Raw genomic sequence first — 976,121 nt, 5'->3', positions numbered from 1 at the left:
AGTGAAATAATTTAAAATATGACTTGGAAATAAAATTCCTAGTTATAGCCGTGAATTCACTGCGTAGAGTGAAAAAATTAAAAATATGACTTTGAAATGAAATTTCTTTTTATTTACGCCAATTCACTGCGAAGAGATAAATAATTTAAAATATGACTTCGAAATAAAATTCCTTGTTATAAACCTGAATTCACAGAGGTGAGTGAAAAAATTTATAATATGATTTGGAAGTGAAAATATTATTAAATCGCAATGAAAATCATTTTAATTAAGACTGTTTCAGTGAGAAAAGAGAAAAAATCCAAATGTTTCCCTGGAAATGAAAATCTATCATACAATCGCATTTTAACTTCCCAGAGACTGAAATTGAAATTGATGATTAAGCAACTAAAATCCTTGATATTGTTTCAATTTCAGTTGGAAGAGGGGATAAATTCAAAATGTTTCTTTTGTGATGAAAATCTATGTTACATTCGCGATTTTACTGCCCATAAATAAAAATAGTAAATGATGATTAAGAAGTGAATTCCTTGTTTTTAACTCGATTACAATAAGTGTAGAGAAAAAATTCAAAACGTTTCTATGTATGTGAAAATCAATGATCCAATCACGATTTTACTGCTCGGACACAAAAATAGTAATTAGTAATAAAAAAATGAATAACCTTGTTATAAACTACATTTCAGGGAGAAGAGAAAAAAAATTGAAAATGTTTCTTTGGTAATGAAAATCAAGGACACAACTGTATATTACTACCCAGGGAAAAGAAAGTAATTGATTACAAAGAAAGGATAATCCACTTTATAAAGTTGATTTCAGTGAGAAGAGAGAAAAATCAAAATGTTTCTTTTGAAATGAATATCAAAGATATAATCGTGATTTTGTTGCCCAATGAAAAATACAGTATTTGTTTATAAAGAAATGAAAACCCTTGAATCGAAGTCGATTTCAGACAGAAAAGAGAAATAATCAAAAAACTTCTCTGGAAATGAAAATCTATCGTGCAATCGCGATTTTACTGACCAGAGAAAAAATAGTAATTGATGATTAAGAAATGAATTTGTTGTTACAAACTCGATTTCAATGAGAAGGGAGAAAAAATTAAAAATGTTTCTCTGGAAGTGAAAATCAATTAAACAAACGGAATTTTACTGCCCAGAGACAAAAATAGTAATTCATGATTAAGAAATGAAAATCCTTATTATAATCTCGATTTCAGTGATGAGAGAGAAAAAATTCAAAATGTTGCTTTGAAAATGAAAACAAGGATACAATCGCGATTTTATTGGGCAGAGACAAAAATAGAAATTGATGATCAAGAAATAAATTCCTTGTTATAAACACGATTACAATGAGAATATAGAAAAAATTGAGAATGTTGCTTTGAAAATGAAAACAAGGATACCATCAAGATTTTTACTTCCTGGAGACAAAAATAGTAATCGATGATTAAGTGTTATAAACTGCATTTCAGTGATAACAGAGAAAAAATTCAAAATGTTTCTTTGGGAATGAAAATCAATGATACGATCGTGATTTTACTGCCCAGAAATAAAAATTGTAATCGATGATTTAGAAATGAAAATCCTAGTTATTCACTCGATTTCAGTGAGAAGAGGGCAAAAATTCACAATGTTGCTTTGGGAAGGAAACTCAATTATGTTTATCTAATTATGATAAGCACCTAGGCCAGTTTTCCAGAGTTTAAAGAGAATCAATTTGGATGGAAATTATAAAGAAAAATGAAGCACAATGAAATTAATCGATCAGATTTTTATACATTATGAAGAAAGGTCAAGGGTTTTAGAAATTGATTTCAAATGTAAGAGATTGTAATACTTATCTAGAATGACAAATTATCGCCTGATGCCCATTTCAAAACAAAGAACAGGGTTATTTTTATTTTTCTAGAAACATTTTTTCAATAGCACAAACAAATGAAATGCTTGAGTTTATGTTAAAGAATTTCTTATCAAATACAAATTAATTATTTTAAAATTTTTATAAAAAAAAATTTATAAAAATTAAAGGTATTAATAGAAGTCAATTGCATTTCCAAAAAAATACAAGATTAATTCAGAGAATGCTATCTTCATTGGGTGGTTTTATGTGGGCATTGTAGGAGTTTAATACGTAAATAGCCAATTGAAATCAAATTGTTTAAAAAGCATTTATTGGCAAAACATTAATGTCAAAAAATACAATAACACATGATAAAAATGAAACCATACAAAATTATTTATTTTTAATCTTCAAAACTTTCAACAGTTCATAAAACAGAATGATGTTCATGAGAATATTTTTAAAATGGATATTCAGGATGACTGGGCACCCTGGAAAAAAAGAAACCTCGGTAAATATATCAGGCTTAAAGTACATATATGTAATAATTTTTGGGTAACTCATTGCCCCACAGAAGCAAAACAACAAGCCATGCACGCAAAAATTACGTAGGGATCACATAGGCCACAAACTTTCGCTTCTGATTACACAGGCCAACAAAAAAATTTTGTTTGAAAACTTTTTTTATTTAAATAGCTGATCTTTATACATTTTGATGTGCCAAATCCAAATCTGGCCTTAGTTTTTTTTCATCACCCATAGTTTCCTATCAATATGTATTTAATATTTAGTCTAATACCCCTATACTGTATATAGGGAAATCAATGAAACACTTATATAATGAATCATAATATAATTGTTTGTATTTACTATTCACTACATCGTGATAAAATTGTTTGTATTTACTACAGCGTGATATTACAGGGTTAACTTAAAATTTTTCAAGTCATTTGCATAGTTACAGTTTTTCACTAAAATAGTCAATATTTTCAATAGATTTTTTTGCAAATAACTTGAAAAATGTGCATTTTTCAAAACTACATTATGAAATTTTAGCTTATAAAACAAAAAAGAAAATTATTTTTTTATGTTCCTTTGACAAGCAATGTGAAACAAGATAGCTTTCCTAATAGATAGCTTTTGTTTCTGAAATTTATTAATTGAATCTCTATCAATATTCAATGACATATAGCGGAAAAACTGTGCATTTTTAAAGCTAAACTTGGGTATCATTTTTAATTTGTTTTCAATCCTTTATTAAGAAACATAAAAATTGTCTTTAGAAAGAGAATTGAGCAAGTTATGATAAAAATAAGTTCAGTCCCTACTTTTTGTTAAGAAAAAATCAGTGATAACAACAATGTTATTATATACCAACCTAACTAAAATTTTTCTTTAACATTTCTCTTTATTAAGGTACTATTAACCAATCATAAAAGTTTTATTAATTTAAAATCCTTAATTTTGAAACAATTGGAGCTAAAAGTGAAAACCTATTTTCTACATTTTCGTAAAAAATGCACTTATTTTCAAATAACTCCAGAAATACTGGAAATACGAAAAAAAATGTCAGTCTAATGAATGGTAGCATCTGTAATTTCACAGATTTTGCTTTGTGCAAATTGTTAGTACGATAAATATTTATTGAGATGTGGCCGTTTAAAGTCTCTATTTACAAGTGAGCACCACCACCACCTTATTTAAGCCCTTTAAACTTCAAACTTATCGAATTAAAAGGATCGTAAAAAAAAACAACTCGCAGCCCTTAAAAAATCTAAGAAATTATTTTAAAATAAACTTTTTATCATAACAAACGAAGGAGATATGTTTGAAAATTCAATTAGTTTTTTTCAAAAAATTCTAAAAGTGCAATTCAGAGCATCATAATCTACAATATGCTGCACATTCAGCCCTGACATATACACTCAAATTTACTCCAAAATAGGTAAACAGGCATACCCATAAGATTTGTATGTACCTATACAAATGTGTGTACGTAAAAAATTCACTACTTGATTGATCGCAATTTTGACTTGCAGTAACTGTGTGTAACCCTTGTATAAATTAAACCATTTCGTACGGGCAGGATATAAGGTCAAATTCCCCTTTCAATTCTTTCATATCCCAACTTTTTATGACACATGAGGTGAAATGAGGGTAACCTGTAGCTTAAAAAGTTGATGTAATAGATAAAACCTGAGGTTGTTTTCTTATACGGAAGGCAATAGTCAAATGATCTGAGACTTGTTAACTAGATTAATGGCTGTTCCCCAGTGTACATAATCAATTCTAAATAATAAGAGTGAAAGATTAGTATGTATGTCCTCGCTTACCCTTTGAAGAAGGAGAAATCCAGAATACGACCTGCTTTGCCTTGATCCTGGCCATTAAGTTTTTCCATATCTTCACTGCTCAGTTCAAAATCAAAGATCTGGAATAAAAAGAGATAAAATCCACCTCATAAGCAAGAAGGAAAGTAAAATTCAAATAATAGAACATGGACATCATGGGGTAGTTCAGTGTATCAGAATGACAAGGAGAATGCAACTCATATATCCCATACAAAAGAATGCATTGCTTACATAAACCACTTGCAAACATTGAGCACATTTTTCAGTCAAATTATGACACATGATGATGAATAGCAGTCCGAGTCGAGCACATGGCGCCACAGCCGAAGAGCAAGGCCTGAACTTTGAACACGAAGAGGTGTTCACTCTAGACTTGTTACTTTGACTCGAGGAATGAGGAGATATGAAGAATAATAAGAGAAGAATGAGCACAATGGATCACTGTACTACGCCAAAGAAGAAGAACACGCAATGAGACAAAATGGTTAGGTGGGAAACATTAATGGCCGGACAAATTGATGGAAAATTTCCCAGAAGAGGACCAAGGGACACAGTAGCACCAAAGATAGAGAAAGATACGGGAAGAAGAGAATCGGGGAGGTAATAGAACTAACATGGGCCAGATAGGAAGAAATGGAAGGCAGCGGAAAAACCAACCTTGGGATTGCAATACTATGCATGCATGAGTTTCTGACATTGTTTCTCACCTTTGCTTACGTGCTCATAGGGTACTTAGTATTTTTTTCTTTCACCTCAGTTAAATAGAATAAGTACTAATGAATGAAGTGCTATGAGATATGAAGTAAAACACTTTGCACTTTCCACATAATAATTTTTTAAACTACAGTCGACATGTTTCGCTGCACTGCAGCATTATCAAGACTAAACCAAGAAATTAACTATGACAATATATTTTAAAAATGCACATGAAAACATGTCGATTGTAGTTTAATAAATTATTATGTGGAAAGTGCAAAGTGTTTTACTTCATATCTCATAATGGATCTCCACAAAGTATCTGCCTCATCCATCCAATTCATCGAATGGAGCTATAGTGAGCTTGCAACCTTGTGAGGTGATTGCCAGGAGCTACCAATATTCATTAAAGAAAAATGGTGGGCTTATTCTCCCAGCGACAAGAGTAATTGTAAGAGCTGCCAAGTCTAAGAGCATCACACAATAGCAGTCTGACTACATTTCCATTGCAGGCAGACTGTATTTCCATGGCCTTAAGCAATGCCGGCCTCGGTGGCGCCGGGGTAAAGTCCCCGACTGCCAACCTAGAGGTCGCGGGTTCGAATCCCTCCTGGGTGGCTTGACTACCATCCAGGGCATGGATGTTTGTGAATGTCTAACAAGTTAATTGTAAGAGAGGACAACTCTGTCCTAAATTCGCTTGTATAATAAAGACAAATTATTATTAAATTATACCTACTGCCATATGATTGGTTTAGGCAGTGTCATATATTCCATAAGCCCATCATAATAATTAGCTAGCATAATTAACAAAACCTAAGTCACAAAAATAAAAATCAAATTTCTATGATTGAAAACTTCCTCTGATGAAGTTTTTAATTAACACATGAATATGAAGAGCACATTTCCACTGGACACTGGACATAGGCAATGAAAGCCTCTACATACCTGCAAGTTCTGCAAAATTCTTTGCGGATTTGTACTCTTAGGAATGGCAGCAATGCCACGTTGAATGATGTGCCTGAGGAGGATCTGTGCTGGAGTTTTTCCATGTTTTTTGGCAATAGATTTCACAACTTCATTGTTCAAAACATCTGGTATCTCCTTTCTGGAATGCAAAAAAAAATGCATGGAAAAATGTACAGCAAAGAAGAACACGGTGCATTGCCCATGTAACAACACACAGCATCTACATGGGAAACATAATGCAAGGACAAATTGAATGTAAAGTCTCACTATATCTACAGCAGATTATCTACACCAGGTATATCCGTGCATGATTTTCTCTCTCGCACAATATTTTCTGTGATCTTTATAAAGAAATAGATAAGATCAGATGCAAAATCATCGGAATTACTGCATTAATGCAGTATTTAATATAAAATATATACCGGACAAGGTGCAATGGACTGCTGAGCATATTATGCGAATAGCAGTCCAAGTTGAGCACACGGCGCCACAGCCAGAGAGCAAGGCACGGGGCTTACACGGGTCTTATTATTTCCGTTAGAATCCCATTCATAAAACGGAAGCGATCGCGTGCTAGCTGTATTCACAGGAGCACCATGTTCTTGTTTTCCAAGCCTCGCAGCGTGCGTCTGCGCTCCATGATCACAGATACACGCCCCTCAGCAGTTGCAACCCGACAACTTGTGCGAGACGCGATTACATGGCATGGTGCCAGACAGTATAGTTTCCGACATTTTTTGGTACTACTTTTCCGTATCCGTGATCACACAGCCACGGAAGTGTGGTTTTCGAAACTAGGCCTTACATTGAGCATTAATAATAATAGTACAACCATGTTATCGCCGCTAAAAAGATCGTGAACTGGCGAAGAAAGTTCTCATTGAGTCCGTGAAGGACTCTAAAACAACAGAATAATGGCATGAATAATATTATATTGCTTGTTTCACGTAAATTATGAACATTAGAAGATATTTAAGTGAAAGTTTGGGTTATCCGTGTTTTCTGATTATTCGTGCCGTCTTCTCTCCCCATCATTAGCCATTAGGATAATCGGGAGTGTGCTGTATATGTATGTGTATACTAAGGAGGAAAGGGTATCCTCACAAAGTTCATGCTGGCACTAATAGATAGTGAGAATATTTGTTTGCATGCTGTTCTCGGGCAAAATTAGGACTATATTTGCCTTCTAATAAGGCATCTTAGTCCAACAATTTAGTTAGAGTCCATCGACTACTACTGCCTTGGACTAAGCAATGGATATTCTGTATTTGACCTCTACAGAGAAATAAAGATGATTTGTTTGAATTTCACACATTGATTTTTGGCCAAAGACTAGCATGCCATCAGAGAGGAAACAGACTATTTCAGACTGACAGTGCCAACATTAACTTTATCGCCCTCATAATGTTACCTCAGAAAACCTCAACAGACGGAGGCAGCAGCAATCATTTACATAACTAAACATAAATAAACTTAATGATTATGGGGTGCATACGTAATGTGATTTCAATTTGGCCTGGCAATTATTTAAGCCTTTTATGAAAGCAGGTGGAGCATTCCATATATTTAGGCAGTGTGCAAGAGGAAAACAAAAACATTAGTAAGGACATTGTAAACTGGAAGAACAAAGGAGAGGTTCATGAATCGGAGATTGGCCTAATGAGAGATTAGTTATGTGAGAGGTTAAAATAAAAGCGACTGAAGAATCTGATCTGGAGAGAAGCACTTCACTGTATGCTAAAGAGAGCACTTAGGAAGGGGGATGAGAGATGAATAGAGAGAGGCCGTGGAGTTTTGGGCGTGGAGGAAAATGCAGAGGGAGAAGTGGATGGGTAAGAAGATAAATGATGCAGTATTGGACAACATGGTGGGCGCGGTGAGGAAGCTTCATTATACGAAATAGAAGGGACAGAGAATATGAAAGGAGTGAGTTCTTTAAATGGAGGGGATTTTAAAATCCAGTTTAGATGGAATAACTTTATGCATGGGAGTGAGGAAAAGGAAGAGAATAGAATTTATAGACAGAATAAAGAAGAGTGTGCCTTAAACCTTAACCGGTGACGTGCGGTCTGAGAGATCGCTGCGTTTCTAAAATTATGAATATTTTCAAAATCAATATTTTAAAATATCTTTAATTCTCATTAGCTTCATATTTTTGCATAACAAGGACATCCCACTCTTAAAATTTAATGTTCCTTTTATTGCTTTCTATAAATTTGCAATTGAATTCGATTAGCGGTCAGTGAGACCAAGTGTTTTTGGCATCAGTTTTTTGATTTTGAAAGTTTCAAATAAGAATTTTTACTGACAAATTTGTTCATATTGGGAATTCAAAAATTTTAATGCAAGTTTTAGAATAGTTAAGCATAAAAATAAAAATTAAACAAAACAATAAAAATGGCATTGCAACATTTTATGAATTTTCGATTTATTGCGGTCTTCCAGACCTCACGTCACTGGTAGTGTAACAAGAATTGCACGTCACTGGTTAAGGGCTAATATGAATTCAAGTGGGAGTTCCAATCTCATTAAAATGGAGCCTGTTTCTCAATGGGACCGTGGCATGACAGAGAGTATGAGGGTTCAAAGGGAACCCTTCAGGGATACAACACACCGGGGCTGGGAACCAAGCCCGTGGCTTATAAGCCCGATCACCCGGGGAGGGGCTGGAGAGGAAGGGAAAAGAAAAGAGGCGCCGCTGCGATACGAGCCTGTTGACACCTCTGGGGTAGGGATAGGTCCGGAAGGGATGGGACGGGGAAAAACACCTCAACGCTAAAGAAGCGAAGAAGGCCCACTAAATAGTGAAATTAAGCAAAGCTATTAATGCTCTAACAATTTTGGAGGAAGAATAATCCAATGATCAAATCATTAGAACCGTGGTATAGACAGCACAGAAAAGTCAAGAGTGTAAACATATGAAATGTGGTGAATGATGAAGGTAATGTGGATATATAAAATGCCAAGAAGGGTACTAGAGAAGAGAAGCCTTCTAAAAACCCTAAGAAGAAGATGGGACAAATTACACAGGCCAACAAAGAAAAAACTTTTTTACTGAAAATACCTTATTCTTATGTTTTTAAAGTTGCTGAATCCAAATGTGATGGTTTTAAAGTTTTATCACCCACCATTTATTCACATTTTACAGTTAAATTTATGAAATCAAGCAATATTTTTTAGAATTTAACTTTTTTTTAAATTAAATTAAATTAAAAAAATTAAAAAAAAATTTAATTTTATAGTTATAATAAAATTGAAAAAGCAGGTCCAATGAACGAAGATAATGGGAATTACTGTTGGTACTTCGCCGAGAAGTTCAGCAAGCGATTCATCGCAGAAATAGCTACACAAGAAGCTTCAAGGAAAAAAGGGAAAGAAAATGTAGACCAATTCCACTTGACAAGTGAACCCTGTATTATCACACTGTAGTAAATACGAACAATTTTATGATGTAACACAGTGTTTCATTGATTTCCCTGTATACCGTATAGAGGTATTAGACTAAATATGAAATACATATTGCTTGGAAACTATGGGTGATACAAAAAAACTAAGGCCAGATTTGGATTTGGCACATCGAAATCTATAAAGATCAGCTATAAAAATAAAAAAAGTTTTCAAAAAAAATTTTTTGTTGGCCTGTGTTATTCAGTGAAATAATCAGACATGTTGGCCTAGAGAAGACAATCCTCCAATGCAAATGCAACTATGGGAGGGAATGATGGGCCCCACAAAGCCATAAAAAAAAAAGAATTATTTAAAGCTATTTCCTAGTTTTAACATACACACAATAACTGCATCTCTTAAAGTCAAAGATAACTTATTAATATCATGGCAGTGAGACAAAGCACTGAATACAGACCAGTGACTAAGGAGTCAGGGAGGGTGCGCATGAGGGGCGGTCATCAAACAAATTTTTTCGAAACTCAAAGTTCAACATATGTCAAAATGTAGCCCGAGGTACCAAATGAACAGAGAAAAAATTTTGTTCCTGTAGGTTGACATCCTACAGTGGCGCCAGGGCCATTTATGTTTAGCGTGGGCAACCCACAACTCATACCCTCTTTTTACGCTATTTCGGCGATAAATCTCATGATTTAAATGGTTTTTTCAGCCAATTCTACACCAGTCATGTCTGAAATTGTCGAGGTAAGCAACATAGATCGAATTCTCACGTTTTTTATACAATCACTGGCATTAAATTGCAAAGAAACGTAAAAAAACTTTGATAATTTCTTAACCCTCATATGGATTCACAAATTTAGTTACGTCGTTGGATTTTCGGCGCCGCCGCGGCGCCGAATAATGATTCTTAGCTAAAAGAAAAAGCACAATTGGTATTGTAATATTTTCCTTTTGTTAAACAATTTCACTTGGTTTATAAGTTTTAAATAATAAATAACAGGATTACAAATATATTATAGCATTTCATACGAAGCATAATTGCTTTGACAATAGCGTTCCGAGTGCAGTCCCTGACGTAGCGACGAGGAAATAATCGGCCCTAGGAAAACTAAGTCGGAGGCCCAGGAAATAAACAACTTTAGCCATGAGTTTCTGTGAATAATTCTTGTAAAAAGATAAAGTTTTGCCAATGAACATTATATCGAGGGACATGACGATTCTTAGCGAAAATAGAAAGCAAAATTAGTATAGTAATATTTTCCTTTTGTTTAACAATTACATTTTGTTTATAAAGTATAGAAAATTAAATAATATGATTATAAATAGATTATAGCATTTCATACGAAACATAAATGCTCTTACATTAACATTGAGAGTGCAATCCCCGATGTAGCGACGAGGAAATACTGAGCGCCGCAGCGGCGCCATAAATCCAACGACGTAACTTTTTTCATTAGAGGCCAATAAAATGTAAACTATCGACACAATACAAACAAAATTTTAGACCTAGACGAAGAAAGCAAAAAAATAGACTACTGAAAATTTCAAAATGATCTATTGGAATGGAAACTTTTTACACCACTTTAAAAACCACGAGCGCCGCTAAGGCACAGCAAATCCATATGAGGGTTAATTATTGGCATATATGTATTTTGATTTGGTGTACTCGTATGGGCATGATCGCACTAATATGACCCTACCAGCTTATATACAATATGACCACCCCTAGTGCACATGCCCTGTGACGGCGCGACATTCACCCCCAGTCCCCTCCATCTCCCCCCCAAAGAATATATTTCTCCGAATATAGTCCCCCCCTGAATTTAATCCCCCCCCTTAATTTTGAGGCTTCAGTTTTGGGAAAAGTTAAAAAAATGCGTTTGAATATAGTCCCCCCCTTTACTTTTGCCACGGGCATTTTTGGAAAAAAAAGGGGGGACTATATTCAGACATATACAGTATTCCTAATAGGGCGTTTTCCTATTATTTTTTTATTGCCTAAATCGATAGATTATTACTCCTGCAGCGCGTATTTCATGCTCTTAGATTTCCGAATAACGATATCTATTTTTCGCGATTAAACGAAAAGTGAAAAATTTCAAGCGTGCGAACACGTGACGGCTAAGTAGGAATGATGGGAAAAGTCCGTGTGACGTCATTCTAGTTCCAGCTCTCATGTGGGGTGACCTTGGGGCGAGGCTTGAGCGCTGATACAACGCAGGCTGTTAGCAAGTAGCAGAGTACCCTGCTAGCAGGTAGTGCTTGGCTTAAATAATGATTATTAATCCCCTATCAAACGAAGGAAACTTTCCGAACTTAGGTATTTATAATGGGTGATTATTAAGAGATGTTTCCCTGAGCTCTGCACCTCATGCATGCACTGGTAATCTCAGACAATGTTAAACTCCTATCTACTCGTATGGAAACTAGGTCCCTTTGACGTCACGTGGAGTGGCATCGCATGGGTGCCAATCTGGCCTTTTTCCGGCCAATCTGGCCGGAAACTTTCCGAACTTAGGTATTTATAATGGGTGATTATTAAGAGATGTTTCCCTGAGCTCTGCGCCTCATGCATGCATTGGTAATCTCAGACAATGTTAAACTCCTATCTACTCGTATGGAAACTAGGTCCCTTTGACGTCACGTGGAGTGGCATCGCATGGGTGCCAATCTGGCCTTTTTCAAATGAGGTTAAAATTGACTGTTGCCATTCGTCTAAACTGGGATTTCTAAAACCAAATAATTTGTACATTAAGAATACCCTAATGGTGGATAAGGAATCGCAATCAATGCCTTTCGTTTTCTTTGATGAAGGAAACTACCCTATTATGCCACTGCTCAAAGGACAAGTGGACGGGAAGTAAGGCAGAAGACAGCCTGTAATAAGTTTCATAGAGGCTGGTCATAGAGTTGCATCAAACTGGATTGTAGCTCTATAACATTGTAAATATAAGTGACTGGTACAATAGCTGAATAATGATAGCCATAATATTGATTGAATTTTTAGGAATTTAGTCACTTACCCCAAGAGCTGAGAGGACCCGCGTGAACCAAGAGGGGAGTAAGCGCACACTTTGATGTTCTTTGAGTGGCAGTAGTTGACGAGATCCTTTTGCTGGAAGTAAAGGTGCAGCTCCACCTGCAGCATGGATGGCTTGATGCGCTCCGCACAATTCCACAGCCGCTCAATCTGTTTCTCATTGAAGTTTGATATTCCAATCGAGCGTGCCTTTCCTGCTATGACCTGATCTTCCATAGCCTGTTCAAAATGAGAAGAAAACAAGCAACATGTATAATCAGGGAATCGAACTATAAACCCTTGGTTTTCCAAGATATTGAGCAATGCTAAATAGCATACAAATTTAAAAATATCATCAACAATACAAAAATATTTTATCAATTGTCTAAAAGTTGGTAACATCGATTTGTTTCACGTTGACGATATGCCAAAAATTTGCCTCAACACGCATTATTTTTTACCTTCTACCGTCTACTGATTTTTTTAATCACAGATGAGCACCCTCCTAGCCAGGGGCACAGCTAGGAATTAAGGCTAGGGGGGGTTTTAGGCGCAACTAATACTTCCGGGCGTGGGGGTATTGCATACCCACCAGGGTAAGCAGGAGTTGTTGGGGCCCTCCTCCAGAAAAATTTTAAGAATAATGGTTCAAAATGGCGAGTTTCAGGTCTTTCTGAGGGATATTTGATTAATCCTAACACTATTCTACAAGTAATACTGATCCAAATAAGTAAAATGGATTAAACTTGAAAATTTTTCTCAGAGCTCTGGGGGGGGGGGATAAAAAAAAATTGGGATTTCCCCCAAAACCCAAGATTTTTGCCCTTTAGAAAACGGTTGTGACAATCTCTATAGGGAATGACCATAAAATATTAAGTCCTTCGACTCGAGCGAGGGTCAGGGGTTCACTTCGAGGTCTCAAATATTTTAGGCCTTATTTTTGACCACTCCTAAAATTTTTTTTTTTCATTGGGAAGCTGGTGTTACTATTGTTTGTAATTGTGCTTGTTATCTAGCGTGCACATGTGAAACTCTGGTGTCTTCCATGATAATATGATAGGCTAAAAGAATAGTTTGTCATTTTCATTTCTCTAATTGTCATTTTCTCCAAGACTCAGTATCTGTCATTCATTAATTAATACACACCAAAGAACAAATTTTAAATTTCTCCTGAGAATGAATGTGCTAGGTTAATGGTCAAAGCCATTGTGATATCACTGGTCCTTTCCAAGATCCCAACACCTCTGACTCGAGTGTATGAGTATGTTATGGGCAAGTGTTACATATAAATAAACATTCACAAGTAGTTAATTGAGGCTAAAATCAGGTAACCTTACACCAACAGAAAATATATTTTAATAGCCAAATATTTTCCATTGGAAAGTACCTATTTTTTCACTCAGTAATCAATGCATTCAGGTGTTCCGTAATTCATTAGAAAGCAAATGATATTTTAAACCACCAATGCACTTCTTACCATTAGCTTACCCATGTGCACGAAACTAAATATCATTCCAAATCTTACTTCAAATTTATGAACCCGATCAGTATACAGGTGATTTCCAAGATGTGTTAAAACATTAACCCCTCATCGTAGCATCCTATGCTATGGTGCAGTTATTTTGAGTTTAATTCCTGCTATTTTTTCATAATTTTTCATATTTATGTTTAGTCATTTTTGTGAATTTTCAGATAAACAGTTATGCAAGAGATTGATTGTGTGCAATTGACATTTTTACAGTGTATGATGAACATAAAATTGGCAGCATATTGCATTACAGTGGACCTATAATTTTACGCATACTGTTTGCCCAGCACATCTGTTTACATGAATGGCTTTAAGCAAAATCACCCTCTCTCCTAAAAGAGGACATGTGGCAATGATTTTTTAAATGTCCAATCTTGGACAAGCAGCAATAGTCTTCACATAGAAGGATTTGATTACACAGGCCAACAATGAAAAAACTTTTTTACTGAAAATACCTTATTCTTATGTTTTTAAAGTTGCTGAATCCAAATCAGATGGTTTTAAAGTTGTATCACCCACCATTTATTCACATTTTACAGTTAAATTTGTGAAATCAAGCAATATTTTTAGAATTTAATAGCTTTTTTATAGTTATTTAATTTTTTATATTTATTTTTTTAGTTAAATTGAAAACGTAATTCTAATGAACGAAGATGATGGGGATTACTGTTGGTACTTCACCGAGAAGTTCAACAAGCGATTCATCACAGAAAAAGCTACACAAGAAGCTTCAAGGAAAAAGGGAAAAAAAATGTAGACCAATTCCAGTTGACAGGTGAACCCTGTATTATCACGCTGTAGTAAATACAAACAATTTTATGATGTAACACAGTGTTTCATTGATTTCCCTGTATACCGTATAGAGGTATTAGACTAAATATTAAATACATACCGCTTGGAAATTATGGGTGATACAAAAAACTAAGGCCAGGTTTGGATTCGGCACATCAAAATCTATAAAGATCAGCTATTAAAATAAAAAAAGTTTTCAAACAAAATTTTTTTATTGGCCTGTGTTACGTGCATTTAAAACAAAATCTGAGAGAACAACTGTTCATTTATGCTGGCTGGGATGCGACAAAGATAAGTAGAGGCAACCAGTGGCGCAGCGAGGGAGGGTTTCAGGGGATAAAACCCCTCCCCCCAGAGCTCAGAGGAATTTTTAAGTTTAATCCACCTTACTTATTTGGATCAGCATTACTTATAGAAAGTGGTAGGATTTATCAAATATCCCTTATAAAGCCGTAAAACTCGCCATTTTGAACCATTATTCTTCACATTTATTTGGAGGAGGGCAACCGCAACTCCTGCTTACCCTGGTGGGTATGCAATACCTCCACACTCGTAAGCATTAGTTGTGCCTAAAACCCCCCCTAGCCTTAATTCCTAGCTGTGCCCCTGGAGGCAACTACATATGTACTAGGTTTTTCAAGAATGTGAAGTGCATCCCCCAAAGTGGCTGCACTCAGGTGGTCAGTGCAGTGGCCCAGGAATGCCAAAGGCATGGGTGCAGAGTGTCAATAGGGTGGTTTCCTATTATTTTTTTATTGCCTAAATCGAAAGATTATTACTAGGGATGGGTCGAATAGTAGATTTCTCGAATTCGAATATCGAATTCGAATATTAAATCATTGCTCGAATATTCGAATACCTCGAATTTCGAATACCTCGAATACTAAACGATGAATGTGAAAATGCTTGACTAGGTCGCCTATGCAGCAGGAAACCCAAGATTTTGGCGAGTAATTGTGATTGCCTTTAAAGGATTCAAACAGGAATTTAGCTGATTAATGGAATATTTTAATTTTATGTAAACAATAGGGTAGTTTCCTTCATTAAAGAAAACGAAAGGTATTGATTGTGATTCGTTACCCACCATTAGTGTATTCATAATATACAAATTATTTCGTTCTAGAAATACCGGTTTAGACTAATGACAATGTTCAATTTTACCTCATTTGAAAAAGGCCAGATTGGCGCCTATGCGATGCCACTCCACGTGACATCACAGGGACCTAGTTTCTACACGAGAGGATCGGAGTTTTACATCGTCTGAGGTTACCAATGCATGCATGAGGCACAGAGCTCAGGGAAACATGTCTTAATAATCACACAGTCTGTTTGATAAGGTATTAATAATCCTTATTTAAGCCAAGCGCTACCAGCTAGCATGGTACTCGGCTACCTGCTAGCATCCTGCGTCGTAATATCGCTCAGAGCCTCGCCCCAAGGTCACCTCACTTGCGGCAGCGGGAACCAGAACGACGTCACGCGGAGTTTTTCCCGGCATTCATACTTACCCGTCGCGTTTTCGCGCGCTTGAAAATTTTCACTTTTAATTTAATCGCGAAAATAGATATCGTCTTATAAAACTCTAAAAGCGTTAAATACGTACTTCAGGAGTATTAATATTTCGATTTAGGCAATAAAAAATAATAGGAAACCACCCTATTTGAGCATTACGCCTCCGTCGTATTTCTTCTTCTTCCCGGTATTTATTTTCCTGCGCAAAATGCTTAAATAAAGTCAGAAATATGTCGTGTTTGGTCTTATTCTTTTTTAAATTACGCGCACATTACTAATATTTCAATCCAATAAATGTGTAATAACAATTGCCGAAAGTCATTGTTAGACACCTTTCGGGCTAGTAGATTACTCATGCAGCAGTTGACCTCGAGAAAGGGGGAAATTCGAAGCAGGTAGGTAGAAAAAGGTCAGTGGGTGAGAAAAGGGGGTGGGTGCGAGACACGTTTTTATTTTTCTCGCGTAACTTGATATTTTTTGAAGCTAAAGTTTTTGTAATACAATCCCTGCGCGAGCTGGGATCTTTTGTTTGATTTCGGAGAAGAGGAAATCTTCAAGAGTGGGTGAGGCGAATGCTGAATGGAGGGGGATAGCAGATCGTGGGAAATGCGCCAATGTCACTATCCCACGGCACTGAGCTCCTCCCTATGGTAGTTTCATCTCCTGGGGAAGATTCAAAATAAGTGCCTGTCATTATTAGCCACAAAAGACACACGGCAAACTCCTCCTCTCATTTTATCAAAAGATGGATGCGGTCAGTGGGGAGAAAGAGGGAAGGGTGAAACACGATTCTATTATTTTCCGGTAACTTGATATTTTTTTCAAAGCTGAGGTCTTCGTAATACGATCCCTGCACGAGCCGGGACCTTTTTTTTGTTTTCGGGGAAGAGGAAATCGTCTGAGGGGGTGGGGCGAACGCTGAATGGATGGGGATAGCGGATCGTGGGAAATGCGCCAATGTTGCTATCCCACGGAACTGAGGTTCTCCTGATGGGGGACACCTGGGATTTTCGGATTTTTTTCATCCGATCAATTTCGGTTCCCCACGTCGAACTCTTTTCACCGCTCGAACCCGTGAATTTGATGTATTTCGTCAGCTTGCCTAAAACGGCGCTGCATGCACTAAACGACTTGAGTTCTCATTTTTCCGAGTCAACTACCAACGACGTGCGAGCGACAGTGTATGACGCGAAATTCAAAGTATTCGAGGTATTCGAGACGGTACCTTTAGCATAACTATTCGAGATCTCGAATATCGAATACTTTCTATTATTCGAGGTATTCGAGTATTCGCGGATACTATTCGCACATCTCTAATTATTACTCCTGGAGTACGCATTTCACGCTCTTAGATTTTCGAATGGCGATACCTATTTTTCGTAATTGAACCAAAATTGAAAATTTTCAAGCGCGCGAAAACGCGACGGCTAAGTATGAATGCTGGGAAAAGCCCGTGTGACGTCATTCTGGTTCCCGCGTTCGCCGAGTAAGGTGACCTTGTGGCGAGGCTTCAGTGCTGATACGACGCAGGCTGCTAGCAGGTAGTGCTTGACTTAAATAAGGATTATTAATACCTTATCAAACGAAGGAAACTTTCCGACTTTAGACAATTTTAATAAGTGAGAGAGAGAGAGAGATGTTTCCCTGAGCTCTGTGCCTCATGCATGCATTGGTAATCTCAGATGATGTAAAACTCCTATCCTCTTGTGTAGAAACTAGGTCCCTGTGACGTCACGTGGGGTGGCATCGCATGGGCGCCAATCTGGCCTTTTTCAAAAGAGGTTAAAATTGACCATTGCCATTCGTCTAAACTGGGATTTTTAAAACCAAATAATTTGTATATTATAAAAACCCAAATGGTGGGTAACGAATAGCAATCAATGCACTGAATTGTTGAGGCCTTTACTTTGTAGAATTCCATATTTAATGTTTGGAAGGAAATTTCTTAGCTTTTCTACAAAAACACACACTTTATTGCCGACTCAATGCATTTCGTTTTCTTTGATGAAGGAAACTACCCTATTTGATTTTTCTCTCTTGATGCTAGCTAGGAGAATCATTGTATTATTATTAAACTAAAAAAAAGTATTTTTTTCAGTGGTTACTTTTTGGTGGTTGGAAATCTGTGCACCTGCAATCTGACCACTACTCTTTCCTCAATAGGCTTCATTACAATTTTTCAATTGTTCTTTTACTATGATAACTGCACTTCACTGATTAACACTGTGATGCTGTGTTTTGAGTGTTATCATTTGATGCCTCTCAAATTCCCTTGCAAAATTTCATGCCATAACTGTGCAGTTCATAATAATTGTGACTTCACTTGTCGAACAACTGCTGTCTGCATTTCACTGAAAGCTGGGATAAGTGATTTTTTACATCTACACTGAAAATATGGCTATTGAAGGGAAGGATATTCTTCAACAAATTAAGTTTTCATGGCCACGCTAAATGGGAAGAGATGAAAGAGAATGTAGTTGAATTCTGAGTGAAGATACAATGGTTTGGCAGAATAGGTGACAAAACTATGTATATTTTTTTGAACAGAAAGGGATAAGTTTAAGGATGATAGAAAGTAAACAGTCACTGGAACAGATCTGTGCAGAGCGGATCACTTCGAAGTGCAAAATCAGGTTTTATTTCTTATTTTTAGGTGAATTTATGTGGGTTAGTTACAGTGGCGAGCTTCCAGTAAAGATATTTTCTTAGCCCTAAGAGTTGCTAATACACTGAAACATATAGAAATCCTATTTCTGTGAAAACTAAATTTTTCAAGCAGTCAACTGAGTAAACCCCCGGAAAATACAATGATACCAGAGGTTCCTGCAAATATGTTCCTTCGCACATTACTTTCCAGAACCCTAACACTAATTGCGCTAGATAGAAAAAAAGCCTAACTTTTTTAAAAGACTGAAAAATAATACCAAGAAAACTATTTAAATAAATAAAAGATCATAGCACTTTTCCACAATTTTTTTTTCTGCGTACAACGTGTTTCGGCTCACTGAGCCATCATCTGGTAAAAGACACTGCAAAACATTTGAAAATAACTTGAGAAAGGATATAAAGGTAATTTTCAAGTATAAAGGTAAGGGTAAGGGGGGAAGGGCCTCTCTTTTTACCCCTTTTTTACTCTCCTCAACCCCCCCTCCCATTTTCTGTGGTTCTCCCCACATGTAGATTTTACAGTTATGGCTAGAGTCCTCCTTCCAACGTGGGTTCCCCACATCATGTAGTTGTATCTTTTCCCACTATCTCTACTCTGTACGCCTGTTCTCACCCCCTTCTTCAAAGATGCCAAATCCTCCCCCAACCCCCTTTCTCAAGGGTAAAAAGGTGATTTTAAAATGTTTTGCAGTGTCTTGTACCAGATGATGACTCAGTGAGCTGAAACGCATTGCACACAGTAAAAAAATTGTGGAAAAGTGCTACAATCTTTTATTTATTTAAATATGTCTAACTTCCACCAATTAAAGCCTGAATCTGTTGAACTTACCAAGAAAACTATTCAGTACACATAAAATGATGATATGAATTTCCATTTAATAAATACATGTACATAATGGAAACTTCTATTTTCCACAAGGTGGGCAAAAATTAAGGTTTAAAATGTAAAAAAAAGGTATTTTGCTAAAAAGAAAAATTGACTCCCTAATTTTCGTGGGCACAACTCCTCTTCTTTCTGCTCCTACCAATTTGATAAAGATGGCTTGCACCCATTAAAAATAAGGGACATAACTTTTTTTTGCATAAGTGACTTTGTATTTAAAAAAATAGTTCTAGATCCCAATTTTTCCCCACTATGAGGGAAAATGACTGTGCATCATGGCTTGAACTTACCTTCCAAATGGCGGCATGATCAGTGGATAAATCAATGTCGATCATTCCCTTGTCAGTCATTGGGTGGAGGTCATCCCCTCTTTCATGGTAGCCAAAAGGAGTGTGGACCAAGTACAGGTCAACATATGGCAGCCCAAGGTTGTCCAGAGATCGCTGTAAATACTTCACCACTCCAGATGGACGATTTCCCACTTCGGGCAACTAAGTGTGCAAGAAAAAACACCAAAATATATCACCTGATCAGATAGTCTTTTTTCATCATTAAATTTACAGCAGATGATGTAACTTCATCATCTATCTGCCAATGCCTTATCCATTGGGCTGCTACGTTCCTTTCCAACATATTCAACAAGTATTTCGAAGAAACTGTTGTCTTCAAAGGCAGAGTAATCACTTACTAATTGATTAGTGTCAGATGAACAAATAGTCTTGATGAGCACCATCTTTATTCAACAGGAAATGCACTGACACGCTCAATACGGGGGATACAGGGCCCCCAAACAAATGAACATCGAAAATAAAAACAAAACCTGTAGGAGGCCCTAACTTAAAACTGGCACTCACCAACAAGACAACAATTGATCACCCAATTGAATTGGAATCACAAAGAAAGAACAAATATGACCAACAGAAATGAGCGACAGCTAATGTCATTTTTCCACGAGGGAAGGATAAAGAAGAAAGGGTGGAGAGAAGTCCCAATCTTAGCGAAAGGTGCCAAGCGATAGCTTAGCGTCCCATCAGACAGATGGAGTGTTGAGCTTGAAGCACCCACCACACAACAATCAAGCTCTGATCAGGTAGTCTCTGAAAATTCTCAGCCATCAGCAAGACTTGAGCACATGCTAAGCCTCCACACCAACCTGATCTATCATAGGAATTGAGCCACAGAATAAGCATAAATATAGACATTACTCAATGGATTTCTTTAGGTCCAGTGCTGCAAAACAATTATGTAGCATCATTTCGAAGCATTCTTTCATGGTAATGATAAATTCCCCTAAAAACTTTTACTACGATACTTTATGTACTTCAGTAGCTTTCACTCGTAAGTATGGATAATTGGATGCCCCACTGGTGATGACCACCTTATGCTTATGGAACATAAAATATTCTCATATTAGGTAGATTCTTACTTTCAGTTGATAAGGATAAAAACCTGAGAGGTCGTTTATCCTCTGTCACTGAATATAGAAAGAGCCCATACATTTACCAATAAATCTAATGAAATCAAAAAAATCAAAGCAAAAGTTAAGCACTTTTCCTCTTTTAGGAATCCAAGTTTGAACACAAAGCGTTGTATGTTGTTTTTTCAAGTGAGTTTCTTAAATCCTCCAAGAAAGATAAGTTAACCTTATAAAATTTTTTTTACAGCAAGGATTTAAAAATTTGTTAAAATTAATTTTAATATGCACTATGAATATGTTTTGTGGAAATTCCATTGACTTTGAAGCAGAAAAAAACAGAATTTTAAATTATATTAAAGAAATAAAAGAAAATTAAATTAAATTTTAAAAGAAATTTAAAGATATTCCCCACATTAATATGACAAACATCATAATTGAAGATCCTTTTCTTGAGCCTGGTTTCCATGTTTAGATAATGTCTTTAATGGATTAGGAGCAATCTTGATTTAGGTTAAAAGTATGCAATAAAAAAATGTTATTCTGATAATTTCAAGTGCACCTACTTTAGTGACAATAAATAAATCCTCTCTCTTGATTTTCCCAGAGTCAATCCACTTCCTCAGGACACGACCAAGTACTTTCTCATTTTCATAAGCATATGCAGTATCAATGTGGCGATAACCAGCTTCCAGTGCACAGTCTACAGCCTTTTCCAGTTCTTCATCAGATGCCTGTACGAAGGAAAAGAGAAATATTTAACAGCAATGTATAAATCAGTGGCGGCTTGCCCGTAAGGACTCTCGGACACCGCCCCTCACAAATATTTGAAAAAGGAATAAAAATTAAATACCCATTCAATTGTAATTATATATCTATTAACGAAGGTGTATTTTCAATCGCATACATCGAAAATGTAGGAAAAACACTCAAAAATAGCGCGAGAAGTTTGCATTTGTAGCCGCAGGGCACTGGCCAGAACATCCCAAACCATCACCATGCAGTTATATGGAAAGTGGTAGTGGTGGGGGCTGCTGGTGCTATGACGTGTCTAACAAAAGCTTGTGTCTTATGGAAGTCTTGGGACGCTGCCCGAGCATGCGCGGAAGGAGTGAGTTGACATCACCGCGCCGGCTGCGGCTGTATAATCTTGGTGTTGCAGTGTTGCATAATACCTTGTTTTGGTGACCAGTTGACTTATGATGTGTGAACTGTTTTAATGTAAATAGGCATAGTTGTAGTTGAGTTAATAGAGTTAGTGATTGTTAGTGTTTTGGTGTTAGTGATCGTTTTGTGTATTAGTGGTCTCTAGATTGCCTTAAAAACTCACTAAAATACGTAAAATATTCTCAAATTTTGACCCCCCCCCCCCATCCCCCGGTGGAGTGTGCCCCTCCCAGCATTTGACTCACGAGCCACCACTGGTATAAATACGGTATAGCGCAAATATTCCTGACCTCAATCACAACAAGCTAGTTTGTGTACAGTAGGGTGGGCTGAAAAAATGACTATTTTTGGGAATCAAATTTTAATTAAACAGAAAAAGTTGTGGACTGATTATACACTCCCAGATAGAAAGAGTAATTTTCACCGATGCTGCCAGACAGTACCTAAATGCTCTTTTCAGGTGAGTTTCAAAGGGTCTGGCCTCATCCCTTACATTCACGCTGATGGGACAACGATTAAGAGTTCTGAAAATTAGTTTGGCCCCAATGCAGATTAAGCTAAGAGAGTAACTCATCAGGACAATTCAAGAATATTAATCTCAATCAGCTAGGCAATTTTGGCACTTAGTGTTTGCCTCTCTATCCCACCAATAGTGCTCAGTCATACCTCAACCAATGAATAGGGAACTGCCGGAGGGAACGTTTTTATACGTTTTGCACTCTGAATGTGGGAAAAACATGTGTAAAACACCTAGTACCATGAGCCTCCTGCATAATTGCCATGAGAATTAAAGAACCTGGATAGCGTAGTGGACTGTGCTGTGGCCCGAAAGGCAAATGTCCGTGGTTTGATTCCTGGTCCAGGGGAATTTTTTCTCACGGCAATTCTTGTATATTTCACTGCCATTCACGTGGCAGGGTTTGAAATATTACACATACCGCTTTGCATGGCTTTAGTGCAGGTTTGAGGCTCTCAACCGGTTGTGGCCTCTTGGAAGTCCTTTCTCCCTCTCGTTGCCATCCTTGATGAACAACGAGGGCCTAACACCTAGTACCAATAGGCTCGGCATAATTGCCATGAGAATTAAAGAACCTGGATAGCATAGTGGTCTGCCCAGTGGCCCGGAAAGGCAAAGGTCCATGGTTCGATTTCCGGTCCAGGGGAATTTTTTCTAATGGCAATTCTTGTATGTGGGAAAAACATCTTTAAATGTTTGTCCATTGCTCGACTAACTGCAGCAGTTTCCCAATATTTTTATTGCTATCCGAATAGTTATACCCACTCGGGCACTTTACCACAATGTAAGAATCACTGTGGGGCTTAACTTTCCAGGGTCTTTAACATTTCGTATCGTTTCCAACCCACTCAATGCTGTTAATGTGCTTACGACAAGTACTCAGACGCTGTCGATTCCTCGGTAAGAAAGAAGGAAGGATCACCCCAGATTATTACCAGGTACCAGTAGTCACTTCCGGTTTCCCATTACAGTAAAGTGATAATGTGTATCGATGTGTATGACCTATCAAAAAATTACATAGCCATCCAGTGCTGGATAGCTCATTTAATCCGCATCACCCTTCTGGACCAAAAATACAACAAGTTTTTCTGGTGGTAGATCACGTCGCCTTTATGAAATTCACCCATCACTATCCTTATCCCCAAGGCGTCACCAGGCTCTCATTGCAGCAGCACCTCCTGACCCTATTCCCATCCCCTGTCATCCCCCTCTAAAGGTACATCGAGCATTCAAGTCTCTTGCTTGGCTCTTGGACCACAGAAGAGTACCTACTCAAGAAACATACCCATTTTCAATGCCACGACCACCATCTCAAGAAAAATCTCTGGATTATTCCTCTCATAGGATTGACTTACATTTCTCAAAGAACAGACATTTCAGTTTTGCTAGTAATATCCCACGTTGCATTAATGATGGCATTGGAATTTTCCATCGCTTCTTTCACGGTGGCACTACCTTCCTTTTCACTTACATATCTTCGTCCTCCATGCCCCCAGGAGTTTGGGACAGGGAGGAAAAATGGGTCAGGTTTCTCTGTTTGCCAGCACCATGCCTCATTAAACTAATTCACACAGCAGAACTTAAATTTTTCTTCATTTTCCTCACTATTAGGAAGGGGGTCTGGGCCCCCTCAGCCTTCAATTCCCCCTCCACTCTCTCCCTTCCTCTCTACATCTGAGCATTGAAGTTTAGGACTTTACAAAAATTCAGCCAGTAAAGCACAAGCACTCAATCAAGTCAAGTAAATAAGTAATTTTAAAGAAGGCAAATTTGGTGATAACCAATGATGACCATCACTTTCGGAATTATATCAATTAGGTACATCTTTATAGTTGTTTGTTTCCAAATTTTGCTCAAAAATTTTCAAAATTAAAACTTATGGATCTGGAGGCTCTGCTTAATACATAATATCTTATTTGAATATCCTATTTTCACGTTTGAGACCCTAATGTCCACAACTTTTCACAGAAAATTTCCAGGAAAAGAGTCAAGTTTTCAGCCTACCCCAGTGAAAGGGGACCTGCATTAAAAAAGTGAACTAAAAAAATTTGGCTCCCCTGCCCCGGGGACCAAATTTTTCAGAAATATGTTCATATACCAGACACCATATGGTCGTTCACTCAGACTTATTATTTGATTTAATTAAAAGAATTCCATATAGATGGAAGGGAAACATCATTTACGAAGAAAACAAATCTTCCTAACTATACTATCCTCTCATATGATTTAAATGAAGAACACAGGAAAGTTGCTCCCCACTTTTAAGGAGTTGGTGACGTTATAAAGAACTCGTTTGGGGAGCACAGCTCACTGAAGGAAAAAATTGTTCACAAGAGTGAAAATAACAGAGTAGTACTCGAGAGCAATGTACGTGGCCGAGGATTAGCGGAAAGGCGATGACGAGCTCGGCAGGAATTTGCAACGCCATCAACTCATCTGCGAAAGGGTTAAGGCCATCCATTTCTCACTGTGACACAGGCGAATGTAGGGCTTATCTTTGTGTGTAACTGGATCAGATTGGATAAAACACTGCAGTAATGACCAGGCAAAGCGAATCGTGGGTGTATTAATTCAAGAAACCCGTTAGAACTCGTTAATTATGAAAATAAACTACAAATTTGAATAAATTAGAGTACTAATCGAAATTTAACCATTTAACTACAATATTTCAAACAAGTAGGATTACTGCGAATATTTTTTATGAGCAAAGATACGGCTTCCAATGGACATAAGAATAACACAAATATTTATATATTTTATGGGTTCAGGAAGGAGAGGGGGATTCGATCGCACTCATAGCTACGCCACTGGCTCGAGAAGAAAGCGACGGATGAAGAGGTGGAAAAATAAGTCGTATATCTAATAATTATTTTGAAAATCTATCACCATGCGTGGACAATGGCGCCGACTCCACGGGGCCTGAGGGAGTCCCTTCAAAAATTCGTTATGGGGTTGAGGAAAACATGTGTCAGGCTTGTTTATTTTCCCCGGAGTGTCCAGTTATCGAGAGTCGAGTTTTCAGGGTTCTAATACCGATTCATTAAAACTTGAAAGAGAGGTATTTCTGAAGTGAAATCATTCGCGATCATGGTAAATAATATTTCGATAAAATTCGTCATACTAGCCCCAATTCATGCTAAGGAACTCCCGTCTGGCGCATTTGCACTAGATATTGATATTCAGTTCCTACGTAATTCTATTGTGTGTACCATCTCTCTCTAAACCTTAAGAAGGGAAACATATGTCACATCTTATTCATATATCAAGAATTTGGTTGAGTCACGTGAAAAATAATTAATAAACTTGTTTTTCATCTTAATACGTAAAGTCGTTATGTTATAATATTACGTATGAATTGGGTGTTTCAGTGGAACATGGTCTCAACATTTTTTGTATTTGAATTGAATGATTTAGAGACTCTGTCAGACTCGTGGAAATTTATTGTACTTTTTTAGCCCCTCAGAAAAACGTTTCTCTTCTATAAATATTTATTTTCATATTGTAACCTACGTACCATGCGCTCGTTTTACGTGAAAGTGGAAATATTGCTTATGCCTAAGCTAGCCAGCTTAAAAGTAAACGATCCTTGAGTAACAAGTGGCAAAAAAAAGTGTAAGACCTCACACAGTGACTATAACAGGCCGCAGGCCTTTTTCGGGGGGGCCTAGGGGGGACAGAGCCCCCCCAGCGAGCAAAGCGAGTGTTGATCATGTAACTCTTCTAAAATGCTATAAAAAACTTTAAAACTCACTAATTATTAAATTTCTGGGGGTAAGACCCCCGGTATGGGCCACCCAATATTTTTTATAAGTCGTCACCCCTGACCATGGACATTGGCAATAAAAAATGCTGAGAGATTGCATTATCAATGCCGCCGAACCACATCCTAGCAACGGAGAACAAAGATACACTGAATGCATTTTCATCCATATGGTCCCCTATAGGGATTTCGTAACACGGGCAGCTTTTACGAGCGGCTGCCTTCTATCCTTGGGCGATATTGGAAGTTCAGAACCGAAATAAAATTTTTTAAATATTATCTCTAAAAAACACGATTTTTCCAAAGTCAACATAAAATACAATAAAAGAAGAGAAGAAGATTTCATCACTCGGAAAATAAAGCTTTGGTGCTGATTATACGTTTATTAGAAGAGAGAGAAGAAGAGCCGGATAAGTAGGTTTAGGCAAGAAATATTAATATCTAAAATTAATCACCGCGCACTCTTTATTCTCCGAGTAAAGAAAAGTTTTTTCTTTACTTTTCAATGCATTTTAGGCTGTTTTCGAAAATGCATCTTTTTTTTAATCTATTTCATTTTTATATCCTACGCTGTAGTAGTGAATCATGTAATTAATTGAACTCCAGCTGTTAAAGAAATTTCGGTAAAAAATTCATAACTAACACCATTTGCTGAGAAAATTTAAAATTATAATTCCAAATGAAACTTTATTTCATTAAATTTGAGCACGATGAAACCAAGTTTCAAACTTCTGATTATTGATTATTGTACAGTTGCCAGTCGCAACCAAGTGATCAAAATTTCAATCCGATCCGACAATAGTGAGCGGGTTAAAAATATTGCATTGGAATATCGATATATATCACCCGATAAAAAATGGCCTTCCGATAAAATATTCGATGAACCGTTTTTCATCGGGGTGCGATGTTTTTATTGCATAATATTTAACAATATTTCATCGCTTAACTATACCGAAATATTTTGATTTTTGTTGGGCCAAGTATGGTGATTTTTGCTAACTTCATGTTCGTAGTCGTCTATTTATTTACGTTGTAATTCCCAAGATATTGCGATATTATCCGATATTTCGAAACACCTTCAAGGCCCATTGTCGCCTGCTGAGGAAGTACCCGAACTCCGCCTTGCAGTCCAAAGAAGACCTTGCACAGCGAGGGAAATGGACCGGAAAGTAAGGAGGCAAGCAGTATGCTCAAGGACAGACCTACTGCATCCTAGTTCAGTTAAGATCTCGTCAGAAAAGGCCTTCGGAGGAAAGTTTTGGGGTAGTTTTTATTTTTCCGTCTCATCTGTCTTTTGGGCTGCTGAGTCCAAACTGAGAAATGTTTTCAAAATTTCATGACGCAACAATGTATCTGTATTCGAAGGAATAAATGGTATCCGATCACAATTACCTGTTTATAGATATTAAAACCCACTGATACTTGAAACCTTAAGGTTTTTAAGTGTCAGTGGAGGTGTTTTTTCAAGAAAGTTATTCGGAACTCAAACAAATTGATTTCCTTCCAAGCAAGAGTTTAGAAGAAGATTATTCCATTTACTTCGCATCTCCGTGGTAATATGTGAGTTCATCGTTAACTAAAATAAGCTGTCCAATTTTAAAAATACAATAGACGCTTACACCCGTTGTCCGTCAAACTTTGGTACCAAGAATGGTTCTGAATGTCAACGAGTCCTTCGACTATTTTGGACAAGAAGAAAGTCGTCGTCCACTTGCCGTTAAAATGCGAGCATAAAGCTTCTAGCGGCACTGACCAAATTTAGCGGAGAACGGTCCTAGACGACTGAAATTTGCAGAAGCAAATTCCGACTTCCGACGGCAACACCATTATCCCATCAAAGTCTACCTCAGCGAGACTATATATATATATAAAACAACCACAGACACTCCTGCAAAACCCCCCCCTTTCATGAACCCGTCCCCATTCACACCGCCTCACACAATAGTTCCTTCCATAAATGTTTTTCCCTAACCATCATTGAAATTCTGCCAGAAAACGCAACCATCATCGAGGTGAGAACGAGGGAAATGGCACATATTTGGGTTGAAAAGGCGTTTGAAACGCCCGGGCTAAACATTGCCCACTAATAGTCAAAGCAAACCCTACCCCCCCTTCCCCCCTTCTCCCCTTCCCCTTCTTCCACCCCCACTACTCCACCAAGGAGAGCTTCTGGAGGATCCGCCTGCAGCAGTTCACCTTCAGCACTGACGATAGCGGGTCAACCCGCTGAAACGTTTGCAAGCTTCTTTGTGAGTGTCCTTTTCTATGTGCTCCTATGTTTTTTATTAGTGTTTATTTTGTTCGTTATTTATACTATCGCGTAGTGCGCTTTCCTCAAGACTTATAAATATATATATATATATAGGTAAGGAAAGAAAGGGAAAGGAACATGGAATAGAAAAAGGATATAAATAATGTAAAGGAACTTCTTCTTGCCCTGGGGTGGGCACACAAAAAAACTTAGAAATTGACAGAAAAACGAAAAATAAAATAAAAGTGAGGAACCTACGGGGAAAGGTTGTTTTTACAAATTTTCGATGGGACGCAGCCCATCTTTCTCAAGTGAGAAGAGGAGGGAAAGTGAGGAAAGGGCATAAGGAAGGGTTCAAGGGAGAGGGCTAAGATGGAGGGAGGAAAAACGGTGGACGGGGATTGGTTGTTCTTTCTAATGGGCGCGGTTGATTCCTGGACCAGAAAACGCACGGAAAGCCCATATGCATGCCTGTTCCAAGTCCTTCAGCTCTAGGGGGGTGGTAGATGGGGGGAGGGAGGCTAATATTCCCACTTTATAGCATTGGTCAAACATAGCTTTGTGGGAGGAAGCATGAACGGCGACTGGAAGGGAAGCAGAAACAGAAGAAACGCTATTGCATGAAGAGCGATGCCCGTTCATTCGGATGCAAAGGGGAGTGGTGGATAAGCCGATATAAAAAGCGGGGCATTTCTGGCACAACAGTATATACACAATGTTTTTTGTTGTGCAAGAAATGTCCGACACAGAGGGGAGAGGGAAGGCAAGGAATTGATCGGGAAGGGGTTCGGTGATGAGGATGTGACAAGTTTTGCATCTTGCACGGTTGCAGGGCGAGGGCTGTGGTTTAATATAGGTACTTTGTTTGGGCAGTGGTTTGGTTGTTTTTAAGATGCTGGCCAGATTTGGTGGTCTTTTAAAAACGAGTGAAGGGCATCGCGGGAAAAATCTGGAAGTGGTTGTGTTGTCTGAGAGGACGGGGAAAAGGTCTTTTATGGTCCTACGCAATACGTCCACGCCCGGAAAAAAGGTCGTACAGAGAGAAAGAAACTGCGACGAATTGTCCCCGCCTAGTTTTTTCGGGACATATGATTTTTTTCGGATCTTATTCCGGAGGAGGGGTTCCGGGTAACCCCTTCTCCTGAGAGCATGGTGTAAATTTGAAAGGAATCTATTAAGGGAGTCTGGATTGTTACATATTCTGTGACCACGGATGGAAAGAGAAAAAGGGAGGGAGCGTTTTGTATGTGTCGGATGACAGCTATTGTAGTGTAGATATTGCTGTTTGTTTGTGTTTTTAATGTGTACAGATGTGTGAAATTTATTTTTTGTGAGAAAGATGTCTACATCAAGGAATGTGACATGAGTGGAGGAGGAATATGAAGTAAAATTTACAGATGAAAATGAATTGAGGCAGGAGATGAAAGTGATTAGGGATTCCATGCCATGTGGCCACAAAAGAAAGATATCATCTATATATCGGACCCAAAGGGTGGGTGTGAGTGGGTATTGGGAGAGAAAAGACTGTTCTAGACGGCCAAGAAAAAGGTTGGCATAGGACGGACTGAACCGGCTCCCCATAGCGCACCCCTTAGACTGTGTGTAGTGATTGTTATTGAACGAGAATGAATTGTGTTTCAATATTATCTCGGAGAGGTCGACGAGAAACTTTGTGCTCGGAATCTGTGGAGTGGAGCGCTGCTCAAGGAAGTGTTCGAGAGCGGAGAGACCTTCTGTGTGTGGTATGGAGGTGTAAAGAGATGTGACGTCGATGGTCGCCATTATGACGTCTTTGTCTCCAGGAAGGGTGGTCGAGTGAAGGCGTTGGAGGAAGTGATACGTGTCTTTAATGTATGAGGGAAGAGAGTGCACTATGGGTTGGAGGTAATGGTCAACAAAAGCGGAAATTCGTTCTGTGGGAGATTGAATGGAAGAAACTATCGGACGGCCGGGATTATTAGCTTTGTGTATTTTAGGTAGTATGTAAAAATGAGGGCTTCGGGGGTTGGAAGGTGATAGTAATGCGATGTCTTGGGTTGTTAGTCCTTCATGTGGTCCGTTTTCCTCGAGGAAAGAAAGAATCTTCTCTCGGTATTGGGGATTGGGATCAGCAGGGATGGGTTGGTACGCCGAAGCGTCGGACAATTGCCTAAGCGCCTCGTTGTTGTAGTCAGCCGCATTCATCACGACCACCGTAGACCCTTTGTCTGACGGAGTGATGACGATGTCCGGGTTACGGATGAGGGAATTTAATGCCAACTTTTCTGTTCGCGAAAGATTGTCCCTAGGTTTAATTGATTTAATGAAATCTCCTCCTCTCTAAATTTTCGGACAAATCTTTCATTAAATCAATTAAACCTAGGGACAATCTTTCGCGAACAGAAAAGTTGGCATTAAATTCCCTCATCCGTAACCCGGACATCGTCATCACTCCGTCAGACAAAGGGTCTACGGTGGTCGTGATGAATGCGGCTGACTACAACAACGAGGCGCTTAGGCAATTGTCCGACGCTTCGGCGTACCAACCCATCCCTGCTGATCCCAATCCCCAATACCGAGAGAAGATTCTTTCTTTCCTCGAGGAAAACGGACCACATGAAGGACTAACAACCCAAGACATCGCATTACTATCACCTTCCAACCCCCGAAGCCCTCATTTTTACATACTACCTAAAATACACTAAGCTAATAATCCCGGCCGTCCGATAGTTTCTTCCATTCAATCTCCCACAGAACGAATTTCCGCTTTTGTTGACCATTACCTCCAACCCATAGTGCACTCTCTTCCCTCATACATTAAAGACACGTATCACTTCCTCCAACGCCTTCACTCGACCACCCTTCCTGGAGACAAAGACGTCATAATGGCGACCATCGACGTCACATCTCTTTACACCTCCATACCACACACAGAGGGCCTCTCCGCTCTCGAACACTTCCTTGAGCAGCGCTCCACTCCACAGATTCCGAGCACAAAGTTTCTCGTCGACCTCTCCGAGATAATATTGAAACACAATTCATTCTCGTTCAATAACAATCACTACACACAGTCTAAGGGGTGCGCTATGGGGAGCCGGTTCAGTCCGTCCTATGCCAACCTTTTTCTTGGCCGTCTAGAACAGTCTTTTCTCTCCCAATACCCACTCACACCCACCCTTTGGGTCCGATATATAGATGATATCTTTCTTTTGTGGCCACATGGCATGGAATCCCTAATCACTTTCATCTCCTGCCTCAATTCATTTTCATCTGTAAATTTTACTTCATATTCCTCCTCCACTCATGTCACATTCCTTGATGTAGACATCTTTCTCACAAAAAATAAATTTCACACATCTGTACACATTAAAAACACAAACAAACAGCAATATCTACACTACAATAGCTGTCATCCGACACATACAAAACGCTCCCTCCCTTTTTCTCTTTCCATCCGTGGTCACAGAATATGTAACAATCCAGACTCCCTTAATAGATTCCTTTCAAATTTACACCATGCTCTCAGGAGAAGGGGTTACCCGGAACCCCTCCTCCGGAATAAGATCCGAAAAAAATCATATGTCCCGAAAAAACTAGGCGGGGACAATTCGTCGCAGTTTCTTTCTCTCTGTACGACCTTTTTTCCGGGCGTGGACGTATTGCGTAGGACCATAAAAGACCTTTTCCCCGTCCTCTCAGACAACACAACCACTTCCAGATTTTTCCCGCGATGCCCTTCACTCGTTTTTAAAAGACCACCAAATCTGGCCAGCATCTTAAAAACAACCAAACCACTGCCCAAACAAAGTACCTATATTAAACCACAGCCCTCGCCCTGCAACCGTGCAAGATGCAAAACTTGTCACATCCTCATCACCGAACCCCTTCCCGATCAATTCCTTGCCTTCCCTCTCCCCTCTGTGTCGGACATTTCTTGCACAACAAAAAACATTGTGTATATACTGTTGTGCCAGAAATGCCCCGCTTTTTATATCGGCTTATCCACCACTCCCCTTTGCATCCGAATGAACGGGCATCGCTCTTCATGCAATAGCGTTTCTTCTGTTTCTGCTTCCCTTCCAGTCGCCGTTCATGCTTCCTCCCACAAAGCTATGTTTGACCAATGCTATAAAGTGGGAATATTAGCCTCCCTCCCCCCATCTACCACCCCCCTAGAGCTGAAGGACTTGGAACAGGCATGCATATGGGCTTTCCGTGCGTTTTCTGGTCCAGGAATCAACCGCGCCCATTAGAAAGAACAACCAATCCCCGTCCACCGTTTTTCCTCCCTCCATCTTAGCCCTCTCCCTTGAACCCTTCCTTATGCCCTTTCCTCACTTTCCCTCCTCTTCTCACTTGAGAAAGATGGGCTGCGTCCCATCGAAAATTTGTAAAAACAACCTTTCCCCGTAGGTTCCTCACTTTTATTTTATTTTTCGTTTTTCTGTCAATTTCTAAGTTTTTTTGTGTGCCCACCCCAGGGCAAGAAGAAGTTCCTTTACATTATTTATAATGCTCGTGTGAGTTTATTTCAAACGTGTGTATATATATATATATATATATATATATAAATAAATGCCATGATAGGCCACAAAAACACAGACACAAATAATTTCTTCCCGACAAAATTCCTTCCTGACGAAGACCCAACGTGTGAGTCCTCTTTTATTTGTGTCTGTGTTTTTGTGGCCTATCATGGCATTTATTTATATTCATATCACCTGTGGTGTTTTTCATAAGTAACATATATATATATATATATAACGTTTGTAGCAAGGGTCGCATGACAAGATGCACGCTTTCGAAAATATATCGCATAGTTTGCGTTCGACGCAGAATTTCTGCACTCACATTTTCGACTTTGTCCCAGCGCTGCAGCTCGACATTGCGTAAATTTGCGAGTAAAAAAAAACATGCAAAAACCAGTGGCGGCTGGCCCATAAGGATTCTCGGACGCCGCCCATACCAAAGATTTGGAAAAGGAAAAAAAAATTAAATACCCATTCAATTGTAATTATACATCTATCAACCAAGCTGTTTTTTCAATCGCATACATCGAGAGTGTAGGAAAAACACTCAAAAATAGCGCGAGAAGTTCGCATTTGTAGCCACGGGGCCCTGACCAGAACGTCCCAATCCATCACCATGCAGTTATATGGAAAGTGGTAGTGGTGGGGGCTGCTGGTGCTATGACGCGTCTTAACAAAAGCTTGTGTCTTATGGAAGTCTTGGGACGCCGGCCGAGCATGCGCAGAAGGAGTGAGTTGACATCACCGCAGGGGCCGGCAGCCGTATAATCTTGGTGTTGCAGTGTTGCAGAATACCTTGTTTTGGTGACCAGTTGACTAATTACGTGTAAATAGTTTTAATGTAAATAGGCCGAGTTGTAGTTGAGTTAATCGAGTTAGTGACTGCTAGTGTTTTGGTGTTAGTGACCGTCTTGTGTATTAGTGGTCTCTAGATTGCCTGAAAAACTCAATAAAATAAGCAAAATATTCTTTAAAAAATTACCCCACCCTTCCCCCGGTGGAGTTTTCCCCTCCCAGCATTTGTCTCACGAGCCGCCACTGGCAAAAACGGATCAAAAACAGCCTTCCCACCAAACGGAAGAAAGAAAAGCAAGCCACAATTAATTCCTCTCTCCCTACAACACTGTGGTTCCCATTCGCAAAACTCTCGCAAAGGAAAGCCCAGACACTGGCATGCCGCAATAATCCCACGTCCCCCAAATCCCCTGAGACCATTTCTCGCATTTGGACTATGATTATCACGCGAATGAGCCATGATTCTCATGATTGGGTCATGACAAGCAGCAACATCACAACCGGTGGCCCAGCAAGGTCAACCTGGCTGCAGAGAACGTACCATTAGTGCGAACTATTTTTAAACCATTGCTGCTCTCAAGAACCCTACATGTAGGGTTCTTGAGAGCTGGTTCTTGAGAACCCTACTTGTAGGGTTCTTGAGTGCTTTCTTGATAATACGGCCATCTCTCACATGCATTACAACCACTCAATAAAAAGCAGTAAAATGGAGCTTACGCCGCGCACGGAATAAGCTGAAGTTTGTCGTCTGGGTTAATATACAAAAAAAGAACACTCAAGAATATTCGGTAACAAAATATTGATTTCCATATTGGAAAATATAATTAAAATAATTAGATTATCATGATAAATGGAAAAAGAGTAGTGACTGAAATAATTATTAATATAGTTTATAAAAGTCTGTTTTTGAGTAAATGACACTTCTTCTCCTTTTTGAGCATTCAACGTCATGCAAATGACATTTGCATCTAACAAGTAAACAAATTGAAAGCAGACCATGTGTCGTGATCAGCCAATAGGGTAGTTTCCTTCATCAAAGAAAACGAAATGCATTGATTGCGATTCGTTACCCACCATTAGTGTATTCATAACACACAAATTATTTGGTTTTAGAAATACCGGTTTAGACGAATGGCAATGGTCAATTTTATCCTCATTTGAAAAAGGTCAGATTGGCGCCCATGCGATTCCACTCCACGTGACGTCACAGGGACCTAGTTTCTACACGAGAAGATAGGAGTTTTACATCGTCTGAGATTACCAATGCATACATGAGGCACAGACTTCAGGGAAACATCCCATAATAATCACCTATTAAAATAACCTATGGTCGGAGGGTTTCCTTCGTTTGATAAAGTAGAAATAATCCATATTTAAGCCAAGCGCTACCTGCTAGCTGGGTACTCAGCTACCTGCTAGCAGCCTGCGTCGTATCAGCGCTCAAGCCTCTCCTCAAGGTCACCTCACAAGGCGGCAGCGGGAACCATAAATACGTCACACGGACTTTTTCCCATCATTCCTACTTAGCCGTCGCGTTTTCGAGCGTTTGAAATTTTTCACTTTTAGTTTAATTGCGAAAAATAGATATCGTCATTAGAAAAGCTAAGAGCGTGAAATTCCTACTCCAGGAGTAATACTCTTTCGATTTAGGCAATAAAAAAATACCAGGAAACCACCCTATGATACCCACCAGACCATTCAAATAACTACGGATTTTCCTATCTAACACTTGGTATCATGCGCTGAAGCCAACAACTGATGGTGCAAACAACGCAGCCACATTGAGATCTCTTGTATAAATGTAACCTATTTTATAATTTTCTGAATTTATAATTTTAAAATTTGAGATGAAGTATGATCATTCAAAATCGTTATTTTATTGATTCCCGTCAATGGAATTTTTCACCATTCCAAGGACAAATGGCCAACAGACAGACAATAAATCTCGGAGAACAATACGAATAGCCAATTTACTGAGCAGAAAAGACATAATAATTATTAGATCATACAACCTGCACCACCTTTGGTTCTCATTAATTTATTAACGTGTATAGAAATTATTGATAGTGTATCTGCTAATTTCTATGGAGGTTCAACAGGATCTATATCCACCCTGATCATTCGCCCTGAGTTGCACTACCAAATAAGCACGGCTATTTCAGTTAGAAGCAAGAAAAAGAGTTTCCAAGTTCAAGGGTCGGAGACCCAACGCTCTGCATCGATCCCATGAATCGCTCTCCAGTCGATATTTTCTCTCCAGAATAACAAAACCCGCTCCTGCATAGTAACCACCCGCCCCCGCGCCCTTTCCGAGAATTTCAGAGAATGAATACAAGCGATAACTCTGAAACGGCTACACGATAGGCTTGGGCTCCCACTCTTAAAATCCCTTTCCTGAAGGCAAACGCGGAACAATTCTTACTCTATGGGTGGAACAACAAGTGACTAAGCCTTCGGATCGCTATCAGCTGTGGCGCTTTCTAATTAATGAATTCCAGCCGAGAAAAGTTTCTGCCGGATGTGTTCGTCGCGTAATCTTTGTCGCCTGTTGCGGTCGTGTGTGTGTGTTTCGTAACAACTTATATAAACCTGAGTAGTCTGAATTATTCTACAACATACCATTTCACCTATCAAGTGTTAACACATAAAAACAAAATTATTTTAGAGTAACACACGGATGTATGCCGCGTGGTACATCGGATTTTGCCCCGACGCACAGTGGGGTAGAATCGAAAAAAAGCTGGCCAAAACCTCAAAATCGATTTATTTGAGCTAAGAAATTGAAACTTCCCATAAAACATTCTCTAATAAATTGTACACAATTTTCCCAATTTATTATTTCCTGTGCCCTAACGTTAAAAATATATACGAGGTCAAAGTTGAAGAAATTTAGAGTAAATCCACCACCCCAGTGACGTAGCCAGGGGGTCCGGACTAAAGGTCCGGAACCCCTCCCCCGAAATATAAAAACACAATTATTATCCTTCATAAAAGAAAACAAAATATTGAAAAATGAGGAATTTACAAAATGTTTCTTTAACAAATGAAGGTTTTTTGATCATGAAAAGTGTTAAAATTAATTAAAAACCCATTACTTAGTGCCCGGTTTTCCAAAAATTTTCCCCCCTGGTTTTGGACCCCCCGAACGAAATTCCTGGCTACGCAACTGGACCACCCTCGATGTATTCTGAAAATTGCCAACTTTATCCTCGAGCAGTGGTTTTACGGATTGCTTTATTAACTAAAATGTTATACCATGTTAATGTACGCTTATTTTTATTCCAATCGCAGGGTTTTCAAAGATTTTATGTCATTATTAACCTTAGATGGCGGAGCCTGTTTTCAGCAAATATTTTACATAAACGTAGAGAAGTAGATAGTTCCGCCGAGTGGCTTATACCACGTCATTCTATGAAGCTCCTACATTGTGAATCTAAATTAAAATCCTGCTCCAACTTGCAACCTCGAATTTGAATTGTTGTTTTCCAGCGTGCCGCCGGAAAGTACGTTGACGCGGCAAGCGTGTGGATGCGATATGACCAAAATTTTAAATTAATTTATTTAAGATCAAGAGCGAATGATGCAAAATATCTTTGGAAGAAAAAAATCAATAAATGAGCAAATTTGATTAACAATGACTGATAATTATCAATGAATGTCCGTATCACATGCACAAAGGTTAAGAAAAGACTTCGCTGTTTCACAAAATAAAATATATTTGCGACCGGTTTCGATACAGCGTATCGTCATCTCGCAGTTCTTTTCTGGCATTCTCCACCTCCACTCTACCGCCCCTCTAACGCCTTCAAGGGTATAAATTCTATGTAGGTACTGATACTTGTAACTGCCAGATGACAATACGCTGTATCGAAACCGGTCGCAAATATATTTTATTTTGTGAAACAGCGAAGTCTTTTCTTAACCTTTGTGCATCATGAAGGAGTTTCACCATGTTACGCCAACCACCATCGCATTTGTCCGTATCACATGATCATTTTTTTTCAATGAGCCTGGAGAACACTTGAGCAACGATTTTCAATGATAAGAAAACTTCTTTACTTTTAATTTATTACTAAAACGTATCATTAGGCTTATTAATAAGATGAAATACAATGCATATTTTTGTCTGTGTGAGTAGTAGGGAATTATAGTGAGTGCAGAGGTACGGAAAATGCGACGGTCACAAAAGATGGAGCAAGAAATTCCTAAAATACCCGCCCTACCATGAATTTGTTCGTGAAAATGACCATGCATTTCAGGTTTATTCAACAGACTCGCCCCAGATGCAAGAATTAATCAAGAAGCAAACTCCGCAAAAAAAAAGTCGATAGGATCAATTTATTCGCCGTAACAATCATATCCAAGGCCACTTTCATAAGTCCTTGACGTTACTTAAGCCGGTGAAATGAAATCCAATGCGGAGAGTTTACGTCCAGCAGTTAAAATTTCCGTATTAACTTCAGAAGCCTAAACACGGAATTGTAAGGCTTCGGAGGTGATAGCATATGGGTGGGTGAGGAGCCAAGGGGGGGTAAGAGTGATTTCTGTTTTCTACACAGAATTAGGTACAGAAATTAGGTATAGAAAACAAATGAGATCAATTAGACGTTTCGTAGTGCATTTCATTTTCCACTCGATGTCAATACAGAACAGAGACTCACTCGTTTCCTTTAGCAACCAGGTTTTTGTGTGTTTCTTTTAACAATTAACTGTACTTAACTCTGTTGAGAAAAAAATCACTTGTACCCCTTAGCTTCTCACCCCCCTCATTTACAAGGACAAGGGTTCCGATTGCAAAGGAAGGGTCCATCGTTATCAGAAGCTATGACACGTAGAAATACCTGACTCCGTAAAACCCAAAGGGGCAAAAACTGTGTTCAGCAAAAAGGTGGAATCTCTGAAAAGTTAATAATAAGCCAACCAGAAAGCATGGCCACCAACAGTAACTGTAACGCCACGCTTGGCTTAAGGCCGTTTTACACGGTACACGGAATTGCGCAGGTTAGAGCTGCATTAATTTCTAAAATGGCGTGGAATTGCGCGAATGCATGAACGAAATTAGAACAGGGGCTATTTTGCCGTCTCGCATCCACGCATTCTCGCATGTGTTTTAGCAATTCACCGCTTTACACGACGCAATTTTGATTGCGCCTTCACACGTACGTCAGACTGCGCAATTCCGTGTACCGTGTAAAACGGCCTTTAGAAAAGGAGGCTTTCATGAGGAGCTTCTGAGGGGATCGCTACGTAAGAGTTCAAAGAAAAGGATAGTGAAGAGTTTGATCTGGAGTGTAGAGCTATACGGTGCGGAAACGTGGACACTAATAATGATGACGAGAAGGTACTGGAGGCATTCAAAATCTGGGTTTTGAGAAAAATGGAGAAGGTGAAAGGTGAAGCTTCTTGTTCGGAAGTTGGGTGGAAGGATTAACACCGGTAGACCTCGAAATTTGTTGTATGACTTCAATCGGTTGCGTACCTAGAACTTGGCTTTATGGTGGGGATATCCCACAACAACTATTGCCCACTACTCCTGCAGGAGTAGTGGGCAATAGTTTTATAGGCATGCCAATAAAAATCGTCTACTTCGATACGATCTGTTTCTGCTTTGACTGGGGTTCTCTATTCAGCCACTTGTAGCGGGAACCTTCTCTTTTGTACAAGTCCATCGCAAGGATTTTACGTTAAAACTCAACATTAACTTCACTTTTGCAACCCGCTAAAATATTGCACGACGAACCTTTTTCCATGCCGCATATAGCGCTATTAACACGCATGTGCACCAAGGGATAGTGTCCTCAAGGGTAGTAGAGAGAGGATAGCTGAGAGATACGTTCGTCCCGTAGAAGAATGAGTTTTGTTGCCACTTATCGGGATCATTTTAATCGGTTTTCAAATACGTCCGCATGAGGGCGATGAGGTGAGAGCGATCCATTCATTCTCAATATTTGTAAACTAAATAATACTTAAAATCGTGAGGAAAGCATTGCAAAGTCATAAATTGTGTAAATCACGAATATGAACTTCGGTTTACAGCCCTAATTAGAGATTATTTTTCTACGCGCTCTTTCCATGACAGACGCAAGTGGCGACTTCTGTAAGTTTTATGCGAGGTCGCTGATATCACATCCAGAGGCCAACTGGTAGCACAGAGCGGAGGTTTTTCGGAGCGATTGTTGGCCACGCTTTCAATCGAAGCTACCCATAAAAACTTATGACTGACGAGGGATTTTCGAAGCGTCTTCTTCCCTTACCGTGTCACCAGATAACCATACCATTCATGATAAGCGTCATTCTCTTCTGAACAGTCATATAAAATAGGCTAAAATTCAGCGATTCTTAATATACGGGAGATATTAGAAGTGGTAATAACATTATGTGACATAGGTGATGATTGCCATGTGCCAGCTTGTTTGGTTTGGAGTTTTCCTTCGCCTGTGTAGATTGATATAGATTGGAATGTAATTGTAATAGGTGCAAATACTTTGTGGAAACTCTGAAAAACTAAACAATGAGAGTTGAATTTTGGTGTAAGTCTCAATCTATACACGGTGAAATTTGGAAATATGTCTCTCGAGTCAATATTTATTAATGTTTTTCTAAATACTAACGAAGATAAATATAAGTATTTTTAGTCCATTTAAAACACGGTCCATCAATATAATAGCGCAATCTTGGGACTCGCCTCACGCAGTAATGTTTGACTTGCCGCCTCGATAACCTTCGAATCCTTTGAAAACCTCTGTTTTCTGCGATTATTGGCGCCCATGCGATGCCACTCCATGTGACGTCACAGGGACCTAGTTTCTTTAGGAGTAGATAGGAGTTATAAATCGTCTGAGGTTACCAATGCATGCATGAGGCACAGAGCTCAGAGAAACATGTCTTAATAATCACCTATTAAAACTGGCTAAGGTCGGAAAGTTTTCTTCGTTTGATAAGGTATTAATAATCCTTATTTAAGCCAAGCGCTACCAGCTAGCATGGTACTCCGCTACCTGCTAGCATCCTGCGTCGTATCAGCGCTCAAAGCCTCGCCCCAAGGTCACCTCACTTGCGGCAGCGGGAACCAGAACGACGTCACGCGGAGTTTTCCCAGCATTCATACTTACCCGTCGCGTTTTCGCGCGCTTGAAATTTTTCACTTTTCATTTAATCGCGAAAAATAGATATCGTCATTTAAAAATCTAAAAGCGTGATATACGTACTCCAGGGGTAATAATATTTCGATTTAGGCAATAAAAAAATAATAGGAAACCACCCTATTGACATTCGGCCTCCGCCAGTAATAGCACTGGAGGCATACGGAGAAAGTGCACAAAGAGATGGCATTCAACGACTTAATCGCAAGAGAAGTGCCTCCGATTCGCAGCACTACCGGCTGGAGAATCCTCAAATGTAAAATTCGAGAGTGACACTTTCTAAAGACTTAAATACTTCCAAGGCTGGAAATTCGGTTTCGGGCGAAGGAAAGCGAAGCAAAGCACGAATATCCTGTTTCCCCCCCGTCTTGCAGTTTCAACACCCAAATAACCGTAAGAGAACGAATCATTACTGCTCGACCGGTCTATTTTCGTGACGAAGGACTTCTTTCGAACTGCTATCGTCTTGAAAATTTCAGGATAGACCCTAGTAAACATTTTCCTGTACCTCGTATTCACGAATTTAACCTCTATTATTTTGAATGCGATGGTGGTTGGCGTAACATGGTGAAACTCCTTCATGATGCACAAAGGTTAAGAAAACACTTAGCTGTTTCACAAAATAAAATATATTGCGACCGGTTTCGATACAGCGTATCATCATCTGGCCAGATGATGATACGCTGTATCGAAACCGGTCGCAATATATTTTATTTTGTGAAACAGCTAAGTGTTTTCTTAACCTTTGTGCCTCTATTATTTTTTTACTTACAACATATTGCTAAAAGTAGGAAATCTGATGGTGGCTAGACAAATAAAATAAATGAATCAAAATATTACCAACCTAAGAGCAAAGTGAAGGAACAGAAAATATACCTATAGGAATCAAAAATACCATTATACTAGTACCATACTATTGACAAATGAAATTTGAACAAAAAAATTTTCCTGGACCCGAAGCACTTAGCTTTGGCTTTCAGGGCCATCGAATAGAGTGGTGGTCTTCGCATTGGCCCGGTCGGTGGTTCGAATCCCGGTCCAGGGGAATTTATTTCTTAAGTCCATTCATCTAATTTCACCGCCGTCCACGCGGCGGGCTCAAAATATTGCACAAAAACACGTACATACATATTCAAATTTCGTTTTCTATCACACAGCTAAGTTTGAACGCTATCGGGTGGTGAACATTGGGTACTTTATACCTAGTCAGAGATTCCAGGAGCTGTGTAGGCTCCTAGTTACGCCTCAGAGCTTGAGTAGGCATTTAGAGGATTATACTAAGTTCCGCAGCACCAACGAACCGACGCGAGACGCTAATGTGCATCACAGCGTGTCTGGCATTGCCTCAATTACAACTGCACCCAGTGAAGCATGAGAGGCATTTGGCCTTCAGTTGAGCGCAATTCTGAAAGTCGCCGATGCAACGGATGGTTGAAGAATCCAAGGTCGAACAAAGACTGTCCGATGCAGAGGAAAAGATCGACTTTTCGAAATACTTCCTCGTTTCAGACAGTTCTGCCACACTCACACATTGAGTACATTGTTTCTCGTATAGGAATGAAATTGAAAAGCGTGTTCAATGACCATTGGCAAGTACGATAGAAATAGAAATTGTATAAGTATGCATAAGTAAAAAAAAGAGCGGAATAAAATTGCAAGGTGGCTTTTTAGCATGGGCGGATCCGCGATATTTTTCTGGGGGGCACAAGGATCTGACAGGTAAACGATCTTCTCACACTTGAGATTAAAGACAAGATAAAACAATTACTGTACGATATATTCTCTTTTTTTTTAAATGAAAGTTATTAATATGAAATTAAATTATTGGGGCTCCGTAATACACAAAACATAACGAACTTAATGATAACGGTACAAAAAAATTTGTCTATTTTTTAAGCGTCAGGGTGGGGGGGGGGGCACGTGCCCCCGTACTCCCTTGAATCCGCCTATGGCTGTTTACATACTCATTCTAAAAAATATTGTCAAAAACGGCTCTGACTAAAACAAATGCCGATAGATCTTTCTCGCAGTGAACGGATACGAGGACTGAACGGCAAATTATCGCAGACATTAACATTCCCAGTGCAGAGCAAAACCTGAGGAGAATTGGCATTCTCTATTGACAAAAAAAATGGGCAGGTGACTGTTTGTACTTTAATTTTAATGCACAATACGGCTCTTACTTTAAAAAAAAACACCGATATATTTTTCTCGTGTTGAACGGAAATGAAAGGACGAGCTTGTTCCGTAGCATACGCACCGGATCTAACCGGATCTATCTAGATACACCACATTCGAGGGGCTTTGAAAGAACCCGTAGTAAGGTCTTCAATTAGACAATCATTTCCTAAAATGTATTTACAGTAGGACCACCACACTAATTATGAGCCAATAATAGGTAACCCAATAGGGTGATTTCCTTCATCAAAGAAAACGAAAGGCATTGATTGCGAATCGCTACCCACCATTAGTGTATTCATAATATACAAATTATTTGGTTTTAGAAATCCCAGTTTAGACGAATTGCAACAATCAATTTTAACCGTATTTGAAAAAGGCCAGATTGGCGCCCATGCGATGCCACTCCAAGTGACGTCACAGGGACCTAGTTTCTGTACGAGTATGGCTGTTTACACACTCATTCTTTAAGTCATCTGAGATTACCAATGCATGCATGAGGTACAGAGCTCAGGGAAACATCTCTTAATAATCGCCTATTAAAATTGCCTATTGTCGGAAAGTTTCCTTCGTTTTATAAGGTATTAATAATCCTTTTTTAAGCCAAGTGCTACCTGCTAGCAGGGTACTCTGATACCTGCTAGCAACCTGCATCGCAGCGGCGCATTCATCGTCGCCCCATGGTCAGCTCACACGGCGAAGCCGGGAACCAGAATGACGTCACACGGGCTTTTCCCAGCATTCATACTTAGCCGTCGCGTTTTCGCGCGCTTGAAATTTTTCACTTTTCATTTAATTGCGAAAAATAGATATCGTCATTTAAAAATCTAAAAGCGTGAAATGCGTCCTCCAGGAGTAATAATCTTTCGATTTAGGCAATAAAAAAATAATAGGAAACCACCCTATTGCAATGTCCAAGTATTAAGTGTTGAACTTGATGTGTACAATGTAAGTGGATTTTTTCAGAGCTTATTATCCTTTTAAGGCCTTGTGTGAATTGGGCTGTTTCTATTTTTCCCAATTCCTTATCACTAACTCAGTGCTATCACTCATTCATGGCGGGTTGTATTGAGTACGTGAGGAGTAAGCCACATTCAGAGCTAAAGGGGGCAGTTCCTTCTCTTGCGACCACCCCGCACTTTGATTACTTTGGACCTAATACGTCCGAAATTTCACCCGGATTTGAACCCTCCCGTCAGAAGTCAACCCGGGACCCTCCCGTCAGAAGCAACGCGCTCGACTCTCTAGGCCAATGGCGTAACTATGCAGAGAAAAACTACCAATCTGAAGACATTAGATTGGAAAAATTAAATATACTGTATTTAAAATGAGTAGGATTGTTGTGATACTAATATTTTATTTTCAGGGTTCTGGGAGGAGAGGGGTTCTATCCCCTACACCTCCCCCTATAGTAATCGTCACAGCACTAGGATACCATGTAACAAGATTGGCTACAACATATCAAACTAAAGAACGCCAAGATGTCATCAAAAAGTCACTACTGTGAGAACTTAACTTCATATCCTGTCTGAGATTTAGCAATGAATTTTGTCCTGGAGGGGTGGGTCCAAAACCAGAGGGGAAAATAAAAAAGAGGGTACCAAGTAGTCTTTTTTACTAATTTTTTTTACTAATTTTTTTTACTAATTTTTTAACGCTTTTCATTATCTAAATAACTTCATTTTTCAAAGAAATCAGTTGAGGAATTATAATGTTTCAATATTTTTTTTCTTTTGTGATGCAAAGTAATTGTGATTTCATTATTCGGGAGGGAGTGGGGGGGGGGGTCCGGACCCCTTGGATCCCCTCTAGCTTCGCCACTGTCTCCTGCTACCCACCACCAACCAATCGCCTACTGGTCCACGAGACGTTTTGCCGGTTTCTTTCATTACTCGGGTGAACTTGATCATAAAGCTATTCTACGTAAATACCCACTCCTATAGAAGGGTCCTTGCCGATTACTTGCCGATGAAAACTATCACATCTACGTGAATATTCATACGCCCAATGAGCACACGAAATAATAAAAAATTGACGTCATAATGAATTTTGACGTCATAATGAATTTTGGCGTCACAAAAATAGAACAAAATTCTAGAATATATTGTTTTCCAACAATCGCTAGGCCATGCTCAAAAACTACGAGATCCCATTTATTAGTTTTTCACCCACTATATTAACGTAACAAACTTCGAAGAGGAAATCATTCCGGGGATTTTGCTGTTGTGTTAACACAACAGCAAAATCCCCGGAATGATAATTATGAATTAGATATACATCTATTCATAGATGAAAATAGAGAATATATAGATATCTATTTTCCGTGTGGGTTGTATTTGTAGAAACTTCGCAAATCGAAATGTTTGTAAAAATTATGATGAAAATATCTATGAACACTGTCAGCTTAGGAAATAAACCAATGTCGGCTCTAAATTTTGGCATTAGAGTAATTGAAATATTATTTAACCATTCGCTACTCTATGCTAATAACCGATTAATGCAATCCGAAGAAATATGCCGACAAACCCTGAAGATGAAATCACCCCTACAGAGGATTCTTTGCCAAATAAATGCATGAAAATCGCATCAAAACTATGCAAACATACACGTACACAGTCAACATAGGAAACACGCATTTTTTGCACCCGAATTTTGGCCTCAGAAGAGTTCATTGACTGGGTGCACCAAGTGCGCAGGGCGAACTGACCTGCCAAGTTCCAAAACCAAGAGCCGGGATCTTCACTCCCTCCGCAAGATCGAGGTAAACTTCCTTTCCAACAGCCATTGCGATCGCGTCTTTCTCCGTCTCCCGGTTCAACACGAGTGACTTAACTGAGCGAGCGAGGAATGTCGGGATGTCGGCTTGTTCGGATGAACGGGGAACTGTTCCACCGAATTTCCCCACCCTTTCCAGCCCACAGCTATAATTCAGTCATTCCCTCACACCACCTAACTCCTCCGAAGCAAGGCCACACAGTTCTTGACCTTGCCCCTAGTAGTACACGAATATGCCGCAGAAGAAATGATGGCGTCGAGGAAGTATCACGCTGCCAGCGCTGAGTGGTGAACAGAAGAGCTAACTGCGTAAACAAGCCCTGAGCGCTAATGTCAAAGCTGTTTCTCGAAGCGATTTTCGGGCGTGTTTTCTCCGATCGAGGCATGAAATATGTTGGGACCACGAGATATCCAACTCTTCACATTGAGAAAAAAAAAATAAGGATAGAAAATATTAATGTTGAGACACAGCCAAATTGGGCGGAGTAATTGGGTATTATACAGCATTTCAAAGTAATGAGGATTATTACATTAGATCGATTATTACATCGAATTATCGAGGTAATATTCGGGGTAAAGCTCTGATTTAAGCTCTATCCGCGCCTAACCGAACCAGTCTTTGCGTTGGTCACTGAATATATCACAAATCTATGAAAAACGAAAGTTTTTCACAGTAGAAGAGTAGCTGAGAATACATAATATAGAATAAAATAATCGGTAACTAAGTTTGTGCACAAAAGGTAAGGTTTGGTTCATGAGCATACACAAAGGGATGCCCTCCGCCCCCCACCCCTAGAAGAAAATAATATTAAGTGGTTGTATAGTTTAGAACAACTTTTCTTCACCCAAGAAATATGATATTATTGTAAGACATGTAACTCGAATAAAAGTAATTCTTCAAGAAACTATTTGTATAAACTTATCAAACGCTGCCATAGCTATGTATCATTTTCTTAAAATACTAGCTTAATTTGCCTTTTCATTGCCGACATATCACATCCTGAACGACCGTGGTGTGATCCCCCACACCCTAGTTTTGATCCTCGATGCTCCCTTACAAGGGTTAATTATTAGGTGAATTTTACCATTGCAGTGGGAATAAAATTCGAAGTTATACATGCTCAAGGGAAATCGGTTAGTTATGAAAAACATCAAAAAGTAACATCAGGTTTTTCATTGGCATCCGAGTTCGAATCCCGATCATCTCAGGTAATTTGTTGGCGAGTTTTTTCTCATTTTGGTGTTGATAAAATAAAAATAAGTGGTTAAATATGTATTATCAAAGAAAAAATTCTTTTCAAGAGCTTGTACTGATTTGTATTACACCGTATAATTATTCGTTGGCTTACGGTCATGGCGAGTTCACAATTAGACAAACCAAAACAGGTTCCTCTTATTTGAACGTGTTTTGAGGAAAAGTTAGGATAAATATTTATATCTTGCTGGTCAAGTCGCTTTAAATTGCATTTTTAATGTGATGAAATGATAGAATGATGCAAATGCGTAATCATTTCAAATTTACTTATAAAATTTATGCAAAAAATTAATTACGGTAAGATTTCAATAACACAAACATTATGAGTAAGGATTTCAGCGGACAAAAAACTTGGAAAGTAATATTATTGTCACATTTTTACGATCAATCCGTCCTGGAAGTCCGTCGAGATAAATCGAAAGCATGATATTCCTCAAGTAAAAGTACGGATAAAGTGGATATAACCAAAATCTAGCGCAGAGGTAAACATTCTTGAATTTTAAAAGATTTAGCGTATGTTCAGCAAGCATTGGAGATTATACTCCGCTTTGCCAATTCCACACTCATTGATTCCTACCGACCATAGTGTTGACAGTAATTGCCATTATCACGATCTATTTCGATACTTCCACTGCATAAACGCTCAACAATCGCCCACCGAATTAAATCCGCTCATCTAAGTACTATAGTACTAATAGTACTATAAGGGTGGGGACTCGAACTTAATCTGAGCAAATGCATGACGGTACATTTCTTGTGGAATTCGTCCAACTCTAACCATGTTTATGCAGTGGATGGTATTGACATAAAGGCAACAGACGAAGTGAAGTACCTGGGAGTTACGATAACCTCGAACCTCACGTGGGGAACACATATAAAGAATATTTGCGGCATAGCCCTGAAGAAATTAGGATTCGTCAAGCGTACTGTGGGAAGTTTTTCGGATGAGAAAATAAAAGAAAGATGCTATTTCCCTCTCGCCCGACCGCACCTTGAATATGCAGCGAGCGTATGGGATCCGGTGCAGAAAGACTTAATCCGCGAATTGAACAAAATACAAAGGAAGGCTGCGCGTTTCGTCAAAAACCGCTGCGGGCGTACAGACAGTGTTACACAAATGTTGAGCGAATTAGGCTGGGAGCCGCTGGCGACTCGGAGGCTGCGCGCTAGGCTTAGATTGCTTGAACAATTGAGAATGAATATCTTTAACAGCGACACGGAGAGCATAATATTAGAGCAAAAATATATTTCCAGGTCCGATAGAAGCGATAAATTAAGAGATGTTCTGCCGAACGGATAGATATGGGAATTCGTTTTTCCCCCGAATCACAAAGGACTTTAATAAACGCTAGTCCCAACTTCGTTCGAGCACTTCATTTTTTTAGCTGTAAACGGCCGGTGTCCTAACACCCCCTGCCACACGCCTTTTAGGTGGCTTGCGGGGTATTGTGTAGATATTTAGATGTAGTTGAAGGGCTATCTAGATGAGCGGATTAGATTCCGTGGGCGATTGTTGAGCGTTTATGCAGTGGACGTATCGATTTGTAATACTCGCACATTTTGCAGTTATCCTTAAAAATAGCTATTATTCTCGATGCCAATGTCGCGTCGGTCCAAGTGTGGTACGTTACAAAACGACGGTTATTTTCCAGCCATGTGGCTCCATGATGTTAACCTTTTACTCAAGAACACTGAGTATTATGATCCTCTTCATCTAAACTTCATCTTCCTCAACTACCACTGAGTAGACCAGAAAAACCCAACAGGAAATCGATTCTGGAACTTAACTGTCTCCGACCTTCCTTAGGGTCAACACTCGCTAAGATAACAAACCAGACCGGATAATGAAATGGGCGGAGGTCAAGCTGTGATAGTGATTACAGAAGGAGAGTTCGAATTTCGGCTACGCTACGCCCGCTTCATTTGTGAGCTATTCTAAACGACGAGAATGCTCTGGGCACGCTCCATTTCCACAGCGAAAGCGCTACAAAAAGATTTCACTGCAAGGCGATTAAGGGTATCGTCGAAAATTCATGTCACAGCAACGGGAGCCGATGGAGACTCGGAGGCTGCGCGCTAGACTTAGAATGCTCGAACAGTAGGGTAGTTTCCTTCATCAAAGAAAACGAAAGGCATTGACTGCGATTCCTTGCCCACCATTGGTGTATTCATAATATACAAATTATTTGGTTTTAGAAATCCCAGTTTAGACGAATGGCAATGGTCAATTTTAACTGCATTTGAAAAAGGCCAGATTGGCGCCCATGAGATGCCACTCCACGTGACGTCACAGGGACCCAGTTTCTATACGAGTAGTTTTACATCGTCTGATATTACCAATGCATGCATGAGGCACGACTGACTATTGTCGGAAAGTTTTCTTCGTTTGTTAGGGTATTAATAATCCTTATTTACAAATCCTTATTTTTGTACATAATCCTTATTTTTGTAGGCCCAGCGCTACCTGCTAGCGGGGTACTCTGCTACCTGCTAGCAGCGTGCATCTCAGCGACGCACATATCCTCGCCCCAAGGTCACCTCTCTCGGCGACAGCGGGAACCGGAATGACGTCACGCAGCTTTTCCCAGCATTTATACTTAGCCGTCGCGTTTTCGCGCGCTTGAAAATTTTCACTTTTCATTTAATCGCGAAAAATACATATCGTCATTCAAAAATCTTAAAGCGTAAAATGCGTACTCCAGGAGTAATAATCTTTCGATTTAGGCAATAAAAAAATAATAGGAAACCACCCTATTGGCTATCGAAATGTTCGGAAAATTTGCATCGACTTACTCGGGAGGATATTTGAGAAATCTTCCGTCTGAAACATCTAATTCTGTTCACAGAGAAGCATTGTTCCTACAGCTTTGCTTTGGCCTCTCCACTAACGGCAAAGTTCTCCCACCACGATCCAGCAAATACTACCAACACAGGACCGGATGACTCCTTGTGGTAGATAATCCTTCCCCTCGCCAAGGTTCCGTAGTTCCGGCGAAGCAAATCCCACAAGGCCTACACAAACCCGCACGAGTCCTTGTTTTCAATTTTTGACAGTAAATTTCAGCGGAGCGGAACTTGAACGAAGGTATCTACATAATGAAAACCATCTATTTTTTCCATACTTTCGTAGAAATCTATTAGAAGAATACACTATTTATTAACCTTTAGCATAAAATTGTACATCACCGAATAAACCAATGGCAAAATTAGAAGGCAAATTGCTTTTTCAAAAAATAATTAATCGATCTTCTGGTTTAAACTTCATACATCTCTTAGATGTTAACACATTCGAAGAAACAGTACTACAATGCTCTTTATCATATGACTGAAAATTGTTATTTGTAATGTCTTAAAACACAAAATATCTGATGATGGAAAACTTTCCAAGCCAGCAATATTCATTTTAACATTATTAGGTATCCTTGCAAAGCAAGCAGTAACCCAATAACTACCTTGGGCATTATGATCATTGGCAAGACAAAAGAAATATTTAAATCCAAACATTTTTTGCCAATGGTCCCATGGTAAACTTTCCCGTTCATTCATTCTGGTATAACCTTATAGATTAAAAATAAATATATAACTATCATCAGCATTAACGTACTAAAGTTATAAGCACCATTGTTTCGACATTATCATCGTACTCCCATAGATCAGAGACATCTGAGGGATTTCAGGCCGGATCATTTAATTTATTTTATGAAATGCCTATTTCGTTAACACACAAAAAAGACAAAAATAGCCAGAGAGACTCATTTCCTCACGACGAATTAGCAAAGCCACTATAAGTTTTCCTTTAGTGAGCTCTAACATCACCTAACCAAACTAACCTTTGGGTTTAATCAATCAGTGGTGGAAGGTGAGTACAATAGAGTGGTTTGAAAGCGAAGGGGTACAAGTGATTTTTTTCTCAACAGAGTTAGGTGAAGATAATTGTTAGAAGTGATGGAAGAAGTTATTAAACTTACAATTGGCAGTTTTCATAATGTACTATTGTGGTTGGCATGTGAATGTTTACATGGAGACATATTTTGGTTTCAGTAAATTAATATAGGGTTGATTGTTGTTCCGTGCTAACACATTGAAATAAGGTGTCTTTATTTTCTCTCAAATAATAATAATAATAATAATAATAATAATAACCATAATTAACTAAGAATTCAACAAGAAGAAATACACAAAAATCGGTTGCCATGGGATACGAGTGAATCTCATTTCGGTGCTGACATCGAGTGGAAAATCAAGTGCACTATATAAAATATCTAATTCATTTCGTTTGTTTTCTATACCTAATTTCTGTACCTAACTGTGTGCAGAAAAAAGAAATCACTTGTACCCCTTGGTTTCCAAACCACTCAAGTACAAGAGAGTATATGTAGGCATTTTAATGTAAATGATATTGCCTTTATTTCTCGGAAAAGATGCATTCCACCTTTCCATTTCCCTATCTTTTCCTGATTACCAGTCTGAATTTTTTTAAATTTCCCCGAATGTATTTAAATGGCAAAGCAGCCAGTAGTACCTACATATGCCGCGGGCGAAATGGCGTCGGGGAAGTTTCACGCTGCCAGCGCCGAGTGGTCGCCAGAAGAACTAACTTAACCTACAAGCGCCTGGCGGGTCAAAGCTATTTCTCGAAGCGACTATTGGGCATATTTTCCACGACATATAATCCAATATGAAATATGTTGGGACCACAAGGTAACCATCTCTTCACAGTGAGAAAATTTAAAATACAAAATAATTAATCGTTTTTCTTCTTATCTTGACCTCGATTAATTCATGGTAAAATAGTGCTCGGAGTAAAGGTCAATGTATGTTATGCAAAAAAGTTATAGCCAACGTTTTAGTTTATTTTAAACTATCATGAGGGCTTCAATATGTCCTAAGGTTCCTCTTGTATTTCTTCTTAAATTTACCATTTTCGAAGCCCAAAAAATGGGTTAAGGATTATGGGTTTTCTTTCTTTTTTGCATCACATACATTGACCTATACTCCGAGAACTATTTTACCATGAATTAAACGAGGTCAAGACAAGAAGAAAAAAATTAATTATCTAATCAACGAAGGAGGAAAGTTATTAATCACTTTCATGTCACCGTCATCTTATGCTACAATATAGAAGTAAAAGGAGAAGAATCTGAAGAAGTAGCTTCATAATAACATCAAACCTTAACCCATTTTTTGGACTTCGAATATGGAAAATTTAAGAAAAAATATGAGAGGAACCTTAGGACATATTGAAGCCCTGATGTTTAAAGCAAACTGAAACGTTGGCCAAAACTTTTTTGCATCACATACATTTGACCTACACTCCGAGAACTATTTTACCATGAAAACAAAATATTAATACTGAGGGCACGGCCAAATTAGGCGGAGGAATTGGGAATTTCTTATCATTTCAAATTAATTGGGATCTGAAGTATCGGGCCGGTGTCCATGTTAAAAATTGTTCTTCTCCTCCTTTGTGATATCAATAATTGCTTCTCTGAGGAGTCTATATTTCGCGAATATTACAACAGAGGATGCTCAAGTCGGCCTGTAAATGTGTTGTCGCCCACCGCGCATTGAAATGAGTTTACAAAAGTCGCCACTCGCGTCGCTGACGGACAAAGTGATTCGAGTTTCACGAAAATTTGAGGTATAAATAGCAGTTTTCACCGAAATTTACATACATGATGATGTGATCCATCAAGTTCATTACTTTTCAATGCTATTCCAACCAAGTAAAAACATTATACCGTAATATATTGGGAAAAAGTGGATCGCATTGAACTCATAACGAGGCCGCGGACATTTTTTAAAACCGATTAAATGTGACCGAAGTGACAACAGAAATCAGCCTTCAATGGGATATAATTGGGCCTCCTCCAGACAGTCCCCATGCCTTTCAATTTGGCAATAATTTTTGTTTCTCTAAAGTCGATTGCGTGCATGGCACAGCGCTGCGTGTTCGGCTACCGCGGACTTCGTCACTCCCCAGTCGAATAGGATAGATTCCTTCATCAAACAAACGCAAGGCATTGATTGCGATTCGTTACCCACCCTTAGTGTATTCATAATGTACTAATTATTTGGTTTTAGAATTCCCAGTTTAGACGAATGGCAATCGTCAATTTTAACCTCATTTGAAAAAGGCCAGATTTGCGCCCATGCGATTCCACTCCACGTGACGTCACAGGGACCTAGTTTCTATACAAGTAGATAGGAGTTTTACATTATCTGAGATTACCAATGCATGCATGAGGCACAGAGATCAGGGAAACCTATCTTAATAATCACCCATTAAAATTGCCTATGTTCGGAAAGTTTCCTTCGTTTGATAAGGTATTAATAATCCTTATTTAAGCCAAGCGCTACCTGCTAGCAGGGTACTCCGCTACCTGCTAGCATCCTGCGTCGTATCAGCGATCAAAGCCTCGCCCCGAAGTCACCTCACTTGGCGGCAGCGGGAACCAGAACGACGTCACACGGAGTTTTCCCATCATTCCTACTTAGCCGTTGTGTTTTCGCGCACTTGAAAATTTTCACTTTTCATTTTATCGCTAAAAATATATATCGCCATTTAAAAATCTAAAAGAGAGAATTACGTACTCCAGGAGTAATAATCTTTCGATTTAGACGATAAAAAAATAATAGGAAACCACCCTATTTGCTCTCTGGTGTTGCTCTAATTGTAAGCGTGTTTTCGCTAATCTGCCTGTTTCGCCGATGTATTAGTTCTTTCCACAGGTTTGGCATGGAATGCAGACCCCTTCGACTTGTAATGGAGTTCTATCCTTGACGGTTTTTAAGAGATGTTATATCTGCGCGTGAGGTCAGAAGACTGCCCTTATCCGAAAATTTCGTAGGATATTTCCTATTCTGCCATTCGCCCCCTTTATATACGGCATGAAGGCTACTTTTCGACTGCATTTGTCATTTGTTGAGGAGTAAGCTGCTTCTGCGGTGGTGTTTATTTGTCTTCCTCATTCTTTTCCGGGACCTTATTCATGCTCGGGAGATAATTCTGTCATCGAAACCATTTCCACGCAGGATGGCCTCTCATTTCTGCCTTTCTTCGGGAAGGTTGTTTTGGTCGCTTATTGTGCACTGAACGCAATCAATGACTCTTCTACACAGTTCACTAGCAGCCAACTGCCACACACTGCATTATAATAGGGTGATTTCCTTCATCAAAGAAAACGATAGGCATTGATTACGAATCGTTACCCACAATTAGTGTATTCATAATATAAAAAATTATTTGGTTTTAGAAATCCCAGTTCAAACGAATGTTTATGGTTAATTTTGACCGCATTTGAAAAGTACAGATTGGCGCCCATGCGATGCCACTCCACGTGACGTCACAGGGACCTAATTTCTATACGATTAGATGGGAGTTTTACAACGCCTGAGATTACCAATGCATGCATGAGGCACAGAGCTCAGGGAAACATGTCTTAATAATCACCTATTAAAACTGCCTATGGTCGGAAAGTTTCCTTCTTTCTATAAGGCATTAATAATCCTTTTTTACGCCAAGCGAAACCTGCTAACAGTATACTCTGCTACCTGCTAGCAGCCTGCATCGCAGCAGCGCACATATCCTCGCCCCAAGTTCACCTCACTCGGCGACAGCAGGAACCAGAATGACGTCACACGGGCTTTTCCCAGCATTTATACTTAGCCGTCGCCTTTTCGCGCGCTCGAAAATTTTCACTTTTCATTTCATCGCGAAAAATAGGTATTGTCATTTAAAAATCTAAAAGCGTGAAATACGTACTCCAGCAGTAGTAATCTTTCTATTTAGGAAATTTAAAAAAGAGGAAACCACCCTATTGAGATGTCTTTAACGCAACCTTGATTCTCCGCCATTAGTGTATTCTCCTATTCCATTATTAATAGCAATGTCATTTTTCATATCCCATAATTAACGGTTTGAGTTATCAATATAATAAGAAAAACGGGACTTAAAAACAGTGGCTATCAAGAAATCTGAAGCTGATACAAAATCGTGCAATACCTCTCGCTAATTTTCCGTTAGTTTACCTCCGTCTGAGAGGAGGAGGAACGACGAAGTGCTGGGTATGGTGGGTGAGGAGAGGCAGCTTTTAGATGAGATACGGAGGAGACAGAAGGTATGGATGGAGCGAGTACTTAGCGGGTAGGGGATGTTGAAAACAGTGTTAGAGGGTAGAATGTTAGGTAAACGAGGGAGGGGAAGGAATAGAATAGGATTTTTAGATGTAATGAAAGGGAGTAGGCCTTACAGTGGATTGAAGAAGGTAGTGCTGGATGGAAGGGGAGGTTCCCAGAATACTTCTTTAGTTCTCCGTGGATACCTACATTAACCGGAATAATACAATAATAGTAATGGCGTACCCAGGATCATAACTAGGGGGGGGGGGGCGGGAAACCAAGATGTGACATTATTTGATAAGATTATTTCCTTTAACAAATAGTTTTATTTTAGTTACATATCTTATGCTAATACATGTCATTTTTCGTGGGTTTAAAAATATTTTTTGAATGCTTTCGTTTCAATTCAGTACTATTTTGCTTTTGCGATTTTTGCTTCTAGGGGTGGGGCAGCTGCCCCTCGCTGGGTACACCCATGAAACCTATTGCAATTTTTTTCTATCATCGCCCTACTATTATCAAGCTTCGACCACGATCAGACACAGTACATATATTCCTGTGATAAAAAAACATCGCTTCCAAAAATAATCTCATATCGAGATATCTTCTGATTAACTTCGGTTGTTTTCGATCAGGATATTGAATCCGGAACAGACCCGGCAGAACCAATATCGTCAAGATTTCGAGATAATATTTTCATTTCGAGGGGAAACAAACACTGAAAATCTTGCGAGACTGATATGTGAAACCATGGATACGGATGACGAGCAAACAGCAAACAATGCAATAAACGATTTCCGTACACCACGCATGGGATCAACTTCCACCACGCTTCACAACATTGATTGTAATGTCCCAAGAAGCAGATAATATCCATACAATATCCATTTAATGTTATAAATAACCTCCATAATATCCATAAGATGTCCAGCATAGTTGTATAACCTTGTATGGATATCCAGAGAATATCCAAAGTTCCCACTTTAAGATGTTCAATAAATATCCATTGCTAGCATCCATATAACACTATTGTACAACGTTACATGGATATCTATAAAATATCATGGAGCACCAAAAACTGCTGCTTCACAAATTCTAACTTCGCTTCTTAACTATGTCCTTATTAGTAAAATAAGGTTAAACTGTTTTTGTGACTGATGTATTTGTTGTAGGGTTCTGAATTTGGATATAATATGCAAAACGACATGTGTCTATAACAGAAGGGATTTTCTACTCGATTCCTCCAGGACAATACTCACAAGACACTCTAATCAAACGTTTAACGTGTTCAACAAACTTCCGTTGCCAGGCAACCAGGCCGTCACCGCTGGTCTTTACGTCTCGCACTTCCGTTTCGAGAATGCCACTAGTACCATTAGCACCATAATCACCATTCGGTGAAAATATTATGGATGAATATTTCCTAGATTTCTTTCTATGGATATTATTGCTGAATATCCATAAAATATCCAGGGAATGTCACAGGTTTGATGTAACGACATTTGGATATTTTAAATCTTTTTTGGATATCCATGCAACATTTTCTGCTACTTGGGGTGCATCCATAAGTGGACCAAAAACGTCGTGTGAACCCAGCAAAAAGGTTGGCACCAAGACGATTAACATTTCGGTGTAGAATCCTTCGAGTTATTTTTCCTTTTGATCGTGTTTTGATGCGTGCCCACCCCGCAGAAGTTGTGTGACGTAACAAACGGTAATGAGAAAACGACGCAAAGGCCGCGTCAAATACAACCGGAAGTAGCATTATAGCCTTTGGGAGCATCAAATACACCTACGTACTAATTTTGGTTGCAATCGTTGCATCCGTATGGAAATGCGTAGCGGACAAACAAACAGACATCCCCTTTTATACGTATAATAGATAGACAATAGATAAAGATAGGCCATCGGGCGCTGTTCTCGAATCACCTCCCTATGGGGTGTACAAATCTACAACAAAAGGCTTCCGAGAAGCAATAGGGTGGTTTCCATCATCAAAGAAAACGAAATGCATTGATTGCTATTCGTTACCCACCATTTGGGTTTTTATAATTACAAATTATTTGGTTTATAAATCCCAGTTTAGACGAATGGCAATGGTCAATTTTAACCGCATTTGAAAAAGGCCAGATTGGCGCCCATGCGATGCCACTCAAAGTAACGTCACAGAGACCAAGTTTCTATACGAGTAAATAGGAGTTTTACTTCGTCTGATATTACCAATGCATGCATGAGGCACAGAGCTCTGGGAAACATCTCTCAATAATCACCTATTAAAACTGCTTAAGGTCGTAAAGTTTCCTTCGTTTGATAAGGTATTAATAATCCTTATTTAAGCCAAGCGCTATCTGCTAGCAGGGTACTCTGCTACCTGCTAGCAGCCAGCATCAGATCAACGCTCAAAGCCTCGCCCCAAGGTCACCTCACAATGCAGCAGCGGGAACCAGACTGATGTCACACGGGCTTTTCCCATAATTCATACTTAGCCGTCGCGTTTTCGCGCCCTTGAAAATTTTCACTTTTCATTTAATTGCGAAAAATAGATATCGTCATTTAAAAATCTAAAAGCGTGAAATACGTACTCCAGGAGTAATAATCTTTCGATTTAGGGAATAAAAAAATAATAGGAAACCACCCTATTGCAATGTCCAAGTATTTAGTGTTGACCTTGATGTGTACAATGTAAGTGGATTTTTTCAGAGCTCATTATCCTTTTAAGGCCTTGTGTGAATTGGGCTCTTTCTATTTTTCCCAATTCCTTATCACTAACTCAGTGCTATCACTCATTCATGGCGGGTTGTATTGAGTACGTGAGGAGTAAGCCACATTCAAAGTTAAAGGGGGCAGTTCCTTCTCTTGCGACCACCCCGCACTTCGACTACTTTGGACCTAACACGTCCGAAATTTCACTCGGATTTGAACCCGCGACCCTCCCGTCAGAAGCAACGCCTAATAGGAAACCACCCTATTGCTGGTAAATTTTGCTTTTACGTCTCCCAGCACGAGAACTATCGATTCTTTCGGGGAGCTTTCCAATTATGTGCTTCCTTTCCAACTCCGCGAAATGCGGAAATTTCAACAAATATAGCAATCGGATTCGAAAAAAATAGGCAAAAATTGTAAGAATGAGAATCCACAATATCTTATTGCAACATAAACCGGAACCAACAACATATCGTGATAATCATTCATGCTGCGACACGGACAAAAACATAATTAAAAGGAGTCTCCTGAGTGAAAACAAGGGAAAACATAAGACGCTTCCCTTGTGAGTGAGGGTTTGATATTGTGAGTAATTATTTCGCGCCACAAGTTCCGAATAGTACGACCACGACATTGCACCAACCTGCCATGTTCCCAAACCAAATATGGGAATATAGACGTCTTTCGTGAGCTGAATATCTGCCATGTCCACACCTCTCTCCTTTTGGGAACGGAGTAACGTTAATTCAGCTATGACAACCCGTTCGTCAATATCGTTTACTCTCTTATGATCAGTATGATATATATGGATTCTTGATCAATATGTTCGAAGTGTCATTGAACCCGTGAGATACAAAACAGGGCGATATGCGGTGAATAGGTCAAGTGATGAGGAATCAGATAAGACCAGCATTCGAATCACATGAAAGATTACGTTTTCGATACGAAGATAATGGAGAAAGCATGCCTTGTCTACTGTTATCAGAAATCACAGAGCCTACCAATTGGGTGGTTTCTTATTATCTTCTTATTGCCTAAATCGAAATATTATTACTCCTGGATTACGTATTTCACGCTTTTAGATTTTTTAATGACGATTTCTATTTTTAGCGATTAAATGAAAAGTGAAAACAAGCAAGCGAAAACGCGACGGCTAAGTATGAATGCTGGGAAAAACTCCGTGTGACGTATTTCTGGTTCCAGCTGTCGCCTTGTGAGGTGACCTTGGGGCGAGGCTTTGAGCGCTGATACGACGCAGGCTGCTATCAGGTAGCAGAGTACCCTGCTAGCACGTAGCGCTTGGCTTAAATAAGTATTATTAATACCTTATCAAACGTTGGAAACTTTCCGAACTTAGGTAATTTTAATGGGTGATTATTAAGACATGTTTCCCTGAGCTCTGTGCCTCATGCATGTATTGGTAATCTCAGACGACATGAAACTCCTGACTACTCGTATAGCATCTGGGTCCCAGTGACGTGGAGTGGCATCGCATGGGCGCCAATCAGGCCTTTTTCAAATGAGGTTAAAATTGACCGTTGCCATTCGTCTAAACTGGGATTTTTAAAACGAAATAATTAGTATATTATGAATACACTAATGGTGGGTAGCGAATCGCCATCAATGACTTTGTTTTCTTTGATGAAGGAAACTACCTTTTTTTTAAAACTATAAACGAAATTATCATCAACATGGACCACAAAATAAAATGGGTTAGAGTAAAATTAATCTGCCGTTACAACAACTTCTCGGATAGACAAGGAGGACATTCAGATCCGGATTAATAAAACCTTTAATCGAGACAAGGGGTAAAAGTTAGCAATGTGTGGAATCCCGTTTCAAAGAAAATATACAATGATCGAACTCTTGCTTTCCATCCGAATCACATGCATATTTCCGTCAGATCAGGAGTAACGTGATTGTTGTAATTGTTTATAGTTATATCTCAAAGTATTTTGTTCAGTTCACACTTATTCATTCTCCCTGATAACGATGGACGAGTCGTCTGTCGAAATGTCGATGATGTTACAATGATTTTAACCAGTAAACATCTCGAAAAGACTTCACGCAAGTTATAAATTCATTTTATTATTATTTGCAAATCCAAATGAAGAGTGTAACACCAACCAACAAGAGTCAACAATAGAGGCTCTGGATTGGTGATCGCGTCAATGAAATTGTTTTAGCGCAGGTGGTTTTCGAGATTCTTTTACAATGTACGTAAGGATTGCGATTAATGATATTATTATTTTATGAGATGGCTTCTAAGGTAGATGCTCCCATAAATTAATTTTGGCTGAACTAAATTTTGATCGACTATATTGTGACCTCTCGTCACGGGTCAAGGGGAGAAGAGGAGGGATTGGGGTGGACAAGAAAAGGGGAAGGGATTTTTTTTCTTTGGGAGGGAAAGGGGGCGGGGTGCGCGAGAAGGGAAAGGAACGTATGAGTGACCTCTTGGTGATCGGTACGCTTGAAAGAACGAGAGCCTTCTACAAATCCTTCGTTTAACACAAATTTAATGAAAATAGCAAATGATCGTAAGTACATAATCATACATCAGATTGCCGCTTCCTTGCGGGCATATGAGAGAATCGACTGAATATAACATTAAATGAAAATTGAACAAACAAGGGAAACAACTAATTCTCGCCCGATTGATTTCATCAGTTCATCTTGCACCATCTGATCAAAATGTTAAATGACAGTATAATCACAAGAAAAACGTACCCTGTCCTTACAAACTAATGCACACATACACACTCGCACACGCGGGAGGGGGGGGGGATTAGGGGGAATCGGAACACAGTAAAGATCGGGGGGTGGGGGGGACGGCTCTTCTGCACTGAATGGGGGGAAACAATTTTGGGGTTCAGTTTGGGGTTCGTAGACGACACTGGCCCGGAATCTTCTTAAATCTTGGGGGAGGGGAAATGTCTTATTTCGTGGTTTGGGGCAGGGGCAGTTGTACTTATCAGATCCGTGTCGCGTCAACGCTGAGAGCTGAGTTTCTGCTTTTCTTTGCGGCTCCTGGTGAGGGCTGTTGCCTTCCGCCGTGTCTCCTTGATGGGGTAGCGCGGGACGGCTTTCCTTTGGCGACGGAAAATTACCGATCAATCTCCTTTCTCCTGTCGCGCTTCAATTTAGCCTGTCCACCCACGCCACATCCCGATAAACCTCCTCCGGCTGCGTATTTCGCCAGCAACACTTAAAAAAACAGGCTGACTTCTTCCTTTAGTTTGGCAATCTTACGCCCAGCGTGACCGCGTGACCCGACTCGTTCTCCTCCCGGCGGCCAATGTCGCAGGGTTTTTATCCCCAAAAGTCGGGGTCGGGTCGGGGTGGTGTACCTGGGGTAGGGGCAGTGGGAGGGTCCGTAAATGGATGCTCTCTCGAGTCATATCACCATGGGGGTGAGGGGGGGGGGTGTCTTCGTTCGTTTCACCACACGGGGACTCGGGAAAGCGGGAATTGAAGGTGGGGGGAAATGAATCACGCTAACACCGCTCACTCGCACACAGGAACAATCCACGCACACACACGTATACAAAAAAAACTTCTGCTTGACCATGAGGTAAAGCTCTCCCTCTCTCAAAGCGTCCATTCAACCCATAATGTCACCGGCCAAACGGCGACGGTTACAATATATAGTTGCGTCAAAATATCATTCGATACCCAAGCACTTTCTTGTGCGCACCCAGCGTGGAGTAAGAGGTGGTAAACTGCCCCCCTAGAAGTGAAAATAAATAATTCCAAACAAAAGTTATGAACAAATTTTCCCTTTGAAGAAAAATGACAGAAATATAAGACATGGAAATCAATTTTAAATCATTATATTTTCAAGCAGATGATTATAAAAACTAATAAATTGCTGTCATAGTTTCCTTAACATTTTGGTTTCATCAACATTTTATGTGCAAAAAATGTTACAACTTGAACGACCACAGCTAGTTTCCCCTCCCCCCTCCCTAGTTTTCATTTTGGGTAAGCCCATTCTTTCAGGGACATCAACAACACACTTGAGTGGGCTGTAAGCCAAGGGGTGCAAGTGATTTTCTTTTTCAAAACAGAGTTAGGTACAGAAATTACGTACAGAAAACAAACGGGATCATTAATTAAATGTTTAGTAGTGCATTTGATTTTCCACTCGAAGTCAGCACAGAACAGAGACTCACTCGTACCCCTTGGCAACCAATTTTTGTGTGTATTTCTTCTAACAATTAACTTAACTCTGTTGAGAAAAAAATCACTTGTACCCTTTGGCTTCTAACCCACTCATTTAAGCCTTCCCGAATCGGACGAACTATAGAGAAAATCTGTTTCAACAAGAAAATTAGCCTCACCCAATACAGTTTTGGGTATTGAGAATAAAAAAATTGTTCAGGTGGCTATGCAGAGAAGATGTACTTTAAACAATTTAGCCATGGATTAGTAACAGACCACACATTTTCTCCAGAATGGCGACCAACATAGGAGACTTTAGGATACATTTCAAAATACATATATGTTCTTCAATACTACGATGTTATGGATTTTTTGTCAGTTTTGATAACCATATCATTCAGGGTCTTCCTCAGTCTCCTGCATTTTACCACATGCATCCTAGGTCAAATGCCATTGTTGTTAAAATATTACGTGTCAGATGTTCACAGAAATTTCTCAGACAAAAGCGCATTTTCCGCAGGCAAATATGCAATCAAGGTGCAGCGAATATTTAGAGCAAATGAAGTTCGAGAAATTACACCAATATTACTCCTGACCATAAACTAATTACATCCATCCAAAAACCAATTTGTTTCTCTTATAATTTCCCAAAAATAAATGGTATTTATTTTACTATAAAAACAGCCTCTTAATGCAAAGCCTCCTGCAATTAGGTCAGATTTTATATAAAGCTATAATTTCCAGAGAAAGTAGACAAGAGAACCATGCTTTTACGCTTAGTGAAATAAATACTGATTCTTGTAACGAAATAAGTCTGTATTTTGATAGTAATTACATATGAGTTCCTTATCCATGAGAGAACAGTGCAGGTGAACATATTTTTCAACTTTCAAATATCGAGCCAATACGCGGTTAAAAATGGTTGGTTGTTTCACCACGAGATGAATTGTTAGTGGATAAAGGGCCACTCAGATGACGCTGGTGAATGAGACGCAAGCTCCCCTTACGGCTACTTTAGAAACTTCCACTGAACTACAGAAAACGCTAGCCCGTGTGCCCTACCGGGCTTACGTAAGAAAAGGACTCGCGCTAGATAAGAAAGGCTTGCAGGCCTGTGAACCAGTCTGAATCACTTCGAGGCTATTAGAGACACACAACGCCATGGCTAACAAGCAGCAAATTTATCTTGAACTTTCACCTGGTGTCAAAATCCCCGCACTTGGCTTGGGGACATGGCAGGTAAGTTCTTGTAATGACCACTTTCCTACATACACCTCCACGGGTGGAAATGTAAATATTCCGGGAGAAATAGTGAAATATGTATCTATTCCCCTTTTTGCAGCTGTGATACTTTCAATTTTTCCTCTGAAACTTCGTCACGGGCACAGCCCGTCTGGCATGGTCTGGCATTTACGTGTGAGATATGTTTGAGTACGTTTCTTCATAATGTAGTTTTAAACTCTCCGCCTCACAAAGCTTCGGCCGACCGCCAGAATTGAACCATAGGCTCGGAGGTTACGATTGCACGAACTAACTAGTTGAAAAATATTTTTACCGTCATGAATCTTTTTCGCATCTCCTGTACACTTCAGATGAAGAGGATTTTTAACTCAGTTAACTCTAAAAAATAGATTAGCATTTTTGAACACTGAATCCATTCATATATCCTTGAGGAGAGCTACCTTAATGTAAAAACAAGTGAATTTTATTCGCAGGGTGATGCAAAAATTCGCTTAATTTTGCCGATAGTTTAGATAGATAGATATTCCTGTTTGAACTAAAACTACAACAACTAAGTTGGGGAGTAAATGTTTTGCTAGTGTAATATTGTATCCAATTCTTTATTTTAATTATCATATATTTATTTAAGATATTCAGGAAATGTGTCGGTTTTTAGTTGCGCTTGCGCCTCATTAAAATAAGTATAATTTTTTTGGTAGCACAACTGGCAAAACCTATTCGAAACTTTTCTGTAGACATTGTTATTATGGAGGCATAAGGCTGGTAAATTTTTACTGTTCTCATTGGTCCAATAATATGGTTTTCAGTGGTCCTTATCTTGTAGTCAATAGTTCCTTGAATGCCCATTGCCCTCACAACATAAGTCTGCAATAAAGATAATGAACGGTACAAAAGGAAGAACTTTACACTATAGCAATTGGAAAACGTAATTAGAGGGAATCACTACCAAAGCCCAGTATAGAATAATGTGTCAATTCTAAAATATTATATTTCACTTTATATGGTATCCTCTTCACGGTTTTAGCTTAAGAGTGTACAAGCAACGTAATTTGATTGATATACAGCAAAGCCTCCATTATTCCATTTTTTGTTTACATTTGAATTGATTATCAATCTATCAATTTCTGACCAAGTCTCCACATTCGCACTCATCAAGTTCCCCTTTCTTGCCTATGTATTCTCCATTTCTTACTCTTCTACCATTTTACTCCCTAAAATAACTTACTTTTTAATGGTAGAACCCAAAAGATGAATGAAACAGATATACTAGTTAAAATTTATACGGAAAGGATTATGAATGGATTCTCCGTTCCTCCTTCTAACATAGGTTTGGGCTCTACCCCTCGCCTAATTAAAGCACTGCTGCAATCGTATAGCCTGAGAGGGCACACGGGGCAATGGCCCTCCCAAAGCAATTAATTTTAGCAGAAAAATATTAACATGTAACACAGAGTTATTCTACTCAACCAATATTCTTTCGTAAAACAACTCCCAGACGACCCATCAATTGTGTAATTTTAAGTGCCAAAATATCATAAAATGTGATTTATAGAGAGAAATGTGCCTCATGCATGCATTAGTAATCCCAGACAATGTAAAACTCCCATCCTCTCGTGTAGAAATTAGGTCCCTGTGATGTCACGTGGAGTGGAATCGCATGGGCGCCAATCTGGCCTTTTTCAAATGAGGTTAAAATTGACTGTTGCCATTCGTCTCAACTGGGATTTCTAAAACCAAATAATTTGTATTTTATGAATACAGTAATGGTGGCTAACGAATAGCAATCCATGCATTTCGTTTTCTTTGACGAAGGAAACTACCCTATTGTTTGGGCTCTCCCCTCCGTTATGGTGGATAATCAACACTCTGCTGTAATTTCTTGAAGAAATCTTAACTATAAAACCTCAAACACACTTCATTCCATTCGCAGTTTACTACGTTGACACTCCTGTTCTTGTTTAAGGGTAACTACACAGGAGGTTTCTTGTTAGCGCCTCCAAGAGACACATCTGCTGCACCACTTTGTGGTATCAACACTGTTTCCAGGGGTATGTGCTTGACACTGATCAGATAATTCCCTTTTTTCAGATTCATTACAAACTGTTGATGCCAAGTAGTTAGCGAGACGACTGGAAATTTGAGTTTGATTGCCTTGTTTCTGCATCTGGCTGGTGCAAACAATGCTTCGGTATAAGTAGCAAGACTCGGAAGCCCTCTTGAGTGGTCTCATGAGTAGTGACCCTTACAAAATTATAACCCCCGCAATTGTACTTCCAAGTGTTTTATATATTATTGATAGTGATATTAATTTTATCTTTGTCAAAAGGCATTAGATGATGACGGCGAGAAGGCAATAGACTGTGCATTGGAAGCCGGTTATAGGCATATTGACACAGCTTATGTTTACCAAAATGAAAAAGCAGTTGGAAACATCATAAAAAAGTGGCTCGAATCAGGAAGAATCAAACGTGAAGACCTATTTGTGGTAACAAAGGTGAGTGGGAAACTAATATTTTTTTATAGTAAATCTGGCGCACAAGACAAATTGCATTGTTGTACCTATGTATGTATTATGCATTCGTACTCTACTTCACCATGCAAACACTGATCATTATGGCACATATTCCCTCTTTAAACAATATACATATTTTTAAAACAAGACCTGAAGTAACAGCTTACAAAAAATATTTAAGGTCTCTCCTTTTCTTTTGAATTGGAACATTCAACGCTCTGACAAAACACGCCTACTATCCATGATTAGAAATTAGTAAAAGAATCCTAAAGCAAATTAATCCTGTGCATTAACTATCGTGGCACTATTGGTAATGGGGAAATTTTTCTTATTATTGATAAAGAAGACATTAAAAAAATGAAAGCACCCATAATTTTTTTTGGGTCTGTTACTGACTTTTTGAATTATTCACAACAAAAGTCATCGGCCTTATTAACCCTTAGGCAGATGAGCTGATCAACAGCATACTTAATGGGGTCACCAAACCATGAAAAAGGGCAGTTATTTTTTATTTCTTATTTTAACCTTACCAGAGAATGACTGAATTGTGATGATTAATTTTCAATATACTTTTTCTTTTTCTCCTGTCTACCAAATTCTTTGGCTTAACTCCCCTTTTTGGTCTCGGTGAACCACTCCACTGTATACGTACATGCTGACTTTATAACTAGCTGTGACCGAAAAATTGGTGATTGATGCATGTGATTAAACAAGGCATACTGATTAAATACCTACATCTTTAATTAACTCTCTTTCTATTTTAGCTGCCAAAACATGGGAATCGTCCATCTGGAGTACCAAAATATTTGCAAGAATCCTTGGACAGCCTTGGCTTATCTTACGTAGACCTTTACTTGATACACTCGCCATTTGGATTTCAAGATAAAAACCCCAGCGACCCAAATTCAGAGGAGATTGTAGATGTGACTACAGATCATATCGCCATCTGGAAGGTGAGTAGGCCAAAACCTTGGAACTAAAACAGCACTGATCATCAGTGCTCAATGATTAGCAATAAACCATCTGGTGAAAGTTGCAAAGTGGCAACTTAAAAGAAGTTGCCTCCTCTTTCATGAGTGTTTCTCCAATTGGATTGGTAGGGATATTTCCCAGATTCCATTTATGTTTCCTAAGATATAATATAATTATTGATATAAACTGAGATATATGTAAAATTAATTAATGAGTACACTCATACATGACCCTTGATGTAACTACTTTGGAGTCCTAACGACCGAACTGGTTTTTAACTGCTTGCACTGAACTAACTAACGTAATGAGACTAGGCAATAATTCAGCCCCCTCATTTTATATTTGTTTAGCCCTGAGTAGCTTAACTCCCCTGTAATCCGACATAAATGTTAAGTGATGTTGACTTACTAATGGCTACTGTAAGTACATCATTCATATAGATGAACTCTAATGTCCTTGCAAACAATCGCTATGCCCCATTTTGAAGTGTTGTATCTTGATAACTACTCATTCAGTTGTAATGAAATTAATTGGAAATAATAGGTTGTTTATTTCTACTTATTCTCAATATCATCAGAAACTCATCCTTACATTCATAATTTTTTTAATCTGGCTACGTTTGAAAAAAAGGCATGATTTTTTATGCTCGGAAAATGCTCCACTTCGGCAACTTTTTTCAAGAATTTCGGTATCACATACATGCACTACACAATGACTTACAACACCTTTCCCATAGCTCTTTGAAAGTGTGATTAGTTCACCTTGAGAGTACATATTTGCCTAGAACTTTCTATTTCAACAACAACTGACTTAGTTCATTGAAGTGCTGATCGAGGAGCCTAGGTTTGAATAGAAATTACGCAAGAGCCTCTGCTCACCTCAGTGTCATAAAATATGATGATTCGGTTAAGCCAGAATAACACTATTATTGGGTGGTAAAAATAATGGAAATTAATCTTTGAGCAGGCAATGGAAGACCAGGTGATTAATGGGAAAGCTCGTGCCATTGGGCTCTCCAACTTCAACGAAAGACAAATTGAACGTGTATGGAGTACAGCGGAACGGATAAAGCCATCTATGCTGCAAGTGGAATTACACCTCTATTTCCAGCAGAAAGAGCTAGTTGAATTCTGCAATTCTAAGAATATTAAAGTTTGTGCCTATTCGCCATTAGGCTCTCCTAGTTCATCAAAAGTATTGGGGTTAGTTGGCTGCTTTTTCATTTCCTTCCCATCCCCGTTCATGCTAACATTACAATCATTGGTATGGTATTACCCTAGTAGAAAATCACCCCTAGAAAAATAATGTTACATACTGTATATATCTGAATATAGGCCCCCTTTTCTTCCAAAAATGCCCATGGTAAAAGTAAAGGGTTGACTTTATTCAAACCCATTTTTTTTACTTTTTCCCAAAATTGAAGCCTCAAAATTATGGGGGGGGCTATATTCGTAGACTTACTTAAATTCATGGATATAATTACCGTACGTGTCTGAATGTAGTCCCTCCTTTTTTTCCAAAAATGCCCGTGGCAAAAGTAAAGGGGGGGACTATATTCAAACGCATTTTTTTAACTTTTCCCAAAACTGAAGCCTCAAAATTAAGGGGGGGGGGATTATATTCAGAGGGGGACTATATTCGGAGAAATACGGTATAACTTAATTACTCTCAATCTAGTTGAATTAAAGCTCACTAAGATTAAATCTTATTATTTATTAATGTTATAAATTAAATGCTAGTATGTACTATGATTCTTTGCCACCATAAGGCTATTCACACTATGGTGTATTTGCAGAATCTAATACCAAATCTCAAACTAAATTTCAGGAAGGAAGTACCAGATATTTTGAATAATGAGACTGTTACAGATATAGCCAAGAAATATGGCAAAACCACTGCTCAAATCCTGTTGAGGCACATAATTCAACAGGGTATTGCAGCCATACCCAAGAGCTCAAATCCAAAGAGGATCAAGGAAAATATGGAGGTGAGACTAATATATATGTATGTACATAGTGACCGTACAAGATAAAAGTAAGCTAGCACTGATAAGGCTCAATTTAATATTAGCAAATAAAAAGGACTTATGAGACAGTGAAGATGATACACAGTTTCTACTCATAGCAAAAAAGTCAGTCATCATTGTTTCATCAAGGAAGACAGCCACGATTTTTACTTAAATGCAATTTACCCAGCTAGGAAACAATGAGGGTAATTTCCTTCTATCCACCCAGGGCTAAAAGGCAAAAAAATAATGAGATGAGGAGTAACGGATCTATGGGTAACAATTAATTTCATTTACTCTGCACTTGTACTCATTGGATTAAAAATTAACCACTATTTATAATTTACACATGGCTCTCTGAAAATAGTCGTTACTTTCTGAAAGCTATAGGGCAGTGTTTCCCAAACTTTTTCGAGCCACCGCCCCCTTGGATCCATAAACCTATACTCAACGCCCCCCTAATCGGTATCTTTACAATAATAATCAGAATCATATACTAATTAACCAAATGAATAATTAAAAATTGTAATAATTAAATTAAAAACAATGGCTAATTAAATGACTAATAAATAATTAAGTTCTCTGTGTCGTGAAGTTGTACCAACGATAGACCAAATGAAAATAAACCCCTTCAAACGTTTCCCTTGTGCAAGAAAGGCTTGGAAATATTTTTCAACAGTTCTTACTTTACAATGTAAGAAAACACATGGTTTAAATTACTTCCACAAGCGGGAAACAAAGTAAACTTTAGAAGCGAAGCTTGAAAACGAAGACAAAAGGAAGGTTACGGAACCTTTGCATTTGTCACATTCTCAGGACCCTCCGGCGCCCCCTTGGTACTTTTCGCCCCCATTGACTACAGCAACGCCCCCCAGGGGGCGGTAGTGCCCACTTTAGGAACCACTGTTATAGGGCATGTAGTATTTCCAATAGCCAACATACCAGTTTATACCCATGCGCACGAATTGGCCGAGTTACAGTAATGAGTGCTAGAGTCGCAGTTCAGATGGCAAGAGGTAATACGAAAAATTGATGAATATTAATTATGTAATAATATATTCTTAAACGGCCAATTTGTGAATATAAGTAATAGCAAAGAAGGTTATCCTATCTTCCCACCTGTAACCATGATGAGATGGCCCTAAGATGAATTCCTATTTTGTGGCTCTTTTCAGATTTTTGACTTTGAGTTGAGCAGTGAGGACATTAATAAACTCAATGCTCTTGATCAAGGAAAAGATGGACGTCTCTTTGATTTTTCTATCTTTAAAGGGTAAGGACTTTTAATTGAATTTACCACATTGGAGGAACAATGTTACAAGTTGCTAGTAACTAACTCTTCTTTGTCAGACAAATGATTGCTTTCTTTTGTTTCAGAGCAACTACTCATCCTGAGTATCCATTCTAAACTTATCCCATGTGGTAATCTAAATAAACGAGAGAAAATTATAACAAGTTGAGTTTGAAGCAACCAAGGAATAATGATAAAGTACACGCGTATGTACTTGCATATTGATTTTCAATATAAATAAATTTATGAAGAAAAAAGTACTAAAATTATATATTATTTTCAAAAATCGAAGAGTGGCTGGTTTCTTCTTCAGCTTTGTATACCTTTAAACCCATTACTCAACTGCTGAGACAATGGAACCTGCTATTGATTTGAAACTTCATTGGCCATCAAAGGAAGACAAGGATACGTTAATAATTGAAAGCTTCCCAAGAACTCCCAATAGAGTAGTTTCCTATTTCTTTTTTATTGCCTAAATCGAAAAATTATTACTCCTGGAGTACGTATTTCATGCTTTTAGATTTTTAAATGACGATATCCATTTTTGGCGAATAAATAAATGAAAATTTTTAAGTGCACGAAAATGCAACGGCTAAGTATGAATGCTGGGAATAGCCCGTGTGATGTCATTCTGGTTCCAGCTGCCACCGTGTGAGGTCACCTTGATGCGATGCTACGATGCAGGCTGCTAGCAGGTAGCGCTTGGCTTAAATAAGGATTATTATTGCCTTATCAAATGAAGGAAACTTTCCGACAATAGGCAGTTTTAATAAGTGATTATTAAGAGATGCTTCCCTGAGCTATGTGCCACATGCATGCATTGGTTATCTCATACGATGTAAAACTTCTGACAACTCATATAGCATCTGTGACGTCACGTGGAGTGTCACATGGCTGCTAATCTGGCATTTTTCAAATGAGGTTACAATTGACTATTAACATTTGTCTAAACTGGGATTTCTAAAACAAAATAATTTGTATATTATGAATATACTAATGGTGGGAAAGAAAATTGCAATCGATGCCTTTCATTTTCTTAGATGAAGGAAACTACCCTATATCTGAAAATCACCATAATTGGTGCTGAAAATGTGAGGATGAGCTCGACCACACGAGGTTATGAATACATCTCCGCTTTTATACAATTTTCTTAATAAAGGTACCAATATAATATGAAGCATAAAAAAAAACATTTCCTTTACATCAGGGTAGTATCCAATATGTATCTGATTTCATTCAATAAATAGGCCTCTTTTGAGACTGATATTTTTTTCATTACAAGGGTATCTTAGGATATCCAAAACTTCAAAAATAAAGTTAGAAAATTTCATTGCACATTTTGGGGATTCTAAAGCAAACTCATAGTAGCGAACAGATATGACTCAATATAATCAATACACGAGCAAATTAAATGGTAAACGAAATGAAGTTCTTGATGGAGGAAGTAATCAGGCACTAGTTAGGACGTCTACGTCTAATCTACGTCACATCATGACACCTATTAAAGAATGTGAACAGGACAGTGTTGAGCCTACCAGCCTTTTTATATTATGTAAATTATTTTATGAAATATTAGGAATAACTCATGTAAGTATCACTCATTACACATAACTATAAATCTCACTATGGCATTCCCCGAGGGAAAATCTGGTTAAAATGGGGAGGAATATTTTTAAATAGCCTTGAGTCTGGGACTCAGAGCATTAATTCCACCTGCTCATTTAGCCCATCAAAACTGAAAAATATGGGACCAAAATAGGAACACAGTATCTGCAGTATTAACTCAGAAATCCTTCAGTTCCACATTATGCTTCATAAACAGTATCCTGAAATTCCATGGATGTAAGCAAACTAACGCTGAAATGGTGAAAGAATACATTGAAACAAACATTGAAATGTCTAGTATCACCAACAATTAAGCAAATTTATTGTTAAGTGGTTAAGAAGAGCGGGAAATTCAATGATTGTCACCGCTGTGAAACATCAACATACAAAAATTCAAGGATCATCAGGTGAAAACACTTTGGACATTGAGGAAGTTGTATCATACAACTATACATATAAAAATGTGTAATATTTGTAACAGGTCAGTTATAACTAAATAAAAATTTCATTCAGTAACTATCAAGCGTGGATTTCTGGAGGAAACTTCATCCTCCAGGATAAAATAATAGGTGCAAAATATAGCTACTAAATTAATTAGAAGGATTCATCTTCATATTAAAAAAATATGGCAAGATTTCATCATAAAGGAAAATACTGTTTCATCACATTTTAACATTACATACAACTCTGAGAAATCACCGTCTTCTTTATAGTTTGCACATTAACAAAAAATTGCACATAAATCTTACATAAGCTAATTTTAAATTACTTCCTGATGAACAATGAGGTCTAATATTAATGAAATGTATAAACTGATGGATATTTGAATGCAAGAATAACTTATAAAATGGTATACTGATGGCAAGCACAACTGTACACATGAAAATTGATAGAAAATGACATGAACATCAAATTACCAGTTCAAGAACTTACACAAAGGCACAAGAGGGCTGTATGAGTTGATGTTATCAATAGGAACTGGTTATACATCAGAAACCATTAGATACCGACACATTTTTTATCAATGGAAGGTTTGCACGAATTTACAAGAGCAAGTCATCAAATACATAATCCAAAAATACATTCTTCAACTCTGTTCGATATTCCAGGGAGGTTTTAGCTACCAGACAGGTTATAAAATATGTTAAATAGTATTAGGTGGTCCGAAACGTCATGAAACAGTACTTTGGTGCTGATTCTTGTAATCAGAAGCTGAAATCACGGAAGCAGAACTGAAGAGGCAGCAAGAGAAAAAATATTGAAGCTCTAAGAAGAAAGGAAGAATTTTTAAAGAAGAAAATTGAAGCAGCTGAGAAGAAAAGGGAAGAAAAAATGACTAAAGTTAAAAGAACAGGAAAGGAGAAAGAAAGTTTTGGAAGCAGAAAAGAATGAAGGCTGCAAAGGTGCCAAAGAAGAAAAAGAAGAAGAAAGAGGAGGAAGGTGAAGTTGCATTGAAAAGACACACCCATTAAGTTTGCCAAGCTCAAGGAGAAAAATGAGCTTAATACCACATTTACAAAGTCTAAGGATGGGGAGAATGATGTGTATAAAGTTTTGTGCATGTGAATAATAATATGAAAATGATAACTTTTCAGTTTGCCAAACTCAAGGAGATAAATGAGCATAACTCTACATTTACAAAGTGTAAAGAAGAGGAGAGTGATCAGTATAACATGACAACCCATTGGGCCAATGTGTCCCTTAAGCAGCCTGCCAATCCCAATGACTATTTTGTTTCTGACGAGTCAGACTGCTCAAGAGATGAGGAAAACGACCCACACAAATTAACAGCTAATGAGCATACACAAAGGCACAAGAGGGCTGTATGAGTTGATGTCATCAATAGGAACTGGTTACACATCAGAAACCATTAGATACCGACACATTTTTTATCAATGGAAGGTTTGCACAAATTTACAAGAGCAAGTCATCAAATACATAATCCAAAAATACATTCTTCAACTCTGTTCGATATTCCATGGAGGTTTTAGCTACCAGACAGGTTATAAAATATGTTAAATAGTATTAGGTGGTCCGAAACGTCATGAAACAGTACTTTGGTGCTGATTCTTGTAATCAGAAGCTGAAATCACGGAAGCAGAACTGAAGAGGCAGCAAGAGAAAAAATATTGAAGCTCTCAGAAGAAAGGAAGAATTTTTAAAGAAGAAAATTGAAGCAGCTGAGAAGAAAGGGGAAGAAAAAATGACTAAAGTTAAAAGAACAGGAAAGGAAAAAGAAAGTTTTGGAAGCAGAAAAGAACCAAGGCTGCAAAGGTGCCAAAGAAGAAAAAGAAGAAGAAAGAGGAGGAAGGTGAAGTTGCATTGAAAAGACACACCCATTAAGTTTGCCAAGCTCAAGGAGAAAAATGAGCTTAATACCACATTTACAAAGTCTAAGGATGGGGAGAATGATGTGTATAAAGTTTTGTGCATGTGAATAATAATATGAAAATGATAATTTTTCAGTTTGCCAAACTCAAGGAGATAAATGAGCATAACTCTACATTTACAAAGTGTAAAGAAGAGGAGAGTGATCAGAATAACATGACAACCCATTGGGCCAATGTGTCCCTTAAGCAGCCTGCCAATCCCAATGACTATTTTGTTTCTGACGAGTCAGACTGCTCAAGAGATGAGGAAAACGACCCACACAAATTAACAGCTAATGAGCATACACAAAGGCACAAGAGGGCTGTATGAGTTGATGTCATAAATATGAACTGGTTACACATCGGAAACCATTCGATACACCCACATTTTTCACCAATGGAAAGCTTGCTTGAATTTACATGAGCAAGCCATCAACCACATATTCCAAAAAGAATAAATTCTTCAACTTTTTTAGATATTCCATTGTGGTTTTAGCTACCAGACAGGTCCTAAAATATGTTAAATACTGTTAAGCCTTTTATCTCCAGAGTAACATTAGAAATATACATATCAATAGCTTAAAATCATTCCACAAGTATCATATTAAAGATCCACAAAAATACAATTTGCTTGTCTTGGACGGTTTTCAATATAAAACTATCTCTTGCACCCTTATAAAAATGTGCGATGCCATACTTAAGCAATAATATGTTATTTTATCCATAGAAAACTGGTGGCTTTGGCATATTTTAAACTTTAGTAAAGCCATTACATATCAAAAACCTCACTGGGTAAATTACGTACCACAAAGGTACAAAGCCAAGGATAAAAAAATACGTACCACAAAGGTACAAAGCCAAGGATAAAAAAAATTGAACTCAATCACAGGGTTGGTAATTGACTTAAAACAATAGTGTCGTACAGTTACAGCATAATAAAAGAAATTGGACACAACCAAGGTAAAAGGCTAAGGTATAGGTTCATGATAAGTTAACATTTTAATATAATGAATTGTTCAATCACATGCATTATGTGATTGTTACTACCTTGGCCATATTTTAGTTGATCACACTGAAGTCCACTCAGGAAACCCTCACAATAATATTCAACATGGATCATTTGAGGATAACATGATTTTCTAAAGAAAAAATTCAACAGAGAAGTGAAGTATGGACGTTAATTCAAACTTCTTTACAAAGACTTTCACGAGACCAGCATTTTTCATTCCAGCAGAGAGGTTAGCTTCAATGAGAATCATCATGTTGGTATTCAAAAACAAGACACATATTTTGGGGCAGGGCTAGTACTTTTTCTTCAAGGGAAAATACTGTTTCATAGAGTATCACAATAGAGAAGTTTGACTGTATTTCAGCAAGAGATACGAGGCTGATTTCTCCAGGTCATTCATGCTCACTCTTCCTGAGGCCTTAATGGAAACGAGAAAGGAATAGGCGTGGAGCCAGCAGAAAGCGGAGAGGGGGTTACAATGTGTGCTTGCACTAGAGCGGCTAGTGCCCTCCTAGCTCTTCCCTCCTCATCGAGACGATCGCCCAGCATGTTCACTCGGGATGTCAATTCCCGGACGTCCTCCTTCAAGGCATAAACTGTGTCCACCAGGCTCCTTAAACAGCCACAAAAGAAACAAAGATAGCCATGTTTAATTATAGGTACGTAGGCCAATGTGGTGGAACTGTTCCACCATCAATGTATAAATAAACTACCACAAGACATTTTGCTGATTATTTTTAAAACTATTGAACAGCACCACTGGATATGACAGACTGTATGATTTTCCAAATGAAAGTCCAACAAATATTTCTGTCGAAACTGATACGTAGTCAACACAAGAAACAAACTTTCTAGGTAGAGTTTCAACAAGTTTTGAATAATCAATTCATTTAAGTGTTCAGCAGGAGATGTGTTAGAGCCAATAAATCACTTAGAAGATGCTCAACTCCCTCTCAACTATGAATAATTTTAATAGGAAAAGTTTGAATACCACTCCATCTTTCAGTCCACTCCTATGTGCTTTAAAGTAAACTGTGGTGCTGCTAAAGGAATTTTGATGATGACATGAATCAGTTCTGATTTTTTTAGGGCTATGCCACTGATTGACCATTCTGATAAATTTGAAGGACACAGCGGCACACTAAAGTGAAAATAATAGCTTTTTCAAGTGATTGAAGGAGGGTTGTTTTGAGATATCCACAACCAAAGTTGTCAGTCTGGAAGGGGTGTTGGGTGTCTGGAAGGGGATGTCCAGATTGAAAATTCGAACAAACAGGCTAGACTGCATTACAGTTCAAAGCTGACTATTATATCCGCTTCATAAATGATTAAATACTGCATCTATATAACAAATAAAGTCATGGACTGGCCTGCTCTGGTGTGCAAGTCAGTACACAGCAGTGATGCCAATTTTGAAAAGAATCATAAGAGGGTCCAGCTGAAAGTGTCAGCTTCTCCTATTGAATTTTCATGGAATTAATTACCTTGTAGAGGGGCTACTAAAATATCAAGGTGATTTTCCCCCTACTATTCCAAACTGTATTTGCAATTTTCCTATCTGACGGTATTTTTGGAATATGTACTCATTTTTATGGGTGATAAAAATGTTACTAAGCACAGCAGAATAATAATCTCGGAACAAATTACGCTTATTTTTGATGCTGAAATGAATTTTAACAGTCAAATAGCACCACCTGCAAGGCATACTATTGCAAATGGGTTGATCAAATATCCAAGATTTCTGACCCTAGCACTTATTTCACAGATTCGTGAGATAAAGGAAAAATCACTGCTTGAATTGTACAGCAATTACTAATTTGTTTACTTTTCTGACATTACATGATTTTCTAGACAGTGAAATACCCTAGCATTGTCATGTGAGAAGCAAGAAAGAAATTATCAGCAGAATAGCCCACGCAAAGAGAGCATTCCACCAAAAGAGAGACCTGCTTACAGTGGGAAACTTAAACATGGAAGTAAAGAAACAATTTAGAAGAACCTACATATTGAGTATGCTTCTCTACGGAAGTGAGGCATGGACAATGACAGCAGCGGAGAAAGCAAGGATAGAGGCCTTCGAAATGTGGTGCTACAGAAGAATGATAATAATAATAATATATTTATTTCACCGTTGGCATATACATGCATGGTTTCGTCAAAAGCATACAGATGGTACAAAGACATAAGTTACAATGTTTCAGGTACATATACAACGATATGCCACATTATTCCTTAATTATGTAGTTTGAATTTCAATTTTAAAAGCAATACACAAAGATACACCATAATTATTTAACAAAAGTATAATCATTTAAAAAGTCTTTTATATCATAATAACATTTATTAATCAGTAACTCTTTGACTCTTTTGAACGCATCAGGAGAGTTAATAGCTAGAATGCTGTTAGGTAGTTTATTGTAAAGTTTTGAGGCCGAGTAGTGAGCTCCTTTTGCAAATAGGGAATGTGAATGCTGACTAGTGTGCATGTCATTTTTGGAGCGGGTGAAGTGTTCATGGAATACGGAGTTAAGATGGATGAAGAATACGGATGAAGATCAAATGGATCGACCGAGTCAATAATGAGGAAGTCCTAAGAAGAGATGGAGAGAAGAGAAGCCTCATGAAAACCTTAACAAGAAGACGGAACAACCTAATAGGCCACATCTTGAGACAAGATGGCCTGATGAAGACAATCGTCGAGGGACAAGTGGATGGCAAGAACGGAATAGGAAGACCTCAAACAATTTATACGGAACAAGTAAAGAAGGATATGAAAGAGAAGAAATACGTAGGTGTGAAAATATGAGTTGATAGGAAAACTGAGTGGAGAGCCGCGTCAAACCTATCTTAGGATTGTTGACCAGTGACGATGATTGCACAAGTGGCCGTGCCACAATGCCATACATATTTAACCCTATACCGTTTGACTCACCTTTCTTCGATGATGCCAATGCCACTGGGACCCTCGATGATCATCTTCTCCTCCTCTGCAATCAGAACTTGGGGACAGTCCAGGAGCACTGTAAGGTAAGCGTAAGAAGTGGAGGGGGGTGCCAAGCATACGTCATCATCAGCAGTCATCAGTCATACTTTCACAGTCTATGTTACACTCTCAGAGGTCATTAAAAAGAAATCAAGTTACGGCCTATTCTAAGGCAAAAAAAATCCACACAAATGGGAAAGCAGCCACAAGGCAAAAAAAATATGTATCACTCAACGAAAAAGTTTACAAAAACTAAAATGATTACTGGGTAAAATACACAAATAATGCAAACAAAACCAGAACACTAAGTTGAGAGGATGAAGTTAACAACAGCAATTAAAATTTAATGGTATGAGGTTAAGGAATAAAAGGGTGAATGAAATTAATTTATGTTTACCATGAGTTAATAATTTAATAAACTTCCAAAAAAGAGAAAGCATGTAAATAATTGAAAAACAAGTGCCAGGCAGCTAGATCAAATAAAATTAAGTACAAAATTGAGTAATAAGTATGATTAGCAATCACTATGATGATCATTATTGGTATGAAATATTAGTAGTAGTATCACTGAGATGAAATCGTTGACGAAGCTTGTATGCACTCCAACAACAAAACATGACTTCCACACAAGATATTATTTAAATACAATAAACTCCTGATTATTATGGTTTATGCTGAGGAGAGAACAGATATTTGGTAAACACATGTAATCCATGCTTTCATTTTTTCTTTTAGGCTCACATTTTTTAAATCAAGCAATGCACTATGATTTGGCTCATAGACCTTCATTTCAAATAGCCTAAAAGACTTGTTAAAAGCTTTCTTCACCAGACCAAAGATCTATTTTCTCTCCCTATCAGTGTAGTATCAATGAACAATGGAGACATAATTATCCACTAAATTAAACGTCCATTGGATAATCCATCTATCAAACCATCTATACATCTATCTACAAATTCAAACCAACCTTGAGGCTAAATCACAAAGTGCAGCATCCATTAAAAACTTATCAATTCAATCAAAAAGCTTTTCCATCACTCATTGTCTTGTGAAGTACCAGAGCAGACGGAAAAGTACCATTGACACATTTCTTCCCATGCAAAATTTTAAGTTACCATGGGAACAAAAGTGACTACAAATTGAATTAAAATACGAAAATCCTAGCATTGTGACAGCAAATTCTTTTAAAAAGAACCATACAAAATGTTGACAACCGGTGAAGAATCATTCATATTTTATCATCACCACAAATACAACTTGAAAATTTCAACAATTACACCCCAGGTTTCAGCAAATTATTAATAATATTGTAGGAAAAAGTAAGGCTGTACTGGTGATTACGTATGTCATCCATTTCCAGGAGATACCGCCTAAAACTTCAAAATCCTTAAATAATTCAAAATATGGATAATCCACCCACATTTAATAATCAGGAGTTTACTGTGATACACGGGAAACAAATTGTCTTGTTGATAGCTATTTTTATAAGTGAAGATTTCATTTATTAATACCACAGAACTTAAAAGGAAATTGAAAATGATCACTAGCCGATGCAGAATAAATATAAATCAAATGAGGGAAATAACTTTCGGGAGGAAGGGCCTTTAGGGGCACTAAAACTTCTGCCAACATATTGATCAGATTTCACAGTTAGCACATTAATGAAGCAAAGATTAAAAATAATAACACTGGCTACATTTAGTTGCAAGGGATATTTCGTAAAAGGGAATTTGGACAGCATGCAAACGCATATTAAACAACCTGCTCCATTTGAAATAACAGTTTTATTTCACTTTGAGGAATAACATTTTGAGTATGAAAATTGAATCACCATAAGATACCAGTATTACAGGAACCATAAGAGGGATAAAGTCAGTTACGTTAATAACAGTTCATAGAGCAAAATTATAATGACAAAGGTGCTTCAGTAGGAAATAGACACTGGCAATATAGGAAATAACAATTGAAGAAGGAACTTTCTAATATATTATTACAGGCTTAGTAGCTTACAGAAGAACTAGACAAAAGAAAGGTGAAAAACCAGAAAAGGCAGCTATAAAAGTTTTGAATTTTCTGATTCTGTTAAATACATTTACCGCACGTTCTGTCTACACAGACTGTCCCAGTTGAGATATGATACTTTATTCAAATTTTAACCCAGACTATCAAAGATCCAGTTTTTTCAATAGTTCCACAGAAAGCTTTCAAACAGTTAAAAAAGGTAAGAAGACAATTTCTGAATCTAGGTCAGCATAAAAACTTTGAAATTAAGCAGAAAAAAATAAAATCATGGGAAAAGAATGAGCAAACTTACTTACTACACAGAGATGTTAAAATCTCAAATGGAAAATAATATCTTTCACGTTTATGAACAATAAAATCACCACGGAGGTTAGGTTTTCATACGAATTTTCAACAAGCCTCATGTAACTATTCCTATAACAACATATGTATTGAGAAAATATTCTGCAAGTTCTCTCACACAAGTTTTAAAGGTCAGAGGCTGCAATAAATGAGTGTACTTCGAATTTTTTTCTAGCTGCCTTTTCAAAACCCTTTCTTTGGGAGAAACACATGTTTAATTTTGACAAAGGTTAGCAATGCTAATTAGCTAATGGTCACTCAAGCACAAACATTATGATATTTCAATCAAATCACAATTAACTCTTAGAGTTAAATATTCTCCATAACACAAAATTTTTCTTTGCCAAAAGAACAATGCAATGTCAAATAGCACCTAAAAAACTGTTTGATTCCAACCAATTTTTGACAAGCCTAAGGACAAGACAAAACTTTCACTTACACGTAAAGCACAAACATTGGAGAAACCATGCCGTTGCAGCAAGTGGTAGACAAACATAACAATCTAGTCGAATAAACTAGTCTAGACTATTAAAATCAATGGTATTGTTTAACATACTTTTTGGAATTCCTATATAATTGGCCCTAGATAAAAAAAATATTTTCCATTAAATGAACAGCACACATCTTTCACAAAGATGAATAAATGGTAAGTCATACACAGACTAGAGATTCCTTTCAGAAATATACCACATCAGTCAAAAGGTATTACTCTTTTAGAAATGAACAAATATATAGTTATGCAAATACCTACACATCAAAATATTGGAGATTCAATTTTTGAAAATTTCATATGGGTATATCACATGCTCATAAATATCACTCGTTTATCTCATCAGCCATCTGTGAGAAGACTGTCACCTTCTCTACATACTTTTGTTAAATTCCAATAAAAACTTTGTGCATTTCGACATTCGCCATAAAATATTTTTTTCACTCGTACTGATCACATAATTAAGCTTGTTCACAGAATGCTGATAGGAGGGATAACCATCCCACTCCATAATGATCGTAAAAGAAAACTCGGGATACCGTAAAACTTCATAGGAGTGAAATTACAATTAATTATGATGGAAACATTTTTTCGACACCTATGAAGTACTTAATGAGTATGCAAGGTAACATTTTGTACTTCATTCTAATTTATTTTGTTATTCTTATGTTTGACTAATCAGAAAACTCGAAAAAAATATTTATTTAGCATATTGAACTCACATTAAACAATGATAAATTACTTCAGCAAGCTCACTATCGCACCTACAAGATAAAAAATATCATCCTGCAAACAAGTACATACTTACACACTTGTCTAAGTGCCAAGAGAAAAAAAATAATGCAAACCATTAAAAAAAGTGAACATAAAGTAATTCTGATGATTGGAAAACTTCAAGACAAATAACTTCCTTGTGCAGTTGGACTTGAGCATGTAAGTGTGCATATCTTAATGCATTCACAAATTACAATTACATAAGTGGGTAAACTGTTCTCGCGATGCCCACCAGGTTAATTATTTCATAGCGGCCAACATTTCAAGCTCCTTCTTGGCCAATCATTCAGCCCTGATGATGAGTGCTGAGACAGAGCTTGAAATGTTGGCCATTATGAAAGAATTAACCCCGTGGGCATCCCGATAACAGTTTACCCACATAATTCACCGGGAAAGAATCAAATCATATTTTACAATAAGGTCGTTTGCTAATGCCAAATATAAGAATACACGTAAAGCATTCAGTAGATGGAAGGGAAAGATTAGTTATGGCGAAAGAAAAATCTTTCTCATTTATCCATTCTTTCATGCTTTTAAAAATAAAAGAAGTGAAAGCTGTTGCCCACTTTTCATAAGTTGGTGATGTATTTAGATTTTCAGCACATCAATTCGCTCAGAGAGATATGCTCATCGAAGGAGGGAAATCGCTCAAAAGAGTGTAAACAACAACATGAGGCCAATGCACTGGGCCGAGGAGTAGCCGAGGAGCAACAACCAGCTTGGCAGGAGTGTGTGACATCACCAACTTATCTCAAAAAGGGTTAGGGCCGTCGATATTTGGCCACAAAGCTGAGGAGCGACAACCAGCTTGGCAGGTGTGTGTGACATCATCAACTCATCTCAAAAAGGGTTAGGGCCGTCGATATTTGGCCACAAAGAGCTTAAAAAACAGAAAATTACCGGTCATTTTATTTTTCAAACTGTACCACAGATAAATGATCGTAGTTTTTCCCGGCGAATCGAATGAATAAAATCTTCTCGGGTTAAGCACCGGGTCAGGCATAGCATAGCCTCATATGAACATAGCCTTCAGAACATAGCCTCGATATGGCGCACTCCATAAATTTTGACGGCACCAAAATCCTTTGCCGTTCTGATGGGTACTGGGATCGAATTGTGAAGGAGGGAATTGAAATACGTCTCAAAGACAAAAGGCTTAACCGAGACTATGGGCAGAACATCAGCCAAATATGGAGACCGCTGATTAATCAAATACAACGGTCGCGGTCACAATTCAGACTCCAAAACCCTTGAGCCAAATTTGAATCGGCTGGTCAACAATGGGCCTCAACCGTCCGTTGGCTAGCTCGCTATAAATATCCGGCGTAGACCAAGCTCGGCATTCAGTCTCAGCCCTGAAGACGATGAGTGAGGTACTCATTGAAACGTTGGCCTCAAAAAGCCTGACCCGGTGCTTAACCCGAGAAGATTTTATTCATTGTACCACAGATGACATTTTTTTTAAAGTGCGGAGTCTGACATAACTGATAAGAGCACAGAAGAAACAATTAAAAGACAATTTGAAGCAGGAATAGCGAGGAATATTCATCATCACTATACATATTAAGAAAAGCCGCCTCATAGTAGAATGGACTGATGCTAGCCCTGGTTCACAAGGATAAGTTCTGGCATATGGACAAGTAAAACATAGATAACTTCGTACAAATAATAGCACTTTGCAGGTAACTAAAATGGTGCTGTTCCCTCAGACCTGCAATCACAATTCATTTCAAGAATTCAGCGGATGGGAGGGAAAGCAGAGCTACAACAGTTTAAAATATGAAAATGCAAAAGTCACCCCTCACTTCCCACGTTCAAGTCTTGTCATTAGAGTGGTGGTCATTCACTCATTCAGGGAGAGCCACTCTTTTGAGGGTAGTCACGGCGCACAAGATTACACAAAATTACGGACAGCGTGAGGTTGATTCGCAAGGCCTAAGAGTAGCTGAGAAGCGGATACCAATTCAGAAAGACCCCTGATGACTTCAAGTTATCTGCAAAAGTGTTACGACTGATGATTCTCCAACACAAATAGATTGAGTAGATGATGAATTGAGAAATGAAAAAATACATGGGTCTCTCAATTTTTCTAACTCTATCATAATCGATTATAATAAAAAAAAACTGATGTACGAGCCATTGCTCGACTATCCATTTCCAATAAAAAATATTCTCTACTTAAGACAGTGTCTACCTTTCCTACTTCAGACATTTCTTTTCCATGGCTTTAGTAATTAGTAATGCAGTAGCAACTGAGAGTATGGAAATGTAAAATTTACCACAAAAAGTTATGCATAAGATGTACTCCACTATTTTCATTATGAAATTCTGACCATATCTACCATTGTTTTAGGTGTCTGGCTTAACTTGATGGAACCGTGAAGAAGGGAAATAAAATTCAATTTGTACGTTTCACATAATATTTTTTAACACTGACCATGGTTTTGATACTGTTATATCATTATTATAATGTATACATTCACGTGCTAATAGAGGAAATCCAGAAAAATTACTAGGCAAGATTATCTGAACAAATTTAACTACTCTTTTATCATCATCATCAATGATATGACACATTCATACGCAATAATAATGATATAACTGTAATTAATTTAATTGGGTAATTACATTTGTCCATATAAGTTTGATGTGTAATTTTTTTTTAAACTCCTCCATTAGTACCTCACTTAAATTCTGATTCAACACAAAGATCCTTAGCCAACCTGATTAGTATGGTACTAAAATCCATAGAGATCTTATGACTGAAGGTATTCTTTAACTTGTTTGGATTAAAATGAAAACAATGAAATTGATGGAATGGCTGAAAACAAGAAAGCTAACAGGTGGAAAACAAAAGAAACCAAGCGCCTACATTGAATCTAATGGTGCTTGTACAGTAAAAAAAAAAAGGTATTCCCCTTATGTTAGAGATTTAGAAGAGCTACAACTTCAGGATTCTTATGAAAAAGTGACAGGGCATGTAAATTGAGATAATGGTATGGACATGGTTCCACAAATTTTATGAAAGAAGTAAAGGGTTTTAGCAGGTTTTTGAAAATATAACCAAGATTTTTGCTTTGAAATTTCAAGCTTCATTTCATCATCAATAAAGAGGCATGAGTGTAATTGAATTGCTCATCAGAAAAAAACCTAAGGGCATAAAATTGTACACCTCAACTCAGCCACAGCCTCAAAGTGAAAGAACTAAGGCGAATCAGAAAGGATGTGAAAGCAAAGAAAATTGTTTTGGCCCCATTGTAATGGCGTGGTTTTCAATTATAACCAATACAATCATTGAAACAAATTATTTCATATTGCATTATTACTTAAGCAGTTTCATGCCAGATGTAGTACGGTTTCAAATAATACTCGAATTTCCCTGAATGAATAAAGTGCTAATGGAGAGGTCATGCACACAAAAAGGTATCCTACAGATGAAGGCATGCCAATCAAATAAATATCAAACTGAAATTACCAAATGGTTCCACGCATTCCACATTATTATAACAATTTTTTTGGCTGCTTGAAAATAGAATCTAATTTACCAAATATTCATCTCACAGGGTTCCCACTCTAACTTAATTATAAAATTCACAGTTTTTTCCAGGTTTTCACGGTCTAAATTGCATCAAATTCACGGTCTGTTGATAAGCCATTTTAGGATGAAATATTGATCACATAAAAATCACTGGCAGCAAGCTTACTAAAAACGTAGCAAATGCGATAAATGCCGGGAATGCAAAACGCAGCAATGAAAGTGCTCTTATGACGTCGCCTATCGTTAGCAAAATTTAGGGCCGGCTAAAGGTTGTGAGTGGGAAAATGGAGGGTGACAGGGAAGTGAAGAGGTGACTGATTTCTCGCCAGAGTTAATGATCGCTTTGGTTAAAGGTCGTCCAATCACAGCCTTAAGGTCTGTGTGTCGTCATGACACACGGACCAATATTTGCGCTTCGAATATACGTGTGCAGATAAATGCATGGACAATATCTGCGAGTGACTGGCCTATTTTTCCTTTTGATCCGTCAATTGTAGATCTAAAATAAAAATTGAGAAGTTTTTAAGGTATTACGACAAATTTCACGGCTATTTCCAGGTTTTTTCACGGTCGATGAAATTCACGGCTTATTCACGGTTTTAAGGTTTTCACGGTTGAGTGGGAACCCTGTCTCAACAGGAGATAATTATATCTTTAATTTCAGCAAAATATTATCTATACAGAAATGAGTTAAATAATTATACGATAATGAATTTCATAAGCGAAATCTTCAGAATGTAGCATTCAAACATTTAAGGTGTGTAGGTGGGTGAGGAGATATCAACGTTATTATAATATTACAGAAATAATGACTTTTTTCCTGATTTTTCATAGTTTTTCCTTAACGTTCCACATCTTGCCAGGCTAAATGATATTTGAAGACATTCTCAGATGTGTGGCAAGCCCGATAAAGTGAAATTTATGGATTTTCCTAGGCCCAATGGAATTTTCGGCAGGAAGAAGGAAGAATGACGATGCCTACCAGACATGTAAACAAAATTGCAATTACAGTCTGCAGGTTAAGGCCATTTCACTAGGTAACAAAGGTATAACAGCTAACCGAGAAACGAACAAGTCCATAATAATTACTCCCCAAAAGAAAATTACCATGCAGCTGTGCATGTGGGAATTTAACAACCTTCAATAGCACTGACTCCAAAATTTAACATGATAAAATTACCAGAGCGGGTACATATTCACAGCTAATTTAAAATTCACCAAGTCCAGAGTAATTTGAATGATGATTGTAAGAAATACCTGTAGAGCAACAACTCTCATGAACAAAGCAGTAAAAAAAATTATATAGAACTAGAAAAATATGAAGAAGTGATAGATGGTAGCAACGCAAATGCAGCAAAGTTAAGCGTATTTGATGATTATTTTCAATTCAAGTATTGCCATCAAATAACTTAAGTAGCAACTGACTAAAAAGCTAATTTGTCTGCCACTCGCTCAACAAGATTAACGTAATTTAGAATCCTCAAAATTCCAAATCTTCCATCTAAAATAGTTTGACTTGTTTTATACAGAGGCCATGAGTATTTTTACAATTCATTCATAAATATGATATGTCTATGATAACTCTGCACATTTCTACATTTACAAGTTGAAAACAACTCGCAATAATGAGTGTAGCTGTTGGGGACAGACTTAAGAATTCATATACAGTACACTCCCGACTATCGACTATCCCGACTGGATAATGATGGGGAGAGACGGCACGGATAATCGGAAAACACGGAAAATCCAAACTTTCTCTTAACTGCTTTACAACGTTCATAATTTACGTAAAACAAAAAAATGTGTTATTATTTATGCACTTATTATGTTATTTTAGACTGCTTCCCAGACTTATTGAGAGCTTTCTTCGCCAGACTGCGACCTTTTTAGCTCCTAACAAGGTTTAACTCCTAGTATTACAGCTCCGTATAAGAACTGGTTACGAAAACCACGCATCCACAGCTGCGTGATCACGGACACAGAAAAGTGGTATGCACGAATGTCTCAAAACCACTACGCGACATCCAAAAAAAACACTTTCAGGCACCACGCCACGTTGTCGCGTCTCGCACAAGTTGCCCAGGTTGCAACTGCGGCGGGACGTGTATCTGTGATTGCGCACTGTGAGGCTTGGAAAACAGAGAATGTAGCTAGTGCACGATCGCTTTCGTTTTACAATGGAATGCGTCTCTAATGGAAATAATGAGCGCGGTGTATCATAGCATTCAATGCAGTAATTCCGGTGATTTTGCGTCAGATTAATTTTTTCATAAAGATCGCAGAAAATATTGATCGAGAGAGAAAATCATGCACGGATAATCCGCAACACGGATATACTGCAGCAGCCGGATAATAGGGAGTCTGCTGTATATTACTATTGAGGGACAAGAAGTAAGAAAAGAATTACAATGTCATAATATTGCTTAGTGATAGGTACGGAGATTAGGCATTCAATTTCAACATTAAAACTACATCAAGGTCAGGATATTATAGAATTTTTAATAATTATTCACCAATTGGATGATGATCCAGGGCTCAATATATTAAAAAACCGCCAATTCCATCCCATTCATGCAAACCAACACTTTTGAATGCTCTCAGCTGAATGCTTGAAAATAAGGCTATCCAACAAATAATTGACAATATCAACAGATAACGGCAAACTGCAGAGTACCTCTGGACGGACTCTGGAAATATGCACACAAAAAATAAGTTCCCCTTTTTGTGTCAAGGTACTTTAAAAACATCCACTCGTTTGGCAACATTCAAAAGTGATTACTTCTTTAATGAGAAGAAATTATAAAACAAAATGTTACTTGGCTCAGGGATAAAGCATTAATTGCAAAGGATACATTTCGAACAGATTGTACTGAGCAGTAACACCACTAAATCTACAAGCAAACAGACTAGTATAATTACAGAGGAAATCCAAATGTCTCCATTATAAAAAATACCCTTACTTGATACCTACGAATTAATAAATATTTCAAAACCACAATTAAAATAAGGCTGCATAATGCACAGCAGATCATAAAATACAGATCTGTACGGCACTTAAACACTGATAATATTCATCTAAATCATGAAATCCTAAGGAATGAATTACAAAATAATAATCAAACAAGGAAGTACATGATTACTGTACTAACAAATATTAATAAAACAGAAATATCAACATGATGTTTATAATTGTTTTCATTTAATTTACTACAACACCTGATAATTACTAAGAGTTCATTGAGCAAAGAATATTGGAAAAGTCCAATAGTTCATTTTATTAAAAAAGTATTATGCAGAGCCCAATTGATATGCTATCATATCAATTAACTGATAATCGTCTCGCCTAATTTTTCAATCAGCTGTATAGGTAACTTCCACATATCCAAAACTGGGCAATAGCTGCCTAAAATAATGCAACTGACATCATACAATGCACAGAGAAATTCAATAACAAAAAAGAACAATTAAAAACTCCCGTTAGACCCTCAACGGTGCGTGTAATCTCACAAAAATATCTTCAAAACACACTTGAGAGCAAAAGCAGACAAAAAAAGAGATTCATCTTGAGGTGGACAAATATATTTCTCTTTCAAAATGTTCAACTAGAAAATTAGAGATGGAAGGGTAAAAACTCATCCTTGGTTCTGTCACGGCATCCCCTTCCTGGAAGAGAGAGGCCACCCACGCACGCTACGTGAACTGGAGGGATTGCACTGGGTCAGCAGACTACTCAAAATGCGTTTTCTTGAGCGTTCGGACAACGAAGCTGCCGCAACACCAGGTGAGCGGTGTCGAAGCGTGCGGCCGGCCCCTCATCCCCGGAGATCGGGTCACGGCACCACCAGAGTGACTAGCCGCGGCCCACTGTGACTGCCACGACTGGGGACAGGCCGGGAGAGGCGTGGGCAGCAACTGAGGCAGGGAACAACCGGGTTCTACGCCAAGACGGCAGCCTCCTTGCGGCGACGAGTAGATGGGCGAGACCACTGAAGTATTCCAGGGGTGGTGAGAAGGGGGAGGGGAGGAGGGGGTGGGGCGACAGAGGGCGTGAAGATCACGGGAGGAGAAAGGAGAGAGGTCAGGGAGGAGGGGGGACAAATACATGGTATAATTGACCGAGCCAGCCATGGCGTAGGGGTCATTTTGATGGGAAACGGGGCGAGAGGGTGACGGTAGTGGATAACTTGGTTAAAAAACCATTGGGGTTAATATCTGACTCTGGCCACTGCCAACGACCACCCCACCAAAAAAAAATTAAACAGCAAATGGGCAGGGAAAATAGGGATTATCGAGAGGAAAGAATACAGCTTGTGGGATTATTTCCTTCCCAATCATTGGAATAGGCGTTGGCTGCGATTTGGTCTGAGGTGATGGTCACGGAGTGAACGGAGGTCAATGTTACCTGAGTTGACTGTGTTTCTCATCTTCGAACCAGTGCAGTACGCCTCGATGACCCTCAGGATCTGTGTTCCCTCTTCGCACTGCTCGTCTGAAAATTCCAAGGCATCGTGTAAGACAATGAGGTATTGCATAACAAAAGGAAAAATTAGAAGTGAAGTGGATTAAGAAATGCATTAAAACTATTTTCAGGATTAAATTTGATGGTGGATCCTTCTAAGAATCCTAACAACATTTGCAAAGCGATAATAACAGTTGAAATAATACCTTATTCACTCTAAATTCTGCTTCTTTAAGGCAAAATGTGAAGTGATGCCACACACAGCCAGATACAGTAGAATCCTGATTTAAGGTTTTTCAGGGGGGACAAAATTTAAAACACTAAATGAGGACCTGCCATTTTTTTCAGGTTTTAGGGCCTGTAATGTTTGGAATGGCTTTTCATGAATAAAAAATATTATTTTAAGTAACTAAAAGGAGTCATGTGCAACAATAAACATTTTTCATCTATTCAATGTGCTTAAGAAGGTTGGAAGAAACTTTTCAGAAAACGGCAAAAAATGGGATGTAAAATTAAATATGATGAGCGATTTGTGGATATTTTAAGAATAAAGAAAAAGTTTTATTATAACAATTATCTTAAAAACATTACAGAACTAGGAGCCGACCAATAGCAAATGTAAAAAAGAATTGCACATGAGGAATATGATGAATTTGGTAATCTAATGGGCAATCTTTTCAATTTTCATTAGGCATTTATTCAGTAACAAAACAAAAAAATATATACCAGAAATTAAAATAATCCCAAACAAAATATACAATGCATTTGCTTTATGCCTATTCATGAATGCAGTACATATTAATATAAACACTTTTAAGAGTGGCTAAAGAGTTATTTTTTTTTAATCTGAGATTTTACTTTGCTTGTTTTTTTTTTGCCATAACTAAGAAGCAGTTCATTTTCTAGTTTTGATATTGTCAATAAAATCGATTGATTCTTCTCTATAGATGAAAAGTAGGATCTTAATTTATCTAACCCAACCACAGCCTCTGAAAACGTAGCCACTGCCGGAATTTCCTCAATCTCGTCCTCACTGCAGTTAGAATCTGTTTCATTTATTTCACCACAAATTTCACCAATTGGGACAATCCCACTGGTCTGCACTTCATTATTACATTCAACAAAATCATCAAACGATACATTAGAATTAAAAGTTTGCCATTCATTATCATCCACTAAAGTTTGTAAATCACAATCTATTTCAGTGGTATTCAGGAACCCCGCTTTTGTGAAACAGTTTGTGATGGTTGCACTATTCACACTCTCCCATGCACTTGCAATAAAATGGATGGCCTGTAACACATTAATTTTGGCTTGTTGTTGCCCACAATTTATTGAGACTATTGCCTTTCTTACCAATGCACTTCTGTAAAGTTGTTTGAAAACTTTTATAACTCCCAAATCCAATGGTTGTAGAACACTTGTGCAATTGGCTGGAAAGAATTCTACCCTTGCATTTCTCAAGAAATGTGTATTAGGAGAATGTGCAGCATAACGGTCAATAAAAAGGATTATTTTTCGGTTGGCCGATCCCATTTTGGCATCAAGGGATTTTAAAAAGTCCTGAAATAAATCTCTGGTGATCCAAGCCTTTTTGCTATTAAAGTACCTGCATGGTAATGATCGTACATGCTTGAAGCATCTTGGCTTGAACTCAAGCAAAAGAGCTCATTAACTCAAGTATCAATTCTATTTTCAAAATAATAAAAAAATTGTCGATGCGGAGTTTTAGTTACGATTGGCCAAAAGTCATTTTTCATATATGTATCCCAAAATATTTTTCGAATTCTTATTAAGTGCTTACTACCAACCAAATTCGCACTTCGCGTGCATTATAACTTTTGACTTTTTCTCCATGCGATCATTATTTCTAGTTATATTGCAGTATAAGAAATATATTAATGGCGTTTAGCTTATAACTTCAGCTTTTTAAAATTTTATTGTCTTTGTCACCACGGCACCTAGCAGAGGTTGGACATTTTCCGAAGAAAAATGGAGTTGCGGCAAAATCCCACTGGGAATGTTAGTGTGGATGGTTATCAGCATAAATAATTCCATCAATACACATTTATCAGCGGTTTCGAAACATTTTGACAATGTTATTCAGCATAAGTGAGGTGTAAGCGGCAATGTACTCGAAAAATCGTCATCATTGCATCATTATAAAAGACGAGTGAAATAATGATGTTTCATTCATAAAAATAGTGACTATTTCCGAATATGAGGACATTAGCGACGCAAGAAATAATGAAAATGCATATTTAGCAATCAATTGTGCTAATCTGCATTTCCAGGAAATTCAACTCCTGTTGCGCACGTAAATTTCTTAAGTGGCGCGTTGTTCTACGTTCATTTTTTTCTCCACGACCCTACTCTCCCGCGAAAATTTCAACAATTTCACGCGTTACTTGCCATATCATCATCGTCTTGTAAAGAAATTGAGAAAATGCAGTCGCATAGTTATGTATGTATTACCAAAAGCAAACCCTATTTTAATATCATATGCTAAATACCTATGCTACAAATATAAAGTACCTTCATATGAAACCTTAGTGACTCTCGTCCTATTCAAAACTAATGCCGGTGACAATCATCATTGACGTTTGAATAATCATTTGCATAAACCGTCATGAAAAAACGTTAAATCGGGCAAAACAATCTTGTGCGGGAAAAATTTTTACAACCATAAATGTGGAAAAATGCAAAATGCGGAAACACTAAATACGGATAATTTTTACATTGTCCTAATAGGGAATGAATCGGGACCCAAAAAAATAAACGCTAAATGCGGAAAAACGTTAAATGCAAAGACGTTAAATTCGGATCCGACTGTACGTATAAAATGAGGTACACAGGCTGCCTACACTATCATCATTCTCACTCATTGCAAAAGCATACAACATTACACAACATGCATTAAACATTAAGTATTGTAAATATGATGTTGCAATGTATACCCAACATTGTTTATTACCGAAATAGGCTTAGTTACAGGGATCATTGCAATTCCATTTAATGTGAACGCAATGGGAAAGGGGAGCGAATCACGGCACGCACCTCTCCTCTTGGCTTGAGCAGTGGCGGTTGCAGCGTCTGGCCGTCCGAGAGCAAGGCATGGCCTCATGGGAGGGGATGGCCGGAGGCAGGAGAGCCTCCAGCATCCCTTGCTAGCTGGACGGGGCAGCGGGGCCTCCGGGGGAAGATGGGGCCCCGGACCTCCCATTCCCACTGCCGCTGGTGTCGATACCTGCAAACAACGACAGATGATATCAGTCACAGACATACCATAGACATGTCTAAGGTGGGTGCTGCAGGTGCCATGGCACCCAACATGCAATACCCGAGGAGTGCAAGAGCAGTCTTGAAAACCAAAGGGTATATTCAAAGATTACATACGCACTTCTTGGCGAGGGGAGGGTAACAAGTTTGCTTGCTTATTCTGGTAAGAGGGAGGGATCGTGTCGAGACATGTCTTACCCATGACAGAAAGGTAAAACTCATACAAAAGAAAGAAGTGGTGAATATACAAGTAAAGCTTATACATCATATTATGCTCAAAGTAAATAATTTCTACACGGTACAGAGAAGTTACGCAATGAATACAACCAAAATGCATTAATGATATGAAAAAGGCAAAAGTTAAAACTTAAAAATATCAAATAGTTAACTCTCACACCCTTAATACCTCCACATCTACAATTAGTAAAGGCTATATGTAATACATATCTACTAAATTTAAAGGGGTGGAAGGTACTCTTAAAACCCACATGAAAAAATCCTTAGTACGCCTAAGCAGGTACTCCCATGTTTTCTCCACTTGCTCAGTGATACTACCCAAAGAAAACAGGTTGAGTTCATTAAAAAAATATGGGAAAACAGTGTTTTATTCAGTACCAAAAGGATTTCCTCTAAATTAAATCCCATATGATCAAGGCTAAACCTTAACATTCCTACCCTTTAATAATTTTCCTGAAGTGGTTACCCTAATAATGCACATCACATATGCAGTTGCTTAATAACTACATCTGCAATACCTGTTTTTGATCAAATTGTTGTACAAGTAAACCCTCATCACTAAATATAGAACTGAATAGAACCAAATTTTTCCTGATATCTTCACTTTCAACACATATGGCATTTTAACAGTCAAATTAATTTTGTGTACATTTACTTTGTAACCTAAGCAACATTTTCAGAAGTGCAGGATGTCACAATTCAGGCCTTCTTAAATTCATGGACTGCTGGGTAATAATTATAACTATGGTTGGGTAGGTTCTTCATTTATGTTGGTTGCAATCCTGTTTCAGTTTCTGGCATCGGTTCTCTATCCAAGTTCTCAGAACAGGTTCCTAGCTTCCTATCTTTATCATATTCTTTGCTCAACTTTCAAAAGCTATTAATTATTTGCTTTATGGCATTTTGATAACCACTTGAAATAATATATCAAGAAATCTAATATGCGATATGTTTTGAAACATCACTCAATATAAGGAATGTATGTAAATCATGCTTAAGAAAAGGGACTCAATATGGGATTGGGGCAAATTATTTCATAACTGATTTTTGTGGCTTCTGTAAAAATTCTGGTTTTAAGTTCAAGACGTGCTGGAACCGAGAACTGAACTGGCTCATCTTGAATTATAACAATCGCTATTAAATTCATTTCACTTGCTCCCTTTCAGTTTCCATCCAAAGGCTTGTTGAGATAGGTTAGAGTAGAGCTCACCTTAGATTAAACCTCAGACTAATGAACTGAGACACACTGAGCAATGAGGCCAGTTCCTTCCCCTGAGCTACAGTACCTGCTGACAATTTATCTAGGGGATGTCCTCATGATTTACCTGATACTCAAGAGTTCAGACCCTCTGATCAAACTCTATCCAGTCAATGAAAAGAGGCATTCTACCCATCTTAATATGTAGAACAACTTATTTGTAAAAAAACACACTTTATTATGGAATATTAAACCACATAATAACATTTAAAAGGGGGAGATGAAGCAAAAAATTACTTCGTCACATGAAGACACTCAATTATTAATACTGCATTCAGCAACAATTTCAAACATGCATAAAAGATATATATGTACCTCTATTTTTAATTTCATATTAATAACCAATGACCAACAGTATTAGACAGTTGTTAATGACCTTGGAGTCTCATAAGGCCTAATTAAGATGTTTATGCGAATACATAATCCATTCACAACAAAATATTTATTGTCATTAATCATTTGCATAATTATTAATTATAAAAAATGATATCCACAGCAGAAAGTTAACAAACTTATGGTATTAAGGATAGAATTTCACAGTTAAAAATGAAAAAAGAACACACTTTTTCTATTTCATAATATGAGCACAGTAACAAAAAAGGATGGGGCCTTGCACATGACTTGTAGAGAGAATATGTACACATCATTTCCTATGCTGAAAATAAGACAAGGCATACAAGGGGGGAAGTGCCCAGTCATTCCATCTATGTATATTGCTGATGATATACTATCACAACACATGCAAAAATGGAATTGCTTCACTCTTCATTTAGTAGGATGGGCCACTTGACATCAGATGCAAAGAGTTATTTATGGCATAGTCAAATTTTCTTATAATTGCAGATAAGTGATGCTAAAGGCACGCTTATAGAAAAAAATTGCAAAACATAAAATTAACCCTTTCGCTGCTGTTCAATCTCCGAAAACCTTCTCCTCACATGCGGCGGAAAGGTTAAAATGCGTTTTGTGGGCCCATGGAGCAGGTACGGAAGGGTCGCTAATCCGGGACCCTATCCTCGACAAGCTCACCCATGCAGGACCATCTCATCGACCCTACCAGTGGGGGGCCTCCCTCCCGAAAAGTGACTGCTCTGACTTGCTGAAAACGAATTTGCTAAAAACGTGGCTGTGGACCACCGAAAAATGGCATTTTCAGCAAAGTTAACAAAATCGTTGTTTCTCATCGCAGAAACACGGTTCGAAGACGTACTTGATTGGCAGGAGTGCGATGCAAACAATCATTTTTTGATGATCAGATTGATTGGTTGATTTTCAAATTGCGGTCAGAGTGGTCACTTTCCGGGAGGGAGGCCCCCGGCTGGTAGGGTCGATGAGACGGTCCTACGAGGGTGAGCTCGTCGAGGAAAGGGTCCCGGATAAGCGACCCTTCGAAGTGCTTGTGCGAAAGTGCCTGGCAGGGAGGAAGAAAAAGTACGTCCACAGCAGTCTGCCATGCGAACGTACGTTCACAGCCTCAGTGAAAGGGTTAAGTACTTTAAGAAAGATAAGCTTCATGGCTCTGAGGCATTTAAACTAAAAAATAACACGAACTTGAGGCCATCTATCATTCTTCTGAAGAATAACTCTACGATGCCCGCAAACACAATGTCTAAAAACTGACTTTTTCTATAGCTGCCTTATGTTTTATCCATAACTTACTTCTCAATTCCATTTTCATATCTGTTTGACATGAAAGAAGAAATTCCTTTCCTGAGATGTATTCAATTCTGTGGGTTATATATCTTTCACTTAAGATTTCACGCCAATTCATGAATTGATCAAATCCCACGATAAGTTTTGTGTAAATTTACCCTTTTCCCTGCTAAAGATGAAAATACGCACCTGGCCGTTTCTTGACCCGGGAGACAAAAGCAGCAAATTTTCATCGGAGATTTTCATACACATGTGAACGAATGCCAAATATATACGTTTCCTAGCTCTCCCCCTTTTATGATAGTCGCGGGTGTGCAATGTCTTTGTTTCGGGACCCAACACTGTGGGGCTTAGGCTTCACCTGCGAAATTCGGGAGCAGGTACCCAGACCCCTCGTCTTAGTGATGAGGAACCCCAGTCATACAATTGTTGATCCAGTCATTTGGCGAAATAAATATTTGTTCCTTTCTCAAAAAATATAAACTAAGAATTGAATTATTTGTCTTTAGAACAGCGTTTACAATTTTTAAACGAAATTCTATGATAAATATTAACTTAAATCTTGATTTCAGTATAAAAAATCAACATGGAAATTGTTGCTGCATAAAATGCGTTAATACTGACCGTAGAGCTTTGTTCATAAGTTGACAACTCTCAAAAAAAAAATGAGCGATCCAAAGTCTGCAATTTAAGTTCAAGCAACAATTATCCACAGAGCTAATTCATATAAACAAAGCATGATTGACCGCGAACCAATAATAATAATAATAATAATGCCGCAGGTAGGGTGGTATAAACCCCGAAAGGAGGGCGCCCAACTACCCTTGGAGTCCGAGATAATGCGGAGTCCCCTCTAGGAAGGGTCGAAAAAGGTTGTTGCTTAGAGTGTGTGATTATCCGTGACACCCTTCTTCACGAATGTCCAGCAAAAATGCTCCATATGGAGGGGAGGGAAGAATCTCTCAGGGCTCAGTACAGCAGTCACACCAAGGCGAGAACTCCACCATCTCTAAAGGAGTTAAAGAAGTTCACAACAACTTTCTCTAAGAGCACCGAAATTGACCAATGGGTTACATAATCTCACGCTAAGTGTTCCACAGCCAACAGTGATGCAGAGCTAATTTTTCTATCGACCAGCCTCAAATATCAACAAAAACTGCTTTGCTTATCTTCATTGACAACCAGAATGTGGCCACAAGTTTTTTTGAAAGGATATGGCACCCCTGATAATGAGTGTCGCCAGGATATAGCATAGGGATTTTTTAAATTATAAATACCTTTACTGATTAAGAATAAATTAATCCCTATGCACTAGGATCTCATCAGTTTGCTAAGGAGTGGTAAAATTGAAAAGGCAGAGTTATTACACAATATCTTAAACATGGATATTGAAGAATTAGCCTCAACTTAACAGAAACCATGGGCTCCTGCCATGATTGAAGATGAAGTATATTGCCCCTGTGTTTCTCCCACAGCACATTTGCTTGTACTTCAAACAAATTAAGATTGTAGGTAACCATTCATTTCCCATTTTTTAATATCCTGATTGAACCCAAGGCAGCAAAAAAGGACACCTCAACAAAATTAAGGAAGCGCAAATGATGTTATCTTAGAGAATCTAACATTAGACAATAGGGTGGTTTCCTATTATTTTTTATTGCCTAATTTGAAAGATTATCACTCCTGGAGTATGTACTTCATGCTTTTAGATTTTTAAATGACGATATCCATTTTTGCGATTAAATGAAAAGTGAAAATTTTCAAGCACGCAAGACCACGATGGCTAAGTATGAATGCTGGGAAAATCCTGTGTGACATCATTCTGGTTCCAGCTGTGTGAGGCCACCTTGGTGGAAGGTTATGAGCGCCGATACACTACAGGCTGCTAGCAGGTAACACTTGGCTTAAATAAGGATTATAAATACCCTATCAAATTAAGGAAACTTTCTGAACTTAGGTAATTTTAATGGGTAATTATTAAGAGATGTTTCCCTGAGCTCTGTGCCTCATGCATGCATTTGTAATCTCAGACGATGTAAAACTCCTGACTACTCCTATAGCATCTAGGTCCCTCTGACGTCACGTGGAGTGGCATCGCAAGGGCGCCAATCTGGCCTTTTTCAAATGAGGTTAAAATTGACCATTAATATTCATCTAAACTGAGATTCACCCAAACTATCCCATAAATAACTCATGTAACACTGATGCGGAGACAACAGATGCAATTGTTAATTCAAGGATGCAAATTAAAGCAGACGTGGACATGACTGGTGTTAACAAGACGGAATTGGGCACACAGCCACCCCTTGCCTGCCACTTTGCGACCAGCGGCCCCCTGGTCTCCAAGGAACCCCATCGCTTCTGCAGACACCTTCAGCGCCTGCGCAGACAACTTCAGAGCCTCGGCTGACACGCCCAAGGCTTGGGCCGTCAGCCGCACCTTCTCCCACCAAGGGGCTGCCTCCTCGTCCCCTGCTATGCCATCATCCTCGGTCGGGAGGGGAGACACAAGAGGAGACAAGGGGGAGGTCGACGCCGAAACCGTCCTCTCCTCACAGTCGTGGCACCCATCATCCCCCCTTTGCGAAGGCGGCGTCTGCTGACGCTCCTTCTTCCTCCGATCCCTCTCACCTTGGGCACCTGTGCAACACACATCTGCAAGGCCCGAGTCGGAAGAGCGACGGCTGGGGAAATCCACCCAGTGACAAGTACACTGAACTTCCCCCAAGCCCTCGGCAGCAGCTATTTTACAGCTAGGGTTGTGCATTCCACCTGTGCAGGATATACCGTAGTCCATCCCCGACCTCTCCCCAACGAGTCCTCGCTCACCGCAGACGAGACCATCATTACCTCTAAGTGGTCCACTTGGTCCAGTCAAGCATTCTCTGCACCCCTGCAAGGGTATATCTTCCACAAAATGCAACAACCTCCCATCATCCTGTTTTGAACTCAGCCCAGCCTGCGTGGGAAAGAAACTGGATTCGTCTCCCAGACATTCTGGTTCAAGAAATGCACTCACACATTCATCCTTCAACTCCTTCTGCTTTTTCTCTTTCCTTCTCGAATGACCCCCTTTACCTGTTCCATCACCACCCTCAGTCTCCACGGTATTCGAGCCCTTCTTACACTTTTTGCCTTTCTTCTTGCCTTTGATGTTAGACTTCTTTGTGGCACCTTGGTGATTAACACCGGAGCCTGGTCCTGAATCCTCCAATCCCACCTCAGAATCGATTTCTGTCAAACCTCTATTCAATTGAGGAGATTTACCACTGTCCACAACTGGTTTGGCACAATCTAAGGGTCGACTACCAGCCTCTCTGCCACGACCATCGGCTTCATCCAATGACCCACCATGCATTCTCTCTCCACCAGTTTCTCTTGAAAGGCAAGGAAGCAGTGCAGTTGGTATGCTGTGTCTCTTTTCTTCTTCTGCAAGCCGTCTCTTCTTCCCAGTGGCAAATCTTTTGCTGCTGGAGTGGTGTGTTTCACGCACTGTGCTGACTCCAGCTTCCCTTAGATCCAGAAGAGGAGATGATAAACCAGCCATGCTACATGCTGGGATGACTTTTGGTTTTTCCTCATTGCCATGATAATCCTTATAGGTCCAGCCATCGGAATTGGTACCTGAGGAATCACGACATACCATGTCACTATAATTTTCATCCCTGACTTCAATTTCCTGACTGCCATAAACCTCGCCATGGACCTCATTTTCCTCTCCCTCAAACTGTTCTCCATACTCTTCTTCTTCCTCCTCTAAATCATCGAGATAGGTTGAGAAGTACGAGGGGTTTGTTTGGGTCCCAATGGTCCTCCAGCATTCGTCTTCATCCTCAATCCATACCTCAACAAAACTCCCATCGTCTGAGTCGGAGTCATCACCCGACTCCAAATATACTTCCTCAACATCACTCCCTTCAAAGTACCTGACAAACTCATCCCCACTGTACACCGATCCTTTTGGGTCCTCGCTAGCTCGGTCAATTGCATCCTGTCGAGGAAGGAATGCTTTCTTCACCACATCCTCTTCAACAACCTTATTCTCCACATCCTTCCCATCATCACCTTCTTCACAGGGTTGTATTTCAGATGGTCTGACTCTAAGCGCTACCATTTCTAACCCTCCAACTGATCCATATTCTTTGTAAAGCAATTCTTTGAGCATCTGTGAGGTAATTACGTGTCTTTGAAGGAGATCAGCAAAGTGAGCCGCTAGCTGAGAGTACGGACGAGGTGGACGATAAACAGGTTCTAATACTGCATTAGCTTCTTTTGGAGCACTTGCATCAGCTGCTGAAGCAATCCCTGACGCATCAGCAGGAGAAACTGGTGAGGTTTTGGTATCTGCTGACATTTTGGAAGGCAAAGTCCTAGAGACTCTTTCTCCTGCTGATGCGTCTAACTCATCAGCAGGCATACAAAGGGATGTGCTGGATGATGTGTCTGGAAAATCTATAAGAGAAGGAAGCTCGCTGGAAGAAAGGGAGGACATAGATCGAGAGAGAACCCCTGATGCACTGGCGATCCCACCGTCAGTTTGACAACGGTCTTTGAACTTGGCCAGATCATCCCCAGAGGATAGTGCATCAGGAGAGGAAACAACGGGCAGATTGGCCTCTTCACTTGCGCCACATGATGCATTGCCTTGGGGACAACACGCCACACTCTTTAGGTTCTCAAACTCGGAAAGCGAGGTGTGGGACACACATGAACTGCTACTGGCATCCGAAATCTGACTCACAGCCCTGAAGCCAGGCAGTTGGGGGTCACTGTGGTGGTTTGGCTTCAAACGAACGACTGGGGGGGATCTCATCAGGGAAAGGTTGACAGATATTGTTGGTTTAGGTGGGAGTGGGGGTCTGGGAGGCCTCGTGCCATCAGGAAGCTTCCCCTGCTTGGGTGGGGGGAAGGGTCGAGGAGGAACGGGAGGCTTGTAAGAACTCACATGCTTGGCAGCTTGGGTGGAATTGGACATCCCAAGAGAAGAGGACGAGACCTTCTGGGACTTGGTGCTGCTGGTTGGCGATGTGGTTGCGGATGGCAATGGTGGGGATGAAGGCAACGCTGGAGCCGAGGATGGACTAGACACTCCAGAGCCGGATGTCGTGCTGATTTTGCGGATGTTGTTGATGTGATGATTGAGCAATGACACCCATTTCGCCTGGTCTTCCTTGCTCTGGCATTGGGCTACTATGTGCTCAATCATTGGACCTATATGGGGAATATGATAAAATTTCATGAAAGAATACAATGCAATTTATGTATTTTGTGGGCATTATAATCACTCTATGCATGGAAACTAGTGTTAGCTTAGATAAGTGAGGTTAGAACTCACTCTTGATGCAGGCACAGTAGTGTAAAATCCATAAATTCAAGGTAAACCTTTCCTTTGGCCACCACATACAACAAGGATTTTTACTCAAGAAGAGATACCCACCCAAGAGGGATACAACCTTTGATCAGCAGCCCAATGTTCACCCCAATGGACAACTATTCCCTCAAGTTAGATTCTAAGATGTACAATAGAACTGCCATCAATTACACTAATAATATGAAAACAATATTGTTGCAAGACTTAAGGTATTGCTTTGTCCTATACCCCAGAAAACTAAATTTTTGTGGCTAAACACCAACTCATAGGAAATTTGAATAATATAAAATTTCTGTAATTTGAATCATGTTGAATTATGAGAACTGAGTCACCATACCATGGCAAGTTAGACATGCTTTTGTACGAAGTAAGAAATTACAATAGCGTCACTAATGAAAGTTTAAAGTGAATGTTGTGGATGGTGGGTTGACCTCCAGTTATAGAGATTAGCTTGGATGTAAGCAAGTTAAATTTCCGAATAAGGAGTTGAGGACAAAAATAATGGCATTACAATGTGGATTGGGTCCATCCCTGGGTAAGATATGGCATCCAAATGACACATTTAGCCAGCGAAGAAGCCACAACTTGATGAAGAGAGGCCACAAAAATTTATATTTCCCATCGCCTGGGGGAGAGAGCAGCAGCTCTTCTTGATGTGAGTGATGGTGGAGTCTACAGCACTCAGTGCAACAGTACCCACTTCACTGCAGGTGTGGAAACATTTACTTTAACAGCTGCAATACAATGATGTGAAATGCTAAGGGAACCAACCACATTGTTATCCTGAGGAATAGCAGCATTTCCTCCAATTATTTTAAAACACGATGGTATTTTCTTGAGACAGATATAATGAGATCTCTGGGTTGGGACTACTTGAGAGGGTACATCAGTCAAAAGGACAATATTAAGGGAAGGGCAAAATAATTAGGTTATGAACATGGAATGTCAGTTGGCTTAGGACCTGTGGAAGGCTATAGAACTTGAAGGTGGAAATGCAGAACCTTGACGTGCTAGGAATAAGCAATATGAAGCCACCGGAAAAAAGCTTTCGGATTGGAAGTTTTAAAATTGCTCACACAAACGTTAATGCTGGAGTTAGGATAATGCTGAGGAAGAGGGAAGGAATGTGGGTGAAAAGCTTTCTGCTATAAATGAATGGATAATCATAGAAAAGATCAAGACCAAAGCTTTTGATACTGTAGCAGTACAAGTTTACATGCCAATAACAGACTATGAAGACAAAAAGATAAGAGGACATACACATAGATAATGCAGAGGCAACCTAACACCTTAAAAGGGGAGAGAATTTAATTATTTTAGGAGTTTGGAACTCTGATGTCAGAGAAGAGAAAGACAGAAAAATAATTGAGGCATAAGGATAAGTTAAACAAAATAAAAGAGGGGAAATATTACTTGAATTATGCATTGAACACAGGCTAGTCGTAGTAGTAGTCGCAGTAGTAGTCACTAAAACTTCATTAAAAATCATAACAAGAAGATACATGTAGAAAATGCAAGGAGACACAAGATGAAATAGTCTACATTTTAGTGGATTAGCTGCAAGAAAATAATGAACGAAATACCGTATAAGCGCGTGTAAGAGGCGCACCTTTTTTCCCAGACATTGCAGCCGAAAATGGGGGTGCGCCTCTTACACAAACTTCTTATCTTCCCCCCCTCCCCTTCACCGGTTGCAAGTTCAAGGGGAACTGAGTGGCCTTGGTTTTCAGCGTGAGTCAGTCATCTGAAACCCTGGGTCAAAATCAAGCGGCAGGCAGGGGAGTTTCTCCCTTAGTGACGTATTTTTAAAATGCTCCTGTTTGAATTTCTTGCAAGCATCGCGCCGTCACGTCGGTACCCCAGAGGTGAACATTGAAAAGATCGTGCGGGGTGATTCGCTCCGGAGCGCGCGCTAAATTTGCTGCCACGAGTGGGAATCCCGCGGCATTTATACTGCAGAGTGTAATCGCTTATCAAACGGATAGAAACGCGTCGTTTTGAAGGACATACCTAGTTAATAGTCAACATCTGTCTTGCCGAGCAATTTCCATAACGTTAAGCACCTGATTTTTCAAAAATCATCTTCAGACGCTAATATGAGGATTTTTGCAACTGAAAATTATATTGGTGTCAAAACCTGCGGTTTAAAATATTCGAACGAGTGTGTTCATTGTTGGACTAAATGGTGGATAGAAGAAATCGGAAATGCTTATAAGTGAAGAGCACTGAAGGCGAGGTCGAGGGGAAGGAGCACGCTCCCTCCCCTCCGTATTTCAAGCTACGAGGCTATGAACGAAGGAACAAGGGAAGAACACGTCCGATCTTGCATGTGACGTCGTTGCCTTTAATGCGAAGGGGCGAAGGCGCAGCAATGTGATATACGCAGTTTGCGTTGCCTGAAGTTTCCAGTCCGTCTCGTCTTGTTTGAATGCGCTTATGCTACGCTTGTTTCTTCCGAAATTGTGCTGTTTGGACTATGTTGAATATTAGTAGCCTTGTTTTAGCTATAAATCTTTGTGTCAATCAATTAGAGCTCAAAAAACTTAAATGCTGTCAGATATACATCGCGTTCGGTCAAATTCTTTTTAGAACCTCGTGCGTGTCTTACGATTGCTGAAAGATATTGAGATATCTCCGAGCTCAGAAGGTGACTCACCTAGCATTTGACCTCCAGAAACTCGGAAAATTGAACCTGGTTGACCGAAAAAGGTCAGTTGGTGAGATGGGGTAGGGATGAAACACGTTTCAATTGTTCCCCTGTAACTTGAAATTTTCCTGTGGAGTCTCGGAAAGGAAAAAACCGGCAGAGGCATTGGCTGATGGAGGGCCGAGTGTAGTTCCGTTAGGCCCCTTGCACGCACACCGATTTTCGACCGATATTTTACCGGCGAAGCGATGCTTGCACACACGCCAGATTTTTACCGGTCAAACGATAAGTTGCTATGTTTTTTAGCCGGCGCCGGCGATCCACAGTGACAATGGCCGGCAGCTAACCGGCATTTTGCCAGTGCCGGCGCGTGGTCGGTACGTGTGCAAGCTCCAATGCTCTCCCATTGTTCACGATTGGAATGTGGACGGCCGATATTTTACCCGCCGTCCAAAATCGGTGTTGTGCAAGGGGCCTTAAATCTACGACGTGGTTATTATCCTACGGCGCTGAGATTGCCCCGATTGTTGTCCAATCTCTTGGGAAGGTTCATGCTATGTGCCTGTCGTGTTGCCTTAAAATTTTCCACGGCTGCAATTCTATTGCAATACTTCTGCGAGAGCTTTTAAACAAAATTGTTCGTGAGTAGGACAAGCAACGTAGAGCGATGGCGTATGCGAAGAGAGGATCGGAACTCTTTCTACTCCCTCTTATGCCGCTATTACCGCCGCAGTTATCAAAATTTCCTCTTTCAAATAGTACCAAAAGAGGAAATTTTGATTACTGTCGAAATTCCAGGCATACATCTGCAACACCGCATGATAGGATAAAAAAAATGCCGCAAAATTTTTTCTTTATAGCTTCGATCCTCAAAATAGGGGTGCGCCTCTTACACGTGTGCTCCTCTTACACAAGCTTATACGGTAAGTTGCAGAGCAAGGAAAGCTAGCAAAATGTGGTTGAAGAATATCTGCAGGGATGTGCAGGACAACCTCTCAAGTGGAAAAGTAGAAGCTGCCAGTAGAATAGTGATTAACCACTTCAAGAAGCATAGCACAAGATGCAATGCCATTTAGAGCAAGAATGGAGATCTCCTAATTGAAAATGAAGAAAAATTGAAGAGATGGAAGGAGTGCCAGTAAGAGTTATAAAATGGAAAGACTCTTGCAATGCCATTGAAGAGGAAAATGAAGTTGAAACAGATGATTAAGAGCTTCAATCTTAAGATCCGAATTAGATGCTGGAATGAAAGACTTAAGGATGAATAAATCATTTGGAAACGGCGATATTCCTACAGAGCTTATCAAAAATGGAGGTGAAAATATATTTTCTTAACTCTACAAAACCATCGGCGACATATGCACGATACAAAACATACCGAAGGTCTTTGAGAAGAACATCATCATACCTAATAAATAAAGAGCAGAGAGAGCAGAAAAATGCAAGCGTTTTAGCACCACTAACCAAACAAATCGTGCATCCAACATACTTTCAAGAATTATCTACATGCAAATTTAAAAAAATGAAGAATTCAGGCATTAGACTAATTTTGCTTTAGGAAAAACAAGGGCACAAGGGAAGATTTGCCATTAGGCAGCTTGCAAACAAGAGAATGGGCATATAAAAGGCTTTTAATAACAAGGATTGAAATGCTATATTGAAAGCATGCATGCTTTGCATGCAATATTGAAAGAAATTGGAGTGTTTCATAATGACTGGAGAATTATCTAGTATCTATACATAAATTGTGGCCTCAGTAATGGTGGGGTGAAGTCATCGCATGGCAAACAAGAGGTAGCGTGTTCGGGTCCCACCTGGGTAGGTTGCCCCTGTCCATGCCCCTATAGTAGTTTGTGCATGTGTAATTGTTAAAGGGTCTAGCAGGTTAAGATGGTGAAAAGTGCCCCCAGAGATTTTGAAAAATTAAAAAATATACACTTGAAGTGCATCCAAAATAATATGTTTCCCCAAAGTTTCAGGCCTCGACAATGGAAAATAACCCCAAAAAAAATTGAAACACGCTTTTTTACTTTTTTAACCATATCTCCAGTTTTTATTTTTGTAAAATCGTTATCTTGATTTTAAAATGTAAATACAAATACGTTTTACCATCCTGATTTTTTTCAAAATTTTTTGACCGAAAACTCAACTTTTACATAAGTTTGAAATTTTCAAAATTAAATTAAAAAATTTAGGAAACAATAGACAGCCGAAAAGATATATGTTATTACCCGTACTCGGAAGTATGATCTAAATTTTTTTCAGATTTTTTAAACTGGTGGAACACAGTCAAAAACACGAATAGCTGCTTTGCGCCATTTGCATCTATGTATTCCAGGAGGATATTTGATTTGATTGTTGAGAGCAACTATTGTTGATCAGTTTATAATAATATTGATCAAGAATGAACATTAACATAAACAATGCCTATCACACTTGGATTGATCGTAATTATTGTTTTTAACCATACTGTTAAACTTTAACCTTCCGAAGTGAGCGATGGATCTGGCACACTCAGCGCTTTTCTTGCCAATAGCTGTCATAGACCCTTTATACTCATAGTATCTGTTTACTTCGTAACCCTATTTGCAGACTTTCGTTTTTTGCATTTATGTCAACAGATCAATTGCAAATTATTTAGCATAATTAAGCAAAATAATGGTAAAATAAAGCGAAATAAAAGCATTATCGGACACATAATATAGCCTTAATATATGCATAGCAAATAATAATTAATTTATGTGTTAGAATACACTAATAATGGTGCTTATGATTTTAAGGTGTACTACTGAGCCATTTTAAGAGTTATTTATGTTATTTTACATCTTTGCCCGCTGGGAAAATTGCGCCTGAATTCAACAATTCCAATATTGCGCCTGACGAAAGGTTAAGTTAGCCCCCAAGCTTCTAGAAATACGTCTGCCGAAAATGATTTTTTCCATATTCCTGATTCTAATTATCTATGCATTTATCATCTAAATTTAAGCCAACTTCCGAAATTTGAGATATTCAAATATTTGAGCCAGGATTTAATATTAGAATTCGATATTCGAGTTCGAGAAATCTGCTATTCGACCTATCTCTAATGGCTAAAACAAAAGAGTGAAATAATATGAAGCCATCACCCATTAAATGCAAGAGGCACATATGTATATGGTAGAATCCTGTTTCTGCATTTGCAGATGTTGCCAAACATTATCTTAGAATTAGACGGACATATAAGACACAAAGTACCAGGAAATTGAGGGACACCATTTATTTATTATGCACCACAAAATAGGACTGTTACTACACAAACGTACAAAGGGAATACTAATACATACTTTATTTTCTATTCAAAACCAAAGTTGCTAACTCTATTTCGAGGAAACTCTACTTACCAGATATTTCAAAAGCATTCTTGCATATTTCAGTATCCTCAAGCTTAGTTACACTTATTCCTGACAGAGGTAATTTCCCCTAGAACGTAAGAAAAGGAAGTAAGCATGAGTAACACCCAATAACTAAAGGCATTAATTGCTATTTTCAAACAATTTTTTGTTAGAACTTGACACATTTTTGTCCATATAAATGCTCTGTAAGCAGCAAATAATCACTTTGCATATAAAATTTTATTATTTATTGCATATAAAATTATATTTGCAAAAAAGGTGGTCCTTGACTTTTGTACTATTCACACTTTCAATTCACAATTAACACCTTTTACTAGACTTTCGTACACTAAATTTGGACTTTTGAATGTTTGTCTGTCATTTTTTGAAATTCCCCCTATGTTTACTGCACATCCTAACATTCAACTGTTTCAAATAGCAGTATACGAGGACAATACGAACGCATGCGACTGAGGGCAGCGTTGATTTTGATCAAGGTGATTTTTTTGAGAGAGACACTGCCTACTAAAGGCTCCTTTATCAACGGTAGAAGAAAGCTGTACTTCAGTTTTCATTGGAGAGATTTTTCAATAAAGTTGACTGGACACCTTCAAATGGCTTGCAATAAAATTAGTAAATAAAAGTGCTTCTTTCTAATTGTGTTTATCTGTTTGAGTGCTGTTAAATTCATTTATGACATGTATACCTTCAGCAATGATATTGCAGGAAAAATTATCCGAATTTCATATGTCTTTTGTCTATTTTGAATAAAATGCTTAAGATACGCGATTACAAGATATACTGTGACGGGATGTCACATGCTGAGGAATTTCGACATAAAAATTTAAAGGCAACAAGATTGAGGGTTCAACAATTGCATTTTGTTATGCTTCTTGATATGTCTTTTTATCCACAGTGGCGTCGACTCCATTGGGGCCCAAGCCCCCTCAAAATTCGTTATGGGTGTGAGGAAAAAATGTGTCAGGCTTGTCGATTCTTCCCGAAGGGTCCAGATATTGAGATTCGAGTTATCAGGGTTCTAATATTGATCCTATGACTCTTCTAATATGCTTAATAAACTTAAAACTCACTACTTATAAAATTTCCCCCAGTTTGGGCCCCCCCAATATTTTTTGTAAGGCGGCATACCTGTTAATCTATAAGTGGAAGGTCAACTTAAACACTGAGATTAAGTTTCACTCGGTACCCAACGGAATTCTTGTTTTTAACTTTTATTTACATTTTCAGTGTAATTTCAAAAGAAAATACATAATGTAAGGAATTTTATTATTAAACCTCAGTTAACTCATTCAACGCGGAGGACGTCAACTGACGTAGTCTCGTCCAAGTCCAAGTTGACGTAGTCTCGTCAATTGACGTGCTCTGCCGGTCGGACGGGGGCCTTTCTCCGCCTCCGTACGTAACTAATATCCACTTCCGAGTCTTCCGATTGTGTGCATGGCCTTTGGCAAGCTTCCCTCTTTCGACCCGTGTGCGCCCCTTGTAAAAAGCAGCATTTGAACGGAAGTTATGGCACGAAAACCTCTCTATTTTTCTTTCTTATTTTATCGGCCTATTCTGACGCCGTTCATGAAAATCGGGCCCCCATTGAATGTGTTTATGAAAATAAAATCTCAAAAAATACGGTTTCAGCATAAGTGTTTCGCTCTTTTGGAACATATCCCCTAATTAGTAAAGAAACCAATGGATTGACTTTTGTGCACTCCACTTTCGCACACGTTTTCAGGAACGCATTGCATACAAAAGTCAGGGACCGCCTATAATCCAAACACTCATTTTTGTTGATAAGCAAGAGTTGGGAGCAACATCCTCATTCAGAGACCTAAAAAGTCTTATGTTTATATGATCGTAATTTCAAAAAACAAACATCAAAACTCTGACTGGATAGGAATGTCTCCCATCTGCCCATAGCTTATAGACATTAGCAAAATAAAGAATGAGTGACAGGAATTGAAGATTAAACTCATTTTCTGTCTCTTACTCCAAAGAATTAAAACAAAACTAGTTGCAATTTTGGTTGCAGATACATACCCTATAAGTATGTAACAATAGAACCTCATTCTTGTATTCCAATATTTAATTATATCCTATTAAATAATTATATGAGATAATTTGTGCATAATTTATCATGCAATATTGTTTGTAAAAAATTTGATGGCACATTACTCTTGAAGATAAATTGAGAAATTCTTGACCATGACAAAATAAACTGATAACAATGTCTAATGTACCATCTCTATAGGCCTTTTATTTTTAAGTATCTCTTTGAAAGGTCTTATATATGTACTAACATATCTTCACGACAAATGAAACTACTAATATTAGGGAAGGGTCAGCTCGATTCTTTGGTTCTTAGTTACACTGGTATTGGGATGAGAATCGGAACCTAAACAAAGTCCAAAAAAAATCGGTACTAAATTAATTTTCACAAAATCACATTTGAAAACTTTTCTTAAGCATAATTTACATTACATACAGAAATTGGGCGATTTTATGGAAGCAGGTACTAGTGAGAACTTATTTTATGATATAGGCAGTTTTTTTTATGACAATGTAGGAATATCATTGTAACAATTCCATTCAATTTCATTCTGACCTTGAAGAAAAGTGAGGGGTCACCAGCAAGGATATTTCTCAATAAATGCATGTCATAGACCAGTGAGAGTTGACAGAATTTGGAAATTCTAAATCAATTGTGAAATTTATATTACTCTTCCTGATGGATTTAAAACTTTGTTCTAACCAATCAGAGAACATAGAAAGCAATGGCTTCCAGAAGAAATTTACAAGAAACTAGCCTTGAAATTAGAAATTATTGATCAAGTTACAGACATGAAAATTGAATATCCTTCAGCTCACCAGAAAAGCTATTTTTGTTATTTTTCAAATGGCAGCAACTTTATGAAAAATTAACTTAACAAAATTAAAAGTGGCCAATTTGTAAATCATTCATAAATGTCTATAATCCATATTTCATTGTGAAACTTATCCACCACACCTGATACATGAATTTCAATGGAATTGCCCATTAATGCCTTTTGAAAATCAAGTGATGAATATGAAACACTTGATTTAGAACATGACCAAATGCCAGGAATGGAACCAGAATTGGAACCGACCCATATTAATTAATGCTGTTGTTATTCTACCTCATATATAAAGGCACTCATTCGTTGGCTGGCACTGAGGATGAGGAGGGTTGATTGGAAGAGGAGCAAATGTCGATCACGGTGGTCAGGGCCCACAGCCACAGATCCCATGTGAAGAATTTCACCGAGAGTATGCAGATCCTCCCCCTCCCAACCCCGTATGCCTCCCCTCAGCACTTCCAGCTCCAATTCTTTCTGACGACGGAGGGCACAGCAGCCAGACTGTAGGAAAACAAATGCCGTCCAATAAATGACATACACTCATAATTTCATTCAGGAGAATTGTTTTGCTCTGCAAATGAATACTTACACAAATCATTATCCTGAGTATTTACATTTTAAGTGCTTCTTGAGAACAGAAATGGAATTTTCAGTCTATTGTGTTTGCTATTGGTAGAGGTCCGTGAAAGTGGTTTTATTTTTTGCTAAAATTCGTTTTAAAACCATATGATTTCGGTGTTATAGAAAATCTTGGTGGTGTTATTATAATGTTACATTTTTCCCGGTATATAGGCGTTTTATTATTTTATGGTACACGTTTCATTAATACCTATACTTTTATTAAACATTTTACTTAACATTTAACACAATTTCGATAGCACAAAATTTCTGATAAAACAACATGAAAGAAGTGGTTCAATTTATATTGGTTCAAGGTATATGAATGGTTCAAGTATGCAGTCTTGGCTAATACGATCAGCAAACGGCAAAATCCCCACTACCTTATATGTGTATACTTCGAGAGCCATTCCGGGATTTTTGCATTGTCAAGTTTCTCTACACTAAATCAAGCCTTTAAAAATACTTCTGTAGTAGCAACAACAAGCTCCTCCTTTCTTTTCTTTGAGTGACTGACTGTGTGTTCAAAGGATAGCTGTCGTTTTGTGGGTCCCCTTTCTTTCGCACGTTTATGTGTATCGCTACTGATGTGCTTTAACAAAGTGTCACATCTTTTGAATTAAAATCTTTTATCGCAAACTTTGCACAGTAATACTCTGTCTTTCACGTAAAATCCTTCTCAACCCTGCAGAGTAAGTGAATTTAGTTGGGAAGGTGTGAAGAGTATCACTAGCTTTTGGCATTTTAAAATTCCTATCCTTCGTTCACTATTTAAAGCTAGAACTACGATAAAAAAACAGTCTAACCCCAAAACACAACCTATCACGGTGGTGTTTTCAAACTGAGTGCTGGGTAGCTGCAGTACCGTATAACTTACAAATTGTCTGAAATGTTTCATGACGTGGGTTCCCTTTCGATACCCCTCACCCAGGTGCTGAGGGAAGGTGGGACAGCAGCTAGATACAACAAAGTCGCTTAGTTTTGATTACAGCTGTTGCCAATCGGTCAGGAAAGGCAGGGAAAGAGGCGCACATAACAAAACATAATCGGATTCAAAGAAACTTGAGAAATTATTTCCCATTTATCGATCCTGAAGCATCTAGAATGATACGCTTTCTCACCTGAAGAATTAGGTGTTAGATTTGGCCAATGTCAAAATGATTTTTTTGCATTGTAGCTCAGTGGAGAGCTGAATATTCGATGATCCGTCTGCAAATAAGGAGAATCCTCTATCCTCTTATCCTTTCTGTTCCTTCCTTACCTTCTCCCAACTGCTAGCGCTTCGTGCTTTCAAATAACCTTACGTGTCTATGGATGTCTTAAAACGAATCGAATCGCGCAGTTGACGCACGGTTCCGTTGACGGCCGCCGTGGTCACCACGGCGCCCATTTCAATCCGGTCCGACGGTGCGCCGTGTACGGCGTGAAATAAGGCAGTGCTACATTGAGGCCGCTTTCTGACGAAACGACTTTTTGCCGGCCGCCGCTCACGTCACGACGCCGTGAAATTCAGGCCGTTTTCAGACGAGACGACTCTCTGCCACGCTGTGGGCCGTGCCGGCCAGCGGCCGTGTTTAAGTCAACGAAATTGTTACATTAGACCCATACTCAAGATATTCCTGCAACAAGTTATCCAATAACGCAGTCTAATGCGCCGCGGTGAGTCGCCGGAATTACTGCTCGGCATTGATGCGTATCGGGCGCGTGAGCTTGTATTTCCGCTCCTCCGCGGCCGCGCTAAATTTCTTTCCGCGCATTTTTAATTCATAATATCTAATTCTTCAGATAAGAAAGAGGCAGTGATAAATTTAACGGCAAATTCTGGCGGATAAATCACCACAGTGCGTGATATTACGCGGATGCGTTATGCGCGAGACTAAACGAGCCTATTGACCTGGGAATCGTAATGAGATAGAGCAAATGAATGCCGGCAGCGTTAAACAATGAAGGCTTATGTTTTAATTAGTGATGGGTCGATTCCAAAATTTTATCGATTCCGATCCCGATTCCGATTCTGACATTTCGATTCCGATTCTACCGATACCGATTCCATCGATTCTGATGCCATAGGCTCCAAGAAAAATATCAATTAATTCCAGGCAACAAGAAAACTACTTTTTTAAATATTACTCTGTGAAAGAGTCAGTTGACAAAAGAATCTTTCATATCATTGCTATGTAATTAAAATATAATAGCTAAATTTCAAAACAGAACATACCTGAAAAGTGGTGTTACATGATAGGTATTACTTAAGAGTATTGGCACTCATATATGTCGACAACATATATATATATACAGTAAACTCTCGATTTTACGAAGCAGGATTTTACGAAGTTTTCGATTATACGAAGTGATAGTGCGGTCCCGGCGAAAAGCCTATGGTAAATACATGGTGCTATTCGATTATACGAAGTTTCGATTATACGAAATGTCTCGAATTTACGAACCTCGGATCGGTCCCCAGGAGCAGAAGGCATTCGTTTATACGAACTATGGCGAAATATTTGTCAACAAAACTAGTTACGCCGGCGTAAGTAGCTAAAAAAAATCAGCGCCTCCAACTATGGTTCATCAAAAGTGTGAAATCGTAAATGACAGTGCAACGTTGGAGAGAAAGGGTTCGCCTAAAACCTCACGGTGGGAATTTAGGGGAAGTAGGACTTAATTAAAATATCGCGACTGATATAATGCCCCTATTTACGTGCCTATTCGTAAACATCGCATCGACAATATTTCGTAGTTTAACATGTCAGGAAGGTCGAGCGGGGTATTTTGTACACTCCTAATTAACCCTTTGCACTGCTGTGAACGTACCTGGTACATTTGCAAGGCAGGCTGCTGTGAACGTCCTTCGAAGACTACTTGACTACTTTTCGCCGAAGCACTTTGAAGGGTCCCTAATCCGGGACCCTTTCCTCGACGAGCTAACCCTCGCTGGCCCCTCTCTTCGACCCTCCGAGCGTGGGGCCTTTTCTCCCCAAAAGTGACCGCTCTGACTGCATTTTGAAAACCTATCAATCAATGCCATCATCAAAAATAATTGTTTGCATCGCACTCCTGCCTATCAGGCATTCAAGTACGTCTCTGAACCATGTTTCTGCGATGAGGAATAACGACTTTGTTAACTTTGCTAAAATGGCCAAGTTAATAAAATTGTCATTTTTCATCGCAGAAACACGGTTCAAAGACGTACTTTATTTCCTCCACTACAATCGCAAATTGCTGGATATCGGCCGGATTCCCTTTGATAGCGCATCATGAGGATGTTCTCGAGGTTGGTAATTGATACAACTAGCCTACTAGTAATTCTACTGCTATAATATCACGGCTATGGTTGATTCGTTACGTTATACATTCAGGAAGCAGCAGCGGATAAAATCGCGGAGGATATTAGAGGCTTAAAAGATGATTTTGAAAAATTCTTGGAAAAAGCAGGAAGAGCACAGCGCGCAACATCAAACGATTATATTGCCCTTGACGATGATCTCAGGGCTTGCGACAATGGGACGCCGGTACATGCGTCGGAAGAAGCAGCGGCCGGGACTAGTCATAATAGCAGTGACGACGAAGATGAAAGTGAAGCAATTTCACCAAATAAAAAAGAAGTACCCGCTGCCCTCCAAACATTAAGATATATTGATCTGGCTAACGAGTTAGGTCCCCAATTTTATTCCCATTTATGCAAGTGAGAAACCATGGTGGAAGCGGCGATGGAGAAGGGCGAAAAGGAAAAAAATAATTGATATTTTAGTAGTATCTTGTTGTGTATATAATAGCCTTCCTGAATAAACAACTTAAATATCTTAAGTATTGGGCTCTATTAACCACCAACTTATTTTTCAGTCTACTCGTAATGAAGACGCACTTCTAACCGTGAACTTTCTTCTCGCGCGTCTCCCCGTTTTCCCATGCCGAGAGATCTTTCTTTCCAAAGTCTTTGTTTACTTCCTCCCGCGACCTTCTGCTGCTCTTGCTGACACCCATCTTACGCATCCCAAACCCCTCCTTCCCCAGCATTTCCCATTCACTCCCTCCCCCCTAAGGTGACAGAGGTCGAGTGCGTCGCAAAAAATACGGCCCCCAAACGTAGACTGAGGCAGAGCTGAAGGCCATTTCCCCACCCTTCTTTCTCCTGCCCCCTTCACCACTGTTCACCACTCCTTTGTGCTGACCACACTTCTTTCCTCAGGCAATCCCCATCCCACTCTTATTCACCCCACCCACTGGGAACGTTCCCCGATTGTGGAGAAGGGCATGGTTCATCTTTACCTGCAACGGGGGTAAGTTATTAACCGGAGAGAGGCTGAAGAAGTATCTTCCACTATCAGGGAAATGGTGCCGCGCTTATAATTCCCTCTCTTCTTTTCTGCTGACGTTTCAATTGAAATTATTTTCTTTGCTCTTTCCTCACTATATTTATTTACGATTATTGCGCGACTATTTTTAGTGCTAAAGCTAAGAAAATCTTTTCTCTACGTCAATGATTCTTTGCATAACTTTCAATACGGAGGAGAAAGGGACACAAAAAGTAAATGAGGTGAATGTACAGGTTTTTGCGTGTCATTTTTGGAAATTCACGCAAGTGAACCAATACTTCACACATGTTGAGAAATGATGAAACATCTCTTGTAGAAAAACAATCAATGCGGATAATAACGTTTCCCTTTTTATATCTCCGATAATGGAAGATGTTTCTCCTGTCGTTTTCCGGTTGGAACCTTGCTCCAGTCGGCATAAAAGAAGAGAGAGAAATACTGTATGAACATAGCACTTCACACCAGGTATGAAGAATATGGTCCGGATGAAGAATAAAGTCTTTCGTAGCAACGTCTGCGAAGATGATGGAGCGCAGTATCCGGACGGAGAGCTCAAACAGAATTTACTTCAAATATTCGCCAGAAGATAATCATATCCTACGAAATTTAGAATCGTAACTGAATCTCAACAAAAATAACCAATGGAAAAGATAGCACATTCAACTGAATATACAGAGTAACTCGAAATATTAACTTACGAAGGTTATTTAGGAAACGGGTGGAGGCCCTCGTTTTTCTTTTTTTTTCTCGTCACTGAGCGATAGAGGGCGACATAAATGGCGGTTAGGCCGGCTGCCGCTAACATTCCGTGGGTGCTGGAAACAAATATCTATCTTACGCGAACTTAATAGTTGTTATTCGCTCCTAACCATAAATTTATAACATTAAATTCTTATAATAAACTTTGCAATTCATTATTTGATTACGTTTTCTAAACTGGTCGGGAATTTCTTAAGCGATCGTTGATGTTGAAGTATGAACAAGAAATGGGAATTTTATGGTGGTATAATTATTTAACGATTTTTCACATCATAAATCGATAACAAAAAGCCTTTTCTATGAATTATACAGAGAATAACCACCAAAAACATTTAAATAAGACCACTAAAGACAAAAAACGGCGGAAGAAACAAAAGCGAACATTTTTTTCGTGACTTATGAAAAAAGTTTGAATTTACGAAACTCGATTTTACGAAGTGCCGATTTTCCGGTCCCACTGACTTCGTAAAATCAAGAGTTTACTGTATATCCAAACTACAAGGGAGAGCCCTGAGTACAGGAATTTTCATAGCTGTAATAAAGATTACATACTACGTATATGAATCATGTAATATTTGGCCCTTTCAAATTCTCAAGCAGAAAATCCAATTATTCTACATGCTCAGCCAAATCTTTTGCAAGTTTTGACTTCTCCATGTTACAGTATTAATTCCTGCAGAAAATTGCCTTTTCCTACACAGGTGTGTTATTGGGCAAGTACTTTCCCACCAAAATTGCAAGATTTTGGAGACTTTGGAATTTTTATTAAAAATTATATCAACGATTTGTTGGATCTTGAATCTTAATGGAATTCAAGTGGACGAAGCGAACAACTATAGAACTAAACTTTAGTTTTGTAGAGCCAAAAAAAATGCTATACTTCTCACGTCATTCAATCAACCTTAAAATCTCTTGCTTTTTTAAGTTCAAGAAAGAAACTAAACGCTGCAAATGAATATTACATCGGACGGACGCAGTAATAAAAAAGGCTAAAAGAGCCTTGTGGGGTGAAAACTCCCCCTACCGTGCGACTCTCCTCGGCGAGGGTGGAAAGGGAAAAAGGGTATCGCTTTGTTGCCTTTCACGGAAACAGTTCATTTTTCTCTCTCTTAAGCATGCTGACTTAATCTCTTCACTTTACTTCAATACCCGAGGCATATTTCTTACGCGCGGGATGGTTCCGAAAAATATCCAATCCTTAGTATTTTCACTCGAGTAATGCGCTAAATGGTCTAGTCGATCTATACATATTCCTTTTTAACATCCTCAGTTTATTGTTTTAAGTCAATGAAGACGATTATCCATGCTTTAAATGACGATTTGCAGGACTAATGTTTTAAAAAACTTAAAAATCGGCCCCAGTTACCGAGCCTCAGAGGTCCGCGGCGTGTAGGTCAGCCTTGACGCGCGATTGAAAAATCGTTCTTATTTCCTTCGTCGCAAACTTTTTTTCAAGATTTCTACTTAGTACTCTTTAAAAATCTCTACTTTATATTGTGGTTCAAATTTTCCGAGTTATATTTTTCGTAAACGAAAGATAATGTCTACTTAATGTCAAATTCCACGTGAAAAACGGGTCGGCCATTTTGCGTTGTAAAACCAGACAGATGAGAGCCAAAATCTTCAAAAGTCATTGAAAGTATAGGCAAAGCACCAGATCAAAGGGATATTGCGTTTTTTATTCCACAAAACTCATATCAACGGAAAACCACTTGGACAAATTCAAAGGATTTTGAGGAAAAACGATATCTCGTGTGGCATTGAAAAATTGGTCATGTTTGGGCCTCTGTATCTCACTAAAGGTTCGCAATTATGTAAAATGGCATATAAATCAATATTTGCTGATGATTTATGAGTATTTACGCTGAGTTTCCAGTCTTTATCCCCAAAAAGGTCATTTTGGACTTTATTCAAGCTTTTTCCGATTTCGGACCAGTTAGCGCGGGGTAGGAACTAGGAAGACGATCGGCCGCCGCGGCTGGCGTAAAGGTATTCGGCGCCTACATCGACAACAACAATAGTGTATTCGGCAGACTGAAACTACCAGGCCAAGGCATTAGAATGACTTATCGGCTTTAAAAACTGCATTAATACACGAGTTTCATGATAGCGCTTCCTGTCGGCAGATTGCTGGACCTACTAGCCTCGAAAGCTCTGTAGCCTTAACTACTCGACTCGACATCCGTAATGCTACTCGAAACGCTCGAGTCGAGTACCAACTACTCGATCGACTTGAATTTTCGAGTACTCGCACATCCCAAGAAGATATGTGTTTTGTTATTACGATTACGTGGCGCGAAAATTCAAATGACTGTTGGAAATGCGGTCGTATATTTTGTTGTTTGAAGTACTGCTGGAATCGGAATCGATTTTTCGCCTTGGCAAGTACTCGTTTTCGATTCCGGTTCTTGGCCGAGAATTGAGGAATCGAAGAATCGAGGAATCGATCCGACCCATCACTAGTTTTAATAGATTACGACTCATTAGATATGATTTTTTCGCTAATCCAGCTAAAATCGCAAATAACGCGAAATTTCGTTTTAACTTACCGATTTCGCGTTATTTCGCGATATCGCGTCCCGCGAAATTCACGGACCTCTAGCTATTGGTTTTACAGTCAGAGTAATTTAATTTTACACATCTTGACTTGTGTTATACAGTAGACTCTTGTTATTACAAAATTCTCTTGACTGAAAAACTAGAGTTTCGTAATAACGAAGTTCATGTGAACGTTTCTTTTGGGGAATCGTTGAAAGAAAAAAAAACATACTTTGTCAAAATTTCTTCTCTCTCCAATCTCCCGCACTTATGATCTTCAGAGTCAAGAGTATAATATAAACGATCCATCATGAAGAATATGTGTTCTGAGACCTTGCTCGTAAATTGATAAACCTATACAAGGCATCGAGGAGAGTGGTTATCCTGCAGAAGGCAACACTGCATCACCATCGCACGTTAACTTACAATTGTAACGTACTGATCTAGCTTGCAATGTAGCTGGAGCTGAAAAAATTCTCTTTCCACGGGAAGAAAGAATGGGCGAAACGCTGAACAGTTCCTAACTTCACACCGGATTAAATGATACTTTGTTCAGATTATGTCCAAAGTTTGAGTTTCTATACGCCACATGATGCCACGTCAGCATACCCAAAGGTGCCAAATTTGAAATTTTGGGCGTGCTTGAATTTTTCGAATGTTCGTATCTCTGAGAGTTCATAAACCCAATGTGCTTAGGAAGAGGACCAACTGTACGTCCAATTTACGAGTGTTAATGAGTGGGTCACCATAATTCCTCAGGAATGAAGCTTATTATATGATGTTGCGTGCAATTGGAGTATCTCCTACTGAAGAAAGAACCAAAATTGATGCCCTTGGGCACAGTACAAGAAGAGAACTTGAAAATAGATCAATGATGATAACGTAGCATTGTGTATATCCACCTAAATGCCATTGCTTTTTCAAGGAATTTCGTAATAAAGTTCATTTTTAAATTGCCGTGACCAGGACTGAGGTTTGCAATTTCGTAATAACGAAAATTTTGTAATAACGTTTCTTTAGTATAGATTGGATAGGCCTTTTCGTTGGGACCAACGAATCGCTTCTTAATAACGAGAACTTCGTAATAACGTTGTTCATGTTAATGAGGGTCTACTGTACCAAGTACCAATAGTTTTTGGACAAATAAAATATTAATATATTATTATTAATTTGATTAAAACTTTTCCTAAGAATCAAATTTGTAACAATGTTTTTGAAGGGTACTGTTTCACTTTTAAGGCCAGATGTGCAAGTATTGGACATTTTTACTCTGCATACTCAGAAGCCGATGGTTTTGGGGTAGAACAATAAGAATGAGTATCTCCCTTTGATAGGCACAATGAATTCTGCAAGGGTTGGGATTGGTTCAGAAGGTTTTGGGAGGTTTGACGAATAAAGGCAAAGTGCCCGACACCTGGCAGCCAAAAATCGAAGGTTTGGAAGGGTGATTGCACGAATAAAGCTGTTTGAGCTTGTGCTGCGTTCATGATTTATTCACAGCATCTGGGAAGATTTGTATTAATGTCATCAATCTTTAATGAGATGCCTTCAAATAAAAGTGCTCCAATAAATTAACTTGGGCTGAAATCAATTTTTATGAACAAATTTCTGAATAGTATTCCAACTGCTTGCACTTTCAGGGACGTTCCTGACATGTTTACACCTTTCCAAACTAGACTTTATTATTATCTTATTAACTTAATAGAGTTGCACTTACAAGGAACATTCACGAAGTGTACTCCGCCGATTTCGTTCAAATTTGGTAGGATGGTAGTGTTCTATAATTAATGGAAATTTGCAAAATTTCCCGTGCCCTTAAGCCCTATGGCCCGAGATATCTGCATCCAAAGTTGCGCGCCGGCCACCCTTTTTGAGGCGAGGGGCCCCTCACTCACGGGCCGGCAGCGAGGCGTCCCTGCCGGCAAGCGCTAGGGGGAAGGCCTGCGGGCGGTCCGGGCGTCAGCGGTCTACTTACTATCTTCCCACAGACGAAAGAAGCGGTGGGTGATCCGAGGACTAAACGATGGCCAATGTTTTCGAGGAATTTTTGAAAAGCTTAAATTTGTACACATACCCTTGCGGCTCCTGCTTCTAGTCAAGATTTTCAGAAGGGTTTGAGAGGAGTCATAAAACCCACTTCTTCCACCCTCAACTATTGTTGGCTGAATGGGAAAACCAAAAGGGCTTCTCCATCAGGCGAATGACGCTAGGGTCTTCGGTACCTCTGTTTAAATCAGCAAAAATGCTTTTTCTACCCATTTGCAAAGTGAACTCCGAACGAGGACGAACAAGCAAGAGATTTTGTAGACGAGTGAGCTGCAAAGCCGTTCCTTTTATTTTCATCGAAATGGTGATCAATCCTAGGAATGTAATAAAAATATTGGACAGCAAGTTTACTGCATGGATTTCCACAGAACAACCTACTGATTACGAAATCGAGTTGGCGGAAATTTTAGCTGGTAAGTTTCATTATTTTTTCATTTTTTTGTAACTACGGTGAAGTTAATCGCATCCCATCCATTCTTTATTTTTCCCTGTTGAATAAAATTTTCCCATTTTCAGATTCCTTGAAGTCCTGTGTGGAAAGCGAAGAATCATCCTGTGTGGTAGAGGAGGATCTAATTTTTGACTTCGACGGGAGGACGGAAGAGGAGGAAGTAGTAAGCGAAGATGAATGCGACAGTGCAGATGGAAATGGAGACGATGTTTCTCCTTCTTCTTCAACATCGTACGAGCCGTCTCCATTGAAAAGGAAGAAAGAGGGTGATATTAGTATGTCACAGAAGAAGATGGCAGTGGAATACTGGCAGTCCGGAAAAACTGGGCCACTGAAGATAGATACTGTCAGGCACCGTTTTAGGTTCGTGACCTCAAGAACACAGCTTGTCCGGTTTGAGGAGCAAATTAATCAAGCTGGCTCTCGGAGGGAGAAATTGAACGCAATTTCTTCATGTTTAATAGAGAGATTTAGAAGAGCGAAAGAAGATTTCCTGATAGTGCACGATAGTGACTTACGAAGGTGGGCGTATGAAGATAATGGCAAAATGACAAATCCTCTAGAAAATTTTTCTGCTTCAACAGGATGGTTGTGGAAGTTTAAAAAATCGCATAACATAGTGTCTAGGAAAGTTACCAAAGTTGTTTCTCGGAAACAGAACTTTGACTGGCAAAAGACATCCGAAAAGGCACATTCTTTTGTAAACGATGTCCGGCTATTATTGGCCCAGAAGCCAAATTACTTTCTCTTAAATACTGACCAGAGTGGGTTTAAGAAAGAATTACACTCGGGACGAACCCTGCATTTCCGAGGAGTGAAAACGGTGGAGTCAACGGTACAGTCCCTCGGAGCGACGACCCATTCGTATACGATACAGCCGACGATCTCGATGGATGGTGAACTTCTCTCTCCTTTATTTATTTGCCTGCAGGAGAAAGGTGGAATTTTTCCAAAAAATGTTTCTGTGTTCAAAGCTCCAAATCTTCACGTCGTGGCTTCTAATTCCGGTTTGTTGACGAAAACCATTTTGCTAGAAGAGTATTTTGGTAAAGTGCTGTTTCCAAATTTAAAAAAGGACACAATTCTCTTGGTCGACTCGTGGAGTGCATTTAATGACGGAGAAGGAATTCTTTCCATGAAGACAGGATCATTTCAATTTTAAATACAGCAAATACCGCCCAAAACTACAGGCATCATACAGCCGTTGGATGTGTATTTTTTCCGAATGTGGAAGAATTTTGTGAGAAAATTCTCCGACCGTGTGTTGCTGGACCAAATAGACTTAAATTTATTTCAAAGAAATAATATTTTGAAACTTCAATCTCTGACTCACTCACAATTCTCCGCTCCTTTGTTCAAAAATTTCATTCGCTATTCCTGGTTTCGAGCGGGATACACGAATGAAAGACCAGAAGTGCATATTATGCCTGTTGATTATTGCTTCGATAGTAATATTATGAAGGATAGATGTGATATTATAGTTGAAGAACAAGGGTGCAACTTTTTGACATTCATCAGATGCGCTATCTGTGCAAAAAAATGCTGTTTTCACCATTTTTTCAATGAACATCACAACTGTGAAAAATAAAACACTATAGAGCGCCATTTTTTGTTATTATTTTATCTATAGAATAGATGATTGATTCATAATTATTTTGAGTATCAATGTTTTCACCATTTTTCGCTGAAAAAAATTAGAAAAATTTGTGCCCTATTCCACTTCTGAATGGGATTTCATTGTTTAATGTGAATTTTTGCCTTGCATGGTAGGTATTTAAAATTAGAGCGGAAAACTTAAGGATTTTTGATGGTTGGGGTTCATTTAAGAGTTGTGCAAGGGAGAGACTTCCACGAGGTTCATAGTTCAGGACTCCATAAACAGAGATGAAGACGGAGGGGGACGGAATACATTATTTGAAAGTGATCGGAAGTCTTTGAATCAGATCACTCATGGGAAATTCGGGTATCTTCACTTTATTTGGTTAATGGCACCTTTAAAATAACGGAATGTTGGTAAATCCTCCCAGAAAGAGAAAAAAAAGAGTGGCCTGTGCTAAATGTAGGGTTTTGTGTCTATTCCTTCACGGGGTGAGGGTAAACGATTGGGTTTTTCCTCAAGCTAAAAGGAATATTATCTATAGGCTCGGGGATATTCGAAGGTCAAGACATTATTTGTGGGAGTCTTTGAGGGTGGGGTAAACTGTGAACGTGAGGGAAACATTTGAAAGGAAGCGGGCGCCTTCTCATTGTGCATTTTTATGTTTCCCGTCCCAAACTGCAAACAAAGACCGAAGGGAGAGCCCCCGCGGCGTTGGGTCAGTCGCTACTGGTCGGACCCAAGCTAATGAGTGTCGAAGGTCTTCGACTGTTCGGCATTGTCACAGTCACGAAAACGGATTTCAATCCACCTAGAGTGTAAAATCTGGCACATGAGTATGTAGTTCCTCGCCATTGTGCGTAAATAAGTTCAATGGACTCAAAAGAGAATGAGAAAAAAGTTTAGACATTTCTTAATCCACTGGCATTCACTGCAGGGTTAGAGGAAATTAATATGTCGTAGACGACCTTTGGTGTCGGTTCACAGCAAAAGGAGGCGTTACCCTCTCAAAGACTTCAATTTACCCTGGTTTTTCCGGTCTTCAAGCGGTGAAGGTACTATTTGCCTGATGTTAAATACGTGAAGGAATATAGGATGCGGTAATCTAATTATTTGTTACTCCGATAATTCTTGGAGGCGCCTTCCCCCAAAATTCATGTTGAATGTCTCTTTTTTCCTACAATACTAATTGATTAAGTTTATCATCTACTTAATACGCAAATCTGCATGCAGCTAAAATGCTGTAGCGTTAAATTCGCTATGAGTAACATTAATTTTGCCCTTTACGACATTACGAGTAGATAAACATCGTAATTTGCTGGCAGGGGTAAATTCCCCGCAGACGTATACAGAGTAAGCATCTTTTGAACTACATTTATTATTTTTTATGGAAATTTGTCAATCGGTCACGGGAAAATAATCTGCATTTATCATTTATAAATTATAGGGAAACTGGGCTAAGGTGATTGTCATTCTTGGATGCCTACAAATCCATAATTTCTATCTTTCCTCCGCTTCTTGTCAGCGTAAGGATGGTAGACCGCTGACGCCCGGACCGCCCGCAGGCCTTCCCCCTAGCGCTTGCCGGCAGGGACGCCTCGCTGCCGGCCCGTGAGTGAGGGGCCCCTCGCCTCAAAAAGGGTGGCCGGCGCGCAACTTTGAATGCAGATATCTCGGGCCACAGGGCTTAAGGGCATGGGAAATTTTGCAAATTTCCATTAATTATGGAACACTACCATCCTACCAAATTTGAACGAAATCGGCGGAGTACACTTCGTGAATGTTCCTTGTTAGTGTTTCATCAGCTAAACAGGGGACCCACTCATAACAAAACCACTTAAAATGAACTGAAAGCCATTCCACGTCGAAAAAGGCCTTAACCCCTTGCACAATATCTCGCTTTCAACCAATGCATACTGAAATGAGTTCAGCTTATAATTAAATTTGTCTCACATCAAGACATAAATTATATTTTCAACCTTTTTCTGAGATTCGAACAATAAGGAAATGTGCTCTTCTTTTAAAGCTGCTGAGAGCTCTAACAATATTTAATTATTTTTGCCCATGAATTTCTACCCCTACCACCAAAACTCCTCCTCTCAGACAGGGTGAACACACAAAATCCCACGCCTCCCATGCAATGAGCAAAGCCTATCCTTGTTTAGACCCTCTCCCTAGCCAGGTGAATAAGACCAATGTCGCACAAAGCACGAGTTTTCACAGAGTGTTTTATCTAATAGACTAAAAATTGGAAGAAAAATTGTAAAATCAAGCGAGCAATTAAACATATGGAGCTCATCCCAGAAAAACCCCTGCTCTAAACATGCGGATATTGATATCCTGTGTTTAAGTCACCCCTACTAAAATGAAAATAAAACTCAATTTTTGCCATGCACAACTGGCTCGAGGGTTTCCATTTGCAAAAATGTTTTCACAAAATATTATTACCATCGACTTTATATAAATTATATCATAATAGACTTTTTCAATTTTTTAACATTGAAATCTCAAAAGGCAAAATCAGATTTTGTGTTAGAACCCACATTATGGGGTCGAAAGGTCTTATAAACTTAAAAACTTATAAAATCTGGTTTACACTCAATTACCTTCCACCTTCTCGGATGCATGAGTCAAATTTAATCAAAATTGGACAAGTGTAAGTAACTGATTAGAGATCAATTATAAACCACACTCACAGTCTGAATTTTTTAAACTTCAAGAGTTAAAATACTCACAGCGACTTCCCCATAAATGGAGACGGAACGCTGAGTGTCTCCACTGTCCGGATGTCCTTCTCCAAGATGCCGCTCCAGTTCCTGCAGCATTCCCGCATACTTATCCAGACGTCGGAATGGTCGGCTCAGACCAGTGGTCAGCACTAGGAGGCCTGGAAGAGCCGCGCCACGGCTTTCCATGTACGCACCAAGCTCATCTCTGCACAGAAGGAGAGACGATGCAAAATATGGAATCAATCCATAACAGCATGAGCTTTGCCAGACTTTGACATTACTTTTTTACACAGGATAAATACTTTTTTTGGCAAAAAGAGGCATGGAAGGATGCGGAAAAAGTGGAAAGATTGATGATTCAAACAACCCATGCTAAACCATGCTGCAACCTTTAGGGAATGAGAAATTAAAAAACATTTCAGCAAAAACATAATAAATTAACAAAACATAAACTTAAAATATAGCTAATAACCTTTGGTCACAATCCCTTCTTAAAGTAGTATGAACATGCAGTGGCAGATCCAAGATGGGGAAAAGAGGGTGGGGGGGGGTGGCTAAGTAAGGGGTAACCTCACAGCAGTAGTGGGGGTCCGAACAAAATTACCTTTCTATTCAGTGTAAATTGGCTATAACCCCCTTATCCTTCCCCAAAACATCCACCACTGTGAACATGGATAAATATCACTAACTTGGAAAATAGAAACATTTGCCTCTGCTCATAGAAATCATATACAGGCGGAGATATGCAATCACAAGATATACCGTGACGAGATGCTGAGGAATTTTGACGTAAAAATTTAAAGGTATCAAGATTGAGGGTTCAACAATTGCATTTTGTTATGCTTCTTGGTATGTCTTTTCATCTATACGTGGACATTATAAGTGGAATGTCAACTTAAACACCAAGAGGAAGTTTCACTCTGGACCCAACCGAATTCTTTTTTTTCTTAACTTTTATTTACAATTTCTGCATATCTTCAAAAGAAATTACATAATGTGTAGAATTTTATTAATTTATGATTAAAGATTGGTTAATAAAAATAAAATCTGTGAAATAAAAGGTTTTAGTCGTCATTTCGCTCTGCTGTAACACAACCCCTAATTAGTACGACTTTCGCACACGCTTTCAGGAATGCATTATGTGCGAAAGTCCCGGACTGCCTATGCATAAAAAGTATGATTACAACCCATCCATACAAGTGAGCCATGACAAACTAATACAGTTGCTATTATTTCTAACACTTTCATTTTTTAAATATTTGTTTCTGTTTCCATACCACAGAAAACAGCATATATTGACCTCTTACATTCGTGTTTCACAAGTTTGCAAAATTCACTAACTTTTGGTTTACTTTGTGGTATTCCATTATAATTTTTTCCTGGATATACACAATTACTTATACCACTTATTTTTTATCAGAGCGTGACCCGGGTTTCAACGAATTATCATCATCTTAGCGCCATCATAATTAGCGCCTGAAGATGATGATAATTCATTGAAACCCGGATCGCGCTCTAATAAAAAATAAGTGGTGTCAGTAATTGTGTATATCCAGGAAAAATAACAAGTTTGCAATTTCCCTACATACATGAACAACTATATTCTGGATAGGGGCAACCTACCCAGGTGAGACTCAAACCCACGACCTGTAGTTTGGCAGGCAAGGACTTCACCCCGCCCCCACCTAAGCCAGCACATTTTAATTCAACACATTTTCCATGGAAAGTGATACGCAAATGAAGTACCTTGCAAAGTAAATACAGTGGAACTTGGTTAGTACGTTTCTGAAGGGACCACGAAAAATGAACGTACTAACCAGGAAAACGTACTAACGAGGAAAGTAAATAATAGCAGTCGGGGTTATTGCAATCAGTGAAAAAGTCGTCATAATTACAATTACCGTATATCTCCGAATATAGTCCCCCCCCGAATATAGTCCCCCCCCCCAATTTTGAGACCTCAGTTTTGGGAAAAATTTTAAAATGTAAAGGAAGGCAATTTTTCTGTGGTTAGCAAGTTAACATTCTAGATTCGATAAAAACTATTATTTTCTGTGAAGATTAAGAACAAATCTGTTCACATATTTTCCATCACAACAAAATAACTATACCTAAAACATGTTGTGATCCATTGCATGTATCAGTAATTTATAGTTCCTTAACCAGATGTAATGAAGAAATGAGAAATTTTTTTAAGTATCCAAGGCTATTGTATTTTTTAAACCTTCACAAATTATTAATATTTTTGATTTCCAAATGACTACAGACAATGTCAATATATAAGCTTTAACTTAAAGCCCATAAACAGTATTGCATTTGGCCCTGAAACTTCCTTAGATCCAGTGTAACACACCCATCAAGTCATCACAAATCCAAGTGACCTAAAGAATTTAGGAAATCTAAATAAAATTGTGTTAAATAAATTATAAATATTATAAAAATATTGCTATCAAATGCCTGCTAAGCAAAACAATTAAACTACAGGACTTACAAATATCAAAGTAATAAAATTAAGAAATAAACTTTTTCCAACAAACATTAAAACTGAAAAAAAATTATATCAATTTTCAATGCCTCGTCGCGAATCATTGCATAAGTTACACAAAGAGCTTCTGCTCTGCATTTGCGCACAAATTCGACGATATTTTCCTCTAATTCTTTGAATCTGCCGCATCGAGACCCCCGAAATGACTTCCGCGATGTATTAGCGCTTTGCTAGCGCTGTAAATACTATGATTTACGGCGTATTCTGCAACGGCTATTTTTAAATTGGCATCGAAACTCCGTCTTTGAAGGCCTCTAATCCGCGGCAGGATTGATCCTCATCTTTCTACTTGATCCATCACCTCACTGTTGAACGTAAAATTATTTTTAATAAAGAAAATATCGCGGAAATAATTGCGAAACGTTATGCGACGTAATTTATCGATCCTATTTACCCTGACGAATTGAAGATATTCCTCAATAAATTGATTACACTTTCGATGCTGAGTCGCTGTATTTCGATCAAATGCAGTAATGCCGGCGCTTCTGGTTTAAAGTCGTCGATTATTGCGCCTTTTCAGAAACAAATGCATCACCTATTGCGCATTCTTGTTCTGTGAAAGGCAGTGGTTGTAAACACGAACCGCACGGACGTATAGTAGCTACGGACGCAATGAAATGCTAAATCGTCACGAAAGGTTCACTTTATCTGTTTATTTTTCGCAATTATTTAAATCGTGTAGTTATTAAATGAGCGACGGGTACATATACTATTGATTCAATTCTAGTGTTCGATTAATGTAATGATAGTGTGTGTTTAGTTTTCATTTTAATTATTTACTGTTTTGCGTCATTAAGTGATCAGTGTGGATTGAATTATTCTAACAATACTTTTCCAAGAAAAATTAGCGGCTACCCGATGGATTCCGTGAAAACGCATATTCGATATGCTATTTGAATCGGAATAATCGTATCTGTACAACATTTGTGGTAAAAATTGTCTTAATTTCCGGTAAAACGTGGCAGTATTTACTAATATCTCCGATTATAATCCTTATAAATATACTCAAATAGAAAGACTACGAGAACATTAGCCATTATGCCGTTATTTATTACTTTATGGTCACCTTTAGTATGCTAAATTGGATTACACTCGATTATAGTCCCCCCCCCTTACTTTTCCGCGGCCATTTTTGGAAAAAAAGGGGGGACTATATTCGGAGAAATACGGTACTATCGGTAGTTCTCATAGGATCGCCTCCCTGAACTCTTTTCACATTTAAAATCAAGAAAATGAGCGCTACATTGAAAAACAATACCATGTGAATAAAAATCGCAATTTTTCATGGACATCCCTAGACGATTTCATGATTACGGCGTCTATCTCCCGTGATTTATCCTATATATATTTACAGAACGAGGACGAGTGAAGCTCAGACAAGTCATTTTTCTTTCTCACAGCGTACTCGGAGAATATAACAACAACCCGGAGTAAGTCAACTGGTTTTTTTAAACATCATAAAAATTGGGCAAAATTATATTGACTTTCAAATTACGACAACAGCCGTAGACATTCGCTTCTGGAATGATACCATTTCGATTGTAAAATCGATCGATATATCGACTGATGACACGCAAGATTATTAGATTACGACGTAATAACAAGAAAATTTTATATTAAACAGTTGAAATTTACTTTCTAAATTTGTCTAATGTCGTCTGCTTTCGTTCCGAGATCAAGTATTTTTAAGCTAAGCTTCGCGTGGAGATCCAGAGGATCGTCTGCTCCCGCAACAGTAGTCAAGTAAATACGCACGACGTCGAGTTTATGGAGCAGTACTGCTTTAGATAATGTGGGAATTGTCTAATATCGTTAAGACTCATTTCTTCATCATGATAACCAATGATAACTCGTGCAATAGCAACAATTGCCCACTCACGAACTTTGTGCGCAGCAGTGGGCACTCCCAAGCGCTTCAAAGGCAACAGAAGGTGAGGAGCTCGGAGTGGGGAAAATTGGGGCTTTTTATTGGCTGTAGTTTTTCATAGTCAGACATTCCCGAAAAATGGCCGTATTTTATTATTCAGCGCGTCACAAGAATTCAGAAATGCATTTGGATCAATTACGGTAGAAGAAAGAGATGTGGAATGAATGGAAGAATGTTAATGGCTAATAATAATAAATTAAATCATGAATTCAGACGTTTGCGAACCTTAAGAAGACACTAGAGAACGCATTGCGGGTTGCGTCACGGCAAGCAATTGAGCGTACTAACCAGGAAAGCGCAATTTTTTCAAACGTACTAACCAAATTCTTTTACCTGTATTTTGTTCGGATGGTACCGGGACCGAGGGAAATCGCCGTACTAAGGAGGAAAACGTACTAAGGAGGAACGTACTAACCAAGTTTCACTGTACTCTTTTATTCCTTAAAAAAATTGACAACTCATTACCAAGGCCAAGAAGTTTCAATCCGAGAGGGAGAGTTTAAGGGATTTAAACCCAAAAGAAATGCTTGGCAGATTGTCTTAGGTGCACCCCATTGAAATACATTCCTCTCCCACTTAAACTTACAACAAAAATACATATGGCCATGCTAGTTCTCAAAACATCAACATTTGATTAATTTTCCTAGCTCTGAAAAATTATGCAGAGAAACTGACAAACCATGGAAAGAACTAGTTACAAGGAGATATCCTTAAGGGTCTGTGAGACCACGTGTGGCTTGGGATTTAATTTTGCCCATCTAGTTCATAGAAGGTTAACTTTTAAAAGGAAAAAATATGCATGCAGAACTTGCCTATATTTTTCCAGGAGGCACACAGCCCTTGGGTGGCCAGCACAGTAATTGGTATGGACGGTCTTGAGCACCTGGGCAGATGAAAGGAAGAGGCGACCAACTCGGCAAGGGCTTCCGGGCTCCTGCCTCTCCTCCAAATTCAGCTCGGCTTCCAGGCCTCGGAGAAGCTGCTCGTGAGCATCCAACACAACGGGAAGGTTGCCAACGAGGTGGGAATATTCTTCGGCAGTCAGCCTGAGAATAGAGGTAAGAAAAAGAAATCAGTGAGAAGTGCCTATAGCATGGTAGTTACCAATACAGTTAAATAAAGACAGTAATGGATTTTTTTTATTCTCTAGAAAATAATTTTAAATTCAAGAATAGAATAGAAAAACAGCACCACCTCAAAATTTATACACCACTACACGCGTTTCAACTCACAATTAATGTGCAATGCGTGGCAAATATATTTTATGGAAAGGTACCACAGTTTTTCTGTTATGGATACCTTCCACTACATGAAGCCTGAATCTGTCAAATATATCAAGAAGTTGAAGGTTTTTTTTTTTAATTTTCCTGGCCCATTTAAATCACCTGTAGAATTCTAATGTGGTGAAAAAAGGAGATAAGGAAAAGACTGATTAAATAAGAAAGTAAAACTATGATAAGGTTATCAAACATTGGTATTAGTGATGGCTCGATTTGAAAATTTTAACGATTCCGATCCCGATTCTGACATTTCGATTTCGATTCTACCGATACAGATTCCATCGATTCTGACACCATAGGCTCCAAGAAAAATATTAGTTTGATTCCAGGCAACAAGACAACCACTTAAAAAATTATTACTCAGTGAAAGAATCAGTTGGGAAAAGCATCTTTCATATCATCACTATGTAATTAAAATATAATAGCTAACTTTCAAAACAGAACATACCCAAAAAGTGATGTTACCTCAACGGTATTACTTTAGAATATTAGCACTCATGTTTATATTTAAAATAAAAGTATCTCCTTTAATATCTATCTTTTATTGTAAATATATCATCATTATCAATGATGTCTCACAAATTTAATCTCCTTTTACAGATTTTAAATTGATTGTTTGAGGCGTAACTGGGTGAAAGCGATTTTAAATTTTAGATTTTTTTAGTTTTTAAATTTTTGCTCAGAAAGCAAAGCATCTTCACTCTGTCCGGATCAAGCCTGTTGCGTTTTAACAGAGCTATAGCAGAAGAAAAACCTTTTGAGTCCACCTTTGCAGAGGGGTCCAAATTGCTTAAAGGCACTTAGGTAAAAACGATGTCTCAGACAACTTAAGCTCCTACATTGCTTTAATTATATCCACTGAACCCTGGGAATTTTGCTTTTGTAGTAATTTCTGTAATTCTCTCAACCCCAACATCAACTTCTCTGTCTCCATTGACGCAAGGCAATGAATTTTTTGTCTTTACCTCAGGGTTCACTTTTGTCGTGGGAACTTCTTGGGGATCAAAAACTGAGATCTTTTCAAATACCTATCTTTATGCTTAGGTCTTCTACCATAAGAGAACTAAGTTTGGTTGATGCCTTTTTAGCCATCTGCATAGGTATTGTCTTTACAGCAGCTGCTTTAGAGGTTATCATGTTTTGCAAAAGTAATAAGTGGTTTTATTGAAAAAAAAGCACTCATATAAATATTCTGGAGACTCACTTATAACTTCCTTAAATCTTTCGAGACGGTGGAATTATCTCCTTAGCATGAATTGAGGACTGAGCTCCATGAGACTCTTTGGTTCCCTCTGTATGGAGCATTTATGTTGGACATTTATTAAGAAAGGTCTTGCGGATAATCACACACTCTCAACACCATTCTTTTTCGATCCTTCCTAGTGGGGACTTCGCATTATCTTGGACTCCGAGGGCAGTTGGTCTCCCTCCTTTAGCGGTTTATAACCCTACCAGCGGCATTGGTTCGCTGTAAACTCATGCTTTGTTTACATGAATTAGCTATATGGATGATTGTTGCTTGCACGTTAATTGCAGACTTCCAATTGAATTCCTAGTTTAGTTCTAAGAATTTTCAAATTTTGAACGAAGCTCTATCATCAGTATTATCTGATTTAATGCATTAACAATTTGCATGTTGCATATTATCAGATTTAATGCATTAACAATTTGCATGTTGATTTTTATACTGAAATAAAGATATTAGTAAATAGTTATGGTAGAATTTTGTTTGAATATTTTAACCCTGCTCATAAGATAGAGAATTCAATTCTTAGTCTATATTTTTTGAGAAAGGAACATACATTTATTTAGCAAACTAACCGAATGAACAATTTTATGTCTGCGGTCCCTTACCACAAAGAGGGGTAATATAAGACGAGGGGTCCGGGTATCTGCTCCCAGATTTCGAGAGTATGGCCTAAGTCCTGCTAGTTACGTCCCGAAACTAAGACTTCGTTAATGAGCGACCATCATAAAAGGGGGAGAGAAAGGAAATGTATATTTTCAGCATTCGTTCTCCTGTGTAGAAAAATCTCCGTCGAAAATTTTCGGCTTTCGTCTCACGGATCAAGAAACGTCCTGCCGCATATTTTCGTTGTTAGTAGGGAAAGGGTAAACTCTCTATAGAATGTGTGTGCATTAGGATAGTTTGCAGCCTCCAGTAATTTGAGTGAGTCAACCAGCAGATTCCCATGGCATTTTGGCTACTTTTTAGACATTGTGTGAACACGGTTTGGACGTCCTGCTGACAAACAAGTCACCTTATTTCCTCGAATGTGTTTCTTTGTGGAAATAATGAATTGTTTTCCCTGCATGGGCTGCTTTCCGATGCGACAAATTTCCGTGGGCCGCTGTTTACGGCACAGCACAGTGAAATCCAGAATGTCTCTGAAATCTGCCTCAATGTAGCTCCGTGTGTATTTCACAGAATAGACGGCGCACAGCCACTTTTTGCCGCTTTCAGACGAGCTGGCTTTGCTCCAGCCGTCATCAACGGCACGGCACATTGCTTTCAAATAACCATTGGTCTCAATGGATGTCCTCAAACGAGTCGAATCATGCAGTTGACGGCACGGCATTGCTGACGGTCAGCAAGGCACCCATTTCAATACGGCCCGGCGGTGTGTCTATGGCATGAAATACACACAGTGCTACCTTGAGGCTACTTTCAGACGCAACGACTTTTCGCTGGCCACCGTTCTTGGCACGGCACCATGAAATGCAGGCCGCTTTCAAACGAGACATCTCTCTGGATTTCACGGTGCTGTACATAAACGGCGGCCCGCGGAAATTCCTTGCGTCGGAAAGCGGCCAATGCAGTGAAAAATTTACGGCCTAAATACACACCTCGAAAAACAATTTCATGGGAGAAGCATGAGCAGAAGAAAAAAATGATGAAAATCACGTCTGAGTAGGTGAATATCGCCCATGAATTGGAGAAAATCGGTACTAACACGAAATTCACGTATTCACGGGAAAACCCCGGAATTTGCACTAAAATTCGCATTATCCCATATTTGCGACTTTTGCATGTCCCTAGTCATGATACATCACGAGATATTATCAACTTGGTGTCATCAGATGATACCTTAATACACTAAATTATGACATTTCCCAAGGAGAGGTCAACATTTTTTGTAAAAAAAACATATAAAACACACATTTTCGACTAACCAGTAAATTTGATGTATTCCATGGGTTATAGTGGCTTATAAAAATTCTACCAATCATGATCTAATACTCACAACTGGGATTTCTGCAAGGGATTGAGATATGTATTTAGGAGGGTGTTCAGCTCAGTGACATGGACTCGCTCAGACTCCACCATGTCGGTGAGCACAACAAGGCGATACGCCCTCTGGGCTGCCACTCCCTGCATTGGCGATGCCGGGGAAATGGGTGATGCCCCTCCTCCTTTTGAACCAGCCAAAAGACCATCGCCTGCAACCAAGGAATAAGGAATAAAAATGACAATATTTCAAGTTTTGGTACATTTGGTGCAAAGGCTAAGTATTCGGTGGGAACTTCTAGTGAAATTAAAAAAAAAAAACATCGTATGCATTTTACAGAGAGAGTAAGTGCCCACAATTAATGCTACAGCATTTATTTCACTATTAACAGTAACATTATGAATTCAGAAAGTTATAAACTTAAAAAAAAAAAAAAAAAAATATGCCTGCTCACGATAACCCTCATTGCTGGTGATATCATTTCATGCTATTATTTCTAACTTTTTGTAATTTTGGGAAGAATTACGACTTCTAAGGCAGAAATTCAGAAGAAAACTGAATTATAACATTTTGCAGTTGTAACTTTCGGACACAGTCAAGTGTGATTCAGCAGTTACTAGGTGTATTTAAGTATACCGGGACTATCCACGGTGATAACTTTTACGGAGTCACCCGCAATGCACAAATAGTGCAAAAAATCCACAGAGGAAAAATCATTCGCCTTGACCGGGATTCGAACCCTGATCCCTCGATTTCCGGCCGAGTGCTTTACCCAGTTAAGCTACCGAGGCGTCATTCTCCCCTGTGGAAATTTGTAGACTATAGCGGACAAGGTGGTATGGACTGCCGAGCATATTATGCGGCTAGCAGTCCAGGTCGTGCGCATGGCGCCACAGCCCGAGAGAAAAGTTACTAGGTGATATACTAGGTGACTATAATAGTTACTAGGCGATTGTTGTAATTATGGGGACTGGTGGATATGTAAGAGGTTACGTACAGTATGGAAAGAAAAAAACCCTCACCTTGTGGAACTGGAACTTGTTTGTACTCCTGGACATAATTTGCTGGGAACCAGCCAGTCTTTCCTTCAAGCGTCCCCTCCCACCATCCTCCTTCCTCCTTTTGTGTGATGGTGATGATATCTCCTTTCCGAAAACATAACTGAAAGGACAGTCAACTTAATGTAACGCACACTTTTACAGTATATTGCATTAAAATATGAGACAGGAATAAAAAGATCAAGAGAAATGTGTGGTATGAAGGTGAAATGAGGGGAGCAGTCAAAATTTGGGTGAAATGGTTGACTCTTCATCAAAGGGTCCCAGCACAAATGTTAAAAACGGAGGAATTCAATTTATAAGAGCATCAGCGATGCACCAGACAATGTATGGAAGTGGATGTAATTTTATTCATAGAGATATTTTTCAAAATTAGCATTCATAAACCACAAGAATTTATCATTGATATGATATGCAAATCATATCACTGCCCCATGCTGTTTTCTATCCCGCAACACTTGAATATTGATTGAGCTTCAGCAATGACAGGGATAGTCAAATAAAAGAAAATTCATTATTAACTGAATTCGGCAAATTTTACACAACCTCTTGAGACAATCAAGGTGCCTTTCTCATCCTCAGTTATGTAAGAAGAGACTTCAGGTTGCGATGCAAAAGATAGCTCAAAATTATAAAAGGTAAATAAATCTATGAAATATTTTTATTATTCTGTTATTGTGAGTCCTCTGTAATTGGCCTCGTGCTGTTTTTGGACTGGATCAAATAAATAAATAAATATTTTTTTTGCTTTCTTCAAAGTGTGAGGTGGCCCAGCCCTACCTGGAACGTCTGAAATTCACAAACCTACGTTTAAGTTATATGTAATAGTAATTTGACCATTTGTATAGGTAGAGTCTTGTATTAGCTCTTGCGTTAAGATGATCATTAGTTGTAAATTTTTATGACATTGGGCAGTTATACTCCAGATCCATTGGAGTTTCTCTCTACCTAGAATGGGCATGGGTCATTTTGCATCTTAATACTTTTTATCCTCTATTGCCTCAAATAATAGTAAAGTAAATAATGTAAATAATAATAATAAAAGTAAAATAGCCTCTAATAACAATAAAGTAAGATATAATCTCACCAATCCAAACCAACTGAGGAGTTGAAGCACTGAGCATCGACAATTAACAAATTAAAACTACTTTTCTTCCTCCAAAAATACACAAATAAAGCCTTTTAGCGGCTATGTGCAGAAGACAATCGAGATACAGGGAGAAAAATTAGCCATTAGAGGGTAAAAAGTATTAAGGAGCAAAATGACCTATGCCCATTCCAGGTAGAGAGAAACTCCAATGGTTCTGGAGTATAACTGCCCAATGTCGTAAAAATATACAACTAATGATGTAAAAATATATGATGATAATCTTAACTCAAGTAACTTAAAAAATAATGATCATCTTAACTAAAGACCTAATACAAGACTCTACCTATACAATTGGTCAAATGAAACCTATTCCAGAGAGTAATACTTCTTTCATGAAGATTTTAATTCATAGAAAGTTCCCAGATTAAAAAAATAATAAATTTAACGCAAAGTCATGCCTAATGCAGAAGTTGAACAACCACACTTCAAAAAGGCAAAAAATACCTCTCCAAAATTATTCACAAAGTAGGCAGTATAAATCTGGTAGATGTAGAACAGGTTCAAAACTGGCCAAGGTCAAATTCACTACAAAAGTTACTTCAGCAAAGCATGTATACACCCAAGGTAATGATTAACTTAGAAGAGAAATGGACAGGCAATGCACTTGAACGAGAGCACAATTCTTTATTGACTTAGTTATTTTGATTATTATGCTAATTAAAATGTGATTACCGTTACACTATACTTTAAAGCTACTTATAGACTATGGCTGCTATTCTGGATCAGTCTCAGCGGGTCACAATTTATTGCCTGATGGCCTTTCAGAATGGTGACCAAGCTACTGAAAATCTTGAGAACTATGACTTATGACTCCTCAAGAATTATGACAATCGACTATGTATCGACTTCTTATTGAATTCAGAATAAAAAATTTTGGTTGTTCATAATAACCCTAAAGACTACAAGTTTTTCGCTATCTCTTTCTGAATAGCAGTCTAAGACAGCATGATACAAAAATTATCCATCACTATGATAATAATAAACAAATGTTTATCTACCTCAATTCACTAAACATACAGAGAAAAGTTGATGAATATGAGGTTACTCACATCCGATTTCTACTATTTATCTAGAATGAAATATGCAACCACCATTGCCGTTACAGGATTGGTACACCCTTTGTTACTAAAGCAGATATTCCCAAGTGACCAATTAATTTCAAGACATTTGAAATGAATATCAACAAAAACTTAGGATAACAATGAATGGAGGTGAGGAATGTAACCCATTGGCCATTGATCATCTGAAGAGATAGGAATTACTAAGGATTCATGAATGGCATTTTTCAGAGTAAACAGCCACCATGCATTTAAGCAAAAATATAAAACATAAAAGAGAATCAATGGATTGAAAGTCACTTTTTAAGTTCAAACTCATAGGTAGTGGAAAATTGCATCTGTTACTGCCAGGAGTAAATGTTAATTATGATTGAAACACTTTCCAGATTCGCAGGGGGAAATCATGCAATTCCCTATTTGAATAAAGAAGGCATATATTTTGAGATGGGTTTCTATTTTCATTAGCACTAAATTTAACATATTTTCACAGCACTTGTGGCCTTATAGATCGGGATTTTTAACTTAACAATCAATCGCACATGAACATCCATACCCTGGATAGGTGCAACCTACCCAGGCGGGACTCGAACCCGCGACCTCTAGGGTGGCAGGCATGGGCCCCGCCGTCACCGAGGCCGGCAACGAATCCCCAGTCCACACGAAGCCGGACAAAATGGTCCCAATAAGTGACAATTCAAGGTCAACTACATATAGCTCGAAGAAATTTCGAGTCAGTGCAGTAGGAGACTTAAATTCATACGATGAATATCAATATTGACCGCTTTCCAAAAATTTGGTGAACCAATTGGGCTCTCTAACCATACAATACTAACCTCGTCATTATTTTTTCCTTTAAAAGAATATATTGCCTGGACAAGGTACGGGCCTCCTTCCATTGTCATTTTACCTACAAAAAGTTACAAATAATGAGGATAACTTAAAAATTTGAGGAAATACCTTATTAATAGGAGTGAATGTCAATCGAGTCATTAATATAAAATCAAACTGCGAAAAATAAATTACATACAAAAATGGGGCTACACAAACAAATAAGTGGATAAATAAGTTTAACTCTTATATTAATTAATCCCTAGACAATTTGATTACTATAAACACCATGATATTGGGTAGACGGGCACATGGAGTATTGTGAACTAAAACAACTACGGAAGCTAACACACAACAAGCATGATTTCCAGTTGTTCGAGGTTAGTTAAGATGTGAAGCTAATCATAGGAGGAGAGCAATAGCTGAGATGATGACGGAATACTTTGAAGCAACAGGAACATGTTGCTTCACGACAGCATTGTCATCAAGATGTCAATTCCATGGCTAAACAGCATAAGCTTTAATTAAAGTATAGACGGCAAATAACAAACATGTTGCGTAAAAAACAATTTGAATTCAGTTGAAACAGCGATAACAAGATACAAAAAAAACTGAACGAAAGCCATACCAAATAAATTTCAAAATTAATATTAGTCGTGGGGTCTATTAATAAATCTCTTACAAGTTACTAAATAAAAACTACACAGACTTCAAAATGTGAAGATTTAGAACAATTTAGTATGATTTGCCACTTACATTTCAATCCGTGGACAGAGGGGAATTTGAGCGTTCCATAACACAGTCAATATGCATAGCAGAACCGTGACCCTACCAATATAGAACTAGGATGAAAACTTTTGCGCTTAATTTAGTCGACCCCATTTTGGACTTGGGCGATTTCTGAGTAGGCGATCGCGATAGCGCGATAATAGCGATAGCAATCGCGAGGAATCGATATTAGAATTCAATCGTCTCGTTCCATGGCTTGGAAAAATGTCCTGAATTATTTGTGATTATTTATGTTATTGGGCATGGTTATTGGTTCAGTGTTTTTTGCGATAATTTTGGGATGGTGTGATTAATGTACTTCGTTGAAAGAGGCGGCAACCATGAGGGGGATTAGCTTTCAAAACATGAGAATTCTGAAGGGGTATGTGACTTCTAAAGATAATAATGCATGAGATTCTAAGAGCGAAGGACTCGCTTGTTATCCCGAGGAGGGAAACTGTGTACAGGCTCCCCAATTAGCCTCATACTCAATTCTCCTGTCAGATAATCTTTTCATATACGTGTTTGTTCTTTTTCACGTCCTTATTCATCTAACCTATGTATTTATATTTCTTTCTTGCTGCCACTTTCCCCTTGATGATTGTCTTCATCAGGCTCCAGAGCCGATTAGGTTTCTTTTTCTCCTTACCAAGGTTTGCACGGAGCTTCCTCTTCTTCTCTTCTGAGGACTTCCTCTTTATTCTTCTGTAGTACCACTTGTCGAAAGTCTCTGCCCCTGATTTCTCCCCACTACTGTCATTGCCCTTGTCTTATTCCTAAGAGAAGCATACTCCAAATTAAGTTCTGATAAATTGTTTACTTACTTCTTTGCTTAAATTTCCCGCTGTAAGTAGATCTTTATTTTGGTGCAATGCTCTCTCCGCTTGGGCTGTTCTGCTGATATTTGTTTTTGCTTCTCCCATCGCCTGCTATCCTGCTTCCCACATAACAGAATTCATCAACCTCTACCAGTTTTTGTTTCCCTATTTTAATGAAAGCCTTAGCAACTTAGTTTTCTTGGTGCTTTTTTTCTGCTGATATCTACCTTTTACTCATATTTATCTAGAAACCTTCTTCAAATCCTTCTATGAATGCTTTGTCATCGACAGATCATAACATGCAAATTTTTCACCATAGAAATTCACTCTTGACACATTTTCTTTTATTTCATTCATGGCTTTCCCGATGTAAAAATTGAAAATTACGGGTGACAAAGAACTTGTCTCACTCCTTTACTAATTCCTGCGTCTTCACAGATGGGTCCTGGTTCTATCTTTGCTACTTTGTTTTTTGTATTAATTGTGGATTCTTCTGTCATTGTAAAGAGATCATATTTCTTTCAGGATTCTAAGCATTGAATTCCAATCCATGTTGTCAAACGCTTTCCCTAAGTCCACAAATGCAACCAACTTGGACCTGTTCTTTTTCATGCTCTTTTCTAGAGCAGCCTAAAAGGCAATATTGCTTCTCTTGTGCCTTTGCTTTTATTGAATCCGAATTTGTTCTCCCCCAAGTACTCTTCTGTATACGATCTTTGTCAATATCTTGAATGCATATTTTGTCTGGCTTATGATCATAAAATTTTCCCAGATTTCCACTCTTTTTCCCATAGGTACTGGGATTCTGATCTTCCTCACAAAATCCTGGTATTTCACTGTTTGAATACATTTCATTTATGCAGGGACGCCGACTAACGAAAAATATTGGGGGGGGGGGCCCAACCAGGGATCTAGGCCCGGGAAATTTTATAAGTGGTGAATTTTAAGTTTTTTAAGCATTTTAGAAGAGTCATATGATCAACATTAGAACCCTGATAACTCGAATCTCGATATCTGGACACTCCGGGGAAAATCGACAAGCCTGACACATAATTTCCTCGCACTCATAACGAATTTTTGAGGGGGCTCGGGCCCCCTCAAGCCCCATGGAGTCGGCGCCACTGCATTTATGATATTGTGCTCCTGGTTTCAGGTCTTTCCTCCTGCATTTTTGATCAGTTCTGCTGCAGTATCGTCCGTGTGTATCTTCTTTGGATGAGATTTTTTCACAATATGTTTGCAACCTCTTGCCTGTGATAGGTGCAGAATTCAATTTACCTTTCTCTTTTATTTTGGTTACCTAATCCATATCTTTCAGTTATTTTTCTGTCTTGATCTTCCAATCAATCAGAATTACAAGATTTTCCTCTCCTCTTACCTGATTGGTTACTTCCATGCTATCTTAATAAATGTCCTCTACATCTTAATCTTGTTAATTTTATGCAGGTGTGTAGAACTGCACTATTACCGTAGCTACGGGTTTGGTTTCCATCTTCAACAATACATACTATCCTTTCATTTAACTTCAGGAAGTTTTTCACACGCATCCTGACGCTCCTTCTAAGCATCATCTCTACTTCAGCAAAATCATTTAGCGATCCTGTGTGTAGCATTGTATAGCTTCCACTCCAAAAGTCTCCTTGAGGCATTTCATTTCACTGATTCCTAATATTGACAGGTTCATTGTATGCATTTCCACCTTCAAGTTCTTTAGCCTCCTGCAGATGCAAAGCAATATAACATTCCATGTCCCTATCCGTAACATTCTATCACATCTTACTGATGCACCATCAAGAGTAGTTCCTGCCCGGAGATCTGAATGGGGGACTACTTTCTGTAAAAAAAAGCAAGACATCCGAGTTTGAGGAGCTCTAGGGTACAAACGAAGCAATCAATTTCAATGCAATAAGTAGTAAATGATGGAGAATTTATTTCTATGCTTGATCATTTACTACAAACATTTTTGGCTCCAAAGTATTTTATGTACTTACGTTTTTCTAAAGAAAGTAGCCATTTTTTTGCACGTAAAATCAAGTTGCCCAACTTTGCACACTTGGTATTCCCAAAGATTTCATTCCAATAACCTGAAATTTTTTATATAAGAAAGCCATATCTATTATAAAAAGTTTGTAGAAAACATTGTTTATGCCACTAAAATTGATGGATTTGTTATAAACAATGCAAATCTTTGCTAACTTTGAAACCAATGGGTGAATAGGAAATGGATTGGTACTGTTGGGGCTGAAAATTTTTTGTAGTTAATGATCCAATGTGGAAATAATTTCTCTATCGTTCGCCTTTTGTTGAATAGAAGTTGATTGCTTAGTTTAGACCCTAGAGCTCCTCAAATTCAGGTGTCTTGCTTTCTTTACAGACTGTAGTTCACCTTGGGAATATTTTACTTGAGAGAATTCCATCATGTATACATAAATGAGTGGAGTAGCTGTAACTCCTTGGAATATTAATGTAATAATGTCTTTTATTTGCCCAATGATTTGCTAAAAGCAAATTTGGTGTTTTATCGTTGCCTTCCACATTGCAGTTTCAGTATACATATAATGTGTCTGAGGTCTAATACATATGCTTTTATGTACTTGTGGCTTTTCGATATTTTCTAATTATGTATTTTTAAACATAGCTTTTTCAACTGGTGAAATAAAAACTCTCATTAAATTGCCACCTAAACGTTTGTCATCTTTTCAAATTTTCCAAAAATTATGGAGGGTGGCCCCACTCCCCCCTCATCTGCTGCTGGCTAGTTTTAATATTTTACACTGGCTGAAGACTGATATCAGGCATGCCAGCATTTCCGTCAGTGGTTGGTAGGTGTGTAGTAGGAGTGTAATACCCAAGGTGATTGACAAGAGAAGTGAGCCAGTAACTCTCATCCCCCTCTTCCTTTTTGGGGTTATGGCCTCCATATTTCGCTATTTACCTATAACTGAAAATTAGGCAATCATTCAGGAAATGGAAAAATTTCTTGGTGTTCTTGTTTTTAGACTCTGTTGGAATTGGAAATAAAAATAAACCATTGAATGAGGCTATACCTGGTTATCAGGCAAGTTAAAACGAAAGAAGATTTGTATCTTCATCTTCTTAATTTCTCTTCATTGCCCCGAAAACAGCTCATTTAAGGCCTTTTACATCGGGGGCAATAATGTTTAACAACGACTATCACACACAACCATGCCCTGAGTAGGGACAGAGAGAATGAAGGCCCAAAGGGGGTTCTTAGAAGGTTACAACGCACCGGGGCCGGGACCCAATAAGACAACTGATACGCCCGTGCACCCGGGGAGGGGAGTGGAATGGGAAGGAACAAGGATAGAGGTGCCGCCGTGATAGGAGCCTGACGACGTCTCCAGGGTGAGGATAGGAATGGAAGGGTGGGATAGGGAATACCCTCGCCACTATGAAAGCAACCAGGGCCCACTATTAGCGAAACCATAATTTATTGTGCCAACGATTTTGAAAGATTTTTCTATAAGAGAGAAAAATCCAAAGATCAAATCGTTGGATCCTGAGTAGGGACAACCTACCCAGGTGTGACTCAAACCCGCTACTTTTGGTTTGGCAGGTGAGGACTTTACTGTGCCATCACCGAGGGTGGCAAATAAGGCCGGAATTTGTATGATTTAACTCTTTCCTGGTGAATAGAATGAATGAACTTCTCTCACGTTTGTATGCGGGTAATAAAATCTTAGGCAGCCAACATTTCAGGTTCTGTGTAATATTTCTAACCCTGCCAGATGAACGGCGGTGAAATATACAAGAATTGCCATGAGAAAAAGATTCCCCTGGACCGGGAATCAAACCACGGACCTTTGGCTTTCCGGGCCAATGTGCAGACCACTACGCTATCCAGGTTCTTTAATTCTCATGGCAATTATACCGAGGCTCATGGTACTAGGTGTTAGGCCCTCGCAGTCCACCAATGATGGCAACGTGAGGGAGAAAGGACTTCCAAGAAGCCACAACGGGTTGAGAGCCTCAAACCTGTGCTAAAGCTGCGCAAAGTGGTATGTGTTATATTTCTAACCCTGCCACGTGAAGGGCGGTGAAATATACAAGAATTGCCAATAGAAAAAATTCCCCTGGACCGGGAATCAAACTGCGGACCTTTGGCTTTCCGGGCCAATGTGCAGACCACTACGCTATCCAGGTTCTTTAATTTCCATGGCATTTTCCCATGGCCATAGAATTTTTTCTCATGGCAATTCATGTATATTTTGGGTTCTGTCTCGCTACCCATTCTCAAGGCTACTTCTGGTAACGAGACGAACCCCGAAACATCAGCTACCTTAGATTTTATTACCCGTGCACAAACCCGAGAGAAGTCTATTCAATGGAAGATTTTTATCATTTTCAGAAACATATAATACTATCATTTTAGAAACCCTTTGGTGCCATCAGACCATTTTCCCTTTGAAGCCAACAAAACTCCACAGAGAGAGAAGGTGCCTTTGTAGTTTAAGTGGTAGAATGCATGGGGCAAATTTAGGAGACCCGGATTTTAATTCCAACCAAGGCAAGAGTGCTTCATTGAATGTTTGCATTTCGACGAGCAATAGGGTAATTTCCTTCATCAAAGAAAACGAAATGCATTGATTGCGATTCCTTACCCACCATTAGTGTATTCATGATATACAAATTATTTGGTTTTAGAAAGCCCATTTTAGAGGAATGGCATTGGTCAATTTTATTCTCATTTGAAAAAGGCCAGATTGGCGCCCATGCGATGCCACTTCACGTGACGTCACAAGGACCTAGTTTCTATACGAGGAGATAGGAGTTTTACATTGTCTGAGATTACAAATGCATACATGAGGCACAGAGCTCTAGGAAACATGTCTTAATAATCACCCATTAAAATTACCTAAGTTCGGAAAGTTTCCTTCGTTTGGTAGGGTATTAATAATCCTTATTTAAGCCAAGCGCTACGTGCTAGCAGGGTACTCTGCTACCTGCTATCCGCCTGCATCATATCAGCACTCAAAGCCTCGCCCCAAGGTCATCTCACACGGCGGCAGTGGAAACCAGAAATACATCGCACAGAATTTTCCCAGCATTCCCACTTAGCCGTCGCATTTTCGCGTGCTTGAAAATTTTCACTTTTCGTTTAATTGCAAAAAATAAATATCTTCATTTAAAAATCTAAGGGGGTGAAATGCATACTTCGATTTAGGCCAGAAATATGTAATAGGAAACCACCCTATTATGGGTGAATCCTTAGGGAAATGATGCTGTCTGGTTCACGGTCATTCCATGAATAATGTCTATGTCCTATAGCATTCTCCCAATTTTATGCCATGTTTTACCACTTGAACTGCTATGGTATGATATGTAAAGAATAGCTGTAGATGATTACATATCTTCAGTGGATTTTTGACTCTTCATCGTGTACTTGTTGGTGACTCTGTGAGGGTATGCCTCTGGCTAGTCTCTGGTATTTTCATGAAAAACCTTTTGGTTGTTTCCACACACCTAAAAAACTGATGCTCGATGCAATGTCATGAAACTTTGGCTCAACATCAGGCCAACACTGGTGCTGGTCTCTCCACCTAAATCAGTCAGTGAAGCCTTCTATTTGATGAACTCAACTAATCCAATGCCCATGGTGGCTCTTTTTGTTAGTTGTTTTAAAATCATACTTTCACACACATACCAATGTTTTCAGTGCTGGTGGAGAGGATTTTTGAAATGAAATTGATTCTTCGTGTTATGGAGATAATATGAATTACCATTACTTTATGATTGCTTTGAGTGAATCTTCAAGCGCATTTTAAGAGTGCATTAGAAATTCAACATAGTGATATTTTAGGGTTTACCTTCAAGGAAGAAGTGGAAAGTATATCATTAACACCATAATAAGGTATTGGTAACTCTTAGGGACTTAATAATTCTCTAATTATACAAATTTTGTACCAGTGCAATCACAGTTTTCAGTGTAACCCTTGTCGCCGTCTTTTCTTTGTTGGCTATGTATTATATAGTTCGTGGTATGAATAAATTTACAAACATGATTGTATCCATACACTGCTGTGTACATTTATTTTATGTGCAAAGTTTTACATTAAACATTAAGTGTCTACAAAAGTTAAGAAAACATTCCTTAAGAACAAGTGATCTTAATTTTTTTCCTATTAGGGAACATAAGCAAATAATATTACCTGTTTCAATATAACTAAACTGCAAGAATAGAAATACCTGAAACATCTCTCCTGGAATTAATAAAAAAAAGCAAGTAGATACATTTCTGTGCAAAAATACTTGAATATTTTCCCATATCATTCAGTCAAACAATCAGCAGACAATACAGGAAGGCATTCAGATAGCATCAGAGTAGTGCATATTATTTTATTCTTGAGATAAACAAGGCACTGCCTAAAGAGCAGCAAGAGGAAGGCTTAGTGCTTAGTAATCACTAAGAGTGATATATATGTGCTTGTTACTGTAATGATTGTGCTTAGACACTGTATGCATGCAGTTTTTAGAAAACTCATGATTTTTATTAAGTCCATTCACTTTAAAAACACACATTCAGGTTTTTCAACATTGTGCTTGTGTATCTGCAACTTCACAATATGCAATTGTTGAGGGATAAATGATTTCACACTTTCTTAAATACTATTTAATGTTATGTACATAGAGGGAGAATCCTAAAAATGTTTTTATCAATTTTTAATAGGCTCATACAAATGAAATCAAATAAACAAATCCTTAGTGCAACTGAAGTTTTTAGATAAAGTTCTCTTAAGGTAGCAAAAAAATTAAAGAAGTTAATGAAAACACTGAGTATTAATTGTTTATTTCAAATCTCAATACTGTCCATATATGATATACCTATATGTAGGTTTACTACAAAGAAAATATTTAAAAACTAGACTCTTCTTTTTAATGGCACATAGAAGATCATTGCTACCCCTTTTCTAATTGACTAGATGGAAGTTACCTAATTGGTGAAATGGATATGAATAATAAGAGATTGGCTTTTGGTTCCAATCTTAATTTTTAGAAACTTTAGAAATGAACGAAATATTAATGATGGCTTTGAAATCAATGGAAATGATAGCCTGGTTTCTCAGATAAGCTCTGTAAGATGAATATTATTGCACATATGTCACATGTTTCACCAATCCACACTCAGTTAGGTACATACATTTATGAAGATGAAGTTTCCATGCATATAATATATGATAAAAATCACAGCAATAAAAATTATTTCACTTGGTAAGAAAAATCTTACTCAACCTGGAATGTTTTTCATTTACATTGATTGCATTTCCGTTTCACTTGGAACTTCCATAATAAACTCTTTCAGTAACAGAAAGTGGTGGCATTTGAAAGGAGAAATCATACATTTATATGTTCTGAATGTTGAAAAAGTTTATTGGTGTATAGGTAACTTAATGTGTAATGACTCAAATGAAATGCCAGTGATGATTACTATTGAGATTATGACGGCTATGAAATTTACTGGTATCAACATTTAAAGTAACCCATCAAAGGTAATTCCTTATTGGGATATAATTTTACAATCTAGAAGCATATCTGTCAACGTTAAAATTATCCAACTACTGCGTAACGTCTCACAATTTCAGCACAGCATAAAGGAAAAGCTATCATTACTCTCTACCATTTAAAGTTTGTCACTCGCCAAAGGTGATTCCACCAACTTGAATGTGATGCACTCACAATTTTTTTGGAAATGATGGATGAGTACAAGTCTAAAAGTTTTCAGTGATCCGTTTTCTTTCAGTGGCCTCAATACAGTTTTTGCTTTGGGCCACTGACAGTTATTGTCTATTTTTTTAGTAGCAAATAAAATGTAATCCAAAAATGCTGAAGTGAAGACACTGTAACCCTAGTAGCGCCTACCAACCTGTAAGGATCTGTTACCTAAGACAATAAATTTTTCTTAATTTAGTATCTAAAATTTTGTAATTGATGATGAAAGATCGGCGTTGTATCTTAAAAATACTATACATTCGGCTCATGATAACAAAAATGGATAATTTACTAGCAGCTAACTTAAAGATGAAGGAATTTTGATCAATTACTGGAGTTCTAATGTGTTTGTTTTGCTAGCAACATCACTGGTAATTGCTCCAAAGATGGAGTTGCAGGGGATAGAGCAAAAAGAGAAACGCAAAAAGAACTTGAAGCTTTTTTTATTGGAGAGTTAACCTGCTTGGAGGAGTGACGAATCTGGGAAACCATTTTTAAACTCTCTTGGGTATTTCAAATTTTTCCTTTACAACGGTGGCTGAGCCTGATTTCCTGCCTTTTGAAAGAATGATATTTAAAAAATAAATTCATATCTCACATATAATGAATAACTGAATTCTGACTTTGTATGTCATTGCATGAGGTGATTTTGAATATATGTAACACACTGTCCATCATTTGGACAATTAAAGGTCTTGTGATTTATAAGGTAAGTCAATCCTTCCTGTCATTTTTCTACTCCGGTTTTCATGTCCAGGTATTCCACAATATATGCCATTCGTGAATGATCTCAGCAATCACACGTGAATGATCTCAGCAATCACATTTGTATTCTTAGAATGAATATCCCTAAATTCAGCTTTCTAAGACAATTAAAAAAAAACTACTAACAGCCACTTGCAAAGAACTCATATGATAAGAAAACAGTACCATTTTGGAACACGAAGGTCTCCGTGCAATTTGATGCCTAAAAACTTTGCTTTATTTGTTCAGAAAATTAAGTTCAGAGAGTGGGCATTGCCCATGTATGGACATTGCACTGTAGTGGTTCATTCTGATTGTGGTGGTGGCTAAACAATAATTTTTGATTAACAGGAATTGATAATGTATAAACTTTTGATATAAAGCATATTGTTGTAGGAACGAAACAATCAAGAAAGGCAAATTATTGAGGCACATGAGCTACTGTAGTTGCTGCATCAAAGATGCAACTAAGCAAAAATTCAATGAATATTGGACACTCGAGGCTTAGGTTAGTGATTAAAATTTATGCCCATTAGATAAAATAACTCATCATGAATTACTACTATCTAACAGTCATGAAAAAAATTAGGGGAAATCGAGGAATATTTTCAATGAGCTATCTTGCTTGTCTCGGTGAATTAATTTCGAGATTCGAGACACAACAATATGAAAGCATTAAAAACATTAGGGAATATAAAAATATCCAACATTTGAATTTTGCAAAAGAGAATTTTCAAAATATATGCATGGAAATGTTATTTTAAATCAAAATACTGCACCTATTCTAGCCCAACTGAGTACATACTCAAATATAGTTACCAATGAAATAGAACATTAGATCTTCACGAATCCTCTAATGATCATGAGAAAGGTTTGCTAATTTTACTTTCTGTTTAAAGCCAAATTCAAAACATAAATCAGAGAAATTATAATACTCCCATCAGGAAACCATAGAGATTCTTTCCAACTTCCTATCTTTTTAGTGGCATTATCTTGTGGGTTCTCATTGGGTAACAACCATCCACTTTTCTCATTAATTTTGTAAGGTAAAATCATACCTAATGCTGTAATCAATTGATTTGCACTTGGGTCACGATGGCCATTTCTTAAAGTAGAAAAAGGGATTCCTCCTCCTCACACTCTTCTTGGTTTTTGCGTTTAGTAGAAACAACATTTTTTTTTACATATAAGAGGTGCAAAAAAGTTCTCAAAATTTATCTCTTTCTCTTATCTCCCACTTGTCAAAGTGTGGCCATCCACCCTTTCAAAAAAACCAAGTGGCAACTGCAGCTCAACCGAGGACTCGGCTGAGGAAGTAAGTGTAGAAAGAGCGACCTTGTGGCCTCGTCAATTTTCTGCTTCGGTTCGGCCTCGGAGGCGGTGAGGAGAGGTCACTGTCAACTTCATCCCGCTCTTCGAGAAATCTCTCGGACACGGGATCCAAGGTGCCCACTTCGGTCCACTCTCCGTCCAATTCCACGTGCCCCGTTCGAGCATCATTTTTGCTTGCGCTCGTGGCACTGCTTGTACTCTTCTGGTCCACAGTGGTGCCATCTGGCATGGGGACCAGCGTGAGAGTGGATTCTTCCTTGTCCTGGACCTCGGTTGACTGGATCACTTTCTCTTGGCTGCTTTGATATGATACGTCCTTATCCGATCCAATCTTGATCCACTGGAAACCGCTATCATCATCTTGCTTCAAAATTTCATTCTCTGTTTTGTCCTGGGCGTCTTTGAGTGAATCCTTATCATCTGGGTTCTGTATTGTGGGTTCTACCTGATTTGCCAACTCGTCACCAGCCACTGCTGTTATCCTAATATCTCTGGGTGGGGAATTCTTCATGCCGGAAGATGTGTACTCTTTTAAAACCTCCACCCTTGTGTCTGGGATGTAAGGGACTGAGGAAGATTCGGTGGTGAATGTTGGAGATTCTGTTGACTGGGACAGAGCCTCCGTGGAGGGGGACTGACTGGTTGTCGTCTCCGAAGTGGTAGGCGAAGGCAAGAGGGACATGTGTTGCGACTCTGGATTGGAGGATGCAGTCTGTGGAGCTTTGGAAGTCTCTGGAAGGTCCTTCAAAGGTAACATTGAGGCAGTGGTAGGCGATGGAGAGTCGGTCTGCAAAATGGGAGACACTGTCGTTCTCTCTGTGCCTGTAACATGCTGCAAAGTGGAGGCTTGGAAAGTCTCTGGATTCAAGGACTGTGTAGTGGTTGAAGCAGACATCGATGTTGAAGTAGCGTCTTCTAGGTTTGGAGGTGATTTGGGTGTGAAGGAGACAGAGGATGATTTGGTTGGCAAATTTGTTGAGGTTGGGTCTGCTGGTGGGTTTGTGGCCGTGGGCTCAATGTATAGCACGTCAATGCTAATTGACTGTGAGCCTGATTTGGATTGCGGGTCCAAAGACTCGATCTTGACGGGATTATTGGGGGAAACATTCGAGATAGAAAATACTTCATCACCCACAGACTGGGAGTTAGAGGTCTTGGAAAGTTCCTGCCCGATTACTTCCATTGTATCATTCTCCTCTGAGGATGCTGGAGATATCACCACAGTCAGGGAAACAGTCAAGTTGTGCGTAGGAGTTGGTCTTGATGTGGGAAGATGCAGTTCTGGTGACTGTGATGTTGCATTTGCCATTGAAGTGACAAAAGCGGACGAAGACATACTACTGCTTGGTGGTGAAGAAGAGGGGTAGGACACCTCTGATGAAGAAAGAGGGGTTGAGGATATTTCCATGGTGCCGTTGCCAGAGTCGTGATGTTCCGTGGAGGAGGGGGCCGAGTCCACAGGTGATGGAGGTAGGGTTGTCCCGTGTGGATTTGTGGGGACTGGTGAGGGCAGGGGGGCAGATTGCGCCTCCAGAGGCATCACGGAGGGTGAGGAGGCTTGCGTAGTTGTCATGGATGTTCCTGTGAGGTCCCTCCTGTGCCTCGTGGGTGGTGCATGGGTCTGAGGTCTGCCACGCCTCTGCCTCATCCCATGGTCATCCAGGTGCAGCCTCAGATCTTCAGTGCAGGATAATCTCCATCCAAGCTCCTCACCGGTCTAGAAATGAAAGAAGTGCGAAAAGATCACATTTGGCACTGGTTTCCAAGAACCGTGTAACTTTGGCTGTGAGACACACGATTATGGTTTGATTCTTGATCTGGGGCAATTTTTTCCTATGACAATTGAAGCGTTCACATGGGAAAGGCAGCAACAAAAAAAATCGAAATTTCATATTTTAAAGAGAAGGTAGTACATGCACATGCCAATGGCATTGACAGGGTTGAAAGTCAATTGGTACAATATATATCAGTCGCTACAATTGACGAAATTTGTACACTAATATATACTTCACACTGTTGGGAAACCTCTTTCTTTCGTCTCCTGTAACATTCCCATTTAGTGACTTACTACCTTCCCTATGTCAATGCTTCAATTAATGTGGACTATAGTCTGTTCATTTTATCTTTGTGGGTGAGCTGGTGTGGCTGAAGCAAGTGGGGGGAGGGGCAGGAAAGTTTCTCGACACATGACTTTCCCTTGGCCAATCAGCAAACAGCAGGCGTGGCCTCAGTCAGTTACTCTCACACCTCCGTCAAGTTAAAGTCGTGGATCTGCTCATGGTGCAGTGTTGCCAAATGTAACACGTTACCCTTGTATGTCTTTAAGTATGCCTTTCACTAACGGTACCTCTTTCCAGTGGCGCAGCGAGGAGGGGTTTTGGGGATAAAACCTCCCCCAGAGCTCAGAAAAATTTTTAATGCGAAAAATCCACAGAGGAAAAATCATTCGCCTTGACCGGGATTAAAACCCGGATCCCTCGATTTCCGGCCGAGTGCTTTAGCCAGTTAAGCTACCGAGGCGTCATTCTCCCCTGTGGAAATTTGTGGACTATACCGGACAAGGTGGTATGGACTGCTGAGCATATGATGCGACTAGCAGTCCAGGTCGTGCGCATGGCGCCACAGCCAGAGAGCAAAGCCCGAACTTTGAACACTAGAGGTGTTCGCTCTGGACTTATGAAAGTATACCGGGACTAGCCACGGTGATAACTTAACGGTAACGGCTGTGGCGCCATGCGCACGACCTGGACTGCTAGTCGCATCATATGCTCAGCAGTCCATACCACCTTGTCCGGTATAGTCCACAAATTTCCACAGGGGAGAATGACGCCTCGGTAGCTTAACTGGCTAAAGCACTCGGCCGGAAATCGAGGGATCCGGGTTCGAATCCCGGTCAAGGCGAATGATTTTTCCTCTGTGGATTTTTCGCAATATCTGTGCATTGCGGGTGACTCCGTAAAAAGTTATCACCGTGGCTAGTCCCGGTATACTTTCAAAAAATTTTAAGTTTAATCCATTTAACTTAATGATTTAGTATTACTTACAGAATAGTGTTAGGATTAATCAAATACCTCTCCTAAAGTGGTAAAACTAGTCATTTTGAAACATTAATCTTAAAATTTTCTGGAGGAGGGCCCCCGCAACTCCCATTTACCCTGGCGGGTATGCAATACCCCTCACACCCCAAAGTATTAGTTGCACTTAAAACCCCCCTAGCCTTAATTCTTAGCTGTGCCCCTGCCTCTTTCAGGATGGTAGCTGTCAATGTCATGGACTTCTATGAAAGGATTATCGTCAACACCCTCCAAATGAGTTGGTGTATTGTTTCGGCACTGACGTGTTCATTGACAAACAAGGGCGGCTATGTAGATTTGGCAACATTTAATTGGCTCCTCCACTCTCTCGGTACCTCCCCTCCCCCATTAGCAAAACCTTCCAAGAGTGCCCGGGCTCTTACAAAAGCTCACCCGCAAGCATAAAAGGAATAGATAATAATATTTGCCTGCTATAATTAAGGTGTTTGAAAAATAATTTATATTTTTCAACACATTTTCAAGAGCCTTTTGCTCACCATTAATAAACAGAAATGTAACAATGTAATAATTGCTGGCCTTGGTGGCGGCGGGGTTAAGTTCTTGCCTGCCAAACCGTTGGTCGCAGATTTGAGTCCCACCTGGGCATGGGTGATTTTAAATGTGCTGTCCAAATATATTAAAATTATCATAATTGGGGTACTTGTGACAATTACAGACATTATTATTATTATACTTTAATCATTACTGTTCACCATGGAAGCTTCTCATGGGCTTGGCTGCTATAGTGAAAATAAAGTAACTGAAGATAGATTTAGCTTCTGTTGCTAAGGGGAAATCAAACACAGTAAGAGTCTGAGTTCATACCGTGGTTCCTTTCTTGCAGGCTAGTTGCCTTTGTCCCTTGGGTCCACAGTCTGCTGTCAAGTCCAGAGCTCCTTGTTCTGGCAGATACATGATGGTGAGCCATGACATAGGCGGTGCTGAGGATGGAGGTAAAGATGGAAGACAACCACCTTCCCCTCTCCCAACCCAGAGTGGAACTAAACAAAAGAGAAGATAACAGTCATTATAAAATGAAAAACTGTAAATTTATCATAGGTAACCCAACCAGTTTTATGGTTGCACCATATCATCTGTTTCAAATACAGGAAATTTAGGACAAATATCCACTGGGTCATTGGGAAAGTTTTCAGGGAAGAGGAAGGTTTGGAGGAAATTCCCCAATGACTGCATAAATAGTCTTAAATTTCCCATGTTTGTACCAGATGATGTCGCTCGGCAACTAAACTGGTCAATTTAAGAAGATCAAAACTGGCTTGTTGGGATGAATAAAAAAAAACTGTCGCGACTCTTTTCTTTATAGTCAATAAATCCATTTGCATCAAGTGTTGTATCTGTGAGACAGCTATTTACCAAGAAATGTGGCTATGATACACCTCTAGTAATCAAAAGTTATGAACTACCTGGAGCAGTAAAAATTTCTCTAAACATAAATGCACTAATTGACCTTGTCCAGCGACAGTCACACATTTGTAATGGAGAGAACATGCGATTTACAATGCAGCCATGAACGATGAACAAAATGACAAAAGTGTTTACATCCAAGGTATAAGCTTGAGACTAGTAAAATATGTAGAAAGAAAATTTTTTAATGTAAAATTTTGAAAATAAATGGGCATATTTTCAAGCTATGAGATACCATAGTTACTATGCAGAAACACCCTCAAAATTGGGGTTTATTTTTATACTACTACCATGATAAAATGATGTAAAAATACGGTTATCAAATACCATTTATCTTGAGAAAAGATATAATTGAAATATAATCGTGAGATCATTTTTCCTTCGTTCTTTGGTGCTATTTCGTAATTCACACTCCAACTCGAGTGCACGCCATTTCTGGACCGACTGATATGAGCTATGTTTTCCCCTGTTTTATAGACCACTCACCACGACACCAGTGTGTTTCGGGTTGTCTAGTAATTGACTATACCCACCTGGCAGTTGGCAGAGGAAGGTGGCGGTGGACTCCGGGCCGCAGCCCTTTGCTCTCCAGCGGAAGTCGGCCGAAGGATCGAGAGCCACGCACAGCGGCGGCGAAGAGTGGGAGGGGGGACTCTCCAGCCAATAGCCGCCCTCCATTCCCATCGGGTGCGAGTTGCTACGAGGAGGAATGGAAAAATAACAATAGAAATACGAAAAATGAAATGATACAGAGCGCAGTGAAAATATGTAACAAGGGGCGTAGTCCAGTACAAGCTCCCAGTGCTCCGAAGCACTGGAAGCGAGTCTTTTCGTGGTCCAGTAGAAGCTACAAAAGCTCCCGTGGCGCTCTCGTACGTCACGCATGACGTCACTATATTCGCTTCTCTCTCGCTACAAACGCTCCCAAGAAATGGCTGGAGCGAACCGGTTTTCAGCGCGAATTTGAACGGGAAGGAAGGCTAAAGAAAATGGTGTTCATAACAATTGTGGACCTGGCCGGCAATAATATGACCATTTGGAGTTGATGGAAGAAGTCGCTAAGATAGCCTGGATAGTAAATGCTAAAACCAAATGGTTAAAGAACTATTCGGGGCCCCAGCAGCAGAGAAGGTTGTCTCAACGTTGTAGCAACGTTACAATGAGGAAACATACAAGTTGTCACAACGTTTCTTAAAATTCCCAGCCAGCACAGATTTGAACTTATCCTTGGAGAAATCAGATATTGTGGGGATAAGCTTATCCTCCATGTGTAATATCCCTTTTTTCCACGATTTCAAGCGTTTGGGGAGGGGATGTCATGGTACCATATTGCCAAAATTGGCCGCATAGTAGCGCTGAAGTCCTCCATTACCGTTAAAGCCATTATAGTGGCTTCGTGTTTACATTTTTGGTATTGTGTATAGTGGTGTTTGTGAGTAAAAATCGTTGATTATTTTGTGTATACAATAATAGTTAAAGTGATAATGCGACCTAAGCATTGTTTTTGTGTGCCTGAGTTCGATGTGGGCTACGCCGGTACGTACAGTTGTTGCGACACATCAAAACATCCCGGATTGTCGTGGATATTAATGAAGGAATCATCGACAGTGCTGTGATTTGTTAACAAATGCGAGGTATTAGTGATTGCAATTGCCAAATTCTAGGGTATAACGGTAATGGATTTCGAATTTGTGCTTTTAGAAACCATACGTAAGGTAATTCACCAGTCTCCTCTATAATGTGATGTAAGGAATTGAACAGTAATTACTGTAATCTTAAGATTTATGGTTTACCGATGAAGGTATAAAGACTGCTCCGTGTTCTAGTGTATTGTATATCGTTTCAAGATGAATCATTCATTAAATATATCGTTTTTAGAGCAATAATTTTGTTTATTTTCCACCTTCTTCTAACGGATTTTTTTGTATGTTCCTAAACTTGCGTGAATGTGTAACATAGTGAAAAAAAACCTCATTGTGGAGACTAGTGCGGTATTGGCTTTCGATGGTGAATGATTCAGTGCATTATATTTCATCGTGTATGTTATTATACAGTATTGTATTGCAGTATCCCATGTAGCATCAAATATCTCAGAGGAATCTCACGAGATATGATCTCATAGGCATACAGACCTCATAGACAGAATGGTCATATATGCCTCGTGAGATGTCTCTGGCATATTTGATGCTATATGGGATACCATAATATAATAAAATACAATGATGAAAAATAATGCATTGAATCTTTCCTCATCGAAAGCCAATTTATGTTATTACGGTTATTACATTATTTTCACGTAGTTCTCATGAATCTCGCGTGGCAGCGCAGCGATCGTACGCGAAACAGCTGCCACCTAGCGGCAATTATACGGCGTAAGGATAGGCATATCTCCAAAAATGCGGAAGTGCATCTCCGATTTATCCCAAAAAACGGCGTGGATTATTCATACTTTATCTCTGCTTTCAGATAGGTTTCGTCACGGCATATATGTATAATATCCTCGTATTTAGGGATAAGGCAAAATCTGTGCTAGTTGGGTTGTCACAACGTTGCACAACGTTGTTTCAACGTTGTCTCAACGTTGAAGTTCCCAGGAAACAACGTTGTGACAACATTGTCTCAACGTTGTCACAACGTTCTGACAATATTGTCTTACCGTTGTCACAACGTTGTCACAACGTTCTGACAATATTGTCTTATCGTTGTCACAACGTTGTCACAACGTTCTGACAATATTGTCTTACCGTTGTCACAACGTTGTTTCCTGGGAACTTCAACGTTGAGACAACGTTGAAACAACGTTGTGCAACGTTGTGACAATTTTAAGAAACGTTGTGACAACTTGTATGTTTCCTCATTGTAACGTTGCTACAACGTTGAGACAACCTTTCTGCTGCTGGGGGGGATATTACGGTGAGGCAAATGGCTGTAACTCAATGGTTTCACAATTCAGAGTCGCCACGGGCCAGATCGGGGAAGAAATTGAGCGGCAAGACCAAGATATCTTATAAAATTTGTTGTGATAATTAATTATATATAATATTATTTAATTATTAGTGGTTTAAGCTTGAGCTAGCGAGAAGGGGAGATAGAAAATGGCTATTCGAAATTAATAAGACATGTAGTGAGTGAACTTTCCGGTCGAAGCATTCCGTCCGTTACATAAGAATTATGTTAATTTTGTAAGTTATATTGATTTATTTGTTATTTAGATCAATTATTTGTTATTTGAACTTGATATTGCGTGAAATTGAGATAGAATATGACTTCTTAGGTTAGGGTACGTGAACTTCTAGTTAAAGCATTCCGTTTGTTGCTTTTTGGCGGCCAACCTAGGTTTTCTTCAAGCTTTCCCCATGAAGATTGTATTCTCTGTTAAATGATGATATCTTCCTCTAATCTTCAACTGAAGTTTAATCAATTATTGATGTTCGGTTGTATTTTACTTATGTAATTTTCTTAAGGTCAGGTTGATACGCATTGCATTTATGCTTAAGGCTCGTTGTTGACGAGATTGGTTCAAGTGTAGGACTGCTTTTGAGACTGTCATACAATGTCATGAGTGCAATTGATAAATCGCATAAAGGACACTCCACTTAAGGCCTTTTTACACCTACATAAATCCGCACAAGTCTAAATGTATGAACGCGAGAAAGAACACGAAATGTACCGTACGGTTGCGTTGTTGCACGTTAAGTGGTTACACGTGTAACCACTCAACTTGTGCAAATGCATGATCGGCAAATTTAACCTATTTTAGCTAGGTTCAAACATTCGTACATGTTCCGTTTCGGTCCACAAAAATAATTCACGCAAACAGGCATTAACTTGTACGTGTATCGTTTAAACGCAGGCTTTTAGGTGAGTTAAGTTAATTAGGCTTATTTTTGGTTTCATTGAAATTTCTATAATAAGGTATTTAATCGGTCTTATCTTCTTTTATATGTATCATATGATCTGCTCTTTATAGTTTAAGTTTATCACCTTGTTGTTAGAGGATTTGCAAACCAGTGGGTAAAATCTTCAGGACAAGCATCGGTCTGCTGTGGTGCCCGATCATGGTATCCAATGAAGATCTAATATTAAATAGGTTTCTTGTGGTGTACCCCATGGTCATATTCTTTTTGTCATTTATATTACTGACCTCTCTAACACGCTAAGTAAAGTACAAGGGGCTATAACAATCCCTAATTCAGACGATCTAATATCCGAGCAGACGATACTAGTAAAACAAACGACTAACAAATGCTACAATCGCTCCAGCCGTGATCCAGTAGGGTAGCACTGGGAGCGATAGGAGCGAAAGTGGACCACGAATCTGTAGCGTCTGAAGCGGGAGCACTCGGGAGCATTGGGAGCGTGTACTGGATTACGCCCAAGAGCGCGCGTGACGGTTGCGTAGCAACCAAAAGCCGAGCCCAACGTGGCGCAACGCTAGAATTCAAACTTCCTTATTATAATGGGAAACAGTTAACAAATTAATACTTATAAATGGATCACTCAAATTGGGCTCGGTGATTTTAGAAATGTTAAAGTAATTTGTAACGAATCCAACGGTTTAAAAGACGTTGTAATGTTGTAAAACTGACGTTTAAATAAAGAGTCTTCGCATTTGATACATATCCCCGGAAATAAGTTATATATAAAATCATGCAAAGCTATTGAATTGACAAGATTATAAATGCATTACTCACGATGCTGTAAGAAAATATTAAAATTTGTACCAGATTAAAATTTTCAAATCGATTTTAGACAGTGTAGCTACTACCTCTTCGATTTTCGTCTCTTTTTAAAAACATGCTGCAGATGCAATCCTCCTCGGGCTAAAAAAGTTGGTAGGGGTAGTATTTTATTTTAGAAAGAAAATAAGTGCGCACTTATGCAATCAATTAGAATACTGATACTCTTTATTCTACCTGCGTACTAACACATTAAATGGAAATAAAATTTTCAATCGCAATCCACAGTCTGAAACAAACATCGTTGTATTCACCCTATCAGATCCATCACGCGATATAGGTTTTTGCGATTTTAACCTCTATACCTTGTGCTGAATCTGTTTATATCATCTCTGAGATGCAGAAGAAAAATGCTCGGAAGCTCGCACCGAAAGAAAGTTTTATTTCCAAGTTAAAAATATATTTCGTCGGAAAAAAATAGTTCTTATTTGATTTAAAAAGTATATTTACAGTGAATTCACATTGGTTTTCCTTTTACCATGAGATTTACTATGAGAATTGGCTATGTTTTTGGACAAAATTATAAAAATAACAACAACACTGCTTTAATATTACAAATCTTACTAATGGTAGGGTAAATTATAAAGGAAAAAAAGGAAGATGCACGATAACATGAAAATATTGTTGGATAAAATAAAATAGCAGATACGAGAGTTGGGTGTGGAGATTGAGATAACTGTTACTTGGAAAAACATGAATTTAGGTGTGGTACATGAAGTTAAAAATTCATGGAAAACTAGAATTCCATGCATTAAGACAGACAATAAAGAAGTTAATTTATAAGTAAGGTAAATATTTGATTGCGTGATGAAAAACAGGTAAGATCGGTGAAACGCATTATTTGAAGAAGTAATATGGTTGCAGTTGGCACTGTATTGATCCAACTGAGCGAATTGTTGACCATATATTATATTATTTCAGTGCAGCATAGGTATACTAGTAATGCAAAGTATTTTAAAAATATTCCTAACTAATTTTATATATACTTGTCAGCACCATTTTGCTAATAATACTCCAAATATTTCTACAATTCACGGTTAAAAATTTCAACATATGCTGGTGAAATTTTAAAAGTAGAGTATTAAAATATTTTTCACTAACATGTATAGAAATTGTATGAATGAAAATATAGAACTAAAATTACCAAGTTTAACACCACAAAACACATCGTAAAATGTAAAAACGTATATATGTAAAATATTTACATGTTTTATGTCAACAATATCTACAAATTCCATCATATCGAATGTGATACGAATCTTAAAATTTAAAATATTTTCTCATTAAAAATTTTCACCATAATTGGTTGGGAATATTGTTATTATGAATTGCGTAGCTCCTTAGCTCTAACTTGTGAGGATGAAGGGAATTGTCACTCACATCCACACGAAATCTCCGCCTGGCCTCGCCCTTCGAAGTCCAATCCACACGCTACCAGAAGCTCCAGCTCCTTCCCTCAGCAAATAAGAGCGCGTGGCGTCGAAGTCCCGGCTACCCTCGACTGTAAAGAACGTAAAGATAAAACAACGCTTTAGGAACGAATCAATAAAAATTGAATAAAAAAGTCATAATGCAATCGCTAATTCATTTCCTTAAACCTCACAAAAAAGTTCACATTATTCTCATTTCTCTGTGCATATCTGGGTTGCGTTTTGTCAACCGTATTGTGGAAATATTTTCAGATGAAAAAGTAAAATAAAGGTGCTCTTTCGAACTCGTTCGACTACACCTGGAACATGCAGCGAGCATATGGGATCCGGCGCAGAAAGCCTTAATCCGTGAACTTATTATATACAAAGGAAAGCTGCACGATTCGTCAAAACTGCTCGGGTAGGCTGTCCCAAAAAAACATTATTTTTTTACCTCTCTCACCAGGAGGGTTAAGGTGAAGGAGAAGGTCACCGGAAAGGAGCGACTGACAATACGGGCCTAAGAGTTACACGGAGAACATGATCCTATAGGCCCCACTATATTTCCAGGTCCAAAAGAAGCGATAGATATTTTTTCCAGGTCCGATAGATATTTTTATATATAAAGAGAGATATTTCGCCGTACGGATTGACGGAACGGGGACTTAAATAAATGCTAGTCGTAATTTTTTGAGCAAATTATTTTCATGTAAACGGTTGGTGTTTTAACACCCCTTGCCACACGCCCATTCAGGCGGCTTGTGGGGTAGTATGGAGATATAGACGTTTGACCAAGATAAGTACTAGAGAGCATGACTGAAAAACACATTTTGATGGATTTCTAGATTTTAGCTTTTGCGGCTCATGGTGACGGGTTTATGCCGCGTGATGCACAAGAGATCTACATCAACATGATACCCAGCGAGCCACCTCCAGGGTGTTTGGCAGGGTGTGACAAATCACAAACACGTAGCAATAAGTTTTTAGTAGATTGAAAAATAGACTAAACCTTTCAGAAAAATTCAAGAAGAAATTCAATTCAATTCAAAATTCAATTCATGTCTTCTCTGCATTGCTGTAGTTGGGCCGGAACGGCGTACCCCCTAAAATCCACACTCGTTATAAGAGTACCGGTTGAACTACCTTTTTAAATCTGTAAAAAATAGCCCTACTGTAAATTGTCCAATGGACTTCAGAAAGAGAAATCGGAAATGATTATTTATTTGTTCATAGTTATCTCGCGGCATAACTTGGAACTAATAAGATTTGTCCTGACGAGGAGAAATGGCCCGACGTTCTGTGATCCACTCATTCATAGGAAATGATTATATATCAACACTTTGCGACGCTAGATTTTACTTATTTCAAGCGGGAGCAGGGGCGGCCTGGTTATCCAAGGGCCCCGGTGGCAACCAGGTCAAAGGGCCCCAACGGTCAAATTCCCGCCTCAAAAAATTTAAAGGAAAAGTTCATGCACATTTTTACGGAGAGGAAACAAAGTAAACAAGATAAAATACGTAAAATTTAAAAATTACAAATAATTTCATTGGAAGTATTTTTGAAATAAACTTCACGAAAATTTGCGCATTCTGTTTCCACAAAATTTTCAAATAAATGTACCTACGTAAGTATTTCAATTTATAAAGTTCTCCGTGGGGAAAACTTGCCTTCTTCGCAATTCAGCAAAAATAACCATAATTATATATAATTTACGTTGGAGACAATAAAAATTTGCATAAGTACTTTTTTATAAATCGGACATTAAAAATATTTTTATACAAATGAACAATTTAAACTTTACCATAAACACATATTGCGTGACATAATATAATTTTTTGGTTTAACGTACGTAACTTTTTATGCATGCATGCATGTGAAAATAAGATGCTAAACTTTTCATGCCGAATGATAAAAATGATTTTTTACTCCTCCCCGATGTACTATTATGTCCTATCTACATAGTCAATCTACACGCTAGGCACAAAAGATGCTCACTCAAGGAAAGAAACCACGAAGCAGGGGAACCAAATGCTGTTAACCGGGACATGATGGAAGCCGTCTGGCGATAACAACCGTATTCAAAATCGCTGACTTGAATTGGTGAGATTTCACGTCTCCACGTGCGATTCCGCTTGCTGAGCTCACATAATGCATCGGTTTTCCGCTCAAAGGCGTAAATAGCGCTCACCATATCGCTCCGCATCAGCAATACATGCCTCCAATTTTTTTATTCCAGAGCCACAAATCAAAATAAAACGGTCGATTGGTTTTCACCCGATAATTCTCCTGAAAATAGCTTACTTGGAATATGTGATGCGTCTACTACAGTTGTCAATTCGCATGCACAGAAGATTTCCGCCTTGGATTATTCACGAGAAAAATTGAACATAGTTAATTAAAAATTAGATTCAACTGCATCATTAGAAAGGTTGGTGTAACCTCTACAAAATGAAACACATTTTGTTATCAATCTATAAAACTAAATCATTAATTTCGGAGTTCAAAGTGCTTAAACAAACAGGAAAATTAAAGAAACAGAATTAATATCCGAACTAGCACAATGAATATTAAATAGAAGGGTTTTCACATGAACATAATTAAGGTGATTTAGAAATTCGATATGGCAACGCCAGCTGTTTTGAAATTAAAATGTAATTTTTGGAATGGAAATGACTAATAGCAGTATCGGGGCATAGTAAAATGGCGTAAAAAACTAATGTAAATATTTTGCCTATTTTATGCGGTTTACTTCTCCTATTTACTTACCTAACCCTACAAGTTAAGTTGTCAGCAAAAAAATTCATTGCATTCTGGAAATTATTCACTTTCCTTCAAAAAATTTTCATTTTGACATGCTTTCGAGGTTCATATCAAATGAATTTTTTTGATTTTCATTCCATTGTTCATAGTACAAAATTGTATAACATTTAAATTTGTAAAATGAAAGTAAAAAAATAGCATTGTATGTGAGCTACTTAAGTTTTCTTAAAAGAGATCACTTAGAATAAATAGATATTATTGACGTAATAAGAGACGAATATGAATGATTATTACATAATAGGATAAATAGGTAAATAAGGAAATAATGGATTAAATAGACAGTAGGAGTAAGTAGTAATAAAATCGTAGATAGGATTCTTATTAAAATTCTTAAAAGACGAAATCAAAGCACACCCAACTGTAGGCAACAATAATACCCTCTTTTTTTTCCTCCCGCTACGAATGAAAACTTGCCTTTCAATGCATGTTATTTCCTTCCTACACTCCCCCTGTCTCCTCTCTGGTGCTTCAAATACCTATTTTTCTCATCTATTCCAAATACATCCCTCCCTATAACAGCCAATGACATTCCATTAATATTTCACAATACACCCTCCATCCATTTTCCCTACATTCCTATCTAGTCCATTTTTCTCCCCCCTTAAATAACCAATATTCCCCGACATTCCCCGAGAAAAAAAACTATACATTTCGAAACTCCCACACCCAGTTTTTTTTCGGAGTCACCCTTTTGTAGTAAATAATAGCTCTTCGGAAGCGCGGTGCGCATTCGTCTGCTCTTCTGTTCTTTATTCAGACCCACACTCGCTATATATGCCTGCAACGCCGCGTATACCCAGAGCTTTGCGATTCTACGCGAAAATTGAAAATTTATCTTGTCCCTCGATGGCACGAGAGCGATTTTTTCTCGGCCAATATGAGGGTGCGCGCTCAAGGGAGGGACACGCACGGAGAGAAAGGAGAAAGAGTTATGGGATGAGAAAACGGAGGAATTCCTCCAGGAGAGAGAGAGAGAGAAAGAAAGAAATGGAGAGGAGAAACATTTTTCGAAGACATTCTCACTGTCTGCTCAACCGTAACGTATAACTCAGTAAATTCATATTAATGGGAGTAATAACGACTTATTCTATACAGGGTTGGGTTATTTCATGTTGACAGTGGCGCAGCGAGGGGGGGGTTTGGGGATAAACCCCCCCCCCCCCCCCAGAGCTTAGAGAAATTTTTAAGTTGAATCCATTTTACTTAATTAGATTGATATTACTAATAAAATAGCGCAAGGATTAATAAAGTATTCCTCAGAAAGCCTTAAAACTCACCACTTTGAATCTTTTATATTATAACGAGCGTGCTGCGCCCGCTCCTAGCGGGCTTCCCCCGCTCTTTTCAATGCAGGTCCACAGAGGGATAGGCCCGTTTCTAATTTTAAAATATAGAAAAAAAGGCAGGGTCTTATGTACAAATTTAATTGGAATGTTCATGTACAAATTGAGGGCAGAGGACCTCTTTAAACACAACATTGGAAGTAATTACACTATCCTCTGTTAAACGCACATAATGACTCATACTTACGTATCAACAGGAGACTTGAATGTGGTATCAGCCGCATTTTGATAAAAGTTATTTAAAGAATGCGAGATATTGTTGCAAATGAACAAATTTATCAGTTTGTGCGCCGTTAACGCCAGGAATATTTACTGGTTTTTGATTTTTTTAGTTTTTTTTTAAAATCATTTAAAAACCAATTTTAGAAAACAATAGCAATATTTAGGAAGTAAGATATGCCGTCGCATGTTCTCTGATAAATTCTCTGCATTTTGGTACCTCATTTGTAGAGTTTGGTTGCGTAGAAGTTGAGAAAAAGGTATCTATACAGTAGAAATAATATAGAAGATTCCGCAATTTACTGATCTCGCACCTACCGCTCATCCTGGTAGGTATTCCATACCCCCACACACCCCGGTATTAGTTGCACCCATACCTCCCCCAGCCTTAATTCCTGGCTGCGCCCCTGCATGTTGATGGGAGAAAAAGCGACTTATTCCACACAGCGTTGTGCGGAAAATAAGGAATTCGTCATTACTCACATTGACACACGACGTAATTCCAAGGATTTGAGTCAGCAACGATTAAATCATTAAGTAAACGTATGTTAAATTGAGTTTTTTATTTCTCTTTACCTCAATTTTCAACTTTGATTAGTGTAACAATAAAATAAAATCACTTTTTACTTTTTTTCACAATTTTAATATTTAGCGACCGCTTTAGACGATTTCTACGTCATTTTCAAGCTCGAAACCGATCGCTAAATATTAAAATTGTGTGGAAAGTACAGAGAGATTTTATTTTATCATGTATAACTTCCACAACGTTAATGCATCTACCATCAACTTCATTTGATCAGTATGTTGGAATGTAGGTATTTAAGAATGAAGTGCAAATTTTTTCTAACGTCACGGTAAATTTTTATGCGTCATCAGTTTTTTTTTGCAATGAATATGATTTTTCCATGACCAACAAATCGTGTTAATTGCAAAAAATCCCTGATGAAGGTAAAAAAAAATTTGTTTTGAATTCTTACAGACATTACTCCAATACGTTAATGAACGCAATGCATGTTATACAAATTCTTGGATCTGATTTAGGATACGTTTTAATGGCGAAGTGTCTGGTGTGGCGTAAGTTTCCTCACGTGTAACGTGAAACAAAGGTGAGCGGCAAAATGAAGAAACGGTATTAGAGTATGGAGTAAAGAATCAAATGTTCATGTGTCAGAGTAAGGCAAGTTCGCAATTGACAACAAGATTATGTAGCGATAGAATTAATTATCTTATCACTACTTACAGTGGGGAGATGATTGACGTGTATGTTATAAATGTAATAGAAAATCCTCAATAACTCCACTTATAAATTTGTCATGGAGAAAACCAATAATGGATTGTTGTTTATTTTGGGAACGAAAAGAGGGAGAACACGCAAGTTTATATATTTTTTGTACTTAAAAAGATAAAGAGGAAGATAAAGGAAGTAAATAATACTGCAAGTAGTGATATGATAAATAATTCTATCGCTACAATGCGATAATTATCCTCAGTATTAGAGCACACGCCTTAGCAATGCATAGGTGTGAAACTAAAAATCTCATCAATTCAAAATAGAAATTAATAATATATAACTGTGTTAGGTGGAGTTTGGAATAAATATTTTTTACGCAAAGAATGAAATCAGCCGATAGTTTTATGACAAAATGCACTTTCTCATATAGGAATATTGAAAATTAACATTTTTAACTCAAAACAATGAAATTCTCCTGAATTGAGCACGCCTACTCAATTAGTTGCATGCATAATTCTAATTTGAAACATTTCAGCGGTTTCTCGAAAGCTTTAAACTAAAGCCTCTTAAGTTTTGTAATATTAATTAGACTAGTTTCTATTTCCAAGACATTACAGTTGAGAGCGGGGTTCTTATTTAACGATTTGGTGAAGTTACTGTGAGAGGGACCAACCACATCCCTGGCAACCACAACCTCAAACCACATTTGCGATATAAGCTTATTTTTCGTACTAATTTAAGATGGGAGAGGCAATAATTTTCAACTAAATTTGTAAAAAAAAGAACTTAAGGACCTTATGCCTCATATCATTAAGCTCATTAAGAGCTGGACAGAGGTTGAAGAGCAAACAACAGGAGTTCAGTGCGGTACATTAATAACTTGCGTAATGAACTACATTTCCGAGAATCGTGGCTGGGGTGGGGAGGAATTTCAAAATGAAGGCTCATGAGGTTTCCCGAGAAACCTCAGTCAAGTGTGCAGTCTTCTTACTACACCCACAAAGCGGCGCAACGCGCAAGACGTAGTCCTCAAACCGTCGTCAGAAATCCAAGATTGGCCGGCTCAGGAAAGGACGATTTTGTCATTTTCAAGAAAATACTAAATGCTATTCTAAAATATTTCATTGACAGAAAGGCGACGAGCCAGAAATTTTCTTCAGGAACTTTGAGTTTTGCGAACACTGATACAGGGTGCTTATAAATGAATATCGGGGTTGTAACGCTTTATAATATTTATTACATTATAATTATAGCTATAAATTATATGTCAAATGAAAGAGCAACTCAAACATTTTTGTTTTATATCAACAATGCGTATGTGCGTGAAATATTTCCGCCGCGATCCGCTAGAAAGCGGTGGTAGCAAAGAAGGCGACTAGTGAACAGAAAGCGTTTTGTATTCTACAGTTTACAAAGACAGAATCTGTAGTTATTGTGCAATATGTGTTGCACTGTAACCCCAGATCCGCACTTTATGAGTGTTTACATGTGTACTGAGGTGAAAGGTCATTTCATCACTGAAGACAACATGATCCAGAAAATCATCATCGTCATGAAACAGCATTTCCATTGTGAAGTTGGCAGGTAATCCGTGGTCTGTAGGCTTTAGAGCCTGTAATAACTGTAAACAGTAAGGGCGTAGTGGTAAGCGTTTCCTTAAAACTTTCCAAGCAGTCGACACAGGAATTTCTAATTCACGACCTGCCTTTCGGACTGATTTCTTTGGGCTACGAGGGAACGACTCTCTCACTCGCTCAACAGTCTCTTCGCTAACTCTTGGTCGTCCCGTGCCCTTCCGTTTACTGAGGCAGCCTGTATCTTCAAACTGATGATGCCATCTACGGATGTTATTGTCACTTGGAGGGTAACGAACGAATTTAATGCAGAACGCACGTTGCACAGATTGCGAACACTGATATTTTGTTGTTAATTCCAAATTTAGAACGCATCGGAAAAGATTTCATTTGATTGAAGCAGCCAGAATATATATCTTTCATAAAGTGATGAAAGTTAATTTCACCGTTGGTTATTGGCAGGCAATATGAAATGTAAGTACATCGAGAAATGAAAGGTCAGGGGATGGTTGCTTATCTGGGCTAGAGGCCTCCTCGGCTGATGTATCGCTGGTAGTTGCTACAAGGGAAAATATTTGAAGAGTGGGGGGAGCTGATAACCTCAAATCTATCCCCTCTGCTACGCACCTTTGAGTATCACCATAAAATTCAGTTTTCACCGGAAATTCGCAATATTTTGTTCGGCATAGAGTAGGCATTTCAAATACGTATGATCGAGAAATCATTTGTCATCAAATATGTAACTAATATCTGAAAAAAATTTGAAATTTAAGTGATCATGATACTCCATACATTAGTTACGATGATTGGTAAGTAAATTATTTTAATTTTGGAGACTCTAATATTTAACGCCTTTTTTATGCGGTTTTGGGCCACGCCTGAGTACATTATTACGCGATGTTTAAGCATAAAATTTTACATGGCAGACTTTTGAACACTCGGAAATCAACAGAATTGTTTAGCCAAGTGTTTTTATTTTGATAACTCTAAGGTATGAGACGGAGCAGTAGTTTTAGTAGAATAGGTACCTCATGCTTGTATTCATGCCTGAATGCATTATTCCGAGACGTAAAAGCATGAAATTTAGGATGGCAGACTTTTGACCACACACAGAAATCTTGTAAGCAGCGCCTCAAGTGTATCCCAAGAAGCAAGCCCCCTTTATGTAGAGAGGCACACTAGAAGCGGGTCACAGGAAGGAAGGAGGAAAAATTCAAGGAGGCATGCACGACAGGGGAATTTTCTTTATTTCTTAGAAAACCTTTTTCCCCCTCCCACCCGCGTACCCTACGGCTGTCGTACCCGTCCGCTAGCTCGGGAGTTGACGCTTTAGTTCCACTTTCAGCCGCTGGGGAAATAGTACGTAAGAGTGTATTACTATAAAGGAATTACCCGGGAGGGCACCCCCAGCGGCGAACGAAAGAAGTTGGTAGCGCGCGGCTGCGAAGTTGGAAGTTGACGCTGTCCCCATCGGGAATACGGGGCGGGCTGGGGATACGCGGAATAAATAAAAATAATAGGAGGGGTTTAGGGGGGGGGGGGGGTTGGGCCCGAGGGTGAAGCAGGTTGTGTGGGAAGAAGAGTTGAAGGATTGGGGTCAGATCGATGGAGAAAGCAATCATCTCTAATTCAAGACACGCTCCTCCATTGTCTCTTGTTTTTCGTGTTACGATGCAAGAGATTCCGGATGACTGATGATCCCCGAAAGCAAAACTACGCAGGGCTAGTACAAAATACGAGTGGAACAGGATAGGGAACGTGCTCATCGCGAGGGGGTCTATATCTAAATACTACCCCTCAAGCTGCCTAAATAGGTGAGTGGCGGGGGGTGTTAGGACACAAGTCGTCAACATAAAAAAGAGAAGAAAAGTGAAAAGGAAATGAACGCAATGAGTCCCGCCTAGATTTTATTTGTTGTTGCAGCCTTGATCAAGAAAAACGTGCATAACGAAATAAGGAACGGATTTTTTCTAGGGATGGACGGATCCAGGATTTTTTTCGGATCCGGATTCGGATCGGATCCTCGATTTTCGGAGCCGGATCTTTCGGATCGAATATTTTCGGATCCGAATGCATTTTCATATTTATGCTATTAAACGAAGTAATTATTCAAGTACTTTTCTTCATAAAAGGAAACAAAATATTGAAAAATCATGAATTTACAATAGATTTATTTGAAAAATGAAGTTTTTTTCGATTATGAAGGGTATTAAAATTAGTTTGAAACCCTCTACTTTGTACCCTGTTGTTCAAAAATTCCCCCCCTGGTTTTGTATCCCCCTAACGAAGACAATGATTTATGGTCCGTGTGATTTTGAAAAAAAAACAACAGAGGCACGGGCTGATGGACGGCCGAGGGTGGTTTTCTGAAATCTTCGACGTAGTTACTTTTGACGTAGTTATTATCCTACGACGCTGAGATTCCCCCGATGATTGTTCAATCTCTTGGGAAGAGTCACACTATGTGCCAGTCGTATTTTGCCTTTATTATTTTCCACGGCTTAAATTCTGCTACGCAACTTCGGATCCAGATCCGATATCTTCCGTGACTTTTGATCCGATGTATCCGATGAAGGGCAATATCCGCGGATATTTGGATCCGAGGTATCCGATCCGACCATCCCTAATTTTTTCCTAATTGATCTACATCCTGCCCGGCAAGCCGCCTTAATAGGCGTGTGGCGGGGGATGTTATGACTCCAGCCATTAACAGAAGAAAGCAAATGCGCTAACAAAGTTCCGCCTAGCATTTATAATAGTCCTTTATGGTTCGGGGGAAAAACGAATTCCTGTGCCGATTCGTTCCTTAAAACATCTCTCTTAATCTTATCGTATCTTGCGGGCCTAAAAATATAGTGACATTCTGAGACGTTCCCCGTATCCGTTTGAAAGATATCTGTTATTATATCTTGAGAATTCTTAGCCTAGCACGAATTCTCCTAGTCTCCAGCGGCTCTTTGCCCGATACGTGTAAGGGCTGTGTAACTAGGGTGTCGAAGAAGAAACAACAAGCCATACTATAGTCTGTTCACTTTATGTCTTCGGGTGAGCTTTCGTGAGAGTCCGGACATTCTCGGATGGCTTCGCTGGTAGGGAAGGGGTAGTACCGAGAGAGAGAGGAGGAGCGAACTTAATGTTGCCAAATGTACATAGCCGCCCTACTTCGTCATTGAAAACGTGTGAATCATGGGTGGCCACAGGTAATTTGGCCCCGGCGCCGAGACAATATACCTACTCATTTGGAAGGCATTGGGGATTATCCTTTCACAGAAGCCAATGACATTGTCAGCTACCGTGCTGAATGAGGCACCGTTGGTGGAAGACATACTTACTTAGTCACATACAGGGAGAACGCGTGAGGTATGGCAACACTACTCCACTAGTAGATTCAAGATGTTCACTCGGCGGAGGTCTGAGAGCGACTGACTGCGGCCACGCCTACTGTTTGCTGATTGGCCAAGGGAAAGTCACGTGTCGAGAAACTTTCCCTCCCCTCATCTCCACTTGCTTTGGCCTCACCAGCTCACCCGCAGAGATAAAATGAACAGAGTAAAATGAACTCTGATGAAATATTAATATTTGAGCATAAAAAAAACTCAGAATTCCTATGATATTCCTATATGATTTGCCTAGATATGAAAGGCCCATCAGAATTGCAGTATATTCATTTGTTTTCAGGGGAAAAAGCAAAATTTAGGTTCATTTACGTAATTCTTTCGATTCTGTCCAACAAATAATGTGACTTTAATTACGCAGTTAAATATGAAAAACTACTCTGTAGTTTCAAAATCGCACCAAAGCCATGCCATTGATTTTCTGCCGGAAAAGTAATCAGTTTTCGCTTCAGTAGTATTGGCTGAACGCCCACAAGGGCCCTACGCCAAATAAAACAGCCATTGCGAGGTATTCGCTTTGGCAAACAGAGATTGGTGCGACACCATCTGGTTAGACTTTGATAGCTAGATGGGCCCATTTTGGCTGAATCACACGCTCCATCATTGGATCACGCCAAATGCTTCATGAGCATCAACAATAAATTTTTTATCTGAAAATTTCCAAATGTAGATCGCAGCGACCTCAGGAATTCTGGATCTTCTTTCTTTCTTCCAATAAAATTACAAAAGTTTCTTACTTCTTTCGAATGTTTTCTATTCTTCCGTCCATACTGTCTTTGTCTCTTGTTTTAGATGCTCCTCAGTTAACCTTATGTCATATTTTCATTTAAATGTTTTCGGTGACTGAAGAAATTCAGTCGCCTTTTTCTGAATGCGGTTTTCCTGATAGAGAAGAGAAATAGGTACTTTAGGTACCTCCTTTCAGGGCCGCAACTAGGAATAAAGGCTAGGGGGGTTTCAGACGCAACTAATACTGGGGTGCTTAGGGCATTGCATACCCTACAGGGTAATCGGGCGGTGCGGAGGCCTTCCGCCGGAAAAAAAATTAAGATAAATGGTTCAAAATGGTGATTTTTACGGCCTTCTGGGGTTTATTTTATTAATCCTCACACTTTCTATAAGTAATATTAATCCAATTAAGTAAAATATATTTAACTTAAAAATTTCTGTGAGCTCTGGGGGGAGGGGGGGTTTATCCCCCAAAACCACCCCCTCGCTGCGACACTGCCTCCTTTCTCTTTCTCTCAGTATTTTCAAACTTCTGACAGATTTGAAGGCCTAAAACGTTTCTCATAATTTGCCACTAAAATTTTCCCCGTGCGCACGGATCTTGGTCGTTCCAATCCTGAAGTAGCTTCGTGCTCAATGACTTTGCCGTACTGTTTTATTCATGTCAAGATTGAAATTGAAGTGAACTATTTTACTGAAATGATTTTATGTATCTCAGCTCGCATTTGTGCTCCAATATTTGGTAAACTTCTGCCACATCAAATTGCTTCCCATAAAGCTATTCCTTACAGGGGAAAATAAATGACTGTTTTCAATTAACTACATTGAAGATTATTTTTACTTTGTTCAGCCACAAAGCGCTCTGCATAGTCGTAAATTAATTAGTTGATCGACCATTTCTTATCCCAACGGTATAAAGATTTCATATTTCTTTCGTTTTCTTCCCCAAAAGATATAGTACATTCTATAGAAATTTAATACTGATTCGCGAGTTATGAAAATCCTCATCACTTAGTTTCTTTGGAATTACGGGAAAATATGATTAGAAAAACATTCAAATAAATTGCTTACTTAAAATAAAAAAGACGGTGAAATCCTAACAAAATTGCAAAAATACTGCGATTCATACGCCAAATTTCGGCATCACGATGGTAATTTATTTAAGTATTAAAAATTTATTCGTTAGAATTATAACTTTCCTCAGGAGGCAGTTGCTCCTCTTAAATCATTTCAAACTTAGAATGCTGACGATTTGAAATGGTTTACAGGTGAAAAAAATTGGTCGCTGAAAATTATTTAAAAAATACATAATATGTAATACAATGCTAATAATTTTACACTTATCGTAATATCTTGCATAAAATGGTTTCAGTAGTGGAAGAAGTACGTACCTACTTGGCGAAATAAAGTGCGTTTATGAAATGCACACCTTTCTTACGGGTAGCTTCATTTGAGAGCAGTTCATAGCTCATCATGAAGTTACTTAACTGAGAGGAGTAAGTAAGACGATGGCTTCCTCTTTAACGGACTCATAGCGGCCTGGGGTAGTTTGGCGTGGATTTAGTTGAATGGGCGAGAGATGCGCGCAATAATTCAGGCTCTGAGTTGGTCCTAGGCTCTAAGCACCGGGGGAAAAGTTTTCCCGGCGTGGGAAAATAAATTACCTCGATCACAGGGAGAGACTCTATGCCGGCGCCAGGAATATTTGGACCGGCCCTAGATGGGTGGTGCCTATCGAAGGGAGGGAATTTGCTATACCATCCTATCATTGGCAAATGAAGCCAAGAGGTCCGCCATATTGTTCTACCTCGGGTGAAGCAGAAATATACAGGCTCCAAAAAAATATGGCTATGAAAACTCGAAAATTTCTCCAATAACAGCGCGACAATCCTTTTTCAACACACATTCAAAGAAAGTCGGAAACATAATATAAAAACACACCAATAAAAAATATTTAGTCAAAGGTAATATTTATCCATTATGTAAATGAAACTTATAATAATAACGCACTTTATAAATGCCTCGTCAACCTGAGAGCAAACTTTACGATTTATTTAACACGCTCTCTTATGGGAAATGACAAGCACGGTCACTATAGCGATCGAATTCGTAAACAGGCATATGGCGGCTTCGCTTTTATAAACTAAAGCCCGTATTATTTGTCGGATATCCTCCTCCATCTCAAACTCCAAACGTGTCATAGGCACCCGCATCGCATAATCTCGTTGCTAAGTTTTTCCCCGTGCCATTGTTTTTTCCCGTGATCCAAGTTGTGTTGCGTAAATGTTACAGCTTAGAGTAAGTATTCCAAAAAAGTCTCTTCTCGCTAAATAATTGCAGCTGATAAAATACTATTTCGTGTATGCATTATTTACTCTCCCGATTTTCTTTATGTAGGAATGTAAGATGAGTGTAGGGTCAATTCAATGGGCATCAATAAATCTAGAACTGGTTTCATTTCAAATTACATAGTTTTTACAGTTCTTGATGAGAATATTACAGAATACTATTAGTATTTAATTAAAGGTCCAGCTTCAGTGAAGTGATTTGCTTTCTCCCAAACCCCTTTTATTAATATTTCTAGCGATTTGTACTGCTTGCACGACACGCTTACTTTTTCTCATTGCTAATAATTTTGAATACATCGCTTCCTACAGTGCGAATTATATTGTGGCAAAAACATGTTCATTGTTATCATGGTTGTAATATGGTAATTTTTAACGTTTTACCAATGTGTTTCAATACTTTATCAATAAGTAACGCTTCCTCCCTACATAGCACAAAATATTTACTAGATATCTACAAAATATCTAGAACTTCGTCAGCTAATGTCAAAAAAATCTTGCAATATCTTCTAGACATTTTGTAGATATCTGAATGTCCACTTTTCTGATATCTGCAATATATCTTGGGAAGGTATTTTCTAGACATTCGTATTCATATTGGATCGATTGCGAAAATTCAGGATAAATGACTAAAAATAATATGCTTCGGTATAACAAGAGTTTATTTTCAACTGACAGCCTTCTGGTGGAGCAGGAGGTGATGGTAGGGTGCCTTCTAGGGATTCTTCCTGAATATTTGAACCTCTCCGGCTTTCGCTTCTTTCTAATGGGGACTTCCTCCTCCGATTCCGAATTTGAAGTTTCCAAAGCAGTTAGCAATATCCTTTTAGATTCCTCAAAGGAGTCTGCAACATTATCAATGAATGTAGATTCAGTCTGCGTCGGCATCCTGATTGGTCCTTGCGAGGCAATTTCGCCTTCACTTTCACAGATAACGTCTCCATTCGTATGAGAAATTTCTTCGAACGCCGTGACGACTGGAAGAGGTGACCTCCATCTGAAGCTTCAAGGAGATCGCCTCCTCCGACGACTCTGCAACACGATGGAGGCGCCATCTCTTGATCGCTCTTTCCACGAGGAAGAGATTGAGTTGGAGATGAAGGTCCGACTATACATACTGGCTTAATATGCTTATTTTTAGGCTACGCATAAACCTAACCTTGATAACGTAAGTGCTGAGGGATTTTCGTATTGCCATCAGAGAGAATATTTAGTTTGTGCGGCTATATTTACCATAAGAGCCTATGTAATTCTTCACCTAATGTAGAACAATTTGAAGGACCCCTGGCTTCATCTACGAATGGCAGGCTGTGCTGAAGATAAAAAAATAGTCAACCTGGTATAGCGATACACATGCGAGATTTTTGATTTCCTCTACTGCTGCATGCTATTCCATGGCTAAACTCAGGGAGAGAGAAATTCTAATATCTTAATGATAATTTACGTGGTTACTGACGCCCACCGCTTAAGGAAAAGAAAGTTAAAATCAAATTTAAGTAAAAGTTAATAAAAGCAATCCCACTACCACATAATTTAAGTAAAAATTAAACAAATAATTTTGTCACTATGTAATAATCTAATAAAAAACCCATTGTGGAACCATTTGAGTGAGCTGGAGAGAGCAATTCGGTGGAAAAGAAAATGTAAATAAAAAAGATCTTTGACGAGTTTTGGCAAATTAATTGTAGATTAACTGGACTACATAAGCCTACTGGCATACATTCACGCGCGTTACTTCGTTCTGTTGTTGCGACGAGACCTCGAAATAACCGACTACGAGGGATGAAGTTGAAATTTCAACTGAATCGTTTGGGGCGCCACTCCATTTATTTGGAAAATGTTTTGCACCACAGTACCGATAGCTTAATGGCCTTTACAAATACTTCTATAGTACTTACAATTCCTCGCGGGAGATGACGCAGAAACCTCACTGATAAGCGCAATAGGATGAGCCCATCAATAGTTCCGCCGTTCACGTTTTGAATCGCACCAATGAGATCAATAATTTGTACATCAAGCCACGACGGTTCGTGAGCGAAATTGATGGGACGGTTCGATATTTCTTCCACTCGAGGCCATCGAAGTGAATAAAAGATATATGTGTGTATAAAGGGAACGACGTTTCCTCTCCACAGCATAGTTCTCGTCACGCTATCCTCGTTCTTCACCAAAAAAATGCCTTCTCACTTTCATCCTCTGTGATATGGGTTTCTACTTTTAGTTTTCCAGTATACTTAAATCTCACTATTACCATTTTGTCTGGTCTCAGTAAGTCAGAGTAAGCGTGATCAATATCCTGGGTATATCCCTCTTCTGTATGTTATGATGAACTTAAGCGAATAAAGAGTTTCAAAATGGAAAATAATGACATTAAAAAGTAGCTATAAATAACAAATAAGATTTTATAGAAATCCATACCAATTTTACAGGTTCCCTCTTCTTTGAGTAGATATTCTCTCCGGAGTACATAAATGGAAGGTAAGAGCAGAAAATAATCTCAAAACGACGTATTAACGACCAGAAAGCTTGACTCACAGGCTTTACACGTACATTACAGGAAAAACGTGGCCTGTATTCAGGTAATCCATGTCATTAAGAGTAATTTTGCTTTCGCTAAGAGATAGGGGTAGTATCTATCGAACACCAAGTATTAATTTCATAATCGTCAATGTGCACCACATTTTTCGATTTCGATATCTGAAACGCTCTTCTTAAAACTTACTGGAACTTTCTAATGAAACATACTCGAAATTTAAAATAATTTAAGAGGCCATAAATTTATTTTCTTTTTTAATAAAACGCGGTTTTTATGGGTATGATATTTTTTATATCGTAATATTATTTCTAATTACTCCACCGTCCCTCGAGTCCAGGCGTCTCTACTCGCATCCCATGAGGGCGTCATTGTACTCTGTGGATGACGGATAGGCAGCGGACATTTCTCCTTCGAGAAGAGAACAGCAGCGAAACGGTATGGAGTTGAATTGGAGTGGCTCTTACTGCTTCTTTTTTCCTCGGTGAGGGTGGAGGCGATAGAAAACCCTGGTGAGGGGGTATAAGGGTGGGGATATTAGGGTGGGCTGGGAGGATTTATGAGGAGGGTAAAGGAGCTGGAGGAATAGTAAGACGAGGAAAAAAAAGATTTTTTTTCGTGGGGAAGATTTATCACCAATAAAGAGGAATTGTGGCGATCGAGTGTTGGGAGGGGGCGTGGTCGAGGATGGGAAGTAATAAAATGATATTGGGAAGAAGGAAAGTTGGGACCCCTGCGAAGAGTGAAGTGTTTTCGGGGAAGCAAAAGGATTGGTAGTGATTGAAAGGTAGGAAACATTTTCACGCATTCTGTTTTCTCTCGGCTGGGAAGAAAGGGTGGATTTGCGGAGGGATTTCGTGGGCATTCATCTGCGTCGTTCTTAATGAAAGCGGTTACTGTTTCCCTTCCTTCCAGAAAGGGACGACTTTTGCTTTCCACACAATTGAGTTTACTCTATAGCCATATTCCAGTTTTTTTTCTATATATCATCCCGCAAATCAGTGCTGAAGCTAACTAATTTTTCTCAGATGCAAGTTTACTATGTTCTAAGCGGTAGTAAGAGACGATTTCGTATCCATTAGAAGCAATGATCAATCATATTGATAATAATTTTCATGATATGAATGATTAGCTGTTCATTCACATTCCCATTTATTATTAGTTTTCGTTTCCTTCCATTAATATCCGCTTGCCATTAGACGCGATGGTGATCAAAAAGCGAAAAAGTGAAGGTCGACATCGTGTTTTAAGAAACGAAACAGAGGAAAATATTATATTATTTCACATTTCTGGAATCACTCTGGTTTCAACTCATCTTTTCATAGTAAAACAGACGCCTATAATAGATACTTTTCGAAACTTCAACATTGAACGTATTGAGGAGATGAAAAGTGCCAATCAACGGTCGGGTTCCTTAAGCGTGACAAATGATCCCCGTTTTGTCATGCTCAAGATAACTAATTTCTTCAAGAAAAACTGAATAATTTTTCCAATATTTTGGGAAATAAAAGATGTGACAGTTGGTAATTTCATACAATCTCTCCTTAAACAAAATGTATTCGGCCATCTTAGGAGACTCATGCGCTCCATTTTATGTCTGCTTTTCATACGAAATTCCCTCAGTCAAACCTTTTTTCTTCCTTTATTTCAGCGTTACCATATCCAAGGACGAATTTGCAATAAATCACACATTTAAGGTAGATTCTTAATGCCTGGAAAATCATTATGATTGTAGATAAGTGCTAAAAAAACTAATTTTTGTAAATTGCAACAAGTTATCCACTAGTTTCTTTGCTGCCCAAGTTTTTCACTACGTTGTCACGTATGTGATGTTGTTTTTAAATATATTTCGATGCTTTAAAATACGGTCGCTGGAGTATCAATGAAATAAAATACTGAAATTTGACTGTCGAATTCACAGAAAATTTCATCGCATCAACGGGAGTAAAACCTTTAAAATAGAGATAGAGCTGAGTTTGGAGGACATCGTGAAGGGAGCTTTTAAATTCACGGGCGCGAATCCATTTGGGTTCATTTGCGGGCGATGGGACATTAGCGTAACGCGACAGAAAGAAAGCAGAGGACGGGGGAAGAAACGCGCAAATCCCTGGGGAAACCCTTTTGTTTTCAAAAGGACTCTATCAACGTCTCCCGGAAATGGAAATTGATGGGGAAAGGGGGGAGGGTGGGAAGGGGCAGGGGGTGCTAGGGGAGGGAGGAGATAAATAAATGGGTGATAAGAGTATAGCGGAGTGCGCGAAAAAAATAGGACATCGCGGTGACTGACTGTAGGGGGCGACTTTTTTTGGGGGTTATTCTGTATTTCCGAATAAAAATGATCACATTTGGGAGAGCTGTCGGATCTTCAAATGAATCGGCTAACGAGTCATTCGTATTTCGAAGAATTAACAATGACATCATGGAATTAAAAAAATTCCTAAGGATCTGAATCCTTGTAATGAGCTATTATTACCTACACGCCGTAGGCAGTAGACGGCTATGAGCAACTTTGATCCATAGCCTCAGCCTATATTGAACTTCAACTGAATAGATACTTATTTGCGGCACCTAAATACACAATCGAGTTTTTACATTTTTACATTTGGGGTCTTTATGTTTCACATGAATGCTATTCTTCGTTGGTGGAGTTGCCTTGCTCCGCAGGCTGCATATATTTAGAAAAAATCAATTATTTTAACGTCGACTGAAAATAAATGGGCAGGGTAAATATCAGGCCATTCTGATTTTTACCCGTCCGACACCATTAAACTAGAGATAACAAGGGGAAAAATTGTACCTAGCATATTTTCAGCAGCATTTGTTTCATGCCCAGAACTGATTTATTTATTACCAAATAAAAGACTGCTGTAGTATGTTCACTTTATGTCTGCGGGTGAGCTTTCGTTAGAGCCCGGGCACTCTCGGATGGCTTCGCTGACTGGAGAGGGGCAGTACCGAAATTGAGACAGGAGGACCAAAATTAACGTTGCCAAATATACATAGCCGCCCTACTTTGTCACTGAAAATATGTGAGTCATAGGTGGCCACAGGTATTTTGGCTCTGGCGCCGAGACAATATACATACTCATTTGGAAGGCATGGGGGATAATCCTTACATGGATGCCAATGACGTTGTCAGCTACCGCGCTGAATGAGGCACCCTTGGTGGAAGGTATACTTAGTCACATGCAAGGAGAACTCGTGAGGTTTGGCAACACTGCTCCACGAGCAGATTCACGATGTTCACTCGGCGGAGGTCTGAGAGCGACTCACTAGGCCACGCCTACTGTCTGCCAATCGGCCAAGGGAAAGTCACATGTCGAGAAACTTTGCCTCCCCTCATCTCCACTTGCTTTGGCCACACCAGCTCACCCGCAGAGATAAAATGAACGGAGTATAATGGCAGTGCATAAGTAGACAATACAATGCAATGACAATCAGGTAGCATGTTCATATTCTCTTGGTCGGAAGTGATGTATTGTTTGATGAAAAGTGAGGAAAATTGTTGAGCTTACTATGATTTAAAATATAAACCGCAAATGTACTAAAAATACCCACTAGGGTCAAGAATTCTGGACTACCACCCGAAAATTCAGTTCAACATTCAATTGGACCTCAACTAAGTAATCATTATGCCACGTTTTCAGTAATTTTTCTTGATGCTTTAAGCGGTGAGTGTCGGCGGGGCATTTAAACTGCGCTCGGCACAAAATGTACGAATTTTGCCGTGGAAAAGGCAAATTTACGTAAAAATATCATAAAAGTCCATTCATCGCATCTATGTCGCATTTATTTGCGCACATCGCATCTATATCGCATTTATTGCATTTGCAATTTTCACGCATCTCTAATCATGATACATTTGCAACGGGCTGCACGTAAGCAGGACCTGAACGAATTCTGAGACCCAGATAAGTGACATTTAAGTACTTAATTATGTTATTAAAAATTAATAAACACTAGTTCACTACTTTGTGAGTACTAGGTCAAGCTGCAGGTACTTTTATTATAATGCTAAATGTTTGAAGAGTTTTTTGCTAAAATAATATATTATTTAGCCTCATATATGGGGTGATTCATGATCCTTCGCAGCGAAATGTACGCCTCCAGAGTTTGAATGAATTCCAAGACACGTATACTTGACGTTTCCCCTGTGACAGGAAGATCGAGAAAATGTTGACGACCCGAAATGTGCATTAGCCACTTATTCACAACCACTTCATTATAATCACGACACATTGAAAATATTTTTAATACATTTTTTATTAGTGCCTCATGATTAATAAATTACTGATTAATGTTTAAAGAGATTTTTGCTTAAAAAAATTGGTTCATTTAACCTCACGCATGGTGTGATTTATGATCTAATGTACATCTGCAGAGTTAGAGAATTCCGAGGCCCCGTTTACCAGACATTGCAAGAGGAAAAGGTTGAAAAATTTGGCGACCTGAAATGTGCATTAGTCGAACCCCTTGCGAGATTTTTTCCCTACAATTACGTCCCCCTTTCGTCCGTCCCCGGGGGTAAAAGGGTTCTCGCCGTGACCGCAACAGCGGTGTTTCACGGGTCGAAAGAGGTCCTCTTTCGGGTGAAAGTTTTCTCAGCGGTGGCGGCGGTCTGGTCCGAACGAGAGCGATACATTTCGGTGGGGAAAGGGGGGGGGGGGGCATTTAGAGGGGGACTTGTGTTGTGGTTCGACTCACGCGCCACCTATTCGGGACGAGGTGAACTGGGGACACAAAGAGAAGGAAAAAAAAGAAAGACGCCCCCAATATAGGAAGCCATTGGCATTAGCAACAATCCCTTTATTTTTTATCGTCCATTCTGCAGGAGGAACATTAAGAGGGTGCGAAGGGGCCGAAACAACGTGCGATTTTCGCTTCAAGGATTAAATTCTGCGCTTGGAAAGGCGTTTGCAGACCGATGGGACTCCATTCCTTGTTCTATTCGAGCCAAAAACCCCAGGAATGGTTTCTGGATTGCCTCCATTTTTCTCAATTTATAGCTACTCTCTGTACTCCTTTTCTCTTGCCTATTTCTTAAAATAGCCTATTTATAAAAAAAAAACGAATGTAGGTACCCTTAATGAGCAAAAGAGAATGAGAAATTTATAAAATAAGTAGCTGACACGCAAAAAGCTAATTTTTCTCATTAATTAATTTAAATTCTGCTATTTTCGCTGCTCGTTTTTTCTCACAGTGTGGTATTGAGAGCAAACATGGGAATGCTGACAATACAAGCAAGATTAAAGTTAGAATTCAATAAAAAAGACTTTACATACAGTAGCTAGGAAATCAAATGAAGCAGCTAGAATACAATTCATTATAACCTACATCGTGACATAAATAATAAAGTTCTCTACAGCAGAGAGGTATGGATTATAAAAGAAGAAGTCATACGATTCGAAATATGGTGTTCTGAAGAATGATGAAGACCAAATGGATCGACAGAGTGAGTAATGATTAAGTGTTAGGAATTGTGGAAGAACGAAGAAGTCTTCTGAAATAGATGAGAAATCACGGCAACACACAATCTGTCAAGTCATGAGACAGATCCCAGTGAGAAATGGATCATCGAATATACCTCGAATCTACGACGATTCGACGTCTATTGATCGTTTTGTGGTCGACGTCGATTTTATTTGTTCAATCAATGATTTTTCGACGCGTTGTTCTGATAAATCAGGGTGTTGATTGGTGGAGGGGGGCATAGCGACGTAGTGGTGAAGTCTTAAAATTAACTGAGAGCCGATATTAAAACATATCAGAAAAAAATAAGAAAGCTAAAATTAAAAAAATATATTAAAAAATATATTTAAAAAAATATTTTTTTAATTTTCGTACATTAGCTTCAATCTCGGAGAACAATCGTTGATTCTTTTTCATGCAGTAACTTGACAGGAAGCGCGTGACGTTCAAGCTTGAAGGCAGTTACTGTAGAAGACAGAGTCGAAAAGCCGATCGTAACGAGTGTCGGTCGTTGTTGGTGCTGTGTTCGCAATTTGTGGTAGAGATTTGTGCAGATTTCCACACTCAAACATTTGCCTCAGATACACCGGACCTTCTACTTGTGCAACAGTTCTTAGTATTTCCTGCGTGATTTGTGACATTATGCTTAAGCTTGGCGTTGTAACTACGTCTGATTAATTTTAATACCTTTGCACTCGCGCCACGGATGTCAACATGATCTTTCATTTTTTCTGAAAGAGGTCTGCGTATTATTGAAGATAAATATGCAGGACTTGAGATTAATTAAATTTCGCGAATATAAAATTTAAACCGCCTAATTATTTCAGCCTTCATCTGTTTACACATTGCATGCTCGATCAAAATCCGTCGTTGTGGCCGCAATAGATGGTCATTATTAGTCGAAAAGATTGTAATTTCCATAATTGTTATTCATTTAATTCTATTATTATTATTAAACATTATTTTCTATTGCATCATTATCAACCGAAATTCGCTATATAAAAAAGGCAGGTAAGTAGTCGATATCACGTCGATGATGTCGACATCGAAAACACATCGATTTTTTGGCCATATAGGCATCGATCGATGTGTTACCATCGAAATTTTATCGAAGACTACTTCGACGTCGAATCGACGGAGATTCGATAACTCATTTCTCACTGGGTCATCCGTTGGAAAGCACCGATAACGTGATGATGAAGCATCCATATATTGGGCCAAAGGCACGCTCATTGCGAACTAAGCGCAGCCATGCGGATGAAGTCGGAATCACTTTCGCGAAAATTTTACATCAGTTAACATCCGAAGATTCAAACGTGAGGAAGTGGAATTCTTCCATATTGAAATAAATACTGCCCATTATCCAAGATGAAATTTATCACGACCTAGGTTTTTAATGTTACTTTGTTTTATGTAATATGTTTTAATGTTACATCATCTCCAAGGCACTTCATCATCTTCAATGTTATGCAGTGCGTTGAATTTACGCAATTTTTAAATGGAATTTATCTTCCCCCTCTCCAGTTAAAAATTGTATAAAGTGAATGAACTACACACCATTTGCACTTGGAGATAATGAAGTAACATTTGAGACCTAGGTCAAAATAATTTTTATAATCGTTAAAAAATTCAAGAATTTACTTTAATATTTTAAAATGGTCTCGTCCACCTTTTTTATTCGAAATGAGTTATCGAACCAATGACGATTCGAATACTCATTTCTCACTGGGGATTAAGGCAATCATATTCGGACAAGTGCAAGAGCAGAACGGCAAAGGTAGGCCGCGTAGAACATACGAAAAATAAATGATAAAAAATGCAAAGACATGAAATATATAAAGAGGAATACATGGAATAGGGTATATAGCTGCAAAGTGACAGGAATGGAGAGCTATGCCTAACGATTTCAAGGATTGTTTTACTAATGATTATGAGCTGCCTAGAATTCCAGAATTTTTAAACTTCCATCAAACTTTAAGGGTATGAGTTTTGAAAGACGTCAAGTTTCATTGATGAATGCTATATATTTTCGGAGCCAGAGATAATTTTTTACATTATCGTGAGTAAACAGAAGTTTGACGGAAGATAATTGATTCTCATAGTGGACTGCTTTACATTACTCACCGTAGAAATTATTTTTGGTCGTTTTAATAGCTGAATTATTTTTCTGACACAACATAAAAAAATTAGCTTTCAGTTATTGAGCTAACAAGCGCTGTAGGAATCTTATACGGTGCTTCCATGAACATTTCTTTAAAATAATTTAACTGCAGAAAATCTGTGAATTAACTCAATGAGGAAAAGTTTTTGGAATTCATTAATTTTGTAGTGATTGCAAATGAGATGCTAATTTGAATTATAATTAGGAAAAAGTGGAACTATTGGAAAAATCTACACGAAAGAATTTTGATCATTCATTTTTATTTACAGTAGTGGTGGTGTAAATATTGAAAGTATTTTATTTAATTTATCAATTTCTCCAAAAATATTCCTTGCCAGGCGTCACATGATACCTGCGACAGTGAAAAAGTACCATCGGTAAAACCATATCCTAACTATTTGGTAAAAACCTATCATTGCATGTCTAAGAAAGCGTTAGCGTAGCCTGTAGAAACAGGTCATAGAATAATTGATGCGACGTAAATTGTTTCAATTTACAGTAGAGGTGGTGTAAATATTGAAAGTGTTTTATTTAATTTATCAATTTCTCAAAAAATATTCTTTGCCAGGCGTCACATCAAACCTGTGACAGTGAAAAAATACCATCGGTAAAACCATATTCTAACTATATGGTAAAACCTATCACTGCATTTATAAGAAAGCGTTAACGTAACCTGTAGAAACAGGTCATAGAATAATTGATGCGACGTAAATTGTTTCAATGAGAGGACGTAGGTCATAGTAATCTAGAAACGTAATTGCAAATGCATAAAAATGAATTTCTATAAGAAATATTTGAAAAACGTGTTTCAGACCTGATTATCGTGAACAATTTAAAGAAACTTTTCGAGAAATGAATTTTCAAAGAATATATATCAAATGCAAACTCTGAAACCACGCATTGAAATACCTAAAACCTATATAACTTCTTAGAAATTCTTTATCACTGCCTCAGTGTTTGGTGGGCTGGATTTACTTGTGCTGCTCCTGTGATCTATTATGGAGCTGGTAGTTGATGGGAACTGCCATACTGAGCCCAGGGCGATTTGGTTAACTGAGAGGTTAACTGGGACAGGCCTATTTCCTTCAAAGTCTCCCATGACGGGGTCGGAGCGTCAAATTCAGCGCTGCGTTTCACTGCAGGACCCGAATCACAGGCTGTCTGCGTCGCATCTGCGAAGGCACAGGGGTTTAACATACGACCCGCATGGAGCACCAGATGGCGTCAATCACATCCGTCAGGAACCTCGCCCTGTGCCCGAGATAACCTAACCAACTAGGTACCTCCAGCACCATCTTGGAGAAAGGGAAACTATGCCAGAATAGGGTGGTTTCCTATTATTTTTTTATTGCCTAAATTGCAAGATTATTACTCCTGGAGTGTTCATTTCACGCTCTTAGATTTTCGAATGACGATATCTATTTTTCGCGATTAAACGAAAAGTGAAAAATTTCAAGCGCGCGAAAACGCGACGGCTAAGTAGGAATGATGGGAAAAGTCCGTGTGACGTATTTCTGGTTCCAGCTGTCGGCGTTTGAGGTGACCTTGGGGTGAGGCTTGAGCGCTGATATGACGCAGGCTGCTAGCAGGTAGCTGAGTACCCTGCTAGCAGGTAGCGTTTGGCTTAAATATGTATTATTACTACCTTATCAAACGAAGGAACCTTTCCGACCTCAAACAATTTATTTAGAGATTTTTTCATGAGCTCTGTGCCTCATGCATGCATTGGTTATCTCAGACGATGTAAAACTCCAATCCTCTCGTGTAGAAACTAGGTCCCTGTGACGTCCCGTGGAGTGGAATCACATGAGCGCCAATCTGGCCTTTTTCAAATGAGGTTAAAATTGACCATTGCCATTCGTTTAAACCGGGATTTCTAAAACCACATAATTTGTATATTATGAAAACCCAAATGGTGGGTGACGAATCGCAATCAATGCCTTTCGTTTTCTTTGATGAAGGAAACTACCCTATAGGTACTATGAGCCAAGAAAATTGTCAGAGTAGAGAAAAAAATTTGCATTGAAAATTAACCGAAATGTTATACGCAAATGTTATAATAAAAATAAAAATATTGTTAAATATTATAATTATATAAATTATAAATATATTATTATAAATATTATATATATTATTTCATAATATATTTATTAAATTATTTAGTTATCGAAGTGCTTTCTAAGAGATCCATTTCAGCCTTATGCAAAAATATTCGGTGGCGGCGGGGTTAAGTCCTCTCCTGCCAAACCAAAGGTCGCGGGTTCGAGTCCCGCCTGGGTAGGTTGCCCCTACCCAGGGAATGGTTGTGTGTGATATTGTCGCTGATATTTGTTATTTCCCCCGATGTAAAAGGCCTTAAATGAGCTGTTTTCGGGGAGATGTAAATTAATAAATAAATAAACGCAAAGGAGGAGATATCTTTCTAAAGTTATGCGTGCTAAGCGGTAAAATGAATATACTTCACATTTTCCAATTTTTCATCGATCTCACCAGAAACTAAGTTGTTATCGGTACAATTACATCTCTCAAAAACTGTTAATATTCGGGTTTCCTATTGGGTAAGTTCTGTCACAACTGCCGTCGCTTTGGGTCTTGAGCCGAGATGAATCTCAAATCTTATGACGGAACTGGACTCGGGACCCAAATCGTCGCACAGTGGTTCCAAATCCAATGAAAGCTGGCCAAAAGCATTTTCTTCGGCTTTGTGTAAGGAAGTTTTGAGTCGTATAGCCTGGCCAAGGTACCACATGAACTTTGAAGTGTCTGAAAGAAAGTTTTTTTTTTCAAGTGAGGACGTGGTTGAATATTCTCGTCGTTTTGAAAAAGAGTAGGATCGAAGAATTCCTCGACTGAAAGTAGCTATCACAGCAATAAATTTGGCATTAAATTTGGAGTAAAATAGAATGTATGAAATAATATTTTACAACATTTTGATTCTTGTAAACCCTAATATATTGCCACGATTTAAAATTATGAAAGTTTCTGAAATAAATTATGAAAATTATGAAAGGCATTGAATTGAATTGAATTGAATTTAATACTCCAAGCTTGAATGTACACTTTTTTTATTTAACAGGACAACACAAATGGAGCTTTAGGTAGCTCCAATGGTTAAAAAACAGCATGCGAGTTACCATCTTAAAAATTAATTTCACGGCAGAACAGAAACAAAAAGAAAGTACATATAATTTTTTTTTGAAACATTATCACTATGAAACATATATGTGATACAATAACTTACAATAAGCAAGAATAAAGTATAATATGTAGACAGAACACAATTAATTTCTTTTTCCTCCTTTCACAACAATATAAAAATAATATATAATAATATGTATATTATTCACAAACATCAAAAAGATCATCCATATCACCATGGGACAACGACCAATCTTTGGCCTTTTTACAAAAATTATTTATACTCTTTAATTCTTTGATCAAACAAGGTAATTTATTAAAAATCTTCGGCCCCAAATAAAGAAATGATCTTTTAAATAAAGAAAGATTAGGCTTAGGAACTAGAAAATTTACATTCCTACGTAAGTTATAACCATGCTCGGATCCAGAAATTGCTGGAAAACTACCACTTCGCAAAAAAAATAACTTTAAAGTTTTATAAACAAACATGTACCTTAATGGCAATAACTTAAGACTAACAAATAGGGGGTAAGAAGGCTCAAAACGATTTTTGTTGGCAATTATTCTAATTAACTTTTTTTGAAGTACCACTGCAGGGTTCAATGCCGTTTTGTGGGCACCACCCCAACATATCAAACCGTAACTTAACTAAGTGCCAGCCAAAGCGTTGTACAATATTACTTGAAAATAGTAAGGACACTTATGTCGAATAAAAAACAGCTTCGTTACATAAATCGTAAGACTCTTACTAAATCATTTATATGGTGATACCATTTCAAGTATTTATCAAATGTTACTCCTAAATATTCTATACTGCTGACCTGCTCAATTATTAGACAACTACAGTTCTGCTTAAGGCAGCTATTCCTATGTATCTGCCATATTAAAAATATCGCTGCCCTTCTCCTTTGAAATACATATTTTTATGGGAAATCTATTCTTGGTGGTTATTTCCCTTAGTTATATTGTGTAGCCATTGGTGCAAATGAAGTTAACTTATGTTCATGATTTGGATTTTGCCGTAGTCATCCTTTTATGTGTGTTATCGGCGTATATTTTGGTAGAAATAGCTTAAAAAAATTACATTCAAATACATTTCCCATTCCAACGATTTCTAAAATTAGCTGCGTCCACCTTATTGGAATCAGTTAAAATGTACCTTTTTGAAACAATTGACTCAGGGCAGTGATGTTAATAATAGCCAACAATTACTAACTTCGAAATAAGATTGCTTCAGTATCAAACACGATCAAACATAATCGAGATTGAAATATTTTCTCTTGGCTCACTCACAATTATAATAAAAATATTGCCCAAATGTAAATGAAAGAGTACTTGAAAATATTAATTCAGTTTAAATTTTCAGAGCATACACTGAAAATGAAAAAATATTATTACTTATCCTAGAGGAATCGCTGAATCTTTCTTTAACATTACTCAAATAGAGTAGGCACCGATTTTTCCTATGGCAACGATTAAATTTAATTAAGGATGTATTAACTGTTGAAAGGAAGAGATTAATGAAGTGGATTCTTTAATTTGCACGCTTATAGTGGTGCACTAAAGTAGTAGTGGAAATAATCAAAAGCCTAATGGAGAAAAATATCAAAATATATAATAATTACCTATTTCATTTTTAATACAAGAAAAATTATTTGAAAATTTTCAGGTCACTGTGATAATAATATCTTCGTTAAGGATTTTACCCCGGTGAAGCTGTCAAACTATAGAAAAAAGTAATAAAAAATAGTCTTTGAGGTAGATTTTGATCCACCTTATTTTATAATAACGCAAATTTGGAAATAATTATATCAGCATCATTGAAGCAGGCATATTACCAGAGATTGAAAAAAATGGGGGAGAATGATTAAACGGCAATTCAATTGAATAAGCAGAAGTATCGATTTTGAGGGGAAAAGAGGGGCATATATATTTATTTATCAACTAACGCTGTGTAGTAATAGCTGGAATGAATAAAAAAATATTCGCTATTCAGTCATCCTCAGGGTATATGTGATTTATTGTAAGAATGCTCGGGAACAAGAACAACTACCTAAACATTTAGATATTATTAACGCCAAAAATACCTAAAAGATTTTAATTTTTCCTGGTGAATACTTGTGACGAATATTTCTCGGGTTCTCAGCCAGGTTAACGCTTTTATGTAAGCCGGCGTCAATCGTTACCTACAGCCAATCGGACGACACCTGAGCCGCATTGTTGTCGTCGGTCAACGGTCGATCCAGTTCAGCGTGAAATTGGACTTTCATAAAGTAACACGGCCTTGAAGATGGGAGACAAGTCGTCTCCCGAAACGTCGGCTTATATAAAAGCATCAACCTAGCTGAGAACCTGAGAAATATTCGCCTAAAATGACTTGGATTTAAGAGTTAATGCCCTCGGCGTACATACACAGAAAAACAAAAGCAATAAAAATTGTTGAATAACCCGATAATTAAAGTAAAACGAGTCTTCATTTCAAAGTTTGATCAACCTTATACGCAAGGATAAAGAAATAGGAATAAAAATCCACTGCAGGGAGGTGAATGGTTGCCTATCCACCATTAAGGAAGAGTAATTCAAGCCGAGAAATTAGGAGGATAAACGGCCTTGGGGGAAGTGGTGAAAGCTTTGAGGGACACACTGCATGTAAATTGAGAGGGACCATTAGTGGAACAAGGGAGATATTTTTGAAAGCTACTTCGAAAGCTTTAATCGAAGGCGGGGTGGGCGTGACCCAACTAACTTCCCGGCGCGGCCACCAGGGGCGAAGACGGCGCCTCTGCTCTCTCGACCGTTAATTTTCGCCCTGCCCCACTCCACCATCAGTTCTTTGCCGGAAAGTTCGTGCGCGAAAATTGGGACGAGTTCGACGGGCCCTGTCAAAAGCGTACCCCGTTTTCCCGCTCGGAATGAATTGTAATGCTGGGAGAAAGTTGTCGAGTGCTGTTGTTGCATCGGTGCTGATACGGAAGTCATTTTTTCCCCGAGCCACAAACCTCTTTGCGGATATTACCATGGTGACATGGGGATTTTTGTCTCTTTCAACCAAAGAATGCAATTTCATTAATTCTGTTCAAGGTAACATAATTATTGCATCCATTTACTAAGCATCATCTCAAATTCGAGTGCATTATGTACTAAATAAACTTCGACGTGAGCCCTAGATAGATCAGACTTAAAGATGAACTGCTATCATTGGTAAGGGAAGATGGCATTTAAAACTCAAATATTTGTCATACGCCCATTTTTTACTGGATAAGATGACTTCTAAGGTGTTCTCGAAGTAATAATTAATTTCACAATAAGAAGCCAACCTGCAATACAAGATATCTACCTTTTCCTCCCTCTCAGTGGAAAATCTTTGAATGAAGGATCTTCCCACCTATGGTAACGATACATGAATAATTGCAAGGAGGAGGCATTGTTATTTGTAGTGTTTTCGATTATCACAATAAAAAATGCTGGGCAGCATTTTTTTCCAAAACTTTTCTTAATTTCGTAAGAGGGTTGGCTGTACAACTGTGAAAAAACCTCTTCAATTCATTTCTTGGCAATGATTATTGTTAGTTTTAACTCTCACTGTAATACAAAAAAGAGGACGAATCAGTGTTGTAAGTTGCCTACTATGGCTATTACCAATAAAATCATATAATCTAGTGGCACCCAAAAAAATATCAAATCGATGGAAAATGGTAATCTATTTGGCATATTACTTCTAAACCCAAAGAATTGGAAGATGATAAAAAAGCAGTAAAACGTACATCGTAAGGAGTTGATAATAAAAATTATCATTCGCATTGGCTTGGAATTTATTTTTTCCTTTTGTGAAATGACTGTATTTTTTAATTTTGAACAATTTTGTTGCTAAAGATAAAATTTTTCTACTCAAAACTAAACTTACGGGCTAAAAGTGTTCATGGATTAGAAAAAAACCTCATTTTTAATATCGACACGGGCTGTCAACATCTGCTTGCACGCAACGATTGGATGGGAGAGAAAAAAATGACAAAATGAGAGGCACCCTACATCGCAGACCCTGCTGGTCGTTTAAATGTTGACACGACCTTAGAGCGCATTTTTTCACATCCGCCACTCACCCGGAAACAAAAAGAAAGGGTGGGAGTGTTCTCATTTCCTCCCGCTAGGTGGCCGAAAATAAATCATTCGTAGCGGCACGCCCATCGACGAAGCCAACAAAAATATTCCACAGGAAGCGTTCCCCTTCCTTATAGCATATACGTTCGAAAGGAACATCCATGGACATACAGTCTCACTGAGACAAAAACGAAATGAGAAATTTGATGAGCACTACGACAGCAGCTGACAACAAATCGACTAGGTTTTAAACAAATCGAAGATAATCTTCTCAGACAATATATAGAATCATGGAATAGGGTAGTTTCGTATTATTTTTTAATTGCCCAAATCGCAAGATTATTACACCTGAAGTACGCATTATACGCTTTTAAATTTTTAAATGGCGATATATATTTTTCTCCATTACATGAAATGTGAAAATTATCAAGCGCGCGAAAACGCGACGGCTGCTAGCAGGTAGCAGAGTACCCTGCTAGCAGGTGGAGCTCGGCTTAAATAAGGATTATTAATACCTTATCAAACGAAGGAAACTTTCCGACCTTAGCCAGTTTTAATAGGTGATTATTAAGAGATCCTTCTCTGAGCTCTGTGCCTCATGCATGCATTAGTAATCTCAGACGATGTAAAACTCCTATCTACTCGTATAGAAACTAGGTCCCTGTGACGTCACGTGGAGTGGCATCGCATGGGCGCCCATCTGGCCTTTTTCAAATGCGGTTAAAATTGACCATTGCCATTCGTCTAAACTGGGATTTCTAGAACCAAATAATTTGTAGGTAAACTTTTCTCGGGATTCCCACCGGGTTGATGTTTTTATAACGGCCAACGTTTCAAGTACCGTCTCGGCACTCATCATCAGGGCTGAATGATGAGTGCCGAGACGGTACTTGAAACGTTGGCCGTTATAAAAACATTAACCCGGTGGGAATCCCGAGAAAAATTTACCTACATTATTCGCCGGGAAAGCATAAAATCATATTTCACAAAAAATTTGTATATTTTGAAAACTTTGATGGTGGGCAACGAATCGCAATCAATGCCTTTCGTTTTCTTTGGTGATGAATACTACACTATTATTGCTCAAACGTGTGGTATGACCATGATTGCATTTATTTACAAAATTCATTATTCTTCCTCGCAGCTGACGTTTGTTTTTTGATATTTATCCGATACAATATTTACTCAATGGCGTTCCCACTATTTTTCCATCGCCAACAATCAAACATTTGTTACTTTAAGCATGTAATGATGACCCATTCTGTAAGTTGATGATCGTTTATCGTTGGTCGACGACATGAACTTTTTTCTTGCTCGCACATTGCGCATGGTAACGGCTCGTGCACTATTTTTGCGATCAATTTTATGAAAAGTTTCTCAACTGGAAAACAATCTGCCTTCAATGACTATTCAACGCTGTTCTAAAGGCCTATCAGTACCCATTTCCACAAGAAAATAAAAATAAACCCTTGGTGTCACTTGCATTCACAGTATTTTTTATTTATATATTTACTCGCTTTTCCCTGTCTTTTGAGCCATGATTAATATTCTAACATCAAAAATAAAAGGGGATTAATGCCTAGTACAAAGTACATAGAGTGCATACGATGGACTTGGAAGTTTTATAATAGTCGCTGAGACCACAAAATAAATAAATGAAAAGAATAACTAAGGGGAGAAATTCGGTGTAAGATAAATGGAAATCAATAAGATGAACTTTTACTGACAGTTGGATACATTAACAGAATAAACTGGAAACGGTAAAATTTATGATTGAAATAATATGAACGATACACTGGAAAGAATGAGCATCTCCTTTGGAAAATAAATATTTGAAGCAAATACCAAAAACATACCAGAGTATTTTATTTAATCAAAAAATATTCAGATACGTCAATGAGTGAATAACTTTTGAATGACCTCTAAATTATTTGATGTTATTTATTAAGAAACATATTTTCTTCTGTCTGGTAACTCAAGATTAAATAAGCAGAAAATGTAATTAATATAAAATATAAATTATAAAATCCAAAATTAAGAGCTAATTATGTACAAATATGTAAGTAACGAGCTTGTTTTTTCTGAGCACCAACGTATTGGGAATTTTCGTTCATTAATGAGGTCGCATCGCGCCCGTTCAAAAGGTCGATCTGTGTTTTTTTTAAGTGACGTATTTGATTTTGAGGCTGAAGTTATCATCATGAAATTCTCCGGGAGATAATTAAGGCAGCTGTGAACGTTTGCCTGTAACTCATTATAAAACTTTTACCTCCCAGGAAGCACTGAAGAAATCTATACAGCTTTCAGAGTTTGAGAGGAAAATTTTGGCATTTATTTACCTGCTCTTACACCCTGAAAATTTCAAGAGGCAGCTGAAGATGAAAAATTTCTAGATAAAGCTGAAGTTTAAAACAAGTAATAGGTTACTAAGAAAGGCTGCTTACTTAAAAAAAATTAGAGTAATTGAGCGACTTTTGAAACACATGTGGTTTAAAAAAAATGCCTTCCAATGAACCATTAATTTGCGACAGATATTTGCTGTGAAATCAAGTAGCTTAATAATATCACAGAATGTATATGAGGACTTGTCTATCATGTTATGGGAAGGATTATATCACCAGTATAACTTTTGAGATTATTTTGAAGTTCAAGCGCTATTTCCATGAAATTATATTGGTGAAGTTCAACTTTAACGAAAAAATCCGTTAATATAAAAAATGAGAGTTCAATGTAAATTATCAATCAATGCGATTGAAGGATTTGACGTGGTAACAAGTGGTAATGAATGCCAAAATTCCGATCAATGGGCGGGACATCGTCGCGTGAGAGCTTCTCTCTCGGTTTTCTCCGCGGGAGCAAATGGGAATTAATCAAAGACATTTCCGACGCGATATCCCGATCAGGCCACTTTCGGATGCGACGTCGTCATCACTCCCTCATGTCGCCAAGCGGAGATAAAATTTCCTCCATTATGCCTCATTTGATCGGATATTCAATTCTCCCCAACCTCCGCGCACCTCTCCGAAGCTAATTCCATCTCTCAATCGCTCGCGTCTGAGAATCCGACCGCTCCACCCAAAGAGTAAATATGAACGAGAGCGATTTTAAGCTTCCACGCGTGAGAAAAAGACTGAAATGGCAATATCTCAGATCACGTGATCTATCAAAGTTCTGATTGGCTGTTTCTAAAGACAGCGTTTGTTTACGCAGGGAAATAAAATTCAATTTGTACGTGACATACAAAGAATAACATGCTCAGAATGCACTCGGTATCCTAAAAATGAATTATTAATCGAAATAAATATACATAATCACGTTTTTTTTAAATAATGGCTGACATTGATGAACGCTGCGGCACAACACTATATCATAATCAAGGCGAAAAATGTGGTTCGAAACCATATTCAGTGTTAATAAATATTTAGTACGGAGCGTAAAAAGCGATTTTTATTTCTCTATATCTTGATTCCACGAAGTTGGGCCGAAAACCTCATATAGTTTGTTTACAAATTGTTCATTATAATTGAAAACTCATTACTATAACGACAAATACGAATGAGGAGAAGAATCAGGATATTAATACAAACATTTTTCATAATCTAAGTTTAAAGAATAAAAAAATAAAATGCTACAAATGCACTCGGTATTCTAAAAACGAATTATTAATCAAAATAAATCTACATTATCACATAGTTTTGAAATACTGACTACCTACGATGAAACTGGAAGCACTTTTTTCATTTTTCCGGGGAAAGAATATTTATGGTAGCGATACTGGATTTTATTGATACAGCTTTTAAAATTCAAATAAAATGAAATCAGGAAAACAAGAAAAACTTACTTCATTCCTGTGCTGAGGATCACTTAGTCCACATTTACCATTGAAATCGCACCTAAGCGTGTACTATGTATTAAACTGGAAATATGTTCCTGGCACAGTTTCTTCAATCTTAGTCCTAAAATTAGGAGCATCCTCGCGAAACATGTGTACATTAATGTCGATAACGGAAAAATAAATTTTTAATTGCAGAGTAATTTTAGATGCATGCATACCTAAAGCATTGAAGAAAATGGAGATATATTTGCAGGATATTATGATGAATGCATAATGATATCGAAAAACTTTCAATAAAAGAAAATAATGTCACGCGCTGGCAATAATTGAGTTTTTGGTAAAATACCAACGCTAAGGATCTAAAATACTGTTACTAAAGATCTAAAGGGTTAGACGCCATTTTCCATCCATATTTTTCCTTCTCCAGGATGTTTGTTCATTTCCTCTTATTTGCATCGCTTACAATCATACTTTCCAAAAGATATATAGGTGTTATTTAGGTTCTAATTCTTTACATGAAATTATTAAAAAATCTATCATGAAATGTAAATAAAATTAATGATTTGTCGAGAACTTTAAAACTGCGTAGAAGTATGGAGAAAATAACTGCACGCCGGCGCTGATAAAAATATATTTTCGGGTATTTACATGCTAAAAAAAGTCAAGAAGAAGGTGAATTTGTAGCTGAAATGTTCTCATTTTATGTAATTACTATACAAAATTCCATTACGAGAATACCATAGCAGCTACCAAAATGAATTGTCTTTCAGCAAAAAACGATAGAAAGTAATAGAATGTGAAGTGTTAATCAAAAGTGATAGAAAAAAAAACCTCATAACGATATGTACAAACAGGAGCAATTTCTACATGAATAAATTCAAATAACTACTGTGGCATTAAAGAATATTTCAACTTTGAACTATTTCCATTGTATAAATTAATTAGTGGGAGTTGAATTATAGTTTAAAGATTTGTTGTCCTGGTCCATTTCAACATTTTTTTGGTTTCCAATCGAAGTTCGTTTCGTTGAAGACATGACATTTCTCCACCTATGTAGGTATTTCACGTAGGAGAAATGAATTTGCATAGCAAATACGGGAAGGTCGGGCATGTGGCATAAAAATATGAACGCCATTTTAACGTCCCTCAAAACTTGGCAATATATTCGGCCAATACTTGGGTATCATCACTTCCCAAAGGGTTCCTGAATAGCTAAGTGTGACACTCTATCCTAATTAATAACGGAGAGAAAACTTTTCGGCGTTCAATTTGAAGCAATTAAGTGACTCCCTTCCGGGAAAGTTTAAATTTCGAAATCACTAGAATAATGAAAATTCATGAGCTCAACCAGAGGCGACTCAAATTTTCATTACCTATTCTATTTTTACCCGAGCGCGTATGGCGCTTACAACTTTCTAGAATTTATGAATTGGAAACGGATTCATGAATTTTCATCCCTAGGCAAAGAATGGATAGCTCAGCTCAGGAATAGATCGTCTGCAACATTAATTAACCAATTGCTACTTCTTAGCAGTTATTTCTTAGAGTTTAGATCCCAAACATTTGTCTAAAATATACTTTTTCAAGACGAAGGAAATTTTTTTTTTAAGTTCACAAATGGATTTCAATTCCACTGCAATTCTTCCTCTATATAGGGGAGAGTTGCATTAATCGCACCGCTTCCCAAATCGCACCACAATCCTAAAAACCAATGTAATTAGATATATTTGTAATGTAATGGCTGCATTTGGAACTTCCTGCATCACTTAGCACATCACACTTCAATATGGCCACCAGTGTAGCGACAAGTCAGGTGCGTAGGTATTAAGAAGAGAAGGGTCTCTTTTGCTATTTCTTTCGTCTTTTTGCAAGAATATTGAAAACAAATAAGTAGTATTTACATAATTTCAGCTGCATATCATATTTTTGAAGCCTACTTTGTTTCATTTGCTGCTGTTAACAGTGTGGTATGATCACGTGTTTAGGCAGTGGAAATGATTTCATATAAAATGGCGGTCACTCCCAAATCGCTCTATACCTCAGCGATATATGAATTCTCAAAAACGCTGCCGTAAACAGACTATTAATTCAATTATTGCATACTTTTTATCATGCAAAAAACTACATCTATAATTAACGTCAAAGATATGACTTATTTAACTTTTTTCGTTCCTAATGTTAATGGTATTTTGATGTACATGTTTGCTTTGTTAAGGGATCTAAAAATAACCTTGAATAACTTGCCTCTCTGCCTCTCATTGTCGTTGAGACACCATTTCCTAATTTTGGCCTCCAGTGGTGCGATTTGGGAAACCGGTTGCTTAAATTGTACCGTTTGCAGAGGATTGAAAAAGAATTTTTATACATGTGTTCAACTTGGAATTGATTGCCCCCAATAATTGTGAGAGAAATAGGCATTCCTCCTCATATTATACAGAATTAAAAACTTTTATTGCGTCACTTATTCTTGAGTTAACTCGTTTTTTCCAAAATTGGTGCGATTTAGGCAACCTTTTCTACAATTGTCAACTATCAGACTATTGGATTGACTGAGAATATTTATGATGTACAACTGACCTCCAAATGCGAATCATACTGCAGGCGAGCATTTTTAGTGGCCAGAGACCGACTTTCAGCAGAATTTTAAGACGCGATAACAAAGCCACCGTTGTTCAATTAATCACATGAATATAACATAGATTTAAAAAAAAATATCCCTCCATATGTATCCGCTTCCCATTTTTCCGTAACAGTTTTTCCTTCCTTTTTTTCTTTACTTTTCCCACTAATTTTACCTATATGAATTTGGAGAACATTTAGCTTTGGAGATTTAGCTTAGACTGCCCGTTATTTTTAACCATTTTTCAGACGAAGGGAATTTTGATTTGAAGATAAACGAAGATATATGGCTTTCCTTGGGTGATTTACCAAAATTCTGTTGATTGACCGAAAGATAGATTCATTATAAAGAGTTGAAGTAGGATAAAACGGGCCGAATAATGCATGCAGTCCTCAATACATAGATTTAACCATGAGAACTGCCAAGTATTGGTTATGATCGTAAAATATTTAAGCTGTAAACCAAGTCTCATTACTTCATTTCTTTCTTCAAGAGTTTTCCTTCTTACCAAAGTTCTTGATTTCTCCCACGCTAACATTTTCGGTGCATTATTTCATACCATCCTTAATTTAAAAATAACCATAATTAGGATTAGTTGTGACTAAAAAGTTATATGAAGCGAAGTTTCACGGTTTTTCTAGTAATTTTGAAAATAAACTGGCTTTAAGTATTTTGAATCGATGATTTTACGTGACAAAAACGCAAGAGTGGAAAATTGTTCCCGCTGAGCAGATTTTTTGAAAAGCTTCTACATTTGTTTCCAACCCGACTTCAGTCTTCATTTCTTTCACCAATATCTATGGGAATGGATCTATTGTGCTTTCAAACCCGTCGAAACATCAAAAACATCATCCATTTCACCGGGTCATGCAGCCCATTGAGTTGGAAGGAATATCAAGTAGGCAGACCACGGAGACTTAGTTCCGATGCGAGGCCGAGAGATCGCTGTATCTTATGCAGGCAAAATCTTGTCGAGCAGAGTAGAAAATCGATAAAAAATATGTATATAAATGAACAACTACTACAGCCTATACGAAGGAAAGAAAGTAAGCAATGAAAAAGACGCTATGTTAACTATGATCAAAAATGATAATTTTCATCTATTTGTAACGGTAGCCATAATTTTCAAGAAAGGTACAAGTATAATTGACATGAGTAGGAAGTAAAAAGTTTATTTTTTAAAATTTTGAGATACATACTTTGACCACTTTTTTGATATCCTCCATAAATGGATATTAAATAGAATTCATGAATTGGAAAATTGACCGAACATAAAATCGATGGCAAGTGAATTGACGTCATATATTGAAGATATTGAAGGTAAATTGATATTTCTAGGGTAAATTTATCAAAGCAATGGAGCCATTACAGTTAATAATTTAGTAATTAAAGAAACACAGCGGATATGAAGCGTTGTATAGCCCATGTTAAGACGGAATTGTTGGTAAACGGTCGCTACTCTCCTTTAAGGGAGTTTGAACGGAAACACAGTGTGGAAACTTTCATTTGTGCAGTGATACTCTACGGATGTGCGGCTTGGATATTCGGAAAAGCTGAAAAGAAAAGACTTAAAGCATTGGAGACTTGCTGCTGGCGGCGAGTGATAAAGATAAAATGGATGGATAGGTTTAAAAGCAAGGAGGTGCTTCGAAGAATAGCAGAGAAATGGAACTTTTGTTTCCCGTATCATAGAACCATGGTTCTCCATATCATTAGACTGCAATTACGTGAGGAATATAATGTGGTGAATATATGAAGGAAAAATCTCCCGAGGAAGAATTAGAGATAAGTGCTACCTTGGGACAAAGATGAAGAAGGACAAAGGGAAGAATAAATTCAAGGGACTGGAGGAAGTAGCTTGAGCAAGATGGAAGGATGAAGTATGGAAATCCAAGGATTCAAGCACTAAGAATGAATCTATTCATGAGGAAATGTTTCAACATTTCTCCAAGAATATATTCATTCTTAGTAGGTACTTGAATAATTTCTGTCTGAATCAATTCATGGAGAAATATTGAAACATTTCCTCATGAAAAGATCCATTTTTATTACTTCCATCCCTGAAATTACAAAGTATATAATTCACATCTCAAATTCAGAAATCCTCTTCTATTTCGCATCTAGGAAGCTTTCAACAAAAGGACAAAATCCATTCAATTTTTCGACAAAGCCATCGAAAGAGATGACCCGCGTTTGCTTAAAGAAACCCAATTTTCCCAATATCACATTCAAATTGATTTTCATGGGCTGAGTCACTTAATAAAAATGCCACTTTGGCAGATTTTAAAACGTACAGACAAACACGGTTTTACTATCCTAAAATCGTTCTGAATGGCCTTGTGTTGTCTTACGGCTTCAATGCAAAAACTGGCAGAGAAATTGTAACACTTATTTAAGAGAGGAGGTTTATGTAATTCAATCCCTGAAATTTTAAACGATATCACGGAAATCTCAAATTCAGAAATCCCCTCAATTCGCATCAAGGAAACTTTAAACTAAAAGGACTAAATCCACTCAACTCTTCGACTAGGCCATCGAAATTACTCGCGTTTTGTCAAAGAAACCCAATGTTCCCAAAATCACATTCAAATTTATTTGCATGGGATAAGTCATTGAATAAAACTGCCACCATGGCAGATTTGAAAATATAAAGACTAACCAAAAAATGATCTGTCTAAAATCTTGTTGAACGGTGTTACCTTTGAAATCACGGCTTCAATGCAATAACTGGTGGAGAAGTTGTTGAAATTATTCTAGGGAAGAGTTTTATATACTTCCATTCTTGAATTTATAAACCATACCAAACCTATCTCAGTTTCAGAAATCCTTTCCATTTGTATGAAGGGAGCTTTCAAAAAAAAGGGCAAAACCCAACCAATTTTCGACTAAGCTATACCAAGATGACCCGCGTATGCTCAAAGAAAATGCCGATTTCATTAAATGACTCAGCCTGCCTCTGCAAATCAATTTGAATTTGAAATAAGGAATATTTGGATTCCGAGAGAATCCTTCATCAACGGGTCCGCCTCGAGAAAGAGGCGTTTGCTTTTAATATAAATAGGTGGCGATCATTTTGACCGGAGAATGAAATTTCGGAGAAAGGCGAAATGAAACGCCTCCTCGTTCTTTTCCTCCTTCGTTCCCTCTTCGCGTCTTCCTCATTTATTAACCAACTGAGGAAATTTCCCTCCAGTCGTCGATTTGAACTCTCTCCTGCCTCCGCTTCCCCAGAGGGAAGCCCGACCCCTCTCATTACGGCGGGAATTACAGAGAAGGGAAGATGCGATGGCGTTTCAAAGGAGAACAAAGCGGCCGTTAACGAAAAGGTGCGATGGTTTCCCAGGGAGGCAGGCGTTATGGGAAAGTCCGCTTGGGCCGAGACCAAATACGTGCCCTTAATGCTTGAAGATGCATGGCGCGGGAGGAAGGAGAAGAATAAAGAGGAGGACAGTCGAATAGGTGGAGCTACAGAAGGAGAAGAAGGAAGAGAAGGAAAATGGAGCAATGGAAGTGGAAGAAGAGGAAAGAAGGTCGAGGTGGAAAGAATGCCTAGAGAGAACAAAGCCTAGGATGAAGTGGCTTCTTAGCTTTCTCGCTGCTATAATGGTGTATAGTTTTCAACTCTGATTAAATGTGAAATACAACACAATAAACAAGAGCTGAGGCTAACATCGCAACCCCCAAATAAAATATTGCAACGAAAATTTAATAATAAAAAAGTAAGTACATAAAAAAAAGTTTCTATCAAAATCCAGATACTTATCATCCATCGTGAGAATAAAATATGATGGGTAGAAACTTTTAAAATATAAATAAGCAAACATGTAAAGAAACGCTATCGTAGCAATTGTCCAATGTACGTACCTAATTAACCACAGATCATGTGACCTAGGATTTTGGTATGTGCAAACGCCGAAAAGCACTCTTGATTACACCTTTTCACTGAGGTTTTCGTCTTACGAGCTAATTGTGATACCCGACAACTTTGCCGATCGATTTCGATATTTTAGAATCGAAGCCTCGAATCAGGATAAATACCATATTTGAATTATTAATAGGGTTAGAGAATTTCCTTGATATTGCAGTTTACTCCGAGAAAAAGGGAGAAAACAATGCTTCCTCTAGTAATGAAGCGGTATTTTTGATGAGCTATTTGATCATAAAAGAGTGCATGTATATCTTAGACAAAGTCTGGTCCCAAAATCAACAAATAATATGAAGATGAAGGAGAAAATCATAAACCTTACACCTTTAATTATTCGAAAGACTTCTGCGAGTTCATAACTTTGGCGAGCAAATACGGGAAAGTCGAGGAGGAATAGGGATCGCTGTGATCCCCGCTTCTGCGAGGGTAATCAAACGTATTAATTATGGAAGGAGCACTTAACGTGTCTACTCAGTAGACGGAGGCTAAGTACAGCATTTAAATGTATCAACCTCGTAAATTCATAAAAAAATATCAGGAAATGTTATCATGAAAACAGGTTAATTTTAATGTATACAATTGATTCCTTGCAAATTCTGAAAAATCTCCTATTTGAATGACGGGTATGATGGACATAAAATATTTACTCTAAATAAGCAAGCAAAAAAAAAAACATTTCAACCAAGTCAAAGCTTAGCCAGTTAGCCGAATTTCCTGTCGCTTAACGATCGGAGGTAGGGAGTAAAGTGGGGGTTACAGTGGTTAAGAGATTTTATTTTCAGATTTGGATCATATGGGCAGAAGCATAATGTCGCTTTTTCCCATCCTTATTCTGAAGTATATCCGTCTTAGAAGGGTAATATACGGGTAGAACACAGCGTGCGACTCAGTCAAATATTGTTCCCAAATAATGGGATAGAAGGCTAAGCAAATAATGGGGGTTTACCACTATTTTTGGAAATAATGGTATGACATGAGAGGAGAATATCTAAAATGTATATTTATAAAAAAACTCATTTGAGCTACAAAAATCATCAGATATAATGCAGCATACAGTTTGAAAACGGCTTGTGTTAAGAGGCAATATCAGTGGTGGTAAGGAGACTATAACACCCAAGGTTTTGGATCAAAAATACTCATACTGGACGAAATCGAAAGTTTTGGAAGGTAACACAAAAATTCCTCAGTTAAATGGTCCGGTAAATAAAAAAATCGAAACAAGTCCAAGTAAAAATTAATTTCAAGGCCCAATAGATACGCTTTTGATCCGCTAAAATCGGAAGAGACAGATACTTCCGAAAATAGAAGAATATTACCAAAACGCGAAAACCGTTGCCTTTTAAATAAATCTATATCAAAGAATTACCTATCCTTAATTCACTTGTTTGATTATTTTCTTCCTGAAATAGGGTGGTCTCACATTATTTTTTTATTGCCTAAATCGAAAGATTATTACTCCTGGAGTGCGCATTTCACGCTTTTAGATTTTTAATTGACGATCTCGAAATCGATCGAAGAAATCTATTTTTCGCGATTAAATGAAAAGTGAAAAATTTCAAGCGCGCGAAAATGCGACGGGCTAGGTATGAATGCTGGGAAAAGCCCGTGTGACGTCATTCTGGTCACGGCTGCCGCCGTTTGAGGCCACCTTGGTGCGAGGCTACGAGCGCGCCGCTGCGACGCAGACTGCTAGCAGGTAGCGCTTGGCTTAAATAAGGATTATTAATACCTTATCAAGCGAAGGAATTCAAAATTCACTAAATCTTATGTAACCAAGGTTACCACGAGGCCAAGACATCAGGGTTTTATGATATCCAGGAAAACTCAGTATGTTTCTTTTATTAGCTCATATTTTCATGTTCATGCATTTTTATCATTCCACATCGTTGGCAACTAAAAATCTCATTCGAGGAATCCGTATCCGTGTCCTTAGACAACTGTTTTCTTCAAGTCATCATGATGTGGCCTATTAAGTTATCCCGTCTTTTTCCTGGCCCATATAGAAACCTTTTTTCTCTTTTCTCCCACTCTCCTTAGAACATCCTAATAGAGTAGTTTCCTATAATTTTTTTGTTGCCTGAATCTAACAATTAGTACTCCTGGAGTACGCATTTCACGCTCTTAGATTTTCGAATGACGATATCTATTTTACGCGATTAAACGAAAAGTGAAAATTTTCAAGCACGCGAAAACGCGACGGCTAAGTAGGAATGATGGGAAAAGTCCGTGTGACGTATTTCTGGTTCCCGATGCCGCCCTGTGAGGTGACCCTGAGGTAAGGCTTGAGCGCTGATACCACGCAGGTTGCTAGCAGGTAGCGCTTGGCTTAAATAAGTATTAATAATACCCTATCAAACGAAGGAAACTTTCCGAACTTAGGTATTTTTAATGTGTGATTATTAAGAGATGTTTCCCTGGGCTCTGTGCCTCATGCATGAATTGGTAATCTCAGACGATGTAAAACTCCTATCTACTCGTATAGAAACTAGGTCCCTGTGACGTCACGTGGAGTGGCATCGCATGGGCGCCAATCTGGCCTTTTTCAAATGAGGTTAAAATTGACCATTGCCATTCATTTAAACTCGAATTTCTAAAACCAAATAATTTGTATATTATGAAAACCCTAATGGTGGGTAACTAATAGCAATCAATGCACTTCGTTTTCTTTGATGAAGGAAACTACCCTATTACTCACTCGGTTGTTCCATGTGATCTTGACCATCCGTAGAATAAAATTTTGAATGCCTCCGCTCTCGAATTTTGGCAAAGTCAATGTCTCGGGGATATAAGGAAAAAATAATCCACAAGTGGAATTTGATAAGTTGTGTCCTCACATATAGGTATGCTTTACGGCGGTAATTACATTCTTATTTTTGCATAGTGTCCTCTTCACATGGGCAATTCCAACGACAGTTTCTGTCTCGCTGCTTAAAAATATCATTACTGGGATATCGAAGTAATAAAACTCTCCCCCCTCCATAGACTTTTGTTTTTATAGTGTAGCAGATCATATTTTAAGGAATTTTCAGTGGGAATAAGTGAAACTGCTTGAACCTCCTCCACAAACCAAACCTCAAAAATAACACCAAACAATTTTTTCTGCCTCCTCTGTTTATTTGCTAAATTTTTGGAATTACCAATCACCCGTCTACTGAAATCATAGTACTCATAGCTCGGAGTTTAACGCTTCAGTTTAAATCGCATAGTTTTTTTCCTACCATTTTTGCCGGCATTAAGTACTGTAATTAGGGGACACAATCTTGGTACTTTGCCAATTCATATAGTCTTTTTTGTATGTTATTACATGCACTGTAGTGCAGTGTTTTTTTTTTACATCCTCACTTCGTGCGCATGTCAATATTGTTCTATAGAATGAACTCGTGGTATTAACAAAAATATTTTCATATTATTACTTTTTGTGGTGGGTCCTGAGCTTAGGGCTCCTTCCCCTGTTGTGGGTCTGGCGGTTTCCGAGAAAGAAGAAAAAGGAATAAAAAAATAAAAATGTCGCGAAGGAAAAGGGTAGGTGGAGAGGAGAAGAAGGGGGGCAGATGAAGAGATGGAGCAGGAGTGGAAAGAGGAGGGAAGGCGGTTAAATGAAAATGAGGAAACTCGCGAAGTGTGTAAGTCGAGGCCTCGGGGAAAAGAGAATTCTGAGGGAATAAAACCGCGGGAAAAGGGTAGTTAAAAGGGACGGCGAAGGATAAGAGGGAAAGCGATTGGGGCGCAGTCTTACGGCGAACGAGAGAAGCTCACTGAGGGCGCTCGCGACTACTTGGCAAAACTTTTTAATGCTCGCCACCCCCACGTTGCTAATTTGGCGAAGGGCATATGCGTCACTCATTTTCCCTTTAAAAACTCCCTCGAGGCATGGAAAATAGTACTAATAACAACACAATGGAAGAGAAGCAAATATATGCTGAAAATAACCACAACGAAACTTTTCTCGCTGTATTTTTTTGTTTAGAAGCCATGAAAAAGCCATCATGGGAAAGCCATACATTTGGGAGGAGTTCGGCTCTGGAATTTATGGCAGCTGAAAAAAGTTTTGATGGCTCTTTGAGTCTTCGGAGAGAAAAAGTGACATTGATGTCTTTGGGATACGAAAAGTCTTTCGAATTGGTCGAGTATTTCATGATAAATGAGGCAGTCGGTAAAACTATATTATCAGCCCTCCGTAGTTATTCATAGGAAGGTCATAAAAACATCCTTTACGCTGCACTAGTTAATCCTTCAGACTGGTGTATCATGTTAGTAGCTGCAGCATGCATGAAGGAAGGGGCGATACATAAGAAAGAGCATATAGATTGAGTTGATTATGCAATTGCTAGGAATCTTTATACCTAATTCACTCAATTAGCAAACTGATATTATTTTTAGTTTTGCTAAAAAGTAGTTAGGCTGTATCGAATTTGTCAGAGATTGTTATTTTAAATTCGTACACAATCGTATAGTTCCAGAAACAGCATAATTTTCATGCGCACTAAGACTTAAGTTGTAGCATGTTATGTTTTGATGCACACATATTAAAATTTACAGCATTCCTCTTGTGATATATTTTTACGACACCTAAACCAGATTGTGACATGAATATTCGGAGATTCCACAGGTTGTAACGAAGAAAGATGAATGCTTGTGTACTAAAGAGAGCTTATAAAGCACAGTTTGATAATGTAATTAAATACTTTTCATGAGGATGGTATTTAATACATTTTTGAAATGAAATTTCCAGAAACTACGCCAAGGGATATAATTTTGTAGATTAATAAAATGAAAAAATAATTTCGAATAATTATTGCTAAAAGAAGGAAAGAGGGCATAAGAATGCTAAAAATAAACAGAGCATGATTTTTTCCTTTTTTTGTCGGAATAATATTTCGTGCATTTCACATTTTTAAGGAGTTTGAAGCATAAATAAATGACAGCTCAAAGATGTTTTGATGGCTCTTTCTGTCTTCCAAGAGAAACTACTTACCTTAGACTCTAATGGATGGGGTACTCTAAGATTGACATAGTCTCCCATGACGAGGGATTTGATAGCTCGAAAGATATGTTTTTTAACAAATGGAAACATAAAATACGTTAAAATATCATTACAAGCAGAGTAGCGTCATTCATCACAATGATTAGTTCACACGAATGATATTATCAGAGCAACCTCTTCAGATGCAAGCAAATTTATTAATTCAAGAGTGTTTGACCGATCGAACGCAAGTCAAAACAAAAATGAACTTACACCATGTACCTGCACACGTAAATTAAAAAAAATACCGATTTCCTAAGCGCATCAGTGTTTAATTTAAATCCGGAAAAAATTCAGAAATTTATAAAATTATTGGCAAAATTATCTGATAAATGATTTTTTGGCAATAATATTCAAAATTATGGGCAATATTCGTATCCTCTTAATACATGTATAGACTGTATTTTGGAGTAAGTTTCTCATTTTCTTTTTTGCATCAAAAATATGCAAGACCACCTTTTCGGAGCGTAATTGTTACAATGTGAAGGCTTGAATGAAAATTTGCAAACAATTTGTTAATATTAAAGTATTAAAAGATTGCCATCATCTTTTAGCATAATTTATAGGGAAAAATAGCTTAAAAATAAAATAAAAAACTAATTCAACAAAAAAATACTAGTAACTTAATCTTACTTTAAATTATTGGCAGCTAATTCTAATTTTTCATAGCTCTAAGCTCTTTTCAGGTGAATTACTGTAACCCTACGGTTGGTATAGATCGGCGAGGTTAGAGTTCATGTCCAAATAAACCACAGGCGCGTAAATTTGCCACTTAAGAGTGAGGTGATATCTCGATACTTCTCACTGATATTTTAAAAGGCGTCATCGACGAAGCTCAAGCTACAGGTCCTAGCTATACTCTTTTATACTTATTTATCTTTTTAATTTATTTATTATCCATTATAATACCTAAATAATTAATTATTATAATAAGCTGAAGCTATTCTCTTTTATCATGATTTGTATAATTGCAATATTATGCAGAATTTAAATTAATTGAGAGTCACTATTAGTCCTTATTGAGCATAGCGCTCTCCATCATGGTGGTTTGGCCCCTTAATAGATTTAAATCAGTCCATTGATGCCTCAATCTGTCAAAGCATTTCAGCAAGCTATAGCTCGAAGAAAAATTAGGACACCAATTGCCCTCACCGCGGCGATTTGACTTTCCCCAATTTGAGAATTCTCCCTTATTCAAATTCTAAACTCCTCAGAAAGTGCTGCCATCCCTAGAATTACAAAATAGTTGGTTCCAATGGGAACTCTTGCATACGCTCATTCCATCATCAATCCCATTCAGAGAAGGGGTTTCCACTTCTTCCAACGCACATCTGAGAGCCATTTCTTAAGACTAAGTCCAATGGAAAATAATTCTACTTCTCGGCTTGTTACAAATATTGAACTCTGCCATTCGAGTTACAATACATAACATGACATTGTGGAAAAAATATTTAGGCACAATTTCAAGCACTTATTTTCCCCATTGCTGCCATATCCTTGAGCAATTGAATTTTCAAAATATTTTTTATTTTAGAGGCAATAGCAATTTCGGATACTGTTCAGCTGCAGCAAAAGTCGAAACATCTGCAGATTGTGAGATTGTTACTTATTATTTAATAATCCCAAGGAAACAACGACGACTTAGGGAGACCACCGAAAGAAAATTTAAGAAAACTAACCTCAAAGCCTGGTAATAATAATACCTAAGTACAAAATAAAATATGCATAATTATTTTCGCTTGAATCTTAGAGTTTTAATACATTTATGAGTGAAGATAAAAGACAGGTTAAAGGGGAGTGATGTTTTTTAATAATGCTGGTTGAATGTTATTCTTGCAATAAGCGAGAGACATGAACGTTAAGAGTTAAAGAAAGTGACAGCAGAAAAAGATTAGCAAAAAGAACGAAGATTACATACAAACAAATTTATGGGGTAAATGCGCCCCCCGAAATGGTAGAAAATGAGAGAGAAACAACGTTTGTTGAATTTGAGCTGTCGCGGGATGAAAAATAAATGACTAGAGAAATACAATGCACTTTTGAACATTCAAAAACGAGACGAAAAATATTAAAATTGCAGTTGTTCAACAATTTCTATGGTGTTATGGGAAACTAGCTTCCAAAAATTTGTGAATACATATCACTTTTCCTCTGATGAGTTTGGGAGGTACAATGAATTTCAATGGTGTCAGGTTAAAAAAAATACAGTGACATTTGACAAAAAATCAGTGTAAAACCTACCGGTACATTGAATATAAAGGAAAAATAGAAAGGCTTCAAATGGATTTGATAGTCTGGGTCAAAATGACCCATCCGGGCATGGCAGATATAAGTGATGAGAAAAAATAGAGAAAAATAATAATAATATCAGTCCTAACTTTTGCACAGTGGTAAATAAACTAAATGATGAAAAGTCATGAAAAATGTCTAAAATTTTCTTCCTTTAAAAATAATCAGCATAAATATTCTTTTTTGGGTCAAATTTACTAAACCGGGCATTCTAGAGTTAACAGTATCATGACAATAGTGAATAATAATAGGGGAAGTTTCACTTATCAGACAGTAAGCCTCCTTGCCTGCTGTTCCGCGGAAACTTGAGCACCCTTGGGGGGCGGGGTAGGGGCTGGGGCAGCTGAAGCACCACGCATTCTCACCATGAGTTCCGCACAAATCTGACTTGCAGATTGACGACGACTCGTCGCACGCACACACAAAAAATGGGGAACATGCATGAAATTTGTTCATCATGCTAGTGAGTCTCATTGAATGGACAATTTTCTCACGAATCCAAATATGGAAGTCAAAACTCTCCTGGCCCTCCACAAACGTCATTAAATGCTTATTAAAAGTGCTCGAATATCGCTTGATGTCACGTGACCTGAAACGCCCTCTGACGTCATCGCACGGTACACTATTTACTTCACTAAGAGAGTAGGCAGAGTCTTGATTTGTAAGATATCGAAGTAAAAATCATCAACAAGCTTTGTAGAAGTTTCTCAATGGACAAATTGACTTAAGAGGGATATAAGAAAGCACAATAAGACAGTTTACTTTTGGTCGACTCCTTTATGGCGGCTGATTTTCTGAAAAATAGTGATTGCTTCCAAATCTCACCAAACTCAGAGTCCTCTATATTGCCATATATTAACTACGAGAGAGTAGTGTTGAGAGAGCAATCTAGAGGACTCTGATCAAACTATCCCCTTCATTTGTTTCAATACCACCTTAGCAACAATCTGCTATTTGACGTTGAAACAGCAATTATTTTCGCCAAATTTGCGTTTGAGCATCTGCATAGACCGATTTTCTATCCACTTCCTCAGTTTGCCATCAGTGGATACCGTGCCGTGACGTCACGCTCCGATGACGTCGTGTTTTCAAGCAGCCGATGAAGATTAATTTTCAAAGACTCATAACTCAGCTAAAAACATTATTCATCCGCGAAAATTTCGGCGAGTATATTTGAGGTATGGACCTTCTTATTCTAGTACTTTGAAAAAATTGTGTATGTTCCCCATTGAATATCGGAATAAAACTATGTCCTCCGGTGGCAGTTACGACAACTAAAACATACTTCTGCTTATGGAACAGGAGCTGTGCAATCAAGTTGAGGCTAACGCATCAAGATTTGAAGAGAACGATCCCCGAACAGGTCGAGAGGACGAGAAACCAATTCACGCAAGTGCACGCAGGTATATGGGAGAATGGAATTAGCGGTCTTGGCGAGTGACCTCGGGAGGCGAAGGCAATTTCGGAAACCGAAAGTCGCGGATTGCGTCGCCGCGCGGTCGGCGTAAATTACCTTGGGATTTGCGTTTCGTCTCACCTTAAAAGGGAGGGCCCACCGCGAAAGCCTGAGTAACGCCCCAAATTCTGGGTCCTTCGGGGGCATCCTCAATCATTTACTTTCACGGTTCCTCCCGGCGGCGGCGGGCCTAACGAGCATGACCCAGGGATTACGGAAACTTGAATTTATCGCGCTTGGGAAAGGGAAACCATACGTGGGCGGTGCCAGGCTCAATCTTCATTCCCACGGCATTACGTTCGTTAGCAAGATGAATGTACCAGCCAAGGAGTTAACTACTAAATTGCGGTCGTTATGATTTAAATGATGAAGTACAATTTCATTCACTAGAAATTCGCGAACGCCTCTTAGTATTGTATTTCCCAAACCACTGGTCTCGGAATGAAGATGGAATAAGATATCGGATAGCAAGATTATATAATTATCTCCTTAATAAATAATGAAGTACGCAAATATGAGATAACATTAAACTATCTATATTAAACATCTAACTATCACGCTTCAGGGTTAAAAACTTGAAAAGCTAAGATTGGAATTCAGATTTTATAATCCGATGCACTGTAAAAATGGAAAAAAATGTAAAACCTATGCATATTGTATATTTTGTAAAATAATTACATTAAAAATATGCCACCTCGATGGTATTTTAATGGAGAGCAATAGGTAATGAGTTTTTAAGTAATTTTTGACCCAATCATTAAATATTTACTTATTCCGAGTGAATCTTTCGGACACCCAAAACCAAATCCTCGAAATGCGAGTGGACCCAGGGAAAGGAACGTTCCCCATTTTACGGAATAAATTTTGTTTACACGCCTGTGACTTAATCTCGGGTGACCTCTACCCTCACCTATCAAAACCAACCTTCCATCCGATTCACTGAGTAAGTGAAATATTTTTCGGAAGTACAGAAAACCATATTCATACCGTTATTTTAAACACCAATTCATATTTAAGAACAACGTTTATCTATCAAACTTTTTGAAAGGGATTTTTGTGAAAACATAACATATAATTTATTTTAGTCTAAGCTTACTAGAAAATCGTAGCCTTTAAAACACTGCAGTCAAGGGCGGAGTAGTTGTTGAAATGAAAACTTAGTGAAACCAAATAAGTTTCCACACGTTTTAATTTCACGCTAACCGATTTTGATACAAAAAATGAATTGATTATCATCAGAGCCAAAATTTCAATGTATTGGTCGAAAAATCACGTGCTATGAACAAAGAAAACAGTCAATAAAAATAAAATGTGGCAAATTATGAAGTAATTATTTAATTCTTTTGGTACTGAACCAATTAAAATTCTGCCATAAAGTTGAATCGTTCGCCGATTGGCGAAAAGGAATTACAATCCTTTTGAAGAACCATTTATTTCTCCCCAAAAACACCTTTGTCTCCAGAATAAATATCTTACTTAAATCGAAAGTTCATCTTTGCACTAGATATGGGGTGAAGAAGTATGCACAGTGAAAGTTGTACATGGTAATTAAAAAGTCTCCATTTATTTACTTAATTAAAATTACATCTAATTATAGCACACATTCTTGCTCAGCCCTATAATTTACTTCTGTACCAAAATGTTACAGATTTCTTTGTTTACCTAAACTTACTCGATTCTTTTGGTGAGCATGAAACTATTGGTTGGTACCATCACCATGTTCTTTAATCCCCTTATTTTTATCCCCTCTATTTATGTCTATGAAAATAGTTTTCTTCCATTCTGCGTTCCATATTCCTCATTGCTTATCACTAAACTTTTCGGCTCAGAACACAGAATATCAAAACTTTCCTTTAAAGTGAATCCATAATTTCTCTTGAGCGCTGATGAGGCTTGCTTTCCGTATTCAAGCAATTTGTTTTGGTCTCAGCAGGGCGAATAATCACCATTGAGATGGGAAATATGAGAAAATTCGAGAGTTTTGAGACACCAAATTTGACGGGAAACACCTCGACAAAGAAACTCGAACAGTTTGTTTCCCTATTCCGGGTTTGAAGAAAAAAAATGACGACGGAAGAGCGGCGGGAGGACAAATGAACTCATTTTAGCGTCGCGCGTCGCACAAAAGAGGCCGCGGAGGGCGGGGGAGTGTGGCGGGTGAACGGATGCAGGTCAAACTCAAAGCCGCGTGATTAGAAGCCGGCGCACGGCCTTCCGCCAGCCGAGGAAATTTTGCGAACTTTGCGCGACTTGCTAATACACTTTCACCAGGCGCCTCCGTAATGATTGCTAACTTTCTACGGGGAAGGGGGGTATTTTAATAAAACAGGGTGGCCACTTTATTAGTACGAAAAAATTGGTTGCCTTACTTGTACAAAGTATTTTCGATTTCTACGGGTAAGGGGTATTTTGATTATGCCGATGTTGCCTTTCAAGACATATCTCAGGTGCTGTCGAATAAACTTCACCGCTCCTTCAACGCCTGCATTAGGTTCATATTTATTTATAAATATCAGATCATACCACCAATCATATTAACGATCTCAAATGGTTAAAGCCTAGTTCTCGACGCCGGATGCATATCCTTTGTCTTCTCTATCAAATCTTACAGACAAATACACCAGCGTACCTCAGAGACGAATTTCAAACACTTAGTAGAATACACGACTCAAATACGAGGGGAAATGAAAAACTCGTTATACCTCACCACCGGGCAGTCAGATTCAATAAATCATTCATTGTTACTGCATGCCGCGAATGGAACAACATTGACCTACCACTAGGTAAATCATCATCACTCGCCTCCTTCAAAAAGACACTACACGTAAAACTTCTTCGAGAACAACAGCGAGACATGTAACATCACGGGAACAGTACGAAAGATTCATCAATTATCTCATCCGGCTTCATCTAATTTTCCTTTTCTCTACAGGTACTGGGTGACATTTTCCATGTAATTCATTGTATTTGTATACTCAGGTTTACATTAGCTTTCTCAGTAGGTTTTCGCAGGTTTTTCACGCCCCCCTTCTTGTGTGGGCATTTTCCTGCAATGGGTTTTTTCCTATAAGGACGACAGTCAATATCCTTAGGTTTTTCCCACGTTCACTAACATCTTTTTACACTTGGTCAATAGTAACTTTGTTAAACTATAATGCTAATTGTTGATTGAAAATGGAAATTCTACTTATTTTTATGTAATTTCTCTGCATGTAATTTCATGAGCAACTTGACAATGTATTTAACTGCATATATTTAATGTTTGACGAGGGGTTAGATGGAAGATGGGACTTTCTAGTCCCAATCTCGCCCAATAAAGACGTATTATTATTATTATTATTTTACTAAAACAGGGTAGCCACTTTATTTGTACGAAAAAATTGGTTCCCTTACTTTTACAAAGTATTTTCGTTACTTTTGTCTTCCGTTTGTTATTTGAAGGTCAGATTAGGAGAAAGTTACGACCTTTCGAAACCGGAGGAGGAAATTTTGCGAACATTGCGCGACTTTCTAACTCACTTTCACTCTTCGCATCCGTAATGATTGCTTACATTCTTCGGGAGGGGATATTTCAATAAAACAGGTTAGCCACTTTATTTGCACCAAAAAATTGATTCTCCAACTTTCCGACACAATTTTTCTCTCCAGTAAGATCTTCATAGGCCTAACGAGAAGGAATTACAGGGTATAAAAATGCGATAAGAGGTTAAAATTACAAAAAAACAAGCTGAGTAACATTACTACATAAAAATAAATTTAAACCAGTGAATCTATTTGCATCAAATTAACGTGTTCATAATGAAATCTGAAATAGGTTTTCCTCCACTCTTCCCTTCCCTACCCTTAACAAGCAACTAACTGAAGTTGTTGATGGCGTCCTCTATGTGCAAAGAGAATTTTATTATAATTAGGGAAAAATCAGTTTGACTTTTACTGCTTGGACGAATTGTACTTTTGTTTTTGGCAAATATTAGCTGACACTTGGACTGCATAAATTTAAAAGTGATTACATTTCAAAGTTGCTTCGGTGATTTTGATTGTCGCGCGTTTTCAGAAGTTACAGCTGGCACATTAAAATCCATTTCTCGCTTTATAACTACTTATAGCGAATGTACGGAGTAATGGTCTTTAGATTATTCATTTTAAAAATTCTCTTTTATTTTAACATTCTCAGGACTTAAGTTATCGGTTCAAGAGTTAACTGAAATAAACATAAGATTTGAGGTAAGCTGGCTCCAATGAAAGAACAAAACGATGGTGATAAAAGTAAACGAATAAAGAAAAAAGAGGTAAAAAAACTACGACTTATTGTTTTAATTGATATTTCACGACTTTAGAATCACTATTAAATTCCCTGATTTTCCAGTTTTTTCAGAAGATGGAATTCCCTGTCAAGCTCAAAAGGGTGATTGGAACCAGGCGCACGCCCTCTCAGCACCGCCGGGGGAAATTTAGAGAACTTTGCGACACTTGTTATACACTTTCACCTGGCGCCTCCGCACTGATTGCACCGTCTGTGAGGCGGGGGGTGTTTTAATTAAAGCAGGTACGACGAGATGAGTAAACGTGGTGGGCAAAGAGAGGACGCGGCGAATCAAAACAATAATTTTTGTGCATAAAACTATATTGAGTACCATCGCAGGAGTCCCATATTAATGGTAAAAGCAGTACTTAAAATAAACAGCATGTGGACAATACAACGCTTTCATTATGAAACTATCCTAGAGAAGGAGATAGGTGAAGGATTATAATCTTTCAAGTAACTTGTTTTAGATACAGTTACTTTTCAATATGTGAAACTGGATGAGAGTATCAATCACAATCTTAAATAAGAAAAGCAGGCACAGTCTCAAATACTTTTCATAACACATGTATTCAATATCCGGTGGGGTTCATGAACAAATGGTTAATGAATGTTTCGTGATGCCTTATGTTCTGCAACTGTAACATATTACGAGTATAATTATATTTCGCAAATGATACATTTCACTTACCCAGATTCGGGAAGTAAAAGCATTGTTATTGCAGCTTATGTCACTGAATATGAATTGACTGAAAGTAAAAATCACATTCGTCTACTAAACATTTAGCACTATTAAAATCGGTAATACTCTGTTTTGATCGATTCAGCTCTTCCTACCGCACTCCGATCAGCTAGCCTTTTCATACACAATTCAATATTAGATATTAGTGCTCATATTAATTACATTTGCTCCAGGTTTGACAACTTGAGCCACAGTTCCAAGATGGGCGTGACATTAATTGCTTCCATTTCCAGATTCACAACTTACATCAAGTACTATTCCATCCTTTTTACGTAAACTGGTATTTTGGTACTAAAACTGAACACTGATGCTACTCGATATATCAATGACTATGGCAACTATTAGAAATAAGGAACGCTAAGCCAAAATTATATGAAATGCAAAGGTTTTTTTTGAATTTATACGAAAATCAAATTTCCTTCATTTCTCAGTAGAACCAACTTAATTAACAAAAGCAGCGAGGATGTTAGGAAGGGCACGGGTATTATGAGGCCCTCGCAAATGGCACGCATTGTTTAGGCAAAGTTATGTAGAATTATGAGAAGAGGAAGTTTTCGCTGCGTAGGGGTAGTCGCCCCAGGTAGAACGGAAGGAGGATATTCGAGGAGCAACTTATAGATGGATGGGGAGCATATTGCTGCTGGGGAAAGCTTTGCAAAGGCTGTTTGCGATGCGTTCCCATCGCTCTCAAGATGTCCCCAGAACGTGCCCAACCTGATTACGCTCTCAAAATGTATTCAGCCGAAACTTTTTTCACTTTCACGCCTAAAAAAAAACCCGCAATTCAAATGAGTCCCAGTATGCAAATCATGTTTTTTTTTTTTTTAAAGCTTTCCTTAAAAATCAATCAACCATTTTCCAACGTGAGGGGCCATCAAGTTATACGGAAAATAGGATTGATTGCTAAGTTCGTGGCCTAAATTCAGAAAAGTTGTCATCCACTTCAATCTGTCCACTCATCAACAAAATAGCTATGAACATCAGATGGCACGAATTCAAATGTAGGAGGAGTGGTTTAAAAATTGCATCTATTGTAAATTTTTAATATTTTATATACATCATTCTCACATTATTGCCGTCGTGTAAAATTAATTTACAGGAAAATTTAACAAGATGAAAAGAATTCACGACGAAAACTAAGAACGCTAATAAATTAATGACTGAAAAGTATCTACTTTATCTACACGAACTGAAAAACCGATAGGAATAGCCTAAAAATCACTATATCAACTTTTTAAGTAATCCTTAAATATTTTTCCCATTCTCAAAACAAATTGTAAAGGAAAACTGTTGAAATCAAATCAAAATAGACGAATTTAATATAGTGGAGCCTTTGCTCTTCTTCTGAGTGGCTATGATTAATTTAATGGCTTGTAGATACCGTAGATACTCATCTTTTAAAAGATCCAACTGACCTCTTCTCAGAATTCCAGAAAATTCCAATAATTCATTTTCTAACGTTTGCTTAACTAAATAAGGGAAAACACTTATAAATTGAATGTCAACCTAATGCATTCTTCGCACGATGTATGAAAAAAGAAATGCATCACCCATGCAATTAGGTCGTGTATTAAATATTTTTTATGCCAGTTTTATACAATTAAGCCACAGCTCATAGATGGGCATGAAAAAAATGGTTATCATTTTCAGATACTTAGCTTGCGCCGAGTAACTATTCCATCATTCTAGCTCAAACAAGGATTTTGGTATTAAAACTGAATACTGATGCCTTCAAAAGAAATTTCGATACAGAGACTATCACGAGCGTGAAACAGTAAGCAAAACTAATATAAAACGTAAATGTGTTCATGAAAAATTTATTCTTTCTTTACTCCTCCAAAATATGCGATTCATAAGAAATTCAGAATGCAAGCCATGCTTCCCTCGCACCCTTGAAACATCTAGACGCGATTCCCTTGAGAAAGGATATATGCCTTATACTTTTTGAAGAAATAAAGATGAATGACTTTTGGAGTTCAAGGCATTTACAATTTTACTCATTCATCACCATCACAGGCTCAAAAACAGCAAGGATAGGGATTTTCCGAATGGCATAGCATGAATACTGCTGCCATTATCGAAAAGAAGAGGAAATAATTATGAAATATTACAGTCTGATAGCTACCGCAATATTACCAACAAAAATTTTCCTCTTTCTCTTGCATCAGCACCCACGGCTCAAAAGACATTTCGTGTGTAAATAGTGTTTTTTTGAGAATCCATTAAAATCCCTCAATGTAATTTTCATAAGCGCAAGACGATACCTTGAAGTTTTTTCTGGGTCATTTAAGCATTAGTATCCCGCAAAATGCAAGTTTTCTCATTAACCACCAGCAAATGACGCAAGATAACGACACAGGAAAGAATACCTAAAGAAAAGGTTAGGCTTGTAGCGGCTAAGCACCAAAACTTGATAGCAAGCATATTTCCGGATTAATTAACTGTCATGATTGAAAACAGAAGGATTGTGTCAAAATTTTACATTCTATCTCCTTAATAGCAGCCTATAATATATTTACTGGTTATAAAATCTACTTACAATTTCTTTAAGACACATGTTTTGTATTATTCATTTCTTCCTCTCCGTTTTCGCCATCACTTAAAATGTTACTTACAAAATGAAATCCTACAAAGGATTTCTATTTTAAACCCTGGAATGCACTGATGCAAGACACCCGATTGGTCACAACAGAGGATGTACAGAGAGCGAGGGACATCTGATAATAAAATTGTAAAATAAACGTAATTTAATAGGTTCATGGATTTTTTCGTGTATTGAATGATTATCAAGCAAAAAATCTTTTATCTGATAAACAATTAAAAATGTGAGGGTACTTTATCACACAATTTATTTAAGACGACCGGTTTCGTCGCAGAGGCGACATCTTCAGGTACAGAAATCGTCATTGATCGTTATTTTTTAATTGTTTACAATGGATTTTCACAAACTTAAGCCTGAAACCATCGAGTATATCTGACAGTTTATTGGCTAAAGCAGTATTAAAATCGCCATTTTAGTGTCCCTCAGTCTCCCAATTCCTCTCCTTCCTCCGCAAAAATTCTGAAAATTTGACCAATTAATGCTATCTATATGCCAAACACTTTAACAACCATTGTCTCTTATTCGTATTTCATACTTCATTCGTAATGCCTATTTGAGCTTGTAAGTCGAGGGATGAAATTGTTTTTCAGGCAAGAATGTCTCACCAGATGGGATGGTTGCATCAGAATTTACGATCGCAAATGGCAGAGGGTTTGTTATCATTAATTTTGGATTTGAAAATACAATGATATATTTTGTGTTACCGTCCTTGATAATGTACTTCTCTTTAACATTATCAAAGAAGAATCAAGAAATTGTAATTTCAGGTCATATTCAATGCCCACGGAAGAAGTTTTAGCGACATTCCGCACTGAATATCACGCTGTAAAAGATGATGACTCTTTCTTCCAGTGCTCAAGAACTATTTCAGCCATTATAAACCGACTGCTTTATACGGCTACCAGGAAATATACAAAATCAAATAAAAAAGTCAGCACTTTTAGGGCAAGAACGGGAAGCACTTTTTTATCGGTTTAAGGTTTGTATATTTTCTTCCGATACCTCGACACCTTTTAGTACATTTTATGAGGCGGTATACCGATGTTTTACTCAAAATACACGTCCACAGTATATTGATCATGTTGAAATTTGAAGACCGAAGTTCGAAGTAAGGTTATTAAGGTCAAAACAGAGGTATGTACAGATAGCGAGGGACGTCTGCTAGTAAGCTTGTAAAATAAACGTAATTTCATTGGTTCATGGATTTTTTCATGTATTGAATGATCATAATAATGATTATAATTTTATTATTATTATTAAATGATTTAAGGTTCTTATTTTTTTTATTAATGGAAAGAGTAAGTCTGACGAAACTCCCGACAGAAAATAAAGAGCTTTCATGGTTTATACCGCTTTCATCAATTTAAAAAAATGTGAACAACATCCTTCAATATTACCAACTTCCTCTCAATTCCTATGTTAGTACATTTAAGTTCGGTTTTTGATGCTTTTGGAGGAACTTTAAATCAGCGAAAGGTAGCCAAAAGTCAGTAGAGGTACCAAAATATCGTAAAAAGTGGAATGAATACATATAAAATAAGTACCTACGATTCTACCGGTGCACCAGCATATTTTCTAATGCTATTTTAACCCGCTAAACATTAAACTTATATTATTATTATACTTACCTTTTTGAGTTTATTGAGTCTCCTGCCTAACTCTGAGGAGGGTGGATGTGTGCCACCGAAAATTTAGTGCTGTGAGTGTTTTTTACATTTTTTTGTGTCCTGTGCTTCTGCCCAACCTGGGGTATTTTTATGTTATTTACATCGTCGAGGAACATTTCGAAGTATCTAATTATTATACTTATTATATATGCTATAAGAAAAGAATACCTTTCGCGAAAGCAAAGTTAAACGTGTGTGATGGTGAAATTCCATGGAAATTAGTGGATGGACTGAAAATGAGCCTCGGCACAACTAAAGGCATTGTTCATAGAGAACCGAAGGAGGCAAAGGAATGATGATACACAGCGACAGCTGGAGGAATGAGAAGCGGATGATTAGATAAGGAGGCCGTGGGAGAGGGGAAGAAAGGAGGACGCGCATTGTTGTCACAATTCCTCGGCGAGGAAGAAGTCTCTTGAATGTTGTTACCGGAAGGAGTGCATTGTGGGAAGGAAGACGTGCTGGGACGTTGAAGGATTTAAGAAGATAAGGAAGAAGGGTATATATGGCGAAGAAAGGAGGTCGAAAAGAGGAATTTCTCCAAGAAAAAGAGAAGGAGTTAAAGATATTCAGGAAAACAAATCTACTTGAGGATTTATTAGGTGGAAGTTCGAACGGAGAAAAAGGAATTATGCAAAAAAGGACAGCGACGAATGAGATTCCGGAATTGAAGAGAAGCGGGGGTGTCAAGGATAGGGTGGGGGAGTGGAGGGGTTGAGCTTAAGGAAAGAGAGACGAGAGAGAAATACAGAGACAAAGAATGGGAAGAACGCAGAGAAGAAGCACTTCCGTTTCCATCCACCGCCTTTGTGGTGGCGCCCTCGTCGCTCTACTCAGATGAGGAGGGTGGGGTTTTTAAGAATGAGGCTCAGCGCGTAAGAAAGAGTTACTGCCCTCTATAATTCATTTTATGACCGTATTTTTGTTTTCTCGGAAAATTTATTTTTAAAAAATTTGAAAACTTTCCAAGACGCAGTTTTCTCGCCTCACTTTTCACCGATTCGGCGTTTTGTTCTTTTTTCATTTGCACTCCCACGTAATTTTTCCGAATGGCCTGGATAAAACGTTTAAGTTCAGGCTATCTTCTTGTCTTTTCCCACCAATGGATGGGATATATCCACTAAAAGAATGTTCGCCATCGGTCCAGGGTTATTAATCACATAGGATTCCCTGTATGCTTGCGAGAGATAAAGGGATCGGCAAAAAAAAACTTTCCACGCCTTAACAAATAAAAAAGGCGTGGAAAACTTTGCAGCGTTTTTACGACCCATTTAAATGATTTGGAAGCCGAAGCAAATACCCAGAGAATTCTTTTTGACACATGCTCATAAAGTTAACGGAGATGAATGGAAAATAAACACAAAATATACCACATCGAAAAGATTGCACGCTAAGGGTTAACGTTGGCTTTATAACAGCACCCTCCATTATATTCGCATGAAAAATAAGGAAAAATATGAATAAACTGAAAGAAATTTTAAACTACAATGGTGGACATGCCTAAGTTTAGAATATGATCCTCTATATTCATTGATAGTGGCTGATACAATAAAACACTACTTCATCAAAATCAAAATATAATCGAACGAGCGTGCTGCGCCCGCTCCCAGCGGGCTTCCCCCGCTCTTTTCAATGCAGGTCCACAGAGGGAAAGGCGCGTTTCTAATTTTAAAATGTAGAAAAAAGGCAGTCTTATGTACAAATTTAATTGGAATGTTCATGTACAAAGTGAGGTCAGAGAACCTCTTTAAACACAACATTGGAAGTAATTACACTATCCTCTGTTAAACGCACAATACTCATACTTATGTATCAACAGGATACTTGAATGTGGAATCAGCCGCATTTTGATAAAAGTTATTTAAAGAATGCGAGATATTGTTACAAATGAACAAATGTATCAGTTTGTGCGCCGCTAACGTCAGGAATATTTATCGGTTTTTGTTTTTTTTTTATTATTTAAAAACCAATTTTAGGAAACAACAGCAATATTTAGGAAGTAAGATATGCCGTCGCATGTTCTCTGATAAATTCAGTGCATTTTGGTGCCTCATTTGTTGAGTTTGGTGCGTTTAAGTTGAGAAAAAGGTATCTATACAGTAGGAGTAATATAGAAGATGGGAAGAGTAAAGAAAAAAAAAGAGTTTTCAAAGGAAAATAGAAAATGCCATATTTTTATATATTAGGGGAATGAATTAAAAGAAATATAACTCAATACTCATGTTTTAGAAGTCAAACCTACACGTGAAAGATAAAAATGACATGTAATTGTTGAGACAAATCAGTATGAAATCGTGATATTTCTTTGCCATTCATTAAGAATTTACTATAGATGTGAGCCAGCATTTTTTAAACCGTGACTACCAAAATAAGACAAAATGAATGGGCAAATACTCGTGAAATAAAAAAAATTGAAAAATGGGGATAAAATGCATTTGAGATCCAATTAACGGAGAAAACAGGCCTAACTGACTGTTCATGGAGATGAATGTCACTTTATCGAAGGAAAAATAGACGTCTGGAAGAATAACCTCAAAAAGACATACAGACTAAAAGCACTGTGAAAGTGGACTCAGGAATATTGAAGAATTACGGAGAATATGCAAAATTAAGATGTGAGTAATTCTTTAAAGTCCATGTGTGGGAACAGTAACAACGCCAATTATTACGCAAAAACTATGTTTTAAGGCCTGGTTACACGGTACATGAGAATGTACAAGAAAATGTGAGAATGTCTGAATCTCAGAATGAACGCGAAAATGCACCGTGTAACCACGCAAAATGTAAGAATGTATGAATTTCTGAACGCCTGCTCTAATTTCGTTCAGACAATCATACAATTTGAACTCAGAGTCACCTGGTGGCAGACTACGAAAACGACACATTCATTTCATCTGGCTTGTATAGGCGACTTTTTTGTTTACGTACGGCCCCGATAGTTATTTCGATTTGACATGATCTTGCTTGACTTGGATATCTCACTGATTGGATATGGGTAGCGAAAGAATGGAACACAAGAACAGGGGATGGGTAAAAGGAAGGATCAGATGGAAAGGCGCTGAATGTATGAACCGCGAGAATTGTCCAAGATTGAGATCCAAATGATCGTTAAAAGGTCATAAAAAAGCATGTGATAGGCAAAGAAATAAGATTCAAGTACTATTTACGCTGTATTTACTCAAGTTCCTGTTTTTGAATCGAGACCGACTGCAAAACGAGTCGAAATTTTAGGTGTTGCGTTGACATGCAGCGAACATTATGGGCATCGCAGTAATAAATATTGAATTTACCTTGCCAAAAGCCTCATATTTCTCGTATGTTCCTGTAGCGTGCGCCGATACACAGGAGAAGGATGGAGAGAAATCACGACACACTAGCTTTCAAGTCTAAAATTCAACTGCCTTTATTATGTCCTGTTTATTATATCACAAGGCTTAAGGGCACGAGAAATTTTGAAAATATGCTTTTATTATGGAACACTAGGTACTATCCAACAAAATTTTAACGATATCGGCGAAAGACACTTCGTGAATATTCCTTGTTAAGGGCTCCTTATGACGAGAGGCCGGCCGCCCATTACATTCCTTATTTTTCACCGTGGTTTAATCGTAATCAGTATTTATTCTCGTAAACAGCCAATTTCCTTATAATTTGATCCTACAATGGGTAGAATGATAGGTACATTTATAGAGTTGTTTACAAAGTGAAATAAGTAACTTGATAAAATCCTGCGGTAACCCTGATTTAAGAGTGTACTTACGTTGAGGATATCCCGTTGACAATATAGATAATGTATTTGACTACATTCTGTGGATCATCAACCACTTGTTCCTCTTATTTTTGTCCCTTCGAACACAAGCAAAAAACTTCTCCGGCGAGTAAATAGAGGTACTAGACGTCGGGGCACTTTATATGGTTTTATGAGATACACGATTTATATGGTTTTCACACGTTTTTCTATTGAATGTCCATGCTGCAATATACTTACTGCATTAAGCAAATGATGTAGGTGTGTAACGTAGATCACAATCTTCAAACAACTTATTTTAATTTAATCTTTCCAAAGCCCCCCAAACAATCGCCTTTATTTATTTCAACAACGCCTTGGCAACCCAATATATTCACAATCCGAAGTTTGACGTTAAAGCAGCAATTATATTCGCCAAATTTTCGTTTGATTCCCTACATAGACAGTTTTTCTATCCACTTCCTCAGTCTGTCAACAGTGGATTCCAGGGGCGGAATTCTGTACACCGTACCGACGATTGTCGGTGTCGGTAAGCCGGTCCTACCGATAAGTCTCGGTACGAGCGATTCAGGAGACACGTTTTACCGACGATTGTCGTTATCCCACCGACAGTTGTCGGTAAACCCGTCGGTACATACCGACGATTTCAAAACGCTCGGTAGGACCTACCGACAAATTTTTAGCAACATGGCGGACTTTTGTTTACACTATTCGGCCTAAGCTGACGATTTTAAATCATAATCTACGACGCTAGATCCGTGGAAGCGCTCTAATTGTATGTTATTTATAATAAAAATGATTGATTAAACACTTGAAACGTAAAATTTACATAGTGGGAGCAGTATTTAACTTTACCAATGTTACACGTATATTACATTATGCGTTCCAATAGCGTAAGGTATTTTACATTATAAATATTCCGTAATTTTAAGTATGTAACGTATTGCTTTGCTTTTGAATTACTCACAACAAGACACGATAGGTATCTATTGTTGATTCGTAAAGTTTGGATCCGAAATTAATTTATATTTTCAATAAAAACGAATGCCTATTGATGCACTTCCAATGAAATATATATACGTGGACATTTCGTTCACTTTTATATTAACTTCAATACCCTATGTGAGCGTCTGAGAATGGGGTTTATAATGAAAATAACTCTCCTACCTTCGTAAGTACTCTTGAGAGCATCAGACAGCAACGACGAAATAGAAAAAGCATATTGCTACTATATTTTAGAAGAATATAAATGGCATCACTTAACTCCTCTCACTCTTTGACGTCGTTACCGGTGCACAAAACTTCCCGTAAAATCAATGCTGAATTTACTTCACCATACTAACCAAACACCGTACGGGACTTCAAGATAGATTTTCATTATTACTATAAGAGCACTGAGTAGGTACGTACCGTATATTCCATCGGTAGAAAGGGGCAAATAAAAAGAATGATTGCACGAAACAAGGAAACATTTAATGAATTATTCATCATAAAACTACAAAAATTTAATTTCAACACGAGAAAACCTTTATACTTCCAACGGTATATCACAAATTAACACTGATCAAGCATATTTAGTCAAAGTCATGTCAACGCAAAGTTGTTTGAAATAACACACAAATGGTATCAAAATGCAAAAGTTAACACTTCCAAATAGATAGCCTAAAGTATGTCACTCAAGTTCACAATCACAACACTTGACGCGATGATACTGATGATACCTTCCGTGACATCCGCGGAATCTCGGTGTTTTTCTCAACGAATGTATATTCAAGCGACAAAAATGTTTTCTAATTAAATAATTACCCTCGTGGAAGTATCGGACTTACGGCGAACAATGAGGCCAGCGATGTAAACAAGCCGTGGCTCAAGATGAAGGTACATTGTTACAATACTAATAAAAATAATTTCGTCACTGCTAATCGCAAGAATACGATTATAATAAGCGTAGGTGAACAATTATGTAGCAGACAAAGTCCTCTTCAAGACAATAGGGTTGTTCACCATATTTTTTTTATTTAAGAAATTGAAAGATCGTGCTTCAGAAGGAGCAATGACAATTATATTACGCTATTTTCTTCATTGTACATGTTTAGAGAAGGCTTTAAACAGTGACAAATTTTACGTTACGCCAAAAAGACCTACTTCCATCTTGAATTGATGTGTGACGTCACAAGCCTGTAGATGCCCTGCTGCAGTGTTGTTTAAGTGGCTCAGCAGGGTTATTCCCCTTTTTTTAAGATCTCCAGCGTCTGCCGCCAGATCAGTGTTTAAAGCAAATCCAAATTTCTCCTTTAATAAGAGTAATAATAAGCAAAATTACCCTTACTTGTACATATTTATTGATCATCATATCACAAATAGCACTACAACGCACACATTTCACGAGCTGTCTTTTTGATACGTATAATAAGTATATTCCAAATCAACTGATTCAATAAAAAACTTGGCTCACAATAAATATAAAACACTATTATGTAACACTAATAAAACATGACAATCGGTTTTCCAGTCACTCTGCACACACAAAAGAATTTGCACTCCTTGAAGTTAGAAAGGATTCTACACACCTCACTTACCACTCATCACTAACGACTAAGAATCGGTTTACGTTATTTTACATTGACATTACGAAGACAATGAAATGAATAGGCTGAAACAAATTATTAAACTAGTTAAACCAGTTATTGTAACATCAAAAAACTTCGAATTTCACTTTCACTATTACCGTAACCAAATATGACCAAAACAAACAACAGCGCAACGAAATTCGTGAAATGTAAACACTGACGAATGCTCCAACTGAATTGACAATAGGTAATAAAATCAAACAGAACTTAGAAGCGAACAAACGAATGAAAATTAATATACGTTCGATGTATCCTCTAAGTACAACTAGCTCAAATATGAAACATATCCTTCGCAATAGTTAGATACCTTAGATCGAAATGTATAGGGTTGATTGAACCAGCATGGAAGAAATAAATAATTTCGTCGAAGATGTTACATTTACAACTCACTTCACTTGTCGCTTCACTCTTTACTTCATCGTCTATATGCAATCAATTCACTCAGGGGTACATTAAGGGCACAAATTTTGTTCACTTGCACTAGCGGCAAAATGAAAGTTCACTGCACGTAGGTAGTTTCCTTGCAAATGCAGCTATACAAAACTTTCAATCCCTGTCAACAATTACACTACATACGTTGCCTGCCTAACTTGAAGAATGGATTTTATGTCGCCTTGATCCATCCGGAAGCTTCATGCACAACATAGGCCATTTCAAAATAAGGAATAACCTTGGCAAATGTCCAGTCGGCATGCAGAGTGCTCAGCTTGGCATCGAGCGATCGAGAGTACAGGCCAGCCGTACAGGCTTGTTTCGTCATCACCTCTATTTCAAGATGGCCGACCGTTTTTGGCGGCGTTTAAAATTGTTCGAATTTTGATTGCTAATAATTCCATCATTACTTTTTCAGCGCATCTGTCATTCATCGCAATCAAAATAAAATTACATCAGAAGTGATATATATTCGTTTTTTTAGACCGTTTTGATAGGCTTGAACAACCCTATTATACTTGAAAATTCCAATACATTGAGCACCATATGTTGCCGGTGTTCTTCTATCAACGACCGTTGAATCCTTGAATATAAAGGCTTTTTTACTTGGGCTAGAAAAAATCCGATGGTAAATACAGCAAAATCTCGGAATACAAGCCACATCGCACCAACGGGAGTAAGAAATTGTGTTCGCAGAGTGATTAAACATCGTAAATACCTCACAAAGCAGTGATCAACTCTTTTTAACTTCTTCGCGGGCTGACGAATAACAAATGGCGTTTTCGGAGCCTCATTTGTTTAATGCAAATAAAGGAGAAATATCATTGGTCGAGGCGCCTAGCCTCGCGTGCGGGTGCCACTTTCGTACCGACAAAAGCATTACGTCACGAATTTGTCGGTTGCACCGACAATCTGTCGGTAGCGGCGCTTTGTGAATCACATTTCTATCGGTGCTACCGACGATCGTCGGTAGCTACCGACACCGACGATCGTCGGTATCCGTGTACAGAATTCCGCCCCAGGCCGTGATGTAACGCGCGCACGCTCCGTCACGTGTTTTCAAACAGTCGATGAATATTATTTTTAAAGACTCATATCTCAGCTATAAAACATTATTCATCCGCGAAATTTTCGGCAAGTACATTTGAGGTAAGGATCTTATTATTCTAGTACTTTTAAAAAAGTTTGCATGTTCCCCATTGGTTTATATTTGAAGTTAAAATAATTTGTTGCGCATTAAAAAATGTACGAAAAAATGTCCGAAAAAATGTACCGTGTAACCACCTACTCGTGGATCTTGTCCATGAGAATGTACAAGAATCTGTTCAGAAAAACATTCAGAAAAATGTACAGATTCTTGTACATTCTAATGTACCGTGTAACCAGGCCTTTAGAACTGGAGATAAGTAAACTTAATAAGTAATGGCAGTAATGAAGAAAGGGAGTAAGGAGAACTAATTGAAATGAAAGTTGGAAAAGCTAAGATGCAATGAACAATAAAAAACCAAACTGAACGTCACATGAAATAATGGAAATATGACGGAAATTCATTTCCTTATGAATTACGGTCGATATAAATAAAGAGTAAGAGTTAAAAAATCTGTATGTTGATCGGATAATGGGATCATCCATTTCTTACAATATTGTATGAAAATATGTCTCTAACACAAAATTCAATTGAAAATGGCGACTGCTACTAATTAATCATAGGGAAAAGGGGATGGTGCAAGTTCATGACCTATTTACGCTAAAATACACAGATAAACTATTATGTTTTCAACAGTAGGAGGAAATAAATTTTATAACGCAGTAACGTAAATTGGCGATATCAGATGAGTCAACATATTCTAATCTATATATATAAAAGAAAGTCGAAAATCGTGTTAGTTAGAACACTTATAACTCGAGAACGGCAGCACCGATTTTAGTGACATTAGGCTCTTTGGATTCACCTCAGCCCGGGATAACATATAGGACATTAAAAAATAGGAAAAGTTCACAAAAAAAATTCAACTTTATCGTAGAGATATGTTTTTAGGAGTTGATTGTTGAGACGGCCAAAAGAATAAGATTTTTTTTCGTTTTTACTTATGTATTGACTGATCTTTTTAACAATATTAAAAAAATTTAAATGTCCAAACATGTTAAAAATATTAATGTTATAGTAAAATAGTATTAAAATAATTGAATCAAATATAAGCTCAGCTCGAATTGAGCTGTCAACAAACACATAACTACCGTGTGTGTAAACAAATCTCCAAGCAATTGTTGATTATCATTAATGTCCGTGTACTCTGCATGAATTCAAGTCTTTTAACTTTGTAATAAACGATGACGAAGTATCCAACTATCTATCTGCATATTTAAAGCTCTTGGACGCACCTGGATTACCACGGCACGATTTACAGCTAAAGGTAGGCTCCGTGTTCATGATCTTTCGAAACCTAAACCAACCAAAATTATCCAACGGAACGTGTTTGGTTATTAAAAGAACTGATAATGAAAGTGATTCACGCCACTATACTCAAAGGAAAATTCAAAGATGAGGAAGTTCTCAATCCGAAGATTCCATGATCCCAACTTATATGCTCTTTTGGGCTTAAACGTATTCAATTTCCGATTCGTGTTGCATTCGTGATAACGATTAACCAATCGCACGGTCAGTCTTTCAGTTTTTGTGATGTTTGTTCTCATGTGTCAGTGAAAACCCATGATTTTCTCATGGTAAATAATATATGGTATGATTACGAGTCGGTAAACCATCCGCTGTATTTCTTCCTGCGCTTCAAGGGCGCAGCTAGGAATTAAGGATAGGCGCAGCTAATACTGGCGGGTCTGTAGGGTATAGAAAACTCGCCAAGGTAAGCGAGAGGTGTGGGGGCCCTCCCCAGACATTTTTTAGGATAAAAGGTTCAAAATGGTAGGTTTTGCGGCTGTGTGAACAGTTAAATAATTTGTGACTCATCCGTCCCCCTAATATTAATAACCAAATGTTTTATAAAAAGATTCTGTGAGACTTTGGGGGGTTTTAACCCCCAAAAACCCCCCTCGCTGCGTCCCTGCTTCGCTTCGCTATTTTTATTTAGCTTCATTCTCTTTATCTTGCGCCTGATAACAAAACAAAAACTGTTGTTTATCAGAAGGCGCTTGACGCAAGACATTAAACCCGAATTTGTAGGGCACACCGTGGTGCGTTTACGCATGCAGCACGTTTACGCAGTGCATTTTTTCCAAACAGAGATACTATAACTGGCGCGCCTAAAGTCATTTGATACGAATGCTGCTTAATAGGGGCTTTTCTTACACTATTTTGAGCATCAGTCTAGCGTCGGTCTAGCGTTGCGTTAACCTGCCCCGTGAACGAGCCAAGTTTACGCTACGGACTTAGACCTAAAAACATTTTTTTAACGGTTTATAACACAAATAGCCAACAACTGAATGCGTATAATTTTCATTTCATCAATATTTTCTCATTTAATTTATAATAAATCAAATATGATTAAAACGATACAGCCGCTCTTTATTTATAAATGGTGCAACTTAACTATAAGTTCGTTGAATGTTAGGCGGTACGAAGTTCGCCGGGTCAGCTAGTTACTTATAAAATATCGTCGTTGTTTAAGAAATAATAATTTAGAGACTCCCGCAGCGAGCTATTTCAAGTTCATTCTTGTACAATGCAAATGAGATGAGAATTGGATACAAGCGTATTAAATGCGTGATGGCCGATTGCATAAAAAGCAAGGAAATTTCAGACATAGATATTCAGAAATGGAAGATGATGACGAAGATGGATACGAATAATGAGGGCCATGATAATTATTCCACCCAAAAACTGTACTAATGCACCACAAATCGGGTCGGTTGACGATACATGTAATTTGAATATTCTTTTCAATGGATAAAAAACGTTAAAAATAACCCAAAAGGATAAAATAAGCTGTGATGTGAATAAATAAAGAGCCGCAGCTATTTTGGAATGACTTTGAAAGATCAGAATACAATGATATTCCTTTTTTTGAGCATACTAATAAGGGGATTTATACTACAAAAAAACTACTCTCATCATTTCCGTCTTTCACAATGTGAAAAGATGGAGCCAAAAGCCAGAACGAATGCTTTTGTGAGTTCTCCACCCTTATCGCGCAGAGACGAAATCCTTTCAAAATTCCGCGGAATGCTAATAAAACAGCAGGAGGACATAGAAAGGGCGATGGAGAATTCCTTAACGCTCCAACATCCTATTTTCATCCGAGTATCTCTCGTAATTCATTAGAAATTCGCCCTTTTCCTTGATCTTCCATAAATTCCGTATTTTCACAGGGAGATAGGATCTCGTGCTAAGGGTATCGCCAATCTGTAAAGGTTGAGAGGATGGGAAGTATATATATCTGTTGCTGAACTCCACTGCAAGCATAATAATGATACGAGTTTGAAGTCTACTGTCGTCTGAGTAACAAATGAACTACCTGCACGTAATTACTATGATGGGCTATTTTGGAAATTTAGAAGCTTTTTTTTCAATGAATACATTATAAATTAACGCCAACAGTTGATTAGAGGTACAAAATGTTTCAAAAACTCTTTTCTCTAAAACATGAAATAATCGAATCACGTAGTTTAAGCTCAGGTACTTACCAGCAACTTATTTCCATCTAATATTCTAATTATAAGCACAACTTACTTGGGCTAAATTATATTGAAACTATAAAATGATACTGCAGGCAGTAATAATAATAGAAAAAATTGGTTGCAGACAATAATAATGTCAACTGCTATAGTGGCAATGCAGTAAAAAACTCTAGCAATGAAAATGAACCAAGAAAAGGTAAGCAGTTCAAGGAAAGTATTGGAAGGAAGGATAAATGTTTACTGACAGAAGGATGTTCATATGGCTGAAATTCAAGGTTATCTAACTTTAAATCCAAAATAAAGGATGAAATTTCTTGAGCTCACTTATCAGTTACTTCTCATTATCACTAACCTATCACTACCCCTTCCTATGAAAAAAATGATGGAAAAAATCTCACTGATCGCCGTTATCCTACACGTTTCTCCAAAGACTGCTTTTCTAGTTCACTTGATCGCTCGAAAAAATTTTAGGTAAGTACAGGAGTTTCAAAAATATTGCGAAAATTAATCTCTTTTTTCGATAAAAGAAGATTGTAAGGAATCGTGTCGTTGAAAAAAGAGAGGAGAGCTTTTGAAGTGTTTTTCTGGCGTAATCTGCAATTGACTGAGGAAAACAGCTCAAAAACCATATCTGCATATTTTTTGAATATTCATTTCTCTTTTAAGACCCAACGCAAAGATCGTATCGTTCTGTTTTCCGTGAATAATTTTCGATTAAGCCGAGACCTGCGGAAGAAGTACGACATCTACCTCCTGGAGCGGATGAGGCAATTGAAAACCGATTTGTCTCGTCGAAGACTAAGAATCAATCGGCTCCAGCCGAATTCTAATGAAGTTAATTCATTTACAAGATATCGCCTTAAAAATCAAGCATTCAGAGCCGATTAACCTGATCTGGTAGAACAGAACAAGACGCAAAAACCAACCTTCTTCAAGAATTCCAGCAAAGCTTTAGCTCAAGAGAGAGATGGGAAATTCTGTATAACGCTGTCAAAATACAGATAATCTTCTGAATGGGATGATAAATTGAGATTAAATCTCATTAACTCTCTCAACAACGGGAACAATGCCGTGAATAAACTTCAAAGAAACAGAGCCACCCTAATTCGGGAGGGAATTATGGATGAAGCCTCAGGAGCGAAGCATGAAGGGAAAATTCGTCTCGGATAAATTGTACCTGAGTGTGATGACTCAGCTTAAGCTCAGATATTTGATTCCGATATTTCATTTTATGCTGACTGCATAACGTTTTTGAGCAGCTGGTAGCAAATTGAGTTTATTTCTAAAGCTCAACAAACACCAAAACGAGGGACATAGTCATTTTGGCTCTTTTCATTACTCGTTTTGTGGATATACTCATGTTTTCTTCCTCATTTCAATCTTATTTTGAAACAATGACGCCCCTTCATAGGAATTACCATGGCTTATTCAAGCCGCTATGTAATACAAGCACAAAACTGTTAATAATTAGTACTTTCTAATTTTTTAAAGTCTCATATCATGGTAGCGGGCGTTACCTGGTGGAATTCCTTGATCGTAGGAGTTGAGGGAATAAAAAAATATGCTCTTTCCATATGGTGATTTATTTTGTAACTTTATCAACACCTTGAAAGTGGTGCGTTGTAACGAAACCATGGTCGAAAAAAATAAGTCACCATGTGGACAAAGCAAATTATTCATTTCTTCAACTCCTACACGTTAAAAGAGTGCTTCCATTGAATGAGGCCATGTTTTGGAAGCCATAAATATATTTGGATTATTGACTGCGATATACATGAAGACTACGAATGAAATTCAAATTTACTTGGCAATTTTCAGTAAGCACATAATTATAAATTAATTATAGCAATGTTTGAAATGAATTATAAATAGCAAAGAAATATGTCGAACGTGTTGGCCGTAAAATATTATTCGCAACATGAGTTTGAAATGGGAAGTTATTTGGTCTGTACCAAAATGCTGATAAGTACATAGGTGCTAATTTATCTTAGAATTAAATTAGAAATTAGAATAACCAAAAGATAAAATTAAAATTATACTTTAATGCTAGCAACGGATACATTTGAAATCATAATGGCACACACATGGCAAAACAACTATCGAAACAAGTTTTATTGACTTAGCGTGCGTGTGAGAACGTCGTGGAGTGAACAAGATCGTGTGTTGGCTGCGGAATACCTTCGCAGAATCCTTTTATCTCAAAATTGCAACGAAAAATCACCAAAGAGCACGTACCACTGACAGCGAAGATGTGAGGAGTAAGAAGTAAAGCGCTTATATATTTTTATAGAGATAAAAGAAAGTTTGTTGGGCGTAGGGAAACTTTCGACGGGTCAAAGTTTGCCCAGAGACCGCATTTATAGAAAACTTTAGCGGACTACATACAGCACCAGATAAAGCCAGACCTAAAAATTGGGCAGTGTTCTCCTTTTAGCAGAACTCTACACCAAAATTTTATCCCTCTTTAGAAAATTCGGCCTGCAAATTTAACCATTTTAATGGGATGAATGTTAGATAATTATTGCTTAGGAAAGGATAAATCAGTTTTCTTTCATAAAATATTTTATACAATAATTATTCATGAAATGGTTATAACAATTTTACAAGTACCTTTCTGAACCCCTCTAGTCCTATTCAAGCCAAATTCAATTTTATGCAAATATATATTCGAAACTAAACGCAAACTAAAAATTCGAAAATGACAGGTTAGGGTGTAAATCCATAAGTTATGAAGAAAAATAAACTTCATCTTCAGTAAGAAACTATTCCCTATTCAAGGCGAAAAGGCCACTGTTATTCTAGATAACAAAATGTCAAGTCAATCTCCTTTTTAAATATTGAGAAAATCTTCCAGGCTGGATGAAGAATAATATGAAATTATGAAAAATATTGTAAGAAGTTTTATACTTGAGTTGTCAAACAAGCAAAAATGTAAAAAAAATAACATTGAAATAAAAAAGAGAAGTATGGCGAGTCAGGAAGTCAGCGAGGAAAGAAGAATTAGAAAATTGACGTCACCGAAGAATGAAGAAAATAAAATGAATCAATAGTAAGAGAGGTGCGGGAGCCCTAATGGCAATGGGAGAAACAAAATGCCTTTTGATATATGTGTATATAAGAAGAGAACTTAGTCGACAGGATGGCTTAACTAATTATATAAAACCATAAATATTGACCCGATGATAAATTATCAAAATACAAGTGGACGTCCACAACGGCAGATTTTTCACCATTGGTGCACGTTCTGATTTTTTTTTACTTTGGAGCCTCTGAAATTAGAGGAACAGCAAATGTATGAACATTTCAAGTGTCTGCTAACGTTTTAATTGAGCGAATAAAGTTTATCAATCCGTATGGTTAAATGTGTCTTTTACGATAGTCTCATTTTTTCGAAAAAATCTTTCAAATTTCTTCACAAGGACACCATTAAAAATAAACCGATTGATATTAATTGGGCCATGCCGGGACACACATAACAAAGAGTGGAGGAAGAGAATATTTTTCTAACTCTTCGTATTGTTTTTTGGTCCGGTTAGGGGCCGATATTGCCATTTTATGTTACAAGACCTCTTCGATATACACGGAAAAGACACATGATTGTTGCCGATAATTGGTTCAATATAAGTTTTCCCTGGATATACACAATTATTTATACCACTTAATTTTTTATCAGAGCGCGACCCGGGTTTCAATGAATTATCATCATCTTCAGGCGATAATTATGATTAATTATGACTAAGATGATGGTAATTCATTAAAACCCGGGTCGCGCTCTGATAAAAAAAATTAAGTGGTATAAATAATTGTGTATATCCAGGGAAAACTTATGATGGAACACCACAAAGTAAACGAAGAGTTAGTGATTTTTGGTTCAATATATTCAATATTTCCGCTAAAATCTACCAAACCGAAAACTGAGCTTAAATTCTTTTCCTCGCGGCAGCCACAATACATATTCGTTCACATTTAGCATAAAGTGTGTCCTCCTCCACCTCGTCGGAAGCCATTTCCTCCTTACATTCATTTCTGCCCCCCGTTCACTTCCCACCTCCTGTCTCCAGAGCTTGAAATATACAAGGGGAAGCAGATGGCTTCTTAGGTCCTCCCTTAATGAACCACACTATCTGGCCTCAGAATAGCTATCCAACCCTCATCCTCCACTCTCTATTCCATATCCTCATTCTCTACTGCCCCCTCACTTTCCTCATCTACTCCAAACGCTACGACGCAATGCGGGCCCAATCGAGAAAAGTCGACCAAATTACGGATATTCTTTCAATAGTCATGGAAATAGTCGCGCTATGACGTATTACTTTACCAAGACCTAACCTTACGCTGTATAAACGTTGTTTCTTGCTTATAGGCCCAAAAGTGTGTAACTTATTACCTGATTCATGTCTGAAAGCAAAAATTAATAACGCAATTATGAAAATATACAGTCTTGGTTGCTTAGAATTATGGAGGATATTTTTCTTTGATATAATGCCATGTAATACATGTACGTACTTACTTCAATTCAAATGCTGTGCCTAAAATGTTTCTATGTCAGCATGACCCTATGTAAATGATGGTAGCCATAAAACAGGTTGTCCTTAATGGCTACCTAAAGTTAATCCTTTTTATGTAATTAATTCTATTCTGTACTTTTTATTTTTTGGAGTAATAAAACAATTTATTTATTTTTATTATTTATTATTGACTTGTGGAAGCTATATTAAAATCAATGGTTTATCATAAAAGAATAGGACCCCAATCTATTGCTTAAAATTCATAATTACGAGTCTCCTCTGAGGTAAGTAATGGAGGCTATGAAAAGATTGTGAATGAAATTGGCAAAATTGAATAATTGCATACGCATCAAATCAAATATTTACAAACACACACACAAATATAATTAGGAACGCATTTTGGCAATTTATTTGGCAACACAAAAAAAATCCAAAAAGAGAGGTATTGATAGCAATTTCTCTTTGCTATGAGAGTTGATAGAACGTTAAGTGAAATATTCTAAACCCCGTGTCCTCACCACTTTCGGTCACGACGTGAAATACGAGTATTTAAATTGGTTTAAGGAGCGCAGTAGACATCCCATCTAATTTGGAAAAAAACATTGAATGTATATATTTTCAATATCATTATTCATTTTATTCAGATGCGCAGAACCAGTATCATAAAAAATAAACAAACGGAATTTATTATTTTGATTTACAAAAAAGAAAATAAGTTTAACTGCGATTTCTGACGCAAAAAATTAAAATCTAAGAATATGTTTAGCCCATTTTCAACATTCATATCCGTAAAAAAAATAAAAAATGGACATTTTAGATTGCTTTCTCACAATATGGACTATTCTCATCACCTCCTACCCTTATTACCTTCATCTATAGGTACACACCATCCATCCATAATCATATTTTATTATTATTACTTTTTAAAATTAAAAGTATCAAAAATTATTTGAAATTATACTCAAATACTCATCCGTTTATGTGTTGCGATTGTAGATCAAATTCCACAAGCAGACGAAAAATAAGGCTGTTGATTAATAATGCCATAAAACGAAAGAACGACAGTTGGAAATACCATGTCGAAAATGACCATTTAGATCATTAGTAAATGTTAACCTAAATTAAACTAACAATAAGCCATAAATTTTGCCTTTCATCTGAGTAATGACCTCCAATTAACAACACGGCAAAATTAAACAAATACATTTTTGTAGAATTCGTATATATTTTCCGCGATCTGTCTCCTTTCAATCCCATAAGCTCTTAATTCCTCTCCAAAATACATTCCCCTCTCATCTATCCTCACCAAGGCTATTCCTTTGGTTCTGAAGGCGCTGCTACTTTCCAAGCCCATTCGTCGTGGAGGGACCGCGCCAGCCTGCGCTGCGGCCAGAACGCCCGGATGCTGAGGAAAGGGACGACTCGCATTCAAATCAAGAAGATGCTTGCATTCATCCCCGAGTGGAACCTCTCTGCGCTATTTTCCACGTCCTCAGTCGTTCCTTCTGGGAAACCGCAGACAAGACACGAAGCAGAGTAAGTCTGCTACGTTTCCACATGGGAATTTAATTCACATCCCACTACACGCAGGCCTAAAAAAAAAGGATTTACAGGAGCGATGGGCGCAGTAAAAAGCAAGTAGAGTATGTTAATATTGGTAGAGTGACTTTAATTAGGAAGTCCGAGTGTTTCAAAACAGAAATTTAGGGTTCAATTAGTGTGTGAAATGGAGTTAGAATTTTTCAACAAAACGTTCTGTATACTTCATGGTATAATTGACTCCATAGTGCTCTTCCTCACGTTTTGGCGTTAATTACTCGCAGTTCCCTGAAAATTGGTCATCAATGCGGTTGATACGTCGAAACGAATGACTCATATCTCGTTGCTGACCTGGGAACTAAATGATTAATCCTGTATAACCCAATGTTGCATCCAAGATACATAAAAAATTTATACATTTTCAGCTCTATAATGGAAAGATCTACACTACCTGTTTCTTTGTGCTGTAAAGTTTAATGGCGAAATGTATATCTGCCACAATAATTAGGATTGAGTAAAATATTATCACAATTTAAAGTAAGGACTCTTGTAATTAAAAATCTCCTAAAAGCAGCTGTGGGATAGAAAGGTTTCAAAAGCACATTTTGCGATAACGGACTGGTACTTTTACTACTAAGGAAAAAGTCAGGTTTTTAACAATTAAGTGATACTGAAAGTAACGGTACGTATCCTAAGATCGTGAGTAGAATGAAAACACACGGAACAAGAGAATATAAATAGCTCAGTACTAATTGGATGTGTGAATAAAACGCAAAAATGAAGGAAAAGCCAAATTGCACCTAAAAGAAAATTTAAAAGGAAAAAATAGAAGAAGAACTGGCAAAATAAGACAAAAATAAATCAGGAAGACCTTTTTTAAGAAGAGCACAGAAGATATATTTCGTGCAATTCATTTCAACTTAAGTCTGGGATATATGTTTTCACGAAAGTGTGGAAATTAACTCTCAGAGAACGCCTTTTTCATTACATCATAAAATAAATTATGAAGGTACCCGAGTTCGCCTTCTGATAAAATCTCTCTTTGCTATTTTCCATGTCCCTGACTAGTTCCAACTCTAAAACCGCAGAGAAGACGTGAAGCAGAATAGGCTTACCTATTTACCTCAATGGAATTAAATGCACGCCCTTCTAAAAAATATTGAAGTGGTACAGAGCAAGGACAGCGACAAGCACCATTTTGAAATGTTAAGACGCAGCATTAGCAGCATTAGACACAGTAGCAGTAGGATCATCTATGTTCTTCCTTGTTTTGGTGATAAAACGCAGGAAATACATGAAGCAGAGCACGTCTGTCTAGTTTCTGCTTGGAATTCATAAAATCATACATACGGGCTACAAAGAGAATTACTAGCCAAAACGCGTAATTATACTACTGGAGGTATGACGGTAGAATGATTGAAAAAGGGATAATTTTTGGACCAGAATGTATGTTTGTTCAATATCCAGTTTTTCATTTTGTAGTATAGGTTTGCTTCCCTTGAGACATCTTTTTATTTACAAGGTTTTACGTCGATTTTTCATGAGAAGTGGAAATACGGGGTTATTATTATACAACCGTCCTTCCTTCACCCTGCGAAGATCACGTATTACTTTACCAAGACCTAACCTTACGCTGTATAAACGTTGTTTCTTGTTCATAGGCCCAAAAGTGTATAATTTATTACCTGATTCATGTCTGAAAGGAAAAATTAACAACGCAATTATGAAAATATACAGTATTGGTTGATTAGAATGCAAAGTATGGAGGATGTTTTTCTTTGATATAATGCCATGTACTACATGTACGTACTTACTTCAATTCAAATACTGTGTCTAAATGTTTCTATGTCAGCATGACCCTTTGTAAACGATGGTAGCCATAAAACTGGTTGTCCTTAATGGCTACCTAAAGTTACTCCTTTTTATGTAATTAATTCTATTCTGTAATTTTTATTTTTTTGGAGTAAACAATTTATTTATATATTATTATTAATTTATTTAGTGCACTCCTGAAAATATTACGCTTAAGCTGCGGTACGAACGTCTTAACACTCGCTTTAATCAAGAATGGCGAAGCGATTTTCTCAACTGTCCGCACAATATCCCTTGATTTCAATTTGGGTGTGTCGTTTCAACTTCCTCAACTTATTTATGTTTTCGGGAAATTTGTGTCAAATTGTCACTAGCATCACGGCTTCTACGTACTCAATTTTTCCAAGCACCAGCGTATACATTTCACCAGATTAAATATCATCCTTTTAAGAGGGAATATTTTTGTGTGTCCGGCCTTTAATTAATTCTGCTAATTGAATTGATAAACTTACATAAGATTCTAGCTGTTTTATACTTGCACTCTGAGGAAAGAGAAATCATTCGGAAAAAACTTGATGTACGCTTGATGATTACAGTGAGAAACTAAGTATATTGAAGGATATAAAATGTTTTATCATACCATATCAATGCATAGAGCTCTTTATATTGACAAGCACCTACTTCCAAATTTATTATGAAATGGTAATAGGGTGGTTTACTTTTATTTTTTTATTGCCTAAATCGAAATATTATTACTCCTGGAGTGCGCATTTCACGAATAGATTTTCGAATGACGAAATCTATTTTTCGCGATTAAACGAAAAGTGAAAAATTTCAAGCTTGGCTTAAATAAGTATTATTAATACCTTATCAAACGAAGGAAACTTTCCGACCATAGGCAGTTTTAATAGGTGAGTATTGAGACATGTTTCCCTGAGCTCTGTGCCTCATGCATGCATTGGTAATCTCATACGATGTAAAATTCCTATCTACTCGTATAGAAACGAGGTCCCTGTTACGTCACGTGGAGTGGCATCGCATGGCCGCCAATCTGGCCTTTTTTAAATGCGGTTAAAATTGACCATTGCTATACGTCTAAGCTGGGATTTATAAAACCAAATAATTAGTATATTATGAATACATTAATGGTGGGAAACGAATCGCAATCAATGCCTTTCGTTTTCTCTGATGAAGGAAAGTACCCTATTAATTGTAGGCCGATATCCAGTATAGTATTATTATTATAGTATTAGATTAATGAGTTAAAAAAAATATATATTTAAAGCATTCATAACGACCAATATTTTCCATTGCTTCTTCAAATGTGTAAAAAAATACGTATGATTCTCCACTCAAGCATTTTAAATAAAATTAAACTGAAGATGAAATAAGGGCGGTGTTAATATGGCACCGAGACATCATTAGCATCATTAGCGTGCATGCCTAGTCCATCGCAAAATAACTGAGCCGATAAGTAAACTTTGGTATTGATTGAAAAAAGCATCATTATACAATGAAATGGATGTCTCTAATAAAGCTGTATTTTTTTCTGCATGCATTATATAATTTTTTCTTATTGTTAACATAATTATGATATCACAGCAATTATCACGGTTGCTTCAGCTGCGAATAGACATGAAAGTCATTTCGTAAGATGAATTCAAGAAGCAACGACATATGATTTTCTAGCGATTACTACCAAAACCAGAAGGAAAGCCGGTCGTATAGACTTAGCACTAGTAATTATTGTCAGCAAACTGATTGAATCAGATCGGCATTTATGAGGTCTGCATTTCAATCTTGTTCAAGTCAAATAATGTTTTTGACATTGGTATTTCACCTTGGTCTTCGTGTATAACATCTAAACCGAGTGCGACACTGACAAAAAAGCCAGGTCTTTACAATCATGCCATGTTCGGAAGCAATTTTTTTAGAAAAAATTAAAAGATGATCTCAATGATCTTTTCATGGCAATTATATTTAAGTATGTAATTACTTTTAAAATGGAAGAAAAGGGTTTTGTATTAATCTTCTCCTGAAACATCATTAGCATGCGCGACTGCCCAGCTCATTACAATACAATTACGACGTGGGGAGATGAGAGAGTAAGGGGGCGTGTCTACTGAGGCCCCCATAAAAACCCCTCCCCTCATTTCAACCCTCTTCCCATTAAACATTCCTCCCCACCCCAAGGCCTCCCTCCCTTTTTTCCACCTATACCACCCCTCCCTTCTACCTCAATAATCATCCCCTTGTCTTATATCCATACCCTCACCACTTTATGAAGGGTGGAGAAAATTTGTGTCACGAAAGTTATCCCTGGATAGCCTATTTTAATCTTAGCTGATGCCAGCGTATGAGGGCTTAGGGGCTCCCTTCGAGGATACAACGCACCGGGGCCGGGAACCAAGCCCGTGGCTTATACGTCCGATCACCCGGGGAGGGGCTGGAGAGGAAGGGAAAAGGAAAGAGGCGCCGCCGCGATAGGAGCCCGACGACGCCCCTGGGGTAGGATGGGGAAGGAAGGGAGGGGACGGGGAAAACACCTCAACGCTATGGAAGCGAAGAGGGCCCTACTATAAGCGAAACCAAGCAAAGCCATTAATATTCTAATGATCTTGGAGGATAATTCTATGAGGAAGAATGATCCAACGATCAAATCGTTAGATCTTAGCTGATGCCAGTGTGAACCAAAATTACTAAATATGCCTCGGTCACAAATTACCATTATTTAATTACACATACTTTCAGCCGAGTGCTGCAATTGGCCGCGAGTTTGCCCTGTTGCCGGATGGTCTCGACTACTCATGACTTCGATTGCTTTGTCTGCTGGAGATCGCGATGTATCCAAGGCATCTGGCAACAGGGCATACTCGCGGCCAATTGGAGCGCTTTGCTCATAGGTTCTGTAATTTAAAAACGGTGCATTCTCGGCCAAAACATCATTGGTAATTTTGGTTGCTGCTGGCATCAGCTATCTAGGGTTAAAATTTTGTCACACAATTTTTCTCCACCCTGTTTAAACGTGATTATCTGATACATCGGATGCATAACTTTTGAATGTAGAACCTATATACATTTCCACTTAGCTTATTAGAAGGACCGAGGTGAAAAGTTTTTATGGGAATCTCATTGCTGAATCTCATTGCATCTCATCTGTCACATCGGATCGAATAAAAAAATAGTGAATGCTTAAACCTTTTAACAACTCTATTGCTGTTTTGCCGATTTTTCGCCGGAATTAGTATAAAATTTGGCACCGCTTTCAAAGTACAGTCCAATGGGAGACTATCGCTATCCCTATTAGCCGATTATTTTTGGGTTCATATAATGTCCATTGATTTCGAAAGTGAAAATGATGAAGTGATTATATACGGCGAAAACAGTGCAAAATATTCGGAAAAGAATGCTGTAATATAAGATTATTACCTAAATATTTGAAAGTAAAAAGTAATCACGACAAATAAAACGTTACGCCATAGTTTTAAACATTATTTATCATAAGGTAAAATGTTATTAGGTAGTATTATAAAGCAAAATAATTCATTTAACTTGCTTTTTTGTTGACCATGATACGTGATGAATAAACCTTGGATTACTCAAATTCTAATTGCTTCAATAAAGCGTCAAAATGTGAGTAAGTAGGCGAGGATCCAGATCCAACCGAAATAACAAAATAACACAGATGCTTTGGCAAAGAGGAATCGTTTTTCCATCGAGAAATAAAGGAATTAAAGAAATGGTAGGTCGCACCTCAGACTGAGATCCCCACAAAGCACACCTATTATTTTTTGTATTCTCTTTCAGGTGAACACCCGATGACCTGACACTCTCTTGCCGCACCCTTTCCCGTCGCAAATCTTATACAAATTCATAAAGTTCATGTTTTTTTATTTCAATAGCCCAATTTCTGTAAAATGCATGCAAGACTCACAAAATTGGACAAGAAATGGCTCTGTATTGATTATTTCAACTTTCCTTACTCCAAAAATATGCTCACCCTGAAGATTCATCTTTTTATCAAGGTTACTCGTAGAAATGAAACAAAAAAATTCTGACCTCGCTACCACCCACTTTAGCAATATGGCTACCGGTCATTCTTGAGAAACAACTTGATGTATCACCAAAATGTTTCACAGGATTCCTAAAGACAACCATAGGAGATCGAGTCTAAAAAGATAGAATCTAAATATTTTGCCAATATCAAGGGGATAGTTTTCGAAAATGAGTTAAATATTATTGACCACCAATCACCCAGGTCCTGGAGTTGAAGACAATTTTCCATGCTGCGTTGGCAAGACAACGTCACAGGTTAAGTTTGAAAACTGAGAATCCGTGGAGAATAAGGTCTCGCGAGAGATTCTCTAGCTTATTCCGTCATCCATCTCCCTCTTTATCACCTCTCCGTCCCCTCCCATCCGTGAAATGCTCTCCTAACCGACTCCACCCTTGAGGAAATCCCCCAAGAGACTCCATCCCTTTCGAAGGCCTTTCTCTAACCCCACCACCCTCCTCCCCCGCTCTATTCTGCCATCGCCGAGGAAAGGGTGAAAACTTTTCGGTGGAAATAAGGAGGACGATCCCCTGCCGCGAATGCTTGAATAAATGGAGATTAATTGGATATTATAGCGGGGCGGGGGTGGGAGGGGGAATAATGGAGACGGGGTGGGATGAAAATGGGAAGAGAGCGGGGGATGATTTTCCCACGGGTTAATAGAAGGGGGAGACTCGATATGGGGGTGGGATAGGAAGGTGAGTGTAAGCAGCGTAGCGTAGGCTGCCCTTGAATTGGGCAGAGGTAAAAAAAAAAAATACAGGGTCATCAGAAAAGAAAGGATGCGGTTTTTGAAAGAAAAGATTTTGAACATGAAACATCTGAGTTTTCCCGTTGAATGATTTGAATGAAGTCTTCTCGGGTTTCTCACCGAGTCAGGGTCTGCGTATTTTAGCCCGAAGTTTAGTTGAATTGGGCAGAGGTAAAAAATACAGGGTCATCAGAAAAGAAAGGATGCGGTTTTGAACATGAAATATTTGAGTTTTCCCGCTGAATGATTTGAGTGAAGTCTTCTCGGGTTTCCCACCGAGTCAGGGTCTGCGTATTTTAGCCCAAAGTTTAGTTGAATTGGGCAGGAGTAAAAAAATACAGGGTCATCAGAAAGGAAAGGGTGCGGTTTTGAGCATGAAATATTTGAGTTTTCCCTCTGAATGATTTGAATGAAATCTTCTCGGGTTTCCCACCGGGTCGGGTTCTGCGTATTTTAGGCCGAAGTTTCGTTGGGAGACTCTTCTGACATCTTAATCATCATCCCCAAGGATGTTGGGTAAGTCTCCCAACGATACGTCGGCCTAAAATAAGTGGCGCCGACTCTATGGGGCCTGAGGGGACCCGAGCCCCCTCAAAAATTTGTTATGAGTGTGAGGAAAAAATGTGTCAGACTTGTGGACTTTCAGCCTCGTGTTGTAAGTGCATTTGTTTCTTCCTTCAGCACGCTGAAGAGGGCTACTTTGCAGCCGAAATACGTATACTTGTGTTTTCTCGTCCCCTTGCATATCCCCTACGACGCTCTCTTGGAGCAATATTTTTTCTTCCGGAAAATTGAAGCCATCTTGTGAATGTGTAAGTGACTGCTAAATAGTGAATGTGTGAGTGACTGCTTATTGAGTGCCTGTGTTTCCACAAATCATTGGCTATCCCTAACAGGCCCATCCTGTGAAGATTCCCGGTTTTTGTGGAGCAAGAGTCCTTAGTGGAGGTCCCTACAGCCCCCACAAAGGATCTTGTTGTGTATGTTTGTTGTGAGTGAATGTGTGTGTGTGTTTTGGGCTTTCCAGATGAGAAGATTGGTGTTTGGTCCCGGCGGGGAATTTCTCCCCCTTCCCGCACACCAACGCAGTGATTTCTGACTTGCAAGGTGGACGAGGAGGGAGAATTATACGGCCAATTGAGTATTTCTTTTCTATAATTTCCGAGGCCGTAGAAGCTCAACCCCCATTTTTGCATTGTGTCAGACTTGTCGATTTTCCCCGTAGTGTTCAGATATCGAGATTCGAGTTATCGAGGTTATAATGTTGATTATATGACTCTTCTAAAATGATTGAAAAACTTAAAACTCACTACTTATAAAATTTCCCGGGGAAAGATCCCTGGTTTGCGCCCCCCCAATATTTTTTGTAAGTCGGCATCCCTACTTACAATATGCAGACCCCGATCCAGTTATAAGCCATAAGAAGAATTCATTCATTTTGAACATGGTTAAAAGGAAAAATATTTAATTACAGTTTTTATTTTTCGAATTTGTCGTTTGAAACAGTTTTTTATATAATTAATACATTTCAATACGCGCTGCATAAGTCGCTCGACAAATGCCCAAATAATACTCTACATCCGTCAAAAATTTAACATTACTTAACATTTCTTCATTAAGTGTTGTCATTGCTTCATTTATACTGTTCAGTAAGTGGTTGTAGTTTCGATTTTTTTTCTATAATCAACGCTTTTGAAGTTCCCTCGCAGGAAAACGATACATCTAGAAGTTTCCTAACTATCCAGCTATTGATTACTGAAACTGCACCATTATTTTCTTATAACCATGTATATAAATATTGTATCAGGCGGATTATTCGGAATATTCAGAAACATGAATCCGAAAGTTCCATTTAAAGATTCATACTCAACTTATACAAGTACTTAGTAATTTGTGTAAGTGATGGTAGAGCTCATCCTGGATTACGCCAGAGGTGAGTGAATTTCAAGCTCTAAGGGTAAGTTCATTTCCCTACACCACGTCGAAGTTTTTGAGTGGTGTGTCCAACGGCAATTGAATGGTTTACGTAAAAAAATATACAGGCATGCATGAATTGATTTTTATCAAGTTCTTTTTTTCAACACCTTTAGAATGACTAAATAACACTTCAGCGGCCAACACTGCGTGGCTATCAATGGTGGCAAATAGGAATTGATTTTAAAATAAAAACACCCCAGATGTGAACCCGAGACGCTCACATAAACTTCCGAGTCCACCCTGAGGATTCTGGCAGTGTTGACTCTAGGTCGGAGATGAAACGCTACCCGATCTCCATTTGGGTGCTGTAGCTATGGAGGGCATTTCAAGAGAAGCAAAACGTCTGCCGCTCAGGACGTTAATCTGTGGTCTTTAAAGCGCCTTAGGTTTAGAATAGGATAGTTTTGATGCCGGGTTTCCCTCCACCCTTCCTTCCCATCCATCTCTATGTAAGATATTGGTTTCTTCCTCCAAATACCTATCAACTTGAGAGGAAATTAGGGATTGGGTAGAGTTGATGGTAGAGAGTATCCAATCCAAACCAAAAACAATCTATCAAACCTAAGAAATCATAAAATGGTTACAGAAAGGTTATCATTGTCATTTAGTAGAGAATGGATTAACGGGCCAGAAAATGTGCTTTCTTCGTTCAAATCCTATAAAAACACAATATCTATCTCCAACACATCCATCCAAAACACATTCTCCATAGACAATATTGAAGAGTACTTGTAGATATTTTTTTGACATTGTATGTTATTAGTCTGATTTCTGTACAGTGTATGGAATATTTATATGTATAATGGTAATTAATGTATTTGCTTTCATTTGTTTTTATGTTTTAATCCTGCACAATATTCTCACAGGAACACACATTACAGAAAAGCGTACTTTGACTCATTATTTATGGCATATTCTTTTGTTTTGGCCGCACCAGCCACCTGTCAGCTTGTTAATTTAAGAGATGGCAACCCCAACATTGGTCCTTACCACAGGGGTGCCTATATTCCACCTTGTAAAAACTCATGCTTAAGTAAGCTGTCAAAATTTCATGTACCATAATGTGGAATAAAATATATTATTATTATTATTATATTCTACAACTTAATTTGGTACGTGAAAAAATGCTGCAGAAATTAATAATATTTAATTGAAGTAGAGTAAACGATTTCTGTGAAAAATTATGCCTGTATGTACACATTGTTTTAAAGTCTATATCTTGGACATCTCTTTAATGACTAAGTAACACTTCGCCGACTATAGCGTCCTTGTTAACACTAGTTGGAGATAATAAACGAATGAAGTTTACCTATGCTCTGAGTGTAAGAGCAAGTACCAATACATAGAATAATTTCTGATCAAATAACAAAAATATACCTAATACAATGCTCTTGCCACTAAGAAGAAAACTTATTCCACCGAAGTAAAATGACTTCAATTACATAATGATAACTTACAGTTATGTTAAGGAGGAAGATAAAAATTATAAAAAATTCCCAGATAATTTCTAATACCTCATCATAAATATAAATTTAATGTTTTGACGTAAGCGCTCACTAATATTAATAAATAGGTAATAATTAATAAATTTTCTTAAAAAATAGACGCAGAAGAAATATTTGAACAGACGATGACAGAGAATTTCAGACATTACAACCTGAGATAAGAAAATATTTAAGATAAGTACTAGTCCGGGGTATGAGAACAAGGTGGTTGGAGTGATCACTCCTTCTAATTCTTGAATAAAGGCTGATTTTGAACATGGAAAAAATATATGCTGTGTATTTAACCTTAAAGTCGCAATGATTGGATTCTAAATATTAAAAAAATCATAATTCTAAAGAATAGGATAAATTATCTAGCACGATACTTTGAAGTTTTAGTTCTCATTCTATGTTAGCACAAGTGATGAACGCAGCGGTATTAAATGTAAACGGGAAGGCTTTAGCTGAATCCCCGCAGGAAAGGGATAAGTCCACCGGATTTGAAGCCAAATGATGCCGAATGTCAGGGAAAAACGCTGGGCGTGGTAACTGAGATACGACGTTTCCAACCACCTCTTGGGATCTAGGGGGATTGTGAGCTTTTTTTACGCCCCGCGGAGCCGTTTAACCCAGATTCCCATCTATATCCGGATACAATGGAGATTTTTAATTCATTACTTTCCCGTCTCGGCACGAAGGATGTCCGATTGGAATAATCGTGCAACTGCATGTATTAAAAAGCTGAGATCGATATCATTCGATCAATCGCGCGATTCCCGAGCGCGGAGGAATTCGTTCCCAGGAAGTGGAATGCACGCAACCGTTTATGCTGGAAAAAAATCTTACCATGCTCCACTCCGAATGCAATGCAGAATCTTCATCCCTTTGAAAATATCTACACCCGATCGCGGCATGATACTTGCAGGAGGATAATGCGGATGATAGGATTTTGTGTGGCACACGAATTCTCGCCTGACGTCTCTTACCGTCTCACCCTTACGCGCGAGGAATATCTCTTTCCATGACAACGAGTTCATGTCCTCTCCTGACAACCCATATGTCGGGTATACCATTCAATAAGTACGATGCTCATTTTTTGACTGCTTTCGCCTTGGTTGAAAGAACCTAACGATTGGCTATTTCAGGAGGAAATGCGCTGTACATGAGAATATACCTAACAGAACAATTGAGTGTCACGAGAGACATATCAATATTGTGTCAAAAATCTGAGAATCACTGATTGTGAGAGTTAAGACATTATTCTAGATACTTATCAGCATTTTTTTCGATTGTTCACTATAGGACAACCTTTCCCTTGCTCCTGGGTAAAATATTGGAGGGAAGCTAAAAAAGGCAAGAATTTGTAATCCGGCAAGTTAAACCAAAAGTTAGAATTAGAGATTACATAGAAATGTGTCATCACTCATAACTAAGCCTGAAAGATAGCAAAATGTTTTGGTCACATGGTACAAATTATGTCTCCAATTAAATATTTTCCCTGAGCCACAAACAGGTTGATATAATAATATTTATCCTCCGCTCAAACGCAATAAAGAACCTGTATTTTTATGAAAATTTTATGTAACATTAACGGCATGATGAGGACAGGACAACCATAGGGTTGAGCGGATTAGACGTTGTGTACAGTCCTTGCCAAATACCTTAAACCATCTCACCATAACGTGAGATAGATATCTTTTTCTATTTCATCGGGTTAATGCCCTTCACATCCAATCTAAATATCGCAGGTTCCAATGAATGTTAGATAGATAAATGTTAGAACTACTGATTAGAAGAGTTTACAAATTATTAAACACGGCGAATGGTCGATGGTCCAGCATAAGTAACTCTGTATAAAGGAAATGAGTATAAGATTACATGGAAAGTGTCCAGTTACAAGAGTTTCCACCACGAAAACATTTACAGCACCACATTAGTCCTAACATACTACAAAGAGATAATATGGGATGCTTTAACACAAAAAAATGTCACGGAAGGATGTAAATTACAATGGAATGAATGAATACTTAATTACAGTTAATAACGTTTTTTTAAAACCGTGGAAAATCCTTAATATACGGTTAACAGGAGGAATCCGTAATTCCGCCTTCGCAGAAAAAAAGGAAATAACGAATACCTTTCACGGGGTGTTCATCAACCGAGTGATTACTCACACGAAAAGCAGTGATTTCTCTTCAAGATCTCCATCGGATCTTCATCTCCCTTCGACAAATTATAAAACGCTTGCTAAAAAACGTGACACACAGCATTGTATCCAAGATCCAATAGTAACGCAGGTGCTATCACATCGACGCGTAGAAGAAGGAATTTACGCGATACACTGTCGCTTTTGCGAATGGCACTGAATTCCCTATAAACATACGAATTTCAATACGCCTGTATCGCCTCTCGGAAAATTTTACGGTCAACGAAAATCGTGCAAACGCCATCAAACGAATGTAAATTGCTCACGACGTGACAGCTAAACTCGGCAAAGACAGTGTAGTTACCGACTCCGTGCCATGGATTTAAGCACTCTTGCAAACCACTTTCCCGGGTCTGAGATTACGCCATCTGGAAATGCAGAAATTGAGGCATGGTTCTTGGAAAACATTGCATGAACCAATATTACCGATGCCTTAAGGATTTCACGAGAATAAATAATCGATCTAATTCAATCTATAAACAAGGTAGGCAAATAAATTCAGGATAATATAATAATTCGGCCGCTACATCTCTAGCTGAAAAAACTTCTAGTAAAATGGTAAGTGACGCTATTTCAGGGTTCCCCAGTGCAAATGAGGTAAAATTAGAAATGTACGACTCGAATTAAGTCGTTTACATTTACAGTTCACAGAACAGCCTCATCTAATATAGCGGCATAATCATAGGCATACATATAAGTGTACTAATAATTAATTATTAACGCATAATACTAAATTACTTGAATTCTAGGCTTTTTTGTAACTTTCATATGAAATTTCCAAAGAAAAATTTCAAAAACAGTACATAATATTTAGTTTTCTTATTGGGTAAGCAAAGTGACAGCGGAGGAGAAGGAAAAGCCTGGTATGGACTGTAAAAATTTATGGGACGGAAACGTGGACATAAAGGGAGGAGGATTAGAAGGGACCAAACGTGTTCAGATGCGTCTGTGAGGGGAGAATGAAGAAGATATGTAGAGAGGAGGAGGAACGAAGAGGCAATGCACAAGGTAAGGGGAGATACATCTTCTGGATGGGGTTTGGAAGAGAAAGTGGCTGTAAACTGAGCTAGCGCTGACCAGTATTTTCCCAAAAAATATATATTCTGTTCTATTCTATTCCCCCTTTTTTTGCGCGGCCGCTTGCAGCGATGAGAAGAAAAGAGAAGCATAGCATTGCATCCAATGTAGTGGTGACCTTTTTTCCATCACTAGCCGCTCCAACACTACCCTGTGCACGCCATTTACGAGAAAAGACAGAATTCGTCTTCATTTACTTCAACAAATTGCTCCTTAGAGACACATTTTTTTAGAACAATTTCGGAATAATTTACTCAGTTTTCGTTTGTACAAAAATGTCTTAATGAAGGCGAGTGAGAAGGAGCACCATTTTCATTAAAGTACAGTTATGATACGAGTTATAACTCTAAGATATAGTTATATATGCGGTTGATAGGACATCATTGAAATGACCGAACTGGGCCACCAGTGCTGTTAAAACGCAGCGCAGATAAGGACAAACATTAAGAGGACGACGAGGCGACGGACCAAGAATTGGAGTCCTATTTTTTATTCGGCAATTCAACGGACGATGGTTGACTGAATGACTGGTGCGCATTTTATAATGTTTTCATTTGTTCACTGTCAACGTCTGCAAGTGGAGTAGTTCCAATACCCGCGTACCTGCACAAAGAGCTAGTGAGTCAGTCATTTTCATAACACTGTGTTTACGTTAACGGTCCACTCTGCTACATTTTTGAATAAGTATTTAAGAGAGGAAGTGAACTACCGAATAAAAAATATAGGATGCCATTTGAAAAAGACATACCGCTGTTCATATCTTTGTAAATAACAAAGCTACAAGGAAGGCAATCATGCTAATTAATGCCCCCCTGACGGCTAATGAACATTTGCTTGACACATTTTTGAATTTACATCTGGACAAAAAGTTATTTCGGGTGGACTAGATAAATGGGACACTCTGTATACTTCCATTGAGCCCCATTCACAGCAATTTAACTTTTAGGCTTATGACGAACTACAACAATCTTTATATATTTTTTCAATTTCAGCACAATCCACGCACTGACAGCGACATCGATTTAACACTAGAACTACCGATGGAGTCTTTTTGACTCCATCGGTAGTTCTAGTGTCTTATCTTAGTTTTTATTTCCCTGATCTGATTAATATTTTACGAATTTCGCCCTGACATTCAGTGACTTTTATCCATTTTTGACATTTAATAAGGCTTTGCGATAAAAATAGTTTAATAAAAAAAATAGTACACATTTTTCAAATTTTACCATTAACTACCAAAGAGAGGAGGTAATAACTGTGATAAAAAATATTTATTATTATATGAAATTATCTCCCCACTCTCTATTTTGCCTACGTAATATTTTTATCATGTAAACAAGATAATAAAATATAGTGAAAAGTTTATGTTTACTGAAATATATCCAATTCCTCAGTGATAATGCCATTTAAACAATATAGCATACAAGAAAAAAGAATTTCAAAGCAGTACTGCCGAACATCGCATTTTAAAAAAATATCATTTTTTGTTAAAACCACGACTGAAATATTGAAATTATAAACAAAAATGGTAAATTAAAGCAACGATTCAATAAAAGCAAATATTGAACTGCAAAAATAAACGATTACAAGGTAGAAGCCCGAATTATTCCATTCGGTAGTTATGGGAGGGGGTGTCAACACCGGTATTCCTAGTGCTAAAACCGAATCAGAGAGAAGAATGGTTGGTGGGGAGGGGGAAGTGTGTAAGAGTTATAATCAGAATGAAAACGAGTGGGTCTAATTGTGAATTGAAGATGTCCATGATGGGAGAGGAGACTGCAGGAATAATAGGGCGGTTTCCTATTATTTTTTTATTGCCTAAATCGAAAGATTATTGCTCCTGGAGTACGTATTTCACGCTTTTAGATTTTTAAATGACGATGTATATTTTTCGCGATTAAACTAAAATTGAAAACCTTTAAGCGCGCGAAAACGCGACGGTTTAGTAGGGATGATGGGAAGAGTCCGTGTGACGTATTTATGGTTCCCGCTGCCACCCTGTGAGGTGACCTTGAGGTGAGGCTAGAGCGCTGATACGACGCAGGCTGCTAGCAGGTAGCAGATTAACCAGCTCGTTGGTAGAGCTTGGTTTAAATAAGTATTAATAATACCCTATCAAACGAAGGAAACTTTCCGAACTTAGGTATTTTTAATGTGTGATTATTAAGAGATATTTCCCTGAGCTCTGTGCCTCATGCATGCATTGGTAATCTCATACGATGTAAAATTCCTATCTACTCGTATAGAAACGAGGTCCCTGTGACGTCACGTGGAGTGAAATCGCATGGGTGCCAATCTGGCCTTTTTCAAATGAGGTTAAAATTGACCGTTGCCATTCGCCTAAACTGGGATGTCTAAAACCAAATAATTTGTAGGTAAACTTTTCTCTAAAATAATTAGTATATTATGAATACATTAATGGTGGGAAACGAATCGAAATCAATGCCTTTCGTTTTCTCTGATGAAGGAAACTACCCTATTCCTAAATACTCCATGAAAGCCTACTTTAACTTTTAAAATGCATATACGTATTTAGTGTAGTGTGCAAGAAGCAACCATATAAAATTGGATATTTATGTAAAAAAGTGGGGGATGGCGAGGAATTAAGCAAATAATTGCATTTGTTTAAATGATTATGATGTTGGGGCCATATGTAGCAGAAAATGTACTCACAGAATACTCAAATGCTCTATGCAATGCTCTATCATGGACATCTTCAATTCACAATTAGACCCACTCGTTTTCATTCTGAGTATAACTCTTACACACTTCCCCCTCCCCACCAACCATTCTTCTCTCTGATTCGGTTTTAGCACTAGGAATACCGGTGTTGACACCCCCTCCCATAACTACCGAATGGAATAATTCGGGCTTCTACCTTGTAATCGTTTATTTTTGCAGTTCAATATTTGCTTATGCCTAGAGAAAACTCACAAAATCCAACTGGAGTGATATCTTTCTTGCATAAGATTTTTCTAGTCTTTCTTCTTTCTTTCGAGAAATCAAGGATTAGGAGAGACAACATAACAAAATTACTTTCTCCCTTGCCTGTGTCTAATTTATTGTGGGCAAATGTGGAGTCACTAAGCGATTGATTCATCTATCTTTTTATTGGTGAGGATAGGGCTCATATCGCACTAGGCCGTCAGTACTTCAATTTTAAAAATCCAGGGCAGCCAGGAAAATTACCGTCTGTGATTTATCTCAATTAGACTTCGATATAGTAATTTGTTATCCCAGTAGTGTCGATTGATATTTCAAAACCTGCCCTTAAATTCATGCCAACAAATATCGCTTGTTATATTGTGTCCACAGTGGAGTTTAAAAATCACACAATTCCTTTAAGTGCAAGCGTACGATGTAATTCATAATTATACTTCATTTGAACAGGATTCATAGCAAAATCACCAATTAAATCACATATTTTTAGACTTCGATTCTTTCTCAAGTCGACTGCATTAAAAAGTCCCACTTGATTTTAATTAATACGCCTATATTTTAGCACTACGTTTTCGTTTATAACTTCCTATGTTCTATGGATAAATAAAGTGGGTTCTTATTGTGCCCGAAGAAAGATCTAGTCCGAGCCATCTGAAGCGCTTTCAAAATAGAGAGGCAAAAATACGACCTTCAAGGCGGGACTAGGACGAGTCGGGAAAGCAATAAAAAGGGATAAAGGAGGATCTTAGGGAGGATCAAGGATAAAAAGAGACGAAATAAGAGCATTACAAGTGACCTAAGTCATTTGTATTCATCCACATTCTCACTCGGTCATTTTGCCAACCATCATGGTAAGGATAGGACTCATCTCGAATAATAAAAAAATAAAGTCAGTAGTTAAATAAGAATACTCTTAATACTATTCGCTCTTGATGAAATAAAAATTACTGATAAAAAAGAGCAGAACTTTTATAAACTTATAGTTTATTCTATCAGGAAAATCAATCCACTTTTCATTACTTAATAAAGGCTCAAAAGTTATAACCCACTAGGAAAAGGACACCAAGCAGTGACCAAATTTCTTGTTTTACTCTGTCAAATCATATGAACTTAATAGCACATTTTTCTATTTATTTTATTTAGAAAGCAACCTTGTAATTTATATCGGCCTTCAGAGTCAAAAATTCCAAGAACTGCCCCTAGAGAAATGACAAGAAATCTTTCATGATATTCAACCGCGGAAATAAATAATTTTTTCCAATAATACTGGTCCCATAAAATTGAAAAGCGAAAAATCAGCCTGGTTTTAAGTTAAGGCAAAGAAATAGTTTAATTATTACTTCCGTAGAAAAAAATTTCATTGAAAAATCTAATTCATTACTCGTTAGCGCTCGAAAACGTAGATTATGTTAACTTTACAATTACATGATCTTGATTTAAATTAATTTTGTCATCTTTATCCTCACGTTTATAGTTTAAAAATTCTGTGACTTCTTTAGCTGTTTCTATTGCAGTGGAATGAATTTTTAAAGGTTGGTATGCCAAGTTCAATGCACTTAAAGGAAACTAATTCCTTATTTTCGTGTAAATATCGGAGTCCATTTTTGATTCAGCAACGTTCACCAGCGTAACAACAATTCACGTGACTTAAATGTACCTGTGTACATTTTTTAATCAATTTGTTTTAAACAGTTTTAATTTCCTTCGCTATAGTTACGTTACCAAATTCCTCTACAATAAGGTTCATCAAAAGACGAAAACCCAAATATTCATATCCGAGGCTTATTCATGGTAATGCTTATCGTTATGAAGATATATATAGAATATATATAGAAAGGTGTATAGACTAATTTAACTTTCTCTTATGTTATTGAACGTACTGGCACGATTGTTTTTCATTTGTATATCCAACGACGTGTGGGTTTTACCAGTAGTGATGTAGTTCCTTTAAATACCAAAAGAAAACTATCTCAATCCATCGTAAGTGCTTTCAAAATAGCAAGGGAAAGCGCTGAAGACGTCCTACAAGACGGGATCAGGATGAGTGGGCAAGGCAATAAAGAGGGGCAAAGAGGGGGCCTTTCGAGGGATGAGACGGGGCGAAATAACAACAGAGCTGCGAAATGGAGAAAGGAGGCGTAGGGTGCTGGCCGAAGGATTGAGAAGGAACCAGAGAGAGGGAGAGAGATCAAAAGTCACTCCGAAAGACATGGCATCTCCATTGTCTGGGAACGCAATTGGATTTATCGATCCGACGTCTCACTCGCTGAATTATTCCCAAGGGTCGTCAAAAACCCCTGAAACATGCATAGAATGAAGAGAGCAAGCGGATGGATCATCCCTTTTGCCACCCCGTGCTCATGCTGCAAAAGAGAAGTTCGGCAGACGTCAACCTTCGAATGGGCAATGCTAAATTCAATTGTAACGGAGGAGCTGTTACGGAGCAATATTTCCTGTGAGGAATAAAAGTGAATGTTTACGTATATGCTTGAAATATTACTAGCATTTCATGAGATAAAAATTTTCCCGAAAATAGTTTAATACTTTCGTCAGAAAATAGTGCACGGCATGAGGAAAAACAATATGCATTTCATTGATTACACGGGCCAACAAAAAACTTTTGTTTGAATTTTTTTATTTTTATAGCTGATCTTTATAGATTTTGATGTGCCGAATCCAAACCTGGCCTTAGTTTTTTTGTATCACCCATAGTTTCCAAGCAACATGTATTTAATATTTAGTCTAATACCCCTATACTGTATATAGGGAAATCAATGAAACACTGTGTTATATCATAAAATTGTTTGCATTTACTGTTCAATACAGAGTGATAAAATTGTTTGTGTTTACTACACCGTGATTGTCAACTGGAATTGGTCTACATTTTCTTTCCCTTTTTTCCTTGAAGCTTCTTGTGTAATTTCTCGGTGAAGTACCAACAGTAATCCCCATTATCTTTGTTCATTAGACCTACTTTTTCAATTTTATTATAACTATTAAAAGCTGTTAAATTCTAAAAATATTGCTTGATTTCATAAATTTAACTGTAAAATGTGAATAAATGGTGAGTGATACAACTTTAAAACCATCATATTTGGATTCAGCAGCTTTAAAAACATAAGAATAAGGTAATTTCAGTAAGAAGGTTTTTTCCTTTTGTTGGCCTATTTTATTAAAGGCCTCTATTTCATTGTTGTCCGTTTCTTGCTAAATTCATGATCAATCGAGGAAAATTATGTAGATAAGTGGCCAAATTCCTTGTTTTACTCTTCTAACTTAAGTATACTTCGTAAAAGAGAGGTCTTGAAGAATAGATTGATGACATTTACAGTGATTAATGATGATAATCGCAAGTTATTGATTTAGGAAGTATCTGCGCTATTACTTTCCAAATATAGAAAATTTACTTATTGTTTCCGTGAAAACTACTAAAGATTACGGCATTTTTCAATCAGTTTGTTTGCATACGTTTTATGTTAACTGAATGTAAAAATTGACATGAATAACCTTTTACTCATCACGTGTAAAATCCTTTAGCCCTACGAGAGCCCTAAATCTCTGCGACCCACATCACTTTGAGCATTGCGTGCTGCCGGTACGATAGGATACACACAAAGTGATGCATGCTACAGTCAGTCATTAGTTTTATGGCACATCCTCACATATTTGACTTTAATCACACAATTTCATGCCCATTAATGTTATACCGTGATAGTTAGAGGGATTAATAAATTTCAGATCGAAAGGAAGCTATACTATGGGGAAGGTTTTTATTACATGAATCCATATCGACGAACAACTGGTATGTAAGATGAAAATGAATGTGGTTAATAATACAGCGGTTATTGTCCTTGAAAGGGAAAGGGCTATCTATTTCTCGGACGCAGAGATCACTGGAAAATTTGATCAGATAGCCTTAGAACCTTGGTCTACGATAGGAACGTTGAAGATAAAATGAAAGGTTGTTGTTAGTTCCACACGGAAAAGTAGATTAAGATGTATTGGCTACGTTATTTGCGTTTAACATAGTTGCGGATCGCGTTGCAAATAAAATAGAGATAGAAATAGAAGAAGATGCTTCCCGAGGCGGATTAAAAAAGAAATACTTAAAGGCAAGTCGTGCAGAAAAATAGAAAGAAGAATTACTGGCAATGAAAAACAAGAAAACAGACGATACTCTATTCGATAAGGGTATATTAATAATTGGTGAGAAACATTTATTAAAATATAAATATATTTATCAAATACAACGACATGAACCTCAATATCAACCCAGAATCGATACCTGCATAAAAATTCCTTTTTAAGAACAAATAGGGCAAGATACTAGGAGCCATGTGTACCAAAGAAGACAAGGAGAAAGGAGTATAGGAATCGAAGTAAGTGGAGAAAGTACGTCTGACTGAAATCTATTTAGTGAAATTATACAGGATATTCAAAATCTTGTTTATATAACTACCGGGAGATAAGAAAAACAGCTTAAATGTACCACCTGAGAATTCAATAATATACTTTTCTTCCGGTGGACTAACAATGAGCAATGATGTGCCAAATTTGAGAGAAGACTATGTTTTAGATAGTTTAGCCGACTTAGGAAGGTTTCCCCCCTCCTAAGTTGGGCTCGAGAAACAACAATGTATTCAGTGGATGCGAAAGGGATATAAATGGGGCTTTCGTATATACTTCTCATATGGCTCAGAAAAGGCTACGCAGCCGTCTCCCTTCTGAAAAGAGTTCAAAAACCCATTAATATTTCATCGCTTTTAGCCAACTCGCCGTCAAGGAAGATGTCCATGCTTGAAGTGCTCAGTCGCATTATGCAGGCGGGACACTATCATCCCATAAAGCTCAGCAATACTGGGCGTCAGCGGTACGCAACAATGGTGAGCAATAAAAACATTAACATAAAAACAATGATGGGAACCATTCCAAAAGTTATGCTCCCTCCCAGGAATCATTTGAAGTGACACATAAATAAATATTGCTGCGTTTTCCTCATAAAAGTCCATAACAGAAACCAAAGAAACAATAAATCGTATCACTCAAGGTAAACAAAAGAACTTCATGCCCATAGGCCTAAGAGACAATTTATATCATGCTGAAAATAAATTATATCGGTTAAAACATAAACAAGGGTCAAAAAATGAAAAATATATTCCACGAGAGGATATTTGAATTAACACGATACAACAAATAATAAGGAATTTAAATGACATTTTTAGTCTGTAAGACCCCAAGTGAATTGATGAAATAAAGGGGCTCCGGAAGAGACCAACGCAAATGTGCTCCTAATGCGACAGAAATATGGCCAATAATGAATTTTTTCTTAGTTTGAACAAACGCGTCTCAACTGACTTTGGTCCGACCGTTTTTCCAAAAAAATACCGTGGCGTTAAATTATTAGGTAATCAACAATATCAAAGTAAAAATATGATGACTGTAAAAAGTTAATCGTATCTTCAATAATTCGTAATCCATCAAAAAATCCATACTCTTGCTTTGGTATAGACTGTAACTTGTTTTAGTTGACCTATTTTTTACTGATTTAACCTAACTAAAATCAACCTCCTTAAATCATTATTACAACTAAGAATTATAACATTTCAAAAAGACAAAGAGGAAAACATGGTAAAACTGCACTATAGGTACAGCTCAAGCAGAAGGAGAATAGGTCCGTGTAATTTTTTCTTCCCAAAAAATGTAAAACAACAATGACTAAGGCTACAATTCAAGCACGCTAATTTTTATTTTCTCCCATTCGAAGTTAATGGCTGGTGCCGCAGTACCATGATTACATGCTCATGAAGGCGGCTTGCGGGATGGCGTGCAGATGCCGTTATTCTCTTATATCGAATTATTTTCCATAAAGAAGTTTGATGAACGAATTTCAGGTGGACTCATTTCTTTTGAATAGTATCTATTTGAATCGAGTATAATATGCGGCGTTAAATCTAATAATACGCTTCCATTACCCATTCAGATTTCAATCGACCAAAATCCCCTTTATTGAATATCTCCCAACGGCCTGCACATTCAACCGAGCTCCGGAAATGACCATTCCTGGACCATTTACGAAAAACTCTCGAGACTACCTTTTGTTGTGCCTTTTCTTCTCACGCAACAATACCATTCTCTTCTCTTTACTATCTCTTGAGGTGAATTTCAAAGCAGATTCACCGATAAACTCAGTTGCACGGTACAGGACAAAAGGATGTAGAATTGGAATGGACATATTTCAAGTGCCATCAATAAGATAAGGAAAAGTTTGTATCAATAAAAAATACAAATTTATATCCGATCCTATTCTGATAATCCTGTAATGGTGACTAGCGGGGTAGCTTATAATCATACTGAATCATTCTCTATAAAGATGCTTTTTCACTTTAATTTTATTTGAATAAGCGTTGGTTATTATTATTTGCGATTATTATTTCGTGCATATTTTTGGTTTTGCTTTATTATATGTTCGATATTATTATTGCTGCAAATGAGGTTATCCTGTTGCTATTTGATGAGCCCTGTTCATCTTAGAATCAATTTTTTATTTAAAATGCATTTATAAATATTTATGAATACAGCTAGGTTTATGGATGCGTCTACCCACCACAACATAACTAATTGCCATCTCACTGGTTCTGATAAAAATCGCTTCGCCTATTTATGGAACTGGAAACTATGGTCGAACTTGTGCAAGTCAGATATGGTGTGGTTCAAGCCTTGGGACGTGCCTCTTCACGCAACTTGCTCATTCCATTCTATTCTTCCCTTCCTCCCTGTATCTCAGAGTACCCAGGAGGTTTGCCCATTTCTTTACCCTGGTTGAAAACTCCCAGGGGAGCGATAGGGCAGATAAGGAGGGGAGGAAGAGGGAGGCAAGACGATAAACACACACCGCGAGTGAGGAAGCCATTGGTGCTGCGCGAGAAAAAGAGAGAGAGCGAGAGGCGTTCCGGATGAAAGGAAATTTTACGGCCACCAGAGGGCTATAGTCCACGCAATAATGCGAGGAAAAATTGCCGCCACGGATATTGTGCTAGTTTTTATTGCAAAGATAACGAGATACGCGCAGATAACGCACCGCTGCGCGAGGATAAAATCAAGTTTGAGACCCCCCCCCCCCAGCTCCCATTTGCATGAGTTTTACTTAAATTATACACATAACCGGCAACGCTGAACGAGAATAATTTCGTTTTTGTGGGCTTGTGCCAGTGAAAAATGATTGATGTGGGAAATTGGCGAAAGAGAAAATTGGTTCAACTAGGTTGTAATTTTGATATAAAGAAACGCCATGACTAAAGAAAAATAACCGAACTAAATTCATAATCCTGGAGAGTGTCTTTACTGACGATGAGATCCGCATCACATGTATTTCTTATTAATGAACGCAGTAAAAAAACAAAAAGATAGTTATTTCTTTGAAACTAAAATACGTAAGCGTGACGTAAGCTTAAATAAGATATTGTACTTTCCTGACGAATTGATTCAATGAAGATATCTCGCGTTGTGCGCCATGCTAATACGTTTATTACTATCAAAGCTTTTGTGGCTAAGTTAGTTATAGTCTTCAGGGAACAAACTGAAATGTCTGTTTAAGAATGACAGTGTCTTGGAGACAGCGGCTGCCTCAACTACAGAAACGTCTGTGGTTAACAGAAATTCAAACCTTGTGTTCTACCCGAAAGAAATGATTTTCAAGAAAGCTTGTCTGGAAGGAAAAATAAAAGGGTAACTGCAAACATTTGTCGTGCCAATACATTTCCGGGCATGAATGAGGCATAATTAAAACATTACGAATGAGGGTGGGAATCAGATAAACGGTCCAAGTGAAAAAACAAAGATTTTACGACTCAACAGATGGACCAGAATAATTCCATAGCTATAATGATTAGTATTAACTTCGGTGTTTGAACTAATACGTTGATTTCTTCAAACAGATAAACAACATCATAGTAACTATAACGTTTGACAGCTACATTAGCAGATAACAGGAAAAGAATAGGAATGTCGAGAACTAATTATCTTCACGTGAAAATTTCCCTTCGAAAGTTGAATTTAAAATTTAAATTTCCTGTATCGGATAGCAATTATTTCAAACTCCTTTCCAAGCCTCGAAAAATTAATGCAAATTTTTTGCACATGCATACAATACTCTCCGATCAGTAATTATAATAATTTCAACAACGCCAGATATATACGTTTAGGGCCCTCGGCTTGCACCTTCCTTTGATGTGGTGACGAGCTGCTTTATAAAGTGGGGGGTCATCAGTGAACTTCTTTAAAACTGTAGATACTTTGCCTTAGTACAATGCACCCCCACAGTTCTATCTCATCAATAAAATATAGGCTATCAAGGAGCACTTAGATTAAAAGAAAAGGTTCGCCAAATGTGAGGGATTATTTTGACTTAAAATGACGAAATAATATGAGGCAAAATTGGGAATTTTTCAAAATCCCTACGTTTTTGAATTTTTACGCCGAAAGATTAGCTAATTCATGCGTTTTTATCCGCCAAAAGTAACAATAATATGTCAGCAAAAGAATTTTACTACACTTATGCTAAAAATTACATGATAATGACGGGAAAAAATGAAGACCAAATACGACCGGGTAAAAGGAATGATGGTTGCTCAAAAGGTGCAGAAATATTTCGAGTAAAGAAGATAGGAAGGTAACGTATGCGAGGATATTCATGTAGAATTCAAAAATTCCATAAGGAATCAAATCAGTTTTTAATGCAAGCGGAAATAAGTGCTTCTACAAAGGAATGCGTGCGCAGAGAACAGCACTTTTGCGGACAAGTTTTGACAAGCGCTGCAATGAGCACGAATCGTACATTTTAACTGCACGCCGTTTCCATTGAACAAGCTTCCTTCTCTCTAACTATTATTCTCTTTTTTCTTTAAAAGCGTACAAACTTGGCAGGGCTCAGATATCTGATTGTCGTTTTGCCTGTCAGAAAGCAATGGAGAGTGCCTATACATTGGATTTATTTAAGAATGACGAGTAAAAAAAAGAAGTGAGATGAATCTTCATCCCCAGAATCGAGAGAAATATGTCATTTTCCACATTGCCGCAATATCTTTGCTTCTGGTACGCCATATTTTTTTATAATTTACAAAAATATAAGCTGAAAGTGTTTAAAAGACATGAAATCCAACGATACCTGAATTAATCTTTCTGACGCTTCAGCGTATTTTATTCAAAGGAAGAGGAAATATTCTTTTCCCAGCGAATGTCTTATTTTATCTAGATCCTGAAAAATATTTTCATGGCAGGATTTGCGGTAATCTCTCATCCAATGGATAACTGTTTGCACTCACAGATCTCAGATGCTATTCCAAGAGAGAAGGGCTCCAATCACTGCAGAAGAGCTATAGATTGCACTCACCTGAAAATAGAAACATTTTAATTAATTTCGAGCAATTAATAGACAGACATAATACATACAATTCATTATATTGATTTGTAAAATAAAGGTATTATAAGCAAGGAAAAGAGATATTTTCAAATGCTCTTCTACAAAGATTTTCACTGACACGAAGTGGCCGTAGGATTCGTATGATATTCACTTATTTTTTTTCTACTAGCAAATTCTGAAACTGGTTTTGGCTGGAGCGGAATCAAGACTAAAATCCTCGAGTAAGGAACATATTAAAAATTCACCTTTTAAATCAATGTATAAGTAAAGTTACGCATAATGCACTATCCATATTTGCGATGGAGAATAAGGAAGTGTAGAGAGCTTTGTGCACTACTTTAGCCACCGTAACAATATTGTTCGATAAAAGTACCATTGTCTCTATATCAGCTAGAAATAATGAGCTTTTTCGACAACAACTCAAAAGGCAGAATGAATTTAATTTATCTTTTTTAATTAGCCTTTGCGAAAAAATATTAAAGTCGTGTCAAATTCAATAATTAAATATATTTTAATAATTTCCACAAAACTATAAATGACATTTAATTCCTATTCGTGATAATTATTTCACTGTAATGAATTTAAATAATATTTGTATTTCGGAACATAAAAATAAAAAAAAACTTTTAATATGCTAAATATTTCGCCGGACCTAAATCTGACTGATGAAAATATTTCTATGGAAAGGAAATAGTACTCTAATGGAAAGCATTTAGAAGAGAGAGCTTAAAGAAATTTTGGAAGAATATTTCTAGAAATTTTTAGGAATATTTTAATCAGTTAAAGAAGATACAAGGAATATCTTCGGAAGAGTATTCGGCCGAGTAACAATATCCGAATCTCCCAAAAAATGCATAGTAAATATGATATTTTTGACGCCATGGATTCAAGACTGAAAAAATCGATTAAGAGAAACTAAAACGGAAACTTTTAAATAAAGTTAGCAGTGATGACACAAAGCCCAATGGAAAGGAAATAGTACTCTAATGGAAAGCATTTAGAAGAGAGAGCTTAAAGAAATTTTGGAAGAATATTTCTAGAAATTTTTAGGAATATTTTAATCAGTTAAAGAAGATACAAGGAATATCTTCGGAAGAGTATTCGGCCGAGTAACAATATCCGAATCTCCCAAAAAATGCATAGTAAATATGATATTTTTGACGCCATGGATTCAAGACTGAAAAAATCGATTAAGAGAAACTAAAACGGAAACTTTTAAATAAATATGGCGTAATGGCGTAGGCCGACATTAGAAATGGAGGAAAAAGTTGAGCCGCCAGCCCATAACCATTTCGCTTAATACATGTTCCATTTTACTCTCTACCTGCTGGAACAAATGGGCTTCCTTGTGACCGACTCAGGAGGAAGAGAGAATTTAATTTGAAATATCTTCACTGTTAATATTTTAGCCACAAAAAATTTTATATTAAATATAGGTTCATTTATTTTCCACCATCAAGTCAAAAAAATTAATTTTTGATAGAGCTTAAATTTGTCATCATTATATTTTTAATTTTTGTTCAAATTTTGTAGCGTTAATTGAAAAATCCTGAAGAAAATGATCTGACACCAAGGAAGACAGTTCGCAATAAAAATAACTATGTTAGCTTCACCGCAATTCGAACCCGGATCTCCTTTATACCGGTCACTCAAGCTACCAGGTAAGCTACCCCTCAAGCCTGCCATTTTTCATGCAGTACTTTTAGTATGAATCGAATTTTAAGAAAAATCTTCAGGGATAAAAATGGGATGACGGCAAAACATGCTTGAATCAAACACAAAAAATATCTGAAATACCTGCCGTATGGGGACTGGGGAATAAAATCTTAAAAAAAAGAGAAAATAATAAAACTCGGCTCATGTCTTGCTAGAAGTGAAGTTACAAAGTGCACCATATCCACCACTCTCGCGACGAAGATGTGGCACGGGGGGAAAAAGCCTCAAGCATTACCGACGTCGTTACCATTCCTTTCAATCCAAGATCCTTTTTCCCTCCTACCTGCTGGAAAAAATGATCCTCTTTTTTTGCAAACGACTCACGGGGTAGAGCAGTGGAGAGAAGGGAGGAGGGAGGGGGGAAGGGGGTTGCAGAAAGAAAGAGGGGGAACGGAAGTGGGAGGGAGGCAAATGTGGAGAGGAGGAAATGGATTGGCCAAAGGATGTGGGCCGGAAAAGCGAAAAACGCTGTATTGAGGGAAGTGGAGGAGAGAAAAGGTAAAAAAGAAGATAGAGGAGTAATTTTCATTCTCGGAGTCCGCAACGAACACTCTCAGCCACGACTACTCTCTCGACATCTCTGGACTTATTTTTTTTTGGTTGGCAGACGAGAACCACACGGCTTACCTCTTTCCGCCAAAAGTGCGAATAGGCATGGCATTAAATTAATGACCACTTTTGTCGGAATTACAGAGAGGGAAATCCCTATCACGACGTTGATGCGATTCTATATAGAGAGCCCTTTTCCAACATAGAAATCGATGCTAAGCTTGAGCCCGGGTAAAACACTTGACCATACTCAAGTACGAGATGTTGGCAACATCAGCATTTCTATGACCAAGCCGCGTGAAATCGAAGCCCACAAAGTACCACGAAACATACGATATTGGAAAGCTGTAGCAGACCGAAACGCAACGTACGAATTCAATAACTGTGGAAAAGTGCAACTAACTTTTTTATTAATACGTCGAACTTTCACTACATCACGCCTGAATCGGTTGAACATAACTGAATTCACTAATTCTTGATTTACTTTGTGGTATTCCATTATAAGCTTTCCTGGATATCAGACAATTACTTATACCACTTATTTTTTATCAGAGCGCGACCCGGGTTTCAATAAATTATCATCATCTTCAGGCGCTAATTATGATTTGTTTATCTAATTGTTACCTAGTTACTCGATGAATTTTAAAACGGACGCCAGAATAGGGGAAAAGGATGGGTAAAGATATATTCATTTATAAGAGTACTGTCCTGACTTTCAATAGTTTTTAAAATTTCTAACTGCTCCCTAGGGTTCAGTTCACGGCGGTCATTGCAAAATTTTAAAATATTCACTTACAATAACGATAAGATAAAGAAATCATAATTAGCACCTGAAGATGATGATAATTCATTGAAACCCGGGTCGCCTTCTGATTAAAAATAAGTGGTATAAGTAGTTGTCTGATGTCCAGGAAAACTGAATTAAACTGACCTTAAAGTAACATGACAATATTATGACCCTCACCGATGGCAGTTATATTCCACCAATCACACCTTCGATCGCGAATCAATTGTGAAAACGATGGAATAGGAATTTCAATAGATTCAGAAGAATCAATGTAGCCCTACATACCTTACTAGCTAGAGATCAATCTCAAGAAAAATGAGCTTTTCGTAGCTAATGACTATGACTAGTGGAGTCACGCCGTATTAAGCTATCGTGGACCAGTAGACGCTCATCCTCATTGTTCAACTAAATTGCCACGGTAAGTCAAGACAATTTTCTCAATAGAAAGCTTTACCTGGTTGCAGATATTTTTGGACTCATGTTTATACGCACGGTCAGATAACGGAATTTAGAGGTCAATGTCATGGGATGGCATAAAAAATTTATCCACTTTGAGATCACAATGCAACTTTAATAAGAGCAGAATTGATTGGCCGTCTATTAATACGTCCCAAATAGAGGGATCTTAAAAAATTAAAATGGAGCTGAATGATGTGAAAAGCCATACTAGCTAGATCAGAATCACAAGACACTGTGGATAGTATCTTGTGGATCACTATATAGTATTCTTGGGCTTGAGCGAGGATAATGCGACATGCATATATAATGCGATACCAAATTGATACTCAGTGTCGTGTTATTCGTTGCTCGGCTCCATAAATTTTGTTAATGGCAGTTTTAGATCGTCTTGCCCCGTAAAAATTAGCACTGATGACCTTGATTATGATGGCGTCGACCTAATTCTTAGGTTTGAAATAGAACTCAGTTAATCCCTTATAAAGTATAACATAACTATGCTGAAATTATTTCTTGGACGATGGCAGCAGTTCAATTACTTTCAGGAAAATATGTTTTACCATGGCACATAAAATATCTTACATCTCCATTAGGCGTACTCTTTAATGCACGTATTTTTCAGGCGTTGCCGCTGCTTTTGACGCTTAATTTATAAAGAAATTGTAACAGTTTAATTATATTTTTTAGAGACTTCACCCGGAAATGTCTTGCTATTGGTTCAAATACATTTTTATAACTTCATTTTTCAATGACCTGAAATATTTTTGCATCCCTATTGATCTATTTCCAGGCTCATAAGTTCAGTGATAAAACCTCCAAGTATGTTTGGCATTAATATATTTCATGATTTAGGATCTATCAATAACTAAATGGTGATCTACGAGATAATTACTAATTGTTTAGCTTACTCCGATCAGCAATTTCCCATTAACTCCAGAGTAACATTTTCCCTGACATACAAGTAGAGATCATTTTATCCAACATAATTAACGAATTAATTGAAATTATTTGATAATAATTAAGAGGAAATTGGAGAGAAGAGGGTAAAATGTGTTAAAGGAAATTCCTGGCCATGACATGGCTTCATATACACGATTAACAGCACAAACAAAATTGATTACATTAGCCTGAAAACAGTGTGAGTCTTAGATTTTCAAACTTATTTAAATCAATGGCTGTTTTTGGCATGGTACATTCATTATTTTTCAAAATTTTCGAAAACCACATATAAATTTGTCTTTTAAATGGAACACAGAAAATAAATTTTTTGCATTTTGGAATAATCCACTCATTACACTGAGAGAAGGATGCACCGAGCTTCTCATGTGACGTTACGTACTAAAAAATCTCATATAGCCTTAAAACAGTGTTTCGGCTAACAATGAATTTTCTCAAAATATAACAGCGTAATGTTGTTTTTAACGCAAAAAAATCGTCGACTGAGATGCCGAATTAAAAATGAATATTCATTTTATTAATTTTTCCACCAAAATCATTACAATATCAGTATTCCTCAACAAATAGGAAAAGTTGCAAAATAAATTTGTGCTGTTTACTTGAGGAAGAAATCAACAGCTTCAATTCGACCGCCGTAAGTTATTAGAAATGCACATCATTTTACTTGTTTAAAAGGAATTGTTAATATAGACTCATGGCTATTTTTTTACAGAAATCATGCCTATTTTCCTTGTATTACATACCGATATCTTTTTTAATAAAAATGTAAGCACGTCGGTCTATATTGACTTTTATTTGTTTGCGAAGCACTGCAATATGGGAAAACTAATACACGTCCGAAGCCTTTGGCCGACATTTGAAGTTTGTCGGGGCATGCAGAAAGAAAATTGGCCCCAACTACCATGAATGTGTTTTTCACGAGCCCGTGGCTTACTCAGAGTTGAACACTACCGTGAACTATCAGAACCAACTTTGGGGTTGAATAACTAGGTGAATGAGTTCCTTAAAGGTCTAACTAATTTAAAAAACTGAGCAGTGAGTATGGTCCATGAATTCTTTACATGGAATACCGTGTAAATGGAGTTAATTCATGCTTAATGCTCTAACTTTTCCAATTCTACAACCCCCATTGCAATTATGCTACCTTTGCCCAGACCTAATTTTTTCTCTATCTCAGAATAGCCGACTCTTTCCATCGTCTCGACAGATGAGAAGTGCTCCCCCTTCAACGCTTGCCTAATTAACGCCGACGCCAAAGCCTCACACAGAAAACATCCATTAGCTCGGAGCACTAGTCCCATAAAATTCGAATTAATGAATAAGCCATTATCCGACATCCTTTCATCTCATCGCGAGAAAAAAATCCCATGCGGGCTCCTTTCTACAAAATTAAGGCACGGCCTCTTTCTTTTCATCCATTTTGAGGCAGGAGTGTATCAGAAGAGACGGAAAAGACCGTGGGAAGGAATTAAACCGTGAAATGTATGTCCACGCAATAAGGGAAGACATCTCAAGGAAATAGCTGCGAACGCACTGATGCAAGGAGGAAGACATTGCAATTAATTCAATTACGCTGAAATGCTGGTCGCGTTGGCTAAAATAGTGGCTTATTTTACGAATATGCATTAACAAATTTATTATTATCAATACCGCAAGATATGCATCTAATAAGGGCCATCTCGAGTGCCATCTCGATAAAGTGCTATCTCGATTTTCTTTTAATACTTGCACTCTAACTTATTAACACAGATCATATATGTACTGAATGTCAGAATGAAATTCATTAGAATTAGGTGCCTGTTCAAGACGAAGAAAAAACAATATAAAAATATAGAAATCGGTAACTGCTTGTGATTGTATTACTTACAAATTAAATTATTTTACGTAAATTACACGTATTTTTATATCTTTTACTCAGGCTGGAGGATCTTCATAGTAGCTTTCAAAAATTGGGTAACCGCATAGATGCAATGCTTTTTGGCGTTACTTGATCGAAATCCTTCATTACTTTCAGGAAAGAACAAAACTTTTCTAGATCCACAGTTATTCTGGTCGTGAGTGAATAAATTATTGTGAAACAAGCAAAGTTTTATTCTTTCCTGTAAGTCAATTAACCGTTGAATAAGCGTCCAGATCGTGAGAAGAAACGACAGTGAAAATAATAAAAATAGGTGACATTTACCCAAGAAGAAGTAAAGTTGTAATAGAGAAATCTCTGCCCTTAGCATTAATAGGCCAGGCCGTTGCTAAGTGTGCCTGTCAGTGTCGTAGTGTCTTTTTTCTGAAAATTTAAATCGAAAGGAACATAAATTTACGTCCAAATTTGTATTCAGCTTACGTAATATGATCATATTACTGCTTATTTCAAGCAAATGAGGTGTTAAAATTTACAAAAAAGGAAATATCCCTTGGGAGTGGTTCTGTATAATTTATTTGAAAACATAAATCTTCATTGCTTGCATAAATTTTTAAACCTGATGCCTTTCAGAATCTTTTTATAGCCAAGCCAGTATCTTTTTTACTTTACAAGACATCGCATCGCAACACCTTTTATACCTCATTCCAAATAACTTAAATAGAATTTTGGAAATCCCTCTCTTTACTCACGAAACAAGGTTAATCAGCTATCTCTTTAAAGTAAAGTAATTTTTATTATTTTATGAAAAATATTATCTATTAGGATCTACTTGGCGTGTCATTAAACTTTTGTCAAATAAAAATTTATGTATTTCTTTGGTTTTCTGAATTGGAATATTTTGCCATGTACTCAAAATATATGAAAAATATCGTAGAATTAAGCTAGTACTTCGACAAAATGCACTTGGTATTCCTATATTTCTTAAACTATGACACTACATTGCTTCACACCTTCCATAAATCAATAGCACTGTACACACATGCATCAATATTAAATATCGTGCATTATTAGTCTATTATATCGCTGAGTGTATAATTTAACAGTCGTAGCTACATTGTTTTTAGCTATTTCAATCGTATCGAGGAAAGCTTCTTTAGAGCTATTTCAATTGGAGTATTAATGAGAATTATCCACCAATTAGTGATGAGAAACAAGCACTGCAAATTAGGAATAAAATAGAACTCGTTCTAAAATCGGTATCATGATTAGCAACCTTACCAAAGGGAAATAATGGCCATGTGTTTACAGCCTCATTTGCAGCCATAATGACTCCTAACAAGCTACATTTGATGAGGATTCAGTTCTCTGTGATGATCCAGCTATTGACTCTTTCCCGCAGAGCTTATCGCCCTTTTCAGGTCGGTCCGTAAGTAGCACCTTTGCATTTGAGGTGGTGCATTCCCTCCGTGCGGAGAATTTCATTCATCTCCATATTCGGATTAAGGACTTGGAATGAAAGGAATGAACCCGATGACCTCGTCGTGATCCCAAAGAACCTCCATTTACTTCTGCACTTCTTTCCTCGGAGATGAATAGCCGCAAAACTTACCTTTGATTAGACATGCGGGAAGTGAAAAAATGCGGGAGATAGGTTCTATGGCAAACCTCATAGGTAGACGCAATGTAATCTAATTGGCTGGATTTTGGTCACATAAACCACAATTTTCCGGGAGTTGAGGAATTCATAGCATTGATTAACGGAAGAATGCTCGAGGCTGGTAGCCATGGTAAACTGTACAGATGATTCAAATGAAGCTCAAACAGCACTACGCAAATCAGAAAAAAAATTTGAAACAAACCAATTTTTCCCAAAATCTTCACAACTACCCCTTGATCACTTAAATATTTCCTGAGAATAGGTAGGATAGTCAATGTACTCTTCATTTCTGAAAAAAAAACAGAAACAGCAGCAGCTGTAACAGCTCTAAATCTCTTCATCCCAACTTAATTCTCAGTGTTCCAATGCTGTATTAGAAATTATGACTTCGAATGAATTCACTATCTCCTTGTATTTTAGTGCCAGTTTTAAGCAATATTCCATTAATGCAACTGACTCATAATTATCGGAACCATTAATCATGAAGAAGTATAAAAACCGTCTAAAATATTGATACAGGCTTTGAAGTAAAGACAAGTCTCATTCAGAGAAAAACATCACAAACTGATCAGGTTGGTCAATTGATTTCATCTCAAAAATAAGTGTCATTCATGATTCAACAAGATACAAAACTGTCCCATGGTTTAGAGAAATTTATCAGATTTAAATGTTTTTTTATTAAAAAAATTCAATGAAAATAAGCAATTAATTGAGTCCAATATCATATTTTTGGGACTGTATAGTATTTTTTTTACCATGCATCAAATTCTGAAAAATATATTTGGGAAAAAATATCATAAGGGAAGGTTAAAACCGTATAATATTTGGCTGAGGTAAATACTGGTTTTATTCAGTTGAAAACATGCTTTTGTAGTTGCTTTTACATAAACTGAAAATAAGTTTTCATTCAAAAGAAATCATTTAAGTTTATTTTTTGGTATCTAATTCCTATTTTGATGAGGGCACTTCAAAGAAAAAAACCCCAATCCATTACTTTCTGGCACAATGGGGAAATACTCCAGATTAGATCTCAAAGTAATAAGTGCTCCACTGAACAATGTCGGATATTGGCTGTCTACGCACGTATTCACGTATCTCAATTGCACTTAAAACACAAATTAATACCCTTATCACCTATCGTCATACAGTAACTGTGATCAAACTGGATGAATTTTGGGAAAAGAACTCTAAACTCGGCGAGATATGAGGATTTCATGGGTGTGACTGATGGTGGTGTAGTGTTCGAGGCAGCGGGAGAGACAGCGGCCTTGCTGAAGGCACTGCAACGTGAATTAATTATTTCGCGAGTAGCGGCAGGAGTTGTTGCCGGAATGATGAGGCCATGAATTATTCGTCGGGCGCCCGGATAACTGCTAACCGAACCGCCGCCTCTCGCACCTGCACGGAAAAGCTCATAAAATTTATGAGGCGGGATTTTTGCATTATGCACAGCAGAGGCGCGGAATGCGATAGGTAGCTTCGCTGACTAGCGATTAATATGCCTAGAATAGCGAGCTTTGGATTTAGAAACACTCATTTAATGTCTCACAAAGTCTGTTAAGTTCAGTCCACTAAAAACTAAGTTCTAAGATATATGGCCATGTAGAATGTCTTTCACAAAGAAATAACTTCATGATCTGTAAATACGTCCTATTTTGAAAGCATAAATACCATGAGGACCATAAAAAAGGGTGAAGCTAACTAATACGAGAATGTTTTCAGTGGATACATGTAATATTCATGAGGAAGTGAAAGGGTTATTGGAAGAGCAGAGAAAACTGCTGGAGGAGATTAGAAGAAATAAAAAAGGATGTAGCAGAAATGAAAGTAGTAAAGGATGTGCATAAATTGTGTACTGAGGCGAGAAGCGATACTGGAAGCTGAATACTATACTAAGATAGTATTCAGCTTCTAATACTGAATACTATATAAAGAAGGATACTAGCAATGCTGGAAACTGTAAATACTGAGTAAACCGTTGGAAAAGCGAGAAAGCGAGGAGACAAATGCATTTATCCATGAAGATTTTAGGACTGTGTTCATGTATAGATGAGAGGTTATGCTATCGGCTCGAAAATTATTTTACTCGAGTTTAGATACAAATAAATAAATAATAAAAAGGCACACGAAATTTCTTGAGAAATTTCTTTTCCCATTCCGTTTATTAGCTAATTCTATCAAAAATCCGAGTGAAAATAATTTCCATGTCGATAATATTCTGTATTTAGTTAGGATATTTAACTAAGGAAGGGGACAGGCCATTGGCCGCGATGATAAACAATATGCAGGGGAAGAATGACTTGGGCGGAGGAATACCCGTCAGGCCCCCCAAGGCCGAAGGCCCATTTCGGCGACGTGGTACGGTCTATCTTCGTTCACACACTCGTCAACGCTAAACTATTTTAATAACTAAGATGCACTGGGATTGGGGTAGTCCCAATTGAGGGACCCAACCGCTCCCATAAGTTAGAGCACTTGAAACCACCGAATCTGCTTATTCTGATCTGTGCCATGAATTTGTTTTGACTGTCCCGTGTATCAAAGCCTTTTCTCTGAGAGTTTTATCAAACGTCCAAATAATTAAGTCAAAGTTTTCCACCAGAATATTTTGAGCCGTTAGTACTTATGAATTCTGTGAGAATTTCATTGAGGAAGAAAAGAGAAAAAACCATTGAATATTTGCTCATACGCCAGAAGAACCGGAAAATTCAGCTACTTTGACTTGTAAATTGAATTTCTTTGCTCTGGTTAATTTTTATAACCACGTTGCTAACTTTGGGGCCCATGGGTACCCAGTTCGCCATTGACAGCTTGCATGTCGTAATCAAACCATTAAAAAATGGTATAGACTAATAGCAAAATGAATCTGTCCCACAAACTTTAAAACGAGCCATGCTAGAAAAAATATGTCTCATACCTGGTTATATTAGAATTAATGTATTTAATGGATTGTTGAAATTGGTTTATTGGGACAATGTTAAACTCTTAGTAGTATAACATTGGAATTAGTGTTTTATTTTTACCATGGGTGTCTTTTCTGTTTCTAAACTTTGTATTAGATAGATAAAAACTTTGTAGTAGTAGTAGAGATGCGTTTTTAGGGGTGCGTCGACAGCAGGGTCATTTGCACCGCTCATAGTTCCTTTACATTAAGGAAGCTTATTGAGTTCTATCAAGCGCTTTTATTCTATTGAGTTCAATAAAAAGGGTAGAAACTTTGTATGTATACATTTGTTATTCATGTGCATACATCTAATGCTGCCACCAGGCTATAGTCTACTTGCACCAATGTGTAATAATAATTATAATAATAATAAAACTAGAAAATATTTTTCCTTTGAGGATAGTTCAAACATATGATGAAACTTTTACAGATAGATAAATACAAGTTAACTAATTACCCATTCATAGTTAGATCTATGAGTTCTAAAGTAGCAATCGAAAATTTACTCACAAAGAAAACCATAAAATTATTCAAACACAGCCGCCTAAGGTCTGACACCAAACTCAGACAGTTTTTTCAACTTTCGAAGGCATAAATGAACAACTAAAATGCACAAAAGTGAAAAATATTATACAAATGACCGCTAAAGTTTGCAGACCTTAGCCTTCTATGATGATGAATTATTTTGTTTTTATTAAAGAAAATATTTAATTTTTAAATTCTAATTAATTTAATTTTATTTTAATTTTTATTTTAATTTTTAATTTGATTTTAAAGAAAATATTTAATTTTTAACCAATTTGTATGGAAAAATTTTATTAGAATTATTGTCGAAGGAATTAAAATTTTCCTTTTTCCCTTTGAGTATATCGTAAATTCGGCATCACTTACGATAAATAGGAATTAATTTAATACTTGAACGTATTTCAGTTACTTCTCTCTAAATTACGTAGCCGTTGCTAAAGGGAATACCATAATATGGCTATTTGTTTTTTCAAATGCTAGATAATCGACAGGTGATGATATAAAACGAAAAGGCTGAGTCTCATCACAAAAATTAAGTATATTTTGATTAAATGGAGTTCATAAGACCTATTGATGAGCTAGCAAAACTGAGATAGTCGGTAATATTTATTTAATGGAAGATTTTTTCACCCCCTTCTAAAATATATTTTCAAGTACGCATTAATATTTATCGAAAATAAAACGAAAAGTATTAACTAATGCAAAATATCTGATGGGAAATATGAAGTGCCTCACAGCCACGCATAAATGTTAGACCTACAATCAAGTAATTAAATTGCCTTTAAATATTATGTAAAAAAATGCATCCAAATGCGTGAAAAAATAATGAATTACCATTATTGATTAATTCTAAATCAATATTGAAATTTATACTGACATTGGTTCATAAATTTTTCCCGATATTATTAATTCCTGCTGAGAGAGAGTTTCATGGGCATTAAAACATTAGCGAACCGGACGGTAATGACATATGATCCGCTGTTATATTAGGAGGCTTATGAAGGCGAGGATATTTTTAATTCCGCTGAGCGCGTTTTTCTAAAAGGCACAGCTTTATTTGTACCAATTAAATGCCGAAAAAGATGCATGTATTTACGGTTGACTAAATTCAATGCGAATCAGTTAAAAGACTGGTTAGTAAAATTGAATTGAATCCAGTGGAAAAATATATCTGCGTAAATCAGCCGATACTAGAAGCGTTGCTAATTGTAAGTAAAGAAGCGTATTAGATAAATGAGACATTGCATTATTTCCAGAGGAATGCAGTGCTGTATTCGACTAATATTAAGAACCAAATCCCGCCGCAAATAATTAAAAATAAACCCATTTGTCCAACTCTAGATCCCCTTTAACATCTCGTATCCAATAGCATTCACGCATGGCATAAAAAGCTTTTTCTTCAACTTCCTCTTTTCTCTTCCACTACCTACCCTTCTCTTTCATCTTATTTAAAAGGAGCCTTTTGAAAACGCAGAGGGAAATAATCATTGCAAATGGAATTCTGTGAATGACCAAAGGTTGAAAAAGGGAGAAAATTTGAGGAGGGGTTTGGAGGCTAATGCGTGCCAACTGCAAGGTATCGGAAGAAGCATGTAACGCCAGAAAACAAATCTTCCAAAGGTGAATACTGGTTATGTAGTTTCATCCCGTTTCCAGTCGAGTAAAGCTGTTTACGAGAGCAAAATCTGCATTTCTATTAAGATGAATTGAGTGTAGTTTCATTAAAATATTATTCAGTGTAAAAAGTGGAAAACTAAGGAAACGATAAAAATTAAGAAAACACCCAATTAATTTGAATAAAGAGTTTTGAACAACTGAAAGATGTTTTTTCTCATTTACAATGTCTGAAAAATCACCAAACCCCTATTTCTAAAAATACCCTTCCAAATAAATATATACTCATATCTTTGTAAAAGATGGCATGTATCATTGTTTTGTAAACAATTCTAAAAGTATAAACGAAATAATTTTAGAATTAATTATGACCACGATGTAAGTACAGTATACTATGAGAATATTAGGAAGCATTATTCGCTCTTAACTTAAAATAAGCATATATCTGCTGTGTTCAGTCAGGTAGAAAGATGGCAAAGATCACTAACCTTTGCTTTAATTTGTGGCATTCCATTATAAGTTTCCTGGATATCAGACAATTACTTATACCACTTATTTTTTATCGGAGCGCGACCCGGGTTTCAAAGAATTTTCATCATCTTCCTGCTCAATTTATGATTTTTTTATCTTATTATTGTTACCTAGTTACTTGATGAATTTTAAAACGGACGCCAGAATAGGGGAAAAAGATGGGTAGAGATATTCATTTATAAGAGTACTGTCCTGACTTTCAATAATTTTTAAAATTTCTTACTGCTCCCTAGAGTCCAGTACACGGCGGTCATTGCAATATTTTAAAATATTAACTTTTAAAATCGCTCCAATAGCAGCTGCATATTAATCATTTTCATAATGTTTTTCATTTTTGTTATGTTTGTAAGCATTTAAATGTTCTTTCTTCCTGATTTCAAAACTTCTTCTTGTCCGTCACAATTTACACCATTGCAATCGTTGCATTTCAATGAATATACTCCACACCTATCCAATTGGTCTTTCTGATCCTTACATTTAACGATCAGTCTCCTTAGAGTGGCATAAGGTTTAAAAACCATGCGGAATTTCTCCTTCGGTAAATGTTGAGCCATTTTCAGAGAAGGTGCATCGAGGTACGTCACTGTGCACCGCTGCTTCTTTTTAACCTCGTCCGCCGAAAACATTTGGTCGACAGCCAATCTTCTCTGTTTAAAAAAAATCAGTTTGTCAATTAAATTTTGAGAATAACCGTTGGCTGAAGCAATTTGTTTAAAAATGCTGATTTCTTTTCGTGTCGCGCTCTGATAAAAATAAGTGGCATAAGTAATTTTCTGACATCCAGGAAACTTAGAAAGAAGGCAATAAAATACAATATATGGTGCAATAGTTAGGAAAAAAAGAGTAGCAAGGGTAAAAATGCAGCTGCAGCCACCAATACATTAAAAAAAAAAAATAATGACCGACGATGGTAATGGGTTGGTAATGCGGATACGGTGCTAATTGTGGCTCAATTTTCAGAAATGGAGAAAGAAAAAAGTAGCGTTGACATTATTTTCTCTATCGATAGCGGGAAAATGTTCTGAAAAAGAAACCTAGAATGAAAGCGGATCAAGTATTGATCAGGAAGTGAGTGTACATGATGTAAAACTCATGAACAAAATCTAGCGTTTTGGTATTATTTCATAATCTTTCGAACAATATCCGATTCCGATTTTAATTCTCGGGATTTCATAATGAATTTCACATCTCAGCGGCTTTAGGGGATTTCGTAGAATTTGCATTGATGGTTAACCACCTGGTACTCATCGACCGAGGCCGAACCGGCAGCATTTCATCAAATTTACATTTTCATCCGCAAAATTCTTCAAAATCTATAGATATGACAAATTTCAAATTCAATACACATCTAATAATACTTTAAACATAAAATATATAAGGAATTTTTAAAAATATCCACAGAAATAGCAAAATTGGGAATGAAATAACATCTGTGAGTTTGTTTTACAAATAGTTAACTCCATCCGCGCACAGAATTTCTGTAAAAATTTAAATGAAATGTGATTTTTTTTCAAATGATGTATCTTTCAATTTTTGTTTTGATGCACCATTATTAATTTTCATTGGAAACTTAAATTGAAGGTTAACCCAATGCATCTCTGACAATCACCGGGTACGGAATAAGAGATACTGGAAGAGTAACTGATAGAAACGACCACATGTTCCTAATTAGTAGTATTCTCGTCGATGTAAAAAGATCGTCAAATCAAATGTAGTTTTGATGTTGAACAAATGTACTTCAATGGCTGCATGAAAATGTTCAGTATCAATCTTTGGGAAATAACGGACGTTCAACTTCAAAATAAAGTTAAAAATACTACGTATCAATCGCATTCATCCGCTAGGTTCAACAGTTCCTATTGTGCTCATTTTCAAAGAATTTGTTTTGTGAAATTAAACCTGGATAAAGTAACACTTGAAAAATTGTAAATTCTTTACAAGGGTTAAAAATGGTAATTGAAATTGAATGCGAAGAATGAATGCAAGGGTTGGTTTGGGTCTGCCGAAAAAAATTCTCTCAAATCTCAGGAGCAATTCCATCTACATGAAAATTAACTTCCAGGTGGTCCACGATTTCGGGCTTCGAGGTAGCAAAGCAATCTAGTATGCACTCTTCCCCTTTTCCCGTTTTCTAGGGGTTGGAAGTTGTTAGCAACTTATCGTACGAGTCAATATTCCATTTCCTTACACCAAAATGGATTTATCTTGCATTTGAAATATGCCAAAACAAAAATGAAAAATATTCCATTTCTCTCCGCCATTTTCTTCATGGTAATATTAATTTTTTTCTTTTCTATGACGTAGATTCATCAGGAGATGTTGCTATATACGTATTATTGCTAGTTTTTGCGGTTTTATTAAAATATGGCATTTAGAAAATGCACCGTGTTTCAGTCAAACATTTTCGCACTTAATTTTTTATGTTAATGGGAGGCTATTAATTACATTTTATTGATAATTGATGGATTAAAGGGGAAGATAATAGATAAAAATAAAGTACACGGAATACATGCTAATCTTCAAGGTCAATTGATTGCTTATAACTTTAAATTCCGATAGGAATGAAATCATTATTAATGTTACTGTTAACTGAAGCCATATATGACAAACAAGTATTCCCTATTCCATAGGAAGCCTTGAGATTCACCATGAGCAAGCATCTGCCTTGTTTTGGCGTTGTCTGCCGACCATAAAGGCATTAAATATTATATCCCGTGGTCCCTTGCTATCCGGTCGCGCCGACACAAGAACTAATTCATGCCGGCTCACAACACATCCTTGACTTCCTCGCCCACCTCACTCCCGCCGCTAAACACCCACCGCCTCTCTCGTAAAGCCACCATCCTCCTTCACTTCTTCCTTCCCCTTTCAAATCCACTTGCTTCCTCCTACATATTCATCCCCACGCCACACCAATGCATCGCGTAAAACCTTGACATTCTCACAGCACACGCATTTCTACGTCTCTTTTCCGAAATTTTACGCGCGTTAATGCAATATATAAAGGCTCCCGGTAATTTCTATCTTCATGAAAGTTATAATGTTCATACAACTCAAGAGGATACATCACTTACGATCAACCAGTCGTCGTTTACCTTTTTTCCAACGAATAACTCTTCTCAACTTGAAATATGAACCCTTGAAATTTTAGGGCACATAAAATAAATACCACTTTAAATTAAGCTGAATTTCAATCATGAAACTTTTAACTCAGGGATAAAATTTTGGGACTATTATATGTACCAATCCTATCTTATGTACATTTATTCTAGCATATATTTAATTAAAATACGCTCTCTTTATGAACTCCAATGCTATCGTGTAAAATTAAATTTTAAACGCTAATTGAAACATTTCATATTTAAATAAATTTTGCTCAATAGTATAAATTCAGGAGCAAGGCTCACCAGCCATCGGTTTTGAAAAGCAATTTTTGAGCCGTTGGAATAGACGACGACTAGACCGTATCAACTCAACACCTCGTATCCTATAAAATCCAATCGTCAAAATTGTGAATATTACTTAAGCTGCCCTCGGAATTTTGTAATAACTGCCATATTTACAATACAATTTCTATTTACGTGAACGCTGCAACAATTCGTTGGAATGAAGGCGTCATAAAACGCTTCTGCGAAAATGGGATTGAATATTTATTCGATCCCGGTGATTTCGTGTGAAGTAAATAGATATGGAGAACCGAATTAAATTGTTTTAAGCCCATATACATCCAAAGTAATTCGTGATTGAACCTCGCGGCTGAGCGGAATAAGGTCTATATCAGTGCCATAGACCAAACAACCCTCTATCACGTAACATAAATCTGTGTTCAACGAGTGCAGCAATTTCCTCTCGCATTTCGAGGAGAAATTCACACATCAATATGCCTCTATCGTGTCCTCATTGTTCTAAGCATAAAAATAGAGATTGACGCTCATAATGAAATACTGCTCACTGCCTAATAAAAGCGTAAAATATACTAATTTTTCCCTTCCAAATTTCGACATATAATTAAATTCCAGCTTAGGCTACTAGACATGACGTACTGAATTCAATCAATTCGAATAGAATATAATCAGCGATTTTCCCAAGTAAAGTTTCACAATCACTTCGATATGAATACAATCGGCTAATGTACCCAATAAAGTGCCCATTTCATTGTAAATTTCACGCATAAATCTATATATTTCGACCACTTCTCCCAAATTGCCCGCAGTGTGGAAATAAAGGGTGACACCATTGTAATCTGGGTCGCTGCATAAAATTATTCCTAAAAAATATTCAAACCCGTTTAATATTTCTACGACAGTTAATTCTGATCGTCATTACAAGATATAAGAAGAACTGAGTTAAACCTTATCAAGTTCTCAATCCAAAATAATTTTTAATGGAACCAGTATTGGCTATTTATCAGCATGTCGATCGAAATATTTCTCTATAATGACTAGGTCAGAGTACCCGCTAACATGTAAGTACCAGTGGCGCCAACTGCATGGGGCCTGAGGGGGCCCGAGCCCCCTCAAAAAATTAGTCATGGGGGTAGGGAAAAATGTGTCAGACTTGTCAATGTTCCCCGGAGTGTCCAGTTATCGAGAGTCGAGTTTTCAGGGTTCTGATGTTGATCATATGACTTCTAAAATGCTTTAAAAACTTTAAAACTCACTATTTATAAAACTTCCCAGAGCAAGACCCCCGGTATGGGCCCCCCAATATTTTTTATAAGTTGGCACCCCTGGTAAGTACAGTAGTACGATTGTACGTGTGATCGGCAGGGGTAACTATCCCCACGCCCAGTTCTCTGCAAATTACAAACATTAATATGTCTACCTACTTAGGACGACCTCTTCGGGCAGGTCGTTCTCTTCGTAATAATAGAGATTGACATCCGCTCTATAATAGACCACTGTACATCAATATCCCTTCAAATATTTCGGTAATAGGCAATTCCGACCGAGATAACTAAACATAAACGGTGGAATCCAATCGGTCCAAAGTTGTGCCGTGACGAGGATAACGCTTTGGATGGGATAGATCAGATCTAATATCAGAATAACAGCACAACGGGGAATGGTATGTGAAATATTTCTCTATATTGGGTGTCTCAATCAAAGAAACCTGTTAGGGTTTGTTCATCATTAATAAATAAAGTGTTTTGAATAAATTATAAAGGCGAAATTGAAATTAATAAACACTTAATGACTATACTTTTATCGAGAAAAATTACTTACTTAGTATTTTTTATTTTATGGGTTCCGCAGAAGGGTGCGCTTCTATCACCAAGAAGTTACGCCACTGGTTTAAGCGCTTCTATGTACTAAAAATGCGTGACAAACAGTGTAATATCATGTGAAACCGAATCTGATGGTTGAAAACACCCACTAATATGCATATGTGTGATCAGCGAGAATAACCGTCTTCCTACGGATTTCAATTGAAATTTCTCACATCCATTCATCTCCTCTGCAACCTTTACTTGCTATTTCATGGCTATGAATAGATTGGCACCAATTGTAACTAAGCCACTAGATGAAATTAAAATTTTCACCAAAACTTTCAACGAAATAAATCCTAATGAAGTAACTGGGTATGAAGTACCGAATCCAAATGTTCTGAGAGATTGTGAATCCACAATCGTTCGTGATTGACCAACGTGACCGTTTAGTACCGAGTCTATATGAATTAAATAGGCTATAACATACACCACTATGTACAAACAATTCAAATTTCATGCATTAATATGCCTAGTGCTTTATCTTCTCTGGCTTAATGCTCTCAGCCTTGAAGTAACCATTAAAATTAATTTTAATATGAGCCATTCCATCACAAAATGCGTAAAAAACACAATACTCGCTTCACAAATTTCAACGAGAGATAATTTTAAGAGGAGTCAATGAAGGGTAAATGAGTAGCAGTAATATTGTTCAAGGGCTTATAGGTTCAAAATAATTGGTGATAGATAAATGCTCCTTAATAAAAAATACAGGTTTATAAGAATGTGGTCGGCGAGAACACTTACAACCAACTACATTTCGATGGTAATTTCACAATATAATAATGCCCTCTACACGACTACTTACAGCTTATGGCTCTCAAACAAGAAATAAAAGTTAAAAATTACTATAATATAGACCAATACATGTAAGAAGACTTAAAAAAATAAATGTATCTCCTTCATAATGTCGCAATGACTGTGTAGTACAAAGGTGATCGGAGAAAGCACTCAAAACCAGGTACATATATTTAAATGCAAACTTCTGCGCTTAAACGAGTGTATGACCTAGCTTATTGCCTTGCTCTAAATTAGATTGATTATCAGAATTACATACGCCGCAGCATACAAAATGCGTGAAAAATTCATATTTCCTCTTCATTAATTTCAACAAAGGGATTTGCATCATTATTTCAGATGAAGCAACAAGACATGAAAAACAAAATCCAACAGTTTTAAAGTATTGCAAAGCGCATTAATTTCACACATTCAAGCGTATACTATATAAACGTTATGGCTCATCCTAGATTTACGGAGTGAAAAACATTGTGGCATTGGAAAAATTTTAAAATACTGACTAAATATAGACGAAATACTACTTAAAGAATTATGGCAAGAGGTTGTTAAAATGAAGTAAAGCCCGTGTGACACTTTCCAATTTATTGACCAATAAATCGGTGTGCAATATTGTTTCAAAATTTGGGCGTCACTTACCGTACAACACGTATCAATATTTGCACCAATACTGGCCGAAATAGTGTTCTAATTTCCCGCTAGAGAACGCCATTGTATTGTGATGGTTTTACGCTGCATAAGCATTCGTGTGATTTGTACGCTTCAATCAATAGTGAAACAACATCTTTCGTCCACATTTTATAAACTTCAAGCGAATTTTCGGAAAAAAAATGCTTTACAGCCAAACCTGATTTTTTGCAAAGAGCTTCTTGTTTTGACCACTAGGAGTCAACAAAACTGACTTCTGATTGGAGATTGGCCGCAAGAAAATAGAACCTGCTCTAAATTCCAAATTGGGCGAGAAATTGTGTCCAATATTGTGAAAAGGATATTGGAGTAGAAATTTTTGCGTGTCAATTGGACCGCAATCCAATATCCACAGACAGAAATCTTTTTTCCTCAAAATTTTCACATACAATTGTTCATATTTTAGAGATTTCACAAATATTGAATATTGTATACCCTTTGTATTGTAAACGTTTGTCTATTATTTTTTAATATGTTTTCATTGACGCTATGAAGGGGTTAGGTGGAAGAGGGGACTTCTTAGTCTCAACCTCGCCCGAATGAAGGCATTTTATTTTTATTATTATTATTAATATCCAATGGATTGGCCAATAAATTGGGAAGTGTCATACAGGCTTAACTTAATCTTAAGGATTCATCCAATTGTTTAGTTATAATCAGCCACAGCATAAAAGCAACGATTGAAAAAGTACAACTTCCCTTCAAAAGCCTCGACAAGAGATATTATTACGAATGAGCTTACTATACTTATATGAACGGCTGAAATAAATACTTTGAATCGCAAAATCCAAAATAATTCTCGTCAGAATGATTAGTGCCAGTTTGAATATTAGCATGGACTTTATAGACTAGAACTGTCACCACAAAGTACATTTCAATGTTCATTTCATACTTAAACATGTATAAACTTATTATACATCATCAGTCTCAACCTAGAAGCGTAGATTGACAGCTACGGTAAAAGAAGCCACCTTAATATCTGTATGAAATACAAATGCTTCCCCTGAAATAATTTGGACAAAAGATTTGGGAGAATAGATAATTTCGGGTGAGTTAACTGATATGAAGGAATAATTCTGATGATATCAAGCGTTTTTTAATAAAAAAATATTTCCTGATTGGCTCAAGTGCATGGTTTATTACCTGTAATATGAATGCAATTGGCTAAAATCAGCATTGAAATTTGCTTATTGTACATTTCAATGCATATTTCACACATTAATGTGTTAGCTCGGTGACCTTTGGCTCTTTTTTCTCGGTCTGAAATTGGGGATTGATATCCAATGCCAAATAGGCCAATGCATAGAGAAATAATAAAAGTTAAATGAATTACTATAAAATAAAGGTTTTCCTTTCAAATTTCCGGATAATAAAATAATGAAAATGGTGGGGGAGTCTTCGATGCAAAAATGGATTTGAATGAATTACTATAAAATAAAGGTTTTCCTTTCAAATTTCCGGATAATAAAATAATGAAAATGGTGGGGGAGTCTTCGATGCAAAAATGGATTTGGTTAAAACAATCAACATTGAAGTCTGTCCAGAATATTTTCCCCTGCATACTTCTTTTCTCCTTTGCGGTGCAAAAGTTTGAAAACAAAAGTCCTGTGGAGAGAGTTTTTTTAATGAAAACTATTAATGTATGCATGACTATGACAACAGAGTTAAAAGATTCATTGGCATCCGTTTTTGACATTCGTGATTACAAATGAGCGGAAAATCAGAAGTTAAATGCCCAAAAAATTCTTCTCGAGGGTTAAAATGAAATCGATCAATTATTAACAAATTAGAAATACCAAAGAATGAGAACATATCACGTGGTTAGGAATTATTTTTATTTGTTATTCCGATTCCGTGGGTATTCCGATTTAATTATATAGAAAACTATTCCGACTATCAGACACATACATTTTGTGAGGTAATGACAGTAAAACACCAAAACTAACGCCACTTAGTGCGCAGACACCATACTTTTCATTAGAAATATTAATAGATGTTTGAAATCAATAAAAACAAATAAAAAACGCTGAATGAAAAGTTTGAAAAAGGGAGGACAATCTGTGCTTAAAAAATTTCCATATATTTTATAAGATTTCCCAAAAGACAAAATAACTTCATATTACAGCGTTGCCTACTCTATAATAATCCCTACATCACATTGATGTTTGAGCCTCCCAAGAATTTTCGTGATCTCAAAGTTCGCACATTAATACTAAATCACTTAATTCACCATAATCTCAAAATATCCAAGTTTATACAGTCTTTTGAGAAGGAATAGCATGTTACACATTTAGTACCTGGTAGATTGCGGGTGTTACTGGCTCTGATTCTAATCTTCGAAATGTTCTTTACATCTTTGAGATGCGACAAATAAGCCTCTCCCGGCGGATTTGATTAAATCCCTCAGAATTGCCTCAACAGATACTTCTACTACAAGACCAATTACGAAGCGCCAATGAAAATGCTAATTAGCATCGTAAAAACAAAGCGAAGGCAAAATGTAATCTTAGACGCTGAAGGGGTCTGTTCTGAAAAGTGGGAGTGGAGCGACATAAAAAATTGCGAAACAGCATGTAACTTCTGTAGCATAGGAAGTGGTTCTCGCAGATCAATTAACTACAAACAACTAGGTGAAGGTTAGCGTTCTTAAACATCAACCTATTAAATGGCAAAACTTTGATTGTGGGTTAAAAAAGGCATTCATTTCGTATAAATCCCAAATCCATCAATATAACCAATATGAATAGAAAATCATCGGAATTTTTGGCGAAACGTATTCATATAAAATGGAGGGTTTTCACTAGATTTCTTATACGGCTATTTATACGCAAAACATAATATCACGACGAATTAATAAATATGAACACGGTATGACATTGTAGAAAACAATCTTCTTTTCGACAGCTAAAATATTAAAATTTTCAGGACACCCTTTGTTTGATCCTTACTGGTACAGTGTCAATGTTTGACAATTTGTTTTAGCTTTCAAGCGATTAAAAATTAAAATGATTTTTTTTTGTTTTTAATATTGGGGAAAAAGTTTTTGGTTGTTTCTTTTTTTTGATTCTGTGTATTATATTGCGCATTATTCAATGTCGGTTTTATGGCAATGCTTATACATGCTAGAAAGATGTCGATCACAATTAAAATATTAAAGCAATTCAATGAAAACATTCGAACTAACAATTATTAAATTGATCGAGTAATCATTTTAGAATCATTGTAGCAATCATTTCATAGGAAAGTAATTATATGTATTACGTTTTAAGCATTTAATGCTGTCATAAAGTAGAATAGGTAATGACTTATAATGCTGATGAAAGCGTAAAATCATTGAACATTCATCATTCATTCATTTTATTAGGGATACTGAGAAATATTATCTACTAATGGTATGGTATTTGGAGGAGGCGACCGACAGCTGAGGTCATTTGCGCCATGAGGGAAGGGTATAGAAAGAAGGGTAGAGAGACACCCGGCGTCGGCATTAGCCTGCTCTTAACGTAAGGCGCCAAGGGGACCACGGTTTAACGTCCCATCCGACGGACGGAGTGTTGCGCTTGAAATGTCCTCCACACAACATTCAAGCAGGGATCGGGCAGTCTCTGAAAATTCTCTGCCACTGCCGGGATTTGAACCCGGGCCCACGGGATGGGAAGCCAACACTCTAGCCACCACACCAACCCGATCCCCGATCCACTAATGAAGCTTAATTCATGAATGCTAATTCTTTTTTGAGTCCCCGATTATTCTCATTCCAGATACAAACGTCCATAAGAGTCAGTTAACCTTCATTAAGGAGATCGTAAGTTTGACAAACAGTTCCAAAAAAAATTACTTATCTCGGTTCCCGACGAAAAGACCCTTTGACGCACTTGAAGCAGAATCGGTTTCGAAGGATCCTGGTATTCGGTATCAGTCAAAGTGAATAATACACGTTCTGATGAATTTTCACGTTTTAATGTGCTTTTGGATACGTAAATACAGTAAAAATCCCATATATATAGAAAGGTCTGTAATTCCGTGCATGCTTCTATTCCACCTTCAATGATAAATGAGGTATCATTTCAAACATTAAATCACCGGAATCTGACGAAAAATGCAATATCAATCTCGGTTTTTATTTATTTGCCATTAAAGTTTCGAATTTTCCATGTCATTTACTCGCTCAAAGTATATTGAATCAACACATTTTTTTATTATAAACTTCAAAAAAAGGTTTTAAAACCCTTTAAATCCATAAATAAACCAAAGAAAGGTAACGTAAATAGGAAAATATTTTAAAAATAAAATGTGAGAAGTATGAAGAATGTTAAACGTTCTGTAAAAGAGACATCGCGTGTAAGGAACCGCAAAGATAACGTGTTTAAAAAACAGTAACATGTTATTCAGTAATAGACGTCATGACTGTTCTCACTGATACAAAACTCATTTACCTGTATTGTATCCATGAGTTTTTGTATATTTTTGCAAGAAAACAAGCATGAAGAAGGTACTTCATGACACACCTTCTCTATGTAAAACCTAATTACACCGTTTCCTTAGCATACTTATTCCCTTTTGAAGTGAATATGCGAAATTTACGCAAGGGTTACCTAGTGCCGTCTTGCACGTATTTTGAGAACATTCCCTACATTGAAAAAAGTTTTTTTTTGGAACGCACATAACTTCCAAAGGTGACGTATATAAATTCACTTAGCAGAAGAAAATGCACAATGATTTCCCACGCCAAACTTCAGAATATGTTTATTTCGAAAATTTTCCCCTTCGGCTTCGGAACGTCTTTATTCACCGAGAGCAGTATCACACACGTGGCTTGGAGTTTTGATCATACAAAAGGTCTGCGCTTGAATGGCGGGCGTTGCTGTTTCCTGAAGTCACAAAGAAGAATCGTTGGTACGTACCGAGACGTCGCAGTGCTGAGGAACTTACGTTCGAGCGAGTAAAGGCGTCCTTCGGGGAACCGAGAAGACAGCTAAAGACAGCAAGGTACCTTTCCCTCATCCAAGGAAAATTCGAAGATGTGACGGATAGTGTGAAGCGGGAGGGTTGCGTTGTATCAAGAGGTAGAGATAAAATAAAAATGGGGGATGAGGGGAGAAAATCATGGTCTATAGGACTCAAACTCCATATTTCAAGAAAGATAAACGTACCTATATCTAGGCAGTGCTCCGCAAGTCGCCTCAATAAGCGTCAAGGCGTAAAGGGGCCGTTTGGACACCACTATTAACCCTTTAAGTGCCGCGGACCGATACAACGGCTTTTGCATTTCAGCCGAAATGTGCCACGAGCCGAAATATTGGCATTGGGATAGTTTATTGTTCAAATTAATAATTATACAGCAAATAAACTGTTGAATACAAAATCAGGAGAATAACTTTACAGTTAAAAATTAATATAATAAGGGTAAAATTAAAAAACAGCATGCTGATATACCAAAAAATAAACTTGCAGAATTTTTTTCTCGAGCATTTTACATTATACCAAAATACCTTTGGCATTTCTTGCCAGCACCATTTTAAAGCAGGCAGTGCCACTAAGAGGGTTAAGAAACTTGCCGCTAATGAAGGAAAAGAAAATGCTCAAACATTAAAATTCTTTAAGTTCCACCTAGAATTTTTTAATCTTTTATTTTCAGGGGGAAAATGAATCCCTTTACGTATCCAATCAATTGAGTGATATATGAGTGAGAATATACTAAGGTGTTTTATTTATTGCCGTCTTTAAATTAATAGGCCTCGCAAAGGAGTAGAAGATAAGCAGAATTCCAGATCTACACCTAAATACTACCTCCTCTGTGAGGTTGTGGCTGGAGACGTTGTGTCGCCAGGATTTCCAGGATTACCAACCGTAAAATGTTCAAAACCGTCATTGGCTCAACCACACAATACATTTTGGACCTGTGAAAAGCTTTGTTTCCGTTTTCTGTCATATATCCTGGGGTAGCTTTCTTTTTATATAGTGGAATAAAAATGAAGACAACAAATATTCGAAAGACATTAATTGAAAACACGCGGTAAGATGCGCGAAAAATTGGTTCACATATTATAAACAGCTGACTGGCGATCCAAATAAAAATAATGCTAAGAGATAACCGGGTAGATCACAACGCATAGAGTTGAAATTGAAACGTTAAGATTGAAACAAGCATATCAACTAATATACTAGCGGCGATGTAGGATTTCCATAATGCTCTGAAAGCATGGAAATCGATAATAAGTACATAGAAGTTTCAGACTTGAGCAATGCCAAGTATGATATGAATCAGTCATAAGACTGCCCTCAGCTCACTGAGGGGTGATACGGAGTATCTCGGGATGCATAGCCGTAAATGAAAGTATGAATATAGGAAAGGAAATATGTACTTGCGGAAGTGGCGCCACGGATGGCGTTTCGAGGAAACGTTCGAGAGGAAAAAGGGAATGGTTGAGGGTTTCAAGTATTATGGGAAAGGATAAGAAAAATGGATGTGGAAAGGGAAAAGAAGGTAAAAGACTGCGTCACTCAAGAGAAAATCGAAGTTCTCCTCTTGCGTAAAAACATGAAAGTGATGGAAAGGCGGAGAAATATCTTGGTTGACGTTCTAACTTGAGATTTCCGCCTCGGCGAGTGAAAAATGTATCGAATAGACATGATATTTATAGCTATCATAATAACATGCATTAATGTGGATAATATGAGAGAACAGGTAATCAGCTTCTAAGTATCCATTGCTAAAACATCTATCATACATTTGTGATTGAGCCTTGACTAAGTTAGCAACCTCAAGTATATATAAAATAAAAATTGAGTACGAGTAAGTAGTTCCATTTTTTCAATTAAGGTGACTGAAACTAACAAAATGCGGTTATTACTAGTTGTTGTTTGAATTGAAAAATTAAAAGTGAGCATGTAAAGAAATAAAAAATATAAGAAGCTGTCAATGATATTAAAATAAGACGTGTGAAGCGTTTTCTGGTGAATTCTTCCAAATTTACTTTCGAAAAACAAATTTGAGCCGCTGCTTATGTCTGTGCTTCCAGAGATATCAGGAGGACCTCTATGTACATTAGGTATTAGAAGAAGGCAGAACTCTAAGTTATATCGTTAAAGATATGTCATCTTAATTTTCTGTAAGTTATTGAGCACATTTCACGTCAAATGGACATGGTGTAACAAAGGAATTGAGCAATTGAAAAGACCGACTACTAACGCACAACAGATTAAAAGACTTAATAGACTAGGACTACATTATGTGGCAAAACATGGTATATCTTTTAAAATCGGCCAATAAGTAGGAAAACAAACATACCTACATACAGTATTAACTATTCAAAGTTCTCCTCAATCGATTCCACGATTGATACGCGGTCTGAGCTGCTTCTGGAATAATTTTTGGCGACTTTAATGACACTGGGTGACATCGATTCAAGTTACGCCAAGATAAGCTGTTTTGTTTTTAGCGTTAGATTGATGCCAATAATAATTCCTAGAGTAGCCTATATTCCCGCGCTGTTTTACTTCGTTTCGCCGACTTCGGAATTATTTTTTTCCTGATATCTCTCTTGTCAGCCACTTGCATTAATTAACACGTTGCGTAACGGGGTATTTAAATTCCTAGGAACGCCGATTCTGGAAATATGTGCCTATTAGGGCGTAATGCCTTTGGTTTAAACATGGTTAAAAAGCTAATGTTTAGAATATAACTTTACCCAATCAAACGTTATGATGCATCAATTCATTATGAATAACGAATAACAACTGAAAACGTACTAACGAATACGTATTGTACTACAATTCTGCTGCGCGCTCTCGCAGTGAACGGACGCGTTTCCCCGGCCTTGGTCGTGCCTCTAAGTCTCGAATATTTGCCTGAGTGTAAGGTGGTGCTAGCCGACGGTATTAAGGTGGTGTTGTGGGTGATCTTCATCTGGTGGTTTTGGTGGCATTCTTTGGTGATCTTCATCATGCCTGCCTGTTCGCAATGCAGCCAAGTTCTTAAGCGCACGCAGAAAACTGTAACGTGCCGCACTTGTGAAAAAGTGTTCCACCCTGCTTGCGCCTCGCTCAACGACGCGGATTTGCAGCTGCTGGAGGACACAAGTCGTGCCTGGAACTGCGCCACCTGCATAGCGAAGTGTCGCTCCACCCGCGGTGATGACACCCCGATCAAAGCCCTGGACCCTGGATCTCTCGAAGACAAGAGTCAACGTGAGGTTTCCAATCCCATATTGAAGGAGTTATTGGATCGTGTCAAGGTAATCCAAGAAAACCAAAGTGAGTTTGTGAATTCTATAAAAAACGACATAAGTGAACTAAAGAAAGTTATATCAACCTGGGAAAGCTTAATCAACGAACATAGCAAAACTATTTCTCTAATTAGCGAGTCACTATCAAATATAAGTGGTAAATTCGACGGTATGGTGGCTGAAAATGAAGTTTTGTTGAAGCGAGTCGCTAACCTTGAAGCTCAGTTGAACACATGGGAGCAGGACTCTCTACGGAATGTCGTAGAAATTCACGGGATCCCATTTAAGCCTGGTGAGGTAGTGGAGACCCTTGTCTGTCAAGTTGGGCTGGGCCTTGGGGTCAAGTTAGAGGCCAGTGATGTCGATTATGCATATAGACTGAAGGCCCGTTCAAACTTACCTAACAACAGACCCCCTTCCATCCGGGTTCGGTTCATGAGATCGAATTTAGCACGAGAAATACTGGAAGCTCGAAAAGCAAAAAGGAGTTTCTCAACAAGAGATATTGGATTGAGTGATTCCCCTAACTACCCCATCTATGTCAATGAATCACTCAGTGCTTTGAATCGTAAAGTGTATGCTAAGGCGAGAGAGCTTAAAAAGAACGGTAAACTTAAATACTTATGGATAAGAGGGGGGAAAATATTTGCAAGGGAATGCGATGGGAGTGAGCGACTTCTTTTACGCACCGAAGGCGATCTCCATGCCCTTCAATGACATAAAATTGAAGGTTCAGGAGGTAGAGCGCCCGCATGCAATAATGTTGACAATTCCAACTCGACTCCTGTATCCTCGAATACTCATGGTAGTATCGTATACCAAACCCTGAATATATGTCATGTCAACGCACAGTCTTTACCAGCTCATATTGATGAATTTCGTAACCACTTTGTTTGTGGTGATTATCATGTGATAGCAATTTCTGAATCCTGGTTGAAACCATCTGTGCCCACTGAATATGTTAATTTGGATAATTATATATTGTTACGAAACGACAGGTTGGAACGAAGTGGTGGAGGTGTGTGTGTATACATCAAAGAGAATCTCAGTGGAAAGATACTGTCCTGTGTCAATGAAAACTTCAAGCCTGAATTTATGTTTGTTGAAATAACATGTCCTCTTGGAAAGATTTTACTTGGTGTTGTATACAGACCTCCTAAGGTTGGTTACTTGAGTGAATGTTTTGAATGTACGCTGGCAGGCTTCCTTCCATCATATAGTAACATACTTATATGTGGTGACTTTAACTCGGATCTTTTAAAGATTACGCATGACAGTAACTACATAAGAAACCTATGTTTCAGGTTCAATCTGTCTTTAGTACCATCTCATCCCACTCATTATCGGCTCACATCAAGTACTCTATTAGATATATTTATTATAGATGACCTTTCTAAAATAAAGGAACATGGCCAATATCCAGTTCCTTTCTTATCTGACCATGATTTAATATACATAAAATTTAATCTTAAGGTGCCAAAAATGAAAGAGAAGGTAATTTGCTACCGCGATTTCAGTAAATTTGTTCTCCGTAATTTTCAAGAAGAATTTGATAATATGCCATGGGCAGACTTCATGTCCACCAATTCTGTAGATACCAAGGTATCAACCCTTATGATTAATTTAAATCAATTATTAGATATTCATGCCCCACTAAAAAGTTTTACTCCGAAACGAAACCAACTTCCATGGATTACCCCGGAAATAAAAAATATTATCAATAAAAGGGACATAATTCGCCGCAGTTACACAAGGAGTAAATCTAAAAAACTTTTTCTGGAGTATAAAAAACTGAGAAATGAGGCCCAAAGTATTATGAAAAAGGTTAAGGAAGACTATTATAACCAATGTTTTATGGACAAGTGGGATTCTAAAACAATATGGAACGAAATTCGAAGACTTGGACTGATTAAGTCTCGAAATCAGGGTACAACACTCGATGTTCCAATTGACACATTAAAAGATTATTTTATCAGTTTATCAGCCAATATCACCCCCGGGACAACAGTAAGTCCAGCCACAGGTCGTAATAGTGCATTAGGAGTCAACCTGCACAAAGTCAATGAATTTGGAAATGATACGTTTTACTTTCCGAATCTAACTCCCGAGATCATGCTAAAATGTTTCCAATGCATCAAGTCTAATGCTGCTGGAAATGATGGGATTAATAATAAAACACTGCAAGTGGTTATGAGTGTGATATTTTCGACATTGCTTGATATTTATAATTGCTCACTGAACTACTCTGTTTTCCCCGTTGCTTGGAAGAGAGCCATTGTAAAGCCTATTAAGAAAATCCAAAACCCTACACAACTATCTGATTATCGCCCTATTTCACTGCTGCCTATCGCCTCTAAACCACTTGAGAGATTCGTCTACAACTCTGTGTTAGATTTCCTATCCGTTAATAATTTGCTGGATAACTATCAGTCAGGTTTTCGTAAGGGACATAGTACACAAACGACCCTCATTAGAGTTACCGAAGACATTCGCTTCTCAATAGATCAAAAGAGAGTTACCATTCTTGTACTTTTTGATTTTTCGAAGGCTTTTGATTGTGTTAATCACGATTTGTTGCTGGATAAAATGAACCAATTAGGATTTTCCACCCCAGTGATTAATTGGTTCCGTTCTTACTTGTTCCAGAGAACTCAAGCAGTAAAAGGAGATGACGGAGTACTGTCTAGCTTCTCGGTAGTATCATGTGGTGTGCCCCAGGGTTCAATATTAGGTCCCCTCTTATTCTCAATTTTCATAAAAGATCTACCACTTTCAATTACCCATTCGAAATATCACCTCTACGCAGATGATTTACAAATTTATCTAGACTGTCACCCAACAAACATTGATAATGCCATTGAAAAATTAAATGAAGATGTTAATCACGTTTGTGATTGGGCCAGAATGAATTTACTAAAACTTAATCCCCATAAAACTCAAGCTATTATTATTGGTACTCCAATGTATGTCAGGAAACTCAACTATGACAGATTACCGAAAATAAAAGTTGAAGGCGTTGATATTGGCTATTCAAGCACGGTAAAAAACTTAGGGGTCATTATGAACAATACGCTAACGTGGAACGAACATGTATCCACTATTTCTAACAAGGTACATAAAATATTGGCACAGATCAAACATTTCAAACGCCTAATCCCAATAGAAGTACGAAAAAAATTGGCGAATACCTTGCTGGTTCCACATATGGACTATTGTTCCCTTGTTTTTTCCGACCTAACTGGTGAATTATATCAGAAGTTACAAACACTTTTAAATTCTGCGATTAGATATATATATGATATAAATATCCGGGAGCATGTCACTCCTTACTACATAAAGCTGCAGTGGTTGAAACCCCAACAGAAAACTAAATTCCTGCTATCTGTTTTTGTTTACAAAATATTGTCATCCAAAACACCTGACTATCTTTACAATATGATTATATGTAACCAGAGTGAAACCAGTAGAACTGTAAGAGCTAGAAGGCGTTTTAAAATACCAAATTGCCGAACTACGGTGTTTCAATTGTCCACTTTAAACTCTGCTATAAGATTTTGGAATGAAATACCGGATGATATTATTAATTGTAAAACTGTTAATCAATTCAAAATGAAAATGTTTGTTTATTTACTCGAAAAATATGATTGTAATTAAAATACTGTAATATATTTGTTATTAATACTGTTAAATTGTATTTCCACTTTTTTATGTTGTTCACTGCTGAGACTTAACTGTAAAATTTGATATGTTCCATAGGACAAGGTCCTAGAACAATAAATTTATTATTATTATTATTATTGTACGCTTTAAAATTGTTTAGGTTGACGCGCCTAAATGACGAGAATCTTCATCATCCATCCGGAACGTTCGGGGAAAAAATGACAAGAGTTCTCGCCATCCGTACGCAACGTGTAAAGAAATGTTAAGCATTAATTAGCATTCGACTACCCTAAACCAACACGTACTCATAATGCATGAACTTTGCTATATGAACGTTATTACATCAGAATATATATGAAACTCCTGAATAATGATTGCATACCTCACTTTTATATCTACATTACTTCAACCTGAGCACGGAGATTTACGGCTGAATATCTGCAAAGCGTCAGAATGTATCCGGCACACGGAAGGAAGTTAAGGAAAAGGTACGAAAGGCATTAAGGAGGAGAGAGAGGCGTGAGTGAGTAAAAGGAAAGAAGCGAACTCTCGCGGGGGAAGAAAAAAGGAAACGTTCGGAATAGGAACGGGAAAAAGACAAAGAAAATATTGGGATTGAGATACTATCGTTGAAGTTTCTTCATTCTTGCCGCGTGTATGTAGGTAGTATTTCTAGTACTAAACCATTTCCAGCCACCGCGCCGTGGCATATGCCTACATCCTACCATTCTGAGCGTATGAGGCTCTTGAATAAAACCTGCTCTCTTTTTTTGCCATACCATAGAGTAAGTATATTCTTTAATACACATAACGCACATAAAATCGGTAATATGTTCCCGGCGGACATCTTGTATCGTTGGTAATCGATTTTCGACGAAATCAAACTGATTGTTGATTGATTGTAGTCGATAGATCGATATTTGTAAATCACGGGCGGTAGTTCCAAAATCGGAAAACTCGGGGCTGATGACTTGAGAGATATCTACTACTGGGAGAAATAATCAGCCCCTGCACCATTAAGAAATTGTAAATTCATATAACTTATATTATTTACGATCTATTTTACATCATGTCCACTGAATGTCATTATAAGTCTTCCATATGGATGTCCCAGTGTGACCTCAATTGGAATGACATCCAATAGACATCCAAAGGATGTCCATAAGAGACTTCTGGATGCCTGATTGTCAATTGGACGTCCATTGGAAACCTCTCTATATACTTACTCTATGGTCATACTTATTGTAATAAATATGTATCTGTAGCTTGCAATAACCTAATCCAATTACTACTGTATTTTTTAGCTCGGTCGAAATAAGCCCACTGTCGAAAAGAAAGGGCTGCGAAACGAAAATTGAATACGGACGACCACTGTCGGTAAATGTCTCTATTTATTTATCGCTCTGAAAAATATCAATTTCATGCAATATAAGCCCATCGCGCAGCCTCCGAATTCCTAGCGGCTCTCGGCCTCCCAACCGTTAGCCAAATACTTTGATTACGGAAGGAACATTGTAAATTATTAGGTGCGCAACTAAGTTCCCGCTGTTTGTTATCAGATGGCTCTAGCAGTGACTACTGGTAAATTTTGACGCATCGGAAACGTCACGAATCAAGCTTAGACATTTGGTAAACAAACCGCTCGACAACACTGGCGAGTTTTTTTTAAGCGTCATATCCTTATTGTTGCGTGAAAATGTTCGAGTTTGTGCCAGGTAACCATCATTTGCGGGGAGTGTTTATTTTCTTCTTTTTTTTCGAAGAAAACAGATGCTGAAGAGCTCCAAAAAGTTTAAGGAGATGCTACTCCAAGTGAAACAAAGTGCCATGATTGCTTCCGTCGCTTCAAAGATGGTTATTTCAATACTGACGTGAAGGAAGACCAAAAACCTTCGAAGACGCTGAATTGGAGGAATTGCTCGATGAAGATCAGTACCAAACTCAGGAAGAGCTTGCTTATGCATTAGGAGTTACCCACCAATCCATTTCCAAGCGATTGAATGCGTTGGGAAAAGCAGGAACTTGGATTTGTTATGATTCTAAGTGATTTTACAGCAAGACAACGCTCGACCCCACGTTGCAAAACCTGTTAAAACCTACCTGTAAACGCTCAAATGGGAAGTCCTGACCCCCCCGCTGTATTCCCCAGATATTACGCCGTCCGATTATTACTTGTTCTGTTATATGGTCTGGCTGATCTGCAGTGGCTGTCATACGAAGACACAAAAAATGGCAGTATTCGTGGGTAGCCTCAAAAAAATGAACACTTTTGCCGTTGCGGTATTGCCCTCTGCCACTCTGATGGGGAAAAGTTGTAGCTAGCGATGGACAATGCTTCGAATAATTTATTTATAACAATGTTTTCACGATAGAGTTGTATCTTCGTTCAAAAAACTGCGGGAACTTAATTGCTCACCTAACAGAATTCTACAACTCTATATAAATGGACTGTCGGATTTGACTTTTGCGTATCATAATTAATTGTTTGTATGAGACATCTGAATGGTGACTCTGGAAGGAACCTTCATACCTTTCTCAAAGTAATCACACATCTTTTTTATACAAAATAACTGTAGTAGATGACATTTATAGTGCGTGCGTAATGAAGTGAAATGATAACATAGCTGTGTAAGGAATCCCATAACTCAAAAAGGGAAAAATTGAAGGAGCTTATAAAATGCGGTGAACGAATAGAAGCAAAAAAGAAAATTACGTAAAAATACACACGCTGTTATAAGTTGGGGAGATAGCATCCCACCCCAGCACAAGAGCAAGCAATGAAAGGCATGTAAAATAAATGACAAGTATACGAAGGCTAGAGAAAGGACAGGAGACAAGAGAGCTAGTGAAAAAAGGCACAGTTATTCTTGCTAAAATCCAAGTCTTTTGAGGAAGGTAAAAAAGGGAGAGGAGAAAAAGAGGATAAAAAGCGATAGGAGACGATAAAAAAATGAGAGGCCAAAAATGTTTTAGTTTCCTCATTATTACTGTGCCCTCTTCTATTCCCATAATCACTTTCGAGTTATGTATCCTGGTTTACTTCTTGTTAGCTAATCCGTTTGATTACGTGAAGGACGCTATGAATCAGAACTGCCCTACCTTGAAAATGGCTTTTGAACGCTATTTTTGAGTGTCGGAAGGCTACTCGGGAATTCCACCGGGTCAATTTCGACATGGCTGGCGACGTTTCAGATAACGGTTCCCACCTTCAAGACTGATGTCACTCTGGAGATAGGATCCGAATCGGGTTGCGAAACATCGGCTCCCATGTCAACATTGATCCGACAGAAAAGCCGAGCATCATTCCAAGACGCTAAACGCCGGGGAAACACCAGAGAATATTCATGGCAGAGCAAAGCAAAAACAAAGTACTGCTACACGAAGTATTTACTACCATATTCCACCGGATTAGCGTCGTTATCAAGACAGACAGTTGATTTGGCCAGAAAATACTGTTTTATGTGCGTATAGTGACTTTGTACGCAGTCACGCGCAAGGGTGCATCTCCTCAGAGCGAACTTTACTGTCTTGGTGGCGTGATTGGACTGGCTTGATATTGAGCACGCCTGACCGGCCGTCGGGAGATCTGGGTACGAATCCCGGATGGGGCAAATATTTTTTCATGGCGATCTTCATTCTTGACGGTGTTAGGAAAAATGACTGACTCACTAGCGCTTAGTGCAGGTACGCGGGTATTGGAACTACTCCACTTGCTGACGTTGACGGTGAACATATGAAAGCATAGTAAAATGCACACCGGTCATAAAAATTATTATTATTATTATGTTTCCATAACGTTGTGTTAATGGTCCACTGTGCTATATTTTTGAACAAGTCTTTAGGAGAGGTAATGAATTACCGAATAAAAAATATAGGGTGCCCTTTAAAAAAGACATACCGATGTTCATATCTTTGTAAAAAACAAAGCTACAAGGAAGGCAATCATGCTGATTAAGGTCCCCCTAACAGCTAATGAACATTTGCTTGACACATTTTTGAATTTGCATCTGGACAAAAGTTATTTCGGGTGGTCAAGATAAATGGGACACCCAGTATATATATTTCTGTTTGTAAATTCAACATTTGAATGGTGACTCTTGTGTGGAGCCTTCATATTATCTAGCTCAAGGTAACCATCTCTCCCCATCATCAGAATAAGTGTAATGGGGATGGATTGTATTCGGCGAAGAAACGGAAGTAAAAGTGACTATAACGAGCTTAGTACGAGACATTATATTTATCAAAAAATCGTACAAAAATTGGGTGAAATACGCAGAAATTGAGAAAATAGCCCAAAAATGTAATGGTAATTAGAGCATGTGTAAGTATTTCTATACTTTCTTGATAGTCACCTGTACACAGCCTTACACATAACATAGAAAATAACGATTGGAAAAAATTTCTTACTAACCAATGCGCAATAATAAACTTTTATTTTAAATTTTGGAATCAATAAAAACGAGAAATTGATACCTCGTTATTTTAACGTGTAAATTATTGAACTATCATCTTTAAAGTAAAAGTGAAAGGCTAGAAAGAAACATCATGAGTTGGAATTCTGTCTGAAAAAAGGCGCCATTATCTTGGGCAAAATCGAAGTGTATGGTACGAGGGAGAAAAGGAAAAGGTTATAGGAAGAGGAGGAAGGAGAGGGAAAAGAATAAACGGGAGAGAAAAAGAGGAGTTTCGAACACTTTTCGAGTAGAGAAGGAGAGTCCCTTAGCAGAGCGAAGAGATGTGAGGGGTGGAGATATGGAGGGATATCCTGTGAGGATTAGAGGAAGGAAGCGGCCCGCAGTGAGTTTCGTAACGGGCGTATAGAGAGAGGGACATTGGGGGAGAAAAAGGATTACTAGGGTGAGGGGTGGGGATGAAAGGAGGTAGGTGACGAGATGGAGTAAGGAGCGAAGCGATGCACCCTTTTTCTCTCTCTCTCTCTCTCCGTAGATCCCCGTAGCCAGAATGAAATGGAAAGAAAAAAAACTTACGCGGTGGAAAATGGGTTCCGTAATGATGTCTCCCTCTCATACTCGGTGGTCACGGTTTTTTTCAGGGTTACGGTGGGAAAATTTTTATTTCACTCCAAGAACTCTCTTTCCAGTATTCCTCTGAGGTTTTCAAGTTTTTCTTTAAATTATTTTTTCTCATTGGTTATTGATGCTTTTATCTGACTACTCATCCTACGCCTCCCGTACTCCTTTAATCATGCTAATGTATTTCGAAGAAATGAAATGTGAGAACTTCCCGAATGCGGATAGCGCTATATTGAACGATAGGTAAAATACTGATGGAGAGGCGAGATTTTTCTTATAAAGCTTTTTGTTCAATTAATTATGCAAGAAAATAATGGCACATCAGCATTTTATTTTCATCGAATAAAAATTATAAAATGAAATATACCTTCATTCTTTTAACAGTATTAGAAAATAAATTCTAAACTCGCTGATATTATTGGAAAACACGAGAATTACAAAAATACGAGGGAAATCTCATTCTGAAATGACACATTCTAATTACCGTCACATTATTGCATCAGCTTCTATAAAACCTTCGCTCCCGATACCTTTCATTAGATTCATATGCAATACAATGCATTAATCAATTTAGTCAATTATCCAAATAGTGTAACTATTACCCTAAAAAAGATGGGCCTGGTACGAATTAATCGCGTTCTAAATAAAGACGAATCTGTATTGTATTTACGCCCTGTCTCATGCTTGGCGTTTGCATCAGAGGCATGTTTGAGTAGAGCAGTATTTAACATTATTTAGAGAGGAAATCTTATGCGCTGCAACAAGGATTCTCGACACTACTCGCCTTCCACCTTTCCATAAATATGATAATATATCTGAGTAAAAATACATGTCGTTGCTTTCCAAACACGTATGTTACTTCAGTAACTGATATGCAGTCTAAAATTGTAAATATTTGCCGAAAAAGATTATATTTCAATAATTTATGCGTTAAAATAACGTGATATCAATTTCTCGTTTTCATTTATTCCAAATTTTAAAATAAAAGCTGATTATTGCGCATTGGTTAGTTAGAAATGTTTTCCAATCATTTTTATTTTCTATTTTATGTGTAAGGCTGTGTACAGGTGGCTAACAAAAATGTATAGAAATACAAACACATGCTCTAATTACCATTGCATTTTTGGGATATTTTCTCAATTTCTGCGTATTTCACCCATTTTTTGTACGATTTGTTGATACACATAATATCTCGTACTAAGCTCGTTACCCATGAAAATCACTGGAGCACTAACATTTAAAAAACATCATTTCCTTACTCAAGATGAATATGCATTGACTCCGCATTCTATCTTATGCCAAGTGATTTATGCATCACAATCGTAATTTGTCATACTCTTATTTCCACAATATCCACAACTACAAAAAAAAGTAAAAGCGTTCAGAGAAATCATTAATCCGCTCTAAATATTTTCACATGAAGTTAAAGAATTTTGATACGAAAAATACAGGATAAAAAATGTTAGGAAAATCAGATCAGATCATGTGATAACGTAGTTCGGGTGAAGTAAAAAAAAATAGAATTTCGATATTCTTCTCACTTGCTTCATCAGCTCTTAAGGAACTTTGTATCGGTATGACATTCGTTAAGGCGTGAATATCCGCTTTCGGATGGAGGTCATTCGTAATTTTCCATCCGATGCTTCGTGACTTGAAGAGCGGCAGAAAAAGAAAACGACGAGAAGAAGGAAAGCCAGAAAAAAGAAATAAAAGAAGGCAGGGCTTTGCGCTTAATGATACGCTCAAGCTCAAAAAGATATCACGATCGAGGGATTTATTTCAAAGAGCGCGGTTAAAACCGGCTTAATCGAGGACGGATACTGCTCCAGTGGCCTTAACTGGAAGGGAGCTGGAAGGAAGCGGAAAGGAGGGACTTAGAATGTCAGATGGGACTGAGAGAGTAGGGCGGGGAGGTGATTAAAAAAATTGAGAAGGCAGAGAGAGCGAAGAGGAAAAGAGAAATTGCAGTTGCTCAAGAAATGTAAGTACCGTTGGGGAATGAGTCTCTTGAGAGAGGCTGGAAGGAAGAGGCTCAGGGCAATGGGAAATATAATAAGAGAGAGGGAGACTGAGAGATAAATTGAGTAAACGCAAATGAGGTACAGGCAAAGATCAAATTTAGGTAATTTATTAATTGAAAATCTTCAAAACAAAAAAATATAACAACGGGGTTATTCACTCAAAGCCGAAATCGCAATTAATTTGAAGAGTTTGAAGAATGAAAAGGAAAGATTAGACGCGAAGAAAAAAAAGAAGATCTCACTCATCCAACCATTCTCTCAATAATTTTGAACTTTAAAAAAATCGCGAAATTGCAGCCCATATTTTGTGAGTTGGAGACGTCATTTCAGGTCCGGTTCATTGACTTTTTGGAATAAACCCGTCATTGAGGGAGGATATCACTGGCAAAATTGTTAACAACTATTAACGCGAGACCTCTCATCTAGCAGGAGTAGAGGAAAAACGTTGGTCTGCACGCCATGAGTTTGTGACGTCATCAACTGATGTGGGGAAGGATCAAGGCCGACCATTTTTCAACGCGAATCGCTTGAGAAGTTGGCGAAGGGTCGAGAAGCAGAAAAAAAAATAAGGATACATCAATTGGCTGAAGATTGCCATAATCGACAATAAGAAAATAGTGAACACGCCCTCCTTTCTTCTTTTTTTCCCGTCTGCCTTGGTTTTTGTTTCTTTCGTTTATCTTCGCCTATAGAGGGCTCTAGAAGCCCTCGAAGAATTCGTGCGTGCCTTGCACCAGCGCATTCGTTCGCCTGTGTCAAGGCGAAGAGGAAGGTTTTGTCATGTCGCCGAAGCTCGGGCGAAGAACAACTCGGCGACGGACACACGGGGTGCAGATTTCGGCGGAAGCCAAGGTAAGGCGGGAACTCCCTTCCTTATTTTTTTCCACCCCTTTCATTTCTTCCTTTCCGGCCCTGCATGGCTTGCATTTTGGGCGGGACACAACGGCCCCGTGACGCGACACACATTATTTGAAATTTCGTTTTTTTCTGAAAGGAAAGGTTTACCTTTCACTATAACTTCATCGACGCAAGAAGGCTGAAACCGTCATGTGAAAGTATCCGCGCCAATTTGCAGCAATAAAGACCGCTTAATACTGCTTAAACCGGAAAAGTGAATGAATATCTCGGAATGATCAACAATTTTAGTAAACACCCTAGTCAGAAAAGTGAAAATGTGGCAGCTTACTGCACTACCTTACTGGCCATAATTAAATTAGCTGCTAAACTAGAGTCAAAACGTATTAGCTAAATGAAAGAGGTGGTACAGCCTACTCCAGATGGTGAAAAAGTGTGAAATGAATTATCAATGATTAAAACACAAATGGTAATTTCCACACTATTTTATTTAGCACTTAACGACCGACCATGGTTTCGACACTTTGTGTCATTTTCAAGGTAATCCAACAAAAACTAAATTAGATTTTATGGAAAATTTTGAAATTGCCAATAGTCCGGATGGACTTTGTAATGATATTTTATTTTTTACTGACTCACCTTTGTGAACGTTAAGCTTCCCCATGACGTCAAAACACTCACCTTCACAAACGCTCCTCTTGTTGTATATCCTCTGGTTTCGGCCTTCACTCATTTGTTCACCTAAACTCTTCCCCCTCCCACTCTCCTCACTCTAATTCCAAATGCCCACACCTCCTACCTTGGTCTGGGAATATATACTGGGATAGTTTTTGCTGGATTACTTTGAAAATGAGACAAAGTGTCGAAACGATGGTCGGCCGTTAAGTGTTAAAGAAAATAGTATGGAAATTACCATTTGTGTTTTAATCATGGATGTAGCAATATTCCACAAAATTAAGCCTGAAAGAATTTTATATGAACTGAATTAGTTACTCTATGACTAATTTTCAATTACCAAAAGTCACAGGTAAAATATATATTTCTTCAAGAAAAGGTTACCAAAATAATAGCATTCGGTATTGGTTAGAATAAAATGGAATATTCGCAATTTTCAAGCCCTCGGCAGCATTGGGAAGGCGGGAGGGAAGTCAGCGAGGGAAATGAGAGAGATTGCGAGGAATGTGACGAGAGGAACGAGTCTCCAGAGAGCGCTCTGCAATTGAGGCAGTGGAAAAAAGTAAAGCATAAGTGGAACGAGGGAAAAGTGAAAGGCGGAAGGATGTACGGCATGGGAAGTGAATACGAGAGGCAGTAATATTAGGTCACATAGTTTGAGGTCCGAATTTGGTAATAGCATTCAATTCTATAGCACGGAAAAAACACTAAATTTTAGCTGAAAATAAGGCTACTGTCAGGAATTGAAACTTTTTCTCATCGATAAAACCTGGATACAGAGTGAAGGCCGAATATCCATTTTTAATTTCATCGAATTTTCCCTAATTTCCACTTCAATTTTATATATCTCTTCCTTTTCAACAATGTCTAAAGGCCTGGTTACACGGTACATTAGAATGTACAAGAATCTGTACATTCTTCTGAATGGTTTTCTGAACAGATTCTTGTACATTCTCATGGACAAGATTCACGAGTAGGTGGTTACACGGTACATTTTTTCGTACATTTTTAAATGCGCAACATTTTATTTCAACTTCAAATATAAACAAATGGGGAACATGAAAACTTTTTTAAAAGTACTAGAATAATAAGATACTTACCTCAAATGTACTTGCCGAAAATTTCGCGGATGAATTATGTTTTATAGCTGAGATATGAGTCTTTAAAAATAATCTTCATCGACTGTTTGAAAACACGTGACGGAGCGTGCGCGCGTTACATCACGGCCTGGAATCCACTGATGACAGACTTAGGAAGTGGATAGAAAAACTGTCTATGTAGGGACTCAAACGAAAATTTGGCGAATATAATTGCTGTTTTAACGTCAAACTACGGATTGTGAATATATTGGGTTGCCAAGGCGTTGTTGAAATAAATAAAGGCGATTGTTTGGGGGGCTTTGGAAAGATTAAATTAAAATAAGTTGATTGCAGATTGTGATCTACGTTACACACCTACATCATTTGCTTAATGCAGTAAGTATATTGCAGCATGGACCTTCAATAGAAAAACATGTGAAAACCATATAAATCGTGTATCCCATAAAACCATATAAAGTGCCCCGACGCACAGTGGGCGGAAATCGGAAAAAGCCGGACAAAATTACAAAATGGCTCTTTTTGAGTTATAAACTTGAAACTTCGCAGGTATACTCAAAAATGATTGAACTTTATGGATATGTACTTCATTTGACATATATCCTACCCGTTACTGAGATACAGAGGCTCAAACGTGAGCAAATTTCCATAAAAACGCCCGTCTTCAATTTTCTCTGAAAATCTTCCAAAGTAAGTGGATGGTGAAGTTATGGGTGGATTCTTGCGAAATAAAAAACCACATAATCTGTTGGCATGGTGTTTTTTCTTTAATTTTCCGTAATCTTAAAGAATACCGTCCAGAAATTCTTACCGTGCAGTAACAAAATGGCGGATACTGTTTTTCGACAAAGTTTTACATTTAGGTAGAGTTTCAAATAGGTTTTCGGCAAGGTCGCGCGGAGTAACTTATATGAGAGCATTTGATGAAGATTTCTTAAGGTTTTTATTCAACTTTCTTTTAAATAAGTTTGCGTCGCCGGAAATGACATTGATTTTTCGACCGCGCGGCAGGGTTCGTCTCCGCGCGTCGGGAGTTGGATTAGCCGCGACGCGGTAAGGTTATTGAAGCTGTATGGGTTTTAACGCTCACCATTCACCGTTTTTATGTTTTTCTTCAAGACACCGATTCTCAAATGGTCTATGGTGAAGACAGCGGAGGTTTTTCATGCGATGTAATTGCACGTTTCATCGAAGTTGATTTCGTTTTCTTTGGATACGATCGAAGACCATACTTCTATTAAAAGCGTTCAGACCTCGAAAAAGTGAGTTGTTTTCCTGGGACTCATACAAAAAGACCTACCAGAAAGGTACCAGCTGAGACCCTTACACCTTCTTCACTCTCCGATCCCTGACCCTCAGGATTCTACTTCGAAAACGGTCGTTTTATGACACCGCGGAGTGGAGCCATTGACCGTCTTAACGGGGGTATTTCCACGGGAACTTCTAGCTTTTTTAAAATGTGTATCATACCCTCAGTTCTACTTTATATCCATAAAATGTTTTCTTATTGAGAAGAAGAGAATAATGTTCATAAATATGGCTAATAATACAGTGTTCAGTGACTTAACATAACTACTAATCATGAAGCTAGGGCATAACATCTGATGGCAACTAAATAATCTAAATTTTATGGACGAAAATTATGGATCGCGTGACAATCTCATGTTCGGCACCTACAGTAAGTACTAGAAAGTTGTTGAAGTAGATACGATGAAGAAAGGGTAGTTTAGGTAGACAATTCATCGAAACTTCTAGCTTTTTTAAAACGTGTGTCATACCCTCAGTTCTACTTTGACTGTGGTGTTGGAAAGTTAAGTTCTCTTGAGTGCGCAGAATTTGTGAAAAAGACTTGAATTTGTTTGTGGAGCGTAGAGATTTCAAACTTCCACTTGCCTGTAAGTACGTTTTTGAATAAATCCCCGAATATCTTTTTCAAAATAGTTATTTTAATTTATATTACTAATTTTTGCTGAAAATTTTCATAGCATTCCTTTCCTAACTAAAATAAATTAAAGCTTAAATTATCAAATTACACTGTTTAAATTCCAATCGATACGACATAGACAATATGTTGGAAGTAAGGGAATAAAACTTTGTCGGGTTCACTGTTATTTAATTATGGGCATGACCCGGGTTTCGTAACTTGGTTACATCGTCAGGTTGACGATGACCTGACGATGTAACCAAGTTACGAAACCCGGGTCGTGCCCATAATTAAATAACAGTGAACCTTACAAAGTTTTATTTCCTTACTTCCAATGTGGAGAGGTTTCACAAAGTTAAGCCTGAAGTTATTAGTTATACACAATATGCATTCAGAAAATCGTATGTGGCAGTGCAGCGTACACAAACCAACAGAATATTTATCGATATCAGGTGTACGATATTTTACATCTCCTAAGTTATTCATACCCGACGCTCTTGCTCCGCAGATTTAGAACCTCATGATTCAGCTGTCCGTCTGTGTGTTGCAAACTAAAAACTATCGCTTTTCTTATTTTCGAAATGACTATACTTTCCTGTAGGATAATAAATTATATGGGTTTTAAGATTAAGAAAAAATTAGGAAAATGAGGTGAGCAATATAAGCATTACCTTTCCGTTGATCATTGTCAGTAGTAAACAGAACTTGATCGCGTAAATTCCTGATCATTAACGCCATCCACTTGCCTTTCAATATAGGTAATGTCTCTGATTTTGTAACTTCTTTCGTCTCTTTTTTTCACCTAAAGCGGATGGGATGACAAAATCGTGTCGACGTCGGCCGTGGATTTTCCCAGATAGTGTCACCTAAAATTGTAGAGCCCAGATGTGAGAAGTGCTTCTGGTGGAAGTTAAATTTTTCATCAAACGTTTAGAGATAAATGTAATTAACCAAGAGAAAGTGGAAATAAGACTTGAGTCGTTACCTGTAGCGTCGTTAATCAAACTAAGAGATACAAGGGAACTCATGAATAGGAATTCGTCCACAGAATCCACTTGTGGCCACATTTGTTTGTATTGAGAGTGGCCCAAACTTCCATCAAAACCGTACTTAGAGATTAATGTGTAGTTCACCACACATTTTAATTCTTGAGAGGTGGAAGTGGTGGCTAAGCAGGCTATTGTTCCCGATATGGTGTGGGTCAGTGGTGCTTGAAGGTTTACTTCGCACATGGCCTCGGTTATTTTAATTCCTTCGTTATAAAAGTCCTTTTTTTGTTAGCGCTATTCTGTCGTATCCGGGATATAAATCGTGTCCATGGCTCAGAGCTGTCCAACGGAAAGACCGATATTGACTCTTGGTCAACTCAGACGCAATCATCAATGACAGTGCCTCTTCCACTGTCATCTCAGTGTGGACCTTTTCACTTGTCCTCCACTTTGAAAGAACTCTCATGGCCCGAGTAGGGGTCGTAGTTGTTATTTCTGCAATTAGGTGAGCTGCTGCAGTGTCTCCCCTCTCTCTCAAACTCACAGATGCCGCGAGAGCAAGCCCAGCAGTAGTAGCAGTAGTTTTTAAAGTTTGAATTTTCTTCTGCGTGATACTATACATGAGGTGCGGCATTTTTTGGGCCTCCCGGGAATGCATAGCAAATATAATATGAATTTTGTAACATGAAGCTACAGAGGGAATTTTATTTAATTCAATCAATTTGAGAGGAATAGATTTTTAGAAAAATACAATACCAACCGGCTGTCGTTGAAGTATCGGGAAAGTGATGCATAACAAATTCTGGAAATGTTATGCATTCAGCAAGCCAACTTTTGTATGTCAGGAAGTTATTGGGAAATTTCAGAGTATCAGGGTCTTGTCTTAAATTCAGCCTCCGCGATAAATAATGCAGCAAATATTTTTTTTCCGAGTGAATAATTTTTTTCCCAATTCCAATATTATTTCATTACTTCATTGGCATTTTCTATTGAGTGGCGGATGGAGCCTATGTAAAATTTAGAAATAATAAATTTGTCGAACTAATGGTTATCCAATGTCCTAATGAGTACACAGGGAAGAACGTATGGTAAATGTGTAAAAGACATGGTAATCTATAATCAAAGTAGAACTGAGGGTATGATACACATTTTAAAAAAGCTAGAAGTTCCCGTGGAAATACCCCCGTTAAGACGGTCAAAGGCTCCACTCCGCGGTGTCATAAAACGACCGTTTTCGAAGTAGAATCCTGAGGGTCAGGGATCGGAGAGTGAAGAAGGTGTAAGGGTCTCAGCTGGTACCTTTCTGGTAGGTCTTTTTGTATGAGTCCCAGGAAAACAACTCACTTTTTCGAGGTCTGAACGCTTTTAATAGAAGTATGGTCTTCGATCGTATCCAAAGAAAACGAAATCAACTTCGATGAAACGTGCAATTACATCGCATGAAAAACCTCCGCTGTCTTCACCATAGACCATTTGAGAATCGGTGTCTTGAAGAAAAACATAAAAACGGTGAATGGTGAGCGTTAAAACCCATACAGCTTCAATAACCTTACCGCGTCGCGGCTAATCCAACTCCCGACGCGCGGAGACGAACCCTGCCGCGCGGTCGAAAAATCAATGTCATTTCCGGCGACGCAAACTTATTTAAAAGAAAGTTGAATAAAAACCTTAAGAAATCTTCATCAAATGCTCTCATATAAGTTACTCCGCGCGACCTTGCCGAAAACCTATTTGAAACTCTACCTAAATGTAAAACTTTGTCGAAAAACAGTATCCGCCATTTTGTTACTGCACGGTAAGAATTTCTGGACGGTATTCTTTAAGATTACGGAAAATTAAAGAAAAAACACCATGCCAACAGATTATGTGGTTTTTTATTTCGCAAGAATCCACCCATAACTTCACCATCCACTTACTTTGGAAGATTTTCAGAGAAAATTGAAGACGGGCGTTTTTATGGAAATTTGCTCACGTTTGAGCCTCTGTATCTCAGTAACGGGTAGGATATATGTCAAATGAAGTACATATCCATAAAGTTCAATCATTTTTGAGTATACCTGCGAAGTTTCAAGTTTATAACTCAAAAAAAGCCATTTTGTAATTTTGTCCGGCTTTTTCCGATTTCCGCCCACTGTGCGACGTCTAGTATCTCTATTTACTCGCCGGAGAAGTTTTTTGCTTGTGTTCGAAGGGACAAAAATAAGAGGAATAAGTGGTTGATGATCCACAGAATGGAGTCAAATGCATTATCTATATTGTCAACGGGATATCCTCAACGTAAGTACACTCTAAAATCAGGGTTACCGCAAGATTTTATCAAGCTACTTATTTCACTTTGTAAACAACTCTATAAATGTACCTATCATTCTACCCATTATAGGATCAAATTATAAGGAAAGTGGCTGTTTACGAGAATAAATACTGATTACGATTAAACCACGGTGAAAAATAAGGAATGTAATGGGCGGCCGGCCTCTCGTCGATAGGAGCCCCTAACAAGGAATATTCACGAAGTGTCTTTCGCCGATATCGTTAAAATTTTGTTGGATAGTAGTGTTCCATAATAAAAGCACATTTTCAAAATTTCTCGTGCCCTTAAGCCTTGTGATATAATAAACAGGACATAATAAAGGCAGTTGAATTTTAGACTTGAAAGCGAGTGTGTCGTGATTTCTCTCCATCCTTCTCCTGTGAATCGGCGCACGCTACAGGAATATACGAGAAATATGAGGCTTTTGGCAAGGTAAATTCAATATTTATTTCTGCGATGCCCATAACGTTCGCTGCATGTCAACGAAACACCTAAAATTTCGACTCGTTTTGCAGTCGGTCTCGATTCAAAAACAGGAACTTGAGTAAATACAGCGTAAATAGTACTTGAATCTTATTTCTTTGCCTATCACATGCTTTTTTATGACCTTTTAACGATCATTTGGATCTCAATCTTGGACAATTCTCGCGGTTCATACATTCAGCGCCTTTCCATCTGATCCTTCCTTTTACCCATCCCCTTTTCTTGTGTTCCATTCTTTCGCTTCCTATATCCAATCAGTGAGATATCCAAGTCAAGCACGATCATATCAAATCGAAATAACCATCGGGGCCGTACGCAAACAAAGAAGTCGCCTATACAAGCCAGATGAAATGAATGTGTCGTTTTCGTAGTCTGCCACCAGGTGACTCTGAGTTCAAATTGTATGATTGTCTGAACGAAATTAGAGCAGGCGTTCAGAAATCCATACATTCTTACATTTTGCGTGGTTACACGGTGCATTTTCGCGTTCATTCTGAGAATCAGACATTCTCACATTTTCTTGTACATTCTCATGTACCGTGTAACCAGGCCTTAAGAACTAGTTTAAATTGACTTCGTAGGGAAATGCAGAAGGGTATATCGATGGCTAAGTTCTAAGAACACGCATCTAAAAATTTGGCCGGTAAGAGTCAATACTGCTAATGCTGTTAACAAAAAAATAAAATTCAAGCCAAAAACAAATCTCTGTTTGCAAATGTATGCTTTTTTCATTTTTATGTATTTTTGGTTTTAAAATTAAAAATTAAAATTATATAAAATTAAAAAAATAAATCTTTTTTTTTGCTCGCGTGAAGAGTTGATATTTTTTTTTGAGATATCTGTTGTTAGAACTTAGCCATCAATATGGTAAAATCAAAAAACAATAGATCAGTACTAACTGCAGTGAGCGACATACAGCGAAATTTCTCTCATATTTATCAGTTTTTTTACTGCCATTAGTAAATTAAACTGCGATTATTTTATTATTCTCCAATAGGTATAATGCTAAAATTATACGAAAAAATTAAATTGCGAAGGAACTCTAAATCCGTTTTTTTTACAGCAATCAATGCATGATACCTACTGTTGAGAGTAAAGAAATTAGAGACAATATATTTCACGGGAATCAGTTTTTCACAATAGGTACTGTAAAATTAAAATGGAATGCTTACAGCATGATTATGTTTTAATAAAATTAATAGAAATATAAAATAAATCATGTGATTCTTCTTCAGGTTCTTGTTTATTTGTATCTTCTATCTTTTATTTTTGAAAATTAAACATTTAAGGTCACTTAATTTTAACATAACATTTTGAAAACGCAGAAAAAACTAATTCCACGATGATTCCACGAAAACGATTCCATGATGACGAAAGCTAATTCTTAAATCCGAAACATTGATTTGTCTTCAAACTAATGGCTTATGATAGCTTACATAAGACTCGTACATAATCACTTCTGAAAAAATAAATAAGGTTCCCCTCAATAATGTGTCAACAGACTTACATGCCATGACAGGCAAGGGCCGTGAAATGACCACTTGTGTCCATTAAGTTAAAGATTATAAACTCAAACGCTCACACCTCCACTGGACTCCATTTCTTATTTCCTAAAGAACAAAAGTACCTAACACACAGGTGGAGATAGTTCAGTCTAGGAGATCAGCTTGGACGGTCAGCTCTGATTTTCTGCGAAACCCAGGTACACGAAAAAACACTCAGGGAGGACTAGAATTTTCAGGCTTTTCGGGTCTGGGCGATTGTTGCACTAAAAACTGCTATGATGGTAAATTTATATTGAGTCAATCAAGAGAGCCATCCCCCAGGCGGAGGGGTGGAACAAAAGATACCCTTAGAAGGGCTAGCGAGTTCCAGGATACTCTGTTGCTCTCAGTACGTCAAGGTGTGTTGGTTTTGTTGTTCGTCTTCGTGGCGAAAAATTTCCGATCTCCTTCAATGTTATTTTTAGAATTGGGTATTCCTTGGGTCTTCATTTTTATACCAAAACTCCTTTCATAAGACGAAAAGAATGCATAAAGCTCACCTCAGCATCGACACAGACCACTAAATGAAGATTTGAGTTCATATTTTAAATGTTCAAGTCGTTATTAAACACTCTAGAAGCATTGCGACAAATACGACAGAATACTAAAACTGTACTCACCATCCGGGTGCATGGAATATGGTATATACCATACAAGTTCAGTGTAATAAGGAAAAATAGATACTTTTCTTGGTAGTTGTCTTAGTAGTTGTCTTAGAAAAAAATAAAAGTGGAATACTTTGTGTAATCAATGAAGGAAACGAATTTTGATTTATAAAAAGGTCATAAAAACAAACGCATCGCATTCCTTTGAGTGTTATAGTTCGTGCTCATTGAAAAATGCTGCTTGGCATGACCTATTCACAAATATTTCCTAAGCTTATATAAGTGGATATAAAAGGAAAAGATAATCCATTGTAGCGTTTTAAGATGCATTCAGATATATTAAATGGAGTAAAATAGATTTATATTTTGGAAACCTATATTTCTGAAACAAATTATCATTAGCGAGCAGATCTCTCGTTGTTGAATACGAGAAATTTCTGTGTTCGTGCATAGGTGATTAGGAACATTTTCTGAATATATTATATACCTATAATCTTCACCCTTTAGAACGCGATCAAGATACATAGAACTGAGGTGACTGCTTCTATTTCTTGTTCTTAGATGATAAAATACTTCTTTTATGACTATATCCAGCAATATATATGCTTTCTGAATTTTTTTCTCGTTCCGGTGGAAGTCGTTTGCCAGGAAATATCTTCTGGAAAGCTCTTTCTTTCCTTCCGAATAGCTTTTAAAAGGCTCAGATTTATGCCGGATGCATATCTAAGCGACATAAATATGGAATATTCCGGAGAAGTGCAAAAACGATACATTTTATCATGAATAACTGAGGAATCTAGGTAGGTGGGTAGTGAAAAATTGATCCACTACAAAGGTATTTTCTCTATCGCATGAGTTGGTATATTTTTGCACGTCTAGTAACATCACGAATAGATAAAATGTATGAATTTGAAATCATTTACATTTCAATTAAAAGTGCTTTAATTTTTATGTTTTATTTTACATTTTACTCCATTTTAAGTTGATTTATAATTAATATAATCTCGTTACATACAGTTTTTCTTGACGATTTTCGCCACTACTTAGTTAATTACATGAAAATATGTTTTATAAGTCGCTTAAAACGCTCCCACGCATGTTGACCGACAGATCCCCACCACAAAACTAAAATTATCATAAAATCTGCATAGCTACATTATCAAGGTATTGGAATTCAATTTCAGAGCATATAAAGTTATGTCAATCTGCGCTAAGTTTAGAAAGAAAATTATTCAACTGCTTAATTCCGAAAAATGAAGAGTCTTCCTAAGCATATTTCATAAGTAAAATATCCAAATTTTGTTGTTTCATCCTTTTTGGCCATTAATATTATTTATGATCGGTTAATTCGTCCTGTACATGAAGTATGCTGAATTCCTGTAAATGGTAAACATGGATCGTCCGGTGAATACAACTATGCATTACGGCACAGTGACTTTTGCTTTTACACTTTGTGGACTTCACCCCTTTTTCCGAAATCTTTTCTGCTCCAGATCAACAATACCTAGATGTGTATTGAGTGGAAGTTGTTGTTTCTAAATGGAAGGAACAATTTATTTTATTTCAAATGTAATATTACTGCTGTCGTTTTTGGGTATTCATTTTTCTTATTGTTTACCTAACTGCCTAACTGCCCCAGCAAGCAGACAGTTTATTTATAATTAAGTCTTTAGGAACTAGTGGGTCCATGACCATTAACGTTTATTATTATTATTATTTAGAGAAACAACACACACGCTGAAGAATTATTTTGCGCCATAATAAAAAACGATCGCGAAAGAAAAAAAACATTAAAATTTCATGGAAGTACGTTACGAAGTTAACGGAAAACCTATAAAAGTGCACTCGTAAAAATTTTATCGTGTGTTCTTATTTTTCATTTCGAAGTCAGAAATGGGATCGTTATGGCATTGAATTTTTCTGGCAAACACACAACCTTACCTACTACTGAAGCCATTCCTCGGCGCATTACATGATTCTTTACGATTTGACTGTTATGAATGCATCGATAAGTTTCCTAAGCCGAGAGAGCGATAGTTTTGGGCTTCCAAGTCGGTAGACTAGACATTCCCCTATACACGCTCCCTTGAGTCCATACAACGCCTGAATGGAAAGGGATCTCTTCGTACCCTTTCCATCGCCATGAAACCACCGATTCCGCCCAGACCCTCATCCAACCTTATACGGCGACTGAAGCGGTGAGTTTTGGTTTATGACAGCCCACTGTAATAGTACCTGGCGTCGATGGAAAATCTTTAGACCGCCTTATGTACCAGGGTGGATAAGAACTTTTGAAACTACACGAGTACGCACTTGTTACAAACACAAAAAAATTTCGCAGGAATAAAAGCTACAACAGAATTACTTTTACACTTGTAACCTGTCTTCCTCCATTTGTCCTCAAGGTTAGAAAAGTAAATTTATAATATTTTTTGATTAATTAATAGGTTTATTTTGAATATTTTATTTGAAAGTAATAATGCTTCATATTTCTCGCACCAAGTCTGACGTTAAATAAAGTTTTTGACTGAGGAGAAATTTTTACTGAAATTAATACCACGGAATAATCAAAATGCGTAGTGGTAATGCATAAACGTGGGTATTTTTACTTATATAAAATAATGCTTAAATAATTCTCATTTATTTGGTTTCCGCACAGCAGCGTTACCTTCAGATCGGCAAAATATAATATATTTAAAAAAAATAAGTATTGCCTTTATTTGCATATACCAACTTGGATAAATAAAAATAAAATAAAAAAATACATTAAATAAATATATAATGTTTGGAAGGAATTTGGAATTTCTTAGCTTTTCTACAAAAACACACACTTTATTGCCGACTAGTTTCAGTTACACTGTACCATTTTCAAGACTATAAAATAAATAATAAATAATTACAATATATATATATATATATATATATATATATATATATATATAAAATTTTTATAAATCTTCTATATATATAAAAGAAAGTCGAAAATCGTGTTAGTTAGAACACTTATAACTCGAGAACGGCTGCACCGATTTCAATGAGATTTGGTTCTTTGGATTCGTCTCAGGCGGGGTTAACATATAGGCCATTAAAAAAAGGATAATTTCACAAAAAAAATTCATCTCTCTCCTATGGACATGCTTTTAGGAGTTATAGTAACACAACAATTGATAAGTCGGTCAAAAGTCAAAACTACAAATTAAATAATTTGTTTTGTTTTTACCACTTTAATAACTGAATTTAGTAACAATATAACATTTTAATTACTAAATATATTCAAAATATTAATTAAATGGAAATTTCATTTAAAAAATTTAATTCGAGCTGATTGTAAGCCCAGCCGTGGCCCAGCTCGAGTTGACACTTCACTACCGTGTTTGTAAACAAATCTCCAAGCAATTGTTGACAAACGGTAATGTCCGTGTTCCTGTCGAGGAATCGAGTAGTTTTAACTCATTTCCTTGGTATGATTGCAAATTAGTTTCAGGGGGAGGTGAGCTCATCAACAAAGAGTTCCAGAATATGATTGATCGCCAAAAGAATCAAAGATGGTTGATTTTGCGAGCAAGAACGAAGATGTGGATGACTAAAACGAGGTAAATTCAAATAGTTCGTACTCTGCATGGATTCGAATCTTTTAAATGTGTAACAAACGAAGACGAAATCACCAACTATCTATCTGAATATTTTAAGTCCTTGGACGTACCTGGCTTACCAAGGCACGATTTACAGAAAAATGTAGTTTCTGTGCTCATGATCTTTCGAAGCCTAAACCAACCATAACTATCCAATGGAACGTGTTTGATCATTAAAAAAAATAGGTGATGAATGTGATTCACGCAACTTTACTCAAAGGAAAATTCAAAGGTTAGGAAGTCCTCATTCCGTAGATTCCATGATCTCAACTCATATGCCCTTTTGAGCTTAAAAGTATTCAATTTACAATTCGTGTTGCATTCGTGATAACGATTAAAAAATCGCATGGTCATTCTTTCAGTTTTTGTGTTGTTTGTGCTCATGTGCCAATGAAAACCCATGATTTTCTCATGGTCAATTTAGCGTGCTATGTTCACGAGTCGATAAACCATCCTCTGCATTTCTTCCTTCGCTTCAAGTGCGTAGCTAGGATAGGGGGTTTTGGGCGCAGCTAATACCACGGGTCGGTAGGGTATAGAAAACTCGCTAAGGTAAGCGGGAAGTGTGGGGGCACTTCCCCCAGACATTTTTTAAGATAAATGGTTCAAAATAGTGGGTTTTGTGGCTGTGTGAATAGTTAAATATGTTTTGTTTGTTAGTCATCCGTCCCCCTAATATTAATAACATAATCTTTCATAAAAAAATTCTCTAAGCTCTTCGGGTTTATCCCCCAAAACCTCCCATCGCTGCGTCACTGCTTTGCTTCGCTATATTTATTTAGCTTTATCCGCTTCATCTTGCGCCTGATAACAAAACAAAAACTGTTGTTTCTCAGAAGGTGCTTGACGCAAGACATTAAACCCGAATGTGTAGGGCTCACCGTGGTGCGTTTACGCATGCAGTACGTTTACGCATGCAGTACGTTTACGCAGTGCATTTTTTCCAAACAGAGATACTAAAACTGGCGCGCCTTAAGTCATTTAATACGAATGCTGCTTCATAGGGGCTTTTCTTGCACGATTTTGAGCATCAGTCAAGCGTCGGTCTGGAGTCGTGTCAACCTGCCCCCTGAATGGGCCAAGTGTATGCAACAGACTTGGACCTAAAAACATTTTTTTACAGCTAATAACGCAAATAGCCAACAACTGATTGCGTATAATTTTTATTTCATGAACTGCTTTATTAAACCACAATGCCCAAAATTTCTTAAGCTAAAACGTGAGAAAATTTGTTGAAAAAAATCCGCGTAAACGTGCTCCGATTCACCCTATGTAGATTCAATAAAGAAAATGTCTTTCTGACAAGCAATTTTGGTACTCATTTACGTAGTTTTGTTGAATTTGTATCCTTATTTTATTATAATAAATTAAACATGATTAAAAACGATGCAGCCGCTCTTGATTTATAAATGGTGTAAGTAAACTGTAAGTTCATTGATTGTTAGGCGGTACGAAGTTCGCCGGGTCAGCTAGTCATAGTATATAATAAAATAAATATATTAAAAAATAAAAATGTTTCTATTTATTTATATATAAATATATTCTATTTTTGGGTAGAACAGAATAAATATCGGCTTAAAGGCCCGTGCAAACTCATTCGCAGAAAAGAGCTTCTTCACGCTCTTTGACAATCGAGTGGAAGGAATTTTGTGTTCCTTCGCTCAACCCTTCCGTCTACCAAAAGCTCGCCACCAAACTGTATATCCCACCCTTTCCTGTCCTCTACTCTTAAAGGGTGATCGCTTGGTTCTGAAATTTGAAAGTTAACGCTAAAATACTGCGTCTGTGAAACACTACGCCCGTGTTTACGATTTGGAAAACAAAAATTCCACAAAAAGAAAAATCTCACTATTCCATTTCACTTTATTTCCTCGAATCCTGATTTGGCTTAAAATCGCTACATAGTATTGATATAGTTTACACTGATTCTTCTTTTCTGATACTTGATTCATCAAAGCTTATTAAATTGTTCCAGGAAAATTTTTTTTAGGAAATTTTGCGTACAATATCTTACTAGAAGAAGATCTGCTCCACTGTCACTGGATTTTAAATTAATATAGGTCATGCTTCAAAAGATTCCCCGTGAAATTGTGTTGAATAGTATAGAAATCAGCCGGTCGCACTCAAGTACCTCTCAATATTTGCCCATCCCATCATGCATAATCACAAAACTTAATTTTTACGAAAATAATAATAATATAGATAATAATATAACTTTATTTAATTTATGTTAAAATATATTACATCAGAAAACACTTAAATAATTGTGGAATATATAGGTACCCCTTATTGAATAGTTTTGGGGCTACCATCTTACATTTTTTGTACATTGTATATGATTTTGTACCTACATTAAAGTAAATTTATTTCTTTGCATTCAGCGATTTGTTATCTTACCAATTGCATTCAATTGCGATATTTCAAAGATGTACACATGGATAACTAAATTTCTTACATAAGCGTATAAGAATTACATACATAAAATATACCTTTTATTGAAAACGTTTTCATGTCACCTTTCTTAACCAAAACTCTACTTCCTCATAACTCATAAGCCATTTTTTGACAGCGGATGTAAATCCCTATCTTATTTCCGAGTTTGTCACATTACTTGGCAACATACTAAATAATGTAGGCCCTAATTATTTGTATGACTGTCGATAAATTTCAGTCGTCGGCCTAGGTATATCAAAGTTTCACTAACACTACAAGTTTTGAAAAATATTAAATTAAAAATATTCTAGCTATAATTATTAAATAAAATGAATAGAGTTTCTCGTTTTATATAGCTGTTCCTCCATACTGAAACATTGTATATGATTTTTTATGTGAAGCTTCTTTCATCATAGGCACAGGGGAAAGGAAATTAAACCCGGCGGTTGATTTGTAAGCGGAAACAAGCGACGTGATTAAAACGTAATTCAAAGCAGCTTAACGCATTGTACCTTGACTTAATATTACCCAGACAGTTTGGAAAAATATGAGTGTTTAAGCCAAGAGCTTCATAAAATCAACTTTAAAGGAATTCAGGTAGTTTTGCAACTCACGATGCACTTGATTTTCTATTTTTAAAAACAAAACCGGTTTCGTCGTAGTGTGACATCATCTGGTCAGACAATTTCATAATGGTGAAAACTTCCTATTTTTATTTAAAATGAAGCAATTTCACGAAATAGAGTCTAAAAGTATTGGTTAGATGAATTATCTATTTCCTACGGGATAATTGAAGTTGAGCTTTTCTCAACTAATCAAATTTGGTCAGGTTGCTCTGAACAAGTAATGAGTTCTGCTGGGGGCCTGAGTGAGACTGTGCTAAAAATATTTGTAGGTTAAAAATACGCTCTAATAACGGAAGTTGAAATAGGATCTTACGAACCCTGAATCGAAGAGGCTTCCCCTTTCTACCCTCAAACCATTCCAGCACCAAGAGTTCACCCTTAAACTCCTATTCCTTCACTGATCTCGTCTCAAAGTCAGAGGATTACATTCTATAAACAGAAATTGAATAGAATGACATAAAACTAGTCAAGAAATAGCAATTTCATCCTCTCCTACAATGGAATATCGCAAACTTTTGTTTGCTTTTAATTGGAAGACGAATATGTTTATTGATTTGTGTGAAAGAAAACAATTATTGACATAAATTATCAGAAAGATAAACAGATGGAATTTTCTTTGGTTATTTTAACTCATGGTATCGTAGCCATCCGCTTTGTTTATATTTAGACATTTTTTCTAAAAATTTGCTCAAATCAAAATTCAAATATAAGGAAAAGGACACTGATTACAGGGATTGATATGAAATGAAGTAAATGAGATTGAATGGGAACATGGTTGCAAAGATTTTTAAAAACTCGTGGATAAAAAAACATTTTAAAACCAAGGTAAATAAACTAAGGGTTTCTCTCTTACTCCCATTCTAGCGCCAAGGGCTTACCCTTAAAACGTCGATTCGCCCCTTCCGAAACTCAGCATCCAGCCACCATCAGCCCCTGGAGGCTTCCCCGTGTGCCATCAAACCCTCACTTTCACCCTTCACTACACCCTCCCTTTCGAGGGGGATGTGAGGAAGGAAAGGGCCGATTGCATTCCGATGGGAAATGGTTTTCACCTTACCCCAAAACCCACACTTTCCCCCGGCACGCCACGCAGAATTTCTGAAGGTAAAAAAAGGAAGACCTAGCCTCCGCGAAGAAGACAAGTCCTGTACATGCATTCCATTTAAAGGGCACCAAAATTTTCACGCCAGAGATATGGGAATACAAGGAGAGTGACTCAGCAATGGTGTGACCGATTATAAATATAGGGACCTTTTCCATCAGTTCACTTTTTTCCTAACAATTTAAGCTGTGTCCCAACTCGTTAGCCATTGGGCATCATGTATTTAGCCAGTCAGATTCTGGGTAGCCAACCACAAGGGAGCATGAATTAGGACATCCTTGTGCAGGTGCTGCCATCTACTGAGCACTAGGCCAATGCAAAACAAGAGATATTTGGAATGATTCGAACAAATGATGAACAAAACCCACATTGTTAAAATGTGCAAGTCAAGTGATTTTGAGTTTTATACGTCGGAGAAGAGTATTTTATCATAATTTTAATGTCTCAGTTTATAATTTTCTCAGTTTTAATTTAGTATCTTTTTGTATTTGTAATAATTAAGTAGGGTTGTACTTTCTAATTCGTATTTTAGTTCAGTATTGTTTCTTTAAGGGGTAGTAGCTAAGTGTGTGGCGAAAGGTTAGCGTATATTCCTTTTCATTAGTTTGTAATATTTCAATCGTTCTTTCAACCAAATACTTTTTCGATTTTCTTATATTTTGGCAATTTCATTTCTAGTTTTATATTATTAATGCCATATTTTATTTACTCCATTTAAACGGTAACCGTCTGACTTCGGAATTATTTTCAATATCGTTTTAAAGCTTTCCATTAGATTTTTAGCCAATTTGCTTCAACATCTTACATTTTACGCACATAAACAGGTTTCGGTATCATTCTTATTATCACTATAGGTTTTACTTTTTGATAGCTGCCTAAATTCCCTCCCTTATACTGGCTAACGAGTTCGGACATCCTTCCAAGATGGCGTCATGCCTAAATCCATGGATTGGCATAGCCAAATAGGACACGGCTTTAGAAGTAGAAAATTCTAGAAGTCTAGTATGGCAATTGTTACGATATGGCTATTAATTCACGTCAAATTGTTACTCAGGTATTACATTCTGATGGCTGGTGTTACTCATGCCTATGAAAATTTTTAATCCCCGGGTAATTTATGTATTTTTTTGTTACTTCTATGAAAAGGTAATAGTTACCGAAATGTTAGCTAGACGATTTGTTTGAAATTTAAGAGCATGAAATTTCAAAAAATGTTCCCAAGATTTAATGCAGATGATAGGAATTCATTGGAGGATGAGAGAAGTTGGTTTTATAAGGGATATGTAAAATAAGGCTTGGAAGGGTGAAGAAGAAAAGCCATTTATATGCATTCTAAGTGAAGGCCCCCGACCCACCGTTTCCTGCTAGAGGTAAGCAACCGGCCACGTCGGTTTCCACAGTGGCAATGGAGAGTAGCGGTCTTCATTTTATATATTTGTGTATTATATAGTTTTTTGTATTTGTTTCTGACACTTACTACTATGCATGATAAGATAATGGTGGCAATGAGACCGAAATGAAGTCAATAGTGTAATGAGGCAAACTTTTCAAATTCTGCCAAGTTTCTTAACCTCACACATTATAGCTTTCTATCGCTGTTATAATTAAAAATATGTTTAATCAAGATTACCCATAGGTAGTTACCCGTGTGATAAAATCGGATCATACGGTGCCGTCACGCAACGGTTTCATCTAGTCCTTAGTGGTCACCACTACCAAATGATAAATTAGACTGATTCCTACAGTTTATTGAAAACTTTACTAGAGTAGGTTGTAAAACGGCTTTAATTTGGAAAAAGCTGGCACGGTGCTAAAGAAAAACATTACATTAAACCATTCTATTAAATATTCTCTATAATATATATAGTTTCTCCAGCTGGAGGTATGAGAATCGACAACGTGTGCTTCTCTTGTAGGATACAGTGAGTGGAAAATTGAAGATCAAATTCTTTTAAAATCACCCATATCCTTGTTTTTTGTTACTTTTTTATTTGTGTACAAAATTGGTAAAATACAGTTGAAGAAGAAACTGTAATATAGCCAATAGGGCATTTATTTACGGAAAATCTTTTTGCAAGATTAAGTTTAGATGATTCAAATCATACAATGTTAATGCATTACTACAGACCACAAGTCCAGTACCAGAATACAAGAGTGTTGTAACGTCACCAGTTCATGCATTGCAATTTCGTTGTCGCTAAGTAAAGAAAAGCAAGGATAGTAAAATAAAAACGAAACATCGTAAAAGTTTGAAAATTACGCGTCAGTGGCTATAATAAAAGGAGAGTTCTACCCTCGCCAATCCAAATCAACCTTTAAGTTGAATCAAGGAGTGATTGAAACGACAAGATAAAACCATGCTTAAGCTGCGACCGCTTGCCTCCACTTTTAGATTTAAAAAAATAGCAAAATCCTGATTTGACGTCCATCTGAGACCTTGCATAAGCCAGCAGGTAAATGCAAGCACGTTTCGTTTCTTTTACTTCCTAAGACACTTTATAAACTATATTATCTCATGCGAGGTCTTCCTTTACTTTTTTCCCTACTTATTTAGCTCTTGGATAGTCGTTGTCAATGATTCAATTAATTCTCTGAATTGAAAGGTGTTCCTCATTAAGGTTATGACATCATGCCTCACAATAGGGTGGTTTCCTATTATTTTTTATTGCCTTAATCGAAAGATTATTACTCCTGGAGTACGTATTTCACACTTTTAGATTTTAAAATGACGATATCTATTTTTCGCGATTATATGAAAAGTGAAAATTTTCAAGCGCGCGAAAACGCGACGGCTAAGTATGAATGCCGGGAAAACTCCCGTGTGACGTCGTTCTGGTTCCCGCTGCCGCAAGTGAGGTGACCTTGGGGCGAGGCTTTGAGCGCTGATATGACGCAGAATGCTAGCAGGTAGCAGAGTACCCTGCCAGCTGGTAGCGCTTGGCTTAAATAATGATTATTAATACCTTATCAAACGAAGGAAACTTTCCGATCATAGGCAGTTTTAATAGGTGATTACTAAGAGACGTTTCCCTAAGCTCTATGCCTCATGTATGCATTGGTAATCTCAGACGATGTAAAACTCCTATCTACTCGTATAGAAACTAGGTCCCTGTGACGTCACGTGGAGTGGCATCGCATGGCCGCCAATCTGGCCTTTTTCAAATGCGGTTAAAATTGACCATCGCCATTCGTCTAAACCGGTATTTCTAAAACCAAATACTTTGTATATTATGAATACATTAATCGTGGGTAACGAATCGCAATCACGCCTTTCGTTTTCTTTGATGAAGGAAACTACCCTATTAGAATTGGTCTTTTTAACTTATTTCTTGCCTTTTAACACTGAAGTAACGTCATGGGTCTATGATCAAGGGCGTACTACTCAGGATCAAAACTAGGGGGAAAAAGCCATGATTTTTCAAGTTGTAGGTAAGATTAAGGCATGGAAAAGATGAATTAAATCAACATTTTAAGGAAACTGTAACAGCTCTTAACCAGTTTTTAAAATTATTTGCTTGAAAAAATATTATTTTCCTTAAAGACATTTGCGATTTTGCTTCCCGGGTGTGGGGGGCAGCTGTCCCCTCTTGATCCTCGCTGGGTACTCCCATGTCTGCGATCCTTTCGACGACCAACCAATCAAAACTTCCTATTCAGCAAACTTAACCGACCTCACCATTGCTTTTCCTTCTCATTAATTTTCACATGCAACTCCACCCAGGCCGGCATAATCACAACCAAACCCTGCATAATCATTATCCGGGCCTGCATAACATTTCCCGGCCATATGGATGATAAGGCAGGGGTGGAAATGGTAAAACGGAGCCATATGGTGGATACGAAGGGACGGGTAATCGCGGCCCCCATGCGGACTCCGGAGAAAATTCTTTCGGCACGCATAACTAATGTCATTAAATTATTTATGAATTTATTTTTATATAAATAATGACTTCATGCTCACACCAACTACGTAGTACGTGCATTTCTCAATTTAATTCCAGTAAATTTTAATTTCATTAAAGTAATTTGGGAGGACACATTAGGTACTCCCGCTAGACAGCCTTTTATTGTCACTTATGACTACCTAATTTAAAACTCACTCTACCACTAAGCAACTTTCAGAGTTTATAGAGCGGGCTTTTTCCAAAATGCGATATCTCAAACTAAAAAATGCTACATCAGTATTCTCTCTGGTGAAAATTACTATTTATGACATACCCGCATACGTAAACGAAGAACCATCTTACGCACACTAGGTATAGCATTTTTGAGATGATACTGTACTCTTAGTAAAAGATATTGCGTAGAAACTGAAAATATACCAGGTGAAAGAGAGTGCTAGAAAAATATTTTCGAGTAATATCATTCAAATAAGCCGTAAAAGCCATAGGCTTGCAAATAGGAGCTTGATTAATTAGAATAGGAATCCCACATGTAAACGTCATTTCCAGCATGCAGCCCGCAAGTGAAAGGTTTACCAACCTACATAGCTAGCAAGCTAGCTAATGGATTAACTGCTGTTATTTTAAGTTATACCACTATAATAAGTTATTTTAAATATTATAATCATGATGCATCTCTTTACCTACAATGAGCATTTTATTCTTTTGGAATAATTTTTTCAATCAAAATTCATAACATGAAAGCAAACGCTATCATCTGAATCAGACGATCATACCCTACAGATACTGCGCTTTATTGGTATTACTTATTAAAATATTTGTCCCATGCACAGAAGTCAGAAATTGCTCTTGTTTATATGTACTCTGAGGACTATAGCATATCGTTTCTCATTTTTTGTCTCAAATACCTTCTTTATGCTAGAAAGATGGATGTGAATGACCGAATTTCTTGGGATAATTCAGGGAGAATGCGAAGGTTCATTCTTACGAGCATAAACACTGGATGATCACTTCGTTGGACGAGGGAACTGCACGTGAGAGGCTGATTCCCAGACTTCCACCTCTTGTATAGGTCTGAAACTTCCTCCCGATCTTCGCGTGCTCATGCGTGATTCATAATCAAGCAATGTTAGCGTAGCAGGTAGAAAGGGAAAAAGGATCGATCAGAGAGAAGGAGAAATAAATGTGGCTGACTTAATATTAACTGCCCTTTTCAAAGGTTGCTACGTTAGGTTTTCGTTCCATTTCGGCGGATTGGCCAAATTTTGATCGCCATGGAACGCGTCAGTTTATTCGAAGCTTTCAGAATCACCAATGATTATATCCTTTGGTTTTTTCCACGAATTCTCTTATGAAATTACACATAGAATATATTGTTATTATTATATATTTATGATTTTTACAAATTTAGCGCACAACTAATTTGTAACCTCGTTACATGTTCCTTCGACTAAGCATTTTTTCATTATTATTTTCAAGTGTATATTCAAAATATTTTTATTTTTGAACTGTCGTTGCTATGGTCTGTAAATATTTAATTTATAGATGATAAGAGGATAGATGGCTAAAGGGACATTCTCTCTTCATCCTCGCTCATATAAAGACGTTTCATTATAATTATTGCAATTATTACCAGCCGACGTCAAATCCAGCGTCTCTAGTCGTAGTCTTTCCTATAGCACATGATGCGAAATATATTTACCCTGGAAAAGAGGAGAAGCACTGAGACCGCGCGGAAACGAGGGAAGGCATAAGTGTAGCGTAAAAGGGCTCGGGGCATTCGGAAGAGGAGAAAGTATGAAAGAAAGAGGCCTTGGATTCCGAGGAGCATAGCAGAGAGGAGATATTTGATCGCAGAATATGTCGGAGGGAAGGAAGGACATAACTGATGCGAAAAAAATATGAGCATTTGGGAGGAATTTGGAAATAAATAATGCGAGATACGTCGGGAGAGCGTGAGGGTGGAATAGGAAATGTTCAAGGGCGTAAGCAGGGAATTTGAAAAGGAGAAGATATTTCACCCACCCTCCACGAGAGGAAAAACAGCATGCATACATAAAGGAACACTGCTATGAGGCAATAAACAAGCTTAAGGAGGAGCAATAAACATGATATACCTGAGACTCAATGTTAACTGGAAATTGAATCGGTAGGTAACGGGCTTAGTCAACCATTTCAGTAGGCATACTCATCCATAACACTACCTTAATTTATAAATTACATCAGCTTTACTCTATCAGAGGTGTTAATGTGAGTTGCACACATACTTTATATCAAATAAAGATTCTAGCAGCTAGGGGGCATAAGCGCAATTTTTATAATTTTGAAGATAAGTGCAGATAATGCATGGTGGGATACACGATATTGTTGTAAAAAATAGGTTGTACATGTAAATTACTGAATATATCTGATGCATATGCTTATCAGTGATTCCCTTTGCCACGAAATTATTGTGTACCCCACCAACCATTATCTAAACTCATTACCAAAATTATGTAAATTTCATTTTTATCACTTGGCTTCTATGGCTTTCATTTGAAAGCTATTAATGCGGAGGCATGTGAAATTGGAAAACAAAATCACTTTCGATGAGATTTCAAGGGAAATATTGTAATCTACAAAGGAAAATCCTTAATTATAACTTTATCACGCGGAATAATCAAAATCATCAAATCTAACCTCATCATAAATATTGACAGTCCCACATGAGCAAGAATTCTAAACAGCTGGAGAAGCCGCTGGTGCATATACTTATAAAATTTAGTCTGTTCTGGTTTACATGTCATAGCTTCGGCTAAAATTGACATCATTATTAAATACGGAATCAACATCATGAAAATTTTAGTGGGTCTGATAAACAGGTCTACCATGAACAGTTGGTTCACGCAAAACTTGCAATTATCACAAGCAAATGTTTTACAGGTTAGACTGGTTATAACTGAAATTAACTTTCGATCTTATTTTTTCTAATGTATACCTGACGCAGGGATGTTTAAGACGGATGTTCTTTTTTCGTACATTTACGAACTTAAGGAAATTCGAGCGGTCGTAGTACAGCTGAGCCCAAAGATGTTTAATCTGACGTTTAAGCGTGAACTAATGTATTACTAGAAGCTGTTCATCTCTTACCTGAAAAAATATATACGACGATTCCTCGTAAACACGATGCCTCAAACTGTTGGTAGAAAGTAAGCAATTTATTCGGTAGAGCTGGTCATTTTTTTTTGGACGAAGAAAATGTATGTTCCCCGGCTCCTGATTTGACTAGCAGTACACGCATAGGGGACTCTTAATAGTATGTAAACTGCGAGGAGTAACAGGCGGTCTCCGGCACTTCGATCCATTGACGATCCTGAGCCCGGTATAATTTGCCCTGGGAATATTGATGCCTCCTACTTGATCCCCGCCCCTGTTTTTCACACCGTAAAATTGGAACCGTGAGCCCGGAATCTTCTTGCCGCAGCGGCGTAGCAAGAAATTTTCCGGAGCGGAGAACTCAAATCTCACGCCACGGTGGGCTGATGGGATTTTAAAGCGACGGCGCCTCCGCACGCATTATCCAGCCAACAATCACAAAAACCCCAACGAAAAAAAGTCCCAACCAAACCGCCCTATTCCATTCTTGAAGGAAAGAAAGAGCATTTTAGCATAGTGATCTTGAAGGTTTCTTTTTTAGCATTCCTCACTTAAGTATGACCCAAGTACTCCAGCACAGAGTAATAAATAAACCGCATGCACGACGTAGGCTATCTTGAAGGGAAGCATCACTCCCACTCGACCTGTCTTTTTTCACGAATAATCACGAATAATATCACTTGGTAACGAATGAAGCCACCTTGAATTTTCACCCCAAATTCTTTTATCCGTTGATATAACCATATCATATTATTAAAGTAAGATTTACATGCATGTATGAGGTCTTAATTTAAACAAATAATCCATGCGATGTTAATCATAGGTAAACTTTCGTTTTACATGTTGTTGAGAATGAACTTTCGCCAAATGGTTCAGACGTTAAAGGCAGGTAGAAGCAGACCGAGCGTTGTTTTCTAGCAAAATTTTCGAAGCTATTTCATGCGCGTTTGGTATAACAAATTACTAAGTAGTTACTTCATAAAAATGTAATCATCATCCAATCCAATTATCGAATCAGTGAAATGATGACACTGTTTGCGAATTTCAATGTTTCCGAGAAAATGAATTTCAAGAATTTAATCAGGGTTTTGGGGGTGTCTTGCGCAATACATATACTATTGCACGTTATAGTTGAAATTTTGGAGAATGCGGATAAGAGCCAAAATTTGACCGGCAGATTATGAATTGTGCGCGTTTTACTTGGGATTTTAGGGTATCATTTTTTAATTTTCAGGATGTATGCATTAGACCTTTGTCCGCATTTGCCAGCATTTCACGTTTGCACATTTTACCAGAGCATTTTCTCAGGCGTAAATCAATTACATAATGGATAAAGGAAAATGTTGATAAAGGTGTACTCTACGCACTCTAAATTTTTTGATAAATTACGTTTAAAAAGTAATATATATGTAACGAAAAAGACAGCTTAGATCAGCTGAGTGAATATGGGTGTGCTCATCCTATGAAACAATATTCTTCCTGATATACTTATGCTCTCTTAAAGCTGCTCTGACATCTTCCAACATGTTTCATTCATTAAGAGCTATCGTAAAGCAGTACATCATGTCTAATAAGAAGCTTAAAAGGTGAATAAAGCACAGGTGAACAAATTGCTATAAAAGAACACGATTTCAAGATAATTGAACTTGGATAACACAAGGAGCACAAAATTGTAGGAGCAATTTAATAAATAACATGAAGAATATGAATAAACTGTGATTTTTCCTTACACGATAACTTATCCATGTAAAGGTATCCTGTAAACATTACCAAAACCCAGCTAGTGGCAGCTTGCAGATACCAACTGGATATGGGGTGCGATGAATTAGTAAAACTCACCTGGAAAAAGAGAAAAGAAGATATTACCCATTCATAAATTACATTAAGTTCATTTTCCTCTAAAATTACTCAATGCTTGATGTTAACCTAGTTTTGTCAATGCTTGAATAAATAATGAGTATATTTTTAATAGGAGTATATTAGAAAAAACGTGGTAAATTCTCATTGTTACTGGCAAAAATGCCATCATCTATGTTTCAAAATTCAACATAAACATCAACAAGCCATATCATGTTAAATAACAGTTGAACAAATTGCTTTAAAAGAACACGATTTCAAGAATATGATTACTGATTTAAGTTGACTACTTTCTCGTCCATTGAACATTTTAGGAAGATAATACTCAATATATTAATCACGTGTAAATTCAGTGAAAATCATTACTGAAAGTAAATTCTAGCAGTGAATTCGAAATACTTGCTCTGCTAGAATATGCGTGACAAATAGAAGAGCAGGGCACAGAGTCGTGCTGAGATACGATCTGAAAGGAGCAAATGCGCCTGAGCTCTGAATAGTGGGATAGCATTTCTACGAAGGTTTTTCTTGGAGTTTATATAGGACTGAACCATGGAGGACGTGTTAAAAGGAAAAAAAAAGTTATATACGATACAATGCTTTGAGCTGTCAAGAATCGCGAATGCAAACAAAAGATACTGAGGTAAAGAGTCGTGCGAATTCTCTTATTTTTGACACCCTACGTGCCGGAATTCTTTCTTCACCGCAACTGTCGATACGTTATTTCTAATAAGTAATATTTATGCGTGGATAGAGACAAATAATATTTATGAGGTAAGTAATAACAGGTAAGCAATATTTACAGCTATCTGGGTGGAATGCATTTTTGAGCGTATTAGAACATTTTCGAGTTTCCACTTTTGTCATTTAATTTAGACGAGAGCAGCGCCTTATTGGTGTAACTGACGTGACTAAACATCAATAATTACATTATTAATTTACTTATACTCATAAAGTAGTTCGGTAATGAGCCTTGGTTTTATATTAATCACTCTTAGATATTACTGCACAACTATATAATCATGTACTGCACAGGTAAGGTATACTGATAATACAATTTGTTATCAAATAACATACATATTCTACCACGATCAACATTTTTCGTATGCTCATAGAATTGTCGCTATAAGACCGATAAAAATGCGGATTTTGAAATGCGCTGGCCAAAGAATAAAGCTTGAAAATAATATTTTTGAGGCTACCATCGGACCAACCTCAATAGATGATTTAATATTTTGCCAGCAGTATTTCTGAACTTAATCCTCTTGTAACAATGCCACTTATCCCTGGACACTGCGCCTGACTTATTTATTACCAAGAAAGAGCCCTTCAAAGCACTCGTTAAAGACTTGATGAGCATCGCCCGGAATGCGTTATCCATCTAGGCATCGTGGCTAATTCCGAGAACCTAACCTGGAACGACATGAATGGTATCGCACGCGGGAATGAGCTGAAAATTGCAGAGTGGAGCAGTGTATTGAGGCATCCAAAGGGCGGTGAATATTCCAGGAATGACCCTGGACCCGGCACTCGGGCTGATAAGAGGTAACTGAAGCTAGTAAATCCATAGAAAATGGCACGCCTACGCTATGATACCATACAAGGTTCCGATAAATTCGCATGCTACGCTATCATGCGCAAAATTAGGCGCAAGTTAACAGTGAATTTTAGGCCAAATAAATGCCTAAAGTTATCTGTAACATGCAATATGTTTTATTCAAATTTCACTTTCCGCCTTCCCGCGGCTATTTTGTTCCTACGAAATATCACCACACGTTGATTTTCACTTCATCATGAGCTGAAAATTATTTCTACCTAATAAAGAGTTGGATGCCACATAAAGATATTCCTTGCATAGACTGGATTTGTTAAGATTACAACAAAGGAAAATTAGATTTTGATAAGTATATATGATATATGAGTACTAGTTATCACTCAATGGTTCTTATTTTACTCTATTTATTTTTGTAATGCAATGTCTCCCCTATCATGTCATATGTTTTGCACAAGTATGTCAAGAATTAAAAAAAGGATTCGGGCAAACGGCGGCCGAACAAGTTCTGAGCCAATTTTTCTTTAACTTAAGAAGCAAATGCTTGAAAAATTATGCACTCAACAGTATTAATTTAAATATTTCATGATAATTGTAGTCAAGCATAACTGTTACGTAGATTAAAACACACGAAATAAAATAAGAAACACCGCGCGTAAAGGGGACGATGCACTAATGAATTCTGGCAATTTCACGCAGATAAACTCTAATATAATATCAATTTCATCATTTGAGCCTCTTCTCACAGAGTTTGTTCAACTCACTTTGCAAAGGTTGTGGGGAACGTATCCATATCATCTCAAACTTCGAAGCCTATTAGAAAAGAATTCGTGATATTAAAATTTTTCTTTCTTTCAAATTACCTTAATTAAATCCGCAATAAGAATTTTAGTAAGAATTAATTTAGAAGCGGAGTGCAATGAAAGGATTTCAGTCAGGTTCGAATCCGTAGCATACAAAGCGACCGTGGACGGAGACGGATTATACATATTTCCTTGCTGCGTCTGTTGAGAGGACCGCATTTCGCCACCCAAAGGGTTTCAATCAGTTGATTGCCTACTTTTTGAAGTGGCTGCGCTGAACCAGAAATTAAAGAGATGGAAAAAAGGAATGCGAAATCGAGAAGAGATTAAAAGACTGAGGGAAGAAAAATATCTCCACCGCATCAATCCGTTGGCTATGTGAATGGGAGATACACCAGAAAGCCATTATAAAATTGCCTCACTATCCACTGGTAGATTCATCCGGCATGCTTGAATGTGTGCACATGCAAATACTCTCGCTTGCAAAAAATTACAAAAAAAAAATGTTTCAAGTGTGTACAGCGGCTGAAAAAAATCAACGGAAAGTTCATTGGAATTTCGTCAGCGTTTAGCATATGAACTATTTAATGGTGCCCGGCTTCCAAAAATATTTTTTGTAATTTTTAAAGCAATCGGGAATTTAGAAACTCTTTCTACACGGGAAACTCGAGCTTATGCGTCCAATATCTTACAAAATTATTTCACCTTAAGTACTGCGAATCATCGAATAATATTTTCATAAAAATTGTTAAAATATAAATTATCTCAGCTTTGATGAAAAAAATAATTGAAAATCTGGAAGGTCGATTCATTTTACATGCATCTAAATTTTAATACGGTATATTTAAATGAAGTTACGAAATTATTTTATAATTTCAGTGAAAGAATTACAGGCCACCCCTATAAAATGAAAATTAATTTTGTAAAACTCAAATTTAATATTTTGATAAAGTGATGAGAGAGATGATTTTTTACGACTTAATCAAGACGGATACAAGAGGGTATAATGAAAAGGAACATCCTATTAGACTCTTCACTACCTTCCGTAGAGTTAAGCAATGGGTATCACTTTGTTTTGTTTACGCAGTCCTTCAAAGATTTCGGCATTGAAAGATAGTTAGGGATCAGAATATTCCAAATAGTCGGGCTCACATAAGACGCGATACCACAATATTGAAACTAGCACTTTCCATTACCATGAGAATTCTTAATTCGATGAGCAAGAAGTGTTTAAAAGATTGGTGATTGGTATTTTACGCAACATTTTCACTGGAAAAGGGAAATATTCAATTTTAAATCAATAGAAAAAATATTTCAAAAGGCTAAATATAAAACAAATAACCAATCCCGAGTTACAACTATTAAAATCTATTGGAGATAACGAGTAACGAGAAAGAGAAAGCAGTAGATTTGAAACAATATTAGTATTCCATTACTCACCATACTTTTCCAATCTGTAGTTCCATGGGAACAAATTTGATATTAGGAGAAAAATAATGTACAACTTAACAATTTTTAGAATCAATGATTCGTTTGTAAGTGCGATGCAGTGTACACAGGACAGACGGGACTAAAGGAACGGGCGAAAGAACACAGCATGTGAGTTAAGAACAAAGCACTACTTCGATTTTTGCGAAACATAAACAAAACACCCATAAGGGTGAATTTTAAACAGAAAACCTTCACGTAGAAAACAAAGGACGAACACTGGATGCGTTGGAACTATTAGAAACTTTTAAAAAGTATCTACCGTGGTGAATGAGTCTTTAGCGAATTCATGTGCAAAAACTTCCCCATATATACCTTCCACTCTTCCATAAGGAGGTACCTGAAAGCAGAACAACCCCTCGCTGGATAGCCCCACCTTCTTTCACCGAACTTATATTTCCCGATGTCACGACGAGTTCAAGAATATAGTTTTCCCGACAGATACCGAACACCATCTGTAAACAATTTACCCCGACCACCTCCCACGGCCACACATCTTGAAAGGTTTTTTCCCCCATCTCAAAACTTTGCATGCCTTACACCCAAATTCCCCCACGGGCCATCTTTCACCGCTCTATCAATAACGACACCAAACCAGTCACCTAAGGGATATAGCTAGGCATTGGAAGTGTCAAGCCGAGTCCTACCCAGTCCTAGCTCAAGCCACAGGCAAATGAAGTCCATTGATTTCAGAATATCGCACAATTACAACAACGGAACGAGAATGAAGTGGAGTTTTACATAGGCATATTATTTTTTTCTCAAAGTAGCGGTAAAGTAATGGCCGAAAGGGGCTATGTTACGTCATTGATATAGGTGATTGAACGATCTAAGGCCGTTAAACAGTTGAAAGAAAATAAATTCCCCAAGGCCGTACTCTTAGCTGGACAAAGGTGGAGGAGTGGGAAGTTACAAGGCTGACAGTGGGGTTATACACGAAAATCAAGCTAAAACACTATGAAACAAAACAATCGCGCAGCTCACTCACTCACCTAGCAGATTTGTTCTAAGGTACAAATTACCACGTAGGTCTCAATCACACACACAGTCAGATTTGCGAACGTAATTGATGATTGAAGATGAGAAATTTCCGTTTCCGGCCACACTGCCTCAATTCAAAAAGGACGTACGTGAGAATCATACATTAAAATATTGGACTTAACAATATCATCAATACAAAGGCAACAGAAATCCTTAAAACGCTCAGTACTTGCGACTGTTTAAACAATTACGTATTATATCAGCGAAGATGGAATATTTTTTGTCAGACTTGGTGGTGGTGAGATATCGTTCCCCACTGACCATTCTGTGTGTCACGGGTTCGAGTTCCGTAAGGGCAATTTTCCCATCCAGGGATTGGTGAGTGTAGCTGATTGTTGTTACACTATAGTTCCCGATATGAAAGTCCCAAACGTGGCTCAATTCCGAGGCATGCAAGTAAATAACTAATAGTTAAAAAAACAAAATTTACATCATGTGGTGTATAACCTTTCCTTTCAGTTTGCGTACACTGACAAGGTGTAAAATCCGAGGAAAATACACTCAAGCCATCCGCCTAGAAAGCATGCAATCTTATAAAATAACAGTAAACGAGTACCACTAGATTGAAGATTTCGCGGCTCATAGTGATTAAAAGAGAGAGACATACGGTTATATGCCGCGTGATGCAGGTCTTATAAAAAGGCAGCAAAAACCAGCAAAGGCAGCAACATCATTCTCTTGAAGAAGCGACCAGCAGTTGGTCACGAAACGTCGGGACAATCTCCACAACCTGACGCGGCATACACACGCACGTCTCTCTCTTTTAACCCTCAACCGGTGACGTGCGGTCTGAGAGACCTATGTGTTTTTAAAATTATGAATATTTTCAAAGTGGCTGTTTATAAGTATCTAAAATCACCGCTAGCTTCAAATTTTTGTATAATAAGGACATAAAACTATTAAAATTAAACGTTTTTATTATTTAATTCTGTAAATTTACAAGTTAATTCGATTAGCTGTCTGAGAGACCTCTCGTCACGCCTGCAGAATGCGTCAAGAAAAGGAATAAACACGATAAATTCAATTGTTTCCTATTAGTTATCCATCTTTCTTTGACATTCAAGGCGTTATTTTGAATAGTGGCGAGATATTGACACTAAAAAACGATAATAATAACTCAAGTGTGTTTGATGTCAGTTTTTGAATCCTGTTTTTAATTACTTTTTTTACTGAAAAAGTTGGTTCTATTTGGGAATGCATAATATGAAATATAAGTTTTACAATAGTTTAGAAGATAAAGAAATAGCAAGCAGAAACTTAAGCAGTAAAAATGCCGTCGCAAATTTTTATGATTATTTGATTTATTGCGGTCTCACAGACCGCACGCCACTGGTAGTGCAACAAATATTTCACGTCACTGGTTAAGGGTTAATACGAGGGCTCTTTTAAAAGTAAGGGCCAATTTGCCGTATTGCTATAGCAGTTCGCACGCCGTCCGTAACGAGTGTACGCGCCGCCTCCCGGCATTCCTTGCGAACGACCACGCGTCAGTTGCAGTTCTGTATCTAACCTTTACTGTGGATCTTTAAAATGTTTAAGATTATTGAATCGCCCGCCGCGTGTGAGATTCGGTCAATGATACGATTTTTGACTTCAAGAAACATGTCGACTGCAGACATTCACCCTCAACTTTGTGAAGCGTAGGCTGCTAATGCAATGAGCGAAGGTGAAGTGCGGAAATGGGTCGGAGAAATCAAAGATGGCCTCGAAAATGTTCACGATGACGATGATGATCGCTCAGGACGGCCATCTTTGATCACAAACGTTGTCGCGCTTCAAAATCAAGGCAACGTTGTTCTGGGACAAGCGCGGTGTTTTGCTAGAGGACTTTATGACACGAGGAATGACGAACAACTAAGAGGCCTACTGTGCAACCCTGGCCAGGCTCCGACGCGCCATTCAGAACAAAAGACGCGGCATCTTGCGTGAACTTTAGGTTGTCAGGGCAGGCGGCAAACATCTTTAAAGAGTGGTTTCAAAACTTAGATTTAAGGTATGATAAGTGCCCAAACAAACCAGGTAACTATGGGGAAACGTGAAGAAAAGAATGAAAATTCTAAAAATAAAAGAATTTTGAAAAAAATTGATTTATTTTATGCAAAAAACGGTCCTTACTTAAAAAACAACCCTCGTAGTAAACGAGTAATTTACGAGATTTTACTGTCACATCATCGACGGATAAAAGAGCGGAACAAGAAAATTCTACTGAAAATGATAAAAATACCGAGAAGTTAAAGCGTGGTAGGAGATGGAAAGCGATGGATTTATATGGATTAGGAGTCGGAGGAGAGGACGGATTTGGACGTTCCCGAGGGGGCAAATGCGAATGGCAGATCGGTGGGTGACTCCGAGGGGGCGCGGCCCGAGAGCCGAATGCCACTTAGATCGATCTGCTAACCCCGCCGGAATACCACTCCATAGCCTGCCACCACAACAACTCCTCGCCATGCACACATTATGTACTACGGGTAAAAAAAAGTATCCCAACGAATAAAGTGGCACCAGAACCACTACCCTTGAAAATTCAGCTCCTTCTCTCATGATTAAAGCACAAATGGTAATATCCACAATATTTTATCCATCACTTAACCGACCATGGTTTCGACACTTGGTGTCATTTTCAAGGTAATCCAACAAAAAACTCTCTCGGTATATATACCCAGGCCAAGGTAGGAGGTGGGCGGCATATGGAATTGGAGTGAGGGGAGTGGGAGGGGGAAACAGTTCAGGTGGACAAATGAGTGAAGGCCGAAACCAGAAGACATGCAACAAGAAATACAAAGGAAGGATACGCGTTTCGTCAAAAACTGCTATGGGCGTTCAGACAGTGTTACCCAGATGTTAAGCGAATTAGGCTGGGAGCCGTTGGAGACTCGGAGGCTGCGCGCTAGGCTTAGATTGCTTGAACAATTGAGAATGGATATCTTTAAGAGCGACACAGAGAACATAGTATAAGAGCCACACTATATTTCCAGGTCCGATAGAATCGATAAATTAAGAGAGATGTTTTGCCGAACGGATAGATATGGAAATTCGTTTTTCCCCTGAACCATAATGGACTTTAGTGAACGCTAGTCCCAACTTCGTTAGAGCACTTCATTTTTTTCAGCTATAAACGGGTGGTGTCCTAACACCCCCTGCCACACACCTTTTACGCTGCTTGCGGGGTAATATGTAGATGTAGAAGATGAGCGTGAAGGTCAGGGTTTTGACGTCATGAGGAAGCTTAGCTATAACAAAGGTGAGTCCGAACAAAATAAAACATCATTACAAAGTCCATCCGGTCTGTTGGCAATTTCAAATTTTTCCATAAAATCGAATTTAAGCCCTTTGTCAATACAATGTAAAATATCTCCGTCAAAATTGCTAAAATGGTTCTTCAGGCATAAATGTTTGCAAAACAAGAGTTAACGTCATTATATTTTATAAGTTCATTTCTCATGGTATACTATTATCATCTTTATCAAAATCTAAATACTGCCCTGCAAGCCATCTCAGTAGACCTGTGGAAATGAGTGCTAACACTTCGGCCTTTAAAAAAAGGAAGTGCTATAACAAAGTTTAGCCTAGCATTAATTAACCCTTAGAGTGCCGGGGAGCGCTATCGCTTTCCTCCTATCTCTCGCGAAAAGTGCCAGGAGCGCCATAGCGCCCCTCCTGATTTGTCTCTCTTAGATACTGATAGTTCACTATTAATTCAATAGTCAGTATTAATTTTATTATAACATTAAATTTTTTATTTTAATTATAAAAAATTAACTCATATTACCAAAAATTCGTCAAATCATACATTAAAAAGTTGAAACCACATCTAATAAAGATTTCTTAAAATTTTTGAGTATATACCTTTAGTTGCTTTTGAGACCTAATTTTTTTTCCTAACGTACTGCAAAATCAGCAAAAATGTCTCGGCACTTTTAGCATAGTGCCTGGAAAACCAGCTGGCTCTCAAAGGGTTAATGTCCACCATGTTAGGAAAACGGATTCCCATACCTATTCATTTGGCAAAATATCTCTCTATATTTATCGTTTATGTTGGACCTGGAAATACACTGGGGTTCTAAGTGATGGTATCCATGTCGCTTTGAAAGAAATCTATTCTTAATTGATGAAGCAATCTAAGGTTAGCGCGTAGCCTCTGAGTCTCTAGCGGTTCCAGTCTAATTCGTTAACATCCTTGTAACGCTTTATGGACACCCCTTAATAGATTTTGGCGGGTTGTGTAGCTTTCCTTTGTATTTTATTAAGTTCACGGGTTAAGTCTGTCTGCGCCGCGCCATGGACACAAATTTTCGACGAAAAACAGGGTCCGCCATTTTGTATCGTATTGGCCACAAATATTACAACTGAGTCGTGAAAGTTGACAAAAATTAACGATAATAAACCGCTTCACAATATTGTATATTTTGGTTTCTATTGAATCACTACAGAAGGTGTAGCATTAATTTTAACATGGTGAATTTCGAAAAAAGATCGATGCGGGCAATTTTTACGAAATCTGTTCAACTTTGAGTCCAAGAAGTTTGTTTAAAAAAGTAGCCTATGAAAAACGATTTGCGTCACAAAAATGCATTAATGTATTGGCAACAACTGTGCAAAGGTTCAAATTCCGCACTCATAAAAATCGTTTTGTCCAGCTTTTTTCGATTTCAGCCCACTGTGCGCCGGATCCCACATGCTTGCTCCACATTCAAAGTGTGGCCAGAGGAGTGCTCTGCCACAAGTATTTACTATGGGTGTTCCCCTATCGAGCTATTCACGGCGTTCAATTCAATGGCAATTCGGCGAGCTATTCAATGGCCTCAATCCTTTCGCCGAAACGTCGATGACGTCACGAACTCAAGTCGAGTGGGTCATCTTTCCTCCGCTCTCCTCACCTAGTTAATAACTGCTTATACTATTGAGCGACTCCTTACTTAAGTGAAAGCATCTTCGCCATTTAGCTAATAAACCGGAACTCAAAAGACGTCTCAAACTCATGAAAAAACTGAGCCGAAAATTTCGCGTTTTTTTATAATAACTTATGAGTGAGCGAGGAAGATTTTTTCAAGAACTTATTTTAGGTAACTCATCCGCCCCTTTCACCAACCGAATTCTTCAAACGATTCGCGTTTTCAAGCCTGTGTCAACGATCCGAAGATCAATTAATTCTTTCGACTCGCTTTGACGCTTGGATAGTAAATAGGATTGAGAACTTGGTGGATCTAGATTTTATCATTTAGCGTAGGTGAGGTAGGGAAACTTCCAACAAAGTAAGAATCGTTGAATATGGATATTTCCCAAGCAGAAGCGTTAGCTACGCAGGCAATGACTCAAAACACCCATTGGAATATATGTTACTAGAGAGGGAGAAATCGCAATCCAAATATTAGGTAATATTTTCCACAAACAAGAGGAATTTATTCCGTATTCCGCTCCCGTCTTTACGAAGCGTTTTGGCACTCACGGGACACTTATATGTTGATCACAGTGGCCAGATATATTTTTTTTAGCGCTCTCTCTAGTTTCGGCGTAGAATCGGAATTGAAAACATTATAAGACGAAAAATCGATTTTATTTCATAATTTTTCACTATTTCTCATTTCCTCTTCCTATCGTATGCATATAGCGCTAGCCTTTTTCTATCACTGCGTTATTTTCAGCTGCGGATGTTTCGCAAAGTGGTTTTGATTTATTGTTGAAAATGTTTTTGTAATTTTATGCCATGAACGACACTTTACGTTAAACACTATCCCAAACAGAGTACTTCATGATTATGTAAGTCTTAACGTCCACTGCTCCTTGGCCACGCGATGGGGCTACATGCATGCATATTACAACAACCCTTAGGTTGGTATACAGCAGCATTTCTATCTATCACAAGTTAGATCGTTGACACTGTTCTTCTCCGGATCCTTCTTTTTGATGAACCCTCGGTACTTGTCACTATGTTTTCCTCTGAGATATTATATTTTCCTATTCCTTATTTAGAAAAAACCTAACTCCTGCATTCCTCTAGTGATCGCCTGAGTATATAACATTTCCCTCCAACGTCAACTTGATCTAGCTCTTTCCCATGATGCCCAAATCTACTCTGCTCATCTCCAACTTCCAAGTTTACCAATTTCCCTTACACTCCCAATGAAAATCCGACTCATTTGATCGGTATACCTTTCCCAGCAGTCCCCACCTGGAGATCCTATTTGGGTGGTGCTTTACCTGTGGAACACCTCGGGAAGGATACCATCAAGTCATGTTGAATTCATGGCTGCATCTTCCAGGTGGTGCGTGGGTACACCATTTTGAACTCCTTTAGAATAAAATGGCTTTAATTGCAGAGTATATTTAGGGAAAGAATTATTTTTTTAAAATATACATCTACATAATACCCCACAAGCCACCTAAAAGGCATGTGGCAGGGGGACAAGTAAGAGCAAAAATAATTTTTGGATCAGTTTCGCTCATAAATATTTGAGTGGGTTTTCCATTGCTTACGACATCTTAGTACTCCTACCGATTAAGTATACTTCACTCTCAACCGAAGCAGTTGATTCCGGACCGATCCCCTGCATCTGTGTCGCTATGGACACAAAAATGCTGCCCTGTTGAAATTATTTGTCCGACAGAAAAAAATACGTAAAGGCTAGCATCACTCAGCAGAGACCAGATCTCAGAAAAGATTCCTAGGTAGTTTAGGGGTAGAAAAACTGATAAAAATTCGGTATGCCCAAATTTAAATCTCGTGACAATAGTCATTTTCTCAGTAGATTTTTTTCACTTACTGATCTCCATTGAAAATTGACGCATTCCTTTGTAACCGTCTTTTTAGGAATCGCTGGAGTTGGAATTCAGCTGCAACAATCGGCACGGAAGACGGAAACGTCGCATACACTTGGAATCGAACCAATTTCTCCATTCTTTTATTTTTATCCATCCCGCCTCGAACTCTGTTCTGTCACGTTTTGAACTCCCCCCCCCCTCCTCCACGGGGGAGGGGTTTTGCTCTTTGAGAGAGTTCACCGCAGCAGCTAGGGCGTCAGAATGTTTACTCGCCTTGACACCCGATGGACACGCTGAAAAGCGTGGAGGAAAAAGATAAATGGCGCTCGGATTCTTTGCATTCAAAGTGCGAGCCGTTAAACCGCAGAGTCTCCGGAAAAAGGGTACGTGTGATCCATTCATTTTTTTCATATAAAAAAGGAAAGAGGATTGAAAAAATAAGAATTCCTTGTTTTTTTTGCAGCGCTTTCCGGGCTTGACAAGTTTACCTCCAGGCATTCCATTTTCGGATCGCTAGTGCGACGTGTCGCTTGGAAAATTCCATCAAGATGAAGGCTGTAGACTTTTTTCTCAGCAGCAATTCGTATCTAACTGTTTCATAATTTTACTGGTGGGCATAATTTCTGTGTGAATTTTAGTTTGACCATTACCCAACGAAAAACAGCAATGATAAAAAATCTGACGAAAGAAGGACGAACTATTTTGCTATGTTTCCTCGCATAGCGATTTTTCTGGGAAACTTCATTTAGGGAAATAAATATTTTGTCTCAGTCATTACTATAGAAGTAAAGCAAAGACCATTAAGAACTTGATAATTTCTTTAATTTTATCGAATGAAATAATCATGAGAAAATTCTTATTTTCTAAATACTTGAAAGCGCGACAATGCATGGAGGTGAAGGAAGGAAATTGGATTCATTTAAGCTTTACTGAATTAAACACTTGACTTTTTTGTTAAATACGGTTAACTGCAATAAGGAGCTCCTAAAATGAAGTGCAAACGAAAAATAGTCAACAAATAGTAAGTTTAAAAATTTCAGCTGAACAATTGATTTTCCTGCCATTACATTTGTTGATAAGATCAGGTTGAATATTTTTCGAAAGCAATTTGCATCTCATAATTTCCTCAATATCTTGGTAGACATGAAACATTTGCGTTTGATCATTATTGTGGGAATTAATTCACAAAAAACGTCATTCTTCATAGATAATGTTCAAAACTACGAGAATGAAAATTCAATCTTTCATTACGAAATACGTTTTAAGTCATGAACGACAACCGTCAAGTTCAAACCAAAAACATTAAGGAAGGTAGAGTAAATTTTAAGTAAACATGGCTTGCTCATAATCACCACTGTAATCTATTGGTTATCAGCGGTTTGGTGGAACAGATGATAAAATTGCACCGATTCATGGTATATAAAAATTATCACTGCATTCTTCATCATGAAGAACTATTATCCACAAAATACCACGCTACTGGTTAAGTGGATTTTAAATTAAGCTGTAAAACGTTATATGGATAAAATAAATAGCTAACAATTTTTCTCGCGTAAAATTACTTAAAAATCAAACCAGTTTCTTCTTTGGTGTAATTTTATTTAGCTGAAAAACATCTCTTTTCCAGGCTAATCTCCATGAAGTAAGTAACAAAGATACTTGAGGAAATATTATTTGATGAAGTGAATCGTTAATGGGTAAATCAGCATGAAGTCTATCGAAGATATTGAATAAAATATATGGATATATAAGGAAAAGAAATGCGTACACATGAAATGGTTTGCTGATACAAAAACTAATTGGTAAACGGCTGCAAACCAACTTTAGGAATGTTTACCGATGATGATGAGAAATAAACATTAAAAATCAATACTTCCAGCATCAATCGGCGGAATCACTGCTAAATGGAATAAGTAATATTTTTATTTCAACTATAATTAGTACCTAATGAATAATTTGGTATCCATGATGATGGTATAGCTGAGGAAACCGATAGTGAAAATGATAAAGGCTGAGCGTAAAATTCTGTTTTGATACTCAACTAATGATTAGAAAGTATTCTTAACAATATAATAACATGATGTAGTCTACATAATATAAAATGTGATTAAAATATTCATGCATCATTATTATTGATTCTACGAAACAAAAGTTCCCGTCTTTTCAATAATTAGAAAAATCTGTTATAACTAACACTAAAATTGCTGTGAATGTGATAGTATATGAATATTTAAAATAATGAAACTCGTTCATATTTTTCATACTAAGTACGTACCAGTGCATCGAATCTCCGACGTTTAACGGCATTGATTCGCAAACCACCGCAGAGAAGCCCAAACGACAGAGCGAACCGAGAACACGAGCTTTCAATTTCCAGGGTAAACAATTAACGAGATATGCGGGAGGAAAATGCTTAATTGAAGAAAGGGATCGGGGAGAAAAAAACCCCGATCCGCGGCTGTGATTGAGGGCGTAACCCCTTCGCTTATGTTCGCCCAACCGCAGTATGTGCACTCATCTCATTACTCGCTTTCGACGACCATGTTTACGCAAGAAGCCCTCTCCGCACGAATGCTCCACAGCTCACTGAAATACGACTGTTTGCGCGCAAATAAGAGCGAATTCTTCTTCCCGCAAGGTTGGGGGAATATATCTCTCTACCTGAAAATCTACGCAAACGATAGATATTCCATCCGCAACGAGAATAAGCCACGTTATTACTGCATAATCTGCCAGAGAAAGAGGAAATAAACGTCACGACGGCGTAAAGAATTGCTTTCTCATTAGAACAACTTTTGCTGTCCTAATTTTGTATTCAAGACACATTGAATTCTTATGAGACGTTTTTTCTTCCTTTTAACGAGCATGAGTTCAACCGAATAACAGTATATTCTGTAGTTATTCGATTATTTATCAAATTTCTTGTAAGAATTTATCATCTAAAGACAAATGATGACGTAATTTATTGACTTTGACAGCTTTATGCTTGAATTATTTTCATAATTTAATGGTATCAACTATTATACATACAATATAAGAATAAAAGGAGTATAAAAATTTACATTTAACCGAGACATCTGTATTTTTTTTCTATTCGGCCACTTTCACGCAATTAACAGCGAATTATTTCCCCAGGTAGGAGGATATATCTTTCTTCCCGAAAATCTTCGCAAACGATAGATACGCCATCTGGACCGAAAATAAGCCAGGTTATTACTGCATTTTTTGCTAAATCAGGATGATATAAACGTCACGACGACGCAAATAATGCTCTTCCACTAGATGATCTTTGACAGCCGTCCAAATGTATTGAAGAAATATTGAAGCAGTAAAGACGTTTTTTGTTCTGTTATCAAGCATGAGTCAACAGTAAAGTTAACTTTGCAAAGTAGATTTTTTACTTGCACATTTTTTTAACCTTCCTCTCACCGCTTCATTTAGGTTTAACCGATTATATACGACGTTCCGTACGCCTATAATGATCAGGTATTGGGTATTAATTCTTTGCCGTAATATGGGAGCGAAAGCTATTTTTTAAATATTTATACCTGATGGACACACTGCATGCAAAACTCTAATGTCTGCTTTTATGCGAAACGTCTAGTTAGTGTTATAGTGACTATATCTAGTCACTATAACACTAACCTTAGGTCATTAATAATTGAGAGCAGAACTGGTGTAGAGTATCCATGATTAAAACACCAATGGTAATTTCCACACTGTTTTATTTAACGCATTACGGACCATGGTTTTGACACTTTGTTTCATTTTAAAGAAGCAAGGAGGAGTAAATTAAGCCTGAAACGATTTTATACGTGATGTAGAGTAGTTTCCGAATATTTCTCGTTTTAAGTGTATGTCTTACATGGAAATATTCGCCAACTTCGATTTCGATGCCCCTTAAAAATTTAACTAAAAATAATGAAACCTTGAAGCCTTGCTTCATGCTTTCCTCTTACTTGAACAATTCGCTGTGTAAGAAAATGGAACTTTTTATTAATATTTATGCAGCCAGTAATCATAACTACACCTGAATATATCCTTTTGTACTGCCTGCAGATATGGGAATAAACTCACAACAATGCTTGATATGATGCATGATAGTATTAAATGCGCCGAATATGTGTGTTAGGGAGAATGCAATTTGTAAAGGGCGAAAAAAAATCACATGCTCTTTCAAGTAAACACATCGTGCAACAGGAATTGAATTGCTTGGCTTCTAGAACACGATGCAACTACAGAAAATAATGCCACAAAAGGCATTGCATAATGAAAAAAATGAAGACAGTGCTTTAAGCACAGAGGCACGGGCATATCATATAACAATATATCTCTGAATACAAACGGGAAATAAACATCAATCATATTTAGCTTACAATAAAGACGTAAAAAGTAATAATAAAGGACATTTGTCCAGAAAATTACGAATATCAAGTTTAAAAATTATGATCGTGAACTAAAATCATAACCAAAAATGAAAATACACCATTTCCCGATGCGTATCCTCTGAATGTAGCAGGACATATGCCGCAGTAATTTACAATCAAGACATCAATATTTTGCTATAGATTAAATTATAACTGCCCATAATATATATCTCATAAAAGTATCGCCATTAAATGGGGCTATTAATGCAGAGCCGTAGGAATGTTTTGAGGAGTTCTTCCTTTTTATGGATTCAAATTGCATATCATCACTTATGAGGCTTGTCGTAGCAATTGCCATTTTAAATTTTCATTAATAACTTTGAATGCTACCTTTTCATCTCTCTCTTAAACTCATTACATTCAATATGTAAAATATTTCACTGCTGCATCAGTAAAAAAATGAATCCACACCATCGTCATTGCAAGAAAAAATTTCCACTCATTGGATCCACGGATTATTAATTTGGTTGTGCGTAGAAGAGGTAGAGTTTCTTCAGATAAACCTTGCTGAGTAATATGGAAAATTTTATCTGGATTATGGATGCCGGAAAAGTGATTCAAGTACATAAACCAAAGAAACATAAGGACAAAATGACGAGGCATGAAAAGAAAAAAAGAACATATTTCCAAAACGTATTTTCGTAACTTTAATGGTAGTAGATTAATTTCGCGATGGCACTAAGAGAATAAAAGTCAATCCAAAGAGTAACAGTGGGAATAGAATGAAGAAATTTCCCAATGTAATTAATACGCGCAATTGTAGAAGTATACATTATACATGATCTGTTATGCTTTATTTTAAAACTACCTATGACAGCGCAAGAAAAATAACTTCCTATAATACACATGAGAATGTTTGGCTTCCCTCTTTTCTAAAATTTATCATTTTCATGTTTGAGGCTCCAGCAATGTCGAAAAGATCAACTTTATACATCCTGAAAATTTAAAGTTGAAAGCGTATCTTTAGAGTAAAAAAAGATGCCAAGTACTAAAACAGATTAAGTATGGGCGATGCGTTTTATTAAGTATCGTTAAAAAATGAGAAGTTTTAACAAAAAAAAAACATCTATCTATCGGTCAATAAGTGTATCTATTGGTACTCATAATTGCAAACAGCATGTAAGAAGAAATAAAACCTGATAACCCTCATCTCTATCGTGGTGTTCACCGTCTCAATGACGATTACTCAGTGCAACTTTTGCAAAAATTTAATCTAATAATGCTCCCAATATTTTTGAAAAAAAAAGCCATGCATAATGAGAATGAAAACTCATCACTCTACAATCAGTCATAAATATTTCTTTCCATTGAATTCGTTCGGGTTATAAAAATTAATTGCTTGCTACAGCGAGTGTTCACGGAGAGAGGACAGTATAAATACGGAAAAAATATTTGTTCAATTTATGAATAGCTGCACAGCCATAAATAATAAAAACCATAATATTAGTAATATAATATATAAATAAGAATAATAATAATAATAATAAATTTAAAAAATCATACGTACATAACAGTGTGCAAATAACTGTCTTGGTGCATACTTTAAATTAATGCAACTATCTCGACCGAGATCGCGAAAATATACAACGATCAGAAACATACAGATACAGCGATAAATTTAGCACTGATGATTATTAATTTTGTGATTAGTGTTTACTTGAGTAATAACGGTTAGTTATTGCATCGTATTGACTTTACTCAACGTTACGGTAAAGCTTAAAAAAATTGATATAATATATAGTTATTTCGATAAATGTCTGCTAAATATCGTTGTTAAATTAATGATTTCATTTTACATACCAGAGAATTTTGTTGGGAGCAGAACTGGAAACTGAATAGGAACGAAAAATTAAAGCTCTAACCTTCATCTCCACCGTGGAGACAATACGTCTCAGCGGCAATTGCGCTGCCAAACACCTGCATATTTTTCATTCCTTTTTTTTTCGAGAGGGACGACAATCAGGCCAGCCACGTGCAGTAGACGGGAGGAAAGTACGTGGTCTCTAGGGGACACATCGCTGTCGTCGTGCGCCTCGCTGAGCTTCCCGTAAAAAGACAAGCGTCTCCGACGAACAAAACTATATTACTAACCAGTGATGATGAGCCCCTCTTCGCGAGTGAGTGAGCTAAGCGGAGCGATGTCATTTTTTTTCATTCTTCCCTACTCTCGCGACGATGGAACATGATGGAGTACTTGGTACCAAGATGGCAAAGGAGCGCAATGAGAAAAGAGTGTACAAGAATCAGGCTCATGCATTGTTCATGTCGGGAAAATACCAGGAGAGTAAATAAATTATTATTATTATACATTGCTGCAAGTGGGCTATAGCCTGTTGGCAGTATTTGATGTACATGAATAAAAAATGTTTACATACCAAGTTTCTATCTATCTAATGCAAAGTTTAGAAACAGAATAGACACCCACGGTGAAAACAATACACTAATTCTAATCTCATACAACTAAGACTTTAACATTGTCCCAATAAACCAATTTCAAACAATCCATTAAATACATTAATTCCAATATAATTCAACCAAAAAATGAAGATTGACCCAATTTCACACTCTCCCTTTGAAACCACTTTGTAATTAATTAATAAGTGATGCACACTTCTTCCTAAAAATATTTGCATTTGCAAGGAAGATCTTAAACATAACTTCAGGTAGGTCGTTCCACTCCTTCATTCCTCTACTTAGGAAGGATTTTTTCAAAATGTCGGTTTTCTGTTTAATTGAAGAATGTGGAGAAATAAAATAGATACAAAAAAACTGTTTTTAAGTACAACATTCATTTAAACTAGGAAATAGGCTGAAATCACAAAAGAGACAAACTTAAGGAGACATACTTAATTAAGCAATGAAATCGCAACTTGAAAATTATAAATGAATTCAAATGGCGTGAATTATTTACAAAGGAGCCGGGAGTATAAGTTCTTAGCCAAGTTGATTCATTTTTATCGTTTAAAAATAAATTGAAAGCACGTAATTTAATATATTTATCACATATATTTTATTTTTTACACATCTATAATTTAGTCTTTCCTCGTAAGACATACATTTTTTTAAATTTCTGAACCATATTTCATTTTGTTACCTGAAATTTTTAATAAAAACTGGTCTTGAAAAAATGAAATTTGAGAGGAAAGAAACGGAACTAGCAGTCACTTAATGCCAGAATGACACTACTTCTGTTGAGAGAAATAAAATGCAGTACTTTTTCTTTCTGTTAATTATCATCTAGAAGAGATTCATTGAGTTATATCATCGCGTATCCAATGACTGAATATTTTATTTCATCCGTGGTAAGCAAGTACGAAATATTCGACCAGATTGATGACGAGACTAGAGTATAACATTGACTACTGGAATTAATAATGAAAACATACAATCAGAGCGAGATACTAAAAGTTTGTATAAAGACGGGCAACAATCAGTCTGCTTCATTGTTCACTTTCGAAATTCGTCGTGGGGGTTGAGAAGTGCAGGGAACGAGGGGTAGGAGGGAAAATATGCATTATTTTCCTTCAATCCCTCCGCGTCTATGCCTCCGTGTGGTGCATCAGAGGAAGAAGAGCTCGTATTCTGCGTGGGAGGGCCAAATGTTCACTTGGTCTGGCACTCGCATTAATTTCTCTCCTTCATTTTTTCGCTGCGCGATTAGAATGCACCTCGGTCTGTGATGAAGCCAAGACGAGGGGGAGAAGAGACGCCATTGTCTCGAACAACGCTAAAGCATTCCTAAGGTTTAATCGCTGGCACTTGTCTTTTGAAAAATAAGGAGAAAAAAGAAACTCTCATCGCTTGCTGAAGACATGCGAATTGGAACAGCTAGCAAGGAAGTTGGTTAAAAATGCACAAATATGAATTTCGTAATTTACTTTACCTTTAAACGGTACGAGTATCATGTATTATATAGAACTGACGATGAACTATGAATATACATTCTAATTATCCAATGTGATATCCTATCAGTGATTTCGAAAAAATCGCGTAATATTTGAGATTCAAGATGGTTCGGCTGCAGCACCACGATTTAGAACAGATAATTAGCCGTATATGTTTCATAATTGTCGCTGAAAAAATCCTGCCGATACATGAGAATTCTCTGACGATACAAGTTCATGTTGTAATTTCATACTGACGCAGCAAATAAAGTTCTATTTATCCACTTTTCACACCTACAAATCACGTAATGGATACCTATAATTATTGTTAGAGTTTGCATTTTCCAGAGGCGTTGGCATATTCATTCAATATAAGTGCTTCCAGAGGCATTTAATGAACTAATTATAGGTACGCATAAATAATAGATTGGCACAGTAAGGCAGACAAGGATAACTTTTAGAGTGAGTTTTGTAAATAAAAATAATAACTAGTTGTCTAGAGCTATCGGTAAAAAGGGACAATTTCCCATTTAGGATACGTAGAGAAATAAAAATCATAGAATTAAGATAAGATTTTTAGCTTACTTTACTCGGGGAGTTTAAAAAGTGAAGGCTTCACTCTTACAATTATTGCTTGGTTCTGAAACCAATTGTATTTTACCGATTGGTATGGTTCATATTTTAGCCTTAAAACGAGACAGATTTATTGGGAATACCTTCTTTACAGAAGATTTAAACTGCAGAAATCTTTAGCAAAATTTCCACCCATTTTATTCGACATCTAGTGACAAAGTTATAATTTTCTTCCGTTAGAGCTTAATTGCGCAATCCTAGAAAAGTATGAAAATAAATCAACAAGTATTACTGTGATCCCTTGATTTTACCAATGTCAACCGCTATTGCAGTACTCCTGAATCAATGTGCCTTAATGTAGCTACACTTTTCAACGCCAGCGGCGACGTTATTAAAAATATAGCGAATAATTACTTTCAGGAATGTAGGTCTCTATGTATTTGGGACGAGACGTAATTTTAGAATAGGCAAGACGGAGTGAATACCCTTGGACACAATGGAGGAAGTACTGCTCGAATGCGATGGGATGGTTGTCACTGAAGTGACTATATTCCTACATAGAGTTGATGATAGGCCGCAGGCAAAATATTTGATTGCATGTCCCATAACCCGTATGCTCTCACTTCTTTCATCTCGACATGAAAGAGGTTTAAAAAGAACGGAAAAGGCTTTGATGACACGAAATGACCTAGTGTCCAGCTAAGAGGAGCACAAAGGCATAGGCGCCGCAGATGAAACCCGGAGGGAAAATTGGAAACAAAAGGCTAAAATGAAACTTTGGGATTGAATGTAGACATGAGAAAATGGTTGGACACATTTAAATGTGAAAGTGGATAACACTGATAAATATATTGACTCATTAAAACATATTGTGAATAAAAGTTCTCAAAAATCGTTTGTAAACATTTATTCACCGATTTGGCGAAAACTAAACCTTTTTCCGTCAACGAACGCATTGAAATGAAATTGAGAATGAATGCCAATGAAGGTATTGAAGAGAAGGCCACCCATTTTAAAAGTTGCGCGCCAGATTTAAGTGAAATTGTTTTGTTAACTGATGAGCTAGTTTCTAATTACCTACGGAAGGTGACTGAGTTAGAAAAACAACGCTATACGAATAACCTAATGGTTTTAAAAGATGAAATTATGTTTATTTGAAGCATTAGGAGTTTATGTGAAAAAAAAACTAATTGTCCCAGTGTCCCTCCAAGACTTTTCGTATTTATCAGAAGGTTGTGACGTTATCAGAAGGAGGTGTGACATTTATCAGAAGGAAGTGACGAATCTAAAATTTAGCGATAACCAGGCTGGCAATGAATCCCAAACGAAAGCTTAATTTTATATCCTCCTATGAATTTAAACTCCGATTTGAACATGAAAAAGTTTGCGCATGGAAAAAAACATTCAAAACGACATTGCAGACGTTAATAAACGTGTTTCGTTTAAAAAAGTTGGAGGCAAGACTATTGATCCTAATTCAATGATTTCCCTCTTTGACTTTGTGCCATATATTACATATAGAATGCAATTTGATTTAAATAATTGGAAAGAGGCGGAGTTTCGCCAACAAAAGACTTTGAGGGTTAATATTTGAAAGATTAATTAAGAGGAAAATGATAAGAAAAAAGAGAATGCGAGTCGCTTCATCCTACGAAGCAAAGAATGGCGTGTAATTAAAAAATTAATTTATGCAAATTTTATGGGGCTAATCTGTTATTATGGGATTAAAAGCTTTTTGATGTATCGTAATTCAACATTCTGCTCATATGTCACTGCACTGTAGGATTAGATTCCATTGTTCTGACATTGACGGGCTGCGCCACTTATTGACCAAACTTCAAAGTTACTCCTCGGCACTCCATAGTTGACGCCAAATAAAATTTTCGTATCCAATGGCTGGTAATGTTTCCTTAAACACCGAAAATGATCGCGTAACAAGCATGAATATGTCACTATGCGACGGGTTGTTCACAAGTGTATATTAGCTCTAATCTCCATTGAAGTCTCTAAAAAAAGCACACACAAATAGCCTACTCCATGGGCATTACTCGATTCGCAAAACGAACACAACGCCACGTATTATGAATAATCCTTTCAATCTCAATATTTATCCGAGTAGCTGTGACACCGGGAATTGGATACCAAGCTTTGCATCAAGGAGGGCGAAAAAAAAGGATGAGAGTTGATGTCAATAACTCGGTTATTTTGACATTGACGAATGATGGGGAGCCTGGATCAACCTGACGCGAATGAGATTTACATTTTTATCCCTAAAAGTTGCCCAATTACAACGGGAGTCGGTCGGTGCCATAAAATGAGTTGGGAAAAGGATCTAGAATATTTGTTTGCTTGTTTTGCTCCACGGCAAACTGCCAGAAACGCGACGTAAATTGCAGCATTTTTTTCTCCCCATTTTTCCGGTGACCAAGATTTATGGATTTACACCTGGAGGAGAATAATTTTGATCGAAAGAGAGTTTTTCATCTATTCATAAATATTTGCGCTACGTTGAGTTGAAGCGGGTACACAAAATTTGTTCCATCAATGGACGGTTCATCCAGAGAGACGGAGCTGTAAAAAAAAAGTCATTTCAGTTTATTTTCAAGAAGCTCTCGCAGAGATATTGGAATTTTAATATCCGTAGAGAGGATGTCATCGATTTAATTAGTCGAAACGAGATTAAATCTGCAAAATGGCTTTTTATTTCATTTTATTTATTACCAAATACAATTTTATTAATCGTTGAATATTTCATTGAGATGATCGCTATCGTAAAAAAATTCTACGTGACAATGTCACATACCACTTCTGAGATTACAATGAGATTAATGTTGCTATACGTATGCAATGATGAATGAAACGAAGCCCAAGATTTTGCAGCGGGACCATTCCATCCCTTTTTGCGGAATTACTTGTTTCAGAATTGTTTTTTTCTTCGTGTTGAAACTCTTTAAAGCTCTTCTGGAAACGATAAAATAAAATGAATACCACGCTATTCCTACACAGACATTAATTGTTTGAACTGAAATTATTCCTATATTCTGGTAAAAATATATTTGAGAAAAAAACTGGAAATATATTTTATTGCATGTTTCCAATGATCTTGGGAGGGGAAGGACACATTAAGTTTATGTAATTTCTTCCGGAAAATCAAATATTCATCGAAGATGTCTCTTTATGAGAATTGGCGGATCACATTTACTTCCCAGCTATGTTTTTACATAGATACTCTTTTATCAAGTAAATCGCCAGCCAGATGTATAATTTATCTTCCGTGGATTGCTCGATCTAACGATTTGATCGTTGGATTATTCTTCCTTATAGGATAATCCTCCAAAGGTTGTTATATTAGCAATGGCCGATGCCTAGTTTCGCTAAAGGTATGACCCGCCCGCCTCTGTGACGGTGCGGGATTCCTCGTCCCTTCCCTTCCTTACCTATCCCGTCCCAAGAGGCGTCGTCGGGCTCCTATCGCGGCGGCGCCTCCTTCCTTTCTCCTTTCTGTCCTCCCCCTTCTGGGTGCAGAGGTGAAAAGCTCGCGCTTACAGACCCTGCCCCCGGGAGTGTATCCTTGCGAGCCTGCCCTAGGAGTCTCGTTCCCACTGTGTATTGCTCGCACATTGCAAAGTCTACGAAATAAAGAGCGTATGTTCACGGTAATAATATTTCACGGTATTGGGCAGATGAAAAGAGAAACTCTTGGTTGACTAGTTCACATACCCGTTCGTCACTTTATCCGGCCTTGAGGACCTCTCTTCTTGTATATCCGAAAAGCTTTAGCGCGGGCCCTGCGGGATTAATAACGCTCCATAATGGAAGCTTGGGTGTATTCATTTGCCTATCTACCGTGAAATAATTGGGGAAATACCAAGAATAGCCCCCAAAATGCTCGCCGGCTACAGCAGCGAAGCCTTGTTAGTGTCTTTTTTTCGAAAGTTTGTCAGGAAAGGAAAAGCGAAGAGAACTTATAAAAAGGGTTAGTCCTCGTATAAGTAATTCATTAGAGATACGTTTCGTGTATTAAATGAGAATTGAGTACGTTTTGCATTGATAGGAGATATAAATCGAAATTAAATATTAGAATGAGCAGGATTTAGCGCATTCCATCAATACATATTTAGCTGACCACACGGCCGTATCAATTTAGTGACCAAACAATTATATGATTAACGTAATTTAACCTTAGCCATAGCGTTCATTTGAAAATATGTAAATAAACAGTTCAGTGAAAAGCCTAAGTTTAATTTATATAACGATTGCTGTTTTATTTCCTCATGAAACTTTTCATATGTTTTGGCCAAAAAATGAGTAAAAACTACTACCATATTTCCTTTGCTGAGACAAGAATTTATGGATCATTCATCAAAAGTTTCATGAAAACGAATTTTTTTTTCAGCTATTCACCTGACGGAAACTGGACGGGTACATAAATGTTTAGCGTAAACAACGTTTACAAACTAGCATTTAACTGCCTTTGCTGAAGAAAAGAATACGATGGAGTTTTCATGAAAAAGGCATTTCCTTCGGCCAATCATATGACGGATGCCGGGCGGATATGCATCCACAAGATACCTCATGCGTGTATCTAACCCTTTGCCACTCTGTCTGGCCCTGAGGAACACTTCTTCCGTAGCCACGCAAGCATTAATGCGGGCCTCAGTATTTAATAGCATTTCACCCCGAAAGCCAAGGCGCCTTTGCCTATCTACCCTGAACTAATTGGGGAACTACCGCGATCGCCCCAAAAATGCTCGCCAACTAGGTACCGCACCGTGAAAGGGTTCCTTTGTTGAATGGTTTGGATCGCGGGAAGGGAAAAGCGAAAGAGGCTTATTAAGTCAAGAGCGCAGCAGAATGAACTCGGCTCGAAGGAGAGAGAGAGGGGGGAAAAGAAAACGGCGAGGGGAAAAGAGAAATAAATCAACGCGAAAGTGAAGGGGAGAGGGTGGAGGGAAATAAATACACCAATCCGCGAGCCCTCTCCTCAGCGGAGGGTTAGCGCATAATCATCACTCCACGCCGCGAAGAAAAACGCAGGGAATGAAAGAAGGAACTGCAGTGAGAGGGAAAAGTAGGAATTAAAGATAGGAGTGAGCCAAATGTACTCAAGCATAATTATTCGACCTCCCTGGTATGTAAAGTGCTCAAATAACTCGGAAATGCAGAGAAATAAACTAGATATTCGTCTAATGACGGAGAATCCTGATGGATACGCAGGTAACGGATGGTATTCACCAAGGTAATTAAGCCTATTCTTGATAGATCTTGGATCTAGTTGATATTTTAGATTATTAAGTGAAAGTCATTGTGAATTCTATATTAATAGTACTTTAGACTAATTCATAAATATGATTTAACTATTTGACATGGTAATTTATATGTTCATCTCATTAATAGGTTGACGTATCATGGAATAGAGAGAGATATTCTTCCACATTTAAGGAGCGCGTACCTGAAATAACCGATGGTTAGCATTGTTATTCCAAATGATAAATTCCACATTTTAGAAACAGCTGGCCTAAGGACACTGGATCACGGAAATTCTATCGTCTTGTTACACGTGAAAGAGATTACCGATTAAGCTGAACTACCCAATAGAAAAGCGACACCTCATACGGAAGTTCTGAAAAGCGAGGATTCATAGATAGATACCAGAGACTGATAGTCCTTCAGTACTTGATAGTGTTTTGTCCATTCATAAAGAATTTACGTCCCAATTTCTGATATCTTCTCACAAATACCTAGCTAAACCTCTTGCATGTATCATAGTATGGCTTTTTCGAAACAAGATGAGCCTCAGTGTTACATTTTTTTTATGCATTTAATTATAATAGGCATTTTTGATGAAATTGGTGAACATCGCCAGGTAATTTTGGTCGCATATTGAGAATTTTGTTTGAAATAAAAACGCCAAAATCAAGAGGTGATCGACGCATTCCGCCTTGTAACAATCACTACAACGTTCCAGGTATCGTTAGATGCTACTCTCAATCTCCCTCTATAATATAGGAAGAGTATCGTTTTGCTTGGAGCGTAGACCACAAAAACCGAACACGAGCCCTTTAAAAAAATGCTTGCCGGCTGAGTTACCGCGGCAAACTCGCCTCAAAGGTAGGGTCGTTCCATAAGGTCGCCTTACTATATGGTCCCATTTGTGTTGAATTCGTCGACGACTAGTTGATGGATTCAATTGCCCACGGATGCATTCAAAATGATATGTACAGACAGTGGCGGATACAGGATAGGGACAAGGGGGGAGGGCCGAAGTGGGAGTAATCTCCCAGCAATAGTGGGGGTCCGAAGAAAATGTGCATTCTATCTAGTGTAAATTTGGATACCCAAGGGGGGCGGCTTTCTTTGCACCCTTCTTCCCCCCATAGATCCGCCACTGTGTACAGATAAGTATTCCAATACCTATGTATTCGTTGGTGTGATCGAGCACCCTGAGAAATAAGCTGGTCCACCCAGACGCCTGTATTGCATTTGCCAAAGGAAGTCAACTCTCACGAAAGAATGCAAGGATCCAACAAGCAAAGGTGGTGTATGAACACTCGTCTGGGCATTCATTTGAATATCCAAAATCACGTTTAAATAACAAATTTAACATGAAAGAGACGCAATTTTCAATCCAGTAGTGCCATAATATACGTTTAAATATCCAGATAATGGCACCACTGCTTTTTGAAGTTCCATTTACATTAAGAATTGTTTTATATCAATACTTTGTGATTAATTTCTAAAAACCCGAGCCTGAATAAATTTCCCAAATGCATGTCAGTAATCAAGTACCATATTCAGTACACGAGTAAAAGACTGAATAGGAGGAATTTAGGACACAGATGCTGTATTTGCACGAGTCTGGTATTTGTTGACTGAACTGAAGGCATTTTAACGAAACTATTCGAGCTTCAAACTGAATGATATTATTCGTAAACATTTTATAATAAGACTAATTGCATATTTAATGAGGATTATGATGCCTTTTAATAAAATATCACGATAGGGAAATATATCATGCCTCCAGAGGACGTAAAATAAACCTGTGCATCCCTCTTAATAGGAGCTTTACCCAGATCCATATTCCCCACTGTCAATATAAACGATGCTTATAGAAGAAATAGCTGGAGAGGCAGAGAGAAGTGAGAGTCAAGGAAACGATAATTATAACACTGGAGCTAGGGAGAACTAAGGTAGACTGGTCTCATTTCGGCTTAAAATTTCAATAGCGTCGCGAAAGCATGACCGATACGAATGATAGAATATGCCAGCGGCCTAATGGCACAATCAGCTACAGGGAGATTGTAAGTTCGTACATATAGTGCTATAAGGCCAAAGGAGATGCACACAGAAATATTATCGTGAAACCGGGGTAGATTGAAGAAAAAATTAAGCAAAGGTTTGATCGATATGGATTTAATTTGAAATATTTCGAGTACGCGGTATCGTGGCAATTTTTTCTGTACTTTCCTATGTAAATCATTACGTGTTTAATGTTATGCAGGTGTTTAATTGATTTAATTAGATAATTATTGAATAATGCATCACGGAATCAGTAATAACAACGGTTCCTAAAATTTAAGCTGCGGATACGGTATCAAGAGGGCGAAGGAAGGGGTGGACTTTTAGGTGTGGTGCTCGCTCCATTCTGAAACAAGTGCGCAAAAGTAAATGCACAGTGTGCGGAATATTTCTTTTTCCTTATTATTATTATTACAGTATTCTACCGATTAAGGTAGGTTTCCATGGAGTACTAAAGACGTGATCTGGGAGCCTTCCTTTCCTTCCAGCGCTGCATTCATCAATTCACTGTAAGGCCTACTCCCTTTCAATCTATCTAAAAATATCATTCTTTTCCTTCCCCTCCCTCGTTTCCCTAACATTCTACCCTCTAACACCATTTTCAACATCCCCTCCCCGCTAAGTACTACCTCCATCCATACATTTTGTCTCCTCCGTATCTCATCTAAAAGCTGTCTCTCCTCGCCAACCATATCCAGTACTTCGTCGTTCCTTTTCCTCTCCGTCCATTTCACCCTCGCCATTCTTCTCCATATCCACATCTTCTCCATCCCTTTCTCCATCCTTCTTTTTCCTAGCTGTGATGATAATTTTGATTGGTATTTAATTTGATTTATCAATATTTTTATTAAAAATCACCCTCAAGTCATAAACAAACTTCAAATCAAACTCTAAAGGCTATGTCTAAGCAATAATTCTTTGAATAGACGAAAATAATTCATGAATATTTAAGCAGTAGAAAACTTTGCATGTTATCGTGGAGTTTTTCACTGGGAATAATTGACTTACTGTGTTTTAGATTTTGTAATTTTATATTGTTCACACTTGCGCCTATCTTCCACCACGATATTAACTAATAATAAATGGGGCAAGAATAGCGGGAAAAGAAATGTTGTTGCACGAGAGTTTATTCAATGACGGATTGATGAAGAGGAAAGCAATAAAAGGAATTTCCAACTGGTTTAGACTCGTGGGCGAAAGATCATCATTCTCAAGAGGCGAAGTTTGCTAGGACATATATCACTGAAATTGGCTTCATGGAGGCGTCGAGTTTTACTTCGGGCAGAGGTGACACTCCTTTGCTGTTTGACTTCTCATACTGGAGTTCCGTGCAGAGAAATTACAATTACACCACTTCAGCCATCGGAGGGGACACTAAAAGTTAGGCGGGTAGGCAGCTTTTCTTAATGGAGTTCTCCACCGCTGCGGGAGGCGTCGCTGCAGGCGTCACTATTTCCTTTTCGTAACGGAGAGTCGGAAACTTGAAACCTTCATTAGTTATTTTCTTGATACCGTGAAAGAAGGCGCAGTGCAATTGTGACGAGATATTGTTCATTTTAGGACTTAGGATTATGAAAATAGAACTTTAGGTTTACATTTTTTTATTTTATAATGTGCCTGCGTGCAGTCCTGACCCCTAAAAGATAGGTTATCACGTAATAGTTTGCAAGATTTGCACGTTGGTGACGCATGACAATATTAAGAAACTCTGCATTTTTAGCGTCTGCCTGCACAATGGAATAATTGAAGACATCTTTTATAATCAGTATAAGACTTTTTCCTGTGACAGAGAAGAATAAATTAATTATATTGTTAACAGGAAGGGTTACCAATTAATGACTATATAAAAAGTCAAGAGGGAAGTTATATATAGCATATCAGGAAATGCGAGGAGTAAAAAAATACAAAGGAGGATGAACGCTGCAAAGTGTTATAAGGTATTTAAATGTGATGAAGGCATTCTAAAGAAAAGCATTTTACCCATAGCAAAAATTTATCACGGAAAACTATTCCGACGTGTCGTTCTAATCACGTAGGAGAACGATGCGGCTGTGACGTCTACCGTTTTCAGAATTTTCAAGGAGGAGACTGTCCACTATGCATGGCGAAGTGAATTGCAGAAACTCGAGTCGCAATTAACGCGCCGCTGCTTTGGACAGCTGAGCGCTAGACATTTCGACTGTGGGGTGCACAGCAACCAATCCAAAATAACACGCGTCAAAAACTCGCAAGCCACATTCCCGCCCAATTACGAAATCGGGTCTGAAAGCGATTTGCGTCAGCAACGGCGGAATTCACATCGCCAAGGTTTACAAACAGAATATTGAGGAAAAAATTTGCCTGCGCTTATTCGCCCTCATACATTTTACTGTTTTTGGTTTCCTTTTTTTAAACGAAAATTCCGCGAGTAATTCCAAAGAGAACTTTATGTTTTACCGATTTCAACACCCTATATTTACAAAGGTAAGTCTTACCCCGAAAAAGGTCATGCATTAAAGGAGACGTGTGCATTTGACATATATCACACGTGATAGGAGTTGGAGAGAAAGAAATTTTGGAATAAAGTCAGCGTGAAATGCATTTTCTTCGAGATAAGCGCAGACTTCTCTAGCAATTGCAACAGTGGGATTCAGTAACTACGCTAGACTAGTTATGTAGAAGCAGCTCATCCCTAGACAGCAGCTTTGCTAAAAAGTCTCTCTTTCGTTATCGGGTTCGATACTCTGTTTAGAATCGGGAAAGATGTAGCGGATGGAAGTAATGTCAAATATGAAGGAAAGTTTTTTATCCTAAATGTTCAGTCAAAACTTTATAGTAACCTTCAAGCTAATGGCAAGAGTTCGACATGATTAATTCTATTGAGACTAAATTTCGAGGAGATATTTTGCATTTTCGTTCCCATTCATCTAGCTCAGAAGGAAAATATACTTATACTTGATCCTTCACGTTGAAAACGTTTCCGTAGCCTTAGTTCAGTTCAAAATGGGAAAACAACTTTCCTTGTCCAGTTCAAAACCTCTCTCGACTGCACCTTATTCGGATGTCAAAGGTCATCGAGCCTCATTTGGACTTGAAATCATGTATCTCTCCTCGCCTGCACTCCACGTTGTGTTGACCGCCATTCTCCATTCTGCGTATGCGGTTACCCTTTGTCCTCTGTCACCGCTTCCCAACTGGCTTTTGGTCTCCAAATATGCGCTCCCCTTGAAAAGCGACCCCTAATTCACAACAGCGGCGCTAATTCACAACGGTGCTGCCCTTCACGTGGAATGGAATTCCTCCCTCAAATATCATCCTGTACCCACCTACGCTCTGCATAGTTTCTTGCATGATAGGTCGCCCAAGGAAGACTAAATTATCTATTTTCAGTAACACGAATGCACTCAATAATGTTACTTTAACGGGTGAACACTATGAGAAGATTAATTGAATAAACGCAATATTTTCAAGATGCCCCAAAAAATTTCACTTTTGTCTACTATGATGAACCGATACTACTATTCATGATATGTCTTGGCAGACATGCCATGGAATGTCTTTAAGAATCTAAATATCTGCCTATCTATGATGCAGAAACATTGTAAAGAGAATATATTAAACTTGTTCATGGAAGAATAAATAAGCATATTACCATATACTCTTCAACAACCTGAACACTGAGTAGATAGCAAATACTATTTCAAATATTATTGTAATAGAAGAAAATACTAGGATGATTCATAAATGTATATAGGAGGTCTCAAGTACAAGAATATCATAAAATTGAGGTCGCATGTAAAACGACTCGATTATTAAGTAATTTTAACAAATATTTACGTCTTCAGGAAATAATATATCGTAAAACCATATTCAACCATTGCATTTCCAGGCCAATAATCTATTTTCGTGAGAAAATATCGTGTAGCGTAAGCATTTTGTCACAGTGGCTGCCCTTTGGGTATCCATATACGCGTTTCCTTGGAAATGCGACCTCGGCTCGCTAATTCACAATGGTCTCCTTCATGCGGAACGGCATTCCTTCTCCAAATATCACCCTGTGCCTCCCTCAGCTCGGCAGACTCACTTCCTTGATGTAGCCACAGGAGAGAGGAATTAGCAATTGAGTTCGAGCATGTATATGATTCCATGAACGGAGGCTACTTCAACAGGTGAACAGGTAGGAATGAGAGCATATAGCCTGCATTCCACAACATGCTTTCAAGATGGACGGAAATGTACTCCAGTATCGTCAAATTTTGTTTCCCGCCGTCAAATAATTGACGAATTCTCAATAAAGTGTTAGCGTCTGAATACCTACCCACCAATCTTTTAGCTCCTATATTTACGTCAATATACACTTTTATAAATTAATTTACATCTATGATATAATTAGATATAAAGCATAGATAATAATCTAATCTAATAATACACTTATATGTTAAAACAATCAAATATTCACTGACCTGGATAATGAGCAAATGAAATTAAAAGGTAAAGGTACTTTTATCGAAATAGAGGGATAGCAACGGACACTAGGACATATTGCGTTATTTCTACTTTTTAGGCTCGTAGCGAGAAATTTGCTTTGGGTGGAGATTGGTTAGAATGCTGGTTATACTTAGGTGCATTGATTAGCGGTCAAATCGCACGCACAATAAATCCATTGTATTTCATCAAAAAAGCGATAACTTTCTGAATTTCTGATACTGAAAGATAAATTCGTCATTTGATACTACTTAATAGTAGCCACTACCATTACATATTGGTCTCCATTAGGTATGTCATCCCGAAATCCACATGACTTGTCGAAACACTTGTAGCTTCTGGGCTCTCGCGGAATTCATGAATTCTATCCAATTTTGAACAAAAAACTTTTATATTCTTAGATTAATAAAATCTCCTGTACTAGAATCAATAATCTCCTCAATATATCTCCAGAATGATAATTATGAAGTACCGTTCAAAGTTTTTCTCCCCTCAAAGTCAAACCAAGTTGCACTCCAAGTTGAACCGATATCTATTTCTTGCTTTGTTGATAAGAACAAGGCCGTAAAGTTCTTGATCAGATATAGGTATTCCTGGGAGTGTCGTCTTCTAAACTGGTATATCGCGGTAGTCACCAGTCATAAGGAAACATGTCTCGGAGGATATTTTAAAGTTCTTTGGCCTTCTTAAACTCCTATCTTATCTGCCTGCACCTCGTTGGTTCAAAATAACTAATTGTAAGAAAAATTGGCGGCGCTTACTTCATTGCACAATTTTCCTGTTAGTTTAAAACATTTTACGTCTCCATGGAATAAAATTACAATGAGACCATACTTAACCAGTGCATGACAATACCAATGAGTTTTCTCGGGGTAAAAACACCTCGTGGCGCAAATATTTATTCATAAAGGCTGGTTAATGATCTTCTGGTTGTCAATTTCGCGCAATCATTTAAAAGCGACCCTGCGTAGCTAATAAACAATGGTTTCCTTCACGTGGATGGCATTCCAGAGGAAGCTTTTATCCTGTACCTTTAGCTTTTTAGATTTTCCACCATAATATAACCACAGGAGGGGAGCAAAAATCCATATGTACGCATGTGATTCTAAACATTTGGCATAGACTTAAACACGCTACTCAACCGGTGAACTCCGATGAATGAGTATAGAGCCGACATTCCACGAAGTATGTTTAAGAAACCAGCAAAAAGAACCAATTTCATTAATTTATACATATTTCAATTTCCAGGGCAATTAAAAATATGGAGGTGCCCGAATACACATTGCAGTTTCGTTTTCCATATTCAATACAAAGATATTTGGCGGGCAATAATTGTTACCTACGGTGAGGACATAGTGGACAAAAATTACTAAATGGAGGGAATTACACACTCGCCTAGGTCTTTCATAGCTCCCATCAGCTCAAACATCGGAAAGGGCTCTAGAGTGACGGCGAGCACTGCCCAGCCTACCGCGTTAACCCCTGTTGTGCCCGTAAACCCTACCTCAGTCTTATAAATTTTATCTAGCGTTTAAGAAGTTTGGTACTGAAAGCATAGCTGTCTGTTTGTGTATTGCCGCTTATTGTTTTATTGCCTCGTTATATGAAGGTTTTTTTTGTTGCCATTTTGAGGATCGCTTCTCTTCGATAAGGGCGATTTATACGAAGTGGCTCGCACAGGGATTTCCACAAATGCTTCTCCCCAATGGACTGAAAAACATTCCTTTCACGATTTTACCGAGGGAATTAGTCAGCTTTTACTAGTGAAGGTCAAAGGATCTCAGATCTTGTGTTACGGAAGCGAAGACCCAAGGTTTATTTTCCCTAGAGCGTGAGATTTCAGCGTTGAGAACGAACTACCACTAATGGAGGATATCTCGCAATGATAAAAATGTTTTCCAAGATAAGTATCTCTCTGATTTTATGCGTTGTACTATGCAGTGAATTTTATTCTAATTTTGATTTTCTTCTTCGGTGATTCATATAGTTGATATTTCTGATATTAAGAAAAAAATAAGCTCATGAAAGTAACAAGAAAAGAATACATGACGTTATTGCTAATAGAAGTGGAAATTTGTTTTCCTCAAAACGTATTTGCCGTTCAATATCTTCTCAATAAGTTTCAATTGGAGCAAGAAGTGAAGACGAAGGAAATAATGCAGAATGTCATGACCAAATACTTTTTCAATACGTATTTCCAGAAATGGGACGAATGCAAGAGAACCAGCGACATGTTTGAAAAAAACGTCGATGTTGGTTAGAGAAGGATATACCCAGCTCACATACATAATAACCTCCTTGTGACTCCTTGCTCAGGTTGTAACCTATTATTGTTTAACGTATTCGCATTGGCTTTACTTTCCCTCAAGGCGATGTTATATCACTATTGCTATCTAATTCCTGTTTTTTCTGGGTTTCTATATCAGCAAAGAAAGGCCTAAGAAAGACTGTAAGAGGTCTAGTGATAGGTCTAACAATAAGAGCAGAAAAGTGACTGATTTGAGAAAGCATTAGCAGCTGAGCTATCGCTAGCCACATCTAAACTGTGCTAGTAAGGGAATGATGCAGCAGAGAAGATAATTACGGAAATGACTTCGACCACCCCCACCAGAGGGAAACGGATATTACAGAAATGGAGAAAAATACCTACAATTCAAAATGAACTGAAGCCAGAAGAAGCTATTTCGCAGACTGTTGATTGCAATTTAACAACATTTATATACAAAATTATTCGTAAGACTGCAAAGCTCTGTGGCTACCAGCTTTATTCTAGTTATGAAAGAGCTAGACGCAAAAAAATCTTCATACCCCGAGGGGACATCAGTGGAAGAAAAAAAATTCAAGTGGACCTTCAACGGCTTCTAAACCACTCATCCTTGCGCATCATAGCATCAATGCCAAGATTCAGTGATAATCACGGGGTCAACTTTCCCTTGAATGCAAATGAAAACTAGTTGTGAAGCTGGTGAATTTATTATTTATGTTTTCTTATTATTTAAGTATTTATATTAATTTATACTGGTTCATATTTAATTTCATGTTTTCAATCGCATTTTTTTTTTCAAAGTATAATATGCTTGCGAGGTGATTTCTGATGAGTGATATATCAGAAAAAATTTTGACACGAAGTTCAACTGTTAATTAACGACTACTTATGCCTTGAAACGCAGGTTTCGGCTCTCCCACAGAATTTTTTCATCGTGTTCTCTTTTATTGCTTCTTTTCATCGGTGTTAATTAAAAAAATATTTCTAGCTGTAACTTTAGTAACCATTGTTTATCGCATCCAAGTGTGACTTCCAAGTTGACATATATAGTTACATTTTATTAATAATTTATTATGTTAGTTGAATATATTTCGCGTAAGTATATATAAAATAAGAAACCCCTCCAATTTTCGTTCGTCACCCGTTTTTCCCTTCCGTTTCGAAAACTGCAAGCTATGATATCTTCATGACGTAAAAAGACTACATTCCGTCATAATAACATCATGAACCACAATTCAGTGTTGAAATTTTATTTTTAAAATTTTGTTTTATTCCCAAACACCGAATACAGCTCATATTGAGTCATTTTATGTTGGGTATTCGAAAAATTTAACAATTAATTACAGGAACAAACAACCTACGGATAAGGGAAACCTAACCAGGCGGGACTCGAACCCGCGATTCCTTGTATGGCTGGCGAGGACTTTACCCAGCCGCCACCTAAGTCGGTAACATGATTTTGAGGAAATGCCTGCTTACATAATGTAAATAATATCGTCAGCAATTTCGGAAAAGGTGTAAGCTCGAAAGGACCTTCCCATTCGCAGGCATATTTTTTCAACGCATGAGACAGGAACAAGGCCCTCATAAGTCAGCTTCTACTATTTTTAATTGGCTCGCCACCACTTCGGTGTCACATATCAATTCCGACTGCGACCCCTGTTCCAGCGACCCGTATCAAATTTATCACGAGTATCAAATTTCTCCTCGGAGTCGTCGAGGGCGAAGTTGGGAAGGGGAGTTGCCTTTTTCTACCCCACCCTCTTTCTCTCACTCGAGGCGCTCAGTGGGCTGAAATCGAAAAAAGCTGGCCAAAAATCATATCTTCCATATTTTTATAATTAGCTCGATAATTTTTACTAATCTTGTTTAGGCTATATAACATGAATATTATGACATTTTTTCGAAAAATCGATCCGGGGAGTTTTTTTTAAAACAAATTCGAGGAGACAGAGAAAAAAACAAAAATCGACTATTTGGACCACATTAGTAGAGAGGGAACATTTAATTGAAATTAATAGTTAGGAACAAAAAAATAAGTAGTTTTACATTAACTTTAATACTTTCAATAAAAAATTTCATATAAAAAATACATGAAACTTATTTTTAAACATTATTAATGATTTAGTCAATTAACTTTACGTCAACATTTTGTCTAAGAGAACACACATAAAAAATCACCAAGCAAACAATTTATACCATAAACCACAATGCCACATAAAATTATTTATGTACCATAATAAATAAACATAAATATATAAAACATAAGAAAACTTAAGGGATAAATTAACCAGCCCACTACCAGTTTTCATCGGACTCCCAGCTGTCACTGTCCTCATCAGAAGTTGGCTCTACCAATACAATTAAGTTTCGTATACCTAACCTTTGACATTTCTTTTAGCATTTATACAAACATAGCTATTGGATATTAGAGGATCCGAATTAAGGAGGTGCCTTCGGAAAAGATCTCCCATTTCAGTAGAGCGTGAAATTTTTCGCGAGTGGTGCGTTCGGAATCTTCTGTTATCTTTGTGGCGAGATTCCAAAGTTTCCTCCGAAAGTTTGCCATTTGGAAGCTCTGCTGCCTTGGCAATTTATGCTCCATGAAACAGCACCTTGTGCACTGTGGGCGGCATGTAGTACCACGGTTACAAATCCACAAAAAAAGATACAGTTTCTGAGCAGTACTCGCTGAAATTGGCGTAATCTATCTCAAGTCCAGATGTCATAGCTTTAAAATTGAGGGAAACCTCGAGATGAGTTCCTCGTTAATGCCTATTTATCAAATTTTTTCATGATTGGTATTTTATCATATCAAATAGATATAAAAAATCGCATTCTTTCAGCTGTCGAAGTTAATTTTAGATATGGGAACGTAGAGCTAATCTCAGATTGAGGACATGTCTTGTGCCTATAAAATTCACACATCCTGGGTATGGCATCCAGTACCTCATATCTTAGCGTTGATCAGGAAGAGAGCGAGCATTTGCCTGAGGACGGGGGATGAAACCCCCCACAGAACTCAGAGAAATTTATCCTGAATCCTTGCTGTGGTAATAATAAGTTACATTATAATACCATATTTAGGGCAAACACTCACACAATAGGAACTGTTCAAATAAACCGTAAAATAATCATTGTATTCATAAAATAAGCTTAAATTAATGGTAATTTACGATTTAAAAAATAAGATTTTTACAAAATTCTAATATATCTAATATTCATTAATTATCATCATCACTGCGAAAAAATGTAATTCGTTCACTTCGTCTGTTGTTCTTTCCAATTAATAGTTGAAAATATGACCATCCCATTGATTTTTCCCAAAACTTGAATCCCCACATTATTGAAACGTATAATTATAACACTTCCAATAAATTGTAACGTTGCATCAAAAATATATGTACATTTTAAATATAAATGAAGTCATTGTATGAGGTTACCTTCGAATTATTTTCCCTTATCTTAACCACTACTAATATTTTCGTAATACGCCGCCCAGGGAGACTTCTACCCTATTGTATAGTACATATATTTCCTCGGTGTCTATCACCATCATAATAACATATATGACCGGATTTCATACTCCTATATCACCAAAATATTGGCCTAGCACAATGGTGAATTCATGTGGTAAACCAATAAAGATACTTAAAATCGGATATTTTGAAATTCAAAATTGGCGCTCATGTTCTTATTCATCAGAAATGAGTGGCATTTCTCTCTTAACCGTAGCTTTAAGGCTTCACAATCCGTAGCTAATGCCCATAACTTCAATGGCAGCGATAGATTAACCTTTGCCATGCATTCCGAACCTACCCTGACTGTGAAACTTTTGTCGTACTTCTTATCCTGCGGCGGTTTTTCAATCACCATCATTCTTCATAACTGCAGCCAAGGATTCCGGATGAAAAAAGCACATGCCTTCAATTAGTCAAATGTTTTCAGTTCTTCGATGTCCTGTGTTATCTTCTGGCGTAAACCCGTGTCACAGTTTACAAAGGCACATCAACAGTTTCGCCTCAACTGCTCGACACTTTCTCATTTATTTTTCAACTGTGAAGCTGCATAGCCAAAAAGAAATACGCTGGAATAAATGATCCAGCCTCAAAACTGTAGCCCTACGAGATCCAAAGACTTTCTATCCCTGTCAGAAGAAAACATCGCTCGCCGTCAGATCTGACAACCTAGCTGAAGTTAAGTCTGTTCATTGTTTTGGTTTACAAATGACAGATATTTTTCATGTTAAAATATTTCCTGCAGTTTAGGTCAACATAAGTTATGCAAACAAGTTATAGCTAACGTTTCTGTTTATTTAAAACCATCATCAGGGCTATGAAAGAAAAAACATAAGAACAATATAAAATACAAATATAACAAAGATATAGAGTATTTTTAAATAAATAAATGTTACGATTGCGTTTAAATAAAAATTAATTTTACTGAGGTTTTCAATGTCTGTTTTTTTATTACAACTGTTTTTTTTATATGTAAACCATTCATTTGAAAAGTCTTTTTTCCAATATAACCTCATGATCTAAAATTTCGGCGTTACAAAAATCAAAAACATGGCCATTGCTTATGCTGTGGCTAGCAAGAGCACACAGTGTTATACCACCTTTTACTGATGACTTGTGTTGTGAAATCCTATTTTTTAAATATTGTGATGTTTGTCCTGTATAGCAAGTGTTACAATCGAGGCATGAAATTTTACATTTTATATTACTTTTAGTTAGACAGTTTTCAATGGTGGATTGCGCTTATTTTAACTGGTTCTCCTAACACATTTTCAGATAGGAATAAAGATGACTTGCAGCCAGCACTATGAAGCAGAAAGAACCAAAGCATGAGATAGGTACCGACAGAAAAATATCCAAAGTGAGGTATCTTATATATTTTCTTTTCAGCTGTACAGTGACGGAAAGGGAAAATTTGGATTGATTTGGGGTTTCTTATAAACCATCCGTATTTTTAACGCAGAGTAAAAAATCACAATAATGGATAATAACTGATCTAAAAGTTGATTTAATGATATGTTACTTCATGAAAAAAATTGAAGTATAATTTGCATACGATGCACATATCTAAATAGAAAAAAAATAGTTAAGAGTGTGTTTGAATAAAAATAATAAAAAAAAGCTTCTGCTTGACCGTTTATCTCGCATGGAACTTCCAACTGAGTGAAATTTGTTAAACACCTAATAATTTGCTCCCCCAACTAAATTAGCAGAGGGAGGTTGTTTTTTCAATGTGATACATCACAGGCATGAGCAGATTTCCCCAGAGAAAATTCCTGCATGAAAAATAGCACTCTGAATATTAGAGGGTTGGCGAGAAGAGCTCGTGTGAAGTTAAATGCATGTCCATCCGTCAGATACACGCGGCTGAGGCCGTGCTCTTTTAGAATACGAAATGTCTCCTTCACCACAAGTGGCTGTTCCACGGAGCTTCGCGTTGTAAAGCAGGTTGTGATATCACCGACACTTACATGGGCGAGCATGGAGTCTGCGAGGCTATTTAGCGCGCTCCGTAAATGGCGCCACAAATTTTGGGGCATGCAAAGGCATTGATCAACAACCATTACACTTTGAGTCGGGACCGCTTTGTACGCAAGAAGGACGTCAGCAAGGTAAGAGCATAATCTGGATGAGTCACTCAAGTTGCTGCAAGCGTTTTCTGATAGGTTAACCGCACTGCATTCTCCAGAAGCTGAAGTTATTGTAGGTGTAACGATAACGATATATCGTTTGAACTAAATATTATTAGTAACACATTTCCTTCAAAATGCCTAAAATGACTACTAAGAACCGAATCGTAAAATACATGAAGAAACCAAATTTATTATTGAATCATACTGTAGTGCGTAATATATATTATCGGAAATTGTAAAGAATTTTCCTATGGGCGACTTCACTATTCACAGTTCAAAAATTCAAGATAGCTTAAAGTGAGATAGAAGGACTAGCAGGGGAAGCCGATATCGCTTCCATCATTTTACTTTTCCGGCACCGATTAATTAATCTCATGGACCGTGGATTTGAATACATACTAAATGAAAGACAATTCCCACACAGGAAGAGAAAATTATCCCAGAAACAACGAAAATTACTATAATTTGAGCGAAAAATATTTTATAAAATTTATAATCATGCATAAATTATAAAAAATCAAAAAACCAATCATCATTGCTCATTTGGGAATGCGGGTGCAGTCACAGTCATTCAATTATTCGGAATCAGGTAAACAAATACACGAGCTCTGAAATTTAGACATCATCAAGAGCAGTAAATGTTTTATTTATCTGCGATATTGGAACAAACAAATGAAACTCAATCATAACAGGAATAACTAATTATGACACCATTATGAACACTCACAAGATCGAACTTGAAATTTGTTGAAAATCTTATAATAATACAATCTTATATAAAACTTAACGGTATTGAGGAAGGGGGGCCATCAATTGTAATGAAGGGACGGGGAAGGAATTCCAAAATTTATTCGAGAAATTTACATTTTGACTTTAAACTCATCGATCTCGCCTCGGTGGCCCATGTTAGAGGCCAGGGCTTGCACCTCTGTAATGCAGTTGTGCGGACCGGGCATCCGGCTTTCTTGTGAGCTCTTTACATTCAATATAATAACGTCCAAGTTCTAGGTTCAAAATATCATGAAAATTTTAGACATTTCTACCTGGCGAACGACTTAGAGAAAGAATTAAGGTGGACAGAACAACAATTATGGGTATGCGTACTTAATTATCAGGGGAACTGAAATATATGATGCTTCAAATTTTAAATTAAGCTGCTGAGATGTGTCTTGAATTGTCTCTCATGTCGAATTTTAGTCATTGAGATAGCTCATGTAAATTATTTCTTTCACTTTTTTAATCTGGGGAAATTAGCTGTTTGGAGTCCCTTAGCGACAAAGCGTAACATCTTGGGTCGTTGGGAAACCACTTCGCCCCGTGATTTCGTACCTTTGACATATGTTTACATCTCGATCTATGAAATAACTTGCATTGTAAACAAATTTTATCTAATGCACGTCTGTGCCAACATTTCATGGCTGGGATGAAGATACATAAGCTGAAAATGTGGATGAGGCACGGACTGCTTGGTGTAAGAACGTTAGGGAAGGCAGCAGTGTAATCGAGATGAGTCATCAAAGACTATCAAAGTCACGAACACTCTTTGAAAGAATTACCAAGGCGTAATTTACAGGCGGGAGGGTGGTACTTGTAGGAATGGCGTAATGAATTTGCGGAGGAATTTGAATGAGAAATTCATTGTGAGAATTACGCAAGAAAAAAACTTATATGAATCATTTGAAATTATGTCGAGCATCTTCCGCGACCACATCAGATTTTGATAGCGCTTTTACATCAGCTGGTTTTGTTCGCGATATTGTTGCATGCTCTACATATAGTGCGTAAAAATATTTAAAAATTTCCCAATATAATGCTCATTTTTATCTTTTTAAACTTTGCCTTCAGGTTTTCGAAATACCTTAAGATATGATATGACTATAAATCTTTGCATACGCTGTACTTTGGATCTTGCATTCTCTGAAACACAACTAATCATTTTGAACGGTAAAATTAAAATGGAACAATTTTTTTCGTGCATTAAAAAAATTAAATATCTTTACAAACGTGATACCTACTTGACTTTGCTTTTTTATTTAGATACAATCACTTCATCACAACTATCCATTGGACCAATTTTTCTTGCTGTGTAAGAAGCTCACGGGAAATTATGCATTGCTCTTTTTTGAGCATAAAGTCAAGATAATGTCTTTAGGGTTACAATTTAGTGAAGTAAATATATGGATGGGGGCACGTGGACTCCTTAGTGTACGAGGAAGGGCATCTGGGAGGCAGGAGCGTAATCAAGATGAGTGAGTCAAGGACTCTTGAACGTCACGGGCGCTCTTTGAAGGATTATAGGAGGTGTAATTACCAAGAAGAAGGAAACGTGCTGAGGCGAAGGAGGAACTCGGGCAACGATTCATCGTGATCGATTATAAACGTTATAGGATGGTGAAATTCATCAATATCATATCCAGAAAAACAACTATATCATACTATATATGGCACGACGTTTAACTCTATGACCTTTGACCCCCATTGTGACCCTCGGTGGTCAATTAGTGAATAATACGGGTATTGGACTTGGGCACCCTATAAAACCCATGGATCGACACCTTTGTTCGTATGCTATTCTTTTTGCCACCCTTACGACCTTGACGGTGACCTTACTGGGTCAATGGTTGAATTTTCGTAAATAAAAGTGTTATTTTCGGGTTTCTCGTATCCGAAAACCTAAGAATTGACATCTTGGTCAATGAAATTCAGACTTTTCTATCTCGATTATTTTAACATTGAAACCCCATAAGGCAAATTCAAATTTTTGGTTTGGACCCACATTGTGAGCTCAAAAGGTCAAAATTGTCAAATTTTGCTTACAATCAACAAAACTTAGCACCTTTCCCCATAAATGTGCCAATTTTAATTAATACTGCTCGATATGAAGTTACTAAAATTAGAGGTCAAAATTGACACACGACCCTTGGGACACCCTGTTTATAGCCTCATATCAAAATAGAGATCAGGTCATTATAAGAAGAAATTAGTTCAGAAGAAATGCCCCAGTTCGACCCGGTGATTGCACCTTTGATGACCGATGTCGACCAAATTTAGAAAATCGCCTTTTTTTCAGCAGACTGCTACACGTAAAACAGAAAATCAAATTGATGGACCAAATTTTTTACCCAAACGTGCTTAAACGAGTGGAAGAAAAGAGAAATTTAAAGAAACCCCAAACTAATGCGGCTTCATGGCGATACATGAGAATTTTATGAAGAGCACCTTGGAATAGCGTATTAAATACACCAAAGGATGAAGTTCGCCATGAAAAAATATTTGACTTAGCCGGGATTCAAACCTGGATCTCCCGATTGCCGGTCAGGCGTGTTAACCAGTTACACCACCAAGCCATGGGTTTTACCAAACAAGATGTTGACGTCACAAGTCCACACTGTGGCACATGTGGCGAGGGTCGTGCTTACTAAGCCACTGTTGGGGTGAAAAACCCTTATTTAGTCGCTGGCCTGCGACGACGAATTTCGAAGCACTGCAGGAACAAGTGACTTTGTATGCAGTCACGCGCACGGGTGCTTGACCGGCAATCGGGAGATCCGGGTTCGAATCCCGGCTAAGTCAAATATTTTTTCATGGCGAACTTCATCCTTTGGTGTTGATATCTGGTGATTTTTCCGGGTATTTTTCCGCGTTTATCCATTTTGTAGGACAATATTTCGCCAACTGGAACGTAGACGAAATATTGCCCTACAAAATGGATAAACGCGGAAAAATATCCGGAAAAATCACCAGATATCATCATAATCTCCGCGGAAGCCTGCTTGGAAATCATCCTTTGGTGTATTTAACTTTGCACCCGTGCGCGTGACTGCGTACAAAGTCACTTGTTCCTGCAGTGCTTTGAATAGCGTATTGTTGGTAAGAAAAGCTAAGAGAGGCCTCATATCAATATAGAGAGCAGGTCATAAGTAGAAATTGTTAGGTATCAGGGGAAATACGTGGGTATTGGAACCCAAATTCGACCCGGTGATTGCTCCTTTCATCACCGATATCGACCAAATTTGACAAAACGCCTTCAAACGATTGCAAAACGAAAACACCCATGTAGCCACTATGTTAATTCATGCAAAGGGTCGCAAGATACTGCAATGTTGTAAAAATTAAATTTTACGAAAGTTTTTTTTGCATAAGACGTAATATATTCAAAAATAAGGGAGATAGAAAAGCATTTGATGAATACTTTTAATGATTTTGAATTGATAAATGTTATTAATGGATTGTCTTAAAAAATTAAAATAAGTATATAACATATTCTTATTCAAACATATTTTAAAACTTAGTTTTGACAATTTGCTACACCTTCAATTTTTTTCATGACATCCTGCCGTCCTACTTTTCTTGCATACTGTCGCATTTATCGACGATTATCGTATAACATGTATGTGCAAGAGTAAAAAGCAAGCTTATGCAAAAACTGAGTGTAAACCGAGAAAGGTGGTGGAAGAGAATAGCGTACTTGGGTCCCAACAGTGAATAATAGTCAATAATAAAACAAAACTAAAAAGGGAGATTTACGTCGACCATTTTTCTTATTTTGGCTCGAGAAGCATTCACCGAATCAAATACGCGGAAAGGCAGCCACTCAGATAACGCTACGATTTATTTTTGGGAAGAATTTATGAACGTGCGGAAAAATTCAAAGCAAGCAACTTACCAAATTCAAAACTTGTGGAAGCAGACCTGTAGTGAACGGTGGAAACGGCACTCTTCGAACAAATATTAATCTAAAAGCTTCCCGAATATCTGCATGGCATTAATCCCGGGGAGACTTATCGGTTCTTGCTGAGCAAACACGAGAAGTGCTTGTTTCAGGAGGTTAGATTTACCAAGGGGATAATTCAGGCAGGGAGCAGAAGGGATTAGCATCCTCATCCAGCAAATAAATACATACAAGTCCCTGTAAATGCAAATTCCATGAGAATAATTTCACGAAACGCATGTGGGTTGCGACAAAGGCAAGCATTAGAGATGCAAGTAATGCTATCCTAGTGGCAGGAAAAGAGAGGCATAGATATCGCGATTTTATAGCTTTAATACCGATAATATGACACTCCAAAGTTGAACAGCAGAAAGACCACAGCAGCAGAAAGAAAGTGCAACCACATGATTACAACAGCTATTTTCAGCTAAAATAAATTTTCGAAACAATTAAGGGGAAAATTAAGCGGGGTCTGTTTTTCGCAGCTTAATATTTTAAGAAAACTGAGAAGGCAATTTTCACGTGAAATCCGTATTATAATTAACAAAGGCTACCTAATTCCTTCAATGCGTCAAAAAATGCCCGAAACTTTCAAGCAGCAAGTAAAAAAGAAGCAAATAAAAAATATTCAGAAATTTTTCCCCTCAGCAGTATGCCAAGGATGTCACCAAAAGCGATGCAAAAAGTTAAAGGAATCGAAATGAGGCGGTCTAAGAACATGATGAAGATAAAATGGATCAAACGATTCACTGAAGTCCTAGAAAATGTTAGCACGAAGAGAAATACATAAATTTAAACATTTTAGGAAGAAGGTGGTAGAACTTTAATTCCTTTTTCTTGAGTAATCGAAGGTAAGCATCTAAGACGCTTTTCTCGTGCAGATACCTAAAAACACCGGTCGACGGCGACAGATTTCAAGAACAACTATCAGTAGCGTATGCTTCATGAAAATACAAAAAAATACTATCTTTATTGCGAATAAAATTGTGAAATGAAGAAGATATTAAGTGTTCCTCCGTTTCTTAATTGATGTACCTACCTATAATGCACTATTCTCCCAATATTTGATCAAATAATCTCGCATTTTCTCTAACCGATTACTCATTTAATTCGAGGCTATCCTTCACAATAACCCAATCGACATAGAATGAAACCGTGAATACTTTGGGGTGAACAAGTAAGAATTGCGTCAAGCTAGGGTAAAATATACGAAGTCCACACATGCAAAATTACCTTCCATACACAATACTCATTGCAAAAACTTATCGTAAATCTTTTCTTATCTCTGGTTATAATTTCTGGTATTCCCTGTCCTTGTCTAAAACAATCCGCTTCTCCTAAAATGTTCAAAGAAACAGCATGTAATTATTGCTTCAGGAAATTGGTCGATATATATTAAATTTATCTTTGTGGTATGTTATTGCGAGCTATCTGGGAAAATTTTCCCTCCCTCCTAATTATTGCTGCATGCTCTCATTAAGTAAAGTTTAATTTTACTTCGGTGCAATATTTTTGCTTCTTATTGCCTGGAGAATATTTGCAGGTATATTTTTATTATTTGAGAAGAAATGGTAATATGCATTTGCTTTATTTGGGAAACCCAGGTATAAATAAACGTCATTCACTCATTCGTTTATTCCACAGTGCGACTCCGCGATCGCATCTTGGAGGTTCGCCTCACGGCTCGGTTTGCGCTTGTTTGTCTCCCAACATGGAAGTTAAATTAGCAAATGCGAGGGGAATTTCTCACTGGATGTGTTGCAGTCACCATAACCGCAAATAATCCCTGAAACTTTGAGCGGCGAGCCAGCTTGTTCATTCTACCCCAAGAAACTAAAAGGGAAGGGGCGGGAGGGGAGTTTTATAGGAGGAAGGGGCAATCTCAGAAGCCGAGTCAGTCGTGGAATCCCCCGACGCGGCCAAGGCCTTCTGCTCACATCCATTCAAGTCGGAATATCCCGGCCCCTCCACCCCCAAATCCCCCTTCACCCCCCCCCAATCCTCCAACTTTCATCCTCATCTCACCGCTCTGTGAACGACGCCTCCTTAGGGCCCTTTAGTTTCCCAATCCATTCCTACCCCTTACCCTCCATTACTCCCCCCCTCTCCTCCCGTATCCATGGCAACGCTGCTTCCGAGAGGAGACGACTACGAAATCTGCAACTCCTGCCACTCCCAATTCGACGTAAAATCGCATCCGCAACTGCGTCACCTTTTTTGATTCTCTTAACCCATTTATGGCTAGTGTTCCATTTTTGGAACACCGGACGCGACTTTCTAATTTAATGAATACGACTTTTATACACCAATATGCCACGGATTTTCTTTCTGTACCTCTTTATAAAGATATATTGTATAATGGGGCGCAAAGATTTAGTCAGTTTTGCCCATCCATCGCGGCCAGTGTGTTGAAAAATATCTGTCTTTTTTTTCAAGGCTGTTTTTCTGAGACCATCTCTAATGTTATATTAATAACTAATTGCCATTTCGCCCAAATGTTTTCAGTAATAATTAACCTATAATGCTTAATGAAGGAAATTTTGAAACAACGTATTTTTTTGTCATAAGCTTTTATTTAGCAGTATTCCATTTTTGGAACACTAGGCAAATCCACTGCTGTTAGTTTTGTTTGCAGGCTGCAAGACACAACCATTAGCTGCTAAACCACTCACCCACAATACTTCGCTTGCATGTTAGTAGTAGTAGTAGTAGTAGAATTAAGTGTTCGGGTGCGTAGACGTCTAGGTCATTCTGCATCACAGCCAAGTCATTTGATTCAAATCGTTCATTCAAAGGGTCGCATATGCGTAATTTATTCACATAAAATAGGTAGGAACTTTTATCTTTTGCTTAACAGACCGATTTCCTTGAGAAATAATATTACATTATTCAAATATGTAGGGTGGTCTCCTAGAAGGGATTCAAGATCCGAGAACTATATTGAACTGAGTCCGCTCGTCACGGTATTTGTCACACACTGTAAGGATATGTCGGATACGTAAGGGGCACCTTCACGCATCACACTGAGGAGCTTGCTTCTCTTTGGCTTGCATGTTCATAATCTCATCAACCTGATTAATTTAACTTTTATTCCACTCGTAATTTCTAATAAATTTTGATTTTCGTGTTTACTCGAGGTGTGTGATGTGTCGATGGAACTACTAACTTACGTTTCCGTTCATTTTTAGCAATAGAAACACAAAAAGTTCAAATAAATAAAAGAAAAACTAGTTATTTCACCGAAATAGCTGTTCAACCTTGTTCTAATTATTCAATAATTATTATAAAAAGCTCCATCTACATCGAATCTCCTTCAAATGTTTTCTCTCCTAATCCACGATACCTCGTCCCTTTTATACTCGCGTCCATTTCACCTGGTCTATCTACAATAACCACATCGTGTACGCATGCTGTCTATTATCAGAGCAGGTTCATTTTAGCAAGGAAGACCGAAAGAGGGGATTTGTGATATAGCTCAACCTTTTGCCCTGCTCCTAGTTCGGAGAATCCTTGAAATTGGATAGAAATTTTACTTCTTACATTACATCATTTTAAATTTTTTATATAATAGGGTAGTTTCCTTCATCAAAGAAAACGAAAGGAATTGATTGCGATTCGTTACTCACCATTAGTGTATTCATAATATACAAATTATTTGGTTTTATAAATAGGTACCGGTATAGACGAATGGCAAGGGTCAATTTTATCCTCATTTGAAAAATGCCAGATTGGCGCCCATGCGATACCACTCCAGGTGACGTCACAGGGACCTAGTTTCTACACGAGAGGATAGGAGTTATACATCGTCTGAGGTTACCAATGCATGCATGAGGCACAAAGCTCAGGGAAACATGTCCTAATAATCACCTATTAAAACTGCCTAGGGTCGGAAAGTTTTCTTCGTTTCATAAGGTATTAATAATCCTTATTTAAGCCAAGCGCTGCCAGCTAGCATGGTACTCTGCTACCTGCTAGCATCCTGCGTAGTATCAGCGCTCAAAGCCTCGCCCCAAGGTCACCTCACACGCCGACAACTGGAACCAGAACGACGTCACACGGAGATTTCCCGGCATTCATACTTAGACGTCGCGTTTTCGCGCGCTTGAAAATTTTCACTTTTCATTTGATAGCGAAAAATAGATATCATCATTTAAAAATCTAAAAGCGTGAAATACGTACTCCAGGAGTAATAATCTTTCGATTTAGGCAATAAAAGATGATAGGAAACCACCCTATTGTTTGAACACAATGACATTATATTAACATTATAATGTGCCAAATATTTTCCAAAAATAATTAAGAGTTCCATGTAGGATCAAAATATTTCCCTTTATTATTTTAATAAAATATAACTAGGCATGTAGGTAACAAAGAAGCACAGTACTTACCGACCAATCCATCGTCGGTCAAAAGCTTGAAAACTTGATGAATGTCAAGTCATTCATGATCAACCTTGTAGGATACTTCAAATCCCAGGTTATAAAAAACGTGAGAAGATGAATGAAGAACGGGAGCAATCAATATGAGAAGACATTCGATTTGGTCTTGATGCAATTTAGCGAATATATTTATCATAAGTATAAAAAAAGAGAAGATAAATACTCCTAAAAAATCATTTCCATGAAATCTAGACATAATTAAACAACTAAGAATATTTCATAAAAAGATAGAAAGATGGATGATAGGTTATTTTTGACGTTTTTTTGCCACAAAATTCCTCAGCAAGGAAGTTATAGAAAATACTTTTTAAAAACTGAAAAAACATTTTGATGTTGAGGAAGCTCTCTTGTTGGCCACGTACCTACCCGCATCGCATTCATTAATTAAAAAAGGAAAGGTTTGCATTTCCATTAAGTAGAAGGTATTATTCGTCACGAATGGCAAAAAAATTGCATTTCAGTCGAATGCGATCGCCATATGGAATGAGGGAAGGGGATCAAGGTACGCTTGTTACGGCTGAAATCGTGTTCCTGGGCCACGGTCGCCTGATTAATGCAGTATTCATTTCTCTCACCATTTTCAACGGCAAAATTAAATCCTGAAAGACATATGAGGACTCAAAAAAGAAAAAAAACTGACGTGACTATTGGCGAGCTCGAAACTCGGATTAAAATTGCAAATGAAAGGCCTGAATAGTTCTTGAAATTAATACGAGCGAACTCCGTGAGGCAGGTGGATGTATTGAAATATTTTATGAAATGACAGCCCTCATCGAAAAATTTCCTGCGATCAATTGTAACTGATAACACAGGCCAACACAAAAAATTTGTTTGAAAACTTTTTTATTATGATAGCTGATTTAATAGATTTTTGTGTGCCGAATCCAAAACTGGCCTTAGTTTTTTTGTATCACCCATAGTTTCCAAGCAATATGTATTTTAATATTTAGTCTAATACCCCTATACGGTATATAGGGAAATCAATGATACACTGTGTTATATCATTAAATTGTTTGTATTTACTGTTCACTACATCGTGATAAAATTGTTTGCATTTACTACAGCGTGATAATACAGGGTTCACCTGTCAACTGGAATTGGTCTACATTTTCTTTCCCTTTTTTCCATGAAGCTTCTTGTGTAGCTTTTTCTGAGATGCATCACTTGTTGAACCTCTCGGTGATGTACCAACAGAAATCCCCCATTATCTTCGTTCATTAGACCTACTTTTTCAATTTAATTATAGCTATGAAGAAGATGTTAAATTCTAAAAATATTACTTGATTTCATAAATTTAACTTAAAAATGTGAATAAATGGTGGGTGATACAACTTTAAATCCATCATATTTGGATTCAGCAACTGAAAAAACATAAGAATACGGTATTTTCAGTAAAAACGTTTTTTCGTTGTTGGCCTTTGTAATCAATGCTGCAGGACATTTTTCACGGAGCAAGATGCAATTCAAAGTCCTCCTATATCCTCCAACCGCATAAAGTATGGAATGAATGCAAAATTTGACTTACCAGCCGAAAATAGAAAAATATCATCTGCTAAGATAATTGTAAATAAAGTGTAACGGCGAGTAGATTCCACGCACTCAGCTATATTAGTTTGCATTCCCAGGGAGATCTTTATGTTAATTAGAAAGACGTTTCTCTTCTCAACAATCTTCAATTCAGAATCAAATAGTTTCATGGCTTTGCAGAATGTTTTGCTGATGGTGATTAAAAAATTTAAAATACAATTCTTTGTGAAAGCTCATTTACGATGTACTGCACGAAGATATAAAGTCTGCCCAAGGAAAAATTACTTTCTATTGTATGCAAAAGGAATATATACGGATACAAATGTGTTAAAAGAATAATCAAAGGGAGAATACGAGATACTAGTGCCTCATTTATAACTAAAAATCGAACAAGAATTCAAAATGAAGCACTTGATGTTGGTTGATGCACTTATGCCAAGGATATTGATCTAACCAGCAAGATCATCATTCGCAATCGCAGTATTAGAAGTCAATGCACTTTACTTGTGGCCATGAAATAAATATTTACTCGTTGAAATAATGCATTGCTATCCATATTAATTCAGTAATTCATTTGATGAGTGTTGTCATGAACTACAATGTAATCTATTCCGAAAATAAAAATACCTACAAGGATTGAAAAAAAACTTACAAATACGTTAATGGAGTGTTCATTGAAGTGTTTTTCAGGCTCCTATAATTGAGAATTAATATCATCGCATTATACACAGCATATATGTACAAGCCAATTCGGTAAAGGCTAATTATAATAAAGAGAAAGGTAAACCCAAACCGGTTGATAATTAGTATCACACACTTGAAACTCGTCAAATATAGGGTATTTTCCAGCAAATACGTATCGCAAAGCTAACATTTCTCTATGTGACCAGCGGAATGCATACCATAGGAAAATAACAATTCTAATATGCTTCGAGATTGATTGACTGACGCTATACCCGACTAACGAGAAAAACTGTAGTCCCTATAAATTTTTGTCACGACAATAGGGTGGTTTCCTATTATTTTTTCATTGCCTATTTCGAAAGATTATTACTTCTGGAGTGCGCATTTCACGCTTTTATATTTTCAAATGACAATATGTATTTTTCGCGATTAAACGAAAAGTGAAAAATTTCAAGCGCGCGAAAACACGACGGCTAAGTAGGAATGATGGGAAAAGTCCGTGTGACGTATTTCTGGTTCCAGTTGTCGGCATGTGAGGTGACCTTGGGGCGAGGCTTGAGCGCTGATACAACGCAGGATGATAGCAGGTACCAGAGTACCCTGCTAGCAGGTAGCGTTCGGCTTAAATAAGGATTATTAATGCCTTATCAAACGAAGGAAACTTTCCGACCATAGGCAGTTTTACTAGGTGATTATTAAGACATGTTTCCCAGAAGTCTGTGCCTCATGCATGCATTGGTAATCTCAGACGATGTAAAACTCCTATCTACTCCTATAGAAACTAGGTCCCTGTGACGTCACGTGGAATGGCATCGCATGGGTGCCAATCTGGGCTTTTTCAAGTGAGGTTAAAATTGGCCATTAACAGTCGTCTAACCTGGGATTCCTAAAACCAAATACTTTGTATATTATGAATACACTAATGGTGGGTAACGAATCGCAATCAATGCATTTCGTTTTCTTTTATGAAGGATTCTAATCTATAAATACCTACATTTCAAGTGAGGAAATGTGGTCAAGCATACGAAAAGAGGGAATATGGATGGATGCTGCTTATCATAGGTGTTATACGATACCGTTAAAGAGTTCATATTGCTCTAACTTTTCTTTAATTTCTAAGTGGGCTGTTTCTTTTCAAATTCCGATGGCTCAGCAAAATCACCATAAAAGCGACTGACGAGGAATACGCTCTGAGGGTGTATCCTCAGTTTAACTCGCTCCGTCATTTGCGAGCATGTGTTGTCAGTTTAACGTGAGCAGCAGCCACATAAATAAGTTCGCTTAAATTGATTTACCCACCAAGTTAATCGTGTAGAGCGATAGCCACAAAACTCGACTAAAGATTAAAGTATTGGCATGTCTTGAGCTTCATGCCGATAGAAGAGAAAAGTAATTAAATCTACAGTGGCCAGAGATGGGATAGATTCATTGCGAAACGCCCGAAGAAATGCAACAGTTACAAAAATGGATTCACTAAAAATCACCAATAAAATTCAGGTGATCCTTCAACAATTGAAAGGCTATGCTCTGTTTTTTTTGCGATTAAAAATGTGTGTTGCTTGTGGATTTAGAATTTTGAAGGGATAATGATAGATGCAGGTGTTCACTAGATGAGGAGACTAGCTGACTTGTGAAAGCTTTCTGATGCTTAGTAACGTCCTCTCAGCGCCAATGAAGCCGCACAGCTCGTTAAGCGATTTCAATGGAATATTTTTGATAGTCCGCCGTGCAATACCGACCTAACACGAACTACTTCTGTCTTTTCACTAGAATAAGAATAAAGCTAAGAGAGAAGCGTTTCAAATCGGACGTTGAGCTTAACGACAACGGTATAATTCACGGGCGGTCATTGGCAGCAACGCAATATGAAGAAGACATTGGAAAGTTTGTTCAAGAGTGCGACCAATACCTCGATCGCCTATGCGACAATGCCAAAAAGTAACCAGAGCTTCTCCTAATATTTAGCATTGAACTGATTTATTTAGTTAGGGCTAAGCTCTTAGGGTTAGCATTTATCTTAAGGTGTGTTTTGAGTAATGGCGATTATGATTTTTTTAATTCTTGTTTAATTTAATCTCTCCTTCTAAGATTGAAGATGATACTTCCAAGGTGATAAGTTTGAAGACTGAGGTGAAGGAGAAGGGTGAAGCCAGTAGCAGGTCAGCAGTTCAGGTGGGTTTGAAGTAACTGTACGAATGCCGAAATACCTAGCGTTCTTTTTAAGAGAGGAGTACCTGTGTGTTTTCCTTGAGTGAGAAAATTCTGTGATTTAGCTTTATTGTAGATTTTATTTTGTTAGCAAGAGCCTACTCTTAATAATTTTATTGGAAGCAGGAGCTAATATGTGGCTTAAAGTATAATTCAGCGTTTCACTACATTTATAATGTTTACTGCCGGCCTCGGTGGCGGCGGGGTAATGTCCTCGCCGGCCAAACAAGAGGTCGCGGGTTCGAGTCCCGCCTGGGTAGGTTTCCCTGTCCAGGGCATAGTTGTTCGTGTACGTTTATCTGCTAAATTTGTGGAATACCCCGATGTAAAATGACTCAATATGAGCTGTATTCGATTGTTTGAGAATAAAATAAAATATCAATCTCATTGCCAATTCATTACCAATCGAAAATTAAAAAAAACACCAACGTTGGTACTTTGTCCTATGGGACAGGGACACTAATTATTATTTTAGATTCTTTTCTATTTCCGTTTTATAAGCCTTTTATTTACGGGGTCGGCCCGTCACTATATTTTGCATTTAATTGTAAGAGGCGTCAGTTATTTTCATTATTAGTTTATCTATGCTTACCTAATTCAGGACTTGGCTAAGTCTTAAGGACGGAATGAAAGATATCACACTTCAAATAATCTCATTCGCCGACCCTAAATAGCCCGTGAAGCATCTAATTAACATTGCAGCACTCATTACGAGGTAATAACACCCCTATTTGTACGCAATGATGACAGGCTAAGTCGAAACTCGTTCATATAAGGATTCAAATAATATATATGAATAACGAATGCATTAAGTTTAATCAGAAGTTAATGAAAATTTAACGAATACACGACTGATGTAAGCGACCTCATTGGTTATAAGTAGAAACCCGTTAACATTGCATTTGGATAAATACAAGTGGAACGAGCGTGCTGCGCCCGCTCCCAGCCCGCTTCCCCCGCTCTTTTCAATGCAGGTCCACAGAGGGATAGGCGCGTTTCTAATTTTAAAATGTAGAAAAAAGGCATGGTCTTATGTACAAATTTAATTGGAATGTTCATGTACAAATTGAGGTCAAAGGGCCTCTTTAAACACAACATTGGAAGTAATTACACTATCCTCTGTTAAACGCACATGATGACTCATACTTACGTATCAACAGGAGACTTGAATGTGGAATCAGCCGCATTTTGAAAAAAGTTATTTAAATAAAGCGAGATATTGTTGCAAATGAACAAATGTATCAGTTTGTGCGCCGTTAATGTCAGGAATATTTACCGGTTTTTTTATTTTTGTTTTGGTTTTTTTTAATTATTTAAAAACCAATTTTAGGAAACAATAGCAATATTTAGGAAGTAAGATATGCCGTCGCATGTTTTCTGATAAATTCTGTGCATTTTGGTACCTCATTTTTTGGTGTTTGGTTGCGTATAAGTTGAGAAAAAGATATCTATACAGTAGAAATAATATAGAAGATAGTGGAGCCATTGCTTTTAATCATAACGTAAAACAATTTGACGAAGCCACTTATGATGTAAGCGAATCCATCAAATATTGAGCCCAAGAAATCCGTGTGTAAGGGGGGAAAAAGGCAAGAACCGCCGTCTTTGGCATGTATTTCTCGCAGCATTCGTTGGTTCCTCGGAGTGCCATTTGGTTGGCTTCACGCACTGGGGGTGATTTACGGCAAGGGAGGGCGTTTCTTCCGCCTGTACTTAATTTTACGCCCTCTAGCTGCTTTTACGAGCGAGAGCAGAGAGTGCACTCCTCCGATATGCATCTAGAGCAGATGCACTGGGCCGCGCTCCCGAATGCGTAGCTAACCATTTTACGATCGATTTTTTTTATTTAACACAGGCACTAACCTAAATTCGCCACCCCTGTTTAAGTTACGCCGCATGCCTTTGCTCCGTGGAATTCAACAGAGAGAGCTATTTTTAGGGCTACGGGAGTGAGAAAAAAATGTGTTTTGGCAGTACTTCACCTTTTAGTCAAAGGTTAAAAGTTTAATTTAATCATATATTTATGAGGGTGTAAAAACTATGGGCAAAGTGACTTTCGCAACAAAAAATGTGACACCACAATAGCTTTTGGACGATTTTTGACTGCCCCTATTTCTGAATTCAGGTGTTCATGAACAGGAAGGCGGTTATGAGATGATCTTTATGTAAGAGTTTAAGGAAAAGGCTGGTAAAGAGTCTGATCTGGAGCGTAATGCTTTACGGTGCGGAAACATGGACACTTAGGAAAGAGGACAAGAGAGGACTGGAGGAGGTCAAGGCGTTGGTGTGGCAAAGAATGGAGAAAGTAAAGTGGACGGAGAGGAAGAGGAACGACGAAGTGCTGGACGTGGTGGGTGAGGAGAGGCAGCTTTTAGATGATTTACGGAGGAGACGCAAGGTATGGATGGAGCGAGTACTTAACGGGGAGGGGATGTTGAAAACAGTGTTGGAGGGTAGAATGATAGATAAACGAGGGAGAGGAGAATTGGATTTTTTTGAAAGAATGAATTGGAGTAGATCTTATTGTTAATTGAAGAGGGAAGCCTATGGAGACTGCCAAATTACTTCTCAAATACTGCATGAAAACATACTTTAATCGCTACAATAATTTCAGTATGGTGTAATCACTTAATAAATAATTTCTATATGATATTCCAAAGTTACGTTTGTGAAGGCCATTTTTCGAACTCAGTAATTTTTCTTACCCTTTAACGGGATCTCCTGCGTCCTCCGCTTTCGGAAAAGCAAGTTTCTAATGACATTTAAATTAAGCAAGTAATATTAGCATTCTCTGTACTCTATGAATTGGATGGATGAGGCAGATACTTTGTGGAGATCCATTATGAGATATGAAGTGAAACACTTTGCACTTTCCACATAAAAATTTATTAAACTTGAGTCGACATGTTTCGCTGCACTGCAGCATTATCAAGACTAGACCAAGAAATTAACCATACCAATATATATACACAAATTGCACACTTGCAAACATTTGAGAATTTGAGGGTGGAAGGTGGGGTGGAAAGGAGGTTGGGAACTTTAAACTGACCGTTGGTCTGGGGTGAGGTAGGGGAAGGGGGGATGGTGACTATTTTCAGGTGCTCGGAGGGTTTTTTTCCCCGATTAGCTGAGGGAGGTCAAGGATCGGAGAATGGAAGGGAAAAACATGGTCATTAGTAATAACATCTTTCCTACTAATGGCAGAAACGATGTACAACTGTTCCAAAATGTCCATTTTTTCCCTTTATTAACCCGTTGTAGCATTTCTGGGATGAAGTCATCCCGGTGTCCATCTTCTAGGAGGTGATCCGCGAACTGGGATTTTCCTTCCCTGTTTTCAAAGTCCCTCTAATGCTCTTCTGCTCTGACCTTCAGACTTCTCCCCGTCTGTCCAATGTATGACGTCATACAATCCCAACACTTTAGTCTATAAATTCCACTTATTTCAACGAGAGAAGGGCAAAAAACATAGGTATGTGTAGTCAGACATGTTAATCGATACCACCAACTTACGATAAATATGAAATAAATTCAAGGGCTCATATTTTTCTGTTTTTTTTTCTTCACAGTTTTCCCAGGATATAAAAGAAGGCAGTATGGAACTCTACCGAGCATAACGCAGGAGGCAAAAGGCCCTCGATTCCGAGTGGGTCGTGCGATTCGCGCAAAACCCTGGGGATCCCTTTCAAAACCTCGGGAAACGGCTCCGCCACTTCATCCGGGGCGCTTTTGGTTTCCTGCCATGACCAACCTATCCCCTTCATCCTATTGCATCCACGAAAACTCTCCGGCCGTCCAGGGAAGTCCGTGGTCCGCCGCAAAGGTCTTCTTCCTCCTTTCCCCCCTTATGTTCCTTCTTCTGTCTTCCTTCCCGGCGAATCCCCTACCTCCCCATTCTCCCCAAAGGGACTACCATTTCTACATCTCGGAATACACTCTCTCCTTCTCTTTCAACATCAACCTGGAAAAACCTCACTCCACTCCGACCAAAAGTTCGCTTTTACTTTCCCGCGCACAGTTCAGAGATGGGATAAGAGTGAAAGTTGAGGCTCGCGGATATAAATTAACTCTTTCTTAGAAAAATTATATTCACATCTCCAGGGCGTTAAAAAAAAAAAAAAAAAAAAAACGCGGCCAGGACGCTATCTTACATTCCTCTGCAGGAGTATAACTGCATACTATCGCACAAAAGGCATGAAATTGAGAGGGATTTTTTCGTAGCATCTTTAACGCCATAGGTATACGTAGAGGGCGGAGCAAAATTGTGTCACGAAATTTTAACCCTGGATAGCTGATGCCTGTGGGATTCAAAATTACCATTGGTGTTAAGGCTGAAAACGCACCATATTGAAAACGCACCAGTTTTTAGCCAAGCGCTTCGATTAGCCACGAGTTTGCCCTGTTGCTGCATGCTCTGTATAACACATGAATTCGAATGCTTTGCTCACATTTATTTCCTTTGATATAGATACTCAATACACACCAAAAATGTCGCTGATCGTTAAAAAAGTCGACAGCTCTAGTTTTGAAGCTAGTAATACATCATCAACGAGAGATTGAGCCGGGGAGATACTTATTCGTTATCAACAAAATCAGTATGTGTACGAAAGCCAGACTGAACGATACGTGGCATGAAAATTAAAAGTGAACATGAAAGCCAATACGAACGGAAATATTAAGGGGTCCTCCATCACACAGCTCGCAGCCTCCAGTGAACTGGGTGAAGAACTAGGGAATTAAACGGACTCGATAGAGAGGATATACTCATGAATAATTCAGGAAGCGATAGAAATTGAAAAGAGGCTGGCAAATTTTAATTCGGAGAGGACGGCATTAAATTTGGGGAGAGATACTACGCCACACGTAATTGAGGGTTCTCAGAACGAATATTACAACAGAGGACTCTTCAGTCGATCTCTGTACGTACTTCAACGCACCGCGCATCTAAATTGTGTACAAGAGTGGCCACTAGCGTCGCTGGCGGATGGAGCGATCCGAATTTCACGGAAAAAATAAACTTTAATTAGTGCTCTTAATCGAAATACATACAGGGCGGAGAAGAATTATGTTACGAAATTATAACCCTGTATGGCTGATGCCATGAGGAACCAAAATTACCCATGACGTTTTAGTCGACAACGCACCATTTTTTAACTACAGTAACTTTGATCCGAGCGCACCGATTAGCAACGAGTTTGCCCTGTTGCCGGATGTCTTGGGTACATCTTGATCTCCAGGCGGGAAAACTGTAAATCGGAGCGCTTAGCTCAAAGTTTATTTAGAAAAAAATGGTGCGTTTTCAACCCAAACATCGCTGAGTAATTTTGTTTTTTACTGGCATCAGCTATCCAAGGTTTAACTTTCGTGACGTTTTTCTCTACACTGTGTATACGTGATTATCTTATGCACCAAATTTATAAATTTTGAATGCTAATCCCCACGATTTGAAGATTTAAGAATAAATGGATCGCTCAAGTAGTCATCGCTGCATTGCAAGCAGTTTTGAAAATTGATTAAAATACTCCGAAAGATGCTACAAAATATCCAGCTTCAAAGGAACGAAAGTCGTCTCAATCCTAGACCCTTAAGGTGGCGAAATTGCAGATAAAAACTCAACCTAATCCATTGCACTACGTCACCGCTTTCGCGAATAAACTATTTTCGATTATTACAAAAATATTTATGTAAATATAAAATGCAACGTGATTTTTGTTTGTTCTACACGGAATTTCGTCAGTTTTACTCTGATGAAGCCTAGATAGTGTCTCTGACGGTGCAATGTGCAGTGGAAGTGAAATTTTTCGAGATAAAGCACCATACACGGCAGATCCCCAACTTAAATTAGAATACACATCCACTTTAGAATTTAAATAATGATAGCTTTCGAAAAATATTTCAATAAAAGTAATATATTATTCAGAGATAAAACGAGACTGCATCTTTTACGAGTGTATTCAATATTTGAAGAGTGAATAGAGATCGTTTTATGGCAGACGTACGAAAGGAGAAACGGCGAGAGCTTTGGTTGAGGAATATGATGGAAAAATGGGATGGGGAAAATCTTAAAGGCGTAGGTCGTATTAAGGCGCACATATAGGTAGAGGTGAGTATATAGCACTCTATGTGAATATAACCTTCCCACTATATCAGTGGAAATCGTAAAAATATGTATTTTATGCATCACCTTCTTCCAACTTAAACCCAATCCAAGTCTCCTTTTCCACTCGCCTCCCAGCCTTTTATTGCTAAAACGTGAGGATGGTATGAAGTGATTCGTAAAAAAATCAATTTTCACACACTCTAGCATCGGCTTGAGATGGGGAGCAGATGTCACTTTCCCGGTGATATTTCTTTTTTTTTTGATCGAATCGAGATTGGGCAAAAGGTCTCCCGCTGGGGTCCTACGCCCACCTTACCTGGTGCACCTTTCTCACACTTCCCTCCGAAAAGATAGTACAGGGAGAAAGAGGGAGAAAGGGAGAGAGAGAGAGAGAGGGAGGGGGAGAGAGGGGAAGATAGATAAATTTGGGATGTAAACCGGGTGTGAGAGAAAATACGTTTCGAGAATTCAGGAAAAAATCCAGGAGGACTAATATTTGGAATGCCTTTCGTTTCATAAATTCTTCTCAAATTCAATTTCGGGAAGAGATTTCGCAGTGTTAAAATTTTCTCCGGATATCTCATGATGAATTCTGGGAAATTTCATCCCATATTTAACTTATTCATGGAGTATTTCATTAGGAAAATCATCATACAAACTTATTGAGGCATAAAATATATAAAGTAATTGAATATTACCCGTCACGGAATTTTTGGATTAAAGGTTTTAATCGGTAAATATGTTCTGATTGAAAACTGAACGAAATTTGAGACATACCGACATAATGAGTTAGAGAAATAAGAATTTTTGATAAGAAAGATTAGTTTGAGTTTTGAATAATAAAGTTTTTCGATAACTGTATAGGCATAGTCTTTGATTTAAACTCAAATATTCATTGAAGTGCAAAGCAAACGTCATAATGATAGGATGGATGTAACATTTCTATAAGAATAAACTCCATAGATTAGAAGAACTGAAATGCAAAGGCGTCATGAGAATGTTTTTAATTCTTTCTGCAGGAAAAACTTCTCGTTGGACAAGTAGGATTTCGAAGTTCCTAGCTTTTATCTGCCACTATAGAGTACCTGAATCAATAGGATTTAGAGTTGGTATTCACTAATAAGTGTTGGCCAATGAGTAGTAGTGTTTTCAGAGGGAGTGGGCGCTGTCGTCATTCTTCAACATTCTTCAGATATTCATTATATCGATTTATGATGCGCGTGATGTACTTGGAAACATATGCAACAGCGACATAATTCACGAAAATCTTTTATGTTGTCCATGCAAAAAAAAACTAAAATGTGAAATATAACGTAAGATGTTCTTCTCCTTATTTAACGGGCGACAAGGAATTAAAACGACCACTAAATCGTTTAGACTACTTGACTATCGAGATGTTTTAATCGGAAAAGTGTCGCATGCACTGATGTCCTTGTAATGCTTCTCCCTCCGTCCACTTAAGCGTCTACGCTTTCCTTCGCCAAGTGCATTTTGCGCAATCGGACTCCGTCTCGGCTCTCCTCTCAGCTGAGCCTCCACACGGCGCCGTCAGCGCGCAAATAGCCCCTGCATGCACGTACACACTCGAAGCATTCCCGCGACCGCCAGCAACCGATACTCCATTGCCAGACGGCGCGCACTAAATAGGTATTTGGAATGGGTCGGATCGGCATCCTACCGCACCCGCCACTCAGGGCCGCAGCCACTGGGGGTTGGAGGGCTTTGGGAGTTTCAACCATCCCCCCTCCCAGCCCGAAACGATTTCCCTTGCATCGACATCCCCTTAGGAAGCAACTAGCTCAGAGGCACATTATCTGCGGACTTTCTCTTAGCTTAACAAATTTGTTCAAAACAATTTCTCACTCCAATTAACCAGTTTATTTTATGTTTATGGTTATGTTTACACTAAAAGGATTAAGTCATTTTCTCCATTATTACGGAGGCTTCCGCGGTGAGTTAATTGGTGATTGTTTTTCAGGTTCATTCCGCGTTGACTCATATTTTGGGGACAAAAAAAAACTTTAAAAAATTAATTTTATTTTCGTGAATTATGCCGCTGTTATGTGTGTTTCTAAGTACATCTCGTGTATCATGAATCGATATAATGAATATATTTATGGCTAGTATGGTTTTTTGTCCGCAAAATATGAGTCAACGCGGAATGAACCCGAAAAACAATCACCATTTTCTTCATTATTGTATTGTTCGCTAAGGTTTATTTCATGTGACATATTTTTGATTGCATTTTTACATTTTATGCACAAATGTTTCTTTTTTCACAATTGCTTAATTTTGTTGTTAGAAAAATAATGAATTTAAGGTGACTATCATTAAAATTGGTGGTCGTAATGTTATTGTACCCAGAGCTAACAAATAAATCTATATAGAGTTGACTGAAATATGGGTGAAACCAGGGTATCAGATTCGAAATTTTCGCAAAAGTGGATGATATTAACTAATATCGCCTGTGCCCTAGGATTAATTATTTTTCGAAATATAAAGTGGATTTTTGACACTATTTCCTAAGACGACCAAGCCAAATGTGGCCGTTTCGGTGAAAATCGATGATGACAGTTAAGTTCAGCATTATGCTGACGAAATTTTTAGCTCAATTAATGAAATTTATGACTTTCTGAGGAAATAGATAAAAAATACCAGCATAAGAAACCTATTTAAGTATCTGACAAGCACCCTTTAAGTTTCTGCTTCCACTAGTGTGCAGGACCCATAGTCATCCGGAATTAAATGGACACATCTCCCCTGATCGATAGCTCGATCGGCCTTTTTTGGCGGTATTGAGTAGTTAAACTTATTCAATTGTTTTGAAACATGAAAAGCAGTCCATAGTACACATTCTGCCGATGCTTGCTTATTGATTTGGTTTCAATAATATCCGCAGCGCGTCGACTAGGGCAGAGAGAGCCATTTATTCTTAATATTTGCAGTTGAGTATTTGAGATGGTGATGAATTTAATTGAAAAGTGCTTAATTCAATAGATTGCCTCAACTTGAATAATTATTTCCGCTAAAAACCCTGACCATTTCTTATTCGGATCGTGCAAGTGTGATATTCGGATTGTACAACCGTCAGCGTATCTGCTAAATACACTTTCCTTATATTTCCTCTCCTTCAACATGTCTCAAATTTGAATACTTCACTTCTGTAATCTTTCAGACGTAGATATTTTAGAGGTATTTGAGATACAAGAAAATACTGATAACGCCTACTCTACCAACGAGATAGTTTCATTGCTAACTGAATTTCAAAGCGTCCTAAATAGGAAGCATTACTGTCATTCGACTGGTCGCAATGTCTATATATCTACCGTAATACTCGTTCAAAATTTGGATACCACCTCGAAGTTTATAGGATTTATGAAAACTATTTACTCTCAATATATACCAGTGTCTAAAATATGAAAACATCACCTCAATGTATCCTCAAGAGGTAACGTTTTCATATTTGAGTTGCAATATTATCTTCAAAAAATGGTCTGTACTACACGATCTTAAAATTTAACAAAATAAAATACGTTCTGATTCATCATAGGTTAAGAAAATAATAAAGAATACGACGTATCTTGTGTTCCGGGATCTTTAAAATAATATAAACTTCCTTAAATCTCAATTTGGTATCGCCCCTCATTATTACACTTCTTCTCTTTCAAACTGTCTTCCTATAAATCCCCCTCTTTTTTTCTCAAACTCATAGAGACGTTCTTTTAAACAATCTAAAAATATGGGCCTAGAAAAATATATTTTAACTCAAAAATTAGTACAATCAAAAACTCAAACGACGAAGGAAATTACATAAACAGTGTTAAATAAAAATGAAGTTGGACGAGGCACGACGATACAAGTGAAGCAATGAATACGAGTGAATGAATTTATATAACCAGCTTAGTAAAACCAATCATAGCACCTTGATAATGGCACCAGTTGCCGAAAACATGGTCGGTTTAAATTAAAGTGTGTGGAAACAGACAAGTGGTTTTACTAAGCTGAATATCAAAGATTTCCACCGCATCACCCCAGAAACTGTATCTTTTAATAATTTATATAAAGCCTTACTTCATAGCAACAATGCAACACGACCAATCTGGAAAGCGTCACCGGGGCTAGTGTGTCGTGTTAAAAAAGCTCCACTAAGAAATAAGGAGAGGGTATAAATACCATCAAGCACCGATACTCGATGGGCCGAAGACGCGTTTCAAAGGGGGGATTGGAATTCCATTCCACCTGCCGCAGCACACGGGCCGAACTTAATGAATTTCAACTCTCCATCGAACGAACGCAACCCATTCAAGGCGCGCCACCCCAAACTACGAATAGTCCCCCTTCCCCTCCTCGTCTGCCTCCGGGCTGAGCCAATCGGAACGCGGCCCCGTCGCGAACTCAATGCTCCACTCGGAAATCAACGGGATCCGCGCCGACAAAACTCGATAGTCACTTGATGGGGACGCAACGGATCAAGTTGACTCGGCAGAAAAATAAATCGGTGCGCGATTGCCCGGGAGTTCTGAGGACTTCCGAAGCGACTACCTACCCGCTCTTCAGCGCGCTGGCTGCAGATCCAGAATGGGAGGGGCAGTAAAAAAAAACCTTGAAACGCAGTGCACGGTATCCTAGCGATGTCGACTCCATTCGTTTGAAATTTTAATCTCATTTATATTTATAGAAGTTTTAGGCCCATCGGCATTCGAATACAAACTTCTCCGGATATAAAAAAACAAAGAGATAACTCCCTCAAAAATACAAATTGAGACTTATTAAGAATTAGGGAAAATTTAGGGGAAAATATTTGAAGACATTTAATGCAATAAAGATATAGTACTTTCCCTGGGAATAGACTAGAGTGAAGAGTTCTCGGGGACGCCACCGAGTCAGGAACTGCTTAACCGCCGACGTTTCGATGTGCGACTCGTTCATCATTCTCATTGCATCTTATTACCTCACAGCCCTAAGGGCGATGGCCGAGTCGGACGTCGAAACGTCGACAGTTATACTCTGTTCATTTTATCTCTGCGGGTGAGCTGGTGTGGCCAAAGCAATTGGAGAAGAGGGAAGGGTAAGTTTCTCGACATGTGACTTTGCCTATGCCAATCAACAAACAGTAGGCGTGGCCTCAGTGAGTCGCTCTCAGACCTCCGCCGAGTGAACGTCGTGAATCTGGTCGTATAGTAGTGTTGCCATACCTCAGGCGTTCTCCTTGTATGTGACTAAGTATACCTTCCACCAACGGTGCCTCATTCAGCGCGGTAGCTGACAATGTCATGGGCTTCTTTGAAAGGATTATCCCCTATGTCTTCCAAATGAGTGGGTATATTGTCTCGGCGCCGGGGCCAAAATACCGGTGGCCGCCTATGACTCACACGTTTTCAGTGACAAAGTAGGGCGGCTATGTACATTTGGCACCGTTAGATTCGCTCCTCCTCTCTCTCGGCACTACCCCTCCCTCATCAACGAAGCCATCCGAGAGTGTCCGGGCTCACACGAAAGCCCACCCGCAGGCATAAAGTGAATGGACTATAAGCAGTTCCTGACCTGGTGGCGATCCCGAGAACTATTCACCTATTTCCTTCATGTGTTATCTCGCTATTCAGATAATGTCCCTAAGTATTAGTTCATGCGCCACCCATTTAATAATCGAGGTCGCTGATGAGTATCAATTGTATGACAGTATAAAAGAGCAAAATCAATACATCACTCAGTAAGTTAACCCAAAGGTATGCTCGAATTCATCCACATATACATATTACCCCTTTAAGCCGCCTTGATAGCCGAGTGGTGTTAGGAAAAGTTTATTAAGGTCCTTTATTGCTGGGGGAAAAACTAATTTCTATGCCTTTGATTATACATACCATTGTACGACCCCTGTCGTTTGATCCAAGGCGATTGGATTGGTGAGGGTAGAGCCTGAGAATTTTACATTTTACTCATTTAGAAACGATAAACTGCAAATGTATAAAAATTGCATCCGCTCATGAAATTTAGGTACATCATAAAATATATCTGGGGTTGAATTGGACGATTAAAAATATTGCGAAGCATTCGAAGTGGATACATAATAAAGGCTGATATAAAAAAATACCTGAAGTTCACTTAATAATATAAAGGTTAAAAACAGACTTGAAGGTGACTATTAATCTAATGAAATTAATAATAATAATAATTTTATTACTCCACACACAAATTACATGACAATTGCAAAATTGAGTAATTTTAGGTAGCCGCGAAGGATAACCTGTTTGAGGCTAACATCCAAAATAATAATACATTATGCTTCACATATAGTGTAGCTCATTTTGACTTACCTTGATAATCTATACTAACAAAGCTTAAGTACGTACTTGAAAAAACAACTAAAGTAGTATTTATAATTCTTTTACATCAATATTTTATAACAATAGTTGTTCTACACTTTCTTTAGTGAGAAGCTAAGAATGTGCATTTTGAAAAAACTTTTTTAAAGACTTTGAAATACAGCATGACTGGGGAACAAATAAAAAACCTTTGGTCCTACGTACAAAAAACATCTTTAAAAAAAAGTCAAATTTGGTTTTGGTAAGGGCACACTTATTATACGCAGGGTAAAGGGAGAAGGCAGGGACTGAAATATTTTAGAGTTACCACTTCTAAAAACATCGTAGGACCTTATAAATATATAGATGCCTCAACGGAAGCAAACGCAAATGAAGAAAAAGTATTATTTATATTTTAGTAGGTTGTTCTTTCTTAAGAGTGGAGGTTGAATAGGTATTCAGCTCATCAATAGAAGTGAAGAGAACACACGTAAAGGACGGGGGCAGAGGCTTTCTCTGGACTTCCTCGCTCTGTGACATGTTTCGTTCGGTGATATTCACGCCGATATGAACCCGGAGCCCTTTCATGAACAATGTATCCTCTTACCAAGTCGCAGCGTCATTCGAAACCATTTGCCTTAGTTGCGATTCGAACCCGGATCACCCTAATATCGGACACTTAAATTACCAATCATACCCCTCCGACCATCATTACATATCGATCAGGCACTTTAGATGGACAACTGTAAATAAAAATTTGGAGCTAAGAGCCCTTTAAAAGCCACGATAATGGCAGTTATAGCTTTTTTTTCAAAAGGCAAGGTGATAGATTAATGCAAGGTAAGTGCAAAGAGACACTTACGGGACTGTCTGAAATTACTTCACGCTTTGATAAGCCTATGGGGACAATCGTCAATATTCATGAACAGGAGGATTCCTTTGAGATTCAAATCATTCAGGAAATTAACACCGCATTCGAACGAAGCATGTCTCTCGCATTCATTCCGTATTGCTGAAGACAAAGAGCGCATTACGAATTAAAGATTGCCCGGGAAAGGTCTGTCATGAAAGAGAAGGTTTTTATAGTCGTAATGTTGATAACCGCCAAGCTTCCATGCTTGAGGCGTACATCAATATATTCAAGCTATCGGAGTAGAATAACCTTAATAACTGAACACAAAGGCTTGAAAGAGTCAAAGAATTCTCTTAACCTTAATTCATCGTCAAAATATGTACTTTATTTTTCAATTACAGCCTGAATAGCTGTTAATCTGAGAATTTCTAATCTTCTGACGAGAAAACACTTCAGGTACTTCATTTACTAATGAAATGAATGAAAAAATAGCGGAATATCTACATTTGTGAGTACGATGAAGATTACGCGAAGTGGAAAATGATAAAGTTTATCAGAACTCATATCAACGTTCAAAGGAAAATTTAGCTTTTTTAGGCACCGTAGCCAATGGACGAGAAAAGTAAATTGGGCACTCAATGAGTTAGGAGAGAATCCTGGAAGTTAATTTAGAGGGAAATAATAAAGAAAAAAAAACACTTACGAAGGCTAATCCAGAAACATAAATCTTAAATCTGCGTTGAAAATGTTTAAGACAGGAAAACTGAAACTTTTCACCATGAAACAAATAATTGTATTGGTCACATATATGGAGCGGCACCGTATTACCTCAAATACATGACATATAATGATTTTTCCATTTCCACAGTTTTCCATACTGTTTTTTAATTTGTCCATGTGATGGATGCTCCCGGCGTGTGATTATATTTTATGTAAAAAGAGGAAAATCAAGGAATATTAGGAGATTCGGATGTCTACAAAATTATTTGAATATAACCACCAGGTAATAACATGACCAGGTACTCTATAATAAAAAATAGAGTAGGTAAGGACTCCCACTGTTGATGTAAAAACGAACGGTTCAACTGTAACTTCAGTTTCATCAAACTTCATAATAAATAATTAATTTGCACCGACGGAAAATTGTGGTTAAATAGTAAAATGATGGCGAAGTGAAGTTTTATTAAAATTGTGTGAAGTGAAAAAAATACCCTCGTGTAACAGTATTTTTCATGCCAAAAAAGTAATATTTTCCAAAAAATATCTCCAGAATAAAAAAAAATTCCTGGAATATTTAGCATATTTCATGTCAAAATAAAGTTCAATACATCCGAGGCACAGACGTAGACCAACTATAAGTGATCCTTCAGAAAGCAAAGCAGCAGAAATTGCTCATTTTTTTAACATTATGTCAACGGAACTCTTTACTTTCACGCACTCCAGATTTTTATAGAGTTTGAAACAAATTTTATCGAGCACTAACAGAGATATTGCGTTGAAATATGGAGAACAAGCCGAGCCATGGTGGCAGCAAAAAGTTTCTGACGCATAATCCAAGCGTGTGAGTGACATTTCTAAAGTAGTAAGTGAAGAGGAACCTTTGGATTTGATGCACAAGGAAGGAGGAGAGAGTGCTGGCGGCCATCTCCGAGAGAGAAACGTCAGTGAAAGTGACTCTTTCCACTCCCCGTCGATTCACCTGTCAGACAGGAAAGGGGGGGGGGTTCCACTCCCCCCCGACTGCCCCCCTCCAACTACTCCAACTCATTGACAGCTGTCTTCGATTTTTTTCCCGACGAAATCATCTCGGGATGGAAGGATCTTCGGAGTGCGGAAGAAAAGGCAAGCGGAGGCAAAGAAAAAAAATCGTGCGACGCCTTTTAAGACTGCAGACGGAGGAACCCCGTGAATCACGAGTTTGGTGAGGACATTATCCGTTGGAAAGCACCAAAAACGTGATGCTGAAACATCCATATATTGGGCCAAGGACACGCTAAGTGCGGACCGAGCTCAGCCTTGCGGATGAAGTTGGAATCACTTTCGCGAACATTTTGCATCAGTTCACATCCGAAGATTCAAAAATGATGAAGTGGAATTCTTCTATATTGAAATAAATGATACCAATTATCCAAGATGAAAATTATTATGAACTAGGGTATTAATGTTACCACATCATCTCCAAGGCACTTCATCATCTCTTATGTTGTGCACTGCGTTGAATTTACGTAATTTTTTAATGGACTTTATCTTCCCCCTCTTAAGTAAAAAATTTTGTAAAGTGAATACACACCATTTGCACTTGGAGATAATGAAGTAACATTGAAACATAGGTCAAAATAATTTTTATAACCGTTTAAAAATTCAAGAATTTACTTCAACCTTTTGGAATGTAATCGTTCGCCTTTTTCATTATCGTCGATTCCGTCAGAGTTTAAAAAATTAATAGAAAAAGTTTTTTCCCTCCATTTTTCGATCCGCCGCCTTCTTCTCCAGCTATTCGTGGCCTAAACACTCGCTGACAAGTTCATGACGTCTGTCATCTATCGCGAACCACTCTGACTATGAAATTCAATCATCGGAATTGAACAACGTTCATTTGTGGAGCCAAGGGTGGGGACTCGAGCTTAATCCAAGCAAATGCATGTCGGTAAATTTTTTTCGGAATTCGTACAACTATAACCATGTTTATTCTGTGGATGGTGTTAACATGAAGGCAACAGACGAAGTGAAGTACCTGGGAGTTACGATAACCTCGAATCTCTCGTGGGGAACACATAAGGCATATTTGTGACATGGCCCTGAAGAAATTAGGATTCGTCAATCGTATTGTGGGATGATTTTCGGATGAGAAAGTGAAAAAATAGTGCTATTTCGCACTCGTCCGTCCGCACCTTGAATATGCAGCGAGCGTATGGGATCCGGTACAGAAAGAATTAATCCGTGAACTGAGTAAAATACAAAGGAAGGCTGCGCGTTTCGTCACAAACTGCTACGGGCGTACAAACAGCGTTTTGCAGATGTTTAGCGAATTAGGCTGGGAGCCGCTAGAGACTCGGAGGCTGCGCGCTAAGCTTAGATTGCTTGAACAATTGAGAATGGATATCTTCAAGAGCGACAAGGAGAGCATAATATTGGAGCCACACTATATTTCCAGGTCCGAAAGAAGCGATAAATTAAGAGAGATGTTTTGTCGAACGGATAGATAAGGGAATTCGTTTTTCCCCCGAACCATGAAGGACTTTAATAAATCCTAGTCCCAACTCCGTAGAGCACTTCATTTTTTATGCGTAGACGGTTGGTGTCCTAACACCCGCTGCCACACGTCTTTTAGGCGGCTTGCGGGGTATCATGTAGATGCAGACTCTTGCCGCGTGGCTAACCAGTTATTGCGCTACTTCTCGGCCTCTCGCATCGCTCTCTCGTGGTTCGTCCGTTGTCATTAGCAACACTCCAATGAACGATTATTTCCGTCGAGAATCCAGTCTCTCTGAACGACTTGATAAGCCAGAACTTAAAATGACGTAACTAATGCTTGAAATATGGGCGGCAACTTAAGCATTTATTTATTTTATAGTTATGAGAAAATGGCTGAATGAGGAAAATGTTTTTCGCCCAAACTTATCTTTCCCATCCATCAATAGACGCTAAAATAAATAAAAATCCGTTTTATCAAAACTTCTTAAGGATTAAAAGACATATAAAATGGTTTCAGGCTTAATTTTGTGGAATAATGCTATATCCATGATTAAAACACAAATGGTAATTTCCACACTATTTAATTTTACACTTAACGACCGACCATAGTTTCGACACTTTGTGTCATTTTCAAGGTGAAATGACACAAAAATTTACATTGAAAACCTGGAGAATGACATAAAAAATGTAGAAACCATGGTCGGTCGTTAAGTGAAAAATTAAATAGTGCAAAAATTACCATTTGTGTTTTAATAATGGATTAAAAGGCATCCTATATAACCCATAGATCAACTCAAAGTTAACATAAGTAGTTCAAACAGCGACTTTAATACGTTTTTTCATTTTATTTCTCCCTAAAATGACCAAATGAGGGCACTATTTCCAGCGATTGCAAGAGAAATCATTCTAGAAACTATCAGGGTAAGTCAATAGAAATAGAACATTCTCTCAATTTCACCATTAATGACTGACTTAATTACCCTTGTTTCCATGGGTTAGAGGACCAGGTATTTTAATACTAGCATGCCCGACCAATGCTTGCACCCTATTATGCCCGAGTGGGTCAATTTGAGTCAATATGACCATGTTTGCATATTTTACTCAAAATACTTAATTCATTCCCAGTTTATTTATTAACATTGTTTGTAAAGCATTTGAGAGGGTAGTAGCAAATTTAATTAGACGAAAAATATTAAAATTGTAGTTGTTCAAGAATCTCTATGGTATTATGGGAAATAGCTTCCACATATTTTTGAATACCTATCACTTTTCCTCTGATGGGTTTTGGGAAGTACAATGAATTTCAATGGTATCAGGTTAAAAAAATACAATAACATTTTGACAAAAAATCAGCATAAATCACACCGTTACATAGAATAGAAAGGAACAGAAGAAAGGCTTCACAATCCACAATAAAGTAATCCACATTAATATTCTCTTTCGGGTCAAATTGACCCAGCCGGGCATTCTAGTGTTAAACTTAATCATTCAGCACTACACTAGTTTCAACAAAAGTGATTTCGCATAGGGTGGGGACTGAAATAGTACCTACCTTTGCCTCCAAGGTTTTCCAAAGAAAATTAAATTCATTATATTGAAAAAGTCAGCCTCAGCCTTAGTTAAGGTATGTTCCACCCTTAATTGATACAGAAAGATAGTGTTTCATGCTTCGATATCGCTGAAAAAAATTGCGTGCAGCCTAAGGGGATCGGAAACTCGCGCAATAATAGGGCACCATGTACAAGCTTTCTTACATTTACCCTCAGGCTAACGTCGGCAAGCGCAAGTAACAAACAGCGTCGACGTTTCTAGGAATTAATATTCCACCTTTTTTGCACCGTCAAAAAAATATGTACAACGAACATTGGAGCATGTACGGAATATAAAATTTGATCCGCTGAAAAGAGGCAGTATTTCGCTGAAGTTCGCAACGGGCTTAAAAAAAAGACAAGATCGATCAACGCAATATGGCCTACAACCCACCAACGCCCCAACAGTTTTTCTATCCACAATTTTTTCCTGCCAGTATAGAAAAGAGAAAAGACAAAAAAAAACACAAAAGCCATCAGCTTCCGATGGAGTCCGAGGAAAAAAGAGAGGTTAGTAAATTCACCCAGAAATTTTTTAAAGGTGTCCCTAGGGGTTCATTAGCACCAAATAATGTTCTCTCAATGCCCATATAAAATTTTTATTTTTTCCTAGTCGATTTATATGTAGTTTTTCATCTAGCGATAGATGACGCATTTTTGAAGAGCGGGATATGGGAATTATTTTTGGAAAATTTTTATTTCCCGGGAAAGTAGGAGAATGGGGTTTGGTTGGAGCTCTTTGGGAGTGTAGTGTGTTTTTGTTCTCTTTGCGATAAAAAAATTACACAACCTCTCCACCGGACGGATATTCAGTTCGCGCAATTCCTCTACGGTTGGGGTTCTTTATTATTATTTTTATTTTCAGCCGATCATCATCTACCCAAGCGTACGTTTTTCAGGGATGCTCTCCTCCCTCCCATCGAGTTAAACAAGAGGATGGTGAATGGGTGGAGTTCTTTTTTCTATTCAGGAAGGTAGAGAATGAAGTGCAAAATAACGGGAGAGGAAACGAAATCACTCTCAAGAGCAACTTGAGAGAAGCACAGCGTACGGAAGGTCAGGTTTTATTTTTACAGAAAAGAGGGATGGATGGTGAATGAGGGTGAAGTGGTGAAAAAAATACGCACCAGCCTCACTCAAGCAAAAAATAAAACAGTACGGCAATATGAAGTAGATGGGAGGGTTTATAGTTAGAGTTAGGGTTACTCGATATTGAAAAGTTTTAATTGGGTGAAATGCGACGATAGCCGTGAATGTCATGCGGGGGAGGAAGCCTGGAGATTATTTCCAGTGAAAGAGAGTGTTCCAGGCCTCAGCGGAAGAATCTGCGATCGAAGGGACACGAGCAGATGCATTTGCATTCATCGAACACCATCGTTAAACTAGTAACTCAAGTGGCTTATGCAGATATATGATGGCATAGCGGTGCGATGTTGAAAACCCAACTATTCCGATGAATAGGATCCCCACAAGTACCTCCTATTTCCATAGATAAAACAGATGTAGTGATGGATGATGGATTGCGAAAAATGGCATAATAACTTCGAGAGTTTTTTCCATGAATACGATGGTATTATGAGGACGCGTCACTCATGTATTTTGGTCATATTTCTACTTTTTTCATGAATGATTATTTTTGTCTAAAACTTACGCTTTTGTCTGGAAATTGTGAATAAAAAAGTGTGATGGGCCACGTAGTATCCAGTATACCGTATAGTGTGTGAATATAGTATACGGTAGACATTTTCGTATTGGACTAGTCCTAATACGAAATACTTGAGTTACATTATATTATGGAGAAATTCCCGCGGAAGATCTGGAATGAGAATTGGAGCAATCAAAGAACTCAAGAGAGAGGAACAATGGGGAATATAAGGAACCTCATTGTGAAAGGGAGGAAATGAGAGCTGCAGTACATCTTATGATTGTAATACTATGACTGAAGAGGTAGCAAACTACGCCTCTGTCATTATTTACCTGGAAACTAAATGCATATAAACACAGGCAAATGCTCACAACAGTTTGATCTAAATATACGGGGTGGATAAAAATGATGCCATTAAATTTTAACCGTTGATTGCTGCTTGATGACAGCAGGAACCTAAATTACAAATGATGTTCGGGTCGAAAGCTCTCCATTTATAGACTACAGAAACTTTGAGCGCATGGCGCTCCGATTTGCAGTGAGTAAGCCCTGCTAACGGGTGCTCTGGACAACTCATGACTTCGAAAAGCTTTGCCTGCCGGAGATGGCGATGCATCCAAGGAATTCAGTAATAGGGCAAACTCGCGGCCAATCCGAGCGCTTGGCTCAATGTGTATTTTGTCTAGAAATGGTGCGTTTTCGACCTAACCATCACATGTAATTTTGGTTCCTGCTGGTATCAGCTACCTCGAGTAAAAGTTTCGTGACATAATTTTTCTCCAACCTGTATAGGGTAGGCTAGAAAAGGTTTTACCAAGGTACGGTAGTGACACAGTCGTATTATTAGCATAACTATTGGGAGTAGCGGACTATGCAAGGGGATAGAGGAGCAGCTAGTACATCTGAATCTATGTCACAGTATTGCGTCAGCCTTCGCGCGCCGTAAACACTATCAGGGGCTCATATTGGTTTTCAACAGTAAACATTTTCGTTCGATTTATTTTGATGATTTTTGTTACATGAATATATATAGAGGGTTGAGTATTTTTCCTCAATATAAGATAGAAATTATTGGTTCCGTAGCTGCTATAACTTTGTTTGGAAGTTATTTGGTATCAACATGGCGTTTGCTTTTTTGGGAAAGAGTGCAATGGGTGTGACGTTTTTTCTGGGCACGGTTCTGACACAGGTATAAGTTGTTTTTTCTTGTTTTGGATGCTCAGAATATGCGTGAGAAAAGCTAAAAGAGAACAGCGTGACATATTTCTCTATGAATATGGTTACAAAGAAGTGAAACGAGAGACTTCTTTACGAAGAGCTGCGGTAATGCGCAGGGTTAATCGCATGTCTTTGCTGAGATATGTTCGTAAACGGTGAAAATGAAAGCATTGTCAGCATGGGATACGTTCCTCTAAACAACGTATTTTCGTCTTTTGGCAGAACAACAGCTTCAGCTATCAAAATACTTAACACGCAGCGCGGACATTTATTTTGGACTCTCTCCCAATGGACCTTACATTTCAATAGAACTCCTTTAAAGCTTAACTAGAAATATTTACTCAACTTCAAAACCAACTGTTAATGAAGACTGTATTAAATATAGAGTTTACGTGAAGAATGAAATAATAATTTCAGATGCTGAATACTAAAATGTATCCTTTAACTACTTTGACTCGGTGAAAAATAAATTCCTTCGATTTGGACCTAATATAAACTGGTAATGACTCTGTCATCTTACAAATGCCTGTAAATTCGTGAATCAACGCGCCAAATATATATTTTTACATTACATTGCATTTCACACGTTGAAGAAGATTATTATACGACGAACTCCTTCCATATGTCTGGTACCAAATAGTTTTATCTATGTATGTTGCTATGCTGTTTTAGCATAAACACGGCTGTTGATTACTCTCTCTTTAAAAATAAAGTCGTATTTTAATTTGATTCCTAATTACTAAGAAATACTAAAAATTTCACTAAACCAGGAAATGAAAATATGTGTAAATAATGAATTTAGCGGACTCCGATTGAACGATATTTTGACCTTCGCCCCCACCACTGAGAGGAAAGAAGCATTTATCCAGAGCGTGCTCGGCTGTGAAACTTGCAATGGTATGCAATTGACGGAAAACGCACGAAATGGCGAAAATGTTTTCGATGACGCATATCCGGTCCTTTAGCACTCATTAGCTCAACGAGTCCGCCACCAGTCGGCAATTCATCCTTCAATGACGACGTGATGTATTCGTATCGCCACCGAACTCAGTGAAACCTAAAACAAGAGCGGGTCATTTATATTGCATTCCCCATGACAGCGGGAGAACAGCGGACTATCGAGGCAAACCGAGTTTATATCAATCAGTCTGTCCTCAGTTAAAGAGGAACCGCCGGCCAGCGGAGAAAATGCAATTTGAACGTAATTGCAAAATATTCTCTCTTATTACCCTTTAATGGTTACGGATGGATAAACACGGTCTTATTCGTTGGGAATAGCAAATGCAAAAAGGAGAAGTTTTACAGACTCGATAGCGTAGAATCAGCTAGGAATGCAACTAGAATACAAATGTCGTTTGGAAAAAATAACATACCAACGCTTTATTTGGTAACAAGAAGCAAAATGCTTCATGGAAAGTGACGTAATTGTTTTTTCTGTAGCTCGAATCTAAAATTAAATGTACTTAAAAACAATACTTGTATTAGTGTGGCGAGTTTCGAAGAGGTTCTTATAATACGTCGCTCATATTTTCAAACTTCATGACTGATATTTTTCCTTTTCTATCTAGACCCTATGACGCAAGTTTTACTCAGTGTTTAGCGTAGTACACACTCCTCAGTGGATATATGCATTGCATATCTCTCCTGCAATGAACTATTGAACCCAGTATCACTAGTAGTGTTAGCTCCCTCCTTAATTGCCGTTGAATTAAAATTTCCGCATATTTCATTTTGTTTGCCCTCTGCTCTTTTAGTAAAACAGGTAAAATATTGCAAGCATGCAAGTTTCTCCTAACATTAGAAACTCTCATTAAAAATAAAAAATTCTCATAACATAGCTGAGTAAGTTTGAAAATTAGTAGCGCTGAAATATAAGTAATCAGGTTTCACTAAACTTAGCATGACATAAGTCTTGATATATCCTCACAACTTTGTCATCAAGCTGAATTTTTCATATTCTGAATATGTTTCCGCCACATCAGATATGATAAATGGTTCTGTCTGTTTCTTTGACTAAAAGATACTTATAGCATTAAACTATCCCTTTTCACTGGCACACAGAACGTGCATTCACAATTATGCTAAAGGCAAATGTAATTCGAGAGATTTAACATGGCAATCGTGGCGTAAATGAAGCATTGGTAATAGTGAGTTACTGATAAATGGTTGCTGCCGCTGAAGTTAAAATCATTCATTTTCGAAAGCTTTGCGAATAAAGTTTCATGAGCTCAAATAAACTCATGCAAGAAAATATACACTCATTCTTCTGCATGGTAATACCTATTAGCATAAATTTGGTATTGAATGTATTATAGTAATAAATAATAATAATAGTTGATAGCTTCCGATTGTGACATGAATGATAAAAATATAACAACATGAAGTTATTGGAAGCGTATACTAATGAATGCAAGAAAAAATCCCAGTATGATAATAAGTGTAAACTTAAAAAAATGCTCTTTACAACAGCTAATGAAAAAATACTGGTAAACAGTTAATGAATCATGGCTAATATAATTTTACAAATTAAAGTCTCAGTGCAAAAAAGATAAAAACATTTCATAATTAAAATATGGTGGTATAAAATCAAGATTAATGGTTTAAATCATGGTAATAGGTTAAAGTTACGTGGGAAACATAATTAAATTATTTAGAAATGGACTAGACTATAGGAATGCATCAAGACGTCTAATGGTACCAATTTTAGTAATAGCAGATTCTTAATTATATTTTACAACAAGAACTAATTGCCCACCTTACCCAGCGATATTATGAGAAACTTAAAGGCCAGACATTTAAGTGTTTTACTACGGTAGCAGTACGAGAGAAATGAACTCAGTATTATTCATTGGCTATACATATGAACGGAGGGACCTTTTAAATGGTGGCATTGGGTTTGAATGGGTTTTGTAGCGGAAGTGAAATGCAATGCTCACACCACACTGAACAGCATATATCACGCGGAAAACTGAGTAAAACTTGAAAGAGAACGTGCCGTTTATTTTGCTGTGTCCATGACGACGGGTACGCAGGTGCCTAATCGGCCCAAAGCCTGTTTATCTCTCGGTCTTTCTGCGGTTAAGTAATCCGGATGAATAACGCGGGAGTGCAGATGACAAGCCGCGACCCGTTATTCAATTTGCATTCAACGCGCTTGAGTAGAGCCAGTCGTACTCTCTGTAAGATGCTCGCGGTGTTTCTATGTCAACAACTGTCATGCAGCGTGTTGTTTTAAAGCCCAGGGAACGAGGTAGGTGCAATAATGCTGACGCGCACGCATTGCATCAATGGTATCGTTTGCATGCAGGTGGAATGGAAACAGTGGGTATTGGAGCGACATCTGTGAGGTCCAAAAGGAATGCAAACGTCCGTAATAGATGCAAGCGTAAATAAACACATGGAGTAGAAGGGAAAAAAACTTCCTTTTTGCGCTGCAATAAATAAATAACAAAATTTGTTTTGAAATGAATGTATTGGACGATACTATAACGGTGAAGCTATAGAGAGAATTCAAAACAAAGTTTTTCCTGCTTTGCTCTCATACATTGGCATCCTATAGGGAATAAAGTTTTGGAATCTTACAATACGAGTATATTTATTCGTGAATAAAAATATACAATCTTTGTAAATGTTCACAGATTTTTATTAGGTACGAAGCGTTGAAGCGCGTCATCGGTAATATAAATGATGTTTCATCGTGGAAACGTGTCGTGACTAGTGTAAATTTGTGAAAATTTAAAAAGGTAGATAGGTATACAGTACACGGGTGTACAGCCTTCAGCATGAATTCTCGCCAAGCGAAAGCAGAATCGATCGACTTAATATATATTTGTTTAAGAGAAAATATCTGAAAACCGTTTTCTAATTATAAGAGTATACTATCATATTTTTAACCTTCATGTACTACTTCTTACGTTCACAATGTAGCCCTGATGATTCTGGTAATGAAAATTGAAACGATGGCTTTAGAAAATGAAAAATATTATTTATGTATTTGTAAAAAATGGCAACCAATCTTCGAGAAAAAAGATATTCTCAAAATGTGTGCTGTTACTCTTCAGACGCACCAAAATTAATTATCAAATTACATGTAGTTGACAACCCCAACAATGGTTAATTGCACAACAGGGAAGGCAATTGGGGAGCCACTCAGTAATGCTCACTTGTCACATATATCATTAAAACTTTAGTAGACTATCGTCATAAATTACCGGTATTACGTTTCACATACCTTGGTTGGTCATTTAAAATATCAGGAAAACCTACTGCAATTTTTATATCGTACGAGAAGTTCACTGGAGTGTTTTCTCAGCAATAACTTCTATTTATTTGATGCAATAAATCAAATAGTGTAAGATAAAGTTAAACGCTGTTGCAACGATAAAATTTTTGCGTCACATTAAGGCGACGAAAAAATGTCATCTTATTAAAGATGGAAATGATGAATTTCACTGCTATTATCATATCATTATAAAATGAAAAACAAATAAAATATATTGAAATCATCAATCACAGAACTTATGTCCTTCGGAAAATAAGCGAAGGTATATTAAACATGGTCTTGTGTGTCAGGCCACTTATTTTCTCCATTCGTTGTGTATAATTTACTAAACTACAAGCTCCATATTTTCCATAGAGCACAATCAATGATAATGTCTTATCTTAGTAACAAAAACGACTTTTTAACGAGTACTCATCAAAAAGCAATTTTTTTAATCAAAGACTAACATAAGTTAATAAGTTAATTTTCAATTAAAAGCTCCATCGTAGCTTTCAACAAATATTCAGAATTTTTCTCATCTAAATTTTTAAATATTTATTAAAAATAAAGAGGTGTTTAAAAAATAAATAAAAATATCTATGCTGCCTATTTTTTAAAACTATGATCAATAAATATCATTAATTACATTTCGAGGAACAACTGCTGCTAAAAAAAGCTACGCCAAATATATTAGGGATTGCAAATACACCAATTTCCTTTTTCTCCAGATCCTGAAGGAAGAAGGCCAAGAGGAAGACCAAGGCGAAGGTGGTGGGACCAAGTGAAGGTAGACCTGGAGCGATTAGGAGCGACCGAGGAGGACGCAGGAAATAGAGATAGATGGAAGAGGATTGTTGGTGCGGCCAAATATCTACTGAGATATGTATGGCCCTGGGAGTAAGTAAGTAAATACACCATTTTATGGTCAACTTGTTTCTTCAAGTTTCTCAATCAAATTACCACAGCTTTTTAAAGTGAAATATTAGCGAAACTTTGGCAAAGAATTAATTATTATTCAAATTCACCAACTACCAAGAAAAATAAAAAATATGCATTTCAAATACAAATTATGCCTGTAATTTTTTTAGAAGGTCTCTTATTTGTATACTCTTCATTAAATAAAAAAGCGGGTTAGGGCAGTGCGCCGGAGTTTAATTTTTCCATTATCAAGGCTTTCATGCAAAGAGTTCTTCATTTTTTTTAAACACTTTTAAATATTAAAACAACTAATTTCGTGAATGCAGTGATATTGACAAAAATAAATTTCCCCAAAGCCTAACTAATTTTTTAACTGTAAAAAAAACAAAAATGAAGACCAAGAAATAATCTAAAGAAATGATAATAAGTTAAGAAGTTAGCTAATTCTATGCACAGATAATCCGCAAATCTCTCATTTCATACGCTTATGCAGAACTCATATACCTTTGAATACCATGATGAATTATCATAAATGCAGAAAATTTTCAGGGAAATATAATGAGACAGGTTGTTAAGCCATTAAAAATTTATGGATACTCGAAACTTCGCAAATTGAAGGCTCCTGCTGTCGAAACATTTAAAACGGTCGTTTCAGGGTGAAAGTTATTTGCCCGCGCACGGCTCAGTCAGAAATTTACGAGACCAGCAGCCATGCAGCGCCAATTTTCACCGAGTCACCGTCACAGCCCGCACGTAATTGCAGGAAAGGTTCGCATTTTCGCTCTTTTTTTTCCGCTTTTCCTGTTTATTCTTGGACGTCCAGCGGGGTGGACGTCTGGGATGGATGTCGCTTATGAATGCTCGTCTGACAGGTTCCTCGCGCATGCGCAGAAAGATCTAGAGAGTGACGAAGCAAATGCGATTACGCCGCATCAGCGTCTTCAATTATTTAAATATTGATTCCATTTACGGTCGATTCGCAAGCGGAAGGGATAACCTATATTTTAACCTGTTAATTCCTGCCTTTAACTCCATCGCATGTCTCGGTGAATATCAAAATTCCAAGATTTTCCTGGATATACACAGTTACTTATACCACTTTTTTATTTATATAAGAGCGCGACCCGGGTTTCAATGAATAATCATCATCATCAGACGCTAATTATGATTTATTTTTTTGTTACCTAGTTACTTGATGAATTTTAAAGCGGACGCCAGAATAGGGGAAAAGGATGGGTAGAGATATTCATTTATAAGAGTACTAAACTAGTTCATCCTTTTCCCCTACTCTGGCGTCCGTTTTAAAATTCATCAAGTAACTAGGTAACAATAAGATTAGCAAATCATAATTAGCGCCTGATGATGATGATGTTGAAACCCGGGTCGCGCTCTTATATAAATAAAAAAGTGGTATAATCTCTATAATAATTAATAATTGTGTACATCCAGGAAAAACTTATAATGGAATACCACAAGGTTAACCGAGAGTTAGTGAATGTTGATCAAAATTCCATTTTATATGCTATATATGATCACTTTGCTGAAATACTGTTCCCCTACGGTAATTATAAACAATTTTTTCCTGCCGGCCTAAATTTTGGCTAGTCTAATAATATTTCATCCTCGATGCATAAGATCAAAAGGATACGTCTAACTCAGGAATCCGTGGATAACTGCCCATGTTCATGTAATTTTCTCGAAAATTCTAAACATCAATGCCATGAAAATACCCAATGATTGACGTAGGGGTCTTTTGTGCGTCTTATTCTCATGCATGATGCCAAAATACTCAATCCAAAAAATTGCAAGACCATACTACTTTTTTCGTAAATTTAGGAGTTCTAAATATATTTTGACCTAAAATGATACTCAGCACTGTTAAATTTCTGTTTGCGGAAATTAGATCTACTGTATCAACTGCTGAGAGCAATTAGATGAAAGGTATAAACTATTGGCTGCACAGATGGCGTGTTTTCTGTACGTTGGAGATCGCGGACGGTGAGTAGAGGGAAATATGAAGTCATTAACATTTGGCATAATGAGAGAGATACCATACAGATGACAGATGATATAGGAAGCTCCTATATTGCCAGAAGCTCCTATACTTTTGTTACCAGTGTTTTGACACTTTCTGTTCAGACTCAAGTAAGTTTTCACTTCCTCAAAATGAATACCGCTCGTGTAACGCATGTAGCACAGCACAAATTCCCCCTGCCGACTTATTTAATTTATAAAATACAGGCAAGTGCCGAAAAAGGTCTACGCTACGTACCGTGAAAGTGTTGACATAATAACTTAGTATCTAAATAAAAAAAGTAAAAAAATACAAATTAGCGAAGAAAAAGGCAATACGTCATAATAATTCCATTGCCATCAAAATTACGTAAGCTGAAGAAGGATTTGGTGCTTTCCCGGCGAATGCTGTTGATAAAGTCTTCACGGGAAATCAGCCGGGTAAGGATGGACATCGCTGCCAACGTTTCGATGGTCTTCTCTGCCATCGTCTTCAGGGCGAATCATTCGTAGCAATGTCCATCCTTACTCTGCTGATTTCCCGTGAAGATTTTGTCAACATTGCCTAAACTGTTTTTAAAATTATTTCAAATTTAGAATAAATATAATTTCAGCGCTGCCTACATGTGTTGAGATTCTTTTAACTTTGCACCTAAGTTTTCTAATAAGCTTGCGTTTTCTTAGCAATTAGCATCTCTCATGCACGGCAAGATTCGCATTCATAATATTTTTACATTTATGATACAAGAAGCAGTTGATAATTGTGTGCTTTATAAGCCTTCAAGCCCATTACTTAGTTTTCACCGTCACCGTTTAATTATCCCTGTATTGATTTGACGCAGCTTCTACTCAATTTTCCTGCTAGCTAGCCTTCTCAACCCTACATTATTTACCGCCGGCATATCCTCCACTGCCTTTTCCATATGTTTTAATCTAAGTTTTCCTTTTCCGCATCTGCCGTCTGCTAGTGCCTCAACCATTGTTTGTTACACAAGCAATTATTCCAAAAACAAAGGCTAGCAACGGCTTATTGAGTGGATGCTACGCGGCTCCATAAGTTCAATTCTACTAATTGGACCTCAAAACTGTTTAAATTCGTTTCAGGCTAATGAGCTCTCCAATGTCAGCTGGTCGTAGGCGTTCCCTGTATAGTGTTTCGACACTTTTTAAACTTCCCACAAAGGGCTTAAATAGGTTTGCGATTTCCTCGCGATGGATATCACTCATGCGCAGCAATCCAGGCTTAGCGAACTAGTCGTCATCGTGACAGCATAGATTGATGGGATGCGAAAGTGGGGCACGAGAGGTCGCTATGGGTGTTGATGAAGTGCCGGGGGTCGGGCATCCAATTTGGACGCCTCGTTCGATCGAACTCTGCCCTCGGGGCAAGACTGGAGGAATTGGAGGAGGCGCGGTAGGGACATGCACGGACTAGTCAAGGTGAGGGGGGTGATATGACCGTGAAGGAATTAACCACGGTCCCGGTGCTTCACGATCATAAACAGGTTGAGCGCTTCCGAGGCACTTCGCTCCACCCGATAATTCACAGGCATGTGGAGGTGGAGTAGTGTAGAATAAAATCAGATTAAAATACCTCATACGTCGATGCCTAGAAAGTAAAAAAACGTGTTTTTTTTAGCTCAATGAACTTTGTTTCAGCACTTCCTACATTGCGTAATGTCGTATCTTTTCCACCGCCATTTTCGTTTAACTTTATTTATTTAATTTCGTTCGTTATATGTTTTTTTATTGCATTAATTTATATGCTAATGTATGTTTTGCTGGTTTAATTTTTTGGATAGATTATTATTTCTTTAAAAGAAAGTTTTTGATGAAAGGAAGGGGATTGTTAAATAGTAAGTTTAAGAGAGAAGGCGTGTAAGAAAGAGGGGCGATGAAAAAATGAGGTTTCAAGGAAGCCATATTGTTTGACGGATCCCGACGTCACAATGGATACGCATTTCATATATAAATTAAAAGGTTTTACGTACACTAACAGGATCAGAATTTAGTAGACTCTGAAATTTTTTAGCTTCTGATATACATATTTAAAAACGATATATAATGGCGGAACACAAAGTTTTATCCCACAATTATTTTAAATGCTGTCGACTAGTATCAAGGGCTCTAAATTTTGCTGTTCAGCAATGTTTGTTTCGATAACAATAATTATTGATTCGATAATTACGCCGTTGAATCTCTCGTGTAACATTACTTTGTGTTTCACTCTTGTTCTACCAAGAATATTTTATTGTATAACATATAATGAGCGAGTATATATTAATAATAAGTTACGCAGTAATCAATTGATTTGATAAAGTAGCGAATGCAATTTTGGATATACATTTCAAATACGATCACATACATATGTTTTGCCATGAAATGAACATTGTGCAGCACGTAGTATTAACAACACTTGACATTGGATGAGGCGTGACATAAAATGGAGCCCACAGAAAAGAACACCAAGAAAATAAACTGACCTTAAGAAAAAACTCTCTTGTTTTCATATGCAATTAACAAATGAGAACTCAAAACATTTGTGCATTAGCTAAAAACTCGAGTCGTGAAATTGTGTACATTTTTCTCCAGTATATTCTTTGATAAGAAAAAAGTTGATAAACTCAGCAAACAGATTTTCATGTTTTTGGTTAAAAAGAGAAATAATTTTTGTAGCATACGTACCACACGACTATAATCGTAAAATATGCCAAATTAGAAAACAATTAAATGCAGGAATTTTAGACACAAACACCAAGGTCAAACATTTTAATTTTATTTTGGCAAATGAGGAAAAGCACATAAGTTTAAGAGATGACGATCGTAATACAAATTCATAATTTTCAAAACCTCTACTTAACAAGTGTAACATCTGACACGCAAAAAATGAACAATGTGAAAAAAATTCATATTTAAATCAATAGAATAATATCACTAATAAATTACTGAAATGGTTAAATACATAGTTCATTTTACGTTCAAAATAGAAATTGAAAGAGGATAAAACTGCTCGCTAACTGTGCTTGCATGTAGTACCCATGTAACTAAAATGAACTGCAGCAGCATAGGGAAACAGAGCTTTAAGAAGAAAATCGAGCCGAGAGATTAACACGATCATAATTTGTCCCGCTTGTCGTCGATATTACGGCCACTGTTGCCATGGAATCAAACTTTATGATTTCATGAAGTTCCGTGCTCATTACAAATTTTTCTGCGCAAGAATAATTGCACTCATCATTTATCGCACGTACATTCATTTTGATATATCAATGGTGTACATTCGAAATTTCTGCTCCTCATAAATATCACGCATAATATTAAAAAGAGTCATTTTTCCAGAGATAACGCCGTCGACGGGGTAACATAAATTCAAGCGCTTGAAATATCCTCGCTATCTTGACTAATTACGCGTATTCGGCGTCATGGAAGTCATGAGGTAACTTACGGGATACAATACAATCATCGACCGTGCCTAAATTGGATATTTAAACGAAAATTGCACGTTGTCGATCAATCGAACTCACTAAAAAAGCCGTGAATTTCTCCATACGAGCATTAATTAAAAGGGTAATCAAACTATCGGGTTTAATTTGAGTGATTTCAATGCCACGTTCATTGTTTATTTTTCTATTGGTTCCCAAAAATGATACCACGGAGTGAAACATGTACCCTCAGTGCTAGGAATATGAGTAGAAGGCCCGATACGAGCACCTCTTATGACACTTGTAATATACTCTCCGTAATGCGAACTACAGCATAGCAGAAACGAAAAAATAATGCAAGCAAAAATAATTAAGGACTTTAAACAGGATCAATTTACTACGTAGTAATGTAGGTTTTTAAATAAAATGGTATACACCTCATTGCCCCATCATTGTTATTTTCCCAATCTCATAAACACGATTATGTTCTGTTGAATTAAAACTTTTGGGCTATACGCGGCGACATAGCCCAAAAGTTTTAATTCAACATGACGAGCACCCGCGAAAGTTTTAACGAAGAATTACGATTATGTTCATACATTACGAAAGCAAATAAATTTGAGACTCAGCGATACCAAATTCATCCAGCCAAGTTTAAACTAGTTATTCCAACATATTTATTGATATTGGTGGTTTTCGGGAATTGCTGCATAGGTAACATTTTCATACTCGACGTTTCACTCCTCCGACTGGGAGCGTTATCAAGAGAATGGGAGGGGAACCGTTCTCGTCCCGAGCTTATACAGGTTTCGTTAACCCATTGTTGACCCGATTTTGAATTTAAAAAATAAATTTTAATGTGAATCCGCCGAGATAGCGAAAAGGCCAAACAATTTCAATAGGGAGGATGGATATAACCTCAGCCGCATATGGAGAGGGTTCCTGGTTCAATATAATGACCAACGGCTATCGCCTTCCGTGTAAATTCAAAATCGGATCAACAATGGGTTAAGGAAACCTATATAAGCTCGGGACGAGAACGGTTCCCCTCCCATTCTCTTGATAACGCTCCCAGTAGGAGGAGTGAAACGTCGAGTATGAAAATGTTACCTACGCAGCAATTCCCGAAAACAACCACCAACATTGATAAAAGAAGCTGTGAAAATCTTCATACGAAAATATTTATTGATAGAAGCTCTTCGATGCCTGATGTAAATGAAAGTTTCCAAGGTAACCTCCCAGTTGATACATGGTGGAACAAACACTAGTCACAAAAAATCTATCAAATATTTAACGGAACCCGGTTGCGATAACTCACAGACATTTACTAGGTACAGAGTGGAGCACAAAGATGGCAAAACCTGGGGCCGTATTCTGTAACTCCAAACCGATCAGTGCGGCACCGATTCATCGGGTGCGACGTCACACCGACTCCCGGCAAGAAGTGGTGCGATTCTGTACGAACCCGATCGGTGCGGCACCGACGTGAGGACGGGAGATCGTCGGTAGCCGTACCGACAGCAAAAAGGTGTCGGTACGGCCACCGACTAGTGGGTTTCATGAACTCCCCGGTGCGCATTGCACGTTTTATTTTGTTTTTACCTCATCACCGAGTAAATAATGAGGTTTGCTGCAATGTTATCTTTTTCTGCCCCTTCGAATACGCCTCTATAATTCACTGTGTCATCATCTATATTGATTACCTTGACAGAAATATAAGATATTGGTTAATAAACATGAGGTTTGCTTACATATAATGACTTTCTCTCATTTATGTTACGTTACCACTTTCACTCGCTTGTAATAGGCCTTATTTCTCTCTATCATCATTTATTTGCTCCTTTGACATAAAAAATATATTTTTGATTAAATATGAGTTTTGCTGCAATGTTATCACTTTATCTCACTCTGAATAGGCAACTATTATTTCACTTAATCATCATTTGGCGTTTCTCTCGGCATAGAAATAAGATCTTTTTATTTAAGTATGAAGTTTGCCACAACGGTATCAGTTTCTTTCATTTGTAACAGGCAACTATATTTCATTTTATCGTCAGCCATTGATCCCCTTGACGATAAAAGAAGATATTTGTTAATAAGTATGCCGCAATATTATAATTTTCTCTCACTTGGAATGCGCAACTTAACATAAATATTTCACCCAATCACAATTTATTCACTTCCTCGTCATTACACTTCTTTTAATTACACCCAGCTCCATATTTTTATAACAATTTCCTAACTTGTTCCTCTAATATGACATTTACATTTGCTTTTGAATCCTACGTTCACGTTCCATGGTATGTTATTTTCGTCTGCTACGGTGCCAATGGCATAACCTTCCGTTGATAACATTTAGACGGGACTTACTTTATGACAACTATATTACCAAATCATGAATAAAAAGCAGTATACGGAACCAATATTTAAAAGAAACTACGATCTCAAGGATAGTTTCAATAATTCATTCCAGCAACAACAATCTCCATTACATACAAACTATATTGTGATGTTGTAATATTGCTTCCTTCGATTCTGTAGGTACAGCATTACTACCACACATTGTATAAGCATTGTTAACAACTTATCCAATATCGATTATCTTAATCTAGCAATAAGTCGTAATTTCCGCAAATAAAAAGATTGAGAATGACGACAACAAACTGTGTCAATGAGTCTTCACTTGTTTTTACCCTTATTTCATTGGTGGAGACACGTTAGATGGCTTCTAACTTCGGATATATTCGGATTTTCCCTGTTTGAGAAGGAGGGGGAACCGACTGGTTTGATACCGACGATCATACTAAATCGCTGAATTTGCCGTCGTCGGTATGGAAACCGTCGTCGGTACGGAATGATGTGCTGTCGGCGGGCTGGGAAGGGAAACCGACCGGTGCGGTACCGACGAAATACAGAATACGGCCCCTGGGTCGGATTTAGCTTTAAAAAACGAAGAATGAAGCATTGCCAGTTTTTTTTCATCACGAATCCTTCTACAGACTGACTCCAGAAATTTATTCCACCATACTCCCTGGTAAATTGTTTCATCCACTTCAAGATTTTTGGCAAGTATATCTTTGGTGTCGTCCCCAACGATATAGCAATGAGTGTTGTGATTTTGTAAAAAGAGTTTCTTGTTAACAAAAGGGGCATGGAAAGACATTATTTGGGATAATACTAAATGATTTTCCAGCCAAAAACCCAATATTCAAACAAGCCGACATAACTACACCGAAGGACAGTAACCATGAGATCAAAACAGAGTATCCGTTGTCGCCAAGTTGGACAAAAATGGAATAGAAGAATAAAGATTTTAGCCGAGAAATCTATAAAAACATCGCACAAGGCTTTTCTTTAGACCAAACTACATAAATTAGGTCAAATAAGTATCTCAGGAAATGGAGTGGCACCACTTATGCTCCTGGATAAAATATAACTTCCTCTACTGCTGTATGTTATTCTAAGGCCATCCATAAAATGTAGCGTAACATGGTAAAAAAACATTTGTCAACTTATTAACCAGAGAAATACTATAAAGAAACAACCTCTTCAAATACCGTGCTTCGTCGCCTTGAAGTAAAGGAAGTATGTTAATTGTTCCGTTCTGGCTTTTTCTTAAATTTTATGGCAAATATTCATGAGACTAATGGCATCCTATAAGATAAACACGGCAAAGTATAATTATCTTAACTTGTATGGATATTAAAACAATTAAAGAGAGAAAAGATATTCGAGAAATATTTCGTCAAAAAGATATATTTAGAGAATTTCGCATTAGCCGTGCAGCTAAATTTGTCCAGAAAAAAATTTCCACCTATTGTATCACAGCCTTGTAGTACTTAAAACGAAATTTGAGATAAAAGAGGAATGTAATAATTTATAATTTAGTCCAACTTAAATAGAGGTTTCGGTTTTGGATAAGGTAGTTGCGCCTGAATGGCACTTGACCCGGCATAGACACAGGACCATAGAAGACAGAGTGGTCATCGGACAAAGGCACCGTTAGGTCAAATAGCTGTAGGCTACTAATCACAGCACCAAATGCCAGAGTCAGGGGTGCTAACTGCGACTATCTCGGCAGAACACAAATCGAGCACTGATCCCAGCGAAATGATCCTTTCCGAAAATTGGCCGAGGGAATGTCATAGGGTTTATCATCATTGCCATAATAGTAGCGCTCATGCTTTTACGCCGTGGAGTATCATTTCAAAGTAAGTTTTACCTATTTATTTGCGGGATTTGGGCTTTAAGATTAAGGCCACATGACTAGGGAATTTGTTACAGTTCTTACATAGAAAGTCCGCTATAAATAAATATATCTATGCAATAAATAATATCATGAAAAATTATGAGTTACCAATTTTTACAATGGTACAAAACTCAAAGACTCTTTGAAGATTGCTTATGAAACTTAAATGGACAAAAGCTTGGATTTGAGTATTCGGATAAATAGTATTTATTCCACTTTTGAAATTTGATCATATTCTGCAACAAGCCAGGAAGTTCTTTAAAACGATAATGATCCAAATTATACGTTGATTAGATTGTAAGTCGAATTGAAACGCATCTTTTGGAGAATCTTAAATTAAAAATTTGAAAAATTATCCAAGAGGACCCTCAGCACATACTGAAGCCCTGATAAAGGTATCAAAATATACAAAAATGCGGACCTAAAGTAGTTTTTTATTTTATTCTTAAAGGCACAAATCAAGGTTAAAAATTGAGGTCAAGAGAAAGAAAACATTTCAATTTACCTAAAATATACGTAAATTTTATTATTAAGAAATGACAGAGTAGACTGCATTATGCTTATTTTAACGGCGTTTAGATAAATTCCTGTGGACGAAAAAATGGAAAACCAAGATCCTCCACAGCATTCGTTTGCGCGTTGAAAAACTCTGCTCACAATAGTTTACATTTGTTGTTTATTCTAAATACTAACTGCATATCGTGTACAAATATACCGTATTTACACGAATCTTTCAAAAAATAAATTAACGATAAGGCAGGAAATTTTATACCGATGTTTTAATAGAAACTCGTAGCCATGCTGGAATAGAAAACACCAGAATTCAACTTATAGTCCGTAATTATTTCTCAGCAGCTAAGCCACTTGTTCATATGAAAGTGGAACTAGCAAGAATTGCCATTAAGATACACGGAAATCATCGAAATAAACATGGTTACCTTGGCAAAACAGAAAGTAATTTTCACGTTTTAAATGTCAGCGTAATGATTGGGACAGACTTAATGACAACATGTCATTCCAAAAACGCATCTCACACGGCCTCAAGTTCACGGTGAATGCACATGAAAAAACTATGTTTTCAAAATGTCACCTCGATTTTCTTTCCACAGCGCTTGCTGGAACTTCAGTTTTTATTGTGGGAGCCGAGGTTTCCTAAAAACTTCGTCATTAAAAGGTCGGCTAAACTGCACGTGAATTTGACGACGGAGGAACCACAACAGCCTACTTGGTGTATTTTCAAAAAATACCCGTGGAAAAAACATTTATCAGTAATTGACATTGAAGGCCATGCCAGAAGCAAATTTAAATTACCTAGAAATAATTTATCACTATATAACAACTTTGATATAAAAATCTTTATCTATGTAAGTGTAAAAAATATAATTCGGAGAGGTCCCCGAAGAAAAGTAAAAAAGTACAATGCGCCTACAGGAGTATATACGCATTACCGGTGATTTTATCGAAAGTACGTGTTCATAAAATTACAACTCTACATGGCACAAAAAGCAGAGCCATTATAAGATACATTATATTGGTAAGGCTTCCATTTAATATTTATAATTATTAAATATGGTTTTAAACTCACCTCGTTTGCTTAGGGAGAGTGACATCTAAAAATCAAACGACTTAAACGACTGTTTTACAGGATTTGATTTAAGAAGGATTTGGTGCTTTCCCGGCGAATGCTGTTGATAAAGTCTTCGCGGGAAATAAGCCGGGTAAGGATGGACATTGACATGGACAGTAGAACACCGCGAACGGCGCAGCATTTAATTCACATACATATTTAACATCCAATAGCACAATTACGAAATGGAAAACTCATTAAGGGGGAGGAGGAAAACCAGACCTGATTTCATGTACCCTAGCAAATAGAAATTTTAGTTCATAATATCTTTAACACTATGGATTATTCTTTATCAATGTCCGGTGTTTTACTGTGAAATCAAATCCTGTAAAACAGTCATTTAAGTCGTTTGATTTTCAGATTGTCACTCTCTCTGAGCAAACGAGGTGAGTTTAAAACCATATTTAATAATAATAAATATTAAATTGAAGCCTTGCCAATAAAATCTATCTCGTAATGGCTTGGCTTGTTGTGTCATGTAGAGTTTTAATTTTATGAACACGTACTTTCGATAAAATCACCGGTAATGCGTATATACTCCTGTAGGCACATTGTCCTTTTTTACTTATCTTCAGGGACCTCTCCGAATGCTATTATATGAAAAGGAGGTATATGAGGTTCCGGCACTATTTTACTTAAAACAAGCGTCCGATGCAGTTTCAGTTTTGAGAGTTAGGTTCACGCAGGTCGGTGCTTCCTCGTTAAAAGGGCATCGGTGCTGCACGTGTCTGCCGCGGACCGCTGTCCGTCCGAAGAGTTATTAAATTTGCAAGGGGAAGGACAGAAAGGGTTGACAAAGGACGCTCGAATGACTTCATCTAAACGACGTGAGGGCAAGGGGAGGGGGCACCGCGTCGGTCAAACCCCTCGTCTCCACCCCCATCGATCCCCCTTCATATAATGAGAATGAAAACGACCCCCCACAAGATGAAATGAGATTTCAAAAGGTAATCCAACCATCGGAAAGACTGGCAAAGTTCATTTGGGCAGCAATTACGATAAAAATGACAGGGGTGGACCTAAGGGTGATTTTTGTCTTGAAGGAGATGGCCAAACAAGGAAAAATATGAACTTTCATATCGACGTTATTGTTTCGCTCACTTTTGCATCATAATTGAAGTTATTTTACCTAAAAAGTTATGGTTATCACACATTTTTTGCGCCCACATATTGTTAGATTTTCTCAATACTGCTTATGAAAGTCACTAAAAATATTTCACAGCCATAAAAATTCAGTGGGGAAAATTCTCAGTTTCTTATTTCAGCGATAGGAGAAATGGTCTCACTCACCGAATTGAGGAGATATACAGCTCTTATTCATTACTAAATTTAGAGATTTTGAGTTGAAAATTCTAACAGATATTTGAAGGGTTAGAAAAAAATATTTCTAAAATATCAATTCGGGTACGAAAGTTTTATAGATTTCTATGTAAACTTTCAATTCAACCCACACATGCATTGCGAGAATGACCGACATTGTAATGAGTTACCTAGGTATTTTGACCAAAGCTGCACTCCGGAGGGACAAATTTTAAGTATTCTCCTGTTGATGAGATTTATTAGTCATAAAATTAGCTTCACCGTCAGCATGAATTGATTGAAAAGGTTACTGAGACAATATTATAAATTTCCATGCGTAACAAGCTATAGAAATGGCTATTTACAATGTAAATGAAGATTTAAATAAGTTATACCATAATGCACTTAATTAAATTTTCACAGAAGCGACTGTGGTATTTTGAGAAATAGGAATTATTTATTTTAAATATCGAACGTAGGATATGTGGATGCCACCCATTAATAAGAGCATCAATGCGCAAGTCTAATTGCAGGCAGCGATAATAATTATAAAAAAAACATTTTAGAAGTAAATGCCGCACTGTGCCGTTATTGTCAAAGTTTCCACAAAATTGGTACAAAAAGAATAAATGTAATAGCGTGCTTCAATTATGATCATTATTGCCGTATTGCTCCCTCATGACAACGCCTGCTCAACACATTCATCTCTAATACCCCAAATTGAGAAGCTAATTAAGCGCTTGCGTCATATTAATGGGCTGATAGTCAATAAATATTCAACCGTACAAATAAAATGGCACAATATAACGGTTTTTGTACGTGGGAAAATTTTTCATGGAATGAATAATTGGATTAACAAAGGCATTCACGAAAATATATGCATGAGAACATCGTAGTCAAATATCGTATCTCATACAAACCCACCATTTAAATCGAAAAATTAGTTAAATTAGACTCACCAGACCACTATTCTCAATTGATAGTCAACTGCGTTTCAAATTTAAACAGTGAGCTCGCTGGACACATCCCCAGATGAATTGAATCACTCACACTCACCTGAAAGGAATAAAAAAATTATATTAATGCGATAATATTGAAAATAGAATTGTTTCGACAAGCTAAAATTTATTTGTTTTGCGAAGCAAGATACCCATATCAATATTAAATGTCAATATTATTAATCAATATTATATGTTGCTGACATGGTTAATTCAGTTTTAACTCAAAAGAAATTATACATTCAGCAATGATACACAAAAGGATATCTTAAAGTATAATCCTAATTTTTTTCAGGTTTTTAAAATTGGTGGAACAGGGTCAAAAACACGAATAACTGCTTTGAGCCATTTGCATCTATGCATTGCAGGAGGATATTTTGTTTGGTTGTTGGGAGCAACTATTGTTGATCAGTTACTAGTATAAAATTTTAAATATCGGGGGGCACTTTTCACCATCTTAACCTGCTACACACTTTGGTGCTCTATTTCTTATATATTATCAAATTATCATCATTTCTCTGCCTGAAACAGTATTTTAGTCATTGCGTGGCACATTATCGCGTAAACGGCCATCCGATCTCAAAGTTAGGCCCTATTTAACTTTTCGTCAGGCGCAATATTGGAATCGCTGAGTTCAGCCGCAGTGTGTCTGATAGGCACAGATGTGAAAAAAGTATTATAAACTATTAGCATTGCTTAGAGGTACGCCTTTAAAGTTCAAAGCACCATTATTAGTAGTTTAACACTTCAATGATGCCTTACGTGCTATGCATGGATCTCTTTACGCACCGCCATACGGCCTCTAACCGATCCATCGAGGTGCGATTCAACGTGATCTTTAGGCTATTAATCGGGTAACGCCTGAATTAAAAACTTTATCCAAACTTTTTCGAGATATAAAATTTTAAAATCAATAAGAATCTGTTTAATTTGGTGCAAATTTTATACTTTTAGCACTAATAGTCTTGAAGGTATAGTCTGGTACCATAAGGTACCGCTAGAACAGAAGAGGTCAAAAGATCGAAATTAAATAAACACTTGGAATTTCACATTTTCATGCCAAAAAGTTGAATATTTTCAATTTTTCGCAGAAAGAAAGATTCATTCTCATCCAAAATTACTCAAAAATGTCAAATATTGCTTATAAAGGCAAACTTTGCTGAAAAACGTAATAATAAATGTGTTTATCTGTTTAAAACTGTCAAAATCCCTAACAAAGTACAAAAAATAAAAAAGGCACCTTTAATATTGCACTACCAGCTTGTACCATATGGTACCTCTAGGCGTTAACGCGTTAAGCATTATTATACGTAATGTATTTTAGCATGTGAATTCTATAAGATCAGAATTTTCTATTTTGTTATCTTATTTTTATTTTATGGTTTTACGTAGCTTAATTACGCCATTATTTTTCTTAATCGTGCAGAGGATACTATTTGGGCAGCACATTAGAGGTAATCGGACCCAGTAGCAAGGACATCAGGAAGAAGCGAATTGCACTAACGTAGAAGGAGGCGTTCATGAACAGGAAGGAGCTTCTGACAGGATCGTTATGCAAGAGTTTAAAGAAAAGGTTAGTGAAGAGTTTGATCTGGAGTGTAGCGCTCTACGGTGAGGAAGCGTTGACTTTGAGGAGAGAAGACGAGAGAAGATTGGATGCATTCGAGATGTGGGTATGGAGAAGAATTGAGAAGGTGAAATGGACGGACAGGAAAAGGAAAGACGAAGTGCTCGATATGGTTGGCGAGGAGAGGCAGTTTTTAGATGAGGTACGGAGGAGACAGAAGGTATGGATGGAGCGAATACTTAATATACTAGCGAGCGGGGAGGGGATGTTGAAAATGTTGTTAGAGGGTAGAATGTTAGGGAAACGAGGGAGGGGAAGGAAAAGAATAGGATTTTTAGATAGATTGAAAGGGAGTAGGCCTTACAGTGAATTGAAGAAGGCAGCGCTGGAAGGAAAGGGAGGCTCCCAGATCACTTCTTTAGTACTCCATGGAAACCTAACTTAATCGGTAGAATACTGTAATAAATGCAGAATAATCCGCCAATGATCTGTCGGCATAAATGCGAAAACTGAAAGGTTACATGGGGCATGTCAAAACATAAAGCTAATGTCAGCATTAGGGGTCTATGGCGCCTAGTGGCGTGGCGAATTGGAAAAAAACAATTGTACCTCGCCTGTGAGATCCCAACAAAAGATTAAAAAGACGCATCACTACCTCTTCAAAGGGCATATTTTTTCAAATGAATTTCCACGAGAAAAAATATCCTGGAACGGGTATCGAACCACGGGCTTCAGGACGGGTTACGGCGCATACTGTATCCAGGCTCCGTAATTTCCATGGCAATTATACCGGTCCAGATATTTTCTCCGGGAAGTGAAGGTGAATTCCACCAACATTAACGCGGCAGGCTCGAAACATGACACATTACGGCCATATTATGTCATTATTGTGATTAATTACATACTAAAAAATTTACCATGCTGACATTTTCAAGCTGCATAAAGGAATACCCTTGTCATTATAAGCCTGTGTCTTGAGTATGAAAATTCCAATATTGAGAATTGAGGAAAAATTCTAATTTTTGATATTCAGGTTAATTTTAAACTTTATATGCCCTTAATATTTCATTATGGTCGCGGAAGTTTTTTTTGCGGAAAAATGAAAAAAAAACGCGACACGGTATGGAGATAAATAAGCCAAAGGGAACTTATAAGTCTTCTTAAAAGAGACTACTTTTAGATAGACATGAATGATTTATGCTGCATGCTTAATAATGAAAATATGCATAATTTTATATTTATTTAAAAACTCATTACTTTGAATATTAATATAATATTTAATAACGCAAATCAAATAATGAAAATATTTAAATAGAATATATAGGAATGATGCCCTTTAGTGTCATCTGTGACCATTTCATAAATCCCAACAGTGATGCATTTCTTGCGAAGAGTAATTTGATTTACAAATGGCATTGGCTTAGTACATACGATTATTTTTTGCATACGCACGCCGTGCAGCTATAAACTTCTCATCCAAAGAGCATCGGGATCGAGATGGTATTCCATAAACTTGCCCCAAAGAGATAAAGGTTTATGATCGCCCGTCCCCTAACATCAAGAACAGCCGCAAGACAGTAGACACGTTTTCTGTCTTAGGACTCCAAAAGAGACGAATAAGGCGATTTTTGACTACAGCTTGGGTTCTTGACTTACTTGCGTCAAAATTAGTGGGTATATTAACTGATAAAATAAAATTATGTTAAATGCACAATTCCATTATTATCTTACTCATTCCAATATTTTGTACCATGGTAATTTTTTTCAATACATTTTGCAAGGATTCGTTAAAGTGGTAAGCTTAAATATTAAGTAAATGCAATGTTTATTCTTTCCGTTCACCGACGCCTTAATTGCAAGGGTTGTAATGGCCACACCAACTCAGCGTAAGAAATTATGATTTTCAATTAGACTTTCTCCTATTCCATCAAATCTTACCATAAGTTTCATAGCAATAATTAACTTAGCGAGTAAAATAAAAATAGCAATGAAAAACTGTAGGTGAATAGGATAGCATGAGGAAATATTAACGGTAAGCTAATTCCTCCGCTGTAAACAGCATATGAATTCTTGAGCGACTTTAATGGTAGCAGAAGGATGGAATGCGCACGGGAGATCACGTGACCGAGGGATTGTTCAAGACTCAAGTATGTACTCAGATGACTCAAGTAAATACTTTTATATACTTTACTTTCATAAGGATGAAAGAAAACGTCATTTAATAGTTACAGTAAAGAAGAGTTTTCCTGTGATCCAAGTAAGGACTTTTTAAAATTTTATGTGCAATTGGAGCATATATAAGTATATAATCATATAAAATGTATTTAACATTCATAATATTTTTAATCTTACCTTAAGAGAGTAGATTGAATTAGAAGGTAATATGCAACCTGGCTTGTTTGTATGGATTTTCAATACACAGGTCGTTTACTTAAACTTACATCTTGTACATCTTTAAACACCCTTCTTCAAAAATTTGGAAAATCTATTACAGGTTTTGTTGGTAAATGAAGGTGATGTGTCTTCTGAATATACCAATAGGCCAAATTTTTCACATCAGCTTCAAAACGTTTATAACTGACTCAATATACGATAAATTTTAAATGAGCAACAATACCGTACACTACCGTACACTGCGCACTTTAAAGTATCTGGGGAAGGAGGATGAACTGATAATAACTTATTCACACCTGCCTTCCCACAAAAATGTTGCACTTATCCTTGCATTCAAAAATTTAGTGAACTTTTCAAAAGTCTTATTGTAAGAAGTTTCAAAAGTTTGATGAAAAGTTTATATTTTATAATTTTGGCGTGCAAATATTTTAAACGTTAAATTATATGGCAATGTTCACCTCAGATTCCATGGAATGTTGTGTCCCATTTTTTGTCATAATTCTTGATTTTTAAACCTTAAAGCGCCTGGTACATATGCATATATTATCCAAATTAAAAATATTTTTTCAAAAGGAATATTAATAAAAGTGTCCGTAAATTTAGTTGGAAGCACTTACTTATTTACTGCAAAGACAAATTTCGCAGATTCATTCGTAATTTCACCTGGCATTCTCTTTTTTTCAAGATCAAGACAAATTGCATTGATAAGACATAGGAAACATAATAAAGTACCCTATTGTATACTGCACAGAAGTTTTAATAACCGACCAAGGTTTCGACAAGACACTATATCATTGTCAAGGTCATAGTGTATTGTCAAAACCTGGGTCGGTTATTAAAAATTCTGTGGAACATACAACAGTGTATCTTTATTATGTTTCCTGTCACCAAGTACCACCAAATATCACCGTCCAGCCTTAAGTTGATAAGACATAGGATCGAATCGATCAGTGAGAGGTTCTATTCAACCCTAAAGTATTATTGTCCTCGGTAAGCATCATAATATCGCAACGAATTTCCCGAAGCATGATGGAACGAGGTACGCTCACATCTCCTCTGCGAATACAGCATGTGGGCGGGTGCTTTGGTCGCCTTTTAGGACTGCTGAAGTAAGGAACGCATATCACGTGGCTGGTTCTTCAATGACTCGAGTCCAGACTTGTGCGCGAGTGCATGATGTGGTCAGACGTCGGGTGCAGATAATCAAGTGCTCGCTTTGGGCCCGTTGCATTTCCCATGCGGAAGCTGGGCGGGGGTTTGATGGGGGGGAGAGGGGGTGGAGTAGGGGCTCAGCTGAGGCCAAAGACGATAGGACTGGAATTGTTGGGGGGAAGGTAGGAAAGAGGGGTTCTAAGGTATAGGGGGACTGCTTTGCTTCCAACGCCTTCCGTTTAAGTGCACACTCAGCGAGAACGGCTGCTCCGCGTAAGCGGGGGTAAAATGGTTTTCACGCGGATATTTCTAGGATAAATCTGGTTCCTCGCGCCATTCGTATGTTTTTCATAAAATTATCTGCTTGCGGGGTTTTCTAAAACTTTTTCTATAAAAAAGGGAGATGGAGCATTGGAAAATATTGCATAAAAATTGATTTATAAAATTTCAGCCAGCAGTATATATACAGCTACGGAGAAAATATTCCTCTTGGCTTGACCTAATTGGTATTACATGAACGATTTTTCTTCCCGGAGAATTCCATCATATGCGGACATTAATTCTTTATTTGTACTCCTTATTTTAAAGAGTAGTACATATGAATTTGTTTTATATTATTTTTATATTTCAGTCAAATTGAATCAGCCAGATTTATGGCAATAGAAAATTATGGAAAAACCTATTACCTGGTAACTTTTTTGTTTCGAATATCTTTATTTCTATTTTTTATTAGTATAGCACATATAGCACACACATAAAGGGGCCTATGCTCTGCCAAGCATATGGAACGCGATGAAAAATGTTGGTGATCATTGCAAACTTTGATTTCCTTGTCAAAATTATAATTCCAAATTATTCTCCATGATTTAGTTTCGCCCACTAAATAGGTATTAGTAAATATGATACATAGGAATAATAATGATTCTACTCGGAAAGAGGCGGCAAATTAGACCTACTCGTATGATGCAACCCGTGGCAAAAAATTAGGACTATAAAGATTCGCAATCTTTCAACAGTTTTTACTTGATGGCCAATATGGTCCATAAATGAATTGAGGATCATAAAAATACCGTTATGCAAAGGCTTAAAAACAAATAGAGGTAAGGTAGTAATTGTTATTATTATTACACGTCGCTGCAAGTAGACTATTTCCTGGTGGCAGCATGATATATATACACATGAATAACAAATGTAGTACCTATCTAATACAAAGTTAAGAAACGGAAATGACACCCGTGGTAAAAAATAATACATTAATTCTATTCTCATACTACTAAGAATTTAACATTGTCCCAATAAGCCGATTTAAATTCCTTAAATACATTAGTTCTGATATAATACAACTAACAAATGAACATTGGCCCAATTTCACACTCTCCCTTTTAAACCACCATGTAATTAACCATTAACCATTAGTGATGAGCACTTCTTCCTAAATATTTTCGTATTTGCAGGGAAGATCTTCAACATAACTTCAGTTAGACCGTTCCACTCCTTTGTTCCTCTACTTAGGAAGGATTTTTTTTCAAAATGTCTGTTTTCTGTTTTTTTAACTTAAAATTGAATGTTTGAGGCGTGAATTAGTGAAATTGCTTCATTTAATATTAAAAACTTTGTAAAGGGTCCAGCAGGTTAATACGGTGAAATGTGCCCCTGATATTTTGAGAAATAAAGAATAAACTCTTAAAGTCATCCCAAATTATGTATGTACCCAAATTTTCAGGCCTCTACAATGGAAAATAACCCCAGAAAAAATTGAAACACGATTTTTAGTTTTTTATCCATAGCTCCAGTTTTTATTTTAGTAAAATCGTTTTCTTGATTTTAAATTGTGTATAAAATTATGGTCTACCATCCTAATTTTTTTCAAAATTTTTGAACCGAAAACTAAACTTTTACATAATTTTGAAATTTTCAAAATTAAATTAAAAATTTTAGGAAACAATAGACGCGTCGAAAAACTATATGTTGTTATCCATATCTTAAAGTATAATCCAATTTTTTTTAGATTTTTGAAATTGGTGGAACAGGGTCAAAAACACGAATAACTGCTTTGCGCCATTTGCATCTATGCATTCCAGGAGGATATTTGATTTGATTGTTGAGAGCAACGATTGTTGATCAGTTTCTAATATAAGATCAGATTAAGAATAAAAATTAACATAAAAAATGTCTATTACAATTAAATTGCTTACGACCAGTTTCGTCGCTAGGCGACATCGTCGGCTACAAGTACAGGAAGAGTATACTCTTCATGTACGTGAACCATACCCTCTCTTTCTTTGTACCTGGCACACAGTGACTAAACTGGTCGTTAGAAAAATTACATGTGAAATTTACAAAGTGTTTTATTCAAAACCTAGCCATTTTACTTAAACTAACCGTTTTTAAGTAAACAAAATAGAATGTAGGTAATAATACTCATTTTAAATACATTAAAAAAAGATGTGACTTCAAAAAGAATACGAATATTTTAGTGAGATTATTTATGACATTAAAAAAATCCGCAAACGAAACCGATTCTGCTAAACATTTCATACCCCTTACGGCCGTAGCCGAAACATTGTTATTGATTCTAGAGAATTTTACGAAACGGACAGCAATTCCACATCTTTTTTACGGTAGTAAAAATTCAATATTTTTTCCAAGTTTTGATTATTATTTCCAAACAGCTAAACATTTTCTAAACTTTTGGCACACTAATTTTTGCCTAAAAACAAAAGACGATTATTTACGAATAATGTAGAAGCAAAATAAAAGATCAATTTGAGTGTTTGAATACGACTGCAAAAGGTAGAATTATGGTTCCATTGAATTTAAAACTATATTTTTTCCAAGTTAATTTGATTTTAGAGACCAAAATACATTTTTCCTCAAGGTTATAGTGAGAACGGAACATTTTAAAGTAGTACATCGATTGAAATTTGAATATTGCACTCTAAGCTCTAAATTTAAAAAACAAATTATTTGAAGAGGTTACTACGAAATATTTTTTGGAAAGAATTAATAAATTAAGTAAAAAACCAGCTATACTCTTATTTAATGTGTATTATTAAATGGGATTACCTGACACAATTTTCAATCGTAGCTTAACTGCATGACATATTGGAACAAAGGCCTTTTTATTAAAATCATACCAAACCCAACTATAAATAACATTTCTGAAGCTTATCGCTTATAGTTTATTGAAAAATGACCTCTCAATTACCGAGAAGTTCTCAAAAATACTCTTCGTAATGTCGTTGAAGGTTTCAAATGAAGTTAATTTCATAAAAAATGACAACCATTACGGAAAATTGTATCAGATTCTGGGAAAACTTACAGATGAAGTAACTGCATCTGAAGTATTGACAAAACAAATATTCAGTGTAAATGAGTAGTAAATTCATAAATATGGATCTCTTTGCAGTTTTCTGCATACAACCCTTTTGGCAAATTCATAATGGCTTAAGCCGTATGATATAAATAAAATTATTTAAAATCCTAGAAACGCATATATTGGTTGAAATTCAAACGAAACCTAGTGCGTATTTCATAATATTTCCTTCAGGTAACGAAAAGGGTTTTGGTGGAGATCCACAGTATTTGCGCACGGCAAACTACGATTCTAGGACTTTCTTTCTCCTAGCTAGGAGTTGAGAAGAGGATATGAGGTCTAGAATAGAAATCCTAGGGACAGGACACACTGGCGTCAACTATAGAGACGGAGGTCTAGAGGACTTGGGAGTGTGTCGGCTGAGGAGTGAGTGAAATGGGTCTCGACCAGGGCCGGGAAGGAAGCGGACTTGGAAGTGGCCTGAGGGGGAGGATTCAGGGGTGGCGGTGTCCATTGCAACCGACTACTTCAGCGCGAGGGGGGGGCGAAGGGAGAAATGGCAGGCCACCCCTGACATGACCTCATGCCCGCCGGCCCCTTTGAGCTCTCTCTCCCAACATCTCTCTCTCTCTCTTCGAGGCCGGCCCTGATTATGTTAGGGCCGTAATCATCCTTAGGATGCCTCGCTTTTTCCGGGAAAAAATAATTTGATTGTTCCTCCCCTTACAAGCACGAATGATATTACGCGTAGCAGACTCCGGAAATTAATGCCATAATAGAATAAAAATAAATTAAAATTACTGAAGATCCACAGTATTTGATTTCCTTGCAAAATTACATAAAATACGCTTATTTTTAAATTTGAGAAGTAGAACTTTACAACAATGATATAAATAATTATTTTACATACAATCAATACAATTTATACAATGTTTAATTTTTCTATACAATTTAAGATCTTATGCGAAATCACAAATAGATGCAACTTATATATTATTTGCAACAATATATTTTAAATCTTAGAGCATTCATGGATTTTTCAATGTCTTTACGTAATTTTATATATGCCATGTGACAGAAAATACTTATTTCTCACGCGAAATTTCGAATTTTGCTCAAAACACAGCAATAGTACCATCAATATTCCTAGTCAGAGTACCCGTAATTTTAGGTCCAGAGGCATTATTTATGATAACTCTTGGCAAAATATTTCAATCTCAATCATGCTACGAGAGAGATGCATAAGATGACTTGAATATATCCCATGAAGTCGTTGTAAAACTCTTATCTTGATAGAGATTCCAGTAAGGAAAATGTTTATATTTGTCCTATATTTTTCCTCTTCTGCACTTTCCCAGAATTGGTGTAATTTTGGGTGACTACTTAATGCTATACCGCTGGCTACTCCGCAGATTTCCTGGAATAATCGTTACTTTAGCAAGTGGGCAAACAGACTCGCATTCTCTGGGGTTGAGGAAAGATGACGTCGTTCACCCGGGTAAATTTATATCTTCCATTTTTCCTAGATCATAGCTCACTGGCTATCTCTCAGTTATTCATATATTTTTATCAATTGGGCTCAACGTCAGCGTTGAGTACACCAAATACTTTTCACTAATATTGGTCGTTGATTTTAATTTGATTTCTTTTGTTAGAGTGATATAAATTAAATATAAATATAATTGGGTGGTTTCCTATTTTTTTATTGCATAAATTGAAAGACTATTGCTCCTGGAGTACGGTTTTCACGCGTTTAGATTTTTAAACGACGATATCTATTTTTGGTGATTAAATGAAAAGCGAAAAATTTCAAGCGCGCGAAAACGCGACTGCTAACTATGAATGCTGGAAAACCCCGTGTGACGTCGTTCTGGTTTTCGCTGTCGCTGTAAAAGGTGACCTTGGGGCTGGGATATGTGCGCCGCTGCGATGCAAGTTGCTAGGTAGCAGAGTACCCTGCTATCAGGTAGCGCTTGGCTTAAATAAGGAGTATTAATACCCTATCAATCGAAGGAAACTTTCCGACCTTAGGCTATTTTAATAGTTGATTAATTATTAAGAGATGTTTCCCTGAGCTCTGTGCCTCATGCATGCATTGGTAATCTCAGACGATGTAAAACTCCTATCTACTCATATAGAAACTGTAACGTCACGTGGAGTGGCATCGCATGGGCGCCAATCTGACCTTTTTCAAATGCGGTTAAAATTGGCCATTGTCATTCGTCTAAACTGGGATTTCTAAAACCAAACAATTTGTATATTATGAATACACTATTGGTGGGTAACGAATTGCAGTCAATGCCTTTCGTTTTCTTTGATGAAGGAAACTACCCTTTTGGAAAAACAATGGCATCTTACGATATTAACGAGGATGTTATTATTTTAGGATCTTATGGAATTAATTAAGGATGTCATGTCATCTTTATTACATGATGGCCATCATGGAGGGACTGACCCGGAGTGCAATCTGAGAGGAATGAACTCAACCCATTCGGCGAGAAAGTCGGCAATATTTAACGCTCCCGTATTCACACGTGTCTACGTGCTACCTCGCAAGCCGCCTAATAGGCTTGTGGTGGTGGGTGATCGGACAGAAATTGTTGGAAAAATAAAAATGTGAAAAAAAATTCTCGAACAGTAAAAGTAATGAATTCTACCGAGTATATTCGTATTAACGCTTTGAGTGCCACCGGTTTTCCAGGTACTATGCTAAAAGTGCCGAGGCATTTTTGCTGATTTTACAGTAGGCTAGGAAAAAAAATTAGGTCTCAAAAACAACTAAAGGTAAATATTCAAAAACTTTGAGAAATCTTTATTAGATGTGGGTTTCACCTTTTTAATGCATTATTTGACGAATTTTTGGTAATATGCGTTATTTTTTATAATTAAAGGAAAATAGTTAATGTTAAAATAAAATGAATACTCACTATTGAATTATGAATGAACTATCAGCAACTAAGAGAGACATAGCAGGAGGAGCGCTATTGCGCTCCTGGCACTTTTCGTTAGAGATAGGAGGAGCACAATAGCGCTCCCCGGCACTCAAAGGGTTAAAGTCCTTCATCCCTCAAGGGAAACACGCATGTCCATACCTATATGTTCGACAAAATGTCTCCCTTGATTTATTGTTTCTGTCAGATCCAGAAGTAATTTAATATAATAAAGTACAACAATTATGTTCTTTTCTTTCTCCCGACCTAAATTTTTAGCATTAGCACAAAGGATGAATGTGCCCCGTGAATGATGTCTTGGAGCATCCCTCTGTCTTTAAAGGCCGCTTTACACAGTGAACGAACTTGGGAATGATCATGCTGAATGATCATGCGAATGAAATCGTCCGCAGTGTAAAACAGAAAAAATCGCAATTGAACCGTCATGCGCATGATCATTCAGTGTAAATTAGAACGTGCTCTATTTTGCACGCATGATCCCGTGAATGATGGCATGAGCATTCACATGATCATTCACCGCGTATAGAAGTACATATGTTTGGAATTGAAAATGGAACTATTCGGTATATTTTTAGACCTTTTCATCGGGGAATTTTTGCAATTAATACCATTTGTTTGGTAGTAATATATTCTAGCAAAGAAAACAGTTTTTTCCTCTTCGGCATTTTCCCAGAATAAGTGTAATTTTGGGTGACTACGTAATGCTACACCACCGGCTACTCCGCAGATTTCCTAGAATAATCGTTACTTTAACAAGTGGGGAACCAGACTCGCATTCTCTAGCGCTGAAGCAAGATGAAGTTGTTCATCCGGGTATTATTGTCTACATATTTTAGTAAAAAAACAAAAATCATATTCATAAATCTTAAAGAATTCATAAATTTTTCAACCTCTTTATGAAATTTGATACACATTATGTGTCCGACAGTACTTTTAGCTGATAGTAAAAAAAATCGCATTTAATTCTTAAAACCATCACTCCAAGACGATGATCAAAATATAAATTATTTAAAAGTTATATTTCAGTATCGAATAGATATGACGTCTCGTTATGGTTTAAGCCACAGTACCCGTTGGTACGAGTTCTCCGAGCACAGAGGTTTTCATCCCAGCGAGCCAGGCGCTGATTATGTTAGCGTCATGATCACCTCAATGCTCGTTACATGGCTAGAGAGGGTTGGGGGGCGGGGGGCAGTTTTCCTCACCCCTCCGCTCGCCGGATCTCGAACCCTTTTAGCGTCTCTGCTAGCACCCCAGGGTCCCTGTCAACACTCCCTTCCCTCGCGTCGACACCCTGCAAACACATTAAGGGTCAAGCCAACCTCCTGTAGTGCCGTGGACACACCCTTGCCAAACATGTTCCCATCCTCATAAAACCTCCGTGCTGCCTGTTGTCACCTGCGTATATATCTAACAGAACTGCATGAAAAACGGAATTTTCTCCGTCAAATTCTGGCTCTCCAGCTCAATTCATTCATTCTAGTCAAAATAAGAGGCTAGAACATGGCGAAAGCAGATCATGATGGTACCTTACAAATAATAATTTGACTTCCATAGAAAGAGTAGCTTCATAGATCACCGGTTTCAATACGAAGTACAATACCGGTGATTTGCGTGATTTTATAAATGACCGGATTTGATATCAGCAAGGCCATTAAATGGCAAACAGCCGAGATCGGTGTTACAAAATTATCGATCAGCTTGTTAAATGGATCATAATTGGGTTCTTAACTACCAGAAATATGAGTCTTCTTACTGTTCAAAAATTGAAAATTAAGGTAAAAAACGATTTCGACTCCATGTGGAATTAAAGAGGAATAAAAAAATTAGCAAAGAATCACATGTTAAGCGTAAATAAAGGATCTCTTTATGAAAAATACCTTTATCGAAATATATTTTAAATAGTAACCAATAATTTATGTAAGTTAATTGATAAAAACAATTAATCGAATTCCATTCATTACAGTCAAAATGGAAAAAGTCATAGTTCCGTATTTCGGGGGAAATAATTTTAACTGGATGCAAATATTACGTTTGCTAAATGTTAATAGGTTAGCTGGAGCAATTATGTATTATAATATTGTATACATAGAAAGGCACAATGAAAGTTTTTCACCATATATTTTTCATGCATTTTGTGGCTGTCTTTCATTTAGCATTTGCTAAAGCATTAGAACACGCCGTAAAATGCACCCACGAAATGGAGACACGTTTTTTCTCCTGAGTTATTTTCTCTCCCTCTCTCGACGACTGCGAACGGCATTTATTTCTTTAATATTTTCTCCGTCCTATTCCTATACACTACACATCCACTTCACCTTCCCAATTCTGCCGCTAACTGCGCTCCCCTGAGGATCTGTTCGAGCAGTTAACATTCCGGGTGCAACGTATATTCGCGCGCCAAGTCCAAATCCTACTTGCCTCGCCTACGCTCACAGAATTACCAGCGAGGCGTGCGGAAATTCAACGGGAAAAAAATTGGTGCCACCGAAATTCGTATAGCGACATTACTCTAGCCTCGAGATGGTAGTGCTATATGTATTCTGTGCATACAGCTGACCGATAAAAAGCCGACCGACACTGCTTCGATAAAAAACATAACGCGAGCGCTTCATCATCCATATGGTATTAGTCTAGATAAAGAATGAATGATTAAAAAAAACACATATCTGTAGCTTAGACTTGTACGAGCATAGCACTCACACATAAAAAACCAAACTTCAGGTTGAAGAAAGAGTACCAATAGATTGAGCGATGAGAGGTGACAATGGGTTTCACTTACAATAAATTGCCGAGGAATACATTCGCTAAAGGGAATGTGCTTAAAATGTATGAAATCACCGGCAACTCATTTTTAAATTTTCATTCATTCTATTCAATTTAAATTTATTCTAATTTCGCAGCAAGAAAAACTTGGTCAATCATGTCGTATAATAATTTCGGTATAATGAATGTTGCAATTTAAAATGTTTGCTCGTCGTGAACGTGAATTAGGCTTCATAAAAAAATAAATGAAACTTTTTACCACGAATACAAACTGTGATTTGATTATTGAGGAAAACAGGTAAATGTAAGTGCATTAAAAATTGTGGTTTATACATAACATTTGGCTTTAACAAGTAAATATTCTTCCATGAATCATAATACGAGTGTTGCAAGTAACAAGCTAATATCATGAGACCCCAATGTTAAATATCAGATATGGTCTAAATAATAGAGTTTATAAAGGAAGCTGGATTATTTCCACATTAGGCTATTGATAAAACTTACTATTCTTGATTTAAATTTTGCAATATGAAAACAAACACCTTTACTTGCAAATTATGAAAGATTACGGGAAAATAACGATAGAATTACTAGATTTTGCTCGATTTTAACACGGTTAAAATAATTAAATATGTCAACTACTTCAAAATTCGCTATAATGCCTTAGGATTGATATATTTTTTTTAATTCAGCAATCTTTACATCTGCATAAGATAAAAAGAGGTTTTTTCCAACAGAGTTTTTGAAACAAGGTTGCCGACCTTAGAAAGGTCACATACAGTCATAGCCATTTTTTTATTTCTCATTATTAGTCCCTCACCACATTGCGTTGCCGAATGGAATAAAAGATTTTTGGTTTTCTTTTCAGGATTAACCTCTTTCTGCACATAACCATTCAGGAAGAAAACCCCAGGATTTGGAGGAATCCAGAGGAAAAAATACTCTAATGGGCCCCTCAGACCTGCCTTATTTACCGTCCTCCCTTTTCGGAGTAAACGCGAAAACCACTCGAACATTACGCTTCGCACCACCTCCTAACTTGGAAGCAAGCAGTACCCACGCTGCATTCCCTTCTCGAGGGAGACGTAAAACACTTTGCTATTTCGCAAAGGGGACCCACTCTGGCTGCGAACTGGTTTTTCGCCTTCCCAGGATCGAGTGGCCCCAGCGTAAACCCACGTACGAGCTCGAGATCCAATTCGTTTCAAACGCCACAAGAACGGGTGGAAAAGAGCAGCATCCCAGGCCTCTGTTGCCCAGGGCAAAAGCCTAATGCACCACCCTACCCACCGCAAGTGAACTATGTAAGATTTTTACAGAGCGATGAAAAATGTTATTTTTCTCTGAATATCTTGCGAGTAAATTTTTTGAATCACTTTTATTACTAAGCGATTTCAAAATAATTTTATAACAACAATGGATTTACAAAAATCAATAATCGGTTTTGAGAGGATATTTTGTCAGAAATAACATTTTGTGAATGAAAAACTGTTTTCTAGCGGGTAAATTTTTCAGTTTTTTAAAAAAGAGATTCCCTTTAAAGATGAATTTTTTCTTTGCCCGGGGAATTTTATTTGCAAATTAAATAGCCATCCGCAATAAATTTAAGTAATCCGATAACACTTTGAATGAGAGAACAAAGCTTAACAGAGATGAAAATATTAAAAAAAAACGATGTGGATTACTTGACACAGGATTTTGAAATATTATATCATAATTTAAATATTGAAAAATAAACAAAATTGAGTCACATAAACTGCGCGAGGTATATTGTTCATACCTCCGAGTTGGAGCTTTGAGCATTAAGTAAAAATGTTTTCATGAAAAAAACTAGCCAATGAAAATGAAAAATACTCCCGAAACATCAAGTAAATGTCCTTCGCAAATGTATGCTAATATCGTCTAAGATATTTAAAAAAATTAAATGAAGCCATTCCTTACGTATGCACCCAATACTTACTACAACGTACTTTAATGCACCCAATATTTTATTCTTCTACAAGTAACAAAATGCTTCCCTTGGGCAGAAAACTCCCTTTCCCTTTGCACCTACGCTATCTATGCCTTCGGCAAGATAGAATAGGATGGAGAGTCGCTTCACCGACATCTCGCATTTCTCCAAGCCCCAGGAGATTGGTGAACGATAGATTTCCACCACAGTTCCCTGCAACCGTGACTGTGACACCAAATCCGAATTGGGAAGGCGGTGGTGAATTTTTAAACTGGGCCATTTCTTCCCGACTTTGTCTCAGGCACTTTGCACGAGAACCTTGAGTAAACCCGTCGCTTAAATCCGTCTTTCTCCCACGATTGCAAGTGGAGCGGAAACGAATCGCGGATGGATAATGATGTGGCTTTAACTTCCCCCGAGCAGCCTACTTTCCTCCGCCTGGAGTATTCAATCAAGCGGTTAAACAATGAAATGGGTGTTTCCCAGTGCAGCGCGCGTTTCCATCGCGAATACTCAATGATCGTATCATTTAAGAGTTCTGACTGCATTGAAATAAGTGAAGGGATTCGTGAAGACTACTCAACAGCTTACCTTTTGAAAGAGCTTTTCATTTAAGAGAAGAGCTGTTGCTGCTTAGAGATACAGCGAGAAGGCCTTTATACCTAGATATTTTAACGCAGATGCACACAATAGGCGCTCACTCAGACATTTAACCCAACGGTTGGTGGCGCGTTGTTAGGCTTGGGTACAGCTTACCCCAGGCAAACCCACAGAAAATGTATACTCTAAATTCAAGTTGTGGAAGGCATTTATTTATCTGTTCGCACTTTCAGCATTTTTTCCGACGATATCCGAAGTCTTAACCTAAGATTCAATCCAGGGCCCGCTAACAGTAGCTTTACCCACCGAAAACACACAAAAAAATTAATTTAAGATGAAATATTCCTTTGCTATTCTACAAACTAAAATTCTTTAATACTTTCTTTGCACAAAAAAAACAAACAATTTTATTAGCACATGATCTTTCACAGTTAAGTTAACTAGGACGAATACGATCCTAGCAATTTCTGGACATATATTCACAACTGTAGAAACATTAATTGTATCAATTAAAAGTGAGTGAGCAGGAAACACTGAGTATGGAGATTCTTTAAAGTCTTGCGTACTCATGACACGTTCAACAGATATTTTTAATGATTCAAAAATCTCGCTAATGATTGCTGTACACATCTCACCGCTATTGGCAAGCTCAATAAACAAAGTATTACAATAGCTCATAACTGACAAAAAAGCGAGCCCTTAGAAGGAATTGGACATAAAATTTACGATGACCATAATATATTTTATATTCTTCTGAATACCCAGCAGTAATTTTCAACGTAAAAATAATTTATGTCTACGTTGTAAAGATTAGAAAAATTTGTCAAGTTTTCTTTCGTTGTGCCTGATATCGGATTCTTTTGAGCATGTAATTAAATAAGATTTTACAATGTGTAGCATGCATAAAAAAGAGTTTTGATAAGAACTAAAAATGTTCCATCACTAGAGTTGTTACTTAAAAAAGCTCAATGCTTATAGCCAGAGTAAAAAGTAATTATTTCTTTTTGCTGAGCCATTTCGGTGTGTCCTTTTCAGATTTTCTGACAGGTGACAAGATGTCCAGAGCGATGGAAAAAGGGACACGTTTACCCGCATCTCTTGAAATATTCAATCGACATATATACCAATGTCAAATTAATTCGGAAGACACACAAAGGACATTTTATGGTTTGTATAACATCATACTATTCGGTTTGAAATTAAAACAGACAAAATGTATAGATAGCTGTGTCCACAGGAGAAAGTTCAAAACATATTGATAAAATCACTGAGTAAGGAGAGTTTTTTTTTAATATCAATGACTCGTTCAAACAGATAGCCGGATTGCTTTAGAATTGTGATTGAGAAAAAGATCATGGGAACATATCGCTGATGGTCTGATGATCCACTAGATATGTGAAGCTCTCGCATAAATCTACTACAGATAGGATAAGCGAATGAAATTTCAAATTATTTCTATCCTTATCTATACCCAGGATATTTTTAATGGCCTACTCGTTAATGGGTGTACAAAATAAAGTAAATACCTCCAGTTTCCTTTTGCGTACGAGAAATTTTCCACAGAAAAACGGATATTGTAACGTACGCAAAAAGGGGCCCTTAAAATGTGATGCAGATAATGAAAAAATGATTCCACAGTTTGGGTCACCTCTGATATTTTCCGTAAGAAGAAAATTAGAAGTTTACAGTGAGTATCCTCTTCTGGTTTATTTTATTCGCAGAGAACGCGAAAGGCTATCCAATGAGATGGAAAAAAGAGGACGCTTATTAGTATTTCGTGAAATACTCATTCGACATACCTACATTCCAATGTGAAATTCATTTGGACGTCGCAAAGGAACAGCTTGATGTGTCATTTCATAGTATTTGATTTAAATATTTGCACAATAAAAATGTAGAAAAATGTAGTTGCATCGACAGAAAAAAAACTTCAAAATGTATACGTAGAATCACTGAGTAGGGAGAATATTTGTAAAAGTTAAAAAACATCGTATGATAGCTCTAAAATGTACTTTGGCGAGATGGCATTGTACCCATCCTTAGAATAGGTTCACTTCATATAGAAAGTTTTGAGATACATCGAAACTGAATAAATGGCGAATGGTTTTAGGGAAATATAGGTAGAAAGTAAGAAATGGTAGTGCAAGTCATTTCCACTCCTTTATATGACCAAGAACAGTTTTGAACGTAATGTGGATATGTTATATAGATAATAAGTAAATTCACTGAATTTATGGGACGTAAAAGAAATAACTTGGCCTAGAAAAAAGAGTTTCTAAGCGCGTCTTTAAATAGGGCCTCAAAATATGACGCACGTTATGAGAAGGTTATTCCAAAAGTCTATGAATGGCTTATCAAAGTAAAAGAAGTTATTTAAAACTTCTTCATTAGTAATTCATGCTGGTATTTAATTATAATTGCAGGAAAAAGTGATTTTTTTCTTCAACTTTAGCAATTTCATGCGTCTTTTTTTTAGCATTCCCGTTCAAATAACAGTCAAGCCGCTAGGTTTTATTCGCAGGGAATGTGACGGTCTATCCAGAGCAATGGAAAAGGGATACGTTAAACTCACGTGAAATATTCACTCGACATACATTCCCATGTCAAATTCATTCGGAGGACACGCAGGGACAGCTAGATGTCGGTCGTTTTCGCTTTCACTGGGGAATGAATTTCTCCGCCAGGGGAGCGCGCATCGCTCTCTCTCTTTGGAAAGTCGTGTTCGGATCCTGTTACACGTCAAACGGCTCGGCTCCACCCGCCTACGTCACGCACAAATTGATGACGCCGCAGAAAATCTAGCAACGAGAGAAAACTCGAGGCCAAAAGTTTTATTGTAATTCAGCATTATCAGTGCGAAGGAGTTATTTCGAATAGGACAATTTCACAACTTAAGTTTATTTGTGTTTAAAATTGAATTATGCATACCGTAAATTCCTAACCGGTTACGTGCAATTAAACCCCAAAGATATTGTTAGCTAATGCTACGGAATAAGCCACAGCTATATGTGCCTTATTTAAGATAACGTTATAGCAATAAAAAACCACTTTATAGGTGTTTATCTAGTTGCATGTAAACTTTTTCCCTACATTCTTTCTTGAGGGAAAAAAATACTGCTAAAATGTGGTTGCTGTCCATTAGACTGGCAAATGTATTCCCTAATCAAAATGAAACTCACTTCCCAGTCACTTGTCAACTTTTTGCCTCGGATTTTCGTTAATCGACCGGTGTATAGTTTCATTGGGCTACTAAAGGAATAACTGAGAGAAAATGTGTTTTCCGATCGCCTGCTTCGTGTTATGACGGCTTTGGAGGGCAGCATATGAAGTTTACTATTCGATGATGGGGATAAATATTAGATTTAGAATAGGAATACCAATATTCGGTATAATTTACGCCACTTTATCGAAAAAATCTGGAGAAATGATTCTATGACAGAAAGAAATTACTAACAACTACATCGCTTTTTGTTAAATGTTCTGAGCAAATATTCTCACAGATGACAGGACCCAATTTCTTTCGACCGGATATTTTTCGTGACGAGTTATTCGTTCAAGAATGAACTCGTTATCATATTGAATAGTCAGGGTATGCAGCAGGGATCGTTGTCAAAGTTTTCCTGTATCTAAAATATTAAAACTTTACACTTGATAAATACTGAGTTAATAGGTATATGTTGACGAGACTCTAGATTATATTCAAGGTGCTTTAGGATAATACTTCAGGAGGTGGTTGGGGAGACCATTTTAAGTATTTTTTGTCCTATAAACATGGGGTCACAACTCCTTAGATACTTAGCCATGGCAACGCAAACATTATTTGGATACGCTAAAGTTACTATGAAAACGAGTTTTCAAGGGTATTAAGAATTTCCGGCATTTTATTTTATACTTTGGATTTTAAGGAGCATTAAAAACCTGGGGGTGGGCGAAAACATGTCATTACAATTGCCTGAAGCAGTTAATATTTGAGCTTAATTAAGCAAGAGCTTTGAGGGAGTATCAATAATACAATAGCGCGATCTCATTTAGGTTATTTGTTTCATGCAATTATAATGGTAAATTACCGTCCAAACTTAATTATTTAATGTCCTTGAAAACTTAAGAGTATTAAATAAAATTTCAAGAAGGCTGGATATGCAAAAAAAACCTTTTTCACCGTATCTGCAAAGTGCATTAAACAAAATGTTAGCGTTGCCGTAGTTCAGTAACTGAGGAGTTGCGACCTCGTGTTTATAGGAAAAAAATATTTAAAATTGTCTTCCACACCACCTCCTGAAGATCAGATTCCTCCTGAAATATCCTGTTTAAACCTTTCTAACCCAGAGCTGATTATGGGGGAAATCAAATTTGAAGATTTTTTATTTTGAAAACTCGAAAATTTAACATTCAATTATAAGTATCGTGGCAGCTAAATATTTCGTCATTAAAATGTACTCTTCAAAATAATGGGTAGTTTAGATACTTCCAAAATAGAGCTGAAAATTTAAACATTTTTGATGTAGCTTAGAAGCAACAATGGGTTAAAAAGGGTTAACACCGATGCCAATGCGATGGCGTTAAGTTTTAAAGTGGTGCGAAAAAAAAAGAAAAAAAAAGAACGCATAGAGGCACTCGCTTGCAGACCTCAGCATAAAAGGCATGAACGACATACAGTGTAGGAATTAACTCATCCAATTATTCTAGAGCGAAGCATTCAGAACGAAGAAACGAGGAGGTTAGAGTCAGCCGCATGCTACCTATTATCTTTCAGTGAAGTGAAGAAGCACCGTTGTATAAAAACGACATCACAGTCCACTCGCGACGCCCACAATCCATCAGCCTGATTACGAGTAGAGTAAACAAGAGTAGCCTCTGGGAAACAACAAATGTTTTTTGTCTGCCAACCTACCTACAAGCGCACGATTTATTGTCCTCGTCCAACTCATCGCAAGGCGGAATAATTACATATCACTCAACGGCACCCACTTTTTACGGAATACCCCCATGGACGCTGAAGGTTTTCATTCTCACTTATTATTTTAATCCGGAACCATTTAATAACATGTAGTGTATTAAGCTAAATAAATAGTCTTCTCTACCATAAAGTTATTTCCTGAATGAAACGATTCGTATAAGTGCTACCAAATCCTTCAATACAAAATTACATATTTGATAACTTTCTCAGTAGGAGGAGTGATACGTTGTGTTAAAATGTTACCTACACAGCAATACCCGAGAACCACCACCAACATTGACAAAATTACATATATTTGTGATAATAGCCGTATTGAATGCTCAGTTATTTTCCACACAAGTTTTAATCAAACCAACCGGTTTCCAGCCGTATTGGTAATTTACAGACATAGCAAGAGACGAAAAGGATTGCGCTTAAATAAGAGATGTTCGTAAAATTACTGAGTCGTTATTACTGTCATTATCATTACGATATTCCTCAGGGTATAGCCAGCATCGATTAAATAATTATTATAAATATGCGGTTGTGAGTCCGAAAAGCAGTTAGCAAAGCAAATTTAAAAATTCTTATACGTGAGTACTGAATACCGATTCTTTCTTCAAATAATAAGCATCGAGAGATACCATTTGACTGTCTATATGCTCATAAATAAATATAAGGAATTACGGATACAATTGCACTGATAGGGTGGCATAGTAATCAATGCTAATTTATAGAGCAATAACCGGAAATATCCTATGACACTGTTTAATGGAGTAGTAAAGGATATATTTTCTCAAATTTCAACCTCATCAAATTATCACATCAATTGTCATCTTCTGAAAAAAAAGATAATATATCCATTCCAGAAGTTAGGTTTTGACCTCAAGACGACGCTTTAGGACCGAAGATTACATTCGTTTTTCTGGACAGCAGTTTTCAAGGAATTAAGTACCTATTTTAGCGGGGAATACAGCCACGCATCCCTCTCAATAGCACCGCGCCACGATGTGAATTCCTGGAGGTTACTCGGTGACACTTTATTTAAAATCCTACAGAAACGTAGAAATTCTACGAAAAACACGGTCCGCCATTTTGCCTGTCAATCATCGGTCACAATTGCAGAAGACAAGGATATCATGCATGTAAAAGAAAAGTCATAACATTCGAAAAAATTAACAATAAAAACCGTAATTGTGAATTCTTGGTTACAGTGCATGACTAGAAAAAGGTATACAATTACTTTAATTAATATACTCAATTCAGTATACCAGATTCCCTAAAGGCAATTTTTGCCATATGCGTTCAACTTTTTAGATTTTGTTGAAAGATTTATCCTTGAAAAATGGTATGTGTCAAACATGAAATAATGTTGATGAATCCTTCTCGGGTTCTCAGCCAGGTTAATTCTTTTATATAAGCCTTTATATATTTTTTTATTGAAAAAACACTGTCCTAAGTCTTAATCCCATATGCGTCAACCACATCTGGTAATATCCACCGCATTCTACGACGGTATAACATCAAAGCCATCCATCTGCTACCACCTAAATTAAGGCACCGCTTGATAAGGGTGAATGATCCGATCGGCCTGAAGACACCGGGGGTTTCTGGAATTCCTTGTGAATGTGGTAAAATATATGTGGGGGAGACAGGCCGAACGATTGAGACGAGGCTGAAAAAGCACAGCAGATTTTTCAGATTAGCGCAACCAGAAAAGTAGGCCGTGGCGGAACACAGCATTAATGAAGACTATGCTATTAGAAGATACAAAAATCCTTTGCCACGCACAACGTTACTGGGACCGCATAATTAAGGAAGCAATAGAGATCCGCCTCAATCCCAAAAATTTTAATCGGGACACCGGCTTTCAATTTAGCAATACATGGAGACTTGTTATCAGCTGTATAAAATCATAAGGGAAGAACGTGAAGAATTTCAAAAGACCTACAGCCAATCGGACGACACCTGAGCCGCATTGTTGTCCTCGGTAAACGGTCGATCCGGTTCAGTGTGAAATTGGACTTTCAAAGAGTAACACGGCCTTGATGATGGGACACAAGTCGTCTTCCGAAACGTAGGCTTATATAAAAGCGTTAACCTGAATGAGTACCCGAGAAATATTCATCAATAGTATTCACCAGGAGAAGTTAAAATCGTTTATGAAATAATGTGTTTGCGAAAATTGCGCAAACCATTCTACCCACAACAAAACAATTTTGAGTTTTTGGCCAGCTTTTTTCGATTGCAGCCCACTGAGCCCTGGGTACGCGCAGGTCGCCGCTGTAGTGGTCTGCTGATAGATTCTATGACCCTGATTGCCCAACTTCTATCACGCCACCCTCATCCGGCTGGAAACCCGTGCAAGCCTTATTCATCTACAAAACTGTTGGAAATTCAAAGAGTCAGAAAAAAAAGCCAGAAGAGAAGCGAGAGTTCAAAGTTTTGAGCGTGAAAGAGCGTGTTGCGTTCTCCTGCTCGGTATTTGGAACTCAAGTGAACCTTCCAATCAACTCCGTGGAGCAGTGCGGCGGGCGAACTTCACTGGGTGGGGCTCCACAAGCATCGCTCCCAAATCGGCAGAAGAACTCCACCCTTCGCTCCGTCAGCCGATCCATAGTTCAACGTCGGCCAGACACCATCCATTAACCTTCATTACGGAAGTGATTCGGAAGATTGCTTCCTGATATCCCAACCCATGTTTTCATTCTCAGGCTTTAGGCTGTTTCACAATATACTTGATACAGAAAAGGGCCGCGGATAGCTACTAGCGTTAAAGTGATCTCGTAACCTATAAAGTAAAATCAGCATGCTTGTAGACTGCGATTAAGCCGCTTTCTATTGAATTCGGGATCAGTGAAACTGGAGCGGAAATCAAGTGCTAAACGCTATATTTTCTAACGTTGGCTTCGAGGATATGGATTTTTTTGTCAACGGGACGCAGTTTTCCAAAACAATTTTGTGCAAGTAAAACACTAAAAACATTTGCATAGCACAAATTAAGTTGCATTTATACCGTAACTAGATCACTACAACGTACACATAGTTTGATTGCACATAAGATTTTTGAAATGAATGAATAGAATGGGAAATTTTCAATATTAAAAAAAATATTGATTTTTATTAGAAAATTCAAAACAGCGTTTATATACAAAACTGCTTACTTGCTTCCAACATCCACCAAAAAAAGTCAACATTTTACAAGAAGAGCCTCTTCAAAACGGTGTTCTCTGATAGGTAATAGATGCGAATTATTTCTCGTATCGTTTCATAATAGTTATAGTGAATGGAATCAGGGCTTATGAAAACCTATTTTTCCAAGCAGATTGAAACAATGACTGCCATCTTCCCAAATTGATGCATCATTCCACCAAATCACTTTATATTATAATGCGTAACAAAAATTGAGCACTTATTTGGCGGTGCGAAATGAAACATACTGTGCGCTGCAATTCACAGTAATCGTAGCTCGCGGTGATATATTTATGCTATTCAGGGGTGGTGCGTGATCAGATTTCCTCTGATATTTTTCGGGATCTCTCCTGTTCTCTTCTTTGCAGGGACATAACTCTGAAAATCGAAAATAAATGAAGACGAAACGTCAGATATAAGCCTAATAATGAATCGGCTCATCCCAATAAGATACACGTCACAATGTGCTATGATCCAATACTTTATTGGAATTTGAGGATCAAAAACTAGTTAAGGAAAAAATGCACACTAGAGGAAAATGGATACATCAGCAAGGGCACAAGAAATAGATTTCTTTTGACAAAGGATGCGATCGTAAACAGGAAAGAGCTGATGAGATGATTGTGTACAGGGTATAAAAAAAGGCCGGTGAAGATGTGAAGTGTAGCACTATATGGTGCGGAAACGATGAAGGAATGATGAATAGATGATACTAGAGGTGTAGGAAATGTAGGTGACTTGAAGGATGGAAAAGGTGAAGTGGACAGAGAGCAAGAAGAATGACAAAGTGCTGGATGTGATGGGTGAGGAGAGAAAGCTTCTAGTCAACAGCAGACAGAGGGCTTGGATAGAGCGAGTAATGAGGGATGTAGATAACCGTAAAAGAGGCAAAAGTGCTTGGTAAGTGGAGATGAAGGAGAAATGGAATAGGATTTACAGATAGAATGAAAGGAAAGGCCTTATTGCGAATTGAAGAGGAAAGTCCATGATGGGAGGTGCTAGGGCGGGTATAATCCTCAAATTCTCCATACAAAACTACTTTATCCGATGAAATAATAGGTGAAGGAAGGAAAATGTTGCTTAGAGACGATACAAGGATATATCGCACATATACCACACGCGGCAGAGAGGATAAAAACTTTGCTTTAAGGATGGTTTTGAGGGTCTAACCGATGGGAAAAAAAGAAGGGTCGACACTTGTCCGAGGTGATAAATCAGCCAGCTCTTCCGAGTCACCGGCTGCGGTTGAGGGCTAGCCCAGATCACAAGTGGCCCTCAAACCGAGTGGAAACCACCACTTGCCGCTAAGTTACTCCCGCGCGTTGCCACTCGAAGCTGTTTTTACGGAACTAATCCGCGCACTCAGTGTCATTGGCAACCTATCGGGAAAACCGCGCATCAATCCGCGGACATCGGCTCGCTTCGAGGGGCACTCGCCCGAGAGTCAACAAATGAGGCGCAGGGATTCAATTTCCTTCTCTGACAGGATTGATGGGGCATAACTTCAAAGCGAACACGATGCCACTTGACGATAAAAATATTAAATAGAGACAACATCACCCGAAGTGGCCATAGAACGCAACAACAGAGCAAAACGAGGCTGGAGGAACAGGAGCGAATTCTGGGTATCCACGGTCGAGTCCCAGACAAATCAAATGGGTGAAAAATAACCATCCGCCTTGACCGGGATTCGAACCCGAATCCCCCGATTTCCGGTCGAGTGCTATAGCCGCCGGTATAGTCGGTAGCTTGAAGGCTAAAACACTCGACCAGAAATCGGGGGATCCGCGTTCGAATCCCGGTCAAGGCGGATGACTTTTTCTCTGTGGATCTTTCGCACGATTGTGCATTGCGGGTGACTCCCGTAAAAAGTTATCACCGCGGCTAGTCCCGGTATACTTAAAACGAGTAAAAAATACTTCTGGAAAATAATTCTTAATATTTTTATTGCTAACACGAATTTCTGCATTATAAACGCAACACACTCAGGGCTTAAACTAAAAAAATGTAAAAGGTGATGGAAGAGCTCACTCCAGGCCATACCACTGATGAGTAATTTCTGGTGTTATTTTTTATTTTATTCTCAAACCACCGGATACAGCTCTTATTGGCCATTTTACACCGGGGTGTTCAACAAATGTAACAAGTAAACGTACACAAACGACCATGCCCTGGTCCGGGTAAACCTACCCAGGCGGGACTCGAATCCGCGACCTCTTGTTTGGCAGGCGAGAACGATACCCCGCCGCCACCGAGGCCGGCAATGAAACGGTTTCCAATTTTGAGGCGCCTCGTGTTTAGGGGAGTTCTATTTTGGGATTTCTATTATTCTTATATTTTCAGGTGTAGCTTAGGAAACCAAAAAATAATAAAAATAGTCTGAGACACTTTGTTTCCTGAGCCTGAGAGCCTTTGTTCGTGCTGATAATGTCAGCACGAACTCTCCACTGACTCTGGGAATATAACTACACGGATGTTGCTTAGTTAGCCATTAAAAACGGATTCGTACTAAAACATTCGGGGAAAGCTAACTCCTCTAAATCAAAAAATTTTCCTTCTGTGGATTAACCATAGTTTCATTACACGTACGGATGATCTCAAATTGATTCTAGATTAAATAAAATAACTTTGTTTTATTCCACACTTTATTTTAAATAGCGCGACCCGGGTTTCAGCATATCGTGCTATCATCTGATAGCATCATGATAATAGCATCAGGAACAAAACAAATGTATTTTATTTAATCTATAATGAAGCAATTCCATAAAGTAACGCCTGAGACCGTGTCTTATATAAAATTGATTCCTTTTTCACGAGGTACGTATTTTGCCACAATTCTCAGGCTTCAAAGATCATAGCCGTATTCAATTTTTCAAAATTCCAAGTATACCTGCATTCCAAACTTTTTGGAATTGGTGCGGTGAGAGATTGCATGTGAGTCACGAAAATGTAGGGTCATTTATCATCATGTCACGCTGATTTGGTGATCGATAAAAAGTGTGTTCCAGAAAAATGAATTTAAAACTTAATAAATATATGCCTGTAAAATTATATTCATAACCCAGATATGAAAAACTCTTGCCATCTCTAGGTGATAACTATCACCCTCTTCCTTAGCAACGAGATGTGAGTGTCAAATTACATGATTACTGCAGTAAAAACTCGTGAAACAATGAAGAAAAGACAATTATCGTGAAAGTTGCGAAAATTGATTTCAAAAATTATTTTGATGATTTTGTAAACATTTATTTTCACCAAATGCCGTATTTAAATAAGTCTCTATCTCAATTTAACTTACATGCAAAATGAGTTTTGAATTAAATGATTGTTCTCATCGCAATGTAATGTGATTGGCCAACAGCATACTCATTTGATTATACGAGAAAAGATGCCGCCGGGTACAGAGCAGATTCTTCATTTCATAATTGCATGCATAGCCTCAAAATGGCTACCTCTGGTGGGTTGATATTACGGCATGTCTACCTGAAACTCAAAAGTAGACATTCGAAAGCAAACAAGGCTATTCTGTCTCCTTAAATCAAAGTTACCGAAGGAAATAGAATTACCTGTGGTTGTACTGGGAGAGGTCATTCGTAGACTCACAGGCGCTGAGCTCACGTCTGCTTTACGAGGGCTAGAGGAACAGAAGCGTGGCGGAAACTTGATTCCACGTAAAACGAGAATGCCTATAGTGAATGCTTGACGGTAATAGTGCCCGATGTCAACGTTAAATTGCCTCGTCGGTCATTGGAGATGCTTCGAGGTATAGTTCCATCTGTCCTCGCTAGTGACCGCAGCGCCGAGTTAAACCAGGCCGCTTTGTGAGTGGGATTGTGTTTTGGCTGATTAGCCTTCCAGCGAAATTCAACCTCATAGTAGGTCGGAATCTATGTTAGCCGCGTCGATTAAATACCGTTCGATTGCACTGTCGTCGATGCAGGGAAAAACCCACTCGAAACAAGCTCTAGGTGTCGCATTTATTTTATTTCTCAGAGCGGCGTTGCCAAATTTCAGAATAAGTTGATTCACGCGGACAAGTGAAAATGGATAGATAAAGTAGAACTTTGATAACACCGGTAGCGTGAAGCGTGGGTGAAATAAAGGATAAGATAAAAAGAATTACGACCAAAAAATAAAGGATTAAAAATATTTTTTGTTTTGCCATATACATTTTAAGAAAATAAGCTCAAGTTCTGATTCTTGAAGTCTACGAAATGTGTAGCTGGTACATAAAACATAATCATAGCTCGAACAATCGGTTTCAAACCATAGCGGCATCTTCTGGAATAACAACAAGTAAATTGGAATCGAAATAATAAATAAAAATATTTGTGGATTTCTAAAAAAATGTGAGCATGAATGCCTAAAAACACATTTAAAGCACCCTAATATATTTTAATATATACGATAAGATACGTAATTTATTCCATTTTGAAGCGCTAAAAATATTGACTTTTTTAGTTTTTAGCCTCCAAAGAGTAATTTCATCCCGCTCGAAAGAAGCCTTAGGGATCATCATCCTATTCTGGCAATGGCATCACCATCTTATTCTGTGGCTCAGTATTTCCTGTTCTCTGTTCATTCACAGAAAATTGCCTTTCCAGTGCGGCCATAGAGGCATAAATAACCTCATGTGACGGTCTCCATAACAAGGTATCCAGGAAACAACAGGGCTCAACATTAGCCACAAGGTAACCTCAATGCACGTATCATGAAAGCTAACTACATTTAATAGCCATACGGACAAAAATCAAACTGTAGCTAGGAGACTCAAGTCCTACTTACTCATATTTAATTTTTGTGCAATAAAACGTTAAAAACGGTATCGTAACATTAAAAAAATGCTATCTTAACATTTATTTATGTAAAAATATTGTATATATTTGTTATCTTTGTATTTTATATTGTTCTTATGTTTTTCTTTCATAGCCCTGATGATAGTTTAAAATAAACTGAAACGTTGGCTAAAACTTTTTTGCATAGCATACGTTGACCTACACTCCAAGAACTATTTTAACATGAATTAAACGAGGTCAAGATAAGGAAAAAAAATATTAATAAATATCGTCCTTTCTCTTTGCCTTATACTTTACAGTTCATCAGATGAAACACATCATTCAACCGGTATTAACTACCCTTACCAGAGAGTTTTAAGGGAGATGTCAACACAGAAATCCTGGGACGCTGTCGGGTACAGCAAACCTCTCTCCCATCTTCTGTTTATCTCTCACCCTTACGGCGAATAAACACTATGCTTCTCTGCGCTTTGCAAATCAACTGGCTGACGAGCTGAAAAACACTTCAGGATATATATTTGTACCGCAGAATGAAATGGGTGATGTAGTGAATAAACCTAGCGAATAAGAGACTACGTGTAAAGGCAATACTCAAAGGACGAATTCATCTACTCTACTATCAGCTGTAATATTTACATTGCTGTTTTAAATTCTTCATTATACACCACAATAAAAAGGATTATGAATAGAGTGCACATCCAGTTCTCCACAATTAAAGAGGGTGTTTTTACGAAAGGCATAAATGGAACATCACTATCGGAACGCAATTCATCCTCATCAAATTTATATGTTACGCAACGTCTATTGATTGTCGATAAGTCTCATGCTACCGCAATAAATTAATCATAACATAATGTTATTAAATTAGCCCCTATTCGTTAGATAAGATTATTCTTCAAAATTTGGCGATAAAATAATATTTATAATTTATATGGGCAGTAAAGCGATTGTGTTATTGAATAGTGGTTCTTTTAAAAAAATTTCACTCAATTTAGTGGGTATATAGCCTCATTATGTTGGTCAAAAAAGTCAATGCTCGATTTTTATCGTAGGAATCTCCCCTAAAGTTGCTAAATGGTCTAAAAATGATAAAGAATAGTTTAAACACAACATGATTACGTAAGCACCCGCAACATTGAAGGCAAAGTTCGAGAAATAAAATCGAATATTATAAAAGAGCAGTAGTTTTTCGTCCATTCGGTAAATATATTTTCAATAGGAACTTAACTGCAATGGCAACAATTAGGAAATTGTATGATTGTATTCAATGAAGTAAATTTTCAATAGACCTTACATGTTGCGCCATTGATGAGGAAATTGTATAGTTTTAAATTTATATTTTGTGGTGAATAATTTTGATTTAACTGATAGCTTTGGCTTTATAAGGCATTTTTCAGGTGTGGCTGTTGTGAAGTCCTGCTTACACTTCAGGAAAACTTAATGCTTGCGGCCAAAACTGCTAAACAGGAATATATAACAATATTTCTGAACTTTTATAAGTATAATATCATACTATGCATTCTTATGGATGAAAATTGGTAAAAAAAACAATATTACGGCCCATTTTATCGGCCAATTTTGCAGTAATACATCTATGATCGCATTATGAGCGAAGTCGGTTGAAGCTGAAGCTTCTGAACAAGTAGCGAAGATGAAGAAGTCCCGGTTTGTGGCAATCCATTACGAGCGATCCCACGCAAAGACATTCATCTTTCATCTTTGAGTGGTGATCAGCGATGCCCATCGGCGGGGTTGATCAAATTAGCACGGTGGGTACACGACCCGCGGCCATTGGGCTTCTTCCTAACAGAGCTCTCGCGTTGTGTTATCGTTGTGTGTGACGCGAAGCGGAAAACGCCACTTGGCGGAACAGACCGAGGAAAGAGAGGAGTAATCCCTATGAGAGGGAGAGAGAGAGAGATAGAAAGAGAAAGAGAGAGAGAGGGTGTGTACCCTCCCGTTCCCGCAGGGCTTTCATTCCACGCTTTTTTATTCACCCTCATCTCTCACTAACTACTCCGCCTTTCGCTATACGATCGCTTCACGAGGTTCCAAACAGAAATCAGGCTCATGCCCATGACAAAATATCAACTACAAATGCTAATGTACACCTTTTAACATTAAGCTTCACTACCGACTGTAGTTTCGATAGTAGTTTAATTTCTATGTCATTTCCAAGGTGATACAATAAGCACTGTCACATGTACTTATGACCAGAGCCAAGGTAGAAGGAGGCGGTATATGCATCCTCATGTACATGAGAGAGTGATTGTTTCATCTCCTTGGTAACGACGTAAATGTCGAAACCTTGCTCGGTAGTAGAGTTTTATATCAAAGTGTGGAAATTACCATATGCAGTTTATGCTCAAATTATTTGACGCGTACTTTATAATGTATATACAGAATTTCCACCTAGTCAAGCTTGAAACGATTTATAACGCTTTGTTTGTGCTACTTGTAAGAATATTTCTAGCTAGTGGTGTCGAAATAAAAGGTAATTGCACTATACCATAATTATTTCAATGATGCGAGGCGTTTCGGCACACAGACCCGTCATCTAGTACAAGTCTTCTAATCCGAAACTATGAGCCGAAACATGTCGCACGCAATGCAAAAATGGTGGAATTATGGAACTACCTTTTATTTCAATGAGTAGAACCTCCAGTTTATCACTCCTAAATCGATTGAATTTATTCAAGCTATTCTTACTTATAATTTTTATTAATTATAGCATTTCCATTACAAAATTTATCTTCTGTTTAAGCTTCATTTCGCATTATAAATGGAAATAAGACAGAAAATTTTACAAGTCACTCAGAGAATCATTAGCTATGTATTAAACTGATGCATATTGATGCAGAGACGTTCCAGTTTCGCGGAGCCATCATTCACTCATCAGCATGTGCCGATTCCAATTTTTCATCAGCGGTGCCTCGTCTCAAATACGCTTTAATTGGTACCTCAACACACCCGGCAGTATCCCTTTAAAATTACATTTACGTTTTAAATTTTAATTTTAGATTATTTTTCACCAACAGCGATTCTAACGAACATTCCTTTTTTCTGCTGTGAAAATCTCTTATATATTTCACGTTTTTTTATGTCATTTCTCAAATTATTTGGTAATGAAGAAATTTACACACTCAAGTATATCAAATTAAATTTTTATTATGCGTAGCTATCCGTATGAGTTTTCCAATGCTACGTAACCGTTGCGATGGTGGCTTCGTGGAAATCAGTATCCATAAATACTTAGGAAAATCAATTAATTTGCTCATTTCAAGCGAAAAAGCATTGACTTTGACGGTAAAAATTAAGCATTTAACAATATCTTAAAAGCCTCCCCCTACCTTCCCTACAAATTTCCTTGCCTGTTCATGTTAAGCAGCCATTTGTATTGTATTTTGCCAAATATAACTGAATGACTAAGCCACGGTAGATATGTTTACGAGAAAAAGAAAAGCTGGAGAAATATTTTAAAACCTCCAACCACAGTACACTGAGCTTTATGAAGTATTAATGATAGAAAATGAGCCAGTATTACTAAGGTTTTTTCGGCATTGTATTTTAAACTCTTTTTTTCTATATCGGGCTTCTATTATTTTCTATATAGGGTGGTGATGCTTGAGTAAAACTGTTGCTAACATCTACAATAAAAGAACTGTCGAGGAAATTAACGAAAAAACTTCATCTTAGCATAACTTATATCGCAGCCCAGACCTTCCAATTTTAGGAGGTATACTTCCAGTTACAACACGGCAACATAAGAGCAGCTTGCTTATGAAAGTGCTTAGGATTAAAATAAGAAATTTATGAAACAAAAAATCTACTTGCGTCATAATAATTCAAAGCATCATATTATCTAAATAATCAGCAAATTTACAAAGCTCGTTAGAGAAGTGACGATAAAATGCCTAATAAATATATGACGGTACAGTGGGAATAAGCGTTGGCTGAGAAATGTGTAAATTTTAATCCAAGTTATTCAAAATGAGCCATTATATGGTTTTATAATCATTCTAATATCCTTCCCTACCTGTGTATCCCTAGTATGACGCCTAATGCGAAGAAGGTTCCCTAAAAATTCAGAATGAGAGCATGGCAGTATCTTGAACATCGTAGCATGCATTACAAAAAGGTTTTAATTTTCTATTCAAATGAAGACGTTATCTCAAAGCTGGTCGGAAGGGCTAACTTAAGGGTCTATTTTCTGTTCGAATTTGAGTGGAATACACATATATGTAGACTACACATACCCGCCTAAACTGGATGAAATTCAAACAGCGTCGCCTTTATCATCTCACCTGCCTCACATAGCAAAATACTTTGTTCTGGTAACCCGCCTTATCTGTACGAAAGATTTATTTGGAAAAGAAATATTCATTTAATACCCACTAGAAATCACGACTTTGACATTCATATCCCCCACCATAGAACATCTCACCTCAATAAATCATTCATGGTTACAGCTGTCAGAATATGGAACCCTTTATCGATAGTAATTATAAATTTTCCATCTATACATGTATTTAAGAATAAAGTATATAAGTTGTTAAATGATAGTTCATGGCAATTCCCAGTGTAACTAATCATGCTGACGTGACTGAGTACTGATGTGATGAGGGGACAATATATTCTGTATTCATGATATAATTTTCTATTAGTCCTACGTTTTTATGTTACACCTGAATATTCGTCACTGAATAAATAGCGATAATGTTTCAAATGTATTTAATAAGTCTGAAAATGTTTTGTGGCTAGATACCCGGGTATCTGCATTCGGGATTATTTTTACTTAATTGTTGTGCACTTGTAAGTTATCTCATGGACCAAATGGCTCACGATAATAAATTAATTGAATTGAATATTCCTTGAATCATATCAAAGTTAAGAGGAATAACTTGAATTACTAATATTAAAGGATGTCGCACGTGAAAAATTTCTAGAGTTGGAAGAATTTTTGCGAAAGATGGAACCATTCCTTTGAAGTGCTTGGTCGCGGTTGAACCTGCGGCTCTTTCCGCAATTTCATCTCCTCCTACCCCGTCCTACCACTCCTCTTTCCTCCACTTCACGTTGAATTCATCCCCGAACCCTTGCACACTCATCAACCGGACTGTTCCTGAGCGGAGAAAATTGCCTTTGGAATCGCGAGTTTCCCTCTGCTGGCCGAAGGGCTAGTTGGGCTTGTTTTCACGCACGCATCAGACGGCAAATTGGATAAATCCATCCCAAGTTCACGCCAAGTTGGAGCGGCAACGCAGAGCAAATGAAAGGCGGTTATTCTAAAGTGTGCTACGAGCAGGAAACGATAGCCGCGATAGTTGATGTAAACCTGGAATACTCGGAAATGTGACCACGGATAACGAAGGATTATTTAATGGGCATGATAAAGAGAGAGAAGTTGAATTTTCATTAATAGCACTGGCGGAAAGAATGCAAAGTGACACACGGATATACAAGAGCAGACGGAAGGGAAAACTATTCACGTTCGCATATGACGTATATGCTGTTTTTGCATACAATAAATTTATAATATTGAAATGTTTCACGCAGTGAATGATCCAAACAAATAAATTGAGATAGTCTATACAATGAGATCAAAGACTTGGTTTTCATACCACAATATAAATGGTTCTTTCTATACATTCCAGAAACTCTTGGCTTGCTAGTGTTACCTGAAGCACACCAGACTATAAGATCGGGAGACCTGGATACAAGTGATACTTCCCACGGCGAATTTTACTTGAGGTGTAAAAAGAAGTGATATGTACGGAATTAAATGAAAGTGAAATACCGAAAAAATAACACGATGAGCATTGTATACGACTAAAATCTATAATATAACTAGCTGGCCGCGCGAACTTCGTACCACCTAGTAATCAGTGAACCGTTTAGTTACACCATTTATTAATCAAGAGCGGCTGCACTGCTTTTATAATATTTAGTTTACGTTGATAAAATTAAAAAAAACATGAATAAGCATAACAATGGCCCGTTAGAAATATATTTTCTTTATTCAAACTACACCGGGGAAGTAGACCAAGGCATGTACACGCGGCTTTTTTCAATGAATTTTCTGATTGTCATGTTTTAACTTAGAAAATTTAACACATCATGGTCTTCAAAGCAATCATTAATGCCAAACTCGTTCTTGGAGCAAGTTTACGTCTCGCTAGACCGATACTTGACTGACGCTCAAAATTTCATGAAAATAGCCTAGCTTCGTTTTGTCACACAGTTAATCAACTCGAGCTGGGCTTACATACTATTTCAATATTTTGAATATATTTAACTATTAAAATGTTATATTGTTACCAAGTTCAGTCATTAAATTGGTAAAAACAAAACAAATACTTTAATTTGTAGTTTTGATCGACTTAACAATTTTTGCAGTGTCACCAACTCCTAAAACATATCCATAAGAAAAAGATGAATTTTTTTGTAAACTTTTCCTATTTTTTTAACGTTTTATATGTTATCCGGGGCTGATACAAATCTAAAGAACCTAATATCATTAAAATCGGTACAGCCGTTCTCGAGTTATGTGTTCTAACTAGCACGATTTTCGACTTTCTTTTATATATACATATAGATATACGACTATAATAGGTTTGCAGGTAATTCAAATTCATGGAAACGATTATATTTTAACGATTATGCATAAACTAAAGCGAATTGCATTCAAATTTGACAAGGAAAAAAATGGAGCATCTCAACCAGTCTCTTAGCCACTGGGGTGGTATGTTACACTATTTTCCACCTGCTGCTCACTCTAATCTTGCAAGATGTGCATAAATTCATTCAAGGTAAAGACCAAACAATCAAGGATCGGAAGGATCGTGGGAAACAATATTTTAAAGCATTAAAAATTAATCTGCCAACAATTAATTTCAAAGTGTACATAACATTTATCATATAGAGGAGAATAAATCGAGTTGGAGGGAAATTTATGGGCAAAAGGAGGAAAAGAAGGAAACATAGGAGCAAATCTGATATCGAATGAACAAGTCATTACGAAATAAAGGGGCAATTATTTTTCCATCTAATAAAGATATACAATAAAGACCTTCATGTCCTAGAACAATAATGGACTAAAACAAAGAAGAATTTTAGCGAAATTTAGAAAAAGAAGAAGAAATTTAGAAGAAAGATTTCTAGCGAATCACATTGATAAATGTAACTGTTAACTATTTTACACACTTATTCCTATGGTGTGTGACCTTAAATCGAAAAAGGGCAGGCGATATAGGATGCGCATAAAAACTTCTTTTCCCATTATGGCTGCGTAAACATCCATTAAGCAAGTAGAAATAAAATAAAGGAGAGATTTCAACGTTTATTAAAAAATAATTATATTTGACGCATACTCGATGCATGTATTTACTAAAAATGACCCAACTTTTAAAGAAAATTATGGGCGGTATAGATCTCGAGATATAAGGTTACACCTTAATATGATAAATAAGTTTATGGCGAGTGCATCCACGAATCAAGAGAATCATCATCCCAAGGGAGAAACATTAATATCATATATTCACATTGTTCAGCCAAACGGAGGCTGAAATATGAATGCACTAACCTACAAATTTCATCGGGATTCGCTAGAAATTTTCCTTCCTCACAATAATTAAAGAGCATTTCTTTCTCAGATAAGGAAATACGAAAACAATACATTTTTTCCTAAGACAACACAAAAACGCCATTAATTCTTCCTTTTTTACTCGGGAAGACAGCTTTCCTCAGGGTCCAAGAAATTCAGAGATTTCTCGTCCCCCACAACATCTGATGACGTACATTGTGCTCCCACTTCCTCGAGGAAAATAAATGCAACAAACGTCGACGAAGGTGGATATTAAAAAAGATAAGACATAGCAGGGAAGCTTCCCAATTTCATCCTCAAACTATTCACTCCGTAGCTCTTATTGAATAGAGCACAGAACTCCACGGAGGAAGACGCTGAAGATAAAAATAAAAACGGAATACCAAACCGTTAAGGCCTCACTTCCATTCCAAGTTGGGAATACACGCAATTCTCAAGAACGTCATTCGCTCATCTTCCGCCCTGCGGCGCCACAAGCGGCTGAAATTGCACCGTCATTTTTATCATGCACCGCGAGATTTAATACGGGGGAGAAAATAAGATTTTTTTGACGAAAAGATTACACGCACTACTGAATAGAAAGAAAACGTTTTGAATTATCCCCAAGAGAATTAAACAAATGTTTTCAAGTCAACATCCGATTCCCAACGGTGGATAAAGAAAGATAATTTTCTCGAAAAACACATCCGGCGTTCTCACGGTTGGTTACGCTTAAACGTGCAATGGAAAATGCTGTAACTCAAAGGTTAACTTTTACAAATTTAAAGGTACCACCACAAACATTTCAGCGTCACAAAAACATGAAAATACGACAATATATTGTGACGAAAAGCCTCGTCACGGCGCATTCTGCGTCCATCTCTTCTCCCCGATTCATATTGGCGCGCGGCAACAGCGGGTGATGAGCGACCTTCTTTTCTTTTTCCTATGTTGTCTGCTAGAATTTAGCATGTCTCTTGTTTTGTAAAGGGTATATAAGGCCCGGTATTGTGGGATGTGGGGTTGGTGGGATTCCTGAGAAAGCGGCAGTTGATCCGCTAGAGAAGACGGAGGTCAGCTGTGACAGTGCCAAGGTGGGGGCGACAAGACGGGGCTGCGACAGACGAGGGCTACGGCAATTTCGGAGGTCGGGCAACGCGACCAGGGGAAGGGCGTGCGGAGAGAGAAGCGTGGAGTACAGCGAGACACGAGAAAAGTGTCCTTGCTTTTTCGTCAGGACATCACGACATCGTCCAAGGATTTGCGGGAGGTGGTTCCCCGCGATCGACGCATCGTGACCCGGCGGCCAGGATTCGGACCCGCCGTCTTTGACACTTAAGTACTCTAAACCCTCTCCCGGGACGGGGAAATAATCCCGATCCCTCCCCCGCTCCAGCCAGCCCACGCGCCCTGTACGAAGAAAGTCCCCCAGTGTGCACGTGTGTCATCCTAATACTCATGTGGCTTCTGACACAAACTCACGTCTCTCTTTCTCGGTCTGAAGACCATTTTTAATTGTATCACGATTCTCCCGTTCTCGTCATCCCTTCTGGTTGACGTCAGACTCATTTTTGATTGAACAGAACGTGGAGCATGTAACATTTGAAAGTAGAACGACGAACACTACTAATAATTGCCTTTGAAGTGCAGCAAGATTTCGAGTGCCCGTGTCATAGCAATCTCTGAGAGTATACAGTGTTATTTTTGTCCATTTTTGTTCATTTACCCCAACAATCATCTCATCCCTCATTTATTAGATATAAGATTTCTCTTTCTTTTTGTGTATGGCATATTTCCTTCATTTTTATTTTTGCAAGTGTATCATTGATGTCTCGCCCAATTCAGCATCACTATTCCATCCCTCATTAGCGTTTAAGGACAGAAGTGTTCGTTTATTTTTCTCTAATAAATTTTTGTATGACAGTCATTCGCTGTGTACGAGGTCATTCATCCCCTTGCTGTGCCATTGTGTTTAATGCCGCGAGTTCCCATCTTGACCGCGAGCCCCAGAACCTACGAAAAATTAAGAACTCGGATAATAATCTCAGTTCGACGGTGCATGGCTCACGGGAGCGTTCCGTCACAATATATATAAAATGTTTGTATAAATATTGGTTGCCGACCTGTATTTATGTAATATTAGTTCATTTAGCGTAAAACTCTGCTATCTTGGACAAATCCCAAAAATAATATGAATTACAAATACGAATTTAATTAATATGGTTAGGAAGTGTCGCCACTAAGTTTGATTTCGCAAAGTAGCTTGGTATTGCACTCTCGGTCAAATGCATTTCCGAATAAAAGAGTTCTCGCTACATACTCTCTTTGACAATATTTGACTTTTTCTACTACCGTACACCAACGGCCCGTCGCTTATGGAAGACCAAGCGAGTTGCACCATAATGTATTTCATACAGAACAATCAAGCATGGTTGATAAAATACGCACTCTTGCTCTGCATGATATAAGTAAAAGGTAATAAATACTCCCTTTCCTACCCTCCGAAGCCGTGCGAGCAATTAGTAATATATTTTTGCAACTCCTAAAATTTTATAGTTAAGGAAACAACAATCTGCCTCGCCACATTTAATTTTTTTCAAATATTGACAGCGCACTAGTGCGGAAACATAGAAAATATAGTTTACTAGATGCTTCCTGCATATTAGTGCACATACTAGGAATGACACTACAACGCACACAACATTTCACTTTAGATTTCACGAGCTGTCTTTATGATACTTATGATCAGTACATTCCGAATCAACTGATTCAAAGAAAAACTTGGCTCATGATTAATTTAAAACACTATAACGTAACACTAAGAAGCATGATAATCAGTTATCCAATCACTCTGCACACACAAAAAGAATTCTCACTTCTTGAAGTGCGAAAGGATTCTTCACATCTCACTTCCCACTCGTCACTTGCGATTTAGAATGACTTCATGTTATTTTACATTACCATACGTAGGAAATGAAATGAATTGGCTGAAACAAATTGCTAAACCAGTTATTGTAACATCAACAAACTTCCAATCTCACAATCACTCCTACCGTAATCAAAACAAAAACAACAGCGCGTGAACATTTAAACACTGGTGATGGCTCACGATGAAGTGACCAGAATAAATAATAAAATCTAACAGAACCTGTTAGCCTACAAATGAATGAAAATTAATCCGCGTTCGCTGTATTCCTAAAGAACAACTACTTCATACATGAAACATATCCCCTCCGTAACAGTTAGATACCTTTAATGGAAATGTATACTGTTGATTAAACCAGTATGGAAGTAATAAATAATTTTCCCTAAGCTCATACACTCACATATCACTTCACTTGTCGCTTCACTCTTTACTTCATCGTCTCTATGCAATCAACTCACTTAGGGGCGCACTGAATGCACAAATTGTGTTCACTTACAACAGAGGCACAAGCTCACTGCACGTCGTAGTTTCCTTGCGGCTATAAAAAAACTTTCAATTCCAGTCAACATTTACACTACATACGTTTCCTGCCTTACTTGAAGAATGGATTCTCGTATTCCATTTTGACACAAATGCGTAAAAAAATCTATAACAGTATACAAATAAAACCGGAGTTCGATCATCCACAACGGTCCGCCATATTTAGTAACTCCCTTAGACAAGGCCGGAGGGCAACTGAGAGCCGGCTACTAAGATAGCAGCATAGTAAGCTTAGCAGCCGTTACTAACGATCTATGAATATCATTTTGCTAGTATGCTAAAACTTAGAACGCTACTTAGGCGTTAGTAGCTTACTAAATAAACTACGAATACGGCCGTTCCTTCCACAAATTAATATTTTTTTCTATTTTATTACCGGCTTCAGATATTACAACATCATCAAATAAAAAAAATATATGGCGGGGGCAGGTTTATATATACTTTGGTCGTTAAATGTGTGGAGGGTGGGGGGGGGGGGGGGTTTGGCTTCAAGCTGGGATTGGTAATTACTGGAGGAGAACGGGGAGGGGACACAGTTTGTCAAGTCGGTTTTGGGGGTGGGGGCTTTGGGAGGGTGACGAGTAATAAGGTGGATGTGCTGGGAAAGGTCATGCCGTTTACCAGGTTTCCATTTGTTCCTATCTTACGAATTTCTAAGGCATCCATCCTCTTCCTTCGCTGGTAAAATGCAGTATTTCTTGGTCGAAACCGCTTTGATGCCCCATTTCCAAGAGGTGCCGGACGAAAGCTGACGTATAATCCTCGTTCTTCCAACACGCCTTGTGTTCCTTCATACTTGTCTTGAAGAATCGTCCCGTTCGGCCAATGTTTATTACTACCGTAGATTGGTCGTAATTAAACTGGAGAGTGTATGTTGCTGTGAAAGCAATTCTTTCACCTTCAATGAGTTTTACTTAGTCGAATCACACATTAAATGGACAAACCGTGAAATATTCATGCACAAAGCTAAGATAAATGTCGGTGGTCGCAGCGAAACACAATAATTGTAAGCTTAGGAATAAGGTAAGTTTTCAACGAAAGTATTCGTGGCGTCACTTCATTTCTTGAAAAATGTATTTCGGCCCAGAGCAAATGCATAAAAATATGCCTTATTAAGACAAATAAGAAAATTATTTTCGTTTAAAAAGTGCTTTACACAAATGCACAAGTTACTAATGGCTAGGAGGATCAACACGGTAAAAGTCTGATAGAGACCGAAGAAAAAATAAATGATGGTGGCAAATGGCATGCAGTCATGAACAGAGTTCTATTGTTGCGTCCATGGTGACCATGCATGAACAACCGAACCGCCACATAATTGTCAATGCCACATACTTACCAATCAATGACATATGATTGCAGTTAGACCTCCAAACATGAACATAAGCATTTATTATTTTGATCACTTCATAAATACCAAAAACATAACAGCATATTGTGTGGAGTTCAAACTTGCGTGAAAATCAATATTATAAAGAATAAAATATCGTACCACTAAAATACTGAGGCTCTTAATCACCACAGAAATTTCACAATGGTGGGCATTTCAATGTTTTCCGCCGCGATAAACCAGGTTTTTTTTTGTTAAGCCGAAACTACAAATCAAGCTTGCGAAATGGCCGGAGTGAAAGATGATTCCAAAAATACATCTACGAATTGTTAGGCGTTATGGGGCAAAAAATTGTTTTTGTTTCGAAAATAACTCAGCAAAAAGTCACTAGTGAGATACATCCTATGGCTTCGAATAGATATCAAAGGCAGAAAGGGTCATCACATGAGTTTAATTCCACCGCATTTTTGCCGAAATTCAGGTTAATCAATTGGAATAATCCCTCGATTGCGCTGCAGATCCCACTCGCAAATTGCCTTTCAACTGTTTTTTTTTTGCGCCGAAATGGAAAACGCCATTTCCTCCCCCACTCCGATAAGATTTATTTCGCGCCTGACGCCGCGACTCAGTGGCTTTCATTGAGCACGTCCCTAACAGTAAGTTTCTTTTTTTTATATTCAGCAGATAGAACCCACGGATGGGGTCCCGAGAAAAACAATTACCTCGACCGGAGAATAAATTGCGATATTTCACGACTAAGGTTTGCTCCCAGAAGATGTTTGCAACCCACAAAGGGCGTGCGTCTGCGTGAATATAAGGAGGGAAGAGAGAAAACGAAGGTAGAGACAGATAGTAGTGGGAGGTAGAGGGGAGGGGACCGTGGTACACAAGGGAAAAAGTTTAATTAAAAACGCTAAAGATAGAGGAGGATACATTTTTTCTCCCGCCTGACTACAAGAGGCAGAATCCGCAACAATGAAGTCTCCCGGAAGATTTTTTCTCCTGAGAATGCAGGGAGGAGAGAAAAGTTGGACGGGAGGGAAATACAGGAGGTAGTGGGAAGGAGAGACAAGAACCTTTGCGGGGCAATAAATTTCTTAAATAAATTCCTTCGCAAGACGTTTATGCTCCTTTTAAACGTGCGATGGGTTCTCCACGTTCCTTTTTTTTGACGCGTATTTGCGGAAGGTGGCAAGGTTGGTAAGGTCCCGAAGTTAAAGGAGAATAAAAGAAAGAGGCGAAAACAGTGAAGAAGTAGGAAGGGAGTTCGCTTAGTGTTTCGGAAAACAGAAGGAATGCTCCCAAAATAGAGCAAGGAATGCGACAAAGGGCAGAATGTGCCGATGAAAGGTAAGAAAGGTTGAAACCTATGAAATCATATCACTTTCTGAAGGAACTTAGGAGACCAATTTGAACGGCAATAGGTTGGATAAATTGAGTCTATGGAAATAACCAGGATTCGAATCCGGTATAGGAAAACGGTTTTGCCTCAATGGAAAAACGAGTGTAAATTCAATAGATTTTACATAGTAAGAAGACATAATTAATCTCCTGGATTAGTTTGGCTTGCGAGCATGCTTTCCCTTGAAACATTAGGTTTGGGAAGGTTACTTGAAGCTTGAAAAAATGAAATTAATAGGTGTTAAAAACTATACGATGGCATAGTACGATTGCAGAATATTATATTTATATTAAATGACCGCTCAATAACTAGTATATCTTTAAAAAAATACACAATTCAATGAGCCTAAAAATAAGATAGAAAAGCAGAATAAAAGAGAAGGAAGAAAGAAAAAAAAGGGAAGAAGAGCTTGCTGCTTCGAAGAACAAAACGACAGTCTAGGCAACGAAGGACAAGAGAAGGTGCAAAACGAAGAGAGGAGAGGGTGAGACAAACTGAAAAAAGGTCTGATGTTTTCCCTTGATGGTTGCACGGGTGTTCCACCACGTGATCTCCTCCGTGGCTGCCGACGTTTGCAAGTCGAGTTGCGTTTGCGAGTCGTAATGCATTATCAGAGCAGAATATCTCAAAAAGTGTTCGCCTTACATAGCGGTGGTTTGGTCCACAAGTCCCCTCTGATTGGTTCTCGGCTTTGGCCAACGGCATTCTTCGGTGGACGGGTTTCCGGGCGTGACCGCCATCTCTTTTGATGTTATTTTTCGTTGGTCGGATATCCACGGCCCTATTCGTAATTCTTTAGCAGTACTTTTTCTCTGGAGAGATGATTTTCACGTCTTCCCAATGGATGGAGTTTTCTCCGATGCTGCGTTCCGCATCCGCAGGTTTTTTCTGGTTGACATTAACTGCAATGCCTCAGATATTCCTTTATCCTAGTGGAAATTGTCCTACCAGTTTTCCCAAAGTAAAAATTTCCACATTCACAGGGAATCTGGTCCATTCCAGTAGTCGCAAGGCCATAGGGATACTTCGCTCTAACTAGTTGATCCCTAAGCATAGTACATGGTCTGAAGGATTCCATTCCACGTCTCTTCAAAAACGCTTTGAGCCATGACATTCATCCCTGAGGATGCAGTACGACTCGTACCCCGAAATGTTGGAAGCCATTATTACCCGGCGGAACACCCGGTGAAACTGCGTATTTCGTCAAAAACTGCTACTGGCGAACTGCAAAAAGTTCCACACTCATTAAACGAATTGGGCTGGGAGCCGCTGGAGACTCGGAGGCTACGTGCTTAGACCGAGAGAGATACTGATCATCAAGGAGGCTGTAATATAATGGAGGGGGCACCACTGGTTCCGAGCGCGGAGCGAAGTGTGGCAGGAATGGGGGTGCTTGGGTAGGACAAGCCACGCCCACTTTGACCAAAACATTGACAATCCCATAAGGGTCTAAGCTTAATATGTGGTGAATTTTTTGGTCATTACTCGTTAATAGATTAAAATAAACCAAGGAACCCTCACTGTAAACCTTTTTTTTTCTTACTTCATTGGCAGGCTTCGCGATGTTAAGTCTCAAACATCTTTTGTCAGGGAAAAATATATTATGAATCACCACGGTTACGTTTTACAACCAGCTTAACAGAAATAAAGTTTTACGTGTGCAAACTATTCATTTCCCTGCACTAATATTGATATTTAATTTATTAGAAGCGTTGGAAATCCAAAATTGGGGTAGTTTCATTCATCAAAGAAAACGAAAGGCATTGTTTGCTTACTCGCCATTAATGTATTCATAATATAAAAATTATTTGGTTTTAGAAATCCCAGTTTAGACGAATGGCAATGGTTAATATTATCCTCATTTGAAAAAGGCCAGATTGGCGGCCATGCGATGCCACTCAACGTGACGTCAAAGGGACCTAGTTTCTAAACGAATAGATAACAGTTTTACATCGTTTGGGATTACCAATGCATGCATGAGTCACAGAGCTCAGGGAAAGATCTCTTAATAATCACCCATTAAAATTGCCAACGTTCGGAAATTTTCCTTGGTTTGATAGGATAATAATAATCCTTATTCAAGCCAAGCGCTACCTGCTAGCAGCCTGCGTCGTATCAGCGCTCAAAGCCTCGCCCCAAGGTCACCTCATACGGCGACAGCTGGAACCAGAAATATGTCACACGGGCTATTCCCAGCATTCCTACTTAGCCGCCGCGTTTTCGCGCGCTTGAAATTTTTCACTTTTCGTTTGATCCCGAAAAATAGATATCGTCATTAAAAAATCTAAGAGCGTGAAATACGTACTCCAGTAGTATTAATCTTTCAATTTAGGCAATAAAAAAATAATAGGAAACCACCCTATTATGGCAAAAAAAAGTATATTTTCAAGGATATACCCACCAGTAAAGTGTGCAACAAGAAAAAGTAGTAGATAGTTTAGTTTATACATTAGTAGTAGATTCGCGAATGATAAGAAAACTCCAATGTTAATAACCGGCTGAATACTATTGATTATGGTAGCATTTTTCACAGCCTAATGAGGCGACTTGCGGGATAGTGTGTAGATAAAGACGTAGATAAAGCGCAGCTACCTTGACCGATTCAATCGCAAGTGCTCGCAAGGTGCGAATACGCCACAGAGGAAAACTGATTTGCCTTTAATAAGACCTAGAGTAAAATCTGGGTCATTCTCCTCATAGGATGGTCGACCATTTCCCACGGAACAATTAAACTGGTTCATTAGCCGCAGCTCGCGTCTCCCAAATGGCAACGAGGGATTTTCTTTCCTCCATTTCTGCTCCTATCCTTGCAACCGCGGCATCAGCGGGTTCCTATCGCGGCACCGCTAAGTAGTCCCAAAGAATAGAATAAAGCTGGCCAAAAGTCGGATTTCCTTACAAATTGTACATCTTTCGCATAACAAAAATTGTTCAGACGTGCTAATATTAGTCGTTGATTTTAATATGATTTATTTTTGTAAGAGCGATATAAATTAAATATAAACATAATATGATGGTTTCCTATTATATTTTATTGCCAAAATTGAAAGATTATTACTCCTGGAGTACGTATTTCACGCATTTAGAATTTTAAATGACGATATCTATTTTTCGCGTTTAAATGAAAAGTGAAAAAAAGCGCGAAAACGCGACAGGGTAAGTATGAATGCTGGGAAATCTCCGTGTGACGTCGTTCTGGTTCCCGCTGTCGCAAGTGAGGTGACCTTGGGGCGAGGCTTTGCGCGCTGATACGATGCAGGCTGCTAGAAGGTAGCAGAGTACCCTGCTAGCAGGTAGCGCTTGAGTTAAATAATGATTATTAATACCCTATCGAAACAAAGATAACTTTCCGACCTTAGGCAATTGTAATAGGTGATTATTAAGACATGTTTCCCTGAGTTCTGTGCCTTATGGATGTATTGGTAATCTCAGACGATGTAAAACTCCTATCCCCTCCTATTGAAACTAGGTCCCTGTGACGTCACGTGGAGTGGCATCGTATGGGCGTCAATTTGGCCTTTTTCAAATGCGGTTTAAATTGACCATTGCCATTCGTCTAAACTGGGATTTCTAAAACCAAATAATTTGTATATTATGAAAACACTAATGGTGGGTAACGAATCGCAATCAATGCCTTTCGTTTTTTTGATGAAGGAAACTACCCTATTCTCCCTAAAATACCCTGAATTTTAGTCAGCAAAAAAATGAATTTAGCTCCAAATATTACAAAGCCGGAATTTTCAGAAGATGATCGCGGGTTCGAATACTATCAATTGCGTGGGCCAACAAAGTTATCATATTATGATTAAAAACTTTTCGGCTATGTCGCATTAATCATAATGACGAGCACCCGCGAAAGTTTTAACGAAGAAAGTTATCATAGCTTCTTGCAAAATTTATTTTTTTCCATAAATTATACTGCCTTATTTCCCTGCATATGGCTATTTTTTCCAGTCCCTATGATTTCTATCTCAAAATTCTGCAAAAATTATCAAAGCAAGAAGATATTGATGGAATTTATAAATGAAAACATGGTCAGAAAATAGTTTCGTAATTAGATTTAGACGATCAAATTAACTAGAAAAAACGGGTTTCTATTCTAAATTATCAAATGATACGGAATTATTAATATTGACGATCTTTTTTCGATTTGTGACACAGTGTGGTGCCTCTTTCCTTCTTCCCTTCGTTTTGTCCCACTTTTTAAGATCCATGCGTGAAAGTAACTTGGCACTGAGCCTGGGCTAAAGATCCGTATTCCGACGGGTCCATTGTGGGTGTGCTTTTCGACTCTTCAACAGGATTCGAACCCGTATCCTGCGACTTCTCTAGACACTCTGAGATTCAGTTATATAAGGTAAAAGGTTTTGGTGAAATCCCGGTTTCAATTCCGGTCAAGGCAAGTTAATTCCTCCATAAAAATGCAACATTGAACGAAAAGTATATGCTTGTTCAGGAACCTATTTCAATACGCTTGAACAGCATCCAAAGGGAGATTTTTCTTTAACTCGGAAACACCAAGGTTTCACCTGGTTTCTATTGTTGTTCCGCGAAGGTGCCATTAAGTTTAAAATGATGTGTAGGTCATGTTTTGATTACAACAATGTCCACCATGATGAAATGTAAAATTTTTTTCCACTTAATTTTGACCTCGGGAAATGAAATCACCACCACTAGGCTAACGGAGTTATACTGTCGCTAAGTTAAGCTAAATTAAGTAAAACTCAAAACAATTACTTTCCATAAGTTTTATTCAAATAGTTTTCATATATCAAACAATGTCGAAGAGCAAAATATCGGTACGCATAATGTGTGCAACTCAATGCTTTTATTCGCAAACTATTGATTTTTCACTCCTCACGAGCCAACGTAAGCACCATTTGTATGTAAAATGTCAATTACAGCATTAACTTTTTTTATAACTGCAAAGTAATTACGAAGAGGTTTTTCGTTTTTTTATACGATATAAACAATAGTTTAGAAAATTGTAAACCAAGAATTTGTCAATATTAATTTCCCATTCTATTTATAACCTAAATTGTTCTTACACTAACATCTGCTTCGCTATAAAATCCAATGTAAAACTTACAAAAATACAGCATTAGGTGCGAATTTTCATCATCAGTTGATTAAGAACGATTAGGAAAACACATTCAAATTTTTAGAGTTACCACACATACAAATATCTAATTTCTTATAAAAAATAAGCATTAGAAAAAAAACAAATTATACATCAATAAAAATAGGATGAAACATTCTCAAACGAAAAGAAAAACAACTAATTTTTTAAATTCCCCTTCCCATCCTGAAAAACGTATGAAAACCTAATGCCTTGAGATTTTAATGAAAATGGCATTTTATTTGTCAATCGACGGAACCTCTTTTGTGGAGAGGAAGTGGAAAGAGAAATGGAATGGAAGGCACAAAGAAGGAAAAAGATTGCTTGCTGCTTCGAAGAGCGAAAGGAATGCCTCAGAAACAAAAGAAATGAGAAAAAGAGAAGTAAAGAGTGAGACGCGAAGGAGAGAGGGTCGACTGCCTCATTCACATTACGATTGTTACAGCGATTGTCGGAACTATCGTACATTCACACGACGATGGTTAAAACCTGTGCGGCCCTCTAGTGCTGACATCTAAAGTGAACGGGAAATCGACGGTTGCCAAAGCTGTTGAGGTATGCAGGGACAAGATATTACTTTCTTCAATGTGTATTTACCGAATTATTTTTCTTCCGCCCATATTCTTCCTTGCTTGGATAAATCCATGAAAAAAATAGAGCGAAGAGAGCTCCACGAGCTTTTCGTCTTTCTCTTGTCGCTTCCTTTTCCGGTTTCTCAGTGTCTAACAATTGTAAAGTGGCAACGTTCGGAACGACGTGAACTATTGTCAGGACATGCATTCATACGGCTAGTTCGGCCAACTATCGTTTGGACAATCGTAATGTGAACTGTGGAAGAGGTTGAGAAAGAAAGAATGGAAAGGCACTCGCGAAGGAAAGTAAGAGAACCAATTTCAACGGAAATCAAGAGGGTGTGAACGAAAGGGTATTATGTGCTCGCCAGCAAATAGGGGCCACATCAATGTTCTATTTCTAAGCGTTTCAGTCCGAAGGTTTTGTTTGATAGTAGCGAATAACGCTAGCCCAGTAAAAGAGAGAATTTCACACCTTTTTAAGTATTTTTACTTAACAGGTAACCTCTCTAACGTGTAATTAACTGTCACAACTAGATCAAAAGAAGCTTTATAATATCGATCTAAGTTTCATAATCTTTGAGCTGAATTTAAGCAACATTATTTAAAAATTCGGGATTAAAAAATACTTCCATTTAATAACATCTATAGAAGCAGGTGTAATTTGTTCCTAACCGTTTCGAAGTTAAAATTTCTCTCATGCATGCCAATGACACCTTTACGAAGACTTGAAGAATAAGTTGATGCTTCAGAGAGGAGTGAAGCCAAGCGTATTCAATCAACACATCATACAATAAATGAGACTGAAATCAAAGTCATAATTTCCTCAATTCCGGCAAAAAGGTGACGAGGTGAGCGGGATGAAAACCAAGGAGGGTATTTTGAGCCTCTCGTGGAAGGGTTAGGCAACTCATATTCATCAACTTCATATTTCCAAGATATCCTTCCACCTGTTGCCCTTGTATTTCATTCCATTATCTAAAACTTAAATTTATGTATCAACAATACCATGATTCATAGGTCGACAGCAGAATTAAATCTCTTTAAATTTCCAGTACTATTGATTCCTTGTAGTCACTCTTCAGATACAAAGAGAAACTCGTTGATGATTGTTTATGAAATATCATTTAGCGATGGACTCATGTTCAGAGAACCTACAAAATATTTATAAGAATGAAACTCATAAATTTATGACAAACATTTCAATAATGATAAGGTCAATCAAATAATTTTTCGACCCAAAAAAGCCTCCATACGCATACATGTTGGTATTAGTGGTGCAAAAAAGTTTCAAAAAGTGTTCAACTGAAATATATTTGGAAAATAAGAAATTTTTTCCTGCATTAGTTAATCTCACAGACCGTATCGCTTTTTTTTCTTCTGATAAGCCTTCAGTCGTTTGACTTGGATAGTAACATACTATTACAAACTATTGCCCATTATCACACTTTTTTACAAGTCTAATAACTCCCAAGCATTCTCATAAAAATATCAAAGTAGTTTTCGATAGTTCGTTTATATTTGGAAAATTAATCTTTTAAGTGCCTCAGCATTGCACCGTGGCGACACAGTTCTACGCTTGCTAAAATCTGTATTCTAACGAAACATAAAAAAATCATCTTCTCTACATAAATGAATTGTAGCATCAATAAAATCCTTAATCTCTATTATATACAGCCCTTGAGGTAACTGACTCACTGATGGATACAAATTCCCGACCACTTCCAGAAATGCTGGAGAGCTGAAATTTGGCACGCGTGCGGGGAATCCGAAATGATGCGGAGGAAAAATCCGAAAACCGGAAGTTTCCGCCACGTGTCGTCGCCAGGACGACAAAATGGCCGAAATCGGGCTTTTTCCGGGGACCGTCTTTCGGTTTTTATTTTACTGCGCGCGAACCGTTCGTGCCACATGGATGTTTAATGCATTTTTTGAAAGCTGATAAACGTGGACACGTTAATATGTAATTTTGTTAGTTTCAATTTAAGAAAATTGCAGCCAAAATGGCGCCCAAAAATTCGTTTTTCGAAAATAATTTCATCCCTTCTGCTCCCCTCGACTTAGTTTCAAGTGTATGATAACAAAAATGATTATTATATATGCTCATAACATCGTGTACGAAATGTAGGTAACAATTATCTTTCATAATTCTTGGTTACTCAGAAAAAAATTAAAGTATTCCGAAAATCATGGAAAATTACGATTTTCAAAAGATTAACACAAGGTTTTGTCAATTTTAACTCAACCGATTTCTTTCAAACATTGTAGTTACATACATCTATGCATTGTCTTTCATAAAACATAAACATTTTATTAATTTTTTAACGGGTTTAACCGCGAAAAAATAAAAATGGCGGGCACTGCTCACTTTTTTCAGGGACTGGTTTGCTTTTTATTGTATTACTTTCGAAATATGGATGTCATAGGGCACAATTCTTTTAGACATGACAGTAAATGAATGTGACCATATAGTACCGTCATCTTTAAACCCCCCGAAACCCCCTAAAAAATTAAAATTTGCATATAAGAAGCCTTTTCGGGTACTTTTCGTCACAATTCCGCCGCTTTTCCAATCCTTACCGCTCATCGCTACGGAATTGATGTGGACGATTGATGACCGCTGGAAGTAAAAACCTATAAACCCCCGGTAAACCCACATACAACCCCCCCCCCCCAAAAATAAAATTTTCAAATAAGTCTACTTTTTCGGTACTTTTCGTGACTATTCCACCGCCCCCAACGACTCATCCCCCCGAAATTTATGTGAATGGATGGTGACCGCCAGGAGTACACACATTTAAACCCCCGGTATCCCCGTGAAATCCCCCCCAAATGTAAAATGTGTCATTTAGTCTCCTATTTGGGTACTTCTCGCAAACATTACGCCGCACTACCCGTCCCCTCTGAGCTCAAGATCCGGAATATTTGGTGAGGGCGAGCCACCGTAAACCATCCGGGAAAAAATACCAGAAAACCCCCGATTACCTCATGGAACATCGCCGAAAAAAAATAAAACAAATTTAAACTCGCCTTTCCGAATACTTTTCGACACAATTAAACCATTGCCCCTACCACTTATTAAAACCCCCGATAACCCCGTGAAACCTCCCAAAAGATTTCTAATAAATAGCCTCTCCAGGTAAAAGAATCGTCAGACCACTCTTCCGGTTCCCTAGGACTTATCGGCACGGAATTTATGAGAACGATTTGTGTCCACTGGTTTAATAACACAAGTATAAAACCCCCGGTATTCCGTAGGAACCCCTCGAAAAAAAAAATGAAAACTTGCCATTAAGTCTTCTTTTATGGGTACTTGTCGCCACTATTAATCCGCATTGCACTACCTTTTACAATCATCGCTACATGATCACTGTGGACTTTTGGTGACCGCATGCATAACACATTAAAATCCCCCTGGGCACCCCTATCGGTGGGGAAGACCATTTATGAGGACTAGGCGGAGCAGCCGCGGGGGGGTCCTCCACCTCAAGGCGGCGAAGCCGCCCCACAACGAGGAACTGGCTTAGGCGAGGGGGAGCTTCAGTAACCCCCGGGCGGCGAAGCCGCCCCGATGTTCAAGCGGCGCAGCCGCTGTGGGCTCCCCCCACTTCTGGGCGGCGAAGCCGCCCCTTAAACGAATAACGGTGAAACAGTTCCGAAATGCCCTCGCTCCCTGGCACACTAAACCCCCGGGCGGCGAAGCCGCCCTTCAGCGAGGAACGGCGAAGCCGTTCCGAGGAATGAGTGGGGCGCCTCCCTACCCCCTGGCCGGCGAAGCCGGCCCCTAGTCGAGTTGAGATTATTCCAACTTCAAAAGTCTTCCAACGACCACAAATGTAGACGGCGAAGCCGGAACCGGGGTTTTAAGGGGCGGAGCCCCTTAACGAGCGCGCGCAGCGCAGCGAGTTTGCGTTTATATACTCGTCATCATCATCATCATCGTCATCATCAAACGACGGATAATTGCATCCTTGTATTGGTTCCTAAATGTGCCATTTGGGAATCAATACAAGAGTGTGAGCGTAATCACTGAAATGGAATCCATTCCGCCATGATTTCCCCAACTGATAACAAGGAAGTATATAAGAAGAAGAGCACATGGCATGATTCTGATGTAAACAGTTTTAAACACTCGATGCTGCCTAATAATATGCAACCAAATCTGTTCCAATAGAATATCCAACCTTTTCTAGACACAAGTCGACTTTATTTCGTATACATTTATTGATTTAGAAGCAAAGTGGAGCTTGTCTATTTTAAATAAAGCAACAAGAAAAAATAGAGCAAAGGGAATAAATATTCTAGACATTAGGAAATGACTCATATTTTAATTGTATTAATTTATGTTTACACAATTTGAGACACACAAATTTTAAGATAATGCCAGAATTCGCTTGCCTCGAACTCATCGGTACAACACAATCGAGGCTTTAAAAGTGATATTTATTACTAATTGAAAATTTAGCCCCCTATATTTACTGAGAATAGACTGATATCAGAGGAGGAAACTCAGTTGAGAGCTAATGATAATATTCGAAAATCTCTTTCATATTGACTCATGCATTAAAAAATTATTTTTCGATCGATTTAACACCTAAAAATCTACATCAACTGCCCAACATACTTGCAAAATTTTTCGAATCCCATGCCAAAAAAAAAGCCGAAAAAACTAATCATGACAAATTGAATATAAGTATGTATTCTGAATCAGTCTTTGACATTTTACTGCCGAGCATTGCCTTACTTTCATTAAAATGACAACACCTATTAAAGGTTGTATATTCTAGGGTGACTAACTTCACTGATTTTCAGAGAAATAGATATCTCTATAAATAATAAAAATTATACATGCAGCTGACCTTCTTGACGATGCACCTAACTGCTGAACGCTGAGTTCGCGTTCTCAGCTGATAATAGCGACGAATTTTCCGTTTACGAATCTGTTTCGAGCTATCTTAGGCATTTATGACTTCATATAAACCCCTCTCGGATTTCAAGAGAAAACTTTCCCACTAAATATCTCGTTGAAGCTTTCTCAGCCATTCCTCCAGCAAGTGAAACTCCTCGAGCATGCATTCCCAGAGAGAGAGAGAGAGATCCATCCCGCTCCTCCCCTTAAATATTTGGGGATTCGGCGTAATATGCGGGCTTTGCCGGGTGAAAGTGGGGAATGAAAAACCTCCCTGAACTTCTCTCTCTCTCTCGCAACCCTTTAAAAACAAAACTCCTTGGCAGAGCGCGAGAATGCATTCTCCACGACCGTACCCTGGCACAGCTCTCTCATCTTTATTTCCTCCCTCTTAAGTCGGGGAATAAAAGGGCCTTTTGCTTTAAATCCTTGCTTCCCCCGCGCTTTACCCCCGACCGTTTCCCACGACGAACCCTGAGCGCGCTGAGACTGAAAACCTTCCTCCTCCAGCTCAAATCGCAATGCAGGAGGCCCAAAACCGTACCCCTTGCATCACACAACCCCCGTCCCTCCCACCTTCCCCAGTTCGTTGGAGACAAGTGCTCCCTTCAAAAAGAAAAAAGGACCCCTTCCCTTTCCCCCCCTGAATAAATGAACTCCTACGGGGTTTAAAGAGGGTAAAGAGAGCCGGGGACTGTTTGGCGGGATACGTCGAGAGTCAGGAGACAGCGTGGGGGTGGTTTTAAGGGAGGGGGTGGAATGGAGTGATTAAAGAGAGACACCTGGCGGTAGAGGGGCTAAGTGAAGTGGGAGGCGTTAATGGGAAAACATTTGGAATAACGGTCGGAGAGGGAAGTCTTAATAATTATAGAGAGGAGGCTGGCGGCGGGTGGGAGATTAGGGGAGGCGGGAGAAACTTGAAACGTTCAGAGGGGAGGGAAAAGAGGGTGGGGTACGAGATGAACAAAAGAAGGACAAAAAGGTTTTTAAAGGGGAGGGAGAGAAAGCTTCCAGATGAGCGGTTTCAATTACGTATGAGCGAAGATAAGGATTTGAGATTAATCACGGATTTCAAACTATTTTTTTAAGGAGCCTCTGCTAAGACTGGCAGCACGATCAAAAATAAATCTTTCAAACCGAATTTTCGAAAGAATAATAAATTTATATTTCTTGCACATGCCATATTTATTAGTTTCCGTAACCCATAACTAGAAAATGAAGTTGGGAGATTTTCAGCATAATTTATTTTTTTCAATAGTGCCTTTATTACAACTTAAGCAAACTACTCGAACTGAAAATATACGTTATTTTCATTAGTAACCACTCAAAAAAAAAAAAAACATTTTATATATTGAGCGTTTATTATAGTTAAGAGTTGAGCTTAGATTCAGAATTTCTTGAGGCACTGCCAACCCTTGAAACTTTTCATTAATAGTCCTGACGATGACATTTAAAAATTTACCAAAAACTTTGTTTTCGCTAAAATTTTAATGAAAATTTTGAGTAAAAGGGAAGGAATCCAATCATGGCCCAAAACTCTGATCTTTTTTTAATTTCTTCATAATTTTGCACAGAAAATAGTGGTCACTCTAGCAGCATTTCTCCGTTAGCTCTCCGTTTCAGTGCATGTTTTTCGTAAATATTTTTATTGATCTGCAAGGCGGAGGCCTTGACAATTTTTTGCGGAGAGTATTTAATATTTTTGCCTCAAAGCTAGTGCATTATTATTTTATGTATTAAAATGCTTCCCGATGTGTTTCTATAGCCACATATAGGCTGTAATGTTTATGAGGTTGTAAGTTCACACAAATACGCTGAAAGAGGAAAAATGTCTGAAAGAAAGGGATCTGACTGCTTGTAATTTATACAATATCTATATGGGCAAGACGTTGAAGGTTATAAACACAGCAAGAAAAGAATATTAATTAATTATATTTATAAAAAATAGCGCTAAAGTGTAACAGGAGTTAGTCTTAATGATGTTGAGGAGATACAGTGCGATGAAATTGAATAGAATTGCAAAAATTACAATGACTCTGTAACCTCTGAACAACGGACGGCAATGTCACTTCACTTCTCTCGCAGATTGGGATATTAATTAAAGTTATTCTTTTGCTTGAAGGATTAATTTAATAATCAACGGAGATAGTGGTATCAATATATATTATGTCCAACATTATTTTTAACTCACGTGGAAATCCCCAATAAATCTTGATAGAAATTAAAAGTAAGTTGAAAAAGTTCCACTTGAAATGCTGGCTTGCATATAACCGCAATATGTGATTATAACGCGAATTTCACTGTAGCTTCAGATGTAATATGGCATTCATTGAAATTATTCACAATGAATATCCCAGATTAAGGCCCAGGTGGTCGAGAAATATGACTTTTCTAAGGCAGACAAGACACAGACCGTATCCATGAGTCCCAAGAGTGTCTAGGATGTGGTCATATCTTATGGGTCGGTTGTTTTGCAGATATAGTTTAGCAACGATAGCCTAAGAATAATGCCTAAACTTCCAAGATATTCAGCAGTTACGGCTAAAACCCTTAGAACAAGAACACAGCATAAAAATGCGTCCAAATGGACGGTTGAAAGTGGAATAAATGCTGCAACGTTTCAGTGAGTGAGTTATTCTACTGGGTGAAAGTGAATTCCCAGCAAAAAAGTATTTGGCCACATTATGACAGACAGAGGTTAAAGAGTGCGATAAGAAATCTAAACTGCAGATTCTGGTGCATTCATAAGTTATAATAATAGAGTAAGACAAACATTTAAAAAAATAATGAATAAGGTGTCTCGAGAGGGCAGATACGCTTTGAATTGGTGACAGCTGGAGAGAGCTTTTTGAATTCGTAATAGGCGTAACGTCTCTATAGATTCGGATTATCAATTCACATATTACTTCCTTTTTAAATAAACTTTCAGCATGCCTATTCACAGCAAATGAAGTAATAATACGGCAGATGATGAAAAACAGCCTATATAGATCGGTTCCCGGGAAAGTTTAGCTAAACAAAGACGAAATGCATTGCGATAAAGGAGAACATTTCGAATTCTACCCAAGGATAATTCTGAGGCTATTCCAGCTTTTTATGGGAAAACAAAACTGCGATAGTGCGAGCAATAATGTCGATGAAGTTTTAAATTTTATCCACCTTAAAATTGTCATAACTGCGAAAACTCCACAAAGGAAAAATTGTTTTTCTAAATCTGTATTTTCACTCGGGATATCCGTGATTGGATTTGGGAGATGTGGGTTCGATTATTGGTCAAGGAAATTATTTTTCCTCAAAGGAATAAGATAACTTGTTAACTTGTGGATTCGTACCGGTACTCATTCCTACACTATTCCTCGGCTTCTCCATAAGAACAATAAATATAAATCACGAAAACTAGAATGATCTTAATCCATTATAACAAATTGTTGCTTACAAGTAACTTAAAAATTATATATATAGCTCTATACAGTAAAGATATAAACTACGTGTTCTTATGTGTTATAAGATTAAAGGGCAAAATGTGTAGCTGACAAAATAATTATGATTGAGTGGAAAATCTTCACATTTAGAAAACGAAAAGTCTTGAACTTTACTTTCTCCCACAAGCAGCTCAATGGTAGAAAGGATTTAGGATTACAGCCTATAATTGATAGGACTGCTGTTACATCTGTATTAGAAATCTGTCCAATCCCAAACCCAATCCAACCAAAATAGATTTATTAAATGCCAAAATTATTCATGAAACAAATATCATTTAGCGATGAGAGTGAATACAAGATGCAACTGCATAGTGTTTCACATTTTCTGGAAAGTCGAATGGAATTGCCACGAATTCAAGGATTGAGTCACTACTGAATTAAAATGCGTGACACGAATCACAGTGGTGTGAGGAATGCGTAATTTCCGCAATAGAACCTCATCCTTTGAAAGCCGCAGTCCTCGAGGCATATCTCGACATTCTAATTAATCCAGCGAGCGACGTCAAGGAAACGACTTTGGCTCAGGTTTCCATGACTACTAGATGAAGCCAAGCTCTCAGGTAGATACCTACAATATTATATTACCCAATTGACCCGACTTCCCAGCCTAACATCGCATGGTAGCTGCTACACAATAGATCTATGGACATCACTACGAAATTAACTATTCAATCCCTTTATGCACAGGGCCTCTAACAGAAGTACGACTACTAGAATGACCTTAATCCATTATAACCCATTGTTGCTTATAAGTAACTTAAAAAAACTATACATCATTCCTACACCAATCAATTACATATAGGGTTCCTAAATTATTTTAGTCAACTTTAATTTTCCACAAAAAAATTAAGCAGCATTGAAGGAAACGCCTCATTATACATTTGAATGTAAAAATAAATCACATTTATTATGGAATGGAACTAGCAATTAAGAGTGGAGCATGTAAAGGTTCGTTTCCTGTCCAGCGATGCCGTCACGAAATCTCTACAAAATTAACCTATTTTCAGGCCGTTAATGCATTACCGCATCAGATCCTCTAAACCATGGAAGTTGGTAGCCTCTCTCGCCAGGTTGTGAAGTCAATTTAGATTTTTAGGTAACTTTACGTAGTGCGGAGATTCAACGTAGCATAACATTTTTACTTTTAGAGCGATACAGAACCTACCATCAAAAATCAATGGTTATCATTACCGTCCCATGCCTTTAAGAACGTAAGTTAGAAAGTTTAAGAAAGTAAGTAAGAAAGTAAGTCCCATGCCTTTAAGAAAGTGTTATGCGTAATCAAAAGCTATTGCTTACGGCTGTAGTAACGTTAAGTATTTAAAAGAGAAACAATCACCTGAGCGATGTCTCACACATTCACTCTTTCTGCCGTTGCCTGCCGTTAACCAGCCGTTAACCAGCCGTTAAAACTCAAAAATACCAAGCTCTTTTTTGTGTGAGTAATAAATTTACCAGGAACATAAAACGATAAAATAGGGAATTAAGAAGAGCGATTGGAAACAACACCGTGAAGAAAATCTTTTCGCACAAATTTCAATATTGGAGGAATAAAATGAGCATTATCTCCTACCAAACTTCGTAGAAACGATTACTTTCACTTGGAAATATAAAAAAGTTCGAAGGCTTCTACACAAGAAATAAATCGAAATGGATTTGAACTGAAAGCATATCAAAACCTGGATCAGTTGAAAGATTTAATCTGTACAATTCAGTCATAAAAATCATGTATTTAAAGTTTATTTTCATCTACCCAGTAGAAACCAGGGTGTTACTTAACAATGAATACATAGCAACATAGATCCTGATTTAAAAAAATTGATTGTGATGGTGGACAATATTTGAATTACGCGAAGGGTTGGTAGGAGGAATATCAAAAGCAGAGGTTGGTCCATGTGCTATGAAGGCCATCAGGAATGTATCTTGGGAGGCATAGACTCAACGAACGTTAGAGCTAACTTAACCTCACAAAGTCCGCCCATTACGTATACCAACGCATATTATCTTACGTATCGCACAAAAATCTCAATGAACACCACCTACCCAACTTAATGTTCCTGACCGCAAGCCAGGTGCGCTCTCTCATATGATTTGCGCGTCGGACCCAATAAACAGCGGGGCAGACATTGCGTATTTAAAAGCAATTATCAACGGCGCACGTTCGATGACTGATGACTATTCATCATTTACGCTCCGCGTCGTCGTCGGAGGGGGATAATTAATATTTTAAAACCCAACGGTACCCTTGGATACGAGATCGGGAGAACGGAATGGGAGAGAAGGAGGGCGAAGGGGAAAGGGGGGGAAAGAGTGAAATTGGAGTCTGAGGGAGAGAGAGAGAGATGAGAGAATTTACGATTGGGCTGAGATTTCATTGGGGCACGGGGGTGACGTCGAGAAAGCTTTCATTTATTCAAAAGATGAGCGATTACGCGGAACGCATGTCCAAAGTAGGGGATGCATGCCGAAGGGCGTGGCTGTGTGAAGGGAACGAGACCTTTTTGGTTGCGTTCTGAGAAGGGAAATATCAGCAGACGAAATCACCCGAGAAAACATTACGGATGAATGGAACACGAACCGTAGGTGTGCCTGAATCTAACATCATAGGAAAAAATCATTTCAATGGAAAATGCAGGATTAAGGACTTGAAGAAGTTTCATTTTTTCGCGAATAGTGTAGCTGTCACCACACCCATCACGGACTTCCCTCATCAATTCACGATAAGTTCCACTCCCTTTTACTCTTTATGTAAATACTTCTCTCTTTCTTCCCCGCCCACCAAGTATTCCCTGATACGGTTTTCAGTATCCCCTTCCCATTCAGTTCTCGCTCCTATCTAGAATATGGCAGTACATTTATCACATATTTAATTATAATTATCCATACAAATAACAAATTTGAGCTCGGTAAGCACTTTTCTAACGCTGGAGATAAGAATGATATTCGATAAAGTTTATCTATTTAAATGCGATATTCCTCGTAATACCAATAAAAAATAGAGCAGAGTGAATCGCATTCAAAAAATACTCAGGACATTTAAGATTTTTAAACAGCAATAACGTCTAAAATTTTAGGTTTTCCCTGCGTATAGATTGATGAAAAATTTCTCGAGATACCCACCGGGTGTGGTACCTATTGGGTTAATTCTACCAACGTTTCATTGGCTGAGTCTGCCATCGTCTTCAGGGGTTTACTCTCAATGGTAAAGGGAGAATTTTTTAAGCAATAACGCCTGTTTTTGACAAACATGCATGAATTTGCACCATACAGCAAATTTAAATCCAAAATTCTTACACCTCATGGGTAGGAATATGATATTAGGTACATGAAGAGGTTGTGGCGTAAAGATGGCTTTCATTATTCAAGAGGTGAGCGATAACGTGGGAGGCATATCCAAAGTAGGGATGCATTCTGAAGGGTGCGCTGAGAGTAACGAGTGGTAGAGGCTCTTGGTGGCGTTCTGAGAAGGGACGTATCGGCTGAGACGATCTCCAGAGTGGACATTTTGGTTGAAAAGAGAAGGAAAATAAATTCAATCCAAAATAGAAAGCTAAGAACGGGCAATCCCTAAATGGGGGATTCGTAATAATAGTTGGGCTATAGAATTATTTTGTTGTTATTATTATTAATTTTATTGAATTATTTTGCAACACAGGTGGGATGGCTAATGGTAGAATGCCATGCATTCAGTTAGAAAAGCTAACTTTTTTTTAAAAGAAGAAAATTTTGAATTCAATGCTTTCTTTTGAATATATTTGCAGTTGCAAAATTAACTTTTCAATGAATTAGATTACGCACTTTTTTCTTGCATAGTGCATCAAAAATTGAGGTCGTCCCGGAATAATTTTTTTGTCCCAATTTTATTTTAGAATGGGATATTTTCCGTCTTTTATCCTATGCCATAAGAAATGGTTCACGGCGTTGGCTGTACTAAAATCCACCACTTTCAACAGTAATCTGCTGCAAATGATATTTTTCTTGCGGTCTAATGGTAAATCATTGACTGATTATGCAAAAGTTTAGAAAGAGCGTTGGGATGGATGACGTTTACCGATATGATATACAACTTTGGTTATATTGGGAAAACCATAGTAAACGTTATTAAGATAAAGAAGACGATTTAGTATATCTTAAAATTTCAAACTCTTATAAAAACCTGTTTCTACTGAGCTTGTGTGTGACTTACCTAAAGATGCAGATTTTAGGCCATTATGAATATTAAGTAAGTATTAAGCGTCAAGGACGAGCGTTATAAATATCATTTTATCAGGCGATAGAGGTAACCTGAGAAGAGATTCATCCATTCATGAGATGAGCAATAACAGGGAGCTCACGTCCAAAAGGTTGGATGTACGACATGATGAATGGTTTGGCTGAATATACGATAGGTAGAAGGCTATTCGAGGCGTTCTGAGATGAGAAATATCTTCAGGTGCTATCAAAGAAGCACACAACATACATTGTGACAATCTCACAAGCCATAAATTGCAAGCATCAAAGCGAAAACAGATACTTTGAACAAATTTTCCGGCTTTAAGTAAAAAAAGCGCACTTGTATGTACATGGTTTTTCAATGATTATTTCTCAAACCCTGCTCGAGTTGCATCACCTCAATCCAGGTAATTCTCAAACCACATTATCGTCTATAAATGCCTCAAATATAGGCCCTGCTACCTCATCTACAAACGCAATTTAATCGAAGGAGACACCACGAGTATGAATATGAGCTGTCCATCAAAATTAAGCTCGCCCAGAGGGTCTGTTAAAATTTAAATCATTTTTGAAATTGAAAAACTAATTTTTCATCGAATTTGGTTTCGCAGTGAGTTTTCATTAACGGTTGCTTCAAAAAGTCTGACGAAAATAATTCGGCACCGCGATGATCAACTAATGCTTTATCATCATAGCCTAATCCAGGAAAATATTTTGTCTTCCATCAGGTGCGTTTGCAAATGAATGAGAAAGATGTATTAAATACATAGTGATTTTCATCATTCAAACATAATTTGCTGAGTATAAAATATTATACGGTCGAAAAAAGTTGCTTTTTTCAACTGGATATCAGAATCATCTATGAAATTTAGATATTTTGGTTGAAGGATAATTTTTCATGAATAGTGACGTTATAAGTTATGTACTTACAAAATAAAACAATAATTAATTATGAAATTGTGCAATTCAATTGTGCTATTCAAAGTTGTATGACTCTTAGGCGCATTATATACATCATAAAATACGGTTATCATTTCGGAAAAAGCAGGAAAATATTGGATGAGGAGGGAAATAAGTTTAGGCAAAACGGAATTATCAATAAAGGAAAGGTAATGTAGTTCCTACTATAGTATTTTAAAGTAAAATAATTAAAATCGAGAAATAAAAGGTTAAAACCTTTACCGCTCTCTCATTATCCCACTTATTGGTTGATATCCTAATCACACAACCGCTTAAGAGGGATGGCTTTGACGACAGCGAGGAGGCGATGCGGTTTGCATGCACAAAAAACGAAGTAATAACCTGCGTGCTGACTCGCACTTATGAGAGCTGAAGAAAGGAATATCAGAGTGGTGAATACTATCTTTTCCTCGCCTTTTTCCGACTATGTATTCCCGTTAAAATATTTCATCTTTCCGCACCGTGAAGTTCGTTGCCCTCCACCTCCCATACTTTTCACGGTGCTCCGTAGGCACAGAACTGTAAAAACGCTGGTGACACTCCACTCACTTGGAACAGGGGCTTTTTTTTACTCGAACTCTTTCTCATAGCTTTGGCAGACTTATGAGTTCGCATATTTCCTCACTGGTTTCGGTGGATTTCAAATTTTCCGTTTTTTTCACGTTTAAGCGATAATAGGTACAGGAGTTTATCAACTCACTCGAGAAAACTAAGGTATTAGCGTGTAGCAGAAGAAAATAACTCATGAATAACGTTAAAATAAGGGAAAAACTGGAAGAGGTGAATTCTGCTATTTGGGAGGAAGATGAACTAGTGATGGAAGAAGCAAGATATAAATGATAATTATCAATGGAATAGTCCAGGTCCAGAAAGAGAGAATTCCACAAAACAAGATTAACTTATTTAAGTACACCGGGACTAGCCACGGTGATAACTTTTACAAAGTCACCCGCAATGCGCAAATTGTGCGAAAATCGACAGGGAAAAAATCATTCTCCTTGACCGAGTTTGGAACCCGGATCCCTCGATTTTAACTTAATCGAGTTTCTGCAGTAAGTTAATCTTCGATCCCTCGAAGATTAACTTACTGCAGGAACGCCGGAATTTGAACTCGGATCCATTGGTAAAGAAGCCACACCAACTCTGACTGCCACACCAACCCTATCCGCATAAGTCAACGTTTAAGCAACAAATGATGTAGTAGATGGCAACATCCGTGAACTGTAGATTTGCACAGCCAAGTCAGCGGAAAACTTTTAGCACTGGAGATAAAGCAAGAGAAGGCATGGTCTCCCTAAATAAAATGGCGGAGAGGAAACGTTTCGTTGCGACGTGCATGACTATTTGTCGTTCATGGTGAAAATCTTTAGAAGTGGCAGTGCGAATGAATTTTCCGCTTGGCTTTCGGAATTTAAAATGCTTCGCGAATCTCATTTGGAAGGCCACGGCAGGAAAACTGCCTGTAATCAAGAATAAGAGACAGTTGAGGAGCTGAAGCCGCTAGTGAGTTGGGAGTGAGCAAAGAGAAGACAAAAGTAGTTGAACCATTGGAAGGGGTAATATCATAGAGGCGTAATATCATTAAAAGGTGGTCTAAAACGCATGGCTGGACTGAGGGCGAAGGCAAGATACTATTACCGGCTTTGCTGGATTATCGTTCTCCGCAGATTGGAGACGAACCGAAACCCAAGTCAAATTCGCAATTCCGCCGAGATTGCTTTGATGACTATCAACGGATAGAATAGAATTAATGACGCCATAAGATCAACTTCAGCAAACAAAGCTTCCGTCTGCTGTTCTCTACTTTTAGGCATTGTGTCTTATGCTCCGCTGATGCAAGTTCCTGTTGAAATTTCCATCAAAGAGAATTTTACTTGTTGATGGCATCAATCGTTCCCAAAAGGAAATTACTCTCCAAGAAAAACAGATGCTTGGAATTGTCAACTCCTTGATTAAATCTTAACAGTATGTTTTCTCAAAGTCCGTCGAAGACGATGATGGGTGGAAATGCTTACCAAAGTGAATTTTATAATTGGTTTATATCAATTGCACACTCAATTGTGAGGTATTATAAAAAGTATATCTCAAATATTTAAGATTTCATGAATATCCCAGATTTGAGTACCGTCCGTGAATATTTCCATGTTGCCGATTTGAAAATGAAAAACAAAACAAAAATATTAATCATCAAATCAATAAATGGAAGCCGGATACCATTTTTGATACAATTAAGATGAAATTACTTTGTGAATTGTGAAAGTACTTGCAATTCGAAAAAACTTGCCACAATATTTGGATAGGATAATGCATTACTTCAAAAAGAGCTTTTCACTCCCCTGCTGTGAACCTAAACATGAAGCAAGACATATATGGTAGACTGGCTGTATGTACAACGAATGAACATTTACAAAGCTGTGCACAGCTCTCATTGGACGAGCTATAGATCTCGGACTAGTAAAATGAGCTTCCACGCAGAAGATCAAAGGAAGACCACAATTCCACCACGGATGGAAACGCTACCTGTTTTTCGATCGTCACACGTACTGCACAATGTTTATCCCAGATGAGCGGCGTTAGTAACCTATAAGGTTGAATGCCCTGTGGCTTACCTACACGCTGAAGAGTGCCACCTAAAAAATGTTACCTGCTAACGGCAAAAAAGCTAAATTGAGACGAGATCCAAAATTTTAGCGACCACTATGGGGATGGCTGCTTAAATATACATCACTGCGGAGACGGATAGAAGGGAAGCAGGATAGAAAAAAAGATAGTAAGAAAATATAAAAATTCCTAACTTTTTCAAGGACAAAAAATTGATACAACGAGAAGTACATTCACTCAAACAATAAAAACGAAGTTATATTGCACAAAAAATACGCTTGAGACATGAAAATCCTTGTAGTTAGCAACTTTTATGAAGTAAGAAACTCAATCCAAAATTCATTATTCCTGTTCTACATGCGCAGTTTGCACCATTGTAACATACTTGTGCAAAATTCCCTATGTTTCTGATGTAATAAAGTTGCTATTATTATTTCCACTCGCTATGTGATAGCTGAGTAAGATTTTGTTCAACATTTAACGAAGCGTCTAAATGCTTAATTTGATGAAAGTGCCTTGCATATTGAAATTTGCAGATTGTTATTTAGATTAGGAACCTATGCAAGAGTGAAAAAATATGCCTACAAAGACCATTGATAAAAATAGCAATTTAGAATTTTCTTTTCCGTAATTCACAATTACTCGGTTCATCCATGAATGACTGCCTATTGATGGTCCATGTAATATCAGAAGAAATTATTACGATATGAAGGAAAGTATACTCGGATAGAAAGAATATATTTGAATTCATCCCATGGAAGAGTAAACGTATAATATATTATTTCCTCAATTTATAGATAAAATATGGATAAAATATTTTATTTTTTCCCTTATACTAGGCTCAAAGCTTATTCATACTTGATTATGAAGTATAACTCTGAATAAATTACGTGAAGTACATATTACATGCTCTTATTTCACCACATAATATCTTTTAAGAACTGGAGTCAATTTATACCGAGTAAACCCGTTATAGTCTCATGAAAATAATCGGACCATGTTTGTCAATTAAAGAGCTTCCAAGCTGAAGCCCAATCTTTCCCGCTAAACTCTATAAAAGGATGTTTGGTAAGGTAATCCAACAAAGTAGATTGAGGAAGCCGGTGATGTGCTTGAGACTTGATGAGTATGGAGTTTCCTCCCACGACGACGTCGTCTTCAGACTTGAAGAGGCAATCAGGAACGCCCCAGAAGGGCCATCCCCCTTCTAGTGGATCAACGTGGATGAAATATCGACTTGCATTAAGCCTTGAAGAACGGATACGGATGAATTCACTCCAGCAGTAACAAATATATTTTTAAAACCAAAAATAACTTTTCGCTTACGCATTGATATTAAATGTTTAAACGCTTAAAAGATAGGTAAACGATAAGTTGACACTCCCGATTTTTACGCGAGAAACGCAAAATAAATAAAAAAAAATCAGAGCACTTTTTCCAAGATAACAGTTTGCATGAATGAAAAATACGGAGAAAAGTATTACAAAGGCAATATCTATTTAAGAGCAAAAATAACGCAATTTCATGAGAAAAGTGACGTAACACACGTTCAGACCGCAAATACATTTCCCCAGTATGCATACAGAATTCAAATATATAAACTAACAATATTTAGTAATTTATTCAAGCGACTAATTATATATTTTGTATTTGATCAAATTGATTTGGGTGTTCTACAGTTTATAGCAAGAAATTTAGAACGATTTTTCAACTATTGACGAGATTTATCGAAGAAATGTTAGGTATAGAGGATATAGTTCCTGTTACTGAAATGGTTACTGACTGGGAGAAAGTTTAGGACATATTTATATTGCTTATTATGAAAAATATATAAAAATCACGCAGGAACGTCCTCCGTGAAAAAGTTGCTTTGAAGCCTGGCGAAATTTTTCAGAAAAATATGTAAATAGAGCTGAAAATTATGCAAAATTCTCGCACATGAATTAAAAAATCTCACAAAACTAGAAAGTAAACAATTTCTTTCGAGGGCATAATCGTTAAGGCATTGCATGCGTATCAAAAATGAAACTATTTTATGGATCCATTCAGAAGTCCTTTCCATTTATACACACGGGTTTTCAACCACACGAATTGGTGATTTTATGCCAGAATAAGCAAGAGAGAGAAGTAAATATTCGTTGTTGTATTACCCAACAAGCCTCCAATGATAACATACGCCGGATATGAAGATGGTCTTGTTTTAAAGGCAAATTCCCTTAGCACAGAAAGATTTTTTCCCCACTGTAAATGATTTCCAACATGATTTTGAATACTTATCCTTATCTGTAGCTAAATCTGTAATATACCTTCCGATCTACCGTACCAAGATAAGTAGAGGGGGTGAATAATCACCAGCATACAGTAAGCAATCGGTACACCACATAGTAATGGCAAATAATTATTGTAATGAAGGCATATTGATAAATTTTCGTAAACACCTAAACTAATTAAAATATTTGAAAAAATCTTTATCCTGAATATGCGTGGTATTAGTAAAAGGTCCATTTTTTTCAGATAGGCCAGCAATTTTTCTTGTCCGTTAATCTTCTCACCCTCGTTTTGCAAACTTTATTTTTGCCTAGTCAAGGCTTGAGAGGAACAAACGACTGAAATTTACGCATCGAACACGAAACTTGGACATCTAACAATCGGCTAATATATTATTAAAGGTATCAACAGTTCTATTGTAAGGAAATCTTCAAATTAAAAAAACAATACGCTTTATAGTTAATAATAGAATCAACCGAAATATTAGGGACTATATTAGGGATCATGATAAACACAAAAAAGGACGATTACACAAACTTTTTATTACAATTTACTAGTTTCGACTACTATTATGCCATTTTTAATACAAACAGGATGAATAAATTCAAGTTCTTTTCTTTCCTCTCCTATACCCCATCTTTCCGATGCTGAATATGTGATAGATCGACTTTGAATGCTGCTTTTTTACGCGCGTAACGGTTAATAAACCAAAGCAGAACAGTTTCCTTAAGATTTTCTTGTGCTTAAGCTTTTCTCATGTAGAAAAAAAATATACAGAAAATAGCATTACAAAAACAATAATTGGAAACGGTTATAACACGATTTAATAATAAAAAGTAAATAAAACATACTCAGAAGGGAATTTCAATAGGGTAGTTTCCTTCATCAAAGAAAACGAAAGTGATTGACTGCGATTCATTACCCACCATTAGTTTATTCATAATACATAAATTATTTGGTTTTATAAATACCGGTTTAGACGAATGGCAATGGTCAATTTTAACCGCATTTGAAAAAGGCCAGATTGGCGCCCATGCGATTCCACTCCACGTGACGACACAGGAACCTAGTTTCTATACGAGTGGATAGGAGTTTTTACATCGTCTGAGATTACCAATGCATGCATGAGGCACAGAGCTCAGGGAGACATGTCTTAATAATCACCTATTACTACTGCCTATGGTCGGAAAGTTTCCTTCGTTTGATAACGCATTAATATTCCTTATTTAAGCCAAGCGCTACCTGCTAGTAGGGTACTCTGCTACGTACTAGCAGCCTGTAGCGTATCAACGCTCAAAGCCTCGCCCCAAGGTCACCTCACTTTCGGCAGCGGGAACCAGAACGACGTCACACGGAGTTTTCCCAGCATTCATACTTAGCCGTCGCGTTTTCGCTCGCTTGAAAATTTTCACTTTCCATTTAATCACGAAAAATAGATATCATCATTTAAAAATCTGAAAGCGTGAAATACGCACTCAAGGAGTAATAATCTTTCGACTTGGGCAATAAAAAAACAATAGGAAACCACCCTATTGTCCTGTCATATTTCATACACAGAGTTCAAATGCATAAATCAATAATTTATTGTCGTAACAACTGTTTGTATTGAAAACGGCGCAAAAGCCAAGGAAACTAGTCAACAGCAATGACCGGTTTGTGGGACCATGTTTGTTTACTGTGACCATTACTCTGCTCCACCAAGGTATCGCCGAAATCAGTCGATTTGAATACCAAAGATGCTTCTGCGAGTGTAGAAGTTACATCCAGCGTAACAAAGCACATTTCATGTTCTCCCTTTGCACGTGTGCCTTCCAGGGGGAGAGAGAATGGTGGGCTCGTGGTGCGCGAATTCCCACATAAACCACCAGCACCACACCAACCTTCACCTTCTCTCCCCCCCACTCCCCCTCCTCCCCTGCGGAGGACATGAACCTTATCACCATGGCGCTCACCGTAACCACCTCAACAACCGCACCTCCCTGGGAACGAGATCGCGAGCACAAACCCCTATTCGGCGGAGGGGATCGCCTTAAGGGCCTAGTCATTCACTGGGGGGGGGGGGGGGCGATAGCTGCGGGGAGGGGGCGGGGGTGAGGGAATATTACGAACTTCAGGAAACGTTTGATAAATCGATTCCTTTCTATTCGCCTCAATTATATAATATCTATATTATACCATTAGGAGATTATAGATATTATATCATTGGAGAAGCAGCGCGGAAAATTCGTAAAACCATCAAACAAAAGAAATTTATTCAGCAAGATACATCGAAATTTTAACTAGATAATGGATAATTTGATGTGATATCGCATCGCAGACGTATTTTTTGATTGCTGTACACAGAAATTATGCTATACCATTAGGAAAGGATAGATTTTTGAGTCATACCGAAGCATTTGTGTATTTGAGATGCAGTTATTCTTGTACAAATGAATGACGCCTCGGAGTATAGGTCTAAATTTTAAAATAAAAAATCTTGGCCAACTTTTGATACATTTCTTATACCTTGCTCAGAGTTATGAATCATAATGGTTACAATAAGTTAAAACACTATGATTTTTTGTTTTTTTGTGACATACTTCACTTGCAGATATTTGTTCACCAATTGTAACGAGGGAATGGGGAGGTGTTGGGGGGAGTGAGGCATTGGAGTGGGTAAGCGTGGGAGATGACGGTCAGATATTTGACGATAGAACACGAGGAAATATTCGATATCACGTGAGAGGCAACATAATTATTCAAGTTATAATAGTGGTTTTGGTAAATGAGTACAATACCTTTTTTTAGGAGCTTCAAAAAAAATTCCATAAAAATTTACATAATTGGAGAACATATAAATTGTTTCAGGCTTGGTGCTGTGGAAAAGTTTTATATCCATGATAAAATATTACAAAACTGGTTTCTTTCACAAGATAACTCCACTACCGACCATGGCTTCGAGTACCTTGAAAATAACATAGGAGTGTCGAAAGCAGTACCGAACCGAAACCAGTTCGGTAGTGGAGTCATACATAATTGTGGAAATGACCATCTGTTGATTATATTATACCATTGAAGAAGCTGCGCGGAAAATTCGTAAAACTATCAAACAAAATAAATTGATTCAGCAAAATACATCGAGATTTTAACTTGATGATGGTTAATTCGATGAGATATCGCATCGCAGACGTATTTTGTGATTGCTGCACACAAAAATTATGCTATAACATTGGGAAAGGATAGATTTTTGAGTCATACCAAAGCATTTGTATATTTGAGATGTAGTTATTCTTGTACAGACGGTCGTGTATTCATTGATGATAAATATTGCATATTTTTTGCAATTTCGATATTTTTTCATTGGTGTATGCGTGATGAGTATGGAAAAACATAACTAGCAACGTCAGTGTAATATAAATTTGTATTCGAAAAGCAGAAAAGAAATACACCTCAACGTCGGAGTAAAAACGAAAAATTTTACAATGCAGAAATGAATCGTAAAGAAAATAACGTTAAGGTAAATGTGTGAATGATACACATTTATTACGTTACAAACACCTACGTGCGAGTAATAAGAAACATATGTTTGCAACTCCTAAAATGTTATAGTTAAGGAAACACAACAATATGCCTCCACACATTAAAATTTTTCAAATATTGACGGCGTAGAAGTGCAGAAACATGGGGCATACAGTTTACTAGAGGCGGTTAATGTAAAAAACAAAGCATAATTAACGTAACTTGTTTTACTTATTTATTGCTGATCATGTCACAAATAGCACTACAACGCACACAACATTTCACTTTACATTTCACGAGCTGTCTTTATGATACTTATAATCCGTACATTCCGAATCAACAGATTCAATAAAAAACTTAACTCACTATTAATTTATAACACTATAAAGTAACAATAATAAAGCATGATAATCAGTTTTCCAATCACTCTGCGCACACAAAAAGCATTTGCACTCCTTAATGTTCGAAAGGATTCTTCACATCTCACTTCCCACTCATCACTTACGACTTAGAATCACTTCGTATTATTTCACATTACCATTACGTAGGCAATGGAATGAAATGAATAGGCTGAAACAAATTACTAACCCAGTTATTGTAACATCAACAAACTTCCAATCTCACAATCACTCCTACCGTAACCAAAACAAAAACAAAAGCACAACGAAATGCGTGAAATTTAAACACTGATGATAGTTCGATACACTGATGAAGTGACTAGAATAAGTATTTAAATCAAACAGAACTCGTAAGCGTACAAACGAATGAAAATTGATGCGCATTCGCTGAGTTTCTAAAGAATAACTACTTCAAATACGAAACACATCCCTTTCGCAACAGTTAGATACCTTTGATGGAAATGTATACGGTTGATTTAACCAGTATGGAAGAAATAAATAATTTTGCCTAAGCTCACGCACTAATAATCACTTCACTTGCCGCTTCACTCTTTACTTCATCGTCTATATGCAATCAATTCACTTAGGGGAACACTAAAAGCACAAATTGTGTTCACATACAATATAGGCACAAGTTCACTGCACGTCGTAGTTTCCTTGCAGCTAAAAAAAAATTCAATTCCTGTCAACAATCACACTACGCACTTTGCCTGCCTTACTTCAAGAATGGATTTCCGTGTGCCACGTCGGCACAAATGTGTAACAAATCCAAAACAGTATGCACATAAAACCGGAGTTCGATCATCCACAACGGTCCGCCATATTTAGTAGCTCCCTTAGACAAGGTCGAAGGGCGACTAAGAGCCGGCTACTAAGATAGTAGCATACTAAGCTTAGTAGCCCTTACTAACTATCTATGAATACCTTTGTGCTAGTATGCTACTACTTAGAACGCTACTTAGGTTTTAGTAGCTTACTAACGAAAGTATGAATACGGCGGCTAGGATTTGGGTCTCATTGATCTCGTAGTAGTGGAGGCAATTGAGCTATTAGCAATTTTGTCTCGCTTAGTTTTCCAATCGCTACTTTTCCAGTGATCCGCTTTCCGCTGGGGAGTAAAGTAGTGAGTGCCTCCCTCCAACATGTATTCCGTGGGGTAGAGGGGTGATTGTATGGTGGTTGAGGTGTGGTCGTCCCTTCGATCCAGTGTTATGCCTCCGCACCTGGTGCTCCATCCCTCCCCTTGCATGCGGTTTGCCACCACTGTCCGAATCTCAAGAGAAATTGGACCATACTGCCACGACAGGAATCGATTTGGCATTTCGGCTTCCCAGTCTGGATATTTGGGTTCGAGTACCGGCAGCGGTGGGGATTAAGAAGCAAGAAACTCTAAACTATGATAAATAGATTTTAATACCTTATCGCCTGAAACTTCATTATGGACAAGGGATTACATTTTTAGTCCATATAAGTATATTTGGTATTTTATCAGACTTAGCAATAGTAGCGGCTGTGGGGGCATACCAAGGAACAAACTCTGGTAAGATGCATTATATTGAGCAAATATAATGAAATGGTTGACCTTAAAAAGGTCTGGAGGTGCTACAAAGTACACTAACTTTGTATGAGGCCCTCAGAAAAACATATGTAATTTACTAACTAATACCAAAACTAAGTTTTAAGCAATGGGCTGCAAGCAACTTAGTGAAATATTTGGCTACTATTGAAAATCTTTCAAGATCGATCACAATTTTATTGACCACAATTGACCCTAAGAACCTTTGTCGCACAATCACATCACCCAATACAATCTATATTCTAAAATGTCAAGCGTTGAAAAAATTCTTTGCGTCCTTTTTTTGTTTGACAATTTTTGCTTTGTGCTCCATTAAATTAGGATTTACAAATGTGTTAAAGTGTTACAAATTTAAGCGGCAAAGATATCACAAAAATTCAAAAAGAAGCAACCAAATAATTTAAAGAAAGAAAATAAAGAAAGTGGTTTAAATATACTGCGATAAAAACTCTTGGAAAATAATAAAACAAGTACAATGTACATGCCAATATTAGAAAAAACATACAACTAGTAAAAGATAAGATGGAGAAAGAAAAACAAACCCAACGTTTTTACCAAACATTCCAGCAGCTGTTAAGGTAGCTGAAGCGGCATTAGGAAAGACAAAGAAGTTGTTGTTCACGAAGAATGCCTTGTAAATGCAGAGCATTGCTAATAAGTGCCGCGCGTACGGACGGTCACCACAGAAAAAAGAAAAGTATGCCTAACGCTGAAACAAGAAAATGACCGTGCATTAGTACTAATGCAGGGGTAAACATCAGTGTACTACATACGAAGAACTCGGCTCTCTGCTTACTTTGCGACAAGGAAAAGCGAACAAGCTGCTGCACGGTTATCGTAATCCATGACCGTGGTGCAGTGAAGAAAAGAGTGTTTACATTGGAGTCGGGGGCTTTTCATCTATCCTGAGCATTAGTCCACCAGCACGGCACATCGCGAAATCGTTTACTTACTTCATAGTTCCATAGCATATGTATCCGGCTACGTAATGCAAAGATTTTACCTGAGATCCAGAACAGCACATAAATGTGAAATAAAGGGAGTCTCAAATGGATACTTTTCATATTGGTTGGGAATAGGCTATTCAATTTTGACGTAAAATTTTAAATCTGCGATAAAATATGTAGAAAACCTTTCTGGGATACAGTCAGAAATCAGAATTAGACGTAGTGATTAGCAATTGATACTGGAGACCGATATGGAAACTGGACACTTTCGTGTTTCCAATTATTCAGTTTACTGCTTGAAGACCTTAACTGACGCTGTAAAATAATTCGTTAACAACATAATGAAAAAAATCAAATGGAATGAATTGATTGGTTAACGTTATACATATTGGTCTATTATTACACTGAGGATTTACGAAAGATGAGCATAGCAATATTAAAATGTTAAATGATAAGAGAGATAGCAGATGCATTATTAAAAATAAGCCTTAACCGCAAGTGGAAAAAATACATAATTTGAATCAACACATTTGGAGCACTTTCAGCAAATGAAGAAATAACTGGTGCGTTGCGGCACATTCTTTGAAAGACATGGTGCCAAAATTAAAGTACCATAAGGAGATCAAATCAAGATTTTTAAGAAATGAAATGATTTTGCTAGACTTTGAATCCAGGAACCAAATCACACTACAAAGATTCCGTAGTAAGGATCACCGTGACTTCGAAAGATAAAAAAATTGTATTAATCACTTTATCATCAAATACCAAAAAAATATCTAAATTTACAATCACCCAGAGTTACAGTACCCTAAAATATTTATCACAAGCACAACTCATTCGTTTATATGTATTAGGACGTAAGTAGCTACAATTAGAACATCGACCATCAGCTTTTAAATACGTTCATCAATTTGATTTGAAAGAATATCGTAGGAAAAGGATTGAATATGCTTCTAAAACTTCTTATAAATAATCAGAATTAAATATTTTGCTAAATTGTAAAAAAACTTATGTATATACTATTCTATATTCTCTTTAATTACTCCAAAGAACATAAAAGAGAGAGATTTAATTCTAATCTATCTAGAGAGAGAGAGAGATCTAATTGTTAGAGATTGGTGAAATGCTATGTGTGGAGTGTGTTTATGTATGGATGTGAAACTTGGACGATGGGGAAGAGAGACAGGGACGGGATTGGGGCGTTTGAGATGTGAGTTTGGAGGAAGATGGAGGGAATACGGTGGACGGATAGAGTTAGGAATGAGCGAGTGTTAAATAGGATAGATGAGAAAAGAACGTTGATGGACGAAATAAATCAAAGGAAGGGAAACTGGCTGGGACATTTGATGAGAGGGAATGGAATTTTGAAAGTAGCTTTGGAGGGAACGGTGGAAGGGGTCAGAAGAAGGGGAAGGAGAAGGCTGAAGTTAATTGACAACATAAAAATTGGAAGATATGGAGACTTCAAGGAGATGGCAGGAGATAGGAGAGAATGGAGACAGCATTGGCGCTGGGGACCTGCCGACGGGTAGAACACTACCAGATGATGATTATGTTCCATTGTTTTCAGTTTCTGAAAACCATTACTAAATCTGAACCAAAAATTAATTAGTGAAAAACTTGCTAAAGTATTGCATTTCCCACCCCGGCTATTATCGGAGGTTTTAAGCTCCTTCACATACATTCTATCTAGTTCCACAAATTTCAACTCATGAGGATGCAGCAATCATTAAATTTCAGTGGCTATATTTATATGAGCTAGTAAAAGAAATAATTCCCCTGGACCAGGAATCCCACTGACATTCGGAGCGGCTGCGCAGACCACAGCAATATTTAGGGAGTTGTATCCAATGGGAGTTGTATGTACATACCTAGACTGATGTTAGGCCCTCGAAATTACGCTCCTGTGGTTTATCAAACATAGCAACGCGAGGGATAAATGGCAATTATGACAAATTACACCGTTGTTTACGGAATATTATCGAAGTATGGCCCATTAACCCATTCGTGCATAGAGTTATTTTTGTTGAATTTCATTTAGAAAGTGATTATTCTGGCTAATAATGTTCATTTTAACATATATCTGCAATTTTAAAATTTTTACAATTAATAGTTTCAATAATACACTGTTACAATAATCTCATATATCGCTGGTCAGTTTTCAGTATTGATTACATATTCAAAATAGTACAGAAAAACTTGATAGTAAATACAATGAAAAGATCATCCTTGAGAAGAAAAATGAGATGAGAAAGTTACCAACATATTGAGCAAAATACTACAATAAAAGATAATTTACTTTCCCCGTGCGGGTGACTGAAAATTCTTTCAATGCCATGTCTCACATAAATGCTTCTCAATTTGATAAATTCAAGGAGTCGACTAAAATATTAGCAGGGCGGTGGAGACAGACATCCATTTCAACGTAATATAGTATCAAAATGTAGCACAAGTCAACTGGAGCCCAGAAAAAAATTAAAGACGCGCGTCCGATATATCTGACGCTATTCACTAATGGGTTAAGTGACTACAGATTCAGCATGCTTTTAAGCTAAGGTGTCAAAACCATGCAATTTAGAGAAATAGTGGGCCCATATTAAAAAAAAATTGTCTTCCGATAGGTCGGAATTCACGTTTGCTTCTCGCTAAGCTATCACCAAGATAGTGTCTCAAGTTCCTCCCCCATTACCCCAAGTATACTTCCCATTATCAGGGAGTCAAGCACCTTGTAGCTCCTCAGTATCTATTCTAACCATCTACCCTCGATCTCTCCTTACCACCTGCATGCGAGTAATACCCTTAACCGATCCAGCAGAGTACTCTCTCACCTACAAAATCGCTATAGATTTCCAAAATGAGATTTACCGAGAATGCAGGAAACGAAAAGGTCCTAATCTGCTGTATCCGACAACATTTTTAGAACCTTCCTTGTGAAGTGATCAGCTATATTGACATCACCATTTTCGAATCACCGGTATTCTTAATGGATGAGAGAACTAGTATAAAATCATGAATCATTTTTTTACTCTCTCAATTATCATTTATACCATCGACAACCTACACAATAAGTGAGCATATCCCCATTTCTCGTCTAATCCACTATTGGTTTAACGAAATAATGCTAAAAAGGAGAGGATATGACATATATTTGATATTAAAATGACATATATTTGGTGAATAAACTCATTATTGAAAAATCCATTAACAAGGTATAGACAACTTTTACAAAAATACGAATGTCCTATTCCTATCTGAAATTGACAAGGAAATGAATGACCTACATATTTTTGAATTCGGCTCGGCATATTACAGGATATATCACGCCATTTCAGAAATTAAAAGATTCACTTCTCCGAGTATCACTGAATTGCAGGGCTGAGCTGTTCACTGGGAATATGCAATAGTTTGCCACCAACGAACTTTTACTGGGAATTTTAGACTCTCTATCAAATAAATGGGAGGAAATAAGGATTGAATGGTTTCAGTACCATCGCATTTAGGAATGTTTCTTATTACCAGTCAGTTAATAGCACATTCCCTTGGTGAGAAATAACTTTACAACGAAGAACATTAAAGAACCACCATTTTTGAATGTGAGAAAAGCTGTTATGAGTATAAAGATAGATAAAAATTGATATAAATGATAGGCACAATACTGGTTTTCGTCGCCAAAACTCTAAAATCCAAATTTTCAGGGATAAGATGTATTTAGGAACAATGATAACAATAGGTTGTTGGATTACAATGGTCTCCCCAGTAACGTTTTACGAAATTACAGAGTTAATATATTTTTCTTTATCTTCCCGTTTTCATTATCCCTGATTTAATGAACGATCGATGGTAATTTTTTCCATAGCCAAATCGAACGATATATCTAGCAATTCGTACACAATATATACAATTATTGGGGATTTAAACGAAACCGATAAAATTTTATTTCCAATAGCTTTTCTACTGAGTACTTCAAAATTATTAATACATCTTAGAAACAGTCTTTATGTTTTATGTCTAATTTTATGAACAATTAATGATAAAAAATTTCTATCTCTTGTTTTTTATTTACTGTAGGAACAAATTTCTGGAGGGAAAACAATATTTGAATATATGTGGCTTTTGAGACTTGTTAGGCTATAAAAAGTTAGGAAAATATAACTTTGGTACTGTTTAAGAGAAACGATAGGATCAAAGAAAACTTCATCAGGACGTGCGCCCCACATTTACAGACACACAAATGCATTCTCACCTCGTCTAAACGATAGAAGAATGCAGAACTCTGTTTTGCATTTCTTTTTGCAACGTCCTTTATAGTGCGGTTCATGCATCATCATATTCTTTGCTGTCCTTTCTAGAGGAAGAGTGACAGCATGTGTCTGCACTCCGATCAAAGAGGTAGACGCACTCTACAAAGAGCCATAACGTATCTCAAAGAGAAATGTGCATGCTTAATAATCTAGAGACGATGTTTGAGGCATAGTTTGTACACGCGGATAAGCTCGAAGTACTACCATACCAAAAGGATGAAGTACAAGAGCGAATATTAAGGAACTTTGAGACGCAAATAGATTAGTTTACACGTATCATATAATCCTGGATTTAGATAACGCGATAGTACTCAACAGAGAGGAGTAGTATTTCGAAATTGAAAAGAATGATCACCATGGAGATGCCGAAAGAGAAGAACTCAGTATCGTTAAGTACTACAGACCGGATGCATTGGGTGAGTTCCATATCAAAGGATTATCAGCCAGGGCTTGCAGTATCCTTTAGCGACGACTAAGTTTACATTTCCTTTTCAAATGGACTTAATAAAAATCACAAATACACTTCATGTCAAGTATGTGTATTATATGGATTTCATAACAAACTTAGGAAAAAGCTGAAAATAGGATTTCATAAAGAAATAGATATTATATGATGCCTCAATCAAATTTAAGGCTGTGAAAGATGGATACAATAATAATATATCAAAATAATTGTATAAATAAACCAATTTAGTAAGCATTTTAGAAATCACTAGTAATGTAAAGCATGTATAAGGATTTTATACGGTATATTTAAATATTTTAGCGTCTTCATGGGTATCAAAACTTTTTAGATTGTTCTTAGTTAAATGCAACCAGGCTCGGTATATAAACAGAAAACAAAATAAAAGGTGAATTTAAACTTTATTCAATCTAAAACACAGTAATAGTCGATTACCTAATAAGAAAAAATGTGGTACAGATAAAGGTAACGACAAAAAATGATAAAAATTTCATATTGAGCATAAATTATTAACAAATGAACAACATAGAACACGGTATACACAAATAAACAACCTAAAAACTGAATAAACTAGAATACTTGTGCTTTTGAATTACTAAAAAATCGTCCATGAAATGGTTTACCATACAATATCTATAAATTCATATCAACAGAAAACGGATGGAAAATTGCCCGTAAATTTACTTGGAATTACAAGTATATTGAGCCATAAGGTATTGAATTCCTTTCACTTGATTCGACTAAACAGCTGAAGAAGCACTCGTAATTTTCTATACTAAAATAATATAAACTACTAGACCTACTTTTCAATACCTGGCACTTACTACTTAAAGAACGAGTAAAAATAAATAGGCTATTCCTTTCACTGTAGCCGAATGCTCATTCTTCACCCTTGTTTACGGATAAAACATTCAACCACTAATCAGCTCGGGGCAAATGCTTCCTAGGGAGTAGCCAACCCCGCGGGGAATCTGAAAAGGGCGCAGATGCCGACCTTTCACGCAAAACATTCTTCTTTTTCACTCCGGCACCAAATAAATCGGGATTAATGAGAGAGGACGCATAGTGGAATGGGTGGAGGAGTGGATGACATGGAAAAGAAGCCTAAATGATGTCCTCTTACATTCCACACTACACACTGTTTCAGTCAAAGTATTTTCTATAGCGATAGCTTACGAGTAATTTGGAAATATCGAATTTAGATAATTGATCCATTGAAAGAGAAAGTGGACAAAAATCGTTTAAAATTTTAAATAAACAGAAAATAATTTGCTGACATATTTTAAATAAGATTTCGGGGTCTATTTATTTCTGCGAGTATATATTTGAAGTGTGCATATTTGCATATTTCAAGTGCACTTCGCTACGAGTACATGATCATTAGAATGTATCACAGGTTCAAAGTCATTTGGATTCTCATAAGCAACTGACAGTAACGCAATATTTCGAACCAAATTCCATCAATTTTTTCTCGCCTGCTAAACCATGGGTCGCAGGTTCGGATCCCGCTTAGGTAGGTGGTCCCTATCCAGGGTATGCGTGTTTTTGATGTCCTATTGTTAATGTTGAAACCCCAGTTGTTCTGTGCTGCTTACGGGGGAGTGGGAAATAAATAAATTAGTAAATTCTAATCCTTGCACGAGATATTTAACCGTTAAAGGCTTCTTTATTGGATGCTATTCATTGAAGTATATTGGGTGACATAAGCTCACTGATAACACAATAGGGAAACCAGAGGAAAGTGGACAGAGATTATTTTTTTATGACTGTGGAATAGCGCATGGGAAATTTTATTTCCCTGGGCAGACAAGCATTTTCTTCTTCTAGGGAATTTAAGGCGTGTGCCATAGGGAAGAAATTTTGGAAATTAATTCGGAAATCGAAATGTAGGGAGAAATAATAAATTGTACTCGGTATAGAGCTCAAAACGCCTTCGCTGAAGTTAAAAATTGGATTTATCAACATTAACATTTGCTAAATTGATTTTCTTTCTCTTGACCTAAATATATATTTAAGATTAGTGTCCTGGAGAGGATGTCTTTAAAAAATAATGCAAACATTTTGGTCAACGTTTCAGTCATAAATAAAAAAATTAAAATATTTAATAAATCAAAATTGATAGGTAACAAAGACCTGTATTATCCTAGTTACAATCAACAAACATATCATATTCACTTCAAAAAAGGTTTGTCATAATAAAATACAATGATATACAATATTGTTACATAAATAAATGTTACGAAAGAGTTTTTTACAATAATATAATTTTAAAAATAAGAAGAGAATACACAAAAATTTTGACATATTTTTATTAATTTATGTCAACATTTTTGTGTATTCTCTTTTTATATTTTTTTAAATTATTTATTATTATTTTTTTAAATTATATTAATGCAAAAGAAACTCTTACGTAGCATTTTTTATGTAACAATATTGTATATCATTTTATTTTATTGCTTTCATGTTTTCATTCATAGCCCTGACGATGGTTTTAAATAAACTGCAACGTTGGCTTACTACTTCTTTACATTATATAAATTTGACCTAAACTCCTAGAATTATTTTATCATTAAATAAGTGAGGTCAATATAAAAGGAAAAAATCTAATTATACAATCATATTCATACATTTCCCTGATAAAGGCATAAATATATACCGAATCGTTGACCAAAACATTTGCATTTAATTCTTGGATACGTACACTCCAATGGACATCATTATTTGCTTTATTTGATGGATAAAATATGAATCAATTTTCGATTAAAAATGTGTTGTGTTTTGGTCCCATCTTGTTCACGCACCACAGAGTCTTCTGATGAGTCTCCAAATGGCACGTCCCTGAGACGGAGGCGAGAGAGCAAAGGAGCGACTAATCGCCAAGCGTCGAGATTGCCAGGGGAATGAGTGGTCTTAAAACTCTCTTGCTGTGGTGCCACCGCATGGGGTGCGAGAAGTCTTTTTCCTTCGAACCCTTAAACTTCTCGCAGGGACCTATCTTCTCTCGACAAGAACGCGACCTTGGTGAGAAGGATACGCTCACTTCCCCCCGCTCTGCTGAATTGCTGCAACTCACGCTAAGGCATTCCCAGAGGTGAAGACCTTAACACGCATTGCGAGGGATTGAGGTCGGAGAAAAATAATCCGGAGAGGTGGCTGGGAAAAGGGAATGGGAGGTAGATCGAAGATAAGGAGACGAGGGGATGAGTTGTATCCTCTGCCATTTCATCGGAATCGCCAGGTGAAAAATGGCTAATTTATGGAACTGACGCGAATCTAAGGTCCACAGCAGCAAGGACTCGCTAATGTTATTGACAATATTCAGGCAAATCAAGATATAAAACTTATAACAATGGCGAAGAGTATTATTTAAAAAGGCAACTCGATTTATCTTTCGAATATATTCATTACGTCAGCCTATTTTTGACCGTCTATTGTATCCTCCAGAAAAAAAATATTACATACTTTTATACGGTTGGGGATCCAAAAGACAAAAATTAAAAGGCATAAATGAACTCATGTTTTGTTATGGAAAAAACATATCAAAATGCATAAGCCTTCCCATTGTGATATGAGTATTAATACATAGAATGAAAATGATAGAGAAAATATTTTCTCAAGTAGTATCTCACCACATTTTAAGTCATTAAATATGAAATCAAAATCTATACATAGCTTGCAATTCTCTATTCCCCACGGTAACGGCTGGTCAAAGGTAAGTAGCGTCTCACGCACTCATAGGGCTACATCCCAGAGAAGATAAAGAAGGAAAACCGTCAAACAAAATAGCATGCGAAATGCGGAGGACGTACTGTATAGAGATAACTATCCATGTGGGTAGTCTTATATTTCCAGTGCTAGTAGAAAACTGTTACTTTATAGTGCATCAATAGTCCTACGTAATAAGCATTCTCAAATATAATTCCTCCCACCTTGCGAACACGACAAGACTTGCACCAGAGAATCGATGAAGATATGACTTAAAAACGAGCTGATAAATGTCCAACTAAGTATTTTCACGAGGTATACCATTCGGGTTCTCCAGAGTGTGCATCGAATCAATTCTACCCGTTTCGACGGCCCGTTCACAAAGTTTAATAGCTTGGAATACCAAAACGCCGGAAACAACACAGGATTTTACTCTGCATAAAAAATAAGCCTTTTCCGAAAGCCAACCAAGGATTGAAATACTACGTTTACGTCTTGCCGTAGACACTGTTGAAATAATGCCAAAATTTTTAATCCTCCCCATAAATGGATCAACATTAATAAAGATTATGAAAATGATCAAAAATATTTTTCAAATAATATTTGACCAAATTGCAATTCATGAAACAAAAGACAATATTTATCTGAGTGTGCATGCCGTCATTAAAAGTGCAGTTCGTGTTAAAAGGCACTGGTGAAAACCACGCATTGTTAGCAAATGGAGGCAGAAAGAGGGTAATATTTTTCGCTTGGGTGGCAGGAAAATGCGGTGGGGAGATTAAGAGATAACGAGACAGGGGTTGAGCTGGGCTGCTCCGCCTTTTTACAGCGATGACATGCTCAAAATAGCTGATTATGAAGAGGAACACGCAAGGAGACGGCGGAAATTGGCTAAACCATATGGAAATGAAGCCATTGTTCAAATTATTCTAAATTAAAGAATCGCTTACTCTTCTATCATGTTCCGATAAAAATCATTTGAAGATCACATTAATCAATCACAAATGTTTTGCATAAACATTTTCTACAATATTCTATTCAGATAAACCACACAGACACGTTTTCCCACTTTTCATCCTTGTTTATGGATTTTCAGTATAATTTTTTATACAAAAAAATCGAAATTGCATGAAAATATCTTATACTATGAAATTAGATACTATTAGCATTAATTAAATAAACGAATTTGCGAGTTTTAAATTACTGCTTCATTAAATGCGAATAGCGTGCATTTTATACAGAATTTGAACTTTTTAACACGCATAATTGATGTCAAATGAGATTCATGATATATTAAAAACATAGAAGAGAAATAATATAATAATGTTTGTGGAATCCTTGCTTGAACCGTAAAGTGACAAGAATGTAAAGCACTGATACCAATCATGAAATGATGCCAAGGCAAGATTATGACTGTCTTGGGCAACCTTGAAAACCTTCCGGTTAGCGGGTTGCTTTCCTGGATATTTTTGCGCACACCTCCTTGAATGTTGACCACCTTATGACCTCAGGAGGTTAACAACTTAGCAAAATGGACACTATGTGTACTACGCACCTCACTTGGTCACCTTTTGGTTAAAGACATTAGTTTCCTTGATATATCAAATCATGCCTTTATGACCTTTGACCCCCATTATGACCTTCGGAGGTCAAAAAATCATCAAAACTGATAAATAAACTGCAAAACTGTCTTAAGCACCCTTTGAAACCTATGATTCGACACGTTGGTTGTAACGGTGGCCCAACATTTACCTCTATGACATTTGCCCTCAGTATTAGCCTTGGAGGTCAAATAGTGGACAAGTATTTGGACAATAACAATGACTTGGACACCCTTTAAAACCCATGGATCGACATCTTTAATGGTATCCTGTTCTTCTTGCCACCGTTATGACCTTGACTGTGACCTTACTGGGTTAACGGTTGAATTTTCGTGAATAAAAGTGTCATTTTCGGTTTCCTCGTGTCCGAAAACCTAAGAATTGACATTTTGGTCAAAGAAATTCAGACTTTTTCCTATCTCGACTTTTTTAGCATTGAAACCCCATAAGGCAAATTCAAAATTTCTGTTTCGGACCACATCGTGAGGTCAAAAGGTCAAAATTGTAAAATTTTGCTTGCACTCAACAAAACTTAGGACCTTTCCCCATAAGTATTCCAATTCTCAAGAATATTGCTAGAGGTGAAGGTACTAAAATTAGAGGTCAAAAATGACACACGACTCCTGGGACAGTCTGTATGACACATAATCAAATATAAAAATTAAATTTTTGATTTAGAGATTTATGCCTCAATTTTCTAACTTTAAAAAATAATCCTATGCTTTCAGATGAACGAGTACGCTCCAAGCAGAGGTACACGTGTTCGTCAGGTTTGGCGCTTAGCTTAGAAAGCATGGCTAGATTACTCATTTCTAAGAAGATGTGGAAAAATATGAACGAAAAAAAATATTAATAGAGTTTCATAGATTAAAAAGAAAAAAATGGAAGGATGTCTTTTACACTTTTGGGACTTGCTCAGTATTTTCAAAGATAACGTGTAAATGTATATCATAGCGACGATATAAATAGCCAGGTTTTTTGACTTAACCGTTGAAAAGGTTGAAGCCGCCGACTAAAGCTATCACTATAGGCACCTTTTCATCTTCCATAATTGGTAACCCCACCTAATAGGTACATTTGTAGATCAAGAAAACTAAGAAGGGCATTCCTTATCATGATATGATAGCATTTTATCCAGTTTCCAGCCTCGTATGGAATGTTTAGGCAAAAAGGGAGTACCAACAGTCAAGAGATTAACTTCCATTCATAAAAATAACGCATAGCCAAAGCAAAGGATTTCGTATCATCTACAGAAGCTATAACGTGATCCATGCTGCCTGTATTCCACCGATCGATAAAAATAAAAAAACCGAATTAAAGGCAGCATTCTAGATTACTCAAAATATATTTTCAGTACAAAAACTTTACATAAAATAGGGTAGAGAAGTTAGATTCATAATTGTTTCGTAAATATTGCTTAGTTAAAGTGGTGCAAACTGAAATTTAATGCCAACAAATCTTCAATCCAAGTTATCAGCTAAAGTTAAAACTTAATAATCATAGTGCAAAATTCACAGCCACGTTCTTCTTTTTCCTAATCAGTGATTGCAAACATTACATTTAGTGAAGTAAAATATGGTGCTTTCCCGTCGAATATATTCGAAAAAGGCTATTCGGGCTTCCAGCCGGGTGGTCTCCCTCCAATCTGCCGACGTTTCGGAACACAAGTCGGGTTCCATCCTCAGGGCTAATGGTGAGTGGATGAAGTTTTCCAGCGTATATAGTCTTCAATTGGTTGTAAGGTCTAACGTGATTGGCCGGGAGGAAGGCAATCTTATTTTCCTAAGTATCGGTTTCCATTCATTACTTAGTGAATACCCGTCGTCACGTTAGAGGGTGTTACTTGTCAGCTGCATCTCGATGGATTCCTTTACCGGTCTTTCCCAGAATTTAGTCTCACGGCATATAATTTTCACGTGGTCCCACTTCACCCTATGGTCGGATTCAATGGCATGTTCAACAACCCAGCCACCACCACCCGGCTGGAAGCCCGAATAGCATTTTTCGATTACATTTAGTATTTAAACCATATAACTATTTCTTGTAAAAATAATTCAAACTCTGTTTCCGATAGGTTTTTATGTGAGCAAACAGCAAGCAAGATGATCATTTGGCAAAGTATCTCAAAACATATAGGAATTAGAATTATAGATACGATGACGGACATTTAATGTTATCATCTCATTCAATCACTCACTGTAAGATGGCTCAGTACAAGCTTTTAGAGAATTTTCGCATTTTGCTCTGCAGCCATTTACGAACTTCCGGCATGATTTCTTTTCATCATTTCCAACCCCCATACATATAAAGATCAATCAATAGTTATACGTATGTACAACACTTTAGTGGATGAGATTTCTTACCACTGGAGATTTGATATGCATTTATGCTGGTTAAGCTAATCACTGAGCATTTGGCGAAGAACATTAATTTAACATTCCTTTACGTTCCTTTTCATGTTGACTGATATGACGCCCTACTCAAAACATTTACTGGCAAAGAGAACTAGCTGCGCTGTTCATTATCCAGAAATGGCACACTGCGGCTTCGATTCTCCACAGTGTTTAAGCTGTATGTCAAAAGAAAAAAAAAAAAAAAAACACCAGAAGTAAATTTTAAAACATAAATAACCGCGAAAGTAAAAAAGAAGCATGTAAAGTGAAGGTTTCACCTCATTTACATTACAGTTTCTGGGATTGCTTGACTCATTTGGCTAATACCTCACCGACTGTCTTCGTTTACCCGATGAATGGTGAATCCTAGCCCCTAAAAGAATATACACAATATATCAAAATGCCTAATAACGTGAATAATAAAAAGCATTTAAATATGCTTGGCAAAATCGGTCGTGAAAATTTTCATACCCAAAAACGAGGATTTAAATTCCAAATCTAAGCGCATTTTATGCTTATTTCAATTATATTTAATGTTGATTTAATTACTGGGTTTAAGTTAACCACAGTTTAATTACTCCTTATTTCCTATTTTAAGGGTCTTTCAGGAGGAAAATGCATTACTTCATGAGGTGGTGGGGTAGACAATGCTAAGCATTTTTTGCCCTATAAAAATGGGCCCTAAAATATTTGCCCTAAAAAACTTCTTAGTTACTGAGCTATATCAACGCAAATAGATGTTCAACGCACTTTGAAGTTACCATGGAAACGGTATTTCTAAGTCATCCAGACTTTTTGACAGATTATTTAATACTCAGGATTTTAAATGACATTAAATAATTAAGGTTGTATGAAAATGTGAGAGTAGAATTGCCTGAAACAATTGACTGTCGAGCCTAATTAACCGAGAGTTCTGAGCGCACAACTATACCATTACACAATCTCCCCCATTTTGAGATTAATTGTTTCAGACAGTTATAACTGCACATTTTCCTCCAACATTAATTATTTAATGTCCTTAAATATCCTGGAAAAGGCTGGATATCCAAGAAATACCGTCTCCATGGCAACTGAAAAGAGCATAAAAAATTTGCATTGCCGTAGCTCAGTGACTAAAAAGTTGCGACCCCATATGCTGTATATGGATAAAAAAATTCTCAAAACTGTTTCCCCTACCACCTCCTGAAGTATAGTAGATTCCTCTCAATAAAAACTCCGTGTATGGAGAGTAACACAAATAAGAATAATGAACTGCTATGCGACGCTTGTCTAAGCCTACAGAGCTATTCTTTGTTTTCTGGTTATTTCGGTGTTACCTCACTATTCCAGTAAAACTAGAGGCCATGTTTATGAGCCTGGAATCATAAAAATGCTGACGACATTTTCTTCTATTACTATTGTGCAGCTGATAATCTCTTTTTCGCGGGTATTACAATCTATCTGCACCCTACAAGGCACCTATTACCAGATTCTCATTTGATTCCCGTTTGCAATACCTAATGCGGTCGAGCTTTTTTGTTACCAGGCATGTTTGCTGAAAATATAAAAAGACTCCATAAACTCTTTTTACGATTATTACTTCATTTTAGAACGATTTTTGCCGCAAAAACAATGTTTACTAGTGTGAATACGACCAAAGCAACCATTGATGCTGATGAAACTTACGACTGAACCTGCAATATGATACAAGCTAACAAAAAAACATTCACGTTCCTTTGTAACTTGCATTAACTTTTAAATGAATATATTAGCAAGGAAACAAAGTATTTGTATTTTCTAGCCAGATATGAGTACTAGAGCTTCAATTCGCCGCATTTTTAATGTTGGTTATATAAAAGCATTAACAGCAGCACTATAGAAGTATATTATCACGGAGAGAAAAATGAGATACCTCAAAGGGGAACAAACGTATGGAAACACGATAGCCGCGAGTTATTTTCGATTAAGTTTTAAGGACGACGTTTGATACGCTGAAATGAAAGTTCACCCATCTATATACCTGAGAAAAATAACAAAGCAATCAAATTTTATTTTCGCCTCACATTAAAAAAAATCTTGTGAACATATAATTATCATTAAATGGAGCAATTAACTCTTAAAGAGTTTTTTGAGTCTATGTATATCTTCAAAAAATAAGCCCGGTAAGCCATGCACATTTTTTATTGTTGCCAGCGCCATAACTGTCGGTTTTTGGTAATTTTTGTTCGTTGAATTTATAGTACGACTGTAATATTAGAATCAAATACTCAATAAGTCGTCAGGTATATTCATAACATTCTATGCTTTTCGTATGAATGGCACTATAGCTTACAGTTTTTTACCCCCCGTAAAGCCTACTTAATGCCTGAATCGAAGCATTATGTGCAGTATAACACTTTATTGGATAAATTACCTCATGGCTGAAGAAAGGTACTTATGCTCGTGAAACCATATCCAGAGAATTAAGCAGGGGATAGTGTATGAAATATATCATAGTTCGACGTGATAGCAATTGAAAATAAATGTTTAAGTTATGTTTTTTAAAATAACTTCCATAGAGTATCACAGCTAAATTAAGACTTTTATTACGAATGATTTTCAACATCCATTCCAAATATCATTTTAAAGTAAAAAGAAATAATGTTTTTAAACGCTAGAATACATAATTCCCCTATAGAATAAAAAAATATTTCAGCATAGACGCATGAGAAATATATGATATACGAATCTACAGCCTCCGACGACCTATATGAGTAGAGAAAATACAAAACCGATACCTCAGTATTGGAGCAGTTTTATTCAGAGCCGTTCGTCTAGTTTGCCTCAACGGCTTTCGAGTTTAAAATCAACTCTCGAGCCAACAGTTTTTTCAATGCTCTCTCTAATACACTTGATATCCCTTTGAAAGGATCATTCTCTACGGAGTGGTAAAACGCTTAACTGAAAAACGACTCACCACTGAATACACCGACTCTCGAGTGAAAACATTAAGCATGCAACAAAAACGTGGATATGAACTATAATATAGGTTTTTATTTAGCCATTGCATACAAGAGAACTCTTTAATGTATTTGCAGCAACTGCTATGTCTTAATAAAAGTACTGTGTTACATTTACATGAAATAAGAGTCACAATGCCATATTCAAATTTCTACTTCTGTTGAGAAAAACTAACCATGCATAACACTATATAATGGGGAGCAATTCTCTTTATTCCCGTCAGAAATAAAAACTCTTACCATATTTTCAAAACGTTTGATATCACTGAAAGGATATAAAAATTCTTAATCCACGTAGGCTCTTTACAAGATCGAACGACGAATAATAATCGATGTAGAAACTGAAATCTGAATTTAGATTTCGAGTTGGCCCCAAATAAGTGTCACAAGTTAATTCTAAAACTTTAAAACTAATGACTCAAGAGATGAGCAGGTTTGAAGTAAATTCTGATGCTTTCCCGTCGAATATATTCGAAAATTGCTAATCGGGCTTCCAGCCGGGTGGTCTAAACGGGGAAAATCATTAATACCAGGATCAAAGAACAAAAGAGACACCATAGGCTCTGCCAACCGGGAAAATCCGCGGTCGTAGAACACGCCATTGAACAGACCATAGGGTGAAGTGGGACCACGTGAATATTCTATGCCGTGAGACTAAATTCTGGGAAAGACTGGTAAAGGAATCCATCGAGATCCGGCGGACAAATAACCCCCTCAACCATGACGCCGGGTATTCACTAAGTAATGTATGGAAACCGACACTTAGGAAAATAAGATAGCCTTCCTCCCGGCCAATCACGTTAGACCTTACAACCAACTGAAGACTCTATAAGCTGGCAAACTTCATCCACTCACCATTAGCCCTGAGGATGGAACCCGTCTCGTGTTCCGAAACGTCGGCAGAATGGAGGGACACTACCCGGCTGGAAGCCCGAATAGCCTTATTCGAATGAGCAGGTTTGTTACGTTTTTCTCACTGTCTCTAAGTTTATGATAACAAAAGTACTTGAAATACTAAGATTTTTGGTTATATTAATTTATGAAGTTTCATCGCTAGCTCTTCAGTCAGTAATTAACACCTGATTTATTAAAATAATCACTCTTTACCAATGCGCTTGAAATATTATATGCGCTTAATACGACAAAGACCATTCGATACACGGCCGAGCAATAAATTACTAAAAAAAAGTGGTACGTCAGTTTTTGGTGTTTACTAAAGCATTTATGCTCCTGCACAGCGAAGACGATGGAGAAAAAAGTCTTTTATAAAAAAAGGAATTTGCATAGGATTCAGAAGAACCCATTCATATTTTTATAGAAACTATTTATGTTCACCGAATTAAAAATTTCTTCGCAAGAGACGAATTTAAATCACATTAACTCTTACAAAGTAGAAAATAAATTTGTTATCTTTTAATTTCTAACTTTCATCAGGGACTGGTTTGCTACGTTTCAGTAATTAGATAATATATTTTAAAGCATTATAAAAGAGCACAATACTGACAGGGCCTAAATAAAGCAGCGTTAATCTAAGTTTTGTGCTCGCTCGCCTACATCGGTTATGTACAAAATTATCATCAATTTATCCTAAAAAACTAATAACTCAAAATACAAGCATGCTAATCCAGCTTTTCTATTTGGCTCTTCAAATAACGATAGTAAAAATGGAACAATATATAGCGGTACATGAAAAACGTGTTCAGTGTTCATCTAGTTTCCATCATAGGCATTTTTGGTTTTTCAGCGTTCTCTGTGGAAACACGCTTCATATCTATCTGCGAGAATCATTCAATGTGTCGTTCCCCGCTTTACTGGAAAAACTGGCTGGCCTCACACTGAAAAGTATGGTTGTATTTACGCCCGTGAAAAAGCATTGAGAATGTACTTACCAGATGAAACCATGCGCATATAAGTGAGTTTTTTTTTAGTCATAGCAGATGGGAAAACAATTTATCATGCTTGAACGAATATTGTTTAGAAACCATAATCAGACCACACATGAGTCACGAAACTAAATCCATATTTCAACTTTTACAAAATCAAAAAGAACCTAGTAAACGTAAATTGTAAAAAGCTACGAGCCATAATTTTCGCACTAAATACCAATAAATGTCAAAGACTAATTACTTTCGAATGAAAATTTTAAAAATCTCCAATCTCAATACTTCACAAGAATAATAGATATAACAGTATGATCCGAAATTGAGATCTCGAGAGCTATATATTGTAAATACGACCTCTATTAAGGCTATCGCAAGCTAAATATTTAAGCTCATTCTAGAAAATAAGTGCCAACAACTTATGCAGCGAGATCTGGTATATTCTTCTTTATCATTAACTCCTAAGCTAATAATTAACTCCATGTAAGAATTATTTTGTAGTCCTCTGTCTAAAGGATCCTATACACATTTGCGAGTCATTCTATTTGAGCCGTACAAAACAGCTACGCCGCTGAAAAGAGTCAGCGCGTTTAAGCTTGTTATTAGTTTCGTTATAAATATCAATAAGTGCATAAGACTTAAATATTATAACTGAAAAAATCTTTAAAATTTCTAATGCATGACGAAGTCTGCATTGTAAAAGAGTCATATGTGGAAATCGCATGGATGTCCGAAGAGATTTATTGATTGTCGTTGATTCTATGCCATAAGTCAATTCAAGAAAATCAGCAAATTAGTATCATTGGCTCTTCAGGTTATTATTAACTGCCAACATGATTTTTCTACGATCTCACCAGAACTGACTCAGTTGACAAGTATTTACGTGGATCATTTGTCGTGCAGCCGTTCAACGTTTTACCAAAAAAATGAACTCGACGCATGTTGTGGAGTTACTCCCTGTTCACGAACGTGGAAGAGGTATTACGATGCAAAAACAAGACTAAAAACCATTCCACAGGCAGTTAATATGAAATTGACAGAACCTTCCGTATTTTTATAGAAATGTGGCATATGAAACGTATTCATATTTTTGCGCGCAAAGGCATCATGGAGCAGAATCCAAAATTCAAATTTTTCAAGTAAAAAATAACCTGCTCAATGAAAATCTTAAATTAAAAGCAATTTTTTCAACATTCAGATCCGTAAGTATAAAAACATGCTATTTTTTTGCAACGCTTCGTTTTGCACGACAATATTAAAATCCATGTTCCATAAGATTTACACGAAAAATGACATATACAGGAGAATATGGATGAAGCAATGTTAATATAAGCTTAAAGCTCAACAACTGCATACAATGGCGTCAACTGATTATCATAAACTCATCATAGAAAATTTGAACCTATAAATCAAGAGGACGAAAGCAGGTTTATTCATTTTTCGTCATTGGCTCTTCTTTTTTATAATTAACTCCCGGTTCAGTTTTTCCAATCCTTTCCCGTAACGCACTTGATACCTATTTGCGAGTATCATTCGCCGTGCGGTCGTGCAGCGCTTCGCTGTAAAAACGACTTCCCCGTGCGCTGAAGAGTATGAACGCCCGACATCCAGCCGCTGAGGATCGCAATCAATGCTCGCTGCAGATGTGCTCCGGCGAGCACATTCATTCATTCGCGCACGCGGTCTTTTTCTTCCGCCCTCGCGATAAGAACCCTTCGATGAAAAAGCACGCACGCGTAACCGGGACGAACGCTGCTTTGCCGTCGATTCGGCGAACGTATCAGCCGTGGCGTGGATGAGCCAACGTGAGGAATTTGTGGAACGAAGCGAGCGCGCGCTTTGTGGTTTTCGAGAGAAAAAGAAAGCAGGAGTGGCGGTTAATGCGAGCTCATTTTTTTCCGTGAATCCGCAGAGAAGAGAGCGTGAAGAGATTACGCGTGCATCCGCGTCACCGCTTATTTGCCTGAAAGTGCATCGAAGCCATTGAGAGCCGGTGAACCATGGGGTAGCAGAGCGTTTGGGAGGCACTCGAAACGCGAGCGGAATGTGGGCTAATTGTGAGCATAGTGCGTCTAACCAAGGGAAATGCAAGCGCGTACGTGGACCTAATTTTATCATCAACGGATCGCTGCAAAAGATATGCGAATTTTTTATGAGGTAAGTTGCAAAGGGTTTATTTCACTATTTTTGAACCTTTTTCAATGAATAAGGTCGTGGAAATGAAGACATCATGGAGTAAATAAAAATATTAGCCAATTTTTAATAATTAAAGTTATACGCGGTACGTACTTTCAAACATTTTTTGCTATGACTGCATAAAGATATACTCAATATAAAGCTTAGCTGTGAATTGTACCTGCTTTTTAAACCACCCGTTAGAAAAGACCGTCATATATTTAGCTATGAGAGATATCATATATATTTTTTACAATACAGCAATTAAAGTTATGGAAAAAATCATACGTAGGAAACTAAATCATGTTATTTTAAAGGATGTGTTAAGCTAGATGGATTTAATAAATTCATTATGTCAATGAAGGCTGCATAAATTTGAACGTTAAGAAAACTAAGCTTGTGGAATACCATAAATTAGTAAATGATAAAATAAAACTCGTATAGTTTAGCAGTGCACGGGGTGGTAGGTTATTTTGAACCATAAGTGGAACTTGACTCCAGGGTGAAAAATGGATTTCACATGATCAGTTGAACTGGCAGCAGACGTAAAGCATATTAAAAAAATCACGTGACTACGATTCTTTATTCATGAGTCAACTTATACTTTACTTTTACCACTCATATTCTATATAATTTATTTATTCATACTGGCCTCCGATTATTCCGATGCATTAATGCTATCAAGATTTCCGGCAATGATTTCCTCCGTCGAATTAAATCATATGAGTTGCTTCGTTCACTCTCGTATCCTAGTGAGTTCACTAACCTCCTCTGCATTTCAGACTTGGTGTGCGCATACACTTCAGGAGCTAAGAATGATAGGGAACTCTAAACCTCGCCACAGTGGCGTTTCTTTCATCACAGGCAGAAACTGACGTCGAATTGACCGGGAGAAAAGGCTAGCAGTAAATTTGTGGTAAAATAACTGTAAATGTTTCCTTAAACTCATGTTGTGGTCCAATTAATTTAGTCTGCATAACTCTCGGGATATGTGTATTTACGGCACAAACCCGCAATTATTATGAAATGCGGTTATGATTATGGTATGCGTGTGAGGAATACCATTTTTTTTTAACAGAGGGGATCCATGTATGGAATTTTTAAAAGTCCATTCCAGAGGGTTTGCGAGAACGCTGAGACACGTCAATGATCCGGTAATTACAACTAAGTTTGGATGGTTCAAGAAACCTCAACCTATGCTACCTAATATATCTCCAATAATGTGGTTTTGACGAACTCAATAAATAGGTCGCCGACGACACGTGCGAAAATCAGCATTCTTTAATAACCAACGCAGAACCCAGTGATCTATAGGAGGGGGGGCTAAGGGGACTATAGGATTAGCAGTGCACGGGGTGGTAGGTTATTTTGAAGCATAAGTGGATTAGCAAGTAGTTAGCTGTACCCCCCCCCCTTGGACTACACTAGATAGAATGTTGATTTTTTTCCGACCCCAACTACTGCTGAAATTTTACCCCCCCCCCCTTGTCCCTATCCTGGATCCGGCGCTGGTAGAACCTAATACATAAACATAATACATGATCCCGGATATTCAAGATGTTTATCTTTAAAAAAAAATATTTAAAAATGTGCATGCTAAACAGCTAATCTTAAAAAAAAACTTTTTACTTGAGTTAAATCCAACGATGTTTCATACAAAGGCATACATGAACACATAAAAAAATATTGACAAGAATTCCTTCAAAGCACCCTGGTATTACCTTCCACCGTCTCTGTAAAGCCGTCAACCCCCTGACCTTCCAGTCAACCTCACTTGACCTCTTCTCCTCGCCGTCTGCTTTTATATACTCCCTACTCAGCCACTTCGCGCAAACGAACTCCCTATTTTTTTAAAACATTCCGTTGGTCGATATTACACTTGAGTTTTTATTAATATTTTACTGTTAATGTTTTTTTTGCTAATACCAATGATGAATTTGTTCATTTTTATCGAGGTAAAGAGCCTTTGGGCCGTTTTTAAGGGCGTATAAAATATATCAATACATAAATTTAATGAAACGAAGAGTTTTTTAGAATGCAAACATGAAAATTTGTGATAACCTTTTATCGTTCAGCAATCCATGTCATGCACTAGAGAGGCATAGATGGTAAAAGTCATGGAAATACCACTGTTTAGTTAAGCTCATGTTCTCAGTATAAATCAAATTGCCTATCAGCACTATGACGCCTCGTCATCAACATTATCCCCGAGGCGTGCAACGCGGCATGCTAAGTCCTACCGCTAGATAATATATCAAGTTACGGAGGTCAATCAAGTTGAAGGCCTCGGCATAATGTTACACGGTGGCATTGCGATGTTTACATGGTAATTGAACTGCATGGAGCGGTTTCCATTAGTTAAAACAGGGATGCTCCGGCTATCCAATCATGATTATGATACGCAAACCATTTTTCAAAATTAATATAATATAATTGGAGCTATTATAAAAATACGATCTTCTTTTAGCTTTTTTAAATATTCATACAAAGCATATATTAAAACCTATAAAAATATAAAAGCTCTTTCTAGTCTGCTAGAGACTAAAAAAAGCTCTTCCAAACAGTCGTTAGCCAAAAATACTTCTTCAGGCACTATGGGATATGCCAGAGTGTTATATGATGGGTGAGATATTCCACCTTTTACTGACACCGTCAAAACTAGGTGGAGAAAAGCCTTGAGGTATTTATTGCCTCTCGGCGGTACCGTAAAAAAAGTTTATGACTGATAGTTTTGCGAGACTGAGTAACAAGTACGATGCCACTCCTCTGCTAGATGACAAGTTTTTCGGCGCAAAGGTGCTCTGAAAAATGTTATTAATATGTTTTTAAATTAAATCTTAGCGTTATTCAATCCCTCCTAATCATATTACTTCTCCATGTACTTACCCTATCTTCGGTTTTTACATTCATTTAATTTTGATACATAATTTTTATTTACTATTTCCTACAATCAGCTCTCGATACTCATGCCTACTTGCCGTAAAACGCCCAGATCATTTTAGCCACTTTTACCGCGCAAATAGGCAACTATAGAAATGGGATTAATTGACAATCACTATTTTCGTAAATATACCGTGAAACCAAGCTAATCTTTACTACTAACATTACGAAATGGCAAAATGATACCTAAAAGAATTAATAGAGACAAAATTATTTTTTGATATGTCTAAAATTCAAAGGCAAAATGATGAGAAAGGGTCGTCGATAATTAAATTTGGGGAGATATATATACATAAATGTAAGCAAAATAATATTAATAAATTTCCATAATAGCTGTATAAAATATTTCTTATAGCCCGTGACCCGAACGTAGGGTAAACTAGGTCCGGATACATTCAATTCCACGGATATTGAACGTTTGCTTAGCAGGACCTAATATTTCATGAAGACGATAAATCAATACCTAATGTCAACGAATTTCCAAAGGCAAACATGAATCCATCACGAAAGTGACATTTGGTGCAAAGACGAATGATTGGAAAAGGAAAAGCTTGAAGATGATCGATAAAGAACTAGAAAGTGGTTAATTATTTATTAATTATGGCGCGTACTCCTTCATTTAGGAAATAAAAAGCCGTTTGCATAATAACAGAATAGGCAATTCAAGCAGAAACATATTGACTGTAAAACGAGTATTCATTCTCAAAACCTATAACGAGTTCTTAGGGTTAAAATAATCAGCTAATCTTTTTATATCAGCGATATTTCAAGCCATTATGGCTTAAAAAATTACTTGTAATGGAAAATAGACATAAAAACCACTATTAGAAAACGCTGTGACATGATTTAAAGAAGAATGTAATTTGCAGTGAAAAACCTCGGAGCATATTAGAAGTCAATTTTCATAAATCTATTGCGCCTAATTCTAGAGCGATGAATTCGAAAAATATTACAGAAGGCATAAATTCGGTAAAATCCTTAAGATATTGTTACTGCTTGTAAGATGCAATAGCATAAAAAGAGTTGAAATCATAATTTAAAATCCTAGTTCTCCAAGTAGAAGCTCAGCTCGTCTTAAATGGGAAATGCAAATAATATAAAATTTATAGTCCATGAATCTCCGGTTAATCATCCCTAAGATGGATTCCCAGAAAGATCTTAATAAACTTAGACTTACTGCTAGGTTTTCTATTTTATATTCGTTCACTTTATTCTTTGCGATATGCTCAAATACGGAAAACAATAGCTTTAGTAAGTTAATACACTTTTTCATGAATAAATAAAATATCCGGATTATTCTACCTTAATAGCAAGATACAAAAAGGCTACTCTACGAAAGTAGGAGATTAATAGGCATGATATTCGCTCGCGAATATGCTCAGAATTTTGTATCGCAGTGAAGGGAGGCTACAAACTCCTGCGGAGTGCAAGCGGTTATTCGTGTAAAGTAGCATCATCCAATAAAGGGTAAGCGTGATCGCCTATCGCTATAAATGTAAGGGGAGGTCGAGAAAAATCGATACGGGAAGGGAAGTGAGGGCGGGCTGGGGGAATGGTTAGGGTCGACGGGAGAAAATTATGACTCTCGCCTGGTTCATTAATTGCGAATAAATTTTCCATGAATCCTCCGCGGCAGAAGAGTAGGGGGGTAGAGGGAAGTTCTGAGCGGAGACGATAGAGGGCGAGAGACCAAATAGGCGAACATTCTCACCTGACATTGTGCGGAAATACCACGAAAATCATCCCCTTAATATACTCTTTTTTGAAGAAGGGTCATCTAGTAGACTGTACGAAAACTTTTAATACACTTCGGATTCATGTCCAGGCTTAAAATCAAATTAAACCAGTGAAATAATAACAATAAAATATAATATATTATGAACAGCTTTTTTAAATTTTATGATGATCTCTCTGGCCTATAAGTTACATTAAAATTAGCAAATACTTCAGATGTGCGCGAACAAACCAGGGAATTTGTTAACTTTCATCTTGGCTTATTCCATGTTTATTATTTAAAATGCATTAAGTATGCGTATAATCTGTCACTTGAAATGATTAGGAAATGAAAAAAGGATTTAATTTTAGAACTGCCCAAAATTACGTAAAGATTAGCATACCCAGAAATGAGTAACATATTCTGCATTTCAAGCCATTTTAAACGACAGATTTCTCATAGATAAAATGATTTTATGCGATTACAAAACGTAGGATAAGTCCTGATGAATGTGAATAACACCAGTTAGCCGACATCTCCGGCTACTTTTGTCTTTAATCGTCACGAATAACTCATTTCAATTTTATGAGCACTTGTCAGCATTACCCCAATAAATATTCTAAAATATTCCTCAAATATGAAGATTTTACATATGATAAAATATTGATTTTAATTCACAAAACGGAGACTGTATAAAGGAAGCAGTGGTCAATCAATGTACCTTTAAGATTTCATTATTAAAGCAAATGTTATAAAAAAGTAGAAAGTGGCGAAAAAACAATCCAGCGCGAGTGATTAGTTCTCTTTATTTGCTCGACGGTCTCTATTTTTACTATTCCAGGTGGTAATCTTGAAGGTAAAAAATAATGAAGTCGAGGATTTATTGAATTAATTTGTAGCGACATTTCTTAAAATTTATTTCTTAAAATAGTTTAGATAGTGATACGTGTTTGCAAGTTACAGATGAAGGATGCCTTAAAAAATAAGCAACCATTTCCCCTCTAGCCCATCATCCTTCTCTCTAACACGTTTTTCAACATCCCCTCTCCGATTTTTATTCACTTCATCAAAGTTTTCTGTCCTCCACGCATATTTCGAAGACGTTTTCATTCATTACCTACGTTGCTCATTGTTACTTTTCCTCTCCGCCTACTTTACCCCCTCCATTCTTATCCGAAACCACATTTCGAATGCCTCTAGTTATTTCTTGTCCCCAGCGTCCAAGATTTCAAAGATGAGAGTCTTTACTACCCATTTCTTAACAAGTTTGCACAAAAATCCTCTCATCTTTCTTATTCAATGCTAACCGAACCACCTATGCTAACCAAACGAGGTCATGGCAACCAAATATCGCAATTTATTGAAGTCATATGGCGCATGGATGGGTGAAGACGGACGGACTTCCTCATTCATCCTTTCTCTCATAGGTGAAAAATAAATTAAAAAAACACGAAAGTTAGCGCCTACTTGCATGAGTTGGCGACGCCATTAGTTTCTCGTGTCATTAAACTGTACACGGTGCGCCGCTCATTGAGGAGTCGAAACACCCATGAGTGTGTTAGAAGTAAAAAAAAACACGCGAGAACCTCGCGAGGAGGAGAGGAAGCAGCTGAGAAGCGGTGAACCGCTAGACAAAGCGCTTGAGGTCATCACATTAGCCACTCAAGGGTCAAAGCCGTCGAATTTTCGCAGATAAAAGCCCCAGGAATAGGCGACGCAAACTGAAAAGTGGTTTAATATCGGAAAGAGCCGGACAAAAGTCCAAAATAGCTTTTTTTGAGATAAAGACTTGAAAATAGCACACGTAGTCACAAATTATAGATTTATTTATTAATTTACAGGTAAAGAGGGATGAAAAAGAGAAGAAATATGTAGGTGTGAAAAGATTAGCTGATAGGAGAATTGAGTGGAGAGCTGCGTCAAACCAATCCTAGTATTGTTGACCAGTGATGATGATGATGACATAAATCTGCCCCGTTACCTAAACGCAAATGGCCAAAAATGACCAATTTTTATAAAAAAAACTGCGATTTCATTTTTCTTCGAAAATATTTGAAATTGTCGCATTGGTGTTGCGGTTGTATGATTCGTATTGAATAAATAAAACACTAATCCTCTGGCCTGGTCCTTTGCCTATATAATCCATGAATTACAAAATTTATCTCGCATCTATCAGCTTTTTAAATGCAAAACGGTGTACACTTTTTTACGTAAAATTTTACATGAAGTATATTTTATCATTCGTTTACAAAATATATAGCAACAGAATTTATGATAGGGAGTAAAGTAGAGATTTTATTAAGAATACCAAGCAGAAAACTAGAGAAAAAATTTAGCGACAGTAGAAAAGAGGGCGATTTTTTTAAATCGAATATGTTATGAAAGCAAATTTGAAATAGTTCATTTGTTTGATGTTCTTTCTTACTTCTAAGTCCGTTATGGACATTATTAATGAGACGGAACCGATAGCGGAAGGGTCGGACAAGGGGTTGTAAGGGAGTTAAGGGATAATGAATATTGGTTGGTTCCTGATTCGGGGAGAAAGAGGACGCTAACGAGATGAACATATTGCGTGCACGGAGCGAAGATCGCTCGTAGACGTCAGGTCGGGTTCATCACGGCAGCCATGCAATGCGATCGAGCGGGCTCAAATGTATAATTTACTCATCGTATGGTTCCGCGATCACTCCGGCGCTGTCAGCAAGCACTCGCGGAACCCATTACATGATAATCCATTCATCAAAGGCGAGCACTTGCCGTAATATATGTTTCCGCCACAGAACTTGCAGAATGAGTTATGAAAGGAAAAATGTCGTTTCCCCGCAGTGCAGCGCCGCGATGGAGACAGGATGGTGCACCAAAAGCGAGCAGTGTTTTACCACGTTTTTCAGCCATGCATAATAGTTGTCAGTGCACATGATCTATCCAAACCTAAGTTTGATTAAAAAAAGGTGACACACGGGTGTATTCCGCGTGTCATAGAGGAGATTGCCCCGACGTATGGGCGGCATGCACCCGTATGTTACCCTTTTTTAATCACCATAAGCCACGAAAGCTTCAATCAACAAACTTACTTTCCTCCTTTAGATGCAGCATATTTAACATCAGCTTACCCCTACAAAATGTCATTTCATTGAGGCCGTAGTCTAAAAAGTTTTCGGGAATGTACTTTTTTTTAAGGGGGTGGAAGTTTATTTGTTGGGATAACACTTAAGAACGCCTAACATTTCAGCGGACCCTCCCTGAAACCCCTGAAAACCCTGTTAGCCACTCCCTCCTGTATTATTGAACCGCTCTGTACAAAAATGACCTAACGTTATAATTTATTAGTTGTATACGGTACAAAAAATAATTTTTATGGAAAATTCCTCTGCCATGGCTCACTTATACTCACTTTCCGACATTTTCTCTGAAAGTATCTCTTCCTTAGATTCCTCAAAACATGCTGAACGGTAAATACTTATAAACGTAAATCTATGATAGTTGTTGCATGAAATGTCGTAGTGTTTTAATGATTGTATAGTCTTTTCCTCCAATTTGTAGTCTCCAAAAACTTGTTACAGAGTGTAAATGAAAAATATTTTTCTTATATTGAGACGCAGCTATAGCAATCGCTTTTCTCTATGCTATATATTTTTCATGCCATTAATTGATTTTCAGAATTGACAGCGAACAATCGAAGCATTAGACGTATGTGATTTGTTTCACCTAAGGTACTATGTGCATGAGTATTAAAATGAAAAATGGTGACCCCTGTAATACAGTACTGTGATGGGGACAAAAAAAATCACCTTTAAACAGTACAAAGCTGGGCAAACGATCTGCTTTCAAACCATTGCCGTTTCTGTTGGGAATATCCATCGATGTGACAAAAGCCCAAGAACACAGGAGAGTATGGCCATAGAGTGAGTGCTTTGAGAAAGCCGAAAAAGTTTGAAATTCCGGAGTTTGGATAAATTAAACGATGGTTTCGACTGTATCTCTCCGATATCAGCCCAAAGTTGTTTGTACATTAGAACATCATAGGATTAGTCTTTCGGAGCTTTTATAAATATGCTGATAAACAGGGGCTGATCCAGGATTTTTTTCTGGGAGGGGCACAAGCAAGGCCGTATCCAGGATTTTGTTCTGGGTGGGGCACAAGGATACCTCGCAATACAAAACGAATGCAATGATAATGGGACCGTATTAAAAATCTTGCATATTTTTGAGGGTCTGGGGGGGGCACGTGCCCCCTTGCCCCCCCCCTCCCTGGATCCGCCTATGCTGATGAATGAAATAAGAATTTGAAGTAGTGCTTCGGCACAAACCAATGATGTTTTTCAACAATGTTAACTAAATAAAATGCTCACATACTTGTAAAAACATAGCTTTTGAAGAGCATTAAACTAAAATTTCAACTCGCATCTACCGTATGCCAAAAGACAATCTCGAGGGGAACAATCATTTGAGTTGTGCCGGTTTCATTAATAGTTTATTACTTTTCGAATTGCTAGTGGGCGTTTTGCACCACACATTACCTGATTGTACATTCATCAAAGGGAATTGTTCGCCAGTAAAATAAGTCCCACATCAAAATATCATGAAGCCCTAGTGAAAAAAAACATGTGGCCTGCAATGCAGTAATGACGCAGAGGCAACGGAATATAGGGCTCAAAGTGAACCACTTTTCATTTTAATCCTTGCCAGTGACGACGTTCAATTCAAACTTAGCTCCGTTATGTAGTATTGACAAATGGATATTCAGGTTTATATGAATTGAGCCTTTATGAATTTTACATTGAACAACATCAAAAATGTCTTGAATTTATCAAAAGTTGGCGTCGGAACGATTTTAATGTTTCATCAACAGTCTCTCATTTCGGATAAAATTATGTTTACCCCCAAATATTTCCTCATAAAAACGTATCAAGTCAACACATGCAGCTTTCTTAAAACTCGTTGAAAAAATTGAATGCGTGTAATCATTAGCTTTCATATAAAGAAGCTTTTTAGAAATAACAATTTTGAAATGATAACTCGTGTAGGATAATATTTTTATTTTAGATCCAACCTAAGTAATTCTGCAACCACGCTACATTTTCATAAACTACTCCTATAGTTATTCCGTCACGGATGAGTTTATTTTGTGAAATTGATATTTGGCTGGAAAAACAATTGCTTATTTTATAGTATACATGGTCCGTTTAGAATTTCATAAATGATTATCAAAAAAAATCCGAGTAAAATAGGAAGTACATATGTAACTGCAATGTGTTTTTTACGTTAGTTTTTATGTTTTTATTTAAATTTTAAATTAAGAGAGAACTTTTTACAGGACACAACACCTCTCAATCCTTTAGGGGGGAGCACACCCCGTGAAATATATTTACACTATCGAACTTTCTCAGCCATGAAATAAAAATATTTTCCCTGAAATGTGTCACCGCAAGAGAAATCATCATGGAAACATCAACGTTAAAAATACTTTAAACCATGCGGGAACTAAAAGCATAAACCTTATCATTAGTGGTTATGTACCATACAACCTTTATACCATACCTGTTGGAGATCGTAGTACTGTAGGGTAATAGATGGAACCGAAATAATATTTCAAATTTTCAAAGTATCAAAGAACGTAAAAAAAACATTTTTTGATGTTTGAATCTGCATTTCGTCATAAATTACCGGTGTTTTATCATTCACTAGTTTTTGTAAGATACATTTTGGTAGGTGAATGAAGGAAAAAATTTAATAGCAACTTCTGTCATATATGATTGTTAGCTTCGAGTAACCGCATCCCACAAATATGTATGATGAAAAAACTGATTTCTCTTCATTTTTCATATCAAGTCATTCCATTCCTACATTTATGGATAGTATTATCAATAAGCAAGTTAGATTCTTAACTGAGGCTGCTAACAGTCACTAAACGCAAGAATGAAAATCTTATAGCGCTTCCATAGTTCGCCACTAAATTGTTAACCGAGCTCTTTATACCTCGAAATTAGGCTCAATGGGTTGATAATTCAAGTATATGTACAATTGGGTGTCTATAATAGATGCAATGTTATAAGTTTTGGTCGCAAACTCCGGAAAAACTACACTTTTTCCAATGCATGCCTTTCTAAGAAATTTTAAAAAAATCAATCGATATTTATCCTCAAGTCACACTTTTTAAATTTTTATACCTAGTGAGAGAAAAATCATGGACTTCAGTCCAAATTAGAAACACGAGGATGCATATCGCATGGCTAGAATTTTAAATGACGTGCGATTCAATCAAATATCGAGCACTCACCAGCGAAGGCGACTTGACGATAGGCTATTTTCCAATTTTGACGGAATCACTTACCTGAAAAGAAAAAAATAGGAATAAGTATATTCATAAATTATTGTCATGCTTTCAGGCTAAAAATTGATGGATACAAAAAAGAGAGAAGGTTAAAATATAACGCTTTATATTGAAAAGGAAAGGAACAAAACATTAATAATGACAAACGTCAGTATCTTCAAAAAATGTCCTAGAAAAACTCTACTGTTCATGAAAGTCATTTACGGATTATTATTATTGACAAAGTCATTAAAAATTTCAGTAATAAAATAATCAAATTTTCATTTATGAAAAATTGATTATTCGAAGAAATAATTATTTATAGGCGACGACAATTACTTGAAAACCTGAGATCAGCTTTCATTAATTTTGCAAATGCTTTTATATTTGCTTCTAAATATAAATATACATTCTAATAATGCTATATATACTGTACATTTATACCTAAGTACCTACCAATAAAATAAGAACAGTTTGAAATAAATAATAGGTAAAGGTTTAATGAATTTTACCTAGCATCAGATCATACTTCAATTTTACTCAACTTTAAATCTTTTGGCTACTTACTCCATTTGGTAAATTAGTCGTATTAAATATATCTTCCGCGGTACGCATTAAATATTTTACTATGATATGATCAACATTGGTCAACAATCTTAATATTGGTTCGACGATGCATTCCACTCATGTCTCCAATTAGCAAATCTTTTCGTACCTACGTATTTCTTCACCTCCAAATCCTTCATTAACTCTTACACATATTTTTTCGAGGTCTTCCTTTTTCTTTATTACCATCTCCTTGTCCCTCCACTATGATATACCTTCTTTATCTATCGGTACTACTACCGTTTCCTGATCAAAACTTAAACCCTAAAACTCCTACGAAATAACTGCTAAAAATAAAGAGAAAATGAACTCTTGGCAATTTCACAACCAAACTTTCGGAGACTGCGATGTAAAACGACCTCTATCGAATTTATTAAATGATTTTTCCCTGTTGGAATAAGACGGTGGGCTGAATGAAACGGCAAACTTGTCCGCCGATTAACTTTGGAATGGGGGGCCGAAACTGCAAAAGTGGGCGTCAAATTACGTCTACCGATCACTTAGTGCATGTCCCAAAAGTTCCGAAAGGGGATACCGTGATATCACTTTGAGAACCTCAACTCCAGACTTACTTGTCGGTCGTCTGGCAACGGCGACATGGAGACGGAGACTTAATAGATAAAATGTCACGTGAAAAAAGTCTATATCAACACCGACACCAACTGAAGTAAAGATATTTGACTCCATTTAACCACTTTTAGACTTTGGTAAAAAACATATGCTATAAACCCAAAAGGTAAACCTGTTTTCAAGTAGATGAAACAAAGGGGGTTCCCGAATGGCCGTAAAAATTTGACAACACTCGTCAGAGGAAAAAGGCAAAAAACACTTAACAAGAATTCCCTCCTATGGCATTTTACGGGAATTAATTCCACTTCGGCCATTTGAGAATCCCCTTTTGTATCATCTATATATTGAAAGCTTAGAGCTCATTTCCCCCGTAATCTATCTGTTTTCATTAATTCCAAATTTACAAGAAGATCAATAAATCGTTCAAAATCCACCATGAGAATGATTATGTTAATTCTTTCCTATAGCTCATAATTGAAAATGAAGTGAAATTTTAAAATCACATAATTAACTAAAATAATAGATCCTTTTCTTGGCTAGAAGAAGAAAGAGCACACATTTGCCTGAGAGGCCCAGAAAAACTTTTCATTGACAGTACTATTAATCAAGTGTGCATAGGAATCTTTTAAAATAAAGAAAAGGCACAAACCTTTCAGTATACCAAATATTACCCTATTATTGAAAGGAACATTAGTGTAAGAAAAGCTTTTTTCTAAAGGTCAGTTATGCATTGCCTCAATGGAGCCTTTTTTGCTACCTAGAATCATTTATGATTTTCGAGTAAATTATACGTCTTTGAAATGATCGGTTTGAAATGGGAAATGAAAGCGATTAAAGAAGAAAAGTTACGCCGTAAAAAAGAAAATCCACCATTGGAATAGGTAAAATGCTAATTTTAACATAATGTTAACATTACCTAACAAGTTATCCAACTCTGTTCTTCGGGGCTGTTCTACGGGGTCCGTATATTTAATTAAACTATCTTTGGAAAGTGAAAATGTCAAATTATTTTTCAATTCATTAACGGAGATAGCACATATCCGGTAAAATTACTTCATGAAGCAACCTTTCACTACTAATGCCAAGGGCAGTTTAATTATCGAGTAAGATTTAATAACCCATTCACCTATGAAAAGAAAAAAGCCAAATGGGCAGTAAGAACGCTGAAGAGGCAGATAAATTACTTAAGATGCTAGATAAAAACAATCGCTCAACAAGACACCGATATAAATACAATAATCTAAAAAATATTCACCAGAATATGTGCGATGATTATATCAATTGGTTAACGTAATCGTTGGAACAAAATAGAGATAACTAGAGAGCTAATGAGCATTAAAGTATATAGGTAAAATATGCCCTATATACTTAGGGCGGATTGCAAAAATCGATTTTTTTCAAATCCATCTGGCCCAATGAAATAAAGTTGTGGGACCGATCAAAAATAAGGCTTGAAAAATTTGAGACCTGTACGTGAACCCCTGACCTTCGCTCAAATGCAATTTAGGGGGGGAGGGTCGAAAGTCGAAAAATATAATATTTTATGGACATTCTCTTTAGATTTTGCCGAGTGACTGTCCTTCTGGGGCAAAAATTTCGTGCATTTTGACGTATCTGCAACCGTTTAGCCACAAAATGCCTAATTTGAGTCCACGCCCGCGAAGAAAATATTCCAACGCCCACGCAGCGTCGTGGATACAAGAGCAGCAAGCCGATCCCCTCCCCTCCCCGCTCGCTTCTCCCCCTCCCACGCCTCGAATGCAGCAAAATTCATCCCGCGTGTGCTGCTAGGAGGGCGTTCATCTTTGATAATATTTATCGGAAGATGGTAGAAGGTAAAAAAAGGATACTTAGTGAGACGACTTGTCCCTTATTTGGCACCTCGTCGACGTTAAACAAATCGATGTTACCTACTTTTAGAGAAAGGATGAAATATTTTTAAAAGTTGGAATTGCTTATTCTGTTACTAACGGATAGAAATTTTTGAACATATTATTCCCATTCTCACATTCACTTGCGACAGTTAAACTCATTCTTTCAAAGGTCATAGGAGAAAATGTTGCAAGAAGCATGAATAAGTAAGCTTATAAAACATAGAAATGGAGTCATTCGCGTACAGAAAGCTAAGTGCATCTAGAATTTTGTGAATTTTGGGAATAGATAAAGTGAATGAGGTTCAAAAAGGTATGATTAAATTATTACCTAATTAATTTTTCGCGTATCATAGTTTGAATATCATATTTTTTTGGAGTTATCACGGTTATTGTTTAACTCAGCGTGCCTAATAAAAAAGCCTTTATAAAAGTGAATAATAGGAGCACCTTGTCTCAACCTGTTAAGCATCAATAAGCAAGTTACCTTCCTTTTTCCTGAAAACGGCAGGCTTAACAACACCAGTCTACGAAAATTGTTTCTTTTCTCGTTTCTAAGAACTGAACCGATGAAACATTTTGTAGCATTCAGTCGAAGTTCATATCCTCCGAAGCTTTTTCGACGCTCTTACGTTGTCGTAAAGGATCGAAGATCGGGGTCCATCATAACCCTTAGAGTAAATAAAATTGACGCTACTCACTGCAGTGGCGAGATAATGGGTGGGGTCGAATTAGCAATAAAGCAGGAAGCCCTGGACAATCAGTGGAAGTGTGGAGGAGGAGGAGGAGGAATTCAATTTTTCTCACGAGCGCACCCGGACTTCCACCGTGGAGCTAGTTCCAATTAAGTGAAGTGCGGTGGATGTGGGAGAAGGAGGAAAAAAAAGGCCGAGGGAATAAGATGGCGAGGGAGGAGGATGAAAGATGCTAAAGAAAGGAGGGAAAAGAAAGGAGGATTAAGTGGTACAGAGAGAAGAGGAAAAGAAAAGGGCCGGGAAGGAAAAAAGAGATACGGCTAGGTAGAACCCGTCTGTGGGCCGAAGTAATAAGATTTAAAAATTTCTAAAAATATTGCTACAAAGAGTATCTCGCAAGTGAGTATCATTCGTTTGTTCAGCTTTGGGCTATTCTGTTATGCGTTTTTTAAATTATTTCTCACTCATTGAATGTACACTGTATGGAGAGGATTAGGTCAGATTTAATAGTGACGAAAAACTTAGTGTCACCATTAAAATATCTCAAAAATCGAACAGAATCACCGCATTAGCCGCAATTAACACATGATGTTCCGCTCACGTAAATGTACGTGTTCTCGACTCCAGCGGTAGCATGGTCTGGTCACGTGTTTTTGCATTTACACCGGTGGCTCTCTCAGGATTTATTTTGAACTGTTTGGACCTAGTTCTTGCTCTTCCAAAAATATACTGTAGAATTCTTTTAATCACACATTAGTTCTGGAGTCGAGTCAGTTAAATTGTAAAGTTGTGCCTGCACAGCAAAACTGTTAAAAAAGGCCGGCTTCAGGGGATGTTCAAATGCACAGGGTGCCGAACCAAGATGTGTTAAATAAATAATCATCAAAGCACTGGTTCGCTATGAGAAAGTGGCTTGGTGCTGTAACTGGTGGTGTAACTGACCGGCATTCGGGCGATCCGGGTTCAAATCCTGGCTAAGTCAAATATTTTTTCATGGCAAGCTTCATCCTTTGGTGTATTTAAATAATTATCAGATGTTAAAGGAATTGAGCCCCACATCATGCATGTATTATTTAATATTTGATTCGGAAGTATGACATGTTTGACGGCACTGAAGTTCAACTAGCATATCAGTTACAGGTTGTTTTATATTATACCTAATAAACTAGAACGTTTGGCCGTCTAAGTCTCATTTTTATAATGATTCCGGGCTAAGGCGCACTTTATACTCGTGTTGCGATGAAATTTATCACCTAGCTGCAGTTATCTACACATTGAAACTTATACCTGCAAAACATGGTGACTAGTAATTGGAATTTTCAAGAATTAGAGCAAAAAATCATCAGTGTCAGTACCTGTACCCAGTAGAGCTCATTTAAACGGGAATATACGCAAAATTTTACGGAAAGATATTTATTTCGTTTTCCTGTGGATCTACATAAAATTAGTCAATAATAACGTAAAATAGTGGAGTTTTTATCAATAAAAGGCCATTAAACCCTTTCGGACACATAGGTGCTTCTGGGAGAAAATGAATTTCCAGACCTTTCATTTTATAAATGTGAAAAAATTTCCACTAAATCATAATTTTTGTGACAGTTACATATTTCGCCATTAAACTTTAAAGCACAAAAGAACACGTCCTTTCCTGAACAGAGCTTAAAATGTATACCTTTTAGATGTTACTTAAAGGCAACATTGGGTTAAAATGGGTAAAGAGGGTTAATTTTAACAATATATGAAATATTGAAATTCATCCTAAACTCTAATTTCCGAAGATTTACTTTTCAGACATTTATAGACTTTCCTGGCTACTGCGCAGACCACTGCCATATGCAAGTATTAATGGGACTTAGGATAGTATTTTTCCATTGGTTTTAATGTAATTTCACCGAAGATCACGCGGCAGGCTTCCAGTAAATAGCTTCGGCACATGAACCAGGCTGGAATCCATTTCACGTCATTCTAAGAAATCCAAATTGGACCCTTTTTCAACTTGAAGTGATAAAATTGCATCACAGCCACTAAGACTCTTTACATCGCACAAATTTTCCGCAAAACAGGATGTATCGTCACCATTTACAAAATTCCACCCCCTACTATTTCTTTCCATGCCTGAATATTCCACCTGTTTGACCGATAGAGCTTGTGAAATATTAAGATGATTCTGATGCGTGCCAATAAACGATAATGTTCCAGAGATAAAAATTTTTTCCTCGATACAATTAGGAGGTAAAAAGGGAGAGGAAGAAAATAAAGAGAAAGAAAAGAAAGAGAAAGAAAAAGAAAAGAAGGTAGGGGAGGGAGAGAAGATAAAAAGGGGAGAAGGAAGGAGATTGGGTGAAGGTATCGTATAGAGAAGAGAGAGAGGACTAAGGACGTGGTTCCCGGGGATGTGGGTGCCTTTTCGGTCATGGAGCATCGTAGAATGTGCGCCCGGAAGGTCTGCCCAGGGTGCGGGAAGCGGTGGAGAGCCACGGAAGAATGTAATGAAGTTGGACAAGACGAGGATTTTGATTGGACGAGAGGGCCAAAAGAAGGGTGGGAGCGTAGGAAAGGAGGCTCTAGAATTTCGGCCGTCTTATGTGCTTCGGCCTTACATGCCTCGTTGTTCAACCATTCCCTCGAGATAAACTGAAATATGTTGTACTTACTGTACATCAAATAACGTTACCAAAGTATATACACCAGCAATTAGCAGGTTAGATAAAAGGTTGAGCAATAGAAGAAATGAAACAGACGTCACCTTCTAAAAGTCTCAAGAATCAAACAGAATCACCACATGCACTGTCATTTAAAAAATCATAATCAGATGCAACAGAAGAAGTAAGAAAGGAAGTAAAGCTTTATGCCATTCATAAAAGTGAATATTTCATTTAAAACTTTAAACCTAATAAAGATAAACTGTTGTATGTTCGACAGACGTTTTAATAACCGACCCAGGTTTCGACAATACACTATGTCATTTTCAAAGGTATACTAGTATTATAAAATATTAGCAAGTGAAAATTTCATTTCGATGCAGTAAAAAAGTAATCTATTGCTCGTACTTAATTTCACTCCTTGTCATTTGCATATAGACTCAAAATGGACCTGAGACGATGTTCATTTCTCTCGGAGTTTAATCTTCTCATTGAGTAGTTCACATATAATTCAAGTCAGTTAATACAAGTCAGTTCTCTAACATAGTGAATTGTCGAAACCTGGATCGGTAATTAAAACTTCTGTGAAACACACAACAGTGTAACTTTATTATGTCTCCTGTAACCAGGTTCCACAAAGAATCGCCATCCAGACTTAAGTTGATTTAACATTTTATTCCGAAGTACAAAGGAACTAATAGTACTGGACTTTAACTAGCACATTCTCCATCACATCAACTTTCATATTTTCAATGATCAATCTCGGTCAAGGCACAATCATTACGATCTTCTCTTCTGATCTTAATATTTTTCATCTAAATCCAGCAAAAATCCGCTTGAAGAACATCACTTGATAGTTAAGTTTACAACACTTGACGCGGATTCGGAAGACCCCGGTTAGAATCAAAATAAGTTATGGCAAAAATTATTTTCTCCGTGAAATTAACATAAAGAATCCATGAAAGATAACTATAACAATTCATTTACTTAGGGTCTATTTTAAATTAATTCAGGTAGATATATTTTTCCCTCCAAAATGTAGCTTTTGCTTTGTAAATAATGGATTTTTTCGTTTTTTTAGCTCCTAATGGTGTGTCATTAAATCATCGAGTGGAAGTATTCCTCCCACGCCACTCCTACTTCCTGAGGCACCTGCTTCGCTTCTCTCTTGTGCTTGAGGCCTTAAGGGGAAGGATATATATATATATATATATAGAGTGGGTAGTGAGACATGGGTGGGAGGATAAGGTAGCCGAGGGCGAAGGGACGTGTGTTGTAAGATGAGAAGCGAGAGATAAGGAGAGAAGGAGGTTGGGATGAAATAGAGGCACAGCCCGAGGAGATGGAATGGCGCGGAGGGTTTAGGGGAGGCTGGATGGTCCTTTCTTTTATCGTGGAAATGGATTCGAGGGGCTGGGGGTTTTGCTGACCTTGTTTTATCAGCAGGGTCATGTTCCCAATCCAAAGGAACTCGCCGTATGGGAAAAAGATTGAGTTTTCAATGATCCTCGCGAAAACTATGGGCCTTTATTAAAAGGAGAGGCTCCCCTTATGTTGGGAAACCCAATTTTATTTCCCCTTTTTCGGCAATCAAGAAACCGCGAGGCGTATGGAGGAATCGTAATTTGAGATAGCTGCTTCTTTTACCTATCTAGGCTTTGACTGAGACTACGTGCAGAATAGAAACTACTGACTTGTTCTAGTGAGTATACTAAAAGGGTAAACAGAATACATCATTTCCATAGCTTTTATTACATACGGAATTATAAAAAACCCTATATCCTCACACAATAGATTACAATCAGTTAGATTGCATTACATACGGAAATTGAGCCTGATACTTCCTCCTCCTAATCTGATAACCTAAAGAGAATGGGCCATTCCTTTCTCCAGAGAAAAGCACACTGACAGTATGTATTGATTAGTCATTAAATTCAAATTAAAGGGGAATAATGCCATTGATAAAAAGTGAGGTAAAAAGTTTGTTTAAAATATGGTCTTCACATTATCTCATCACAGATAAGGTTCTCCGCCAATATTGGGGCAGTAAAACAAAATTCCTCTGTTACAGCCATCATGGAACCTCGAGAGGTACAGGAAAATATTTAAAATAGCCTCATACTTTATTTCGTGGAGGCTACACGCATGTTTAAAGCCACTTACTAGCTCGAATTGATGTCTCAAAAAGGCAAAATAATAAAACTGACTTCTAAAACATGTTATAAAATAAAGCGATATATTATAATCAAAGATTAGATATAGCCCTACCAAATGAAATTCACACGAGTGAAGGTTTTAATATGATTGTAAATTGCTTCAGCGTAGACAGAAGTAAACAGAAACTACCTCCGGGCATATATATGATAGCGGCAAAGTAAAGCTTGAATTATGGACGGAGGAGTCTTCCGTTTACATTGGGAAACCAAGGATTCAGTTTCTCTCTACATTGCTAATTGAACGGAATTCGGAAGAGTGGAAACTCAAAATAAAGCTTCTTCTCATTGAGATTTGTTATGAGAGGCTTCTCATCAATATATATCAAACACACTTGTTAAAACAGATGTACCTTTCAGTGAGTACATGAAAAATCATGCGAAAATCTTAACTCTCTTAATTGAGTATACACTTGGCTGATAAATTTACATCATATTATTTGCCTCTAAAGAGAAAATGAAGGCAAATGAATGGGAAGAGATTAGTACAGAAAGTAATTGAATACCAACATTAAATCGCAGAAGCGACAAATATTCTTCTTTCATTCAGGGAAAACGAATTAAAGGTGCCCTTTTCAGAACTTATGAAAGCGCTATATGCCCGAAATAAATGCAACTCTAAATTTTGAATTCGACTAATGAAGTTCGTATGGGTGTGCGAGCAAGAAAAAAACCAGACGGGAATTGTCGTGATTAATGGGTGCATTAAATATATCTTCGAGCTATTTTTGATCTAGTGCTGCACACTTATCTGAGTTAAATATATTCAAAACTATAAATAATACTGGTGCTGTATTTAAAAAGTGCTGTTTATCCCAAGGTGAAACTAAATAAAAAATATACAGACTATTTATGTGGCAATCACACTTAAAGTAAAATTTAAACCACAGAAATGCGAAGTACTGGTTGATTATGCCTGAACGGCCAATTGCATCTATATTTATACATACCTACTCATAAAATTTCATCAAGTAAGGCTAAATAATAAATTGAATTATTTTCTCGTTTTCAACGGAGATTTTAGAGACTATACTGATTTTCTGGCGAGATGAAAGATGGAATGATAACTATGATAAAAAATTAGAGATTTCTTCAAACGTTTTAGCAGCATACTCTCCCACACCTGCGATAATAACCCGACGTACGATATAAGCAGCTTATAAAATTATCCCAGTTGATGACCAATATTATTGGAGAAATGTTTTAGAAGCCACTTTTAACGGACTACCTTCTATGGGATGACCTCTTCAGTTGAGTTCATCTCCAAAGTCGACTCGGAATAAAGAGGGATATTAAGAAATTTCCTCGCAAGATTGGATCTGAAATGGACTGTGAGCCAATGAACGACTACTGACGCAGAATAAATGGCAAAGACCTGAATATTGTGCCGATGTTGTGCGGCTCTGTGCTTTGCTCTCAGAACGTACAAAGCAGGATTGCCAAATGGGCTAGTAAGGCTAAATGAAATGCATAATGGGGATGAGTTATGACACCAATGAGTCAAGGGACATGCGGGTCATTTCAAAGGAAAATATACATGGATACGATTCTGCGTACAAATCCCCCAATAGAGACAATTAGCGTATCTTTGCGCAAAAGAAGTGCGTTTAAATCCAAAACTAAACAATATGAAATATATTTTACTCGCAGTAAACGACTGGGGAGTTTTTCCCGCAAAAATATCCAATTACATGCAAATTCATTATCATGCTAAGAATTTATCGCCTGCTTTCTCATAAACATAAGTTTTGTCGTATCACTGCACAGCTAAATATAACAAGGTAATAAGACCCACGAAAATGTTGTGAAGGAGAAAGGATATGATTTGAAAAATGCAAACAATAATCATGGATCAGTTAATTTCCAAATCATTTTCTTGATATTTTAGTAAGAAAGGTATTAATAAAATTAATACGTGCTCAAATATAGGTAAATATTCTAAATGTGGGAAACTATCACGGCTGACAATATTTCTATGATTAATGTTAAGGTTGGGTTAGTAATAACATTAATTGTAAGGTTAATAACTTTTTCCAAAGTGGAACTTAACATATAAATTTCATTTCTTCTAAAAGCTACGTTTGAACGATCGCCATGGCAATAGCGAGAGTTTGCTACAAGAAATAACAATTGAAATAAAACAATTTGACCGCAAGAATTTCAAAACATGCGAATTTCTACAGGCTTCCTCTTAAATTAAACGTCCGATGCATACAAATCCAAGTATACAAATTGAAGAGTTATATAAATACACTTACTTTTTAAATTGTAAAAAAAAGTTTGAATTTTAGTGATAAAACTAGCTACTCTGATGGAATAGTTACCATAAAAAATACTCGAATATATATTTATTATCGGAGAGACAAAAAATTTTGAAATGGAATCGTAGAAAATGGTCTTATAAAAATGAACGCCTTAGGGATGCGAGGGGAAATAAAACCGCTAAAAATAGTCGGCAAGTTGGATGGAAAAGTTCACGCAAAAGGGGATGGGAGGGCAGGGTGGGGGGTGGAGTGGAATTCATGGTTATCTCGCCCGGATGCTTGGGCTAATTTGCGACCTTCGAGACTGCGGCTTCGTTCCCTGCGGTGACAAAGGAATGTCGCCACTGCAGATCGATACCTCAACCCACCCGTGTCCCTGACAGCACCGTCTTAGGAACCATCAAAATTCCCTATTGAATTCCGAGAAGAGATAGGCAAGGATATTTGCACCGCGCACTCTTGGTTTGAGCACGGTGGCTTGGGTCGACCAACACTTATTGATCCCCATCGCAAAATCCTGCACGGGCCTAACTTTACGGAGGCTCAATTGAGAATGACACTTTTGTCGAGAGATTGTGTCATTAGCTCCATTATATTAGGCTCAACTATGTGGAAGATCATTTTAATAATAAAATGAAATTATTTTGTTCTATTAAAACAATTTATTTAAATGCATTGCTAGTTTCGACGCAGTGGCTTCATCATCATATACTTATCTCACACGTATATCGTCGACATCAGATACCATCACCTGATAATGGATTGGTTTAATGAAACAAACTAATTTCATTTTATTATTAAATTTTTGTCATGTTTTTCCCCGAAAAAATAGTAGGTTTTGAAAAAAAAATTTTCTTTCATTGTATTCTACTGATAACTAATTATAATACAAAATTTCATCTAAAAGTTACAAAAACTGAAGCGTTCCAGTTAAGAAATTTGATTCATAATCTTTTTCTACGAATATTGGAGAATTAAAAAAATAATGAAATGAACTACATAAAAATTGCTGCGCAGGTACGCAACCGAACAGAGTTCGTAATAAACATTGGTCTCATCTCTACGGGAGACAAAAAAAACTACAGGTAAAGCGACCTCTCTTTTGAAAGTAGTAGAAATGAAGCATAAGAAACTTTTGATCTGAAAATGTAGACTCTCTCGTCATCTCCCATAATGTCAAGAAGGATAATATTTTAACTCGTCCATGTACGTGGTAACGTAAATTAACATTGATATTTACCAATCTTCACTTCTGCTTGCATACTCAGAATTCAACAAATGCTGGCGAGATACTAAATTATTGGCAGCCGAATCATTTAAAATAGATTAAATGTTTTCTGTCACACCACTGATGAATCGAACAATAGCAAGAAAAACTTGTGCCAAATGGACTACTTCGAAAATAATATGGATAAAGGTTTAATTAAATGAAGATTCGTTTTTGTGCATCTATGATGTGTTATTCTAGCCTTCGATGCAGGGAAATCTTTAAATAGCCGATAATGATAATAAAAATTGGAAATTATAGTCTTAGTCCACTTTACTGATTTAAAGAAAACTAGTTTATATCCTAATTCGTTATCTTCAGCACTGAAGTGGATAAATACGACTTCTTTCCATTAATTCAGCTCATCATTGGGTCAGTATACCCAAAAGCATATTTTCTAACACTGTTGAATATATTTGAGTTATTTCGCAATTTGTGCGTGGGAAATTTTAATTTCTTTCCCAATGGGACCTAATTTAATGCCTGAAGAGAAGTTAATATTAAAGACGTTTCAGCTATAGCAGGTCTACCATTTTCATAGAAACATCTCTTCCTCAGCCTATAAAATTATATACCGTGATGTTTGCTTAGAAAAACCGAGTTATAATGTCGCCTGCAATTATGAATTCATGAACTTTTGCTTACCTCCCCCATTCATATCTTTTCATACGTGGATATAATATCGATCGTCAGAAAGAAGTTCCTTGCGATAACAAGGTCACCACGGCATTCAAGTTTTTAATTAGAGGTGAGACTACAGCACATTGACTGCAGGCTTTGCAGAGTCACGCGAAAACTCTTAATAAGCTCTCGAAAAATGCTCGGGACAGCAATAAAAGTCGATGCATAAATATATATTTGTTCGACTTTGGATATAAGAGTGAGACAAAAATGAGGACAGAATTACAGTCCTTGACCGAGTGAGACCATAATCACGCATTGATGCTTTAATGCTATGTAATTCAGCAATATATTACATTTTCCATGCTTCCACGTTTAGAAAGTTATGAACTAAAAATAAAATAAATAGACTACCTAAAGCATTCCTAAGCGCAACGCATTGAATCTGAATTTGCAAAGTTGTAAATTCATTTACGCCTAGAGACAAATAGCACAAAAAAATCATCTATATCAACCGGGATTCGAATCTAGATCTACAAATTAGCTGTGCTACCAGTTGCAACGCAATCATCCTCTTCAAGTTGCACTTTCTCTTTGGAATTCCCGGAGAAGCCAAATAACTGGCTCAACGTATGATTGTAAAAATGTGTGTAAAATGCGTGTACGTAAAAATGCATTTTAATACAAAAAAAATATTTGAGAAACTTCAACCCAGTTATGCGGTGCCTAAAAGGAAAAAAAAAACAGTACACTCTAGCTCAGCAGCATGAGTGAGCAATGCCAGCTATGGCCATAATTTTCACGTACATGTCATGGCCGATTTTTAGTCCTTTCTTTACTTACAAAACACATCTAGTTGATTTTTCCATCTTAACGCCACCTCGTGTAAATTCCATCTAATATTCATGGTCAAATTTGAATGGGGGCTTGCGGATGGAAATTATTTCCTTAACTAAGCTCAGAGAAGTTTTACCCTCAGTAACATTTTCCGAAGTAAAATTGTAGTAAGTTTTCAACAAAGATCATCTCAACCAGCCATTCGTGTTAACCAGCATTAATCAAGTGATTACAAGTTCTTGATATTTAGGCTTAAACTAGATGGTCCAAAATGCCCTGCAGTTTATACCCTTCTTGCTTCGATGCTGAATTCAAATCAGATTCCAATAAAACTTACTGAAGGGGTTCCCGATGGAACAGGACTGAGCAGAACACGATAGGAAGATACAGGGGGAGTATCCGAGCTATTATATTGCAGTGGGCATATCGAACGGGATCTCAGTGAAAAAGGGCAAGACACGACACGGAAGGAGCGGAGATAGCGTCAGGGAGTGGCGGAATTAGGTGAGACACAGGAGAGGTTCCCTCCACGGTCGGAGATAAGATCCGAGGAGAGAGAGAGAGAGAAATGAGGAATGAGATTTGGGGAGTGGCTGCTGGTTACGGAGGTTGGGGTGTGGGTTGGGGGTGGGATTTAGGGGTTGAGGGAGGCAAGGGAGGAAAAGGCAGTGTGATAAGTGGCGTGCGAGGGTGAGAAGACAGGAGAGGGTGGAGAGGGTTGAGGGATTTTGCGGCGAACGGAGAAGAATAAAGGCAAACTGGGATTGTGTGAGCCTCGCTCCCCTTTGAAAGTGTTGGGGGGAAAAGAATGGCGGGCGGAGTGTATCTCTCCTTTCTTTCGGATGGAGAGGATCTCATCCTGGACGGGGTCAAAGGGGTTTAGGGTCTCAGGTGTGCTGGAAATGGGGAAGGAGGAGAATTGCAGAGACAGTGAGATTCAAAGAATATTACAGTCTCATGTGTCTTAAAAAAAGGTTTTCTTGATCACATACGACGACGATCGGCGTAAAATGGCAAAGTAACGGTAAAAATACTGATTCAAATTGAACTAATCCTAAGTAAACGCCTTTTGGAGGCATTGATTCGAGAGTGTAACTATATGTATCTAGCGATTTGATCGATGGATTTTTCTTCCTCAAAGGTAAATCCTCTAAAATCGCTGGCACATTGATGGATTTGTCTGGTTTCGCTAATTAGTAGGGCCCTATTCGCTTTTACAGCGTTGGGGTGTTGTTCCCTCTCCCGTTCCTTCCGCACCTTTCCTCTCCCAGAGGCGTCATCGGGCTCCCATCGCGGCGGCGCCTCCAACATTTTTTTCTCCCCTTCCTTCCCCTCCCCGGGTGTCTGGGTGTATAACCCACTGGCTTAGTTCCCGGCGCCGGTGCGTTGTATCCTCGAAGGCCTCCCCTGAGCCCTCACACGTTGTCACTACATGTATGACACTAATATTCTCTTACATCGATTAATGCATTATTTTAAAAACTTATGAAGTAGTCTTGCGTCAATTTCACTCAACATCTGATCCTTAATCTTTGAGAAATATAATGTAACAGAAGAGCTTTTTCGGTTTTACTATACTTACTGCAGCAACAAATGCGATTGAATAACCGTTAAACTCTAACGAAGCCTATAGAATGAGAGGGGACCGTACGTAAAAGTGATAAAAGTAAGCATAACTTTCCCGCACAAAAAACAGGTTTTTCCATTCTTTAATCAATCAATCAAAAGTATTTTTTAAGACTTTTGTCAACATCGCATTAACAGATTTTAGCATTTACACCTTAAGCATGCTTAGGAAATTATTTTTTGGCACATCTGCTTAACACGCGGATATTCAAATCGATGTCACGAGAATGAATACAGTAATACCTTCCGGATTTCATGAGAGAAGAACAATTAGTGGACACTTTTTTAAAACTATTTTTAACTATGAAGACATATTCGTTGCTTCTTCTATCACTCTACTATTTGTAAGCGGCTTACCGCGATAATCTTTTCGGTAGTCAAAAAAATACATCGATCGACTAAGAAGAGAGGAGAACCTGGAGTGTTTGATCACGCCTTTGGAAATGCAGGAGAAAAAACGATGGAGGAGGTGTATTTCTTTTGGACGAGGGGAGGGGTAGAGATTATCCCTGACAGGGTCAAAGGGATTCGGGGTCCCAGGTGTGACAATGCAAAAGATTGAACCCTTCCTCGATACCCATGCGCATAAACTCGGTGTTATATAAGCTTAGAAAAAGCAAAAGAGGGAAGTAATTACTCTCCCGACTAGTCGAAGCACCAAATGTTCAATAATAGCGATAACGTATATTTTATTGAAAAGACTGTCCTTTCTGAAATAATAATGAAATGTATTTGTGTAAATGAAACGTAAAAAGATTCTTTACATATTCTGCAGAGATATTTTTTGGCGCATCTTACAATTATGGATTGGAAATTGGCTCAAAGGAATTGAACTCAATGCCGCTATTTCTTAGCATTTGGTGCCTCTACCTATTAGTTTGGCACAAAAATGCGTATTTTCTATAGATGGACATTTTCTGCTCCAATGAATTATCACCGACAATGAAGCAATGTACAACAATCGGGGATCATAGTGATGCAAAATATTTGAGGGGGTAGAAGCGATTTCTTTTGTTAATAGCGTTAGATACAGAAATTGATAGAATGAATATACAGTAGAATGAATGGACAATGAATACTAGTGAGTCTCTGTTCAGAGGTTCTATAGGGTGGAAAATCAAATGCACTACTAAATATGTAGTTGATCTCTTATCGTTTCCTTTACCTAATTTCTGTCCCCTACTCAGTATAGAAATAAATCACTTGCACCCCTTCTCACCTCCTCATCTGTCAATCAATTAGCATTGAGAATCGGTACACTAAATTGATGTTAAAAGGTAAATTTCAATGATGGAATCAACGGAGTCGAACATTTGACTTTTAAAAACTAATGTTCCATTTATGTTAACCCTTAACCATTGACGTGAAATATTTGTTACACTACCTGTGGCGTGCGGTCTCTTAGACCGCAATAAATAAAATATTCATGAGAAGTTGTTACGCCATTTTTATTGCTTCGGTGTTTATGTTTCTCTATCTTCTAAACTATTCCAAACTTTATATTTTATGCTTTAACAATACGAATAAATTTTTCGCTACTAAAAGTAATTAAAAACAGGATCCAAAAACTGATATCAAACACACTTGAATTATTTTTATCGTTTTTAAGCGACAATATCTCACCATTATTCAAAATAACACCTTGAATGTCAAAGAAATATGAAAAACTAATAGGAAACAATTGAATTTATCTCGTTTATTACTTTTCTTGACGTATTCTGCAGGCATGACGTCGTGGCGAGTGGTCTCTCAGACCACTAATCGAATTAATTCGTAAATTTACAGAATCAAATAATAAAAACGTTTAATTTTAATAGTTTTATATATCCTTACTATACAAACATTTGAAGCTAACGATGAATTTAGATACATATAAGCAACCAATTTGAAATTATTCATAATTTGAAAAACACAGAGGTCTCTCAGACCTCACGTCATCGGTTGAGGGCTAATGAGGTGGCAAAGCGCAAGGATTAAAATTTCCTTAGGTATCGATATTATCCCAGATATTGCCTCATTCATGTCTCTTTTATAGGTGCCTGCCGTGTTTGAATTCGTGGATTTCTATATCCCTCCCTTCCCTTGACTCCCTCCCTAGCGACCAAAGCGTACTCCAACCGTGTCATCCGATTTGTCCAACCTCCCCGCCCTTCGCCCCCACCCCTGATGCCATCTTCTCTCCCCCAATCACTCTCACGAATCAGATGACGTAGCTCTCGTTTTTCACCCTCATTGGCCGCCGGAGCCTCTGAGGCCTCTCCGTAGTTTTTTAAAGCCCATTGGAGAGAAATCACTGATCACGATCCATCACAGAGAGAAGTGGTCCATCGCTAGGTTGGTTTTTTGGTCAGTTCAATGATTGATTTTCTAGTATACAAGCTGCATGAAGCGGTACTTAAACATATAAATCCATGATATTTGGCTAAATTTCGCCTTTTATGTCCCTGTATCAGGTCGACGAGAACCATCTGTACTTGGTTCTAACACTTCTATAATAAGTATATTATTTTCTCCCCTGTCCTTTTTCATTCAGACTTCGCCCTAAACTCCGTAGGATTGTTAATTTTCTAGTTCCTAAGCCTAATCTTTCTATATTTAAAAGATCGTTTCTTTATTTGGGGCCCAAAATATATAATGAATTACCTTGTTTGATTAAAGAGTTAAAGAGTATAAATAAATTTTGTAAAAAGGCTAAAGATTGGTTGCTATCCCATGATAATATAAATGTTCTTTTTTGATTTGTTTGTGAATAAATACATGTAGATATTATTTTTTATATTTTTTGTGAAAGGAGAAAAAAGAAATGAATTTTTTTCCATATGTTATACTTTGTTCTTGTACATTGTAAGTTATTGTCACATATACGTTTTATATCTACATTCTTTTGTTTTCTGGCCAGCCTTGAATTTATGCTGTTTTTTTCTTTTGACCATTGAAGCTACCTAAAGCTCCATTTTACTTAGTGTTGTATAAAAAGTGTACATTTAATGTTGGAGTAATAAATTCATTCATTCATCCTAAATACCCATGTATACCCATGCGTAAAATGCAAGCTATGAGATCTGAATGTGCCAGAGAGATATGGAGGTGATATTCCGGAGTGTTACGAGTGATGCTACTGAGCTGATCAATTGCATAAAGCCTCGGTTGTCTTCATAATTATGATTTTGAAACCAAATTGCTATAATTTCAACTGCATGGAAAGCTCGATTTTTTCAGGCTTAACTTTGTGAAAATACATTGGAAACAATAAAAAGGAATGGTACCAAATCGTAATAGCAACCAAATAAACAACAAAATAACTATAAAAATAACGATTTCTGTACCTGAGGATACGTGACGATACCTTTACGCCTCCGTTTTTACTGATAAAGTTGGGTTGGGGAGAGATAAAAATTCAGGAATATTTTCAAAGTGTGACCAAGGAGCGCTGCTTGCGTTAATGCCTTAAATAGGATAGTAAGAATTTTATTCAACCAGTAATAGAGTTATTAGAAATATTTTTTTATATAAATGCCTAACCGTCGACACCTAAGATTAAGGAGGTTGAATGTGGTATAGATAATTTTAAAGAAGATCCCCACGGGATTTAATCACCGGAGTGACTGAAATTTTCAATAGCGTAAGCACTGATCGTCAGAATTAAAGATAATAATCAATTGTAATATTAAATAAAATTAATATAAAACCAATAAGTAACTACAGAGAGAACATTTTCTACTTTAAAATGGAATTTGCATTCCACACCTTTCGGCCTGAATACTAAATATTATCATCAAAGAAATTTCTTACTTTTTTAAACTTTTCGTACTATTAAGTTTTTAGCCAAGCAAAATAGTTTTTATGATATGCTTATGCGTCAAAATTCACTAGTAAGCTTAAGCTTTAGGATTACCAAGGATATTTGAATATGGTAGAGATTTAAACATAAGATTTTAATTCATCATCAACGGTGAGACTGGGATTCTCCTTTGCATACAGCGTTGGTCATCGTTATCAACATAAAAAAATCACCAATACGCAACCATGGAGAAAACAGTTTCCGTTATATCAAAGGAATTGAATTTAACACTTTTTCACCTAAATATATCGTATGATCATAGGGAAAATTTATATTTTTAACTTTTCCTATAAGTCATTTATTTCATCATGCTAAATAGTTTACTTGATATGTTTATGCGCCAAAATGCACTGATATGGATGAGCTTAGGGATTACCAAGGAGATTTGAATATGGTAGAGAGATTCGAAGATAAGATCCTGAGGTATTATCAACAGTGGGACGGATTCGGAGGGGAATACGATAGGTGGGGATGTAATCTGGGGGGAGGAGGTGATAAGCCTTGTGTTGGGCGAGGGGTTCGTTACGGATATCAGCTGCAGCTTGCTCCGCTTACTAATGCTTCCGCTCCACGCGCTTACAAGTCACAGCCTCCAGAGTCAGGCACAATGCGCCGCAGCCCGATGCTCTCTTGTTTTGTCGAATCGGATATGAAGGATGCTTATCGCCGGGACGTGAATGTGAATACGCATTTCCAACGTTACGGACAGCGGCAACTGACTTAATTTTCACTATCGCCGCGCACGACACGATATTACCAAGGCCACCGAAGAACAACAGGCAGTAGCTGATCGACACCACTGAATTTTTAAGTCTATTTCGTTGTTTTAAATCTGCACTCTTTTGTGAAGGAGATTCCAGGAAAGCGTTTTTCATGAACGAAATGTAATACGCTAACATCTATATTCAATGTCAAAGAACACATGACGGCGAATGCATCAGCACAAATTAATAATTTAGGGTATGAAAAACCAACTTATTCTCCACTGCCGCCCCAGTTTTTACGACATAATTTTTGGGAAAGAGTTGAATAGCCAAATCTAAAAGCATTTCGCTGTAAAAATCCTAATTAACACATAAAATGACACTGGGTACATTAAAGCTCATAGAATATTTCTGTACATTTATAACTTAGTACACGGTCCAATGCATGTTAATAGCCACAGTAAATTCAGTAAATTTGCAAAACAAATGTTGAAATATTTACCGGGGAAACTTTTTCCAGCAATATACATTTAAAATGAATAAAACATGAAGACTCTCCGTCAAAGAATAAAACTAATGGAATAGGCGTATTATCGCACTAATGTTAACGAATGCACACGTATTTCCACTGCTACAGACCACGAAAAGCTTACTCTTTACTACAGCCACATATTTGCTAATACCGATGCTACCAAGTGTACAACAAGTAGCTGATCAACACACCTGAATGTAAGCGATTGCACGGCTGTTTTAAATTGTCATTAATAGCAAATATTGAGATATAAACTTGAAATTTTCAGAAATGAAACGCAACTTAATATCTGTTACGTAACTAAATGTATATTTGACATCAGTGGTTTAAGAATGTCAATGTAATACGTGCAGTTAATGTTACGGAACTAAAGGTTTTCACAATTTTCTCAGCGTTTCTAGAATCACGGTATAAAATAAATATCGATTTTTGACGTCTGGAGTAAATAAATATGTATTTAAGTGTCAAAAATAAATGCATTTCTTTAGTTGGAGCATGAGGATGCGTAAAACATGAATTATAGGCATTTATTGACTAAATTATGTAAATGTGTACATGGAATATATAAACACATCTTCCATGGGAATCAATCTTACATGATATATCTTACATAGGAAGATAAAGCGGTTTGAATCTATGTATTTATTTATTTGCAGCAGGAAGATGGGTTATGTATTGAAAAAATTATTTCCTGAATAAATTAGCACAAAATTCATCTATTAAACGTTAACTTAGCATGTAGGTTACATAATTACAACAAATTCATTCCATATAAGGAAATTATACAGTAATCCATAAAAATTTATTAGCATACTAATTTTATTCATAAATAATTATTTATATTCCAAGGAATACGTCAGGAACACTAGTTAAAAGAATCCAATTGAGAAAATGTCCCAGACTTTCACAGCCTTAAGCCTGTAAAACTCAACTTAGCATCATTTTTTCACAGTATATTACACCCACTACCATCAAGATATGAGAATTTCTTTAATGAATTTGATATAATTATCGTTATATACGCAGCACTAAAAAGAGAAAAATCGAATGAATGTAAAGATAAAATTCCATGTAATAAAAGAAAATTGTCGCTCAGTGCTAGTGGAGAAATAAGGACGAATGTTTACATGCTTATAATTACTAACGATACAGCCAATATCACCAATTAAAGTAGCAAAGACCAACGTTGTACTCCTCATATTTTATATTACATTCATGTAATTTATTCGTAGACTCTACACAGACCAAATTGGGCAGGTCGTCGATTAGTCTGAACATTATGTTTGTACTCCTTTCACACTAAAAACTCTAGTATTCGGCGAAAGTATTTTTGCGTTGGACATATCGAATTATTTGAAAACTTGATTTCATCAACGCCATCATTAAAAGTCAATCAATGTCTTAGCAAAATCAGAAGAAAAGGCTTTTTAGTTTAGCAAAGTATTTCCGAAAGCCCACTAAATAAATTTCAATCACATTAAACTAAGATGAACTTAAATCGAGACATGAGTGAATGATAATCGGCTTGGAGCAAATATTGTAAAATCATAAGCAATGTATATCTCCTTAATATTGACAAAAATGACTCAATGTACAAAATTACAAGCTTTCACACCGTTTCTCACGCATGAATTATGAAACGAAAATTTATTCAACTGCATTGCGGAAAATATATTTCACAATCACACTATCATATTCCTCCGGGAATAATATTTAGTAACCACATTGGAGCAGAATTATTTGAGTAAATGAAAGGTCGTAGCACTTTTCCACAAGAATATTCTTGTGGAAATGTGCTACGACCTTTCATTTACTTAAATATGTCTAACTTCCACCAATTGAAGCCTGAATCTGTTGAACTTATTCAGAATTATTTGATTCACAATTTTACGTGCGGCCAATTGATAAACATAGTTTTGGCTTCACAAGGCTCTATGAATTACTAATGAACGAGTAGCAAGAATGAATAAATAGAGTGGTTTCCTTTCATTTTTTTACTGCCTAAATCGAAAGATAATATTTCCTGGAGCTCGTATTTCACGCTTTTAGATTTTTAAATGACGATATCTATTTTTCGCGATTAAATGAAAAATGAAAATTTTCAAGCGCGTGAAAACGCGACGAATGCTGGGAAAACCCTGCGTGACGTCGTTCTGGGTCCCGCTGCCGCAAGTGAGGTGACCTTGGGGCCAGGCTTTGTGCGCTGATACGACGCAGGATGCTGGCAGGTGGCAGAGTACCTAACCTGCTAGCAGGTAGCGCTTGGCTTAAATAGGAATTATTAATACCTTATCAAACGAAGAAAACTTTCCGACTTTATCTAGTTTTAATAGGTGATTATTAAGGCATGTTTCCCTGAGCTCTGTGCCTCATGCATGTATTGGTAACCTCAGACGATGTAAAACTCGTATCTACTCGTATATAAACTAGGTCCGTGTGACGTCACGTGGAGTGGCATCGCATGGGCGCCAATCTGACCTTTTTCAAATGAGGATAAAATTAACCCTTGCTATTCGTCTAAACCGGTATTTCTAAAACCAAATAGTTAGTATATTATGAATACACTAATGGTGGGTAACGAATCGCAATCAATGCCTTTCGTTTTCTTTCATGAAGGAAACTAACCTATTCTATGAAAAATATAAAGCACGCGTGAGGTGTGTGATGTTGGACCGCAAAATGATAATAGTTGTCGGGGTGCTAATGAGACGATAGCAAAACTGGAGCAGAGTTGGAGTTGGATGATGAAATGACAAAGGGGACAGGTGAGCTGGTCGCATCGCTGGTATTGACCATTCTAATTAAGGGTCCTTCCTCCCTCAACCATTCCTCCAAGAAGCAATTTCGTGCCGCAGCTCAGTCACGCATCCCAACCGGTGGGTCAAATATTCCAGGCATGAAAACTGATTCACTAGATTCCTGGATAATGAACGCCCTCAATGCATCATAGATCCCTCTGCTAAACCTGAATTTGAAGCATTTCATAACGGAAATAAGTTTCCGTTGATCTATTGCAATCAGATGAATTCAATTTTGAACTTTTTATTACAAAAGAATTAGTAAATAAATTCCAGGAAATATCAATATTTGAGCCAATGAAAGTCATTATTTCACCTTCCATAGGCAAAGAAGTATATTTGATGTCCTAGGTTAAAATAAATGCATAATCTATTAATATTAATAGTTTTACTTAAGAGTATATTCCAAACCCTGACTGAGTTAATTGAGTATTAAATAAATGAATTAGAAAATACAGGGTTATATATTTTAACATTTCTAAACAAACTTCTATTGAATATATTCATACAGTTGTTGGTTTTCTGAATTAGAATTTTTACGCTGACTTATTTCTGGCAATAAAAACGTGTGCGTATTTTTTTAGTAAATTTAAATTACTCTTGTATATAAACGTTCTTATGCGTTTTCTGTAAAACATTGGATATAGACGTCATTTCAATGAGTTCATGGGTATCACAATATGATTGTAATATACATTACCTCAAATTGTAATATTCACACAATCATATGACCTAGTTCTCTTGAACATTAAATTTCACCGTTTAATCTGAAAAAGTATTCATAACAGAAAGAATTTTAACAGATTTTCCCTGTATTGCTTCATGTGTTTTTGATCCATTTGATCCTCTTTTACTTAGTACAATTACGTAGGGACAATTTCCATATTTCCGCATTGCATATATCGCAAAAAAGACTGCATAGCTGCGGTAAATATAATGACGGATAAAGGAATAACCACACCCCGAAAAAAACGCGATCGCTCAGTGACGATTCGTTATTTTAAGCCTTGAAGGCCGTTGGAAAGGCGAAAATAAAAGGAATTGTCGCAGAATTTCGTGGAAAACGTCCCCAAAGTACACAACCGCGAGGAAATATTGATCTGTTGTCTTCATAAATTAATTAGGACATTATTGCGGGGAGATAAGTTCCTTAAATCCCACCTTTTTCCACTCCGGTACGAAACAAAAGAGGGGGTTAAAAATGAAAGAAACATTGATTCCACATTCGAGCTGAATTGCTTACTGCGGTGAAATCATGTTAACATGCATGATTAAACAGGTATTTTCACGAAAACAACGTCATAAATACGTAAGCTGACCGTGAGTGCGGGTAATAATCGACTCCGGTTCATAAATAACAGAGACCTACATCGGTATTACGGTCACTCAATCCGGCAAGGGAGGAATTTGTGGCAAGGTTGGGTGGAACGTCTACAGTAGTAGTGGCGCGGAGATTAGATCGACGACGAAAGAGATTCCTTTTTGGGAAAACAATACCTAAACATCTATTGGAATTTGGCGGTTAATAATGGAGGAGGTAATCTATGAGCTATTGATTGCTGAGGCCCCTGGAGATATTATGACAACAGAGCTTAAATTTGAACGGATGCATTTAGGAGGTAAAGAGTTTCCCGGGAACACAATGCGAGGTAAAAGTGGAAATTGAGATCAAGTGTGATTATTACAATATAATTAGGCTCCCAAGAGCTAAAATTAAAGTACTCAACCGGAAAATAAGTAATTGACACCTACGGTGTTCTTAAAATGAAGATCTTTTCTCATAATAAACCTTTTATGCACCTAATGTGCGGTGATGACACAATAACAAAAAGGTGAGTTGATACAAAAAAATGATATTTCACGATGACTAATAACAGACTAAGTTATAACAGACTAATAACAAGAATCTAAGGTGATAATTCGATATGACAATAGTGTCAAACAAAAAAATTTTTGCTCATAAAATTATAAAAAAATTCTTGCATATACATGAAGGAAGAAGGAAAGATAGAAAACCCTTTAACTATTGGTGCATTGGTCTAGTGTAAAAATTCCTTCCTTTCCTGGAAAACAAAGCAACATTCATGTGTCTTTACTACACCTCCTGGTTGAGCTATCATTCCGTTGCGGTTATTCTAGCCTCCCCGGTTCTCTTATCTCGATTCATGGTGGTACCGCCACAGCTTTTTTATCATTATAAACCTTTTATGCACCTAATGTGCGGTGATGACACAACAACAAAAAGGTGAGTTGATAGAAAAAGTGATATTTCACTATGAAATTTTAAAAAATGTCCTATACGACCCTATAATGTCATAAATATTTAACTGCAATGATAAAGTAGCTCGAACCTACTACTCCAGAATATAGGCAGTTTTAAATACTAGAATTCATTAAAATACCATTTCAAAAAAACTTATAGTGCTAATTATTACCAGCCATCACTCAATAATTGAGTTATACAACCCAAAGGCTGTTTTGGATATATAAGGGTAGAACCTATCCCGGTCTAAGACACAGCATGTTAACTTCAAACATTTAGGGTATGGTTCATTTCTCTGCCCACTTAGCATTTCGAGGATTCATCACTTGGGAGAGTTCTAAGGCTTAACTCGAGAATCGAAACCGGGACTCAATATTCAGCAGCCAAAACAGGAAATTACGCTACTATCATGGAATATGTGAAAATATTTTCTCCTTTAATTTCACGAAATTTCATACTCTTACAATTGTGTTCTCAGTTTTATACAACTGAATGTGTCGTCGTCAATTTAAATGAAGCTAGCAGCAACGTTCAAGAAACAAAATAGATGAATAATCTGAGTTTTCCCCCGTGAATAACTTGAATTTATTTTCTGAGATTTCCATCCGGGCTATAGGATTTGAGTTTCACGATGAAAGATCAAAGAAATTGGCAGTTTTCCAGGAGGAAAATATACGTTAAGTGGACCTTAAAATCAGCTAACTCTCACGGGCCTTACCGTATTTAAAAATTTTTGGCTTCTCTACGACGGGACATCCTCGGTGGAAAAAACCTACTTTAATAGAAACCTACTTTAATGGAAATTCCGTTTTGGGAAAACAATACCTAAACATCTATTGGAATTTGGCGGTTAATAATGTAGGAGGTAATCTATGAGCTATTGATTGTTGAGGCCCCTGGAGGTATTATGACAACAGAGCTTAAAATTGATCGGATGTATTTAGGAGGTAAAGAGTTTCCCGGGAACACAATAGGTACGAGGTGAAAGTGGAAATTGAGATCAAGTGTCATTATTACGATATAATTAGGCTCCTAAGAGCTAAAATTAAAGTACTCAACCGGAAAATAAGTAATTCACACCCCGTTGGAAACTCGAGAATTCAAGCATAATAGATATTTAAAAAACCGGAAACTTAATCAGGAATAAAATATATTAAATCAGGGAAAAAAATTATTTTGCAGTCAATCATTATGGTGTTTACGAAATTTTTTTAGCAAAGACCTCATAACCTGGCCTTTTGTAAGCACACGGTCAACTGCTTTTGATTTCATACGGTTCTCATTTGTTATTCACATCACGGAGACGTCTTCGGAATGCTTTAGATTCGTGAGCGCACTCTTTTAAATGGAGGAAGAGGTTTGACACTAACATCGATTTCCAACGGATGATAACAATGCTTGAGTCTCTCCGGGAGACGATGGGGGAGGGGACATTTGGACAGACAATGGGGCAAGATAGCCGGGACGTGATCGGAGATTCAGAGAGGCCATCGCCGGGTGGATTAGGAGACGTTAGGGCGAAGAACGTCGCGGACACTTGGCGGTACCACCATGAATCGAGATAAGAGAACCGGGGAGGCTAGAATAACTGCAACGGAATGATAGCTCAACCAGGAGGTTTAGTAAATACACATGAATGTTGCTTTGTTTCCCCGTAAAGGAAGGAATTTTTACACTATACCAATGCACCAATAGTTTAAGGGTTTTCTATCTTTCCTTCTTCTTTCATGTATATGCAAGAAAACCCGTCCAGGGGGATTATTTTATAATCTTATGAGCAAAAATTGTTTTGTTTGACACTAATGTCATATCGAATTATCACGTTAGATTCTTGTTATTAGTCTGTTATACCTTAGTCTGTTATTAGTCATTGTGAAATATCACTTTTTGTTATTGTGTCATCACCGCTCATTAGGTGCATAAATGGTTTATTATGATAAAAGAGCTGCATTTTAAGAACACCATAGGTGTCAATTACTTATTTTCCCGTTGAGTACTTTAATTTTAGCTCTTGGGAGCCTAATTATATTGTAATAATGACACTTGATCTCAATTTCCACTTTCACCTCGTATTGTGTTCCCGGGAAACTCTTTACCTCCTAAATACATCCGATCAAATTTAAGCTCTGTTGTCATAATATCTCCAGGGGCCTCAAAAATCAATAGCTCATAGATTACCTCCTCCATTATTAACCGCCAAATTCCAATAGTTGTTTAGGTATTGTTTTCCCAAAAAGGAATCTCTTTCGTCGTCGATCTAATCTCCGCGCCACTACTACTGTAGACGTTCCACCCAACCTTACCACAAATTCCTAAGTGCGATTATTTATTTTTTTATTTTATTTTTATTTTGTTGAAAATATTGTTTTGCTGAATTTTTTTCATGCTCTTGGCGATCTGCACTGGTTGCATTTGTCTGTAATTCTATTTATTTACTTCTTTTCTTCTATTTATCTACCAATGCTGAAAATGTAGAAAGCTGTATATTTATTTTCTCATGGGCCTCAGTGGCCACGAAAATAAACGAAAAAAAATGTTTATTTTGAGTATAGAAGTTTAATGAGATTCAGGCCATCCAGACGATCACAATGAAAGAGAAGCAAGTCCACAAAGTAAATGGAGACGGCTCAGGGAGCAAATTCAAGAAAAAAGTTTTCAGCTGATAATTTTAAGAAAGAAAGGATATTTTTATATGAAAAATATCCTTAAAATATCAGTATTGGTTCCACGTTACCACATTTTGGTGATACCCAATTTTATAAACTCAGGTCAATGTATATGTAGTTCTATCAAGAATATGGTATCCATGATAATTTCACATAAATATTAGGAAATACTTTTTCATATTCAAATATTTTCTTCTAAACCAGGATCTGTAAACGTTAAACATCGGGTACTCTTGAGGTCGGCCGATTTAAAGAATATCCATCACTCCCGCTACACTGGCTTTGTTCCTTTGAAACCATGTAACTCATTTAAACATTTTATTGTAGTTATTAATTTGACGAATAAATAAGAGGAGAACCATCTTTATCTTTACTTTTATCAGGAGTATAAACATAATTCGTAACAAGAAGTAGAATAAAACTTTCTTATATTGGGGTAAATTAGGGTCTCTCATAATCTAACAATAAGAACATTTTCAAGATAGTTGAGAAATTACTAAATAGGTAATACGTCAGGAAACCAAGGAAGACCAGGAGAGATACGGTGTTTTAACAATCAGCAATGCACAATCGAAAATGTTCCAGGTCAAAATGGCGTAAAAATATCACGATGAAAGATGAAATAAATTGGAAGTATTCTAGAAGGAAAGCCTAAGTTTGCTTTCATAAAATCACTAAACTCGTACAGGCCTAACCGCGTTTAAAGAATTTTGGCTTCTCTGTGACGGGAAACCTCGTTGGAAAGTAGGTACCTAGTTTGTGGGGATTGTATGGAATATGAAAATTATGCATGAAAAAAGGGCTAAAACTAACATGCCCATTATTTATGTATTGCGGGGTTTTCTGATGGAATTACGGCCTCAGGGCAACATTTGACCCGTACACAATAAAGTGGTTATCATGCCATGACATAAGCTAGATCAATTTTGAGAGGACCATAGGAGAGGAAATTCGGTATTTTTATCCTCCCACTAAGAGCTGAAATTGTTTTTTTATAATTGTTTGCGTTTTAAAAATGTGGTTTCACGAGAGTTTATCAAATCAGGAAAAAATATCATAAATGAGGTCAATTGAATAATATTTGCGGACTATTAAAATATGCCCATGAATGTACTTCGCTGCGGTGTAAAAATATTAAATAAACTATTCGAATTTCACAATCAAGAGAACTGTCCGGCTTTACGTATAAATAAACGCGATCTATCATACACAAATATTGTGTGCATTTGCGAGAAATACTGAGCCTCATGAGTATGAGAAGTGTAGTACAATAGTATATATTATTGCTGTATTTTTACAAATAACTTACTACCATTTCAAAATCATAAAAACTTGTTCATTAAAATCAAAACTATACTTAAACAGATGTTTAATTAAGCAACACTCGGTCTGGTATCATGCTACTGAGTTAGAGCAAAGAAATAGAGGAACTGTTTGGTAAAATCGGTGAAGCTAATTAGCTTATTTTTAAATTATTATATTTTGCATACTTTTAACCCTTTAACCTTAACTTTGATACTTAAAAACTTAAATTGATAAATACATGGAGGAACTTATTGGTAACACTGACGATTTCCATAATGTTGCGACAAGCAAATGTTTCCTAACCTGGAGTATTTACGGTTTTTTCTATAAATGTAAAGTGGTTGACTTAATAAACCGTACATTCTAATTAGATTACATAACATATAATGTTCAAAATGGTAGGAATAAATATTTTGAATGATCAAATTACATTCAATCGTGCTTAATACTTGATTTTACTAGGAGGCAAGCACAAAGTTCCAAAATCAGTTAATTTGTAGATAAACATGATTTTATGGGAAATGGTAATGCAGCTAGATTAATTATGAAAAGCTAAGAGGGAGGATGTAGCGAGTATTGGTATGAATATCGCAATGCCGATTTTTTGCGGTGCCTGACGTTACAAGTGGTGTCATCTTTTACCGTATTTGAGTACTAAGTACGTCCGATGCTAATTTCGTTTATTCCTTTGCTGCGTTTAGTTTCCTTCTTGAACTTGCAAAAAAAGGGTTGATAACGATAATAAAAGGAAGTGGGAAATTAAGACAAAATATTTTTGGTCTACGAAGATAAAGCTAAGTTCTATATTTCGTTCGCTTTGTCCACTTGAATTCCATTTAGATTCAACATACATAAATCTTTTTTTAATATAAGTGTACGCATATAATCTTTTTTTTACAATTGTACAAATGCATTTACTCAGGCTCTTCCTAGCAGTTTGGTAGCAGTTTAGCTAATTCTGACACATTACATCAACATTCCACGTTATGTTTTCCTTTTTGGATCAGGATAACCATTCAGAGTTGAAAACTCTCAAGGGGATTGAAAAAATGTGATTGTGTTGGAGCATGCATTGCTGTATGGCCTGGTCCAGAAATTACCATACTCGACTCGAGATCAAAAAGCACTACTCGCACATCAGACGGTGCCGTAAAAACGCTAATTGAAAGCCCACTATCTAAATACATAATGCAAGGAATATATAAGGAATGGGCTCTTCCATTATCTTGGAGAATGACTCCATTTTTTTCAGATGCTTTTATCCCAACTATCTCCACATGACCTTGAATACCGCTGTAATGTCTTTTACTCTCATATTTCTAAGAGGAGTACCCATTTCAGGTTAATGATGATTAAGTTTCAACTATTCAAGTTTGAAACCAATGAAGAAGACCGTTCCCGTAGGCGGGGACATTGCTTCGGAAACGGATGGAAAAGAGCTTTCTCGCTTGATTTCATTACGAAGCAGGAGGAAGAATATTTTGTTGATAAAAGAAAGATTAGACCGAAGAAAATCGAATAATTTGAGTAGCTCATTAACGAATCGGTGACTATCACAATTCATTTTGATTTATTCACTCGAGTTTGGTCACATAAAAAGTCCAAAAATTCAAAGTTAAAGTTTAAAGGGTAATACTGTACAAATATATAGCATTTTGTAAATATTCATCGTTATCCACGGGAGCGGATATCTACCGCTCAAAACTGCTTTTTTGTTTTTACTAAACCATAACTTTCTTCAAACAAACCATTATATTTAAATATTCATCGTTTATGGAGTATATCTTTGTTAAAATTGCTGTTTGTATAAAAATGTTTGTATTTCAAATCTAAAAGTACAACACTGAAAAAAATGCACGCATAAATGCTTAGATCGAGATAAAATAGAATGTTCCAAAGGGTCTACTTTAAGTTCGCAACGAAAATTTAAAGGCTGTAGAACATGTTGACAACATGCTATCCATATGATTGGTTCTCTTAACATCTTGAGTAAATATTTCCTCTACGAAATGGCTCATCATGTACGGCTATAGTATATTTCCCAATGAAGACTATTTTTCGCGGCAAAGAGCCCTCCTTTGAATGCTTGAGGAATCCCAAGCTGCCCTGGTATTGGAAAAAAGTTAGAAAGAATTTGTTACTTTTCACGTCATTAAAACTTTTCTAATTTTGGAATACATTTTGCGTCATAACATGGAAGAATAAGAAGGAAAGGCAACTGTATTTTACTGCCATTATTTCTTTCATTGATAGTTGAATATATACCATAGTACAGCGTGAAAGTTTTGGAAATTACTGAGATACCATATCAAGTTAGCACTTAAAAAAGTGAAGGCGTTTCCTTGCTAAATGTTGAGGCAAAAATTCACGAACATAATGACTAATCCCACGCCTTAAAAGTTTGACTTTCAAAACAACGTCTAAAATAGTACCGAAAATCAACATCCCTGACTCCCATTGTGATACTCTTTCTTGTACTAAAAATCAATCACAAGGTTATGTTTTGCATTACTATGTTGAGGTACTCATATGTATTTAGAACAGAAACCAACCGCCATATACCCTTTTCCTAAAGCTATAGTCAGAAAATACCAAGTAAACTTTTTACGTTGGAATCCACTTGAAAAAAACTTTTCACAAGACCAAGATTTCCAAGGTGTAATATATACTATGAAATTCTCTCTACCCTAAAAGAAACTCTTAAGTCGTTCACAAAGTGTCCGAAATCATACTACTGAAGCAATGAATTATCTCGCTGGCTGATCTCCAGGCATGAACGACAAAAATTAAGATTGAGCTGCACTAAAACTGAATTGCTGATTAGTGAAAACGAAAGCATTTTGATATGAAAGAGACGGTCCCACTCGAATATAATCCTCAAACACTTACGCATCTCTGATTCATGAAAATATGGGCGGGAACACGACTTACATAAACAAAAATAACTGGAGAGGATAACAAGGGAAAGATGACTGATTCTCATGTTGTTCAGGAACGAGAGCAAATGATCCGAGAAGATTAGAGGCTTTAAGCGTGGGAGAAGGGATTTCAAAGGTAATGGGAATAATGGGATCTTGCTCCTTCTCGCAGACAAAGAACGGAAGATATAAATTAATCTCTAGGTTCAGAGGAATGAAATTTTAGTACATAGAATTTGGAATAAATTCTAAATATTGCTTTAGGTAGCTGAAGTACTTTAGCTGAGACTGACTTGATATTAGCATAAAGTTAACTCATAAGCTCTCTCTAAGGACAGCCCTCGCCCTGATTGTTTGAAACATAAATTCGTTCCAAACCAGGAAAATAGAAAATATATAAAACGTATGCTGGATGACGTCACTACTCACCACTATAGTACGTAATTCCGTAGTTTAACATATTGTTTTTCCAACTCCACTATCTTTAAAAAATTATTTTAATAAATGGGAGCCATTACTATTTCAATGTTTTTGTAGAGGAAGAAAGCATGATTTCATTTATCCCTTAAGCCACGGAAAATAGGTGGCAGGTTACACTTCGGAATCCAGGTGACCTTATATTTCTAACCCTGTGGTGAAAACAAGAAGAGTTGGAGGGTAAGGGGTTAGAGCTTAAAAACGGTAAAATCGTTCATTCACACAACTTCGACCATGAAAAGGATATCTGGTAATTTCAAAAATTACTAATGTTCATTATTTGCATGAAACCATGCATAACAGGTATCGTATTTATTAATAAAAAAATAGAATAATTAAACGTTCACATTCTCACTGCACCTTGAAAATAGCTGAAGTATCTTCCAAACTCACCAAATCAGCAGCAGAGAAAGAGGAAAGAAATTCCTTCAGATCTGCATTAAAAACAGATAAGTTTCTAATTTATTTTTTTCCCGATAAGTTAAGGACCTAGTTCAAAGAATAGCATTAAAGTTTATAAAACTTGAACACTGATCGATACACGACATACACGTCAATTGCTATGCAAATTTTACCATTTGAGGCGATGACTTGTGAAAATCTCTGATAACACGTCTATTTAACATCATTCTTCATTTCCCCAATTTCATTAATCATAGGCATTATTGGCGAAGTGCAGACATAGAAGGCAATGTATTAAATACTTTGTGTTATAATTAAACTAACTGACCATACCGCTACGCAGTGAAAATTATGACTCGTGGATGACTGTAATTTCAACTTTAAATACGGATTTGATTTTTTGAATTATTTAAACATCTATTTCTAGATGTTTAAACATCTAAATAAACACTCGGGTATGGGTATTTAATGAAGTTGAAAGAGTAGCTGACACATTATGGTATTTTAAATCATATACTTACCCCACTATTTCAATCAGAAAACGCTTGATAAACGCTTAAAGATCTCCGAGGTAACATTGAAAAATAGGCGAAGGAGGTTGGCGATATAAGCCCGCAAATAAAAGAGGAAGTTAAGCATAACATGAATATTATCAATGCGACGATCATTTGTGTTTCAAAATGAGTTTACATGTGAACTCTTGCGGCTATGACATTTGACAAAAAAAAAACAAATTTTATGGATTTTGGAAATTTTCAAGGTTTATTTATTTCAATTTTTAAGGTTTATTTTGTGAAATTTTGAGAGGTACGATTAATACAAAAATTTGGTCAAGTGTTTAGTATTGATTTCACAGTGCAAAAAGCATAAAATGAAACATTCTTAAATTTATTAATAATTTTAAAAATTAAGACAATCGATGTTGCATGACTTTAAAGAAGTAGTATAGTATATTTGCTAGTTGCTACGTTACAACATTATGTTCATATTAACATCAAATTTGAATAATTTAATTACAAGTAATTAGATTAAACTATCTATGTCAATTCCTTCATTAAATTTAGTTGTGTTTGCGTTAAGAAATAAACATTTCTTTAAATGGTCTTTTGGTCAAATGGCATTCCTTATTTTTATTTAAAACCTTACTTATTTTTTGATTTTCCCCCCCAAAATCAATGATTTTTACCTTCCCACTTTTTTTTATTATATCTCTCATATTTTTTATAAAAAAGTGTTGAGAATAGGAAATACATTTTCGAAACTTTGCCAAATATATATTATTATCAATGACCTAAACCTCAATAGTTCATAATTGAATATAAACAAGAGATCAAGAACAGAACAAATTAATTTTAAGATAAGTAATTCAGGAAGTTTTTGGGTCAGACAACCCCGGCCATACACCTATTGAGATAGCTGGATGGGTATTATGGTAATGCAGACGAATGGAATGGTGGCATAAGAGGATGGACTGGAGAGAAATAAGTGGAAAAGATGTAGCTGAGGTGGAGCGAGGTGGGGGCTTAATATATAGGTGAACGAACGGTAACCGTAACCCTTAAGCTGCTCGTAGAGGTCTCGGCAGAGGTGAAAAAGATAGCATCCGCAGTGGCGATGCAATTCCCATACACGCCAAGAGACCTTTGGGATCATGGGAGAATAGCTGAGACCTGGGGCAGCGAAGAATAACTTCTTCCTTACACGTAAGAAGGTTACGGCAGCACAGAATCTCATAGGTGGACGAAAAGAATTGTCACGCTGTAGAGCGCGTACCCAGAATAGCCGTGAAGTTTATAAAGAATTTTCACCTCACATGAATTCCCTCACATTGGAATATCTATCGCCCATTCAAAATAATGGGGGCCAGGGTTAGCAGGCGATTCAATAATTTATTCTTTCGGTTCTCCTTCGAACTCTTTAGACTCAACCTTAAACTAAAAATAGGTTTAAATCGCCATGGAAGACGGGTTTTAAAAAACACAAAAACTTCTTATATAGCCTCAGAATTTTCTTTGAAAATACTAAAAATTTGTAATATTCATTCTTTTCATGCAAAAGCTCCTGGGGATTGTGTTACTTGACTAACATTCCATCCGTTCACTATTGATTGAGCTGGTGGTTTTCAAAGCTTATCGTGGGGCCGACTGTGTATGGATCTTCACAAAGCAATCGAAAGTTGCGATTCTGTTGAAATTTCATTGGTTTTGGTCACACGTTGCGCTTTTGTTTCCTTTGAGCTCATGCGCAGTAAGAATTCAACTGCTCGAGGTTATTTTGGAAAGAGAAACTAATAACAACATTGAGTTCAATGAGAATTTCCCGTAAAGTATAAACAGTGTATGAAGTATTAGACCAAATTGTGGAGGATAGTCTCTTATTTTCGGTATATATAGTTTTGACGAATCCGTTATCACTTTAAAAACGTCATGGTACGTGTTTCTTTCGTTAACTTTGGTTTCATTAATTCAATTCCATTTTTATTTGTATCGTCTTGTTTTATTGAGTTCACTTATGTAAACTGTTCACCTCACTTTATCAATGGACTTTGCTTTAACGTAAACTTCGTCACGTATTGAATTGAGTGATCATTTGGATTGTGTAATTGATCCCATAATTAGCGCCCAAACGTATCGCAAACATTTGACGTTGAAATTGCACATCCATGCATCATAATAAACAAACTCTCTCACTTTGCTTTTATACTTGCAATTTCAACATGCATTTACATCATTTAGAGCAAGGCAAGCTGTCATGTACTTTTAAATTGTATTATTCCAATAGGAAACAACTCAAATAACAGAGAAAGCCTCAACAAATCAAAATCGGGTCCCAAATCTCAGCCAAAACATACCTCAAAACGATTTGAGATGGCTTTAACGTCATGTGTAATCTTTTAACGACAATTTTCCCTCAATCGAGAGCCGAAAATCGTTCGAATGCACAGTTATACAATTGCTCCGTTAATTCTCATCGAAAAATTGATCTAAATACGACAATAATAACCTGTTATTTACCTTAAAATATTACACAATCGACCCATTATATTTCTATAAAAACGAGTCTAAAATTGATTCAAAACCAACAGTGAAATTTATGCTAACAACTCAAAAGTCGTCGTAAAAAATTAAAGCACATTTGTCACAAAAGTAAAAAATATATCGGGTCTATTTAGTTTGTACTTAAGTTACCCGTATCCACAGACTAATGTAGTCGCGGCAAGTAAGTGGAATTATAAAGAAAAGACCGACTGTTGCATTTGACAAATGCATTTCGAGGAACGATAACTTTTGAACAAGGAGTAAGTAAAGGTTTCCACTTCTCATTGAATCACTTGCTTCAATTGCTTTTGTGAGCACTTATCGCCATTGCTCCACATATAACGCGAAAACTTTGCCCTGAGCTCTTGAGCAATGGAAATAAAGGACTACCGATACGGAACATTGAACAGAGGAATAGACTCAAACCCAATTGGTGCTCTAGAAAAAAGGGGGTCGCTCAATAACTTTAGCTGGAAAAGTGCGGTATACTTAAACTTCGAATGTGCGGCTTCGTTTTTGATACTTACTGTAAAGATTCGAAAATAAAAATTTTCAGCAGAGAATAAGGGATAAACATTCAGCTCCCAGTTATAGTTTTTGTTTAGTGAGAATATAAAGTCCCAGTGATGTTACATGAAATAAAAAAGACGCTATACTAATTTTAATGACGGTAATATAATTGTTAGCCAACATCGCAATTAGTAATCTTATTTGCTTCAAAATAAAGGGCCACATAACACAACATTGATATCAAATAAATTTTTCGTCATTCTACTGTGATAAAATAACTTCTACATAATTGTAGAAAGCACATGGATTGGGTTATTACGGAACATTCATTAAAAATACAAATATACATATTTAGCAAAACCTACGGAAAACTCGTGAAATAAATATTGACCTATGAATGCATATTTTATTAAGTGATAAGTAAGTGTGTACTTCTCTCTTATGCACAGAGAATCGATGACGTACGTTAGCATCGTAAAATTTCTACTAGACAAAAGATAATTACGATTGTGCGAAAAATCCACAGAGGAAAAATCATTCATGCAATGAAAATACATTGCGGATGACTACGTAAAAGCTATCACCGTCGCTAGTCCCGGTATAGTTACAATTACGATTGTAAAGACTTTTCAGCCCAAAAAATGATTTCAAACAAATATTAAAAGACATTTTATGGCTATAAATGGGAGGTATCTTAGAAATTTTATAATGCTTTGAAAAATATTTGGTGCAGAGTTGGATCTCAAGGAACTGCTCCATACTCGTCTCTCGCGTGTAGTGCATTTCGGAAGTCAGAGGGTACGTGGGTAAGGTGGGGATGGAGGTGCGACGGGGGCTTTGGCCGGAAGAAACAGTCGACACGGATCATTGAGCATCACGCCTCCGTCTTTTGAGGATGTGAGCTTCACGCCTTGCCTCCGCCCTGCTCTGCCTTCCTTCCCAACGGACTCAATAGAGATCCCATTATTTTAACGTCGTACGGCCCAACCCCTCTCCGCCCTTCAGACTCCATTCGCCCCTTAATACTTCAACTTCCCTCTCTCTCTCTGATCTCCTCAATTCCCTTATCTCCAGACCCGTTACCCCCTCTTTCCCACCTACAGCCCTTCCCTTACATCCCGCGATGCGGGGCTTACTGCGAGGGATGTAAGTAAGATCACCCCGGACGGCTTTTTTTTTTCTTTCACCAAAACTAACTCTTGTCGAATTAACGCCAGAAATAAATAGAGATTACTCAGAACCAAACAGTAATTAGTTCGTCATTATACTCATTTTAATATTTCTTTTAACTATGAATGATGTTGTGAACAATACCATATATGAGTTACTTATCCTGAAATTGTTTTTTACATCAATAACGATGTTTAGACGGTGAAAGAATGGAATCAACCAGTTTTTTGGCCATAAAATTGGGATATATAGCAATAAGTAAGAAAGTTGCAATAAAATTATCCATTTATGTGCAATAAGAGTGATTTTTTCTCACAAAAAAACTTTTAAAGAATAAGAATAATTCTGATAAATATCTCATTAAACACATTTATATCAGAGTTTCTACCTACTTTTATTGTAAAAGTAACATTTTATTCTAACATTTGATGGTGAAAAATGTGTTTTGCAGGGTTAGCAAACATTTTCTGCAACGAAGTCAGTTTATCGAATTATGAGAATTTTGGCCAAAGAATTTACTGCATACACTTCTCAGGTTAGGGAAGTATATTAAAATGTTTGTAAGATAGAATTGATTTTTTGGAACTTAAAATGCTTATAAAACAGAAAAGTTATTCAATTATTAAATACATATGAGTGGGTTGGAAGCCAAGGGGTACACGTGATTTCTCTTTTCTATACAGAGTTAAGTACAGAAATTAGGTATAGAAATCAAGCGAGAACAATTAGATACTTACAATTAGTAGTGCATTTGATTTTCCACTCGATGTGAGCACAGAACAGAGACTCACTTGTTTTCCTTGACAACCAGGTGTTTGTGTATTTATTCTAGCAATTAACTTTACCTAACTCTGTTGGGAAAAAATCACTTGTTCACCTTGGCTTCCAACCCACTCATAAAATTTTCAAATAGGCGATAGTATAACTTCATATAAAGAATTAAAATTACGGAGGAAATAAATTTCGCTACAGTTTAGCACTTCCTTGATCGTATTTCATAGCGGCTATGGGTGGACTATGGACCATCTTCCCCGGGCGGTGGAAAACTACGCGGCAAATATAGGGCCATGACTACCACCCTCCCTCCCCAAAGCTCCTCCCTCAACATCTCTTCCACTGGCGAGAGAGCTCCTCGGCCAACTTACTTAAGAACCAACCTCCTCTCCACGCTCCAACCCACTCCAACCCTCCCCCCTTCCTTCCACCCTCGTAAACGAACCAGGTCAAATTTTCACCCTCCCCCCAAAGCATGTGCGCAGGTTAAAAGAAAATGGGATAACCGGCTCCGTTTGCTAAGGGATGCTGTTGGGACCGAAAACAGGGTGGGAAACGTACCTCTCCATAGAGATTTTTTCAATTTCTTTCTTCTCATTTATTTCTCGCAGAAATAGTTTTAAATTGAGGCATTTTCTTCGGAAACTCAATATTATATGATTTTTCAACGCACCGTGTAATTATGAACGCATGCACAAAAAGATCGTGCGAGACGATAAATTTTGCATGTCAGTTTACAAAAATTGATGATAACGTAAATATAATTCATACTGATCACATTATAATATTCCTGCTGTACTTTTTATCCATCCTTGATTCACTTGAGTTACATATTACTTATTTCGACCCGGTAATTTGCGTTATTCTATCGCGTAAATATCTTGTAATTCATACCAGATTTATTCTAAAAAGGCACATTTTTCTCGGCAAAAATCTCTCAAAATATTTGATGGCTTATTATTCTCTTCAATTGAAGTTTGACTTTTAAGCAATCAAATATTTATTTCCTCATAAAATCAAATTATTTCCATTAACTAAGTCTCAATCTGGCATTCTATATAATCTAAAAATTAGGTGCATTGAAAAGGCCTCACACCGAGAATTATTCTTTACGGAATGCCTTCTACCACTACTCAGGTAATGCTGGCATTAATGTTAAGATTGTGGAAAGAGAGAGGAATTTACTTGCAATGAAGCCATCGCTTCTGGAATAGCCCTTACAAGGAGATATTGAGATACATTACAGTCTCTTCCATTGCTAGAGTTTTGAAGTCCTTCTATTCAAACGAAAGAAAAAAGCCCACTAAATAGTGAAAATTGAGTTTTAAGGCTTTTAATTGCTCGGTGTTTCCCCCTTTATTACAACAAGCTTTTCAAAACTTCCCAGTTCCAAGAAATTGCCATTCAGCATTAAAACTAATACTTACTGCACAATGACAGCCACGCAAAATTCTCTTGCTCAACAAGTCCTTTACTGCGAAAATCTCATGATGGCGTCTTTACCTTCCACTTCATTACCGTACGTTTCACATCACCATTAGAATCATGTCTTTCCTATTTGCATAGTCGTAAGCACGAAATGGGAATCTTTGTTCCTTGCCATCACTATTTCCACACCGTAAGATCATACCCTTGGAAATCTGACGTCCTATCCCAAAAGGTTCAACTCCAACGATGATAATGGCAAGCAAGTTTTATCATACTCTCAGGGTAAATAAATATAACTACACAAAAGAATGCTATCGCATCGAAATTTAATTGAGTTTACAGAATATGTATAGCCATATTTTTCGATCAGCAGTGACTTTCAAACGAGAGTGTGGAAAAAGAAAACTTAAATTATTTTAATAATCTTATGGATAATGGACATGCTTATCACCATGTGCAGCGTAAATGTTGCACAAATTGGAGATATATTTGGCATTCTTTCCCTCTTTACTTCTTACTTATGACTCCAAAGTTTTCCGTATCCTCGCATCAGTCCTTTCCTCCCGTCTGAACAAGATGCATTTCCTAGGACTTAACTCACAATCCGTGAGAAATCTTTCTTCCAAGTTGCTCATGCCTCCACATTTCAAGCGCCATCGCCCGTGCAGACTCTGGAGATGTGAAACTGGGCGGAATAAAACGGTCTCCAGTGAACGACGAGGCGGCCGAGGGATAAACTCCTCGAAGATGACACCACAAAAAGTAAAGTGGATGAAACACGAGGGGCGTCATCGGGAAAAGCGGGCACGCGTCCAACAAGTCAATCTAGTTCAAAAGGAGGAAACGTATTTCATTCGTCTCTCATGTTAAAATATTTCTTGGAGTGTAGGTGTATCTAATCAAAATTAATGGTAACTAGGTGTGGTAATACCTTAGTAACATAATATCAATAAATATGTACAAAGTTGAGATATGTCAAAATGTTTTGTGTATTCTGTTCTTATATATATATTTATTCAATTATATTACTGTAAAAAAACGTTATCGTAACATTTGTTTATGTAAAAATATTGTATATCTTTGTTATCTTTGTATTTTATATTGTTCTTATGTTTTTTTCTTTCATAGCCCTGATGATGATATAAAATAATTAGAAACGTTGGCTATAACTTTTTTTACATGACGCACGTTGACCTACACTCCAAGAAATATTTCAAGATGAATTAAACGAGGCCAAGATAAGGAAAAAAATAGTTCGTCTCTCATGAATTGGTAAAAAAAATAGACGATGAATTCAAACACCTTGATCTGATTGGTTACGAATGGAATTTCCGCTAAATTAATCTTGGAGATTGGCTCCTTTTTATACACAAGTCTTGCAATGGACTGCTTAATTAGTTTCGGTTTTACTTCGTAATCAATTCAAATATTCATTTATTCTTCATTAAAAAGTACGAAGAAAGACTTCTTTACAGTTTCTTCATTTCCAAATTAATTTTGGAAATATTAATGGAGTATAACAAATTACGTATGTGAATATATTGGAATTTATAATGCATACCAAAGTACAAAGTACTCTTCTCTGCATACATCATTATATACTGTTTCCCATTTTCAATAGCTAACTTTCTCGCTGCTTCAGCGACCCAACTGTGACACATTGAATCTCATAATTAAAAACCTCTTCAACAGTTCAAAAAATATATCCATGTACTTGCTGCCATTTACAAAATTAACTTTTAAATTCAACATAAGAAGCTATCACTTAAATCATATATCCCCCTAAAAGTATTACTTTAAGCTTTCCCTAGCTCTTGACTATATGGTGAATAAAGGCACGTACACTTCTAACCATTTCTAGAGATACGAGACAGTGGAATAGTCGATAATTGCTTAATAATAAAATATATTTATAAATCAATTGGAAACTAAGAGAAAACATTGCCTAATGCAATACATCTATGATATAGTAAAACAAAATCACTCCATACGGTCCTAGGGTAGTTAATGAATTCCATCCAGGTGATGAACGTCCCAGAAACACTTCAATGGGAGTACTGAAAGGAGTCTAAAACGAATACGTTCAAAGAAGATTAATATGTTCTCCAAGAGATGTAGTGGAAAAATATCTTAGCCCAAATACCCACGAACTCTACTTGCTTCATAAAAGCGAATGAAATTTGTGGGCATTTACAAAGTGTATGCCAGGTTGCAAAACCAACGCTAGCACATTAATGATTTTATGACATTCATATCTTTTGGCATTAAAAGATCCATCGTAGACTTTATGGCTCAGAGAAAATGGCCTTACTACGCAATGGATGAGGAAGATTTAAGAGTTGCAGCGTAAAGCAGAGTAATTCTTCCATATTCGTGCACTCGATAAAAAGAGTATCAACTGTTTTAATGGTTGGGCTCGATGCAAATTATTTTACTGGCTGACTACGTAAAAGCTCTCAATTTCGGCCATAAAGCATGCAGAGTAAAGGCCTACAGTTAACTCTGTACTAACCAACAACGAATTTACGGGTTAACCTAAATGAGCTTAGTTATATTTTTTCATACCCACGACCTATATCGTACAAAAAACATGATTTATTATTATGAAATAAGAATTTATTTGCTAGCTTCTAAGTTTGAATTAATCACCATGGCTCCAAAATAAATTATAAATAAAAGCATATTTATTCAACATGATTTGGTAGGTATTGGCTATTATAATCTTGGAAGATGTGATGAAAGATTAATAATGATACATGACATACTAAGTTCAATATTTAGTCTAACGCATGAAGCAGTAAATTTTGAATGATATAATTCGTATGAAGGGGCTACCATAAGTATTAGTAAGATTATAATTTAAAAGGTGTTATTCAACTAGGAAACGTGAATCATAAATCATGCAAACAAAATCGATAACTTAATGACCGATCAGGTAGATTTTAGTGCTGTTTTTCATGCCGATTTGATCGCAATAATATATGTTCCAGTTCCAACTCGCCAAATTCTCCGTATTGCAAATTATGTTTTTAAATCGTCCGCTATGCTTCACATTCCCGCTTATTTAATAAAAAAATGCATTCAAAAAAGCCCAGAAACATGTGCTACGTAGCTAGCAAGGTGTGAATTTGATGAGTAAAATATTCATCAACTCCTGCTATATAGCCATAATATTTATTTGTTATCGTAATCGGTGTTATTGATATCATATTTTTCACTGAAATCAGTAATCAAGAGTTTAGATACACATATTATATCATAGAATATTCAACATGGGCTTTTACCCGAGTGTCAAAAAAATTCAATTATCCACGTGAAAAACCACAGCCAAGATCTTTCTTTCTCAGTCAAGGAATGTTACTGGATCGTCAATGCGGTGACATAACCATTTCAATTGTCGTGATAAGTTTTTGTATTTGATTAAACATTTTTTTCCTCTAAACTTTTCCTCGACTTTACGAATAGGAGGTGATATTATTACAGAATGAATTGAAAAAATTTTCATGACACCTAGTGACTAAAGTATGTTAACAAAGTCACCTTGGAAGTCGCATGACTTAAATGCCGGCCTTGCCTCCTGATCACTGCTTCCAATGACCATCATATGTTACCATGGTTCTTTTGCGTATGCGCATACGCATATATATATACGCATGCTTCTGTTTTAAGCATTAACCCTCCTCTTCAACGGGTATAGAGACGTTTGTCAGCGCTATCGGAAACAAGAGTGTTACGTTTCCAGGATAACTGCACAGCCGAGTCCAACACTCTTTTTCATAATTCATCTACCCTCAAAGAGCCTCAATAGGCGTGTGGCGGGGAAGGTTTGGACACCAGACGTTAACAAAACAAGAATAAAAAGGAGAAGTTTCACCATTTATTTAAGTCCTTTATTTTTCGGGAGAAAAATGAATTCCTATACTTAAATGCATGGTGAAATGTCTCCTTTAATTTATCATAAAGTCACAGATCAACATAGATCAAGATAATAAAGATCAGATCTACATAGCTAAGTATTAACGTAGTATTCTACGCGTCGTACTGACGGAAGTCTTGTGGATATCTAGTGCGATCTACCAATGAGCAATCTTTTTTCATTTTACATTTTACTTTGGTCATGAAAACAAATCACCCGCTGTAAAACTTAACGGCAGAACTAAATATATCAGTTTTGATTCATAGAAATAAATAATGTTTATAGAAACAACTAAACGGTAGCCAGGGAAACTGCTGAAGAGCAGGCAACTTGGGAGCGATGAGAAGGGACGTGGTGGACTGCGGTGAGGTGGATGCTCCAGTGCTGCGCCCTCGCGTGTGTTTTCAGAGTGAGAGAGAGAGAGAGAGAGTGAGAGAGAGAGATGGAGACGTCACGAGGCCGCGCTGAGGACGTTAACGAGGTAATCTCCGCGTCAAACATGATATCTCATTCAGCAGCGTCTTGAGGAGGCGAGCGGAAAACGCGGTGAGACAAATGTATTCTTGAGTTATTTTCGGAGCGCCGCGAATACTTTACCTCTTACGGGTGTTTCTCTTTTTCGCGTTCTCTTCTCCTCGCTGAAGACGAGGGTGCTCCAGACGTCCCACATATAAAAAGGAGAAAAAAAGAAACAAAAACACGCGCGAAGGGGTCTCCCTCTATCCGGAACGAGTGGGAGTTTAAACGAGGTGGAAGAAGCATCCGATTGAAGGATCCATCACTTAAGTTGGCCAACACCACATCACACAGCAGCACTAGATTTACAGCTTGAATTTTTAACTCACGTTTCGAACTCCTCCTTGTGATGTTTTTTTTTTCGTTAAGAAAATCTTCTCGGGTTCTTCGATTTTGCGATGCAAGAAATAGCAGGGATGGTTGGAATACTTTTTAATTTCTGCGAATCCTAAAATTTACCACTCGCTTAATAATTCCTGTAATCTTTTAAATGCTCAAAATGAAGCTATAACAATACACTTACTTTTAAAATAAACTTAACACACAATTATCTCAAAATATTTTTATAGATGATGAATGATTTTATCCAACAGTGGACATGATTTCCATTTTTTACAGCAAAGGACCGATTTGTTGGATGAAAAATGTCGTCAATCAAGCAAAAAATTAGTGATAATTGTGAAAAGGTTATTTTTAAATCAAAATACGAATTTTAAAATAAGTTGAATCCAAGAGCATACAATTTATATCATTGAAAGCAAGCTCCTTGTACGAAAGTACCTTTGAAACCGTTAAAACCACGTTTTTTTTGCCTGGCAAAGGTCTTGCAAAGGTCTTGGAGGTCTGGCAAATCGTCTTACCGTAGAGGTAAATAAATAGATGAATTCAGTTATTCAGCACAAAAGCTTTTTTTTAGCAGCTGAAGAAAAAATAACGAGCACGGTAAATGAAAGGTAAAATTGTCCGGTAGCACATGGTTTGAGATAACAATACATATGACACGCGAATAAAACATTTATCTTGGTGCGCATTGAAGATAAAAAGACGAAAACGCTAAAAATCATTGAGAATCGTACTACAAATGTTAGTTTTCATCTGGGAAAAGCCGACAACATGTTTTGCGTCTCATTGCAGGAATAACGCTCAACGAAATATAGCGAAAATATGCCCTGTATAAAATCCTGAATATTTAATAGAAGAAACGGGGATACACAAAGTGCCTGCTTCAGAATTTTTAAGCTGAGTTTTCTATTTGCAATAATATTAAATGAGCAAAACACTCGGATGTTTGATGGAACAGACAAAAGAAGGAGACGGAATAATTAAAGTAATGAATTAAAGACTAGGCTGCCTGGGCTTTCATCAAATGAAAACACGAGAGAGAATGTTTATTGAAATATCATTCGAGTACAGCTAAATTTTTATTGTGTCGTTATGAGAACTGAAATGAGAAAACAAGTAAATAAATCGCAAGGTTAGGAGCTCAATTTAGTCAAGAGACATCAAAATTAAGTTCGCGCAGCCCATTCTCATGGTACATTCTAGTGAATACTTCAAAATGCATTAATTTAACCTGAAGCGATTTTATTTTCTATTTAAGCACACATGTATAAAATAATTTAATATAATAAAAGTGATTTTAAAAATGCTGCTGTTTTCTACCCGGATATTCATGTCATTTAGTCAACAAAAAATTAAATAACTATTTTCGTGGAATAAAAAACACGACAAAAATAAAATTGAGGCACCGTTTTTGAGTTAATATTAAACGAGCGCAGTAAATGAAGCAAATCGCATAATTTTTGTAAAAATGCTGCCACGATCGTGCAACGAACTGGAGAAAATATTAACTAGGAAATCAGGATTGAACTATTCGCATAATCTGTTTCCAAATTTTGCATTAAAACCACGACTTACGTCATGTATGACGCAAAAAATTATGTTCTAATAAATTATGCATAGACTGTTTGTTTGGTATGAATGTGAACCTGCTCATGCTACTCTGAAAAAGTCCTTCAGATGCTTAAAAGAAAACCTGTCTCCCTGACCGCACAGTTTCTTCCGCAGATAACAGAGTGTTCGTAACCCGTACTTTGTCCAAGCGACTTTATATGAGGAAACAACAAGACAAAGATGTCTCTTAAGCTTAAGCGTAAATATGAGGCGATAATGGAAAGGCGTCCTTTCACGAATTTTGAACCCATGAAGTTTCGCCTGTCAGCCTTGAACGCAGTCATTGTCTCTCGTGGTTGTCCCTGACGACAAGCTGGAACCCTGCAGTGTCGTAATGAACCAGTTTGGGGTCCCCATCTCTGAAGGATAAATAAGAAAAGGCAGCTGGGAGAAAGGGGACTTAGGCTATGGGGATTAAACTTTGACCCCGACGGTGGATAACGCTATGAAAAGCCGGTGGTGGAGACAGGATAAAGAGATAGTCCACCAAGACAAGGAAAGGAGACAATGGAGGAATTTCTGAGAACAAAAGTCTATGGTGTAGAGGTTAGCTACACCATTACTGGTCTAAACGACATTTTTACTCGCCAGGTCTCGGAGGAAATGGAATAATAATCGTTCCTTGCGTTTATTTATTTCATAATCGGATAGAGAATGGCCGAGAATTTCACCTTCTTACACTTTGAGGAGTTTTTGCTAAGATTTTTGATGGACGAAGTGCGCATCTAATTATATTCTTTCTTGCCGGAAAGAGATTGTGAAACGAAACCTCCTGAGTTCTACGAAGGCGGAAAGGTCAGACGTAATTAAAAACGTCTCTCTTACAGCAACTTTTGGGGATATTCTGAATTCACCGAACAATGGGTTTTATAAAAAAAAGGTTAAGAGACACTACAGGACACATGCGAATTTCAGCGGTAACCGGCGGTAATATTTTTTTTAATTATTCTGTTTTTATTTCATCATGTAAACATTTCATGAGCTTAAGAAAAACATCTCTAAACCAATCTACAACATATCATGACACGGTCGTAATTTTAAGAAAAAACCGTCTTCTTACTGAGATTAGAGAACTTAAATTGGTATCAGAAGATCATAAGACTTTGTCATAGAATACGACTGGCATAAAAGACAACCGTAAACCAAAGCAAAAGGATTTGTAAGGAGGAGATGAGGAAGGATTGAGAGGCGAGGGTGAAATCTGCAAAGGGTGCCTGGGCGGGAACTCCAGATTGATGAAGGGGTAAGAAAGGCTTCCTGACGAAGGGGAGGATTTGCAGGGGGTGAGTGGGGAAGTCAAAGGGGAAGGGGATGGGATTTGGAGCGCGAGGGAAGAGAGGGGTTGTCTAAGAAGGGATGCTGAGGATTACGAATGGACCAAAGACTCGGGAGTGAAAGGAAGAGTGCGTGAAAGGCATCTTCACTCGAGGGAAAATGAAGCCAACTGAGGGCAGAAAGCAGCCTCAATCCCACTTCCCAGAAATAAACACTGAGAGATAACCTGTTTTTAAAATTTAGAATAATAAATAATTTAATGAATAAATTTTTTTAAAGGGAAGAAAACATTTTTCTGCATTTTGTTCATTCATGTAGAATGAGCTAATATATTATGACAAAGGACGTGATCATTCACTCAGTGATTTAACCCTAAGGTTAGATATGTGGAGGTAGAGAGTTCACCCCTGACAGCAAAGGCGAGTGATTTCTTCGCATTTAGGATGGGAGGCTGGTTCATTCCCCTGGGATGCCTCATACACGCATATTTTAGGTTTTAACGTTAACGCCAGGCAAAATTCAGACAAAATCTGGAAATTTTATGGGGGCTCTGAACCCTTTCTAACCCAAAGTTGCTCCTGGGAGAAATCAAACTTATAGATTCTTCATTTTGAAAACTTGAAAATTTTTCACTTGAACATAAATATCGCGTCAGCTAAATATTTCTTCATTACAATTTACACCAAAAAATAATGCGTAGTTAAGATATTTCCTCAATAGGGCAGAAAATTTATACATTTTTGATGTTGCTTAGAAGCAACATTGGGCTATAAGGGGTTAAATTCGTGTAGCCCTAATTCATAGTAATTTTTCATTCAGAAATTCATGAAGCTTGGATTCTTGGATTCATGGACATTCATCATGGATAAAGGACCAACATTTTCAGGTTTTTCGCTGCATTTTCACTTTTGGCGTTGATACTGCAGGCATTCATGCTTGAAAACTGGGGAAACATGTTAATATTAATCCTGTTTTTTTTTCAAATTTAGCGCTTCAGTGAACTATATCTCGTCACAATGCATAGCACAGAGCATACGAAAAAAATTAAGTGCTCCATTGGCCAGAGTAAAGGAATGAAATGAGAAATAATGATGGACGGCAAGAATTCCGCCGACGTAGTAACTTAAATTCATGACGTATTTGAACTCGAAATGCTTAAAGATTAGGGTGCAGTAAAGAGAAGAATTCAAAGAGAATTTCCATTTAACCCTATCACTTTTCACATCAATCTGTCCGTCTGCTCCACCTCCGACAAGGTAATGAGTCGTCCGCATTTACGACGGTTGGGTTTTTGTTACGGTTCATTGTTATCGATCAGCGCTGCTGATAAGACCGAGCAAGCAATCATTTATGATCCTGAAAACAAAAAAGAAACGAAGGCAATGATCTCGCCACCTGTTACAAAGACGACTTCTGCTCATCTTTATTACCCCCGCGGAAAATTCAAAACTCTCTCTCTCTCTCTATCCATTCGTCGCTTGAGTCTGTCTCTGTCTTTCTCTCGGCGTTGGGAATGGTCGGATTATGGAGAGTGTTCTAACGGCGAAAGGGTGAACGTGGCGCATGTTCGCGTGTTGACATCGAAAGAGTGAACTAAGGGGGGAAAGAGTGAAAGGGTGGAGAAGAGAGATAAGAGTTAAATGACGCGACGGCGTCAGGGGCGGAACTTTGCTAAAGCCTCAATCACAAGATCATTTTTTTTCCGTCCGTTTCAAGCGATAACTCCAATGATGGCGGAATAAATAACCGCTTCACTTTTCCTTCGTGGCTTCCAGGGATAGGACAAATTTCAGATTCAAAAGACCCTTTTCCCGTTGCTGAAACCATCGCTAGCACCGTCTCTTAGCAAATTAGAACGCATGACCGCTAACAGCTAATGTTAGGCCAGGCCAAGCTTCTGATTAAATGACAGCTGTAATAATGGAAAGTGACAGAATGAGCGATAGAAAAAAGTAAGAATAGAAAAGGTGGAAATGACCGTGGGATTCGTAAAATGATGAAAAATATATGAGGGATGGAAAATTTGACCGTGCGATTCAGGTATGAGATCAAGGTTACCCAGGGCCCATAGGAGGGAGAAGTATGTGGAGTCAGAGTTAAAATGTGAGAACTAAATATGAAACGGAGCGGAATGAAGTCCCTATTCCACATGTATTTTGATAAGTAACAACCCTGATGAGAGTGCTGGCGATTGATAGAAGAAAGATAAACACCTAAAATTAGATGCTAACCCGAAAGCCGCCTAAATAGGCATAGTTACCGGCCTTTAAAAAGTAAAAAGTTCCTCCTACCAATTATTGAAGTCCTTTATAGATCTCTTGACAGTTTAGCCAGCTTCTTCGCCGGATTCATAAGACGCAGAGTTCCGCACTTACGTGACATGTCCACTAGCTCAATCCTATCTTCTCTATCAATCACTGATCTCTGACAACAAAGGATTAAAACAGACTTAAAAACTTGTTTACAATATTCTAAATGAACACATTGACTGTCCTGATTTGTTTTCATCAATTAATTTCAGAGTGCCTTCCCGTTCCACTCGTACACATTCCTTACTCCATACCCCTATTCCTAGACTATCCCTGGTTAAGCGCTCACTCCAACACCGCTTTTTCTCCCTGCTCAACTCATTACCAGACAATACTGATCCGTTTTTTCTGCCCTTAAACTCATTTGTCAAACTCGCCATTCCTCGGCTAATAAATAAACCTCCCTCTCCTCTTGCCTTCTATTTTGTTCTCTACTATCTAATGCCTGTACTCTTTGCCCACATTTTTTATGCTAAAATTTCATGTGTGTTGGCAGAATTGACAGAAATTCTGTATGTGAGCAACTCCTTAAATAAATAAATATAGTCCGGGGGAAAAATGAAGTCGTTTGCTCAAGCAATGTATGCCTAGCGCGCAGCCTACGAATCTCTTAGTGCCTCCCAGCCTAATTATTTTAACCTTGGACGCACAGTAAAGGATTCAGCGAGCTCATGTACTTGCAGGGTGAAAGAAAAATGGAAGGTGCTGAAAGAGCCCAGTGCTTCCCGAGGTCGTTTCTGGCTTTCGGCGCAGGGGCCCCGCGGGGATTCTTGCCCGCACGCCCTGGCCAGTCCTCCATAGGTTATGGTGGCAATACACCGATCCTTGAAATAATGCTAGACGATACGAATTTGCTACGAAGAAACAGCGGACGGAATTAGAAATTTATTCCAACTAATATTCATTTATTTTCTACAAAAAGTTGGGTAACTTAACAAATAATTACAGCACTCCTTCAGCCATTCAACCAGACGGTTGGTATGACTTCATCCGGGATTTGAATAACAGTAGAAGCCACGGCTTTACTAATTTCCCTTTATCTTGGCTATTATTATTATTAATCGAAAATATTTTGAAATGTAAACTTTCAACGAAAATTACTTTTTTAGACGACAATACTAATGCTGCTTTGTTATTTGTAAACCTGATGAAGAATCAATTAAATAGACCAAGTGAGATGTGCTGCAGTATTATTAAGAAACTATTTTTTTACCACAATACCGTGTGCCAAAGCTAAATTTACAGAATTCAAAGAAAGAATGATGTAGAACATAATTATTTATCAGTTAATCACTATTCATATAATTGAATAAAAACGAGGGATTCAGTAACATATTTTAAATTCGCTAGGTTACCAAGAGTATGAGGACTTTATATTTTGAAGAAAAATAATTAACCTTTACCTAGCCTTTGACCATTTAAATCATATCATGTTTCTCTGGTGGATGTGGGTGGTGGCTTATACACTACCTGTCCCAGGTGGCAGAAACCTGAGCTAAACTACAGGATAAGGGATTGCACTAAGATAAGGGAGAGCCCTCACTCGCAAAAAGGGAAGTGAGGGGAGATTGTTCCAGGGACTATATCAGGGTTTCGAGTGGCAGCGACGTCGGCTGGACGAATGGGAGAAAGGTGATAGGGCCACCAGGTGTATGTAACCGTGGAAGCCGCTTCGCTGATTACGTCTTCGGATGAGTCTCCCCTGAGAAGGCATCGGATGTGACGCCGGAAGACAGGCAAGGGAAAGTGAACTCCCACTCTTTGTACGATGCGTCGTCAGCCTTAAGGGTACCTTGTTATTTCCCAAGACCTCCCCTCCCCCAATCTCCAGGTTATAGACGACAATACCACCCTTACAATAGAGATATCTTATCGGAGTGACACATGGAACATTACGTTAGGATCCCTCCATATTTACAGGTGCGACGGGTGCGACTGAAGCGATAAAGTAAGAGAAATGTTTTATCTAACACATAGGCGGATTAATTCATTTTTCCCTCCAACAATAAAGAAAGATCTTTGATGAACACTAGGCGGGCCATCATTAGAGCATTTTCTTTTTATTTTCAAGCGGCTGGTCTCCTAACACCAGAGCTTTTGCGGGGTAGTATGCAGACGCACAAAATAACCTGAGTGAGCAGTGGTGACGAGACAAGACATTCACTTGAACTCTCATCGAGTTTAATCGGAGGTAATTTATTTAATATAAAATAAATGAAATAGCGACTTCAAATAGTCAACTATCAAGACTAACGGATTAATCGAAAGGTACTTAAGGTGCCTTTTGCAACGGAAGGAAATGATTATTGAATGAAAAGTGGCGTAGGAAGGTGAAGGAGAGTAAAATTCCGCTTTCTAAAACTCCACGTCCGCGTTGGAGTTCTTCGTGATTTTCCGTGGCTCTTCCACGCGAAGAAGCAAGAGATAATGAGAAGTTTGGGAGCTAGATACGGCCGCTTTTGAGCGAGCTTTGATCTCTTGATAAGTTAATGCCATTATGTCCAATTTTCACCTACCATCGTCTTTTAACATTATCTAAGATAAGGCTGTCACTTACTTAGACCCTATCAAACGAAATAGGTGCGATTAGGGTTGTATGTATTATCGGGTATATTTGAAAGCTGCAAAAACGATTTTGAAGTAGATTTGAATGCCAAATCATCTGATATGTTATTCGCATCGCAAAGTCCCGTGATCCACAGAATTAAAAAAACTAAGCTTGCTTTAATGTAATGCAAATTTATTTTTCATCTATCAATCCAGACACTTTTTCTTTCTAACACGGTATTAACATTGAGTTGGCAGAGTAATTCAATTCAAAGGCAAAATTATGAAACTTAAGAACTTATTAAGTACATTACGGATTATTCTGCAACATTTCTGCCCATAAACTCTATTGACACTATTGAAATTTAAGTATCAATACCGCAATATCTATCAGTTTTCTTCAATTCCCCATTCTTCGACTAATTTTAGTTCTTTTTTTCGAGTTCCTAACATATTTATTCTTCTTATTCCGTTTTCCCAGCATTTTTTGAACCTTCCAAGTACTTTTACCGTAAGTAGAATATTTTTAAATTTCGCCATCATACTCCAGAATCTGGTGTCTAGAATTTAATTTCATCGTCCACAGGGTTTTTAAGAAACCATTTGTGTTAATTATGCATTCCACCATTTTGTTTCAAGGCGGAAGACAGTTTCACAATCCAAGCTATAGTATAAATATTAGCTGTTTGCTTTCCTCAATAACAATAAATAAGTATTGGATTTCCATCAACCAAAAAGTTCATTCTTTCTGAATCCAAGCAGGCTAAGCCATTACGAATAAAGAAGATTTTAAACTTTAAAGAAAATGCATGAAGTTATCCAAAGTGGATCCAATAATTTTGCTCCGCAGAAGGAGGAATATTCCAGAGACTTTCACAACAACTTTTCTTAAAACTCTGACACAAAACTCAAACCACTCGATACTTAAAAATTAAAGTGATTATTATTAAGATAAAATCTAAAAAAATCGCGTTTAGCACTGATAATGTAGGGTCTACTTACTTTCACAAAATTGCACGCGTCGTTTAAGCAATGCCGTACATCATATTTGTTTACTTTCACCAAGAGTAACGAACACATATTGGTAAGGGAAGTAAGGAACGAGGGATGGAGCCATTTACCTTTCATCTCATCTCGTCCTGTTTATTTTCACCCCCTTTCACTCGCTCCACAAATTCTGATCTCGTCGCCATCTCGTTCCAAGAATCCCCCCAACTGTTATTTTTCCCTCTTTCGCGCGGAAATCCATTTCCGCGGATGTTCGTAATCCTTTCCGCCATTCCTTCACCTTCCCCCCAAATCTTTCTTCATTTCCCCTCACCCCCACCCCACCCCTACCCCAGGCATTCCACCCCATCCTGATTATCCCTACGGCAAGCAGGCGGATTCGCAAAAGCAGTCGGATAGAGACCATTATTCGCAATAGCGGGATAATATAAATCTACGTCTCACTACTAGCCCCTTGCTCCCCTTCCAAAGCCACCTAAAAAGCAACATGCGTTCTCGGGCACCAATGGTTTACAAAACAAGTGTTCATTGGAGTAATTTGACAACTGACTTCTACCAGTCATTTACTTACGTCTTTAATTTTTCCTTAAAAATACCTATCCGTTAGAATTAAAAGCCTGACTTACTATATCAATTCCGTCGAACCAGGAAATATAGATCACGATATGATTTTATCTTTGTTATTCTGATATCTGTATCTATATCTGTAGGTATCTGTTCCGCGCACCGAAATATTTCCTCGTGACATACTAGTTTCTCTGGGAAATTGTGGAAACGCCTCAAAAATAAATGGAGACATACTGATCAACTGAAAACGTTATTTGATAAAATGTGGGAGAGGGACTTAAAAATTGAAAAAAAATCATAATTTTACCGTGAATTCATCGATACCCTGACATATTCTAAATATTTTTAACTTCAGATATTCCCATCAACTTTACCCACACTGCATTTAATATTATTCCGGCTTCATTTCATCATGAAAATAACGAAGGGAGTAAATATATCTCACGAACACATTTTAATAATTCCCAGCTGGTGCGTAATTCATCTGCTGTTTCCTGATCATAATACTATGGATGAATCCATTCGTGGCGTCGCGTCTTCCAGCTTAGATCGTCAGTTTCTACCTAAGCCTTTGCTTACAGCCGCGATCTTACCGCTACTATCTCGTCCTCATAAGCAGTTATAGCCTTAGCATAAAAATATCCGGCGAATGTTGCGTTGATAATGTTGTTGCATTTTAAATATTTAGCATGATTTATGTATAAATATTATATTTTAAGGAAAAAACATCAATTTACTCCTTAAAAATAAAACATTAAAATTTTGTTGAAAATTCATAAGGTATAAAATGATGTTTAAATTAAAACATTGAAAAACTCCTTTCCTTAGGAGACAGCATTGAAAGACTTCCGCGTTCCTATGGCCCCTAAAGCTGTATTAGCGGCTGATTCCCAATTATAATTAGGGCATTGGGTTTAGAAATACCATAAAAAATTAATAGGCAAATTAGTTAATTTTAAAGCGTTCCCCTGAGTTATAGAAATAATGTAAAAGGGCGGATTAGTACGACGGCGTTTTGTTGACCGTACGATTCAGCGAATTAAAATTTTATGTACGGGATATGACTTAATAAAAATGAATACCTACCACAAAAAATTTGAATTAATACTGATATGCGATGGTGGCTTTATTGCACGCAATTCAAAGGCTAAAAACAGGTGGATGGGAAAAGGCGACATTTTTTAGGAAACTAGTTGTACTGGAAAATTGTGAAACCGCCTCAAAACTAAATGGAGACATACTGATCAACTGAAAACATTATTCGATAAAATGTGGGAGAGGGACTTACAAATTGAAAAATATCATAATTTTATCGTGAATTCATCGAATTGAACTCCAACGCATTTTCAAAAGGCCATTTTAAAGCATCTGCAGCCTTTTGAAGAAGGGAGATGTTGAAGGGGACGGAAAGGTGGAGAAATGACGAAGTGCTTGACATGGAGGGTGAGAATAGGCAGCTACTAGATGATATACGGAGGAGACATAAGGTTTTCATAGACCAAGTACTGAGCAAGGAGGGGATGTTGAAAACAGTGTTCGAGGGTAGAATAATGGGAATTAGAATAGAATAGAAAACAGATTTATTGTTCAAGGCAAAGCCTATGGAACATGCAGCAAATACATTAAGAAAAAAAGCAAGCTCTGTGGTATTGCAAGAGATGTATGCAAGTGACCTTGCTATAACAACAGGATCATTGAAACACAAACATAATATAAAATCAAATACAATGACAGAATTTACCATGAAAATTTCAAGCCAATTCAATAGAATAACCTAAAAAAAACTTACAAACACCTTAAATGAAATTAACGTAGATTCTTTGAAAGGAAGAAAAAAAATCAATGAATGATTGAACGGTAGAGGTACAAACTCAATCTCCATGGCATTCATTAATCAGGTACGCAAACATTTTTATTTTGAATTGTTTTATAGTTTTAGCTTTCGATATGAAGTCAGGAATATCATTCCACACCCTTATACATGAATTAATGGTGGACAATTGGTATACAGTTGTTCTACATTTAGGAACTTTGAATCGTTTTCTGGCTCTAATAGATCTATTTAATACATTGCCTAGGTTTGCAATTACCTTTTCATACAAAAATTACATATTAGAGGTAAAGAAAGGAAGGGAATATAATTTTAAGAAAGAATCGAAGGGAGTAGGCCTTATTGTGTATTTGAGAGAATAATTAATTGAAAATAAAAGGTAGTCCTGTTTCATACTCTGCCTCTACTCGGAACCTTATCATATCAGGTAATTTTCAGTCTCACCACCCCCGGAACTAAAACAGTTGACTTTGCACCTTCCAATCGCGTAACAATACGATTTGCTTCGTACCGGGACAAACCCCCGATCAATTCATTAAATAGCGTGGTTTTATATTATTTTTTTGCTGCCTAAATCGAAAGAGTATTACTCCTCGAGTACGTATTTCACGCTTTTAGATTTTTAAATGACGATATCTATTTTTCGCGATTAAATGAAAAGTGTAAATATTTAAGCACACGAAAACGCGACGGCTAAGTATGAATGCTGAGAAAACTCCGTTTGACGTCGTTTTGGTTCCCGCTGCCGCAAGTGAGGTGACCTTGGGGCGAGGCTTTGAGCGCTGATACGATGCAGGATGCTAGCAGGTAGCAGAGTACCCTGCTAGCAGGTAGCACTTGGCTTAAATAAGGATTATTAATACCTTATCAAACGACGAAAACTTTCCGACCTTAGCCAGTTTTAATAGGTGGTTATTAAGATATGTTTCCCTGAGATCTGTGCCTCAAGCATGCATTGGTAACCTCAGACGATGTAAAACTCCTATCTACTCGTATAGAATCTAGGTCCCCGTGACGTCACGTGAAGTGGCATTGCATGGGCGCCAATCTGGCCTTTTTCAAATGAGGTTAAAATTGACCATTGCCATTCGTCTAAAATGGGATTTCTAAAACCAAATAATTTGTATATTATGAATAAACTAATGGTTGGTAACGAATCACAATCAATGCCTTTCTTTTTCTTTGATGAAGGAAACTACCCTATTATGCACCACTGTTCGACCTATAATCGGTCTTCCCTATCTCTGAAAGACTAAGGTTTACGTGGCATCACGTGATTCCTAGAGTTTTTTTCCCCAACTATGCGCTTCTCAGAAGTCCCTGTACCTCAAGCTCACTCTGTAATCACGGTTAGGAATATGAACAGTTGATGAAATTTGTCGAAAGACTTCCAAAGTGAGACACCTTTTTGAGAAAGGGCAAACAGAGTCAGTGCAAGCCTTTACATATAATTCAAATATGACGGTTCCGTGTCACTTTCTATATTTCGGATTACTCTTACGAAATCTAATTATAATGAGCTGGTTGAGGAAAAGAAATATTATATTTTCACAGGAATTATCCGGTAAAATTAAGAAAACGGAGAAAAAATCGTTAGGTATTTAACAAAAAATACATCCAATTTTTTCTTCTGGAAACAAGAAATCAAATCGGAGAGGAAAAAATATATCTTGAATCGCAGAAATTTTAATATCTTGATTAAGAAAGATCACAAGGAATAGGATGAGTAGAATACTCGTTCTCAAGTTTGGTATTCTGGCTCTAAATGAATGCTGGCTCTAGAGAAGTAAAAGTAGAATTGGACTCGTCTGGAATTTATTGGGTTGGATACCTCATTGAAAACCCAAACTAATCCAATCACATGAAAAACTCTCATAGGAATAAAATTAACAGCAGGCAGAGTTATTTTTTGCCAATCTAAGTAAAAAAACTTTAAGTCAATTAACTAAAAGCGTAAGGAAATTGCACCATTAATATTGAAGTTACTAGAGGAATAAGGTAGGAGTAGGTAAGAAATAAATCAATTGAATAAATAAATCACTTGAAGGCAGAAAAAATATGATGCATCGCCAACATCAAAGTAAGTCGTGTAAAGAGGAGTGTTAGGAAATTACGTAGTGAATAGATGATAATCATAATCTAACTTAACTACATGTATCTATTATATTGGACTTAAAATACTGAATAATACTTGTATGGAGGCTCAAAATTAAATTTTCTAACAACAGATCATCCATGAGAAATTTTTATCGATATATGTCTTGGATTTAGAATTTCATTGACTACGGTAAAGGTAAAATTAAGGTCATAATATCTCATTTTAAAGTTTGAATCTGGTATTCTATACTTTTGAAAGATAAATTTATCTAGGGTTATATTTTTTAATATTTTCAAATAGCATAAACTTATACACGATATTGCGTAAAATGATGAACGATATCAAAAAAGGTGGCACAGTAAACAAATTTGATTGAAACAAATCTCCCTAGATTCACAGCAACCAGCGCGGATTTGTATAAACTGTAAAATGGATATTTACCTTTGTTTACTTGGACGTTAATACATACACCAAATGCCTAATAAGGATTAGACTAACTTGGATATTTTAACTTTCTAATTTTTGCACAAAGTCAGGGACTGATTTTGAAAGCCAAATTCAGATATTGAGTCAATTCATCTGCATAAAATCAACTCACTATGTTAGATCAATAACGATAGTAGTTCAACGTCAAATTCTCTCTTAAATATCACTTTTATATCCAAAATGAAATGGCCTTGAATTTAAAAAAAAAATTATTTACCTTGAAAACATTTTTACATAATTTGTCGTGCTGATTTCGCCACGAATTTTTAAACATAACTTGAGTATATGAATACACAATTATTACGGAAAGCAATATATAGCAGCTGGATTGAAATACTTGATATAATCGTGTATATCATTGGGCACCTTCCGGATATAAAGCTCTACCTGCATTATTTAGTATGCAATAGAATTCATTGGCTAAAATAACTGAAGAATTAATTGTAAATATTGAAAAAAAATGAAGGTGTTGGAGAAGAAGAACCACAGGTCCTGATTGAGGATGAATAAGTCATATTTGAAAAACTAGGATAGGATAGGGGCTGAGTAAGGAAAGAATAGAGGCAGTGATCACTTCGTAGGTTTGTGTTAATATTTGGATACCAACTGCTCAAATTAATTGAATACCAAAATTTTTATTACCTCAAGCAAATAACAGAATATTAGACATGCATAAATGAGATCAGAATAAGTGTCTAGCGGCTACCCATTACGCAGAAAAAAGTTTCGACGAGATAAGATAAATCAATCTATAGCTGTTATGAGATTATGGTTACCGAAACAAAAGCCACCATAATTATGACCACTAATTTAGTCCCCAAACAGAGCACGCTAGAAAATTATTGCTCTTGCGAGAAGGCTGTGTTTAATAAATATTATGATTTGTTCTTCATATCTTATTTACCAGAGATTCCTGTGAAAGCACAATTGGGGCCAAACCCTCAATCAAACTTTCGAAATGATAACAATGACTCATTTTAGGAAACAAAAAACAAGTCGCCAATGTGGTTAGTGAATCAACGCCGATAATTTACTTTTGCTGCCTAACCCGAAACCGAAAAAAAATCAAACCAAAGCCATGATAAAGAACTTTATTTTAACAATAATTATAAGCTTTATTACCAAAGCAAACAGCTAACCAAATAAACTTAACCTGACCTAAAAACGTTCGAAAAATAGAGATAGTAGTAATTTCCTATGGCCGAATGTGTTATAATGCAAATAACATTAGCATGGATATATTTGCACTCCATGCTCGAGTACAATAATTCCAAATAAACTCCGCATAAAATGACAACAATATAACCAACTGTGCTATCATTACAAAACAATGTTTGCATTTCGATAAATATTTCACAATGCGTGAAATTAACGTTCAAGTACCAAAATTTCAGGCGAGTGTTACACCGAAATATTTTTATACGTAGATATAATTAACGAGTAAATTTCGTCATAAAATCAAACAATTCCAATTGTGGTAAGAAAAACCGTATTCGTGTCGGCCGATTTTCAACGTAGGCTGGTAATAAAGTTATAGAACGTTATTTTAAAGAGAAATAACACATTTAGCAAATATTATCACCCACAATTACGCATCGTATTAGTAAGTAAGCCCGAAGATAAGTCGTACATTCCACTCAATTCTCAAATCAGATTAAAATCAGACGCTTATATAATGGCGCTGTATTACATTCTTATTCATGGGATGAGACTTTCATCTGTCTCGTTAATCGATACGTTAATAGGCACGAGTTGATATGCTACTGCATCAACGATTGTGGCGTAACGTTTAAGAAAAGATACGAACACATTCTCTCCTAAAAAGGAACAATTTCTCTCCTATTTTCTTGCATTAATACATTTAGTTAGTTAATTTAATTAATGCACGTTATTAGTTAGGTCGTGACACGGTGTGTTTTTCGTCTATTATTGCCTTCACGCATTAACTCACACTAGTTAACGTCTTTTGTGACTAGACTGTAATGAAAGGCACTTTCGCGAGCAAAATAGGGTTCATATATTAAATTTTATATTCTTATAAATTATCTATTTCTCAAATAAAAAACATAACGGCTTAAGTGTATAAATTATTGTTGCCAGGAAAAAATTAAATAACTTGACTGCTCAAAATAAATGTTCATTTAACCAAATATTCTGATGCTAATCTACGCAGATAATGCTAACTTCTTTTGTAAATTATTAAAGCTATTGTAAAATTTTCTCACTGATTATTTTCCTCCCTGTACCAGCAACTACACCACGAGATAGAGTCGGCACACCGTCAAAGTTCATTTGGATAGATTTTTCCTCAGAAAAAAATCCTCATGAAACATATTGCATGGACCCAAGTAAAAATGAATGCTCTCCAGGTGATGCAAGATAGCTTAAATAGGGCACACAAGCTAGTGAATCATGCAGCGACGCGGTCGGTTTTTTTCGAGGACTGTTGGAAAAAAAAGGTCCCATAACTTATGACGTAAAACTCGCAATACGTAAGGAAAAAATGGAACATTTCGAGAGAGTAATAATGTCACCCACCGCAAATTTCAGGAATGGGGCTCTTTCTACAGAATTTATTTTCGAAAAACATCTAAGGCAAGTATTTATTAATAACGCATATGATAAACGTTGATGTTGTATGCAGGCATTAATCAATGGAAACTTCCTGCCTTATCTTTTATATAAATTAAATATTTACTATAATCAAGAAAACGAAATAAGAAGAAAATTGAGATACAGGTTGATTTCGACAGCAAAATTACTGCAGGACGGCTGAAGTAGACAGTGAGGTTACAGCAAGACGTCTGAAGTAATACTATACCCTGAAGTCTTTAAAATTACAAGATTAATTGGTGCATGCCATTGGAGAGGCCTTAAAATTACTAGATAAATTGGAGGAATTGCTCGAGCCAGCGAAATGAAGACTTCAAAAATAGTATACCAACCGTCCAGATCTCCTAAAAATGATCCTGATTGAAGTAAATTACTTGATTTGCAAGGAAATAATACAAATTATTGCAAAATATAATGAAGATTTTATATTCTACGGTGATAATAAATTCTTTAGTTAGTTACCATAAAATCGTTGGAATATAATATAGATTATTGCAAAATAATATAAATATAATATATTAAGGAAATAATATAAATAATTGAAAAATATTATGAAGAGTTTAAATTCTAGGGTAATAATAAATTATTTAGTTAGTTACCATAAAAATCGTTGGAAGTTTCCCAAGTGAAATTTTTCTTCCTTTAAAAAGCTACCCGTTGGTATAACGAATTTAACAGAAGTAAAACTTGGCAACTAATATAAATTATTGCAAAATAATATAACTATTATATAATAAGGAAATAATATAAATTATTGGAAAACATTATGAAGATTTTAAACTCTAGGATTATGTTAAATTCTTTGGTTAGTTACCAAAAATGTCGTTGGAAGTTAAGCAAGTGAAATTTTTCTTCCTATAAAAGCTACCCCATGGTATAGAGATGTTAACAGAAGAAGTAAAACTTGGCAGCTAAAATAAATTATTGAAAAATGGTATAAATATAATATATTAAGGAAATAATATAAATTATTGCAAAACATTATGAAGATTTTATACTCTAGGATTATATTAAATTCATTGGTTAGTTACCATAAAAATCGTTGGAAGTTTACCAAGTGAAATTTTTCTTCCTATAAAAAGCTTCCCCATGGTATAGAGATGTTAACAAACGAAGTGAAATTTGGCAGATACTTCTCCTTTGACCCGGCTGGCGCTCATTGGTTGGATCAAAGTAAGAAGTGGGCTCTCTTCAGGTGATGCAAGATGACTTAAATTTTGAACACATGCTCGTGATTCAAACGGTACCCAGACGGAAGAATTTTTTTATCGGGGACTACGAAGTAAGAAAAATCCTATAATTTATGACCGGAAATTCCTGGCTCCTCCAACGGCTACCATAAGAACTAAAAAAAATGCATTCTGGAGAGGAAATAAAAATTGGAAGTAGCGAAGGAACGTTGGGGCAGGAGCGGTTGGACTTAAATTTTTCCCAACAAGTGAAGCGAACGGACGAAAGATTTAGATGAGGTTGATAAAAAAGGGACAAAAAGCGGGAGCAATGTTTCCTCTTTCTATCGATGCCTTTTGGCTGAAGCACCCGTCTCTTCTAATGGCGCCATCTTGTGCCAACTCCCCCAACGGCAATAACGAGTTGCGACGTTATCCTAGGGGCCTCGTCCGCTTATCCTTTATATACATTTTGTCGTCTTCCGCGTTAAGGAAATCCCCTTGGATGAAAGGGGAAGGAACTCAAGGATCAAGAGGGAGGTAGGGGTATAGGTGGGATGAGGACGGCTGCGTGTGGCAGCCATGTTGGCCCCTGTTTGGGGAATGAGGAAACGCCGCGCCGTAGGAGTGAAGAAAAAATCTGTTTGACTGACACAGATTGCATACCTGCAGCGTTATCCTTATAAATGGACAGATTGTAACGTAACTTTGTAAGCATAATTCATTTGCATTGAAAAAAATTGCCTTACGGTCGTTATTGTGCATTGAAATAAAAATACGTAGTCTGATGGATCATGTTATGAGTTACTGTGGTATTACGAATTATGAAGGAACAAATGTTCTTTTTAGGGCTCAATTCTCAAAAAACTCACCATTAGTCTTTACTAGAAAAAACAAGAGAAAATACCCTTTGCAAGCGACAATCAGCATATTCTCATATCAATTTTGCTGACTCCAATGAGAAGAGGCAAATCAAATCAATTTCCAGATAACGCAACTTAAATTTTATTATTTTGTGACTTTCATTGATTTAAAATCAAAAATCCTCTCTCTTGATCGATTGCGCTGAAATGTAACAGCGATCTACAGTCAGAAAAACGCTGACATGTTTGTTAAAACAAGAACATTGTCACATTGCCATGGAAATCTGATTTCAGACACCAAGCAATACTGGTTCATCCACCACTTGGAAGCCGAAGGGTGAACTTGAGGCAACTTCTTTGGTGAGGATGGGAACTGGAATAGGGGTTCTTGGAATGAGGAGGCGACCATTTGGAGAGAAAAGAAAAAGACAAAACGTAACAGGAGAAGAGGTTTGCCCCGAATAGGATGATTTTAAGGGGGACGAAAACGGGGTGCTGATTTAAGACGGAACCGCAGACGTTTTCTGAAGGAACTTATTAGCTTTTCACTTTTCACTCCATTCTTTTTTGTGATAGATCGAATCAAGAGAGAAAAGTATTAACATTCATAGTTAATTTTTATAGATATTAAGCAGGTTTAAATTAATAATTTCATGCAGAGCCATTTAGAGCTTTGTAAAAAAGTAACTGAACAATACATGCCAACAAATCTGTTCACAGGTGCAATACAATGATTTAATTATTTGCAAAGTTTCCTGAGACAAGACGACACCATTTTCCAATAAGCGATAAAAAGGGAAAATAATATTCTTCTGGTTTTACAGAGCAGTGGCAAGTGATATCAGTCTTGTCCTTGCATGTAAAGTGGTCTAAGTATTTTATAGGCAAAGATTTCAGAATTTAGGCTTTAAGAAACCAGCGTTTATCGTCTCAATCACCTCAAGGAAATCCCCTTGGCTGAAAGGGGGAAAGACTGAATCCTCTAAGGGAAGATGGGCAAGATAGAGGGGCTCGTAATAATATTGGGGGGAAGGGGTGCGGGAAGCGGCCATGCTGGCGACCATTAGGGTTGACGACAACGGCGAAACGTAAAAGGAGAGGCAGTTTGGCTGAAAGAGGTTGATTTTAAAGGGAAGGGGGAGGGACGCTGTCGCATTCTTAGCTGCGGACTGGAGCATTGGGAATCGTAAGGCGTAAGGTAATCTTCCCTCGAACCCATTACTTTTACTCCAAAGGCAGTATCGCCACTTAAGCATCCTGTGTCCCCGTAGCCAAAGTTGGGAGACGGTCGGCATTAAAACTTTCCACGGTTTAATATCATGCGTTATTGCACCTTCAACACTTTAGTTGCTTTTCATATTTTCACAACAATGCGTCGTTTCTTGCCATGGAAGTTTCAAAACGCTTCAATTACTAAAGGTGGCGCTCATAGCTAGCCTACCGACTATGCTAAACCTAATAGGATGCCATCCAAAGAGTGGATGAAGGAAACTAGAGGCACTGCTCACTCAAAGTGATGTAGCTTTTAAATCACCCTTCAGAATTAATGACTCGTCAACATCTCCTGAAATCAATGTCCTCCGCTTCACTTAGGACATGCACATTTAAACACCCTCATCTGCTCAAGGGGTTGCTTCTCCTCCTCAACCATTCGCAGAAATTCCTCCATTTTTTTCCCTCACCAACTATTTCACCACTGTTAGTATAGCAAGGAAATTTTTTTGATTCCGAATCATTCGAAATAGAAAAAAATCGACTCAAAATTCTGCGCAAATTTAGAGAATTTGTTTCATACATTTGTAACACAGCGCCGATTGGCACTTCTAACCTTGGGGTAGTTGCCACAACAAGCTTATAGGAAAACTGAGTGGAGAGCTGCGTCAAACCAATCCTAGGATTGCTGACCAGTGATGATGGTGAATTCTTTGTTCATAAACCAATGCTTTTCGTTTTATACGCTTACAAACTTAAAATTTTATGAAAAAATACGTTTTCAAATGGCTTCTCAGGAATAAATGACAGCATGAGTTTTATAAAAATACGTGATGAACAAAAATATAGCTTTTAAACCAAAGAGACCCAATGATTGAAGAAGGATCTAAAAGGAATACTATACATGATATGATTCGTGGACAGAATGTTTTCTGTGAATACCCGAATCGATGTTTCCGATGTCGAATAACGGAAAATGGGTTGATTTTACGGGTGCAATGACTACAAAATTATTTATAGAGCTTTAAAAGATTTTTCAAATGAGTTTCATTCCAATCAAGTGTGAGTTTTCTACAGCGAAAAACTCTATTCTATTACAGATTGAGTATTAAAAATAAATAATAAGTAACAATAATTAAGTATAATTTATAATAAGGAATATCTTATAATTATAATTAATAATAATTATAATCATAAGAATGAGGTAGTATTAAAAATACTCTATACTCTAAGTATTTCAATCAGTAAAAAATGATATTGAAATACATTCATGAAATAGTTACTCATGGAAGTATAATGGAGAACCGTCAGAATAAACCTTGGCACGATAGGACCTTATAATAACCTTTCGGAATAATACTGATTAATTACAGAGTATGCTAGGGTTGGCAAATAATAGCCTTTTGTTGGTAACTCGGAATCCACGCAATAACTTATATTTCTTTGAGTTTCTAAAACGCATTTTTTATGGTTGAGTTTTGGCTAACATGCCCCCACAGAGCCCTAATTATTGTTTACATATAATTAAACATTTGTACGAATAAATTAACTCTGTATTAATCTAATTTAAGCTTCATCTATGCCAAATATCTTTCATAATCAGCATCAAAAACAGTCAAGGTTCGATAAAAACCGACCAACAAATGATGCGATTATTTAAAAGAAAAAAGTTATGAAATCGCATACGCTAAAGAGTTAAAAACTTTTGCTCAAATATCTATAGTAACGTTTTGGTGCTGTTAAGTCCTAAATAAATGGAAATAGGGAAAACAACTTCATGTCACGAGCTCAATTATAAGATTAAGGCGAAAAAAGGAAAATCCATCGTCCAGTGACTTTTGAGTTGACATTATACAAATAGTGCGAAAAATCCACAGAGGAAAAATCATTCGCCTTGACCGGGATTCGAACCCGGATCCCTCGATTTCCGGCCGAGTGCTTTAGCCAGTTAAGCTACCGAGGAGTCATTCTCCCCTGTAGAAATTTGAATAACGACGCATGACGCCTCGGTAGCTTAACTGGCTAAAGCACTCGGCCGGAAACTGAGGGATCCGGGTTCGAATCCCGGTCAAGGCGAATGATTTTTCCTCTGTGGATTTTTCGCTCTATTTGTGCATTGCGGGTGACTCCGTAAAAAGTTATCACCGTGGCTAGACCCGGTATACTTTCATTATACAAATATGCATTAGGTTGTCGAACCTCGTTTCTTATTTAAGAAGGGCTAGGCCTATTATGAGAACGAAATTTAATATTTTTTTGCAGTAGAAGCTACTCAAGTAAATTGAGGGTGAAACGACCGCTTTCAGCCTTACAATGCGCACCGTGACAAGTTAGCTTCCAACCCCTTATGACTAAACTTGAGAACAAACTTCGTGCTCCGAAAGATATTGCTTCGTGTCTACGAAGTTCATCGCTAGTTTGCAATAGGGAAGTTCGCAAATGGTAATTTTCCGAAGAAAAGCGTATACAAAGGTGAAAGAATACAAACAAAACACTCCCAATATCTCCTGATATTCATCGGATTGTACCACACATTTAAATTGACACACGATTTTCATAAGATAAACTTTCAAAAAACGATAGGTAATTCAGAGGAACGCAGGAAAAAGCAATATAAAGTAATGTGAATAGTATAGAAGAGTTAAACGCATGGCATTAGCAGGAATTTCAATCATGACGTTGAAATAAAATCCTTTCATATTAAGATTTTTTATTTTCATAAGTAGCTTAATAGCTGACGAAGTGATTTTTTTCATATTTATAACCTTCGCGTACTTATTGGACTCATAAAGTAAAATAAGAAAATCATAAATGCTTGAAATACATCACTGAAACATATGAAAGCCTATCGGCATAGAAACTGACGGGAAGCATTTTGTAGTCTATAGTAAATGGAACGAAATCGATTATTCCTTGGGAAAATATTCTGGTGCTGTCTCCATGCTTCTGTGTTTCACCGCGTGGATTTTTCTTGGTGACGAGGGTTTCTCCGGTATTCCAACCGGCGTCTTCAGTTCGATGTCGGGATTCAATTTTTGGTGACTTATATAGTGCATTCTTGGCGCCAATTTTTTCATGCTGGATGCTGATTGGTTCACTTCCTTTTTTCTCTTATGACCCTCTTCCACGAGTTGTGGAGAGGGTAGCCGTCATCTCTATTCATGTTTTCAGGTGTCTTGAATATTCTGAAAACTACGCATCAATATTCTGGAGCTATTTGTACCAGTGATCTTTTTGTTTTGTATTAAAACAATATAAGTTTCAGAGTGCAATATTTGATTTCCTTTCAAAATATTATATTTTTAATTAATTTCTTTCACAACTTTGTGGACCATACACTGCATTTTATTAGAGGGAGGATGAGCCTCCTTGAATAGCGGAGTGAATGCGATGGTATACGCGAGAGCAAGACTATATTTGCAGATGCCATCTGCACTCGCATCACGTTCGCTCTAAATTACAGACGGAAGAGAACATCTGGTATCCTAGGGTGCCATGTTTCATAGTTACATCCAGAGAGGTGCACATAAGTTCATTAGTCTCTACACAGTTTCTGGTCTCTACCATCTGCAGTCATAAAACTTGGGTTTAAAATACGTGGTGATATTTTTGAGAAAAAATACTGCAAGACGTCAAAACAATTCATTTCACGTTCTGTAAGACAAAAAAATGCTTGGTCTCTGCGAGGTACCATTTCTTGTGGGAGACTTGTGGGTGTTATCTAGAAGACTTCTTGGCCTTATGCTTTTCATCTCAGCTGGTAAGGGCAGTGGTCATATCGTTTCTCCTAATTTTAAGTCTACAGTCTCAAATGTTATGTATTCCGCGGCTCTTGCTGCCACCTTAAGCACAACCTTAAAATAAAAAGATGCTTTCTTTACTGTTCCTCACTCGGAATGATAGCCCGCGACGAAGTTGTCTTTAAGTTAGTTCAAGCGGAAATCTTTGGCTTTTAACACCCATTATCAATACGTTTTTCAATTATATCTACAAAATACCTCGAAAAAAGCCACAGATATAATAAAAAAACTTATAGATAAAATGGTGTGTTCTTTCAATGTGAATTATCAAATTCGAGATACATATTAGGATATATAATTATAACTTTAGGATCGATAACTCCGCATCAAAAGAACCTAATAATAATAATAATTTCCAATGAATGTTGCCATATGAATAAAAAAAGTTAACTTGCATAAATTATCATCGCCTTCAGCGAAAGACATCAAACATTATATCAGAGCATAACATTCAAATGGGTTATAGCGTAGATGTAGTGAATGTAGAAATTCAGGAAATAAAATTTTTACAAGGACTGTTGTTTTCCCCATCTAATTTTTAGTATAATACTATCCCATAATGTCATAAAGTATAGCAAGCGTGCTTATTTTGTCATACATCGACACATTTTATAATCATTTTATTTTAATGCTGTAATTCTTAAATCGTCTGAATCCAGTGAAAGCTAATAAGAAAAGTCTAATATAGGGACCGTTATTCCTGCATGCTCCTGCAATATGATATTGCTCGACAGTTTCCTTTGATTGAAAGTTGTTTAAATGAATGTCGTTGGCACGTAGTCTCAAATATTCTTTAGTGTACGTGTCATTTCTTTGGAATGACATTCCAAGCCACGAGATCCGAGAAGTGTTGAGGGAAATCTTAAGCCGTATATTGAGTCAAGAAATGTTTTAAGCACGAACGTTACCTCTATTTTAAGGGTAATTTGGTACGTAGAACAGCATTCTTTTTCATTCACGAAATCTATAACTACCACAAAAACTCCAAAAAAATACGTCCGAGATCAAACGACATCTACATCGATTCGCCGATCACCACGACAGGTAAGAGTTTTCACAAAATACGTTTCCGAATTATTCAGGGAGAAGAAGGTAATTTTAAATGGGAACTAGGAAATCTAAATGGCATGATTCAATTGCAGAAAAATTATTCCCTGACCTATCAATGCAGATTAAAGTAGCAAATGCCAGAATGCAAGGGAGGTTTGAGATTAGTGAAAATCATGGATTCTCCAGAATATATATTTCTTTGATATTTATATAAAAAACTAGCAGGATTTTATAGTTTTAATTTTAATTCATGGTAAAATAGTTCTCGGAGTATAGGTCAATGTATGATGCAAAAAGGTTTTAATCAACGTTTCAGTTTATTTTAAACTATCATCAGGGCCAAATCAGGGCTATGAAAGAAAGCATGAGAAAAATATAAAATACAATGATATACAATATTTTTACATAAACAAATGTTAAGATAGAGTTTTTTTACAATAATATAATTAATATATATAAGGATACACAAAAAATGTTGACATACCTTAGCTTTGCACATATTTATTGATATTACGTTACTAAGCTATTACCAAACCTAGTAACCATTAATTTTGATTAATTAAATAAAAATAAATTTTACTTAGGTTTTCGTAGTCGGTTTTTTTATTACAACTGTTAATTGATTTAGATATATGAACCAGATCTTTGTAAAGTCTTTTTCCCAAATTAACCTATAGAGAACTATTTTACCATGAATTAAACGAGGTCAAGATAAGAAGAAAATAAATTAAGGTATTAATTTTAATGGGATTGTATAATTTTACTGTAATTGTCTAGTTTCTAGGATTATTTCTGGCTTCTATATTTGGGTGATTACTCAGGTATCAAGATGAAATGTCATTAATTTTACAGCGCACGATAAAGATCTTCCAGATCGCCTCATGATGTGTATCATACGAAATATTCAAGTGATAAAAATACTACTAAGGTGTGTCAAATATTAACAATAGAATAACATTGGGTAATAATTAAAACTTTACGCAACGTTCTTTTGTGTGAAATTACAATGGTTATAATTTTATACCTGTAGTTAATTTAATTTCAAGAACACTGCCAGGGTAATAAACACGAATCGCATAAATACGAGAAACCCATTACATGTACTAACCAAATTGAGTCAGGTATCATTTAATAAACACAAATTTAATTATGATTTTCCTGTTCCTCAAAACTGCCATTATTTTCTTTGGGTATTTCATGAGTATTGTACTCCCACGCTACATGGAAAATAATTGTACGCATTGACCAATGAGTTTTACGAAAATGTGTGCAGAGAGAAAAAAATGTAACCCAAATTCAGAAACTTTCCCCTAATGTATCTAGCAGGTTTCATTCGCCACGGAAGCAGGGTTCTTTAACCCCGAAAATGCCCTCGCCAATCCAAAATTCGGCGATCAATAGTCGAGGTAGCCATTGCACATAAAACGATGAGAAAATATTTATTCTCTCATCCGTCGGAACATCATCAATTTCGGAGGAATGGGAAATTAGAAAAATAAGAAATTGAGCTGGGGACGTTACCACGTTATTTTTACCCGCATTGCTAACGGCTATTCGAGGCATATTTGAACGGGAGAGAATGAAAACATCAGCGGTGGAATTTTAAAATTTTAACAAGCCCACCAGGTACGTTTTTTGGGATCAAATTAACGCTTCGCTCAGATTTTTTCTTTTCGTTTATTTTTTGGAGCTCTCTATTCTCCCGGCATATGTGCAGCGGCGAAAACTACCCTCTCCCGTGAGTCATATGTAATCGAGTTTGGCCCTCGTTCGCGGTTATGGCCCTGGAAATGTACCCCGATATCATCTGCGATCATAGCAGACCCAATATACAGATGTGTAGAACCAGGACAGCCCTTTTAATTCCAGCCATACAAATTCCTCTCAACGCCATTACCACTCCGTTCTCAAATATATTTCTTAGTCTTTCACCGCGGCTCCATTTCTAAGCACGTTTATTCATTTCCCTTTGGCATAACCTTTCAAAACTCTCATTTAACTAGGGCCCCTAGGCTTTCATCCATATTTATTATCCCGGCTATATTATTTTCTGATTGTGGCAAAAGTAGAGCATGGAGTCACTTTAGATGCAGGAGTATAGAGTTAGGACTGAGGGTATAAAATATCTTCCTTATTTTTTTTGCATTCTTATAAAAAGTAGATTGCGCAGTCAGTTTAGATGTGGGAAAAAAGATATGAGAATAGAGATGTAGGAATGGACTGAATATATTCATATAGCTTACATTTTGACAGCTAAATGGGCAAAGCATATTTGTTGAATGATTTATATATAGACTTTGCGTGACTTTGCGTTTATTAATTAAACAGTCATCGACGTGACACAAGCGAGAAAAGAAACAGTTAAACTTCAAGAACACCAACTTATTTACTGGTTACCAACCAGACCGCACCGACAATTAACAATCGATAGTATCGATCAAAGGTATCGATACACCCAGTATCACAAATACATAGGAAATATATACATCACCAAATTTATGCATTCATATTTTCCAACAATATTTTTAAGGGCAATCTAACTACGTAGGGCTGTTTTAATAATGCATATATACTTATGAATAAATGTCTGAATGCCGAGAATAAACTTATACGAGATCAAACGTAATGACTCACTACCAATAAGTTACCACCCAAGTTGAACAAATATATAAACGGCAAAACTGATCTGCTTCGCAGAAACCTTTCAGGAAAATGAAAAATCAACTTCATAAGCAATGTAATTGCTTCACCAACCTCATCCAAAGTAGCTTTAGAGAAATATAATTGTTTTAAACCATAACATAAACCTCTTACTACGCTGCTCTATTCAATAGAGGCAGGCCCTTTCTCACAAATCTTACTAAGTGAATTCGAGAATTCATAAATTGCGCTTTCCTCAAAATACGCATAATTTAATAGCCCTATGGCAACAATCTACTGAAGAGTCACTGTCTCAACAATATTAGAATGGAAATGTAAAGATGTGAAGGCCAATGCTGATAGCTTTAGTGGATCCATTCATAAAGGTGTAATAGTTTTTAGTAATAAAAGGTTGAATCGATCGATCATTTGAAGCAAAGATTAACGATCACATGGAGTTGAATAAAAGGTATTACTGATACTAAGTCGACAAGGCAAATAAATCAATCCCAAATGATTGTTTGCTCAAACACAATCATCCCAATTTATTGAAATAATTCGGCTGAAAGAAGGATAAGATAGAAAAGAAAGACGTTAGGAAAAAGAAGTCGGGAGGAAACAAAATCTTAACTGTTCAGCTATTCTCATTCATAGTTTTAGTAATAAGAACACGCAAAATTTGCTTCAAAGATAAAATATAAACAAAAAATGGTAATTTAAGGTCCATAATATGGAGTATAAAACTTGAAATCAAATTGTGTCAATTCATTTATTCATTCATTCAAAGATTCAGTCATTACATTCATGGAAAATAATTTCGTGGACTTCTCTACCAATATAATACACCTTTAACTATAGTTGCTCCGGCTTCCAGTCTTAGGATTGGGCTTGGGATGCATGCAGAGTACTCAGTCTTTAATGCGATTATATATACATATGAAGATGTTTATGTGTTCGGAAAATGTTTATAATTTATTCTGGAAATATCGTATTTCCAACACGTTAAACCTGAAGCGATTGCATACGTTTACCGCCAACATTAAATGATGTGGTGACGTAATTAGAGTTCAAGTTTCATTATTTATTTGTTCAGTAAGACATTCTTTCCGGAAACAAGTCGTGCAAAAAAGTGTAAAAAGGAAAAAAAAAAGACGCAAGGACCACGTATGAGGCCACGGAGTAGCTGAGAAGCGGTGGACCACACGCAATGGCTTCGTGACGTCATCAACTTATCAGAATAAGGGTTGAGCCCCATCATTTTTCATCGCGAATTGCTCGGGAAATAGGTGACGGGTCGAACAGCGAAACTAATATCTTGATTTTTTTTAAATCTATCTCAATATACATCGCCAATGAAAAAACTCAAAATGTTGAATGGAACTCAGAAACGTGTTAACCGACCAGTTTCGACACACAAATTTTATTAAGCCTTCCGAGTGCTATTCTCTTAGTTGTATGCTTTACCTAACTGATGATTTAAAAATGATATTTCATTTGAATAAAGTTTTTTAAATTTATAAAAGATAATTATGCAAATTTACAAAAGTTATGTAAATTTGCATAATTAATTTTCCTAACCTTAAAATCGAAACATTAACACCATTAAAAGCTAAATACGTCGTAAAAACTTCCCGTAATTGGCCAAAAGCAGGTATATCAATATCTTGGGTTAGCCTAGGACATCTAGTCGGTCAAAGGAAAATGGAAAATGCCTTTCAATTAACTGTTCGGTAATGAACTTTAAATGAGGTTCGGAGCTCGTTCTTCTCCATCTTTCCCAAGCAGCACATAATACCGCGGAGAATAGACTTCCTTCCATACCAATATAATGCACTTATAACCACAGTTGGTCTAGCTTGCGGTCTCAGGCTTGGGCCCATGCAGGGCACGCAAACTTTAATGAGATTAATTTCAAATTTCGGGAAACTGAAGCGAAACTTAAATTACCGTCGTCTTATTTCTTCGCGGAATTCATGCTCACAGCTCCCTAGCGATGTCTCACAGAATTTATAATTGAACCGCAGCAAAAGGAAGTGGGCAGGCCTCCGGGATTTATGAAATAGGTACCGAGAGAACTGATTACATTTTAGCCGAGTCACACTCCCAAGATAACGAGGGTCCGGCTACGGCTCTCACGGACCACGACACTACATCGTACGGCAGCGGTGATTCCTGGTGGCTTCACGAGACCCAAGGGAGTGCTGATGTCGAGTCCCAGGTCGCATCAAGGAGGTAAACATCACCTTCGTCCGTTTACCAGCACTCCATAAAGCCTAAGACGATGAGCCACTGTTTGTGTATTCTCCAAGTTTCAATGTTGTCCCAGGTTTGAGCGGCAACCTTTTTCCCAGAAGTTTAAATGATTATAGCTTCATTCCTGGCACCTTTTCGGCCCCATAATAAACACTATATCCGAAATATAAACACGTTTCTCTGAAATAGCGAAAATCACCCCTCTTTGCTTCACCAAAATTTTCTATTGCCCCAGAGCCAAAGTATACATAATCTGTTCGATTCTATCACAGAAGTTCATTTAAATATTTTCGCCTAGGAAAGGAAAACATAACGCCAAAAGTTGCACAAAAATAGCTTTTTCCAAAATGGATGAATAAAAATTTCACGTACAGAAAAAATCAAGTACTTACAAGTACGTACACAGCAAGTTGAATTCTCAACAAAAAAAATTATAATATTTCCGAAAATGTGTTACGCTTAAAACTCAATTCAGCTTTCGCAGTTAATATTAACCAACCATATTTGAGAGTCACTTCCATGTTTTTTCTACGCTCAAATGAAAAACCTATACGTAGCAATAATTTCAATTGCCCCAAATTACTGCAGAAAAACAAAGCAATCAGGAAAAAGTTATTATAGTTTATAATTAAGTACCTATATTATAATAAACTCACATGTAATAATGCACAAAATTTACAAATTTTTAAATTGTTCAAATTTTGCTATGATACATCCCTATCATATTACAGAAAATAATTGTGAGAAAATATTTACAAGTATTTGAATCAACAACATAAATACTTTTCTCGTAAGTCCAATTTTCAATTCATGGTGAATCGCAACTATTTTCATTTTGCACTTTAGTCTTTGAAAGTAAAATGGGATGTGTGAAAATGTAAGGGCATAAATAGAAACATGTTTAACAATTTTAAAGGGGGACTCACGAACGCTGGAATTGAACTGTCCGAAGAAACAGTTGGGGAGAGATATTATGAACTCCAATTTTACGAATGGGAATTATAAAAGAGCCATTTCAGCAGGTCAGATAAAATATTTAATAAGACCATTAGAAAATATTTAAAATATGTAGTTTATACATGCCTTATTATGTGCTCAAATTGACTGTGACTACGAGATGGATCCAAGCTAAAACACTCATTTCATTGCAGTGAATATCATTACAGGCCGAATAACCCGATTTCAACTACACGAAGTTATTCCAACATTGTTCGTCTCAATGCTCCAAGCATTAATTGGCATTTGGCTGTAGATACAGATTGGATTATTGGATCCTTAATTTTCTCAAATGAAAGGTATTCAAGATCCTAAAATTCCTCAAAGTCTGCCTTTAAAGGTAAAAGTAATAATAGAAATGAAAAGACTTCTTAATGTCGCATTAAGAAATTAATCAATTTATGAACACGTCTATGGAATAAGTAAAGATAATACGAACAACATTGAACGAGTTAATAAAATAATTAACAATAAGCAGTAAAATATATTCCTCGAAATGTTTTCAAGAAAAACGAGAATATATAGATATCATTCTTACGTTTAGACTATTATTTAGGGAGTTTATATTTATATATCCACCCTCTAAACTTTGCTTCATCCAAGTGGACTTCGTGGCCACGTAAAATACTGTGCTCAGAAATAAATTATAATTAAAATCGAGTTATTCATCTCAATCAAACAATGCCGACCTGTGACGCGGAAAAAGTAAAGTGTAAAATAACATGACGTGAGGATTAAGCTGTTTTCACATAAGGTGGATCACGACATTTTCCTAATTATTTTTAAATGCGCATAAATGAGTTAAATCCTACTAATAATTGCGTTACACTCACAATATTCAAGCTGCAATTCACCAGCATAAAGCACGATGCACTCACCTGAAATTAAACAGAAAATATGGTTAGATGAAGGCCAATACACAGCGGTTAATTTATATGCAATGCAATGAGTCATTTTAAAACATTAAAATACGTTAATGAAAAAACGTTTGACAGGGGGAACCATATTAGTAATCCATTTGAGTTGGTTGGTATTTCTCATCAAACTAATATTTGCAAGTTAATTTTTTGCTGGCAACTCTTTTGATAATTGTATAAAACAAGTAAGCACTAAAAGGTAATGAAGGATCTGGAGTTCTCCGGGCATATGATAATGAATTTTGCGGATTCTGCATCAATTACGGGAGATGGCAGCCGCATTCGACGTCAAAACGTCGGCAGTCACGTCTCATTACCCGGTTGAGAGCCCGTGTAAACTTGATAATAATAGGGTGAAAAACACCACTAAAATTTAAAGAATAATAATGGAAATGAAATCAAGATTTTTAAAACGAAAATTTATCATGTCACACATTTCCAGAAACGTTGAAGAATGCACAGTTCACAAATGTGGCGCAATGAAGTCGGAACGAAACTCAAGAAGAATATATTTATTATTCATAATTATCCATATACCATAGCTCCATGTGGGCCATGGCTTCCTCTGAAATATGCTTCCATTCATCTACACTTCCGTTCTCCCTGATTCAAGCGTTTTTCATAGCTCTCAAGGCTTCATCTGCAACCAGTGGCTCTCTCGCAATATGGCTCACGTCTTGACCCCTTCATCTTCCCATCAAGAATAAATTTTGGAATCCATTTGATTTCTAATATCAGCTGATTAAATGGTTCAACTAAGCCAAGCGAATCAAACTATGTCAATCTCCTAAAGAATATAATTTATCTCCATCTCCATGCCAATGATCGTTATATCTGCTTCCTAAATTAGGTAGTTCCTTCTTATTAAATTTCTTTCCAATTTAAAAGGGTTTCTTCATGATGTCTTTGATATATTCCACACATTACTTCCATAAGTTACTAATAACATGACTTAAATTCTTAAATCTACATTTTGCGCTCTTTGACATCAAAATTGATTTGAGGAGAGGTACTTTTGCATTTAATACCTTAGCTACCTTCCTTTATCTCTACGCTTGATTTATCTCTACTTTGCTTGTGACATTAGTTAACATGACAAGCTTTATTTTATAACCAGAAAAATGCAAATATCCATCATTAGTGCACTATTGTTCATCGCGAGGTGAGGATTGAATTGAGGAGTATGCTTTCAAAAAGGATTTCTCTGAGAGGGAGGAATAAAAGGGTTGAAAATGCACTCAACGGGGTTCAATGGCTAGCGGAACGAACGAAATCGTTCGGTGATCAGAAACTTTGAAATGGTGTTCCCAAACTTTTTCGGCGAAAAATTCCCAAAAATCCGTCCTTCAATGGAATCCACAAATTAGTTCTAGGCTACAAAATTCCCGTGGCCCCACCGCAACCGTTTTTGATATCGAAGAAAGAAAAAGTTTCGAAAAACGGTCTTCCGTTCAAAAGAGAAGAAACAGAGCCAAATCACCGTCCGGCCGTTCACATCATGGCCTTTCGGCCGGTCCCCATCGGAGCGTGCAATCAGGGAGAGGTTTTCCAACCGCCGAATATAAAATGAGGGAGAAATGATGAATGCAGAAAGTAATAGGTCTGAAATATTCACGGGACCGTAAAGATCCGACGAGAAACTGAATATTCCCCCTCTGAGCTCTCGAAAATACTTTCCACCAAAATTATGAACTGGCAACATTCGTTCCGGATGTGGTATTGCCAAAATCTACGCATTGCACTATGTCACAGATCAATTGAGTAGAGGCATGCCATATCAAACGGTAGTCATGGTGCATACCATCCGAATTTGTTTGCAGCGGCAATTGGAAACAAAGTTATTATATTCAACTCACTATTTTAGGGGGCTTCATTTTTCTCTTTGCCACAAGATGGGACAAAAAAACCTTTTGGGAAATGATGCTAAAAGAGGGAATTCTTTCCCCAATCGAATCTTGCAAGAGTCATTAACAAAATACATGATTTTTTCTCCAATAAATAGAAGATAGACATTTATACTCGGTATTTTATATGAGGCTTAAGTGTCGCAAAAAAAGAAACCTCAGATAAATAGTTGCTTATTTAGCGAAGAAAGTTTGTGCTTACATTTTAAATTAAAATACACTCTTACACATTATTAAAGTTGAAGTTCCTCATAAAACGATAGCGGGTTAACAGATTAGTTATTATTACCGTATGAATAACTTTTAAAAAGGCGATCTGAAAAATGAGCACAACATTTTCTTTCTTCCCTGGTGGTCTTTCAATGCCACACTTATTTTCATGTCCCTTGATTTAATGACATGCCCTTCAATTTATTCCCACTAGCGACCAGATTAAAGTTTAAAAAATATTTTCCCCTGAAATCGCTATAATTTGAATTCAAAGTAACTCGAGAGTTTTGCATCGGTATGAGGCGAGAGAGAAACTTTTCTTTCCAACTCCTTCTCTCACATTTTCAAGGGAGGAGATGGTGTATTGAAGGTTTGCATTGGAAAGGTTTTCCTCTCGGAACCAAAGGAAACCTTCGAATGGGAATTAATTACGAGGCCGTGGGAGAGGTCCAAAGTCAAATGGAGCGGGCTTCAAGAAAGACAGGGAAATTTCGACGGCGGTGGTTGTGGGACTTTGTCTGCACTGCCTAGGGCACTACTTCCCCGAAATCCCTCACTCGTTCACTATGCGTCGTCGCTGCTAGGCAACACTAAAGCTGCTGAGAGACAAAAGGGATTGTTGGGTCCAGCTGAAAGGCTTCCCTCGGACCACGCAACTCCAGTGACGACTTTAACGTTTGCGAAAAGAACCAAGAGTCAGCTGATAAGGGCGGAATGTAGAGACAGATGATGACAAAAGGCCTAGAATAAGCATGGAGATTTATACCGTGGGTGTAGGAAGGACCAAGTTACCTGGTAAAGGGTAAGGCTATTAACAGTGGTGAAATTAATCCCAATGAATACTCATATACATACGAGTATATTGAAATAAATACTTGCAATTTTCCACAGTAATAAAATTTATTATGTAATTAATAATACTAATAATAATAAAAGTCATAATAATAATAATAATAGTAATCATAAAAATCATAAAAATCAGATAAAGTAATAGATTTCTTAGAATCAATTTTGGTTTAGCGATAAATTTAAATTCTTTTGTTAGCCACTTTGATTATATGTATCAGCAATGAGTCGCTGAAATAATGGCTTTTAAAACATTCAAAGAATGAGGAGAAATGTATTTACAACGATATCTCGCTGTAAAAGAATAGTGATGTCAATAAGGTATGACTAACATATATTTTGAGCAAGGATAGTGGAAATATTGAGTAGTCTACCTCATATATACCATTAATATTCCGTTTTCATCAATGTATTTTCCCTTATGGAGCACACATAATGGAGGACAAAGTTTTAATTATTGGCAGCAGACATTAAGAAAAATACGAATTCCTCAAAGTGTACAATCATACTTGAACATTTTTTAAAGTTGCGCAAACGCTTTTTTCAGTTCTTACGAAACCATAGTATTTGTTTTCAAAATATTCATTTCAATTCTCAAAAAGGCAATTCTCACCACCTCTCGGAACATCCTCCAATTCAAGGAATGATGTTCATAGCCTGACGAAAAATATCTGGTACAGCCTCCGCATCATAATAAAGATGCAAAATGTGACGTTTAAAATAGCTAACAATCTAATTTCCAGGAACTATAAGTATAAGATAGCAAATGAATTAATTTTTTATAATTTTTTCTTTCACAAATGAAATAATTTAATTTCCCAATTCCAATTCAACCATATCGAGCGCGCACACGACACATATTTTTAGTGCAGCTTGACTGATGCGAATATATAGGAAAATTTGATGAGATTAATTAATATAGAAATATTAACGTAAAATAAAGTTGATTTATGTCTTGGAGTGAAGGTCTTGAAAAATTTTAATGCAAATTTTCGCCAACATTTCGATATATTTATCTCATTAGGGCTATGAATGCATATGAGTTGATTAACTTGATACATAACAGTATATGAGGTAATTACAATAATTTTTATGATAATAAAATAAAAAAGAAAAAGAGTTCGGTTGTAAATTGATTAAAAAGAAGATTATTAATCATCTTTTATTATCTTCAATTATTATCTTTTTAATAAATTTACATCTGAATTTCTTTATTTTATATTTTATAAAAATACAGCAATAGCCTCTTATGCCTTCAAATATCAACTTTATGTACACATATACTCATAAAAAGAATATGAGATGGAAAAAAATGAGTTTTATTACTTAATTAAGTTCGTCAAAGTGTGGAGGGATTGGAATCCCGCAACAAGAATTCAGCCAAAGACCAGAAGCACAAATTTCATCGCTGAAACGAAATCCAGCACGTAATAACTACCCCATGGTGCTCGTACTATAAAATACACATGGGTAATGTTGGTGAAAGCACCTCATTAATTTATTTAAAAAAGACGATAAACAATTTTTGCTGCACGGAGTGGGGTGACACACCCGCAGAAGAGTCGTAAACTTGAAAACACGTATTTACACCTATAAAATCGATTTTACAGCGGAAATAAAATAGTTCATTCACAACAATAAAAATTCTCTTGTTCTAAGAGACCGAAATGATTATTCTTACGCGTTCATTTTAGTATGAGGTTGTTGTAAAATAAATGATAAAACGATAAAAAATATAAGATATGTTGAGTATGAAAATTGAAAAACCCATAAATTTTTCCAACTTAGAAATATTTACGCCAAAAAATATATATATTTCGTTGAATGAAGTATACATTCGGTGGCATGCATAAATAACTGCTATCCAAGTCCTTCAATTTCTCTGCGAAATATTAATATTTAATTTCGAATATATGGACTCATAATTACTTCTGTTTCCCCCCGAAAGCGCATGCAAATCATCTACGGGATACGTGAACTCCATCCTATCCAATTAATCCAAGGTTCAGGTTGATTTATTGCCCCCGTGGCCCGCTGGGAAATGGGTACACATAGGCGATCCCCAGGAGGGCTATTGAAAATGTTAGGGAAATCATTCGTCTCCGGTCTCTGGGGAATAATTTTGATTATGAACATCCGAATGCATTCGTATATTCAGCTACCATGACGTATTCGTTCCTTGCTGATTGAAGAAGGGAAGAATTTCAGCTTCCTCACGGGAATACATGGAACTTAATAGAATATACTGCTCTTTAAATTGGGTGTTTGTACCGAATCGTCTACTTTGTTTTCAGATATATTCGAACAAACATGTTCGGAATGCCAATGAAGATAGCCTGGAATTTGTCAAATAAATAAAATTTAATACTTCAATCTGCAATAAGTAAACAGAAATGGTACAAGTCTTGGTTCTAATTTTTGTCAATGAATATTAATTAATTGTGTATTTCTGATCTCATTCAATCTATTTGATAAATTTTTGGCAGTAAAGGGTCTAGCCGGTTAAGATGGCGAAAAGTGCCCCCTGATGTTTTGAAAAATAAAAAATATACACTTAAATTCCATCCAAAATTATGTTTCCCCAAAGTTTCAGGCGTTAATGATGGATAATGACCCCAAAAAAAATTGAAACGATTTTTAGTTTTTTTTTACCATATCTCCAGTTTTTATTTTTGTAAAACCGTTTTCTTGATTTTATAATGTAAATACAATTATGTTCTACCATTCTAATTTTTTTCAAAATTTTTTGACCGAAAACTCAACTTTTACATAACTTTGAAATTTTCAAAATTAAATTTAAAAAATTAGGAAACAATAGACACGCCGAAAAAAATATATGTTGTTACCCCTACATTAAAATATAATCTTAATTTTTTTCAGATTTTTAAAATTGGTGAAACACAGTCAAAAACACGAATAACTGCTTTCCGCCATTTGAATCTATGTATTCCAGGATGATATTTGGTTTGATTGTTGAGAGCAACTATTGTTGATCAGTTTCTGATACTATTGATTAAGAATAAGCATTAACATCAACAATGCCTATCACACTTAGATTAATCGTAATTTGACTGTGTTCCACCAATTTTAAAAATCTGAAAAAAAATTAGGATTTTATTTTGATGCAGGGGTAACAACATTTTTTTTTCGTAATATGCTTCTGATGAGTAAAAGTTGGATGAAAATTTTAATTAACCACAAAACTAAGTTTTTTTAATGGAAAAAAATATTTTCCTTTAGTGTGGAATGAGTATAATGCGCTATCTGATTAAATTGTCGTAATAAATGGTGATTGTTGTTTTAATTTTTTTTTAATTCGCGGGACCCATCTCGGTGAAGTAGAGGAAAAAATAGCTGACATGATGTACAAGCAATGAGTAACATCGAATTTCCAAGCCTAATTGCGAGGGCTCTAAGGGTTGCGTACAAATTAATAAAAAATAATAGCAATAAAATCACTGAATTAGAGTATAACCCTTACTCCAAAAATGCATGTTAGTCACAATGTGACAACACGGCCATTGTTAAAGACATTGACTCATGAATACACGAAGAAATTATGAAAAGTGAATACAGCTGAGTTACAAAATAACTCAATTATCACACCATAGTTAATTAAGAAAAGCAACCTCGTCTTTATGTTATTTTTATTTCATCGTTTACATTAAGTTAGGATGCTTGAAGTCAATGAATCAATTTACCAAGAAATATTTATTTTTCTTCTTGCTGAATGATTACTTAACTGAATAGTAAACAATGATGACTGGCATTTTAACTTCGAGCCAATTAAAACTGATATTCCTAAAATAGAGACCGATTCACCATCAAAGACGTCTCGTTCATGGATGGAAAGCCATCGGTGAAAAACAATCCTAAGAACCTTGCCAAAAGACATGCAGCACACCCGAAAAGAGATGGTAAATATTGTGCTAGGTAGTTCACAATAAACAAAAACTCGAAACATCGATTACCGACCATTCAATAAAACATTGAATACATGAAGTAATAAATATTTATTGAAAAAGGCAAATAAATATGAAATTAATATAATATTATAAAAAATGTCGTTTATGATTCATCTTACGAAAATTTTATACATTAAAATACTTGAAATAAGAATGAATAATATATATACAAATCGAATATTATTGTACCCTCCCAATGTTTCACGTTCATATCGCATTGCTTTTTTTTTCAAAGAGTTAGATATCTTTAATTTTTCAAACGATCTTGATAACTGAATCTATAAGCATAAAAAATAAAGTTTGCACATCCTCCAAGTAAGGAAACAAATCCAAATTACACTCCGGGAAATTAAGACTCATTCAATTTGATGGAATCATGAGTACCAATTTCAAAATTGGACCTTCTCTCTACTAATCTGGTCTTCATACGCGAATGGAAAGCAAACTCAAGGAAAAATTAAATTCCGAGGATCATGTAGATCTTATAAAATCGTGAAGATATGCCAGGAGCCGTACACATAGAGTTTTAGACAATTCATCAAGGAATTCAACAAACTTTTAAGTCTATATCACTTATTACGTTTGACACAGCGTTCACATTACTATGTTGTGTGTAGGAGTAATGGCGATTTACATTAATTATAGTAAAGAATAAATTATAATTAAAGCAAAATATGAAAAATATTAAATTTTAAAAGCCCTTTCGCGTAAATATATCCACTACTTACTGAATTCCTGAGCACACATACGAATACAACATAACTAACGTTTCATTTAGTTTCAGTTATGATCACATTCATAAATTATCATGTGAACTAAGCATTCTTTATATGTCACCGTCCGAATTTTATAACGTAAACTTGAATTTCAAAAGACTGATATGAATAAAACCAACGAGAATATTTTTGGTGGCACTTTATAAAAATAGGTTTACTCAACTAAATAATTCCGGTCGATATGGAAATTTAACAATGCAGATATCCGAATCTAAAATAAAAAGCAAACATTTTCATGCCAAACCAATCATCATAAAAAAGTCTTGAATTTTGAATGGCTGTGAAAACTGAATCGATACCGAGGAACATTTCCTGAAAAAAGATTAGAAATCATTTCCCACTCTTTCTTCAAAATAGAACTTATTTGCAAAGTTACTCCGGTTGCTATATTCCTGGCCCAGCAATTGTACCCCATAGATGTATTCCACCCCATTTCACGAATACTAGATGGAACCTTGCTTTCGAGCAGACTTTAACATTGGAATTACTTCATTTCTCATTTATAAAAAGTTGGCTAAACATGTAATTCATTGAATCTGCAAATAAATACTATAAGCAATAAGTATAAATGAAATTTGACCAAATTAGAAGCAATCAAAAAGAAATAATTAAGAAAATGCTGAAGGTATCTCGTGAGGTGTAATATAACCGTTTTAGATATTTGGGCTTCCAAAACAAATCTACATAAGCAAAACGTTCAGAGCAAAACTAGCAACATAGGATTATGAGATATTAATAATCAAGAGAAGAAATAAGATACTTGTACCTAATATAAACATTTTTTAAGATGAAATTTCGATCATAATACAGGTTTTCAACACTGGTGAAGATCTGGAATACACATAGAAAATGAGTGCATTTTCCCAGAAATTCAATGTTTCCATAGTCCCATAGTTAGCAATACTTTGCCTTATACTAGCACGAATAAGCATATTTACATAGTTTTCATTGGATTTTAAAAGGCTGTGATAACTGAAAAGTTAAATCGAGAAATATATTTTTGCGCTTTCCCCAAAGAAAGTTTAGACTGCCAAGTTATTCCAGCCGATACTATATTAAACTCGAGGCAATTAATATCCTTCCTCCCACTCCACGTCACTTGATGGAAACCTGGGTTCAGGTTTATATCTACCAATTCCAACATTGTACCCGTTCGCCATCAAAGAGGTCTGCCCTCCAACGCGAATGGGAAGCAATTGAATTTGTCCTCAATATCACGGCGCCCCGACTGTTGTCTCTCTCGACACGGCAAACGTACCCGCTGGAAGGAAGGAAGGAAGGGACCCAAGACTCCCTCCTTTTAACCCAACCTCACATACAATTTCGCAGATTATTCAAATCTCTCCGCTCCGCACAATATAGCGGACGCTCAGGAAATCAGAGAACCGAAAATGGAAACAGGTCTATTATTCCGGGGAATGGAAACTGATTTCGGCTCACGACGTTCTTAGCCAAGCTTTTTTGAATTCCGCCGCCTATCTGGATATTTTTTTACAAACAGGTCTAGTGAAATGTATTCACCGAAAGAGCCTACAATTTTTGAGGTCCAGTAAAATGTTTGGTTTCACATGAATTTCATAGAATCTACAAACAAATATATTAGGCGCAAATATTAGAAAATCATTCTATGCATATTAAAAAGTTGTAGAAAATCTATTACAGAAAACCGTGAATCAACAAATAAGTGTTCTTTTGAAAAGTATTTCGATTCAATAGTCGCTAAATGAATATCGATTATACACATTTCGTAGAGTGGCCATAAGAATATGCTTTATGTTTAACACTTAGAAAATAAAATTTTTCACTACATAGTATTAGAAAATTTTATTATTTAAAATATTAAATACTTCTAAATAATTAACTCAGAAGGTTTAACCTAATTGCAGAAAATAAAATTCGGCTAAATTTATAAATATTTGACATTTAAATAAAACAATGAATCCTATAATCCAAAAGTGCATGAAGCTTTTTTAAAATACGTCATTCTAAGAGCATACGATTAAAGCAAAAGCAAGGTAATCTTGCAGAAAAATCTAATGCAACTTTCAGCCTATTTTGTCAATAATGAAAGGGAAAGAAATTATACATTCTTCCCTCAAAGTGATCTAATTTTTCGCGTTCACAATTTGAATTGATGTCATTTAGTTTGAAAGCACCACTCATATTTATTTACACACAGAATTGTTTTGACAATAGGCTGATCAATTAGGAGCGGTAATATTATACTATAAATCGAAAAAAATGATTTTCAGCGATAGTGCGTAAGAAAGCGTGGGCAACGATTTATTGGAAAATTTTAAGTATTTTCCACGTGCAATTTGTTGCATGCATAAATTTCATTCATTAATATTATTTTTTGTAATTTAATACTTATTTCGTAACCTTTGAATCGATATATTTCCACTAAACTAAATCGATAGCAAGCATTTTATGTTATGATTGATTACCTTGATCTACGAAGAGATGGCAGCTATTGCTCTATATGTGAAATTCCTGCCAAACTTCCATGCTCTCAACCCATCCCGCCGCCGTGTATTTCATATGTTATTCAAATTTCTCCGCTTCGTTTAATAGCATGGGAGTTCAGAAAATCAGTAAATGGAGAACGGGAACAGGCTTAGCTACTATTAAGAGTAAAAGGGTGACAATTCTACGACATTGGCGCTGTGGGACCGCTGTGCTACGACTAGGAAAAGGGAGCTAGTCTAACTCTTGACCACAACACAGGATGCAGACCTTACGGCATGGTAACAACGGACCATGTTGGGAAGGACATTCGGAAATGAGATGTAACAGGAATGGATATTTCGCAGCGTGCAAGAGACGGTAGTGCCTGAAATTTGCCTCATGGGATTTTCCTTACGCCAGCAAATTAATTCAATACGAGGACCGACTTCAAATTTACCTCAATTCTATATAGGTACAGCTGATAAACAGCCGATTTTAAATGAATATCTCGTTAAAAATAATAGATAAGCTTTCAGTGAGTAAATGAGTTGCATGAAAGCATTCTATGCAATAACAACAGAGAATGAATTGCACACACTTATGGAAAGTTACTTGTATTACAACCATAACACGACGAATGCTATATTGAGCCAATTAGGTGTAAATAAATTGAAGAAATTTATGTGCAAGGTATGTTAAATGAAACAAGAGCAGACGTTATTGTTTATTATTTATTAGTTAGTATAGCTTTCTCTCGATTATGAATAAAATAATGATGGTCTAACCAGCCAAATCAAACCGCTAAATGAAATTGCGCTAATAACGTCGTACCGGCAACATAATGTAACTGTATATAACTGTATGTAACTATAAATCCTTCGACTCTGATTATTTTTCCTGAATGGAATTCACTTGAGACGCGCTGAATGATAAGAGGATTAATGATCAGATTTTAAAGAGTTTACAGTGGTTTCGGATAATAATGCAGGCCAAATGAGAACATTTTCACTGAAGAAATTTATATGAAAACTTTGTCATTGTAACAGGAGGCTATAAACAGATACACTTTTCAAATTATGCCGTTATTAATTAATTCTTTAATCTGAAAGAGAGGATACAAATACCTATAACGAAGATTGTCAGCACCACAGACATTGTCCTTTTCAAAGTTGCAAATAGAGAAAAACGTAAATTTGGAACAATATGACTCTGAATTTCTCAGAGTAAAATACATATATATTTTTAATGGAGTTTTTATAACGGATTACAAAAATCAGACAGTTGCAAAAATGAACTTTAAATTTAATTTTCCATGCTGCTTTCATCATTGTTTTACTCTAATACTCTCTTCAAAGAAATCACAATAAGAAACTGCCATGGCATGTAGCATAAAGAAAATAATATTTCATTATAAATATGGGAAAATAAAATAATTGACGATCATTATCCATTAAACATTTGATAGAAAATTTGGCATGCATAATATATGAAAACAGGCCGTCCTTCAATATTTTGGACGCATTCCTCAGTTCGACCTAATCAACCAATATTGGCAATCCCTCTATATTTGCATAGAAAACGCAAACATCCATATCCATTGCGGGCAATAGAGAAGTTCTCAATTGGATCGTACCTACCATTGGTAAATGTGAATTGGAATTCCTGCGAGAAATTACAGCGACTATTAAGCCGCATGACTCAAATGAGAATTTTGGGGGACATGATAGTCAACTCATGTCCGACTGAAGTATATTAAGGTGATATACATTATTCACGTCATTGGTAGGAACAAGAGTGAGACTGAAACGAAAGAATTATGATAAATAAATTAGCTGGATAAAATAAGATGCAGGGGTTAGCAGAAATAATAAACGAAAATATAAATTTAAGGACAGCAGAGTGAAGCATGCTGATCACTATAGGACGAATAAAAATTTGTAAGTTAGACTTGTGCATTGTAAGATGTAACTACGTTGCGAAACCCGGGTCGTGCCTATTTAAATCCAAAAGTGAACCTTACAAAGTTTTATTCGTTTTTTTCCAATATGAACAGGTTTCACATAGTCAAGCCTGAAGTTTTCAATTATATAGGAATTAAATGCAGGCACCTTAATCAGTCATGACTTAGCAATATAACTGGAGGAAAAGCATCATAATGAAAATAGGCAAAACGGGGCGAAAGAGAATAAAAATAAATACGCATAAATTATTGGCACAGGAAAGAACGCCTACGCATAGGAGGAAATGAAACAACGAGGTACAGCCATTTTATGGTTAAATCTCCTTAATACAAGTGTAGCAATGACTTCTCGAGACGTACAAATGTTTTTAATTTCCGCTGTCGGAAATACGTTCAAGCCACAGAGGAGCAAAATCAAGCTTTAAGTAATGCAATTCATTGAGTAAGTGTAATATAATTAGACCCACAAGTTGATAACTTTTAATGAGGCAATTTATGGATGAACCTATTGAAAACGTGATATGGCATTCCAATCCAGTTTATAAGCATCGCCTTTCGTTTGAAACTGAGAGTAGGAGGATAAACTGAGGATCAATTAGAATCGAATGCCGTGTCACAACTCTCTAACTAGAGGGCTTCCGGATTGCATATTACTTTACTCAAGATAATTTTAATGTATTGACGGCATAGAAAGGCATTTAGTTTTCACGGTAGATAAGAATAAAACTGTGGACATGCTTCAATAGAAATAAAAATACTAAAATACAAATTAAATGGTAATGTGAACTCTCTTTGAGTTTGAAACTTGGATAAACTAACATGAATATTTCATTTGAATGTTTAAGGGGATACGCTGGCCCTTGGGTGACACTTCACTCCCGGTTCTAGATTTTGGATAAATATTAGATAAAATATTAGAAAACTCGTTGGCCTAATTAGCTAGCTAGGGCACCAATCTGATATTATATAAGCGATTTCTACTCTGTAAGTGGTTGCCGTGCAACATGGAACACCTTGCTTCTCTTCGGCAGTTCTGCAGTTTTTGATTCGCTTAATAAGGGCGAAATAAAATATTTGCTTATAAGGGGGTAATACTTTCCGCGCAGCTGCCAAACATGAATTATGATTGCAAGCACATCCTCCCGGCATCACAGACACATGTTCAACACAGAGGTTGAAATAAATATCTATCAGACTGATTTTATTTCTATCAGACTGAGTTTAATAAATTTCTATCAGACAGAAGTTTATTGTATTGATAGACAAACGGAGGAATGCATTATCTCCTGAAAAATGAAAACATTTAAGTGCCTGCTCAATACAAGAAATAAAACTGCCAATTAGGTTTCAAATAAGGCAAAACAAGTCTTTTTGGGATACATAGATTTGAAGAGTTACTTACTCTAGAAATAAACATTCCAACACCTGAATTGAATCGTCATTCAAAGAATCTCTCTCCATGGTAAGATTTTTATGCATTTATCGCTGTATGAATAATTCATTCCAAGGATTGAGGAAAATATTCCACGCCCCACATCAATCTCATAACATTCGTAGCATTATATTGCACATAATATTTAATTAAAAACGTTGAAATTCAAAAGGTGAAATTAAATTCAACGGATCTAAAATACGATATCGTACTTAGCAAAATAAAATAGAAGAAACTACGTTCGAAGATCAGACAGCTGTAATTGATTTATCATTTTCATTACATCACTCAAAATTATTATGAAAAGGATTTTGAAGCTATTCTTGTATTTCCGCATTTAATACATGAGCGAAACTTGGATTTCTCGGAACAATTAGACACACTCCAACAAATCTTAAAGGAGTAGAAAAAACTGTAATACTAGGAATTTATGTAATAACGCACAGTAACATACGAGTTAAATTATAATAAAAATATTTTAATATATTTCAGCGCACGGGTGACAAACGACTGAATTTTTAATTTCACCAAAAACAAAAAACAAGATCTCGTATAGGTACTTAGGAGAGAGTAGAACTATGAAATTGCTTCCATTTTCATCTGCCTTATAAGGAAAAGGAAACGTATTATAAAACTGTTATACCGTAAATATGTTCAGTTGAGGCGAGTGAGTCTGCCTTTGCGTAGCTCATAGGTTTTAAAATTACAATCAAAACTTACCGCGTAGACGCTAATTGGAATGAAAAAAACAGAGCATATTCATCAATAAACTATTAATAAATGAAAATAATTTCCTTAAACTAAATGTATACCCACGCATAGAATGGCGTTTTATTAAATAAATTAACAATACTGGCAAATAAAATCCATCTTAACAGGTACCTAATCATTAACTTCCAATTTTTTCGAGAGCAAATTCCTACCATTTCTCTTCACGAATTTTAAGGTAGGATATATTATATATCACTATTCTTCCGGCAAAGACTATGATCAGCGGCCTTGGTTTAATTGAGTCTTTCAATCCATTAAAAGAAATGTCGGCAAAATTAGCCGAAGCTGGAGATGAAGCCTCACGTTTGAAAGCGAGTCTGTAACAATTTTTCAAGTTCCACTGTCGAAGCTAAACGACCAAAAATTGATTACTTGGCCCTGATAGATGGGAAAAATTGCCTCCACTTAAATAATATGCCCACATTTTACCAAAAACTGCTTTTTTCAAAAGCTTATGAAAAACACTTTGCTACATCGTAGAATTCTATAAGTATTACTACATTTTCATTTTTGTTTCGCCACTGGGGCAGAATTAAGGGTCAATGCGAAGGAAATGTCACCCCTATTTGAAATACGAAAACTGGAATCGCTTGCAGGTTAGTCTGAGGCGTGCTACATTTCAACAATTCAAACTAGCTTTCGCCTTGATGAATAGGGTGATTTCCTATTATTTTTTATCGCCTAAATCGAAATATTATTACTACTGGAGTACGTATTTCACGCTTTTAGATTTCTAAATGACGATATCTACTTTTCGCTATTAAATGAAAAGTGAAAAATTTCAAGCGCGCGAAAATGCGACGGCATAGTATGAAGGCTGGAAAAACCCCGTGTGACGTCATTCTGGTTCCCGCTACCGCCGTGTGAGGTGACCTTGGGGGGAGGATATTGTGCGCCGCTGCGATGCTGACTGCTAGCAGGTAGCAGAGTACACGGCTAGCAGGTAGCGCTTGGCTTAAATAAGGATTATTACTACCTTATCAAACGAAGGAAACTTTCCTAACTAAGGTATTTTTAATGTGTGATTATTATGAGATGTTTCCCTGAGCTCTGTGCCACATGCATGCATTGGTAATCTCAGACGATGTAAAACTCCTACCTACTCGTATAGAAACTAGGTCCCTGTGACGTCACGTGGAGTGGCAACGCATGGGCGCCAATGTGGCCGTTTTCAAATGCGGTTAAAATTGACCATAGCCATTCGTATAAACTGGGATTTCTAAAACCAAATACTTTGTAAATTATGAATACATTAATGGTGGGTAACGAATCGCAATCAAGGCCTTTCGTTTTCTTTGATGTAGGAAACTACCCTATTAGGATAAAGGCAAAACTAAGATCGTAATTGTGAGTTTGAAGCCCTTCATAGCCTCAGAAAAAAATACAAAATAAAATATCCTCAATCTAATTGCACTCACTGTTTTTCATCGGAGTGTGAAATTATAAGAGATTGATACCACAAAGGCCATTACTTTTTAATTCAGACCAAATTTTTGCCCCTTCGTTTCCATAAGCCTACAAAATAAGTTTCTACTCCCCTGATTCTAGAGTTTTGCCAACACACTTCAATTTTTCCTTTAAAACTTATGTCTTTATATGATTTCAACAACGTTTGCAACTTACCTGAAAATTGACCAAAAGGTTTTCAAATAATAAAAAAGTAAAACTTATTAATATCGTCTTCAATCGTAAAACAACAAATGCAAAAAATATAGAAAGGAAAATAAAATTAATCATGAAACTTTTGCACAACATGAAGGGAGGATTCTGGTAAAAAAAGTACTTAATTATGATAAAGAAAACTAAACAGAGAAAAGTTATAAGTGAAGACTGCATTGAGGATGCAGATAGATTCAAAAACAATTACAAAATAAGGGATTCAGATGCATTTTTTCGTGAATGAATGCAGAAATTAAACCAAATAAGAGATAAAATGTCTAATGAAATAATAAGTAAACGGAAAACTTTATAGCAATGAGAAAATTGTATGTTGCAATAAACTCCAGTGAGGGAATTCGAATTAAATTAGTCAATAACTACTACCAATATAATAAGTAGAGAAGGCTTCACTTATCAACGCTAAGTAATCACTAGTTTTTCTTTAAAAACTTACCGATAAATAACCAATAATACATCAGTCTTTTGTATTAACATATAAAGACATTCTAGAATAGAATAGAATAGAATAGATATTTATTATGCTCTGGGAAAAAACCCTTGGAGCAAAAAACACAATTTACAAAAATAATGGCTCATCAAAGCAAAAAGTTCATGAAAAATGTCAAGTAAAGTTGTTTGATACGCACCTATAAAAAAGAAATAACACGTAACAAGGATTGAAATTTGACATCATAGGCAGTCGGAATATAGTACATAATACATAATAATGATACATAATAGGCTGTATTTTCGTGGGAGTTTATTTTAGCTCTCCACTGAGTAAATCCATGTACAATTTAATTTTAAAAGCATGGATGGAGCCCCTCTGTCTAAGATCCTCAGGGAGAGAATTCCAGAATTTTGATCCCGTTATCAGAAATGATTTCTGGTAGATATTAGTACGTGGAGTAGGATAACATAAATAGTCATTTTTGCGAGATGACATATGGGTGGTTACTGATCTGTTCATAAAGATTTCCCGGAGATAATTAGGGATTCTCTCTCTGAAAATCTTAAAAAGAAGAGCACCGAGTAGATATTTCCTTCGATTACAAAGATTTAGCCAACCAAGGCTGATTCTGTACTGTGATACATGAACATCCTTTCTTAAATTGAATACATATCTTACACATGAATTAAGTAGCCTTTGTAACTTTTTATCCAGCTCTTTAGGTATGTCATTATAAACAAGACTACAATAGTCAAAGGAAGGGAATACCAGGGTAGAAATTAACATTTTTCGGGTGGATATAGGAAGTAAGTGCTTGTGCAGTTTTAGTTGATACAGTGTGATATTGACTTTATTACAGATTTCGTTCACATGTTGGTTCCAAGACAAATTTTTTGTGAGGGTTAGTCCAAGAGTGCGAACAGAGTCGCTGAACGGTATTTGATGGTCACCAACTACAACTGGAGGAAGGTGATTATAATCTATTTTGTTTAGGATCCTTGAGCTACCGATGATTATTGCTTTCGTCTTCAAACAGTTCAGTATGAGGTGGTTTTTACCCACCCATTTTGTGATTTCTCTCACGTCATGATTCACTAGATTAATACTATCAGCTATGTTTTTAATCGAAGTATGGATGTATATTTGAAGGTCATCTGCATATATCATATATTTACAATTTTTAATCGCAATTGAAATGTCATTGACAAATATAGAAAATAGCAGAGGTCCCAGGACAGATCCTTGAGGAACTCCGAAAGATACTGGAGCCCATGCGGATAAGTTATTTTCAGGTCCTAAGACTGCTTGAAATCTATTGCCTAGGTAGGAGCAGAACCAGTTTAAAGCTGAACAAGAGAAACCAAGCTTCACCATCTTATGGATTAGTAGATTATGATCAACTCGATCGAATGCTTTACTGAAATCAAAAAGAACTAGTATTGTAACCATACGCTTATCAATATGAAGTCGAATGTCATCGGTTATCTTTAGTAGTGCCGTCTGCGTACTGTATCCATGCCGAAAACCTGATTGCATAGCGTCAAGTTTGTTATTGTTATTTAGGTACTCTGTAACTTGCTTGAAAACAATTCTCTCCAACATTTTCGACAGGGCGCACAGAATAGAGATTGGCCGGAAGTCAGAAGGTAATTTTGCATTTTTTGTCTTCTTTATCGGACGAATAAGTGCTTTTTTCCACTCCGATGGAAATACTGAATTATCGAGAGAATGGTTGAAAATTTCAAGGATGTAAGGTAATAGGGCATATTTGGCAAGTTGAATAATCTTTACTGGAATGTCGTCAACTCCAGTGGCATTTGACTTGGAGAACTCCAATACTTCGATCAGAGTCTCAGGAGTTACGTGCTTAAAGTAAAAGTTGTTATCACTGAATGGTATAACTCGCTCAAGTCTGGAGTTAGCTGGGGCATCATTATGACTAATCGTAGTTGACAAAAAGTAGGAGTTTAGCTGATCGAGAGTTATATTTGGGGGTAGAGAAGAGTCCCGTCTTCGAACCAGCCCAAGATTTCGAAGCTCACGCCAAATCAATTTCGGGTCTCTCTGCGAGGAAAGCTTCGAGGAATAAAACTGGCGTTTACTGTCATTGATGGCTGATTTAACGCGATTTCTAAGTTCCTTGTATTTTTGTCGCAGAGTGGAACAACCAATGCGTCGAAAGGCACATCGCGCTTGGTTGCGTTCTTTAATCATGAGTTTTATCGTCTCATTCAGCCAAGGAGGTGTTCGGCGTTTAGGCCGACATACCCGTAAGGGAAAAAAAGTGTCAGAGCAACTAGCTATGTTTGACGTGAAACAACCAAGTTTTCCATCGATAGAACTAGAGTTAAAAACACCATTCCAATCCATCGCTAGAAGCGCATCATGAAGGCACCGGGAATCAATGTTTTGAAAGTCACGGAATCTGAAAGAGGTGGGTGTGACAGACATAGATAAACTGAAGTTGTAGGTAATTTCAATCAAGTCATGAGACGACAGGAAGGGGACAGAAGTCTGAGAGTATTTTGAAACTTTTTCCAGATCGTCGACGATACAGAGATCTAACAGGGTAAGACTTTTTCCTGTGTGATGCGTTGCAGCATATGGTACAAGATGGAGATTGTTGCAATGCACAAAGTTATGCATGTATTTACCATCATAATTATTTCGTATGAGGTCAGCATTGAAATCACCAAATATAACAATATTTTTAAAGGTAGGGGCATAGTGCAAAAATGCATTTTCAAAGTCTATGGGGAGTGCCGTTTTAGGAGGCCGATACACGACACATAGCAGTAATTTCGAGGAAATTTCACTATGTATTTCTGATATAATAAATTCAGAAGTATGGGAGTAGGTGCCGGGGGAAGTGGCAAGAACATTTACATTCAAATTCTTTCGTACATATACGCCAACACCCCCACCACCTTTACCAATTCTATCATGTCTAAATATATTATAACCATTCATTGTAACCATCTCATCTGGTATGCGTTCTTTTAGCCAAGTTTCGGACATGCAAATTATGTCGTAGGTTGATTCCTGAAAGAAGAGGCAGAATTCATCAAAATGGCCAAATAGGGATTGACAATTAACGTGGCACAGAGTTAAATCTCTTGAGATCTTCTTGTGAGCAAGCAATGACTGAGTGTTAAAAAAAGATTGGCAATTAACACAACATATCTTAATGCAATTAGATTGAAAAACTCTTTGAACCAGATGGCAGCCCTTGGGTTGACAAGTTGGTTGCTAATCCACCAATGAAGAAAGTTTATCAGTATCCTCCGTCGAAGAAATGGTGAGGCGCTCGGAACCGTCTTCTTTGCGAACGTAAATCCTTCCATTGCGCACCCAAACATACTTGATTTTGCCATTTTTCTTCAAGTCGCGAACCACTGAGTACAGTTTACGATTGAAAGGCGTAAGGGATTCATTTACGTACACTGGGGCCGCAGGAGAGAGGCTGAAGCCTATATCTTTGGTAGTGAAATTTCTCTTCCCACTACGGGCGGCGACAACCTTAGAGGCGAGTGAATGCCGAAGAAAACGGACTATCACTGGGTTAGGTGAATCAGACCCTTTGCCATGCAATTTAAGGCGATAGCAATAATCAAGGTCAGACACACTGATGTCCACACCAAGCGCTTGCCCTACGTTACAGACGATAGAGTCAAGGGTTTCACCATCGACGAAGGGAACACCACGAAATTCAACAACATTTCGTAGCCACTCTTGCTCAGCCCTATTGAACTGAACTTGAAGACTCGAAACACGATTTGAAATTTGGATGTTGTCTTCAGATAGGTTGTCAAGGCGTTGGTTAAGGCTAGTGAGAGAAGCCGAAATACCTTTGAGGGCATCCGCATGATCAGTGATGCACTTTTGGATGTCGGAGAGAGACGATTTTATGTCCGAGTAACCCTCTTGAAGTTGCTTTACTCTATCAAGTAGCTCCTTAACCAGGTCAGCAAGAGGCTCTTCGGAAGATTTCCCTATGCCAGGTTTTAAGGGCGTGGAGTCAGAGCGAGAAGCACGTTGCCGAGATGTACAGGAATCACACACCCAGGTTTTCTGCAGGTCATCCAGAACTTGCAGGTCCCCATCGGACATAGCAACACAAGACGGATGGAAAAATGACTTGCACTCGCCACCTTAATAACCTTAATAACGATACGAAATTATTCGTCCAATCATTCCTTAAAGCTCGCCGAGGAAAATAAAAAGGTATAAAGAAACCATTAATATGCAAAAAAGCTGACAATTGGTTTAACAATCTTAAAGGAGAGTATTTTTAAGTCCATTTAATTATTCTCTCAAAGAAAATGATTCCCGAATTTCTTCATAGACTTTGTCAAACACTGTCAACCAAGTAACGTTAGTTTTTTAAGAGAGACTGTAGGAGAGAGAATGACGTTATTATAAATGAATGGAGTAGTTTCAGTAATTCATTAGATAATATCAACACTTTATAGATACCAGATATCACATTTTTTCTTGGGGTTCATCAAAAGTGTGTTTTTATAGAATAAAAATTCGCGACCTAAACCATTTATTGGACAATATTAATGAAACTATGAGAAATAATAACGAAGAAATGTAAGCTAACTTTTGTATAGAAGTTTAGTATCGTTTGGAAATTTGTCGAGCGACTGAAGGCGCACAAGTTGAAATTAATAAATAATTTATAAAAAACTGTTTGAGACGAAAACTTGGAAAATAAAAACGTTAACTGTAATTAATTCTGTTACCATTTACCCATGTTCAAAACCATCCTTTTATGACAACCCCGTATAATATTTTTCGCATTGACACAAAATAGTCTAAAAAGAGTTTTAATCCGGCCACTTCAGGAATCACAGTACTTTTTTAAAATATAAATATTCTATCTTTGAGCAAACTTATTTAATAACTCGCATTTATCAGCCGACTTATGTCGTACTGATTCACTTTGCATTCCTTTGAGTGAACTTCAGCTTCTGGCGCAGACATTCTACATTTTCACAAAGTAGGTAGTACGTGCCTTCCTAGAGATCGGGAATGGCAGCATCACGTGCAGCCGTGATTTTTTACGGTTTGCTTTTCAAGCGAGAGCTTCGCATACGTTCCAAAATTCATTCCGTTCAAGAATAGAGTCTGCCATTTCCCAACGCAAGACTCCACACATAGGAGCCTTACAGAGAAAATTGTATCGTGAAAATCTAGCACCGCACATATTCCTCGCGACCTGCTCACAGTATCTGTATCTGCGAGAGAGAGGATCCGTGATCGCAGTGTAAGCCGTGAAAGGTCACGATTATTGCGTCAGAGCCATCTGCGTAAGTTATGCCTCTACGTAATAGAAAAAAGGAATTTAAAATTGCTATAGGGTGTAAACATTGGTTAAAATAATACATTGTATGATTACCAGCTTGTAGCAGCATAAGGATAGCTATAAAATTAATCTCTCCCACGATTAAATTGAACGTAAAATGATTACTTTGTCAATTTTCACGGAAAGATCATATTCTTTTATTTCAGAAATCCATGTCATTTAATAAAGGAGAAAGACAGTTAGTGAAAAAACTGTAAAATCACAGGTATCAATGAGTGCGCACTTCTTCCTGAATACATTTTTTTTGCATAAAGTGGCACTATTTCATTACATTTTAATTTATAGCATTAAGACCCTGTAGTTTACTAGTTAGCAGTTTAAATTTTTAATTAATGATCAGCAAATGTAATTATTCAATTTTACAGTAACTGGAAATAATTAAGTGAAACCAAAATTGCCTGGGAGGTGAAATTTCAATTACATAAAAGATAGCTGACTTTAGAGGAATGGATCATATAGGCAAGTCATAACGAGTACTAAGATCGGTGCGTATATTTCTCAAAGGTTACGTTTTGAAATTTCAAATCGTATAATAAATGAATCAACAATGAATATGCCAAAATATATTTAAATAAGAATGGCAGTGGAATTAAATTGAATGGCCTTAAAACTAAAAGGATATATTTTAAAGTTGTAGAAGATTTTTAAAAATTTCTACAGCGTCCCGTGTGAGTGCGGTCACGTTTACAATGGGGAAACTGGCCGCACAATCGAAAAACGTTTGACGGAGCATGAAAGATGCATACGCCTGTTTTATCCACTAAAGTCGGCGGTAGCGGAGCATTGCTTGGACCTCGGTCATGGGATGGACTTAAAAAAATGCGTAGGTTTTGTGCCGCACTAATAACTATTGGGATAGAATTGTAAAGGATGCAATTAGCCTTGAGGAGAAGAGCTTAAACAAAGATAAAGACTTCCAACTGAGCTGTGCCTAGAATGCCATAATTAATCGCTACATCCGCACACAGCATAAACGGCAACGGGATATGAATAAATAAATAAGTACCGTGAAAAGTACCATTAAGAGTAAACCCCTGAAGACGATGGCAGACTCAGCCATTGAAACGTTGGGAGAATTAACCCAATACCACACCCGGTGGGAATCCCGAGAAATTTTTCATCAATATTTTAAAGTTATTAGCAATAAAAAATCTACATTGATCCAGGGAGCTGAGTATTTTCTACAACTTCATTTGTAGCCATATAAAAATATTATAAAAATTTAAAAATAGTCACTGAATTGATGAATCGCAGAGGATGTAGCAGTACCATAGAAAACTCAATTCTTGTCATGAAATATATCGCCATGATATGCGATATTAGCTGCAATTCTCGCTCGATCTATCCCTTCTACAGGATCTGCTCAGGGGCTTGTGAAATGCATCACTTTGCAGCCCAGGAGGAGGAGAGAAGTCTGCAGTGACGACTCCATCCTTGGCGAACATTTCCGTCGCACGGCTACGGTGAATAGTCCATTCGCTGTCGTCGTTTGGACGAGGCGGATATGAAAAAATAATTCGATTGACCGAAAAACGGGAATTTCACGGGAGAGAAAGAGAGCGAACGGTGTCTCGAAACAAGTGAGCCGTCCTCGGAAAAAAAACTGAAACGCGGAATCGGTGAAATGCGTTGCCGGGGTTGCCATGTATAAAATGGTGGGATCGGGGGATTCGCGAGAAGGACTTACAGGTGAGGTGCTGAAGCAAATGATGTGGAGTAAAAGAGCATAAGGGTGGGCCGTTACCTTGGCTACGGAGAGGTGAAGAGGGTTTCAGTCCTGAGAGAGAGTACTGGTTTAAAATAAAATAAATGCAGTAAATATTTAATGGGATACAAAACATTTTATATGAAACGGTGCGATATTGTGTCTTGCAGCTGCGAAGTTTGGAAATTGAAAGGTATAATCTCTATAAATACAGATTTCGAGCAAGATATCGAGAAGAGTGGACAAATTTTTTGATGAAAAACAATTTTGTTGGACAAGCGATTAGTTTATTTAAGCAGATATATTCATGTTTTTAGACCATCAACGTCTTTATACTTTCCCTGTATAGGTTTTATAGGTAGTATAATAGCATGGTTCAATTTGTAATTAATGACGAAAGGCCACATATAATAATGGTTCTCTAAACTTACCGAAATGCCAACGACATATCTTTTCCCTTTCACACATTTATTTTGACTTTTGCGCATGCGCAAGGATGTACTAATGACGCTACAGAGCTTCAAATATTACCAGCAAGACAAGAAAATTTCAGCCCGATTTCACGCTAAAAAGTAATTAAGGCCGCCATCAAAAAATCCCATTCTTAACACGCCCAGCTAAGGTTCAAAAATTACTGGGATAAAAAATATACGTTTTAAGCAAAAGTAAGTAAAGCAAGGAATGACGAAGTAAGACATGGCTTCATGAAAAAACATGTAATATAGCTTGAAATGAGGTCAAATTTGATTTCAATACGTACGATCTGGATATAGAAAACTGCAAACGATAATTATTGCCAAAATATATATCATGAGGTGGCATCGTTACGCATCCAGTTAAACTGCATTCAAAGATATACGTCTGTGTTAACACATAAATATAATTATTTTCCAAAAATGCACAAGAATTTCTATTTGACTTTTAAAAACTTTAGAACAAGAATACTTTGAAACGCTATGTTGACTGATATATACCCAGTTCATTTACGATAAGCAAGAGCTTATATGGTTAGCTCCGTTGGGATGCTAGAATGGGGAAAAGGCTTTTTTAAACTTCCAAACGCTAGCATACGGTATATCTCGTGCAGAGCCAAGGGACAAAATTAGCAGCTGCGCTTGCGAAATGAATCCGCAGTGTGGGAAATTGGTTTCGAGCCTGAGGTCCACGTAAAATAATATCTAGTGAATAGGACCACGACCTAATGCCTAAAACGTGTCACCGACATGAGAGTTCCATTTAGATTCGGATGCACAGCCTTTCGTTGAACCTCCACAGAAATTGCGTGGAACCAAACCAAATTCAAGATATAATTCACCGAGAACCTTACGTGACATAGTTTCCGTATTCCGTTGGGTAATTTCAATTCACGGTCTCGCAAATCGGAATTTATTAGATTCTATTACTCGCTAAATGAATGCTAGGGACTACAGAACAACAGAAGATAGTTATTATTATTTCACCAAATTACTTGAGGTTCAGCGAAAGGTGAAAGCGAAAGGTCCATTATCCAAATCTAAAATGGAGCCCTTCTGGGGGAGGCATGTATGAGGAATGAGGTCGTGGTTCTATGCACTATTTATTACATCTCCCTATTATATCTAAAAGAATTTCATAATTTTCCAGTTTAATACGCGGTTACCGCATTCAATAGAAATATTTTTAAGCAGCTAAAGTGACCTATGTAAGAACATTTCAGAGGAGAATAGCTATAAAAAGTACTTTATTTAATACAATATGACTAAGGCATAAAATATCGCTAAAATAGGAATTGACCATCTAAAAGGCTTTTTAAATTTTATTTTCGTAAGCTTTCCCTGCGTCAAAAAAACGTCTACGAGTCAACAAATTGATTGGACTGAAGCAATTAGCAGAAGGCTGTGAAGCAAGGTCATGAATGGGTGTGTCGCCAGGAGCTGTTGGATTATTTATGGCAACTAGATGGGAGTATACCATTGTTCTGATGTGCGTTAGCAGGTTTCAATAGTGTACCATACATTGACGGAGAACTCCCAAGGGACATATGACTGGGGAATTACAGGACCAATTGACTACCTGAGGTAAAGCGAGATGCTTTTGTTCAAAACAATTACACAACGCAAACGCAGCAACTAGGTCAATATTCTTTTTCATATTTTAAGAAATGAAGAGAAGATTGAATTCGTTTGAAGGGCTTACTTTCATCGAATAAAATGTTAAAACGGTTCTTACAATACACCAACAAATATGAAAGAAAAATAAATAAAGTTCATCACTAATTCCATTATGCTCTCATACTTCAGGACCTTAGGCTTCATATGGTCTTTGAAAGTTAATGCATTAAAAGCTATAAACTATTTGCGTGTATAAGGCTAATTTTATCAATATGGGGTTTTATCCAGGAAAGGACAGGACTTGGAACATGATGTGGCATGCAATATTTGATTAGATTTGGGTTCGACCACTGCAACCTAAAATATGAATTATATATGAATGAACCTTTGATACCCAAAATAAAGCAGTGAAACAAGAACCGGTACATTCAACTAACTTCTAGGTAAAAGCGAGGAATCGCTACTTAGATATAATCACTACTTTGGAAAAACTAACGCATATTACTCTTAAAATGACTGTCAAATAGTTCAAAAGTACTATAATATAAGTAGTTTAATAAATAATTGCTAAGTGGCTCCGGTATCAAATTTGGAAAAACAAAAATGCACAAATAATGAATTAATAATATTCAAAAAGTGAAAGTTTTCCACCATAAAGTCAGCTGCTAATCTTTGCTTGTAAATGAGAATTGGAAGTATGCACAGGTAAAATTGTACTGCATAAATTAAATGAAATTATCCATGCGCAACAACGCTCTTCTCTAACGTGAAGAGGAAGATAATTGAGGCTGAAAAAGATTGAAAATGCTTGAATAGGAAAATCGGCAACATCCATCAGGATAAGGACTGCGAATGGATCTCTCAAGAAACAGAACGTGAGCAACCAAATAAATCTCCGGTAATCTCGTGTGTGGATATCAAATATACTGTAATCAAAATAAAATTTGATAAAGTTCACATTAAAGCGATACGTAAAGTTTAAACAGATTTTTAGGCTTGACTGTTTATTTCATAAATGAAAAAAAATACTAAAATATCGCACTTTATAATTTAAATAAATGCCAAACCGTGAAAAATAACTTGTTCGTACATTTTACTTACTTCTGCAAGCCACTTTCAGGGTTCAATATAAAACAGGTAATAATTATTAATTGTATTTTCTCACATAAAACAGGCAAAATTATGAATAAGTCATTGGTTTTAACTTAAAATGGCAGACAATTTTACAGTTTTCAATCCTTATCAAATTTTATAAGAAATATGACGTTTCACATTTAAGTGGTTTGAAAAGTGAATTGAAACTGGACTGAAAAGTGAACAGAAAATAAAAGCAAGAAGATTTTTCAATATTTTGTTGCAACTATCTACAAGCGATCTGTCAATTAACTAATTCTATTGTAAATTATATCTAACAGATGCTCTAATGTATTGTCTAATTTAACTAGATGTCTAATACTCCATTTTTACCTCGCACACTCAGTAAAATTATTTTTTACATTGATATTGATAGGCTACACTTATGGCTTTCAGCATATTAGAAGAACGTTACCAGCCAATATTAAGAGACTAAACAGCATTGGGCAAAAGTCTCTTTTTTCTTGCTTAGTTAAGCCACGCCACCGAAATGCTAAATCTTCCTTGCTCACGATTATATCCTACGTGCATATGTGATTTGTTTTAACCCGGAAACGCCTGAATTAAAAAGTTTCTGCGATTTTTATGGTTATCATGTAACTAAATGTCAATGAAATTCTGAGTCATTAGGTGCAAAATTTATACTTTTGCCACTAATAGTTACGCCTATCGGTTCCATATGGTACCACCAAAATATTTTGCTTCACAAATATTAGGCTCACATCTAATAACCATACTTTATATGGTATAAAAATGTAAAAAAAATCATATTTACATAATAAAACTTTTATATTAACGGTACATAAAGCGTAAGTAAAGAAAATTGAAATGCTTATGCTTGAAATGCTCTAAAAATTCCGTTTTCTTTGGGCTAGTTGATAATTCTCAATTTTCAAAACGGCTCTAAATGCGTTAATTAGAGCATTAAAATGCCAAACCTTTCGGAACATTTTAATGTTAATATTTTTATTAATTTAAAATTCTCATAAACCCTAACAAATAACGATAAATGACAAAAAAGTTACGCTTAGCACTGCACTACCAGCTGATACCATTTGGTACCGCTAGGCGTTGACGGGTTAAGATAAGATGAATTGAATTGGTAACTCATGACAGGACTCTTATCAAACGGAGAAAGAAGTACGAATCCGGACTTGAATAGACTGAAAGGGCTCGAGGGGATTCAAGAGTCGGATACAGAGTCCCGACGGAGTTCTTGAATAAAACCATCTCGGAAAGAGATCGTTAGATAGCATAAGGATAGGCTTGGGGTTTGACAAATGTATGTAAAAATGAAAGGAAATGAACAAAGAAAGGAAGTTTTCCGATACATATTTGCTCTGGCTAGATATGCTGGTTAACATGACGACAGAAAGAGTATTTATCTGCTTATTATAAATTTGAGAAGGGCATTAGTGTAGCCTCGAACGAAAATAATCTTAGCCAGGATACCTTCTATTCCTGCATCCAACAATCTCAATAGATATTTTATTCTAATATCATGGAGACTGGCGGTTGGGCCTGGCATTTATAGAGTTTTTGACAGGAAATTCTGGCTCAACTCGAAATAGGTGATGCCTACAGCATCCTCAATGGCTATTTAAAAGCATCATAAACGTATACAAATTTTCCAAAGCCTCCAAGCACTTTATGTTCATTTCGTTTAATGCTTAAGAATTCGAAACTCATGGAACATTGACTACGTGATTTTGAAATTGACAACCTCAGTTCCAAAAACAGTCGAAAGGCCAATGAGCGCTGTAATTTCCGTTTAAAATAGCAGTGAACATGCGTATATGGACCCAACGTGAATAAAATAATCAAATGACCTGCTAGAGGCATTTTCTTGTGGATTAGAAAATCGATAACTTCCATCGGGAAAAGACGGATTCATCAGAAAACCAAACATGAGTGGTTAAATAAAAATTAGGCAAACTCCGGCGATATTGTGTTGAAGTAAAACTTATTGCAATGTAAAGAAAATGTGTGAAATTGCAAATGATTTTTTTTCAATTCCTTAAGTAGGTAAGATATCGTATCTCCCATTCGTGCCATTAACAATGTGAAAGGAAAAGGTAAGATTATAAGCATTTTACTGCGACAAAGGACTAAGTAATGCAATATGTTTTACAACTATCTACAAGCGCTATCAACAAGTCCTCCCGTGGATTAGATAAAGCAGAAGCTCTAATATCTTATATCAGTTAACTAGAAATTTAATACTTTATTTCTAACTCTCCGATGTGGTAAAATTATTTTTTACGATGAGATCAGGCTACCTTTATGGTTCTTAGTATATAAATAGAACCTTACCAACCAATGAGGTCAGTTTCGGACACTTAGAGGTTTTAAATTGAATTCCGTTTAGGGCTTAATTTGCGAAAATAAAATCCGGCGAGGGGATAAGTTTACGATTCAGCCCAGCATGCACACGCGATTTTGTCCTGGATCAGGCGACCGGGATGAGTAATGCGCTGCTGGACTCTCTTCTCTCCAGCGGTGACTGGAGGGTAAGCGGGACTGGAAAGAAGATTGGAAAAGCTCTAGGGGGATTGAGAGGGTCCGGAGCGGATGGGCTCCTCAGGAAATTGGACGTAAATTGAAAACCGGACTGCACGGCGATTTGCGATAATGCACTTTGGATTGGCGGTAACGAGAAGCATTCCGTTCACATCGCGTGGCGCCGTGTCAGCGGAATCGAGTTTCGTGGACTTTGGGAGAGAGAGAGAGAGAGAGAGAGAGAGAGACATGGGTCAAATAATTACAGTGGACATGAGAAAAAAAATCACGTAAAGTGTCCTGGATACAAGGGGATCAGTGGCTAAGTCTCGCATCATGTACTAAGTATGCTGACGTGCATGCAATCGTACATGGTGGATGGTACATAACAGGGTGTTACAAAATATACATCTGGCTATATTTTTATGGCTAAGGTTAATTTAAAAAACAGACAATATTTTTAAAGTCCTCGCTATATTGCATGTTTATCTCAGTAATATTTGAAAAAGCAAAACAAAATGCAAATCTGTGCGGAAAACTGGTAGAATAATAAAAAAAACTAAAGAAAATATTCAGCCATTATGAGAAATAGGTAAACATGCCATCATAGATTCGATGTCCCTAATTTCGCCAGTCAAATAATGCGACACTTTTACAATGCACATAAATATATTATAAAATAATATATTTATGTGCATTGTAAAAGTATTAATATATTATAAAACACATATAAATATTTTATCTTTATAATGCACATAAATATATTATTCTTTGGTGTGCGTACCTAATGGGTATTAAAGAAATTATATGTCCCTTAAAAGATGTCGATATCAATTATAATTTGATTGATCTTTGAAAATCTTAATCGTACCTCTTAACTTCGGTTCGAATGACTAGAATCCTCCATCTATGAATTATATAAAAGACAATGTCTGTCTGCCTGCCCGCTTTGGGGTGGCACAGATTTCAAACGAGGTAACGAATTAAGTAACAAGTAAAACAGATTACAAACGAAGGAACAAGTAAAGAATTCATCAAGGTAACACAAAATGAGCTACACTATATGTAAAGCATAATGTATTATTATTTTGGATGTTAGCCTCAAACAGGTTATCCTTCGCGGCTACCTAAAATTACTCAATTTTGCTATTGTCATGTAATTTGTGTGTGGAGTAATAAAATTATTATTATTATTGTTATAATAATAATAAGTATTATTAAATTATTATAATTATTGTTATTATTATTGAAATTTGATGTATTAATCTTAAGCATTTCAATTTACATTTCATTCTGTATTTTGAATGAATTGATTACATAATTATTACATTGTTAAAACGCCTTCCTCAATCAATAGAATAAGCAGAAAAATTATTATCAGTGCTAAAGCTACAACTAAAACAGTGGTTTTATGAAAAATATAATTAAATGGTAATGTATAATGGCATATATTTCATTATTTGAATTTTTCTGTTCACTAAATTAGTTTAATACGGCACCTGCTGACAAGCCTTAAATGGCTTAGCAGGGCCATGATGATCTATTTAAGACAGTAAGAAATGTAGGAAAATTGATTCGACTACGTTTTAGGTAATTGTTCAGTTATTTTGCATTTGCTATTTTACAATATTATGTTCATATTTTTTTATATTTCTTAATCAAATTCTATAAATTCGATTACAATATATTTACAATCAGTTCTGTAACTGAAATTTATGTGAAATTGCATGTATAAATAAATATAAAATTAATTTTAAAAAATTATAAATAATAATATTATTATTATTATTAAAAGTTAGTTCGTAGGTGCAACGCATGCTTCCAATACCCGTTTTCTCATTACCGTTTTTACCTCACGTGATACAAGTTTTGTGGGTTGACATCCTTACGGGTAGGCATACATCTTGACATAAACAATTGGGAAAACATAACTCCAAGGATACTCCACTTGTCTATCAATCTCGGTGCAAACCTTTTTGTTGGGGCATGATAACACACAAAATTTTCGGTCTACCTACACGTAAGCAGACATTATAATCAATTCTGTGGAACGGTGCAATAATTTCCATGAGAAAAAATCCACTACGCCACTACGCTATCCAGATTCTTTAATTCCCATGGCAAATATACCGAGGCTCATGGTATTAGGGTCTCGCGGTCCATCAAGGATGGCAACGCGAGGGAGAGAGGACTTCCAAGAAGCCACAACCGGTTGAGAGCCTCAAACCTACGCTAAAGCCGCGCAAAGCGGTATGTGTAATATTTCTAATCCTGCCGCGTGAACGGCGGTGAAATATACAAGAATTGCCATCAGAAAAAATTCCCATGGGCCGGGAATCGAACCACGGATCTTTGGCTTTCCATTACGCAGACCACTACGCTATCCAAGTTCTTAAATTCCCATGGCAATTATACCGAGGCTGTGGAACGGGATATAAGCTGATCGCGTGGGCGTGGAAATCGTGTTTTGCGTTGTTTATTGTCCGTCGTCTTCCGCTCATTGTCTTACTTCAATTCTGTGTCAACCGTGTGATTTATGTGAAGGGCGGGTTCCAAGTTTCCCATTTCCCTGTGTAAAAGTGGCTTAACTATTTGCGGGTTGACGGGAGATCCCCCCCAAAGCCTCAGATAAGTAAAAAAATATTTAAAACTATTGTCTTGTTTGGAAATTTAATAACTGCATTTCCTTAAAAGTAAATCTTTAGAGCCAAAATGATTTAAAATGTATTTCAAGGAATTTCGTTTTCAAAACTTTTCCAGGATCCCCCGTTACTTAGGGGGGGGGGGTTCGCCACCCCAAGCCATGCCATCCCCCCGAAGCATATTCCCAGTTACGACACTGCTGTGTACTATGCTTCCCGAGCAACGGCGGGTGGCCTGCTAGTAGTTGAATAAATCAGACAATAAGAAATGAAAAACCATAAAACACAGTTCTGAACTTATCACTTTCGAGCTAACTTCAGCTATATGTTATATGTATTTTTCCTAAAATCTTTTCGGAAGATACAGGCTGAAGGCAAAGGAATTAAGAGTTCGGTTCCTCCGCTCACGGGAAGTAGAACGGTACAAAAAATTCACCAGGACACGGCGCGGCGCTAGTATGAAGAATCGAGTTTAAGGAAAACAATTTCAAGTACAGAAGAATAGAAATAAGTGGAAAAACGCGCTTTCTGGTTTTAATATCTCATACTTATTTCCATGATGTTGAATGGTTGAATTTGATATTTAAATTCTTGGTTATATCTAACGTAATCATACTTAAACAGACACACGTAAATACAAAACATACTTTGTGACTTTGCAGTGCTATTTAACATAACTGAACTATTTTTAAATTAAGAATTCATATCACTTATTCTGATAACAAATATCTTGAACTAATTGATTTTTAACTAGTTTCCCAGGAATAATAGAGCATAAAACATAACAAGACGTTTTACATTTTTATGCTCATTAGTATGTTATTCTTTCATGAGTAGCTGAAGGATGTTAAATAATTATAGATCCCTTAACATATCTAGGTATCAATTATAATTTGCTTCTAATAGGAATATCTTAACCGTTCCTCTAACTTCGGCTTCCCTAACTAGAGTTTTTATTTCGATAAATCAGCCAAGAAGAAATGGGAAAGCTAATCACTCAAAACCACAATAGCGTATTTCACAGCAAGCATATGTAGACTTCATTTTTTCCACGCTAAAGCCCTTTAGATAATCATTGGTTGAGAATCCAAACTTCCGTTGATGGGATGGTGAACTGCACAAAAAAAATGAGCGAGGAAACCGCGCGAGCGAAAAAATCGATGCTCGACAAAAGTTCTCGGTCCGCCCGCAAGAGGGCGCCTAATCTGCTGTCAAAGCAGAGTAGCACTTCAGGTGCGACGATGCTTTCGAGGGACTAAAAAAAATCTGAGAGCTGGGGGAAGAGAAAAAAACTGGCCCATTTGGCGAGTTTCTAAGGTCAAGGTTGAAGACACAAGGTACATCCCGCTAACATCACTGCAACAAGCGCATAAAAGGGAGCCTAATACGATACAACTTCGCGCGGCGTTATATGAGCGGCGATCATCGATCTTCATACGCGAAAGCTATTCAGCACCTTGGGCTAACACGCACAAAGAAGAAACTCGGTCATGAAAATGGGACGGGCTACGAGAATGGGGGTTAGTTTGGGGATGAGTTTTGGTTCCAACCTTACCGCGTCGCTGAGGCTCACACCGCGTACACGAGAAGTGTTGTTGCAAAAGGAAACAGGACATTGAATGCAGAACGAAGGCAGCTGCAGCGGCGACATTTGCAGCTGGGCCACATGGGAGTCATTAGCTGGAAATGACAACACTACAGTCGTCTGCATTGCCCGGAACGAAAGAAGGTCATTCCATTTAGAGGTCACCAGCAATAAATTTAAACTACACCGTCATATCAGAATGGAAAAAAGTACCAGGGACCCGAATATCGATTTAAAAATACACATGAACGTCAATGCTATTCTAAATTACGAGTAAAAAGTATTAAAACAAAGGTCCATTGTGAACAGTAATACTTTATAAATAAATAAATTATAAATTAATCTTATGTATAAATTATAAAATAATCTCAATGTCAATATTAATATAAAATTAAAAGGCAAAATTTTTAATAAGTATAAAATTATACGTAAATGTATACGTATACTTTTTTGTAGCCGTGAGAGTGGGTAACGAGTCGGAACCCGAAACGTCGGCGCTCTTACGAAATCTTACCCGCGCGGTATCCCAAGAAAAGGTGAAATATAGAAGTATAACACTCAAAATCACTAAGGAACCAAAACGTAATTATTATCAATTTTTTGCCTAAAACGCTCTTTTTTTCTTTTTAGATACATGGTAGTGCATTGTGAATCTGATATTTTACTAATTTTTACATTTGCCCAAATGTAATGTGTCATATGCAACGTTTAAAAAATGTGTACCTGTAGTATTTGGACAATACTTGATAATGATATAATCTGACATTTACAGGCGAAACACTTCCTTATGATTCGACAATATGTTTGCAATTCCCACCACAACCGCTTAATGACAGTACGAATAGTTCAATTTATTCAAACCGCCCATTAGTACTGAATATCTAGGAAGAAAATTCGCCGACATCAAGTTATACATAGCCTTAAATATGAGAAAAATGGAGGAGTAAAAAGATAGAGAAGTATTAGCATATAAACTATTTTAAATAATAAAATAGCAAATAAGAAAATGCAATGCAAGCAATAAAATGAGAATGAATTTGCTTGGAAGGTGAGATGTGGTGACATCAATCCATCATAAATGAAAGAGCTGTTGGAACTACCTCTGAAAACCTTCACTCACTGCACATCGCGTTCTGATGCCTTCTTAAAAATGATGTACAGGTAGCGAAACGCCAAGTGTAATGCATTACTTAAGTGTATAGGTAAAATTTTTCTAAATATCTCCCATTTATGATGAATTTATTTCGTTTGAGAAGGATAAGACGGTCGAGGAAAAATAAATTATAAACTATGCGAAAACCAACTTACAAATTAAACAGTGTCCATGTGGCGGACAAAGTAGCCGATACATTATTATTCTCGGCTCTTATTTTGACATGATTGATTCCATATCATGAGCATGATTTATTTTTAGGTCCAGCATAGACATTCTTTTAATCATTCTTTCAATGTACTGTGAGAAAAGTAATTATTTACTAAAATATATAATACGCTAAAGGTAGAAAGAGGATTTATATGAAGTACATAATTAACATATGGATAGGATATTCACAATTTATGAACTCCAGAAGACTAGAGTTACAATAACTTTAATGAAATTCAATTGCAACAATGACATGATAGATCAGACGCCATCGCAAGGAACGTACTCGAAGGAATCAGCTCAAATCAGATATTACAGACAGTGCTGAAAGCATATCTTCAGCCCTTACTTTCCAATATAGCTTAATGCTGTCCCTCAAGGCTACTGGAAGAATTCCAACCTACGTTGCCTGGTTTGCTTATTATTCATCCCGCTAAAAGATTTCCGTATTGGAAAATGGTCCCACAATATATTGGACAGCGATAAGAGGCATTTCGTACCTGCAATGTGCTTCAATCAAAAAACCTTCTCAGAGAATGATATCGATTCTAATATTTGCAAAGGAAGCAGGCAAGAAACCTGTTTATAAGATGAAACTCTTTGAACGAGTGTGCTATCAGTTTATGTCCTCAGTAGTGTACCTTGAGCACCAGAAAAACATTTTCTGGTTTGGAGTTAATTTTCTCTTTCTTTCCTTATGCAATAGGATACATTTAAAGATAATTTACAACCGAAGCATTAGCCAAACATTTTTCATTAAATTCTTAACACCTACATTCCAAGACACTAATCCACGTTAAAAATTGAGACCAAGGAAAAGAAAAAAATAATTGCCCTGATACTTCACCGATCTCTTTTAGAGATATCTTGACCAGATAAGTGCGGACCACTCGCCAGACTTTCCAATATATTTTGCGACCACCTTAAACGTCATGCATTCACTGGCATGCATAATTTGATAATAATTAACAATCTCTGTTCACATATAAGTCATAAAATATACAGTAAAAACGTAAGAGTTTTAAGAGATTAACGTTGTTTTACTTATACGCAAAAGTCAAGGAGATATTAATGCTAGTTAAAATGAAACAAATAACAAATATACTAAAATAAAACAAATAATGATTACAAGCAATAAGAAATGCGGTTTGCTAGATTTCAAGTCGCATGTTGACGTTGGGACATTCAATTTACACGCTACCAAACGCAAATGACTCGTGATTTTATCGCATTGCTCCTTTCAGGTGTGTAATCCGAATAAAGGTGGAAATAATTATGTTGTTTTAGCCTGGATATCCATAATGGAGAGAGCCTAGTCCTAGCATCGAGCTATATACGGAGGCACTACGTACTCATTAAATCCTTCGCGATGTTTACCTTAGTGAACATGATAGCATAACCTTTCAGTTATGGAACTGCGCTGACGTCCCTCCGGGGCCAAATACAAACGCGCCACCTAATTTCAATGCCCAGTGCAAATACATCCGGATGTCAGAGCAGCAAGTGAATATTTGACCCCTATACGCCTTCCCAATTTTGAAGCCAATACTTGGGGCTTTTATTTCATGATAGACACGCACACAGGGGATGTGTTATTAGGACTGCGAAAGTGAATTTGGTCAAGAGATTTACACTATACCTATCGTCTACAATAGATAATATTAATGCCATGGTTAAACCTTGATAAAAATTTCGCAAAAAATGAGGGTGCTATAAACAAAATTATCTCTACAATATTACATGAATCAAAATTGCAAAAAAATATAACGCGAATAGCACCAGGTATCGCTCAGTCATACACGGATTGATAGGCATCTTGCTACAAATTATCTTACAAACAACATGAAGTTGAAAATAAGCACTCAAACGATAGCTTTACTCTGTTAATACTCTGCATACTGAAGTTTAAATACTCGAACAGAGGCTTTCCTTATAGTTTGGCGAGTTCCCGTTCCTCTCAAATTCCTTCATCCAAAGAAGCTAAGTTGCAATCAGCAAAAACAGTTACCATAACACTGACGTTTTAGCTATGGGTTTCCAACTCATTTTTATACTTGGGAGCTTTGTATTTTTCACTCTTTTCCTGCTAAAATAAAATAAGAAGTCATCCAAAAATTTATTCTATGTACTTTGCACTCTTAAACTGGCCTTAGAATCTCCCTATAACAAATAATTTTTAATCTACCTCTAGTCGACCAGCCATGTTTGGCGTTTCAAATTTAATAAATATTGTTTTGTAATCAAGAAAGACACAAAATACGTCCTACTCGACTGATCCTCTTCAACTTGCATAATAAATGCGCCAACAGGATATAAAGAAAGATAAATAGTTTTTTCAAGGTCAATGACATCAATGAATATGAATATGCTTACTGAATACGTTCCATGATAGGTCACCTGACTATATTACAGCATAGTAGAAAAAATAGCAATGCATGATTATTTATGAAAGTGGCGACATTTTTAACAACCATATAGACACGACTTTGCGGACTGAGAAAACCGGTTATTTGGCATGCCCTTTTCATATTTTCCGAGACCGCTTAATTCAACACGGCGCGCCTACATTTATCCGAGTGAATTGAATCCGTCCGTCTTCAATCGAGAACATTCCGTCAGAGTTAGATTAAACCAACGAGGGGCAGAACTGCGGTCGCAGCCGAAATTTTTCCTCGGTCTTGGCACTCTTCCATTCCAGCGAAAGGAAACGCCTGATAAGCGGCCCTTTTGGAAGCGGCGGACGAATGATTAAGTGTGTCTCGCAGGAGATGTCATCTTTTCCGGTGTAGATTATTGCCAGCGATCTAGATCAGATCGCTAAGCTAAATAAATCGCTAGGATCTAGCGATTTGATCGATGGAGTTTTCTTCCTCATAGACTAATCCTCCAAAATCGCTAGAACAGTAATGGCTTTGCCTGGTTTCGCTATTTAGTTGGGCCCTTTTCGCTTCCATAGCGTTAAGGTGTTTTTCCCCGTCCCGCCCCTTCCTTCCCTATCCTACCCCAGAGGCGTCGTCGGGCTCCTATCGCGGCGGCGCCTCTTTCCTTCCTCTCCTCCCCCTCCCCGGGTGATCGGGCGTATAAGTCTCGGACTTGGTTCCCGGCCCCGGTGTTTTGTATCCCTGGAGGACTCCCCTTGAGCCCTTAATCCATTTGCACATTATTGCTGGGGCGTTCGTGGCCGCGAATAGCACTCCCATATCCCACCGTCTATAAGAAAGAATACAGCAACATCTTAACGATCTACGACTCTGAATATCAAAAGGGGAAAATTTTACTGCACCAGGAAGAAAAGTCGCAAGATGCCAAATTGAGAAATGATATCGGTAGAATATTTTATATGCGACTGGACGGTAACAATGGAGTTTCTTGCCCCTATTCGCATCAAAGTTACATTTACTTGAAAAATGAACTCTTGAAAAGATAAAGTTATCAAAAATTTTATAATACATTGTGCACATTAAAATAGTAAAGAGAAAATAGATTCCAATGCTCAAAAGCGAAACTAACCATCACAAGGATCTCAGGACAATACACCAACATTATATAAGTGGTCCGTTAATTTCTGCAATATAGGCCACACATATAATGAGATTGAAAAAGTTAACTCAATAATAGTCATTCCTCGAAAGTAAATTATGAAACTCATGCTTTCGTTTTACGTTAGCATAGCCAATAAAATTTAGCCCCAACTGATTGGACAATTATAAAATTTATCATAAAAATGACATATATATTTTAAAATCGCGCATATGTTTCCTCAAAGCCAATCCTATAGCTGTATTGTCACTATATTCTTCCTAATAAAAAGTCAACTTTTGCAAAAAATCTGCTGGCACGGTAGAACTTGACTTACCGTTCATTCATTAAATATTCTTAATGAAATGTGATTTGTTTACTTTCTTTCTAATAATGTATAGCATACTTCTAGGCTTTTCTGAGCCTGTATCATAAAGTATATCAAAATTAATAATTACACGAAAAAATTGAGGTGGTAGAGCTACACTCCAAAACTCGACACAAGAGACTTTGAACTCATATTTAAACGTAAATTGGAAAAATTGCACCACAATTTCAAAATTATTGTTGATTATATATCCATTTACTTAGTAATTACAACTTCATTTTTTCTTGAAAAATACAATTACGCATTTGCATGGAGCTGTTTCCATTTTTAAATATATGTAAATGCAATAGGAGACTCAGTTCCCACAACGAAAAGATGCAATTCAGCTCAATACATCCTTTTCGATAACCTGCATCATAAACGTAGCATGAATTCTCTTTTTAGTGTATGTGCTTTTTGGTAAACAGTCGCAAGAGAAAAATAAATTGAGAGAAAAAAATAACCTTCACAATTTTAGACGAACGAACTTTTGGGGGCATATTTTCAGGCGTGAAATGGGAAACGATCCATTCAATTCCAACGAAAACAGCAAACGCACAAGATTATGTGCAAGGCAATATTTTTACCTACACCATACCGCAGGCTTATTCGTCGCAGTGCTCATAGCATAGACATCTGCCTGCGAGTTCAAAAACATTAAATATTTAATAATTACTTGAAAACTCTTCGTGATGTGTGGCATTTTTCTGACTTATTTCCCTTTAACCTAAAAAACCATTCTAGTATGTGTTTCTTTTCCTCAGAATCCAAAAGTATTCAAATAAAAAGCTATTTCACATTGAGGAAAATGAACAAAAAAATTAAAACTCGATATACCGGGTGTTTATAAGTGAATATCGGGGTTTTGACAATTTATAATGTTTATTACATTATATTTACAATGATAAATTATATGCCAAATGAAAGAGCAACTTAAGCAATTTTGTTTTTTTTTAGCAACAATCCGCATGTGCGTGAAATGTTCCCGCCGCGATCCGCTAGAAAGCGGTATAAGCAAAGATGGCGACTAGTTAACAGAGAGCATTTTGTGTTTTACAGTTTGCAAAGACTCAATCTGTGCAACGTGCGTTCCGCGTTAAATTCGGTTTTGATCCTCCAAGTGACCATAAAATCTGTAGATGGTATCATCAGTTTGAAGATACAAGCTGCCTTTATCAAGGGAAGAGCACGGGACGACCAAGTGTTAGCGAAGAGACTGTTGAGCGAGTGAGAGAGTCGTTCACTCGTGGCCCAAAGAAATATCCGTAAGGATAGTCGTTAATTAGAAATTCCTGTGTCGACTGCTCGGAAAGTTTTAAGGAAACGCTTACAGCTACGTCCTTACCGGTTACAGTTATTACAGGCTCTAAAGCCTACGGATTACCTGCCAACTTCACCATTGAAATGTTGTTTCAGGACGATGATGATTTTCTGGATCATGTTGTCTTCAGTGATGAATCGACCTTTCACCTCAACGGAGATGTAAATACTCGTAATGTGCGTATCTGGGGTTACTGTGCACAGTAACTACAGATTCAGTCTTTGCAAACTGTAAAACACAAAACGCTTTCTGTTCACTAGTCGCCATCTTTGCTACTACCGCTCTCTAGCGGTTCGCGGCGGAAACGTTTCACGCACATGTGCTAAAAAACAAAACTGTTTGAGTTGCTCTTTCATTTGATATATAATTTATAATTTTAAGTATAATGTACTAACTATTATAAAGCGCTAAAACCCCGATATTCATTTATAAACACCCTATGTATATTTTTTATGGAAAATATGTTTTTAGGCGTAAAACGGTAAATGAGCAATCCATTTCCATCGTAAGAAACACAAATGGGACTGTGGATTGCGCAATATTTTTCTCTGATGCAAAACCACTAGCTATTTCGTTGCAGTAATGAGCACAAGGGTGTCCTGAGTCAAAAATAGAAAAAGACGTGGCGGCTGGCTCAAAACTGCCCCGTCGTTTAATATAAAAAGCTGCTCATTTTGATATCACTTACTAATTTTTCGATATTGTAATGCATGCCAGCAAACGCAATATATGGTCCTATCCTGGCAAATAGACTGAATAAGGTTTTCTCGGTTTGAGATCCAACGCTGTGAAGAAAATGAACACTTTCACCAGGCTTTAAACCTGAGAAAACTATATTCATGCTACTAGATGTTCCTATTCCTTAAATTTAACCTGTGTAAAGATTTATATTAACAATAAAAATACCAAATCTAAGAAAAAGGACCTAGACTCGATGCATAGGGGTTTTTTGGGACATATTTTTCAGCGTGAGACCCATCAATTTCAATGCAGAACTCAATCAGTCCCGAGTTTCGTCGAAAACTGCTACGGGCGTACAGCCAGTGTTACCTAGATGTTAAGCGAATTAGGCTGGGAGCCGCTGGAGACTCTGAGGCTGCGCACTAGGCTTAGATTGCTTGAACAATTGAGAATGAATATCTTTAAGAGCGACACGGAGAACATAATATTAGAGCCACACTATATTTCCAGGTCCGATACAAGCGATAAATTAAGAGAAATGTTTTATCGAACGGATAGATATGGGAATTCGTTTTTCCCCCGAACCATAAAGGACTTTAATAAGCACTAGTCCCAACCTCGTTAGAGCACTTCATTTTTTTTTAGCTGTAAACGGCTGGTGTCCTAACACCCCCTGCCACACGCCTTTTAGGCGGCTTGCGGGGTATTATGTAGATGTAGATGTTGATTATACATGACAAAATATTTTCTCCTAACCATACTACAATCTATTTGTTTGGTACAACTCCAGTACTCGGTGCAAGGGCACTGGATAAAAAAAATTATAGGAGAAGGCTGGAGATGCCCGAGGGGTCAAAAATGCCCCACCAGTTTTTTAATCAAAGACTCTTCTGGATGCGTTGACTTGCTTTATTTCTTTTCTGAGATTTCGCGTGATTGGGTTGCTCTACGAAGGCAAGGGTCCGAAAAGAACGGAGGATGAAAAAAAGAACGTGGAGTTGGCGTCGTGCTGGGGGCTGCGACGAGCGAAGGCCGCTGGAGTTGCAGCTGACGCCCTTTCCCACGTCCGATTGAGCCGCAAACAAAACAAGCGAACTCAGGAATGCGTCCCACTTCCACAATTTTTCCGCTAGAGGGGGCTTGATGATTACTAGAACCTCTATTTCCGACGGGCATGGCTGCGATGGAAGCTCTGCGACAATAGAAACCAAAATAGATTTCCCAACATTAGCTAACTTGAGAAATTTTATCCAGCAGCAAATCTTAAGATGCTTACATCTGTTTTTGATGAAAAATCCGTTTCTCAACTTCAACGTTTAGGAAATGGCAAAACAATCAAAACTTAGGTTCCAACATCTTTTCATGGTTTAAGTACGCAAAACATGCACGTCACGGAAAAACGCATACAAAATCTTTACACGTAAAAAGGGTTCTGTTATAAATAAAATTTAGCTAAATATTTGTTTCGATAGTTAATAATTCAGCATGATTATCCGGTAAAATGAGTGGCGTTGTCAAAAGCTTTGCAGAATGAATATACTTTTTATACATGTAATTACGAAAAATGAAGAGTTGACGGCGGAAAATTAATCATGAATTGTAGTAGAAAGTACAATGATGAAAATGTTACACCTTTGCCATATGTAAAAAAGAGATTGCTTCAACTGGATTGACGTCGAAAACTTCAAACTGAGAATGCATCATTACTAATCGATTCCAATTCCAATAGTTCCAATTATATCTTTTATCCTGACGCAAAACTTATATCAAAATCACAAAAATATTCTTCAAAATATTAAGGGAAACGTTTGCGCAGATTTACCTAAACTTTTAAATGAAAAATATTTGCCTCCGAGAAAATATTGAAGTATAATTTTGAAATGCATAGAACAGAAAGATGTTAACTACGGTCTATTCAATGAAACCGGAATATTCCATGCATACAGTGTGTTTCAGACAAATAACACAGGCCAACAAAAACTTTTGTTTGAAAACTTTTTTATTTTAATAGCTGATATTTATAGATTTTTATGTGTCAAATCCAAACCTGGCCTTAGTTTTTTTGTATCATCCATCGTTTCCAAGCAATATGTAATTTAATATTTAGTCTAATACCCCTACACGGTACATAGGAAATCAATGAAACACTGTGTTACATCATAAAATTGTTTGTATTTACTGTTCACCACATCGTGATAAAACTGTCTGTATTTACTACTGCGTGATAATACTGGGTTCACTTTTCAACTGGAATTGGTTTATATTTTCTTTCCCTTCTTTCCTTGAAGCTTCTTGTGCAGCTTTTTCTCAGGTGAGTCGCTTGCTGGACTTCTCGGTGAAGTACCTACCAACAGTAATCCCCCATTATCTTCGTGCATTAGACCTACTTTTTCAATTTTATTATAACTATAAAAAAGCTGTTAAATTCTAAAAATATTGCTTGATTTCATAAATTTAATTGTAAAATGTGAATAAATGGTGGGTGATAACTTTAAAACCATCATATTTGGATTCAGCAACTTAAAAAACATAAGAATAAGGTATTTTCAGTAAAAAGGTTTTTTCATTGTTGGCCTGTGTATAATAGGTCAAGTAAGAGACTGGCCTAGCGGGAGTGCACTTCCGTCTAGAATTCACTGGTGTGTCTGGTAACACAAGGCGTCTGTTGAGTTTACTTCCTCAGTAAAATACCTCCATGACATGTTTTTCACTCATGAAATTTCTGCGCCGAGGAAATGTTCAGGTTACTAGATAATATGTGAGAATAATGAAATCTCATAAGTTGATGAAACCCGAACCACCGCAAAGCCCGGTACAATATACACCCAGCTGGAGCAGAGTACATTTTGAGTGAGAGAAGGAATATCCCAGATAAGAAAGGCCTAGTAAGGGATGCAACAATTCCAAATGTACTTCGTGAAGCCAGTACTCCTCCAGCAACAAGCAGTAATTTTGCACTTTCAATGCATTTGCATGATTGACCACAAATACTTTACTTAAAATTAAATAAGTACCAAAGTGACGCGTTAAAAAAGTAATTTTTAAAAATAATAACTTACTGTGGTATGATAAATAAAATTATTTTTTTGCCTCGACATTTTCTAGATACTTGTTGTCTAAGTTTTAACTATGCTCTGTTCAGTATTTCCATTTGATATCAACTGAACAAAATATAGTGAGGACTATCTATACTTATAAGAAATAATGTTTTTCCACAGTAATGCTTAAAAAACAACCATTTCCTAATGGCTACCTTCTACTATGTCATACCTGAATAATTTGATGAATTTACAACTCAGAAAGAAAACTCAGTTCAATGTCAACTTAGCAAACAGAAATTCACTATGTTTTGGCGCCTGACGATGTATCTAGGACTCAATAGAACTGCGATAAAGTGGTCCATCACTTTTCATTATCGTCCACCCTCTTTAAGCCTGTTTAAAATGTTAACTTTCAAATGAATATCACAGGGTCAAGTACAGAAGGATAATTTTACACAATTTTATTTAAATCGTAACATGCAGTCGTATTACGAAATTATTTGTATTTTTCTTTAATAAATAATGCTTCAAGATGTAGTATTAATATTTCATATACCTGGATCGGTATTGGTCAAATTCTGAATCTATAAATGATGACGCGTCAGGCGACCTGGCCACGCTAGAACTAATCAAACTCTAAATCATTACCTTAGGCAATTACAAGGCAAAAATTCTCCTATTAATACCGTTACAGCCTTCTCAAAAACTATGTTTTTTAATGGAATAAAAATAATTTTATTGCATGAAAAGCCTAATTTATTATGCTTCAATCAATGAAATTGCCAAAATAAATTCTTTTGTAGGTCGAAAAAAACAGAAAGCAGCCCATTTAATATTCGGTGTACATTTTTTTAAAGAAAACATGGGAGAATTAAACAGTAATATACGCGGAGTTCATATTAAATGGGACGGAAATGTTTAAACACGAAATAATCTTATGCGACAGTAAAACCTCACGAGTTGATGAAACACGAATGAACACTATCCTTGGAAGATACTTCACTCTACTGGGGCAGATGCATACATTTTGAGCATCGTGACATAGCGGATACTCGGGATAAGAAAAGTCTAATTAAAATACATGCATTGCATTCAGACACAGTTCTACTCTTTCAAGCCCAGACTCTCCTCCTTTCATTGAAGCAGCTTGCAAACATTCCGGCGTGCCGTAGGAATAAGAAGCTCTCTAGAAATATTGACCAAGTTTGGAGTGGCTAGCCAGCATGCATGAGGGCAACCGTAATACTCGGGATCCAGTGCCCACCGTCTTGAGCAAAATATGAATTCTGCCCCGCCAAGAGGTTGGAAGGATGTGTAGTTTTACGGCGCTCGTAAAAAAAGAAATGCTGGTATAAAAACCTCATTCAAACAGACGTAACCCGCGGAGGTCTACTGAGGTCGGTACGGAGAGCAACCACGTGTACTCCATATCTTTATATGAAGAAATATGCTCTTACAAGCTGAACAACCCGTGGACTTGCTGCAGGAGTCGAGAGTGTTGAGCCTTGTCCTCAATAACTTAACTTGACATAACTTGTGACTGAAAAGTTGAGAGTTTGAGAGAAGTGTGGGCATGTTGAGGTACTTAACTCGAGCGTTGGATTCCCACCCCGTGGGTCCGGGTTCAAATTCCGTAGGCTGTGGAGATTTTTCAGAGATACCGATCGATGGTACATTTCTCACTCACATTATTTTTCACACCACAGGGGCGCATCTTTATACAGGTAAACCATGTTTACCACAACCAGTCAGTCAACAATAAAATAATTACTGTGCGCATCTGTTTTTTGTATGAGTAGTGTGCTATTAGTGATAGTAGAAACTTAATAATAAACGGTAAGTATGTAAACGATATACTTTGTAATAATAAACGGTATACTTTGATGCATACATTTAATAAAATATATCTATTAATTTTTTTCATTTCAAGTATTTTTAATTTTGTTTCTTTTGCAAGAAGCAATATTGTAAATATCATTTTTTTTTTCTTTTATTTTCGCATTTGTTGTCTCATTTTCTGTAATTTTTGGGCCTATTTCAACAGAACTAATAAAAACAATTAAAATATTTTAAAACTAGAAGAAGAAAACATATAGGAAAGACTCATTTGCAGAGAACACTTCAAATACAGTACTAAAACTGTCGAACATTGCGTTAATCCGCCGCGGCGCGGCGTCCCTTTACCGATTTCCACAAAGAGCATGTAAATGTGAAGGGTTTTTCTCTGCCCTTCCCTCCCTACCTTTATCCAGTGGTCGAATTTTTAAAATCCTTTTCTACAAATGACGTATTAATATCGTGGTTGAGTACATAAGTTTAACTGCGTCGTGAAGATATTGCCTACGCCAAACTGGTGTGTATGATTAGATATTCTTGTGCTTACCACCACTCGCTAAAAATAAATCTAAAGTGAAAAAACCATAACATGCAAATTTCAGATGTTTGGGCAATATGTAACCAGAGGAAAAAAAATTGTAAAAAAAAACATGAAGGCGTTTACTTTGCATTGCTAACATTGGTTAAAAGCAAACGTTAGTAAATATTAGCATAATTTATTATCAAAAAATTATTTAGACCACGGTTGAAAGCGCATCTCAGACCGAAAATGGTTATATACAGTCAGGGCCCAAGGAGCCCTGCATGTCAATTTATGGTTGTAAATAAAGGTGCCTGGATAAGGGTTTAACTGTAAATCGCCTACAAAGAGGTGGGAGTGTTGTACACTAAGAGCTTCAAGCGGAGGCGCTGATCGCCCTGTCATCCAAAAATAATTCGACCTCTTTATTCGGATATTGCTCAACAAACAAAAGAATTCAACTCGACTCGAATTGATTCAATAATTTTTTTCCATTATAAAAAAAGTGGGACTTAAAATAGGCATTTTTGCTATAATTTATTTTTTACCGCAAACGTGGCTTCCCAGAACACTGTGCTTCAGTTGACCACTAACCAGCATGATGTATGTATCATGAAGATGAATGCATTTTATGAAAAGTAAATCCTAAACGTAAACGATATGGATAAGAATTTCACGGGTTTCAACCCATGAATATTTCAATCAAACCTAGCACGGATGACTCTAGAAATTATTGGCATAATGAAAGCACGTTCAATATCCACTCGCAACTTTCCTTTGGGCAAATATACACGGGAGAGAGGTAATCGAATATTTCCAAGAACTCCAGAGCAGGCTTGAGGCATAGTTGATAGGATTTCGAGAAATTCAGCATTCATAGTACAGTCCCCTGCGGCACACTTAAAATAAAACCTCAAAGGTTATAGTTTATGAAGCCTCTTCTCACAGAATGAGTTCCGGCAATTAGATATATGTTCTATTCACGAATACAACTAGCATCAAACATAGCCACCTAATTTCCAATAATCATACATACATAGTCAAGACATAGAATATCATAAAACAGCACATCTTTCCTATATTTGCGTACATTGTGAATAAAGTCATAGGCACACGTAAATAAAAGAATGAACAGATAAGGAGACCAGCTGATTCGACTTCACGGGGGTATGCTTCTTTCCACTTGCAACGATAACTAAACAAGCAATTTGATGATAATAACACGCCCAGGTCAAGGAAATCCTCGGAACTTTAATTGAAACTAGTCTCCTTCTAAAATATATAGAATTATTCCATGCATTCTTCTACAACCATCATTTAATTCGCTGGTGTAACTATGGGGGGAGGGATAAGGGGATAGATCCCCCCTAAAGCCTCAGAGAAATATTTTTTTAAACACATTTCTAGTTTTGACATGAAAAAACTTCACCTGCTTTAAGTTTGATGATGTATAATTTATTTTCCAGGCTTGACATTTTTCAAAAGTTTCCCGTTCCCCGGAGTGTGGGAGCGGGGGTTCGCCACCCCCAGGCCATCTCCCACCACCCCCATAGTGACGCCACTGATTTCACTCTCACATTTGAATTTCAAGCAACAATTAAAAATACATGGTAATTTTATGGTACTTTACTACTACGATATGGTACTTTTTCACGCAGTTTATTTAAGACAATCGGTTTCGTCGCAGAGGCGACATCTTCAGGTACAGAAATGGTTATTTTTATAGTTATTTTGTTGTCTATTTGGTTGCTATTACGCGTTGGTAGGGGAGGGTTGCGTTGGGGTTGGAGCGTTACTCAACTTCAGGGGAATTTCCAGGAGGGGGAATAGTTGACAGAAATATTCTCATTTGCTAAAATTCCATTCCTGATGTGCTTCCTAATCTCCAACTCCTCCAAGCAGTCCATCCTTCTTCCCTTTTCCTCAAGGTGTAGAATTTCCGGAACAAAATCGCTCCTGTGATCACTCTCCCAAAGGAGCTTCGCGAAATGCGATTTGTCTATCTCCCCGTTTCTCAAATGCCTTCTGTGTGCCTCTGTTCTTACTCGGAACGAACGTCCAGTCTGGCCTATGTAACAGGTCTCAAAGTCACTGCACATGAGTCTGTAAATGCCAATTCTATCATTTATGTCAATTTTATCTTTCGTATTGCACAATAACTCCCTTAAGTTAGATGTGTTATAATATGCAATTTTGAATTCTTCTCTCGGAAAGAGGTTTGCGGTTGCCAGTGAAATATGTCCGCAATAACTGAGTTTGCACAAGCGTTTCTAATGTTCATTGTGATTGAATGATTGGTAGATACGTTTCTGTGCCCGGAGGGAGAATTTCTTCCTAAGCATTTTATCGATGACACTTTATTCGTATCCGTTTTTTACTGCAATGTGTTTGATGGTTTTGATTCAAATTTCATACGCCTAAACATCAATTCTCTTGCTGCATTTCATTGTGCTCGCATTAAAATGCAATGATGAGATTATATTAAAATCCGTGCTTATTTTCGGCAATACCTGAGCTGCCTTTATTTGTCTACTCTCATATCTTTTTGAGAGAATTGTTTGGTCATATTATCATTATAATTAATGCTGTGGGCTAGCCGTCTGGATATGGCAAAAAATATAATTTGTTCGCCCAACCGCGACCAATATGCAAATTATGTCGCCCATTCTTCGTCAATTTTATTTTAAGTTATTTTTTGGCGTTGTTCCAGTTGCAATATTTTCCACGGTCCTTATTCAAATGAAGCTTAGAGGTTTTTCATCCGTGGGGTGATGAAAATAAAGGAAACATCGCATCGTCGAATGTGTGTTTTGTATCAGTTGAAACCCACACATAAAACTAAAATGAAACAATAAATGCCCTTAATTTGAACTTTTGATTCATAAAATATCATAAAAAAATCACTGTAGTCAATATTTTAATAAATGTTATGTTCACCGATATTTTAGCAGATAATATTTCAACATGAGATCACAGCTATATTTAATCTTTAATCTCTCCAAATCACCAAGCTCCTAATGCATGCATGAAAATAGCGTGAAAATTTTGATTCATTTTAAGTTTATTAGAATCAATTCATTACAGAAATGTTTTTTTTTCGAATACTCCGTGCTCATTACTGCACAAGCCTATGGACCAACATTGTAGAAAGATGGATGGCATGGAGATAAGAATCATTGGATAAACAGATCTGCAAAAAGCGTGATCAATCTATTTCACGCATTAGTAATACCGGCCATTTTCATTAGGCAAACAAAGCTAATTGCTAATGGAAATTAAATGAGTCATTAATGAAATTCTATTATCATTTTCTTCGAAGTAAATAAACGCTTCTCATTGCCGACAAAAAAAGAAAAAGTTTATGTTACGCTAAGGTATGTTCCTACGGGTATTTTTTGAGATCTAGTAAATTAACTCAAGGTTTTTGACAAAAAATTTGTCTGAAAAAATATTCCTCGCCCCACAACAATGAAAAAACAATTCTGTGCATATTCAAATCATTCATAATTTTGTTATGCCCTTCAACCATCTCGTATGTGAACGACAGGAGTAGTAGTACCTCACGCCGTATGAGGGTGCTCGCGGGATAACATTAAAATGTCGATGAACCAAAATTACCCCATCAGCAGCAGTAAGGATGGGCACTCTCAGAAAAATCATGGTTTAGAACCCGGGCCAGCAGAATGGGAAGCCAAAATATGGCCATGGAAGAGCCTAATAACCAAAATTGAAAATATTTGTACGAATAGGGAGCCAATTGATATTATCCACCGCAGCATGCATATAACAATAACTGACAGAGACATTTTTGACATGAAACACGATTCATGTGAAAGAAAAAAAGGTCTATGGACATGGCGGTCAACAGAATTCTCTTGAGAATAGGAGAAAAAAGAAAATTTATTGGCCCGCCTTACTCAATCCTCCGAAGGTAAAAATTAATAATATGTTTCTGCGATGGTCCTATACCGTAGGTGTGAATGCGTTTCCAATTTTATGAATAAGTTCCATTCCAATGTTACTCACGAGCAAAGAAAACTAAGAATGTTATTTGTCGGTGTTTTTTGTACATGGGAATTTGAAATATGGGAATTTACGGTTTAAAATTTATTCCCCAAGGTTAAATGGTCTTTAAAACGTAGACCTGATTTAAAATGGACTGATCAAAAACCCGATTTAATTATATATTTGTACGAATTGTATCCAAAAGTAGTTTTACAAAACCTACTCTAAAGATTAAGAGATAAATACATACAGTTGAGAAAAAACCTGCAAAAAAATTAATTTACATAGAAGCTGAAATTCTTCTTTAAGTTACTGCTCTTAAGAAGGTACGGCTAATTAAAATCCTATTAAAGATTTAATAAAGTGAGAAGGTAATCCAAATTGCAACCAAATTGGAGATATACGTGTGAAAAGGAAGCAATAACTTTCATTAAATCCTTAGCAGATATTCAACCAGGTTGAAACGTAAAATCAGAATTGATAACAAATAAACTTGACACTAGTTTTGGATGAGTATAAAAGTGTTTCTACAACAGCTATGTGGGTAAAGTGTCACATTTTCCTCAATTTACGGAATTCGACTGAAATCATTCATTTTCAAAATAAGCAACTTACGGCTGATAAAATTTCTAAGCTTCAATTCATGGGTAAATATGGCCGAAGGAGAATATTAAAATACGCGATATTTAAATATTAAGTCCCTGGAAAATTACATAATATGTTAAAACCGTGGTCGGTAGTTCATTTGAATTTTGAAAAAAATGCGGAAATTACCATACATTATGTTATTATCGTGGATAAAGTCCTAGATTTAAAACGCAACAAATACTGTCCAATAGGGTGGTTTCCTATTATTTTTTTATTGCCTGAATCGAAAGATTATTACTCCTGGAGTACGTATTTCATGCTTTAAGATTTTTAAATGACCATATCTATTTATCGCGACTAAAGGAAAAATGAAAATTTTCAAGCGCACGAAAACGTGACGGGTAAGTATGAATGCCGGGAAAAATCCGTGTGAATCAGCCTGGTTCCCGCTGCCGCCAGTGAGGTGATCTTGGGGCGAGGCTTTGAGCGCTGACACGACGCAGGATGCTAGCAGGTAGCAGAGTACCTAGCTAGCTGGTAGCGCTTGGCTTAAATAATGATTATTAATACCTTATCAAACGAAGAAAACTTTCCGACCTTAGGCAGTTTTAATAGGTGATCATTAAGACATGTTTCCCTGAGCTCTGTGCCTCATGCATGCATTGGTAATCTCAGACGATGTAAAAACCCTATCTACTCGTATAGAAACTAGGTCCCTGAGACGCCACTTGGAGTGGCATCGCATGGGCGCCAATCTGGCCTTTTTCAAATGAGGTTTACAAATTGGCCATTGCCATTCGTCTAAACCGGTATTTCTAAAACGAAATAATTTGTATATTCTGAATACACTAATGGTGGGTACCGAATCGAAATCAATGCCTTTCGTTTTATTTCATGAAGGAAACTACCCTATTTCTCAAGCACTGAAGTCTTCTCCAATATTTCCGATACAGTGATAAGTAATGCATCGATATCAGGAGATAACCGTCCCCTCTTGAGAGCTAAAGTGAAGAATTGCAGGGGATGCGAATTGAGATTTCCTGAAAGTCGGTCACGCGGCTTGCTCGGGTCTCTTTCAAAAATCCCTTCCATTGATTCCTCCCGGAATTTTGGATATCGCGTATGCATGTTGTTGCCTCGAATCTGGTTTCGAATGCGCTCCACCAACTTTCGCCGGGGGACGAAAAGATCTCCGACGTTCCATTGTTCAGCGCCAGGGTTCGCCGTCACTGCCGGGGGGCGCCGTCGATAAAAAAATATTTATCAAAGTTCCTCTTTCCTTCCCGGTTTTTTAATCCGATTTTTTTTCTCCAGGTTTTTTTACTCAAGTTGTGCATTATTTTTTCCTCCGGTTGTAAAATAAAAACCCATTTCACTCTGATGATATTTGGAACTTTTATTTTATTTATTATTTATAACAAGTTCTTCCTTGTTTATTTCCTTTTTTTAACCCCATTTTTCTTTCGTTTTACTCCATAAATATATCGCGTGTTTTACGTATTTAAAAAAAATGTAGTTTGATATTTTCTCGTTATTCAAGAAAAAGATATAATATCCATAAATATTGCAGGTAATAGTTTAACCAACTATGAAATAGAAATAGTTACGGCTTTGCAGTGCAATCCAAAATGAATTTATAGGGATAATCAATACGATAGGTTGGTTCTCTACTGTTCTCAATTTCTGATTCACAGTCTCAGGGTGCATTATAATCAGAGTAAATGTAATTAGGCTTCAATATGAAACGAACGGTACTATGTTGCCACTGCTGATGGTATAAGAGCCAATATTCAAATCTTTTTCAGAGCATTTTTACCACAGTTTCAAATATCCAGGCATTTGTTGACCAATTTGTATGCGACCAAGACCATGTCCGAAAACGAAATAGCAACGAAGCCCACATTTACTGCATATTGCTGGGGCCTCGAAATTTACTTCAATCATGTAATTGACACTTACGCCAATGGCTTCTCTAGGGAAATGAAAATAATATTTTCTTTACAAGATTATTAACTCAAAGTTACAAGTTAAGTTAAGTTAAGTCCTTCAAAAAATATATTTAGGGGTAAAATAATAATAATAATAATAAAAATGTGTGTTGTTCATCACAAATATAAATTTTAAGAATTACATGGCTACAGAAACATAGGTACCCCTTTGGAGTTAATACTCCGCTTTAGGGTTACCGACTCGTTCTTCAGTTAGTGTGCTTTTGTGCATATTACACAAGAAATGTTACCTTGCTGGATCATTCGTATTGAGAAATAATAAGTTCCCTAGCATACGAAACATATATAATATGTAAACATAATATATATAGATAAACATATATAATATGATACCACTAACTAACATAAAACAATCATAGCATCTCATTCTATTCATCACAATACATCATTCACCTAAGTAAATGTGAAACATCGTTATTAACAGACAACCACATCTTTACCCTTTTGCAATATCTGTATACATTTATTTCGTCATTTATGTATTTTGGTAACTCACAGTAAATTTTTTGTCCCAAGAATAGGCAACTTAAGGAATAAGAAAATAGCTTCAGAATTATCGCATGCTGAGTTAAAAAGAAACCGTTGCGATTCTCTTAAGCACTCAAGTAATCACCTAACACCGTGAAGAGTATTGATATACGTCCAAACGTTACTTTGAATAGGAAACTGATTTCAGAAGACATTTATGATAATTTTTATATTTGTGACAGTGCAAAAATCAAATTACTAAAGGGATTCAGAAATCAAGGAGTCAGGAAAAATATTTGATCGATATAAACCCACGCCTGCAGAAGTATTTTCCTTGCCTAGATCAGCGTCGCTACAATGCTACACCATGGGTTTACTGCATGTCGGTACGGTGAAGGCGTTTGCAGTGTAAAGGGTTTTTACAGTGGGAAAAGGTCGAAGTCAGCCGCGGGGGAAATATGCACCACAAGCTCCGAATCGGGTGAAATAGCGCCGACGGCCCCTGTACCTCCTGGCGGTGCCGGAGGGAATTAATTCGATATGGGCGTCGATTCGGTTTGGGTGTTGGTGGTTGCCTGCCTCTAGGGCTGCGAGCGATGGAATATTAAGGCCTCGCCTCGCGGACACAAGTTCAAACTTTGCATTTCACGGTGGAGCAAAAGCAAGCGATTCTATTCTATAGTTGGAGATTAGAGATGAGGAAAGTAGATAAAATCATGGAGGCAGGAGCGTGGAATCTGATGAAAGGATGAATAACACTACGAAGATCGGCTATTTCGATGTTTAACGGGTGTAATATTGAAACACAACCATGTACAATAATTGGAATCATGTGTAGACATGCACCTTTTGATCTAATTTGTCAATGAATCAATTGCTTGACCACAAAGTTTAAGAGGCGTGATTTTATTTCTCTTGAGCAAGACCAATGAAACATCATATTAATTCTCCGCCTAAGTTTGGACAAATTCAATGCCATATCAGGGCTGAATCTTTACCTTTATGTGAAACTAGAGCCATATAATTTATGTTCAGTTGATTTTAGCTTCCCAGTATTATCTATAATTTCCCAGACCTGATAATAACAATAAAGTTGTCGAATTATTTTCAACACGGCGAGGATTAAACATGCTTTATGATTGACCAATCCTCAACAGCATTAAACCATACCTATTGTACTTTTTTTAAGGTTAAAGGAGAAAAATCGCTTTTTATACAATAACAACAATAATAATTTTTATATTACAATAAATATGGGTGTATCGAAGAAAACACGTGAAGTGGTGGCACGGATAAGAAATGATGGCGGAAAACACATGGAATAAATTTCACCTCGACCAGGAATCAAACCACAGGCCTTCGGCTCAATATCAAGAATAAAAATGAATAATCTTCAAAGTTTTTCGCGGTATTTTATCAAAAAAAGAAGGAAGCATAAAATATATTTCGACTCTACCTTCCAGCAACCTCGATAATTGACTATGGCCTTAAAATATCGGCACTAAAAGTATATCACGAGTGTAATAAAGCCGGCGGCAAGAAATAGAATGTATATCGTGAAAAACCTTATGATTCCATCTTGAGCTTGCAATCACCAACACTAAGGTGACAAGGCCAGCAGCTTCAACCGCAGGAAACCGTAATAACGGCGTTCCGCCTCACTTACCTGAAAAGAGAGATAAATTTGATTACATACATGCGATAATTTATCAATAGATGTACAGAATCTGATGCTTTTATGATGATAGATCCGCAAGTGCATATTGAAATAAATAAATTTAAAAATTACCCTCACACAAGAACCAGCATGAAGTACGCAATCTACTAGCAGGAATCCTTCACTATTTCAATCTTTCAACTCATCTAACTCAAAATAGGCCATAGTTCCTGGTACTACATGCACTGAGAAAAGTTATTTATTTCATAGACCCAGTATAATACTAATTACAATACGAAATTTAATGAAGGGAGAAGTTATTTAATAACATTTAGCCACCACAGACGAATCGCCGAGTGGTACCAGTATCAATTAACGCCCAGTTCAATCAATGAGAGGAATTTATAACCACAGGTTGTTACCCTTATAATGCCCAAATAACAGTGGGATTGACTGCCAATGTTTTTAACTGCGTCGATACAAGTGATGATGCTGCTGAACTCGTTCTTTGAAAGCGATTGGGATACCGGGAATATGCCTTGGATCCGTGCCAGGGCATCACCAGAATTGGGTGGTATCAATAAAAATGAACGGTAATTACAGCACTCAGACGGAAAGGCGCCACTGAGGAAAGGGAGAAAAATTTCTTTCTTGGACTCACTTATTGTATACAAAAATAAATATACACCGTGTATACTTGCAATGATACTTTGAAACTAAAAATATGATTTGGGATTCGAGCCGCCAGGCACATGAAAGCTACGTACATGCTAAGCTATGAGTACTTGAAAAGTTAAATATATACACCGTTTGTAGTATCATTAGGGTCATAATCATGGAACGAACTATATCTCCAGGTCCGACTGAAACGGTAGAATATGAGAGATATTTTGCTGAACGGATAAGTATAGGAATTCATTTTCCTCTCCAACCGCAGGATACTTCGATGGGTGCCGGGTCAAACTAGGGCACTCGAATCTTTCACAGAGTGCAAATAAAGTTTATGTATTCACGTACACGATAACGGCAAGTGTAAGTTTAAATCCTTCTGCTGGAGCTGACCTAAAAAGTTAAACGCGAAATTTTTTAGCCGCGTAGGTATTATTCGGGACTCTGGCAAAATAGTATAACTTTGATGCCCAAGTTGACCTGATCATACAACGGCATGTAGTCCCGCATGGCGCTTAAACTTGCATTGTACTTGTTGTATCTAGTTAATAGTAAAATTCCGCGCATACAGGGGCCAAAATAATGCTCAATCTGAAAATTTTATAAATTATAAAGGTCTAATTAGGATGGGATAAAATAAACATTCCTATTATCCTAGAAAATAATTTTTAAAAGTGTGTTGCTTGTTTTATAGGATCGAAAACACATGAAAAGAAATAATAATTCATAGCATTATAATGGAATAAACTTTTCACAATTTCCTATTACTAAAAACTATTAAAATACGAAATTGCTTCGGAATCACGCTTATAAATGTAAGTTTGCGGAAAAACTCGCTCGTGCTGCTTAGTCCTAACTTCCATGTGAATGCTCTTACCAGCTTAAATAAGTTTTTTTGAAGCAAGGAAAAGTTTAAGAGGAATAAATCGTTCTTTCCCCTTTTCTGAATGCTGGTCTCCCGATCCTTGGCATGAATCTGACGTCACTCGCAATGGCTGCATGCGGGTGACATATCGTGGGAATGCCTGACTAAAAAGTTGAAGAGAAGCGACCCCGGGCGACCGCTTTACTCGAAAAGCCCCCCCACTAAAACTTATCCAAGTCCTATCCTCGGTAAAGTAATCGTAGCGTTACGATCGCGAATCCTCTCGGATGAAAAATGGAATACTTTAAGTCTCCGGGAACAATTTAACTGGGTCGCAGCACTAAAAACATTCCATCTCACAAGAATACGCTCAAAACTTCATCTCCTCCGTGAATTCAATATTTAATATAAAACAAAAACTGAAAATAATATTAGCATTAAATTTCATTGAAGTAAAGGAGTCTTTTGTTCTCTAAAATGTATAGATTTAGAGGCAATGGAATGAAATAATTCAATATGATCAAGCATAGGAAAATAAAAATCTAAAAACTACATTTAATGCATCAATACTCTCACATAGTATGTGTAGCATGTGATACTATATGTATCAGTGATACAATATATAAAATATACTATACCATACATGCAGATCCATGATACATGATCCGATGCGACTGGGATATTCACTAGTTTCTAAGATGGCTCGTATTTCACAATATATCACTCAATCTATACTTACATAATCGTGTTCTAATTTCCAAAGATGGCAAAACGAATAGGTATGTTTCCAAATCTATGGAGGAAAATAATTCATTAAAAAATATTGAATTCATGAGAAACCTGCAAAATTATTAACTTAACTACCTCTTAGAAACTCGTTTTCGTAACGACAAATCCTTCATTTCATTAAAATTGAATAAAATGTTGTCCTTACGCCATTGTCATCACTAGACAAATATTTAGTCAATAAACTTAATTTCTTCATGTAACTGGAGGATAATGATAATTTTTTTTTTCATCACAACAGAAGATCCTTCAATAATCACCATTTAGTAACCACAACAAGCAACCATATCAAAGTCACGTGGTGTCGAATTTTACCGGGAATTTGGTTTTGCTGCGCAGTATCCACGACCCTTTACGTACATCGAAAGAGGTCTACAAGAGAAGCCCACGTGACAAACGTCTGGCTCCTTTAACTAAAGTTCTAAAAATTACTCTTTAGTTTATATTTTCAACCGAAAAAACTAGGTTTCAATTTTAGCCTCGCATTTAAAAAAATGCATAAAATTATTTAAGGGAGCTTTGTGGAAAAAAGGAAGATAACATATTACCTAGTAGCTCCGGTATCAGAACTTCATAAGAACTGAGGTAAATAATATCGAGTCTAGTGTCTACTTCAATGCCTCTTGGAGTAGTTTCTCATATTTTTTAATTGTTTTGAATCAAGCTACAGCCTAATTTCCTTTTTTCTACTACACAATAGGTTCTGTTTTAATGATTAGTTATTCATCTTTTTCTATGTACAACATCACGAATGATATTTTTAGCTCTGTCTTCATTATGCAATATTATTATCATTAAAGTATTCCGCAGATTAAGGTAGGTTTCCATGGAGTATTTAAGAAGTATTCTGGTAGTCTCTTCTCTATGCATGGACTTCCTTCTGCAATTCACAACTAAGCCAATTCACTTTTATTCTATCGAATAATATATTCTTTTCCTCCCTCTTACTCGTTTCACACGCATTTACCCTCTAACAACTGTTTCCAACAACCCCTCCCCGCTCAGTATCCATATCTGAAACAGAATTGGTACCTATAATTTATAGGAAATAATATCAAAATGGTAGGATCACTTTTATGCCGAAAAATTAAAAAAAATACCCAACAAATAAGGTGGTTTCCTATTATTTTTTTATTGCCTAAATCGAAAGATTATTACTCCTGGAGCGCGCATTTCACACCTTTTAGATTTGCCCGTGGTAAATAGCACGACGTGCAAATGCTATAAAAACCTTGGAAGAAGGCAGGGAACATCAATCGAACGGTCTTACTGGACAATGAATGGGAATGTTCAATTTAGTAGATAATAGCGTCGCTTTAATCCACAAAATGCGCCGTTTAAATCATCCTTAACCGATAAAATACTTTCAAGTATGTGTAGAATCTGCTTTATGAAACGAGCTTTGAATTCAGTCTCGGGTTTACCTTAACTGCGCAGTCTTCTTGAGGAAGGACCTTTCGCATAACCAAGGTATAGAAGGGGAGTCGTGGAACGGCCGAGGCAGAGTTAGAGGTCTGTCTGAAGAGAAGAAGGCATGAATGGAGAGGAACAGATGAGAGACAAATGAAGTGCGCGGGGCGAGACGATCGAGTGGGAAAGCGCGTCGGAGCGTGAGATGGTTGGGGGTGAGTGTGACGAGCGCTAAAGGAGGCGTACCTCAGGGGAGCGCGCTGGGCGATTGGGGATGACACGCGTGGACGGAGCTGAATGGGGAAAAGGCAGGAAAGGTATGAATGCTGTCAGAGGAAAAAAATAAGATATCGATTCCCACACTCCCAAGATGAAATGATATCCGAGAAAAAATGTCACAAAGCGGTATCCCTTTCACACGGACGATGTAAGGCTTCGTAAAAAAAGCGATTACAAAACAATCATACAATTTTTGGGTGTTACTTTAATAATGAATTAATCATTATGATGATTTCATTATAAGTTTCTAAAAATATGCGCAGATTTTTCATTATTTATTCGGCCCATGCTAATTTAACGGCTATTTTTATGAGAATTTCACGATATCTAGGAGATAAATTTTTTAAGCGTATTTTTCAAAACGTACCCATACATATTGTTATTTTATTATGACTATGTTTGCATTCCGTTTCGTCTCCTCACCAAATTCTTTCCTCTTACACAGTGTTTAATTTAAAAGATAAAACATTTACAATACTTTCAGCTTGCAACAAAGTTATGGATGAGGACAAAATCAGAGAGAAAAATACCAAATACACCCCCAAGATTAAGTGCAATCCGAGAAAAACAGCCTTAACTAATATCGCTGAAGCCAAGCAATGTTTGTTTTGGTGTACTGTAAAAGCTTCATTTACAATGCTGAAATAAAAAAACGGATACTAATAAAAATCAAGAGGGTTACATGGGATACTCATGTGCAACGTGCCGGTTGGTATCAATAGGGTAGCTTTCTTCATCAAAGAAAACGAACGGCATTGATTTCGATTCGTTACCCACCATTAGTGTATTCAGAATATACAAATTATTTCGTTTTAGAAATACCGGTTTAGACGAATGGCAATGGTCAATTTGTAAACCTCATTTGAAAAAGGCCAGATTGGCGCCCATGCGATGCCACTCCAAGTGGCGTCTCAGGGACCTAGTTTCTATACGAGTAGATAGGGTTTTTACATCGTCTGAGATTACCAATGCATGCATGAGGCACAGAGCTCAGGGAAACATGTCTTAATGATCACCTATTAAAACTGCCTAAGGTCGGAAAGTTTTCTTCGTTTGATAAGGTATGAATAATCATTATTTAAGCCAAGCGCTACCAGCTAGCTGGGTACTCTGCTACCTGCTAGCATCCTGCGTCGTGTCAGCGCTCAAAGCCTCGCTCCAAGGTCACCTCACTTGCGGCAGCCAGAACCAGAACGACGTCACGCGGAGTTTTTCCAGGCAGTCATACTTACCCGTCGCATTTTCGCGCGCTTGAAAATTTTCACTTTTCATTTAATCGCGAAAAATAGATATCGTCATTTAAAAATCTAAAAGCGTGAAATAAGTACTCCAGGAGTAATAATATTTCGATTTAGGTAGTAAAAAAATAATAGGAAACCACCCTATTACCTCTATGAAAGATAAAGGTGGGTAAAAATCAAAGTTTTGTAGCAATTCCTTAGCTATTAATGACGATATCATTTCCAGCGAATACCTCTAGTTACTTTCCCATTGGATTCCATCAAAAAGGGTTTGAATTTTCCTGTTCAGGGGAAAGAGAAGCAATCTACTGTCACTCGGTTGATGGGTAATAAATTTAACTCAGGAATCAAATTGGATGGGAGCATTTCGAAGCAAATGCGTTGGAAAGTGAGGGAGGGATCTCTCAATCGCGAGGCATGTTTGGCCGACGATCGATCATCATAGGACAGCAGAGAGGCCTGGTCACGCCATGCGAAAAAGCGGATACGGCCGGGCACCAGGTGAGCTGAACAGAATCACATAAGGGCCTTACACACAAAAGCCCGACGCCAAAAAGCCCCGTGGCGATTTTGCGAACTCAGGAGCGGAAAAATAACCATTAAAGGCAAAATAGCAGCCATATGCTTCAATATTTTAGTGATAGCAACCCCTTAGTCAGCGAAAGTGCTCATCAAAACGTGAAACCGCCGGCCTCGGTGCGGGAGGTCTAAACTCCTCGCGTCCCATTCCAAAAGTCACGAGTTCGAGTTCCGCCAGTAGTAGGTTGGCCCTATCCAGGGCATGTGATCGTCCTACGTTGCTACTCGTATTATTTATTATTATATTCGTATTATACTTGTATGCCGGCCTCGGTGGCGGCGGGGTGAAGTCCTCGCCTGCCAAACATTAGGTCACGGGATCGAGTCCCGCCTGAGTATATTTCCTTATCCAGGGGATGGTTGTTCGTGTACGTTTAATTGTTACATTTGTTGAATACCCCGGTATAAAATGGCCAATAAGAGCTGTATCCGGTGGTTTGAGAATAAAATAAAAGAAAAATATAAATAAATAGTATTATAAGTATAAATAGTCGACTATGTATATATATATGTAGTAGTTTAGTCGACTAAGCTCGAAAAATTCCTTACCCAGGGTATAGTTGTTCGAGTAGGTTTCATTGCTGAATTTGTTGAACACCCCGATTTAAAATGGCTTATGAGAGCTGTATTCGGAGGTTTGGGTATAAAAAAATATAAAAAATCCTTCTCTGTAAGGTCTTCAATTCGCTGTTTTGGTGGCCCCGAAGATAAATTGAAATAAATAAATAAACTATGATAGTGTCAAAAATTTCCTCTCCTCTCCACCATGAGTCACGGATTCAAGCCTCAACTGGGTAGATTGCACTTCCTAGGATATATGTTTCAGTTTAAAAGATTGATAAGAATTATGGACATCTTCAAGTAACGTATTATCATTATTTTTATTGGGAGTACACGTCACACTCATTGATAGGAAAAAATTTTATCAGATGCAAAATATGACGATGATCCCATCAAATAATTTTTCTCGTAACTCTAATTAATGACGAGTTATTACACCCTATCCTCATATTCCTTGGTTTATCATGCTTCATAGACTCATATTCCCCCCTTTAGAACCAGCATATAGGTACCAGCAAGCACCACGCAAAACACGTAGTAATAGTTGCTTCTCAGCTTACATTTTCTGTTGATAATTTTGCAAAGACAGTAAGTCCCATTTTCACTCAATCATTATACGTGAGACTTAAGCGTTGGAACTTAACTTCATCGCACATTAACGCGTATTATCTTTCAGATTTGCATATTATAAGTAAACATTTATTGATGCACAACAGATCAGGCTTATCTCGGAGTAAATTTCGACCCGAGTCTCGGGTTATGGAGGGTATAATCTTACTAAAGGGAGAAAACAAGCAGATTTAAAGATAGCGGGGGGGGGAGGCGATGAATCTTTTCAAGGGCTTCATCCCATTAAACTTAAGTCCCATTAAAAATAATTACAAGGAATCTAACACGAACAGTATACGTAAGATACATAATATGTATCCATCTACCTCATTAATGTACTTTCCACTTTTAATGGCTGCAAAAATGTATATTCGACATTTATGTATTCTTTATGTAGTGAGAAGGATTATAATGCACGAAATATTACTCCCGAAAGGTACAATTTATTTGCGTTAACTTCCATTCAATTATGACATCGTTTTATTCTGCATTAATTCTCACATTATAAAGCTTCTTTCACTTTAATTAAATAATGGAAAGGCATTCCGTACGCATATCATTCGAAACACATTCGTGGCTTTAGAAAAGCTCAGGTTATTTCAGCATTGAAGAAAAACACTCCGTCAGAATTTTTTTATTTTTCTGGAAAGGGACTCCTTAATTCCTCCTTTCTACGAGTAACCTCATAAATAAGAGTAAATAATAATATTTGTATAAAAAGAAGTTATTTAATATGATCATCCGTGTTGGCTGAATCTAATACGTTACATCTCATAAATAAATGCACCGCTAATTTTCTGTGATAATAATTACGTCTGAAATGGATATAAACTTTAAGTAATACGATGACTTCCTCGAGGGGAAAACCACTGAAAATACATTAGTGCTGTACAATTCTTTTTTGTAAAATACTCGCCTGTATTTTCGTTTGCTGAGTCAACAGGTATAATTTATTCAGGGGATGGAAATATACGCTATCCGAATCAGATTTTGATAAAATATAATAAATATAATAAGTAAAAATGGTTAAATTAAAAATGCCAGATACAAAATCGAAAATAATTTTGCAACGACAATAAGATCATACAAAAAAATATGCCAACTTCACGGTTAAAACGTAGCTGCAATGAATTGGTGGAAAATAAATCGTATAATTTATCAATAAGTTTTAAAGCTGCAAACAAAACCACTTATACCACAATTGGGGAAAAAGAGGGTGCCAGTGTATTGCGGTAAAAATGGAGGAACAAGGAAAAATATGGCCAATATGGACCCCCTTCCTGATTTAAATGAGTACGCTGTTACTGATTAAAAGCGGCCTCAATGGTATTCATGGTAATCCTATATGCCTTGCAACCAAATTGCACGCAGCTAGCAATTTATGCGGTAAAGGGAGTCGATACAAAATAAAAGAAGCGGAATGCAGAAGTTGGTGAATCAGCCTGCTCAAATGTGGGATGACTCTATCCGAGGCGACCACCTGCCTTTCCGAGGAAAATCCTCATCTCATGCCTCCTTAATTCAATTAAGTTAATTACAGTTTCAAAGGGGAGCTCCCTGTTCCATTCTAATGAAGAACCACGCGCTCAAGTTCCGCGTGTAAGAGACGGGAGGCTTCCATAGAGAGCGAAGCTGCGTTGTGCATGAGTAATTGCTATAAAAAAAGCGAGATATTTATGAGGCATGATAAATAATGAGATGTGCACTTGGGTAACAGACGGACTCCGCATACGGCATTTGGCAGTCTCACAGATGTCAAAGGTAACGTTAAAAAAGGCATATTCTTGTTTCTTGAGCTGGCTTGTGTTCTTATTCATTTTCGCTTGACGTTGAATAATGAAATAATACGAGACATATAGTCTAGTGACTTTGAATGGCGTTGCTAGTAAATCACACGACATACGACGCATAAAGGAGTTATTTTTTTAAATTGAGGGCCAAAATGTTATTCATAAAATATGAGACCAGCCACAATTTGCACACTTAGGAAAGCGTGCTTACAGCATGATTCATAACGTATCATGAATTCTTTTCCATACAGTGGGTACAATTGTTGGAGAAATAATGAAATTAGCCATTATTTACAAAAAATAAAGGTGCTAGTGACATAAAATATAATGAATGAGAGAGCTATATTGAAACTGCAATTAAGATAATGGAATTGAATAATATTCATAACGAATATAATTTCTGGCAAAATATTTTGGAAAATGTTAAATTAACCACATTTTAAGGTCTTTAGAAAAGCTGTAGATACTTCAGGAAAGTAGTTTTGATTAAAATAAAATAATTACCACATGTTTTGGACGAGGCATGAAAAGCATAATGAAGGCATCAAAATCACGTAATTGAAGGATAGACTTGCATCATAATGCATTACAGTAATTTTCATCAAGAGCCAACTAATTATGCTTTCTAAAATTGGAATAATGAGTGTTTACCGTACTTTTTTGCTAATTAAACCGTCACCATGTATACACAGAAAACACTAAATAGAGAATTTATCGGTGAACTTTGACCTAATATAATAGCCTAGCAAATAGAATGTTCAAATGAGGCCCAACAATGGACTGAAAGGCCATACGAAAATCGTATTTTTTATTGTACCTAAGGAAAAAATATTTTTTATACCACCAGCATCCTCATATCTTTCCTGAAAAAGGCTTTTTTGGGTTTAAAAATCATTTTCTCTTACGATGCACAAAAGTCTTGTTAGTCAAAATGAACTTATTAGTCAATATTTTTAGCGACCAAGCTATCTGCTCCTAAATACTCACTCAAGTTTAATCGCAGTTCTTTAATTATAATTTTATAATAACTTTAACTTTAACGATAACAGGTTAACTATTTAAGATTTACCAACAACTTTACATCACATTCACTCCGCGATGCTACACGAATATTGATTAGGATAGGTGAAGGTAGGGCTCACCCAGAACTATGCCACTGGAATGCACATTTCACATATTCACCTTAGGCTGAGGATGTTCCATTCACCAGGCTACTTCTAATTTCAAGGATTATTGTTCGTGGGCGTCTGAAGAGTCCCCTGGGGTTTGAACCCGGGACTCAAAGATCAATAACCAATAGCTCCATCCACAAGGCAACTCGCCCCCGTATTGTAGCACAAAAAATAAAAGATAACAGAATAAACCTTAATTAATTGATGGGTAGACATTTAAAAAATATAATAGTACTTATCAAAAGCTTTTACCGAAGAATACATTCTCAATTAAGGAGATTAAATTATACCTTTCACTGATAGCCTTTCTCATTGACGCAGGCTCTTCAATCAATATCGATGAAAATTAGTTGCTCAGGGAGAGGGAGAAACCCCATTGGTGTGATCGCTTTCCCCCAGAAATTCCCCCGGCCTCATCATAAATAGCCACCCTTCCGAACCCTCTTTACCCCATTTTCTCCCCTTAAAAATTCACTTCCTCCCCTCCCCTCATTAAGGGTCCCATTTCTCCGACGGGTAATCTAATGCTGTCCCTATTGGCTGTTTCCCGGAAGATGGGCATTTTCGAAACCAGGATCCAACAGTGAGAAGGCAGTGTCCTTTTTGGAGAGAGTTTTCGTGGATATGCGAATATAGAGCCATTTTCATGAAAGTTGACATTTTTGTGAAACTCTGTAAAATATTTCCCCCAAACCGTCGTGGCTTATTCGAAAGTTGCACAGTAGTTTGAGCGACACGTTTTCCATAAAAAAGTCAATTTTGTCGATGCTCGTGATGGTTCCAAAACGTACTCATCCAAGGATATATCCACATAATTGTTATCTTTACATTGCACTTCAAAACGATTGGAACTTACTAGGGATGGTAGGATCGGATAACTCGGATCCAAATATCCGCGGATATTGCCCCTCATCGGATGCATCGGATCCAAAGTCGCGGAAGATATCGGATCTGTATCCGAAATTTTAAATAACAGTTTCAGTGAATGCAAATAGATAAGGGTGGAAAGAGTTCCGATTCTCTCTTCGAATCTGCTGTCGCATTCTTGTCCTACTCATGAACCGTTTTGTTTGAAAGCTCTCGCAGAGGATACGTAGGAGAATTTCAGCCGTGTAAAATAAAAAAGGCAAAATACGACTGGCACACAGTGTGACTCTTCCTAAGAGATTGAACAATCATCGGGGGAATCTCAGCGTCAGGAATTTGAAAATGCATTTCGATCCGAAAATATCCGATTCGATAGATCCGGCTCCGAAAATCAAGGATCCGATGCGAATTCGGATCCGAAAAAAATCTTGGATCTGTCCATCCCTAGAACTAACCTTTTAGCCGCAGAGAGCTTCGAAATGGTCCCACCGCAGGCTCCACATACTCCATCGCGCGCGACGCAATATAATTTTCGCAATCGGAACGTAAGTCCATTCAGAGAATTAGTTCAATATAGACAAAAAGAATATCAGAAAAACATTACCAGCATTCTTAAAAATTAGTTAATTTTCAAACACCGTTTTAACTAAATAATTAACGATAAGATCGGTTGAAAGACGTTAAATGTTACACGAATGTGTCTCCATTTATATGAAAAACCGAAGCTCTTTCAGACAATGGCCTTTGATTAGACGGGAAAATAAACGAAAATAATTAAAGGCTTAATAATTAAGAATAAGATACATAAAAATGCTGTATAATGAAAATAATAGGAGGGGTGTCAGGGGTAACAATATAAGAGATTTAATCGCACGGAGATAGAACAAGAAAACCCTAAGGTCTAGAGATAGCGACGGGGAGACCCTGGAATAAGGGTTTCAAGGATAATGAGACGCGGGGGCGTAGAACAAAATGCTCGAGGGTTTGATAGCACGGCTTAAAACTATGCCCGTCATTAAAACCCCTTTGCAATTGTTTCGTTGCGAAAGGCCGCAAAGCGGTCTTTGAAGTTTGTCGACAAAGAAGACAGTGTTGCCGGTGGATATAACGATGGAAAGTTGTCACCGTTGTTGCGACAGAGTAATTGAGTTGGCTGAGGGAACAATTTATATGCTTGGCCTTAAATTCAAGAAAAGCATTCGCGTAAAGAGAGATAAATTGGTCCACTTTGCATGGATGTATTTCAAAAGGAGATGTCGTGATAAATGACTTAATGTTAGACTCTTCAACATGCCCTTATCGATTTCAATTGCACACCATACGGCTTCATGCTATAGGTACTTTATAGAGGATAAATGTATCCATTTTGGGTTATTAAAAGTACTTTCGATCGATGATTATTCGAAAAAAAAACGTCGGAACATTAAATTTTACAGAACATTATATTTCATAGCTAAAAATTAAATTTCGTAAAAAATATACACTACCTTCAAGAATTTTTTTTTCATATAATCGTACCTTCACCAACTGTGATTTCCTATACAATAAGGCGTAATTATGCACACGCAACTGTACACTATTATTTCCTTACTTTTTACATTATGACTCAATTTATTTAAGTGTCCTGCATGTCGACCAATTTTCACTTCTTGGTTTCATCCTCGCACCTCATTTCCTGAAAGCTTCATCCCGAGGAAAAATATTTTCCCATTTGGAAATTTTAAAGAAAATAGAGTTAACCCTGGCTATCATGTCCGCTATAATCCTGCTATCAGAAACTCAACAACTTTAAAAGAAATTTTATGACCGCCAACAAAACACAGTATTAAGACTTAATGAAAGAACATTATTAGTTTCAATTCGTCGTAATGGTTTCGATACCTGTATCGATACCTGTGTATCCATGCTGAATATCCAAGGAGTACAGAAAAGTAAACTGGGGCGCAATACTTGACAATGAGCCAAGAGGTAAATTTAAAAAAATCAATGAATAAACGCAATCAATCCAATTGTATTGTTGAGAAAATTAAATTTAGCATATACTCAAAAATGAAATTTCGTAAAAATATATCATAGATCTTGAAGCTTTTTCTCGTGTGATTTTCTCAACTAATTTCATTTCCCATTCAAAAAGGCGTACTCATGTTCACCAAATCGTACATAATTATTCATCAATTTGTCTTAGAACGTCGCAAATTTAGATTTCCATGACTTGACAACTATGAACATATAAAGTGAAGTAATGTAAATAAATTATGTTTCTTCCTCGTAGGTAGAGAGAATAAGTTGATTGCAGTTTGAAGAAACTTCTGTCATAATTTTAGGTCATCCATGTACTGCACATACCTTTCAAAATCGAAATAAAGCAAAGCATGCATGAATGTATGCATGCTTGTACCAAAGTATTCGTCGCGACGCAGAAAAACACTCCAGACATCTAGACTAGAATCGACTTCCGACTACACTTTCATTTGCCGTTCAATCCACTTCCGCCAGAGCCCTATTACTCTTTCCCCCTGCGGCTTCTTCAACCCTCACCGTATCACATACTATTTTTTTACATTTCCCATTAATTTGCCTCTCATCTCTCCCCGCTGTTGAATAGAGACGGTTCCCGCAAAAAAGGAGCGAGTAAGCTCATAAGAAGCATATAGTAAAGTAACAGAAGCATTAAAGTAAACCGATTATTGCAAATGACTGCCATTGATTGGAAAGAGAACCAAGATATATATCAAGTTAAGAGATACCATTTCGCAATTTTACAAAGTTTATTTAACGTACAATGGTCTTGACGTTGCACGTAATCATCAGGAACTTTCACAGGCACAAACACACAAATATGATGATGCCGTTCCACACAGAAATCAAGGTTGGTTAAACAAATTTTGTTAAATCAGCTCTTCATTTACAATGATTAAAAAGTTCCACTAAGTCACCCTGGAGACAACTACTTTTACGATAAGATCGGCAGAACAAGTGCGAATGCTAGATTATTTGGTAGCTTGGAACAGAAGTCTATCAGTATATTCGAACCCACTTTCTCAATATCCGGGGGTATACCTTAATCGAGTCAATTGTACGTAATGTACGGAACCATAGCAGAAAATCCATTTACCTCGCCTGGAATTTCTTGCTACATCCTCCATTATTCCTAAATAATGAAGTTTTGCACATGACTATGAAAGTTATGGTAAGTATTATTTACGGGATGACAATAGCTCTTTACAGTAAATTAAGAATCCATTGGTTCAATGGAATTTCTTGACGTTACGCTGCAGCAAAATAAGAGAATAATTTTTAAAAATATTCTGGGCAATGCTTCCGTTTACTATTGCCTTTGAGCGAAAGTATTCGCAGTATTTGGGGTTAATATTCACGCCAACATATAGAGTCACGATTCTATTCTCTCCTCCTTTCCAACGTCCGCCTCTTACTGCCAGAGATCTCCGTTCATTTCCCTGTGAGACTTTTGTTTGGGACCAAGCTCTCCCGGCCTGCAGACCCGTTGAGTGTTTCATTTTTAATTCCGGCGGCGGGAACAGGCGGCGGGAACAGGCGGCGGCGCGGCAAGATGGCGTAAGGCTGTGTCTTCGCTGCTGCTGTTTTCTCTTGTTCTCCCGGAACAACTGCTCATCCGACCATGCCAAAAAGGCATGCCAACAACACCCCCGCCCTCCTCCCAACCCGGGTCGCGTCGCATCCATTTCTTTCCCTCCTCCGAAGTGGAAGAAGAAAAAACCCTTATCTTCGCGTACTCTTTGCTCCGGGAAGAATTGAAGGGAAGGACGGCCTGAGAGTTTTCGTGGGGCCAAAGATGACTAACAAGATGGTTGTAGGGCGGGCGCGTTTATTTATGCGGGAGTAATATTTTGCGCTTTTATCAGGACGAGAGGTTCGTATTAGAGGAGAAATCTGACTGTAAGTAGCGGTATTGCAAGAACGTGAAATCCATACTGACTTGTAAACAATCTAAATATCTTCCTTGCATTATTATCTGCAATAAACCAAATTGTTTTTTGAAAAATGCCTTTCAACTTCTTCAGAGAGAACTTATAGCAAATGTTTTTGAACATAAATTACATAAATTTAGCTCACAATATCGTGCTAACCTAATTAGAAGGCTACCTGTCGATTTCAGAAAAGGCGATGAAATGAAAAAAATTAACAACAAATGAAAAAAAAATAATTTAAAATTCCACATTTTTATTCTAACTAAAAAGAGGAAAATAAAAGACCCTGCCTTGGCTCAATTTTCCCCGTTGAATTATATATCACGTTCTTTTATTTGTAGCCTTAAAAATTAATAAGAAAATAGTACATTCTGTCACTTGAAATAAGCGCCTCTGATGTGTGTACACATATCTTTACTGAAATGATAACAGGAGTGGCATTACACAATGGATGTGTATTTTAAGGACACATTTTCATATAGGAAGGATATGATTTATGATATGCTATATATATATTTATTACGAAAAATGGTGTGCCTTTATTTTCGCGCAAATCCCGCTTTGAGAAAGGGATCCTCGAAGAGTTTTACTGCTAAGGAACAATTGGGATAGAATCAATGCGTGGTCATTCTGAAACAAAGCATTATAGTTGATATTGACATCTATGTTTCTTCTCAGAAAGACACCAAAAAGAAGTCGAAGGTACAAAGCTATACATGGGTAAGATTTAATAACATACAATGCTGTAATTTGCACAGATCAATACCTAATACAGCTAAATATTGCGGAAAATAAACTTCCAATAGCAGGGGCCAAATGTAAGCATGCCTAAGCTTAAAGCAAATGTTTCTTTCGTTAATATCGACAGACTTGTTAATTATGCCAGTGGTACCTAATCCTCGCCTTGCATGCTGCCTCCAAAGCAATCTCATTCTCTACCTTAAAATAGCAAACAATTTGCTATTTTAAATGGCTACTAACCAAGGGTCGCAGGATGAAATATAGACATTGCTTTGTTGCTTGATACAGGAAAATAAACTTTCCCCATTACCTGTGTTTGTGAAAATCATAAGCCCTAGCTAATGCTTACCTACATTAACCTGTATTTGGATTGAACTGCCGCGTGTGTAAAACAAGTCTAAGTAAACAATGAAGGCAGGTTATAATTAAATTTTATTTCAACGACTAATTATTAATTTCTGAAAATACCCCATTAAGATACTAAAATGTATTTAAAACCAAGGACGCAAATATAGATCGAACTTGCGGCCCTTAACTATGAAAACGTTGCCGATGGTTTTGACTTAAACTGTTGCTCCTTGGGTACGAAACTCAATTTTTAAAGGCTATCTTAATGACTCTTAGATTAAAATTACTACGACAAGAGCAGTTCAGGGTTAACCAAATTATTTTATAATCAGGATCGCGATGGGCTTAAAGGCACACGATGATCACCTTGGGAACCATTAACTCCTCAATTAACTCACACGGAGATAATTAGAATATGAGGAAACGCACCCAGACAGGGTTGCGAAGTGCGGTCCCAGCACGCCAGTCAACCCTCGCCTGTGTCTCTCCGCCTGTCGCACTATTCCAGAATCCTTTGGAAAAAAGATCTCTTGAAGTCAGGGACCCTCTATCTTCTATATTATTTCTACTGTGTAGATACCTTTTTTTCAACATACACGCAACCAAACTCTACAAATGAGATACCAAAATGCACAGAATTTATCAGAAAACATGCGACGGCATATCTTACTTCCTAAATATTGCTATTATTTCCTAAAATTGGTTTTTAAATAATTTAAAAAAAAAACAAAAAAAACAAGAACCGGTAAATATTCCTAACGTTAACGGCGCACAAACTGATACATTTGCTCATTTGCAACAATATCTCGCATTCTTTAAATAACTTTTATCAAAGTGCGGCTTATTCCACATTTAAGTCTCCTGTTGCTACGTAAGTATGAGTCATCATGTGCGTTTAACAGAGGTTAGTGTAATTACTTCCAATGTTGTGTTTAAAGAGGTCCTCTGACCTCAATTCGTACATGAACATTTCAATTAAATTTGTACATAAGACCCTGCCTTTTTTTCTACATTTAAAAATTAGAAACGCGCCTATCCCTCTGTGGGCCTGCATTGAAAAGAGCGGGGGAAGCCCGCTGGGAGCGGGCGTATCACGCTCGTAGTAATATTATTCTTCTAGAGCGAAAACAGAATATCACACGTAAATAGGCATCGCATGTCATAGAACGATTAGTTATTTAAAAATATAAATCGATTCCCCGGGTAAAATATAAAATTTAAGCAAATTAAAGATCGTAGCTCTTTTCCAAAACATTTTTTACTGCGTACAAAGCGTTTTGGCTCACTGAGCCATCATCTGGTACAAGACCTCAGTGAGCCGAAACGCATTGTAAGCAGTAAAATACTTTGTGGAAAAGTGGTACGATCTTTTATTTATTTGAATATGTCCAACTTCCACCAATTCAAGCCTGAATCTGCTGAATATATGAAATAATTCTTTCCGCAGAACTATTTGCGTGAAGTCAGCTCGCGATATATCCACCAATTAAATTCGTTCAATATCACCAATGTTTCAATGAACGACGTCCATCGTCATCAGAGTGAATGAATGATTTTGATTGAAAAAAATTGTTAGGATATAACCATAAACAATTGCAACAATCAGTTTAATCCTGATAGGTGGGAAAGATGTAGAGTGATTCGGATAAAATGGAAGAGTTCTATAATTTTTTATTTTGTTTAAAATGGGATTCCACGCATTGCTAACTGTATACCATATGTTATCTGGCGATTTGATCGTTGGATTATTCTTCCTCATAGGATAATCCTCCAAAATCGTTAGAATAGCAATGGCTGATGCCTGGTTTCGCCGATGGTAGGACCCGCCCACCTCTGTGACGGTGCGGGATTCCTCGTCCATCCCTTCCTTCCCTATCCCGTCCCAGGAGGCGTCGTCGGGCTCCTATCGCGGCGGCGCCTCCTTCCTTTTTCCTTCCTTTTTCCTTCCTGTCCTCCCCCTTCTATGGTGCAGAGGTGATAAGCTTATAGCTTCAGACTTCGGCCCAGGAGAGTAACCCGGCGAGCCCGCTCTAAGGTTTTGAATCCACTGTATACCCCATATTATCTACGAAAAATCGTAGGATTTTCCTCTCCCAAAGGAAAATCATTCCTTTTCGTAGAAACATAAAAGTATGGTTTCGATAATGGTGGGCTCTGGTCGCTTCCATAGCGACTAGGGTGTTCCCGTTCCGCCCTTCCTTTCCCTGCAGGTGTCGTCGGGCTCTCATACCCGCGATGCCTCCCATCATTTTTCCCTCCTTAGTCCTTCCCCTCTTAAGATTGTGCGGGCGTGTAAGTCTCTGATTTGGTTCCTCGAGAGTGTATCCCATGCGGCCCGCCCTGGGTTCCCAAATCTACTGTTTACTACATGCCTCATTTAAAAGTGTTTTAATTAAGCTTGACATCAATGAAAAGTATTTATAGAAAATTTATATTTTTGAAATCACTACGAATTTTTATGCAATAAAGCTATGTGGTTTCTTATAAAACCACCAGTAGCGAATGTTCATCTCTGGGCATTAGTAGGCCTTAGCAAGCCTTCCCTAGAAGTTGTTGGAATGGCAGATAAATATATAAGATATGACGAATAATTTTCTCTCTCGGTACTGTACGTGACTCTTTTCCATTGTTTAACGCTGAAATTAAACATCAGAGAGAGCCTCTTGTGGCTCTCTCTGATGTTTAATTGGCTACTGGCATGAGCATTGATGAAGCGTCATCGCTTCGTCGAAAACTGCTTCCCAAATATTCAGTCATATTGTTGCACTACTAGTAAATTGGCTCAAATGCTGGCGATAACTTCAAGGGTAATTAAAGTCAGGAGAGATGAAAAAAAAACATTTACGGCTGACATTGTATTTCTCGAAGCTTGAAGACGAACTTAAAGTTTAGCAGTATGGTTATTACCAATAATTACGATTAATCTAAATGTGTTAGGCATTGTTTATGTTAATGTTTATTCTTAATCAATAAAATTACAAATTGATCAACAATCGTTGCTCTCAACAGTCAAATCAAATATCCTCCTGGAATACATACATGCAAATGGCGGAAAGCAGTTATTCGTGTTTTTGACCCTGTTCCACCAATTTTAAAAATCTGAAAAAAATTAGGAGTATACTTTAAGGTAGGGGTAACAACATATATTTTTACGGCGCGTATATTGTTTCCTAATTTTTTAAATTTTATTTTGAAAATTTCAAACTTATGTATAAGTTTATTTTTTGGTTCAAAAATTTCGAAAAAAATGAGGATGGTAGAACGTGATAGTATATACATTTTGAAATCAAGAAAAAGATTTTGTAAAAATAAAATCTGGAGATATGGCTAAAAACCAAAAAATAGTGTTCCAATTTTTTTGGGATTAATTTTCATTGTTTAGGCCTAAAACTTCGGGGAAGCACATAATTTTTGATGCACTTCAAGTGCATGTTTTTTATTTTCAAAACATCGGGGGGCACTTTTCACCATCTAAAGAGACTAGTCTTAACCGACTAGACTCTTTGGCGCTAGCCCATTTTACGTATCTTGTGGTCCCATAGCACACGAACATGGCATAAAAATTATTTAACCACTGAAGGCGGGTTCACATTCTTTTTTGTCCTCTGCATATAATCTAGAAGGCCCTGTCTGTCTCTCCCATAATGTCTAGTGCGTATTCGTCCCTCGTCCTTTCTGCCCTCACCCACTTCCCCATTCTGCTGCACATATCGTACGCCACCACTCTTTTATAGTACTCTTTCTGCAACTCCCACGATTTCACACCATGGAGCGCTACACTTCAGATTTTACTCTTCACTGGCTCTATTTTATAACTCGAACATAGCAATCTCGTCAGCAGCTATTTTATACTCAGCAAAGTCTCTTATGGCAACGCAACAGTCTTCCTAATACTACTTGGTCCATTTGCCTCCTATGTGTAGCCTGTAAATGTTGCATTACTCCTGTTCAAGTCCGTGACAGCCTGCATATGCCCGGAGATTAACATTCGCTACTGGTGATGCTTTAAAAGAAACCACATAGCTTCATTACATAAATCTTCGTAGTGATTACATAAAAAATATAAATTTTCCATAAATACTTTTCATTTTTCATTCTATTTTTTTCCAACACAAAGAACCTTTTCCTCGGTTGTATTTCATTTGTCTTTTGAATATAGTAAGCTCGCTGTCGCGTTGAATCATAAAGTAACTATGTAACTTGTGCCTTAAAGGCTATATTGGAACATGAATTTAAATTTTCCTCTTACGAGTTCGACCACCATGCCGTCAATTTCTGAATTCAAAAAGTCTATGTTTGCTCAAAAGTGAAACGGTTTTCTTTCCCCTTCAGACTTATTATTTAAATAAATAATTATATACTCCATCACCAACAGCGATCAAATCTCTCACCACCCATGCTTAGCAGAAGAGCAGCAATTGTATATTTTCTGGAGGGTATCAGCAGAGCCTGGCTTAATTGATGCGGGGGAGAAAACGGCCTCCCTCAATGCGACTAGATAGTCACGACGCGCGAAAGTCGGTAGTTAAGTGGACGACTCAGTCTCCAAGGACGAGACTCGAATATGAAATGACGTCTGCGCGACGACGGGATCAAAGCTAGCAAGAGGTGCGGGAGGTCAGCACGGGGAATTAGAATGGGAGTTCTCACTTTGATGAACGCAGGGCGGCCACTCAAAAATACTCAGCGCCTAGACTCAAACGTTGCTTTGGACATGTGAGGGTAGAACTCAGCTCGAATCAAGCCACAGACGCACCAATCTCGCCCATTCAGGGTATGGACTCAGAGCAACTCATCTCTCTAGGCCTTCGAATTTTAACTCTTACATTTCGTCATGGATTTATATCGTGGACTTCAACAATAGGGTGGTTTCCTATTATTTTTTTATTGGCTAAATCGAAAGATTATTACTCATGAAGTACGAATTTCACAAATTTAGATATATAAATGACTATATCTACTTATTTCACGCTTTTAGATTTTTAAATGACGATATCTATTTTTCGCGATTAAATTAAAAGTGAAAATTTTTAAGCGCGCGAAAACGCGACGGCTATGTAGGAATGCAGGGAAAACCCCGTGTGACGTCGTTCATTCTGGTTCCCGCAGCCGCAAAGTGAGGTAACCTTGGGGCGAGGATGTGTGCGCTGCTATGATGCAGGATGATAGCAGGTAAAAGAGTACCCTGCTAGCTGGTAGCGCTTGGCTTAAATAAGGATTAATAATACCTTATCAAACGAAGGAAACTTTCCGACTTTAGGCAGTTTTAATAGGTGATTATTAAGACATGTTTCCCTGAGCTCTGTGCCTCATGCATGCATTGGTAATCTCAGACGACGTATAACTCCTATCTACTCGTATAGAAACTAGTTCCCTGTGACGTCACGTGGAGTGGCATCGCATGGGTGGCAATCTGGCCTTTTTCAAATGAGGTTAAAATTGACCATTGCCATTCGTCTTAACTGGGATTTCTGAAACCAAATGATTTGTATATTATGAATACACTACTGGTGGGTAACGAATCGCAATGAATGCCTTTCGTTTTCTTTGATGAAGGAAACTACCCTATTAACAACTGTACAAGCTAGAGTACCCATGCCCAAGAATGAGACAATATAAACAGGTGGGGCTAGAACCCATGACCTGCAGATTAACAGGCGAATACTTATCAAGGACGCCACCGAGGCTACCTTCGAGGTATGAAGCCCTTCGGCCGATAGCAATAAGTTCTAAACACTACATATACTACTCGGTTGCCACACTGATATTCCCGACTTCACAGACTAATTTCGCATCATAACATGCACTGCATGGAATTTAAATTCCTTCATGTCTTGTGGCACCAATTGGGTGGAATTTCTTCGACAGACCTTATTCATATATATGAGCTCAGCCGAAATTGTCAAGAAAGTAAGTTCCTAGAAACAACAGAAGAGTAAGACAGAAGCAATCGTCCGAACAAACCGGTAGGAATTCCGAAAGAGATTACTTTTAACTTATTAGCCATCAAAATCTGCATAAATTTATCGGATACTATACCATATTGTAATAAATATGGTTAAACCCGACCATTAACGTATACAAATTGGGGGCACTGATATATTACATTGATATTTATACTTAAATTTATACGACTAAGATTGCGTCCGAAGGAGTTCCAATCCGTTCGTTGGCCAGGATTCATCAAACTAATTCAGATGACTACATATAATATTTTATTTATTCCTAAAAATTTGGAGGAAGGGGAGTCTGAGCTCCTGCCCCTCACCCCCTCGTAACATACACCCCTTTTCACCAATTTGTTTTTCATTTTCTCTGATATCCCATTTCCTTTCCAGACACAATTCTCATTGGGAATACGTATAAGATATATTTATGGTAGAGCCCTAAAAAAAGCAGAACTCGTCAAGCGAGTCGTGGAAAGATTTGCTGATGAAAACATATAACAGAGGTGCCGTTTCGCACTCGTCCGACCACACCTGCAATGTGCAGAGAGCATATTAATCGAAACCATTATTACTTATTTATTTATTATTACAGCTTTTTTTATTATTGTTTGTGCATATGGGATCCGGCGCAGAGAGTCTAAATCCGTGAACTTAATAAAATAAGAAGTAAAGATACACGAATCGACTTTCAATTGAGGCGGGTGCACATATACACTATTAAACGAACTAGGCTAGAGCTCTCGGGAGAGACTCAAATAAAAAACTCAGATTGCTTGAAAAATTGAGAAATCATATTTTTCAGAGCGATGCAGAGAACATTTTATTAGAACCTCACTATTTCTGCAGGTCTTACAAAGACATAAATGTAAGAGAGAAGACACATTTTTCCGAACAGTTAGATATGAGAATTCGTTTGTTCCACCGTAGGAAAAAGGAATTTAATAAATGCTTAGCGGAACTTCGTTAGAGAATTTTCTTTATATTTAAAAACGGTTATTGACGTGACACAGTGTACCCCGCACATCTATTGAGGTGGCTTGCGGGGTAATATATAGATATAGAATTCCCCGATTTTTTTAGCCTGTCCTGGAGGGTGGCAGCACTGTGAAACCCTCTTCTTCAACACCCCTCCACCTTTATTTTCTCATGAAAACTTAAAGGGAGGGTCTATTCCATCCCATCCCCCTTCAAATTGCGTGCAGACGGGAGAGCGCCAAAGCATAAGGCGTCGCCAAAGTCACTCCGAATTAGAATTCGCGGTCGCACGCGCGGTCGTCTTTAATTTAATCAGAAGTTAATGGGTACAAGAGGGAAATGGCGCCGAGAGGGAGAGAGGGGGGAGGGAGAATGGTCTATAAAACGGCGACAAAGACAGTTAAACTTCATATCTCTTAATGACGTCAAAAAAGTAAAAAGCTCTCGCGGAACGAAATGCGTTGTCTCAAGCATTTACCTACTCAAGCCACGTTTACAACATCTTAACATGGCGTAACTTAACTTATCATGAAGAAGATCACTAGGTAATAAGTAGGTTTATCCTTTTTATCACAGCAAAATTCGAGCATCAATATGGAAATTGATTTTACATAAGACTGGGAATACAATTTATTTCTTTTGAAGGACAAAGCTATCTTTTTTGCTAGTGGTTAACTGAAATGAATATTTGAACTTTTCTCATCTGATAACTACCTTTAGTCAAGTTTCATCACCTCGAGTTGCCTAACACCTAGCTGAGTGTCTTTTAAGCTTTCATCTCCTTAGTTACACAAAGTATGCTCAAGTTCAGTTATTGCGAATTATTATGGTGGTTCATAAGTATTATTAAGATCAGACACCTAGGCAGCGTACCAAATCCTACTCAAACCGCAATAGTGACTATACTCATTTTACACGCCCAATAAAAGTCCAAATGTATATGAGTGATAGATTTTAGAGTGAAATGCATATATTTTAGAATATTTTACACCTTTCGCATACAGAACCCATAGGACAATAACATAATGAAATGGATTATTATATTCCCTCATGTATCTGTAAAAGTATGCAATTTAGTTTTAACTCATTCATAATAAGAGAAATTATATTGTACCTGATCAAATAATGAGTTTACCTCTTCCGAACTATTTTATTTTTGCGAGCACCTCCTGACGGGACAGTAGTTGAGGATAAGTTATACTGTTAACATTTCTACGCAATCAATCTGCACACTTTGCCTTTATATGTGGCATAAGTTAGATTATATTGTTATTTTTCAAAGAATACGTACTTAGTGGCAAGAGTTAAAATCTATAATGCATTTTTATAGACTAAATATGTGGGCGATAGATCCACAGAGAAAAAATCATTCGCCTTGACCGGGATTTTTTCTCTGTGGATCTTTCGCACGATTGTGCATTGCGGGTGACTCCCGTTAAAGTTATCACCGCGGCTAGTCCCGGTATACTTTAAACTACATAAGTGGGTATTATCATTGATGAATCAGTGAAGGAATGAATAAAGGAGTACATACTCCTTGATTCATTCACACGACACCTTAATCAGAAGGGCCATGGTTCGATTCCCGGTCTATGTGAAATTTTTCCATGCGTTTTCGGCCTTCATTCCATCTCCACGTCACGCTGTGCCATCGTCATGTGTTTATGTTGTCTGTCTCTTTGTTTCAATTTCTATCTGTAATTATGTTTTTATATTCGCCTGAGGCGACTTGTGTGAATGTGAATTGAAATATTATATAATTTAATTATATAATGGATGAATGAATGAATGAATGATTTTACATTATATAATAAAGTTAATTATATAATGTAAAATGATATGTGCACCAATAAATAACTGCAATTATTGCAAAAAAAATGTCACGTGGTTTTGGCTATTATTTTGTACATATACACAGAACATCAAGCGAACCCAAAAATATTTTCTAATGCTGCCCGTAAAGCACAAATTTAACACAATTACAGTATAAAAGTAAAATTTCACTCACAAAACAATGCATCATTCAACGGTGCTAAGTTTAATAATAAATGTACAGAAAAAGGAAAAAAATATTTAAATACCTAACTGATATATGTGTCGAATGACGTTGTGGTGAATAAAAACGTATAAAGCACTACACAGTGAAAAGAACGAAAATTCTATCAGCATGAGACGACATTAAGCATTCTCCACAGAGAAATTTGTATCTACATTCAGGGTTGGCAAAGATGTGAAGTTTGATCGGTGAATGCAAAACACACAGCTACAGGGAAACAAACCTATCGATAGCTGAGTTTTAAAAACAGCGCTATCATGAAAAAAAAACTGGAGGCTCTGGTAAAATCTTTGTCAAAGCACAGGTAGATTTATTTTAATGGAAAAGTAGAGGGTGCATTGAATGCTATATTAAAATCATGATATGGCTGCTAAAGATATTTCATCGCATTGAATTATTGAATGCCTCACAAAACGCTTCTTTACTCCAGTTATCTGGTTAATTTCCCAAGCAATACTGCGAAAATGAGATAAAAGCCATAGATCCACCACCAAAATTGTGTTTTCAAAGCAGGAAATGCTCCCTGATGGTAATATTTGCGTCATTATCAATTATACCTTTCATTGAAAACTTTTTATGTCACCTTTCTTAACAGAAACTCTACTTCCTCATAAGCCATTTTTGACAGCGGATGTAAATCCCCATCTTTTTTCCGAGTTTGCCACATTACTTGGCAACATACTAAATATTTTAGGCCCTAAGTATTTGTATGACTGTCGATAAATTTTAGTCGTCGGCCTAGGTATGTCAAAGATACTCCATTATCTGATGTAATAAGTTTGTGGTCTGGCCTTTTCACACCTACGGTTATAGAACACTCAAAGGACTTTATAAATGAACTTTATAAAGCCTTAGTGGGAGTATATCTAATTTTTTGAACAGAGGAAGTGAGTGCTTTTCCTATACGATCGTGCTAAAACCCTGATAACCCTTTTTTGCGCCACTATCAATGGTTTAATGTTGATAAATATTGCATTCTTGCAGATGCATGAGTTAATTCAAGATTGCATTGCATTCGCATTGCAATCTTGAATTAACAAGAGCATAATATACCATTCTTAACACTGATTCAGGGCATATGTATCTGAGGAAGTAGAATTTTCTTACAGAGGAAATCATTTCTGATTTTAATTTATTAATGTGAGACTTCCATTCACAATTTTGGTCAAAGTAAATTCCTAAATATTTTATGTGACTAATCTGTTCGATCAAAAAACATTTTTCACAGGAAGTAACATTATCATTTATACAATTGGCACATTGATAGTATAATATTCTCTTACTATTTCATCAAACCGTGACAACGCTATCTAATGTGGTATCTTACTGTGTTGATTCTTAATTTCCAAGAGTCTTTTCAATTAAAAAAATTTAAGCTATTTATTTATAAGCCATTTTATAAACGCATTTCCAAGGAATGCGTAAGAGGATTTCTGATCTTCATCACAAACAAAGAGTGGGATGGCCCAAACACACTCTCACTATTGAATAACGGTCGAAAGGACTGCCAGCAAACCCCTAAGTAATGGAAAGGAAAAACCTTTCCGAGGAGCTGAAAAAAGTCCCAGCCCGGAAGAAGATCGAAAAGCACGCTATAAAAGCGGGCGAATTGGAGTGGTGGATTCAGTGAAAGTAGTGTGGAAGGTTTTTTTTCGAATATTGGAAAAAAGTCATTATAATCCTGATTGCCTGAAGAATACACAAAGAATTTCTTTCTAAATAATAAGCATATCGAATTCGTAACCACAGAGACAAAGTGCCACCTTATTTATAACTTCAATACAGCAATTTATTTTACCCGGCAGTTTTTAATTTTCATATATTTAGAGACAAAGTACACCATAATGTTGTCAATAAAAAATGTAATAAGCATATGGTTCAGAAGCACAGCAACTATTCAAGTGTGAGTTATGAGTTTTAGTTCCAGATTTTGTAGATGACAGTTTGAAAAGAATCATGAGCATCGGAAAACACTTTACAAACTTAAAACGCCTCATTAACGTCCAATAAAACTTAGACACACCAAATACAGCCTTATGTTACGGTCGATAAATCTGAGTACTCGGTGATACTTATACGATAACGTGATCTGAAATTACTTGAAGATGATCATACGGCCAACATATACCATCATATCATACCATCTCTTAAATCACAATGCCATGTTCATCTCCCTTTATCGAGTTTGAATAATCAATCGAGAGGACGCATACGTCAACTTGCTCAACTGTAATTTTGGGTGGCAGTTGACTTGCGTGTAACTTATGCTAACAACTGAAATTTTCTGGAATTATAGAGAATAACGTCGTCAATGTTTCCCAGCATCAAAAATATGGCAGTTTTACCTTTCTATTATTTTCTCAGATGTTTATCACCATCAATCAAAAGTCATCAATCCTAATATGATGATCATTCATGTCTCGCTGATGAATTTGGATTCTGCTTATTCCAAAGCAGGAGCCATAGGAGGAATTAATGGAACTCACGTACGAATGGTACGTTACTGACGTAAAATCAATTGTGTACTTTCTAGCAAGATACTTAGGACACTTCAACGTGCTTAAATCACCAACACCTCCCTGGTGGTCTTCTCTTTGGTCTTCACCTCACTCTCTTCCCCTTTAACCGCAAATTACGAATACTGTTCCCCACATACTCTTCATCCCTTAATCTTATATGTCCGAAACATTGCATCATTCCCTCTTTCACCTTCCTTGAGATCTCAACCACTCCTCCTGCCATCTCGCGTATAATCTTATACCAAATCTCTTAAGGGAGGCACTTGTCCCGGAATAACGGATTTAATTTTCTATTTTCTATTCTAGTCTCTTCTTGTTTTTTTCCATAAAAAATCAGTTAATATCTTTGGAATTCAAATAAATGGAAGTAACTCACGTACGAAAGGTACGTTACTGACGTAAAATCAATTATGTACTTTCTAGTAAGATAATTAGGACACTTCAACGTGCTAAAGCCAACCAAGACCTCTCTGGTAGCATCAGTGGAATGCAACGATTAGACCTTAGCCTGAGCATGCACCATGGTCCTTATATACGGACGTAGAAAGAAAACATTACAATGCAAAAAAAATCGGTCGCACAAAATTTTTGATTCATGATTTATGAATGTTCTTTAACATTGCAATTAAATGCCGATAATCTTAAATATCATTCTCCAGCACGATATAAATGGTAAAGCTGACTTAAATAAAAACATTCTAAACGGTAGGAAATTATTATGGTGATGCTTTCCCCCAAAAAAATGGAAGACGATGCAGACTGTGGGCCTAATGGTTGTGAAAACAAAATCAATTTTTGTGCTAGCGTGGTGTAGCGAGGAACAAAAGTTTGAAAAGATAACTGACGAAATTGAAAAACATATACTAATTTGGAGTTCGAGCTCAAAATGTACGCCGTAACGGAGGAAATCATAATTGCATGTGGCTATTTTCTTTCATAAGGCTCACCAGTCCTAGTTTAGAGTGCATTGGACCATATAATGTCTCATGAGCTTCATTTGAACCCTGATTTTCATGTCGTGTGTTTCCTTTGGGTAGTGTTTGTTGGCTTGGAAAATGTTTGTATTCCATGCCTATGCTAGTAATTGGGGTGTACGATGGATGGGAAAACATTCTGCATGAGCCCTAAGTTGAAGTTTTTGTTTACTTCACAGATTGTGGCTTATGGGACGAAATTGAATATCAGGTCCATTACCGGGGCCAAATTTCCAGATGGATGACCTTAGCAAAGAATGTGACAACGGAATTGACGAGAACCTGAAAAGTTATATCGCATAATAAATTTCGCACATGCGTTTGACAGGGAAAAAACCATCGATAGATAATGAAGGACACCAAAATACATACTTCAGAACCGTAGTTTTAATTAGAAAAGAATAAAACAATATCAATTAAATCACCATTGGCAAAACTTAGAACACAAAAGCAGTTATATTGAAGCGAAATGCCATTTTCCAGCAAGTGAGCGATGAACTAATTTAACCTGAAGAGTTAAAAAATGTTAGGATAGACCATAAAGGCCTTGCTTTTTGATATTTAAATGAACAATCGCGGAAAGGTAAGGGTTTCCTAAACTTTAAACAGGATAATATTATGTTCACTCGGACATTTAAAAAATTACTGTTTAATTTTTTAGCATCTATTTTAAATTTGATGCAATCCCTTAATATCCAAAGAGAGAAAAAAGAGGTATTTGGGAGATCGTATTGCAAAATTGTAGAATGACGTTCTTCATAATGACGCTAAAAACCTAAGCAGAATAAAAATTCGTGGAATTTTACGTGTTATAATGTTGCTTGAGTATTTGAACATGATATTCATGAAAAAATTCAAAAAAAACCACGACAAAATACTCAATTCAATGCAAAATCAGTAAAAATCTGTTTTGGCTCACTGTAGCGATGTTTAGTCAAATATTTTGGACAATATTCTATTAGAATACACTCATTTTTATCATTCTCACGCCTCGCAAAACATTAAAATTTGTTATATAATCTTTTAACTTTGTACATATAATTCTGAATGTAATACATATGCTCAGTAAGTAGTTCTCATTGCGATTTTTCTCAGGAAGGGCTAAGTTGTAGTGATTTCTTCTCCATAGTTTTTTGTCTCCAAACCAAGCCTAAATTTTTCCACAACTATAAAATTTAAGGTTCGGGCAGTAAAGGAAAAGGAAGGAGAGAGAAAAGATAAGATTGAAAAGAACAAGAGGGAAAGAGTCGAGAACAAATAGGAAGTTTAAAGATAATAATGGAAAAAATACCCAAAGAGAGGAAAATGATGTATTTGGGGGAATGCATTGCAAAATTGCAGAATAAGGTTCATAATTATGACACCATAAACGTTATATTCTCAAAATTTGAAAAAAAAATATGAGGGACCCTGATATGAATAGATAGCTTTCCTGCACGGGGTAAATTTGATCCCGCAAAAAGGGTCATTATTCGGCCCACCCTACATCTACATCTACATAATACCCTGCGAGCCACCCCTAGGGTGTGTGGCAGGGGGTGATCAATCACCAGCATGCAGCATGCAATTGGACTGCATCAGGCACACCACACGGTTCAAAAAGCGTTACGTATACTAACAAATACTACCATATTCTGTTAGAAATAATAATAAAATTAAGAAGTATGCATTAAGTTTTACATAGGTTAGTAGGCTACACTACAAGTCATGCAATGTATTTATGAGTTCTATCGCTGCCGTTATAATCTGTTATTGATCGTGGAAAAAAAGACATTCTGAACCTGTCTGTTCTACAATCTATCTCTCTTATTTTATTTATATGATCTGATCTTCCGTAGTACGTTGGCGTCCGTAAGATATGGTTAACTTCGTTAGAAAATACACTTCTCTTGAATTTATCTAAATGGTTTAGTCTATTTTTCAATCTACGGTCCGACAGAGATTCCCATCCAAGTTTATCTAAGAGGTCAGTTACACTAACAAGACTATCGTAACGACCTTTCACATACCTGGCAGCTCTTCTTTGCACGCGTTCTAACTCTGTTATTAAGCCTTTTTCATGAGGGTCCCAAACACTGGCAGCGTATTCTAAATGTAGTCTAACGAGGGAAAAGTGTACGTACAAGGTAACATGCCAAAATGATCAGGTTCGAAGCGATAAGCCTATTCGTATTTTTCTGCGGCGGGAAGAAGAAATAATAAGGTGGAAAGACAAAGAGAGAATGAGAAGAGGGAAAGTTTCAAAGGGACGAAGAATAGGAAGGAAGAAATTCTCAGAGAGAGAGAGAAGCGAAGTGAACAAGGGGGGTGACGGAGGGGATGAAGGCGATGAGAAATGGTGGGCGGAGGTAAAAAAAAAAAAAAAAAAAAAGGATGAGGGTGTCAGAGGAAGTCGTTGTGAGGGGAAGCAGTTGAGGAGGGGGGCTGGAGGAGAGGAAAAGATAGTGGGGGTAGGGGGAGGGCTGAAACAGTGGAGAGTCAGGCGTGATAGATGACGCGTGGGTGGGGTTTCAGGAGTGGAGAATGAGTCACCGAGGGATCGGCAGGGGCTAGAGGACTTCGAGACGGGAGTTGGAGTATTTCCTCCCGCTTCTTACGCCCAAGGGTTTTCCTAACTGACTAAGGTAGGTAGGAAGGTAGAAGCAAAGGTAGCTGAGATACATCTACATCTACATAATACCCTGCGAGCCACCTCTAGGGTGTTTGGCAGGGGGTGACAAAAAGGGGGTGACAACCAACATGCAGCATGCTAGAGGACCGCCACATGCACACCGCACGGTCATAGAAATATCACGCAAACCAGCAAAATATACATGCTTGTTCATTTAAAAAAAAACTTGCTAATGGTTAGTCTAGAGCAAATACATGTAAGGTTAGAACTATGAAAAAACATGCAATGAGTGATCCTAGCGAGCGACGCCATTAATCCTATCAATTGAGACAACGTTGCTATCCTTAATCGTACGAGGGAAGAATGACATTTTAAATCTCTCTGTTTTGCAGTCTATTTATTTTATTTTATTCTCATGATCACGTCTACTACAGTACGATGGTAAACGAAGGATGTGATTCACGTCGTCTGAGAAAATATCTTCTTCGATTTTCCTAAGTAAGTTAAGCCTATACTTCGATCAACGCTCCTGTAAAGATCCCCATCCTAACTCGTGTAACATGCTGGAAACGCTGCACTTCTTGTCGTAACAACTCATCACAAATCTGGCCGCCCTGCGCTGTACTCGATTGATTTCAGCTATTAGTCCTGCTTGATGAGGATCCCATACGCTAGCAGCATTTTCTAAGTGAGGCCTCACTAGAGTCAGATCACAGAGCTTATTTCTTTCACCTTTTTTGGGCATTTACCGAGAATTCTTTTTACAAATCCCAGTTTACGGTTAGCTTACCCGAATACTTTACGTATGTGTTTACTCTGCGAAAGATCCCGGGTAATGGTGACCCCCAAGTATTTAACGGATTCGGCATTTGATAGTGGAAGACATGTACATGCGGCATTACATAAAGTAGGTTCTGAAATATTTCTCAAGGCACGATGTAGACCACATGAGAGGATATTAAGCTGGAGCATAAGAAGTCATAAATCGAGCGAAAAAGTCCTCGACTAATAGTCCTCGAAAATGTGTTTGTAAGTGTCTGTATGATGCTGCTGAGAAAAAGGAAGACGGGCGAGAAGAAAAGGTTACAGAGGAATAAGAGAGAAAGAGAAGAGAACGAGTAGGAAGTCAAAAGATGAGATTAGAAGATATACCCAAAGAGAGAAAAAAGAGGTATTTTAGGGAATGTATTATAAAACTGTAGCACAAGGTACATCCTTACTCCCCAAGCCCTGGGGCTTTCCTAACTGAATGAGGTAAGATAGCGGAGTGACTTTTGGCAATGCATCAAAGTAAGTCCGAGGTCACCTGAATAAAACCTAATTTTTATACTGAATACTACCTTGCAATTATTATAGAGTCAGAAATTAAGCCAGATGAATATAATCCTTTTATTCAAAATATTCTCAATACTTGAGAGATCGGTCTGAAAACTTATGACGATGGTGTTTGTAAAAGAGTAAAATTATTCCTAGGATTTATCCATGTCCGAAAGTGGTGGAGTACGTATTCTAGAAATTCTATCTTTATATGAATTCATATCCTTCTGCCGGGGAATTGAAAACAGTACTTAACTCAGGGGTGTCCGGGACACAGAGGTTTAATTATATTAAGCTAAACTTGCCGAGGAATTTTGTTGATTTTGCAGTAGCTTAGGAAATAAAACTATTTGAAATACATTTGAAGGTAAATATTTATAAACTAAAAAAGACTTTATTATATGGTTTCAACCTCTTAATATGATATTTGACGATTTTTTTTACGAAATATGAATTTATTAATAATTAAACAAAATATGAGATTTTACAAAAAGTGAATATTGGCTTCCGCCTATTTCACTCCTGACACTTTTCGCGAGTGACAGGAGGATTGCGATATCGCTTCCCGCCACCCTTAATGAATAGCTCCCCTAACTCTTCTAACTTTGTTGAACGTGGCTGAGCAACACCACATAAAAGTTGGCACAGAAATATTTTCTATTAGTGTGACACAGAAGACATGAAAGAAAATATTGGAGAGTTGAGATATTGAAGATAAAGGAAACCGGTTTTTCTCATGTCATTCTTATCATGTTTTACCTTGTGCGTTTAATTAAACTACATTAATGATAGTATCCTGAAGGTAGGGGTAGAGAAGCAATAAAAGCTTTCTCAGTGTTAATTTTCAGAAAATTTCATCAGGAACGTAGGAGTGCGAGTTCTTCGAGATATTTTTCTATCCAGCGGTACAAACAAATAATGACAGACAAATTTCAGAAACAGGTGGATGAATCTAGTTTTTGTTTTCCATCGATTTGGTACTTATGCAAGTCTTCTAGTTTCGCAAATGCTTATGGTTGAATACATTCGACAGCGCAATCAAATTCTTTCCGCAGTCAATAGTTGAAGAGTTTCTTGCTAGCCTAAAGATTAGCAATACGTTTTATTGAGCCTCAACTAGTTTCAATGTCCCCACGTTATTTAAATAGGACATTCTGATGGTTAGAAAGTGCTACGTGATATATGATGCGGGAGGTAGAACGAGGGAATGAGTCCCTAGGGGATCGGCAGGGGATGCAAGTCAGGAGTCGGAGTATTTCCTCCTCCCCACGCCCTAGGGTTTTTCTAACTGACTGAGGTAGTGTAGCTGAGCGATATGCGACATTAAACTCAAGTAGGTTCTGCTATCAATTCTCAAGGTACGATGTAGAAGACACAAGAGGAAATTAAACTGGAGCATAAGAAGTCATAAATCTAGCGAAAACTCTTTCAAATACGTCAAACTTTTCATCGTTAATGCAATGATTTAGATAAACTGTAGTCGCGTTAATATCCTCACGGAATATATGCAGAACTATGTTAGCCTCTTTAAGCGAATATTTTTACAGAACATCATTTCAGCCATTGCAATTGGAGGAGACTAGTGACAGATCGTGGAACGCATTCCATTCAGGAGAATCAAGCATTCATGAAAGAGAATAAGAGTAGCAAAAACACTTTTAGTCCAAATTACTGCCGTTTCAGTGCCGACATGTTTTCTCGGCTTGGAAATTACCATGTTGAATATATTCGACAGCTTAAATTTTTGTACGTTCAAATTAATAGCAATACTAATAATTTTTATTCCAAAAAGTCCTAATATCGCAGCCGAAACAGAAAAAAGCTGTAGAATGCGGAGACTATTGGACTATTAGTGGTACTTAGTATTTTAAACTGACGAATGGAGGCGAGGGAAAATGAGTATTTTGGCGATGATCAGTTTGTTTGCAGAAAAGGAAAGGTAGTTCGAGGTGCAATAGCTGTGATGAGGTCTCTAGCGGAGAAGAACCAAGAATATGACTCGGACGAGTATTCCATCTTCGTGAATTTTGAGAAAGCATTTAATAGAGTGGACTGGGCTATGTTTAAATATATTATTAAGAAAATAGGCGCAGATTATAGGAATAGAATAATCAAGGTAGAATTTTTATGTTATCCTGATATAGGGTCGATCAAATATCGAAAATATGCCAAATCGTTAGGCTTTGAATAGTCGCGGAAATAGTTTACGTCAACTGTGATTTTTTTATGCTTATCTGTCGTTCTCAAAAACCACAAAATTACACGCAAAATATAATCTCTTACCATTTCAGCCCAGAAATACAACCATTCAGGAAAAATTAATAAAAAACGTCAATACATTGATCCACCTTTTCTTGCTTTCCCATTTTACGGCGTTTCCATCAACTATACTTCATCTAAAACTTCATGGTACTACCGATGCCCGTATCTCTTGCGTTGCGCAGTGAGTTGTGATCAAAATAAAGTAGAAAAAATTATTAAAAGATGTTTTTTCGAGTTGGTAACCTAAATCATTGCAACAACCTTCGCTCGAAAAGGCACAGTGAGCTTCGGCTCTCCAAACAGCCACATTTTCAAGAGACTCTTGAAACCTGTTTACTCATTTTAAAATAAATATTTACGTGGAAAAGTGCAAAGCAGCGTAACTTCATGTCCTACGATGGACTTCCAAAAATTATCAGCCTCCACTATTAATTTCATTATTCAAACTTAGTTCAAATCTCTCAAATCAAGTAAAAATAAGTAATATGATATTAATATATGATAAAATTCTATTTTACGATTGCAATATTCCTAGAGCGACAGCAGGCCTTTAATGCATAATATTTTCCAAGAAAACTGAAACAGCTCTTAAGACAGCTCTCTGTCAAATTGGCAAGCCTATGCCTAGAAAACGGAGTATAAACATAGCAGTTGACATGCCGTTCTTTGACTGCTAATCATAGTTGATAACTATGGCAAAGTTTTAGAGTTCTTCCTCGAAAAACATCGACTCAATAATTTTGTTCGCCTTTTTCGCCCTGTGCGTCGGAAACAGAAGCGCTAAGCTCCCTTCCCGAACCAAATTCGATGGTTTGGGCGAGGAGGGAGGGTTATCGGAAAGTGGGACAATACTGGTGAAGAAGTTAGGGTGACTCCGTACCCTGGGAGCTAAGAAAAGGGGTGTTGGGGGCGAGAGAGGGTTGCTCGTTGGCTGGAGCGTCCTCCAACTCCCTGGGGACTCTTGATGGACGCGTCGGCAACGGTGGCGCCGCGGTGCGGAGGGAAGGGAGGACTACCCCATTGGGGAAAGACGCTCACGGCCACAGTCAGGTCTCACGTCAGAAAGGGTTGCTTGCTCCTCAGGTAATTATAGCCTCAAACAAGGGCTGATGTCCGCAGACACATTATGGTGGCTCTGATGGCCGGGACCCAGGGAAATTCGGGTACTGGAATAAATGAGCCTATTGTCCACGTATCTCTCCATATGCATTTCCCAAGTGGGTACTACGTTGTAAAACGTTTTTTGAAAATAAAATAAGAGTCATTGGCATAATACAGGGTGTTTATAAATGAATTGGGTTTTAAGGCTTTATAATATTTATTGCATTATACCTACAGTTATAAATTATATGTAAATGAAAGAACAATTCAAACAGTTTTACTTTTTAGCAAAAATACAGATGCGCGTAAAATGTTTCCGCCGCGATCCGCTAGAAAGCGGTAGTAGTAAATATGGCGACTAGTGAAGAGAAAGCGTTTTGTGTTTTGCAGTTTGCAAAGACTGAATCTCTGAATCTGTGCAACGTGCGTTTCGCATTAAATTCGGTTGTGATCCTCCAAGTGACAATAACATACGTAGATGGTATCATCAGTTTGAAGATACAGGCTGCCTTTGTAAAGGGAAGAGCACGGGACGACCAAGAGTTAGGGAAGAGACTGTTGAGCGAGTGAGAGAGTCGTTCACGCGTAGCCCAAAGAAATCAGTCCGAAAGGCTAGTCGTGAATCAGAAATTCATGTGTCCACTGCTTGGAAAGTTTTAAGAAAACGCCTACAACTAAATCCTTACCGTTTACAGTTATTACAGGCTCTACAGCTTAAAGATTACGGATTACCTGCCAACTTCACCATGGAAATGTTGTTTCATGACGATGATGATTTTATGGATCATGTTGTCTTCAGTGATGAATCGACCTTACACCTCAACGGACATGTAAAAATTCGTAATGTGTGGATCTGGGGTTACTGTGCAACAAACGTTGCAGAGTAACAACAGATTCAGTCTTTGCAAACTGTAAAACACTAAACGCTTTCTGTTCACTAGTCGCCATCTTTGCTACTGCTACTAACGCTTTCTAGCGGATCGCGGAGGAAACATTTCAAGCACATGTGCATTGCTGCTAAAAAAAACAAAGCTGTTTGAGTTGCTCTTTCAGTTGACATATAATTTATAACTGTGAGTGCAATGCAATAAATACTATAAAGCGTTAAAACCTCGATATTCATTTATAAACACCCGGTATTACCGATATTTTGTCACATTGATTCAATAGTAGGTACTATATATTTAAATCATGATATTTTCTATATGTATTAATCTTTCCTCTCATCTAGCTTATTTTAATGCATCATTGCATCAATGAGACAAATATAATTGGGCATTATCGATCTATTCGCACGTATTGTATTTCCACAAAGCACCTTTTACAGAGTAAAATGATATTAATTTCACATAGCTTTGGCTTCAAGCTTACTCTGGTGGACTTTTTATAAATCAAAGGAAAAGAATGTTAATTTTCCAGAAAGTAAATCTAATTTTTCTCTAGCCACAAGAAAGTTGGGTTACCATCAGCTTAGATTATTTTGCGGAAAATTATAACAATTCTGAGATAAAAATTTCAATAGATATTAAAACAATGAATTTATCAATACAAACGACATAGGTTGATAGATGACGAATTAAGTTATTTTCTTAGTAACATTCTCAGTTGACTCTACAATGAAACATAGAGGAATATCTGGGTGATCATAAAGTAAACAATACTATCGTTGCTAATTATAGATGACAATATCAACTTTTAAGATGTTTTCACAAATTTAAAATGAAGGCTAAAACTGTTTGCTTAAAATTTGAAATTAAAGAACTGAAAAGCAAGCCGGTTGTGTTTTAATATGGGTAATAGCTATTAAATCCTTTCCACGTTATAAATAATACCTTCGACTTTCTGTTGCTGTATTGATGAGGGCAATAAAAATCGATAGATAATTAAGAGTTGGATATGTTTGAAAAATAAGCGAAAGCCCAACAATAAATATTATTTCATTATTATTCATGTAAAAAATAATTTAAACAATGAACAACAAATTTTATGTAATTCCTCCTACTAATCCTTAAAACGTACTCTTTCACTGATTCAGACCTACACAGATAGTTACGAGAGCCACAAGGACTTATTATTTACTTAAGGAATCATTAAGACTCGCATCAAGTAAACCAAACCCGCAAACAAATTTTGGAAGTTCTAATGGACCAAGGTTCGGATCTTCATATGCCGTATAGGATGAAGTGATTTATTTCATAAAGATCGAGGAAAGAATACTCTAGAAAAAAATATGCTCCTACTAATATTGAATTACTTGCTGCCTCCTTTATTGACTCTATGGTTCAAAACAAGAAATTAGGTGTTTGATATCGTAAAGCTTAGGATATTATTTCGGGAATAAAAAGCTGCCGGTGATCATAACACTAATCCCATTCATTATGATATACTAATCGTTATAACTCCCTAACACTAGTAAAAAGGATTTGGTACCTGATGACATAGAAGAAATACAGTAGAAATTGTGCCCTATTTTTCACGAACTTAAGTAGGTACGCATTACCATGCAAGGTATTTTTCCTATAAAGTCAGTTGATTACATTCATTTGTCCTAACCTTACTTAATACAGGATATTTAGCGTCTAAATGAGATGAAAACGTCACTATGAAATGTTTCTCAATAAGAGAGCTGCGTTAAACGAAACTTAGGACAGTTTTACTACCATGACGATGATTAATTATTTCCATTTTACCCTGTAAAAACACTTTTATGAGGGATGTACCATAGTCGTTAGGAAATAAATATTAAAGGATATCCTTAAAACCATTTTGTACTCCACTAAATAAAGACTCAAAGCCCACGTTGCGTAATAACATTGATATATTTGGAAATGGAAGAAATGAAAAAAGTTAAAGATCAAAGAGAAGACGGATGATGGGACCAAATCACATCCAGGAGCAGTTGTTGACAAACCCTGAAGGATGCAGACATTCTGAGAGCAATAAGTTGGGCATATTGCAGGTGAGGGCGACCTTTGTATCCCGGAAGAAATTATTGACTGGTGGGGGAAGAATGGGTGGTCGTCAAATATGAGGCACATCTCGGAGAAAATGGGGAAAGAAACGAGGTAATTTGTTGAGAAGGGGAAGAGGGTCGTAAGTGGGTAAGTTCCTTCCACAAAAGGCAAGACGAGGTCATTTTTCTTCCCCTCAAAGAAGGAGAAGATGGGATGATGATGAATTCCATAAGTGTCGCCCAGATATGAACAAGTTTGCCGTCTCGGCGCGTCAGATGTGACGAAATGCAGGAAATGGGAAAACTTGTTCCGGAATGAGTTTTCCTTTTTATACACAACACAATATACAAAATATGAGAAAATATTCCAGAAAGACCACGAAAAAAGTACCACGGTTTACTGCGGCATAGGAGAACCCTCTGGAAATCGACTATTACGTAATACACCAAAGGATGAAGTTCGCTATGAAAAAATATTTGACTTGCCCGGGATTCAAACGCGGACCTCCCCATTGCCGGTCAGGTATGTTAGCCAACTACACCACCAAGCCATTTTATCAGAGCGAAATTCTGGATGGGTTTTACCGAACAAGATGTTGACGTCACAAGTCCACACTGTGGCACATGTGGCGACGGTCGTGCTTAATAAGCCACTGCCGGGGTGAAAAACGAATTTCAAAGCACTGCAGGATCAAGTGACTTTGGACGCAGTCACGCGCACGGGTGCAAAGTTAAGTACACCAAAGGATTAAGTTCGCCATGAAAAATACGTAATAGATAAAAGTTTCCGGCGCATATAAATTTCATCGAGTAAGTACCGTCAATATATTGACAAGCTTGCCGATGATAAGCGTCAGATTACGCAAATGTGGAAAAGGAATAATCTTATTTCGGGGTAAAAGCAATTAACAAAACCTTATGTAGAATGGTCACGAAAAATATACTAGAGTTTCCTACAGTAAAGGAAGACGATCAAAAAATCAACGATTATTTTGAAGGCGATTGTTTCCAAAGTATCAACGAGATAATGTCAATCATGAGGAGATAAAATGTTGTAGCCACAGTTATCGCAAAAGCCTTTATTGCCACAGTACAGCAACACCTAGGCGACCTTATTATGCCGGATATAAATATTTACATTCGCAGAAATGGAGGAAATTCTTTTTTTTACTGCCACGAACTACTTACGACTAAAGTATCGCTAAATATTCTTTTTAAAATGTTTTTCAATCAGTGAAGACATCTCTATATGCTCTGCTGCATCTGCATATGCATTGTGTAAAAGAATGCTTGTAAGTGATACTCAGCGTAAAACCTGATGCACGACGAAGCGCATGAAAGCTGAGAGATTTCACAAAACCACACATGCTGTCGCTGTTTTAGTCGCAGTTTTCAACGATAATGCATTTCCTGTCACAACTAAAATTATCGATACGCAATGAAGGGAGGAAACATATTCTTTTTCCGTTTAAAGCGCTTCTTTTTATCGCCATTTCTCATCCTTTTCGACGGAAATAGGAGCATTCCTCCACCGATTTCTGAGTCTGGTCCAAAAATACCGCGAAATGCAACTATTTATCTCTCCAACAGCGTAGTTTGAAACGTAAATTGTCACATCAACTGATGGGCAAGTGAGGCAATTATTAAAAAACAAAAGAAAGAAAAAAGGAGACTTAAAAATTTATCAAAATGCAGCAAGCTCTAGTATTTTGACCGTAATTTATTCAGCACACATTTACTCCAAGGAATATGAGTGGTCACGTATTTGTCCCTCAAGCCGCATAAGGCTGCATTGCAGGCTTGAATTTATGCAGGGAAAAAAATAATAAGATGCGAAAGAGCACCTCAACTCCTCGGCTGAGGAATGATGTAAACACAGGACTCAAGACGATGCGCTAGCGAGGAAGATGGCCCTCGCAAGATGAATCTCACTCGGACTGGGAGTAATATTTTTATTTCTGGAACGCGAAATGCACCTCGCGTTATCATTATTTTTCCAAACTTACTTACGGGATTACTTTCTTTTGGAATGGCTGGTGTGCGATATAAAAGGATGAAATCGTTTGAGTTTTCACGGTACCTATATTTTGAAATCTGTGTCGACAGATTCAACATCCAGGTGAACATCAAGACCAAAGTTATAGCAGAAAAAGTGTGATGATCACACAGAGAAATGCGGAAGAAATTTAAAACCTGCTCAGCTTCAAAAATAGGGGCTATATGTTTTTCTTGTCAAAACTTCACGTAAAAAAGCACATTCGTGTATTTGAATGAAATTGCATGAAAAGACATAGAAAAGATGTGACTTAGGATTTGGAAACATTTTAATGTTAACAAGGACATAAAATCACCACGTGAAGTAAATAAAATTCTCTCGGGTTATAATGGGTTAGTTCTTCCATCAGTGCCATAATTTTGATCTCGACTCAACGGTATAGCTTCCAAAGACTGTGTCGTATTTATGTCGTCATCTACGATCAAGTCCGTTTAATCTAATTGGTTTTGGATTGGAAGAAGTCTTTGAGTTGGGCCTGTACCGTTTCTGTTTAATGTATCATAGTAACGGTGTCTGGATTAAATTGATATCAGGTCCTGATTCCAGATGGAGTTTCTATTTTCAAATTAAATTTAAATAGTTTCCTTAACCAGACATACCCAGTAGCCCCTAATACGTGTACGTCTGCAAGGATAGAAACGTTGTCATATATGGAAGAACTCACCCGCAAGGGAAGTCGATAGAACTAACCAAGTATTCGTCGTAGGCGCTGAGAAAACGCCAGATCATATTCAAACTAACAAAGCATTTAGTTGAGAGCATTTTGTATGATGTTAGGCACGATGTGGTGGAAGTTCGCAATATTATTCAAATGATACATTGCAATATTTCCACTTAAAGATTTATTCTTACACAACGCGTTTCGCCGTTACAAACGACATTATCAAGTGTCACTTGATAATTGATAATTAATAATTGACACTTGATAATGTCGTTTGTAACGACGAAACGCGTTGTGTAAGAATAAAACTATAAGTGAAAATATTGCAATGTCTCATTTTAATAATAGTTGAGAGCAGGTTGGTACAATTCACAACCTAGTTTCCCACATTTCCAAAACAATACGCACAATTTCCTATTCGTATTATCTAAATCAATGCTATTCTCGAGTTCGCAACTTACTGAATTACGTTAAGTACACTGACGCTATGTGAAATTTTCATTCTTAATATTGCTAATTCATTTCAAATTTCTTCATTAGGGAGTGAAATGAGGGAAATATAAAAAAGTCGGAAAGTATCCGAGGATTCAAAGCATTTTTTTGATTTATTTTCTTAAATTATAATTTTTCTATCCAATTGTCAGATTGTTGACAATTCTAAGCAAAAATTGCATGGCATAGATGAATGAGTTAAGGTTATTAAGAAATCGAAATTTAGTGTAAGGAGCAAAATCGAAACCTAAAGAAGCGTTTTAATAAGAACTTTGGTAAAATTTAATAAATGTAATTCGGATGCTATTCAGAAATATGAACTTAATGACTTAAATACAATGATTTTTGAGTTATTGATGCCGCAATTTGAAAGAGAGCTCTATCTGGAAGACGTTCATTACGATCAAAATCAAGTCTCTCTGATTCATGAGTCTTCCCTTTACGCGTCTTAGACCAAATCTAACGTTGTAAGCCATTATTTCACGCTTCATGCCGGCGTGCCTCAAGGTTTTTCCCAAAACAATTTCTCCATTATTTTTTAGGGATGCATACTTATCTCTGCCTCCGTAAGGCCGTGGAGGCAGGTCAGTGAACTGCTGATGGAAGGGTCCCGGATTCATACCCACGTACCTTCTTCCAACATCCCTAAGCATTAATTCCCTGAGTGTGAGGTGACTAAATGAAAGATTAATCGGGTATTTGTCGGCAAAGACTATATCTGTCCATCAGTTTTCACCAACTTCGTGACATTAACAAGAACATAAAAAGGCCTGAACCTGTGGGTAAATAATTTCTCAGTGAAAAAGCACGACGTCTAATTTGTCAGTGCTTCGGGCTTTCAGAAAGCGATGGACGAATTTGTCCATACAAGTGTAACCCGGTCATCATAAGGCCTCCCTAACTCAAGATAGAGGAGCCAAAAATTTGTGGGGAATCGAATTGATGTGGTGGCTAGAGTTTTGACTTCCCACCCGGCGGGCTCGGGTTCAAATCCCGGTGGTGGCAGAGAATTTTCAGAGACTGCCTGTTCCTTGCTTGAATGTTGTGTGGAGGACATTTCATGGACAACACTCCGTCCGCCTGATGGGACGTTAAGCCGTGGTCCACTTGGCGCCTTTCGTTACGATCAGGCTAACGCCGACGCCGGGTTTCTCTCCACCCTTCCTTACCTACCATTCCCTCATGGCGCCTACGACCTTGGCTGTCGGTCACCTCCTCCAAATACCATTACCAAAAACTTGCGACGCCATACCTGTTAAACCTCATAAACTCGGGCGCCATTTCTACCAATCGAAAATCAATGCCGCCTCCGACCGTAATCCAACCAGATAACTGCATTGGTGACGAATGCCAGGATTCAGATAGGTGACTCGGTGCAATATAGCAAAATACAAAAGAAAACGTTTCCTCACTCTGGCTCAACTTCCGTATTTATTTAACTTAATTCCCAAATTTGCATAAACAGAGTAAAGGTCGGTAATACACAATAGCACCTGTTACATAAATTAATCGAGGCTCTTTCCTTTCACTTGACAACTGGGACGAAACTATGACTAATTAAAACTCCACACATAATAAACGTTGTCTCTTTAACACAAAATACTAGGTGATGTTAGCTGGAGCTAACTCTTTCAAGTAGCGAAGAAATTTGTGGAATTAACTACCTGGCACCTCCTCCCTGAATTCTCAGAGCTTAGGCTTAGCCTGGAGTTTTCTCAACCCCCATCTACGAGAACTAACCTTCGGGTTCACTCACATAATGGTGAGGTTCAATAAAATTCACATAATTCTTGGATGGCGTTCCCTCCATTTCATCTTTCTTCATCCGAAAGGTAAATTATCATGCGCATCGTGCTAAAATTTATCTCCCGCGATGCCCAAGGGACGAACGCATTCAGCCGAGCTCAATAAAACAGCGTGTTCAGCCAGGACCCTGCACTGCATCGTGACACCGTTTCAGCGGCGCGTGAAGTCCACTCTAGGTGGACGAAAAGCGTGGAGAGAAAAAATTGACGGTGGAAGCCCGTGATGGAGTTTTAAACCGTCAAAATCACGCTCGGCGTCATTTCTGGCCCACGCTCACCTACGCCATCATATAGCCCCACCCCACCCCAGCCCCCTCTGTGTTGGATGGCAAGGCAAAGAGGATAGGAGGAGGAAGTGGAGCAGAGTGGTTGGAGGCGCTCAGCCCTAAGAGGGTTTACCTGTCCATCTCCCCCACGCAAAAGGGTACGACAGGGTGTTGTAAGAGGGGAGGAGGTTGGCGAACCCCTTTTTGGCTCAAGGGATTTGCATGGCCAAGGTAGACACCATAACGGATGAGGAGAGTAAAGATGATGAAAAAAATGTACACTTTATAATGAAAAAATGCACATTTTACACTAATAGATGTAGCAGTAAAAAGACGTATTTCCATCCATTATTGACGAAGAATAAAATGGTAAAAGGCAGACTGATAGCTATACGACCCGTGACAAAAAAATAGTTGACCACGTGATTATTTTGAGGTGGAGAACAAACCTACCTAACTTCATAAGCAAGAAGGTTTTAACACTTATTTTTTCATAAATCTCTCGCGCATATATTTGAAGACTGTGAGAGAATAAATATGTAAAAATTTGTTTAATCTTAGGTAAGAAGAACTCTACTAAAAAATCGAAATCTAAAACAGCAAATTAATCTTTAATACCTCTTTAAAAAGAGACAAATATGAAATTTTTTGAGGCGTTGAACAGGTCGCATCATTCACTATTGAAAACATGATGAAAAGATGAATAAAAAACTTTGCATTAAAAAAAACTATTGTGACCTCATTTCTCGTCATATCACCATTTTTTTGTTTGCAAAAAAATCCTCTTTCACGGATAACGTTTCACCTTCGAGTATATTTCCCAGTTTTTTTAGATAAGTGATGGTAAATCCTAACTAGTTTGTTCAACCTAAATTCACTACAAACTTACAGAAGGGGGTTCATATTTTACCCCAAACTTTTGTACGGATGCTATCACTTCTCAATAGCTCAAAAAATATACCGATATAATTTTGGGAAAAAATCGAAAGCGTCGATAAAAATACTGATTTTGTTACGCTATTTTAATTAAACGTACCTTCAATTGTATGATTATGCTTATTTCATATCGTAAGTATTTCTTAGCCAAGCTTAGTGCCTCATTTCATAGCTTATTCTTAGGGATAATGCGGAAATTACATTTAAAATATATAGTCAACCAATTATTGTTACTGTCACTCGCAACTTTTTCAAATTGGCAAAAACCTTTTTCCACGTGTTCCATTTCGCATTGGTCATAAGGGCCCTTATTGTTGCCGCAATATTTGATATAACGACATGACTAATACATAGTCATTGTGTCTCATTGCCGTCAATCCATCAAAATCTAAAGATCGTTCATTTAATGCTGAACACTCCTTATCGCCTTCCAAAATAACTAGGCCGGACTCCATGATTAATGCAGAAAAAATAGCGGTGAAACCCGTGTTTTCATGCGTGCTTAAAAGTGTGATATTAGGAAGAAAATTCAAAAGTCATCTTTCCGGGACGCTTAACAAGTTTTTCATTATTTTCCGGGACAGGACACTCAACACGAGGCCTGTGGACCGCCTCTTCACTTTTACGTTACTGGGGGGGTTAGGGGGTACGGGGAGGGGGGCAAAGAGAAGATTTATGGAGAGCGTGGGAGAGGACAGGGAGAGTTATTTTTTTATTTTTTGCCCCGAGTACCATAATGACGAAAGAGTCAGCGAGGGCATCATCAGTCCACCCCAAAAGGAAACGCTGGCGAAGAAAGGTGAAAAAGGAGTTGCTGTTGTTATGACGGGTCTAATGTGATCTGAGAGGCCACTTTCACGCCCAACAATCGATATTGTCAAATTGTTTATTCCAGGCCACACATGCTCTCACCAAATCAAATTAATAATCCATTAATAATACTGAGTTAAAATCGATATTTTGGGTGATTAAAATTCATTCCTTGCCAACGTATAGGAATTTTTAAATAGAAATAATTATATCAGAGTAGAACACCTTCATCTCAAAGTTTATTCAATAAAATCGATGCAATTTTAAGAGGGATAACTACCTGAATATTTATTAAATGAGTGTATCATTATTGCCACTTCAAATTAGGATGAATCCTCAAACACTTGTAGTAAGTGTATTAAAATACCACCATAAAATAGAACCAACAGAGGAGACCTCTATGAGTCGACATGTACTACATGAAAACGACACTCAAATGTTAATGTGGCAAAAAGCACCTGGTGGTCAGGTTATACAATTATACAAACACATATAAATACTTAAATAATAAAAAACTTATGCACAGAATATATACATATACATATATATGAAGGTGTACAATACATAATATTTATTAAATATCACGTAGGATAATTAATATTTTAGGAATTATAAAGTTTGATACAATTTTTCTACCTTATATCAGCCTACACGCGATGTTTTTAATGTTGATCTAAATCAGGGGATCAAAAAGGAATGTACTAAAAATTATTAATCTAATTTGAACCTAAAATATTTTCTACGTTCGTTAATAGATGAAGGATGCTGGCGGACACATTTGCGCCATTAGCACCACAGCGCAGATTTCGTTCTTTAAGGTCGAAAAAGGAATCAAATTAATCTCCGTACATACATGAAACATTTCTCGGGATTCCTACCGGGTGTGGTATTGGGTTAATTCTCCCAACGTTTCAATGGCTGAGTCCGCCATCGTCTTTAGGTGTTTACTCGTTGTGGTATTTATTTATTACGGTACTTATTTATTTGTTCAAATAAATAATATATAATATAAAATATAAATAATATTTATTCAAATAAATAAATAAGTACCGTAAAAAGTACCATTAAGAGTAAACCCCTGAAGACGACCAATCTATACGCCGGGAAAACCAAAAATTTTAAAACCCCGTATATGTTTGTCAATATGAACTAGTCATGAAAATCGTAAGAATGAGGAATACATCAGCACTAAAAACGCATGCACTTCAAGTCAAAAAGTCCATAGGTAAAAAAAATTACTCTGAACATGAAAGTTTCACCTCCTGTCATAGAAAATGTCTTCCTCCATTTGCACCTACGCAGTCTGAAAGTTTAATGTTGCAAGTTTTAAATTTATGTTATTTATTTACGACTTTATGGCAATTATATCGTAAGGCACAAACATATTTGGTAAGATATATCATAAACACTTTGCGATACGAAAAAAAGTTGCAATTCATGCACAAAATACAGAAATAGATAACTTGGTAGTTTCCAATGTATTACAAATTCTTTGAATAACTGTGCTTTAAGTTATGCCGGAAGTTTACTTCCAGGTAGCACAAGTACACTTTACAGTCAGGCTCACGATTAGGATCAGTGATAAATATTTGTAATAAGTAAATTTGAACTTGACTTTTGTGCTGGAGACTTCTTCCTGTCAAAATGACAATTAATTATATAAAAAAACCTCAATATTAGCAGCATAGACTTTAATGCGAATGACGCCCGATATTTCCGAGGTATCTGAAACCATAAATTGATACAGAGTTAAACTGCGCATAAAATGTGATTTTTGTCCTTGGGATCGGATACAATCAATCAATCTTTCTTTTTTAAATAATTACAGCTGGTTAAATTTAATAAGCAAAGATGAGATCATAATTGCTTATTAACTTTGATAACACTCGAAAATCAGAGTAAATTACCTATGAATTGAGTACATTTTCCATTAATGCATAATAGTGGTAGGTATAGTTCATATCGTGGAAAAAATTATTTCCAAACCACCATCAGGATTAATTTCTGTACACGTTTAGTTCTCTTGCCTGTCTTTTGAAAGTGGATTCCTAAAACGGAAAGTTTTACTTGTTTTCGTGTCTACATATTATGACGATGAGGTAGCCTCAACACATGCTTATTTCTTCGAATGAAAGTTTTAATATATTTATTTTTAATAAATGCAGTTTCCACGAAAACAGAAATATAACCTCACAGTTATCCTCAATTTTCCCTCATTTTTATCGCCTTGTACCGATTTTTCGCCATGAGACATCTCCCCCTTCAGTGAACACGTTTTGAAAGAGGAAGATGCATAGGTGTTCTGATGGACTGACTCTGTGAGGGTTTTGTGGGGGCAGTGAATGAGGGTCAACGGGACACTGGAGCGTGGAGTTCACAAAGGGTCAAGCCAGGGTGACCCCTTCGGGTGCGCAACAATGCTCCATCCGCTTCGACCGCCCACCCCTCCCCAACGGACCCTGAAAACCCTCCCTCGGCTCCGACTGTCTCCGCTCATTCGTCTTCTTCTTCCATCCCGTCTCTCTGCGCCATCGATACAAATGAGTGCCATCAAAGCAAGCCCTCGTCCCCTAAGACGGAACCTCACTTAACTTCGCGTTGAAGTAACTTTAAGTTAACTATGAAGTTGGAATCTTAGAAAAAGCGTCTGCCGCTCTAGATAAACTAAAAAAAGGCGTAGGAAATCGACTTAGTATAGTCATCATTGATAAAATTATATTTCTCATAAAAATAATCTGATGAATGGAAGGCAGTTAATTTAATCCGGAGACCTATCGTCTCAAACCCACTTCAGCTTGAGGGTTGGTTTGGATTTTTCAGGTCAGACCTAGGATCAGACGTTGGAGAGGCTCCTTTCCCTTGGGCTCCTCACCCATATAAGATATTTTTGACAGTTCAAATGTTTGGGAGTCACTGATAGGCTGAGCAGATATTCCCCATATCATCTTCTTTCTCTATATTCGGCGGCGAGATCTCTGACCATTTGGACACAGACTTCTAATAACTTTTTCAAATTATAAACAGGCGTAGGTATACTTAAAAGTAGGTTTAAAATGCAGCTTTTGGACACCAAACACCGAGAACATCTGCAAATACTAACCCTTTTAAGGAAGAAAACCAAGTGCAGAGAGGATGTAAGAAGGGTGTAATGCTTTTTATTTTTTCCTCTTCAAACTTCACAAATATTCTTATTACACTCTAACAACACTTTTTATAAGATAACAACTCGAGAGTAACAACACACCTGCACGCCACAACTATTTCCATCGAACTCCCCATACACTCCCGCGCCGTCAACAACAGTCGCCCCACTCCACCTCTGCTGCTCATTATTGCCCGCTTCGTTGTCCTCCTCCCATCAATCGTCACACACACCCACATCCAATCAAAAACAACTCAAAATTAAGTGTTACAAGGGTCAGCAGCACATTTCTATCACACCTTTCGATCCAGCGAAAAATCATATTCTTTTCCTTCCGCGCTTATCACGAAAAGTCGGCTGAAAACGGAGCCTCAACGGAGAAAAGTCACAAATTTTGGTTCAAAAATAAGTTTAGAAGATTTATTTTATAAAGTTAAATAGCCAAGATAATTTTTTTTAAGGATAAAGGATAAAAAAATTAAACATTTTAAATACTGACGCGTACCAGTGAATGAAAGCTTGTAAAAAGGGTCAATAGTTTTAAAGTCCGTGTTGGTAGGGGAGTTAACGACTCACTTCATATCAAATTTATTACCATATGGTTTTTACTGGTCTTATTTTTAATTCATTGGCATTACCCTTTACTAGAGTACCAAATCTAGGAATCTCATGATTGGGAAAAGAAATATCTTAGAAATGCACAGTACCTACCAAAATCTCATTCATCCCCACAATGCCTTTCTAAGTTAGGGAGTCAAATCCTCGAAGAATAATGAAGGGCTAGCCGTAAAACGAGGGATCATTTGGAGAGGTCGCAGGATTGACGGCAGGGATAGAAATGCTACGGTTTCGCACGGTTGAGTGGATGCAACGTGTGTCAGGACAATGAAAGGTCGTCGCTGGGGTGATGGCTGTGTTCCGCTGAGCCCACAGTGTGAAGTCGTAAAAGACGACGGATATGAATCTGGCGGCTGAACTTTCAAACGCCCTAAAAGCGGACATAAATTCTAGGAAATTAATAGATTCATCTAAGCCCTGGATATACTGTAGAAAGATTGCGGATTCATAGAAGTTAACACAGCTACGAGTGGGGTTTTATGGGCACGAATAGAGTGTGGAAGATGGGTTTTTGGCCACGAAATTAGCATGAAGTATTACATTGGGCTATAACAATCCATATGCTCTGGGTAATGAAGATAAAACGTGAGTACCAAGGTAAGTAGCACATTTTGAGAAGTATTACAACACTTACTGAGAAGGTGCTCTTAAAAGCCTCAGTATAAAATCATACATAGAGACACACTCGCGTAAATTATAGCTATAGACTCCATCAATATAGCAATTGCATATAAGAGAGCAGTGAGTGCAAGAAGCTTAGTATGAGGGAATACCAAATGCAATATGGGAAGAAAAGACTCAAAGACTCAAATGGCCACATAATATCTCCGAACGTTCTTCCACCATGCCAAAATTAATCACTGCGTTAAAGTTTGGGAAGAGGAAGAGCTATCCGATGTATATAGCTTGCTATCAAACTTAGTTTTAAACTTAATAAATATTTCCATTATCTCAGGTTTATCTGGCTACTCTAAAAATCGTCTATGAGAGTATCAGGTGAGAGTTTTTAATGCTAAAATAATTTTTGTGGAGTCATTCGTTGAAATAATGTATCACTTATAGCAACCATAAAATATTTAGCATAAATTCCCGAGCACCACATAAAGACATTAATCCGACCGATTTTAGAGTACGCGTCACTAGTGTGGAGCCCGTACGAAAAGGGACAAACAGAATCCAGCGAGAAGGTGCAAAGAAAGGCAGCAACGTAAGTAATGGGAAAACATAAAAAGACCGAAAGTGTCAGTAAAATGCTGAATGTACTGGGATAGGACACACTAGGACGGAGAAGAAAAATAAATAGGCTTGCGCACTCTCCCGCACACTTAAGGGGAAAAAGGCATGGGGGGAACTACGAAAGAAGATTGAATACCACAGCTATATTGGTGGGAATGATCACCAATACAAGATGAAATGCCGGCCACAAAGGACAAACGTAAAGAAATTCTCGTACCTCAACAGGACGAATACTGAATGGAAAAGACTCTCTGCAGAACTGTTCAAGCACTACCCTGACAACATAAAGATTTTCAAGAAAAGGTGTACAGGATTTATATTGGAAAATTAATATCAATGCATTTTAAATATTCACTATCTAGTTTCATTTTGGTGATGTATTTATTTTATTTAAAATATTTTTGTTTTTTTATTTTATATAAACTGTTACCACCTGGCAAATAGTCAACTTGTAACTTGCACAATGACTCACCTTACGATAACTTAGCATCATTGTTACGACTGCATAAGAAGAAAACCGTTCATTTCAGGATATATTTTCTCGAGAAAGATATCAAGTCATTGAAAATTGCGGATTCCTCGGAAAAACGTCCTTTCAGTAAATATAACCCATCAATCTATGAAATAAAATGCTACGCGGAGTTAAAAAAAAAAGACATAAAGCTAACAAAATATTTGTAAACACAATTTTATTCCTCAAAACTTATTGGCGTGAAAAATTCGATATCATACGATAGTTTTTTTTACGTCGAAACAAAAACAAAAGTCGACTAAAAACATTGGGGTGGCGATTTCAACGAGGAATTGGGAAGGAGGATTAGAAAACGATGAATCCTCCTTCACGTCTCAGGGAATTAATCGGTTTCGCAGTGGCGAAGTGGATTTGGGGAAAGTCAAGAATTCTTCATCCAAGAACCGTCCATCAGCCGATTCGAAATTACTTTTCCAACTGGTGAAAATGAGCTGCGAAATAAAAGCCTCGGGGCGCCGTCACCCTCTCATGCGCTCACCTCCACCTCGAAACTCACCCCCGAAACTTACAGCTGCCCACGCACTGAAATAAAAAAGAAATCATTCCTCCTCTTTTTCCTCACTTTTATTTCGGGCGGAAAGAAAAAATGTTCTGGACGTTTAATTTTGAGTTTTTGAGAGAGAGAGAGAGAGAGAGAGGGATTCTTTGGGCGTAACTTTTCCTCTTGGGCATCTTTTTTATTTGTTACAATTATTATTATTTTTTTCGATCCTTTCCCCCTTTGGACTGTCTTACAAAGTCCCTTCTTCCGAGAAGCACGAGCCTCGCGATGAAGAATCAAGGATTGAAGGGAGATATAATGAAAATCGGAAGCCACCCGCCTCCCTCCCCCTTTCTCAAAAAAAAATCCACCCAACCCCCGCGAAAAAAGATCCCTTGCATGACGCACAGGGGAGGCAAAGAAAAATGAAGACGTGATAGATGATGCTGAGAAGGAAAAGATTTCAAACGAGATGAAATCAAAACGTTAACGAAAAATTAAAGTTTGTGTGAGTTGCAAGTGTTACATGAATATTGGATCTGATTAAGAAGCATTTAAAAATGCAAAAAAATCTTGCAAAAAAAAATCTCTTCGCATGAACTATTTGTTAATTGTTTTTACAAGCATCTCAGTACCTATAAATATTACATTGGAATCGACAAAACTAAATAAGGATTTATTTCCTTATCCTTGAGTTTTTTCATTTCATGAATCTATTCCACGAAGCTCCGTCATAAACCACCATTTACAAAAACTTGAACGTTAAAACCATAACTAAGAGAGTAACTTGTATCCTCAATGAAAACCGTATGATAGCGTATGTATTCAGGAAAATGTTGTTGGAAACGGTCCATAAGATTTCCTCTACAATGATTAGGTTGAGAATAAACATTTTTAAACAAGATGACATTGAAGTAATAACGGAAGGTAAAAGTATGAAGGAAATGAAGATAAAAGGTTAGTTGATGGCTACAAGGATACCGGATATGTTTAAAATGATTATAAAACGAAAAAAATTATTTTTGAGCATCGACGAAATCCTATCATAATATCACCTAATTCAATCGCCCATTTTAGAATCTTAAATATTCCGCCACAGATATGGCAACAAACAAAATAAATTAAATAAATTAAATAAGGATGCACACAGCTTCCTAATATGAAAACAGCGTTCATTATCTCGTGTGTAAGGAAATGAAGCGGTGAAATCTGAAGTAAAATATCGAGGAAGGGGAAGAAAAAGGGAATTGAATGTTTCGGTTGTAAATTGAGGAGCCCAAAATCAGATGATAAGGTATGCAGTAGAGGACAGAGAAGGAGTTAGGAGAGGCAGTTTGGCACCTGTATTGGGATATTGTGCTATAGAGAAAAAGGTGATGGAAACAAAGTGATTTGAGTGAGTTAACCCGGTAAAGCCTGAATTAAAAAGCTTCTGCGATTTTTGTGTGGTGATCATGTATCTAAATATCAATTAAATGCGGAGTCATTAGGTGCAAAATTTATTCATTTTACCACTAGTAGGTACGCCTCATATAAGTGGTAACTTATAGCGGTACTATGTGGTACCACGAAAATGTTTTGCATCATTAAATCCCAAATAAATTAAATCCCAAACCATTCTTTATTTGAGATATACATGTTATAAAAACCGTAATTTCATAATAAACCCTTTTGTATTAACAGTACATAAGGCGTAAGTAAAGAAAATCGACATGCTTGGTCTAAACATTCGGTTTTTTGGGGCTGGTTGATAATTCACAAATTTCAAACGGCTCTAAAGGCTTTAATTACGGCTTTAAAATACCAAACTTTTCGGAAAAATGTTACTAAAAATATTCTTATCAATTTATAAACTCTCAAAAACTCTAATAAATCACGATAAATGACAAAAAAAGGTACGTTTTGCGCTGCACTACGAGCCGGTACCATTAGGTACCGCTAGGCGTTAACGGTTGAAGTCGTGTGATTAGTTGAATCCGTATTTGAATTATGACACATACTATTGGGTTGTCATATATTGTGGAAACCTACGCATAAATTTGGGAAAGCATTTCATCGTGGCTTATAAGTTAACGTATGCAACATTCTATGCTTTTAAATTGAATTTAATGTGTTTTCATAAATTACTCATTGTCTGCAAATGTAGTTTACTCCTTGTGTTATCTATGCAATCGCAATGGCTTCCATACGATTTCAGACCTACATCAAAATGTTTCGACCAGACCCCAAGCAGCCTCGAAAGGCGTGTGGCGGGGTGTGTAAGGACAGCCGCTAGCAAATATAAAGGAACTGCTTTAAAGAAGTCCCTCTTCGCATTTATTAAAGCCCTCCATGGTTCGGAATAAAAACGAATTCCTGTGTTTATATCCGTTTTGCAAAACACTTCCAAAATATATCGTTTCTGTCTGACATGAAAATATAGTTGGGATAAAATATACCTATAATGTTCTCCTTGTAGCTCTGAAAGATATTTATTCTCAATTGCCCAAGCAACAGCCTAGCACCCGGCCTCTGAGTCTCTAGCGGCTCCAAGCCTAATTCGTTTAACATCTGTGTAGCGTTATCTGTGCGCACGTGGCAGCTTTAATCGGTTTTTTTTCTTGCACAAGGTACTATTTTAAATACAATTTTAATATGCCTAAATGCAACGGCTTGAGGCTTTACTTGATGGAACTAGTTCATCACTATGCAGAAAGAATAAAACTTTGCTGCTTTCACAATAATTTATTCACTTGCGACCTGTTTCAATACAAAATATCATATTATGTTACTGGAATATGATATAATGTATAGATGCTATACGGATACATATTATTTTTTTATTTTATTAAAAAATGGGCGTCCACAAAGTTGAGCCTGATACTACGTAGAATATATCTAGGAATTCGTTTTCCTTCCGAACTATGAAGGGTACCTATTTAAAAACACTCCCAAAAATGTTATTAAATAAAAAGAAAACAAGGTGGAGTGTGATTTGGAAGAGCGAGATCTTTCCGGCCGTTTGTCGGTGTTCGACTGCAATGCAGATGCATGCAAGCGGAGCAAACCTCTCCTCGCTCACTCCCATCCAAACCCCCAATCATTGACCACTCAAACCCACTCTCTATATTTCCCATAGCCACTCCCCCTCCCTCATTCTACCCCAGGCCACCTCGATATATATACTAAAACGCTTCATCAAAATCCCCGTCACTTGGAGAAAGAAATTATGTTTAGGATTATAATATTAGGAAAGAATAAACTTTTCTAGTTCCACTTTAATTTATTCACTTGCGACCATTTACAACATAAGCTGTGAGCAAATAAAAATGATATGCTCTTACAAAGTTCCGCGAAGTAAAAGTACTTATTATAACCCTTCATAGTTTGGAAGGAAAACGAATTCCTGTATATCTTCTCTATAGTGTCAGGCTCGACTTTGTGGACGTCCATTTTTCAATAAAAGGAAAAAATAATATCTATCCGTATAGTATCCATACATTATACCATAATCCAGTAACGTAATATAATAATTGAAAGAGGTCACAAGTGAATAAATTATTGTGGAAGTAGAAAAGTTTTATTCTTTCTGCATAGTCGTTCCATCAAGTAAAGCCTCAAGTCGTTGCATTTAGGCATAGAGCTTCTCAATATTAAAAAAGAATTTAACATAGTACCTTGTGCAAGAAAAAACACCGATTAAAGCTGCCACGGGCGTACAGATAACGCTACACAGATGTTAAGCGAATTAGGCTTGGAGCCGCTAGAGACTCAGAGGCCGGGTGCTAGGCTGTTGCTTGGGCAATTGAGAATAAATATCTTTCAGAGCTACAAGGAGAACATTATAGGTATATTTTATCCCAACTATATTTTCATGTCAGACAGAAACGTTATATTTTGGGAGTGTTTTGCGAAACGGATATAAACACAGGAATTCGTTTTTATTCCGAACCATGGAGGGCTTTAATAAATGCTAAGAGGGACTTCTTTAGAGCAGTTCCTTTATATTTGCTAGCGGCTGTCCTTACACACCCCGCTATACGCCTATCGAGGCGGCTTGGGGTCTGGTCGAAACATTTTGATGTAGGTCTGAAATCGTATGGAAGCCATTGCGATTGCGTAGATAACACAAGGAGTAAACTACATTTGCAGACAATGAGTAATTTATGAAAACACATTAAATTCAATTTAAAAGCATAGAATGTTGCATACGTTAACTTATAAGCCACGATGAAATGCTTCCCCAAATTTATACTTAGGTTTCCACAATAAATGACAACCCAATGTTATGTGTTATAATTCAAATACGGATTCAAGACTTCTAGAATTAACTCAATCAATATATGGCATTATAAAGTAATCTCTGGAGTAAATCTATCTGTAACAACGAAGTTTTTCAAGTTCAATAATTTTTATGAAGACAGACTTCCAAAAATACTTAGAAACTACCTTACTGATTCGTTTCCAAAACTTTTCACAATTGGAAATAACTCCTAAGGGAAACAGTATATGAGTCAAAGAACCACAAGTTTAATGCTAGTTTATCCTCTGGGTAGTGCTTGAGCTCAAAAAAGGCATTTTACGGGAGAAAGAATAAATTAACGGCGTCAGGGATTGGACGAAGCTCGCGATAAGCGGAATGCCAAAGGCTTTCCATCAAATAATTCTAAGATGTGAGCGCTTCAGGGGATTAAGAACGAGACGGGAAAGAGAATATTAAAGTCTTGAGGAAGTTCCGCCATTCTATTCACCGGCACGCTCTTGCTCAATTAAAGTTTTAGCCGCCATGAAACATGAGATTTAAGATTCGAGAGTCCACATAGGAAATACACCAAACACACTATCATAAAAGGTTAAGCGATTGTTGCGTAGAACGTTAATTCGGTTACCAAGGTTACCAAATATATTTGCTTTAAACTTTGAGTTGCCTTTCGATACGATTTGCGATTGTAGCGTAGAACGTTAATTCTGTTACCAAGGTTACTAAATATATTTACTTTAAACTTTGAGTTGCCTTTCGATACTTTTTTTGTTTATTTTGCGAAGGGTTAAAATATGGAGGGTATAATCACATACAAACAATTAGAGATGATATATTTTGGAACCATGGTGATTTACTTGTTCCACGTGAGCTAGTTATCTGTGACCTGAGACTGATCGTGAGCCGTCAATATCAGACGAGGAAAAGAGAATTCAGCAGGAAATGAAGTTACTCTTATTTCCCCTTTTACAATATCCACAGAGAATAGTATGAGTTTGTAAGTTCTCTTCATACAGGTATCGTAAGTAATGATAACAATAATCTTGGTTGCGACTTACGTTTAACATCCATTACGATGAACATCTAACTTCCTATTTCGCAAATCTGGGTTTGATAAAACTTAACCAAAGGAGGAAAATCCAGAACGATTGAAATTATTAAGTAGAGCCTAAACTCTAATGCTCTTTCATGTATGCATTGTTGCTATATTTTAAATAACCTAGCTACAAAGAGAATGAATAAATTCAAAATATGTTCTAAATATCCATTACCGTACACTTACACCATCAAGACCTTTCCTAAGGGTTGCGCACCGAAAATAAGATCCTAGATTTCTTAAAATATTAAGATGCTTCCAAAAAAGGATGCTAAAAATTATCACCGAAAGGTAACTAATTACTTGTCACATCGAAACCCAAGAATGACGATAAACACGATTGCTTGTGGTTATTTTTCTGTGCTGTTTCATGTGACGACAAATCGTGCAACTATGTTGACGAAGGGTTACCGACGTTAAAAATGACTCCATTAAGACAAAAACCTTTCTTTTGTTGATTTCTGACTGTAAACACCAAATTGATTTCCATGTACTTGATGAACGACATATTGGACGTCTACATGATACCAATTGAGCCACCTGTAGGGTAATCGGAGTCATAATTGGTCTGTAAGATAACTGATTTTCATTACGTGAGCACAGAATATTTTATGCTCTGTGCTCACGATCATGGTACAAGGAAAAAAGAAGCAACCATTAATTTATTTGTATCATTTTTTAGATACAACCGTGACGTCAATTTATAGTTGACATTTTAACAAAATACAATAACAATGTGAAAAATAACAAAAGAATAAACCAGTTGAGAGAGGAAAGCATTCAATCAGCTGTCAAATGGGACAAATCTTGTACGATGAAATTGTTGCATGACGAGCAAATGGGATCGATGGGAGTAGAGAGTGAGTTAAGAAGGGAGGAGAAGCGACGTAGAGGCTAAAAACAAATGACGGGGAAAATCCCTATGAGCAAAATTTACACACGATCATTGACATTGTGATAATTTCAAACTTGTGAGGGGGAGAAGCTACATGAGGAAATGAATGCCTCCAATCAAATGCGTGTGTCATTCGCGACGACGCCACTCTTTTCCAACCTTTTTTTTTCGTTGCTTGAATCGGATCCAAGTCCCTTTCAGGAAAGGTTACGCATGGAATGTGCGTCAGTCTGCTCTCCGCGTGTCATCACTCTTCCCTTGGGGTCGGAGCAGCAAAAAAATGTGTAATCTCATTGATTTCCAGTCGTACGTGAGTTGGAGTCGTGTGTGATGGCGAAGGGTGTCTGGCTTATAGGAGTCCTTTTTTTTACTTTGTCGCCATTCTCTGTCAACGGCTACGCTGATCAAATTTCGCGTGCTTTCATCGTTCCATATAGGTACCACTACTTCGGACGGAAAGTCCGTCAAATTATTTTTTCTCCTCTGTCCAAAAAGAACACTGTTACTCTTGCGCAAGAGTAATGGGTTTTATTGTTTCACTTCAGACTAAGGGGATATCAATTTCAATTATACTTTCAAATACCCATTAACAACGAAATGACGTAAATTTTATGTAACAAATGACAGAGTACATAGTATACCATTTCCGATGACTTGAATAATAAAGATTTCATGAAGTACATTCCAGTTAGTGAGAAAGAGAGCTTAGCTAAACACTCTTGTGCTTCAAATTTTCAGCATTAAGTTCCAGACATTTGAGTATCATATCCTCTATTTTTTTACTTTTTTCCACCTCTTCGGATAAATATTGCGGTATTTTTTTCTTTGTGATGAAAGAGAGAGGTTTTCCAACGGAGAAGCTTTGGCTTTAATTGTAGTTAAGACTCAATTAACATACACTTTATATTCCCAGTTTTATTTTTAGGTACATGTATTATATACTATGGAACGCTAAAGTGACAGCTCCTAAGGATTATGTGCTACATATGACCCAAGAATGCTGAGGTTCTCGCTAAATTACTATTGAATGGGTTTCTATCTTAAGAACCTGCCTTTCAGTTTTAGATGATATTCCATGCCAACGGTCCATCTGATAAAATTCTATGACAATTCTATCGATGAATTTTAGGCATTGTACCGAAACGATGTTCGCACTTATTTTTTAAATTCGAGCGATATAACTTACAAAAAAACTGCTCTCGTTATAATTGATATATTTTTTCCTGGGGTAAAATCATCCATGAAAATTGTATCGGGACACAATAAAACCAAAATATTATCAACCATAATTATGAACAACCTTGGTATCAGGTTTTAAAAAGTGTCTTCGACGCAAAGTGGAGAATAAATAACTAAGCCCAAATACTAGCCCGTTTTGGCAATAAATAGTGATAAATGCAGCACCCAAGGTTATATTGACGAAGTAGAACGCTTATCGAAAGAATTTTATGGTTTTACGATGAGTGAGAATGATCAACAAATATTCTACCCGCGTGCCACCCAAAGTGTCCGCGCTTACTCTTGGGGTCTTATCTCGGTAACCACTGGTCAAAATTGGAAAATATTTTAGCTGCACCATGTAAAATGTTCAATGTATCGTTGGTTACCATATAAAATCAGTTGAAAAATACCAGCGCCTTCTTATCACCAATTATATCCCAAAAACAGCCAAATATGCCAAAGTATCTCAACTTTGAATGCGATGCGGCACGTCTTCCCTCTATTCAAGGCAATAATATTGTACGAGATATTTTTTAACCCAGTTGGGATGAAATGAGGGGGCGTCTCGAAATAAATTCGCAAAATCGAAAAAAGGACCACCCTAATGTGAAATGAGAGTTGATGGTCAAATAAAAGCATTTTGCCGAGGCACCCTATATCAAGACGGCGGTAAAAATGTTTTTAATTCCTTTTTTTATATTATTATTCCAAATTTATCTTAAAATTATGAAGAGAGTCTAAAGCTAATTAAGAAAAGATAATCAGTATCCAGGAGTAGTTTGAGGAGGTCAACATGGCGTTCAAGATTTCCACCCCCTGTTAAAGTCTTTGCGAATTCGCTTCATCTGCATCTTGAAATATATCAAATTACACACGTTTTACGGGTTCAGCATTAGCGAAAACGAAAAAGTGCTGTAAATTTAATTATCAGTTATTTTATTTCATTGATGGAAGGTATGTTCGTGATACCAAAAACACGAGAAGGAAATGAGATCGAGACAAAGTAAGCGTCTACGTCCACATGAAACTCCAAAAACACTTGTACTACAAAATGTCATTGAACCATGCAGTGGGTTGGAGTATTTAGGGAATCAGGAAGTAAAAGGAAGGAAAAGATGTACCGTGTGAGGAGCTGGGAATCAGCATTACGCAAAAAAAGGACAGCACCACCACCACCAGCTGCAACAATGGCCAGCGGGTGGGAGGGTTGGGTGGCAACGGGCACAAGAACTGGCCACTGCCGTGCGACGCAGGACGTCCGGCGTCGCAACGAACCCTGGGCGAAGCGACAGTGGCTTGTTAATATTGCACGAATGGAAATGATCGAGATGAATGAATAAGCGAACGTCAACGCTCGCGAGCCTTGGGGTACGGCGCATTGAGATTGGCCCGGACTCGGAACAATTCGCATTCAATTACGCGAACGAAATGGTCGTGATGAATGGAGACTGCGCTGCAGAAAAATAAAAAGACGCGCCATTTTTATACTCAGCCTTTTGTTTCGTCCACGTCATCCGTTTCATTGCCCTTTTCGCCCCCTCCCCCCCACATCCCAATGCCCCGTCCACTACAATACGGAAATAAAAGGGACCTGATTTGGTTCGGATTCTGCGAAATGACCGACGAATAGATTTTTAGACTGTACACACGATGTGTGCATGATTTCAAAATGTATCACCAAAAATCATCAAAGTCTCCAGCAATACAAGTTTAATTTGGCCATTTTAGACATTATAGTTCCACATTTGTCAGGTAACTCATTCGAATCCCCGAAAACTGCCCTATAGGGTGGATGTATAGTACCATGAAAATGACTTCCAACTTAAGGTAATAGCAGTGGCCTAATTTTAGGCAACTTGTACCCCTTATTATCTTAAATGCATGCGGTGACGTCAAGAAATATGAATATTTTTTTCATAAGCAGGAATGAGCCCATTCAAAAGTTCCCGGGTATCTATTGCGGCAAATAAACAGTTGAAACACATTCTTAGAAACTCAATCATCTTCCATGAATACTCCAATGATGAAATATTTTTCACAAAAAATTTACTTACACTCTCCATTGCCAAGGATAAAATATCTGTGATTTATGGGAAAAAAATAACCCAAACATATTGTTTCGTTCACGTCGTCCGTTTCATTGTCCTTTGCGTCCCAAACTCCTCACGCTCTCCCCGACTTACAATGTGGAAATGCGAAATGGAAATGGAAAGGAACTGATTTGTTTGGGATCTGATTTGACCAACAGATGGAACAAAGTGACCAGAAAATTGATTTTTTTAACGTAACACGCAACGTGTTGAGGATATGGAAAATAATCACTAAAAATCACTCATGCCTCCATCAATGCAGGTATTACGAGACCTGTTCAGGGCCTGTAGTTGTACATTCTATAGAAACTCATTTTTATTCCCGAAAAATACTGTAGAGGATGGATTCATAGTCTCAAATTATTGAATGAAAACGTATGATAACTGCAGTGACGTAATTTTATGCAACTTTTATCCCTTCATAACTTATATGCATGTAATGACGTCACAAAAGTGAGGATTGCTTCGTAAGCGGTAACCTTCCTAGTCAATAGATAACCATTTAAATAAATTTGACTAAATTGCATTGTTGCATATAAACTACAGAAAAAAACGCTTCAGAAATATAATCACCTTATGTCCGAAATTCAACGATGAAAGGGTTTAAATGACAAACGTTCTTTCCTATTCGACTTCCAAGAACGAAAAAGCTGAGATAAATGGGAATAATGTATTGTGAAGAAAAACGACATCCCATTTTCAAGCTCTGTCCAAATATTTTGTATGGTTAACATCATTGCCATATACTTCTCTCCCTGTCCTTATTCCTAAATTCTCAAATGAAAAGAAACTGATTTGTTTGGCGTATGATTCGTCGATATACGAAGGGGAGAACGCCACGCCATTCCTAAAAAGTTGAAATATATCACTTCATACCATCGGTATTTCGAGGAACAAACGTTTCTCATGATTTTGTCTTCATACAATCGCTCAAAATTATAGATTTAATACTAATTATAAAAATAATATTACATATATAAAAGATATACATATCAAACACTGTATAATATACAACCAATCCATGTCACTTAAAAATAATTGTAATAAACGGTAGAACTGGGATTTTTACCAAAACTTAAGTGATTGCATCGATTGAATCTTCACTTCATTCACTTTTTCTTCTCAATCAACAAAGAATGAAGTGACGCCTTGAACAGTAGATGCCGCTGTTAATAAACAAGTGAATTAATAGTTTTGAGAGCTGCATTTTTTACTTTATGGGATCTATTACGAAAAATAAGCATTTTTCTTGAAACCATATTCACATTGTATTAAAATGTAACATTTTTTTCCACCCCACATCTAATGCTCTCTATCTCCCCACCTTGCGATGCGGAAATATAAACTAACTGCCTTTTTTTGAATTTGATTCGGCGATAGGTTGGCCGGCGATACTAATGAACTGATTTTAGCAAATAACTTGAATTCAACAAATATTGCCAGAAATGCAGCCTCGAAAAAAATAACTATACTCATTAATAGAATGTCTTATTGACGAAATTACATTCACCGATTATTGTTTCAAGTGGCTTTGCATGAAATGAAATATCGATGATTGGAAAAAGTAATTTTCAAGGCGAATAAAAGTTTTGAAAGCTAATTTTTTAACATAAAGGCTTCTATTACGGAAAGTTAATGTGATATTGAATTTATCTTCTCAATTTATCACAAATGTAATAGGACAGATAGTTCAGTCCAATTACGTATACGAGGAAACACATTCTCTCTCAATATCGCCAGAGGTATCCCAGGTATCATCCGGAGGGCCACATAAACTCCCAAAAATTATTTTTGTGGGCTGATTACAAAACCGTGCTCATTTAAAATTCTGCCATCAGGTGGCGTAATATCATCTCATTGACTGTGAACAGTAGCAGAAAAAAGGCAATCGCCGATTGACGTTTTACAATGCAGTAATTGGTTAGAAAAAAACCATGCACATCTACGCTCCTTTTTTAATTCACAAAAAACCGTAACGTTCACGTAAGCGTTGGATAATCTTTACAGAACGAACGCTGATTTACTTAATTATTTTCCGTGCACAAAAGTGTCTCCTCGGACCGGTATGAGTAAGCCTCGCGCGTGCATCTGACCGCCGGTCGTAGTATGGAGAGCAAAACGGATGTGATATATGGGAAAAATACGCATTGGGCATAAAAAGCACGCCATTGTTGACTTCCACCCCTCTGCCCAAACTTTGTTTTGCTTCGCTTTGTTCACATCATCATCCATTTCTTTTATCGAATGATTTCCCCAAACCGCTCTCTGCAAATTCTGTCCCTGCCCTCTTCAATACGGGAATGAAAAGGAACAGATTGGTTTGCGATCTGATCCGGCGATGGGATTGGACCGATGGGAGTTGACCGATTAATTCCGTTTTGCATCGTTATGCCACGAGAAATTCAGCTGAAAATTCATCACCGATTTCACCGTCAGTAAAGGTTTCAAATGATTCAGGACCAGCACCACAGTTTCAAATCGCGCATTTATCATGAACATTATTTGAATTTCTGAAAAAGAACAGATAATTTTCGGAGATCCGATGAAGTAAAAAAAATACCTTTCAAAGGTACTAATTCACCTCTTCGCTAAAATCGGCCTCTTATGCTCATGAAGTTATTTTAAGTATTTTCGCTGAGAAGCAGAATTGACGTATTCAATCCCGTAATAACAATTGCTTATCAGCGCAAAAACAACGATATGCAATAGAAACGGAGCAAGGCCAACATGACTAGCGACGTAAGATTATTGCGCGGACGAACTTTTACGCAACTTATACACTTATTAAAATAATACAACCATGAAATTATGCCAAGATAAAGGGAACCATTTTCACAACAAGATGGATTTTTGGTTAACAACTTTCATTGACTCAATCAATTAGACGCATTAATTCATCTCTGCCGATCACTTATTGTGATGTGTATCTTGTTTGAAGCCTAAGAAATCATCTTGAAATATATTGCAATTGTTTTTTGAGTGGTGTCAAATTTTACGGGCTTTACACACCATTTTTCCTCTCTTGGTTGACGATATATGATGGGGTGAGAAGCCAAGGGGTACAAGTGATTTTTTTCTCAACAGAGTTAGGTAATGTTAATGTTAGATGAGATACACAAAAATTGGTTGCCTAGGATCTCCAATGAATCCAGTTCTGTACTAAAATCGAGTGGAAAATCAAATGCGCTACGAAACATCTAATTGATCTCGTTTATTTTCTATACCTAATTTCTGTACCTAAATCTGTATAGAAGAAAGGAATCACTTGTACCCCCTTCGCTTCCAACCCACTCATTTATAATTATTTGGTGGCTGCGACTGTTACAGGAATTTCTGCTCTCAACTCATTATATGGATCAAATTCGAATTTACGACTCATTTACGATTCTAAATACGATGACAGCTAGCGTTGCGAGGCGAATACATTTACGTAATTTTTTATCTTCGCTGAAACCAATATAGAATATCTTTTGACGTAGCACTGATGCATGCTATAAAGTAACGCCATGAAGGACCAATTCCGTAAAAAGGCTACATTCAATCTTTAATTTCAGAAATGTCCACTTAATAGTCTCTCGATTGTGGAAAATAAATTACTAATATCTCCATATGCACAAAACACCGGAAACCCGTTCTCATTATTTAGGAAATACGACATTGCAGACATTTCTCTCGGGCATTTTCGAGCAAAATGATTATGAACAATGTAAATAATGCACGGCCACCTGGAACCTTGTCATTTTTATTGACATTCCTTTAATTTGTTCGCGGAATCCGTATGATTGTTCAGCATCTCCGTTCGCATCTTAATTTCCACCCTGCAACACAGACATGAAATGGAGCTGAGTCTGAACTGAATGGATAAAAAAACAGATCCACAGGCCAAAAGGGTAGGAGGTCCAATAAATAGATTTTCGCAAGCATGCAGTAATGAGTCTTTTTCCTAATCTTCCACTTATTGTGGAATATTAGTAAATCATACGAAAACAGAAATGGACATTCCCATAGAAACTCATGTGAATTCATTTCTGCTACTCGATAAAATTGAGCTTAAGTCATTATTAGAGGTACGTGAATCGTACTTTCATTTTTATTTTATCGCATTTCGTAGCTTCTATTTTTCAAGAAGACGCTCGTCATTGTTTTGGTCAGACACATGCTGTGTTCACCTCACCCATTTCAATGTTCATTTGGCTCTTTTTCACCCCCACTCTTCACACACGAGAACACGGAAAGGAATAACACTTGATTCTCATGGGCACTCATCCGGTAATAAAATAGTGGCTCGGCCGACGAACAAATTTTTGATGCGTTAAACCAAGTGAGAATGAGTTGAAAATTAATCATCCAAACCCACTGATTTTTTTCATCAGTTCCACACGATGACAAGTGCTTTTTTAATCAATCAAAATTGGGTATAGCCATCTCCAATATAGTTTATGAGTCCAGTGAATCAGCCGGAATATCCAGTCACAGAGCGTATCCACAGATGAATGAGATTTTTTATCGATCGAAACAAGAACAATTGGCTGACAGAAAAACTAACCAGTGTCTTCCCCAAAGAATACAGACCAGCGTTTTACAACCACGCAAACTTAAGGAATCTCCCTAACAGAGCAAAAGATAAAGTGAAGAAGTTGGAAGGCAGCGGGACTCAAGTGCAATGATTGTGACGCAGTGTATGTGGGGCGGACGGGTGGGGCGTTCCTGACCAGAACAGAAGAGCACAAAAGGTGTTTTCGCGCACGGAATTTACAAATATCCCATTTTGCAAAGCAACTGTGGGAAGAGGGACATCACAGTGACTTCATACCGGACATTTTACACAAAGTTAAGAAGGGGAGAAAGATGGATGGACATCCTGGAAGAGTTGGAGTTTAAAAGAAATTTGAGTTTAGGACATGTCCTAAATGACATCGCCTTCCTGAGAATCTCACCTCTCATTACCACTGCACTTAACCTTCACAATTTACCACACTCCAAACCGACCCTTTCCCCGGCCGAGGAACCTTACCTCCCTCTCCTAGCGTGGGCTTAGTCACGCATCCCAACCATTCCCTCACCAACCCTCCCACTCTACCCCAAATTTCCCCCCTGTATAACCCTTATCCCTCCCCCCCCTGCCAGAGTTTGGGTATATATTGTATTGTCGATATAATAAACAGTGCACTTGAGAATGACGCCTCAGCGTCGAAACGCGTCGTACCAATAAATAATTTTCCAGTGAACAGTTACCAGGGTTGTGTATTTTCATTTCAATAACAATTCTCAATTACTGCAGGAATACTGTTTTTGATGGATAGACTCCAAATAATATACTCCATATATAATTTTCCTTGTCCGGGGTACTCAGATGTAACAGTGAAGGCAGTGAGCGTGCTTCAATGTGAATGAGGTCCCAGATATAACGTCTCATTTTTTTAATAAATGAATTGGCTCGAATACACAAAAGTTCCGATATTTTCATTTGAATTGTTGAGTGCTTCTGCATTTTCAAATAAAATAATAGAATGAAATTCGTAGAGTATTACCTTTAAATTGAATGAGATGCATTATTCATTAACGGAAAAGCTTGTTCTAAAGGTTTACCGTCAAAAGGAGTCGACTTTAAAAATATGTAATAATGTTTGCATTTTTATTTTGTATCAGATGAGTGTACCCTATTTGACGATGTATCAGGGTGCTATACTAGGAAAAAGTTACAAAAATTGATTAAAAAAGGCAATTCATACGAGGATTGCAGCAAAATTAGTTGAATAAATTTAACCGCTTAAAAATATTACGTAAATGAATTCAATATAATTCTAGCCCACGGAACATTCATTTATTTATTCAGATTACCATCCGTTCGTCTGATTGGCAGCAATTCTCTTGACGTACCTCGACTTTCTTCTCAAAAACGGCGAAGGTTAAAAAGATCATTCATGTAACTTATTTCATGTAACCCAGTCGGGGTCAGCCTTACCAGTATTGCATAAATTTTCAGAAATACTAGTTAAGATCATCAAGAGACTTCTTTCGGTTGAAAACGGCAATAACATGCAATTATGATAGAGATCATAAAACTCTCTATTGTAAGATATAACGGGAAAACGAACAAATGTTTCACAGTGATAACCATGATCATATTTTAACCAAATTTGGAGTCATATTATTCAATCGTCACATAAGTATCATTCAATCGAATTGAACTTACTGAGCAATAGTACTAACAGAAGTTTGGATTATAGCGGATTACAATTTAAAGATAAGACGGATGATAAATAAGATAATAAATAAACATTTATTAAATGCATCGAAAGTAATGTCCCTTATATATCACCGATTCAAAAATTCTCACAGTAGATAAATTATTTAACAAATTTAGTTTTTAAAAAGCGAGATCTCCAAAAGTCTACAACAGAATCTCACAAGGAAAGGAAATTAATCCATTGTGATGACTCACCATAAACTTAAGAACCTAACTGCAAGTAAATTTACTAAAGAGAATAAATCTGGAAAAATGTTAAACCCATAAATTTAATGTACCGTAGCAAACATTTGATCCCTTTCCCTTACAATTAATTTCATATTTTCGCTTGACTCCAACCACCATTTTTTTTTATAATTATTCATAACTACGTAGTGTAAAAGCATATAACTCTTCGCATTATCTAGATAGCGTCTCTATTAAGAGTCTACATACAAATAAAATTAAGAAAAACCTGATCATTTTGCTTTTGTGGTATTTTGAAAATCAATTTCACATTTACTCATGCACTCCATGGAAACAGGGACAATATAAAACTCAATAGCGCTGAAAAAAAAACAAAATTTTCTATGTATTTTTAGAAGCTCTTCAGGCAAACGGGATTAGAAAAAATTCTATTCTCCAAATGATAAAAGTGCAGTACACTGTTGCGACGAACAAGACTTGGATCATAAGTAGCTAACTTCCTTGGAAATAGTAGTGTAAACGTACTCAATGAAAGCTTTTAACTTGCCGTCCGAAAACAACCATACTTCGAACGGGCATAACGAATGTGATACGGCCATTGCTATCGCGGAACATCGATTAATGTTTTAATTTCGCCGCGAAAGGACACGGGTGCCGACGAGCAGTTAATGTTTGAGTAATGGGCCCATCGGCTGCCTCCGCTAATCTCACTATATTATGCCGAACGCAGGGAAAGCGATTTCCGAGCTCATCTCATTTCCGCCCATCCCCAACGCATTTACGGGCGGTTCAAAAAAATATATATCTTACCCACGCAGCACTTTCCTCGTCTGAATTGATGCCGGCCCATTCCCGCGGCACTTAAACCGAACCAATTGCTTAAAAGAAGATTCACGAGGAGAAGAAAGTACAAAAAAATAAAATAAATAACATATTTTCTTTAAATTTGTACCCCATCGATTGTTGGTAAGAATAGCTTGAATTTCCACGCTGCGTTTTCTAAAAATTCCTTTGCTAAATCCGATTTGCTGAATACCAACTAGAATTAAATTATTTTTCGTCAGAAACTGAGTTTACAAAATTATGCCATCATGTCTTCACACAGGAGGTAAACTGGTTAATAAATATATATGTAAAAAAAAAGGCATCCATTCGTGAAGTCCCCAAAAATTTATAACATAACTCTCATAAGAAAAGCAAATGGATCCTTACAGATGATTCACCACTCGCTAGATATGTTACTCAGATACGAGTAAATATATTAACCTATTACTAACATAAGTGACTATCATATACCATTAGAATAACAATAGTTATAAAACTCGCCATGATACTTTTTGAGCTACTAGCAAATGAATTACATATTTGGTTCACTCATAGGGTTTAAACACCATTTCCTGAGGGTCTGAGACTTTAACTTCCCATGATCTGTGCAAATTTATTTTCTTATTTAAAAGCAATTGATATTATTATTATTAACGTATTAAATAAATACGTTAAATTTCATAAATGTATGGGAAAATTCGTATTCAGAGCTTTTAAGTCGCGATATAGCATGTTCTGCAACAAAAAATTGATACGCGTAGCATTTTTTGATATTATTTATTAAATAAATACATTGAAAATTATAAATATATGGAAAAATAGGTATTTTGAGCTTTTTAGTCGCGATAAAATCTGTTCTGTAACAGAAAAATGATACACGTAGCACTTTTTGATATTATATAAAATTAATACGTTAAATTTCGTAAATATATGGAAAAATACGTATTAAGAGTTTTTTAGTCGTGATATAAGCTGTTCTGCTACAAAAAACTGATACATGTAGCACTTTCCCTCGCCAATTTGAAGTCGGGTTTTTTCGGCGACTATTCAAAAGATACGATTTCTTTAAGGGCTCCCACAAAAAAATGGGGTCGTCGCTACGGGGACGGTGGTAGGGATGAGCAGAGGAAGGAGGAAATTGTATCGACGAGGATGAAAAAGCCTGAAACCCCTATCACCTGAGCTGTATTGGAAACATTATGAGGGGGTAGGGGCTAACTGAACTTCGTGGAGTTCGGGGAGTAATTACTGAAGAAAGGCATTAGCTTAATGCATTCTTTTAAATCATTATTTCTCTGTGCGCCTTCGTATTTCATTACCATCTTTCACCATCCACCTAATCTATTACATACATATTGTACCGCCTACAGCGTAAAATTCACAACTATGGGAAGAGGATTTAGAAATAAATATATATGGGATTTCGCCGTTTATAGCAGTTTGATTTTCGGTTATTTATAATAAGTTATATTAATGAGCAACTATACGTCCGATTAGATTGCACAAATAGTCGCTAAGTATTATCAGAAACGGGATTAAATCAGCCGTTGCACCGATACCAGATTATCGTATGAGTGGAACTTGTGAAGAGAGTCTTTAACTTAATTTATCCCTTTACAGCTGCATATTACCTAATCATCCTGGGCCTCTTGCATTTCAATCATACATTTATTCTTCTAACATTCTTTTTCACTACCCGCCAATTCTATTTACTTTATTAATACCTTAAAATGTTGCACTGGTCTGACAATACTCTGAATGCTATCATGTTTTCATAAGAAATATTTGTACGACCTGCTGCCGTTTTTTATTTGTAACAAAATTAACCCTACTAGGAAATCATTACGTAACTAACTAGTACTTTTATTTTCATGCCAAAACAGCGGGAAATTAAACTCAAATTAGGTACTTCTAAGAGAAGTTTTACAACATAATCTCATCTTAACCAACATAAAATGAGATCGGCTGCACTAACATAGAAAAATAACAGCCACTATAACCGTGATTCTACAAGAGCGCGAGAACTCAACGCAATTCCAAAACCCGACACCATAACCACACACGTGAGGTTTCGCCTAATTTCCTCACATACTGGGAGTCAGTCGCAACATTTACCTCTCCTTCAGATATCCATAAAGCTACGAATTCACGATAAAATCAATTATGATTTTTACTTATTGCCGCTACGTGATCACCTGCAATGTACAACTTAAATTTTATGACAACCAGAAATTTTTGCCGCAAGGGGGTTCTTGTCGTGTAAGCCTATATATAAGGAAATCAACCATTGGTATTTGAAGACGCATGTTCCCTTGGTTGCAATGGAAATAAACCTTTACTCACTTTACTTGATTGTATGGAGGATAAAAATTAATGCCAAGTACATTTCACCTGCAACGTATCGAAAAAATTAGTACGACGGAAAATTTTGGGTAAGGAATTGTCGAGGAAAAGCTTTGGCTTAATACATGCTTTTACACTATTATTCTCCAAAACCCCTTTCTCAGGCCAAGGCTCAACGAAATTATTCTTATTACTTCTGATTTATTGAATATCTCAGCATTTTTACGCAAATATATTTTTTTCATGCATTATTAGCTTTAGACTAAATGCCTATGGGACTACCCGTCCGTTATGAGAAAATGATAGTTAAAAAGTTCCAAAGAAGTTGTCAATGATTTCCTACCACAGCTGAGAGGTAAACTTGAGATTCCTTTGTTTCCCAAGAGATGCTTTCGATGGTTTTCCCTGAAAATTATAATTTCCTGCGTGCTTATTTTTCCTCTTGGCATGGAAATGACTAATGCAATAGGAATACCAGTACACACTGCTGGTATAAAATACCAATAAATACAGTAAGTATACCGAGGAATACTGGAATAATTCCAATTAATAGGGAAGAAATGCTTTTAATTAGTGTACCCGAGTCTTAGTAAGAGAACTCTTAAAATACTAGAAATAGGAAACGCTGATAATAATTAATGTTGCTTTTTATCACAGGTGACTATTAATTTTCTAACTAAGTTCTAAGATCAACTAATTAACTAAGTTCAACAGATCCAGGCTTCAATTGGTGGAAGTTAGACACATTTAAATAATTAGAAGGTCGTAAAGATGTTATTTATTTAAAGTAATTTTAATCCACGCTACCATTTATAGAAGGGAATATTTTCTCAAATCACCCGTTAAGAGTGACTACAGTGGCTTCGCTCTTTAGCCCAATTTCAACTGGCCCCAGAACCTCAAATAAAAAGGGTACTGATATTCACGCAATATTTTTCGAATCCCTTCCATTGTGGAAAAACCATGGAAACCTTCGCCCGTGAAATGCGTTCTTCTCCTCCGATGAAACACAACGATCCTCCCATACCTCCCATCTCTCTCTCTGCCCGCCTGACTCATGCACTTTTTTCCCCGGGGCCGCGGTCTCTGCTGATACAGGGATTGGAGTAATGGGAGGCAGGGTAGTCTTTTCCAAGTTCCGGAGCCAGACGCGCACACTCTGCCACGCGCAATCTTCGAGCCACGCACCATCCCCACTTTGCCACCGACCACTTTGTACCCCCAATCGCAGGGGATGGGGGGGGGGGGAAGAACGACAACGTGTGTTGTTTAGGGGAAGGAAGGGATTAAAGAGAGCCATTATCGATTGACAGCAAGAAGGATCGCTCCCCAGCTGCCCTTTTCCATTTAATATTTTTTACCGTCACAGGTATTCGGCAGATTAAAGCCAAGTTTCGGGCGGAGTCGTGTTTATCCCGACTCCGATGCCTTCATGACAAAATATAAGTGATGGTTTCAGGGTTAATTTTGTGGTACTTTTCCATTATTATGGATTCTTCATAAGAAAAATGTGTTAAACCAACTGCAGCTTGTTGCACAATTAAGCGTTAAAGGGAATAAATGCATTATTAATTCCTAAATTTCCAAACCAAAACCATTTTAATTTTGTGAAACCTTCCCACGATGGAAATTGAAGGTATAAACTTTGTTAGGTTCACTAAAAGGTAGGTATATTTTAAAAGCACGACTCGAGTTTCATGACGTAACATAACGACCCGGGATCCATAACATAACGACCTGGGTTTCATTACCTGACGATAGCTATGTCATTAAACCCGAGTCGTGCTTTTCCAAATATATTAGCGAGCCTAGCAAAGTTTATTCTCACATATGCTTTCTTGACAGCTTATGTACAATTTAGACAAAAATATTTAGGGTATTGAAAGCAATACTGTACAAATTATCTTCCCATAAGTATTACCTTACGCATACAAAGACGTTTTAATTCCTACTTTCTGTGCAAATTGCTTTTTTCTATGAACACAGCATCTGAGTAAGCCTGCTTGATCATATTAAACGTCTCTGTTGCAGATTTACCGAGTTTCACACAGAATTTAATCGCGTACCTCTGCTCTAAAGAACGCTGCATTTTCGGCTTGCACCACTAACAGAGACACGTAGTGCAAAAATGTCTGTCCTGACTCTCCAGGTGCTCAGAGACAAACGACAAGCCACTCGTTCGTTAGCTAGGAACGCCCTCTACCGAATGCAGTCGGTGCGTGCATGCTTCGAAGTACAGTCGCGGCGGAAGAAAATCAGTCCTATTACTTTCCGGACAAACCCTGTACATCATTCATACCGCGGTAAATCCCAAAATATAGCCCAGTAACGTGCTCCAGTTTTATTTATATATACCTTTTTAAGATAACTAAAATAAACATAACATCACATTTTATTACTAGAGTATTTATATTCTACTCAGGTAAAATAAATTTTTCTCGATCCGTTCACCAGCACAGGTATTTAACAGAAGAACCGGTGCATTGAGAGTAGACATGGTGAGCATGAGTTTTTTCACTCGCAACACTGTTCTACATCTACATATAATACCAGAATTCACCTCAATAGGCAAGTGGTGTGGGGTGTTAGGACATCCGGCGTTGATAAATATAAAAAGGGAAATGTGAAAACGAAGTTCCGCTTGACATTTATTAAAGTCATTTATTGTTCGGGGAGAAATGAATTCTCATATCTATCCGTTCGGCAAAATATCTCTATTAATTTATCTTTTCTGTTGGACCTGAACATATCGCGGGGTACTGGTATGATGTTTTCCGCATCACTCTAAAATCATTTATCACCAATTCCTCAATCAATCAAAGCCTAGCGTGTAGCCTCCGAGTCTCTAGCGGCTCCCAGAATATTTATTTTAACATCTGTGAAACGCTTTCTGTACGCTCGTAGCAGTTTTGACGTGTCACGAAGCTTTCATTTGCATTTTATTAAGTTTACGAATCAAATTATCGCTGCGAGGGATTCCATACGCTCGCTGCATATTCCAGGTGCGGCCGGACGAGTGCGAAATAGAACCTCTCCTTTACATTTTTTTCCAAAAATATTCCCACAACACGCTTGACGATTCCTAGCTTCTTCAGAGCTCAATGAAAGCCGCGCTGCGTTTGGCACTGAGGTATCACTTTCTGGTTCATAGTATTAAATAAGAAAACTAAATCGCATAGGCAACGGGATATAGCCCCCATCCCCGATTTGTTACCTTGGTGGCTACATTATTAGAACGTGGGCATATTCGAGAGGAAAGATATTGATGAACCTGACCTTTTTCTTAGGTTGTTAATCGCACCCGACCTCCGAGAACGAAAATCTAGAAAATTTTACCAAATCCTCGGGAAGAAATCTCACACTACCTTCTCTTGTCTATAATGTTAAGGAAATAGAATTAGCTGGAGGAATATAGACGGCCAGATTAGTGATGAGTAGTTACGACAAAAATTGCATCGTTTCCAGTATGTAACACGAGTTAGGATGGGAATCTTTACAGGAGCGTAGATAGAAGTATAGACTTAACTTACTTAGGAAATTCGAAGAAGATATTTTCTCAGACGACGTGATTCACATCCTTTGTTTACCATCATACTATAGTAGACGTGATCATGAGAGAAAAATAAAGGAAATAGACTGCAAAACAGAGAGATTTAAAATGTCATTCTTCCCTCGTACTATTAAGGATAGCAACGTTGTCTCAATTGATAGGATTAATGGCGTCGCTCGCTAGGATCACTCATTGCAAGTTTTTTCATAGTTCTAACCTTGCATGTATTTGCACTAGGAATTACTAGCCATTAGCAATTTTTTGTGAATAAGCATGTATATTTTTCTAGTGTGCGTAATATTTCTATGACCGTGCGGTGTGCATTTGGCGGTCTTCTTGCATGCTGCGCGTTGGAGATTTGTCATCCCCTGCCAAACACCCTAGAGGTGGCTCGCAGGGTATTGTGTAGATGTAGATGTAGATGAGTTGAAAAACCAGTGACAGAAAATTACGTAAACGTGACCTAATTGAAACTTTGCCGTTGTCTCCTGGCATGAGACGATCAATTGACACTTCAGGGGTCACTTTCTTTTGACCGTTCACGTACTCGCAGGGTCCAAGGGAAATGGAGGGTACTGAAACAGCTCAGGGCTCCCCGTGGACTTACGGGACCGCAGCGGCGATTCCCGGGTTCCCTGAACGTTGCAATGCTCCTGAATACAATTCGGCAGACGAAAGGGAAAGATGACTTACGACGGAAAAATCATCCCTCTACGCCATGCGATGGTAATTTAATTGTAGGCCATCGTAATAGTTGAGAAGCTATGACAAGCCCTACATGAACTTCTACTTACATCAACTTCTCTATGAAAGGATAAACACCATCGATTTGAAAGGCTCGTGGGTGACGGATGGGAAAACAAAGTAAAATACGGGTCTCTTTATTTTTTTAAACTGCATTAAAATCGGAAATAATTAAAAGGAAGTTGAGGTACTAAACTACACTTATTTTCAAATTCTGAATATATCACGGAAACCGAATACGTTAGTGTCAGTTGGTGAGACAAGATTAGATGGGTAAGAATAAATGAATACCCAAAGGACCTTTTTTCTTACAGTGGTAACCATAATGATTTACTCTAATACTCGGATTTCCAAATACCAAAAATTATTGTAGTAAGCATTCAGATTTTTTCCGCCAGAATTGTTATTAAAATTTAAATAATTTACCTGAATGATGTTTAGGGGAAGGAATGGCTTATGGAAGGTCAGCAAGAATGATAGATCCATAACTTCTCTTTCTCAATGAATGCGTTTTACAACATCACAGGTATTCGACGGTTTGAAATCAAGTTTCGGGCTGATAGCGTAATATTCTTTTTCTTCCAGACCTCGATGACAACTGAGGACCTTATGCGTATCTTGTCATTTAATTACTATATTCTCAAGTTGTAAGTTATAATTGCTCAACATATCCTAATCATAGCGTCATGAAACACCTATTCAGACCTATTCATTAATCGTACCTACCATTTAATAATAAAAATACAAGACCTATTAACAAAATGTATTAATCATACGAATCAAATTTTGCATAAATTGATTTTTTGTGCCACACATATAAACATTATTTCTATTAGTATTTATTGTGGGCAATGTAATTTCATTTACATATCCAGATTTGAATCAAACTATGCTCAAAACGCGGCCGGATACCTTGCCGACGTTTCAACTACATCTAAATTTTTTTCTTTAATAAACCTTATATCTCATTTCATCACAAAATACATTATATTCTATTCACAGTCTATAATTTTCCATGATTTGAACGAATACGATTCAGAAATTATAATGGAATACTCAATTATTATTGACAATGGTTGAAGCATAATTTAATGAATATTTTCATTACAAAGGAATTTCCCGATTGAGGGGAAAAATGAAGACACGAATGTTTTAGGGGAAGGATGATATGAACGAGGCGCATTATCGATTTACAGCTCCTCAACTTCCCCCTTTTATTTAATATTTTTTAATCACACGCACTCTACTGACTGAAGCCAAGTCATTGGTGGCAGCGAATTTTTTTCCTCGACCCGTTGAGTCCCTAACAGCTTATACTTGGCTTTACAAACAGCTTCCATCACCAATAAAAACTCAAAGCATATAATCATATGAAATATGCTTTACTAATATAGATAACATTCATTAAAAGTCATTAGAAGAACTCAAAAATATGTGCAATAGAGCGTTTGTATTTTAACTAATACTAATATAAGCGCTTTTGAGTCAATAGAAGCATCATTTTCATATGGCTAATGAGGTATAATTATATTATTATATAACATTTTTTTGCTTATAAATTGGTACTTGGAGCATCAAATGCCTGTTTGATATTTTACATGATTTAAAGCATTAAAAAAAAAAACCAAACAAAAATTTTTCAGTTAATAGGAGAACTATATTCTTGTTGCATTCAGCATTTTTTTTAATCCTTAGACAATAAATAAGTAAATATAGTATGAATAGCATATAATTTTTTCACCTGCCAATGAAGGTTCATGAATAGGGGTTTTTATCCACTCATTAAGATGACATATCCACTTGACACTTAGTGAAAGAGGAATGCAATAAATTTGTATTCATCTATATGGTTTGTAGAGCACGTATTCTTTTGACGAGATTATCTGTTATAATCTTCTCTGAACATAAAGTGGTAAAGAAAAGGTAAGGTGAGCTCTATGGCCTCAATAGTGAAATAGAAATATAGGGTTAAAACGTTAGCGATCACGCCACATATACGATAAAAATCACGAGGCCTCTCCAGTCCTCGTAAAGACTCCTTCGAGTTGAGTGCTTGTGAGAAGAGTTTGCCGAATAAGAGACTGGGGCTGGTCACTACTGCCAATCCTCCAGTACTAGAAAACCAATATAGCAATTTGCATAACTGATGATTTGAGGGCTAACTGTGTGAAACCTTTCATTTATTTAAATCAAAAGATAAAACTTTGTTAGGTTCACGGTCATATTTGTAAAAGCACGACCCGGGTTTCATGACACAGTTACATCGTCAGGTATAACACCATCGTACTTGACTATTTAACTATGTTATGAAGCCCGGGTTGTGCTTTTTAGAAAATATTGGCGAGCTTAACAAAATTTATTCTTTCATTTTCCATGATAGCAGTTTGTTTCATATCTGGGACGTGATTATTAACGTTAAGGCCGATGGGGATTATTTTTTATTTCACAGAGTAGAATGCTTATAGAAAGCCATCAACGGCAGAGCGAAATGAATTTTCAGACGGCATCAAGAATTATCATACAGTATTCCGGTCTATCATCGGGTACTTAATAATCCGGGGACATCAAGATGAGGTTCGCGCCTTTCATCGGCCTCATTGATCGGCCATGGGCTAAGGGCCTCCCCGAATGTGGGCGAGAATGGGCCCAGGAGGACGATTGGGCATTTTATTGGAGCTATTAGGACTGTCCCGGTGATTTGAGGGCCTTGAGGGGGAGCAGAGTCAAGGGGTTGTGTGGGTGGTGAACCGCCGCCTGGGGACTATTCGCCTTCGAGGAAATAAAAGTGGCCAAGAAGGGAGGAGAGGCACGCAGGCGCCGATCCTCCATCCCCACGGGAACACGACGAATCTGATTGAGGGATGGAGCCACGAAAAGTGGTGCGAATACAACCAATCAAACAGTCAACATCCGGCGGTCGTGATATATTTCAACTCTGCAGCGTGAACAACGGCGGTGAAATTCACATTCATTTTCCTGGGGGAAGAATTCCCCATGCCTGAAAATCGAGCCACAGATATTTGGCTTTACGAGTTACTGCGGAGACCAGCGGTATATAACTCCGATTAGTGCAGTGGTTCGGAAAGCTAGAGGCCCGGATATCCATTCCCTTTCCAAGGGAAATTTTCTCATGGTAATTTAAGTGAACATCTAGTGATGCTCTTTTTTCCTGAAACCTTGTTAATAATTTACATATTCTTAAGGCCATTCAAGCCCAAGGCAATATTTCGTTTTGCCAACAATATGTCTCCAGATCCCTTATTACAATTTTAAAAGATGCATTTAGAATGGGCCCTTTGCTTCTTGAGATAGTCTGAGGACATTATCATTAATACTGAACGTCAATCGTAAATAACGATGAAGGCGGAGATAAGATAAGTGTTGAGAGTAGATGTTTCTCGCTTTCTCCAAGTTTCGCTTTGTTTCCGAATAAACTGTAAGCCGGGATGTACTAACCTCTTACCATTAAAGAAGAGTATTTTGTCTCAGTTAAAACTGCTGTTATTTTTCCTCATTTCGAGGGCCTTCCAAACAATTGCTGTTCTGAAATATTTTACATCGCCAAGACTCCAGCGTTATTCACGTTGACATTGGGGGCCGCAGTCGGTATGTTCCAGAAACTGTTATTTATTGAAAGGCTCATCTGAATGGCAGCCACATTAGCGGGCGCCCTAGCACGGTCGCGGAAGGCGATGCAGACCCTTCCTATTAACCAGTTTTTGCCTCGCTCTTCATAGGTACATTGCGGTTTCTTGACTCAGAATAGTAATAAAGGTTAAATCTGTGCCTTGAGACAAAGACGGGTCTTACATCAGTTTTCCTAGAGGAGATACTTGCCGCTTAATTTCACGAATTTTGATTTTTTTCAATGGTCATCATCACGGCGCAAAATCACGTAAAGAAAATTCACCCGACCAAAGCAAAATATAATATTTCAACTACAAGCAAAGGTTATACATGTGCCACACGTCGTAAATCACTCTACAATTTATGAGATTGTGAGACCTTGCAGCCAGTTTTTCGATAACGCACAGTCTTTTCGAGTCATCCTATACACCTTTCCTTCTTCCGCGAGTCATCCTTCACTTCTTTGCCTCCCCTCCTGACTCTTCCCTCCACAGCGCGCAGGCCCTCTTCTCAACAGCAACAAAGGCGGGCGGCCGGTCATGTGTTTTCTTCACTGCTTGATTTTGAGGTCGCATCGTTGTTCTTTCTTTCTGCGTTTTTTTGTTGGTGCGATGGTAGAGTCAAGCAAGCCCCAAGGGAAATGACGCCATCGAAAAGGATTGAAGCCTTAGAAAAGGAAGAAGTGCAACAAAAAGACGTCTGTCAAATTAACATTTTAATTATCTCAAAAATGTTTTCCTATCTTTTGAGAAAATTGTCTAAAGTATATGTGTACAGTTGCGTTTTGTTTTAAAATGAGTAATTTTTAGGATGCCATAGCAAGAATGAATATGTAGCAGTGAAAATTTCTTTTCTATTGATAGCTCGTATTATTTTTTATTGGACGATCGAAAAATTTCATTTTTCACGTATTGATAACATGGTTAGAGGACGTTTATGTTTTTCATATTACTACACATAAGGTTTTAAAGCGCATTACAAAACTTTCATTCTCAAATGAGAAATCTTGCACCAACCTGCCGTCCCACCTCTCCTGTCAAGTTATGTGCCTGAGTGTCCAACCACCCGACGCGGTGATTAGATGCGGAAATTTATTCCGCCTTAGTTATAGTTGAGGGTATTTCGCTAAAGACAAGACGACATTACAGCTTTCTACACTTGCATAAATTATATATTTCATATGAGTGTTATTTCATTTTTTTATGTGCAAATTACGATTTCATTCATGAGATACTGGTATACTACGGACTCAACGATTGCGCTGGCAAGTCCCATATCTCACCGCAAGGCACCCGCATTTTGCTAACCACACTCTCCTAGGTCTTTCATAGCTCCCATCAGCACAAAAATTGGAAAGGGACCAAGAGTGGCGGCGGGCATACCCTGCCTACCACGTTAATCCCTATTGTGCCCGTAAACCGTACCTCAGTCTTACGATTTTTATCTAGCGTTTAAGAAGTTTGGTACTCAAAGCATAGCTGTCCGTTTGTAGAAATGCCACTTATTGCTTTATTGCCTCGTTATATGAAGGGTTTTAGCCATTTTGAGGGTCGCTTCTCTTCGATACGGGTGATTTCCAAGAGGTGGCCCGCACGGGGATTTCCACAAATGCTTCTTCCCAGTTGATTGAAAACATTCCTGTCACGATTTTACCGAGAAAATTAGTCAGCTTTTACTAGTGAGTACCAAAGGATCTCAGTGCTTGTGCTACGGAAGCGAAGAACCAAGGTTTGTTTTCCCTAGAGCGTGTGATTTCATCATTGAGGACGAACTACCACTACTGGAGGGTATCTCACAATGATAAAATGGTTCTTATGTTTTCCAAAAATAATACCTCACTGATTTTGTGTGTTGTATTATGCAGGGAATTTTATTATAATTGCGATTTTATTCTTCGGAGATTCGAATTTTTGATATTTCGGAAAAGAAAAAAATGATCGCCTGAAAGTAACACGAAAAGAAATACATGACGTCGTAGTTAGTGGAAGAGGAAATTCGTTGACCTACAAACGTAAATTTTCCGTTCAATATCTTCTCAATTAATTTCAATTGGAGCAAGAAGTGAAGACGAAGGAAATAATGCAGAATGTCATGAACAAATACTTTTTCAATACGTATTTCCAGAAATGGGACGAATGCAAGAGAACTAGCGACAGATTTGAAAAAAAGTCGATGTTGGTTAGAGAAGGATATACCCAGCTGACATGTAAATAATCTCCTTGAGATTCCTTTCTCAGGTTATAACCTATTATTGTTTAACGTATTCGTATTGGCTTTACTTCCCTCCAAGGCGATTTTATACCACTATTGCCATCTAATTCCTGTTTTTTTTTGGTACAGCAGCAAATAAAGGCCTTAAGGAAGACCTTAAAGAGCCTAATGATAGGTCTAACAATAAGAGCAGAAAAGTGACTGATTTGAGATAGCATCAGCAGCTGAGCTATCGCTAGCCACATCTATGACACTGCACTCGCAAGGGAATTATGCGGCTGCGAAGATTGTCTCGGAAATGACCATGACCACCCCCATCCGAGGGAAACTGATATTACAGAAATGGAGGAAAATTCCTAAAACTCAAAATAAACTGACGACAGAAGAAGCTCTTTCGCCGATTTTTGATTGCTATTTAACAAAATTTCTATACAAATTTATTCGTAAGGCTGCCAAGATCTGTGGCCACCGGCTTCATCCTAGTTATGAGAGAGCCAGACGCAAAAAATCTTCATGCCCAGAGGGGACAGCAGTGGAATAAAAAATTGAAAGTGGACCTTAAAGGGCTTCTGACCCACACAGCCTCGCGCATCATAGAATCCCACAGAATTTTTTTTCCGTCGTGTTGTTTCATTGTTTCTTTTCATCGGTGTTAATAAAACATATTTCTACCTTTAACTTTAGTAACCATTGTTTTTCGCATCCAAGTGTGACCTTCAAGCAAGCTAGCTGACATATTATGCTACATTTAGTAATTCATTATGTTAGTTGAATATATTACGCTTAAGTACCTATATATCAAATGAGAAACCTCTCCATTTTTCGTTTTCCACCCGTATTTCCCTTCCGCTTCGAAAACTGCGAGCGATGATATCTTCATTGTGTAAAAAGACTACATTCCGTCGAAATAGCATTATATAAACCACAATTCTAGACTGAAATTTTATTTTATTTTGTTTTATTCCCAAACCACCGAATACAGCTCATATTGAGTCATTTTATATTGAGTAATGAGCAAATTTAACAATTAATTACACGAACAACCAAAACCTGGACAGGAGAATCCTACCCTGGCGGGACTCAATCCCGCGACTCCTTGTTTGGCAGCGAGGACTTTACCCTGCCGCCTCCGAAGTCGGCGACGTGATTTTGACGAAATGCCTGCTTACGTTATGAAGATGACATCGTCAACAACTTCGGAAAAGGTGTAACTCAAAAGGACCTTCACATTCACAGGCCTATTTTTTCAGCGCATGAGAGAGGAACACGGCCCTAATAAGTTGGCTTCTTTTATTTCTAATTGGTTCGCATTAGGTGTCGCATATCAACTCAGACTGCGACCCCTGCTCCAGCGACCCATATCAAATTTATCATGAGTATCAAGTTTCTCCTTGGAATCGTCGCGGGCGAAGCTGGGAGGCGAGTTGCCCTTCCCCCCCCCCCTTTCTCTCCCTCGCGACGCTTTGGCTTCGGTCTCCATGTCCCGGCGCTACGGCTAGAGGCCTCCGTGAGTCGTTAAATTGGGAAATTCAAACGCTAGGGCGCCCCCTTAAGGTGATAATAAAATCAAAGTTATTCGAAAATTTACAGACATTTCAATGATCTTTGTTTCAACCCTATCCAAGAGGTAATAAAACACTTCATCTACATCTACACTATACCCCTCAAGCCTCCTAAAAGGCGTGTGGCAGGGGGTGTTAGGACACCATCCGTCAACGCATAAAAAATGAAGTGCTCTACGAAGTTGGGAATAGCATTTATTAAAGTCCTTTATAGTTCGGGGGAAAAACGAATTCCCATATCTATCCGTTCGGCAAAACATCTCTCTTAATTTATCGCTTCTATCGGACCTGGAAATATAGTATCATATCAGTAGTAATATTTCATCATTCTCTGACCAGCTCTCGTAGAGTGAGGTTGTGTTTGCCGTGCGCTCCTGAAACCGGTTCTTTACTGACCGACAGCGATCACCTTGGGCTTTTCACGCCGTTGCTTCCGTTTTTCTTAGTGTAGTGATTTTAGTGTGTACTTCTACTAATCATATTTTGCGAAGTAGTAAGAGTAGTAAAAGTGTAATAGTGAAGTAGTGTTGTGAAGCCGCCTGGTCCTGTAGCTGCTGCTGTGCCTGCCACGCGACGGGGAAACGGATAAGTAGTCGCTGACCAACTTACTTGCTTTTAATTTCTCTTCTCTCTTCCTTATTTCAAGTTGCCTTAATTGTTGTAAAGATTGCCTAGTTATAATACTATTAGAACTTATTGATAGATTTAAGGTATTAGTGTTAATTCCTAAAAATTACTTGATCCTTCATTTGTGTGCGAGCTCTATCATTCACCCTTGTTCTTCATCATTATTACCTGTCTTAACTAACTCGTTTAGAAAACTAACTTCCTCTTACGCAATATTTGTATCATTATTATCGATTTCTGTAATTTCATAGCGTTTTTATTAAGCCGATAAAGCCGCTAGAGTAGTATGGCTGGCCGATCTTCCGTCACCAAGATCAGGAGTAAGGCGAAAAGCGACCTTCTTGAGGCACGCGTCACCGAACTCGAGAAATTGGTGGCAGAAATACACGCCCGGGTAACGGGTTTTGTGGAAATCCCACGGTCCGGGGATCGTAGCGTCCCCTCTAAGGGTCCGAGCAATTCCAAGGTGGAGTCTCGAGCAAGCTCGGGGGCGGTAGCCTGCGCGGAGACCTTGGAGAGGACGGTGCAGTCTTCGGGTCGGGGGATTACTCATAACCTGAGGCCCGAGTGGGTGGTTGTACCCCAAGGGCGGGGGGCGGTGGCACGGCCAAATCGGGGAGTGGGGGAAGCGAAGGCTAACCCCATCCCCGTTCACAACAGCTTCGAGGTCTTGTCGGAGGACAATTCCGGGGAGCTAATTGGCGAGGTCGTGAAGGAACCCCCTGTCGCGAGGGATGCAGCTTCGAGAGGCAGCCGGGGAGGGAGGGCGGGGATTGTTCTGTTAGGGAGTTCCAACGTCCGGCGGATTTTCCCCCAGTTGGAGAAGAGGGCAAGGAGAGACGGAGCGGACCAACGGGTCTCTTCCTGGTGTATCCCAGGAGGTCTTGTATCCCACACTACGGCGGCGGTAAAAGCAGCGGTGAAGGACACGGGCTGTTCTAGACTGCGGGTGGTGGCCCATGTCGGCACTAATGATGCCTCCGAACGCAGAGCTGATGAGATCTTAAATTCCTTCAGGGATCTAAGCTCGGAAGTGGAACGCGTTCGGAGGGGCACTGGTGTTGATATGCGACTGTCCATCTGTAGCATTGTTCCACGGACGGACTGCGGCCCTCGAGTTTGGGACAGGATTTCCTGGATCAACAAGAGGCTGTGGGAACTCTGTGTGAGCATTGGGGCAGAGTTCGTGGATCTTCGGCCGGTGCTTAGATCGTGCCGGGCTCCCCTCAATTCGTCTGGGGTGCATTATTCCAAAGAGGCGTCTGAACGGGTGGCTCGTAGGATTTTTGAGCACTGTAGGTATTTTTTAGACTAGAGGGTAGGTCATCTAGCGGGGTTATCAAAGATTTAATTGAACGTAGCCTCCGAGGAAATCCGCAATGCGAAATATACAAGAAAGTAAGCTTAGAAGCGTTAACGCCGGACAATAGCGTCATTATTCCCAAAACGCGTCCTCCAGAGAAAGAAAAAATATCAAATATTATTAGTACTGCCAATAAAATTCTCCCACTGAGTATACAAAAGCCTAGAAAAGAACCAACCGAAACTCTAACTACAAAATATGACATTAACCTTGTTGTAGTTAATTGCCGTAGCGTAAAAAACAAGCGCGCCGAAATCGAGCATATTTTTCAGGACGCAGACGTGGTCGTGGGGACAGAGAGCTGGCTTACGGAAGATATAAGCGACAGCGAAGTTTTTCCTCCAGAATATAAAATTTACAGATGCGATCGACGCAATAGAACAGGTGGCGGAGTTTTTATTGCAGTTAAATCCCATTTACAAAGCGCCGCCCACGAAATAATTGACAACGAAATTGAAAGCGTATGGTGTACAATTAAACAACGAAACAAAAGGAGTATTCATGTTTGCTCTTTTTATAGACCGCCGAACTCCGAAGTCGATATTATGTACCTTCTAGAAAATCAAATATCCGCATTTACTCAGAGAGACAGTAAAGGTGTAATAGTAATCGGGGGAGATTTTAATCTTCCATCCATAAACTGGGATACTTACACTGTAAAACCGAATTCAAGGAATAAAGAAATCGGCGAGGTATTACTCAACATACTTGCAAATCACTCTCTCGCCCAAGTAGTTGACAAACCTACGAGAGGAAACAAGCTATTAGACCTTTTAGCAGTAAGCGATCCTAAGTTGATAAAACAAGTTGATATTATTGACGGTATAAGCGACCACAGAGTAATCTTTGCAACGTTAAAAGTTGATGTGGTGTCAGCCGTAAAACCAAAACGCAATATTTACCTATTCGATAAATGTAACTTCACTAAATTTGGCGAGATGCTTAATGACTCCTACAAAAAATTCGTAGTTACATCAAAGGACCAAAGCACAGATGTAATTTGGACACGTTTCTTAGAAATTCTGCGCCAAGGAATCAACGAACATATTCCGCAAAAACTAAAATGTGATAATAAGGAACCTCGCTGGTACAATAACGATGTCAGAAGAGAACTTAGGAAACAGAGAAAACTATACAACTTGTACAGAAAGTCCATCACGTCTCGTAATAAATCGAAGCAACTTGAAGCTAAAGAAAGTTACGCTGCTCAACGCTCAATAACCAAGAAATCAATGCGAACTGCAATGCGAAAGTTTAAGAAAAAAGTACTTGGTGAATTACTCGAAGAAAATCCGAAATCCTTTTGGTCGTACGCGAAAGAGCTTCAGGGAAAACATTCAACCGTAGATTCGTTATTTGATAAAGATGGTAAACTTGTCACCGAAAATATTGACAAAGCTAACACTTTAAATGCCCACTTCGAAAATGTATACACTACTGGCGATACTCAATTCAATTTAGACATCCCATATACTGAGGATTTGATGGAAGAAATATCTATAAAACGTGATGGGATAACTAAACAACTACAATCGATTAAGAATAGTAAATCTCCGGGTCCGGAGGGAATACCCGCGCGTGTCCTCAAAGAGTTAGCTCCACAGATCGCGCCTTACTTAGAGATCATATTCAAGAAGTCACTCTCCGAAGGGAAGTTACCGCCCGACTGGAAAATTGCAAGTGTTACACCCATTTTCAAAAAGGGAAACAGAAATGACCCAGGCAACTACCGTCCAATTTCCCTAACATCAATTATAGGCAAGATACTTGAACATATCGTTGTTAGTAATATCATGACTTTCTTGGACAGACGTAACTTTCTCCATGACTGTCAGCACGGATTCCGAAAAAATAGATCCTGCGAAACACAGCTCGCGCTCTTTCTTCACGACGTTATATAATCTGGTGAATCGAAAAGACAAGTTGACGCACTATTTCTAGATTTTAAGAAAGCTTTCGACACTGTACCTCACAACAAACTTTTATACAAATTACAGTCATGCGGATTAAACGAAACAGTTGTAAACTGGATACGCGACTTCCTCAGAGATCGTAAACAAAAAGTAGTTCTTGACGGAATTAGCTCTGATGTTGTAAAAGTTACATCAGGTGTTCCACAAGGAAGCGTAATCGGCCCCCTGTTGTTCATTATATACATTAACGATCTGTGCTCCCGCATTAGCAGTAAAATACGTTTATTTGCTGACGACGCTGTCATCTATCGCGAAATTAGTGATCACTCTGACTATGGAAATCTATCATCGGACTTAAACAACGTTCATTTGTGGAGTCAAGAGTGGGGACTCGAACTTAATCTGAGCAAATGCATGGCGGTACATTTTTTGCGGAATTCGTCCAACACTAACAATGTTTATGCAGTGGATGGCATTAACATAAAGGCAACAGACGAAGTGAAGTACCTGGGAGTTACGATAACCTCGAACCTCACGTGGGGAACTCATATAAAGAATATTTGCGGCATAGCCCTGAAGAAATTAGGATTCGTCAAGCGTATTGTGGGAAGATTTTCGGATGAGAAAGTAAAAGAAAGGTGCTATTTCGCTCTCGTCCGACCGCACCTTGAATATGCAGCGAGTGTATGGGATCCAGTGCAGAAAGACTTAATCCGCGAGCTGAATAAGATACAAAGGAAGGCTGCGCGTTTCGTCAAAAACCGCTACGGGCGTACAGACAGTGTTACCCAGATGTTAAGCGAATTAGGCTGGGAGCCGTTGGAGACTCGGAGGCTGCGCGCTAGGCTTAGATTGCTTGAACAATTAAGAATGGATATATTTAAGAGCGACACAGAGAACATAATCTTAGAGCCACACTATATTTCCAGGTCCGACAGAAGCGATAAATTAAGAGAGATTTTTAGCCGAACGGATAGATATAAGAATTCGTTTTTCCCCCGAACAATAAAGGACTTTAATAAACGCTTGTCCCAACCTCGTTAGAGCACTTCTTTTTTTTTTTTAATAGCTGTAAACGGCTGGTGTCCTAACACCCCCTGCCACACGCCTTTTAGGCGGCTTGCGGGGTATTATGTAGATGTAGATAGTGTGGCTCTAATATTAAGTTCTCTGTGTCGCTCTTAAAGATATCCATTCTCAATTGTTCAAGCCTAGCGCGCAGCCTCCGAGTCTCCAGCGGCTCCCAGCCTAATTCGCTCAACATCTGGGTAACACTGTCTGAACGCCCGAAGCAGTTTTTGACGAAACGCGCAGCCTTCCTTTGTATTTTATTCAGTTAGCGGATTAAGTCTTTCTGCACTGGATCCCAAACGCACGCTGCATATTCAAGGTGCGGTCGGACGAGAGCGAAATAGCACCTTTCTTTTACTTTCTCAACCGAAAATCATCCCACAATACGCTTGACGAATCCTAATTTCGTCAAGGCTATGCCGCAAATATTCTTTATATGTGTTCCCCACGTGAGGTTCGAGGTTATCGTAACTCCCAGGTACTTTATTTCGTCTGTTGCCTTTATGTTAATACCATCGACAGCATGAAAATAAGGATTATTAATACGACACTGTCTCAGGCAGTACTCTGTGGAAGTCAATCATACTGAGAGTAAAAGATTGAACACCAATGCAGCTTCCACTTAACTAACTGTTAAGTGGAAGCTGCATTGGTGTTCAATCTTTTACTCTCACTCGATTATTAATACCTTGTCAAACGAAGGAAACTTTCCGACCATATCCAGTTTTAATAGGTGATTATTAAGAGATGTTTCCCTGAGCTCTGTGCCTCATGCATGCATTGGTATTCTCAGACGATGTAAAACTCCTATCTACTCGTATAAAAACTAGGTCCCTGTGACCTCACGTGGAGTGGCATCGCATGGGCGCCAATTTGGCCTTTTTCAAATGCGGTTAAAATTGACCATTGCCATTCGTCTAAACTGGGATTTCTAAAACCAAATAATTTGTATATTATGAATACACTAATGGTGGGTAACGAATCGCAACCAATGCCTTTCGATTTCTTTAATGAAGGAAACCACCCTATTGGCTGGACGAGCGTCCTTTTCGCACCGGAAAGGCAAAAAACGCCAAAGAAACAATCTCAACAGCAAAAGAAATTTATTTATTCATAGAATTGAGTGAAGGAGAGCGTGAGGAAGAGGTTTAGAGTGGATTTTCATGCGGATGTTTGAGAGGAGCAGGGGATGGACGACTGAGAGCGTGAGATAGAAACTTCTGGATTGTAGGAATAGGGTAAGTATAGCGTGAGAGGATTCTTCTCACATCAAAGGGATCAATCCTGACTTATATGGAACCCTTTTTTATTTCCAGCAGTATAGAAATTAAGGAAATAAAACCAGGAAAGGGTTTGCGAGTTGTGGCAAATATATGAAAAATTAAAATCAACTGATTTGGGCGTTACTTGGTGGAACGATGAAATGTATTCATGGTGAAACAAAACTCAGTACTATTCCACATACTTTTGTTTTAACAGTCTACTATTTTCGACATTTATACCGTCATTATCAAGACTAACAGCAATAGTGTACAACGTCCATCCTTATATAACCCAACAATAGTGTGAGGGAAACACTAAGTATACAAAAAAGTTTTTGAATGATAAATTGTTAATCATAAATTTTGAAACCGAAAAACTAACCTATTTACTCATACAATGAGAAAACACTCATGCATATTGCTTATATTGCGCATAAAATAGTAACACAAGTTGCTTTGATAACAAGATAATCCATTTTTACCGTAAAATGATGAACACATCAGTAAGCACAACGATTTACTTGGAACATAAATGCACAAATTTTTTAATCTGTCATCCTTAAAATGGTAATTACTCCGAAATGTGTTCCCTGAATTGTCTAACCTCACATTTATAGTTCATTTAGTAGCATACAAGTTCAGTTAGTAGATGAACTCATTATTAATGTTTGTAAACGGCTTGTTATGAAAGCAATATAAATTATGCTTACAGTGAAAACCTGTACACCAACCATTAATTTCTGTCTCCATATTAAAAAAACCGTTATCTTACTTGAATCATGAAAAAAATTAGAAGCATTAAATTTAATTTAATTCCCGGTACCATGAATTAGCCAAAAACTTAATTTTTTTACATTAAAGGTGATTCACCATATTAAAAGGAAGTTCACCATAAAAAGGTGGTTTGAGGAGTTTAAATAAGATTTGATTTCGACCAAATGAAGCATAAGGTTCAACTGTATATTCCATAGAAGTCTCTCTCAGGACTGAATAATTCAAAATAACCGCACCTTCATACGGAAATCCATCACAGCTCTCATTCTATGCAGACTTAGCCTGCTCTGTTAATTAACGCTGCCTTCGCCAAGAGTAGAAGTATACCAGCGCAGATCCTGCCGGTTAGTAATTCCGCTCCCTACCGCTTCTATGGCGCTGCTCAGCCTCATACATACTGCAGTCTCAAATGAAGGGATCAGCTGCAACTTAAAGCAGGTGAGTTTGCAAGCTGGCAGAGACTGGTTTAGTGCCAACCTCACCAAATCAGGAAACTCACTAATTCAGAGCATTTCCACGCATGTGCAGAAAAATTTAGGTTTATAAAAAATTCCTCACCCCTTACATCCAATGTTTACTGTAGAGTGATGTAGATTTTATGGCTTTTACGCTCATTAAGTTCATTTTCAATCTATTTAATTGAAAGCTTTTATCCTTGTCTCTCTCTCTCTCCTCGAGGAAATCGATACGAAGCATAAATTTTAAATACAAACGTCTCTGTCTTGCTTGGCCACTATTTCAGAGGCAGCTATATATTCCTCGTTCAAAGGTAAAATGATATTTTGCCTTTTGGCAAAATTTACAATCAAATTTTCACCCTGAACTCGATCATAATGTATTTCGGTGGATTGATTGTAGTAAAATTCCGAGTAAAAAGGATTAGATATCATTGGTGATCGCAAAAACCCTACCACTATTATTAATAGACTCATTTACATAAATATATGCATTTTTAGTTAATAACCTAAGGTAAGATAAGTTTATTGAAACGAAAATGTATGGTGAAGGTGAGAGCTTAGGAAAACTTCTCATGACATTATTCGTAGGAAAAATAATTAATAATCTCACTCAAGGTTTCAATTATAATAGGGTTAACAGAGGACATTGGTTGCGACCAAAAAATCAAATTTCTCTCTTTGTGTGAGGAAGGGATGAGCGAGAAAACACATAAACACATCATTTACATTCACGGACCGAATAAAGTATACAAGATGTAATGAGTGACTGGTTTTTGAGTGTCTGAGCGTTGGCCCGACAAAAGTTGTCATTTTCCTGATATTTTCATTAGCAGTATAACTTATAGCAGGGAGATTCATTTATTAGTGAGAATATAATGACTCGGTGGATGAAGAAATGTTCTATCCACGTTTCTTTTATAGTAGTTTGGCGATTATGAATGCCTCGTAAGAATGGGCTGTAGTTCTTATTCGTCGATAGCAATGACGAGAGATCCAATCGAAATGCAAGTAAAGACGCCAAAAAGATTGGATGGATGAACGTTCACAGAATTAGTACCGCGTGAATAGTCTCGTAGAAGGATTGCAGAGTCATTTACTTTTTCATGAATTCAGAGTGGGAGAGAATATAGTGAGTAAGGAGTGAGTAGACGGCTTATATACTCGTCTCAATTTGGACATACTTCGATGCTAAAAAATAAATATTAAATTCCAAGATGAGCGTATCCATGGACGTAGATTCTACCCATACAAGACCTTTTCCCACTTTTTGGGACATATACGACGACGTTTTCGTCCTACTTATGTACTTTTACATGAGTTCCATATTCATTCGTGGTAAGAAGAAGAAAATTACATGGCAAGTCACCAAGTGCAGCTGTTGCTATTGTTCTAGTACGCGCCTTTTACGAGCTATTTACATGAAGGACATTCAATATTCTCGTGGTAACCTACATAATTTTTTTCGCCCCGATAATCGTAACAAAAACGGATGATAGATTATTAATTGGAATTTGCAGCGACAGTTTGATTATTATGAGCATTAATAGGTTTGGATATAATAATTCAAGCATAATTTGAAAATTTTCAAAACAGTCACCTTTCAATAAGTTTCACAGATGAGTCCACTGCCGCAATAGAATGGATGTACATCCATGGAATCGGCATATGATAACATACGAGGATAATGGAGACTTTCTCTTATCCATAAATTCATTGCGAGGGGGAATTCACGTTTCTGAGCAGTTTAATTAATGAGGTTATGGTACGACACCCAAATCCTAACGAATCCTAACCTCAACATTTTTGTAAACACTAAACCCTGCTCTCGAAAGCGATATCCCTTTCTTGTAAAAAATAAATTTTACACACTATTTTATGGACATTATGTAATGCATATGATCGTTGTTGTTGCAAGAAGTTAGCAAAATTCCCTAAAAAATCTTTTGCGCTTGCTCAACAAAAGTTGTCATTTTCCTAACAATTTCACAATCAGTACAACTTATAGCAGGGAAAGTGATAAATGCAGAAAAAATTGAGAGACCACGCCGTACTCAACGCTTCCTAAGAACTCCAAGAATCCATGGGATTAGACTAGAATATCTTAAATCAAGAAATCCATTACCTTCGTTAACCAGGCAAAGAATGCGGGAAATGGCGTACAACGCAATTTCATTGAGTGCTTAATCGCAATGACTGGAAGGAGATTCAGGGAACTGAAGATGGAGAATTAGCGATCCTTCAACAAATCCACATGCATTTACTGAGTCAAAGCGATACTGAATGAAGGCACGAGAAGTGTCTTAATACCAAATGAGTAATGGGCAAAAAAAATTAAATGAAATAGGACACGAAGAAAAAAATAGAGAAATGGTATCCCTTAATGATGATCCATGCGTTTCTACTCTGCGATCCATACCGAATAGCTCGCAATAACACAAGACGGCTTGTTTCAGAGTAAACCATCTAAATTATCTCCTGTATCTAAGCCCAGACGAAGAGGCCAACGCGACTGCACGGATGAATGCCCAAAGAGTTTGTACCTCCTAAATGGTTCTGACGAGAAATAATGGATACATTTCAATCCCTATGAATCAGAGAGGTAGACGTAATCGTTTTTCCAGACTTTCACTGCAGAAGCATAACTCAGATTCAGTTCAACTAAAAAACAGTTGAAAAAAAATAAATCCTCCTTAATAAGTCCTGCACAAAAATCAATGCAAGCAGGCTAAAATACATATTAGAAATTAATAAAGCTATCATCGCCATTCAGCGGTCAGGTTATACGGAAAAAAACGCAACTAAGTATAAACCTGATAGACCAGTGAAAATTTTAAGTTCAAAAACAGTTGAGGAAAAGAAATCCTCCATAATTAATCCTCCGTAACAATCAATTTAAGTAAACTAAAATACATATCTGATTTAATAATTCCATTGTTGCCTTTCGGAGAGCGAATGATACGAAAAAACGCGTCGAAATGTAGTTTCTTGAAGTACTTAGGCAAAAAGACCGAGAGATCCGAGGAGATGAAAATACAAAATAATCGGTCCTTCAACAAACATCATAGCATTTACAGACTCACAGCAATCTAGGGTGAAGGCTTATGAAGACCCTAAATATAGGTTACATTATCGATAAAATGACAAGAGATAGGGGACAATGGCAGGTATGGAGGAATTGACTCATCTATGTAACTCAATAAGTTTCCAGTTTCCAATCAAAATAGAACACGTCATAAAACATGAGACGGATCCTACAAAGCAATGAGAGGATCTCCTAAGCCCAGTCAAAGACACCAATACGCATGGATGAACGCCCGCAGAACTTAGTACAATGGTTGCGTCTGAGTATAATGGATGCTTTTCCATCCTTATGGATTAAGTTAGGTAGACCGCCGAGCAAATAACAAAGTAAAGAGAATTTAATGGAATCCTGTTCCACTCAAAGATGAAAGAATTAAGGCGAACGACACACACGAAGGAAGAAAATTGAATCTTCATTCTATATAGGTAAGCGAGGACATTTCTGCTCAAATATACTCTAACGGATAAGAGATTTGAGTTGAAATGCGTCTCCATTATTTACCTACTTTCTTATATTCGTCTTTTTTTAAATAGTTAGCTTTTGATCAATTTTACAGCACGGCCGTGAGCCTAAGCTTGCGCGAATAAATTTTAAAAGCGAGTCTCCCCGCCACGCTTCAACTTCTCAAAGCGATAGCGAAGAATACGTAGGACGGCAGAAATCTGTAAGCAGTCCATGGAAAGTCGTACAAAACTACGAGCCTTCAAACTGCTTCAACTTCAAAGAGATTCTAGGAGTACCATTACAAAATATCTGGGAAAGATGATTGCTGTACACGCGAACAAAACTGTTTTGTATAAAGCATCGGTTTCAAATATATACAGGTAACATTGGGAAAGAACCCTGAGATTTGCGCAAAAGCCCAGATATTTCCCCAGTGCTTAAAGAGTCATTATCGATAAAACTTCGGAAAAAATAACCGCTCAAAAAATTGAACAGAACTTTAGTTCCATCAACTTACGTAACATTGAGCTTTCCCGTATTTGGGTGGTAAAAGAAATCACTGAATCGATGTAAGGAAAATGAGAGAGTCTTTGCAGTTAGGCCACATGGAAAATTACGTCCGCAATCAGCTATAATCCATTTTCAATGGCTTACATTTCTTTTGCCAAGTCTTTGAAGTTTTCAGAAAGCTAAAAGTCTTATCCTCTGAGTCGTCTCCCAGCCGCTGCTACCGAAGCCGATAACAGCAGAATTCCAATTCACCAGCCCCCAGTGATTTCAGAATAGACATTATGACCGAAAGATATGAAATATTCTCTGAAAATATACAATTAAAAAGATAAAATACAATTTTCAGATATGCTACGTCCTCAAAACCGATATTTTTCAAATTAATTTAAACTCCAAAGTTCGATGGCAATTTATAGCAACGAAAATGTTCACGTTCGGTATCATTTGCACGTATCATTGAGAGAACTTAATTGATATATGCAAATATTTGCTCACGTAGACGTTACGCAAATGTTTCCACGAAAACAACCAAACTTTCATTTTTAGGTAGATTCCAAGACCATTGGAATGTATGATGAACCATAACTAATTTTTCCCAAAAGCATTTTGGCCAATTCGACGACAAAACTTTCTCCTAAATTCAATCCGAACTAACAAAAACAAAACATATTTTTATGCATATCAAGTATTTTTTAAGGCTAGAAGGGGTAGAATTAGTGCATCATTGGCATAATGGACACTGAAACATTTCCGAGGGCATAAAACACTTCACATGACAAAATTATGCAAAAAACCGAAGCAAGCCAAGCAAATTAATGAAATCGGTGAAAAAATATTTAAAGGTCGCATTTAAAAAGAGCAGTTTCAAGATACGAATAAATCATAAAATCAGCCGTTTTGCTGAGGAAAATCACGTATTTGGAGGGACTAAAAATATTGCCACCAGTGCAGCACATACCCTAAGCACGTGTCTGCGCACTCACCCGTGTAAGAACCCTATCGAAACTCGTGTAAGAATTAAAGTGAATTGGATGGACGAGGCAGATACTTTTTGGAGATCCATTATGAGATGTGAAGTGAAACACTTTCCACTTTCCGTTGCACTTTGACCTTGATCTTGATAATGCAGTAGTACAGCGAAACATGTTGACTGTAGATGAATAAATTTTTATGTGGAAAGTGCAAAGTGTTTCACTTCATATCTCAAGAATTAAAGTGTATAATAATATTTTTTCCTTATTCTTTTATCGTAAATGCCGTATTCAACCTCAACAACACTACTAGCACTTTAAGGGCATATAATTTTCTCTCGTTTGGTAATATTTCCTGACATACCTCTCGTCTTAAAGGTAAGATTTCTCTTTGAAATTTTCAGGGTGCATGACTTTTCTACGTTTTCCACCACCTCAAGCATAGAATTTTTTCCCTGAGAAAAGAAAGGTTAACTTTACTAGTTAGATAGAGACAGACAAATGCTGATAATATCCTACATTATGTGCAAGAAAAATTCTGGATGATTTCTAAAGAATAAGCGACCAAAGCATCACGCAACAGACCACCAAAGTGAAAAATATGCGTCCTGTGAAGGTTAAGGTATTACATAAATATCAAGTAAAAAAAATACGCAGCGTCAAGTGCTGGACGTGGTGCGTGAGGAGAGGTAGCTTCTAGATGAGATAGGGAGGAAACAGAGGGTAAGGATGGAGCTAGTGCTTAGCGGGAAGTGGATGCTGAAAACAGAGCTAGAGTGCTGGATTAACGAGGGAGAGAAAGGCAGAGAATACGAGCTTCAGAAAGAATGAAAGGGTGTAGGCCTTATTGTAAATTAAAGAGAGAAAGTCCATGAAGGGAGTGGACAGTATCAGAATACTTCTTAAATGCTCCATGAAAACCTACTTGAATCGGTAGAATACTATAACCAGAATCAAATTTTAAAAACGTAACCCACAAGGTTAGCGATCGGTCCACCCCTGAGTCAAATGCCATCATGAATCATCGAATGAGACCCCAATGTTGTTCAAATTGGTGGACGGCTGCGCTGTAATCAAGAGATGATAAACGAGATGCAAGCGATGACATTTGACCAGCTTGGTCAAAGTGGTGATTAAAAGTGGAATATACAACTCCGCGATTTCATTGAATTCTGATGACTTAGGCACACTCCATACACGTGGAATTGACCAGCCTCAGAGTAAACACGTGCAGTTCGGCGCTTTCCGATGACCCGAAGAGATAAATCTCGTACAGAGTACATACCCACACGTGTTCCATTTGTGATAAATCTGACGACACAGCGGTCGATAGCCGCGGGAATACATGAAAAAGGTCATGACCTTTTGAGGAAAATTTGAAGAATTTGTGGGTCCCTGATTCATCAGAAGAATTCCACGATTTTAATTCCAATTCGCATCCATCAAGTAAAATGCACCTTTCAGGCGATTGATTTTTCCACTATATTGAATGAATTATTCATCCAAAGAATAGAATGCCTAGGCCATGGATGATCAATTGTGATACTATCAAATGAATCCATGCATGAAAACATACACAGGAATGATTGAAGAAATGAATTGTTGCCGCTGAAAATAACTTCAGTTCATTCATTCATTCATCTCTACACCAGATAAAGTTTGAAAATAAAGAAATGCCAAGAAATAAATGACCCTTTATCGAAAGAATTCCAGTATTTCAAGGTCATTTCACATCCATCAAGGGGTTATTTTCCTTTTGAGGGAGTGTGTACATCATTTGCAGAATTGAATTCCTTGTGAACGTGCTCTCAATGGGAATGTTGACAAAATTTCTGATCAATTGATAAATGAATTCACAACACCGGAATCACGATGGGATAGCAGGTATCCACTGAAAAACAAATTGCGCACACAATAATCTCTTCACAAGATCATATTTGAAGCAAATAGCGCTCTAATCGTCCACTCTTTGATGAAAAGTATGCCAAGATTTCAAGGCCGTTTCTCGTCCATCAACTTCAATACACCTTCATATAATCTCTCCGCTTTATTTAAATGGTGTAATTCGCCAGCAAAATAGAACGCCGCAGAGGTTTTGTCGGTCGAGTCGCTCACAAGTCTGAAATTGCTGATCAATAAGTAAATGAATCCACAAATATGGAATTTTGATTTGAATGATAAATTGCAACCAATAATATCTCCACAAGATTCAGCTTTTCATTAGATCACTTTCGAAGCCAAAAGAAACAACGGAATTCTATGCCCTCTGGAAACTTAGAGACGACATTAGGTCCTCGGCAAAATTAACTGACTTCAACGATTAACTACATTCGGCTTTCTACATTGTAATGTAGATAAATGATTTCATTTTTCGTAATAATGATAAATAATTCAAATATGAAGAAATAAGTCATTGTCACTTACACCACTGGATTCAACACGCAAATTCGAGGAGGAACTGTTTCATTTTTCGTCAAATAAAACTTCAAATTAGTAGATATTAAAGCACTGGATTTAACTCGTATATTCGAGGAAGATGAATATAAAGTTGTGAAAAAGGAATGGAAGGTATCTTTATATATGATGGACGAAAATAATGAATATAGAATTAAAGTTACCTTGTTGAATATACGGCAAATGAGTTTTCCAAACAACCCACAGTTCCCGCGGCGCGAGAGATAAGCCCGCGGCGTGGACTTAAATAAGAAGCCCGTGGTTGACGTTAACTTCAATAATTGCCGTGAAATGATCTCCTTCAAAGCAAGTAATCACGGATTTCTTTTAGTACCAAGATGAAGAGAGAGAGGCCTCCACTTACCGGTTGCCAATGTCCCGTGATGTTGTCTGCAGATGCTCTCCGCTTCCGGCCACGTGACCTTCTCCCGGAAGTGACGAAGGAACACGGAGGAATCCATGTCTGGGAGATACCACGAGCTGCTTATGTTGACCTGACGAGATAAAAAGAAAATAAACACGGTGATTTAGTTCAGCGTTCTTCCATAAGAAAAAAACATAAGAGTAGCATGATTAAATATGTACCTTCAATAGAACTATTCCTCTAACCAAAATTCAGTAAAAAAAACTGTATTTAACTATTTACGCTATCGAGAGCATAATGAACAAATGATTTTCTAATGGACCTCAAAGAAATGCACTGAAAAATGATTTTTTTCTCTCCAGTGCCACCACAGATAGGCGGCATATTTAGATGGTAATATATTGCTTATTTTTTTTGCGACAGCATAAAAGATGCAGAATAGTTAAATGCGCACAGATGTATTTCCGTCATAAAATTAATCTCAACAATGTAAATAATTTCCACAGATTCAGGCTTTAATTGGTGGACGTTAGACATATTTAAATAAATGAAAGATCGTAGCACTTTTCCACAAGATGTTTTAATGCGTACAACGCGTTTCGGCTCACTGAGCCATCATCTGGTGCAAGACACTGCAAAACATTTTAAAATCTCCTTTATAGCCTTAAGAGGAGGGGAGGATTTGACATATTTGAAGAAGGGGGTGGGAACAGGCGTACAGAGTAGAGATAGTGGAAGAAGATACAACTGAGGGATGTGGGGAACCCACGTTGGAAGGACGACTCTAGTCATAACTGTAAAATAACGACACGTGAGGAAGAACCGTAGAAAAACGGGAGGGGGGTTGAGAAGAGTGAAAAAGGGGGGTTAGGGTAAAAACAGAGGAGATTTCCAAATGTTTTGCAGTGTCTTGTACCAGAAGATGGCTCAGTGAGCCTAAACGCGTTGTACGCATTAAAAAATCTTGTGGAAAAGTGCTACGATCTTTTATTTATTTAAAAAAAAAGGTAAATAATAATTCACTACAAATAAAGAATGAATAATTGAATACATGAATAACAATTTTTGCCCCGTGTTATAATTATAGGTTAATAGGTTGTATAATACTACATCATCCATATTAATTTTATTGTTAAAAAAATTAAATAAGAACATCAAAGAGGAGCCAATTCGTAACTTTACAGAAGAAATGAAAAAAACGTAAGAAATTGACGAGATTGAACCTTCAACTATGAGTGGAGATATGAATAACGGCTATAGAGGCAAAATTGAAAGCGAAGAGAGAGAAGCCGTTCCCCTCGGCACGGGGAGACGAATTATCCTATCCTTTATAGCGATGTTTTCATCTCATGGGAAAATTTAAAATAGTGAAAATAATAAAATTATTTCAGCAAGAAATATAATTTTTTCTAATTTAATTGAAAAATTCCTTTAACACAACTATTAGCCAAAGTCCTGACATTGTTTCCTTCCTCAACATTAGAGTACCTTCCCGCCACACCCAATCTACCTCTTTACTCCACATTCCTAGGAATATCCCAGGCTATCTGTAATTAAGCACTCACTTTTCCATAGACTTTCTTTTCTAATAAATTCTCTCCCGGGTGATATTGATTCGTTTGCTCTGACACTTAAAAATTTTACTCACTTGGCATTAATATATTTATCGCATAAACGACTAGATTGCCGGATAAATGTTTGTTGTTTTCTTTTTTATTCTATTTAAATTTGTAATGAATAATTATTATTTAATTATTTAACATTTGTTGTTATAAGTGCACTTTAAACTGGGAGTCTTGCTGTATGTGTACCTCTTTATTAAAATAAAATAAAAAAATAAACTCTTTTCACGCTTTTTTTTCGATTTCTGCTCACTGTGAGCCGCTATGACTGTGCGGTCCAAACAGTTTTCAGTAGATTCCTCCAACTCTCCTCAGGACTTCCTCGAAGGGTATGTCGAGTCATTTGATCATCACCATTCCTCGGGAGGACCAAATTTCGAACGCCTATATCTCTGACACGGCCGGAATTCTTGCGCCGCGGCGGGTGAATAAAGTCCTCGCCTTGATTTCGGCGGGAGTACTTTACTACTGTCTTCTTCGCCGCAGCCGAAACAAATGCCTCCCGCGCGCCGCAATGCAGACCTCTCTTTTATTTCCTCCCCCGAGTATCCAGATCGCGTTTCTCTCTCGGCCACGCGTGCCCGCCGTCATTTGTCTCTGCCTCGAGGGGGCTCAGGCCCTGCTATCTTCCTTCCTCGTCCTTCTTCCCGCGGGAGGTCGTTCCCACAAGATGAATTCGTCGCCGTCGCGGAGTATTCACCTCCCGCAAAGCGGTGCGCTATCGGAGAGTAAATTTTTATTTTTTCTTCTTTCCTTGCTTAAAGTCGCCGCCGCATTTTCCCTCTGATATAGGTTACATGAGTGATGTTTGGAGAAATTTTTTTAAACAATTTTATCCCTATAATGCAATAAAATATGAGGATCCTTCTCATCATTTTTGGTGCACAACCACAATGTCAGCGATGATTTACGTGAGTGAATCATTTTGAGTACCTTAAACTGTGGTGACTTTGTACCAACTTCTGTAAGTTATTGCATAAGATATGCGATAAAAATTATTGCCTTCGCTCTGTCATTAAAATGTTTAGGTCCTGAAGCTGCACGTCTTACAATATTAATTCCCACTATGACGAAATTACATTTTATTGTTATTCGTTCAGAGATCCCTCAACTAATGCAATAACGATTTTTTAGGCAATTACTCTCTCACCAAGAACAAAATCACCAAGAAAAGAGTGATACTTACAAATGCAATAAGATAGAAACTCAAATTAATCATCCATAGCGGAAAAAATTAACATAACCATCGGAATATTTGAGAATAAGCTCAACTTGTTACCTCTTCATATAGCTGGACCCTGTTTCTGAAGTCACCTCAAAGTAAACAAAATCACACCAGCTGACGGTATTGTCATAAATTAATTCAATACATTTTTTTTATATTAAATTAATATTTAGATCAAAATTTTGCAAGTATGAATTAAAGCAATGATAATCAGTTAAAGTATTCAGCTTTCAGACGGATTCTAATATTTTTATTCAAAGGCACCTATCGATTATTATTATGATAATTACCTATAATAATTATTGATTAATTTTTCGGCCACCCACGAAGCGCGGTCTAAGCCTCCTCACGGCATAAGAGACTTGTTACATTTGAATTCTTTGCATTTAAGACCCACCGCATTTTCCCTACAGATTTATGTTACAGGAATGAGGCTTGGAGGAAAAATAAAAATATTAATTAATTTGGTTGGTGAGGGAAATTAGAAACCTGGATAGTATAATGGACTGTTTAGTCACCGAAGAGCCAAAAGACAGCGGTTTGATTCCTGGCACATTTTTTCGCGGAAATTAATGTTAATAAATGTTAATCGCTGCCTATATTTGAAATAAAACACACACAGTACAGCAATGACAATATAAAAACCGGTAAGGCCAATATATCAAAGGTAATTTTAATTTCATAGGAAATATGAGGAAAATGTTACACAAATATCAAATTAACTCTTTGGTTTTGGTTTTAAAACAGAAAACAACTTTATCTGGATGCTCCCTGTTATTCTCCTATGATTTATTTTTTATTGAATACCTACGATTACCATTCTTCAAAAACATGAGTAACGTAGACACATCGTGTTCTTACTTATAAGTTTTAAGTAACGCATTGATTAGTAACCTTGCACTTCTACGGAGGTAGAGTACTAATACCGAAAGCAATTTGAATCTTTTCTGGCTTTTAAAAGCACATAGGGTCACTATGAATTTCTCTAAGTCATATTTGACGACGACGCCTTTTACCTATTTATCGAAGGATAACCCACGTCGGACATTTTCCTCACGAAAATAGGGAATTATTAAGGGGAAAAGTTAAAAAAACTTATTACAAGCCGGAATTTGGACCAAACTTACTTAAGATTGGTCCAAATTCCGGCTCGGTTCTTGGTATCGGTCGCTCCAATAACAGTTCTAAAGCATGTAATGCCGTCTCACTGCCCATTCAAGTTATTAAAGATTTTCGTTAGGCCTTATAAAAAGTTAAGAGTATTATATATTAGAGGTTTATAATTCTAATTATAAAAATAAACTAGGGACATGCAACCACAGTACATTAAAATTTCAATTGTACTATCTATACGTGCCATTGGTGTAGCTGCTAATTTTGTTAACAGAAGAACCAATTCAAAGTGGAGTGGTGGCATTTCACTTAAGCACCGGTTTAATAAATTTAGGATTAATAGCTACTAAAATGTATTTACCAAGTTAGTGCATCCACTAAATAAGATAGCATTATGAAAAGCCTGACGTAGCTCTTGATAAATAAGTTTATGGTTTTCATTTCTAATGCAGTTACATTCATGAATTCTATTTACGTACGATTCTCAGTCATAATTTTGCAAACAAATGTGTTAAAACCAAAGTTTCCCATAATTTAACACCAGGAGGACCAGGATAAAGAAAAGTCTCCGTTATCCTTGGACGGAATCATGCACCAATTCTGTGGACGTGCACTCATTCAACCACGAAAGCGTACTATTCCGGGTTGTCCTCTGTGAAGCATAATCAATTGACTGAATTGAATTAAAGGGTAATATGTGCAAAAAAATCAAAATATGCTTCCATCTTTCTTCTGCAGTACCGCATTTCAAAAACTTCAAGTCTTCATCTCTTTGCTTTTTTCATCCCCTTTGACTACCGAACATAAAGAAACATGCTCCAGATAAAATTCCTATTCGATTGATTCCTTGTTTCGAGCCTTTTTTTTAAAGAAATGAATCGTTTTATTCTACATTAATATCAGCCTAAGTTACACCTACAAGGAATCATCGGGTGATTCAGGTTTTATTAAAGGCTCCAAAAACTTTCTTTTACCCCACACTCTAAAGCACGAAAAAGTCCATCGATACCTCATGAAAGCTCTTTTAACGTGAGATGAGGAAGTGTCCTTTTATGCAGTGCCACTAGCGCCCGCTAAGGAGGTCAAGGTGGCCGGGCGAACGTCGAGCAGCGACCGGACTGCAGTGGAGCGCTTTTTGGAGGACAACCGCGTCAAATCGATGAGATGACCCTGTTTTTTTTCCCTTCTCCCATCCGTTCTGCATCTCTTGCCTTTCTTTCCTTCTTTCCCTTTGACTGGGGACACGGAGGACAACGTCGAAGGCGACAAGTGTCCCCACTGCACTCGAGGCACCGAGCGAGGATCTTCTTCACCTTGGTGACGACACAAGAGCAGCTGACGGTGGCGACATCTCTCCGCAGCTGTGGAATAGAGGGCGCCACATTCGACCGCTTGCTCATCGCTGGGTGAAGAAACTTCTCCATCGAAGGTCACATTTCCGAGCGCATTAATTTTCAACCTCTCTCCTCCATGTTCTTTGGTCACGTCCACTGAAAATCTTCAAGGGTTGTTATGACGCTAAAACTCCCACTTGGCCGGTCTTTGTTAGTGATTTCTATGTATGTATATGATATAGTTTAATTATACAAGGGAATGCCCTAAAAACTTGAAGTTAAAGTTTTAAGCTAGCACTACGCCACAAAAATCGTACGAAATACTTCCTGTATAGTGGGATTTACTCGTCAACTTCAGGCATCACCTTCGCTGTACCCGTATTTCATGTTATTTATCACGCATATATATTTTGTGTAAAACTTACAAATAAGTTATTAGTTGACAACTAAACTAAACGTTGATCACCATTCTGAGTCGACACACAGCGATTGCTTTGCATACAAAAAAAACTGAAAAAAATTATCCTGCTATTAAAATATCTGCTACGAGTAATCAATTTTGCACTGCTAATAATTATATTGCATCATTCATTGGTTATTTATGATTTTAATTAAAAAGGAATCAAGATATAACATTAAAACAAATTGGAATGCGATATTTTAGCCGTAACCGATGTCTGCGACTCATTAACGTACTGCGTACGATTAGCCTGCGACTAATAACAAACCCATGCCCTCCAGCGCCAAGGAAATGAAACAGGAGAGACCCCATGCTAAGTGGACGATGCTTGACACCCTTCTTGAAAAAACCATTATTCTCCTTCCTTAAAAACGTTCTTAATGATCTCTCTTGGCTAAAACTTCAAGTTTCTCAATGTATGTATCATATTAAAACAATTTTAAGAACTTGAACTGGAATGAATTAAGTTGCATGGCAAATTTGACAAAATAACTTGAAGCGTAGCCAAAAAGTATGCGAGAGGACCGATGGAAAAAAATAAATATCTAAATGCTTCAAATTTATTCAGAAAATGGTATGGTCCAATGATAAAAAAAATATAAATAACCAAATTAAAACCAAAAAAACAAATTCCTGTACCTGCAAATTTATACAATTTTTTTCTAATCGGATGCACAAAAAATAATTTTTTCATATTAAAAATCACGCGCCCGTAAAATATTTTTTTGGGAAACTTAGATGAACATACGCAAGAACTCACTTGATTCGTCTTTACTGCTGATCGTAATCGGCTACGACTGATTAAAATTGCCAACTCCCTCTAGCACCAGGAAAATGGGACGCTCAAAGACGTGTAAGAAGGATCTTAATGGATGATTTTCAATGCCACCTTTTTCGAACGAAGCGGAATAAACCCGATAAAAGCCATTACTCTATTTCGTGACCAGCGCTCGCCATTTTCTGCTCGGTACAATCAATAATTTAGAAAGGCATTTATTGCTCTGGAACATATGTCCTCTATGAACAAAAACAATTTGCAGTACAAAAATAGAATCAATAAATCAGTATAATGACTCAATGTGAGCCATAAACAAATGAGGCAAGGCAATAAAACAAAATAGTACCATTATACAACGATAAAAAATATCGATAAATAATAAAAGATATATTAATTTCTTTTTCATGCCATAAATTTATATAATAATTAATATAGTCTTGGAGAACAGGAATCTGATCTATATAGAGCATATCCATGAGTAAATTAATTATTTAAAAGACACTTCGAAATGTTCCTCGACGAGGTAAACAACATAAAAGAACCCCAGGTTGGGCAGAATCACAGTACACATAAAAAAGATAAAAACACTCATAGTACTAAATTTTCGGTCTCCTACCTACCTAACTCTCCTTCCTAACTCTGAGGAAGGTGGTACTGCGCCACCGAAAATCTAGTACTGTGAGTTTTTTTATCTTTTTTTTGTGCAATGTGAATCTGCCCAACCTTGGGTTTTTTATGTCGATTATTTAAAAAATATATATTGGTATAAGAGATAGGTATTGTCATAAATATCAAAGGAAACAATTTAGGCATGCAGATTAGGAATGAGGTTTTTACTTACTAAGTCAATAAATATAGAAAAGAGCTAGCGAGAGTTAACACTAAAAATCTGAATGCTTTCAATTTACTCATAAAATGTTATTTTTTCCCAGAAAAAACGTATTCCTGTTAATCTACGAGGCAAAATCATAGCCATTTTACAGCACTAAGAATGACATTCAAAGAAGTATTGAACTAGTATTTGGAGAAGGCAACCTAGAAGGTGAAGGAGAAGGCGACATGACCCGATAAAAGCTATTATTCAGCATCGTAGCAAACGTTCGTCATAGTTTCCCCTGTTTTGCTGAAAACCGAAGTGTGGCTATAAATATCGATGGAAAACCAATTCAAATACATGCATGGAGAAAAAGAGACATATCGCAAATCTGACCACGAAAAAGTTTTTAAAAATGCGGAAGAAGGTAAGGAAGACGTATGAAAAATTAAATCAAATGTTTTTTCAACTTAACAAATTGTGTTTTTGATGAATATTTATTAATCATACCCAATATTCATCCAAGTAACCTTAAATGGAATAATAGAGAGTAAAATATGAGTTACTAAATTTTATCCAATCGTTTCCCAATGTAATAAAACACCTGTTTTCATGAGATAAACCTTTTTTTTTAATTTTGCATAACCATTAACAATGTAAAGAATAATTTGAACAAAAATTAGAGCTAATGCGAAGGTAAGTACGTCCTGAACTTATTCGTCATTAACGTTTAGCGTGATCTGCTGCGAATAGTGAAGAATGCCAGCCCCTTCGGGCACCAGGGAAATGGGTGAGTTAGAGCCGCGTAAAGAGGACCAAAACGAATGATTTTCGACACCCTCCCTTATTTTCAGAAGGCTTGGAGTCGAGAAAAGCCATTATTTTCCCGCGTGATCGGCGTTCGTTAAGTTTTCTCTTGGCTAAAACGTTGTGTAAACATATATAACTAGACCTGTATAAATAACAATAATTCATATTTTATGAACATGGATTAGGAATAAACTAAGTTGTACAATCAATTTTATTTTTAAAATGTTTCAAATCATAGTAAATTATTATGGAGCAGAATCTCCGTGACCTATGGCAAAACTAAGCATAGAAATTTTTGTAAATTTTTCATCTTGATTCACGAAATTTTTAGGTTCCCATGTCAAAAAATTTCCTTCAATTTTACCAGGCACTATTTTTTCAATTTCGCTCTACCAAGAGAAGGTAATCCACATTTTAACGCACGTATAAGTTAGTGCTGAGTGTGTGCGATGCATATCGTAGAATTACGCAATATATTTACGTAGGTAATGTATTGCGTAGGTAATATAAGGTAATGTTGAACTTAGAAGAACATACAAACGATCTCGATTGATTCGCTATTAACTGCAAGGACATAATTGGCTGCGACGATGGAAAATGCCTCCCCCTAGTTCCCTCGTCTACGAAGGAAATGGGTGAATTAAAGCCTTGTAAGGAGGACCAAAATGGATGATTTTTCGACGCCTCGTTCTCCTTTTCCGAAGGCCTAGACCCGAGAAAAGCCATTATTCTCCTTCGAGACCAACGTTCGTCGCGGGTTAGGGAACGCGAAGTCAACGTTCGATCAACTTGAACTGTCGTGGGGACTATTTTTTATTCTCTCCGTTCGTTTTGCGTCGAAAATATAGAGCGAGAGAGAGGTATTTGCTCCGAAGGGACCCCTTCCTCTCTCGTCAATACATTCTCTCACGGTTTGCACCTTGCCGAAATGGATTCGGGAGGAGGAGGTGGAGTCTCCTTCAGCCCGACTTGGGTCGCTTTTGACGTGAATTCATGAGTGCCGGCCACCGGGGACCGTGCTGAATAATAAATATCTTCTCCTCATATTTTATTTCTCTCTACTCCACCATCACTCTCTCTTCCTCGACAGCGGATATGAAAATCAATGTGTCGAAAGTGAAGGGGGATATCGGCTGGGCGGTGAATCGTCGAAACTCTGCCAAGAACAAAATGTGGAGGGAAATTAAGTATGAACGGAAAGATTAGACGCTCATGGAATTTTTTCCTGCACCTTAATTTCCCCAGAGTACATGAAAGTTACGCGAACTAGTAATTAATATGCTTCAAGTAATTAACGCTGGACCCCCCTGAGGAATAATAACTAATGTGATAACAAAAATTTCTTTAGTTAGTTGTAAAGCCTAAAATGTTAGAATGTTGAACACCAAAAATCAGTACTATGCATCGTTAAGAATATTCTTAAGCAATAGTATTCAACGTTGAGTAACTGAAACATGTAGCAATCATGTAATTCATTGCCCTCGCTGAATGACCCTGAAACCGGCGCAAAAGCACAGAAAAAAAGAGAAGACAACATGTTATTTTTCACGCGGAAAAACCCTCTTATGCTGATAACGTTCTCTATATACTCATACAGCCAAGCCCTGGATACGAACCCGCGATCTTTGATTAGTGGGCCAGGACTACTGCCTACAACACAGGCAAAAGACATTCATACCTTATGGTTAAATCTTCGCATTATTTTCCTCATAATGGCACAGCATGGAAGAGTCAATAAATTCGGAAGAAGTTAATTCGAAGGAAAATTAAGCATGTATAGAAAGATTAGATTGTCTTTAATTTATCAGCTCCTTGAGCTTATCTTTTCTTTATAAGTTGAAGAGCTGAAGTAGCTTTCGCAAATAATTAATTTCTGCTTGACTTCGATGAGTAATAATCACTAAGTACCTTGTATGTATTGATTTACCATGCGAAATAAGGTCTTCACATTCGCCTCGAATATTTGATGTTTTGGACACACTCATGCAAACGAGTCCTGGTTCCGAACCCGCGGTTCTCTGGATTTAACTCCTTCGCGTCGCCAACTAACCGATATGTATTCATAATCAATAATTTGTTTGTTTTATTCGTCAGCATCAAATCATTTCAACATCATCAGGCACATAGTTTTCTCTCTCATCTCGGATCGGTATGAAATTGATATTGTACTAAAAATATTTTCGTCATGAAAGTTTAACAGGAGTGATCAACCTCCATGAAAAGGGAATGTGAAGAGAAATGTATATTTAGATGACCAAATTCTGGTATTCGGACTAGATTTGATTCTTTGTATGTACCTGGTTTTTTAGTCCACAGCTTTCTCTCAAAAGCATAAAATCAATTTTAATTATATGATCATTGAGGAGTTTGAGATATATCATGATTTTAGATGCTCAAAAAAAATACTCAAACTATATTAAACAGTATTTAAAAATATGTTTCCATCGACAGGCGTCTTCGACATAAAAAACAATAAACATTAACTGTACATTTACATGATCAAATGAAAATCATAGAATTCTTCCACTCTCCTTCACAGAGGCTACGAAAAATCATTAAGTTGAAATTGAAGGAGTGGAGCGGTATCGTTCGAGCATTATTGGGCATGCCGAAAAATTGGGAAGAAGAGAATGTGGTGGAAATATAGCGCAAAAAGAAGAGAATTATTAAATGAGGACAATCACATATAGTACTGCAGTTTTCCACCGCGTCTAGCACTAGCGTCCATCCATAGTCAGTAGGGAACACGTTCACAACCTTCCCACAATGTGGAAACATGCGCTGAAGCCACCACAAGCAAGGGTGGAGAAAAATAACTTCAGCCGGCCACCAGAATAATATATATATGTAGGTATATATCGGCCAGAATGCAACGACGATCGACTAGACCGGAGTGCGGACGTGTCTAGGGCAGGGAGAGGAACTGTTGTCACTAAAAGTCGACTGACGCGAAAGAAGGACGCGGATTATTATCATATACGCCACATATATATATATCATGACAAAGAGGTTAGTTTCCTTCATTTAACAAAACGAAAGGCATTGGTTGCGATTCGTTTCCCAACATTAGTGTAGGTATTCATAATATACAAATTATTTGGTTTTGGAAATCCCAGTTTAGACTAACGTTAATGGCCAATTTTAACCTCATTTGAAACAGACCAGATTAGCGGCCACTCCACGTGACGTCAGAGATGCTATGGACCTAGATGCTATACAGATAGTGAGGAGTTTTACATCGTCTGAGATTACCAATGCATGCATGTGGCACAGAGCTCAGGGAAACATCTCTTAATAATCAATTATTAAAATTGCCTATAGTCGGAAAGTTTCCTTCGTTTGATAGGGTATTAATGATCCTTATTTAAGCCAAGCGCTATCTGCTAACAGCCTGTATCGTAGCGGCGATCATAGCCTCGCACCAAGGTGGCCTCACACGGTGGCAGCCGGAACCATAATGACGTCACATGGGCTTTTCCCAGCATTCAAACTTAACCGTCGCGTTTTCGCGCACTTGAGAATTTTCACTTTTCATTTAATCGCGAAAAATAGATATCGCCATTAAAAATCTAAAAGCGTGAAATACGTACTCCAAGAGTAATTATCTTTTTATTTAAGCATTAAAAAAATAATAGGAAACCACGCAATTAGTGCTATATATTCCTCTTACGATTCTTGTTCACGGGGCGAAGCTACTGCAATAGCATTCCACTGATAGACTCGAAATGCACATGTTAATAGTGACTCCATACCACTGCAAGGAGGGTAAGATTTTATTTAGGATGTGGTCGATCTCGATACGATATAATAGTGAGTTTTCTTGCGAAATAAAATTGAAATGTCAAACTATTGTCTCTTACTGGAGTACTACGTATTTTCTTTAGCTGGGTTGTGAGCCCGCTACGATAGCGAGAAGTATGTATTCCCTTTATAAGTGCGAGAAAACCTTAAATTCAGGTATGATCTATGATATGAAAGCTGATTGTCCACTGAGAAAATACTTAAAGGGCTAATGACACATTTAAATTTGAAAAGATACACAAAAAGGCGCATTTAATAGCAAAAAAATAAGCAACAATAGGTTGAAAACATTCGCAAGTGATCGCATGTGAGAATCCCCTTACTAATACTTCCATCCATTTACGCTAGATCTTTCTATATCACCTCCTGCGAAATATGGAATAAATTGTCATACGATTTAAAAAAATCTAAAAATGTATGGCAGTTCAAAAAGAAATATTACAAAATATTGCTACATGGAAATTGAATATTGTAACTTAACTGATTATTGTGCTAATGCTAAAGTTAACTGATTATGGTGCTGATACTAAAGTCAATAAAATAAGATGTATTTATGAGTTAAAACGTTTGTCTTGCTGTTAATTATATATACATATGTATTTTTTTGTTCTACTCTGTGATATATTTAGTTGCATTCTGTGAAATCGATGTGTAATGTAAATAAAAGTAACAGAAGCAGGCGTTATATAGTGGAATGACATTCTAAGTTTTTAAAAAATAACACAAAGATGGCAATATTCCACAGATTTATTTTCCGTACAACGCGTTTCGACCGTTAGGTCATACCTGAATTGTACTTGATAATGACCTAACGGTCGAAACGCGTTGTACGGAAAATAAATCTGTGGAATATTGCCATCTTCGTGTTATTTTTTAAAAACGTGTAATGCAAATCTACTTATTCTTGTAATATGTCTGGCTCTATTATATTCATAACCATATATGTCCCTAAGGGTCAAACCTGTCCCGGAATAATAAATTTCATTTTCTATTCAATTTTCTATTAATAGCAATAAATACTCAAATTCGACACTTCGGCTGGACTAATAATATGAATATTTTCATAGATGAATGTGGGAATGAAGACCGTAATCTCATCCACATCGGTATATGCAAGCGAAAGAAAGTCAACTTTGATGTGCTTAGTTTACAACCAGGACATAACTGAATGAAAATCCAATGAGAAGCCCTACGAATGATCCTGTGCTTCCTGAGATAATCAGCCAATCATTACGGTAGCATTAAATCCTCACAGCGACGATCCTGAAATGTGGATGACTGATGCGAAGGTTGGAGCGACGTTTACGACACAGTGTTAGCCCATGAAACCTCCGGATGACAGTCCCAATCGATAGGGGCATTATGTAACACACTAATCAAATTCACCCAGAAATGAAATTCCAGGAAGAGGCTTTCCGAAGTATACGAGTTCCTGCGTATGCACCTTCTACCTCTTGAGTCTAAAGAGGAATACTTGATGCATACAATTGCATTACGTAGTTACTCCATATCAATATCTAGTGCAGATGCGCAAGAAAACTTTATCTGTAGGCTTTTTACATCGATGTAGAGATGACATGATCGCGAATGATTATACCTCAGGAATACCTCTAATTAAAGTTTTAATTTGTCGAAATACACAACAATACACAAACATCTCCTTACAGCTTTAATATCCATGATAATACGCTATTAAATCATTGTCTTTGATGCACCAGCTAACGGATAACATTGCAATTTAAAGCAGAAATAAACAGAAAAATGAACGTAAACAAAATTAAAACGTTATCGCCATCACAAGTGATAAAAACAAAATCATTTCTACCAACCATTTTTTATGTAAGGCCTGTTTAAAAATCTTTAAAGTGATGAAATGGTTGTGAAGTGGATGTGAAGGCTGGGCCAGACCAACCTACGCTGACGAGGTGTCCTTCACAAGCAAAGTACGCTGAAGAAGACCTTCAGGCATCTCTCGAATAGAAATCTTTCATTCAGGAGACGAGGAAGATGAAGGATGGCTAGAGAAGCGACTGACGATACCGGCCTAAATTAAACATGCTGGAGTTGCTTCGATCCTTCCCTTCCTAATCTGGGCTACAAAATTCCTGTCAGTTTTAACATTCGGTTGCACTCCAATTCGCTTCGTATATTTATTATTTTATTTTGTAAATTGTATGCGGGTTCCTTAGGCGACATACCAGTTTCAGCATGAGCAGTTTGAAAGCATGAAGAGTTCGTCCAAGGCTACGTCATATTTCCATTTAGCTAGGTTGGCCTCCAAGAAGTTGGGTCAGGTTTTGAACCGATTGTGAGAGTAAATTTAATTACCACATACCATTGCTATTCCGGGTTTCGGTTGAAATCACTTTGACTTCACGTACCTAACGCAAAAAGATGCGTTTGAATCTGGCCATTAGGACCTACTATGCTGCTTACGGATTGAGGAAGCTACCTTGAAGTACACTTGAAAAGTGTAAGGTGTCATCATTCTTTCCTTTTTTTCGTCATAATATTTATGCAACTTCTACCTCTTGAGTCTAAATTAAACATGCAATAGTTGCTTCGATCCTTCCCTATATTATCTGGGCTACAAAATTCCTTTCAGTTTTAACATTCACACTTATGAACTAATGCGTAATGAATTCGTATGCAGCTCAAAAAGTGGCGTAGGAGCGTAAGTGGATGATCTTATGTTTCACCATTGATTGAGCCAAGATTTAAAGAAAAATCTAACATGTCCTCATTATCCAAATCGGTAACCAATTTTGAACCCATTTCCCCTTCGAGTCCCATAAGGTTTACGGACCGCTAATTGGACTACATTGTCAGCTGAAAATACCGCCCCGAATGGGAGCGAGAGGATAAAAGATTCAGCTCGGAATGTAATGGAGCAGTCGAATCGGACGGCATGAGAAGAAGTGGAAAGAAAGGCCAAGGATTTCAGGGCGTAGAATACTGGATGTGGATGGCCCCGCAATGAAGACCTTAATCCCTCCGAAAAAAAAAACGAAAAAGAAAGAGAATACGTCGGCTCTCTCGTTCCAATTGAAACAGCAGATTACACTGCCGGCCTCTCAATTGCCGTTTTCTCTATCCATCCACCTTGAAGCCCGTATTTCGGACAAAGGCGACCCCCCTCCCCCTCTAGGACCTCTTTTCAGCGCCCCCAATTCATGCGGATAGAGCCCATTCTCTGTCCCCCCCCCCCCCAATGTCCGTTCGGTCCTTTGGAAGGGTTTTCAATGGATCCATCTGAATGTCACATTTTTCACGCCCATCACCCTACAGTCTCATTATAAAATCGATATCGGTGGAGATGACGACGGACCAGTTGACATCACAGAAACAAAATGATTATTTTGTGTGGCTCATTGTGAAATTATTTGAGGCGATTTTCCTTATTTTCCATCAACTTTCAAAAGCAGTCAAGGAGACCTTTTACAATGGATTTATAAACAAAGGATTAAATAACAAAGAGCATCAAAGAAACCAAAAAACAAAGAGCACTCATTAAATAACTCAGATATCACGTATTATTTCACTAGCATAACCGCCTCATCCGCTCTTTTTGAAATTTCGGGAGGGAGGGTTAAGGGAAGAGGGATTTAGAGAGGATGGCGGTCGTACATTATGAAATTGATGATTTTATATCAACAGAAGGTGTTTTGATGGAATTGTAGTTAGGGAGTAGCCGTTAGGGAGCGATTCTCTAAGTCAGAGATGAACGCGGGTGAGATAGATGGAAAAGTGATGAGTTCCATGTTTTACGGCCTGGGACACGGAGTTAAACATTTTTTCATTCAAACAAATGTTCTTAGACCTGAGTGTTTATTTTCAAGGTGCTATTCACGCTAAAATATAATGGTTTTTGTGTACGAGTATTTTCTAGTATTTCCAAAGGGGGGATAATGGCCACAGGAATAGATTTTAAGTCATTTTTATTCTGCATGTAAAATTTTGAGATTATAATGAGTTAACTACACAGTGGCCAAATTCGATAAGTTTCATTCAGCGTATTCTTAAAAACTTCATCCCACACATGATCATCACAGGCATTATTACATTATCCTATTCCTTACAAACAAAACCATTGCGGATGCATTTCATAACCTCTCCCAAAAAATATCTACTTTAAATGTTTTCAACATGACAGCGAATTAAATAGGAACTTCCGTCACCTAGAACTGCATTCCAGTACACAAAGAATAATGGTGATCACTCTGCGTTCCTATATCAAACAAATTCAAGCAAAACCCTTTTTTCTGGCTCTAATACCACGATGTATAAGGAGACCTCATCATGTGTTCCTCTACTTTGGACCGATCTTATTACCGCGATACTCAGTAGGTACACTGTACACAGATGTGTAGGAACTAGTTAGGATCTCTCTTCATGGTCTTTACGACATTTCCTCTTCATAATCCTTCACTACAACCTCTTCGCTAGTTTTCTACGCCATTTCTCCTTGTATCTTCATTCCATTCATTGCAATCCTTTTGTCCTCCTTCACTAATGAGACAGATAAGTTCTGCCTGCTCGTATCTAGCACTGTTCAATTCTACTGTCCTAATCCATAAAAAGACGTATCTATTGATAATTTCGGAATTATGAATTCATTAGCTACTAGGCATTGATGACAAGTTTCTTAAAAGTCAAAAGCGCGCTATTAACAGCTATAAAGGTCAGCTTTAAATTCTTTTCAGGGTAGAATGCAAAATAAATAAATTACCAAATTTTCTTGAACAGATAACGCTTAAAATTTCCGCAAAGTTAGGATTGTTAAATCTTTGCTCCGATATTTCAATGGCAACTTAAATATCTAATATTTGCTTAGTAACATCATCGATGCGAACAGATTAATTCGTAACTTGTAAATGAACAGAGTATGGCGCTTAAGACTGAGGATCTCTTCTGCTGATCAAATCCCTTTAAAAATCACATTCCAAGACCCTTTCCCTGAACATCTTTGTATGGTTCCTTCGGCAAGATTTCAATGCCTTTTCTTCTCCATCCTTCGCAACGCTATCTCCCTCCTTTCCCGCAATAAAACGGATAAACCTCCCACGTAAGTATGGGTATAGTGCGTGCCAAATTCAGCCCCATTAATCAATTAATGATATCTGTAGTCGACTTCGGATAAAGGTTTTAATTATCAGGTGTTTGTGACAAAGATTGCGCAAAGAAAACATGATTCCACGGACCTAATACACCCTCTGATGCGCAATTACACTCTAAACATATCTTTTACGAACAAAATATATATATTGCTAAACAAAACTAATGTTTTCGCAAAGATATTCAAGGTCTTTATTTTGGTGAGGTACGAGAATGAAATTGTCAACTGTAGGTAGCTTTAAGCTACTTGAAAACGCGGATATTTTCCGTCAATTACGCATTTTCGGCCAAACAAGAAAGGTAAAACGGTCTCTCCTTGATGAACTTTCACATAAAATAGACTGTCTGCCTTTATCCCATCGGTACATCTTTCGTTTCCCGTCTACCCCAGTTTCCTCCGCCATTCCCCTTTTCCTTCTCCATCCTCTTCCATTCGTCTTAACCCTCTCCTTGCCCGTTACGAGACGGAGGCGAAGGGCCGCCCGCCAACTCGACCCACAAAATTTTCCGCCCGCCAACATCCAGTTTCGTGCCCATGTTAAAGCTACCTCTCCCCATCCAACCAACACTTTCTCCTCTGGGTCTCCCTCTCTCATTGTCAGTCGCAAGAGTCCACGACAGATCCCAAACCTTGAGCAGAGCAGAATACATGGTTTAAAAAGGGTGCCCCACCGAGAAACGAAGAATGCGTCATTTCCGAGAAGCCTCTAAAATGATGCGATGTATCTCAAATCTACTGCGTGTACGGAGGTGAATTTAACCCTTAGCCGGTGACGTGCGGCCTGAGAGACCGCTTGCGTTTCTAAAACTATAAATATTTTCAAAATTGCTATTTCAAAATATCTGTATTCCTCGTGAGCGTCATAACTTTGTATAATAAGGACATAGCACCCTTAAAATTTAACGTTCTTATTATTTATTCCTGAAAATTTTCAACTGTATTTTAGTAGCGGTCTGTGAGGCCCCACGTCACTAAATTGGAAATCCAATAAACGCAATGCTGGTGGAAATGAATCAAAAAGTTGTTGAAAACAATCCCTAGTGATTTTTCAAGACTAATAATTATAAAAATATTGTGAGGAAGCATTTTTAGTTGCATAAAGTGGATAATTAAGTACTAAATTTAAAAAAATACCATAGTAAAAATAATAACTCAAGAGTTTTTTACATAAGTTTTTTTATCGTGTTTCAAATGACAATTTTTGATGAAAAGTTGGTTCGTTTTTTGGAATGCATAATATTAAATATAAGTTTTATAATAGTTGAGAAGTCAAAGAAACAGAAACTACGCAATAAAAATGACTTGCAACGTTTTACGAATTTTTGTTTTATTGCGGTCTCCCAGACCGCACGTCACTGGTAGTGTAACAAGATTGCACGTCACTGGTTAAGGGTTTAAGTGTCTTAAAGCCTTTGCTATACTGTCATTTCCTCTAGCATGACCAACATGTTAGTCACTTGGAGCTCTGTCCTCATTGTTACTATGACAAATAATAATTAAAAAACTCTTAATAACACTCTGGGAAAACTTTGCGATGCGTAATGAATAAAAGAAATTTCATCATACCTTTTCAAATTCTTATAATTTTCAATTTGAATTAAACTTCTGTAGAGATGTTAAATAAAATCCTCATAAGTAGAGTTCCTCAGTATTTTAGAAAAATTTAAATTACTTACTTTAACTTTGAAACTTTTAGGGTGATAGATGTGCAAAAAATTAATCAAACGTAAATGGCATCCCATAAAGGAGCAAAACTCTAGAGAAAGCACCCTAGTTAGGAAGATAACTGGTATAAGGCAAATTATTAATATTTGTAGAACTTATTTTATGATTATGATTATAAAATGTTGGTAAAATTTGCATATTAATTCTTCAAGACCTTTACTCCTAGATAATAATTAACGACGATGATTAACTCAAGGCGTAAAACTTTGCATAAATTTATATACTTGTGAATTTATTAATATTTTCTTTGATTTTGGTTATCTTATTTTCTTTGTCATTTCTTTGAATTAAATAGCATCAAAACGATATATAATGCATTTAATTATAAAAATAATAATTACATAAGGCATTGGAAAATAATTATTACTTTGGTATTAGTTAAATAAGAGTGTAAGTTAAATTGCAATATTTCAACTCAATATTATTTTTTCGCAATGCGTTTCGTTGTTAGAACAACATTCTTAAGTGAACTACTGCTGTAAAATATGAATAACTTCGATTACAAATTTTTTTAAACTCCATCGCGACACATATCATACAAGTTATTGCTTTGGTGGTAAAAACAGCAACATTAGGCCTTACTATAATTCAACCCACATGTATATAAAAAGGCGATTCTCCTAGTTTTAAAAATAGCCTTTCTCTCTCCCCATCTTCTCCTTCTTCTCTTCTTTGAAGGCCTCTAAGTCACACGGGGCCCTTCCGAGCAGTGCGGGGAAAGGGAGAAGGCAGGGTTTAAATGGAGAGACGGGAATAAGACGAGAAGGGAGTCGCCCAGAGTCAGGGAACCGGACCTTAATCTCATTAGGATCTCGTCACTACGGCGCAGGGCTCAAGGAGGCGAAGGGAAGAGAGACAAGGAGAGGGGGAATGCGTGGTGAAAGAGAGAGAGTTGGAAAGAAAGAGAAGAAGGGAAGAGAGCAAAATAAGGGAACGGGAGGGGCGGGGGCATGGGCTGGGCTGAAGGGACAATGCAGGCATTGTGAATGAATGTGACGTAAGACGAGCGTTTTAGATTAAAAAATTGAAAAAAAACCAAGTCTTTACACCCATCAACATCAATCTAATACATTATTATACACAGGGTTATCATAAAATAATAGTGCAGTTACATCATAAGAAATTAGTAGGGAAATTTCAATATGTTATTTTCTTGATGGGATACATCAAAAGCGTTTTTACAGATGTAAAATTCGCGAACTATACCACTTAGTGCACAGGATTGATGAAGCAATGACAAACATCAATGACGCAATGTTAAGTAATGTTTGAAAAGAAATTGAGGATCGTTTGGACATTTTTCGAGCGACTAAGGGGGTACATGTTGAAATTTATTAGAATAAAATTTTAAAATATAAAACGAAATAAACTTCATGCGATTCCGTTTTCATTTCAACCATGCTAAAATCCGAACCGTTCTTTTAAAGATATATCTGTATAATTATTTAGTTTCTGCTGATTACACGAAATGGAACACAATATTGCTGGTGAAATGTACTAAATAGATCATTTCCAATTTACCGAAAAATGGACCTAAACGGTAATTACTGAATTACAAGTAAAATTCTAGAATTTTCTAACCCGATATAATTCTTATACCTTTCTCGAGTTCCAAGTAATTTCCGTTAGCGCATCATATAGGAGCCCAAAAAGTGCTTGTCATGAAAAATAAATGCAAAACATATCTCCCAAAAATTAAACTGCTGACCAAATGCAAAAATGGAACCTAACAGTGAAGGCAATATAATTTTGAGTAGCGGTCAAGTTAAAAACGGAAAATAATTGTTACCAGGCTACAATATTTTACACAACAATGAAATCGCTACGGGAGACAGTGGCGGCCGAAGGGATGGCGTGCTGGGCTTCAAAATCTGAGAGAAAAGGTGCTTACCAAAATAACGTGAGTCAGAAAGCGATTTTTGAGTGGAAACGACGCCAAGGGTATTGTGACGCAACCAAAGGTTACATCATTAGTACCACTGGAAACCCTGAGATTTCACCATCTGGACTTAATAACTTGGGCAAGCCTGACATTAAAAAGCCTACTTCACATAAGCGGACACTCTTCATTTACACTTCCCCTTGTACAACCAATCGTAAACCCTTCAATTAAAATTACCAGTTCCATTCTTCGAAATAACATCTCTTAAGGCCGTTTTACGCGGTACACGGAATTGCGCAATCTGACGTACGTGCGAAGGCGCAATCAAAATTGCGTCGTGTAAAGCGGTGCTAGAACACATGCGAGAATGCGTGGATGCGAGACGGCAAAATAGCCCCTGTCCTAATTTTGTTCATGCATTCGCGCAATTCCACGCCATTTTAGAAATTGATGCAGCTCTAACCTGCGCAATTCCGTGCCTCGTGTAAAACGGCCTTTAAACGCATTAAAATCAACACTTTTCTTTCAACAGGCTATCAGGGTGACCTTACACCTATGGAATTTCAGTAAAAACTGAGAAAAATGTTAATGGTAATGACGAAAAATTATGAAATATGACGCCCCAAGAATGAAAAACACCCAATAGAGAAAGAAAAGGCACATTCACCAAAATTATCTCTGTTAAAGCTTAGCTGAAAATCTATAGAGGCTCGATACTGGAGAGTTGACTGACGTAACCCGCATCCGATTGGATTCAGCAGCTAAAACAGATTTCATGAGAGGGGGACGCCCAGCTTATGCCAATGGACGGGTTAGCTACTTGGCCCGACCGCACGACCAGTTTTGAGTGGAGGAGACTTTGGCTTTGAAGGAAAAGGGACGAGAGAAATTTTGACGGAAGCCTAAGATTGATGGTGCGGCGCCCTGGCTGGGACTGTTCGTGGGATTGGAAACGCTCCTTAATGGTTTCCTTCGTGGAAAGGGTCCGGGCGCCCGCCTCCCCGTGGCTAACGATTATTGGATTACACCACTCAAAAATATATATTCCCCTCGACGGGTGTTAACCTTTCGTTCACATGGGTACGCAATTAATCTCCTCATTCATGGCGAATTCTTTGCCTTCCTGATTTCTGCCGTTTCCTCTGATCCATTTATGCGCACGTGGAGTTCATTCCGCAAGGCCAATACTGAAATTCATATTCAGTGTTCAAAAAAAATTATAAAATCATACAACATTCGTAGTACTAAAACATGCAGCGAAATGTTGAATGAAAACCATGTCGAGAAGGTTAAAATCTATACTAATCATCAAACACGTTAATCCCAGCCAAAGTAATTGTTGACGTGCAAAATGGTAAGGCGTATCCATTAGAGTACCAATGAGTTCATAGTAAATATATAATTTAGTATAAAATTTAGGATAAAGTTGCAATATAAAATAGTACAATTATGGTGTAAAGAGAAATACTTGACTTTTTAATAATTTTTGTTACCGAATTTTCCTGTTGCCTTGCATCAGAGGCTAATTAGTCACACAAAAAATTGTGAGGCGTAAAAAGGGTGTTTCATTCGATGAGATTTGATGATTTTCAATGGTAGCAGTATATTCAATTGCATTAAATACTTTTGATCCATCCTCTTTAGTTCAACATGGAACAAATTATGCAAATATATACGACGAAATTTAGCCTATTTTCATGTATACGGGAGGAGATAATTTGATAATTCTAGAAATAATCAAGTCATGAAATAACAGTTTTCAAGCAATGCTCTTCTGAGAAAATATTCTCTTTGACTCATTACTTTCAAACCGTAAATAATGTACATTTTATAGTGGATTTAGGTTAAATAATACAACAACATTTATGAGTTTTAACTATCAAATATGACGATATCTGTCAAATAAATTCTATAAAAAGGCGTAGGATTATTTCTAACAGTAAAAACGGCACATTCCTACTAGACGGCAATATATGGTAATGCGGATTAAACTGCCTATAGATACCGAATTCAGCCAAAGTTGCGAAAACGCAACATTTATTTTTTACCTCTTGGAAATTTTTTGAAGGCCTATATTTTATTCTTTCTTTATATGGTAAAATGAAGTGAAAAAATAATATATTTTCAAGTATTAATTTACTCGGCCGGTAATGGGTAAAACGAAGTAGCTGAGGTAAGATACGGTATATTATTATTCGGCCCTTTTCCATGAGCAAGTATATTAAGCATGAATCACAATTTCATCGCTCAAAGCGTAAGCATATGAAATATCTACTTCGCTATTTGTGCAAGAAACAAAAACAGCATACTATACTTGGCCAAAACGATAAATAACGCATTAGAAAGCTGTATATCCTCTACGATGACTCATACCGTCGGGAAACCTCGAAAATGTTTTTCGGGCTTTATCGACTTAACTCCAGATCCATGCAAAGTGTTCAAACTGTTTCATTCTTATTTTTATTTTATTCTCAAACCACCGGATCCAGCTCTTATTGGCCATTTTATACCGGGGTATTCAACAAATGTAACAATTAAACGTACACGAACAACCATGCCCTAGACCGGGGAAACCTACCCAGGTGGGACTCGAACTAGGGCTGTGCGAGACTCTCGACCACCCGAGAGTCTCGACGGTCGAGACGAGAATTTCATTTCTCGGCATTGTCGGGACGAGATTCGGCGCGGCAAGAGTCTCGCCTGAGTCGAGAGTCTTGACGAGAGTCGAGAAGTCTCGCCCCTTCGAGATTTCTCGACACCCGTCGAGACTCCCGACTCCTCGAAAAAAGTAAAACTATTTCTATTTTAGACATTGAAAATAATTTAGCAAAAAGATTATTTTAAGACATCATATATATCTCCAAAACTAAAAATAGTTGTAATATAAGATCGACATTGACAATTTAAGCATATTTTATTATTTAATCAGGCAAAATTGTCTGGTAACCATGAACCTTAGTTACCATAAATAAACATTTCAAAAAATATATAAAATTCTATAGAAATAAACGATGATCTATTCTTTTTTTAATGATCAAGTGAATTTTTCTTTTCTATTTTATTACTATAATATTTAACATTGATGTAACTCTTTAACATGCCTGTGTATCAAAATTATTTGCTCAATTTCATAACAAGCCCTGATAATGGATTGTAAATAAACGGAAACGTTGGCACAATCAATTTACATTTCAATTTAAAGACCTACACTCCATGATTCAAATTTTATATTAAATATTTCCAAATCTAAAATCAGTTATAACATAAGATCGACATTGACAATTTAAGCATATTTTATTTTTTCTATATAATTCAATAGAATTTTATATATCTTTTTGAAATGTTTATTTATGGTAACTAAGGTTCATGGTTACCAGTCAATTTTGGTTGATTAAGTAATATAATATGATTAAAATGTCAATTAAATAAAATATTTTTATAGTGTGAATAAATCCATTAAAGTAGTAAGGGATACCCCAGAAATCTCTATTAACGACTGATTGCGGTATTCATCGGAATTTCTCGCCTTGCTCGGGAGTCTCGACGGATGTCGAGAAATCTCGAAGGGGCGAGACTTCTCGACGCTCGTTAAGACTCTCGACCCAGGGCGAGACTCTCGCCGCGCCGAGAGTCTCGTCCCGACAATGCCGAGAAATGAATTTCTCGTCTCGACCGTCGAGACGAGACTCTCGCACAGCTCTAACTCGAACCCGCGACCTCTTACTTGACAGGCGAGGACGTTACCTCGCCGCCACCGAGGCCGGCAAGAGAAGAGATGTACTTGAGAAGTTTAGAAGAGATGTACATGACAATGGGCCCTAATTTGACTAATTAATTAAACTGAGTTTGCATTTTACATAACAAAAAATAAATGTATACCTTAAGCACGCCTAATAGGAAGTATGAATATACTTTCCAACGCAATCACCAAACCTCATTAGGGAATCTGCAAAATCTTGAAAATAATAAGATAAAGAATAAATACCTAGATTATGGGAAGAGTAAGACTGATGCAGGGCAAAAACCTGAGCAACGCGAAGCGAAATTAGGTCAGAAGCCATGAAAGAGCAACTCGCCTCTCACGAAAATCAAAACAACTCCGGCAACCTGATGCTAAGCCCCCCTTATAAATCAAAAGCTCCATGCGGCCGTTTACGGAAGTTCGCGTGGAGATGAAACGTTCTCAAGACAAAGAAATACCGCCAGAGGATAAGAAACTGAAAGAATAAACAATTTTATTCCAATGGAGAGTGATGGCACATCTGTGAGAGTTAATGTAAGGAAGTACTTATCATGATACTATAACATTTATAGCTACATCAGAAGAGATCATTCCTATGGAAGTTCCGCTTCAGGAGCTCATCTCCATGACTTTTAGTAACAAAACCCTCCTAATGCTATAGCGAACAAGTTTACGTAAAATTTCGCTATGCTCTCTCAGAGTCAAGACCTGCAGCGGCATTTTCATACCTGACAAGGGTTACGCTGAAAATTGCTGCCGAAAAAACAATGCAGTCGAAAAAGAGGAGTAAAAATCGGGAATTAAATTTGAAAACTAATTAAAACGAGCGTGCTGCGCCCGCTCCCAGCGGGCTTCCCCCGCTCTTTTCAATGCAGGTCCACAGAGGGATAGGCGCGTTTCTAATTTTAAAGTGTAGAAAAAAGGCAGGGTCTTATGTACAAATTTAATTGGAATGTTCATGTACAAATTGAGGTCAGAGGACCTCTTTAAACACAACATTGGAAGTAATTACACTATCCTCCGTTAAACGCACATGATGACTCATAATTACGTATCAACAGGAGACTTGAATGTGGAATCAGCCGCATTTTGATAAAAGTTATTTAAAGAATGCGAGATATTGTTGCAAATGAACAAATTGATCAGTTTGTGCGCCGTTAACGTCAGGAATATTTACCGGTTTTTTTGTTTTGGTTTTTTTTTATTTTTTTTATTACTTAAATACCAATTTTAGGAAACAATAGCAATATTAAGGAAGTCAGATATGCCGTCGTATGTTCTCTGATAAATTCTGTGCATTTTGGTACCTCATTTGTAGAGTTTGGTTGCGTATAAGTTGAGAAAAAGGTATCTATACAGTAGAAATAATATAGAAGATTACCAAATTATCTAGAGAACTTTTCCAGAAGACGGTTTACAACTACCATTTCTATTTCCAATGGGTGGCATTTCTCATCTTTCAGTCAACTCGTTGATCAACTCATCAAGCCTGGCACAACCCATAGAAGGGCAAAGCGAAACTGCTGCATAGTGGGTATTATTAAAACCAGAGTAGAAAAGGAACATTAGCTATTTAATTTGATAAATCTATCCGTAGAGGATACCATAGAGCTGAAAAAAAATCAGAATTTCATCGCGAAAAATATTCCTCTGCTTAGACTAGAAACTATTTTCACAAAGTTTTAACGAAGTGCTGAAGAACTAAATTATTTTAACAGCTTCAATTCAGATGTAGATTATTTTTGCACAAATTTTGAAAAGAGTAGAGGAAGATGTAGCCCGAAGTTCACTCCCATAGAGAGATTGTTTATGAAGCCCTATCGAGGTAACTTGGCAGCCAATACTCCCGGAAAAGCTTCGTCAATGAGCCCATCCTGAATCTTAAGGCTATGCAGGAGACTTAGTATCGCTGAGCAGCGTGCATATATTTAAGCAATTTTTATTTAATTAACAAACTCGCGCTATTTTATAGGAAGACTTTGCAAGTTTTGGTGAAATGCTTGCAAAGGGCAATAATATCCTAGGAGTGGAAAAAACATAAAAAACTTCGCAAATATCAGACATGCGGGGGTTTAGGGTCTCACTAATGATTGGGATTTATAAACGTAACAATAGTAGTAGAAAAGGTATGATGATATTAAATAATTAAAAAGAATAATGTACGACCCCAAGATTAATATGATCTAATATTTTTACGCATACGGCTAATATGATCTAGTATTATCAGTGTTCCAGCGGTTTCTGATTACTTACATTAATGAGGTTGCTTCTGAGGCACCTAATTACCTTATGCTTAGTCGTCAGAAAAATTTTAATTTGCACACTAAACTATTTAAGCATCTTTCTACTTTATTTAATGAATTTTTAAGCAAAGTTTAAGCAGTTTTTAAGCAGACAAAAGAACTTTTTTATGCAAGGAAAATGCACGCGCGTTGCACTTCAAATGTTAGTCTCTCGGAGCAAAAGAGTGAGAATGTTAGGTGAACTCGCAAAATAGGTGGTTGTATTAAGTGGACACGAAGTGGAAGTGGCCACTTCATGTCCCCAAAGGATGCAGACGAGTGGAACAGGTGCTTGGAACACCGAGAGATCAACCGCTATGCTAATGACCCCTCTCCTCTTGTCCACGACAACAACTCACTTAGCCACTCAGTCTCGTCTAGTTACCATACACCTCTTCATCCTCCAACCGGTGCCTCGAATATTGATGCCTCTCAAATTCTATTTTGGTGAGGAATAGAAAAACATACAAAACATACGGCTTTTCCATGTATCCCCTTATTTCGATGAAAAATGAAAAACATATAGTTACAAAAACATCAGCTCAAAACGACAGTTGGAAGCCGGGATCCACGCTGTTTAATGTTATATGTCCACGACCTTATTTAATAAAAAGCGTACGAAAATAATGTAATTTTCTTTTTTGTGGGACACTCATGCAGTTAGTAGATATTAAATAATTAAAATTAAATGCATAGACACTTTTAAGTGAGTCCATCGCAATTAGTGAATCGTTGATAGTAAATAATTCATTTAGAACATCATGACATCATGGTAAGTGTAGGTACCTGACTGATAATTGTAAATACAAATCCACTTCATTAGCCCCCTACAAGGCAGAAAAAAAACTTCATCCCCGCTACCAACCTATTTGGATTTGAAGGAGAAGTGCAGCAAAATATAAAGTATGTACGCAAAAATTTCTAGGGGACGTACCTATACACGAGTTTCACAATTAATTTTTGAACTTTGGCATCGATACAGAGAAAGGTATGAAATATTTGAAGATATCATTTATTTTGTGACGAGCGTTTCTATGGGTGACGTCAAGCAAGACAGTCATATCAATATGGAATCATCTGAGGAAAATTTTCAAATTTACCTAGACTTTCATAAATTAATTACATTGCGTCAATGACTTGGAAATATAATGAAATAATTTATGTTCTGGGTGTTCTATTAAAAATAAAGGCGACATTACCTTTCTAAATAAGGGGACTTTATGTTATTCACGGGGAATTTATTACTGGAACATTTTTCAGTTTTCCCTTCAGAGACTATGCAGACAGGTCTCCGACTTTTCCAAAGCTAATATATCCATCCCCTAGGCGTGATGAGGACATTTTTCCGTGAGGCAGGCATTGTACTTAGCTGGTGATCCATTACATTATTACCTGGTATGAAATCCAATTAATATCCCTGCTACGTCTCTATTTTTGCCAACTATACCATAAAATATATTTTTGTTGTATATATTTTGTAGGGGGCTCGTGTCCGACAGAATCCTCTAGCGACATTTTCGCACTGCCGTGAACTGAGGATGAGAGACAAAGCTACAATAACTTCTCCCAGAATACACAAATTTTAAAAACGAATGGTTTGCCACTTACTTGAGGATTTATGGATAAGCTTCATTATTCTACAAGAGCTACACTGCGTTTAAAAACGGATATTTTTTTCCGAATAGACGGCAAGCTCGATACATTTTATTGGCATGTAATTAATTCACCACGAAGTGCAAATCACCTCAATCCCGTAAAATTTACACGTTAGTTTTTAAAAAGCTTTCAATTCAAAACCCTATTACTTATAAGCTCCTTGCTTCTCAGTAACACCATCCTTGTATTCGCTCGTCTTACTGCGGACAAAGTCACTGGCTGATACAATGTTACGATACAATTTTACTTCGGAGAGGTCGCAGGGCTCTCTGGATATTATCCTAGGGCCATTGCGAGCTTGCGGATATTACCGCATTGGTGCACCGAGGTGCACGTGACCTTCACGGAAGAGGCAGCTGCACGAAGCGTGACTCACGTGTTTTCTCGCACAGCAGGAAAGGAGGAGAGCGCTTAGCACAGGGATATCGTTCCCACCTACTCAGCTAAATCCAGCCGTGACGAACACACACCCACGGGACCCGCTCCTCTAGCGGCAGGCCCGCCGGCTAACTCGCCTTTCGCAACAATGGCCACGTGACCTGCCCTCCCAGTGAATGTAAACAGTTAAGCAATTTTCGGCTGCTTGGCACGGGACCAAGATTGAATTCATAAAACCCGAGATCACGTGACGGCCCAGATTGGGTAGATTTTCATTGCCGGCATTGTTCTCATTGTTGCTTCATTGATACGATTGCGGTCAAAGCGAGCTGCAGCCCATTTCTGTGCGACGAACCTTTACATATTTTAGAATTTCCAAAATTTACCCTGGCTTCCAGTAAAAACCTCGACTTGGAGACATGCAACGAATTGAAAACTCATTATCTTGAAACTATTGATCTCATGAAATACCATTTATGTACTTAGAAAGAAGAGACAGCTCCAGTCAATACAAAATGCGGCACAGTTATGCAGCACCCGTCTTTGTTGTTCACTTCGATGTTAATTTTTATTCCCTCTAAAGTAAATTCTCACGAAGAGGGATACATATCAGAATGACAACAAAATATATGTGTTTCCATGGAAACATTTTCCATTTCCGATACGAATATCGAATCTTTTCTGAGTGTGTCTGCCTTAATGTACTGTCAACTCGAGCGCAATTGGATATATTAACTTGAAATACCCGACTATCTCCCAATTTCTCAATGAGTAGTCACTACAAAATAGAGGCAGGGTTCAATTTTGCCACCCATCAGCCGAAACCTAAGATCAACACAGTTATCCCGTGAATTCAGACGGAGGTAAATATTATGCAGGATGTGGAAACAAATTATCAAGCATAAATTTATGTTTAATTCCTCTTCATCAGTAAATGCGGTGCTTTAGCAGTGCACGAAAAACGTGACTATCGCTCCGTGCAGCTCCCTATTCCGTGAAGGTCACGAGCACCTTGATGTACAAATGCAGTGATATCCTCAGGCTCGAAATGGCTTCTCATGCCCAAGGATATTATGCTTCTCCAGAGAGTTCTGCGACCTATCTGAGATCAAATTGTATCGTTTAATTTCGTTAGGAAATGACATTGTACGCAGTAATGCGCGCGGATGCAAGGATGGTGTTACTGAGAAGCAAGGAATATATTCTGGTGCTTTACCGGAATTTTGAAGAATTCGAGGTGAAAATTTGACGGAATATATTTTTAAATTCCCAATAATATTACCTTTAATTATCTTTCTTTCAAAGAGCACGGTCATTTCACGTAACTTCGCAAATAAGGCCGTGAATCTTTATCGCATCAAGTAAAATTATGCAACATCTCAGTAGACGTAATATCCCCTATGAAAAAATTGTACGAACCTGTATAAAATTTTTGCACATTCTTATACAACTGTCATGACAGATTTATACAATTTTTTCAGAGGGGATAAGTTTAATGCCCAACAGAAAATTGATGTTTTATCTTGAAAAGAGTTAAATTTACAGAATTTTAAACATCTATAACAAAAATATTGAATTAAACAATGCAAATATTTCGGAAGATTCTCATACCAGCGTAGTTCTAATCTCAAATTTCGCGAAAATCATAACATTTCATAATGGATGATCAATGTGACATTTTACTACTCATAAACGATTCGGCAAAATCACAAAATGTAATAACGAGGCGATTTGGATACTTATTCCGAGTGTGAAATTTCGATATAAAAAGAGAATGAGAGAAGGCAGCATGAGGAACACTAGCACTCTCGCGAAACACGAGACCAGCCACAGTCTCGCATTTTACAACAATGTCCACATTACCTGTTTGCCGCACATCCCGTAGCCACATAAAACAGATGAAGGGGCGTAGGAAAAAGGCAGAGAAAGGAAATTCACCCATTCCAAGCGTCTAAAATTATTGAAGTGGTTCGGTGGGTTGCAGGAAAAGATAAGTTACGACGATAAATAATTCTTCCCTGTACATCCGTTTTTTCATAGTTATTAAATGAAAAATTGCAAAATGCAAGGAGTTTATAAATAATAGGGTTTTGAATTGAAATCTTTTCAAAAACTATTGTGAAAATTTTACGGGATTGAAGTTCATTTGCACTTTGAGGTGAATTAACTACATGCCGATAAAATGCATCTAGCTTGCCGTCGATTCGGAAAAAATATCCGTTTTCAAACACAGTGTAGCTCTTGCAGAATATTGAAACTTTATCCATAAATCCTCAAGTAAGTGGCAAACCATTCGTTTTCAAAATTTATTTGTTCAATCTGGGAGACGTTATTGTAGCCTTGTCTCTCATCCTCAGTTCACGACAGCGCGAAAATGACGCCAGAAGCTTCTGTTCGACACAAACCCCCGACAACAAATAAATTTTACGGTATAATTCGCAAAAATAGAGACGTAGCAGGGATCTTAATTGGGTTTCATACCAGGTAATAATGTAATGGATCACCGGCTAAGTATAATGCCTGCAAAATTCAAAGTTACTGTGTAGTTTTCATGAATTGGTGACGCCAGTGGAGTTTTGTCCAGTTATCTTGTGCAGAGAGACCACGATGTCGACGAAATGAATCGATCATAAGTGTTTATAACAAAAAAATCGCGAAAAGTCAAGAATCAGCGATGAGGCTTTGATGAACCTAATAGCGATGAGCCACTCGACAAGAGTCAGTCGCGTCATCAAATTATACCCGAAAAGGTTAATCCATTTTATATCCGCTAAATCAAAAATCGAGAAGAGAGGAGCCTTCTAGAAAGCCTCCGAAAAGGACGGGGCCATAGCAAGTTGGCCACACTATGAAGCATAGTGGCCTGATGAAAACAACCGTGGAGGGACAGGTTGGAGGGAGGAAGGGTAAGTGGCGACTCCGAATGAGTTACACAGGACAGATTATTATTTAGGATATAAAAGAGGAGAAATGCGTCGCTATGAAAGGGCAAGCAAATAAGAGAGAGGAATGTAGAGCTGCGTAAAACCAAACTTAGGATTGTAGACATATGATGGTGACTCATTTGTTAAACCATATCAAAAGGTGCTATAATATTAATTATTATAGTTATTATTATAATTACCGGCCTCGGTGGTGGCGGGGTAAAGTCCTCGCCAGCCAAACCGATGGTCGCGGGTTCGAGTCCCGCCTGGGTAGCTTGTCCCTATCCAGGGCATGGTTGAGTGTGATAGTCATTGTTAAACGTTATTTCTCCCGATGTAAAAGGCCTTTAATGATCTGTTTTCGGGGTGATGAAGATAAATAAAAATAAATAAATATATAATAGTATATATTTCGCGATCTGACCTATGCGATTCGAGGAACATTAACACATCCTTTGTTCGCTCTTTGTCGCCAATTATTCGCCGGTCTCTTATTTCGTAACGATGTCCACATGACCCGCTGCTCGCAGAAGGTCCCGTTGACACCGGAAACAGCCGGAGGATGAGTGGGAAGGCAGGGGAGATAATTATGTTGAGGGGAGTGTGTGAGTGAGCAGTGGAGGTGTATTCTGTGGGGAGATGTCACCAACACACCGCCCGACACAAAGACGGATGTATTGACCACGCACGGCACGGCCTGGCGCAGGCCAAGGATGTCGCAAAGCGCAGATGCTTCTCACGCCGACGGGATGACCCATGGATATCTAGAGGGAGGGCAGCCCTGACGATTGGGAATAAAACAGTTCCCCCTGACAAATATATACCGGGTGTTTATAAATGAATATCGGAGTTTTAACGCTTTATAATATTTATTACATTATACTTACAGTTTTAAATTATATGACAAATGAAAGAGCAACGCAAACAGTTTCGTTTATTTTAGCAAAAATACACATGTGCGTGAAATGTTTCCGCCACGATCCGCTAGAAAGCAGTAGTAGCAAAGATGGCTACTAGTGAACAGAAAGCGTTTAGTGTTTTACAGTTTGCAAGGACTGAGTCTGTAGTTACTGTGCGACGGTAAGGGCTTAGTTGTGAGCGTTTCCTTAAAACTTTCCAATCAGTTGACACAGGAATATCTAATTCACGACTAGCCTTCCGGAATGATTTCTTTAGGTTACGAGTGAGTCTCACTCGCTCAACAGTCTCTTCGCTAACTCTTGGTCGTCCCGTGCTCTTCCCTTTATAAAGGCAGCATATACCTTAAAACTGATGATACCATCTACGGATGTTATTTTCACTTGGAGGATCACAACCGATTATAATACGGAACACTCGTTGCACAGATTCAGTCTTTGCAAACTGTAAAACAATAAACGCTTTCTGTTCACTAGTCACTATCTTTGCTACTACCGCTTTCTAGCGGATTGCGGCGGAAACATTTCACGCACATGTGCATTGCTGCTACAAAAAAACTGTTTGAGTTAATGTTTCATTTGACATATAATTTATAGCTCTAAATATAATGTAATAAATATTATAAAGCGTTAACACCCCGATATTCATTTATAAACACCCGGTATATTCCCCTGAATTTTACTATGCTTACATACAATTAAAAGCATGGCTGAATGGGTGGAGCTAGGTAGAGGGGTTAGGCAAGGATGTTGTTTGTCACCAGCTCTGTTCAATATGTGTGTTGAAGACGTGATAAGTGTGAAATTGGATGAAAGAGAAGAGGGAATAAGTAGTGGAGGAGTAAAAATAAGATGCATTATATTTGCTGATGATATGGAGGTTTTAGCTGAGGACGCAGAGTCATTGCAGATATTGGTAACAACGATGGAAGAAGGAATGGAGACATTTGGAATGAAAATAAACGTTAAGAAGACTAAAGTGATAAAAGTGAGAAATGTAGATTGTATGAGGGTGAAGACAAAAGAAGGTGAAACACAGAATGTGAGAACCTGCAGCTACTTGGGAACTTTGCTAACTGAAGACTGAAAAAGTATAGGAGGTATAAAAAGAAGGATAGGAAAGGCAAAAGAAGTTTTCAAGAAGAAGAAAAGAGCCTTGTGTAATAAGGCACTGGAATCAAAATTGAGGAAGAGATTGGTGAAATGCTATGTGTGGAGTGTGTTTATGTATGGATGTGAGACTTGGACGATGAGGAAGAGAGACAGGGTCAGGATTGGGGCGCTTGAGATGTGGGTTTGGAGGAAGATGGAGGGAATACGGTGGACGGATCCAGTTAGAGATGAGCAAGTGTTAAAAGGGATAGATGAGAAAAGAACGTTGATGAAAAAAATATATCAAATGAAGGGTAACTGGCTGGGTCATTTGATGAGAGGGAATGGAATTTTTAAAGTAGCTTTGGAGGGATCGGTGGAAGGGGTCAGAAGAAGGGGAAGGAGAAGGCTGAAGTTCATTGATAACATAAAAATTGGAAGGTTTGGAGACTTCAACGAGATGGCCGGAAACAGGAGGGAATGGAGACAGCATTGGCGCGGGGGACCTGCCGACGGGCAGAACATCACAAGATGATGATGACATGCGACTGACCATAAATTATCCACCTGAGGAGTAAGATCACCTGAGGAGAAGAAGATGGAAGAAATTATTGAAGACTTAAGAAACAGAATTTCCACCTATCTAGGGAATGGGATAAATGAGGATAGAATAAATACTGATGTTCCTGTAGGCTAACCATCTAAAAGTAGCAAAATTGACACAAGGGAAATGCTTTGATAATGTATGTTGAAAATCCCAGATGTTTACGGGTCAAGGTGCACAGGTAGCTCTCGGTTCCAGTTAATAGACCAAATTCTGAATAACATATGATGCCAGAGCTATGAAAAAATAAAAATAAAGGTGAATGGAAATGAGAAATAGAGGGAATACACCTCACGATGAAATTATGAGCCAAGAAAATACATGACTCAGCCAATATAGCAGCAGAAGTTGATTCTTGGGTGCACCAAATAAATTTCATTTGAAATGCAATTAATGATAAAAGTTCTGCGTGGGCAGGAATGCAATTAAACTTCTAATCTTTCAAATAACTCCACGACTTGGTTTACTTTTTCTTAAACGGTTATCGATTCATCGCTATGAAATTTTTATTAAATATCTTAACATCTTAAATCTTCCCTAAGAACTCTTTATAGTTGCGATAAAATTGGCTTCTTCAATAATAACGTAACTTAACAGAAACTAACTTGTGGCCGCCAAAGCAAGAATCCGTAAATACCTGACAACTACTCCCTATACCGACTGCTTAACATTCACGGAAAGCATTATGAAGCAATTATGACCGAATATTCTTTTTCCCTCATGCAAAAGAAAAACCCTAATGGTAATCGAGATTTTAAAGTGATACGTGAAACCAAGTTACATAATTTCCATGATTTATCGGTAAATTTTCGTTCATTTTAATTATTTGTGTAGAAAAATCATTTTTGGATAAAAACTTACCACCAGAGTTACTAATAACTTCATGAATCCATTGTCTATACGTTAGCAGCGGCTGACCGCACTTCCCTGTTGACCGTGACACGGGCCATATTTCGGGGACATCATAGAGTTGCTTACGTCTCTCTGATGACCCGGGAATAAAGGGAAGGCATTGTGGTGGTCTGCGTGTCATGTTTCCCGCACTGACGAAATAAACAGCTAAAAATGGCTAATTTGAACGCTCATCTATGATAGAAGAGCAGAAACATTATATGTGAACCGAGTAAACATGTGATAAAGAGCTGGAATTCTACCAGAAAAGCATATATGTTGACGAAGAAATTGCATTGGGTACAGTAGATTTTCATCTGGATTTGCATTAATGAATCTGAGGATTTTTTTGTAATATTACCCGCAGGGGGTTTTAATCTAATTATCTTGAGACTGCATCAACTAAGAATTCACAAACAAATTCAAAAGAGAATTTGACTGTACATACTTGCTAGTAAATTCTGGTGAAAGAATTTTTGAGCAGATTTCTCGAACTCAAATGCCCGGTACTCGACCACTTAAACTATCAAGGTATCATCTTTTCCAGTGGAGGTCCCACGCACTGGATCCTTGTTTGACTCCTGATTAAGGCAAAAAATAATTGCCTCATGGTATTTTTGCAACGAATTTGAGTGCCATTGTAGTTTATTTCGCAATAAATGATGACTAACTTGTGATTTCTTCTAAAAAAATTCCTAATCTACGTTTCTAAAGTGGTTATAAATTTTCCCAGAGAGATCTATTAAAAAACTTGAATAAAAATTTATTTTCACATCGAATAAAACGCGATAAAGTTCATTTAATCATATTTGCTAAAAATTAAGAAAATACACTGAAATTAAAATTTGATAGGTAGATACTGAGCTCTTTAACGACATACTTGCATTAAAATTTTGAAATGTATAACATATTTAACCTATGCCTGCGGTGATGAGTAAAAGAGACCGTTTTCCAATAAAAAATCATCTGCATTTTATTACCAATGTTCTCTTCCCAATAGTCCCCACCCGGAGATCCGATATAAGAACTATTGGAGGATTCAAAGGTAAGAAGAGTTATTCTACCCTTCATCAGATGAGTGGCACCCCATAAGCTCAATAGGATTTTATGGAGTAAAATAATCCACCGCCAACAATTGAAACCGCATAGAATCTAATATAGATAGCATTTTAAAATTATTTGCACCATTTATTGAACTCATTTCATTCTTAAATTCATGAGAAAAATTAAGTTTAGCTGGGCTATTGAACAAGTAAAGCTTAGCCCCTTGAAGTTTTTTTTTATATCAGCTTCTACTATTAGCATCTTAAATCAAGCAAAAAGCATTAATTGGATGTAAAAGAGGTATTAAGCTGAACTGAACGCCTCGGTCAAAATATTTCCCCTCTAATGAATGATTAGTCCCGGCTTTTAATACTTCTAGATACGGAATTAGCGGCATAACTATATGACTTGCATTTTACGTAGAATGAACAATGGCTGCTAATTACCACCAATTAAATGTTATTGTTAAAAAGAAATAGTTCGTTGTCTTCCGAGCAGAGTGCAAGAAAAATTAGGTCTCGCTGATGAGCATGCGGCAACGGGTAGTCTGAAAAAGAGTAACGATTTATGTTCCAGGAAAAATGAAAAGTATTTAGTGGTTTTAATGTACAAGATAATAGTAACGGACTTTGTTAGTACTATTACGGTACTTAGTACATTCCATAGACTTCAGACACAAGGAGGTTTTGATGGGCGGGTTTAAGAGAAAAGATCTTAGAATAGCAACAAGTAGGATAAGATTATAGAGAAGAAAAAGGCCGTAAATTAGCTGCGTAGAAAAAGTAAATGGCTCATGACAATACTAGATTTTTAAAAAATAATTCAAAGGCTTTCCAGCAGGTTTCACGAAACATTAACCCTAGATAATGAACATACTGTAATACCCGAACATAAAGGAAAAGCTTTTGCGTTCCAGGAAAAATATAAAGGATTTTTGCAGAAATCTCTTCTATGAGGGGCAGATTTATGAAACGTAGCGGAAATAGTACTACAGGAGAATCAAAGAGTTGAGATTCAGGGCCAAGGATTTGATGGGTGAGGGTCAATGAACGGATCCTACAATAGATAGACGGGTTGGATAAAAGTCGACTGTGAGGAAAATATGTGGAAAAATGGCTGAACCACGTAAAGGGAGACGGAGAGAATTTCGAGCTTCATTTCTTAGGGACATCCGAGGAGTTCCAATAGCAAATGTCCACCAACCTACCGCATTCTTCCGATCATGCCTGCAGACCGGACATCGCTGCTACGTAGGCAAGACGCGTTTTATTTTTATTTCCTTCTCTCTCTCTCTCCACCTCTCTTTACCTCGACGGCGCGCACCTTCGTTTCCGGGCTTGGGACATTTTCCGACCGGCAGATGACACTACCACGTCATTCGGCGAAATTGCGTCACACGGACCGTCACATACTGCACCAGCACCGCTCCTCCCCTCCCACACTCCTATAGCCGATCCTGCCGGGTCAGCCACGCAAGGGAGAAGGTCAATGGGAGACGTTGACGCTGCAAACGCCAGGGCACACTGCGCCATGCCGAAGTGAAGGTCTCGAGGCAAATTGGATTTTAGGGAATAAGCTGGAGCTTTTTACATGAGCGAAAAAAATACTGTTTTTATCGTAAAAAATATAGTGATTCCACACTGATTTCCCTCAATAAATTCACTCGGATTCCAAATCAACCGGAAAAATAAACTTATTAGAAGGAAATTTCAGTTTTTCAGTAAATTATTTCTTTTCATATATGCAATAAGAAATCCAAGCAAACATATGTTACAAGACGACTCTTGATAATTCGATTGTTTCTAAACCTCCGCAAAGGTGGTAAATTACGGAGTGGCGAGGAACGTTAGTATGACGGTAATAATTTGCTCTCAATCACGATGTCAGTACTTTAGTGAGATTTCAATTTGATTACTACTTGATTCAGTATGATAAAATAGTTTCCTACCGTAATCTTACCCTCAAATAGATCATTTGAAAGTATCTTAATTAAATCAATTTATTTGAAAAGCGTTATTAAACAGTGAATATTACGTATATTGTAATGGTAAAATTAATTTCAATTTAGAAACAAACACTACATATTTGCTAGGACGCATGAAATACAAGGATATTTAAATAGAACAGCGCTCATATTGAGAATTAAAAAGTTTGCGGGTGTTAAACTTTCATCAATAACGTCATGAAAAAACGTAATAAGGAAAGGAACCCCGGCACAATATGATTAATTTCTTTGAATAAAAATATAAATAGCAAAAATAGCATATTATATAAATGACAGGGACGCCGACTTTCAAAAATATTGGGGGGGCCCAACCGGGGATCTTGGCTCGGGAAATTTTATAGGTAGTGAGTTTTAAGTTTTTTAAGCATTTTAGAAGAGTCATATTATCCACATTAGAACCCTGATAATATGAATCTCAATATCTGGACACTCCGGGGAAAATCAACAAGCCTGACACATATTTTCCTCGCACCCATAACGAATTTTTGAGGGGGCTCGGGTCCCCTCATGCCCCATGGAGTCGGCGCCACTGTTAAATGAATCAATAACGGTGGAATTTCTTCATTTGGATATTTCTCCAATTATTTGATCCACCTGCACGTGCTACTGCCCCACAATCCTTGTCGTGACTCAGCGCAGTGAATTGAATCAGGCTTTATAAATGGCATGGCATACCGATGCAGTTAGGCAATGCATGCTCGAAGGAAGAACTCGCAGAGCGTTGGGTCCTGGAATGCGATACTATAGACTTCACCTCCAGCCTTGCGTGCCAAGCAAGACACCTCCCTTCTAGGATACCAACATGGCCTTCATATTCCTCTCACTTCGTACTGGATGTTTCCGAGGAAGCTAGATAAGTTTTCAGGCATACATATATACTTCGATATACTTAGAGCTGGAATGAATGCCACACGGATAAATATTGCTAAACTCGGTGTCAGGAATACTATTCTGATTATTTCTGCATACATTCTATGTTCTGTAATCGAAAATAGTTACTAGTTGGAGAATTTAGTGTCAATTATGTGCCTAAATTACAAGAGAAAATTATTAAATTTTATTTTTATCCTTTCAATTTCAAAAATTTTGTCCACTTACTAAATGATTTTTAAATCATTCGATTATTTATTCTCGTAAAAATTTACATCTTCCAATATTATGTCAGGAAAATAAATATTACTATATAAATAAGATTAAATTATCTTGGAAAGAAATTGCACACTATTTTACAAAAAAATAATATCTTCTATGCAGAATCATAAAATAAATTACCATGAAACAACAGTGAAAATTAACCTACATGCATGGCTTGAAAAATATAACTATGGATGAATGAGGGCATGGAAAATCATTAAGAAGGAAGTATCATAATGTAAAATAATTGATATGGGGCACATAGAATCCTCGAAAGGCTTGCAAAAGGCTTAGGCCTCTAAAGGTTTGCATTTTCTACAAGCCACCAACTTTGAACATTGACGACCAGCACGATAACAAATTAAGTAAAACAAAACCAGAACGAAAAAGACTTGTCACAACAACTCCATCAAACGAACTTTCGGCAATGAATAATACTAATTGGTAACACGAGTTCGCTGCTTGATGCGTAGAACACGTCCCACAATTGGTCATGAAACACTCCATTTAATTAACTAAGAGATATTTTTGCTATCGAAATCGGCCACATATCTGCCTTCGGTTGGACATAGACGCTTCATTTTTTTTAATCTGGTCGAAGCCGTCGAACGGGGGGAAAAACACGATCGGTTTGACAGAGCCTCTTGATTGGCTGGCTTGGTTAGCTTGCAAACAAACACATCGAGTTGCTCTCGCAGTTAACTCAAACATTTGAACAAAAACACAGTCGCGGATGAGTGGACCCATATAGCGAGTGTAGAGGAGTGAGATGAGGACAGTACATAAGACCAGTTTGGGGTCAGCTGTGGAGGAAGAGCTTTTCATGATGATATGTGTTCAGCCTCCCACACACATGCATTTTTTGCCCCCGTGACGACTCACTGGAACGTACCCCAGGACGGGACAGGGTTCTTCTTGCGACGCGACAATGACCTTACCCACATATTTCCCCCAGACCTCCCCTTTATCCCGTTACCATCAAGTCTCCAGGCCTCAAGAAAGGAATAAGCAAGGTTCAACCTGATACATACCTTACTTATCATTCATTGCACCAACCGTCCTATTGCCATTGCTGTCAATATTCAGAATTATCATTGTTTTTGTTCCCGTATTAGGAAAACTAACTCCTTTGGAAGAATTCAAAATTACTCCATAAATTGAGCTAAGAATTCAATTATGAGGCCAAAATGACTGATTGCCAAAAACTTAATTTTTCGGAGATACAGAAAAGAGTATACATTGCGAGAAGCAGGCATATAAGTACCGATAAAGCTTGGGAAAACACATAAGGCGAACCGCTGCAATGGCTGATGTCAGTCAAAATAATTAAGATAAACCGATTAGTCTTTCAAGAGTTGCAAGAGTCTATTTATAGAGTCATTAACATTTTTCTGCGCTTTTTTACTTTAGTTACATGTCTGTCTGTTTTCCATTAGTTTCCGTCGCTGATTTTGAAATGGATCACATTTGCTGTCTATAGAGATATTTTGCATTAATACCAGATGCAACGTTCTATGATTCAACTTTAAATGGAAAACATAAACTGAATAATTGGGTTCATTTTGCATTAAAAGAAAGCACAAGAAAAAAACCCAAAATGAAATTCAGGTCAAAGCAAGACAGTCATTTGAGGTACGGAGAGATGTGATACTCCCTCTGCAATTTTAGCACAGCAAGTATGCAATAATTTAAGAGACGCTGAAACATGGCATATTGTACCCCGCAAAATATTCTACAAAAGTAACGAATTGCAGAAGTCAAAATATGGTAAAGTTACGGAGATGCATAATCTCTATGGATAGGGAGCAGATTGCCATGTACTGTTAACGGATACAGGTTAACAGTCACCTCCATATTCTCCATTCATTATGCGTTCTATCCATTGCCGTACGGAACACTAGTTTTATGCACCGTTATCGTATTCAATGATTCAAGGCTGGGTTTGACAATGACTCGGTAATAACCAATAAACATAGCTTTTGTTTTCATACAATTTAATATTGAGAATAATCCATATAAATACACTTCAAACGCTGATTAAAAAAAAATGCTTTGCAACAAATCTATAATCGCTCTGAAATAGGTTCGCCTTATTTCAAAATAGCATTTTATTATGCCGTCCACTCGGAATAATGCATTTAGTCTCAATATAAAGAATAATCCGTGAACACATGCTTTGAAAGCCATTGAAATAGTCACTTCTAGAAAAAAAGGCAAGCATATCTAAAAACATGCATTAAAATCATTAATCAAATTTTAGCCGAATGCATAACCGAAATAAAACACACGGTAGCATTGCTAAAACGTATAACAATATTCATGGTTATTATATGAAAATCCCAATTGGTTTTCGCACTTGTTTCAGGGTATCTTCGTAAAACTGAACCACAGCCAAAAAAATCCCTCCATCCTGATTTATGCCTGCTAAACTGCTCTTATGAACTATGGAAGTAACGTTAAAACAAAAGATCAGAATTTAGACGAACGGAAAGTGTCCGAAGAAACTATATACGGGAATGATTGAATGAAACCTTCCGAATAACACTACATCAGAAAATTTATTTCCAACGGAGCAATACAGATTGAATACCACGGCAGTATAATTTTTAAGTACCGTATTTGTTTCTGAAACCTTTTTTTCTCAAGCACTAAATACGGCAATCTGCTGTATAGAACTTCAAAATCGTATGGATTATATTCAATTTAATATATTCACTCCATCATGGTACCTTTGCAATCTTTAGGTTTAGCACTGCTTTGCGTTTACGACTAAATTTAAAACTACGGCTGAAACAAAATAACACGGAAATTATAAATTTAATTGATTTTCGGTACATTTTCCCATTTAAATTGAATTTTCGACTTGAATTCACAATTTATTGAACGTTCTGCCCTCAAAAAACGTAACACAGACATAAAAAATTTAAGCATCATTTACCATTTAACTTGATCGGGAGCCGATATTCATGAAATTTGTACGAAGCTACAATTATTGCGTGATGTCGATTAATCGATTACAGGCCAACACTCGCATCTCATGAGTTTTTCATTCGACATTTCACGTTTTTTTGCGCCCAACTCTGCGAATAATAATGGGATATGATGCCCAAGGTACGTTTAACGTTTAATTTCCATCGGTCGCATATTGAGAGGCTTACTTTTACTGGCGACATTCCCACGTCAGAACAGACTGAAAACAGGGCATCACACATGTAGAGCGTGTGAGAAATAATTTAGCTAGGTAGTAAAAATGTGTTAACATCTCACATTGTGGATATGGACCATGCAATAAAATTGAAGCAATGGAGCTAAGTACATGTTCTTAACTCTGGTAAAGCGACCTTCGCTATCATGACTTTTCTGCCAAATTTTTCTTGTGTTATGAGTAGATTTTATGTTTTATATTGGGATATATTAATACCCTATTTGTAATTCAAATTTGATCCGTTTCGGGATGGAAGCAATGAGAGTCAAAAAGAGAGGATGAAAAAAGGGATTGGTCCTCAAAGAAAAAGCGGAGATACTAAAAGGAATATGGAAGGTAGATTTTAAAAGGCATTTTTAAAGGCAAAAACTAGTTCTTTTATCGCAAATTTGAAATTTACCAGGCAAAAGGGAAAAAATAGAAAGATGGCATAAATCACGCGCTGGAGAGGGAAACTCTATAAGATATTCTCACGTACTTCGCTGTTCATTATCAGGATTATAATTCACATTCATTATTTAAAAGTTATATGTAACAGACACTTAAAACAATATTTTTCAAATGCCTGAAATATTGTTAACTACCATTTGCTTCGGGGGTTACTGAAAGAACGCTTGCGGTTAACTAGCAATATTCAATAGCTACATTTTTAGAAGAAGAATTTATGTCCGAGAATCTTCAAAACGACAATGTAGAAAGGCATATAAACGATGATGAAGCTTCTTAGAGAAAGATTAATCCACTGTATCCGAAAAATAAAAATATCTGCTGTCAATAACATTTAAATAGAAAATAATGAATGAACTCCTTTTTCGAGCTATTGATTTCCGAAGTGAGACCGTCACTCAAAAGCCCCGAAGATACTTTTTGTCACAACTGGGTGCTTTCCATTCATTGACATACGTCGACACAAGTCGACTTGCGTCGCGGTTTTCGTGTTCCATTCGGTGTGTGTCGCTGACTGTTGTGACACAAGTCAACACACGGTAACGCACAGGAATAGGAGAGTTATAAACAAATGCCGCGAGCCGGCACAAGTCGACTCATGAGTCGCATGAATGGAAAGCACCCACTGTAGTTATGGTACGATATTTCAAGGGTAACGCGTGAGTGGCGATAAAATTTCCATGAACTGCAATTCGGAAAAAATCCCTTGGCTCAGGAGTCGAACCGCGAGACCTTGGCTTTCTGGAACACTACGTTATACAGGTTCTTTATCCCATGAGGCAATGCGGTGTTTCTTGTTTTTTTATCGCCTAAATCGAAAGATTATTGCTCCTGGAGCACGTATTTCACGCTTTTAGATTTTTAAAGGACGATATCTATTTTTCGTGATTAAATGAAAAGTTAAAATTTTCAAGCGCGCGAAAACGCGACGGATAAGTATGAATGCTGGGAAAAGCCCGTGTGACGCCATTCTGGTTCCAGCTGCCGCTGTGTGAGGCCACCTTGGTGCGAGGCTGTGAGCGCCGCTACGATGAAGGCTGTTAGCAGGTAGCGCTTGGCTTAAATAAGGATTATTAATACCTTATCAAACGAAGGAAACTTTCCTATAGACTATAGGCAATTTTAATAAGTGATTATTAAGAGATTTTTCCCTGAGCTCTGTGCCTCATGCATGCATTGGTAATCTCAGACGATGTAAACCTCCTATCTACTCGTATAGAAACTAGGTCCCCGTGACGTCATGTGATGTGGAATCGCTTGGGCGCCAATCTGGCCTTTTTCAAGTGCGGTTAAAATCGACCAATGACATTCGTCTAAACTGGGATTTCAAAAACAAAACAATTTGTATATTATGAATACACTAGTGGTAGATAACGAATCGTAATCAATGCCTTTCGTTTTCTTTGATGAAGGAAACTACCCTGTAGTACAACCAAAAGGCTTGTGGTTCGATTCTCAGTCCAGAGATCCATGATTCCCCACTCATGAAATTGATGTGGACTTACTATGTGATCTTAAAACGAAGCTAAGCAGAACTTCCAACCTCTAGGTAAAGTTAAACACCGTTTCATCCTACGGTTAGTGGTTACCATACATTATAAAACGGCCCTTTGTGTCATTATCAAGAGACATCATCCTATAGTGACTCGTATTTTCTTTCACACATTAATAATGACACAAGATGCTCGAAACCTGGTCAGTCAAAATTAAAATAGCATGGAAATTTACAACTGTGCTTCACTATCATCCCATGAGTGATGTAATCCCATGAGTGATGTAATTTTTCCAGGTCTATTAATGGTATATATTTAATCTCACTCACTTTAAAAATCACGCCTGTTTTTTTTAATTGGATGCTATGAGATGTGCGCCGACATTAATACATTTGCTGTGGCAAAAAATTGTAGCTCGCAAAGCGGCCTCACTAGAGAAGAGAGCTGGGACGTTGGAGAGACAGGGTGACGGGGAGGCAGAGTTCCATCTGGAGGATGTAAGCAGCGCGAGAGGAAGAGAAGGGGTTCTGAAGTCGCTTGACGCTCTCGGAAAGGCGGGACTCACGGAGATGAGCTAACGAGCGACTCCTCAAGGAGACAAGGGAATGCAAGGACAAAAAGAAATCAACTTAGGTGGCACCTCAAAAGCGCTTGCTGAGACGATGCGGTCGTTAAAAAACAAAACATAGGCAACTGCGCCTCGGAATCATCTCTGCCCGTAAAATGCTACCTAAGCGTGAAGGAGTGGATAATTGTGAAATTTAGGTGATCAGACAAAAGGTTGAAGGATAAAACAAATAATATTTTTTGCCTCACCACACGAAATTGCAGGGTAATTTTTTAATATCAATAATTGAGGTTAGCATCCAAGCTAATCCACCATCTTCAATTTTTCTTTGTCACTTTTAACGAACTTAAACTTGAGGAGGCATTAAATCTGCATATTAGTATCATCAAATCTCTTTTAAAGAACCTTTACAAAACGTTGTGAGAAAAGACATACTTTGACCTTGATGCATTTCTTATGACATTTACGTACTTTGAATATCTTTTTTTAAATCAGCTGTGGCAGGAAATAAGTCGGATTCAATATGATAAACTTGAGGCAAACCTACCGTTACATAAATAGATGCACCAAAGACCATCAAGCAAACAAATAAATTCAGTTAATCCAAGGCTTGTAAGGCAGCTATAATGGGTACACATTTCTTAGCGTAGATGTTTCACCTTCCTTGTTTCCTTTTTTAGAGCTCAAAATTTAAAAAAATATTATCATTTAATTGATGGTTTGGGGCATAACTTTGTTAAAGCGATTCATTATTAAAATTAAAAAGAAGAACTTCGTGCTTTCACATTAATACAATGTGAAAGTTCTTCTTTTTAATTTTAATTATCATTTAAAATTAAAAAGTATCATATGATTTTCAAAAAGAGGTATTGGATTCATGAGTACCTTGTGAATTAGTTCTAAAAGAGAAAAGCCATCCATATAACATTTCAAAGTAAATGAAATTAGTTCAGTAGACTTCCGTCTATGCTGATCAGGGCAACTTCCTTGTACGTGCAGATGCATCACGATTAGAAATATGGCCGGTAATGGGGATGCCGCCAGTCAGTGATTGATCACCAATGGTCAGTGGTTTATTTTGGGGCAGAGGCAAGCATACTGCGGGTGAGCTTAATTAGCACAACAACAGCCGTAGGCATGCATCCAAGGTTTACTCAATTGTTAGGAAAAGGCCTCACTGCGCAATAGATGGACGCGTGTTCAATACATTCGGTTTCGACCATAATAGGGTGGTTTCCTATTACTTTTTTAATGCCTAAATCGAAAGATTATTACTCCTGGAGTACGCATTTCACGCTCTTAGATTTTTAAATGACGATATGTATTTTTCGCGATTAAATGAAAAGTGAAAATTTTCAAGCGCGCGAAAACGCGACGGCTAAGTATGAATGCCGGGAAAAGCCCGTATGACGTCAGTCTGGTCCCCGCTGCCGCATTATGACGTGACCTTGGGGCGATGCTTTGGGCGCTGATACGATGCAGGCTGCTTGTAGGTAGCTGAGTACCCTGCTAGCAGGTAATGGTTGGCTTAAATAAGGATTACTATTCCCCTATTAAACGAAGGAAACTTTCCGAACTTAGGTATTTTTAATGTGTAATTATTAAGAGATGTTTCCTTGAGCTCTGTGCCTCATTCATGCATTGGTAATCTCAGACGATGTAAAACTCCTATCTACTCGTATAGAAACTAGGTCCCTGTGACGTCACGTGGAGTGGCATCGCATGAGCGCCAATCTGGCCTTTTTCAAATGCAGTTAAAATTGGCTATTGCCATTCGTCTAAACAGTGATTTATAAAGCCAAATTATTTGTATATTATGAATGCACTAATGGTTGGCCATGAATCACAATCAATGCTTTTCGTTTTCTTTGATGTGACCACCATACTATCGTATGGCATTTAGTGGAGGCGACCGACAGATGAGGGAAGAATTCGGAAGGGAGTGTAGAGAGAAACCCGGCGTCGGCACTAGCATTCTCTAAACGAAAGGCGCCAAGGGGACCACGGCTTAACGTCACATCCGATGGAAGAAGTCCACCCATGAGTCAAGCAGGGATCGGGCAATTGATTTAAATTATCAGCCACCGCCGGAATTGGAACCCGGGCCTTAAGGTGGGAAGCAAACATTCTAGCCACCATACTAACCCAATCTCTTCCACATTAGTGCCATGAATTCTCCTAATTAATGAATCCTAATTCCTAAATTTAAAAGGTCACGGTTGTTCCCCAACAATTTTGCCAGTTTATGTGGACAAATTGAGCGTATCACTGATCACATTATTCTGCAGACATCCTTAAGAATGAGCCTGAAATAATGTATAACCGTACTTCTGCAGAGAAGTAATAAGGTGGTTTCCTATTTTTTTTATTGCCTAAATTGAAAGATTATTACTCCTGGAGTACGTATTTACGCTTATAGATTTTTAAATGACGATATCTGTTTTTAGCAATGAAATGAAAAGTGAAAATTATCTAGCGCGCGAAAACGCGACGGCTAAGTATGAATACTGGGAAAAGCCCGTCCGACGTCATTCTGGTTCCCGCTGTCGGCGTGTGAGGTGACCTTGGGGCGAGGCTTTGAGCGCTGATACGATGCAGTCTGCTAGCAGATAGCAGAGTACCCTGCTAGCTGGCAGCAGTTGGCTTAAATAAGGATTATTAATACCCTATCAAACGAAGGAAACTTTACGACCATGGGCAATTTTAATAGGTGATTATTAAGACATGTTTTCCTGAGCTCTGTGCCTCATGTGCATTTCTAAAACCAAATAATTTGTATATTATGAATACACTAATGGTGGGTAACGAATCACAATCAATGCCTTTCGTTTTCTTGGATGGAGGAAACTACCCTATTGGGACAAAAAATATGTATGCTACATTCTCATCCTAAAGTAGCGCTGCATCAGAGGGATCGATTCCCAATCGTTCACCTTATTTGTCTCCAACATGCACCCGGCCCAGCCACACATATTCGAATGCTACAAATATGTGCTTAGTAAAGTCTTCGAATGAATTTATCTGCACTCCTTATTGTAAAATATCCGGTCACGGGTGTTACAAAAAGCAATATTGAATTTTCTTTCAACCTTAACGCTTCCTAATTTAGTATATTACCGAAGACCTCTTTCTGAAATCCTGAGGGACTGAGAACGGAGTTAGGGTTGAAATAATAGCCGCACCATGCTAACAAGAGGGACATGCTTAGGAATTTCTACGAATTGCTCCGCCATTAAATGGAACGGCGAAGCGGAAGGGACCCAATTAGTTTCGTTCGTCGGGCGAATATTGCACGGTGCAGCGACGAAAAGGCGTTGAGGCGTACGGAATACGAGGAGGCCACGCTATTGCCTTCCAACGACATTGCCGCTGCAAAATATATACATATATATATATTATAGTCTCTGGAAAAGGGGACGTGGGTATAAAGGGAAGGAAGCCTGAATATTCCGCCTTTGTCGGTAGGACCAAAATGTGCGGCACACTTTCGGAAACAAAAGCGCAACGGGGTCCGAAAAATAAAGCGTTGCAGCCGCACGAATTGAGATTTGGATCGAGAAAACAGGTTGAGGTATATTCTCTTTTTTAGAAAGCATCCCGAGAGCCTAGAACAAAGGAAAACTTTACTGCAATGTAAATGCGAGGTTTGGACATAATAAGCATAAATCGGGGAAAGAACATTTCAGGTAGAGGAATACGAGTGAACTGAATAAAACAGGAATTAATTAATGCATTATACCTATCACAGTTGAATATTCTATGAAAAATAAATTACACTCAAACTGCGAACTGAATAGTAGATGGTGATAAAACGAATTGACTGGCTAAATAACCATAAACACATCCCTGTAAGGCCAGCAGATATTTATTTACTAACCCACGTTTAGACAAATGACCTTGTTTGTGGCTTGATAACCACGTAAGTTGTAGAAATATGGGTGGGTAAAAAAGAAGCTACATTATATCTTAGTCTTGCTAAAATTTTTCGTTGTTTATATTACCTATCTTGAATAAATAATACGGCGCAATAATTTATTACAGAGAGTTCACTGGCAATCATGACGATCATGATCATCATGTCTTTATTCCTACGGAAGCAAATTGATCACTGGGTGCCAATTTGAACGTACAATAATTTTATCGAATTTCATTGAAAATAAATGTGTTTAAAATAAGTTTCACATAAATTTAATTATAAGGCAATTCTTCATGCTATTTCCGTGAAAGTAGAAAGGTCACACTCAAATTTGATAGACAACAATGGAAGTAAAAATAAATTTTTGCACTCATTCCTAGTAGCCATTTTAATGCTGAAACTTGGAAAAAAATGAAGAACGAAGTAATTGTCTTAACTAATTACTCACGGAACGCTGACGAATACAAAAATTTAAACAAGTAAAACCTTAGTTCTCCCCCGAATATACGGATTTAAATTATAGTAAAAACTGAAGTGTTCCTACATTAGCTTAAAATATATTTGAAACTCGGAGAAACTGATTTAACACGATGTAATTGCTTTCTGACCACTTTCCCAAAGAAATAAAGCCTGTCTCCGACTCGAGATATGATGGAAATACACTTTGTGCATCTTTTTCAACTGACGCCTCACGGATAACGGGCATATTCTCTCATTAGCAAGCGAAAAAAATGCATGCACCTCACAAATACCGGGAGTAATTTACAGGAGTATGGATGTGACTGCGCAGTGCTGGCGATTCTGAATGCATTACGATAAGTGGTGAGATGATTACACAGGCCAACAATGAAAAAACGTTTTTATTGAAAACGCCTTATTCTTATGTTTTTAAAGTTGCTGAATCCGAAAATGATGGTTTTAAAGTTGTATCGCCCACCATTTATTCACATTTTACTGCTAAATTTTTGAAATCAAGCAATATTTTTAGAATTTAACAGCTTTTTTATAGTTATATTAAAATTGAAAAAGTAGGTCTAATGAACGAAGATAATGGGGGATTACTGTTGGTACTTCACCGAAAAGTTCAGCAAGCGATTCATCGCAGAAAAAGCTACACAAGAAGCTTCAAGGAAAAAAGGGAAAGAAAATGTAGACCAATTCCAGTTGACATATGAACCCTGTATTATCACGCTGTAGTAAATACAAAATATTTTATCACGATGTAGGGAACAGTAAATACAAACAATTATATGATATAACACAATGTTTCATTGATTTCCCTGTATACCGTATAGGGGTATTAGACTAAATATTAAATACATATACTACTTGGAAACTATCGGTGATACAAAAAAACTAAGGCCAGATTTGGATTTGGCACATAAAAATCTATAAAGATCAGCTATTAAAATTAAAAAGTTTTAAAAAAAAATTTTTTTGTTGGCCTGTGCTATTTCATTCTTGAGCTTGCAATTGTTCCCGCTAGTAACACACGGGAAAACATTACGGTAGATGTCCAGGAACAGCCTCGAAATACACGTCACAAGTTCATAATCCGAATAATGCAGGGTTGGGCCGATACTCATAAAATTCTCACCTTCAATATCATCACTGCTTATCCAGTGAGACACGGGGCAAATAAATGAAATTTAGAGCTTGATAGTGCGCTCGCCGCAGTTCAGTACTATGATGTAAATAAATAATAAATTTAAATATTTTCAAACATCCAATAAGTTTAATATATCGGCATTGATTTCAACTTTTGTGAGGACTGAAGTCATTGTGAAGGTGTCCAATGGTTCTAATGACTTTCCAATATTCGAAATCCAAGTTGCTGTTCTTAAATCATTGAGGGCCTGCGTAAGATTTTTCATAAAGTGCGTTCATTTCTTCAAGTTTTACCCTTAAACTTTCCGTTTCATTCATGATAGTCAAATTTTTGATATCAGGAAATCATTACAAAATCGATGAAACCGTTTTCCATTGATTAATTTAAAAGTTAACCTCAAGTCTGCGTATCCGCCTGACTGAATAATTTTCTTCTTTATTGAACTTTCAGGAAATATTTTTAACTATAATGACTAACTACTAACAGGAAATATATTTAACTGACAAACATAATGAAATTCTCACCCCAACAGGAAAATGTTACGGTTAATTTATCCTTCTGGAATATTAGTCTTTCGTACAAAAAATTGGCATACTACGGCGAACAAGTTTTAGAGGAAAGATTTTTCTGGAGCCAAGAGAATTAGCAATTTATCGAGATAGCCAGGGCATTCCTTTTTCTACCTTGAAGATTTGTACCTGGAGTCTCGCCCAATGAACCAGCATTTTTTTTTTTGCACAGAGAGCATCCGGTAATTAGAAGCATTTTTAGTTCACCTGCCTAGTCTACAAGAATGCTACATTTCCATGAAAACGCCTCCAAAAAATTTTCATTTTTTTAAAGCAATTGTTCGCGAAAAAAAATAGAGCGTCACTTGGAGAAGAGTTCGAGTCCGATTTATTCGTTTTTTTTCAAAGCCAACCCTTGATTCTGGGAAGGCAGGGCACGAACCACGTAGCATCGGCTTGCATGCACTTCCATTCCAATTTGCAGCCCTTTGTGTCCGAGAGGTGTAGCTTAAACTGCACACAGAAAGAAACCCATTGTGCGAAGGTGACTACGTATGTCAAATATGCGCGCGCGGAATGAGAAGGAAAAAAATAGATAGGAGCAAAGGAAACACTTCCTTCGTTAGCGGCGAGAGAACGCCCGACTACTTCTGCAACCCTCGAAAGAATCCGTGAAATCCTTTCGAGGAGCGAAGGGTTGAGCACTTCCTTCAACACCACCCCTCCCTCCATCCACCCCCACGTCTCACCAGACGACGTTCGTTCCACTAATCACCGCTCCGAGGCGCTGCGAACCGAACCAAGACCCCCCCCGTGCCAAGACGTGACTGCTCTCTTCCGCCCACGCCACAATCATTCCTTCCTTTTATTTATCCTTACTCTCTATTTCTCCTTCTCCCTCCACCTCCTCTTCCACACATTTGTTCCCTTTCTTACTCTATTTTTCTCGCATCAATCACATGCCATTACCTTGACAACTGGCCCACCATAAACAGGATACCTATGCAAGGTAAAGTATAGGAATATACATTGGGGCGGAAAAATCTTTTTTTTTTCAAATCCATCTGGCCCAATGAAAAAAAGTTCAGGGACCGATCAAAAATAAGGCCTGAAAAATTTGAGACCTCTAGGTGAACCCCTGACCCTCGCTCAAATGCGATTTAGGGGGGGAGGGTCAAAATTCGAAAAATATAATATTTTATGTTCATTCCCTATAGATTTTGCCGAGTTACTGCCCATAGGGCAAAAATTACCCAAAGCTCCACTAACTGGAACAATTTTTCAAATAAGACTCAGCACATGACGCATTCAGAATAAGCAATTTACTACTCGAATTAAATTTTCCAGCTTTCAGTATTGTTTTATTTATTTTATTATCGTATTTCGTGGATAATATAAATTAAAAAATAAGAAATAAGTAAGCTTCTAGACCTTAACAGGTCTTGAAAATAATTATTTGCCCTTGCCAAATGCCCAAATTTTATCTAGAGTAATACTCCAAGTCAGTGTGCGATGAACTCTGTCACTAGAGTATTTACTTCACACAGAGTATCTTGATGGCAAATATTTCCCCATCCAATGTTCACAGAAGCCATAAAATTACTATTGTGATTTTCCCGTTCATTTGATTAAAAGTTAAACTTGCCTCCTTTAAATATATATCAACTTTAACGTCTCGCATTCTCCTGTTCTCCTCCATAAGGCGCGATAGGTCTTGAGGACATAGGCACCACTAAAAGACTGATGTCATCACGAAAAAAATTAGAAATATCTTAACCCTTACCAAGATAGGAACATAAAAAAATTACATGCATCTAAAAATTTGAAAAAAAAATCCAGCTTAATCGTTTAGAAACAGGTAATAATCCTTTTTGAGTCATCCCAGGTCATGTCCGAGTAAAAATGTTACCGAACATTTTCGATTTTTTTAATAATTGGATCTACTGGATCTCAAGCATTTCCATTTAATGTCTAATCAGCAGAGTAATAAATCACCGACCGAATTCGGTTAGAAACATGAAAAACAGCCGGAGAAGGGAATTGTAGAAACAAATTAGGAGGGGCAGGGTGACATTTACATCTGAAAAATTTTTTTTCGTCGTAGACTGCATGAAATTTTTTCGCGAGCACCGAGTAGCCTACTTCAGTCCGGGAGTTTAATTTCATCCTGAATTCTGAACAAAACATCAGTCAGTGCACCTCGACAAGATTAACATTTGCACCATAAAGATGGCATTAGAGACAATACAAGGTGGTTTTATTTATTTATTTCCAGAGCCCGCAAGATCGCAAATACAACTTATGATAAGGTGGAATGAAATTGAGGAACACATATAGAGTGTACCAATTGCTTTTACCAAGAGAATTATCCATTGTTTATTTTCTTATTCAGGAAATCAGTCGGTGGAAATTGATGGAATAATTGCCATTGTTGCAAATTTTATATCATCAGCCGCTGATATGAGTGAGATAAAACTGTCTTAGAGTATGATTATCGTCTCCAATTCGGAAATAATAAGATGGGCATCACCAACACAGATTGAAACATGAAAATAGGGAGTAAGGAACACTGAGGGAAGTATTAGTGCTGTAGGACCGATCATCTAAAGTGGATTATTTCTGAACTTGTATTTTTGATTGCATCCACCCACTTGACTATTAATGATAGAGTTTGAACAACTAGGTTAATCCGTCATAGCATCATTACAATACATATTACGATAACGTAACGAGCAAAACATGCTGCACTTCACCGCTGATAAAAATAGTGAGTGGAAGCAACAGAGTCTAAAAAATGGAATAAATTTAAATATTCTTCACCAATTAACTCAAGACAACACCTTTCGCTTTGTGTAGCATTATTAACCTAAGATAATAGGAAGAGTAAGCGTTGAAAAGTACATTAAAAATATGCTACCTCGACATCGGACTACTTGAGTTATTTCCAACACATAGAAAACAATTTTGTCCAAAAATAACCGATGTAACATCGTCTCGATGCTTGGAAAACGTTCACAACCGATACGATGCGTTGAAATTAAATAGGAGTATGGTTAATTATTATCTATTTATATATTTAAAGTGGATAGAATATTTCTGGCCAACTAAAGAAAAAGGAAAGACATTAAACCTTTTCTATTCATAACATTAGCTTTTACAGGTAAGGAAACATGTTAGCGCAGACAGCCCTCCGTATTCTACAGTATGTCTGGCTCACCAGATACGAAGGCACTGCGGGAGGTCAAAAAATATGAGATTCATCAAAGTCGTTCATCGTCAATGAATAATAAATGAGTGGTAAGTGTTTTCACCAACTGAGGAATATCGACTGCTTGGTATCTTTAGCCGTTGCGGCGAGTTCAGATGGATGAACCGGAATTTCCACTCATTTCGGGACACTCAGGAATTAGCAGTAAGTCTGGAAATAGCCATCTGGGAATAACCTTTCCCGCATTCAAGGAAACACGAGATTTGCCCGGAGGAATATCTCCGGGGCAACGACCTGCCTCCAAGGAAACGACCGCTGTTGCAGCTGTCACCCGAGTTAAGCATTGCTCGAGAAGAGAATGGAAGGAGGAGCTAAGTGGGAGTAATTGTCGAGAGCGTCCAAGTGGCGATGCTGTCCTGGCTTTCAAGCAAACCAAGCGGAAAACGAAATTAACCAAGTCAGTTGGTCGGAAATGACTGCCACATTTCGACGCACTACATTTTGACCGATGAAAATATAAAATAACGATAAAAACTGATCCCCTACTATGTTGGATACTAAAATTGTGCCTTTAGAAAGCGGAAGCACCAAAGAAGTGCGAGACACATGAAATAATTTCATTAGTCATATTCAACTCATATTCATTCACTTGAGCAGGTTGAGCAGTTCAACTATTTAGGTAGTACGTTAGAGGAAAACGGATACAGTAGTAAGGGTATTAGGAAGAGAATTGCATTAGCAAAGGAGGCGTTCATGAACAGAAAGGAGCTTATTGTAGGTTCGCTATGTAAGAATTTAACACTTTTACTTCCACCAGGCCGATATATCGGCCCTCGGTGGTTGAGCGAAAACTGAATTATTTCACTTTTTTCATGATTGTGGTCTTTTCAACGGCTGTGATTTACGTAAACCCCCCTAATCTATCTATGGTTGTAAGATGTAAATATATCTTAAGAATTGGGAAAAAATCTAGACATATTAAATAAAATTAAGTAGCTGAAAAATGTTTAAACCTGAAATGTTGCTAATTCCGGAAAATAGCGTTGCCAGTCTTCGTACATCTCACCTGAAATGGGCTGGCAGTAATAGGGTTAAAGAAAAGGTTAGTGAAGAGTCTGATCTGGAGTGTAGCGCTTTACGGTGCAGAAACGTGGACACTTAAGAAGGAGGACGAGAGAAGACTCGAGGCATTCGAGATGTGGGTGTGGCGAAGAATGGAGAAGGTGAAGTGGACGGAGAGGAGGAGGAACGACGAAGTGCTGGACATGGTGGGTGAGGAGAGGCAGCTTTTAGATGAGATACGGAGGAGACTGAAGGTATGGATGGAGCGAGGACTTAGCAGGGATGGGATGTTGAAAACACCGTTAGAGGGAAGAATGTTAGGCAAACGAGGGAGGAGAAGGAAAAGAATAGGATTTTTAGGTAGAATGAAAGGTAGTTTGCCTCATAGTGCACTGAAGAGGGAAGTGCATGATGTAAGGGGAGGCTCCTGGAATTCATCTTAACCACTCCATTGAAACCTACCTTAATCGGTAAAGTATTTTAATAATAATAATTCAACTCATGGATTAAGAGTTTTAAGAGACTTATGGTTAATAACTAAATATTAATGTCTATAAATGGTGAATAACGCAAAATACGGATCGACAAGGTACCTTTACGGTATTATCTGCATGAGCACTCAACTTGCATAAATTCTGGTGGCATAAATTATTACCTCAACCAGAATTCGATTTTCTATTCCGAACACCCTTTTGTCACACCAGGTGCTCTATAAACAAATTTTAATATACGATAATTTTAATATACTCTTAAAATTTTCTTATAGTATATCTTAATGAGCACTATGATACAACATGCGAGCATATATATATTTTAGAGTATAATCAGTCTACAGGCTACAGTCTCCTGCCTAACTCTGAGGAAGGTGGTCATACTCTAATGAAAATTTAGTACTTACTGTGAGTGGTTTTTATCTTTTGTGTATTGTGATTGTACTGTGATTCTGCCCAACCTGGGGTTTTTTTATGTTTTTTAGAGTATAATAATATTTTTTCTGAAGTCGATTCATCAAAAGTGAAACTCAACATGTACTATCATAGTCAGAAAATGGATTTCAGTAACATTCCATGGCAGAAAAGGCCATATATTTTGCTTTGTTCTAAAGCTTAAGTCTCAACCGATTTCGAGAATAAGTTACTAAGTTTTTTTTCATTGTCCTCTCTGTACACACATCCTTCTTTCTTATATTTTCCCTTTTACTATTTTTCGCGTTGAATCGAAGCGATTTTGTCTCGCCAAGAAAGGGCAAAATAATGGATTAGGTACCGCAGAAGGCAAAACGAACACGTAATACATAGTCTATTAGGAAATAACTTCGTATCAGTCAAACGCATAGACTCTTCCGAAATCTCGCCACAAGCTTTACGCGTAATATACGATGAGCTTTGATCCGTTGGATACATTTGATCTGGATGTTCGTGAGGAACTTACAACTTATTTAATTATAAAAATATCATCAAAAAGCTGCAATTAGGGGCTTCGTAAGGAATTTGGAATTCATTTATGAAAAATATGACATCACTAATAAGCGTTTCCTTTTAACAATGAGGTTTAAAAGCTAGTAATGGCTTGATACTTGAAAAAATGTATCGAAACAATTTAAAGTGATTTATTTTTTATTTATAGAGATTATATATATATAGGTGGTAGATTTTATATTTATTTCAAAATATATGATTTATTTATACTATTTTAAAGTTGAGTCAACAACAGGTAAGATATAAAACGTACTTTTATCTTCACCAAATGGTTTTCATCAACGTTCCAAGGTAGAAAAGGCCTTACATCAAGCTTTGTTCTAAAAGTAAACCCACACAAATGACGTGAATAATTTATTTCATAATATTTTTTCTTCTTCCAACAGAGGACATTCTTTTTCCTTCTCTCTTCCCCTAACCTTTACTCTTTTTTTATATTGAAACCGAGCGATGCTGTCTCGCGGAGTGAGTCGGTGTGGGAGGGAGGGGAGGAGGAAACGGCGAGAGCGAGTCGTGTACATTGCAAACAGAACCCTTTTCATCAGCGTCTGAGGGAGATGGAACAAATTAGGGAAATTGGCGAGTGGCAAATGGAGAGGGTAGGTGCTGGGGGAGGGGAGGGGTGTCCCCTGTCTAACGATTGGGTCAGATGGGGTGTGCAAAGCAGGGGGATGGAAAAAAATGCGACAACGGGGGAGGGTGAGAGGGGTGGGAAAGGGGGGCAAAGGACTTTTTAAAGAGGGGTTCGAGTCCCCGAGGGCAGCAATTAGATTCGCAGGGTCTTCGGCGTCCCCTCCCTCTATCCCTTTGGGCCCTACCCGGAGCGGAATTTTTTTCCGACACCACTCGTCACAGTTCTAGTACGTAATGAATAGCAGTAAACTTTACTTTGTAACCATGGTTAACTTTTTCCATACAAAAAAAAACAAGCCTTAACATCGGTAATGAGTGTTTTCGATGCGGAAGAGGAGCTTGCCAACTTTAACGTAAGTTTGCGATGGTTTTCAAACTACCAAATTCAGTGAAACGATTAAAAGAGTTTTACGTATAAATTTTACGTACACGCAGTCCACCGTCTGTTCCATTAGCCATTGCAGATCGCTAAAGAAATTTCCGTACTATACACGTCGTTTAATTCACCACGATTTCAAAGATAACCGTCGATAGACGAGATATTTTGGATCCATTTGATGAGAGAGGGTAAGACATAAGGAGCAAACAGGGGGAATACAAGAAAAAAACACTTTCTCACAAAGGGATAGATGTGGGTTCGATTCCCCGGGGCGGCAATTAGATTCACAGGGTCTACGGTATCCCTCCCCAACAACTCCTCTGCGTCCTTAGACTTTGAGCCGTCGGGAGCCAGTAATTTATTCGAAGCCCCTTCACTCAGTTCTCAAGCGCAATATAATACAAAAAATTCACGAAAATTTGACTTGCTCATAATTTTGTAACCATAGGTGCCTATTTATAATAAATATTTATATATTTATTTATACAAAAATTCAGAAATATTTTTATAAATTTTTCTGAATTTTTGTAATCTGCAAATTTGTATTTTTACAGGAGACTTTAACGTCATTTTTCTACGATTTCCAAAAAATTAGAGCTGAAAGCGATTACAGCTGAAAATATTTGGGCGAAATTTTACCAGCTGGGGAATTTTTAAAATATCCCTCGTCAAAGTTTTACTAATATAAGTTTGGAATAGGCATCGGATGATATCTACTTTTGGGAGAAACCGGTATTATATTTTAGCGAAATTCTTCAGTGAATTTCGTGATTCCAAGTACCCATCCATTGTACATAGATTTCAATGTATGCCTTTCAATGTCTGCTGCCGGGACTACCTTCGCCCACTTCCCGAGGGAAAAGGAGTGCACGGGGGCCAGTTGGGAAACCCCTCAGCGAACCCCTATACACCCTAGCGCCTCCCCCGTTCCCTTGAGAGCGTTCTGAGAGCTGGGAGCCGAGTTAATGCCTGTGTTTGCGATGGAAAAGTGAGGGAGAAGAAGAAGAAGAGTTCGGATCGGACAAACAATCATTGCTTCCCCCTTTCTCTCTTCGCTTTCTCGAATCTTTAATTCATCGGGAGAGAACTGAAGGACTGCGCCTCCTGGAGAATCCGCGCACTTTTTGTTCTCCGCGTCCCTGCTGGAATATTCATTTACAACCACTCGAAAACGTGGCGGGATGCAGATGGAGTTTGGGAAAGGTCCTGGGCGAGATTTTCAATCGTTTGAAAAGGAAAATGTCAGGTTTCCCGGAGTGGCAGAATATTTTAGGAGATTTGCAACCCAAGGACCCAATCAGAATATTTAAAAATGTACGATTATTCAGTACATTAATTGATATTTCGGAATAACTTGTTAAGAATGACAACTGATGCATGATTCACGACGCATGTCTCTGTTGTCTTAAATGTTGATATTTCTTGTGGCTATATAAAAAAGGAAACTAAATTTAATGAATGCTAGAAGTAAAATAACTTTTTATGATGTTTCTTGGAGTTTAGGTCAATTGAAACCAAGTTATAGCCAACGTTTCGATTTATGTAAAATCATCCTCAGGGCTATGAAAGTGAAAACATGAACAATATAAAATACAAAGATGACAACGATATACAATATTTTTACATAAAAATGTTACGATCGCGATTTTTATACAGGAATATAATTTAAAGTATACACATATATATATATATATATAAGAACAGTATAGAATACACAAAAAATTTTGACATACCTCTTAACTTTGTACATATTTATTGATTTTGTGTTACTAAGGTATTGCCACACCTAGTTATGAAGTAAAATATGTATATTGTACCTACATTTCATAAAATAGCCTATCATCAGCAAAAACATGCTCAGTTCATATTTAAATTAAATATCATATAGTAACATATATTTAACCAGAGATTCGCATAAAAGGCAAAGAAGATATTAGGTCACATCATTAAATTTGATAATTCAAAATTCTTTCATCAAAAAATTGGCAGTATTCGGTAAACAAGGGGAAAATATAAAATTTATTGAATGGAAGCAAGGCTAAATGATGATACCTCATTCAGAAGAGTCATTTAAAGATAATAGAACATATATACAGTGAAGTGCATTAGTTAGTAAAACCCCAGAAAGCTGGTAATAAAGCAAACCAAACGACCCTAGGGTCTCTAAGGGTACCCGTACAGCTTGTCTGAGGTCCAAGGTTACGATACAAGACCCGAGTAGTTGGTTCTCCCCTGAGAGTTGGAACGGGAGTTATTCCCACGAATACGAAACCTCAGAGCCGGGCAAGGCAAATGTGGACTATGGCAGTGTATGATTAAGGAGAGTTTTCCGTGTCTCTTGCTACGGAAAATAATGGTTCCCCGGAATTATTTGCTATTTATGATCTTGACTGTATTTAAACAGGAGCATATTTAATGTAACGAATACTGAGGATTCGGCATATTTTAGACCCTCAATCCAACTTCAAATTTCGAAGAAGCCGTAGCAACTTGAAAGAGAAAGTTCAAAATTATTAGGGAGATTAATTCATACTCCGTAACTCCACATCTAAACTAAGGTCCTCAACCACAATTGAACATTTTTAAAATCCACTAACACACCTTGAATACAAGCAGCCAATACAGAGTTTTTTACATCATTGACAAAGTAAAATAATCAAGGATTAACGGATTGTTGGCATAGATCAACGTGTAATGCAAGGACTATCTCGAAAAGAAATACTATCTTCAAAATTGAAACATTGATACGACTACCATTTACAAAGTTGTGCTTATCGCTCAAGAATTTTTTAAAATTCAATCGAAGAAGAAAAGCTTACATTATCTATGTATAGAGGTTCTATTACCAGTTTTCCCAGGGGTACCTATATACTATACACAATAGCCTATTTCATGATGTTCGACTTCCGCTCGCTTTCCATGAAATACCTACTGCAAGTTCTGCTATTGTCATCTTAACTTCAGCAGAACTCTAGATGAAAGAACTTGTCTTCTCTTTCATAACGTGGAACTTTAGGAGCAAGAAATTGGATGGAATCGAGTTAACTCCAGACAAATCACAAAGAAATGGAGACATTTTATGGAGCAAAAGGTCAAGAAGACCCTATTGATCTCGATAAAGAAGAGGAAGAGAATAAAACTGAACATAACAAATGGAAAATCAGATAATGCAATATGAAACCAGTTAAACCAAAACTGTAGACGGGGACCAGCAGCAAAACGAGAAGATTTTTTCCTCAGTTGCAACCACGTAAAATCCTATGGTACATTGTTAAAATACAGTCTTAAAGATTACAAATACCAAATACGTACCAATCAAAGAGATTTTAATGTAAAATTCTTTTCCACAACATAGTACTAGTAGAATGAATTTAAGTACAGATATAAAAATTATAAATACAATATAAGTACGTATTAATAAAAAAATTAGTATAAAATTCTTTTCCACAGAATAGTACTAGTAGGCTGAATCGAAATACAGAGATAAAAATTATAAATACAGCATAAGCACCAATACATAAAAAATTTTGCATAAAATTATTTTCCACCGCCAGCGTAGTGATATTAGGCTGAATTGAACTCAAATTATTTTCTTTCAACAGGCTCAGCTGCCGGAAGTGAGATTCTTTCCACCACGTTGGCACAAAATATATGATTTCCAAGAAAAGAGCATTGGAATATAAAATACGCAAATTACTTGACGCTGTTTTTCTTCCCTTTGCGACGAGAAGAGAGGACACTATCTAAAAATGATGCAAAAAGCCATCCGCCGGAAAACAAAATAAATAAATGCAAAAATACGATATCCTTTCATATTCCTAAAAAGGGGACCTTAAGTAAAACGCTCTTTTTTCGGCTTTCCGGGAAAAACATAACTTTCACTGAGCTCCTACATGAGTAATAATGGTGACGTGATACAAAGAAAAAACCGCAAATAATCCAAAACTGCCTTTGGGACCTAATTCATAAAATGACTGCATATATCACACAGTTCTACATTTTTTTATTCGTATTATTTTTTTTGTCCGCCGCACTTCCAGGAATTTCTGACTATTTATGAAGCGAATTTATCGTCCCAAAAGTGGAGAAATACGCAAAAGTGCGTTTGGGGTTTTAAAAATTAAAACAACGAAAAAAAAACTGCCTAGCTCCGCAAAAAGAAAGCCTCGCGCAGAGAATAAAAAAATGAATGCGCATCCTCGCGAAATGAAGTTTGTAATTACCAAATAATGGCGGGCTTAACTCGTAAATCTCTCGATTGTTTGTTTTCAATTATCCCTGATGGCCCAGCGCTTGATCGGCGGATATTTGTGCCTGCCCGAGAGAGAGCGAGAGAAAAAATGAAGTGGGAGAGGGATATATGGGCGAACGGGAAATACGTTTCTTACCCCTCCAGGTCCGGCTGAAAAAATATGAGCCGCGCGCATAGAATATTTGGCCAGAGGCGGTGCGTTTTTAAACAATAATCCCTGATTTATTTGACCGCGAGGGAGGGAAAGGAAAAAGGCGTAAGTTTGGATGTGTGTGTGTGTGTGGAGGAAGGTGAAATAGGGAAGGTGGACATTCCGACGTTTTCAGCGGAGGCATAAATCACGACGGCGGCGGCGACGGTTAGCTAGAGCACAGGAAAGAGAGAAGTGTCGCACACCACAATGGTCGCATGCGTGGGGCTTGCTTCAGCACTGCCATGTTGAATTCTGCACCGTCATGGCTTCGGTTGGCTCACACTTTGCAGGAAAAATATATATATGAAGAGACTCTTTCCGGGCGTTTTAGAGCACTAAATGCTTCTCGGGCTTCCGTTCAGGTGAAATACTCCATCGTCGCTAACGTTTCGAAGAACGCGTTGCTCATCACCTGTAGGGCAGAATGATGCAGGCACTGAGACAGATAGGGGCCAATCTGGGTGTGACGACTGGATTGATGCGCCCAATGATTTGGTTACAATGTAATAGGGATAAAATTAGCCCGGCCTTGGTGATAGCGGGATAAAGTCCTTGCCTGCCAAACCGAAGGTCGTGGGTTCGAGTCCCAGATGGGTGAGTTGACCCCGTTCGTGTCATTTAATTAAAGACTCCGACTTAAAAGGCCAATTGTGCTGTTTTCGCTGGTACAGGAATAAATAAAGAAGAGGTAATTCGTATACAATGTAATCCTTGTATAGGCTTTCGCGGTGTGGTGAGGATTCAGCAGACTGATTTTCGGGGTTACTACAGCGTAGATTCATCTCTGCAGACGACAGTTTCGCCGGCATTGCAGCAGGCTTCTTCAGGTCAATGAAGTGGAGATCCGTGGTATCGCCCGTCTCTTATACACCCCGTCGGAGGCCGGTGTCTTCTCATTGGCTGGTTCAGGAGGCTGGGGTGGCTTCTCCTTGGTCCGCATCTCCCGGCTCTGTCCTGTCTCTCCGGTTTTATTCTTGAGGACTCTTCTCCATGTGTTAGGAGGCTGGTATCCGTTCTCCCTATTGAGGTTCACCACCCGCGCCTCCTGAACCAGCCAATGAGAAGACACCGGCCTCCGACGGGGTGTATAAGAGACGGGCGATACCACGGATCTCCACTTCATTGACCTGAAGAAGCCTGCTGCAATGTCGGCGAAACTGTCGTCTGCAGAGATGAGTCCACGCGGTAGTAACTATGAAAACCAGTCTGCTGAAACGTATACAATGGAACCCAATCATTAAGCATAACTATCACATCCGGAAGGATCCCTCGGAAATCGTAGATATATAAACCTGGTCTATCCATCCCAGCATCAGACTAAAGGCGATGAGGAAAGCTATTTAACTCTATAACCTAAATTTACGTTTGCGGTGGTGGAATCTATCAAGTTCTTGGCTGTCCAATACATTTTTTCACTATTTTAAATATTGTGTAGTAAATATTGAGAATAAAAGATACACTATCACATCATCGCCGCGATGTGGTCATAATTGAAAATGGATTAAAATTTGCCTTAAATTACAACGAAAAACAAGCTTCAACGGAGCAGATTGGTGGCCCCTAAATTTAATCCCCTTGACGGCGGCAACGACACGATGTTCGGGAAACCATGATACCAGTACATAGGCTAAAAACGTTTAGGTAGAAAATATTGCTAAAAACGGTTAAACATCCATACCTCTATTCGATAGAGACATCGTATTCAGTGTATCGATACCTCTATCGATATATCGTACACCGATTGTGTGACGTGATGTGGAGGATAGAGATGGATGAGAGTGGTTCGAGCAAGTGAGTTTCTCATCACAGTGAGGACGTCGATGATATATTCATTCATAGGGGGAACATTTCACCTGCGAGTACGTCTTATTGCACCGTTATTGGCAGTAACAGTAGACGAAGAATTTTTGAAGAGATATTGAATTTTTTTTAGTTTATCGAGAGAAACTCTAATATGAATAGAGCATGCAGGCGAAGAGATTGCACTAAAGTAAATACAGATCAGAGCTAGCGAAAATCAAAAATTATATATTTATGCATGCCCAGCGGGAAGCCATACATCTTGACCCCGTTCTCACGTCAAAACGCACCGAAGCAATGCCTCCACAACGGCAGCAGCGTGCCAGTCATGCAGGGAATTCCTCACCTATCAGCGCGCAACCAATATAGCCCATGCATATTCATCAGCAGTCAAATGCGTTCCTTCATTTCCTCGATCTCTGAATGAATCGGTCGAATTGGTCATCCCGAGGAGCGGTTTGACAGGTCCCGACAACAATACGGTGAGCGAACGGCCGGACCCAAGCCTCAGGCATACAAGCGTGCGGTGACCGATAAAAAAAATCATGTTCCTGTGAAAAATTCGTATAGGTGGAGGAATTGTCTGATCAACATAGATGTTCCTAAAGGGCTCAAATATAACAGGAAGATGTTCACTCAAGATATTTCCCGATAGATATATTTATATCTTGAAATAATTTAATGGCTCTAGCAGCTAACCCAAACTACTCACATAGCTTGCATGAATCACAACTTCCTACCATTATCCACTCGCTATTACGTTTAGGCTACGCAAGACTTTGAGTGCAGGTTTTCTGCGCTCAGACAAGCACCCTCAATGTTTTCAATTGAAAATAACCCTCCAGAATATCTAAAATTATTCCTATGAAAACTTTTACAAGTTAAATATACATTAAACTAAAAATGATAAATTTCGACTACGATAAGAGTGTTCAATTCATTTCAATTTTGTATATCCGAGAAAGAAGTGAACATAAATACTCTGTTATAAGGATTCCAAGGAAAAGCTATTGCCTTATTTTGTAATTTACTTCGAAAAGTTTTGTTTTGACTTTCAGTTGAAGCTTAGTGACGAAAGGAGTAAATTACGAAAGGTTAAAGAGTAAATTATGATCGTAGACCGTTTTCATAGAGGATATATCATAAAAGGGTTAGCATACATAGATTTCAACCACATTCTTTGTGCTTGGAAAATAACGGACGGATGGTCCCAAAATCGTGGTATTATTATTCGTTTAAGTATCATTTTAAAAAATAATCCATGTAACGTCTGGTAAACCAGATTCGAACTCTACCGACCAATGGCCGTTGATACAAATAAATAGCATTCTACTAGCCAAAAGTAGACGGCCCAGCACCGCGTTTCTCATCTGCGCTGTGTACCTAGGGTAAAAAATAGCAGATGTCACGAGCTCACGTTTTCTGGTTTAGAGCAGATAAATGTAAGGTTTTGGAAAAACATTTATCCAGGGATTCAATGCTTTATCCAAAAATCGAAGTAGAATTTTAAAACGTTCACTAAAATATACATCCCCGGCGATTCTAATTTTGGAATTGCATGCCTTCAATTTCAAAAACTCAGCATCGAAAATATAAAAATATTGAATTTGTGATTATTAAATAATCAAAATAATCCATTAGAAATATTTTATTAATTTTATCCAGCTTATAAAAAAATACTTTAGGTGAAAGATGAGCATTGCCTGAAAAAAACTACTGAAACTGACAAATCTCTCACCGCCTCAAACAGAACTCACTTAAGCATCCTGGCTTTGATTGTAATCAATTTTTAATATACATTTATATAAAGGTTTAAATGGTATGTACATTTATTATTTTTGTAAATTAATGTTCCACCGTAGATTTTTCCATCGGAGAACCTCTCTTAACCGAGAATAGTCTCAGGATAAATTTTTGAAAATACCAAAAAAGATTTAATTGGACTAAATATGCCAGAGTGGGCAGTAGCAGATATTCAAATTTTGACTAATTGAAAATTTAGTCCAACTCAACTCCGACAGCATTGAAGCAGGGAAGCTCTAAAAAAATAAGTCTTATGAGAATCCTTTAAAGAATATGTATGACATTAGTAATTAGTGAGACATCGTCTGGTGCAACTGCTGAAGAACGAGTGGACAGAAAAATGGTAATATTGGGCAACGAATGAGTTATAGTGTTCAAGTAATTAATGACGTTAAGGCAAATAAAATCAAAATATATGACAGTATATATAGGGGCAAAATATATATAGAGGGAAGATTTGCATCGAAACAATCGTAGGATTACTGATCCATATAATAGTAATTCAAGGCATCATAAGATTTAATCTTTCGGGTGTATTGCCTTTATCAACTCGGGAAGTCGTCAATAAAAACAGCTTCGTTTTTAGAGAGATTTGGGTGAAATCATCGGCGCCCCAAAAGAGGGCATGTAACTCAGAAGATGAAACAGGTGGAAGGAACAGAGAGTTGGAAACAGCAGTGGAGGGAGAGAGGGGGAAAAGCAAAAATATAATGGCGCGGGAATGAAGCCAATTTCAAGAAGTGGGCCCTCAGCAGAGAGAAGGGGGCGGCCGGCCCCTTCCTTATCATCAAATGGACAAAGAAAACCGGGCGCCTTGCCGACCTCTTGAACCCAACAAAAGAAATCGCGTTGGCAACGGAGAAAAAAGCCACTACAGTTTGTGTGCGGCATTTGAACTCTCCAACTGTCCGGCTTTCTCAGAGTTTAACAAAAAAGTTCTCTATCCCTTAGATGAAAGAGTCTTTGGCGAAGGCCATCTCTGTTCAATCGGACGACCGCTTGTGGGTTGATAATCTTCCGAAGCGATTACCTTCGAAGGATGCCATTCCCCAAGACGATGGTATACCGAAAATGTCAGTTACAGCTGCGCGTTGATAAACATGAAAGAACTTTACCAAGGGGATTACTATACAGAAGAGGCTGCAGCCCGTTAGCTACAAGCATGATTTATGCTGCCACATTGGGCGTATGTAAATCGGTCTTCAAAAAAAGTTATCAATTTATTCTTGATATTTGCACATGCGAGGACAAGCATTGTTAAGTAATTCATTCGGTAAAATACATCATCATGAAAGGTATTCAGCCCCAAATACAGTGCACCCATGTACACGAAGGATGAATTTTACTCTGAAAAAATCATTTGGCATGAACTGGATTCGAACCCCTATCTTCCAATTCCAGTCCGGTATGCTGCCAGCTATGCCTCCCTTGCCATCTTCTTTCAAGGCGAATCTCAGACTTGGCGTATCAAGCAAGGTTTTAATTTCCTGTTTTAATTAGGATCACTCTGCCGCCATCGTCGTTAGTGGTGACTCTTGAAAACACATTTTCAGTACGCGATGGGTAGCAACACATTTAGTGGACGATTGGAGAATCCTTTGCTGTAATATTTGTAAAAAGACGCTTCAGAAAAGATTAAAATGATCGATGATTATGTGTAGAAATAAATTAATTGACACAATACATTAGAAAGTAAAAATAAATGGGGAGTGTAATCAGCTGTGAAGATGAAAAAATAGGAAAACCAGTGGTGATGTGAAAAAAATCATTTGATTACGACGCGACCTTATTTTTCATGCGTGAAAAATATATATTTTAGTTGAGGCCAATTGGAGATAAGTATATTTGACACAATGAATATTTTCCTACCATATATGACCGTGCAAGTATCTTGGGTCGCGTTAAGGATTTCAATTAAATAAAACTACCTAAACCTACAAGGAAACCTATCGCAAATTTTAATACATATTTAAAACATATTTTAATAATACAAATTTTAATACATATCGCAAATTTTAGTACATAAGTTCAACTGATCAAACAAAATGAGGTTAATTACTTTAAATATCCTATCTCTATCGGAATAAATAAATTGCTTCCTTGCAGGCTATCCGATTTTGCTGTGAATATTTTTTATTCGTCGTTTAAGCATTCAACTGTATGTGGTATTAATGGGAAAACGAATCGTCACACTAGAACAAAATGGATTGCTACAAACGAACACAATGGCCCAATAAAAATAGAATTCGAATGATCATCAACCTTGAATAAATACCTTCGCCAGAAGATGATAAGAACAAGATATCACATATTACTACCGTCAAAATTTCAAAATTTAGAGATGCACCATAAAAATCGCCTAAGACAAGAAGGAAACAGTCTGTCAAAAACAGCCAAATAAAGAGTGTGTTCTTCAAAAAGAAGAGGCTTATAAAAGCTGGGAATATAAGCGCTGATGTAAGGAAGCAAATCTCCAGGACTTGCATTTTAGTACGATTCATTATAATACTGAGGCTTGGACGATGACAGAAGTGGAGAAATAAAGCCTGGAAGCATTTGAAATGTGATGCTATAGCAGATGGTTGAGGGTCAAATGTATAGATCGTGTGGTAATGAGGGATTTTAGAGAATCTTCAGAAAGTAAGAAACCCTTGGAAAGAAGCAGGGAAAACTAATTCAACCACCAGGGTTGAAAATTGTTTGACGTCAGGTGCACGGAAAGAACAGCATAGACGGCCTAGGAAGGGATGAATCGAGCAGGCGATCAAGGATGTAAAACAGAAGAGATATATGTGAGATAAAATTCTATCTGATAAGAGGAGAAAATCTCATTGTTGTCGACATGATTTTGATGAGGATGCAAAAAAACTACAGTCATTATTAGATTAAGATAAGGCAATAAAACTAATACCATTGAGCTTAACTATGGTTGTTCAGCTTTTGGATGTTATAATCATTTGCATAATCATAGATCAAAGCGAATTATGAAATTTAAATTCCACGCTCAAAAGATTGCTAACTCAGATATATTTGAGGAGTAGTATGCAACCAGTTGCTCGGTAAATTACTACTTAGATAAAACGTTTTCTTAGATTAAGAGTAAAATACTAGTGAGAGAAATTTCAATGCCGCAATGAATATAAACATCATAGTGGAACGGATGTGAGGTTTATGGTAAGGAAACGAGCCAGGGTCATAAGAAAGAGCGGTGGGGTATTTTTATTGCATCGATTGGAAACCAACACCTGCGAAGGTAAATCGAGAAATTCTCCAGCAGAAGAATGGGATAAGAAAAAAACATCCGAGAAACGCGCGTTTTGAGAACAAATAAGAGGCAGCTTGAGAGAGATAGGCAGAAGGTTCCAGAGGAGAAAAAATCCTGAGGGAGTCAATGGGAGTTCGAACCGAAGGTATTTTTTGAAGGCAAAATGAACTCAAAAGGGTATGAAGGAAAGAATATGTGCCCGTTGTTATGGCAACGCCGACCTTCCCTTCAAATGAGATATTATGTGACGAGTCAGATTCATATTAATTTGCAGCTATTAAGCCATGCCATTGTAACAGCAAAGAGTAGAGAAAATTCTTTAGGAGACGGGTATTCTGATATCGCCCGTAATTAGATTAACCATTCGTACTTAAGAGTTTGCTTTTGAATTCCACTGTGTCTTCTACTTCGACGCTAAATCAGTTTTCTCCATTTCGGATTTAATCATCAGGAAATTAAATGCCAACCAACAACTCTAGAAACGACAAAAAAAACAAGAAGTTGAAATAAGAGACCATAGACCTTGATAAACACAATAATTACGGAATGGGATTTTTCCAAGTCATGACAATGTCGCTACTTCAAGTAAATACATTAAAATATAAATGGCAGCGTTATCCTACAATCATAAGAACGAAACTATTTACATAGACCAATAAAACTACCAACTTTTAAATCCATAACAGTTCACTACACTTTGACCTAACAGTGAAACGCGAACTCAAGTTTATGCCTCAGAATTGGTAAATAAATCTTTATTGAAGAAGTTACATACAAAATATATGCAAAAATAAAATTAAAAATAGTTCTGCGAAAAAATTATAATTAAAAAATTAACAAAATAAAAACGGTTGTGCATTACCATGACTCCATAATTTTTAAACTAAAGTATAGCGTGAGGCAAACACGAATATTATATCAAAACTACTTCCAAAACGTAAAAAATCTTCTCGGGATACCGCGCGGGTAAGACTATATAAGAGCCGTGAGCATGGGTAACGAGTCGGTATCCGAAACGTCGGCGCTCTCATATAGTCTTACCCGCGTTGTTACCCATGTTGTTCGCCGGGAAAGAGTAAAATCATGCATACTTCCAAAACGTTACCATTCAGAGATCGCAAGGAATCAATCAATGCTCTGTTTTGGTGTAGATACAAATCGCAATAAAAATGAGCTCCTATTTGTCAATTGGAAATGAGCGGTAGGAAATTTTATCGCAATGAAAATCGCATCGTGCAAGGGATATCGAGAATTTTTTCCCAGTTGGAGCACGAGCAAAGGCAAAAGAGAAAAAAAGATTCGTCTGGAAACAAGCAAAAAAAAATCGGAGGTTCTAAAGAGGGCTTGCGCATGTTGAAGGTCTGCAGCGAAGGTTTCTTGGTGGAAAGGAAAGTAATTTATATGATGGAAGTAATATTGGAGCTATTTTTAAAACGACCACCACACTCACTAAGCACAAGATGCTTAACGACAAACCAGTATTTTTGTGCATTCTTGCATTGTCCAAGAAAAAAATGAACTACATTTAGTGCGTTGTATACTATCGGCGCAGCGTACAAGAATTCGCTCGCTTAGTTAGCGTACAATCAGCATGACAATCAGGATGACAAGTCGCCACTCGACATCCAGGGAAGATAATCGCATTTACCTGTGGACATTAAAGGACCTGCAGAAGAACGAAAATGATCAGCTGAAGGAGAAGGAAGGGATAGAACAATTCAAATTCTCGTCATTATAAGAAATACTTAAATGTATACAATTATAATAAAACGAATATTGCTTCCAAAGCCTGCGATCAAGACCAACTAAATCATCAGGATGCAATGGCAAAACTGATAAAGTTGGAAATCACTCCGGCTTCTTGCTCATAAAACATTCCTATATATCTAGATATAGCAAACGCAAACTAAACCGCAATGGTTGAATTTCATATGATTCTTCCATTTATATAAAAATTTATTTTCTTTTATCTCAAGGAGTGAAGAAATCATTAAGTCACACAGCAATTAATTGTTTTAGAAAAACCTTTGACTAATTTAGAGGACTTAGGGTTTCAAAAACCGCAATCCCGCAACACAAAATCACCATGACATGTAGACTCAAATGTCGTAAAGGTCGTAGAGGTGAGACAGATAGATTAAACCGCAGCGGAAACGTATTACGAGAATTTCCCAACAGCGGTACGATATGGAAAAGAAAACCATTGGAGAACGTTCGGTTTAAAAATAGTCAGTCAAAAACATTTGAGAGGTAAGGAATAGGAGTGGAATAATCTGGGAGCATGCAATGAAAGTCTGCATCGAAAAGAGCGTACTAGGGAAAGAAATTGAGAGGAAACGGATGGTAATATCTTGGCACCTTAAAACGAAAACAGTTCTGTTCCTTTCACATGATATAATTGACCATATAACAGTATTGGTTGAAAATTACATAAATTATAATGTCCTAGGAAAATAACTCATTTTGCTACATACTTATGAATGCGGTACGGGGCTTAAATCTTCAACACCGTTGCAGATGTGCAAGGAGAAAGTATAAATCGCCAAAACATAACCGTAGAAACAAAATAGAGCTACCCCAGAAGATTAATTACAAGGAAAGCAACGTAAATGACTAGCAAATAAGCTTCAGTAGAAAGGATAAGAGAATTCATCTGAATTAAAAGTACACCAGCTATTTAATGGCATAAGCATAGATAATTGACTCTGCTATTAAAACTATAAAGCTCACATAAATCACATAAAACACCGAAACAAACACTCAAAAGTATTACTAATTGACTGTGCATTATTACCATTTTCTCTCTCAGTATAACATAAATCCTTCAAAATAAATACCCATTTATATATGCAGGTGAGCAAAGACCTATTTAGCTATACATGTTAAAATATTTCTTGGAGTGTAGGTCAACGTATGTTATGCAAAAAAAGTTATAGCCAACGTTTCTGTTTATTAAAAACCATCATCAGGGCTTAACTTTGTACATATTTATATACATCAATACATATGTACAAAGTTAAGCCCTGATGATGGTTTTAAATAAAACAGAGACGTTGGCTACAACTTTTTTGCATCACATACGTTGACCTGCACTCCAAGAATTATTTTAAAATGTATTAAACGAGGTCAAGATAAGGAGAAAAAAATAATTATTTAGTTATACACAATTACCGTACTAGACGGATTCAAACATTATCGACGGCAAAGGTGCCAGAGGAAATTTTTATCGCACTGGAACCTCACCAGGTATCTCGAAAATTTTACGGTAGAAGTGCGATCTAAGGGGAAAAATGGAGAAATGGAGTTCGGTTTTGAAAACAAATAAAAGAGGTGAGATGCTTAGAGAAGGACTGGGAAAACGCGAGGGCTCGCAATGAAAGGCTGCACCTACGGTAGGGTGGGGCGGGTTGGGAAGTAGAGGACTTGAAAAGGGTACGGAAAGGAAAATACGGCGGAAAAAGGCTCGATGGAAAGGGTGTGGCCTGGTAAACAGGGCACGAGGACTCACGGCAATGGCCATAAGGTTCAAAACCCATACAGCGCCTGTCAACACCACCTGACGCATCTATCAATCCATTTGTTTTTCATTTCCCGCCGCGCAAGAGGGAGACGCTGTTTGCCCCGATTTCCAACAGGGGGTGGTGTCGAAAGATTTGGGGTTGGGGGCGGAGAAGGGGTATAGGTGGTTTTTTTTACACTGGCTTGTACACGAAAGTGCCTCGTTATTCCTCTTTTTTTTGTCGACGCAAATTTCAATACGCTGTATTACTTGCTAAGCTGCATCGATAAATCTACTTCTGTCATAATTTTTACTTCAAACTTTTGAAATTGTCACAAAAAATGGCTCACCTTAACATTTCTGGCGGTTATTCACCAATTTTGATCGAAGAAAGCTTTAAAACCATAATGGAAAAATCGAATACCAGAAATAAATCAATTAATTAGCTTGAGAATTCACATCAGTCTCTCTCTCTCTCTATCTCTCTCTCTCTCTCAACCGGACGTATTTTGTATTTTTTCGCAAATTTTTAATCTCGAAAATCTTGCGGCAGCCCGAAGAAATCAGTGAATGTGTAGACCCGTTCCGCATGATTATGTGAGGTCATTAACTTAACCGCGAAAGAGTCAAGGCCGTCGACTTTCGTCACGAATAACTCTATAAAAAAATTGATCGACCTTTACCGATATTCAAACATAGAATCCCACTTCTAAGAATATTACAACGTAAATATTTCAAATTAGGGATCTATGTCATCCACATTCCAAAAGGCCCAAAAATCAGTAAGAAAACCGTATAATATTGGCACGCCAAAGACGGCACACACTTTAACTTTTTCCTAAATTTGAGCACTAATATATATTCAGTATAAGGAGTTCATATGGCTACAAGCTACCGCATTACGGTAAAACGTATATGATTCGCTATTGCTCCATTAATTATCCTATACATAAGCAATTGAAAAACAATATTCCTTTAATATCTAATGGACTTCACGTTTTTATATTATCCGTTTCCCATAACTCTATCAAACAGTATAGGGTCATTGAGATACAATCTAATGAAGCAACCGTATGTGATACATACTAGGGAAACGTGCAAAGATTTCCCATATAATTGAATTATCCTGGTGACCTGTTGCATAATTATCTAGTGATAATTTAGAGTTATATGTAGATTAGGGAACGGAGTTGGTAACAAGGAGATACACACAAGAGAAGGAATGAAATGGTTACGATACAGAACCATAATTCGATGAAGAACACGATGGGATGGCTTAGTAATGATGCGCCATTTAAGTAGAAAATGTATTGCAGGGAAGATCTGAAAAATGGTCTCTCGTTGAAGATCATGAGGTGAGTAGAAGCCGGCTTTCACTCGGTGAAATTTCATTCTGAATTGAGTTATGGAACCTTCAATAAGTTTCGTCGCCATGGCGTCATTATCGAGTACACAAAAGGTTTGATGTCTTCATTCAAATGTAAAGATGGTCACAAGGGGGAAAACTACAGGAGGCAAATGGAATGGGATCGTTCACCATGACCCCAATATCGAAATTCGTGAAACTTTGGTGATTTAAATCGATGAGAAAGATAAATCAGGGAGGGAGAAGAGAACGAAGGACATTTATTCTTCCTTGTTCAACCATTCTCTCATAAACTTAGAAAAAAAGAAACGCGAAAGATACTGCCCAATGTTCATGAGCTGATGACGTCTATACGTTCCCCGTACATGCCCTCGTTAACCTCTTCCCTACGCAGGGCGTGATTTCACGGCCTGTTTTTTTCGAAGCAAATGGCCAAAGGCCGTGTTTTCACGGTTTCGCGGTCAAGAATGCCAAGTGGGTCCCAACCGTCATTAGGGTCCCTCGGCGCGAGAGGTCCGACCCTTTCCTATTGTCCGTGTGGGGATTACCTCGGCCCATTCCGCCTCTCAGTGTCCCACTCAAGGAAGGTGCTCATGGTCACTTATTTGTTTATAAGGTGGAATAACTAAAAACGTTCATGTTGCATTTATTAAAAATCAATGCGAGGAATAACATTCTGTATGTTCCGCTGATTGGTTCCAAATTTTTAACGGAATTCTAGCGTTCATATTAACGGAGTTGATCATCACGTAGAACAATTTTTGGAGACGCTAAGGTTAGATGTTTAATTGTTATTTTTATAACTTACTAGCAAGTTTATAGGAGCGATATTGTAATGATTTACATCTAAAAATATACGTTACTCTTTAATTACATTCTAAGTGTACATTTGCGGTGAAATTCGACAGAATATCCGATTTAACTTCTATGAAAAAAAGCCCTCGTAATGTAATAAAATTTGATTATCTCAGTTCTTTGTCGTGAGCCAAAATTACAGCGGCTATTTTTAATAACCTCTTACCAACCTTTAAATACAAAGGTATTATAAACGAATTTTGCTATAAATACTGATTAATGCATATCCTAAAAATTCGTAAATTTAATGTACCAATAGGGAATGTTTTACGTAGACACATGTTGTGAGAAGCATTCCATACCAATGCAGGAATAAGAACTGCTCTACCCAGGTAATTACTCTCATATTGTAAGTACTCTCATTGGTGTAAGTATTGTCCTACTGAAATATGTACGTGGAAGATGATAACCTCACTCTTCTCGGAAAAGCTCATTTGGCAATGATATAGTGCCGTTTTGCTGAAAACCCTAAAAAAAACCGTAGAACTTCGTTTAAAAGTTCTACAGGCATTGCAAAATGAAAGGAATACATTGATGAACTGACATTTAATGCAACAGTAACAATTAAAAAAATTAAAATTGCACTGGCAATAATAAACTGACCGCAAAAGACCGCCGGGATTAGCTGCCTTCGGGGAAAAGGGTCGAGGATTATATTTGCCCAGTTGCCGAGGAAAGGGTACCTGGTCAGTCCAAAGCCGAAAAAAAACGCCGTACAGGGCGAAAGCAACTTCCCGCGAAAGAGCTCGGCGCGAAAAGGTTAACGGATTACCGCCTGTTGAAGTAGGGAAATCCTCATTGGAGTTTAAACAAAAAGAACCGCGTGATCGCCGCACGCAAGGACAAGGAATAGCTGAAAATCGTTGACACACTCAGCAGGAGTTTGTAAAGCCGTCCACTTATAGGCGAAAGCGTTAAAGCCGTTGGTTTTCACCCAAAAGGATCGCGAGAAGTAGACACGACAGATAGGGAAACGGTTCATTACGACTGTCATAATTTCTCAAACTTCATCGGAGTCGACAACAAACATGAATATTAATCACTATGTATCCGTTGATTCACGATTTCAATTTATCATTTTATGTCGGGATAGTGCTTATAGTACAAATATAAACCTCTTTAGAAAAACTATCCCCTCATGTGGTGATCTAGAGGGTGGTAGTAAGGAAAACAACGAATAAAATTGGTAATTTACTGGTACAATATCATGGTGAATAGTTTAGAGCCAAGACCATGGTGCACAGAGCAACGGGATTAGGGGTGGTAAATGGATAGGGTATGGGACAGATAGGAACCCAGGTTTAGGCGTAGCGGGAGCTGAAGAAGCGAAAACAGAAACGGCGCAAAGATGACCAGTCTACCTTTAACAATAGCATGCTCGACCAATCCTTACCCCCTTTCATGCCCGAGTGGGTCAATTTGACCCAATATGATCAGGTTTGCATATTTTACTCAAACTATTTAACTCCTTCCCAGTTTAATTATTAATACTGTTTATAAAGCATTTGGGAGGCTAGAAAAAAATTTAATTGCACGAAAAATATTAAAATTTTAGCTGTTAAACAATCTCTATGGTGCTATGGGAAACTAGCTTCCACAAATTTGTGAATACCTATCACTTTCCCTCTGATGGGTTTGGGAGGTACAAAGATGGTATCAGGTTAAAAAAAAAAGGTCACAGTAACATTTTGACAAAAAATCAGTATAAAACACACCGGTACATTGAATACAAAGGAACAGTGGAAAGGCTTCAAATGGATTTGATAGTCTGGATCAAAATGAGCCATCCGGACATGGCAGGTATAAGTGATGAGAAAAAATAGAAAAAATAATAATATCAGACCTTACTTTTGCACAGTGGTAACCAAACTAAATAGTAATTAAAAGTCATAAAATATGAGTCCAAAATGTTTCTTCCCTTCAAAATAATCAGCATAAATATTCTCTTTTGGGTCAAATTGGCCCAGCCGGGAATTCTAGTCGAAAAAGGCTATTCGGGCTTCCAGCCGGGTGGTCTCCCTCCATTCTGCCGACGTTTCGGAACACGAGTCCGGTTCCTTCCTCAGGGCTAATGGTAAGTGGATGAAGTTTGCCAGCTTATTGAACGGAAAGAAAATGGGAATTTAGGACACATTGTATACAGGAAGCCAACCCACACTGAACTACAACTAAATGCCTCTAGTCATCATCACCCAGCTGGCAAACTTCATCCACTCACCATTAGCCCTGATGATGGAACCCGACTCGTGTTCCGAAACGTCGGCAGAATGGAGGGAGACCACCCGGCTGAAAGCTCGAATCGCCTTTTTCGAATATATTCGCCGGGAAAGCATCAGATTTTACTTCACGAGCATTCTAGCGTTAACAACGGGGCACACCCTGAAAGAGGCCCCAATCTTTCTCACCGGAAAAGAAATACGGCCTGGCCGTTTAAATCTACCAAGGCTACGGGGGAACCGTCGACAGCAACAGCAGGGTTAAGGCTTCGTCGGTTTCCCGCACTGTACCGAACAAGCGAGTTTTTCTCTTGCCGATGTGGTTATGCCGCCTTCGTACACGACTCATAGTGACAGCTCAATAAACGGTAAAAGTAAGGTAATGTCGCGTGTCTCAGGGTCGACTCTAGCCTTTCCATTGTTTCAGAATCTCAACATGCATCGTTCAAGAATTCACTCGATAGCTTGCGTGCAATCAGCATAACAATCAGGATGTATAACCTGAAACGTTTTGTTTTTTCCTCGCAAACTTCACAAATATGGTTAATGCAATTTATAAACACTTTTTATAAGTTAAAGGTAACGTAACTCTCAGCGAAAAATTCGGGAGCAAAGACACACCCGCAAGCCACAACTTTTACAACCATACTCCCATATTTTCTCTTCTGCGCCGTCAACAACAATTGATCTATTCTATTTTTGCTGTTCATTATCGCCTGCTTCATTTTGTTTCTCCCATCAATTGTCACACTGACATTCAACCCAAAATAACTTAAAATTAAGTGTTACAAACCCATGAGAATTTATTTACCTCTACAGTTTTGAAAACAATCATGACTGAAGATGTGCATTTATTAAGTCCAGAGTTAATTAATTTAGATATAACTATAATTTACCGATCTCTATAAATGAATAAAAACAACCCTTTTAACTGTTAGATACCAAAAATATATTTCTCACAACATCCAGATTTCACCGACTAGTAAAATAAATTTAACCATACCGGGACTAGCCACGGTGATAACTTTTTACGGGAGTCACCCGCAATGCACAAATTGTGCGAAAAATCGGCAGAGAAAAAAAATCACTCGCTTTGACCAGGATTCGAACCTGGATCCCCCGATTTCTGGTCGAATGCTTTAGCCAGTTAAGCTACCGAGTTCATTAAATCAGGCACAAAATGGTTGTTCAAAAATTGTGAGATTGAGTATTTGTCAAGCTATGTAAAAGAAGGCCTGAATCTAGTATACGAAGGGATACTTTGAAGTGCTGCACTTTCTCTTTTTTGAACAGTGAAGTATCTTCATGTATTTTGCGCGTCTACTTTGTATATTCTGCCTTTGTACTCAAGCAGTAAAGTTCAACTTACAGAAATAAATGCAATCCGAGCCAATTGAAAAATTTACATGTGAGTGAGTTGGTAATCCTGAAGCAAAAGTCTCAAAGGGTGTCTAATTCCTAATATTTGTTGTTGTAAAGTATATATATGGAACAGGTGAAGAAGCATGCGGAAGAAAATAAATAGTAGGCGTGAAAAGATTACCTGTCTGGAGAATTAAGAGGAGAGATGCGTCAAACGAATCTTAGGATTGTTTAGCGATGATGATGATTGTTAATACAGATTTGGGATATGGAGAAATGGATGGCAGCGGTATACAAATCCGAGGATTATAATAGGGTCTCTGCATAATAAAAATAGTCTTGAATAAAGTAACTCAATTATTCTTCTTAATTGTACACAATGTTGTTGTCTCCTTTAACTTATTTATTCAACTGCTGTGGTAACTAGTCAACAACATTTTCTTACCCTTGACAACCCTTTGCTTATTTATAGACTTCAGCACTTAATGTTGTTGATTTAAATTAACATTTTGTTAAAATAATTACTATAAACTTCAACATTGAATTTATTCGTTACGACCGCTGGACGTTATTTGATTATTACTAAATAAGGATTGAAATCAACGAAGTAAGGCGAGATATTGTGGAACACACCGATGTCAAATGAAATATGAAAAGGGAGTAGGATATTTTCACTTTCATACTCACTCGCACAACATTTTTCTACGCACTTACACTCCATCAGGAGTGCTCGTATAGGCACTGCCAGTACGAGTCACAAATCAAGTGGACATATACGACATCCTTCGCATATTTCACTCAATTAGGACATTAAAGCCCTCAATAATATCAAACCTGTTTGACATTCATTTACATACGAGACCCGGGGATACGAAAAACCAAAGTGGTGGGATTCGAACCTGCGACCTCTGAGTTAACAGGCGAGGACTTCGGCCAGCGAAATGAGTGAGGGGAGAGAGAAGAAATGGGTTTTTGAGGAAAGACAGGGAAGATGGAGAAGGGGGTGGCAAAAAGGGTTTGGCCCTTACGGCGAGGGACGAAAAGGGCTTTGGTGCTTAGGCAGGGAGGAGGGCGTGGGAAGGATTGCACGAATGAAGTGGCCCCTTAAATCTCCCCCGCCTATTCTGCTCGCCCTGCGCAAACAACCTTCTCCACCCATCCCACTCGATTGAAGGCCAAGACGACCGAAAAGAGAAGGGAGATAGATAGGTTTAGACTGGGCGAAGGAGGACGTAGAACTATCGCGAAGAAAGAATGGGGAGGGAAGACTTGAGGAAAATTGGAAGTGGCACTAAGCTACGGAAAAGAGATGGCTGACGTAAAGAAGGTGGTTGAGAAGTGCGATATGATTATATATGAACTTTTGACATGCAATGATGATCCATAAATTGAGAGCATGCTTCGATTTAGACTAATATTGTCCGTTGGTTCATATCAATATCACCAATCGGGCGAGTAAAATGGGAAACGGAGGAAGGATGGCTCAAAATATGAAAAAGTATTGCAATCAGTAGCAAAACGGGACGCAGAAAATCTGGAAAATTAGGTTTAAAGGGAAAATAACAGAGATATATATATGAGAACCATTTAACATTATTAATAAATAATGACCGTAACAGTGTATTTGTTTGAACAGAAGATCAGAATCAGTAACTGAAAGGTAAGGCACTGATCAGAAGAAGGCACTGATTATTATGAGAATAAGCTATGAGTGATAAATTCCATACAATTTTATTTAAATATCGACCCGGTTTCGACGCGTAGTGTCATAATCAAGATACTAAACACAGTAATTAACCAAAGGTTTCACAACCTGACAGAAAAACGGATAAAATGGCTGACGATTCTCATTAGTCCAATTATTAAAAGATTTTTTTCTTTCATTTTATTTAAGGTAGAAGCACTACTTGACAGCAGGTTTAATTTTTTTTGCTCCCTTAAATTTTAATTAAATTCACGATTTTATCAATTATCAATAAACTTTTTATAGACCAGTTATCAGTGTCTTATGCTGTAAATCTCTGAAAAAACTCAAGAAAGTTGTATCACAATAATTATCATTTGACATCGGTTTCTGCTGAGACAGTGGAAAGAAAAGACTTTTGCGAGGATTCCAGCGACTCAGCTCCCAAAACTCTATTCCAACCGGAGAAAACGAACGATCGGGGGAAAACGAGAAAAGGCGGGGCTGCGGTAGTCGCTGCTCACTTGTTCCCTGTCATCGCTCTTCCCCCTTCCCCCCCCCTCCCCTCCAACCCCCCACCCAAACCCTGCCTCCGTACCCTGACCCGTTTTTTCAAGCGCGTTTCCTCACTTCTCCAACGAATAGGGCTCGGATAGAGATAGTTATAAGGTTAGGAAGAAAGGATAAGATAGGGTAGCTCAATGGATTAAAGCGATTTTTTTAGTTCTGCTTACGGAGTAATAAGATTTTTTTGGGTCTTGGCCATGGTAAATTCCTCCATTCTATAGCCCCGTCTCATTTGGACTCATCCTGTTTTTTCCATTTCGTAGGCAATTCCCGATCCATAAGGAAAACTTGTAGCTTCTGATAAAAATAATTCTCTTCTGTCTCGGAGAGAAAACATCGACTTACAAGCAGGATTTCCGGGCATCTTAGCGGCAAATCTTCGGCTTTTATTGCTTCAGGAAGAGGAAACGATATTTTTCCATCCGTTGGAAAAACAACATGCGTAATTAAACAAGTAATTTTTTCGACTTGGTCTTGCATACAAAGTATTTCACGTTTTCCTGACAGGCAGTGTCATAAAATTCAGTCAAAGAGCGAAAAAATGATGACTTTTCAGTAAAAAGTAAGCAACACGCTGATAACCTAAAAAAAAGTTACTTAAATGATAATTATAGCATTTTTATCAGAAAACCGAATATTTTCCTTAATGTTATCTCTTAAAAATGAAAGGACATTAAACCTTATACCAAGGCAAATAGTTCATTTACATCAAATATCAGTACCTAAGTATCAGGAATTTCGAGGAGAATATTTTTAAAAAACATTAAACTTCTTGGCAAAAATAAATCCCCCCATATTAGGAGAGGAAGGGGGTGTCTAACGATAATGCAGATTTCCTGAAATATAAAAATTTAATCGCAAATTCTATGAATTTTGCTGAAAATTCTTTCTCCCAAACACTTCCACTATCGCAAGCAAAAATTTGTTTTATTTCCGTTCACAAAGAGCATATCCATACATTTTCCAAAGCCCTCATACGAAATTTTAATTGAGTAAATATTGATATCTTTATTGAAGTTCTCCTGCTTGGCGGCACAATAAAAAAAATCAGTAATGAAGCGATGGCAATAAAATATTTGGGAAATAGACCTCTACCTTACTCTCATACCTTATATTCAGTTATTGAAATAAGTTTCCTGGATATCAGACAGTTACTTATACCACTTATTTTTTATCAGAGCGCGACCCGGGTTTCAATGAATTATCATCATCTTCAGGCGCAAATTATGATTTATCTTATTATCATTACCTAGTTACTTGATGAATTTTAAAACGGACGCCAGAATAGGGGAAAAGGATGGGTAGAGATATTCATTTATAAGAGTGCAGTCCTGACTTTCAATAATTTTTAAAATATCTAACTGCTCTCTAGAGTCCAGTACACGGCGGTCATTGCAAAATTTTAAAATTTCCATTTTAAAATCGCTCCCATGGCATTTGCATATTAAGTGTTTAGCAAAATTACTTTTTTCATCTTTGTTATATTTGTAAGCACTTAAATGTTCTTTCTTCCTGAATACAAAACTTCTTCCTGTCTGTCCCACGTATACACCATTGCAATCGCTGCATTTCAATGAATATACTCCACATCTATCCAATTGGACTATCTGATCCTTACATTTAACGATCAGTCTCCTTAGAGTGGCATAAGGTTTAAAAGCCATGCGGAATTTGTCCTTGGGTAAATGATGAGCCATTTTCAGAGAAAGTGCATCGAGGTACGTCACTGTGCACCACTGCTTCTTTTGATCCGCCGAAAACATTTGGTCGATAGCTAATCTTCTCTGTTTTTTTAAAATCAGTTTCTCTATTACATTTTGAGAATAACTGTTTAGTTCAGTTTTTGAAATCCCCCCTCCGTTAGTATTTGCTCCATCCAAACCCTCCGCATATATTCTATAAGATTTTTCTTTTCGCCCTCCATGTCTTGCACTTCGTCGTTGGTCTTACCTCTTGCACCTTCCCCCTTCTGCCTTCTCCAAACTCTAACATCTCCAGTCTTCTTTTCTCCCCTCCTCCTTCCTGAGTGTCCACGTTATCTCACCTTAAAGTGCTTTACTACAGAACAGACTCGTGGATTATTTTTGAAAGTAATTTTTAGGTCCAAATTATAAGGGGGTAAATATATATTTTAGAACTCACAAAAAAACCGACTACGGTGGTTCTACACCATTCCGACTGTTTTAATTGTTAAATTATTCCTGCGAAATCCGCACGTAGGTACGTATTTCATGAGAAGACAATATATAAGGCTTTGGTTGGAGAAATTCGGCACTGGAGGCTAATATCGAGAGGCAGGAAAGGGAGCGAAGATATATTATGGTTCTCGTGTTGAACGAGGAACGCGAGGAGACCAGGTCATGCTGAATAATGCCCCCGCATAGAATTACGCCTGAGTTTGAGAGGCATTGGGTAACCAGTGATCTGCGTAATTACAGTGGAAGTCGCTAATGAACGAGGAAAATATCCCGAGGATTTTACAAGGTGGACGCGATAGAAAACGCAGAGGGACGTGATCTCGTTTCCAACAAATTCCAGCGAAGTTCGTTAGGAGGATTTACCAGCAGCGCAGAGAGAGCAAGATAAATGTCCCTTAATGTCCCGCTATCATTAAAAAAAACGTTGGTGAGTGAATTCTTGCGGAGTTCAGTGGGTGATTCTAACGACATGAATATAATTCACGGAACACGGCGAGTTCTCAAAGAGTGAATAAAATACTAATCACGCATTAAGATTCAAGTGATATCGCAAAAGAGGTTATAAAAAAAATGGTGACTCGCACCTGATTCAGCAAATTTAAATGTGTGCGAAAATTCCAAAGAAAAAAATATCAATCGCCTTGAGCGGGACTTTTTATCTGCGAATGATTTTTTTTCTCTGTGGAATTTTCGCTCGATTTGTATATTGCGGATGACTCCATTATAGTCATCACCGTGACTAGTCCCGGTTAACTTCAATCAATCCATACGTGCTTTCAATTATGAACATGAAAATGAATTCATTCCTCAAATGCGTATTTTTTTAAGAAATTTCGCAAACACCAAGAGAGCGAGAAGACACCACGATAAATTAGGTAGTCTCGATGCCTTAGTAGATCACGAATTTGAGGATCGTGGTTGAAATATTGCTCAAGACAACCCTACGGCAAGGGCTTTTTCTCTTTTTAATATTTCATTTTGCATATCAAATATAATATACAGAAGCCAAATGCCTACTTGAAAAAATTAATGCTACCTATGAAGAAAACCGACTGCAATTATAAATAGAATAAATATTTCTGGATATAACAATATTCCAAGAAAATAGTATTGACTTTGTTACTTCACAAAAGGCAGCTATAAATGGCAAAAGGAAATGCATACGGGATTCTGGTAAGAATCCGAGCCAAAGAAAATGCTTTCTGTTTGAGATTTGTAAAATTTACATACATACGTAGATGAAGCTAAATATAATGATGAATGAACGGCAGAACATGAAATAAAAAAAATTCTGGTTCAAAATAGAGAGAAATAACGCTAGAGAGGTTAAAAATCATACAATAAAAGATTTCCTTTGGTGCACGGCAAACGGCAGCTGCTGCAGACAGAAGGGAAAGCCTGCTTCTCGGAAGACTGAGTTGGAAATAGGATATTGGAAAAAAAAGTAGTTCGTTTGATTGAAGTGCAAGAACGGTGGATGTCAGAGAATGAGGATAGCTTGCATCATCATAATACTGCCATAAAGAAATTACAGCTATAAGATATATGAAGACTTGTAAATGGCCTTAGGGGACAATTTTTAGGATAGAACATCAAACCACGGTTGTTATCGCCATATCTATGGAGGAGATGTATAAGCTGTATCAAATTCATCACTAATAGTTCCCTGAATGCTAATCTATAGTTGGAGGAAATAGAGACCATACCTTTGCAGTGCACAAAAAATACATTTAATATTGAAATAATGAAAAATTGGCTTTGCAATGACATCAAAGAAAAGCTTAACAATTGGGTTGTTTTCTGATGAAATGCATTGTTTGAAACGGAGAGAAGTAATACCAACTTCCGAGAAGAGAGAAGGCCATGCGATATCGGCATGTAGGAGTAATAGAACTTAAATATATACTATGGCCACACAAATGGCAATGAGATGAAATATTTGAATGCACTTGCCTGATTGAACAGTGAATAATTAATTTCAGTTGATATCTAAAATAGCTTGAGCTATTCATTGGGCATATATTTTTTCCCATAAATTTTATAATAACTCTTATGCTGCTCTGCGCGCCGATTTGTATTGAACAATAAGGTTCTGGTAACTAATTTTGTTTCATTCTAGGCTCACATTTTTACATTAACACTCCTCCAGCGAAGTGCAGACCTTTTGTTCTATTTTATGAGTTTTTTTAGCACATGTAGTATAGCAAGAAAATATATCTTAAAACAGAAATAGCTTCCCGAAATTACATCAGCGCTCCTCGACTGAAGCGTATAATCTTACACCTTGTATCTTGATACTTAATTTCTACATCCTGGTTAATTTAATTTTTTTTTAATGTACATGCAATGATACGGAATGCAAGACTTACATAATGGGAACGCGTTCCAAGAGTTGACAGAGCTTGGAAGGATGAGGGTCATAAAAATCTTCTTAACTTATTCGGCATGTAAACAACCAAAAGGGGCTGGTAATTATGAATACGCATCGCTTTCGCTCAAACAGTTGCACCGTGTATTTTTTTGTGATACAGTACTTTCTTAAAACGTTTTCATCTTGGACATTTCATTGATTTTAGAGAAAACACGTTTCAACTATCTCAAATGCGAGCATTTTATCACCGAGGAGGTACTGAGGTAAAATATTCATAATTAGCATACATAAATCAGTGAAAAAGAGCTAAAATTTGATTATACAAAGGTATGTTTCAAGCAAGAAATACATGATAGAAAAATCCCTCTTGAATAGTAGTAATGCGTGCTTTCTATATCCTCAAATGCTTATTGTCAAATGTTGTATTTTATTCCGCTTTTTCTCACTCAAGGAAAAACCTAATTTCATTAGGAAATTTAAAAAATGTCTCTTTAGCAACTGATATTCAATAAAAATTACGCATACGCGGACTCTCTTTAACTTTTGCGCTCCTTAATGCCAAGAAATTTAGCAAGACAAAAGACATTGTCTCTGCATAAACCTGGGATGAATTTCTGGGTCTGATAACCCTGATTTCAATCAACTAGTTTTCTTATTTTGTGATGAGGATTCTTAAGTTGTCGTTCACTTGGATTTATTCTCGAAAATTCGGTTTAACTTAAGGTTTGATTAGGTACTTGATTTGACACATCTAAAGCTATTGAAATGTGTGTCATAAGATCGCCAAGGATTTGAGAATATTTCAGTTAAGTATGGAAATAATGGCAATTAATCATGGGGAATTTGTGCACGTAAATTAAGAATCACTTTAGGGTTGAATAAAAAGCAAAAAAAAACATTGTCACATTTCAAAATCACTCCATGAGCGCCAGGAAGGGATGAAAGGAGGTGCACTAGCACAAATAAGCTCAAAAAAATTATAGGAGATCATCGTACCGACTATTATTTAATTTGAATAGGAACACTTTAACACACTAAAAATAAATTTTGAAAAATAATGGAAACTAAAATAAGTCCTCAACAAAACTAAGATTGTTTTCTTCTTTAAATAAAAGCATTAATCGCCACCCCAGGGAACATAATACCCTAGGAGTGGCACTAAAAATACCCACATATCGATTATTCTACCGGCAATCTTGAGTAAAGCAACTAAAAGAATATATTTATTGGAATTTAAGACTTCAAGCAGCTCAAAAAAGTTTAAGATATGAGAATGATGAGTAAAATATTACAGTTGTTGGTTGGTTGGTACACTAAGCAATGTTGGTGGTTGTTTTCGGGAATTGCTGCGTAGGTATAAAATAATGTTGGGTACTTGCGAAGACGGAAGAATATCGTCCGCGTCTTATTCGTGAATCCGTTGAAGTTGCGAAAAGGCCTAACAACTTCAATACGGAGGATGGATATAACCTCAGCCACATATGGAGAGGGTTCCTGGCCCAATATAATGACCAACGGCCATCGCCTTCCGTGTGAATTCAAAATCGGGTCAACAATGGGTTAGCGAAACCTATATAAGCTCGGGGCGAGAACGGTTTCCCTCCCATTCTCTTGATAATGCTCCCTGTAGGAGGAGCGAAACGTCGAGTGTAAAAATGTTACCTACGCAGCAATTCCCGAAAACAACCACCAACATTGATAAAAGAAGCTGTGAAAATCTTCATACGAAAATTAAAAACTAAGCAGATAGAATGAAAATTTTTACGTGAAATATTGATTCAAGAGCATTATTTATAATTCAGCTTTTACCTACCAACACTATAGAGTCCTATCTTCATTTCACTAAAAAGGTGCACCCACGTCACTCTCTGTAGAGCTTTTGAGGCGAATCTCCAAAAAAAGTGGTGGTAAAAGATGGCACTCTACTGTACGAGGCAAGGAGTAAACTTAGCTGAATAAAAGCGTGGGTGTGCCTAGAGAATGGGGTTAGAGCTGTTAAGTGAAATAAATTGCTAGAAGGCATTACACCTCATTTTCCGAGAACTTTCAGAAAAGCCACTCACCTCAGCGTGCTCTCTGCGATGCCCATTACGCAAATGGCAGGGGGAGATATCAAAACACGTTTCCCCGAGATTAATGTCCCATTAGGTCCGTCCAAGATTTCATATCAATCAGATTGCAGCATCAATCGTGTTATATTTCCTCAGGTTAACAAAAAGTCCCTCAATTTTAAATGCCTACCTCAATATAAATATTTAAACATTTATTAGCAACTGGAACAACGAAAAACCAATCATGCCACTCCCTTGAGTAGCTATAGTAATGAACTAGCAATGCAATTTATTTACCTTTTTTTTACTTTTCCTGAATATTAATTCCCATTTTTCAATCACACCAATGGCATTGGGATATAATTTGACTTCCGAAACAGAAAAACGGAGGTATTGCCAAAAGAATCTGAATATAGGTAAGATAATTCGTTCGGTAAAGAATGCTTGGACGAAATATTAAAGCATGAATACACACTTCCTATACAGACTGTCACCTAGAAATGAAATGAAGTACATATCAGAGGCAGACTGGGATAAAAAGCAGAGAAGTTTATGCATATCGTTAGAATAAGAGAAAGTAAATAATAAATGGAATGAAAAACATTCCCAAAACTTTGGATATCAATGGAATTAAATGGTCTCAAAATCATCGAACTACTTAATTGCCAATGAGTAATATCATTCATGCAGAATACAAGACGTAGTATCTTGTGAAATGGTGGTTCTTTTTTCCCCAGGTCAGGAATGAAATGCAGTGGGCAATCCACGCGATCTATCCAGTCACGCGACATCCATCACACTAAATTAAATTATTCTACATTGACCACGAAACCCAAGCATTACCTAATTATGTTAGCAAAAGAACACGCAAGGAAATCGATAGTAAAGGCGCGTCAACCGATTACACTTACCTCCATCACGTCGCCCGAACGGATAAAATTGTGGCGTGTTATGACTCAATGACGATAACGACGGCTATCCCAAATCGGCATTAAACGGAAAGCACTAAGCGCGAGATCCAGATTTCAATTATATATCAATTTTACATGTTGAACTTCAGTCAGATTGATTAAATAATTAGCTCCGAAGGGTCTTAATAAAAAATAAATCCAGGTTCTCCCAGTATAATCTTATCCAGATTGTTAAATATTGAAAAACACCAATTCATAAAAAAACAAGAATGACTACTTAATTAGAATCGCATCCACCTACTTCTTGCTCACTTCCCGAAATAAAAGAAATTACGTTATGTTCGAAACACACATAAGTGAGGTGCTTACTATACTATCGGCGAGTTCAGAAATAAGAAATTCTTCTTACAAGTATAGAAATAAATACATCATCAAAACAATTTTTGGAATTTTATGCAAGATTTCGTCAAATATTTTGCCTCTACAACTCGAGGAAATTAGTTGACTTGATGTGGTTTGTTAACCAATGATTTATAAGCAAAATATTTACATACAAGAATCATAAAGTAGTTACCAATCAATCATATCTTATGGTTTCCTGTTGTCCTTAACGTCACTGACCCGAGCGGAATAATTATGGCGTGGACTGACCTGTTGAAGACAAGGATGCTCAACCAAAAAACCTCAATTAAACTGAACGAAGGACAAAATGAGCTCCTTATTTCACCTCTAAATCAAATTTGTATGGTAACTTAGATTGGAAGAAGAATGAGTTATTCCATGATATAAAATTAGAAATATTTCACAAGGCTTGCTACCTAACCGATTGAGAGCGTTTTCAATGCATGGAATAAACATACAATCCCAATTAAAGTCGAGTGAAAAAATTGCGTTAAAACCGATAGCACACACAATGAGAACTTGCAATTTCCTCATTATTTAATTATAAATAACGGTGGAAATGAACATGATTTTTTTTTCATTTTAACGACCATTTGGAAATTTCTAAATCTGTTCCAAATGAAACCATCCCTCACAGCCAAACTTCTAAAAGCATGAGGACTTTTCGTATTCTATTTAAAAAAATAATTTTACGCAGTTTTTGAGATAGAAGCTAAGAGTAACGTAAAAAGAGAAAACTGAAATGTGTTCCATGCAAATTATATCCGATATCAAAGAGCAAGAATATAAGGAAAAAAATATTACAGCAAGGAAAACACGTGGCTATAGAATGTCTGAAAATCTCGAGAGCAAAGGTTCACAGAACACCATTAGTGAACACATCATTACATCTCCATGGATACCGCTCACCTAAAGGAGGCAATTCGCCCAGGGCAACAGCAATGCAAAAGATGATGTTTGATTCTATAAAATGAGATATCTAGACCCTATTAAGCGTGAAGAGATGCTTACATAAGCCATACAATTAGGCTGAAATAGAATGATTTTTAATTCACAGTCTAAGAGAAGCAGTTTTTACCCCGTAAGAAAATCATATCTGCAAATCTTATTATTTTTTACTCTTTTACACTAATTAAAACCTCATCATTTGATAGATATTAAAATACATCACTTAAAGCCGATATATTTCCCCTCATTACAAAATTACTTTAGGACTAGATGTATCGGAATATAAGTCGTTCTATTGAGAACGGCATTTTTAGAAAATATGAGTTGAATTCGACCTTTGTCACGGCACTGGATCATCGTCTCTTACGGCACAAACCTGTCCTAAATATTATGCTATAGAAAAATTGGAAAAATACATGTTCTGTATATTTTGGTTACGTGAGCACTTTGAGAACATTTATTATCTTTTTATACTACCTACGACGAAATCGGTGATGATATGTAATGCAAATGTCGTTCATCACATTCCTTCCTTAAAAAATGCAATACACCGTGAAAATACCAAATTTTCACATTTTATTAGCTTAAATAAATCTTCATTGATAGTCTTCACACCAGTAGATAGGAAGACGGCCTAATCTTACATTCGCCGACGCCCATTCAATCAGACATTCTTCTTCAGCCCACCTAAGTGAAATTGATACGGCTTACTTGACCGGAAAAATCCATTTGGGGTATCATTGACAGAATCTTTAGGGGCTCATGCACTAGCTTATCATAGCCATCTATATTCTTTGACAAGCAACAACTGATACGGATGGCAATACCTGTTTAGAAGTTAATGATATCATGAAATACAATAATATTTCCAATTTCACTGCCTGAAAGGGCATCCATCCTATTAAAGACGCGATTCTTTGGAAAACACACACAAATAACGAACGCGATTGGTGACTAATTCTGACTATGTCGTAAGGATATTTTTCTCAAGCATAGGAGTATTGTGGTAGAGATGAGGTTAGGGTTTCAGAAATTAACAATTTTTAGCCTATTCATATCCAAGAATGTCGTTCGAAACGGTAATATTCATCGTTAAAGGTTGTCTTGATAACTGACAACCGCAATGTATCCCATCAAAACCAGAGAACATTTAGGTTACCGCTATTAGGCAATTTTCGGTTAAATACAGCCGAAATTCTCAAAAACGATTCTAAAAGTTAAAATTATGCACCATCATCCCGATTTTGATTCTGCTGCTAATTTTCAAATGAAGCTATGGGAAAAATTTATCCTCACTCGCAACTTAAAAAAGTTTTTCGACCAACCTAGGAAGGCATGCGTCAAAATCAAGGAAATATATCGAGGATAATAATTATGCATTAGGAATTATGCATTAAATTGTGCATCGTTTAAGAAGGTAGGTTCCAGTAACGACGGATATATCATTTTCAAAAGATATTCTTCTTTTTGTACCTCAAGGAAATACTGCCACAAAATAAAAGCTTTCATTCTTAACTTTCAGGAAATTGCAATCAGATATAAACATTTCTATGCAAACTCCTACATCAAAAATTCTGCAAGCATTGGAAAATGCGAGATTAGCGCTAGAATTTACTTATACGTACGACAAAAAACTGATACATAGTTACTCATACCTTAGTAATCATTGTAAAAATAAAGCCTCCGCTTGTTATAATGCTTTTCGAATAATTAACAAATGGATTCCGTAATCGAAGTCAAATCACGATAGCCACATAAAAATGTCCCAGCTGTCGGCTCAAATAGCCGTAAAAAGTGTTAACTGTCTAGCATAGGGATTTAATTACTTTCCTATTTTGTAAATACATAGCTATGCCTTTATAGCTATCTATATATATCTTTATAGCTATACCTTTGCAATTCCATATAATTTATTTCATTGACCCTTGTGTCCACGTAGAACATCTAATTACGAATCTAACTAAATTACAAGCGCAAGGTTATGCGATATGCGTACTTGTATACACTAGTGCATAGCTTTGTGTTATTACCTGTGTATGTTCCAGATGATCAAGTGCCAAGTTGAAACCATGGTCGGTGAAATACATAATGTAGAATTACGGAGTCATACGGCCTTTATACACAGTAATAATAAAACTTCACCAGAAACTAATACTTTCACATTTTCTGTAACCTATTTTTTCTTTGCGACCTCGATGGAAAGTTTCTGTGATGGCAAAACAGTTTTTTTTAAATGTCACACGCGAAATGAATTCGTTTTGAACCATATAGTCGCGAGCCTGCCTTCTGAATAAGAGAAAGTGAAAATAAAGCCGTGAAAGGAATGTGACCTCTGTTCTCGACAGCCAGCGTCCACCCCGGCGCAAAATTATCCCTTCGCTGTTCTCTTTTTAGAAGCAAATACACCTCCCACTCCTCGTATCTCCACATGTTGCCGCGACTATATTCCAACCCACTTCCCGAGGGTCGATACCGAAGGCCACTTGGTCACGTTACATTCTATTCATATAGGTGGACGTACAAAATGCTACACGATGAAGTTCCCGCATCCGACCTCACACGGATGCTTCGCTATTTTCTTAAACCTTGTTTCAGTCTGTGATACGACCACTTGCAATAACCAACACATGACCGTCTCAAGCAATGAGATTACATAGAAGGAGCCTCAGACCCTCCCGATTTGTGAACACATCGCTAATTCTTTCGCTAAACATGCTTTCAAATGTGTATTCCATTCGCACTTTCTTATTCGCGTGTCTTCATTCGCATGAATATACCCAGCTCTAGAGAGTACTTGAGGTAGCTGCTGATAATACCTACTATTATTAAGTTTCCTTGATCTACATATCTTTTCCGATCTTCCTCAAAGGAAGCTTTTCGCGAAATATGCCTTCTAATTAGTATTCCTTTGCATCATTTTGCATTTACCTAAGTCTTTATTTTTTCCTTTATTTTTATTAAAATGGTTGGAATGAAATTACTTTGCTTTTCTACAAAACACACACTTTATTGCCGACTAGTTTCGGTTACACTGTACCATTTTCAAGACTAGTGATACACATAAAAGAATTTGCCGGGATATATACTCTGTGGTCGGGTGATTGGAGGGGAAAGGGGTGATTGGATTTTATTAAAATGCCTACCAAGAAATGGGGATCGAGTTAGAATCTGTGCTGTTAGTTTATTCCCTAAAAAAGTATTTTACACCTATACTCTGTTTAGGCTTGATTTACGTTTCAAACTGCCGCGCATTTAAAACCATTTTCTTTTAAGTATGTGGTGCAGGGATGAAATGAGAGCGCACTATTTATTCTCGATATTTGCAAATGATTCACAAGTTGACTCATTTCGAAACGTAATTCAGTAGGGCACCTCTTCAGTCTAGTGAGCGGGATTTGTCAGAAAAGAGGAAAAGCATCCAGAAACGGAAATCCAGCAGATGAGAAGATTAATATTCATCAATACCAGGAAAAAAGCTCACACAATCGGGGAAGACTTAACGCCATGATGCTCCGACTTCGTTATTATCGCTATGCAATGGCAGCCGGACAAAAGTTTTCCAATGAGGAAGACTGAAAAGAAATGTATGGGTCAAAGAAACATTATATGGGTATAAAGTAATAGCAAAGACGCTAATTCAAGACCTATTTTACATATACAGGGTGTCCCATTCATCTTGACCACCCGAAAAAACTTTTTGTCCAGATGCAAATTCAAAAATGTGTCAAGCAAATGTTCATTAGCCGTCAGGTAGATATTAATCAGCATGATTGCCTTCCTTGTAGCTTTGTTATTTACAAAGATACGAACAGCGGTATATCTTTTTTAAATGGCACCCTATAATTTTTATTAGGCAATCCATTTCCTATGCTAAAGATTCATTCAAAAATGTAGCACAGGGGACCATTACTCATAAACACAGTGTTATGAAAAATGACGGACTCTCTAGCGCCCAGTGCAGGTACGAGGTTATTGGAACTACTCCACTTGCTGTCGTTGACAGTGAACAAATGAAGTAAAGTTATTTCGGGTGGTCAAGATAAATGGGACACCCTGTATATATAAATGAGGAAGGTAAATGCAAACGAGATGTGTTCAAAAAATAGCGGACATTTTATTTTCTTTTTTTAAATATTTATATATTCGCCAAAGTTAACGCTGTCGCCTTCAAAATACTATACATTTTACATCAAGCAATTTTGCTTGGGCTTCATTCAATCCTACTAACACTTCTCAAATTCGATCTTTGGAATAGCCTTAGCTTTTTCAGCGATTTCCTTTAATACCAACTATGCTTGTAAAACGACGGCCCTTCTAAAAATCGCTTTATTTTTTTGAAAAAGGGAAATGTCTGGTGAATATGGAGGTTGGAGCATCGCTTAAGTATTGTTTTTGCCTAAAACTTCACGAACAAGCAATAAAAGATGAGCCGAGATCACCGGAAAAAAAACACGAATAACCTTAGCGTTTTCCACAGGTAATTTAAACAGTGAATACAGCAGAAAATTGCATCATACATGAGACATGACAAAATTGACATATCAAAAATAAATGGCAGTCGAACTATCCAAACTCGCGGGAAATTTGAAATTTTAGCTACAAACCAAAAAGGGATATTAATTTGAAGGCGTATTTCATGAAATAATTGGTGGTGTATTTAATAAACGTCCATCTAATTCTCCATGTTCATAAAGCAGACTGGGAATATCCCAGTCAACGATTTGTTTCAATACAGTTCCTATCACCGTCATGAGAACTAGTTGTATCGGTACCGGAGTAAATGAAGTCCCTACGGAAAATTACAAGGATGTTCCACTACTATGACTGAGTACCACAAGACGAATCCTAAAAACAATTTCTAGTTTTTTTTAATGTTTCTTTGAGTGAAAATTAGAGAGGTTTCCTCCCAGTTAAAGCAATTCCTAGGAGAGGGTGAAAGGAAGTAATCCATTCTGAATAGGTAGGTACCTCGTAAAGTGGGACTCAAACGATTACTTAGCCCTGAAATGGCAATTCTCTCGCTTTCATTAGAATGCTATTGTATCCACAAAGGACTCATATTATATTTTGCACCAGCCTTTTGTTTTCATATTCCCTTGAATGGAGCTGGAATCTCACGCACAAAGCAGGTATGCAGACAATACAACAATACGCAGGGAACAAAAGGGTTAAGCAGACATCAACAACAACCACTGGCTACGACAACTACCATGTCACCACGCAAAAAAGACACTGCACGACATTAACAATGGCCACTCAAGCCTTAAAAAAGAATGTATTATGCATATCAATGGAATTCATGTAGCAATGGGATTGAATGCCAATTTTTCACTTTTGCCCGTTATTGTTTGAAACACTAAAGGGCCCGAATGTTTCTCGATTCGTCGTCTACTTCTCAAAATATTCGCGACGAAAAATCGACGTTCTTAACCTTTTCGCAGATTAGTGGATGACGTCACGAACTCTTGACGAGCGTGGAAGGTTACTCGGGATTTCCACCGGGTCAGGTTCACCGACTCCATCTCGGATGACGTTTCGATGAACGAGTTGTCACCGTCGTGAGGAAATGAGTGTTTCTTCCGTTACGTATACGATACTTTCATCATACGGCCCCATGGAGCCAATGCTTTGAAGCTCTTCCTTGCTCACATGAATGGTCAACATCCGAACATCGAATTCACCCTGGAGACGGAGAAAAACCAAAGGATTCCCTTTCTTGACATCATGGTAAAATAGTTCTCGGAGTATAGGTCAAATGTATGCGATGTAAAAAGTTTAAGCTAACGTTTCAGTTTATCTTAAACTATTATTAGGGATATGGAAGAATACATGAGAACAATATAAAACACAATGATATACAATATTACATAAATAAAGGTTACGATATAGTTTTTTTACAATAATATAATTTAAGTGCTTTAGCCAGTTAAGCTACCGAGGCGTCATTCTGGCTAAAGCACTCGGCCGGAAATCGAAGGATCCGGGTTCGAATCCCGGTCGAGGCGAATGATTTTTCCTCTGTAGGTTTTTTTTGAGTTTTCGCACAATTTGTGCATTGCGGGTGACTCCGTAAAAGTTATCACCGTGGCTAGTCCCGGTATACTTAAACAAGGCCTTTATTTTCTTATGCCCTGATGACGGTGGACAACTCGTCCATCGAAACGTCGGCCGAGATGGCGTTGGAGAACCTGACCTGGTGGAATGCCCGAGTAATCTTCCACGATTCTATACGCCGGGCAAGCCTGTGATCAATCTTCTTGACGAGCGGGTCACCGCTTCTCACCTATTCTTCGGCCTCGTGCATTTTCATTGATACGGTTCGTGGCAATTTACACTCTTGTAAGCAATTCCTACCTTCAACTATTGGTTTTCTTGGAATGAGTAAATGAATATGAGCCCTGATGTCGCGTCCTCAGAAACTCTTTGAATTAGGCGGCAGCTTTCCCGTTTTACTTTTATTTTTAATTATTAATAATAATAAAAAATGCCTCTATTCGGGCGATGTTTCGACTAAGAAGCCTCCTCTTCCTCCTAACCCCTCGATAGCGCCAATGCAAACATATTAAAAAATAGTAGACAAACGTTTACAATACAAAGGATATACAATATACAATATTTGTGAAATATCGAAAATATGAACAACTTTATGTGAAAATTTTGTGGAAAAAAGATTTCTGTTTGTGGGAAAAAAAACATGAGGATAAGGGTTTAGTTTCCTTTAGCGAAAAAAACCCACTGCAGGAAAACGCCCACACAAGAAGGGGGCGTGAAAAACCTCCAAAAACCTACTGAGTGAAAGCTAAAGTCGTGTTATATGTAAAATAAAACATAATGAATGAGTTACAAAGTATACACAATTTTTTGAGAGAAAGGTTGCATGAGGAAGGGTTCTATTTATCACAACTTCATTCTTTTCCTTTTGTCAACCGAATCCAGTAAACAAATTGTGATTTTACGTCTAAATGAACAATCCATTGTGGAATACAATGCGCGAGAACAACCATGGACTATTATGAAAGCTAATATCAATCATCAGAGCAAAGGATGGACAAAATGAAGCATATCATCGGCAATACTCACATTTCTCTCCGACAAGAATTATAGAGAGGGTTTCATATCAAATAATCCAAGGGATTTGGAAGATGATGCGTACAATACGGTACAAAGTTATTATCAGGATTATATCTTATCTACGAGTGACCTGAGTTGGGTCGGAACGAGAAAAAGGAGTCCCGAGTTATACGGTAAATATGTTAATAATGAGTTACACAGTGAAAAAACTGAAAATTTAGATCTCAAAAAAGTATCTGAAATTTTAACTAATATAAGCTGGAAAATTCAACAAATATAAGAAGGAGAAGAATAGGAAAAAACTAAGCTAAGGGCTCTATCATTTAAAAATCAAAGAATTGAGTCCTACAAACTTGCACACATTTTATGGATCCGAATACTCATGAATTATGTATACATCTCGAAAAGTTTATATGATTGAGCATCTTGGGCAATAGGGGGCATTAAAGTCATTTTGCTGGAGTAAAATGAAAAATAAATAATAATTATACTGAAATATTTCATGACTTCAAATATCTTTTCATGACTTTCAAATATCTTTTTTAACATGAAAAAGGGCACACAACAAATTCGCCACCAAATAAATATTAGGACATTTTAAAATAATTAAGAGTGTACGAAATTCATGAAACTACCTTTAGAGATGCCACGTCCATGCAGCGTCACCGAAAAAAAGGATGAGCGAACGATAAGCATAAACTCAAAGTATATGTGTCTGTAAGTAGATATAAAATGCAAAAGATACGCTTAACTGAAGTACAGACGGAAAAAGGCTCGATGAAAAAATACTTTCAAGTCCTACTAGTACCTAACGCCATGAATTTAAAATTGATTTAGTAAAAAATCCAGCTTTGCACGTGCTATTTCCATTTTCGGAAGATTTTAGAGATATACATCAGTAATAAAAGGTATAAAAAACAAGGAAAACTTATCCAGAGCATTCGAAAATATCTGGTGATGTGTCTGCCCAACATTAACACCCACCTTATAATTCAGCCGCGTGGAAAGTACTGCTTCAATTTAATTTTTGTTAATACCAAGCCAATGGATCCTAGCGCGAACATTTCCACGTCAACATCGCACATGAACAATGCTCTGTCAGATAGAATGTGGCGCCATTATATTAAAGCTAATTACGTGATTGGCAGATGTTAACTCCGCTAAAAAAAATTGAAATTTAACGAGGCCAAATTCAATCCCATTGAAAACTAGTGACGGAGACAAGAGAATTCCCTGAGATCCTCCTCACAGATGCTGAAAGACTTGACGCTCATGATATATTCATAATAAATGCGTCATCGTCTGTAATATGAATAGGGGAGAGAGAGAGCCACAGAGAAGCACTTGGCACAGATCAAATTCAACGATATAAGCTTACGACTGCCATTTGAGTTATGAAGGATCAGGTTCATGAAGATATCCTAATGTTGTAGCGATTTCATCTATACTTGCATTATCAACTAGCTCATTTTTTCCATAGATACTGGCGCTTCTAAGACGGGACCTTCGTAACTTCGTAACAGTTATTTTTATCATAGCAACATTATTTATGTCATCACATTTAGTCATCTGAGAAATGAAAAAATGGGCGTATAAATGGAATGTACTGGTGTATCCATTCCCATATTCATCAAAAGTAGGCCTATCCTTTACGAAAATATATTTGATCCGTATTCTGTACACTTTTTTTATTCATATCTGAAGAAAACATTTTGACAGAACAATTTTGGCGAATCGGGAAAAATTTTTAAGTTTATAAAACGGTTATTTTTATCTAGTGCCCCAAATTCCCTTGAAGAAAAAATTGTTATTGACGTAGGGTTGGTAGGAATGGCAATAGAAACTAAAAGAAAGACAAAACTAGTAAAATTTCCATAGTTTCGTTCCCGGGAGCGAAATAAAGAAACAAAAGGAAATGGATCCCAGGGAGCTAAATTCAGGGTCGAAACGATATCGGAGACAAAAATACTTCGGGTCGAAACTAAAGTAAACCTCTGGGACGAAACGAAACGTAGATAATGCTTCGCAATGGAGGGACCACGTGCTTCACCTTCGAACAGATTAGTTTCGACCCACACACCGAGTACGAAGTATCGGTGAATGAATTAGAGGTTCGGCCGACCGCCATTAAATGCATGGGGCACTCATATTTTTCCCACTAACAGGAGAACGGTGAACACAAACCGGCCATTCGATTTTTAAGCTCAATATCTTAACCTCTCTGCATCTATGAATGTCAAGCGTAATGGATCGAAACTATTCCCTCTTATCCCCCTCCACTCAACTTCTAGGATCGAAACTTAACTATGAGCAGTGGAGTTTCGGTTAATTAAGATTAAATCCCGGGAGTAAAGTTCCGTCCCGAGTAGAAACTAAACTACTTGGTGATTTTAATTTCGTGCAGGAACGAAACTAAAACCTAGACCTCGTGTTTTCGTTTCCCTCCGGGTCGAAACGAATCCTTTTCGTGTCTTTTCACTTGCCATCCCTGGTTTAAGTTTTAATCACTCTCAATTATTTGCATGCATAATGATGGAATATATCATCATTATACATGGAAATAATCACATTCCTAAGCCGGTAGGACCAACTACGCAAGTTTTACATACAACATCTCCGGCTTGAAGGAGGAAGAAGATGCAACCAAAAGATAGGATTATGCACTTGATCTAAGAAACGAATAAAGTTTTATTAGGATACAAGCTATTGTAACACGAAAGCTTCTTTTCAATTATATTTCTAAAAACCTTGTATTTCAAGGTAAAATCGTAAAGGACACTGGGCAATGATTTCGTACGCTATATTTGATGTTAACATATGCTGAATATATTTTATCAATAATTTCTGGACAATAGTTTGATTAAATAAAACACAACCTGAGAGTTCGTATGACGTTTAAGACCTAGATATGTCATTCAGGAGCAGATCTGTTCGCAGCTTAAAATAAAAACTGATAAATGTCGCGACGCAGAGTCTGATCGTAATAATATCGAGGATCCCACTAAAATCACTCATTAAGTGCATGAAACTCATTTTTAGCAACCTTTATTTCGTGCTTCATAGTGATTACCACACAATTTTTAGTATCCATTGACAAATTAGTACTGTACATATATCGGCGTAGAAGCTGGCGCGCCGCATTCAAACTCTATAATCAGCACTCAAGTGCATACAGGAATCTAGATAAGGATAAGATAAATTTTCAAGAAACTATATGTACGTTGCAAGTAATTACTGTAATTTTTTAGCATTTAAATATACGAACATGAAAGTAAATTTATTCAAGTTTCACAGAAAATAATAAATGCCTGAAATGTCGTATCCGATAGCTCAGCAACTTTTTCTTCATTCTCTTATCAACTGTCACAATGAAACCCTTGACACTGCGAACAACGCAGTCGCGAATACCGAAAGGATGCATTTGGGAGGTAAGGAGGGAATAGGGATCGCCAATGAATAAGTCACACTGTGCCGTTTCAGCTCTATCTAAAATATTGAAATGCGAACGCTGTTGGATGGAAAAAGGGGGAAAAGGTGGGACGAAAAAGCAAAATGGGAGACGGGGACGGGGCCTTTTTTTATACAACTACTACCTTCCTTCTTCCTTTTGTCTTGAGAGGTAAAAAAAATAAACAAAGAGTAAAGGAAACAGCGGGGCATTCCGATTTCCCAAAGCATACGTCTTCAACGTGAGCTGGGTGAGGAAATAGAGAAAGGTCGCCTTGTGACCCTGCGCTTGCATCTCTTTCCTTTTCTAGAATCTTTCTTTACCTCTCTCTCTCTCTCTCTCTACGCCAATCTTCAAACGTGATCGCTTTTTTTTTACCTTTGAAGTCCTTCCTTTTGCCCTCTTTCTTTCCTCGATTCTGGTGACCCAAGTGATGAAATGACCTTTCACATGAAGGGCTGACGGAGGCGGAAACGGAGATAAGAAGTCTAGCCTTCGAAAATGCGTAACAGAATGCGTTCACCCGCGCGAAGAAACCAACGGCCTTTCCTTCAGCAAAGAAGAAGATTTCTGTTCACGCCAAACGATTGACATAAATATGACACTACTTGGTTGGATTTTCATTTGGATGAATATCACTGGATTATGAATGCACAAAAATATACTTTTCGTAAATTTTACGCAATGGAGGACTGTTTTGTAAGTCCAATATTCATCATGACACTCAAATAAATGGTTATCGTATTGTAAACAATTTTAATTACAAAGTTTTAAGAATATAAGTCTTTAGTTTTCATTGATTGCAGACTTTTTCAACATAGCCAACTGCTGGCGAATCAAACGTACTACATTCAATTTTTCTACGAGAGGTCTTCATTATTATGCTACTGTCTCCATCCAGTAGCACTTATCTGTCCATAAAATTAGTCCCCTGCTTTACTCAAGAGTAATTTTACCAGCAGCGTTCGTTAGATTCTTTATTCTTGTATTTTTTCCACGAAATGTTAAAACGTGCGGCCTATGAGCACCCATGAAGACCTTACATTTCTTCTGTCTTACCTCAATTCTCGCGACACTCGTGTTCCAATGACCGGGCATATACAAGGTCAGATGCACGGGGAATAACACCAGGTCATTCACGTAGTGCTTCGGCAGTGAGATAGGTGTGAATAAGTGAGGCTAGGGTTTTCCCCAGACCGACAAGGGGAGACCACGTACTTGCTCATAGTGCCACTGTTATTGCCTATAGTTCATTTTCCGCTTGTTCTTGATGACGGTAGCAAGTGTAGTCTTTATATTTCCGAGTTCGAAATTACACTGCTTTAAATACCTAAACGCCGCTGTGATGATAAAAATGTTTTCCCATGCCTATGCTTGCTGCAATTAACATTAGTGAAAAAAATATGATCAAAATGAAAACTACAAAACATACTGCCGTGACAAAGTATCGAACCACCCCCCAAGCCCCCAAGGTGAGAGCCGGACGCGCACACCACTAGATCAAGAGACCCTTTTGAAGGAGTACGGCTATTTTGGAATTATATAACCCATGTTAAAAATACCGCTTGGAAATTAATTAATTACAGCCAAACTAAGGCCCATCCAATGGAACCACTATCAGTTCAGAGATGTGTTCGCCATTCCGAATGCCATAAAAAATACGGCATTGAAAAAGGCGGAGCAAGGTACGTAGTCTCCCCTAGTGAGCCAAATGAGTAAAGATGTTGCACACAAGACAAGGGATAGTCAAATACTTCTCGTACGTCACAGAGTTTAGCACAGCTTACAGTCACAGCCTAATATGAAACCTCGCTGTACGACTATGCTATGTCATGCCACCGTCATTGCTAACATTGCCATAAGCTTATCCAAGATCTCCAACCGGAATTATACCGAAGCCCTTCTGCAAAGAATCGGAAAACAACCACATTTCTTTTCTCTCTATAATCGGCTACAATTCAACTACCGTCATGGCTAGCTTTGACACTTCACGCTAGGCACACATAGGGGCGCAGCTAGGAATTAAGGCTAGTGGGGTTTCAGGCGCAACTAATACTTGGAGGCTTGGGGGAATTGCATACCCGCCAGGATAAGCGGGAGGTGCGGAGGCCTTCCGCCGGAAAAAAAAAGATAAATGGTTCAAGATGGTGATTTTTACGGCCTTCTGAGGGATATTTTATTAACCCTCACACTATTATATAAGCAATATTAATCCAATTAAGTAAAATATATTTAACTTAAAAATTTCTGTGAGCTCTGGGGGGGGGGGGGGTTTATCCCCCAAAAACCCCCCTCGCTGCGCCACTGGGCACACAAATATATTTCTAGACACTATAAATCGAATATAATTTACCTTCCATATCATCAGCTCCTTCCTTTCAGAATTCTTTACTCCAATCTTGAAATAAGAGGGCATTTTTTTTACTATTAAATATTTCCCTATTGCCTTCTTTTTCATCGATTCCCTTGACCCATGTGATGAACTAACTTTTCACATTGAGTGGAGAGGGAAGAATAAGAACTCGACCCAACTTTCTTACGTACATAAGAGATACCCATGTGAGGTCACCTTGAGACTCAACCTCGGATTGAGGAAGATTTATGTTCACGCGAAACGGTAGAAATGGCGAAAAAAATTAAAATTGAAGTTGGAAAACCTTGGAGATGGTAACTGCTTTTATTTTTACTGTAGATAAATATTCCTGGCTAAAACGTGCATAATATTTCCTCTACATTTTATAATTTCATACCCATCCATGCATATTTAATATATATTGATTTAAGTTTGTGGTATAAGGTGCTAATTGTAAGATTCGTGCACGCTTGCCATGATACTGTGACCAGTGTTTTTTCCTGCACAACATCACATCACAAGCACCTCATCTTGATTGATTGCAGATTTTTGCGAGATAGACGATAGTTAGCAATAAAAACATTATGTATTTTATTATTTTAGATTCATTCCAGCATGCCATCAAATAAGATCAATCTATAACCTTCTATTTTGCAATAAAATAATTCAATCCGTCTTCAGGCTACCTCAAGTGGAATTTTAACAAGTAGTTTAGATAGATTATATATTTTATAATACCTCCTCTATATCCAGCACAATATTCAAACGTTTCTTTGTGTACTTCTGCATATATTTCTTCTGTTCTCTGTTCAATTCCGATCGCCAAAGTGATGAGAGGACCTTTCACATAGATATGCCTAGGAGTAGGCGATTCAGCAATTCCAATTCTTGCGAGATGGTTAGATGCAAGAGGAAAAAAAGCCATTCACTCAGTGGAGCAGTCGAGAGATAGGTACGGATGTGATACGGTACATCTTACCCAGGAATTAAACTCCCTTTCACAATAAATTTACAGGGTGTCCCATTTATCTTGACCACCCGAAATAACTTTTTGTCCAGTTGCCGGCTCCAGACTAGCATGATTGCCTTCCTTGTAGCTTTATTATTTACAAAGATATGAGAGTGGTATGTTTTTTTTTTAAATGGCACCCATATTTTTTATTTGGCAATTCATTTCCTCTCCTAAAGACTTATTCAAAAATGTAGAACAGTGGGCCATTAACATAAACTCAGTGTTATGAAAAATGACTGTTTCACTAGCGCTTAGTGCAGGTACGCGGGTATTGGAACTAATCCACTTGCTGACGTTGACAGTGAGCAAATGAAAACATAGTAAAATGCACACCAGTCACTCATAACAAATATAGGATACCATTTAAAAAAGACATACCGCTGTTCATATCTTTGTAAATAACAAAGCTACAAGGAAGGCAGTCTTGCTGATTAATGTACCCCCGACGGCTAATGAACATTTGCTTGACACATTTTTGAATTTGCATCTGGACAAAAAGTTATTTCGGGTGGTCAAGATAAATGGGACAACCTGTATAGCACTTATGGTTCATCAAACCATTACCTGAAATACTTCATCAATCATAGCTAAGAAAGAGCATTAATCACGAAATCGATTCCATAAAAAGCATACATTATATGACTCTTGAAAAACATAAATATATTTTTTTGGCTTCTTTGGAATAGACAAGAATCTTCTAATATAAAAGCTACGCTAGGTCGAGCTGCGCATTTGAATTCGTTGTGACTCAGCAGATTCTTTTTTCGCGTTTAAATATCCGTACATAATCCAAGTAAAGTTTTCGTGGGGGCCAATTTTAAGCCATAGAGGAGTGGATGCTGCATATCCCGCGTAAAATAATCAGATCTGCCCACTTAGCCGCCTCGCTCAGTGAGGCTTTATGCTTCAACTTAATTAACACACAGAATTAACTACCAATATCCAATAACACCATCCACTAAACCAGCACGCGTCCATATATTTCTACAGATGGGCACAACTAATAGTTACTGTTCTAAAGGCAAATACTATTTGAATATATCTTGGTATGGTATCTGGAGGAGGCGACCGACAGCGGATGTCATTTGCGCCATGAGGAAAGGGTATGGAATGAAGGATGGAGAGAAATCCGACGTCGGCATTAGCCTGCTCTTAACGAAAGGCGCCAAAGGGACCACGGCTTAACGTCCCATCCGACGGACGGAGTGTTGCGCTTGAAATGCCCTCTACACAATATTCGAGCAGGGATCGGGCAGTCTCTGAAAATTCTCTGCCACTACCGGGATTTGAACCCGAGCCCGCCGGGTGGGAAGCCAACACTCTAGCCATCACACCAACCCGATCCCCTTGAATATATATTCACCTGAACTGATTGCTCTTACTCAAACTTTGAACTTAACGTTTTAAAGCTTCAATACGTGAAACTGCAAGAATAAGTGGTATAAAATTACTCATCTTATTCTACACAATGTAATTAAATGAACAGATTACCAGGATTTTCTCTACTCTGAAGATATATGTAGATGCTAAAGGGCCCCTGAAATGGCTAAGGAGTCAGTTTGGGCTGATTGCATTTCATTACATAGAATACACGAAGTACTTCATTTCATTTCAATAAACCCATCTTCTTTCATCTCCTCGCCCTGCCCTTCCCTCCGCGCCAACCTTCACACGCATTTTTTCACCTTTGAGGACCGTTCACTGTCATCTCACTCCCGGACTCTGATGACTCAAGTGATGAGCTCAAGCCATGTGACCTTTAGGGACAGGCAGATAGGGCTAAGGGATAAGAGGAATTAGATTTTCGGTGGGGAGTGGATTCCTTGCTTCACGATCATAGGCGTAACAAAGACCGTCCACGAGGTTATTCATGGCCTGAAGGCCACACAATTATGAAAACAAATTCTCGGACTGCTGCAAAACTTCTTCGGAACTACGGCTTTGAATACTGATCGATGCATGTATTTCGCTGAATTTCTTAAGCGGAGAAAAAAATAAGTTAAGTGCATTGATTCAAATGAGCCTTTAATTATGTTAAAGGGGAATTCCGCTTCCGAACAATACTAAATGGGATTCTGCCTATCCCTTAGGTGCATTCTTCCAACATAAATATACGGCTCTTCCATCGCGTACCTGGAAAATTCAGCGTCCATGTTATTGCAATTGTTGTATACTTCATTGCTATTACGGACTTCACTTCTTTCGTTCTTTTTATACGTTTCCTTATAACAGGCACATACGATGAAATAAATAATCATCGTTAAATGAAAATAGCGTAAATTTACTTAAATTTGATCACATACTGCGACATAAGTCTAAAAAATGTCAAAATCCGAAGGTTCGACGCAAGGCCGTATCCAGGATTTTGTTCTGGGTGGGGCACAAGGATACCTCGTAATACAAAACGAACGCAATGATAATGGGACCGTATTAAAAATCATGCATATTTTTGAGGGTCTGGGGGGGGCACGTGCCCCCGTGCCCCCCCCCCCCTGGATCCGCCTATGGTTCGACGCATTCCGCCATATTAGGCCTTGGAACCGTCCCTACAATTTAGTAGGGTGGTCTGAGCCATGCTCAAAATAGTAGGGAGAGAATCGGTATACTTGTAGATACAATTGGTCCTACAAAGGAAGAGGTACGTTTCAAAAACGCTCGGAGGTTGTCTTCCGCCTAGTAACGCGTCATACCGGAAGAGTCGTTCATCAAGGAATGTCTTAAAATACGGTTTTTGTACAAAATTGATGTACAACATGGAATCTTGTTTGTAAATCAACTTAAGTAGACAAATTTTTCTACCAATGCCTCGGATACAATTTTATATTAACTTGGAAAGTAAATTTCCGCGAAGCCTTTCATTTGAACATGAATTTTTCAGTTTGCCAATTCAATTACCGAGATTCATTTCACTGATTTATCCAAATTTATGGCACTACAACATTGATTTTCCAGCCATTTTAATGATACATATTCTAACTGATAATTTCCTTTACCTTGGATAACAATAGAACTAAGAACAGCGACACACTAATCCTAAAGCTAAATTAAAAAATTTAAAAAATACAATAAAAACATCTACCATTATCATTAATGGGGATCATTCAATCGGCATGTTGGGAGTGATACGTCAAATCACATAAGATTAATGCAGAAGAGGTTGAAGGTAAATCAGAAATTTTCTTTTAGAAGAAGCATGATTCCTCCAGATTCATTCATATTTTTCGCTGAGATTTCATTACCTTCAAATCATAATGAAGTCTCTGACAGTTTAGATTTTCCAGAAAAGCTGGATTGGGATAGCCTTAGCTTTTTCAGCGATTTCCTATAATACCAACTAAGCTTGTAAAACGACGTCCCTTTTAAGAACCGCTTTATTTTTTTGAAACAGGAAAATGTCACGTGGAGAAACGTCTGGTGAATATGGAGGTTGGGGCATCCCTTAAGTATTGTTTTTGCCTAAAACTTCACGAACAAGCAATAAAATATGAGCCGAGATCGCCGGAAAAAAACACGAATAACCTTAATGTTTTCCACAGGTAATGTAAACAATGAATACAGCAGAAAATAGCATCATACATGAGAGGTATGTAAATTGACATATCAAAAATAAATGGCAGTCGAACTATCCAAACTCGCGGGAAATTTGAAACTTTAGTTACAAGACAAAAAGGGATATTAATCTGAAGGCGTATGTCATTATATAATTGGTGGTGTATTTAATACACGTCCATCTTTTATCTCCATGTTAATAAAGCAGACTGGAAATGAAAACCCTGGAGACATGAGTTGCGCCGTTGGCAGAAGAATTGGAATGGAATCAGAAATGTGCTGGGCGTTGGGAAGTATGAACCATGTAAAAAAGGATATCTCTTTTAAAATAAAAAGCTAGTAAATTATTACAGAGGCTTCCGCGGTGAGTTGATTGGTGACCCGAAGACGGGAGCTGGAACGCGCCCGAAACTGTCGTCCGCAAAACATGAATCAACGCGGTGTGAACCCGGAAAACCATCACCAATAAAAAGCTAGTATATATACCCGCAAAAGACTGTAAAAAGTTAGCTTCTAAATAAATACATTCTACGTTTTAATAAATACGTACATGATACTCTGTTGAACGATGAAATAGTAGTAAATACGCTTATGAAAATACTCAAAATTATAAACAGTATTTTACTTACTTATTTTATTTTTATTTTATTTTACTCCAGGAAATATTATAACACTTATATTTACTTGAACTGTGCCTAATAAACCAGGTGCATGAGCAAGCATGTCGTTGGTGTATTCTTACTAACAATGTCTAGCAATGAATTTGAAATGGTAAAGCAAGTGCGAGCATAAAAATGGAAAAACCTACTAGATACTTATGCGACATGTCCTTAATTAATAAATCCGCATCACTATCGATACTAAAAAATATGTTATAGTAATTTAAACATATACATTTTTGGTTAAAATTACGAATTAATTTTTGATACAGTAGAGAGAACAAGATCCAGGTTGGACAGGCAAAGTGGGAGCTATATGAATGTGTAGCTGTATGTGAGGGTGCTAGGGTTTGCGGGCAGAGTGTCGCGGATTTTAGCAGATACCTGACCTAGTACCGCAATTTTTAAAACCACAGGTAAAATCCGAGTTTCATTCTTGCTCCTTGAAGGACTTAAGATCCGTCATCGAATAATGTCTGCTCGTTGAGAGGTCTTCGCTACAATCGGCAATTTTGTCATATTGAGGAAATAAAATTTATTCAAAATAGAATCTCTGCCAAGTCCACCAGGTAAGAACATCCATTGCGACCAGGGTTTAAACACGTTGTTAACCCTGAGACCAATGAATAAAATTGAGACTTATCGTGTTTATACTTAATTTCTGTGAAATCTAATGCATGATAATACTCCCGCTCTGTGAAGAACAAAGTTTCCCTATGCAACACAACAAGAATCCCAAATAAACTAATGCGAGTCCACGTGTTGTGTGATTTTACCACGAACAGTTTCGAGAATCGTAGATTTGGTCCTGAAAATATTCTGCTCACGAGGTCAAATGCCAAGTGATTAAGGCATTATGGATTGTTGATCATCATCACTAGGGGATATTTATAGTCCGTTCCTTTCACATATCTCAGGGGACAAAGGTCACGGTATCAGTTTCGCGTAAACATGTTTACACGCACGATAAAAATTTTAGGCAGGGCATTTGCTTCTATTTAATGCACTCTATGAATACTACACATTATTGCTATCATTAATTGTCTTCGTAGACACGGGGAATTTCATAAAAAATCCAGCATTATTATGATATTTCAAAATATTTTAAGAAAGTTTCCCAAAAATTGATTGGGTTCCTCATTAAAAGACCTAATCCAACAAATACCTTGCACTTCTAGTCGATTTATCTATGGTGCCAGCGAGCTAGTCCGACTCAAAAGTAAAAAAATCACTAGCCATTAATTTCTCAGAAAAAAAACTTCCATCAACTCTGCCTTACAAGCACATTCATGCTTCCTCCAGCAGTTCTGTTAATAGTGTGACATTGAATTCGTGAGTGGTGACCGAAAACTATGTAACTAACGTAGTAAGGAAGGTGAGTTGGTGCATTAGCCTGTTATTCTCGATAGCTATCAGGGCACCATGGTTTAACGTCTCATTTGATGGACGGAGTGATGTTATATAAGTGACTTTCAGTCAATCCCCCGGTAAAAATTGGGCGTCCACTGAAAAATCTCCTTAATCACAAAGATTCGACTCCAGGCCCGATGGATCAAAATTCAACTCAATTGCGACAGCTCGAATGTATGTAATTAACTAGGGAAAAATCAGAGAAAAATATACCAACACAATAATCTGGAATAGTATAGGACAAAAGATTTCTCTTGGAGCGATAATAATTTGTTTTTTATCACTCATTCTAACTTTTCAAACAATTTTTAATGAAAATACGACACTGCTGCTCCCCATGTAAACACCGACACAATGTTTGCTACCTTCGTACTCTATAGATTCTTTTCCTTCCTCTATAAAAGGCAATCTGCAAACGTAAGGGCGTTTTTTACCTTTGAAGACCTTCTCTTTTGTGCCGATTCTGGTGACCCAAGCGAGGAGGTCAAGCGTGACCTTTCACACAAGGCAGGAGGAGAAGGGAAAGGCGGATTGGGGGGGATTCGAATTCTTGCGAGCTTGTCCGATGCAAGGAAGGAGGCACTGATGTCCAAAGGTCAAAGGATTGCCTACCACGCGGGCTGCTTCAGGGAAATACCCCCTCGTTCCTCTTTTTATTTCACTGTTGAAGTACCTCAAGGGACACTCTAGAAACTCTTGGTTTTGATTGAACTTGCTCCAGCAGTCGAAAGATTTCTTCTTCGAGATTTTTTTTACTGCAGAGAGATAAAATTTGCACAGCGTTGAGGAGCTTTTTTAGGGTACCGTCCCCACGGTCGACTATTTTTACTTATCAACCCTGAAAAACAACCTTCAGTGTCGTCTAAAAAGTGCCTGCACTGAGCTTTTTTGCATTCAGAAAGCCTTCCAGGAGGTAACTAAAAGTCATCTGTCCGGATGAGAATGTACATTTCCCTCAACTTTTCGCCAGCTAATGAGAAGATAACATATTTGTGATGCAAGTATAAATGCAGACCACGATAGTGTCACCAGAACCATTCCCTGATGATGAGGATCGATCGGACCTCGAAACGCTGGAGGAAATTAACACGCTCACCTGGATGGAAACCAGATAAAAATTTATTCAGTCTATTCATCGGAGAAGCGCCATATTTTTCTTCTTTACTGGAAATTAGCTCCAGCGGACCCGTACAAAATATTTTGTAGTACCAATTTCAGTGTTTTTTCAGGCCATTTGACGTGCCATTGGATAACAGTATCGGTTTGAATCCGTGGTGAAGTCTTAGACCACCTGGCAGTAAATTCTTACCAGGATATCATTGAGTTAATCTCCTCAGTCTCCATCGCTGCCGACGCACAGTGGTCCGAAATTGGAAAAAGCCGGACAAAATTCCAAAATAGCGTTTTTTGAGGTATAGACTTGAAATTTGACATATATGCTCAAAAATGATTGGTGATCTGGAAACAATAAGTCGTTTTTCATAGGTCTCATCCGTTGCTAAGATACAGAGGACCAAACACGACCAAATTTCCAAAAACACGCCCGATCTCATTTTTCTTCGAAAAACTTAGAAGTTAAGCTGCTCGTAGAGTTTTGGATTTTAATGCAGTAAAAAGCATTATATTCCAGTAATATGATACTTAGTCTACATTTTCCATTATTTTTATATATTTTGGTTGATATCGATGTGGTATAATGTCGCAAAATGGCGGCTCAATTTTTATGGCAAAACCTGACATAAAGTAGGCATTGTCTTTAGTTTGAGAAATAATAGTTCTCCAATTTTTACTGAGAGTATTTAGTAGAGATAGCTTAAGAGTATAAAGCAAACATCTTGGAAAAAAGTTTGCAGCTGCGGAAATGAGCGCCGTCGCAACTTTTCGATGAAAATCTCTCCCATCGTCATCAGGGCTGATGACTGCTACCATTTTCCGGGGAAAATTGAAGTCCTACTTTAAAATCTTCACTGTTTAAGGTGGTCAAATGAAATGGAATCCTCTACACGAATGAAAGAAATTTCACAAGCTTGAAGATAATTCTGGATGCGTCGTCAATGCGCAGATGCACCTACAAAACGAATTCGTTGAGGGCGGCGTCCGGGGATATTTTTAGCGTCGTGTTACGCGGGCTCGCTAAAACACAGATGGTATCTATGACACGAATTGGTCACTTGTGATCAAAAATTGAGTTCAAAATATTAGGAAATACAAACCTAAAATTAAATATTTAGTCTGAATTCTCGCACAAAGTATATTCTGGGGATTTCACGTTGTTATTTACCACAGACTTTGAGTCGGCGCCACGGCGTTGATTGAGGCATCGGCATGTACAACGCACAACTCCAGTTCACATGTTTCCCATAACTAGTTAACTTCCAAGAGATGCTCCCATTCAACATTTTTTGCTAAAACTATTTATATAAAATATCTATTGCAGTAATTTCTTCGCAATTCTTTCTTACCACAATTTGTAATTGGGAATAATAGAAGATGCCTTTAAGGATGAATTAACTGCATTTTCGAAAAATTATTAATAAATATTTTATATCCATTAAAAATATTGAGTGTAGGCCCTCTGTTTGGGTGATAAAATAATCATTCTTTGCAAAGTTATGGTAATTACATTAATTAAATCTTAAGGATTTTCATCATTGAAAGAATCATGTGAAGGCACAACACCTACATCTCACAGCTTATAAGCTTTACTTATAACCAAATTACTTATGTTATTCATCGTTCTCTACATTTGTTATTTTTCTCTTTGTTGATACGTGTGTGGTATCCAGCGTGGTAGCATACCTTATGAACTGTTGGCAGAAATTTTTATTATGTTTTTCTATGCCGTGTTCTTAAATATTTTTATATTTGCTAATATGAGCTGTTGATATATTTTTCCATCATTCTGGGGTATTTCCGGTAGGGAAAGATGAAATGGGAACTGAAAAATGAAGAAAAGAAGTGAAAAAATTACGAAAAAAGGAAAGGTTGATAATTTTTAATGTGTTTTTTAAATCATTAACGGAAACTAATCCTCCCAAATCTACATCCTTACCATTAATTATCATGTTTTACAACTTTTCACCTTTCAAAAACCTAATTAGAAATATAAATGCTAATATAATCCTTTTCACTCCTCCAAATTATTGATAAAGTGATGAAAATTAGAGGGGCTTCCCCCCGAAAATGGTGGGTGATGGAGAAAAACGGATGTCATATTCGGATTTAGGAGGTCATTTTACATCAGAATCAATAGGAGTGGTATCAGGGCTCGAGAAAAAATTACTTCTCACCGTCCAGTGTTATTTAACATAGTCGATACAATTTGAAGAGGGATAATTACCTTAGAATTGTTATGTGGGTCCATCATTATAGGTATTTCATTTTTTTACTTAAGACTTCAAGTTAGAATTCTATAGAGAAACGTGAAATAAGGACACTTTAACTACAGTATGATCGCTCCACCTCGGAGCAGGTTATTTACACTATTATCCGCTTCGCTAGTGGAGCAATGGAAACTGAATACATCGTTACATTGGACCATACCTTCGCAGAGCCGTATTAGGGTAACGCTATACTGATGCAATTTGTGCGACAGTTGCCCTATTTCACGGCTATCAGCATTCAATGAGTGAAGCAAGGCAGCTAGTTTCCCATGGGACGACAGATAAAGCATGCCTCAAAGAGCTGAAGTGTGCACACATATCAAGGAGAATTATTGCTTTTCTACAGTGCCCAGGAAGGAACAGGAAAATAACTGCATTCAGGCCCGGTGAAATGGGTACATTGAGGGCAACAAAATAGTTCAAAGACGAGTACAGCTCCTGCAAGTCTGAGAAAAAGGTCTATCTGTGCTTCAGATCGAGAAATTGGATGGAAATATATAATGAGTTTATCGCCCTTTGCGCAGATACATCGGAAAACTCCTGTCGACGTAAGAACGCGTAAGGAGTTATTGAAATGCTAATGGAAACATCAGATGAAAAGGAATAATATCACAAAGAGATTGGAGAGTGACTTACAGCTACGTACGTGTTACACTCATTTACATTCCGCGACAATTGTCAACAAAGCTGGCTGCATATTTTGCATGCTTAATAATGAAAATACTTTTTACCAGTCGTATCCATCAAGTAACCGAATACCTTGTACGCAACATTCTGAAGATAGAAGAGAAATTCACGAAAAGGAGCATTAGCCCGATTGGTAATGACATTGCTCCAAGTTAAAATTAACCATGATTATTTATTTTATGCCTTATGTGTATCCCTAAAAATTACAGAATCCTATCAAGGGGGATGATACAAACATGTCTTCAGATTATGAATGAACTGCCATTAATATTTGCCGCAACAAAATGAAAGTATTAGAATTTTCCCATTAGAGCATGGCTGAATATATTGATGCGACTTTCTGAAGAAGGCCACTTGTTTTGAAACACCCAGTAAATATAGGTAGCCAGGTTGAATTAGAAAACATGGGATAGCTGCGAATTGTTTCGTATCACATACGGACGGTCAGAAAGATCAATGGTTTAGAAAAAATCACAGAGGCTAGATCGATAGATCGTACGACCATTCGCGAACACCCTTCCGCTGTGGAGATGATTCTTCTGAGTGCGTGTATCCCTCACATCGGCATATTCTCTCTCCCTTAAACGGGGTGCATATTCTGCATCATGATGTGAAATATCTCATATTATACGCGAAAAATAATAGTTTCTTCGTCTTACTGTGGATAATTTTCGTACTCAAAGAGGAACGGTAAGGTGCACAAATAAAAATACAGGGGAGGGGGCGAGAAAAATGGTCATATAATAATAGTCGTAGAAACATTTGCTATAGTAAATTATTCCAGCGATAAAGAATCCATTGCTATTGTAACAGGACATACTAGCCAGAATAATTGATAAGAGACCATCACGACTTAAAAATGTGGACTATGATTAATATTTGAGAATAATACACAATAATTACACAAAATTGCCATGCAGTGAAAAAATTATCTACCCTTAATATCTGTCACTGATTATATAAAATGGGAATATAAAGCGAACTTAGCCAAAGACGAAATACCATTTCACAAATACAAAACATTGTGGATAAGCAACGTCTATTTAGGCAAAGAATTTCAACATGAAACTTTTCGGCATATTTCCTGGTAATAAAGCTTATCGGAGGGCAAGTGTCTTTTACGTAATCCCTAGGAAAATTTTCGCAGTGAGGTAGATTCCAAGGAATGAAAAAGAGTTCTAAAAGCCTGAAATAAAAGCCTTCAACGTTTCAACCTCTAAAATAATAGCAGTCATTGTGGCTGTTCCCATCACGTAAGATGAACGGCTTTGGAAACCATTCTTGAGATCGGACTCTTTTCAGAATGATTCACACTCAATAATCGGGAACTTTAGCGGAAATAATTACGAAATATTAAGCTATTCTTAAGTGCTTTCACTGGCGTCCTTTTTTGATATAATACGTAGGCATTTAAACTTACGTAGTATTTTCAGTGAATAACAATTATCAATAATCAAGTACAGTAGATTCCGGTTAATTCCGGACATATCGGAACTTATGCACTCTGCCCCAATTAAGCGGCTGTCCCTTTTAGGCGAACTATCCTGCATATGGGCATAAACAAACGTTAAAATGATGGAAAGAAGACTAAAGAATGTTTATAGCGCAACATAAGTTTATTATAATATTAATTTGATTAATAAATCAGCGAGTTTAGTTAATTTTATACCATTTTTAAGAATTATAAGAGTTTAGTTAAAAATATTTTTCACTGCCTAGGGCGACGCTGATTGAATGTCTTTTACCAACAGTAAGTCCTATTAAAGAAACGTCCTATCCTCTTGCGGATAGTATAACATGAAGAGCTTACAAAATAGGGCAAGAATAGGAACATTTGTGACAAAATAAGAGTAAATCAAATGAGGAAAATATAAAAATATAGTATTCTGAAAATGAAAAATTTTAATTTCGTCACGAGTATAGAGTCTATGTCGCCGACTCATGGCCCAATAAAGCGGCAGGCTGTCCTAATTAAGCGGAGAATACTCTGGGATATTCCTCTATTGGGTTCTGTTCTTTAAGATCTGCCTCAATTAAGCGGCTGCCCCAAGTAACCGGTGGACCCATTAAACGAAATCTACTGTATCTTTTAAGCTATCCTGAGAAAGGTTGCCACAGTGACGTACAGACCAAGGCAAGAAAGAGATTAAGGAAACCAAATTTACTCCTTTAAAATAGTAGCAGTAAATGTGACTGTTCCCGTCATCTAAGAGAGAGACATATTTGGTAACTATTCTCGGGATAGGACTCTTTTGAGAGTGATTTATATTCTATGACAGGGGCCTGGAGTGGATAAATGATGATAGCAGCAGCGACGCATTGCGCAAAGAAAGACGGGTCTGCTCGAGGGAATGAGATAAAAATAAGCGAACACGTGGAGCCTCACGGGAAAACGAAGAATGAGAGAATGTAATTCACTAAATATCATCTTGAGGGATCAACTCCAAGCATCACCTCACGAGCAATTTCGTGCATGGGAAATAAAATGCATTAACTGATGCGGTAAGTGAGTTGAAAAAATAATAATATAAACATGCAATATGCTTCACTTCTGTTTCCATTAAGTTGAATTAAATTCTACCATCTCATCTTCATTAGCACTTGAGTATTATTTATTTATTTTTAATTCTATCGCACAGTAATAAGAAAGTAGATATTTCACGACGATTAATCTCGAAAATCTCTTTTCTTCTTGATTGACCAGGAACATATTTTTATCATTTTTTTATACCCACTAAAATAGATTGCAGAGGCATTGTCTCAAGCGCTTAGAATTAGTTTTTAATATATCTATCGATGTTATCCATTATTCAGTTTTACATGCTCATTCCCAATATTGATAACCTTCTCAGAAAAATCTATACCTAGGAAAATTTCATAATTTTTTCCCTTTCCAGATTTTAAAATATATTTTCATTTTTGAAGGCAGTGTCTTCATGTAAGGAAATTTCAATCTAAACAGCCAATATTATGATATTACGAGTATTTTATAATGCTAGACTAACGTTAGGACCGCATGCATTCATTTACAGTACAATATTACCCAGTCACTAGAAGCACCTTGGAATAATACGGCGAAAGGAATCTCTTGAGATGAAAGCTTTGAAGACAACGAGGAAAAGCCTAACTCAAGCGAACGAAGAATCGGAATTTTACAGCGAAGAAAGCAGAACAATTGCCATTATATGACGAGAAAAATTAAGTTAAATTGCATTTATTCATATGGCTTTTAATGTTTGGAAGCAATGAATTCAGAATGGTATTTCAAATTCCTGGTTATTCCTGTAATTCCCGATATGGTACCTAAGTTGATTTTATTTTGCGATAAGAGTATTAATCAAGAAGGCATGCTTGAATAAAAAAAATCAACAATACCCCTTTTCTAGAAAATTCAATTACGTGCAATTCTTTATGAAAAGGAAAATAATGAACAAAATGAATATATTGGGTATTCCTCGTAACCTAGTATTCAAAATACAGTGAATAAAAAGAGCGAAATGAAGAACGATACCCGAACACTAACGATGATTGTGAATCCATTTGCTCGCAACGTAATGGAATAGAACAAGTGCAAATGGATCACGTCCAAGATCACTTCCAGATTTAACGGACGATGATATTTCATCCTCGCACGGACAACGCTGTCACTTGGCGCCGTTTACGCCATGGTAGGTTGGAGTGAAGTGGTAAATGGTAAAAAAAAAGCGCTGAACAACTGTGCAGAAAACACGCCAAAAAATTGGGTGAGGTGAAGTTTTTGTAGATTTCACCCTCAGCACCCTAAGGACGAGATAAAATAATTAAAGTAAAAGATACTAATGAACGCACACTAGGGTAATATTAAACTCAATTTTTTACTGGAAAAAAATAGATGGTAGCGTTTTTGCTAGTTTAACAGATTTTTACCACTTTAAAAAGAAACTAAAATATTAATCCAATATACGCCAAAGGAAATAATTAATAATTGACAAATAACTGAAGGAATATAATTTACGAAAACATACTGAAAATTTTGGTCACATTTTTCTTAATTTAAAATTGACGCTATAATTACCATTGAAGTAAAAACAGAGTATGAAATATTTACAGCTACCTACATATTTCGATTTTCCCGCCAAATTATTTTTCAAGAGGGATAAACTCTACTTCTTAAGCATATAATCTTAAGATCTAATTCTTTAGCATAAAAAATGCTCTACATCACAAACAAGAAGGTCTCTAATATCTCTTAACCGCAGCTAAAATTAGGAGACATTGATAAATTAGTACCAGATCCCACTATAGTAATTAAAAAGAAACAATATCGAAAGCAGGAATGTTTTATACTAACTGTGCAACGAAATATTTTCTTGCAATCGTCGATAGAGATTTAATATATGCCGAGAACGATTCGGAATACATGGAACTCGGAATAAAATTCACATTATAATTACTTTCTTTCACAGATATTTCATCATTGGAATGATTATTAACACCGTGAGACGTAAATGTGAACTATGGAATGGAATGATGACGTTAGAATACATGAAAGCTAGGAAATATTGTGAAATGTAGAGAATCGAAATTAACTCTCCCACGCAGCCTACTAATTTTATTTTTATTATTTGAGAGCAATACTGCAGACAAGAGTATCTAATGAACCTTTTCTCTTCAAACAAATGAAAAAAATCAAATTACAAGGAAGAGTAAAATGAGTCGGCACTAATTTATACCGTCGAATAGTAGAGCCCTAAAGGATTAAAAGCAATCATTTCTCAGGCTGTTTCCAGCCGTATGTAACTGCAGGTATTGAGTTGAGGAGAGCGAAAAGCAAATATCACAGTAACATTTCATTAAGATGAAACTACCTCCATTCAGCCACTCTGGTGCAAATGCCACATCTAATGGAGGGTTTCCATGGAGACGTAATCCTCAGGCCATTGATTACGAGAGAAGTTCATTTTGTGGTCCGAGAATGGATCCTTCAATGTTCCTATTAGCAACAATAAAAGAAGGGGTGATATCACTGTAGCAATTACGATGATTAAAGGGCCGTTCGTATGGATACGTGAATTGTAAATGCCGTGGATTCCATTGCAGTATTCCTTTTCTCAATCGAACATCAAATATGACCAAAGTAATACTGAATTGGCAAAAAAATACATTCAGTCAGACCAGTAATAGCATAATTAGAGTGACTAAACGATTATGAAGTATAAATAAAGCGAACAGTTGTGTTGGGAAACTTTGGTACGCTAACAAAAATTATTGAAATTATGCATATAATACAACTTTTCCAATTCCAATTTCCAACAACCAAGAAAATAATAGAAGTAAGAATTTTATCTTCTCTTGAAGAACAGGTGGGGTTTTGCTACCAAAAATAATCAAAGTTAAATAAACGGTAAGGTCGCATTGCACTTGCTAATGTTAGAAAAGACGTTTTGCCGCACAACATTAAAGACGGTGTCTATGAGGTGCCATGTTCATGTGGCAAAGACTACATATGAGAGACGTGTAGATCAATGAAAGTCCGCAACCAGGAACACAGAAGGGCTACAAAAAAATAAGCAATTTCAGCTCTCCGCCATTGCGGAGCATGCTTGGAGTGATCCCGGACACCAGATACTGTTTGACGAAGCAACAGTTGTTGCAAAAGAAAATAGATATTATCCCAGGCTAATAAAGGAGGCTATCGAAATATTCAAGAAACCTGAGAACATGAATAGAGAAGACGGCTACCCTCTCCACAACTCGTGGAAGAGGGTCATACGAGAAAAAAGGAGGTGGACCAATCAGCATCCAGCATGAAAAATTGGCGCCAAGAATGCACTATATAAGTCACCAAAAATTGAATCCTAACATCGACCTGAAGACGCCGGTTGGAATACCGGAGAAATTTTCGTCGCAAAGAAAATCCACGCGGTGAAACCCAGAAGCATGGAGACAAATTCTAATGTTAGAATGTTGAAAAATACATGCTAGGTGGAGCTCAAGTTAGTAGTCAGATTACACCAACGGGCATCATTTCTATTTTTTTTTTTTTTACTGCCGGTACACCACCACCCACCACACGCGAAATAAGGTGTCTCGTGAGGTAGTATGTGCAACATTATATGGTCAAACAAGGGCTGAATTCGATATTATTACTATAGTATTCTACCAATTAACACGTTCCCTGCCACGCGCCGCCATAGGGCGTCTCACATAACTTCAAATCGGAGTTAGTGAGACGCCATATGGCGTCTCGCATTGCTGCTGGATGCAACTAGTGAGACGCCAATGGGCGTCAAAGTAGCGTTTTCGTTGAATCATCAAGCGATGAATAGAACTTGAAATTTAAGCTACATTTTCTTATGCACTGATGAGACAATGTTATCTTCTGTGAAGGGAGGGTATTGGTAACACATTTCAGCTCGAATATAATTTTTTTTTCGCCTTCGGTTTCTCATGTTTTTTTCGAGAGTGCCATTTTTCAATGGCTCTATCATTCTATGTCTCAAGTGGAGCTTGAGGTATTATATCTCAACACAATGTTTCAAATTACATTTGCTGAGCTTTTTTTCATTTATTTCCTTCCCTCAGTTGTCGCTCATGCCTAACCGAGTGAGGAGCGTATCAGTATACCAAATTTATTCTCTGTGCCTGTGCCTTCCATACGGAAGTGATAACCAGTTTAGTGAATATATCATGTGTACTCCGTCACGCATTATTGGGGGAAAGAAACGTTTTAACGAAGAAGAAATCAAGCATATGTTGTATTCTGTCCATTCGGCTTCCACTAATGACCTTGAAGGATTTTCTGAAGGAGACACCGCTTATTCACGGTGTCTGAGGAGTCGTATGAATCCTCATAGTCAGGTAATCTTTCTTCTTCTAATACAGGTATGATTGCTTATTTCAATTTTTTATTCACATTCTAATAACTCCTTCTCCGTGGCACCGACTCCACGGGGCCTGAGGGGGCCCGAGTCCACCCTAAAATTCGTTACAGATGTGAGGAAAAAATGTGTCATGCTTGTCAATTTTCCCCGGAGTGTCCAGATATCGAGATTCCAGTGATCAGGATTCTAACGTCGATCATATGACTCTTCTAAAATGCTTAAAAAACTTAAAATTCACTACTTATAAAATTTACAGAGACAAGGTCCCCAGTTTGGGCCCTACCAATATTTTTTAAGTCGGCACCCCTGCTCCTGCTGTAATGTTTAGATACTTCTAGTGAGGTGATTCATCCCGCGCTTATAGAAAGAAATCTTGGGAGATAAGTCTCATTTTGTGGGAATCATTAGGAACAATAGGAAAGGGCTGTTGAGAGAAATAACGACTGCTAAATTAAAGAAAGGCATTTCAGTGCTATGAAAAACTTGTGGAGCAACGGTAAAGAAATGGAAAGATCAGCGCGACGTATTCATGATCTCCACCACCATCAGATAGGAGATAATCCCAACGGGGAAAGAAATCGAAGAGGGGAAGTGGTTACTAAGCCAAAGATGGTGATTGAGTACATACAATAAAATAAAGGGAGGAATTGACCTTGCTGATACCCTTACGTTGTATCACTGCACCCATCGAAAAATAGTAAGGTGGTACCACAAGGTGGCCGATGATGCTCTTTTTGGGACCTGCATTGTTAATGCTTTAATACTGTGGAATGAAACACAGAATCCAGGTGCCCACATGATCTCTCTCCTGCAGTTAAGACGATAAATTATAGAAGAATGGATGCATATTCTTCGGGATTCCGTTGATAGGGTCTAAAAAATCGATGCACTACCTGGTAAATACAAATAACACTGAAGGAAGTCTTCGAAGTCTGGTAATTTAGAGGATAAAATTATCATCACATAAAATTAGTATCAGTATTTTTTGCACTATTTTTAGCGCTGTATCTTCATTTTAGAAAAGCCCGTGTTGTCTGTCGCGGATGTTACAAAGAATTCTTGCAGACAATGAACCGCAAAGTTGCCCTCACTAAAGCCAAACGTGTTTCTACAAAATTTATGATCTGTCCGGATCAGCCGTACCTAAGTCTCCCAAATTTAAATCATTGCACTAATCATCTCCGGATACGGTAGCAAATATTATTAAAAGCATAATCAACAATTAAAATTTGTTTTGACATTATTTTCAATCATAGCTTTTCAGTGTACACTAAAAAGTTGGAACGCAGATCCAATTGCCTGAGCCGCCAAATGGTGTCTCGTCAAATTTTAGGCATTGTCAAAAGTGGGGAGACGCCCTATGGCGTCGCACATGACTTAAGTTACAAGCGATAGCGCATCACGTAATGAGTGTAAATATACCGAGAAATATTAGTAAAACCCGGAGATAGGCTCAATATCATTATTGCCGTTTGGTAATAGGTTCGAAAATATTCGCCTGGCACACGCGGAATGACAGTAGAATTCGGGCCCGGCAGCGAACGTGTTAAGGTAGCTTTCCATGGAGTATTCAAGAAGTGATCTGGGAGCAGCCTGAGAAATGATTGCTTTTAATCCTTTAGGGCTCTACTATTCGACGGTATAAATTCGTGTCGACCCATTTTACTCTTCCTTGTATTTAGATGTTTTCATTTGTTTGAATAGAAAAGGTTCATTACAGACTCTTCCCTACCGTATTGCTCTCAAATATTAAAAATAAAATTAGTAGCTAGCTTAGTTAGCGAGCTTATATAATTCATTCTATTAATTCTAGTAACTCCACAAGGAAAACTCGATTCATCTTTACTGGAGTTTAATCTCATATCTGCACGATGAACTAAAATCAATCTAGCACCACGGAATTCTATTTGCATAGTAATTAGCGCAGAAGAATCCGGAAAAAATGTTTTAGCTCAAGGTCTTCGATATTTGGAGCTCCAAAATACACGAAGGGAGGTATAAATTTTATTTCCATTCAACTTTGAGTTTTTTATTTATTTTTTTATTATACTGAGTAGTTAAAGGGCCAAAACGTTTTTATATACATTGATTAGAGACTATTCGGTATACCATTATGATAAAATTGTTTTGCAGCTCTTATCTTCTTTCCTTTTGCATTTTTAGAGCTTTTCGCACATTCACCAAAGTAAATATATTTGTCGGATAAATGACGTAGTTTTACGACAGAATATCGGGTGTATCGTTGCAATTACCCCTTTCGCTCCTACAGCAATTGCAGTTTTTACTCCTAGAAAACTCAAGCCGTACGCAAGAACGCGTCTGGCGTTATATAAACAAATATCTATGCAAAAAAATTCATTTGTTTATACAGAAAAACGAACACAGTGGAAGAAATACCATTTCATCAGGAGTGATGAACATTCATGTAACCTCCAGTATAAAGGGAAACTAACTCAATGTATAATAACTTTTTTTTTTAATTTTCCTGTGGTCAAACACGGGGCCGATATTTCGGCACCCTCAGTGTTTTGAGGCGAAAACCGAAGGCCAATATATCGGCACCCTAAACATCTAACAAGTGTTAAGGAATGAAAAGTATGGAATGTAAAGATATAGCATTAGTGATATTCACGAAGAAAATTCGAACGTGAATAATCCACAACAGTTAAATGACGTTGACGACCCATCCTATGCAGAGAAAATACCTGGCAGTAGGGTTATAAAAGCACTTATAAATATTAATTTACGCACAGGTAATTTAATTCAATTACTATATTGGTTAAAATTAAAATTCGAACGCTTACTTATAGAACGTAAGCAACTGTAGACTAAAGGGTAACATTTAATATTGTTGGGTTACTCTATGCATGACCTTATACGAAATAAGGATACAAATTTCGCTCAATGGGCAAAAAGTTTCTACCACTGGAAAATCCGAAACCATTGAATTGAAACCAGCCTGTAAGGAACTTGGTAAGTTACACTTTGCGACGTACAGATTCACTCAGAAGTTAGTCTGAAAGTCATCAACTATCGTTTGTCTCGCGGCCTCTCCACGATTCTGATATGTTCGACGCTATAGTGCCAACGATTCATGCCTTAGTAAACATCATATGTGAAGAACATACTGCTAAAGTGTACAAAATTATTTCCATAACCGGGGATCGGGTTGGTGTGGTGGCTAGAGTGTTGACCTCCCGCCTAGTGGGCTCGGCTTCGAATCCCGGCGGTGGCAGAGAATTTTCATAGATTGACCGATCCCAGGTTAAATGCTGTGTGGAGGACATTTCAAGCGCATCACTCCGTCCGTCGGATGGGACGTTAATCCGTGGACCTCTTGGCGCCTTGCGATAGGAGAAAGCTAATGCTGACGCCTCTTCTCCGCACCTTTCCTTCCATACCCGTCCCTCATGGCGCAAATGACCTCAACTGTGGTTCGCCTCTTCCAAATACCATTTCTGGGCTCGGGTTCAAATCCCGGCGGAGGCAGAGAATTTTCAGAGACTGCCCGATCCCTGCTTGAATGTTGTGTGGAGGACATTTCAAGCGCAACACTCCGTCCGTCGGATGGGACGTAAACCGTGGTCCCCTTGGCGCTTTCCGTTAATATCAGGCTAATGCCGACGCCGGGTTTCTCTCCATCCTCCCTTACCCATCCTTCCCTCATGGCGCAAATGACCTCAGCTGTCGGTCACCTCCTCCAAATACCATACCATATTTATATAAGCTATACTATACTCGATCAATAATTTCACCTACAGTCTCTATAAACCTACACAGTTAAATGTGAATATTTTACTTGAATTTGAGGAAAAACAACTGTTGAATTTCATTAGCGAGACCAGTAATTTCTAAGTTTTAATCGAAAAAAAAATATACACAGCTTAACCAATATGGTCATGATTTTATATATATATTTTTAGAACTATGATGCTACGAGAAAATATTGACAATCTATTACATCAAGCCAATTATTATCAACGTACGACCAAGCCAATTATTATCAACGTACGACCAAGCCAATTATTATCAACGACGATCAGACGTAATATTTCTGAATTTGATACTTCTTAGGATCCCTTTTAATCATAATTAACGTATTTAGTAATTTTAAAAGAGCAGATACGTGTTCATCACTGATTCATCCGGTGATTTAAACCATGCCTATAAAAGACTATGTTAAAATGAATTGAATATCCATAAAGATAACTTTAGGAAGTAGGTACAATTTTTAGGCTACTACCCAGGGATATCATTAACGCAGCATTGCCAGGAGCTTTACACAAATGTGAGCATAACCAAAAAACCGCTTATATCATAAGTCCTCATGGGTAGTAGCGTGGGGGAGTAGCAGAGAGATGTCCCAGAGGAGCGTAAGGGTTGGGCGGTGTTGAAGGGGAGGCCTCGGGGACATGATGATGCGGGCAAGGGCCAGCACCATGGGAGACGATTGTCGTCGTCCTCCTCCCGGGTAAGCGCTCATCCCTTGGAGCGGACCAGTGGCGAATACCCAAATAACCGAGCGTAGTCATGGAAGCAGAGGAAGACGAAAAAATGGTCAGCGAAAACTTAAAATGGTCCTCTTTGCTTAAGCTGAAGACGAGGAAGGAATAGATAAAAACAATTGAAGGCTTTCCAACTTTGAAGACAAAACAATTCGAACATGGATAGAGATGGTCGAGAATGTGTTGATAATTAAATACGCACAGTTCATAGCGTGCATTTTTACTTTGTTGAACTCACACACATTGGATATAGTAGCATACATAATTAAAGTCTGATATGATTATTTTTAAATTCAGAACGAAAAAAACAGCCAAGAGATTGATACGGTTAAGCATCCTCTACAGTACAGGAATCTCTTTTTTACTCTAAATTGTAATGCATTACCTATTATCTATTCATTAATTTCCGGTTAATCTTAAATTTGTTGCTACTCTTGATTCTTTTAGTATTCATATTATATGGTCTGAAAGGCATGGTAAAAACGCCATATAGTTCGACAGGTGAGTTAAGTACGTCCTAAAAATAGTAGGAGAAAAGTAAAGTCAACGGAAAAACCGTGAAGAGAAGAGTGCACAACCGTTAAGGCCAAGTATTGATAAATGAAGACCACATGAAGACAATCATTGAAGGAGAAGTGTACAGAAGCAAATTAATGAAAAGCTTTATCCCAGGATATTTGAGTAACGACGATGATGTAGACATTAAACAAGTAGTGAGTATTTTAATATTTAAAAACAAATAGCCAACTTTTCGATGAGCGGCTCACGTGTGAAAACTTTATCGTCAATAGAAAACCTAATCTGATTGAAAACGCCGAGAAATTTCAAAGTTTTAAGCCTGTGAAGAAAAAGTGAACTTCTATTCTTCTCTTAATTTCTATAGAGTATTACAAATTCTTATTATTGCTCCATTTTGTCTCAGCTCTACTCTAAATACTCCTTCCGCAATAAGTCGTATATGACAGATAAATAATCCTAAGAGAATTTTAGCATATTCACAGTAGTCCGTTATTTGGCCAATTCTACGAGGTAACTTAAGTGAAGAGAGCTTCATCATAGATCACACCACCCGTATCTATTGCAGAAACGAGTAATAGAATATTTTATAATAGTAAAATAGATTTGCGTTTTGTATGCTTTTGCTAACACAACTCACGTCACAGATTTTGAAGATAGCTCGCATGATCTTGCGTGCGAGTATACGTGGTCTAAATGAGAAACAAAAGATAAAAATTCCTCCGAATCCTAAAAGAAAGAGATACATGCGGGCAATCGGCTTGCGATAAATTTCCATCTCTCCACGCTTAAAAGCCCCTCTGGACGGAAAAGAAAAATAATTCCCAAAAAAAAAGCCCCACGATTTCAGCTACATATAGCTTTGCGGCCCGGAGGGATCCAAAGTTTTATCGCAGAATCTCCGCTGCGCAAAGAAGCAGCGAAAATAATGAAAAAGAAAGGTGCAAACCTTTTCCCACAATTTTCTTCGTAGTTCTCCTGAAACAAGGAGACTTCAAAATGTTTGTACTTGCGCAGCATTGCAGGAGAGAAGTGTAACGCGTATATTTTGCAGAAAGAGCCTTTTAATGTAAACCTGAATATGTGTTTCCGAAATAAGGAAGAACATAGAAGCTAAATGAATGGAAGGCTATAATCCCGGGATATTAAAACGCATTATTTAAAAAAGAATAATGAATCTTACGCGCACATAAACCTCTGATTAATTTAAATGAATGATCCCTGATTGCCAAATTTTGTACAAATAAGAGCGGGATAAATAATTTTAAAATGTCCTTTACCCTCCGATAAATTGTCCACTTTTTTAACATAAAATAACGATGACTTGAATAATGTGTCTCAATATCTTAAATTTACGATTATCCCCGAAAACTAATAGTGTCAGGTAAAGTTGTAAAAATAGTCCTATAGATTGTATATGATTGTAGTAAATAGTATTCGACCTTGCAAAAGGTTTACCTCGCTGATATCACCAAGAAACACAGATTTGAATGCTGATACTCCGAATAATATATTTTGGAACACACGTCAACGCAGCCTGGAAGCTCGCAAGTCTATAATTATCTTAAACAAATGATGCCAGGTTGGCATGCTTTGTAAATAAGAAAATAATAGAAAGACGAAAAAAATAGGGTCTCCCCTCTTCCCAGAATATTATCCACGCTGTTCCCCCGGGTGACAACCAACACCTACATGAATTTGTACCTCCAGGGCAATAAAGAGGGTTTGGCGCACACAATGTGGTTCGCGAACGCTTTAAAAATATCAATTTAGCGAGTGATACGAACTTACCTTACCGCAACCTTAACCCTTTATAACCCAATATTGCTTCTAAGCAACATCAAAAATGTTTAAACTCTCAGCTCTATTTAGGAGATATCTAAACCATGCATTATTTTGTAGTGTAAATTGTAATGGCGAAATATTTAGCTGCCACGATAATAATCACTTAGTGTAAAATTTTCAAGTTTTCAAAATGAAAAATCTTGAAATTTGATTCCTCCCAGAAACAGCTCTGGGTTAGAAAGGGTTAAATAAATGTTAAAAACTGTCATCCATGGTAATTAAGGCAGTGGCAAATTAATTCCACAATTCTCAAATAATTTCCTCGTCCCGAAAATAATCCCGAAAAAAATCTCTTAAAATCGACTGCAAACACGTTAAAAAAGAGGAGTTTGGACATGAATCATATTATCATGAAACGAATTGGAAAAATTCTGTGAACCACAACTGCACCTGAACGTTTGTCATGCTTCTTGCGTCACTATGGGGGTTAGCTGTGGCCGAATTAGGTAGTCAAAGAAGATAATACAACAATTGTAACGAGAGTCGCCAATTTCTTCGCTAACCTCTGGTCGTGACCGCTATTAATAACTAGGATTAACGCCCAGGCATACATTTCATCGATCAAAATAGCAGATGCAACAGAATAGGCGGTAAATATTTTGATGAACTTCAAAATATTGTCAACAGTTACCTATAACCTACAGGAAAAATACTTTTAATTCTCTCAAAAACGTCTGGAAAGAGATCTGATTATTTATTTATAGTTTATTTTTTGTTGTTAACTCAGCACTTTCAACCTTTGTGTTCAGTGTGGTGATATTTATTAATTTTACTCCCCCTTACATCGCAATTGACAGGAGAATGACAAAGAGAATTCTCCATGTTCGAAAACAAGGGCTATTCACTTTCAACAATGTCGACGCAGCGGGAGCAAACGGTGAATTTATTCCGCGTTTCGATGTCATAAACACCCACCACTTAAATTCAGTGCGCGGATAAAACCGCGCCAATCAGCCGAGATCCCAGTGGGTGAGCCAAAACCCAGAGGAACATCACCGCTGACTGATGAAAAACACCACAACAACAACAGCCGAAAAAAAAATGACAACAAACGAAGGGCAGTGTTCTTGGCACTCCGGACCATGACGTCAACAACATGAACCTCGCTGTCGATAAAAAGAAAATCCCAGCGGGATAAAATGTCCATTCCCTCGTTCTCAATCACCCTGGCCAGCGGGAGCACTTTGCCTGTTTGTTTATTATTTCCTTGGCTCACCCGAGTGCACTGTGTCGCTTCCAAATAATAAAAAAATATTCTCCTCCCCGGGGCGGCTCTCCGTGGTAATTTTTTTTAGTGTGGAAGCATAAAAAAACGAGAGGAGGCAGAGAAAAAAAACATGAACATGAGATAGCGCGGGGCTGAGAGGGACACTTTGACAACAATGCAAGCAACTCACCGGCCTCGTGTCCCCGGCAACCGGTCCGGCGCCGAGGAGCGCGGCGCTCGCCGCCAAAATCACCGCAGCGAACCCCATGCTGGGTGCCGACCGCTGCTGCACGACACACCGGCGAACAGCACTCAAGGATAGGCTATAAAATCGCTCTGACACAGCGTCCGGCTGGGGCTCTCCGACCACGGTTCGCGGGGTACGATTACGGGGATTATAACTCCGAAGATGGCACGAAGATCACGGTGGGGTTGGTCGCCCAAAGGGGTATAAACTCCTCCACTGTTTCCAGAGCACAACCGCACGTACAGACTGCCGTGGGGCTTATGGAAGGTAGGGAAACAGGGTACAGGATGAGTTAGGGGTCAGGAGGGGAAGGAGGAGGGTTCGCGGGGGCGCCGCTTGGCGCCGCCAGCCTCGCGACTCCGGTCGGGAGAGGGGAGGGGCGAATCAATAAGAGGGGAGTGGGGGATGCACGAAGGAAGGAGGGGCGGTGAGAGGAGGAAGCGGTTGTGTACCGCATGGCCTAGGAATGAATATTCCGATAGGCGGGGGACATGCAGGGAACCGCCGAGGGCCCAGAGCAGCCGGGCGGGCGGGCCTCGCACCCTCAGGGCCGGTACTTTTCCTGGAAAAAGCGAAAGAACAGAAAGTTGCATAAATTTACTCCAAGTCCGGGGAAAAAATGCTAAATGTTATTTTTTTTAAATACGAAAATTTATTTACGAACATGAATATTTCTTTCGCTTTTTTTATTTCGAGTTCTTTGCCATTTCAGAAAAGAGAACATATCACGCTGATAGATGGTAAAAGGAGTGAAATAAAATCCACATGCATTTACTATTAGTCGGGTAATTCTACAAAAGAAATGTAATTATAAAACAATTTCTATCTCATCAGAATGTTTAAAACGCTCCAGTGAACAGAGAATGAGTTTATGGTGAAAAATAAGTTATGCAAAAGTAAATGAACTTTTTTAAAAATCTCAAAGAAAAAAGGGATCCCAATGACACTTGTTTCTGAAATAAAAAAGTCGTTTGTCGCGATAGGTATAGTAATCGTTAATAATTATCATATGGATTTCCATGCCTATTACGAAATATTTTACCTTTAATAATAAATTGCTTTCCTCGGAAAAAATAAATGACGTAAACGCTGCATCTATTTTCACCAAGTGAAATAATATAAAATATATACTCTATCCAAATGCACGAACACATCCGTAATTTTTTTCGTTGCGTCCTCTATCATTTTTATACGGCTGCATTCCGCTGATATAATGAGTGCATTATTATAATTATCATTAATATCGTTATTATTAGTCTAATAAGTTACTAATATAATGAGAGAACCATTGAATACTTTACCCTTTATTCACCGATAATGACTAGAAAAGACATGCATTTATATTAAAACATTCTAACTAAAAGGGGAATATATAGGAACACTTACACAAACAGTGAATTTCGGAAAACAGCAGAAAAACGAACGGTTTTCACATAGTATAAATTTTATTTTATTGAAAAGAGATGGCTTCAATATTACCTTGTTTGCACTAAAAAAGGAATGAGTGTATAGGATATATTATATTTTCACAATTTCCGGGAAAAAAGAACTGTTCAAACACACGAATCATTTCTTGATATTTGACTAAGTTTTATTCATAAAAATAATAAACTATATCACATAAATTACCCTGAAAGACGCAGTGAATTGTTGCGGGCACAATTACAATTAGGAGTATATTCATATTTATCCCTTTACCCGCAGCAGGTTTAAAATACGTCACTATTAGAACCACTAGCAGTACTTGAAGAAAAAATAATAAGAAACATTTTTGCATTGTCTGCTCCTAAGAACGATCAAGTGACATTATTTATCGTTTAATACATGAAATATTGCTAGAGAAAGCATCTTTTATAATTGTGCCTGTTTTATAATATTTATCTAGTTATTTATCAAGTTATCAGAACACAGCATAGTTGCCATTTTATAGTGGCACAGTATAACAAACTTAAAAATTACAAGCACAATTAAACATAGTAAATTTAAATAAATAACAATGCATTGAAAGTAATCTTATTGACCTTAAAGAGTTTCTATTAAGGTAGGAAAGAGCGCGGTTTGTAAAGGAGTGGTTTGGAAAAGAGAACGGGTCAGTGTGATCTGGAAGGGAACTCATGAGAGAAGAGAGGCGAGAGAGGATGGAGCGTTTGGTCAGTTTGGACAATATGGGAATGGGCGAATATATGGAGGAGCGAATGCGTTCGAGTGGGTCTGCATGGAACTTTAAAATTTAGATTGGAGACGAGATCGGGACAGTATATGGCAGATTTTAGAATGCCATGTATTAGTTTAAAAATAGATTTGAGGATTAAATTTGGAATATTAAATGACGAGAGAGTGTGCAAAATAGTATCAGAGGGCATATTACGAAGATGAGGGTCACTGTACTTAACTATATAAGTGAAAAAATTTGTCACACTTTTAAGAGCAAAAATATTGGATGGGGCTGAGATGGTCCAAATGGGGGAGCAAAACATAATAACGGGTATGACAATAGTAGAAAATATGCGCGTAATTCTATCGGGTCTGCAATTGCTTATGATGGAAGCCCCTAAAAGTGAGAAGAGCCATAAATAGGCTATGCGGGGGGTACAAAGCCTTTACAAATGAGCGGGGTTGGAAAGAAATAGGTCTAGAGCTGGACTCACTCTGCTACATAGGAAGGAAAGATAATAAATTCAAAATTAAGTTTAAAAAAAAAACAGAAAACAGACTTTTGAAAAAATCCTCCCTTCATAGAGGAATAAAGGAGTGGAACGACCTACCTGAAGTTATTTTTAAGATCTTCCCTGCAAATGCGAAAATTTTTAGGAAGAAGTGCTCACCACTTATTGGTTAATTACAAAGTGGTTAAAAAGCGAGAGTGTGAAATTGGGTTAATTGGGTCAATGTTCATTTGTTAGTTGTATTATATTAGAATTAATGTATTTAATGGATCGTTTGAAATAGGTTTATTGGGACAATGTTAAATTCTTAGTAGTATGAGATCAGAATGAATGTATTATTTTTTACCATGGGTTTCTAAACTTTGTATTAGATTTAAACTTTGTATTAGAACTTGTTATTCATGTTTATACATCCAATGCTGCCACTAGGCAATCGTCTACTTGCAGCATTGTGTAATAATAATTTCTGAGAAGCGGTAGAGGAGGCCAAGGAGAGGCATAGCTTTGTTTTTAATTTTTGTAATATGCTCACAGTAATGTCATTTTTGATCCATTAAAACACCTAAGCCTTTGATGGTGGAGACTCGTCTGAGGGAATGGCAGTTTAAACTGTACCTGAAATCATAAGGGGGCTTTGGAAGATAGATATAGATAGATATAATAGAGGATCTGATAAAATATAAACAAATAAAATAAAAACCGATACCACTGCAATTGTAATTATGGCCGCAACTAAAAAAGGGTAGCAGTTAAAGTATAATAATGAAATTTCCCAGCCCAAATTCTAGCCGTAGAATCAGTTTATGAACGAAAAAGACAAAAAAACCATGTATTCAGTGTGTAATGCACAAATGTGCTTGTTCCACGACACCATTTTTCTCCTGTTTCCTAAAAGGTAATGCGGTAGAATAAATTAAATTTTAGACTTTACAGGAAACGTAAATTTGATTCGTTTAATTAAAAACCTAGGAATTGCGAGAAATAAAAGCAGGTATTTGCTCCGTATAAAAAATTCATAGATAAAATTGAAAATAATGGCTTCAGAGTATTAAAATATTCTCTTGGAAACGAAAAACGGCAATTGTACGGGAACACTCGAATTAAAGTGAATTCAAAATTAGGTATGATTAATTACTAGCAGCAGATGCTGCATAGAACAATCCCTGATAGATTTTAACTTTATTTGAGATAAAAATACTTTTCATTCCTTACTGAAATCAATAGGTTTCGTTCACCGTAACTCTAACTAAACTATTGTGCCCAATTACGAATGGAATAATGACTGTCAGTATTGCATTGACTGACAGTCCTTCTTCATTCAGCCGAAAATGTATATTTAATAGGCTATTTTTGGCAAGCCAGAAAATTGAACGATATAGGCCAGTGACTGTTTTTTATTTCCGACGTCCCACTCACAAAATAAACCAAAATCTAATACATCAAATTAAACTAGTTTAAATCAGCAAGCAATCGAACCTTTCTACGTCTATATACCGCTATGCTTCTGATGTGATCCTGGGTTTAATCCTTTATCACATTAAATTCTCTAAACGTTTGCGCACACATGTGCAGTAGTGCCAAAAAACAAAACTATTTGAGGTGGTCTTTCATTGTATGTATCATTTATAGCTATATTTTAAATTTAATTAATATTTTATAGCGTTAAAACCCCACAATTCATTTTGAAACACCATTTAAATGACTGATAGCATCAGGATTGATATCTAAATTCCTTCCATTGTATACTTATTTAGATAACTTCCACAGAGGCAGCACATTAGAAGAGAAAACACAATGAAGCGAAGGCATTAAGAAGCGAGTTCCGCTAGCTAGGAGGCGTTGATGATAAGCGGTAATAAGAGAATCGTTATATATAGGATGAGAGAAGAGGGTAGTAAAGAGTGTGGAGTATCACTCTTTAAAGTGATTGCAGAAACGTGGATTCTGAGGAAAGAGGACTCAAAGAATACCAAAGACGTTCGAGATGTGAATCGTGGAGAGAGTGTATTCGAAATATCTTTTGGAAAGAATGGAAAAGAAAGGACGAATTGCTGCTAATGGTGGGTGAAGAGAGGAAACTTCCAGAGGGGAAGCAGAGGGGACAGAAGGTTTGAGTGGAGCGAGTATTAAGCGGGAAGGGCCTTTTTCAATCCACGTATTGAGGCAAGGTGACTGCATAGAGGAGGCCCAATTCCATCCCATTGAAGGCTGATTTTTGTTGCCACTTCGGTCGCATATTAATTGGTTTTCAAAAATGTCTCAGATACATCTACAATCTACATCTACAAATTACCCTGCGAGCCACCTCTAGGGTGTTTGGCAGGGGGTGATCAATCACCAGCATGCAGCATGCATTTGGACTCCCACATGCACACCACACCGTCCGAGAAACGTCCCGTATAATAACAAACTATACTACTATATGCTGTTAGAAATAGAATATAGAATAGAAATTCAGAAACATGCAGTAAGTTTTACATAGGTTAGTAGGCTACACTACAAGTCATGCAATCTATTTACGCGTTTTATTGCTGCCGTTATAATCTTTATTGATCGTGGAAAAAATGACATTCGGAATCTGTCTGTTCTGCAATCTATCTCTCTTATTTTATTTATATGATCTGATCTTCCGTAGTACGTTGGCGTCCGCAAGATATGGTTAACTTCGTCAGAAAAGACACTGCTCTTGAATTTATCTAAAAGGTTTAGTCTATTTTTCAATCTACGGTCCGACAGAGATTCCCATCCGAGGTTATCTAAGAGGTCAGTTACACTAACAAGACTATCGTAACGACCTTTCACATACCTGGCAGCTCTTCTTTGCACGCGTTCTAACTCTGTTATTAAGCCTTTTTCATGAGGGTCCCAAACACTGGCAGCGTATTCCAAATGTGGTCTAACGAGGGAAAAGTAGCTAATTTCTCTCACTTTGTCGTCGCACTTTCCTAATATTCTTTTGACAAAACCCATTTTACGATTAGCTTGACCGGTTATTTCTCGAATATGTTTATTCCACGATAGATCATTATTGAGTCTAACCCCTAGATATTTCACAGATTCAACTGCCTTTAACTGCGCGCCCCGAATGACATAGTTACGCTGTAGGGAGTTATTCTTCCTCCAGAAATTCATTACGACGCATTTTTCCAAATTTAATTCTAACTGCCAAGCATCGCACCAAGCTTGGATAGCAGCAAGGTCATTCGTTAGTTCATCTTTATCTTTGCTGGAACGAATTTCTCTGTAAACTACAGCGTCGTCTGCAAATAATCGTAACTTACTCTGCACTACTTCGCCAATGTCGTTTATATAAAGAAGGAATAGGAGTGGGCCAATGACACTACCCTGAGGAACGCCAGAAGTCACTCTAACCTCATTGGAGACTGCACCGTCTAATACTACTCTCTGGACGCGGTCGCTCAAAAATTCTCTAATCCAGGAAATGACATCTTCGTCTAGACCATAAGATTTCAGTTTTAATATTAACTTTCCGTGGGGTACTTTATCAAATGCCTTTTTGAAATCAAGAAAAATCGCGTCTACTGGAATGTTGTCTTCCCCGGAGACTAAAATATCGTGGGCGAAAAGCGCTAACTGAGTTTAACTAAACTAACTGAGGTTAACTAAAGTTTCGCACGATCTGCTTTTCCTGAATCCATGTTGATTTCCCATTAATAAGTTTTGCGCGTCTAGGTGTTTCATTACCGAGCTGACTACGATGTGTTCAATGACTTTGCAAGAGATGGACGTTAAAGATATCGGCCTGTAATTAGATGGCTGTTCCTTGTCTCCACTTTTAAATATAGGCGTTACATTAGCGATTTTCCAGTCATTAGGTACTTCGTGTTGCTTGATGGATTTACTGAATATTAACTGCAAGTAGGGGGCAAGTTCTGAGGCTAGTTCTTTATATACACGAGAAGGGATTTCGTCTGGACCAGGTGATTTATTTGGACTAAGCGATTTCAATATATTTTCTATTCCGAGCGTACTAATGTCAATAGCTGGCATCTTATGAATACAGGGATTGTCATCGGTCCCGGGTGAGTTTTCGGAAGGCTCCGTGAACACGCTCTTAAAGTAGGAATTTAATAAATTGGCTTTATCGTAACTGCTTGTCAACACATCTCCATTGTCGTTTCTCAGCGAACATACGGTAGATTGTTTACCTTGAACTTCCCTAACATATGACCAAAATGCTTTTGGGTTATCCTGTAACTGCTCTACTAGTGTTTTTCTTTTAAAATTCGTGAACGCATTCCTGAACGCTTCCTTCGTGGCGGCTTTAGTCATCCTATATTTTTTAATTATTAGCTCGCGTTCATTAGCGGATAAATCCGTGCTGACTTTTTTCATTTTAGCATGACACGCTCTCTGTCGCCTCAATGATTTTCTCACTTCCGCGTCGTACCATCTCGGTTCGCTGCCTTCTTTTACTATTTTACTAGGGATGTAGCTATTTATTCCCGAAGTTACGAGCGAAAGAAAAGCTTTCCAAGTATTCTCTACATTTAACTTTAATACTGATTCTTGAAACTCGGGGAAAGCATTTTTCATATGACTCTTAAACCCATCAAAATTAGCTCTTTTAAAAATGAAAACTTTACGCTCTTTTTTAAAGTTTACAGCGGTATTTAGAGAAAACTTTGCAGTTACTACCCTATGGTCACTTATTCCTTCGACAGTGCCAACGTTTATTACCTGATGTGGTATATTTGTCGCTAATAAATCAAGAATATTTTCTCCTCTGTTCGGTGCGGATGCTATTTGAAACAATGAATTAGATGTGAAGGTGTGTAATAAAGCCTCGCAGATCACTTTATCCCTCCCACCAGGAATGAAGCTATAAGTCTCCCAATCTATAGAAGGTACGTTGAAATCTCCACCCACAATCAAGTTTCTTTCAGGATACTTGGATGCTACGCTGTTTATTTGATTTTGAAAATCCAACATTGACGTTATATCTGAGTTAGGTGGTCTGTAATACGAACATAATAAAATAGTTTTGAATTTTGGACATTTAATTAAACACCACACAGATTCAACGCTGGTCTCAGTTACGGTTATCGCTTGGCTGACGATTGAATTCTTTACAGCTATAAAAACTCCGCCCCCAACTCGATTAATTCTATCTTTCCGATAAACAGTGAACGATTTTGGGAAGATCTCATTGTCTGAATCATCATCTGTTAGCCAACTTTCTGTTCCAAAAATGACGTTACACTTCGTACTATGAATTAAATGGTGGAATTCGGGAATCTTATTTCTTAAACTACGGCAATTAACCACAGCCACGATTAAAACTTCGGAACTAGTATTATTGCGATTCGGGAATAATTCTGATTTGCTTTTGTCGAATAGACTATTCACAGGCTCTACACCGCTGATAAATGGAAATGCATGTCTTATTGACACACTATCAAAATGACTTGAGCCTTGACTGCCTTTGAACGTTTTTCTCGACTGACGCTTCTCGTGCTTAAATGTAATACCTGAAACGCTGATTTTTCTCTCTACTTCTCTATTCTCATTTCTGGAAGAATCTTTGTCTGTGAAAAGTTTTGAACTTACCCCTTTATTTTTCAACCCACTAATATATCTACACTCTGCCCTACTCTCTACTCTAAAAAAGACCTACAGTGCTCAAATATGCTACTCGCTACACGACTAGCCGACTCGGCCGTGTAATGGACTCCCGAACGGTTCAGAGGGATCCTACACGATCGGATTGCCGGCCTAAGGTCCACGAAGGAGGCTCCGATGTCCGTGCAGAAACGACGCAGCCTCTGGTTTATGCCTTCCACTCGGCTCCAAACTAGAGAACCACGATCGATCCTCGGGACAAGACTACAAATCGAAAGCTCGTAAAGATACGGTTATGCGGTCCAATTTTTCCAATATTTTGCTGTGTTATGTATACAATTTCGAGGAATAACAACGAAAAGTAATGAACCTGAGGAATGACATCATCATTTATATAAACTTCGGTTAACACCCCTAATTATGCCTCCTTTCCCCGTAAAACTCATCAGTTATTAGGATCATTTAGTCCGTCAGCGACGCGAGTGGCGACTTCTGTAAACCCATTTAAATACGCGGTCGTTGACAATACATTTTGAGGCCGAATTGAGGTTACTCTTTTGTAATAGTTGTGTTTTGAGGAAGGGTATGGGACTTGCAGGTAGAATGAAAGACAACAGGCGTCACAGAATTGAATTGGGTGAGGACTAATTCAGAAACGGGGCAAAGTAAATGTTTAAACATTTAATGATGAAATGGTATTCATATCGTTAAAACAGGGAACTTTTCCAGGGTTAAAAAGATTTTCCTTGCTCCATTTCCTACGGAATAAGAGAGATAAGAAGCGAAAAATATACAAGGATTCGTTTTTCCGCAGAGTTTTCACACGAATCACCTCATCATTTGCGGTTTGTGGGGAAATATTACTTTAGGAGTGCTACCCACCAAAAGAGAGACCTGCTTACAGCGGGAAACTTAATATGGAAGTAAAGAAACAATTTATAAGAACCTACATTTGGAGTATGCTCCTATACGGAAGTGAGGCATGGACAACGACCGCAGCGGAGAAAGCAAGGATAGAGGCCTTCGAAATTTGGTGCTACAGAAGAATGATGAAAATCAAATGGATCGACCGAGTTAGTAACGAGGAAGTCCTAAGAAGAGTAGGAGAGAAGAGAAGCCTCATGAAAACGCTAACAAGAAGACAGAACAACCTTATAGGCCACATCTTGAGACATGATAGCCTGATGAAGACAATCGTCGAGGGACCATCCTCCTCCAAATATCATACATTGTATAAGGACACACATGCATACGCAGAAACATTTACATACATACGCAAAAACACATACATAAATTTTGCTGGCATCAGTTACGTAAAGATACCAGTTGGTATAGTCTATTCACTATATGTTTGCGGGTGAGCTTTCGTGAGAACCCGGACAGTCTCGGAGGGCTTCGTTGATAGGGAAGGGGTAGTACCAAGAGAGAGAGGAGGAGCGAACATAACGTATCAAATGTACACAGCCGCCCTATTTTGTCACTGAAAACGTGTGAGTCATAGGTGGCCACAGGAATTTTGGCCCCGGCGCCGAGACAATACACCTACTCTTTTGGAAGGTATTGAGGATAATCCTTTCACAGAAGCGCAGGACATTGTCAGCTACCGCGCTGAATGAGGCACCGTTGGTGGAAGGCATACTTAGTCACATACAAGGAGAACGCATGAGGTTTGGCAACACTGCTCCACGAGCAGATTCACGATGTTCACTCGGCGGAGTCTGATTGTGAGAGTGATTGACTGAGGCACGCCTACTGTCTGCTAATCGGCCAAGGGAAAGTCACATGTCGAGAAACTTTCCCTTCCCTCATCTCTACTTGCTTTGGCCACACCAGCTCACCGCAGAGATAAAATGAACAGAGTATAATTATCTACAGGAATCGGGTTCGTGTAGCGGCTAGAGAGTTGGTTTCCCACCCCGTGGACTCCGTTTCAAATCTCAACTGTGGTACAGAATTTTCAGAGACTGCTTGATTCCTGATTGAGTGTTGTGTGGAGGACATTTCAGGCGCACCCCTCCGTCCGTCAGATGTGGCATCGCATGGGCGCCAATCTGGCCTTTTTCAAATGCAGTTAAAATTGACCATTGCCATTCGTCTGAACTGGGATTTCTAAAACCAAATAATTTGTATATTATGAATACACTAATGGTGGGTAACGAATCGCAATCAATGCATTTCGTTTTCTTTGATGAAGGAAACTACCCTACTGAAACCAGCCTGTAAGGAACTTGGTAAGTTACACTTTGCGACATACAGATTCACTCAGAAGTTAGTCTGAAAGTCATCAATTATCATTTGGCTCTCTGACTCTCCACGAATCCGATATGATAGACGCTATAGTGCCAACGATTCATGCCTTAGTAAACATCATATGCAAAGAACATACTGCTAAAGTGTACAAAATTATTTCTATAACCGGGGATCGGGTTGGTGTGGTGGCTAGAGTGTTGGATTCCCATCCGGTGGGCTCGGGTTCAAATCCCGGCGGTGGCAGAGAATTTTCAGAGTCTGCCCGAATGAATGAATGATGTGTGGAGGACATTTCAAGCGCATCACTCCGTCCGTCAGATGGGACGTTAAGCCGTGGACCCCTTGGCGCCTTGCGATAGGAGAAAGCAAATGCCGACGCCGGGTTTCTCCGCACCTTTCCTTCCATACCCTTCCCTCATGGCGCAAATGACCTCAGCTGTGGTTCGCCTTCTCAAAATACCATTTCTGCTCCATCACTAATCTAAGTGCATGCAAGATGAGCTTTGAATTCCTGAAAAAGATGTATGGTGGTATTTCTCGAATTCCGAGCATAAAACATGTGCAGTAGAACCTCGGATAACGACCACAATCCTTTCCAGAAAGCTGGTCGTTATCCGAAATGTTCGCTATCCGAAACAATTTTCCCCATAAGAAATTAAGGATATAGAAATAATTGGTTCCTAGCTCCTATTGACTCGCTGTTATGTATATGAAAGTTACAGGGTATATAGGTACTGTATTACATTGTATTACTTGTAGACTTACTATTGTAGACACTTTGTATCCATTTGAGATCGTATAGCACCGAACACAATCATGGCCGCTACATATCTGTTCGCAAACCGAAATTATGTTCGCTATCCGAGGCAAATTTTTAGCGACATTTTTCGTCGTTATCCGAATTGTTCGTTATCAGAGGCGTTCGCTAACCGAGGTTTCACTGTAGTAGGATGCACACGGTGCCGCGATACCACATAAACTCAAGCCTTATACAGTTTCCTCATTCCAGTGAATATTCTCGACCTTCCAATTCCAATACCATGTTCATTCGGCACAACCGAGGAATGATAAAAAAATGAATGAAACATCTCTTTCCCATAGATTCGTTTCCTCTGCACTTTCCAACTTCTTAAATTACCTAGGGCGAGCACCTAACTTTTCCTATGGGTCCCTTGTAGCATCACGTGTTTTTCGCAGAGTTTGAACGTGCTGCTTGCTCCACTAAAAATAGTAATTAAAAAAAAAGGTAGGTACGAGCTTATTTCGATCACATCCGCCGACACGGTGCGAACGAGTTTTAAATCCAAGTGAAAAATTTACTCTGACCTCGGATGGCCGCGAGCAAAGGAATCCAATTATTGTTTCAGCGCTTCAGCCAAGAGAGCTCAAGGAAATGTAGCGGGCTACAGAGCACCCCATTCGATTGCGAAAAAAATAAGAAAGATATGGGAAATTCTTCGCTTTAATTTAAAAGGGCAATTAGATTTGAATGTACAGCTAGACATTTGAACAATCCCTTTAATTGAAAAACAATGTCAGTTAGAGAAGAAGACAATGTTTTCAACCGATCCATATACATGCAACATTCATTCTTCGTCCTAAAAAACAGAAGACTCCTTCTCAGATGCCCCACATATACCAAAACCATATTCAAAACTATTGCTCATGTTTATGCTGGCGTCAAGGTGAAAGTAAAAGCCATCGCGTAAATAAATAAGGTATTATGTGAGAAAAAATTGTTGGTGACTTTATGCTGTGTTACTACAGAAGTATATGAGCGATTTAAAAATATTCCAAACTTTTACATCATTATTAGCTGACCCGGCAAACGTTTTTTTACAATATTTTTTATTTCTAGTAAATATTTTGGTGGCCAAATGAAAAATAACTAACTTATTGTGTGTAGGGATGTGTTATATGATTTAAATAGGAATGGATCACTGTGAACGATGACGACCTGTAAAAATAACAAAACACTAAACATTCAAGTTTTGAATACAATCTACTTTTATTATTTAATCAATTAATTTCAAATTACATCTATCTAACAAATGATGACAATGGGGTAGTATCCTTCAACAAAGAAAATAAAAGGCTTTGATTGCTATTCGTTACCTATTGCTATTGCGATTGCTATTAGTGTATTCATAATATACAAATTATTTGGTTTTATAAATCCCATTTTAGACGAATGGCAATGGTCAATTTTAACCTCATTTGAAAAAGGCCAGATTGGCGCCCATGCGATTCCACTCCACGTGACGTCACAGGGAGCTAGTTTCTATACGAGTAGATAGGAGTTTTACATCGTCTGGGATTACCAATGCATGCATGAGGCACAGAGCTCAGGGAAACATCTCTTAATAACCACCTATTAAAACTGCCTATGTTCGGAAAGTTTTCTTCGTTTGATTAATCCTTTATTAAGCCAAGCGCTACCTGCTAGCAGCCTGCATCGCACACATCCTCGCCCCTTAGATCACCTCACACGGCTGCAGTGGGAACTAGACTGACGTCACGCGGGGTTTTCCCAGCAATCATACTTAGCCGTCGCGTTTTCGCGCGCTGGAAATTTTTCACTTTTCATTTAATCGCGAAAAATAGATGTCGTCATTAAAAATCTAAAAGCGTGAAATGCGTGCTCCAAGTGTAGTAATCTTTCGATTTAGTCAATAAAAAAATAATAGGTAACCACACTATTTGAAAAATAATCATTATTAGTCTTTTAGTGCAATGGAGAGTGCAATATGTTTAGTGAGTCCATCGTTAGTCAGCACAAACAAACTGGATGGTTTACCCGCGCAAGAGTATGCCACGTATAATTTTCTGCGTGCAAAGCACGGTGATCCCCAAATCTAAGCCGAAAACATACACCGTATGGCCTTGAGACTTGTTGACTGTCATTGCGAATGTCAGTCTAATTGGAAAATGAACCCGCTTGAATTCTATTGGCACATCTAGGCATCGGAATAATAGGGATTCGCGGTAGTAATACATCTTCTCCTTGGAACTTGCCATTCAAAATGCTGGCTTTGACAACGTTTTTCATTAGTCTTTTAATGACTAATCATGTGCCATTGCACAGTCATGGTGGATTCAAATTACGAAGCAAAATAACTGGAGATCTGATCCTCAGTTGCAAACGGTGCGATGACATGCCTGGCAAATCCAATAAGTTAAAAAACTCTGCTCGATAATTTACACCTTCGCTGGCATCGCAAATTGTATCGATAGAAAATATGTCAAACTGCATGAACAGTACTGACGGTCGTCAAGGGGACAGTAAGCATATAACGCTAAAATTTCACCTTTTTTTTATTTTATTACCTAACTTCACCGAAAATCACGTGGAAAACGAAATTCGATTGCAAGAATAATAATTTGTACATATTTATCTTTCCAATGGCATGAGTGTCAACTAAAAGTGACCATTATTACTAATTAAAGTATGCAAAAGAAAAAAAGGTCTGCAGACATTAAAAACGAACGTTACATCTAATTCTTATGGAAATGAATCGGGGCCCATTTCAGGGCCAAATGGGCCCTTAAAGATGATACTTAATTTAAGTTATGCGGTCAATGAACGATAAATATAATTATAATTGCATTTAAAATAGTTAAACATCCTCAGAATTTAGCGCCTACGCAATAAGCTTTCATGTACTAACAAATGGTATCATAAAAAGTAAAGAATGTCTATATTTTTATTTTACGAACTTAATGGAAGGACCTAATAGACCACTGCTGATAATTAAATCCGATAACGCAATGAAAAGGTCACAATAACTGAATATGGAAAATTTATGACGTAAATGAAAGAATTTAAGGATACACATCTGCATAGCCTTTTAATTGAAACACCACGACTATAGGCTTATTGACAATGGATTCCAAATCATATATTTATATTAAGCATAATTTTATTTCTAGCCGTAAATATTCAACCTGGTATCACATTTATTTTTAAACGATCAGTGGAGCCACTGAAGCATATAAATTGATCAATTTAATTAAATCCAGAAATGAAGGATAGTATTACGAGAATAAATTAAATTTTTTCCGTCATTTAATGGAGAATTGAATAATTAGTATTTATAAGTACATTTTGGGAAGTGTAATTCACGGGGTGTTTTCGCTGCTTCTAAATGCATTTATGGGCTGTTTAAAGAATATCAATTGGCTAATCAAGGTGAATAAAGTTTCTAACTTCTCCAAATCTGTATATTTAACAAAGAGATGCGCTAAAATCGCTCTTAAATGATTGTATTAGGATCGAGAATTCCCATAGTCTCAGAATTATAAATTAGAAACTGATTATTAAATTGCATACTTTAAGCAGAAAATTGAAGCCTTAATTTTACTTGGGAGCTGTTGCTTAGAGGCCTAATGGTCCAATACCGGGAAAACCTTGCACAATTCCCAAAAAAAATAGCAAGAGTGATGGCTGCGTAATGACCCAGGGAAATAGGGTGGTCTCCTATTATTTTTTTATTGCCTAAATCGAAAGATTATTAATCATGGAGTGCGCATTTCACGCTCTTAAATTTTTAAACGTCGATTTCTATTTTTCGCGATAAAATGAAAAGTGAAAATTTTCAAACGCGCGAAAACGCGACGGCTAAGTATGAATGCTTGGAAAACCCCGTGTGACGTCGTTCTGGTTCCCGCTGCCGCAAGTGAGGAGACCTTGGGGCGAGGCTCTGAGCGCTGATACGACGGAGGATGCTAGCAGATAGCAGAGTACCATGCTAGGTGGTAGCGCTGGGCTTAAATAAGGACATTCCGACCTAAGCCAGTTTTAATAGGTGATTATTATGAGATGTTTCCCTGAGCTTTGTGCCACATTAATGCATTGGTAATCTCAGACGATTTAAAACTCCTGACTAGTCGTATAGAATCTAGGTCCCTGTGACGTCAGGTGGAGTGGCATCGCATGGGCGCCAACCTGGCGTTTTTCAAATGAAGATACAATAGGGTGGTTTCCTATTATTTTTTTATTGCCTAAATCGAAAGATTATTACTCCTGGAGTACGTATTTCACGCTTTTAGATTTTTAAATGACAACATCTATTTTTCGCGAATAAATGATAAGTGAAAAATTTCAAGCGCGCGAAAACGCGACGCATAAGTATGAATGCCGGGAAATCTCTCCGTACGTTGTATTTCTGGTTCCCCCTCCCGCCCGGTGAGGTGACCTTGAGGCGAGGCTTAGCGCTGATACGTCGCAGGCTGCTAGAGGGTAGCTGAGTACCCTGCTGGCTGGTAGCGCTTGGCTTAAATAAGGATTATTAATACCTTCTCAAACGAGGAAAACTTTCCGACCTTAGCCAGTTTTAATAAGTGATTATTAAGACATGTTTCCCTGAGCTCTGCGCCTCATGCATGCATTGGTAACCTCAGACGATGCATAACTCCTATCTTCTCCTATAGAAACTAGGTCCCTGTGACGTCACGTGGAGTGGGATCGCATGGGCGCCAATCTGGTCCTTTTCAAATGAGGATAAAAATGGACCATTGCCATTCGTCTAAACCGGCATTTCTAAAACGAAATAATTTGTACATTATGAATACACTAATGGTGGGTAACGAATCGCAATTATTGCCTTTTGTTTTCTTTGATGAAGGAAACTACCCTATTGACACTTGCCATTAGTCTAAACCGGTATTTCTAAAACCAAATAATTTGTATTTTCTGAATACACTAATGGTGGGTAACTAATCGCAATCAATGCCTTTCGTTTTCTTTGATGAAGGAAACTACCCTATTATCTATCATCCCGATTATGTGAACTTGACGTAACTGTGACTGAATTTATTTGTTATAACTTTAATGCTGTAAAATAGTAGCTGGATGGCGAATCTGGAGGAAAACGAATCCTTAAATTTAATAGTCCAAAACTTATTGATGTGATAGATGTAAAACTGGGATGATTAACTCAAACTTACGCTACTCGTATTCTATTCTTTATAATTAGATATTCAAGGCAAGGAAATGCACTTTTGATTCATTTAGACGTAATAATATTTAGAGCTTACTAGTACTTGGGAAAAACTAGAATTGCTGTACAGAAACTTTAATGGACTGGCGAAATAAAGTCGGTATTACAACTTTAAGTAACATAAAGATAACTATTCTAGCGAACCATTTTGGCTTCGCTATTCGAGTTGAAACTTCAGTTGCAATACTTTTGTAACGACTCGGTGAAAGTATCAAAATGCACAACTAATTATAATTGATAAAGATTTGAACCAGGATCCCAAACTAAGTGCAAATTTTTTCAACAATGCACCACCCACGACCTACACAGCGAGTTCATAAATATAAACAATAGTTCATCCCAATTATAATATTTAGTCTGCCGCTACATTTATAGTCCACTAGTCAACGTAGATTTATAAGAAAATTGTGCAATTCGCTGAAAATGACCTCCATTCCCAAAATGGACGTACCCCTTCAATTTTGTTACGATATCTACCCGAAGTTGAATATATGCACTTGTTTCCATTAAGCAAATGATGTAATACCTCCACTCTGATAGCTGAAACGGATTTCACAATGCTCCCCACCCCTTACATTGTTACAGGAGGTAAAACCTGTCTTTTCCAATTATTTATAGCACAGACCTAGCATTAAACCACTTAAGGAAATGAATTTTCTTAATTCTAAAGGAAAAAAATTTTGAATGATATTTTCTCCACGTTTCACGTCACCTTCGGCTTTCCTTCCTAGAAAAAAAAATGGGCGACGCCCGTCCTGTTTCAATACTTAAGTGCATCTTGAGTGATGTATCATTTTTATGACGCCAAGAGTATACATAGATGGACTTGAGGAAGCATATTACGGAATAAAGTTCCTGAAAAACACAGGAGGAGCTTTTTTTTAAAGAGCAAGAAGGTACTCCCAACTCTTCCTGCAATTTTTTCAATTTCATTTTGAATTCACGCATATGTCATCACTAAGATAATTCTGCCTTAGGTCATTGTAGAACCATGGTATAAACTACTTTTCTAATGGTTTTTGCGTTGAAATAGTACATTTCTCACGTTTTTTGTTGCCAAGGATTAAGTTCATATACTCATTCCTCAGACGATCCTGTAAGAAAGTGTAAATATATAAAATAGTGGTAAAGAGCTTTCCATTATATTTTATTAATACTAAGTTTTTAATTCCATCCGATTTGTACTTGAATTTATCCTAAAATTTGAAATAATTCCATCAAAAATAAAAATAATAAACGTGTATGAAAAAAATTAAACGTAGGTCTTACATGTGGGTATAATATAAACTAGTGTTGAAATTTTGTCAACGATTTTCAGTCGTAGCAGTGATGTCCTTGATAAAGTGATACTCAAATTCATTACACTCTTGAGGAGTCTATAGAATAAATTTGAGTATTAGTACATAAAACTTGAGTAGCTTGTGCATGAGAAAAAATACTTAGACCCGTTGATGAATGACAGCCATATCCTCTAGCCCATCAAACGGCAGGGTGTATGGAAGAGTAAAGCAGAAATACTGCCTCGCACTCACAGAGGAGGCAAGCTAAAGGGGTTCCACGAAGATAGATTTAATCCGTGAACAGAATTAAAATAGGTGCGCGATTCCCCGAAAACAACTACGGGCGACAAAAATAGAGATAAATATTTATGTACAGGGTAGGAAGGGAGCCGCTACATACTCGAACGCTAAGTGCTAGGCTTCCATTTTTCACCAACAAAAACGGATATAATTCAGAGAAATACAGAGGACACCACCAAAAAACGAAACTATATTTACACTTCTCTTCAAATCAATCAAAGAGACGATACTATCAAACGGATAGATGGAGGAATTCGTCATATAAAATTATACACGTGCTAAATTAGGCGTATGAGAAATGAAAGGCTAAATTAAAATCAGGCAATATTCAATCAAAACGCATAATTTAACCTCTCCTCCAGGATAAGACTGCTGATCCAAAAAAAAAAAGGCGTTACGATTTGCCTTTTCAAGAGGGTTTCGGGGTAGTTCAAAGATCAGGGTCGTATGCAAGGGAAGGTCGGGGAAAACGTATACTCTCCTCCCCCAAGTGAGGAATATTTTAGATCCTTTATGTGGTCATACCCAATCCCCTCCTTAGAGAATTAGAAGCACTTTCAAACCATATAACCAAACCAAACTTTCATTCTTTCTTAATTATTTAACTTAAGGTTTACGGAGCGCGTTTTTTAAGTAAATATCGTTTTGAAATACATAAAAAAAGCAGTACACTTTCAGCAAAAAATTCGGTTCACCATTTTCAAAAGCTGCCAGCAAAAAATGAAATATCGCAATTCAGAACTCAAGATCTTACTGCATCATTTTGTTGGGAACAATTTGATAATTCTCATTGCGGTCCTTACCATGTGTCAAATGACAAAGGCGTTTTTCATTTGGAGAAACCCCAAGGTCTGCGCCATAATGACAGTTAAAGCATTTTTGCAGTGTCTGTCAACTCAGGTGGCAATTTTCTATGACCCCGATAGGTATGCAAAAGCTAGCTGTTCAATTCGATATATGCATTAATATTAACCTTAATTTGGTGGAAAAGTAGTTTATATTGAGGGCCCTTATGTAAAAATAAAATTGTTGAAAAAATGTTACTGTTTTTTTTAATATTTCAAAACAGTACTCACCTGAAAAACCGCCCTCTTATTTTGAATTTAAAATATACTTGGGCGTCATTATTCAAGATTCCTCACCTTAACTACGCATTGATATTGCCCCCTCCAAAACAAAATATAATGTATTGAAGCTAGTAACTCTGGTTTAGATGAGATTTTGGCAACGGTTACATACAAATCCCTCAGTGGTACTCAATAGTCACATCATCTATTCGGGGGATGCGAGCGATTTTGACGTCATCTGGGACACAAAAGGAGCATTTCACGTCAGGAACATTGGCAGCGCGTGTTAACCATGGCCATTTCCCCAACACCCACCGCCGTATCGGGGGATGCAGCGACCGCAGCATCCTGCAAGGAGATATCCGAAAGCGTGCAGACCCAGCCTTGACACGGGTGCTCCACAGGGAGGGGACGGCGAATGGCAATCACAAGAACCCTTACGTGTCTGAGTCGCAGGGAGTTCGCTTCCTGATGTCTAAACCGAAATGCTGATGGCTCAATTGTACGGGAAAGGACTCCTCCATTAAGGATGGGGAATCAGCCTTAAAAGATAACAAGTACTGCAATGTAGTTTTATTCAAGCGTCGAGCGATATCTCGTGGATATTTTATTGGTATCTTATTTGAAGAGGTCCTTGGATTGCGCTATATCATTCTCTGGCAGTTTTTGAATGTGGTGCACCGAAAACCTTCCTATATCGAGGAAAGAATGCAATAATAAAGCCAAAAAAATCTCAAGCTCGTGTAAAAAATAAGAATACACAGATAGTTTACTGTGATTATCTGTTGAATTAAGCCATTTTAATGTGAGGCACCTATAATTAAATTTCGAAAATAAAACCTGGTACTAAGCTAAAAACAAATCAATTATTTAAATTATCTTTTACGAACTTACTATAACAAATTCAGTAATTAGAAAACCGTTCGGAATTTAAACCGGCCAAATATAAACTTTTCCCATTTTTTTTTGATTCTATCTTCTTAATGGAGGAATGAAATTTTACTTTAGGGTAAAGGGAAATGATTCAAAACAAGGGAAAAATTCAAAATAAATGAGCTTATAAAAAACATAAGGAAATAGTATTATTTAGCTTAAATCGATTCGCAATATTTTAAAGCAAAATATTAAGTTCGGAATATTTGTTAAATACATATCCGGCGTATTTATCAGTGAATCATTAAATGTATTCATGTAGGCTTAACCCAATATCGATATGCTGTCAGGAGTATCGGCACGCAAATAGATATTGAAATATATTTGGGCACAGCATTTGAAAATATTCCAAAGTAAATGCACTGATGTACGGCACCAAAAATGGCCGCTACCGCCTAATCTATCAGCTATATCAAATTTTACATTTAAAAAACTTTATAAAATAGAATTTTTAATCAATGGCACAAAAAAGTTTCTATAGATAATAGTAATCATTTTGCGAAGGAAAAACGTCGATATTTTCCAAGCTAAAACCTCAATGACGCAAAGAAACGCTGAAAATTACGCCTCCAGCCCTGGGCATAAAATAATGTTTAACGCTACACGGGTATTGGCGAAGACGGGAGAATATCATCCGCGTCTTATACGTGAATCCGTCGAGATAGCGAAAAGGCCTATCAACTTCAATAGGGAGGAGGAGGATATAACCTCAGCCGCATATGGAGAGGGTTCCTGGCCCAATCTAATGACCAACGGCTATCGCCTTCCGTGAAAATTCAAAATCGGATCAACAATGGGTTAACGAAACCTATATAAGCTCGGGACGAGAACGGTTTACCTCCCATTCTCTTGATAACGCTCCCAGCAGGAGGAGTGAAACGTCGAGTGAGAAAATGTTACCTATGCAGCAATTCCCGAAACATTGATAAAAGAAGCTGTGAAAATCTTCATACGAAAACGGCAAGAACTATTGCAAATAAGATGCACTCCAAACTTTACACGAGTAAAATTGTACGCGCTCTGTTCATTATTGCCTTTCAACCCCCAACCCCCTCAAGAATGCTCCCCCCATCCCTTCAAGAATGCTGAGCGCGTGCACACCTTGGACCCAACTGCTCTCGCAAGACAGGGACGTGAATATTTCAGCAGAGGATTACATGGGAAAAGGGGGGGTGGAAGTAAGGGACGAAGGAGGGAGGGGTGAGAGTACCTAAGTGATGAGGGTGGCGCGGGGGTGAAACACAAGGCGAGATATACAAGAGCAGGGTTGTGCGCTTAGGGCCAAGATTGGAGCGGGTTTAAACCTACATCACGTCATGGATCTGATAATAGAAACCACATATGTTACAATACATCACTCTCCATTTGCCCTCTGGAATACTGTAACCCACCGCGAATTTAATTGTTATTTTCCATCTTTATTAAATCATTCATACGTTCATACTATTTTTAAACTATTATACCAATAAAGATATGTTTCAACATCCCCTCGCCGCTTGGTAGTCTCTAATAAGAGTCGCCAACTGCCAAACTGCTGGGCAAAGTGATCCAAGTTTCGCTACCTAATAAGATACTTATTTCATCTCCCACACACCCTACAGCATATGCGACAGCTCATCATCAGCATCTCCATAACTCACCATAACATGGGATTGGTTTTACGCAGCTCTCCATTCCTCTCTCCTACCCGCTAGCCTCTTCATAGCGGCATATTTCTTCCCTTTTCCATCCTTTATAACCTGTCCTATCTAACTCATTCGGGGCCGTCCCTTGCCCTTCTTCCCTTCCACCTGTCCTTCAACGATTGTCTTCATCAGGCCATCATGCCTCAGAATGTGGCCAATTAAGTTGTCCCGTTCTCTGCTCAAGGTTTTTAGGAGATATCTCTTTTCTCCCAATCTTCTTAGAACTTCCTCGTTACTTAAACGGTCGATCCACCTTATCTTCATCATTCTTCGGTAGCACCACATTTCGAATACTCCTGACTTCTCTGCTACTGGTAACGTCCACCGCCTCGTTTCGATAGAGAAATATGCTCCATTTGTAGCATCTGATGAATTATTCCCTCATTTCTATGTTTGTATTCTCACAACCAGTTGTAAGATTGATGAAAAATTTCTCGGGATTCCCACCGGGTGTGGTATTGGGTTAATTCTCCCAACGTTTTAATGGCTGAGTCTGCCATCGTCTTCAGGGGTTTACTCTTAATGGTACTTTTCACGGTACTTATTTATTTATTTATTCATATCCCGTTGCCGTTATTGTTGTGTGCGGATGTAGCGATTAATTATGGCATCCCAGGCACTGCTCGGGTGGAAGCCTTTACCTTTGTTTAAGCTCTTCTCCTCAAGGCTAATAGCAATTGCCTCCTTCACAATTCTATCCCAATAGTTATTAATAATTAATAGTTCGATGGCAGACTCAGACGTTGAAATGTTGGGAGAATTAACCCAATACCATACCCGGTGAGAATTCCGAGAAATTTTTCATCAATCTAGACGCCGGGAAAATCTAAAATTTTACAGTTGTAAGATTATTCTTCTTTAAGTTTAAAGCCCTCTTCAACTGCGCTATTCTACTGACTAATTCTTTCTTGCTTCGTCCCTCGTTGGTAATCCAGCCTCCTAGGTAAAAAAGAGAGGAGACTACGACAAACATTAAGCTAGGAAAACAAAAGGTTGAAGAGGTGAAAGAGTTTTCTTACGTGCGACAGCTACCTCAGCTGATATGTTTCGACCGCTTTCCTTTCCCACGGACCACGTGATCACCACTTCCCACCAAGTTATCTTCACCCTCTATTTTCTCCATTTTACACCCTCGGTCGTCTCAAACACCTGCATCCCCTCTCATCCCCATTCCACTCCATCCAAGTCTCCTCGCCACACTGCGATAAACCTCACCTCCAGCTCTTCGCTTGTCTCTCCTGAACACTTCATTGCAAGTTTTTCTGCACCACTTCCATTCTCTACTATATTATATGCTAGGTATTAGTGGTGGATCCAGATAGGGGCTAAGTTGCGCTATATCCCCCCACACCACTGGGGTATCCAATTTACAATAGTTAAAATGGTAATTGACCTTTTATTATAAAGAATGAGGTAAAATTACCGATAATTAACATAAATAATTGTTTAAAACTTAATTCTTTAAAAAATTAGCAATGAAATAACCTTAAAGTGTTTTTACAATCCTCGAGATTCTCAACATTTTCGTAACCTTCCGGACTTCCACTACACTACTGCTGTGAGGTTACCCCCCAGTTCCCCTACCTAGCAACCCCCCCTTGACCCTTTCCTGGATCCGCCAGTGCCACTGGTCATAGTATAAGTACCATTTGAGTTCAGTATATTGCCCAAGCAAGTATAATGCACAGACAGTTCTAAAACGCAGGAGCGTGTAGCTGAAGCAATGTATCACCAAGGTCGTATCGTATAATTACATTTATATTTTATATTTCATTAAACTCCCGAAAAAACGCATGCAAGACCTTCATAATGTGGTAATCTAACGAACAGAAACACAGGACGATCGCAACCACTAATTCCCTGGATAGGGGAAACCTTCCAAGGCGGGACTCGAACCCGCGAAGTTTGGCAGAAGTAAGGCATGACCACGCAGTCCCCAAGGACCAAAAAATGATTGCCTTAACGGGTATTTTAAGAATATACCTACGATTTAATTTGTAGGTTCATCTACATTTACATAATACCCCGCAAGCCGGCTAAAAGGCTTGTGGCAGGGGGTGTTAGGACACCTGCCGTTTACAAAAAAAAATCAAGTGCTCTAACGAAGTTGGGACAAGCGTTTATTAAAGTCTTTTATGATTCGGGGGAAAAACGAATTCCCAGGTCTATCCGTTCGGCAAAACATCTCTCTTAACTTATCGCTTCTATCGAACCTGGAAATAGTGTGGCTCTAATATTATGCTCTCTGAGTCGCTCTTAAAGATATCTTTTCTCAATTGTTCAAGCAATCTAAGCCTAGCGCGCAGCCTCCGAGTCTCCAGCGGCTCCCAGCCTAATTTGCTTAACTTCTGGGTAACGCTCTCTTTACGCCCGTAGCAGTTTTTGACGAAACGTGCAGCCTTCTGTTGTATTTTATTCAGTCCGTGAATTAAGTCTTTCTGCACCAGATCCCATATGCTCGCTGCATATTCAAGGTGCGGTCGAAGTTATGGAGTAATGGAAGTAATGTCAAGTAATGGAAGTGCAGATAAATATCAGAAGAGAAAAACTTGATCAAGTGAACGACCTCACTTATGAAGGAAGTAAGACCACGCGAGATAGTAGAAATAAGGTAGATGTAAGAAAAGAAAGGAATTCGATAAATAGACTAAATTTTAACATGCAGAAGTAACAGTCTGGAAATTAACAAAAGAATTCTCAAATCCTACGCATGAAGTGTAGCATTATATGGCAGTGAAACATGTACTCTGTTTCAAGAAGATAGGAAGATACTGAACTCAATGGAACTATGATGTTGTAGACGAATTCTAAGAATTAAATGGACAGACCGAATACCAAGCGAATAAATACTGAATGAATTTAAAGAGAAAAGAAACATATTGAAATCGGCCGTAAAAAGAAGTGTCCAATTTACTGGGCACAAAATGAGGCATTGGGAGGATCCTTTTGAGAATCCTAGAGGGGGCATGTTGATGGAAAAAGGCCCAGAGGAAGTCCACGGCTCCAGTTCATCGACCAAATGATGAAGGGTGTTGGATGCAAAATCTACGAGGGAATGAATTAGAATTGAATACCAGACGTTGAGGGATGTACTAAATTGTCGGCGAAATAACCTCGTCGTAATCCGCTGCGTTGAACAAAAAACAAAGTTTAAATTTTGCATACATTTTGATAAAATATGAAGGAGAAATAATTAAATGACTTTGAATATGCTTTCTAAATTCTTCAACCTCACGATTCTAAACCTTAAATCACTGTTGTCTCGAAGACTTGCGTACGCGTTCATAATTCGTGTATCCCTCCATTTCCCGGGTTTTCGCCGCGTCTCGTTGTCAGAGATGACGACAGTTTCGCCGCGATTCCACCAGGGTTCTTCAGGTCGAAGATATGCTTTCCGTGTTTTTGCCGCGTACATATAGTTCTCCTTCCTCGCGGATGCGGTGTTGTTGGCCGGTTACCCTTGATACTGCGCCGTGATTGGTCGGATTTATGAACACACGCTTTCAGGCGTTGGTGTGAAGGCTTCCGCGGTGCGCTGGTAATGTAGGCTGCATTTTCCGGGTTTCACCGCGTCGTGGTTGCGTTGGGGACAACAGTTCCGAAGGCCTGACCTGAAGACGCCTGCTGGAATGCAGGAGAAACTGTTGTCACCAACACAACCACAACGCGGTGAAACCCGGAAAATGCAGCCTACATTACTCTTTTCCAGACGTTGGTTATGTTGTATCTGTCTTCTTTATTGAAATTCTTGGGCGTTTTGATAATATGTACGCGGCAAAAACACGGAAATCATCACTTCTACCTGAAGACGCGAGGTGGAATCGTGGCGAAACTGTCGTCACCTTTGACAACGAGACGCGGCGAAAACCCGGGAAACGGAGAGATCCATGAAACCTTAAATCATTTTCCACCGAGCCTCCTTCTCTCATCTCTCATGACCTCATGTCATACATGTCTTCCTTCCCGCTGTAGTGACGTCGATTGAGAGCTTAAATAGGGTAGTTTCCTTCACCTAAGAAAACGAAAGGCATTTATTGCGATTAGTTACCCACCATTAGTGTATTCATAAAATACAAATTATTTGGTTTTAGAAATGCCGGTTTAGACGAATGGCAATGGTCAATTTTATCCTCATTTGAAAAAGGCCAGATTGGAGCCCATGCGATGCCACTCCACGTGACGTCACAGGGACCAAGATTCTATACGACTAGTCAGGAGTTTTAAATCGTCTGAGATTACCAATGCATGCATGAGGCACAGAGCTCAGGGAAGCATCTCATAATAATCACCTATTAAAACTGGCTAGGGTCGGAAAGTTATCTTCGCTTGATAAGGTATTAATAATCCTTATTTAAGCCAAGTGCTACCAGCTAGCAGGGCACTCTGCTACCTGCTAGCATCCTGCGTCGTATCAGCGCTCAAAGCCTCGCTCCAAGGTCACCTCACTTGCGACATCGGGAACCATAACGACGTCACACAGAGTTTTCCCAGCATTCATACATAGCCGTCGCGTTTTCGCGCGCTTGAAAATTTTCACTTTTCATTTAATCGCGAAAAATAGATATCGTCGTTTAAAAATTTAAAAGCGTGAAATACGCACTCCATGAGTAATAATCTTTCGATTTAGGCAATAAAAATGTAATAGGAAACCACCCTTTTCGCTTTTTTTAAAGAAAAAAAAACGCGCGCCAAACAAATTAGTTTAAGTAATTGCGCTAATAATAATATCTACAAACCATGGGTTCGAACGGCAATCGATGCCTTGGGCATGCCTGCTCATAAACTCCCGGGATCTTCCGACCGTCTCGACGCGAGCTTCTTCCGGCGAAAGGCAGTTTAAATGTTTGCGGAACTTGATACCCAAGTAATTTTCATTGAGCCGCCCATTGGATACAGAAACTAACCTAATAAATAAATAAAAAGTCAAAAGTTAATAACGAAGGTAGATGAGTGCCTTCAAGGATTTAATAAATTATTCAGTGTTCAAAGAATTAATAAAAGTATTTTAAACTTTATGAAAACAAAAAAGAATCCAATGGATGGTTAAAGAGCTCCCCTCCAATGCGCTTCCTTAACTGTAACTTATTATATCGGTATTTTGGGAGAAATTGATTAAAAGATCAAGAGAAAAATATGGTAACTTTTAAATGACAGTTGTTGTTAGCATTAACAATAATAAAAATAATGATGGTTGTCGACAAATATCCCCTCTGAATGCGTCCATAATCCAAGCCAAATGTGAGGAAGAGAAGAAATAGTAGGTGAAAGCCTTTGCTTCGTAGACAAAAGACACAAATGAAATTTCCACAAGTACCATCGTTTCCATGATATGAAAGCCATAATATATTTATCACGGGTTCATTTAAAAGTGAAAGTGATGAGAGGTAGTAATTTAGCTCCAATTGGTAAGTAAGCAATTTTATTTGGACCTCTCCACGATACATCATTGGGTGGACAAATTTAGCTGACAGGAGGAAGTACATAACTTAGTAACCCTTGACATGTTTATTATTCGTCAACATATAAAGCCAGCGTTCCGAAGATTGGTTAGAGTAGCTTAGTTCCTATGTCAGGTAGCCTTCTTAAACCTACATAGCTCTTCTGCTGTATATTCTTAATCGCCTGCTACAAACATCGTATCCCGGGGTTTTCTTTGACGTTTTTCCACTTACCCCGTAACGATTATGCGCATCAGAACATCTGGTCTTGTTCGATTAATTTTTTCTTGATCTTTTCAGACTTTCAGAAGACTTCTCCATTCTCCTACTCTGCTTAAGGTACGCATATACCTAATACGGTCGATCCATTTGATCTTCATCACGTTAAGCATGTCATCATAATATTATATTGCATCTTTATCTCCAACCTGCACTGAATTATTTCATAACCCTAACGATGTGATCTTGGCCTAATTATAAGTCTCGCTCAAGATTTGTATCCACCACTCTTCTTTTGAGAACTTTATTTCGCCTTACTTCTTATTCATTGCACTAAACGTGCGCAAAAATCCACCCATGCATTGCATACTGGAATTTCCACCCTCCGTGTTTCTGACCTTCAACTTCCTCAATCCCGCACCAATACACATTTCAAATCTTTTCATCCAACTGCATCTAGATTCTGGAACTCTCTACCGTCAAATATAAAGACGTCACAATCTCTTCAGTCGTTTAAAGGAAGGCTGTTCTCCTATTTGAAGCATGGGGCTTAAATTAGTCTCCTCAACTCATTGAAATTATCATCTTAAAGTTGTGATGTTATCAAAACTCTCTACATAAATGTGTATATGTATGTGTGTATGTATGTGTGTGTTCATTACAGTTTGAGTTAAAACTTATATTTTGTGTTATTAGTATTGAATATTTTACATTTTTTCTCTAATAATACTTGTTAGCTTAGCAATAATCTCCATTTTGCCATATTTTGGTCAAAATGCCTTTTATTAAGAGTAGCAAATTTCCTGTATTTTCTATTTTTTGCTTTCATAGGTTTTTACCTAGAGCAAAATAAAAATATTCAATCATTAATTCATGCATAACTTAGGTCCACATGAGGCTTACTGGAATCGCAACTAGTAATTCTTTCCACGATGTAATAGAGAAATGATCAGAACTTTAGTCAAAGATACCCCTTAAACTTGGACGCGAATAGCTTTCCTAAATTTTGAGATAATTACATTCAGGAAAACCTGTTTTGCGCTGCGGAATGTAACTAGAAATGAACACCTTGAGAGAAATTTCCTTCCCTTAAGGCTTTGTACTCACTGACTTTGAAACTTCAGAATTACTCATACTTGGTAATTATTTGAGCTTGTATTCCAGTACAAAATTATCAAGTGCTCCTGAAACCCCACAAAAGTAACCACCTTTATCAGTAATTATTTAAATTGAAAGTTTATTCCAGAATAGCAAATATTAATATCTAATTATCCCAGCAATGCAAAGGATATCTCTTTGATCGAGAAAATTTTATAATATTCATCGCTGATCACATATGGTATCGTAATAATTAGTCCCTAATCTATCTAATTCAGCAGTAGATCAAGCGAACTTAAAGTTAGGTTTGCACCGTAGGACGTAGGATTTCATTAATTTTCATATTATTAGACAAAAACATATTTCGGTCAATTAGCTTCCAACACTCAGTCAATCCATGTGATGCCATAAAGTGGTTCTACAGAATAATAATGACCATATTAAATGTATCGATCGAGTTATTTTTGAGGGAATTAAGGAGGGGATCACAATGTTACGAAGAGACGGGGAAACAGCAGTCCATTACAAATCTAAAAAAAATACTCCACACCCTGAAACACGATGTTCTCACAACCGTCTACGGACAAATTGACATGAAGAATGAGGAAATGGAAGACCTCGCAATAAAATTCCCCCAATTCATCAGGCGATTAAGGACAAAAAAGTGAAAAAATAGAGAAAATCAGGGAAATAGGTGAGGTATCCAATATGACAATACAGTTGGACATCATTCAGAACCAAACTCTGGACTTCTGATGTATATTCTGGATATAATTCTTTTTCAAGAGTACGAATGAATTTTCTTTGCTACACCTCTTGTTACATTGAATGGAGGAAGAGTTCTTGGGTTTTAGCCGGGTCCAAGGGTTTTTCTGCACCGACGTTTCGAAGGCTAAGTCAGCCATCGTCTTCAGGGTGAATGACGGGTCAGACGATGGCTGACTTAGCCTTAAAAATTTCGGTGCAGAAAAACCCTTGGACCCGGCTGAAACCCAAGAACTCTTCCTCCATTCAATGTAACAAGAGGTGTAGCAAAGAAAATTCATTCGTACTCTTGAAAAAGAATTATATCCAGAATATACATCAGAAGTCCAGAGTTTGGTTCTGAATGATGTCCAACTGTATTGTCATATTGGATACCTCACCTATTTCCCTGATTTTCTCTATTTTTTCACTTTTTTGTCCTTAATCGCCTGATGAATTGGGGGAATTTTATTGCGAGGTCTTCCATTTCCTCATTCTTCATGTCAATTTGTCCGTAGACGGTTGTGAGAACATCGTGTTTCAGGGTGTGGAGTATTTTTTTTAGATTTGTAATGGACTGCTGTTTCCCCGTCTCTTCGTAACATTGTGATCCCCTCCTTAATTCCCTCAAAAATAACTCGATCGATACATTTAATATGGTCATTATTATTCTGTAGAACCACTTTATGGCATCACATGGATTGACTGAGTGTTGGAAGCTAATTGACCGAAATATGTTTTTGTCTAATAATATGAAAATTAATGAAATCCTACGTCCTACGGTGCAAACCTAACTTTAAGTTCGCTTGATCTACTGCTGAATTAGATAGATTAGGGACTAATTATTACGATACCATATGTGATCAGCGATGAATATTATAAAATTTTCTCGATCAAAGAGATATCCTTTGCATTGCTGGGATAATTAGATATTAATATTTGCTATTCTGGAATAAACTTTCAATTTAAATAATTACTGATAAAGGTGGTTACTTTTGTGGGGTTTCAGGAGCACTTGATAATTTTGTACTGGAATACAAGCTCAAATAATTACCAAGTATGAGTAATTCTGAAGTTTCAAAGTCAGTGAGTACAAAGCCTTAAGGGAAGGAAATTTCTCTCAAGGTGTTCATTTCTAGTTACATTCCGCAGCGCAAAACAGGTTTTCCTGAATGTAATTATCTCAAAATTTAGGAAAGCTATTCGCGTCCAAGTTTAAGGGGTATCTTTGACTAAAGTTCTGATCATTTCTCTATTACATCGTGGAAAGAATTACTAGTGCAGAAAAACCCTTGGACCCGGCTGAAACCCGAGAACTTTTCCTCCAGATTCACCCTGAAGACGATGGCTGACTTAGCCTTCGAAACGTCGGTGCAGAAAAACCCTTGGACCCGGCTGAAAACCCGAGAACTCTTCCTCCAGTCTTTTCGCCGGGAAAACCTTAGATTCTTGTTACATTAATTCCGTTACTGTACAGTAAAAACCAATTAAGAGGAAAACGACCTTAATGAATATTTAGATCATATTATTATATTAACCTGAATATTTAAGATGGTAAGCTGATTCGCCAAAACAAGTCACTTCGTTTCTTAAATTGACTGTGGGGCACTAAAATTTTTAATAAATTGTACTTATTAATTTATATTTTCAGAATCATTTAAATACTTTATATCTGATGCAAAGGCGAATTCTCCTTGCCATTACGAGACATTGTTCATTTTAGCGCTGATACAGGAGGGATTTAAGTATTATATTTTTCCATTTTTCAACGATCTCTTTTACATTTTTTCACCTCAAAGAGGAATGAACCACGCAATAGCTACTAAGATTGATTCTTTATACATGCATGCTAGCAATATATATTGATTAAATTAAAAAAAAAATTCTTCACCATTTTCCCCGAAATTTGAGAAAAATTATTCTATAAACGTTTTCATACTCCTTACTGTACATTTGCATTATAAATGCGGTATAATTGTGTCGGGCATGGCTTCATGGAACAGACTTAACATAGTTAAATGTAAAAAAAACTCTCTAATTTCATGCAAATTTAATGAAATATTATCTAGGTTTCGAAGTCGCACGTCTTCGATGCAAATGTAGGTACCAGATAATTACCAAAGTTTTCATACATTTCTTTATAAATGCAGTATTTTTATGTGCCAGCTTAATACGAAAAAGAACTAATCATTACAGTTACCCATTGATTGTTGTGCTTACCACAGACATATTGAGTACCTCATTACTTTAACGAATTAAAAAAATCTGCCATGACTTTCGTTAAAAGACTCCTTAAATCTATGTGTAGATAGAAAAGGGTTTTAAGATAATGATGTTTTGGTAATCTGTTATTCGGGCTAAGGTGCACAAATTCAAACGGAAACAGAAAAATGTGATACAGGCAAGGACTATGCATTGTAATTCCTCTATTTTTCGTTTATTTTAAGCACCTTCGAATGGAGTCTTCGACCGACAACTGCGGTTGTTCTCTCAGCGTCATTGACGCTTTAGTTGTTCGTCTAAAATCCGAAATCAGCCTAAAACTCAGGAATTTACTGTTTTGAAAGTCTTTGACGAAGAGGTGTTCTAGTTACGGGTTCTTTTAAAAGAGCCGACTGGTTAACATTATGTATCGTTTATTTTTTTAAATCTCAGCAACTTTAAATTGATTCATGATCAAAACATACGGTCTATTCTTCAACTTTCTTGATAATTTCCCTGGTAATTTCAAGGGTTAAAATCAGGCAATTATTCCGCGACCTCCTTGTCAGAATAGGATGCTCAAAGAGGAAGTCCTTTGAAGACAAGTGATTTCCATAGAGTCTAGGAATAATTTAATTTATTCTTTATTTTCCATCAACTATTTTCGATGTAGCCTATGATATAAAAATACGGCCTTTACCTCACTTCTCGCTCGGAATCTGCTGCTAACCTCATGGCCTAAAATCATCTTCGCACAAAGGGATTTTCTCTTCACAAGGGAACCCTGAGGTGTAGGTATTTCTCATTCATTGGAGAATCAAATGAGTTTACCTGCTATCAAAGGCCCATCAATCAAATGCACCCAAACTGTTAGCACAGCAAAGCGTAATTGGTCCATCAATCTCCCTTGAAAATAATGTTTTTTCAACACTAAACTGGACCGAACCTCTGACTTCGAAACAACTCAAGTTTGACGACAGGCATATGAGCGAAAATTGGCCTTTGATGGGGGATGTGATTGAAAGAGCATTATCGCGGGAAAACGCCTCTAAAATCACTGTTATGTATTTTCAAGGAGGCGGGCTTTCACCGAGGTTCTAAAGGTTGAAATGTAATTCTGCCTGGATTCTCCAAAATTCACCAAGAGAAATAGGATACTGGTAATTAATAATTAAGTAAAAATAAGTAGGAAAAATACACTCGGAGGAAATTTTTCGCTATCGAAAATAACATCGTTTGTATATTACTAACAATAAACTGCTAAAATTTGCCCAATGGAGAATTGTTCTATGGCATCCGTCCGGGTGATGCACAAATTTAAATGATCAATGTTGAAGAAAGAGTTGTTCTCCGTCTTCAAGTTTCGTTCTGATGGCAATTTGACAGATTTTACCGATTCTTAATTTTTTTTCAATTTTTAAGCGTAAAAAATGTATCGTACCTTATTCCATCACTGGAAAGAAGAGCTTCACCCCAGATTTAAACATAACTTTAACGAGAATAGATATTAGTAAAAAAGTTTTGCTTTAACTCACTAGCCATGCATTTTCTACGACTATTTAAGGCCATGCACTTAAATTGCAATTTTTTTCCGTCAACAGCTAGATGGTTTAGTTAGTTTGTAGCCCTGGCATGAAAATTTTCTATTCGCAATCATATTTTATGACCCCCCTTCATATTTAATGTTTTTTATAATGATGCTTTGAAATTTTAATAAAATTATAGCTAATTTTTATCACTTAGTATCGCTCAATATGCTCTGACTCTTACCAAAATTATTTTCAATACATTTGAATGCCTAAAACAACTCACTCGTATCAAAGGCCATTAAATAAAATCCATTTTTTTCTCGCAAATTGAATAACTTGAAATGTAGGCTTTCGCATTGAGATGCTTATCTGATGATACACTCTGCAATGGCTGTGAAAGCTCACATGACAAAGCGTTATACGCACCTGCTCGTGAAAGCCTCAGATACGCATTGTTAATTCGATTTCACTGATAAAGTACCCGATCCTAAATAAAACAAAATTAGCCATGCGATGCTAGTCTCTGAATAAATGGGTACTGTATCACAGTTTCTATGCGATCTAATTCGGGTTCACGCAACTGAGTCCATAGCTGATCTTGACTTGCCCTAATCGTAAATTCAGTGATTTTGTCACCATTTCAAACTGAGATCATAACATGTTTCATAGGGGTTTTCAAAAGGTATATCTCAACTCACATTCGATGAAATAATTAGGCAAATTAAAATATTTAATAGTAAATTAATAAATATTCACATAACACAATAATTAATTGTAACTATTAATTATCAATTTACATAACCACCTGTTTCCACACAATACAACGGTTTATGTTTTTTTTCCTGATAATTCTTCGAGAATGAAATTTTCCATGCGTATTACATGCGCATGTACCATTATATTTCCGTGAAATATGCTTTGGAGAACCGTTATTAAATGTATAATTTCTCTCAAATGGATTTAGAGTCTTCCGCACGAGTAGTTATAATTTTTTATCAATGTTAGCATTCCAAACATGGACCTAGGAAAGGACCACTGCTAGAAAGATAAGCAATTTAGGAGGCATAACATTTGCATACTCATATAAATATTTTTCAGAGCCCAAAATGATGTTATGGCAAATCAATGCGTTAGAAAATTGATTACCGATCTTCTGGTAATAGCTAACAGAGACAATGAAAGGATATAAATTAAGCACCGTAAATCCGGGAATGCTGATCGGTAAATGAAATTAAAAAAGACAATTGAGGCCAAATGATTCGGCAAAGAGGTTTCAGCATAAAATGTTTCACGTATCAAATTAGCCGATAACTACGTCAATTTCCGCAAGATATATTTTAATCAGCCGCTTAACAAAAGTAGAATTGCTCCTCAGTAGCTTGAGAGCATTTCTAAATGGGCGGAAATTGATTTGGATAGTAAACACAAAGAGTGTATCAGAGCTTCTGGAGGCAGCACATGATCTCCGCCCCTCCAACGTCCTTCCTCCCAGAGGTTGATCATATTGCTTGTTCATGTGTGTGCTAAATTATCCACGAAGCCTGTTAAATTCACGACTCAGCATAATAATTACGCAATTAAATACAAAGGGATATGATATAATATTTGTTTCAAATATTAATTTGGAACCCTTGAAGAGAAAAACCATTTCACACATTAATTCACTCAATTATTATTTTTCGATTTTCAGTTATAGCATGAACTTTTCGAAGAGTTGAACAAGCCAATAGCAGAGACTAATTTCTGTGTGATATCATCAGCTTAAAAAATTAGCGAGCTGCAAGATCATATTCCCATGCTATGCACTTTGATGAATCTTTCAGTGAGCAGTGATCACAATTACTCTTCAGCTGATTCAGAGTTTCATTACACATTAAGGTTAAAAAAGAATTTGTTAGAGCGATCACATCCTTGGTAGGAAAATACTTATCTCCTCTCTTCTCCCATTATTCTTTATACTTATGGAAGACAGACAGGAGGGTCAGGTCCTCCATAACTTCTTCTAACGTTTCGATGAACTACTCGCCCAACGTGCGAAACCCGAGAAAACTTCATAGCAATTGTTCGTCAAGAAAAAAAACAAAAATTAGACACAAAATTTTGTTGGGCATTACTATATGAATCTTCCACGAAGCCATTAAGCCACACTGCTACGCATGAATGACTAATAAATACTAAAGGGATAGACGGAATATTCGCTGAAAATATTAAATTTGAATCATTGATAGTTAATATATATTTTCAGAGTTTGTCTACCGGTATATTTCTACGATTATATTTGAAGTTATGAATTATCCACGAAGCCATAAAGCCATACTGCTACGCATGAATGACTAATAAATACTAAGTAGATAGACGGGATATTCGCTGAAAATATTAAATTTGAATCATTGATAGTTAATACATATTTTCAGAGTTCGTCTGTCGATATATTTCCACGATTATAGTTAAAGTTCAAACCTTTAGATTTGTTCCATTGGCTAAATACGGTGATTTATTTCGGTGGTATATTTTATCAATCGATGTGTTACCGAGTGAGTTGCTGCGTTCTCTTTCCGCGTGATACACTACGAGAAATCGGTTATCGAAAGTAACATCGCTCTTAGGATTTGGATACTTTCTGCACGCGTTGCTATGGATTTTGTTCAACGATTGCATCGTAAACACGAACTTAAGAGGGGATCACTGCTTCGGGAGAAAAAAAACTGTATCCGTCGGCCTCTCCATCCTTGATCCAGCTTCCCTGTTGCGAACGGCGCCGCGAGCAGCGAAAGGGAAACTTCGACGCGGCTTTTCAGGGGGAGGAGGGTGAAGCATGAGCAACCCCTTCGACTGAGAAGAGAGAGGTATAAATCACTCGCCGATTCCCCGACTGTTGTTTGCTTAGAAACGAGAGTTCTCCTCTCCTCCACCCTCAACTAGTGGCGCCACCGTTGCGTGATCGTGGCATCATTCGTAGGGTGAGATATTGCGCTAGGTTGTGGAGTACCTACACTGATATGTATCCACATCTACATACTGCATCGCAAGCCGCCACAATAGGCGTGCGGAAGGGGATCTAGGACTCCAGCCGTTGGCAAATAAAAAACTGTAATAGCCTAGGCCTCTGGTAGGCATTGAAGTCTCAAAATTCAAAAAAAAACAGGCTCTTTCATCATTCCAAATGACCTTAAAGGCAACGCAGTATCTAGTATTTTGTTTGAATTTTCGCTTCGATAATGAGGAACGGAGAGAGCAATTTTTCATAGACCGTGCTTCACTGCACCGTAAAAAGGTTAATGTATGATGCTATAGAGGATATGTATTGGGAAAAATTCATCTGATCTCATCTGCGTATGGGAAAAACGTATAAGGGGAAATTCAAATAACATTCACAACTCCCATTATATTCTAATCACTGCGACATTTATGGGTGATTACTTAAAGCATTATTAAAGGTTTGTTTTCATTAATTGAGCAGCTCATGGTTGATATGAAAGTAAGTTACTGGGATTGTATTAAGTTATATACGTTCGTAACTAAAGGAATCCGTTGGGACACCATTTATGCCATTAAAACTATTATATAGAAAGTCGCGCACCTCAGCTTGTTTAGACTTCGACAGAACAAACATATATATTCCGTATTTCGCAAACGGTCCAATAAATAAAATTAACGGCGCTTGAAATTTTTCACTTTTCATTTAATCGCGAAAAATAGATATCGTCATTTATAAATCTAAAAGCCCGAAATGCGTACTCCAGGAGTAATAATCTTTCGATTTAGGCAATAAAAAAATAATAGGAAACCACCCTATTGGAGCGCTTGGCTCAAAGTTTCTATTGCTTAAAAATGGTGTGTTTTCGACCTAAATACCATTGGTAATTTTGGATCCTGCGGGAATCAACTGTCTAGGATTAAATTTTAGTGGAACAGTTTTTCTCCATCCTGTATATTTCATGCTTAAACATCGCTTATTCTGCAACAAAAAAATCAACCACTGCCACCGAGTAAACCGGTGAAGCTGGAGTTCACCAGAGTGGTGGTGAGTATCACCCGTTCAGTTCCTTTCCCTATGTCACTTAACTTTATGTAAGGATATATACTCTGCATTTAACCTTACATAATTCACATCCTACTGCAAGGTTGTATAGAGAGTATATATACTTACATAAGGATATTCAAATGTTTCATCCAGGATTTAAACCCTGGAATCAGTCAATAGCCTGACGCTGTACTCACCACTATGGTCACTATTCCCCCTTTGGGAATATATATTCCAAAGTAGCGCAAGTGAAATACTTAAGAAGTGTGTTACAAACTATAGGATCAATTGTACACCTCTTTTTAGACTAACGTGATTCAAAATTCATTTTGAATGGCAAAATATATCACAATAGGCCTGAACAATGCTAAAAATTATTACTGAATTGCAATTATACATTAAACAAACCCTAATACCACTGTTTAGACATTTAAATGCAACTTAGCAAGTAGTCTTTGTCAAATTATGTGTACGAAACAAAGCAATGGGTGAAATAGGGCTTTGCTATTCTCCACACCAGTTCCCGAAAGGTCGCCAAAGTTGAGTCATTTTGGAGCCGAAAAAGTTTGGATGGAAGACCATTCATAGCTGTTTACATTCACAACCGTCAAGCTCTTGTCTGCTGTCTACAAATGTCAAGCACGATAAACATGAGGTTTGCAAAATCGACAAAGGTCTTAGTACCAATGGACCTGTCGAGGGCCTCCCTAAACAAGCAATCCGGTATACTACTAGCAACAGAATACCTGGAGTGAATAGAGGAGCTTCGATGGAGCCTCCTGGTTTTTCAGGGTAATACATCAATCCTCCGAGCCAAGAGCAATCAGGAGCCGGTTTCATTAAAAGTGAGAAGATTTAGTAGCGCGCCGAATCGCGGCGCGAACAATCTTCCCCCTCAACAGATGGCGGCCGAATTAGAGCTTCGATTGTTTCGCAATTCTCGCGATGGAGAAAGGAACATCGGGGCGCATGTTGAAGCAACAGCGGGGAGAAACAAGACCTGCACCCCAGGACCACCCCAAAGGCATGAACCATGTTTGCAAATCACATCGCTGAATGAGGACTTTCTCTCGACGTATCCCGTTCCGTTCTTGTCACCTTTGCCATTTCACCGAACGCAAGATCAACAAAACAGCCTCTCATTGAGAGCAGAAGTTTGAAATTGAGACTGAAATGAAGGTCACTACTATGCAAAAAAGAAATTATTCCCCAAAAGTGAAATTCAACGCAATTAGGATATTGATTTCGACATTTCTACCTCAGTTAGCTCACTGTTCAGTAGATTATTTATTACATGGTACCTTAGCTTTGCACATATTTATTGATATTACGTTACTGAGCTATTACCAAACCTATTTAGTAACGTAATACCAATAAGTATGTGCAAAGCTAAGGTATGTCAAAATATTTTGTGTATTCTGTTCTTATATATATTTTTTTAATTATATTATTGTAAAAATACTCTATCCTAACATTTATTTATGTAAAAATATTTTATATCATGGTATTTTATATTGTTCTCGTGTTTTCTTTCATAGCCCTGATGATAATTTAAAATAAACTGAAACGTTGGCTAAAACTTTTTTGCATCACATACATTGACCTATACTCCGAGAACTATTTTACCATGAATCAAACGAGGTCAAGATAAGAAGAAAAAAATTAAGTATTTATTACTGAAGATACGTGAAAATCGCACTTTCATTTTTATTTTATCGCAGTTTCAACAACGGTTTATCGCATTTACTAGCGTCTATTTTTTTATTTTCATAATGAGGTAGATGACGATAAAATGTAGTGAAACACAGTTATATGACAAAATAAAGAATATTTTAAATAATTATGTTGTAGAACAATAATAAATTAAGGAATGAGACTTATTGTGGCGGAGGTGTAGCTTGCCCGCACCCACTTGTAGTTCGCGGCCACGTAGAGTCCCAGCCAACTAGCAGCTGGCCAGTCGCTCACATGCTTTAAGCGGTGAGTGACGGCGGAGCATTTAAACTGCGCTCGGCATAAAATGTACGCATTTTGCCGTCGAAAAGGCAATATACGTAAAAATATCATAAAAGTCCAGCCATCGCATCTATATCGCATTTGCAATTTTCACGCATCTATATTTATTACCATTGAAGTGAGGAATATTTATTACTCTGCATTACCAACGAAGTATATCACCGCAAATTAAATTCAAATGAAAAGACAAAAACGCACTCGCTACCGCACTCACTTAATTATTAAAAGTAGAATTAACAGAAGGAACTAATTTTCTCGCACGTCTCAAAAAAGTTAACAAGAAGGTTTTGTTAGAATTTCTCCGACGGCGGTGATCAAACTCGTAAAAATCCAAAGTAAATACGATATTTTGTATAAACTAGAAGAAAGAATTACAACCACCTGCCTTGAATATATCCTCCCGAGAATACATTTGTACGAATAGCTCTTGCATTCATACAACCTAGTGATTTCTCCTGCAGGCATTGATACACATTTTCCAATAAAAATTTAATATAAAAACCACATTCACACTCCTCCCAGTTTTTTTCCCAATACCAACCCACTTCTACGCCGAATTCAAAGGCTAACGTTTAACCTTGTGATGCTTGCTATCGCCACTGAAAGGACGAATCATTTATTTTTCGCATTTGTTTTTAAGCTTTTCGTGGAAATGATCTCTAGCCTTAATAACTAGCACCACGTTCGCTTTTCTGAAATATCTGATATCAAATCTCCGGGATAGAAATAACTTTAATGAATTTATTGAAGAAAATTAGGAATTTGATCTGTAAACAAATCTTTTCCACTTCTTTACGCACAAAAAACATCATGATTTTCATTTGGGCCTAGCAGCACATGCAAACATGTCAATAGCAATATAGACCCCTGATAATCTTCTGCCATTTAGATAGAATAAAACTAAGGTAATTTTTTTCCAGCAACTAAAGGTATTTAGTGACAAATTAATCGCGCTGGAATTCCAAAGCCATAAAGCGAAATGGTAAACTTATTTTTTCATTACCTGTTCAGACTGCAATATAATATGCGTTCTCTCGATGTAAAATGTGGAAAATATTCCTATAATTTCCAAGATTTTATCTACGAATTCCATCGTGTGATTCGAAATTCGTTTGAATAGCATGTTGAGAAACAAAATAAAATTTAGGAGCTTTAGAGCTTTCACAACTTTTTTAAATGAAGCTATAAGTATTTTCACAAAACCTGGTTATGTCACATGTACATGGAAACCTACGGGGCTTCAATTTTTAGATGACTTATGTCTTCCAAATCCAATTTCATAATAATTGGAATACAATTATCCTAACTGAAAAATGCCTTCTAATCCGTCCAATTTACACGACAAAAATTTTGATCCGAATATACCACTCATTTTCTATCATTCAATTACATATATGCATTTGAACAATAATTTTCCCTACTTTGAAGGGTCATGGTAACAACCTCTCTAGTTATCTCCAGGCAATCTTTTAACAATCTTATCGATGTTATGGTCTAGGAGTGGAAATTTTCACCGATGTATGGGTTTGTTAGCTGGGAACTTGGCGAGGGTTTTTACATTAGTGATTATCTTTTCAACTATGAAAAAACCACCAAACGACGCCGGAAGGAGTTTCTCTAATATAATATTCCAGGTGAAGCAACACCCTCATATTAAATACGCGAATGCTAACACAGGCGGAAACCTTTAAGCTGGAGGTTCAGGAAAGTTCTAGCGGGGCAATTACTTTTCATAATTAAGGCAAACTTAATTATCATAGTCATTATGAGAATCTTATTCCTGCTGAAACTCTTATGAGGAAAATTAATCGAATTTTGTTCTCCATAAGCCATAGAATGAACAAATGACGAAAAACGTTAAAAAAAAACTTCAAAAACTTACGCGTTATTTAGGGTTTGAGTTCGTCGATGTTTTGATGGAACTGAGAGGTGTATTCTCCCCCTCCTATTCTTGCGCAAGCCCCCGAAGGCGAGACTAAGGTGGCTGTTACTAAAACCTATGAGATTAATTCCTGAAAGTTCTGGGTGAAATTGGATCCGGTGGTGCTGACTTATTGCCAGTGGAGGACTGGTTTTCCCTCCCGGATTCGCTCAACCCTTATGTCTCCAACCGCGAAATTAATTCTGAGAGAAAAAGCGGTTCTGAGTTTGCTTTTTTTTTATTTTCGCACAAAGTTCTACCAAGGTCGTATCACAGGTGGCGATGAAGTTTTGATCATTCCTTTACTGAGATGACATAGAGAAAAAATTGCTCACATGTCACACAGGTGCCCCAGACTCAATGTATGAAATTACAGAAGTGAATCGGAGAGGTATTCCGCTGCAATACAATGGGAAGGAAAGATTTACAAAAAAAAATATAGGGGAAGGTTGCCCAAATCGCACCAATTAGGGAAAAAACTAATAACCTCAACAATAAGTAACGCTATATAAGTTATGCTGTAGAATATGAGGAGGAATGCCTATTTCTCTCACAATTTTTGGGGACAATCGATTCCAAGTGGAACGCGTGTATGAAAATTCAATTTCAAACCTCTGCAAACGTTGCGATTTAAGGTTTCCCAAATCGCACCACTGGAGGCCAAAATTAGGAAATGATGTTTGAACGACAATGAGAGGCAGAGAGGCAAGTTATTTAAGGTTATTTTTTAGATCCCTTAGCAAAGCAAACATGTGCATTAAAATACCCTTAACATAAGTAACGAAAAAAGTTAAATAAGTCATATCTTTGACATTGATAATAGATGTAGTTTTTTTGCTTGATAAAAAAATCTGAAATAATTGAAACAAAATTTGCCAGTCTTTTGTATAAGTGTTAATGCTTTGCAATAGTCTTTTCACGGCAACTTTTTTAAGACTTCTTATATCGCTCAGGTATAGAGAGAAGTGGTGCGATTTGGGAGCGATGGCCATTTTATATTAAATCATTTCCACTGCGTAAACACGAGATCATACCGCGCTGTTAATAGCATCAAATGAAACACAATAGACTTCAAAAGTATGATATGCAGCTAAAAATATATGAATACTACTTGCTTTTTTTCAATATTCTTGTAAAAAGACGGAAAGAAATAGCAAGAGAGACCTTTCTTTTCTTAATGCCTGCGCACCTGACTTGTGTACTGCACTGGTGGCCACAATTGAAGTGTGCTTGGTGATGCAGGAAGTTCCAAATATAGCCATTAGATTGTAAATATATCTAATACATTGGTTTCTAGGATGGTTGTGCGATTTGGGAAGCTATGCGATTTAGGCAAATCTCCCAAATACTCACACTCCTGTGCTCTGGGTAGGGCGCTAAACAACAGATGTTTTTTCCCAATAGTAGGTATATATCCACTTAGTAATTACGAAAAGCAAGAACAAAGTTAGGGAGAATCCCGGAGAGATAAATGAGGTTTAAGTCTTAACGTACACTTGCAACAAACTTTATCTCCAATGGCACCCAAAAAATTAATGTACAATCAAATAAATCTATTGAAAACAATATTGCGTTGATTGAGTAATAAAATCCCATTTTTCTTTGGTTAAAAATGCGCTGTATTTTTGATGGTCATTTTCAATTGAGATTTGGGCTTCACATCGTCGGAGAATTGTAAAAGGACGGAGAGAAAGAGCAACGACCAAGAGCTAAAAATATCTAGCTAGATGAGGAAATACTAATATGAATAGTTAAATGATACAACTGGTCCAATACGTTCCGCATAAATTATTTGTGATGAAAATTGCAAGCCAAATTTAATGTGTTTGACCACATACAGATACAGCCAGAAATCACTCTCTATATGAGAAGAAAATATTTCATGACAGCACTATGCACGGAGGGGATGCTGGTAACCGAGAAAAATATTAGTTTATTAATAAAATTTGTGATTATCAGATGAATGGAGGGAAGAGAATAACGAAATGTATACTTCCTTTCTCATGAACAAACGATGAGTTTATACACATATTCCTATGGAAAGCTACCATCATGACATGAGCGCCAACAGTATAAATTATGCGTATGAAATATATAAATCCATCTAAAGCCGGATAGGAATTCTGAATGAATAACGCTGAGCTTAAAAAAAACTGATAAATACTTAATAATATAATGATATAAGTGCTCTTACATTTGAAGACCAAATTTTTTGCGCGTTTATCCAAAAGCATATTCAATATTATCGAATGAGGGCAGCCATTTCTCAACTTTAACAAAAAATATCGTGCTTTTTGTGATGACCTCCTTAAAAAGGTGGTAATAAATTGAACAAATTAACTACAAGTTGTAAAATACATCTATTAACGACAGTTGGGTGAACCGTTTGCAATGAAAGTCACATTTAAGGAAAATCATTTACTAATTGAAGAAAAGCAAACAGGCCTTATTGTCCATTGAAATGTGATTTTCAATTTGTGATTAAAAATGTGATTTGGGAAGGGAAGTAGGCCAGAAATAATCGAAAAAAAAAATGCCCCATGTAAACTAAGCTTGACCGGTAGATTGCCTTTAATAATCTGGCTACCTCACTTTGTTGCAAATCGATAACAGAAGCCTCCTATTCATAATGTTACGAAATGCTCCATCTGGCGACATAACCTTGAAAATGGCATGCTAATCTCACCAGCGTAAGCCGGCAAGTGGTGTGTTCTCTACAGCCTATGAAGTCCTTAAAAGGGATAGTGATTTTAGAGGCAAATAAAATGACTTGCCAAAGTGGGAGTAGGCTACTGATGAATTCGCGTGCAAGGTGAGGTTCCAAACGTAGCTATCATAATAGCTTGTCTTGACACAAAACTGACCATAAGGGCTGAGAACATAAGCCTCGACCACTTACGATATCGATAATCGAATCTCAGGGTACCCATAAGCTCCGTTAGGTTTTTGTTCGATATTGGGAAACGAAGAGGGAGCAATGGAAGTTCTCTTTTCGTCTATCGACGGGGAATGCGCGGACGTAATACCACAGACCACAGTTACGCACCGTTAGTACCGCAGACATTATTAATAGGGCCACTCAAAAGGAAGGATGAAATAAAAATGAACAAAAAATAATAAAATATTATAAAAATAATAATAAAAATTTATAAATATATTCAAAGGTTACTTTCTGTAGACTTTTTATAAAAAAATCAACAACTGTTTAGTATGTAAGTTTCTGCTAACACAAACACCACACTTCCCCAAACAACACAAACAAATGCGCAAAATTTAATTGAACTGTAATCTGGCTGATTGTGGTAAACATGGTTTACCGGTACGGCATAAACGGTCCTTCGGAGCGACATTTAATGTGATCGATCGGAAAGAAAAAGCTGCATCTCCGGAAACAATACGCAAAATAGTGAATATTGCTAAGGGGGTCACATTATAAATGCAGCGATAAATCTCGCAAAACACGAGCAATACATCAAGCGTTCTCTTTCGATAGCTGCGAGGAGGGAAAAAATTAAGTGAAGTCTTTTTTTTATTATTGCAGGACGTACGCCATATGCTTCTACAGCACTATTGTCTTGCACAACAGTTTACTTCGAATATATGTGATATTAGCATAAAATATCAATAAATTTATAATTCGTTCGACTGAATGATTTTAAGCGATCTATTCCAAAACCAACGGCATGTATTTTGAGAAATAAGTATGCAAATATCCCGTCTCGTTGAAGAAACTGTGATTCCTGGCTTGCAGGGACGGCAAATTATTCAGAATTAGATTTACTCCCCGAAGCACTTTTTATGGATATGCAACCAAGTTGGCAGTTTCCGAGCACGCTCTGCTCTTCGGAGCGAATAGGGTGGTTTCTTGTTGTTTTTTTAATTGGCTAAATAATTACTCCTGGAGTTCGTATTTCACACTTTTAGATTTTTAAATGACGATATCTATTTTTCGCGATTCAATGAAACGTGAAATTTTTCAAGCGCGCGAAAACACAACGGCTAAGTATGAATGCTGGAAAAAGCCCGTGTGATGTCATTCTGCTTCCAGCTGCCGCTGTATGAGGCCACCTTGGTGCGAGGTTATGAGCACTTTTAGCTACTTTTTTAAGTCAACAACAATCAAGTAGACGGATAAATCTATTTATTCCAAAATTAGGAAATGATATTTCAACAACAGTGGGAGGCAAGTTATTTAAGGTTATTTTTTAGACCCCTTAACAAAGCAAACATGTGCATTAAAATACCCTTAACGTAAGGAACGAAAAAAGTTAAATCAGCCATATCTTAGACATTGATAATAGATGTAGTTTTTTTGCTTGATAAAAAAAATCTGAAATAATTTTTAAAACATTTACGTCGAATTCACGACGAACCGCACGTCAGTATCCGTCAGTGTCGACAGCAGAAGAAGCAGTGGCGCCGACTCCATGGGGCATGAGGGGCCCCGAGCCCCCTCAAAAATTTGTTATGAGTGTGAGGAAGAATGTGGCTTGTCGAGTGCCTGGAGTGACTGGAGTGCCCAGATATCGAGAATCGAGTTATCGGGGTTCTAATGTTGATCATATGACTCTTCTAAAATGCTTAAAAACTTAAAACTCACTACTTATAAAATTTCCCGAGGCAAGATCCCTGGTTTGGGCCCCCCCATATGTTTTGTAAGTCGGCACCCCTGAGTAGAAGCCTCAGATCATTGCCATTATTCGAAGAATAAAACTGTGTACTTTGTCCTAACTTGATTCATCTTATGTTCCAACAATGCGACAATGTGCATGGTTTATCATGCTGGTCCCTGTGTAAATTAATTTGTCCAATTCGCTCCAAGGAGGAAAGAGCGTGCTCGGAAACTTGGTTGCATATCCATAAAAAGTGCTTCGGAGCGTTAATTTTTTATTTATTTTCTAAAGAAATTTTTTTTCCATAAACAAAATTCCAATTACTTTCTAAACACACTTCGTATACTAATATCCTATTAATAAGGTATAATAAAGGGCTATTACAAGGACATCGGGCTCGATAAATTGCTGCGCGGAGGAACCATTAACCTCCTTCAGCATCACATCTCTGGAAAATATATACGGTAGAGTGGATACCAGAGTTCAATGGTTGACCACCAACCTACCGTAAATGAACCCAGAAGCTCTATATAAAGATCACTCCACAGCACGTAAAACAACTCTACGCGGAGTTAGGACGTCGAGTCATTAATCCGAAGCCAAAAGGGATTTGCCCATATTAATATCCCGGCCGCTGCAGCAAAGCGGCTCCATCCTCTCACGTGATAAGCCATGGGCCGCAAGTTTCGGCGGCCGGATGAGAGGGGGGGGGGGCGAGGGATGGGAAACCCTGGTCCAGGGAAAAGTGCCCTTACCCTTACTCTCCCTCTCTCTCTCTCACCACACTTGACCACAGGGCCGTTGGCCGCACCCTGTCCACAAACAACGCTCCACCCCCCTCTCGCCCCTGGCGTAGCCTAGAATAAGGGAAGGCAGAGTGGGCCCTAGCTCGCATAGTACACTGAAAGGGGAGGCGAACGAGCTAACATTGAATTTTTAAAATAAAGAGATAAGATCAATACTGTGCAATTCAAAACAGATGCCTACTTTAGGCGTGCGCTATAAAAATGTATAGGCATCGCGTACGACTTGATTATTTTTCAGATACGAGCGATAATGTTAAGTGACACAATTATTGCGTCGGAATTACGAATCTATAAACCTCTAGTGACGACTACATAAGCTGTTTCTAACAGAAATATGAAGGAAAGTAAGCGAAAATTTCTTCAATTTGCAACAATTTTTACGAGCTCCACCGCTTCAGTTAAAATTAGGTTAAACATCATTTTAGGCATAAAAAAAGAGTTTAAGGAGTTTTAAAGTGTCTACAACTTTAATTAATGGACACTAATATCAAGTATATAAAGGCAAATAAAGCCTACTTTTTTCGAAGAAATTTCGTGGAACAACATATCTAATAATCAGCTAATTGTAAGATATCGTTCTGCCCACTAATTTCATTATAGTAACAGATTATTACTCGTGTTTTGTCGTTACACAATCATCGTCTGGTACTATGTATTATTTTAATATTATTATCATATTACATTTTTTATCAAATTTGGGTTTTTGCTTACACCTGATTACCAAATGAAAACACCAATGTATATTTTTTTATTCCGTGAAACGATTTACAAGACATCGCAATCATTTGGAACCGAAACTTTACGAATGCATCTTCGCGACGTCATATCTCCAACATTCAGTGAGATAGAAAAAGGGTGGAACCGCTTATTTTAAAGATCTTAAGTTGAGAAATAAAATTGTGGGATTATTTTAGAAATTGAAACGAATTGATAAATTTTATATGAAATTTAAAATCGATTTATGACGATTTTTATGTTTTCCCATAAGTTGCTGATACAACACTCATCCTCAAGAATATATCCTTTCACACAAATTTGTGCTGAAAACCAAAAGAATAGAACACAAATTGCAAAAAAAGAAGCTTCTCCAAATTAATGAGATGACTAAAGAGCTTTATTCAATTACAGCACGTCATTTGACTTCAACCGACACTCAATTATCATTGCGATCACAAGGAATGAAATTTTCACATTAGTTATGCTTTTTCAACGGAATGCTTTGCCAATCACTGGTAAAAGATGTTTAATTTTCGAATAATTTTTTCACTTCAATTCGTGTTTTCTGGGTATTTGGAGATATTTGTAATACACTAAGGATAAGAGAAGGTTATCCTACTCATATGAGCATGAAAATCAAAATGTAAAAGCGAAAATGATAAAAGCTAAATTATTACGACCACCACTTTCATATGCGATGCGACAGATATCAAGGGAGTAATTACTTCCTTTGAGAAGGTATTTTTGAAAAGTTTGAAACAAGTATTTCGTAATTATCTCTTGATCTTGTTGAAGACTCCATAATTGTTTCCAGGCCTCTTGGCATTTGCGGAGGGTAATTTATTCACAATTCAGGTTTTCAGAGAAGAGGAAGTCGGAAACTTTCTCTCGGCTATACTGCACTTATTTCCACGACACCAGCAAGTGGACGAATTTTCGCCTGGTTCTTACCCTTCAATCAAACTACATGAAGTTCTCTTAGGCGGTACAAAAAATCCCCTTCCTCGCAAAAAATATTAGTCAAGCAGGGGAATGGAAGAGAACAGGATGTATATATTAAACGCCGGTTTATAGGGCTAGCTGAAAATTGAATTGGTAGGCACTATAAAGTGAGGTGGTATATTCGGGAATATTTCGCAAAATACTCTATGTAACCCTATCCTATCCACTAAATCAATAATAATAGGCATTACGACACATAAAATAATTCATAAAAGAAGTCCACCACAGGTCAATTCATCAACCTCTATGTCCAAATAATAGAGTAAATCTATTCCATAGTACGTCACTTGGGAGGTAATAGTTGATTAATTTCGCCATTAGAATAATGAAACCAATAAATAGGCTTAAATAATCATTCATCACGTCTGTATGCTCTTTTTCATTCGACGTATTTGCCCCGTATTTTTTAAAAAAAGTTATCCATCGTGTCAATACGCGCTAAATTTTAAGGTTATACATTTGTGTAAATCGCTGAATCTACCGAAAGACCAGTAATCAATTTTTTCTGCACTTTATTTTAATTGGAGAAATAAATGCATGCAATATTTTTTTCCTTAAAAATTCCACAATTTATCCGGAAACTCCCTTTTATTTTGACTTTATCTTCATATTTACTATTAACATGATTAAATAATTATAAAATTTAAGGTTTACTTTTTTCATGATAAATATTTCATTCAAGGAAATATTTCGGAAATCGTTTCCATTTTGACGGATTAACTCTATGCAACATAAATCACTATAAAAGTTGTATATTTGCATGTCATGCAATGTTACCCATCTTGGTTCTGCAGTGAATGAATTATTAAATAGTTTTAATAATAATAGTATTTTATGCCAATAAAAATACTGGATTTGATTTAGGGTGAGCCAGCTTATTCGCCCCGGGCACCATAAGCCCACTCTACTCCTCCGCAAAGCACTCTTCTTGCCCCGGGCGATACTTCCTGCTCCTTTCCGTCCATTGGACAACTATCTTCCCCTTCCCAACAATCTCCCTTTCCCTCGACCGATGAGCCCGAAGAGCAGAGAATTTATCCCGGAGCGATGAAAGCATCCGAAAACCCTTCTACGCCTCGCCCACACTCGCCGTTCACACGTGGGAAGAACTGGGCCCACAACCACCCCCACCTCAACCACTCTTTATCCCCCTCATTCGTCTTAACTCCCCGGGGGCTTAAGAGAAATTCAAACTTGACTACACGATACGGAGATACAAATCGCTTTCGGCTAAATATTTCGCACTGATATTATACACGACGATTGTTTAGAATACCTACTACTAGAGTTCGTATTCTTTTCCTTATGTAAACCTTCTTTTTCCCTTTTCAAATTGAATGTTCCTGAAGTAATTGGATTGTCAAATACAACGTATGATTTAAATCTTTACATAAACCCACTATCATATAAATTGTATAAGCTGGTAAACAATTGAAATTTAAACTTCTTTCGATGCTCCCTTTTCTTCGATTGCTTCGCTCGCAACCCTCTGGAAGTTCACCGTAGTTTCAGTCAAAGTGGAAGTTGAGAGATAAAATGTTTCCATAGAAATTTTCCTCCTTATATGTCGTGGAAAAGATTAAAATTAATATCACTCCACGCTTTCATCAATGGTATAAAAATCGTTTATTGTAATAATTCCATACATTGATTATATATTCTTCATCTAATTGCTAAGAAAAAAGGTTTTTTTTTAACTTTTTGAATAAAAATGTTCCTCGCGGCCCTGACATTTTTTATACAACTTATATTTACTTATATCTGCAGCAGATGGGAAAATAAGCTTAGTGGCCAACGCTACGGAATTAAATTTCCATAACGACTACATTGAGCTAAACGTTGATTGGACTGAGGATTGATTTGATCAGAAAATGAAATATTGAGTATCGTACTGCTTCCGAGGGCAAAATTCATTTCATGATCACTCAAAATACAGATTGAGGCATTTAGAGATGTCCTCTTTTGTCCCTTCCACTCAGCTATCTGACTTTTGCAACCTCAATAGTTGAGGGGGAGGAAGGCTAGCGAGTAAATCCTGAAATCGACCGACAAAAACAGCGGAAGATAAATGCAGAGCATCGGAACTGCTACCATAGATACGTCTCCATGAAGCGCCAAGCCGATTCTTTTTCTCCGGCGACTAGATAAGAATAATGGCTTTTTCCCACACCAGAGGCTGTAAACATCCCATTTTTTCTATTCTCACCTCACTAGACGCTTGGGTGTACATCAGCCCGCGTCTTTTCGGGTCACATAAATAAAAGCACCAAAAACAGGAAAAGTGGGAAAAGGGCATCACAATTACCATCTTTTTACAGACCGCCATCATTATCATCATCATGAAAAGTCAGCAATCGTAAAATTGGTTTGCATTCTCATTGCACATCTCCATAACGCTGTCCTTTATTCTAGCATTTTGATAGTGACCTACTTCTTCTGTCTTACATCCTTAAGACGTTGCCCTGAGTAAATCATTCGGGACCGCCCTTTGCTTTTCTTCCAGTCTACCTGTCCTTCGGCGATTTTCTTCTTCAGGGAAAAATCATGCCTCAAAATGTGGCTGACTAAGGCCCGTATCATAAAAGTTCCCTCGAAGTTTGAGTTGAGGATGGCCTCGTTTGAAGCCGGCCTAGGTCGACGAGGAGATCCCTCAACCGCACCGTATCATAAAATCCTCCTCCAGCTCGGCTCATAGGAGGAGGGGTTTGAGGCAGCGGAAATGACGCATTGTTGTCGACGATGTTTCTGGTTTCAGAGTTGACAGTCTTCCAGCATTGTTCCATGGTAATTTTTTCGAATCGTATTTGCGCAGACATGCGCAGTAGCGATATACCGAAAGCGACCGGGGATATACCCGCCAATATCAACAATAGAAACAGAAATATGGCGAAGTCGGAGCGAATGGCCAGGCAGGAGCAGGAGATTTTGTGCAATTTGGTGGTCATGTACAAGGACATAATTGAGTGTAAGCGCTCGGATGCGGAGTCCGTTTTAAGCAAGGCAAGATGTTGGCAGAAATTAACTGAAGATTTTAATAATCATGGATGTGTAAGCCAGGTAAGTCGACATCATATAGGGTGATCTAATAATCGAGTAGTTTTTGCTATATAACGCTTTCGAGATCGGTTCTGGAATATATATGTAAATCAGTTCAACTGTGCTTATCTTATGATGTATTTCGGTTTTATTTTATTCGTGTAACTTAAAATTTGTTATTACTTTGCCATTATATCTTTCACGAAATGTTTCTTTGTTTTCCATTTATTTAGCGAAACTGTAGACAATTGAGGAAGGCGTGGGATAATATCAAGATGAGGAGGAAAAGGGTACTAGCAGAGGAAGCACGACGTCGGATGGGTACAGGCGGAGGACCTTGCCCATCCACGTCGAAAGACAGCACCATCCCAGAGTTGGAAGTGGCAATTCCATCGATCGATCACTATCTGTTGTCAGTTGGGGATAGTGATCGATTGATGGAAGCACCCAGCGGCCCTGAAGATTTTGTTGTCATTGATGGAGACCTCGGAGGAGAAGGTAAGGTCAACGGGTCGTTGAAATTTATTAATAAATAATCTTGATTACTTATTTAATATTTTTGTCGAACAAAATTCTGTCAACTGTACACCTCAAAGTTTATCAAGACATAATAAGATTGCACTAATGAGTGGAAGTAATGTTCAAGGATACCTAAATACCCATGCACTATTTCGCTTATCCCTGGTAAAAATATACAGTGACTTCTCAGTGATGTACACAGTGAATTCAGTGACTACTCAGTGAGTTTCCCAGTGAAATGAGACCGTGATTTGCCCAGTGACATTGGGCCTGTGGGCTTGACAGTGATCAATATGTAATTGATATTTTAAGTTAAAACATAGATATATTAAGTCAAAAATTGAACAAATCAGTCAATTTAAGAATAGTTTATCTTGCCATATTTTAACTTTTATATTTTTTTTGTAAATTTCGCAGAAATTAACTTCCCGGCAACATGACCAGTGATTTGTTTTAAAATCAAGAATCACTGGCTAAGTCACAGGCTGCCACTGCCTAGGTCAATGGATATTTTTGCCAGGGATCTTGGGTGCTGTGCTGTGCAATGGCCTTTAAAATAATCAGTTATTGATTTTCAAAGATTTTCCATGATACTATGAAACTTGTAACATAACTTTCATAAGTAATAATTCCATGTAGTCATATCTGAAAGTATCCATTTTATGATAATTATTTCTCACGTTTGCAACCAGGTTAAAGCTTTTATGCAAGCCAACGTTTCGGAAGACTATTTGTCTCCCATCCTCAAGGCTGTGTTATTTAATGGAAGTCCAATTTCAAGATTTAACCTGGTTGCAAACCCGAGAAATATTCATCAGAAGTATTCACCACTAAAAATTAAATTCGTTTATCCATTTTATTTTTCAAAATGAAGATGCCGCTGGGTCATGGAGTGAACCCCACCAGTTGGAGGAGACACCCATAGTGGAAGCTGTGGGATCCACAGCTGTTGTCTCTGGCTCTGCTTCGAAGCCAAGGCAGGCTGTGGATACCCTACAGTCCCCTATGGGACCTGGTCCCTCTCCACAGCAGCCAACAGACTGTGTGGGGGGAACCAGAAACACCACAGCACCAAGGGCTCTCACAAGAGCTGAAGCTCATCGAAGGGAGTTGGATGCAAGGTTAGCCAGAATCCAGACTGCCTCAGCTGATGAAGCTAAGATGAGGCAGGCTGCCGCAGAGGACGAAGCTCTTCTGCGGCAGATAAGGATTCAGGCAGCACTCGAGGAATTGGAGCATCAAAGAACATTGCATGCAATGGAAGAAGAATATAAGCGGGTATGGTATCTCTGTGGGTAGATCATTATATAACTTAGTCACTTCAGGAACTCCTATGTTAATGTATGCTTATTTGTTTTTATATCTTAATTGCATCATTTAAATTATGTTATGTTTTTTATCTCTCCTGTCTTTTATGTGGATATGACTGATTCCTGAGTAACTTATAATTCATACAATGGCATACATGTTCACTCTCACAAATTCATGAAAATACTTGATTAATAATATATATACATAACTGGAGCTGCATTTTTAGTTACATTTAATAATGACAATTTGTATTTGCAGGGGCATAGTGGAAGAGTGCCTTGGAATTTTAGATGATTAATTGTGACTTTTCTTTTCTTTCTAGCAACAATATAGTAAGTGAAAGGTGCTGCTTATATTCTACTTGCAATTCCTCGAGTGCTACAACCTTGCATCCATCTCTCCTGAGTGCCCTTGGTGCTGTTGGTTTACCTCCACTGCTGTGATTCACTCCATGTGCCTATAGCTCTGGGTGGTGCTTGTCGCTTGCTTTCGCTCCAAGCACCCTTTTCCTCACTCCCACGCCTTCCTCAATTGCTGCACGTCCATGATTATTTCTGCCAACATCTTGCATTGCTTATGACGGTCTGCATGCACTCAATTATGTCCTTGTACTACCAAATTGCACAGAATAACCTGCTTCTGCCTGCATGGTCTGAAATATATTTATCTGATATGGCATGAAATTGTTTTCTTTACAATGCCTGCTTATCCCTTAATATGCATGCTGGTCAATTGGTGCTGTTTCTTTTAACTGCATTTATTTAAGAAAGGTATTTATTTTAGGGGTATGGAATTTGCAGAACTTTCCTCTGGGCCAATCAATCAATTTATTTGTCATTGGTTGGTATAAACCACCATAAACATTGTCAAGTAGTGACCTTTGAAAAATATATATTTTCATTCAAAACTAAACTGGATATTTTGAATCGTTATTCATCTAAATCATTATTTGCATCATTATCTGCACTGCAAAGTGTACAAATAGTAAAGAATAATTTTTCTATTTGATATGAGGCATTTTGGTGTTTATTATATAGTAATAAAATTATTTTTTGGTGATACTTTAAAGTTGAGAGGAAAGTAATCATACAAGATTTTAGTCAATAATATTTTAGAAAGAAAAGGCATCAGTTGCTTGATATTTTTTTAATAATTGCAACAGCAGAGATAAAATACATAAGTTTTGGGAGAAACCTCGGTAATGCCCCGTTCACACTACGTCCTTTTTACGCCGGTTAGCCCCGACCATGGTTACAAAACGAGGTGTGAACGCAAGTTCCCGTTAACCGTGGTTGGGATTCTGACCACCGTTTTCCGACCATGGTTGGCGGTAGTTCATGCGTGTGTGAACGCAAGTTGGTTAAAAGCTGGTTAGAAAAAGAAGAAGGCGAAGCAGCAACGAAGTGGGATAGGAGGAAAGAAAACAGAAAATAAAGTTTCGAAGAGGAGACGGCCGTTATTGTTGAATTATATTCGTCAGAATTAATTCAAAGGAAAGTGCTATTGATTCATTCCGTAATGTGTTGTATAGTATGAGATTTTAAACCTGATTGAAGTTATGCGATATACTTTATAGTTCGTAGTGAATTAGCTATTAGCTCGTATTGTATTGTTACGGACAGATTGAATAATCTATATTAATATTTTGCTAGAATTAAGTAAAATGTGCGAAACTACCATAATAAAAATCCGAAGGTCACAATGATTTTAATGTTTTGTTAAGAGTTCTTTGTCCCAGTTTGAAAAAGATCACTTATGTTCATCCTTGAACAAAAGTTCTTCCCATATCAATATAAAGTATCAGGCTAACGGCTAGTCAGATGTAACGATAGAAAATAAATTTAGAAACGTCGGGTGATACCACATATCGCAAAAATTACCACGTTCTCTCTCTTATTTCATAAGTAAAATTTCAACAATCGTCACATTTCTGCAAGTTATTCGTCCACATTTGAAGAAGAGGTAAAAGAGTTTTAATTTTATACGGTATAGCATCAGAGTGGATCATGTCCTTTGTCAAAGTCAGAAAACAATAATAGCTAAGAATGTAATGCAGCGAAAAGTGTATCTCCATCCCAAATCACAAGTGTCTCATATTGAGGCTCAAGTCTCAAGATTAGGTCCTCGATTTTCTTCACCTACATCAATGATTTGTCGACACATCCGAATCAAGGGCAAGTAGTAGTATATGTTGTTGATATCAACCTAATTATCAGCAATATTCGCTTTCATTCGTATTAAATAGAGCAGTAGAAGAATGCAAGCCACACTATGGATGAAATGATTAGTTGGACGAACACATTTGAATTACCTTCTACGTAGCAAGGAACAATGATTGTCGACGCTGGAATGCAATTTTTAATTCATAAGCAGCTCATAATATGCACATATGTTTAAATTCATCATCAATATCATAGCAATTAACACAAGAACTTTTCCCTGCACATTCTATATTTCCTTCCAACAAGTTATTCTGAGTTATTCGCTCTTGTCAATTCATTTTTCACTTGGAATTACTCTACCACTCATCAGATGTCGCCAGGGTCTAACCATGGTTGAGTGTGAACGCGCGTTGGTTCTGACGTCATCTTACGCTGGTTAAGAAAGATGGTAATGTGAACGGGGCATAATCGTATAGGTACCTTGCAGGTATGACAAGTTAAAATAACATATTATCTGGAAAACAAAATAATGTAATATGATGTGATACACAGTTATAGGGTGTGGGAAAGCATATAATTTTAGAGCATTAGCATTTGTTAAAATAATTACATAATCTAATCAGTTATTATCCAGTGATGATTATTATGTGCCAAGGTCCAGGGGGAGTCCATGTCCAATAACGTCAAAGGCTTACCTAGTTAAAATAAGAAAACCTGTAATTAGTCACAACATATGTTTAAACAAACAATTAACTTGGAAGTATTTAAATAAAAAACCAATTTCCAATGAAAGGGTGGGTGGTGATATTTGGTGGAGCTGTGTGACAGCTGAAAATAATCATTGATACACTTTAGTATGTTCCACAAAACTTTTACTAGTCTGACCTAGGTTTTGACTCCGTACGATATGTCATTCTCAAATGTTAAAATACATGTTTGGTGATCTTATACTGTTTTGGAAAGGTCAAGGGGGGTAAAGACAAGTCACTTGAAGGTCTTTAACCCCTTTGACCTTTCCAAATAACTATAAATAAGCTTGCAAACTGGTATTTTAACCTTTGAGAATGACATATCATACACAGTCAAAACCTAGATCAGACTATTAAAAGGTATTGTGAAACATGATAAAGTGTATCAGTGATTATGTTCCCAAAATCCAATTTAATTTGAAACTGGATCCCAAAAGTTTACATGCACTACCATATGGACATGCTAATATTGTTTAACCCCTAAAAAAATATCATTTACCACTATGAGCAGCCAACCATTATTTGTTATCATTTAAAACCTGCATTGAATGTGTTTTATATATGCATGTACCTAACAAAATGATCATGGCGTGACATTGTGCACTCTATGCTATGCTTTTGTGGCCTCTTAATGGTCTTGCTTTATTACCCTCCTGACAATTTAATTTCCTATTCTGACCCCAGACATCCCATGCTCCTATTTTCAATCATGTTACCAGAAGTTTCCCCGCCTCCCTCTTTCACCTTACAGCATTAATTTATCCTGGGATGAAGCTCATGTGCATTTAAAACTTGTTTTCCATTACAAAGGGCTGAATACAATCCTAACTTCTGTCTGATCATTCACCCTCTGGAAGAGGATGGCTCTCTTCAATGTTTCTCCTTATACCGGGAGATAATCGGTCCCTGTGTCGTTAGCCGTTTTTACAAACGTTGCCCCCTCTCTACCACGGGGAGGTGACTATCAGGATTTTCCTTTCCTTGAACCAGGGACCAAAAGGCATTTCCCTAGCTCTCCAGTACTTCAAGAGAGGGTGTGTATGTCTGTGTTTTGTGTGTTGATGTGCCCAAACAGATGCTTTTAAATACTAATAATATGCATTGACATGTCATCACTCTACCTTTATAAAGCAATGACACCTTCATTGCATATTATTATTATTTAAAATTTAACTGTGTATGATATGTGATATGTAGAGTGTAATTGAATTGTAATTGAAGTGTTGAGTGTAATGTTGCATATAGTGGTGTTGGACCTATTGATGGCGTGCAAAATGGCGGTTAATAAAAGCCCTTCTCTCAGCTGTTGCACGGAGATTTCTGTTTTGCACGGCAGGTATTGGAACATCAGCATGGGGATCTTCCAAGTGTATGTTCTCTGGAACTGGCTCCCTCTGGCTGATGGCCACGTTGTGGAGCACAGCGCAAGCCAGAATTATTTTTGCTGATGTCTGAGTGGCTGTCCTCAGTTTCATGGAGAGGCAGGGAAATCGCCTCTTCCAGATCCCAAATGCCCTCTCCACTGCAGATCTGGTAGCAATGTGTGATGCATTGTACCTGAAAAAAAATGATATGTATAAGTCCCCTATCATTTCCATGAAATCATTTTGTCACTGCACATCACCCTTTTGAATAAAAAATTGTACAAGATATTTTTTTCTCAAACCAACCTCCGCTCAGCTGGTGTGGCTGGGTTGCGCACTGGTGTATAGAGGTATCTCAGCTGTGGATACCCACTATCTCCCAGCAATAAGCCACTGACTTCGTCTCTGTCGAAACGGAGACGCAGTCGGCTATTGTGGAATATCCTAGCATCGTGCGTAGACCCAGGCCATCGACAAACGATATCCAGAATCTCCAACCTGGGACCAACAACCACCTATTACATGCAGAGTAAAGCAAATATCACTTGTATGTGTTCTATTAATGAGGTAAATAATCATATCATTATCAAAATTAACATTTACCTGTACATTCAGGGAAAAGTATCCCTTTCTATTACGATATACCTCGGCCAGTTCACCTCCAGGACTGGTGATAGGGATGTGCGTACAATCTACACACCCTACAACCCCAGGAAAGTGTGCCACACGATAAAAAAGGTTTCTGGCAGTGGCTAATTCCTCATTTGACTGAGGAATCTTCACTACCTCTGGCAGCTTTCCGGCAAATTCTATGCTAATAACCTGCAATTTAATTGGATCAAATCATCAAACCAATGTGTTGTATGTTTTTAAAGAAGCATTAATCATTACACTTACGATGTAGTAACACGACTTAAATGTAAGTAGGTTTCCAACTCTTTTGTTCTCTTTGATCAAGGTAAAAGATAAATATATAGAGATGATTCAGAATTGTGCGCAAGGGCGTACCCAGGATCATACCGGGGGGGGGGGGCAAGCCAAGGTCTAGGGGGAGGGAACTATGTAGCAACATTAGTTTATGAGATTATTTCCTTGAAAAAGTATTTATATATTAGTTGCATATCTTGTGCATATCATTTTTCATGGGTTTAAAGAAAATTTATTCAATGCTTTCGTTTCAATTCGTTACTGGTTTTGCTTAAAGGCTTTTGCGATTTTTGCTTTTAGGGGGGAGGGGCAGCTGCCCCTCGCTGGGTACGCCCATGATTGTGCCATAATAAACAAAGTCGCATACCTTAATTATCCTCGACATTGTCGACTGAGCCAGTTCGTGAAAATCGCCGGCGACTATCTACAACAATGAAAAATACACATAAATAATTATAAATGGCGTTTCGAATTATATAAATCACGTACCATATAAATATTTATCTGAAATTCGTGTAGCGATGCACATATGTAACACCTGTAGCTTATAATAAGTTCATATATACCTAAATGCTTTCGTCAACTAATATACTTTACGTCCGGTGTTTCATGATTATTAGTTATACAGTGCGAGAAGAATAAAAGCAATGATGTTGTACGTAGCAACTAATATCAATGATAAGCACACCACAACAAATATATAAGGAAAAGTATTTAAAACACTCACCTGAAAACTGCCCGTGGCATAAAACCTTAGCACAGCCAGCAATTGTAGAAACCTAGGGACAGGAACGCCTCTCAAGTCGGCGTTATCGGGCCGTAGCATCGGAAGTAACACGTCGGTTACGGTTACTTTTTGGAAGCGGTACCGGACGAAGAATTCCTCGTCTGTGTACCAATCTAGTGGATTGTCTCTATCCACTAGACGGATTCTGGGTGCATATACGAAAGCATCGTCCTCAATATGCCCCAAAAACTCTTCCAAATCGTTGTCATCTTCCACATTAGGGAAAGCATCCATCTTCTCACAATGGCGGAAGACACCTCAAACGCTTTGAGCCGACAACAATCTAACCTCAAAGTTTGAGTCGAGGCTGGCTTCAAAATTCGACGTTTTTGAGGTTGAGGTCGGTTTTATGATATCGCATCTCCTCCTCCTGACGACAATGAGGTGGAGGCCGGCTTCGAGGGGACTTTTATGATACGGGCCTAAGTCTCCGTGGTATGGTATTTGGAGGAGGGGATAGACGGCTTAGGTCATTTGCGCCATGCGGGAAGGGTATGGAAGGAAGGGTGGAGAGAAACCCGGCGTCGTTATTAGCCTGCTCTTAATGAAAGCCACCAAGGGGTCCACGGCTTGACGTCCCATCCGACGGACGGAGTGTTGCCTTTGAGATGTCCTACACACAACATTCAAGCAGGGATCGGGCAGCCTGAAAATTCTCTGCCATCCCCGGGATTTGAGCCCGAGTCCACGGAGTGGGAAGTCAACACGCCAACCCAATCCCCGTCTTCTTCTCAGGGTTTTTAGACTAGTTAAGACTTCACTATTCCACCCACGCTTCACAGCACTTCGTCGTGATTTACTATACTCTGTTCATTTTATCTCTGCGGGTGAGCTGGTGTGGCCAAATCAAGTGGAGATGAGGGGAGGGAAAGTTTCTCGACACGTGACTTTGCCTTTGCCAATCAGCAAATAGTAGGCGTGGCCTCAATGAGCCGCTCTCAGACTTCCGCCGATCGTGAATCTGCTCGTAAGGCAGTGTTGCCAAGCCTCACGCGTTCTCCTTGTGTGTTCTATGAGGCACAGACTTCAGGGAAACATGTCTTAATAATCACCTACTAAAATTGGCTAAGGTCAGAAAGTTTTCTTTGTTTGATAGCGTATTAATAATCCTTATTTAACCTAAGCGCTACCAGCTAGCAGGGTACTCTGCTACCTGCTAGCATCCTGCGTCGTATCAGCGCTCAAAGCCTCGCCCCAAGGTCAACTCACTTGCGGCAGCGGGAACCAGAAATACGTCACACGGAGTTTTCCCATCATTCATACTTAGCCGTCGCGTTTTCGCGCGCTTGAAATTTTTCACTTTTCATTTAATCGCGAAAAATTATAGATATCGTCTTTTAAAAATCTAAAAGTGTGAAATACCTACTCCAGGAGTAATAATCTTTCGATTTAGGCAATAAAAAAAATAATAGGAAACCACCTTATTATCCTCCACATCAGCAACATGTCTCGACATTTAAATCAACCCATAACAAACACAGATATTGACAGAATCAGCATAGTTTACGAGAATTTAAACTACAAACACGGTGAACATATTCAAATTCAAACAGGATGGAAACTGAAGAGGTAAGCCCATTCTAAAGAAAAAGATCAACAGAAAGAAAATCCATGGATTCTCTTCATGAATCTCTAATTAATCATTTGAAAATCGATATCTAAGGTACCTGAACTGCCTCAGTTGGTGAAAACCACAACAACGATATATTCACGGTGGACAAAATTATATTTTCATCTCAATTGAGTGGGTTCTTGGCTAGTTTATTGTTAGAACAAATACACAAAAACCTGGTCGCCAAGGGAAACGACTGAGTCTCAGTTCTGTGCTGACATCCAGTGGAAAATTAAATGCACTACTAAGTATCTAATTGATCTCATTTGTTTTCTATACCTAATTTCTGTACCTAACTCTCCATAGAAAAGAAAAATTACTTGTACCCCATGGCTTCCAACCCACTCAATTTATAAAGCTTAAAATAAACACACAACTGCTAGGTGATTTGAGCTTCGGGCAGTGGAAAAAAAGAATTTAACTCAACAGAACAACACATCCCATTTCCTAATAAATAATAATGTAAATCCAGACTTAAAAACAACGGATGCATGGCTTGTGCGACATTTCATAAAATATAACCCCCAGAAGACATCCACAAATAAAACGGGAAACAAATGAGACAATTGTCTGCAAGATATTTCACGACGCTAATAATAAGCATGTTCCTTCGGACCTCGGTGCTATTACTCCCCACAATAGCAGTAAACATCGGTATTGCAATCGACTCGTAAAAAAATACGACGCTTACGTCATTAAAATCTCAACGACAATTTTATGTGCATCCGTACTGAACACTTAACAGCTAAAACAGGATAAAACTAAAAAGAAAATACCTGTATAAGAAAATTTAGTGAAGGGATCCATTTTATTTATGTTAGACGAAGCACCTTAGCAAGCTTAAGCAGTGAAAAACGAATTTGTAAGGTCGAAGAAATTACCACCCGTACCAAAAATACTTAAACAACTGTTTCAACAGTGGGATATGTATGAAACTTAAAATTAATGCCAAAAGAGGCATACATAAATTTGTTAAAGCTAGTAATGCGCATTTAGTGATTTCCAACGTTTAAAGTTGAGATGAACTTAGAAAGGCTTAAAAACCCGTACTTTTTTAACTTATACACAATACATATATATTCTTAATTACAAGGGTAAAATTGTTCACCCATAGTAACCATTGCGCATTATAACAAGAAAAGTAAAAGTGTTAATACTTGAAAATAGCTTTAAGGGTATGTTTTGCATAGGCATTCAAACTCGAGTCTCCATACTTTTGGTAGGTAAGGACACCATATTTTACTCCACTCATGCATCAATCTTGGGACGGAAATAATCACAATAGTACAAAACTATCATTATATTTCCGGACCAACAATCAGAAATCAGAAGCCATAGCGAAAACAGATTAGGGGAAGGAAACTTCAAGCATGACTTATGCTGCATTCCATAAAAAAGCACATCTTCAGACGACCGCGACATCTGGCGAGGGAAAACAAAGGCTGAGAGTTATCTGCGAGCTATTCCACGACGGCATTACGTCGAATCTCGGCTTCAGAGGACACAGTTTATGACGCATATAAGTGATGGGAACGGCTCCAGCGAGGGCGTGGGAAAAAGAATTCCGGGCCGAAAGATTCGAGACTAAGATGGAAGGAGCGCGAAGGAACAGCGCAGTGAAAAATGCTCCGGGATCAAAACTGAAATAAATCCGCCCTCTCCGAGAGATTTGAATTTGGCGATAAAAGAAGTCGATGTCCATAAAATACCTCGGATGACACAAAATGGAAAAATATCGGGAGAAGGAGAGAGAGAGAGAAGGGAGTGACACATTGGGGGTGGAGGGAGGATCTTCCGGCAGAAGAGAAAATAAGAAAGGGGTTGCTGAAGGGTGAAGGAGGGATCCGAAGGGTTGAAACTCCAAAAGGAGAAGAGTTGTCACGAAAGAAAACGCGATATATTCGTCTCTTTTTGGCGGAAAATGGAGATACCGCGAGAGAAGGGTTAGATGATAAAGCGGGGAATAATCACGTAAAATGTGGAATCTCCACCCACAAAGGTTCCCAGGTAATGTTTATTTTTTTATTCATCTCTACCTCCCAAAAAACACCACGTTTGAGGCCTTTGTATCAGGGGATATTTAACAACCAACAACGGACAATCATAAACACCCAGTAATTTATAAATAAATTTGAACAAACGTCTCTCGAAACGTCGGCTTATACGAAAGAATTAACCTGGCTGAGAACCCGAGAAGAATTCATCTACAGTGTAACTTGGTTACAACGTCATTCAAGGGACCACACAATTATTGAGGCTATGTCAGAGGGACAGTATAAGAGGAGTGAAGTTTTCTCGGGTTTTGCACCGGGTCAGGTCCTCCATTTCTCCTTCCAACGTTTCGATGAACAACTCGACCATCGTCATCAGGGATTCAGGAATCCAATGATCCAATCGAATCATTGGATTCCTGGATCCCTGATGAAGATGGTCGAGTTGTTCATCGAAACGTTGGAAGGAGAAATGGAGGACCTGACCCGGTGCAAAACCCGAGAAAAGTTCGCTGCAACTCTTCGCCGGGAAAAAAAAACAAAAATTACACAGTATAAGAGGGTTGTTTCACTAATTAATAAATAGCACAAGAGATCTAAAACGTTACGATTTTTCATGAAATGCATGCTATAATGAGCTAATTGGTGTGAATACAACTAAATTTATGATTTTTTGTGCTATTTAAACTTTTGCGTAAAAAAGTCATTAAAATGAAGAATTTTTAAGCAACGAATGCAGTATAATGTATTAGCAAAGGCGAGGGTGGCGCAGGGGGTAGGCCGTATCCAAAAATAGACTTGAGCGCGACTGTACGTCTGCGATGCACTATGTCGCTAACGTCGCCCATTTTAGCCATTTTTTCGAAGGTTATTTTGTTGCTTGGAAACGGATTCATTAGACGTTATATGCGAGGAATTGGAATCTATTATCGATAAATCTGAGTTTAAATTTGGAGGATTTTTTTTTTCTTTTTAACCATCTGCAGGAACAAATTATCGCAGCTGTAGATTCCAAATGCTTCCAATGCAATGGATTTATTTCTTTAACTTCTACACAGCTCGAAAATAGCTTGAAATTGCCTATCCATTGAGGATCCAAGCGATTAAAATTTGTACCTGCACGAAAACACACTCCCTAACGGGAATATCTAACAAAACTATAATTCTAAAAATATCTAACAAGCCCTAAGAAAACAGAGTCATAAAACATTTATCTAAGAAAGCGGCATTTATACAATGTGCACTTCAGGAGCACTCACCTTGTTTCCTGAAATTTCAGGGCCAAGATTATCCATGATTAAAGCACAAATGGTAATGTCCACACTATTTTATTTATCACTTAACCGACCATGGTTTCGACGCTTGGTGTCATTTTCAAGGTAATCCAACAATAAACTCTCTCGGCATATACATATACCCAGGCCAAGGTAGGAGGTGGGGGGCATATGGAATTGGAGTGAGGGGAGTGGGAGGGGGAAACAATTTAGGTGAACAAATGAGTGAAGGCCAGAAGACATACAACAAGAGGAGCGTGAGTGAAGGTCAGGGTTTTGACGTCATGGGGAAGCTTAACTTTAACAAAAGTGAGTCCGCACAAAATAAAACATCATTACAAAGTCCATCCGGGCTGTTGGCAATTTCAAATTTTTCCATAAAATCTAATTTAAGACCTTTGTCAATGCAACTTAAAATATCTATGTGAATAATGTTAAAATGGTTATTCAGACATAAATTCAAGAATTGCCATGAGAAAAAATTTGAGGCTCTCAACCGGTTGTGGCTTCTTGGAAGTCCTTTCTCCCTCGCGTTGCCATCCTTGATGGACCGCGAGGGCCTAACACCTAGTACCATGAGCCTCGGTATAATTGCCATGAGAATTAAGGAACCTGGATAGCGTAGTGGTCTGCGCAGTGGCCCGGAAAGCCAAAGGTCCGTGGTTCGATTCCCGGTCCAGGGGAATTTTTTCTCATGGCAATTCTTGTATATTTCACCGCCGTTCACGCGGCAGGTTTAGAAATATTTCACAGACATAAATTATTTGCAAAACAAGATTTTCCGTCAATATATATAAAACATCTTCTGTGTTCCTTCACTCTGTCTTTAAATCTTCTACCGGTCTGGTCAACATAACACAAGCCACAGTCCTCATACTTGAATTTGTACACTCCACTTTTGTTCATACAGTCATAATTGCCCTTACAATTGAATAAAATCTTGTCAAGCGTCAATGGGATATAAGGTGAAATATTGTAATTATTTTTGTTATTTACCACTTGTGCTTTAATCATGGATATATCATTATTCCACAAAATTAAGCCGGAAACGATTTTATACGTTTAAGGGCCAATGCGATATTTTGGTCTCCGTGTTCACCCATATGAAGAAGATATGCTCCCCTCTCCCCTCGGGCGGTGGGAAGCTTTTGTTGGCGGCCTACCGTTGGCTATATGCCTTATAGTCACGGCATCTTTACAGACTCACAGTATCATTTAGATAGCCTACTTATCGAGGGATAGAACAAATCACCTGGAAATGCTTTATTTCCACGAATGACGTCGTTCTTTCATTGGAAGAGCAAACTCTCTAATGTCGCAACTAACTTCTATATCTAGAGGTCGAGCCGCCATCTGCAACCCGTAGAATGGACACGGTGGCTTTAACCTCAGCCATGATCACAGTATTATTTTTAACCCAAACTTTGAGAAATAGTTCGATTTTTCAATGCTTATAATTGTTGGAAACTTCATAGTATAAACCACTTTTTATTTTATTCACTGATGTCAATTCGATAAAGATATCTAAAACCTTATTCTCCTCTATTTATCACCTTATGATCAAGTCGATAGCGACAAAAATATGGCCCTTTAATGAATTTACAAAAGAAATAGATTGAATAACTCAGTATTTTTAAATAACTGATTAGTACAGTTATAGAAATTAAATACAGGATCGCGGAAGGAAGATAACCATTTAGAATGGTTAACAAACTACGATATTCATAGCAAGGAATATATAGCCAGATGAAAAAAGTTAAAGCCGAATCAATTGAATTCATATAGCCAGATATTACAAAACAATGTAAGTGAAATAGGTCAAATGGAGCATTTTATCATACAGCTGATAATTATGGCCAATTGTAATTGGATTCTTTTTATAACCCTTCGAAATATGATCTTCCCGATTAATGGAGAATAAAAGGCGGAGAACGAAAATTTAATAATAACGAAGAACTGAGTAGTAAATGGTGAAAAAAGAACAATAAATAGTAAGGATGGACATCTCCAGGATTTTTTCGGATCCGGATTTGGATCGGATCCTTGATTTTCGGAGCCGGATCTTTCGGATCGGATATTTTCGGATCCAAATGCATTTTCAAATTCCTGACGCTGAGATTTCTCCGATGATTGTTCAATCTCTTGGGAAGAGTCACAATATGTGCCAGTCGTATTTTGCCTTTTTTTATTTTTCACGGCTGAATTTATCCTACGGAACCTCTGCGAGAGCTTTCAAACAAAACAGTTCATTAATCGCAGGGGACGGCGCATTCGAAGATAGAATCGTAACTCTTTCCACCCTAATTCATTGCATTTGCATTGCAGTTGCATTCACTGAAGCTATTATTTAAAATTTCGGATCCAGATCCGATGTCTTCCGCGACTTTGGATCCGAGGTATCCGATGAAGGACAATATCCGCGGATATTTGGAACCGAGGTATCCGATGAAGGACAATATCCGCGGATATTTGGATCCGAGGTATCCGATCCAACCATCCCTAATAAATAGGAGAGAAGTCACACCTCCACTGCATAAACGCTCAACAATCGGCCACCTAATCAAATCCGCTCACCTAGTACTATAAGGACTATATAGATGAGCTGATTTAATTCGGTGGGCGATTGTTGAGCGTTTGTGCAGTGGAGGTATCTAAGTGTAAGAAAATATTGATTAGACAAAAAATGCAAACCAATTCTTAAATTAAAAATGCAGAAGGTATAAAGAAAGAACACTAAATTGTAACAATTATGAAAGTTAACGATAGGCTAGAAGATGGACGGGATGAGAAAGACTGCAGGAAGAGAATGGTACTGGTTATCCAAAACGGAAGAAGTCATGCGAAGATAAAGAAGACCATGGGATATAAAGCTGATTAAGACGTTGCTTTGAGATCCGATGTGCATATCTACAGTTTCCTTAAAAAATACAAAATAAGTTCCTTCCTAAATGTCCTTCATCGACGGGCAGCCAAATCGAAAGATTTCTAGAACATATTTTTGAGTTAACTGCATTTTAAAAAGCGCTTTTTATCATAACGTACTATGGTAATACTTGTGATAACGAAGGGACACACTTTGGAACGTCAACAGGAGGAACTAGCAAATAAATGCTGGAATTTAAGAAACGGTAGTTACTTACGTGAAAATTACGCTGTGTACGTCTCCATGGCTGGATTTGACGTCATTCGACGACGTACGACGACCACGAAAAATATAATAATTTAATATTCTACATATTGAGCGACATACTTTTCTCTTTTCACCCCGATCATTGTGGCCAATTATATCACATACATCATTTCTCAAAATACTATTTTTGAATCACATGTTCGCAACCATCCTCCGTATCTAAAGACAGAAAAAGAAGAATAAATTGACGTTGATGGCAATTTAATAAACTTTTTAATCTGATGTACTCACTATTGAGTATAAATCAAGGTTCCCAAAATAATTCCGGACGCGCATGAAGAAAGAATCATGCCTTCGTTTCGTTTTTCTATTTTTTTTATCACCAAGAGTTTCCAAAAGAGAGAAACATGCAGCGTCGACTCGTTGACGACGCCCACTGAATTTGCACGTTTTCGTAAACGTACACAAGAAGGACACCTTTTTTTTATTATTCCGAACCTCAGGAAGGAGGAAAACGTTCTCCAACATTTCCTTTAACAGTCCATTACCTCCCTTTACCTCGCGAGGTGGTTTGCGGCCGAATTTGCTTTGCGAAACGTTTATTATTTTTTTCGTCAACAGAAATGAGATCTCGTCGAGTTTTTCTTTCTTTCTTTTTCCGCCGTCTAGACCCGAGTCGCGGAAGACGACGATGGAGGCGAAGAAAACGTTTCCGACCGCTCCCCTTGAAGGAGGTCGCTTTAATATTTTCGACAATGCCTTGCTTACACGCCAACCGCTTCTTAACTGCGTGTCTAATGAGAAAGGTTAAAAAGGCGACCGCCAGCTGGCAAGGACATCTCGGTCTCAACAAATGAACTTCACGTACAAATATTTAAGTAGGAATGGCGGGTACTGCACGATGCAAAGCAAAGGCTTCTCGACTTTGTGATTTTAAACAGCTCCCTTCTGAAATATTTTATTGAAATCTGTAAAAAGGTAAAATATTAGCTATTACGCACGGTGTCCATATTGCTAAGCTTGTACTTTTTAACGAATACTACCTAAATTTTTATTAGGTTTACCTTGGCATCGTTTGAATACAATTAAGGTGATTTGACTTCATTTCATTAAAGTATTCATCTAATTAGTTTAATCACCTAAATGGTTAATCATTTAAGGTTCCAATCATACGTATAGTCAATCACAAAGCAGAACGGCAGTGGTCCCGATTCATATTTTATCATGATGATCATTTTATGATAGACTATTTTCAGTATTTTGCCACAACTGAACATATACTTTAGTCTCAAACGATGACTTTGGTGTGCTAAGACAAGAATAATAAAAACGTTGACAGCCTATATAATAATGCGGATTTTCAACTTTAAATTTGAGGTGAAACATGCGATACAAAAAATTACCGAATAATTTAAAAAAATAATCGTAATTACCTCTTCTACATGAGCGCTGAAGAGACACGTTTACTCATGCTCTCCAACCTGTTCAAATGTCCCAACTCCAGCTTCCACAACCAAAAACTAGTTTTCATCCCCCGGAAGACAGCTGATGGCACGACTACTACAAAAATATTTTCCAAGGAGATACAGTGGCAGAAATGGTAACTTAAATGTATCATATAGTGTGTGTGCTACCACTTAAATCGAAATTTTTAAATACCTTCCCCATACTCACTTATTTACACATTATATTCATTTCGTTAATTTTGTGGACTTGCCGATAATGTCGTCCAAATTATGATAATTATGAATAAATTTAAATGTATTCATGAGATACTGAGGGACATCATCAGTAATAAGCGAAAGTAACCTTTTTGTACTCGTCGCACTATCCATGGTTTTTTTCTTTTGTATACTTCACCCCTTGTACGTCAACTTTTCACCCATGCGCGTGACTGCGTACAAAGTCACTTGTTCCTGCAGTGCTTATTGTATTTTGGTTGGGATTTTGAGAGTTTTAAACTGATAAGAATCTTTATAATTACGTTTTTAGAAAAGTTTGCTTTTTAAGAAATATTTGACGTTTTTGAGTGATTATAGATGAAATTGAATAGTTCTTCTTATGAAAAATAGAAAATATTCAACGTTTTTTGCATTAAAATGTGAAATTACTAATTTTTATTTAATTTCGATTTTTTGGCCCTTTAAGGGCGAAGCGGTACCACATTGTACCAGGCTGTATCTTCAAGATTAGAGCTAAAAGTATAAAAGTTGCATCTAATTAATGAGAATTTAATTGATTTTAAAATTAAATATAACAAAAGATTTCGGATGATAATTTTAATTCAGGCGTTACCGGGTTAAGATTCGGTTTCCGCACTCACAGCCTATTCCAATTCACCCTAGCTTTTCTTTGATTTCGTGCATACCAGTTCTTCCCCGTTCATGAACGTCAACTTCGCCAGAAAATTCTCTTCCTGATCCGTTTTACTACTATGGTCTAGCTGTATCCGTAACACGCCTAAAAACACACTTTAAAAAAACTGAGGCATATGAACTCCATGCGGAAAAATAAAAATACGCATGCATACTAATGCGAATGCGAGCGTTTTCTTCCCAATTACTCCCCTTCGCCCGAAAATTCAACCTCTTATGCGGTCACTCACTTTCCACGACATCCACGACCTGCTGAAATCAGGAGGCGACCATTCAGGACCAGCTCTTACGGCCATAAGGGTTCAAGCGTCGTTAAATCCAGCACCCCGCCTCTCACATTCCAAGCCTCGTTTTTCAGTCACCGTGGTGATTATATCCTTCACCATTAGCGACTTGAAGGCGGATTGGACGGCGGCTTGAATTTTAACTTCACACTTCGAATCGGTGCGGGAGGGCAACAACATCTCCCCACTCTATAAAAAAAAGGCATCTGCATTATATAGCCACACCGGAAACATTCGACTCTGTAAGCGAAAAAAACGAAGTACTATTGAAGAAGCCACTGAAATAGTTTCCTAAACTATTGCTTAATTTCCTTAGCATCGCTTAAGGTTCAGCGCCACACTTAAACCCAGAAATTTTGGATTCGCGTTTACCCCCTTTGGAAAAAAAACTTCCTGATTTTTAAGTTCTCATAGAGGACAACAAGTTTTGCCCAGAACTTGAAATTGCTTTTGCGTTGGAGAAATCCTGAGAATATTCCCAAGGTAACAGTGAAATACTATGAGGCAGAAAATGAAATAATTCTCATAAACTAATTGTTATCTTCCTAATTATTACTTAATGTTTACAGAAGATTTTAAGTTTAAATTACCTTTTGTTTACTGTATATTTTAGTATTATTTTTGACACGCAATGAATATCTATTCACTTAAGGACAATAATTTATAATTTTATACCAACGGCAACAGCACGTGCCAATTGAAAAGAGTAATTCTGTTATCATCATCATTAGTCCATAATCCTAAGATTGGTTTGACGCAGCTCTCCATTCCTCTCTCCTATCCACTAGCCTTTTCAGAGCGTTGTTTATATTCTCTTTTACATCCTTAATAAACTGCCCTATGTAACTCGGGGCCGTCCCTTAACCTTCTTACCTTCCACCTGTCTTTCTACGATAGTCTTCATCTCGCTATTATGTCTCATAATGTGGCCAAAGTTGTCCCGTCTTCTGCTAAATGTTTTTAGAATACTTCTCTTTTATCCCACTCTTCATAGTATTTCCTCATGACTAACTCGTTGTATCTGCTTTATCTCCATCATTCTTCGGTTGCACCAAATTTCAAATTCTTCCACTCTTAACTTCTCTGCTGCTGTCAACGTCCAAACCTCGCTGCCGTAGAGAAATATGCTCCAAGTATACCATCTGAAGAATTGTTTCCTCACTTTTATACTTGTACTCTCAGCTGTAAGAAGATTCTTCTTTTTGTAGAAAGCCCTCTTCGCCGGCGCTATTCCACTATTTCTTTCTTGCTTCATCCATCGCTGGTGATTCGGCTTCCCAGGTAAGAAAACTCTTTCACCTCTTCAAAATTATGCCTTCCTAGGTTAATGTTGGTATTAGCATCCTCTCTTTTGCTGCTTCATCCATCGCTGGTGATTCGGCTTCCCAGGTAAGAAAACTCTTTCACCTCTTCAAAATTATGCCTTCCTAGGTTAATGTTGGTATTAGCATCCTCTCTTTTGCTGCATTCTAATATCTTAGCTTTCTTTTTTTTTATTTGTAGCTGATACCTGGCCATTATCGATTCCATATTTGTCAAAGTCTCCTTCAAATCCTTCTCTGTCTCGGCTGTGACTGCTATGTAATCAGAAAATCGCAGCAAACTATTTTTCTCTCCGTGGATATTGACACCCAATGCCTTCCCCTTGATTTCATTGATGGCTTTCTCGATGTAAACATAAAAAATTATGAGAGATAGTGCATACCTTTGTCTCACCCCTTTTCCTATTATTGCTTCTGCACAGTTGGGCCAACATTTGATCACAGCTACTCGGTTTTTTTATGGAAACTATGAACAATTCTACGGTCAATGTAGAGCACTCCCATTTCTTTCAGAATTCTAAGCATTGAATTCCATTCAACGATATCAAACCTTCTCTAAATCGACAAATGCTATTAATGTCGGTTTTTCTTCTCAATTCTCTTCTCTATGAGCAGCCTAAGAGCCAAAATTTCTTCTCTTGCGCCCTTGCTTTCCCTAAATCCAAGTAATTCTGCCGTGCGGGTATAATGAGGAAATTCGACTCACTAAGCTAGCAGAGAAGTGCCATTAAAGCAGTAATTGATATGGCAATCATAAATTCCTGTGTATCTTCCTGAGCCTCCCTTACTTTCGACCACAACTTTGAATTCTCTTTGTCGCAAAAGCATTTCCAATTCACTCGACTGTTTCAGGCGTAACTTTGTGAAAATCCAATGTAAACAATAAAAATGTATGCTACTTTTTCACACAATTTATGTATGACGACCGGTTTCGTCGCAGAGGCGACATCTTCAGGTATAGAAAACGTTATTTTTATAGTTACTTTGTTGTTTATTTGGTTACTATTACGCGTTGGTAGGGGAGGGTTGCGTTGGGGTTGGAGCGTTACTCGACTTCAGGGAAATTCCCAAGAGGGGGGAATAGTTGACAAAAATATTCTCATTTGCTAAAATTCCATTCCTGAAGATGTCGCCTCTGCAACGAAACCGGTCGTCTTAAATAAATTGATTGAAAAAGTACCATACATTTTTTTTCCTATTCACCTTAGAAAAAATGCTAATGAGTCTTCCATTTTTCTCTCACCCCCATTACAAGAGTGATGAATCCACAAGGCTTGTCTTGTAATTTTCCCATGTGATATTCTCGCCATACGATGGTTAAAACTGCAAGGAACACTGATGAAAGGACAATGTCGATCGAAATCTCTAAGCAGAGGTACTACTGAAAATATTACGTAGCACCGTCCTAATCTACGAGCTGAAATCCAATGAGGCACCTCGTATTACAGCTACTTTGATTTCATTCTGAATTCTAAACGAGATCATATGGTAGAAACGTTTATATCTTAAATGAATTTGTATCTCCAAACATATTAAGAATACGGCAAGAAAGATAGAATCTTGAATTATTCACACAGTAGATGTAGATACGCAGTAAATTTCATGGATATGACTGCCCAGACTTGCAATTTGATAGTTCTGACTTCACTCATCGGCAATTAAAACGGGGAAGTCAGTCTAAAATATGTTAAACATTCATCATAAAAATGCGGTAGGCAGGTTATGAGGTATGGCCGTATTGTTAATTTTATAACCAATTTTTCAGGACGACATGTTAAAAATCTAATTTATAATACGTTTGATACGTCGAAATCTTTTAAGGAATCTATATAGGAGCGTGATGACACAATGTGATAAATGTTTAAACTAAGACCTGTAATTTCATGAAAACTTTAAAGTGCTTATTCTACAAACATTCACACTTTTCAAGCTACGTAAATTTATGTGATGGCATTTTTAAATGACAACAAAAACGTGAAGTAAATAGCTTCAAATTGCAAAGACGGTAGGTTTATCGGCTTTACATAAATTGAAAAAAAACTTTATTGGGAATAAATATTTCGAGATGCTTCAGAAATTCTGACCTACCGAATAGGAACTTTTATCTGGCATTAAGGTGTTAATATTGGTTGCCTTCAAGTCCACCGTCGGCTATCCAGGTTGTGATGTGAATGAGGTCCGATCATTCTATTTTCATAACGCATATATCTATTATATTCACATTCGAGTTGGTAATGGTTAACTCCCAGCTCCGACTAAGCTCTAGCTGGAACTTTTAAGCGCTCAAATGCTCGGTAAAATTTATCTTGGTTTATAAAGGATCCAGTATATCTTGCGTTATCGCAAAGGCCGATGCAGTTTCTGGTAGAGAGGAGTTTTTTAAAGTGGGAACTACATTGGCGAAGCAAATTTTCCTCCATGATGCAGGCGCCCTAGCGGATAGCGGAAATTAAACTATTTCGCATTACCAAGCAGCAATTTAAAGTATGAATTATTCTCCCGCCAAACACAAAATTCAAAGAAGTCGTTAAGGGTTCGTTTTTTTACATCCTTCTCTCTCTCTCTTACCCATTTGCGATTAAAGAATACGTTCCGTAACAGTCGTTCCGGGCGCAATGCAGCGTAGGTATTAACATACAGCCAGCCTACACTCTCAACTCCGGTAATTGCGCCCATTTTTCACGATGCGCGATAACTCAGGTAAATTATCACGCAGATACATGGAAATAAAGTACTGCAGCGTCTTTTGGAAACAAATTATACCCGAAAGCATGGATTCCAGGAAATGCTGAATATTATTTGGAAATTTCGGAAGCAAAACGGTAAATTTCGGAACAAAATTAAACTTACTTTGAACAAAAAAATAAGAGAAAATCCCGTAAATGTAGGCATATATTAGTGCTTAGGCGATAATGATTTTACTTCAATAATTTCATTCTCAGAAAACCATTGAAAAACTATACTGAAACAGATTATTGAAACAAAAATAAGCATTGGAAAGCAGAACAATGTACTTAGACCTATTTATAAATATTTTTGCACACAAATTCCACGTTTAATACACACCTTTCATTCATACCTACATTGGCATACAGCTCCTAAACCCTCCTCAACAGGTACGAGTGTTTTCCGTGTCGCTCCGTGCCAAGCACGTAGCTCAAAAGTCTCTAGCGGCTCCAAGTCTAAATCGTATAAAAGCTGCCCACATGTTACCTTCTTGGCATCAATTTTAAACCAGCATAAGTGTACTAAGTATTTACCACAATACATACACTTTCTTATCATAACTTCTGCTGAAATCGGTGGAAAAAAACATGTTAGCCATAATTCTGCTGAAATCCATTCTATGTATAATATATTAGTATTTCTCATAATTTCAGCCAATGCTTGGAAAGAAAATTTCACTCAAAAACAAGCCTCTTGCTCCGAAAGTCAAACTAAGAGAAAATATTTATGAAGGACATAGATCAGTTCAGAAAACGGTATAGTTTTTTTTAGACAATGGTGAACCTTAATTTCAGAGGGAATGTGGCATTAAAACAAATGAAAGTGAAATCGCACAGTTCACAGCACGTTCGTAGCATTACCCTAACACAGGTTTGCTTTGGAAAGAATGAGATATTTAGGTAGTCGATGACATTAATGTCTTCCTTCAATATAACGAGAGGTGGGTACATTATTCATAGATAATATAACTACTAAATATTACAAAGTTAAATAATAAACATACCGACGCAAAAGTTGGAGAAATAGCTGAACGACGCACATTTTGATTGGTCCATTACGTTGATAATAACTCGTTAACAAACTCGTTAACTGGAACGGAGCAGAGGTTATTTTTTCATGTATCACTTCTTTTATATTATAGATCCAGATTTCACTTTCATATTTTTCATTGTTCTCTTTGAACATGTAAACTACTGGAATAGTAAATATGTCTACATTTTTAATGCATGTGCTTCTTGAACACCAATTTAGTATAACTTTTTGAGTTTATATCCGGTCAATTAAAGTTTGTATTTAGTTCTAAACCAACGTTTCGACAAATGTAGTACCTCAGGACTATTTTACAGCCAAAGCTACATTTTATCTAAACTAACTGCCGTAAAATTTAGCTATGATAATTGTGCCTGCCGCGTATTTTTCTTTGAGGCACTAAACCATTCCTAGATACATGGATAAAAGGAGATAATTCGTGGCATCATTAGAATTCGGTAACACGAAGTTCAGTGATGGCAACTAAGCGGAAAATTTTATTAGATATCAGACGCAGGTCACAACAAGCCTATAGTCTCATGGTTGAGGGTGCAATCGATGAATGCACTGATTACATAAAAGCCTGCTTGAGTCAACACATAATAGCCTGCTAACAAGAGTCATCGAAGGGATTATAAAAGAGGGACACACAAGAGGAATATAGAATTTAAGTTTAACACAAGAGGAAGATCACGAGGTTTCCTATTATTTTCAATTGCCTAAATCAAAAGATTAATTATTACTCCTGGAGTAAGTATTTCACGCTTTTAGATTTTTTTATGACGATATCTAATTTTCGCGATTAAATTAAAAGTGAAAATTATCAAGCGCGCGAAAACGCGACGGGTAAGTATGAATGCTGGGAAAAGCCCATGTCACGTCATTCTGGTTCCCGCTGTCGCCGTGTGAGGTGACCTTGTAAAACTCCTATCTACTCGTATAGAAACTAGGTCCCTGTGACGTCACGTGGAGTGGATTCGCATGGGCGCCAATCAGGACTCTTTCAAATGCGGGTTAAAATTGACCATTGCCATTCGTCTAAACTAGGATTTTTAAAACGAAATAATTTGTATATTATGAATACACTAATGGTGGGTAACGAATCGCAATCAATGCCTTTCGTTTTCTTTGATTAAGGAAGCTACCCTATTCCCACACACATCTAACAGACATAAAGACAGCTTCATCTCACAGAATGAAGAGGAAGGTAGCGAATCGAGGAGGAGGTTGCGCTGCTGCATAAAGAGGGATGCCAGTGCTAAAGGATGCCAGGAAAGAAGGAAGGATTCCAGGGCAGGGATGGAGGTGCTCATCAATTTACTGCCTGTTAAGTAAAGTAAGGCCCGTTAGCGGAGCCTCATCGCACAACGTCGGTATCTCTTGGAATCGAAGCTTAATTTGCAGAGCATACAGCGCTATCAATGCATTTTCAATTGAGCCATTAATTTCAAAATCTTCATTGTTTCGCGTCGTTTAGGATTGCTTTTTGAGAGCCATTTTATAGGCGTAAGAAACATGTTCATGCCAAAAAGGAGTGCATCCAGCTTCCTTACCAGGAAATTTCAACTCACCTGAAACCATAAGTATGCTATAATCAAAGTTGAGAAAATTGATATTTCGAACAAAATACAGGCAGTTTTTTTAGAAAAAAATAGCGCAAGAAATGCTACGAGGCAGAGAATTTAGTCAAATATATGATCCAACGTAGGCCTTCTCATGCTTCAAATTGCTTAACATGCTTAACATGCTCATGCACATTGAAATTGGTTACTTCATTTTCTCGATAACGCTCCTCAATCTCAGATGTATTTTACGGGCACTAAAAGAGTCTCCGCATTTCATTGATGCAACATATTTATAAGAGAAACTTATCTCTGGACAAAATTGTTATTTTTCCTAAAACGCCGGTTAGAAACCATTGCTGGGCTGTATTTAACTGATCATCATAGGACCACGTTTAAATTTTCTCTGAAAGCTTGACGATTTTTCCCTACTATCCAGCGATCTTCCATTATTGTTATTTTTTTAAGTAGGTACCCATATTTCCTTGGCCTTTAACATCTTTGTATGACCATCTCAGTTGAGAAACATAACATTTGAAAAGCTATTAAACCTTTTTCATTGATTAAAAATTTACATAGGAGAACTGCAAAATTGTAAGAAAAGCATTGGAAGAAAATATCATTGCGTTTTGTTTACAGTTATCTGCGTTGTAAATAGCCCGAACAGCCTATTTTCCCAAACACTGCTTCGTTAGGACTTCAATTTAAATAGCATTGAATACAATCCTAACTTAACAGTCGATCTCTTAGATGAGGTATGAGCAAGTCTTTCGCTAATGCTTTATATTAAACTTACTCCAACCACTTCACTCTTAAAGGATGATTGACGCGATTCATAGAATATTTCTTTCATCATTTGAGGCTCTGAGCTCTTCTCGGAATTCGCAACAGGTTTTAGAAAGGAGTGAGATGTTTGAATTTAAGTGGCACAAATTGATAATCGATTAAATAATGAGGCTCTCGGTAGACAAACCTGAGGGTATTATTCATCAACCAGTTTTCTCGTTATAATGTCAGTCTTGGTAATTGGTAAAGTAACTTTCCGCCAACTTTGAAGAAGAATTCTCGGAAAAGAGAGGAAAAAATCGAATCGATTCGTTAAATAAACAAATCTGAGGATAACTGATCCGACCAAATTAAGCATTCTAATAATGAAGACTGCGATGAGTTAATTATTTAGATGGCTTAATTAATAATTGGAAATCGAGATTTCTTCACTAGGTTGCTGAAAACTCATTTTTTCCCAAGGTGATTGATATATGTAATTATATAGTTTTCGCATTTGCTCAAGGATTACTCCATAGGCATCAAGGTAATACACTTAAAATTTGTAGTAACTACTTTTAGTTATAATGAGGAAAGCTAACACTTTCGCCATTTTAATGTTGCACTCATACTTTAAGGGTAGCCTAGAGTTTATGCATAGCTCTAGCTATATGAATATACCCATAGTAATATATATTCATTCAAAACAGACTAAAAATATGTAATATGGTGTAGTAAATTGGAAAATCTGCATTTAATCGGTACTCTCATTGACAAAACATAATGGTTTCCTAAATCTATAACGGCGAAACGATATTATCTTCACGAACCAAATGATGATAGAACTAATTTTTTTCTCAAAATGTTACGTATATTGTCGAGTTATATCGTGATTTAAAAGGAAACAGAAGATGAAATATTTCCAATTATAAGATATCTCATTTTCAACATTCGATATTTAATTCTAACCTTCTGACACTATTAGTTGTATACCACAATTTATTTTACGACATAATTCGAATGATGAAAATCCCATTTGGGGGTAAAATTATTAACAGAAAAGAACTACATCTGCCGCTGGGTATTTATCAAACGTTAAATAACTCATTTTTTTAAACTTTTTTTCAAAGTTAAAGAGAAGCCAGTGGACAAATTTAATACTCGGAATAGTTCAACAGATTTTTTTGGAGCTTTTATCCTAGGAAAATTACGACGCTAAAAGATATTTTTTTACTGAATGGGAGGCAAATGTAACACGCTGCCGGCGTAGAAGTTTTTTCTAGGCTTAAAATGATGCATTTTTCGGCTTTTGGACCCGTAATACCTCCGTAGCCATGGTATACCTATTTATCAACAAAAATCAATGATGATGAACCTAAAACTCATTCCATGCAAATTTTATTTAAATTTTCATCAAATTTTATTTTTTATTTTTTTTCATCAAAATTTTAAAAATTATCTTAAGAAAACCGCTAATACAAAAGATATCGTTCCAAAAGCTCAAACAGTGGCACTTAATAATATGATGACATTATAAGTCCTCCTTCCGTTTTACACATAGCAATGCTGAAGACAAACACAAATTATTCATTTCAGGCAATTGTTTATCCCTACAAAATAACGCCATAAAAATTTTCACCGATAATTTTTAAAAGCGATTTCATAAGTGATTCCATTATAATTGAAATACATTTTTCGGACCAGTCTCATGTAAATCTCTTCAAGTTAAGGCACCTCCTGAGTACCTCATAAAATTTTTACGTAAACAATATTGCATAAACGTTTTGCTAATCAATATTGAAATTCTGGAGATAATATCATAAAGCAAATAAAATACAACTGAGTTTATTGATGCTTTCAGAAGGAATATATGATAGCCAATATATTGTCGCAAAGGAAATTATCTCCGAGAAAGGAACAAAACGTTTTGAATTGCCCAATAGCTAAAGCTGACGCAGGAGAGAATATAAAAGTGGAAACCAAATTCCCTCTCTGCTTCAGCACTTAATAAAATGAGGGAGGATCTCCACGGCGACGATAGGCTTATCAGCTGGGAGCGGACCTCGCAACGACAAGAGGCTGTTTTGGGTTGGGCAAGGGATTCGCGGCCAAAATATGATTAAAAGGCGTAAATCACCCAAGGAACGGATATTGTACAACTTAATATTTCAAAAACTTCGCCACTCGGCTTTTCAACTGCACAAGGCACACCCATCCATTTATTTTTGGGAGCAAAAAAAAAACACTGGAATAAAATTAGAACGAAAAAACAATAATAATAATAATTTATTTTTATACATATGTATGTATATCTGCTGGTCCCTTTTCTCCGTTCCGTGGGATTAAAACCACAGAGGAATTAGCTCGATCGTTCCTCCTCTTAAATTTTTTCCCCGGCATAAAATTAAAAGACCGAGGAAGTTAGGGTATGGGGGTGAGAGCGAGAGAAGAAAAAAACGGGAAAATAAATTCACAAAGATTAAATAAAGAGGAGGACATCGCACCGGAGGCCCACCGCCACTCCCATACCATATTTCCTTTCCCTTCACCCTTCGCCGAGAACAAAGAATTATCTAATTAACTTTTGTTATAAGTGGGGCTCTTGATATACCGCTCTTGGTTCCCGACCATCGTTTCCCAAAAATTGCCACTGGTCCCAGGTGGCGCTGGCGACCCTCGCTAGAACTGCGGCTAGGAGGAGGAGGAGAAAATGGGTTACCTAGGTGACGGAGCATGCATGTGCTGCCACCTGAGAGTAGGAGATGCAAAAAGGGCTTCGCTGGGGATAGAGCGAGGAGACTAAGAGATGTTATTCGCGGACTTAGAGTAGAACAGTACATCTGAGCATATATCAAATGACAGCTGCAGGCTTTCCGTGGTATTGATTTTTCATGGTATTTGTGAGAGTTGCGTAAAAAAATCAGCATTTTCAACAACTCTTATTGGTATGTATAGGATGTCCCATTTATCTTGACCACCCAAAGTAACTTTATGTCCAGACGCAAATTCAAAAATATGTGTCTAGCAAATGTTAATTAGCCGTCAGGGGGACATTAATCAGTATGACTGCCTTCCTTGTAGCTTTGTTATTTACAAAGATATGATCAGCGGCATGTATTTTTTAAATGGAGGAAATGAATTGCCGAATAAAAAATATAGGGTGCCATTTAAAAAAGAAATACCGCTGTTCTTATCTTTGTAAATAACAAAGCTACAAGGAAGGCAATCATGCTAATTTATGTCCCCCTGACGGCTAATGGACATTTGCTTGACACATTTTTGAATCTACATCTGGACAAAAAGTTATTTAAGGTGGTCAAGATAAATGGGACACCCTTTAAAAGAGAAAGAAGGTCTAAGTATGGAATTCAAGTCAATGATCTCAGGTTGCGTCTCCGCAAGGAGAATCCGGAGGTGAATCCCAATTAATAATTATTTTATCTTTATTGACCGTTATTTTACTATTGTAACTTATCAATCAATTTCAGGATTAATCCTTCTCTGATTTTTACCTTTATTTTACTGAATGTAATTCTTCGACCCTCTGCATTCTCGTCCTCGATCTTTTAATAACATACTGCCAATTTATTTATTTATTTCCATGTGGAAATGAATGGAGGTCCAACACCATCACGTGAGGCGAGGGAGGGCGGAAACTACACCTTGCTGACCTCCTGACTTGACGTGGCTGTTTCACCATCTATGGTACTAGCTGGCCTCTCTCCACACATCGGTTATACTCTGTTCATTTTATCTCTGAGGGTGAGCTGGTGTGGCCACAGCAAGTGGAGATGAGGGGAGGGAATGTTTCTCGACACGTGACTTTGCCTTTGCCAATCAGCAAACAGTAGGAGTGGCCTCAGTGAGTCGCTCTCAGACCTACGCCGAGTGAACATCGTGAATCTGCTCGTGGAGCAGTATTGCCAAACCTCACGCGTTCTCCTTGTATTGACTTAATATGCCTTCCACCAACGGTGCCTCATTCAGCGCCGTAGCTGACAATGTCATGGGCTTTTATCACGGGATTATTCCCAATGCCTTCCAAATGAGTAGGTATATTGTCTCGGCGTCGGGGCCAAAATATCTGTGGCCACCTATGGCTCACACGTTTTCAGTGACAATGTAAGGCGCCTATGCACATTTGGCAACGTTATGTTCGCTCCTCCTCTCTCTCTCTCTCTCTCTCTCTCGGTAATACCCCTCCCCTATCAGCGAAGCCATCCGAGAGTGTCCGGGTTCTCACGAAAGCTCACTCGCAGGCATAAAGTGAATAGACTATAACAGCCTGAACTTTAAATAAATGCTTGAAATCTGTAAAATCCCTGGCTCGGGGGAAGAGTGGGCCGGTTAGTGGTCTAATCCGGTGCCAGGTAAAATAAAAACCAAGTCAAGTCAACTCTTACGGCGAACTTGCCCGAGCATGCGAAAAATTTTGATGCGCAGGTCATAAGTCATTTTTGAGCTCTAATTTTAGTAACTTTGCTTTAGTAATATTCATGAAAATTGGCATATAGGGAAAGGTCCTTTGTTTTGTTGACTGCTAGAAAAATCTTAAAATGTTGACCTTTTGACCTCACAAGGTGGGTCCAACCCAAAATGTTGAATTCGCCTTATGGGGTTTCAATGTTAAAAAAATCGTGACATTAAAAAAGTCTGAATTTCAATGAGTAAGGTGTAAATTTTTAAGTTTTAGGAAGCGAGAAAACCGAAAATATCACATTCATTTCCGAAAATTCAGCCGATGACCCTGTAAGATCACAGTCAAGGTCGTAGGGGTAAAAAGGTTTGCATACGAACAAATGTGTCGATCCATAGGTTTTAATGGGTGCCCAAGTCCTTGGTATTTTCCAAATACCCATCCTATCCACTAATTGACCTCCAAGGCTAGTACGGACGTCAAAGGTCATAGAGATAAACGTCAACGGGCCATCATGACAAACAACATGTCGAACCATAATTTTTAAATGGTGATTGGTTTTGCATTTCATAGGTTAGTATTGTTGACTTTTTTGACCTCCGAAAATCATTATGGGCGTCAAAGGTCATAGAGGTATGTTTTGAAATATCAGGGTAACTAATGTCCCCTGCCAAAGGTTTTAAAGGGTGACCAAGTGAATGGCGTAGTACACGTATCCATTTTGTTAAATTATTAAATGATGTCATGAGTCCACAGAGATGTGCGCAGAAATATTCAGGAAACTAACCCCCGAACCGAAAGGTTTTCAAGGTTACAGTGGAGCATTAAACATATCCATCTTGTAAATAACTGACCACCGAAGGACATAAGCAACGCGCCTAAAACTAAACAAAATGCAACGAAAGAGTTAGACGAGCTCAGTATTTTTATATACTTTGCCAAATACCATCAATAGCTGAATGATTCAGCCAACCAGATTCCAAATACCAGTTGAGCTATCGAGATGCTTAGATTTACCATGATTTCGGCTGTGGTTTATGCAAAGAAAACTCCCTTTACTTTGGCCCACAAGAGTAACCAATAGATGGCACTGGGGCAGCTCACCACTCACCAACAGAAGGAATGGACGAGGACACAAGGATGAGAGGGAAGACACACACTCACAAGAGCAAGGTAGAGCACCTGGCCGGCAACCAGGAGGTTCTGGGTTCGAGTCCCAGTCAGGCCGCATTTTTACCCTCTGATTTCTGGCTTTTTCCATCTACCACAGCACCGTTGTCCTCGACCTTTTTCTATTACATGTTCCTATCCCTTTCTTTCATTAGCTCTGTATTTATTTGAATGTTTGCGCTTAAGGAGTCGTGTGAGTGAATGAAGTAATATATATACATGATAGTAATATATATACAAATAAATTCAGGGATAAGGAAAGAAAGGTAAAGGAACATACGATAGAAAAAGGACGAGGGCAACGGTGCTGTGGTAGATGGAAAAATGCCAGAAATCAGAGGGTAAATATGCTACCTGACTGGGCACCCACAGAACTAAATTTTCGGTGGTCCACTTTCCTCGTAGTTAGGTAGGGTCTCCTACCTAACTCTGAGGAAGTTGGATGTATACCTCCGAAAATTCAGTTCTGTGAGTGTTTTTTTTTTTTGTCTTTTTGTGTTCTGTGCTTGCCTGAGCCACCTCGAATTTTTTAATCGCAGGGTAATTTTATTTAGGGCTATCTGGAGATTGAAGTCGGGACATGAATCCGAGACCCTCCATTCGCTAGGAGAGCTCTACCCGCTTTTAAGGTGGGAGAAAATTGTGTAACGAAATTTTAATCCTGGATAGCTGATGCCAGTGGATTCGAAACCCTAGGGCGGGCTCGCGAGGTTACTCTTCTGGGCCGAAGTCTGAAGCTATAAGCTTATCACCCCTGCACCGCTGGAGGGGGAGGACAGGAAAGAGAAAGGAAGGAGGCGCCGCGGCGATAGGTTGCACTTTGGTGAACTCTAACCTGACTTATTCGAACCAATTTTCGGATCGTAAAACGTAAACGACTGATTGCATACTTTTTGTCTGTCAGAATTTTTCCCTCGCCGTTTCCATATTCAGACACAAGACCATTACATTTATTCAATTCACCATACAATATTTTAAGTACAGAGGCAGTAGTAATTATCCATATTGGTATTAAAATGTGGGCATTCCTGCTACATTCCTATTTGAACCTATTACATAGCCTTCTAACGATATCTCCAAAGGTCATATTTCTTAGCTAAGTGTAACCCAGAGATAAATATCGTCTTTTCCTCTATTTTAATAAACCTCCTGAATGAAATATACACACATATAGTGCTGTGGTTGTTCCTCCATGGTAAAACCATTAAATAGCCTGTACAGCCTTAAGTTTCCTTTATATTTTTGAAAATGAATCCATGAAACCGTTAAATGCATAGATCAGTTGACATTATGTGGCCAAAAGGCAGAGAAATAAAAAGGCGTTGCGGGAAAAAATCGTTTAAAAACTTTTTTTATAAGTTCGCGACACATAAAAAGTAAGCGCTTCCACAACAACGAAGCATCATCAATTAACGCCGGGACGTGGAAAGGGAAACAAAAAAGTTTTTAGCATCCTCATTCCAAACTCAAAGAAAGTTCTCTTAATAGCGCCTGACTCAGCGGTTCCCATAAATAACAATGGCTCAGGAAAATAATATATTTGCGGTGCACTCTTCCGGACCACGGATTATAAAAGAATGTTTAAAAAAAATAGAATTAGGTGTTCAACGGAGGAGAAGAGGAATACAAATGGCGAAAGTTACCCTTATATCCTATAGAGGGCATTCCTGAAAGAAAAAAACAAACACCCCAGAAATATGAAAAATATTTGGCAGCGAGGAAAGAAATCACATACAAAGAAGAGTCATTTAATTGCTTACGATGGTAGACCGATGACAGCTCAGTGATAAAAAAATTATCATTTCTTGAGCTTCGTCCCTCATTTACGAAGGAAAGCAGCCTAACCGCTTAAAGTAAAGACAATTAAAATTTAATTGCATCAATCTTCCACAACACGGCCTCAAACGAAAATAACACAACTCTATGTTCTAGCTCAAGCTCACACTGTTGAAGCCATTAGGGCATTCATTGCAAACGTTTTCTGTCATCGTATTTCAATTTGGCTATTGGCCGCAGAGAAAAAGTACGCTAACTTCACGGAAGGATGAAGTTTACCAAAGAACAACTTCAGGCTGGATGGCGATACTTGGTGGTACTTGACGACAGGAAACATAAAAAAAGATGCGCTGAGTTGTATGCTCCACAGAAGTTTTAATAACTGACCAAGGTTTCGGCATTACGCTATTTCTACTATTGCTACTACTATCTTTTAAAATGGAATAGCGTGTTGTGGAAACCAGGGTCGGTTAAGTTAACTTCTGTGGAACATACAACAGTGTATCTTTTATTTTTTTCACCAAAGAAATTCCATTTCGTTATTTATAATGTACAGGCGTCTAAGTCAATGATCAACCTTATCAACTAAAATCCTCGCACTAGCAGTCCCACGGGTGGAAAAATGCCTCTACCAATAGGGTGGTTTCCTATTATTTTTTTATTGCCTAAATCGACAGATTATTCCTGGAGTATGTATTTCACGCTTTAAGATTTTTAAATGACGATATATATTTTTACCGATGAAATGAAGAGTGAAAATTTTCAAGCGCGCGAAAACGCGACGGCTAAGTATGACTGCCGGGAAATATCCGTGTGACGTCGTTCTGGTTCCCGCTGCCGCAAGTGAGGTGACCTTGGGGCGAGGCTTTGAGCGCTGACACGACGCAGGATGCTAGCAGGTAGCAGAGTACCCTGCTAGCTGGTAACGCTTGGCTTAAATAAGGATTATTAATACGTTATCAAACGAAGGAAACTTTCCGACCTTAGCCAGTTTTAATAGGTGATTCGGAAACCGTAAAACATATTTACCTGAGCTCTGTGCCTCATGCATGCATTTGTAATCTCAGACGATTTAAAACTCCTATTCACTCGTATAGAAACTAGGTCCCTGCGACGTCACGTTGAGTGGCATCGCATGGGCGCCAATCTGGCCTTTTTCAAATGAGGTTAAAATTGACCATTGCCATTCGTCTAAGCTGGGATTTCTAAAACCAAATAATTTATATATTATGAATACACTAATGGTGGGTAACGAATCGCTATCAATGCCTTTCGTTTTCTTTGATGAAGGAAACTACCCTATTATTTAAAATTTGGATGTAAATATTTTGTGGAACCGAGTGCTAGGAAACATAATCATACATAACACTTTCATGGCCGACAGAGAATCCACTGAAATTTCCTTGAACTGAATTATCGAGTTGAGTCTTTCTACGCTGGATTCTGTATTCTCGGTGGGAATTCAAGGTGTGGCCGGACGAGAGCGAAATATCACCTCTTTTATTTTCATTCGGATACCGCCCCTCAACACGCTTCACGAATCCGAGCTTATTCGGAGCTCTTTTGAAAATATTTCTCATATGAGCTCCTCACGATAGGTTTGAAGTTATGGTGATGTTGGCGGTAAAAAATATTACAGAAGTTAGTGATGGATCAAGATTTTGAGATAAGTAAATTTTCCATTCTGCGACATATCCTTAAGCAACTTGTCCCAATTAACTATTGAGGAGACCTATCTACCGATTCGATCGATGGATTTTTCTTCCTCATTCGAAAATCTACTAGAATTGGTAGAAAATTAATTTCGTATGCTTGGTTTCGCTATTTAGTGGGCCGTTTTCGCTTCTATAGCGTAAAGGTGTTTTTCCCCGTCCCCTCCCTTCCGCTCCTATCCCTTCCCAGAGGCGTCGGCGGGCTCCCATCGCGGCGGCTCCTCTATCCTTTTTCCTTCCTCTCCGGATGATCGGGCGTATAAGCCACTGGCTTGGTTCCCGGCCCCGGTGTGTTGTATCCTTAAGAGGGTTTGCCTGGAACCCTCATGATCATTGTCCCAATTAACTAACTGGTCCACCATCTCATTTACAACCAAGCTACTGAAATTACAGCCACGAAGTTTTCAGGATAATTCCTTATGCCATTAAAACGCACACAAAGAAAGGAATCCGATTAGAAACAATTTTATGAGGCATTACTCACCCTGTTAGCTTCTTGATACCCTTGCTAATTGCAGTGAAGTACTTGCAGAACATTTTTTTATTATTTCCACTCGTGATATTGAACAATAGAAATCAGCCGTAACAACGAGAAGTAATCAATGAACAAGTTTTTCTCACCCACTCTCCCCTTCTAAAGATCCCCTTTCCTGAAACAAATGTTCTCAAATTCCAACTTCACCCACTCTTCAACCGACTCCAACATCCACAGAGTTTCTTTCCGATTCACCCCACCTACACCCTCCGTATCGTGTAGACTACTTTCCAACCTGAAATCCCTTCTTACTAATTCTATCCTCACTCCTTTCTCATTAACCCTTTGGGGAACTTCTCTGCCACACTTCCTCCTTGCCTCGCTATCAACTCAAACCTCTCCATCTCTAATGACTTATGTGCTTTTCTATCACCCTGACCATTCTATTATTCTCCGACTTGGCCTTCCCATTTCCTTCTTTTTTTCCAGGGTCGTCCTTCAGCTGCTATTAAGTACTATAGAGTCTTATACCTGTATCGTAGGGTAGGCCTTGAGTGGACTTCAATTTGGGATGAAATTTTCCCATTGCGGGAAAGTTGTCTACATATATCAGTGTCACAGATCCGATTTTTTTTTCAAATCAGATAACATTAAGGACTGCCGCCAGAGCCATAAATTTGAATAATTTTTCAAAAATTCCTGCTAATTTCGGAGACACACATCTATGGAGTATGACTAAGCCAATTTTGGAAGCATATAATGATAATTATAATTCTCAGCATTATATTTACGGATTTAAAAGCTTATCTAAGGATTTCTATGGTTTTGCGATGGGTGAGAATGGTCGACACATTTCTAGTTCAGGCAATCCGCATATCACCCAAGTTCTCTGGCTGAGTGTGGTATCACTTCCCATTTTGACTTCTAGAAGCCGATTTAACTGAAAATTACCTACTTTTCCAGATGTTATCCCTTTGTTAATATTTTTCAATTATATTTTCCTGAGGAATAACTCCCTTATTGAGGTCTAAACAATAGTAATTTCGAAATAAATGTAAATTTGGGGGCAGAAATGCATACTTGCTGATCTATTCAGATTGTAAATACTATTTCCATTAAGATCAAAATATTATGTAGCCTAGAAGAGCCCATATTCTGCCCCTGGCTTTTCCGCATGCCTTGCTTGTCTTTTTCTCACTGACTCCACACTGAACTTGTCAAATCCTCCCCCACCTCCTCCCAAAATGTACGGTGTACAAATGGGCGGATTTATGGGGGGAAGGGGTCACCAGTCCCCCCCAGACACTTCAAAAATAAACAAATTTTTAATACGATTATCACAACGTTCGTTTCGTATTTGCGTATTACAGAGTCTCGATCATTTCATGCTGATAACTTTGATGCTAAAATAGAGGGAAACCTGGTGCATTAACTGTTTTATCTTGTTTTCAATCTCAAGTACGAGAAGATCGTTTATCTGTCACACCCTTGTTTCCCCCCCCCCCCCCCCACCCCCCGATCCCACAGAAAAAATCCTAGATCCGCCCCTGAATGTATGTGATTTTCTCAGAGCCTGTGATTCCTTATAGCCGATGATCGCTCTGTGAGCCGAAACGCGTCGTACGCATTAATATAATTGCATAAAAGTGGAACTACATTTTATTTTAATCGGAAACTGCCCTCATCAACGCTTATATACAGTAAACCACCTCTTTCACAATAGTAAACCCATATTTTAAGTCTTCCATACCCGTTGTAATACCTTTCACCAGTACCATATGCAATCATAACGATCATTAAACCTTTATATTCCTTAGTGCTACCGCCATTAAGTGAACAAAATATTTCATTGGTTTTCACACTCATCAAGCACCACAGCCGGCCCAGTATGATATATATGGCACAATGTGGAGGAAGTTACTAATGATGCGATATTTGCACTTAATTTATTTTCGCATGACTTGTTTACTTGATCCAATGGCAACGGCACTTGAAATTGTTGCTGTTGAAACAACAAAACGCAGCGTGCGAAAATATATTCAGAGGAAATGTCTCAATGCCTTGCTTAGCCAACACCATCTCATCAATCATCGTCTAACTTCAAAATAAATTCGACAAAGGCTTTGGGGCAACTTTTGAACCCTTCCATTGAAAACTCATCAAAACAACCATTGTGTCATTAAGGGGTGAGGGGACTCTTTGTGTTTCATTCACATCATACGACCCCTTTTGTTTTAACTCGTTCTTTTGTTGTGTTAAAGACGCCACACCGAAGTAATTATCTTATCACGCCCAAAGTGATTAGTTTTCCACGGAAATCTAGCAAAATCGTCTTCCCTGAATGAGTAAAAACAATATGGAAAATTGATGCCGGTCAAATTGCTTACGATCAGACGAAGGTAATTACAGACCCCGCATAGCCTTGCGGTGCACGCGAGGCAATTTTTGAGACATTGTGCATAAAATAATGATTATTTTGTGACTAAAATTGCATTTACAATTTACTATTTGCGATCATTCTCTTTTTAAATACTGACAATTGTATACATTTATTCGATTTCCAGCATCTGCACCGTTATTACTTAATTCATACAGGATAGACAACTACGATCAAAATCACTTTGTTTTATCCCACTCATAAACGGAGAGCATTTCATTAACCACTTCAAAAGGCCCATTCATAAATTTGAATAGGCGCAAATTTCCATTTCCTTTGCAATGAACTCAAGGCCTTCATACTCTTAATGGCGATGTTTCTACGTGCTCTTTAGTTTTTGAGGCGATAATCTTCTCGATAAAGTCAGAAATTAAAATATTAATAAAATAGGGTGGTTTCCTATTACTTTTTATTACCTTAATCGAAATATTATTACTCCTGGAGTACGTATTTCACGCTTTTAGATTTTTAAATGACGATATCTATTTTTCGCGATGAAAAGTAAAGTGAAAATTTCCAAGCGCGCGAAAACGCCACGGCTGATAATGAATGCTGGGAAAACTCCGTGTGACGTATTTCTGGTTCCAGCTGCCGCAAGTAAGGTACCCTGGGGCGAGGCTTTGAGCGTTGGTACAACGCAGGATGCTACCAGGTAACAGAGTACCCTACTAGCAGGTAGCGCTTGCCTTAAATAAGGATTATTTATACCTTATCAAACGAAGGAAACTTTCCACCCATAGGCAGTTTTAATAGATGATTATTGAGAGATGTTTCCCTGAGCTCTGTGCCTCATGCATACATTAGTAATCTCTGACAATGTAAAACTCCAATCTACTCGTATAGAAACTAGGTCCCTGTGACGTCACGTGGAGTGGAATCGCATGGGCGCCAATCTGATCTTTTTCAAATGCGGTTAAAATTGACCATTGCCATTCGTCTGAACTGGGATTTCTAAAGCCAAATAATTTGTATATTATTAATACACTAATGATGGGTAACGAATCGCAATCAATGCCTTTCGTTTTCTTTGATGAAGGAAACTACCCTATCAGAATGCTCTCAGCTATGCCTCCCATTAACACAAGGAGGGGTCGCTGCATTTCCCATGACGCAGTTGTAGGAGAGACGGCGAAGCAGGCTATATATACATCTCACGAATATTATAATTAAGGATTTTCAAGTCGTTCACTTTATCTGTTAAACATCAACTGCACATCAAAGTGGAATTAAAAATGATATATAATGGTAGGATTTTATCCTATAGACTAAAGCAACATTTTCCCACGGTTTCTAATCATGTTTTTACACACAATAATGCCCATTGAGCGACAATTATATATATTTGAAGTGAAAATTTCTTATCGCCCGTTGAGCAGTTTTGTACAAGACATTGGACTTGCGACACCGTCACCGCCACTACATATACGTATTATTATGTATATTCTGTATATACTCGCTATATATACAGTACTTGTGGAGGGGTACAAACCATTGGACTTGCATCATCGTCACCTTCACCATCGCCACTAATAAATATATATGTAATTGTATGTACACTTTTGTGGATGGGTAAAAGTGAAAACTTCTTATGGCGCGTTGAGCACTTTTGTAGATGGGTAAAAGACATTGCACCCGCGTCACCGTCACTACATACAGGTATATGTACAACGAGCGTGATGCGCCCGCTCCCAGCGGGCTTCCCCGGCTCTTTTCAATGCAGGTCCACAGAGGGATAGGCGCGTTTCTGATTTTAAAATGTAGAAAAAAAGGCAGGGTCTTATGTACAAATTTAATTGGAATGTTCGTGTACAAATTGAGGTCAGAGGACCTCTTTAAACACAACATTGGAAGTAATTACACTATCCTCTGTTAAACGCACATGAAGACTCATACTTACGTATCAACGGGAGACTTGAATGTGGAATCAGCCGCATTTTGATAAAATTTATTTAAAGAATGCGAGTATTGTTGCAAAGGAACAAATGTATCAGTTTGTGCGCCGTTAACGTCAGGAATATTTACCGGTTTTTTGTTTTTTTTTATTTTTTTTTTGTTTCTTTTATTATTTAAAAACCAATTTTAGTAAACAATAGCAATATTTAGGCAGTAAGATATGCCGTCGCATGTTCTCTGATAAATTCTGTGCATTTTGGTACCTCATTTGTAGAGTTTGGTTGCGTATAA

At 37.5% G+C, this 976,121-nt stretch overlaps 5 protein-coding genes across 8 annotated transcripts; 1 reads left to right on the top strand and 4 right to left on the bottom strand.

Annotated features, from left to right (window-relative positions):
* Nucleotides 1–2,156: 2,156 nt before the first annotated feature.
* LOC124168054 (1,5-anhydro-D-fructose reductase-like) lies at nt 2,157–58,976 on the bottom strand. 2 transcript variants are annotated; one of them, XM_046546156.1, is made up of 7 exons: nt 58,894–58,976; nt 21,645–21,812; nt 19,955–20,155; nt 12,287–12,522; nt 5,838–5,997; nt 4,176–4,273; nt 2,157–2,333 (listed from the first exon to the last, which is right to left on the bottom strand). In XM_046546156.1, exons 1-7 carry the CDS (start codon nt 58,954–58,956, stop codon nt 2,303–2,305), a joined length of 957 nt encoding a protein of 318 aa, XP_046402112.1. In that variant the 5' UTR covers nt 58,957–58,976; the 3' UTR covers nt 2,157–2,302. The 2 variants fall into 2 exon arrangements, with proteins under 2 accessions (XP_046402112.1, XP_046402111.1); XM_046546155.1 differs by lacking the exon at nt 58,894–58,976 and adding an exon at nt 46,104–46,250.
* Nucleotides 58,977–63,449: 4,473 nt separating this feature from the next.
* On the top strand, nt 63,450–70,696 carry LOC124168274 (1,5-anhydro-D-fructose reductase-like). The gene is made up of 7 exons (XM_046546419.1): nt 63,450–63,653; nt 65,983–66,150; nt 66,933–67,121; nt 68,107–68,342; nt 68,968–69,127; nt 70,321–70,418; nt 70,523–70,696. Exons 1-7 carry the CDS (start codon nt 63,576–63,578, stop codon nt 70,551–70,553), a joined length of 960 nt encoding a protein of 319 aa, XP_046402375.1. The 5' UTR covers nt 63,450–63,575; the 3' UTR covers nt 70,554–70,696.
* A 1,630-nt stretch (nt 70,697–72,326) lies between these two features.
* Nucleotides 72,327–139,787, bottom strand: LOC124167856 (rho guanine nucleotide exchange factor 7). Of its 3 annotated transcripts, none has more exons than XM_046545905.1 (13): nt 139,621–139,787; nt 138,870–138,943; nt 135,793–135,931; nt 134,786–134,981; nt 131,073–131,306; nt 125,795–125,993; nt 111,014–111,235; nt 107,853–107,931; nt 101,400–101,665; nt 93,085–93,274; nt 89,971–90,057; nt 78,352–78,439; nt 72,327–76,032 (listed from the first exon to the last, which is right to left on the bottom strand). In XM_046545905.1, exons 2-13 carry the CDS (start codon nt 138,936–138,938, stop codon nt 75,822–75,824), a joined length of 1,980 nt encoding a protein of 659 aa, XP_046401861.1. In that variant the 5' UTR covers nt 138,939–138,943; nt 139,621–139,787; the 3' UTR covers nt 72,327–75,821. The 3 variants fall into 3 exon arrangements, with proteins under 3 accessions (XP_046401861.1, XP_046401860.1, XP_046401863.1); XM_046545904.1 differs by lacking the exon at nt 139,621–139,787 and adding an exon at nt 139,153–139,248; XM_046545907.1 differs by lacking the exons at nt 72,327–76,032; nt 78,352–78,439; nt 139,621–139,787 and adding exons at nt 88,047–89,554; nt 139,153–139,252.
* Nucleotides 139,788–146,473: 6,686 nt separating this feature from the next.
* On the bottom strand, nt 146,474–885,202 carry LOC124167692 (flocculation protein FLO11). Its single transcript, XM_046545680.1, has 6 exons — nt 884,876–885,202; nt 756,579–756,708; nt 160,873–160,993; nt 155,287–155,450; nt 154,154–154,329; nt 146,474–151,971 (listed from the first exon to the last, which is right to left on the bottom strand). Exons 1-6 carry the CDS (start codon nt 884,951–884,953, stop codon nt 150,214–150,216), a joined length of 2,427 nt encoding a protein of 808 aa, XP_046401636.1. The 5' UTR covers nt 884,954–885,202; the 3' UTR covers nt 146,474–150,213.
* A 56,698-nt stretch (nt 885,203–941,900) lies between these two features.
* On the bottom strand, nt 941,901–944,171 carry LOC124167937 (putative nuclease HARBI1). Its single transcript, XM_046546003.1, has 5 exons — nt 943,820–944,171; nt 943,460–943,516; nt 942,769–942,987; nt 942,472–942,680; nt 941,901–942,358 (listed from the first exon to the last, which is right to left on the bottom strand). Exons 1-5 carry the CDS (start codon nt 944,111–944,113, stop codon nt 942,058–942,060), a joined length of 1,080 nt encoding a protein of 359 aa, XP_046401959.1. The 5' UTR covers nt 944,114–944,171; the 3' UTR covers nt 941,901–942,057.
* Nucleotides 944,172–976,121: the final 31,950 nt, after the last annotated feature.

The sequence above is a fragment of the Ischnura elegans genome, chromosome 11 (genome assembly GCF_921293095.1).
Source record: "Ischnura elegans chromosome 11, ioIscEleg1.1, whole genome shotgun sequence".
In the NCBI taxonomy this organism is placed as follows: domain Eukaryota; kingdom Metazoa; phylum Arthropoda; class Insecta; order Odonata; family Coenagrionidae; genus Ischnura; species Ischnura elegans.
The sequence above is the reverse complement of the archived record's forward strand: the minus strand, read 5'-3'. Positions and strand labels throughout refer to the sequence as shown.

Bases quoted from the DNA above. Each gene is read 5' to 3' on its own strand.
- LOC124168054 (XM_046546155.1), bottom strand. From the start codon at position 46,181: ATGGCTGTTGGAAAGGAAGTTTACCTCGATCTTGCGGAGGGAGTGAAG. The intron at 20,156-21,644 runs GTAGGTGCACTT...TTGCACACTTAG, and splicing joins ATTTATTTATTGTCACTAAA to TTGCCCGAAGTGGGAAATCG. The intron at 12,523-19,954 runs GTAAGTTCAAGC...CATTTTGAACAG, and splicing joins ATCATGCCGCCATTTGGAAG to GCTATGGAAGATCAGGTCAT.
- LOC124168274 (XM_046546419.1), top strand. From the start codon at position 63,576: ATGGCTAACAAGCAGCAAATTTATCTTGAACTTTCACCTGGTGTCAAA. The intron at 66,151-66,932 runs GTGAGTGGGAAA...TTTCTATTTTAG, and splicing joins ACCTATTTGTGGTAACAAAG to CTGCCAAAACATGGGAATCG. The intron at 69,128-70,320 runs GTGAGACTAATA...GGCTCTTTTCAG, and splicing joins GGATCAAGGAAAATATGGAG to ATTTTTGACTTTGAGTTGAG.
- LOC124167856 (XM_046545904.1), bottom strand. From the start codon at position 139,177: ATGTGCCCGTCTACCCAATATCATG. The intron at 138,944-139,152 runs GTGTTTATAGTA...AACTTTTTGTAG, and splicing joins CCCGTCTACCCAATATCATG to GTAAAATGACAATGGAAGGA. The intron at 90,058-93,084 runs GTGCGTGCCGTG...TGGAATTTTCAG, and splicing joins TGCTCAAGCCAAGAGGAGAG to ACGAGCAGTGCGAAGAGGGA.
- LOC124167692 (XM_046545680.1), bottom strand. From the start codon at position 884,953: ATGGGGTTCGCTGCGGTGATTTTGGCGGCGAGCGCCGCGCTCCTCGGC. The intron at 155,451-160,872 runs GTGAGTGACAAT...TCCTCCTCGTAG, and splicing joins GGCGGAGATTTCGTGTGGAT to CAACTCGCACCCGATGGGAA. The intron at 151,972-154,153 runs GTATGAACTCAG...TTTCATTTCTAG, and splicing joins CCTGCAAGAAAGGAACCACG to ACCGGTGAGGAGCTTGGATG.
- LOC124167937 (XM_046546003.1), bottom strand. From the start codon at position 944,113: ATGGATGCTTTCCCTAATGTGGAAGATGACAACGATTTGGAAGAGTTT. The intron at 943,517-943,819 runs GTGAGTGTTTTA...TCATTGTTGTAG, and splicing joins ATGCCACGGGCAGTTTTCAG to ATAGTCGCCGGCGATTTTCA. The intron at 942,681-942,768 runs GTAAATGTTAAT...TGCATGTAATAG, and splicing joins ACTTTTCCCTGAATGTACAG to GTGGTTGTTGGTCCCAGGTT.